Source organism: Pristis pectinata, chromosome 6, assembly GCF_009764475.1.
Source record: "Pristis pectinata isolate sPriPec2 chromosome 6, sPriPec2.1.pri, whole genome shotgun sequence".
NCBI lineage: Eukaryota > Metazoa > Chordata > Chondrichthyes > Rhinopristiformes > Pristidae > Pristis > Pristis pectinata.
Window position 1 is genome coordinate 76,104,339 of NC_067410.1, and position 1,009,370 is coordinate 77,113,708.

The 1,009,370-nt window shown below is 39.8% G+C and overlaps 4 protein-coding genes and 1 long non-coding RNA gene across 13 annotated transcripts; 4 read left to right on the top strand and 1 right to left on the bottom strand.

Annotated features, from left to right (window-relative positions):
• Window positions 1–14,503: 14,503 nt before the first annotated feature.
• On the top strand, window positions 14,504–49,939 carry mfsd1 (major facilitator superfamily domain containing 1). 2 transcript variants are annotated; one of them, XM_052017192.1, is made up of 17 exons: window positions 14,535–14,773; window positions 16,753–16,805; window positions 18,787–18,899; window positions 19,030–19,072; window positions 19,853–19,920; window positions 23,318–23,426; window positions 24,886–24,988; window positions 26,560–26,658; window positions 27,588–27,699; window positions 30,301–30,357; window positions 31,667–31,823; window positions 32,948–33,045; window positions 37,639–37,751; window positions 39,116–39,163; window positions 39,262–39,322; window positions 48,850–48,961; window positions 49,367–49,939. In XM_052017192.1, exons 1-17 carry the CDS (start codon window positions 14,557–14,559, stop codon window positions 49,424–49,426), a joined length of 1,623 nt encoding a protein of 540 aa, XP_051873152.1. In that variant the 5' UTR covers window positions 14,535–14,556; the 3' UTR covers window positions 49,427–49,939. The 2 variants fall into 2 exon arrangements, with proteins under 2 accessions (XP_051873153.1, XP_051873152.1); XM_052017193.1 differs by lacking the exons at window positions 48,850–48,961; window positions 49,367–49,939 and adding an exon at window positions 47,515–48,530 and having other exon boundaries at window positions 14,504–14,773.
• A 232,387-nt stretch (window positions 49,940–282,326) lies between these two features.
• Window positions 282,327–777,553, top strand: schip1 (schwannomin interacting protein 1). 5 transcript variants are annotated; one of them, XM_052018692.1, is made up of 10 exons: window positions 282,327–282,385; window positions 283,389–283,472; window positions 287,600–287,750; window positions 638,318–638,881; window positions 717,010–717,128; window positions 733,818–733,935; window positions 739,099–739,296; window positions 743,636–743,759; window positions 769,951–770,044; window positions 776,885–777,553. In XM_052018692.1, exons 3-10 carry the CDS (start codon window positions 287,658–287,660, stop codon window positions 776,934–776,936), a joined length of 1,362 nt encoding a protein of 453 aa, XP_051874652.1. In that variant the 5' UTR covers window positions 282,327–282,385; window positions 283,389–283,472; window positions 287,600–287,657; the 3' UTR covers window positions 776,937–777,553. The 5 variants fall into 5 exon arrangements, with proteins under 5 accessions (XP_051874652.1, XP_051874653.1, XP_051874656.1 ...); XM_052018693.1 differs by lacking the exons at window positions 282,327–282,385; window positions 283,389–283,472; window positions 287,600–287,750 and adding an exon at window positions 632,768–633,628; XM_052018696.1 differs by lacking the exons at window positions 282,327–282,385; window positions 283,389–283,472; window positions 287,600–287,750 and adding an exon at window positions 632,768–633,080.
• A 50,214-nt stretch (window positions 777,554–827,767) lies between these two features.
• On the top strand, window positions 827,768–833,518 carry il12a (interleukin 12a). 2 transcript variants are annotated; one of them, XM_052018698.1, is made up of 6 exons: window positions 827,768–828,017; window positions 828,195–828,361; window positions 828,643–828,744; window positions 828,847–828,903; window positions 828,995–829,099; window positions 833,136–833,518. In XM_052018698.1, exons 1-6 carry the CDS (start codon window positions 827,993–827,995, stop codon window positions 833,319–833,321), a joined length of 642 nt encoding a protein of 213 aa, XP_051874658.1. In that variant the 5' UTR covers window positions 827,768–827,992; the 3' UTR covers window positions 833,322–833,518. The 2 variants fall into 2 exon arrangements, with proteins under 2 accessions (XP_051874658.1, XP_051874659.1); XM_052018699.1 differs by having other exon boundaries at window positions 828,195–828,340.
• A 23,193-nt stretch (window positions 833,519–856,711) lies between these two features.
• si:dkeyp-97b10.3 (uncharacterized) lies at window positions 856,712–928,921 on the bottom strand. Of its 3 annotated transcripts, none has more exons than XM_052018335.1 (18): window positions 928,814–928,921; window positions 904,624–904,655; window positions 902,529–902,564; window positions 900,187–900,231; window positions 899,588–899,614; window positions 897,277–897,318; window positions 881,076–881,138; window positions 880,348–880,392; window positions 878,489–878,532; window positions 878,291–878,343; window positions 877,975–878,192; window positions 877,373–877,473; window positions 876,907–877,041; window positions 870,353–870,491; window positions 869,450–869,503; window positions 864,103–864,180; window positions 861,952–862,233; window positions 856,712–857,357 (listed from the first exon to the last, which is right to left on the bottom strand). In XM_052018335.1, exons 1-18 carry the CDS (start codon window positions 928,849–928,851, stop codon window positions 857,299–857,301), a joined length of 1,491 nt encoding a protein of 496 aa, XP_051874295.1. In that variant the 5' UTR covers window positions 928,852–928,921; the 3' UTR covers window positions 856,712–857,298. The 3 variants fall into 3 exon arrangements, with proteins under 3 accessions (XP_051874295.1, XP_051874294.1, XP_051874293.1); XM_052018334.1 differs by having other exon boundaries at window positions 861,952–862,230; window positions 877,220–877,473; XM_052018333.1 differs by having other exon boundaries at window positions 877,220–877,473.
• A 62,205-nt stretch (window positions 928,922–991,126) lies between these two features.
• Window positions 991,127–994,835, top strand: LOC127571825 (uncharacterized). Its single transcript, XR_007956519.1, has 3 exons — window positions 991,127–991,245; window positions 993,395–993,501; window positions 994,720–994,835. It is a non-coding gene; the product is annotated as an uncharacterized LOC127571825 (long non-coding RNA).
• The last annotated feature ends 14,535 nt before the right edge of the window (window positions 994,836–1,009,370 follow it).

Consider the following 1,009,370-nt stretch of genomic DNA (forward strand, 5'->3'; position numbering starts at 1 on the left):
TTAAATTTCAGATCTAAGGCCCTTCATCACTGGTTTATATTGTGATGTATTGTAGCGGCAAGCCACACACCACGAAATGAAGACACAGAGTCGCTGGTTTTGAAATCGAAGGTCGAATACAGACCTGGGGCGCAGTGCGCCTTTAATAGCTGAAACTTCCCGCACTACAGTTCCCGCGCTGATGTCACGCGCGGGTCACCTGACCTTACCGCGCACGGGCTTTCCCAGCCCATCGCTGGGGTAGAAGGAGGGCCCCGCGCCATCTTGGATTGGGGCCTCCGACAATGTCGCAATATCGGGAGCCGCTTCGATGCCGGTGCAGTGAGTCGCTACATAACTCTTTCACCCCCCCCCCGGAACCGGCAATACCGTTGTGAAAACCAGAATTAAATAAACTGTGACTTGGGTGGCCTGCCCCTGCGCCGCACTCGGTGTACCACCATGGGTTGCTTCGAGTCTAAATGAGCCGGCTTCAGCCGGTCAACCGTAAACACCTTCCTGCGCCCCCCAATGTCCAGCACGAACGTAGATCCATTGTTCCTGATGACCCAGAATGGCCCTTCGTACAGCTGTTGCAGCGGTGATCGGTGCGCGCCCCTCCTGATGAAGACAAACTTACAGTCCTGGAGGGAAGTTGGCATACGGGTTGGGACCTGTCCGTGCCGCGAGGTGGGAATCGGGGCCAGGCTTCCAAGCCGGTCGAGCGTCACGGCAGGTCTGTCCTCTGGCCCCCGAGGGGCTGGTAGGAACTCGCCCGGGACGACTAAGGGCGTTCCGTAGACCATCTCCGCGGACGAGGCATGCAGGTCCTCTTTTGGTGCAGTGCGTATGCCCAGCAGGACCCAGGGGAGTTTGTCTACCCGGTTGGGCCCCTTAAGGCGGGCCATGAGTGCCGACTTCAGGTGGCGATGGAACCTCTCCACCAGCCCATTGGATTGCGGGTGATAGGCGGTGGTGAGGTGAATCTGGGAACCCCACAAGTCGGCGACGGCAGGCCGGAGGTGAATTGAGCTACCCTGTCTGAAGTGATATGTGCCGGGACGCCGAAACGGGCCACCCAAGTTGATAAAAGGGCCTATGCGCAGGACTGGGCAGAGGTATCTGCGAGGGGAGTGGCTTCAGGCCAGCGGGTAAAATGGTTGACAATCGTGAGGAGGTACCGCGCTCCTCGGGAGACTGAGACGGGGCCGACCAGGTCGAACCTCCAGCGGGTAGGCTGAAAATCCTGCAAGGGGGGCCTTGACATGCTGCTGTACTTTCGAGGTCTGGCAGTGAGTGCAGGACCGGGCTCGGAAACCTGTTTATGCAGGCCATGCCAGACAAACTTGTCTGACACCATCCGGACAGTAGTCCGGATGGATGGGTGTGCAAGGCCGTGGATGGCGTCAAACACCCGTCTGCACCAGGCAGCTGGGACGATGGGGCGGGGTCTACCTGTGGAGATATCGCAGAGCAGGGTGCGCTCATCGGGGCCTACCAGAAGGTCTTGCAGTCGCAGGCCCGAGACTGCGGTGCGGTAGCTGGGCATCTCCATGTCCATTCGCTGTGCCTCCACTAAGGCGCCAAAATCCACCCCCTGGGATAAAACTTGGATGGTGGGCCGTGACAGTGCATCCGCGACCACGTTCTCTTTCCCCGACAGATGGCGGACGTCAGTGGTGAACTCCGAGATGTACGACAAGTGCCGCCATTGCCGCGCTGACCAGGGATCTGAGACCTTGTTGAAGGCAAAGGTCAACGGCTTGTGGTCGGTGAAAGCTGTAAACGGCCTGCCCTCCAAGAAGTAACGTAAGTGTCTGATGGCCAGGTACAACCCCAACAGCTCGCGGTCGAAGGTGCTATATTTGAGCTCTGGTGGTCGAAGGTGCCTGCTGAACAACGCCAGCGGTTGCCAACGCCCTTCGATAAGTTGTTCCAGCACGCCTCCAACTGCAGTGCTGGAGGCGTCGACCGTGAGGGCAGTTGGGACGTCCGTGCGCAGATGCACCAACATGACCGCGTCCGCCAAGGCCTGCTTGGTTTCGACGAACGTGGTGTGAGCCTCTTCCGACCAGACGATGTCCTTGCTTCCGCCCGACAGGAGAGCAAACAATGGGTGCGTGCTGCGGATGGTATGAACCGGTGATAAAAGTTTACCGTACCGAGGAATTCCTGCAGGCCCTTGATGGAGGTGGGTCTGGCGAAATGGTGGATGGCGTTGACCTTCGCAGGCAGGGGCGTGGCGCCGTGCTTGTCGATCCAGTGACCGAGGAAATTGATTGTCTCCAGCCCGAACTGGCATTTGGCTGGGTTGACGGTCAGGCCGAAATCCCTCAGGTGAGAAAAGAGTTGGCGGAGGTGCATGAAATGTTCCTGGCAGCTGTTGCTGGCAATCAAGATGTCATCGAGGTATATGAAGGCGAAGTCAAGGTCGCGCCCAACCGTATTCATGAGTCGTTGGAAGGACTGAGCAGCGTTCTTGAGACCACAGGGTATCCAGACGAATTCAAAGAGGCCGAAAGGTGTGATCAGCGCCGTCTTCGGAATGTCGTCTGGATGCACCGGGATCTGGTGATACCCGCGGACGAGGTCGACCTTCGATAAAATGGACTGCCCATGTAGGTTGGCAGCAAAGTCCTAAATGTGCGGCATGGGGTACCGGTCCAGGGTAGTAATGTCATTGAGGCGTCGGTATTCGCCACAGGGCTGCCAGCCTTGGGGACCATGTGGCGGAGAAGCCCATGGGCTGTCCGACCTGCGGATGATCCCCAGCTCCTCCATTTTTTTGAATTCCTCCTTCGCGAGGCAGAGCTCGTCTAGGGGTAGCCGCCAGGCGCGGGCGTGGAGGGGAGGGCCCTGGGTGGGGATGTGGTGCTGGACGCCGTGCTTGGGCAAGGTGGTGGAGAACTGGGGCATTAGTACGGACGGGAACTCTGCCAGCACCCTGGCAAACTCGTTGGTCGACGTGGTGATGGAGTCGAGGTGTGGGGCCGGCAGCTTGGCCTCACCCAATGAGAATGTTTGGAAGGTCCTGGCGTGTACAAACGCTTACCCCGCAGGTCAACCAGCAGACTGTTGGCACAAAGGAAATCTGCCCCAAGGAGTGGTTGCGCGACAGCAGCCAGGATGAACCTCCAAGTAAAGTTGCAGGTGCCGAACTGGAGGTGTACCAACCGGGTGCCAAAGGTCCGAATGGCGCTGCCGTTGGCGGCTCTGAGGGCGGGTCCTGGTGTGCAGTTGCGAGTCTCGCAGCCGTTGGGAGGCATGACGCTGACTTCAGCTCCGGTGTCCACTAGGAACCGACGTCCGGAACGCCTGTCCCACACATGCAAGAGGCTATCCGGGTGGCCAGCCACCGTAGCCATCGGCGGTGGCTGGCTCTGGCGTTTCCCGGAAACCTGCATGGTGGCCGGCTTGCTGGGCCGCTGGGTACGTGGCGTGGCAACGCGCTCGACGGACGCCCCGCTCTCCTTTTTCGCCTGACAAAGGACATCCGCCCGGGTGGCCACCTTCCGGGGTTCGCTGAAATCGGTATCCGCCAGGAGCAGGTGGATGTCATTGGGTAACCGCTCCAGGAAGATCTGCTCAAACAGCAGGCAGGGTTTATGCCCGTCTGCCAGGGCCAACGTCTCATTCATGAGCGCAGAGGGGGGTCTGTCGCCCAACCCATCATGGTGGAGTAGGCGGGAGGCTCGTTCACATCGGGAAAGGCCGAAAGTCTCAAGAAGGAGGGTCTTGAACTTATCGTACTTCTCCTCCTCTGGGGGCGCCTGGATGGAATCCTCGACCTGGGCGGCGGTGTCTTGGTCGAGGGCACCCGCCACATAATAGTACTTGGTGTCGTTCCTGGTGATCTGGCGGATCTGGAACTGGGCCTCGGCCTGGTCGAACCAGATACGGGGCCAGAGGGTCCAGAAGGTGGGCAGTTGAAGGGCTACTGCCTGTACCTCTGGCTGTGCAGACATCGTGGGTCCAAAACTGTTTGGGCCCGTCGAGGTCACCAATGTAGCAGCTAGCCACACACCACGAAATGAAGACAAAGAGTCGCTGGTTTTGAAATCGAAGGTTGAATGCAGACCCGGGGCGCGGTGTGCCTTTAATAACTGAAACTTCCCGCGCTACAGTTCCCGCGCTGATGTCACGCGCGGGTCACCTGAGCTTCCCGTGCGCGGGCTTTCCCAGCCCAACGCTGGGGAAGAAGAAGGGCCCCGCGCCATCTTGGATCGGGGCCTCCGACGACGTCGCAATGTCGGGAGCCGGTTCGATGCCAGTGCGGTGAGTCGCTACAATATATCCTTTAATAGAATTGGTTTCTTTTACTTCATATTTACACATTAAAAATCATTGTGTCTGATAGTTTAGAAATCGTATCAGGTGTTTTAGTGTTTCCATTCCATAGTGTTTATTTTCTAAAAGTGTATATATTGATATTGTGAACACTTCCTTATCTGTGATGGTTAGAATGTTTTTTTCTTCCTATAGATAAAGCTGAAGGACCAGATGAAGTAAGCAATCATTGTGCAGCTTTACATATCTGCCTTGGATGTTGGGCTGGAGCTGTTTCAGTTGAGATGCTGAAAGTGCATTGCTATTTCTGAGCTTTGAACCAAGAAATCAATCTATCTGTAGTCTGTTCCAAGTGATGGATGTAAAACAAGTTCTATGGCTGAGAACAGAACAGAAGGAAAGTACTGTCTACTTTGCAAGTTGTACAGTTTTTTTTAGAAACTGGGACTAAAATGCTTTTGCATGTGGGGTCTGATTCCTTCACGTTTAATTGCCGGAAATTTTTAAAGGTTTTCAAAGTTTTTCTTTTGTCGTTTGTTTATTTCTCTCCCCTCTATTTGCTCTCTAAATCAAATTTGACAATGATCCTGGCATCTCCTGTTTCAGAATCTGTTCATTAACAATTATGCAATCTGATAAAGCAGATGCATTGTTACATTTGATTACAAGGTGCCAAAATCCCCCGTGGATGTCACCACCCTGTCTTGGGTCTCTAATTTGCATTAAGTTTCAACAAAATTCCATAGAAAATCTAGGCAAGTGTAATGACTGTCTATTAATTTGCTGTTGAGAGGAAAATCCAGTCTTGTATGCTTTAGGAGAGAAGGGTTTTAATTAGTTGGATACATAAATAAAAATCACAACTAACCTGCATCTATTATGTTCCTACAACAATCTGTTTAAATTGGCTAGATCAGCATGAGAGTTCAAGAACCTCAATCATAAGGATGTCAGTTCTTTCAATTTCATATTCTCGGACATTGCCAGCATACAGGATTTACAGTTTCTTCAATAATCCATATAATCTTGGGAACTCTACCATGTTCACAGCTGTGTGCAACACGACTCTGCTTACAGATTAGCCAGCTACCTGAGAAGGTCTCGTCCTGATGATCCAGATGCTCATCTGTCAACAAAATATCCACTCCAGTACTGCAAGGCAGAGATCTTCTGGTATGTGGAATCTTCTGGTACACATCACCACCAAGCAAGTTCCTTCTCACTGATTTCAGTCCGCCCACCTAACTTCAACAATCTATGACATTAATGGGCCTTGCTGGATTGATTTTCGTTGGAACTAGGTCAGTGCCCTTTCAGCATCTATCACTGGGGTTTTCACAGTGAACAGATTGTAGCAATGACAGAATACAAAAACTGTTGGTCTACTTTCAGTGTCAGGTGACAAGTATTTCACATGACCACTGAGGATACTATTAAGTAACTTGGCTATTATGCACATGCTAATTAAAAATGGATTGTTATGTGTGTCTTCCAGTTGAATAGATGAGAATTGTATGGTGAATGTTTTATTTAGAGGTGATAATTCCAACCACAGGAAATAAGATACCTGTTCCAGTGCATTCTCAGTTCTTGACTCACTTCTAAGATTATCCAAATCGTTTTTTGATTGGGATCTTTATAAATCCATGGGTAACTATTCTGAAATCTTCAAACCTGTGATCTAAAATATTTTATTGTGAAGGCACAGAATTGGAAACATTAACTGTGCCATGCCAGTATTAAACTGCAAGCTTTATAGAACAGGCTGTTTTAGTTTGGAATATTTAAATTGGTGTTATTTTCATGACATATGTCAGAGATAATAAACCTGATTCAGATTCATTCCCAAGGTGAGCATGAAGTCATAGAACAGGTGACTACCTTCATTTTATCTCTATGCAATTTAGATGAGTGTTTTAATGTTTAATCTCAATATTTTTAGATAATCTGGTGATGTCAGCAGAATATAGCAAAATGAGTAGTGGAGTGTATTTTCCAGAAGACAAAATGATAGGCCACTCTAGTTGTTAAGTGCCCTGCTTGTAGGTTTCTACTGCCACTTTTTGAATTGAAACAATGTCAAGTTCTTTGTACATTATACAGCATTGTTCAAATTGGCAGTAGTTGAGGAAATGCCAGTGCAGATCTAGTGTGGCAGCAGTGAGTAGGATGTCACAGAATCATGCTTCTAAGTCATTTCTAAATAACTTCTAGGATCCAAGAGAGATATCAGAATATAAAGAATAATACAATTATAGAGTAATATTGCTGGCCACGGAAGATCATAGTCATTCTATCAATGATAGCATTCCTCAAAGAATGCAGTCCCACTAACCATTCCATCCTCTCCATCCTTTATGGTCAGGAAGTTGAGAAAGAAGCATTTTAGAGCAGCATGGATCAAAACATACCGACTATTGTGTAGAAATGGAATTTTATGAGAATAAGCATTAAGGTAACACCAGAAAGAAATGGCCTGATAAATGAAAGAAAGGAAAACACCTGTCTTACATGAACTAATTAAGGCCGTACAAATCACTATAATAATAGATGCTATTAATGAAAGAATGCTGGTACAAGTTAGTTAAACTTCTAGTCTTTAGAGGTTCCTATACTTTCAGGAGAACAGGCAACAAGAACAAGGAATTCACTTCAAAGAAACATCATAACAACAGAAAATGCTGAAAACAACCTAAAATGTTAATTCTGTTTCTCTTTCCGCTGATGCTGCTTGACTTACTGAGTGCAGCATTTTCTTTTTTCAGATTTCTAGCATCCCTAGTGTTTGAATTTTCTAAGAAATGTGTTAGTTGGCCTAATTATTACTGTTCATGCTCCACACATTTTGCCAGCTCGTAACCTACTTTAACTAAAACTTTTATCATGTGGGCTTGTAGTTTTTCCATCATGTATTTACTTTTTTTGGTTTCAGTGATTTTTGCCACATGCTCTGGACTTTTGCCTTGTAAATGGTGGAAAGTCCTTGGGGTGTTAGGAGGTGAGTTGCTTGCTGCAGGATGTCCAGTCTCTGAACTGCTCTTCTGGCCGTGGTATTTATGTGGTTAGTCCAGCTAAGTTCCTGGTCAATAGAAACAGGATGTTGATGGCGGAGAATTCAGTGATGGTAATAGCATCGACTGTCATGGGTAGGTGGTTAGACTCTTTCTTGTTGGGGGTGGTCATGGTTTGGAACTTCAGTTGTGTAAATGTTACCAGCCACATATCAACCTGTGCCTGAATGTTGCCTCAGTCTTGCTGAATAGAGGAATAGGCTTCTTAGTTGCTGAGGAGTTGCAAAAGGAACTGAACATTATACAATCATCAGCAAACACCCCCAATATTGACCGTTAGAAGGAAGGTCTCAGATGAAGCAGCTTAAGATGGTTGGTTCTAGGACACAAGGTGACATCCTGGGGCTGAAATGGTGGACCTCTGACAACCAAAACCATCATCCTTTGTGTGAGGTATGACTTCAGTTGTTTTCCCTCCTGATGCCCACTTATTTAATTTTTGCCACGTATGGATACCACACTTTGTCAAATGCTACCTTGATATCACTCTTGCTTCGTCTCTGGAATTCTGCTCTTTGGTCTATGATTGAACGAAGGTTTTGATGAGATCTGAAGCCAAGTGACACTGGCAAAACCCAAACTGTGCATTTGTGAGTAGGTTATTGTTGAGTAATTGGTACTTGATAGCATTGTCAATGTCAGCTTCCATTGCTTTACTGATTGTTTGAGAGTAGACTGATTAGGTGGTAATTATTTGGATTGGACATCCTGCTTTTTGTGAATGGGACATGGCTGAGCAATCTTCCCCACAGTTGGGCTGATGCCAGTGTTGTGACTGTACTGGGACAGCTGTGCAAGAGGTGTAGCTGGTTCTGGAGAATAGGTCTTCAGTATTTTAGCTGGGTTATTGCCTGGTTCCATAGCCTTTGCTGTATCCAGTATTCATTTCTTGCTATCACACGAAGACAATTCAATTGTCTGGGGAAAATATGATGCTGTGCATGTCAGAAAGAAACTGAGATTGATCAATCATTTCTCATATCTGACTAAATATGGTTGTGAATGCTTCAGTCTTTTCTTCAGCGCTCAAATGCTGGGTCCTGCCATTACTGGGGATGGTGATGTTCTTGGAGCCTTCTCCTCTTATTAGCTATTTAATTTAACACCACCATTCACAACTAGATGTGGTGGGATCCTGAGTTCTGTCATGGGAAGAGATTATTATACAGACAGAGGAAAGGATTCAAGGAAATGCTCAAAATCTGCTTGAAAGAATGCAATGTCCTGACTCTTGGGCATCCTGCTAAGGATTGCTCAAAGTGGAAAAGGAGCATTTGGGTCGCTATGGAGAATCTTGAGCCCCTGCACCTAGAACATGCACACAAGTCCTACCTAAGAATAGGAAGAATGGACCACGTCACCAACAACTCTCCCACCTGCACCATCTGCGTCACAACTGTGTCAGTGTTGTTTGACTAGTCTAACACAACTCTCCCAAGTTTGACCCTGTTCTCAATTTGACCAGGCACACATGGTGGCAAATTTTTTGAGTAAAATCACTCAAAGTAGGGCCATTTCTAGAAATATAAACCTCACACATGTAGACAGACTTGCATTTATATTGCACCTGTCATTCAAAGTACATTAAAGCCACATAAATAACTGAAGAATAGTTAATTGTTCTACAAAGTGCAAAAACTTGCATTCAAAAAACCCAAGCAAAATGCCTTGTGCTAATAACCAGACTTTGATTAAGGAAAAAAAAGTTAGTGTTAGTATATATCTCTGAAAAGTAGGACTTTAAGAGAGATAGATCTCTTAAGATATCTTTGTTAGTCACATGTACATTGAAACACACAAATGCATCTTTTGCGTAGAGTGTTCTGGGGGCAGCCCGCAAGTGTCGCCAAGCTTCCGGCGCCAACGTAGCATTCGACAACTTCCTAACCGATACGTCTTTGGATTGTGGGAGGAAACCGGAGCACCTGGAGAAAACCCACGCAGTCATGGGGACTTCCAGTTATACCTCATTCTCAATACTGCATCAATGCATTTACCTGGACTTCTTTGTTCAAGTTGCTGGGATAGTCTCGAGCCACAACCTCTTGACTCAGATGGAGAGTGCTATCTACTATCCAAAGAAATATATTCAAAATGTGTTGATGAAAGGCATTTAACTTGTAAGAAAAAATGTATATGCAAACTCAACAAAATATTTTATTTTTAAATAATTGACTGGTACAGCAAACACTCAAAACTTATTATGTTTTTCACCCAAAAAGATTTTGTTCAAGGACAAAGTGATGGTATTTTTCTTAAGTGTCAATTATGTTATATACTGGAATAAGTTGTACAGCCAAATTTATGATCTGTAAATTGCACAAAGAGAATATTTCATAGGAGAATTATCATTTCATCTTTTAGACATTTCAACACTGATTTTCATGAAGGTTACTGACTAATGTTATTTTGAGGAACCTTTCATTTTTGGATATCCACTTCATTTTAATGCAAGATATCATCAAAGTGGTGTTTCTCAACCTAATGTAAGAAGTTGGGATGGTTAATTTCAGTTATGTGGTGTAATTTCATTTTGTGCCATCAGGACGCTCCATTTTAGATTTCATTGCAGTATTTTTTTGAAGCTTGGAAGGCAAAATTTTTTGGCTGTTCTCTATAACCCTTGACTCCACTACTGACAAAAAACAACTGTCTTGGTCTTTAATAATTCAGTCTCCACAGCTGGTAGAAGATTCCAAAGAATTAAGAAATAGTTTCTCACTGCTGTCTTAAGTGGGTGACACTTTATTTTTAAAAATCCTCTAACTTAATAAAAACTGGAAATACTTAACAGGTCAGGCAGCATCTGTGGAAAGAGAAACAGAATGCTCGAAGACCTTGGTCAGAATTGGGGAGAAGAGAAACCAAATTAGTTTTAAGTTGCAGAGAAATTGGGGGGAATATGGATGGGAATAAGGAGAATATCTCCGATAGGGTGAGGCAAGGGTTACCATCAGCATGAATTATTGAGAACATTTAGTCAATTGGTTAATGGGGGGCAGTTAGAGACAGAGAAAATGAACAAAAGCTATGAAATGATGACATTTAGAGAGTGAGAATACAAATAATGGAACATAAAAGACGTGAAATGTAAGACATGCCCAGCAGGTCAGGCTGTGTTAATGGAGAGAGGGAAAAACTGTCATCAGGAATGTGTATTTGGGGCAACAATCAGATCAGCCTTGGCATTATTGAATGGCAGTGCAGACTTGAAAGAGACAAGTTCTCTTGCTCCTAATTTATATATATATATATATTGTTTTCAGAATATTCCACTGAATATTCTATTGGATTTTCTTAAGGATAGAAGTCATGCTGCCAGGAATATAGTTTTACCAGAATCTTGGGAACTTTGGCAGATTATAACAAGTACGTCCAGATCAGATATCTTTATTAGTCACATGTACATCAAAACACACAGTGAAATGCATCTTTTGCGTAGAGTGTTCTGGAGCAGCCCGCAAGTGTCGCCACACTTCCGGCACCAACATAGCATGCCCACAACTTCCTCATCCGTATGTCTTTGGAATGTGGGAGGAAACTGGAGCACCCGGAGGAAACCCACACAGACACGGGGAGAACGTACAAACTCCTTGCAGACAGCGGCCAGAGTTGAACCTGGGTCACTGGCGCTATAATAGCATTATGCTAACTGCTACACTACCGTGCCTGCCCCACTCACTTTGCAGCCATTTCCCTTCAGTCTGAATGATGCATGTAATTAGGCCCAGAGGACTTTATCAGCTTTTATGATCATACTGTTATACAGCACAGAAACAAGCCCTTCAGCCCACTGAATCCATACTAACCACTGACCATCAACCATACATTTACACTAATTCTGCATTAATCCTAGTTTTATTTGGTCCTATTGAACATTTGGGACCTTTCCTCTGGTTGGCTGGAGCCAACAATACAGGAAAGAAAATGTTTGCTATTTCTGACCACTGTGGTGACTACTCTTTCCAGAGTGCTTATATTGTTATGTTTGAATTTGTCAGGACTGGAGTGACCGTGTATTTCACAAACTTATTCTGCAACACCTTTTTATTTTCTTTCAATAATCCTAAAAAGTTTGGGAAAATTGTTCCTAATGTAGAGGGTCACATGAACCAAACATAAATTTTCATCCTGAACCTGCAATGAACCTGTCTACATCAATGGTGCTGAGGTCGAGAGGGTTCAGAGCTTCAAGTTCCTGGGAGTGAACATCACCAACAGCCTGTCCTGGTCAAATCACGTAGATGTCACAGCCAAGAAAGCTCACCAGCGCCTCTACTTCCTCAGGAGGCTAAATAAATTTGGTTTGTCCCCTTTGACTCTCACCAACTTTTACCGATGCACCATAGAAAGCATCCTATCTGGATGTATCATGGCTTGGTACAGCAACTGCTCTGTCCAGGACTGCAAGAAACTGCAGAGAGTTGTGGACACAGCCCAGTGCATCACAGACACCAGCTTCCCCTCCTTGGACTCTGTCTTTACCTCTTGTCTTGGTGAAGCAGCCAGCTTCAAAGACCCCACCCACCTGGGACATTCTCTCTTCTCTCCTCTTCCATTGGTAGAAGATACAGGTGCCTGAGGGCACGTACCACCAGACTTAAGGACAGTTTCTACCCCACTGTGATAAGACTATTGAACAGTTCCTTTATACAATGAGATGGACTCTGACCTCACGATCTACCTTATTGTGACCTTGCACCTTATTGCACTGCACTTTCTCTGTAGCTGTGACACTTTGTACTGTTATTGTTTTTCCCTGTACTACATCAATGCACTTTGTACTAACTCAATGTAACTGCACTGTGTAATGAATTGACCTGTATGATTGGTTTGTAAGACAAGCTTTTCACTGTACCTCGGTACAAGTGACAATAATAAACCAATACCAATACCAATGTCTCTTTGAAGTATTCTGTTGCTTTCTATCTGATGAACTTCCAAGAGAAAAATGATTTGGATGTTTGAAGCTTTTCACATGCAATGAATGATTGGGAGTTCAACAGAGCACATAATCACTATAGCCTTATTCAGGTGTTTGTTTAAGTGTTATTTTAATTCTTGCTCCAAGCACGACATAAACATGGGTTGCTTCACTGATTCAATCATAGGGATGACTGTCTCTGTCACAAACTTAAGTTTTACTTCAGAACCAATTTAGCAATTTAGATTGAGGGATTTTGCTCAGAGGCTGTGTTACCTTGCAGAAATTTTATGAATAATTTCCAGTATTCAACCAAATAGTTTTAAAAAGAGAGGTGGGGTCATTTTGGGTACTAAATTTATTTCCTGGCAGATTGCAGAGTAGGCTTACTTGAAGTCCCATACGTGTTTGAAAAATATGGAACTTTAGATAATAAAATCCATAACCTCAACTGAAGCTGAGTTAAGATCAGGCTTTATAACTCTTAAGATTGATAAGAATCCCATAAATATATTCCCCTAAAATCAGGGTTAACATATTTCATTAGAATCAATGCACAAACAAATTTTCTGAGAAGCCATTACACTATATACAGTTGAAATGAAACCAGAATAAACATCACAGGATTATTTCTTCTCTATGGACTCAGTGAATCTTAATGACACATCTTCCTACCTGTGAGCTAGGAACGGGAGCAGATAAGTATAACAGAAGTCAGAAAATGCCAGAAATACTCAGCAAATCAAGTAGCAGACGTAGAGAGAATAAAAAAATCTATGTCTTTTTATCAGAATTGGAAAAAGTTAGAATTCAAACATGTTTTAAGTTGGAAAGGAAAGGGCTCAGGGGAATGATGGACAGAATAAATGGAATATCTGTTATCAGTTGGAGACAGAGATAAAATAATGCAAGTATGATGGCTGAGAGAGGCAAGTGAGGGTTGTTAATAACAACTGATGCATCTGGAGGAGATGTAAATGGAAGCAGATGCATGAAGACGAAGGAGAGGAGAAAATGCTGGAACTGTGGGATACAAAACACATCAGATGCTGGACATCTGAAATAGAAAAAAACAGAATGTTGGAAACAATCAGCAGGTGAGGCAACAACTGGAGAGAGAAAAACATGATGTTACAGTTTGATACCCTTTCATCAAAACAGAAGATGATGTTTCTTCATCTATTGTTGGGCTTTATTAGAATAGTATGAGAGGCCAAAGTGCAAGAATTAAAGCAACGGGCAATTGCACCTCAAGACCATTCCTGAGCACTGAATAGAAACATTCTGCAATGTAATCACCATTCTGGGTCAAGACCCTGCATTCAAAATGTTGACAATCTCTCTGCCTTCACAGATGCTGCTCGAATGGCTGAGTTCCTCCAGCAGTTTGTTTCTTGATACAGATTCCAGTATCCGCAGTCGCTTTAGTCATGGTTCTTATCTGGTTTCTCAATGTAGTGGAGACCACATTGTGAGCATCCACTGTAGCACATTAAATTGGCGGAGATACAAGTCAATTGCGGCTTCACCTGGAGGGAGAGTTTGGGTCTCTGGACATTGGAGAGTGGTAACATGGTAGGTGTTGCACCTCCTGTGGTTGCAAGGGAAGGTGCAGCGAGTTGTTGGTGAAGATGGAAGTTAACCAGACTCGTGGAGGGTACAGTGTGTTGAGAATTTAAGTGTGGCAGATTTCCTTCCGTAAACTACATGGTTTTTGCAAAATGGCATATCAAAATCTGAAAAACATTATTATTTGTTTATGATGTTTTAAATATGTGAATGAAGAGACATTTTCCTTCAAGTGGAACTGTCAAAACCTTAAAAAGGGACTTAAGAACAGCTTCTTTCCCACTGCTTATCATACTTCTGAACCAATCTTTCACATCCCCTTCTTGGTGGTGCCGCCCCGTTCTGAAACTCCTAATTCTACCTCCTTCGGTTATTGCCATTTTAGTTTTTTTCTTATTGCACTACCTCAGATTGCACGTCTTCGTACCTTCCTGCTGTTTTGCACTCCTTGTGTTTATTGTTGTACTTCTTACCACCATGTCTACTGTTTACTCTGTGAGCAAGGAATTTCACTGCACCCTGGTGCGTATAACAATAAGCTAATCTGAATAAGGAAGAATAGGGGAACATTAATATGATCAGTCAGGGTAAAAAATGCGACAGTTTGAACCCCAATGTGAGGATAATGGTGATGAAGAGCTAATTTAAAGCCACACCTCTGCATGCTGCCCCCGCCCTAGTCCCGGAAGTTGCTGACCGGTTTCCAGGAAGTGTGACCTGGATCACATGAGCGGCGCCGGGCCGAGCGGGGTTGGAGGGGACGCGATGGCCGGAGAGGAGGAGGAGGGGAAGCCTCTGCTGGGCGGCCAGGACGGCGATCGAGACCGGCGCTCGTCTGATAGGCCGGTCTCAGGCTGCGGCCGGGTCGCCTCGGCCATGTGCGACCCCCGGCGATGGCCGCACCGGTTCGTGGTGCTCATCCTTATGTGTTTCCTGGGCTTCGGTAAGTTTTCGGTCAACTGGCCTGTGGATCCTGCGCCGCTGCCCCGCCCCGCCCCGGGGCGCTCCCCACTCCCCACTCCCCCGCCTCACCCCCACACCCCCTCCTTACCCCCCCAACACCCCCTCCTCCTCCTACCCTCCCACCTCCCCCCCTCCCCCCCTCCCCCCACCCCACCCCCTCCTTCCCTCCCCTCCCCCCCACCCCACCCCCTCCTTCTCTCCCCCCCCCCCCCCCCCTCCTTCCCTCCCCCCACCCCACCCCCTCCTTCCCTCCCCCCACCCCACCCCCTCCTTCCCTCCCCCCACCCCACCCCCTCCTTCCCTCCCCGGGTCATCCCGGGGACCCTTCCCTCTCTGGGCCGGCCCACGGGGCGAAATATACAGAGGGATTTCTGCCGAGACGGGGCCTGCTGGCGTTTCAGTTTTGCTCCCTCACCTTTTGTCATGTTTCATATGTTTTTTGGTGCTGAAGATGTCTAACCTAACTAACTTGTGAATGCTTCGGATGTTCATAATATTAGCGGTGCCTTTTACCGCTAGTGTGGGGCTGTTGATAATGGACAACACTTTCTGCTGAAGTTGATAGGTTGCGCAACTCTTGTGGTACGCGAGTGCAACTGTTGTGTACGGGAGCACTCAATTTACTTCGGTGAAAAATGAATTGCCTTCCAAGATGCTGTTTTTTTTTATTATTTTATTCCGCAGAAGTGACAATTACAACAACTTTCTTTTTTTCTCAAATTTCGTATAGATATGGCAGGCCACTTGGTCCATCAATTCTATTCCAGCTCTCAGAACGATCCTATTCCCTCATTTATTTCCCTGAAATTTCTTCTCTTGCACATACCCAAGATTCTCCAACCAACCATCTGTCTGCACAAGGCAATTTGCAGTAGCCAATTAACCTACTAACCAGCCAAGGGGCAGAAAACTAAAGCATGGGGTGGGGGGAACCCAGGCAGTCAAAGGGAGAACATGCAAACTCCACACAGACAGCATTAGAGGTCAGAATTGAACCAGGGTCACTGGAGAAGTGAGACAATACATTACTCTGTCCATGTGGTTCAGTGAATCTGGGGAGAAACCCAGGTGGTCACAGGAAGAACTCGGAAACTCCACACAGATGGCATTGAAGGTCAGGATTGAACTTGGGTTTTTGGAGCAGTGAGACAACTGCATTGCCAGCAGTGCACTATGCCATTTGTATTGTGCTGTAAGAAGCCCACTTTTGAATTCATGTGTGGTGCTCTCTGTTATCCAGAGTATGTTTGTAATTTGCACTGTTATTTAACCAGCAGTGAGGATAGACTGAATTGGACTTTCAGAATTGAAATGTACAGGAATGTGCTGGGAAGAAAAAAAAGGTGCCAAGTGCAAAACTCAGTCCTTCAGCAATAATAGCAGCGTGGACTGTCCAATGCATGTGGAAACCAAACTATCCTAATTGACTTTCAGTTGTCTGAAGAAGTACAAATTGACACACATTTTTGTAGTGCTGAGTTATCATTTACGAATATAAGGAATCCAATGCAGCTTTACTGCTGGTTATGAATGTATTAAGGATGCAGTATCCCTACAGCAGGTGATGGGGCATTGCAGAATTATAAATCCAGCATTGCTGTTTTGTCGCTGATGTCAACATGTTGCTGTACAAAATACTGAAGGTTGGCATCAATGTGTAACTGAAAGTACAGGCAATCTGCTCCTAGGCCGTTTTTAGAGATGAGAGAATTATACAGAATCATATTTATTATCACTGACTTGGATGATGTGAAATTTGTTGTTTTGCAGCAGCAGTACAGTGTGGTGACATAAAATTACTATAAAATACAAAAATAAATAGTGCAACAAAAAAAAAAGGAAAAACAAGGTAGTGTGCATGGACTGTTCAGAAATCTGGCGGAGGGGAAGAGGTTTTGGTCTTCAGGCTCCTGTACCTGTACTTCAGCCTCTTGCATATATTTTTTTTCTCTTTTACAGGTAGTTATTTCTGTTATGATAACCCAGCTGCTCTGCAAATCCAAGTTATGAACGTAAGTGTCGAAAAGCTGAATCATTAATATTGAAGCATTCGAAATGTATTGGAGTTTGCTTGTTTCAGACAATATTGTATGATTCGTATAGTACCTGTACTTTGAATTTTGTGAAACTTTGGTGTATTGAATACTTAAGGTGTTCTGCTGACATCTTACAATTGTGTTAACTTTAATTGTGGACCATGTGTGTGGTTGGAGCTGGGTTCTGGAACACCTAGGGACAGGGATATGGTTACATTTGCAGCAAGCTGAAACCTTGTCATATCTGTGGAGGGTTTGTGTACTCCGTCATTGCAGCCTTAGTACCCCCATCCCGTGCAAATGACAAGGATTAGTGTAAATGAAACAGCTCAGCACATCTTCTCAAAATGGAGAAGTGGTTGCAGAGCCTGTATTCAGCACTGGGGAAGTGCATGTTCTCTAGCAAGTGTCTGCATGAAATGTGACCATTGGAACAAGTGAAATAGAAGTGGGCCATTCATGTTCTAGTGCCTGCTGTGCTGTTCAGTAAGATTTTGGCTGATCTCTTATTTTGGTGCTGCTCTCCTACGCTAATTTTATATCTCTTGATTTTGTTGAAAGCTAAATATTGATCTTCACAGTCCTCGGGTAGAGAGAGAACTGGGGGAATTTGGGGCAATTTTGCAACTGCTTGTAGGTTGTAAAATTGCCCCAAATATTTTTGCCAGTTGAATTATTCATCTTTGTGAGCTTTCAGTAATTTTGTTTGCAGCCTTTCAGAAGGTTCTATACCTTAAACTTGAAGTCAAGGATATTAATAATCTGCTTTTAAAATTTTAATTTCATTTCCAGTTTGCCAGGGAACAGATTACTATTCAAAACCACAATTAGTAAATTGTCCTATATTTTGTCCAAATGTAGTTCTAAATGCCCTCCATAGTTGAGCCCTCCTCTGCCTCTAAAATTCAGTCCATTTATGTGGGTGGGGATGTATTTCTGGGCACTTTGTCATTTTCAGTTATTTAGCTTGTGAAATAGATAACTTTAACATGTTTATTTTTGTGATCAATATTTTTTCAACTGAACTAACATAATATTCCAAAAGGTCAAATAATATTTTTAATGCTGCTGGTTTATTTTCTTTTTATTTCATTATGTGGTTGACTATGAAACCATATTCCTGTAGTTAATTTAACAGATTTAACATAAGTATTATTTGTATTTAAAGGTTTGTGTAAATTTTCAAATGTGTATTTCTGTGGTTAAAATCACTTAGCTGTTGACTACTGAATTGACATGAAATGTAGTGCGGACTTTGAAATGGATGTCACAATCATTATATTTAAAAAAAACTCAATTTGCAGTTAAAACATGGTTTAGGATTATTTGGAACAAAACTGAACTACAGATGAATGGTGATTAAAATTAATTTTATATAACTTTTCTCAAACTCTCAAGGTCTTATTTAGTACCTTATTGGATTGTCATTACATTTAATGTTTAACTTAAATTATTTAGTCATTTGTATTGTAATTTGAACCACTTAAAAAATTGGAATTTATCGCATAATTTGAATTAAGTATTGACTGTAAGAAAACCTATGCTCTTAAATTTTCTTTCAGAATTACAAATCCTTAATACTTTAGTGTGAGGCATGATTTCATTTATGTCCTCTAGCTCACTGATATAAATCAGCATGATCGTTGCAAAAACACAACAGAAAATGGTTTAAGCATTCAGCAGAACAGGCTGCATGAGTGGAGATGTGACTATTAACTTGGCTTTGAGTCAATGACCTATAAATTTTCCCCAATCTTTTGCGTTTTTACTGTTTTTAGTTCTGATTCCCACCATTTGGAATGTTTCATTTAATATGATTTTAAGTAATTGTGCATTATATTACTTACTTCAATGATATCTCAGTATAATAATGCTATGTACTTGTGTAATATTTCAGAATCCTTGACAGGATTTGAAAATCCAACATTGTATCAAAAAACTTGTTTTTATTTTTCAGGATATGCAAGTTAATACTGTTACATTCATGCAGCTATATGCCTGGTATTCTTGGCCCAATGTTATCCTTTGCTTTCTTGGAGGATTTTTACTGGACAGAGTATTTGGAATGCGGTAAGAGCATAAACGAGCAAAGTTTGTTTTTTTTTCCTTGTAAATTAAGATTGATATTTGTAGTTAAAAATAGGTGAAATGATATGATCTGAAAGCTACAAATGTGAATTGTGCAAAACTTTTCTTGCAGTTTGGGAACAATAATCTTCAGTTTATTCGTCTGTGTTGGGCAAGTGAGTAGAAATACTATTTTTATCCGACTTTGTTCTTGTATAAACTCTTTTGTAGAACTGTATCAGCTCTTTTGATGATTCTTGAGTGTGTACTGCCTACCTCAGATTTTCATTACATGATTCTATTTGAGAGTTTATGTGGATTGCAACCTATCCACAAGAATGTAGTGTATGCTGTTTTAAAAAAAAAGGCAATTGACTCTTCGAGCCCAATCGGCCACTTAATAAATTGTGGCTGAATCCCTATTGCCTAAGACACCATTTTCCAGTATCTTTCCTTACCCCTTGACACCCCTGAGTTTAAATTTCTATCAATCTCCAGTTTAGTTTATTGTCATGTACATCAGGGTGCGATGAAATTCCTTGTTCATATGAAGCTCTCAGAGTTAACAGTATGCATGGTAATAATAAATACAACAACGAGAGCAGAACAGCAGAATGGTGCAAAGATTGTAGTCCAATCTGAAGTAGTGCAAAAAGAATACTAATGTGACAATGGTGGAATAACCGAGAGAGCTAAAGTTAAAAGTACGAGAATGTGGCAGCACTGCCGGGACAGTGGTGTGAAAGAGATATCTGATGGCAGTGGGGAAGAAGCTTTTCTTGTCAGGACAACTGGGCTTTCAAACTCCTGTATCTTTTCCCAGAAGGAAGCGGAGAGAAAAGGGAATGGCCAGGGTGGCGGGCATCCTTGATGATACTGTTATCCTTCTTGAGGCATCACACTGTTTCATACTTCGACACATCAATGAAAAGAAACATCAATTTGTTTTTTTTTAGGTCATTGTTGCAGTTGGAGCTCTGGTGAATGCCTTTTGGCTCATGGAACTTGGAAGATTTGTGTTCGGGTGAGTTGATGTTTTTTTCACCAATCGTGCTGGTCAATAATATAAACTCCAAAGTTCTTTGGTCATTGTAGTTAAGGCAACCATTTTTCCATTTATATTTTCTTAATGTTATCATTGATCCATTTATCCAGATATATCAAATGCTTAACATTAAGATAACATTGATCAGAACATCTACAGGGGTGATGGTGGAAGCAAATATGATAATGGTGGTTGAGGCTTTTAGATAGACACATGAATATGCAGGGAATGGGGGAGTTATGGATCATGTGCAGACAGAGATTTAGTTTAATTTGGCATCGTGTTCAGCACTGATGTTGTGGGCTGAAGGGCCTGTTCCTGAGCTGTACTGTGTTCCGTGTACACTTGTAAAACATACTAAGGGATCTAAAAGTAATGAAAAGACATTATTGTCTCTTTTCTTAAATGTATAGATTATTAACTTAAAAGTCCTCAGTCTTTGACAGAAGTGTGTGGAGTCAAATCCAGAATTGGTGCACAGGTTATTATTAGGAATCTAAGAAATAGTAGGTCACATTATTTGAGTACTTGCAGCATTTTCTGTTGTTTCACTTTTCCAGCATCTGTTTGTGCTTTTCAAATAATAGTTTATACTATTAGTTTCTGTAAGTATAAACAAAATCTCTGCCGTCTTCATTGGTATCTTCAAAAAATGAACACTGCTGAATGGAGATTGACGAGGCTTTCTTTTTGTAGGTTGAAGATCCGAGTAGCTCCATTATTTTAAAATAAAAAAGACAATTAAAACTTCCATTTGTGCAGAACATTTACCACAAGCAAATATCCCAAGATATTTTAAGGGTCATCATTAGATAAATCTAACATACAACTAAATTGGGATTAGGGCAAAGGGTCTCAAAAGAGGGGAGAGGCAGAGAGGATTGTTTAATTCTTCAACTGAGACCTCCAAGGATAAAAACCCATGGACCCAAGATGAGGTTCTGACTTATTTGTGCCATCCCTGAGACAATGTTTCCATCTCTAATATTACTTATCTCCAACCCTGCCAAAGGTATGCTGTTACCTAATTCACTTGTCTTTGCTTTCCCGAAACTTTAATACTTCAACAACCCTAGCTGTATTCATTTTCCACTCTACATGGACTCATGATCATCCAAAGCTTTGTTACTTGAATCCTTACTTGCATCAACTCCTGTTCAACCATCATGCTTGTGCTTGCTGAGCTGCATTGATTCTTGATTGAGGTTTACATTGAGTTTAAAATTTTCATTTTTGTTTTCAGATCCTTCCATGACCTTGCTCCTTCAACTAACACCTTCCTCCTCGCTCCACATGAATGCCTCCAAATACCTGTAATCACCTCCTCTCCTCCTTTACCTGATCTGTAATACGGTTGATCCAAAATGGAGGGCTGCAGCTTTGGTTGTCATGCCCCAAATCCTGGAATTCCATCTCTAAACCTTTTGACTTCCTACCTCTCCTTATCCTTTAAGGTATTTATGTGCAGCAATCTACCTGACTTAGCTTTTTGTCATCTGCTGTAGTAACACTGTCAAATTTTGTTTGTTTATATCCACGTGAAGTGCCTTGGGATGTTTCATTCCATTAAAGCCTCCACATAAACATGTTATTTTGCACTCAGCTGGACAGAAGATTTCAACCTGCCTTTGATTTTCCATGCCTTAACCTTGAACCCATACCTTTCTCTGGTTTATTTCAAAGACTATTTGCTAGACTTCTGCACTATTATCTCAGTGACATGAATTCAAATCCCAGTTCAGCAGCTGAAAAATTTAGTCTGGAATAAATAACTGTCTCATTAATAGTAATCATGAAAATAGTGGAATGTCCTGAAACATCTGATTCACTAATGTCCTTCAGAGAAGGAAATCTGCTGTCTCCACCCAGTCTGGCATAGATGTAGCTCTCGCCCCTCAAATGTGGCTGACTCTTAACTACCTCCTTGGTTCATGGGCAAATAGGGATGCACAGTAAATCTTGGCATTGCCCACAGTGTTTGCACCCTGTGAATTAGTGAATAAAAAAAATTCTTATGTCTTCTGAGTTTAATTCATTGATTATATTTGCCTATTCTCTCACCTAAACTGCCAACCACCCGCTGTCGTGCTGACTGATACTGGAACAGGGTCTCACTGCTTGGTCTCTAACAAATCTGCTTTTGTATTCCATTCTTGGCCACACTCCTTGCAAATAAAACCCACAATTCCATTTATTTCCCTTTCATTCTTAAATATGCTGCTGCTCCCCACATTTGTATCTTTGTTTCCACAACTCATATTTGAACTTTCCAGATAGCAGCAATGTTGTAAGTGATTTCTTGTGTGACTGTGAGCATAGTGCACTATTCTTTCTCAACCTTACACCACCAGTTTATGGATATGATTGACCATCATCTCCAGCTTCATTGCCTTTCCTACGTTGTCCAGCCAAATGGGACTGATCTTGTCTGATTTTAAGATATTGAGGGAATCCCAGGTTATGGAGAAACAGGAAACTGTCACTGAAGTTGAAGATCAGCCACAATTTTCATCAATGGTTCATCAGGCTCAAAGGGCCACAGGGCTTATTTCTGCTTCATGTGTTTTTAATGTTCTCTTGCTAATCAAGAATAGTTTGCAAATCTTTTGGAATGGTTTTAATTTCTGCTGTTGCTGAATTACTTGAAATCATACTATCCCTAATCCTAAAATCTATCCTTTGTTATATCCTTTTTTTTACATCTACCTTTGGCAATTACATCCCAAGACTGATGCTGTACATGTGCTAATAATAACATCTTGGCTTCCCCACCGAAATTTCTTTCTCTTTCTCATTGTCTTTCTGTTGCCAGCTTGCTTAATCAGTAAGTAGTCCTGAATAGCTGTATTTTTTTCCCCCCAATTACGCAGAGAAGACCCAAAACTCCTTTCCCTTGTTTCTAACTTGACCCTTTGTTTTCTATTACTGTCATGAGCTGAGCCAGACAATTTCCATCTCAGCTTGCATATGACTGCACAAAGCTTTAAATCTGATATCATCTTTACAGAATCAATGCACTTGCACATTTCTGTATTTGGAGGTAAATGGTTTATATAAGTTGCTTTACTGTCGTGCTTTATTTGTCTTTTATTGTGTATTTTTATCTTGATTCTATAATGCCAAGACTCCCTTAAAGTCTCAACGTGGATTGATCTAATTTTTTAGAACAGGTCTCTCCTGGGCTTGCAACACAGTTTTTAATGATGGTATTCTATGACTTTTCTGATTTTTTTTTTCACTACTTCCATTATGATGTGGTTTTTACAAATGGCCTTTACCAACATGTCATGAGTATCCATTTTGCCTTTTTGAAGCTGACATTAGTTATGAGTAAAAAGGCAGTGCAACTTAATCACATTTCCTTTTCCTTCAACAGGATTGGTGGGGAGTCACTGGCAGTTGCGCAAAATACATATGCTGTCAGCTGGTTTAAAGGCAAAGAACTAAACCTTGTGTTTGGGTTACAACTGAGCATGGCTCGACTGGTATGATAGCACATTTTAGATCCTGAGATATAAAACAAAAATTGTAAAGATAGGATTTGCTTCATTAAGATATCTGGAAATACACATTTTAATACACATCTGCAATGATGAAGACCAGTAGAGCTAATCATAAATATAATTTTGTGCTGGGCTTCAATAATCTATTGATCTGTTTGTTTGCACAGATGAAGTGCTAATGAGCATGTGACAGTGAAACAATCTAACATTGTTGAGGTGGCAGATGTAATGAGCAAGAGTGAACTGGACTGGGGAAGGAAAGAAATTTTGAACTGTTTTGTTTTTAATAAGATTGCTTTTCTTTTTGTGTACATGCTACTTGCAGTAAATTAGTTTCATTCTATTAGTTGGAATCCTGTTGCCTCTGTACTGTAAAGTTATCTTGGGAGCACAGTGAAGGTATGTTCCTGTGATTCCCAAAAGGCATGTGTTCACACCTTCAGAACCCCATCTAATCAGTCCTTTCAAATTGTTCACCTCCACTTCTGTTTGGTAATTCTTTCTATTATCATTTGCTGCTCAGCTAAGAACTAATTTGAACAAGATACGACCAGATATTTAGATTCTTTTTAATTTGCAATAATTTTTCATTCTGTTTAGTTCTTCCATTAGATGCTTCGTTCAAAGGTCCTAAAACCCCAGTGATTCTTTCTTAATTTCATAATTAACATGCTTTAACTGGATAGCTCATGTTTTCTGAACTACTTTCAGTACTTAGAATATGTGCATAATACTGACCAGGTACGGCTACATAGCTTGTAATGTGATCTGGCCAAGTAGATTAGACATGACTTCTCAGTTGGTTAGGTTGTGTAATTGGCATGAATTTATTTTGTTGATTGCATTTGTTATGCACGCTGATCATCAAATTAATGCAGGCTTCTTCATCTTTTCAGTTTGCTTATTTGTTATTTGTGTTCTGTTCATGAAGGAAATATTTTCATTTTACCTTAATGCAATATTTAGTATTTTGCATTTGTCTGCATTAAATATCATCTTTTGTTTTCCCTTCACAAATAGTTCCTGCAGTTTCTGAGCTCCCTCTTCTGATTCTACTGCTCATAATTAGGTACAGTTTTACAAATTGAAAGATGCATATCATCAGAACACTATTTTTCAATTTCATTCTCTAGGGAATGGAAAATGCAAAGAGCCAGTTTGAACTCTATTTGGATGTCTGAAAACGGTGTCTGAAAATTAACTTATACAAGTGCAGCTTTGAAGCATTACCACCTCCTCGACATTGCATAGCAGTTTTCAAACTCCTTTTTCATAGAAAAGAAAGTGTAGCAAATTGATAAATATTTGTTGCTTTATTTGAAATTAAATTTTTGAGAATAGATTTTATTGAAACTCTTCACTTTGAGAAATATAAACTTATTTACATCATCAACATTTTTCATTGGATCAAGACCATAAAGCTTTATCTTTTCTTTTGCAGGGCAGTACTGTGAACATGAACATTATGGGATGGGTCTATTCCAGAGTCACAGAGATGGTAGGCTCTGTGGGCTACAGGACTCTTGGTATAAGTCTCATGATAGGTGTGTACCTCGTTTTCACTTCATGCTTTCACTGAGCAATGTCCCTGACCGGAATGCCAGTCACCATAATTAATATATCTTTGTTATTTTTCATGTATTTCTATTTTCTTGCAATTCAGGTTTGAGAAGTTCAACATTCTCTAATGTGTTTCCAACGTTGATTAACTGGCACAAGAGTGAAAGCATTACTTGCATGAGGGCCAGTCATGGTTCATTTAATAAGTCTGGCAGTAGTGTTTTAGAAGCAGGATAGCTTCTAGTTTTTTTTTGGTTTAGAATTTAACCTCACACCTTGTTGTATTTTTGGTCTAGTTAGCTAATACAATTCCCTTCAGAATGTCTGAGTTGAGGTGGTGGGCAAGAGAAATATGAAGACAAAATACTGCAGAAAATGATGAATATTTTCAAAAGGTCAGGAAAGAAATGGTAATTTTTTTTATATAGGTTACTGCCCTTTCATGAACAATCAATTCTAATAAAAAGTTATTGAGATGAAACTTTGACACACTGCAGATTTTTCTCAAAAAAAAAACCCATGGGAGTTCCAACTACTCTTTATGACCCATTGTAAGAAAAGCCGAGGTGATACTGCTGTAAGATTAATTCAACAGAAATGTCTGATGAAAGGAGATTTGCTAACAAAGTTGGTGGCTGTTTTGTATTTTTTGTTCAACAGAATACCTTCAACTAATTCATTAGGTGAATCTTTGACTTTGTGTTAGTAGATGATTACAATGGCTATAAAAGCTTTCAGTTGGTATTGTTTACGTAACCTTTATAAGAATAAGAAGAGAGAAAAGTGCTTTGACAAGCATTTTTTTTACATTTGCAATCATATGGCAGTGTTAAAATCTCTAGAAAAATTGATACTTGGTATTTACGTATGTTAGCCGTGAGCATAAACAAAAATGTTGTTTCACTTAATCATGTTCACTGGACCATAAGTAAAATTGATTTGATATTTATAAGTAATCTTTGGTTTGCTGTTGTAAGAAATTGTTTCTCTACAATAATCTTAACAGATCAGAAAGATATAGAAAGGATGAATTTACTTAGCTCATTAGCAGGCTTGGATTTTGAGAAGTTTTATATACAATTATTTAATTTGAAATATAGCATTACTGTATTGTACAAACTACTTGTCAGCAACCTATTGATATTCTCTGCTCAGTGGAAAAAAAATGATTTGAAGTTCCACTCAGTTTCTGGGGGGACCATCAAGATGCATACTGGAGTGATGTATAATTAGAAGTGTTGAGCTTCAAATAGATGAGCTGATTATTTATTTGCCTATTGTGGCAATTCATGTGAACATTAAATATTCTTCGGCATTATTTGAAAAAGAATACTCTCCCAGACCAGTATTTTCCCCTCATTTTGGGAAAAGTCCGAGCCATTTTGTGCAAAGTAAAGTTTGATTTTGTTTTAAATGAGAGGAATGACCAATTAATCTCCATTTGATTGTGGAATGAATTTCTTGGACATGTTAATTTCTTGAATTCTTCAGTTTGTATATTTGGAATCTTCTCTATTGAATAATTTGAGCATGGTTTGACTTTCCATTTGTACAGCTGCCTCGACGTGCATATTCTCCTTGTTGTGTGCATTCATTATTGGTTACTTAGACAGAAGAGCTAAGAGGATTTTAAACAAAGATCAAGGGAAAACAGGTGAGATCAAGATGTTTATTGTACCAGCTGTTTTGACAGAAGTAACTGAAGTTGAACACTTTAAAATTTCAACTTGGAAAGCCATAATGGAATGAAATATGATCTAATTTGTGTATTTTGCAACTATCACTTGTAGTCCAGTTTCTTTTCTTCATTCATATAACAACCTTTTCTTTCAGTAGGTTGGCTGATTAAAGATGGCATTTTTTTTTCAAATTTGTAAGGCAAGGGAGGTTGGAGGTTGAAGGTTGCACCAACTTTAAAACAGCTGCCAGAACTGTTACTGTACGGCAGTTTCAACTTTGTGCCTTGTATACTTTGTAATCGCTTGCCCAAAAGCTTAAGTATAAAATTTGAGTGGAAAACATGTTGGCAGGCACTTTCTCTTCACTCAGCAAAGTTTGGGCTACCATCCACGGCCACCAGAGTTTGATGAAGGGGGTGAAACATTAAAATTGTACATCAGGTTTCTGGTACTTGTATTGCCTTGCTTGAATGTGAGCAAAACAAAGTGATTGGTCTGCATGATTCACAGGCATTCTGCTCTTTTTAATGATTTTCGTTTTGTAGATTGTGAATGTTCTATTCGTTGACATTTTTTTGGAACTTTTTAGTTAACATTTAAAATTGTGACCTTGCAAATGACAACTGCTTTGTCTTTAGAGACATGAAATTGCTTTTCTTAACTGATGTTTTTTTTTAAACTTTGACCATCTCAGTTCCCACAGTGGCAAGTTAGAGTAGAAATATACAAGAATAGTTGTTACTGGGTTAAGAGACAATAGTACCAAATAAAAGGTTGGGTGACAAACTAAGTTGTGAAAAATTGGCATTTTGATATCCAATCTGCAATCCGGAAAATTGTTAATCTGTTAAAACCAACTGACGCGCTAAATGCTTGACAATTTTTTTTCCTCTGATCTTTCTAGGTGAAGTTGTTAAGCTGACGGATGTAAAAGATTTTCCATTAACCCTCTGGCTGATATTCGTCATCTGTGTATGTTATTATGTGGCTGTATTTCCATTTATTGGACTTGGAAAGTGAGTGTATTTACTGTGTTCATTGCTTAATATCAAATGCTGGTTTGTTTAATTTTAGGGACTTTGTAGCAATTGATAAATTTGGTGTTAATTTTATGTTGGGTGGGCATTGGGTAAGTAGGATTTGGTACTTAATGTGTTTGTGATGTAGCCATGTTAAGTCTTGAGCTTAGTCTGAGAGCAGGAACTTGAAAGATTATCATTTTGAGATAAATTACAATATCTTGGGTGTGGGCATTAATGGAATACACTTACACAATTTTTGAAATAATGGAGGAAGAGGTCCAAAAGAAAGAGAAATTCAATGATTAAAGATAGTAACTTAGCATGGACCCTTGGTAGTTGTAAATGTTTTTCCAGATATAATCTTTCAAATTTCATGGGAGTATTATAGCCCAAGGAAAGGGAAATTACTGGATAAAAGAATGCCAATCTTGGGATGATGCGAACTGATCATTGACAAAACAGTGGGTGGCTCATGTATGCAATAAAAACTAGTTATCTGGTAAGTTAGACAGCAGCAGGAAAGTTCTTGGATCATTATGATTACAAAGGTCAGAGGAGAACTCTATTTCAATCTCAAAAAGGAAATCATGAGACAAGGTGTTACTTGACTGAAAAGGAAAAAAGATAATTTAATAAGCCGTGCTTTGCTGGAGAAGGACACCTCATGCTGTGCAAAGTTTGATTATTTTCTGCATTATTCAGCTTAAAGGGTTTCTTGCATTTGACATTCTTGAATTACAAAAATGAGTGGGGTGAATTAGCCAAATGAGCTATGGAAAGAGATCATCACCAGAAATAAATTACTTTCAAATTTATTGGTGCTTAATTAAAATGGCAGTCATGTTTTACAAGAAATGAAATCAATGAAGTTGCTTGCAGTTGAAAGAGGAAGGTTGGCCAGAATAAGCAGGAAATGAAATGCAGTAGGAAATGTTCTTAAAGGGTCATTCACGGCAACTCACAGTAAACTACATTGTAACTACTTTGCTGATGTACTTGCTGAAGGCATTTTGCTGGAATCTGTGCGAATGAGTACAGTTATAACAAGCTACTTTTTAGGAAAATGGTCCAAACTGAGATCATAGAGTATATAGTACGGAAACAGGCCACTCAACTTGTCCATGCCAAACAAGGTGTCTGTCCAAGCTAGTCCTGTCTGCCTGCATTTAGCTGCTATCCCTCTAACCCTTTTCTGACCATGTACCTGTCTAAATGTACATTAAGCATTGTAATTGTGTCCACCTCTACAGCTTCCTCTGGAAGCCTGTTCCATATACCCACCACCTTCTGAGTGACCTGTCCTTCAAGTCTATGTCCTCTAGTTTTAGACTCCCCTTCCCTGGAAAAAAGGACTGTGATCATCCACCTTATCTATCCCCCCCCCCAACTTCTATAAAGTCACCCCCTCAGCCTCCTACACTCCAGGGAGATCTTGAAATGGTATGGTGATGATGTGTTACCAAAGACTTTTGAATATTTCAAAAAGAGAAAGGTTACCCAGTTTAACATAGCTAACTATTCCAACTTTCACAGCTGGTTCTTGTTTATGTCGATCATAATCATAATTCCTTGCATGTGGTGGAAGGACCAAAATAAAATAGTTTATCACTGCAATACTTCAAGCCTGAGTTAAATGATTTTCTTGTGTTTTTTTTTGCTCTAGTCATTGTTGCCTTCAAGTTAACTAGTGATTTAGAGGCGTGAAGTGTCAATATGGGATTATATAATCCCAAACTATATTTCTGAAAGTGGAGAAAAATTAGGATTTATCTGCTTAGAGATTCCTCTGTTCAGAGAGGGAACAACATCAAATGAAAAAGAATGCACAATGAGATCACATGTAGCTTCTTTGTGGAGTGAAGTGATACAAATAAAAAGTAACTTGTATTGTCTCGCATGGTAGTGTAGTGGTCAGTGTAACCCTATTACAGTGCTAGCGACCCAGGTTCAATTCTGTCCGCTGTCTGTAAGGAGTTTGTACGTTCTGGATGGGTTTCCTCTGTGTGCTCCGGTTTCCTCCGACATTCCAAAGATGTACGGGTTAGGAAGTTGTGGGCATGTTTTGTTGGCGCCAGAAGCGTGGCGACACTTGTGGGATGCCCCCAGAACATTCGCAAAAAAAGATGTATTTCACTGTGTTTCGATGTACATATGACTAATAAAGATATTTTAAAATCTTGAAATATCTTAACTGACTTGACGATGGCTGTTTCATGCTGAAGACAACATTTCATTGAATATAGGAACATTGTCATTGTTGTATGCTTTGATTTTATTTCAATATTGTTTGACCATTTGACGACTCTTTAATTGGTACATTATTAGCTGTAGGAAATTGTATAGATATATATATTTACTGTTTAGTGTTCATTCTGACAAAACTATCTGACAAATTTTAAACACAATTTCCTTAAATTTAGATTATTTGCTTTTGTCAACAATGTTTAGATTTTTAACTGCTGTGCCTTCCATCATACCACAATTAAGGGAAAAAAGGCACTTATGAAAGTATCTATTTGAATTTAAATAATGTCCAACCATTATACATGTTTATTTCCATGAAAATGTGTATGATTAATTTTTTTTAATTTGTAGAGTGTTCTTCATTGAAAAATTCAACTTTTCTCTGAATGAAGCCAGCTTAATCAACAGGTACTTAAGTTATGATCAGTTGTGGGTTTCATTGGTTTGCTTGTCAAGAAGATAGGCTGTTGGGCTGAACAATAAAGCACTAGTGTGAAAATTTACTGTATTTGTTTACATCATTTGAATTTAATACCTTTTAAATGTTCTGAATTTAATATTTTTCGATTGAATGAAATTGTATACTTCAGCAATTTGTGAGTTCCTCTGTACTTTAACCATTTTATTTTACAATAGTATTAGATAAATTCTTTTGAATAATTTGAGCCATTTGTTACTGCATTCTAATCAACTGTAATAGCATGCTGGTAAATTGCACCTTGATTTATTGAGCCACTATACCCTGCTGGGGCACGGTGGTGGAATACAAATTCTTAGAGCAATAATTTCAGAAACATTAAGCTATTTTCTACTGCATCCATTTTGGTTAACAGAATGGGTAGGTAAAATAGCTAAAAAGATATGTGGGATACTGCATTTATCAGTTGAGACACACAATGTAGACAGGTTGGTTATAATGGAACTGAATAAAACACTAGGCTGCCACTAGTACAATGTGGAATGCTAGAAGAGGAAGGATGTGATAATACTAGAGACGGTGCAGTGGAGACACAAGTAAGTTGTCAGGACTGGAGAATTTAAGTTACGAGGAGAGTTTAGCTGAGGTGGGATTCCTACCTTTTGCATGGTGGGGAGATTTAATTGAGATGTGCTTAAACTGAGAAAGCTAGACAATGAACAGGAAGGACCTATTTCTTATAGGAAAGAGATCAGTAATTTGAGTGAGTTGGCAATGGGGTTATGGACAGTTGAAAACAAAATTGAAAAAAAACTGAAATGTCGTGGGAGTCTGTAACTGCCTAAATGTGCTGAGGGCAGAAATCTACACATTCAAAAAGTACTGGATATACTATGACCTACCATACTGAATTTCAGGAGCTGGAAAGAGGGATTAACCCAGATATGTCTCTTTTTATCTGGTATGGATAGGGTGGACCAAATGGCTTCTTTACTTGCTGTAAAGGTGGCCTGATTTTATGATATTAATGAAAGTGGGAGGTGACTATATGTGTCCTCGTATTCTGCAGATGATATTTTGAATTTGATCACTGCTATCAAATTCAATTTTAAATTATTCACTTTTGAAATTTTGAAAACTTATTTTTTCAGCTTAAAGATATAATGGTATCTGTTAGTTTGAACTTCTGTTTTACAGATTCCTCTATGCTCATTTTTGTGTTCGTAAAGAGCAATAATTGTGAGAAAGTTTGAACACTAATATTCTTTTCAACATTCATCTCGTGGTTTTCTTTTCTAGTATTGTATACATCATATCTGCTCCAGCTTCGCCTATTCTGGGGATAGTGGTGGATAAAGTAGGAAAGAATATATTTTGGGTGATGTCTGCTGTTCTCATGACACTGGCTGCACATATGATGTTAGCATTCACCTTCTGGAACCCTTGGATTGCCATGGTAATAACATTTTCAATTAAATACTTTAAGGAAACTCATGCACTGTCCCTTAGATTTTTCATTCTGTGTGGCTAAAAGTAACAAGTTAATCCCATTCATTTTGTAACCTGAGTGAATGTCTTAAGCTAATCTTTAACTGTGTTTAAAGAAAGTTCTGTCCAGCAAGTGTAATGGTAAAACCTAATCATGTATTTGGATACAAATCCTCCATAACAAACATTTAACTTCATTCTTAGTGTCACCTTAAGACTACAAGTAGTGTGGACTTGTAATGCAAACTTTCCATAATAGTTATTTCTTTTTGAGGGTCAGGTCTGAAGTCATCTGTAAAAAGAAGTAGAATGGACATAAAGACATAGTTCCTGTGTCCATAAATCTGCTCTGGATGAGCTGTGTGTTACTATTAAGTGTTAAGAGGCTTGAGAAAGTACTGGCTACTGCTAACCATAGACCTGAACAAATATTCGAGGGATGTTAGTTTGTATCCCACCATGCCAGCTATGGAATTTCAATGGTTTTTTTAAATAGAAATTTAAACAAAAGGTCTTTGAAATAAATTGGTTCATTCATATACTTCAGAGAAAGAAATTTGCTGTACTTGGCTGGTCTGGTCTACATGTGACTCCAGATCTGTAATAGTGCAGTTGACTCTTAATTCATTTCTAAAATGATCCAACAGTTATATCATCTCCACTGTGTTAGAATAGAAAACTGATGAAACCAGGCATAGCATCTGGCATTGATTTAGGCAGCAAATTTGGACATTTGCTCAAGCTGATTTCAAACAAAACTCTGGAGTTCATAGGGAATAAGTAATTGCATCAGTTTGTATTACAATTTAATTTCCAAAGATGTACTCATTAAATTTTGTATTTAACATTGTATCAAATGTTTTATGGGACTTGGCCCTGTTTCTGCCCATCCACCACAATCCTCAGGGTGGTAGATTTGTAGACAACACGTTGGTTGATCTGTAACTCGGCTACCATCTCATTGTGTCAAAAATATTTTTGACATGTCTCTCATGTTAACAATTTGGCTTTTTATTCATTTTGAGGCCAAATTTTGTTTTGAAATTCTATATTCAAGTACAGATTTTAAAAAAAAAACATTTTTAATTTCAGTGTCTGCTGGGTGCATCATATTCTTTGCTTGCCTGTGCATTGTGGCCAATGGTGGCCTTTGTTGTTCCTGAATACCAACTGGGAACAGCTTATGGCTTGTAAGTAGTAATACTTCAAAATTAGTTCAATATGGCTACAGATATTAAAGTAAGGTATTATTGATGGAAGAAAAGTACTTAAATATTTGTAAAACCTATTTAGAAAATGCGGTTTTCTAGATACTAAGGACATTAAGGAAGAAAAGAGATGGGGTCCTGTGAAGGGAATTTGGGGAATTGTGTTGTAAGTTGAAAAGCAGGACATCTTGGGTCATAATAACATGATTATTCCGAGTGCCACATGCTTGCGAGTATTTAAAAAAAAAATAGGAAGATAGAACAGGTGAACGTGTGGCTGAACTGGTTCAGGAGGAGGGCTTCAGATGTTTGATTCATTGGGATCTGTAGGGTTGACCTGTACAAGAAAGATGGGTTGCATCAGAACTAGAAGGGGACCAATATCCTTGCAGGGAGTGTTTAAACCAGTGAGGTAGGGTCTGGGACCCAGAATGGCAGTGCAGCAAATGGGGAGGCTGATTCATATGTATAGATAATTGGAGACACGAGATTCTGCAGATGCTGGAATCTGGAGCAACACACAAAATGCTGGAGGGACTCAGCAGGTCAGGCAGCGTCTCTGGAGGGAAATAAACAGTAGATGTTTCAGGTCGAGACCCTTCATCAGGACTGGGAAGTAAGAGGGCAGAAGCCAGAATAAGGTCAGGGGAGGGGAAGGTAGGTGGGTAGGGGAGGGGGTATGAAAGAGAGTGATGTAAGAAGCTGAGAGGTGATAGAAGAGGCAAAGGGCTGAAGAGGAAATCCGGTAGGTCAGGACAGTAGACAATGGAATAAAGGGAAGGAGGTGGGGACAGATGGGCAGATCATGAGGTTGGGGGAGGGGAAAGAGAAGGGATGAGGAGGCCACAGGAATGAGGAAAACAGGGAAGGGGTTACCAGAAGTTGGAGAAATCGATGTTGAGGCCGTCAGGTTGGAGACTACCAAGGCGGAAAATGAGGTGTTGCTCCTCTAATCTGCATCTGGCCTCAACGTGGCAGTAGAGGAGGCTGTGGATTGACATGTCAGTATGAGGGTGGGATGTGGAATTGAAGTGGGTGGCCACTGGGAGATCCTGGCTTTTGTGGCGGACGGAGTGAAGGTGCTCAACAAAGCAGTCGGCCAATCTGCGTCGGGTCTCACTGTTGTACAGGAGGCGGCACCGAGGGTGTCACTTATTGCATCCCCCCTCCCCCACCCACCCACCTTCCCCCTCTCATCTGGACTTGCCTATCACCTGCCAGCTTGTGCTCCTCCCCTCCCCTGACCTCCTTATTCTGGCTTCTGCCCTCTTCCTTTCCAGTCCTGATGAAGGATCTTGACCCGCAACGTTGACAGTTTATTACCCTCCATGGATGTTGCCTGACCTGAGTTCCTGCAGCATTTTGTGTGTGTTGTACAGATAATTGCCTCAGTTTCTATTCCGATTTAAAGAAGAATGGGCAAGTGCAGGGGAAGAGTAGGTAGAGACAGGAAGGGAAGCATGAAAGGGCTGGTAGGTTTAACTGCACTTAATTTAACTCAAGCAGTCTCACAGGTAAGATGAACAAACTGAGATCGTGGATCAGTGCGTGGTATTTTGATATTATTGGGGAGAGGAGGGCTGGATGAGCAGCTCATTGTTCTGGGGTTTCGAAGTTTAAGGCATGACTGGTGTGTAAAAGAGGAAGGGGTGTTGCACTGCTGATCTGGGCAAGTATTACTATAGCACACAAGAAGGATATCCTGAAGGCATCAGCCAATGAGGCTACATGGGTAGAATTTAGGAATAAGAAAGGAGCAGTCACTTTGGGGTTATTATTATCGGTCTCCCAATAGCAGGAATTAGAAGTGCAGATATTTAGGTAGATAGCAGATGGGTATAAAAGCAAAAGGGTTGTAGTAGTAGAGGATTTTAACTTTCCCAATATTTGACAGGTATGTCCTTGGCTGGGGAGCAATTCATAAAATGTATTTGAAGGTTTTCTGAAGCAATATGTATAGTTGACATAGAACAGTACAGAAGAGGAACAAGCCCCTCAGCCCACCATGTCTGTGCTGACCATGATGCCAAATTGGGGCGTCATGGTAGCGTAGCGGTTAGTGCGACGCTATTACAGCGCCAGCGATTGGGGTTCGATTCCCGTCGCTGTCTGTAAAGAGTTTGTACGTTCTCCCGTGTCTGCGTGAGTTTCTGCTGGGTGCTCCAGTTTCCTCCCTCATTCTAAAGATGTATGGGTAGGTTAATTTGGGGTTTAAAGTGGGCGGCGCGGACTCTTTGGGCCAGAAGGGCCTGTTACCACGCTATAAATAAAATTTTTAAAAAACCAAAACCTATCCACTACTAAGGAGTCTAGAGTCCTCCCAGGAATGAGGACAAGCAAGTGCTAGAAGTGACCATGGAAGAACCCTTTGGGAATAGTGACTGTAATTCAGCAGGCTTTAAGGCAGCATGAAAAAGTAAAGTTTGTCCTTCAGTTGAGAGAAGACAGATTTTGATAATGTAAGATGGGACCTGGGAGAGCTTGATTGGAAGCAGCTGCTGCTGCGGGAGGAGGGAGAACTACATCTGATAAGTAGGTGGTGTTTAAAAGCAAGATAGTGAGGGATCAGAGTCAGCATGTCCCTGTAGGGGTAAGAAGCAAAGATGGTAAGTTTAGGGAACCATGGTTGATGAAGTGTATTAAAGGTTTGATCAGGGATAAGAAGGAAGTGTATGTCAGGTACAGGAAGGAAGTTTATATCGAACAAGTCACTTTCAGTTATAGGGGGTAAAGGAGAAAACCCAAAGAAATCAGGAGGACAAAAAGGGGCCATGAATTGACCTTGGAAAGTAGGATTAAGAAGAATCTTAAAACCTTTCATAAGTATATTAGAAGCAAGAGGATAGCTAATGAAGGAATAGATCCCCTGAGGGACCAGAGGAGTAATCTCTTTATGCAGATGGGTATGAGCGAAATCCTAAATGAATACTTTTCACAGCTCTTTGCCAGGGAGAAGGATTTGGAGGCTGGAGAGTTAAGGGACCATATCCGTATCAGGAAGGAGGAAGTACTAGAAATATTGGAGCATATTAGTGTTGATAGGTCCCATCAGACTGTGGATTTATCCCAGGATGCTAAGGGAAGAGATTACTGAGACTCTGATGGAAAGGCAGGGACTGATTAGGATGAGTCACAGTTCTGTGCAGGGGAGATCGTGTCTCGCAAATCTGACTGAGTTTTTTTTTGAGGAAATACCCCGAAAAAATTGATGAAGACAGTGTGGTAGACATAGTTTACATGGAATTTAGTAAGGCTTTTGACAAGGTCCTGCATGGTAGATTGGTCCAGAAGATTAAGGCACAGGGGATCCGAGGTCTTTTGGCAAACTGGAACCAAAATTGGCTTGGTGATAGGCAGAGGGTACTGGTGGATGGGTGTTTTTCTGACTGTAAATCTGTAACAATTAGTGTACCATAGGGATTGGTGCTGGGACCTTTGTTTGTAATATATGTGAATGATTTGGATGGGGATGTAAGTAGTATGATTTATAAGTTTGCAGACAACTCAAATTGGTGGAGTCGTAGATAGCGAAGGAAGTTGTCTAAGGATACAGCAGGATGTAGATCAACTGGAAAGTTGGGCAGAGTGGTGATGGATGGCAGTTATTCCAGGCAAATGTGAGGTAATGGGCATTTAAATTCTGGTAGGACATGTAGAGTAAATAAAGGGAACCTTAGAAGCGTTGATGTCCAGAGAGACCTTGAGGAGCAAGCCCATAGCTTCCTGAAACTGGCGACAAGGGTGGATATGGTAGTGAGAAAAGGCATTTGGTATGCTTGCCTTCAAATGTTGAGGCAGTGAGCATAAGAATTGGGATGTCATGTTGCTGTTGTACAAAAATGTTGGTTAGAGGGCACCTAAGAGTATTGTGTGCAGTTCTGGTTGCCACACAACAGGCAAGATTTGACAGCAATAGAGTGCAGAAGAGATTGACCAGAATGTTGACTAGAATGGAGAGCTGTCATTGTTAGGAGAGATTGAATAGGCTGGGTTTATTCTCACTGGAACGCAGGAGACTGATGTTTATAAAGTTATGAGGGGCATCGATAGGATGGATAGTCGGTCTTTCTCCCAGAACTGTGGGGTCAAAAACAAGACGGCACAGGTTTAATGTGGGAAGGGAGAAATTTAAAGTAGATTTGAGGGACAAGTTTTTCTGTACATCGGGTGGTAAACATTTGGAATGAGTTGTCAGAGGAGATCATGGAGGCAGAGACAATGGCAATCTTTGGACAGATATTTGGATAGGAATGGTATAGAGGGACACAGGCCTAATATGGGAAAATGGGACGAGCATGGATGGGTATCATGATCGGCTGGATGAGTTGGGCTGTTTCTGTGCTGTACTATGATTCCATGAAATTGTATTCTGTGATTGTTTCAGTTTTGGGAAGATCTTCATTTTTTACTTTTTTTTTCTGAAACACTCATCTTGCATGTTTCCTGTTGAGGAATCATCAGCTTTATTTTTTTCAGAAATTTTGTTTTTCAGCAATTCAATAAGCCTAGTTTTGTGCGGACACTTATACTGATTGTGGTTTTGTTTATCATAAATATGTGAATCTGCTATTTCAGCATGCAGTCCATACAGAATCTGGGTCTTGCGGTGATTGCAATCATTGCGGGTTCTATATTGGATTCAAAAGGTTACCTGCTTCTTGAAGTATTTTTTTGTGCTTGTCTCTGTGGTAAGTATTGTACATTCTGTACTCGTCTCATTTCTTAGTCTATTAGTTGTTTTGCTAAGTGAATGATACCTGGATTTTTGCATGGGACAATACAGTAAACTTTCAATTATTGATAACTTGGTGCCACACTGATCCTGAAAATCAGGAAGCTACTACACAGAGCACAGCACTTTTTGAAAGAGTGGTTTAAAATATGGCAATGGAAGAATGTGAAATTGGGGCCTCAACTGATCTGTTGAAGAGCATCTTAATTTCACTATTTGCAAATAATGCCTTGGATATATAAAAAAAACATGCTTTTGTTTGTTTCTACTTCAATATTAGAAAAATAACTTGACATTCTTGATGTTGAGGCATTACTGTGTGTTTCATTTGTCCCTTTGGTTGGGGGGTTGTTGGGAAACCAGCAACTTTCTCACCTGTTTACTCTGGTTGGTAAATTGTGGTGAGTTTAATTGCAATATAACAATGAAAAATGTATTTTATGGCCAAGAATTTAAGATTTGTTTTCCTCAATTGCTTGCCATTTTCCTTTGCGAGTCTGGAATAATTCCTTCCTCAGAAAGTGTCAATCTGGTGTGTTTTTTTTAATAGTCTAGTATGTCCTCTCAGAATTATATTGGAGACTTCCGACTTACACATATTGGCCTTCATTTCTCTTATAGCCAGGAGGGCTGTATTGCTTTAATGGAAGGAAACTATTCCTCCCACTCCTGCTCAATGGTTACGGGGATGTCATGTCATATCTAAATTTAGAGAAGATCCGTTGCTCTATTTCTGGATCTATTCTGGACTTTCAAATATTATGGGGACCTCTTTTGAACTACTTTCAAAACCACTGATTTGGTGCTTAATGTACAGATATTGGCCAATACTACTATGTCTTTAGGATGCTACTAAACAGCCTTGGTTTGGTAGTGGGGTTAGATTTTTTTATATAATAAAATTATTCCAACTTATATCAATTGATATCTTTTTTGTTTATCAATATGAAGCATTGTGATTTCTAGTGTGATTCATTACAATCCATTTTGTAACATTTTCTTTTTTTTCCTTTGTTTTATGCATTTTGTACTACTTATTTGAAATTAATAAAAATATTGAAAAGGAGAAAATTATAGTCCTTAACCTACATTCAAAATTTATAGTTGCATTTTAGTTTTACAATTCGTGCTTCTACCAAGACCTGAAATAAAAATTCTAAAGACTTATGATTGTTCATTTTGCACTAGAAGTTTGACAGTTTATAAGCCTAATTTTTTTTAACTAAATTAGGTTGTAGTTTGTTCATTTTAATTTGTTTTAGTTCATTGTGTTGTATTTATCAAAGTCTGACTGCATTGTCTTGTTTTTTTATCTTCCAGTGGCACTTATAGCTGTTGTTCTGCTGTATTTTGTGGATTTATTGTCAGGTGCGACTTCCAATTAAAGTTTCTTATGCCTTGTGTTTTTGCTCATTCCAAAGAGTCTCAAAAATGTTCATAACAATTTTTGTTTTGAACCTGTTTAGAAGGTGACCTGAATGTGACTGCATGGAAACGTTCAAAACTCCAAGCTGTTGCTGCAGCAGAGTAAGTACTATTGGGTCAGGAGATGATATGAGTTGAAACGTCCATATGTTTAAGACAGAGGGCAAGAGTAAGATCAAATTAACTTGGGTAACTTCAGTGTGAAGATCATTTCCTAAGTAAAAGCATTCTTTAATTGTTCTGAGAGTGCAGCTGCAGACTTGTTATCAGATCAAACATGTAGATACCTGAATTCTGTGAACAAATCTTTATTTCTGTTAAGGGTGGAGGATAGAAAGATCACATAGTGAAATTGTATGAGTGTTTTAATAACACAACTGCCCTTGCAGTTTCCTCTTTTTTTTGGAGAATGGGATTCAAAATACAATTTAGAAACCAAACTTGTTTAGTAATGTTACATTATTTTTGTTTTGGCCATTCTCTAGGGCTGGGAACTAAAAGCTTATCTTCATTAATTAATATTCTTCAAATTAGTCCTCCCCCAAAGATCTACCTTTTAAATTCTTAGCCATTTGTGTAAGCTGTAAATGGACAGACAATGTTGATCTCATTTTAAAACCTCCCAGAATGAGCATTTGTAGCTACATAAGCTTTTCAGATAGCTGAATATAAGGAAAAAACTGAGCATTCTTCCTAAAACAAATCTCAGTTGTTAGCCAAATATAACTATCACCTATTTGAAAGTTCATTTATGACTTGAGAAGTACATGAGATTGGATGAATTGGGTATAGCATGGAATTATCATTTAACAAGTTAGATTGAAAGCAAGCAAATATATGGATGAAAGGTACTTGCATTGGACAGCCAGCAACTTAACTGTGTTATGCTGAATTGCTCATGAAGGATATGGCTTTCAGATTGGCCTTGGGGCAGGTGGTGAAAGATAAAAAATAAAGGAAAAACCAACTCTTGAATCTAATCCAACCTAAAAACCTAATTAGCCTTTCACAAATGCATATATAGACAACAGTTTTGGAATAAGTGGACAACTGTTGTAAAAATGAAGCCCGTCTTCAATAAAGATGCTTAATGTGTTACATTGCACAAATGTTGTGTTAAGTAGGACAAATCTCGAACGGATCTTACAGCTTGAAACTGGGCATCCTGGAGGTGTTGTGAGCCTTCAGTGGCAGCAGAATTGTATCTGCAGTCTGTAATGCTATGGCCTGGCATTTTCTCTCTGCAATACCTTCAAGCAGGTTCATCAACCATGGTCCATTAAGAAATGTAGAAAAATATAACAGGAACAAAAGCATGTGCAACAAAAATGAATCTGTAGCATGTGGCTGCATGCAGGTGTAACCAGCATGCTGTTAGACAACTGATCCTGGAACAAATAAATAATTTCAAAACTCTAGTCCTGCCATTTGTGACATTGTTGATGCTAGCTAACGTGAAGAGAGGCAGGCAGTAGCAGTTTCATGAACAGATGTCACAAAAAAAAGTTGAGAAACCTTTGTAACTGTCCTTGGCCAGAATTGCTCTGTGGATGATCCACCTCAATGTGGTCCTGAAGATCACACTATTACAGAAGCCAGTCTTCAGCCAATTCAGCTAATTTGCTGTTAAGAAATGGCTATGTACCTAAAATATAACTCGGGCAATAGGCCTAAACAGTATATTGGCCATGTATAGAGTATTCATGCTCTAAAACAACACTTGATTCTACTCTATCTGTTCCAGAATACACTGTACAAAATAGAAAATTACCTAAAAATGTCCACAAAAAGCACAAAAATGCAATCTGGTCAATTACTGAGCCAACTGCTTACTCTCACCAATACGATGGAATATTTACTGAAGGTGAATCATGCGGTCTGTAATTACCAATAACATATTCGTATGGTTTCTTATGGGTCCACTGGGTTCCTGACCTTATTTTTACCTTGATTCAAACAGAAACTAAGGGCTGCATTCCAGGAGTAAATTGAGAGCAACTGCTATTGACAGTGAGGCAGTAATTGTCAATTTGTGCCATCAAGCTGCTCCATTAACATTAAAATCACAGGGAATTGGGGAAATGCTTTGTGGACTGGAGTCATACTTAGCATGTAGAAAAGGAATTGGTTGTTGGATGGTATTGCGGGAGTTCATAGAGAAATATCCTAGCTTCACATAATTACAACTAGTACATCAATAATACTCTCTCTCTAAGGCACAAATAGGGTGTTCATTGAGTTCTCAGCATTCATCTCCATCCATAACTCGAAGTGTCTGTCCACATGCAGCAGGACCTGGGCAACATTTAAGCTACAAAAGTAAACTACTGAATATAATGGGAATTTGTAAAGGAAAACCAGGAAATGCTTGGCAGGCCATGCAACATTTGTGAAAAGAAATAGAATGTTTGCAGTCTTTGACTTTGCATCAGAACCTTTTGATCTTTTATTCTAATGTAATATCATTGAGCTGAACTGTTAACTCTTTTCCTATCGATGCCTGGTTTACAGAGCATTTCCTGTATCTTGTTTAATTTCATCATTAAAATCTTTGTCTTGCAATGGTCGAGAAAGTCCCGTTACTGTGATATTTTAGAATTTAAAAAAAAGATTCTTATAATGTACCACTGGTATAACCTTATCCCTCAACACAAGCAAAAGACATAGCAAGAGATATCTGAAAACATAAGAGGTAGCAATTACTACTTTATGCTCTGTTCCTTTGAAAAGTAATTGGTTACACCCCAATATTCTGAAAGTGGGTTATTGGTATTCCCTTTCATGAGATTCAATTATTTGATTGTTTTGGTTGCAGGGGGGAAATACTGAATCGTGCAAGTAACTAAATTGCTAGAAGCTTAGCAAGGTTAGCATTTTAAATCTTTAGACTGCCAGTTACTTGGCAAAGATGGGGCATCATTGCAAGCTGAGCTCCTCCATTTTTTGATGGAATGGTAGCATGTACATTGTGGGTTGATGTTAATAGTATACACTTTTGGTTTGTTAATGTTAGATAAATGTCATATAGTATCGGGAAATTTTAATATGTTTGAATATTTTTTCTATGAAGAATATTGTAGTTGGTCTAAACTGTTATGAAAGAAGATGTCACTGTTGCAACTTTGTATATTTTGGTTATTTTAATGACTTTCTTGATGGGATTCAGTCCAGTGTTACAATGTTAAATTCACTATGGAAGGAGCATTGAAAGAACTTGCAAAACATGGCATAATTGGAATAAAAAAAACTTATTAGAAATGTACCAAAATTGATTCCTGTTTAATCCCTAATCTTATTGCACATATCCTTAGGCTTGCTGCTTAATTTGGTTGCAGTGAAATGAATTTTGTCTATAATAATCCTCCAGGGTCTCTATTTTAGACCAAAATTCTTGTTACTTTAAGCAAAGTAAATGGTGGAACTTAATAGAGAATTTAAAATTTGCAAATTATATCATGTTTATTGTGAAACTAGTGTCACTTTGCTTGTTTTTGTTGGCTCTTTTTTGTGTAACTCCTGCCGTGCAAGCATCATTTTGTTTGAGCTTTTGGCATTTATTGTCTATTCTGTCTGAATTATCCAGGTCAAAAGATTAGCCAGCAGTGCATTAGGCTCATGGCATAAGTTGTGAATGGTATCCAATTTTGTCTGAATCCCCCAAGGGTACCCGGAATGGAATGAATCTCTGTTATTTGTGCCAATTTGGTTGAGGTATCAGAAACTTGGCTTCTAAACTGCTTCAACTGCTTTTTACATTTCCAATCTTTTGAATAGAAAGTCTTTCTTAACAATGATAATCTAAACTACCTTTAACAATCTTAAATGCTGTTAACATGTAGAAAAAGCAAGGTGATTTGTAATTGTGGAAACAAGACTGTTAGTTGTCCAAACAGCACCTTATATCCTCAATGCTGGGAAAAAAACAAATCAGTGAATTTGTATGCTGTGTCTGTGTTCATCAAGTGATAGCTTAAACTTGTCTGTAATTTTATATGTCTATCATAAAGGACATATTGCTATTGAACACAATATTGGGTACAACACATGATTGAGTTTCTCCTGAGGTTTTAAATTCCACTTCCTCTCGTAGTTTGATTGATGAAGTGCTGACAGGCAACCTGTTCCTGGCCTCCATCAATATATTGGTATTTATAAATAGTCTGAGGAGTATTTAAGAATGGCTGGATGGATTGTGTTCCAATTCTACTTGCTCACCATGGTGCTGTGGTAGAGAATGGTAGGTGAGTGGTGTTAAGACCTGCAGAGATGCATTCATTGTGTCTTTTTGTGCTTCCACTGTTGTCCCATTGTAAGATGAACTAGCACCAAGTTTAAACTGATGATATTCAACAAAGATATGGTTGAGATTTTTACTGTATATCAGGCATCTTGCAGATGACTTTGTCCTCTGTTTCTAATACAGTACTTAATACTTATTACGCAGGGCTACCCTTCCATCCTGTTTAGCATTTTCCCTAAGTTTGTTTTTGTTTCAATAACCTAATGCAGTGACTTTTTAGTATCATCTAATTTGAAGGGAATTGGAAAATAAATTGATAGATTAAAACCCTGAGTCTGAGATTGTTTTTGCCTTTAAATCTGAAGAAATTATGATTTTGATTGGCAAGCTGTCATTGAAGTTAACTTGCATTAGTGATGGCTTACAGTTGTACAAGGTGCTTTTTTAAATATTTAAATGTTTGATAAATTGTATTTGATTTTTTTTTAAAGTTCCCAGCTATTGTGTGATTAGTTGTTCAAATATTCTTGTAGTTGGTCATTGGTAAGACACTTCAGAATATGAATTTGTTGAAAATCTCATTCTCTATCGTTGGATTTACCTGTCCAAAAGGTTAAAGAAACCAAGTTGTAGAGTTGTATGTAAGAATGAGTTAATTAACATTTTGTAACTGCAGTCATCATGTGTGCAGTCATCTTTGAACTATAGGTGATTATACTCCGTGCATACAGGTTGTTACAAAATTATAAAATTTGATAAAATAGTTGTATTGCATTTTCAAATTTGATTACGTTTGCAACCCATTCTCTATCTTAGCAAATAGTTTAACTTGCAGGAACTACGCTTGTTCTTGCATTAAGTATCTTTGAGTATTTCTTGGTTTGCTCTGAGGCATTTTGATACAGAATCAGATCCTTTGTTCCCGATCCTGGAATGCTTGCTCTTAACAGGTTATTTTTGAGTGTCAGTTTTTTTTAAGGATTTAAAATAGTAGATACCTATTAGAGCTATATATAAAAAAAGATTGGAGATATGATGTGGGAATTCTTTTGAACAGGCAGTCACTAAGTAGAGAATCCAATTATCTTTTGTTAATTTCATATATTTTATGTATAGAAAAATTGCCCGTTTATCTTTAAAGGTATGAATGTTGGCCAAGCATTGGACAGTTACAGTTCTTTGAATTCTTTGTTTTATTTTATTTGATATCGAGCTTTAGGAGTATTTGGGAAATTTAATAGCAGTTGTTTTCTGCTAGTTTGGTTAGGGTCCAGAATAACTGGACAAAATAAGGCCATTGTTCTGATTCTCTTGGTTTTCAGTTGCTAGTTTGTTTTTTATTCATTCAAGGGATGTGGGCTTCACAGGCTGAGCCAACATTTAATTGTCTGTCTCTGGTTGCCCTTGAAAGGGTGGTGAAGCATTGCCTTCTTGAACCACTGCAGTCATTGATGTTTGGGTTAGGGAGGGAGTTCCAGGATTTTGATCCAGTGACAATGAGGGAATGGTGATATATTTCCAAGTCAGGATGGTGTGTGGCTTGGAGGTCAGCTTCCAGGTGGAGGTGTTCCCATGCTTTTGCTGCCTTTGTCCTTCTAGCTGGAAGAGGTCAAGGGTTTGGAAGATGCTGTCTAAGGAGTCTTGGTAAGTTGCTGCATTGCACCCTGTAGTTAGTGCAAACTGCTGCTACTGTGTGGCGGTGTGAGTGAATGGTTGTGGATGTGGTGCCTATCAAGCGGATTGCTATGTTCTATATGTTGTTGAGCTTCTTGAGTGTTGTTGGAGCTGCACTCGTCCAGGCAAGTGGACAGTATTCCATCACGTTCCTGACTTGAGCCTTGTAGTTGGTGGACAGGCTTTGGGGAGTTAGGAGGTGAATTGTTTGCTGCAGGATTCCTCACCTCTGACCTGCTATTGGAGTCAAATTGTGTTAATCCAGTTCAATTTAAACTCGCAAATTTCTGTTTTAATTTTGAAGGGGAAAAGAGAGGGATCAGCAGAACTCTGAGATGCAGCTGGAGTGCAGAAGAGCTTTTGTTGGACTCTGTGACTGAGTTGTTTGGCACAATTACAATTGTAGTATTTGAAAATAATGTTGCTCTTGGTATCCTCAAAAGGGAAGGACTAATGGGGATGCACCTGTGTTCTTATGGTGTTGGTACAGATAATCTTAAAAGCAGCACAGGATTCTGAAATTTTGTCTGACTGGAAAGGGGGAGAGCAGAAACTTGCCTTCAAAAGTCATTGAGTACAAATTATTGGGAAGCTAGGATAAACAGTTATCTGTAAGCTCTTTCATTGATCCGTAAACTTCAAGGATCTTAAATTCTCTTATACATGCTTTGGCTGATGATCAGGTTATACTTGATGAGTATGTATACCTTTTATAAATAAAAATAAGCAGCTTCCAGCATTTGAGTGAGTTCATAGATATGAGTTGTTTGCCTTTGTTGAAACTTGGAAATATCTAGTTAGAATGTTGTTTTTACTAAATCATGGAGGGCCTGCAGGACCAGGCAGTGGAAAAAATATAAAGTAAACAGTACCCTGCTGGAATAGAATAAGTAATCGGAAAAATAAAACTATGCATGTAAAACACTTTATTCTGGAGCCAGTTTAACATCCATAACTTTTATTAGCTTTTTGTTGTCTAATAATAATTTTTTGAGTTACCATTAAGTGCACCATACAATAAATAGCTGGAAGTGACATTTGGTATAATGGACTTTTCAGTCAAGTTTTAGAGATGGGAAACTTGATACATCTTTTAAGGCTTTGGGAAAATAGTTTCAAATGATCTGATTCACAATTTATGAAGTAACTATAGATATTGTAGAGCTTAATTTATCACAAATCTTGTGCTCTGATTGTTGGGGACAAAAATGTGTGCTTAAAGATTACCATATAGTTTTTGCTTGCGTTCAACATTGCTGTGCCAATACCAATGTTGAGTTTTATTTCTTTTCTAATCAAAGTGAAATGTTACTATTAATGGTTTCGTGCTTCTGTTTATTGGTGGCAGTCTTTTGTGGTGGTGGTTTTGATGCAGTAAAGGATTCCTCTCTGCTGTTCTAACCTGTGGCCTTCAAGAAATATTGGGCAGAGATTCTTTTCTGACAGTTATATGGCCTTCAAGAAATATTGGGCAGAGATTCTTTTCTGACAGTTCTCTAATATATTTAGCCAGTTGTTGGGTTTAAAAATAAAAATAAAAATTTCATTTCAAGTCTCCAACTTTATCAATTTTAGGGGTGATTAATAAATTTGGCACTGAATTGAACACTTAGTAGAAATCTTTTATTATCTTGTCGTGAACATTAAGTACTTACATTCTATTTGAGAACACCATAGAGATAAAAATGGCAGCTAGGTTGTTGACTTTTGGTCTTGTATCATCTTTAACATCCTCACCCCCTACTACTGTTTTTGGACTTGAAACACTTCTGGTGCTAAAACCATTACGAAAATTTTTTTTCCCCAGTTGTTTTGTTCTGTTTTTTCTAAAATATTCAGTTATACTTTTCTTCCAAATCCTGCTAATCGTATCAGTGAAAAGCCAGTGTTATGTCAGGCTTTATTGTCCAGAGCCAGTTTTTAAATTCTGTACAATTATTTTATTTTGCCATAGTTACAAACTATGATAATTACTTCTGTAATTTGTGAACCTCTTTGAACCTGAACAACTTCTTGCACTCTTTCACTTTCACCAAAATAAATGTTCTTGAATAATTGCTTTATACCCAGTCAGAATCACTGTGCATGCATGACTCTTAAAATTGGTATGCAGTGTCATATTCAAAGTTTTCAGCTTTTTTGTTGTTGCTTTTGCCTTTGGACATGTGCAGTTGAACTTTAAGGTTACTTGGATTACGGGGCCTGCATTTTAAGAATTATATTGTTTGGCAAAGTTGAAGCAGTGATTAGGCACAGTAACTTCTAATAAAGAACAGCAGTGTTTGTTTAACTGGAATGGAAACCCATGAGTGGTCATGTTAGTGTTCATAATTTCATGTAGCTGATTCATAATAGTAACTTTCACCACAATTTCTTACAGATGAGAATTAGGACTAGCAGCCCTCGGCCAGAAGTACACAACCTTTCTTCATCAAAACATCAACATGAAGAATATATTTTAATACACTTTACAGAGTTTGGAGGGGGGGGGGTTGTGGGAAGAAAGCACTTAGATTAATTGAAGATTGTTATGTTGCCATTGATTGTAACACCAAAAACTGAGTGGCAAAATTTTGTAATTCTACTTTAGGAGACTGTCAAATGTTTTAAATACATTTACTTATATTTAAATATAATGAGTTAATGCCTGTCTGGAATTTTTTAACAATTTGTAAAATGGTGCATCTGGAGCAATCCTGTGATCCCTGGTTCCGTTATTTACATTTGAGTTGGTATTCCTTGAATGGGTAAGTTCTTTTGTTCTTGTAACCTCTTGCATAACAGGCTTAAGAAAATAATGATGAAAGCTTTGTCATACAGGCAGCAATGCCAAGCTGAAAAATAATTCTTTGCTGCTTAAAAAAAGTTGCTAAAATTAGGTACATCTTGTCAAAACAAATTAACCTTGCCAGTGAAGTAATTCAAATGGGTGTTTGGTTGTTGCATTAAAAGTCACTTCATGTGCACAGTGGTATTTTTGTATTTGACTTCTGTATAATCACTTGACTAATGTAAGACTGCTGGCCAGCTCTGTATTTATCACTTGATTGCAAGTTAGCTTCCATTTGATTGGAGGCAAGTTGAACTGACTTTTTATTTTCTTTGAAGAATCTATTGCATTTCAGTGATTGTTTTTCATTCTAATTGAACTAAATATTGAATTTGAACTGTTTAAGAAGATCACCTGTATTAAGTACTCCATGTAATGGTTTTGTATGTTAAACTGAACCAACAGTTTGCTAACGAATGGAAATGTTTTATTTAAAATTTTCTTTGGTTAACAGAAATACATACTGATTGATTTTTTTTTGTTTGCAATGTGTTTATGCTTGATGCAGGAGTCTCCAAGCTTTTGTTTTCAGAGTTGCAGCGATGAATAAAGTTTTAGTCCATGTTCTCATTGCCCTGTATGAACAGATCTTGGAATTATCCATCAGTAAAGTAAGAACATCCGAAGCACTTTTCAATCATCGTTTATCAGACTTAGAAGACACATGAATAAAGAATATTGGCAATTAGGCTGGAGTTATCTGGACTTTGGGAGACACCTGTGATTTTAGGGGTATGGGTTGGAACTCCAACTTGGTGTTTGATTACCATATCTCAAAAGATAAAACTCATGCTCTCAACAGTGATCTTAGTGGTTAGCTATGTTTTTTTTGGTTCAAAGCTTGACATATGAATGACTAAAATGTATATTTTATTTGTCTTGCAGGGCTGCAAAAGAGGACCGTATTCGTCAACAACAAATTGAAGACTTGGCCAAAATCCAGCCAATGAATGCATTTGCAGTAAGGAACCGATACCTCTCTAGACTCGGTGCACAAGTAAGGAAATGATTTGATATAAAATGGACTGGAAAAAAATTAGGTCCACTTGAAAATATCATTAATCTTGCATGCAACAAATCTAAAGTGGCACAGAAATAAAAAAATAAGTGGCAAAATGCTCCAAGCATTTTGTGATGATTTTACCTAAGAATGAATTGATTCTCGTGAACAAGATTTCATTGTTTGGAATTTGCATTCTGCTCAATACTGTTGCCCAAGGATTTAATTATTTGAGCACCCGTCAAATCATAATTTGCTGAGTATTATTTTACATGGTGCCATTAACAATATTCCTGCTTTAAGAGCAATGTATTTCTCTAGTTTTATCCTATCCATTATGCAGTGAATCATGTTACTTGCAAAATGAGGTTGAATCTTCCCACCTGTTTTGATTTCTTTCAGTTACCAGAACATTACACTGTCCATGGATCAGCACTGGCATATAGGAGTATATTAAAATAATCTGAAGAATTACATTGGGAGAACATCACTAACTTTTAATTTTCCACAACTGGAGCTATGAAAATAAACTGACGGAAGACTGTTACAATACTTTTCTAATGGAAGATTTACAGATGAACTATTACAGAGGCATTTTTGCACATAGTGTTTTCCACTTGGAAAAGGATGAGATTTTCAATATATCTATCGTGATAAATATTTAATTTGTATAATAACCATTACTTGGTACAAGGTACCTGAGAAGTTCAGAAATCTGAATAATCAAGAAAAATCTCAGCTTCAACAAGCTTGAAGCTCTTCGGTTTTGGATAATTTAGATGTCCACAGATTTTATCTTTGTAATTTAGACCGTAACCACTATTGAAGCTGCAGTTAAGCAATGAACAACTTTTTGAGTAGGGAAACAAATTATGTTCTGTCTTCAGGCATGTTTCATCAACATGCCCATGAATTGCACACATTGTTAATGATCATTTTGTATTGATTAAAGTTTTTTTTAAAGTCCCTTGGGCATTGCTACTTTATTGCTGGAGAATACAGTTAACTGTAATTGAGTTTAACAATGCACTTTAGATTAAATAAATCTCCCAAGTGTAGAGAAGAGAACATGGCAGTATTGGCAATGTGTGCATGAAAACTTGTAAATGAATGATTCCATTTTGAGGGGATGGAGGATACATAACTGAGGAATTCTAGACATAATGAGCTGGATCATGCTATGGCCATTTGTGTTACACATTGATGGCGTTTTCCAGACTTCCTCAGCTGCTGAAGATCTGATACAGGTGCTGTTGCATTCTCTAACTTAGTGAGCCAGATGCACACTGCATCTAAAATTTCTGTTGTATGGCAGGCATACCTAATACATTCAGCATGTCCTCCTCAATTTGAATGGGGTTTCTGCTTGTTTTTTTCTTTCTTTTTTATTTAATTGAGTATCTATTCTAAATTAATAGTTTCATGTTTCATAAGTTAATTTCTATTTCTAATTTTTCATCAACTTCAACTATTTTAATATGTCTGTCACAAACCAGCAACAAAAGAAACACACTGAGCATGATTCAGTGTTAAAAACTATTTTATTAATTACTACTTATGATAATACGTAAAATAAAAGTAAAAATGTTAGTATGTTAGAATTCAAAAATGTTAAACCTCGAACGTTAACCCCAAAACTAAACTCGTCGTGTGTGTGTGTGACAAAGTCCAAAACTCCCAGTTCCGGAATGGTTCTTAAAGTTCAGTTCCGCAAGCCATAAGGTGAAACGTGAGCAAGGGCTTCTTCAACAACCACCGTTGTCTGAAGATAAGATGTAGACGTAGAGAAACATAGAGAGAGTACATACGAAATCCAAATGTTCCACAATGGAACCCAAACGACACTCCAGTGTTTACTCGGTAGTGACTTCCTCACCCCGAAAAGCATCCGAACCGTGGTCGTCCACACACAAATACCTGTTTCCTTCTACAGGTCAGCAACAAAGTGAACTCCACCGGATTACTTCCAACTTCCATACATGGATTTCAGTGGCAAACACAGTTATTGTTTCTCATCCATCGATAGAGAAAACAAGCAGGCTGGTGTCTCTCTCCCTTCTCTCTCTCTCTCCTCCTTCTTCTAACCTCTTCAACAACGTCATTACGTCCTTTATCTTCTATTGACGTAAGCATGCCCCACACACATACACACACTCTATCTTAAAGGGACTTTCACTGAGTCCGTAACATGTCTCTGATTATCAGAGTTTTTGGCAGCATGGAATGTTGAAGGTTATTGAGGCACAATCCTGGAGTTTGTAGAGGCAATTTGTTTAAAAAAATTAAAATCTGGAAATATCAGTAGATGTTGCCTTGAAGATTTGGATTATTACAAAGCACTCAGCTGTTTCATTAATGTTCCTTAAGGAAGGAAGCTAGTCTTTGCTGGTTGTGATTTTAATTTTACTATTGTACAAACATGATTGAATCAAGTTGCCTTCAACGATATGTCAAGAAGGCAGTCCACTGCCATCTTTGAGAAATGTGGTTATAGATATCTTCCAAACATCATAGATTCTGGAATTGTTTTTGTGAATTGGAAGTTAACAAATGTGACTCCTCTCTCCCTCTTACTGACCATTAGCATAACGTCAGTGGTAGGGGTAATGCTGGAATCTATAATAAAGGGTATTACATAATATGGGTAGCATTGTGGCTTAGCATTAATGCTGCTGCAGCAGAGCTCCAGTGACCCAAGTTCTTCCCACCCTGTGGGTTTCTTTTTTGTGTCCAGTTTCCTTTTGCATCCCAAAGATGTGTTAGGTCAACTGGCTTCTTACAGAGGTGAATGGAAGGAGAATCAGGAGGGAGAAAAAGTGAACTAGGGGAATCGGACTGGTGGGAATGCTTTGAGAACCAGCATAGATTTGATGAGCCAAATAGCTTTCTGTGTGGTAAGGAATTGAGAATGTATGAGAATACCATGAAAAGAATAATTGTGGAGTCAGCAAGGATTTATAGAAGGAAAATCACATTTGACTGATTGATGACACAGTTAGTGAAATAGGTAAGGGGGAACTAGTGGAAGTGTGTATTTGGATTTTTGGAACACTTTCAATAAGATTTGTGCACGTGGAACTGCAGGTTTTATACTGACATGGATTGAGATCCTCCTCGGGTTGGCACGCTGTGACTACTGCAGAGATCTGTATTTGGTACCCAGCCTTTAACAATCTACATAACCATTTACCTGAGGAGACTAAATTTCATATTAACAAGTTGGCTAACAGTACTAAACTGGACAGGATAGTAAGTACAGAGGCCTCAGAGGGTTATAGATAAGCTGAGTGAGTAGACAAGAAGATGGAATGTAATCTGGCAGAATGCAAGGTTGTCCACAGAACAGGAAAACAAAATATTTTAAATAGTTATAATTTGGATCGTGTGGTCCTAGATTTGTTTGTACACAGGCACTGAGGACCAACATGAGGTGCAGCGATGTATTAGGTAGGCAAATGGTCTGCTTGTCTTTTAATATGAGAGGATTTGAACACAAGAGTAAGAAAGTCTTGCTGCAGTTGTATAGGCCTTTGGTGACAATATGCCTAGAGTATTGTGTGTGGTTTGGACTCCTTACCTAAGAAAGAATGTATGTTCCATGGAGGGACTGCAGTATAGATTTACTGGGCTGGTTCTAGAGATGGTGAGTTTGCCTTTTGAGAGATTGACCAGACTGGGACTGTATTCTCTAGAGTTTAGACTAATTAGAGGGGTTCTCATTAAAGCTTACAAAATTGTGAAAGAACTGTATAGGCTGGATGCAGGGGGGAAGTTTTTTGGAATTCAGGAGCAGAGAGGCACAATTTCTGAAAGAGGGGTCGGCTGTTTAGGATTGTAGAGGGCAGTGAACCTTTTGAATTCTCTGTCCCAGAGACCTGGGGCCTGTCATTGAGTTGATTCAAGATAGAACCACAGACTTATGGGAATTGAGAGAGAGGAATTATGATGGAACATGGAGCTGAGGTAAAAGATTAGTCATGATCTTGATAAATGATGGAGCTGGCTCAAAGGCCAGATGGCTTACTCTTATTTCTTGTATTCTTGATTGTTAAACTGAGGTCCCTGGGCAAATGGACACATATTGTTAATTGAATATGATCAGGGGGAAGCATTATCCCTGGTCTCCTGGACAGTACTTGTCAACAACCATGACGTTAAAAAAAACGATGTCTATTTGATCGTTGACTTGGTGGTGTTTCGATTGTTACATAACAACATACAAAACAATGACACTGTAATGGTACTTTGCATTCATCTCTTCGTGATTTCCTGAATGGGGTGTAAGAATGCCTATGTAAATTCTTGACAGTACTTTCCATGACATGAAGCTATTCTAAATACTTTGGTCAGATGCTGTTTATGATTTTCACTGAACTCTTACAGTATCAAATTTACATTAAAAGTCAAGTTGCAAACGTGTTTCTAATCCTACTCGAGTTGTCATGGAGGATGAAGGAAGTTTCTGAGTTCCTATTTGGAACACAAATCTTATGTGATGTGAATGTGGTTATGAAGTTATTAAGAAGTAATTATTTATTTCTCATCGCGCGTCATCCTCAGGTGAAGGGAAAACTGACGCAATATACTGAAAGGATGTCAGATACTTCTCTAGCCTTGCCTTCCCCAGGCCGATCCGATGGGGCAATCCTTCGCGAGTCCCGCGCAAAACTCGGGGCCACGTGCGCTTAATTTGCAGCTGGCCCTAACTGCTGCTGATTGCGGTGCCCAACTCTCCATCAAATCAGCGCACAGCACTGAAATGCCCAACCATTAACATTTCAGTTGCTGCGGCAAAGCGCAGAGCTCGTGTCCAGGTGGAAATCTCAACCTGCTGACCCTTGTAACTACTCCACCTGTATTATCATTGCTGAAAAGATGACCTATAATTTATTTTGGGATGCAGTGAACAAAGGGTCTGCTTCGAATCAGCATTGGGTTTATCCTTCAATTGGACATTGATTGTCCCAAAGTCCCTCATCTCTAATGACTAAATGCACGTGGCCCCGAGATTTGCGCGGGCTTCACGTTGACGGTTCTAGGTGCTGCGATTCCAGCATTTGCAGTCTCTTGCGTCTACATTGACTTCTGAACGTTGGGCAGGCCGAGACCAGACTGAGGAGCCCCGGGATAGGGTCGCAGACGATTCCGTGTGAAGCAAACTGTCGAACAAAGGGAGGACGGTCCTGCGGACCCCGTCAGCCTAAAGGAAGAGGTAACGTGTGCGGGTGTTGTGAAAGGCGCCCAAGAAATTAAACCCCCGGTAGACAGCAAGGCATCAGGATGGAGCTCACAATGTCACCCATTAGAGGGTTCGAGGGCTATGTCCAAGTGTAGTCAGTGTCTTTAAAATAGCAGTAACACAGGCTTATTAACAACTGTGAAGAGCTGTCCTGTCACTGTCAGCATCACCCCAACAGGAGCGCATGTTTTCTAGGTTGACTCTGTCCACACCAAGGAGTTGCCCAAGACCCTTTGTTGCACCTACTGGTAGGTGGGCTACACTCTTGCTCTTCTATGTTTCTATAAGATCCCCTCTCATTCTTCTGAATTCCAGTGAGTAAAGTCCAAGGTGATTCAATCTCTCCTCATAGGCCAACCCCCTCATCCCCAGATTCAACCCGGTGAACATCCTCTGCATTACCTCCAAAGCCAATACACCTTTTCTCAGACAGGGAGACCAGAACTGCCAGAAACAGTAAGAAACACTATCCCTCCTGCAGTGTGTTGCTGACTCCAGAATTGCCCTGAAATTTCCAGAAATTGAAGGTGAATCTCTTGGATATTGCTGAAAACTTGGGGGGTGGTGGAGACAGGAAAAAAAACAAGGGGTCATTTTATAAACCTTTTCAAGTTCTTTTATCATGTTACTGCATTCATTATAAAACCAAGTCTGAAGACAGGAAAAGACGTTTCCAGTAATGCAACCGATCAATGGTGACTTTTCACAGTCGGCTGTTGAAAATATCTTGGTCAGAATTGATTGAATTTTAATCTTTCTGGTGATCTGATAATCTGAACCATTTTGACTTGGAAAACTTATGGCTCTCTCTTTGTTGCTGGGGCAAAAACCTGGATCTCCTGTAGGGCTTTGCCACCTTTGTCTGAATCTGCTAATATTTAATTTTTTAAAAAATCAAATTCATTTCGGGAAATCATGCTCCTAATTAACACACTCTAACATTTTCAGAAGCTTTCAAAATCTGAATGGAGGAGTAATTCAATGACTTTTGTTTAAAAGATCTGTTCAAGTAGATGTCTCAGTGGAGTTTTTTTTTTGAGGATATAATGAGTGCAGTGGATAGAGGGGAACAGGTGGATGTTGTATACTTGAATTTCCAGAAGGTATTCGATAAGGTGGCACATAAAAGATTATCCATAAGTCAAGGCTGCATGGAGTTGGGGGTAATGTGTTAGCATGGATAGAGGATTGGGATAAATGGGTGTTTCTCTGGTTGGCAATCAGTGGTGAGTGGAGTGCTGCAGGGGTCAGTGCTGTGCCTGCAACTGTTCACAATGTATATTAAAGATTTGGAAGAGGGGATCAAGTGCAGCGTATCTACATTTGCTGATGACACTAAATTGAGTGGGAAAGCAAATTGCGGAGTCTGCAGAGAGATATGGATAGGTTAAGTGAGTGGGCAAGGGTCTGGCAGATGGAATACAACATTGGTAAATGTGAGGTCATTCACTTCGGAAGGAAAAATAGAAGACCAGATTATTATTTAAATGGTGAAAGATTGCAGCATGCTGTTGTGCAGAGGGACTTGGTAGTGCTTGTGCATGAATCACAAAAGGTTGGTTTGCAGGTGCAACAGGTTATCAAGAAGCCAAATGGAATGTTGGCCTTCATTGCGGGAGGGATTGAATTTAAGAGCAGGGAGAATATGCTGCAATTGTACAGGGTACTGGTGAGGCCACACCTGGAGTACTGCATGCAGTTCTGGTCTCCTTACCTGAGAAAAGGTGTATTGGCTTTGGAGGTGATGCAGAGGAGGTTCACTGGGTTGATTCTGGGGATGAGGGGGTTGGCCTATGAGGAGAGATTAAGTCACCTAGGACTTTACTCACTGGAATTCAGAAGAATGAGAGGGGATCTTATAGAAACACACAAAATTATGAAAGGTATAGATCAGATGGAGGTAGGAAGGTTGTTTCCACTGGTAGGTGAGACTAGAGCTAGGGGACATAGCCTCAAGATTTGAACAGAGATGAGGGGAAACTCCTTTTCCCAGAGAGTAGTGAATCTGTGGAATTCTCTACATTGGGAGGCTACCTCATTAACTATATTTAAGACACAGGCAGATAGATTTTTGCATAGTAGGAGAATTAAGGGTTATGGGGAAAAGGCAGGTTGGTGGAGCAGAGTCCATGGCCAAATCAGCCATGATCTTAATGAATTGTGGAGCAGGCCTGACGGACCAGTTGGCCTACACCTGCTCCTATTTCTTATGTTCTTACGACCTGCTTCACCAAAAGCAGATGTTTTACTAAATGCAATTGGTTCCAGACATTAATGTGAGAGTATCTATCAGCTCATCTCTTCAACCTATGGTATCCAGTTTAGTGCTGCTAAGTTGTGCACAAACCACAAGACCTTTGTACAAAAGGTGTTTGTTTCTCAAATTGAAATAACACTGGAAACATTTGGCTGCGTAAGCACTTGTGGAAGTAGAAACACAGTTCATGTTTTGGCTCAATGACTTTTCATTGGATGAAAGCCCCGACGATAAGTCATTAACCTAAACTTTCTCTTGCCACAGATGCTACCTGGCCTGCTGAGTATTTCCCAACCCCTGCTGAGTTCATCAATTTCATCAACTTTACCTCCAACTTCCACCTGGCCCTCCGATTCACTTGGTCCATCTCCGACACATCTCTTCCCTTTCTGGATCTCTCTGTCTCAATCTCCGGAGACAGATTAACTACAGACATCTTCTACAAGCCCATTGACTCCCACAGTTACCTTGACCACCTCTTCCACCCTGTCGCTTGTGAAGATGCCACCCCCTTCTCCCAGTTCCTCTGCCTGCGCCGCATCTGTTTCCATGATGGGTCTTTCCATTCTAGGACATCAGATGTCCTCCTTTTTCAGTAACTGGGTTTTCCCTTTCATCACCATCAATGCTGCCCTTACCTGTATCTCCTCCCCACACGTCTGCCTTCAGTCCCCACCCCCCCCACCGATATAACAGGGATAGGGTTCCCCTTGTCCTCATGAGCCTCCACCCCATGAGCCTCCATATCCAACACATCATTCTCTGCAACTTCTGCCACCTCCAACAGGATCCTACCACCAGGCACATCTTCCCCTCACCCCCTCTGACTGCTCTCTCCACAACTCCCTCATCCACTTGTCCCTCCCCACTGATCACCCCACCTGGCACTTATGCCTGCAACCGCACCGTGCTGCACCTGTCCCTACACTTCCTCCCTCGCTATCATTCAGGATCCCAGACAATCCTTCCAGGTGAGGCAGTGCTTCACCTGTGAGTCTGAGGGTGTCATTTATTGCATCCTGTGCTCCCAGTACGGCCTCCTCTACATCGGTGAGACCTGACGCAGATTTGGTGACTGCTTTGTCGAGCACCTTCGCTCCGTCTGCCGCAACAGCCAGGACCTCCCGGTGGCCACCCACTTCAATTCCACATCCCACTCCCATACTGACATGTCTATCCATGGCCTCCTCTACCGCCACGTTGAGGCCAGACGCAGGTTGGAGGAACAACACCTCATATTCTACCTTGGTAGTCTCCAGCCTGATAGCCTCAACATCCATTTCTCCAACTCCCAGCAGCCCCACCCCTTCTTTACCTCCCACTGTATTGTCTTCCCTTATTCCTGTGGCTCCCCTCCGCCACCTTGATGACCTCCTCCCCTCTTTACGCCCCCCCCCCCCCATCCTTTATTCCATGGCTCACTGCCGGATTCCTCCTCCTCCAGCTCTACCCTGTAAACTGCGGCTTTAAGAGCACGCGTCATGGGGAAGATTACGAATTTCATTTGTGCAGCTCACGGTATATATTGTTTATATTCTAAAGGTTTGTGCTCGACGTGGAGTTAAAAGCTTATTTGGTTAAGATAATTTATCCAGCACAGTGTAACTGTTCGTTTGATCAGATAAACAATATAGTAAGGAGAGCGATAATCAGTTGATGAGAGAAGATAAGGATAGTGGGCATTACCTCGTGATAGGTGAGCGAATAACGCAGAATACTTGAGACCCACTACTCTTTTAAAGCCTTTTTTTTTTGCGGATTTTTAGTTCCCTCGTTCATCACTTCAATTTTTCGTTGTTGAAATGGCTTAATCAGATTTTGGGCAGCATGATAACTGCTTGTACGGTTGTTAGAGAACTTGCGGTGAAATCAGGGTGCAATATGTTGCTGATTTGCCATCTAGTGGTCATTTCTATACATTGTTCCGTGCAATTGATAGTCTGTTATTTGTATATTAAATTACAGGATGGGAAGGAGTTCATTTTCACATTTTATACCAATGTCCTTGCATTATAGATTCCATCATCCGCGGTCTCTTATCTCCTCCTTGCATTGTTTTGACAGCACACGATCACTGAATTTCTACATGTAATGGTGCGAATTGCATATATTTTCAGTGGGTTGTCTTTGAGAAAACAAGGAGACCTGACTATATTTCCGTGGAGATAATATAGTAATTATCACGAGCGATGAAGATTCACTTAATTTTTTTTTATATCAGTGGTGAAGAGACGGTATTTACCGTAGACAAGAAGAAACCAGATCGTTAAGATGAAATGAGCCTCGTGGTATAACTTTCCTTCGGTTTCCGCCAGGAGCCGTGTTCCGAGGATCTGGCCACATAATACAGGATGGAGCAGCCCTTCATGTAGAAAAATTCTGACAGACAGTAAACAATACTAATTTGTTAAAACTTTTAAAACATTTTAGAGAAATTGAAATATGTGACATCTTCAGGAATTTTTGAAGTTTATTTTTTTAAAAGTCCCATGGAAATCAGAAATAATTCTGAGAATTAAACTGCATTCATGGAAGTATTTTTTGAGGGCAGAGATGCAGTCTAGTAATATTAATGGATTAGTAAACTATTTAAAATCAGTTATACATCAGGCAACAAAGTGTAATGTTTTCAGCAGATTTTACACTGAAGTTAGTACTTTGAGCTTCATGCCAAATTAGGGATTGTACACAGATTGGATTGGTAAAACTGAGGTCAGTAGGAATCAAATGGGGAAAGGCTCTTGGCTGGAGCCAGACTTCGTGGAAAGGTATGATTGTATCGGGATATTACTTCTAAAGTCCCACAGGACAATGTTCTGAGCCCAGTCATCTTCTGATTATTTTTTAGATTAATGCATGACTTTCATCATAAGTGAAGATTCCTGTTGATGATGGCACAGTATTTAGTTCCATTTGTAATTCTAATAATGGCAATAAGAAATGTACAACATGCTGATAAGGGGAAAGTAAATTTGCTCCTCAAAATTATCAGCCAATCACAATCTCCAACCAGAGATGGAGTCTATTCACCGAACTTTGTTCAAAAATTTTACCAAATCCTGATCCTTCAGTATGAACATCCTGAAGGTCACCTATAATCGGGAACTTAATTAGACCAGCGACATAAATAAAGTAGCTGAAAGACCCGATAGAGGCCAGCTACTGTACTGTGTGACTCGCCTCTTGATTTCTGAAGGCCTTTCTGCCATCTACAAGGCACACGTTATGAGCACGATGGAATAATCTCCACTTGTCTGGTCCAGAAATATTTAAGAAGCTCATAACCCTCCAGAACAAAACAGCTTATCTGATTAGCAACCATTTCTGTACCTCAAGCTAGTACACAATGGCTGGAGTATGACCATCTATGAAATAAACTTGTCAGTTGGCTTCGGCAGCTTTGGCATCTTCTAAACTTGCAACATTTCCTGTGTAGAGAGACGACAGCAGCAGGTGCAAAGCACTGCCACCACCTTAGTCATCCAAACCACAGAAAATCCTGATCTGGAGATACATTGATGCAACATAAATGTCAATTATTACTATTGTCACGAACCAGCAACAAAAGAAACACACTGAGCATGATTCAGTGTTAAAAACTATTTTATTAATCACTACTTATGATAATACATAAAATAAAAGTAAAAATGTTAGTATGTTAGAATTCAAAAATGTTAAACCTTGAACGTTAACCCCAAAACTAAACTCTTCGTGTGTGTGTGTGTGTGTGACAAAGTCCCAAACTCCAAGTCCAGGAATGGTTCTTAAAGTTCAGTTCTGCAAGCCATAAGGTGAAACATGAGCAAGGGCTTCTTCAACAGCCACCGTTGTCTGAAGATAAGACGTAGACGTAGAGAAACAGAGAGAGAGTAAATACGAAATCCAAATGTTCCACGATGGAACCCCAGCGACACTTCAGTGTTTACTCGGTAGTGACTTCCTCACCCCGAAAAGCATCTGAATCGTGGTCGTCCACGCAAATACCTGTTTCCTTCTACAGGTCAGCAATAAAGTGAACTCCACCGGATTACTTCCAACTTCCATACATGGATTTCAGTGGCAGACGCAGTTATAGTTTTTCATCCATCGATAGAGAAAACTGGCAGTCTTCTCTTGCTCTCTCGCTCTCTCTCAACTTCTTCAACAACGTCATTACGTCCTTTATCTTCTATTGACGTAAGCACGCCCCACACACACACTATCTATCTTAAAGGGACTTTCACTGAGTCCGTAACACTATATAAGTAAATATTACTCTGTTATTAGCTCTGCTCCTAATGTTATTGTTACAACTTTATCTTTTATATCTCCTTTAGTGCCAGTAAAATCTAATGTTGTTGTTGATATTGGTGCCAAGTGTTGGCTTCCTGTATTTAAACAAAATGTCCTTGTTATTTTAACACAGTGATGCCAGGAGGACCTTCACCATAGAGCCATACAGCATGGAATCGAGCCCTTCCGCCCAACTTTTCCATGCTGACCAAGTTGCCTACCTGAGCTAGTCCCATTGGCCTGCATTTGACTCATGTCCCTCCAAATCTGTCCTATCCATGTACCTGTCCAAATACTTTTTACATGTTGTAATTGTAACCACCTCTACTTCTTCCTCTGGCAGCTCATTATATCCACCATCCTGTCTGGGTGGGGTGGGGGGAGAATTGACCCTCAGCTGCCCTCTAAATCTTTTCCCTATCACCTTAAACCTATGCCCCCTGGCATTAGAGTCCCCTACACTAGGGAAAAGACTGTGAACATTCACCTTGTCTATGCCCCTCATGATTTAATATGCTTCAGTAAGGTCACTCTTCAGCCTTCTTTGCTCTGGGGGAAAAGGCTTTGGGTTCCAAAAGCTTTGGTGCCTTTGCCAAAGGCATAGCTTTCTGTTTTTTGGCATAACTGCCTCCTATTAGCACGTTGATGCTGGGCATTTTTTTTTATTATTATAATCGCTTTTAAGATCTGAGAGTTGCTGGCAAGGTTGGCATTTACTGTCCCTCCCTTATTGTCTGAGAATATGGTGGTGAAGTTATTCCCACAATGCTATTGGGCAAGAAATTACAGGATTTGGACCTGGCAATGATGAAGGCTGTTGATAAATTTTTAAGTCAGAGTGGTACACAATTTGGAGGGAACCTGCAAGTGGTGTGTTCCCATGTTGCCGTGTCCTTGGTAGTAGAGTTTGTGAGGTGTTTTTGGAGTAGCCTGATTTTGTAGATAGTACACTCTGCAGCTACTTTACTCCCATACTTGTTCCCTTGATGGTAAAGCAGGTACACTTTGATTTTAAAAAGTAAGAACCATGCCATTTTATTGTACCGGAATGAGTTTTTATTAAATTTAAAATTTAAAAAAAAATTATTTACAGCGTGGTAACAGGCCCTTCCAGCCCAACGAGTCCACGTTGCCCATTTTAAACCCAAATTAACCTACCCGTACATCCTTGCAATGTGGGAGGAAACCAGAGCACCCGGAGGAAACCCACGCAGACATGGGAGAACGTACAAACTCCTTACAGACAGTGACGGGAATCGAACCCCGATCACTGGCGCTGTAATAACGTCGCGCTGACTGCTACATTGAGCAAGGGGTTAATGGTCCTGAGTTATCTTTGCCAAACAAATATGATTTTAGAACATGGATATAAGAAGATATCCAGACAAAAAACAATGTGATTTTTAAGGACCATCTTGAAAGAAAGTAAGTAGAGAAATTATCAGGGAAGGAATTCCAGAGGTCGGTGCATGAAAATTGGGAGCATGTGAGGCCATAATTGGAAGAACTCTGAGATTTTGGAAGGATGGATGTACAAATTGCAGATAAAGAGCAGTAAGATCATAGAGGGATTTGGATACAGGGCTGAGCCTTTTAAAATTGAGATGTAAATGGTGAGATGATTTGGGAAATGAACCTTGGGTGTAAGTTAGAAAGAATGCATGTAGTGGAGTTTTAGATGAGCTAAAGGTGGAAGATGGAAGCACCATTGAGAAGCATGGAATAGTTCAAAAATATAGATAATAAATACATAACTGAGGATTTCAGTTGCAGATGAGCTGAGGCAGGGATGGCAAGGAATGGTACAATCTTTACTGCTCCCCGATAGAAGTATTGTTCACTTTGTCCATTTTTATCACATCAGATGTTGGACAATAAATTCTCCTTGTTATGTTCAGCCTTCTTTCTTAAGATTTCTCTAGGGGCCATGTTTCTGCTCCATGCAGAAGTCCCAGAAGCACGTCTCTGCAGACAAGCATACAAAAAATTACTTGAATATAGTATTTCTGTTGGTTTACTTTGAATTTGCCTTCATTCAGGTGCAATCTATCTTCTCAGGTTCTCCTGTTCTGAGCAAGGTCAAGTAGTTTGCCATTATCTAAGTTATCTGGTTTCTTTTCGAGTCCAAGAACCAGCAATTATGTCCACTTTCAATCTTTATTTCAATGGAAATAATGCTGAGTTTCTGAACTGTTTTTCATAATCCTCCCCCTTGAGTTTTTTTACTCATTTGCAATAAGAATATGTGATTCATCTTCATTTGGAGCAGCAGCACCACCTGAGGATCAACCAGCATAAAGTTCTTCAGAAAAAAATCAGTTTTGTGAAAGGAATATGTCATTATCCTAAAATGGAAGGGACAGAATGCATCACAGTTTTGTCAAGCAATAATTTCATATCCTCAAGCTATGGTTTAACTATGTGGTGATGCAGCAACATCTCTGTATTAATTACCTGGAAGGGAGCTTTGACTACTTTGTGCTGGGAAATTAGCTCTATATTTCTAATACACAGGACTGAATTACAGCACCACAGGCTGGCTGTTGGTTAATGTCTCACTTCAATCTGCACTCTGGGGTTTGTTAATTTGCTCTCTGGAGAGCTATATCTTGCTCGGATTGCAAAACCAGGAGCATAGACCAATGATGGATGCTGATTGCTCGATTAAATGACCTAAGTCTGAGCTGTCAACAATATAAATCACATGAGCAGTAAGTTCACTTTCCAACATAAAGAATGTGTTAAAAGTGCCGATGTCTGCCAGTTGTCTGCATATATTTACAGTATTTATGGACTTTGCATCCTTGCAAAAATGAGATCATTGCCATGTTTTGCTGCTGGTTTGTTAGCCATGCATGAAATTAATTATTTTATAATTCTAACAATTTTTGTTTACACTTATATTCAATTGTTCTCAATTCTTCATTGAAAGCCTAATTTGTTCTTGGAAAGCGCACTTTTTATTTGATCTCGCAGGAAAATGCTATGAGGATATTGAAATAGTATTGCATCTTTGAGAGTGCCAATATTCATTTGTTCCCAATAAATACAAATATATTTTGCTCAAAGATGTCATGTACACATCCAACTACATTGTTTAAGTCTTATCAAATTTCTTGTCGGTCTGGTGATCCAACAACCCAGCTGCAGTTATTTGAATCATTTAAAAGTATGATCATAAAATTTGTAAATCTCATTTAAAGTTTCTGGTTAGAAGTGTTGCTATTAATGGTGCCATCAGAACTTTGACTCATGTTCTCATAAGCAGAAAATTGGAAGTGAATGTAAAATTCTAAAGACCTGAAGAGGAAATTACACATAGAAGCTGGTTAACAATACCTCAAGTTCCCCTTGTCCCCAAGCAGCAATATTGAAGCTACAGAATCAGCACTGAGATACGAGACTGTGGTTGACTTGTTCCTTCAGGATGATCAAATTTTCAATAGTAGCTAATGGTTGAAAGATGATTCTTTCTGATAAGGTTACAAAATCAGAATACAATAGTGTGACAGGCACAGACTATTTCATAAATAATTTGTGAGTTTGCAGCAGAATTTAGAGATCCTTCAAATTATTGTATGTTGTTTTGTGTTGTAATATAGTTGTATTATCCCTAAATAAACCTATATGGAAGTGGGTGGGTGTAATTTAGCAAAGATCAATGTGCTTTACATACCTGGCATATTTTCTTTTCATTATAGTTTTTCTTTATCAAAATATTAGCAGAAGATTTCAAATCTTTCTGCAGAGTAAATTTAAAATAATTGACATTCTAACAAGAGGTACATCCGTTAAAGCAATAGACTATCGTGTGATAAGAAGCATCCAATTTAAAAAGAGATCACTGAGATAAATGATGCCTCTTTTGAGAACAGGGCACCATACCCTGACATAGGATGCTGATGCAGCTTAGTCAGGATTAGTAGTGGATAGGTTGCTGGATTTAGTGAACGTGGTTATTTCGTTTCATTGCACATCTTTCAAGCAGTTGACGAAAATAGTGCAGTGTTATATTGGATTCGGAAGGAGCCGTGTGTGGCTTTTATTCCTGATTCCATTTGCAATTATCAGTAATTAAGGGTCATAAATAAATCAAAAGAGAAAGCATTTTTATTCTCTTGAGAGAAATGCTTTTGTATTTCCTTGATGCCTGATAATTGAGACTTTGTGTGCAATTTATCTCAGTCTGGGGATATGATGAATGTTTTGAACAATATCAGCATTGGCAATATTTTTCACAGAATATAATATACTGATTTATATGTGTTATAATTATTTACATGAATTATTTAAATACTTCATTCACTTGCAGAATTTGGGTTTTGCTGGCAAGGCCAGCAATTATAATCCATCTCTTAAAAATCCTTCAGAAGGTGGAGAACTGCTGCTTTTAATTGCTACAATCCATATTGTGAAAGCACTGCTATTGTGCTGTTTGGAAGGGAGTTCCAATATTCGGACCCAACAACAATGAACAGTGATGCCTTTTCAAACTCAGGATAGTGTGTGACTTGTAGATGGAGATAATTCCATGTGCCTACTCAGATTAGTCTTCTATAGAATCGTGGGTTTGTCCAGAGAAGGTAGTAAGACTTCCCAAATGTATTTGCATGAATTTAAATTTAATTGTTTTTGGAGGGCATATTAAACATTATAAATGTGGATGCAACATTAACAAAAGATTACTTGGGGAGGGAGAGGTCCATGTATCTACTTTCACCCTGCTCCTCTGTATGCCCCTGAGATTCAGTTCAGTCTTCTTGAAGATCATTATTGCCTGGTACATTGTGTGGCTTCCCAGCTCATTCCTGAATGTCTGTCCACTTCTTGTTTCATTCAGTAATTGGCTACTTCACTGTCTGAGGAGACACAAATGAAATTTGTTACTGCACAACAATTATTGAACTTTGTCATCTCTGCAGGGTAGATCTTTGATGAAGCAGCTAAATTTGTTTTGGTCTAGGACACTACCTTGTGGTATCCTGGAAATGAGATGATTAACATCTTTTTAAAAAAAAATCACAACTGGCTGGGTTTCCTACATGGAGTGGTTTCTCCTGTTAACACCGCAATGCATTTCCACCATCTACAAGCACAAGCCAGGTTTTTGACCGAATACACAATAAGGAAGCTCAACAGGTTTTGGGATAAAATGGCCTGCTTGATTGGCATCCATCCATCCTAAATAATCATTTCCTCAACGTGCACTGTGGCTGCAGTGTGCATTGCAGTTACTCTTCCAGGCTTCTCTAACTTCTTCCTGACATGGAAATGTATCATTGTTTCTTCATCGTCTCTGGGTCTAAATCCTGAAACTCCCTACCCGATAGCACTGTGAAAGTATCTTTACCAGAAGGGCTCCCACAGTTCAAAAAGGCTGCTCACCACTCCCTTCTCAAGGGCAACCAGGGATAGGTAATACAGTGGCACTGACCATATTTTGAAAAATGATTGCAAAAGAAATTGGTCAGATGTTGAATAGTTACTTTTGTCTTGCCTCTGGAATTGAGCTCTTTTGTTTACATGTTTAGACAGAGACCATAAAGTCATCTGGGGGAATGCAACTTAAACATCAGTGTGCTGGTTATTGGTCAAAAAAGTGTTGCTTAATGACATTTATTGCAACCAGCTGAACTTTATTCATTTAAAACAATGTAATGATTTAAACAATGATGAAGATAACTGATTCCACAATTGAACACTGTTAGTGACATAATCCAGGTAGACACAGTGGTGAAGAAGGTGTCTGGTGTGCTTGTCTTCAGTCAGGGCATCCAGTACAGAAGTTGGGACATTCATGTCACAACTATACAAGTCACTGGTGAGACCACAGTTTGAGTATTGCGTTCAGATCTAATCACCTATCTTGAAGAAGTATGTCATTAAGCTGGAAAGGGGTGTAGAGAAGATTCACGTGGATCTTGGAGGGTTCGAGTTGTAAGGAGAGATTGGATAGACGGGGACTATTTTTCCATTGGTTGAGGGGCGACCTTACAGAGCTGAGGTGTGTAGATAAAGTGAACAATCACAATCTTTTCCCCAGAATGGGGGAGTCTAAAGCTAGAGGCCATAGATTTAAGGTGAGAGGGGAAAAGATTTAAAAGGGACCCTGGGGGCAACTTTTTCACACAGATGGTGGTTTGTATATTGAATAAGCTGCCAGAGGAAGTTGTACAGGTGGGAACAATCACAAAGTTTAAAAGACATTTGAACAGGTACATGGCTTTAAAAAAAAGTCTAGCGGGATATGGGCCAAATGCAGGCAAATGGAACTTGCTCATGCAGACATCTTGGTCAGCATGGATGAGTTGGGCCAAAGAGCCTGATTCCATGTTGTGTTACTCTGACAATCCATCAACCATCTTGATTGAATGTAGACTGATGTGATGGTAAATGGGCCATTGGATTTGTCCAGTTATTAAAGGATGAGACACAGCTGGGCAATTTTAAACTCTGATATCTAAACAACAATGTGGAAGTGGTACTGGAATAGCTTGGTTAAAAATGTGGCTCAATCTGAAGCATATGTCTTCATAGAGTACCACAGCACAGAAATAGGTCCTTCAGCCCATCCAGTCCATTCTGACCTTATCTTCTGTCTAGTCCCATCTACCTGCACCCAGACCATATCCCTCCAAACCCCTCCCATCCATGCACCTATCCAAGCCTCTCTTAAATATTACAACTAAACCTGCATCTACCACTTCTGCTGGCAGCTTGTTCCACACTTGCACCACCCTCTGAGCGAAGAAGATCCCCCTCAGATTCCCCTTGTATATTTCACCTTTCACCCTAAACCTATGTCCTCCAGTTCTAGTCTCACCCAACCTTAGGGGAAAAAGCCTGTATGCATTCATCCTATCTATACCCCTCATAATTTTGTATACTTCTGTAAGATCTTCCCTCATTCTCCTGCACTCCAGGGAATAAATCCTAACCTATTCAACCTTTCCCTATAACTCGGGTTCTCAAGTCCCAGCAACGTCCTTATAAACTTTGTCTGCACTCTTTCAAGCTTATTGATATCTCTCCTGTAGGTAGGTAACCAGAACCACGCACGATACTCCAAATTCAGCCTCGCCAATATCATACGACTTCAACATAATATCCCAACTCTTGTACTCAATGCCCTGATTTATGAAGGCCAAAGTGCCAAAAGGTCTCTTTATGATCCTATCTATCTATGATGCCACTTTCAAGGAACTATGGATCTGTATTCCCAACTGATCGACTGAATCATTAATGGTAGCCAGGGCTCTCAGCTGTTTTCTGAATTCACAAGCACTGAACTGAATTTGCTGGAGAATGGCTTCTGTAATAGTGGGAGAGAAGACTGTGTAATTTCCAAGAGAGAGTTTTGTGCTAACTTCTAACTTTATATTTCAAGTGTTATGAGCCAGTTTAATTACTAAGTTCTTTGTGCCAGTTGCTGAAGCCCTCAAAATCCTCCCCAATGGAAGTTGCTAGTTATTGGTAGCATTGCTACACTCATTTTACTATTATAAAGTGAGACTAGAACTTAAATATTTCTGGTAAATCCTGCCCTCTGATTTGGAGATTATAATATAATTTTGTGTTGCTTGAAAGCAATTTTGCTTTGCTGATTGAGCAAAGGCTAGGGTGGTAAGGTCTCAGTTGTAAATTTTTTCAGATTAAGGAAGTAGGGTTTGCAAATATAGTATATGATTTAACAGTTGTAACTAAATCCTATATTTCATTTTATTATATGGATGTGAATATTGCTGAATTAAAATGCATGTTACTTGCTCTTTGTTTATAACTAGTGGTAAGCCCTGCAATGTTAGATTTCTTAGTTGATAAGATCACACGGCAAATTTAGTGGAATGATTTGTTATTTACGTGCTTTGAAGTGAGCTATTTGGCTTGTGACTTCTTTAAAGTGGCAGAAAACCCACAAAGAAACCATTTATTCCGATTTTCCTTGTATAGAAACAGCAGCGTTAAACAACAATGAGCTCCAAAGAGGTCAATGACAAAACCTGCAATTAAATGTCATTCTAATATTGCACTTTAGTATATAGCTGTCCATCCTAATTTGCTTTGAAATGGATTTCCATTTACGATCCAAAGGCCCTGATTTTTGTGGTTGTGAGGAGCCAAATCTGTCAGCATTCAGCATTTATAAACACCAATCTGACACCAACTTCTGGAGTATGTAGCATGTGGTTAAACACAAATCTAGAGTTTTTTGCGCATGATTTGTTCTTCCTTTGTGCGCAGATTTGCAGTTTTCTCCAGCATACTCTTAGAAATCAGTGATCTGATGTGAGCTGAAGGTACAGTATTTATAACATTTTCTGGCTGAAAAATTCTGAAATTGTTGCAACCTGTTTCATGAGTTGTGTAAATTGTGAATTGTAAACGAAGCTGTAAGATTAACATCTCTCTCCTCTCAAAATCCTCATTTTACATATGTGCATTATTATTTCATATTTCAAAATTCAATTGAATAGATTTTTATGATATTTCTCTTTGAAATTTCATTTGCCTAACATAATGGAATTTTATGTGCCAAACTGGATCTTGACCTTTTTGTTTCCAAAAAAAGATTTTGGTCTTACCTTCTGTCATTTGCTGCACATGACAAATAATCAATTGATTGCTCAACTTGCTTGATGAAACCACTGTATATTGCTGGCTGCCAGTGATGCCCTGGAACTAATGGTTGATTGTAATTGATGTCAGGGAATGAGATCTATTACTCAGTGATTGCTTAGTCTTTTGTGAACAATGTTCTTTGAGGTCACTGGTGAGCTATGTCACTCGAGCTGCTTATTTCGCCTGTACTTCAACTGCACTTAATTCATTTTGCACTGACATGCCAGGTAAAATGTACATTTTATGTCAATACTTAAGCAGACACCACAGTGAAACTGTGGAAAATAGCTGAGTTTTTCACAAGTACTGTGGTGTGGACCCAAAACAAATCGGGAAAGTGTTTGGTTTTGTAATAAGTATTTGACTTTAACCAGTTTAGTTAATTCGTGTTATACAAAATGAATAATTGTCAGGAAGTAGAAACTGTACAGATAGCTACAGGATTCTAACTATTGTCCCATGAGAGCACATGTGTGCTTTTCCCCTCATGGGATTTAATAGATCTGGAGTGTTGGAATGTTTTGCCTCATTTTGACTTGGAAATGGGATAGTCAAGAAATTCTGAGGAATAACTGACGCAATCACTCCAATAGGAAGGAAACAAAGCAAGATGGCTGTTGTTAGAAGTTAGTTATCTCAACCTCAGAAGATCTCTGTAGGAGAAGCTTGGGGCAATGGCGTAGGCCTAATCATCTTCATCTGCTTCATCGATGACCTACCTTCCATCATATAATGATAGAAATTATGTAACATCCACACTGAACCTGAGAATCCATGGCCCATGACCATTCCTCCTCCAATTTGAGCATTTGAATCATTGGAAGTGCCAGAAAGCCTGGTGTAAACAGTGGAAGGGAGTGTATCAGCTTCCAAGTACCCACCTGCCCTTCCAGTCAAAGACTTCCTGCCCAACATTGGCCTCGTCAGCCTTCTCTGAGCCCACAAAAACTGAAGTGGAATGAATAATTCCTGATCCTGAGGACTGCCTAAGAATATGAAGGTAATAAATGGCTAAATCTTGTAAAACCTGTATCAATAACATGTGTTGTCATGCTTGCAAACATCACAGAATAACCAGAATGCTGCTGCCTTTTGAAGAAATATTATAGATCATTAGGTCTGAGTAAGTGATCAGATAATTGAACAATTAATTCATTGGAATCCTCCCTTTACTCACAATTAGCACAGTCCATTAGTAACAAGCAAGAACTTGTAAAAAGGATGTTAGTGAAATTTACTGCAGCAAAATAAAAATTCCATTCTTTTAATGTGCAGTGGATGAGAAAATGCAGCAAAAAAATCTGAATACAGAGCAAACAATTACTATTAACTAAATATCTGCAGTTGTCCTGTCAAACATTTGTCTGAATTTTTCTTTCATTATTCTTGTAAGATTTTTTCCATTGTTTTACACTTTGGTTGCAATATTTTTCCAGAGTAGGTAAGTATCAACAAGTTTTATGCATATATTACTTTCTCAGCTAATCTCCTTTCTTTGTTTTTAAAGTTGTGACAATCTTGAGGAAATTGCCAAGTTTGCATATGATGTAAACCTGTTTAGTACTTGAAAAATGTCTTCTCAAGTCATTCCTCCTACTTCCACTGACCCATCTGGCGTTCTTAGCCTGGAATAATACTAGAATTAATTTATAGTTAATTAGATAGCTTCTGTGTTCCAGCAGCACATACTTGGCTATGTATCAATATTATGTTGTTAAATCACATAGTCAAATCACCATGGAAAATTGAGTTTAACTTGAACTCAACAGGTACAATATTGTATTTAATATTTATTGGAATAAATTCTGATGCTACATTATATTTTAAAAACACTTTGACTTAATGGAGACAAGATGTAGTCAATGCTGTGGAATGCTCCTCTTGTAGATGTGTGGAGTCAGGGAACCTCATTCTCTTTGATGACCATGTCTATGGGAAGTGAACCCAGGTGCAGCTCCTGACAGACCAGGTCAAGGAATTGGAGGTGCAGTTGGATGTACTCAGGATCATCCCAGTTTTAATGAGGTGATCCTACCTAAAGTGCAGGCTACAGATAGATGGGTGGACTATCAGGAGAAGTAAGTGGAATAGGCAGACAGTGCAGGGTTCCCCTGTGGCCATTCCCCTCACTAACAGGGATACCCCTTTGAACTATTGAATACTGTTGAGGGATGATCTTTCAGAGGCCAGCGGCAGTAGCTGGGTCGGAGACAACCATGCCTGGCTCTGAGGCAAAGAAGGGAAGGGTAATGTCACAATGTCATGGGCCCAATGGCCTGTCCATTGGTGTATTGTTCTATGTTCCATGCTCAAGCCAGATCTTGGCCCAGAATAACATTGCCAGCTTCTTGCTTCTCCCTCGTAAAATAGCTATGATCTGAATGGTTCTTAAATACATTGCCTCTGATTTTTCATTAGGCCTTTATATAATATAAAGGCTATGATATAAACTTGTTTTCCATCTGACCAAAGAAGTGTCTTGAAGAGGACGTTATTTCCTAATGGATTTCCATTCAATCTATATAGCAATAGGTACCATAATTTGATTTGCCTTCTTTCACTGCTTAAGTTTTATCTTGTTTTCAACTGATCTTACAGTTTGGAAGAAAAGAATAACAAACTCTTTATAACATCCATTGGACTTGCTATCGGCCAGAATTTCAACTGGACCAGCCACAGAAACGTTGTGGTTGTGAGAGCAAGTCAGAGGATAGGTTATTATCAACTGCTGGCACGTGCAAACCTTTTCACCATTTACAAGGCACATCAGGAGTGTGAGGTAGTAATCTCCACTTGCCTGGATGAGTGCAGATCAAAACCATCCAGAACAAAGTAGGCTGCTTTGCCCTGCATCCACTATCCTAAACATTTATATTCCCCATCCCCTCCCCCACCCCCACCCCCACCAGCACAATTTGGCTGCAGTGTGTATCATTTATAAAATGCACTATAATTACTTCTCATGGTTACTCTAATAGCATTTCCCAAACCCACAACTTCAGACAAGGACTGCATATGCTTGGGAACATCACCAACATATTTCCTTTCAGCTGCACACACCATCCTGTCTTGGAATGTATTGCCATTCTGTTATTATTACTGGATCTAAATCCTGGAACTATGCCTCAATAGCATATGTGGAAGTATCTTCACCAGAAGAGTGCACCAGTTCAAGGAAGGTGGCCCGTAGGCAATTATGGATAACTAATAAACTCTGGTATTGCCAGTTTTGCCCAGATCTTGAATACATTAAATTTAGAACATTCTGCATATGAAATGTTCAAATCTGCCCTTGAAGTGATGCAATTTACTTGGTAATTAAAATAGTTCAGTGTATTTGACCTCCCTTTTCAATGTATCTTTGTTGTGTACACCATCCTTCAATTGTTAGGAAAGATGTTTTGCTTCTAGCATTTTCATCAGCTCTCTTGGCAACAGGTGCATTGGGACAATTTGTTTGAGTTAAGCTTGCTCCCTTTCTCCTGGTTCTGTAACCATGCAATAACTGTTTCACTTCTGTTTGATGCCTTCAGTGATTCAATTTAAGGAACTTTTCTTGTGCGTGAGGTGGATTGTAATCCTTGAGTACAGTGCCTTGGGGAACATGAGTGCAGCCAGGATCTATGCTGCACTGCCAACTCCTAGTAAAAAGCACCCTTTAAGTTCCTGGCACATAAGTGGTGGAACAAATAGCCTCCCAGTGTGCTGTAAATCTCAGTGATTATACCTGGTCCATGCAGAGTAAATATTAAGAAATTTTCACACAGCTCCCATTTCAAGATATTGGTACTTGCTGCTTGTGAGATGAGCTCTCTGAGAGAGTGGAATAAATCACAAAATGCTTTCCTGAACACGGATTAATAAATATTGCTCTCTTTTCAATGTGGACATGAGAACTTGAATCATGATTGGGTATACATGATGGTGTGAATAGAGTGTTGGTCTATGTTGATAATTACTAGCTTGAAAATAGAAATGCTGCTGCTTCCAGTGGTGAAATTAATATGGGGCTATTCTTCCAGACATTCGATGAGAGGAGCTGTTGAATGGAAAAGGGGAGGCTTGGAAAGTTTTCTGTGATTTTCAGTGGATTTTTTTGGTTTTGTCCATTTTTTTAAAAACTTGCATACCTAAATTATACTGTTTCCAAATGTGTGTAAGTGCCTAATGGATTAAGATTATAATTGCTTTGCTTTCTATCATATTGAAAGAGCTTACCTGCTCAAACATTTAAAAAAATTAATGTGATTATTCATGTTTGAAACCTCCCTCTTTTTCTTGCCCCCAAATGTGCCGTTTAAATTAATTTTTTTAATTTTAAAATTTTATTTACAGCGTGGTAACACAATATGCAGATTAGTTGAATTATCTTATCAAACATGTTCTTACTGGGAGCCATTGGTTCTGCTTCTCAGCATGAGAATTAGAATAATGCATTGCCATGAATTTTAATATCCTCCTTCAGTCAGAAAAATTTTTTTTCTCCTGAGTTATAAGCAGTAAGGAAGGCAAATCAGATCTGGCATCTATTGCTATAAAGATTGAGTGGAGATCCATTAGTCAACAGAAGACATTCTTTTGTCACAGATGGAATAAAAGTTTACAACTGTAATCATTACATTATACAAATTGAATCAAAGTTGGAGGCAATGAAGTAAAGTGTAATCCAGATCAAAGCTACTTTACGATGAGAGGTGAGGATCCAGACTATGTTTCTTCTGGGTAGGGCCTGGACTAGGGAAGACGTTTTTCAAGTACAGGGGCTACCTGAGTTGTGGATGACCCAATTTATGAAAATCTGATTTATGCAAATTCTCCCATTTTAAAGCATTTTTCAAGCTGTAATAATTTTAAAAAATTCTGTGGTCTTTTGGTGGCGCTGTATGGAGTAAGTTGTATCTTGGTTTTGCGTCCACTTACCTTTTAACTCCTTATGCACCACCTTTACTAAGACTTTATAATACTTTTACAAGATTGATTTTGACTTCTAAGTGTCAGAATGAATACCACAGCTAAGGCTGGAGCTGATAGCCAGGGTAATGGAGACCCTTAACTCACTTTGGAAGCTATCTCTAAACTGGATAAAAAGCTTGACCAGAGATTTGCACTTTGGAAACGCCTGTTAAAGGATATGGAAGACAGGCAGACCACACTTATACAGGAGAGTGTTAAAAAAACAGCGATTAATTGCTGAACTGGATCAAGCTGGCAAAGAGAGAGATCGCAGCTGGATTTGCTGGAAAAGATTTTATGGTGACCAAACAAAGACTGGAACAGCTACGAGAGAGGATTATTGATTTAGAAAGCCGCAGTCAGAGGAATAATGTGAGAATTATCAGTCTCTCTGAGAATGCTGAATCCGGTAATCCCATTGAATTTTTTTTAAACTTTTGAAGGATGTGTTTGGCCCTGAAGTTTTTTCTACAAGCCTTATACTTGATCGTGCCCACGAGCGTTAAGACCAAAACCTCCAGCAGAGCAAAAACCATGGCCAGTAATATTGAGATTTCATTATGTCAGTACAAAAAGCATTTGATTAGAATTGTTCATCATCAAGGAAATGATTCAATATAAAGAATGGAAGTTTTGTCTGGTTGAAGATTACACCCCAGAATTTGAGAGGCTGCTTTACAAACTGATTATGTCATGGCTTTATCAAGAGAATTACCAACCTACATTATTGTTTCCAGCCCATCTGAGAATTTCACTTCCCAACAAATCACGCCGGTACTTTAATTCCATTAAAGAAGCCGAAGATTTCCTTCAAGGTTAACTTTTTGTCTCCAGATGGTCAAGAAATGTGCTTTTCTTTGACTTTATCTTTGACTTTTGGTCTACTAAGCAATGGTTAACTTACAGGTTTAAACGCTTTTTATGCCCGGAGATATTTTCCCCTGCCCTAAATTGATTGTGCTTGGTTCTGGAACATGGAGACTTAACATGTTTTAAGTTAATTTTTTTTCTCTCTATTATTTTACTTTAACATTTTTAATGTTCTGTTTTGGGTAATAATTAAGAATTTAACTGAGTGACTGCCTTTTTCTCTTTGGAATTAAAGTAAGACTATTTTTTGCAAGTCTGTTTACAATTGAAAAATTGTTTTGGCTAATTTTTTTTAGTCTTTGGATGGTGTCTTGCATTCTTTTAAATTTGGAGATGTGCCACCAAAAGGTTGGGGTTAAACAATAGTGGGTAGCATTCTGGCTGTCTCTTGGCCAGTTTTCGGGCTTTGCTGGGTGGGGGGTGGGGCTGTTTTTAGGTTAGTTGTTTTTTTCCTTCTGGACTGAAACTACAAATATGTCTGAACTGTCGTCATATCCAGCTCCTCTTTGAACTTTTTTTTCCTCTTCCTGTTAATGAATCTCCTTAGCAACAAGGTTAACCCTTTACATACCATATGTTTTAGTCTATTAAAATGGATAACATGATTAAGTTTGTTACCTGGAATACAAACGGCTTGAATAATCCAATTAAGCGTAAGAAGATCTTTAAAGTTTTTCATAGACTGAATGCTCAGATTATTCTTGTGCGGGAGACTCGTATCAGGAAAGAGGATAATCAACACTTTTTTAGATTTTGGAGAGTTCAACAGTTTCATTCTAACTCACAAGCAAAGGTGAAAGGAGTCTCTATTTTTATAGACTCCTCATTTCATTTGTTCATCATGAGACATTTCAGACCCCGAATGGTAGATTTTTAATAATTACTGGCTTACTTCATAACAAAAAAGTTTTTATGGTTAATGTTTACGCACCTAATGTGGATCATCATGAGTTTTTTAAACATTTATTTGCATCTTTTCCGAATTTAAACAAATATATGTTGATTATGGGTGGAGATTTTAATTGTTGTCTAAACCCTTTGATAGATAGATCTGTGTCGAACCTTGCACTTCCGAACAAATCTGTTTTTATCAACTCCTTTTTAGTTAATTCCGGAATTTTAGAAGTTTGGAGATTTCTACACCCAAATGATAAATGTGAGAAAAGAATGAAAACTCTTTATCATAATTACTCTAGGATTGATTACTTTTCTCTTGACGCACGATAGTTTCACTTGTTACTGACTGTAAGTACGATGCAATTGCCCATTTCCGATCATGTGCCATTGAAATTATCAATTAAATTAGTGGACGTACCCTCTGGTGCTGGACAGCGGTGACTCAATCCTTCTTTATTAAAAGATTTAGACTTTGTCCATTTTATTAAAGAACCGATTTCCTCTTTCTTCTCAACTAATTTTACTGAAGAAATATCCAGTGGGATATTATGTGATAGCTATAAAGCTTATATACGCTGTCAAATTACTTCATACTCTGCTGGACTGAAATAATGAATTACGTATATTGGCTGATAAGATTAAAGAAATCAATTAAAAATACTCTGATGCTCCTAGTTGGAGCTCTATAAAATGAGAATAGAGCTTCAATTACAACACAGTTTATTATTAACATCTACATTTGAAATCAATTACTCAAAACCAAAAGTCAGTTTTATATACATGGTGATAAATCTAGTAAATTGTTGGCCAACCAAACTGAAAGCTGTTTCAACTAAATGTCAGATAATTAAAATTCATAAACGAGATGGTAACTACACGGTAGACCATGATCAAATTAACAAATCTTTTCAAGAATTTTATACTTCTTTATATCAATCAGAATCTCCTGAGGATTTGACATTAATGCATGAATTTTTAAGGAATTTGAAGACTCCAAAATTATCACTTAATGAACATTTATTATTAGATGCACCCATTTCGGAGGAAGAAATAAAGAAAGTAATTTCTTCAATGAATTCGCCTAAAACACCCGGTCCTAATGGGTATACAGTTGAATTCTTGAAATCCTTTTCTGACCTTGGTTGGTTAAAATTTTTAAAGACGACCTATCAGTGGGTAAATTAGCATAATCTTTTTTATGAAGCAACTATTTCTTTAATTCTTAAAAAGGATAAAGATCCCACTGAATGTGCATCTTATAGACCTATTTCTTTATTGAATGTGGATTCTAATATTGTTTCCAAAATATTGGCTTCTCGACTGGAAAAGGTACTTCCACAAATTATTTCTGAGGACCAGACAGGATTCATTAAGAATTGTTATTTGCATTTTAACATTAGGAGTTTAATGAATATTATATATACCCCTTCATCTATAGTTCCAGAATGTGTTATTTCGTTAGATGCCGAGAAGGTATTTGATAGTTGAATGGGAATATTTATTTAACACGCTTGAGAGATTTAATTTTAGTTCAAATTTCATATCCGCGATCAGATTGATTTACCACACACCTATGGCTTCAATACTTACTAATAATCAGAGATTCCCCTTGTTCAGGCTTTTTCGAGGCACTAGACAAGGTTGCCCTCTGAGTCCTTCATTATTATTTAATATTGCTTTGGAACCTTTGGCAATTGCCATTCGGGATTCTTCTAACATATTTGGTAGGACTCATAAGATATCTCTCTATGCAGATGACCTGTTACTTTATATCTCTAACCCGGAGAAATCTATCCCTGTAGTGTTATCACTACTTGCTCAGTTAGTGTTTTCTCTGGTTATAGATTAAATCTTAATAAGAGTAAACTTTTCCCATTAAACATGCAAGTCCCAATTTTATAGGCAATTACCATTTAGATTAGTGACTGATTATTTTTCATACCTGGGTGTTAAAATTACCAAGAAACACAAGGACTTATTTAAAGTGAACTTTTTACCTTTACTTATGTTAAACAATTATTTACTAAATGGTCCCCATTCTCTTTATCATTGATTGGCCGAATTAATGCAGTTAAGGTAATATTTTACCAAAATTTTTGTATCTATTTCAGGTGGTCCCAACTTTTATTTCGAAATCCTTTTTCGACACTATTGATTCCAAAATTCTTTCATATATATGGCAGAATAAAAACCCAAGGTTAAGTAAGAAATATTTACAAATGTCACGAACCAGCAACAAAAGAAACACACTGAGCATGATTTAGTGTTAAAAACTATTTTATTAATCACTACTTATGATAATACGTAAAATAAAAGTAAAAATGTTATTATGTTAGAATTCAAGAATGTTAAACCTCGAACGTTAACCCCAAAACTAAACTCTTCGTGTGTGTGTGTGTGACAAAGTCCAAAACTCCCAGTTCCTGAATGGTTCTTAAAGTTCAGTTCCGCAAGTCATAAGGTGAAACATGAGCAAGGGCTTCTTCAACAACCACCGTTGTCTGAAGATAAGATGTAGATGTAGAAAAACATAGAGAGAGTACATACGAAATCCAAATGTTCCACGATGGGACCCAAACGACACTTCAGTGTTTACTCGGTAGTGACTTCCTCACCCCGAAAAGCATCCGAACCGTGGTCGTCCACATACAAATACCTGTTTCCTTCTACAGGTCAGCAACAAAGTGAACTCCACTGGATTACTTCCAACTTCCATACATGGGTTTCAGTGGCAAACACAGTTATTGTTCTCATCCATCGATAGAGAAAACAAGCAGGCTGGTGTCTCTCTCCCTTCTCTCTCTCTCTCTCTTTCTTCTTCTTCAACAACGTCATTACGTCCTTTATCTTCTATTGACGTAAGCACGCCCCACACACACATACACACACACTCTCTATCTTAAAGGGACTTTCACTGAGTCCGTAACACAAAGATTAAAAAAGGATGGTAGTATGGCTTTGCCTAATTTTAGATTTTACTATTGGGCAATTAATCTTAGATACTTAATTTTCTGAGCACAAGGTTTAGATGCAACTCATTGTCCCTGTTGGGTATACCTTGAGTGTGAATCAGTGCAAGGATTTTCATTAGTTTCTATTTTAGGAGCTTCATTCCCTTTTGCACTTACCAAATTGAGTAAACAAGTGACTAATCCAATAGTTAAACATACAATACGGATATGGTTTCAATTTCGTAAATTTTTTGGATTGAATAAATTTAATTTATCAAGTCCTATTCAATCTAATTTTTTCTTTCAACCATCTAGAATTGACTCAGCCTTTTCCTTATGGAGAATGAAGGGTATAACATGTTTTCGAGATTTATTCATTGATAACTTTTTTTAATCTTTTGAACAGTTGTCTAATAAAAACAATCTGCCTAGATCACATTTTTTCGATATTTACAGATTAGAAATTTTTAAAAAGTTACTTTACCTTCTTTTCCGACACCATATAAAATTGAAATTACGGAAAAAATTTTAGGTTTTAATCCATATCAGAAGGGCTTAATAGCAATAACTTATGATCGGATTATGGAAATATGTTCAGAGGAACTTGATAAAATTAAGAATGAATGGGAAAGAGAACTCCAGATACTTTTACCTACAGAGACATGGAAGAAAATTCTTCAATTAGTTAATACATCTTCTATGTGTGCTGGACACTCTTTGATACAGTTTAAGGTGGTTCACTGGACCCAACTGTCCAAGGACAAGTTAGCCCGTTTTTATCATCATATAAATCCTACACGTGACAGATGTAATTTGAAGGTGGCTTCCCTGACACACATGTTTTGGTCTTGTTTTGGAAAGATTTTTAACATTATTTTATCTGTATTGAATATTAATTTACAACCTCATCCTATTACTGCAATTTTTGGGTTACCAATGATGGAATCTCACCATTTATCTGCTTCTGCTTGTCGTATGATTGCCTTTGTCACATTAATGGCCAAGCGATCCATTTTGTTCAAATGGAAGGATCCAATACCTCCCACTTTTCAGCGGTTTTCTCAAACTATAGCATGTTTAAACTTAGAAAAAATTAGGAGTGGTACTGTTGATCCTTCGCTTAAATTTGAGGAAGTTTGGAGTCCATTTATTCAATATTCCCATATGATATAAGCTGACCTTTTTCAGATCCCTTTCAATAACCCTTGAATGCAGAGGAGCAGAGTTGACGACATAGTAATTTTTTTTTCTTTTTAATTGAAGAAATATTGGTCTAGTTTTGTTTTGAAGTCTCTGGTTTTTTTTGGTTTATTATCAATTTTTTTTGATTTGGGGGTTCTTTCATATAATTAAATTTCATTTTTCAATCTTTCCTTTTGTATTTGTTCACTTAATAAGAGAACGGGGGGGTCTAGATTACTTTTTTTTAACTCCTTGTGATTATATATATAAACTGTTATGATTGTTATCCTGATCTCTTTGCTCCATATGTATAATTACTAATGTCATATTATTTTGTATTAATTTGAAAATTAATAAAAAGATTGAAAAAGAAAGGGGGGAAAATTCTGTGGTACTAATTAATGACTGGAAATGGTACACACAGGGTAGTGTTAGGGTGATTCTTTCAATGAAATGAAAGAATTATAACAAGTGTATGTAGGGATAGAAAACAGACATTTCTGGCTTGGTGAGAAATCAGCTTGTGGATAGTTATCGTGAACTGAACCCTTATGTAACCCAGGGACTGCCTGTATTGAAAAGGCATGTATCAATCGTTAAAGTGAAACCTGCCAACATTAAAGTTGTCCTAACCTTGAGAGAAGCTGAGATAAGGCAATATGCCATGTTGATACTTTGGGCAAAAAATTGCAATCAAGTTGTAAAGACAGTGGAGACAAATGTAGAGGAATAATGTAAGGAAGATTTGGATAAATGGTTGATTGAACAACCTTAGATTTTGTTTTAGGAATGGTTTGATTTTTATTTGTTGTAATTTCTGCCTATGGTTACCTGCTGCACATTGATGGGAAGTATGGATCTTTTAATTTTGCTGCAATAAATTTCACTAACTGCCTTTTTATGGGTTCTTGCTTTGTGACTTGTGGGTTGTGTTAATTGTCTGGAAGATGGAGGATTCCAATGAATTAATTATCCAATTATCTGACCATTTATACCACAAACCTAATGTTCTGTAAGGTAATGATATTTTGTTCAAAGCAGCAGTATTCTGGTTAATTCTGTGACATTTGCAGGTCTGAAAGCCCTTGTTATTGGTGCAAGCGTTGAACAATTTAGACATTTATCACCATCACTTTATTTCTAAGCAGTCTCTCGCGGTGGAGGATGACTTGATCGGTTCTAGTTTAGTGGGCTCTGATAAGGCCAGTGTATGACCTGCAAAATCACCTGCCCCTCTCACTTCCCCCAAGGTAATGCAAGAGATCCTTGATGGGACGGAGGTGGGGGTGGGGGGAGAGGTTTGGAAGGTGGAATTCTCCTTTTTATTCTGTGTGCTCCTGGCCATGCTGAATTTGACTGGTCATAGGCCGTGGATTTTCAGATCTTGGTAGGGTTATTGCACTAGTGGATGTATTGAGAGATTCTGAGAATGATTTCCCCTTTCCAGGCATGGACCACATCATTTTTAGCAATGAGCATCACCATTTTTGATCTTATGGAAGGAAGGTCTGTAATGAAAGAACTGATGATGGTTGAGCATGGGCCACTGCCCTGAGTAACTCCTGCTGCGGTAACCTGGAGCTGTGATGATTGGCCACAATTATAACCATCTTTTGTGTGAGATATTATATCGGTCATTGGAATATTTTCCCTTTGCCCATTGACTTCAGCTTTACTTGGACTCCCGGATGCTACATTCAGTGAAATGCAGCCTTGAAGTCAAGGACAGTCACTCTCAGCTCATCTGTGGAATAAAGCTCTTTAATATTTGTTTGGACCAAGGCTACTATGAGTTTGGGAACCAAGTTGTCTTGCTGTAACCCAAATGGGGCCCTGGTGAGCAGATTATTGGTGACACTTCTCTTGCCACCTTCATTCACTTTTATAATTAAAAGTAACTGGACAGTAGTTAGCCAGATTCTTAAGTTCAAATTGTGCAAAACACGCTGACTTTCTGAATCTATTACATCCTGCACAAGTGGAAATGGATGCATGTATTTCAATGGGACAATTGTGATAATCCTGTGGCTATTTATATAGTGTATACTTCCTGACGATAGCTCATCTTGAAAACTATAAACTACCTAAGCTGGTTAAAGTTGCAGACATTACAAAACTGAACATTTACCCAAGTTGGTTTTGGGTCCACGTTATGTCACGTGAAGACTCGCACACTTCCAGTGAGCTTCACTATGGTGTCTGCTTAGGCTTTGACATAGAATGTACATTTTGCCTGGAGTGTCAGTGCAAAATGAATTCTTAAGTGTAGTTAAAGTGCAGATGTAAAGTGACTCAGTTTGCTGATAACCTTGAACTACACACAAAGACTAAGCAATCTTTATGTCAAGAAATGGGAAATCCATTACATTGTTTGCTCTCAATCATCAACTGCAGAGCATCACTGGCATCTAGAAATATCCAGTGATTTCATCAAGTATTCTGGGAAGCCAATTAAATTGGACATCTGTCATACACGATAACCAAAGATGGAAGAAAGGTATAAATCAGTAGCCTTTTTTAATTGAGCACAAAATCAAGATTGTAACATACACAATTGTTTCTCTATGATATTTCAATTAACCAGTCATTTTGTGGTTATAAATTCCACTGAATTTTGGAATATTTACTTGATGACAATCCATGTATGTAAAATCAGGGCTTTTTGGAGTCAACGAGAATGTCAACTTGTAATTAGAGCTCAGTTTGCAATTGATAATTTGGACAACTCATAAAGTATTGCAACATTTTCAGAGATTTTTCAGACAGAATATCTTGTAAATACATTTCGGTTTAGATTACTGATATGTTGGAGAAGATTGGAAATCTGTGCAACAAAGAAGGAGGAATCATGGGCAGAAAACTCCAGATTTGTGCTTAACCACACACTGCATACTCCAGAAGTTCTGTCAGATTTGTGGTATAACGATGCCGAATGCTGACAGATTTGGCTCCTCACAGCCACAAAATTAATGGCCTTTTGGATCTTAAATGGGAATCCATTACTTGGCAAATTAGGATGGACAGCTATGTACTAGAATGCAATATTAGAGTGACATTTTAGTGCAGCTTATGTCATTTGATCTCTTCAGAGCTGATTGTTTAATGTTGCTGTTACTGTACAGGAAAAGTAGAATCCATTGGAATAAATGGTTTCATTGCAGTTTATCCTCCACTTCAAAGAAGTTGTAAACAGAATGGTTGACTTCAAAGCATAGAAATAATAGAAAGTCATTCCAGTAAATTTCTTGTGTGCATTTAGGATACAGATCTTATTAAGTTATAAATATAAATTTGCAGTATAAATTAATTGGTGAACATTACTATCGTAATTTACATTTGTGGCGACTCACCGTCAAGTCGGGCGAACTGGCTCGGCAGTCGGGTCGCGCGGCGTCGGAGCGACGAGGCCCAAGATGGCGGCGGGCCTCGTCTTTCCGAGCGACGGGGAGAACCCGCGCGCGGGAAAGTCCTGATGACGTAGGACTTGCGTCATTGCCGGTTTTTTTGGGCGGGAGTTTTTCTCCCTTAAAGGGCCCGCGCAAGGCGGGAAAATAAACCAGTTCTGTTTGGCAATCCTCCGAGTAGAGTCTTGTTTTATTCCGCGGTAGCAACCGCTACATTGGTGACCCCGACGGTCCAAACGGCTTTGGACCCGCGAAATGGACGACAGCGCAGCAGCCAACGCAGTGGCCCTCAAGCTGCCCACCTTTTGGACACTTCAGCCCAGCGTCTGGTTTGACCAGGCCGAAGCGCAATTCCACCTTTGGCAGATCACCTTCGACTCCACGAAGTACTACCATGTGGTTAGCTCTCTGGACCAGGAGACAGCCGCCCAGGTTGGAGACTTCATCCAGTCGCCTCCGGAGGAAGATAAGTACCCGGCTTTCAAAGACCTTTTGATCCGGACCTTCGGCCTCTCCCGTCGTGAGCGCGCCGCCCGCCTGCTTCATCTGGATGGCCTGGGGGACAGATCCCCATCCACCCTAATGAATGAGATGCTGGCATTGGCCGAGGGACAAGCCATGCCTGATGTTCGAACAGGCCTTCCTCGAACAGCTCCCCGATGACATCCACTTGTTGTTAGCTGACACCGACTTCAGCAACCCCCGTGAGGTGGCCGCCCGGGCAGATGTCCTGTGGAGGGCCAAGCGCGAGAGCGGTTCGTCCGTCAGTCAAATCACCAGGCCGCGAGCCCAATGCCCGCCTCGCCCGGCCCCAGGAACGCAGACGACGACACGGGTGACCGGCTGTGCTTCTACCATCAGAGGTGGGGTGCGGAGGCCCGTCGATGCCGCCCACCCTGCAAGTTTCAGGGAAACGCCAGGGCCAGCCGCCGCTGATGGTTACGGCGGCTGGCCGCCGACAGAGCCTCCTCTTCGTTCAGGACAAGAAATCTGGACGGCGTTTCCTCATTGATACTGGAGCGGAGCTCAGTATTTTGCCCCCGACAGGCCGCGACACTCGTGCCAGGCCACCAGGTCCTCTACTCAATGCCGCCAACGGTACAACGATACGGTCTTTCGGCACCCGTACGCTTCAATTACACTTTGGCGGCAGCCGTTTTACCTGGACCTTTACCCTTGCCACCGTCGCCCGACCACTCCTAGGAGCCGATTTCCTTCGGGCCCACAACCTGTTAGTCGACCTGCGAAGGAAGCGGTTAGTTCACTCTAGCACTCTCCGGACCTATCCCCTGGGAAAATCAGCTCACCAGCCCCGCGCCTGGACTCCATTTCCCTTTCTGGCGATGATTTCGCCAAGTTCCTAGCCGAATTCCCATCGATCTTGGCACCTTCGTTTACAAATTCTAGGCCCACACTGGGGTACAACACCACATCATTACCACAGGGCCACCCCTTCATGCCCGAGCACGACGATTACCTCCAGACAAGCTCCGCCTGGCAAAGGAAGAGTTCTGTCACATGGAGGAGCTGGGGATTGTTCGCAGGTCAGACAGCCCCTGGGCCTCCCCCCTGCACATGGTCCCCAAAGCCACCGGAGGGTGGAGGCCCTGCGGCGACTACCGCAGGCTGAATGATGCCACCACCCGGACCGCTATCCCATCCCTCACATCCAGGACTTGGCAGCGAACTTACACGGGGCCCGCATCTTTTCCAAAGTGGACCTCGTTAGGGGATACCACCAAATCCCGGTCCATCCGGATGACGTCCCCAAAACTGCGATTATCACCCCATTCGGCCTGTTCGAATTCCTTTGGATGCCGTTCGGCCTTAAGAACGCCGCGCAGACCTTCCAGCGGCTGATGGACACGGTAGGCCGAGACCTGGACTTGGTGTTCATTTACTTGGACGATGTACTGATCACCAGCCGTAACCGCCAGGAACACCTTTCCCACCTCCGCCAGCTGTATTCCCGCCTCCGCGATTTCGGCCTCACGATTAACCCGTCCAAGTGCCAATTCGGACTTGACTCTATCGATTTCCTCGGCCACAAAATCACCAGCGACGGGGCAACACCCTACCCGCCAAGGTGGACGCTATCTGCCATTTTGCCCGCCCCGACACAGTCAAAGGCCTACAGGAATTCCTTGGGATGGTCAACTTTTACCATCGTTTCATCCCTGCAGCAGCCCGTATCATGCACCCTCTGTTCTCGCTGCTGGCTGGTAAGGGCAAGGACATCACCTGGACTGACGAGGCTGCGGCTGCTTTCGTTAAGGCCAAAGACGCCCTGGCAGACGCCACGATGCTGGTACACCCAGGACTGACGTCCCGACTGCCCTCACGGTAGACGCGTCCAACACCGCGGTGGGTGGGGTACTGGAACAGCTACTCAAAGGCCGCTGGCAACCCTTGGCATTTTTCAGCAAACACTTAGACCGCCCGAACTGAAGTACAGCGCTTTTGATCGGGAACTTCTAGCGCTGTATCTGGCGGTCCGGCATTTCCGATACTTTCTAGAAGGCAGGCCTTTCACCGATCATAAGCCTCTGTCCTTTGCCTTCTCCAAAGTCTCTGATCCCTGGTCAGCTCGTCAGCAGAGACATTTATCCTACATTTCTGAGTTCACAACTGACATCCAACATGTCTCCGGAAAGGATAATGTCGTTGCTGATGCACTTTCCAGACCAACCATCCACAACCTATCCTTGGGTGTCGACTACACGGCCCTGGCTGACGCACAGCAAGCCGACGACGAACTGCCCAGCTACAGAACTGCAGTCTCGGGTCTGCAGCTCCGAGATTTCTTGGTTGGTCCTGGTCAGCGGACCCAACTTTGCGACGTTGCGACTGGTCAGCCCCGCCCTATAGTCCCTGCAGCCTGGCGGAGACGCGTTTTTGACTCGGTACATGGGTTGGCGCACCCGTCCATCAGATCTACTGTCCGACTGGTCGCCAGCAAGTTTGTCTGGCATGGCCTGCGCAAATCAGTGAGTGGGCCAGGACTTGTCCGCACTGCCAGACGTCACAAATCCAGCGACACACCAAGGTCCCACCACAGCAGTTTGAGCCTACCCGTAGGAGGTTCGACCACATACACGTCGACCTCGTGGGCCCTCTGCCGGTTTCAAGAGGAGCCCGGTCCCCTTACCATTGTGGACCGGTTCACGAGGTGGCCTGAGGCAACCCCCCTGACTGACATCACAACTGATTCCTGCGCCCGAGCGCTGCTCACAACTTGGGTCTCACGTTTTGGCGTTCCGGCCCACATCACTTCAGACAGAGGCACCCAATTCACTTCCAGTCTCTGGGCTGCATTAGCGAACCTGCTGGGACGCAGCTGCACACCACCACGGCCTACCATCCTCAATCAAATGGGTTGGTGGAACGTTTTCACCGCCATCTGAAATCGGCCTTGATGGCCCGCCTGAAGGGTCCTAACTGGTTGACGAGCTGCCCCCCCCCCCCCCCCCCCCCCCCCCCCCCCCCCCCCCCCCCCAACCACTGCCTTGGTCCTGCTCGGCATACGCACTGCCCCAAAGAAGACCTCCGCACTTCGTCAGCTGAGCTTGTATACGGGGCGCCACTAGTTGTCCCTGGGGATTTCATACCTGCCCTTCGGGACCAAGGGGAACAACCCCCAGCAGTCCTACAAAGACTGCGCGAGAAGCTCGGCGCCTTGGCCCCGATTCCCACCTCATGGCACGGTCAAGCCCCATCCTGCCAGCCCAAGGAACTACGGGACTGTAAGTTTGTTTTCGTTCGCAGGGGCACACCTCGGGCGCCATTGCAATGACCATATGAGGGACCGTTCCGAGTCATACAGAATAACAGATCCACTTTTATTTTGGACATTGGAGGCAGGGAACAGGTTTTCACGGCGGACCGCCTCAAACCGGCCCATTTGGATCTGCAACAGCCTGTGGAGGTTGCCACGCCGCGACGCAGAGGCCGCCCCCCTAAGCGGCAGCTGGCACAGCCCACGGACCTTGGGGACTGTCTTGCCGGTTCTGGGGGGGGGGGTTGTGTGGCGACTCACCGTCTAGTCGGGCGAACCGGCTCGGCAGTCGGGTCGCGCGGCGTTGGAGCGACGAGTCCCAAGATGGCGGCGGGCCTCGTCTTTCCGAGCGACGGGGTGAACCTGCGCGCGGGAAAGTCCTGATGACGTAGGACTTACGTCATTGCCGGTTTTTTTGGGCGGGAGTTTTTCTCCCTTAAAGGGCCCGCGCAAGGCGGGAAAATAAACCAGTTCTGTTTGGCAATCCTCCGAGTAGAGTCTTGTTTTATTCCGCGGTAGCAACCGCTACACATTAACTATTCAGTCTCTGGAATGAAAAATATAACTTCTGGATTTGCAGATAAGTTAGGGGGAGGTTGAGTTTTGCAATTGCCTGTACTGAAGAGTTCTACAAACAATTACAGGAGGACATTAATTTGATATACTTGCAGAATGGGTAAATAATTTGCTCATGAATTTTAAAATTTGATGTGCATGAAGTAGTACATTTTAGAAGAAAGAGCGGAGAAGTTGCATTACTTTGAAGGTGTAGGATTTGGTGGCGTAGTGAACAATGGGATCTCGGAGTACAAATATCGTAGTCACTAAAGGTTGCGCCACAGATCAGCAAGGCCATAAGAAAAAACAAAGTAAGCACTGGGGTTAATTTCTCGTGGTACAAAATTTGAAAAGAGTGGAAATTCTGCTAAACTTGTAACAAATATTTGTTAGATCATACTTTCAGTACTGCATGTAGTTTTGGTCACTATATTACAGAAAGGATAGAAGGTATTGCAGAGGGGCAGAGAAATAACACCAAAAATGCCAAGGGTCTGGATATCAGGAAAGGATGAAGGGACTGGACCTCTTTGGTTTAAAATGCTTTGTTTTGATCGAGTGGACATGGAAAGAATGTGGGAAAACAGCACAACTCGTGACTATCATTATAAGATTATCAATAAATGGCAGCATAGTAGAGCAGCTCGTGAGCTGCTGCCTCACAGCTCCAGCGACCTGGGTTCAATCCTGACTTAGGTTTATGTTTGTGTGGAGTTTGTGTTTACTCTCTGTCTACATAGATTTATCCTAAGTGCTCCAGTTTTGCTGAACATCCTAATTATGTGCGGGTTGGTAGATTAATTGGTCACTGTAAATTGCCCCTAGTTTGTAGGTGAATGGTAGAATCTGGGAAGAATTGATGAGAAAATGGAAAAAATAAAATAAGATTAGTGTAGATGGGTGCTTGATGGTTAGCACTGATTTGGTGGGCCAGTGAGCCTGATTCCATGCTGTACGATTCTGATTCTGTGAATCTAAATCCACAAGGAAATTCAGAAGAAACTTTTTTACCCAACTTTACAAAAAAAAAGTGGTGAGAATGCTGGCTTGCAACCAATGGGAATTGCTGAAATGCGTATGGCAGATAGATTTTAAGATGAGGCCAGACAAGCATATGAGGTTGCAGGAAATGGGGGGAGGGGGTTATTTTGATCACATTGATGTAGATGAACAAGGCTGGGAGGAGGCTTGAGAGGAGGAAAAAGGCTAGAATGACTGGTTGGACTGAAAGGCCTGTTTCTGTATCATATCTTATGTAATGCTTTGCCTCTGGGAGTACAAACTCATCTCTCTAGGCCTGTTCTTACAAACTGCTTTTTGCTAAACGCAAGTTTTAGTAATGATTTACTCTATTAATTTCCAAAGTAAGGAAATAATTCTGTTGCTCATGGTTAATGTAGGACATACGAAGAATTGTGCAAAAATATTAAGTATTTTACTCATCAGTGATAGAAATTTCATGAACTTTAATTTAGAAACAGAAAATTTGAAGTGCTCAAAATTAATCAGTGTCTAAAAGGGAAAAGATTAGTTTGTCTAGTATAATCCCTCATCGGAACACAATTGTAAGATTTTGCTCTAATGATGTTAATTTATTCTTCCTGAAGATACTTGCCCAAAGAAAATACAAACTTGATATTTCAACATGGCATCAAAGGATTTTAAACTACTTGAGGTCTGTGGCAGAATTTAGTGAGATAGTAAATCAGTTTTAGCACAAAAATTTTAATTACTTGCCTTTAGAATTTCTGAAAATGTGTTAAAAATGTCTTTTCAGAACCACTTGTTTTCTCAGTGGACTGACTCATGTTCACTGTTTTCTTTCCATTTTATGGCTTAATCTAAGCTGGATTGCTTTGACAGATGTAAAATGAGAGTTGTAAACTGGGACTGAGAAGTTGAACGTGATAGGTGACAGATGACTTTTATGAAAAAAGCCATGTTGAGAGCTGTCCATCCAGTTCCAAAATAAAACAGCATTTTGCAAATTCATTCACCATGAAGACTGCCGAAGTTCAAGAAGGTAACTGGCCATGACCATCATGAAGTCAACTAACTGAAGGCAATAAATAGTGGTCTGATGCCATTCTTCACAATCCAGTGAATGATTTTGTTGAAGGATATTGCTGCTTCACAGAAAATAAAACTGCAGATGCTGGAATCTGAAATAAAAAAACAAAGTGCTTGAACTCAACCAGTTGAACAGCATCTGTGGAAAGAGGTACCAGTTGATCCTTTGGGTGAAGGGTCTTCAGATCTGGGAGAAGAGTGGAGGGTTTACATTTTTCAAAACAGCTGGGGGAAGGAGTGAAATGTAGGACTATATTGAGATTGATTAAGACAGGTCAAGTGATAAGGAGCATGAGCACTGACTATCAGCGAGGCATCTTAAAGAAACTAGTTGAGAAAAGGATGTAAGCATGATAATGGGAAATGCTGAGAGACCATTTTATCTGAGGTTGAAAAATTAAAAGATCATTCTTGAACATTGCAGAGTGCCTGAAAGGCAGATGAGATGTTTTTCCTCCAGCTTATGTTGGACTTCTCTAAAGCAGTGGAGGAGGCTGCAGACAGGTTAGAATAGGAGTGGCATTGACAATTAAAGTGGCATGCAATAGGAAGCTCAGGATTGCTCATGAGGGCTGAGTGCAGGTGCTCTGCAAAGTGATCACTCACTCAATTGGTTTCTCAAATTGAGGAGGTCACATTATCAACATCATATGCTGTAGATTAGATCGGAAGAAGTGTAAATGAATTGCTGCTTCAATTGGAATGGTTGTTTGGGCCCCTAAATAGTGGGAAGGGAAGAGGTGAGGGGACAGGTGTTTTATATCTGGTTGCATAGGAGGGTGCTGTGGTACAGGGAGTGGTGGGTGGGGACAGAAGAGTGGACTTGGGGCTCAGACAGTGGTCTCTGAAATGCAGAAAGGGAAGGAGAGTGGGAGGTGTGATTAGTGGTGAGATCAAGTTGGAGCGGGTTGCAGTTGCACAGGATAATATGGTGAATGCAAAGGCTGTTGGGGTGGAAGGTGAGTACCAGGGGAGCTCTATTTTTGTTCCATCTTGGGGAAAGAGGAGGTGAGAGCAGATGTGCAGAAAATAGAGTATGTAGTTGACAGATTCATCCAGATATGGCAGAGGGGAAGACACAATTCAGGAAGGAGAAGGACATTTGGGAGGCACCAGAGTGAAAGGTCTCATCATTGGAACAAATGTGATGGAGCAAAGAAACTGGGAAGAAGAAATGGCATCCTTACTGGGGGTAGGATGAGTGGATGTAGTAGTTGCTGTGGTAGTCTGTGGGGTTGTAAGAGATGTTGGTGGCTAATTCATCTCCTGAGATGAAGACTGATCCAGAAAGGGATGAATCAGGGATGGACCATGATATGGCATGCATCCACGCAATATCTGAATTGGGGAGGATTATTGCTAGCATTTGGTATTTCAATTCTTGCACTATGTTAAAATTCATAGTTTCATCAACTGGCACTTCTAACACCATGTCTCAGTAACTTCCTTATTCACTTTCAGTAACTTCCTTATTCACTCTTTAAGACACTGGGAACAGTTGGTAATATCAAGTATAATCAAAGATACTGTATTCAGGAAAAATTTAGAGAACCTCTGGACAGATTTACTGTTGCTTCCTTTCAAACCAGCCATATGTTCAAATCTTGCATTCCTAAATATGATTGCAACATCAGCCTGCAGGTTCAATCCTTGATTCAATCCTACATGATTCAATCCTTAAAGCCAGTGTTAAAGGAAGGATTATTGTCCACAGACTGACCTTGCATATGGTTCCTCATCCAGTCACCTCAGGATTTGTTCTTATTGTACAGTAAATTTGGTATTAGAGTAAAAGTAGATGAAGTTGTTTCAGTTGATCATGAATGATCTAGTTAGGCAATTAGTTGATTCCAAACCCTCATTCGGTGCTGTATGTGTTAATTGAGATCTATTGCTTCCATGATCAGCATAATTCTTAATGCCACAGTAAAATTTAGCATTACTAATATGCTACTCTTTGTATCACTTCAGTAAAATACCTCCAGACAAAAGATCCAAGTTCGTGAATTTGGATGAAATGAAGTGACAGACAAGAGAATTGACTTCCTCTATTGCTTTACATTGCAGCAGGGGTGGTTGTCATAAGCTCATTTTATTCTATATTGAAAACGCTCTCGTGAACAGTTTTACTGAGTTTTAGGAAATCATCTTGGGATCGGTCCGAATTTCAAAGAAAGTAATGTCTCCTGAGGCTACCTTTTATAGTACTCCAAAATCACTATCAAATTTTGAAATGTGCATTATATCATAGAGAATAATAGAAAGGATAAATGAAACACTGTTATATTCCTGAAGGATTCCTGTTCATGTCAAATTCCTTTCGTTTGCCATCTATGAAAGCAGATTCACTAGACTTTCTTTCTATTCAAGATTCTGAGTATTTGCATCTCGATTTGAATTAATTTTAACATAGAGCTTGAGTTCATTGTGTCAGAAAAAGAATTCTGCTTTTAGTGCAAAGTGGATGAAATTGTATAATAGTGCTTTATCTGTCTGTTGAATTGCTTATTCTCCAAAAACCTTGAGGTAGTTCTGATTGGAATTCTGCATGTAAATTTTTGATTCGCTCTTTTCATTTGGTTGGGGTTGGGGGGGGAGGGAAGGAGGGGAGTGGAGTTGTGCTCTCCCTGCCTGCTTATCCACTCTTTGCATTCTCTGCTGTCATAAATTCGTGCTATACTCAGCATTCTGAAAGACTTGATGAGATGGATTGCTCCAGTGATGAGATGCCACTGTCTTTATTTTGCTTGTACATTGCAGCAGTATTTTTTTGGGATGTATCCATTCAGTGCAATTCAATTTTTTTTTGAGAGGAAAATGTGATCCTTATGGGAAAAGCTTCACTAGGATGATATCACTATTAATGTATCACATGCTATAGCATGTGTTTAGAATTGGATTTTCTTTCATTTTAAAGAAAAATCTCAAAGCATTCTGCTTGATTTTTTTACCCTTAAAACACCTCGGTGGTAATTTAATTTTGCTACAGATTCAACTTCCAATATATTAAATTTTTTATTAATCAGGAATTGGTATTTGAGCATTTACTTATTCTAATATAATGATAGGCATGATCACCTTAAATCATAGCTGGTTGTTTAGAAAAGGATGGATGGAATTGCAGATCAAATATATTACAGCTTTGTAAATTCTGTGAACTGATCCAACTGAGTGAAGATAGATAGTTTCCTTCAGGATAAAAATGGGACATCTTCCAGCCCAGTGCTTTGGGGTATTGATTCTTCTGGTGTGACAGAGCTGAAGGTAAGAGAGGAGGGGGATTTGCACTATTGATTAGGGAGAACATCATGGCAGTACCTAAGAAGATATCCTGGGGGAAATGAGGCTATATGGGTAGAACTTAAAAATAAGAAAGAGGTGATCACTTTGGGATTATACTATAGGTCCCCCAAAAATAGTAAGCAGAAATTAGAGGAACAAGTTTACAAGGAGATCACAGATAGGTGTAGGAATAATAGAGTTGTAAAAGTAGGTGACTTTTTTAATTTCTTAGTATTGATTGGGACTGCCTTAGTGCTAAGGAATTAGATGGGGCAGAGTTTATTAAGTGTGTCCAGGAAAGTTTTCTGAAGCAATATGTAGATATCCCAACTAGACAAGGGGCTACACTCCATCTCCTCTTAGGAAATGAGGCTGGGCAAATAGCTAAAGAGTCAGTAGAGGAGCACTTTGGGATCAGTGACCATAATTGTATTCATTTAAAGATCGTTCTGGAAAAAGATAGGACTGGTCAAAGTTGATTAGGAGAGCCTATTTGCAAGTAAGGGACGTCCAGTAAGTCAGAGGCTTTCAAGAGTGAGATAAGAGTAATTCAGGGCCAGCGTGTTTCGTTTAGAGTGATGGGCAAGGCTGGGAAGATTAAGGAACCTTAGTTGATGAGGGATGTTGAGGGTCTGGTCAGGAAAATGGAGGAGGCATATGCAGTTGGAATCAAGTGAGTCCCTTGATTATAAGGGATGTAGGAGACACAGGAAGGAAATTAGGGCAAAAAGGGCTATTAGAAGTCCCCTGGGAGATGAGATCAAGGAGAATCCTAAGCAATATTATATTAAGAGCAAAAGGGTAGCGAGGGAGAGAGTAGGTCCATTTAAGGATCAGTGTGATCTGTGTGTGGAATCACAGGAGATGGGCAACGCCTTAAATGAATGCTTTTCATATGTATTTATAATGGAGAAAGACATGGAAGCTTGTGAGTTTGGGAAAACAGTGATATCCTGGAGCATATCAACATGGAAAAGGTATTGGAGGTCTTGAAATGCATAAAGGTGAATATATCCCCAGGGCCTAGCCAGGTGTATCCCAGGATGTTATGGGAATCATGAGAGGAGATCAGCAGAGGTATTTCGTATCTTCATTAGCCACAGGTGAGGTACCAGAAGATTGGCAGATGGCTAATGGTATGCCTTATTTAAGAAGTGCAGCAGGGATAAGACAGGGAATCACAGACTGATGAGCCATGTGGGAAAGTTTATAGAAAGGATTTTGAGGGGCAGGATTTATTTGCATTTGGAAAGGCATGGACTGATTAGGGATAGTCAACATGGCTTTATGCGTGGGAGATCACGTCTCACAAATTTGACTGACCTTTTTGAAAAGGTGACCAAGAGATTGTTAAGGACAGGGCAGTAGGCATTGACTACATGGACTTCAAGGCATTTGACAAGGTCCTGCATGGTAGCGTGGTCTGGAATATTAGGACACATGGGACCCAGGGTGAGTTAACAAATTGGACATAAAGTTGGCTTGGTCATAGAACTCAAAGGGTGATAGTGGAGGGTGTTTTTCAGATTGGAGGCCTGTGACCAGTGGTGTGCTGCAGGGATCTGTGCTGGGTCTCCTGTTGTTTCTCTTAATGATTTGGATGAGAATGTAGGTGGCATGATTAGTCAGTTTGCAGATAACACCAAAATTGGTGGTGATGGACAGTAAAGAAAGTTATCTAAGGTTACAACAGGATTTAGATCAACTAGAAAAGTGGGCAAAGGAATGGCAGATGGAATTTAACTCTGACAGGTGTGAAGTGATGCAATTTGTGAAGTTAATCCAGAAGAAGACATACACAATGAATGGCAGGTCCTTGGGGTGTGTTGTTGAACAGAGAGTAGAATGCAAGTAGACGGTGGCGAGGAAGGCACTGAGTATAAGAGGTAGGACGTTACTTCTGTACAAAATGTTGGTTAGGCTGCATTGGGATTATTGCGTGTATTTCTGGTCACCACACTATAGGAAGGATGGGATTAAACTAGAGAGGGTATAGAAAAGATTCACGAAGATATTGCCTGGATTGGAGGGCTCAAGTCATCATAGGGCATTGGGTGGGCTAGGTCTGTTGTCCCTGGTGCGAAGGAGGCTGAGAGGGTGACATGACATAAGGTTATGAGGGGCATAAATGGGTAGATAGCCAGCTTCCATTTCCCATGGTAGGGATGTCTAAAACTGATGGTCAATGGTTTAACACGAGAGGGAGGATGTTTAAAGGAGATCTTCAGGAATGCTATTCTAATACACACTCCCTGCTTGCCATGCATAAAATGGGCCTGAAGTAGATGTTGAACACTTATAAATGTGCTTCTGAATGTTGCACTGTTTTGACGTTGAGGAAATCAATGGGATGATTTATCAAGTGGTCGTATCTCTAATCTCTGCAGTTTTGCTTCATCGTAATAAGACTGTTACTGTCTTATTCCTTCCTTAAAAACACTGATTAATTTTAAATATTTTAAGTAAGTCTCTTGACAAAAGCTTGGTTACAGGTACAATAGTGGTATTTAATCTTTTGCCATGGATATAAATTCTTTTGTTCTCATCTCCCTTCATTAATTGACTTTGATAGATTCTATTCATACACAACCATCCTTTAAAAGGATATGTTGTTCACTGTCTTTATGATTTTAGGTTATACCCTTACCTCAATCTCATACCCTTTGCAATCCTTATTATGAGGAACCCCTTCTTGACATTGATTTTTCTTGCTAAATACACCCCAACGAATTGGGATTACGAAACTTTCAGGAAATTGTTTCTAGCTACGGTCTGTGTCTGGAACTATTTAAGTAAAAAGAAAACAAACTTCAATGTTTAAACCATCTCCTAATGGTGCATGTGGAGAAGAATAGATTATTTTACACTCTGACAAAAATAATAAGTATCATTAGGCTATGTTTTCCAAATTAGATTTGCAGCTTTGATTAGACAAATTGTAGCTTTGAATCATAAAGATTCGTATAAAAAAGATCCTAATAATTCCAGAAGTATTAAGCTTCCCTTCACAATTAATAATAAAAGACAAAAACAAAAGAATTTATACCCAGTGCAAAAGATTAAGGAACAATGTATTTGTAACCAATATTTTGTCCAGGATCTAACCAAAAGTTTTTAAAATTCTTTATTTTTTAGGAACCACACACACACACACACACACACACACACACACACACACACACACACACACACACACACACACACACACACACACCTGTGTGTATATATACACACAGATATAGGAACACGTGTGTGTATGTGTGTTTGTATGTATATAATACAATATACACATGCTCTGTTTGATATTACATTTTCTGATGTAAAGAAATTTGCACATTTTTCTACTTATTTGACTCTGCTTCACACCAGTAGTCCAACAAATTCATAGTGATGATCAAAACAAATTGTTCACAGTGACTCAAAACTTATGGTGCAGTGTAATTGAAATGGTTTGTCATTTCCCCACCCTAAAGTAAACATTAGAATTAGTTTAGAAACTTGCAAAGACAAATGCCAATTATATTTTTTTTTGCATGAGCATCTATTATTGAAGAGCCCAAGACTTATTTTAATTCTCTTAACTATTGTGGTTGGTGATAACAATTCTCTTTAGTGGGGTTTCCTGTTGAAATCAGAATTTCTTAAATTTTGAGTTATTCAAAGCATTTTTCTCTGGTATAATTGTATGAAAAAGTATTGTAATAATGCTTTGAAATGCAGTTTTTGAGAGTGCAAATAAAGTGTGCTTTCTGAAGCATTGAGCATAAGCAGCAATTCCAGTAATATTGCGAAGTACAGTTGAAAATCTCATGAATTCAGGGAGGAGTAACGCATTTCAGTATAAATGAGAAATTTTCACAGATAAACTTTTCATTTCAGAAGAACGTTGCAGTTGACTTGACAATAGAAATGTTAATTGCTCAGATTATAAAATTACATGTCAAGCTCTTTTTCATTATCATAATGTTAAAAGTGATCCTGTGAGGTAGAGGAGCTTACCAACAAAACTAAGTATTTGTTCAGTAATGCATTACATCAATGTCAGCTGGCCTGAGAGGAAAATTAAACCATATTTAAACTTCCTTTTAATCAAGCTGCAAAATTGGTTATGCTCACTTGATAGGTTATTCTGAAATGTTGTCAAATGCAGGTTCTTATATTTACTCAGGTAGGTTTCCATGATTCTTGAACAATAAATTAAATTAGGCACTGATTAAAGAAAGTAGAATCAAATTGTGATGAAGCACTTGGTTTGTTATTTGTATCAGCAATTGGAAATGGTAAAAATACAAAGATGGTAGTTTGCTTCTTGTGCAATTGGTTCTCCTGTTCTTGACTATCCATTTTTTTTCTTCGATTCTTTCCACCTTTCCTGTTGTGGTGTTTAGCTGAATGCAGTGATCTATGTTTCAATCGTTCATGTAACTGCTGCTGGCTGAATCTTGTGTTACTGTTTTTGCAATCATGCCTGTTTTCCTTTCTGTTCATAAGCAGGCTTTGGTAGTGTTGTGCAGTAAAGGCTTTATCCATCTTGATGGGCTACACGACTATTGCCCTGGAAAAGCTGTTTGGCGTTGTTCTCACTTTTGATCGATTTTCATGGGACGCTGTTTAAAAAGTGTTTAAGACAGCAGCCAGGGAGCACTGCTTCACAAAATTGTGATTATGTTTGAGATATTGAATTAACAAGGCTTCCAAAGTCTTTAAACAAAACAAAACCACATTGATCAATTTATGAATTGTATTCCTTGCAAATAATTTTAATATATCTTGAATCTTCATTTATTGATCTGGTTTGTGAAGTTTGAATGCTTTGAAGGTTAGCTCCAGTAGTCATTTTTTGTATCACTTGATAGTTCATTGGTTGCATGTAATAAAATGTCACATTTTAATAGAATAAAATGAAATGCATCAGTATTTTTTTTAGTTTTAACAGAGGCCATTTTTGCCAGTTGATCTTATCTTTTTCATTTTACTGAATATGTTTGGATTTGACTAGTTTGCACATTTTGTTCTCTCCTTGGAAACATTGGAGTAGATCCAGGTTTTGGTTCCATTGGGTTAGGTTGTAAAAATAATCAACAGATGGCATGGATGACTTTTGTCCAAAATTTCTGGCTGGCAAATTGCACAACTCTTTAGAAATAATGTTTCAGGCAATCACATTTGTTTTGTGTAAAAGAAAAAGTATTGTGAGACAGAGCTTAATGTTTCCTATACCAAAAGGCAATTGAACATTAACAATACAAGATTATGAATTCCATTTATTTAGCCTTTGGCCTCAAGAGTTCTTTATTTCTTATCAGTTTTGAAATTAGCTCACAGTGTCCTTCCACTGACTCCCTTTTTTTCAACGTGCAAGAGGAGTCAGTAAAAGGGAATTTCCTCAGTTCTGTCCTGATGTAAATTTTACAGATATTCCTTTGATTAAAGGGGAAATGATGGGGGTGGGTGGGACATAATTGACCTGCACAAGGCATCACTTTTTCCCTTGATATCATCTACTGCATTCGGTGCTCCAAGTGTGACCTCCATTACATTGGTGAGACCAAACACAGACTAGGTGACCGTTTTGCAGAACACCTGTGCTCTGTCCGTAACCGCGACCTGCATCTTCCCGTTGCCAGTCACTTCAACTCCCCCTCCCACGCTGTCACTGATACGTTAGTCCTTGGCCTCCTCCACTGCCAGGAGAATTCCAAGTGCAAACTGGAGGAACAGCACCTCATTTTCCGTCCTAGAGCCTTGCAGCCTAATGGCATGAATATTGAGTTCTCCCACTTTAGGTAATCCCCACCCTCCTTCCCCACAACATCCCCCCCCCCCCCCACACACACACACACACACACCCCATGCTTTTTTTCTTCTTCCCTTTCCTAGCCTCTCTTTTTTCTCCCTCTCCTTACCTTTTGACCCGGTGGATCTGCTCTTCCCCTCCTCCCTCGCACCTGCCTATCACAATCCCTTATCTGCATCTGCCTATCCCCACCCTGCCTCCCCTCTTTGGTCCACCTATCACTGCTCTGCTTTTTCCTCCTATATATTGGGCTTCCCCTTTTCCTATCTTCAGTCCTGAAGAAGGGTACTGACCTGAAGCTTTGGCCACCTGCCTTTCTTCACGGATGCTGCCTGGCCTGCTGAGTTCCTCCAGCATCATAGTATTTTTCAACACTTTTTCAGATCCCTTAATTGTTTGTGGATATTCTCTAAGATAGTTTAGTGTTGCCATTCATTGGTGATCCAAACGAACTTGTATTTGTCCAACATGCATGTTTAATTGCTCTTTATTAGTCCCTGAGCTGTATTATAACTGCTGTAACAAGTTATCTTGGGAAATATAATTGCTGGCAGACCATCCCTGTCCAAAACTGAAGATTCACAGCATGTCCCTATATGTGAGTATTTATGACTGTCATTTTAGTTCCAAAATTATTATAGTAAGTAATCTACCTCTATAGTAGAGTTGAAATGCTGTTGACGTTTTCATTACATTTTCACTTGCCTGGCTCATCACGATCTGTCCAACTTCAGATAAACTCCATCATATAAGCTTGCCTTATCTGTTCTTTGCACATCATATGCACTTAGTCATTCTTTCATAGTGTGCTCTTGGTTTTGTTAATTTAGAGCATTAAAAGTTTTATATAAATGTGCACTTAACATTTAGCCTTGTACATGAATTGAAAGATTGGTTAATATTGTGTGGTACTTGCCATATACTATTGTTAGTTCAATTTGGAAATGATTCATGAAGTTATGCAGTGTAAGCATCTATTTGGTTGTGGTGTTTTACCTACTGATTAGAAAGGCAAAAGCAAAGAATCTAAAGAAGTGAAATCTGGCATTTTCTAGCACTTTACACTCCTGATTGGGCCGTGTTGAATTAAGTGATGTATTAAACTCAAAAGTTTGTTTTTTTGGATGATATTAACAGCATGTAAATGTGGCCCTATTGGGGAAAATAGCTGTTTGAGGCAATTAAATCTGTCTAAAATGAGATTTGGCCAAAGGAAACCAGGGTATTCAGAGGAGCATTTCAACTTCAACATTGATACCTGTCTTCTTGTTGCAGACTTTCAACATGAAGTGGAGACATTTCTTGAGGGAGCTGGCTTTCTGGCTGTAGTGGGCAACATGAAAGCAGGATATTCAGGTAATGTAAATGACATTCAGAAAAGATGCAAAGTATTTAATTCAAGAATGTGGACTCTAAGACCAATAAATTGTTATATGAAAAGAATAGAATTAAATATCAGCAAGATAACAGGATATGACAATTGGATCTGCAAGATAACTGGGTTCCCCAAGGTCGTGAAACAAATCAAATTTTTGCTGATACTTTTAGGTACTCAACCACATCAGGGGCAGCTATTCAAGTCAGAAGAAGTGACAGGGCATTGTTGGTATGAATATAGAAACAATAAATCATGTAGTACTAATGTAATAGAATTTTCCAAGAATAAAACTAGATGACTGAACAAGAATTAAGTTCATATAAATCAATTTGTTTTTATGATCAGCCTTGATCAAATTTCAAATCTGACAACTCATGAAAAGAAAGCAAATAAGCATTTGAAATTGATTAAGGAATAAGAAATGGAAATAAGTGAGTAAAGGTCTGGATGAAAACAGAATATGGATGAAATGCATAGATACATTTTGCTGATCTGGAAGCAAAATGGCCAGATTATGAGTGCAAAACCAATTGCCAATATTTAAATCACAATTAAGCAAATAAGTCATCTTTTTTTAATGTAGCTTGCTTGAAGCAACAATTATAAATATATTTTAAGGCTAATTAGCAGTCTAGTGGTATTAAGGAAAGTGTTTTGTTTTGAGAGAGCAAGTTTTGGTAAAGTCGCTGCCTAATTTGTGTAGAGGTCAGAGTGCAATTCTGTGGTTCATCATTTGTTCAGGTTTGCCACAGAAATTTGTGCTATTTGTGCATCAGTAACTCCAGTGGCCATGCTCAGTTCATATCTGATTAGGAGCTTCCATAATCTAGATAGAAGGTCATAACAAAGAGCTTTTATTGTCGGGTTGGAGGCTAAATGTTTCTTTCAGATGGTGGTTTGATTCTGTGTGAAACTCCAAACTACATCATTGTCATAGACTGGACATTTGTCTGCCAAGGTTTCTAGGGCATGAGCTGAAAGATGTAATCTCTCTGAATGCAGAGCCTGGTATTGCCATTCATGTGGATGACCTTGGGTTAAGGAATAATAGATGGATCTTATGACTAGTATAAATAAAAGGGAATATATGTTGGAATATGCAAAGGGTATTTTAAGTATAATTTGATTAGGGAAAGGCTTTAAATAATTACTGATATTTGGTGATAATATCTAGTCAGCGATGAAAAACATTCAGGAAAATTTCAAGGTACAATTAATACCTCAGGTTTGCGCATATCACAGAATAAATATGTTGATAGTTCTAAATTATTTTAGACTTTCAGGTGCTGTTCATGTGGGTCAAAGGTGAGGAGAGCTGTTTTGTACAAATTTTGGCACCTTCCTCAGGAATGACATTGTAAAGCTCCATGCTCTGAACTGAAGCCACTGGGGCGGATCGCCTTGGATCTGGCCTGCTGTTTGAACCTGCTGCTTGTAATGCCTGCTCATCTGTACCGACGTATTTTGGGTATGGAATGCTGACTGAGATTACCAATTGTATCTGAGAAGACACTACGTGAGCAATCCTTGGACATGGGATCACGATTGGTATTGGTTTATTATTGTCACTTGTACTGAGGTACAGTGGAAAAACTTGTCTTGCGTACAGATCGTACAGGTCAATTCATTACACAGTGCAGTTACATTGAGTTAGTACAGAGTGCATTAATGTAGTACAGAGTGCATTAATGTAGTACAGGTAAAAACAATAACAGTACAGAGTAAAGTGTCACAGCTACAGGGAAAGTGCAGTACAATAAGGTGCAAGGTCACAACAAGGTAGATCATGAGGTCATAGTCCATCTCATTGTATAAGAGAACCATTCAATAGTCTTATCACAGTGGGGTAGAAGCTGTCCTTAAGTCTGGTGGTACGTGCCCTCAGGCTCCTGTATCTTCTACCCGATGGAAGAGGAGAGAAGAGAGAATGTCCTGGGTGGGTGGGGTCTTTGATTATGCTGGCTGCTACACCAAGACAACGAGAGGTAAAGACAGAGTCCAAGGAGGGGAGGCTGGTGTCCGTGATGTGCTGGGCTGTGTCCACAACTCTCTGCAGTTTCTTGCGGTCCTGGGTAGAGCAGTTGCCGTACCAAGCCGTGATGCATCCAGATAGGATGCTTTCTGTGGTGCATCAGTAAAAGTTGGTGAGAGTCAAAGGGGACAAACCAAATTTCTTTAGCGTCCTGAAGAAGTAGAGGCACTGGTGAGCTTTCTTGGCCGTGGCATCTACGTGATTTGACCAGGACAGGCTGTTGGTGATGTTCACACCCAGGAACTTGAAGCTCTCAACCTCAGCTCCATTGATGTTGACAGGTGCATGTATACCACCGCCTTTCCTGAAGTCAATGACCAGCTCTTTTGTTGACGTTAAGGGGAAGGTTGTTGTTATGACACCATTCCACTAAGCTCTCTATCTCCTTCCTGTACTCCGACTCATCGCTTTAACATACCTAAGTTGTTTGATTAAAATATGAGATATCAGCAGAAAATTGAATAACCCTGATGTGCTTATTTCTATGTCAGCATGTGTCCTGGAGTGCATTCCCTGGATCAGTCAAGGGCTGAATGTACTCTCAATTGCAGTATGCATCAGTATTTTTTCCTTTGGTCATGATGATGTCATATGGTAGCCATAAAGCTTTATCCAACTGATTCTTGGAAGCATTTATAGGCCTCTTGTTTAATTAAATTTCTAGATTGAGACCTACTTTGATTTCACAATTAGCCTGAACTATAGCATTCCATTGTGGGATGACAGAGTATTGCTTGAGAGTTGTTATCTTTTTGTAATTATTAAACAATGGGATAGCATTTTAGTCAAAATGTAATTTTAATGATAATCACAAAGATATTAAGTTCATGTTTTCTTAATAGACACATCATTCTTTTGCCACTGATCCAGTAAATGTCTTTTCGAGTTTCTCATGCAAGGCAGCTTTCACTTATGGCCATGAATAGATATCGTCTAAGTCTTTCAATAGGCAATTGCCTTTATTTCTGGTTGTCAGTTAAAATTAAAAAGCCAGTTCTTGTAAATTGGATCAGTCATATTAATTCAAATTCATTCTTTTTTTACTGGATAAAGAAAAAGTTCCAGTTTTATACCTGTAGAATTTCATTCTGTGATTTCTATGTAAATTGTTTTTCAGAAAAAGTCCAACCACTAACTGAAATGGTTCTTTCTTTTCCTGCTTTTACCCCTCAACATAAACACTTCAACGTTTGTTTCAAACTACCAAATTGAAGAAGTGATACTTCAGTAGTATGAACCACTCTTCTACTTATCTATTGAGACACCAATATTACTTGAGTTATTTTAGTTCTATTCACTGTTGGGAACTTGCAAGAAACTGCTTTTAATTAAGAGGTGGAAACCATGCACATTGAGAGGGGTAAAAAAAAACAAACATGCTCAATGAGTAAGTTTATAAGTGAGCAATGAGACATGCCAAATTGAAATAAATGTTGTCCTCCTTCAATCTGCTTTGCTTTACGGACACCCTCTCTGTTGGCAATTTGCATGTATTTAATAGGGAATATTTGAAGAATTCTGTTATTAATCTCATTTTCTGTAAATTTCATTCATTGGGATTCAAGCAATGGCTTTATTCTTTTCCTCAGTCACTTACGTTTTCAATGTTTGTTGGCTACACTGGAGTAAATCTTGTTTTCATAACTTAGATTGGATATTTTATTACAATGGCTGAGCACAGCTCATTCATCGCATGCTAATCCAAAGGCATTCTGAAAAGCGTCTTCAGGATCAAGAAAATTCTTGATTATGCAACTCGTTAATGTCATGAGCACTATAGCTTCAGTCTTGTAACCTAACATTTCTTGAAACGAGGCTCTTCCAATAACCACGTAAAATACTTAAATGTTACTTTTGAAATGTTCAAGCAAAAATTGTCTTAACAAGCTAGTTTGGTTCATGGCAAAAGTGTCATTAGAAAATATTAAGTTTACTCAAATGGTAACAGCTGTTTGTGACAATATTCTGGCAGCTGTATTGAAGATTTGTTGAATTGAGCTTGCTCTTCACCTTGTGTTTCACTGTGTTTCGATGTACATATGACTAATAAAGATCTTATCTAGCAATTGCATTCCATCAAAGAGATATGAAAAAATGCCAGTCACATATACAAAGAAACAGGATTAATGTAACTTGGCCAATTTTTTATTAAATTATTAAATTGGCCCAGTCATCAATAAAGGAAGGGAAGGAATCATCAATAATGTCACCAAGTGACACCACTTATCAATAAGCCATTGAAAGATGCTGTTGGATCTTACTCCACATGTCTAATGAAGCTTGGAATCTCTTGATGAAAATTCACTTCCATGTGGGAGGTGTGAGATTGTCAATTTCAGTTCTGAGAAAGAACCGAGGATATTTCCTTAATGAGCTGCTACTTGGAACTGTTGGGGCAAAGAAGTAATATGCGTGTCCATGTATGATTACAAAAAGTAATCAAAAAGACTATTGGAATTTTGGCTTTTGTTTCAAAGCACAAAACTGAAGAAGTGATGCTTTAGTAGAAAGAACCAATTGTCAGCTTCCATCTGGAATCTTGAGAACTGAGCTTCAAGAAAGATATATTTTTAAAGTCATGGAATGTGGTGGTCACCTGCATTTTTTTGCCCATTCCCTGTTGCCCTTGAGAAAGCAGTGGCACCCACTTTCTTAAATCACTGGTGGTACATACATGCAGAGTAATATTGGGAAGTTTGAGGATTTTGATCCTGTGATAATGAAGGATCAGCATCTTATTTCTAAGTTAGAATGAAGTGTGCCTTGATGGGGAACTTAATGGTGTTGCCATGTACCTGCTGATTTGACATTCAAATGATTAGATGTCATAGATTTGGGATTGCTGCTGAAGAAGTCTTGGTGAGTTGCTGCAGCACATCTTGCAGACGAAGCACAATGCAGCCATTGTGTGTCAGTGGAGATTGTGAATGTTTAGACTGGTGGATCAGTCCCAGTCAAATGAGCTGCTTTGCCTGAGATGGTGTCTAGTACCCTGAATCTAATTGGAACTGGACTCGTCTAGGCAAATGAAGGATATTCCAATCAATGTGAAAATGAAAAGTCTTTCAGAAGTCAGGTGATAAGTGACTTGCCACAAAATACTGAGTTTCTGACTTTTTTTGGTCAGTGTGTATTTAACTGGTCCAGTTAATTTTTAAGGGGTAATGGTGACTTCTAGGGTATTGATAGTGGGGAAATTCAATTTTGGGAATGCTAAGAAAGTCATCATCAAATTTCAAGAGCTGGGCCTCTGTACCTCCCTCTACAACTGGGTACTCGACTTCCTCATCAGCAGACCTCAGTCAGTGAGGATTGTTAACAACATCTCCTTCTCACTGATCATCAACACAGGTGCACCTCAAGGCTGTGTGCTTAGTCCCCTGCTCTAGTCTCTATACACACATGACTGTGTGGCTAAGTACAGCTCCAATGCCATCTTCAAATTCGCCGATGACGCTACTGTTGTTGGATGAATCACAGGTGGCGATGAGTCAGTTTACCAGAGTGAGATAGGTCACCTGGTTGAGTGCTGCTGCTGCAACAACAACCTCTCGCTCAATGTCAGCAAAATGAAAGAGCTGATTGTTGACTTCAGGAAGTTGAAAGAGGGCAAACATGCACCAGTCTACTTTGAGGGATTGGCAGTGGAGAGAGTCAGCAGTTTTAAATTCCTGGATGTTAACATTGGATGACCTGTCCTGGGCCCAGCACATCAATGCAATCATAAGGAAAGTATGCCAGCATCTTTATTTTCTTAGGAGGTTAAGGAGGTTTGGCTTGTCACCAAACACTCTAACAAACTTTGACAGGCGTACTGCTGAAAGTATCCTGACTGTTTGCATCATGGTCTGGTATGGCAATTCAAATGCACAGGAATGTAAGAAGCTGCAGGGAGTAGTGGACTCTGCCCAATACATCAGGGGCACATCCCTCCCCACCATCAGTAGTATCTACAGGAGGCACTGCCTTAAGAAAGCAACATCCATCATCAAAGATCCCCACCATCCAGGCCACGCCATCTTTTCACAGCTACCATTGGGCAGGAGGTGCTGAAGCCTGAAGTCCCACATCACCAGGTTTCAAGAACAGCTACTCCCCTTCAACCATTTGGTTCTTGAACTAACTGGCATATCCCTAATCACCACCACAGTTTAGTAACACTATGACTGCTCTTATCACTTTGCACTAAAATGGACTTTTTTTTGTTCTAGTTGTTTTATTTTCTTGTAAAAAAAATGTGTATAATTCATGTTTTTCTTGTGACTGCTGCTTATATTATGCTACATGCCTGTAATGCTGCTGCAAGTAAGCTTTTCATTGCACCGGTGCATACATATGCATATAACAATAAACTCAACTTTGACTTTGAAAGGTGGATAGACTCTTCCTTACTGAAAGATGGTCTTTGTGTGATGCGAGTATTATTTGCCACATCAACCAAGTCTAATTGCTGACCAGGTCTTTTGCATGTGGGCTTATTCTTCATTGTCTGAAAAGTTACAAATGGAGCTTTACATGGTACACCAGCCTGCAAACATTCCACCTTTAACTTAATTTTGGGACAGAGGTCACTAATAAAATAGCTTAGGATGGTTGAGGCTAGGTCACTGTCCAGATGCAATCCTTCGCCATTGTTCAGTGTATGAAATATATATCAGCTGCAGCAACCACAATCATCTTTCTTTGTGATAGATACAAGTCTAAACAGAAGAGAGGTTGCCCCAGATTCCCATTCACTTCTGTTTTGCTGATGCTGTTTGGAACAAAGTATACTGGATAATCCTGAGTTTAATTGAGCAGGTTATTAGTGAGGTTAATTTGATTTACTATTGATGATACTCTTTTGTCTCTTTATTGACCCTTGAGTATCAACTAATAGACTGGTAACTGAATGGATGAGACTTGTCCCGCTTTTGTGGAGAGGAAATAGCTCAACAACTTTCTGCTCTGTCAGGTGGTAGTTGTGATCGAACATATTGATTGAAGACCTGGAGTCCTGGAGCATATCTTCAGCCTTAAAACTAGGCTGTTGTTGGGCCTCTAAATGCTGTTGGTTCCATAATTGAGCTGTATCCAGTGCACTCAGCCATTTGCCATTGATATGCAATGTGAATCAAATTGGCTGAAAACTAGCTTATGTGGTCATAGTGATGCATAGAGATTGAGATCGATCATCCAGGAAGCACTGTTGGCTGAAAATAGATGCCTTGTTTTATTGCATGCATGCTGAGCTCTGCCATCATTGAGGTTGGCAATGCTCATGGAGCCTCTGATTCATTAGTTTTATTATTGTTAACCATCTGTGATCATATGTGGAAGACTGCAGAGCTTTAATCTTCTGCCTTGGTTGTGGAACTGCTTAGGTCTTTTTATTGATTATTGCCTCTGCTATTCTGCATAAATGCAGGCCCATGTTACAGTTTTACTAGGTTGGCACTGTTTTCAAACTTGCCTGGTGCTTCTCCAAGCATTCTGTTCCATGCTCATTAAGAAGCCAGGCTTGATAGAAAATGGAAGAGTGAGGGAAATCTATAGTTACAAGGTTATGCATTATGGTGAAATACAATTTTGCAGTTTGCGTTCTGCAATATCTCACAGATGGCCAGCTTTTAACCTATTTGAATTGTTCTGATTCTATCCCATTTTGCATTGTGACACAAAACACAATGGAAAGTAAAACTTTGTGGTGTGATTCCTCCCAATGCACACCTTGATATATGTAGATCATCTGCTCTCTTTGTAGCCACAAGGTTCAATCTTATGACGGGTGTATTCTTGTCACATAATTGCCTGTAGCTACCCTCTGCTGCAAAGTTTATTGAAAATAAAACCAAGCTTCAAAACCCTTGGAAGTCAATTAAACTCACTAATTAGCTTTTAAAATATGAAATCAATCAGTATTTGGCTAAATAAATTGAATAGCTATAAAATCCTCTTCCTGGTTTCAAGACTATTACTTGTACAGCTATCTAATCCAATAACGCAACTAATTAGTTAATTCCCTGTAGTTTGTGGATAATCAGTTGGGGTTTCCAGAGACTTAAGTGAGGCCAGGAACACTGTTTCTCTTGGCCCTCAAATATTGGGTCAAGAGGGCAGTTTATTTTAGTGGATATACCTCTTGTGACTTTTACAGTTGGCTATTGGAGGTATAGCCAAGCTGCTCAGGAACATGTTGTAGAACCTAAGTAATACATCTGTTGAACTATTTACAAAATAACATGGAAATTTTATGCTAACCTGGAAAGATGCTTCATTAGGTTTCAATGGATGAATGCCACATTTTGTTTCATTCAGATATCTGCTTTCTGGTTGCGATTCATTTTCAGATTTTATTTCATAACTCAAAGATAATACCTCCCAAGATAGTCACTTAATGGAGTAAATATTTTCCAGTTAATGTATATCCTTTAACAGTTAAGTCTAAGGAATCAATCAGTGGAATTGGGTATGAGCTTCTATTCCTATGGGATCATAAGTAATGAAGACCGGTGCCCCAATGCAGGCTGAAGGAAAAAGATGTACCACAATGGACAAACTTGTGAAGTACTTGCAAAGAAGAGGTATTGCATCAAGTTAGTAAAGCAAAATCATTGCATTCAGTAGTTAGCTGTAGAAACTTGCTTTAAGGTATGAAAGTGCTGGAAATCTGAAATAAAAACACAATGTTGGAATTGGTTAGTAGGTCAGGCAATATCTACAGTGAGAGAAATAGTCAACATTTCCATTAAGCAAAGGTGCTTAGGCATTTGTTCAAGGCATCTGACTTTGCTTGGTCTGTTGATGACCCCGCAGGGGTCGGTGTTGGGACCACTCCTTTTTACCTTGTACATGAACGATTTGGATGATGGAATAAATGGTTTCGTGGCTAAGTTTGCGGATGACACCAAGATAGGGGGAGGAGTAGGGAGTATTGAAGAGGTAGGAAGGTTGCAGAGGGACCTAGACAGTTTAGGAGAATGGGCAAGGAAATGGCAGATGAGATTCAACGTAGGGAAATGTGCAGTTGTACACTTTGGAAGCAGAAATAAGCGGGCAGATTATTATCTAGGAGGAGAGAAAATCCAAAGCACGGAAGTACAAAGGGACTTGGGAGTACTCGTGCAGAATACCTTAAAGGTTAACCACCAGGTCGGATCGGTGGTAAAGAAAGCAAATGCTATGTTGGCATTCATTTCGAGAGGTATAGTGTATAAAAGTAATGAAGTGTTGATGAGGCTCTACGGGGCACTAGTGAGGCCTCATTTGGAATATTGTGCGCCGTTTTGGGCCCCACATCTTAGGAAGGACGTGTTGACGTTGGAGAGGGTTCAGAGGAGATTTACGAGGATGATTCCAGGAATGAAAGGGCTTACATATGAGGAGCGTTTGTCGGCTCTTGGACTGTACTCGCTGGAGTACAGAAGAATGAGAGGGGACCTCATAACGACATTTAAAATATTGATAGGAAAGGACAGAGTAGATGTGGCTAGGCTGTTTCCCTTGGTGGGTGAGTCCAGGACCAGAGGGCACAATCTTAGAATTAGAGGGTACAGTTTCAAAACAGAGATGAGGAAAAATTTCTTTAGCCAGAGGGTGGTGAATTTGTGGAACTCCTTGTCACGTACAGCAGTGGAAGCCAGATCAGTGGGGGCGTTCAAGGAGGAGATAGATAGATATCTAAATAGTCAGGATATCAAGGGATATGGGGATAAGACCGGTAATTGGGATTAGAATAGTTTTTTTTTTCTTCTCCCCCCCCATTCCCCATTTCTCATTTCTATTTCCCTTTCCTTGGAGCAGACTCGATGGGCCGAATGGCCTGCTTCTGCTCCCTTGTCTTGTGATCTTGTGAATCTGGAGACTCTCTTACCTTCTAAGGAGGTTCTCCTTTAAGTGACTTTCTTAGTGTTTGTTCCCCCACTTTTGATGCTTCCTCCCTCTCCCCAAAATGCTAGTGATTTCTCTGGGATCCTTCAATCCTTTCTTTGGCCAATTCTTGGTCTGCCAGACTCCAACTTCCTGTTTCCTCTTCAATTGATCTCTGCAAACAATAATCCCTCTCCAGCCTCCCAACTCTGGCCTGATCCCACCTACCCTTCACTTCTTTCCATCCCCCACCCTCCTGCTGTTTCATCTCTGTATTTCACTGAGCCTCTTTATCTCACCCTATCACCCAATGATTTGCAGTCCAGCTAATTTCCCCTACTAACACAGCAGTGGAGCAGGCAAAGGAAAGGGCTTTGTACACGGGTAGGGTGCAAGGCTATGTTATTTTGCTAAGTGAGTTCAGTGCCCAAAACTGGCATGCCATCCCCCTACACAGAGTTGCTGTGATGTATCTTTTTAGCTTGCTTCAAACTTTCACTGATAGATTAGGATACAAAATCTTTGGCTGAGCTGCAAACTATTCTCACAGGAGTTTTGAGGGCACATCACAACTTCTCTGGGAAGTTGTAACCCGGTTTTTTTTATCTGTTGGACAGTTGAAGGTATAATTGGTCTTTGCTTGTGTTTATTGATGATTTATAAGCTGAGGCAATAATGCATACACATCAGGTTTGAATGCCTGCAATATTACTACTTCATCAATACAGAGTGAGATGCAAAATTGATTTCTATGGTAACATCTGCAAATAGGATAGTGAGTTCCAGCTTTAACAAGGTTTTTTCGAACAATTAAACTACTTCATTAGAGCTTTTAATGTATTGTTTTTAAAGGATTAGCTAATGGTCTTGTGTGCCTGCTTTCACCGTAGCTCTTTTGCATAGAGTGCACCTTGCATGTGTGCCTCCCACAGTAACATACTACTTAGGACCTTGGAGTGCATTAGTTGACAAGCTGAACAGCTACTGCAGCTGGAAGCTCAGAAGGATTCTAACAATTGTAGAGCCTCTTTGACTGAGTTGATAGCATTCCATTCACAGATAACTGTGCAGGTGTGCATCCCAGGGAACAGCCCATAGAGCACAGAATTCCATGTTATGAATGAACCTAAACAGATACTGATACATCTCTCTCCACATCAAAGCAAAGGAGATTTCTATGGGGAATTGGATGATGGCCTCATTCTCACCAGAGCCTTAAGGGCAGGTTGTGGTGCTGAAGACTCCAACCCATTGAAAGCACCACACTCCACCATTCTGGCCACAATTAAGTAATTATTGCCTGAGTTTTGGCAATGCCACTTTTTGACAAATGGAACTGATACTCTGTTTAGGGAGTACACTAACTGGATCTCTTCCATCCTGTTCAGTCATGATTCTGATCATATTTCATGCCAATAGAACAAAATTTAAGTTCAGACCCTGGAGTGACAGGGGCTGTGATAGCACAAATAGAAGGTTGGTTAAGAGACAGGAAATAGATAGTAGGAGCCAAAAGTTGGTTTTTGGACTGGAGGCACAATTATAGTGGGATTCCATCAGGATTGGTATTGGGACTACTACTTTCCTCAACATATTTTAATGATTCAGACAACTGACAGTTGAACAACGGTTGGCCTCCAAAGAACAGAAGGCACAGCCCCATGAAGGGGGAGGGCACGGTATCCAGGTGTCCAATAGCATAATGGGCGTACAGGGCACAATTTCCAAAGCTGCCTGTCACAAAACTTCAAGGCATATTGAACTGTCAGGAGGGGAGTAAATAGACAAGGGAGGAATAGAAAGGCAGATAAAATGAACAGCTATGTAGCAACTGAACTTTAATGCTGAGTAGTGTGAAGGATTTAGTAGGAAGAACAAGAAAAGGCAATATAAACAAGAAGGGTCACTTCTGAAAGAGGTAAAAGGATAGAGGGATTTGGAGGTATTTGTGCATAGTTCTTTGAAACTGGCAGGCAGATCAAGAAAATGATGAAGAAAGAAGATGGCACCTTGAACTTCATAGAAGCATTGAATACGAGCAATAAGTTTTTGATCCTTCATGAAACATTGGTCTGACTACACCTGTAGTATGAAATGAAGACGCATGCTGAAAGAACTCAGTCAGTTGAGCCGTATCTGTGGAAAGGGAAACCAGTTAACATTTCAGATCAAAGGCCTTTTGTCAGGAGAACCTGGAATACTGTGTCCAGTTCTAGGCACAGCATTTTAGGAATGATGTAAAGACTTTGGATTGGATCCAGAGGAGATCAACAAAAGTTCCAGGACTTCAGTTATGTAGATAGACTGGAGATACTGGGATGATCCTCCTTGGAACAAAGGACAATACAAGTAGACTTGATAAAGATATCTAAAATCATGAATACAGACAGAGTAGATGGAGAGAAACTGTTCCAGTCGGAGAAGGGGTCAAGAAATAGGGATATGGAATGAACATGACTGTTTACATTTATGTCACATTTGTTTGACAATGAAAAATCCTGTCACACTGAGTAATTGGGATCTGAAGTGCAGTTCCATGGTTAGTCATGGAGGCAGATTCAACTGTGCTCAAAAGGAACTGGATCTATATCAGAAAGGAAGGAATTTGTGGGGCTGTGGGAATGAGAGAAGTGAGACTAGCTGGATTACTCTTGCATAAAACCCACGATGGACTTGATGAGCCCAATGGCCTCCTTGCGTCCTGCAACCATTCTGTTCTGTGTAGTCAACTGGGTTCCTCTTGAGGAATTTCTCCTGAGACCAGATGAGAAGCTGTGCTCCTGCTTGTAAGCAGTCTTCTCCTGGGGACAAGTAGAATGGCAGCATGCAGTAACACTTGGTGCTTGCATTACTGGAGTTTTTTCATACCTGGGGAGGCCACACAGAAAAGTGACCATTGGGAATGCTAAAATAAGACTAAGAAAATGTGTGTGTATGTATTTTGGGGGAGGGTGAAAATTGAGGGGTGGGCTTTTGGCAGGCAACAAAGATGACGGTTTGACTTTTTGTAGGTTGACTTTTGGCAGGCAATAATTTAGCTGAAGTTTGTTTATGCATCTTTTAATAATCCAGGGTCCCATATGTCATCTTCGAGTATGTTGCAAGGAAGCTGCATTAAATCTCTGTAAAGCACCAGATGGACTTCAGCTGGGATTCTGTGCATCATTCTGGGAGTATCCAAGTTTTAAAAAGTAAAGTAGTTCAACTAGAATGGCATCAGGGATTAGAGTCTACAGTCCTGCAAAAAGATGGCTAGAAGCAAGGTTATTCTCCCTAGAGCTGAGAAGATTTAAGAGCGCAAGAATCAAAAATGCTGGACGCATTCAGTTGAACAGTAACTTGGAGGAGAGAAATAAGAGTCTTGTCTCAGGTTGAGCCTTTATCACAAATGGAAAAATGTGAAAATAAGCATGTTTAAAATTGCAAAGGGGTGGAGAAAACAGGAAATGTCTGTAATGGAGTGCAGACCAACATTGTCAAGGTAACAATTACATTAAAAAAGATACAGCAGGATAGAGATCATTTGCAGATATGGGTGGAGAAATGGCAGATGGCGTTTAATCTGGCCAAGTGTGAGGTGTTGCCACTTTAGGAGATCAAATATAAAAGACAGTACATTGTTAATGGTAAGTCCCTTAACTTTGTTGATGTACAGAGGGATCTTGGGGTGCAAGTTCATAGCTCCCTGAGATTGGCTGGTAAAAAAGGCAAGCATGGGTATGCTTGCCTTTATTAATCGAGGCACTGAGTTCAAGAGTCAGGAAGTTATGTTGCAATTTTATAAAACTCTAGTTAGGCCACGTCTGGAGTATTCCATTCATTTCTGGTCACCCCATTATAGGAAGCATGCGGAGGCTTTTGGAGAGGGTGCAGAAGAGATTTACCAAGATGCTGCCTGGATTAGAGGGCATGTGCTATTGGAGAGGTTGGTCAAAGTTGGTTTGTTTTCTCTGGAGTGGCAAAGTTGGAGACCTGATAGGGGTTTATAGATTATGAGAGTCATAGACAGACAGCCAGTATCCTTTTCCCCAGGATTGAAATGTACCAGAGGGCATGCATTTAAGGTGAGAGGGTTAAGTTCAAAGGAGATGTGCGGGGCAAGTTTTTTTTACACAGTGGTAGGTGCCTGGAATGTGCTAGAGATAGTGATTAGGCAGGTGTGGGGGAGGAGGGGAGAGCAGGTCCACTGGGGGATGGGTCAAAGGTAAGGAGAGAGATAAAAGTTGGGTGGGGGGGGGGGGTGTTAGAAAAAAGCGCTAGGAAAGGAAGGAAAGAAGGGGCATGGTGGGGGTGGGGGATTACTTAAAGTGGGAGAATTCAATGTTCATTGTCGTTGGGCTGCCAGGTTCCAAAACGGAAATAAGATGCTTTCCTCCAGTTTGGTCTTGGAATTCTCCTGGCATTGGGGCAGTGGAAGAGGTCGAGGACTGATATATCTGTGACAGTGTGGGAGGGGGAGTTGAAGTGAACTAGCAACGGGGAGGTGGAGATCGCGGTGACAGGCCAGAGCGCAGGTGTTTTGAGAAATGGTCTCCGGTCTGCATTTGATGAATGTGCTGCCAGAATAGTCGTGGAAGCAAATATGATGGAGGTGTATAAAAGGCTCTTAGGCACATGAATGTGCAGGAAATGGAAGGATGAGGACATTGTGTAGGCAAGAAATGATTAGTTCAGTTAGGTATTTGATTACTAGTTTAATTAGCTTGGCACAACATTGTGGGTTCGACGGGCCTGCTCCTGTGCTGTACTGTTCTATGTTCTCTAAAATATGGCAGAGACAGAACAATTTTAAAAAAATTGAACAGAAAGGTACAGCTGCAGCTATGAGGAGTAGGAAAAAGAAAGTTTTAAATTCAATATTAAGTCCTGAGGACTGTAATGTTCCCAGACGGAAGATTTGGGAGGGAAGAAGGGAAAGGTTAGATTGTTGCATTTCCTGTGGTTGTTAGGGAAAGTGCCACGGGAAGGGGGCTGTGATACAAGTACTTGAGGAAAAGATTGTAGCAGGACTGAAAAAAGTGGGATTGATGGGATTTGATAGAGCCAGTGTGGGTATAATGAGCAAATGGTTTTCTTCTGTGCTGTATTTCATGATGCTTTTTTAAAATCCTGGTTGTGCCAAGATGCACCATGTACAGGCTGATTGCATCATAAATACAAAACATAATGCAGATAATGTATAACAGGTGCACCAACATGCTTAACTCCAAAACTACAAGCATCTGTGACTGATGCACATCACCAATGAATGCAGAATATTGCAGTTTGGCTGATGTTCCTAGGGTTTAATCTGTATGATTAACGGAGTTACAAATTAGAGAATATGCATTTCTTGGCATTGTGATTAAGGTCCATAAACAGCCACTTGTTAATGTATAGGTAGCTGTTCTGACATGTTTGGTTCTCATGCATTCTTTGTCCATTTCATCCAAAGTGAAAATGCGTTTGCCCTAGAATACAGATCAAATCTAATTGTTATTTTGCCATTCTTAATGGCAAAGGTGCTGTTGTTATTTTTGATTTTTGCAGACAAAAAATCCTATTATCTGGGGAAAAATGTTTATTGATTTGATTTAGTTTTCACCTAATGGTGTAGTGATTGAAATCAAGTATTTTTGAACACCAATAATGGGATAAAGGGTATCTTTTAGCTTTTCATAAACCTCCACACATAACTCACAATTAATCATTAATTGCATATACCTTTTTTTTTCCCACAATGTGTGTCATTGCTACTTCTGCCATTAGTATTTATGGATTATTTGGATGGATTTTAAAATATTTATTTGGCTGTTATGGAAAATATGTGAGTGCACAAACTAGTGGTAGTTTCAGTTTTCTATCACGTGTTCTGTGAGCATGTTCCCAGCAGGTAATGCCTTCTGATTGACAAAGTCCCAAATCCCTCCTTGTCACTTAATATTCCCCTATTAGTATTTAATTCAAATTTGGATGGACTCCTATAACTGCACCTAAGTGCACAACATTTGTTAGATAAATGCTTTCCTGCGAATGATACTTCTGACCTTTTGGTCATTGGAATGATAAATAAATATTTGGTAGACCAAGTGATGCAATTTATGCCAGAAGCTGTTTTTTGATTTGTTCCTCAATTGATTATCATTTAATGCAATATCCTTCCAGCATCAATTGCTGAAAGCAAGTGCCATCAAAGTCATTTCTCTTGCAGAGGAGAAATTGATTTCTTTGTTTGATTTAGCAATGAATCTCTGATGTCAGCTTCTTAGCACTGCCTTGTATTTCCAATTTCAGTTGTTTGTGTGTTACTGTGGAAAAACACAAGGGGTTCTGTGAATAACTTTTGTATTTTTTAACTGGATGTGTTTCATGTAGTTTCTTGCTGCATGTCAATATCTGTGATTCTTCATGTTACCCAAATAGCAAAACTTAAACAGCTGTATAAACAGATTCTTCAAATCAAATAATAACATATTTGGATGCAGGGTCTGCTGGCAAAGCAACATTTATTGCCTATCCTAATTGCCCTTGAGTAGGTGATAGTGGTGAGTTGCATTGAATTTGCTGCAGCCTGTCTGGTGAAGATACCCCTGCAGTACTGTGCATAAGTAGTTCCAGGGTTTGGATGCAGCAATGGACTAGTGATATTCTTCCAAGTCAGGGTGGTCTGTGACTTGGATGAGAATCTGCAATTGGTAGTTTTCCCATGGACTGCTGTGGGTATCCTCTTTGAGAGAGGTCAATTGGTTTGGAGTAACCTTGGTGAATAATAGCAATGAATTTTGAAGATAGCACTGTGCAAAGTCATTCTTGCTCAGGGAATCATTACTTGGATCACAAGATCACAAGACAAGGGAGCAGAAGCAGGCCATTAGGCCCATCGAGTCTGCTCCAAGGTAAGGGAAACAGAAATGAGAAATGGGTAATGGGGGAAGAAGAAGAAAAAAAACTATTCTAATCCCAATTACCGGCCTTATCCCCATATCCCTTGATATCCTGACTATTTAGATATCTATCTATCTCCTCCTTGAACGCCCCCACTGATCTGGCTTCCACTGCTGTACGTGGCAAGGAGTTCCACAAATTCACCACCCTCTGGCAAAAGAAATTTTTCCTCATCTCTGTTTTGAAACTGTACCCTCTAATTCTAAGATTGTGCCCTCTGGTCCTGGACTCACCCACCAAGGGAAACAGCCTAGCCACATTTACTCTGTTCTTTCCTATCAATATTTTAAATGTCGCTATGAGGTCCCCTCTCATTCTTCTGTACTCCAGCGAGTACAGTCCAAGAGCCGACAAACGCTCCTCTTCTGAAGCCCTTTCATTCTTGGAATCATCCTCGTAAATCTCCTCTGAACCCTCTCCAACGTCAACACATCCCTCCAAAGATGTGGGGCCCAAATCGGCGCACAATATTCCAAATGAGGCCTCACTAGTGCCCCGTAGAGCCTCATCAACACTTCCTTACTTTTATACACTATACCTCTCGAAATGAATGCCAACATAGCATTCGCTTTCTTTACCACCGATCCGACCTGGTGGTTAACCTTTAAGGTATCCTGCACGAGTACCCCCAAGTCCCTTTGTACTTCCGTGCTTTGGATTTTCTCTCCTCCTTGATAATAATCTGCCTGCTTATTTCTGCTTTCAAAGTGTACAACTGCACATTTCCCGACATTGAATCTCATCTGCCATTTCCTTGCCCATTCTACTAAACTGTCTAGTTCCCTCTGCAACCTTCCTATCTCTTCAATACTCCCTACTCCTCCACCTATCTTGGTGTCATCCGCAAATTTAGCCACGAAACCATTTATTCCATCATCGAAATCGTTAATTTAGCAAGGTAAAAAGGAGCGATCCCAACACCGACCCCTGCGGGCACACACTAGTAACCGGTAAACAACCAGAACGAGATCCTTTTATTTCCACTCTGCTTCCTGTCAACCAGCAATGCTCCACCCATTCTGTTATCCTACCCGTAATTCCATGACCTCTCATCTTATTAATCAGTCTCTTGTGAGGCACCTTATCAAAGGCCTTTTGAAAGTCTAAATACACAACATCTACAGCCTCTCCCTTATCCACCTTACCTGTGATTTCTTCGAAAAACTCCAATAGGTTGGTCAGGCAGGATCTTCCCTTCACAAAACCATGTTGGCTAGGACCTATCCTGCCCTGCGCCTCTAGGTATTCCGTAACCCCGTCTTTGAGGATAGATTCCAATAACTTTCCCACCACTGACGTCAGACTAATAGGTCTGTAATTTACTTTATGCTGCCTCCCACCTTTCTTATACAACGGAAACTACATTGCGACCCTCCAGTCCTCCGGAACCACGCCGGAATCTATCGATTTCTGGAAAATTATCACCAATGCCTCCGCTATCTCTAAGCCACCTCCTTCAGAACCCGGGGATGCACCTCATCCGGTCCGGGAGACTTATCAGTCTTCAGTCCATTTAGTTTTCCTAGCACCTTCTCCCTAGTAACCTTAACTGAACTCAATTCATTTTGTGAGACTCCTGACGAACCGGCACATTGCTGATGTCCTCCACGGTTGAAGACCGATGCAAAATATTCATTCAAGTCCTCTGCCATCTCTCTATCGTTCATTATAATGGCTCCCTGCACCGTTATCAATTGGTCCTATATCAAACCCGTGTCTCTCTTTTACACCTATGTATTTAAAAAAACTCTTAGTATCCTTTCGAATGTTATCGACCAACTTCCTTCATAATTCATCTTTTCTTTCCTAATGACCTTCTTAGTTTCTCTCTGCAGGTTTTTAAAAGCATCATTAGACCTGGTGCAAGATCTGAAAGCCCATTCTGGCCCTGCAGGTTGGGAGGCAAAAGGAAAGGCAGGTTATTGTTTTGGTAAAAATGCTTGCATGGCTTAAAGTTTTTATCCACATTTTTTTAAACTAGCATTATTTTGATATTAAATCACCATTGAACCCAATAGCGCAGCAGTAAATTACTGAAGAGAGCATCCAAATACAATACAACACCTCGTTACTGAGCTTTAACCCAGTGAAGACTGGTGTAGGAATAGGGACCACATCATCTGAATGGGGTTGTGGGTTCTATGGGGAAATAGCACATTTAAGCGTGTTACTTATATTACTTCATTTTATTTTAATGTTCTATTTACTGGTTAGTAATTATTTAAATGAATAGTTTTTGAATATCTCTGTAGGAGGCATTAAAAAGAACTAAAAATCCTCCAGTAAGCTGACAATGGCTAGAAGGGCATTTGTGGGTGGAGCAGCTGTCAGGAAATGATACCCGAGGTTAACTCTCTACTTATTCCTCCGCACAGGAGTCCTGACTGATATGAAGGGTCAGCTTATTTAGATCTCTGCAGTCAGGAAAAGTAAATGGGTCGGTGGGGACTGCGGGTGATGAGTTTGAATAGCAGGTTAGATGTATAGTATATATATATAATATATATACGTATATATCAATTATATATATATATATATATATATATATATATATATATATATATATATATGTAGAGAGAGAGAGAGAGAGATAAAAATCGAATGACAGAAGAAAATGCAGATGGGTGAATTAGTAAGTTTGCCGATGGCACAAAGATTGGTGGAGTTGTGGACAGCGAAGAATGTCATCAAAGGATACAGCAGGATATAGATCAGTTACAGATATGGATGGAGTTTAATCTGGCATTTTGGGAGGTCAAATGCAAGGTAAGAGTATATAGCAGGACCCTCAACAGCATTGATGTACAGAGGGATCTTGGGGTCAAAATCCATAGCTCCTGAAAGTGGCCATGCAAGTAGATAGGGTAGTAAAGAAGGTGTATGGCATGCTTGCCTTTGTTGGTCAGGGTATTAAGTGTAAGAGTCAGGAAGTCATGTTGCAGCTATATAAACTTTGGTTAGGCTGCACTTGTGCAATTCTGGTCGCCCCTTACAGGAAGGATGTGGAGCTTTACAAAACTCTAGTTAGGCCACACTTAGAATGCAGCTTTACAAAAACTCTAGTTAGCCACACTTAGAATACTGTGTTCAGTTCTGGTCGCCTCATTATAGGAAGGATGTGGAGGCGTTGGAGAGGGTGCAGAGGAGATTTACCAGGATGCTGCCTGGATTAGAGAGTATTGAATATGAGGAGAGGCTTAAGGTGCTAGGGCTTTATTCACTGGAAGGAGGAGGATGAGAGGAGACATGATAGAGGTATAATAAAATATTGAGAGGAATAGATAGAGTAGACAGTCAGCGCCTCCTTCCCAGGGCACCAATGCTCAAGACGAGAAGGCATGGCTTTAAGGTATGGGTGGGAGGTTCAGGGGAGATGTCAGGTGGAGGTTTTTCACCCAGAGAGTGGTTGGTGCATGGAATGCACTGCCTGGGGTGGTGGTGGAGGCAGATACATTGGACAGGTTCAAGAGCTTGTTGGATAGGCATATGGAGGGATGGGGGGATATGCGGAGGAAGGAGTTAGGTAGCGTGAGGGTGGTTTGATGGACGGCACAACGTGTGGGCCGAAGGGGCCTGTTTTGTGCTGTATGGTTCTATGGAGTCTTTGGAAAGGGTACAGGAGAGGTTTACCAGGATGCTGGATTAGAAGGTATGAGCTATCAGGTTGGACAAACTTGGGTTGTTTTCTCTGGAGTGTCAGAGGCTGAGGGGAGACCTGATAGGTTTATAAATTGAGAGGCATAGATAGGGTAGACAGTTAGAATCTTTTTTCCCAGAGTAGAAATGCCAAATACTAGAGGACATGCATTTAAGGTAGAGAGGGAAAGTTTAAAGGAGATAGGCAGGGCAAGTTCCTTTTACATGGAGTGGTGTCTGGAATGTGCTGCTGAGTGGTTGTGGCAGCAGAGTTGATAGGGGTGTTTAAGAGGCTTTTAGATAGGCACATGAATATGTAGGGAATGGAGGAATATAAATTTGTGTGCAGACAGAAAAGATTTAGTTTACTTTGTCATCCTGTTCTGCACAGGACATCATGGGCTGAAGGCGCAGTTCTCTATTGTACTGTTCCATGTTCAGTGGGCTGTTGAACCTCCAGCATTTGCAGCCTGTATGATGAAGGTGTAGTTTAATTCCAGAAACTGTTCAAGGACTGCTGTGGTGTTCAGTATACTGTACGTTGTTGTAAGCTTGGAGAGCAGTAATCACGTGATGCAATCCTTCAAAGGGTTAAGAGTCTGAAAGCAAAAATTGTTTGCACCCAGTATATGTATGCTGTAGGGGGAGCAGGGCTTTGGGACCTGGGCTCCTGTCAAGCAGTGTAGTGGCCTGAGGTTTCAACAGGATTTATGACTTTGAGTTAACTTTCCTTTATCTTCCATGCAGTATAAGATAAGATATCTTTATTAGTCACATGTACATCGAAATACACAGTGAAATGCATCGTTTTGCATAGTGTTCTGGGGGCAGCCTGCAAGTGTCACCACGCTTCCTGGTGCCAACATAGCATGCCCACAAACTTCCTAACCTGTACATCTTTGGAATGTGGGAGGAAACCGGAGCACCCGGATGAAACCCATGCAGACACGGGGAGAACGTGCAAAACTCCTTACAGAGAGTGGCCGGATTTGAACCTGGGTTCTGGCGCTGTAAAGTGTTACGCTAACCACTACACTATCATGCCTGCTCTAACACTACTGTGCCTGTCAACATTGTGATTATCAACATTATACAACTTGGGGTCCTCTAAGATGAGCGATATGTGGGACTTGCAAATTCCCCTACTATTTTTGTTTGCAACTGGCTGATAATTGAATTAACACTTGTCGTTCAGGAGTCAAGCTATGGTAACATAGTGGTTAGCATAATGCTTTACAGCTCCAGCGACCCGGGTTCAAATACGGCACTGTCTGTAAGGAGTTTGAAAGTTCTCCCCGTGTCTGTGTGGGTTTCCTCCAGGTGCTCCGGTTTTCTCCCACATTCCAAAAGATGTACAGGGTTAGGAAGTTGTGGGCATGCTATGTTGGCACCGGAAGCATGGCGGACACTTGCAGGCTGCCCCCCAAATCACTATGCAGAAAGATGTATTTCACTGTGTGTTTTGATATACATGTGACTAATAAAGAAATCTTGTCTTAAATAGGTATTTAATCAATTACAAAAAGACCAAAATGGCTTTTAGTAAAGATTGAGAGTTTACAGGAATCTTGATGTAACACTGGGCACTATGATATCCTTAACTTTCTCTCTTGCCCTCCATGCTGTGAGCTAAGCCATGCTTATTAGTGATGATGGATCAATCTGCCATGACTTCAGGTGACTAATGATGTCACCCTTTCCCAACTGCAGCCTCTGTCTCATAATCCACTTGCTGATTTCCTTTGTTGAATGACCAGGTCACACTTCGTTGTCCACAACTGTCCTTGTGGCTGAGAGATCTTTGTTTGAAGGTAAAATCCTGCTTGCCAATAACAGCTGAAAATGCAGCTTCCACTTTGGATCTCACATTAAATTGTCATGCTGTCCCATCCTCTTCAGTTGAAAAACAGAACTTAGATCTATCCTATCTTGTATGGTATTTGTGTCAACTATGTTATACAATTTTATTACATTACAAAGTTGCAAAATTTTGAATTGCATTCCTGGTGTTCAAATATTATTTCAATAATTACAGTAGGATTACAGTTGCAATAGAGTTTCACTTCAATGCAATTACATATTCACAAATTTACATTTTTAAGTGGGAAAATACAAATTTCAAAACTTCCCCAGATAGTTTTCCTGCTGTTGAAACCAGCTATCTGCATATTGACTTGAAATGCCATGTGTACACAAGGAAGTCATTCAGACATGCGATGGAGTTTCCTATTGTAACCTCTGGTTGCATAGCTGAAGTACTCTTATGGTTTTTAATTCAACAACTTCTGATCTGTAACATTTCCGATAGCACCAGGTGCAGTATTTGAATATATGATCCATTGTGAATTTTAGTGACTTATGGAAGGAAAAAAGCTATAGGATCAGAGAAGAAGGACATGGTTAAACATGAGTAAGCTTATGTTTTCCTCTGGTCTTATTCATAGCTTATACATGTACAGAGCTGTTGTTCTTGCATGGTATGCTGGATGATTTCTAGATATGTGGCCCATAAACTCTAAGCTATTGTAGATCTATCCAGCTCCACAGATGTAGGTACGGTTACTTACTCTTCATGATTGAACTTAGAACTTCATCTCAAACTTTTCTGGAATTCATCTATTTTTGCAAAATATGATTGACCATTTGGACTACCTGATTTGAGTGAATCAGAAAATTGATTTCACTTTTTCCAGCTAGTGAGAAATAACACTTAAACAGTTAGTTAGACACTTGTCCAATAAAGTGAGATAAATGTAAACACGGTGAGATGAGAGCTGAAATTCCCAGGAGTCTCATTTGGTTTCATTGTTCAACTGTGGCCTATCGCATTGGAGAAACAACTGAAAAGCTGGATGTGCTGTTTGTCTTTTTTTTGGGATTCCACGTCTGCCAGCTGGAGATCCCACAAAATGACTGTAAACCGTACAGAAATTCACCTCCCATTTTTTCTCTGAAGTTAAACTCTTTTGGAGTAAAGTAGCAGCTTCTGGTTTTAAATAATTAATTAGTTTTACCAATATGATTGCAGTAACTTCTTAGGCCAACATACATGCTTTTTTTTTGAGAGCTGAATATTTATCATCCAGCCTTGCTCAAGCGCAATATTTTACCTTGCCCTGCATAATGCAGTAATGTTGAGAGTAGTTCTTCAAAGCTCACTGGGAGAGGACATTTCCTCCAATCAATAACTGATTTGCAGTGACTGTTTAGTCTATTCAGCAGCTTCTAGATTCAATTAATTTTCATATGAGCATTTGTAAAGGTCCTTGAATTAATAAACAGTTCGATAGTTCTTATACACATACGTACAATCTGTACAATGATATTTTTCTCTGGATTTTACTGCAGTTGTCATTGATTTCAAACTGAACAAACTTCTACATTTCTGATCAAAGACAACAACTGGAAAGGAATTTTTTTCTGCTTTATAGGAACATTGTAAAAACACATGTACTTGGATTTTGTGCATGGGATTAATTGCTATGTCATGCCCAATTGGCTTCCCACTGTTTAGATCTGGTAATTGAGCATAGCATTAAAATCACTGGGGCTGGAGGGGTAGTAACATTTGGCTAGAATATAGCTCTCTGAAGATTTTGGCCTAGCCAATCCTTATCTTTAAAATCCAGTTGCAGGGACTATAAGCAGAACTCTTCTACCTCCGCCACCCATCCAACCCATTAAAAGAGGTTGCTGGAATGGGCCCGCGAAGGATATGAGTCTGGCCTGGCCTCTACTTAAAATCTCCTGCTTTTGCAACCTTGAATGAATAGAACTCCTATGAACATTAAAACAAAGTACTGTGAATGGTGGAATTCTGAACTCAAACACAAAATGCTGGAAGTACTTAATGGGTCAGGGGACATCCACAGAGAGAGAAAAACCGACTTAACATTTAAGAATGATGACTTCTCATCAGAATGAATTCTGGCCTCTCGACCATCTCTAATTTTAATCACTTCATCTGTGGCACCACATAAGCTCTGAAATTCTCTCCTTAGACCATTTCTGCCTCTCTATTTCTCCATCCTTTTCCTCCTTAAATTTCCCCCCTCTTTGACCAAGGTTTTGATCCCAGTCCTGTGAAGACCCTTCTGTTAGCTTCATTTGAAGATAGGATGTAAATGCTATTTGTTATTGTAGTTGCCTCTGTTTTTGCCATCAGCTTTTGGGTGTCAGATTTATTTTAACGACTTTTGTTGGCTTTTGTTTCAGCTTGCCTCTACTTTAATTTGCAGTCAAAATTTGAAAAGTATTGAAATTAAAACATAAATACTAAATTAAAATTGTTGATGAGTATTTAGTTAGGATGAATTCTAATATGAATCTTTATCCTCATTTAATGGTGTAAGTGCTCAGATCTTGTGTTAATACAAGTTCAGTTGTTCAAATGTGTAGCTTTTTGCCGTGATGTGTTTAATATTAATGAGCATTTATATCATCTTTTGTTTTGCCTTGTAGTATTCAAAGAATGTGGTGCACCCTGCTACATAACATACACGCTCTGCAGATTAATTACAGACCAAGACAACTGGTTTCATCCATCTTCATTTGGCAAACATCAAACCCCCACAGGCATCAATCAACAATTTGTCTTCTGAAAGTATTTTTCTTTTTCATTGGTACTGAACATAATTAAATGTGTCGATACAGTGATAGCTTACCAACCAAATCAGACTGCAATTTAATTATCTTGCTATTAGAGACACAACTTGACTTCATTGCCACCATTGAGAAGATGCCAATAAAATTTGTGCTGTAGCCAGTGCTCTTGATAGTGCAGTGGCTAATTAATGATTTTTTGATGGGCCATTGATAACACTCACGATTTGTACAGTACTGGAGCATCAGAAACAAATATTTAGACTTGTTTAGACTTGACTTGTTTAGTCCTCAGTGTGACAATCCCATATCTGTGTGTAATCTCATTCGTATGTGATAATGGAGACTCTTGATGAGAAAGATTTTTCTAAAAATCCAGTAAATATGACTGTTCACCCACAACTTTCATTATAGTTTAATTCTGAAGTGAATAGATCAATCTGTTTACAAGTTCTGTATCATATTTGTTTAGGTTTGGACATTTTCAGTTTGTTAGCCACATGATTATGGGTTGATATTTGTGAGTTATTAGTCCATTACTATGCTAAGTTTCAAAACTAATAATTAAATATTGAACTTAGCCTCTTAAAGAGCATCTGTGGGGGCAAAAAAGTGGTTGATGTTTTGCATTGAGACCCTGCATCAGGAGCTGATTGGGGGTGGGGGGGCGGATCTCAACCAGAAACCTTAACCGTCCTTTGCTTTCACAAATGCTGCTTGACCTGCTGAGTTTTTCCAACAGTTTTTTTTACTGCAGATTCCAGTATTTGCAGTCTCTAGTTGCCGGTTAAATATTTGATTTTAATTGAACTAACATTAGTTGCAAAGTTTCCACCATCAGTGATGTTGATCTGCACTCCCATGCTTTGAAGTGCCTCTGACAATTGTAATGTGTTTTTTATAGTCACATGCTAAATATTCTACATAGAATTTTAAATGATTTATCAGAACAAAATTCCATTTTGTGTGTGCACAATTAAATCTTGTATGACATTTCTCAGAGAAATATCTGGTGACTGTTATTGAAATACTGTTGTTACTAATCTGAAATCATTTGGGCATATGTGCAATATGTATATGGAAAAATCCCCTGAATATTGCAAGTTGGTGAAAATGATCATGTGTTAGAATTCTGAATGTATGAATCGTTCACCCTGCATTCATAGAAGCAAGTATTTTTTGGACAATTTCTATATGTGCTTTGTTGGCATATTGATATTTCTCTTGTATCATAACTCCATGTAATTTTGTATCATAATGGCTGCCATTCTGAAATATCTATTTTGAAATAATGTCTAGTATTAAACCTTATGATTGTGTTATTTTTAAAGGCTTCTAGCAGAAATGATAACTTTTTGATTAGTTTTATTTTCAAATATGAAATGATAATACATTTCAGATTTTAAAAAAATTGTTCGTGCATTGTCTGGATCGAATTGTGTGAGATTTCAGTAACGATGAGTCGTACTTTGTGAAAAATATTACTTTCGATAGTTTTTATTCGTAGGCAATATTGAAATTGGACCAGAAATGAGAAGAGATATATAGATGATTTCGAGAGTAAATATGAGCATGGTCAATTTCTCATCGAGACTTTGCTGGTAAACGGAAGGATTCTATCCACACTGGCACATGAAGAATTTCCAAACTACTTGAACATACTGGGTACCTTATCAATTAAGATGTTCCACCACTGGGCTCTTTTTGGGATCCAGCAGTGCAGCTCAATCTTGCATTCCTCAGCATTTATACTGGGGGAATCAGTTCCCATCTCTCTGATATTGCACCAAATAGTAAAGCTGCAGTGAAAGAAAGCTGAGGAAGTTGCAGTACAATTTTCATTTTGTTTAATACTTATGAAAGGGTTTTGCATTATTTTGTTTTGGCGGAGTTGGGAATGGTCTTTGTCAGCAGCCAAGTTTTCAGTGGCATTTCAGGGATCTTTGCTCTTTGAAATTCTGCTCCTGCATGGGATGGTTCAGACTAGCAAAATAGACTCTCTGCATCCAGAACAACTGGGTTTGGGTAAAGGGTGATGGAGAGTGATGGTGGACAGGTGTCATGTGCCTGCAAGAGCTGGCCCATCACTTTTACTCCTCATATCTGGACTTGCTGGCAAACATGCTAATCCAGAGTTTTGCACTGTCCTCTTCAAAATAGCTGCCACTGCCGCTCCCCAGCTATAATCCCACTCATGCAGTTATCTTTGGAGAATTGTAAAAGATGAGCAGTCAAGTTATTTCTTTGTGAAGCTGTTTCTGTGATGTGAATGTGATTCCTGTAATGGAATGCTAATACCATGCATGAGGTGTTCAAAAATCTGCATTGCCTTGTTGGCTTGTCTTTGTATGATGCCAATCTATTCCTCCAGCATGCTGACAACTCCAACCTCCAAAATAATTTCAAGTATAAGCTCTGATGTTTGTGCTTAAAAAAATTAAAGCAGCTATCACTGTTCCTAGAATTTGCAGCAATGATGTAATACCTTGCCATTGTGGTAAAGTTTGCATGTTTTTAGGCTGCATTTCACCAGAGAACAAGGTAGTATATTGTTCTCAAAGCTATTTAACCAAAAAAGACCCAATGGTAGTGGAAGTTTTATGTTTAAGTATCACTTGTGATGTGTCCCTGTGGAGGGGACGAAGGGAGAAATTCATCCTCAGTTGTATGCATTAAATGTGCCACTTAGTCATGTACCTTAATTGAATTATGGTACCTAAATTTGATTTCCATTGAAATTGGTGAAACCAAATTGCAGATATGGAGTTGAGAAGCATGCGTACTACATTACAGATTTTGTGCTTGCGATAAATAATGAATTTCTCTTTGCTTACTTTAAATATATAAAATGTTGCTGAAATATTTTAAAACAAACTATATTTTATCAACACAAGTTGGCAATTTTTAATGTGTGCTAACCAGCTTAGCTTTCCCTCCTATTCACTTTGAGGACAAGTTCAGAAGTACGGTAAAGGAAAGCTACAGCCTATAACTGAGTGATATGTTTGTCAAAATATTCATAGGAGTTAATACAAAATAATAGTATCAATAAACAATGGTTGGTATTTTCTACATCTAGGCAAGAGGGGTTATGTAGTTATCTATGATCTGTTACTTAGGAAGACATTTTCAGTGTATTAAAAAGAAATTAATTTCATGCTATATTTGTGGCTGTAAGGCATGTCCTTGTTTATCTTAAGCCTGGTGTAATTGAATTTGGTATTATACTGGGAAATTAATAATTCATGTAAAGCTTGACTGGTTAGTAATTTTTGTTTGGTTTCTTGATAGGTTTTTTAACTATGTTACAGTTATGAAGTACTTAATTCTCCCTTCCAATAAGTAATGTTCCCTGGCCAATAGTAATAAAAAACTGCTGACATAAATTGCAAAACCAACAGTGACATTCGTGACGGACTTACTGAAGGACTGAAATTTGCTTGCTTTGGTCATCTATTACTGACATTTTTGCTGGCATTTGGTTGATTGCAGATTTTGCTGATCAATAAAGGCCTTGAACATAGTTCAGTTTTGTATTAACTCCCCAAACAAAGAGTGAGTATGGCAGGCCAATAAATCCACAGAGTGAGAATGGGAAAGTGCAACCACCTTCCCTTTGCCTTTCCTCGGCACCAACAAGATGCAGTGTGGAATCCACAACTGTTCGAGCATGAAACCAGAAATGTACGAGACCAAATGTTTTTTTTAATGGGCAGAAGTGAACTACAAACTGAAGATTCCAGAAAATCTGATGGCTGGATGTGGAGAAAAATTATAGGATTATTTGAACGTGAGCAAGTCAAATGATTTCAAGGTTAGAAAAGCTGGTGGATTCCCTAACGCACATTCATATATCCTCACAGAATTGTTTAGTGTTTTCTAAGTCTTGGTATTCAAAAGAGAGAACGTAACTTTTATTTGCAATTTAAATGAGAGAATAGTAGGCCTGGAGAAAACCTCATAGAGACACCTATTTGGAATGCCACAGTTGTGGGATATGATTAGCTACACTACCTAGAAGGATAACAAGGCTTTGGTCATCCACAGACAGTAAGCTGAGTCTGGAAATAGAAGATCAAATGTATCCACTCCATTATTGGTCAAAAGGGCTATAAATAAAAAATGGAGTCAAGTTCACAGATTCTAGCCTCACACTGGAGAAACAGGCATGAAGGGCAATGCAGCTCAGGGTTAGCATTATATCGTGGTAACCCTATGATGCATGCTGTCTTTTAATATGGCTCCCTGCTGGAGGGACAAAATCATTTGAATTCATCTTAAAATGTCAGTTTCAATTTGGTGCATTCCTGATGTAGATCCAGAGTAATAGGAAGGAACAACTCTTCTGGGAGAGGGTGTACAAGTCAGTACTTCATTTCGACTGAGAAAACCAGCAGTGCAAATGAAAAAGTAAGAAAAATATGGAATCAAGACAGAACAGAAATAGAACAGGTGAAGGTGCAAGCAGGGGGCAAAAGGAAAATGTGTGTTCCTTTTGGACATAATTGTTTAGCTTTAAAATAATAATGTAATAATCTTCCTCATCTGGCAATAACAATTAAAACAGCAGACTGTGATAGATAATATTTGAACAGGTCAGAGGCAAATTGTGGTGCACTTGCCAGCCTTGTTGTAATTTGTAGGATAATTAACTTCAAATAGCAACTTAATTTCTTTGACACCGGTGCATGGATCACACAACATGAGCAGCAAAGTGTGTTAAAATATTGACAATTATAATTTAATAATAATTGAGTTCAAATCTGGCCACTGTCTGTAAGGAGTTTGTACGTTCTCCCCGTGTCTGTGTGGGTTTCCTCCGGGTGCTCCTCAGGTTAGGAAGTTATAACATAACATATATTATAAGTTATTATATATATTATATTATATATATATTATATATTATAATATATATTATATATTATAAGTTATAGCATGCTATGTTGGCGCCGGAAGCGTGGTGACACTTGTGGGCTGCCCCCAGAAGTACTACACAAAAGATGTATTTCACTGTGTGTTTCGATGTACATGTGACTAATAAAGATCTTATCTTAACATTTGGATAAGAATTGGGAGCCAGTCAGTCCTCCAAAAAAATAAGTGCCAATAAGTAACTTACAAGTTGAAATGTGAATTTGTACCTCGGGGGTATTTGTGCTCGAGATACCGAGTGGCATAGTGTCACGACAATAATCTTTCCCTCAATGTCAGCAAAACAAAAAAGCTGGTCATTGACTTCAGGAAGCCGGGTGGTGCACTGTGATGGTGTCTGGGAAGTAAGTGTCTAACAGAACCATAAGAAGTTGTGAAATGGAAGCAGGAGTAAGCCATTTGTTCCCTTGTGCCTGCACTGCCATTCAATGAGATCATGACTGATCTTTTCGATTAGATCACATCTCTTTCTTCTAAACTTGAAAGGATAAACTCCAGCTTGTATCTCCACATAGCACAACACCTCTTTTGTTTGATAAAGTGCTACAAAAGAAGTTATTAAAAGTTCTGAACACAAAATTCACTGGTTCTCCTTGTCTATTTTGCAAATTACAAGCTTAGTAAATTCTTAACAAATTTACCAAACACTATCTCCCTTTTCAAAATCCACATTAACTCTGCCTAATCCTATTTTTTTTCTATGTGCCCTGCTTCCACTTCCTTAATAATAGCATTTTCTCTACTGTTGATGTCAGGCTAACTGAACCAAAGTTTCTGTTTTCTTTCTCTAGTTTCTTAATGTTGCAATATACTTGCTGTCTTTCAATCTATGGTAACTGTTCTAGAATCTATGGAATTTTGGAAGATTACAGCTCGTTTGACTACCATTACCATAGCCACCTTTCAAAAGCATTGGGATGCAAGTGATCGAGTCCTGGAGAAGTTAACAGCTTTCAGTCCCAATACATCTAAACTAGTGCTAATTTCTTATTCACTCTAGACCTGTTTTTTTGCTTTCTCTGGAGATTTTCTGTGTCTTCCCTGAAAACACACACAATGTTTGCTTCTCTGCCATTTCATTATTCCCCAATACAATTTCTCCTATCTCAATCAAAAGGGATCTACATTAATAGTTGCTATTTTTCGCTATTTACAAAGCTAATGGTGCATCTATTTTTGTCTTTCGTATGATATGATCTTTAATTTGGCCACAGCTGAACTGTTTTTTCTGTTGTACCTTTGTGTCTTAAACAGTATATATTTATTAGTAACTGTGTGTTAATTCCTTAAATTTCAGCTATTGCTTGTTCACTGTCACACCTTTCAATATAATTTCTCAATTTACTTTTGCCAACTCACACTTCACCACCTTATGCCTTGTTTGGATTTAGGGCCCTGGTTTCAGATTGAAAGTGATTTAGTTTAATCTTCATATAAAATTTCCTCAGATGAGCATGCTTCCTTAAAGGTCCCTTATCAACAAGATGATTATTAATTAACCCCTTGTAGCGACCCGTTGTTTGCTCTCCTGTCGGGTAGAAGCAAGAACATTGTTTGGTCGGAAGAGGCCTCACACCGCGTTCGTCAAAACCAAGCAGGCCCTTGGCGGACGCGGTCATGTTGGTGCATCCTCGCACGGGCATCCCGACTGCCCTCATGGTCGACGCCTCCAAGCACAGCGGTCGGAGGCGTGCTAGAACAGCTTATCGAAGGGCGTTGGCAACCGCTGGCATTCTTCAGCAGGCACCTCCGACCACCAGAGCTCAAAATATAGTGCCTTCGACCGCGAGCTGTTGGCATTGTACCTGGCCATCAGACACTTACGTTACTTCTTGGAGGGCAGGCCGTTTACAGCTTTCACCGACCACAAGCCGTTGACCTTTGCCTTCAACAAGGTCTCAGATCCCTGGTCAGCGCGGCAACGGCGGCACTTGTCGTACATCTCGGAGTTCACCACTGACGTCCGCCATCTGTCGGGGAAAGAGAACGTGGTCGCGGATGCACTGTCACGGCCCACCATCCAAGTTTTATCCCAGGGGGTGGATTTTGGCACCTTAGCGGAGGCACAGCGAATGGACATGGAGATGCCCAGCTACCGCACCGCAGTCTCGGGCCTGCGACTGCAAGACCTTCTGGTAGGCCCCGGTGAGCACACCCTGCTCTGCGACATCTCCACAGGTAGACCCCGCCCCATCGTCCCAGCTGCCTGGCGCAGACGGGTGTTTGACGCCATCCATGGCCTTCCACACCCATCCATCCGGACTACTGTCTGGATGGTGTCAGTCAAGTTCATCTGGCATGGCCTGTGTAAACAGGTTTCCGAATGGGCCTGGTCCTGCACTCTCTGCCAGACCTCGAAAGTACAGCAGCACGTCAAGGCCCCCTTGCAGGATTTTCAGCCTACCTGCCGGAGGTTCGACCATATCCATGTCCACCTGGTCGGCCCCCTCCCAGTCTCCTGAGGAGCATGGTACCTCCTCACGATTGTCGACCGTTTTACCCGCTGGCCTGAAGCCATTCCCCTCGCAGATACCTCTGCCCAGTCCTGCACACGGGCCCTTTTGTCAACCTAGGTGGCCCGTTTCGGTGTCCCAGCACATATCACTTCCGACGGGAGCTCAATTCACCTCCGGCCTGTGGTCTGCCGTCGCCGACTTGTGGGGTTCCCGGATCCATCTCACCACCGCCTATCACCTGCAATCCAATGGGCTGGTGGAGATGTTCCATCGCTACCTGAAGTCGGCACTCATGGCCTGCCTTAAGGGGCCCAATTGGGTAGACGAACTCCCCTGGGTCCTGTTGGGGATACGCACTGCGCCAAAAGAGGACCTGCATGCCTCGTCCGCGGAGATGGTCTACGGAACGCCCTTAGTCATCCTGGGCGAGTTCCTACCAGCCCCTCGGGGGGCCAGAGGAAGGACTTACCACGGCGCTCGACCGGCTGCGCGAGTGGCTTGGAAGCCTGGCCCCGATTCCCACCTCGCGGCACGGACAGGTCCTGGCCCATATGCAGACTTCCCTCCAAGACTGTAAGTTTGTCTTCGTCAGGAGGGGCGTGCACCGATCACCGCTGCAACGGCCATACGAAGGGCCGTTCCGGGTCGTCGGGAACAGTGGATCTACGTTCATGCTGGACACTGGGGGGCATGAGGAGGTGTTTACGGTTGACCGGCTGAAGCCGGCTCATTTAGACTTGGACCAACCCACGGTGGTACAGCGAGTGCGGCGCAGGGGCAGGCCACCCAAGTCATAGTTTATTTAATTCTGGTTTTCGCGACGGTATTGCCGGTTCTGTGGGGTGGGGGGGGGGGGGGGGGGGTTATGTAGCAACTCACTGCACCGGCATCGAACCGGCTCCCGACATCGCGACGTCGTCGGAGGCCCCGATCCAAGATGGCACGGGGCCCTCCCTCTTCCCCAGTGTTGGGCTGGGAAAGCCCGCGCGTGGGAAGGTCAGGTGACCCGCGTGGGAACTGCTCGGCTATTAAAGGCGCACCACGCCCCGGTCGGCATTCGACCTTCGATTTCGAAACCAGCGACTCTGTCTTCATTTGGTAGTGTGTAGGTAGCCGCTACACCCTTTGCACCAGACTTAAAATTGCCTGCTCCATCATTGGTTCCTCAATGTACTGCTCTTTAAAACCACCCTGCACATATTCTATGAATTCGTCCTCCACACTATGACTGCTACTATGAATGCAAATTTGAAGTCCTTCATGATTATAGTGTTACCTTTGTTACATGCAGCTAATTTATATTATGCCATTACCACTACTTTTTGGGGCTAGTAGACAGCTCCCACCAATGTGTTTTGCCCTTTGCTATTTATTGATTCCATCTAGACAGATCTTCTGAACAATGATTGTTTCCCTATATTGCCTTTGTCCCGTCCATTAATGTGGAAGCTACCTCTCTTCCTTTTCCAATTTGCACCTCTTCTAAAAAAAAATTAGGATTCCTGGAATTTTTAATTCCCAACTTGGTTATTTTGCAACTGCATCTTTGTAATTTCTGTGGGATCATACCTATTAATTCATTACTCATCAATTAATCCTATTTGTTATGGATAATGTGTGCATTCAGATAAAGAGCCATCAAATTTGTCTTTATTATTTTCCTCTGCTGTGACTCTAATATGAGGCATACTATTAGGTTTGTTTTCAGGTATTTATTCAGCTCCCCTTTGAATCTGCCTCCATTATTACCCCTGGCAGTGCATTCCGGACCCTAAACCACTTGATGCATTAAAACAAAATCTCAAGTTTCTTTTGGTTCTTTTGCAACTGGTCTTTGTTCCATGCCCTCTAGTTCTTGACTCTTCTTTCAAAGGGAATCATTTCTCTATCCACCTTGTCTACACCTTTCATGATTTTAAATACCTATTACAGATCCCCTTGCAAGTGCCCCTGTTCCAAGGACAATTCCAGTCTCTCCACATAACTAAAGTCCCTTGTCCCCACAGTCATTTTAGTAAGTGTCTTTTGTTCACTCTGTAGAAGGTATGACAATCCAAAATGTGGTGGTCAGAACTATAAACAATAATCTAGTTGTGGCCATTCTAGTGTGTTATGGAAGGTTCATCATGACTTTCTTGTACTCTCTGTCTCTATTTATAAAGCTCAAGATACCATGTGCTTTATTAAACCTCCTTTGTAATCTACCCTGCCATTTTCAATGAACTATGCACAAACATTCCCAAATCTTTCTATTCTTGCATCCCTTTTAGAATTTTGTACCCCTGTTTATATTGTCTCTTATTCTTCCTACCAAAATGTAATGCTTCATATTTCTCAGTCTGTTAAGAAAACTTTCACCGCTGCTTCCTTTCTTAGCCAACTTTCTATTCATGCAGCTTTTGCTGTATGGCCTGATCTTGATGGCAATATTATCGAGAATTTTCGAGAAGTTTTTTGAAGTCCATATATGTCACATCAATTACATCTCTCTCATCAACCCCCTCTATTACTTCATCAAAATTACAAAAAGTCATGAGGGGTGGTAGCAGCTGAAACAGCATGGTGCGAAAACAGTGGAATTGTAGTGGAGATAAAGTAGCTATGAACTACTTAGCTGCAGCTGTATTCAGTGGGCTGTCCCATCTGGTAGTCTCTAGATTCTTTAGGGAACCTTGAGATCCTACTGTCTATTGAAGTAATTTAGGGTAACAGCTTGATGGGATGTAACCCATGGATGCTTTAACAAGTTGGTTTAGAAGAAGTCCAACTGTGGAACCATCCGATATTATTTTTACTTTTGGAATGCAGCCTAGCCTTCCATCTATACCAAGCCTCTTGTCAGGAGCAACAATAGGGCATTCTACTTGCTGCCCATTTCTTTCATTCCCTGGGGTTAAAATCTACCCCATGAAATCAATTTAACAAATAAGAAGGACAAGTATGGACTTGATAAATGTATCTGGCCTCAGCAACTGCTTTCAGTGCACCTGCTGTATTTATTCTGCTTCAAGTGCTTAAATGGGCTAAGACCTGAACCTGACTGAAAATTGTAAAAAGCTGACAAATCCAAACATGTTACCTCTGCTCTTCAACCGGAGGTACACAGAAGTAGTTTCCCCATGTACCCATAAATGAAAATTATGAATGGTTCTGCAGCAATTTAAGGATGAATGTGTTTTTCTCATGTTTAGTAGAGTGCTTTATCACAGCATTGAAAATGAAAGCATCAGGCTGCAGGGCACCTCATCGCCTCTCTTTGATAAAAGGGCTATTTGACAGCAATGGCAGAGTGCAACACTCTGAGCCTGGTGATGGCTAAATTTCTAGCAAGCGTTCCTGCACTAATGAGCTCCCTAGAGATAAAGGTTTCTTTTTATTCTGGATGTAAGCAAGAACAGAGAGAATAGACTCTGTTTATTTTCCTCAAAATGATAGATGATTGGGGTGGAAGGTTTAGATTCTTCAAATAAAATTATCATCAACCTTTAAATTTTAATACACTGCTGATTGGATTAAATTTTCTGCAGGACTGTGTCATCTTTGTTTAAACTTGTGTAAAGGGCAGTTAGACAAGTGATCTGGAATGACAATTGCAAACTATATATTTTGAAAATAAGCTTGCAAATTTTATTCTGAGAATGTGTATACAGTAATGCTTTTGTGCTGAATTTTTGATTGGAACAGCATTGAATTGGGTTTGCCTCCTTGAATTTGACAGAACGTGAATTTTCACAGTTGATTTGTTTCTGAATACAGAAAAATTAGTTTATGGTGTAATATGGATTATAATGAAGAGAAAAGGACTTTACCCAGCACAAATTCTATTGCTTTTGGTGTATTGCCAAGCTCTCTGAAGGTAGAGGGAAACAGATTAACAGAAGATTTTAATGTGCTATCTGATGGGAATTAAGTAGAATTGGAGGGAAAGGTAAAATGGCGAGCTTTTCCAATGGCAAGTGGTATAGGCTTCCATTTAAGTTGAGTGGATACCTCATTGATTTATGCTATTCTGGGTTTAAATAATGTACCAATGACAAATTGAGTGGCCTATTGGATGAACAGTTGCAATGAAATTTGATGGACGTCTGTAGAGTCCCAGAAGTCAGATTTCAAAAATACCTTTTCTGTCTGGGAGAGAGAAGAATAAGAGTGCTCCTGTGGGTAACACCTTGAAAGTTTGGACCTCTGCTACCTGGAAGGAAGGAAGGAGAAGAGTCTGTTATCTGTCTAGTTAGCTGGTTAAAGTCGGTTTTAACTGGCTAGATAACTGATTTACTGAGGTGACACAGTTAAAGGGAAAGTTCTTTATGCATGTGAGGAAACTTATCACATTCTACAATGCAACCTGTGGAAGAGTTTTGAGTGGGCAGTTGGGCAATTATATTAATGAAGCCTGGCCATTTTAGAAAAAAGGGCTGGTGTACCATACTTGTATGTCCTGCTGGTCTAATCCTCTCACCACATTGTTCAAATTAATTCCCACTGTCCTCTGCCAGGCTATGAGTGCTTTTCTGATTTAGTTGAAGATTTTTTCAGCACACTCCAGTCTAGAACGTTGTCTGATATCCCAGGAATTTCTAAAGCTCAGCACATGTCTGCTCTACAGGTCCTATACACCTTTTCAGACAATTCATGCCATCCCAGTTCTTGTACTTCTGTCTGGTGCAGCAAAATTCATTGGGAATAATCCAAAGATTGCTCTCATTAACCCAGGATTTAACTCAATTCCTTTGCAGAATCTGAAATTTTCTCATTCTAATTAAAAACCATGCACCATTCCTCTCTCTCAATGGAATTCTTATAATTAATTCCTATCTGCTACAGCTACAATTTCTTCCTCAATCATCAATATCAAAACCATTTATCCAAATATGGATCTAATTTACCTTTTGGGGATTAGGATCTTGTTTTGTGCAAACTAACTGTCATATTTATCTGCAGAGTAATATTGGTTGGATTCAGAAGTAACTGAATATGACATTCTTGTCTCTTTGCAAGGGCACAACATGTCATGTATGACTGTAAGGCCTTTTCTATCATATAAATTTGAACGCAAACTATAATTGCTTGTTTAGTCTCTTTTATAATCTCCCAATTTTGAACATAGCAGGATTTTTGAAGGTATCGTGCATGTCAAAGATTTGAACCTTAAATTTTATCTCAAATATTGAGAAACCCTCTTAACCATTGCAATCTTCAATTTTTGTTTGGGATTCTCTGGTCATTCACTTGCTAGACAGTTGAGTCCAATGTTTGTTATTTTTCTAAAAATGTAACTTTCAACCCTGCTTTTGCGTGACTAAGTTCTTTTACTCTGTGGAACTATTTGCAGACTGAGAAATGTGTTCTCAAATACCACGTGCTTCTTGCCATTGCTTCCACTACAAATTTAGTATGTCCTTCTGTAAGCTGTAAGAGGACCAAAATCTCACTTCAGTCTTGTTAAGTTAATGATGATTGAGCATGAATTGAAGATTAATTTTATCAACAAGTTAACAAACACATTAAATTATTAGATATATTGATTCCCTACTATCGGCTTATCACCCATATACAGCCAAAAGTATTTAGCCTCTCTTGTTTCCAAAACAGACCTCAGGACTTCTGGAATGCAGCAGATATTTTGAGATAATCTATCTTATTTCCAGAATTCCTTATGGAATTTTAAACGGATGTAATTTCAGAAAATAAAAGCTATCTTATTTGATACAGAAAAAATAAACAGTGCCTGTTCTTCAAACATTGGGTAGTTGCATTAATATTTTTATACTTGAATTCAACTCAACAAGCCCTTTTGGGAGCTAACTTCAGAATTCAGCATAATTGTAGAGCAACAGCTCATAGGCAATTAGCACATCAAAACATGTAATAATTTATGACAGTCTCCAACTCATCACATTGACTTGCTTACAGATTGGATTGAAGTTCCATAGAATGTGAATCATAACTGTGGAACTGGTTTGCTTCATTGGTTCTTTGTAAACATTTTACACCTGAAAGAAAATGTTCATAATTTGCAAGTTTGCCAGGATTGTTAATACTCTAGGGGATTAATTCTCATTTCTTTGGTAATTACAGATACCAAATTTACTGCTCAAAATTTTACTGCATTGCAATTCTCCAATAAAATCTGTTCATTAGAAAATATAATTAAATTTTCAGAAGGAAATTACATTTCTGGTGTTGGGAATGGTAACAATATGTGTGGGGTGGGAACCTTTAGAAATTACATTTTTACTGGGTTGAACTGCATATTGATCCAGTTAGTTGTAAGAACCATTATTCCTATCTTCTTGAACACTGATCATCTTTACAGGGATCTAAGGTGAAAAGCTGCTACCAATAACCTGGGACACCACTAAGGTTTGAAATGAAACAAGGAAATAAATCAAGACATTGTAATTCCTACCTTGTGTTTTACAAGTCAGTTGCTATGGAGAGAGACAATAAAATTAAATATACCTGGACAGCTGCCGCAGATCCCAAAATGTCCCTATCATAGTAATGTTTACGTTAACATTGAGAAATCCAAAATTCACAAAAGAAAGAAAAACTTGCATCTGTATGTCATCTATCTGATCCCTCTCACATTGTTTCAAAATATTGTGCTTAAGTATAGTCATTGTTGCAGTGGAGGAAATGGGTAGCCAATATGTGCATAGAAAGATTCTATAAACAACAAAAAAGTAATAGCCAGATTATCAGTTTTGATTATGTTGATTAATGGTTACATAATGGCCAGGACAACAGAGGATAACTTCTGCTGATCTTCAGTAGTGCTATGGGATCTTTTGTATCCACCCAAGAAAAATGATGAGTCCTTAATGTCTTATCCAAAAGTTGACACCTCTAACTGCAGCAAACCCGTGATACCGAGCTGGAATTCAGCCTCCATTACTGCTGCCTGGTATCGGACTTCAAACTGTAACATTGTGACTGTGAGGCAAGAGAGTAACTTACTGTGCTACAGCAAATACTTTAATACTTTGGTAATTGAATAGGTGACAGAGATTAAAAAAACACACTTGAAGTTGATCTTTGTGGGGACCTTGGTGCAGGGTAAATGGTGAACATCATTGCATCACCACAACCACAGATTATATAATGCATTGAACACTACTGGTGAGGAGGTGTAGGATTAATAAACTAGAACTGTATTGATATCTTAAAACGGATGAGAATTATGGCTGCTTGAAATACTGATTTAAAAAGTGTCCTTCAGGCCAGAACAGCCACACCACTGCTTTCCTGGGCTGGGTGCTGTGTGGTAATTGCTGTGTCTGGAACTTAATTGGATTCCCATTATGCTTGACTATGGAGATGATGGTCAATCTTAACAGGAAATGGGAAGGCTGTCTCAAACAATGAAGGTGATACCTGCCTTTGTCTCACCCGATTGCAAAATGATTAGCTGAACCTGTGGTGTGAGGCTGCTCTTTGTCCATCTGCAGTAGCCCTTTGTCCGCTTCCTGCTCAACCAAGAACTCCGGCACCTGACTCATTAAAGTATGCGTGACAATACCTGTATAAATCTCTGTCTACCCCTTTGTACTGGGAGAACTCGGGAGCGACTCCTAGTGAGTGCTGAAGAGAATTCTCCTAGTGGTGCACTGCTAATAAAGGTATTTGTTCGAATCGACCTCGTGGCACTGTGTTATTTACAGCGGACGGATAGGGAAATTGATTTCAGGACGACACTGGCCTTGGAGAAACTTTTCACCATTCATGTGTCATCTTTCCAATTAGAACCATAGAACATTACAGCATAGAAAACTGGCCATTCGGCCCTTCTAGTCTGTGCCGAAACTTTATTCCGCCAGTCCCATTGACCTGCACCCAGTCCATAACCCTCCAGATCTCTCCTATCCATGTAACTGTAACTGGATCCTTGACCTTCTAACAAACTGTAACTGGATCCTTGACTTTCTAACAAACAGACTGCAATCAGTGAGGAGAGGCAGCAATACCTCCGGCACTATTATTCTCAACACTGGTGCTCCACAAGGCTGCGTCCTCAGCCCTCTACTCTGCTCCCTGTACACTTGTGACTGTGTAGCCAGATTCTGCTCTAACTCCATCTACAAGTTTGCAGATGATACCACCGTTGTAGGCCGTATCTCAAACAGCGATGAGTTGGAGTAAAGGAAGGAGATAGAGAGCTTAGTGGAATGGTATCATGACAACAACCTTTCCCTCAAAGTCAACAAAACAAAAGAGCTGGTCATTGACTTCAGGAAAGGGAGTGGTGTACATGCACCTGTCTACATCAATGGTGCTGAGGTCGAGAGCTTCAAGTTCCTGGGAGTGAACATCACCAACAGCCTGTACTGGTCAAATCACGTAGATGCCACGGCCAAGAAAGCTTACCAGTGCCTCTACTTCCTTAGGAGGCTAAAGAAATTTGGTTTGTCCCCTTTGACTCTCACCAACTTTTACCGATGCAGCATAGAAAGCATCCTATCTGGATGTATCATGGCTTGGTACAGCAACTGCTCTGCTCAGGACCGCAAGAAGCTGCAGAGAGTTGTGGACACAGCCCAGCGCATCACGGGCACCAGCCTCCCCTCCTTGGACTCTGTCTTTACCTCTCGTTGTCTTGGTGAAGCAGCCAGCATAATCAAAGACCCCACCCACCTGGGACATTTTCTCTTCTCTCCTCTTCCATCAGGTGGAAGATACAGGAGCCTGAGGGCACGTACCACCAGACTTAAGGACAGCTTCTACCCCACTGTGATAAGACTATTGAATGGTTCTCTTATACAATGAGATGGACTATGACCTCATGATCTACCTTGTTGTGATCTTACACCTTATTGTACTGCACTTTCTCTGTAGCTGTGACATTTTACTCTGTACTGTTACTGTTTTTACCTGTACTACATCAATGCACTTTGTACTAACTCAGTGTAACTGCACTGTGTAATGAATTGACCTGTATGATCAGTTTGTAAGACAAGCTTTTCACTGTACCTCAGTACAAGTGATAATAATAAACCAATGCCAATTTATTCTTAAAACGTAAGGGTGAGCCCGCATTTATCACGTCAGATGGCAGCTCGTTCCGCACTCCTACCACTCTCTGAGTGAAGAAGTTCTCCCGAAACCTTTCCCCTTTCACCCTAAAGCCATGTCCTCTCGTACTTATCTCTCCTAATCTAAGTGGAAAGAGCCTACTCGCATTTACTCTGTCTATACCTCTCAATTTTTTAAACCTATATCAAACCTCCTACTCTCCAAGGAATAAAGTCCTAACCTGTTCAATCTTTCCCTGTAACTCAACTCCTGAAGACCCGGCAACATTCTAGTAAATCTTCTCTGTACTCTTCCGATCTTACTGATATCCTTCCTATAGTTAGGTGACCAGAACTGCACAAAATACTCCAAATTTGGCCTCACCAATGTCTTATACAACCTCACCGTAACATCCCAACTCCTATACTTAATACTATGATTTATGAATGCCAGGATGCCAAAAGCCTTCTTTACAACCCTGTCTACCTGTGATGCCACTTTCAGGGAATTATGTATCTGAACTCCCAGATCCCTTTGTTCCTCCGCACTCCTCAGTGCCCTACCATTTACTGTGTATGTCCTACCTTGATTTGTCCTTCCAAAATGCAACACCTCACACTTGTCTGCATTAAATTCCATCTGCCATTTTCTGGCCCATTTTTCCAGTTGGTCCAGATCTCTCTGCAAGCTTTGAAAGCCTTCCTCGCTGTCCACAACACCTCCAATCTTAGTGTCATTAGCAAACTTGCTGATCCAATTTACCACATTATCATCGAGATCATTGATATAGACAACAAACAACAATGGTCCCAGCACAGATCCCTGAGGCACACCACTAGTCACAGGCCTCCAGTCTGAGAAACAGTTAGCCACTACCACTCTCTGTCTCCTCCCACACAGCCAATTTCAAATCCAGTTTACAATCTTTCTATGATACCTAGTGTCTGAACCTTCTGAACTAACCTCCCATGTGGGACCTTGTCAAAGGCCTTACTAAAGTCCATGTAGACAACATCCACAGCCTTTCCTTCATCTATTATCTTGGTAACCTCCTCGAAAAACTCTACAAGATTCGTTAAACATGATCTACCACACTCAAAGCGATGCTGACTATCCTTATCAGCCCTTGGCTGTCTGAGTACTTGTATATCTGATCTCTCAGAACACCTTCCAGTAATTTACCTACTACAGATATCAGGCTCACTGGCCTGTAATTACCTGGTTTACTTTTAGAGCCTTTTTTAAACAATGGAACCACATGAGCTACCCTCCAGTCCTCCAGCACTGCACCCGTGGTTAAGGACATTTTAAATATATCTGCCAGGGCCCCTGCAATTTCTACACTAGTCTCTCTCAAGGTCCAAGGAAATATCATGTCAGGCCCGGGGGATTTATCTATCTTTATTCACTATAAGGCAGCAAGCACCTCCTCCTCTTTAATCTCTATATGTTCTATGACACTACTGTTTGTTTGCCTTCCTTCCATATACACTATGCCAGTTTCCTGAGTAAATACTGATGCAAAAAAACTGTTTAAGATCTCCCCCATCTCCTGAGGCTCCATACATAGACAACCACTCTGATCTTCTAGGGGACCAATTTTGTCCCTTACTATCCTCCCTCTCTTAACATACTTGTAGAAACCCTTTGGGTTTACCTTCACATTATCTGCCAAAGCAACCTCGTGTCTTCTTTTTGCCTTCCTGATTTCCTTCTTTAGTATTTTCTTACATTTTCTATACTCTTCAAGTACCTCATTTGTTCCTAGTTGCCTATACCTGCTATACACCTGTCTCTTTTTCTTAACTGGATCGCCAATATCTCCTGAAAACCAAGGTTCCCTATGCTTGTTAAAAAGAGGAGGCTCTTGCCGCAAAATCTGGTGATCTTTGTGGTTAAAGCCTGTCTTTTCCAACATCAATTTGGAGTCATTTCAAAGGTCATCTTTGGCATTTAGCAGCTATGTCATCACTTTGGGTCAGCAAACAAGTACATTGAAGAATTTTCCTTGACTCTTTAGAAGAAGGTAAGTTGCACTGTTTTTAATTAGAGGCATTGAATTCATACAAAGATAGGAAAATAACATTTTGCAAAATGGAAGCTGAAATGCTAAAAATTAACAATAAATGTAATTTTGTAATCCCTTACACTTGGAAACCTTCATGAAAAAATACCATATTGCTAAAATTAATTTGTTAGGAACATTTGTTATGCTAAAGACTAATTGGGGCTCAGTAACTATCTTGTATAACAAAGCTTCAGGTTTCAGGATTTTTTAGTATAACTAGTTCTCAAAAGATTTATTTCACACTGGTTTAAATTCTTTAATTATAATGGCAAAGACTATGAAATGTATAGCCTGTGGAGTGTAGCTTAATCATCTACAGTGAATTAGGGATTTCCTTTTTAAGGTATGGATGCACAGAAATCATGGTTAGCATTGTCATAATGCGATGACTGATTAGAAAATGTGGCTCAATGGACTTCAGTGGAACCAATGTTTTTTAAAAAAAAGACAATGTCCTGCAATATTTTGTATTTAGTGCTACCATCGAAGGACCAATTTCTTTCACTGGGATGGTAAAGTTCTGATTTATCACATGGAAATAATGTCCATGAACGTTGGCATTATTCCATTTGCAACTTGAATTTTTAACAAGTTTGGAATTGAAGAAATAAAATGGTCCATTTCTCATTATAGGTACTAATAATTTTTGATGATGGGCCTAACTCTCAATATATAACATTTGGACAAACCATAACCAAACACAGCATAAAAAATGGTTTATCTGTTTTTCACAACTCTAGCAGTTTTAATTGTAATGTTAATTTAACTTGTGTTGATTTAGACTCTTGTGCCTGATTTCTAGTGGTCCAGTATTGGAATTCAGAAACAAGTGCTTTGAATTATCAGAGACTACGATATTTTCTAAATGTGTTTACTGACATTTAGAACTGGAATAAAGGTATGACTGTGATGTTTAATTTTTGACTGAGTGAACTTTACTCTGCTAATCAAAATGCCAGCTGACTTGAACATGTGCTTAATCTAGCGCTATCCTTTGTGCCATTTTATAACTCAATCAAATATCTTGATTACTTTTGGTGTAGTGACAAGAGTAATTTAGCAAGGTATCAGAAGTTGTGGACTCAAGGCCCATTCCTTTAAATTATTATTACACCAGAAAGATATCACAAATGAATCCTGTGTATAGAACAGTGAATGTGGACTTGATTTAAACAACAGTTGCATTGATGGGCCACCATTTTACATACATAGTAAAAAATTCCTCAAGCAATTATCATATTGGAGGACATTGAATCAGGCCTATAATTTTCCTACCTCAATCATTCTTGTACAGCTCTAATTTATAGTAGTAAGAATATAATATGTATTCAGTGGCAGGCACTTGTAAATGTTAAAGAGGAGAACAACATTGAAAATATAAGAAGTTCAGTGATGGGATCTTCTCTGTTAGAGATCGTATGATTTTTACACAGAACTGTGATGGACCTTGGATACTGCTGGAGTGCTTATAGGTTCTATTTAAAGTAACTGTTGCAGGGCATAGAAACTTTGAAAAAGAGTGTCTACATATAGTGTTTACATCATTAATATAGAGCTATGATGACATCACTATGTCTACTAAACTCGTCACCTATTTACACAGTTAATACAAATGCACGAGAACTGAATTTAATGTTGTCTATGATGAGCCTAAGGGTACGTTAATATTATAGAATAAATGTTACTTCTGCTTCACATTCCTGAATTTGCGCAGTAGAAATTGGAGTTGGTGCCTGACCTGACATCACTGCAATTGAAGCACAATTCCCTCCATCGGGATATTTCATCCGTATGAATGTAACTGCAGTGTCAACACAGAGCCAAGGCTCAGTCTGCTCCCAGAACAAAGTTAGACCACTTCATCCAGATAGTCCAATGTCAATTTTCTCAACTATTGAGTATTGTTTTTAACTGGACTGTACAAAACAGTATTGCTTCACAACAACACTGTGGTCTGGCAGCTCTGCCATTTCTTTTCCTTCCCTTTGGGCCAAACTTCCACCATTTCAACTTGTAATTCCAACTATTCTTTAATCTTTCTGAATATTGTATATATTTAAAGCCAATCAAGCTGCCTGTGACAGAGGTAAATTTCCAAAGGCCATCGGGGTATATTGGGGTCATGAAGAATAGCCAGGAAATGGTGGGGATGGGGGAAGGTAGAAACTTGGGCTTGATTGGCACTTATAGCTTACTCTGTTTTGCAGAAGGACCATTGAATGGAGGCTCAGTAAAATGGATCTTTTGGATTCCAGAGCAAGTCAATGCAGCTATGGGATTAGCAATCGGGCAGAGTGTGGGTGATGGTTTGGATCAAATATGACCCAGCCCAACTGCTTTACTCTCGTGGGACATTGGTTTCCCGATTTACTTCTGGTACCGTTATTATATTTCTGCAGTGAAGATGGATTCAAAATATTGCGTATCAGCTCAGCTATTTCCTATAATAATTTGTCATGTCTCTGCTTCTAAAGAACCTCTGTTAACTTTCCTCCCTTCATTTCTCATCCTCGTTTATCATCCCATCACAGCAAAGCGATTCATTTATTATTACTGCCAAGAAAAGTACTGTCAGTGTTATCTCATATGGCAAATTCAAATGTCTGGCTCTCCCAGTCCTCAAACTGACAACTCTCTGGTTTGGAAATACACACTTCATCGTTTGTGTTACTGGACAAGCAAGAGGACAAAACAATGCTTTGGATTGAGTTCTCAGTTGATTGCTTCCAATCTACTGCAAGCAAAGAAAGGAAGTCAACAGCAGCAGATTTAAGTTGATTGGTTATATTTTCTGCTCATCTCAAGTAGCTGGGCATAATATTCAGAGTGATGTTGTTTTGGCTCTGCTACAACATAGTGCTTAACAGTATTCCTTCTCTTGTCTTGCAGGACAGGTTTTTTGTGAAGCTGCTGATGTTTTACCAATAATTATGCAGGCCCTTGAAATAAATGTGAAAATAAGTACCTCTTCAGAATGTGGTAGTAAAGGCATAAATAGATGGTTAATGCATCTTCAGTGACAGCCAAGTTGCTATTTGTACACTTATAGCATATTTAATTTATGTAGTGAGATTAACGAATGGAGAATAGGAGCAGTTTTAATTTCTTACTGAATTCATACAGTACAAGAATGGATTTGTAATTGGCATTTAATTATGCAACCTCTCTCTGAGGGGTCCATTACAGAGTATGGACAAGGGCCACGTGGGTGCAATCTCTTTTTTGAAGGTTATGGTTAAGGTATATTGTCAAGGCAATTATGGAGGCAATCAATATCGTTAATCCATTCATTCCACACCTGGCCCGTGAGCACTTAATATTGTAACCCCATACAGAGCAGAAAATTTATACTGCGTTTTCAATGTAGCAGGGTGTAATTCTCATTGTGTGATGAGTTAGGTTATAATGACCTGGCAAGATGTAATTGCAACATCAGACAGTTTGTTGTAAAAAAAACACAGTGGACAATGCTGAAAATGATAATAAGGAAATTATTTTAACAACTTTAGATTTTTCTCATTCATTTTTATACTTTGGAGTTTTAAGCTGATTTATCTGGCTCCTTAATAAAATTTGACTATCCCAGGTCTCAGAACAGTCTGCCTGCCTGCACGAGTTGAAATGAATGAAATCATTTTTCTTTCCTCCAGCTCAAAATTTTAAATTCCTAGAAATTGATAGGTTTATGGTAGAATTTTACTATCTGATGCTGGATTTTGATGTGATGTTGGAGAAACTGACATCCAGCTACATTCAGAATGAATGGTTTAGATGATACTGGTTAAGGCTTTAGACCAGCAGAAGTCCTGTGAAATGTTTGGTTCCACAGATGGGCCAAAGGTCTTGTGAAATACTTAGCCCCAAGGATTGGTTTTATCCTGATTACTGTGTCTCTAACTGGCAGTCTGCAGTGTTGAAACAAGTGCAATACTGCAGCAGCAAAGTTGTGTAGAAATAGTTGATTATGGAAAGAAGCATCACTAATGCAATTAAATAAGGATGGTCCCAAAATGCCAAAGCTTTAGCAGAGCTTATGTATCGGTCTATAAGCTGGAGGAACTGGGGAATCAGAATTCTCAGGCAAGTGTGAATATGTCAGTTTAAAGCATCACCTTTCAGCCCCAAGTTCCATTGAAAGTTTGGGAGGGTGTAAGATGCATCTGAATGAGCTTAAACAAGTGTTAGTTGTTAAACATTGGTAATGTTCATTTTAACCATTTCTATATCAGGATGTGATAATTTCACTTGTATTACTGTTAAATTATTATTGAAAACTTAGAAGTGAATTACTATAGACTGTTTGATAGTGGGTCACTACTTTAGGATAGCTTTAAGTGGATATAGAAGTGCTTTTTATTTTGAAAAGCCCTCCCTCCATTCTGATTTATTTGTAGAAGAACAGCAGGCAACCATAGAAATGAGACTCATTAAGCAGCTCCAGAAGAGATCTAGACCTTTCTGAAGGCACCGACCCTCAGGGCATACGGTTTGAGATTATTTCTTATTAAATCTGTGGACCTGTGTGTCAGGAGCTTTCTGTGATTTGTAGAGCATGAGCCAAAATTCTCACCCTTGCTTCAGAATACTCTGCATTGTAGAAGAAAACCCTGTCTGATTATTATGAATGGTATTAGAATTGTCCATGTACACTGCCATACATTTTCAAAGGAATCTTGGGTAGTTCCCTGTGTTTCTGATATTTTACCTCTTTAGTAAATTAATCGCTTGACCCATATTATCAACATCCAACTGCTTCTTCGGCCCAAAGTGCAATCTTTCCTCAGCCTCCACTCAAATGCACCATGTGTAGCTTCATATTATTAATACCAATTTGTCTTCCAGCCTTCTTGGCTCAAGTTAAGTTAATTTGAGATGATGAGTACAAATAAAAAACTCATGATGGACTGGGCCAACTTTTATCTGCAGTGTCAGGTATTAAAGGTCTCCTGCTCCCCCATTCTGTGTCATTGTTATTGTTTTGCTTTGCATAGAAATGAACTTTGTGTAATATTACTAATTTTCCTTACCATCTGATTTGTTTGTCTTGTTAGGATCCTGTAAGGATCTCAGAGAATGAACCTCCAAAAAAAGAATCATACCTTGCAGTTGACCATTAATATTTCATTCACACTGATTACCTTTCCACATTCCTGGTTCTGACAGTTGTTTAAGTGAATCACAGATCATCCCCAGGCTTGAATGCCTGACTTGTGTGCAGCCCATCCATACAAATGAGCGTTTGGGAGACCGCCAGTATGGATTTGCTGATTGCTGCGGAGCTGCAGGTGTCTTCTACCTTGTGGGAACTCGGTTCACAGCTACATTTCCGACTTGCAAGCTGTTTGGGTTACGAACTGTTTACAGGAATGGAACCCTTTCATAAGATGAGGAGACCTGTACTAGGATTTACCCCTCCTGAAATCAGTTTTGGCTGCTATGTTCACTTTTTCTCTTCATATGAAAGAAATGTTAGTTATTATCAATCAGAGACTGTTCACTGTGACAACTATCTGAGAGTTTTCATCAATTCTCTGTGGAATTCCTACAGAAATGGCAAGATTTCAAGCATGAATCTATTACAAAATGCTGCAGCTCATTTAATTCAAGCTGCAATGCAAGGATATCCCTACAGTAATTTAGTACACCTTCAGATTTATCAATGTACTTTTTAAGTTGAACAGAAGACTATGGAGGATTAATTAGATTGCAGCTGAAAACAGGAATGGAGATTGCAGGGTACAATTAATCCACTCCCACTTTGGTGTAGGCAGTACACTAACATTGTGCTGTTTGCTCATAGGCATGATTATAGTGTGCAGTCAGCATTATTTAGACTCTTATGTACAGTTGTGCCTCAATAGGGGACCCCAATTTTGAGGGTGATCAGTACCAGCAAAAGCACATTTGCACTTTTTGAAGGCAGTTCACACGTCTTGGGAACTGGTGGGATTGAGTTGTGAACAGGACGAGTACAGTAAGGCCTGACACAGGAAAAGGAAAGTGAAGGCTTCATGCTTTTCCATTGTTATGCTGAAGACTAATTGGTAGAGATGGAAAGGGCAGATGTTCCCTGACCCTGAGTGGCTCAGTCATACTCCACAAATGCAATGGGATGAGATGACTGCAAGAACTTAAATTACCTCATGTGGTCAAGATCATAAAATTTATCCATGTGGAATTTTGTGAGCAAGGAAATTTGTTAAGGTAGGGAAAGAGATGTTGCTTGTTTTTTTTTAAAAACAGGATTAAGTTAAAAAGAAAATAATTATTTAACCACTTAAATTATTAAAATAGACCAGTGTTAAAGACTGATGAAAGAAAACTGTTGGATTTTTATTAATGTTCCAGAAGAGGCAAGGCAGGGATTCTCAGTCTGATGGAAAGACATGCTATGTGATAATGCCAGGATACTTCTCATGTCCTGGATAACCACATGGGTAAGAAGTGTCATCAATTGGCAGAGTTAAAGATCTGGATTTTGGATCTTGAGCAGCATCTAGCATCATTGCAGACTATGTGAGGATGAATTTAATGTGAATATCACTTTAATCTTTGAGCTCCCTGAAATCTGCCTGCAGGACCTGATCCTTCATTCTTCCTGGTCTTTGCTCTGTAGCCATTCCGTAATGTGCTTGACCCTGTCTCTGAGAGGCAACAGATTATTCTGGAGTCATGTTTGTGACAGTAGAAATTAAAATTTGTACTCTGTTCACCCCCACCCCGTTCACCCCCACCCCATCCACCCCCACCAAGCTATTGAATGCCCAATCACTGTGACTTTCCTGACTTTATTATCCCATGGTGCAATGAAGTTGACTGGCTGTGATTCCCTTGAGGAGCTATTGCCTTCTCGTGGGAAGGCCATGGGACCCAAGGAAAATGGCAAGTTGGATTAAAAATTGGCTAAATGGCAGAAAATGTGTATTGGTTGACAGGAAGTTTAGTAACTGGAAAGCTGGGTGCTGTAGGGCTCCACAGCAATGACTTGGACTTAAATGTAGGTAGCACAATTAAGAAGGTTGATAATGCCAAAATTGTCTGTGTGATTAATTATGAGGAAGATGGTTCCAGGCCACAAGAAGAAATCACTGGATTAGGTAGTAGAAAATAAAATTGAAGATAATGTGAGGTTATGCATTTGGAGATGGCAAATGAGGCAAGGAAAATCGTGATATATGGTGGGATACTCAGGTGACTGGTGAAAGAGGGAGACCTTGGAGTGCATGTTCACCATCCCCCAAGGTAGCAAGACAGAAAACATATGGGATACTTTCTATTTCTGGCCCGGGCACAGAAAGTTAAAGCAGCAAGATTGAAACAGAATTATACAAAACATTAGTTGAATCACTGTGTACAGTGCTGGTCACCACATTGCAGGAAGGAAGTGATAACATGTCTAATACTAGAGGGCATGCATTTAATGTGAGAGGGGAAAAGTTCAAATGAGATGTGTGGGACAAGTTTTTTTTGTACACGGAGTGGTGGATGTCTGGGATGCGCTGTCAGGAGTGGTGATGGTGGTAGATATGATGGAAATGTTTAAGAGGCTCTTAGGCAAATGAAGGGATATGGATAACCTGTGCTGGTATTGTTTTCTCTTTGAGACCTAGGGAAAATGTAGTTGAGTTGCATAAAATTTATGAGAGGCTTAGAAAGTATAAACAGACCTTGCTTCCTTCTCTAGAGGTCATAGATTTAAGTTAATTGTTGGAAAGATTAGAAGATAGTTGAGAAAAAAATTGCTTCATTGATTGGAACTTGTTGTCTGAAAGGGTAATGGTGACAGAGACTTTCACCACATTTGGAAAAAGTATCTGATTGAGAATCTGAAGAGCCATAACCCGCAGGGCTATGGACCACGAAGGAGGAAGTCGGATTTATCTGGTCCATATTTTGTCCACTATGGGCATGATGGATCAAATATCTGCCTTTTGGGCCATAAATGTCTTTGAGTCTGTGATATTTCACCAACTGCACCAATCTCAGCACCTAATCAATGTCCCAACTCCCATCATTTACTTCCAGTAATCTAATCAATTAGAGCTTGTAATTAAGTGTTCTGCTCAACATACACTTATCAATCCTCCAAGCCTCACTCCTACATCTCACGATTTTCATGCATTGTCAGTTTTTCAACCACGATAGCCACATCATCTTACACATTGTGAAATGCCCACTCACATACTTCCCCCTCTCTTGCAGGTAAAGATGGTTCATAATTAGTGGCAGCACCAGCTAATGGTTGGGGAATGGGCACCTCTGCACCACCTCCCCTTTTCAGGAATGGATTTAGCATGGAACACAGAACAGTACAGCACAGGAACAAGCCTGCTGAATTAATCTAAATCTTTTCTGCCTGATCAATATCCCTCCATTTCCTGTATATTCATGTGTCTGTCCAACAGCTTCTTAAATGACACCATGATATCTGTTTGCATCACTATCCCTGGCAGTCCATTCCAGGCATTTACTGCTCTCTGTGTGATAAAAAAACAACTTGGCCACACATCTCCTTTAAACTCCACCCCCCCCCCCCGCCACCCACCTTAAATGCATGTCCTCCAGTACTTGACCCTTCTACCCTGGAGGAAAAAAATTCTGACTTATCTATGCCTCTCATAATTTTATAAACTTGTATCAGGATTCTGTCCACAATTGTGACTGAAGCTTTTACCACTGCTAGGTTGAAACCTTTGAAGATGATGGAATGGCCATCCCTAATACCCCTCCTCATCACAGCCACTTCTTTCTATTACAATTTTTTATTTGCAGGCTGCAGGTGGTGTAGGCAGGTGCCTCTTACTTTTACTCCCCAGCCCCCATCCCACCACCCCTAACACCTCACCATTACATTATACTACTGAGTTTCCCACTTAACCAAGAATTGTGGCCTAGCTTGGCAGTGGTAGAAGACAGTGAAGGTGAAGATGTTGTGTAGAGTGGTGCAGCCACCAAGGCGTTCTACATGTATGTGAAGAATAGAAGGATGACTAGAGTGAGGATGGGACCAATCAGGGATAAAAGAGGAAACACATGCCTGGAGTTGGAAGAGGTAGGGGAGGTCCTTAATGAATACTTTGCTTCGGTACTCACCAGTGAGAGAGACCTTGACGTTTGTGAGGATGAAATTCAACAGGCTGATCTGCTAGAGCATGTCGACATGAAGAAAGAGGATGTGCTGGAACTTCTGAAAAACATTAGGATAGATAAGTCACCAGGGCCAGACAGGATACATAAAAGGTTATTACGGGAAGTGAGGGAAGAGATTGCTGCACCTTTGGTGATGATCTTTGCATCCTCACTGGCCACAGGAGTAGTGCCAGATATTTGGAGGGTGGCAAATGTTGTTGCTTTGTTCAAGAAAGGGAGGAGGGATAACCCTGGGAATTACAGACCATTGAGTCTTACTTCAGTGATGGGCAAATTACTAGAGAAGATTCTTAGACAGGATTTATGAGCATTTGGAGAAGCATAGGTTGATTAGGGACAGTCAGCATGTCTTTGTGAGGGGAGGGTCATGCCTCATGAGCCTGATTGAATTCTTTGAGGATGTGACAAAGCACATTGATGAAGGTTGAGCAGTGGATGTGGTGTACATGAATTTTAGTAAGGAGTTTGATAAAGTTCCTCATGGAAGGCTCATTCAGAAAGTCAGGAGGCATGGGATCCAGGGAGACCTGGCTGTGTGGATTCAGAATTGGCTCACCCACAGAAGACAAGGTGGTTGTAGATGGAGAGTACTCTACCTGGAGGTCGGTGACCAGTGGTGTTCCACAGGGACCCCTTATCTTTGTGATTTTTATAAATGACTTGGATGAGGATGTGGAAGGGTAGGTTCGTAGATTTGCAGGTGACACAAAGATTGGTGGTGTTGTGGATAGTATGGAAGGTTGCTGTAGGTTACAATAGGACATTGATAGGATGCAGAGCTGGGCTGAGAAGTGGCAGATGGGAGTTCAACCTGGAAAAAGGTCAAGTGAAGCTCTTTGGAAGATTGAATTTGAAGGCAGAATACAAGGTTAATGGCAGGACTCTTAGCAGTGTGGAGGAACAGAGGGATCTTGGGGTCCACATCCATAGATCCCTCAAGGTTTCTGCGCAGGTTGATAGGATTGTTAAGAAGGTGTATGGTGTGTTGGCCTTCATTAGTCATGGTAGTGAGTTCAAGAGCCGCAAGGTAATGTTGCAGCTCTATAGAACTCTGGTTAGACCACACTTGGAGTATTGTGTTTAGTTCTGGTTGCCTCATTATAGGAAAGATGTGGAAGCTTTTGAGAGGGTACAGAGGAAATTTACCAGGATGCTGCCTGGATTGGAGAGCATGTCTTATCAGGATAGGTTGAGTGAGCTAGGGCTATTCGTTTTGGAGCAAAGGAGGATAAGAGGTGACTTGGTAGAGGTGTATAAGATGATAAGAGGCATAGATCGAGTGGACAGTCAGAGACTTTTTCCTAGGGCAAAAATGGTTAACATGAGGGGGCATAATTTTAAAGTGATTGGGGGGGGTGATGTCAGAGGCAAGTTTTTTTACACAGAGTATGGTGGGTGCATGGAACGCACTGCTGGCAGTGGTGGAGGCAGATACATCAGGGGCATTTAAGAGACTCTTAGATAGGCACATGAATGATAGAAAAGTGGAGGGTTATGTGGGAGGGAAGGGTTCGATAGATCTTAGAGTGGGATAAAATGTCAGCACAACATCATGGGCCATAGGTCCTGTACTGTGCTGTATTGTTCTATGTTCTGAATGCCTGAGTCCTGTGCTGTAACCTTCTGTGTGATGGCCTGATTTTTACTGTAGGCATGATCAGTGCACCAGAGTCAGCAGCCAAGTGGTCACAAGAAAGCCCATAATCAAATGCTCACTCTTTCATTCCTCAGAGAGACTCGAGTATTAATGGCAGCATGAAAACACATCACTGATGCCTGGTTACTGAGCAAAGAATCGGCATGATTAAATCTGTGGTCATATACCAGCTAGACATTGTGAATGCAGACCCTTCTGGTTCAAGTTCATCTAAGTTTATATGTTATGCCCTCAAGGTATAGTCAAAGGCTCCCAGCATGAATTAGAAATGTCCATAGTCCTGGAAAATCCATGCACTCCCTCTGTCTGATGTTCTCTTGTAAAGAAGAATAAAATGCTTTCACTTCTCTTGGAAGGATAGCATTAGTAATCTCCCTAATGCAGCAGTAGATGGCAAATTGGGTTATGTTACTGATATCAGCCCTAAGCTAGTGGCAGCTCATTACACAGAAGCTTGGAGTTGCCATGATCTTCACAGCCAACGACAAAATGGTCCTCATACAGTTCTGTCATTGCACATCCAGCGACAACACCTGGCATCTTCCTGTGGATATCTCGTGCTTTGTTCCTTTTTTGAATTTCAACAGGTCTTCCTGGAAAATCATTACAGCCTCCTGCTGAGTAACACCTCCTCATATCTTTGTTCTCCTCTTCCCTTTTTGCACTCAGAAAGGAATGGCTACTAAACCAGCCATGTCTATGAGCAACTTTGCATTACAGAAGTCAACAAAAACTCTTGGAGCTCTTGCAACACCATTTTTATGGACTTTACAAACACACATTCTGCAAGCAATGAGCATGGCTTGACCGACACTCCATTGTTGCCAATCAGCAATTCATTTGCATGAAAATAATGATCCCTTTGTTCACTGTGGCCATGTTAAATCTTTGCTTCATGTTGATTGACATTACAATCTGCCTGGTACTTGTACATGAAAGCGATTCGTGCATTTGCAGTCTTAATTGTGGGCAGTATGCCTTGCGTTTAAAAATGTACGTGGCAATTGCATATTAAAATGGACACAAATTGGTACCCAAGGCTTCTGAACATCTGGTATTATGCAGCTAAATTGTGCATCCATCACTTTGCATGTGGGGTCATTAAATCCAGACTTGTATCAGGGAAACATGAAAGTCAAAGTTGAGTTTATTGTCATATGCACAAGTACATATATGCACTGGTGCAATGCTACTTGCAGCAGTGTTACAGGCACATAACAAAATATAAGCAGCATTCACAAGAAAAACATAAATTATACACAATTCTTACAAGAAAAAAAACACAATTAGAACAAAAAAAAGTCCATTTTATTGCAAAGTAATCAGAGTGGTCATGGTGTTGCAAAATTGTCGTAGTGATTCGGATTTTGTCAGTTGGTTCAAGAACCAAAGTTTTGAAGGGAAGAAACTGTTTTGGACCTGGTGTTGTGGGACTTCAGGTTTCTGTATCTCCTGCCTGATGGTAGCTGTGAAAAGATGGCATAGCCCGGATGGTGGGGATCTTTGATGGATGTTGCCTTCTTGAGGCAGTGCAGTTTTCTGACATCTGGCAGTTATGCAGTTTCCTCTCAATACACTTGCTGCTTCCTTATTCTTATTGGTACATCTGTTGCCATCCATTGCTATTATTCCATCTCCTTCCATGATTAAATTGGAACACACTCCAAGAAAATTGCTGTGTGTTCCTGCTGGAGTCTTATCTTCACATATGACAGATGGTTCTGCTGAAAGGTCTTCAACCTGACTCGTTAACTCAGGTTTACTCTCCATGGAGGCTGCTAGATTATTTCCAGCACTTTCTGTTTTTATCCCTGATCCTTACCGTCTAGCTGTAAATGGTAATCTGTTGGCTTGGATGTATATTACTATTATTGTATTAGAATGACGGAATGCATTATTGGAGAGGGCTAGGACACAAGATATTCAAGAATGTGCAGCCTTGGAGTCTTCTCAGGATTGCTATCAATACTGTCACATTTTAAAAGTAAATAAAGATAAATTTCTTCATTTCTTATTTTGTTTTTATCTAATATGTTATCTTGTATATTAGATTTAAAATATTCAAATTTTAGATAGATTTTATTTTGTTTAAAGTTCATGAATCTTTTCCTTGCTGATTTTAATGAGTTGAATCCTGGTCAGCAGCATTTAATAGAGTCACTGACTGATTTAATCAAACTCCAAAGACACATTTTAGCCTAGTTAATATCATGGTTATACCTGTAGCTGTCAATGGATTGGCCTGATCAAAAATTTACAGTTTCTATTTTTTTAGGTTAGTGTAAGTTCCAAAAACAGGACAATAAAACATTTACCTTGAAACATTTTATTGCATTAGTGGAACTCGAGTTAGGAAAGTAAAATCTAAACAATACTCTGAGGCTGTATTTGGATCTTAAAGATTTTGTAACAGTTTTTTGCCCATAGACTACAGTTTTTTTCCTTAAATTTGTGTCTCTTGGCAACTCTTCTTTGTTTTTAATGAAAACAGCAAAGTCTGCTGACAGTGCACACAGAGTGTGCAGTGTCAGATTTGAATATTCAAATCCTGGCAGTCTCACTTGATACACAGAAGGCATTTTACATAATTGAGTGGATCTATTTCTTTATATACAGCCTCAAGCACTTTTGGATTGAAATCACAATTTGGAAAATGGATAAGATATTTTCTGATCTGTTGTGTAATCTCTACTTTCGAGCTCTTTCATTGCAGTTGGCAAGTAGGGTCGCACTCTTCAACTTCCAATTGACCCTTTAGCTGAAATAATTATTCAAACAAGTCATAGGTGTACAACTGGGAGGTGGGCAGCACAAGATCAGCTCATATGCCCAAGATGATTTAAGCTCATCCAAAAACACCCTAACACTATGGAGATGATTAATGTATTTGGCAGCATTTCTTGCACTGCACTGGGACATGTCAGAGACGGTGCCCTTGACTGCTTTTTCTTCCCCTTCACTTCTCAGGATTTTAACAAGCTCTCCGCATTAAATGGACCCCTTGGGGGTTTAGTATTTTGGCATTTAAATTGCAATCAAATTGAGTTTCTACTCAAATTTAAGAGGGCATTATGGCAAGAGCTGGAGATTTAAGCAGCACTGCATTTATCTTTTAATGGGTAGAGCATCAATATAGATGAATGTGCTCCACTTCATAAATTACCCACTTGTTATGTTCCTGATAAAATCAAAGTTATGTATTCAAAGTATGAAATTGCCAAATTTAAAAAATGTCCAAGAACAGGTGCAAAATCCAACATTTGAAATAAATCATTGTAACCAAATATTATTAATTGAAGGAAGATGTTTGTTAGGCCTCAACCTCGCATTTTTTTTTATCAGCACTTCAGGAGATATAATGGGCCAGATGTTGCTCGCTCTTGCTGACAATTCCGGCTGGAAACACCTACATTTAGCCACTTAAGCAGCGGTAAATCCTGGATTTCTGCACGTGGACTATCAAACATGGAAGTCTAGGCCATACTGAGAGATTTGGAATGTTGTCACTGTCCATCATAAGTGCTGTTAAGTAAAATTCCAAGTTTTGGGTGAGATGCAGAAAATGGGGAAATGTTACATTGGTTATGGAGGCAGATTCAATGTGTTTCCACATTGATAAATATCTGAAAGGAAGGATTTTGCTGTAATATAGGGAGAGCAGTGGATTGAGAATAGATTGATTGTTCTTTTTAGGAACTATTATGGATTTGACAGATCGAAAGGCCTTTTCCATGCTGTAAATCATTCAGAGCCTTATGTAAGTTGGTGTTCTCACAATAATTAGTAGCACCCTTCTGTGTCAGCCCAGTTTTATTTCTACAATGGTTGCAGCTGTTCCTGTCAGAGAGAAGAAAATTCCAATTGCTTAAATTCCTATGAGGTACAACAAAGGGAATTTAACCAAAATTCTGGAACCATTGTCACAAGAAAGTTACCTGAACCAGGGCCCTCGCAGACAGCAACTTTACTGAGTGAGACAACACCTCCTTTGGTCAACAACCCTTCAGCTTCCTGTTATCCAGGGAGAGACGCATAGAAGTAAGAGTTTAGGAGCCAAGTTAATCTGAATGTTATGGCATAACAGATATATCAGACCAGTTCATGGATCTTATATGATAGTTCACAATGGTCAAACTGCCTGTTGTTCTGCTGAACTCATTACATAGCTTCTCTTCCGTCTCAGAATGTTGCAATGGAGTCATTGTCTATAACTATAGGCCACCTCCAAAAGCAGTAGACAATGATAAACCACAGCTTTTAGTTGCCAGGAGTGATATGGTGGATTGTCAGGTAATTTAAAAGATTTGAATAGCATCATGGGTCACTGGCATACAGTATGAGGACATATCACAACATGCGAACTGGATATGTACAGAGATGCCTTTTGTAAGCATAGGCCAAAGATTCTCCCTGTTCTCTGCAATTCTGTAAAACTCATCACCTTATATTTAATTGTGAAGCAATTACGGAAGTCTTATTGCAGGTTTTACTTAAAAATGGCAACATTTATGAAAGGCAATATTTGACATACCAAACCAATTGTAATTTCATTCAGAACAATAAAAAATATACATATTGGATGGAATACAATTCCAATTAACGAAACAGCAGAAAAGCCAAACAGCTTCTCTGCATAATTTAAAAAAAAATGACAGACATCAGAAACATACAGGATCATAACTTTGCCTTGGAGTTAAACTTTATGGAAGCTGAATATAAAGGGAATCAGCTGCTAATGGTTGGGGTCTTTGTATTCAGCTTCGCTGGGTCTATCATCTATACTTGCTTATGAATTTTATTTTGGATACCTGTATAAAAATACTTAATTTTTTTTTGCATTCCATATCATGAGTATTAATCAGCCACTCCATTGAACATCAATAAAGCAAAATATACGGTTATTGCCTAACATTTTCTACAGGACTCTGAATTACTGCTGTACCGTGTTCATGATGTAAACCGACAGCAATTACTTAATAGCTATTCGTATCTATAAAAGAATAGACTATTTACAGGTCTTTGCTGCTCTATTATAGCAGTACACTTCTCAAAGAATTTTCCATCTTATCTAGCATCTCTTCATATTTAATCCCTGCAGCGTCCATTCCAGTCACATAGACAGATGGGGCAATGTAGAAGGAAGTCCTTGCAGGCTCATTAGAAAGGCAGCTAATACAGCTTTAGTATGATTTAGTAATCTGGTTCTTGTTTGCCTTAGCAAAAAGGGAGTGAAATGTAATTGAAGTGTAAAACAAATCCTGCTGCAGTGAAATTGTAGCAAATGTATTGAAGGAAATTAAAACACATGTTATTAATATTTAAACTAAATTAACTTTCTGAAGAGAAGTAAATAGTTTGGGCTTGATTATTTTCAAAATGAAATAAGCTTCCATTGTTCTGAAAGCCATAAAAAACAAAATATACCCTACTTGTTTATGATCAGCCTTCAAAAGTTAATTTTAAGAGTTTTAAACAGAAGCATCAATACATTAATCTAAAGAACAGCCTATCTTTGTAAAATATTTCTTTAGGTTGCACTGAAAATATTTTCTGCTAAGTACGGCCATGCATCCAACTCAACAATAAAATTTCAATGAAGATTGAGCTAATTCAACAAAATACTTCATGCATATAGGTTTTAGAGATCAGTTGAAGAAAGAAGCTGAAATATATTAAGGGGAATCCTGTTTTATGCACTTAAAATATTAAGATGATTGCAGGTTACATTGAGTAATACATGCTTTGTGATAATTTCATATTGCAGATGTTTTCAGTCTTAAGTTGAGAAATAAGCTAAATGAGAGTAAAAAGTGCTTCTCATAAACTTATTTATTCATAACCATTTAACACTTTTATTCAAGAATATTTTAGTTTATTTCTGTTTTGCCTTCGCATTTTCCTTTTCAAATTGTAGCATTTGCTCATTAACAAATTGACATCAGTGCAGACATTTAGATGAATAAAAAATTACCTGTGAATAAATTATCCTTTCCATACAATATTAAAATGATTATTTTATCAACATTACCTGGATATTTGATCATTAGTATTCCTAGTTGCAATATTTTAACATGCAATACGAGTTTTTATGACTTCTTTGTTCTTTGAGTCATTTATGCAATGACATTTTCAAAGCAAGAGCAGGCAGAATTTTTGTTTTATCTCTGTGGTTTGTTAGAAGCAGTGAATATCAAAGCAAATGTGTCAGGAATCAAGCTGTCAAGATGATGAGTGAAAATAGATTGAATAGTCAGGGAATATCCAAAAATTGTTCTCTGGGGGAAAAGTAAAACAAACATTTTCCCAAGACTCTTATAAAACAAGACAAATTACAATAACATTTTTATATGTGCCGGAGCATGTTTACCTTTCCAGCAGATCTGGTTTGTTTAGAATATAAATTATAGAACTGAGTGATATTCAATATCCCAGCCATCAAATTGTTTATAGCAATATTTTGCACTTGCTTTACATGATCATCCAAATTGTATGTAAAATAAGGCATTACCAGCCTTTGCAGTCAAAAATATAAATACTCAGCTTTGTTTGGGAATATGAAGAAAATTAGTTGGAAGGTGCTATGTTGAGAAATGGCTGAAAAATGCTTAAAACAAATTTGAGCTGTGGGTGTGGGGTTAGAGTTGGGGTTGCATTGGGTTTTTTGATTATTGTCCACCTCTCTTCCTCTTCCTCTTTTGCTTCTCCCTTTCAATGTCTTGGGTTTTTGAAAACATTGGAAATGTGTATAGAGCAATGTCAGGGAAGGCTAATTGGCTCATAATCTACACATGAATTTAGATCCTCAAATCTGAGAATAGATTATTGCATTGAAGACATTGATGAAATGTCAGGAAAAAAATGTAAGGGTAGAGACTTAAGTGAAAGATATGGGATTATGATTGGAGTTGCAGAGAGAGATGGTCACTTGAACAAGAGTGGAGACGAGGTGAAGGAAAATGAACCTTTGTTCATTAACTTAAGCAAAGAACTATATTTCAGTCAAATTTCTTGGAAATTAGCGGAAAAAATGATAGACTAACCAAACATAGCCTCAGTATTTTACAGCCAGCTAAGTCATTTTGAAGTCTTGCTGTAATGAAGGAAATACACAGCAAGCACCCACAACAGCACTGTGCTAATAACCAGATAATCTGTTTTTTGTTCTTGGTTGAGGGATAAGTATTTGCCAGTGATCATCCCTTGCTCTTCCTTGAAAAAGTGCCAGGGATCATTTATGTTCACTGAGAAAGCAGATGGAGTTTCAGTTTAACATCTCATTCATCAGTTTCAGCCTAGCTTTCTGTGCTCAATTCTCTGCAGTGTGACTTCAACCTGAAACCTTTGTCTCGGAAATGAATGCTTTCAACTGAGCCATGACCTACATTTAATAAAGTAGCAGAATAAATAATGATGGGATGAATGGCGCTAGCTCATAGACAATGGTTCAGAGGGAAGGGTTGTTCATGCCTCAAAGTGCTGGACTTCCACATTCGACTATGCGTATATGGCAGTCTGACGTGCTGCAGGTCAGACGCTGGTTCACTTGACTGTTCTCTCTGCTCCTGGACTTGACAGTCCAGCAGCAGAGCAGCAACTTCCTGAAGAAAGTCCCTGGATTTACTTCACATCCTCAGCTTTCTGCCAAGCAGAAATGAAGTAGGATTGACAGTCCCCATTTATTTATATCCTTGAAAGTCCCCTGTACTTCCCAGTAATAGGGATAATCAGGGTGCAAAGCAATGTTGCAACCTGAAAGGTCGTGGAAATTGGGGCAAAGGGTGGGTGCAGTAGGAAATTATCATTTTTCTGATGTTTTATTGCAATTTAGTAAACATTTTTTTAAAAGCACTGACTTATTTCAATTAATTTTTAATGATTACCTGAAAATAATGAACTCAAAATTAAGTCTTGAGGATTGTAACATGGAGCAGACTCGATGGGCCAAATGGCCTACTTCTGCTCCTTTGTCTTGTGTGATCTTGTGAAGTCAGAAGATGAGCATCAGAAAACTGCTCCAATGACATTCCTAAAATGTGCTCAATTTTCACAAATGTTAATACAAGTTGAATTTTTATTTTCTATATTCAACAAATAGAAAAATATAGTGGTTTGGCATTACTTATGAAGATGTCTGTGATGGGGTGGAGACACACATGGTGGTGATGCCAGTTGAGAGAGGGTGGTGAAGGCCTGTTTATTGTATTTAATCCATCTGGAGGAGATGCAAGTCTGAGATGAATATAACCAGAGGAAAAAGAAAGAAAACCAATGCTGGAACCTTGACACCACAGGTGCTGGATGTCTGAAATTAAACAATGGTGGGAATCATCTGCAGTTAGACCAGTTCTGATTATAATCTAGAGTTCAGTGAGTAAAAATAAAAAAAACTGCAGATACTGTCCTGAAGTGTTCTTGGATACCTTCTTCCAGTTTCTGGTTTTAACTGGCTTATCTTTCCCATGGGCATACAATTGCTGTACAAATCTAACCCGCACAACGATAGTCTGAGGGTCCTCTGCTTTTTTTTCCTGAACTGAGACCCAACCGGTTGCCCTTCACCAACCTGCTCATTCACCCGGCTGAGCTCATTCTCACATTGAACAACAACTCCTTCAACTCCACTCTTTTCTTCTGGATCAAAGATATGGCTAAGAGAGTTTGCACTGGCCCAAACTAAGCCTGTCTTTTTGAGATTTGTAGAACAGCCTTTGTTTCAGTTCTACTTGCAATCCCTTTCTCAACTCTTTTTCAAGGACATTGATGACTGTATTGGTGCTGTTTCCCTCACTCATTCAGAGCATGAAAAAGTCATTTTTTTTGCCAGCCATTTTCACTCTGTTCCATCTTCATGTGTTCCATCTCTGATCTCTATGTCTCCATCTTGGAGATGGGTTAACAACAAAGCCCATGGACTGCCATAGCTATTATCACCATACTTCCTCCCACCCTGCCTTCTGTAAGTGCTCCATTCCATTCTCTCCAGTTCCTTTGTCTCCCTTGTATCTGCTCTGATAATGAGACTTTCCACATGGGTGCCTCAGATGTCTTCCTTAATCATGGCTTCCCCTCTATCATGGTTGACTGTGTCCTTGACCTCAACTCATCCATTTCTCCCTCCTCTGCTCTCATACAGACATGCAAAGAAGGGTCGTGGTGGAGAAGGATTGGTTGGGTCTCTGTTCAAAAGAGAATGTTCAATGTTGTCCAACATAAGCTCAGCTCACTTCTGATTTGATATGTGACAGCTTTCGAGATTTGATTTTGAATTCATTATTTTCGGATAACCAGCCTCTCCAGTCTGTAGCAGAACTGGCTTGTTCTGATGAAAAGTGAAAAACTTGTGGTGTTAACCCTTTCCACAGATGCTGTCTGACCTGTTGAGTTTTTCCAGCATTCTGTTGTTTTTCAGATTTCCAGCTTCTGCAGTGTACATCTCATGGTTTCAGAATTGTCGTTTTTTGTTCTCATTCCTCTTTTCATTAATTTCCTTCCATTTGCATCTTCTCCAGAAATCAGCTGTGATTAACAAGCCTTCATCAACCTCACTCAGCTGGCAACACCATCACTTGTATTGCTGAGTCTCTCATGGTCACCACCCTGTCACAGACATTCCATCTGTTCTCTCTACGCCTCTGGCTTCTGGATTGATGATCTTTGCTGCAGGGCTGCTATTGATTCTATGTATGCATATTATTGTTAACATAACAAAACAAGTATTGTTTGTGTGGTTACAGGAATTCTATTTTCTAAACTGTTTAGCTTACAGTATTTACTTTAAAGGCAAAGTGACTTAAAACTTTTATTAAGAAGGCTGGTTCTCACAATTTATTTCAGTGTCAGGCAAAAAAAACCATTAGATTATCTTTCAATTGTTCAGAAGGGGTCTTCAATTAAAGAGCAACTTGAGCAAACTCATGGATGACCAAAGTGTTTCACAGCCAATGTGGCAGATTTGAATTGCAGGTTCTGTTCTAAAGTAGGAAAAGAGGCAACTGATGTTTGCAATGGGAGATCCCACAGAAATGGGAAACTGGCCAGAAAATGTCTTTAAATTAATGTTGATTAAGGGGCAATAATGATAATTCTGTTTCTCTTCAAGATAGTGCCATGGATTTTTTTTGTGTGACCTGAGAGAGCAAATGGGTTTAACATCCAGGTATAAAAATGTGTGGCATTAGAAGTGCACTGAGGGGTTGTTGTGCTCAAGCCCAAGCACGTTGCCCACTTTTATTCACTCATGATGGTACAGGCAAAGGAAAATGAGGTGAGATCTAGGATGGGTCTTAGCGGGGGGGAGGGTTAAGGTGAGAAGAGAGTTGGAATTTGGGGACCTGGTTGTGATTGGAGGGTAGTTGTCAGGAGCCTGAGGTTGTGGATTTGGTTGGAAGGGATGTTTGCCACATATCAGGGCCTTTGGGAGGCAGGGGTGGAGGTGATCTGAGATTAGGACCAGAAGTCATGGGCTGCAGGTCAGTATGGTGGTAGAAGCCACAATCAGGTAAAAAATAAAATGAAAGGCAACTTGTGTGGATGGGGTTTCCAGTCCTGGGCTGCAACTTGCTCAAGGGCGCCACCTTTAAATAGCAAAATTTCAGAGGGAGCAGGACTATGAAAGCATGATTATTCCAGGAATGACCAATGATGGGTGCTTCTTTGAACAATGTGACCTAATTTCCAAATGCTTTTAAGGAGTGCTGCAATGCGTGAATGACTGACATGAAATGGTACCATTGTTAGAAATGATGACCGGAAGTGAGTGGTTGAATCTGCTAGTTTGGTGTGATTTGACCTGAAAAAGGTTGCGGTAATGTTCCACTGTGAAATGCTCTGTTTCATATCTGTATAGTGCAGAAAGAGACAGAGCTACTGGCTGAATTTCTCTGTCCCAATATCAAACATTGCATCACTTCCCTCAGTATTGCTTTGGAGTGTCAACCTAAATTCTTGGTCTCATATTTATGGAGTGGTTTTAATCAAATGTATCCATTTAGATTAAAATCACGAAGACCATGTTCATGGTTTGCTTTTTAAAAATTGTGTATTTATAAGGAATGTCAATGTAATTAGCGAATAGGAGACAAGTTCTCGCATGTTTTCCTGGAATGTTGAGCACCAGAAGTGAGCCATTATTACTATTCTATTCATAATATATTGTCCGTTCTAATTTAAGATTTAACACCGATTTTAGCTTTCAAATGGATACAAGATAAATTTGACTAAGTGTCAAAAATAAGACATAAACAAAGGGGCCACATTTTTACGATTGTATTCTCAAAAGTCTCCAAAACTTAACATATGGTGTTCAGCACAATAGAAAGCCTTAATCCCCTCCTAAGATTCAATGTTACCTTTTGGCCACTTCATATCCAAATGGCTGGAATTTGGATTTACAGGATAGATCTGAAATCACTCTAAGAGAGAGTGGAGATCGCCACGGAAACACAGCGATAACAAAGTGCACGAATACATCAGGAAGACAGCCCTGTGCGCACTTTTGAATGTTTAAACTATGATGGATGCAATGCGCACGTTTCTGTGCAGTTGTTGAAGCGTGACCAAACGCCTGCGCTAATCCAACCTTCCCTCCCAGTTCACCTCCCAAATTGCAATGAGTTCATTGGTGTGTTTGGCTAGCCCTCCTGCTGCCTGTGGGGTGGGTGCTTTCGCTTTGACGGTGTCGCTCAGATGCTCACGGTGTGCATAACACCCGAGCTTCCCACTCCAAGACTGTGCACTGCGCACCAGAGGTTGGAGAGCCGACCCTGACACAAGACTTCAGCCTTCAGTTTCATTGCCTGGGAAACGCCAAGATGCGTCTGGTAATTGATTTTATTTTCCTCCTATCACCTTCTGTTTATCCCTGTATCTTTTTTGTTCTGTTCTAGGTGTTTTGCAGGTGCATTTGAATTCAGGGTTCTGTAGCACTGTAGCTGCTCGCTGGTTTAACTGGAGTGGAGCCGCTCTCACGTGCAGCCTCCCCGGGCAGACCAACCCCGTGCGCCCGGGCGGCGGCTGCTCTGCACTGTGTGTTGGAGATTTCCCGCATGCAAGCTGAGTTTTCCCTTGTTCCCGTCCCTTCCTCAGCTGCATTCGGTGGAACAGCACGCCTTTCCCTGGCTTCATGTTCCAGGGTGAATTTGAATGCTTATTACTGATTCTTAAGTTTTATGTCAGCTTTGTATATATAATTGTAATAAATATTACACCGGATTCATCGTGCCTTAAATCTAAATGGATGCAGATATTCCCCACTCTGCGTGTCCCAGGGAAATGAATATGTTTGTTTGGGGTTAACATTTTCAGAGTGAATGCAGTTAATATTTCATTAGTCTGTTTCATGGTTTTGCTTCATTTCGTGAATTTAAAAATAAACCTATCTGTTTAAATGGCAGCTGGCAATTGGAATTACTGATTACTTCCATCCGCAATCGTTAGTTGTAGGTTTCTCCTCAGTAACTATGTCAAAGTTAAACTTCAGATAGCTTGGTAGACGTGGTTTGATAGAATTGGTTTGTTTTGTCATTCGCTGAATCACTTTGCTCTTTTTGTTCATTCTGTAATAGGGATCTTGAAAAATCCTCTCAAATTGAGTTTCCATTTTCTTGATGTGGAAAACTCTTTCCTCCTCAGGATATCCTCCACCTACCCAAAGTCTGGACGGTTTTAAAATAGGACAAAGCTCTTGCTTTGTGAATGTAATGATGTTTGGCCAACTGTCAGTACTAGTTAGTAGCTCATTTGACGTTCAGCCAGGAGCAACCTGTCCGTCAGAGAATTCACTATTTGTTAGTGATCATCAGTGTCCTGCCTGCTTTTGGATTGCTTTGCATGCCTCTTAGATTAGTGTTTACCACAAACTGGGTCTATTTGATGGTATGTCGTCTTCACCCTCGAAGAGAACCTAACTGCTGCCTAACAACTCAATGGTATGAACATTGAATTTTCCAGATTCAGGTAATCCTTACCTCCTGATCTTTCCAATCCACTTCTGGTCCTCGCATTTTTGTTCCCTTTCCCATACTACCCTCCAGCTCCCCATCACCCACCTCCCCCTTGTGGTTTCTTCCATCTGCCCTTCACCTTTCTCTTTACGGTTCCCATTATCACCTTCCTTACTTTTTCTATCTTCCCTCTGCACTCTGTCTTGATACAGAGTCTTGACCTGAAACATTGACAATTCCTCTGCCCCCACAGATGCTGCTTGATGTGCTGAGTTCCTGCAACTTTTTTTTTGCTCCATATTCCAGCATCTACAGTGTCTTGTGTCTCTATTGTTGCCTTCCACTGCCCAAGCAGAATACTATTAGTCATAGCTCATAACCACTGGGAGTTTGGGTATGAGCTCGTTTGGAAACTGCTACTTAAAACTCATTGATTTGTAAGATGAGCAGAACAATTAGCTGTAAAACCTGAGAGTATTGCTCCAATATCCTGACTTAGAGAGTAGACAGATCTAGTTTATGCACAGTTGCTTGATACTCTAACTCAAATCCAACAAATATCAAATCACAGCTGGGCAGCTTTGAGTTCCACTTCATTTCCAGGCATTTCGTCCCTGGAGTTTGCCCTATTCTGTGTTTTGGTAAGCTATGGAATGGACAACTGGTATCTTGCAAATTGCTGACTGCTGCTTAGTTATACCCTGAGGCCCATTGTGCTCCAGGGTATTCACTTGCAATGCAAGCTCACCCTCATTTTCCCTTTGTCACAAATCCTCACCATTATTTGGTTCAGAATAGCATGCACAATCCTAAAACAAATGGCCGTACACATCTTGGTTTTCTGAACCATGAAACTTAATTGCATGTCATATGAGACAGTCTCAGCCTTGGGTCATCACTGTTACTCAGAAAGATCCATAAGAATGCAGATCTTTTGCATCTTCTCAGTATGACTCTGAAGGACTGCACCCAGATGGAAATAGGTAGCCTTCAGAACTCACTGGTATCAACAAATGGGACTGATATTTATTATCTTGTTAATTTATCCAAAGCTGTTGTGCTGAAGTTACAGGTTCACATTTTTGTTCCTTTTTGTGCATATGTCAACTATTTCCTTCCTTGGTCCACCAACAAAATGAAATCTGTAATAATAACCATATACGATAAGATATCTTTATTATTCATGTGTACATCAAAACACACAGTGAAATGCATCTTTTTTGCATTATAGTTTGGTAAAGCCTTGACTGTTATGGACAGAGTGATGTCGGGAGTGGAAATATTAGGTTGGATCATTTTTGAGGACTGAATATGGCATTAATTTAAGTCAGCTTTATGGTACGTTGGCTGTATCTTATTTGAATATGTTTGAGCAGCCCCAAATCTCTTCTGGTTAGGTTAAGGTACAAGCAAACTCCATAATTTAGCCCAAATCAACAATGACACCTGTGCCCTTAGTATTTAAAAGTTCTGAGACTAGGCTTACGCCTAGTGTGACGTAAGCAAAGGTTATAAATCCAAGAAAAAGCAGCAATCTATCAATGGCACTTCCAGCTATATCAATTCTATGGAGTTGATGGTGGTCGAGTAGTGATCCATTGTTTCTTCAGGCTGGCAGATGGTGCAATAGTAGACAATTTATCAAGAAGGCCGTGAACATCATCTGACTACAGCCACTTGATTTCACTGGCTCTTTTAAAAAAAAATTCTCGGGTGGGTATATTTGCCAGTTGATGGTGATGGTTCCAAAAAAATAACTGGAGCCTCAAATGTCAGAAATGGATTAACTTGACCATTGCAACATAACTGAATGTGATTAAGGATTTTTCTTTAAAAATCCAGTGTTGTGGCAGGATAAGGAATTTGGAGTACCCATGGCAAGTTATATATGCTCGTCTTAAATTGCATAAAGGCATATTATTCAGTAAATATTCTTGAATCTGAATCAAGAAGTAATGGCATAGAACAATTGGGGTAATGCAATGTTTTATCTGGATGTGAATTCTTAGATTGGTAGGATACCTGTAGGAGAAATCTCATGCAGAAACAATTATTTCAATTACAAATTATCTTCTGATGTAACTTAGTGTATCTGAGCAGAACCTGAGTTTATATAAAATTCACAAAATTCTATGGACACTGGATATCTGAAAATGGCAGAAAATGCTATAAGTACTGAGCAAGTTGCTCAATATCTGGTGAAAGAAATAGTGATCTCCTTATGTTTATTACAACTTTGAACACTGAAAAGACACCATGTAACAAAATAGTTTGGGCTCTTGATTTCTGGTTGTTGCCAATTTGGTAGCAAACTTCTGAGTGACACAACTGAGCAAATAATGAACTGTAATAATAATTAGCTGTAAGAAGGCAGAATATCCACAGCTTCATTTTCCGTTCATACTAAATGTGTCCAATAAGTTATGGAATTTAGTCTATTGCAGTTTAGACCCTTAATTTACTGTACTTGATTTGCCATATGTCAGTCCTCTATCTTAATATTTCCCTTTTTGGATAATATTATTGTCTTTTATTCAAAGACCACTCAAATTAAATTTTTCCTTTCTGCTTTATTGCAACTTTTGAAATTCACCTCTGCCCAAGATGTTGATTACATAGTTTGTTATTCATTGTCTTTGTATCCCATTATAAAAATATATGCTTAAAATGCACTCTAATTCAGCTCACTTCTTGCATTATGAAGATGTCTTCGGGTTTTTGTTCTGGTTGGGTGAAAATCTTAAATGGCCTGTGATAGTTTACAATGTTCCTTTACGAGAGCAAGGCAGAATTCAAGGCAAAAATAGTGGGGAAAATAACTGTATCTGAATAAAAGGTGATATCATTCATCACAGTATCAGCAGGCTGTGCTACCATTCCCTGAAAGTGTCTGGTTCTATTTCTAACATTTCACATTTGATCATCATTTTATTTTGTAGATTATCTTCACAGCATTATTAACTGGAAAAGTCAAAAATGTCAAATTTGTAATCAAATTATATCTGATTCTCAAATTGCTTAAATGTATTTTTTCCAAATTAGCATCCTATAAACATACAGTAAAGCACTTAACTGCAATTATTAGGCTATAATTGCTAAGCACTTGTGTGCTGAATGTTACTTTATTAGTACTAAATATTTTATTAATCACCTTATTTACTCTACCTTTTATTGATCCAACTTCATTTTCTCAGATTTATGTAGGATCTTGCCAGAAAGAGCAGGAGCATATCCAATGTACGGCATGTAGTAACTTAATAGTGTTCAATCTACACTTGTGTGGTTAGAGGAAGAACCAGTGGGGCAGACGTGAACCAGGAGTTGAAATGGTCTGTATACATGAGCCTGATATCATTTTCATTTAAATTTGATTTTGGAGCACCCACGCAAAGTAGATAACAAAGGTCTTGAGGAGAAGAGTAAACAGCAATGCACTATTTGCACAATTATTTTAATTTGGAGCAGGCACAAATTTGCACATATCAATCAACTGATAAATGGCTGGAGACCAAACACTGTAGGAAATAACAACTGAATGAATATTTTGACTAAGTCTTATATGTTAATATGAGAGAAACTGCAAACAAGATGTCTTTTTAACATTGATCAATGATTGTATTTTAAAGTTGTTATCCTTGATAGATAAATCTTAATAATGGTACTGGTAGGTGCATATTCTACACTGAAGCAGGGGGAATAGATTAGATGGTAATTCCCTTTTAACATAAGGACAAGATGTGATAATGGAGAATTGCATGCACTTTCAGGAGACCACATGTAAATTGCAGCAAGGATTTGGATTACTGGTAAGCATTCTCAAATATGTGAGCTGCAAGAGATCTTAAGTGACCAGGAATGGCATTTTGATGGCTTAATTTAATGCTAACATATTCTTGAGTTAATGTTAAATTATTTTTAATTAAGTCTGACCTGCTCGATATGTTCCGATAGTTAGATGTCCAAGTACTTCAAGATCATTTCACGTTTTGGTATGATATAGCCGCATTATGAGCAAGTTAGTTTAAATTTGTCCTTCTGCTTTGCATGTGAAATCTCAGTATTCATCCAAGTTTTTGAATTGATGTTTCTAAATCTTAGTTCACTGCACACACTTTGAAGCTAATCAATGTATATGTATTAAATGGGTGAAGCAAGTATTAGTTTACTGGTCTTGTTCTTTTCTCACCAAGCCACCTGCAAATTGTTGACAAGAAGGTGGGTGCCTGACTTGGCTTTAGACCTTCACCCAGTGCCACTCTGTGTTAGCCATAAAGAGATTCTTTAATGACTTTCCGTTAATTAGCATTGAACAATTGCACCTCCAAGATGATTTTCCTAAAATCCCAAGAGAACAACTTTATGGTATTTTGGAACACATGAGTGAAATGGCAAAGAATGTGTAGCTTGTGGAATTGATTCTTTCTAGATAAAAGAATGGTATACAGCAGCAATACACACAAATTGCTGGAGGAACTCAGCAGGTCAGGCAGCATCTATGGAGGGAAATAAACAGTCGACATTTCGGGTTGAGACCCTTCATCAGGACTGGAAAGGAAGAGGGCAGAAGCCAGAATAAAAAATTTGTGTGGGGAGGGAGAGGAGCACAAGCTGACAGGTGATATGTGAGTCCAGGTGAGAGGCTGAAGGTAGGTGGGTAGGGGAGGGGGGAATGAAAGGGAATCATTTGAGAAACTAAGAGGTGATAGTTGGAAGAGGCAAAGGCCGAGAGAAAAGGGAATCTGATAGGAGAGGAAAGTAGACCATGGAATAAAGGGGAGGTGGGGAACCAGAGGGGGCTGATGAGCAGGTCGTGAAGGTGGGGAAGGGGAAAGAGAAGGGGTGAGGGGGCCACAGGAATGAAGGAAAATGGAGGTTGGGGGAGTAACAGAAGGGAGGGGTTACCAGAAGTTAGAGAAATTTTGGTGCCATCAGGTTGGAGACCATCAAGGTACAAAATATGGTGTTGCTCCTCCAATCTGTGTCTGGCCTCAACGTGGCAATGGAGGAAGCCGTAGATAGACATGTCAGCATGGGAAATGGAATTGAAGTGGCTGGCCACCTGGAGATCCTGGTTGTTGCAGTGGATGGAGAGAAGGTGCTCGAAGAAGTGGTCACCCAGTCTGCATCAGGTGTTACCAATGTAGGGAACGCTGCACTGGGAGCATTGGATGCAATAAATGACACCCTCAGATTCACAGGTGAAGCACTGTCTCACCTGGAAGAACTGTCTGGGGCCCTGAATGGTGGTGAGGGAGGTGATTTAGGGGCAGGTGTTAAACTTTGCACAGTTGCAGGGATAAGTACCAGCAGGGTGATCAGTGGGGAGGGACGAGTGGTCAAGGGAGTTGCGGAGTAAGTGATTCCTGCAGAAAGTAGGGGGGATGTTGCTAGAATGATGTGTTGGATGTAGCAGCTTATGGGGTGGTAGGTGAGGACGAGTAAGTGATTCCTGCAGAAAGTAGGGGGGATGTTGCTAGAATGATGTGTTGGATGTAGCAGCTTATGGGGTGGTAGGTGAGGACGGGGAACCCTGTCCCTGGTTTGTTGGGTGGGGAGGGCGGTAGATGGGGTTGAGGGCAGGTGTACAGGAAGTGGAGGAGATGCAGGTGAGGGCTGCATTGATGATGGTGGAAGGGAAACTCCATTTACTGAAAAAAAGAGATGTCCTGGAATGTAAAGCCTCATCATGAGAACAGATGCAGCGGAGGCAGAGGAACTGGGAGAAGGGAATGGCATCCTTGCAATGGATAGGGTGGGAAGAGGTGCAGTCAAAGTAACTGGGAGTTATTGGGTTTGTCAAAGATGTCGGTAGATAATCTGTCTCCAAAGATAGAGACAGAAAGATCAAGAAAGGGGAGAGAGGTGGTGGACCAAGTAAATTGGAGAGTAGGATGGAACTTGGAGGCAAAATTGAGCTCAGCATGGGTGCAGGAAGCAGCACCAATGCAGACCTCAATGTAGCGGAGAAAGAGTTGGGGAGCGTTATCACCCCTTTTCTTTCCCCTCCCCCACCCTCGGCCTGCTCATCTCCTTCCCTCTGGTTCCCCATCTTCTTCCCTTTATTCCATGGCCTACTTTGCTCTCCTGTCGGATTCCTCCTTCTCTAGCCCTTTGCCTCTTCCACCTATTAGTTTCTCACATTATTGCCTTTCATCGCCCCTTCTCCCTCTCAGATAAGATATCTTTATTAGTCACATGTACATCGAAACACACAGTGAAATGCATCTTTTGCGTAGAGTGTTCTGGGGGCAGCCTGCAAGTGTCGCCACACTTCCGGCGCCAACTGCTAATTAATCCTGCTGTTTTATTCAAAAACTTCCCACGTGGCACTTTTCTGCCCTGTTTGGTTAATAATAGAACATAGAATATTACAGCGCAGTATAGGCCCTTCAGCCCACGATTTTGTGCCGACCTTGTGGCATACCCACAACTTCCTAACCTGTACATCTTTGGAATGTGGGAGGAAACCGGAGCACCTGGACGAAACCCACGCAGACACAGGGAGAACATACAAACTCCTTACAGACAGCAGCAGGAATTGAACCCGGGTCTGGATTCGCCTATCACCTGCCAACTTGTGCTCCTCCCCTTCCCCCCATCTTTTTATTCTGGCTTCTGCCTTCTTCCTTTACAGTCGTGATGAAGGGTCTCGACTGAAACATTAACAGTTTATTTCCCTCCATAGATGCTGCCTGACCTGCCGAGTTCCTCCAGTATTTTGTATGTATTGCTCCAGATTCCAGCATCTGCAGAATCTTTTGTCTCTGCTCTACCATGGGTTTATATCCCAATGGTAAGATTTCAAGGGAAGTTCTGCAGGGTTTCAACTCAATCCACACAATAGATTGTTTGAGCTGAATATTATAGATGTTTTCTGCAGTGGGATTTGATGAATGCTTTAGTGAGGTGAGGCCATCTGCAAACAAACAAGATTAATTTGGTTTGATTGTGTAATTTCTGGCAAACAGAATAATGTTCAAAAAGAATTTCGAGGAACTTCATGTTGCTCTGTAAAATAGAAAATGATAGTGGGTATCATGTTATTTTTCTACATGGCTAAACTCTCTAAACTGATTGTGGCTTGCTGAGTGAAGGAGAAGATTTCCACCAACAATGTCCACGTACCACATTAGAATTTGAGCTAGATTGGAAGCCAAAGAATTGATTGCTGAATTTCCCTCAGTTCTCTTACACCAGGTATTGCTCTGCTAACTACTAATTAAGCCTGCTGTTTTATTCAAAAACTTCCCATGTGGCACTTTTCTGCCCTGTTTGTTTAATCATAGAACATTACAGCACAGTATAGGCCCTTCAGCCCACGATTTTGTGCTGACCTTTTAACCTGCTCTAAGATCTATCTAACCCTTCCCTCCCACATACCTGTCCATTTTTCTATCATCCATGTACCTCTCTAAGAATCTCTTAAATGTCCCAATGTATCTGTCTCTGCCAGCACCTCTAGCAGCGCGTTCCATGCACCCACCACTCTGTGTAAAAAGACTTACTTCTGATCTCTTCCCCCCCCCACCCCCCCAATACCTTACTCCAACTTAAAATTATGCCCACTTATCTTAGTCATTTCCGTCCTGGGAAGAAGTCTCTGGCTGTCAACTCGATCTATGCCTCTTATCATCTTGCACACCTCTATCAGGTCACCCCTCATCCTCCTTTGCTCCAAAGAGAAAAGCCCTCTGTGGTCTTGATCATAGAGAGTTGTACAGCATAGAAACATGCCCTTCAGTCCATCAAGTCCTTGCTGACTATCAAGCTCCCAAGCGCACAGTCCTATTTTGCCCTACCCTATTTTGTTCCCACATTTTCATTAACTCTTCCTCTCTCACACATCCCCAAACCCCAAGGTTCTACAACTTGCCTACACACAAAGGGCAATTTACAGTGGCCAATGAACTTAGCAGCTCTTTCTGAAGAGAAGCCATTCTAACACAAGATCTGATTTACCTTCTGTAATGAGATGATGTCCATGATGGTCTTCAATTGTGTGGCGTACAAAGAATATTCTCCAATGTACTTCTGGATCTAATTAATACTACCAAACTGGGTATGTTCTGTGTGTTTAATCTCCTCTGTGCTAAGTTTATTGTTATAATATCTAATAATAAATTAAACTGAAAGCCTCTGGCAAATCAAATTCAGAATTGTGACACCAAAGTAAAGGGTGGGAAGTTCAAGGAAGATATCAGAGGAAGGGTTTTTACCCAGAGAGTGGTTCGGGCATGGAATGCACTGCCTGGGGCGGTGGTGGAGGCAGGTACGTTGGTCAAATTCAAGAGATTACTAGATAGGCATATGGAGGAATTTAAAATAGAGGGATATGCGGGAGGAAAGGGTTAGATTGTCTTAGGCGAGGTTTAAAGGTCGGCACAACATTGTGGGCTGAAGGGCCTGTATTGTGCTGTACTGTTCTATGTTCTATATAACATATTGAAAATGTGAAAATGCTGTCTGTTGCATAGACTAACAGTGAACAGATTTGTTAAAAGTTCCGCATTACAGTTATGAGATAGTGATACATTATATCCAATTGCAGGTGTTTTTGCTTGAAATCGATTATCCCCTGTAAGGCGTGACTTAAAAACCTTGGAGAATTTTCATCAAAGGAAGTCTCTGGGTAATTTTGATTAGGTTTAGATAAATTTTGGACACGTGCAACAGGCGATTTTAAAAAAGTCCGATCCAGTACCATGGTTTGCCCCTTTGATAGGGTGCTAATAATACTTCAATAAATATTACAGTCACATGACTATTTAGGGCTAATGAACTGCAGAATTAAGCATAACATCATCAATGGCAAAAAGCCTTCACCTCTCGTGTGAGGTACACAAGAGCTTGGTAAAACTCATTTGAAGATGAAACATTATTATGCATTTGGAGGGCCTGAACGGTAATGTTCAGTTTTCCTTTCCCATATTGCATCTTTGTTCTCAAAAGTGGTGCTTTGGGGATTTTTCAGCAGCTGTTTATTAGCATTTATTTTACTGCTTCCTTGCTGTATTGGCATTTTGGGGGATAAAGGAAATTGACAATGTCTGAAAGCTGCACCACATCTGAAATGTTTGTGGATTCCCCACAAAACTCTGCTACTAATATTGAACATGTAGGTATCCCCCTGGATGTGTTGTGGTACTTGTAAATTCTGAAGGGAGAGAAGGATGAAAGGAAGCATTTGCCTTTATGTATACATTTTCAGAGATCACATACTTGCTTTCATGCCATTTTCCATTTTAAAGGGCAAATGAAACCTGTTTGCAAAGACTCTGAATCCCTTAAGGCATTTTTCACATTTTGCCTTCTTTTGGGAACCTGGAGGAGTAGATGAAGAATAAACTTTAAAATGCTAGCAAAAGGCACCCTTTGAAATTTGGCTTTACCTTGCAAATATCTGTAGTATGCTATGCTGCAGGGCTACACAAACCATGTTGGCTTCTAGGGCCATGATTTTTTCAGGAGAGGAGAAGAGAAAAAGAAAAATTGAAAAGCATGTTAAGTAAAACATTTGTTAGCATTTTGATTCTGAATCTGAAAATTTATTTTTTTTCGTGTGATTAGAAGAATGACCAACTCTTTATGACAGGGAGACACAAGAGACTGCAGATGTTGGAAATCTGGAGCAACACACAAAATGCTGGAGGAACTCTGGGTCAGGCAGCACCTATGGAGGGAAATGGATAGTTGACGTTTCGGGTCGAGACCCTTCATCGGGACTAGAAAGAAAAATTCCCCCCCCCCCTCACCTGCCTATCATCACCTCTCACTCGGATCCATCTATCACCCATCAGTTCTTTCTCCACCCCTTCCCACCCCCCCCCCCCCCAACCTTTTTATACTGGCTTAAACTTCTTTGAAACTTTATTTATGCAGCATGGTAACAGGCCCTTCTGGTCCAATGAGCCTGCACAGCCCAATTACATCCGTGTTTACCCACTAACCTGTACGTCTTTGAAATGTGGGAGGAAACCGGAGCACCCAGAGGAAATCCACGCAGTCATGGGGAGAACGTACAAACTCTTTACAGGCAGTGGCGGGAATTGAACCCTGATCGATTGCACTGTAATAGTGTTATGCTAACTGCTATGCTAGTACCTCCCCTCTTTCCAGTCCTGATGAAGAGCCTCAACCCAAAACATCAACTGTCCATTTCCCTCCACAGATGCTGTCTGACCTGCTGAGTTCCTCCAGCATTTTGTGTGTTGCTCTTTATTACAGGGATGTAGTGTGACATAAATGAATATGTGGAGTATGCTGTCAGTCATTGCTGGTAGCTTGCTCAAATGACTTATCCAAATGTTGCACCCCTTGCTAAATTTTCTCTCCTTAACTCAAATAATTTAGCAGAGAAGTCTGTAATGGGAATCTTATTTGATATCTTTCATTCATGCCTTCAAAGTCTCGAGAATTAGCCAGGAGTGCACTGGACTAGTTAGACTCTCTCTGTAATTTTGATATCATTCAAAATCTCTGTGATCGCAGCCTTTAAGGTATCTGGGCTGCTATTGATTTTGGACTTGAGATTGTATCTGAATTTAATTGCACTCACCGTAGCAGCCAGGCCTTCAGCTACCAAGGTTGTGGGCTCTGGCATTCTCTTCCTTAACCACTCTAACAGTTTACCTTTCTTTCCATCTTTTAAGATGCTCTTTCTATGAGAAACTTTGACTGAACTTTTGAGTAATTAGCCCTAACATGTAGATTAGCATCAATTTTCATCTGATTCTTCTCTTGAGATTTCCCCTGGGATATTTCACTGCATTTTCTGCAAACTGAAGTTATTATTCTTGTTATGTAAATCAAGACACATGGGATTATTTTCTGGGCCACTGGATTAGTTCTAATTTAAAAGCCATAGAATCACATGTGAATAATCTCCCACATTGTCATAGTACTACTTGCATCTTAAAAGAGTGGTTTTTCTTGTGTTGAAATTTAAGTAAACTTTCAGAAATATGCCACAGCTGGTGCAACTTCCACCTGATACACATGCTCTGCGAGATCTCTTGCCAGACTTATTTCAGACCTTGTTTTAAGAGAATGTCTATTTATTTTGCAAGGATATCCAGCAAGGATCATCAGCGTTATTTACAATGGACTTTTTCACCTAATACCTTCAGATTATTTTGTTTTCCTTGTAGATATTAATAGGAGAGCTACACTATATGAATGGCATAACAGGTTGGCCCTCCCAAAAAGATTCTGTCTTTTCAGAGACTATCTGAGTAATGTGTTCCACTGTGCCATGGTTTAGCAATCATATACCCTAAATGGAAATATATTGGCAGCATTCTGCTTGCTAGGCTGAAGCTGTCATGAGGTTTTTGCCCTAAAAAAAATAACACTGAAGCCACAGAAAACACAATTGGAAATATTTCTGTGTCATTGTAGGTAAAAGAAAAAGTCTTGAGTGTCAAGATCTGCAGAACCAATTTCCGAACAAAAGGTCTTGTGGCATCAGGTTTTTCTACATTTAACAATTTCACACTTGTGTTTAAGGACATATTTTTGGACTCTCATCTGTGTGCACACACTTTGAAAGCTAACTGCAGGTCTTGAATAATATATGATCAAATTGATTAAGCCATAGTGGGGAGTACCACAAACTGGTTTGTAAAAATTTTAATCACCTTAGCATTTGACTCTGGTGTATTGACTGATTTATATGTAAAGGCTGTTTAGAAAATTATTTGGGGAGTATTAATGGATTTTATTTGTTTCTACTTGGGTAGAGATGAAACGGTAGAAAAATAAAAGCAATTGCTTTTTTTGTTAATTTGAAAAGGCAGCTTTGTTATTCTTTTCTCCCTCGCATCTCTAGCCCAGGGGACCTCCTGACAGCATTGCTTGTATTGGTTGAAGGAAGCAGATGCATTGATGTTGCGAGAGGCCAATATACAAATGTACATTATGGACATACAGATTAGGAACAGGAGTCGGCCACTCAGCCCCTTGAAAATTATTGAAAAATTCTGCTTCTACCAACCTTTGAGGAAGAGCATTCCAAAGACTAATATTTTACAGAGAAAAAAAATCCTCTCATCTGTCTTTAGTGAGGATCTCTTATTCTTAAACAATATTCTCTAGTTCAGTGTGGAAAGGAAACATCCTTTCCACACTGAACCTATCAAGACTATTGAAGATCTATCCACTGAACCTAACAAGACTATTCAAACCTAGTCTGTCTAGTCTTTCCTCACAATGAAACCACCATCCCTCTCCATTCTTGTTGAGTAACCTTTGAACTGTTTCCAATGTATTTGCATCCTTAAGTAAGGAGGCCAATATTATACATAGTACTTTCGATATTGTCTCACTAATGCCCTGTATAACTGAAGCATAACATCTCTACTTTTACATTCAATTCCCCTGGCAATAAACAATAACATCGTGTTTGCTTAAATAATTATTTGCTCTGTGTGTATATTAGCCTTTTGAATCTTTCACAAGCATACTAAGATCCCTCTGCATCTTGGAGCGCAGCACTCTCTGATCATTTCAATAGTGTGATTTTTATTTTTTCTGCCAAAATGTTATGTCCTATTCATAACCTACTTTCTTACCTATCTTTGTATCATCACCAAATTTTCAACCATTTCCATATAATTTATATACATGCTTAAAATGTTGAAGTTCCAGCACCAATTCTTTGCTAACCAGAAAAAGACCCTTTTATACCTACTGTCTGTTTCCTGTTAGCCAGAGATGATTGTCTATCCATTGCAATATGTTGCTTCTTGCACTGAGAGTTTTTATTTAATGCAATAACCTTTACTGAGGCACCTTATCCAATGCCTATGGCAATCCAAGTAAAGTTCATCCAACAGATCCCCTTTATCCATAGCATGTGTTACTTCAAAAAAAAGTTTAGAATAAATTGGTCAAATGTAATTTTCCATCCACAAATTTGTATTGACTTCAATTTTAAATGGGAAAATTGAGATTCCATTGCAAACCAACAAAGGAAGCGTGATACAAGTGAGACATCTCTATTATCTAGACAGCTATACAAGGATAAAAGTGAGTGTGAGGTATGAACCAATGATCTGTTCAAAGTGGAATATTTGACATCAGAATGAGGGGAAGTGGGAGTGGATGGATATTGCAGGTGATAGGAATAATGGGGGAGGATGGAGGAGGTGCAGAGTTCCTTGGGTGACAGGAAAAAGCTGTGAGGGCAGCTGGACACATTTACCCTAAAATCCCTGTCAGAAAATGTAAGCTGCGGGTGATGTTGGTACCTCCTCCAGCCGTCATCCATTCAAAAGAAATGAGAAAAAATGTGGAAGAGGCAGAGTATGGCAGTCTGAATAGAACTGCGACCTTCAGCTATGTTTAGTATAATAAGAGGAGCACTTGTGCACACAAAAATAATGAGATATTTTAATCTCATCGTGTCACATATCTTTATATTTCATATTTCAAAATAAGTATACACACACAAAGAGAAGGTGGACTTAGCTATTTCAAAGTTTGTAGAAGAGTGCTCAGCAACAGAAATATTTTTACATGATCTGAAGATTTCAATTTGTCCTGAGAGTATTTAGTTTTAAATTAACCTCAGAATGTTACCATAATTGGATTGCTTGTTACGACAAGGGGCATGCTAGATTGCATACAGCTATAAAGTAATAAGTAACAAAGCATGATGGTGGCTAGGATACTTTCAAAATAATTCAAAACAATTTTCTTGATATCTTTTAAACCTTTGTTTTAGTCTTTTGCTGTTTTTTTTTCACCTTCAGTTTCCTGTTGATGTTGCCCACAATGAGCATTTTTTAAATGAACAAACCATCTGAGAGTGAGGTATATATTATATAGAGGACATAATATTACTGGCATGCTAAATGGAAAGATTTTGATTTGTATAAATAAATAAGTCTGTGCTACAAGCTTTTGTATTCACTTCTATCTGAAAATTGTTTGAGCCACTTTTAATTCATTGTGGTTTATTCAAATCATTTGAAAGTGATCAGTAAGAAGTTTGAATTGCAGTATTTCACAAGTTTCTGTTCAAAATTTTGCAACCTCATTGATTTTTAACATTATGAAATTAAATGTTTGTACTGCAAAATTTTTAATCATGTAATTCAGAGAATTTCAGGAAATAAGTGGAGATTGTTGTTGGAATAAGTGTTGTAATTTTTTAAAATGATTTTTGAAGTAAACCCACATTTTTAAATGAAATAGTTTGTACAATCAATTATTTGGAGTCAGATAACTATCAGTTGTGGGGCTGTAGAATAACAAAGGTTCTGGTGCAGTAAATAATTAATTGTAGAATGCAAGCAGTTTTGTAAATTGGAGCAACACACACAAAATGCTGGAGGAAATCAGTGGGTCAGGCAGCATCTATGGAGAGAAATGAACAGTTGATGTTTCAGGCCGAGACCCTTCATCAGGACCTAAAGGGTCTCGGCCCGAAAAGTCAACTGTTCATTTCCCTCCTTAGATTTTGTACATTCTATTATGTTTCTGTAGATATTTATATCCCTATCTGTGAACATGTTCTTCAATTACACTTGTACAGTTCTGAAGTTGTGGTATGTTTCATTGAGTTTTCACGTGCATAAGAATGAAGATTGTCAAGGCTGGAATGGATTGTGCCTTTTTGGTGCGCTGAGATGTAAAGCAAGTGTGGGTTTAGTAATAGACTTGAGCATGACTGTTTCTTGTGAGGATGTTTCGGTTTTTGAATTTGAAGAAGCTCTTATCTGAGGCAGAGTTGGGAGTGGATTCCCTTGATGTGGACAAGATGCTAGTTGAAGATGGAAAGGTGTTTCTTTACGCACAAGCTACTTAGTGTTTATCAGATTCTTAGCACAGTATCGTCTCGGTCTCTTGCTGTGTAACCTTAAGAGCTAGTTTTTGAGGTTGACTAATAATGGAATATTTTAATGGAGGATGGGACATTTAGTAACACCATCAAGGTTTGTTGCCTGGAACTTGAGCAGCGTCAGTAGGGCAATATATATATGGCAGTCAATGAGCTCTTCTGCAGTTGTTTGCTGGGCACTGAGGTTGTGTTATTTTTGCCATCTGGAGTCAAGCAGCTTGTTTCATTGCTTCATCTGTGCCTCATTATAGGATTCCTCCACTTTGTATAATTGTATCCTTGACTTTTGTGAAGACAATTTGACTGACAGTTATGTTTACAGTGAGGTAGAAGATTTGCTGTTTCATGATGTGAATGCCATGTCATGTACAATGCAAGGGCATATTTACTTGATACACTTTTCTGACCAAGTATTTGGAGAGGAATGTTTGTTGTTAACAAGAGCAGTTTCCATGTATGAGGAAAAAAATTCTTGCATGTTTGTATGTTGGGGTGGTAGGGGGTAAATGAATGATTTACAATTTCATCTACCCACTTGCCAAGAACTGGGTGAAAGCACAGTTAAAATCATGAAAATTGATTTTGTTTTTATCCCTCTTGGGAGTCCTACAGCCATCATTTTTCAGTCACAGTACTGAACAACGGAAGCACACCAAATTTCTCATCTCTGACTTACTCATTTAGCCATAGGTCTGCTACTTACTAGGTGTCCCATTTCTCTTTGTCACTGTGGTCCTCTACAGGGATGTTCTCAGCAAACATTCCTGGCCAAAGTTTAAAAAAAAGGATCTCCCAGCAAGGGCAACAGGTGTGGCTGTTTTTGGAAACACCTAAAATGAGGAAAATAACTTTCTGTCCTAAACATTTTAACAATACCTGGGAAAATTTTGTGAACACATCTTTTGATATAAAGCACACATACCAAAATAATAATTTTGTGGTGATATATCATTAATTTATGCTTGCTTTCAACTTCATTACAGGAAGATATCCCTAGTTTTAGTGCAACAGAATTATTTAATAATGCAAAAGGTTGGCAAATTCATATGAATTGATAAGATGTGTTTCACTGTAATGTTCACCATAATCCCGTTTTCCCTTACTTGTGGAAATAGAGAAGTGAAGATTAAACAAAGTTCATTGTAACTTGAGTAAAGAAGATATTTCCTTCGGTATGGAATTCTTAATGCATTATACTGCAATTTCCCACATTAAGCAATTTCTTGAAGGAGAAGGGAAAACGAGGTTTGTAATTTCTTTTCAAAATATATTTGCCATACTATAAATTGAACAAAGTATTTTCTACTTGTTCACCTTCTAAAGAATGCTTAGCCTGCACTATGGGGATCGACATTACAGCTATCCCTTTACTGCTGTGACTATTGTTACCTTCTTTCAATATGTCTATATTCAGCGAATGCCAAAATCTCCATCCTCTATGAATCTGGCTTCTTGTGCTTCACCTTCCTTTGGACTCCCCTTTGACAGCTGAACCTTCAGCCATCTACATTTGCTTGTTTTTGAAATTTCTTCCTAAATCTCTTTCCATCCCATTTTTCTATTTGAAAATCTCCTTGAAGCTCATCTCCTAAAAAAGCAAGTGGGTCACAGTCAGGAGGGGGAAGGGGAAGAGTCAGGTACTAGTGAGTACCCCTGTGGCTGTACCCCTTGACAATAAGTAGTCCTGCTTGAGTACTGTTTGGGGAGACAGCCTACCTGGGGGAAGCAAAGGTGGCAGTGTCTCTGGCACAGAGTCCGGCCCTGTGGCTCAGAAGGGTAGGGAAGGAAAGAGGAGGGCACTAGTGATAGGGGACTCTATAGTTAGGTGGGCAGACAGGCAATTCTGTGGACGCAGGAAAGAAACTCGGATGCCAGGGTCTGGGATGTTTCAGATCACATCCAAGATATTCTGCAGAGTGAGGGAGAACAGCCAGAGGTCGTGGTACATATTGGTATCAACGATATAGGTAGGAAAAGAGATGAGGTCCTGAAAAAAGACTATAGGGAGTTAGGAAGGAAGTTGAGAAGCAGGACCTTAAAGGTAGTAATTTCAGGATTACTGCCTGTGCCACATGACAGTGAGTATAGGAATAGAATGAGGTGGATGTTAAATGCATGGCTGAGGGATTGGAGTAAGGGGCAGGGATTTAGATTTCTGGATTATTGGGGCCTCTTTTGGGGCAGGTATGACCTGTACAAAGAGGATGGGTTGCACTCGAATCCCAAGGGGACCAATATCCTGGCGGGGAGGTTTGCTAAGGCTACTGGAGGGAGTTTAAACTAGAATTGTTGGGGGGTGGGATCCGAACGGGAGAAACTGGGGAAGAGGTGTTTGGCTCTCAAATAGAGAAAGCTAGTAGTAGGTACGATAGGCAGGTGATAGAGAAGGGACGTGCTCAGACTGGCTTGAGATGTGTCTATTTTAACGCAAGGAGTATTGTGAACAAGGCGGACGAGCTTAGAGCTTGGATCAATACTTGGAGCTACGATGTGGTGGCCATTACAGAGACTTGGATGGCTCAGGGACAGGAATGGTTACTTCAAGTGCCGGGTTTGAGATGTTTTAGAAAGGACAGGGAGGGAGGCAAAAGAGGTGGGGGAGTGGCACTGTTGATCAGAGATAGTGTCACGGCTGCAGAAAAGGTGGACGTCATGGAGGGACTGTCTACGGAATTTCTTTGGGTGGAGGTTAGGAACAGGAAGGGGTCAATAACTTTACTGGGTGTTTATTATAGGCCGCCCAATAGTAACAGGGATATCGAGGAGCAGATAGGGAAACAGATCCTAGAAAGGTGTGACAATAACAGAGTTGTTGTGATGGGAGATTTTAATTTCCCAGACATCGATTGGCATCTCCATACAGTGAGGGGTTTAGATGGGATGGAGTTCGTTAAGTGTGTTCAGGAAGGATTCTTGATACAATATGTAGATAAGCCTACAAGAAGGGAGGCTGTGCTTGATTTGGTATTGGGAAATGAACCTGGTCAGGTGTCAGATCTCTCAGTAGGAGAGCATTTTGGAGACAGAATTATGATCACTATCTCCTTTACAATAGCATTGGAGAGAGATAAGAACAGACAGACTAGAAAGGTGTTTACTTGGAGTAAAGGGAATTATGAGGCTCTCAGGCAGGAAATTGGAAGTTTAAATTGGGAACAGATGTTCTCAGGGAAAATTCGGAAGAAATGTGGCAAATAATCAGGGGATGTTTGTGTGCAATTCTGCATGGGCATGTTCCAATGAGACGAGAGTTACGAGAGGATACAGGAACCGTGGTGTACAAAGGCTATAATAAATCTAGTCAAAAGGAAAAGAAAAGCTTACGAAAGGTACAGAGAGCTAGGTAATGTTAGAGATCTGGAAGAGTACAAGGCTAACAGGAAAGAGCTTGAGAAGGAGATGAGGAGAGCCAGAAGGGGGAGTGAGAAGGCCTTGGCAGGCAGGATTAAGGAAAACCCCAAGGCATTCTACAAGTACGTGAAGAGCAAGAGGATAAGATGCGAAAGAATAGGGCCCATCAAGTGCAGCAGTGGGCAAGTGTGTATGGATCTGGAAGAAATAGTGGAAGTACTTAATGAATACTTTACATCAGTATTCACTACGGAAAAAGATCTGGGTGATTGTAGTGAGGACTTGCAGCAGGCTGAGAAGCTTGAGCATGTAGATATTAGGAAAAAGGGGGTGCTGAAACTTTTGGAAAGCATCAAGTTGGATAGGTCACTGGGACTGGATGAGATGTACCCCAGGCTGCTGTGGGAGGCGAGGGAGGAGATTGCGGAGCCTCTGACGATGATCTTTGTATCATCGATGGAGACGGGAGAGGTTCCAGAAGATTGGAGGATTGCGGATGTTGCTTCCTTATTCAAGAAAGAGAGTAGAGATAGCTCAGGAAATTATAGACCAGTGAGTCTTACCTCAGTGGTTGGTAAGCTGATGGCGAAGATCCTGAGAGGCAGGATTTATGAACATTTGGAGAGGTATAATATGATTAGGAACAGTCATCATGGCTTTGTCAAGGGCAGGTCCTGCCTTATGAGCCTGATTGAATTTTTTGAGGATGTGACTAAACACATCGATGAAAGGAGAGCAGTAGATGTAGTGTATATGGATTTCAGCAAGGCATTTGATAAGGTACCACATGCAAGGCTTATTGAGAAAGTAAGGAGGCATGGGATCCAAGGGGGACATTGCAATGTGGATCCAGAACTGGCTGGCCCACAGAAGGCAAAGAGTGGTTGTTGAAGGGTCGTATTCTGCGTGGAGGTTGGTGACCAGTGGTGTACCTCAGGGATCTGTTCTGGGACCCTTATACTCTTTGTGATTTTTATAAACGACCTGGATGAGGAAGTGGAGGGATGGGTTAGTAAGTTTGCATGACACAAAGGTTGGAGGTGTTGTGGAGCGTATAGAGGGCTGTTAGAGGTTACAGAGGGACATAGATAGGATGCAAAGTTAGGCTGAGAAGAGGCAGATGCAGTTCAACCCAGATAAGTGTGAAGTGGTTCATTTTGGTAGGTCAAATATGATGGCAGGATATGGTATTAATGGTAGGACTCTTGGCAGTGTGGAGGATCAGAGGGATCTTGGTGTCCAAGTCCATAGGACACTCAAAGCAGCTGCGCAGGTTGACTCTGTGGTTAAGAAGGCATATGGTGTATTGTCCTTCATCAATCGTAGAATTGAATTTAGGTGCCGAGAGATATTGTTGCAGCGATGTAGGACCCTGGTCAGACCCCACTTGGAGTACTGTGCTCAGTTCTGGTCACCTCACTACAGGAAGGATGTGGAAGCCATAGAAAGGGTGCAGAGGAGATTTATAAGGATGCTGCCTGGAATGCGGAGCATGCCTAATGAAACCAGGTTGAGGGAACACGGCCTTTTCTCCTTGGAGTGACGGAGGATGAAGGGGGACCTGATAAAGATATATAAGATGATAAGAGGCATTGATCAGGTAGATATCAGAGGCTTTTCCCCAGGGCTGAAATGGTGGCCACAAGAGGACATAGGTTTAAGGTGTAGGGAGAAGTCAGGGGTAAGTTTTTTACTCAGAGTGGTGAGTGCGTGGAATGGGCTGCCGGCAGCAGTGGTGGAAGCGGATACTATAGGGTCTTTTAAGAGACTTTTGGATAGGTACATGGAGCTTAGAAAAATAGAGGGCTATGGGTAAGCCTAGTAATTTCTAAGGTAGGGACATGTTTGGCACAGCTTTGTGGGCCAAAAGGCCTGAATTGTGCTGTAGGTTTTCTGTGTTTCTATGTTTCTAAAAGCATTTCATCATGCATCCCAACTCTGTTTTTGCAGTTTGGTGTTTTTGCCATATCATGATATTCTGTTGAATGGAAATCACTGTTCAAATGCAGCTGATGGTTGTATCCAGGTTTGGATTACTGACCTGTAAGAATAAAAGCTGTCTTGGGACTTCTTCATCTCTTCTTGCGCTCTCTGCGAGTAAAATGTGCTTGGGCATGAAGGACATTATTACATCCTGATTTGTCTAAAATCAGGACTTGTTCACATTAATAATCTCCATTTTTATTTTTTTCAAAGTGCATCATTATAATGATGGAGAAGGTGATTTATCTAAAACTAAAACTGGAATTTGATTTGAAATAACTTTGACAAAAATTCATATGACATCTCAGCCTGAAACATTTATGCCATTGGACATGATTGCATCAGTGCTTACCAAACTGTTAAATTTTATAGACAGCGAACCATAAACATTCTTAAATGATCTCTATTGTACATGACTGTCAACAATCTATTTCCTGTGCATTTTTGCACTTTGTGCACACTACTGACATATTCCCTTTCTTTCAGATTAAACCAATGAAACTTTAAATTAAATTTATTTGAGTTATAATGACCTTCAGTTGCATCTATTCAGGCCAACGTTTTGATGTATCTGTTGCACCCTTGAAAGCAATTTAATTGTAATTATTCAGCACATATGATGATGTGTTGTAATAGTCTGCCATGGTATCAATAAGAAACTTGCCATAAGCCAGAGAAATATAAAATGAATATATGTAATTGGACTACAATTATCTATTTTGCATAATAGTCCCTTGTACTATTCAAAAATGGGAGACCTGTCCTGTGCATTATTTTTGATTTAGCAATCTGCAGTTAGCCTGTTAACACTACATTTTTATCTTGAGAATAGAAATTTCATGCTTATTAACTGTATTACATGAGTCGTTAAACCCTCTCTGCTCTCTCAGGTGGATATAAATGATCTCATTGCTCTATTTTGAAGGGGAGGGGAGGTAGTTCTCCCCTGTAAAGTGTTGTGGGACATTCTTTGAAAGCCTTATGCTAATGGATTCTTTTTCCTTTTGAACCATAAACATCAGGTGTACATACAGATAACTCTAATATCATTGCAGTCCTATGCCTGAAGAAAAGTTTCTATTGTATTTTCAACTGTTAGAACTGCTTGTCATAGCAAAAGCCTGCCAAAGGCTAACCTAACTGCACAGATCATTTTTCACTATATGGATTTCAGTCGGATATTAATTTCAGACTATGTAGGGCCAGAAGGACAGTGCATTGTCACTTTGGCAAGATTTGGCCACAGTGTAATTTTTTTCTCCTGAATTGACCTGTGATTTTCTCAGATTGCTGCGTAGATACTACTACGAGATAGAGAACCGTTGCAACTTGGCAGCCTCAAGTTAGAATTGTTTGTGACAATTTGGATGTATCCACACATCTGAAAATTTATAGATCTGTCTTTAATCTCATCCATTTTACAAAAATGGTTCCAGTAATTTGCCTTTGGTTGTAGATTAAGCTTAGGCAGGCTAATTATACATTGTTGGGGTGGGGAAATAAAATCTCAAAGCAAAAAGGCACAGTGTGGAAAGAGCTCCTCAGTAATCTGTGTAATTAATCATACATTCATTTTAAAAGAACACAGTATGATTTCGCTGACTATAAAGCATGGCAGTCTTTCTCCAGATTTCCTCCTTCCTAATTAATTTCCTTCACTATTTCCTCGGATGGCCTCTGCCAATGCAGCATAAAGAAGTGACCCAGTTAGATTAGTTTCACCACCTTGTGTTATTAATTTAACAAAAATTTATAGTATAATGCAATTTTGTCTTTCAATATTAAAGTAACTGGGGGAAATCACCTTCCAGATAATGAGCAGAAGTGAGTGCCAATGTGATTATGTCATTCCACCCTGTTAGTTGTTCTAGTGTGATCTGACGATAAATGTGGATTCCATACACGTAAACAGTGGCATCTTTTCCTGTGTTGCAGTATCCTTGCTATTATTTGCATGTTGCTTGCACCTTGATCGGGGAACTGTAACTGCAGTAATTTTTTCTTATAAAAGGGAAATAAACTTTATATGAACTGTATTTATAAATGAAAGATGAGCTTACAGCTCAAAATAAAATTTTTTGTTTGTTCACAAGATGTGGATGTTACTGGTAAAACTGACATTTATTGTCCTCCTTTAATTGCTGCTGCTGCACTTGAGTCATTCACATTGGCGGAGCAACAAGCTATCTGCTGGAGTAAGACAGGTGGGTAAGGTGGGAACTCTTGGTAAGCAGGTGGGAATTCAACTACAATTCAGGATGAGGAACCAAAAGTAAAGGAGTAAAGAACCATAATTTTTTTCAGTTACCACCTCCTGAATATATCATCACTCTGAATCTCAATTCTCTAAACTGCCAAAGAATTGTGGCTATTTTGTGTGCCCTTTATAAAAGGTACCTTGCTTGCTTAGGGACACTGGCAGTACCTTTTAAACCCATGATCTTGAACACCATGAAGAACAAAGGCAGCAAGCAATGTGAATGCCACAACTTTCACATTCTTCTTTGACTTTCATACCACTGTCTGGGGTAACATGTCACTGTTACTCTGTCAGTCAATGTGAATTTTGGAACTCCCTACCTGATAACACTGCAGCCTTGTTGCCAATGCTCATATCCTTGTAAATGAATTTTAAAGGAATAAATTGGTAGACCAAGAATGCTTCTAGAAGTACTGTTGGGACAGATACTTGGGGAATGGGTGGAAAGCTCACCTGCCAGTTCCTCCTTTTGGGCTTTGGTGCAGATGTGAATTGAAGTAGAAAATCTGGTGGGTCATGGTCTGATGAAAATTCCTGACCTTCCTTGTTGGATCCATCCAAGACTTCTCCACTTTAGGGTTTTTATATCAACTAAAAAGCATAAATTGCTGAAACATTTGAAGCTTTGTTTTGTGCAAATGCAATTCTATTAAAATTATTTTGACTGGGAAGATAAGGAGATGGCAAAATTAACTATGCAATTAAAAGTAGCTGTTATCTTTGTTCCAGGCACAGCAATTTTGACTTTTTAAATGACTTTCTTGGAAATCTACACTTTGTACCCATTTGTGCTCTTGCCAATTGCAAAATGCAATTTATTTTGAAGTAGTGTGATAATATAGCTTGTGGAATTCTCCGTATTCAGTTGAGAAAATATGTCAGTCAGATCATAATTGTCAGTTAGAGAAAGTATGCAAGAGGATTGTTCATGTGTTTCAGAGATAATGGGAGAGGATTATTTGTGTCTGTATAGCAGATAATGCCAATGGACTGTGATGTAAGTAAATTTGTGCAAGCAGATTGCAGGATTCTTCATATGGAATGCTTGTGAGCGAGTGAGAATGCAAGTGCATTGTGATCATGTAAGAAAGTTTATAAAAGGATTAAAAGTGTGTGAGAGAGTCTGCAGGAGATGCAGTGAGCATATGCGAAAGTATGCAAGAACATTGGCTAGAATTTGCCATAGAAATGATTAAATGAAGGAGCTATCTTGAAGGTCAGTGAGTACTGAGTACTGTTGCCTTGCCACTGAATGAAAAATTGTGTGCAAATGTGTGTGCAGGGGTGCATGGCCAATTTGTAATAACTTGTGAATCACTGGATCTTATTTTCCATTAATATGTTAAGCTTCCTTATACTGCCCCATTAGTAATTTTTGTGTCTATGGACAGATTTAATCTAAAGAAAAATGGTTAATATTTTGGCAGGCCTCTTCTTGGCAGATAACATTTCTGAATGATTTCCCACCCTTTTGTCTGAACATGTTGCCCGTATTCTTCTGAGATAAGGTCAATCCTTGTTGAAGGATTTCTGGTGGAATTGTCATTTTATCCAGTTGCAGGTGGTAAAACAAATGAAAGGAAATGAGCTGCAAGAGGAAGTTAATTAAATTGTGAATAGTGAACTTGAATGAGAATGAAGTTGGAAGAAAGAAATTTAAATATGGACCTAGATAATGAAAAGAAATCAAGTCCATGATACTAAATCAAATAATACTGTATGTGTTTAGTTCCATTTCTTATTAATTTTTGCAATTATTTATTCCTAAAATTAAAACTAAATACGGACAGTTCCAAGATGAGTAGTGAATTCTGTGCAATTCTGCATGTACATTTTAATAGATCAACTTTGATGACATCACTTGCATGTATCATACAGTAATTAGAATATGAAATGCTATTTTCTGGAAAAATCTCTGTTATGGATGGTTTTAATTTGTATGTGATAGATAAGTGATTTAAGAATGGAGGTTTAAATTAATTTGGCTTAAGGGAGAAACTCAAAATATGCTTATTTTAGTAAGGTTATTAAATTTTGTCATGGTTGGAAGAGATCAGTTCCACAATATACGTTCATATGAAACAAGCCTTGCATCACTGTAAGAGAATTTGCTTGGTGATTACAATTTACATTGTCTTGTTCTTCAATTGAGCTTTTGAATCTACTCTATCCTTTTTTCACTTACGCATTTATTAGATTGCCATTCAACCCTTAAGTACAACTGCACACATTATCACTGTTTTATAAATTAACTCTTCAACTGTTTCTGGATAATTGGTGCTGTTCTCTTTTCAAAACTGGTAAGTCCTTCCTGTTCGCAACTCTCCACTGCATGCAAGATCAAATTTGACCGAGGTTGTACGTAACTGAAGTTTAAACATTCTCCCATTTAAATTCCAGCTTTCTTGAAACAAGGGCCAACACTAGCCTTTTTGATTACTCTTTGTACCTATGCACTCCTAGCTTTTAGTGATTAGTCTACCTGATCTCCCAAATCTCTCTGGTCCTCTGCAGTTGTTTCTCTTTCTCCACTATAACCGTTGTTCTCAAGCTATGAGGCAGAAAATAATCCATGCTTTGTGCTTCTGTAATGATTACTATGATATTTTTAAAAAGGTTTTAAATGTGAAGTCTAGCCTGACATAATACATATTTCTCAAAGTGATTGGTGCTCTTTAATTATGCATGCACTTCTCTGATTAGACTTTAAAAACGTCTAACCAGGCATATTATTTTATCACTTTCATGCTCTGCACCAAGTTTTAACATAGATCAAAGAACAGTACAGCACAACATGGGCCCTTCAGCTCATGATGTTGTGCTGGCCTATATAAACCTACTCCATGATCAATCTAATTCTTCCCTCCTACACAGCTCATAACCTTCCATTCTTCTTGCATCCATGTGCCTATCTACAAGTCTCTTAAACTTCTTGATTGTATCAGCCTCTACCACCACTCCTGGCAGTGTGTTCCAGGCACCCACCACTCTGTGTAAAACAAAAAACCTATAAACCTATCTCTGACATCTCCCCTAAACTTTCCTCCTCTCACCTTAAACTGATGTCCTGTGGTATTGGCCATTGCTGCCCTGGGGAAAAGGTGCTGGCTGTCCACTCTATCTATGCCCCTCATAATCTTACACACCTCTATCAAGTCACCTCTTATCCTTCAAAGAGAAAAGCCCTAGCTCTCTCAACCTTTCCTCAAGTTTTTCCAAATCCATCTTAGCAATGGTCAGAGAAAGACATTACACAGAAAAAATGTTCTAGGCTGTGCTTCCTTCAGATCTACTACCTTTTTGCAACTCTGTCAAATTAATCATTACAGAAAATTCTGCCCTATTACTACTTTGTTACAAGTTATTGACTACTTGTCATTCTGCAGGACAGAATTATTTTGTTGAGGAAAATTTGGAATTGATCTTTGCAATATACACTGTTCTCCTTAAAGAACAGAAAAGAAAAGTTGTAAATTGAGGCACAAAAAGCAAACTGCTGGTGGAACTCAGTGGGTCAGGCAGCATCTGTGGAGGCAAAGGGGTGGTTAACGTTTTTGCTTCAGATTAGCACATCTGCAGGCTCTTGTGTCTCCATAAATTGAGGTATGTAGGTTTTAGGATCGAGGACTTCAGAAAGCCTACCAATTAAAGTGATATGTTTGCAGAACACATTATATACAGTGGATTTACAGGAGCAACAATTGCCACATAGGTTTTTGGAAATTTGTATCTTGTGCTTAGAGACTTTTTTTCTTACAGAAAAATGAATCGATTCATGGTGTAGTTTACAGAGCTATACCAAATAAGCTAATCGTAAGGTCAGATTTTTTGTTGCAAAATGTTATCCTAGTGCAAAAACTCATTCATTAATGTCGTTAAAGGCCATACAGACTCATGAAAGACTGAGTATATTTCAACCACTAAATTCCGTTGCTCAAATTTTTTTAGTCAGTTGTCTTGAACTTTGAGTACTTTCTATAATAATTTGAAAACTTTCTTTTCCTAAAAAAAATTAATAATACCAAAATAAGATGATATTGGCTATTAATTTTTCTTTTACTCTCCTCCCAGAAAGTCTGGATGACCCACTTAGGTATCTCTCAAATGGGAAGATTAAAATATCCTCAATTTTCTGGCCCTTCATTTCCACATTGTTATTTTGACCTTACTTGGGTAGCCATGTGAAGCCCATTGATGCCTCTTTCAGATTAAACAGGCCAAGTTTTTCTTTACCAACCTAATTTTGTGATGATTATTCTAATATTCATTCACAGGATGTAGGCACCACTGGGATGGCTATTATTTAATGCCCATTCCTAATTACCTGCTGAATGGTTTGCTAGGCTCCTTGTTGGGGACAGTTAAAAATCAACTCCATTGGGTCTCAAGTCATCTAAAGGCTGATCTGACTAAGAGCTACAGATTTCACTCCCTGATGGACATTAGTGAAACAAATAAGTTTTTATGACATTACTGTGGTTTCATCGTCACTCTTACTGATAACATCTTTTTATTCCAAATTTGTTGAATTTTGGTCTGAGAAGTTAAAGTAACTATGAATTGAGAGCCAGTAAGGGATATTTTACCTTGGAGATCTCAAGTGCTTTGTGAAGTAGCCTTGGAGGACTGGGTTGATGTTATGTTTCCACCAGTTCATACAGAAACTTCAGCTTTTAAAGCCAGTATATGATGTACCTCCAGTCCAATTTACAAAAGGACACTTTTTACCTCAATGGAATGACCTCCTCACTCTTCTCATTAGATAATAAACTGCTTCAGACTGGCAGGGTAACAGCATATTTGAGTCTCTTGCCTGCTTCAGACATGTTTCTAATCTATCTGCAGTATCTGGGAGTTAATATCTGAATTTGCAGGAAATGTCCAGGTCTAAGAGGATAACTAAACTGCTTTTGAATTGTATACTGCTCTGGTTTTTTCCCCTCCAGAGTCAAAATTGGTGCATTGATTTCTAAAAAGACAGGAAAATATCTAAACCATGTTCAGATGTGCATCTCCAAGTGAGAAGCTTTGATGCGTAAACTATATCTTCTACCACCAATCTGTGAATTACCATGTGCATCATATTCTCATCTCCACTGCAAAAGTCCCACAAGCCTTTGCATTAGTATAGCATAAAACTATCTGTTTACCATGCATGCTTGCATGCTTTATTTCTCTCGGGAAGCAGATGAGCATTTACATTGGGTTCATGCCATATTTGGAGGAAGGCTTTGTATATTTACAGAAATGGTACTCTTGCATTGTTATTTCTCTGATATGTCACTGAACAATCTCAAACAGCTAGTTTGGGCCCAAGAGACCTCAACCATTAGCTTAGTGATCTCTAAGTATGGAATGCTGCAATACTTACCTCCTTTGGTAACAAACAGAAAATCCTGAAAACAGCAGTCTTTTGCATAATTTTGTAAGCAAATTCCATATGGACAAGCAGCAAACTCTTGAGTTCAATGGTCATCCAATCTGAGTTGCAGCCAACCCATTTGAATCTAATTTGAATAAGAGCATGAGTCATTGAATTGAACAACACAGAAACAGGCCCTTTGGCCCATTGCATCAATGTCAACCATCAAGGCTAGGTAATAGTATTACAACAGTGCCATAGCTCGAACAGTTTTTTTTAATTTTCACATGATTTTAGAGCTCTTTTAATAACAGTATAATAAATGTAGTATCAATTTATGAACTTATTTTCACCTTTATTAATGCACAGGTGGCCATAAATATCATACAGTACACTTGGACAAGCACAGCTGAGGAAGGAATTAGAAAGGATAGCTCTTGCAAATTTCGAGTAATGTATTTCTGGAGATTATTTCTTCAATCTGCTGCTTCAGACTGCCACTCTATTTCAGGCTGTGTCAGTTTAGAGAGGTTTAGATACACTTTTGAATTTCATGCTGGGAGACAGTTGACCAAATTTGACCCAGCAAATCTTGTTGCTGTTTCTGGAAGTGAAGTACCAAATTTGCATTCTCTGTCAGACTAAATGGAATGGAAATGTTACCCAGTTCGGTGTGTGTCGGGCATCTTTCCAAAAACTGGATATTAATTTGCTATGACAGGGCTGTGGTGACTATTATTGCTGTTTATTTGAAATATAATCGTACTGACTGTCTGGAAAGAATGTTCTGATCTTTATAATAATTACCCCATTTTTTTCTATAACATCGTCAATAGTTCAACATTAAAAAAATTGTTGGCAATGTTGTGCTGGTTATGACATGGGAATCACTTGGATAAAATTGATCATATGAAATACAAAAGTAATTCAGACATTTAATTTCAGAAATTTCATGCCACTTAAAATCTTTACTGACATTGTCTGACACATCTAAGTCATGCAGGTTAATCAGCTGTTAGGAATTTAGTGAATGAAGGGCGGTGCATTCCTTGTAGGACATACAAGGATGCCCACAACACCTTGCAAAACAAGGGTCCATGTGGGATAGAGGTCCATTGGGTGCTAGTGGGTCATGATTGAGTAACTGTATCAATGCTGGTTAACAATTAAAAAGTGGGGGAGTTAATTTCTAGAACTGAAAAGTGGAGAAGTTGGGTTGAATTGTGTGAAATGATGGCCAACAGTTTTGAAGGGAACCACAAGCTTTCAAATATTTGCACTTGACAAAGTTTTGAATTTCTGCTGTTGCATGTTCAAGCTTGGCACTCTGAGACTTTGGTAGATCAGATGCAGACATATAGAACTAAGCTCTGTTGCTGGATTTGCCATAGAATCCAGTGATGGTGCAGTGCCTTCCTGAAGTAAGGGCTGAGAACCACTTCACATCTGGCCCTCTGCTTTCTGCTCTGGAGAGCCGGCATAGGAATGACACCCAATTCATTTGAATGGTATTGATGACCCTGTGGAAAACCCTACAAGGAATGCACCGCCTTTAATTCATTGAAATCCGAACAACTGATTAACCTGTGTGACTGAGATGTGTCAGGTAGTGTCGGTAAAGATTTTAAGTGGCATGAAGTTTCTGAAATTAAATGTTTGATTTACTTTTCCTTTCTTTACATAATAGTTTTAATTCTTTTTTGATGCTTTATTGTGGTTTTATTTAAATATATTTTAATCTTTTTTTAACAAAATGTTAGAACTACTTGATTTTTTTTTAATGTCTCCATCAGATTGTGGCTCATCCAAGGTGACTAAAAGCGTTCGGTGTTCACATCCAATTTGGCTTGTTCCTGTGAACAAAACTGCTTCCCACTAGAACACCAGCAAAGGAATGTGTAGAATCCTATGATGTAAAATTAGCCAACATACTTATGTTTATCTTCCACATAAACCTCCTCCTATGTTATCTTGTATGACCCTAACAAGCAACATAGTCTTTTTCGTTCCTCCTTATGCATTTGTTCAGTTTACTCTAAGTATAGTTTTGCTATTTGCAGAGGGGTGCTGAGCCTCATAGTGTGTTCTGAGGTTTATCTGTTACTTGAGGTCCACTTCCCCTCATCAAACATCTATCAGTAAGGGTAAGGGGAGGATGTTCATCTCATTCAGCACCCCTCATCCAGAAAGAACAGGTAAGGACAGGCAGGGACTGTCAGCAGTGAGTCTGGGCAGCAGGATGGCTTGAAGATGTGGTCTGTTGTGTTAAACTTATTTTTAACTTTGGTTAGACCACAATTTGAGGATTGCACACAGTTCTGGTGTCCATATTACTTGCAGACTATAAAGATATTGGGAAAAGTGCATGGGGGATTTATCAGGGTGACAGGAGAATCAAACTGGTATGTTTGATGGGAAAGGGGGAAAAGACTGACAAGTCTCTCAGTGGAAAAGAGAAGGCTGGTGATTTGACAGAAATTTTCAAGAGCATGGAAATGTTCGACACAGAAATAAAAACTGAAAACCTTGCTGTATTCATCAGATCAATGGCATCTGTGGAGGGAGAAACTGAGTTTTATTCAATCAAGGGATGTGGGCTTTGCAGGCTGAGACAGCATTTAATTGCTCATCCTTTACTGCCCTTGAGAAGGTGGTGGTGAGCTTCCTTCTTGAACAGCTGCAGTCCTTGAGGTGTGGGTATATCCAGAATGCTGTTAGGGTGGGAGTTCCAGGATTTTGACCCAGTGACGCTGAAGGAACAGTGAAGTCAGGATGGTGTGTGGCTTGGAGAGCAATTTCTAGGTGACAGTGTTGCTGTGTTCTTGCTGCCCATGTCCTTCTAGCTGGTAGAGGTCATATGTTTGGACCTGAGTGTTGGTGAGTTGCTGCAGTGCATCGGTGGTGGATGGGGTGCCTATCAAGTGGAGTGCTATCTCCTGTCTGGTGCTGGGCTGCTTGAGTGTTGTTGAAACTGCACATCCTCTGAACTGCTCTTGTAGCCACATTGTATATTTGCCTACTCCATTTCAGTTTCTGGTCAATGGTAACCCTCATATTGACAGTGGGGGATTCAGTGATGGGAATGCCACTGAATATCAGGGGGCGATAGCTGGATTTTCTCCTGTAGAATATTGTCATAGCCTGGCACTTGTGTGGCATGACTGTTACTAACTACCTATTAGCCCTGGCCTGGGTGTTGTCCAGGTCTTGCTGTGTTTGGATGTGGACTGCTTCATTATCTGAGGAGTCATGAATGGTGCTGAACAATGTGCAATCATCAGCGAACATCACTACTTCTGACCTTAAGATTGAAAGAAGGTCAACAATGAAACAGCTGAAGATGGGTCCAAGAACTTTCATCAGATGTAACTTTAAGACCAGAGATGTAGGGGCACTAGATTTTTAGATGATTACTAACAGAATCAAAGATGAATTTCAGAAAATTATCCTTGCACAGAGCTCGTCTTTACACAAATGGGACAGTGGAGGTAAATACTAAAATGTATCTGGGAGTAATCTAGTCATTAGGTGAATCTAAGAAGTTCATTAGGGAGAAAGGAAAAGACTCTGCTGCTCATACACTTATTACAGTATCTCCTCTCCCGATGCAATCTTTTTCTTCAACACTAACAGCTCTGGTGACTGTTGGCACTGCAGGGACTAGTGCTGGTGTCATTGGTTTTCATTGTAATGTTAAAGATTTGTGTTAATTGTAGAACACTTGACCTTGTTTCTGGAGTGGAGGAGACATTGGTGGAATAGCATTTCATGAGCGCTATAGATCGGTTTCACTCCCAGGATAAGGTTTTTGGAGGTGAAAAGGAAGATAGAAAAAGTTGTTGGGACAGTATTGTGGGCTGGCTTGATACAGACCTTCATCAAGATTGTCTCAATTGTGGACCCATTGGTTAGATCACAGCTTTCATTTGATCATGAAGCAAATTTAAAATAGATACTAATTTCTGTTGGCAGACAAATTTAAGTAGGATGCTCCACAGTCCCTTTAATGGAGTCAAAGGTTTGAGAGAGGGCAAAAAAGCCCATGTATAGTGGTTGGTACTGCTCCCTACATTTATGTCAGTGATAATAAACCTGATTCTGATTCATGCCTACTGTGTCTCCAGATGGGCTGAATCCACACTGAGATTCAGGGGGAAGCTTTTCAGCCACTGGGAGGACACAGGTGATGACTTGCCCAATGGTAGAGAGCAGGCAGTGCTTCCTCCGGTTACCACAATCAGATTTGTCTCCCATCTGAGTTTCGCTGGAATGTCCTCCCCAATCTTTGTCAGGCTGCAGTCTGCAGACAATGCTTATGATTGCTCATGTTTGGAGTTCAAAGCTACTATCTGCTCATTTGCTGAAACACACGAGAGGATGGGCCGTATACTCAACATCCACCAGACATGGGTTCTCTATCAGCCTGCCTCTGCTGAGTTACGCTGTCCTCTGGCAGAAAAGGTCAATGACAGTGGATAACATGGACTACTTCCCAAATCTGAGGGGCTACCTGTCAGTGAAGGTAGACACCAATGATGAGATTCACCATTGTCTTCAATACACCAGCACCTCCTTTGACTGTCTGAAGAAAAGGGTGTTTGAAGGTCAAGATCTCAGACCTGCCAGAAAGACCATGGATTACTGAACAGTTAGTGATCCCTGTCCTCCTTACAGACACGTTCTACTAATAACTGACACCTCAAAGCATTGGAGAAATGCCAGCAATGCTTATTCCACATCTTGCAAATTCACTGGCAGGAAGAGCACACCAATATCAGTATCATTTCCCGGACCAATATCCGAGGCACTGAGGCTCTAATTACACTCAGTTGGCTCAGACAAGCAAGTCATGATGTTTACATGCTTAATGCTAGACTCCTGAAACAGACATGCTATTCCAAATGCTATCACAGGAAGATATTACCAGGTGGACAGAAGAAAAGATTCAAGGATGTTCTCAAAGCCCCCTTGAGAAAAACAACATCCACATTGATTCTTGGTATTCAGCACTAATAAGCTTTTGATTTTCCACTTTCTGGGAATCCCTGCCCCCTTACTGCACAGAATGAAGAGGGAGCATTTGGATGGCATCAAGAATCTTGAGGCCATGCATTGGGAGCACATTGAATCCTAATATAAATGGCAGAAGAAATGCACCACTTCACAAACTATCTTCCCATCAATTCCATCAAGCCATGGTAGAGTCTGTGGGCTCCATATTGGCCTCGTCAGTCACATCAGAAGTCGTGGAACTGGAATGGAAGTAAGTCATCCTCAATCCCAAGGAATTGCATAAGAAGTTGTTGCTTATGCTCTCTCTCAAAGAAGCTACATTAACGGCTGGAGTGGTAGATAGAAAATGTTTCTGATTCACTGTGCCTGCTCCTCTGAAAGTTGTTAAAGTATGATGTTACTCATTGTGGAAATTTAATCCTACATTAATGTTATGTATTATTAGTAGTGGTTGATGCTAAATCCTGGGTTCTTAAATTTTTTTTTCTGTTTGCAATGGTTGTAAATGAAAATATTGATTTCATTTCACAAGTAGAAATCATAGTTGGCCTGCCACATTTTTATTAATGGTTTGAGGTAATCACTTCAACCCTGGCAGGAATTGCTGGAAATCTTGGGTCAGGCAACATCTGTAAAGAGAGAAGCAGGTAACATTTTGGGCTGATGACCTTTCAGATTTCTAGCATCTAAGCTATTTTGATTCTGACAATTGAACATTTCATTTGATTTATGATTAATGCATATGCTTGTGGATTTTTGCATGAAGGAATTTGTAAAAGGTGGAGCTGAAGGTGACAATGAGAATTTACAAAATATCAGTCAAGTAATACAAATTAGCATACTTTCTCAGGAGTAGAATATAATTAAAACAGGAAATTGCTGAGAGTGGAAAAAATAACTTGAGCATCTCAAGTAAACCTTCATGATGAATTTTGCATTCCTCCTTTTAAGTCCAATGGGCATGAGTATATTATTTTAATGGGAAATGTTTCAGAAATTGCTTATCAACCTGTTAAATTCCTGACAAATTCTAATTGTTTTTTTTTGATAAGTTGCCAGGTAAAACAATTATGTTGTGAATGGACTAGAATGTTTATGGGCAATAATGAAGACAGAGGTAAAACATTACTCAAAGAATAGCTCTAGGCTGTATATTTATAAATGAACTATGTAGTCTCACACCACTGCAGTTCAATGTTTGTTGTAATGTTGGATGAGGTGGATGTTCATGTGCAGAGCACATGCAATAGCTTTGTATCTCTCTACCACTCTCTATTCTGCAGCCCCAACCTTCTCATTCCTTCCTCTTTACTTTACTGCCCCCTCCTTTCCCCTATTCATTTTTATACTTTAACTTCTTTATCTCACTCTATTAATGCCATCTTATCACCAGTCTTTTAAAACGTTTAAACATTTCTCTTTTTTTTCAAGGTATCACTGATCCACAAATTATTTGTAAACATTAGCCTTTCCAGTCAGCTGTAAACCATAATCATTAGCTCCTTTTCTCATCTGGACCTGAAATAGACCAAAAATATAATTGATAATGGCCAGATTATTTTTTGATCTGATTGTTTAGTGTAATTTGGGCTTTGAGCCTCTGAGTTATCACCAGCAATGTAGACATGTACAGCTGGTAGAAAAGTGGTTATGTTAGTGGACTAACAATCTAGAGATCTGGAATGTTGTCTTCAAATCCAACCATAGTTTCGTTTAAATTCTCCAGTTACTAAATTAGTTTTATCATTGATGCCCATATCTTGTGAATGAATAATGTCTACTTTGTGCTACCTTTGTTGATAGTTTATTGTGTTGAGGGGGTACTGCACTGCCAGAGGTATTGCCGATCTGATGAGCTATTATCTTGTCAACCCTTGTGTGTGAATGCTTGGTATTATTCAAAGAAGAGCAGAATTATTTCTTCCTGGTCAACTGCCAGCATTTACCCCTCCATTAATTATCTGCCCAGTGGGATCTTCCTATGTACAAATTGGCTTCCATGTTATCAACATACAACAATGGCAGCAGTTCAAAACCAGAATATCAGCTGTAAAACTGTTGGGACGCCATTCACAACATTTATAGAAAACACTATTTTCCAATGGTCCTCTTTGTTGATCTGCTCAATGGAAATTAAAGTCATGGTAAACAAAAAAGTTTAAGTATTTGTAATCAGCATTTATTGATATTCTGGATGAGATTGTTTAGTTTTACTTCCAAAAGATTTCTTCTTTCCTATATGTGAAAATAAGATTTCCAGTGACAAGAGACAATTGTAAGAACAAAATGACCCTGTGGCACTAAAATGGCAAAATCAATTGTGTTAAATTGGATGGCATAACAAATATTTTACACAGAACAGAATAGACATCAACACCACATATCACATTTTTGTGGCCATTACTAGAACTGTGAATTAGATTTCATCTCAAGCAAAAGAATCCCAGACACAGCACGTTGTCACGAGTTGGAGTTGAAGTTTGAATAAAACATTTATTGTGGATAAAGATAAGTGAAGATATGTCAGATAAATGGTTGTTATTTCTTTGTTTGTTTTTTGAGTGCCACAAAATAAACTATTTATAAATAAAACTTCTTTATCACAGGATTTGTCATTTGTTAGAAATAACTATTGTATCTCAAAGATAAATAAACCATTTGTTGAAGGAAGAAATGTATCATCAGGGATGAAGAATTATGGAGGTATTGTCAGTGCACTGGTCCTTCAATACACTTTGATTTGTGCAGTATTTGTGTAAAGGTCATTTATCATCATTCCTGATTGTTTGACAGGTGCCTTCTATGCTCCTGTTCTAAGGATCAAATAAACAGTGCATTTCCTATTAAAGGTCCAACAAAAGGTCACCTTCAAATTGTTCACATTCAAAGTCAAATTGAAGACTGCTTAGGATGAAGCATCATAATGAAAACCTTGCTGAATATCAGATGAGTTGCAGAGTCGGCAAAATCTCTGACATAGTTAGCAATGCTTTCATGTTGCTGGCCCCTTGTCATTGTTGATGGCTCACAGGTTGTTGATGTGCATCCAATTACTGGATGTTGCATAGTTTTAGCCTGAAAGTGTAAATATTCAGATAATTCAAATGTGCCGCAATGGCATGACACTGGAAAGGGTTCTTGGTAGTGATTGTGGAGCAAATCTTTGGCAACCACGCAGGTGAGCTGAAATTAAAGCAAAGGTCAGAATATACATAACTGGTAAAATTCATGTCTCCTCTTCTGAATTGAAAATGGATATCAATATTTACTATCATAGTTTTGTATTTGGTGAATAGAAAATTTGGCACAGAAAGGAAATCATCCCATGACATATACTCCAAGAGAAGAAAAATCCCAGCAATTATTAAAAATTGATTTCCCTAAGTAGGAATTGGGGTACTGATTTAAGGAAAGGTGATGTACAAAGGGATGTAAAGGGGAGTTCTGCATTGATGGCTTTCTGAAATACTGCTTAATTTTTTTTAGTATTGTACTGAAGAAGGGTCTTCAACTTGAATTGTTAACTGTATCTCTTTCTACAGGTGCTGCCTGACATTCTGAATTTTTTCTGAATTTTCTGTTTTTTTTATTTCAGATCTCTAGCATCTGTAGTTTTTCATTTCTTGATATGTTCAATGTTCTCAAATTATTTTTGGAGGTGGAAGCGTTGGAGGAAACAATTTGGAGGGTGGGGGAGGGACATGGGGTACAGGAGGTGAAGGTGGGTAATGAGGCTTCCAGTAATACTGATGTGAGTGCTAAGTTTTGGGGCATGCCCACTCATTGATTAGCAGCTGACTCTGCACCACTGACAATATATTTCATTAAGACCTTGACATCCATCCTAAAATCTAGACCTTTAATCTAGCAGTGCACTTTGCAGGCTATGCAGATATTTAATTGGGGAAGGGCAAATTATGAGGCTATAAGACTAGAACTTGCGAGTGTAAATTGGGATGACATTTTTGGAGGGAAATGTACTATGGCAATGTGGTCATTGTTCAGGGATCTCTTGCAGGGTGTTAGGGATAAATTTGTCCTGGTGAGGCAGAGAAAGAATTGCAGGGTGAAGGAACCATGGGTGACGAGAGGTGGAACAACTAGTTAGGAGGAAGAAGGCAGCATACATAAAGTGTAGGCAGCAAGGATCATATAGGGCTCATGAGGAATATAGGGTAAAAAGGAAGGAACTTAAGGGGCTGAGCAGAGCGAGAAGGGGACATGAAAAGGCCTTGGTGAGTAGGGTTAAGGAAAATCCCAAGGCACTTTTCACTTATGTGAAGAGCAGAAGGGTGACGAGAGTAAAGGTAGGACCGATTAGAGACAAAGGTGGGAAGATGTGCCTGGAAGCTGTGGAAGTGTTGAGGTTCTCAATGAATACTTCTCTTCAGTATTCACCAAGGAGAGGGACCTTGATGATGATGGCGCTGAGGACAGTGCTGGTAAGGTTAATGTTCTAGAGCATGTTGATATCAAGAGAGATGATGTGTTGGAGCTGCTAGAAAATATTAGCATAGATAAGTGCCCGGGGCCTGACAGAATATTCCTCAGGCTGCTCCGCGAAGCAAGGGAGGAGATTGCTGAACCATTGGTTAGGATCTTTGAGTCCTCGTTGTCCACAGGAATGGTACTGCAGGATTGGAGGATGGCAAATGTTGTCCCCTTATTCAAAAAAGGTAGTAGGGATAGTCCAGGGAATTACAGACCAGTGAGCCTTACGTCTGTGGTGGGCAAGCTGTTGGAAAGGATTCTTAGAGATAGGATCTATGGGCATTTAGAGAATCATGGTCTAATCAGGGACAGCCAGCATGGTTTTGTGAAGGGCAGATCATGTCTCACAAGCCTGATAGGGTTCTTTGAGGAGGTGAAAAGGAAGATTGATGAGGGTGGTGCAGTAGATGTGGTCTACATGGATTTTAGTAAGGCATTTGACAAGGTTTCACATGGTAGGCTTCTTCAGAAGGTCAGAGGGCATGGGATCCAGGGAAGCTTGGCCATGTGGATTCGGAGTTGGCTTGCCTGTAGAAAGCAGAGGGTTGTGGTGGAGGAAGTGCATTCAGATTGGAGGGCTGTGACTAGCAGTGTCCCACAAGGATTGGTTTGTGATTTTTATTAATAACTTGGATGAGGGGGTAGAAGGGTGGGTTGGCAAGTTTTGCAGATGACACAAAGGTTGGTGCTGTTGTGGATAGTGTAGAGGATTGTCGAAGATTGCAGAGGGACATTGATAGGATGCAGAGCTGGGCTGAGAAGTGGCAGATGGAGTTCAATCCGGAGAAGTGTGAGGTGGTACACTTTGGAAAGACAAACTCCAAGGCAGAGTACAAGGTTAATGGCAGGATTCTGGGTAGTGTGGAGGAGCAGAGGGATCTGGGGGTTCATATCCACAGATCACTGAAAGTTGCCTCACAGGTGGATAGGGTAGTTAAGAAAGCTTATGGGATGTTAGCTTTCATAAGTCGTGGGATCGAGTTTAAGAGCTGCAAGGTAATGATGCAGCTCTACAAAACTCTGGTTAGAACACACTTGGAATACTGTGTCCAGTTTTGGTCGCCTCATTATAGGAAGGATGTGCAAGTGTTGGAAAGGGTGCAGAGATTTACTAGGATGCTGCCTGGTTTAGAGACTATGCATTATGAGGAGAGACTAAGGGAGCTAGGGCTTTACTCTTTGGAGAGAAGGAGGTTGAGAGGAGACATGATTGAGGTGTACAAAATATTAAGAGGAATAGAGTAGACAGCCAGCGCCTCTTTCCCAGGGCTCCAATGCTGCATACAAGAGGGCATGGCTTTAAAGCAATGGGTGGGAAGTTCAAGGGAGATATCCAAGGAAGGTTTTTCACCCAGACAGTGGTTGGGGCATGGAATGCGCTGCCTGGGGTGGTGGTGGAGGCAGGTACATTGGTCAAATTCAAGAGATTGCTAGATAAACATATGGAGGAATTTAAAATCAAGGGATATATGGGAGGAAGGGGTTAGATAGTCTTAGGTGAGGTTTAAAGGTCGGCACATTGTGGGTTGAAGGGCCTGTATTGTGCTGTACTGTTCTATGACTCATCCTGCTTTTCCTTTACCTGCAAATTTAACAACAAATTAAGATCTGAAGGCAATGGGCTGAAGCAAAATCACTGTTTCTTAACAGCAATCCATTTTGCTAACTTTAGCTAATGTCAAGATCTTTTCACCATTGAAATTTGCCAAGGACTGATGCATTGAAGGTGGTTCTGCTTTGCCTTCCATGAAATGCAAAAGCCCATCCTTCTTCAAATATTCCCTTCTGCGACAAGAGCCCAGTTTTATATCCCTTTCTCCTACAAACTAATAAAAAAGGCAACAAATTTTGGGGGCAAAAGATACAAAAGAATGTTGGTCAACAGTACTTCCTTTGTGTGTGTGTCTGTGTGTGTGTGAGAGAGACCATGTGTCACAGCACAGTGATGATGCACATATTCAATCTTCGGCACTGGCATTGTTGTTTGTCAAGCTTCATAAGGGCTGTGACAGAAGTACTGTAGAGTAAATGCTAAAACATGAATTTCCCGTGTTCAGAAAGCAGATTGCTGGAACCTGAGCTTGTAGCGATAGGTTGCTACGATACAGTTGTAGGTCAATATTGTAAATTATTCAAAGTCTGAGCAGACTCACCACAGCAATCTTTATACATCTGTCAAATTCATTCTGTTCTTTCTCTCACTTGGGAGATAATATTATCTATTAATAACCCCAACTCATGCTAATCTCATGTTTTTCTTGTCTGTAGAGTGCATTTGTGATCCCCACCCTTCTTGCTAATAAAACATGTGTTAGGACCTCCAAAATAGGGTCACAAAGTTGTACCATTGTCTTTGGAAATCATAAACAATTTTAGTGTCAGTGCACTGGGATCATAGTATTATTCATTTAAAGTACCAGGCAATCAGATTGATGGCAGATTGCTGAGATATACTGGTGCTTCATCAATGTCCATCTGTAATGGATTAACATTGATGTGAAAACAATATTATAAATACCATCAACATGTCAGTTAAGTGGAAATTATTTATTTTGCTCTGCAATAAGTGTCTCTGGGTATCGAAGAGATGTACAGATCTTGTAAAGGTTTGGAATATGTGGAGAGCAATGACAGTGAGACTGATATTTCTAGGCTATTAGTATGATGAAAAGAAAGACATGAAAATGTTGCACTAGAAATTGCAATAGTTACCTTAATGCCTTTTAAAGGGTCACCCTAACACTTTCTGAAAATTGCATAAAGAGCAAGAACATCCATTGCATGAGTCACAGAAGATCATCAGGTTTCATGATGTAATGTTGCAATAAAACTGATGTTTCAGTGCAACATTCCATATTGATGAACTGCAAGTTCTTGGAGCTGTTGGTATGGAGCACAGCAGATGTAATCTTTGCTCTTAAGGGGACAGATTACAATGCAACACTCTTTCTGCTACTTTGGAGGGTTGCTATTGAATGAATGGATGCTGTAGTAATGAGAATGGAGCAGGTATGTGCTCCCGGGGACTCAGAGGGACTTGCATAAGTTGATGAAGAACAGTGCGACAGGAGGCATATTCTTTGTGGAAGAGAGCTTCAAAGACCATTCGGATCTGTAGCAAGAGGTTGCAGAGGAGGTCTCTGTAAGGACATGATTACGGTTCATTATTGCCTGCATCTTTGGGAAGGTGACAATGCAGACAAATAACTGTGTCCATTTTGCCTGCTCCTGTGGACTGATGGAAAAATAGATATTCACCTTCTGTCTCACTGTTATAAGACCAGTGAATGGTCCCCTGGTATGATAAAATGGACTCTTGAACTCACAATCTACCTCGTTATGGCCTTGTGCCTTTTTGTCTGCCTACACTGTGCTTTCTCTATAACATTATATTCTGCATTCTGTAGCACTTTATTCTGCATTCTGTTATTGTTTTCCCTTATACTACCTCAATGCACTGTTGTAATGAAATGATGTGTATGGATGTCATGCAAAACAAAGTTTTTCACTGTACCTTGGTACATGTGACAATAATAAACCAATTTAAATTTACCAATTGATTGTCTGTCTTTGAGCATTGTACAGAGTATGGGTGATCTGCCTCAAGCATCAAACTGTGAGATATGGCAGAGATCCTTAGCCTGGAATAAATCTGAGGTTAGGAAGCTGTGAATGATCTACACCTGCATGGATAAATTGATAGAACAGTCCATGCATACACGTGGTTGAGTTTGCAGATCTTAGTGAAGACAAAGAATTCAGTTTCAGTTTTGGCTATTTAACACAAGGCCTTCAGAAAACCACACTTGGAGGATTATTTACATTTTTAATCTCCTCAGTCAAAGTTTATACTTGTAGGGAGTGCAGGAACTGTGCTAGAACTCTCACTATCAGAAGCAAGAAAATTAGCAGCAACTAGTAGAGAATCAAAACAAAAAATGCTGGGGATCTTGGGCCAGGCAGCAAATGAAGGAGAAAGAAACAATTTAATATTTCAGGTGTTTGACCCTTCCTCAACAAAGCATCCGTTTTGATGTAGGATCATGGCCTGAAATGTTCACTTTATTTCTCTCACTGCAGATCCTGCCTGACCTGCTGTGTATCCCCAGAACTTTGTTTTAATTTCAGATTTCTTGCAGGTTTCAAGTATCCTGCAATTTTTTGCTTTTCAACCATGGAATCAAAGACTTGTCACAGCACAGGAGGAGGCAGGTAAGCCAACTGAGTCTGTCTGTCCATCTGCTTTGCTGTTTTCTCCCATGGATTGTAATTCACCCTCTTCTGTATCATCTCCCTTGTCTGGAGAGTGTGCACCTTTGTGCTTGGCAGCAAAATAGAAGTGCTACTCTCTGTAAGGTGTAGGCTTGCACAGGAACATTTGGACATAACAGAAATCAGTTTCTCTATTCTTAAGAAGAACATTATTATATGTGTCGATATGATAATATGTCAGTACCCTTGGCTAAATGATCTATACTAATGTTTGTGAAGCTTCATATAATGCAGAATGGTTCAGTTCAGGGCTTAAGATGCAGAAAGAATTAATAATTACCTGATTTGTATAATCTTGAAGGTATGTCTACTTTCCTGGATGTTTTTACTCAATAAATATTCCTGGTATTTGATTTCCACAGCTTGCAAATGCATAATGCACATCAACATAATTATATCTTAAATGTAATATAAAGCACCTTTATATTAATATTGAATATGCAGCCAAAGCTAAACAATGGAAGATAAATTGGGTTTCCCTAAGTGCTTATTTACTTTATCATCATACAAAATACATTTTGACCAGCTTATTAATGCTTATGGTGCCAAATAACTTACCTTCATCCCATCAGTTCCAGTACATTGCTGCACTCTGCTCCTCCTACACACTTACAGTGCTCTATGGAATGGAAAAAAAAACACATGATCTGCATTAATTTACATTTGACCACTTGACATTTTGAAGTACTGCAGATTCCATAACATTTTGGAATGAGCAGCCGTGTAAAGTGAAGGGATACACTAGTTATTTTCAGTTATCTCTTGGGACGTGACCAGCCACTACTCTGGTTCTTCATGCATGAATTATATGTCCACAGTAATTGCTCATCCTGCTGATGTACTGCTCAGTCAGTATAAATGGGGAGTGTAAATTGACTGTATGTCACCTGCCAGGTGCCCTGTCTTCTTCCCCAATATATTTGACCTTCTTCTGGCAATAAGGTCTGAAGCAGTGTCTTGAAAGTGTAGCTTCATCGATTTTTGTCCTGTTTCTATGGTTACTCTCTACAGAGAGAAGCTTTGGGATGAAACAAAAAGACAAATCCATTTAAGTTGTGTATGTACTGCAGGTATCAAATAATTAATTCTCTTTATTTTTGTTTCTAAGGTGTTTATTACAACTGAACAATTTTACTGATTTTTTTTTTACTTTCTTCCCTGCCCCACCCAAATTATTGTTAAAATGGTGCCCAACTAAGACCAGGTCAGATTAATTATTTAGTAATATATTTTCGTCCGTGTAACAGAAAATGACATAATACTTAAGTTGGGTTATCAGTAGTGAAAAATTAATTAGTCTCATCCATAATGTTAATCACAATAGAATACAGAGTTCATTTTAAAATCAGATAAGGGAGTTATTAATGTGTGGAAAATCTTTTTACTATTCTGAGTAAAGCATGTGGCATAATAATGGGTGCATCTAGAAAGAAAACCTGTGCTGTCAGAACATCTTTTAGCCTTCTAAAGCTAGTACTGCAGCTATACAATATGACAGTAGTGTGCAGTGGAGAGAAGGAAATGGAACAATTCTGCAAATGTGTGAAGCTCAGCAATTGCTAAATTTCTCTCTGGTGGTGTATGAACGTGCATTAAGAATTTATAAAGCACCTTGGCAACACAACCTATTAAGATGTTGTCATACTTTATTGTTTACCTTGGCAACTACGCAAAGGCAAACAGAAATTTTCTTCTTGGCTTCCAAGGTCTGGATGCTCTCTGGGCCATGCATTGATAAACTCTGTCACTGCTATTCATGGTTCTATGACTACACATTATTCAAAGAGAATATATCTCCTGCGAGTGGATTCACCTTCCTCCTGGGATGTTCAGTGGTAGAATTTTCAGATTCTACAGAGACTGTGGCACTGGATCATATTTACAGTGCCATTCTTGATCACATGTACAGTGCTATTCTGTCCCACCTATTTATAGGTTGAATCTGAAGTACAACTTTAAGGGTTCTTAGCAGTTGTGACCAGATGTGTTCTGCCTGCTCCCCCCCAATGACCTTCTGCTTTTTCATATTTAGGTATGGTTAATTTCTACACCATGCTGGCCTTCAATGGGTATATGATTGAGATCAAACTAATTAATAACTTAATAAAAGCTGGAAAAATGAGTCCAGTATCTGTTATTTGATTACTTTTGCTTTAAAATAAAGTTCTTTTTATATTTTCAAGATGTGTTTACAAAGTATGACATGTGGAATAAGATGGAATCTCTCATGATCAGCTTGCACTCAGATGCCCAATTTTCTGCTCTATCAAGCTTCTATTTGTACTTTCTTTTCGCAAGAGGTTTGTCTTGTAAATTTTAATGGATCAGATATAGAGGATACAAATGTTTTGATTTTCCTCTGAAGTGTCAAGGAGCTTGACTGTAATGGTTGATGATCAGTTAACATACTTGGGGCTTTGGGTACTTTTAAATTGCTGAAACCAGTAATATTAGCAAATAGATTATGTCTGATTTTTTTTATTAATTACATATTCTATTCAAAAGTATAATATTTTATTGCATTCGACAAGAGCAATATATGACGAATAAAGTTTTTGCTGCGACTTCAAGCATGGTAATGACTCCACAAATCCCTGCTGATCAGGAGAACGTTTGTAGATTAAACATTATTTTTCATCAATTTCTTTCCTGTCAATTCTCTGACTCCCAATACTTGCATTTAATCATACTAATGCTCATTTCTTTTGGGCTGTAGATATATATATTTCAATAAAATCAAATGTACATGAATGTAAATCTAACAAGTCAATGTTTTCAATATCACTGGCAAGATCATTTCATGCTAGCACATTGGCAAGGTTTTGACCCATTAAGTGCAAATTAATTTAAACATATCTATATCATAATGCATTTTTATAGAAACCTTCTTAACATTGGGAAAATCCAAACACTTAGCAGCCAATGTTGTACTTCTAACCTATAGTCATGATTGTGATGTAAGAAATGCTGCAGTCAATTTGCACTCGGCAAGCTGCTGACTGTAATGTGATTATGATAATTTTTGTTTTAGTGACATTGATTGGCAGTTAATTAGGTCATACAACAGGAGTTATTCCCCTTCTCCTGTAAATAGTACAGAGCGATACAACAATTTTTCTCATCTAAAAGATATTAATGGCAATGCACACTTTGAGTGTAAATTGAGATTATCCATTCCAGTTGAAGAAGTGAAGCTTGAACCCAAAGCCTAACTTGGAAGCCAGAGTGCTACTAGTAAGCCACTGCTCACATATGGAATACGATTTGGAGGTTAAAACTAACTTTATCACTAGTTAGCATAGATTTCATGTGAAATCCACCTGTACCAGGATATCATACTTTGAGACTCTCTGCCTTTTTTTTTCAAATAGATCCAAGGCATGAGTTTATTTCAAAATGCATTTTGAGCAGAAGCTTGCTGAACAGGAGCAATCTTATTAGACAGCCTCCTGCTTGTCAGGGAATCCATAAACAGGCAAGTCACTGAAATATTATGTGGTTGTTGGATTTCATTTTAATTTCAAGTGTCCAAATAATGACTTAATCATGAGCTTTGATAGGTTATTGAGACATCTAGTACCTGGGCACTGACAGATTTCTTTGATATCTGCAAATATTTAAAGCATGTTTTTTTTAATGAACCAACACAGGCATCCAGAGTCTGAGACAATTCACAGCAACCTGCAAGTGCAGAACAAACAGCCTTCTCTTAATCAAGAAAGGTAAGTATATTAAGCAGAAATATTACCAAAGTGGAATAGTGGATGCACGATCTTAAATGTTGTAATAGTACACAATAGAAGTTAAACTAATATCAAGTGAACTTCTGTGAACAGCGCTAACTGGACATGAGTTTTTTGGTTTCTGTTCCTTAAAACTATTCAAAGTATGAATACTTTGAGAAACTAGGTTTGACCCTGTATGGGGGTATAGTTCAACATTTAGATCATGGCTTCTTTCAATAGATCATAGAGTCATGTCCCCTAATACCATGGGAACACTGTTCCATCTTGCCACTAGCCAGTTACGCACACCACTTTGTAGGTGTCTCACATATGCCCTCCCTTTAGGCTCCATCAGGCATGGTCATCTCCCTCGGGGAGCTGGAATGGGTTTGGTGCAGGTGGTAGCACTGTAAGGGAAGTGGCTGGTTGTGAGGCAAGAACAAGAGATACATGGTCTGTATGGGTAGCTCTTACTATAAGCCAGTGTGTTAAACTATAATCTCATCAATACAGTGCTACATAAAATCTTAATGCAATTAAAATGAAATCAAACAAGCACTTCAAATAGATAACTTCATTTAGGCAATTATTCCCAGACCTGAAGAACATTAAATTAAATGTAGCTGTCAGACTCCAGGTTACTTACAGTCTAGAGGGGTACTGATTGTGGCTTTAGCGATCAGAGCACAGCAGAATGCTAGGTATTTGGATGATGCAGATATGGTGTAAATGGTTCTCTTATGAGGTGATATAAACAGTACTTCTACTTCTCATGGTAGAATAATTGAGAACTGTGGGTTTTTTTTAAATTAAAGCTTCTAATTGTTTTTGTTTACTCAGATTTTTAAATATATATTCCTGTTGAGGAATTAATAACCATTTAGGGCAGAAAGAATATCATCCATTTAGCATAGATGCACTTGCCTATTCTTTCTGTAGTGGAACACAGGGAAGCATTTTTTTTATGATCTGACAACATGACTGGTAGGAAAAGCCAGAAGTACTAAAAGTTGTGTTCCCATGATGTAACTCAGCATGCTGGGAAATAGTTCAGCTGACAGCCTATTCTGGAGAAACAGGAGCTTCATGCTATCTGTCTAGCCTGGGTTTCTTGCACCCCCAGTTTTAACGTTTGCGTGTTATTAGCTCACTGAAGCATCTTTACCACAGTTATATTGTTTAAAAATCCTATAATTTTTCAGTATATCAAAATTTCAATTTCTGTAGTTTCCTTGTAAGTCAACCTATTTGTCCCTATATCATGTTCATAAATCTCTTCTGCACCCTGACTTTGACCTTCCAAAGGGAGAAGTCCCTTAATTGGACATAATATTCCAATTGCAGCTGAAGAAATGATTTGTATAGATCTATTATGAATCTCTGCTTTTGTTCTCTTCGGCCCTATTTGCAAACTCATTTGGTTCGTTTTATAGCTTTACCACTTTGTAATCTCACTTTCATTTTCTTTCTCTGCTTGAAGAACAAAATCATTTTTTGCAGTCGATTCAAGTAATAAAATCACTCATCCATGGAACTGTGCCAGTAAATATCTCCAGTACCCTCTTCAAAGCCTTTGTTCCCCAGCTAGGGCTGAATGTGTTTTAAAATAAAAGCAGAGAAGTCTAGAAACACATGATAGTAAAGCAGCAGCTGTGGTGAGAGAAATAGAGTTAAGGTTTCTAGTCAGTGTGCTTTCATCTTACTCTCTACTTTTGTTTCAAACCTTTCAGATTGTTGGCATGCATAGTTTTTCACTTTTAAATATGGATCTATTGCTTATTGGTTTTGCATTGCTTCGTGGATTTTGCCCTTCTATTCATTTCTTTGTAAAATGCAGGATCCCATCTACCTTACTGTTAATCACACCTGCATCCTTGGAAATATTTATGCATCCCTAATTGTCTCTGATCTTGCATGACTTTTAAAATTACACTATTTAGTTTGTAACAGGAAATGCTGGAAGTACTCATTTTTTGTTTTATTTTCACCATTTAGTTTGTGATGTCTCTTCTCACACTTTCTATCAGGATCTATCACTGGACACTTGTATTTGATTTGAAATTCATTTACCATTATGCCTATACATGCTACCCACCTGCATTTTGATGGTTGAAGTCTACTTGGTGTTTGCTGTGCTTTGAAGTCTCATGTTATCTTCTCTGTATCCTCATGTTCAATTCACTAATATATATCTAAAATAGTACGCAGTGGCCCAAGTACTCAACTGGTGGATCACGTTTTTGGTTCCCTGTGCATGGGATACTGGAGTCGCTGACAAGACCAGCACTTACCATCCGTCTGTAATTATCCTTGAACAGAGGAGGCTGTTGAGGTTGAGACATTTGAAAATTGTTCAAATAGACTAATTTAAACATTTCTTGTTCTAATTATTTTAACATCTTTGAGATCACAAGAAATTAATTAAAAGCATTAAAGTCAGTAAACCACTTGCAAGTACTTCCCTTATTACTCAGAATTGTGCTGCTTGTGTCAGCTATCCTGAATGTAAAGCTTGAAGGACTGAATATGAAGTGCAGCCAATCCTCTGCTCAGTACGTCTATGCTCAGTTTCTGGGCTCTGTGCTCAACCAACAGTGGAGTGGGAGGTCAGATGTGCCACCTTCTGACTACCAACTCATCTTTGGCTCTGTGTTTCAATGAACAAGTGCAGAAGTCAGAGGGAGATGAGCTGAAGAACAAGGTGCAGATGATTGGTGTTTTTCTTCAGAAGCATGAGTACACTCTGGGTTGTAATGTGACACTTCATTAGATGCCTCTTGAACATCCATGTACACAACATCAAATGCAATGTCATCATTTACCCTCTCTATTCCATCATTAATGGACACAATGAAATTAGTCAGACATGTTTTCCCTTACAGGTACATGCTGGTCAATATTATTCATCAATATTTATCTAAGTAACTTGTAATTTTCCTCCAGATGGTTGTTTCTAAAAGGTCTTCCATCACTAGAGTTAAATTGGGTGGTCTCTAGTTGAGAGGTTTAGCCATATTTCCTTTTTCAAAAAGGGCATAACATTAGCAGTCTTTTGGGACCACTTCTGTATTTGAGGATTGGAAGATGGTAATCGGTATCTCCTGCCATTTCTAACGATCATCAACCTGATATGCATCCCATGTAGATTAGGCAACTTGTGCACTTCAAATTCTGTCAGCCTTCTCGTATTTTCTTTATCACCTTTTGCCTTATCCATCATCCCAGCAGCATCATTTTCCTAAAACAAAATGAATGTTTTAACCAAATCTTTCCCTTTGCTAAATGCAAAGTGCTCATCTCAGCTATGCCTTCTGCCTCCACCAAATGACCACAATTTTTAACTAACAAACTAACTATTTCTCTGATAGCTCTTTTACTGTTAATGTACTTATAAAAGACCTTGGGATTTCCCCTTTTTGTTAGCCACCAATCTATTGTCATACTGTGTCTCATCTTTTTTTTAGTCTATATGTTTTATCTTTAGACCAATTTTCCTTTGAACATTTAAGGTTAGATTTTAGGTCATTTGCCCAGCCCCCATTATTGTTCATCCTACCATCCATCTCCTTTCTCATCCTGAGATAGATAGCTTATACCACTGAGCCACTTGTGGAAATGTGTCGAGATTATACCAGAGCCATCTTCTCTTTAAAAGTTACCTTTTGCTTTGTTTTATTTCTGCCACATTAGCTGATGTTTAGCAACTCACTTGGGAAATTAGTTCCCCAAAAGTATCAAGGAATTCGGTCAGGCAACAATCTTTTACAAATGAATCCAAGTAGATTCGTACTTGGTTATTATCCTGCTGGTAATCCTTATGGTTAATCTAGATTCCATTATTTTAACTGGTATTGATGTAAAAGTAAAAGATCTTAAGTTACTGATTTTAAAATGACACATGAACAAAGGAACCCATTGTGTCACTGGCAGTTTTTCTTGGAGATATTCAATTTATCAGTTTTCAACCATATCCCTTTAAATATATTCTCTTATTATTTGCCCAATTCTATTTTTCATGTTTTTAAAAAATTTTTTTCCATTATCTTGGTGATCTCTCCACTCCCACTACAATGATTTCTTAAATTTAAGAAAAAAACAGTACTGTCCTTCAGCTGTATCAATGTATTAATCTCCGTTTAATGTTATGGTATCTAAATTTTACTAACAAGTCTAATGCATGGCAATCATACTTTATTGGTCTAATTTATTATAATATGCCAGTCATGTTACAAATTATTATCTCTAAAAGTTTTCCCATCTGAGGTTTGTCTGACTATACTGTAATTGCTGGGTTTATCATTCTCCCAACTTTTAAAGTGTTGCAACATTTGCGATCCTTGACTCATCTGGATGATTATAGAAGGCTATGAAGAGAAATTCTGTGATTTTCAATTTCACTTCCCTCTGTAACCGAAGATGCATCCCATCATGACTGGTGACCTATCAATACTCCTGACTGGCAGCATCCTCTCTCCCAAGGAAGTCACATGCTTAGTTCTTTTCATTTGCCAGTCACGCCCTCTGCTTCCACATGAAGGTCTTTGTACTTAATTACCAGTCTTTAACTATTTATGTTTATAAAATGCCCTTTCTTTTCCTTTCATGTTCATTCCTAATCTAATCTTTGCTCTTGTTAGTCCCCCTGTTACATCTGTGTTGAACTTCCTTAGTTCTCTTCTTTTTATTATAGACCTTATAGCCCTTTATTTGAAATTGGTATAATTTAAGTTTGTTTCCAAATGCAGGAAATCTGAAATGAAAGAAAATGCTGGAAATACTCAATAGGTCAGGCAGTATCTATTCGGAGAGAAATCGTAGAAATGTACAGCACAGAAACGGGCCCTTATGGCTCAGTTTGTCCAGGCTGACTGTGATGCCTATCTATGCTAATCCCATTAGCCCACATTAGGACTGTATCCCTCTACTTTTTTTCCCTATGCAATTACTTGTTCAAATGCCTTTTAAATGTTGTTGTAATTGTTTCTGCCTCCTTTACTTCCTCCAGCAGCTTGTTCCAGATATTCACCACCCTCTGTGTGGAAAACATTTCCTCTTAGATTTTTAAATTTCTCTCTTCTCACCCTTAAACCTATGTCCTCTAGTTTTAGACTCCAATACTCTGAGGAAAAAAGACATAGACTATCTTATCCTATCTATGTCCTTCACAATTTTATAAACGTGTATAAAGTCATCGCTCAGTCTCCCCATATTACGGGGTTGGCCATGTGGGGCCAAGATAATAATTTCATAATATATTTTTCACCCAAAGAGTAGCGACTCTTTGGAATTCTTTCCTCAAGAAGGCTTTAGAGACAGGCTGATAGATTTTTAGGTAGTAAGGTTAATACAGGAAAATGGCACTGAGGTTAAAGATTAGCCATAATTTTATTGAATAACTGTGCAGAGCTGAGTGTACGGCACTAGCTGCTTTCAGTTGTGCTTTTGTGTTTTCCCTTTCACAGCCCTCCCTTTTGTTATTTCCTCCCCTCCCTTTTGTTATTTCCTCCCCTCCCCTTGCCTCTTAAAACATATTTTATCTTTAACCTTTTTGAATTTTCATGAAAAATCTTGGCTTTAACACGTTAAATGTTATTCTTTCCAAAGGCACTGCTGATGTACTGTTTCCAGTATTTTCTATTTTCTAATTCAAGAGAGCATTCTTTTGTTCTTTGACTTCCTTGAGATGACTATCAGTATCCCTCAAGTCTCATTCCTTGTCTTTTGCTAACACCAGATGTTATATGTGGCTCATTAATGGAGATTGTTTGTCTTGATGGCTGAGACTTTCATCTGATTGATGTTGAAAATTTACCTCCATTCTGTTTCTTCCTGAAGCCTGCCACTCGGCTTCATTAACATTTTGAATATTAAATGTAACACTCAAAGTGCATTAACAGATTTTATGTTTGTTCAGCTAATTGTTATAAGTGGTCAACATAATCTATGAAGCAGCTTGACCCTTCTGAAGAAATCCATAAGCTTGTTTTTTTAAAAATACTCAATTTAAAATTTCCTTCTTGCTAAATATGGTATTGTATTGCTAATATTCCTGTGTAACATGACTAGAAACTAGATTAAAGCTGTTATGTGAACTGATTAACATGTTTTCCCTGGGTATAAAGCAATTTTGTAATTTAATTAAGTGAACCTTGCATTATATTACTTGTATTAATTTTAAAATTTAATGACATGAAATAAAATCTTTTTGCACTGGGGTGAGTTTATTATTGCAATATAAGGCTCAAATTAAAACCAACCCAATGGTACAGACTACTGCTTGCTAGATTCTGATAGCGTTAGTTCATGCCTCAGTGATGTAGATTTATCATTTACCAGTTTCACATCCACAGGATCTTAGCAATATGAAAAATTCTCTTGAAATTTTCAAGAAGCAAGAATCACAAGGTTCCTTGACATAAACATTATTCAAGATATTATCTAACCTAAAAGGAACAATCTGCAGCACTATCTGTGTTTGGATAGGACAGCGTTTCTTCTTCAATTAAACATTCTGAATATATTGTTTGGTTTTACCCCCAAAAAATAAATCCTCCTTTCAAGCCTTGAACTAATGCTGGCAGAATCCAGGAAAGAGGAATTTATTTTTTCAAGGTTGTAGCTCAACAGATGCAAAGTGTACTGTTGCCTCATGAACACGTTAGACAAATGGACTAATAGTATCATACCCTGTTTGAAATACATACAGTAACTAGTTTGTTGGGATATAGTGGGACCTTTTCCTTGCTGTGATTGCATGCATCAAGAATTCTGCATAACTGATGAATAGTTTTGAACTACAAAACCAATCAAGTATATCCAAGAGATGTACTGCACAGTTACAACTCGACCAAATCTGCTAATGTTGGTTATTTTCTTTGACAAAAATTACATTTTCAAGGAATGCCAGATAGAAATTTAATAGATTTTAGTTGTCATAATGGCCTTGAATGAAAGAGCAAAGTGAGGGAAAATTGGGTAATGGATAAAAGGGCTGCAACTTCAGACATTTTTCTCTTCACTGATCTTGACTGACCTGCTCAGTATTTCTGGTGTTTTTATTTCAAGTTTTTAACATCTACAGAATTTTGATTGTGAGTTAAATGTATCAAAATGTTTAAGCAACAGAAGTAATTAAAAATACCAATAATGAATGAATATCCTTTTAGATATAGGTTGTAATAATAAATTGCAGGACTATTTCAAAGTGATATTGATTTCCAAGTGATTCTTGACAAATTATTAGCCCTGCTTTTATGCAGCTGATTTTTAAGAATATTTTCCACCATTAGGGAATATCCAATATGAATTTTTGCACAAACATGTGGAATTCATGTCCCATATTTTCTCATAAGACATGTAAATTAATAATGAGCAAGTCATTTTTAAAGTGTATTTTAATTATGTAGTATGAGTGTCGTCTTCTATTTATAATTCACATTCATTCTTCTTTGTGACTCTTTGTAGATTAAACTACCTGGGGGGGGGGGGGGGGGGGGGAGACTGCAGGTCTTTTGTCAGAATTACCCTCACAATTTAATAAAGCGAATTGAAATAATTTTCCTTGGCCATCTCTGAATTATTAAATTGGTCAGTTAAGAACACTTGTACAAGTTGAATGGGAAATGTCCCCCTCACTGTCCCCTGGGTCATTCTGTTTGCATTCTGACTTCTTAGAAGTATATCTACTCAAGGTCACTGCCCACAACCAAAAGAGTCTATTAGGCATGCATTAAATATTAAGTAATATATGCTGCTTTGGATGTGCACTTTTAAGCTTATCGAAACGGAGGAAGAATATTAAATGCCAGAAGACATCAATTTTAAAAAAAAGCTAACAAAATAATTTGACTATGTAAACTATAAAAATCAGCATTTAGTTTGGAAACGAAGAATACATAAAGCTAATTTTTTTGTGTGTCCAAGTTTATAAACAAGACATTGTAATAACTATTTATTGAGTGAAAAACTAAGATCTTTTGTTGCATGCAGCTTTTAATATATTTTTGCTCAAATTAACATAGGAGGCAATTGAATAAGGACAATTGTTGTAATATGAACAGAATTGGATTCTTCCATCTGAGCTTGAGCAGAATCATCTGTTTACAGATGTATTACACATGCACTAAGTTTTCTGAATCCAAGGTACTGCAGGACATCTAGAAACTGCTTGAATCAGTGACAGGATGAGGTGCTTGATTGGGAATGGGAAGCTCCATATGAGATTCCAAGTGAGTACAGCACTATCTGCAGCAAGAGACACAAATGAAATAACACCAAACTTTTACTTCATCTGAAAATATCTGTGCTTGCTTAACAAAGTTACTACTCTAAAGAACCATTCATCTGCTGGTTGCTGACTCTGGTTCCGAAACACCATGACACCTTCCTTTCTCTACTTCATCATCCCTTCCCTGCTCCATCATTTCCACTATATTCTGGGGTCATCATTTCAAGTAATGCTAAAGTGCAAATCCCAGATTCCAACCTTACTAATTAGTACTGGGCACATGGGGATATTGACTTGGGGACAGGCCTTTTTTGCTCAGTTCTTGGTATGTACCAAACCTGGACTGGACTCATTATTGTTGTAAAGTGTTTTCAAACGTAATAATGCTTTCACCCTGACTTTTCTATTTCTTCATGAATTGCAACTTCATTGTATTTTATAACAAGAATAGAAAAGGTAGGAAACATTGGTGAGGTCAGGCAACATCTATGGAAGGAGAAACAATTAAAATTTGATGAAGTTCCTTCACCAGAACTGGGAATGTGAGAAAACAAGTTGCAGATCGGATGGGGAGGGATGGATGGGACAAGGGGTGAGGCAAGGGTTGCCCAAGTGACTCCAATATTTGAGTCATCTTATTAATAATCTATTAATGAGACCAGTTGGAGAAAGAGAAAATGAATAATGGGATACATTAAAGTTGTGAAATGTAGTGAAGAACTTCTTTGGAACCTGAAGCCAAAAGAGAATGTATGTAATGCCAATACCTCAGGCAGTATCTGTGGAGAGCGAGAAAAAATTCGTATTACAGATGGAAAACTTAGCAGGTAGCAGGCGTGGCCTGTTTTGCTGTATGAGAAGGCAAATGCTTAATTAGTATCTTAAATTGTATTCAAGAAAATAGTTGTGAATTATCTTATTTGAATCACTGCAGCTTGTAGATAGTTTTATTCTGATTGTACTTGTGCATATCAAAGTGAGCCACAGTCCCAAAAACATGGTTGACATAATACTCAAGACGGGCACTGTCACATAACTTGAGAGTCTAGCAATAATTAATGATGAGTTCTGAAATAGCAAAAACACTACTTTGAGCTATCACTTCCAGACAGAAACCACTTACGTGATAGCTTAAGTTTCATTTGTTATCCTCTCTGATATGCACCTTGTTTGATGAGAAGAAATTGGTGTGCAGCGGTTTTAACGTGCATTTGCATGTAATTCGCATTACAGAATCCTCCAGTTTTCTGAGAAAGACATTGAAGAAGATTGGAAGCTATTCCATTGCAGCATGGATTGGAAGGAAATATTAGCATGTATTTTTCTGCCACAATTCACATGATATTTGTGAAAATACAACTGTGTGAATATTAAAGTTATCACAAGGCTTAAATTGTGTAATCAGATTACATGCAAATGTATTGAATTCAGACTTGATAAAGGTGTAGGAAAGACCACCGAGTCTTGGGAGTAAAGGGGATAAGTCTTGAAGAACTAAAAGAGAAACTTATACTCAGGGGAGTTAAGCAAAACACCATTCAAGTGCATATATAAAAGTAAATCATTTAGCTAAGACTGAGTTCAAGTAATCAAGCAGATAGTGGAAAGAACTTATTTTCAGAAATCAAATTATTAAAATGTCTTATTGTACTTTTATGCATGTTGGTACAATAATTTTGAATCTTGAGATCAAGACACACATGGCATATCATCAATTAGGAATCTGCTTTGCAAACTAAGACTGAAGGAATTTGGGACATGTGCCCGTATGCTGCACTTAACAGGTGCAGTGACCATATGAGAAGAGTTGCAAGTAATTATGAGGAAGTTAAATGTCTGGAAATCATTTAGTTCCAGATTTTTATAATACAATGATCTACAATTCTCTGTGCTGAATCGTAGGTGCTGTGTGTTTGACACATCAGTACCACCTTCAGATTGATAGGGAATGATAGTCAATTTTAGTCTCCTCACCAAGTATGCATACAATGATGTGCATTTGATTTTTTGATCAGGGATGTTAATTGCCACTGAAACAGAACAATATATCCTGTACTTACTATAGAAGAAGCATTTGGCTCTGAAGGTTGAAGTATGTTTGAATAAAAATATCTATATCAACATATTAAAGAAAAATGTCTTAGTAAAAGCAGAGCAGTTAAACAATGGTGGACTGATTTCCAAGTGTTTGTGTTTGATATAGATAAATTAGGAGCTAGTACTGAATTTTAGTGCTTCACTTAAAGAAGGCCATTTTTGATTCATTTTAATGAACATTTTTAAGATTTTTATTTTACAAGATCTTACAAGAAGTCATATTTAATTCTTCCCACTTCCACCTCCTTTTGCCCCTTTATTCTTTTCCTGACCACTTTTTCTTGGCAGGTGGTTTACTTAAATGCTGTTAGTGAGGGACATCTTACAGTTCTAATGAATGGTTCTTCACCTGAAACATTAACTCTGCTTCTCTCCCAACAGAAGCTGCCTGACTTCATTTGTATTTTTAGCATTTGAAGTTAAATGTGAATAATATTTGAACCCTTACCCTGTAATTATTGTGCCAGCTTTGGTTTTGGAGTCACATTTTAGTTCTCTGGAACTATTTAGAAGTTGCATTGTGCACTGCACATGTGAATTATTTTCCAATGGTCACATTGTACCCAGAAATGCTTTGAATTTTATTTTCTCTGTGTACTATTTTAGTACAGCAGATGCATTGATGTTAAAGTACAATATAAGCTCCTTTTAATAATAGCTGAAAACTAGGCATTTAAAGCAGATGCCCTAGCCAGCACATTTAAAATAGTATGAAAGAAAATGAAATTTCTTGAGTGTTCTCATAATGTGGTGAATGAAAATTTTAGAATGCAATCCACATTTTGTGAATCTCTCTGGCTATTGTGGGTTAGAAATGGTGTTCTAATTCTAATTAAATGGTTTTCTAATTCCATTACCAGAAAAGACAGGAAGAGATGTGCATTTGTATAGTCTCTCAAACAGATATAGTCTCTCCAAAGCATTTTATAGTCAATGAAGTACCTTGTGGCGTAGCCTGTGTAGTAATTTGCACACAGCGAGTTTCCATCAGTAATGTGACGATGGCCATCTAATACAAAGTAGTAATGTTGGATTAAGAATAAATATTGGCCAGTACAGGAATAACTCCCCCAGTTTTTGACATAATGTTGTGAGATTTTTTATAACTACCAATAACTACTACAGACAATGTTGCTGATACTCTGCGCTGCACCAGAGTTATTTTGTTTTTGCTCATAAATGTCTTGAGTGGAATTTGTAATTACCTGACCCAGAGGTGCAAGTGAGCCGAGCTGATACCTGATATAGAAGATAACCACCGTAACTGTGGTGGAGGTGAAGATAAAACATTATGTCATCCTTTGAAGCATGCTCCCTGTTGAGTGGTATTCAATGCTGAAAGTGAAGGTTAACATCTTGTCAGTTTTAAGCTTTTATTCACAAAATTATTCATAAAATATTTTTTAACAAGAATAGGATCAGTTCTGAAATAGATCAGGAAATCCTTTTATTGCTGATATGATGACAAACTATTGGCTGCTTGGGGACTGCTCATTTTCTCCTGAGCCAATGTGTTTCCCAGGGCCAACCAAACTATCCAACTTTAAGTGGGCGATGGGACTATTAGCGTCACAAATGAAATGCACTGTCAGTTTCCCTCCTCAGATGTTGCTTGACCAGTTGAGTTTCTCTAGCATCTCATTTGTTGCTCCAGATTCCAGCATCTGTAGTCTCTTGTAAATTGCCTAACTGAGGGACACTCTTGTGTTTGCTGCAGTTTACAGCAGCTGGCAAGAGCATTAATACATGGATAATAAAAGCAGAAAATTGCTGGAAACACTGCATGTCAGACAGAGAGGGAAACAAAGTTATCATTTCAGGTTGAGGATCTTTCCTCAGAACTGATGCTTAGGTTTCATTTGTCATTTTCTCATGTTTGCTGCTCATCAGAGAAAAACATCAATTCAAAAACTGGACTTTGGGAAAAGCTGGATTTTGGGAAATAGTGTTCCTAAGGGAACACTTTCAATGAAATGTGACGTTACAGATGTTGCTAATGTAGCACTTGTACACAGGTATTGAAGATGATTACAATGGTGGAAAGGTAAGTGAGAACTGTGCTGTTTTAAACCAGAGAGTGGGCAACTTAAAATTGAATCATTGACCTAACTGCCAGGAACTCGCCTTTTTTCCAATTTGAGTCTGCAGAAGGACATAGATCCTACTAAAGCAGCCATGAAGCTCATGAATTTAAGAACTGGGGTCTAATTACAACAGTAGGAGCTAATTGACATTTTAGCCAGGGCCTTGGTAAGGACATGAAGTTACATAGAACAGCACAGCACAGAACAGGCCCTTCGGCCCACACTGTTGTGATGACATAGCTAGTCCCTCCTACCTACAGAATGCCCATATTCCTCTATTTTCCTCTCATTCATGTGCCCATCCAAGCCCCTCTTAAAAGCTCCCAATGAATTTGCTGAAACTTCCCTGCCAATTTGAAGTAAGTTAGCAGAAAGATATCAGGTCAATAGGGTTATGAAAACCCTCCTATCCCTGAGTCTGCTCCTGGATCAGTTTTGGCTGGATGTAAATGAGTGATTTAGGGGAAGTGAAACTGCCGTTGCTGGCAGCTAGTCCGTTCCGTCCAGAATCTGCTCACAGTGGAAGAGTGATATTTAAATTGTTTTTGTGCTGCACTGATTGGTGGTGTATTAGCTGTCTCCCCATTAGGAAAACTGCCCATGGATTTTAACCTGGACTGAAATTGCTTAAAATGATCCTCGTCTTCATATGGAATAGGTTAAAAGTAATTGTTAATCCGATGGTAATGGAGAGAATAGAAGAGCGGTGTAATGATCAGTTGTGTGAACTTGCTCAATAATGTTTTGTTGTTTGCTTAAGAACAACCTTGTTCCAGTTATATAAAAGACATTTTAAGAAGTCTTATGTCTAATGTGCACCTGTCACATATCAGCACAGGCATTGCACTTCATTAGTGTTTTGAAATGTGATGATTGTAAACTTGAAAAAAGGGAAGAAACCATTTCATGTTGGTTTTGCTGATTTTGATATCCTTGCTTTGCTCCATGCAAGCAGTTGGGATTTGCCCGCAGCTGCTGCTCTTCGTAAACTTTCTTCAGCAATTAGCCTCTGATTAACCTTGGGACTTGTCTATTTACATTATTTTCCCACAGGTTATATGTGAGCAGTGAACTTAAGGGGCCAAGATTACTTACTTCATTTTAGCTGCTAAAAACAATAAGAGATCAGTAATCATAAAGTATTAGGTTGAATTCCAGTGAATGTCAATTGTGGCCAGAGCTGATGTGTTGCATTTGACAGTTTCTTCATTCATTCATGGAATATGGCAGGGTGGGCTTGGCTAGTATATGTCGTTTCTTTTTCCAAATTGCCTCTGAATCGAAAGACTTCTCAGCCTGTTTAAAAAGTCTGTTAAGAATCAATCACATTATAGTGACTCTAGTTTCACATGTTGGCCAGACCAAGTAAGACTGACAGATTGTCTTGCCAGAAGGATATTAGTGAAACAGCTAGGTTTTTACAACAATCCGGTCATTTTTTAATCATCAATATTAGTTCCAACTTTATGTTCCAGATTATTTTAATTAACTGAATGTAAATTCCTTGGCTTCCATAATGGGATTTGAGCTCTACCTTGGATGCTTAGTCCTGGCCTTTGAATATTAGCACAGTAATTTTAACCACTGTATTACCTTACCTTCATTTGAAACTGTTTCTATTTTCTTATTGAGCTGTATGAAGTAAAACATTGAAATTTTGAAGTATGTACATTATTAGTAGTTTTCTATCTGTTACCACCCCCCCCCCCCCTTATTTCTCCACAATTTTAGTGTCTCCATGTTTTTGTTGCTTGCTTTGTTGTCATCTTCCTGCATAGCAACAACAATATTCTCCAAATGTACTCCAGTAAGTGAGTGAGAAATTGGGAAACAATTTATCAGGGTATTAAATAAAATCCACTTCATGGACAAACCTATATATTTTCCTGGAATTCCAAAATTGGTTAAAAATCTGTGGTTTCAAAGCTGCAGTCATCCAGGATTTTGTAAAGGTTGATGTTTGTGTTTTCCCAAAATGCAGCAAAACTAATTTTTATATGGTATCTATGGGAAACAACAGCAAGGTGGATTAGAATTGATCTGAGCTACATGATACCAGAGAGATTAGATAGTTAGGCATTCACTTAGAATTTCTGTTTAAACCTGTTTTGCAGTCCACACTGTATCTGGGATAAAATGTGAATCGTTGCAGTAAAATGTCATGATCTTGGACACAAACATCATTTGTTCCTGAATCTAAATCATTGCTCTCTAATGGATAGTAAAATCACTTCATAATTCAATTTAGCAAGATACTTAATGAGAAGCAATGGTTTACTGCACCATGTACAGTATATGGACTACATGTGGTGGATCATTTTCAGAAGGTTATTTCTGTGCTTTTAATCATGTAATGCATGCATATTAAGTACCAGCAGGCTCTAAATTGGACATTCTCATATGAACAGTTTCCATTAGTTAAAATTACTTATTAAGACCAAATGTGCCTATTAAAGTTGAATCAGGAAGTCTGGCGGGACCTGAGATAAACACTTGAAAAATTATATTTCATGGTGTAGAAAAAGAATAATATTGTGTTCGAGTAAATGACTTGGATTTTGACAGCACGCACATTATTTTCTATGATTCAATTAAAAGAATGAATATTTTTCTTCATCATCAATATTCTGGGTGTCATCAACTAGACCAGTCACACAAATAGCAAGGCTACAAGAGTGGGTCAGAAGCTGACTATCTTGTCACTTCCTTCCCCACCTCCATCTCCGCCCCCCCCCCCCAAAAAAAAAACAAGGCCATGAATTGTGAAGAAATGCTCTGTTTCCCCAGATTAGAGCAGATCCGGCTTGGTACCATCCACGACAAAGCAGTCTGCATGATTGAACCTCATAAAGCACCCTAAGCTTTCACTACCCACTCTGCTAGTGCACAGTGGTTGCAGTGTGTACTGTCTACTTGCCCATGCTCATCTGATAACTCCCGCAATCCCACTGTCTCTACCGCCAAGAAGGCAAGCAGTAAGTGTATGTGACTACCATAACTTGCAACTTCCCCTCCAAATCGTAAGGCATCCTGACTTTGAAATCTATTTCTGGTCCTTTGCCACTGTGTCTAAATCCTGGAACTCGCTGTTTAACAGCAATGGAGGAGTACTTTCACCAGAAGAACTGCAGTGATTCAAAGTAATGGCTCACTGCCATCATCTTGAGGGCAATTAGGATTGAGAAATATGTGCTGACCTTGCAGTGATGCCTATATCCTAAAAATGAATGTAACGTGGAAGTATTTTCAGTTAATGGATTGTGCATATCCTGTATATACTTGTCAATGAATGTCTAGAGCAGTGAGCAAAATTCAAAACATTGCAAGCTTGTTAATAGAATGCAAACTATCTCTTCAATCAGCACAGGAAGTAATTGCAAACCTGCAAATTTTTTTTAAAAACTGAGCTTGTCCATAAAGAATATCATTTGGGATGAAAAAATTGAGGTCTTTGAAAGCTCTAACTTTTCAGAATCCTTCACAACATTGCAAACTGCAACCACTGGCATATTTCTGCTTATGACAGCAGCAATAGGAACTTGTGCTTTAAGTGCAGAAGCACTTCAGAGTAATTCATCCATGAATGGGAGGAGAGTGAGGAGTGAAGAATGATTGTGTGCTCTAATGAGCATTATTAGTGATTTGGGTCAATGTATCTCTGGCTCAGTGGTTAGGAAGGAAGCTACATTGAAGAAATTCATGCAGCCATGCTGATACTGTGTTGAGTGATTATGACTTTAAAACAAAAATTGAGAAAAGAATGGAAAGCTATAGATGAGATATTTGGTTGCCAAAAGGAAATTGGAAGCTGGAAGCAATCGAGTTCAACAGAGATATCTGGGATCTGAATGTTGTTAGCAAGACCAGCATTTATTCCCCATTGCTAATTGCTCTTGGGAAAGTGGAGGTGAGCCATCTTGAATCACTGCAGCTCTTCTGATGTAGGTACTCCCAGAATTCTTTTGCACAGGGAATTCCTGGATTTAGACCCAATGACAGTGGAAGACCAGCCATATCTTCCTAAATCAGAATGGTGTTAATGGAATGTGGGAGTGTTGGGGGGGGGGGGGGGGTGGAACCTGCAGTGGGGCTTATTCCCATAAGCTTGCAACCCTCGTTGCCCTTGGTGGTAGAGGTCTCAGATAGTCAAGTCACGTTGGAGTGGCCCAGGTGAGTAAATTTGTAGATGGCACAGATTGCAGCCACTGTGTGATAGTAGTGAGTGGATAAATGTTTAGGTTAGTGAATGGTCAAGTGAGCTGTTTTGTCCTGGATAGTGTGAAGCTGTTTGAGAATTATTGGAGCAACACTTATCCAGGCAAGTGATGAGTATTCTGTAATGCTCTTGACTTTTGCCTGTAGATAGAGGAAAGATTTTAAGGAGTCAACATTTGAGTAACTCACTACAAGATAACTAACCTCAGACCTGCACTGCAGCCATAGTATTTATGTAGCTGGTTCTGCTGGGTTTCTGCATTCAGCATTTCCAGTACTGAACTCCAGGATGTTGTTGGTGGGGAAGCATTGAATGTCACAGATATGTGGTTAGCCTATGTCACTTGTTGGAGATGGTCGTTGCTGCTACTCCTGTGGCATAACTTACCTGTCACTTAGCAGCCTATGGTTCAATGGCATCTGGGTTTTGCTGCATGCAGGCGTGAGCTTCTGTTTTGCCTGAGGGCTTGCACATGGAATTGAACGTTGTGTAATCACCTGACCTGAAGGTGGAAGCAAGTGAGAATGCTAAGGCCAGAGTGCTCCTTGAGGAACAGGGCAATAGAACTGTTCCAAAGGAAAGGCAGCAATTGATAATTCTAAATTTTGAACGCTTGTATTATAAACCAGAGATCAATACTTGGTAGCCTGTTTGCCTTCTGCCCTTCCATTGTTGAAGGGAGTAAATTCCAGATATTAAGACTCAGTAGACAGTGTATTTGAGATTAATGATGTAGGTATCCAGATTGGAAATGGTTGTTAGTGAATATGTATAATCAGTAGCCTTTAGTTACGCCAGACGAGATCCACATTCTCCAACTGCTGCAGCTCATAGAAAATGTTTCATGCTGTTTATTTGTTCTAGACTTTATCTTAATCATGTTGGGCATTGAGTTCATGTCCAGGTCTAGAAAGGTTTGTGACCTCTGCAGTCAGAGATGGAGCTTTCGCAGATATTCAGTTTCTTCTGAGAGACCTACTATGCAGACAGGCTGCTTTTTCACTTTTCACATTAGAATTTGTTAATTTGCATTGGAGAATTTTAATGAAGAATCAACTTGCCAAGATCAACTTGCAAGATCTGTCTTGGCCCTAAACTGTGCTTGCGTTAAAATTCATTTTTTTTCAGTAATTGCAACCGATTTCAGATAAATATCTGGTCAAAGCCATGAGCTCATATACACTGAGACACTGCACTTACACTTTGAATGTACAGAACTCCCTAACTCACTTAACTCTTAATATTCTTTCTAAAAAAAAAATCCATGAAGTAACATAAAACTATATTCATATAGTTAACATAAAGCTTTACTCAGAACCACTCTGTGGGCAAATTTTACCTGCTTCATATAAGTCAGTACCAAAAACTAATGCGTTTTCATGTAAACTGATTATTAAATGAAGTCTGATGGTTTTATTCCAATCAAAATGGTGACTGAATGATTAAATGTTCAGTCTGCTCATGATTTTCAAACCAGTTATTTTGAAGCTTGACAGAATTTCTAACTCTCAGCAAATCAGTTGCCCATTTGTCAAAGTTCAATTAATTCTTTAAAGGAGAGATTTCAGTTTAATCAATTGAGATCTAAAATTAATTGTGCTGATGCAAGGTAATGCCAGGGCCTTTAGGACAGTGACTGAACTACTGATTATCAGGTTTTTAACAAGGACTAGGGATAAGATTTATACCCAATAAAAAATGAATTTGCAGATTAGGTTTGTAACATAAACAAATCAGAGTTTTATATGAAATAGGCTATGACAGTTAGAATGAAATGTACAAAATGGTAGTTTAAGTTGGAAAAAGTGCACTCTATAAATTGGATTTCTGAAATAAAAGGCTGGAAATATTGGAATTGATAAATAAAGGTGAAATATACATCAAACTAGTCAGCAGTGAAAAGAGAAGAAGAAAGAAAAAAAGAATTTCCCTGTTTTTTTGAAATGAATAAGATGTGCATTAGTGAAGAAGCTAATAATTGGTTTAAATGAAATTTCTGAGTGTTACGTGAACTAAGTAGATTGACATCTTCAGATTATGGACAGGTGAATTTGACGGCAACGTAATTCATTGCTGAAATAGTACAACAGGATTTTGAGCTTCAAGAATTTAAACTACCTTGTTTCTTGAATAAATTTCCAAATAATGAGCTGTAATGGTGTTAAGGGATTTGCTGAATTTCAAAATGAATTGGAAAAATGTTTGAAGCAACTGCATTACATGAAAATGGTGATCATTTCTGGTGGCATCCATTGTTGAAGGAGTATGAATTATTCCTGAAGTGTTGGGGTCAAATTTGATATTAGAATAACATAAAGAAAAACCTGCTCCCAATTATTTATTCAGAAACTGCACAGCAGCTTCAGGCAAAGTGCAAGTATGTGGTTAAACATGATTATCCAAAAATTGCTAATCAAGTTGTACCATTTCATAGTTTCCTGAAAACTGCATCTCTTTGTTTGCCTGGTCATTGAATGATATGAAGTTGCTCTATTTCTTTGATGAGCGTAGACTAAACTTGTCACAGAAATTTATTTTGCTCATTTTAAATGGCTATTTTATTGCATGTGTTGGCTGCCAATGAAATTCTGAAAATTAACTATGAGATGTGAAATATCATTCCATTGGGTTTGAATCGAGGATTTTTTAAAAAAGATATGTTTTGTTGTCTTTTTTGATTTCCCTTTTTTTTCTTAATTCAGTTTACTCTATATTTCTCATTGTGTTCATTTAGAACTTGCAGAAATTTGTATAGTTGTGCATGTCATTGAATTAAGTAATACATTTCTTTCTAGCAGAGTACCCATTCAGTAGCAAAAAACCACCAATACCAATCAGGTGGAGTTGTCTTTGTTTTCCATGTATAAAACAAAGTGAACTCTCGAATTGCTCAATAGATGTATGCACTATCCAATGTGTACCTGCACCTATTTGACCTGAATCTGACCTTTTGACTCCATTTCCTCTCCATAAGCAAGAAAACCATTTTCACTCATGCAATATCACTCACCTTTTATCCTGCCTCAGCCCATGACCCATGGTTTTGTTATCACCAGACGTGATTGTTGATTGGTGAGTATAGGGAATGAGCTGCCAGAGGAAGTGGTTGAGGCTGGTACAATAGTATCATTTAAGAAGCACTTGGGGGGTTTAGAAGGGTGGGGCTTAGAAGGATATGGGCCAAACGCAGTAATTTGGGACTAGCTGGGTTGGCACCATGGTCAGCATGGACTTGTTGGGCTGAAGGGCCTGTATCCATGCTGTATTGCTCTATGACTGCTTTAGTGTCCTCCTGAGCAGCTTTCTTTCTTCTACCCTCTGTTACCCTTATCCATTCCCATTTCCTTTTTACTCTGTGCTTGTTGACCTGCATTGACTCCCAGTCTACCACTGACTTTATTTTAATATATATTTTTTATTCAATTCTTCTTATGGCCTTGGCCTTCTCTCTTTCTGTAACATCTGAGTTTATTACATAATGAGAACTCATTGTCCAACTATGTCTTTGCTTCTATTGCCACCCACTCCTTCCCCAACCACCCACAGGTGGCCATACCTTCAATCATCTGAAGCTCTAGAATTCTCTTTGAAAAGTTTTCCTCTGTTCTTTAAATGCTGCAGAAAATCTAACACCTAGTAAATGTTTTTTGGCATCTTTGTATGAACATTGTCAGCCAGACCTTCCACCATTTGGGCTTTAACCTTCTGAAATTTCCTCCCAAAATCTCTCAACACCACCTTTCCTCAACCCTACCTCTTTGGACAAGCACTTGATTACCTCTTCTGATATGGTTTATTTTGGTCAGATAACTATTTCTGACTGATTACATTTATATATTGTGCCTTAGAGCATTGTATGTGGTACATTCATATAAATTCTTTAATCTTCAACTCAGATAGGAATTAGGGTAAAATTTGGCTCACCAGCTTGGAGCAAGGGAGAAGAAAGTGGTTGCATGGCCCCACTCACTGTTTGGTGATCTTTGCTGGTGATTAAGGGATCAAGCTTGGTTCTGTGTCATTGTTTCCAAAAGTCAGTGCCTTCAGAAAAGGATTTGCACGGAAGGATGGAGGATAAAATTGCAATGACAAACATCTGGTGTATTTTAATGGAAGTTAACATTTTAATGTGGTTTAAAAAGAAATACCCATGTTGATTTTTACCATGGAGTATGTGTGCAGTTCGAGATATTCTTCCCTTTAATCAGATAATTTGAGCTGTGCTCACAAATATTTGCACACCAGTTTAGTGAAGCAAAGTGACAGTCAGTCAGATTTTTCTGCACCATCCACATGATAAATGGTTTCATTTGCAGTAAATAGACAAGAAACTTAAATTACAACATTAAAAAGCTGAGGTGGCTTCTTGTAAGGATGGTACTCTTGCTTGCAAATCAAAAGGGATCAACTTGCAAAATTATTGATCAATAAGCGCAGCATTTCCTGCTCTCCAATCTTTCATTTAGGCTGTAGTGAATGAACAACGTACTAAACTATAACATGTACTATATATTCAATTGACGGTAGTGTTTTTTAAAAAAAGTGTAATGCCATGTATGAAATAAGTCATCAGGTTTGGTATATTTGCATAAAGATTTTACAATATTCCTGTTGTGGTAGAAAATTATTAGATTGTTTCCCTTGATGTGTTTTAAAAAGATATAATTTTCAACTGAGAATTGAGAAATTTCAATCAGACAATTTACAGCAGCTCAGCAGAACTTTTTGTAGAAAGAGCAGAAGGTAAATAGAATGCATAGAGTTTTAGTTTATATTGTTTTTTCAAGATGTATTTGGTATGATACTATAGGAGTAGTTGTAAAGTTATACAGGACAGAAATGGGCCCTTCAGCTCACTATGTCTGTGCCAACCTTTTTGTCCATCGGTACTAAGCCCATTTGCCCTGCATTAGGTCCATATCCTTTATTGCCTTACCTACTTAAGTCCCTGTCTAAATGTCTCTTAAACATAGAAATTGTATTGGACTCTGCCATTACCTCTGGCAGCAAGTTCCAGATATCAACAACTCTCTGTGTGAGAAAGAAAACTTATTCCCTTAAATCCACATTCAAAATCTTTTCTCTCACCTTAAACCTATGTGGTCTTGCTTTTGATACCCTGACCATGGCAAAAGATTCTGACTTTCAATCCTATCTATGCCTCTTAAAGTCTCTACACCTCTCTTCGGTCACAACTTGATTCTCCTTGCTCCAGTGAAACCAAAAACCAGCCTATCCAATCTGTCCCCATAACTAAAGTCCTCCAATCCAGTCAATATCCTGGTGAATCATCTCTCTCCAGCGTAGTCATATCTTTCCTATAGTCTGATGACCAGAACTGCACAAAATACTCCAAGTGCAGCCTAACCAGTATTTGGTAAAGGTGCAATGTAACATCCCAACTCTTTTATTCTATGCCTGAACCAATGAAGGCAAGCATGCCATATGCCACCTTCAACACCTTATCTGCCTGTGTCCTCACTTTCAGGGATCTATGGACTTTGACCCCTTGGTCTCTCTGTTCAGCCATATTCCTAGCACCCTACCACTTACTGTAAATGTTCTACCCCCTTTGACTTCCCAAAATGCATAAACTCACACTTGTCAGGATTAAATTCCATCTGCATGACTCCAGCCAACCTTCCAACTGATCTATATCCCACTGTAGCCTGAGACAACCTTCCTCGTTCTCCACACCACCAATTATCATGTCATCTTTCTAATCATATCTCCTACATTCACATCCAAGTTGTTTATATAAATCAGAAACAGCAAAGGTCCCAGCACTCATCCCTGTGGTATACCACTAGACACAGGCTTCCAGCCAGTAAAATAGCCCTCCACCACTACCCTCTGCCTTTTAGCACCAAGCCAATTTTGAATCCACTTAGCCAGTTCACCTTGGAACCCATGTGCCTCAACCTTCTAGACCAGCCTACCATGTGGGACTTTGTCGAATGCCTAATTAAAGTCCCTATGGGTAATGTCTACTACCCTGCCTTCATCAGTCTTCTTAATTATCTCCTCAAGAAACTCAAACAAATTAGTGAGGCAACATTTTGCTCGCACAAAGCCATGCTGACTATCCCCGATCTGCCCCTGCCTTTTCAAATGTACATAAATCCTTTCCTTTAGGCTTTTCTCTAATAGTTTCCCTGTCACTGATGTAAGGCTCACTGGCCTGCTGTTACCTTGCTTATCCCTTTTTTTCCTCCTTAAGTATACTAACTTGTGGCTAACAAAGATGTGAAAGGTAATGGCATATGGGATTGAGAATCTGTATTAGCAAGGATAGAAATGGAGACCAAAAATGAGGGATGTAGGTAAGCATCTGAGGTTGAGAATGGGAGAACATAGGAGCACAGTGTGATCATGCTCCCCTTTCATCTTATTGCCCAATCCCTCACCTATACCATTGTTACCAGGGTTTGGTTGGTGGTGGTCAGATGGTGGTGTGGCAGGGGAAGGAAGATGCCCACAGTGAGAAAGTATCCCATGTTGAGGTAGATTCATTTGCATGACAGAAAGGATGAAGAGTTACAGTTTCGAAGAAAACAGTGAGAAGCTCAAATATTTTTCATGAAAATTGAGAGTGTTTAGCTTTATAGTCTTCTAATTTATAACTGTTTATACTAAATTAAATATGCTGAGAGATGAAAAATCATGCATTGTTTTCAGCATTATACAATGGAAAATTTATTTTTACTTTTTCCACCAAAAGTGCAATTACAATCATTTCCAAGCCATTTCACATCACTCAGAAATTTGTGTGGGAACTGTTGGGTGTGATTCAACCTTGTGCCACTCATGCATTTTCTGTATCAGGTGCACGGGATGGCATCATGCACCGTGTCAGGCTCTTATGAAAAATTGCAGGAAAACTTGAACCATATTGTCCTGCTAGTAGTGTTGATGTGCATTCTCAGGACACTGGTTTTCCAACAGTGGCAGACTTGGATATCTGCCAGCCAAGTGAGTTACTTACCATTATGTCTCTCCCAACCACACTGTATTGACCCTCCCCTTCATTACAGCTCAGACTCAAGCCTGTGCTCCCAATCTGCCATCAAACCTTGATCTCTGCCCCCTTCCCAACCATCACCAAATCCTGATCTCCCACTAGCACCATACAAGTTATTGGTCCACTATCTATTTTAAATTTTCCCTGTTTCTCCCATCACCACTTGGTGCTAGGTGGCACAGAGGCACAGCTGCTAGAGCATTGCCTCACAGCTGTAGCAACCCAGGTTTGATCCTGACTTCTAGTGCTGTCGGTGTGGTGTTTGCTTGTTCTCCCTGTGACAACATGGGTTTCCCCTGGTTATGGGAGCTCCAGTTTTCTCTCGCATTCCGCTCCTCCCAAAAACAACACGTGGGTTGGTTGGTTGACTGCCCACTGTGGATTGCCCCTTGTGTCTAAGTGAGTGGTGGAATTGAGTGTGGGGGGTGGGTGTTGATGGGAATGTGGGGGTGGGGGGGTCAGGGTGGGATTAGTGTAAAAATGGGTGCTTGATGGTTAGTTTGGACTCATGGGACTGAAGGGCCTGTTTCTTTATGGTATGACTCCATGACCACCCAACCAATATGCTTACCATTCAGTCCTGATGACTTTCTACCTCCCAGTCTCCTGATTTACAGTGGAGAAATTGATGACTAAAATGGCCTATTGAGCACACACGTTAGCATGAAGTGAGGCTTTGAAGCATCATTGTTTTTATTGGTAAGTGAGAAAATAAAAGGGCGAGTAAAAATTTTAAACTGCAAAAAGATTAGAAATGTGATTAGATAGAATAAAAAAAAACTTCCTGTCAACACAGAGAAAATGTGGAATTTTCCACTGCAAGTCATTGCCACACACAGTCAATAAATAATAGTACCAGGCATTTCTGTGAAAGAATATTAATGTTTACTGTGTGATAGATATTTTATATAGGAGGTGAAAAACATTAACGTGGCTTGATATTCAGTTCATGCTGCTTCTGTGCCAGGACATTCTGTGATGTTATGATAGGATTATACCACTAATTGTAAATTTAAAGATCTTTGTGCAAATATTTTAAATCATTTGAAGCACAGCTGATATAGTGAGTAGATTTTCAATCTGGCTGCCAGGAAATGAAATTTGATAAACTGACAGTCAATTCACAATGCCAAGATTTGTACCCACACAACAACTGGTCAACTTGCTCCAGGAGTCCACGGGATAAAAGAGTACACTGAATGCTTGGAATCTGTAGAACCAATCAACAAATAGCCTTTCAAGTGTGATCTTCACTTACATCCTTGCTATGTAAACTTGAAATTATTCATTGATCCGTTCTCTTGCTTGAAGTAATATTTTTCTAGTTGTTGCTAAATAAAGAGTATTTCTACATTGAACTTAACTGACTTAAAGTTCAATTCATAGTTGCAATTTGAATTTTTTTTCAAAACTTTTCCTGATCAAATGGGTAGATCTACTATTTTTCTGGATGTATACTCTTGCATTCTCTATTAGAGCTTTTGAAGGTTGCTCCTCAGAATATGCACGTAGAATAATCAGGATCTGTAGATCACATCATTGGATATTTTCAACAAAAATGTATAATCTCGTGCTGTTTTCATCAAGGCACACTGTTCATAAATGCAAAGCACATTCCAGTCCTTTAACCGAAGCATAATAATCTAAAGTGTGATTAAAAGATGCTTGTTCAAGGACCTTAATCACAGCAAACAAAATCAGAGTTTGTCTTCCATGCAAAATCAAAAAGTGCCAACACTGCAGACTGGGGAGATGCTGATCAGTTATCGGCTGCAGGCCTGATTCTTTCACTAAAATACCAACTGAAACATTTTCTGTATCACTCTCGATGAACAGGAAAATGTTTGTGGATTCTTCTATAAGCCAAGGAGCTTTATTTAAAATCTTTATGAATTTCTGATGAATTCTGAGATGCACCTGATTATGAGATCTTTCTGTTACTGATTTTGCTTTATTGCAAGCCAATTCTATCCTTGGACTCATTGCTTCCATTTTTTTTTGTCTTTGGCAGTCACCTTTCAGTCAAAAAAAATTGACAGGGAAGAGCATGGAGAACACAAAATCAAATGGAGATAGATAGAGGCTGGCATGAACAAGGATCCTGTATCATCATTCATGTCAGGATGTTGTAGATTCAGATATCCTGCAGGTACTGGCAAGTTCTGTGAATCTACGATATCACTCTAACACGCCTTCAAGATGAGATAAAAGCTTAGTTATGTCACTTTATTTTTATCTTATCTGGTGTAGTGAAAATTTTGAAGATTATTTCAGGTGCTTCATTTAATATGGTAGTCCAAGTGGCAGTCCTGGATTGATAAAATCATTTTTCATATCATTGTCCAGTCACGTTGCAAAAGTCTAGTACGATGAATTGATGCTGTCAGAACCTGCTTTAATTTGGGGAAAAAAAACACACACACACTTTATATCCCTGTAGCTTTCAATGTTTTAGGAGAGGAAAAAAAGACTGGCTGGTTGCAAGAAATGGGTGACAAAGTTCAATTTATTTGAAATCTTATTATCCAAAACAGTATAATACTTAATGTTTGAAAATGGCAGTTGGGAAAATTTCTGCTGCTGTGTCAGCATTGTGGCATGGTGCAATTAATGCGCATCTGATTGTCTGTTCCTCCCAGCTAGCCAGTGTCCTGCAAGAGGCAGGTACATTTATGGAGATATATGTGACATCATTTCTGACAAATTGTCACGTATATTACTGTTTTTGTCTATAATCATGATATTCATGACCAAAGTATTAATTCAAAGAGAAATTTTGGGTAAACTGGACACATCTTGTTTGAGCTCTTTTTGTCTTGTGTACTCTGCAGGGTTAAAACTTTATTTATAGCTGCGGTGGGGTAGTGTGTCTGAGAAACCCATGATTAATTGTGACTAGCATTAAGTGAGAAATGGTTGACTTGACCCAGACTGGTTGCACTAAAAATCTTGGTAGTTGTGACAATGCTGCTACTGATGCTGTTGTAATTATTCAGGGCAAGTGTGTTGGTTCAAAGCAATAAGATCTGTCTAACTGCAGAAAGCAAGGACACATAGCTTCTGTGCACAAATAGAAAGAGTATGAATCCAAAGCTAAAGTAGCGATAGGCAGTGTCCAACAGAAGCGTAATAACTACAAGCGGTCCCCGGGTTACTACCGCCTGACTTACGGACACTTGTACTTACAAGCAATATTCTTAAATTCAGAAGGCTGAAATGCGTACATATGTTCATTCCTACAAACAGCAGAACAAGTTTCCTCTCTCTCTAATTTCAGCAATTTTTCTTTCTCCAAATTTATGTGCTTTTGATGCCATTAATTACAACACTGGAGGTATGGTTGCCATTTCGAGTGATTTTATGTATTTTCTGATTGATGGACAAAATAAACTGATGAATGTCTATAAAAATGGAACCCACTCGTAACCTGAGGACAGCCTGTATAGTTTAAAAAAAACATGGGAGTTTATGCATCATTTAAGCAGTTGTGCAATGTGGGGAGCAAATGTTAAAATATCATATGGCACCAGAGACAAAGATGATTGAAAATTCATGATTACTGACCAAGACATTGATATAAATATTGTCACAGCCACTGACTGTTCCATCATGCAAAATGTCTTGTGTAATTAGAAGTAGTAAGATGCTGTTAGGAAGAAGCACATTAAAATTGAAAACATTAGAACAAATGGAATGTGTAGTCCTCCTTAATGGTTAAGGCTATCCATTATAATAACTAGTTATGTGAATGGACCAAGCTTGCAATAGAATGATTGGCTGAAGGTGTTGAGAATGGATTGGACAAATACATATAGGTTAAATATATTACAGCCATGTTTAAAGAAGCTTCTGGAACAACCTGGATATGTTTAGGATTTGTACATAGATATTAAAATGCACCAAGATCACGTGTGCAATAATCTAAATACCAGCCCCATTTATTTGTAAATATGGATTGCTAATTTACAAATACATGTTAAGTGAAGGGACTCATTCATTGCAGATGCTATGAATTATACCAACCAAGGTTGCATGAAATGAGGACACTGTGTAGTGATACCAATGGAATTGTGAAACAAAAGTGTGTAAGAAGTCCATGCAGAATACTTGGGTGTAGTGAATATGAAGGCAATAGCAAGTGGATTTATCTAATGGAACATCCTCCCTAACAGAATTTTGTACATACCCAGACCTCAAGGACAGTAGTGGTTCAATAAGGCATCTCAACACCATCTTTTCAAGGGCAACTAGGGATGAGCAATTAAATGCTGGCTCAGCCTGCGAAGCCCACATTGCTTGAATGAATATATATTTCAAAAAAATGTTCTGAGAGCTCAGTTAAAAGAACAGCTTCAGAATTGGATCAATGTGAGATATTGGTGAAAGTGTTACAGAGTGATTGGTGGAGGGGTGATACCTGTCCTGGTGGTAACAAAGCCAGATGTGACTGTTTTTCCTCTGTATTTCAACTGGACCCATAATAGAGTGACTGATAACAAACAATACTTGCTACCTTCTTCTTAAGATTGGCATACAGAATTGGCAGGGGCTAAAGTCATTACTTGGTTCGACCTATCTCGTGCCAATGCCCATCTCAATGTAGATGTAGAAAGCCAACATTAATTGATGATTAGCAACCACTAGCAGTTGCATAGACATATCAAGTTACTGTGCAGGGTAATGTCGCCACCAAAAATATTCTCGGTGACTATTGATAAGTTGCTGCAGGAGATACAACATTGTTTATGCAATTAGGATGATGTTCTAATTTCACCCTTCACACAGAAGGAACACCACTGCATACTTGAATTGTTTGGAATGCTTCATCAACATAACTGCAAGCTTACAAAAAACACACATACCATTGAACAGAGAAAATGATTTATTTGGGTCTGCAATTAGATGAAAATGGGCTGCAGCCAGTTAAAGAGGAGACTGAGGCCATTGTTACAGCTAGAAAATGTAGAAGTGTTACTGAATTCTGGTCATTTTTAGATTTTGTCCAACATTCTGCAAGATTTATCTTGCCATATGACATTATTGACTGCTTTTCAACAATTAAAGGAGATTAACCATGGCGGTGAGGAAAAGGTCATCAAAAGATGAAAGATCTGCAAAAAAAAAGCCTTAGCAGTGAGTCGTATTTAGTGCATTACAACACAGACTTTTTGCTAAAACTTGCTTGCAATACTACAGCCCCAGCTACAAAGTTGTAAACGATGTGGGACAATGCCCATGAGAAGCCTACTCCTCAATGTGCATGCCAACCAGAGCTGGTAAGAAACTACAAACAGAAAAGAGTTGATAATTATATTTGGGGATGAAAGGTTTCACCGATTATTGCTAGGAAGACCATTCACACTAGTATCTGGCCACAAACCTTTACTGGTTATTCTGAGGTCAACTCCTTTATTCCCATAATGCTGGCTTCAAAGAAGGAGGAGGGCCAATGAGTACAGGACATCCAAACCAAATGTCATGGCTGATGCTTTGTGGAGATTACCTTATGAATGAGCCACAACAAGCCGTAAACAAAACTTATATGATTTGGGTAATGAAGATATCAAATTAGTTCATTTTAGATGCTATGAATTAAACACCAACCAAAGTATTGAATAAATGAATGCTTGGGTATAGGGAAAGCAATGGGTAGTGGATTTATCTAATGGTCTACCACAGATAGAGAAGTCCAAGACAGTAGAAGCACAATGCTGGATGTCAGGATTGTAGAACACGTTCACCTAGAACACTACTCCAAGTGTAGAAGTGGCCTCGTGGAGCACTCTATCAGCCCCTTAGAAATTATGAAGAAGGTGTGGAGAAATGTAATATTTCTCAACAAAAATTGAAAGTGGTTAGGTGGAAAACAGGTGGGTCATGCACCACCACAGAATGCATACAGAGGAATTGAGATCTACCTTTGCCATGTGCCATCTTCAGGAGGAAGCAACAGCAGACAATAATCCACAGTTCATATTGTTCCCATTTGAACATTGCACGAATAGCAATGGAATAAAATATTGTTTCACTTCTCCTTTCCACCCAGTTTTATGGGGGAAGTTGGAGGGCCAGTTCACATAGCAAACAAGGTATTGAGAAACAGATCTTGGCCAGTTGATCAACCATTGGCATGAAGCTTCAACTTGTAGCATTTCTTCCAGCATCTGCAACAATATCATGTTAGACTCCTGTGAAAATGCTCATGCACAGAAGACTTGCAATGTGGTTGAGTCTTGTTTTGCCTAATCTGGAGGAAAAGGAGGAAGGTAGTGTAAACACAAGCTGTAAGGAGAGGAGGTTCAGATTGAAAGACAGTTTGTGCTTTTACAACCCAAAAACTTGTATTGTAAATGAGATGTGGAGGAAGTAGTGAAAGTAAATGATTTTGAAGCCAGATGTGGATAATATTCCAACAGGATGGTGAATCTGCAAGTTCAACATAAATGTTATTGCTACTACTGCAAAGATCACAATTGTGAAAACCTGATTTGGTTTAACTTGTACACGTTAAATTAGTTTATTTTTTAAGAAGAGGGAGGTCGTGTAGTATATGTAAATATGATGCCTTTTATCATGAATTGTATTATGGTGCATCACTGGGCAATCAATAAGATCTTTTAATAGATACACCTTGTTTGACTTTCTCATGTCTTGTGTGTATTAATCATATTCTGAACTTCATTGGAGATTAAGAACACATGGAGAACACTTGCCTTCTATGTGGAAAAATTGAAACACAAATTAGGAAAGAGAAACCCTGGAGAAATGTCACTCCAATGCTTGAAATAACTGTTTGAAGACCCAAGGATGCCCCCTGCACCCTTAAGCTACCCGCCTCCCTTTCCATCCTAAACACTCCAAGAACTTTTTGCAGAAGAATTGCTGGACCATTTAGTTTTGCACTGACTGATGCAAACAATTCATTTTTAGACAGGAATGGGCTTGCTGACAGATCATGGAACCAATTCAATTTCTACAAGTGCTGATCAGCTTGCTTATTTGACTGGAATTGCCAAAAGACCTCTGGCTTCATGTAATGAATATGTCTTGGTGGATATGTTATACTACAGACAAAAAAGGATTGCTCAGTGACAAACAAAAAGTGAATAAGAAGAAACAATTGAGTTTCAAAGTGAAAGATACCTTTTTACCCTGTTTTTTAATCATTTGAACCTTAATTGTAGCTGCCAATTTTACTGTGTTTATGCATTTTTTTCCTCTGAATTATATGCATACTTCATTGATATCAGTTTTAACAATGTAATTAGCAGATATTGTGCTTGACCCAATGGACTGATGCTGCGGCTGTCTTAGATTGGTAGACCTTGAAAGAAAAACCTTTAAATCTATGGCAGTGCAGGAAACTGTTCAAAGGAAATTATTTAGTTTACTGTATTTTGGGTTTAATTTCATTTGTATATGTAGGTTATCATAAACCATTTGGGGGAAAAATGACTTACCTGTTCATGAGTTTTATTAATTTTGTATCATGAACATTTCATCCTGTTTCGGTGGTGTTCAAAAGAAATTAGGCTGAGAATTATGCTCTGCATGTAAACATTGGAGAATCAATCATATTTGTTAGGATACAGTGGAAGTTGTAATGACTGAAAGCAGACTATGGTATTATACACAAAAAAATTGTTGTACTAAGTGGTATTGGTGTTGGTTTATTATTGTCACTTGTACCAAGGTACAGTGAAAAGCTTGTCTTGCATACCAATCGTATAGATCAATTCATTACACAGTGCAGTTACATTGAGTTAGTACAGAGTACATTGAGGTAGTATGCGTAAAAACAATAACAGTACAGAGTAAAGTGCCACAGCTACAGAGGAAGTGCAGTGCAGGTAGACAATAAGGTTCAAGGTCACAACAAAGTAGATTGTGAGGTCAAGAGTCCATCTCATCGTATAAGGGAACCGTTCACTTGTCTTATCACAGTGGGATGGAAGCTGTCCTTGAGCCTGGTGGTATGTGCCCTCAGGCTCCTGTATCTTCTGCCTGATGGGAGGGGAGAGGAGAGGAGAATGACCTGGGTGGGTGGGGTCTTTGATTATTCTGGCTGCTTCACAAAGGCAACGAGAGGTAAAGACCATGGAGGGGAGGCTGGTTTCCGTGACATGCTGGGCTGTGTCCACAACTATCTGCAGTTTCTTGCGGTCCTGGGCAGAGCAGTTGCCATACCAAGCTGTGATGCATCCAGATAGGATGCTTTCTACGGTGCATCGATAAAAGTTGGTGAGTATCAAAGGGGACATACCAAATTTCTTTAGCCTGCTGAGGAAGTAGAGGCACTGGTGAGCTTTCTTGGCTGTGGTGTCTACGTGATTTGACCAGGACAGGCTATTGGTGATGTTCACTTCTAGGAACTTGAAGCTCTCAACCCTCTTGACCTAAGCACCGTTGATATAGACAGGTGCATGTACACCACCCCCTTTCCTGAAGTCAATGACCAGCTCTTTTGTTTTGTTGACATTGAGGGAAAGGTTGCTGTCATAACACCATATCACGAAGCTCTCTATCTCCTTCCTGTACTCTGACTCATCGCTATTTGAGATATGGCCTACTACGGTGGTATCATCTGCAAACTTGTCGATGGAGTATATAGGGTGTAGAGTAGAGGGCTGAGGACACAGCCTTGTGGGGCACCAGTGTTGAGAAATAATAGTGCTGGAGGTATTGCTGCCTATCCTCATTGATTGCGATCAGTTGGTCAGAAGGTTAAGGATCCAGTTAGGGAGGTGTTGACTCCCAGTTCTCGTAGTTTGGTGACGAGTTTGCTTGGAATTATAGTATTGAAGGCGGAACTGTAGTCAATAATAGTGTAACGTAGGTGTCTTTATTGTCCAGATGCTCCAGAGCTGAGTGTAAGTCCAGGGAGATGGCGTCCGCTGTAGACCTGTTTCGGCGATGGGCAAATTGCAGTGGGTCAAGATTGTCTGGGAGGCTGGAGTTGATGCGTGCCATGACCAGACTCACGAAGAACTTCAGGTTTGTAGATGTCAGAGCCACTGGTCGGTAGTCATTAAGGCATGTTACCTTTGCTTCGGTACCGAGATGATAGTGGTCTTCTCAAAACAGGTGGGAACCTGAGACTGAAGCAGGGGGAGGTTAAATATGTCTGCAAGTACTCTCGCCAGCTGAGCACTCGGCCAGGGACACTATCTGGGCCAGGTGCTTTCCTCGTGTTTGCTCTCCGGAAGACTGATCTTGCATCCTCGACGGTGACCAAGGGTTCAGTTGCATTAGAGGCTATCAGTGCTGGATGCTAATTTAAATGTCTGAATTATAAATAGTGCAGCAATTTGATATACCACTGTCTCAGAAATAGGAGACCTTGAATTTACTCCAGTGTTTCCCACCTGCAATATTTCTGATCGTAGGGTATCTAAAATGACTACTTGAGTGAGGATAATGTGTTTTCTTTCACAAGGTGGACAAATAGCCCAACTGCAAATATCTGTGAGGTGTTTCGATATTAATGACAGAAGAGTGGAAAACATGGAGTCATATCAGAAAAACAATCTTTCTTGAAGTAGGAAGGTCAGTAGCAAGCACATCTGTGATTAATGGAGGCTGCATTGGTGACCTTGATGAGTGATACAGTGGTCTAGTTTCCTTAAAAGATTAACCCAAGTTTAAACTAGGTATGTAGTCATGTTTCTTCTCCAATGTGAATGAAATTAGCCAACAAGTTTATTTGAAGGCCAACTTCATACTGCAGTGGAGATGTCTGGAAAGTTTTGCTTCCCTTCTCGAAGTTGAGTGCTCAGTGTATATCTATATTAGCTATGCCATACACTTTGGGTATATGTTTATATCCATTCAAAGCTGGTGAAAATACAGGTTAAGCTTCTCAAGGGAGATAGAGTATTTTAATGAGCTTAGAGGGATTTTGTTGGGGATTACAGTGAATTGACATAAGCCAATGAGGAAAGGGATAGATCTTGAAAATGTGGCTAAGTCACTTTACACAAATTGGTGCTCATGTTTTGAGGAAATTCCTGACATAAAGATTAAATAGAAGTATTCTTCAGCTGAAAGAAGCAAATTCATCTATATTATTGAAGTAACAGATGGAAATGTATTCCTCCTATACACTTTTTCTTCCCTTCCAAACATATTTATTCCAAACTTGCAAGATGTACAACCAGTTTTCTTTGTAATCTGTGCTCTTGCTTTGTCGGTCTTTGGTTTGCGATTGCACAATTTATAACTCTGTCAAAAAATTAGTTGCCAGTGAATTCCAGCAATTTATTACCTGTTGAGCTCCAATAACACTTGAAGCACAACACCATTCAAGACTTGATTCACTATCCCATCCATCACCTAGCTTCACTGGTGCACCGTGACTGTGTCATCCACAAAATGCACAGCAGTTACTGGTCTAGACTATTTTGACAGCATCTCCAAACCACATAAGCAAGGGAGGAAGGGATATGGGTACACCGTCTCCAAGTTGAACACTACTGATTGAGAAATGTATATCTCATTGTTGTTGGGTCTCAGCCTGGAACTCCATACTTCAAGTTCATGTTTGGTGTCATTGGCATGTATACCGAGGGTATAAATGCTCTGAAAATTTGCTTTTTGCAGCAGCACAGTACATTACAAACCTGACTATCATAAATTACATAAACTTAAATTAACAAAAATTATACATAACTTACGCAACAAAAAAATAGATATAACGACATTAGTGCAAATTGAGGGAAATATAGTCTGAGGCAGAATTAGGGTTTTTCAGGTGGGTTCAAGAACCTGATGGCAATGGGGAAGAAGCTGCTGTTGAACTTTTGAGGTGTGGGTCTTCAGGCTCCTGTACCTCCTGCCTGATGGTAGCAATGAGAAGAGGGCATGACCCGGATGGTGGGGGTCCTTAATACCTCATGGCATTGTGGTGACAGCTTCAGCAGAAGTGACTGAAAGAATATAGTTCACCATCAACTTATTGAGGGCAAATTTTACATTATTTTACTCCCTTCAAGACAAATAGTTTTCTGATTTACTGCAATAACACAAAATAACATGAATGATGGAAATAAAATCAATTGATTTCTGCTTTTTTTAAGTCAAAATTCACCTCTCCCTGCAGGTATTGCATTGTGCAAGTCAAAAGGCTGGCATGATGTTCCTAAATAATCACATGTCGGATAATTGGAGACTCTTCTGATTTTAATCATGATTGGTTTAGTCATTCTTCAATTAAATGTATGATTTGTCATCAAACTAAATAGGTATGATCCTAAAGGTGATTTTAATTTAAACTTATTGAGTATCCTAAAAATCTAGTTAGATTGATGATTTACGATTAAAATATGTTAGTTATTTACTTGTTTTTTTTATTAAGTTGATTTGTGTAAATGAATCTACCCATTAAAATGGTGTCAGGGTTTTCGGGTTGAGTCTTAACCGAACAGTTACATTAAATTTGAGTGAGATCAGGGTATGGTAACACTCAGTAATAAGGACTAATGTCATAAATCAGCTTGAGAGTTTATAATACAGTTGGTATCTATTTGAACTTCATTCCTTTTGAATTCCGCATCCAGCTGCAAGTAGATTCCAGGCTTTTACTTCAATTTTAGTTATCAGACTATTTAAATTATGACAAAGGGTCTCATCTAGATTCTTAGGCAGAGTTGTTGGCTCCTTTTCCAAACCCCTCATTGGCCTTAATCAGGAACCATCAATAGTTTTTGAGAATAGATACTGCTTTAGTCACAATCTTGTAAAATATACCTGAAGAACAAAACAAAAGCCCAGAGGCAGTGGATGAGGAACTCTTGCTCATCACACATATCAACTGGCTAAGTGCACAATTAGTGGATATTCCAGCATCAGCTTCCTCAATAAAGCCAGTTCCAGGAGTCAGGACCTTGCACGGTGAGACAGCCTGGTTGAGCCTGGCAACAAAATGCTGTAAAAAGCATCAACAGCCAGTTAAACAATATCTCCAAAACTGAAAAAAAATATTTCAGAAACATGAAAAACGTTCATGAAATTTTAAAGTAAATCACTTCAAATACTAACAAACATCTAAATAAACTAAATGAGTTAAAAATGATCATTTCTGTGAAACCTGTCTTTCTCTCTTGCCTCTCCATTGAAATGAATGGAATTGCCAGGTCTTCACTAGTGGAGGATTAGCAGGCAGAACTCCAGTGTAAGTCCTGGGGAATTGTTGAAAGTTAGAGCTCCACCACGAGGGTTCCAGTCTCACTGACATGCAGGAAAACACCAACAATTCCATGCAGAACTGCTGATGTTTCTCAAGTAAATATGGGCCAACGAGTGTAGAGGCATATCTGTGTTCCAGATGTGTAATTACTTATGTGATGAGATGCTCACATGTTTGGAAACAAAATTGCATTAATTTTGGAATAGGTGCTATTTGTAAATTTTGATTAAATCATTAATTTTTGATATCTTGCTAAATTTGAGCAATTGTTACCTTGAGGTAATAGCTTGAGTTTCATTTGCAGAAGGTTAAAATGGATTTAAATCTCTTACTATACATCTTGCAGTGCAATTGAAATATGTGTGCTTAGAAAAGGAAGTAAACAAGCAAATTTTGAAGAGCTAATTTATTAACCTATTTACAACCTGGGATCTCTTTTCCAAAATTAACTTTGAATATTGAATGAGTATATTGATTTTGAATTCCTGCAGGAGATAAACCCTGCATAATGTGACAGGGAGCCAAGGTTTATTACAGTTAATTTGTATGGGTTATCTTTCTTTCATCAGTCTAATTTACAGTATTTTAACTTATTTCACTTGTGTATTGCATCCTGAAGTTAGGCATCAAATATAAACTGCTGATAAAGTACTTTGATTTGATTAAGCACTAGTCACTCTGCCACCTGGTGTTTAAGTACTTGGGTTGAACATTCAGTTCCATATGATTGCACAAGTTCACAACTAAATCTGTGCATTTGTTTAATGCATTAAATTAGTTTAGTACTTTGGAGAATAAATCAATGAAATATGAGAAGTTTTGCATTCAGTGATTCTTAACCTTGATGGCATGATACTTTGTCAAGCTCTGTCAGTGTAATAACATAGTTAGGGACAGTAACACATGTTCAGACAGAGCAAAATATATTACTATGAAGTTATGTTTCATGTAGTTCCCTCTCATTGGTATGTGAGAGTCAACTGTCCTACTTTGGAGCAATTCATGCTTGGATAAGTGCTATAAAGGCACTGGTGAGAAAAGAAGGAATTGACATGCCCATTTTCCCCTGTTCCAGCTTCTCTGGGCTGAAAATTGAATTGAAATTGATGGTAGTGGTGATTAGAATACATCAGTCTCACTGGAAGAGATTGCATGAAGATGAACAAATTCTGGGATATGCATCTTGTTGACTTATTCTTCTTTGACATTAGACATTCAAAATTAATAGGGTTGATTTTTTTTTGTTGGAGGTGTAATTGGGAAGATGTATATCTGAAATTGCATTCACCGGCATCCATTTTTTTAATGTCACTTTACACCTACATTTTCTGCCAGTGTCTTTAGCATTCACTGGATGTAAAAGTCAGTGTGAAGAAGCAGAGATCAGTGCAAATAATGGGTGAACATAAGGAAGTTATACTAGATGAACCTTCTGATGATAAAACGGATCCATCTAGCCATCATTCATACAAACTGGATAGATGTTGCAGATGGGCATTTGAGTTTTTAATAAGTCTTACTTCATAAAACTGTTTTCAAAGAAGCATAAAGATTCTCAGATCTGAGTGACAATAAACAGAACCACTATACATATACATATTAAACAGATACATATTAAATGAGACAATGGTCCTAAAATTCTGGGAGTGATTTTCTATCTGTTTTGAACCTGTATAATTACAGAAAATATGAATATATGAACAATAATAGGTAGGTAAAGCTCCACTAGGTCATTTGAACCTGTTCCATATGGCCATCATAATGTATCACTATGTGCATTGTTCTACTTACTCTCTCGTCAGCCATGTCACCTTCAGAATTTGAATCCACATATCTGTGTAAGATTCAGGCTTTGGTTTCCAACAAATTTTGTTGAGTCAAAAATAAGTCAACAATGCTGTGGTAAAATCCCATTGGGCAAGTGGTTACAGTACAAGAATTATGACAGCTCACGTACATATTACCATTGTAGCATTTGCCATAAAGCCAATCAGTCACTGGAGCACTTTGGTCTTCTTCAATGATTATGTGTGGATGGTTCAAACTACTTTGTTCCCCCTCCCACCCTGGATATCTCTTAAGACTTTGTCATTATTAATTATATCGATCCTTGCATAAGGAGACCATTGGACCCCTTGTGGCTGTTCCTCCATTCGTGACTGAACTTCTAGTTCAACACCACTTAAGTGCACTTACCTCATATTCCTTTTTCCCTTGGGGTCTAAAAATCTAACAAAGCTAACTAGCTAGGGTGGGCTTACAATTCTACTGCAACACTTACATTCACTCTGTGCTTATTCTTCAGATAAGTGGTTATTGAAAATGGTCAGATACCTGTATGTGTGTTTTGTGAAGGTTGTCAGGATGCTGTCCACTTCAAATGATCTGCAGTGGTGCACAGTGCAAGTTTGGATAATTTGAATAAAAATTATTCAGCAGATTTTGTGCCCAACAAGTAACACATGCTGCCAATGCAGGTGCAGGCATTCACGGTGAATTTAACACCTGTTTCTGAGAGACTTAAATGGGACCTGGCTGATCAGGTCTGAGGTTGTTAAATCTGGTGTTTGGAACCATATTCAGGTAAATCTGCTTTAAGTTTAGTATTAGCTGCCTGTTCTAAGTTTCTCTCACTACCACCACTGCTGGATACTGACAACCTGATGTTGACCTCAATTCCCCAAGGAGTTAAACCCCACAACCTGCAGCATGGCTCCTCTTCCAACTCCTTCCCCAATGCCCTGACCTGATTCTAAATCCCTATTTACACCCCAACTGCATCAGCCTCCACAACCACCAAAGTGTGCAGGGTCTGTTCTATTGTGCATGCATCTTGTGCAGTACAATTTTGCAATGCAGTTCCCATACAAAAAACCTGTTAATATCTCTGCACTGTTGAGTGTGTGTGTCATTCCCAGTGCAGAATTATTTCTGAACTGGTGTACTTGACATGAAATGACCCACATGAGAGGGCTTTATCCTGCAAAGATATTACAACTCTATTTTCACTTTCCAGGTGTTGAAAATGACTAGCCATGTTCTGAGTTCAGCAGAAGCAAGCAGGCTAAGGGAATTTATAGCTCTCCCAGAATCAAAATTATATGCTTAAGTGTTTTGATGAAATATTTTAATTAACATTATTCATCAATGTTGAAAGAAACAGAGATAACTTGGTCAAAATAACATCAATCCATTTCCTACACCTGTATGCAGAATCATAATAATGTGCCCAGGTGTGCTCAGGCCTAGGAATCAATGTAGGTGTTAGTGACCAAGGAAATTCAGGTGTCGTTTAAGTAGAGGTGGTATATGTATGCACCCCAATTCCTTTGGACTTCCAGTCAGGTATTTGCTTTAAGCCCAATCCCCAAATACACAGGATTTTCTACTGCAGCCTACATTATACTTGAGATAGAGAGGTAGTAAAGAATTTAATTATATCTATGAATGATGTATTTGTTAATGCTCAGCCTGCTTGAAAAGCTGTATTTTTCAATAACTCATTAACAGACACCAATCAAATGTGGTAGACTATAATTTTGCCCTGTTGGAAGATGAAAAATAATTTTATTAGCTCAGTGGCCTTTCTGTTTGCTCCCAGTGTAATCGCTGTGTTAATGTATAAAGTCATTTGCTGATGGCACCATTGTATTAATGGTTTATTGACTCCTGCAGTGATCTGAGAGTGTAGCTCTCCTGCTGCACTTAAATCACTGTGTATTAAACCTTAATGTGCAATGTCAAGTCAAGGCTATAACCTAATAGTATATCCAACAACATAAAATACAGTAAATAGGTGTCTGGAATGCTAAACCAGGGGTGCATGATTTCAAATTCTTACATGAGTATTCCAGTCTTAAATATATCACATCTTTTCATTACATTTGCAGGACTATGTTACTGAATATCCAACCCTGATTTGTTTTTTTAATGAAGCATTTTATGTATTTATTTTATGGAAAATGAAACATGCCACCATGTAAAAAAATATTAATGATGTCTTCTACAAATGACTAAACTGAAGAAAGCATTGACCTTGCGATTTAAGTGAGTATGCTTGGAACGTTAATTTCCCCATGCTGCTTTAAGAGCAGCTGTGCACAGATGGACCATGCAAACAATGTTGCAGTTGTTGCAGCTTTATTTTGAACTCTCTTTTTGAGTGCTGCTTTCTGCTGGAAGCACGTGATTGATGAATTTAACCCACATTTTAAACAAATCTAAATGAAGCTAAGAGAATTGGGATTTTACATCTGAAGGCTGATGATATCTAAATATAGCACAATAAAATGGATGTTAATTGTCTTTTTATTCCACTATATTTAAATTCCTCTCCTCACTCAGAAGTGATGGCACCATCTGTTAGATAGTTAAGATTTAACTGCTCACTCATTGGCACCTGATTAGAGAATGACATTTGGAAGTTCTGTTACAGATGTTTAGGAGGAGAATTTTTGTTATTAAGTACACTACAAGAAAGGGATTTTGTCTTTCTCTGATGCATAAGATTTTGTATGCCTGTTTTTCATATTCAGTAGTCCTCAAAAGCACTTCCCAAACTTGAGTCCTTGGTGATGTCATCAATCTTCCCTCATTATCACAGTCCCATGCTTTGCTGCCTTATATGTTCCCCTCCCAATTATAAAGTGGTCTGAATAATCTACTTAAAATTGTGAGGCATAGAAAAATCTAACAAAATTACAAAACATCTTCCTTCGTATAGTAAAATAGCAAAATGTCTCATGTTCAAACTACAGCTTTAAGTGTGTGTTGTTTGTTTTGTGATGATAGGTCATCAAACTGAAATATGAACTTTGATTTTTTTTTTCTCTCCAGAGATCCAGCCTAATCTACTTGGTGTTTCCAGCATTTTCTGCTTTTATTTTAGCTTTTGGGCAACTATAGTATTTTGAATCTCTCGTGGGTGAGATGGAACAATTATCTAGCTTTCATTCCATCCCATGCATGCACTGCCACAGATATAACTCACCTGCTCATTAATATGATCACAAGATCCAGGCCGTGAAACTACACCATTAACCTCATGAGCACCACAGCAGGAAGGCCCAAATGGTAGTGGCTCACACAAGCTGAAGCCACTTAAAGCCACACTGCTCTTATTAAGGAACTGTCAGTTGGAGGCTCAGGAACTTGAGGGAGTGTATGTAGCACAGACAACTAGGGCAAATGTGACAGGGGAGTGAGTAGACTCCATGCATTGGAGTAGACACCAATGCAGTGCTGCATTGGTGGAAGGAAGAGGTGTAGAGAAAGAGAGATGCAATGAATTTAAGGGAATACATTTGTCTGAAGGCTCATCGGGCACATGAAATGAAATTGGCTGGAGGAGAGAATTTGGGAAATGAATGCCTAGAGCCAGCGACTGGAATACAATGGCATGTATGTTGTAGTGACTCCAAGTACATTGCCAAGATCAGTGAAAATATTTTATTACACCAATTTTGCCACCTGCCTCCTGCACAACTCAATGCACCAACCTTTTAGTCCTCATATTAACAATCAATCAAGACTTGCACATTATGTTCAAGTGCACCTCCCCCTGCCCCCCCCCCCCGCCCCCACACACACACAGCACTGGTGAAGCACTCACATTTCACAGTTTGTATGCTTTCCCAGCAACTGAACCATGACAACAAAATCACCTAATGCATTGTTTGATGCTCACTAATGGGAAAAGAGGCTGTAATGGCTCAGGCAGGAGCAGGCACACCTTCATCATAATCTCTCCTTCCCTCCTCCCTCCTCCCTCTCTACCCCAGGAATGAGACATTGCTGTTTATAACTGGAGGCAAGGAACTGAGGCTATCGTTAATGGTGGGGGTCAAACCACTTAAGATAGTTTGCTCAAACTGAATGCTCTTTCTCATATTCTACTTCCTCTTGGCTCCGCAGTCTCTTATGATTTACATGTTACTGGTAGTGTAACAATGCAGATCCAGATCTCCCTGGTCCGCTTGCTGCAAATCTGTCTTTCTCTTTTCAGATAGTCCTGAAATGTAGGCTTGTCACATAATAGTGCATGAATCAGAAAAGAATAAAGTGAAGACATACCCATTTCATCTCAAACTTGCTTCCATCAGCTCTGATACTGACTTCCCTTGCATATTGTAGAGACTATCTCAGTAGAGTATTCTACCCATGAGAGTCACTGGTATGAGTGGATAAAAGATCTGCAGGTGCACACATCTAGGAAGGCGAGTTCACTTGTGAATTATATGGAACAAACTTTGCATGAGGGTCTTGGTGAAGTCACCTGTAAAAGAAGGCCAATGCCATGCATAATGAAATGGTGGTATCTTGTCAGACCTGCCAGAAAGCCTGTGTGCAATACCAGCAACTATGGAGCTGTCCAGAACCAACCTTGTACAGGAATTCATATGGAGTTAATGTGATCCTTTCTGGCACAGAAACAATTGACAGCTCCGACAGCATACCGACAATGACACAACATCAAATGATGGATGTCTTGGGCAGGAGGCACTCTGTGTTGCAGTGGAAGGTCATCTCTGCCTTCAGAGGTTGATTGCAGTGTGCAGAACTCTGTCCTCCTCCTGAAAAAAGAGAGAAAAATTTGCAATTATACATCATCTTTCATGCCTCTAAGGATAGCCATACACCTTTACTGCCAATAAAGTTCTTTGGGTGTATGGTAATCATTGTAATTGCGGGAACTTTTGCAAACAAAAGCTGCCAGTAATAGCAATGTGAAATTACCAGATAATTTGTAGTAAAGCAATACATCATGAAAAGGTATGAAATTATTGAAAGCAACTGACTAATAGGTCATTTATTCCAGGTATTGTTTAAAAAAGAAACATCCCTTTATGAAATGTTGCTTGAATAAAAAATGTGGGATCAGGTGACAATTCTCTTTTTAAATTCTAATCTAATAACTGTATTTTTTATGATAACTATATGATAAAACTAGAAATATAGGCCACAAATAGGTGGTGGAAACAAAGGTAAATCAGGTCAGAGTTCAGAAGTTATTAAGGCCAAATTTAATGGTTCTACATTTAAATGAACGCTGTATCCATAACAAGGTGGATGAATCAATGGCACAAGTAGTTGTAAATGTATAATCTTGTTGAAATTACAGAATGTGGCTTCAGGGTGACCATTGCCAAGAACTAAATATTCCAATGTATTCAATACTGAGGAAGGACAAACAAGAAGGAAAAGGAGGTGGGGTAATACTGCTAATAAGGGATGTAATTAGGCACAGTAATTAGTATTTTAGTTCAGATCATGGTGTAAAATTGGAATCAGCTTTGGTGTAGCTCAGAAGAGGCATGGTGCAGAAGACATTGCCGGGAGTTGTTTACTGTTCTCATTAGGAAAATCAAAGAGTTATACAGCACAGAAACAGACTTTTTGGCTCACCATGTGCATGCTGACCATAATCCCATTTAATAGCCCTTGATCTGTAGTCCACTATGCTTTGGTGATTCAAGTACTTGACTCTGCCTCCACCACTTTCTCGGGCAGTACATTTCAGATTGCAACCATCCTCTGGGTGAAAATATTCTTCCTGAAAATGCCTGTAGAGGGATTCCAAGGTAGTTTCTCAGAATGGAGACTGGTGACTAGAGGTGTGCCACAAGGGTCGGTGTTGGGGCCCTTGTTATTCGTTATTTATATAAATGATTTGGATGCAAATGCACAAGGCTTGATCAGTAAGTTTGCACATGACACAAAATTAGGAAGTGTTGTTGATATGAATAAGGTTATTGTAGATTACAGGGGGATCTTGATCATTTAGGGAAGTGGGCCGAGGACTGGCAAATGGATTTCAATACAGATAAGTGTGAGGTGATGCATTTTGGAAAGTCAGACCAGTGTAGGACTTGTACTATGAATGGTAGGGCACTAATTAGTGTAATGGAACAGAAGGACCTAGGAATACAGGTGCATAGTTCTTTGAAAGCAGCGTCACAGCTAGACAGGATGGTGAAAAAAGGCATTTAGCATCCTGTCCTTCATCAGTCAGGGCATTGAGTATAGGAGCTGGGACATTATGTTGCAGTTGTATAAGTCGTTGGTGAGGCCGCACTTGGATTACTGTGTACAGTTTTGGTCACCCTTTTATAAAAAAAAAAGACATGGTTAAACTGGAAAGAGTGCAGAAAAGATTTATGAGGATGTTGCCAGGACTAAAGGGCCTGAGTTATAGGGAGAGGTTGACCATGCTAAGTCTTTATTCCTTGGAACATAGGAGAATGAGGGGCAACCTTATAGAAATGTTTAAAATTACGAGAGGCATAAATAAGGTGGATGGTAAGAGTCTTTTCCCCAGGGTAGGGGAGTCCAAAATAAGGAGTATAGGTTTAGGGTGAGAGGGGAGGTATTTAAAAAGGACCTGAGGAGTAACTTTTTCATACAGAGGGTGGTGAGTATATGGAATGAGCTGCCAGAGGAAACGTTTGAGACAGGTGAATAGTATCATTTAAGAAGCACTTGGATAGGTACGTGCAGGTGCAGGGCTTAGAGGGAAGTGGGTCGAACACAGGAACTTGGGACTAGCTGGATGGGCACCTGATCGGCATGGCCTCAATGGGCCAAAGGGCCTGCATCCATGCTGTATTGCTCTTATGACTCTAAAGCTTTTATTCTTCACCTTCAGTCCAAGTTGTTAATGTATATAAACGGTAAGGGTCCAAGCACTGATTCCTGTGGTACACCGCTGGTCACTGGCTTCCAATCACAAAAGCAATGCTCCACTTTCACCCTCTGTCTCCCTTTCCCAAGCAAATTTTATAACCAATTTGCAAACTTGCCTTGGATCCCATGGGCTCTAATCATTTTGACCAGCTTTCAATGTGGAACCTTGTCAAATGCCTTTTCAAAGTTCAGGTAAACCACATTAACTGCATTGCCTTCATCAATATATTTCGTTACCTACTCAAAAAAAAACTCAATTAAATTAGTTAGACAGAATCTTCCACCAACAAATCCATGGTTAGAGAGGATTAAAAATCTATGTCAGGGCCCCAGCAACCACCTCCCTTACCTCCAATAGTAACCTGGAATACATCTCATCAGACCCTGGGGATTTTTATTCCCATCTTTTCCCATTAAGACATCTTGTACCCCCTTTTTAATCTTAATGTACTCTGGAATTGTGCCATCCCAAATGGAATCTCCAGTATCTTTCTCCTTAATGAATATAGATGAAAAGTATTCATTTAACACTTCACTCATGTTCTCAGGTTCCATGCACAAATTGCCCTTTGGCCTTAATGGTGCCCGCTCTTTCCCTTGCTACCCCTTGTCTTAATATACTGATGAAATTTCCTTGGAATTTTCCTTTAAGATTTTTTCTGCCAGTGAAATGGCCCCTCTCTGCCCTCCTAATTTGTTTTAGGATTTCCTAATCTTAATTCCATGATTAATTTGAAATTTACTGAGTTATGGTCCCCAATCTCAAAGTGCTCGCCCACTTAATCCACTTGCCTGGCCTTGTTCCCTTGGATAAGGTCTAGCACTGCTCCATCCCCAGTCGGACTATCTCCATACTGGGACTCAAAGCTCTACTGGATGCTCTTTAAAAATTCCACCTTGTCTAATCCTTTCATACTAAGCTGATTCCAGTTAGCAGTGGGGAAGTTGAAATCACCTACTTCTGTAACTCTCTGCATCTATATATCTGCTTTATCTCTCACTGACTATTGGAAGGCCTGTAGTATAATCCCAACAAAGTGCTTGTTCATTTTTTATTTTTATTTAATGCTGGGATAAGTAGAAATTTCTTCACTCAGAGTGAATCTTTGGAATTCTCTGTCTGCAGAGCTACAGAGGCTCAGTCATTTATTGCATCCAAATCGGAGATCTGAGAATTTTTGGATTTTAAAGGAGTGACTGGATATCAGAATCAGGTTTATTATTACTAACGTTTGTTATGAAATTTGTTTTGTGGCAGCAGTACAGTTCAAGACAAAGACAAAAAATTACTAAGTTACAAAAATAAATAAATAGTGCAAAAGAGGTAGTGTTCATGGACTGTTCAGAAATCTGAAGGCGGAGGGGAAGAAGCTGTTCCTGAAACGTTGTGTGTGGATCTTCAGGCTCCTGTACCTCTTCCCCAAAGGCAGTAACGTGAAGAGGGCATGTCCCGGGTGGTGAGGTTCCTTAATGATGGATGCCACCTTCTTGAGGCACCATCTCTTGAAGATGTCCTTGATGGCAGGGAGGGTTGTGCCCGTGATAGAGCTGGCTGAGTCTACAACCCTCTTTCGATCCTGTACATTGGAGCCTCCATACCAGGGGGTGATGCAACCAGTCAGAATGCTCTCCACTGTACATCTGTAGAAATTTGCAAGAGTCTTTGGTGACGTACCAAATCTCTTCAAACTCCTTATGAAGTAGAGCCGCTGGCGTGCCTTCTTCATGATTGCATCAGTGTGTTGGGCCCAGGATAGATCCTCTGAGATGTTGATGCTAAGGAACTTGAAGCTGCTCACCCTTTCCACTAGTGACCCCTCAATGAAGACTGGTGTGTATTTTCCCGACTTCCTCTTCCTGAAGTCCACGATCAACTCTTTGGTCTTACTGATGTTGAGTGTGATGTTGTTGCAACACCACTCAACCAGTCGATCTATCTCACTCCTGTACACTGCCTCATCGCCATCTGAGATTCTGCCAACAACAGTGGTGTCATCGGCGAATTTAGAGATGGCATTTGAGCTGTGCAGAGCCACACAGTCATGAGTCTAGAGGGGGTAGAACAGTGGCCTAAACACGCATCCTTGAGGTGCGCCTGTGTTGATTGTCAGCGAGGAGGAGATGTTACTACTGATCCGCACTGACTGTGATCTCCCGATAAGTTGAGGATCCAGTTGCAGAGGGAGGTACAGAGGCCCAAGTTTTTAAGCTTGTTGATAATACTGAGGGGATAGTGCAGAAGTAGAAGATCTGCTATGATCTTGTTGAATGGCAAACAGGCTTGAAATGCTAAATGGCTGTATCCTGCTCTTATTTGTTAAATTATTTATTTGCCAATAGAACAGGCATGTTAAGGGTTTGTTGCCTGATGTAAAAGCCAGGGCGTCTCACTGTATGTCTTAATTTTTCTTTTTGCATGCTAGTGCACAGAATTGGGTCCAGAATGATATTCTAATCCATAGCAAAAATTGATGTTACCATAAAGGGAGTTTTATTACTACAGCTGAGTGTAAACTATACAGAGACATATCTTTAAGTGCAGTCATGCAACTTAATGAAATCTGGGTCTGTTTATAAATGTGTGGATGAGGTAGTGGGAAACTAGTAATAGATTTTCACATGAAAGAAAGCAATAAAGAAGGAAATGATAGCAGAGGTGGAGATTCAAGTTTAGGATGTCCCTGTGGATTAGCATTCAGATTACGCCAGAGGATGCAATACACTACATTCTTTTGCATGTTGATGACCTTGGTGCAGAAATGGATGAATTAAGAGAAGCACTTGATTCAATTAGTCTAAATCCATAAATGTGGTGAGTTTTGTGATGTACAGAATTTTGTTTTTTTTTCATAATTACAGTACAGGACATTTTTTGCTTTTCTTTAAACTGTATGTTCACTTTTGAGGCCAGCTATGTCTAATTGAGCTGTCCTAGATAATGCAGGCTTGTTCTCAATTTGGATAAATTGGATCCAATACAGAACACAATTTTGTGAAAGTAACCAGGAAATTTGAGACACATTTTGGATTTCTTAACTAAAATTGATTACTTTTTCTTAGCTAGCATGGTATCAAAGCTGGAGCATATTTAATACCATGCTGCAAGTAGCTACTGGCATTGTAACCTTACTCTGGACCTAAAATGGCAATTATAATGGAACCATTCTGAGTAACATAATCCCTTTACCTTAAGGAAATCCATTTCTGCGTTATAGTAGTGTTCTATCGTACTGTGTTTGATGGTACATGTACAAGGAAATTGAGCCGCCAATTTCTGTCAATGTCTGACTTTGATTTTGATTGATTCCCCCATGTATTAACATTTAATCACACACAAAGCAAGTGTTGAATAACAGCAGTATTTAATTATGCAAATCTAACCTACCTTTATTTGCAGCAATCAGTTTGTAAGTGCATATGGTTTACTGGATTACCAATTGTTATACAAGCAGTTACAATGTTGCCATTACTCTCAATGATGTTGAGCCATTTTTGTCTGCCACATAGTGGTAGGTGGCAAAATTACGGAATTAACTTCTTTGTGCAGTAATGTATTTACTTCGTTTCTCTGTGATTGCTTGTTTGCTTTTACGTTTATTATCATCCCAACCTCAGAAATACATGATTACATTTTTCAGTTTTAGTTCCAACCTCCTGAGTCCATGCTCCATACGTTTTTCTTTGCTTTTCTGTATGGGTCTCTCTTTGCTGTAACTTTACAGGGAACTATAAATTAAGTTTTTTTCCACTTGCCAGATTGTTTCCAATATTTTATTTATTACCTTGGGTCTAACTCTGTCACAGAAACTTTCTGAGGACAATGATGAGTTTTTCTTTGTGTACGTAGCTGAGGATGTACCCAGCATTGGAAAAAGCTTGAATGAATTTTTTTTTCATCCATTGTAACTTCGGGAAATTGTAATATAGGGTTTGAAATTGCTTTTGAGAGGCAGAGGGGAAAAGACGATGACGAGCTTGAGGAAAAATTGAGCCTGATTTGGGAATCTCACATCACTTCATGTTTGTGGCATCTCAAACTTGACCATTTCAAATTTTGGCTATTTTGAAAACCATAGGCAAATAGAGCAATAGTTCATAAAAGAAAATCCAAAATACAGGGCAAATAGAAGCAAACACTATTTCAATTTTCTGTCTGATGTTTATTCTGCACCTACCTCAACATCCCTATTTTCATATTGACTTGATTTGTCTTTAATATTTTCTTTTAAGTGGCAGGAATCAGTACCATGTGTAGCATTTTCCTGATATATCTGCTGGTGAATATAGGTTTTAAAATGGTTGCATAGGTCACAAGAGTGAAGTAAAATAGTTGGCATGTTGCCTTCCAATTCTAAGGCTATTTAACAGCCAGTTTGTTGATTGTTGCTTTTTGTACAAGCCTGAGCCCTATCTTCAGTGAAGTAGAATTCCTGCTGGGATTTCAAAGAATATTTTTGTGGATGATGAGTATTTACTTCATTAAAAGGCTTCATGTTGCAAATCTGATCTTATCATTCATGTAATAGTTTTGTACTTTTTCCTCACAGTTGGTGGGCTCTCAATTTTGACAAATGAGCAGAATATTTATGGATTTTAATTAGCGATTTATTCATAAAAGGAGACAGATTCAATACACAATTGTACCTAACATCTTCACTTGATTTCCCTGCATATTTTCTCCAGACAGCACAGCCAGGAAGGTGAGCTGTTTCATTTTATGTGTTGTTTTGTTCTTCTCTTCTGTAATCTTGCTCACATAACCCACAATTTAATGCAAAAGAATGGTAAGGAACCCTTCAGTTTGTCACCTGACTGGTCATCCTTCAAATATGAAATTGAATAGGAGGTCTGTTGAATTTCAGGTAGCATCATAGGTGAAGCAGTTCAGCCAACATCTGAAAGTGTACACTTTAGGTATTCCCTAAATGTTGAGCAAGTGTGGAAGCCATATTTGTTCCTTGCTTCCATCACTAAGGAAGTTGAGCAGAATTGTACTCACCCTGTTATCGATATTAATGCTCTGAGGAGTGAAGCTGCAGTAGTGAACAGCCTGAGTACCAAGTGAGATGCAATAGAGAGTTTAATGCATTTTTCACTCTCAAACTATTTTCTAATTTTCACATGGGGGTCCATTAAATCTGTTATCATTGTCCAGTTTGGACAGTAATGGTGATTACAAATTTCACTGTTACCATTTGAATCATTAGTACAAAAAAGATTCATATAATGCCTTTCATGACCTCAAGACTACCAGAAATACTTAACAGCCATTCAATACTTTTGAAGTGTAGGCAGTATTGTAATGCAGGAAACATTACAACCAATGTGATCATGACCAAATAATCTGTGAGTTTGCTTGAAGGATAAAAATTGGTGCAGACACTGGGTAAGCTCCACTGATCTCAGGGTCTTCCATCAGGCACTCTGGCCTTCTGAGTTCTCACTTACCTTCAAGCTTTAAATAAATCCCATTTTATTCTCCCCCACATTCCTATCAACTCTTGCCAGATTCTATCACCTTCCTACATACATGTTAGGAACAATTTATAGCAGCTAAGTTATTTACTACTTTGTGTTGTGGAAGTAAACCAAAGCACCTGAAGGAAACCCAGGTGTTCACAGAGAGAATGTGCAAATTTCACATACTTGTCATCCAAGGTCAGGATTGAACCCAGGTCCCTGAAGAGGTTAAGCAGCAGCTCTACAAGTTGTGCTACTATGCTGCTTCATGACGTTAAGAGACAGTAATGTTTCTCAGTGGAAAAATATCCTTTTGTTATTGCCTAATGTCCACAATCTGCTACCAATCATATTTTAAAACATGCTGAAATATTTTTACTTTGTATATGGTAGAACTATACAAATCAATAAATTTTCTATTTGTCTGAAACTTGTAGGATTGCACATTAAAATTGATTACTTCTAACAGGCACAGCTTTTCCTAACAAAGGAATGATTCAAAATAGAAAAGTGCTAATAATTTAACATTTAGTGAATTTGTGTTTTTATATTTTTTAAAACTTATGTAAAACAAGAGGAAGCAGTACTCTGAATAATAGGGCATAATGTGATGTGAATGAAGTCATTTTTGTTCAGTACATATGGATAATCTTACCTTGGGGAAATAAAAGTGAATTAGTTGAAATCTATAGCACATATAGACATACAGAGATTTTTTTTCTCAAAGGAAAATAACCTTGTATTAAAAGATATGTATATTTCTCACTGAAGTACTTGTACTTTATTCCCAGTACATTGAAAGAAAATTATTTATCACTGGTTTACTTTGATTTTTTTTCATCTTTACACTCAGTAAAAGGTTTGTCAATTTACTTTTAACATCTTCAATTTTCTGCCATTATCTTTCAACAATGCTTCCTCAGAGAGAAATTACAATCTAGGGCATTTACAAGGTAATGTGTTTTGACATTACTACTATCACATGAGGTAAATTGATCCTTTTCCCTTAGTTTGCTTGCAACCACACAGTGAATTGTTTGGGGTAGTATGGACATGATGTAGATGGGAATATAGTCTCATACATGCCAGTATATGAAGTAGAGAGAGAAACTTTTCTCTTGCTCAGAGAAAAATCGATAACTGCCTTCATTACTAATAATAGACATTCCTAGAAGGAGAGAGCTAAATAATGGTTTGGACAAATCCAAAGAATAATAGAGAAAGTTAAAGGAAATGGAAGCTTGTGAAGCAAAGCTTCTCATCTGAGGAATTATGAAGAGTAAAACTTTGAATTTTACATCCATTAACAGACAAGCAAATCTTCATGTAATAGAATCTGGAAATATTCAGCAGGTTAGGCTGCATCTGTGGAGTCAAGAAAAGGTTATTATATTTCAAATTGGCCACATCTCATCAGAAGTGGAAGAAATTGGAAATGTAACAGCTGTTGAGGGTTTATGTAGGATATGGGGGTTTATAGATAGGGTGATGTTTGGGGGGATTATAAGAGAAATATCATGATGGTGCAGAAGAAAGAGTGCTTTGACAATAAAAAGAGTATTTGTGCATAATGAACAGGGATGGAAATAGGATATTTAAAGAAACAATGTGTCTAAGAGAGCTTAAAATGGAAGCAGCAGATCCATTAATAGCACTGTTTGTTTAAAATATTGGGAGCGATGATGTATGTTGAAATTCACCTAAAGGTTAAAAATGTTGTTAAAGGAAGGGTGCTGTTTCATTGGAGGGCAAAGATAGAAAAGCCATGATGGGAAGGGAAATTAAAACAGCAAGAGACCAGAAGTTCAAATTCATTCATGCTCATGGACTAAAGGACTTTGCAGTAAAGTAATCACTCATCCATGTTTCATCTGTCTGGTGTAGAGCAGCAAATAAAGTAAAATAATTTATTCCAGTGTCTTCCTGTTTCACTTGGAAAGTATGTTTGGGGCAGTGAACCATGGGAAAGTGCAGTTGTTGCATCTGAATGGGAAGATACTACAGGAAGAGAAGTGAGTGGCAATAGCTCTGAGTTCTGTTACTGACCTGAAATGTTGACCTTTTTCTTTCCACAGATGCTGCTTGACTGGCTGAGTTCTTCCAGCATTTCTGTTTTGGTTTCAGATTCCAGCATCTGCAGCTTTATTTGTTTTCCAAGGCATTGTTAGTTCAGTAGTCCAGAAACACAGTTGATATCATGAAAGTTTCACTTTCTCAGTTGATTCATTTAAAGTGGACTTCCTACAACAAAAACTGCAGGTTGTTCATTAAGTTCTGCTTAGCTGGAGGTCTTTACTGCTTATCCCAATTTGAGACCAACTGTTCATTTGATCAGTTTTCTGTAAAACTGATGTTTAATCTGTCTGTTGCAAAATATGATTTGTCCTCCACAAAATAAATTTTGGCAGTGGCATACAGGAGTTGGTTTGTGATCTCTCAAGGTTTTAGTCCAATGTCACAAAATGGCCGTGGAAATAAGCAGCACAATTTATTGCCAGCAATCTGTTTTCAGAATGTATAATGCTGAAATAACAATTTCTGGCCCATTTACTGGTTAACGTACACTATTTCCTAATAATGTCAATGTTTCAAGTTGAGTAATTGAATTGCTTGCAAAAATTTACTTCAGAACTGTTACCATATTCCTCCTCATCTCCCAGCCTGAGAGTGCCATAAATTCTCGGTACACAGCAACTTAAAGCCACAATGTAAATCAGCTGACAGTAAACATGTTTTGAAAGAGCCAGACAATAATGATTGATCATCAGTTGAAAATGTGACAGGGAGATAAACTTCTCCTGGGTAAGTAATACAGTTCCTTTTGGAAAAGAATGTGGGGGTATGTTTTTCAGTGTAAATGGGCAGTACCTGGATAAAAATAACCGACTAAGCACAACCAAATGCCCAGATCCTATGTGATGAGAAATATTTTTGAGCTGGCTTGATTTAGGCAAGATCATTCCTGCAGGAAACAGGTGGGGTGGCTTGTGCATCTGTACAAATTAAATCTTAGGGCATGAAGATAATTTTTCCCATTGACAATGATTCTTAAAACCATACACGATCAAATATTACTTCAAGGCCCATATAATTTGCAATAAAGAACTAAGCAATGTTGACAAGATATGTGAAGAAATGTATAAAAAGGTGTCTTATGAGGTGACTGACAGTAATAATTCCAGACACCAACAATTGCAGAAGACACTGAGTCAGAGACTTGGAGGAGAATTCGCCACATTGAACCCCAGCCAAATTCATCTAGAGTGGGTAATATCTAAATACAAGCAGTGGGTTTGGAAGTTGTGAAATTAAATAGTTAATGAGTTTTGTTTGAAACTATGTAGTAAACTTGGAGTTGTCTAAATGAGAAGTATAGTTGTTAAGCAAAGTCATTGCCTAATGTGTTTTATCGTGTGCTGTATTTAATTGGCAACAAGGTCCTGAAAAAACAGTGAATCATCGTAAAATGCAAGAAAAATTGCAGCTGATGGAAATCTGAAAGACAAACAGAAAATGCTGGAAATGCTCAGCAGGTCAGGCAGCTTCATTAGGGAGAAAAACATGGTAAATGTTTCAGTTTGGTGACCTTCTTTTGAAACTGAAATGCACCAGTCTTCTTCACATCACCTTGAATGAGCTCCCTGCTGACTTGGAATTAATCTTCAAGAGGAACAGAAAACAAGTCTATCTTTGTCACCTCCATTCCAGAACAAAGAACACCCAACCCCGGTTTCTGATCTACGATACGCAGATGATATGTGCTCTGAGACTGACCTTGAAGTAATCACTGATTCTTCTATGGACGATATCTAAATATCTTGAAGACAAAGGTCCTCTACAACCATGCCCCCACCCTGTGACACTGCCACCCAACAATCAGGATCCAGTCAAGACACTGGAAAAACTTTGTTCATTTTCCTTAGCTTCAGGAGCCATTTCTCAGCGAGGGAAGACATCAACAGTGAAATTCCCCACTACCTCAAGCAGGCTTGCACAGTCAACTGAGGAAAATTGTGTTCAAAGACCAAGTGCTTAAAACTGACAGTAAGCTCCCAGTCTCCTGAGAAGCAGTGACCACATCGCTTCTGCATGTTTTAGTGGCGTGTGCATGATAGAGTAGACAGTTCTAAGTACAGGAAAAGTACCACTGACCCACACAATTCTCTTGATCCATTGGCAAGATAAGTGAACCACTGTCACTGTCCTATCCAGGCTAAAACCCCAAACAAAGGGGCCCAATTGGTGGCTGAGTTTTGCCACAGCCAGAGATTTCTTGAAGGACAGAGAAACCACATGAAAGACATTTCATAGACCCGTTGAATATAACGTCTTGTGAGAGCCCCCGGCTCTGATTACTGAAAATGGAGAAGGAACTGTGGGAAGGCACCGAGCATCACAAGTTACTTTGATGGGAGCATTCAGAATACAAGTATAAAAGGCAAAAGGATGGAGGAACATGTCAGACGATCCACCAATCGGTCCCATCAAACACTACTTGCCCTATATGTGGCAGATTCTGTGATTCTTCCAAAGGAGTGCAAGCAAGTCCTCCATGACACCAAGGAATCACCTGAGAGATCAGGAATTTGTTCCTCCAAATAACACAAAATGTCCCAAGGGAAACACAACATTCAAAACTGGGTTCCAAAGCAGATGATTGTTTTGGGAGGCGTATCTGTGAATATCAAATCAGCTCCAAAATGTTGCCCAATATATGTGCACGTATTTATGGGATATGATTCACTGGAAGCCAAATGAGAAAGGGATTTGATATTTGTGCAGCCAATATATGAGGAGGCAGGTTGTGATATCACGTGGTTAGAATGCTGACACTCCCAGCCGTTTCAGAACGCAATGCTCCAGCTGCTGTTCTTTCTTCATTAGACTCACCAAAACATGGTAGGCAAGACACCCAAACAGCACTGCGTAATGGGATTTATTTGTCAGCTGTCTCGTGTAGGCTGCTCTGTTGAAATCCTCACCTGAGTCCCCTGCAGCAGAAGCCACCTGCAAGCTCCCCTGCCTTTTCCCTCCTTCCTACCATGGATGCAGCCATGAGTACCCTGTGACTCCCAAGGTACAAATCCCATCTCTCAGCTATCCTCCAAAATATGTGCCTTACCAGTAACAGCTCGTGACTGTTTGTAGATAGTAGACTGAAGATATTTCTTTTCATTATTGTTTCTCCACTGCCAGGGCTGCTTGTAGTCTTGGATCTCTGAAAAGAAAAAAAGCATAATAGCAGGGAGGCAATGAGGGAAGATGGTGAAATTAAGAAGGACAGAGAAACCACATGAAAGGCATTTCATAGACCTGTTGAATATAACATCTTGTAAGACTTGTGAGAGCCCCCGGCCCTGATCACCAAAAGTGGAGAAGGAACTGTGGGAAGGCACTGAGCATCACAAGTTACTTTGATGGGAGCATCCAGAAGCTAAGTATAAAAGGCAAAAGGCAAAATCTTAATTATAGCATTTACATCTTCTATATCAGTAGAGTTAGGGATATGGACAAAGGGACAAGGCTGTGTCCTCAGCCCCCGACTCTACTCCCGCTATATTCATGACTGTGTGGCCAGACTCTGCTCTAGCTCCATCTACAAGTTTGCAGATGACACCACTGTAGTGAGCCATATCTCAAATAACAATGAGTCAGAGTACAGGAAGGAGATGAAGAGCCTAGTAACATGGTGTTATGACAACAACCTTTCCTTCAATGTCAGCAAAACAAATGAGCTGGTCATTGACTTCAGGAAGGGAGACTGTGCACATGCTCTTGTCTACATCAATGGTGCTGAGGTCAAGAGAGCTGAGAGCTTCAAGTTCCTAGGAGTGAACATCACCAATGGCCTGTCCTGGTCTAACCATGTAGATGCCATGGCTAAGAAAGCTCACCAGTGCCTCTACTTCCTCAGGAGACTAAAGAAATTTGGCATGTACCTATCGACCCTTATCAAATTTTATCAATTTTTATCAATGCACCATAGAAAACATCCAATCTGGATGCATCATGGCTTGGTGTGGCAATTTCTCTGCCCGTGACCTTAAGAAACTGCAGAGAATTGTAGACACAGCTCAGCACATCATGGAAACCAGCCTCCCCTCAATGGACTCTACCGAGGCAGTGAGAAATATAGACAAAGCAGCCAACCTAATTAAAGACCCCACCCACCCGGGATATTTTCTCTTCTCCCCTCTCCCATTGGGCAGAAGATACAAAGGCCTGAAAGCACATATCACCAGGCTCAAGGACAGCTTCTATCCTGTTGTTATAAGACTATTGAATGGTTCCCTAGTACAATAAGATGGACTCTTGACCTCACAATCTATCTCATTATGTCCTTGCACTTTATTGGCTACCTGCACTGTACTTACTCTGTAGCTGTTACACTTTATTCTGCATTCTGTTATTGTTTTACCTTGTACTACCTCAATGCTGTGTGTAATGAATTGATCTGTATGAACGGTATACAAGACAAGTTTCTCACTCTACATTGGTACATGTGACAATAATAAACCAATTCCAGTAGGGATTGGTTAAGAGTATAACAGAGAGGGAAGTATGACAGTAAGCATTGTACAATGTGTGGCGTTGACGTGCCTGACATCGATGAGTCGTTGGTCGTGACTGGATATAGTGACATTTGGGTGTTAACTTTGGAGGGTAAGGTGAACTTGTTGCAATTCCTGATTGATGAGGATTGTAGGTGAATTGTGGGGCTCTGAAAGGTGAGACATGATGGCAAGATGAATTTTATTTGCACATCCACATACTCCAGGCTTGTCTCTGGACATTGACCACTATGACCACCAGGTTCTGTTGCTTTCTGAGTACTTTTCTGGAGGCTCTTCTGGCCCCTTGCAGATGGGTTACATCTTTGCACCTTTGCCACGAAGGCTGTCAGTGTATGCTGGAAAATCTTGAAGCTCATTTGCTCCTATGTTGTGCCACTCATTGATATCTCCCAACAGGATGAGTTTGTGAAATATTGGCCAGCACCAACTGTAGACAGGGTGCATCTCACCTTTATAATGTACAGGCTAGCTTTGTGTGGTGCTTACCATTCAAGGTATTAATCCCTTAGTAAGATACAAAGCAATTGAACTCTGCGGTTAGCGTTGGCTTTATGCTGCAATCACATAAATTAGTAGGAACACAACATCATGATGCTTCCATCAGAAGCAATGGGCATGCATTAATCCCATTTTATGATCTTCATGTCTATTTTTGGGGAGGGGGGGGGGCTATCAAATGTGGCTGACACAAAGGCACAATACACAAGTCTTCTGTGCTATTCCCGGGGGAGAATTAGATCATTTCCTCAGACATTCTCCTTGTTCAGTATGGGTGTTTTTTCATTTGTAGCTCCTGCCATTCGTGACAGTCCTGCAAGAACTGTTCAGTGATGCAGTTAATCTTAGTTTAAACATGCTCAGGCTGCAAACAGGCCTCTCCCAGATAAAGTGTGAAAAAAATAAGAATGATTAGACTAAGTGAGTAGTGAATAAAACTGGCTGCGTGTTGAGTATTTGACCTCATCAAAATTCATTGAATGTGTTGTGGCCTCACAATGCACATCCCCTCATTTTATTGTACATGAAAAGATAAACTTTTGTCTCAACCCACCACTGTAGAAACTGTGGCACTGCGTGAGGACATAGAGACATAATCTAGTGCTTGGAATGAGTGTTGATCCTCAATGGGGGAAAATAAGACAAATATATTGTCTTTCACTGGTGCATTCAAATGTTTGGTTCTTAAGAGAAATGGAATGTGATCTGTGGCTTTGGCAGTGTTGGGAATATTTCTTTTAAGCCTTTACAATTTCAGACTCTTGTAGCAGCAGTTTCCTCAGCTGAATTTAATGTATTTCTGCAGTTGGCATGATTGAATGCACAAGACAATTGAAGCATTATATTTCTTTCAAATTTTGTTTAGTTTTAATTGCAACAGTATATCTGATTATTTAAAAGAAAATTGCACAAAATGATTGTAATCTAAATGGATTGGTACCAGTTTCAATTTAGCAAATGTCACTGTGGTTTAATTTTTGGAGTGATGTTAGATTTTTCTCTGCTTACCCGAGCTACGTTCACACTAAGTGATGAAAAGGAAGATTAAAAGATTTTTTATAGCCCTTTATGAAATCTCTCAAAACCATTATGTACTTTGCAGTATAGATTGCTGCTTGGTCAGCATGCTGAGGTCCTCCCTACACTTCCAAATAAAAACAGCAGATAGGGAATGATTCAGAGCACCTCAACCAACAATTATGCACTCTCTCAGTATTGTATTGGAGCTCCAAGTTAAATGATGTACTCAAGTTGTGGTTGAGATTTGCAGCTTGAGTCAAAGAAAACTTGTCTGGTTACGTGTTAGGAATGTTGCTTTGAGTGATAATACTGTTAACATCCTTGAAGTGGTATTCATATTCCAGTCAACATTTAAAGGCCAGAAAAGAAATGACAGTGGGTGGAAAAAATAATTGTAATCCAAGAGGAAGCAAAAGCGAATTTGAAACAAAACAAGGTGAGGTTGGAAATGCAGAACATAGCTGTCTATACCTCCGGAATTAATCGCAAGTTAATTATTTTTTGTGAAATTGAAGGAGACCATTTGGCCCATTGAGTCTATACTGGCTCTCAGAGCAATCCCAATCCTAATCCCCTACTAATTTCCCTGCTCTCTCACATGCCCATTTAACTGCCTGATTCTCCCACACATCACAAAGTAAGAGCAATTTACAGTGGCCAATAGTCCACCAATCAGCATATTTTGTAAAGTAGGAGGAATACTGAACACCTGGGGAAGTCTCACGTGGTGAAGGGAGAACATGAAAACTCCACACAGACAAGACCACAGATCCAGGTTGCTGGAGCTGTGAGACTGAGCTACACCTCCTGCCATGCCACTGTGCTGTCCATTATTGTTTTAGTCTACAACCTCTCATTAGAAGAGAATTGGTGTGAACAGAAAGGTTCATTTTTACCATACAGGTAAAAGCAGCTAGTGTGTGCTTTAAGCATTGCCAGTCTGCCCACAGGCCCCAAACTAGTTTATTTTGATTTTATTTGTCCCCCCCTCCCCTCTAGAGTTATTCAATGAAAGGAGAACAGATTTATTATAACTATGACTCAAACAGATTGATCTTTAGAACTGCTGGCTAACTGCAATGCATGTGTCAACATGTTCCTGATGCCTACACTTATGGCTTGTATAGTACCAAGCTGGAGGTTGGATGCTGGGGAAAGATGACAGCTCAGAAAATGACATCTTCCCCATGCCTACCTACATAAACAATGAGATGACAGTTGATTTATTGCAGTCTGTGCAGGAATTTGTTGGTAAATGACAAAAAAAAAACAATATCTTATGCTATATTGGAATACCTTCATTGAAGGTTGGAGAGATTACAGATCCTTGCTTGAGCAGCTGACATTTGATACCCATGCCTTTTATTCTACCCCTCTGTGCTATGGGCTGGACCCTGCATATACCCATGACTGTTTAAGGGGGAGGTGATCCAATGAATCACAACATCTGGAAATTGTCTTCCCCAATGACTGCAGTATCTTTATTGCTGAGAGGTGATAGTCTTGATGTAAAACCCTGTTTGCCATAAGCAATTGTAATTGCAGTTTTTCCTTTAATCTGGGTTTTGCGCACCTGGTTTAAGGATTCAGACTTAAATAGAACCATAGAACAATACAGCAGAATACAGGCTCTTTGGCCCACCATGTTGTGCCGCCCTTCAAACCACACCTAAGACTATCTAACCCCTTCCTCCCACATATCCCTCTATCTTAAATTTCTCTATATGCTTATCTAACAACCTCTTGAACTTGACCAATGTATCAGCCTCCACCACCACCCCAGGCAGTGCATTCCATGCACCAACCACTCTCTAGGTGAAAAACTTCCCTCTGACATCTCCCTTGAACTTCCCACCCATTACCTTAAAGCCATGTCCTCTTGTTTTGAGCATTGGTGCCCTAGGAAAGAGGCGCTGGCTGTCCACTCTATCTATTCCTCTTAATATCTTGTATACCTCTATCATGTCTCCCCTCATCATCCTCCTTTCCAATGAGTAAAGCCCTAGCTCCTTTAGTCTCTCCTCATAATCCATACTCTCTAATCCAGGCAGCATCCTGGTAAATCTCCTCTGCACCCTTTCCAACGCCTCCATATCCTTCCTATAATGAGGCGACCAGAACTGGACACAGTACTCAAGTGTGGCCTAACCAGAGTTTTGTAAAGCTGCATCATTACTTTGCGGCTCTTAAACTCGATCCCACGACTTATGAAAGCTAACATCCCATAAGCTTTCTTAACTACCTATCTACCTGTGAGGTGACTTTCAGTGATCTGTGGATATGAACCCCCAGATCCCTCTGCTCCTCCACACTACCCAGAATCCTGTCATTTGCCTTGTACTCTGCCTTGGAGTTTGTCCTTCCAAGGTGTACCACCTCGCACTTCTCCGGATTGAACTCCATCTGCCACTTGTCAGCCCAGCTCTGCATCCTATCAATATCCCTCTGTAAGCTTTGACAGCCCTCCACACTATCCACAACACCACTGATCTTTGTGTCACCTGCAAACTTGCTAACCTACCCTTTCACCCCCTCATCTAAGTCATTAATAAATATCTTGAAAAGTAGAGGTCCCAGAACTGATCCCTGTGGGACACCACTAGTCACAGCCCTCCAATCCGAATGCACTCCCTCCACCACAACCCTCTGCTTTCTACAGGCAAGCCAATTCTGAATCCACACTGCCAAGCCTCCCTGGATCCCTTGGCTTCTGACCTTCTGAAGAAGCCTACCATGCGGAACCTTATCAAACGCCTTACTAAAATCCACGTAGACCACATCCACTGCACTACCCTCATCAATCTCCCTGGTCACCTCCTCAAAGAACCCTATCAGGCTTGTGAGGCAAGATTTTCCCTTCACAAAGCCACACTGGCTGTCCCTAATCAGTCCATGATTCTCTAAATGCTCATAGATCCTATCTCTTAGAATCCTTTCCAACAGCTTACCCACCACAGACATAAGGCTCACTGGTCTGTAATTCCCTGGACTATCCCTACTACCTTTTTTGAATAAGGGGACAACATTCGCCACCCTCCAATCCTCTGGTACCATTCCCGTGGACAACGAGGACTCAAAGATCCTAACCAACGGTTCAGCAATCTCCTCCCTCACCTCGTGGAGCAGCCTGGGGAATATTCCGTCAGGCCCCGGGGACTTATCTGTCCTAATATTTTCTAACAGCTGCAACACATCATCTCTCTTGATATCTACATACTCTAGAACATTACCCTTACCAACACTGTCCTCAGCATCGTCAAGACTCCTCTCCTTGGTGAATACTGAAGAGAAGTATTCATTGAGAACCTCACCCAGTTCCACAGCTTCCAGGCACAGCTTCCCACCTTTGTCTTTAATTGGACCCACCTTTACTCTAGCCATCCTTCTGCTCTTCACGTACGAGTAAAAAGCCTTGGGATTCTCCTTAACCCTACTTGCCAAAGCCTTTTCATGTCCTCTTCTCACTCTCCTCAACCCCTTCTTAAGTTCCCTCCTTGCTACTCCATATTCCTCACGAGCCCTGTCTGATCCTTGCTGCTTACGCCTTATATATGCTGCCTTCTTCTTCCTAACTAGTTGTTCCACCTCTCGTCACCCGTGGTTCCTTCACCCTGCCATTCGTTCTCTGACTCACCGGGACAAATTTATCCCTAACATCCTGCAAAAGTTCCCTGAACATCGACCACATCTCTATAGTACATTTCCCTTCAAAAATGTCATCCCAATTTACACTCCCAAGTTCTTGCCATATAGCCTCATAATTCACCTTTCCCCAATTAAATATCTTCCCGTCCTCTTTGCTCCTGTCCCTGTCCATGACAAATCTAAAGGTTATGGAGCAATGGTCACTGTCCCCCAAATGCTCACTCACCGATAGATCTGTCACCTGTCCCGGTTCATTACCTAAAACTAGATCTAATATGGTATTCCCTCTAGTTGGCCTGTCAACATACTGTGTCAGGAATCCATCCTGGACATACTTAACAAACTCCACCCCGTCTAAACCTTTGGCACTAAGTAGGTGCCAATCAATATTTGGAAAGTTGAATTCTCCCATTATAATAACCCTGTTATTTTCGCATCTTTCCAAAAACTGCCTCCCAATCTGCTCCTCAGTATCCCTACTGCTACCAGGGGGCCTATAGAATACTCCCAGGAGGGTAACTGTTCCTTTCTTGTTCATAATTTCCCCCCATATTGAATCTAGAGAGGAACCTTCTACATTATCTACCCTTTCTGCAAATTTAACAGTGTCCCCGACCAGCATCTCCACCGCTCCTCCTCTTCTCCCCCCCCCCCCATCCCTTTTAAAACACTGGAAACCAGGAATATTCAATATCCATTCCTGCCCTGATGTCAGCCATGTCTCTGTAATAGCCACAATATCGTAGTTCCATGTACTTATCCAAGCTCTCAGTTCATCTCCCTTATTCCTGATGCTTCTTGCATTTAAGTAAATGCACTTTAGCCCATTCACCTTACTACTTTTATACCTGTACTCTGCTTCTCCTTCCTCAAATCCTCTCTACCTGTCAGATCTGACTTTTCCCCATCCCCTTCTTCCTCTGACCTACTCCTCTGGTTCCCTTCCCCCTTGCAATCTAGTTTAAACCCTCCTGAACCACCCTAGCAAACCTGGCTGCAAGGATGTTGGCCCCCCTCAGGTTCGGGTGTAACCCGTCCTCTCTGTACAGGTCCCACCTTCCCCAGAAGAGATTCCAAAGATCCAAAAATTGAAAACCCTCCCTCCTGCACCAACTTCTCAGCCACACATTTATTTGCCATCTCCTCCTATTCCTACCTTCACTATCGCGTCGCACCGGCAGCAATCCTGAGATTGCTACCCTTGAGGTCTTGTTCTTCAGCGTTCTGCCTAGCTCGCTAAATTCACTTTTCAGGACCTCAACCCTCTTCCTACCTACGTTGTTGGTACAAACATGAACCACGACTTCTGGCTGTTCTCCCTCCTGCTCTAGAATCCTCTGGATCCGATCAGTGACATCCCGGACCCTGGCACCTGGGAGGCAACATACCATCGGGGATTCATTCTCACTGCCACAGAAACTCCTATCTGTTTCCCTGACTATCGAGTCCCCTATCACTAACTGCCTTCCTCTTCTCCTCCCTTCCCTTCTGAGCAGCAGGACCGGTCCCAGTGCCATAGACCTGGCTACTGCTGCTAGTCCCCGGCAGGTCATCTCCCTCAACAGCTTCCAAAGTGGAAAACCTGTTATTGAGGAGAACAGCCTCTGGGGTCCTCTGCCCTATCTGCCTGTTCATTTTCTTTTTCCTTTTCCCTCCCCTGACAGTCACCCTTCTATCTACTTCCTGGACTCCAGAAGTACCTGCTCTAAGGGGGGTAACTGTCTCCTGGTGTACAGTATCTACATAACTCTCCCCCTCCCTGATGCTGCGCAGTGTTTGAAGCTGCAACTCCAGCTCATCAATTCTGAGCCGAAGTTCCTCCAGCCTCAAGCACTTACTACAGCTGTGGCCATCATGGACCACAGCAAGGTCCACGAGCTCCCACATCAAGCAGCTGCAGCACACCACCATGTCCTCCATCTGAACTAATTCTTATTTTTCCCCCTAGTTTTTCCTACTTAAAAATTTATAAATAGATAACAAGTAAAACCTTACCTTTACCTACTTACCAGCTACTCACCCGCCTTGCCCCTTCACGCCGAAGCCCCTTGAGCCAAAGCCCAACCACTCTGCTCCCTCTCACTCAGCTGCCTGCTGGATATGGCAGTTTGCTTTTTAAACTGCCGGCGCCTTACCTGCTGACGTCACGCGCCTGCGCAGTCCAGCCCCCACTATTCCCGATTAAAACTTACATAACAACTTATAAAAAAGAACCTTATAAAACTAATAATAAAAACTCTATTAAAAAAAAAGAAAAACTTATCTGTTCAGAAGTCCCGACGTCTGCCGAAGCAAAACCCACGAAACCTCCAAAGTTTTTTAAAATTTTTTTTTCACCTCTTTTATTTCCTCCTCTTTCTGGTATCTATGCCAGTTGTTTGATACAAGTTATATTACAAAGTCATAATTCTGAATTAGTCTTCAGGTGGTCAAACACTGTTTTGTTACTTATAGAATCATAGAGTTATACAGCACAGAAACAGATCCTTTGGCCCAACTTATCCATGCCGACCAAGTTGTCTAATTGAGCATGTCCCATTTCCTAGTGTTTGGCCCATATCCCTCTCAATCTTTTCTATGAACCTGCCTCTGCCACTTCCTCTGGCAATTCATTCCATGTACTCAATATCTTCTATGTGAAAAAGGTGTCCATCACGTCCCATCTTTTCCCTCTTATCCTGAACCTGTGTCTAGAGTTCAAGATCTCCTTTAGACTCCTCTACCTAGGAAAAAGACTGTGATCATTCACCTTACTTCATGATTTTATAAACCTCTAGAAGGTCACCACTCAACCTCCCACGCTCCAGTGAAAAATAGTCCCAGCCTATCTATTCTCTTCATATTCCTCAAGCCCTCCAGTCCCAGTAAGATCCTTGTTAATCTTTTCTGCATCCTTTCCAGCTTACTGACATCCTTCCTGTACACAGGTAACCAGAACTACACACAGTAATCTAAGTTGGTCTCACTAATGTCTTGTACAGCTGTAACATGATGTCCCAACACTTATACTCAGTGTCCTGACTGATGAAGGCAAGCGTGCCAAGTGCCTTCTTCACCACTCTGTCTAACTTGACTCCACTTTCAGGAAAGCATACTCCAGATCCCTCTATTCTACAACACTTTCCAGGGCCCTATCATTGACTGTGCAAGTCTTCCGCTGGTTTAATTTACCAAATTGCAACACCTCTTACTTGTCTGAGTTAAATTCCATTTGCCATTCTTTGGTCCACATCCTGAGTTGGTCTAGATCCCCTTGTAAACTTAGATAACCCTCTTCTCTGTCAATTTTGGTGTCCTTTCCAAACTTACTTAGCATATTAACAGCTAATATAGAGGACAAACAACAGTGGACCCAGCACCAATCCCTGTGGCACACCAGTCTGGAAAAACACCCCTCCACTATCCCTCTCTGCCTCCAACCAGTAAGGTTACATTTCACTTGAAAGGTTTGCAGTGGGAAAGCAATGGAATCAGGCACTAACAATAGGGTTACGTGATCAGGGAACATAAAAACCTAAAAAAATTCCCAGCACATCTTCTCTGTTCAAATTATGCTAATTGCAGATTGACATTTAATGTCTAATGTAAACAAAATCTTTCATGCACATAAACTCAGTAGAGCAGGTTTTTTTTGTATAACTAAAATGTTCTTTCTGAAGTATTCTTAACTGAATCAATAATCTATGCCTGTGAGCATTTTGAAAGGTTCTCGGACACAACACCAGTCATTGGAGCCTTAGTTGTAGGACAGTATTGTGAATATCACAGTATACGATAGTCAAAAACTGCAGGGGATCTGAGAAGACAAGACATGATTAAACCAGAAAATCTCTCTCTCTTTCTCTCGCGCTCTCTTTCTTTCTCTCGTGCTCTCCCTCTTTATTTTTTCTTGCACTCTTTTTATTTCTCTTGCACTCACTCCTATTCTCCCTCCCATATTCACTCTCATTTTCTTGTGCTCTCTCTTGTGCTTGGTCTCTTCCCATCCCCTCTAATCTTGTACATCCATAAAGCCTTGGATCTCTTGGGGAATGCTGAAATACTTTTTGTCAATTTCTGGAATTGTGATGCACAAACTGCCTCCATTAATTGAAGATCTGTTGGCTACTCTTCCCGTAGATATTGCAGTACAGTGGTACAGCTAGCAGAGCTGCTCGCTCACAGCTCCAGTGATCCAGGTTCCATTCAGTCCTATGGTGCTGTCTGTGTGCACTTTACAGAAACTCCCTGTGACCTCATGGGTTTGTCCAGATGCTCTAGTTTCATGCCATGTCCCAAAGACATGCAAGTTTGTAGATTGATTTGGCTGCTTTAAATTGCCCCTAGAGTGTAGGTTAGTGATCGAATCTGATGGAAATGTCATAAGGAAATATAATTTGTTATAATGGCATGGTACTCAGCTGCAGGACTGAAAGCACTTGACATCTATCCCATTAACTCCACAGGCGTCATGATTGACAAGTACAGGTTATTTCTTATTTTAATTTTGCTTGCTCTGAAATACCTAAAGATTATTTTAAATAGCTTGTTTTATTTCTTATTATTTTTAACAACTTTTTTTGTTTAGTTGTTGAAATATCTGTGATCAACAGGCATTTATGAACAATTCAAAGACCTTTGGCAGCTGTGAGCTTTTAAAAAGCCATCAGGCTGTCTAGGCTGGGGCTTCAGGATCCACTGTCCAAGCCTGATGGCTGCTTGTGGCCTTCACTGCTTCATGACTGAGTTGTGGCAGGCAGGCCTTTGGTACAATAATATGCGCAAACCCACAAAAATTAAGTGCTACAGTGGGACTGGCACAGATGTGAACATGATCGTGGCTGTCATATTTCTTTTAAAAAAATGTCTTCAAAGACTGAAAATTTTTAAATTATATAGGCAATAATAAAGGACCCGGCAATTTGGAGTGTGTATGACTACATATTGCTGAGATTAATGAAACTATTATATCAAGGTGTGGATTTCTGCATCACTTCAGATTTCAGCATTGTAAACCAAAGTAACTAAACATATATTTCATCCAATACTAGTTTAATTTCCTTGATTTATAGTTTTATTCTTGTGGTTTATTTGTTTCTAAAAGGTCTAAACAGTTTGCAACTACTCTAGCTCTCAGGATTGTCATTTACAAAATTTGTTTTCTTTTTTTCCTCATGAATTAAGTCTGGTGTCAGGAAATCTAAAATAATTTGTCTGAGCAAAATGTACTGCAATAATGAATTTGGAAACAAGCAGCTAAAAATTCATTACTCAGAAGAGGAACTAGTATAGATTTTCTGCTCTGTAAGTTATGTGGAAGTCCATAAAACTTAAACACCTACATTATATGGAAGGAGGACAAGTGAAGCTTTCTGAAATCCTTTTCAGATGCATCTGTCTTATTTAAAGAACTGAGAAGAACTAATGCTTTTATGCAGCTCAAACAGTACCTTAATAAATTTGGACTGTGATTTTAGATATCAACAGACTCTATGCCACCAGCTGAACTACACTTCGTGATTCCTAAAAAGCTGATATAATTCATGAAATGGAACATATTCAGCTGAATACTACTGACCAGGGCCTAGAATTGTGGCTGACCATTTCCCCTCGCCTGTATGCAACTGATCCAGATGTGAAGAGCTAAGCTGCCTGGTCTGAAGTGACCCAGAAGTCAGCAACGTTGCACAGCTAGCAGAAGAGGGACTCCAGTGATGTCCTCAAGTCCCAAACCAAAAATACTTCCAAAAAGCTCAGCCCAAAGACTTGACCTCTGAAAGAGATGAAATCATAGAATCATACAGAATGGAAACAGGTCTTTTCAGCCCACCTTGTCCATGTCAACCATAATGCCTAGTTGCACTAATCCTATTTGCCTACATTAGGCTGGTATCCTTCCATGCCCTTCATATCTAAGTACCTATTTAAATGCCTTTGAAGTGTTGTAATTCTATCTGCCACTACCATTTCCTCTGGCAGCTCATTCCAAATAACCAGCACCCCCTGTGTGGAAAAATTTGTGGCTCTTTGTGTCTCAAGAGGTAATGTTCACAGTGTTCCCTTTCCACTTACCAGGACCCTAGTCCCTGTGCTCGCTTTCTGCTCACCACAGCTACGGTTCCCATGACTTCTTTCTGCTCACCTGGGCCCCAGTTCCAGCACTCCCATACCACTCGCCAGGGCCCAGTTCCCATGCTTCCTTTTAACTTACCTGGTTTCTTGGAAAATTTATTGCTATGTTGTGTAATATCCAAAAATGTGAATTAAAAGAATGTTGAGGTATCAATGGAAATAACAGTTTGGAATATTTTTAATCCAGCACCACCTAAGTCCACGCATGCCGGATAATTGGTTTTACTGTACCACCTCCAAAAATGCATCACCTAATGATTATTTGCATGGAATAGTTTCTGCAGTGTGTCTGGCTAATTCATCAGTTGACACACTCCTGAAGTTTGTTGCTGTCTTGCTCACCATTTACCATATTGTCAAATACTGCATAAGTACCAAACTTGAAAATTGTACCCCCCAATTCCCACTTCTGAGTCTTTTGTAGATATCAAGAGTCACAATGATCTGAATACCAATGTGAAGCTCTTGACATGCAGACACATTGTTTCTTGGAGTTTCTGTATGACACAGGATGTGTAAGCAATGGGGCCCAGCTAAACTGATATGAATCAGACTCATCAGACATGTCAGAACCAGTAAAACTGTGGTGGAAACGAGTCACCTTGGACCCTTAGAGACCACCAATGAAGATTAGAAATCCACAGAAGAAGTAGAAAATGCTGAAATACATCATGAATTGTTCAGCTTTATTGTGGTTTCCCCAGAATGTCAATTGTCTTTTTATTTTCTATATTGTATGATTTTAGCATTATTCAATATTTCCTTGCTGTGAAAATTCTTAAGTATTGAATGATTTTAAATATGCTCAACATAATATTTGAATTTGCTCAGTCTGTGACGACTCATGGAGAAAGATTTTTACATTTTGCCTCAGATGGAAAATGCTGTGGGGAAAGTGGTGTCAACCAGTGTTGTTAATGTCCAGCTTGCCATTCAGCTGCCAGTCCACTGACAGGCTGAGCTGTCAGCCTGCTTATATAAGCTGGTAATTGGCTTTTAGCATTGCTGGCTTGCCACAGAACATCTGTCGATGTTAGTGATAATTTCAGACAGGCTGGCAAAGTTACAATTGTAATTTTGCCATAATTATTCATGTGAGGTTTGCGCATATGAAATGGTGTCAAAATTATGTTTAGGTCTTTGGGGAAAATGCACAAAACTCATCCATGTGGAATTCTCAGCTGCTGCTAAATCTGTCTTTCAGGATAGTTGGACCAAATTTAGCACCACAGAGACTGGCACAATTCAAAACTGCTTCTATGTCTGTGATAAAAAGGGCTAATAGCACCTGCCCCACAGATTGTATTGGCATAGCTGGGAAACGTGTTGTCCATCCAATTTGTCAATTGATCAGCAATGTATTATAAAGATCATAGAAAATGGGAGGGGCAGGTGGAATTAGAATTTGCTCCCTGATACCAGCTAAAATGGTATTTAGCTCCATGTTGATGTTTGTTTTTTGTTTCAAATCTCAGGAGGAATTGAACAGACTGGAGAATACTCTGGATCAAGTGCATGATGCAAAATATGTTGTTCAGAAGTAAGTATGTTAGTCTCTGAAGCTATCGCTAATTGGTATGAAACTTAAGCAAAACATGAAGAAAATGTTTATTGAAAATCCATTAAAATTGCTGAGGAAAGGATGCCTGGCAAGTCCAACCCTCAGTTGAGAATAAGTGCAGTTGGTTTGGTGATAGGACGGTACAACTGAGGGGAAAAACCAGACATGCAGAGAGAAAGGTGAAAGATTGCAATGTAATGATAAAAAAAATTGAAAGTACAGTGATTTTAATCAGAATGAGGCTGATAAGATTCATTATGGGTTTATAGGATGAGAAGCTAGTACTGAAAATTGTAGGTGTTGTTTAATTTTATGAAGTGTGGGATATTATTGCCAGTTGTGTTGGAAACCAAAACCTCCAATGGTAGTGCAGTTTATTTGACAAGTGTACCTTTGGGTCATGTTTAATATTGTTTGTCCGTAGGATAGGTCTGTTTCCAGTTAGCCTCTGTGCAGAGGGACTAGGAGATATATTAGACTGGAATTGTTTGGGGAAGGAGTGCATCAACTGACCAGCAACTGTCCACTGACACTTGACTCATGCAGGTATTGGGGCTTTTTCAATACCAATAACTTCCTTTGGTTGAAGGCTGTGATCCAGTGGTTAGACGATGGGGGGCAGCACATTAAAGCTCATGCAAACGTACATTATGTATCCATGATAATTGGAACCTTGGTATTCCAACTCCATGAAAACAGTGCCAACAAGTCCATTAACTTTTGCTTGGAGGTACTTGGGTTGAATACCAGGTAAGAGCATTATTGCGGTGAGCAGTGGTGCATCTCGTGATCCAAGTTACTTCAGCCACTTGAACATGACCAGGTGGACAAAGTTCCAGAATGCTCACAGCCATGGGTTCATACTACAGTACAATTCAGCACTTTGAGAAGAATTGAAAAGATCACAAAATCTGTATTGTACCATTAAGTGTAAATAATTTATGGTTTCAGTGTTGGAAATAAGTATATAACTTTTCTTTAGCAGCCATCAACTTCCAATTGACTTTGGGAATAAGATTGAAAAATGTCATATCAACAGAGGGGTTCCAGAATCAAAAGCAAAAATGTAAGTAATAAGTGAAAATAATTAGTTATATTTGTTTCAGTGTTGCTTAGAACATTAGTAATTTTAGTCAATCTAAGTTTAAACAGAACAAAAAAAAATTCTTCACTTGCATATTACTATCGAACCGAACTGCTGCATATGAGCATTTACATCTCTGTGGGTGCCAAAAGTGAATTGACTCAATTTCCAAAAGTATACTTATATTAGATAAGAATATACAAATATTTCTCGTGACTGTCTCTTTTCTGCAGCATGGATACCACGTTTATGCACAGCTTATTCAAACAAAAGCCGTTAAAAATCAGGCCCAGCTGAACTATTGTGTTCTAAATCTGAGAGCTTTCATAGAAAATTAATTAAGTAAATCAACCTTTGAAAAATTTCCCATTGAAAGGTTGTTCATTTGTCTATAATAATAAACTATAATTTGGAATGAAGCAAGAAAAATAATGAGAAATTGTACAAGCAAATGTTCTTATGCAAAATATTTTCTGACCTCTGATCAAGAAATTTCATTCTTGTCCCTGCCAAGTGTTACCCACAGAACCTTTGTGGTTAATTCTATCAGCCTTGCTTGCATCTTCTCTCTCAAACTTTCATCCTCCAGTCCTGGATCTCTGCACACTTTTGCTCTCCTTTTATCTCCCCAGTGAAGAATATTTAAGATAATTCTGTCCAATTTGTTGTACGTGTGCCTTTTAAGAAGAACTGCACAAACTGTTAGAACCAGACATTTGTTTTTTAATCAGCTGGCTTGAAGTGGTGTCAGTCTGGCTAGTGGTGGTTAAGAGATAGCCTTTAAACATTATGGGATTTTTAACTTGTGGAGTTTTGATGTGTTATTAATCTGTATAAATCAAATCTTAAAAAATAAATAATATCAACACAACTGTGTCAGTTGAAAATGTCAAATGGAATAATCCTATTTGTGGAAAGGGCATGTTTACAAAAACTTCTACAGTCTGTAACTTGTGGCATTTCGTATTGATGAGCTCATTTTTAAAATAAAAATCTGGAGATATTTTTCTTTTTTTCATGGGATGTGGACATTGCAGGCAATGCCTACACATTTATTGTCCATCCCTGAACTAAGGATGCAGTTATGAGTCAATCACAGTGGGAGGTCTGCAGTCACATATAGACCAGTGCAGGTAAGAACAGCAGATTTAGTTTAATTCCCTCAAGGACATGACTGAACCAAATGGTTTTCTGCAACAAAAGCAGAAAATGAGGAAAGCACTCAGCAGGTCAAGCAGTATCCATGGTGAAAAAAGCTAAATGAACATTTCAGGTCAAGGGCCCTTGATCAGAGCTGGAAAAGTGAGTTTATAAAAGATGCACGAGCATTTCAAGTTGCAAGGAAGCGGTGAGTGGGGAGAACTGAGGGAATACATAGAATAGGATGCAGACCAAATTTTTGAGGTATTGATTATTTTAAAAAGTGGCAGATAGATACAGAGAAACAAACTGAAACAAAGGCTTTTGTCACAATCTGGTAGTTTCATAGTTACTGGTACTGAAAGTAGCTTTTTCCCCCTAAATTTTAGTTTACATTCCAATTTGCTATGGTAGCATTCAAACTTATTTTTCTGGATCAATGGGCAGACCTCTGGTTGCTAGTCCTGTAACTTAAAAACTAAGTTATCAGAAGTATCATACATGAACATGTGAATATGAGAAATAGCAGCATAAGTAGACATTTAGTGTCTTATGTGCTGACAGATAGAAATTGATATTATTTTCCCTTAACACATCCTCTGTGAGCTCCTATTGATGTAAGCTATTCCTGTTATTATATTTCATAATCTGTTTTAATGATCAAAGAACTAGAAGTAGGAGACCTTTTGCCCTCATGTGCCTCCTCGGCCGTTACTTCACCTGAGCTTACCTGATTTTGTTTAGGGTTAGCGTAGTTCCTTATCAATTCAGAATATGAATTTAGATTCATTGAGTTGCACAGTACGGAAACAGGCCCTTCAGCCCAACTTGCCCATGCTGACCAAATTGTCTACCTGAGCTAGTTCCATTTCCCTGTTTGGCCCATATCCCTCTTAACCTTTCCTATCCACATACCTGGCTAAATGTGTTTTCAATGTTGTAATTTTACTCGCCTCTACCACTTGCTCTGGCAACCTGTTCCGTATACCACCATACCCTGTGTGAAAAGGTTGCCCTTCAGATCCCTTTTAAATCTGTCCCCTCTCACCTTAAACCTTTGCCCTCCAGTTTTAGACTCCCCTACCCTTAGATAAAGACTGTGATCATTCACCTTATCTATACCCCTCATGATTTTATAAATCTCTGGAAGGTAACCCCTCAGCCTCCTGCACTCAGGAAAAGTAGTCCCAGTCTATCCAATCTCTCCTTATAGCTCAAGCCCTCCAGTCCCAGTAACGTCCTTGTTAATCTTTTTTGCACCCTTTCCAGTTTAATGAAACCAATGCATTTTGCACATTGGAAGAGATTAAATACAGAACAAAACTGCATGAAGTAGGATTACTGAAACATGTTGTAATGAGACTCATTTAATGTCTAAACCTAAGTGACTTTGAGAAAGTCCCAGTGAGCTCTCACCTTGAACTGTTGCAATACTTATGTTGAAACTACTCCTTCATTTCTGCTAGACAGTGTTCCAGGGTTTTGACTCAGTAACCATAAAAGAATTTCAATGTGTTTCCAAAACTGTACTGATGAGTGACTTGGAAGGGAATTTGGAGGTGAGAGCTATTGTTCATGCCTTCTGCTCTTGTCCTTCTGGGTATTCATCATTGCAAGTTTGGGAGATACTTTGAGAGAGGCCTAGGCAAACTGATACATTGCTTTTTGTGCATCGTGTACAACATAGCCTCTTTGGGCATTGTATTTATGTGATTGAACCAGCTAAGTTTCCTGTCAGTGGTCCAAAGTGGAAATTTGCTGATGATAATATCCACCATTGAATATCAAGAAGCAGAGTCTTTTTCTGTGCATATGGTTATTGCCTGGCACTTGTGGATGCTTTAGGCCAATTATTAGCCCATGCCTGAAAGTTGTTTCAGTTTTGTTGCATCTAGGCACAGACTGCTTCATTTTCTGAGTAGTTACCAGTGACGTCTGTTATGTTTGTTCTTCGTCAAGAGACAAACTTCGCGTGGGTTTAACATCTGAACATTTTTATTAACCAACACCAGGCTGGCTTGCTTTCCCTCTCTTTTTACAGCCACTTCCTGTTCCCCCATGTGACCTCTTGCATTGCCTACTGGGAACTGTAGTTCTTTATTATAACTACATAATAACACAATACTGAAAACTGGTTTTGAATATCAAGGAATATCACCACTTATAATGAAGGGAAGGTCTTGACTGAACATTGGAAAATGCTTTGAGGATCTCCTGTGGCAGTAGCCTATCCCAATTTAATTGAATAATGTCTTTTGAAGTACTCATCAAGCACTGTAATTGACATTGCATCTCCATAGCTTTTAGCCATTCCTGGTTTCACTCATCCCACCTCTGTTTGCTACATTTATCACAAAGATCTCAGGACTGGAATTTCTCCAAAACTCCATATTCGTGGAACAACACACACAAAAGAATATATATTTTTAAATCACAATAAATATTTCCCTTGTCATTGTAAGAGCAGGCAGATGTGTTTGGACCCAATCATTGGTTTAAGCCTTTAGCGCAATTGTGATATAATATTTAGTTTAGTCATATTATTAAAGGTTTCACATTGGTGTTCATTATGGATCAACACAAAATAGAGTTATCAATTTTCCTAAACTTGTTTGAACAATTGTCATGATTTCATAATGGATCTAAATCACAGATTTAAATGGGGGATGATTATGCAGAAATGTTTATGACTCAGTATATTGAACGCGTCCAAGCGGGTTTATTGTGCTGTGATTGGTTTTGCTTTTGATGTGGATCTAAAGGGAAATGATGCTTTGTTGTAATTTGTGCAGGGATTTGCATGGATTGTCCCCTCGTACTTTGGGTCATGTTAAGTCTCCTCAGTCCTTTATGACCTTCCTGAAATGCTGTCCCATTGGCCAAGCATCTGTATGTTCCTCCTAATCTCTTAGATTCAAATTGAATACAGTTCCACTGATGAAATTCACACTTTTATTTCAAAAATTCAGCATTCAGCGAGCATGGCGTGAGTACTTGCAGCGACAAGAGCCTCTCCGGCATAGCTGTATGGAGAAACGGAGCCCATCACCACCTTCTCTCTCCTCGGGGAAGATGAGCACTTCCATCAGCATGAACACTCTTTCTGATGGCAGCACTCCTGTGAGTAGTGTCCCTTTTCTTTGTTTTATTCTGCCACCTGCTGGATTGCATTGGCAAATGGCTAAGAGCAAAAAAAATGAACAGCATTATTTGCAGGTTATTGCACTAATCACCTTTTTTTTAACCTGGCCAGCTCTTTTTTTAGACTAGCTTGATTTATTCTTTTCTGTGTGGCTGAAGTTCATGCTGTTTGCTGCTTTAGCATCTGTAGGATGCAAGCTGCTTGGAAATGAAAGTTTGTAATTAATTAAAATGATCAGTGTCTCTTCAGTTTGATATTGAAAATGCCAATGAATCATTTATACAGCCAAGATCATTCATTATCATAGGAATCTGCTGGACATTATAAAGTAGAATATGTTGAAATTACCTTCAAAGAAGAATTGAACTATATCTTACTGTGAGCAATGTGATTAAACTGGTACAAAATATGATTAGAGGTTATTATTACTGATTTGCAGAAATTAAAAAGAATACTATTCTAAAGATTTCTAATTATATCTAGACAATTAAAACTTGCTACTTAGATATGAAAATGGTTGTGAATCAGCTGTTATTGAAACACTTTTTTCCCTTTGGTCTTTTCTGATCAAAATCAACTAATGTGGATAAAAATGAATCTGGTGGGATGAAGTAAGTGGAAACAGAAAAATACTTTTTAATGCTATTGGCACTATGGAGTGAGCCAAACGTAAAATTTAAACAATATTAAGAAATTAGTCAACAGAGCAGAAATAGATTGTGAAGTTAGAATCACCGATTATTAATTAAATGTGAAACCTTTCAACAAATGTTACTCCAGCATTTGGGTGTAAAATGAAATGATGATATGTTTGAGGCCATTGATGCATAAAAAGCACATCATTTCATGTCTGCCATATTGTGGCATTGGTAGACAGAGTGGCATTAGAAACAAAACTGTGAAGTGCCTAGTTTTCAAAGCTTATGCCAGTAAGCTCAGGGATAAGAAGTGAATCACAAGGACAGACATTCTTTGCCATGAAGATACCTGAAGTGCACCTACCTGGATAGTGGTCACTAGATGAAAGGTTACCTATTTGGTCTCTGACATATAAAGAAAAGTAGAGACCTGATAGCCGATTATAGACTCCATCAGTGAAATAGAATTCCCCCGAGTGATCAAGATTCAGTGAAATCACCACCCCAAAATTTAACCCCACCAATGGACCAAGATTCTGTGGGCAATAGTGAGAATTCTCATCTTACCGCTGATGGAGATTTGACACCTCCATCCCCTAGCACATGTATGCACACACTTATACTTGCAATTTTCTTCCACTCGGATCTGTGCAGGTAAATTTCTGGGTCAGCAATAAGTTGCAAATTCTCACTGCTATCCACGGAATCTTGATGCATTGTGTCTCTTGGCTGACTCTGGGACAGCAGGGACATCTAATGTCCTCAGATTACTGCACTTGGGACCAGAACAGGAATATCTATGCATGCAAGAAAATTTTATGGCGAGAACAAGGGAGCAGCCAGTTGCCTATACAAGTTTGGGAATTTTGGCATCCCTTCTCCCTATGCTGAGACACTGGGGGAACCATGATCAGTGAAGCAAGCAGCCTGAATCTTATCCAGTTCAAATGGTCAGTCTGCTCTTGAAGTCAAAGCATGTTCTGACAGCTCACCCAGGTTTGAGGAGGCCTAAAGCTAATTTTTAGGTTTGTCCTTGCTCTTGTTCTGCTGGTGCATCAAGGCCACATCTATTTTGTCTCTGAAACCAGGTGCTGACAATCATATGAAATGCTGTGCTGTATAAATAAAGGCATAGAGTTCAGGAGCAAAGAAATCATGACGAACCTTAGTAAGGCACAGATTTGGCCACAACGGAGGACTGTGTCCAAATCTGGATGTTGCATTTTAGGAACAATGAGAGGTTGAATGGGAGGGATTTACTAAAATAATTTCAGGAACAAGGGACTTTAATGATGTGGATACACTGGAGATTCAGTTGCTGACACAATTTAAATAACTGCTTATTACGTTACAGTTAGTTCGAAAATGATGCTTTCATTTGCATTTTAACTACAGTTTGACTTGGCTCTAACTTCTGTGGAAACAACAATTTAATAAAAAAAATCAAGAAATAAAATTACCTGCTTTACAGGCTTTGTTTTCTGCAGATCATTGATGAAATATTCCTGAGGTGCTGGGTGATATTCTCAATCCAGTTTTGATTGGCAGTCAACAAAAGGAGAAGTACTGCCTTCTATTGGTCTTTAATTAGCGAGGCCACTGAGGCCAAAAGACAGTTATAACAGGAGATGAATGAAGAGTAACAGTGGTACAGCAGGTATAGATGCTCTTCTATGGTTGGAGCTTAAGAATGTTAGAGCAGGGCAGGGAGAGCTTGTACAAGTTGGGGTCCGAAAACTGCTGTTCTTTATACTTCAGCTGTAACTCTGGTCTTCTCAGCAGCTGATTATTGTGCTCCAATCTGTTTCAAGTCATCACATAAACTCTGATACACGGCTGCACTCAGTAATAAGAATTGTCCCTGGAACTTAATCCTATTTCAGCAGTTACTAGTCAAGATTCTCTAGATTCAAGATTTACTTTATTGTCATTCCTCTGAGTATTTACATACACAAAAAAAACGAAATACTGTTTCTCACCAGCTCATATCAGTGCAACAAAAAGAACAGTGATAAATATCTAAAATAGTCTATAAAAACATCTCTAAAACAAAACTAAAAGCATATCAACACCACATGTTCATATCTGTTAAAGTGCGTTTATGTATTAATAAGTGCTTATTCAGTTCGAGATGAAGTTCGACGTATCAGGTAACTAATTATCAAACTGTTTCTGTATTGATGTGAGTATGTACGTGTGTGTGGAGGGAGAGCTTGTCGGTAGAAGTGGAAGGGGACACAGTCCATTTATGATCCTGACTGCTTGTGGGAAAAAGCTGTTCAGCATCGTACTAGAACATTGCTCCTCCTTCCATCAGGAGGGTTACAGCAAAATATGGATAAGCAACTCATATAAACAATGACTGGGACCTTCCCATTCACCGAGATCTTCAAGGCATTCCAACCCAACATGTGATCTCCCAAAATCCTTTTTGGACATGAACCCACTCCTATTCCGCAACACTACAGAATTTTGGCAGAAGATTTTGGCAGAAAACACATCCACAAACAAACATCTTGTATCTGACCCAACAGGTCAACTGGGCTCTCATCCACCTCAGAGCGCAAGGACATCCCTGAACAGCATAAGGACTGGACGTGGCCAAGGTGGCCATGCAGTGCCCTAGTGGCACCTTTAAACTTCAGGTGGCTGCATCTGTGGAAACCCTGATTAAACCAAAGGCATATAATAACATCCTGCCTCTGATGCATCTTTGAGAGCGATACCTTGGAGTTGCTTTACTCTCTGGCAGGGGACTTGGAAATTAAAACTGAGGCAATTTCTGTTCCTAAAATTCTGCAAAAGATGATGGGAGAGATTTGCCATGCATTTTGCAGAGCTATACCCAAGAGCATTCAATATTAAACTCTGAGGGAGTGTGTGAAGCATATGGTAGAAGCACATATGTGGGAAAGTTTGGACAAGCAAATGAGAGAGAAGGATATGATGGATTTAGGTAAGGCAAAAAGAGTTGTGTGGAGCATAAATGCTGGCACAGGCAGATAGGGCTGAATGGTTAGTTTTCTGTCATCCTGTGATTGACTGATTGCTTAGAAAAGGAATGAGTTGCATCCCGAATAATAATGACACCACTTTGAACCTTGCAATGAATTGAACATAAGAACACCTACCCAAAAAGGATTTGTTTATGTAATTTTTTGGTTTATCTAAGTGCCAGAATACAACTTTACTGGATCATTTCAAATTTGTATTTGATGTAAGATCTAAGATGATTGTTTCCTTTGACACAATTGTAGTTTTTTTTAAATTGCTAGCAATCAGCTGAATCTGTTTTTGTAGGGGAGTGATAGTAGTATTCACATTTAAATTTAGTCTCAAAGGCATCGAGTAAAAACATCTTCTCAGCAATAAAACTAAATGTCTGTCTTCTACCTACAGATTTTATATTAGTTCTTCAGTTGTAAATAGTTTCAGTTTTTTAAACAACAATCTCCATGTTTTTAATTATCATTTAAAGAGCTACTGAGCAGTAAAGTTCTTGTCTTGTATTTTGGGAATTAAAAGCATACACAAAATACTTTCCCTAAAATAAGTAGCTTGCCCTGAGGTGGGATAATCCATTACTGGGCAGAAAAATTGGGAAGAGAACCTTTATGTTTCTTTATGATTGTGCAACAACTCAAAGTTTAGTCAGACCATTATAATTACCCAAATCTCTAGGTCTATGTTTCTCTATTTTGATGAAGAATGGGAACAAATATGAATGGGTGGAGGTTGGGGATGTGGAGGAACGGTAGTAGAATCTTTTATAAGTAAGCTGGCATTTCTTATAGTGCACGTCTCATCTGTAATTAGAGAAAACTGATTTACCTTCAGTTACTGCTGTAACTGAAATCCTCTGAGTACATTAAGTAGGTATTCACACTGACTTTTTAACTTGCATTATTGCCTGGAGGGAAACATAGCTCTGTGTGAATGTCTAATGGGAGGTGGAGGAGACCTGGGAGTGCAGTATTCGATTTATCTTGTCAATGAACAGGCAATGATTCACAGTAACAGGTGTGGCACCACAGAAGTGTTCATTTTCATTCCATATGCCATATAAACATAAACAGATTAAAAGGTGACTTGCTTTTGTGGATCATCATGCAAGACCTAAATATAAATGGATCATCATGCAAGACCTAATAATAAATGGCACCCTGACTGCCAATCCTTGTCTTCAATCACAGGTGGGCAACCAGCAGGAGTTGCTAGGCTGCATGCATTGGCAGCCATACTTATGTGTATGCCAAATAATCCATGTCAAGCAGAAAACTGAGCACATTTATGGCTCGGCCAATGTAATTCCTTCATGTTTTAAGTGATAGGATAAAGCTCATTTCATTGCTCTCCTAACTTCCAAATACCTCTTGTGCTCTGTATTTTTCACAAAATATATTAATTCCCTACATTTGATTCTCCTTTTTGCATTCTTTGGAGCACGTCTAAACAGTATTAATTATGCATTCATAACATTTATTGTCTAGTGGCATTCCATAACAGAGATAATCTGACACCAACCTGATTATACTTCTCTGCCAAATATGAATGACATTGCAAAGGAAACTCTCTACTTATAGTAATTTGATTTTTCTGAGACTATAACTTACAATGTAATGTAAGTAACAAACATTGGAACCTCTTGTGTGTGAATTTCTGCAGATATTTTTAGGGTAGTTTTGAAAGGCTGGTTGTAAATTAGTCTTCAGGTACTATTAACAAATTCATTGAGCCATTTCAATTCATTTACAATGAAACCTTTTATGAAATGAAGAACAAATTTCCCATTTTATTTCACATCTCTTCAGAACCATTTCTGGTAACCATAGTTAGTTAAGATATTTGTGTTTTACTGCCTTTCTGAATCAGTTGCTCATTTTTGAGTACAGAGGCAATCTGAGAAGGAATGGAAAGAAAGAAAAACTGACTTGGGTTTATTAGAACTTCAAGCCATACCAAGATGCTTTTCAGCCAATGAAATACCTTTTGAAGTGCATCACTGAAGTGCAGCAAAGATGGCAAAAAATTTGCGCACGGCAAATTCTCACAAACAGCAGAGTGGTAATGACATGGCAATGAGCTTCCGCAATATTGATCCAGGGATAAATATTGGGCAAGACTAAATAAAGAAGCTCCTTAATAAAAGAGGGCATAGCAACAGAGTGTGCAGTTCAGCTACAATTGATTTCCATGCTGACTATTTCAGGAAGTATCTTGACCATGGCTGGTGTTGTGCTGCAAATTTGTTCTGATGGATTACTGCCTAATTCCAAGGCTATGTGCAAGAAATATTTTGTATATTGCATGACAATGTTGAGAAGCTAGAATATTGTGCATTGTTTTGCCTGTTTTTTTACACAGCAATCTAGGGAAAAGTTAATTTGCAGTGCAGGGTTTTCTGCTTGTTGAAGCAGAGCACATGAACAAAGCAGAGAGCATACTGATTGGGATTAATCCATTTGACTTATTGTTTGTTGCTTCCTGTTCAGTTTTGGCTAGCTGGCAGGGAGCTAGCTCAATAGGGGATTTGTGTGCAATCTGGTTTGCAGGTCAAGTTTCAATGACTGTGTTCACTAAAATGTACGTGGGTATAAATGAGGGCATACATAGAAAGCTTTTAAAATGGATTTAAAATGTTTGCCAATTTTAGCCGGGATTGTTGGAAGAGTGCATTGGGGGGGGGGGGGGGGGGCGCGAATGAATTGAAACCCAATCTGAAGGCATAGCACGGAATCTGAGTGTGACAGAAGTACGGTGATTGAACTCTCAGTACATTTTTGGTAAAATGCATTTAGTGGGTGTGTGAAGGGGCATCTTACATAGCACTTAAGAATTCTCTCCACAGAAGACAGCAGTATGTATAATGGGGAGTGAGTGTCAACCAATTTAGTAGGGGGATTGTCACATGCAGTCCAAGGAGCAGATACAAAATATGGCATTTTGTAAGCAACCTAGCAAACTAAGTTTGCAGAACAGTACCTCACAACAATGGTGACGTGGAGCCAACAGTTGACAGACTTACTGTCTTGCATTTGCCACTAACTGAAGCCAAGATTTCTTGTGTGTCAGAATGTAGCATACACAAATTTCTGAGTGCATTTGAAATTTTTGCCTTTCATACAAGTTCCAAGGATCTTGAGTTGTTATCTTGAGAAACGCATGGTGATTAGCCACTGATTTCACCATAATTGGCTTTTCAGTTGCATGGGCACTGCTTCTCTTTCAGCTATCAGTATGTGTATACAACAATGAATGGCACTTCAAGGATATGATCTAGATCTGGAGAAAAGCTTCCCTAATGAAGAATAGTTTGACAAAGGCTGCTTCTCTAATGTGCTCAAGTAGCTTTTGGTAGAGGCTATAGACCCAGATATTTGCAACCTTAAATAAAGGGGGACTTCCTCCTGATTATTCCTCTTTACCTTCTCATCCACAAACACCTGTTAAACTTTAGTATATTTTAATTAGCTTTAAACTTGTGAAATGTTTTACTGTGAAATTAGTCAGAAAAGAAACACATAATATTATTACACAAAAAATTGAAATACATTAAAGTAAATTATTTACTAAACAATTCTGAGTCATTGGAAGTCAACATTAAGGCAGAACCTTTGTGAGCCAGAGAAGATTCAGTTGTAACCAGTTAGGTATGTAAAACACTTGAGAATCAAAAGAACTGCAACCCTTGGGCCATATTAATGACTTGAGTCAAGTTTTAACCCAGCCCCTACCTTTTGATACCAAATGTTGTGTGTGTAATCTAGCTTTCACTTGGGTCAAGTCACTCATAGCTTTTGTTTGCTGACTTATGTTGGCTCTCAGTTCAGCAACAGTTGGGATTTAAAATTCAAGTCTTTGCTATCAAATACCTTATTCAACACATCAACTAACATAAATACCGGACTTACGATACAGTCTAGTTCTTAAAGGTATCGTCAACATATTTGCCCAATAGCAAGGAAAAAATGAGGTGAAAGCCAGGAGTGATGAAAGGGCAAAGTGGAGTGATGTGATCATGGGCCAGGAAAACATATTGACATCTGCCCAAATTTTCACTTTTCTACTTGACCATGCACTCCCTTTGTTGCTATCATTTGTATTTACTTTCTTTCTCCCTTCAACCATCTGGCCATCACATTTAAATAGAAATTGACTCCAGTAGTGAGATAAGGTCAAATCAGGCAATTCTGTGATCCACAGTTACGTGTGTATCCCCAAATTACATTGCACATATTCAAGAATAGCTCCCAAATGCAAGTGAAATTTGTATATTACAGAAATGTTGCTAAAAGTGGATACACAATAAAGGGAATTTTTGGTGGTGATTGGATCATTGGTGATTTTGGCTGTAAAATTTAATATTTTGAGATTTGTGCAGTCTCGAAAAAATGGCGTTATATGTTGGTAGATGCATCTGTCTGATTAACCATATTCACTGCATGAAGCTTTTCCTGATGGTTTGATACCTTTTGTTCCCTAACCAACTGGTTATTGCATGTATTTTAGTGCTGGAATTCTTGGAGCCATTTATGTCTGCTCAGCTGTATATTCCTTGGCTTGTAATACTAAAATTAACACTGCAGATGGCAGTCTTGCTTCTTTTGATGCTGAGTTGCATGGTACAGAGCTAATTTGTTGTTGGATTTTTATTGCCTATCCTGGTGTTTACCATCATACAGCATGTGCAATCAATGACAGGATTTTTCATTTTTTTCCCACAGGTTCATACCAGTCCTACCCTCTTGTGTTTATTTCCAAAGAAGATTTACAGGAAATGCTTATCTTCATATAATAGATAATGCTTATCTTCATTCATATAATAGTTTTAGGATTAAAAAAAACCTTGTCATTTCATCATTCTATAATTAGCATGTTAAAGACAAAATCTCAGATCTAAAAGTACAGTACAGCAGATGCTGGAGATCTGAAATAAAAACTGAAAATGCTGAAAATATTCAGTGGGTCAGATGCCATCGGTGGAGAGAGAAATAGAGTTAATGATTTGGGTAAATGACCTTTCATCAGAACTGGTGAAAGTTCTGATGAAAGATCAGTGGTATAAAAAGTTACCTCTGTTTTCCTAACCTGCTTGAATGTTTGCAGCATTTTTTGTCTTGTGTTATGTCGTAAACAGAGCCAAGTGGATCTGCTGGTCAAAGAAGTCATAGTGAAGTCATAGCCCATTTGCATGCAGCTAAGAGTGATGGTGAATGGTTGGGCAACAAATAATGAAGAGATGGCTCGGTAAGCATTTCCATGCATAGACTATCTCAGAATCTTGCACGCAGGTAAGGGAAATGGTTGAACTATTTTGGAGGCTTTTCAGTTATCCCTTCCCACAGTATGAAATTTAATCCAGATGAGTCTGAGGTAGTGCACTTTGGGAAATCAATTTTTTTGGGGATATATAGAGTAACTGGCAAGAACCTTAGGAGTTGTAGATAGACAGAGCTTGGGGTGCAAGTCCATAGCTCTCTGTAGTGGTGTCACAGGTGGATAGGGAAGTGAAAAAGGCATTTGGTATGTTTGTCTTCATAGGCCAAAGCATTGTGTAAGAGTTGGGATGTCACATTGCAGCTGACAACACTTGGCAAATTGTGTACAGTTCTGGTTGCCACACTAGATGAAGGCATCGCAGTTGGCATGGATGAGGTGGGCTAATAGGATCCACTGCTGTGCTGTACGATTCTGATTTTATGATACTATCAGTGTCTAACAAAGCATTTCGTATCTCTGAGCATAGCAGAGATCAATGGCCAAGCAAATATTTTGATCCTTGCAAACACTGCAGCTAAGGTGTTGGAGATAGCTGTCATGGTATCCAAAAGGGCTTGCCTTCAAGGGCCATTCAGTGATATTTACACCTGTTGAACATGCTGGAAAACTTCACAGGCAGAGTCGGGCAGTACCTATGGAGAGAGAGCGAGATGGTCAACATTACACATTGATGACCTTTTCGCTCAGCAATTTGCTCTGTTCCGATGCTGCTCTACCTGCTGTGTATTTCCTGCATTTTCTTTTTTATGTAAATTTCCTGAATCCGAAGAACTTTGCTTTTGTTTTAGATCCATCATGGCCGAGTGTTTTCCTATCGGCATATTCCCGCTTTTGTGCAAAAGGAGTACTCCTGCAAACTCTCCAATAATCTGGCCACTTGACACTCAGTTCAGGCTTTTCTAGATTCTGCCCATTATTATGATGTCTAAGCATAGCACAAGGGTTACATTTCAGGCTGAGGTAAAGAAATGGCATTGACATTAAGGCATCATTTGATAAAGTGTGACACATAACACCACCAACAAAACTGAGGTCAATAGGAAATCACTTTGGCCATATTCATGGTGAAGGTCATTGGTGGCCAATTACTGTTAGTACAGGACATGACTGCAAGAGTCTTTCAAGAATCTTTAAATGAATATTCTCATATTTCTTAATCTGTGCCCTTCAGGTTTGAGTTATGTGTGGGATTATTCACATTGTGTTTCCATCCTATATCAGCTATTTGCATCATCTCTCCTTAAAATGAACCAGCGCACACAACCATTTACAGCATGACCTGGTTAGCAAGCATTCAGGCTCTGGTTTGCACAGGGCAGGTAGCAATTGCACTACATGACTGTCAACACTAACCATCAAAAGGATAGTTCCCACTTATCTCACCTCATCTTTAACTGCACTACATTAGTGGGTCCCAAACTGTTAACAATATTGAGGCCTTCATTGAGCACAACCTTTGGAGCAATGTGATTACAGAGCAAGGTGAAGCGTGGGTCCTGTGAGATGAGTGGCTCGTCCTTTGAATCATCAAAGCCACCCAACCATATAGAAGGCTCAAATTAATATGTGATTGAATACTGACCAGAATGTGTAGCTGTCTCAACATCTTATAATTGAAACCCCATCCCAGTAGATGAACGCTTGGCTTAATCAATACTCAGCCACTGGCTTTAGTAGCACCCCTGCCACCACTGACATACTGTGGCTGCAGTATTTGCCCTAATTTGCACAACGTCAGTTTAGCACGCTTACATGAAATGCATCTCCCAGCCTTGCAACCTATATTGCAATGAGAAGAACACGATCAACTTCCTTCACCTCCAAGCTGCACACCATACAGGCTTGGACTGATCCATCATCAAGTGAGTCAAACCCCTGTAATTCCTGACCTAACAACAACATGGGATCATGATTGTAGTCATCCAAGGAGAAGGCCCCACAGACAGAAATTGAGCTGGTAGTAATATAGGTAGATAAACGTGACTTGACAAGAAACAGCTGTGGAGAAAAAAAATATATTGATCAAGTCTACTGCTTTGTTATTCTACCTTGTGATCCAATTCAGTTGGCAATTAGAATCTGAACAAAGAAATACTCCCCAACAACCTCCTTAAAGTTGTCATTCACAATCTTGAGCCTATATTTTATTTCTTGTGTTCTGATATATCTGAGTTATTGTCTTGTTTTGAAGAATTTTTATATTTCTGTAAAGTCACATCTCAGGTTGATCTCGAAGAATGAAATGCTGAAGCTTGTCATGTTATTGTATTTATTACTTCCTCTTGACATAAGATGTCATTGGGTTTCTTGCATGTCTTAAGGAAAACTCTTTTATGTTGTGCCAACAAGAAATTTAGGCAGCAGTTTGAATCCCTTCTAATAATGCACTATACAGCTAAGGCAATCTTTGGATTCACTTTGGTAGTTTTTTAGGCCAGCATTTGTTGTACATCCTGACCTGACCTTGAGAAGGTGGTGGTGAGCTGCTGCCTTTAATCCAGAGTTATGTCTGCTTCATTTCATGCCATCTCCCCATTTCAATGTGTGCAATGAGGGAAATAACACTGTATGGGTCACTTTCAATACCCCACTTTGTAGGTTCTATTGCATCCATGGAGTACACTTGTCTCCAAATTTTAGTTCTGAGGTATGAACCTGATTTTTTTTTGAGGTTGAACTTCACTTGCTTCCAATTAGTGCAAGTGCAATCACTGTCAAATGTCTTTTGTAAGGTTTTGGGTGAGCCTGTGAGAGTGAAACATATTCTGGACTGCAACCAAAATGGGTAGCAGTGCATCAGCAGCTTGTTTAAAACTCCATCTGATTCTTTCCACCACCAAATCCCCCCCCCCCCCTCACAATTCACCCAAAGTAAAGTACATTCCTGTTTGTATGCCAGACTTCAAATGTATTTGCCAGTATTAAGATTGGATTACAGCCTGTTTTAAATTCAGTGGGAATAGGAAAGGTAACAGCTCAGATGGTCTGAATGTGGTGGATTTACTTTCCTTTTCTCAGCTCACCTTCCAGCTCAACATGTTGCAGACCAGTTGAAATTCGTGAATGTTTTTATAGCACAGAAGTAGACAAAGTAGTCAATATTATTATTAGATGATGTAGCAATTTCATTCAATGGCTGGCTGTACAGAACAGTATCCATTTCCTTTTAAGATGATTTGGTCTCCGCAAACATAATATTCAAATCAGTGCAAGCAGAGTGAAATATCTTAACTTGAGTTAACTGGCAGGCTGGTCTAAAAAATCTCATTATGAATATTCCATTTTCATTTTAATGCAAATTTGTCTATAAGCTAACATTGAGTTGATTACTTTGCTAGAGATAGCATTACTTGTAATGCATGCCAGTGCATACTGTGGTTTACTGGCATTCTAATATTCTTGTTATATTTAATCTAGTGGTGCAAATAAGGCACTTTGAATAAATCCTGCCAATTTGCATTGCACAGAGCAGGGTGCTGTGGATTCAAACATACATGTCTGCTTCAGACATCACTTGTAAGTTCATGGTGGTAGCTTTATCCTTTGAGGAAAGCTTCAAGCTGTTACATTTAAATGATAACCTGCTGACCAGTGTACCCTCTACCAAACTGGCAGCAGGGGTATAGGCTCCCCTTGTGTTGATAATGTGATAATTCAGCACACATTGGATTGTATGGCATTTTGCCTGCTTCAGTTATTAGGCTGAACCTTGCTGGTAAATGCTGGCAGTTCTGTGACGAATATGCCAACAAGTTAGGGACACTGGCATGCAGACACCCAAATGTACAAGTCCAGAAGATGTCATGGGTTTAAGCCAGTGAATCTGTCAGTATGCTCTGCAGCTGGACTTTGCCTGGAGGTTGCTGGTAGAGAACCAAATTGCCAAATTTGGTGGAATTTGATCATGAATCTTGTGCTGGTTTTAGGGTTGGTGTGGGATCTGCAAGCCCTTTCATTTCGATGTAGACTTTACAGCTACAAGGAAGAATGGTGAGTGTAGCATCAGATACAATTTTTAAAATATTTGTGTTGCAGTAATGTTTTTTTAGCAAGTTCTTTTTTAAAACTTAATTTTTACATTATTTCATTGTTTTCATTTTTTGTGGATGTTGTTGGTGAGCACAGGCAACTGGCCCTGCTCAGCAAAATTCCAGGTTTCGATGTTATTCTAATACTTCCTCACGCATTGGGTGAATCATAGTGCAGGTGAAATGGATGAAATCAATTACTAGCTACACAGCATCTCTGGAACATTTTAAACCAGGGTAGATTTGTTCAGAAATTAATACTTATGCAAAGAATGCTGGAAAATCTATCCTCAGAATTAAAGCAATGCACTTAGTGCACTGAATATTTAAATACAATTTACATTTCCTGAAAAGTAATTAGTTTAATGTTCTTTAGAGAAATTGTACACTTAAACTGGTTTAAGTAATTAATTGCTTTTTGAATTTAGCCAATTTAAAATAAATATGTTAATTACTAATTTACCTGTTCATCAAGCAATTTTATTAACTTGAACTGAAAGTTAGCTCAGGGATATGAAGCTGCTTAACTATTTCTCAAACATTTCTGTGAAGAACTTTCTTCAAAGTTCCCTCAGTCCAAGAATTTAATTTTAACCCTGGAGTATGATTTAGCGCAGAGGAGAAACAAATACATTTGTAACAGTTAGTACAGAGAACAAGTAACTATCTAGTGAACCTCTTATCTATCCAAATGGTAGCTTGTTTAGGAAATGGGAGGTGGGAGTTTGGAGGTTGACAAGTGGAATTCACCATTCAGTCGTAGCTGATTTATTTTTCCCTCTCAACCCCATTCTCCTGCCTTCTCCCCATAAACTTTGACACCCTTACTAACCAAGAACCTATCAACCTCCGCTTTAAATATACATACTGACTTGGCCTCCACACTGGTCTGTGGCAATGAATTCCACAGATTCACCACCCTCCGGCTAAAGAAATTCTTCCTCATCTCACTTCTATAGAGTCATCCTTCTAATTCTGAGGCTGTGCCGTTTGGTCCCAGACTCTCCCACTGCTGGAAACATCCTCTCCACGTCCACTCTATCCAGGCCTTTCAATATTTAGTAGGTTTTCAATGAGATCCTCCCTTATCCTTCTAAACTCCAGTGAGTACAGGCCAAGAGCCATCAAACGCTCCTCATACATTAACCCTTTCATCCTCAGGATCATTCTCGTAAACCTCCCCTGGACCCTCTCCAATGCCAGCACATCCTTCCTTGGATATGGGGCCCCTAAAACTGCTCACAATACTCCAAATGTGGTCTGACCAATGCCTTATAAAGCCTCAGCATTACATCCTTGCTCTTATATTCTAGTCCCCTCAAAATGAATGCTAACATTGCATTTGCCTTCCTTACTCCCAAATCAACCTGCAAGTTAACCTTTAGGGAAGCCTGCACCAGGACTCCCAAGTCCCTTTGCACTAATGATTTCTGAATTTGCTCCCGTTTAGAAAATAGTCTACACCTTTATTCCTTCTACCAAATTGCATGACCATACACTTCCCTACGCTGTATTCCATCTGCCACTTCTTTGCCCATTCTCCTAACCTGTCCAAGCTCTTCTGCAGACTCCCTGCTTCCTCAACACTACCTGTCCCTCCACCTACCTATGTATCATCTGCAAACGTAGCCACAAAGCCATCAATTCCGTCATCCAGATCATTAACATATAACGTGAAAAGTAGTGGACCCAACACCAATAGTCACTGGCAGCCAACCAGAAAAGGCCCCCTTTATTCCCACTCTTTGCCTTCTGCCAGTCAGCCAATCTTCTATCCATGCTAGTATTTTTCCTTTAATACCATGGGCACTTATCTTGTTTAGCAGCCTCATGTGTGGCACCTTGTCAAAGGCCTTCTAAAAATCCACGTAAACAACATCCACTAACTCGTCTATCCTGCCTGTTACTTCCTCAAAGAATTCCGACAGATTTATTAGGCAAGATCTCCTCTTGAGGAAACTATGCTGACTTCTGCCTATTTTATCATGTGCTTCCAAATACCCCAAAACCTCATCCTTACGACAGAAGCCAACCTTGTTGAACGTTGCAATGGCAATAGCCTGGTTGACCTTGGGAATTTACAGTTCACAAACCAGATGGGGATAGACTAGGATGGGTGGAGTGTGCATGATTACAGTTTGTCTGTTTCTGCTGGTGTTGACTTACAGCCAAACATAATATTTAAATACTTCATTATATCAGACACAGAAGGAACTGCAAGAGTGGGATTTTTTAATATACAGAATACCTCTTGCATGTGCAAAAATTTCCTGGGAGTAGCTATTATTTTCTCAGTACATCTCAGTACATGGTTGTGTGTGCTTCACTGCTGTACTGCTGTATAAAATTAAATGAGCATATTATGGTCTTTCACTGATACCTTTGCATCACTTTGTCACATTTAATCATCTCCAGTGTGAGTTATTCCATAGCAAGGAATGAAAATAGTCCTGGAAGTGATTGTGTTTGGTTGTGGTGAACTCTGATCTTTAACGACAAATTTACAGGAAAATTGAGGGACCAAAGCAAAATTCCATTGTGATATTCTCTTATGCATTTGGGACTGCTTTTACATCAGTCTTACTGAAGCATTTGATGAACTTGTCTCCTCCAACCCCCACCTTGATGAAGTTACACTGAAAATAAATTGAGGAGTTTAGTCATAATTGCTCAAGCACAACAAGTATTTGATATTTAAATTATAGAATATTTAAAATATAAATGGTTGTTTTGTGATCACCAATTTGTTTCCAATGCAACCAAACTACAAAAGAAAAGTTGATTTGATGATATTATTGACAGAGATTAACAAACTGCTCCACCCCCTCCAGAAATAGTGTTATTTTATCCCATGTACCAATAACACAAGACGCTTCTGTAACTATACCACTGAACAAATAAAGTATTAGGAAATTATGGAGTAGCATGAGTTGTAGAGACATACAATGTAGCCCAAATGGTCCATGCCAACCAAGATTGCCATCTAATCTAGTCCCACTTTCCCATGTTTGGCCCATATCCCTCTTAACCTTTCCTGTCCATGTTCCCAAGGCATTCTACAAGTATGTGAAGAGCAAGAGGATAAGATGCGAAAGAGTAGGGCCTATCAAGTGCAGCAGTGGGAAAGTGTGTATGGATCCGGAAGAAATAGCGGAGGTACTTAATGAATACTTTACGTCAGTATTCACTACGGAAGAAGATCTGGGTAATTGTAGTGGGGACTTGCAGCGGGCTGAAAAGCTTGAGCATGTAGATATTAGGAAAGAGGAGGTACTGAAACTTTTGGAAAGCATCAAATTGGATAAGTCGCTGGGACCGGATGAGATGTACCCCAGGCTGCTGTGGGAGGCGAAGGAAGAGATTGCGGAGCCCCTGAAGATGATCTTTGCATCGTCGATGGAGACGGGAGAGGTTCTGGAAGATTGGAGGGTTGCAGATGTTGTTCCTTCATTCAAGAAAAGGAGTAGGGATAGCCCAGGGAATTATAGACCGGTGAGTCTTACCTAGTGGTTGGTAAGCTAATGGAGAAGATCCTGAGAGGCAGGATTTATGAACATTTGGAGAGGTATAATATGATTAGGAATAAGTCAGCATGGCTTTGTCAAGGGCAGGTTCTGCCTTACGAGCCTGATTGAATTTTTTGAGGATGTGACTAAACACATCGATGAAGGGAGAGCAGTAGATGTAGTGTATATGGATGTGAGCAAGGCGTTTGATAAGGTACCACATGCAAAGCTTATTGAGAAAGTAAGGAGGCATGGGATCCAAGGGGACATTGCAGTGTGGATCGAGAACTGGCTGGCCCACAGAAGGCAAAGAGTGGTTGTTGAAGGGTCGTATTCTGCGTGGAGGTCGGTGACCGGTGGTGTACCTCAGGGATCTGTACTGGGACCCTTGCTCTTTGTGATTTTTATAAATGACCTGGATGAGGAAGTGGAGGGGTGGGTACATAAGTTTGCGGATGACACAAAGGTTGGGGGTGTTGTGGATAGTTTGGAGGGCTGTCAGAGGTTACAAAGGGACATAGATAGGATGCAAAGTTGGGCTGAGAAGTGGCAGATAGAGTTCAACCCAGGTAAGTGTGAAGTGGTTCATTTTGGTAGGTCAAATAAGATGGCAGAATATAGTCTTAATGGTAGGACTCTTGGCAGTGTGGAGGATCAGCGGGATCTTGGGGTCCAAGTCCATAGGACGCTCATAGCAGCTGCGCAGGTTGACTCTGTGGTTAAGAAGGCATATGGTGTATTGTCCTTCATCAATCGGGGAATTGAATTTAGGAGCCAAGAGGTATTGTTGCAGCGATGTAGGACCCTGGTCAGACCCCACTTGGAGTACTGTGCTCAGTTCTGGTCACCTCACTACAGGAAGGATGTGGAAGCCATAGAAAGGGCGCAAAGGAGATTTACAAGGATGCTGCCTGGAATGCGGAGCATGCCTTATGAAAGCAGGTTGAGGGAACTCAGCCTTTTCTCCTTGGAGTGAAGGAGGATGAAGGGGGACCTGATAGAGGTGTATAAGATGATGAGAGGTATTGATCGGGTAAGTAGTCAGAGGCTTTTCCCCAGGGCTGAAATGGTGGCCACAAGAGGACATAGGTCTAAGGTGCTGGGGAGTAGGTATAGAGTAGGTGTCAGGGGTAAGTTTTTTACTCAGAGTGTGGTGAGTGCGTGGAATGTGCTGCCGGCAACAGTGGTGGAGGCGGATACGATAGGGTCTTTTAAGAGATTGTTGGATAGGTACATGAAGCTGAGAAAAATAGAGGGCTAAGGGTAAGCCTAGTAATTTCTAGGGTAGGGACATGTTTGGCACAGCCTTGTGGGCTGAAGGGCCTGAATTGTGCTGTAGTTTTTCTATGTTTATGTCTACCTGTCCAAGTGGCTTTTAAATATTGTTAATGTATCTGCCTCAACCACTTCTTCTGGCAGCTACTTCCAATATATTGACCACCCTCTGGGTGGAAAAAGTTGCCCCTCAGGTTCCAGTTAAATCTCTCCACTCTCACCTTAAACCTATGCTCTCTAGCTCTTTATTCCCCAACCCTCAGAAAAAGACTGTGCACATTGACCTGATCTATGCCCCTCATGATTTTATACATCTCCATGAAGTTACCCCTCATCCTCCTACGCTCCAATGAAAAAAGTCCCAACTTGCTCAACCTCTCACCATAACTCAGTCCCTTGAGTCCTGGCAACATCCTCATAAATCTCTTCCGTACTCTTTCCAGCTTAATGGCATCTTTCCTATATCAGGGTGACTGAACACAATATTCCAAATGCGGCCCGAGCAACATCTTGTACGACTGCAACATTAACATCCCAACTTCTATATTCAATCCCCTGACTAGTGAAGGCCAGCAAGCCAGAAGCCGCTTTCACCGCCCTGTCTACCTATGATGTCACTTTCAGGACCATGTCCTTGTACTTCTAGGTCCCTCTGTTCGACAAAGTGGCGGCTCAAATTATTGACGTCATAATTTCCTGGATGTTTGGACCATAAATCAGCATTACAGCTATAGCCATTTCCGTGATGCAAAACCCAGGAAATTCAGGTTCAATGAAGCTGATATTCCTATCTTGTTTTGTTACTTCAAAGCCAAATGACTGTATCCCTGTTATAATAATAATGGAGACATAATTATATTAATTTAAATGTTGATGCATATTACAATCAGAAAACAATACGATTGTTAATGCTTAAAATATTAGCCAGCTTCTAAATGTTAATAGGCTTTTTGTTAATAATATTTGTATTGTGAGTAACGCTATATATGTAAGATAACAACTTGATATGATTAAGATAAGTGGATTCTTTTATGCAGCTGTGGAATCAGAATTACATGATTTATCAAAATAATTTTACAGTACTGTTTCAGGGACTTGTTGCTGTAATTAGTTGAAGCAATTTACAGTGTTGTTGTATTCTGCCTGCTGTGCTCTGCTCTGTATCTTGCTATTGCTTGAAGTCGTTTCAAAAATCAAGTTGGGTGTTAAACAGTAGCCTGGCCTACCACTCAGTTCATGCTGAGGAAAATAGACAGCACAAATTAACCTTGGAGTCTCTCCAGTAATTAAAAAAGAAAACTTAAACTCTTGAAAAGATCATCTGGAAATAATCAACTAAATTGAAAGGATGTCTCTTCAGATAATTTTTTTAACAGAGGTACAATGTAGCAATATTGAACATTTCATCCATGTGAACAAAATCAGTATTGAATACACTTTGGACATAAGTTGGAAAATTACATGCAAATCAATCCAATTAAGATGGTCAAAAGTAACCTTGTGGAAAAGATTCTTGGCTTCTAACTAGGCCTGGACATTTATAGCATTTGTTGCTGGCTGTTGGGTTGTAATGAACTACCTAGAATTTTTTTAAAAAAACAGTTTTATACTTATTCTGGTTCTATTTGCCGTGCTTGGATTATGAAATGCATATTCATTTGTGGGTGAGAGAGTGGACGTGAGTAGGAAAAGAGGTGAAAAGGACATATAAAACCAGTAATTGGAGCTCATGGAGTCATTGGGGAAATAACGACTGACTTGGCTTTAGCCAAGAATATTACATATTAAAAATAGATTGACATGTATGATTAGCAATTTATTCAGCAACATAGCCAAAGTGCCATGATTTGGTTTGTTTAGAACTCGACTTCCCTGGGGGTGGTGTGACATTAGGATATGAGTAAAGTGGCAGCAGGATCATTGTGGGGAATTTTGGATAATTAAGAAATAGTTATGAATTTACATGAAAATGTCAGTCTACAATTCAGAACCAGTGACAGCAGCCAGAATAATTGTCACTGCAGTTGGTTGGTAACCTAACAGTCATTAATCCTTGTCCCTCTGTTGCACTTTTTCATCACTCTGAAGGTGCCCAGTAAATGAACACTTCCTAAGAATGTTTCTCCTGGAGTCCTTGTTCTCTCCATTTTAATCATGCAGTTTTTAGTGCAACGTGATTTCTTTATTGCAGACCCAGTTGCATTGTTTGATCTTCCGGTATATCATGACATTTGTATTGGTGGCAAAATTGATGGGGGAGGTTGTGATCAACAGTTATTGTGGAGTATTTATGCAGCAATAACCTACTGATACCCAGTTTGGGTTTGCCAGGACCTTATCAGAATCAGATTTATTATCACTGACTTGTATGACATTAAATTTGTTGTTTTGTGACAGCAGTATACTATAAAGACACAAAATTACTCTAAATTACAAAAATAAATAAGTAGCGCAAAAATAAGGAATGACAGGAAGAGGACATGTCCTCGATTGTGAGGGCCCTTAGTGATGGATGCCGCCTTCTTGAGGCACCTTTTGCTCCATACCTTATCACAACCTTGTTCTAAATATAGACCAAAATGCTGAATTCCACAGGTGAGGTCAGAAGTGATGCTCTTGACTATAAGGCAGCATTTCATTGACTGTGACATCATGGGGCCCTGGTAAATGGAAGTTGGTGAGCATCAAAGGGATATCACTCCAGTGGTTGGAGTCATACCTTGCACAAAGGGAGATGGTTTAGTTGTCAGAGTACAATCCCAGCCCAAGGATACAGCTGGAGGTGTTCCTTAGGGCATTGTCCTAGCTTCACCATCTTCAGCTGCTTCATCAATAATCTTCTGTTAGAAGGAGAGCAGGGGGGATGTTCACTGATGACTGTACAATGTTGAATTCCAATTGCAGCAGCCTATGCTTGTGTAAAGCAAGATTGAGACAATATTCAAGTGCCAAGTAAAATTTTATACTAAAGAAGTACTCGGCATTGTCCATTTCCAATAAGAGAGAGTCTGTCCATTTACCCTTGATATTCAATAGCATTAACATCACCAAGTCTCCCATGAGTAATATCCTGTGCAACACTAAAGACCAGAAACTCAACTGGGCCACCCACATAAATGCCATGACCTCAGGAGCAGATCAGAGGCTGGATATTCTGCAATAAGAGATTGATCACTTCACAGCCTTTCTATGACCCACAAGGCACAAGTCAGAAACATGATGCAACAGTCTTCTGGATGCCTGCATTGCTAACAACTCTTGAGAAGCTGAACCATTCAGGACAAAGAAACCTGCACGATTGGCATTTCATCAAACACCTCAAACGTTCATTCCATCCACCACCAGTGTACATTGGATGCAGTATGTACCATCGACAGAGGTCACTGCAGGCTACTCTGACGGAACTTCCAAAACCCACAGCCTCTTTCACCAAATAGGACCTGGACAAGAGGTGCACAGAATATCACGTGCAGATACATCTCTAATTTGGGCACAATCTTGAATTGAAAATATATTGCTGGTCCTTCTTTAAGTCTAAATGCTGGATATACCTCCCCCACTTTGGGAGTACTTTCACCTGAAGAATTGAAGAAACTTGCCATCACCACCTTAAGGGCACTTAAGTGATGGCAGCAGCACACAGATCCCAAAAGTGTGGAAAAGTGTATCAAATTTGAAACTGCCTTTTCAGATTTTACCTGGCTGAAATTTGGAATAGTTTCTTGATGGAGCAGTGTTGGTGCACATTTATTAAGATGCTCCACATGATTTACCATTGCATTATTGCCAAGTGAATATTACAGATTTTGCAGAAGTAGGAAGTTTAGCATCAGTAATGGAACTTGTTAGAGATACTAGTCATTAAGCATGAGTGCTGCTTAACCTACAGTTAGATTGTAACGTGCTCTATGAACCTTGTAAACTTTAAAAAAAAACTGGAGTTCAGTTGCTCCAATATGAATTTTTCCAGTCATTTGAAATCTCACTGGCAAAACATTAATATTCTGGATGATTTTTTTTCTGCAATGTTTTTAATTTAATAACATTTCCTAAAGTGCTCAATTGGTACTGATTTAGTTTTGGTTTATGAATGGGCAGTCTGACAATTAATATACCATAATAATTTTCAATCAGCATTTAACTGATCAGAAGGATGGGCAGAGATCTGTTCCACTTGAGTTTTATTTGACTATCTTGATCAGATAGATTTGGATAGAATTTCCCAATTATTACATCCAAAGTACATTAAGTGTTGATTTTCTTTTTATGGATTGTTGTTCAGTTATATCTTTGTAAATAAATTTCATCCAAAGCAAAATTTTTCAAATTTAATCTATGGTTTCTGGGTGATCTGTTGAAGGTTTCTCTCCTTCTGAAGAATGTTGCTTAGTCTATTTTTCTCAGCATGAGCAGGGTGGTAGGTCAGACCTACTGCTCAACACCCAACTTGATTTGGAACAGACTTCAAGCCCTACAACCTAAGAGATTTAGGAAAAGGTGCAAAGGAAAGGGAGGGCAATGGTAATGACAGGAGCCTAATTGAATTAATTACATTAGGTTCTTGTATCTTTGGGGTCCTGCTGCAATTTTCACCTTGAAATTCAACATTGAACTCCTACACCAATGGTATCAATAACATTTTATATATGAGAGACAAATGTAGAGAGGTTTTGTGATGTTCAGTGAATCACTTCTCCATACTGATCCTTCCCTGACAATGCCTTTGAGCTCCATACAACCGTACATTTTAAATACAACAGTACAGTAAATCTCATCTTACATACTAAGTGTGTTCAATTATATATTGGCATTTTTCTGGAGTTATGTGCATCAGTGCTGCTTCATTGTTTTCTGCCCCAGTAGGCCAATGTAAAACTACCATTGTTCCATGCAAGGGAGCACTCCCGTGTTTCTTTTGTAGGAAGCCAATATTTTATCATGACATCTTTACATTATGTCTTTGAAAATATACTTCCATTTACATTGTAAAAATACAGTTGTATCCAGAATTACTTTGATTTGGCATTTGTAGTCTCAGTGAAATTAAATCAGAGGGTAGAGTATTTAATCAAACTCAGAAATCCCCTATCTAAATTGCAGCACAATGTTGCTGGAGTCTTCTGAAAGTTGGTCAGTGCTGCTTTTAGAAAGTATATTTTCATTCAGAATGAAGAATGCATGTGTACACTTTGTGAACTCATTGTTCAGTTATAACACAGATTGTTATATATAGGGCAATGGTGTCATTAGTGAAGGTACAAGTACACCATGAAAAAAATTCCTTGAAGTGGCTTAGATAGTCAGTAATTGTCCCAGTTTATTGGTTTAGTTCATGAGATCTTGAATGCTCTGCTGTAGAATGAGTAGTCTTGGTGTTACTAATTGTCCTTGCTGTGACTAGTTGGAGAGGCCCCTTGATTGGTTTGGGAACATAGCAATATCATCAAATGTAGTAGTCACCATCCACCCCCCAACCCATTATTCCACATCTTTTCAATCTAGCTCTTGGTCCCTCATTCTGGCACTAAATAAGCAACACACCATATGGCTCTTGATTCTGCCGACGAAAAGGTGCAACTTATTCTTCTAATGATTGAAGATTCTTTCCTCATGCCTTCTCTTACTCTAAGGGGCCTGGGTCCATATTCTGGTCATCTATCCAATCCTCTTCATCTTTATTTTAACAAGCATCAATTTCCTGTCTCTCTCATGTTCACTCCATTCTGTAAACTATTGTTGACACCAACCCAGTTCAGATTCTGTACCTCTGTGAGATCTGGAGCAATTTTTCCAGATACTTCTCTGCTTGCCCTATGTATTAGAATCTTTTCATTTTATGTTTCCATTTAGTGACGTATTCACTTTCTAGAGTCTTTCCCTCTTGGAGATGCACATCATGTATGGCCATAACTTAATCTATAATATTCAGTTTAGTTTTGAGTCCATATACAAAAGAAAGTCAAATTAAACACTTAGATTTGCAATTAGACTTAAAACATGAAAATATTAGAATATGTGAAATCGGAATGGGAATGTTCCTCAGACCTGGTCTGCCATTCAGTGATGTTCGTCTAACATTTGGTGTCAACTCTATTTTCCTGCCCAATCCCTTTAACCCCTAATTCTTCAAGGCGCTAAAAATTTTTGCAGCAAGTCCTTCAGAATCTTGCAAGTTTCAGTAAATTACCTCCAAAGAGTATAGATCCATTCTGCTCAATCTTTCCCTTTATGCAACCATCTCATTTAAGGAATCAATCTAATGAACCTTGGCTGTAGCAGGAATATCATTTCTTAAATTGGGACCAAAACTTTTTGCAGTACCCAAGGAGAGGTCTCATCAAAGCTTTTTACAGTTGTCATGAGTTTCTTACTCTTGTACTCCACTCCTCTTTGCAATTAAGGCAAACACTATTTTTGTCTTTCTAATTATTTTCTGCACCTGTACTTTATCTTTGAGGTTTTTCTACAAGGACTGACAGATCTCTCCATGCACAAACATTCAATAATCTTGTGCTATTTAAATAATAATTTGCTTTTCTTGTCTTTCTATCAAACTGAGTAACCTCCCAATTGTCCTCATTGTACTCCATATCTGCCAGTGTTTTTGTCCTTTGATCAATCTACATATGTTCCTCTGTCCTCCACACAAATTATTTTAACAGCTATCTTGGATCACCAGCAAATTTGACACCTTACACTCAATTTCTTTATTTAAGCCATAGGGCCTGATCTTATGTGATTATAACCACCATCTGTCAGGAGGGGATATTGTTAGTGTTGGGTTCTCCCCTTGCATGGGCCGTACAGCTCCCAATGACTCAAGGTCCAATTCTGCCCTGGTCCCGTGAGAGAAGGGCTCATACATGGAACCAAGCCTTTGGATGAGGTATCCTGAGGCCCTGTCACAGCAATATCCTGACAACATTTGAGAGGTGATGAGAAATATTAACATGAACTGTCAACCACCACAGCTCCAACACTGATCCCTAAACCTTTTTGAGTCTAGTCTTGGTCCTCCGTCTGTTGCACAATTCTTCAGTTTCCACTGTCCTTATGCATTATGTCGTCAGTCGAGGGCCTCCCCTGTCGGGAGGGGATGTCATCAGTCGAGGGCCTTACCTCTTGGGTGGGGTGGGGAGGGACGTTTCCAATGCAGGGGGTTGAACACTAGGGACAGCCCAGGGCAATTTGGTCCATTATTTTAATTGTGTACAGAGAATAAATGTTTTTTTATTCATAAATTTACAGTTAAGTAAAGAACTTGCTAATTCAGAAATAATGCATTACAAATGCATAAGGTGTAGTGATTTTATTAGAAGTAACTAATTGGGCAAAAGAGCTCATCTCCAATATTTCATTAAAAAGAAATTTCACTGTATATGTAAATGATGAAAATTGAAATTGATGTAAAAGGAAAATTAATTTTTTGCTTTAATTTACTGAAATTAAGCTCTTTGTCAAAACAGCCCTCCAATAAAAAGCATAGATTTTATTATTTCCTGCAAGCTTTAGAGTCAACTCCAAATGAATATTTATTCACTCTATAAAAATGCTTGTTCTCAACTCAAAAAACAGCTTTCGCAGACAGAATATGAGCTTGTGTATAAAATACCTTGGAAGCTCATGTGCCCTGGATAATTATTAACTCCATTTATCATCAGTATCTATATTGGAAACTGCATCTGGGAACCACTCCAACTATAACACAAATAACACTCAGCAGACCACATATTTCAGGCTTTAAACTATGAATCAGATTAATTGAGATTTTTTTTTCTGGCCTGAAATGAACAAATTTAACAGATTTCACTGCATCTGCAGACTGGGTTTTGACCCAATATCTCAATGTTCCCAATCAGGGGAATTGTAAATGCAAATCTGTAAAACAAAGAAATGTATTTAAGCTAACAACAAGGAAGAGATGTAGAGAATGACACTCTGAAATATTTTAGGTAAAGAAAAAACTGTGGCCTACAAACTGGATTTTTTGGTGCTACAGGTTTCAATTTGTATGGAAATCTCATTTGATTTTTGAAGTTACAATATTATGGCATGCCTCAATCATTTATTGAATTGGATAGGATCCCTCCATCCATGTGCTCCAAGTATGCAGAACAGGCACTAATAATCCTGTTCCTGTGCAATACTGATTTGAAGTGTCCACTGCCAAAATGAACTGTGTATGTGCATCCAGTTCATCACGTGACCCACACACAGGAAGTCAGGTCTCAGTCTGCAGGAAGAACTCTCCAACTTCATTATTAATAAAATACAGTCTTTTTGACTTTTAATGTAATTTGTCTGCTGCCTCCATATTATCCTGGCAAGATCCAATAAACCATATTAACATGATGATAACAGTTCTGAAGGCAGAACTCTCCAATGAGGAAGGCCACAATTGAGGAATACGATGTAGAGAATACAACCATTCCATTGCTTGTAACAGAGCTGGACCAAAGTCATATGATGTGTTGAAGCATTAAATCAAAACTGTGTTTAATATCATATGTACATGTAAGCACAGGTGCAATGAAAAACTTATTTGCAGCGGCATCAAAGGCACATAACATCAGATACACAACATTCACAAGAAAAGCATAAATTATACACAGCGTTTACAGGAAAGAATACAATTAGAACAAAGAGAAACAGAGTCCGTTGTAGTGCAAAGTGGTCATAATATTTCTCTACTGGGGTAGTGATTAGGGTTGTGCAGGTTGGTTCAGTAAACTGAGTGATTGAAGGGAAGTAGCTGTTCTTGAACTTGGTGGTGTGGGACTTCAGGCTTCTGTACCTCCTGTGTGGTGGTAGCTGCAAGAAGATGGCAAGACCTGGATGGTGGGGATCTTTGATGATGGATGTTGCCTTCTTAAGGCAGTGCTTCGTGTAGACACTTTCAGTGGTGAGGAGAGATGTGCCCATGATGTATTGGGCTGAGTCCACAACACACTGCAGCTTCTTATGGTCCTGTGCATTGGAATTACCATACCAGACCATGATGCAACCAGTCAGGATACTTTCATCAGGACACCTTGTTGAAGTTTGTTAGATTTTTTGGTGACATGCCAAACCTCCTTAACTTTCTAAGAAAGTAAAGATGCTGGCATGCCTTCCTTATGATTGCATCCATGTGCTGGGCTCAGGTCATCCAATATGTTAACACCCAGGAATTTAAAGCTGCTGAAACTCTCCACCGCCAGTCCAACAATGTAAACTGGTGTATGTTCATCCTCCTTCCCCTTCCCGAAGTCAAACATCAGTTCTTTAGTTTTACTGACGTTGTGCGAGAGGTTGTTGTTGCGGCACCACTCAACCAGGTGTTCTATCTCACTCCTGTAAGCTGGCTCATCACCAACTGTGCTTTGTCCAACAACGGTGGTGCCATCAGAAAATTTTTAAATGGCATTGCAGCTGTGCTTAACCATGCAGTTATGTGTATAGGAAGTAGAGAAGGGGGGGGGGGGGGGGCTAAGCTTGAGGTGCACCTGTATTGATAGTCAGCGAAGAGGAGATATTATTACCAATTGTCATTGATTTGATAGTCAACGAGGAGATGTTATTACCAATTGTCATTGTCATTGATTTGCAACTCTCCAGTTGCAGAGGGAGCTTCAGTGGCCCAGGTCTTGAAGTTTTATGATAAATTAACCTTTATATAATTTATTTTTTAAAATGTCACAACATCAAAGTATGATAATAAAAGTTAACAAGTGCAAATTCTTGAGAGAAAAATGCAAAAAAACAAATAAAATAGCTAAATTGTTGTAAAAGCAATGGTGAGAAATAAATCAGAGCATTAGAAATCCATCGGATTTTGAAAGATGTCAATGGCACCAGAAATTGCAGAACTTGAAATAAAAATAAAAGCCTTAAACTTCTCAATCCCTAAAAATCTCTGTCAGGGAACCACTTTTCTCTTGCACTGATAACAAATCCATAAAACACTGTTTGAAAAAAATTGAATTGCAACTTGATTATGGGCTTAAGGAGGTGATATTTATTCACCTTTTATTTCTAGGCAGTCCCCAGGGATCCATTGTTTGTCAGTTCAAAACTGATTGTCACATCAAGCATGGCTACTTTCTCATCCCTTTGAAAAATAATGTTGGACATCCACAGTTTACCATCATTATCTCTAATTCTCAGTTCCTTGAGCACAGTGCATCCATATAACATTATCTTATCACATAGAAGATCAACAATATGACTTTGTCATTTAATCCTTGCATTCTTGACAGAAATACAATTTCTTGAGGTGTGATTAACAGCTTCAATGGCAAAATGACACCACCTACAAGTTTTAAATATACTGGTCCACCATATAGATGCATTATAATTTGTGGGATATGTGCTGGTCTTCAACAACAAATTATTAATAAAACTAGATTTTCCAGTAGGTTTACTTAAATCAACCCAATCATTAGCATGTTATCATTGTTAACATGTTTATTAAACATACCCTGATAGGAGACTATAGAACAAACATCAAACTCTTTCTCTCTCCAGACACTATAATCATTACCAATTGAATCTTTATTTCCACTCAACTCAAAATTCCTGCATAATTTGGATTTCATGAAATGACTAAAAATGTGCTAGTTTATATTTTTTGCTAAAATATCCTTCATTGTAAAATTACAGATGTTATGAATCCAGTACATTCATCTGTCATCATTTACTGTAGCAATCACATGAGAATATAAGAAATAGGAGCAGGAGTAGGCCATCCAGCCCTTCGAGCCTGCTCCACCATTCATCAAGATTGTGGCTCATCTTCAACTTCAGCACCATCTTTTCAGCACTATTCCCATATCCCTTAATGCCCTGACATCTCTCAGTCTCTATTTTGAACAAAAATAACTACCTAGCCTCCATGACCTTCTGGGATAGAGAAATCCAAGGGTTCACCTCCCTCTGAGTGAAGAACTTTTTCCTCATATCAGTCCTAAAGTTGCCATTCCATATGCTCAAACTGTGCCCCTCTGCCCTAGATTCCTCTGTCATATAATATGTTTGCTTACAATACTTGCATTAACTTTTAATTCCCAGATGTTTCATCAGGGAGTTTGAGAGGTTATTACAAAGAGCCCACTGCCTTGTGTCCAGAGATGGCCCTAAACAATGGCTATTACTCATAGAGTCATTGTGGCCAAACTGCAGTGTCCCTCGCCATGTAATCCTGCATCTTGGAATGAGCCAGTCTGCAACACTCATTTGTGAACAACTCCTTCCACTGGAAGATCATCAGGCAGACCAAAGTGCATCTTTGACTGAGTTGATGAACTTCCAGCAACAGTTAATGATTGTCCCATTACACGGTAGTGTAGTGGTTAGTGTAACGCTTTACAGCACAGCAACCCGGGTTCAATTCCGGCCACTGTCTGTAAGGAGTTGGTATGTTCTCTCCGTGTCTGCGTGGGTTTCCTCTGGATGCTCTGGCTTCCTCCCACATTCCAAAGACGTACGGGTTAGGAAGTTGTGAGCACGCTATGTTGGCGCCGGAAGCATGGTGACACTTGTGGGCTGCCCCCAGAGCACTCTACGCAAAAGATGCATTTCACTGTGTGTTTGGATGTACTTGTGACTAATAAAGATATCTTATCATTACATATCGCTGGCTACAGCCCATAGAGCATGATCTTCCAGCAACATTTAATGATTTTCTCATTATTTGTCCCAAGCTACAACCTTTAGAGCACAGAGTCCTGTGCTAAGCTATTCCATCGGATGAACCTTAACAAAGACCATTGGATCTCTTTCCAGACCTCCGTGTCATATGCACACTTCAGGAGGGGACGGATGATTGTTACATCCCTACCACAGCTGTCTTCAGGCCAGCATGCAGTGGGGTTGATTCTGGCCGGGCATGAAGGACCTAATAGCATTCCTTTCTCACGACCAGCCAAGCAAGTTCTGGTACCTGTCTTCCCCCTTTTCTCTGGAGATTTGTACATTGGAGCTCTGTGGACTTGATCCGTTTTGCATCTCTAGGTGAAATGAAGGATGGTTTGCGTGACTGTTGTAACTCACAAGCAAGCTATGGGCTACGTCTAGACCATGTACAGTAACACAGTGAGCACCAAGTACTTGATGAACAGCATTTTTCCTATAACTGTGCAGGAGTGCCACTCTCACATTCCCTGTTTCTGTTTCACCTCAGCTATCTGCTCCACCCAGTACTTAGTGCATGGCTTTGCTGAACAAATTTCCAGCACCTTCAGGTACTCGGTTCTGACAGCAAAAGTAACAAAGAGTTAAATGGAACAGTTGCAAAAGAACATGGCCTTGCCTGATTCACAAGATGGGTACCAGTAAATTCAAAGGATGTCAGATCCTCATCTGACTTGCCCAGACCACCATGATTACCAGCATTTTGAACATTGTACAAAGTCTTCCAAATTGAAGAGTCTACCTATTATCTGAGATTTGTTTGTTTCAGTAGGCAATTTGTGATTAATCTTCACATTAATACTCGTACACTCCTTGTATTTAGCTTCTAATTCCAACAACAAACTAATTTAATATATCCATCCTACTGCCCTTCATTACCAGATCTCTTAACACTACAAACTGCAGGCTGGTTATGCCATTTATGCCTCCCTAGTCCAAAAGGTATCAAAATTTCTGCAACAAATGTAACAGACAAGACACTCCAAACTATTCAGTTCACAACCATGACATTTCTTAGAAACTAAATTGAAATAAATCTACACTGTTTCTGTTCATTGTCAACTCCAAAAATGGCATGCAACAGAATGACATTTGCTGGCTTTACGACACTACTTACAATGAAATTTTGGGCATCTGAACTGTGCTTTGCCATAGAGGGAGTACATTGTATTCACCCAATTGATATCACGAATGTCAGGTTTGCCGTGTGAGGAGCGTTTGAGATTCTGGTAGCAATTCCCTAACTTTGGTTTGGAGGCTCTTTCACCGTTAATTAAGATAAAGTCATCTTCATATGTTTGCCTTGCAGAGGAGACAACTACCTTAGCTAATGCCAATGCATTTTTTTTGTTGCAGGTCCTGTTGAAATACTAGTGGGGATATTATTTTTCCACTGTAAAAGCCATCTAGATTTGAAGGCTCCACATGGGAGACCCCTCAGCATAATCTTTACTAAGGTGTGCATCATGATGATGCAGCAGTTAGTACTGCTGCCTCACAGCTCCAAGTATCTATAGTCAGCCCTGTCCTTGGGTGACTTCTGTGTGGAGTTTGCTTATTCTCATGTAGATTTCCAGTAGTTGCTCCAGTTTCCTCCCCAATCCCAAAGATGATGGGCATGTGTGATGTGAGAGAATAAGTTATGGAGTTACAGGAAAAATAAGGAAGGGGGAATGGAACTGATAGCATTACTCGTTTGAGAGCTTGCATGAACCCACTGGACTGAATAGCCTCCATGTGTTGAGATAAATAATTGCTTCACTTGCCATCGCACTTTTGTGACCCAGTAACTTCTATTAAATCCTCTTAGCCAGCAAAGCCCAGTGGCAATCAAGTGAAAGTGGGACTGCACAACTGCAAAGTCTATAATCCATAAATGTAGATTTTTACTGGATGAAATTAGAAGAGAGTTTAGTGTGATCTGAGGGACTGACCAATGGAGCTGCAGGTATTGCTGTGATTTTTGCTGAAGCAAAAATTGTATTTCCCATATTTCACACAGAAGATAGTATTTATTAATGTCCTTGTTGGGACATATCAGCATTTTTGTTATATTGGCCCTAAGCCTGCTAGACATCAAAAGCATTTGGATGCTCTCTCCTAAAAATAACTGATGAAAGCAAAAGTCCATCTGCAGCTCTTGCTTTGGGAGTGTTCTTCCTGATCCAAATCCTTTGTTTTAAGTAGCTTGGCAAAAACACCTGGCATTGCAAGATCTCTAGTAAATAGTAAATTATGGTTGTTATTATGAAACAAATACTCCTTGTGCGTGGATGACACTCCCTGATATTTTGATGCAATTAATAGGAAATTTGAGGAAAATGAGTTAATGCTTGCAGTAAAATAAAACAGTAATATATTCCAGATGCATAAAGCTTTCATAAATAATATTGTCAAGAGTAACTTTTAGGCTTATAACTTTGAAGAGAATCGATGAGAAATTTTCCTCAACTTGTGATTGTGATTAAGTTACTGGAGACTGGAAGCTGATAGATGCAAAAGGTCTCTATTCATCACGACAAGCAGGCATTCTCTACTCTCAGTGGAATCCCCCGAACTCAAAATATATCAAGTATTTATAATCTAAAGAACAAAGATAACAGCAGGTGATTCAATACAACTTCAACAGCTACAATGACATTGTTGACTTCAATATCTTGTGTCTGACAAATGGCTCCATTGAATTACATATTTATAATGGGAGCACACTGTGTCTGACAAGACACCTCTGAATGTTCAAACACCTTTGCTTCTAAAAGCTTTTGAGGACAGAGAACTCGGGCACCCAAAGTGTTGTGAGGGCTGACTCTTTGGGTATACAAATATCTAAATTATTGATGGACAAAGCAAATATTGCCTTTGACCAGGTTTGATGTGCTGAGTAACAAATAAGTCTGGACTGGAAGCTTCCTTGATCTCAGTTACAATGATACAAAGTAACTTAACTGAAGATGTCTGACATCTGGTTTGATGTAGGCCAACTAACGTACCACATTGTCTTTCATTTGGCTGATGCATACAAGAATGTCTCATGGTTGTGTCTGTTTACAGCTGGTCTCATGCTGTGGGCGAGTAAACTGTGCTCTGTCAGTAGCTCTGTAGACAGTACCGTTTGTTTACATGGCTGACCGTTTAATTTTGAAACTGATTACTGCTTGCAGTCCACATTTGAACAGGTTTTTTTTAAAGACTAGTTCTTATTTGTATTAATATGTGAAATATTCCTGAAAGATGTCCTGTCTATAACAATTCCAAACACACTGATAGCCTTATAAGAAGAAAAAGAACCTGTAACCTTTGTACAATACTAAAACAATAATATCTGAAATAAAAAAAATTATTAAAATGTATTATGTTATTTGTTATATATTATAAAGCCAGTCCATGTGCTAGTAAACCTCATTTTTACGATGATCCAGTGAAAAAATGTTTTTATTTTCCTCTTAAATTCTTGTTACTCCAATTTTTCCCATCAACATTGAACAGATAGATCATGTTGGACCACCAATAGAAAATATCTGGGATTTGCAATTCCTGGGGTCCTAATCCATTGGTGTAAATTCAACAGAACATAATTACCATCTGCCTAAATAGATGGCTGCAGAGAATCCATCCAAAGCTTATGTAATAGAGCAGTCCTGAGCCTCTGAAAAATGAAGAAAAATAAAAGTTCTTAGCTGCCAGTATCTTAACTCAGATAAGATTGGGACCCCCAGAGACCTCAAGTACAACTTGTACTGGGTCCCTGCAGGTGAAACTTTTATTGAGATCTTTATGATATAAGGATCTGCAATCCTGGGACAGCTCAGGAACTTTCTTCAGGTTTGGCATTATTGTACAATGGCAAGATGAAAACTAAACCAATGGAAAATAACTGCGCTGTCAATTCAGGCAGAAATAGATTACAGTTTGCTTTTGTATATTTTACATCTGGGCCCTGACAAGAATTTGGGACACAGAAGTTTAATGCTGACTAGAGAACAGAATGAGAACTAGCCTATCAGTATGAATCTTCATAAATGCCTTCCGTTTCAGCCCTGTGGCATGATATGTTAGTCACTTTTAATCCTGGTGCTTTTAATACATTTATCTGTAGAAACAATGTTGGCTCGAGTCCTTATCCTTGCAATCCCTGTGGCAACAGAAACCTTACATGAACCCATAGATCTAATCGAGGTCCAGACCTCCTGCCACTGCTATACTGCAAGCAGTAACCAGGCAATGGATCCCAAGGCCCTGCTCCTGGACTCCACTGATGGCCTTCAGACAGCTTGTGCTGACAGATGCCTTTTCAGCTGTTCCTGATAATAAGAGGACCTTGTCAGTGGTTTTCTTCCAAACCGTTGGCAAACAGTTTGTACATTCAGCTCAACACTGTTGGAGGATGTTATCAGAAAACAAACCATAGTGATGATAGCTATATTCCTAAAGAACTAACGGAACTGGACTTTGAAATAATTCCAAAGTGATGAAATATGATATTCAGCTTTTAAATATTTTAAACTCTATTGTCCCTTGACAATCTGGTAATAACTTATTAGAAGAAATATCAGCCTCTTCTCAAGACTGGAATCTCTGGAATTGTGTACCTCAGAGTTATGGAGGCTAGGTCTTTGGGGATGGTGTTTTTGAAATGTTACCATTTCTCTTAGCAAAATTTGCATCAAAATATTCTTCAGGATATTTTATCATTCATATTCATCATCCTGGATACCATTAAAATAAATATATTTCCCATTTTATGGAAGTTCATAAAATTAATGCATAGTGCAGAGTATATATTTTAGAAAGTTATCATAATTTTCATTTAATAAATATTTATAAATGTATTGAAACCTGTAAGTGAATTTCACATTGAGAATTGCAGATTCTCTTCTCCTTACATGGCTAAGTACATCCATGGACATAAATACTTGCATTCAGGTGGCAGTCTTCATGCATGAGCCCAGACAATTTGAAAAGGCTATAATCAATGAGTGTGTATAGCCTTTTCAAATTGGTTTCAATTCTCTTTCATTAAATGTGGTCCATTTCCAGAGTAGATAGTACTTGACAGTTACTACAAAGACAGGTCGACTTGTTTATTATTATCATGGAAGCAAACCAGCTTTGCTCTGATACTGGTATCAGAAGTCCGAGACTGCTATTCTGACCATTTTTTAAAAAATCATTTGAAGACCATTTATGAAATAGAAAAAAAGTATTCACCATACAAGTGTTCTATATTGTAAAATGTTAAAAGGGAACATGGATTATTATATGCATATATGAATACAGAATTTGTCCTACATCTCTGTTTGTTAGTACAACCATTTCAGGATCATGGTGTTTGACAGTCTTTTACAGAAACACAGGAAATTAAAAAAAAGCTAAAGAAAATTAGTTTAGTGTATTCAATTTAAGAGTAAATGGAAAATGACAGAAAACAGTCTAACAATGATGCAGAAAAGCAGCACATTGAAAATAAGTATTGAAATATAAAGAAATAGGCACAACTGTAGCTATTAGATTTGCACATTGGAATCAACCAAATGGATTGTAGAAAGCTGACCCAAGTGTTTTTTTTCCCTTGATATATGAATGTAAATACGACATTTAGAAAGGTCATTTAACTACTTGAGTTGAAAATGAAACAATAAATGAATTTCAGGAGAGAGAGAGATATCTATATACAGCAAAGTTTAGTTACAAATTTACCGTAGTACCTGAACATTTAGTCCTTGTAAACAAGAACATGAACCAAACAACGTTCTGTTACTGCTTTCTGATCTTGTTTCATTGAACAAATTGAAATGGAATGAAAACAAAATTGCTGTGATACCAGGAGTTTGTGGAGATTGAAAAAAAAACCTTTCACTAACTTCATCCATGTAGTCCACTATTTGGTAAATGTGTTTCATAAATGCTTCCTTGGATTGCCAGTCTTGTCTGCAGTCAGTGTAAGTGAAATTCATTGAAGAGCCTTTCTACTTAAAAGGAACTGAAAACTGAAAGAAAAGAGAATTTGATGTATATTTACTTTGTAAGATAAAGGCATAAGATTTCAGTGCATGAGTGCATGCCGATTTGGCTTTGTCTCCAAACAATATTGAGAGATTTGTTTTAAGGATCATAATTTAAGCATAGAAATTGACTTTATTCATCATCATCCAAAAGTGTGAGAAATTGATGAGCTCAAATCTTAGAAATTACACAATTTTCAATTACAAAGATCAGGGATGAAAGCAAATAAATACTATCAGGTTCAGGGAGACAAAAAAACTAAAAGGGCAACAAGATAAAAACTTTAAGGGATGAATCCTGGAATTGGAATAATAATAGCCAACAAATCACTGGAATTGTTGGTTGTATAGATTGGAGGAAAACCAAGAAAGGGAAGGTAAACTAAGGCATTGACATACAACTTCAGATGGCAATGCAACCAATTGAAAAAAATTGTTAGATAACTTTACAATCAAAAAGAAGGATCATGTAAGGAATGGTGTCTTTCACAATGGTTCAGCTCCACTGGTCACAATCAGAAGTGGACCAAATGAAAAAAAATTTGCATTGTTATAGCATCTTTCACAGCTTCAAGTGAATGACAGCTTTTGAAGTATTTTTGATGTATTCTGCCTAATATATTAACTTATAAATACCAGCCCATTGCTGTGTACGTGGTACACTTGCTTCTAAGTCAAATGATTCTTGGTTCAAGTCTTGACTGGCATTCCAAGGTTTTGTTGTCAGAGGATAGTGCTGGGTTAAACTAACGTCAACTTAACGTGTTCAGGTGGGTAAAAAAAAAATCCACTGCAAAATTTTGACAAAGAGCAATAAAGTTTTTCCTGATATCTTGTGTCTCAATCAGCTTCATTAAAACAGATCATATGATCGATATCACATTACCTCTTGTGGGAGATACCTATGTGCAAATTGGTTGTCATATTAACTGCATTACAGCAGTGAGTACATTTAAAAGTTTTAAAATTGCTTAATTGGCTGCAAAGCAATTGAGAACATTCTGAGATCATAAAGGTGCTGTGTAAATGCTGCTTTTTATGCAACATGCTGCGATCATTATGGAGAAACATTTTTTGCACACTGTTTAATAATTTTTATGTTGCACTTGAATTCTCTCCTTTTTACCAAAGGTGATTTGAAAAATGCTCACTGACACAACAACTTGGATATCTGGTTTTATTGGAAAAGAAATAGCCAGGGCCAAAGGTTTGTGGGAAACTGGTTTCGTCAGTTTAACCAGTTCAGTTCTGATTTCTCTTGAGGTATAGATTTCTGTCACATTAGGTTGCTACAGATTTCTGAAGATTCCCATTCAAGAAAAGAGCGTTTGTCTACCTTTCCTTGACATTCAAAAGCAATACTGTTGCTGATACGTCCATGAGCAAAGTCTTGTGAATTGCCATTGACCTGTACTTTAAATGAAAAGATCATATAAATATTGTGCCACCAAGCACAAGTCAAGTAAGACATGTTCACCCCTTGACTCCTTAAATTCTTTTCACCAACCACAGGGTGCAGGATAGGACTATGATGGAATGCCCTCTACATTTCTGAGTGAATGTAGCTTCAAGATAACTTGACAAGCTCAGAACCATCCAGGATAAGACAATCCACTTGATTGGATCCTACCCTAAACATCTGCTTCCTCCCCCAGTGGTGCACCATGGCTGAAGTATGTACTGTCAACAAAATGTACTGCAAGTCTCCGAGGCTTCTTTGACAACACCACTCAAATCACTTAAAGGACAAGGGTAGAAGAGACCAAGGAGCATCACCTATTGCAGAGTTCCCTCTAAGTTGCTGCCTATTCTGAACTGAGAACATCTCACCAATTGTCATTGCTGGGTCCAAGTATTGGAACTCCCTCCCTCAACAAAAATGTGGGAGTTCCTTCACTAAATTAACTGCAGCAGTTCAGGATGATTCATTACCATTTTTTTCATTTTAGGATGGAAAATAATCGCTGAATTTGGCAATGTTACCCACATCCTGTTAATAACAAAAATACACAAAGCTGGTGATGATCCATTGACCCACAGCAACATAGCATAGAAAAACATGTTCCTTCTAGCTTTGAGAATTATATCTTTTGAAACCACGGGTGGATTTTTATGTCACCTTACTGCCTCCCAAATTTTACGTCTACCCTCATTTCTGCGTCCATGTGTGGCAATGATAGTTATTGCAAGGAGATGGTTACTGCAACATTGGAGCTATTAGTCGTCTGGTGAATTGATGTATATTATGTCTGATAATTTTTGGGGGGATGCATGATTGTTTCAGATAAGTTATATCTTTATAGGTTTTCAGCCATCCCAAGTTGATTAGCTTTTACTCATATTTTGTGCATTATAACTGAATTGATGACTCTGCAATCCCAATGAGGAAGAATGCTTGCAAAGAGTACATCCTAGTAATTGAGGGCACGCAATCTATTATTTTTCCATCGTTTTAATTTAATGATTGAGATTGACTGGCTGCAAAAGGACTATTTTCTATGAAGTGCTTCCTGCATACTCTAAAATCACAGTATTTGGATATTCATTCCTAATGTGGAATACATTATGCTCTGTTTGGTACTTAAGTATTTTTATTTTTGTGATTATTTCAGAATTTTATTGTTTTTCTCAGGAGAAGCTGCTGTAGCATAGGATGAGGTCATTTGGAAAAGCTTTGTGTTGTTCTGGTGCAGTAGAGAGAGACTAGTGTGAAGTGTTGATGTCAGTGCCAGTGAGCAAAAAAACTCCTTTGATATGGGTGCATAGCAGAGGTGGCCCTAATGGACCACTGTGGATTCTGATCAGAGCAGCACTCTGTTGAAATTCTAATCTTGAGATTTGAACACAGATGTATCATTGGTTTACAGTTAATCTTTGCGTCAAACTAAACCTATAATACATCCTCACAGGAGGAATTCCTGGGAACCACTGGAACCTTTTCTCCCCAAAGCAAGAAACACTGTCCATGATAAGCCCTTCCCTTGATGAACAATAAGCACCATCCATACCTGCCCTTTATTTTTGAACTACAATGCTGGCAATCCTACACCGATTACATTTCCTGCCTAATTTCATGTCCCATTGCTGGATGTAAATATCATCTGAGTTGTAGAACCTGAATGTGCTGCTGGGTTAAAATAAACCTGTGAAGAATCAGACATTTATTTACAGAAAGTTTCTATTATTGTATTCTGTTCAAATGCAGCAACCAGAAGAAGTCAAGCAGGAAATTCAGATATTAATTTGGGGCTGACTGGGGTAGGGCTGGCAGGAAATAAAATGCCTGTTTATCTTGTGTATAATGCACATTACTCAGGAGCAAAGCTAGCCTTGTGTTGATGCTGCTTGTGAATGTGGAAGGAAGGCTGCATTTATTTAGAAATAAGCAAGATAAGCAATAGATGGCACTATTTACACTGCTGTCCATCCTTAGAAGCCAATAAAATGAGCTGCATAGAATTCATAGCATGTTGCTGAACAAATACAGCAAAAGTAATGTTTGACAACTAAATGTAGGCTTGAATGATTCAGTTGCAAGTTATGATTCTGTATAAATGATTTTACCACTTGTCTGTGAAGAATTTATTCAAGATTTTGTTGGAAAATTTCATGCAATGATGTTGTGTACTATGTGTCAGTTTGCTCTTTTGACACTTTTTTAATCATTCTATCAAATGTCTTGAAGAAATAACCAACAGCTGGTAAATTTGGAGTATTTATTTAATAATTTACGTTGCTCTCTTTGTCCCTTAGCATCAATCATAGTATCAGTTTTCTTCTGATCAGCAGACAAGACAGAAATCTTTCTACACAGTTTCATACCAGCGTTCATAGTAAAATCTTCAGCATAATATGAGCACCATGTTAATTGAGTCTCATTGATTTGTTGTCTTCCCACATCCCTTTTATCTTCCTAATTATGTTTTAACTTCAGAATTAGAGGAGTTGGTGGAGGCAAGAACAGTAACAACATTTAAGAGATGTCTGGACAGGTACTTGAATGAGCAAGACAGATATGGAATTAATGCAGGCAAGTGAGATTAGTATGGATAGGCATGATGTTTTGCATAGACGTGCTGTACAACTCTGTGACTGTGGGAATTCACCCCATTCTTATTTGCTCCAGCTATTTACAACTAACCTGAATAGATCCATCACTCACTCATTAGCAGTTAATTAAAGACTTACCTTTGTTAGTCTTTCAGATAATCCTCTTAACTCTTTTATTTGGTTTACTTCACATTTTGATAGAATGGGAATTATATTTGTGAGCCTATTAACTATTTTCTGCATCAGTAGCTGCTCCCTTGGTTATAAAGGAACATAAATGGCTGATGCACACAATTCAGTTTGGCAGAAGACTAGTCACAGACCCACTGATAATTGCAAGGCCAGTATCAGTGAACAAATGTTCACCTTTACTTGTACATTGCTAAACCTGTGGAATCTGCACATCGTTGGGCTCATGTTCAGGGGAAGGATTGACAAAGATTCCAGAAGTTGGTGTGGAGTTTCATTTTGCTGGACTTGTTTCTTGAAATCCTTGTTTCCTGGACCACCTTTGAACAGGGATATCTGCCATTTCTCTACTGTCAGCTCTATCCCTCTCCTCTACCACCTGTCATAAAATTTGGATAATCTGGCACTCTTGGGACTTCGTGGTGCCAGACTGGCAGATTTTCTTGAGAATTGGGTATCGCTCCTATTAACACCCAAAGACTCTTTTACATCCTACACAGTAGTATATTACATTTTACAACAAACCAGATGAGTTTGAAGGAAGTATACAAGCACGCTAGACCCTGGTTCCAACTGCAAATGTATTCACGTTCCAGACCCTTGCTGCAGCCACACTCTGGATGCTCAGCTCTAGCCACACACTCTGCTCGCACTCTGGACTCCCAGCTCACGTTCCCGTTTAACAAGTGAGCCTGATTCCAGGTTATCAGCATTTCTGAATAATTGAATGCTGGATTATGAGTTTAACTGTATATCCGGTCTGCAGGTTGGTAATGCATCTAAGAATGTTGATGGACTATCCTGGGGATCTCAACAAATGCATAGCCAACAAGGCCAGCAACGTTGTGGGGAGGGGGGCACTGAATCTTAATTGAGGGTTTAAATACCATTAATATACTTCAGCAAACTTGACCAGCAATTAGACGCAGTTTTAGTCTCATTTACTTGTTGTCGCTCTTGGTGTGACAGGGTCTAATTAAATGGGTGTCCAGTTTTCATTTCACAGGCATTATTCAAATAATACTAACGGGAAGATCTGAGGTAGCGACATGGGGAAGCCAAACTACAAGCAGGCATTTTGTACAGTGACAAAACCATGTTGCCAGAATTTCTTATTTGCAACCAATATTGGTGTACACTGCATTTCTCAAGAACAATAACTTGCATTTCTCAAGAACAATAACTTGCATTTATACAACACCTTAAACAGTGAGACACTTCAAAGGAGCATCACTAAACCAAATTTTTTATTTGAGAATACACAGAGCAAAATAATAGAGCAAAAGTTGAATCAAAAAGGTAGGTTTGATTAGTATCAGAAAGGATGAATTAGAATCAGAACCAGATTTATTATCACTGACATATGAAGTGAATTTGTGGCAGCAACACAGTGAAAAGACGTAATATATAAATTACAAAAATAAATAAATAGTGCAAAAAATAGGAATAATGAGGTAGTGTTCATGAGTTCATGGACTGTTCAGAAATCTGATGGTAGAGGGGAAGAAGCTGTTCCTGGAGAGAATTCGGGAGGTCATTCCATAATTAGGAATCTCGGCATCTGTGAGCTCAGTCACTAATAGTAACATGATGAGGATCAGGGAGGCCCAGGAGGCCAGACTCAAGTGCACAAATCTCAAGGTTTTATGGCTGATTCCAGAGAAAGGAAGAGACAAGGTCAAGGAGGGAGCCCTGGACCTGAGCCAGTGCAGCCAGTATTGGTGTACGAATTGGACGAGTTAGGGTACAGAGAGCAGCGCTTTAGATAATCTCAAGTTTATAGAGAATGCAAATTGAAATGCAGAAACCATTGCATTTCTGAAACTTGTTTAAGAAAATGCATAGAGAAGTCAGCACCTGCAGAAAATAATATAATTTAATAAACTGGGTTTCACTCATCACAGTATAGCCAAAATCTCTCAGCTATCAGTTAAGTTTCACAAAATAAAATTTTCTAACTCTTTTAATCCATGCCTGACTTGAATCTAATACAGCACTAATTCCTGTTACTACTTAGCATGGTTGTAAAAACTGTTTGTTTCTAGGTGTCTCCAATTTAAGACTATTCCACTAGATTTAATTTTCTGAAAGTATCCTGATATAAATGTTAGTTGCTGAATAGTCATTGAGTTATACAGCACAGAAACAGGCCATTCGGCCCAACTGGTCCAGGCTGACCAAGTTGTCAATCTGACTTAGATCAAGTTGCCTGTGTTTAGCATGTACTGTATCTCTCTAAACCTTTTCAATCCATGTACTGATTTAAATGTCTTTTAAATGTTGTAATTGTACCCTTTTCCACACCTTCCTCTGGCAGCTTACTCCATATACCCACCCGCCTCTGTGTAGAAAAAGCTGCCCTTGAGATCTCTTTTAAATCTTTCCCCTCTCACCTTAAACCTATGCCCTCTCTGGGAAAGCCACAGTGACTACTCACCTTATCCATGTCCTTCATGATTTTATATACCTCTCAGCATCCTACTCTTCAGGGAAAAAAGTCCCAGCCTATCCAGCCTCTCTTTGTATCCACCCTCCACTCCTGGTAACATCTTTGTGATTCATTTCTGCACCCTTTCCACCTTAATGACATCCGTCATCAAGCTGGGTGACAAGAACTGCACACAATAGTGTGGTCTTGCCAATGATCTGTACAGCTATAACATGGCATCCCAACTCCTCTTCTCAATGCTCTGACCGATGAAGGCATGTGTGCTAAATGCCTTCTTCACCACCCTGTCTATCTGTGTTGCCACTTACAATGAACTGTGTACCTGTACCCCTGGGTCTCCTTGTTCTAGACCACTCTTCAGGGCCCTATTATTTACTGTGCAAGTCCTGCACTCATTTAACTTGCCAAAGTGCAACACCTCACATATTCCATCTGCTATTCTTTGGCCCACTTCCCCAGTTCACCTAGATCTCATTGTAATCTTAGGTAACCTTCTTCACTGTCCATTATATGACCAATTTTGGTGTTATCTGCAAACTCATTAACCATGCCAACTACATTCTCATCCAAATTGTTAATATAGATGACAAACAGCAGTGGACCCAGCACCGATCCCAGCAGGGTGCCATGGGCTTCTAGTCTGAAAAACAACCCTCCACTACCACCCTCTGACTCCTTCCATCAAGCCAGTTTTGTATCCACTTTACTAACTTGCCTTGTATCCCATGTGATCTAATCTTCTGGACTAGCCTACATGCGGGACTTTGTCAAAGACCTTGCTGAAGTCCATGTTCCGGGACTAGATAGATTCCATCATAAACAATGCCATGCATGATATGTGGCTGAACAATATTTATTTTATTTAACTATCTGTGCACACACAAGATTGCTAAACAGAGACATAGCAGAATGAATAACACATAGTCTGAAGGTTATTGATTTACAAAGAATAAAATCTGATGTGCGCAAAATATCCTAGAGTATAAACTTGAAATAAGCAGAGATGCCTGCATTTATCTGCATGATGTCTCAATGTCCCGTGGTTTTGTAAGCCTGCTGGAGAGATAAGTCTGTGAAGGTTGTCAGATGCCTGCATTCAGCAGTATGAATTCAAAACACACTGAATCTGACAAGGTTTTGCGATCTTGTCAAATATTTGTTTGTACACTGACCCTGGAGTATGAAGCAGTTAATCTTTACAAAAATGATCATTCTCTTTTGGTCTACCTCTTATAACAAACCTGTTGGAAGATGCCATTTAGACTAGATTAAAAATTCATTAGTTTAGCATTAGAGGAAGCCCTTGGTATCACTTGAGCAACCCAGATTTATAGTCAGGGTTTGTGTTCCATCTCTCTTGATCTATGGGTACTAGTTTCTTTGAAAAAAAAATAAGGGAAATTTTTGATCAAGAATATAAGCCTTCAAAACCATTACTGCAGCTTTTGTTTCAAATCCTGGTTTCTTGTATTAACATGATATTTTGGAGCCTCGTGGAATATTGCTGTATGACTGGTAACGGCATTTCTACTGTCTTTCTCCGAACATGAAACCTTTTATAATCATGCTTACACTTCAACAGAGCGGTGCTATTGCTCTGATTGCTATGGCTCCTTAAACTATAATGCAGACCTAGTGGATGGAAGAGAAATATATGCAGTGTTTTTAAACTGCAGTCATATTTTGAGTGGAAAGCTTCATTCAGCACCATGGATAGCTCAGGACAGCAGAGTACTGTGTGGGGGAATACCTGCGAAAAGCATTCAGACACAGTAAGTTTTGATGAGTGACTCTTTGTTAATGTGTTGCTAAATAGTGTGCAGGTAGCTTATAATCTATTATTGACAAATGCTCTATGAGGTATGTTTGGTTTTGTCTGCAAACCCCATTTTTCATACTAATAATATAATTAGAGGATCCAACAGTTCTCTCTGAATCTATCTGATGGACAAATAGAAAGCATATGTCACTATCACTTATATGTATAGTCTTATGGTTCTCATCTTGTACCAGGAGACTGTTATTTTCATTAATAAACTGTTTATATTTCATTGTAAAGAAACAACTGAATGCCATGTTCTTAGCAAATTCCATATAAAAAGTGTCAAATTTTGAATCATGGGGCATTGTCACATGTCACAATTTGAAACTATCTTATATTAGCAAAAATTCATTACATTTGCTTTCATTTTATTTAATCATTACATAAAGATTATTAAAAGTACTATGATTGTTACATTAAAAAAATCCAGAAACAGCTTATTAATGGGGATCTCTTTTACTGTTAATTTACGTTGCTGATTTTACTGGAAAATGTTGATTGGAAGGATCAACTGGAATTGGTATAAATTGGTGCTTGATGGTTGGCATAGACTTGGTGGGCTAAAAAGCTCGTTTCCATGCTGTATGATGCTTTAACTGAGCCATTCTTTTAATAATGGAACCAGTGGACCAGTATTTAAATATTTGAAGAACAAGTGGGAATGAGGATATCATGGACAGTTTGCTTCCAGTTGGATTTGGAGTAGGCATTCTCTAGCTCACTGCCTGGTGTTTTTAACTGCTTAGTAGAGTTCAAACAAGTGTTTCTGGAAAATCTAAGCTTTGTACAGAATAAATCTGATTTTAATCTTGTATTCAGCTCTGCAGTTGAGAATAACATGAAATTAACATTAAGTATTGAAGTTAATCAATTCAGATGAATGGAAATTCATTTAATGACCCTTGCTAAAAGCACTGCATCTGCAGTATTTTAGATTGGGTACCCAAAGCCTTCTGGTATTCTAATATATTTTATTACAGCTCTGGTGCTAACAGTTAACTCTGTATTAGTTGTGTATTTGCACTATACCCCAAATGACTGGCTTACTCTTGACATGATTTGATGGGGAAAAACCTTTGTTTGTAAAACTTCATCATTCTGGGCTCTGCACTGCACCAATTTTGCTAAGATTTATTCTTTTTCAATTACAAAGTGAACTGATGAGTTAGTCTTAAATTCTGATAATTGTGGCAACATTTCCAACATTACGACTTGGCATGGATTTTGTAGTCAATGGTGAAGGATTAGATCCCACTGTTTATCATGCTGACACTGCCCACTAGCATTTGGCAAGCTTCTGAGTGGCACCATGGTGTTTAGAGATAATTTACAGTGCAGCACCCTCACCAGGGGATTTGTGATGTCTATAAGCAGGGGTACTTCAATCAATCAAATTAAAGAATCCCTGTTGAAACATACAGAATCTAAAGCAAGAAGTATATAATTTAGATCTAATTCGATGCAAAATAATGCAGAATTGAAGATCAGATTAAGAGAGTGTAAAAGAAAATGGGCAGAAAAATAAAGAATATAATTATTAAAAAAGGGCAACACTAATTATTTTTTGACGGAATGAGATTCCACCTTAAGAAAATTATATTTTCAAAGTCAGTGAAGTTGATACAAAGCAATTATCACTTACCATGTCGCTAAAAATACACATACTCCTTATGGTGCCAGGAATATTTTTCTTCCAAGTTTAGTGGGTAACTAATAGGTTAGTATTGCACCTTCACATCTTTACATTGATTTCAGTGTTAGTCCATTGAAGAGGACTGTTAAGGCCTGGGATATCTCTGATAGGAATTCTTAGATTTCTGCATTTAACCACAGATAAGCTTGTTGTTTAATGTACTCAGTAATATCAGTGAACACTTGCTGCCTTTTCATTATTCTGAATGCAGATTTTCTTCCAAGGTGTTTTTTTTAAATTTCTGATCCAACATTGGAACCTTGCTGCTCCAGAGTATCTTGGGGTAGTGTTGGGAGGGTTTGCAGATAAGTTTCTTTATCTTTTAATTTTTTTTTGCAAGGCATATTCCAAGTACTTTACAAAGAAGCATGTAGCTTGAACTCATACAATTTATTTGGAGGAAGTAAGAGTGTTGTTGTTCATGTCGAGAAACCATTTAAGCCAAGTAAAAGAGTAGTATTGAGGAGGATTAGTTGGGCTTCCATTCAAGGAAGAAACAAAGGGCTCTCAGACTGTCCTGGTATGGGATAGTAGTTAAAGGGGGTTATGGTGAAAATGAACCAATTCGAACCTGGAAACTCAAAATGGCAGGGTGTCAGAAGTCACGAATGAAAGTGGGAAGAGGCTGGATAAGGGGGGAAGAATAAAATCAAGGTAGGAAAATATGAATCCTGTGGGAAATGAAGGCTGAACTCATGGGTCTACCAGGACAGTCCTGCTCAGAATTCAAGACTCTTAACTCATCAGTTCACTTTGTAATTGAAAAAGAACAAATTTTATTCAGATTGCTGCAGTGCCAAATTCTGTAGGGAGGAGGGAAAAAGCAGCCTATGTGCTGTTAAGAAACTCTAAGGTTGGGGATTCCGAAGGAATTGCTATTTGTAACTGTTTGAAATACTCTAATCTAATGCTTGGGAGTGGAATCAAGATATGAGAAGGTGTCAGAGAACTGGCATTCAGTCTCTGTGAAATAAAGGAGATATTGCCCAACACCACACTTTTCAGCAGACAATGAAGTGGTTAGTCCATCGTGAGCAGGGTCCTTCATGAGCCAAGTTCTTGTTATCAGAAAGGGGTAAATGAGGGTGAGGAAGGAGAGTGGAAAAATTGAGATAGCCAATTTCGGCAGTGGTTTGTGATGAATAGACCTATAGGATGGTCTATGTGGATCAGGAATTCCTTAAATAAAATATTTTCCAAAATATTGGCCTTTAGACTGGAAAAGGTTCTCCCACAAATTATCTCTGAAGACCAGACAGGATTTATTCAGAATCGTTATTTACATTTTAATATCAGGAAATTAATGAATATTATATATAGTCCTTCATCCCAAATTCCAGAATGTGTTGTTTCACTAGATGCTGAAAAGGCATTTGACAGAGTCGAATGGGAATATCTATTCACTACACTTCAAAAATTTAATTTCAGCCCTAAATTTATATCTGCGATTAAGATGATTTATTATACACCTATGGCTTCAATACTTACTAATAATCAAAGATCTCCTTTGTTTAGGCTTTTTCGAGGTACTAGACAAGGTTGCCCGTTAAGCCCTTTATTATTTGATATTGCTTTTGAACCCTTTGCTATTGCACTTCGGGACTCTTCAAATGTATGTGGCATTACTCGCAGACAGATGATTCATAAGATATCTCTCTACGCCGATGACCTGTTACTTTATATTTCTAATCCGGATCAATCTATCCCCGCAGTACTATCACTACTAGATCAGTTTAGTGTTTTTTCTGGCTCTAGATTAAATCTTAATAAGAGTGAACTTTTTCCATTGAATATGCAAACCTCAATTTATAGCCAATTACCTTTTAGATTGGTAACTGACTATTTTATGTATTTAGGTGTTAAAATTACCAAGAAACATAAGGACTTATTTAAAGCTAATCTATTGCCTTTAATTGACCATGTTAAACAATTATTTACTAAGTGGTCTCCACTGTCTTTACCATTGGTAGGCTGAATTAATGCGATTAAGATTAATATTTTACCAAAATTTTTATATTTATTTCAAGCGATTCCAATTTTTGTCCCGAAATCTTTTTTTGACACAATTGATTCTAAAATTCGTTCATATATTTGGCAGAATAGAAACCCAAGGTTAAGTAAGAAATATTTACAAAAATTAAAAAAGGATGGTGGTTTGGCCTTGCCTAACTTTAGATTATACTATTGGGCAATTAATATTAGGTATTTAATTTTTTGGATACAAGATTCTGATGTAATTCAATGCCCCAAATTGGTATGCCTTGAGCAACAATCAGTTCCTGAGTTTTCATTAGTTTCTAATTCAGGTGCTTCTCTCCCTTTTGCACTTACCAAGTTAAGTAAACATACGACTAACCCAATTGTTAAACATACAATATGAATATGGTTTCAATTTCGTAAATTTTTTGGATTGAATAAATTTAATTTGTCAAGTCCCATTCAATCTAATTTTTTCTTCCATCCATCTGGAGCTGACTCAGCTTTTTCCATATGGAAAAGGAAGGGAATAGTACGTTTTCGGGATCTATTTAGTGATAACTGTTTTTCATCTTTTGAACAATTGTCTAATAAATATAATTTGCCTAGATCACACTTCTTTCGATATTTGCAGATTAGAAATTTTTTAAAAACTACTATACCCTCTTTTCTGACACCTTACAAAATTGAAACTACAGAAAAAAATTTAGGTCTTAATCCTTATCAGGAGGGCTTGATAGCGATAATTTATGATTTAATTATGAAAATACATCTAGAATCATTGGACAAAATTAAGAATGAATGGGAAAGTGAACTCCAGACATCTTTACCTATAGAGACTTGGAAGAAAATTCTTCATTTAGTCAATACATCTTCAATGTGTGCCAGACACTCGTTGATACAGTTTAAGGTAGTCCACAGGACCCATATGTCCAAAGATAAGTTAGCTCATTTCTATAACCATATAAATCCTATATGTGATAGATGTGAATCAAATGTGGCTTCTTTGACACATATGTTTTGGCCCTGTCCTCTTCTGGAAAAATATTGGAAAAACATTTTTAACATTATTTCAAATGTATTGAAGATTGATTTACAACCTCACCCTATCACTGCAATTTTTGGATTACCAAGGATAGAGTCTGGCCATTTATTTCCTTCCGCTAACCGTATGATTGCTTTTGTTACATTAATGGCCAAACAATCCATTTTGCTTAAATGGAAGGATCCAATACCCCCTACTACTTTTCAATGGTTTTCTCAAACCATTTTTTTTTGTTTAGTTTATATTGTTTATAATTTTTTTTATTGATTTGGGTTTTTTTTAAATTTATATAATAAATCTTTTCCTTTCTTTTATATTCATTTACTAAGAGATCGTTGGATCTACAGATTTTTTTATATTTTATTGTTCTTTATGATTATATATGCTATGATTGTTATCCTGATCTCTTTGTATTACATGTATAAATATTGATGCTATATATCAATCTGTATTAATTTGAAAACTAATAAAAAGATTGAAAAAGAAAGGAATTCCTTAAATAAAATAAAGGGTCTACTGTTTGGGGTGAAGTGTCTTGACCAAAGAAATTGGCATAAAGACAAAGGCACTGGAAGAATGGCTGATCATATTGTGACTGATGAGTCCTTTTTGGGATTCACAGACTCTGCCATGCATGGTGTTTGACAATGTAAGTGGGTATGTTATTCGGATGTTGTTTGCTCCTCCTACTGTTTGTGCATGAACTCTGTGGTGCTCCTGTTGGAGACACCCAAAATACTCTTTGTCTTCCCATATGCTTCCCAGATTGCCAATTACAGTGGCTTTGAGCCAGGATTCCCATGGGCTGGTGAGGATTTTGCCTTTTTCAAGCAGTCTTGAAGGACATTCATGAAGTGTTTCTTTCCTCTCCTGGGAATCTGTTGCTTTGAAGAAGCTAGGAGTAGAGTACTTGTTATGGGAGCCTGATCTCTGGCATACAGATATTAGGAGAGGTAGGACAAGCATTTTGTAAAGTCTCCAAGATGAAAACATAGTCACTAAGTTTTTGTAGCTTAATAGTATAAACTTGCTTAATTGTACCAAATGAACCCAAAACATTGTAGTTAGTTTATTTGACAAAGCACTATGTAATCAGTTCAGACTTAAACTATGCTTACTGGACTGACTGCTGAGTTGATTGGAGCATTGTTATGTAATGAATACAAGTTGTTTGAGAATAGTTTGGGGATTTGACATTAAACCCCCAATAAAATCGAGAACTTACTTTAATAACTGACACCTCCAGATTATGAATGTATTTTCTAATACCACTTTACCCTATGTGTTAATGATTATGATATATAATTTATGGAAATTTTCATTCACTTCTGAGAGGATTTTATTGTAAATCCATAATTAATACTGAGTGGTACAGTGAAAAAGCCATTAGCCCATCACCTCTAGAACATGGGTTCAAATCCCGAATCATGTTAATAAATCAGTTATATCCTCTGCTGTTTTGGATTTTTGTATGGGTTGTGTCCGGGCAAGGTCACCTCAGTTTCTTTGGAGGTGAAAAATGTCCAATTGAATCAAGATTAGAAAACTCATTCTCAGATACCACGGATTAACAGATGAAAGCAACTGAATATTTCACTGCAGCACAGTATCCTCAGAGCTTTCTAGTGGGTGTAGAGGATGTTTTATTGTGTGCCTATCTATTTGATATCTGACTTGAATTGCTTAATAATACTAACATTGTTCATAACATTTATCGCAATTGTTTGCACGTTTTTTAATCCACTGTAAAGTCAGTTGAAGTGAGGTTGATTTGGAGCATAAGCATCATTATGAACTAGTTTGTCCAAATGCTTTTTTTCTGTATTCCACCTACTAAGTGATTCGCACAACTAGACAAAGTAACTTTACATATTGTAAGGTAGACTTGACTCTATTGACATTAATCCTCTGACCAAATCTGCAAAATTGAAAGACTTTTGAAATACCAAGTAGGGTTGTGAATGATGACTCTCCTTCCAAGTTCTGATGAAGGGTCTTCGACCTGAAATGTTAATTCTATTTCACTCTCCACAGATGCTGCCTGACCATCTGTTTAAGTGAATCTGTGGCATATTAACATAATAAAAAGAAACAAAAAATATCTCAGAAATGTTCTATTCTTGCATATTAATTTTAGATTTGAGGCTAGTTCCCTGGTCGTACTTATTGGACTAAATGCATAAACTTTAACAGAAATTGAAAGGAAATGGGATGCATTTTAGATTTGAAAATATAGATTTATAACAATATGATTAGGTGATATCCATTTAAATAGAATGGGTAATGTACTACAGTCATCAATTGAGTGAAATAAACATGCAATGATAGAGACCAAGAGCATATTCACTGACATTAGTTGGTTTGTTTCCGTTTCTTGCACCAGCTTATAGTGTCACATGATAGTCTAGCATTAACACTTGCAAATGGGACAGGGAATTACTCATTCAGTCATTTTGAGTATCATAAAAACAAATACCATCCTCTGTAAAATCTCATTTTGTGTGGGCATGTAGTACAGGCTTTGAAACTTAGTCAGCAATGTTAAAGCAGAGGCAAATCACCAAGCTCTCTATGAAATGTAATAATTCATTGGCATTGTTTAAGTCTTGGAGCTTGAGATTTGTAATTATTTGATGAATCATTTGCCATTTAAGAAGCTACCTTCTTAACTCTATTCTTTTTTGTAAATTTACAATTTAATTATGTAACTTAATGATGTATTTGCAGACTTCATATTGTCCCCTGCTTAAAGATATTACCAGGGTCCCCTGCTTAAAGATATTACCAGGGACTTGATGGTATGCAATTAAGGATTAAGTTGTGAACCTATTTTAAATATGCTTAGAATATCAAGGCTAAACAGTGAATACGTAATTTCTTTTTCAACTCTGTCAGACTATGAAATATGCTGCAAGGTTAGTTTGTAGTACTGAGGTGAGATGAAGTGAAAAAGAGAGGCTAATAATCCTATGTTTGTGGAGGCATTGAATAAGAAACCAAGAAATCTGATGGGGAAGCTTAACATATTAATCAAAGAAGTCTGGTTAGTAGTGGGAGGTTTTCTTTCCATCTGATGAGTCTCTAAACAGCTATGGAGGAAATCAGAACACAAAGGATGAGAAAAGGAGAAGCCTGAAACCAATGTGTTTTGAAAAAGTTGATTATTGTTTTACTGTCTAAATTTGGCATTAGTCTGCAAATTTTGAACATTGGGGTGAGAAGTCGTTAGCACTAATGTGGTTGCCAGTTGAAGTATCAGTAAGAAGATTTGCCTTCAGCAAGCAATAGAAAAGGTGGGGGATCTGCATACGAAGTGAAGAGAAATGAGCAATATTGTGAAGTAAAGTTTTGGTTAGATGTCATGCTACGGACTAGAAAGGACTTCTGAATAAATACAAGCTTCAACATGGTGATACTGATGCAAATAGAAAATTCTGCCTATAAGTCTAATGAACACTGTTTACTTGAACTAAAGTAAATGAAGTATTCAAACCAATTTACACATCTCTGTCAGATCACATGTGCTACAGTTTAATTATCAGAATCTGTCTTTGCAGTGAAACTTATTGGCATTTGTAGTTGCTGCTTAATATTTACGCAAGCATCCATTCTTACCTCAGTACTAATTGTACTTAAATTGTGAGTGCTTTATTTTACAGATAATAGAAGTTAATAATAATATTATAATATTAAAAATAATTATAAATCTTATTAATAATTTTTTAACTCATTGTGATAGGAAATTTAGTTGCACTATTTAGATGTTGGATGAAATTATACTTTTGCAGTAGGGAACTTGCAGTTCTTTTCATGTGCTCCAATGTTCTCTTCCATTGTCCAAATCAATATACCTAAACCATTGAGAGAAACACATACTTTTGGAGTGGTCCTGCACCACCTGACCACACATTTAAACAGGTTTTAAAATCTTACTCTTGTTTCTGATCCTCAACTTCCAATAATGGTTTTAAAAGTCATCCACCAGACTGGTGTAGGAGTAATAAAAACAGTGTTAGACTTTATACAGCACATCCTCTGACTGATTTTGTTTTTGCCCAGTGTGTCAAAATGGACATGTAGCTGAACCAAGGTCCCTCATAGCTGTTTATATTAGGGCAGAACAACTTTCAGCTGGAGGCCATGCTTTCAACATGTGTCAGGTCCTGGTCCTATTCTTGTAAATAAGCCACTGAAAATATACTTTCACAGAAAGGTGCCACAGTCACAAGGCTATTAGCTCTATTTGTTTTCCGGGGAAAACAAATTCTGGAACATGAGGTTTCCTGTTTGTGAATAATGTAATGATGGGCATCATGCTGTAAAATATGGTATTGTACTTATTCTGGAATGATTGACGGGCAATTTGTTTTTAAGTGTAACTCTTTTAGTTGCCTGCTTTGTTTCAAAATGTAAGTGTGCTTCAATGTAAACAGCTGCTGGTTGGGTGGACAGGAGAAAGGCGCAAGACAAGACAACATTGTGCGCCTCAGATCTTGAGTTTGTAAAACTGATAGTGTGGCCACAAAGAGGACAAATAGAAATTGCCTGTGATTGCTATGATTTTAAAAGGGTACACATCAGATGGGAATATTAATAGCAAAAAAATTGGAATAAAAAGCAGAAAACACTGGAAGTACTCAGGAGATCAGGCAGCGTGTGTGGAGAGAGAAAAACAGGTTGATGAACTTCCATCAGGATTGGTTTTCTGAAATTGTGGAATTGTTAAGTCCTGAAACCTGTAATGTGCCTAGTTAGAAGTTAAAATGATATTCCTTGAGTTTGCATTGTGCTTTGTTGGGACCATGTAAAATGCCAATGACTGAGAAATCAGAGTAGAACTGGATGGAGAACAAAAGTGACAGGCAACCAAAAGCTCGGGGTCCCCTTGCGAACTCAACGAAGGTATTTTGCGGAGCAATCACCTAACCTGCTTTTGATTACACCCATGAACAGGAGGCCATGTCATGATATTCAAATGCAGTATACTAAAATGGAAGAGATGCATGTGAATCACTGCTTTACCTGGAAGGAGTGTTTGGGTCCCTAGATGGTGGGAAGGGAAGGGGTAAAAAGGAGGTGTCACATCTCCCATGTTTGTATGGAAAGGTGCTATGAGGAGCAATGGGCATTGGTGGGGGTAAAAAAGAGAACCAAGGAGTCATGGAAGGAATGGTTCCTTATGAATGCTGGGGGGGGAGGGGGAAGGGAAGATGTGGCTTGTAGTGGCATCCCATTGAACATGGCTGAAGTTATGGAGGATGATCCATTGAATGTGGAAGGAAATAAGTTGAGGAAATAAGTGAAGTTGCAGGAATCCACATTGTGCAATGTGAGAAGGAGTTTAGCAAGGTGAAAGAGGTGTTGATGGAGCGATGGCTGGTTGGGCCTCTGCTCTGAGAGGCAAAGGTCAGTTTGCCAAATTATAGCCAGCATCGTTCCTGTCAGCAAGTTTGATGACAAATTTGGAGTTGGTCTCCAGTAGGAAGAGTGCTGCAAATTCGGAGGAGGCAGATTAAAGTAAGACCAATGGAAAAATTGAGCTGGTCGATGTTACATCAGCGATTTCTGATGATTGGACCTAGAAAGGGTAAGAAGCCAGAAAGATGATCCAGGTGGATTGGGAATTCTGAAGATTCCATCATCTCGATGAAGATTTTCTGGCCAAAGAAATGGGCATGGAGGAAGAAGAGCTTAATATCACATCGGTCTCAGAATTGATTCAAATGGGAACATACTGGGATGAAGTCAAGGCTGATTGTTTGGGATTAGGGAAAAGGTAGTGAAACTGTGGCAAGGCATAAGATTCAGGTCAGAAGAAAGAGAATGGAACAAGACTGTTGAAATTCAAGAGCTGTTGAAGTTTACAATCCTTGAAAAGATGTGAAGAAGGATGAAGTGGAACTGCAGACCAGGAAAGCATTAAAATCAAGTGAATTGGTACTGTTGGAGAAAGCTCAAGAACTTGCATGTTCTACTGCCTGACATTAAGCATCAATCTTGGGATCTGATTTTTTTTAAAAAGTGATTCAAGAAAAGCTAAATATCTTGAATGTTTAAAAAAATCTATTTCAGGCATTGGTGGAAGCTAATGGAAATGTTGGGCTGATAAATGCAGATATGAGATTGGCAGTCGTGCTTAGGTTTCAAACTCGCCAATTGGAAGTTAAATTTCTGAGCAAACTTATTGGCCCTATGTACCTTAGTCCTTTCAAGTGTTAATTAGATGGAGCATCAGGTGATGCAAACCCACCTGCATTTCCATTTTTACTCTGAAAGCAAGCTGACTTAGTAATGTGAAGATAATGAGGTATAATGTCCCATTATGAAGACTACCAGAAACCCAGAGTCTTACCTAAGGGTTGCTGAGACTCAGTGTTTCTGGTCTTTGTCCTTTTTTCATTTGTTTTGTGTTAGGAAATAAGTGCTGCTGAGACTTGAAGGAGAATAAAAATAGCTACTAACGATCCAAATCCAGGTTTTTCGAATGGGAAAACTCATACCGTGTAAGCACAGAATGTGTACATTTTCAACTGAGTGCAGAGGTCAGAATTTGACAAAGTGTTTGAATTGAGAGAAAGAGGTGTTGCATTGGCACTTTAAAAAAAAGCAGAATCGCTTTAATAAGAAGCAGTGGTCACAGCATTCCAAATCAAGAGTTTAAAATACAGGAGGAAAAAGTATCAAAATGTGCTATCACAGGAAGATGGGAAGGTAATTGGCTAGATAGTACTGTAGTTGTTTTCCTCTGTCTGAAGAGGGTTTGCTCTAAGTTACTGTAGAACATAAAACATAGAACAGTTCAACACAGGACAGGCCCTTCAGCCCATGATGTTCTGCCAAACTAATTAAACCGATGACTCCTAATTAATCTCATCCCTCTTCCCCGCACATTGACCATATCCTCCCTTCTCTGTTGATTTATGTGCTTATCTAAGAGTCTCTTAAATGCTCCTATGCTATCTGCCTCAAACCATCGAGAGCAAAAGTGAACCTTAAAATCAGATTTATTAACTAGACTGAATTATCATTAAAAATATAAATAGCTGATTGAAAATTTAATTAGTAATTAAATATATCAAATTATAACAGACATGGTAGGATAAGTGATGCATCTGCAGCACATGGAAGCTGGTGGAGTGAATGTAGCTCCAGGAACTTCAGTTCAGAGATGAAATGAAGAGTGAGCTTTGAGCATTGCAATGTTTCATGGAGGCAGTAAGTTACCTGACACCCCCAAAGGCAGTAGCACCCCATAGGTTAAATACCGTAAATCTGGGTAGCAGCTAGGGACAGTAAGGAGTGGCTATAAATGAGGAGGTAAGATGATCAAGAAGATGGCATCAGAGGAACTTCAGCCCTTATCGGTACAATGGGTACAAGGCTCTTGCAGACTGTGTGGATGAAATCAGAGACTGCAAGTGGAGCAAATTGACTGCAGCACTATGGTACAGGAGCTGTGGAGCAACTCACTACCATACTGATCTCCTCCTTTATTAACAGAAATTAAAAGTAAGGAAATGGTAGGTTTTGAACAAGTGTTTTTTTTTATCTGTCTTCACAGTAGAAGACACTAAAGGCATCTCAATAATAGTGTGAAATGAGGGGGCAAAAAGGGAGTGAGAAGCATAACCCAATCATTGTCACTAGAAAAAAAACTAGGCCATATGTCTTCTGGATCAGACAGCGTACGCCCTTTGATCTGAAAAGAAATAGCTGCAGAGATGGCAGATGTGTTTGTTATGATCTTCCAAAATTCCTTGGGTTCTGGAAAAGTCTTAGTGGAATGCAAAAGCACAAATATAACCCCTTCCCCCTATTCATGGAAGGAGAGAGACAAGAAGCTGGACACTATGGATCAATTCCGTTAACATCTGTCTTTGGGTTAATGCTAGAATCCATTATCAAAAAAAAATTGTAGGAGGATACTTAGCAAATAGTAATGCAATCAAACAGAGAAAACTGTTTTATGAAAGTGAAATTGTATTTGACAAATGTGTTTGACAAATGTATAAGACTTTTTTGGGATGTATCAAGCAGGGTTGAAAAGGGGAATATGTAGCCTGTATGAAGCCAGGTACTACAATCTAATGGATGTATAGCACTCAGAAATAGAAATATAAAATTATGGCTACTTTGGGAGAAAAAATATTTAATGGTTGAGTGACCTTCACTGCCTTGAATCAAGCAATACCTGAATGATAATCCTAACATCTGGGGAGTTGAGAGATGGGGTGAAATCACAAAACCAGGATTTCATTTCTTATTCTTTTTAGGACTTAAATTTAAGGAAACCGAAAGACCCCTTGTGGTTGAGTTTTTTTCTTTGAATCTCAGCTAATCACCTCTCTTTTTGTAAACTGGTGATGTGCACCTAAAGAGAAACCTTCTCTTCCCTGCAAAACTGCAGTACTTTATTCCAAAATCTGACGTGAAATCAATTGAGATGAATATTGGAGAGGGTGTGTGATAGACAGTTGATCTAAAATTGTCTATTTAATGAAAATCATCCCTATTTCTAATGATGCCAATGTGTTTAATGTTATTTGTTAACCCTGTTTTTTTGTGTGTGTGTTTGTGTGTGATTATATTTTTATGATGCACCATCTGCTTGTTAAAATGATGGATGTCAGTACTGTGAAATCAATCTCCTGAGTTTTGCACCTCATGTCAGCATAAAATACTCCTGGGTCGTCTATTGTACAAATTAAGTGCACGGTAATGTTTCCTGCACATGACACCACCAATGCACATAAAATTCTGTCACCTTCTACCACCTTTTTAAAGAAACAGTTGAATACAGTTTTTTGCAGCTGAAGCTAATTGACCATTCTCAGACTGCTGACATAATTGACTGTTAGGATTGGAGACCCAGTTGTTTGCTCATTATATCCTAATTTACCATCAGAAATTGATGTAAATTTGCTCATTACTTGGACACAGAGAGGTGGATTTTAGCACCCAACACTGGTTAGGTTTGGGGACAGGTCAGAGGTTAAAGTTTAAAAAAAACTCGCCCTCCTCATTTCTGGATTTAATGGAGATGCAACACAGTGCAGGCAATCGTCCCCTCCCAGGAAACAGGCTGTGACTTAAATATTTTGAAGATGCTGGCAACCTTGGTTGGTTTCCTAAGCCTTGCAAAATTGGCAACCAGGGAATGGTGAGAACTGCTTTGGGAAGCCTCTGCAAGCAACTCTTATAGACTAGCTTCCAAAGTTCACTCCACTCATTCCCAATGGCCATCATAATTGGGCACTAACCCATATGCGACCGATCTACTCTGGGATCTGCCCCCCTATTCCTCTTCTAACCAGATCAGGGGTCCTTCTTTAAAATTGCTATAGTAATTTCTGTGCACCTCAGTGTGTTGACTGCATCACTATAGTCAACCTAGCAGGCCAAAAAACTAAAACCAAACTCCATAATTGAGAATTTCTTTTCAATTGCAGAAAATGTACTGTACTGGTACCATTAGCTTTCCTTTGGAGACTCTTTGTATTCGAGAGCTTATTCTCCTTAATGTACCCTTTGAAATCAATGGTCACTGCAATATTTCCTATCATTATTCTTTGCTGTAATAGCACAGTATGGACATAGAATTAGTGTAAGATCAGAAAGCATAATATTTACAAAAAATATTGTAAGTGCAAGTGACAAAGTGCACTTCTGAGAATAACTCATTCCCAAGAACCCTATGACCTTCTTAAAGTGCTTTAGGGCTAAAGGGACCCTGTATTTGTCAGGAATGAATTAATTGATGTTTATACAATACAGGATCCCCTCCTAGCCACTCAACATTTTAGGATTTCAATTGCTTCGTTTTAAGTCTCTAGATAGCGTAGGGATAGTAATTCATTTTTTTTTATATTCTCAGTTTAAAAGAAAATCAGTGGAAATCAATTGCCCAATTGAACACCAGACTCCTGCAAACAGTTGTAATTAGCAGTGAGGGTTCAAAGATCCTGGATTAAGAACTATTAAATGTGTCCACACCATCAAACTTACTTCAGAAATGAATGGCATTAAATAATTGAGTCCATTTATTACTGGTCTTTAAATCCTCAGGAATCAGAAATCAATGATCATTACCTTCAATATCATTAATAATGTTGCAACAAATCCAGCATTGGCTAGGCACGAAAGCAGAAAAAGCAAACATGGGTAGTGTGTGTTATACTAAAGGCCTCCCAATGGTCAAGAGAAATTAGAACAGATATATTGGCAGATTACAGAAGGGTGCAAAAACAATAGGGTTGTGGTGGTGGGAATTTTAACCTTCCCACTATTGACTGGGATTTCCTGAGTGCAAGGGGCTCAGGTAGGGTGGAATTCATAAAATGCATCCAAGAGGGGTTTTTGAAGTAGTATGCGGAGAGACCTGCTAGGAAGGGGCTGACCTTGACCTTGGGGAATGAGGGTGGGCAAGTGATAGAAATGTTGATGGAGGAACCCCTTGGGGACAATGACAGTAGTTTGGTACACTTCAAGTCTTGGAAAAACATAAGGTTGGTCCTCAGGATAGGGCCCTAAACTAGGGAAAGCTATGTTTCAATAGTGTAAGGCAGGACCTGGCGGAAGTAGATTGAGAGCAGCTGCTGGAGAGGAAAACAACATCTGATTAGTGGGAGGCATTTAAAAGCGAGCTAGTAAGCGTTCAAAGTCGGCATGTTGCTGTATGGGTAAGAAACAAAGATGGTAAGTTTTGGGGAACTTTGGTGAATAAGGGATATTGAAGGTTTGATTAGGTAAAAGAAGGAAGCCTATGTCAGATATAAGAAATGAGGATTGAGCAAATCTAACCAATATTTTGTATAGCTACAACATGATGTTTATAGCGAATATGGAAGAGAACCTAAGAAAAAATTTAGGAGGGCAGAAAGGGGCCATGAAATTACCTTGGCAAGTAAAACCTTTTATAAGTATATATAAGAAGCAAGAGGGTAGCTAAGGAAAGAGTAGGTCCCCTCAAGGACCAAAGGAGTAATCTATCTGTGGAGCCAGGGGATATGAGTGAAGTACAAAAAGAATACTTCTCATCGGTATTCACCAGGGAGAAGGATGTAGAGGCTTGAGAGTTAAGGGAGGGATGCACTGATACTCTGGAGCATATTTGTGTCAGGAAAGAGGAACTGTTAGAAATATTGGTGCACATTGGGATGGATAAATCCCCAGGGCTTGATGGGATATATCCCAGGATGCTAAAGGAAGCAAGGGAGAGGATTGCTGGGGCTCTCTCAGAGATTTTTACAACTTTGTTAGCCGTGGAGGTACAAGAAGACTGGAGGATATTTAATGTTGCCCACTTGTTCAAAATGGGCAGTACGGATAAGCCTGGAAACTACAGACCGGTGAGCCTCACACCAGTGGTAGGGAAGTTGTTGGAGAAGAGTCTGAGGGATATGATTTATGTTCACTTGATAGGCAAGGACTCTTTAGGAGGAGTTAGCATGGTTTTGTGCAGGGGAGATTGTGTCTCACAAACCTAATTGAGTTTTTTGAGGAGATAACGAAGAAAATTGATAAAGGCAGAATGGTAGGCATGGTTTATGTGGACTTCAGTAAGGCTTTTGACAAGGTCCCACATGGTAGGCTGATCCAGAAGGTTAAGGAACAAGGGATCTGAGGTGTGTTGGCAAACTGGATATAAAATTGGCTAGATAGGCGGCAAAAGGTTGTGGTAGATGGGTGTTTTGCTGACTGGAAGTCTGTAGCAAGTGATGTGCCTCGATATTTGGTGCTGGGACCTTTTTTTTGTAAGATCTTTAAATGACTTGAATGAAAATTTAGGTAGCCTGATAGATAAGTTTGCAGATGATATGAAAATTGGTGGAGTTGTAGATCAGCTGGAAAGTTGGGCGGAATGGTGGCAGTTGGAATTTAATCCAGACTAGTGTGACCAAATGTGCTTTGGGAAGTCAAATTATTATTGGTTGGGATAGGAGGAGCACGGTGTACAGAGAGACCTTGGGGTGCAAGTCCACAGCTCCCTGAAAACGGTGACACAGGTGGATAGGGCAGTGAAAAAGGCATTTGATATGCTTACCTTCATAGGCTGAGACATTGAGTACAGGAGCTGGGAATTCATGTCGCAGCTGTACAACATTGGTTAGTCTGTGCTTGGAGTATTGTGTACAGAAGATGTGGTAGCGAAGAAGAGAGTGCAGTAGAGATTCACCAGGATGTTGCCTGGAGTGGAGGGCTGTTTTAAGTAGAGCATGGATAGACTGGGTTGATTCTCACTGGAATATGAGGCCAAGCAGTAACCTTGTTGAGATTTATAAAATTAAGAGGGGCATAGGGAGGATGGATAGATAATCAGTCTTTTTCCAAGGGCAGGGGAGTCTTGAACTAGAGGGCACAAGTTTGATGTGAGAGTGGAGAAATTTAAAGGAGATCTGAGGGGTACGTTTTTCATACAGGATGGTGGTTAATCTGCAATGAGCTGCCAAAGGAGGTGGTGGAGCCAGATACAATTACAGCATTTAAAAGGTACTTGGATAGGAAAGGCAAATGGGATTAATGTAGATAGGGATCACAGTTAGCATGGGCAAGGTGGGCTGAAAGAGCCTGTTTCTGTGTGCTGAATGATTCTACGATGTTTTAATAGAATCCTGTTTCCTGTAAAGTATTTGGTTTATTTGCTGTCGTGTACAACTTGCATTTGCATTGTATGTTTGCTTAATGAACTTCAAATCTGAGAGAATGGGCTGAGCAAGTAGTGGATGGATTAGAAATAATAAAAACAAGATCAGCCGAAGAACTGGTTTTGAGTCTTGCATAATGCAGAAGGGACATAGAAGATGATAGAAGAAACTTCCAAGAGTTGGGATCATATTGTCTAAACCAAGATGGTTGCTGCACTGAAAGATGAATTTTTAGAATTCTGACAATGCTGTTCAGTTGTAAATATAAATAAAACCCAACCAGCACATTGCTGTCAATCATTGTGTTTAAAACATTCAGTAGGCCTGTGAAATGCTACATAAGAAAATATGTCTCCGTTTTTCGTTTGTAGTGCAGTTTGCTGATTCCAATTGACTAAAGCAGTCCGTAATTCAATCTTCACATTGTTTCCCAAATTCATCTAAACATGACATGTCAGAAGAATCAAGTAATGAATTCCCAACATGAAGAGCTGTGAATTAAGAGCTGGTAGGCATGGTTCATAGGCGAGATGGTGTGATGCAAGAGATTGGAGGAATTCATAAACAAGGACAAGGATTTTAAGAATGAAGAATTGGGAAATATAAATAAGGTTCTTGTTGCATTGAGAAGTACACAAGTTTATTGATGTAAAATGGAAATAAGGTAAGAGGGCATAATACTTCAGGGAATACAATCAGGTCTGGAAATAAGATAAGAGGGCATAATACTTCAGGGAATACAATCAGGTCAGTTTGTCAAAAAGAACCAAAATATTATGTAAATATATAAACAGTTTAGATTAATTGGTTCTGCTGTTTGTTTGAAACAGTGAGGCCAGTTTTAATCCATTGGGCAAAATGCAGATAAGTGGGTTGTTTAAAATAAGGTCCTTACTATTCTGAGAAAAGGTCATCAACCTGAAATGTTAACTCAATTTCTGTCTCCACCAATGCTGCCTGACTTGTGAATATATCCAGCAGTTTTTTGTTTCAGAGTTTAAGTATTTGCAATGTCTTATTTTTGCTTTTATGTTCTTGCTGGAATTATGACCCTCTAACTTAAACATCCAAGACTGTGCAGTCAAATGAGTAGAATGCCTGAAAGGTTTGTGAATTTATGCAAATCATCTTTTGTCTACAAAGAAAGATAAAGCCTCCCTTGCCCCAATTTTTCAGAGAGAAGAGGGAAGAACAGGAGGCTCCCTCTTTCCCTGTAGGACTTGGAGATGGTCCTGTTCCCTTGCCCCTGCATCATTTAATCTTTCTTGAGGGCTGTTTGTTCTTCCATACAGCCACAAAATTGTTTCAGCCAGATGGCAGACATCAACAGTTTTCCATTTCAGACCCTGGTTTAAATAACCTGTTTGGACTCTGGTTGGAATACATTCATGAGAAATATAAGATTCTGAGGGAGCTTCAGAGAGTAGACATTTTAAAGATGTTTTACCTAGTGGGAGAATCTAGAACTAGCAAGCAGAATTTCATCATAATTTCTTCTTCAAGAGGAATGTAAGTCATTGGAATTCTATACCCCACAAACTTAGTCAACAATATTCAAGGCTGAGGTTTTTGGAAGATGGGGAAATAAGCAATTAGTTTTAAAAAAAGATGCTAATGACATACATAAAATTTAATTAACTAAAACCAGGTTAGGTATGGGCAGCAGTGTAAGTGATGTTTGCAAACGCAGCTCCTGGGCAACTGCATAGTTATAGAGCAATACAACATGGATACAGGCCCTTCAGCCCAACAAGTCCATGCCAACCACATTGCCCATCCAGCTAGTCCCAATTTCCTGTGTCTGGCCCATATCCCTCTAAGCTCTGCCCCTCCATGTACCTATCCAAGTGCTTCTGAAATGATACTATTGTACCTGCCTCAACCACTTCCTCTGGCAGCTCATTCCATATACTCACCACCCTCTGCGTGAAAAACTTGCCTTCAGATCCCCGCTAAATCTTTTCCCTCTCACCCTGAACCTATGCCCCCTAGTTTTGGACTCCACTACCCTGGGGAAAAGAACTTTTACCATCCACCTTATCTATGCCCTTCATGATTTTAAACATTTCTGTAAGGTCACCCCTCATTCTAAATTCCAAGGAATAAAAACCTAGCTTGGCCAACTTCTCCCTATAACTCAGGTCCTCTAGTCCTGGCAACATGCTCATTAATCTTTCCTGCGCTCTTTCCATTTTAACCACGTCTTTTCTATAACAGGGTGGCCAAAACTATACACAGTACTCCAGTGTAGCCTCACCACAACTTGTACAACATAATGTCTCAACTCCTATACTCAGTGCCCTGACTGATGAAGGCCAGTGTGCTAAATGCCCTTTTCACTATCCTGTCTACCTGTGATGCTGCTTTCAATGAACTATGCACTTATGCTCCCAGGTCCCTCTGTTCCGTTACACTCCCTAGTGCCCTACCATTCATAGTATAAGTCCTACACTGGTTTGACTTTCCAAAATGCATCACCTCACACATCTATATTGAAATCCATTTGCCAGTCCTTGGCCCACTTCCCTAACTGATCAAGATCCCCCTTTAATCTACAGTAACCTTCTTCACAATCAACAACACCTCCTAATTTCGTGTTATCTACAAGTTTACTGATTGAGCCTTGTGCATTCGCATCCAAGTCATTTAAAAAAAAATAATGAATAACAAAGGTCCCAACACCAACCCCTGTGGCACACCTCTAGTCACCAGCCTCCATTCCGAGAAATGACCTTCAACCACCAGCCTCTGCTTCCTACCTCCGAGCCAATTTTGAATCCACCTAACTAGCTTTCCCTGGATTCCATGGGACCTAACCTTCCAGACCAGCCTACCATGTGGGACCTTGTCGAATGCCTTACTGAAGTCCAAATAGGCAACATCCGCTGCCCTACCCTCATCTACCTTTTTGGTTAACTCTTCAAAAGAAAACTCTAAAAGGTTTGCAAGCATGACTTTCCATGCACAAAGCATGCTGACTCCTCCTAATCAGTATCTGTCGATCCAAATACGGGTAGGTCCTGTCCCTCAGACTTCTCTCCACTAACTTCCCCACTACTGATGTCAGGCTGACCGGCCTGTAGTTCCCTAGCTTGTCCTTGCTTCTTTAACAATGGAACAGCATTAAGAGTCATCTCAGAGTTCTCAAGATGGAGTTTGAAATATAGCTGTTACCAGGTTGATTTAATGGTGTAATATTTCAGTCATAGTTCAAACAATTCTTGAATTGTTGATCAGTGCTCCTGCTTTGCTTGACATGTATGGCATAAAAGATCAGCATGAACTTGTTTCATATACATTAAAGCTATTTCTTGGCTGATGCAGCAACTTTTGCTGAAAATCCCAGACCGCAAGGAAATGGATTATCTTCTCCAACTGCCTCTTTTCATTTCTTCCTATGGAAGGATTTCCCTTTTTCCAGCAGTAAATTAAGAATGCAATTTTCTGAACTACCTCTCCAATTTAACATTTTTTCATGCCATTTCAGCTTCAGGGAGTTGTTGATGCCATTGTTAATTAATAGGTGCAATTACCTTATTCTTTAAATATAGTTTTCTTCCAACACCTTGTTCTGACTGCTTCAGGTATTTCTGACTATCCTTGGTAATATTTGGTCATTGGTTTTATACTTTTTTTCTGTGGAGTTATTCCATCTGCTGTAATCCATAAAAGCTGAGAACTAGCCTGATGCTGCAAATATTTTATACTCTTAAAGCATTGAATTAGCAATAGTCAAATGATTTTAAGATAGCTTTGAATGAGTGTTGTTATTTATCTTTCTATATGAATGAGAACACTGCTGAATGCAGGTTATTTCACTGGGTGGAAATGCAATTGTGCCGTAAACAAACCAGAGAGATTTTGGATACTTCCCAGCAAGTCCCACTAATCTGTTGGACCACATTTTGCTCTTTTTAATAAAATAATCCAAAGGATTTGAGTATATTCATCACCAAAATTTATTTCTATTGGCACTGCTCACAAGCGATGGGTCTTCATTGGTTTGACTTGCTGTTACTGGTATTGTAATTGAAGGGAAAATGAAGGTCCTCGATGACCAGACTAATTACTGATGAGAGTAACATTGGTGAAAGATGAATAGAGACAGCAGGCAGTGTGTGCAGCTCAGACCCTGTGACAGCAAATCAAAGGGTCACACCAGTGGAGAGGAATATTGTAATTGTATATTGCACCTGACATTTACAACTGTACGTAACGATGTTTGCAACAAAAAAAAATCCACATGTTAGGGAAGTCACTATTGATGTATGAGTTAGCTAATTCATTACATTTTTTAGATGAACTGTCTACATATATCAAGTAAATTCATGAAAAATGAAGCATCAGGGCACATTATTAAGTTACTCATTTAATAAATGTAATTTCTGTCAGTATATCTTGTACAACAAGGGAGTTACTTCCCCTGAAAGACCTATTAAATAACTTGCTTGGTCTAGTCAATTATTCAAAGTTGTTTAAAAATTATATCTTTGTTTCTGTTAGGCTTAGATGCCAGGTTCGGTGTGTTTATTTCAAATTGACAATGATTTCAAACTTTCCCTCAGAGTTTTAATAGCAGACTGAGCCAATGATAAAGCATTGACTTGAAAGTTGTTTTACTCTGTGATTTCACGCAATTCTTTGCTGCACTTCCCTGAGAATAGTATAGAGTTAGGTATTAGCATGAATTTGGTTTGTGCTCTACTGATTTCTTGGTATGATCTGGTACTTTCTTATCTGCCTTTGAAAAAATTCCTTAATCAGAATCAGGTCTATCGCCACTGACGTATGTCATCAAATCTGTTGTTTTGCGGTACCAGTACAGTGCAAGACATAAAGACATAAAAATCACTGTAGTTATAAAATAACTAAATAGTGCAAAGAGGAATAAACGAGGTAGTGTTCATGGACCGTTCAGAAATCTGATGGCGGAGGGGAAGAAGCTGTTCCTGAAATGTTGAGTGTGGGTCTTCAGGCTCCTGTACCACCTCCCCGATGGTAGTAATATGAAGAGGGCATGTCCCAGGTGGTGAGGGTCCTTATTGATGGATGCCGCCTTCTTGAGGCACCGCCTCTTGAAGATGTCCTTGATGGCGGGGAGGGTTGGAGCTGACTGAGTCCACAACCCTCTGCAGCCTCTTTCAATCCTGCACATTGGAACCTCCATATCAGGCAGTGATGCAACCAATCAGAATGCTCTCCACTGTACAACTGTAGAAATTTGTAAATTGCTCTCAAAGCATTTATTATTAATATAGTTCTTTGAATATTGCGAGTTCTTAAATAATTTGGTGGTTAGAATTCCCATTAGATCTGAAACATTCTTCCCCCCACCCCCCACCCCCATCAACATCCGTTCCCCAGCTTGTAGGCTATATAATTCTGAACTCTTAGTCTCACATTTTTGTTTCTCATGCAAGCATTCTTGTGTCACATTCTTCATAATAACACATTAGGACCCATAGCTCACCTGACCTGCCCTGAATCTTCTAAGCATATGCTCAAAAGTAAAGTTATGCAGCCACCAGGGAAGCATCAACAGTAAAATCAAATGGAATGCTTTTTGTCATAACCACCAACTGTGACACTGTCCTTTACAATTCCATCTTTTGATCCAACCAGCAGCTCATCATTGATTTTAAAGTATTTGATGCTTTACGAATGAAAATCAAACAATTATTAAAACATAAATTCTACAATAAATTGTTATTGTGTTGCAATTTGTATTGCTCTCTTCCAGGTATCCTTAGGATGAATTTTCAGTCCAAAGCATTTCGCCTGAAGACTTTACTCTCAGCCTCATCCCATGACATGCAAAGAACTAAAAACACAGAGCACCATTCTATTTCATGTCTCTTGCCCAAACTCTAGCAGTAATTTTCTCACATCCCTTGCCATTCCAAGACAATTCTGCCATTATATGCTCTCCACATACTGGCAATTCCCCACCAAACAATGTTTTGGAGACACAAAGACAGCTGCTGCTGGAATCTGGAGCAAAATAAACTACTGGAAGAACCCAGCCAGTCAAGCAGCATCTGTGGAGGCAAAGGAATGGTTGTTGTTTGGGTCAAGATCCTGCATAAAACTATATTTTTCTGCTCCAGTTCTATGCATGGATTAAGTGACTTTCAAAAACTAAAAAACAAATGCGGCATAAAACCCTGACATAAGAACAGCAAAATACCAGAGATATCAGCAGGTCAGGTAGCATAGTGGAGAGAGAAACAAAGTTAACATTTCAGATTCTCTCTCCACAGATGTTACCCGACTTGATGGATACTCCCAGTATTTTATGTTTCACATTTCCAGTGTCAATTTTTTTTCCCTCTTTAAATCAGCATAAATCCATGATGTGGCAACAGATCCACATTTAGTGGTGAATAGTCAGACAGTCGTCATTCAGCTGCTCTGACTGACAAAGTCTTTGGGTCCGAAAATCAAACACAGAGTGTGTTGCTTGTGGTAGGGGAATGACACAAGATCCACTGGGTCCTAGAGACCACTTTGTCGATGTCAAAGATTTCAGAGTGAGCTGGTAAGAAACATTCAGTGACAGAGGAGAGGGCATTTTTCCTTACCTTTTCTGCTGCTTTCCTTTGGATGCAGACTGTTTTCATGACCTATGGCATAAGTCATAGCCTCCCAGAATCCAACTATTTTGGACTGTTCATCTTGAATTAAGGGTAAAGTCTGAACAGGTGGAGGATATAATGCTCCTTCAGCTTTTTCTCCTTCTCTTCTTCCCTTCTCCTTCCTTTCTTTCTTCTTTCAGCATGGATGAATTGCTTCTATTCTAGTTTTGTGGTTTCTAAGGTGACTGACAGGCCCAATGCGGCAACCTCTCACTCTTCTGCACATGGAGTAAGTGATGCCAGATGTAGGCTTTAGATAAATAGTTTGTGAAGTGGTGTGCTCTTTCTGCCATTTACATAGAGTGTCTGTGTACTCTCATTGTATGGAGTCAACAATCTTAATATCACCCTGAATGCTAATGCTTCATTTTGAACAGTCATGTACGAGGGATTCTCAGGAGTCTATGGAGATGTTGAACCTTTCAAGAGGCTTTGAGCACATTATTGATCTTTTCCTCTATTAGCCTGGTAACCTCTTCCCATGACAGAGCTTGGAATTGAGCATGTCTTGGAATCTTGTGTCAGACGTGCCATTGTTGTGGCCTGTTCATTGTAAGCTATTGGAGTGTAACTATAGGCTCAATGCTGGCTATGTCAGCCTGGGATAGGAATTGGAATTGGTTTATTGTTGTCACTTGTACCAAGGTACAGTGAAAAACTTGTCTTGCATACCATTCCAGATCAATTCATTACAGTGCATTGAGGTAGTACACGGTAAAAACAATACAGAATGGCAGAGTAAGTGTCACAGCTACAGAGAATGTGCAGTGCAGGTAGACAATAAGGTGCAAGGTCATAATGAGGTATATTGTGAGGACTAGAGTCCATCTCATCAGACGAGGAAACCGTTCAATCGTCTTATAACAGAGAGGATAGTGATGTTGGTTTGCTTATCCTTCCAGTGAATTTAAAGTGTTTTGCAGAAGCAACATTGGTGGTAACTTTCCAGTGTCTTGACTATCCAGTTCTTGTCTTCTCCCCACATCCCTTGATTTTTTTTTTCAGGCATAAGGACTATGTCTAACTCCTCCTTGAAGATATTTAAAGCTTTGGCTTCAACTGCCTTCTGTTGGAGATTTCCATAGGTTCACCACTTTTTTTCCTCTGATCAGTCCTAAATAGCTTGCCCAGTAACCAGGCTGTAATCCCTGGTTCTGGACTTTCCCACCATTGGAAACATCTTTCTTGTATCTAGTGTGTCCCATCCGGTCAGATTTTTATTAATTTCAATGAGGTCTTCCTCATTCTTCTAACCCATAGCACTGAACCTGTGATACCCTGTGAATAGCTAGGGTCTAAGCACTGAACCCTGCAGTACTCTGTTAATTGCTGGGGTACAAACACTGAACCCTATGGTATTCTGTGGCCTTCCTGACAAAGCTTTACAGCCTATGAAACAATTAGTTGACATCTTTAAGATACAGCCTTGATCTAAATAGAGTCATAGAGTAATACAGCATGGATACAGACCCTTCGGCCCAATGAGTCCATGCTGACTATGGTTCCCTCCAAGCTAGTCCAATTTCTGCGTTCAGCCCATTTCCCTACTAGTCCTGCCCCTCCATGTACCTTGTGCAGGTATTTGCTGCAACATTGAGGGGTTCAGGTATTCTCATCTTACCTTCAGTATGAAGAACTCCTTTACATCTTAGAGCAGGGAAATGCTAACAGCGCAACAGCAGACAAAATGGTTTGAATGCTAGGAGTGGAAAGGTAAAGGTAAGGGAAAAAAATCTGGCCTCCATTCAAAAACAAACTAAATAAAAAGTTTAAAAAAAAGCAGTGTCAAAACAGAGAAGGGGGTGATCAGTGGGAATACTTGGCAAGAGATCCGGCTACACTGCTTTGATTGTCATCAACTGGTGTGCTCTATCAGGTTTAACCCTTGCTCCTCACTGGCATAGTGATGCATTTACACCAGCAGCATAGAACATGAAAACTCAAGGGCACCACAAGTGCATTTCCAGTTGTCTTCAATAATGGGCCTTTTAGCACAAAGTAGCCCATGCTTCAGACACCTCAGTGCATACCCATAAGAAAACACTGGGCAAGTGGAAGTCCAAAACACTAATCCAGGTTACCAATTCCGAACCCAGCTCTGTGGGTCCAGAGCATGAGAGTGAAATTTTAGCTCCCTATTTGCAATCCATGCCAAACTTAGTGAAGTATTTGAGAGTAATTCATGTTTTATGTTCTTTAAAAAAAATTACACATGTAATTTTTGAACTTTGCCAGAACAATGACAATTTTACAGAGGTATTTACAAAAAGACTTCAAAGAGCAACTTAAGGAATTCATATTTTGACAAAAGGCAGGGGTTAGATTTATTTTAATATTTATTGATGAATGGAAGAAGTTGGAGGAACTGGATAGAACTTGTATACAAGCACCCACTTTCCAGGTGTAGCTTGTTGCAAGCTTTTTGTTTCTCCTGAAATTTCATTGACTTCTGCTTTCTTTGTCAATTTGGCGTCTCAAAGCCACTGTGCCTGATTCCCAATTTTTTAATTATTTCTTTGTGTCATTTAATCATTTCTTGATTATTTCTTACATAGCTTCACACATTTTCCAACAGCTCTGCTGCTCAGTGTTTCTTGATTTCAACACATATGAGGTTTGGTTAAAGGTTCTAACCAATGGCATTACTGATGTGCAGTTCTGAGTGAAGATACTGAACTGACTTCAGCTGTGGATATTGAATGTGTTCACTGAGCAGAATAGTTTCACTGAGCAGAAAAGCCAAGACAATTGTTGAAAGAGCTGTCAGATGGAATTTCCTGTGCTTACAGGCTAAATGTTGTGAGCTGATGAGTAAAATGAATCATAGTTACATTTAACTTCTCAAGACAATGGAGTGTCTTTCAGCATTGAAATTGGAAGTAATTACTTCTTCACTAAAGACCTTTCAGTATTGAGAGTCAGGATAGACATTTAATTTACTGCAGTTTTTGTTTTTAATTTATTCATTTACAAGAGATGGACATCACTGCCCATGCTGGCACTTAATTGAACCTAAAGTAAGACTCCTCAGTTACGCTTAGGCAAGTTACTGATGGCAAGTTCCTAAAAGAAATAAGTGAAGAATATGTGTTTTAATATAATCCAGTAGTTTAATGGTTAACATTACTAACTGTTATTACTTTTGCATTGAGCTTTCCTTTAATTCAAGAAGAGACAAGCTTTTTTTGTACATTCCAATTTTATTTAATTATTTGAATTTAAATTACCCAAGTGGGATTTGAACTTTTTCTCTAGATAATAGCCCAGATCTCAGATTAATGACTGCTTTTCTGCTATCTTTATCATTATTCCACTGTACCCTTGTCAAACCTTGGTTAGATCACACTTAGAATACTGTGAACAGTTCTGGTCAGCCACCATTTTATATAAATGATATAGAGACATTTGAGAGGGTGCAGCGATTTACAAGGATGATACCAGAAATGGAAAGGTGTACTTGTCAGCTAAGGATGAATAGACTTGGTTGCTTTCTCAGATAAAGAGATGTTGAAAAATATGAAGGGCTTTGATAGAATGGATACTGAGTGAATGTTCCCATGTGGGAAACAACATAACTGTTATCATTAAAAGATAGTCGCCAAGAATTTAGTAGGGAATTCATCAGAAGCTTATGTACTAAAAGAGTGGTGAGAATGTGAAACTTATTACCACGGAAAGCTGAAGGCTGTGTGATGGGAGACTGGACAAGTATTGGAGTGATAAAGGAATAAAGGCTTGCGTTAATAGATTTAGATGAGGAAAGACAGGAGGCCTGATGTGGTTGGGCTGAATGGCCACTTCCTATACCAGGCAGTTGGTGTAACCCGATGGATGTGGCATGACTGGCTGTTTCAGAAATTGATTTCACTGAGATTGAAAATTGGGAAATATGGGAAGTTGAAAATTTCCCCTGTAAAGGTCAGATGTTCTTTTGAAATATGTCCTAAATAAAACATTAGTTGCATTAACAATAATTGTAGCTAATGGTAAAGGAGAAATATTGTTCTTAATGTGACACCACAGATGCCCTTCAGAGAGCAACTCCATTGCATTTACTAGTATTGCAATTGATAAATTACATTCCTTAAGAACAGAAATCTATGTTTTAATGCTGATCTGTGGAGCAGAATGGAAAGTGAATAGAACATACTTGTACTATCAGTTCCCACATAGTGTGTCAACGAAACTTTATATACAGTAGGTCTGCTCACCAGATTTGGATTTCTGGTTAAATTATAATGCATGGTCCATTAAAAGTGAAATTAAAAAAAACAAAATTTGGAGGGAAGACTGTTCCTTAAATCTGCTGTCATGTCCTGCAGACGAGCTCACACTTTTGCCACTTTGTGAAGTGTAATAGAGTCATAGAATCATGGAGTCATACAGCATGGAAACAGGCCATTCGGTGCATACATCCACACTGACCAGTGGGAACCTATCTGTATTAATCCTATCTTCCAGCACTTGGCCTGTAGCCTTCTATGGCTATGCGATTCAAGTGCTCATCTGGATTCTTCTTAACTGCTATCAGCATCTCAGATTCCAATGCTCTCTCAGGCATTGCATTCCAGGTACTCACTATTCTCATGGTGAAAGGAGTTCCCTCAGATCCCCTCTGAATCTCTTACCCCTTACCTTAAATCTATGTCCTCTGGTTTTATTCTCCTCTGACAAGAGGAAACATTTCTTACAGTCTACCCTATCTGTCCCCTCAACTTTGTGTACCTCAATCATGTCCCATAGAATCATACCACATGAAAACAGACTATTCATTCTGACTCATGCACACTGACCAGTGGGCATCCTTGCAAATTAACTTCATCTCCCAGCACTTGGTCCATAGCCTTCTATGCTGAGGCAATTCATGTTCTCATCTACACACTTCTTAAATTCTGTCAACAACCCAGCTTCAACCACTCTCTCAGGCAATAATTACTACTCTTTGGGTGAAGAAGGTCCCCCTCATATCCCATTTAGATCTCTTCCCCCTTACCTGAAATCTATGTCCTCTAGCTTTATTTACCCCTGATATGAAGAAAAGTGTCCTGCAGTTTACCCAATCTATGCCCCTCATAATTTGATATAGCTCTTCTTCTGCTCCTGTGAAATCAGACCTAGCCTCTCCAGTCTCTCCTCATAACTAAAACGCTCCCATCCAATCAACATCCTAGTGAATCTTCTCTGCACTCTCTCTAGCACTATCATATCCTTCCTCTACCTTGTTGATCAGAATTGCATGCAGTACTCCTGTTGAGGTCTGACCAGTGTTTTATAAAATTGGAGCAAAAACCTCCATGTCCTCATATTCAGTGCCCGAACTAGTGAAAGCCAGCATACCATTTGCCGCCTTTACCATGTTATCTGTCTATGCTGCCACCTTCAAGATCTTTGGACTTGCACATCAAGATCCCTTTGTTCCTCAATACTCCCTAGAATCTTGTCATTCATGATGTGTGTCCTAGCCTCATTAATACTCCCAAAATGCATCACCTCACATTTATCAGGTTTAAAACTCCATCTGCCATTTCTCAACCCACTTCACCAACACATCAATATTACCCTGTAGCCTAAGGCAACCCTCCAAACTGTCAACATCTCTGCCAATCTTATTGTCATTTGTGAACTTACTGATCATGCCACTATTTCCAAACCTAAAACATTCATGTATTATAAACAGCAAGAGTCCCAGAACCAATCCATGTAGAACACCACTAGTCACAGGTATCCAATTACAGAAACAACCCTCTACCATCACTCTCTGTCTGCTATTGCCAAGTCAATTTTGTATCCAATATGCCAACTTGCCTTGGATCCCATAATCCCTAACCCTTTGGACCAGTTTCTCATGTGGCACTTGTCAAAGGCCTTACTGAAGTCCATGTAAACTATAGCCACTACACTGCCCTCATCAAGACACTTTGTTACCTTTTGGGAACTGAGATCATGGAACTATTTTCATTATAAACAATATAGTCTCTCAGTACAGTACAATGCAGTCTCTCAGTAATAAATTAACAATAAAAGTTCAGTAGCATGCACAATTCAGAATTATGCATACATATACAAATATACATTGTCTGCTTTTTACAGTGGGAGATTGTGGAAACCCTGTGGAAATTCTACTTCCGCGTATTCTTCGGGGCAATAAGATTGAACTTCCTTTCTATATTTTGTGTAATTCTGTTGTGAAGTCAGGGCAAACATCTTTTTTGTTGCAGGAAGATTGGACAGAAGCCATCTATCAGCTTATTATAGTAGCTTAAGTCCTTGAATTGTCTTGTGCAATAGGTCTGTGGAGAAATTTATGAATGAGATTGGACTGCCTTCATTTCTCTTTTCATCATGACCCTTGTCTGCCACTTCTTGCTCCTCAAGTAGCCTGTTTCTACTCAAACTGTGAATGAATTTCTCCTGCAAGTAGATTGACAAAACAAAGAAAAGACTAACAGTTGAGGTGCATTTGCAAAGTAGCATGAATAGAGTATCAGCCTGTTAAAATGAAGGAAAGACACTTAGCTATGTCCATGCAAGTTATTCCTGTTAGGGAGATAAGTGGACTGTTTTCTCAGGATTACAGATTTGAGACCCTATTAACCACAGCATATTGTAACTTTGCTGGACCACTCATCACTGCTAGTCATGAGAAATAAAAGTAATTTGCTTGGACCAGTAGTTCCCAAATTTTTTTATTACCGATGACCATTTCAGAGATATTTGTGCAGGTTTGAGAAACAAAAAGGTCATTTCTGCAACTTTAATGAACAGATATTTTGTTGAAAATTATTTCTGTCCCTTTGAAGAATAACTTGTCCTTGGTCTTTTACTCATTCTGTGAATTTTCTTATTTTGATAGAGTTTATGTCACAACAAAAATCTTTGCAAATTTGTCAATCAAAATCAATTTGATTTAATCTGATTGTTTAATTTGCCCATTGAGTATTGATGCTCATCTTCAACTGCTGAATCCTATTTTGTAACAAAAATGTTCCATCTTCTCTATTTCCGATTTGGTCAGAACAGCCTGTGTGACTTGATTTAGCTTTCTGAACTGCTGTAACCATTTTTCTTTCAATAAATGTTTCTAGACACTGATATCTTGATAGGCTCCTCTCTTTGACTAAGTTAATAAAAATGGACTTCACAATTGAGGTTTATTTCCTGTTCATGAGGAGTCCCTTATAATCAGCAATTGACGTGTCAAGTTGTGTACAGTTCCACTGGCATATTATTCTTTTTCAAATTTTACGGTTGATTTGACAATTATGTATTTATCCGACTCTGTGTTAGCATCTCACTGCAGATGATCCATTTCTGGCCTGTTAAGAACAAAATTACTTTTGAATTTTGTCCAAAATACATTTTGATATTTGTCTGTAATACATTTGGAAGCAAGTTAGGTTGTTACTAGTTGAATGAAATTCCTTATCCATGACAAACTGAGCCACTCAAGTGAAGAATAACCAAAGTGGCCTGTTTATTTTGCTCTTAATTACTGTAAGTATCATAGACAGAAGATAAAGGATGGCATACTAAAAACATTTGTCATAACCTTCCAAAATAGAAAGACTGGGGTGAAAAAAGCAGTAATGTGAAAGGACATTTGTATTTTATATGAAGAAGGCATAGAACAGGAAGAAAACAGTACAGTTATATTTCTTATACAAGGATACATTTCTGAGGAAAATAACATCAGTCATTTTTATTATCTTCTGACACACATTACACTACCATCTGGTGCACGCACAATGAGGAAGATTAGAATTTAGACAAGAGAGTAAATCTACTTGATAAGTTAACAGTTTAAAAGTGTTTAGGTAAGGAGTTGGAAATGTTATAGATCATTGTTGTTGTGTCTTTACGTATTTCTAAAGTCACTATTGCATCCACAGCACAGAATTTGACATCAGGTTTGCATGAACACAGTCTCTGGTATTGGTGCAACTGGGATGGGTGATAGCATATATTAACTAATGGAAAGTGCCATCAAGCTAACAAGATGTGACCTAGAAAAGGACATCTGATTACTTCACTAAGAGGTGTAAAGCATGAATATGAGTTTTAAAGGGAGAGGAGAAGCATAGGAATTCACAGACCTTGAGGCATATCACTGTGGGAGACCATGAAATAGTGGGGTGGAGCAATAGGCCTAAAAAAAAATGTTGGACCAAGGAAAAATGCCTAACAAGATGAATGCTTGTTGTAGAACAAAGGATTATTGTAAGTAGTTCTGACGAATTCACTGACAACTTGGTTTGTTGATATATTTTTTAAAAAGTTAAATGCGGTAATTTAAGTGTTTAAACTCAGAAGGTAGTTTGCCTCCCAGGTGCCAGGGTCTGGGATGTTTCAGATCGCGTCCAAGATATCCTGAAGGGGAGGGAGAACAGCCAGAGGTCATGGTACATATTGGTACTAACGACATAGGTAGGGAAAGGAATGAGGTCCTGAAAAAAGACTATGGAGAATTAGGAAGGAAGTTGAGAAGCAGGGACCTCAAAGGTAGTAATTTCCAGATTACTGCCTGTGCTAAGTGACAGTGGGTATAGGAACAGAATGAGGAGGAGGTTAAATGCATGGCTGAGGGATTGGAGTAAGGAGCAGGGATTCAGATTTCTGGATCATTGGGGCCTCTTTTGGGGCAGGTATGACCTGTTCAAAGAGGACAGGTTGCTCTTGAATCCCACGAGGACCAATATCCTGGCGGGGTGGTTTGCTAAGGCTACTGGGGAGAGTTTAAACTAGAATTGTTTTGGGGTGGGATCCGAACTGGAGAGACTGGGGAAGAGGTGTTTGGTTCTCAAATAGAGAAAGCTAGTAGTAGTACGATAGGCAGGTGATAGAGAAGGGACGTGCTCAGACCTGTTTGAGATGTGTCTATTTTAAACGCAAGGAGTATTGGTGAACAAGGCGGATGAGCTTAGAGCTTGGATCAATACTTGGAGCTATGATGTGGTGGCCATTACAGAGACTTGGATGGCTCAGGGACTGGAATGGTTACTTCAAGCGCTGGGTTTTAGATGTTTCAGAAAGGACAGGCAAAAGAGGTGGGGGAGTGGCACTGTTGATCAGAGATAGTGTCACGGCTGCGGAAAAGGTGGACGTCATGGAGGGACTGTCTTACAGAGTCTCTGTGGGTGGAGGTTAGGAACAGGAAGGGGTCAATAACTTTACTGGGTGTTTTTATAGGCCGCCCAATAGTAACAGGGATATTGAAGAGCAGATAGGGAAGCGGATCCTAGAAAGGTGTGACAATAACAGAATTGTTGTGATGGGGGATTTTAATTTCCCAAACATCAATTGGCATCTCCAGACAGTGAGGGGTTTAGATGGGGTGGAGTTTGTTAAGTGTGTTTAGGAAGGGATTCTTGACACAATATGTAGATAGGCCTACAAGAGGCAGGTCTGTGCTTGATTTAGTACTGGGAAATGAACCTGGTCAGGTGTCAGATCTCTCAGTGGGTGAACATTTGGTGATAGTGATCACAATTCTATCTCCTTTACGTTAGCACTGGAAAGAAGTAGGGAACAGACAGCCTAGAAAGGCGTTTACTTGGAGTAAAGGGAGTTATGAGGCTCTCAGGCAGGAAATTGGAAGATTAAATTGGGAACCAGATGTTCTCAGGGAAAAGTACGGAAGAAATGTGGCAAATGTTCAGGGGATATTTGTGTCGAGTTCTGCATAGGCATGTTCCAGTGAGACAGGGGGAGTCATGAGAGGATACAGGAACTGTGGTGTACAAGCGGCTATAATAAATCTCGTCAAAAGGAAAAGAAAAGCTTTCAAAAGGTTCAGAGAGCTAGGTAATGTTAGAGATCTGGAAGAGTATAAGGCTAATAGGAAGGAGCTTGAGAAGGAGATTAGGAGAGCCAGAAGGGGGCATGAGAAGGCCTTGGTGGCAGGATTAAGGAAGACCCCAAGGCATTCCACAAGTATGTGAAGAGCAAGAGGATAAGATGCAAAAGAATGGGGCCTATCAAGTGCAGCAGTGGGAAGTGTGTATGGATCTGGAAGAGAAAAGCGGAGGTACTTAATGAATACTTTACATCAGTATTCACTACGGAAAAAAGAGCTGGGGGATTGTAGTGGGGACTTGCAGTGGGCTGAAAAGCTTGAGCATGTAGATATTAGGAAAAAGGGGGTGCTGAACCTTTGGAAAGCATTAAGTTGGATAAGTGCCGGGATCCGGATGAGATGTACCCCAGGCTGCTGTGGGAGGCGAGGGAATAGATTGCGGAGCCTCTGATGATGATCTTTGCATCGTTGATGGTGACAGGAGAGTTCCGGAAGATTGGAGGGTTGCGGATGTTGTTCCCTTATTCGAGGAAAAGGGAGTAGGGATAGCCCAGGGAATTATACACCAGTGAGTCTTACCTCAGTGGTTGGTAAGCTAATGGAGAAGATCCTGAGGAGGCAGGATTTATGACATTTGGAGAGGTATAATATGATTAGGAATAGTCAGCATGGCTTTGTCAAGGGCAGGTCCTGCCTTATGAGCCTGATTGAACTTTTTGAGGATGTGACTAAACACATCGATGAAGGGAGAGTAGTAGATGTAGTGTATATGGGTTTCAGCAAGGCATTTGATAAGGTACCCCATGCAAGGCTTATTGAGAAAGTAAGGAGGCATGGGATCCAAGGGGACATTGCAGTGTGGATCGAGAACTGGCTGGCCCACAGAAGGCAAAGAGTGGTTGTTGAAGGGCCGTATTCTGCGTGGAGGTCAGTGGACTAGTGGTGTACCTCATGGATCTGTACTGGGACCCTTGCTCTTTGTGATTTTTATAAACAACCTGGATGAGGAAGTGGAGGGGGTGAGTTAGTAAGTTGTGGATGACACAAAGGTTGGGGGTGTTGTGGATACTTTGGAGGGCTGTCAGAGGTTACAGAGGGACATAGATAGGATGCAGAGTTGGGCTGAGAAGTGGCGGATGCAGTTCAACCCAGATAAGTGTGAAGTGGTTCATTTTGGTAGGTCAAATATGATGGTAGGATATGGTATTAATGGTAGGACTCTTGGCAGTGTGAAGGATCAGAGGGATCTGGGGTCCGAGTCCATAGGACGCTCAAAGCGGCTGCCGCAGGTTGACTCTGTGGTTAAGAAGACATACGGTGTATTGTCCTTCATCAATCATAGAATTGAATTTAGGTGCCGAGAGATATTGTGCAGCTCTGTAGGACCCTGGTCAGACTCCACTTGGAGTACTGTGTTCAGTTCTGGTCACATCACTACAGGAAGATGTGGAAGCTATAGAAAGGGTGCAGAGGAGATTTATAAGGATGCTGCCTGGAATGCGGAGCATGCCTTATGAAAGCAGGTTGAGGGAACTCAGCCTTTTCTCCTTGGAGTGAAGGAGGATGAGGGGGGACCTGATAGAGGTATATAAGATGATGAGAGGTATTGATCAGGTAGATAGTCAGAGGCTTTTCCCCAGGGCTGAAATGGTGGCCATCAAGAGGACATAGGTTTAAGGTGCTGGGGAGTAGGTATAGAGGAGATGTCAGGGGTAAGTTTTTTACTCAGAGAGTGGTGAGTGCGTGGAATGTGCTGCCGGCAACAGTGGTGGAGGTGGATACGATACGGTCTTTCAAGAGACTGTTGGATAGGTACATGGAGCTGAGGAGAATAGAGGGCTATGGGTAAGCCTAGTAATTTCTAAGGTAGGGACATGTTTGGCACAGCTTTGTGCGCTGAAGGGCCTGAATTGTGCTGTAGTTTTTCTATGTTCTATGTCAGGTCCTTCAAGGAACTGGTCCACTAAATGAACCATGGAATTTAATGGGTGAGTGAAACGTTTGCATGACTGTGTGTAGCAAAAGTCAGGTGAAATGATTGGTCAGTACATGATAAAGAAATTAAAAATAGATTTGTTCCATGTAATGAATTACTTAGATTTAAACACTTTTTTCAGTTACTTATCCAGAATTATAGTCCTTAACTTGCAAAATGTTATGGCTTGCTTTGGAGTTTAGAATGTCGGTTGATAACTATGGATCAAATGACAGTAGGTGGGATGGATCAGTTAAGTGTTTGGGGTTTAGATGCGAAGGAAAAGGTTAATCAAAGCTTTGGGTCTCTGTCACTCAAGCACCAAAGCTTCATTTGGAACCTGATTGACTTTCCATTTTATATCTGCTGACGTTATAGCAGCATTTTTAATAGTACTTGAAAATATTTATGTAGACATAGCATTGTCCACTTTGTTCTTCTTGCTTCAAAATTTGGGATTCAGTTTTCAGCTTGCCCACCCATTTTTTTTAAAGATTAATATATCTTGCCTCCTAAAAATGTTTATTTTGTTATTATGCCACAAGACCATGAATGCTACCATAAAGCCAAATTTAATTGCCCATTCCTAATTACTTTTATGTTGGGATTGCAAGCTATATTCTTGAATTGCTTCAGCCCTTCTAGTGAATATACTTCTATAGTGCAGTTGGATAGAGAGGATAAGGAAGATTTAGATCCAGTATGATGGTACACCCTACCATAGAAGGTAGTGAGGCCAAAGCATTAATATATTCAAGGGACGATGATAAATTCCCAAATTAGAATACTCTTCTGACCATTTAGTCTTTACCAGTTAGTGGATTTTTTTCATTACTTAATCTTCCCAAAACCCATCTCCTTATGTTTACTGCTATAAAATTTCAACTGAGATCTACTGGCCTGATTAATCTCAGTTCTTCCCTGAATATTTGGATTATATAGTCCCTGGAATCTTTTCACAATTAACCATATCCCTTATTTTCTGGTGAGCTACAATTTTTTGATTGTTCACCAATTTCCTTTCTATCTTTCACAATCCCTTTACTCAAAGACCTCTGTGTCGAGTTTGTATGCTGGCCGTATTCGTACTTTAAAGTGTGCCATTAAATTGTTGAAATCATTTGAAAATGCAGCATGAGCTGAAACAGATCTTGGGGTCATTAATGTGTCTGCTCTGACAGGTTAATTTTGTGATGCTGTTACCTTGGGTTGATGGTTAGGGCCTTACGACCAGTCAGTTTATTGTGATTGCATTTTCAAATGTCCTGGTAAAAAAGATAAATTACAATTGCAGTAAATATCTGGAAATACTTAGGATGCAGATTTAAATGACTAACATAGTGATAAACAATTGAAATGTCAGGGCTTTAGCAGCAATTCTAGATCAATGAGTGAAAAGTATGAAGGTGTGAAGCTGAGGAAGCTAGCCAGGATGGAGATCTTCAGTCAGAACGAAATGGATTGAATTATGAGACATTGTAATTTCTTTGCTTGAGTGAAGTTGTCTGGCAAATGAGTTACAAAATATGAGACGTTATGTTTAAAGCTCCAAACCAGAAATTTCATTGGAATGCAACTTCATCATCACTAATGCCCCCTCATCCATATAAAGAATTGCCTACAAATTAGACCCATTTCTGCCTTTTGGTGCACAAATTATGCATGAGTGCCATATTATTCATGTTATAACATGACAGCAACTATTTCCTGTAGAAATCCCAACCGTCAGAAAATTGGACTAGCTACTCTGGGTGCTATTCCCATTAGCACCATTGACATTTTTCTGGCATCATTGGCAAAAACTGATGCGATCAATGTGCCTAGTACAGGTGACCCCCACATTACAGTGGGGGGAGGGGGTGGTGGTGGTGGCATTTTCTAGAAAATGGTCCATTTCATGATTTTCTGTAACACAAAACTGTGTCATTTGTGCATGCATTTAGAAAAGCAACTTGAAAAGAAGTAAATTTTGTGTTTATTATGTATATGTTTTCACATAAATTCCATAAATGCAAATTTATTCCAAATCTCAATTTGTTGAGTAGTCATTTGTGAATTATGGAAGGATGAATTTCTGTTTCCCAAATGACCATAATGTGGGCATCACCTGCACTCATTTTGCATGTGTGACACAACAGTGTGCAACCTACTACCTTTGTTTAAACTTCTAATTAATCAAGGAGCAATCCCCACAGCAAGTCAGGCAGGAAATGTGAATTAAAGATCCCCACATGGAAATTGATGTGTTGCTGTTTGCATACACCTACCTGGATATTTAATGCAGTGCATATTTTACCTCTCATTTCTGGGTCCCTCAGTACTTAGTGCCATGATACACAACAAAGATATATACGTCAGTCACTGCAGAATAATGGTGCTTCACAGTGGTTAGGGATCATCTGTGGCACAGGGCTCAGCATGTTCCCCCTTCCCTGTGTTTTACCTCATCCCTATGGCAAGCTTTTCTACAGTTGCTATGGCTGCCATGGTCCTTCAGTCTCTTGACCACCTACTCCTGCCTCCTTGTGGAAATGACAAGGCAGCAAGGTCCCATTTTAATGCAGCAATCAGCAAGAAACCATCCTACAGGTTTCCTTAAAGGTACAGTTTCATAACTTTGCAGTTTTTATGAGAGGGAGTATCCCTCAGTTGAACTTTGGTGCTAAAGTCAATACCCACTTTGTGCACAAAATTAGAGCTGGCTCCACTTGCTTGGCAGTTGTGCAGTGTTTACCCATGTCTGGAGCTAGAATTATAAAATGAAGGATGAGTTTATAAAAGTATTCATCAAATGAAGAGCCTGTTGTTCTACAAGCTGCCATAGATTTGCAGCTGCTTAAGCAGCCATGGAATGATGGATTAAGTGAGACAGAAGGATGGGTATGGGTAGGAGTTCTATAAATGTCAGACTTCAAGTAATACAGCACCGAAATAGACTCTGGCCCACCATGCCCATGCTGACCATCAAGTGGTCTATCTATATAATCCCATCTATCAACACTTGGTCATAGAGTCATACAGTACAGAAATGGGCACTTCAGCCCATCGCGTCCATGATGACTGTTCTGCCCATCTACACTAATCCTGTTTGCCCACATTAGGTGCATGTCCTTCTATTCTTTGCTTATTTAAGTGCTGTCTAAATTCCTCTTAAATGTAGTTATCGTACCTGACTTTACCATTTCCTCTGGCACTGAGTACCAGATATCAGCCACTCTGTATATAAAATAAAACTTCATATCCACTTTAAAAACTCCCTCTCACCTTAAACCTGTGTCCCCTTGTTTTTGGTACCCCTACCTTGGAAAAAAGATTCTATTATCTATGCCTCTTATAATTTTATTTACTTCTATTTGGTCATCCTCAGTGCCCTTTGCTCCAGGTAAAATAAACCCAGCCCATCCAATCTCTCCCCATGACAGAAGTCCTCCAATCCAGGCAACATATTGGTGAATCTCTTCTGCACTGTCTGGAACTGAACCACGTCCTTTCTGTAGTGTGGTGAACAGAACTGCTGAACAATACTGTAAGTGCGGTCTAACCAATATTTTATAAAGTTGCGATATAACATCCTAACATTTGTATTCTGTGCCCCAACCTATGAAAGCAAACATGCCATATGTCTTCTTCACCATCCTTATCAACCTGTGATGCCACTTTTGCAGAACGATGACTAAACACTAAGGTCTATCTGCTCATCAACATGCCTTTGTGCCCTCCCATTTACTGTACATGTCCTACCCCTATTTGAGTTCCTTAGCTCTACACTTTTGTACCTTGGTGATTCAAGTAATCAACCAGATATTTTTTAAATGTTCTGAGACTACCTGCCTCCACACTTCCCAGGCAGTGTGGTCCCAAATTGCAGCCACCCTCTGGATGAAAAAAATGCATACTGATTTGGTAAAAATCAGACTTTTGGTGCAGAAGGACCCTCGTTCAGTGTGTCCCACAGAAAATTGGAGCTTCAAAAATGTAATCTTATCATACTAGACAAAATCAATTTGCCAGCTGCCTCACCCAAAATACACAACACTATGCAAGTGCTACAGACAGAATGTTATCTGGTCTGATGTCCTTTGTGATATCCAATGCTGTCAGACTTTTTTTGATATCACTGGAGTGAATTGGCTGAAGACTGGCTTCTGTGATCTCAGGTGAAAGCCAAGATAGATTACCATTCAAGCATTTCTGCCTGAATAAGGCTGCAAAGACTTTAGCTTTATCGTTAGCACTCACATTCTGAGCTCCACTGCCAATGAGGATGGGGACATTTTTGTCGCTGACTCCTCTTATTAACTTTTTAATTGTTAAATGTTATTCACAACTGGGTGTGGCTATGGCCACGCTCAATGGGAGCATCTGGGTGTTTCTGTGCAACCCGATATCCTTGATTTGCTGGGCAATGGAGAGGGAAAGATGGGGGGTGGTAATGATAAGATTGATCTTCTAAGAGTCAACATGAACTCTGTGGACTGAGTGGTCTCTTTCTGTGGAGTTATGGTTAATGTGGAGCATGAACACCAGCACCGACCAATTGGGTCTAGCAGCTTATTTCAGTGTTATAAACTCAGCATAATCCAATGAATTAGAATGCTGTTTAAGATTCAAAAGATTGCACTTTAATATGGTTCACAATCTGTTTCAGTCTGGGACAAACAAGAAATGAACGGACAAGACAGCGATTATGATTCATATTTTTAGGTCAAGTATGTAATCTACTTAATGACTGAAAAAAGTGCAATCAAATCTGTGATTAAATGAATAGAGATCAAGAGATAGTGGCATAAGGGGAACTATATTTTATTTTTCCATAGACAATAGTAACAATTGTAAGTCATTCCACCGCAGAATTGAGAATTTTCTATTAGATTTTTGTATATTTGAACATTCATTAAAATTAATGAAAAATGGTATGTGCTGCAGCAAAAGCAGCTGGTAACTATTATATTTATAACATATTGTAATGATTGTGGCAATTATGCACTCATTGCAAATGCACGATTCATTGCTAAAATATTAGACGAGTTCATAGGGACCTGTGTTGTCATTTTAACTGAAGTGTAAAAGTCCCTCCTTTTGAGTGCTGTCAAGCTGTTAAAAGGGAGTTCTTGCTATAGTATAGTGAATGTAAAAGTGTTTTTATTTTGTAATAATATATGCCAATTTCACTGCTTGATTTACAAGAAATTGCATGGAGCAAAAGAGAACTATCTGGGTGACAGTAGAGCAGCTTTCATTGTTCATGCAAGTACTATCCTATATTTTAACTCCTTGTTGTATAGGTAGGTTTGGAAAGTCTTTGGAAGGTCAAATGCAGGAAGCTGATAACATCAAACTGACAGAAAATTCTTGTTCAAATGCTATGAAATCTTCGGATTGTTATCTGCAAGTTATATTTTCAATCATAAATATAGAAGAATTATCTTGGAATTATATCTCAAGATTTATTTCTAAATGCAGTTGGAAGAAACAGAATAATTGGAGATATTGAAAGATTTAGACATGTGGATTTAACTCTTATTTATATGTATTATTAAGAACAGAAGAAATAAGAATAGACTGTGCAGCTCCTTAAGCCCGCTCAGCCATTCAGCATGACCTTGGCTGATTGCTGACCCCAAATCCACTTTCCTGCTCTTTCCCATATCCTTGGATTCCTTTGAATCCAGCATTGAACATATTCACAATCCATTGCATTCTAGTGTATAGAATTTTAAAGATGACTCCCTTAATGATTAAATTTCTCCTCATTTCAGTCCTAAATGGCAGATACCTTAAGCAACGCACAATATGTTGGAGAACAGGGGGGAAATGCACAATGTGTTGGGCCAAGATCCTTCCTCAGGAAAGAAAGAGGGAAGATAGCAGTATTAAAGGGTGGGGGGAGGAGGTGGAGCGAGAGCTGGTGGGTGATAGGTGGATCCAGGTGAGAGGGGGGAAGATAGGCAGGTGGGGGAGGGGGAGAGTGGGAATGTTGTAAGAAACTGGGAGGTGATAGGTGGTAGTGACAAAGGGTCAAAGAAGATGGAATCTGATAGGAGAGGACAGTGGACCACGGAATAAAGGAGAGGAGGAGAGGAGGGAGGAATGTGTAGGTGATGGGCAGATCAGAGAGCAGGTGAGGTGAAAGAGAAGGAGTATAGGGGCTTCCACTGACATCTTCTACAAACCCACTGACTCCCACAGTTACCTCAACCACTCCTCTTCTCACCCTGTCACTTGCAAGGATGCTATTCCCTTCTCTTAGTTCCTCCACCTCTGCTGCATTTGTTCTAACGATGAGACTTTTCATTCTAGGACATACGAGATGTCCTCCTTTTTTCAGAAATGGGGTTTCCCCTCCACTGCTATCGATGAAGCTCTCACCCACAACTCTTCTATTTCCTGCACGTCTGCCTTCACCCCATCCCCCCCAAGAAATAATAGGGATAGAGTTCCCCTTGTCCTCACCTACCACGAGCCTTCACATCCAACATATCATTCTCTGCAACTTCCACCATCTCCAACGCGATCCCACCACCAGGCACATCTTCCCCTTCCCTCCCCTTTCCTCTTTCTGCAGGGACCCCTCTCTCTGTGACTTCTTTGTCTGCTCGTCTCTCCCCACTGAACCCGCTCCAAGCACTTATCCCTGCAACTGCAACCAAGTGTTACACCTGCCCTACACCTCCTCCCTCACTACCATTCGGGCCCTAAATAGTCCTTCCAGATGAGGCAGTCCTTCAGTTGTGAATCCATCAGTGTCATTTATTGCATCCAATGCTCCCAGTGTGGCCTCTTGTACATCAGTGAGACCCAACACAGATTGAGGGATTGCTTTGTTGAGCACCTTCGCTCTGTCCATTGAAACAGCCAGGATCTCCCGGTGGCCAGCCATTTTAATTCCACTTCCCATTCCCACACCGACATGTATGTCCATGGTCTCCCCTACTGCCAAGTTGAGGCCAGACACAAATAAGAGGAACAGCACTTCATATTCTGCCTTGGTAGTCTCCAACTTGATGGCATGAATGTCAATTTCTCTAACTTATGGTAACCAATGCCCTCTGTCCCCCCCCCCCCTTTGTTTTCCCTTATCCCACTGGCCCCTATACTCATTCTGATTCCCCTCCTCTCTATTCTGTGGTCCACTGTCCTGTCCAATCAGATTCCATCTTCTTCAGCCCTTTGTCAGTTCCATCTATCACCTCCCAGCTTCTTGCATCATTTCCACTCCCCCTCCTCCATCCCCCACTTGCCTATCTTCCCCCACCTGTCTATCTTCCCCCTCTCACCTGGATCCACCAATCACCCACTAGCTCTCGCTCCACTCCCCAACCCTTTTATACCTGCTTCTCCCTACTTTCTTTCCAGTCCTGAGGAAGAGTCTCAGCCCAAAATGTCGACTGCCCATTTCCCTCCTTAGGTGCTGTCTGACCCACTGAGTTCCTCCAGAATTTTGTCTGTTGTTGCAGATTTCTAGCATCTGCAGTCTCTTTTGTGTCTCCATGGCTAATTCCTTATTCTACTATGTCCACAAATCCAGACAGTCCAGCTGGCCACAACAGGCTTTCAGATCTCTTCTGTGAAGGATGCTCAAATCACTGTGAAGGATGCTCAAATCACTCTGAAGACCAACATTTGCTCAATTTTTGGCTGGGACCAGTGCCCCGGCATAAAGCTTAAAACTAAAAAGTAGGGGTGAAGTTGAAGTGTTTTGATGAGGGAAAGTTATACATTTAAAGAGAAAAATCAAGCTACAGAGCAACGTACTGATTTGGGCAATGCTGATGTGCCCAGTAGCCATAGAGTTAATAGTAATAGTGCAGGACTAAATAGGGCAAATCATGGAAAAATGACTGAAGCTGGAATTATAGACATATAACCTGAATGCAAGAAGTTTTTATTTATTTAATATTTTTAATCTGATAAATTAATCAGTTGACCTAGTTTTAAGTGATTTAATCATTAAATATCTTTTCCCAGTTCTTTAAGTGCAACTCTTTACATGCAGAGCAAAACACAGAAATCTCATTCACTAATAATCTACTACTTTCCAGTTACTTAGCTTTTTGCAGTCTCAGGGCAGTCTTCCCAACTTAATATCCTGCCTCCCTCCGAATATTGAATGAATCTGCTCTTGCACCACTTCTCACTTTCCTGACTATTTCCTAGCTACTTTCTCTGCACACTCTTTCTCTCAACTCCATCACTGTCCCTTAATTTGTCCCTCGCTCCCCAAACTTCTGCCCCTACCAACCCTCCCCCCCCCCCCCCCCCCCCCCCCCCCCCCACCTTCCTCAGCTTCCAACCCTTGCTGTCTCCTGGCTCCCCAACCCTTGGCTTCCTTCGGCTCCTCCCTCTCCCCTTGCCCACTTTTGGACCTTCCCTGTCCCTTCACCTTGCTCCCCTTTATATTGCTTCTTTTTCAGCTATGTCATGACTTTTTCTCCATCTGTGTCTATGTGTGTCTCTCTCTGTCAGTCTCTAAACATCTTTCTTTGATCTTTTGTGTCTCCCACTGTGTAGTAAATAGAGATTTTTCAGGCCTTTGGTCAAACATATAGTAGAAGAAATTTAAAACAGAAATACAAAGTGTTGAAAATTATAATGGATTTTGATTCAATGGAAGGGTAATAACCATAGTGCGCAGACATAAGGTAATTGGTAAAAGAACCAGTGAGTTGTAGAGAATTTGTTTTACAGAATTACTTGTTCTGATCTGGAATCAACTTTTTAAAAAAATGTTAGATAGGTACTTGAAGTGAAAACATTGAAAAGTTCTGACAATAGGGCAAAAAGATAGGACTACTTTTATCACTCTTTCAAAGAGCTAATGTAGGATAATAGGCTGAATGGTTTCCTTCTGTGCTTTAATATTCTATAATTTCATGAATAAAATGCTTGTCTGGCAACTAGATGATTTGTTATCTTGTGTTCAAAGCTTTCGAGCTCACCATTGTCAAAAAATCACTTGATTTTCATTAATCAGATCCACATTCTATTGTTGGACTTTCAAAGGGGGTAATAACTGGCAAAGCCATTTCTCCCTATGGCAAAAACATTTAATGTAAGCTAATGTTGAGTGGTTCATTTCTCAGAGGTGATTAATCTACAGCTGATGGAGAAGTAGGGAGAAATGAGCAGCATTTGGAGAAGAAAGTAGGAAAGCATCAAAGGATACCCATTACGGAAAATCAGTACTCTTCTACCTGGGTCACCTAAGTACACTGGGTGTGTGAAAACTGGCAGAGTCAGAGCTCAAATATTTCCAGTAACTGAACCAATTTCCCCCTATCTTAAGTAATTGAGGACAGTCAGGAGGGTCACTTTACATCTGTAACTCCAAAACAGCCTATAATTCCACATGATCCATACCTGATCAACCAGTGCAGACCCAGAGAACTTCCTCTGTGAATCGTGAAAAACTGAGCATATTCCTTCCCTTATGAGGAAAGCTATAATTTGCATGTGTTTCTGATGCTTGAGTTATGGGGAATTCATTTTGAAAAAAATAAATTGTGTGGCTTCTTTCCAAGAATTATTCAGCTGCTCTTTTAATAATTCTGCACTCATATCATTCTTGAATTTCTCCCAAGTGATTTCTTGCAGTTGATCATTTAGATCAGGGCTGACAATTTCCAGGCTATACAATGGGAAGGACTAATGATTTCACCTCCATTCCCCATAACCACCCCTCCCTTTTATCAGTATTATATCAGACAACTGACCACTGTGCACTTTCTTCAGCCCATCCCCACAACTCCCCACTCCTAGCACCGACACGTGTCAAACTAATTTATATAAATTACTTTGGTATATGCACAGCCGAATGGAGTCAGAACTGTCTAGATTGGCTATAACACACATTTTTGTTTCTTCGATTCGATGTTGTTATAGTGGGTATAAAGCCTATATTATTTTTAATCTTAATTTCTGAATATCTAGATTCTCTTGCACACTGACAAGTTGGTATGTACATCTCATGATTAAAGAAGAATTCTGCCTTTCAGTGACAAAATAATTAACTTTATGCTCTCACCTTCATTTTAGGCTTCCCGTTAATTATTTCACAAGAACCAGCAATAACACGCAAGTGTTTGACTTATTTATTTCACAAGAATCCCAAATAATCACACTGTTATCCGTGCCAATTGTATGACCATGGTGAGGGCTCTTGTGAAGGTTGAGCTGCTTGGTGGTGCAGGCGCCTGCTGAGCCCTATCCACAAGGACTCTCCCTGAGTTCCATTGCCAGCTTATACTGGGGCAGTTCATCTGAAGGGTGGCAATAAGGCTGCTACCAAGAACAGGTATCTTGCTCTTGTGTCAACAGTTGTTGCTGGACATGAGTGCCTGTGGAAAAAATATGATGAGACCAAGCAAAAGTTCATAATGATTCCCTTGATCTCTCATCAGGAAATAATTCTCGTTTCATAGCCCACATTTATCACTGCCCCTGATGACAGGTTAATTTAATCAAATCAGACAATAGATCTCTGACACAGAGGAATCTCCAACCCAAACACCAGAGATTCATTGAGAAATGTGAAAATCAATGTTTACTTGTGCTACTAAAGTGGTAAGTCATGTAATATTTTTATTTTAGATGTGCACTTCAAACTCAAGAAAAATTGAATCCTCTTTGATACATTGTGCCAAGAGCTTGGCTTCAATCATGACAGTCACTTTCGAAGGCAAGAATAAGACTGATGTAAAATTCTTAGTTAAGAACAACCCATATCCAGAAAACATAAAAAGAAAGTAGTTCCTTTGAACTTAAATGTAGGCCTATTATTGTAGAATCACAGTCCTTTTCTTAAGCATTCTCCATCTGAAAATCATTTTTCTCCCCCTAGGTAGAATACGGTTGCAATCATTTATGGGTCAAATTGAATCATTTCTGAAATTTAACTGGGCACTTCTGCTGAAGTCTCACCCCTGTCCATCAGACCTAAATTCTGTGTGAGATGTGCAACAGGTGACCTTTTTCCCCAATGAGAAAAGAAAATGCTGGAAATTCTCAGCATGTCAGACAGCATCCGTGGAGAGGGAAAAACACACTTAATTTTTCTTTCTCTCCACAATTGGTGTGCTGAATATTTCAAGCATTTCCTGTCTTTATTTCAGATTTCCAGCTCTTGATGGCATCTATTCTATTTCCCATACCTCTGTTCTAATTCCCTCTTCTCCTGGAGAGAGAAAAGGATGTTCTCCTAGGTCTCAGTTTCTGTACTTTTTCTTTAATTTTTGACAATATTCTGCACACACTGTGGGGAAAATTAGTGAACAAGCAAGTTTTTAGTAATGTTTTTCCAACCTGGAAACCATTGCAGTTGTCCTATTACTTCCTACTCAGGTACCACCATTCCAGCCACCCCCACTGTAGTCCCAATCCACCAAATCCTCTCAATTAGTCCAGGGTATTTTGAGTACATCATAATTTACAATAATGCCATATAAATATATCTTTTCCATAGCTCAACAATTTCTCGCTAATGTGGTCCTTTGCCTTTGTGAGAATCAGAGTCTCCTTTCACATGTAATTTGCAGTTTGGCCAGTTGACCAAAAACATATCATGACCACACAACCTGATACTCCCATCCTGCATAAACTTTAATTAAAAAGATCTGGTTTTCACAGGAATATTCAAAGCAACTTTGAAATAAGCATCAATACCCTCAAATTTGGGACTAAACTGCAGATGCTAGAAGTGTCAATGGAGATGCAAAAGAGATTGCAGATGCTGGAAATCCTTTTTATACTGGTTATCTCCGCTTTTTCTTTCCAGTCCTGATGAGAGGTCTCGACCCGAAAGATCGACTGTCCATTTCCCTCTGTAATGCTGCCTGACCTGCTGAGTTCCTCCAGCATTTTGTATGTTGCTCTAGAAGTTTCAATCCCAGTTCAATCATTGTGGTCACTTGCTCACAATTCTTGTGTAGCTTTGCAGTTGGAGTATTGATTCATATTTGTACAACATGACATTGGGATTCCTCCCAACAAGTAAGATTTATAATAACGAGATTAATAGTAAAATTTAATTAATGGAACCTAAGCTCCTAAAATAAAACATCCAATCACATCTGAATGGTCACTAAGTTATATTGCGTCCAACATTGTTGACAAGGAGGAAATTTTGGTAGCTACTATGAGTCTTAGCTGTGTCTTTTTCACAAGGATGATGTAAATTAGAAACATATTTTGAAAAGCCACTGGGACAAAAAGTTTCATAACATCTATCCTCATGGAATTTTGCAGAAACTGGGGAATATCTGTATGTGAATGCACGTTTCTTCCTAATGGCAAGCCTTCACATGGTAATGGCATGCAATAAATTGATATATTTTTGTATTTCCCATTGGTATTCATTGGTATATTATTCTGGAGGAAGTTTTTAAAATGTTTGTGTGCTGCAGGACCAAGTGCACTACTGAAGCCCATGTTAACCAGAAATAACAATGAATATGTCACATTTAGCTCTCTGTAGGATTAGATTTAAATGAACAATTTGGCAATCTCATTTTCGTATATAGTACAGACAGCAATAACTTCAACAGATCTAAGTAGTGAAAAATGAAGGGTGTTAACAATGAGTTATTTCTGAAGGAATGACAACTTCTGTTGTCCCTGTGGAAAGGCTGCGTTTGTGAAATATTTTGTGCAAGTACGTGTTTCATGCAAGAACTGTATTGCTTGGTGGGCCTCCTAAATTTTACATTATTCAGTTGTTCTAATTTTGTATGCTGCTATTACATTGTTATGCTATGCAGATCTAATGAATAAATGTGATAAATGGTGAAATGCCACTGTGCTCTTTGCATTACCACTACTTAGCAGTGCACAACAAGCAATATAACTTAGATCCATTGTAAATAAAATTGTGTGATATCCAGATTTGAGAAAGAGAAATTCTTGACTGTACTCTTAAAAAATTCACATCCACATTAAGGTTTTCATAATTTTTGACTGTAAATTTAATGGAGCTTTATTGGAAATCCAATAGTGGAGTGTCTGTTCAGCTGCTACTTTTGGTTTCCAATGAACCTCTGTTGAGAATACATTTGGAAAATGTACAAGGTATGTTAAATTGTGAAGCCTTAAGGAGTATCAAATTGGAGTAATGACCCCTAACATTGTTTTCCTCACTCACTTCATACACCTAGACCCGTGAGAAGACATATATTGAAACCTGAATCATTAAAGAATCAATTCTCATCCTGCAATATGTATTTTACACTTTTTAGAGTCACGGATCATACATCATGGAAACAGGGCCTTTGGCCCACTGTCTGCGCCATTTACCAAGCACCCCCCTATGCTAATCCCATTTTATTCTTCCCCATAGTCGTATCAACTCTCCCCAGAGTCTACTACTGACCAATTCACAGTGGCCAATTAACCTGCTTACTTGTACATTTTTGGGATGTGGGAAGAAACTAGAGCACACAGTGGAAACCCATTGAAAAGTGTGCAAACTCCATGTAGACATCACTGGAGGTCAGGATTGAACCCAATTTTCTGGAGCTGTGAGGCAGCAGATCTGCTAGCTGTGCCACTGTACTGCCTCCTTGTCAAGAACCTTGAAGCAATGAAGATTTCTTATCCGGCATGCTCATGAGGAAGTTCAATGCCAGTTTTCCACCTTGACGGGAATTCATACTTCATCACTGGATGACAACTGATTTGTTAACTTTTTGTTATATTCATTCAAGGTTTGCAGGCTGAGCCAGCAGTTAATTGCCCATCCCTAGTTGCCTTTGATAACTACTGCAGTCCCACAGTGCTGTTCATGTAGCTTTGAGGTGCACCTGTGTTGATGGTCAGTGAGGAGGAAATGTTACCGATCACTACTGATTGGTGAGGAAGTTGAGTAAGTATCCAGTTGCAAAGAGAGGTACAGATGCCCAGGTCTTGGAGCTTGGTGATAAGTTTGGAGGTCTATGCAGTAAATAAAGAAGATAAAGTTAGAGGTCTTCACTCCACTTGGCTTCTTTTACACATTAATAGATTAATGCATCTGCGCATTAATAAGTAGAGTTATCCTATGAAATATAATCATATGCATTTAGAAATGTAGCAAGATTTTTGCTGTATAATATTATGAAACAAGCAAAGAAATTGAAATTCAATATTCTGTGGATCTTCTCTTCACCTGTATATCTCTCTGGAAAGACTTCATTCTCAAATATAGTGATGACTCATTGATGTGCATTTGCCATGGTGCCGGGTTGTATTTTTTCTTTGGCAATTCTCTTGTTGTTGTTAAACCTAGTATCAGTCCAGTTTCTTAAGATGCTGTTGTGTCCAACCATGGACACCCTTTTCTCATCATCCTGTATTTCGTAGTGGTAGATATCTATAGCTGGATATTATCCAGCTTTTGCTGCATTTGGTTATGGACTGCTTTATTATCTGAGGAGTCGTGAATGGTGCTGAATATAGTGCAATCATATGTGAACATCCCTACTTCTGACCTTATTGATTGAAGGAAGGTCAAGAAGGTTAAGAAACTGGACTAATATGGTAGATAAAGGACATTAGCAAACTTGAAGCCTTTTGTATTAAAGGGACAATGACAGTGGAAGCATACATTTGCTTGTGACAGGAAGCAAAAAAGAGCAGTGAACACTTGATTCAAAGGTGGGAATGAAGTATGCCATTTATCTTCCAGGGTCAATATTTTGAGCACTTTTTTTTTGATGTATACTAACGGATCAAGGCAATGTGCTTTCAAAGTCTGGAGCTTATGAAGTCACAGACCTTGAAAATGTAGTAAGTACAAAGTAGGATGGTAGCAAATTACAGAAAGATGTATACTGGTAAAACAGGCAGGTGAAATTTAATGAGAAAAGTGAAGTATTCCAATTTGGAAAGAGAGTGAATCTAAATTGACGCTACAAATGACGGTTACATGTTTTTTTTAAAAAAGATCATCTTCTACATAGGGCAAGTTCTTAATGCTGCCAAGAAAATATGCTGGAATTTTAGCTTTATAAATGGGCATAGAGTACAAACTAAAGTAAACCTTTATAAATCACTGCAACACACAAAACACTGGATTCCAGCATCTGCAGTTCCTTGTGTTTCCTTTATAAATCACTGGTTAGACCTCAGCGAGATTATTGTGTGTAATTCTGGGCATCTCACTTAAGAAAGGATGTCAGAGCCTCAAAGTGTGAAGTGAAAATTTATTGCAAGGATAATTAAATTCCATTATGTTGAGAGATTAAAGAAAGTTGATTGACCTCCAGGGAGAAAAGGTGAAGGGAAGATTTCATGGAAGTTTTCAAAATTATTGGAGGCTTTCCTAGAATGGATGAGAACTGTTTCCAAGAGGTCTGAACAATGATAAAGGACACCAGAAGAAAGGTAGAAGAGTTATTTTGTTCAGTGAATCATAATCTGGAATGTGTTGGCTGTAGTGGAAGTGAATTGAAGAGCTTCAAACAGGAGGTGGATGTATATTTATGAAGGAAAAATTTGCATGTAAGGGCATGAATTTTGATAGCTGTTTCAAAGAACACAGATGCAATACCTCAAATGACCATCTCCTGAGCTGCATCTTTCACTATTTATATGATTTCATTCGGTGTTGGGAGACAAAATAACTTGTGTCTATTTTTCCACCATCTATTTATATTTGGAATAAGAACTGTCAGTTCTAAGGCTGCAGGTTAGGGAAAACAATCCACTTCATGTTCTGATTGTACATGTGAATTGAGTGCTTGTGGAGTCCAAAACTGAAATACTAAATTACTCGTTCAATTAGAGAAAGTGATTGTTGAGATGGGAAGAGGAGACATATATGTAAATACAAGGATTAATTTGATGTAATAATTGAATTTGTTTATCTGCTGTATATCCAATAGTAGGCATAATCGATAAGGAGTTTGGGGCTCCAACAGTGGAAATAATATATGCCAATGATGCATCAGTATGCAATTAACTTCTTCACACAATTAATTACTCTAATACACTTAAGTAATGTGAACAGGTAATAACCTGCACCTTGGGGATTTAAATTAAAAACTCATTACTATTCAGAAATAGGTTAGAGCTGCTTTATGATAAGCTGAAGAATGTGTTTGATTTGCGGTGCAATATTTGAAAAATAAATAGCTTATCAGTTGGGTTTGAAATTAAGCAAATCTTGTTCATATAGATAGTGGGGGCAAAACAAAAGTATTCAATACATTGATGCAAGGTAGTACTAAGGATATCTTTTATGCATTTTAATCAAGTTTAATTTTTAGCAGGGCAAAGTTAACTGTGAAGTTGAAAGCAACTCTTTTGCAAGATAGATAAATGTGTTAATAATTACATTGCATAATGTTGAATTATTTTATTCACATTTAAGTTCTATTGCAAATAAGTATAATGAATTATGTATGGTCCTTGACTAAGTTACTTGAAGTATGTAGATTTTGTTACAATCTTGAATGCCATCTCAGCAGGCTAAGATAATTGGAGCAAGCCCCTAAATGTACATAGTACTTAATGTATATTTTTAAAAAATGAAATGTTCTCAATATGTAAGGTTAGCATTGATAATGGAAACTTGTAGACAATCTTCAGGATGTTTACCTCAGAATTAAAACTCATGATTAATTGTGCTACTTATGGCACTGCTACCAAATTGATTTGGGTACTTTGGTTTGGGGTCAACTTGCATCTTCGAGTACTGTTTAAATGCCAGACTGGTGATGCCTTAACTGTGCAGTATATGATCTTAAATGCATCAGTGGGGCTTCTAGATTGTGCAATATCCGGAGACAGTCATATTCAAGTAGGAGGCTCTTGATCAGGTTTAAATGTAATATGCCTAGCACAAATGCCAAGCACAAAAAAGAAATTTGGAAACCCTGTATATTGTTATACATTCCCCCAGTCCAAAGGATGAAATAACTTCTGTTAGTCTGAATAGTGCTTACTGTTCTTAAGATTTCAGGTCATGCATGGTAATTTTTTTTATCTGCTTCTCAGTAAAGAATAAGAAATTTCATTGAAAAATATAAAGTATTTTTATCTGCCATTTATGACCTTGATGTTCAGAAGTTTATTTGAAATATTTGAAACAATAGTTATATAAGCTCTTGTCTGGAAATAGTTTGAAGTATTCATCCATAGTGTACGCTCCTTTATTCAAAGAGGTTGATGTTTTTGTTTGGGGTTTGGATTAAAGCCTCCTCTTTGGATACGTCAGTAATTTCGAATATAACTCATGATTTAAGAGGTGCAGATCAGTAAACTATCTTTTCCTGTCCTTTCTAAGCCATTATCAAGGCATTGATATTCTCTTAAAGTTCTGTGGGGAAACAATTATCAGTGATAAATGTTGTCTTGTTGCTGTTACACTTATTACTGTACTTAATAAAATGACCTTGTCGGACAATAGACCCAGACAAAATAAGATTAACTATTTTGAATCTTTGTAGCTGTATGAAGATTTTTTTGCAGGAACTTTATGTTACTATTCATTTGTCTATTTGTTGTTCTTTCTCCATAATATCCAACACAATGTTCTCCTTGGTTGCTGAGTGCATATGAATGCCGCTAAGAGAACAGGCAAGAGTCTTGCTTGCAGGTTTTAAATCGGTCTAATCTAAAATCTGCAGGAATGCATTTAGAAATGACCTGGTGATAATTCTTTGCCTACAACCACTGGCTGTCCAACAATAGATTGAAGAGAAAGAAAAGAGTAGGTCATCGCACATGCAGTTTACCATATTACATTAAGATCATATATTGCTTATCATGGAAATTAGAATAATAATTGACATTGAAAGAGACCACTTGGCCTTGATGTCTGAGCCAGTAAAAAGAGTCTTGTAACCCTTACCGCACAAGGGTTATAACCCGCAGATCATGGTTGTTCAAGTAATGGTGATGGTTTTTCCTCCACCTCCCTTTTCAGGCAGTGAGTTCAAGACCCCTACCACTCTCTGCTCTATTCATCTAAAGAATTACTTTCCATCTGTGCTCCTGATAATTGACCAATCAGCTAAGAGAAATTGGTTCTTCCTTTTTAACTGGACCCATAATAACTTTATATGAAATCTCACTACAACCTCCTCTGTTCCAAAGAAAACAATCATAGCTTACCCAACCTCTCCTCGTAGTCCTAATGTTCCAGTCTTGACATCATCTTTATATCTCCTCTGTACCTTCTGAAGCACAATCTCATCTTTCCTGTAATGTGGTGATTAAAATTGTGCACTGCGCTCAAGATGTGGCCTTTCAAGCATTGCATACGATTCTAGCATAACCTGTATGCTTTTATATTCCATACTTCAACTACTTTATGCAATCCATCCCATGCTGTTTCAGCCACCCTATGCTGCTACCAATCAGGATTTTTGGAGAACATTTAAGATCCTTCTGTTCTCCAAAAACACGTCACTATCTTGCCATGTATTGTATGCTCCTTGCTTTCTTGCATTTCCCCATATATCTTACCTCGCACTTCTCTGGATTAAATTCTGTTTCTCAATTTTATGCCCAACTGACCAGACCCTCTATAACGTCCTGTAGGAACTCATCCCATTTTCTAGCTGTTGTTGGCACAAATGTGAACCATGACCTCTGGCTGTTCACCATCCTCCAGAATATTCTGCTCAGTCATATTCTTGAACCTGTCACCAGGGAGATGATGTAACATCCAAAAGTCGAGTCTGCTGTCACAGAATCACTTGTTTGCTCCCCTAACTAGATTCTTAGATGCTATTGTTCCTCCCTGTATGTCTGAGTCAACTCAAGATGCTATGGTGGTATTGGTATTGGTTTATTATTGTCACTTGTACCGAGGTACAGTGAAAAGCTTGCCTTACAAACCGATCGTACAGGTCAATTCATTACACAGTGCAGTTACATTGAGTTAGTACAGAGTGCATTGAAGTAGTACAGGTAAAAAAACAATAACAGTACAGAGTAAAGTGTCACAGCTACAGAGAAAGTGCAATGCAATAAGGTGCAAGGTCACAACAAGATAGATTGTGAGGTCATAGTCCATCTCATTGTATAAGGGAACCATTCAATAGTCTTATCACAGTGGGGTAGAAGCTGTCCTTAAGTCTGGTGGTACGTGCCCTCAGGGTCCTGTATCTTCTACCTGATGGAAGAGGAGAGAAGAGAGAATGTCCCGGGTGGGTGGGGTCTTTGATTATGCTGGCTGCTACACCAAGACAGTGAGAGGTAAAGACAGAGTCCAAGGAGGGGAGGCTGGTGTCCATGATGCGCTGGGCTGTGTCCACAATTCCCTGCAGCTTCTTGCGGTCCTGGGCGGAGCAGTTGCCATACCAAGCCATGATACATCCAGATCGGATGCTTTCTATGGTGCATTGGTAAAAGTTGGTGAGAGTCAAAGGGGACAAACCAAATTTCTTTAGCCTCCTGAGGAAGTAGAGGCACTGGTGAGCTGGTGTTGGCTTCAATTGCGCTCTGGCTAGAAATTAGTTTTTGAAAAGTTTTACAACTAACTCCAAACTTTTTTTTTCATTTTGTTATACTGAAACACAAGTGGCAGGCCTTAAATCAGTTACAGGTTTTGATATTTAGAATGTTTTATTTAGGCTGTACATAGTGCTGGTGATCTCCTAAGCATCTTGTGTCCATATTTGAAGAAAGAAAATGTGGAACAAGTCTCCTATAAAATAAGGTCCTAATGGTGGTTGTCAGAGCAAAGGTACTTTTGTGATTTCGCATTTGGTGATGAATATTTTATCAGGGGTTGCTTGAATGGGGGTGTTGCATCTTCTGTGCACAGCAAATAGCCATGGCGTTTAGCTCAAAACAGCTTGGATATTAACAAATATATAGTCTTTTTTTATTCTTTGTGGAATATGTTCACAAACCACCTCTGTCACATGAACAGTTTGTTTTAAGTAAAGTGTGGAATTTCAACAACATAGCCCTGATTTTAACCACCCATGGCCACTAAGTAGAGTGTAAATTCCACAGGATGAAAGGAGGAGGTGCAGCCTCTCACTGTTCCTTTCCCTAGTTCAGTTTACACTTTCTGCTCCTGCACTGTTCCCTCTGCAATTTCTCGAAGATCCAAATGACGTGCTGCCATTCATTGATGTTATCATGTTAAATTCCACACATATTCTGATGACATCCATCTCCATTTTGCGCTCATATCTCAGCATTATCTGTGATTTATCACACTGCTTGTCCAGCATATAGAACTAGATGAGCAGAAATTTCCTGTGATTGAATATTGGGAAAAGCAAAAAAAAGTGTTTTTGTTTTCCATTACAAATTCTATTCCAGAGCTACCAACTCTATCCTTCTTCCTGGCATCTGACTTCAGAGGCTGAAGCAGGCGATTCATAACACTGGTGTCATATTTTGACTTTGAATCAGCTTCCAGTCATATATCCAGCCTGTCAATAAAATCACCTTTTTCATCTGTATGATGTTGGCCCTCTCAATCCTTGCTTCAGCTCATTTGCTGCTCAACCTCACCACAGTGCATTTTTACCTAGATTCAAATGAATATTCCAATGCTCTCCTGGAGATATAAAAACTCCCGTCCTTAATAATCGTGAATTCAGCCTAAACTCTCCTCTCTGCATCTCATCTTGTGCCACCTCATTGCCCCATCACTTTCTGCTCATTGGCCTACCCTGGCTCCCAGTCTGGCAACATTACAGATTTAAAATCATCAAACATTTTTTTAATTCCTTCATGGCCTCAATCACTTCTCATTGTCATCTTCTTCAGTGATATCACCATTTAATTTTGTCACCTTTTGCACAATTTTAATTTCTCCATTATTGGTCACCTCAGTCTATCTCCCTGTAATTCAGTTCTGTCCTTGTCGTCTGCTGTAAAACACTGCTTCACTCAGATTTTTGGCCACTTTCCCAATATTTCCATGACCTTCACATTTTTTTTTGGTAACAATCCTGTGAAGCACCTTGGGATGACTTTTTACATTAAGGTTTACTAAATAACTTGTCATAATCAGGGCTCACTGATCAGTACATAATACATTGGAACTTTAACTCTAAATTTTCTGATCATTTTCATTGTTATATCTCATCTACTAGAAGTTATAAGCCATTCAAAAAAATAAATCAGAATATTCATTGACATTACAGGAGAACTCTATGTTACCTGGAAAATTTAAAGGGAAGAAGTTCTCTGGACTTTTGCTGCAGAACTGTTGGTCTGGCAGCAAGTTAACTGCTGATGTTTTTATTGATAAAGTAAGCAAATAGTAGAAATAATTGTTAAATTAGAACCATTAAGTTGAAATCAGTGAAATAACAGCATTGACAGATTGCCAAATTTGCTTAAAACACAATATTCTGATTTTCACGGTAGAACTAATGTACCAAAACATGTTTACCATTGCAAAGCATAATTTTAATTCAGAAGAAATATTTTTTCTTCATATCCATATTTACTATGTGAGGATGTTTAATAAATTGTCCTCTACAATATAACTTAACTGATATATACATTAGGACATAATATTGTCGTGTTGGTTAAGAACGAGACAGAGATATAAGGGAACACAACCACATTTTTCCTGATGGCAAGTTGAGTACTTCTAAGGTGTATGATTTTGCTGATATGATCTGACGTGCTGGGCTGAAGAATTCCATAGCAATTATACAAAATGTATTTGTGGAGTAGAAAATACACAGAAATATGGGACATTTGAGACACATTACCGACAGAAACAGAGATGGAGTTGAAATGGCATACTGGGGCTTTTATGCATAATTGAGAAGAAAGTAGGAAATGAGGCTTTTGTTTTCACAGTTTGAATAATTAAAAAAAAACAGGCATTTTATATGTGGAAGTAAATGCTTTCAGCAGATGTTTTCTAGCAAATCATATAAATTAGTTATTGTTTTACAAAAGCTGAGTCCACTTTTTCTTTAAGTTATTTTTCTATCCATCTAACCTCTGGAATGCTAAAACCTTTATTATCTTTCTGGAAAGTCATACTGATGGAGGTTTTCTTTCAGAAAAAGTATATTCTAACAATTCTTATAACACAATTTTTATGGCAGGCACTTTTCTCCAGATGCCTGGAAGGATCATATTATTGAGCACTCAAGCGCACTGACTGTGTTGTAATGTTTTTTAAAGTATTTTCTACATTGGTTAGCATCACAATTTTTTCCCAGTCAATCACACATACTTCCCATTCATTGTTTGCTGTATTTAATTCTGATTCTCATTGGTGATGCATTTCTGTTTCTGTTCTGTTGATTTTTGGTTAAATTTCTGCTATTGTATTTATTTACTCTCTTATCCTTTCCCTAACCTTCCTGCCTGTCTGTCTGTGGTCGAATTCTTTTTAATCCGAGTCACAATTGGCCCAGACAATGACCTACAAGCAGCAGGTTCATTGTTACTAATCCATCATGTTTGCGAGGTATATGTAAGTGAATTTGAAAGCCAATGAAAATGATCTTTAAGCAAAATTCAGCCTCTGTTTTTTTTTCCTTGACACATCCCATATGACATTGCAATCCTCAGGGCGTTGGGAGCTTTTCTAGACTGAGTTGAATCCTAATCAGAACAGTTAGTTTACTAAGGAACACTCATGGGAAAAAATTTTTTTTCTAGTCAACTGAGGAATCTGTGTATGTTTTGGAAAAAGATTGTTCCTGTCCACAAGACAGATATATCTCATCTCTGGTGTGCTTCGGCAGATGGTGACACCACAGAATTTTTTCCTTAGTGACATTAAGCTAAAAGGCCAGAAGAGAAAGAGCAGACACAGCTTTCATCCATTAACAAAAACAGCCGGATCTATTTCCCTCATTGAACCAATCATCTACACTCAAGTGGAAGTCTTAGTGAAGAGGCATGCTGGAGCCAACAAATAATTCCAGGGTCAACAATAGCAGCTAAGGAAGAATCTGAGGATGCCAATAAACCTGCTGAAATCTTGATTGTCAGAGCTGGTGACAGCTTGCCACTGGCAACATCTCATCTCCAACACAACACATTACATGCTAATATTTGGGAATTACATGCAATTGAAACCAATAGTGGTTAAGGAATCTCCCAGAATGCTGGCCCCACTAATGAATGACTACATATTTAGTACACATCGACACAGCCTTGGGGCCATTTCCTGCATGCACTTGGTGGAAGAATTTTATAGTTGACAGCTCTGTTTGAACATCCCTTAACTAGGTGTGATTGGGAAATATACTGAAGTGCGGGGGTAGCTCCTTATACTCAGTCACAGAGTATGGAAACTATGTCTGTGCCTTTGGCCCACTGAATTCATGCCAACCAGTAAGTACCTATCTATACTAATAGCATTGATCAGCAATCAGCCGGTCATCTTCTGTGGCATGATGTATCAAGTGCTCATCTAATTACTTCAATGTCTTAAAAGTTCCTGGGCACAAGATTTAGATGTAATTCAATGTCCCAAATGGGTATACCTTGAGTATGAATCAGTGCAAGGATTTTCATTAGTTTCTATTTTAGGAGCGTCACTCCCTTTTGCACTTACTAAATTGAGTAAACATATGACTAACCCAATAGTTAAACATACAATACGAATATGGTTTCAATTCCATAAATTATTTGGATTGAATAAATTTAACTTATCAAGCCCCATTCAATCTAATTTTTTCTTTCAACCATCCAGAATCGATTTAGCTTTTTCTTTATGGAAAATGAAGGGAATTTCCGTGATTTATTCATTGATAACTGTTTTTTATCTTTTGAACAGTTGTCTAATAAATACAATTTGCCTAGATCACACTTTTTTCGATACTTACAGATTAGAAACTTTTTAAAAGTTACTATGCCTTCTTTTCTGACTCCATATAAAATTGAAATTACGGAAAAAATTTTAGGCTTTAATCCCTATCAGAAGGGCTTGATAGCAATAATTTATGATCTAATTATGAAAATACGTCCAGAGACACTTGATAAAATTAAGAATGAATGGGAAAGAGAACTCCAGATACTTTTACCCACAGAGACATGGAAGAAAATTCTTCAATTAGTTAATACATCTTCAATGCGTCCCTGACACACTTTGATACAATTTAAGGTGGTTCACAGGACCCATATGTTGAACGACAAGTTAGCCCATTTTTATCACCATATAAATCCTATATGTGATAGATGTAATTCGGAGGTGGCTTCCCTGACACATATATTTTGGTCCTGTCCTCTTTTGGAAAAATATTGGAAAGAGATTTTTAACATTATTTCAACTGTATTAAATATTGATTTACAACCTCACCCAATCACTGTAATTTTTGGGCTACCAGTGATGGAATCTGACCACTTACCTGCTGCTGCTTGTCGTATGATTGCCTTTGTTACATTAATGGCCAAGCGATCCATTTTGTTTAAATGGATGGATCCAATACCTCCCACTACTTTTCAATGGTTTTCTCAAACTATATCATGTTTAAACTTAGAAAAAATTAGGAGTGGCACTGTGGATTCTTCGCTTAAATTTGAGGAAGTTTGGAGTCCATTCATTCAATATTTTCATAAGATATAGATCCCTTTTCAATAATCTTTGAACTTAGAGGAGCGGAGTTGATGACATAATAATGCTCATTGTTCATCGAGAAATATCAGTCCAGTTTTTTTTTTCTTTTGAAATTTTTTTTTTAGTTTGTTTCGTTTTATTACTTATAATATTTTTTTCGATTTGGTTTTTTTAATATAATAAATCTTTTTCTTTCTCTTTTTGATTTTTTTTGTAATATATTCGTTTACCAAGAAACCGTGGGGCCTAGAATATATTTTTTATTCTTTATGACTATATATGTCATGATTGTCCTCCCGATCTCTTTGTATTACATGTATAATTACCGATGTTATATGTATTAATCTGTATTAATTTGAAAATTAATAAAAAGATTGAAAAAGAAAGAGTTCCTGCCTCCTCTACCTTCTCAGGCAGCATGTTCCAGATTTCAACCACTCTCTGGGTGAAAATATTCTTCCTTAAATCTGCTCTATATCTCCTCCCCTTAACCTTAAACCTATGCCCTCTGATTATACACACCTCTGCTATGGGGAAAAGCTTCTCACTATCTACCCTGTCTATGCTCTTAATAATTTTGTATCCCATTAAATTCCCCATTCATTCTATTGAGCCTTTCCTCACAGTTGAAATCCTCCATCCCAAACTGCATCCTGGTGATTCTGCTCTGCACCATTTCCAGTGCAATCACATCCTTGCTATATTGTGGCAACTAGTACTTCAACAGTGGCATGTTGAATGTTTTATATAGTTGCACCATAACCTCCTTGCTCTTGTATTCTGTGCCCTGGCTAATGAAGGCAAGTATCCCATATGCTGCCTAAACCACCTTATTTATTTTTGCTGTTCACTTTGCGAAGGTCCTTCTCTTCTTTGGTACTTCCATTCATTGTGAATATCCTAGACTTATTAGTCCTCCTACAATGCATCACTTCACATTTTTCAGTATTAAATTCCATCTACCATTTCTCTGTTCATCTCACAAATGATCAATACCATTCTGTAGCAGGCTCCTTGTGTTAGAATAATCCAGACATGCATTTCTCCCATGTGCCTTGTCAAGTCTATGTATGCTTTGCCAATATTTGTCTGTTCCTCGCTCCCTATTCTGCTGCTTCTCTGTGTCCCAAATTCATTTAAACTGTCCTCAAAAGCATGAACAAACACCCCCTAAAAGTATGCAGGAGCTGTTCCAGTTCAGGAGCAGTTCAGCTTGTACTGGTCTCACCTTTCTCAGAAATGGTCCCTGTGATCCAGAAATCAAAAGCCCTCCCTGCTGCACTATCTATTCAGCCCTACATTCGTGTAACCCAAACTCCCATTCCTATACTCACTAGCATGTGGGTCCGGATGTAATCCAGAGTTTACAACCTCAGAGGTCCATTTTTTTAATCTGCTTCTTAGCTTCCTAAATTCAAGTTGCTGACCCTCATCCCTCAGTTTACCAATGTCATTCATATTGATATGAGCCATAATCTTTGACTGTATACCCTCCTTCTCTAAAATGGCCTGCAAATGCATTAAATCAACTTTTTGCACCTTACTATTGCTACCTGAATTTTTTATGGCCCAAATGGAGAAATGTGAGGTGTGAGCGCTCATAATTGCTTAAGAAATTAGGAAAACGATTGCTTCAATTTCGCCACTTCCCTTTGTTTCCTTGTGGATGATTTTAGTTGTCTAGCATTCCCAGTTGTGAAGAACTATCACTTGCAAGTGGTGGTATTCACCTTTGAAGTGATCCAGGTTCTGTTACTATTTTTATTCAGAAAATGAGCTTTGGCTTAAGGTTGGTGAATATTTTTTAATTGAATGTTTTTCTTATTCATTTGACAGTATTCTTGATACTTAACTCAAAACAGAGTGCAAGCCCAATGATTAAAGATTGAGAAAGATTCCCAATAAAATACTTCAATAAATATGTGATCATCCAATCATTGATAATGGTATTTTAAATAGATGACTTTCCTTCTAGCTTAGAGCCTCCTTTTTCTGATCTGTGTTGACTGTGTGGCAGCTGAAGAATGGATGTGATGTATTGCCAGATGGCTGTCTGTGCAGCTGAATAAATCTCCCAAAGGCCCTTGTGGGCCCTTTATAATCAATCTGACTGCTTCCTCACCAGCTACAAGTTCCATGCTTCCTGCAGAACTGATGTCTTCTCAATGAAATTTTTAGTTGAATGCTTTAAAAAATGCTTTTAGATGCTTTACCCTAGATGTTCACATCTGTACATTTGCAAGAAAAGAAAGCTGATCAGCAGAAAAAGCCAAAAAAATTCATACTTACCTCTAAATATGTTCTGGACTTGGTCTTTACAACATTGTGAGCGATCTATTACGTTGTCAGAGGTGCAACCTTCAGCCGTGATCCCTGCCCTCCTTTATGCTTCTGAGGCACAGACTACCTATAGCACTGGAGAAGTACTAATAATGCTATCTTTTCAAAATCCTCCAAATCCACAGGATAAGTAAATCAGAATCAATGTCATCATCTTCTCCTAGATCAACATCTGAGGCTCCAGTTACACTCAGCTGGTTTGGCCACATTATTTGCTTGCCAGACAACAGACTCCTGGAAAAAAGCAATCTTGTCTGACTTTGTGACAAGAGGATACCAAGAGGATGGAGGAATTGCTTCAATGATTTTACTCATTCGTCCTTTGAAAAAGTTTAACCTCCTGATTGACTTGTGGGAATCCTTGGCGCATGTTCAATCAAGATGGAGAAGGAGTACTCATGATGGTACTGAGAACTTCAAATCTTCGGGAGCAAAATGGAAGTCCAGTGAAGTTGGCAGAAGGTAAGCACCAACTGTTGGTCCACAAAAATGAAAGAACTACAGATGCTGAATATCTGAAATAAAAACAGAAAATGCTAGAAAAATTCAGCAGACAAGGCAGCATCTACGGAAAGAGAAATATTTACATTTAAGGTCCCAGGATCATTGATAAGAACTAGTTTCCAGAATTCTCTGTTTTTACCTCCTAGTTCACAAGTGGCATGACAATTACAAGTAATTAATAAATCTCAATCTCCATTTTTAGTTAAATGTATGTAATTGATTAGATAGAAGATATTTCTGGATGACTTAATCTTAAAACAAGTTGAATCTCTCATCCTGTTTCACCCCTCTCTTTAATCATCTGGCTTATTTGAATGGCTCTATTTTGACTGGATAAGTTACTCCTTTCAGCTTTATCATAGACCCTTTTAACAGATACAAACTTGTTTTTGATAAATGTAGCATTTCCAATTGCAGCAATGTCCACAGTCTCTTTGATTTGGAAGACATTAGTTTGGACTGCTGCATCAGTATTCCCCAGGGCTATCTTTTTCCTTTGCTGTGATATGGTATTTATATTGCAAGTTTCTTAATCTTTCAGGATAACATAATCCACCTTATTCTGTTGTCTGTCAGTATCTGTTGCTCTTTATTGCTCTATTTCTGCTATTTCATATGGCAGCCCTGGGCACATGGCTCACTCTACCAGGAAGGGTATTTGCATTTTATTTACGTTCTCCTTTTGTTATTTTACATAGATTTCCTGGGGTGTGTGTTTGAAGTGGCAGTGGGGGAGGATATCACAACTTTACGCTTTAACAAACTTGACAGGAACATAAGAATGAGAAGTTCAAAACAGGATTGTGAACCATTGGCATTCATTTTTATTGGGAACATCAAATAATCTGTTGTTGTTGAATATATTTTATATTCCACATTATGAGTGTGTCTGTTCATCAGTGAATGTAATTTTTGGTTCAGGAGCTATCGGAGCTTAATAAATAGTAACAAATTAGAGTGTAAGTGTTACCAAGATTGGCTTTTGAAAGATTGAGGATTTTACATGGAAGTTAGCTCCAAAAGAGATAAAGAATTCAATGTTTCTGAGGAAATAATGCCAAAGGTTTTTATTTTGCTTTTTCCTTATCTTTCTGAAACATTACCAGGTTTGCATGGCAGAGGATTGTTTCTGATTGGCATCTCATTTCTTTTGCTCTTACGTTTTTCCTGTCCAGTAAAACTATTATATCCTGTCCATGGAGTGGAAATATTGTTTTCTGCTTCCAGCAAAGAGTCACATTTTCTCTTGGTGCCACAGAAATAATTGCTTTGGCTACCTTACAATAAATCATGGCTAAATATCTGCAGACTGCAGGCCAGGATGTACATGTGAACCCAGAAGATTTCATCATTTCTAAAAAGTCAAAAATTGGTGAAGCAGTAAGACAAATCATTTATGTAAAATTTTACTTGTCTAATGTTTGCTGTTTATATCAAATTTCTAGCAATGTTTCATCCTTTATATTTTTCTTTTGGAATTGCAGCTAGTTTTCAGAAATTGGAAAGAGTTACGAGAAAGAACAAAGCCATGAATTGTGCAATGGATTAGACCTTTGATGAATCTCAGTTTTAAGGGTTAATGAGTAGAGAGGGCAAAGCTTTAACTTAAAAAGAAATGAGAGAGAAGGATCTGAAGCATGGTGACCAGGCAAGTTGTCTGTTGTGGCTCGGTAGTAGCTCTGAATCATGATGTCGTAGGTTCAATCCACATGTTGGGCTTTTTTTTGGATAATATGTTAAATCCTGATCCTATCCTGAAGAAGGTGAGGCAGAGTGGAGATGCAGGGTGGTTCAGCAGGAATTACGGCTGGTCTCCTAGCCAGTATTTACCTCTTAATAAGCACCTAAAATTGCTTGATTATCCAGTCATTGTTTTATCGTTGTTTGTTGGAACTTGCACGAATTGCCCACTGTGATGTCTGTAACACAACAATATTATGGCAGCTTTAAAGCCCCTGAGGCACCTCTGCAGGTTTTGAAAGGAGCTACATAAGTATATGTTTTATCTCTACCCTTGTATTTAAGAAAGATTTCAAAACTGGAGCCCATGTATAAGAGGAGATTGGCTACCAAATAGCTAACTTTATCCTGACTAGTTATGAGAAATGGGACCAATATTCTAGTTTACAAATAACAAATATTATGGAACCATTGGCAGGGGGAAAGACATTTGTCATGAAAGAAACTGAGTACCTTCAAGGTAGTCACAGATGCTGTGCAAGCTCAAAATACAGTTGCTGTACTTTTTCTATTTCCTAAAAATGATTGCCAAATCTGATGTGATTAATGTCATAAAATCATGTTTTCAATTAAAAAATAAAAAGGGAGTACAAAGAACTCAATTTTAATGCAGCCAGCGTAATTTCCCTTACATCTGTCAGCTCTGGTTAAAAGCAGCTTCGTGGATCAGCAATATTCTCAAGGCATTATTGCAAATGATTATTGTTGTGAAGGAGTGTAAATGAGACATATTTGTGAGCTTCTGCCTGATTGATGAAGATGCTAATACAAATTACAGCTAATCTTGCTCACCAAATTGGAAATGTGTGAACAGTTAGCAGCAACAAGTACAATGGTCAGGATATATAAAAAAGAACAAATGTTAAACCCCTTGAAAAGGCAAGGGTGTTCTTTCAGATAAAATGCAGGGATTTGTAGTTTTTTTTTGATTGTGTAATTACATCATTTAATTACTTCTGTGTTCAGAATCTAATGGCAATACTAATACTGTACAGAATGTCTCCTGCAAAATTTGAAATTGCAGATTAACCACCTTAGACCATCATAGAATTACATTGCACATATCCAACATGTTCATTAACAACTTGCTCTTTAAGATGCATTAGTGAATAAGTTATGTATTTAATGGTTTGTGATATCATATTGTCCGATAATTAGATGTAATGTTGTAGTACTTTATTGACTACGTAATTTGGCAATGATTGTCAGTAACATTAGTGAGTCAGCACTGAAATCTTTGGTATGGTGTTGCTGCTTGACTATTTAAAGAGATGATAATCCATTTATAAAATTATATGTCAATATTGTCAACAAATACTGCCGATATCTAGGTTGTTAAAATTAAACCAGTGGTCTTTGTGATGCTGAAATGGTGTAACATATGTAGTTCTCTGTGTATGCCATTTTCTACACCAAGTTCATACATTAACTGATGCATGTAATCATAAATGAACTGTGATTAAAATAGTTGTGGATAGATGAAACTGAATTAGAGCGCTCTTTGGACTTTGACTGGTGCATCTCCACTGTATAATATCATATTGCATTACTATATTTCCTTTGATGTTTCATTCCTTCAGAATGATTCCAGATAAAATCACTGTCAATTTTCTCATTCAATTAATCTGGTCAAAAGTTAGTTGGGTTAAGTAGAGTTTGACAGCATTTTATGCAGCATTGTGAGTTGGAATAATGTGCAATCTTTGCTACATGAATGCATTTATTGCAGATGATTATCTCTGCTAGGTGCTGTTTCACTTTCTTATATCTAAGAAGGAGCAAAAATCAATGTATTGACTTTAAGAATTCATTAAAATTGGCACTGTTAACCAAAAGGGCTCAATTTGAGTAGTAATTTTCTGTAATAACTTCACGTGTGAAGAAGGTTCAAGCCATGTACCAGAAGCAGTAGTGAAAATTTATAAATAATTGGCTGGAAACATCTGACCCACTGACTGCCAACAATCACCTTTTCAGGTTGAAAGGTGGCCAGACTGATGCACCAAGCTGGTGACAATCTGACTACCTGCTCACTGCAAACAAAGATTCCCACTGAGAGCAAGGAAATTTCTGCATTGCTTAGCAGATTAAAAAAAATCAACAGTATTAATTTAAAGGGGTTGTAATTGTCAATGCTACACTTAATGCATGTAAGGCCAGAAATTAATTGACAATAATACAAGAATGACGTATCTATCTGCTTTTTTTTAACAAAAGTGTACATTATTTTTAAATAAATAAATTGCCTCCAGTAAATAGCATGCAAAAATCATACATTGATGCTAAACATTCATCGGCTGATATTCCTGGGAGTTCATAAGTTATTTAATCTGTAGCAAAAAAATTAGCTGCTGGAGGAACTCAGTGTGTCAGGCAGTATCTGTGGCAAGAAATAGACAGTCGACAATTCAGGTCAAGACCCTTCACCTGGATTTAAGGAGTAGAGAGTACATCGTCCAGCTGAAGGATCTTGACCTGAACGTCTACTGTCCATTTCCCTTCACAGATGCTGGCTGACATCTTGAGTTCCTCCAGCGGTTCATACTTAGCTTCAGGTTCCAGCATTTGCAGTCTCTGGTGTCTCCCTTTATTTAATCTGTGAATGGTCCTTGTAATTCCTTGAATTGAAAAAAATTTCCCAAATCTTTGTTTGGAACTGAGGCTAATTTGTTCCCTTCTGGAAAGAGAGAGAGGGAGCAGAATAAAATAAAACTTGCATTGATATAGCACCCTTCACAACCTCAGTAGATTGCAAGGGACTTTACATCTGGTAAAGTACTTCAGAAGTCACTGCTATGATGAGTTTAGTAAGAAGTTAGGAATTACAAATAGGAATCAGACCTTGTTTCTGATCTCCACTTGATGAAATTGGAGGACATTCCTATATAATTAGATCAAGTGAATTCATGTGCCGAGACTTGCCTATGAGAGTAAGAATTCAGTTTTTGGGAGGGTATCAATGGTGTCATTAATGCAGGAGAAGCCTGGTTGCTTGATCTCCCCATGTGATGGTGAGATCATGGGATTTGTGAGAGGGAGAGTCTTGCAGTTTAGCAGGATTGCAGAGGTTTCTCCAAGTCGTGGGCATTATGGCCAGTTCAGGTACTCCTTGATTTATGAACGTGCAACTGACAAATTTTTGCAGAAGTGCCATTGAGTCTTTAGGGTACATCTCTTTTACAAACTTACTTTCACTCTATGGAGCAGCACACTGTTAGGTGCAGGAAGTTGAAATCCAAGAGCCATTAACAATAACTGGGCACCAACCTCCAATGTGTTTCTTTTGCACATTATCAATATGATTCCATTTTTTGCTTCTGGTAATAAACAGCTGAAAGCTTTGACTCTGGTTGTTTGCACTCCTTAACTTTGGAGAGATTTCCTGGTGATATATAAGGGGGCAAGGAAGTGGACAGAGTTTGCACTGAGATTAGAGGCTTTCAAGATATCTAAACTGGCATGATGTGTGGTTTCCCACCAAAATGCAATAAAAGACTAGCACTGCTGCCTGCTAGCTCCAGGGACTTGGGTTTTATCTAGACCTTAAGTGCTGTTCTGTGCTATTTTCATATTCTCCTTGTGATTGTGTGGTTTTCCCCTGGATGTTCCAGTTTGTTCCCACATCTCAGGTAGGTACTACTAGGTTAAGTGGTTGCTGTTCATTGCTCATTACTGTCGGTGAGTGAAAAGAGAATCAAAGTGGAGTTGATGGTCATGTGAGAGGGAAAAAGTTGCAGGGCCACAAGGAAATAAGGAGGGAGAAATGGGATTGCTATGTTGGGAGGCAGTATATCCTTGTGTTCTGTGTGTCGTCCTTCTGTGTCACGATACATAAGTAAGTATTCTCCTCAATCTGGTGCATTGCACTACCATCTGGTTGATTCTTAATTCAATCAGTTCAGGGACCTCCTAAGAGGGGACAATAAATGCTGGTTTCAGCAGTGACATTGACATCCTGCAAATATAAACTTAGAGAAGATGTGGGAACCTACAAATAGAGGTCTTAAAAATGATAGTTACGAGAAAATCTAGTGGAAAGTTCAAGAACACTTCTTTACCCTGGGTTTGTCAAGAATATAGGAAATGAGGTATTGGAAAGGACTAGCATGTGTGAAATTAGGGAACCTAGATGAGAGACAAAAGAATAAAAAAGATTTGATGGGATTAGATAAAGAGAAGTGGAAGGACATTCACATCGAACATAAATCCTGTTTGTAGTCAGTCAGAACAAATAAAAACATTGGAAAAAGCAGCAGGAGCAGGCCATTCTGTCTTCTGAGCATACTTCACCATTTAATACAATCATGACTGATCTTGCATCTCAAAACCATATTCCTGCTCTTTCCTCACGCCCGTTCATGTCTCTTGCATCTAGGAATTTATTTATCTCCACCTTGAAATATTCACAGATGAGCTTCCCTGGCCATCTGTAGTAGCAGGTTTGTCACCTTCTGAGCAACAAAATTGCTTCTTGTCTCACTCTTAAATGTCTTGCCCTATAACCTGAGAGTGTTACCCCATCATGCTATTGGAAGCATCTTTCCTGCATACAGTATATTTATCCATGTCAGTTTTGTAATTTTCAATTAGGTTCCCTCACTTTCTTTAGAACTCCAGTAAAAACAAACTTGGTTATCCTAATCTCTCTGGCATCCCAGAACTCAGTCTGATGAAAATTTGATCTACTTCCTTTGTGGCAAGTGTATATAGTGGCATGCAAAAGTTTGGGCACCCCTGGTCAAAATTTCTGTTACTGTGAATAGCTAAGCGAGTAAAAGATGACCTGATTTCCAAAAGGCATGAAGTTAAAGATGACACATTTCTTTCATATTTTGAGCAAGATTACTTTTTTATTTCCATCTTTTACAGTTTCAAAATAACAAAAAAGGAAAAGGGCTCGAAGCAAAAGTTTGGGCATCCTGCATGGTCAGTACTTAGTAACACCCCCTTTGGCAAGTATCACAGCTTGTAAATGCTTTCTGTAGCCAGCTAAGAGTCTTTCAATTCTTGTTTGGGGGATTTTCACCCATTCTTCCTTGCAAAAGGCTTCTAGTTCTGTGAGATTCTTCGGCCGCCTTGCATGCACGGCACCTTTGAGGTCTATCCACAGATTTTCTATGTTGTTTAGGTCGGGACTGTGAGGGCCATGGCAAAACCTTCAACATGTGCCTCTTGAGGTAGTCCATTGTGGATTTTGAGGTGTGTTTAGGATCATTATCCTGTTGTAGAAGCAATCCTCTTTTCATCTTCAGCTTTTTTACGAACGGTGTGATGTTTGCTTCCAGAATTTGCTGGTATTTAATTGAATTCATTCTTCCCTCTACCAGTGAAATGTTCCCCATGCCACTGGCTGTAACAGAAGCCCAAAGTATGGTCGATCCACCCCTGTGCTTAACAGTTGGAGAGGTGTTCTTTTCATGAAATTCTGCACCCTTTTTTCTCCAAACATACCTTTGCTCATTGCGGCCAACAAGTCCTATTTTAACTTCATCAGTCCACAGGACTTGTTTCCAAAATGCATCAGGCTTATTTAGATTTTCCTTTGCAAACTTCTGTTGCTGAATTTTGTGGTGAGGATGCAGGAAAGGTTTTCTTCTGGTGATTCTTCCAGGAAGGTCATATTTGTGCAGATGTTGCTGCACAGTAGAACAGTGCACCACCACTCCAGAGTCTCCTAAATCTTCCTGAAGGTCTTTTGCAGTCAAACAGGGGTTTTGATTTGCCTTTCTAGCAATCCTATGAGCAGTTCTCTCAAAGTTTTCTTGGTCTTCGAGACCTTAACTTGACCTCCACCGTTCCTGTTAACTGCCATTTCTTAATTACATTACGAACTGAGGAAATGGCTATCTGAAAACACTTTGCTATCTTCTTATTGCCTCCTCCTGCTTTGTGGGCATCATTTATTTTAATTTTCAGAGTGCTAGGCAGCTGCTTAGAGGAGTCTGTGGCTGCTGATTGTTTCAACAAGGTTTGAGGAGTCCGGGTATTTATAAAGCTTTGAAATTTGCATCACCTGGCCTTTCCTAACGATGACTGTGAACAAGCCATAGCTCTAACAAGCTAATGAAGGTCTGAGACCTTGGTAAAAATTATCTGGGAGCTCAAATCTCTTGGGGTGCCCAAACTTTTGCATGGTGCTCCTTTCCTTTTTTCACTCTAAAATTGTACAAAACAAAAATAATACACTAATCTTGCTTAAAATGTTGAAAAGAATGTTTCATCTTTAACTTTGTGAGTTTTGGAGATCAGTTCATCTTCTTCTCACTTAACTATTCACAGTATCAGAAATTTTGACCAGAGGTGCCCAAACTTTTGCATGCCACTGTATATTTTTTAAGTAAAGAGGCCAAAACTACACACAATACTCACGGTTCACACTTACCAAGGCATTGCATAATTGTAACAAGACGTTATTGGTCCTGCATGTTAAAGTTCTATTGCATTGAAGATAAATGTGCCTTTGTCTTCTTAATTAGTTTCTGCAACTGTGTGTTTGCTTTTAGTTTGATGTACAGGAACACCCAAGTCTATTTGTAAGTCAACATATCCCAATCTAACACCATTTAAATAACATGCTAGCTTTCTGTTACTCCCACCAAAGTGGATAGTTCCACAGTCATCCACATTATACTATACCTGCCATGTTTTGCCCCAAAATATTGGCAAATTTTTAATTTGGCTTTCTCATCCACATCATTATTACATATTGTGAACGATTGAGGTTCAAACACTGGTTCCTGTGGTATCTCACTAGTTACCACCTGCCAGCCAAAAGGGATCCATTTATTCCTACTTTGCTTTCTGTTTAACAAACAATTTTCAATCCCTGCCAATACACTACCCCTAATATCATGCACTTTAATTTTGCACACTAGCCTTTCATGTGGGATTTTAACAAAGGCTTTCTTGAAATCCAATTTACACCATATCCACTGGTTTATCCTTATCTATTCCAATAGTTATATCCTCAAACAAAATTCCAGTAGGTTTGTCAAACGTTATTTTCCTTTGAGAAATTCATATTGACTTTGTTTAATCCTGTTGATACTTTCCAAGTATCCTTTGGAACAGCCACTGGCATTTTCCCCACCACTGATGTTAGGCTAAATAGTCTGTTCTTTCCTCGTTACCTTCTCTCTCCTTGTAGAATAGACATCTTAAAAGATAAATTGTTGTTGGAGATTCTATTGTTAGATGACCAGATGTGATTTCAGGATGATATGTTGCATCCTTGGTACCTGGCTTATGGATATCACTAAGCAGGTACAGACCATTCTATAGGAGAGAGTGAACAGTCAGTGGTCTTAATCTACGTCACTATGAACAACGTCGGTGGAAAAAGGGATGAGGTTCTGCAAGCAGATTTTAATGCGTTAGAAAAATAATCAAGAAGATAGGATAGTGCAGATAAATGTGCCGCTAGAAAGAGGACACATGTAAGAGGTCTTGAAGTTTCTGAAGCATTGGAACCATTGCTGGGGAAAGCGAGACCTGTAAAGGCCAGGCCATTTGGATCTCAGTAGAGACAGGGCCAACATGTTCACAGGAATACTTGATCTCATTGTTAGAGTTGCACTAGTCTGACAGGATGAGGGAAGTTGTACAAAGTTTCAGAAAGGGGAAAAGCAGAATTGGAAATGGAAGAAAGAAAACTGAGGGATTTTGAAAGACAGAGGAAATAAAGGTTATAAAATTGATTTTTAAGCAAAGAAAATACAAACAAAAATCCATATACTAGAAATCTTCAGATCAAAGTGCTGGAGATACTCAGCAGATCAGGCAGCAATTGCAGCGAGAGAAATAGTAAAAGGAATTTAAAAAAAACGCAGATGCTGGAAATCTGGCAAGAAAAGTAGAATTAATGTTTCAGATTAATGACCTTTTCTCAGACAGAAAAGGAGTTGGTCTGTGATTTATGATGTGTGCCTAAATGCAAAGAGTATAGTGAATAAGGCAGATGACTTGAGGGCACTGATAGAAACATGAAGAATGATATTGTAGCAATTATGGAAATGTGGCTTAAAGAGAGGCCTGATTGGAAGCTTAATGTACCTGGTTGCAGGGGTTTTACGTGAGATAAAGAGGAGGGATATAAAAGGAAGGGTGTCTGGCAAATATTGGCAAAAATGATCACAGTTGTGGGCAGATGCAAATTAGACAACATGGGTGGAACTAAAGAACAAGGAAGGCGTAGTCACAGTGACGTTTGTGTACTATGGACTCCCAACTAATTACTGAGATACAGTCAGTGAAATTAAAAGGGAAATTAGGATACTAAAGAGAGAGTATGAAAAAATCTTGGTACAATGAATTCTTGAGAAGGTACCAAGGAGGATTGATGAGGGCTGTACAGTCAGCAAAACTCCACATGGCAGGCTTGTCAAAAAAATAAAAGCAGATATGATCCAAAAACTTGAGTAATAAGTTGGATCCAACATAGACTCATTGCAAGAAACAAAGTGTAATGGTTGACTGGTGTTAATTTTAAATAGAAACCTATTTCCAGTTGTGTTCCACAAGGCTCAGCACTGATCCCATTCCTTTTGTAATATATATGGATTTATATTTAAATGCAGGGAGCATTTGCTTCAAAAATTGGCCAAGTGGTTAATCGTGAGGAGGAAAGCTTTCAACTGCAGGAAGATGTAGAAGGCCTGGTCAGTTGGGCAGAAAAATGGTAAATGGAATTTAATTCAGCAAATATGATGTAATGCATTTGGGGAGGTGCAACAAGGCAAAGGAATACAAAATAAATGGCGGGACAGCGAGTGGTGTGGAGGAACAGAGGGACCTTGAAGGACAGGCAAAATCTATGAAGGGAACTAAATAGTCAACGTTTCAGGTTGAGACTCTTCATCAGGACTGGAAAGAAAGAGGGCAGAAGCCAGAATAAGAAGGTGGGCAGAGGGGGAGGTGCACAAGCTGGCAGGTGATAGGTGAGTCCAAGTGAGAGGGGGAAGGTAGGGGAGGGGAGAATGAAGAGGAGTGATGTAAGAAGCTTAGAGGTGACAGGTGGAAGAGACAAAAGGGCGAGAGAAGAAGGAACCCGATAGTAGAGGATAGTAGACCATGGAATAAAGGGAAGGAGGTGGGGAACCAGACGGAAGTGATGGGCAGGTCATAAGGGTAGGGGAGGGGAAAGAGAGGGGTGAGGAGGCCACAGGAATGAGGGAAAACAAAATGGAGGGGAAGGGTTACCAGAAGTTAGAGAAATTGATGTTGATGCCGTCAGGTTGGAGACTACCAAGGCGGAAAATGAGGTGTTGCTCCTCCAACCTGCATCTGGCCTCAAAGTGGTAGTAAAGGAGGCCGTGGATAGACATGTCAGTATGGAAATGGGAAGTGGAATTGAAGTGGCTGGCCACTGAGAGATCCTGGCTGTTGCACCGGACAGAGCGAAGGCACTTGACGAAGTGGTTACCCAATCTGCATCGGGTCTCACCGATGTAGAGGATGCTGCACTGGATGCAATAAATGGCACCCTCAGGTTCACAGGTGAAGCGCTGCCTCACCTGGAAGGACTGTCTGGGGCCCTGAATGGTGGTGAGGGAGGAGGTGTCAGGGCAGGTGTAACACTTCGCATGGTTGCAGGGCTAAGTGCCAGGAGGGTGATCTGTAGGGAGGGACGAGTGGACAAGGGAGTCATGGAGAGAGTGATCCCTGCGGAAAGTGGAGAAGGGGGTGAGGGGAAGATGTGCCTGGTGGTGGGATCCCATTTGAGATGGTGGAAGTTGAGGACAATGATGTGTTGGACCTTGAAGTGTGTGTTCTCAAATCCTTAAAGGTTACAGGAGGTCAAGAAGATTTCTTAGTTGAGGCAAAGGATATGAGAGCAGAGGGATTATGCTGGAACTGTATTCAATGCAAGTTAGACCACTGCTTGAGTTCTACATGTGGTTCTGATCACCTTGCAAGTAGAAAGATGTGTTTCCACTGGAGAGGATGCAGCGAAGCCTTATGCAGATATTGCTGAGACTGAAACATTGTAGCTAAGAGGAAAGATTGGATGCTAGGGTTGTTCAAGAAGCTCAGTTGAGACTGAATTGAGGTGAAAGTGCTTTTGAGGGTCTTTGGTGCTTCCTACTTACTGCATCTACTTCCATTAGCAGAGGAGTCAAAAACCAAAAAGCAGAGATGGGTAAAAAGATTTGAGGGGAAATTTTTTTCATCCGAATCGTGATGGGATGTTGAACTCATCGTATGAAGGATGGTTAAAGCAAGAAATTTTAAGAAGGACTTGGCTGCAGACTTGAAGAGTTGTAACCTGTTGAGTTTGTACTGGATGGTAGGAATATCCTGTTTAGTTCAATTTCAACTGGCACAGACACAATGGGAAGAATGGTCTCGTGTGTTGTTTAAAAAAAAATTCAATGATTCTAGATGGTAAGCAGGAGAAGGTTTCCTTGCTCACATTTATCTGGATGCTCTTAAATTTCAAGGGGTCTGGAGTTATTGTTGAGGATTCTCCAGACACTTCATTCAAATGTTTTTATCACCTGGCCAGAAATAACTGCATTACACCCTGGAAACCATTCCAAGTATAAATCAAAGGTAAAAGGAAACACAGTTTTTATTGTGGTTGGTCCTTGCCCCCATTGTGCTCTCGGTACACATCCAAGATTTTCCCAATATCAGAAAATAGTGAAGTGCGTCCAAAGAAGAATTAGCACCAGCACACAATGCTTCTTCATTTTCTATGAGGGGGGTGGTGGGTCTTCTTGGCAAAGGCCAGATAGTAGAAGATTTTCTAAAACTGGACCTTTAGAGCCAGCTACTAACCTGTACCTCCAACCTATTGAATGTTTATTCTTTCAAGTTGAGCTGGAGGGTCAATGTGGTTGGAGTCTTTCCAACTGCTCGGTATGTACAACAGTCAAAAGGCATGAATTGGCTATTACCACAATTGAAACCATTTCAAGCTTGCAGCAGAGACTGGTGTTCTTCCTATTTTCTTCCGGGAGAATATTCTCATACTGGGAGGATAATGGGCCAGGATAATGACTCCATTCCACACTTAGATAGATTCAGGCATTTTTAAGTAGAGTGCACATAAGATGTAATTTGCTCATTCTCTGTTCAAGCAATTACCAGATGAATATTATTCCTTTTTTCTTAAATGAAAGGTGTTGACCCTCGAGATATTATTTGGGTAAATAAGCTGTTTACCCTTGGCACAACAATTATGGAGACAGATCATATTGAGCTTGCCAAAAGAACCTATTTTGTCTCGCTCCTCCGGACATGAGCGGGACTTGGCTTCCTTCCTGCTGCAGTGTGCCAGATCACTATTTGAACACATCTCTGCAAGTTATTTCTCACACTTATTAGGAATTAGGAAGGAAATATTTCTTGTGTCACTCAGTCTGAGTGGCATTTTTCTTGCTTCTTAACCCTGGAGTATCAAAGCACCTTATTTTTTTAAGGTATATGGTGATCAATTAAACTATTCCTGGCAAGATTGCTGTGATAGTAAATAAACAAGTAATATCACTACACAACTGGTGAAAAGAATTCTTTTTAACCAAATGTTTGGTGAAAGACTGAGTTGCATCTTTTTTATTTTGTATCAGGAGCAATAGAAAAAAATCTTACCTCACTGTGGAGGAAAAAATATATACCGTTTATGACAACGCTGATGCTAATTTGCCCTGTTCATCTATAGAAATGCCTGGGTCCTTACAGAAGCTATTGCATGTCTGACACTTGCTTGCATGTCATTTACATTGAGGTGTGGTCAGGTTCATCCCCTGACAGGAAATTCAGTTGCAGTACTAGTCAAGTGAGAATGAGGAAAGGATTTGTGTTTAATTTTCCTTAACGCAGTGTCTTTTGGATGCAATTTGGGTATTGAATATCACTTCAATGATATATTGCTAATTTAAAGGTAATAACTAGTCTAAAACACTTTTGATGACACCAAGGAGAGATATAAAATCAGAGAATGCAATTTCTTACTCGTTTTCCCTCAAGTAATGGTTTTAATAAATCCAAAACTCTTTTAGTTTATGACATTTAATATAGTAACGTTGCCATGCTGTGAGTGAACTCTACTCATGAGCTGGCACATTTCCATTGCTGATTTAAGGCATTGATTAAATAGTCACTGGATATGCACTGCATGTGTCCTGTCTCTATTATGCTTAGAATGAGGAAGTTTGGCTTTAGGGATCTCTAAAGGACTCACTTGTTTGCATTCAAAGGTTTGTGTTCTCCTTGCCAGTAAATTGGAATTGGTTTATGGAATTGGAATTGGTTTATTATTGTCATATCTACCAATGTACAGTGAAAAACTTGTCTTGCATACCGTTCATACAGATCAATTCATTACACAGTGCATTTGAGTTAGTACAAGGTAAAACAATAACAGAATGCAGAATGAACTGTAACAACTACAGAGAAAATGCAGTGCAGGTAGGCAATAAGGTGCAAGGTCATAACAAGGTAGATTGTGAGGTCAACAGTCCATCTTATCATACTAGAGAACCATTCAATAGTCTTAGAACAGTGGGATAGAAGCTGTCCTTGAACCTGGTGGTATGTACTTTCAGGCTTTTGTATCTTCTGCCCGATGGGTGGGGTCTGTGATTATGCTGACTGTTTTACCAAGGCAACGAGAAGTATTGACAGAATCCATGGAGGGGAGGCTGGTTTCTGTGATGTGCTGAGCTCTGTCTGCAGTTTCTTGCGGTCATGGGCAGGGCAGTTGCCATACCAAGACGTGATGCATCCAGGTAGGATGCTTTCTATGGTGCATTGATAAAAAAGGGGACATGCCAAATTTCTTTAGCTTCATGAAGCAATAGAGGCACTGGTGAGTTTTCTTGGCCTTGGCATCTACATAGTTGGACAGGCTATTGGTGATGTTTACTGCTAGGAACTTGAAGCTCTTAACCTCTTGATGTAGACAGGAGCATGTGCACCGCCCCCTTCCTGAAGTCATTGACCGGCTCTTTTGTTCTGCTGAGATTGAGGGAAAGGTTGTTGTCATGACACCATGTTACTAAGCTCTTTATCTCCTTCCTGTACTCCGACTCATCATTATTTGAGATACGGCCTACTATGGTGGTATCTTCTGCAAACTTGTAGATGTAGTTAGAGCAGAATCCGACCATACAGTCATGAGTGTATAGGGAGTAGAGTCATAGATTGCCAGTACAGCATGGTACCACCAAAGCTCTCTCTTCAAAATCCTACGTATCCACTGGCTTGATAATGGAACCAACATCAGCATCCTCTCCCAGGCCAGTATCGCCAGTATGAGTGCTCAGCCTGCTCCTGTGGGGGGTGGGGATCATAAGGGGGGGTGGAGAAAGTGTGTATCATTTGCCTGCCTGACATCAGTTCATGAATGGGTTCTGCCCTTCCCTTAGCCGCACCCCAAGCACCTCCTGTCCAACTTGTGGCAGCATCTGCAAATCGCACAATGGTCTCATCAGTCACCTTAAGACCCCCAGAACTGGAACAGAACCAAGTCATCCTCATACCAGAGGGTCTTCCCAAGAAAATGAGGTATCTCTATTCAAAAAGCGAAGAACTGCAGATTCTGGAAACTTGAAATAAATTCAGAAAATGCTGGAAATATTCAGCAGGTCAGACAGCATCTGTGGAGAGAGAAATAATTACCTTCATGGGTTCATGATCTTACATTAGATCTGACCACTTCTGACTCAAACCTGAGAAGCTGGTTATCTGAAATTGCTGACTAATATGGCATCCCAAGTGCTGCAGTGTGCCTAGATATAAGACGAGATGCTGTTACTTGCGCTTATGTTGGGCTTTGTTGGAACAGTGTTGGAGGCTAAAATCAGGAGGTCAGAGTGGGAGTGGAATGAAGAAGTAAGGTGACAGGGATTTGTGGATTTTGCAAAAGGCAGGGGTTAAAGGGCAGGTATTTTATCTGCAGTGCTTGCAAAGGAAGATGCTGTGAGAATGTGTGTGGTTATTGGTGGAGAGGGAAGAATGAACCAGAAAATTGTGGGGGAAATGGTCATTGTGGAATGCAGAAAAGGTGTTAGTGGGTATGCAGTAGATGTGTGCCTGGTAGTAGCATTTCTTTGAAGGTAGAGGAAATTAAGGGGATAATCCATTGAATCTGGTGTCCCATGGTGTAGAAGATGAGGACAGGGGAAACTCTATCCTTGTTCTGATGGGAAAAGAGGGGGTGAGAGCAGAAAAGTGGGAAATGGAATTGATGTGGTTTATAGCCCTATGAATTAAGATTGAGCAGAAGCCATGGTTAAGGCAGGAGGAAGACACCTCAGAAGCACTGGTGTGGGAAGTGTTATCATCAGAACAGGTACAATAGAGCCAGAGAAAGTGTGACAATGGGTTAGAGTTCTTACAGCAAGTAGTGTGGGAGGAAACGTAGTCAAGATAACTGTGTGGGTTTGTGGGCTTGTAATGGATATTGGTTGCTAAGCTATTGCCTGAGATGGAGAAGTCATTAAAGGCAAGGGAAGAGCTAGAGATGGACCACATGAAAGTGAGAGCAGGATGGAAATTGACAACAAAGATCATGAAATGTACAAATTCTGTATGAAAGCAGGAAGCAATATCAATTTAGTTGTCAATGTATTAGGATAAAAGAGGTGAGGGAGGGGGCCTAAGTAGGAGTGAAAAACGGATTCTGCCATTTATCACACAAAGAGACAGGCACCGCTTAGTGGATTCTCAAAGTTACATTGTGAGAATTAATTCAGCTGGCCAACAGAGTGGTAGTCGTGAATGGGAGAACTGTTTGGGCACCTGTTCAAGGAAGAACTGAAGGGCGCTCGGACTGTCTTGGTGTGGGATAGAGGATTAGAAAAGTTGAACGTGCATGGTGAAAATTATCTCATTGGGATGAGGAAACTGGAACCTGTCAAAGTGGTGGAGGTCATTAGGGGTATTAGAGATGTAAGTAAGAAGGGATTGGACAAGGGAAAAAAGAGTAGAGTCAATGTTGGGAAAAATATGATTTATAGGGCAACAGTAGGCTAAAACAAATGGATCTACCAGGTTGCTCCCAGTTGTGCAATTTGTGGGAGAGAGAGAAGCAGGCTCTTCTGGGTTGGAGGGCAATGAGTCTGAAGGCCATGGAGGAAAGATCTCCTGAGGAGACGAGATCAGGGACTGTCCAGGAGAAAATGTTCAGTGGTGGGGTCATAGTCCAGAGGGAGGTATGAGGTGATGAGAACTGGTGTTCAGTCTCTGTGAGGTAAAGGCCAGTTTAACAAACTGTAATAGCACTGCCCTTGCCAGAAGGTTTAATAAAAATATTGGGATTGGACCTTAGTGAGCAGGGTGCTGCAAGTTCAGAGCGAGTTATGTTAATGTGAGGAAGGGCAGTGGAAAAATTGAGACAACATATGTTATGTTGGCAATTTGTAATGGATAGAGAGAAAGAAGCCAGAGGGAAGAGTCCCAGGTGGATCAGGAATTCTGAAGATGGGAGAAAGGGTCCATTGTCTCGATGAAGACTTCAAGCCCACAAAATGGGCAACAGGCAAAGGTGATGGAAGGAGAGCTTAACGTAATGTCAGACTCAGAATTTATTGAGATGGGATGAAGCTGAGGCTACAGCTAAGATTGGGATCAGAAGGGAAAGTGAAAACACGGCAAGTGGTGAGACCGGGAGAAAAGTATTAGAACTTGAGAGCTGTCGGAATTCACAATTTTTAATTCCTGTAACGTAGGAAAAATGTCTTTTGCTGAAGTACCAGATGTGGTGAAGGATGAAAGTGGAACTGCAGACCCAGGCAGTTTTCCTATAAAATGCATTGGTCTTGTTGCAAAGAGAGCCTTTGTGGATTTTTATGCAGTAGCTTTTCTGGAAGTAGTGCTGTATTGGTGCAGAGAGGACAAAATCAGATTCACCTCTATTGTCCAGTGACAAATTGTTAATCATCACATAACATCTAGGCTCATACAAGTGACTAAGGTGCATGTAGGGCTGCCAGTGTCTGTATGAATCTCCACCATCACGAGAAAAGAAAGAGAATTAGAAATTACATTTTGTTAATAATTTGTGATATTTTTAAAGAAATGCAATGATGGTTCTGAAAAAATTAATATCACAGGACACAAGATTGTTTCAGATGTATAGGCTATGAGACTGGAAAAATAGCAATTGATTAGGAGCATGTGATAAATGGTCAAGGATTTTGTGTTGTCTTGTCATCTTATATAAACCATTGATTGAACATCCATTAGTTGGTGAAATAAGACTGGACAGTATAAGTACAAAATGCCATATCACTGAGAGATCAAGAATGACCTATCTGCCTTTATAGCCCATATGTCTTGGTTTGGGATCCAATCATTTAAAAAAAATGAAAGAGCATGCTGTCCACTTAACATTTATCACAACTATGAAGTCTGGTAAATTGTCAAAAGGTTCCTTGGGAATAGTTCCATTGAGATGCTAAAATTAGGTTTCTTTGATACCTCCTTTCATAAGTGTTAGTTATGAAGATTCTGAATTTTATTGCAACACCTTGTAAAAATCATTCTAAGAAAAAGATCTGCTTGGAATTAATTAAACTTTGAGAAAGATTTTGGCTTTTACGACTTATATTTGATAATTTAATTTGGAAAATGATTTTGTCTTGGCATGTGAGAATAGAAGTACAATGGACCGTGTAGTGTGAGCCATTGGACTGAGTTAGCAGAGCCCATCTCACTGGAGGGAACAGGGATTCTGCCTCTCCAATCCTACACCAGCCAGACATGGCATTGGGTTCTTGGCCTGATTCACTTGAATGGGAATTTGCAACCTGGAGAATAGAAGGAAAAAGTAGTTTCTTAATTTTAACATTTAACTTTTCTTTAAAAAATTTAATGTTGATTAATTCCATTCACTTATTATTTTCTAAATATTTACTTAATTATTTCCTCCAATTCTTTAAATCTTTCTGCGTTTTAGAGATATTTCAGCACTTTTTATTATAAACGTCTCCCAGCTCTGACAGAAAGGAAAGCTCCAGTGCTAGTATTTTGACTTGGAGTGGACCTATTTGTTGAGCTTTTGGGATAAAGATGAGTTTGATATTAAAGTGGACAGCTACTTCAGAGAGTGTGATGATGCTATGTTTGTTCTGTGTTTTTTGTGCTGAGAACTGAAGAATGCTAATCCCTTGAATAAACTAATATATGTTATTACATTCTCTGTTTAAACCTGAGTAATGAAGTGTTACCATAGATTTTGTGATCAGCAACAAAACCCTACACTCACTGATTTCCATTTGAAATTATTGCATTAACATCTCACAGTGGGAACTTGCTGGAAGATATCTGCCTGATTATTAGCAGCAATGGTGGTTGGGCCTTCTGTGTGTAAATCCCATCAAGTAATTGGGAGTCAAATAAGTGCGAACCATAAATCTGCTGCAGAAAACATTGACAGTGAATCAGCCACGTCCCTTGGTTTACTCAGGTATCAACAGAAATAAACTTTGAATATTTCTGATATTTAGAAACTTTTTTTTGGCCATTTCCCCACATAATTTGTGCCTGATATTTTTATCAGCTTCAAGAAATGGAGAAAGAAACAGCTTCAGAAGATCTGACTGTATTTTAGTAAGTATCAAGATGAGGATCTATGAATCTGCTTTCATCCCACTGTTGCCCTTGGGGCAAGATTTCCAATATTTGGTTCTTTTTTTTAAACTTGTAGTAAACCTGTTTTGCATCTTGCACTGCTGGATGATCAGGGACCTAATTGACCCCACCAATTTTATGAGATACATCTTTATTCCTTGCTACACCACAAAGGAAAGGAGGTGATGTCAATGTTAATGCAGTGCCTGAGGTTTGATGGACCATACACAATAAATAATAATTGCAGCACTACGAGGACTTGAGCAATGAAGTAATCACAGCATGATCTGAAATAACTTATTTGTTCATTTAATCCCTAGCTCACCAATACTTGATTAGAAAAGAGCCTACTGTTTTAATGTATATTCCTGCTACGTGAGGCAATTTCATATCAACAACTATTGAAAATCCAACAGTAGAAACAGTTTCAAATGGCTCATTAACATTTATTTGCCATGCAACAGCTCCACATGCTGAATTGCAAAATGGACAAATCAATGCTTCAAGACATTGCAAGATGAAGCGAATTGGTTAAGAAATTATTTAATAAATTTCAAACATATATTCTTTTAGATGTTGCATCCATAGCACCAAAATCTAATGTATGCTTCACGACATCAAATATAAAATGGCTAAAAATTATTACTGCCTTCAAAGAGCTTTTGCTTTCTCTTTACTTTCTAAAGACTGTATAAAAATTTGATTTTGCAGTACATATTTTCAAAGAACACACAAATCTTGTTCTGACTCGGCTAATGCATGTTATTAAGAATGCAGTCCATGTAAGCATGAAGAGAGGCTAGACATGAAATGAACTGGAAATCAATGGAATTAAAGCTCGTAACACCATATACAGTAAGTTTTATAAAGTAAGGTTAAGCATAAAGTTTGCCCAGTGTTGTCAATTTCCATATATATAATTCCATTTTTGACTCCATTTCTCAGAAAGAACATTTTAAATGCAAACATTTATAGCCTTAGGTCAGAATTTTTCTCCTATTGACTGGGGAAAAATGCAATCCATGAGCACCTACTTACATTTCAGCTGTTTCACTATATTTTGCATTTCTGTGATTGTAGCGCCAGCTATGAATTTATGTGGCTTATAAGTTCCTCCCATAATGGAGTAAAACTCATATTTGGCCGTGGAGTTGTGTTGATCTATCTTCTCTTTCAGTTCTTGTGCAGTCTATTGCTGCTGACTCTAACTAATTAACATTAAGTATCTTTTAGTGCTGGGACAAGGTCTATTTGCATCGCTGTGTACTTGATTATTACTCTTATTTGTCTTTATTCCTGTTTTTTTAATTCATAACCATGATCTAACATCAGCATTCAATATTTTACAGGCAGATGGAAAAGACATGAATCACAAATCATTTCTGCAAAATAACAGTTTGTCTGCATTGAAAAATGCATGAATGCCTATTTTAGCCACTTGCGCATGCTGACACTTATGACTTAATAAAATTTGTAATAATACAACCTAGAATCTTGTGCAGTGGAGGAGTTTAGCTCACTTGGCTATGCTCCTCTATTTACTATAGGAGGTCTGCAGAACATAACTAAAAATTCCACTAAGGATTTCATTTTAACCATGTTGTTTTGACTACAGATTCATGTGCTACATGAAAAATATTGCATGATTTGGGCTCTCCCAATGGTTTACCTGGTAAACTTCCTGCTCTTTGCAGAAATGAGTTATGACTTAGTGCATTGTTTGAAGCTGTGCAGTTCATCTGTGCCCAGGAAAGATTGGGAAAATAATCAAACAAAACTGCTCCTTTTCCATGGAACTATTGGAAAACAGATGTGTGAATTTCAAATTAGAGCATTGGTAGGCCTGGTTGTGATGCAATCCACAGTTGAATGTTCACAAATATTCAATGTTCAAGCTCGTTGTGAATCATTCATTACTCAGAATGCAGAGGTGTGGATACAGCAAGCTGACTTGATCAATGTGAGCAGGTGGAGGGAGAACCTCTGATGAGGGTCTCTCAGATCGTCAGAGTTCACTGATTTTTTTATGCATATTCGAGATAAAGGCAACAATTGATAGTAAATAAATAATGATGGATCATAAATGAATATTGCCAGTGGACGGGTGATGACTTTAGCCCATCCATGTTGTTCTCAATACCCTGCACATGGACCAGGTTAGGATGTCTTTGTTCTTTCAATCAGACCCCGCCCTAGAAATATCTGTGACTTGTGGTTCCCATCTATCTAACTTCTCAACCTCATCTTCCAATTCTCTTAGTAACAAAGTAACTAGCATTCTTGTGTCCAATGTTCTTGCTCAGATATCTTTGGACTGTCTGGTATGACTTGAACAGGAACACCGAGCTAATGACTCCCCTGTTCCTGGCCTTCTGAAACTACTAGTTGGGTCAAGTATCCCAACAGGCTTTGCGAAGTTAGTTCACAGTATTTTAACAGTGTAGAGTTTGGTTCACGTAACTGCAACTCATACAATTAGTGATTCTACATACGTAGGACATCCTACACAAACATGATTAATAAGAGTATCAGAGGTTGGTGCTTATGCTTAGTATGTTTCGAAAACCTCCCTCCACTTTAACCTAACCCGAAGAGCTACACTAACAAGGCTCATAAATAAAGGCCATTGAATAATGCACAAACAATATATATGATTATCCCAGCATAAGTCAGTGTATAATAAGAGGACGAAATGAATTTTTTTCTTGGCTGTCTGACTAATTATGAAACCCAGTCAAATGTTGATGTGCAAACTACTAAATCTGTATTTTTTTCTAGTTCTTATGGAAAGTTAAAGTGTAATGGTCGAAATTTTAACTCTGTCTCTTTTACTCTTCAAGCCACCTTTTCCTCTGAGTACTTTTGATGTTCTGTTTTTATTTTAGATTTTCAACCATTGCATCCATGTTTAATTCATAAAATTGGCAAGTTAATTAATTGAATTGCCAATTCTCATCCAGAAATCTTCACCTTGAACAAACTCCGATTTATATCTGTTAAGATTTCCATTTGTCTCTTTTACTTTGTTCATCTTAACTGCTAGTATGGAGCTGAAACATCAGGCTGAATGATACCCATCCATAAAGGTTTACCCTAATCACCCAACCCCAAGCTTGTCCCACACCTCCACTAAGTTGTGACTGCCAACAGCATCTTAGCCTCCATTCCCTAACCATCCTGTAAGCAGACCACTCATCAATGATTACCAAGCCCTGGCCCCAGCAGCATCCCGACAATTTTCAAAAGCTCATGTTATCAAACGTGTTCTGATCTCTGGTTATGAATTCCCTCTTGCTTTTCATTCTTATTCTTCGAAATCCAAAATGTGGATTTGAATGCATGCAATTGCAGGTTCTTCCATTTTGGACCAAAAAGGTTAGATCCAAATAATTTTTAAATGATGAAAAAGTAGGGACAGTAACAGTTAAAGAGATTTTAAGGGCTTGGGCACAGATTTATGGTTTACAGAAAAAGAGCTTAAATATGTCAAAGGAATATCAGTTTTTGTATGTAGAGGGTTAGCGTATAAAAGAAAGTAAGTCTGTGTTTGTTGCTTGACAAGTCTTGGTTTGACCTCATTTGGATCATTTCTGGGCTTTGCACATGAGAATGATATGTTGAACTTGGAAAGATTGCAGTATTGTAGTGAGCTCCTAGGATTAAATTACAAAGAGGTTATTTAAACTAGTTCTCGAAATATAGAACATAGAATATAGGGTGAGTTGAATGAAGTTATTTGGAAACTTGAAAGAAATTGATGGAATAGATGGAGAGATGTTTCACTGGTGGGGAAATCTAAGCCAAGGAGATATAACCTTAAAATCAATAGAGAAATTAAGGAAATCTTCACACAAAGTATCATAAAATTTGGATCTCCATTCCAAAAATCTGGTGGCTAGCTCAAGTAATCATTTTAAATCTGTGGTTGGTAGTGTTTTGCTTGCCAGGTTAAGGGATATGTATCCAAAGTGAATAGAAGGATTTAAATACAAATCACCCATCATTTCACTGGTTGACAGACCAGCTCTAGGGGCTGAATAACCTCCTGTTACTTTGGGTAGATAAAAGACTGCAGATGCTGGAATCTAGAGCAAAAAAACAATCTGCTGGAGGAACTTAGTGAGTTGAGCAACATCTGTGGGGGAACAGCAAATGTTCATGTTTCGGCTCAAGACCCTGCATCAGTCCTGATGCCCACAGATGTGCTTGACCCGCTGAGTTCCTCCAGCACATTGTTTTTTGCTGCTGTTAGTTTAGTCCAGTTCTGACCTTTCTTTTAAAGATTTTTCTATTTTGTTTACTTTTTCACCCCACCTAAAGTCTTGATGCATTTTTCTAATTTTAACTGTGCATGATTCCTTATTTAATCCCTAAAAATAGTCTTCAATACATTCAATTTTAGACTGTGGCTTCCCAATTATATTTACTTAATGTTTTTGCAAAACTCGAAAACTTGATTTTCTAAAGTTTGGCAAAATTATATCCTGCTTTTTTATTTCTGCAAATTTTGCACTGATAAATCCTGCCTTATTCTTTTGAAAATGATAAATTTAACTATGGAATAATCAGAAGTGTCCTTCAATGTCCAGTTTGTTAAATAACACAGGTTGATTGCTGTTACTAAATCCAATTTAACTTCTATTCTAGCATCCTATTTCACCTTCTGTGTGATGAAGTAATCCCTAAATATCTCAATGAATTTTTCTGTATTTTTTTAGCAATTTGAATAATAACATAATCTTTAGCATTTTATTGCTGAATGTTGATATCTTGAAAAATATTTAAGCCTAGGACAATCCAGAAACAAGGAATGAACCACTCCCAATTCAGGTAATTAGCTGATATTGATCACGTGGCATTAACACATCAACCATAACTGATCCATTATACCTGCTAATCAATAATGTAAATATGGATCCATTCAGATTTCTTCCCAAGTCAGTTTTACGTTGGATCTGTCTCAGTCAAATGAACTAACTTCACATTTGTTCAAATAGCAAAAGTACAACTTAGAGTACACAAATTTGTCAAATATAGAAACAGGAAAGGAACAGGACAATTAAAAAGGGTGAAAACAAAGTTTAAAAAAATACATATTAATTTTTAGAATTTCCATCAACAATTAAAACCTGATGGTCTGAGCCTACAAATTCATAGCAGTTTGTACTCATTACCAGAAAAGTTGACCTGCAGTGCAATTGACATGTGTCACCTCGATGAGGTTGAATTTCCTCTTAAGCCTTTTCAGAGTGATTAAAGTAAAACCCTAATAATCTGCTATCTGATTACTTGGAAATCCTGATGACTTGGCGTTCCCTTGAACACGATAGAGCTCTGGTTCCCACACACCATTGAATGTGCCAGGGCCCTAGTTCCTGTACTCGCTTTAAATTTACAGAGTTTGCTGAAAAATTATGCCATCTAAAAACAAGTATTAATTGGAATATTGGTATTGGTTTATTATTGTCACTTGTACCGAGGTACAGTGAAAAACTTGTCTTGCATACCATTCATGCAGATCAATTCATTACACTGTGCATTGAGGTAGTACAGCGTAAAAACAATAACAGAATACAAAGTAAAGTGTCACGGCTAAGGGAAGTGCATTGCAGTAGACAATAAGGTGCAAGGTTATAACAAGGTAGATTGTGAGGTCAAGAGTCCATCTTATCATACTAGGGAACTGTTTGATAGTCTTATCACAGTGGGATAGAAGCTGTCTTTGAGCCTGGTGGTATGTGCCCTCAGCCTCCTGTATCTTCTGCCTGATGGGAGAGGAGAGAGAATAGAATGACCCAGGTGAGTAGGGTCTTTTATTATGCTGACTGCTTTACCAACGCAGCAAAAGGTACAAAGAGAGTCCATGGAAGGGAGGCTGGTCATCTATGTGGGAGCCAAAAGAGATGGGGGAGATTTTAAATGGATTTTTTGCACTTGTGTTTACTTGGGAGACAGACACAGAGTCTTTAGAACTGAGGAAAAAGTGCAGTGAGGTCATGGACTGTATCCGGATTACGGAAGAGGAGGTGCTTGTTGTCTTGAGGCGAATTAGGGTGGATAAATCCCCAGGGTCTGATGAGGTGTCCCCTTGGGCCTTGTGGGAGGCTAATGCAGAAATTGCAGGGGCCCTGGCAGAGATATTTAAAATGTCCTTAGTCACGCGTGAGATGCCAGAGGACTGGAGGATAGCTAATGCTGTTCCTTTGTTTAAGAAAGGCTCAAAGAAAAAGCCTGGAAGTTATAGGCCAGTGAGCCTGACAGTGTGCCGCAGGAATTGGTGCTGGGCCTGTTGTTGTTTATCATCTATATTAATGATTTAGATGATAATGTGGTAAACTGGATCAGCAAATTTGTGGATGACACCAAGATTAGCGGCGTAGTGAACAGCGAGGAAGGCTATCAAAGTTTGCAAAGTGACCTGGACCAGCTGGGAAAATGGGCTGAAAAGTGGCAGATGGAATTTAATGCAGACAAATGTGAGGTGATGCACTTTGGGAGGACAAACCAAGGTAAGACTTGCACAATGAATGGTAGGGCACTGAGGTATGCTGTAGAACAGAGGAACCGGGGAATACAGATCCATAATTCCTTCAAAGTGGCATCGCAGGTAGATAGGGTCGTAAAGAGAGCTTTTGGCACATTGGCCTTCATAAATCAGGGCACTTTGAGTACAGGAGCTGGGATGTTATGTTGAAGTTATATAAGATGTTGGTGAGGCCAAACTTGAGTATTGTGTGCAGTTCTGGTCACCTACCTACAGGAAAGATATCAATAAGCTTGAAAGAGTGCAGAGAAAATTTACACAGATGTTGCTGGAACTTGACTACCCAAGTTACAGGGATAGGTTGGATAGGTTATGACTTTATTTCCTGGAGCGCAGGAGAATGAGGGGAGATCTTATAGAAGTATACAGCATTATGAGGGGTATAGATAGGATGAATGCATGCAGGCTTTTTCCTCTCTGGTTGGGTGAGACTCGAACTAGAGGTCATAGGTTTAGGGTGAAAGGTGAAATATTTAAGGGGAATCTGAGGGGGATCTACTTCACTCAAAGGGTGGTGCGAGTGTAGAATGAGCTGCCAGCGGAAGTGGTGGATGCAGGTTCAATTGTAACATTTAAGGGAAGTTTGGATAGGTACATGAATGAGAGAGGTATGGAGGGCTATGGTCTGGGTGTAGGTAGACGGGACTAGGCAGAAAACCAGAGTGGCATGGACTAGATGGGCCAAAGGGCCTGTTTCTGTGCTGTAGTGCTCCATGACTCGCTGACTCTGCATGGCACAATTAAATTCCAGAAATATGGCATCTACCAAATTCATGGCAGTAGACTTGCAATATGACAGCCGGTGGACAGTTTAGTTTGGTAGTGCTGATATTGTTTCAGCATGGGTTATGTAATTCCATTAAAATGGCAAAATTCCTTGTGTTAACAAGGAAACTTAATTTATTAAGCATCAAGTCTCTTCCATTTATTTCCATGAAGAACACAACCCACCCCCATACTTCTTTCCCAGTGTGAGTGACTCAGAGTTGCCTCTGTTCTGAGTTAATCAGTGGGATAGAAATTCTTAATGATTAATTATATTTGGATTGCTACCATTTTTACAGTTGGATGCTGGTCTGCTGATATCATGATTTTTTTTGCTTTAATCACAGATAAATAAATGAAATCATTTCAGTTGTCTGAATCATCAAACAAAGCCTCTCTTTATATCCACATTGGTTCTTGCTTTATTTCCATAATCATATTCTGTTAACATGAACTACCAATTGACAAGTGATTTCATATATGGCCACTTTGCTTACATTTTAAAATAATTTCCCCATATTTTTGGAATTGTTATTTTTATTAAAACAGTCACTATGAAAATTAATTTTGAGTTTAGCCACTTTGAAAGTAACAACTTAAAAAGTATGCTTTCAGATGCATTGTTATTGAGCTGAATCATGCCGACTGACAATCAGTGGTTCCCAAGAGAATTGTTGGATGTTAGTTGCTTGCATCTCAGCTCACATCCGACTTCTATGCATTCTCAGTGAAATGCAGAGGCCTGCATCAAGCTGGTAGTCAGATGCCAGCACAACAAATCTTCAGCTTGGCCGCCATTTTCATCATTAAGTCCAGCAGTGAAGCAGTGATGTGAAGAAGTGAGGGACTGAGATGCACTTCACATCTGACTCTTCATTGATATGCCTGGACTGTCAGGTGTACTCCAGTGAATTTATCGTACTTTTAACAAAGATTTTGAAAAGTAAAACAGTATTTCAAGTGTTTTAATTGTTTGTTTTTCTTTAAAATTATTTTTTTAAAAACTAATTTCCACCGCTCTGAATAGTTTTGAATTGTCTCTGACAGCACGTTTTCTGAGGCCTACTCAGAACCCACTCTGTTTCAGTTCCTCCATTCTCTGCGCCTAGAAAAGGAAAGTCTGGGCAAGTGGGCACCATGGGCATTGTGTCAGGCAGCACAATCCAGGCCATTAATTCACAACAAAACTTTCTATTGTGCATCACAGTAACCAGGAAATGCTGGTGAATGGTTCTGTGCAGTTTTGTGATGTCATTTAAAATTGAGTTACTATTGGTGATGGTCTGCACATTTTTATTATTTTGGTTTAAACCTATTTTCAGCTGAATTAACACACTGCATCAAATTATCCCTCTTCAAATTTTCAATAATTATTCTTAAAAGAACATTTAAAAACAAATGACATTCTAAAACTGTGTACAAAATGCAAACAGATCAAGTAGAAACTTGGAAAAAAAAATCCCCAAAACTAGCCTGCTCTGTGCCCTGATCTCTGATAACGTGAAGGGGAAACCCTAGGCTTGTAATTCATCAACACCTGCAGAGATGCATTAATCAGTGTGCCACAGGCCATTTTGGTTGATGGCCGGCTGCTTGCAAAGTCATTAGGACCTGAGGCCCAAGGTTTGGATTGTTACTAAATGGACCTTGCAAAAGGGTAAAGTTTTCCCTTAATCTGTTATGGCAGCTACAGGGAAGTGCATTGCAGGTAGACAATAAGGTGAAAGGTCATAACAAGGTAGATTGTGAGGTCAAGAGTCCATCTCATTGTAAAAGGGAACAGTTCAATAGTCTTATCACAGTGGGATAGAAGCTGCCCTTGAGCCTGGTGATATGTGCCCTCAGGCTCCTGTATCTTCTGCCTGATGGGAGAGGGGAGAAGAGAGAATGACCCGGGTGGGTGGGGTCTTTGATTATGCTGGCTGCTTCACCAAGGCAGCGAGAGGTATAGACAGAGACCATGGAGGGGAGCCTGGTTTGCGTGATGTGTTGGGCTGTGTCCACAACTCTCTGCAGCTTCTTGCGGTCCCAGGCAGAGCATTTGCCATACCAAGCCATGATGCATCCAGATAAGTTGCTTTCTATGGTGCATCTATAAAAGTTGGTGAGTGTCAAAGGGGACATGCCAAATTTCTTTAGCCTCCTGAGGAACTAGAGGCACTGGTGAGCTTTCTTGGCCATGGCGTCTACGTGGTTGGACCAGGACAGGCTATTGGTGATTTTCACTCCAAGGAACTTGAAGCTCTCAACCCTCTCAACCTCAGCACCATTGATTTAGACAGGTGCATGTACACCGCCCCCTTTCCTGAAGTCAATGACCAGCCCTTTTCTTTTGCTGACACTGAGGGAAAGTTTGTTGTCATGACAGCATGTCAGTAAGCTCTCTATCTCCTTCCTGTACTCCAGCTCATCATTATTTGAGATATGGCTTACTACGGTGGTATCATCTGCAAACTTGTAGATAGAGTTAGAGCAGAATCTGGCCATGCAGTCATGAGTATATAGGGAGTAGAGTAGAAGGCTGAGGACACAGCCTTGTGGGGCACCAGTGTTGAGAATAATCGTGCTGGAGCTGTTGCTGCCTGTCCTCACTGATTGTGGTCTGTTGGTCAGAAAGTCAAGGATCCTGTTGCAGAGGGAGTTGTTGAGTCCCAGGTCTCGGCGTTTGGTGATGAGTTTGCTCATACTATCCATGTACTATATTGGAATACTATCCATGCTATATTGGAATACTATCCAATAATCTAAGAAATCTGTCAGTCCTGCACCATGCTGGATTAATGGAGTTTTACTGTATCATGCAAGATAGTAGCTTCACAATGAAGGGTCCTTGACCTGAAACATTAACTGTTTCTCTCTCTACAGATGCTGACTGACCTGCTGAGTGCTTCCAGCATTTTCTGTTTTCAGCTTGGCTCACACTGTTGAGGCTTTTCAATGGTTGTACCGGCAGCTACCTCGGGAACAATGTTTTAATTCCTCATTAATCACAGATCCCTTTCTGAAATTGTGCATAAATGTAACTATCCTTTAAGTCTCATTATTATTTGTGGCCTTAAATTGTATTGATTTCTTTAAGAGTTTGAAATATCTGCAAACATCTAGAGGTTTTGGCAGTAAATTTATCGTGACACTTAACTACACAATAACAGAGATTGAGACAACGGGTTACAAGATGAGGTGGTATGTATTTACATTTTGTCTTCTCTTCTCCTGAACAGATTATGTCATAGGATTAGGTTTGCAGAGATCTTTCATGTATGGTCAAACACCACTTGGCTAAGTTTAAATTGCACCCACATCTATTTTATACATTAATCATTTTTCATGTCAAAGTGAAGAACAAAATGACGAGTTGCCATTATAGCAAAGTGTTTTTTTATATAACAAGATATGTTATATAAAACAGATTTGCAAACATGAACTTTAATGTGTTAATACTAAACCTTGTACATACAGGGATTAAAGTTAACCTGATTGGAACAAAGCCCTTCTTGAGTCTTTGGGCAGCACTGTGGCACTAATAGAGCTGCTGCCTCACAGCTCCAGTGACCCAGGTTCAATCCTAACCTCTGGTGTTTTCTGTTGAGTTTGCACTTTCTCCCTGTGACTGTGTGTACTTCTACTGGGTGCTCTGGTTTCCTCCCATATTCCAAAGATGTGCAGATTTGTAGGTTAATTAGTAGTGTGTAGGTGAGTGGTAGAATCCGGGGGGGAGTTTTAAAGAGAATGTGGAAAGAATAAAATGAGAATATTGTAGTTAGTACAAAGGGTGCTTGACAATTGGCATGTAGGTTGGTATCTGTTTCTGTGTTGTATGACTATGATTACATGTGAATCACTTTTTGAAGAAGCAAACACTTCCTTAGTCTATGTATTCTTCCACCACATCCAGGTCTGCACTTTTCTTGTGACATTCCATATTTTTTGCATCTGTCTCTGCTGCATTGTATTGTGGCTTTCATTTTGTCCTAGATGTTGGTATTTTTCTGTCTTCCTTTCCTTAACCCTTAAAGTGCACTCTTCCTCTTCTTTCTCTTTTTTGGGTTATAGCTATGGTTTTCACTTTAGCTAGGATATCTTGTAGGCTGGCATGTTTAGCCTTAGCCATGCTGTACTTTGCAGGTACCATCAATGTTGTGACTCCTTCAATATTCCCAAAGGGATCTGATTTTGTTGAGGGATTTCAAAGTTGTCAAAGTTGAGTTATATGCACAAGTACATGTATGCACAGGTGCAATGAAAAACTTGCAGCAACATCACATGCACATAGCATAATTTAAGCAACATTCACAAGAATAAGATATCTTTATTAGTCACATGTACATCAAAACACACAGTGAAATGCATCTTTTGCGTAGATTGTTCTGAGGGCAGCCCACAAGTGTCGCCATGCTTCCGGTGCCAACATAGCATGCCCACAACTTCCTAACCTGTATATCTTTGGAACGTGGGAGGAAACCCACACAGTCACGGGGAGAACATACAAACTCCTTACAGACAGCAGCTGGAGTTGAACCCGGGTCGCTGGTGCTGTAATAGCGTTATGAGCCCAGGAAACATGAATTAAACATAAATTATACAAAAGTTTTACAAGAAAAACACAATTAGAACAAAAAAACCAATATCTATTTTAGTGCAAAGTGATCAGAGTGATCATAGTGTTGTTAAACTATAGTGGTGATTAGGGATTTGCTGGTTGGCTTCAAGAACTGAATGATTGAAGAAAAGTAGCTGTTCTTGAGCCAGGTGGTGCGGAACTTCAGGCTTCTGTACTTCCCGCCTGATGGTAGCTGCGAAAAGATGGCTGGATAATACCATGGATTATTCCTGTATTTCATTGCATTCCAACTATGTTTGGTTCACTTCACTTCGTAAGCATGAGAAGTATTGGAAACAATAGGCACTTCTTTAAAGTGTGTGCAGGTTTGAGTCATGTACATTATTTGTACTGTCATCATTACCTTGACTGAAGTTTATGCTCACTGTTTGACTCCTTTCTACAAGGCTGGGTTTCTTTTGTCTCATCACAGTAAGTATGCCACAGGATTGCTTTGAGGATCAGCCCTCAACAGATACTGGCGATTGATCCCACGCCTTGGATATTTCTAGATCAATGTTGAGCTTTTGCTTCTAGGATGGGCTTGTATTTCTGGGCTCTATTTTACAACATCAAACCATGTAACAGACTTTTTTAGTGAAACAACAACCTCGTCAGCTTTAAAGTAACAACTGCGCTCAACGCTGAAATACATATACTGCACATGGTTGGGAGTTGGGCAACAAAGTTTTGCAAGGTCTCGGCAGTGAGAAGGCTTCTGGGAATTCTAACATTTCTTATGATTCAATAATACTGTTCCATAGACTAAATGGTATGGCATTTAAATAATGGTAAACAAGTGATAACTTATGGCAGAGTACTTTAATTTGAGGTGGTACATGGTACCTCCATTGCTCAGTATTAATGATCACAAAATATCTGAAAATATCGTGTCACATCAATTTTATTGACAACATCGTAGCCCCGTTTTCTGTTTGTTTTCATGCTAAAGCACTGTAAACTTCTGCAATGCTGTCTAATTTGTCAAAGTTCACTTCTGTAAAAAAGAAATTAATACTCTTAAAAAAAATGTTTCTAAAGATTTCTTTCTGCTTTCCCTTTGAAGATTTGATGGGTATATTCCTCTGAGTAGAAATGGAGCAACAAAAGTTATTGCAAGTATAAAACAAGGTTTCCTGTTTGGCGAACAATGCTGCTGTGTTTCTATGGCAATCCTTCGTCATTTTTACATTTCGAGTCAAAAAGCACTGCCTGTTTTTATTTCCAGTGAAAATGGCCTTGTCAATCAGCAAAGCAGCAGTGATACATTTAGCATTTCCATTACCAAAATGTGAAGGTTTATTTTCTTTGTACAGGGTGGGTCTCAACATAGTGCAAGAGTGTAAAATGGTAGACTGCAACTCGGCAGACCATTCTACCACTTTGTAGATTTTGTTGGACTGGATCATGCTGATCCCTACTGCTGCCCACAGTCCATACCTGTCTATAATCAGCTGAGCCAGATTCATAGGGCCAATCTCCTGACCCCCCATAATCCAGGAATTGGGCAATAAAGTGCAGCAAGGTCTCAGCGACAAGAAGACTTTAGGCACATGCTTCTGCACCCTCAATCCCAGAGCACCCTAATGGCCTTTGGCAAATGGAAAGCCGGAAGTTGAGCTTTAACTTGTAGCCTGTGAAGCTACTTTACAGTTTCTAAATGTCTCTGATATTGAGAAATCAAAAAAAAAAGTTAGATTGTGTAACTTGCGTGGAAACTGCTGAACACCAGTGGTTCTGCAGCCACAGCCAGCATGACACAACTAATTAACTTCAGGCATCTGTTTAAGTATTGCAAATGCCTTTCAAGACTCAGATGTCCTGATTGGAATACAATAAGCTAACAATATTTGTTAAAAATTTTTATAAGCTGACGAAGGCTTCTGCTGCCATTGTCCCAGTAAATTGAAACATAATAAAATTATGTATCATAGTGTCCATCCTTTGTAGTTTTAGCTCATTGAAATGTGAAATTAGAAATTATTCAAAATAATTTCAACTTGTTCAACAAGAATGAAGAGATTTACAAAGAATCACAATTCTTGGTGGTGGAGCAAGATAAGTAGACTTAAAACTGAGAAGTTCAATTTCCACATTACTTTTGGGAGACAATGGTTATGTTAAACCCAACAAGATGGAAAGTTCCAAGATTCCTGACAATGAGAAAAAGTAAGAATAATCCAAACATGTTAATTGCTGCCTCATCAATCTCTTCACAATTATCAACAAAGTGATGGCAGAAGCATTGGCAGTGCTACCAAGCAGCAATTACTCACAATCAAACTATACAGTGATGGTCTGTGTGGAGCAAAGTACAGCTCCACACTCACTTCAACCTGGATCTCATCATGGACAAAAGAACTGAATTACAGAGAGCTGATAGGAGTGACTACCCTTGATATGAAGGCAGCATTTGATGGTGTAGCATCAAGGAGCTCTAGTGACCAGGGTTCAATCATGACCTCTGGTGCTATCTGCATGGAGTTTATATGTTCTCTCTGTGGGTATCCCTCTGGTTTTCTTTCACAGGATATGCTATTTGGTAGGTTAATTACTGCTCATATAGGTGGGTGTTGGAAAATTGGGCATGCAACTGAGAATAGGTAATAGGAAAATAAGTAGGGGAATGGCATTCATGGAATTACTGTGTTAGTCAGCATAAACTCAATGAACCTCCTCTGTGTCACAAGGAAAAATAAGATGAGTAAAATTGAAGTTGATAAGAAATCATTGACTCTCCAAAGCTCTCCATTGACTCTTGTCAAACTGAGCACAAAGTTATGGTTTGTCATACAGAGCTCATACTGATATTTCAGACACCCTATTGACAATTGGTTAGAAGCATACAGGCAGACCCCAGGTTACATAAGGGTTCCGTTCCTGAGAAATGTTGATAAGCCAATTTCTCCATAAGTCGGAAACATCAGTTTTCTATACCAATGCATATCCTATCGCTCTACACACAGTATACTTGCTATAATTCATCTATTTCATTGAATAATCACCCTAACACTGTCCATAATTAAACTAATGGAATATATACTATATCCAGTCATGAATGAATATTATGAAACATTTTATTATTATAATTACTGGCTTGAAAAATGCTTTAAAAATGTATGGGAGAATTTGAGTAAAGTCAGACTTCCGTAAGTCATGTCATGCCCCTGTATTTAGCTTTATCCAAACTTTTTATTGAAAGGAGGAGTACAAACATTCATAACTCACATAGTGTACTACCCATCAAGATGTGAGGTGATCAGTCACAATTCGGCATGTGGTTTCCCTTTGTTTTCTAAATTCCAGACCCACGGTTCCTCCTTTCTGAGTGTTAGTCCCAGGTTCTCACTGTGATCCCAGATTCTTGCATCATTCTGGCATTCATTGAGGAATTAAATTCTGTTTCCAGGACCCATCTCCCTCCTGTTCCTTCTGCTTTTTTCCCCTCCAATGAGATAGCACAACATTGATATTCCAGTACAGGTCTATTCCATTCATCTTTGTTTCATTGCAGCTGGACTATTGGTTGTTACACTACTACCTCCATTTTCCACTTCTCTAATTATGTAATATCCTGGTATTGGTATGGAGCCAATCAGCTACAGGGGAGCATAGAATTTATTGCTCCTGTTTTCCCACATGGATTTCAATAAATCTCACCACACAGGAACTTCACTGTCTTAACCTAGACCTCTAGTTATCCCTTATTACCACAGTAACAACCAACTCTTCTTCTGCCTGCTCTTGAAGCCTTGGATATCATGGGAGATGTTTCAGACCAAACCATTGTTTTTTATCTCACTACAAGCAGATGGCTGCTATTTTGATGTTTTACATTTATTACGCATCTGAGATCTTGAATCCCAGCAAACCCCCATGAGAATAGTGAGAGTGAGAGAATGTTACTGCACAGCATCGCTCATTTATCTCATGAAGGTCCAGTTTCAGTCTATGGAAATATCTATTTCACAGTTTAATTGCCACTGATGGCTTCTTAAAACAGTTCCTGATTCAGGAGATTTACTCTTTCTATTAAGTTGTTATCAATTTCCTTTTATTTTCTTAGCATTCTCAGAGAACTTTGTGGACCATTAATCATCTTTGTATGTGGCAACCTCCAAATGATTGTTCAAACTGAAAACATTGTCCTTCCTTTTGTTCTGGGATGGTGGTTTTTCACCCTCTGGTTAGTACCAGAACATTGCTGTAGGAGACTTTCAAAGGCCAGGCTCCAACAGCCATCAGGTGATGTTTGCAGGCAATTGTTGTGTTCAATATAATCATGTTTTCTCAAAAATGAGTCAATTTTTGCCCACATCTATAGGTCCTGCACAGCATTGATGCTTGAGCTGATTAGTGAATGACATTTTTCAAAGCCACATGATGTTGCAACATAAGGATTGGTAATTATAGAGATTAACAGATTTAAATCATATTTTTTGTTGTTGACTCATTTGAACCCTGTGCATTTCTTGTCTAAAGGAGTTACCGCTGCAGTCCATTTTACAATACTATTTCACATCCATTGGAACATTGCTGTGTGAGGAACTCATTTTTCTTCTCCCCAAAGCCTTTCTGTGATCTACAAGTTAAAACTCAGGAGTGCAGTAGAGTTCTCTCATTGCTTGGATGAGTACAAGTCGAACCACATTCAAGCAGCTCAATATCCAAAACAAAGCAACCCATTTATTCTCACCACTCTGCTGCTATGAGCTTTCACTCTATTCATCTCTGGTGCATCAAAGTGACAGTGTGTATTATCTACAAAATGGATTGCAGCAACTTGCGTTTACTAAACTCTTGACTTTTACTGTCTGGAAGGACAAGGACAGCCCATGCAAGGGAATACAGTTACCTGCAAGCTCTTTTCTAAAATGCACACCATCCTGACTGAAAATATATTTCATCCCAGGGATGAAATCTCAAAACCCAATCAAATAATACTGCAGGAAAACACCATTATAAGTCCTCCAGTGATTCAAGAAAATGGCTATTGCCAGCTTTCCCCAGGGCAATTAGAGATGAGCAGTAAATGCTGGTCTTGCCAGGCAGTGCTTACATATGTTCTGGGAATAATATAAAACACTTCAATTGACCATTGCTTCAGGGCTGAAAAAGGGTTAAATCTGCCATTATGTCTACTGAGGCTCTGTATACTCTGCCTTCTGCTAGAAAGCACACATGGGCAGCAATAACCCCATGGTCAATAGGCTATCAACACTCACTGACTGGTTTACATTTGGACAAAAATCACTTTGTCAATGCAGTGAAGCTCTGCCAACATTGATGCATTTGTATCGCAACAGGGAGTCACTGCCTTCAGCTGAAGAAGGAATGGATTGTTAAAATGATTGGATTATCAAGGTAAATTAGTGCAGAGTTCAGTGATTTTCATAAGCTTATTATTCTTCAACTACTAACAACCACGACAAGGTCATGATGCTCCTGTCAGCCTGATTTATCTAGAAAGGAATTTCGTGCTCAGGCATCACAGATGGCGTAATCTGATTGGCTACCAGTGGTCTACTTCACACCAGTGATTGATCACTTCAGTGCTTCAAATCAAATTGTTCACTTGGAAATGTTCTGCTCAATTAGGAAATACGGACTTCAGATGGAAATAAAAGCTTGACATCCCCTGTAGACAGTAAATATTGGGGCTCAGAATTTCTCTTCTAACAAAAGATGGATAAAATTCACCTTTCTCTGTAATTAACAACCTGTAATTTAAATTGCAGTGTCAGTTGTTTTTGAAATACATTTTGAGAAATGATTTTAAGTATTTTAATAATGGAACAATAAATAACTTTCTTTTTTTCATTTTTCAAATAAGGAAAAAATGTAAATTGGTTTCACATTAACTTAAAGTTCTTTGTATTATAGATTGCATTACAGACTGTTCCTTTTTAATTACAGCTGTGAAAGAGATTTATGCCACTAATTGAATCTTGCTGCAGTATTCATTTCTCAGTGTTTTGCAACATATTGCTCCTTTTTCAATTTCAAAAACTGCAGGAAGCAAAACTATCTAAAGTAATGCAGGGCCTACCAAAACCAGTTTTGATTGTGAAAAATGATGTTCATAAAAAGAGATTAAATGCAAGAAATGGAACAGAGATGGCATCTTATTAAGTAAGGTCAATTGCTTTGAGAAACATTCTGAGTGGACTCACTGGAAACAACGTAGCAGTAATTTTACTGACAGCTAAAATAATGTTCCAAGCAATCCCACACATTTTCAATTTGATTCAGTGCTTTAACAAGATTAGAGTCACACTTATGCTCAGTGCTGGTCTAATGGATTAGCACAACACTATTTTCCTCTGAAGCAGCTTTTCTATTTAATGTGTTTTATGTGGTAATTTAGTCCTTTTCCCATCAATCTCAACATGTATTTACCACGTGGGATGCAAATTTTTCTGATATTTTTGTGATATTTTAATGATCATTGTTGGAGGAAGAGTGGGCAGGGTGCCCAATTTAAAATGGTCATCCTTTCTCTGCCAAATATGAACAAATATTCAATAAACATTTGGTGCTATTTTCTACCGATCAGAATTCAGTTACATCTATGTGAATGGAAATGTTGCTTTTTAGTTTCAGCAGCTGTTTGGTTTGTAAACCAAGGCTTCTTTAAATTTTACTACATAATTCCAGTCTTTTATGTAAATACATGAGAAGAATTTAGTGCACCAGGATGCAACTCACCTAAACTGATCACTCAAATTAGGCTGCAGAATAGCTAAAATCCTGGCCCTTTGTCTCAGGCATCCTCACCTGAGATTCCAAACTTCAAGATCAACTGAGATCAGCCTACATACAAGTTTTAAGTTTTTGGTTTTTTTCTTGTACTCATTCACAACCTTTAGGGCTACTTATATAATTCCCCAGTCACTAGAACAGGCATGCTGGACTTCAGCTAGTGCAGCTGTTTATCTGATGAAAGAATTTGCATAATAACAGCCCAAGATGACTTTCTGTCCTACTTTACAATCATTTCCTCTAGGATAAAGAAAGACTACTTTGCCCACAGCTCCACACTGATGTTACTATTGAGATTGTGAAAACTCAACTTGCTTTATGCAAGTTCATACCTAACCAACTATCATATAATATCTAAATTTAACAGTCTTAGTGATTGGTTTCTGTATTTGTATGCTAGTACACCAGTACGATACAGTTTATGACTATAATTCTACATGAGCTGAATTTTCAATCTGGTCTGCTCCATAGGAGGAGATGTAAAATGGATGACAGATGCTTCCCCACAGGAAAGAAACTATTGGCGTTAAGTTTATCTTCGGCCACTTGTTTTCATTAGAGAAATGAACACTGGAAGATCCAGTATTAGATCAGCTTTACAGAAATGAATAATAATTACTTTAATTTCAATACTGAGCACAGAATTGAAGTTATTGAATTAAAGCTTAAAATATCTTGAGCACAATGGATTAGAACATTTCTTCCGCCAAACAGTATGAATATGTGGAAAAGACGCTCATCTTTCATGGCTAATGCTGTATCACATCTGAACGTAAATGTACAATGCATGCAGACTTAGAAAATTGTAGTTAGATGTTTTAATACCTCTCAGTTTCTCTGTCTCTGTCGCATCTGTCCTTGAGATGAGGCCTTCCGTTCCATGGCATGTGAGATGTCCTTTTTTCAGAAAATGGGGCTTCCCCTCCACTGTGGTTGATGGAGCCCTCAACCACATCTCCTCTATTTTCCACTCTTCTGCACTTACGCTACCTCACCCCAAACAGAACAGGGATAGACTTCCTTTCGTCCCACCAGCCTATGCATCCAACACATCATTTTTTGACGTTTCTACCAGCTACAATGTGATGCCCTCCACCAGCCACATCTTCCTCTCCCCACCGCTTTCTATTTCTGCAGGGATCACCCTCTCTGTGACTCTCTGGTTTGCTCATTTCTCCCCACCCAACCCTCCCACTCTCCAGGTACTTTCCCCTGCAACTGTAGGAAGTGCAACACCTGTCCCTGCACACTACCCCACCCCCCACCACCACCGCCACCATCCAAGGCCCTAAACAACCCTTCCAGGTGAGGCAGATGATTCATATGCACCTCTTCAAACCTTGTTTATTGTATTCAGTGTTCTTGATTTGTCCTCTCCCTTGGTGAGACCAAGTGCAGACAAGGTGATCACTTTGCTGAGCACCTGCCATGGCCATCTGGAGCACCTGTGTGGTAGCCATTTTAATTCCCCTACCCATTCCTATGTTGACATCTCTGTCCTTGGCCTCCTTCACTGCCATGGCGAGGTTAAACGCAAACGAGAGGAACAGGACCTTGTATTCCGCCTGGGTTGTCTACAACCCGATGGCATGAACCTGCTCCTCATTTGTCCATTTTTTCCCTCTCCTCCTGATCTTCCCAGCTCCTTCTCCACTTAGACCCCATCACCATCACTCTATTTCTTTTCCCTCCACACACTCCATCTGCCCATCACCCACACACTCTTCCCTCTCCCCACTGTTCTCATCTGCCCACCCCACCTCCTTTATTTGGTTCCATGCTTCACCTTCCTTTCATATGCGATTCCATCATCTGCAGCCCTTTATTGCCTCCACCTATCACCTCCCAGCCTCTATTGCTATTTCCACTCTTCCCTCCTCCATCTGCTTGTCACTCCTCACTTAGATCCACACATCACTTGCCAGCTCTTACTCTGCCGGTTCCCCTCGCCTCTCTATACCGGTCATCTCCTCTCTATCTTCAAGTCAAGATGAAGGCTCTCAACCTGAAATGTCAACTGTCCATCCCTCTCCACAGATGCTGCATGACTAACTGAGTTCCTCCAGCAGTTTGCTTTTTGTTCTAATAGTTCCCTGTGTCTCTTTGTGTTTCTCAATATTCCCTGCATCACCCACAGTGAAAAATGACATGCACATAAAACCACATATGCTTGGGATAAGATCATGCTCTTTAAGAATAAACAAAGAGGTCTGGAGACAAGTATAGTAAATAAGGATCTCCATGACCAGTGGAAATGTACTACCAAAAAAGGGTGAGCTATATCCTTTTACTCATCACATCAGACCAAGATTTTCAAGCATAGTGAGACTGCAGCATGATTCACTGCTTTATTTTTATTTCTTAACCCACAGTTTTTGCCCACCTGTAGCTATCCTGAGAAGGTGTTATTGAGGCTTCTCTATGTTCGAGGCATTTAAACATACATTTAAATGGGCAATGCTTTGAAGGATATGGTCCTAATGTGGGCAAATGAGATTAGATGAACAAAACAACTGTATGGACATGGTGGGCTGAAGGGCCCCTTTTTGTGCTGTACGATTCTATAACTGCAGCTTTTGATAGTAACACTGAAAGCATCCTTGGATATTCTCAGAATACTGTTTCTTTTGGTTAGGTTAAAGGTCACAGCAAAAGAATATGCTATTGAAGTAGCCTTCATGAATTACCCAAAAACAAACTGCAGTCATGGTGTAAAGATGAATATTACATCCAAGAGACTGTGGCATCAGTTATGAGAATTGTTCACTTCGAGGTGGTGTCAAGCCTTATCAATGATCTTTAACCATCTTTGAAAGTGACAAGTATTCCATCATATATCAAGCTTCTGGTCAACCAGGTCTAATGGGATAGTCGTGTTTATTTAATCAATAAGGAGCTTTTTATCGGGTCATAGAGTTTAAGGTGCAGAAACAGGCTCTTTGGCCCAACTCGTCCATGCCAACCAAGGTGCTTTCCTGAGCTTGTCCCCTTTGATAGGAGACTGAGTGGTGGTGGAGCCAGTGCAATGGCTGAGCTTTCTCTCGTTCAAGATAATCTTTGCTTGGTACTGAGGTTACAAGTTGCTGCTTTCTGGAGAGGAGAAATAAGGAACACATGGGATATTGTAATACACTTTACAGCTAATGAAATACAACTAAAGAAACTCACCAGGCCTTGCATTGTGGATAAGATGCATGATTTTGACCCCTTGATAAAAGATGAATCAGGCAGAATTTTCATTTTCAGAGTTTAGGCAATAAACTGGCAGAGTGAATTGTCTGTGAATTATGGATTAGATTTTCCTTTCCGTGGAAATTACTAGAACAAAATTCTGCTGGATTATACATCACTACTACTATCCTTCTGTATCTGCATCCCCCACCATATATCTCTAATCTCTTCTTCCTCCTTTGTATTAATGTTGCATATCTAAAGGAATGAAGGAGTGATTATTTAGACTATGGTAATCTTTCTATGCCTCATATTACCAATTTCTTCTGATTTTAATTCCTGTCCTTTGCCATTAAATCATTTTAAAACTTTATTTATACAGCACGATAACAGGCCCTTCTGGCCCAATGAGCCTGTGCTGCCCAATTACGCCCATGTTAACCTACTAACCTGTAGGTCTTTGGAATGTGGGAGGAAACCGGAGCACCCGGAGGAAACCCATGCAGTTACGGGGAGAATGTACAAACTCCTTACAGGCAGCAGTGGGAATTGAACCCCAGCTGCTGGCACTTTAATAGTGTTACGCCAGCCGCTGCACTACCATGCTGCCCATTGTATAGGTTCTGACTTTATGAACTGTGTGATAGTTAGATTTGAGGAAGACTGAGAGAGAAACATAATAAATAGATCAAGAAAAATATAGGTCCCCTGTTATTTGGCATTTATATTAACGATTTGGATGAGAACGTAGGTACTGTGGTTAATATAAGTTTGCGGATGCAACCAAAATTGGTGGTACCCATGTGATTTCATCTTCCAGACCAGTCTACTACAAACAATCTTGTCAAAGGTCTTGCTAAAGACCACATTGTCAACATCTACCCCCCTGTCTTTGTCAATCCAAAAAACCTCTTCAAAAAACTTAATCAAATTTGTGAGACATGATCTCCCGTGGACAAAGGCATTCATTCTGACTATCCCAAATCAATCCTTGCCTTTCCAAATGTCTCACAGAAGCTCCTCCAGTAACCTTTCCACCACTGATGTTAAGCTCACCACCCTGTACTTCCCTGGCTTCTCCTTGCAGCTTTTCTAAAATAAAAGCACAACATTAGCCACCCTTCAGTCTTCCAGTACCTCACCCGTGGCTAAGGAAGATACAATGATCTCTGCCAGGGCCCCAGCAATTTCTTCCCTTGCTTCCCACTATGTCCTAGAATACGCTTGGTCAGGCATTGGGAATTTATCCACCTCAAGACTGCGAATACCTCCTCTTTTGTAACATTGATATGTTTCAGGACATCACATTTCTCTTCCCTGAATTCCCTAGATTCCATCAGTAAATAGGATGTGTTATAGATTATAATGATAGGATGTTTTTCAATCCTTAAGTTAACTGTCCCATAAACTTCTAATATGTAAGATGAAAACTTTGCAAGTTCTTGAAGAGTAAATTATTTGATCTTTGACAGCCTTTTAGCATGAGTTTGTTTTTGAATTCACTTTGCACTCATCAAACAATGGTTGTGCTGGGACATCCAGTATCAGCATCTCACACATTCAAATCAAAATTAATATGGCAAGGTACAGGGTAAAATGCAGTTCTGTGCTTGAGTTCCAACATTATCAGAGCATCCCCTACTGAACCTCTGTGAATGTTTAATTTTCCACATGAGCCATTCTGTGGATTTTGAGTGAGATTGGCCTCAGCAGCAACATGAGTTGAAGGATTTCCATACTTCAGTAACCACCTGCATGAAAACAATTCTTTTTCACCTCTCCCTGTTCTTCTTCTGATAATGCTAGGTCTGTGATTCCTTGTAATAACTCATTTTCTTTTTGAATCTGACAACAGGGCTTGGTTGCTATTTCAGAATCCCATTAATTACTACCTTCTTTGTCAGCTTCAATGTGTAGTCAGTGCAAGCCTAAAATGATGGCTATCACTTTTGGTGTCTTTGTCTCTCTTCTTCTTAATTTTCACTTTCATTATCACCATTCATAATACTTGTGTTTAATTTCAACAGCGACTAACGTAAAATAGCTCTGACACTGTCAAGATTATCAGTAATTTACACTGTCTGGTGCTGGGAATTTTTAAGGATTTTGAATCAATAGTGCAAGCGATATCTTGGGCTGATGACATCTGAGATTATTTGAGAGTTCCTGGCTTTGATGGAGTTATTAGCATAAAATCTATCATTGTTCAGGGAGCATCTTAACAGTTGTGTCAATTAGGTGTTCAATCAAATTAAGTGTACCATGACTTTCTATACCAAAGCTGGAAATGTTCCATTGTATTTTAAAGCTGTAGTTTGTTTTGTTTTGCTTTTGTTTCTCATCTGTAATACCGTGCAAGTTTCACATCAAGCTCAGTATTTAGTATCCATCATATTTAGTTTATTCTTGAAAAATATTCAGTCTGCAAACGTATTAAATAACTGTGTTTGTGTTTCCTCACTACAATTGTTCTTAGATGTTAGGATTGCTTTGCTGTGTATCGGTCATCCAAGCAGCATCACCAGTTATTATGCAGCAGGCCTGTTAATGTTAAACTGCCAGAAAGTAAAGATGATTCTGCATTACTTGACCAATAATTGGAATTGTCTCCTCTCCTTTCTGAAAATAATAGCTCATGTTTCAATTTAAATTGCAGACCCAACAATCTGGTAGTTACAGGAGATTCATATGCTTTGATATGTGCTGTAGACAGCTGTCTGCAGTGAAGCATTGAATGTGTTGTTTGAAGATGCATTCAATGAGACTTCAATTATAATGTTATTGGGCGAATCACAGTTCGAAGGCAATCAAAGAGATTAATCTTCTGAATCATAAAATTGAATATAATTGTGTTTATACAGCAACCAACTATTAGGTTCAGAAATGTGATTTTTGTTCTGAAACCTGCCTTTGGAAATCTAGACAGCTTGATCTTGGGGAACAATGAAAATTTTTTTAAGAATATAAGAGATAGAAGAAATCTGCTTTACCATTCAGTAAGATTCATAGCTGAACCTCTAACCAGTACCCATTTCCCTTGATTGCATTAATGCCTTCAAAGACTGAACATCCACAGCCATCTGGGATAGAAAATTCCAAAGATTTATATTCCTCTGAATAAACACATTGCTCTCAGTCTCACTCCTGAATCTCTTTCACTGAGATTGGACACCAAGATTTGTGCTTTCTAGCCTGAGGAAGCAGCCAACAGCACCAATCCTACCAACCCCTCTTAAAATGTTATGTATTTCAATGTAATCTTCTATTATTCTTAAAAATTCGAGCGAATACAGGCTTTTCTTATTTAACTCAGCTCATTGAATAAATCTAATCCCAGGAATATGTCACATTTCCTGTTGTAACTATCCTAAGGTACATCAGGTGCAGTTTGTTGACAGCAACGGCAGTACACCACAGATTTAATAAAGTAAAATGTCCAAGTTGATTCAAAGGAGAAAAATCAAGTAAGGTCTCTCACCAATGACATACTAAGGCAGATGATATTCCAGGTCAAAAGATGAAAGAGGGGTAGAGACCAGGAAAGGTTTAAAGAGGGTATTCCAGAGCTAAAGGCTTTGATGGATTGACTGTCAGTGATGGGGTTATTCAAATCAGAATTCTCATTAGGGTGTTGCTGGAGGAGCTACAATACCTCAGATGGTTGTAGGAAATTTTTGAAGTTGAGGTATTGCTTAATTGGGAGCTCATGTGGGTCAATGAACATAGTGGTAATAGGTAAATGGGACAGTGCATTAGGACACAGACAACACTGATTTGAATGACCTCAAACCTATTGAGTATAGAGCTCAAGAGGTGATAAATTTTGGAAATGATAAATCTAAATGTAATACTACAAGAGTGCTTAACTGGCAGATGAGTACTGGCAGATGGCGGCACGGTAGAGTAATGGTTAGCATAACGCTATTGCAGCGTTAGCGACCCGGGTTCAATTCCTGCTGCTGTCTGTAAGGAGTTCGTATGTTCTCCCTGTATCTGCATGGGTTTCCTCTAGATACTTTGCTTTCCTCCTGCGTTTCAAAGACGTACAAATTAGCTGTTGTGGGCATGCTGTGTTGGTGCTGGAAGAGTGACGGCACTTGCGGGCTGCCCCAGCACATTCTTAGTAACTCGAAAAGATGCATTTCGACGTACATGTGGCTAATAAATAAATAAATATCTTAATCTTATCTGATGTAGAATAGTGATTGCAATGACATGGATATGTAGTTGAAAGCTCATCTCCGTCAAATGTATTGGTATTGATATTGGTTTATTATTGTCACTTGTACTGAGGTACAGTGAAAAACTAGTCTTGCATACCATTCATACAGATCAATTCATTACACAGTGCATTGAGGTAGTACAGGGTAAAAACAACAATGGAATACAGAATAAAATGTCACAGCTACACGGAAGTGCATGCACGTAGACAATAAGGTGCAAGGTATCATTATTTATTATTTATTAGTCACTTGTACATCCAAATACACAGTGAAATGTGTCTTTTTGCGTTACTGAGAATGTGCTGGGAGCAGCTCGCAAGTGTCGTCACTCTTCCGGCACCAACATAGTGTGCCCACAACTCCTAACCTGTACATCTTTGGAATGTGGGTGGAAACCAGAGCACCTAGAGGAAACCCATGCAGACATGGGGAGAACATACAAACTCCTTACTGACAGCGACGGAAATTGAAACTGGGTCGCTCGTGCTGTAATAGTGTTACAGTAACTGCTACGCTACCATGCCACCCCATAACCAAGGTCAACCAAGGTAGATTGTGAGGTCAAGAGTTCATCACGTTGTATAAGGGAACCGTTCAATAGTCTTATCACAGTGGGATAGAAGCTGTCCTTGAGCCTGGTGATATGTGCCCTCAGGCTCCTGTAACTTCTGCCTGATGGGAGAGGAGAGAAGAGAGAATGACCCAGGTTGGTGGGGTCTTTGATTATGCTAGCTGCTTCACCAAGGCACGAGAGGTATAGACAAGAGTCCATGGAGGGGAGGCTGGTTTCCATGATGTGGTGGGCTGTGTCCACGATTCTCTGCAGTTTCTTGCGATCCTGGGTAGAGCAGTTGCCATACCAAGCCATGATGCATCCAGATAGGATGCTTTCCATGGTGCATCAATAAAAATTGTTGAATGTCAAAGGGGACATGCCAAATTTCTTTAGCCTCCTGAGGAAGTAGAGGCACTGGTGAGCTTTCTTGTCCATGGCGTCTACGTGGTTGGACCAGGACAGGCTATTGGTGATGTTCACTCCCAGGAACTTGAAGCTCTCAACCCTCTCGACCTCAGCATCATTGATGTAGACAGGTGCATGTACAATGCCCCCTTTTCTGAAGTCAGTGACCAGCTCTTTTGTTTTGCTGACATTGAGCAAAGGTTGTTGTCATGACACCATTTCACTAAGCTCCCTATCTCCTTCCTGTACTCCAACTCATCATTATTTGAGATACAGCCTACTATGGTGGTATCATCTGCAAATTTGTAGACAAAGTTAGAGCAGAATCTGGCCACACAGTCATGAGTGTATAGGAAGTAGAGTAAGGGGCTGAGGATGCAGCCTTCTGGGGCACCAGTGTTGAGAATAATTGTACTGGAGGTGTTGCTGCCTGTCCTCACTGATTGTGGTCTATTGGTCAGAGTGTTAAGGATCCAGTTGCAGAGGGAGGTGTTGAGTCCCAGGTCTCAGAGTATGGTGATGAGTGTGCTTGGGATTATAGTATTGAAGGTGGAGTTGTAGTCAATAGACGATAGTTTAACGTAGGTGTCTTTACTGTCCAGATGCTCCAGAGATGAGAATAGGGCCAGGGAGACGGTGTTCACTGTCGACCTATTTCAGCGGTAGGCGAATTGCAATGGGTCGAGGTTGTCTGGGAGGCTGGAGTTAATACGTGCCATGACCAGCCTCTTGAAGCACTTCATGATAGTGGATGTCAGAGCCACTGGTCGGTAGTCATTAAAGCATGTTACCATGTTTTTCTTAGGTACCGGGATGATAGTGGTCTTCTTAAAACAGGTGGAAACCTCAGAATGAAGCAGGGAGAGGTTAAATGTGTCTGCAAATACCCCTGGCAGCTGATCAGCGCAACATCTGAGCACATAAGGGACACAATCCGGGCCAGATGCTTTCCTCGTGTTCACTCTCTGGAAGACTGATCTTATGTCCTTGACGGTGACTATGGATTCAGTTGCATTGGAGGCTGTCAGGGTGGGTGGTGACAATCCACTCCCCTTTTGTTCAAAATGTGCATCAAATGTGTTAAGCTCATCAGGAAGGGATGCGCTGTTGTTAACTATGCTGCCCAACTGCATTTTGTAGCCCGTTATATCATGTAAGCCCTGCCACAACTGATGGCTGGTCTGGGATTCTATTTTCAACCTGTACTGTCTCTTGGCATTCCTGATAGTTTTCTGGAGGTCGTATCTTGATTTCTTGAAAAGGCCAGGGTCACCTGATTTGAATGCAGCAGCCCTCGACTTCAGTAGGGAGTGGATCTCCCGGTTCCTCCATAGTTTCTGGTTTGGGAACACCTGTATTGTCCTCTTTGGTACACAGTCCTCAACACACTCGCTGATAAAGTCCGTGATGGTGGTGACATACTCATCAAGGCTGGCAGCTGAGTCTGAACATGGGCCAGTCCACTGACTCAAAGCAGTCGCATAGAAGCTCATCTATTTCCTCAGACCAGCACTGCACGACTCTCTGTACTGGATCCTCCTGTTTCAGTTTCTGTTTGTATGAAGGGAGGAGGAGCACAACTTGGTGGTCATATTTACCAAGGTGAGAGCAAGGGGTGGCTGTAAACAATCTGGTTCAGCCCTAGACAGTTACTAGGGTGAGGGACAGAATTGGTGGCTAGGCAACAGATTTTGCAGTGGAGATCAAACACATTGGCTTCAGGCTACATATCGCTGAGTTAGAAGAGAGTTTGCTCATTCAGGGCAATGCATTTGATGACAATCCAAAGATGGCCACAAGTTCATATGAGGTGATGATTTGTTAGAGCTGGATGTTGTTAGCCAGTAAACTGATACCTGTTTGTGGATGATGGTGTAAGGGGCATCATGTATCTGAGAAAAGGAGCAAGTCAAGACTAAATCCTTGAGGACCACAGAGTTAACAGTAAAAGGGAAACCATTGCAGAAGATTGCATGGTTACAACTGCATCAATAAGAATTGAATCATATGAGCATCGTTCTGCCAATCACCTTTATACTGAATGACTTACATTGCCATTTGAAATCACAAAGCCATCTTGTATTGTCATTTTTAATATCTTTTGGTTTTCCAGAGATTGTCATAAAAACTGCTATCTTATTTGCAGGTCAGTATGAGTATGGCCAGCTGGCCATACTCATGCTGACCTGCAAATAAGATAGCAGTGTGCCAGTTCTTCAGCAAGAAGTTGCCCTCATCCTCCAGCGGAGAGGTCCTGCACATTGATAGTGCCAGCTATGAAGTTTATATACGAGCAGGTGGCCTGGACAGACAGACCTGCCCACAAAACTGCTGAAAAACTGACACTGACCAAGCAATACCCCTTGGCTTAGTGTGTTGTCAAAAGCTTTGAGTGTTTCTGACATCCAGAAGTATTCAAAAGCATTTCAAAACCATGACTTAAGGACATTCTGAGCCCTTCACTCCAGATGAAAACATTGTCCACTTGAATGGATAGACAGAGCCACACCTCAGCATTTCATCCAAATATGCTGATGAAACAAGACCCCTTCAGTGCTGCGTTGCAGTATCTTGACTTTATGCTCAAATCTCTGGAAGCAATTGATCTGAAATCTCTGGAATCAATTAGCTTTGATTGGGTTTAATCTCATGATCATTTAACTTTGAGGCAAATTTGCTTCTACTGAGTCGAGGCCAACACGAATGTGGTCAGCCCTATAGACATTGCTTCTTGTGTCAGTGGTCCAACCTTGTTTAAGAGCCCTGGGTTTTGTGGTCCAGATTGTTTAATTAGATCATGCTTGACCTGGTCCCCCAATCCACCTCTGCAACTGAACTAACCATCTACAGCCCATTGTGCAATCCGTGCTTCAATCTGTGGCTGTTCCTTGAAGGGAAATGGTCTACAAATGACAGTTGGACTTTGGCCAGTGGATTTTGAGGCCCTGTCTCATCAGCCCTTTCCATCTTTTAACAGCACATGCAGTCAAAGGTTTTTCAACTGTTTCTAAATGCCTCTGCCAGAGACACTTGAAAACAGTTGAAATAAATAAGTATTGAAAAAAAACGAAGAAAAAAGAGTATGTTTATTTAGAAACACATCAATTGATTAAAAACATTTAGTATTCATTTGAATAAAGAGGAAAAATGTCAATCAATTATCTTCACTTTTTCCATTCAGGTCATTGGCTCTGTTCAGATGAGTGATGTAGTTGTAAAGCTAAGGGTTCAGAAACAAAATGTATCTGCCCCCCAGTTCAGTCCATTTATGCCTTGCCCCTGAATTTCCAAAGTGTTCCTGTCTTGAACAGTGTGGTTAGTTGCTGGTTTCCTACAGAACTGTCTGCTGAAGAGGAGCTATTGTTGGATATATTCATGTTTTCGGGCATGGAATGAATAGTTAAGTGCCATTAAGCACATGAGCAGGAAGTATCCCATGTTGCTGCAACTTGTCTTTGTCCTTCTGTTATAATTATAATTCTCAGGGCAGATTGATTATACTGATTAGCATATTCAGAACATTTCTGCAGCAATTGTGAACAGAAATTTCTTGAATGTGATATAATGTGCAAGTGGCAAAAATGAAACAAATGCAAATGGGCGTATTCGATAAATAATGCGGTACTTCCTCATGGATGCAAGTGTTCATAATGACCGTGAATATAAATTGAGGTAAACAGGCAATCAAAATTGAGAAATGTGAAATATTTATGAAGCTCAAGATGAAAGTCAGGTGAATCCAAGTGATGCCATACGTATTGACATCAGGTATAGCTTTCTGGAGCACAGTGGCAGTCATGCAAGCCTTTATAAATTGGCTGATTTCAGCCTCCTGTCTTTAGCACCTGAATTGGTGGTACAAGCAGTTAATGGGCTGTTGTTTTTTGCGTGATTCCTGATACACATGGTTTGATGAAGGTGACACTTTCAGATTAAAAGTTTAGTACCTGCTGGGATACCAGAATAAGTATAGATTTAGTCCTAGGAAAATCATTCATCTGAACAGTGCAGTTGCATTCTGTGACATTTGCTGTAAGATTCATTATTTAAAGTGCTTCAAGATGATCTTGCCTGCAAGGCATTTCAGAATGTACAAGTTAGGTGTGCAGCAATGAAAGATTTTTTAAGAGGTGAAATGAGGAATGAACTACTCCTTGTCTTCAAATACCACTGCAACAATTTCAGAGTTGGCAATTCATTGTGGAATTTCAAATCTGACTAATATGTTGCAAAATCGAGAGTAAAATTAATATTGCATTATTTTCATTTGCCTATATGTTATTCACATAGTTTGAAGAAGCTTTGAATAAAGTAAAACTTGCATTTTTGAAAGACCTTTTATGACCTCAGAATGTGCCAAACCACGTCAGGACATTGAATTACTGCAATCCTCTTAGGCAGTCCCTTGGGGTCAAGAATGACATGTGCATACTCCAATTCTGTTAGTTGTGAAGTGGCTAACCAGGCCAATCTGAGCAGGAGATGCTTGATGAGGCAGGCAGGTGAGTAAGTTATGAGGTGGAGCAGCCTTTCCAGTGTTCTGTGTTTAGACTGGACGTCTGTTTGCTCTCCACAAATGGACAAGGTTCTCAATGCCATCCCAAATAATCCCACATTTTGAGCTGTCCTAGGCCAGGGATTCACACAAGTCAATGGGGATGTTACATCTTCTAAAGGAGGTTTTGAGAGCATTCTTGAATCTTTTCCTCTGTTCACCTGGTAACTTCTTGCCTTCACCAAACTTGGAATTGAGTGTCTGCTTTAGTTGTCTGGAAATGGGCAATGTGAACAATGTCAAGTGCTCATCAGACGTAGGTTCTTTTAGTAGATTTGGATTTTGAGGAGTCAGCATTATGATATCTCTTCAGAACTGGAGGTATCCGTGTCTCAAAAGCATAGACAAAGGCAGGAATCACTGCTGCCCAGTAAGTATTATAATATATTATGTTATTTTAATATTGAAAATATGCCATCCTATTTTGCTTGCCCAGTACACTCCCACAAATAGCAAAGAGATAATTCTTTGTTTTAATGATATTGGTAAACGTTAGCAAAGACACTGGGGAAATGTCCCTAACTTTTTCTCAAGACTGTGTCATGGAATCTTTCATTTCCACTAAAGAGGCTTGATTTTAACATCCTATTTGAATGATGGCATCTCCGTAACATTCTCACAGCCTTTCACTTGCAGGTTAGCAAAGATCATGTGCTCCTACCATGAGCTGTGTTATAGACCAGCCGTTATAAAGTGATAAGTAACATGACTGTTGACTGCTGAGCTTGTTGTTTGCTTATCTGTTTTTTTATTATTGTGAAGTCACAAATATGTCAGGGGGGAGGGAATGGTACATTGAAAATGTTTGATATCATTAAGTGAGCTTGTGTCATTTTGGATTTCTGTATCATCAGAGGATATTCTATAAACAGCAGAACATAGCAGATAATTCTATTTTGAGTGACATCAAACAGGGATAGGCAATAGGAAGCAGTGGAAGTATGATTCACTGAGTTTTGCAACTTGCAAGGATGAAGATATGAGTGTCTGAACCAAACAAAAACTAAAGCATTGTTCCTGACAGTAATACTGGTTTATGTGTTCTTGAATTTTAGAGTAGATGGCTAGAATATCCATGCTTAACTTCCAGCAGAAATGTCTCAGAAATACTTATAGGCCATGTGAAACTAATAAAATGATAACTGATTCAATCCTTCACATCTGCCAAATCAGTGATATGCCAAAAACTGACTAGACCTAACAAAAATAAATCTGGGCTCTTGAGTCCTCCTTGGAAAACAGGGGTGAATGAGTAAACTTTCCCCTTCTCTGCACCTGGGAAGCAGTATGGCAAAGACCACTGTTGGATCTCCATGCCTGCGCTTTATTCAAGGAATTCTTGGAGTATTCCAGCAATGCATTACTTGGTCTAAGACTGATATAATTACATGATTAGTATTTTATTGAGATGCTGATCTCAGTAAACTGTTTGCAAACTCAAAATACTGAATATATAAATAAATTGCAACACTAGATTAGGTTTACGTTGCACCTTTTAAATTAGTAAAATAATCTGCGACAGATAAGGAGTGATTGGAACTGGTCACCAAAAAAAATATGGTCAAAGAGGTTGCATGTGAGGAGTATTTTACCTCACTCCAGAGTGAGGTAAAAGTGACTGCAATTGACATTAAATAAGCATCTGACCAAATCTGGCAGCGAGGATTCTCAATAAAATTGAAGTCAGTAGATCAAGGAGAAAACTCTCCACTGGCTGGAGTTATTTCTAGCACAGGGATAGATTACAGTCCCAGACCCTCTAATCAGTTCTCTAGTTCTTCAGGGCAGTGTTGTCATCATGAGGATGTTTGTAAATGATTTGTATAATATTAAGTTTTATTTGTAACTTCTCCATTAATGAAGCTGCCCATGCCTGTAGATAGAGAAAATCTAGATGACATACAAGCTTGGGCTGATGAAGTCAGAGTCATACAGCATGGAAACAGACCTTTTAGACTGTCAAGTCTGCAGTGACCTACACTAATCCTATTTTGTTAGAGTCATAGAGCACTACAGCACAGAAACAGACCCTTTGGCCCATCTAGTCCATGCTGACCTGATCTTCTGCCTTGTCTCATCTACCTGCACCTGGACCATATACCTCCAAACCCCTCCCATCCATGTACCTATCCAAACTTCTCTTAGATGTTACAGTTGAACACGCATCTACCACTTCCGCTGGCAGCTCGTTCCACACCCGCACCACCCTCTGAGTGAAGAAGATTCCCCTTATACATTTCACCTTTCACTCTAAACCTATGTCCTCTAATTCTAGTCTCATCCAGTTAAAGGGATGAAGTTGAAGTTAAAGGGATCCAGTTAAAAAGCCTGCATGCATTCTCTCCACCTATCCATCAACTGTCCCCAGATTCTAACACTCACATACCCACTGGGGGCAATTTACAGTGGCCAGTGAACTTAACAGCCCACGTGTCTTTGGAATTAACCCAGGTCTCTGGAACCGTGAGGCAGCAGCTCTGCTTGCTGAATATGCCACTTTCGCATTCCTGTGCAAGGTAACATTGGAAAAGAACACTTGCATCAAGAGTTTAACCATATCCTCTTGTTAAATGCTCTTCATCTTCAGTATCCTTCACTATATTAAGCAGAAGTGTACCTGAGCCAACCAAATAAATATTGTAGCTTCAAGAACAGATCAGTACTTGGATATACTTTAGTGAGTGATATACCTCCTGAGCAATCCCCCCCCCAGCCCCCATCCCCCAAAGCACCATACTGCAGCTCCCTAACCAACAGCATTTTTGCCGATATCCGTGCAGGTAGAGGTTGTGGATGTGGGATGTAATGTTAGAAATACATCAAAAATACTGCAACTCCTGAACCAACAGCAATGTGGGAGTATGTACTTCGCATGGACTGCAGCTGTTCAAGAAGAAACATTACCGCAACAAACTACATTGCTGGCTTCTTAGGGATGAATAGGAAGGAGAGTTAAGTGTGGAGAATTAAGTGTAGAGAATAATTTTATCGGAGAGCTAAATATTCAGTGCTAAAGTGCACCATATACAAAACACGAGTCAGGAGCAGAATGATATAGCTTACTTGAGTGAGAATAGCTGCAGCAACACCAAAGAACATCAACACCAACCAGGACGAAATAGCCTACTTAATTGGCACTTCATCCTCCAGATAAACATCAACTCCCTCCACCACTGACTGTAATGTTTTCCATCTACAAACTTGCTAAAAATTCTTCTGACATTACATCCCACATCCACAACCTCTACCTGTAAGGATATGGGCAACAGACACATGGGAGCACTGCTGTCTGAAAGATTGCCTTAGAGATAACTCTATCCTAACCTGGAAATGTATACATCTTCTTTCACTGTCAACATTTCAAAATACTGCAACTCCCTAACCAACAGCAATGTGGGAGTATGTACTTCACATGGACTGCAGCTGTTCAAGAAGAAACATTACCACAACAAAATACATTGCTGGCTTCTTAAGGATAAATAGGAAGAAGAACTAACTGTAGAGAATAATTTTATCGGAGAGCTACATAATCAGTGCTAAAGTGAGAGTGAAATGAAGTCTGTCTCCCTTGTCCAACCAACTGAACTAAAAAGAATCGCAACCCTATATCATCATGTGCCTAAGTACTGGTAGCCTTTGTGTTCCTGTTTATCACCCTCCTAGCTGTGTCCACCCTCATCCTCCCCTTCCCCACTTGGCTTCATCTGCCTTTTTTTTCCTTTGTCTGCTTCCACCTATTTCTGTTGCCCTTCTCCACCCTTCCCCAACCTGGCTCCATCTGCCCATCATCCTTCCCTCCTCGGTTCACCAGTCATCTACTGGTTCTTGTCTCACCCCTTCCCCTCTATTGGCTAAATTCCCTCTCCATTCTCATCCCTGATGCAGGGTCTTGACCAGAAATGTCGACAATGCCTTTCCCTCCACAGATGTGGCTCAACCTGTTGAGTTCCTCCAGCAGATTGTTTTTGCTCCAGATTCCAGCATCTGTGGTCTCTTTTGTCTCTGAAGTAAGTACAGATATTGCCAAAGGCACCCACATCCTGAAAATGATTAACTTATAAAAAGTAGAGGGTGAGAATTCCAAAGTTCTGGCCTTTACCAGCTGAAGGCACAGACACCAATGATAGTGCAATGAAAATTCAGGATGCGCAAGAGATGATAATGGAATGTGTAGTTGCCATGTTAAATACTCTTAGGCTGATCTATTTCAATGGCTGATTTCTGCTTGCTTCAAACTGTTTTCCTAATTTAAGCATAGCATGAATAAAATAGATCATTATGTATAGCTACATGGAGATGCTTACAGAAGTAGTATGGTGTTATTTTTCCATTGTGGTAATGTTTCTTTAGTCCTTTGGCAATATCGTTATAGCAAATCTGGTATTATTTGTAGTAGGTAACCTTTGTTAATGAAAGGAATTGTTTATGAGACACCAGTACACACAATATGGCCATAAATTGTGTTAAAGAGAGCAATAATGTCAACTCCTGAATAGATTGCAGTCCCTGGGAAGGATTATATCAATGAACTGCAGATTCAGTGCTAAAGTGAGAGTGAAACAAAGTCTGTTTGCCAGCCACAGCAGTATTGGTGTCCTTGTCTAACCAACTGAACCGTAAAGAATCACAACTAAGTATCATCACATGCCTAAATGTGAGCATTAAAGTGGTGCTTGGCAAGGAATCATAAGGAACCATGCCAGTTTTGTATGATGCCTCTAGCCCGCAAAATCTAGTGCATACAGGACCCGAGGCATCACGTGGTAGAAAAGCCTTGCACATCTGTGATCTCCTGAAAATTACAGGTTTGGGGAGATTAAAGGAAGCCCAGAATGTGGGGATATTCAGAGCTAAAGGAGACTGGGAGAGAGAGGAGAGGATCCATTTGTGGATACAATTGACAAGGAGCAGTTGGGGAGTCACAGAATGGAGACTGCAGTGGAGTAGTTTGGGAGATAGTAAGGGAGAATCAGCCAGGTGGACAGTTGATAAGGGGGAGGATGGGCTCCCAGCTTTAGGACATGAGTCAGTGACAGGGATAGCTGGGTGGAACTGATCATTAACAATAAAAATTTAAAGATTACCTGGAATAAGATGGATGCTTTAGATTCCGTGGGTAGCATATCAGGTGGTGTTAGGCAATTGGATTGCTTCTGAAACAGACCTCAGCCCTGTGGTTAAGACCTTCAGTGCTCAAGGTCCTTGCTGTTTGCAGGCATTATTTGCAATGCAGATGAAATTTAAAAAAAAGACTGGAGATGCTGGAAGTCTGAATCAAAAACAGCAACAAACAATCTGCCGGAGGAACTTAGTGGGTTGAGCAGTATCTGTAGAGGGAAAGGAATTTTTGACATTTTGGGTCAAGACCTTGTATCAGAACTGAACATGCTGGAAAGACTCAACAAGTGAGGCAGCAGCTGTGGAAAGAGAAACAGTCAATGTTTTGGGTCTATGCCCCTTTGTCAGAGTTGGGAACAAAAGAGATGTCAGTAGGTTTTCAGTAGGAGGGAAGGTGGGGGGAGGGATGTGCAGAACAAGGGGAGTGTCTGCGATAGATTTGCAGTGTAGAATTTTGTCCTCATGGACATTGCTCAACGTCACTGCTCATGCTCTGCTACCTCCCTGCCTTTGGGGATCATTTACATGGGGTACTTGGATCAAAAATCAGAAAGTGTCCCCGCACTGCAAAAGGTTCCTGATCATGGCAGAATTTCTGGGCCCAAGAATTTTCCATAATGCCTTCATTTTGTCTCAGAACATTCACATCAATCCCATTCCCCAACTTTTTCCCTGTAACGTGTTCTCTGCCATTTGTCCATCAGATCCCAGACTTCCTGCCACCTACCCACACTATTCGCAGTAGCCAATTAACCTACCAGCACACCTTTGGAATGTGGGAGGAAACCCAAGCACATAGGCGAGGCCCATGCATTTCCAGCAAGGACATGCAAACTTCACACAGAAGTAGCCGAGGTCAGGATCAATCCAGGCTCACTGGAGCTGTGTGGTAGCAGCAGTAGCTGGTGCCTGCTGTGCCAACCCTTAAGATATGCCTTCTGAAAAGTGTTACAGATATACTTCTCCTTGCTTCTTCTGTTTGGAGGACAGAGAAAGGTTTGAATTTCTGCCCAACCAGCTTTTCAGACAAAATCTGTTAAATCTCTTTGTCTCTAGAATTGAGCTTGGTAAAGTTATTGCTTCAGAATTTTACCCTTTTAAATTCCACCAAGCTAAACACACAAATTTTGGAGGGAGCTGGGTGGGCGGGGGTTCGAATACTGTTCCCACCAACCCCTACCCCCCCCCCCCCCCCACCCCGACTCAGAATGTCTTCAGAATGGGCAACAATCCCATCTGAAATTCCAATCTAATGTGTTTTTTCTTCTGTAATGTATTGGAGCCTTTTTATCTTATTTATTTAAATAACTTCTTCCTTTTTTTTAACCACTAGATTTAAGATCTGAGTCTGTATTATGGTCACAAACTAGAAAAGCATCTCTCACTTTCCTCCTGATTTATTTCTCTCTAATATGAAGGATGGATATTGTTGGCAGGTCTGCAAAATGTCACTTAAGTGTGTCTCAGTATCTCTCTCTGAAAAGTTTAGTGTCAGGACATTCTTTCTATGGTTTTCTCCACAAAAGTGGTCAGAGTCTAAAATGTTGCACACTTGGAACAGTTGATCACATGATACAACCCTTCACGAGCTACCAACCAAGATTATGTGTGCTACACATGTTATGTAAAAAAAAAATTAATCACTCCTATCCAAATAGATAATTCAATGAATTCCCCAATGAATTCTCACGGGAAAGAATGGCCCAGATCGCTGAACTGTACCTCTGGAAGGTGGCTAAAAAGGTGTATTCTGGGTGCAGTGAAAACACACCACCAACCTTCTGACTGTCAAATTGAATTGCTCACCATGCCGCTGGGAGCTTGATCTCCCAGCGTGTGTGTTAGGAGCCTCCCCTGTCAGAATCAAGGCTGGACTGAGATTTTGTGGTGACCTTGGTCACTGAGTGTCGATGGGCCTTGTGTGTCTTGACAGTGATTTTTTTTTTCCTGGCTGGGGTGTCCAGAATGAGAAGTCACAATTTCAAAACAAGAGATCACCCAGAGGGTAATGAATCTTTGGAATTTTCTACCTTTGAGGACTGTGGTGGCTCAGTGGCTAAGTGTATTTCCAGACAGAGATCAATAGATTTTAAGATATTAAGGGAATTAAGGTTAGTGCTGGAATGTGGCACTGAGTTAAAGGATCAGGCCTGATATTGAATTAGCAGGCCAAATGGCCTTATTCCTGCTTCTTTTTCTTCTGTAGTCTGAGTGAGATCCTGGGAAGAATGGGATCTCTACCCTCCCTTTAACTTCTTCCCTATTTTGTACTCCCCGCCATCCTTCCTCAAGCATGTTGCTACTTCTGAATAACCACAATGCTGTCTCCTCACCAATCCTGATGCCATTAGATCATGATTCCCTATCTTCCTCCCTCACAATGTTATTGGCAGTCTCCTTGACAATCCCTCAGCCACCCACTAATAAAGGCCACATGTCCCTCCACCGATGCTGTTGGCCAGCCTCTGACCCATGATCTGCATGACTAGCCTGATGACAACACACCTACCCAGAGGTTGTGCTTTGGCCCACCCGCATTCTGTGCCCTGATCACAGACCCAGCTGAGTCTTTGGCCAACCTTCTGAGCCTGACCTAATGAGAAGAGCACCAGGTTATGCATTTCTGTGTCCAGGAATGGGCAGTGCCTGGTAACTTGTGACGAAGGCCAGTGAATTTTGATGTGGTGGGGCAGTAATTGAAATGATCCATTAGTGCTATTTCAGTGCACCCTTCAAGGCAGATGCTTGGAAGGAACAGGTGACTTTAAACCTTTGGTTCCCAAGGTCTAATTATCTTTGTGTCATGGGAATGGGACTGTCTGAAATGTTCTAAAAAGAACTGGCACAGAGTCTTTGAACCAAATGGCCTGCTGGGCTGTAATGATCACATGATCACAAGACAAGGGAGCAGAAGCAGGCCATTCGGCCCATTGAGTCTGCTCCAAGGAAAAGGGAAAAAGAAATGGGGTGGGAAAAAAAAACTATTCTAATCCCATTTTCCAGCCTTATCCCCATATCCCTTGATACCCTGACTATTTAGATATCTGTCTATCTCCTCCTTGAACACCCCCACTGATCTGGCCTCCACTGCTGTACGTGGCAAGGAGTTCCACAATTTCACCACACTCTGGGTAAAGAAATTTCTCCTCATCTCTGTCTTGAAACTGTACCCTCTAATTCTAAGATTGTGCCCTCTTGTCCTGGACTCGCCCACCAAGGGAAACAACCTAGCCACATCTACTCTATCCTTTCCTGTCAACATTTTAAATGTCGCTACGAGGTCCCCTCTCATCCTTCTGTACTCCAGTGAGTACAGTCCAAGAGCCGAAAAACGCTCATCATACGTAAGCCCTTTCATTCCCGGAATCATTCTCGTAAATCTCCTCTGAACCCTCTCCAACGTCAGCACATCCTTCCTAAGATGTGGGGCCCAAAACTGCGCACGGTATTCCAAATGAGGCCTCACTAGTGCCCCGTAGAGCCTCATCAACACTTCCTTACTTTTATACACTATACCTCTCGAGATGAATGCCAACATAGCATTCGCTTTCTTAACCACCGATCCAACCTGGTGGTTAACTTTTAAGGTATCTTGTACGAGTACCCCCAAGTCCCTTTGTACTGCCGTACTTTCAATCTTCTCTCCTCCTAGATAATAATCTACCCGCTTATTTCTGCTTCCAAAGTGTACAACTGCACATTTCTCAACATTGAATCTCATCTGCCATTTCCTTGCCCATTCTCCTAAACTGTCTAGGTCCCTCTGCATCCTTTCTATTTCCTCTATGCTCCCTACTCCTCCACTTATCTTGGTGTCATCCGCAAACTTAGCCACACAACCATTTATTCCATCATCCAAATCATTGATGTACAAGGTAAAAAGGAGCGGCCCCAACACCAACCCCTGCGGCACACCACTAGTAACCGGTAACCAACCAGAACGAGATCCTTTTATTTCCACCCTTTGCTTCCTGCCAACCAGCCAATGCTCCACCCATTCTGTTATCCAACCAATCATTCCATGACCTCTCATCTTATTAATCAGTCTCTTGTGAGGCACCTTATCGAAGGCCTTTTGAAAGTCTAAATACACAACGTCTACCGCCTCTCCCTTATCCACCCTACCTGTGATTTCTTCAAAAAACTCCAATAGGTTGGTCAGACAGGACCTCCCCTTCACAAAACCATGTTGACTAGGTCCAATCTTGCCTTGCGCCTCTAGGTATTCGGTAACCTCCTCCTTGAGGATAGATTCCAATAATTTTCCCACCACTGACGTCAGACTAATAGGTCTGTAATTTCCTTTGTGCTGCCTCCCACCTTTCTTATACAACGGAACTACATTCGCTACCCTCCAGTCCTCCGGAACCATGCCAGAATCTATCGATTCCTGGAAAATAATCGCCAATGCCTCCGCTATCTCTACAGCCACCTCCTTCAGAACCCGGGGATGCACCTCATCCGGTCCGGGAGACTTATCAGTCTTAAGCCCCTTTAGTTTTCCTAGCACCTTCTCCCTAGTAATCTCAACTGAACTCAGTTCCAATTCGTGAGACTCCTGACTAACCGGCACATTGCTTATGTCCTCCACGGTGAAGACCGATGCAAAATATTCATTCAATTCCCTTGCCATCTCACTATCGTCCATTATAATACCTCCTGCACCGTTATCAATTGGTCCTATGTCAACCCGTGTCTCTCTTTTATTCCATATGTATTTAAAAAAGCTCTTAGAATCCTTCCGAATGTTGTCCGCCAGCTTCCTTTCATAACTCATCTTTGCTTTCCTAATGACCTTCTTAGTTTCTCTCTGCAGATTTTTAAAAACTTTCCAATCTTCTGTTTTCCCACTAATTTTTGCTACTTTGTACGCCGCCCCTTTTGCTTTTATTTTATCCTTCACCTCCCTCGTTATCCACATATGTGCCTTTTTTCCATTCAAAACCTTTTTTCTTGGAATATATCTATCCTGCATTTTCCTTATTTCCTGTAGAAATTTCTTCCATTTCTCCTCCGCCGTCCCTCCAGCTAACTTACTCCTCCAATCAATTTGGGCCAACTCTTCTCTCATACCTTTGTAATTTCCCTTATTCCACTGAAATATCGATACACCAGTTATCAGCTTCTCCTTCTCAAACTTGAAACTAAACTCAATCATATTGTGATCACTTGTTCCCAGTGGTTCCTTTACCTTTCGTTCCCTAATCACCTCGGGTTCACTACACAGCACCCAATCCAAAACAGCCGATCCCCTGGTGGGCTCCTCAATAAGATGCTCCAGAATAACATCCCTTAGACATTCCACAAACTCACTCTCCTGAGTTCTACCACCTTGCTGGATTTCTCAGTCCACCTTCATGTTAAAATCCCCCATAATTATCTTCACATTGTCACTCTGGCATGCTTTTTGTATGTCTGGATTGTATGTCTGGGTTGGTTGTAAACTATTAATAGAGATTATTTGCAAAGGTTAGTCAGTAACTTCATTATTTTGTACCTATGAGGCAGGTAGTTGAACTGGATGGTTCTTTGTTTTGCTATTTTAAAAAGTGCATTTGGGGGCATTCAAAATATTGCCCTTGCCAGCAACACCTATGTGCTGTAAATGATTTTTTAAAAATTCTGTGTTGAAGCAAGGCAAAAAAAAATTTGGTGTCATTAGTCCTCAGACAAAAACAATTTTAAGGGTCAGCTTGATACTTTATAATTTATTTTGAAATTCATTTTATAACCAGTCAGATTGCAGAAGCCATGCTTTTGAAGAACAATGCAGAATATCAGGTTGATTCTGAAAATCACAGATGAGTGATATCCTTTTTCACAGATCCTTTTTCTGATGAGCAAAAGTTTTTACTTTTTCTTGCACTGGTTAATTTGTTCATGTAAATTTCTTATGTTACTTTAACCCAATTATAAACTAACACAACAAACTTTAAGCAAGTACATTAACTGAAAGAAATGAAATCCACAAATGTCCAGCTGGGAAATAAATGAAAACCTACATGTTACTCTTATGGACTTTCAAAAATAAAAACAAAGCAGATATTGCAAAGAAAATTCTTTTTTGCACTGTAGCACCAGTTAATGAAGGTTAGGGAAAAATATTGAATTATACTTAGTAGATTCCTCAAGGAGCAATCTGTTGGTGAACACTGTCAATTGGGGAAAAAGTAATTAAAATTATAACCTGGTGCCAGCTGTTTATGAGCAAGATCTGAATTGCTTTCACCTCACACACGATATGAGCATAGTGGGCATCCATGCAGAAAATAATTAAAATTAACTAACAGGAGAAATTTTATTAATAAAGATAGAACCATGAGGTCCTTCCAAATGAAAGTTGCAATTATGGTATAAGCCAGTGATCCTTGCAGACCTGATTTGTCTAAAGTGTCTGTTATCTTTTATAGCCAGACATATTTTGTCAGACATGGGTAGAAATGAGCATTGCAATATTACCTTGGAGTTGAAGGGTGTGAGAGGACAAAAGATTGGGGACAATGTGAGAGGAAGCATGAAAAAGAAACTTTAGGTAGAAATGGTTGAGAATAATTGTGGAGTTAAAAGATGGGGTAAATGGAAGGATGAAAGATAAATGGCTTCAGTTCTAAGAGAATGTTTGTGAATGTTATTTATAGAGATTTCCAGAAGATATTTGATAATACAACTGTTAATTGAAAGTTGAATCTCATGGAATCAAATGTAATTTATTGACCCGGCTGGATCTGAAGAGTAGAGATAACCTAGGGCTACTCAAGTAGGCAATTTGTGATCAGGGGATCACACACTGGGGGCCATAACCATTCGCTATGTTGAGTAAGCAGTGTTTCAAAGAGAAATACATTTGATTGAGAGAGTGACAAATCCATTTTGCACATAAAAGGGTTGAACCAAGTACTTTGTAAATATTGGAAGTGGGGCTTCATCTACAGCTTGGGGCCTCATAAAAAAAATAATAAGAAAGTCTATGGAATGCTTGAGGGCAAAATTACACGCAATAGAAGTTATTCTACAGCTATACAAAGCCCTGGTTTAACCAGACCTGGTGTACAAAGCCCTGGTTTAATCATACTAGGAGTGCTGTGAGTGCCACCCCTTAGAAAGGAAATAATGTCTGTGGAGGGAATGCAATTTAGATTCACCAAAAATAAATGTGGAATCTGAGAATTAAATTACCGGAGAAAGTGCAGATACTAGAGTTGGATTCTTTTGAATTTAAAAGATTAAAGGCTGATTGAAGTTTTCAATATTCAGAATGGAACCGATGGAAATTATTTCTGCTGGTTGGAGAATCTAGGACTAGGAGGCATAATCTAAAAATTAATGACAGCCATTGGGGAATTAAGCTCCTACAATCAGACAGAAATAACAATTTGCATAACTCTTCTGTGAGTGGCAATGGTGTTAGGTCAACTGCAAATTAGATTTTTACTATCCAAAATTATTAAAGGTTATGGGGAAAAGGAGGGACAGATCAACAATGATCTCATTGAATGATGAGTCAAGATTAATGACTTAATTGGACTTCTGTTGATCTGATGTTAAGATGAATATTAAAATGTATCCAATATGTACAAGATCAGATTTGGCTGGATAAGCAAAACAGGCTGTCTAAAAATACTGAGAAAAAATACTTTGCTGACAATGCATTGTTTCAGGAGACATGGCATTCCCAATTGACTTAAAGCTAACCTGCTAAACTGGAATACTGTAGTGTGGATCTCAGTTTCAAGATACCGACCAATGCTATGCAAAGCTGAAGTATGTGCTGGCAAACTGGCAGGCATGGATTGAGGTAGGTTGTTTCCTGGCAAAGAGATGCTTCAAAAGTGAAATATTGAGAGTACAGAATCTGTATGTTCCTGTCAGGATAAAAGGCAAGGCTAACAGGTTTAGGGAACTTTGGTAGTTGAGGGATATTGAGGCCCTGATTTAAAAAAAGGGGCTGCATAGCAGGTACAGGCAGATAGGATCATATCAGGCACTTGAGGAGTATAAGAAATGCAAGAGAACACCTCAGAGAGAAATCAGGAAGGCTAAAAGAGAACATGAGGTTGCTCTGGCAGACAAGGTGAAAAAGAATCCAATGGGTTTCTATAGCTTTTTTAAGAGCATAAGGATAGCAAGGGACAAAATTTGTCCTCTTGAAGATCAGTGTGGTTTATTGGTATTGGTTTATTGTCACTTGTACAGTGAAAAACTTATCTAGCATACTGGTCGTACAGATCAATTCATTGCACAGTGCATTGAGGTAGTACAGGGTAAAAACAGTAACAGAATACAGAGTAAAGTGTCACAGCTAAGAGAAGTGCATTGCAGGTAGACAATAAGGTGCAAGGTTATAACAAGGTAGATTGTGAGGTCAAGAGTCCATCTCATTGTATAAGGGAACAGTTCAATTGTCTTATCACAGTGGGATATAGGCTGTCCTTGAGCCTGGTGGTATGTGCCCTCAGGCTCCTGTATCTTCTGCCTGATGGGAGAAGAGAGAGAATAGAATGACCCGGGTGGGTGGGGCCTTTGATTATGCTGACTGCTTTACCATGGCAGCGAGAAGTATAGAGAGAGTCCATGGAAGGGAGGCTGGTCATCTATGTGGGAGCCAAAAGAGATGGGGGAGATTTTAAATGGATTTTTTGCATCTGTGTTTACTTGGGAGACAGACACAGAGTCTATAGAACTGAGTAAAAAGAGTAGTGAGGTCATGAACTGTATCCGGATTACGGAAGAGGAGGTGCTTGTTGTCTTGAGGCGAATTAGAGCGGATAAATCCCCAGGGCCTGATGAGGTGTCCCCTTGGGCCTTGTGGGAGGCTAGTGCAGAAATTGCAGGAGCCCTGGCAGAGATATTTAAAATGTCCTTAGTCATGGCTGAGGTGCCAGAGGACTGGAGGATAGCTAATGTTGTTCCATTGTTTGAGAAAGGCTCAAAGAATAAGCCTGGAAATTATTGGCCGGTGAGCCTGACGTCAGTTGTGGGTAAGTTATTGGAAGGTATTCTGAGGGACAGGATATATAAGTATTTGGATAGATGGCCTGATTAGGAATAGTCAACATAGCTTTGTGCATGGCAGGTCACATCTAACCAATCTAATAGAGTTTTTCAAGGAGGTTACCAGGAAGTTTGATGGAAAGAAGGTGGTGGACATAGTCTGCATGGACTTTAGCAAGGCCTTTGATAAAGTCCCACATGGGAGGCTGCTCCAGGAGGTTAAGTTGTTTGGCATTCAGGATGAAGGAATCAATTGGATTCAACGTTTGCTTAGCGGGAGAAGCCAGAGAGTGGTAGTAGATGGTTGTCTCTCTGATTGGAGGCCTGTGACTGATGGTGTGCCACAAGGATTGGTGCTGGGTCCGTGGTTGTTTATCATCTATATTAATGATTTAGATGATAATGTGGTAAACTGGATCAGCAAATTTGTGGATGACACCAAGATTGGGGGTGTAGTGAACAGTAAGGAAGGCGAGCAAAGCTTGCAAAGTGATTTGGACCAGCTGGGAAAATGGGCTGAAAAATGGCAGATGGAATATAGTGTAGATAAGTGTGAAGTGATGCACTTTGGGAGGACAAACCAAGGTAAGGCTTGCACAATGAATGGTAGGGCACTGAGGTATGCTGTAGAACAAAGGAACCGGGGAATACAGATCCATAATTCCTTCAAAGTGGCATCGCAGGTAGATAGGGTCATAAAGAGAGCTTTTGGCACATTGGCCTTCATAAATCAGGGCACTGAGTATAGGAGTTGGGATGTTATGTTGAAGTTATATAAGATGTTGGTGAGGCCAAACTTGAGTATTGTGTGCAGTTCTGGTCACCTACCTACAGGAAAGATATCAATAAGCTTGAAAGAGTGCAGAGAAAATTTACACAGATGTTGCTGGGACTTGAGAACCCAAGTTACAGGGATAGGTTGAATAGGTTATGACTTTATTCCCTGGAGCGCAGGAGAACGAGGGGAGATCTTATAGAAGTATACAACATTATGAGGGGTATAGATAGGGTGAATGCATGCAGGCTTTTTCCTCTCAGGTTGGGTGAGACTCGAATAGAGGTCATAGGTTTAGGGTGAAAGGTGAAATATTTAAGGGGAATCTGAGGAGGATCTACTTCACTCAAAGGGTGGTGCGAGTGTGGAATGAGCTGCCAGCGGAAGTGGTGGATGCAGGTTCAATTGTAACATTTAAGGGAAGTTTGGATAGGTACATGAATGAGAGAGGTATGAAGGGCTATGGTCCGGGTGGAGGTAGATGGGACTAGGCAGAAAACCAGTGGCATGGACTAGATGGGCCAAAGGGCCTGTTTCTGTGCTGTAGTGCTCCATGACTCGCTGACTCTGCATGGCACAATTAAATTCCAGGAATATGGCATCTACCAAATTCATGGCAGTAGACTTGCAATATGACAGCCGGTGGACAGCTTAGTTTGGTAGTGCTGATATTGTTTCAGCATGGGTTATGTAATTCCATTAAAATGGCAAAATTCCTTGTGTTAACAAGGAAACTTAATTTATTAAGCATCAAGTCTCTTCCATTTATTTCCATGAAGAACACAACCCACCCCCATACTTCTTTCCCAGTGTGAGTGACTCAGAGTTGCCTCTGTTCTGAGTTAATCAGTGGGATAGAAATTCTGAAGGATTGATTATATTTGGATTGCTACCATTTTTACAGTTGAATGCTGGTCTGCTGATATCATGATTTTTTTTATTTACAGCATGGTAACAGGCCCTTCCGGCCCAACGAGTCTGCGCCGCCCACTTTAAACCCAAATTAACCTACCCGTATGTCTTTGCAATGTGGGAGGAAACCGGAGCACCCGGAGGAAACCCACGCAGACACGGGAGAACATACAAACTCCTTACAATTTTTTTTTTGCTTTAATCACAGATAAATAAAAGAAATCATTTCAGTTGTCTGAATCATCAAACAAAGCCTCTGTTTATATGCACATTGGTTCTTGCTTTATTTCCAGAATCATATTCTGTTAATATGAACTATCAATTGACAAGTGATTTCATATATGGCCACTTTGCTTACATTTTAAAAGGATTTCCCCATATTTTTGGAATTGTTATTTTTATTAAAATGGTCACTGTGAAAATTAATTTTGAGCTTAACCACTTTGAAAGTAACAACTTAAAAAGTATGCTTTTATCCCCAATGGGAAATGGGCATAGACTGTTAGCTGAACCAACTAGTGTTGGTGGACTGGAGTTTGCATTTTATGGCAATGATCTTGGCCATAAATTGGTCAAATCAATGTAAATGATTGGCAGAATTTAAGTGCATGTTTCATTTAGTGCAAATCAAGATTTGCATTCAATGCATTATAAATTGACACCACCTAAAAAAAACATCCAGATCAAACCATTTATCAGTCTGAGTGTGGACTATGCAGTACTTGAAAGTAGACTTGTTTGGGACAGAATAAAAAGGCAGGTTTTTAAACTTTTCAGATGCATTGTTATTGAGCTGAATCATGCTGACTGACAATCAGTGGTTCCCAAGAGAATTGTTCGATGTTAGCTGCTTGCATCCCAGCTCACATCCAATTTCTATGCATTCTTAGTGAAATGCAGAGGTCTGCATCAAGCTGGTAGTCAGATGCCAGTGCAACAAATCTTCAACTTGGCCGCCATTTTCATCATTAAGTCCAGCAGTGAAGCAGTGATGTGAAGAAGTGAGGGACTGAGATGCACTTCACATCTGACTCTTCATTGATATGCCTGGACTGTCAGGTGTACTCCAGTGAATTTATCGTACTTTTAACAAAGATTTTGAAAAGTAAAACAGTATTTCAAGTGTTTTAATTGTTTGTTTTTCTTTAAAATTATTTTTTTAAAAACTAATTTCCACCGCTCTGAATAGTTTTGAATTGTCTCTGACAGCACGTTTTCTGAGGCCTACTCAGAACCCACTCTGTTTCAGTTCCTCCATTCTCTGCACCTAGAAAAGGAAAGTCTGGGCAAGTGGGCACCATGGGCACTGTGTCAGGCAGCACAATCCAGGCCATTAATTCACAACAAAACTTTCTATTGTGCATCACAGTAACCAGGAAATGCTGGTGAATGGTTCTGTACAGTTTTGTGATGTCATTTAAAATTGAGTTACTATTGGTGATGGTCTGCACATTTTCATTATTTTGGTTTAAACCTATTTTCAGCTGAATTAACACACTGCATCAAATTATCCCTCTTCAAATTTTCAATAATTATTCTTAAAAGAACATTTAAAAACAAATCTAATTCTAAAATTGTGTACAATAATGCTGGATTTGCTTTCAGCAAAATGCAAAATAGATCAAGTAGAAACTTGGAAAAAAAATCCCCAAAACTAGCCTGTTCTGTGCCCTGATCTCTGATCACATGTGAAGGGGAAACCCTAGGCTCGTAATTCATCAACACCTGCAGAGATGCATTAATCAGTGGCTGCATGGTGTGTCACTGGCCATTTTGGTTGATGACCTGCTGCTTGCAAAGTCATTAGGACCTGAGGCCCAAGGTGTGGATTGAACTAAATGGACTTTGCAAAAGGGTAAAGTCTTCCCTTAATCTGGTATAGCAGTCTCATTTGCTGGTGCTAAATTGAACAGAGCCAGTGCCAAGTCTCTGGGATTGTTGGGGAGAAAGACCAAAGTAAGGGGAGGAGTATTCTGAAGGCTGAGCTGAAGGTCAGATGGCAGCGAAGGATGGGTATAGACCCTGTGATAATTGTCAGAAGGCAAGTGGTGAGTCAAATACTGGCAAAGAGAGAGACAGAGTGAAGGACAATTGTAGGGGTGACTGGTAAGTCAATTGCTTGGGTTTGAACGGCCAGAGGTGAGTCGAGAGCCTGGAGTTGAAAGGGTGATTGGTCACTCAGGAGCCTGGGGTTGTAGGCACCATTGGTGATTCAGTAGCCTGTAGTTGGGGGTGTTTGCTGACTTGGGAGCCCGGATTTCTCGGGTTGATTGGTGAGTTGAAAGCCTGAGGTTAGCAACTTAGGGCCTTGGGGAATTATTTTGGTGGGTGGTGATTCTAGGTCCTGCAATCAAGGTGGGAGTCCAAGGATTGCAGGAAACTAAACAAACTGAAGGGGACCTGTCTGAGTTGCTTCGCAAGTGTCAAGCTGGAACCTGTTCACGTTGGCTCCCTATGAATAGGGCTCATGCAGAACAAGTAGTGCTACCTAACCCAAGTAGACTGAAAATGCCAATGATATGTGGGTTTGGAGCCACTCATTTCTCTCGGCAGCACTCAATCTGAGCATTGCATGAAGAAGGGCATAATTTCAAGCTTGTCCAGTGCAAAAAACACAGCTGCACAAGTGCAATTTGCTTTAGTAAATTTGCCATTGAATTGCCTGAGTGTCTTAAAACAATCTTGGGACGATCGTGCTGGCATTCCACTCTAGATGCATTGATCTTCACTGCATAATGTTGAAAGAAACACACTGGGTGATCGAGATCCTGGGCCCATTTATTCCCCTATCTTTGGAGGTAACAGCATGCTTGGTAATGTTTATCAATCACTGGTTTATTTCCATTCTCTGTCTTTTAGCTAAAGGGAGGAGAAATGGCAAATTGGTGAGTTTGTGTTGTGCTTTATTAAATGTGTGTTTTAAATTATCTGCAAATAGTTCTACAATTTTGGCAGCTTGCCAAGGGCAAGTTAATATGAAACAAGCAAGCACATAGTTGCTGGTTTTGCAGCAAAATGAGTAAAAACTAGTTTGTTACCCAATTAATTTTGGCCTTTAATGGAAAAGGAGGGAGTGAGGATTCAGTGCCGTCAAGGTGATAACAAGTTCAGAATTGCTTTGGATTTCAATTTTAAATGTAGTTTAGCATTAAGGTTAACTTTAAGCTGGCTGCCTGTAAGCAAGAACCTTCACCACAGTTACTCATTTGAATGATTTATCTACAAGTTCTTTAATGAATGAAAAATCCAGAAGAGCATAATCAGTATCAGAGTCATTGTTTTCCATTTACAATTTTGTCCATTGACTGATGGTAACTGTATTCACTTATGGTAACTATCCGCCAAAATTAATTTTTATTCAATAACATGCAGGGACCTGGTTAAGCTTTTGACAGTGTGTTTTTGAGTTGTCTTCTTTGATTCTGATTAATTTTCTTTCTAAAACTTACGTCAGCACTTATGTTTTTTTTTCATATCTGGGATGTGGACATTGCAGAAAAGCTCAGCATTTATTAACTAAAGAAGGTAGAAGTGAGGTTCCTTCTTGAACTATTATAATCCCAATTGCTCCCCCAATTTGCTGTTGGTTGGGGAGTTCTAGCATTTCCATAAATGATGGCGAAGGGATGCTGGTGTACTCCAAGTCAGGAAGATTTGTGACTTTCATGTGAAGTTATCAGTGATGGAGTTTTCATGCTCCTGCCATTCTTGTTCCTCTTGGCGTTTGAAAGGTGGTCCTGAAGCAGCTTCGATGATGTGCAACAAGCACCCACAAATTGTAGACCTTGCCTTCTGCAGCCAACATTGATCATTGGGGATTTGGCTGCTACAGCTAGTAGATGCCATTCTGCACTTCAACATGGTGTGGGACTTTTGGAGCATTGGTGCAGCTGCGCCCATTCAGGCAAGTGGAGAGTATTCTGACACACTCTTGACTTGTGCATAGCTTGCTGCACTGGCCAGCAGGAAGTCCTGTAGGAGAGCAGGGCATTGTAAATTTGATGGAAATGGGGAGCTGTCATATTTGCTTAAGAAGAGTGGTACAGAACAGTTTTGGGTTTGATACGACTCTGTAATTCTCTGTCTCTGATGTATAGAATATAGATTCTTGGGATTGCTTATGGCCGTTATGGGACTTCTGAAATTTTTTGACTCAGCACCATTATTAGAAGTATATTATATGCTGTTCAATTCTGCAATAGTTCCAGCACCAATTGTGTATATAATAAATTTGTATGTTTATGTATATAGTTACAACATAAAATACAGATGAGGAAAACATCTGTTCTGTAAAGAAAAAACAGATTATTTTAGTTTGCACAGAAGTAACTATCTCTGAAAATGTAAAGCTTTTGCTTCCATTAACTTAGCCAGTGTGTCAACATAAAAAAAATTAAAAACATAAATTCTTTGATCACTTCTATGTTAAGATTAAGATTTCTTTACTAGTCACATGTACATCGAAACACTCAGTGAAATGCATCTTTTTGAGTAGTGTTCTGAGGGCAGCCTGCAAGTGTCGCCACGCTTCCAGCACCAACATAGCATGCCCACAACTTCCTAACCTGTGCGTCTTTGGAATGTGGGAGGAAACCGGAGCACCCGGAGGAAACCCACGCAGACACAGGGAGAACGTACAAACTCCTTACAGACTGTGGCCGCATTTGAACCCGGTTTGCTGGTGCTGTAATAGCGTTACGCTAACCGCTACACTACCGTGAAACAATAAATATTGGGGTAGGAATTCTTTGGCTGCTTGTTTTAAACACAATGCAATGACTGCACACTTCAATCCACTTTTGGAATTCAATCCCATTGACCTCGGTAGAAATGAATTTTCGAGTGGAATGCATTGCATGGTGGTGATGGAATTCCTTTGCTCCTACTTTCTTTGTTGATTAAGGTAGTAGCAATTGTGCATTTGCAATTGTTGAAGAAGAAGCCTTGGTAAGATGTGCAATAAATCCTTGTAGATTGGAGCCTCAACATTTTGACATTGCAGGGTTTGCCATTCAGCACAGGTGACAGGGCAAAGTATTCGGTTTTACAATAGGCACATCTTTATCAGCACCAGAGTAGGTGGGAATTATAAAAGTGATAGGAAGTCTGAAATTCATTTTACTTGATAAAAGGGTCTGAAAGATTTTCTGCTTGTGTTGGTAGTTGTATGTATTGTGCAATTTAAACTATTGTGCAAACTAAAATAATGAAAAGGCGCTGTCTGAAAGAATATAAAATTATTAAGTTTGTTTTTAAGATTTTGAAAATGTCCCTGACTTCAATGGATATTGTCAAATCTGCATGTCCTCTCCAGAATTAATATTCAGGACATGTTTCAGTCTTCCTTAATGAAAAACAACAGTTTTCAAGTATCACTTGCCCTGCAGGGTATGCTGGTAACGTTTTTTGAAAAATTGAATTTTATATCAAAAGAAGTAAAAAAAAACCTCTGGATCTTATAGTCAATCCTCAGGTCAAACAAGACAGGGGAAATGTTTTCCTCTTGCCTTAGGATTCCAGGAGCCACCATAATTACAAAGCAATTCAAAATTGAACACATTTCTGGTGTTGTTTAGGTTTGGACCTGAAAAATAATTATCAGAATTACAAACATTTTGACTTAGTTACTCAGGGAACAACTTTATTTTAAAAGGTTGATAGAAAGGTTTCAGTGATTGAAAATTAGGTTTCCAAGCAGCAGAGCAACATTTCCAGATCCTTTGCCTGTCACCTGAACTTCCCAGCTGCTGCTAATTTCTTTCCCCTCGGTTAACGGCAGAACATTTGTGTTTTGTCTGTGCAGCTGGGTGAGATTGTTGCATTCTGCCCATAGTTTACAAAGTGTAAACAGCACCAGTGTTGAGAAATATCATAATGGCACTCTTTCCTTCCACTTTTGCAGGGTTTGCCAACCCCTTTTTGCTCTGGTTCTTTTTCGGTCTGATTGTCCTTGGGGCCTGGCTGTCCTGTGAGGCAGAACAGTTAAGAGGCCTCAGGAGGCAGATCCTGAGGTCCCATCCCAGACTGCCCTGGTGGCTTTCTGCTGTCAAAGTTGCTTAACTACTTTCAAATATCTCTGCTAATCGGAGGCATTTCAAACTGATTCATAAGGATTTAAATTACAAGAAAAAATTATTTATAAAGATAATAAATTTGCTTCAGAGAATTCTTATCTGCTAGAAATTAATTTAAAGCATAAAAATTAATTAAAATACAGAAAAAAGAAAACAAACCACATATTTGAACTTGCATTTCAATTTAACCGAGCAATCTTGTTCAGATGTAGAAGGTCATACCGCATATGCACTGGTTGTGAAGTGCATCTGGCTACTCTGCTCAGGATATTTGTGCTATGCACCCAGCCCCAGTGCCAAGTCCAGTGGTGCAGCAGGAGATCAAATGCATGGGCCTTGGGGTGAACTAACCACCCCCAACTTCAGTTTACCAGCAGTTCTCTACATAAATGCTAGCTGAAAATCAGCAAGATCCAGCCCAATGTATGTCTAAATAAGTTTCCTAAAACAAACTTGTAGCAAACAGGCCTTCAGTACTCAGAAGGGGACTTCATACTGAATGGTCAAGGAATGGGATGTATTTCAAATCAGTTATTTAGATGGACAATTTTAATCTTTCCAAGCTGTCAAGAAACCAATGAAATCAGATAGAGGGCTGGTTTACACTAGCTGATTTTACTCAACATTAACTTCTGTAAGGGTACATTAAAGTTACTTTGTTTGTCCACATCCCCACAGGAAACACCGGACAATCTTTATATTTTGTGGTAGATTATCTAAGATGAGCTTCTTGGTAATTACCAGTTACTGATAATGCGGTGATGATCAAGCTGAAGGTGTTGAGGAAGCCATGGACCAAGATCCAAACAGCACATTCACAGTGCAAATTGAACTTGATTGAGGAGATTAATTGAGGATAGGAGAAGTGAAAGCATAATGCCAATCTCAATTCTGGGTTGGACCTACACTTGCAGTTGATGGCTTTCTCTGACATAACTATGTCAAAGTTCAGGACTTCTGAGCTGTCATTGGCAGTCAAGGTGATTCTGTGGCTAGATCCAGTACAACGGTAATGCAGTGGGAGATGGCTTCTTTGTGGAAGCCTACATCCGGGGAACTGATCAGTTACGAAAGAGATTTGAGGGTAGGTGACTAAAGAGGTGGTAAGTGGAAAATCTCTGCATTTTTATCCAGTTAGCTGTTTTCTATTGTCTTCAAGTACAATTGCCATTTCCAAGGATTCTTTATTGATACCACCAAGAAAATTTACTGGTCTTCTCTGAACCATTTGGATTTCCTTAGCTCTTCTCCAGTTGATGCTTGACAAATTACTTGAAACTTTTTGAAGGGATAGATGAAATGGAGTTTATTCACTTTAATTTCAGCAAAGCTTTTGATACAGTACCCCATTGCAGATTGGTCCACTGATTTGGAAGGTTTCTGAAGTAATGGAAAGTTGTTTGGAGCAAGGCAAGAAATGGTTGGTTGGTTGAAGATCTGGACCCACCTGGTTTTGGTTCACTTGTGGCAGCTGGAAATTGATGTGGCCATATGCCAAGTTTGGGAGAGGATGGTTAATGTGTGGAATGAACTTTCAAGGGAGCTAATGGGGTCAACGCAGGTCAAAGTCCCTGAGTAAAAATACAAAAGAAAGATAAAAGAACATCAAACGTGATATTTGCCAAATGCTGGCAGATTACAGTAGTCTTTCCTGCTCTTCCAATGACTCTATTTTTTGCATTTGGTTTTTTGGCCCTGGGTATTATCAATCCTGCTGTTTACCAAGAAAGTCCATGAGTCACTTGCAGTGGTGAGCCTTCCAATTTTCATTCCTTTCCCTTGGTATCATAGTGGGAATCTAAGCTTCTGGTTTGGAGGTGATTCTGTGGATCAGTGCATTGGAGATTTAAAAAATGATAGTATTCCACCATTTAGCCAAGAAAAGTATTTAAAATTTGTTATTCATATTCTAATTTACATGGGTTTCTCTTCCAATATAATTGACATAACAAATTAGCACAATTGATGGATTTTTTGTCCCATTATGAAAAAATGTCAGTGAGACATTGCTATTATTTAATTTCTATTTCTGCATCATACGATATTTGAATTTCTTTGCTTCCTACTAACAAACAAAGATCTAATGCTTTAAGTCTGTTCTTTTTGATTTAGGTTAATTTGTATTTCCATTTCAGCCATCGAGATATCAGCCTGCTTTTAAATATCACAAGAATATTGCTCTTTTCCACTGCTTTATGATGGAATAACTTGTTTGATATGTGCATCATTTATAAGGACCCCTGCAAATCAAAGTTTACTGCCAACTTAAATGACCATAGGAGCCTATTTCTTTCAAACAAAGATTCGGAATTCAGATAGAAAGTGTTTGAAAAATTAATTATTCTAGTACTTTTGCAGTAAAAAGCTTGACCCATTTTTGTCTGTTATAATTTCATCTCTGGAATTTGAGTAGAGAATAGCCTTCACATATACTAAATTAATAAGGGCTGAAAAGGCCTTTTGGCTGTGATACAGTTCACAGATCTGCATTGCATGGTTTGCAAAATGAAAATTGCTTTTCAGTGGTTGTAATTCAAGTTTAAGCCATGGGTATGAAAATCTTTTCAAGCTGTTCATATTTTCCATATCACATTGATTTTAAAAGCCTTTGTTTTAAACTTCTGAGAAGGTGAGGATATTTTCTGTTCAGCTTTCTGGCTTAGGACCCTCAGTCTTTCACTCAACTTTGCAAATGGTAAGCAAATCATTCCTTTTCTAAAACTTTGTATCGAGGAATAGAAAATAATGGACTGAATGAAGTACCATGAGGGGGCACAAGCAGAAAGCTAGGACCATATCATAAAATGGATAGTTCTTGATAATGTTTGCTAATGCCCTTGTCAAGACTTGCCTGAGTGTGGTCATGGTGGATGTAAGGTTGCCAGCACTTCCCAAATTGTCTCACAAAGTGAAGGATGAGCTGCTGCTGGCCGAGAGGAAGAAAACTACTTTTAACTGGTAGTAACCTTTGTGTACCTTAATAATCCAGAGCTATACTCAGCCTTGACATTGGTTGAAAATTGTTAAGATCCAAGCCTAATTCAAGCTTGTGGACTATGAATTAGTACAATTACAGTTTGTGTAATTTGTGTACAATTACAATTACAGGTCTCTGTCACAGCTCAGTTTATGAATGTCCAATTCACAAATTTTCATGATAATGCAATTGGTTTTTTGGGGTATGTGTCTTTGATTTACAGAACTATTTCTTGCAATAACGCATATCACACCACTCTACCCACAAAGGAATATGCTGCAGCAAAATTCTCATAATGCATTTTGCCTAGCCTTTTTGATTTACAAATTTTGCTTAATGAACATTTTTCTGGAAATGAGTCCCTTTTGTAAATCTAGGAATGGCTGTGGACAGCTGGTATTGTGGGGTAGTGCCTTGTAATAGCATGCAGTTACAGCCACACTTCTTCATTCCTCATTCTCCATAGCCTGAATCTGTCACAGAGAGGCACTGATTTCATTTAACTGAGAAGCAATATGAAGCAAGAGTCTCTTGGCTTGCTCTGTTGTGCAGTGCTGTCAGCTTGGATTGGTGGTTAATGGCTCTTCTGCAGGAGAGAACAAATGCGTTCATGCCTGCGAGGCATCAAGTTCTTGTTCAGCTTGTAGGTAACTTTACCTGCGATCAGTTGTGACAGTTAACACAGTGCTGCCTCTTTACAAAATACCTTTCCAGCATTTTCTGTTTAATTTAAGATTTCCTGCATTTCTGATATTTTGCTTCAGGCCAATAAAGTGCTTTTCCTTCCATGAGATTCAATATCAGCTGTTTGTTATGAAGGACTATATCAAATGCTTACCAGAAGTCTATATAAACAATATCCATAGACATTCTCCTTTCAACTACCTTAATAACCTCTTCCAGAAAATCAATCAGGTTCATCACAAGGAAATAGGAGCATGTATAGGCCTCTAGGTCCCTCAAGCCTGCCCAACCATTCAATATAATATCTGTGAGAAGAAATTCTTATACACCTCAATTTTAAATGGCTGTCCCCCTATCTTGTAACTATATTGCCTCATTTGAGACTCTCCCACCAGTTGAAATATCTCAGCATCTACCTTGTCACCCCCCTTAGGATCATATGTTTCAGTAAGACCACCCTCAATCTTCTAAACTTGAAAGAATACAGGTTTAACTTTATTTAGCAGTTTATGATTGGATAACCTTCTCATCCTAGGGACTGGCCTAATGAATCACTTCTGGACTATCTCCAGCACTAATATTTCCTTTCTTTAATCAGTATTTACTCCAGGTGTGGCCTTGCCAACACCCTGTACAACTTAACAAAACTTCATCATTTTAAACTCTAATGCTATAAAAATAAAGGCCAATATGCCATTTGTCTTCTTAATTAGGTACTGCACCTGCATGCTAAATTTTTTGTTCCATGTGGAAGAGAAACCAGATCCTTCTGGACTCACTTATTTGCAGTCTCTTTCCATTTAGATAATGGTCTGCCTTTTGATTCCTCCAGCCAAAATTCAGGAACTCACACATTCTGCACTAAACTCAATTTGCCAAGTTTTTGCCCCCTCACTCAACCAATCTGTTGCAGAGTCCAAACATCTATGTTGCAGCACGCCTGCCCACCTATTTTTGTCATTAATAAATGGGGAAACTCATTAATATAGATAGATGGGGAAATTGATTAATATGGATAGTCAAACATTGAAAGTCCAGGACTAATCCTTGGGGCATTGCACTCCGGAAAACGGCCCATTTATTTCTGACTCTCTGTCTTCTATGTGATAACCAACCTTCAATCCATGTTAACACACTTCTCCTAATACCATGTGATTTATCTTGTGTATCAGCCTTTTATGTGGCTGCCTTCTGAAAATCCAAGCACATTACATCTACAGGTTCACTTCTATCAATTCTGCTTGTTAAGTCCTTGAAAAACTTTACCAGGTTTCTCAAATATGTTTTCCCCGTCATAGGACCATTGGTTTGATTGCATTAAGGTTTTCTAACTGATGAGCTATTTCCTCCTTCATTAGCTCTTCCCAACAACAGATCTTAAGTCAACTGACCTATTGTGTCCTGTCTTTTGTCTCGCCCTTTTCACATTTGAGGTTTTCAAATTGCTGGTACCCTCCTGGAACTCTGAGTTTTGAAAATCTTCGATCAATGATTTCCTTAACTCTGCAGCCACTTCCTTTAAAACCTTCATTGGAGACCATCAGGTCCTGTGACTTGTCGGTCTGTAATCACGTTAGTTTTTCCAATACTTCATTTCTCATGATAGGGATTGTTACAAGTTCTTCCCTCCTGTTAAAACATGCCCATGTTATTCTTGGGATATATTTAGCATCCTCCACTGTAAAGACTCAAGTAAAGTACTGATATGAATTATCTCTTCTTTCATTGTTATCTGTTTATTCGCCTTTCACACTCTGCAGGGGTCCCACACTTACTTTGCTGCCACTTTTCCTTTTTATATATCCATAAAAATTCTTGCTGTTCTTCTGCTGATATTACTTGTCAGTTACTCTCACAATCAATTTTCTTACTCAATTACATTTTAATTCACTGCTACTGGTTCCTGAAGCATTCCCTGTCCTATAGTCTACCATTAGCTTTTGCCACTTCGTATGCTCTAGTTTTTGATTTAATATTTTCTATGACCTCCTTTATTAACCACAGATGGTTCATCTCTCTCAATATGTCCCTCTTTCTGATTGAGACAAACTTCTGCTGAGCAGCAAGAAATAGCTGCTAAAATATATGCCATTGCTCTTCTACTGACCTTTCCTTTAGCCTCTTTTCCTCATTCTCGACAACTCTTCCTTCGTGCCTTTGTAATTGCCCTCATTTAAGTTGAGGACACTAGTTTTGGACTCCAGGTGTTCACACTCATACTGTATCTACAATGACCATTTGTTTTAACCACTGCTAGGTTTCATAACATCTTGCTTTAAGAAACAGTCCCTGATCCACAAATTAATCTTCCAAGATCCTTGCCAGTTTGATTTGTCCAATTAATATATAGATGAAAATCACCCATTATAATTACAGTTCCCTTCTGACACATTCTCACTGTTTTCCCGTTTTTGCTTCATCCGGTCGAGAAACAACATTTGGGGATTACATCCACCCATGTCTTCTTTTCCTTGCTGTTCCTTTTTTCCATTCAAGCTGATTCTGCTTCAGAATCCACTGCATCTATAATTGCTATTCACCAGCACACTGATACCTTATGTGATTAACAGCACTATCACACCTCCCTTTCCTTCTCGTGTAATCTTCTGGAATGTTAAATAACTGGGAATATTGAGTTCCCTGGTCACTCTGCAACCGTGTTTCGAGAATGGCTTTTAAATCATGCTCAAATATATTTCTGTTTTGTGCCATCAACTCATCTATCTTGTTATAAATGCTGTGTTCATTCAGATATAAAGCCTTAAACTTTGACTTTTTACAATTTTTACTTCTGTTCCAATCATTAAGTCCAACCATTTAGAAATCCCCTCTCCCTCTCCCTACACATACTGTAACAGTGTTGTAGTAGCAATGTGAAACGCTTGCTGACCAATGTCACTTCTCTCTTTCCAGTGGACTTTGCATTGTATACACAGTGCTGTGATATAATTTACTACTTTGCACTATACACACATAGATTGTTCTTAATGATCAATTTTCCTTCCATAAACTATCATGCATCATGGAAAAAACAAGTGACAGAATTTCTTGCCCACTGCAGATTCTCATTATCTATCTTGTTAGGGCTCTTTTTGCTCTCTGCACCATTAATATTGCTAACCCCATTTGATCCTGAATATCTTCATGAGCTATGACATTGACCTGGGGCAAATTATATGGATACTCCTCCCCCTCCTTTACATTTTGGATTATTTCCAAATTGCACTCTACCTCGATGAGTGAGCCCAGGGATTCAGTATGGAAACATCTACTGCAGATGTGTTCAACTGAGACAGTATGCAGTTTAAGCATATTATCTTCTCTGCAGTAACTTAAATTAAATCATTATTGTTTTACTTTTGTGTCCTTTAAAATTAAAACCACTAACTTGCACTAAACATTAAAACATGGAACAAAAGGTTAAATGTTTCAGCAAATTTATGTCAACCAAGTAACAATGTGTCCTCTGCTCCTCTCCAGCAAATTTTTACTCTGAACAAAATTCTCAACTTCACATTTTATTTAAGAAGCATCATGTTTGTTGGTATTGGTTTATTACTGTTGCTTGTACTGAGGTACAGTGAAAAACTTGTCTTGCATACCGTTTGTACAGATCAATTCATTACACAGTGCATTGAGGTAGTACAGGGTAAAAACTATAACAATACAGAGTAAGGTGTCACAGCTACAGGAAAGTGCATTGTAGGTAGGCAATAAGGTGCAAGGTCAAACAAGGTAGATTGTGAGGTCAAGGTCCATCTCATCCTATAAGGGAACCATTCAATAGTCTTATCACCGTGGGATAGAAGCTGTTCATTCTGTTAAGAATGTTAATTTCTCCTTTACTGCTATGGTTTGATCCTTTGCAAAAAATTAATTCTTTGAAATACAGATTTACATACTTGTGCAAGAACCTTTTGGGGAAACCACACTGAACTCCAAAGAAATTCATATAAAAAAGTCTTAATTGGATTTGTGAAAACTTCCTTCTGTCATACGCTAAATGGAAGTGAACAGGGTTTTTCTTGCTTATATGGTAATTTTTTTCAACAGTCCTTTGTCAATTATATTTTTAACCTTAGTAGGCAGATATTTTTCAATTATTTTCCTGAGCATCATACATGAATGTTGTAGTGATTCTCAGCATTATAAGCACCATCTCACTGTATGATCTGGCAATGAGCACACGGCAGGTTAAAATATCTAATTAAAGATTAAAAGCCATCATATTATCAGCTCCCAATGAGTTACAAGTATGTAGAACAGACTTCTATCAGCAGTACTGAATGGTGTTTAGGTGGGTGGATTGAAAGTGATCAGGTTAACATATCATGTACACAGCATATTAATTTCTCTATTGTAGAAACATTGTAGTATCATCAATGGAAATGAACTAGTTAGGGTTAAATAATGTAATGTATAATATTAGCAATATTTCCCTCCAGAACTTAAAAGAGGTACTTACATTAATTCGAAATAGTTGAAATGGTAATTTTATTTAGTTAAGTTTCTGAATTTGAATTACTGAATAGTTTGAATTTTTGTGCAAAAAAGTTATTTAAGTTACTGAAAGTAGGATGCTGGAAGGAACTGTCTTCATTGCCATTTTCCTTGCAATATTTCATTTGTTAGAATAGTCACAACCAAATGTCCTACTGTGTTATGAATTTATCATTCACAGGACAAGTGGTCTCAAAATGAGTAGCAAGTCTATATGGCTGAAGTGTTGTGCCAGTGGTCTCCAGAGGTTTAGTAAAGGGTCATTGTATGGTTGGAGTAATGAAAGTTTTACTCTGCACTTAATTCATGTTATCATTGCTATAGAAGAGCTTGGTACTGACATTGGGATTACCAGTGAGGGAATGGTTGATTCTTTGGCAGGATATTATTTTCATGTGATAACTCCAGAATACGATCCTATATCAACCAAGTATATCTACACACTGCATTATGGTATAACTGAAATGTAATTTCCACAAGCTTGGCATACACATAGAATATGACTACTCAGTCTGCTCATACTGCACTGTCCACACAAAATGTACATACGTTACACAGAATACATAACACAGAAATAATCCATTCAGTTTAATTAGTTCAGGTCAGGTACTTATGCTCCGTGCAATCGTGTTCTGCTCCTCTTCAATGATCCTATCATTTTAGCCTCTCTTTTCTCCTCCCTCATGAATCTTGCTTCCCCTTAATTTATTGTCACATTTGCCTTTGCTGCAACATAAACGTGCTTACACATGTACTGTATATAAACAACTCAGCATAAAAAGAGAATGCTGTCTTGCACTGGAGATTAATTAGTCTATATAATGGAAAGAGTAACCATTGCCAAGTTACCCAAAACTAAGATTCACCAGAGAACAGCGAAGAATGTTTTTCTTCACCTGCCTTATGAAATCTCTTTAATTAAATTGATTTTGCCCATTTATGAAAATGTACTCTTGTTACCACAACAGTAATAATGTATATTTATATACCGCCCTTGGCATTGTATAAAATTCTAAGATGTTTCCATCAGTGTTATCAGACAAAGTTTGATACTGAATCACCTGAGGAGATGTTAAGATAGATGACCAGAGCTTGGTCAAAGAGGTAGGTTTTAAGGTGTGACTTAAAGGAGAAAAGGGAGATGAATTGTATGTGCATGAAACTGTTCCCTTCAGACTGGTGAGGAGTGTCTGACAAGATAATCCCCAAATGCTGACAGTGCTGTACAAATAATGAAAATCCATATCCTTCACAGCAAAGCAGTTATAACATTTGACCTGGAAGCCATTACTATGTTACGGCAAAGGGATTATGGAGCTTAACAATTGGTCCTCACTGCCTCATTTCCAAACTGTAGAGTATTTCATGTTTTATCAATAAATAAAACCTGAATTATACAAGCTGCAGACTAGTGATGTCTTTGTAATACATTGCTTATAAAGTTCTTGCTTATACATTTGACTATGAATATAGTATTAGCATTAGCAAATATCTATTTTAGTAATGATTACAGCCCACTTCAGTTCTAATTATATAGACTTTAATTAGCTTAAGATTCAAGGTCAAGTTAATATTTTCAGTAAGTTGACATTCTTGATACTTCATCCACATCAACGTGATATTAGCTTCAACAAAATATGTACCTTGACTGAAAATAAGCAACCCCAAACAACTAGCTTTGTCACATAAAGAAAAAGTGTTTAACATTGTGAATTGCAACCAAGTATCAAAAAGGGCGTGAATTCTAATCACATTGGCATATCTCTGATTTGATGTTTTTTGTCTGGTCAGCATTTTCCTCATCTTTAAAAACTCGATATATTCAAATTATTTCTACAAACACAGATGGCATGTAATCAAAATTCTGTGCAGTTACCGTTAGAAGATTAAACATCTTGCAAAAATCAAAGCTGAAGGTCATCTAAGTGGATGTCCAGAAGCTGGATGTGCAGCTGTGTGGAGACTGTACTGTTAAAATCATCATGCATATATCAATTAACCTTAAATATAGATTGAAGTGATTAAGTTGATTTCAAAATTTTAGACAAAGAAATTCCATTTTATGAGTGATATACGAAAGAAGTATTGTCAATGCCATAAAATTTCTAAAACATTATAAGTTAAAGCAAGGAATCGCATTTTGTCAGAGGAGTCTTTCTTCGACTAAAGTCTGTAACTTCACTAAACTAGATCCACTTCACAATGCAATCCTGTATAACACTGTATTGTTTTCTGCCTTTGAACAAATGGGAGGAAGGCTTGTGGTAAATAAATGCAATGGTCCATTCTTTGTGGTAACAACAAGCTATCAGGGCTCATAATTATTTACCTGTAAATCAGACAGCAACTAAAAGTTTCCGTCAATACAGAATTAAATGAAGAAGTTAAGATGGTGGTGTCTGAATTGACCTTTTGCCCCTAAGGTTTTGCTGGAACAGTATTTTGTTGGAGGACTCTGCTTTGAAACTCATTAGAAGTTGCTCTGCTTATGTTCTTGATACCCACTGAACTCAATAGGTAAAATTGCAGTTTGTTCATTCTAATGCAAGGACATTTTTAACAGCATAGTTTTAATTACTGGCAAATAACCATCCTGGGACAGAAATTTAACTTTATATGTGTAGATTCTTGGGACCTCAGATGGCTGATAATTTTGGTGAATAAAAATTATTTTATTTTCTTTAACTTTATCTCCTCCTCTTAATCCCATCTTTCTTTTTATTTAATTTTTGATTTTTTTTTGCATGTGATGCTGACATTGAATGAAATGTTCCAACCGACCCTTCCTGGTTCAGACTCTGAAATACTCATTAAAAAAAAATCTGATTGGAAAAACACCATTGCTTCGTCACACAGGTTGCAGATCCATAGAAGAAGGCATTAAAATGAAATGGCTCCTTAACCAGAGCACATCCATGTATAAATGGCCATATTCGTTCCCTGGAGACCACAAATTACAGGCTATATCTGATATGATTGCTTGCTTTTTAATTTATTTTCCAGAATTTGGGCATTGCTGGCAAAGGTGGTATTTATTGCCTATCCCGAATTCATCTCATTCCCTGGTTCTTTACGTTAGTCTACTTTTTTCCATCGCTCTTTATCTGCCTCCCATGTATCTTTGTTATCTCAATTTCTTCTCTATTTTCTCATTTTCTACCTTCTCTCTTCACATTACTTCAGTGTCCATGCCTGTCACTCTTTCTGCCTGCCTCACACACACTTTCTGACCTTTTTACTTTGAGCATCTGTCTTTTTGTGCATATCCTACTCAGTATGCTGCTCACACATTCCATTTGCGTGCGCATGCGTCTGTCCATTTATTTATCTTTTCCCTCTTCTCCCATGGAGACCAGGCACCAGATTTGAGCATCCAATCTTTTGAAAACCGTGGAATTGATCTCACTTCCCCCAGCAACAAAGCCATTGTAATCTTCTGTGCTAGCAGTCAAATTTTCATTCTCCTTTTGAAGAATGCACAATTTCAGAAGTAGCTGTAAGCTGGGAAGGAGTGGCCATAAAAATCAAGAGAACAAAAAAGTTTGTAGCTCAAGCGGAGAATGGAGTATTTTTGTCTTAGAGCCAAGCATGTATTCCAGTGGTGACAATATAACAAAGTCACAGGATTTATGTATATGCTCTTCATTCACAGCAGAAGTCTGAATGATTGCACAAATACAGAATTTCTTAATTGTATAACAGCCATTTTTAACTAACTTTATTTATAGTTGTCCTCTTTTCACTTCACAGTGGTAGGCTTTATACAGGAAAAAACTATTTTCTGCCTTTCAAGCTTCCTGCTAGTTTCCTCAATGATAGCCCAGCAACTTGTTTCTCTGTGAATTCTTTCAATTTCTTTTTTTTTAAGTTTCTTCCTATTCAAGAGTCATTACTAAAAAGGCACCCACTTTTCCCATGTTCTTTTGCTGTCCATAATTTTGCACTGTTCCCATGGCATTGAATGCTATACCTGACTGTAAAAGCTTCCCTGAATCACATCTATCCTCAGCTGAGTTCACTTCCACCATGCCTATCACTGGAGTAATACCCAAAGCCTATGTGAGGCAGTGGTTGAACTATGTTGCTTCCATTGGGCAAGCTCCTTTGGAGACCAGACTCATACAGTTGGTTCACTGCAATTATTTATCTGAAGACTGTGGAACAATTTCTGCCACTGTTTTTAACTGACAGCTGAAAGTTGACTTAATTGAATTTCCAGGACAAGATTTTTCACAGAACCTTTCCCAATAATAGATTGTTCTGAGTTTGTGCTTGTAAATAGATCTATGCCTTCACGAACTAAATACTGTTGCAGTGGTCAGTGAAGTCATATGAGTGGATTTGTTTATTTCCATTATTCTGGGTTCCAGGGTGTGCCTCTGCGAAAGCAGCAAACAAAACAAAATGATAGTCTTCCTGAGTTTGATGCAGTTACTTTTCCACTTTAAATAAACTTCTCTTTGTAACAAACCTTGGTATACTTATTATTTAAGAGGAATCAATACTGGTGGCAGCAGTGATGGACGTGATAGTTTAGAGCAACTCTCGCTTTGTTTCATTGAGTACCTTTGTGCTGGTTGTGTCTGAAAGTTACTGAGAAATTAGTTGTGTGCATGATGGCCTTGGGATAAGCTCTCGAAGTAATGATGTAAATGTAGAATAGTGAAGGATATCTGAGTTAATTTGACCAAAAGATGCTGGTGCAAGAGATGTGCGTCCAGATTGCCACACTTGTTACCGTGCTGGAGTAAAAATGTGTCAAAGGTATTCCACTTAATCAGACTGGGCTAAAGAGGGGGATAGATATGAGATGGTACTGGTGTGGTGGAATTATTTTCACTGGAGCCAACTACAAGTAACCATCCCTTTCAAGAGGGATAAGCATAACAGGAGAACAAAACATAAAAGTGAAACATGTGACCAACGCAAAACAGCACTGCAAAAATTAGCTGAAGGTTGTCAGTTGCATGCAGTTACACTGGAATAAATACTCAGAGACAGATGTGTGTTTGAAATTGCATACTAGGGGATGAGAGAAAGAGTAGTTTGAGAAACTAGTGTGATGTTAGAGAATACAGATTTGTTCTGCAGCAGAGAGTTGAGTTTCAGCTAAAGTAATTAGTGAGCCAACAGGACATGATATGTGTGGTACATAAACTTAATGAAATCTCTTGGGGTGAACAGAAAAAAATTCAAACTAAAGTTAAAGGAGCCCCAAGGATACAAGAATGTTGGAACTGTGGGAGGAAATGAGGATTATTTTCTGCTTTTGTAAAACCTGTAACAAGCGTAGAAAGAGCAATCATTTTCCAAAGAAATGCCAGGGAAAATAAGTATCTGTATATAAAATAAAACACTAAATTAATTGAAGATGAGCCAGGAACAACAGTTTTGTTGTCAACAAGGTCAATATCTTTGGTTCAGATGATAAGGAGTCTGTTACACTTAAGTTAGAATTGAACAACTAACTGAGATCTCAGATAGATACAAGAGACCAATGAAATGTAATTCTGCTGTACTTATACAAGAGAGAACCAAGGATTTTAAACTTGTAAGAGTGGGATTACTTAAATCTGCAATTGTAACTCATGGTGGAGTCCGTTCCTGTTAGAGTGCAGGTGCAGTTGTTGGTACAGTGTGGGCAATTTAAGATGTAAGTTAGACTGTAAGCTTGTGAATAACCCGACTGTATGATTGTGAATAGCTCCGACTGTATGATTGTGAATAGCATGACTCTGCTGGCAAAAAAACAAGTTCAAGTTTGGACACTTTCAAGTACAATGATAATGATGCAATTTATAAAACACTGTCCAGTGGATTGATGTGTTAAATGGTTTTAAGTCAATATCACAGATTGTTCACTTCAGAAATATCCTCTGGTGCTTAGTAATGGATTTGGACAACTTCGAGTACCAAATCAGGTTTGATGAAATAGCAGATCAGATAAAATATACAACTTGTCAAGAAAAAAAGCTGAAAGGAATGTGAGATGTGTAGTCTGGCAAAATACTGCTTGGATTGGTTCAGTGGTAGCAATATCAATGGACTTCTGGGTTTTTTTGGCTGCATAAGAAATGAATAAAACTACCCACTGTTAATGGTAGAAGATGGAAGTACATGGTGTTAAAATTTTTATTATTCAGAATAGTTCTGGCAGATGAGTTTAGATGAAGGGTGTCATATTTTATTACTTTCCATACATTGTTTGAGAGGTATCATTGGAAGGATTTATCATTTGGGATCAACTGAGAAGTTTTCCAAAAGTAAAAATGTGATTTGGTGGAAGGACTATGGGGAAATAAAGTTATTGCTGATGATTTGGTGACTGGAGGTTTTGAAGAAAAGCTGGAAGTAGCACTTCAACATTGAGATGTATTTCTTCAAAGATGCAATGAGTGTGGAGAAACGCAAAATTCTGAGGCAAGAAATCGCCCTTTTTGGACATGTTGCTAAGAGCTGTGGACTTTAAGTAGATCCATTCAAAGTTGAAGCAGTTTTGAAGATGCCAACAGATGTGGCAGGGAAACACAAGAGACTGCACATACTGGAATCTGGAACAACAAACAATCTGCTGGAAGAACTCAGTGGGTCGAGCAGTATGTGTGTGGGGAAAGGAATTGTCGATGTTTCAGGTCAAAGCCCTGCATCAGGACCGAGAGTGGAGAGGGGAACTAGCCAGTATAAGAAGGAGAGGGGGACTGGTGAGATAGTTAGGGTGGTTAGGGGAGGGGGTGGGATGGAATGGGGAGACATGACGGACAGAGGTAGACAAAAAAAAAGGAGGAAGATGGAGCCAGGAGGAGGGTGGGGAGAATGAAAGTGATGCAGCTGCTGGAGGGTGATAAGCAGGAACACAAAGGCTACCAGTACTGGAAACTGATAAGTAAGGAAGGTGATAATTGGAACCGTTAGGGGAGAGGTGAACCAGATGTGGCAGGGATTCAATGTTTGCTGAGTTGTGCTCAGTATCTGTGCAAAATTTTCCTTTATCCATCAGAAATAGTGAAGCTGCTCAGGGATTTAATGAAGATGTAGTGTGGTTCTGCAGAGAATCCCAATAAATGGCACTAGACTTGGAGCAACAGATGCATTGAGCAGAGCATCACTGGCAACAGAATCAGAATCACTATTTTTTATGTCTTTGCACTGTACTGCTGCCGCAGAACAATAAATTTCACATCATATATGTCAGTGATAATAAACCTGATTCTGATTCAACATTTAGCACTTGTGATTTTATGAGCAAGAATAAATTGATTATCATGAAACATTTCCAATTGAAGATGCACGTTGGGAACAGCTTAATCACACGGCTGCAGATGATCCAAGTTTATAAATGATTGTAGGCTTGCATTCAGCAAGTGTGGCTTAGAGTTCAGTGGTGTTTGAATATCTCTGTCCTTTGATTTTGGAGATGAATTAACCAGGAAATCTCATGTTCAACGGACAAGAACTTGTGCTACCAACTGTTTTGCATAAAGAGCTGATGTCAGCTGCACATTCAACACATCTTGGTATTGAAGGTGTCCAAGATTTTCTCTGTTGGGCTAAAATAACATCCGAGTTTAAACAAAACATTTCAGAATACGTTGAGGACAGGCACAGGTTGGAGGAACAACACCTCATATTCCGCCTTGGGAGTCTCCAACCTGATGGCCTTAACATCGATTTCTCTAACTTCTGGTAACTCCACCCCTTCTTTTTCTCCCCCCCCCCCCCCCACTCCTTTGTCTTCCCTTATTCCTATGGTGCCCTTCCCCCACTTTGAAGACCTGCCCATCTCCTCTCCTCCCCTCTCCCATCCTTTATTCCATGGTCCACTGCCCTTTCCTACCAGATTCCTTCTTCAGCCCTTGGCCTCTTCTACCTATCACCTCTCAGCTTATTACATCTTCTCCCCCTCCCCCACCCACTACCCTCCCCCCTCACCTGGACTCACCTATTCCATGCCTGTGTGTACTCTTTCCCCCCCCCCTCACCTTCTTATTCTGGCTTCTGCCCTCTTCCTTTCCAGTCCTGATGAAGGGTCTCGGCCCAAAACGTTGACTATTCATTTCCCTCAATGGATGCTGCCTGACCTGCTGAGTTCCTCCAGCACTTTTTGTGTATTGTTCCAGATTCCAGCATCTTCAGAATTTCTTGCGTCTACATTTCAGAGTGTGAAGTTTCTTTGGCATATTGAAGTTCATGAAGTAAGAAACATTCAGTATGACATTGTGACTGTGCCGTAGGCAAACGTTTATGCTGAGCTTTGTGAATTGCATGGCTGTTGTTGTGTGTGATTATTACAGTCACTTTATTGAAGTAGCTGGATTGAGTTTTACTACTACTGGTAATATTTTGAAACAACAACAAATAATGCTTTCCAGACATGGAATGCCAGATATCTAGTTACAGATTCTTGACAACAACTAAGTTGGTAGAATTTTCAATGCAAGGAGTCTGGTAAATCTGATTTTTTTAGCTTTGTTATCTTGCTGTAGTACCCCAAGTGAAGGAATAGACATAAGTCCATTACAGAGACTAATGAGTGGTACGTGCAAATCACTACAACGTACCACAAATTTGGAAGAGGCTTGCACACTGATCAAAATGAAAGAAATGCCTGAGGTTGAGGAATGATCCTAAATACTATTCTCCAGTGGTTCTCTGAATTGTCTGTAACCTCCAAAACAGGATACAATTACTGAAACAATCATTGCAGATCCCATGAGTCAAATGACAGTCATTGATTGCAGATCGGAAGGAAGTATTAGCTGCTAATGTGATTGAGAGACTCAGTACTTTAATTATGCCTGTTGTGAGTCTGAGTTTATTTTGATTAAAGAGTGAAATTTTATTTTTGGATGGGAAAGATGTAAAGAGATCGATGGCTTCACTAACTAAATACAGTTGCAATGTTCAATGATGTCACATTAGTAAGTTTGTTTATTTACATGTTCTGAAACAAACTAAGCAACCTGTAAACAATTTGCTTTCTTGAGAATGTAGTTACTTTATTTCATTTTAAAGTTTATTTTTCTTTGTAACAAATCTCAATTACACATAATTAAAGAGGAATCCGTTCAGTGTTCACAATGCAAACCTAACAACAGCTCCAAGAATTTTAACAACTCTTCAATGAGGAAGCTATAATGCAGCCTCCACCCTGAATTGGAGTAAACTGAAACATGACTCCCTGCAGTCTCCTCTTGCACTGAACTCAGGTCCATTTCCCATTTAACCAAGCTAATTGTTCATGAGAGTGTGAAACTCCTTCAGACAAATAATAAACCTGCAGCATAAATGCACATTTGTTATTAATTTGCAATAAATTCTGCAAAATATTATGTTCCACAATTTATCTGTTATTTATAAAATAGCAACTACCCTCTTAGCTGTTGCAAATATTGTTCTGATTACATAATTAAATATGTTTATTATTTATTACACCCCTATATGGTTATTAAAGGTAAATATGTTTCATTATTTTTGCAGTATTCCTGCTTTGTTAAGAAGTGTTAATTCATTGTTGACCTTCAAATCATCTCAGGTAACAACTCCTCTCAACTTATTTTATCAAAGAAAGTTTTTTCCATGTATGCATTAGACCTCACTGAATCGCCTTCCTAATGTCTGGATCAATATTGTCTACTCACTAATTTCAATATTCATTCAAATTAGATGTCACATGGTAGTAGTTCACATGATCTTTTACCTTGGTCTGAGATAATTATTTCCATTTTTAAACTGAAAGTCCTTAGTCAACAATGTTCAAACATTCCATATAAAAGTATGATCACCAGAACATAACAATCTGACTTGACCCTTCATGCTAACATGTCAATTTCTTGTTTCAGTTGATGTCCTTAAGGCAATGTTACTATCTGAATCAGATACCTATCCTGGTAACAGTTGCCACTTCATTTTAGATCTATTCCCCTCTTAAATGACATTTCTTCTGTAGTCTTTCTTTAATGGCTGCAGTGACATGTTAACTTTTCTAAATAGTTACAATAACTTAATTAATGGACAAACGGCATTACTGAAACTTCATATCTAACAATAAAATTTCAGCTCGGAAAATCAAACGAATCACCTGACCTGGTCCAGCGACTTCTCTGTTATTTTTTATTTGTTTGATGTCTAATTGTGTTTCTTAATTGGTGTAAATGGGAGGTTGATGGCCAGCACAGACTCGGTAGGCCAAAGGGCCTGTTTCTGTGCTGCATGACTCTAATGCACTCACAAAGTACCCTGCAATATTTTACCATGTTAATAAATGCAAGTAATGAAAATGCACATAATTGTTATTTGGCATTGATCATGATTTCATCTTCACAGACTCATTTAATCAACACCACTTTATAGCTTTATTTATTGTTGACTGTATTAAGTTATTTGATTTTCACAATGACTTAGACAAACTAAAAACGCCAAATCTGTATGGAGAACTATTGTAATCCTATTTCCTATCTGTCATGTCAGTAAGTGTGTCATTTTGATTCATATTAATGATTGAAAGTTTTGAAGTTATAGAGCTTTCTTCTGAAAATACAATATTAAAATCCATTTGCATTTAATTGATAAGATCACTGGAGAGTAATACAAACAAATGAAAGTAATTTGAAAAGGCATTCTCTGTTTTGGAATTAATGTGTAGCTAAAGATTTTGTAAATTAACTCAAATTGTTATCTTTCACATTTTTTAGATTTTAAGAGGCGGACTGATGTTTCTCCATTCCCTTCCTTATCCTCAACACATTGGGCCAGGTTGAGCCTGAACTCACCCACTGCCCAGACTGACAAGTTGTAGTCCCTGCCTGACACACTTGCTTGAACTGGTTGAGAAGGCCAATGCCGAGTCCCTTGGCAATAGGATCTCAGGCAACAAGTCCCCAACCCACCCCCACTCACCCAGAAATGCTCTGGCAGATGACAAATGAATGGAAGGAACTTTGCCAGTGATGAAATCTAAATGTCATTTTTATAAATTTAATTTTTCTGACATTCGTGTTTAAAAGATTTTTTAAATTGATGAAAAGAATTGAAAAAGACACTACCACTTTACTTTTTCAAAGTTATTTAAAGTACAGAACATGGTAGTGTAGCGGTTAGTGTAACGCTATTACAGCGCCAGCAACCTGAGTTCAATTCCGGCCGCTGTCTATAAGGAGTTTGCATGTTCTCCCCGTGTCTGTGTGGGTTTCCTGCGGGTGCTCCAGTTTCCTTCCACATTCCAAAGACATACAGGTTAGGAATTGGGGGCATGCTATGTTGGCGCCGGAAATGTGGCGACACTTGCGGGCTGCCCCCAGAACACTCGACACAAAAAGATGCATTTCAATGTGTGTTTCGATGTTCAATGTACAATAGAGATATCTTATCTACTTTGAACTAAAGTAAAATACTTATTTGAAAAGAAAATCTCCTTTGCTGCTTAAACTGCAAGCACAGAATATTCATTGAAAAAAGTTAGGGCTTCAGGTCCAGGATCCAGGTTGAGGTTCTGCAGTAAGTGTAAGCACTCTTGCTGGGACTCCATGGAGCAATCTTCCACATGCCCCTATTTGAACACATTTCCATGCACAGCCCATGTGTTTTCATCGAGAAACTCATATTAAATGCATTAAAAAATCAATGAGGGAGATAAACAGAAAGAAAGAAAGTTCTGATGAAACATTAACTGATTCTCTTCCACAGACACCATCTGACCTGCTGAGTTTTTCCAGCATTCTCTGTTTCTATTTCAGGAAGCAAGTTACTTGCTGCTGAAACACTCAGCAACACAGTCAGGGTCTACACTGTCAATGGATAAATTACATTCCCAGTGTAGAATCTTCTTCAAAACTGGCTGAGGAAAACAGTGACAATTTAAGTTTGTCGGATCTCAGAATGTTAGCAACTTCAAATTCGAACCTTGAAGATCAAATTAAACATGTTATCACAGTGATTGGTTCATGATATGATGGTGGTTGGTCCTGCCTGAGCAACATTTCCATCTATTGTTTGATATTTACAGGAATTTAGCCAATTATATATCTTGCTGTACCTTTACTCCATACTAACTTTCTATATTTAGTGCGAGAATATCTTAAATTTGTGTAGCATTTCAAGCTGCTTCTCAGATCCATAAGGCAAAAGATCCAGACCTGAGGAAAGTGAGATAGTGAAAGGAGTAGGGAGGTGCCTAAAAAATTCATTGTCCCTCAGTAGCAAGCTACATTGTAGAGTGAAATGTGATTTCACGACCTCCAAAATTCATTCCATTGAAGTTAATGAAAAGAATTTTGGAAGCAAAGTATGAAATATTGATACTATATTATATACTGCATTTCGTTCTATTGACAGTGAATTAATTTTTGGACAAGTAAGTTTAAAGATAGAATTGTGAGGTTTGGGATCGTGCCAGCTTAAAGCCTAACAACCATTGTTGAAATGTGATGAGATGAGATGCATGAAAGGATGAGGCTAGATGAATGGGATATTCGAGGAGGACCTTGCAGGAATGGAGAATATTTATGGAGATAGGTGACAACAGGACCATGGAAGAGTATAAATACAGAAATAAAAATATAAATTTAGGGCGTAGAGGACCATGGGCCAAAGTAAATGAGCAAGTATGGAAATAAACAAAGAATGAATGAATTTCTGGTATTTGGCTAAAGTCGATTACAGCCCAGCAAGATTTAATGGTTAAATATGTAGTTTGATTACATGGAGTCCACAAAATTAGAGAGGAGGTGAAGGCAAGGAGGAACTGTGGAATTCAGAGGCATCAGTGGATAGTTAGTTTTCTCTTGCACCTTCCCTCTGAGTTTGGTCTGAAACTGTCAAAGCTTTCAAAGCAGCACAACTTAGAATTCCTTTAAAAATGTTTAAAGACTGAGCAAACACTAAAATGATGTAAGTCTAAACTCTACAAATAACGTAGCAAAAAAATGTGCATGAAATTACAGAAAATGATGTAAAAAAATACCAAACTGGTGTATGCTGGTATGGCCTCTTTACTGTGCATCTTGCACAGCTTCCAACCTTAACTGTAACTTTTGACATTTATTCATACACTTCTCTCTGACTCAGTAGAGATGATCTACCAGGTGGGCAATTCCTTTGCAAGCTATTCTTCAACTTTAGCTATGACTCATTTTTTGACTCTTTACTATAAAGTTTGTCCAGTGTTCTTTTACAAATTGCTCAAGTTTGTCCTGAATCCTCCTCACTTGATAATCCAATAATCATACCTATGACAGTTTGTACAATCCAAAGGGAAATTTGTGTCAATCATCATCCTGTTTATTTGCAACAAGAATTTTTTCAATGCCCACTCATTAGCACAGCATAGATATTTTGATGAGAATAGGTTTGAACGTAGCAGCATTCTGAAAGATGGTGAATGGGTTTACTCTAGTGATGCCCACGACATTCCGTGCTTTATCTCTCCATGACTCTATACTTTCAAAACCTACAGGGGACAGGAACAGACACACTGGAGCCATCTTATTATTTAACAATGACTTGTGGTTACATTGCCACATAGTGGGAATTCAATAAAAAAAAGTTTATTGTTCCATAAATACATCAGGATTTCCTTTCAGCTTGCAGCCTGTTTGAGAAGCTCAGTACTGACACTGGATTCCACACAGCATCTTGGGATGAATTTTCATTCAGTTTTTGCACAGTTTTGGTTCATGAATTGCTGAAAATATTTGACTGCAAGTGTGCATTTGGAAGCTGACTTCAAAGGGATAGCACTGAAATAAGAAGAGGCCAAAGCTGATTTCTAGTGCAGCTCCCCCTGCAGTTGTTTTGTGCATATATGGAAAGAGAAAATTGGTTGGGTGGCCATGTCTGTGATAGGAAGTTAAGAAATAGACCAAAATGGTTTGACCTGTTGTGTTGGAGGAGGATGATGTGGCCTATTTTATCCAAAATTGTACAGAGGATAAGGAGCTACCCCATAGTTGCAGGGAATGTTAATTGTGACTTGGGTTAGTATTTTGCTGCTGTGGGAGGAGCAGAACTCTGATTGAAAAAGAATTACAAGGGAGAATTGCAGAGATGTGTGTACATGCTGCTGTAAGAAAGTATTTATGGTAAAATAGTATATTGCACAGTGAAATGCAACCCCAAGCTTTATTTTTGAAATGAGTATATTGTAGTGGCCCGTACACATGGGACTTGAACCGCCATTGGCGGCCGCGCGTTATGAGCAAACCGCGGGGTGGGCCTTCCGGCGGGGACCTTATGTCAGGTCCGCCCAACGTGGGCCCGGAGAGGCTCTCGGGTACTTTTGGGCGCACGCGCTTTGTCTGTGCTGTAAAGTGTGCTTTCGAACTCAACCCCCTCGTCTCTGAGTTTTTCTTCGGAAACGCGCTGCGACCGGCTACATTTGGTGACCCCGACGCTTCCAGATGGCATCTGGAACCCGCGACATGCATTCCAACGACTCGCACAACGCAGTCTCGCTCAGGCTCCCGACTTTATGGACCGCTCAACCCCACGTTTGGTTCGAGCAGGCTGAGACCCAGTTCACCATCAGAGGCATTACAGCTGACGCCACATGGTACTACTACGTGGTCAGCGCACTCGACCAGGACACGGCAGGCTGGGTTATCGACTTCCTGAACCAGCCACCAATGGAGGACAGGTACGCTAAGATCAAGGCACTCCTACTCCATACTTTTGGACTCTCCCACTGCGAGCGAGCTGCATGGCTCCTGCACATGGACAGCCTGGGCGACTACAAGCCATCCGAGCTGATGAACGATATGCTGGTGCTCATGGACGGCCATAAGCCGTGCCTTCTATTCGAACAGTTGTTCCTCGAGCAACTGCCAGAGGACGTTCGCCTCCTCCTCGCGGCAGAAGATTTCAGCGACCCCACACGGGCTCGCGGCCCGGGTGGACATTCTGTGGCAGAGTAAACAGCGGGGAGCGGCCTCCATCTGCCTAACCACGACCGCGCAGCCCAAGGCCAAGACCCCACAACCGAGGCCGCTGAGACCCACGGGGGACAAGGACAAGGGTTCGGACCATTGGTGTTTTTATCACCAGAGATGGGGTTCGAATGCGTGCCGCTGCCGCCCACCATGTGCCTTTCCGGGAAATGCCGGGGCCGGCCGTCACTCGTGGCTTCGACAGCTGGCCATCGCGACAGCCTCCTATTCCTCTGGGACCAACACTCCAGGCAATGTTTCCTGGTAGACACCAGGGCCGAAATCAGCGTTCTTCCCCCCTCCAACATGGACAACCATAATGCCGCTCCAGGTCCCGATCTCACCGCTGCAAATGGCACCACTATCCGAACGTACGGTTTGCGAACCATCCCGCTGCGTTTCAGGCCCAGCCGTTTCACTTGGACCTTCACGGTGGCAGCGGTATCACAGCCGTTACTGGGGGCGGATTTCCTATGGGCCAACCGTCTTCTGGTTGACCTGAAGGGCCGGTGTTTGGTCCACGCCGAGATGTTCCAGACCTTCCAGCTCGGGGAAGCCCATTTACCGGCCCTCCACCTGGACTCCGTCACACTCTCAGGCGACGAGTTCACTAGGGTGCTGGCAGATTTCCCCTCCATCATCACCCCGCAGTTCTCCACAACCGATCCCAAGCACGGCCTGCAGCACCACATTCCCACACAAGGACCACCGCTGCACGCCCGAGCCCGTAGGCTCCCACCCGACAAGCTCCACCTCGCCAAGGAGGAGTTACGGAAGATGAAGGAGATGGGGATTATCCGTCGCTCAGACAGCCCGTGGGCATCCCCGCTGCACATGGTGCCCAAGTCCGCAGGAGGTTGGAGGCCCTGCGGGGACTACAGAAGGCTCACTGATGCCACGACCGCCGACTGATACCCGGTGCCTCACATCCAGGATTTCACGGCAAACCTGCACAGGCCGACCATCTTTTCAAAAATCAATCTGGTCTGGGGGTACCATCAGATCCCCGTGCACCCCGATGATGTGCCCAAGACAGCCCTCACCACCCCCTTTGGGTTGTTCGAATTCCTGCGAATGCCTTTCGGCCTCAAGAATGCCGCCCAGACTTTCCAGAGGGTCGTGGACTCGGTGGGGCAAGGCCTAGATTTCGTTTTCATCTACTTAGACAATATCCTGGTGGCCAGCAAGTCACCCCAAGAGCACATGGCACATTTGCGTCAACTCTGCCAATGCCTGAGCGACCACGGACTGGCAATCAACCCGGCGAAGTGCCAGTTCAGGCGGACGGAGATCGACTTCTTGGGCCACAGAGTCAATTGGCATGGAGCCGCCCCTCTGCCGGACAAGGTGCAGGCCATCCGCCAGTTTCCCAAACCCAGCATGGTCAAGGGCCTGCAGGAATTTGTGGGGATGGTAAACTTCTACCATCGTTTTGCGCCGGTGGCAGCACGCATCATGAGGCCCTTGTTCGGTCTAATGGCCGGCAAGGCCAAAGAGGTGGCATGGGACGTGGAGTCCACGGAGGCTTTCAAGCAGGCCAAAGAGGCATTGGCGAAGGCATTGGTACACCCGAGAGTCAATGTACCCACGGCGCTCACAGTCGACGCTTCCAACACGGCGGTCGGCGGAGTCCTGGAGCAGCTCGTCAAGGGCCAGTGGCGACCGCTCGCCTTTTTCAGCCGACACCTGCGACCACTGGATATTAAGTACAGCGTTTTCGATAGGGAGTTGTTAGCGCTCTGCCTGGCTATCCGGCATTTCCGGTATTTCCTCAAAGGAAGGGATTTCACCGTGTATACAGACCACAAACCCCGGACCTCCGTCCTTGCAAAGGTATTGGACCCATGGTCGGCTCGGCAGCAGAGGCACCTCTCCTTTATTTCGGAGTTCACCACAGACGTCCGCCGCATCGCAGGGAAGAACAATGTGGTCGCCGACACGCTGTCCCGCCCCCACATTCACTCAGCAACCATTTCGTCCCCAGGGATCGACTACACAGCGCTGGCGGAGGCGCAACAGGCGGACACCGAGATCCCGACTTACCGCACTGCCGTTTTGGGACTCCAGTTGGAGGACGTCCCTGTCGGCCCAACAGTGGCTCGGCTCCTGTGCGACACGTCTACTGGCAAACCCCGGCCCATGGTACCAGCAGCATGGAGGCGCCGGGTGTTCGACACGCTACATGGCCTGGCCCACCCGTCCATCCGGGCGTCCATCAAGTTGGTAGCGGACAAGTTCGTCTGGCACGGTTTGCACAAGCAGGTTGGGCACTGGGCCAGGACCTGCGTACACTGCCAGACTGCCAAAGTCCAGCGGCATGTGAAGGCCCCCCCTCCAGCAGTTCCAGCCGACGCTCGGGAGGTTTCGGCACATCCACGTGGACATCGTCGGCCCCCTGCCTGTCTCCCGGGGTGCCAGGTATATCTTTACCACTGTCGGCAGGTTCACCAAATGGCCAGAGGCTGTGCCGCTAGCAGACACATCCACCGAATCCTGCGCCAGGACGCCCATCGCAAACTGGATCGCCAGGTTCGGACTCCCAGCGGACATCACCTCTGACGGAGGAGCACAGTTCACATCAGGTTTGTGGACAGCACTGGCACAGCTCCTGGGCACCCAGCTACATCATACCACAGCCTACCATCCCCAGTCCAACAGTTTGGTCGAGTGGTTCCATAGGCACCTCAAGTCGGCCCTGATGGTGCACCTCAGGGGCCCCAACTGGACAGATGAGCTCCCCTGGGTCTTACTGGGCATCCTCATGGCCCCCAAGGAGGACCTGGGCACCTCGGCGGAGTTGGTCTACGGCACCCCCCCTGACGGTCCCGGGCGAGTTCATGCCAGAGGCCAGAGGTCCAGCAGGGATGCCGGCAGAGGTGCTGACAAGGCTGCTGGACAAGGTAGGGACCCTGGCACCAGTTCCGACCTCCAGGCATGGCACTACACCATCCTTTATCCCTAAGGACCTCCGGGATTGCGAGCATGTTTTCGTTCGCAGGGGCATGCACAAGTCACCCCTACAGCGGCCGTACGAAGGACCCTTCAAGGTGATCCACGTATGTCGTGGAGGTGGGTGGCCGTGAGGAGACTTTTACAGTGGACCGCCTCAAACCGGCGCATTTGGACATTGAGCAACCGGTGAGGGTACCTGCACCATGCCAGCGAGGCAGGCCACCCAAGCGGGACACACAGACTGGGGGCCCCACGCCCCCGATGGACGTTTCTGGGGTGGGGGGGTGGTGGGTGGTGAAGCGGCCCATACACACGGGACTTGAACCGCCATCGGCAGCCACGGGCGGATGCGCGGGAGCGCATCGTGAGTGAACCGCGGACAGGCCTTCCAGCGGGGACCTTACGTCAGGTCCGCCCAATGTGGGCCCGGAGAGGCTCTCGGGTACTTTTGGGTGCACGCGTTTTGTCTATGCAGTAAAGTGTGCTTTCGAACTCAACCTCCTCGTCTCCGAGTTTTTCTTCGGAACCACGCTGCAACCGGCTACAATATTCAATTCTGCCCTTAGAATTTACTGGAGTCAAATTTGTCATTTAATTATATCTTTTTTTTCCAAAAGCAGTTTTGGAGATGTTTCCTGTGACCTATTCTCCTCACAGTCCAATGAGGGAGAAAGATAGGGAAATTAAAGCCATAGTTTGAACGACCTGAAAGATAAAGCAGAGGGAATGTACATATGACAGATGTCAGGTTGTTAACTCAAGTGAGAGCCCTGCTGATTATAGAAAGTTTAGAAGGAATGTTAAAAAAGGAAATAGGAGTGGGCACAAGAAAAGACACAGTCCAAAAATATTCACAGTAGGTGTGTGAAAAGGAAAAGAGTTGTAAGAGGAGAGGTGGAGCCGATCAGAGGCTAGAAAGGAAATCTACTTATGAAGGCAGTGGGCATAGCTAAGTTACCAAACAAGTACTTTACATTAGTCTTTACCAAGAAAGAAGATACTTCCAGAATCTTAACAAGGGACAATGTAGTAGTGATTTGGGATGAAATAAAGGTTGATAAAGAGGAAGTTCTAGAAAGGCAAGCTGCACAAAGTAGGTAAACCACATGGTACAGATGGGATGTGTCCTAAATTGTGGAGGAAGATAACACAGAAAATTGCTGAGGCATGGAACACAATCTTCCAAACATCTATAGCTTCTGGGTTGGTAACTAAGGACTGAAAAATTGCTGGATTACTCAAAGCAAATTGAATGAGTTGATAATTTAAATGAATTCATTATTTTAGTTTTATTTTGTAGCTTTTTTATATTTGTCACTTGTCTAACTTGAAAATGAGCAAATCCAGAAGTGCACACCAAAACCTATTTTTCTAGGAAATTAAAGGCTTAGAGTATAAAGGTTTATCTCTTTGTAAGGATACACGCAATCATTTTCTGACATAGTTGATGGCTGCTAATATTAATTGCAGTGGGTCTTTGGGTTATCCCTTGAAAATTAATCAGTAAGTGCCTCAAAAAGGAAAAGTATTCAACAAGATTTCTGTTGCAATCAAAGAATAAATAGAATAATATGCACAGAATTTGATTACAATTTTGAGTGTGTTGGTAATTATCTAATTTAGTGCATAAATCACCAAATAATCTGAAACTAGGAATCATGATGAGGGATTTTTTTGCGTATTCTAAAACTGAATTATGATTTTTGTGTTGCAGTGTCAGTGTGAGTCATGTCAGCTTTATTAAACAGGTGAATTTGAATTCCCTTGTTGAAGAGGCGAAAATGTTGTTTGTTCCCAAATGACCTCCAGCTGCAGAGTTAGCATTTACACAGTTTGGCATTCTTCAAACTAAAATTTGCAACTGAAATGTAAGCAAGAGCATAGTGAGGCACTAAACAATCTACTGGAGGAACATCTCCATAGTGAGTGCCCTCTAAGGTAAACCTGCTAATCTTTGTGTGTCAGTATTTCTTAATTTTATGTATTAGTCATATTGCAGAAGATATGTACACTGAAATAAGCTTTGATTTCATTATTAGTGTCAATTACTGATATCCTACATAAAGGTGCAACATCCGTTACAAAAATTCAGGTATGTTATACCACAGAAATATCATAGCCCTTAGAAATATTTTTTTGTTCAGGTTACAACAACATAATTCCTCTCTGACTAAGTAACCTGTTGTAAATATTACTGATTGGGAATTCATGATGGATGAGAGCAGGTAGAATTTCCAATATGTGCTAAATATAATTATGAATAAACTCTCAAAATATTAGCTTTAAATGAGGGGTGAATGTACAGTTGTGTCAATTTCTGACTCATATGATCATATCACAAACATAATTCTGGCCACTCTTATCAATACGTTGTACTGGCTTGTACAGTTTTATTATATTCAGCTCTGGCTGAAGGACATTGAGGTAAATTGGTTTATTATTGTCACATGTACTGAGGTACAATGAAAAACTTGTCTTGCATACTGTCCATACAGATCATTTCATTACAACAGTGCATTAAGGAAGTACAAGGTAAAACAAAAACAGAATACAGTGTTACAGTTAGAACAGAACATTACAACACAGTACAGGTGCTTTGGCCCACGATGTTGTGCCAACATTTTATCCTGCTCTAAGATCTACCTAACCCTTCCCTCCCACATAGCTTTCCATTTTTCTATCATTCATGTGGCTATCTAAGAGTCTCTTAAATGTCCCTAATGTATCTGCCCCCACAACCTCTGCCAACAGTGCATTCCACACACCCACCACTCTCTGTGTAAATAAACTTATCTCTGACATCCCCCCCCCAATACCTTCCTCCAGTCACCTTAAAATTATGCCCACTTGTGTTAGCCACTTTCGCCCTGGGAAAAAGTCTCTGACTGCTCGATTTATGCCTCTTATCAGAGAAACTGCAGTGCAGGTCAACAATAAGGTACAAAGAGGTAGATTGTGAGGTCAAAAGACCACCTTATTGTGTTAGGGAACCGTTCAATAGTCTTATAACAGCGGGATAGAAGCTGACCTTGAGCCTGATGGTACACATGTTCAGGCTTTTGTATCTTTTACTGTGATGAAGTACTTTGAGAGATTGGTCATGGCTAGAATTAACTCCTGCCTGAGCAAGGACCTGGACCCGCTGCAATTTGCCTACCACCACAACAGGTCTGCAGTGGATGCGATCTCACTGGCTCTCCAGTTGGCTTTGGAGCACCTAGACAACAGCAAAACATATGTCAGGCTGCTGTTTATCGATTACAGCTCAGCATTCAACACTATCATCCCCTCAGTACTAATCAACAAGCTTCAAAACCTGGGCCTCTGTACCTCCCTCTGCAACTGGATCCTCAACTTCCTTATTGGGAGATCACAGTCAATGCGGACCGACAGTAACATCTCCTTGCTGACAAATCAACACAGGCGCACCTCAAGGATGTGTGCTTAGCCCACTGCTCTACTCTCTCTACACTTATGACTTTGTGGCTAGGCACAGCTCAAATGCCATCCATAAATTCACCAATGACACCACTGTTGTTCACAGAATCTCAGATGGCGATGAGGAGGCGTACAGGAGTGAGATAGATCAGCTGGTTGAGTGGTGTCGCAACAACAACCTCGCACTCAACATCAGCAAGACCAAGGAATTGATTGTGGACTTCAGGAAGGGGAATTCAGGAGAACACGCACCAGTCTTAATTGAGGGGTAAGCAGTGGAAATGATGAGCAGCTTCAAGTTCCTTGACGTCAACATCTTAGAGGATCTATCTTGGGCCCAACACATTGATGCAATCATGAAGAAGGCACGCCAGCAGCTCTACTTCATTAGGAGTTTGAGGAGATTTGGTATGTCACCAAAGACTCTTGCAAGTTTCTACAGAAGTACAGTGCAGAGCATTCTGACTGGTTGCATCACCGGCTGGTATGGAGGCTCCAATGCACAGGATCGAAAGAGGCTGCAGAGGGTTGTAGACTCAGCCAGCTCCACCACAGGCACAACCCTCTCTGCCATCAAGGACATTTTCAAGAGGCAGCGCCTCAAGAAGGTGGCAGCCATCATTAAAGACCCTCACCACTCGGGACATGTACTCTTCACGTTACCACCATCGGGGAGGAGGTACAGGAGCCTGAAGACCCACACTCAACATTTCAGGAACAGCCTCTTCCCCTCCGCCATCAGATTTCCGAACAGTCCATGAACCCATGAACACTACCTCGTTATTCCTCTTTTGCACTATTTATTTATATTTGTAACTTATAGTAATTTTTATGTCTTTATATCTTGCACTGTACTGCTCCGCAAAACAACAAATTTCACGACATATGTCAGTGATAATAAACCTGATTCTAATTCCAATGATTCTAATGTCTGGGGTGGGTGGGGTCTTTGATTATGTTGGCTGCTTTACCAAAGCAGTGTGAAGTGCAGAAGAGGCTAGTTTCCATGATATGCTGAGCTGTGTCCACAACTCTCTGCAACTTCGTGCAGTCCCAGGCTGAGCAGTTGCCATACCAAGCTGTGATCCATCCAGATAGGATGCTTTCTATGGTGCATCGATAAAAACTGGTGAGTGTCAAAGGGGAAATGCCAAATTTCTTTAGCCTCCTGAGGAAGTAGAGGAGCTGGTGAGCTTTCTTGGCTGTGGTGTCTACGTGATTAGACTAGGACAGGCTATTGGTGATGTTCAGTACCTGGAACTTGAAGCTCTTAACCCGAGTAGTTACATTTGTTCAATAGACATTATCTATTCCTCACTTTTAAATCACAGCACTATTTATTTTCCCCATATGAGTACGATACTCCAGGAATGTAAGGTGTGTGCACATGCATGAAAATATGTATACATGTATTTGTTTCAGAAAAGTAAATTTCAAAAATACATGAATTACATTCATGGTGGAGATGTGGCTAATATGTGCCTCATTTTGAAGATAGACTGGTTATTATTTTGAAGAGGACTTTGGAATGATTCCATGATTAAACTGGACACTAAGTATTTGAAATTACAATATGTAATAATAGTAATGTACATGAAAATTCTCATAGGGCATGCATTTATCTACTCTATTAACCTGTCTTCATATTTCTGTGCTGTTTTGCATGGCTGAAAAAGATAACTCTCTCATTACCTTGGGATCTCTCCACAGTATTCAACCTGATGTATTTCTGGGCAGACTAACATTTTCAAATACTTTTTAACATTATAAAGGGGATAATAAATCATAGATTTAACACGTGACAGTAGACTTGAATGACTATTTCTAACTTGTGGAAAATGGATTACCAACATTATAGGGTCAGTTTGTGGTTTATAATTTGGAAGGTCAAGACTAAATTCAGGAAGTTATTTTCCATCAAGTGGATAACAGAAATAATAGTTTAGTTACCTCTGAAAGGTGATTGACCTGATTGCTCAAAAAAAATGTGAAATCTGATTTTAGTTAATGTCGAAGATGGAAGATAATAGTAGGACTTAATAGTAGGATTTATCAGATGTGGAAATTTTTTGGCAGTTTTAAGCACTGGCCAGCATGAGCAATGACAGAAGATCAAAATCAATGCATAGCTCAAAAATAAAATATCACATTGTTTTAAAAAAAAAGTAGGAGTTTTAAATAAAAATCGTCTTCAAAGCTATGCCATCTCAGTAATATTCACTGTCAAAATGAAATTGTAAATTAGATCAGTGTACTCAAACTGGGCCAATTAAAGGAGCTGACTGTGACTTTTATTGGTGTTTCTGTCTATGCATTGAAAAATATGTTGTATAATGAGCTCAGAAGCTTCCAAAATAGACAAGAATGAAATGTCACACACTAATGAGTATGGTCTTTTTGTTTTTAACTAATCTACTTATAGTTGACCATTAAAGTAAAACTTCTATAACCTGATATTTGACAATTTAGAATTCCCAGTGGTTTGGCATCTGGCTTAGCAGGTGACATTTGCCTTGCACCCTTCCTGCTCAGCAGTGCCCCGGTTCTCATGCTCCCTTCCAACTTCTTGGGGTGCCAGTTCCCTCTCTCTCTGTCTTCCCATTCATTAGCACCCCAGTTCCCACACTCCCTTCCCATTCAGTGGGGCCTCTGTCTGCATGCTCCCTTCTCACTCACTGTCCCCGTGCTCCCTTTAGCTGGTTAACTGGAAAATGTTCATTATAATACTGTTTTACATCTTTTTAAAAAATGATTTAAAAGTGTGTTGGGATATTAATAGAAGTAGTTTCCAATCATCCAGAAAATCTGCTGGTCCAGCAGCACCCAAGTCCGAGCACAGCGGATTATTGGAGTTTCAATTTTGCATTATAAGTATTGAAAAATATTAGCTCAGATATCACTTGGTTTTGCTGGCAGCTGCAGGTAGAACCAGTTGCATTTCTCATCGTAAGTGCTGAGAAGTTTTATGACTGCAGAAGTCACAAAGTCAATCTCCACTGGTAATTTCCTGCCTGCACTTCACGGCTAGATTCTTGACTCCAGTGGCAACATAGAAGTACTGAAGGTCTATCCTTAAGCAATCACTTATCATGTGTCTCCACTCCAGGATCGATGAGTTGCAGCCGCTCACCTCAGAAGCACGGCAAGATGGCTGGGCTGCAGGTGGGGCTGAAACAGCGTGGATACATGACCCCACTCCCCAGCATACTCCTAGCTAATGTCCAGGCCATTGAGAACAAAGTTGATGAACTAAGGGGAAGACTGACCTACCAAAGAGAACTGAAGCATTGCTGTGTGCTATGTCTCACTGAAATGTGGTTCACACCTGTTTCACCTGACTGTGCCATAAACTTGAGGGCTTCTCAATCCATCGAATGGACCGTACAGCATCCTCAGGCAAAGTTAGAGGTGGGTGTGTCTGCTTCTTAATCAATTTACTCATGGTGCTCAGACTTGACGGTCCTGGTGAGCTCCTGCTCACCCAGCCTGGAATATCTAATGGTGAAGTGTCGACCATACTACCTGCCATGGGAGTTCATTTCAGCTATCCTGATGGCAGTCTACATCCCACCCCAGACGGACATGAAGCCTGCACTCAATGAACTATACTTTGTGATCAACAACCTTGAGACAGGATACCCTGAGGCCCTTTTCATTATTGCAGGTGACTTCAACCAGGCCAACCTCAAGAGTGTGTTACCAAAGTACTACCAGCACATCTTCTGTCCCACTAGGGGCCCTAACACACTTGACCATTGCTATACAACCATCAAAGATGCCTTCCAAGCCACCCCTCGCCCTCACTTTGGTAAATCAGACCACCTGGCTGTGCTCCTCCTCCCTGCAGACAAACAGAAACTGAAACAGGAGGATCCAGTACAGAGAATCATGCAGTGCTGGTCTGAGGAAATAGATGAGCTTCCACACAACTGCTTTGAGTCAGTGGACTAGTCCATGTTCAAAGATTCAGCTGCCAGCCTTGATGAGTATGTCACCACCATCATGGACTTTATCAGCAAGTGTGTTGAGGACTGTGTACCAAATAGGATAATTCAGGTGTTCCCAAACCAGAAACCATGGATAAACCGGGAGATCCACTCTTAATGAAGTCGAGGACTGCTGCATTCCAATCAGTTGACCCTGACCTTTACAAGAAATCGAGATATGACCTCTGGAAAACTATCAGGAATGCCAAGAGACAATACCGGTTCAAAATAGAGTCCCAGACCAGCCGTCAGTTGTGGCAGGGCTTACATGCTACAACAGGCTACAAAATGAAAGTCAGGCAGCACAGTCAACAACAGCACATCCCTTCTTGATAAGCTTAACGCAGTCTATGCATGTTTTGAACAGAAGGTAGTGGTTTGTCACCACCCACCCTGATAGCCTCCAATGCAACTGAACCCATGGTCACTGTTGAGGATGTAAGATCAGTCTTCCGGAGAGTGAACCCAAGGAAAGCATCTGGCCCGGATGGCGTCCCTGGCTGTGTGCTCAGATCTTGTGCTGATCAGCTGGTGGGGGTATTTGCAGACATATTTAACCTTTCCCTGCTTCAATCTGAGGTTCCCACCTGTTTTAAGAAGAACACTATCATCCCGGTACCTAAGAAAAACAAGGTAACATGTCTTAATTACTACCGCCCAGAGGCTCTGACATCCACCATCATGAAGTGCTTCAAGAGGCTTGCCATGGTACGCATTAACTCAAGCCTCCCAGAAAACCTTGACCCACTATAATTCGCCTACTGCCAAAACAGGTCTACAGTGGACACCATCCCCCTGGCCCTACACTCATCTCTGGATCATCTGGACAGTAAAGACACCTACGTTAGACTATTGTTTATTGACTAAAGCTCCACCTTCAATGCTAGAATTTGAAGCAAACTCATCACCAGACTCCGAGACCTAGGACTCAACACCTCCCTCTGCAACTGGATCCTTGACCTTCTGACCAACAGACCGCAACCAGTGAGCATAGACAGCAACACCTCCAGCACGATTATTCTCAACACTGGTGCCCCACAAGACTGTGTCCTCAGCCCTCTACTCTACTCCCTATATACTCATGACTGCGTGGCCAGATTCTGCTCTAATGCCATCTACAAGTTTGCAGATGATAACACCGTTGTAGGCCATATCTCAAATAATGATGAGTTGGAGTACAGAAAGGAGATAGGGAGCTTAGTGAAATGGTGTCATGACAACAACCTTTCCCTCAATGTCAGCAAAAGAAAAGAGTTGGTCATTGACTTCAGGAAAAGAGGCGGTGTACATGCACTTGTCTACATCAATGGTGCTGATGTCGAGAGGGTTGAGAGCTTCAAGTTCCTTGGAGTGAACATCACCAATAGTCTGTCCTGGTCCAACCACGTAAATGCCACGGACAAGAAAGCTCACCAATGCCTCTACTTCCTCAAGAGGGCTAAAGGAATTTGACATGCCCTGTTTGACACTCACCAACTTTTATTGATGCACCTTAGAAAGCATCCTATCTGCATGCATCATGGCTTGCTATGGCAAGTGCTCTGCCCAGGACTGCAAGAAACTGCAGAGAGTTGCGGACACAGCCCAGCACATCACAGAAACCAGTCTCCCCTCCAAGGACTCTCTCTATACCTCTTGCTGCCTTAGTGAAGCAGCCAGCATAATGAAAGACCCCACCCACCCAGGTTATTCTCTCTCCTCCCCTCTCCCATCAGGCAGAAGATACAGGAGCCTGAGGCCACATACCACCAGGCTCAAGGGCAGCTTCTATCCCACTGTGATAAGACTATCGAACGGTTCCCTTGTACAATGAGATGGACTCTTGACCTCACAATTGACCTTGTTATGACCTTGTACCTTATTGTCTACCTGCAATGCACTTCTCTGTAGCTGTGACTCCTTACTCTGTATTCTGTTATTGTTTTTACCCTGTACTACCTCAATGCACTGTGTAATGAATTGATCTGTACAAACGATATGCAAGACAAGATTTTCACAAGTGACAATAATAAACCAATACCAATACCAAATTCCCAGAATTTACACTTGTAATCTGCTGTCAGATCCTGTGATAGACCAAGTATGACATCCACAACTGATGACATGTACAGGGCTGTGGGGAAGAATGGGAAAAACTGGCCACCAAGTTGTCATTATTTGTGCTTTTAAATTTTTATTCTGAAGAATCTCTTGTTTATTTTCTTTTATTTTTCTGAGATTGTTAACTCATTTTAAAATATTCTATTTCATTAGTTACATTTAGAAGTGCTGAGAAACTTCTATACTTTTGAGAGATGGCAAAGGCTTACAGAGGAATTTCATGGACAAGACTTGTTCTGGGTGACCCACTACACTTTTGAGACCCTACCACAAACCACGGCTTCCTCACTTGGATTTGGAACTGTCTAGACCACCAAAACTAAGCTTCCTGATCAAGAGAACATTTTGGGGGATGGGAACTGCACGTGGTGAACCTCACTCAGAAAAATCTGGACCTTGAAATGTTGCTGTGCAGCACCCTTAATCTTCATTTTAATTCATTTTATTGAACATAGGCATTACGAAGCAACTAGTTATATTGCTCAATTTGCAGAATAAAAAAGTATGAAATTTGGACAAACAGAATTTTGGAGAAATTCAATTAGAATTACACCTACGTGCATTGTTGCTGTTTGTTGCTTAAAAGCTAGTGAACAAAAATTAGTCTTATCTTTATTTGGCATTTTATCAAAATAATTAACACCTCATGTTTTGTCCAAGGTTTTCATCACTGTTGTCTAGACCCAGGTCATATTCTGCTCAGCAATTTGTTTTATTGTGCATAATAATATATATTTATGCTTGTGTCAACTAATCACTTGGGATGTTATCAAAAGCAGTTGTTTGGATCAAGAAGTTAATTGTTTCTGGAAAATAATAAGTTTGCATTACATATTTTGACCCCACAATGTCCAAGATCATTGATGACTATGTTAATACCAAAATTATAACATGTATAAAGAAATAATACATGCCAATGACAAGAAGTCATGCTCAAGTCGCTTTGGGTAAACCAGTAAGAGTATTTGAGGACAGTGGAAAAGTAAATTACAGTCCTTGGAACTCAAGGCTATGTATTAGCTCTGTTAAACAGGGAATTATGTATTTGCAAACCAAATAAATTACACATGGACTGTTTTCAGATGAATATAAGGAATTAAGAAATGGCAAACTTGTTAAATTAATTTGTAATATTAATTTCTATGGTTCAGATACTATCAAGCTACAACACTAACAGTAGTCACTGAAGTTGCACTGTGAAGAAATTCAAAAAAAAGTTTGAATATTTACCAACATCTATTCACAGAATCACAAAATGGTTACTGCATGGACATTGCCATTCAGCCCATCAGGTCCATACTGACTCTATGCAAGAGCAATCCTGCTATTCCTACTTTCTGTCTTCACCCCATAACCCTGCAAATTCTTTCCTTTGAGATTGTTACCCAGCTCCATTTTGAATGCTGCAATTGAATCTGCTTCCACCATTGGATCATAACCACTCGCTGTGTAAAATATTTTGCCTCAAGTCACTTTGGTTCTTTTGCCAGTCACCTTCGTTCTTTGTCCTCTAATTCCCGACCACTCTGCCAGTGGAAAAAGTTTTTCTCCATCTGCACCCTTTATCACTTCAAGTATTTCTACCGTATCACCTCAACCTCCTCTATTCCGAAAACACAAAATAGGAGAACAAGTTGGCCATCAGGCCCCTCAAGCCTGTCCGGCCATTTAATGTGGTCATATCTGATCTGCCCCTGACTTCAATTCCTTTTCTGTACCAGTCTCTCATAGCCCTCAATTCCCCAATTTCTCAAAAATTTACCTGCTCTCTTTAAGTACCTGAAATGATCTAGACACAACAACCCTCTGGGGTTGAAACTCCCGAGTTCATCACTGTCTGTGAGAAGAAATTCCAGCACATCTCAGTTTTAAATGATTACCCTCTTATCTTGTAACCATGTCCATTTGTTTGAGATTTTTCCACTAGTGGGAATATGACAACCCTGTCTTTCTTCCGTACAATTTCATAGGTTTCAGTAAGATCATTTTTCCAAACTACAAGGAATAGGGATCCAGCTTCTTCAGCTGTTAATGAAAGGTCAACCCTCTCATCCCAGAAGCTAGCCTGGTGAATCTCTTATGGTCTGCCTCCAAAGCCCGCATTACCTTTCTTATAAAAAGCTGGATCAACACTGTACACCGTACTGCAGACTTGTTATATTCTCAAAAAATCTCTCATTAGACTAGGCAAGCACAATTTCTTCTTGATCAAAAATATTGACTTTGCCTGATTATAATATGATTTTTCTAAATGCACTGTTACCACATCCTTATTAATAGATTCTACTATTGATGTCCAACTAACTGATCTGTAGTTCCCTACTTTCACATCTGCCATCTGCCAATCGAGCACATCTATTCAGAATGTAGGGAAATTTGGAACATTACCAGCAATGCATCAACTGACTCAGGAACCACCTGTTTTAGAACCTTAGGCCATTTAATTCAAAGGATTTTTCTCCAGAAAATTAATTACATAAATTCCTCATTCCTTTAGCCCATTGGTTTCTCAAACTCTTGCTATATTTTTTATCTGTTACTGGGAAGATAGATGCTAAATATTTGTGTGACGTTAGCTATTTTTACCCACCTAGAAATTCTTAAACCTTTTAATGTCTATTTGCTGGAGTCCTCTTTATTCTTTTTCTTTGTCTTCAGCAATATTTTTTGGTTATCCTTTCCTGGTTTGTAAAACTGTCCCAATTGTCAGGCTTATTTCTGTCCTTGATAATACCATAAACCTCTTTTAAAGTAATAGTATTCTTAAGCTGCAAATGAAACATTGTTTCCATGGAATTTTTGTTCAGTTTTGAGAACTGCAGAATATGTCTTTACATGTTTGCCATTGCTTATCTGCTGCAAACCTATTAATCTACTTCTGTGACCTACATTAGCCAAATCCCTTCTAATAGCAATGGCTTTCTTTAAGTACAAGACTCTAGTTTCTGACTTAAGTGTGTCATGCCCAAGCTCATTCTGCTATGATTATTTGTAGAATTGGGTATACTGCTAGCCAAAGATGATCTGGTGGACATATTTACTTGTATTTTAAGAGGGCAATCAGAGTTATGCATGTGAAGCCATTATTTGAACAAGGTGCTACTTTTTTTAAAAAATCATAAATAACCACTGCTTTAAAGAAAAGCATCGTCTCTGAAGAGATGGCAACTCAAAATTGGGCATAATGAATGAGCATAATTACTGCTGTTGCATTGGCCCTGAAAATGCCTTGGCTGCATTTTTATTCATTTGCAGGATGTGGGCATCACTTGGAAGGCCAGCATTTATTATCCATTCCCAATCATCCTTGAGGAGATGGTGGTTAGTTACCTTCCTGAACGATTCTCGTTCATCTGGTGAAAGTACTCCCATGGTGTTTTGTAATACGGAGTCCAGAGATGTGTCCTTTGGTGATTAGTACATTAGAATTAATGGCTCTTTTCAGGAGGGCATTTAATTTATGTGCTCTCAGTGATTACCTGCTCACCCAGGTACATGTTGTTATAGACTAGGTTACTATTGGTGAATGTCCCTTTAAGATAGAGCACAGTGGTGTGTGCGTGTGTGCATGTGTGTGTGGCGTGCTTACGTCAACAGAAGGTAAAGGACGTAATTATGTTTTTGAAGCAGTCAGTTGGAGTCAGTCAGAGAAGAGAGAGAAGAAGAGAGAGACAGCAGCCTGCTTGTCTCTATCAATGGATGAAAAACAGTAACTGTGTCTGTCACTACAATCCACGTATGGATTTTTGGAGTAATGTGGTGGAGTCCACTTTGTCGTTAACCTGTAGAGGAAAACAGGTATTTGTGTGGACAGCCACGTCTCGGATGCTTTTCGGGGTGGCAGATACTTCAGAACAAAGCAGTGGAGTTCACTTTGTTGTTGACCTGTAGAAGGAAACAGGTATTTGTGTGGACGGCCACAATTTGAGTAGACACAGAGGTGTTGTGTGGGTTCCAAAGTGGAACATTTGGATTTCGTAATTACTCTCTATTTTATCTCTACGTTTACATTTTGTCTTCAGTCAACAGTGGTTGTTGAAGAAGCCTTTGATCACGTTTCACCTTACGGCTTGCTGAACTGAACTTTAAGAACCATTCCTGGACATGGAGTTTGGGAATTTGCCACACACACACTACAAGTTTAGTTTTTGGGGTTAATGTTTAAGATTTAACATTTTTACTTCTAACATTTTTATTTTTATTTTTCTTATTATCGTAAGTAGTTATTAATAAAGTAGTTTTAAACACTTATACATGATGCTGAGTGTTTCATTTTCGCTGGCTTCTGAGCAATCAGGCCAGCCATCATCATTGCGAGAGGTCCCGGGTTCAAATCCCGGACGAGCCCCCAATTTTGTTACGAACCAGCAACAAAAGAAACACTCCGTGTCCATCTCCAAAGTGTGCCAGCTCATCAGCTGAAAAGAGTCATCCATGATCTAATTGTGCCCATCCTTCAACCTGCACTAAAGATTTCCTTTCGCAACATGTCTGATCCAAATTTTAAAAGCTTCCCTTTCCTCATCGAAGCGCCCTTAATGAAGCTAATTTATGCCCATATTTAAGCAAATGCACCTCATTTCAAACAGACTTGTGCTCTCCAGTAATATGGTGGACTCTGACTGGCTGAGAGATCCTGGAATTCTCTGCACAGTCATCTTTCTGGCATTCTCCATCAAGCTTCAAAGACATCCCCCAGAAACATAACAGGAGACCTATGGAGCCCCAGGGGCTATGGGATTTTGTAGTAGAATCTGGGCATTGACAGAATTTGATGGGTGGTGAATGAAAAAGTATGAAAGTAAATACAAATGTTGAAACAATAAAATGGGCAATTCTTTTGCAAGGAGTTTAATCAGAAAAAAAATCTTAGGAAGGGTTCATTTTTAGTATTTATTTACATAATTAAAATAATTTAAATTGAAGTAAATGGAAGAGTGAATGAATGATTAGATATATAGCAGACATTTCTGTTTCTTGTGTTGTTATCAAAAAAAAATATTCCTTTGCTGTCAGCAAACTCCTTGGGAGCTTTAGATCAGCCAGTACAATGCTGTAGTTTCTATTAAACTGAATTGAGCACTCTGGACCCCCAACAGACTTATGACTGGTAGTGATGTCAAAGAAGGGGAATATAAAATGATACACCTCCATGCTGCAGAAGCTTAAATGTTTTAAACATTAAGGAATATTTGCGTAAATATACCTGATATAAAGAGATGTTAGGGACTAGCTGTAAGCAAAAATGTTTCTCCAAGAATTCCCCCTCCATTTAATTTTCTACAGTTATGCATATTGTTTTTTAAACTGCAGCTGAAGTGCGTCACAAACTAACAGCAATGATCAGAAGAAAGAAAATGCAATTGCATATCACATTATCAAGTTCTAAAGAGACCCAAAATGCTTCCCATGCAATTAAGTATTCTGGAAGTATCCTTGCAGCTGTTGTGTAGGCAAATAAGACAGCCTCTTTTGTACAAAGCAGGGTTCCACAAATAGACTATAAGGCAAATGAACAATTAATCTCTTTGATGTTGCTTTTTTAGGGTCAATGATGATGTAATAAAGAGGCTATACAGACAAATACTTTGCATAATCTTTCTGTGGTGTTTAGAAAAAAAGCAATATTACATAACTTATTTTTGAAAAATAACACACTTGACATATGCAGAACGCAGTACCCAATGGCAGGCTTTTTCACATCCTTGGAGGCTGTGCAGTTCCTCTGGCTTTCTGACCTTTTGATTTTCTTTCTTTGGAGGCCTTCTTAGGCAGCAATGCATTTCTATACTTTTAAATTCCCTTTTCAAGCTATCATTGACTCCACAGATATTTCTTGACCTTCACAATCACACAACATGGTATGGAGGGATTTCCTCTGAAGTTATTCATCACCAATGACAGAAACACATCTGCAGATGAAGGAGTATGAAGAAAATGAAGAAAGCACCGTAGCACATTTTTCCCCAAAATAAAAACATTCATTGTGACATTTTTAGCTCATTGAAAAAATACTGTTGTCTCTCAAGTTCCATGTATTTTTCCTTTCTCTTCATTTATTATGACAGTAAAAGGGAATATTGACAGTAAAGGGAAAGCTCTGGAGGATAATGATTTACATATCATAATTTCTTTGGAATTTTTGTCTTTTGCATTGATCTTTTTTTGACATCACTGTCTTTCATGTAAGTATGATACAGTACTGAGCAATGGAAACAGCTCTCTCTGTGTCCTCGCATTCTTTTCAGGATTTAAGGCTTGATCTTAAAGCCATTCCCCCTTGCTGAAAATCAGTGGTAAATCCAATTAATTTCTTTGGAGTTGGAATAATAGATAATAAGCATTCGTATTCAATTTCTAATTCCATGCTGGTTGCATTCTACCCTGTCTGCTTTGGCATTGGTTGTATGTCAGTTAATCAGAGCCATTATCCAGTATGCAATGCAAGTTTAAACTTTGCAATTCCAAATTATGATTTTATTGGACATTGAAATCTTCATTTCTGGAGATAATGTGTTCAAGGAATGAATTGAAACTCAGTTCAAGTATTTCTTGGAATATTTAAATGTTAGTTTTGGTTATTGACATTCTCTTTAATTTAACCAGAGATAGAAAACAATAGGGATGAAAAAGGATTGATTAGCTTACACAGTATGACTGAAAGCACATTGTTTAAAATGTAAGTATGCGCTCCACCTTCTGGATTTTAACCATAATTTCACTATGAGAGATATATTCTGTGTAGGCCACAAACATCCATGCACTGAGCTGTACTGGATTTGCAACAATAATTTGCAATGAATACGTGGCTTGACAGGAGAGATAGGGAATGGATGTTTCCCGTGGTTGGGTTGTCACAGTCTCAAAATAAGGGGTCAGCCGTTCAGAATGGGATGAGAAGAAATTTCTTCACCCAAGATGACTGTGTATGCACAGTCCCTGAGTATATTCAAGACAGAATAATAGAATTTTAGATATTAAGGGGATTAAATGATGTGGGGTTGGTGCAGGAAAGTGAGTCATAGAGTTGTACAGCACAGAAGCAGGCCCTTGGCCTAACTTGTCCATGCTGACCAATATGTCTATCCAAGCTGGTCCCATTTGCCTGTGTTTGACCCACATCCCTCTAAACCTTTTCTATTCATGTAACCGTCCAAATGTCTTTTAAACATTTTAATTGTACCTGCCTTTATAGCTTCCTCTGGTAGCTCGTTCCCTGTACCCACCACCCTCTGTGTGAAAAAGTTTTGCCTCAGGTCCCTTTTAAATATCTCTGCTCTCACCTTAAATCTATGTCCTCTTGTTTTAGACTCCCCTACCCTGGGAAAAAGACTGTGACCATCCACCTTATCTACACCCCTCGTGGTTTTATATACCTTTATAAGAACCATAGAACCATACACCACAAAACAGGCCCTTCGGCCCACCGTGTCGTGCCGTCCATCAGACCACCCTCACACTACCTAACCCCTTCCTCCCGCATATCCCTCTATCTCACGTTCCTCCATATGCCTATCCAACAAGCTCTTGAACCTGTTCAATGTATCTGCCTCCACCACCACCCCAGGCAGTGCATTCCATGCACCAACCACTCTTTGGGTGAAAAACCTCCCTCTGACATCTCCCCTGAACCTCCCACCCATAACCTTAAAGCCATGACCTCTCGTCTTGAGCATTGGTGCCCTGGGAAGGAGGCGCTGACTGTCTACTCTATCTATTCCTCTCAATATTTTATATACCTCTATCATGTCTCCTCTCATCCTCCTCCTTTCCAGTGAATAAAGCCCTAGCACCTTAAGCCTCTCCTCATATTCAATACCCTCCAATCCAGGCAGTATCCTGGTAAATCTCCTCTGCACCCTCTCCAATGCCTCCACATCCTTCCTATAATGAGGCGACCAGAACTGAACACAGTACTCTAAATGTGGCCTAACTAGAGTTTTGTAAAGCTGCATCATAACCTCGCGGCTCTTAAACTCGATCCCACGACTTATGAAAGCCAACATCCCATTGGCCTTCTTAACTGCTCTTTCCACCTGTGAGGCAACTTTCAACGAACTGTGAATATGAACCCCCAGATCCCTCTGCTCCTTCACACTGCCAAGTACCTTGCCGTTTACCCTGTACTCTGCCCTGGAGTTTGTCCTTCCAAAGTGTACCACCTCACATTTCTCCGGATTGAACTCCATCTGCCACTTGTCAGCCCAGCTTTGCATCCTATCAATATCCCTCTGTAAGCTCCGACAGCCCTCCACACTATCCACAACACCACCTATCTTAGTGTCGTCCGCAAACTTACTAACCCAGCCCTCCACCCCCTCATCTAAGTCATCTATAAATATCACAAAAAGTAGAGGTCCCAGAACCGATCCCTGCGGGACACCACTAGTCACTGCCTTCCTATCCGAGGGCACTCCTTCCACCACAACCCTCTGCTTTCTACATGCAAGCCAATTCCTAATCCACACAGCCAAGCTTCCTTGGATCCCTCGGCCTCTGACCTTCTGAAGAAGCCTACCATGAGGAACCTTATCAAATGCCTTACTAAAATCCATGTAAACCACATCCACCACACTGCCCTCATCAATCTTCCTGGTCACCTCCTCAAAGAACTCTATCAGGCTTGTGAGGCAAGATCTTCCCTTCACAAAGCCATGCTGGCTGTCCCTAATCAGTCCATGATTCTCTAGGTGTTCATAAATCCTATCCCTTAGAATCCTTTCCAACAGCTTACCCACCACAGACGTGAGACTCACCGGTCTATAATTCCCTGGCCTATCCCTATTACCTTTTTTGAACAAGGGGACCACATTCGCAATCCTCCAATCCTCCGGCACCACCCCCGTAGACAACGAGGACTCAAAGATCCTTACCAGCGGTTCAGCAATCTCCTCCCTTGCCTCTCGAAGCAGCCTGGGGAAAATCCCGTCAGGCCCCGGAGATTTATCTGTCTTAATATCATTTAACAACTTCAACACATCCTCTCTCTTGATATCAACAACCTCAAGAACATTACCCCTACCAGCACTCCCTTCCGCATCATCAAGACCCCTCTCCCTGGTGAATACCGAAGAGAAGTACTCATTGAGAACTTCTCCCACTTCCGCTGCCTCCAGGCAAATTCTCCCACCTTTGTCCTTAATCGGACCTACCTTCACCCTAGCCATCCTCCTACCCTTCATGTACTAGAAAAAGGCCTTGGGATTTTCCTTAACCCTACTAGCCAAAGCCTTTTCATGTCCCCTTCTAGCTCTCCTCAGCCCTTTCTTAAGTTCCTTCCTCGCTACCCTATATTCCTCACGGGCCCTGTCTGAACCTTGCTGCTTATACCTCACGTATGTTACCTTCTTCTCCCTAACAAGTCGTTCCACCTTTCTCGTCACCCACGGTTCCTTCACCCTGCCATTCCTTCTCTGCCTCACCGGGACATATTTAGGTCACTCCTCATCCTCCTACACTCCAGGGAAAAGAGTCAAAGCCTATCCAGCTTCTCCTTATAACTCAAGCCCTCCAGTCCCAGCAACAGTCTTGTGAATCTTTTCTGTACCCTTTCCAGCTTAATGAGATTCTTCCTACAGCTGGGGTACCAGAACTGCACACAATACTCCAAGTGAGGTCTCACAACAATTTGTACAGTTGTACCATGATGTTCCAGCTCCTGTACTCAAAGCCCTGACCGATGAAGGCAAGCACGCCAAACACTTTCTTCATCAACCTGTCTGCCAGTGTTGATGCTTTCAGGGTATTATGTATCTGTACCCCAGTCCCTCTGTTGTACAATACTCTTCAGCACTACAACCTTATACTGGGTAAGTCCGGCCCTAGTTAACCTTACCAAAGTGCACCACCTCACACTTGTCTGAGTTAAATTCCATTTGCCATTCCTTGCCACACTTCCCCAGTTCATCTAGATCCTGTTGTAACCATAGAGAACCTTCTTCACTTTCCACTACACCACTAATTTTGGTGTTATCCACAAACTTACTAACCATGTTGATAACATTGTCATCCAAATCATTCATTATATATGACAACAATGGACCCAACACCAATCCCTGTGGCACCCCACCAATCACAGGCCTCTAATCTGAATAACAACTTGCCACTACCATTCGCTGCCTCCTTCTACCAAGCCAATTTTGTATCCAATTGGCTCATTCACTCTGGACTCCATATGAGCTAACCTTGCGGGACCTTGTCAAAAGTCTTTCAAAAGTCCATCTAGACAACATCTACCGCCCTGCCCTCGTCAGTCTTCTTTATCTTTTCAAAGAACTCACGCACATTTGTGAAGCATGCTTTCCCATGCACAAAACCAGGCTATCTCCAATCAGTCCTTGCCTTTCCAAATATTGGTGGATCCTGTACCTCAGAATCCCCTCCAGTAACTTTCCCACCACTGATGTTAGACTCACCACCCTGTAATTCCCTGGCTTGTCCTTGAAGTCCTTTTTAAATAAAGGCACAACATTAGCCATCCTCTAGTCTTCCAGTACCTCACCTGCAACTAAAGATGATGCAAATATCTCTGCCAGATCCCCAGCAATTGCTTCCCACGATGTCCGAGGATATGCTTGTTCAGGCCCTGGGAATTTATCCCCCTTAATATGCCTTAAGACTACCAGCACCTCCTCCGTTGTAATATGGATATGTTCTAATACATCACTATTCATTTCACTAAATTCCTTAGCTTCCATAACATCTCCACTGTAAGTAGAGGCGAGAAATATTCATTTAACACCTCGCCCATCTCCTATAGCTCCACACATAGATGACCATGTTGATCCTTAAGGCGACCTATTCTTTCGCTGATTAGCCTTTTACTCTTAATATATTTTTACAATCTCTTATGGTTCTCTTTTATCTTATCTGTCAAAGTTATCTTGTGTCCTCTTTTTGCCCTCCTGATTTCTCCCGTGTACTCCTACATCTCTTGTGTACAAGGGATATGCTTGATCCCAACTGCCTTTTCCTGACATACACCTTTTTCCAGACCAGTGCCTTAATACCCCTCATCAACCAGGGTTCCCTAATTCTTCCAGCCTCGGCCTTTACTCGAACAGTAAAGGGCGAGGCTGGAAGAATTAGGGAACCCTGGTCTACTCCTTGGAGCAGACTCGATGGGCCGAATGACCTAATTCTGCTCCCTTGTCTTGTGAACAGGAATATGCTGTCCCTGAACTTTCCCTATCTCTCTTTTAAAAGCCTCCCACTTGCCAGACATCCCTTTACTTGCAAAGAGCCTCTCTGAATCAACCTTGGCAAGTTCCTGTCTAATGCCTTCAAAATTTGCCTTGCTGCAAGTTAGGATTTGAATTTGTGGACTAGCCCTGCCTTTTTCCATATCTATTCCAAAACTAATAGAATTATGGTCACTTGTCCCAAAGTGCTCCCCCACTGACATTTCTGTCACTCGCCCAGTCTCATTTCCCAATTGGAGGTCGAGTGTTGCCCCTTCTCTAGTAGGGCCATCTACATACTGTTTGAGAGGTAAAAGATCACCCATGATCCTTCTGAGCTGTGAGGTAACACGTGAGGTCAATTGACCTCCACCTGCTTCTAATGTTTGAATGCATTGGATGATTCGTTGGTATAAGCAATAAGCTCCTTCTTTAAAAATAAAAACATGCTGTTTTTCAGGATAATGTTTGGCACATTTTCTGTTGAAATTGGGGTGTTATTGCAGTTGACATGGCATTCCCTTTCTATTCGATGTATATGAATGTTGTTAGGTTTAGGACAGAATGCTTTACGGAGGATCCAACCATGCTGAATTTGGCTAAGCTGTAGTTAATATTGAAATCCATGCTTGTTGTGATAAATTAATCCACTCTCTAGCATTTATATCCCTTGCCTTGAAAAAACAAAAATAAATGGAAAGTATAAGGTTATAAGAGTCTGAAATGCCAGTTTACATCTGAATAATCATGTGTTTTGATGTTATATTCTTTGAAGATTTCATCAGCTGTTATTTTGGTCATTCTATTTATTGGCATGGGTTTTTAATTCCTTTATGCCTGATAACATCGTACAACTGAGGTGCAGATGCTTCATGTGGATCTGGAAATGTACTGGAAACATTGGGTTAGATTGACCAACTTTTAATAAAATTGCACATTGACTAGAAAAGGAATAGCAACTACAGATGTTTTCTGCTCTGAAACTGAGGGATTATGTAGTGAAATGTACCTTTGAAATATTATACAAAAGTTTTAGAGAATATAATAAAAAGCCATTCATAAATACATCAGCAGGTATTGGACAGTCACCGTGAAAATTAAGATAAAACAACAATAACATATCAAATCAGTTTACAATATTTACAACTCAAGCATTGAAAGTTATCTGCTCAACACACAAAGGAATACAGACGTAAGAGATCTGAAATTGCATGACCTACAAATACTATGTAAAGAAAGAAACCCTGAGGAGTTCATTTCTATTGCCATGATGTTACTTAAATTCTAATCAGGCCCAGCCTTTTGGGTGGCATTATTGGCCATGTGATATCACTGCTCACAATGTAGCCTCTGAACTGTGTTTATTAAAGTCTGTTGAAAATCACTTTCATTATAAGGAGCAAACAAGAGCCAATAATCACCACTGACTCATTTACTACAACATAAGTTGGGTCATTTTCTTAAGCATTTACCCCACAATTATTTTACCAAACAACCGCCCCAGTAGATATGTTGAAGTAAAACTACTGTCTCGTTGCTGGAAATGTTGGTCATGGAAAGGACAATGACATCAACATATCTAAGTGATGTTAAGTATTGGGTTAATTGGTAAGGAAATTGAGGGTAATGGGGAGAATGAAAGAAAGGTGGAGCAGGCACGAGAAACTAATCTACTCATGTTCCTGTTTCTTATGTTCCTACTTCTTATGGTCTTATGGATGTTGGTTTGCTTATCCTTCCAATGAAATTGGAGGGTTTTGCAGGAATAGCATTGGTGGTATCTTTCAAGCATCTTGAGGTGCCTGCTGTAGGTAGTCAGGGTCGTAAAGGCATCCAGAGGGACAGGGATCACTGCTGCCCAGAAGAACATGAGTATTGTGCCAGATCTGAGATTACTCAAACAGACTCCCAAAGCAATTCTCTGTTCTGAGCTCTGTCAAGGAAAGATAGAGTGGACAGAGGAAAAGATTCAAGGATGTGCTGAAAAGCCAAAACATTAAGTTGTAATGGAGAAGAAACATTTGTGACTTCAAGTCAATGTATCAGGAGTACACATAAGCCTTGTATGACAAGCAGAAGGAATGCGCCATCTCACTAACTAAAACCCGCCCACTGAGTAAGCACTTCCTGTCCCACCTGTGGAAGAGTTTGCAGTTCCCACATTGTCCTCATCAGTCACCTTGGAACTCATAAAACCAGAGTGAAAGCAAGTCATCCTCAATACCAAAGACTGCCTCAGAAGAAGATATATGTTAGAAACAATATTCTGTTATTGAATCATCTGTTTACTTATCATCATCTTATATATGTAATGGGTTCACGTTAGAAATTTTTATAGCCATTAGTATTGCTGCTGCCAAGAACTTTAACAGAATTAGCTGAGCACTGTACAAAGCAATAGGAACAAAACATGTTGCTGGAATAGCTTATACACTCTGTTAAGGAATGAGCAAAATGGTAATTTTTAATGATCACTATCTGTGGAGAAGACTTCAAGACAGCTTTTGTTTGGTATTGCCTTTGATGAACAAGAGGATCCAAAAGAATCAGAGTAGTAATGCAGTTTACATCAATGTACAAAAGCAAAATACTACATTTTGATCTGAAAATATGGAAAACATTTAGCAGCTCAAGTAATATTTGTGGAAAAAAGATCAGACTTAACCTTTCAGGTCAGTGACATTTCATCACAACTTCATTGCATCAATGCACAATTTGTTACAAATGGGGAAAAAAGTCTTTGTCATGATATGTGCTTTTAATGATCGGCATATGAGGTGATGGAATAGCAGCATTATCTCTTGCAATTACATTACCCTCTGAAGGTAGGAGAATGTCTCAAAGAACTTCTAGAAGACATTTGGGATGAATAGTTGGTGATGAGAGAATCAAGAGAGCTGCTTGAAGCTTAGTTCATAAAAACAGGTTCAGAGAAGGGTTTTGATAGCAGAAGAAGTGTAGAAGAGAAAGGATAGAGGAGGGACTTCCAAAAAGTGGGGAAAGACAGCTAAAGACTTGGTTACTGCTGATGAGATATAAAGGAGGGAAAATATATTGAGGGCCAGGGTTAGAGAATCAAAGGAATGGGAAGGTCATAAAATGAAGATAGCTAGGATAAAGAGAAACAAAACCTCTGTGATATGAAAATGGAAAGCTTGTTCTAAGTGACTTGGGGACAGAAAAATATGGATCAGTGGGAACTGTGGTAATAGTAGCATTTTAATGTGATATCAAATGGGATAGAATAGTACTGATATAAGTTCAAAAAGATATCACTACCCCATGAAACTGTCCTTGAAAGGAAAATTATTTAATTTAAGTTTAATTTTGTGAATTGCTTGATGTTATTTCCATTGAACTACCTTCGACATGATGTCTGTGGTTTATATTCCATAGCAGAGCAATTGTTATTGAAAATGCAGATAAATATTTTTGCATAATTATTAAAACAAAACTAATTTACTTTCAACCTAAAGCACATATGATCAACATATATAATGACCACACTTTAAAAGTGCTTCATTAACTCTAAAGCTTTTTGACAGATTCTTAGATCATGAAAAGCACTGTTTGAAGTCTCTTCTGTATTTTTAACCATAGAATTAACCATAGAACCATACAGCACTAAACAGGCCCTTCGGCCCACCATGTTGTGGCGTCCATCAAACCACCCTCACATTATCTAACCCTTTCCTCCCGCATATCCCTCTATCTCACATTCCCCCATATGCCTATCCAACAAACTCTTGAATCTGTCCAATGTATCTGCCTCCACTACCACCCCAGGCAGTGCCATTTCTTTCACATTTTCTCCTATTTCTTTCCAACATAAAATGAGGCTATTCGGCCCATTGAATCTGTGCCAGCTCAGAATAATCCAATCAATCTCACTCCCCCACTTATTTCTCTACCACCTGTTCTCTTATACATATCCATTAACACGTACCTTCCCTGATTCTCCTACCATCCAGCAACTTTAGGGGCAATTTACAGTGGCTGATTAGCCTAACAACCAGCATGTCTTTGGGACATGAGGAAAAAAACTGGAGTACCTGAGGGAACACATGTGGTGACAGGAGGAACATGCAAACTCCACACTGACAACACTGGAGGTCAGGTTCGAACCCTGGTAGCTGGAGCTGTGAGACAGCTGTACTATTGCAGAGCCACTATAAAAAGCTCTGACAATGGCAAAAAACGCAATAACTCCACATATAACTGAAGTTATGCAGGAGGGGATTAAGGTGGGTAATAAATGGTCCAGACCCCAGTAATGTCAAACTCCCAACAGAATCTGTTGGGAGTTGCCATCTGGGAACCTGAAGGGACAGTTTTCAGGTAAGTCACTGGGAATAAGTTCAGGAGGGCCTCACAGTCAGGGGAGTGGGCAGGGAAGTCCAGGGCTCAGTCTGCATATTTGAATTAAGACACCACTGACTTCTGGGAGCTGCCTTTTTTATCTGCTCAAAGACAAATTAATGCTGGAACCTGCAAGAAAAGAGTGGTTATTTTGATGGTTTACACTGAATGGGCAGGGTTAAAATCCCTGTGTCATATTTCAGAATGTAGACAGAGAATTAAAACACATCTTTCAGAGGTCAGTATAAATGTGCTGACAATATCATGAAAGAGTCAGAAATATAAATTAGAAATACATAATGACTTTGAAAAAAGTATCTGATGAAATCCAAGCATTGCACTGTAGCTTAACAATTCAATGCAACATAATAAGAGAATGCAAGTCTACAATATTGTTTCTCAAGTCAATCTACCACTATCCTTAAAGTGCCTTTGAGAAGAAGTGATGCACTCAAGCCAGCTGCAAAAGTACAGAAGATAATGGAAAAGCATTGACTGTTCTCTGTGAAGAATTTTCTAATATGGACATACTATACTCTTCTTGGACATGGGAATCGTATGATGTGCCTACTTTGCAGCAGTAACAGGAATAGTCAGTCTTAAATAAGTATATGTAGGAGTGTTATGTACATTGTTCACATGTTAAACTTTCAGCTTTGTAAATGAGTCATTATTTACATTTGCTCTATTATGTCTACTTGTATGTCTCAGGGCTGTATTTAGAAGACTTTGTAATTTTGCTTTTGTGCACAGAGTTTTTTCTGCATTGGAAGACTCCGATTTTCATTGGGCTAATTTCTAAGTATGGAGTTGGTAGGTATGTTATGCTGCTCAAGAAACAGAAGTTCATGTTAGGAGCTTGCAGATTGCCTAGTAGTAGAGGGAGTTTGGCTGATGGCCTTGATATAATGGGGAAGTAGGGAGTAGGGGGGCTCTCATTTGTGGGATCTCTGACCCTGAAATGACCATGAGTATCGGATTCTGGAGTGGGGAAGGCAGAGATTTTGAAGGATGAGGGAAGCAGGTTTGCTATTTAGGTCACTGATGGAGAGGGGCTCCTTGCCCATCAGCAATGCTGAAAAGGCACTGGCTTCCACACAGCAGCAGTCATCTTCCTTCAGCTCAGACATGAAGCTTTGTAAGTCGGGTAAAAAAAAGTCATGCAACCTCATTACACAATTTAAATGGGCAGTCTGTCTCCTGGAGAACTGTTGGCTGCCTATTCCCTCTTCTGCTTCTGTGAAGACTGGACTTGGGCAGTTTGGAGCCAGGTTGGATTTGGATCTTGAAATTTTCGCAGTGGACTTAAAGCCCCAGATCGACTTTTTTTGGGGCCTAAAATTCACCTCAGTAGCCAACAAGTACATATTGTGAAGTCACTCTTTTGAGGTAGCAGTAGTGAAAAAGAAGAGATAAAGTCATACGGCACATAAACAGACCCTTCAGTCCACCTGACCTTTTTGCCCACCTACACTCATATCATTTGTCCACATTAGGTCCGAATCCTTCTATGACTTGCCTATTTAAATACCTGTCTAAATGTCTCTTAAGCACGGTGATTATATCTGATTCCACCATCTCCTCTGGCAACAAATTACAGATATCAAACACTTCCTCTGTGGAAAAAAAACTTCCCACAAAGCCCTTATAAACCTCCTTCCTCTCACCTTAAACCTAAACCTCTTGTTTTTTGATCCCTTATCACGGGAAAAGGACTCTGACTATCTACCCTATTTATGCCTCTTATAATTTTACATACCTCAGTCTCCTTAGCTTGAATGAAAACAAACCCAGTCTATGCAATCTCTCCCCATAACTAAAGTCCTCCAATCAAGGCAACATTTTGATGAACCTCTTCTGCACTCTCTCCAGTGCAACCATATCCTTCCCACAATGCGGCAACCAGAACTGCACACAATACTGAAGGGTAATCTAACCAGTGTTTTGTAAAGTTGCAAAATAGTGTCCCAAGTTTCACATTCAATGCCCTGACATGTGAAGGTAAGCATGCAAGAAGCCTTCTTCACCACCCTATACACCTGCGTTGTCACTTTCAGGGAACTATGGACTTGTACTCCAAAGTCCCTCTGTTCATCAATTTTCCTTGGAGCCCTTCCATTACCATACACATCCTACCCCTATTTGACTTCCCAAAATGGAACTCCTCACACCTGCCGCGATTAAATTCCATTTGCCAATACTCTGTCGGAATTTCAATCTGATCTATATCCTGCTGTCGTCTAAGACTACCTCCCTCCTTATCCACAGCACCACCAATTTTCATGCCATCTGCAAACTTACTAATCATACCTCCTGCATTCACATACAGATCATTAATGTACATCACAAACAACAATTGTCTCAGCACCAATCCCTGCAGTACACCACTGGTCACAGACTTCCAATAAGAAAAACATCCTTCCATTACTATCCTTTGCTTCCTATCAATGAGGCAATTTTGGATCAGTTAGCCAGCTCACCTGGATCCCATGTGCCTTAACTTTCTGGACCAGCCTATCATGCAGGACATTGTTAAGTGCCTTACTAAAGTCCATATAGATAGCATATCCCTCCCTGCCTTCATGAATCTCCTTGATTACCTCCTCAAAAAAACTCAGTCAAATTTTTCCTCTGCACAATCCCTTATCGATCCCTGCCTTTCCAAATGTACATAAATCCTGTCCCTTTGGATTTTCTCCAATAATTTCCCTGCCACTGACATAAGGCTCTCCAGCTAGTATCTGGCTTAATCTTGCTGCCCATCTTAAATCGAGGAATACATTAGCTATCCTCCAGTCTTCTGAAACCTCACCTGTATCTAACAAAGATGCAAAAATCTATGTCCACTACCTTCTATGTCCTTCTCCTTGGTGAACACAGATGAGAAATATTCATTTAGGCCCTAGCCTACATCCGCTGGCTCCACGCATAGATTACCCCTTTGGTCCCCTCCCTGGCTACACTCTTGCTCCTGATATAGAATATATTGGGATTCTCCTTAATCTTACTTGCCAAGGATATTTCTTGGCCCCTTTTTGTCCCTCTAATTTCTTTCTTAAATTCTCTCCTACATACTCTATGTTCCTCAAGAGACTACCTCGATCCCATTTGCCGTTCCCTACCATATGTTTCCTTTCCTGATCAAAGCTTCAATATCCTTTGTCAACAAGGCTCCCTAATCTTGTCACCTTTGACCTTTGCATTTACCAGAACATGTTGGCACTCAATTCTTACTAACTCTCTTTTAAAGGACTCCCACTGGCCATTTGCCTTTTTATCCACAAGCATCTGTTCGCAATTTACTTTTGCCAGGTCGTCTCTTACACTATTGAAATCAGCCTTCCCCCATTCAAGAACTTAAATCAAGAACCAACCTTACTGCTTTGGACTTGAAACTTACAGAATTATGGTCACTTTTCCCAAAGTGTTCCACCCACCTGTCCAGTTTCATTTCCTGATATAAGGTCAAGTACAGCCCTCTCTCAATTAGGACTCTCCACAAATTGTCTCAAAAAACTTTCTTGGATGCATTTAATAAATTCCACCACACCTTAGCCCCTAGCACTACGACGATCCCAGCAAATACTGGGAAAGTTAAAGTTAAAATCCCCATGACTATAAGATCCAGTGAAGCAACTAACACGCCTAAAAGGTTGGATTAACTAGTAGGGCGAGAAGAGTATCAGAACATATAAGGTGCAATGGTGTTCCTTAAATAAAGGATGACTTCAATTTTTCATCCATTTAGCATTTGCTGAACAATGTTGCACTATATTTTGTTTGAACTAATGTAATTATACTGTCAAAAACAACCATACTTCAATTATGTTAAATATCAGCCTTTTTGTACCTCTAATCATATCCCTGTGGTAGATAAGAAGGTTATTCCAGCCTCAATGACATTCATAGTTTCTTGAGATAAAAGCCTTTTTGTGATGTGCTGAATCATGTCAGCATTGAAATTGGGAGCTTCATAGGCTGCAATTGTTTCATCCTAACTGGAGAAAAGGATACATCAATGAAAGGATGTTTATTCTTAAACTGAAATGAAAGAGGTGTGACATGTGGACTGGGTTCAAATGTTTGGAATTTTCTTGACACCCATGCATTACAAAATAAATGAAGATTACTATTTTCAGCGATGGAAATGGGACATTGCTGTGGCAGCACATTGATGTTTACACAAAAACATGTTTATTGACTTGGCGTTGATATAAAGGGTACTTCAACTGCATACTGAAGATTTTTCATATGAATTCTGGTATGCAAGCTGCCATGGATTAACCTTTTAAAAAGTGCATAACTGTTTTATCCTGCTTAGCTGCTGAATGTTGTGGTTAAATGAGCAAGTGATTTACCAGGAAAGAATGGGCTTTATTGTGAAGGTGATGATTTTATGATTTTCCTATCCAAAAGCACTTGTAATTATTGATAAATATCCCAATGTAAGTTGTAACTCATTACAATACCAACAAAAATAACTTGCATTTATATAGCACTGTGGTTGTAGAAAAATGTCCCAAGGTACTTTACAGAAGTGGAATCAGACAAAAATTAACACTTTAAAAAACAAGATTTTCAGATAGGTGACATAAATCTTGGTTGAAGTTAAATTTCAAGGATGGTTTTGAAGAAGAGTACATGAAAAAATTTACTAAAGGAATTCTAGAACTTAAGGCCTAAAGAACTGAAGGCAACAGAGCAAATGAAAAGAGGGATACACCAGAACCAAGAGACGATCAAACTAACAGACCAGGAAGTTCTTTCATGTTGAGAATTAAGCAACAGTGCACTTATTTTTCATGAATTAGCAAGGGACAGAAAGAGTGTGTGGGAGTCATCTCCAAATCAAGGTAACATTGTGCATTGACGTTGAATCTTCTCTGCTCAATCTCCTTTGCTCCTTGAAGAACAACCGTAACTTCTCCAACCTAACTTTGTATCTGAAATCCTTCATTCTTGGAACATCGAGATAAATCTTTAGACCCTCTGAGGGACTATCACATCTTTCTTAAAGTGTGTTGACCATAACAGGACATGGTACTGTAGTTCCTCTGCAGCTTGGCTGCTCAGTCTCCCTGTCTTTAGAAAACCCTTAGAGATTGGACCCTTCTTAGTTCTTACTTGTAACGAAATGGATTCTGTCCTTGCCTCATCATCGACATCTCTTTCCAACACCACAATGTCTTCCAAATCAGTACTGCTATCCTACCTCCCTTTTTTCTATACTTATTTTCTCTGAACAATTTGTATCAGTGAACATTAAATGTCTAGCCCTTATCATTCTTAACCCATGTTTGAGTTATTGTCAGCACATTGAATTCTGATAACTGTGCTCATATCCCACCACACACATGCCTTTACAAATATGAATTCTAGGCCAGTTTTTTTATGGTCTTCATAGTCCTTCCTTGTCTTCTTCCATCAATTCTGGTACTTCTTCCTTCTCCAGCACTATTCAATGATTAACTATTTTATGTTATTCCTCTTTCCTTCTTCTTTGTGCTGATGCCTATCCCCTTGCAATTTTGTTCAAATCCTCAACCACATTAGTGAACTTCTGTGCAAGGATATGAGAGCCAGTGGGATTGAGGTGCAACCATAATTGGTCCTAATGTCTCAAGGAGTTGAAGCCCACCTCTCTTTGATGTGCCTCAAACCACAGATTATCTTCTTATTTCCACAATTGCTGACATGTAGCATGGAATTTATGCAGAGAATTCTCCCTTTTGAGATCATACTGTCTAATTTACTCCATAATTCCTAAATATCTGATTGTAGGACCTCAGTTCTTGACTTCTCTGTGTCATTGGTAACATAGTGTACCACATGTTCTAACAATCTGCATGATGTCCTGTACCCTGGGAGCCTAAATTCATGAAGAATTCACAGTGATGGCTGCAGAAATTCAGGTTTGTTCCCCTAACAATGGAATCCCCAATAACTATGGCACTTCTATGTTTTAATGTTTCTCCCAATCCTTGTACAGTCCCTTGTCATGGCCTTTACTGCATTTCTTTAAGATTTCATCACTCCCACCAGTTTCCAGTGCCGAGTCCCTGGTTGTGAGTGGCACACACCCAACAGATTCCTCTGTTTAGTGCCACTTCTTATTCTTCCAGTTTACTCTCCTGAACACACGCTCTCTCTGTCTCTCTTTTATTTACTCTCTCTCTTTTGCTCTCTCTCGCTCTTTCTCTTGTTTGACTGCCTCATGCTAACATATAAACCAGAAAACCCTCAGCCTTCCTGACCATCTACAATGACTTCAGCTGCATCTCGGGCTTGATAACCCTGATCTCAAGCTCCAGCATCTGCAGATACTTTGAGTGTTCACAGTCAGGAGTGTCCTTGGAACTGGACTCTTGAGCTACATATTCAGTTAGTTAGCAAAAGCTTCCTGTATTTATAGCGGTAAAAATTCCAAAGACCAAGTCACTGACAGTAATCATTTGGTAACCACATCTAGCAAATCACCTAATTTACTGTGCATAAAAATAAAAAAATGCAGATGTTGAAAATCTAAAACACAAATAGAATATGCTGGAAGAACTGACTATTTAACTGTTTACCAGCAACCAACAAGATGAAAGAAATTATATGTTAAGGTAACAGTTAAATGCTAAAAGTAAAAATTAACTTAATTTTATGGAGAGATTAACCCTTAAAGTTTTCCCACTTTAGTGCTCTGTCGAAGCTATAGTCCATAGAACTAGATGCCTTTGCTACTTGCATTATTGACTTTCTGATGAAATCCTGTCACAGAGCCCACACAAACATTGTGCTATGTGAAAATATTTCTAGGCAAGAGTTCTTAAAGGACTATAGGGTTGAAGTTGATGATGGTTGCAAGGAGCAAAGCTATGGAGAGATTTAACACAATCTTGAGAATTTTAAATGTGGAATATTAGGGGTTGAAACCAATGTAACACGGCAAGCATATGGATGATGTCAATTTGGTGCAGGTTAGGACATGGGCATGAAAGATTTGGTTGGTTTGAAATTTAGGATGCTGCCCAGCAAGGCAGTTGAGTAGATGCATCTGTCTTTCAAGAACAAGCAGATTGGCAAAAGGATGTTATAGAGCTAAATGTTGAAGGTTATTGTGATGTTGAGGATAGTGGGTTGGAAAGTCAAAGTTGATTCAATAGGCATGGTAAAGTAATAAAACCTTCATCTTCAACCTGAGACAGTAGCCGAGAATGATGGGATTGGTTTGTTTTGGGAACTGAAAATGAGGAGGAAATTGTGATTAATCCAACACTGGGTGATGTACAAGCAGGTAGATGATACTGACCAGTGAGAATGGAGAGGAGGTTAAGGATGAGGAGAACCTGATCCAAGGTCTTTCCTTGATATTGGTAAAGGCAGAACAAAGATGAGGAATTGAAAAGGGCCAAAGATAGCTTCTTTTATATTTTGCAATCACCTATGAAGAAAGCAACTGGAACTTGCAATCACTTGCCATGAAAATGAGTTGCATAGCTCTTTTACATATGGGTATATCAAGATATTTTCCCAGGGTGAAAGGATGGTTGTATAGGTCTAAGGCTGAACTTTGCCAAAAGGCTGCACATCCTAAGGTTACAGAATGCATTTGGTAACTGAGCTTTAGCATTCAAACATTTTTTGGTAAGTTATTTTCATAAAGCATATTTTCAAAGGATGTTCTTTTTACTTAGGAACATTCTTTGCAGCTTGGAACTTAGCAGCTTTACTTAGGAACATCCTTGCAACCACTGCAGCTCACCTTATTTTGTCTTTCAGACAAGTTGAACAAAAATGTTAATATTAAGCTATTTCCAGCTGGGTCCCCTTTTTGTTCCACTGCGATCCATTTGTTAGATACATTTCTCTCACAGGGTCTGAGAAATTTATTTAATAATTGACCACATTCCAATTGTATGGGAACAATTTCTCTGTGTTCTGTGTGATTATTGTCTCTGCCCGTTATCTGATATCCTCCCGATAGCAAAAAAAAACTAAGTTTGCAAATAACTATAAAATAATATGGAGTTGGTTCTTCAGAAATACACTCGCTTACCATGTAGGATGTGTTCCTGGAACAAGAATGCTAATTAAATCAGGGCTAAAAGGGGTCATTATAGCATCATATACAAGGGGATGCATGGTGCCAGGAACTTGGCATGAACCTCTGATTTCCCTGCTGTACCAGGAAGCTTGCATGAATCCAGCAATGAATCGCTCAATGACTTGGTGGAGAGGCTGCCTGTGAGGACTTGTGCGTGCCAGGATAAGAGTTGCAGCCATTCAGTGCTGAGATGTGGGTCAGTGTGTGTGGGTCATGGCTGGGGATTGGCAGCACCTGCTCCGTGTATTGACAGACCACCCAGATCCTAGAGTTTCTCTCACATCACCACTTGAATGTGATGGAAGCTGCTGTCTACCCTTCTTGTTTGTATGTACAGCTCTCCCCAGCCCAGAGATACCTCCAAGTTAGTAAGATCTATGGCTGGTGGAGAGCAAGGATTGGTGCCAGGTTTCCGGTGTAGCAGCAGGAAGTGTAGAAGTTTGCACTACATTCCCGGCATGGCAACGTGCAACCTAAGTGGATGCCTGGATGCCTTTTTCAAAGTATAGAGGGGTATGTATCCCTGAGTGTTTGACCAGAGGACCAAGAGTACTAGACAAATTAGCACGCTGCGAAGCAGTGCTCAGTTGGGTAGCAATGTACCTAAGGCAATAAAAATGCAGATAGCAGGTAGAAGAAAAGTCCAAGGAATTACAGTAATAAATTACTTGATGAAGTTACTGTGGATTTGATTATGGTATTTCAGCTTCTGTGAAGAATTACAAAGTAAGTATCAATGATTTAAGCTTTATAAGGCTACCATCCAAGAATTTTTAAAGAGAGTTCAAAGCAGCTTTTGAATTTAGAGAATGAATTTAGTTTCATGCATCATTTTATCTTATTTCAATATAGAGTTTAAAGTGTTAATTTAATGATTATCAGGTGTGAGTAGGAAAATGCAACAGCAAGTGAACATTAATTACTGATTGGAGCTAAGTAACTCCCAGTGACAGGGCCTGTCTCCAGTGAAGCAGTTAATATGTATGGTCTTGCTCAGATCAATTTGTGGGGCATGCATAGATGGTAATTTATTTTGTAATTTTATAGTATTACCTACCACATGGTCATACTGGAGTTTCCATGATTGAAGATAACAGTGGTCAGTTCACAGTTTAAAAAGTCATTTTTCACAATCAAACCTTCAGTGGAATATTAGTTGACTGAGTCATTACTAATTTGTTCAGTTGTTCATCTGCTTATTATTTTTTTCTATTGTTGCTAGGGTCACATTGTTACATGAATTACAGGAAAATGAATCACAGTTTACTCAAACATGAACCACAAGATCAAAAACAAACTTGAGTAAGCAATGACTGAATGGCAGAAAACTGCGGATTTGGATTCTTAAGTAAAAACAGAAAATGCTGGAAATACTCATCAGAATCACATAGTATATATGGATAAACACATGACCTGAAATGTTAACTCTCTTTCTCTCACCACAGGTGCTGCCTGATGTGCTGAATATTTCCAGCATTCTTTGTCAACGAACTATAGCAAGTGTATTGTTACTTTAAAATGCTTGACTGCCTTTTGATTGAAGGAGAAATTCCTCCTTTTAATGTTTCACATTTATTCATCCTCTTTCTGAGATTAAGCAGATCAGACTAACTGAACTTTGACCTAACTGAACTTTACCTCACTCTGTTGTCTTCTATTTGTGACTCTGTGAAGACTGGTCTCCACTGGCATTATAGTGTTGCCAATTCTGCAACTTTGAAATAATTTTTCCAGTTCTCCCCGTGGCAGAAAGTCCCGTAAACAATTGATTCAGGAAGTGCTTAAATTCTAGGCACACTATTCACTTTTTCATAGTTGTTCCTGGTTTGTTTCTGGCTGGGCTGCACCCTATTCAGCTCATATATGTGGGTACGAGCCAAGGATAGGTCTGAGAGCATATTGAATGGACAGGAGAGCATCAGAAGGCTATGTACAGCAACTATTTTGCTCACATTATGTTGAATTGAACTGTGCCTCGCACTAGGGCACAGTGCCAAAGAATATGCCTGATGCTCCTTAGCTGGTTTGAAACTCAGAAAAGCAGACCCAACCAGATGACAAAAAGAGTAGATATAGAAAATGTCAGATTTAATTCTGATGCTGAGTCTTTCAGGGCTGTAGGCAGTAGATATTTAAAGCTTTTTTCAGCCCTGTATCAAAAGAAAATAAATATTAGCTCACAAATTGATATGGTTCTGGAAATCTTAAGGTAGCTGTTTTAAGTATGAAATCTGAATTGCTTTATTTTATTTACTTTAGATTTGGTTTAATTCCATAATAATCCCAAACGGTAATTTCATCAAGTGTTCAAAACTAAAGAACAGGTATTTTCATAATTGGAGACTATAATCTGACCTTGCATCAGTATAATTAAATAGGGCTGTACTCAATCAATATAGCTATATACCTTTCAGGTGTTTCAACACACCATTTGCACTGTTCATCTCAGGGCTGAAAATATTGAACATTTGGGAAACGGCTTAGCATAGTTTTGTTTTGGATGAGTTTTGTGCTGCTACAAAAGCTTCAGACCTTTCAGCTATCATGCAAATAGTGATTAGAAACTTAGACATCCATTCCTGAAGTGTATGGTTGGCAATGATGCACTTTAAATCATAATTCAACTGTGACTTGGTGGCTATTAAGCATTTTGTTAATTGCTATAAATGTGGTTGAACTGGTTTGAGGATAAAAGCATCCAGTTCCCTGCTGCAATTGTGTTAACTGATTTTTGGGTTGATTTCAATTTACAATGGACAAAGCCTTGCATAGAAACAGATGTCTTATTGACGTTTTCAAATTAGACTTAACAGTCATTAATCATTATTTTCATTTTCACTTGCACTGCCAATTTCTTAATTTACCTATAAGTCATGGGCAGTAGGAGGACATTTCGAGTTATGTTTAAACGGATTTTCATTTGCACCTACCTGTAACAGTTTCTATCTGAACTGTAGCAGTATTTCCTCAAAGCTCCTCTTCAAGATATAAGATACTTGGACAGGTACATGAATAGGAAAGGTTTAGAGGGATATGGGCCAAACGTGGGCAAATGGGACTAAGTTAGATGGGAATCTTGGTGGGCATGGACCAGTTGGGCCAAAGGACCTGTTTCTGTGCTGTATGACTCTATATGTGTCTGTTAACTTCAGTAAAAACTGAGATAAAGGTGAGGCTTATTATTTCTATCATTTCTTTGACATTGCTTGTGCCTATGCTTACTCTTCCATTCTAGGCTGTATCCTAGCTTTAATTACTATTTGTGTATCTATAGAATACTTTGGCTATGTTTGGACAATTAGTGCTTTTCTTCTGTTCTGTGTATGAATATTAATTTAATATGGAATGCAATTACAATGCCTTCTGAGCATCTGTAGCATTTCTGTTTTTATTTCAGATTTCCAGCATTCACAATTTTCAATAGATATAATAAAACTGTTTTTAATTGAAATATGCCTTAATTTATTGCTTACTCTATAATTCATTAAGTAGGACATTTTAAAGCACAAAAATGCAGATTAGTGTTACTTTAATGTGTCAGTGTGATAAGACAACCATTGACTTTAAGAGCTGGTTTTTGGTTCAGCACCTCAGGGAGTGGACAGTGCTAAAATTAGAGATAGCAAAATGAATACATTTACAACACATCAAAAGTGTATCTAAGAAGTTTGGGCAACAACACATTTGATCATGCAGCATAAAATCATGTGAGCCAGTCACTCTTAAATGCTTGCACCATCACAAAAGGGAAAGATGCTTTTGTTCAAAAGGGGACAAATTGCTTACAATTGTTGGGCAGATTTGATGCTAGAAGTTGCTGATCCTGATGCATGAGCAAAACCAGGTTATGCTAATTAAGTTGCACGTGTTTGTTGCTTAAGCAAGAGAAAAATCTGCAATTATCAACATAACAAAGTGTCCTCTGCATTTTTGACAATGATGGATAAAGGGCAGCAAACAAACGCTCATGACGTTGAAGCACTCTTTGGCTTTCTTAGGTGTTTGAAAGAAGTCATTAATTATAAGATTGGTTGTGGCCTCCTAAGAACTATTCCCATAGTGTTTTATTTTTCTCCTAAAATTACAGACATGTTGGTCTATTTTTTGAGATTTTGGCTGAATCTTGGCTAGTGACTATTGGAATAATATTTTCATACCAACTGAAATGAATTAAGTGCAAACTCTTGCTATCCATGTAGCTGCTAGAGATGATGAAAACAGCCCAAATGCAATTTGAATGAAAAAACAACAAGATGCTGCAGGAACTTAGTAGCATCTATGGAGAAAAGCAGATGGTCAATGTTTCAGATCAAGACCTTTCTTCAGAAGTGAAGATAGGAAAAGGGGAAGCCCAATAGGTAGGGGGGCGAAACAGAGCAATGAAAGGTGGACAAAAGAAGGGAGGCGGGGTGGGTGCAAGGTGGTGATAGGTAGATGCAGGTAAGAGATGGTGATAGGAAGATGCAGGGCAGAAGGGGAGAGCAGATCCACTGGGGGATGGGTCAAAGTTATGGAGGGAAGGGAGTAGAGGATAAGGGGAGAGAGAGAAAAAAATGACGAGGAGAAAAAAGAGAGAGAGAGGCTGGGAAAGGGAAGAAAAGAAGAGGCAAGATTGGGTTGGTTTACTTAAAGTGGGAGAACTCAACGATTATCTCATTAGGCTGTAAGGTCCCAAGACGGAAAATGAGCTGTTGTTCCTCCAGTTTGTGTATGGACTTCTCCCAGCAGTGGAGGAAGCCGAGGACTGATGTATCAGTGATAGAGTGGGAGGGGGAGTTGAAGTGACTGGCAAAGGGGAGATGCAGATCGCAGTTACGGACGGAGTGTAGGTGTTCTATGAAATGGTCACCTAGTCTGTGTTTTGCCTTGCCAATGTAGAGGAGGCCACAGATGGAGCACCGAATGCAGTAGATGATATTAGGGGAGGTGCAGGTAAATCTCTGCCTTACCTGAAAGGACTATTTGGGTCCCTAGGTGAAGGTGATAGAGGTGGTGTTAGGGGCATGCGTTACATCTATGGTGGGCCAGTGGAACGTCCCTGGGGTGGGAGCAGGATGGGTGGGGAGGGAGGAGTGAACTCAGGAGTTGTGGAGAGAGCGGTCCCTATGAAAGGCTGAAAGGGGTGCGGAGAGGCCAATATGCTTGGTGGTGGGGTCCTGTTGGAGATGACGGAAGTGGCGGAGAAAGATGTGTTGGGTACGTAGCCTGCTGGGATGAAATGTGAGGACAAGGGGGACCCTGTCCCTGTTGGGTCTGGGAGGGGTGGGGAATGACAGCAAAGGTGTGGGAAATGGCAGAGATGCAGGTGCGAGCTCTCTCAACCACAGCAGGAGGGAAGCCGTGGTTAGTAGAGAAGTTGGATATCTCTGATGTCCTGGAGTGGAAAGCCTCATTGTGGGGCCAGAGGTGGAGAAATGGAGAGAAAGGGATAGCATCCTTGCAAGAGACAGGGTGAGAGGAGCTGTAATCAAGGTAGCTGTGGGCATCAGTGGGTTTGTAGAAGATGTCGGTGGATAATGAATCTCCTGAGATGGAGATGGAGAGATCAAGAAAGGAGAGAGAGGTATCAGAGATAGTCCGTGAATTGGAGAGCTGGGTGAAAATTAATGGCAAAATTTATGAAACTGTCAAGTTCTGCACAAGTGCAAGAGGTGGCACTAATGCAGTCGTTGATATAGTGAAAGAGTTGAGGGGTGGGGCCAGAGTAGGCTTGGAACAGAGGCTGTTCAACGTAGCCAATGAAAAGACAGGCATAGCTGGGGCCCATGCAACTGCCCATGGCTGTACCCTTGGTCTGTAGAAAATGAGAGGAATCAAAAGAAAAGTTGTTTAGGACAAGTTCAGTCAGGCAGAGGAGAGTGTTAGTGGAAGGGGACTGGTTCTGTCTCTGGTCAAGAAAGAAGCAGAGGGTGGTGAGACCGTCGTGATGAGGAATGGAGGTATATAGGGACTGGACATCCATGGTGAAGATGAGGTTGTGTATGCCAGAGAACTTAAAGTTATGGAAGAGTTGGAGGTGTGTGAAGTGTCACGGATGTAGGAGGGAAGGGATTGGACCAGGGGGATAGAATAGTGTCCAGGTATGAGGATACAAGCTCAGTGAAGCAAGAGCACGCGGAGACAATAGGTCTGCCCGGACAGTCCTTCTTGTGGATTTTGGGGTGAAGATAGAAGCGGGCAGTCCAAGGTTGTGGGACTATCATGTTGGTAGCTGTGGGAGAGAAAGTGACTAGGTGACCGTTTCATAGAACACTTACACTCTGTCCATAACCGCAATCTGCATCTCCCCGTTGCCAGTCTCTCCAACTCCCCTCTCCCACTCCATCACTGATAGGTCAGTCCTCGGCCTCCCCCACTGCTGGGAGAAGTCCAAACACAAATTGAAGGAACAACAGCTCATTTTCCGTCTTGGGACCTTACAGCCTAACAGGATGAACATCAAATTCTCCCACTTGAAGTAAACCAACCCCCCCCCCCCCCCCAACCTTGCATCTTTTCTTCCCTTTCCCAGCCTATCTCTCTTTTTTTCTTCTCACCAGTTTTTTCTCTCTCCTTTTCTGCCTGCCTCCATACTTTTAACCCATCCCCCGGTGGATCTGCTCTCCCCTTCTCCCCCCGCATCTGCCTATCACTATCTCTTACCTACATCTACCTATCACCACCTTTTGCCCACCCCACCTCCCCTCTTTTGTCCACCTTTCATTGCTCTGTTTTTCCCTCCTATATATTGGGCTTTCCCTTTTTCTATCTTCAGCCCTGAAGAAAGGTCCTGACCCAAAATATTGACCTTCTGCTTTTCTCCACAGATGCTGCCTGGCCTGCTGAGTTCCTCCAGCATCTTGTTTTTTTTCAACCAGATTCCAGCATCTGCAGTCCTTTGTTTCTCTAGTATTATTTCACCAAATGCAATTTGGTCGCCCCTCATGAAATCTTGGCAGCTTTTGAAATCTGTAAGCCCAATAAGGATAATCGAGCAAAATTGGCATCCTCTCAGGCCTAACATCGAGCCTTAATTATATGGCCTCCATTGGATGCTCCATTGGGTAGGCCATGTCACTTGTGTCGTATCAAACTCCTGAAACAGACACTCTGTTCTGAAGAAGTTAACAGGTAGATAGAGGAAAGCATTCATCCTTGCTCAAAGCTTCCTTGAAGGATAAAGCAACATCCTCAGTGATTTCTGGGAATCCCTGGCCCATGGCCACTCAAAGTGGTAAAGGTACATTTTGGGATGGCTTTGAGACTCTCAAATCAATGTAATTGGCGAATGCAGAAACCCAGCGTAAATGGAGACAACCTCCCAAAATACGCATGCACCATTCCCATCTTTATCAGAGACTACAGGTCCTTCATGAGCTTCATCGGTCACTTCAGAATACACAGAACTGGAGTGGTTGCAAGTCATCTTCAATCCTGAGGAATTCCCTAAGATGAAGAAAAGAAAGATGAGATATTAAGAAAATCAAGAGATATGGGGTTAGTGAAGAAAAGTGGCACTGTGGTTAAAAAAAACCTTATTGAATGGTAAAGCAGGTGAGAGAGGCCAAATGGACTAATCCTGCTCCTATTTCTTATGTTTTCATTATGGTAAAATGAAAGGAGCATTACCATGGTATACTGTTGAGACTGATATAATTAATCACCCTCCATGGATATTTGAACTGTTGAAATGCACCAAGCCATGTAGAAACGTAAAGTGGCATTCGCAATAGTTTCTGTTTGATGTCAGAGAATCTGTCATTTCACAGATCTGAAGTTTTCTAGCTGAATATCATCCATTAAAATTATGAGTGGTCTTGGAGTTGTGCATCTTCCAGTGATAGGTTCACACTTTCCACGTATCTCTTTTTCTTTTTGGCTTTCTTTTTGAACTTGTTTCTTTCACTTGTTCCCCATTGCTCTCAGTTTCATTCTTCTTAATACGAACTGATTGTTGTTGATGCCAGACTGGACATCTGGTTCGAGGATGAGCATTGATACCCAGTTAAGCAATGTGCAGTTTATTCAAAAAAAAACAGCAGGTCTGCAAAGGAACAGATGATGTGCTGAGTACACAGTGAAAAATATTTACTTGATTAAATAGACTTATATAAACATACACTAAAGTGGGGAGGGATGTGACAGCACCGACAATGCTCAATATTAGGACCATGTGAAGCATTGTATTTCAGGCATGGTTAGAAGTATAGCCACTGCCAGTTCTATAAACATATACAGATTCTGTGGTTAAGGCCGATATTTTCTTCATTGACGCTCTTAAGTACTTTGACATCATGAGCCAGCTGATATTCTTAATGAAATAAATATAAAGTAGATTGTATGTGGTTATGTTTGAAAACACAAAAAATAATTAACCCAATATTTTCTTTGAAGATGACGCTAAATAATGTGCCTCTGCATAGAAAGGCCATTATTGACAAATAGAAGTCCTCACTAATATGAAATCAGTATTTGTGCAATGCACTTGTGCACAAATCTTCCACTCTTGGCAGGCAGCCTTGATGCCTTTGGAGGATACTTCAGCAAGTTGTGTGGAGTAATGTAGTCTCCAAATTACACTGACAGGAAAAATATGACTTTACAAGTATTCAAATCTCTTTTATTGGCAAATAAAAAACTGAGAATATACACCATAAATTTTAATGTTATTTTTTCCTAGAATTGTTGTTTATATTTGATAGTTATATACATGTTATTGCGCTTTTATTTATCGTGCATGCAAGAAGGTGAGTATTTTTATAACAAAAGAATGGATGATAAACGGAGTTAGAAAATAGGTTGACAAACTTGACCTGGAGTCCTCCTACTCACTGGCTGTGGCAACCATTGAATACAGTCAGACCTGGACATCTACATGTGCACTGTCAAGTATGATTGAAAATGTACTTACCACATAATATCAACTATTTTTAATTCATGTTTGGATCAAGCCATCTTTGGCAATGTCAACATTTATTGCCCTTGAACTGAGTGGCATGCTTGGCCATTTCAGAGGGCATTTAAGAGTAAACCACATAAGGTGAGACTCAAGTCACATTTAGGCAAAACTGATTAATAATAGCAAATTACCTCCCCTTGAAGGACATTAGCGAACTATACAGATTTCTACAAGTAGCATAATGGGGTCATCATTGCAAAGATTAGTTGTTTCCAAATTCCAGATTATTTGAATTTAACTTCCACAAATGCCATGGTAGGATTTGAACTCTGTTTTCTGGATCATTTGTCCAGGTCTCTGGAATATTGGTCATATAACCTCTGCACCATAATAGTACCATTTCTGATTTGCCTCCTGTCATACTGGCTAGCACCAAATGTCAATTACAATTTCTGCGTTTAATGTGCAAGATGTTGCATCATTCCCTTTGCACTGTGGGAGAGTTAGACCTTGTTCTCCTGGTACTGATCATTGTTGGAAAACAATGTATTTATTGAGCATGGGCCAGACTAGAACTCCACAAAGCTAAGTGTCACACTGTACATGTGCTGTCAAAGATGGAAACACAAAATCCATCAGTCAATCTGCCACTGGACATTTGTGTTGATGAGTGCTGAGCTTACTCTCCTCTGGATGCTATAGAATGGATGTTACACATTTTCATGAGCGAAAATGTGCCATCCAATATTGAGGACTGTGGAGGGAGAGTCGGATGGTAGGGAAGACCATTGGTTGTAGGGCCCAGTGTTTGATCAGTCAGTGAGTGATTAAGAAGTGGATGGAGAGATCAGTTTTCAGAGAAGGGAAGTAAAGACTGGGACCTCCCTCACAAGGCTGAGGGGAGTAATTGGTGACTGGGGTCACACTGGAGAATGGTGGAGGGATCTGATGGTGCCATGGAGGAATCCAATGTAAAAGGTAAGTATGATCTAACTGAGCTGGTATCCCAATCTGGTTCTGTTCTACAAAGATCTTGTTTTCCCAAAATAACGCTTCAATTAGATACTCCCAGGATAGCTTGGTCTAGTATCTCCACAGTGCATGGGTTTATACATACTTTACAAGCACCTAAAGCTGGAATCAGTGAACCAGAAGGACCCATTAAAATTTCTACAGTGAAGTGCAACAAGCTAATAGTTGCTACCTTGTTTCACTCCCTGGTAAGTGCACAGCTGAAATAAATCACACTCATGATCTAATTCTGAACTTGAGTTCTCTGAACAGAACATCTAAATCTTACTACAGAAGAATATTAATCTTCAGGGAGTGTTGACCAATAATTCAGATACTTCTACTGGCACTGCATCCTGTTTCAAGAGGATTATAGGCCGTCCCTTATCATTATTCCCATTGAACAGAATTTAGAATTCTCCGACCTCTAATATTTTACTTTCTGTGCCGATGTGAATCAATAAATGTGACTACAAGAGAATAAACTCACTGAATATTAAGATCACTAATTGCTTGGGTGGCTCACAATGTGTTATTAACATTTTAAATTGGAATAATTTTATAGGCCTTAGTCATTCAATGCAAAGTAGAAAGCTTCATTTTAAAATTGAAAATATGAATTATTAATTGAGCTTAATTAAAGGATTCTTTAGCTAATTGTAGCATTCTCATTTCCAGCTCAATACATTAAAGGAGTTATCCATCAAAGCAATGGAAGAGATAAAATGATTTTCACATTTCCATCCTTCCTTTTTATCCACTAGGTCCCCATAGTTTTCTTTTAATAGGGCTGAATGAATTCAAGTAGCAGAATGTGGACTACTTGGTTGTAAAGTTCTAATTGCCCTATGTTCCAAATAGTGAACTAGTTTCAATCATTTTTGTAACCACGTACCATAAATGAAATTAGACCTGACAGGATTTTTCATCCTCTTGATTATAAGGTACTGACACTGAGAGAATTCACTATCTTTCATTCAAAATTTAACATTTCAATTAATTAACTTAAATCAGTAAAGTAATTATTTTATTTATGAAGTACTATTTATCACATAGAACCAGTTTCATATTTATTTATAGCATCCACTTTAATTCATTTGCATGGTACAATTTTGTTTTTCAGTAATGGATTTACCTTTTTGCATTTTTAATGCAGTTAATGTACAGAGTGAACTCTTTAATGCAATTGATATTCATCATATGACAAGGAGAGATTTTCCTTGAAAATAATCAGTAAAAAAGAAAGGAAAGAATGTGTACAGGTATATTTTCTGTGTGGTTATGTATTTCTGTCGTGTAAAAAGAAGCACAAAGAAAAGATGCACAGGACCAAAAAAAGAATTTATTTTCTGGATGAGATGTAATTTTAAAGCTAACTATTGTTGGGTTGACTAATCATTTAAATGTGTAATTTTTGCTTATTTAGTAATCACATTTCTTAAAGTTATTTTCAATGCTTCTGTCTTGAGATAGCAGTGAAAATATTTTCCGTGAATATAACATCAGCAGTTTTTTGAGACTACCTTCTCAATGCCAGTCAAAATTCCTTCAGAAGCAGCTGATTGGTGTACACATCCACAATATTCCAGCCCCAAAAGAACACTCATCATTTTGCATAAATTATCACGTAGCATGCTCTTAAAGTGAGAGAAGTCACTGCACAAGTCCAATTCATTTACACTTAAGCACAATCACAACCCCTTTGTTACAAAATCTACCATCACTTTGTCAGCTCCTTTAGAGATTGGTGCCTTTCAATGAAACAATTTACAAGGATTATTATGTTAGCATGTAGTATCAAGCATCTAGCAATGAGAATAATGGTATCATTTTAGTTGCAGTATGAAACCAGAGCTTCCAAAAGACAATACAAACATATGTTTTGCTAAGATTAATAATTGAATTCCACTTTCTTGGTAATAAAAGTGAGGATGATGTGAGTCATGTCATTACAAGTCATTTCAGCCCACGTAAACAATTGAAGTATACTTAATGTATCCCATGAAAAGAAGCTTGCAAGGGATATAAAAATACAAAACAAAACACTTGGGAGTTGTATTAGGAAAATGGGTGTCAAAAAGGGGAACATAAGCTCCTTAAAAAACTGATAACAGTAATATTGTAAAGGAAAATATAGAAGTTGCAAACATGTTAAATAATTACTTCACATTATTATTAATAGAAGAAAATTTCCCAAGGAAAGTGATATTGAATCAGGGAAAGGAATGCACCAGAATTAATGTAAGCAACATTATATCAGTGAAGAAAATAATGGCGCAAACAAGTGACAATCCCAGGACTGAATGTTTACATCCAAACTCTTAAATCATGCAGATAAGAATCTTGCAGATGCTGTATAAGCAAATTTCTTGTGATTTTAAACCAGATTTTTAACCTCCTTTAAGTCAGCTATTACTATAATCTATAATTACAGACAAAGTGACTGAATGCCTTGAAAATTTAAACTGATCAGAGAGAGCCAACATGGATTAGTAAAGGGCTGACAAACCTGATTTGAATTTTTGGAACAATGGTCAGGGGAATATAAATGAATGTCAGTTATCATAAGACATTTGATAAAGTCTCTCATAAGAGACCATTGGCTAAGTTGAAGTATAAGAAGTCAAGGGAAAACGTTTAATCTTGTTATGAAATCTGCAAAAGAGAGAAAGTAGGAATAATAGGCAGTCAATCTAATAGGCAGGATATTGGCATCCTGTGTTGGGACCTTAATTATTCAATGTATTTATTGCCGATGTTCGAAAGGAAAGTAAGCTCTATCTAAATTTTCTCAGTTAAAGGCACCACACCTTGAGAAGGTTATATTGGCCTTGGAGAAAATGTAGCATTGATTTGGTATTGGTTTACTATTGTCACTTGTACCGAGGTAAAATGAAAAACTTGCCTTGCATACAGATCATACAGGTCAATTTATTAGAATAAAACCTAGATTTCTGAGGTTAAGTTATAAATAATGGTTGTGTTCTCTGCACTTTAAGAATACAATGTGATTTGATTTTTTTTCAAGATATTAAGGTGAACCAAAGTAGATAAAAATATTAACACTCTTTGGGACATCTAAGACAATGAAATCAGAGAAAGGTCATTCAGGACTAAAGTTAGGAAGCACTTCTACATGCAGAGGGTAGTAAAGATTGGGAAATCTCTTCTACAAATACAATGCAATACATTTCTAGGCTTATCTCATATTGTACTGTATGTAAACAATTGCTCCTTCACAATGTCGGGACTCTGTTCCTGCACTCTAACATAGTACCAATAATTTTATTTTGCCTCTCGTCATTTATCCTGCCAAAATGAAACATTTTAATGTGGACAGTATTATATTTATATATGCTGTATAGTTAAACTTTTCACCAATTTATGTCCTCCTGAAGTCTGTATCCATGCTCCTCACTAGTTATTATGTTTGAATCTTGTGTCATCTGCAGATGTTGAAATTGTGGTCTGTGCATATAATAGCAGTTTCTTCATATATGTCAAAAAGTGCAGCAATCACAGCACCAACTCCTGGAAGACACTACTGCACATGTTCTGTCAGTCTGGAGAAAAAAGAGCTATTAGGTGTTTTTCATACTTCATCAAATACCTTTTGAATGTCATTGCAGATGTAAATCAATTTCTTATTGGAGCCCTCATGCTCTGGTGGATGGTTGGAAGTTAGTCTTTTGATAGGTGGTGTTCAGAGACTCCCAAGATGTATTGTAGGATGAATGACCAATTATCTGTTGATGTTCATGAAGGATCATAATCATCAATTAAAAAGCAACTATTGTATTCTCAATGTTTTTAGTAGTCAAGGGATGGGGAAAGTGAATTGATGAAATCTAACAAGGATGCCCAACCCAATGAAAGAAGGCAAAGGAGTTGGACTGCCTGATTTTCCTTTACGCTGATGTATTCCCTCTACTGTGAGCAGGAGAGATTTACATGATATTATTTCATATCAGTAATATCTACAGCAGTTCTCTTGATCTCATGGCGTAGCCTCATCCACAGATTGGCAGAAACTCCATTTATGTCATTTAATCAGGTGTCTGTTGATTATCTATTGAGTTATGACTGGAAAGATTATGCTCTGCTGAAATTCTAATACAATATTAACACAGCAGTCTTTTCCCCCATTTATTCTTGTTAATGATTGACAGGGGTTAAATCAAGCAATTAATAATGCTTTACTTTATTTCTAGTAATTAAACACAGATATAATGTCAAAAGATAAAGATATGTTTGCATACAGGTCTTGTAATTTTCTGCAATTACCAAAAATAAATTAAGAAAAAAATTAGTGACATCCTCTTTAATCTCATTCCTTCACATTTAGCAAAAAAACTTATTAAATGCAAAGCCCACTTGAATTTCATTTAATTCCACCTACCATATCAAGCAGAATATAAATTCCTTTTCTTAATCTTGTTCTTCTAAATTCTGTAACTTGCACTTCAACAAAATCTTGTAGTAACTCTGAAGTGAAACTTAGTAAACACTCTTCCTGATTTTACAGCACACAGATATAGCTAATGACATCTTCACCTGAGTACACTTAATAACATTGGTTTTGCATTTAATTTAACCCTGTAAGAATTTTGATTGGAATGCTATACTAAATATCAAAATGTCATTGCACAATTTATGCACATGATATTTTTCTGCATAAAGAAATCAACTTCTGTGGAAATTGTGGTGAAACCTATCCAGAAGCAAATGCTGTTACTTGCTATCTAATGAGTTTTGAAAAGGACGGTCTCAAGAAAACATATAAAAAGCCATTTATAAAATGACAATAAAGGCTACTTGACTGTGAAGTATTAAATTTTAACAGGGAAAGGACTTTGATATTAGGTACTATGGATAATACCATGCTAACCTATTATGGTTGAACAGCTGTAACATTTCAACAGATGCACAATTACATAGCTGAAATTACCTGTACTGACGAGACCTATGGGCATAAAGTCTGCTGGCAATCAGCTGAGTGATCAAAGATGGTTGCATCTCCTGTCAACACAGTAGATAAAACAAGGATTTATTGTATAATTTCTTTTCTCAATAACAATGTAGATTTTCACGCTTTCTTTGAGGTAATGAGCTTTCAGAAATTCTATTGTAGTGAGAGGTATTGTGGGAACAGTATTTTTTGTGTTATCTTGCCAGCTCTGTTATATAGTTTATCTGAGAAAATCCCAAGTAACAGTTGGCACATTTTATGAGATGATGGTAAACAGCCCACAAAGCTAATATCTTTGCAACTTGTTAAAATCAGATGTACACTTGTGAAACATGCAAAGGACATTGTGGGACTGCCAAGTTTTGTGATGTAATAAAATACTTCCTTTAAGTGTCAGTTATTTGTTCATCATATTTCTGATGTTGCACAGGAGATAGTGACTCTTTTAGTAGCAGAATATAAACAAAATGTGCTCAAAAGATGAATGATATCTTTCTGCTATTTCAGATATTTCTGCAAAATTAGGCAAGATATGAAAAATACAAAGATAATAACATCCTTGACATGAGCCATTCTGGGTCTTTCTTACCAGAATGCACAAAATTATTTTTGATGCTTTTATAATCACAATAGTGCAAATTAAAAACAGGTATTTAAGGGGGAGGAGGGGCAGGAGAAAAATCAAGTCTGAAAACAATATGCATAATGTGCTGAGTTTCAAAACATGATGTACTTAATTTTTGTCAAGCCAGTAGGACAAAGTAAATGACCAGAATTTATGGCAACTATTGGATTTTAACAGGCTTTTTTTGTGTTTGATGAACAATTTTCCAAGAGCAAACAAAATTCTGAGACAAATCGCATTCTGAATTGAAACTAAGCCCTATTTATCCCCCAGTCAATATAATGAAGCATATCATTATTACATTGTTCTTTGTGGGAGCTCACTGTGGACAAGTTGATTGCCTTTTTCCTGGATGAATAAATTTCTAAAGTACTTCATTGGCTGTGAACTGCTTTGCAGGGTGCTGTGATTGTGAAAGTTGCTATATAAATGCAAGTTTTGCTTTCTTTCAAAGGTATGTTTGCTTCCACATTAGAAACACAGTAGAAGTGGTTCCCTGAATAGGTATCAGATTAAAAAAGTGGCTTTGTTGATTTTTTTATATTTTACATACATCTTAGTTATGAACTGTGAAGATGTGCTACACTATATGCTTAAAAATGAATGCCATCCATATTAGGTAGGAGAAAATCCTGTTGGAAATGTGCTACATGTGCTTGCTTTATTAAATTTCAAAACTCTATTAATTCATTCACAAATATAAAAGGGCTTCAAAATGTTGTGACAATATCTGGCTGCAACCCAGTTTGTTTAAAAGTCATCAACCAATGAGTCATGATCATTGGCATAAGCTGTCTCCAGCCAACAGTATCATTCCCAAGAAACTAATTTTTTTATAATTCAGTGTCAAAGCTGCAAATCACATTCTGATTATACCCTGCAGAATATCACACAATACCAGTATTCTGCAGGGGTCATGTCAAAACCCCATTTCAGACTGACCCACCATAATAGTGCATTACTCATTTTTTAAGCAACCAAGTTTGATACGTACTTTTAAAATTCATGAGAATGGTAATTTAGTAGTGACCCCAAAGTGACAGAAGACTGAAAATTAATAGAAACGTTATGCTGTTTGTTTGTTCGATGTGAGATGTTTCCCGAGCACATTTGCTACCTGATTTTATTGTAAGTTAAGACGATGCCTTGGTTTGAATAATGTCTTAGCGACAATTCTGTCCATTTATTTTGTTAAGCTACTTGGTGTTCATACAATTGTTACTTAAATCTAACCCAATAGTTCTGCAACCTTAGCACTCCATACATTTGGCGCATACAGAATGCAGCTTTGGTTTGTTTTGATTTGGTCACGTCAGAGATACAATATAGCAATAACTTTGATAGTGCAGTAGACCACGTGAATTGGAGTCAGTGTGCTATTTGCATAGTTCCTTCTCAGGGAAGGATAAGAAAGAATACCAGAATGTAATATATGAGCTAAGCTGGAACATCAGCGGCAGATGATCAGAGATGTATCATCAGGTGTATTGTGTATTCAGAGTTACCCAGTAGCAGTTTAAGATTATAGGGGCCCCAGGTAAACAGAAAATTGGAGATCCCCTGCACCCATTGTGAGATGAACATGATGTGGGTGGTGTCAGTGGGCTTGTTGTGGGCACCGGCTGTGACTGTGGGCATTATGTAGATATTTCTTAAATGAAAGTGGAAAATGAAAATAAGATCTGCTATTTCCTTGGAATCTGGCCTTCTTGTTTGAAAGCATCTTCAAAGTATGTGCTATGGCATTCAGAGGTAAACTCTAAAGGCAATACCCCAGGCCATTCAGGAAAAGAAATATAAAGACTAAGAATTTTTTCAAAGTTACCTGTTCACATGTTGCTCCTTTGTCTTAAAGGTCAGGCAATTCCTACTCCTCTACATCAGGAAGCTCGGCATATCTTTTCCCTGTCCACCCAAAATAAAATCTGTACTTCCTTTCTTCATCTGGGAATTCGTCAGTTTACATACACATGTCTTTATCCAGCAAGAGTAAATTCTGGAAGGGAGCCAGGCCAGGGATGGTAATTCAAGGAATCTTACAGTTCATCATACCTCTTCCCATTTATCTCACTGATACAGTTCGCTCTCTCACTCTCCCTCTCTCTCTCTCTCTCTCTACAAAGCATGGTATTTCTATGCACATGTGGAAACCATTTTGTAGATGTCCAATTGTCCCTCCTTGACCAACACAGGCTGAGTAGGTGCATGAGCTTCCCATGCCTTATCATATGTCTGACAGACACCTGCCTCTAGTCAGGGTTTGGTTGTCTTGTGCCTTATTCACCATGGTGATGGCACGTGAAGCAGGTTTGTTATCTCCCATTACCACATTCTTCCATTGAACCATTCCTAAACTCATCCCATTGAACCACTCATGAGCATAAGAAATGCATAGGCTGCACATACAGCACTGTAAATAATCATAATTAGGATTCTAAAGATGCAAGTCAGATGCCTTGATCAATTAGAAAACTCCACAGTATTGTATCCTCAAAGTCATGCGAAGGATTGCCATTTTCTTGCATATGCATGACTTTATTCTGCAAATGAGCTCACTGCAAGTAAAGAACAATCTGAGCTCAAGCACAAAGCTGAAAGTGACAATGTAGAATCAGATATGGAACCACTAGAATAATAAGAAAGATGCAACAAGGAATAGAATACATTTCCATTAAATATGTACAACAAATGGCCCCTTTAAAAAAATCCTTCATTCTGGGTACTTTAATGCCATTTCTATGTCATGCGTTAGTCTGCTTTCCATTAGCACTGAAACATAAATACTCTTGCATAAATTATAATTGAAGTGTTTTTTCTGAGTACTGTGTCAGTGAATATTGTCAGTGTGATTTGCCATAGGGCTTTCCCTTGAGCCTGCTGTACTAATGTGGTATCTGTCCTATATAACAATGATTCCCCAGTGGAAGATATAGACATGCTGGCTGACTGCATGATTTCACTTTTAACTTAAGACCACCATTTGTAATAAACCCAGAGGGCTGTGCATCAGAGTCAGCTACATCCACACTGTTCTGGCTCCCTGGACCAGCATGCTTTCTCCTTCCTGCTTTATTCTCTGTCATTTGTTCAGGGCTGCTTGACAGCCCCATGTGGAGCTGTCAAGATAGCCAAATATCCAATCTTTGATTACTACATGCCTTCCCTACTACTGGGAGCTTTCTCAACATGTCCATTGATTTTTGTTTTGAAAGCAATAGTATGAGAACTATAAATATTTGGCTTTAGGTTGACTTTATCCATCCTCCAGGGCAATGAAACCAATGAAGAATGCATGCTAAAGTTCAGTTTTCAGACAGATATAATTCAGCAAGAAGAGTGAGTTCCTTTCACATGCGCTAATGGCTACTGAGTGTCATCTGCATAAATTTTCTTAGCACTTCAGTGTTTTTCGTGAGGCGTGCTATTGTGGAATCACTTCAAGCCTGTCAGATTTGCAAGAAATCATAGACCTGTTTGGTGATTCTTTCCATGTCTGCTAATTCAAGCATAATTAACTAGAAATATCGGAGGTGGTATATCTCCATTCCCTCTTGCCCAATATTAGAGGCTTAAGTGCATAATAATCAAACAGGGCTTCCTGCCTGCTCTGTTGCATACTTGTTGCGATATTACAAAACTTAAGTATGTTAATACTTTAAGCAGTTGACAAATTTTATTATAACAGCTGGCTCTCATTGACTGGTCCTTTAACTAAACTAAAAGAATATAAAAGTGAACTCCTGTGCATTCATTGTAAAGGTATCATTCAACTTATGGTTATCACAAGGAAAGTATCTCTATATTTTAGTAATTAATTCACAGCCACGTGTTCTCCTCATGCCATTCCAGATTCCAGCATTCAAACTTTTAATTGATGGGTTCTTTATCGCAATGATTTTCACAGATCAGTCAGTCGTCATGGAGTTGAGGACTGGATAAGGAGAGTGGTTTCACTGTTTATGCCTCATCTCCAGGATTTCCACTGATTTTCTGTCAAATTTATAGTGCAAGATTGGTAGAAGTCTGCAGTATTTCTTATCAATTTTGTCCTCTTACCCTTATTAGTTTTACCACTCTTATCAGTTTTTTGTTCTTTTGGGCAAAGTAAGCACAATATAGTCTGTAAACTTGAATATCAGTGAAAATATCAAGGATGCTCTTATATTAAAGACATTATATCTGAAAGCCTAGTAATTTGTGCCAGAAAGATGAGTATGAAAGCTGCAAAATCCTTGTTTTCAAAATAAGTATATTATAAATTTCATCAAATTCCTTCAGTAAAAGAAGATTTCTATTACAGCCACTTTGGTCCACATGTGCCTGTGGTACCCACAGTATTGGCTAAGTCTTAGTGCCTCTTGAGGTGGCCTGGCAAGTTATTCCCTGGCAAAGAATTGCTACAAAGGACGAGAATAGGGGGAAAAAATCAGATAGATCTAACTTCAGGTTGCAACATAGGTAATCTCAGCCCAGTCATCCCTGCCATGTCCTCCCAACATCTGGAATCAATTCCCAGTTAGGAAGTGGCTGCTGCACTTTGACAAAGTCATGCCCCCAGGAATAGAGAGCCTAGTGATATGGTGTTGTGACAACAACCTTTCCCTCAGCGTCAGCAAAATAAAAGAGCTGGTCATTGACTTCATGCATATACACCTGTCTATTATCAACAGTGCTGAGGTCGAAAGGGTTGAGAGCTTCAAGTTCCTAGAAGTGAACATCACTAGCAACCTGTCCTGGTCCAACCACGTAGACACAATGGCCAAGAAAGCTCACCAGTGCCTCTACTTCCTCAGGAGGCTAAAGAAATTTGGCATGTCTCCCTTGACACTCACCAACTTTTATCGACGCACCACAGAAAGTATCCTATCTGGATGCATCACGACTTGGTGTGGCAACTGTTCTGCCCGGGACCACAAGACACAGCAGAGAGTTGTGGACACAGCTCAGCACATCATGGAAACCAACCTCCCCTCCATGGACTCTGTCTGTACTTCTCGCTCCCTCGATAAAGCAGCCAGCATAATCAAAGACCCCAGCCACCCAGGATATTCTCTCTTCTCCCCCCTCCCATCAGGCAGAAGATACATAAGCCTGAAATCACATACCACCAGGCTCAAGGACAGCTTCTATTCCGCTGTTATAAGACTATTGAATGGTTCCCTAGTACAATAAGATGGACCCTTGACCTCGGAATCTACCATATTATGAACTTGCACCTTATTGTCTACCTGCACTGCACTTTCTCTGTAGCTGTGACACTTTATTCTACATTCTGTATTGTTTTACCTTGTAGTACCTCAATGCATTGTGGGCAGGCATGGTAATGTAGCAGTTAGCGTAACGCTATTACAGCGCCAACAACCCAGGTTCAATTCCCGCCACCATCTGTAAAGAGTTTGTATGTTCTCCCCATGACTGCGTGGGTTTCCTCCGAGTGCTCCAGTTTCCTCCCACATTCCAAAGACGTATGGGGGCATGCTATGTTGGTGCCAGAAGCATGGCGACACTTGCGAGCTTCCCCCAGAACACTCTACGCAAAAGGTGCATTTCACTGTGTGTTTCGATGTACATGTGACTAATAAAGATCTCTTAATAACATCTTATCTTAATGAATTGATCAGTATGAACGGTATGTAAGACAAGTTTTTCACTGTACCTCGGTACAAGTGACAATATAAACCAATTCCAATTCCACCACTCAATTCAGGTAACATCCCAGAAACAGATGTAAATTGGGAGTTGGAAACAAGGGAGTCTTTAAGGAAATTACACTCACTGGGGAAGTGAAAGTGCAGATTGCTGGAGCTGTAGGTTGATGTGTCTCCAGTCCTGATGGACTTAAAGCTGGGGTCTTAAAAGAAGTGCCAAGTCAGATATTTGATATGTTGATTTTAATTTCCAAAATTCCCTAGATTTTTGGAAAGTTCCATTAGATTGGAAAATAGAAAATGTGATTCACTGAGGGAACAACTACAGGCCAGTTAGCTTAGCATCTGTCACAGGAAAAATTTTAGAATGTATTAATAAAGTTGTTATTAGCAGGGCACTGAGAAAAATTCATGGCAATCAGGCAAAATAAACATAGTTTTGTGGAAGGAACATCATGTTTGCCCATTTTGGGTCATTTGAAAAAGTAAGCATGATATGGATATAAGGGAACTGGTGGATGTACTGTTTTTAGATTTCCAGAAGGCGTTTAATAAGGTGCTAAATCAAAGGTTATTGAAAAAAAATTAAAGCTCAGGGTGTACAAGATAATGTATTGCCATGGATGGAAAATTGACTGGCTAACAGGGAACAAAGAGCAGGCGTAAATGGGTCTTTTTCTGGTTGGCAAGATGTAATAAGTGGTGTGCCACAAGTATCAATGCTGTGGCTTCAACTTCTCGCAATTTATAGAAATGACTGAAGAAATGACTGAAGAAATGGTTGCCAAATTTGCCGATGACACAGAGAGAGGAAGGAAGGTAGATTGTAAAGAGGACTTAATAATGCTATGAAGGGATATAGATAGCTTCAGTGAGTCAGCAAAGATCTGGCAAATGGGATCTAATGTGGGAAAATGGGAAATTGTGCATTTTGGCAGAAAAAATTTCAGAATAACAGCATATTATCTAAAAAATGAGAGAATTTAGATCTCTGAGATGCAAAGGGATCGAGTATGCGATTCACAAAAGGCTAGTCTGAATGAAGGTACAGCAAATAATTTGGAAATATACCAGAATGTTATCATTTATTGCTAGGGGAATTGAATACAAAAGTAGGGAGGATATGCTTCAATCTATAGAGCATTAGAGGGAACACAGCCAGAATCTTCTGTTGATCTCTTTAAACAAGAGAGGATGTAAATGTGTTAGAAGCTGTTCAGAGAAGGTGTCCTAGACTGAAGCCTGGAATATGTATGTTGCCTTATAAAGAAAGGTTGAACAGGCTAGGCTCATTCTTCTCAACTCCAATGGGTATGAGAGTCAATTTGAATGAAGCGTATAATATCTTGAGATATCTTAATGGCAAATATGGAGAGGTTATTTCCTCTGATGGGAGATTGTAAAACTAGTGTCACTGTTTAATGAAAAGGGATTATTTGAAGAAGAACATTTTTGAAATTTTTTTTAAGACAGGAGATACATTCTTGATAAGCTAGGGAGTGAAAGATACAGTGGGTAAAGTGAAGTTGCAGCCAGGATGGGGGTCAAGTGGCTGACTTCTACTAATTCCTGTGTTTGAATTTTCATAAGACAGGTTTTGTACTGTGTGCTTATCCCGCAGAGAGGGAGAGACTAATTGAAGATTCTCTGTTAAACATTGTTGGAATATACAGTTAGTCACATAGTATAATCCTTTAAGTGGGACACAAACAATTATACATTACATACATTACTGCAAGTTCTGGTTGAGCTTTTTAGTTATTTTTCTTCATACAGTTACCTGACTGATTGAAATTAGTTTATGGTAATTTATTTTGGACTAAATTTTGTTATCTTTATATTTCAATCATTTCTGTTTTTAATTATTTAAACACATTTAAATTATTTCTATATGTCTCTTGACAGAAATATTTAAAACAGTATAAGGAGCCTTTGACAGTAGTGAGTTATCAAAGGGCGATATATCAGTTCTGGGGGACAAGATCTCTGTTTTACCTCCCTGAGACCTGGTTGCTGCTCGCAGCATACTCCACCACAGAAGTGGTGTGGATAGGATGCCTCAAGCATGCCCCATCACACGGGTACTGACACAGCTGAGCATACTTCTGGGCTTTTGGTGCAGAGATTGAGTGGGGGTGACATGTTGGATCAAGCATGATCTGACCTATTATTATCTTTGGGTTTTAAACCTACATATTGGCAGAGACTGAAGACTGTAGTACCAATGGTGAGGACTGCGAAGGTATGGTCAAGGGAGGTGGAGGAGTGTTTACAGGACAGCTTTGAATCAGTGGACTGGACCATATTCAGGGATTCATCTTCAGATCTGAATGAGTGTACCACGGCCATCTCTGATTTCATCAAAACCTGCATGAATGAGTGTGTGCCATCAAGAACATACCGAGTTTTCCCAAACCAGAAGCCCTGGGTGAACCAGGAGATTTGCAGTCAGCTGAGGGTTAGATCTGTGGTGTTCTAGACTGGTGAACCAGAACCCTACAAGAAGTCCAGGTACAACCTATGGAAGGCCATCGTGACACTGAAAAGGCAATTCTGGGTGAAGTTAGAGACATAATCGGATGCACGATAGCTGTGGCGGGGTTTGCATGCTATTACTTCCTATAAGGTGAAACCTAACAGCACAAGTGGCAGTGATGCTTCACTCCCTGATGAGCTCAACACCTTATATGCATGATTTGAAAGGGAGAATAACCCTACACCTGTACAAATCCCCACAGCATCTGATGACCCATGTTCTCTGTCTCGGAGGCCAACATCAGAACATCCTTCAAGAGGGTGAACCCTCACAAGGCATCAGGCCCTGACAGTGTACCTGACAGGGTACTGAAAATCTGTGCCGATCAACTGGCTGGAATGTTTGAGGACATCTTCAACCTCTCATAGCTGTAGTCGGAGGTTCCCACCTGCTTCAAAAGCGCATTAATCATGCCTGTGCCCAAGAAGAGCAGAGTGAGCTGCCTCAATGACCATTGCCCAGTAGCACTCACATCTACTGTGATGAAGTGCTTTGAGAGGTTGGTCATGGCTAGAATTAACTCCTGACCGAGCAAGGACCTGGACCCGCTGCAATTTGCCTACCATCACAACAGGTCTACAGGGGATGCAATCTCACAGGCTCTCCACTTGGCTTTGGAGCACCTAGACAACAGCAAAACATATGTCAGGCTGCTGTTTATTGATTACAGCTTGGCGTTCAACACCATCATCCCCTCAGTACTAATTAACAAGCTTCAAAACCTGGGCCTCTGTACCTCCCTCTGCAACTGGATCCTCGACTGACAATCAACACAGGTGCACCTTAAAGATGCGTGCTTAGCCCACTGCTCTACTCTCTCTACACTCATGACTGTGTAACTAGGCACAGCTCAAATGCCATCTATAAATTTGGCGATGACACCACTGTTGTTGGCGGAATCTCAGATGGTGACAAGGAGGCATACAGGAGTGAAATAGATCGGCTGATTGAGTGGTTTTCACAACAACAACCTCACACTCAACGTCAGCAAGACCAAGGAATTGATTGTGGACTTCCGGAAGGGAAGTCAAGAGAACACATACCAGTCACGATTGAGGGGTCAGCAGTGGAAAGGGTGAGCAGCTTCAAGTTCCTGGGCGTCAACATCTCAGAGGATCTATCTTGGGCCCAATACATTGATGCAATCATGAAGAAGGCATGCCAGTGGCTCTACTTCATTAGGAGTTTGAGGAGATTTGGTATGTCACCAAAGACTCTTGCAAATTTCTACAGAAGTACATTCTGACTGGTTGCATCACTGCCTGGTATGGAGGCTTCAATGTGCAGGATCTAAAGAGGCTGCAGAGGGTTATAGACTCAGCCAGCTCCATCACAAGCACAACCCTCCCCGCCATCGAGGACATCTTCAAGAGGCAGTGCCTCAAGAAGGTAGCATCCATCATTAAGGACCCTCACTATCTGGGACATGCCCTCTTCTCATTACTACCATTGGGGAGGAGGTACAGGAGCCTGAGGATCCAAACTCAATGTTTCAGGAAAAGCTTCTTCCCCCTCCGCCATTAGATTTCTGAACGGTCCATGACCCCATGAACACTACCTCGTTTTTCCTCTTTTGCACTATTTATTTATTTTTGTAACATTGTAATTTTTATGTCTTTATATCTTGCACTGTACTGCTGCTGCAAAACAACAAATTTCACGACATATGTCAGTGATTATAAACCTGATTCTGATTCTGTACCAATGCATCATTGTCCAGTAAGATCCCATACGATCATGAGTCTCTTCCTGAGACTGATCAGAAGCAATGCAATTGTAACTTCAGATAGATGTTATAGTAACTTGTTCAATAATATTGGAAGAACTTGATTTAACAAAGACAACACATGGACTTAAGTTGCTGTCATTTGGTTGCAACCATCTTGGGTGTCGCTAGTCTCAATTAATGATATTCAAATACAGTACAAGTCACAGACAGGGCACTGATAAAATGGAACCATTCACAGAGACGCTCAGGAAATCTCCTGATATCACATATGCCCAGACTTCCCCTTCTGTCAATAATGCAAATAAAACCAAACCAGTTGGCACTTCCTGAGAATTTGTGCAAGAGTTCGTTCTTTCTGCCTGTTCTGAGCATGGAAGAAATGCGGCATTTTTGACAATGAGTGGCGATTGATTCTCATATGATATTTCAATCATATATTTCCTTGCAAATTTTTAAAGTGCCACTTAAAATTTGCTTCAAAATGAGCAAAGAATTAAAATTATTTGAGTTTTCAGCAGGCTTCAGATAAAGTTCTACATACAAGTTTATTGTTCAATATTAAAGCAAATGGGATTGCAGATGATGTATTAGTTTGTTTTGAAAATTGGCTGACAGATAGAAAACAGAGAATGTGGATAAATAGGTCTTTCTGGGGTAGAAGTGGAGTACCAGAGGGATCAGAGCTAGGGCCCCAGCTATTTACAATGTATGTTAGTGATTTGGATGATGGAATTGAATGTAAATTTCTAAATTTGCCAACGAAACAAAACTGGGTAGGATTGTGAGTTGCAAGGAGAATTTAAGAAATCTTCAAGAAGAATTGAATAAGTTCACCCAGTGAACAAATGCATGGCAGATGCAATATAACATGGATAAATGTGAGGTTATCCACTTCAGCAGGATAAAAGCACAGTATTATTTAAATGGAGAAATTCATTTATGTTAATGTACAATGGAATCTAAGGAAAACCAACCTGCACACGGTATTCCAGGTGCAGTCTCACTAACACACAAGAAGTGCTGGAGGAACTCAGCAGGTCAGGCAGTATCCATGGAGGGAAATAAACAGTCAACATTTCGGGCCAAGACCCTTCATCAGGACTGGAAAGGAAGAGGGCAGAAGCCAGAATAAGAAGGTCGGGGGAGGGGGAGGAGCACAGGCTGGCAGGTGATAGGTGAATTCAAGTGATAGGCGAGTCCAGATGCAAGAGGGAAGATAGGTGGGTGGGGGAGGGGGAGAAGGCATAATAAGCTGAGAGGTGATAGGTAAAAGAGGCAAAGAGCCGAAGAAGAAGGAATCCGATAGGAGAGGGCAGTAGACCATGGAATAAAGATTGGGGGAGGGGAGGGGAGGGGAGGAGAGGAGATGGGCAGGTCATCAAGGTGGGGGAATGGAGCTATAGGGATAAAGGAAGACAAAGGGAGAGTGAGGGTGAAGAAAAAGGGGTGGGGTTACAGAAGTTAGAGAAATCAATGTTGAGGCCATCAGGTTGGAGACTCCCAAGGTGGAATATGAGGTGTTGTTCCTCCAGTCTGCGTCTGGCCTCAACGTGGCAGTAGAAGAGGCCATGGATAGACGTGTTAGTATGGGAGTGGGATGTGGAATTGAAGTGGGTGGCCACCGGGAGGTCCTGGCCGTTGCGGCAGATGGAGCAAAGGTGCTCGACGAAGCGGTCAGCCAACCTCATATTCTGCCTTGGGAGTCTCCAACCTGATGGCCTCAACATCAATCTTTCTAACTTTGGGTAACTACACCCCCCCCCCACTCCTTTGTCTTCCCTTATTCCTATGGCTTCCTTCACCCACCTTGATGACCTGTCCATCTCCTCAACTCCCCTCCCCCACCCTTTATTCCATGGTCCACTGCCCTCTCCTACCAGATTCCTCCTTCTTCAGCTCTTTGCCTCTTCTACCTATCACCTCTGAGCTTATTACATCTTCTCCCCCACCTACCTACCTTCCCCCCCTCACCTGGACTCATCTAGCACCTGAACTTGCCTATCCCCTGCCTGTGTGTGCTCCTCCCCTTCCTCCCACCTTCTTATTCTGGCTTCTGCCCTCTTCCTTTCCAGTCCTGATGAAGGGTCTCGGCCCAAAACGTCGACTGTTTATTTCCCTCCATGGATGCTGCCTGACCTGCTGAATTCCTCCAGCACGTTTGTGTGTTGCTCTAGATTCCAGCATCTGCAGAATTTTTTGCATCGCAGTCTCACTAAGTTTCCAATTCTGCAGTTCACAAAGTAACTCTTCCCCCCAAATCTTAGCATGAACATTAGTGATTGCTGCTTTTGGAGTGGGTGATGCATGGGTCCATGGAATACTTACCTGGAGTTATATGTGCTCTGTATTGTTTGGAATCATGCAGAGCAGCTGGAACTGCGATGAGTTGCTCTTCAGAAGCCAATTAGATAGCTAGGCGTGACAATGAGTTAATTACAGTGCTACAGAGATGCCTGTGGGATGAACTGATTGAATGAAAAGAATTAAAGGTGATACACGGGACTAGACGTTAGCGTCAGCAAGCCACCAATCTCCCCATCTTCTGCTTCTATGTTGTCCCCATGTGCAAATTTTCTGTGGCTGGATCTCCCACAGCCCACCTCATTACATGCAGATTGTATTGCTATTATCTGCAACTTTTTGCCACCAACAGATGAAAAAAGGGGGTATGTAGGGATCTCCAGTCCACAGATGTGCCCACCTGTCAGTTGAAGTGGAGAGGAGAGGCCCAAATAGGTTGTAACAGTCACTAAGCCTCTCTCTGCACTCTCCTATTGCTCATGCTCGGCCTCAGCAGCCACTGCCTGAGTGGCGCCAACCATGAGAGTGATGAGCAGCATGAAGAATAGGGAGGGTGAGACACCCAGGAGGAAGCATGGAAGCGTTGTTATTTTTTTGTATGGCCAGTTTTTGGGATGTAGGGGGTTAATTTCAGGAGGGGGAGGGCAGGTGGAGTGCCCACCACATTTTTCCCTGCCAACGACAAATTGTACATCATAATATTGAAATAAAAATGTTGATATATAAAGAGGTTAGGTTTGTAACATGGGATCTGAAGGAGGTGAGTGTTACCAGTTGTCAGACATTAACTAATGAGTTTGTGAATGTGCAGCATTCATGTCTGGCATATTCTTCATTCTGCCATTCCTGTTAACCCTGGTGCAATGAGGAGTGCAGAAGGGCATGCTGGGAGCAACACCTGGCATACTTAAAAATGCCAGCCTTGTGAAACTGCAGCACAGGATTACATCTGTGCTAAACAACAAAAACAGCTTGCTACAGACAGAGCTGAACTGTCTCACAATCAACAGATCAAATAGAAGTTCTGCAGTCTTAGCTCAACAAGTTGTGAATGATGGTGGACAATTAAACATCTAACAGGAGTAAGGCTCCAAGAATATCCTAATTCTCAACAAAGGTGGAGCCCAGCACGTGAGTGTCGAAGATCAAGCTGAAGCATACATGACCATGTTTGCTCAGAAGTGTTGGATAGATGATCCCTCTTGGGCTTCATCCTGAGGTCCCTGCCAACAAAAGCCAATCTTCATTCAATTCAGTTCACTCCATATGGCATCAAGAAGCAGCTGAGAGCACTGGATACAGCAAAAGCTATAGGACCTTACACTGTCCCAGCTGACCTGTGATCCAAAATTAGCCAAGTTGTTCCAGTACACTTACAACATTGACGTCCACCCAGCGATGTGCCAACTGCCGGGTGTGTCCTGTTCACAAAGAGCACAATCAGTCTACTCTCAGTCATCAACAAAATGATGGAAAGTGTCATTGATAGTACTGTCAAATGGTACTTACTCACCAATAACCAACTCACTCGTGCCCATTTAGGTTATCGTAAGGACCATAAGACTACAAACCTCATCACAGAGCTGAATTCTGGAGGTGAGGCGAGAGTTACTGCCCTTCATCTCAAGGCAGCATTTGACTATATGTGACATAAAGGCATCCTGGTAAAATTGTAGTCAATGAGCATCAAGGTGAAACACTGCAATATTTGTAGTGATATGATGCACAGAAGAAGTTTTTATCATTGGAGATCAATTATCCCAGCCCCAGCAACATACAAATTGCTGGAGGAACTCAGCAGATCAGGCAGCATCTATGGAGGGAATGGTCAGTGGACATTTCAGGGCAAGACCCTTTATCAGGAATGAAAAGAAAGAGGGGAGATAGCCAGTATAAAAAGTGGTGGGGGGGTGGGGGGGAGGTGGAGCAATAGGTGGATCCAGGTGAGAGCGGGATGATAGGCAGGTGGGGGAGGGAGAGAGTGGGAATGATGTAAGAAGCTGGGAGGTGATAAGTGGAAGTGCCAAATGGTTGAAGAAGATGGACTCAGATAGGAGAGAACAGTAGAGCACAGAATAAAGGGAAAGAGGTGGGGCGGGGAACCAACGGAGGAATGTGTGGGTGATGGACAGATCAAGAGGGCAGGGGAGGGAAAGAGAAGGGGTGATAGGGCTAATGAGATAATGGAAAACAAAAGGGGGACAGAGGGGAGTCGTTACCAGAAGTTGGAGAAATCTATGTTCATGTCATCAGGTTGGAGACTACCAAGGCGGAATATGAGGTGCTGTTCCTCTAATCTGCGTCTAGCCTCAACTTGGCAGTGGAGGAGGCCATGGACAGACATATTGGTGTTGGAATGGGAAGTGGAATTAAAATGTCTGGCCACCGGGAGATCCTGGCTGTTACAGTGGATGGAGCTCGACGAAGCAATTCCCGCAAGCTAGTCGGGTCTCCCTGATGTAGAGGAGGCTGCAACGGGAGCATCAGATGCAATATAGGACACCAATGGATTCGCATGTGAAAGACTGCCTCACCTGGAAGGACTGTTTAGGGCCCTGAATGGTGGTGGTGGACAGGGTGGGGGGGGGGGGTGGTGGTGGGGGTGTAGGGGCTGGTGTAACACTTAGTGCAGTTGCAGGGATAAGAGGGGTATCAGTAAGGAGAGTCACACAGACAAGGGAGTCACGGAGAGAGCAGGGAGGGAAGGGGAAGATGTACCTGGTAGTGGGATCCCATTGGAGATGGCGGAAGTTGCAGATAATGATAAGTTGGATGCTTAGGCTTGTGGAGTGTTGGGTGAGGACAAGGGGAACTTGCTTGCAAGTGACAGGGTAGGAAGAGGTATAGTCAAGGTAACTGTGGGAGTCGGTGGTTTTGTAGAAGATGTCAGTGGATAATCTCTTTCCCAAGATGGAGACAGAGAGATCAAGAAAGGGGAGAGAGGGGTCGGAGATGGATCAAGTGAATTTGAGGGCAGGTTGGAAGTTGATGGCGAAGTTGATGAAACTGACGAACTCCACACACGTGTAGGAAGCAGCACCAATGCAGTGGTCAGTGCAGCAGAGAAAGATTTGGCGAGCACTGCTGATGTAGGTTTGGAACATCGGTTACTCCACATAGCCAGCGAAAAGGCAGGCATAGCTGGGGCCCATGTGAGTGCCCATGACTACACCATTGGTCTGGAGAAAGTTAGAGGAGCCGAAAGAGAAGTTGTTGAGGCTGAGCACCAGTTCTGCCAGACGGTGGAGGTGGTGGTGGAGGGGAACTGGCTGGGTCTGTTATCCAGAAAGAAGCGGAGAGCCTTGAGGCCTTCCTGATTGGGGATAGAAGTGTTTGGGAACTGGAATGTTGTTGAAGCGGAGAGCATGCCAAGTGTTACAGATACAAGTGGGATGGGACTGAACCAAGGGGCACAAGATGGAGTCAAGATAAGAGTTCAGTAGGGCAAGAGCAGACTGAAACAATGGGCCTACCCTGGTAGTTTGATTTGTGAATCTTGGGTAGGGGATAGAAACGGGCAGTGTGGGGTTGGGGAGCAATGAGGTTGGAGGCTGAAGAGGGGAGATCTCCAAAAAGTGATGAGGTTGGTGATGGTGTGGGAGACAGTGGCCTGATGCTTCTCAGTGAGGTCCTGGTTCAGGGGTAGGTCAGAGGAGGTGTCCAAGAGCTGCCGGTCTAACCTCTGCAAGGTAAAGGTCAGTCTGCCAGACTACAACAGCACCGCCCTTGACTGCGGGTTTGATGGTGGGATTGGTGTGGAGAGAGTGGAAGGCAGTGCGTTCAGAGAGGGTGAGGTTGGAGTAGGTGAGGGAAGTGGTGAAGTCAAGATGGTTAATGTCCCATCAGCAGTTAAGAGATGAAAAGAGGAGGATGAAGGCTCGAGTTGGGAAAAGGGGTGGGTAATCCTTGCCGAAGAAGTAGGCGTGATGCCTTAGTCTTTCCAGGTGAGGCAGTCCTTCACATGTGAATCCATCAGTGGCATTTATTGCATCCAGTGCTCCTGGTGCAGAATCCTCTACATCGGGGAGACCCAATGCAGATTGGGGGATCGTTTTGTTGAGGACCTTCACACTGTCCGCCGTAACAGCCAGGATCTCCCAGTGGCCCAGACATTTTAATTCCACTTCCCATTCCTATACCGACATGTCTGTCCCCGGCCTCCTCTACTGCCAAGTTGAGACTAGACGCAGATTAGAGGAACAGCACCTCATATTCCGCCTTGGTAGTCTCCAACCTAACGGCATGAACATCGATTTCTCTAACCTCCAGTAACCACTCCTCTCTGTCCCTCCTTTGTTTTCCCTTTTCCCACTGGTCCCCTTACCCCTTCTTTTTCCCCTCCCCAGCCCTCTCGATCTGCCCATCACCCACACATTCCATCCTCCTGTTCCCCTCCCCAACTCTCTCCCTTTATTCTATGCTCCACCATCCTTTCCGATTAGGTTCCACCTTCTTCAGTCTTTTATCACCTATCTCCTCCCAGCTTCTTACATCATTCCCACTCTCCCCCTCCCCCACCTGCCTATCATCCACCTCTCGTCTGGATTCACCTATCACCTGCCAGCTCTGGCTCCACCCTTTCCTCTCACCTTTTTATATTGGCTATCTCCCTTCTTTCTTTCCAGTCCTGCTGAATGGTCTCGACCTGAAACTTTGACTGTCCATTTCCCTCCAAACTGGAGCTGCAGCTGGATGACCTTCAGCTCCTACGGCAGAACGAGGAGTTCATAGATAAGAGCTACAGGGAGGCAGTCACTCCTAAGCTGCAGGAGGCAGGTTGCTGGGTGACTGTCAGGAGAAGGAAGGAGAATAGGCAGGTAGTGCAGAGTGCCCCTGTGGCCATTCCCCTGAAAAATAGGTATATCGCTTTGGATACTGTTGGGGGGGAATGACCTTCCAGGGGAAAGCCACAGTGACCAGGTCTCTGGCACTGAGGCTGGCTGTGTGGTGCAGAAGGGAAGGGGGGAGAAGAGCAGAGCGGTGGTGATTGAGGATTCGATAGTAAGGAGGGCAGACGGGAGATTCTGTGGACGTGAAAGAGACTCCCAAATGGTATTTTTCTTCCCGGGTGCCAGGGTCAGGGACGTCTCGGATCAGGCCTACAGTATTCTGAAGGGAGAGGGTGAACAGCCAGAGGTCGTGGTACACATTGGTACCAATGATATACAGTAGGTAGGAAAAGAGATGAGGTCCTGAAGAGGAATTATAGGGAGCTAGGTAGGAAGCTGAAAAGCAGGACCTCAAGGGTAGTAATCTCTGGATTGCTGCCTGTGCCACACACCAGTGAGGGTAAGAACAGCTTAATCTGGCAGATGAATGCATGGCTGAGGATTTGATGCAGGGGGCAGAGTTTCAGATTTGTGGATCATTGGGATCTCTTCTGGGGAAGATACGACCTGTACAAAAGGGATGGGTTACACCTGAACTGTTGGGGGACCAATATTCTTGTGGGCAGGTTTGCTAGAGCTGTTGGGGAGGGTTTAAACTAGTTTGGCACAGGGATGGGAACCCGAGTGATAGGTCAGAGGTTGGTACATTTAGTGTACAAGTAGATCCAGAGTGTAGAAAGGCTGTGAGGAAGCATAGGCAGTTAAAAGGGCAAAATGACAGTCAGTTGGATGGGCTGAAATGTGTCTACTTTAATGCAAGAAGTATCAGGAACAAGGGTGGTGAATTCAGAGTATGGGTAAGCACATGGAACTACGACGTTGTGGCCATTACAGAGACTTGGCTGTCACAAGGGCAGGAATGGCTGCTGGATATTCCAGGGTTTAGATGTTTCAAAAGGGACAGAGGATAAAAGAGGAAACGTGTGCTTGGAGTCAGAAGAGGCAGGGAAGGTCCTTAATGAATACTTCGCTTCAGTATTCAGCAATGAGGGATACCTTGACATTTGTGAGAATGATTTACAACAGGCTGATATGCTAGGGAATGTCAATGTGAGGAAAGAGGATATGTTGGAACTTTTGAAAAACATTAGGATAGAAAAGTCTCAGGGGCCAGACGGGATATATCCAAGGTTATTACAGGAAGCGAGGGAAGAGATTGCTGTGCCTTTGGCGATGATCTCTGTGTCCTCACTGGCCACAGGAGTAGTGCCAGATGATTGGAGGGTGGCAATTGTTGTTCCTTTGTTCAAGAAAGGGAGTAGGGATAACCCTGGGAATTACAAGCCAGTGAGTCTTACTTCAGTGGTGGGCAAGTTACTGGAGAACATACTTAGAGACAGATTTATGGGCATTTGGAGAAGCATAGGCTGATTAGGGACAGTCAGCATGGCTTTGTAAGGGGCAGGTCATGCCTCATAAGCCTGATTGAATTCTTTGAGGATGTGACAAAGCACATTGATGAAGGTCGAGCAGTGGATGTGGTGTAAATGGATTTTAGTAAGGTGTTTGATAAGGTTCCTCATGAAAGGCTCATTCAGAAAGTCAGGAGGCATGGGATCCAGGGAAACTTGGCTGTGTGGATTCAGAATTGGCTCGCCCATAGAAGGTGGTTGTAGATGGAGTGTATTGTTCCTGGAGGTCAGTGACCAGTGGTGTTCTGCAGGGATCTGTTCTGGGACCCCAGCTCTTTGTGATTTTTATAAATAACTTGGATGAAGATGTGGACATGAATGTTGGTAGTGTTGTGGATAGTGTAGAAGGTTGTTGTAGGTTACAACAGGACATTGATAGGATACAAAGCTGGGCTGAGAAGTGGCAGATGGAGTTCAACCCGGTAAAGTGTGAACTAAGACACTTTGGAAGATTGAACTTGAAGGCAGAATACAAGGTTAAGGGCAGGACTCTTAGCAGTGGAGGAACAGAGGGATCTTGGGGTCCATACCTATAGATCTCTCAAGGTTGCTGCACAGGTTGATAGGGTTGTTAAGAAGGCGTATGGTGTGTTGGCCTTCATTAGTCGGGGTATTGAGTTCAAGAGCCATGAGCTAATGTTGCAGCTCTATAGAACTCTGGTTAGACCACACTTGGAGTATTGTGTTCAGTTCTGGTCGCCTCATTATAGGAGGGATGTGGAAGCTTTAGAGAGGATGCAGAGGAGATTTTCCAGGATGCTGCCTGGATTAGAGAGCATGTCTTATGAGGATAGGTTGAGTGAGCTAAGGCTTTTCTCTTTGGAGCGAAGGAGGATGAGAGGTGACTTGATAGAGGTGTACAAGATGATAAGAGGCATAGATCGAGCGGACAGTCAGAGACTTTTTCCCAGGGTGAAAATGGCTAATACGAGGGGACATAATTTTAAGGTGATTGGAGGAAGATATAAGGGGGATGTCAGAGGTAAGTTTTTTACACAGAGAGTGGTGGGTGCGTGGAACGCACTGCCAGCAGAGGTGGTGGAGGCAGATACATTAGGGACATTTAAGAGACTCTTAGATAGCCACATGAATGATAGAAAAATGGAGGGCTATGTGGGAGGAAATGGTTAGATAGATCTTCGAGCAGGATAAAATGTCGGCACAGCATTGTGGGCCAAAGGGCCTGTACTGTTCTATAATGTTCTATGTTCTATGATGCTGCCTGACCTGCTGAGTTCCTCCAGCATCTTGTGCATCACTCCAGATTTTCAGCATCTGCTGTCTTTCTTGTGTGATCCCACTCCCAGGGCATAACCTGGAGTCAGCCATTTTCAGTTGCTTCATTGGCATATTTCAGAAGCTGGGATGTTCGCTGATGCTTGTGCAATACTCAGTTGCAATCACAGCTCCTCAGAAAATGAAACAATTCATGCTTGTATACAAGAAGACCTGGACAGCATGCAGGTGTGGGTTGGTAAATAGCAAATATCATTCACACCACAAAAGTGCCCGGTTATGATCATCTCCAGCAAGAGACATCCTAGCCAATTATTCTTGGCCTTCAAAGGCATTAGCATCACTGACTCACCTGCCACCAAGCTTGTGGGTCACCGTTGACCTGAAACTGAACAGGACCAACTACAGCATACTGTGATTTCTAGATCAGGTCAGAGACTGGGAATCCTGTAGCGAGTGATTCACATCCTGATGCCTCAAAGTCTTGCCAGTATCTCCAAAGCACAGGGGTTTGATGGAATACTCCTGACTTTAACTATTCTTTGGAAGCTTGGCATCATCCAGGATAAAGTTACCCTTGAGCTGCACCATAAACCTCACGTCCTCCATAATCGATGCACACTGGCTGCAGTGTGCACCATCTGCAAAATGTACTGCAATTACTTTCCAAGGTTACTCCTCCAGCACCTCCCAAACCTGTGACTCCTGTTACCAAGAAGACAAGGTTCATGACAACACCACCACCCTGTAAATTCTGCTCCAAGTTGCCTAACATCCTGATTTGGAAAAGTATTACCAGTGTTTCATCATTGCTCAGTTTGAATCATGAAACCCTTTACCCGATAACACCTAAGGAGTATTTTCACCAGGAGGAACGCTGCAGTTCAAGAAGGAGCTCATTACTGGCTTCTCAAGGGCAATTAGAAGTAAACTGGAAATAAATACTAACCTTACCAGCAATACCCTGATCTTGAAAAATGAATAAATGAAAAAATAAAATAAATTCCAGAATCTCGTGCTGGCAATGTGCCTTGTGCTGCTTTCCGGTGTCTTTGTATAGTGGCCTTCATTTGACATGTACATGAGAGATTTTGCAAGATGCTGCAGATTTTCCTTCTGTGATCCCATACCAAGTATGCAGTGAAGTGATTTTTGGATGCAGTGAAGGCAAATTGTGTAAAATGCAAACAGTACTTCGCTGTACAATCTGTTTAAGACCTACAATCTTTTTAAGACCTACAAATTTGTCCTTGCCTCAGATTCAGTGCTTTGACAGGCTATGCATCATTGAATTTTTCTGCTAACTTCATTTATGTTGTTCTGAAGCAGCCAGTTGGCCAGAGCTCCAAAAAGAACAAATTGTCTTACAAGGGGTCTTAAAGCAACACCATTCAATGGTGCCCATCTGCCATTGATTTATTTTGACTTTGAAGGCCATGTGGCCTTATCCTCTGCTCCATCAAATCTGTGATTCTAGACGAGGTGTGTCAAGGTAAAACTGAAAGTTGCAATCACTTGCGTCATTGGATGTCTTCTGCCCCTGGAAGCAGTCTCAATATAATTTACATGGTAGGGAATGTGTTGTTGCTCACCTGTTTAGGCCTCAAGCATAATCTGGAATTGGCTGCTGATAAAGTTTTCAGGGCACAATCTTCAAAGCTAAAGCAGGACCCTACTGCCTTCTGGAGAGTGGCCTATGTGTCCACTGAAAAAAGGTTAAATCCAATCCTGGATTTAACAATCCAATGCAAGGGATGACAGCATTATTTTAGCAAACTACCAAATGTGGAAAATAAAGCCTTTATAGCTAGTTAGGCAGCATCATTTATAATCTGGAATAAGTGGTTCATCATTCAAGAAATGCTGCAAAATAACTTGGTCAGCATGTTCTTTATGATGCCTTTTCATGGTAAATGGACTCTCTCACCTGTTCTCTCTTTGGAATAAGACTTCTGGCATCTACCAGTTTGGTGTATATGACTAAGATGAGGTGTTGTGAGTGCTCCTTTCTCATGAGGGGAACTAAAGCAGTTTAGAAATGATGCACAATTCAGAAGTAATAAGTTGTTTAAATATAATTTTAAGGTCTGATTTATTTTTCCTGATTATGGTACATGATGCAGATATGCAGATACTTGTGAGTACATTATCCTGTATTGTTTTAAATACCTTATAATTACAATAGAAGGAAGTTAGGGAAGGTTTATGGAGTTCCAAAGTTTAATATCTTAGGAATGGATAGATTGCAGTATATTAAGAGAATTGAAACTAAACACAGCTACTTCGGTTTTGCATTGTGCAGTTGCATTCAGGATCCGCAAAATATAGGGCCAGAGTACTGATTATCTGACCTACGCCTACTTGAAGTTAAAGCTCCTGTTGGAATTACAGGGGTGCTATATCTATCCTTTCATTTTGATAATGTTGCTGTCAGAAAGCGAAAGAGAGTCCATTGTATGACATAGATGCCACAATAAGAAAAAGCTTTGTGCACAATTGACCATTTTCTGGTATTCTGCATATATAGCAAAGTGTATAAGAGCTTGCATTGAATTATATATCTGATATTTAAGCATTTTTATGGTGTAAATCAGATTTTTGCCTCAGCTGGTAATATGCAACAACAACACTGACTCTGGAAAAAAATAATGACACTATGTATGGTTATGGGTAATAATTAAATACATTTCTTTCTTCTGATCGAGCACAGTGGTGATGTTATCATACACTTCAACAAATATGCTATTTTGCTTATTACCAAGAAGATAAGTGGCTCTTGGAGCTAATGACACCTAAATAATTTGAGACAGTTTTTTTGAAGCTGTGAAATGCAATTTAGTAAACAAAACTTCTGTGATGCATTTTGTAGTCCATTAGAAAGTTAACATTCGACCTGCAGCTTTTATTTGTATCATTGTTTTGTATTTATTATTGTAAAGCAAGCACACACATCATGGGATTAGTGGAGAATGCTACATTTTTACATGCACAATCAGTTAAAAACAACCTCAGCACTCTTGGGTCAATAGCAGTGAACATCAGTTGCAGCCCAAGTGTTAATGTACATTCATCTGCCTTACCTATTTGACATGTTCAGTATGAACATCTTCAAAGTGATATGTTCAGAGGTAGTCTCATGAATTACAAAACTAATTGTTTATTTGTGATGTTTTTGTTTCACTGCAAAGTTGATATTGGTGGATGACAAGTCTACCGTCTCAGTTAACACAGCTCAATGCTCTTCATTGTAATGGAAAAATATGAATGCATAGAAAAAAGATTTGAGGGGTGACCAAATATAAAAGTTTAAAATGTTGATTTAATAAGCATTAACATAAAGAAAATGTTTGCATATTTGGAGGAATGCCAAACTGAGCCATAACTTTTAAGGTAGTGATGAGGGAGCTGGCGAGGGATGACTTTATCAGGAGAAAGATGAGGATGTGAAACTCACTGTCACATAGAGTAATTGAGTCAAATAGAATGGATGTTTTTAAAGAGAAAATAGGTAAGCACAGAAAGCATGCTGGTTCCAGAGTATGGACTTTGCTGAGTCAGGGACTTTGGTGAGGCAAGGAGAATGATGCAGCCTTTTATTGAAACACATAAATTGTTCTGGTTTCGGCTTATTGTGCTAAATTTGCAGAAAGAGATTGGCTAGTGCGGGTTTGTTTCTCTTCGAGCAGAGGAGGCTGAAGGAGGGATCCTAATAAGACGTATACAAAATTCATGATGACTAATTATTAGCACAACAAAAGTTGTTTACCTGGAATAAACCTTTGGTTGTCAGTGATTTGAAAAGATGAATTGGGTTTTACTTCAGTTGTAGATCTAATGTTTACCACTTCCAAAGACTATTGGGGACAGAACCAGGCACAGCAGTATCAACCTTTTGCTTAAATGTTGACTAATATATCTCATTGAGAGCCACACCAAAGGAGGCTCTCAACATGTATTCCTTCCAGTGGGTGTTGTGTGCATGTTTGTCTCTGAGTTCTCCCCGTTCTTGGCTCTGGATGAGATGGGTCCTTGGGTATTTGGGCCATAAGTGAGCTGAAGAGCATTGAGGAACCCACACATCATGGCTGTTAACAAGTTGCTGAGTCTTTTGCACTCTCTTCATCCAGCACCTCTTACCACCTCTCAGAGAAGGCAGACATCAGTGATGAAGTTCACCATCATTATCAAATCATGGATATGAAGAAAACAGTATTTGAAATCAATACCTCAGACCTGCAAAAGTCATGGTCTACTGGGGAGCAGACATCCCTGTACTTTGGTGCACTTCTGAGACCTGGACTACCTATACCCAGCATCATAAAAGGCACTGGAAACACCATCAATGCCATCTTTGCAAAATCCTCCAAGTTTATTGGAAGGGTAAGTGAATAAAGGTAAGCACCTATTGCCAGGCCAACATCCCCAGCATGGAGTCCTTAATTACTCAGTCGTTTAGGTTAGGCAGACCGTGCCATTCATATACCTGACACCAGACCCCCACAACAGGCATTCTCTTCCAAGTTCTGTCACAGCTTGAGATTACCAGGCAGATAGTGGGGGAAAAGAAATCCAAGGAGCTGTTGAAAAGATACAACAGACACACTGACCCCTGGAAATCTCTGTCCCATAATTGTTCCAAATGGAGGAGAGCATTTGATAAAGTCTTGAGAACATGCTTTGGGAGCACACAGAAACCCTGTGTAAACACTGGAAGGAGCACACCAGCTTGCAAGTTAATCACTTTCCTTCCCCACCAGGTACCTCCTGCCCCATCTGTGGAATAGTCTATAGTTCTCACATTAAGATAAGATAAGACATCTTTATCAGTTACATGTACATCGAAACGCACAGTGAAATGCATCTTTTTGTGTAGAGTGTTCTGGGGGCAGCCCGCAAGTGTCACCATGCTTCTGGCGCCAACATAGCATGCCCACAACTTCCTAACCTGTACATCTTTGGGAAGTGGGAGGAAATTGAAGCACCCAGAGGAAACCCACGCAGACACGGGGAGAACGTACAGACTCCTTACAGACAGTGGCCGGATTTGAACACGGGTCGCTGGCGCTGTAAAGCGTTATGCTAACCGCTACACTATTGTGCCTGCCTCATTAACCTCATCAATTACCTCAGAATCTACAAAACGGGAGTGGAAGGAAATCATCCTTGGTCATGAGGGACTCCCGACAAAGACACCACAGGGATTTAGAAAAGAACTTAGATTGTGTAATTCCAACTGCATCCTGTTTATCTTTACTTAAACTGTGTCTTCAGCATTTCCTTTCAGCTTGCAGCCTGTTAGGCAAGTGCATCACAGAGCCCCTTGCTTCCTCACTGTGTTTGGATTATAATTTTGGTCACTTTTTAATCCTTGCTGGTTTACCTTGAGTAAAGTGCGAATGCTAAAGTTTGACTACTGCATGGAGGTTATACTATAATTGGATACAACATTAGTTAGACCACACCTTGAGTGCTGCATACATATTCACCATAATACAGGAAAGGTATGATTACACTGGAGAAGTAGCAGAGGAGATTTATGAGACTGTTACCAGGACTGCAAAAATTGTAGCTATGAAGAAATATTGGATAAGGCAGAACGGGTTTTTTTGGAACAGAGGAAACTGAGAGGAGATTTAATTAAGGTGTATAAAATAGGAAGAATCTGTTTCCCTTAGCAGTGGGGTCAAAACCAGGGATATATTTAAAATGATCCATCGGGGATTAGAGGAAAGATGAGGGAACATTGTTTTTTCATCCAAAACGAATTGGTAACTTGGTTTATTATTATCACAAGTACTGAGGTACAGTGGAAAACTTGTCTTGCATACTGTTCATACAACTCAATTCTTTGCAACAGTGCATTGAGGTAGTACAAGGTAAAACAATAACAGACTGCAGAATAAAGTGCTACAATTGCAGAGAAAGGACAGTGCAGATAGGCAATAATGTGTGAGGTCAAGAGTCCATCTTATCATATGAGGGAACTATTCAATAGTCTTATAACAGTAGGATAGAAACTGTCCTTGAGCCTAACGGTACGTGTTTTCAGGTTTTTGTATCATCTGCCTAATGGGAAAGGGGAGAAAAGAGAATGTCCTGTGTGGGTGAGGTCTTTGATTATGCTGGCTACTTTATCGATGCAGTGAAAAGTGCAGACAGAATCCATGGAGGGAAGGCTAGTTTCCGTGATTTGCTGAGCTGTGTCCACAGCTCTCTGCAGTTTCTGCTGTCACTGGCAGAGCAATTGCCCTACTAAACCATGATGCATCTGGATAGGATGCTTTCTGTGGTGCATAAATAAAAATTGGTGAGGGTCAAAGGGGAACATAACAAATTTCTTTAGTGTCCTGAGGAAGTAGAGGCACTGGTGAGCTTTCTTGTCCGTGGCGTCCATGTGGTTGGACCAGGACACCCTATTGGTGATGTTCACTCCTAGGAACTTGAAGCTCTCAACCCTCTTGACCTCAGCACCATTGATGTAAACAGGAGCATGTGCACCACCCCCCCCTCCTGAAGTCAATGACCAGCTCTTTTGTTTTGCATTCATTGAGGGAAAGGTTGTTGTCACAACACCATATCACTAGGCTCTCTATCTCCTTCCTGTACTACGACTCATTGTTATTTGAGATACGGACCACTGCGATGGTGTCATCTGCAAACTTGTAGATGGAGTTAGAGCAGAATCTGGCCACACAATTTTGAGTGTATTGGGAATAGAGTAGGGGGCTGAGGACACAGACTTGTGAGGCACCAGTGTTGAGGATAATCGTGGCAGAGGTGTTGCTGCCTATCCTCACTGATTGTGGTCTGTTGGTCAGAAAGTCAAGGATCCAGTTACAAAGGGAGGTCTTGAGTCCCAGGTCTAGGAGTTTGAAGATGACTTTGCTTGGAATTATAGTATTGAAAGCGGAGCTATAGTCAATAAACAACAGTCTAATGTAGGTGTCTTTACTGCCCAGGTGCTCTAAAGATGAGTGTCCAGCCAGGGAGATGGCATCTGCAGTAGACCTGTTTCAGCGGTAGGAAAATTGCAGTAGATCAAGGTTGTCTGGGAGGCTGGAGTTAATGCATGCCATGACCAGCCTCTCGAAGGAATTCATGATGGGTGACAGAGCCACTGGGCAGTAGTCATTAAGGCTCGTTACCTTGTTTTTCCTAGGTACCGGGATGATAGTGGTCTTCTTAAAGTAGGTGGGAACATCAGATTGAAGCAGGGTGGGAAAGGTCTGAAACTCACAGCCTGAAATATCATAGAGGCAGAAACCTGAGTCACATTTAAACTGTTGATGGATGTGTGCTTGAAGATCTGTAAGCTGCTGAGCTATGGAACTGGTGCTGGAAGGTGTCATTCGGTTGGACAGTTTTTTTTGACTGGCACTTGCGTGATGGGCTGAATGACTTCTTTGGATATTGTAATTTTTTTTGGTTCTATGATTGGAAGAGAAAGCGATTTGAGGATGTGTTGAAAAGGTGAGTCGAATTAGCAATGGCAGAAGGCTTGTGTAAAGTATAAAATTCTTTGGCAGATGGCCTACTTCTCTGCCCTCCTTGCTCTATAATTCAGCAATATATTGGATCTCATTGAATCTCATTGGGGATCTCATTGAAACCTACTGAATGTTGAAAGGCCTGGAGAGAGTGGATGTGGAGAGGATGTTTCCAGTAGTGGGAGAGTCTAGGACCAGAGGGCACAGCCTCAGAATAGAAGGACATCCCTTCCAGAAGGGTGGTGAATCTGTGGAGGCCAAGTAATAGGGTATTTTTAAAGTGGAGATTGATAGGTTCTTGATTAGTCAGGGCATCAAAGGTTACGGGGAGAAGGCAGGAGAATGAGGTTGAGGGGGAAAAATAAATCAGCCATGATTGAATGGCAAAGCAGACTCAATGGGCCAAATGGCCTAACTGCTCCTGTGTCTTATTTATTGAAAAAGCTACTTAGCCATCAAATATTTAATTCAGCAACTACATAAAAGAGAATAAAGTGGAAGAAAGGCAGACTTGCTGCTTTATAGATATAACAATCCAGAATGAAAAGGAAGCATTTCAGCTTTACTTGTATCTGATCTCACAATTTGTTTGTCAATAGAAATAAGTAGCGAAAGGAGCAAGATAAAGTTTCAAGTGCTTACTTTATGGAATGCATTGTGTGCAGAATGAAAAAATAACAATCCTCTGTTTTCAACAGTAATTATCACTGGAATGAGTGACTCAGAGTTTTATAATAAAATGAGATGGAATCAGTACCTTCATTATCAGCTGATGCAAAAATAAGTATAAACATCAGTTTGAACTAAGTAAAACTCAATAATTAAACAAGGATCCTGGATAAAGTTAGGAACTTCCTTCAATTTTTCTGTTCAGGCTCATTCCACCAATTCCTGTATTGTTTTCCATTGTGATGGAATGTCACTTGAGCATTTCCTGTGGCTTGCAATTCATTAAAGCTCAGACTAGAAATTCTGCTGGATCTCAGACACAATGTAAATTCCCCCTGCAGAACCACAACGAAGAAAGCAATGATTCAGTCTCGGTTCACATTGTGCAGTGTAACTCACACCCCAAGACACCAAAATCGAAGGAAAAATAAACAAGGAAATGGGTTTTTGAATTCAAGTTGCCAAGGAAGAGACTTGTACACCATGCACAAATATCAGAATTCATGAGCAGAAGTCAGCATGACCAATCAAATTATCTGTCCACATAGAAATTTCCCTGTGTATATGCCTGACTATCTTAATACAAGTAGCTGGGTATTTACATTAATGTTACAAATATGAGGGTAGAAAGGTGTTGAACTGAGGAAGCTGATTGCATGACAGAAAGTTTAGAGAAGGATAAGAATTTAACATCAGGCAACATGGAGACAAATTTAAGAGGGATGGTGAATGCAGGACTGAAGGTGTTATACTTGAATGCACGCAGCATACAAAACAAGGTAGGTGAGCTTGTCGCACAGTTAGAAATTGGCAGCTATGATCTTGTGGGCATCACAGAGTCGCGGTGAAAGAAGATCACAGCTGGGAGTTGAACATCCAAGGATACACATCCTATTGAAAAGACAGGCAGGTGGGCAGAGGGGGTGGGGTGGCTCTGTTGGTAAAAAAAAATCAAATCCTCAGCAAGAAGTGACGTAGGATCAGAAGATGTAGAATCCTTGTGAGTAGAGTTAAGGAACTGCAAGAGTAAAAAGACACTGATGGGAGTTAATACAGGCCTCCAAATGGTAACCAAGATGTGGGGTACAAATTACAACAGGACATAGGAAAGGCATGTAAGAGGAGCAATGTTACAGTGGTCATGGGGGACTTCAATATGCAGATAGACTGGGAAAATCAGGTTGGCACTGGATCCCAAGAGAAGGAATCTGTAGAATGCCACGAGATGGCTTTTTAGAGCAGCTTATGGTCGAACCCACTAGGGAAAAGGTCATTCTAGATTTGGTGTTGTGCAATGAACCAGATTTGATTTGAAGGCTTAAGGTAAAGGAACCCTGAGGAGGCAATAATCATACTATGATAGAATTCACCTTGCAGTTTGAAAGGAAGAAGCTAAAATTGGATGCATCGATATTGCAGTTGAGTAAATGTTAACTACAGAGGCATGAGAGGGGAGCTGGCCAAAGTTGATTGGAAAGGGACCCTAGCTGGATGACAGTCAACCAGCAATGACAGGGGTTTCTGGGAATAATTCAGAAGATGCAGGGTCAGTTCATCCCAAAGAAGAAGAAGCAGCATTTTAAAGGGAGGATGAGGCAACCGTGGCTGACAGGGGAAGTCAAAGACAGCATAAAAGCAAAAGAGAGGGTATACAATATCACAAAAACTAGCAGGAAGCTAGAGGATTGGGAAATTTTTTTAAACCAACCAGGCAACTAAAAAAGCAATAAGGAGAGAAAAGATGAAATACGAAGGTAAGCTAGCCAATAATATAAAAGAGGATACCAAAAGTTTTTTCAGATATATGAAGAGAGGGAAGAGTGGACATTGAACCACTGGAAAATGATGCCTGATAAGTAGCAAAGGGGAACAAAGAAATGGCAAACAAACTGAATAAGTATTTTGCGTTAGTCTTCACTGTGGAAGACACCAGCAACATGCCAGAAATTCGAGAGAGCCGGAGTGCAGAAGTGAGTGTAGTCACTATTACTAAGGAGAAGGTGCTTGGGAAGCTGAAAGGTCTGAAGTTGGATAAATCAGCTGGACTGGATGGACTACATCCCAGCGTTCTGAAAGAGGTAGCTGAAGAGATTGTGGAGGCATTGGTAGTGATCTTTCAAGATTTACTGGAGTCAGGAATGGTTCCTGAGGACTGGAAAATCGCAAATGTCACTCCACTCTTTAAGAAGGGAGGGAGGCAAAAGACAGGAAATTATAGGCCAGTTAGCCTGACTTCAATCGTTGGTAAGATTTTAAGAGTCCATTATTAAGGCTGAGGTTTCGTGGTACTTAGGGGATTTCATTGAAACCTACCCAATATTGAAAGGCCTGGATAGAGTGGATGTGGAGAGGATGTTTCCAGTAGTGGGAGAGTCTTTAACTAGAGGCCACAGCCTCAGAATAGAAGGACATCAGAACAGAGATGAGGAGAAATTTCTTTAGCCAGAGGGTGGTGAATCTGTGGAATTCATTGCCACAGATGGCTGTGGAGGCCAAGTCAGTGGGTACATTTAAAGTGGAGGTTGACAGGTTCTTGATTAGTAAGCGTGTCAAAGGTTACAGGGAGAAGGCAGGAGAATGGGGTTAAGAGGAAAAAAATCAATCAGCCACAATCGAATGGTGGAACAGACTCAATGGGCCGAATGGCCTAATTCTGCTCCTGTGTTTTCTGGTCTTATCCATTTTAGTCATTATCATGCCTAATCCCAATTCTGTTGTAGTTTCATGGGCCTTACACGAGAGGAATTATTTCTGGAAGTAACAGCAATAATTGGATTGTTGCATTGTGTTGTTTTCTGTCTTTTGACAAAATAGAAAACACTTACCATTGAAAAGGAAATTGCTTCATTCAAGATAACTGTTATAACAATGCAATTAAAATACTAGCCAGTAAATGTGCTAGTTTAGTCAAAGAAATAACTAGATAGCATGTGTATTGTAAGTAGCCTCAAACTTGTGGTACTTTAATATTTCTCTATACTCCCACCCAATCAATGATCTTTCCAGACTCTCAACTTGATATATGAAAAATATTCAAGAGAGGTCCTGCCACTGCTTACAAGTTAGATTTTGAACCGGGGAAATCGAGATTTATGGGGAACAGGTAAAGAAATAGAGTTGAGGTCAAGGTGAGATCAGATGGATGAGCAGGTTGAGGGAATATAGGGGCTTTTCCTGTTCCTTTTCCTTTTGTACAAAACTTTCTGCCCAATATTTGATCAATCATTTAACAACTCCATAAATATGAATTCTTAAGATATATCTTTACATTTTCTAAAAATCTACTTTCTCTCCTCATGGAGCCCATGATTTATTTTCTGTTAAATGGATAAAAAAAATGCAAACCAATACCTGCACAGCAATCGAATGGAATTTAGGATGGGTAATAGGCAGTGGGATGGAAAGAGCAATTGTCTAGATGGGATCTTAAATAGTGTGGTTAGCAAGTAAGAGAGTGGAATTTTACCAGCAGGTTCAAGTGGAGAAGATTTGAGATATCTTTATTAGTCACATGTACATCAAAACACACAGTGAAATACATCTTTTGCATGGAGTGTTCTGGGGGCAGCCCGCAAGTGTCACCACACTTACGGCACCAACATAGCACGCCGCAACTTCCTAACTTGTACGTCTTTGGAATGTGGGAGGAAGCCGGAGCACCCAGAGGAAACCCACGCAGACACAGGGAGAATGTACAAACTCCTTACTGGCAGCGACCAGAATTGAACCCAGGTCTCTGGCACTGTAATAGCATTACGCTAACCACTATACCACCATGCCTACTCGGACAGATACATCCCTATGGCTAGTTCCCACAGTGTAACATTGTGATTCTATTTACAGACATTTGGAGTGGTAATACCCTCCACTTGGATTAATCACTTGTTTAAATTGTTTGAAAATCTGGGTATACTTAATGCCTGTAAAACAAATCAGACTTGACCAATGTTAACACTAAATTTACATCAGGCTGCAGTCTTTTCTGTTTTCTTTCCAATGTGACATCTTGACAAAGGTGTACAAGTGTTCAAAGAAAAATAATTTACATTATGTTGACTCCAGAAACGCCTCTAGGCTATGTGATGATTTAATTTGCACAAGTTAGTTTGAATTCAATCAGTTGAGAAGCACTTCATTTAAATTTGGAAATATCAATTACCTTTTAAAACTGCATTTCATTACAGCTATATATGACATGTTAATCTTACATTCATGTTACACTAATTTTAGTTTAACATTCTGATAATAAAAGGACAAACACTAGTTAATGATCCCCTGGCATTAATTCTACACATTCATTCCACACACTGACAACAAATATCTGTCAGTGTTCATTGTGCTCACTCTTCCAGAAATGAGAGGATAAAGCTGAGGTTCCCTGAAACACAACTGTGGTTACTCCAGTAATCACATAAATAAAATGTACAACACAAAGTAGACTACTTTGAAGCATATCACAATAAAGAAAAAGTATTCACTTATGAAACAAAAACTTATAAATCTTTTTAAACATTTAGTGTGAACTGATGGATATTTGTTCGTCTCTTTTAGATTGCAGGTCATTTGATTAGTATGTGATGCTATGTCATAAATAAGTTCTGCCATCCTTTGCAAGTGAGATCGCTATGTGATTACCAATCTATTCTATGACTTGACATGCAAATTTAAACCTTAATGTTGCATATGGAATAAATGTAAATTTATTTTGTGTCCTTTAAATTGTATGTAAATCTAATATATTGCTAGTAGTTTCATTGAAACAAAAAACAGAAAATACAGAAATACTCAGCAGGTCAGGCAACTGTGAAGAGGAAGACAGAGTCAGCAGTTTTTTGTTTAAATCGGGTTTCATTGTTGTAAAACTTGCATGGAATATTGGTGCAACAAGTTCATAGCAATATAATACTATTTCTTAGTCATACATTTCTCTTAACTAAATAGGAGTGTGCTCCTAGTTTATCTGATGTTCTTGGACTATGAAATAATGACAATAATTATCTAGATAAAGTAATTCTTCAAATATGCATGTGTAATATCTGTGTATATGAGATTAATTGGTTTTATTGAATTTTGATATTCATTAAGATGTTGAGTACCACCTAAAGAAAGAGTGCATATGTCGCTAATTATTGCATGCATTTTTATATTTTAATCTTGTGAAATTGCAAGTCTGTTTAAAATTTAATGTCACATTAAAGTTTCTGAATTCACTTGAAGACTTTGTCAAGCAATATATATCAGTTTGGAAGTCTGGAAAGATCATCGATTGGGTGGGACTGTACAGGAATATCAAAGCATTCTGACAAGGCTGTACAACTTAAAGACAACATGTATTACATTTTATATTTCTATCTCTTTGGTTAAAGTGGCACTATTGCAGAGTTGCACTTTACTTGCATCTTAACAACATATTTTCTTCAATGCAGCTGTTTTCCTCTTCCATAGCAGTACTTTCTTGATTCTTGCAAGATGAAGACAAAATTCAACAAATGTGAATATCAACTGATCTTCTCAGTTTCAGAAATAATTCCACTCATTTAACAGAGCTTCTGTTCTATCAGATCCGTGGAACTGTAACAGGTTTCATATTTTTCTTGTATATGTTAATTAAGATTTTCTCAAATGCTGCTTGACTTGAACCATGAAGTTTCTGTTTAGTTCCATTTAATCATTTATGTTGCCACATTTTGTGCATATTTAACATCAGAACCCAGAGATGGGCACTCTACTCCAAACTTCGTCACAGGAGGAGAATTATCAGCAAGGTAGGGAAACTTAAAGGATGTCCTTGATGTTTCTTTGTAAGGATGTGAAATCCTAACCAATTCATGGGAATTCTTGTCTTGTGACTGTTGAACTTGGAGATGGAGAAACTGAGCAGACCTCATGTTGAAGGCTTATTGAAAATGCTAGCAGGAACCTCCCAAAACAACCCACCCACCTCTCTCATGAAGCACTTCCTTCTCCATCTGTGGTAGAGTCTGCAGATCCCTCATTGGCCTGAACAACCATCTCAGAACTAATTAAACTAGAATCAAAAAGAAATTATCCTTGACTCTGAGGGTTTACCTAAGAGAGGGGAATTGAAGGAAAGTGGCATGAACAGGTGACGTAAGCATGAAGTGTCAAAATGCAAAGTGCATCATTCATTACATTTTTTTTGTTCTATCATTTATGTGTGCTTCTTCTCTCTAACGTCACTGGTTAAACTTTCACTGAATAGTTCATATTCGATAGTTATTGGTATTGGTTTATTATTGTCACTTGTACTGAGATACAGTGAAAAATTTGTCTTGCATACCATTCATACAGATCAATTCATTACAGAGTGAATTAAGGTAGTTACAATGTAGCGGTTAGCGTAACACTATTACAGCACTAGCGACCCGGGTTAAATTCTGGCCGCTGTTTGTAAGGAGTTTGTACGTTCTCCCCATGTGTCTACGTGAGTTTCCTCCAGGTGCTCTGGTTTCCTCCGGGTGCTCCGGTTTCCTCCCACATTCCAAAGATGTACGGGTTAGGAAGTTGTGGGCATGCTATGTTGGCACCGGAAGCGTGGCTACACTTGCAGGCTGCCCCCAGAACACTCTATGCAAAAAGATGCATTTCACTATGTGTTTCGATATACATAATAAAGATATCTTATCTCAGTTTCTTTCTTCATGTCCTCAAGAAATGGGTTTAAATGGCTTGGTTTTCCAGCCGTTGAATATGGAATAGTTATATAGATGTTAGCAGTCTTTCAGTGTCTTTGTCAAGTGTCTGTTGTTCCTTTGTGTATCTGGAGACTGTCAGCAGCAACCAATGGTGTTATTCAACATCAAAGATGCTTTATAAATGAAAATTGTTGTTGCATATCACAAATAAACCCACTCTGATCTCACTTGACTGTTTATAAAAGCATTTTACAGTGGGAAAGCAAGAGTTTGAGCATAGACTGCTGTTTTCCCTTGATTCAATAGCCTCAAGATAAATGGTAACAACCACAAAGATCAACTGAAATCAGCCAACTCTGTATAGATTGGGAATTAAATGTATTTCTGCTCTGGACAATGCACTTACTAATAAGAAAGTTTGTATCTTCGGATTATTTTGTTCTCTCATGAAGTCTGTGTTAGTATTGATGGATGATCTCCATACATACATCAAACTAAAAGGCCATGGGTGTTAGATGTTAGATATGATAACAATAGCAAATTTTACTATTTTAACACCAATTATGAAAACAAACCAAAATCAACTAATTTAAGTTACTGATCATTCCTGCCTTTGTTTTGTAAAGCAGATTTTTGAATGAGGCATTGAATTCAAATTAGAATTTGTCAGAATTGCAGCACAAAAAGATATCAATTCTTATCACAATCAAATACAGAAATGCATTCTAAAGATTGCTTTCTGTACCTTATTAACAGTCACTGTCCTTGTAAGTGAGATTACACATCATACCAGATGGAAAAGGTTTAAGGAACCATTAGGTTGCGCTGCACAGTTCGAGGTGTTATCCATCAGATGAAAAATCTGCTATTCTGTCCTGCTATTCGATCCCTCTATTTTAGGTGTTAAAGGTTCTATGGTAATATTTCAAAAACAACAGGGAGCTCTCCTGGTGTCCTGGGATAAACTTATTCCTCAAAGGAAGATGTCAGTAATTTGGTCATTTAATTCATTGCTGTTTATGGGGCCTTTATGTGTTACTACAGTTGCTTACATAGGAACAATGATTAAACTTTAACGATAATTAATTGGTTCAATGACATGCTACATAAATGCAAGCTCCTCCTTGTAGTTAAACTTGCTTCAGGTTTTTAACCATCTTTTGAGTATTCTTGTATAATTTTTGGCTTTGTTTTCCTTTGTTTTAATTCAAGGTATTACCTGCTTGCAGAACCTGTTGACATAAGTACGATTCAGCATTTATGGGTAATTGCCATGTCAATCGCGTGCTTCTGGTCAACTGATCTTTTGTCTTTATGATCTTAGGAAGGGAAGTGCAACGTGAGGAAAATGTTCAAATAAGTGAATGTGGTGGATGCCATTAGTTTTAGGATCAGATCCAAATAAGTGAAAATGAATTACTGAGATTTTAACACTGGAAGAGTGTCTGCACTGAAGCTTTTAGCCAGGCTAGATAATGACCATGCAGAAAGAAATGTTCTCATCAAGCAAGTTCCATTTTAACAGTATGTGGCAGGTGTCCAAATGGCCAATTTGCTTATTGCAGCAGTTTATTTGAATATTTAAATTGAGAGTAGTAGTTTCATCTTCAGAGATTTACTCTGTGATTTCAGATAGTTCTTGTATTAATGTGAAATAGTTGTTTAGAAATTATAATAACCCTGAAACTACATGTTAAAGTGTTGCTCTGAGAATAGGGCATATTTAGCTCCGTCTTCAGAGATTTACTGTGTAGGTTTTGACAAATCGTGTGTTTATCCATTATTGTGGCCTCAAAATTTTAAGTGGTCTGAAAGTGTTGAAGTGATGCTATCCAGGGGACCAAAACAGTTTTGTCAGCACCTTTCAGGCATTGATAGTCCATTGGACATGAGATTCAAAGCACTGTGTGCAATAATATAATCTTATAATGAAATTTACAGAAATACCTTCCATCTCTTCTTCACCGGACTTTGCACATTATGAAGGTTGCAGAGGAAGTGACAAACTGTGGGTTGGGTGGGTGAGATGATCAAAGAGATCCAGGAGTTGTTTGGGGGAAAATCACAGTGGGGGCCAGATAGAAAGACATTCAGGTTTAGGTTGAAAGGGTCAGGCAAACAAAAGGATCACAGCATGCAGTTTAGGCATACAGAATCTTTGGGTATATTTAAAGCTGAGATGTATAGATTTCTAATCCATAAGGGAATCAGTGGTTATGAGTAGGCAGGAAAGTGGATTTAAGGAATGTACGATCAGCAATAATCTGATTGAATGGTAGAGCAGACTCAAGAGGCTGAATGGCCCAGTTCAGTTCCTACTACTTGTGGTCTAACACTGTACTGATTCAGCTGCCACCCACCTTCCGTAGGAATAATTAACGGTGGCCAGTTAACCTATCAACCAGCATTTCTTTAGGATGTGGGGGAAACCAGAATAGCCAACGTGCATCTTTTCCATCAGATTTCTAGCAAATTAATTTATAGCATGGGTAATGAATGACACATTGATGTCGCTGATCATATGAATGCAGTTTTTCTCATGAACTGAAATATCTCACAAGAGACTATACTGACAGTATCATGGCACTGTTATTTTTAATGAAAGAAAACTCAATGTATCAGGGTTTACAAGATGCAGATAAGCAAAAAACAACTTCTAAACCAGCACAAAAGCCTCTGCAATGCTGAGTGCAAGGTAACAGTTTGAAATTGGCTAGCATGGGTTCATTGGCACCCCACATCTGTTCTTGAGACATCCAGCCAACTTCGCTCGTCAAAGTGTTCCAGACTCCACAACGTTGCCTGAATGGCAGGAGGGCTTCCAATTGTGTACTGAAGAAGCCCACCTCCAGAGGGTCCTTGAAAGCTTTGATAGTTGGCAGTGCCCTTAACCCAGTGTTACTGAATATCAAAACTGTAAGATCTTTAAATGGGCCTGAACATCAGAAGCATTTGAAACCTAGGTCTCTATCATTAACTTGTGTATATCCTACCCTCCCAAAATGCATCACCTTGCATTTGCCATTGCTTCACCTAACTTTCTAACGTGATCTATATCATGCTGTAGCCTTGGACAATCTTCCTTGCTACTTACAATACCACCAATTTTTGTATCATCTGTAAACTTACTTATTATACCTCCTACATTCACATCCAACTCATTAATGTATGTGAAAGTTTCCTTAAATTTTTAAAAATAAAATGTTTAAAAACTCTTAAAAATGCTTGGGAAAAAAATAAATACAATTATAGAAAACTAAACAATTTCCCTTTTGCTTTCCTCTCTGCAGCTCTGCAGATATTAAACTGGCATAGATCCATGAGAGTACTTCCTCAGTGATTTTGCAGAGGAATCTCAGTAAAACTGAGTTTCACTGCTGGTCACCATGAGGACTACACATGTGTGGAAGTCCTGGATTTACTTCCATTTAAACAGATAAATGCCAATGACTTTGCTAGGGACCACTGGCATTTACAGCAAAAGCAAAATCCTAGTCAACAAATTGAATTTCTGTACTAATACTGCATCATAAATGAACTGAAGGGTAACAGAATTAATTTGTTTATGAGATACTAAAATGTTTCTCTTTTGGGTGCTGTATGAAAATCTAGGTATACACAAGGGCATATTTTTATATGTATGCACCAGACAATAACATATTTGCATCTTGGGATTAGATGGATATCTAAAACACAATTTGTATAAAATTGCATTTGTGCTCTTAAAATTTATATGAGAAATGGATTGTTTCTTGTGTTCCTTTATAAACATGTTCTGTGAATAAGATAACTTCTTTTACTTTAAAATTTGGCTCAAAAATTCCTGGAGCAACATTCCAGTGTTACTGCCAGGATGTACCAATCAGGATTCTGCATCTCTCACCTGGGTGGGGAAGGGGATGTGCGAGAGTTGAGCCATCAGAAGTGGTATTGGTATTGGTATTGGTTTATTATTGTCACTTGTACCGAGGTACAGTGAGAAACTTGTCTTGCATACTGTTCGTACAGATCAATTCTTTACATAGTGCGCATACATTGAGTCAGTACAGAGTGCATTGAGGTAGTACAGGTAAAAACAATAACGGAGTACAGAGTAAAGTGCCACAGCTACAGGGAAGTGCATTGCAGGTAGACAATAAGGTGCAAGGTCACAACAAGGTTGATTGTGAGGACAAGAGTCCATCTCATCATATAAGGGAACCGTTCAATAATCTTATCACAGTGGGATAGAAGCTGTCCTTGAGCCTGGCGGTACGTGCCCTCAGGCTTCTGTACCTTCTGCCTGAGAGGAGAGGAGAGAAAAGAGAATGACGCGGGTGGGTGGGATCTTTTATTATGCTGGCTGTTTCACCAAGGCAGCGAGAGGTATAGACAAGAGTCCATGGAGGGGATGCTGGTTCCATGACGCGCTGGGTTGTGTCCACAACTCTCTGCAGTTTCTTGCGGTCCTGGGCAGAGCAGTTGCCATACCAAGCCCTGATGCATCCAGATAGAATGCTTTCTATGGCACATCTATAAAAGTTGGTGAGTGTCAAAGAGGACATGCCAAATTTCTTTAGCCTCCTGAGGAAGTAGAGGTGCTGGTGAGCTTTCTTGGCTGTGGCATCTACGTGGTTGGATCAGGACAGGCTATTGGTGATGTTCACTCCAAGGAACTTGAAGTTCTCAACCCTCTCAACCTCAGCACCGTTAACGTAGACAGGTGCATGTACACCGCCCCCTTTCCGGAAGTCAATAACCAGCTCTTTTGTTTTGCTGACATTGAGGGAAAGGTTGTTGTCATGACACCATGTCACTAAGCTCTCTATCCCTTCCTGTACTCCAACTCATCGTTATTTGAGATACGGACCACTGCGATGGTGTCATCTGCAAACTTGTAGGTGGAGTTAGAGTAGAATCTGGCCACGCAGTCATGAGTATATAGGGAGTAGAGTAGAAGGCTGAGGACGCAGCCTTGTGGGGCACCAGTGTTGAGAATAATCATGCTGGAGGTATTGTTGCCTATCCTCACTGATTGCAGTCTGTTGGTCAGAAAGTCAAAGATCCAGTCACAGAGGGAGGTGTTGAGTCCCAGGTCTCAGAGTTTGGTGATAAATTTGCTTGGAATTATAGTATTGAAGGCGGAGCTGTAGTCAATAGTAGTCTAACATAGATGTCTTTACTGTCCTGATGCTCCAGAGCTGAGTGTGGGGCCAGGGAGATGGTGTCCACTGTAGATCTGTTGCTTTAAAATGTTGTGGGATCCACATAGGCTCAGGCCACAAACCCAGCTTGGACCCTCCAGCATGATGCACAGTTGTCAATCTGTAAGCTTGAGCGCTTATTTTCATTGGGAATAATGGTTGCCAGAAGCTTCTTATATGAAGGAAGGCTAATACCCCTGGATATCCCAACTCCCTTCCCCTCCCAAACTCCAACATGCTCCTAAACAAGGTGCATGCAAAATTTCCACTTCTGTCAGAGGACTTTCCATTTCTGTTCTGTGTCCAGTTTTTCAAACCACCAAGTGAACATTTGCAGGTGGAACATCCCAGACTCCAGTTCTAGACTTGTTCCTGCCCAGCCTCCACCCCACACTGCTTTAGAAGGTATATCTGGTGCTGTGCATAGTATGTCCACTTTAGAAACTGCCACCACTTCACTGAATGTGCTTCAAGAAGATGCCCTTGCTTTAGTTATCTTGGTATATCGGTTCCATTATATTTGTTAAAAGCATGGTTCTGTGAAGGAGCCACTAACACAGAAATATTTAAACAACAGCTTATTAAAATAACAAAATGCACTTCAGGTCCCCTTGAATTCAGATTCTTTTACTGAGTCAATCCAGGGCCCATTATATGTTGGTTTCTAATTACACACTGTTCAGAGCCATTGTCTCATTTTTCAGTGCTCCTTTACTCATTACAGCAACAAAAGCTTATTTCTTTTCCTCAGATTCGCACATCTGTTCACCTGCTGTGTAAAGCACCAAATCACTTGGAGAGGCGTCTCCTCCTCACACATTTTCAGCTAATCAACATCAAACCATCTTTTCAATTATTCTTGTTAGCTCTCAGCCAACATGGAGAGATTATATTGCAGCATCGCCTGATAGACATGCTCCATTCTCATCCCCTGGTTTTGCAGTAGCACTTCAATTATTGCTAAGGAAAAAGTAGCAGCTTTTCACGAGGGGTCAAAATAATAACAATGAGAGGAATCTTACAGGACATTTTCAAATGTCAAGAGTATTTTATGTTAGTTCTTCAAAGTTCTCAGTTTATGTGTTGGCATGTAATGTAAAAATAAGTAAGAAATCGCCAAAATCTATTTTTATGATAACCTGGAACAGCAAAAGAAAGCAAGAGGTTGAGATAAGGAGAAAAGGCTTTACATAAAAAGGGCAAGAGAGAATTGCTTAGGAACATTTTTAAATTTATTTTCAGAATCTGAGTGTCACTGGTGAGGCAAGCATTTATTGCCCATCCTTAATTGCTCTTGAGGAGGTGATGGTGAGCCATCTTCTTGAGCTGCTGTGATCCTTCTGGTGAAACCATGGTGCTGTTGGTTAGGAAATTCCAGAATTTAGACCCAGTAACGATGAAGGGCAAGTGATAAATTTCCAAGTCAGGATAGTATGCGACTTGGAGAGGATCCTACAGGTGGAGCAAATTTATATTACCTGTTTTATATTATCTAATTTTTTGTCCTTTATGTAACTGACCATTTTAGTGACGTTTAATCAGTAATTTTACAAACTTTATAGATATTTATGTGCATCCAAATATGGATATATGTAAAAATACAGACTGTAGTCATACCTAGCTCAGTGAAGGGCATCAGAGTTATTTGAAGGCAATATTCCATTGAAGGCCATGTTGCTTATCTTCAGCTTTTTTTCAAGGTTATTCCTCCTTTTGAAAGGACAGAAGTGAGCATGTGCTGATGTTTTCATATGTTCAGTTCTTTTCATTATTCCTCAGGTAAGGAAATTGTCCATATTCATAAAGACCCAGATTGAACACCATCCAGGATTTCTCTGATAATTAGTGAACAACATTCATGTCATTTGTGCCAACGAATAATTTTCTCCAACAATAACAAACACTTCCCTTTGACACTCAATGGCATGGTCATTTTCAAATTGCTTAACACCAACCTCCTTTGGGTTGAGCAGAAACTTAATTGGACCAGTGACAAAAGTAGTGTGGCTGCAACAGCAGGCAGAGGTACGTAACTAATCTCTCAACTTTATAATACCATTTCACCACCCCGTGAGCCACAAATCAAGAGTTACATGGAATATTCTTCACTTGCCTGGAGGAGTGCAGTTCAACAACACAAAGATTGTTCACGTCAACAACAAAGAGAATCTTCCATCAGTGGCATAATTAGCCTGTAGTGTATACCCATCTATAAATGCAGCACAAGCATCAGCAAATTGTCTTCAATGCCATCTCCCAGACCTGTAATGTCTATCACCTTGATCGCTATTGACTTCAGTTTTACGTGAACTCCTTGATTCAGATTCACTGCAAATCCAGATGTAGCCATAAACTGCTTTGATGCTGAGGATAGTCATTCTTATCTTTCCTCTGGAATTCAGTTATTATTGACTTCTTACTACTTTAGATTAAGACAAATTTCAAAGAATTAACTTTTTGACACCTCCCAGCCCTTTGTTGATGGAAAAAAAAGTTGCTTGCTCAGAAACTGATCCAATTACACTTAAACTACATTTTGAAGACTGGACATAGCAGGGCAATTGGTCAGTTTTGTAGTTGCTCTGGAACAGCCTGGCCAGAGTCCTGACAAGTTCTGAAGCACAGGGCTGAGCATTGCAACTAGTTTATTGTTGTTGCTGATGAACCTTGCTGTACCAAGAGAGCCCAACTATTTCTTGATATCATCTGATGTGAGTTCAGTCAGCTGAAGACTGACATCTGTGATGAAAGAGACCTCAAAGAAAGACGAAGATGAATCATCCATTTGGCATTTGAAATGTTTCAGTATTTTCTTTTATACTTACATGCTGGACTTCACCATCATGAAGGACAGAGATGACCATGGAGCTTTGATCTAATCCATTAGCAGTGATATCATTTAGCTCTGTATATAACATGCCACTTAGCATGCATAATACAACTGACTCATTAATAGATATACCTGGTGCTGCTTCTGATATGCTTTTTTAAAATTCCTTATTGAACCAGGATCGCTCAACTGGCTTGATAATAATTGTAAAGTGAGCAATATCCCAGGTCACGAAGTCTGCATAAGATGTTTAGGCCTTTTGGATGCCCAATTCCATTCTCCGACATCTGTTTGAATCAATTCTCTTTAGCACTTTAGCACTGTGAAACAACATGAGGATCCTCAGAATGAAGAGGAAATTTGTTTTCAAAGGGAACCACCTGTGGAGGAAAAGGGATGGTCAATGTTTTGGGTCGAGGCCCATCATTAGTCCTGATGCAGGGTCTCAACCCAAACATCGATTATCCTTTGACCTACACAGGTGCTGCTTGACCACTGACTTCCTCCAGCAGTTTGTTTTTTAACTCCAGATTCAAGTATCTGCATCTCTTTTGTCATGGTCATTCCTGCCAATCCTGCCCTGGAGAAATGCAATCAGTGAACAGATAGATTGTTGACAATGAGGTCAGGTGAATTTTTCCCTTGGGTTTGTTCTCTTGTCATGTTCTAAAGGCCCAGTCTAGCAGATGTGCTCTTCAAGTCCCGGCTACCTCTGTTGGTAGTAATGCTAATGAGGATAATGCTCTGTAGATGGTGATGTTAAAGGGAGAACCCTCTGTCGATAGTGATGCTCTTTCGATAGTGATGCTCTTTTGATAGTGATGTTAATGGCATAATCCTCTGTCAACACTGATGTTAAAGAGATAATTTTCTGTTGGTAGTGATGTTAATGGCATAATCCTTTGTCTGTAGCATGCTAATGCAATAATCCTCACTCTAAACTTTGAAGGTCCCCCAACACACCATGTTTTGTGCATGCCAAGGCAATTAGAGACCAAAATAAGTGAGAAATCTACTTGGCCTCATCCTCTTCAATGTACTTGTCTGTGACACCATTCTTTCAAGTCACATTCTACATGTCTGAGCACTGATTCATCAGCTACAGGACTGCAGAAGGTGGTAATCAGTCAGATGTTTCTTTGTCAAAAAATTTCATCAAACTGAGGTTCAACATTGAAGCCATATACAGGTCCTCCCCAGATTATGACAGGATCTCATTCCTGGGAACTGTTTGTAACTGTTCATAGGCCAGAAATATAGCCACTTGGCAATATAGTTAATTAAAAGCATAGGCTAACCAAGGGCAGTGTATAGTGAAACCAGGGCACTTAACCATTCAAATATTGCTGCAAACCAAGCTCCCATGTGGCAGTAGATGGCTACAGCCCCACTCATTCAGATGAGTGGGCTGTACATAAATTGGGCATTCATAACCTGGGGAGACCTTGTAACACTTTGTCATTCGCCTGGTAGATCTTCGCCATCTCATGGGCAGGGCGCATGCTAGGATAGTGAGGGGTGAATCTTGGACATTGTCTGATTATTATGCTAGAAAAATGGTACCAAGTCAGGTTGCTGTTTGCTTAATCTGGGGGCCAGTTTTATCAATCGCCAGACATCATTGAGGCAGACTTTGCAGGGATGACTGGACTGGGAGTGATTGTTGCAAAGAATCTTGTTCCTAAGTTGAAGCCACCCATTTTATTTATTTTGAACATTTAAATTGTTCCCTGTCTCAGTGATACAAATTAATTAACAATTATTATGTCATTAAGAAAGTACTTACATTCTTAATTACCATTAGCCAATTATTGTGCAGTTCCAGCAAGTTCTTAAAATAATGGGAGACTGAGTTGACTTTTGAATGACCGCCGGGAATTGACCTGCAAGTTTTCCTTTTAGTAAGTGGATTGCTAGTCCATTGCTCTGGGTCCTGGCTTCACATAGAGATCAAAATGAGTAAGGATAATGTTTCCTTCCCTAAGTGCATCAGTGAACCAATTCTATAGTTATGGGAGTCCAACATACTCAAGACAATTTTGCATTGACCACAAAGGCAAACTCATTTTGGGAGGGTAAAGCCACATGATCTATGATCGATCTAAAGTGGCTCACCATTTGCACAAGACCTGTGCCCAAACCAACCTAACTCTTCAAAGTGTTCTTTCCATTCTTGACAACTGCAAGTTTACAAGAACTTTAATGTCACTGACTGTGGAGAAATGCAGGTAGGACTGGATCTTTGAAAATCAATTGTGTTTCAGTAGTTATTCTGTTATTTTAAACATTGTCCCTCTTTCCATTTGATGGGATGCAGCAAAGATATGGAAAAGCAACTCCTATAAACTGCAACATCAATCTTCCCATTCACAGGAACCTTCAAATACATCAAGTCAATATGTGGTTTCTCAAAATCCCTTTAGGAAACAAACCCAGAACCACCTACTCCACGATTGCCGTAGATTTCCAGGCTTACAGCTCAGGGCAAAAAACAGCATTATATACAAACACCTTATAATTCAACAAGTGGGCTCCCACCTGCCTTAGAGAAAATGGACAGCACTGAACAGGATAAGGAATGTGTTGGCAGGACCACCTGATAGACCAGTGGCACCTTGAAACTTCAGCTGTTTGCAACTGTGGAAATACTGATCAAACCACAGGGCATGTAATAATAACCTGTCCCCAGCACATGCTTCAAGGCATTGGGACTGGTTAGGGGACTTGGAAGCTAAAACTGTGATGACAGTTTCTGAACCTGAACCTGCACCTGAATTCATACAAAAGAAGAACACATTCACAATACTTGGTTGGTACCAAGTTTTATACCTGATTTTTTTTTTAAATAGCTGTATTCAAATTTACACACTGTTACTGTGGGGTCTGAGTTCCAGTGTCCAGATTATTAAACTTCTAGATTTACAAACTGCTGCAATTTGCTATGTGGGGAAGAGAAATATGGTCCATAATAATCCCTCTAAATATGAAACCTTAATTAAATCCAAATGCTGAGAATAGAGCAAGTGATTGTGCCCATAATCTGAACTGATTATAGTAATGAGTTGATCCAAGACAGTATATTTAGAAACATGCAAAATACTAATATGTGATGACAAATATCAATCACAAAAGTTATGATGATTAAAGTGCCCTGAAGTCATTCTGGGCTGGAGGAGAGCAGAATATCCACTCAATAGGTCAGATCTTTGGAAGAATAATGTTGAGTTACAAACATGCTGTTATTCATGTATAAATTGTCTAGCAAATTCAAGGGATTAAGAAGTATAGCATGAAATGGGAATCTACGAAATATGTTGGTCAATTTAATTCACTTATCATTTGCCTTACTCAAAAGGCAATTAAATCTCTGCATTATTTTTAAGAACTTATTTGAATTGGGCATTAATTGTCCAATAAATTTGCCTGCAGATAATTAAAATTGTAACAAGACAATTGTTAGTCATTTGTCTCATCCAGAAAGAAAACAAACTTAGACTGTTGAGACCCATTGGAAATTTTAAAGAAATTAATTGAATTTATTTCGAATTTTCCTTTGTGCCTTTTTTTTCTCTCTCAATCCAATCTACCTTTCCCTTTATTTCTCCTGTTATATTTGAATTGACTCTCCACTCACTTAAATCCCTTCTCACTTATTTCCATGTTTCTTTCTCAGTTCTCGGTTAAGGATTGTCCTACCCCCCCCCACCCCCTCACCCTGCCTCCTATTCACTGAAATCTCTGCATCATTGCCACACAAGTTACCAGCTTGCACTTCCAGTAAGTTACACACAAGAATCATTTGTTCTCTCGGAACCACAAGGAGCTTTATTTCAGCTGAATTTGGCCCCAGTTCATTCCTTCTGGGGTACATGGCCATCTCCATTCGTTTTAAAGTGAGCTGTTATGTATTGCAGTTGTACTAAAATACATACTGAATCTACCATAGCAAACAGTCAGATGTGGAAGTACTCACTTAAGAGTGTTGGCACCAGAACTCCTATTGTGTTGACACATTTAAGTATGTTGCAGTCAATAGTAACAGTGGTTAAAAGGAAAATGAAAAAAGTGTCTTCAAGACAGATACCCTTCTATCATTCCTTGCAATGGGAGGGTGCAGCTCTTGTTCACTTATTACATACAGAGTTGGCCATGACCCCAGTGACAACAACCAAATAGAAACCTAATACTTTCTCACTTGTTAGGGATGGAGTTCAGGCAAATCAATGACTAATTCAAGAACAAAATAATGGACCTTGGCCCGATCTCTTGACTGAGTTGATTTTTTAAAAATGATCTTTATTTTGTTTAACATGTTTAACTAATTTTATTTTAAATACCCTTAATTGAATTTTAAATTTTTAAAAAATATTTAAGTGTTTTTTAAAAATTCTTGATTTTCAAGTTGTTTTTAACTGGTTCTATATTGTCAGTTGCACTCAAACGTTTAAAAGCTCCAATAGCTTTGACTGATGGCAAAGCTGGGAATGGTGTTTTGCCAGCTGCTAAAGCTGTCAGAAGAGTATCAGGTGCAGGACCTGTCAGAAGAGTATCAGGTGCAGGACCTGTGCTTTACATTGGTTGAGGCCCAGGCAGCAGTCAGGGCCTTGTTGTGGGACTCTACAATACTTTGAGCCAGCAAGGTAAACCACACTAATCCAAATGCAGACATTGATTACAGCTAGTGGAACTACGCCAGCAAAATGCAGGCTTTTGTGGTTTATTCTTAGTTGGCCAATGAACAATAATGATCAAAACAAGCATTTCACAGCGAATAGGATTTGGATGAAGTTTACGCTGAAGCTAATGCATTCACCTCTAACATTAATGTTTAATGCTGACTAGTATTTAAACATTTTTAAATGGATTGTTATTTTAGGTGGTATGTATTGTAAAATGAAATAGAGCTTGGATTTTCTAACAATGGTTAAGTGTTTGAGAGAGTCTATTGTTCTTGCCAAGGTTTCCCAGGTGAGCTCATTAGCTTAGTTTCAAGAGAAGATAGATGGGTTTTGGGAGTAGACTGTGATGAAAGCAGAAAAAAGTGTGAAACTTGAATCCCAATTCAAAAGCAGACAGAAATTCTGAAAGGCTTTGTCTTCTTGAAATACACTTGAATACATGGAAAGACTGAAGGGACAGAGCATGACAAAATCTGAAGGTAAGTAACAAAGCAGTTGGCATCTAATTCTTGTTTCAGCAGTAGTTTCGGTGGTAGTGTATGAATCAAGAACCCTGAAAGCCATTCCCTCAGGATAGCATTTCAACGACCATTACTCAGATCAAACTTGCAAGCCAACCATGACTGTCTCTGCATGTGTCAGCCCTAAGCCAATTAATAGTGTTAAGTGCCTTTCTAGCAGATAGCTGTGTGCAGCTGCCTTTTCTTGTTCACTAAGAAGGATTAACTGGTTTCCTCTCCCTTCATTAACATTTTTTCTCTCTCTTTTCCACTGCCTTTCATTTTAACCCCACATCCTTTAGTTGCTAGGTCCTTATGCCATTCTATTACCATCAATTTCCCTTATCTCCATTTACCTGCTATCACATTCTGACCTGAAGATGAACTGCTCTTGTATTGTACTTGGTCCCTATCACTTCTCTGAATTAAAGGACAGGTAATACAGTCACTTGAAACCATAGAATGATGCAGTAGCGCCAGCAGCAACACAAATCAGGAATTGTAACCTTGTTGCTACATTAGCTAAGGGACTTATGTGACACAAGAGGAGAGTCTGCATGAATAAGCAGCAAAAATTGGTATATTAACTGGACCCTCAGAAAGCAGACTATCAATAATAAACTGATAAATATTTCACATATATTTTCATGACACATCCCGCAAGTTTATCTGTCATAACCTTGCTAAAAAGAATCTAGCTGTGTCAAGCTAGTTATTGCCCTTAATTTACACATTGTTTATGTGAAATATAATTCTGCTGCTGAAACAATAGCCCAGACACATACAGGAATAGTAACACCTAAGTTATCCTGAGATCTTAATTGCTCTCATTAATGCGCCTTCCTCTCCACAAAGAATTGCAAAAGCATTTCTATAATGCCTGGCTGTTGCTGTTCAAAATAAAGCAGCAAGATGTCGATGTCTATTAAGGTGCATAGTCAGCCAGTCCGAGCATTCCCTTTAAAGAACTGTTTCCAATCCACTTTTGCCTCCAAGGACAGTTAACAAAAAACTTAATACGTATCTTCTTGGTTGCTGTGATGTAATCATTCCTTAAGACTGTTTTCTCAAGATTCTATGGAACTCAAGACTATCCCCCAGGACATTCTCACCTAGAGTTTAGCCTTGTCAGCTGCATGTTATTTCCTGCTTTTACTGTCCACACCCCATTTGCTTCCTGTCCAACTCAATCTCCATCATTTCCGATGCATGTGGGCATGCGTGTCTTAATGCATTCTTAGTATATTTCACCTTTGGTGTTTTATCTATGTTAGTGGATTTTCTTTCCAGTAGATGCTCATATGTTTCATTTCCACAACTAGTTGTGATGTTTTCTGTTGATCCACTGAAATCAACTAAAAATTTCTGCATTAATTATATCAACTTTTCATAACAGAGTTAATCAGAAAAATGATTTGTAATCTGGTCCTGTAATTGATACCTTTATAGGTCTTTCTCTATTGCTGTAAGAGCTGCTTGGTCATATCTGATTGGTTATCTGAGTGCCAGAAAATGAAGGAAAGCGTGGAGAAATTTGATGGGCAGCTTTGTACACTGCAACAAAATGATTTGAATGGAATCTAGTTTACTAGAATAAGTGAAAGGAATTTGCTTTTGATAGATGAAGCAGGGAATCACTGGAAGGTTTTAAGAAGATCAGCAAAAATAAAGTATTCAGAAAATCTAATGATCCAAAGTACTTCTCTCAGGTAAAGAAACTGGAGAGAATAATCCAATTGGAGTTACAGACAAACTATTTTGTGCAAATAATAAGCATGACAGAATCAAAAGCTAATACCTGATGCTTAACAAATCATAAAAAACTCTTAATACATTGATTTATAAATAGCAATGATTAATTAAAAATAATTGAATTCCTGATTCTAAAAAGCAATGTTTTAAATTAAGATTGATGACAATTTGGATGGAAGCTGAAAGTAGTTTTATGCTGCACCCAAATATGAATCCAAGCATTTGGCAAGGAATGCTTTACCTCTGCAAAATCTACAGTCTTCTAAACAAAAATAAAAATTTTCATGTTTTTTTCACCACAAAGAACATGTTATTTTACAAATATTGCCAATCTGCCAGAGATCTGTGGAAGGCCTGTAAGTTATATATTAAAAGGGCAAGCTTGTCCAAGGATACACACAATCATAAAACTAAATTCCTTTACCTAGTCTGGCAAATCTAATGTAGACCCTGGTAGATTTATGCTACTAATAGTTGGGTCAGTCAGTAAATCAACCAAGGGCAATGTAATAAAAGGGGCTAATGTAATGCAAAATGATTGCAAAGTACTGACTGTTTGACAGATCAATGATAACTTCATCATTCAACAGTGGTTGCATTTCCCTTTCCAAGTATAAGCTTTGCAGGTGCCTTTATTCAAACCTACATGCTTATGTTAAATTGTTTTAACTCTTGAAACAATACGAATGACAATCCTTAGCACATTGTCTTCGTATAAATGCACTCAATTTGATTCAGTCTTTAACTATCCTGTTTATTTATAGATCGATCCAAATGGATGATTTTCCCCAACTTTTTCCCAAAAGCTTCAATGAAATTCCTCCTAACATTTCAGTCTATTTTGTTTCAGACAATAATCCATTATTGAGTTCCCTGCCAACTCCATCTAATGACTGATTCAGATTCCTAATTAGGAATCAGGTGCGCAAGGCATTCATACAAGTCTATCCAAATATTCCAGTCCCAAATAACTTCATGACCAACAGATTTCCTGGTTATTCCATTGACAAGAGAAAAAAAAATCATCTTCTTCACAATGTTTCTCACTTAAATTTCTCCCTACCTTGCACTATTCATGTTTAACTTAATTTCGTCATGTTCATCCAAAGTGTTGGGGACTATTCATAATGTCCTATCTATTACTAACAAGTCTCTTAGTCCTAATGAGGTTGTAATGCTCCAGATGTTGAGTAGCAGAATTTTTTAATCATCATTACCAGAAAATATTATTATTTTCTTTTACATTCAAAGAAAAATAATCCGGTTCAAGAGATTTAAAATGAATCAAAGGGCAGTAATAATGAATGAGATTTCGCAATTGTTCGATCTAATCATATCACAGGACTTCCATTTGCACTCCAGATGGTACTATTATTATAAAATATCAATGGATCTTGAAAAACCACTCAAAAATTCAATAATAAGTCTTAACATCAAGAGAAAAGCAAATTGGAGATTTTGCAGATTAATCTTCCAATCATGTTTTTAAGTGTGAGGTTCGCAGGTCAGCTTGTCACTCTGCCATGAGGGCCATAATCAGCTTAGGACAATACAAATGACAACCTGTGTATGCTTCACCCATAATTACCGCACAGTAATGTTCTTTAATGTATTGTCATTGCCATAATTGGTCTGAGCAACGCATATTTAAGATCTTCTCTGTCATGCCGATTATCTGATTATATAATGGTATAATCCATAGTGAGTAATAGGACTCTTTGTGATCTGAATCAGATATTGGCCAGAATTCTTCTGCACTGACAACTGTGAGGATATCAGCACTCACCATTATAATGAGATACATTGGACAGCAACTAGGGGCATCTACATATGTTTAGTTTAACATAGGAAACTTAACGATTCTGTCAGTGGCATGCTGCTCCTCCACAAAATGTGTTGTTTCAGTACTCACTTCTAAGCTTAGTACTGAAACGAATGCTATGGTGTGAAGTTGCTGTACTTACTAACTAGTTCTGTATGAAAGATAGCTGAAAAAGTTAGAGTTAGTGCATTTTAGATTAAATGATTTTTTGGTACTGCTGAATTATCTTTTTAATGCTGAATAAATAATTTTACAAACATGTATCTCATTTCCTCAGAGAAGATGAATGAATCAGGTTTATTATCACTGACATATGTCGTGAATTTTGTTGTTTTGTGGCAGTAGTACAGTGCAAGACATAAAGACATAAAAATTACTATAAGTTACAAAAATAAATAAATAGTGCTAAAAAGGAATAATGAGGTAGTGTTCATGGGTTCATGGACCATTCAGAAATATGATGGCGGAGGGGAAGAAGCTGTTCCTGAAATGATGAGTGTGGATCTTCAAACTCCTGTATCTTCTCCCTGATGGTAGTAACGTGAAGACGGCATATCCCAGGTGGTGAGGGTCCTTAGTGATGGATGCTGCCTTCTTGAGGCACCACCTCCTGAAGATGTCCTCAATGGCAGGGAGGGTTGTGTCCATGATGGAGCTGGCTGAGTCCTCAGTCCTCTGCAGCCTCTTTCAATCATGCACATTGAAGGCACACCAGGCAGTGATGCAACGAGTCAGAAAGCTCTCCATCATACATCTGTAGAAATTTGCAAGACTCTTTGGTGACATACCAAATCTCCTCAAACTCCTAACAAAGTAGAGCTGCTGGTGTGCCTTCTTCATGATTGCATCTATGTATTGGGCCCAGGATAGATCCTCTGAGATGTTGACTCTCAGGAACTTGAAGCTGCTGACCCTTTCCACTGCTGACCCCTCAATGAAGATTGGTGTGTGTTCTCCTGACTTCTCCTTCCTGAAGTCCACAATCAATTCCTTGCTGTTATTGACAGTGAGTGCGAGGTTGTTTTTGTGACACCACTCAACCAGCCAATCTATCTCACTCATGCATGCCTCTTCATCACCATCTGAGATTCTGCCAACAACAGTAGTGTCATCGGCAAATTTATAAATGGCATTTGAGCTGTGCCTAGCCACTCAGTCATGAGTACAGTGGGCTAAGCATGCATCACTGAGGTGCGCCTGTGTTGATGGTCAGTGAGGAGGAGATGTTACTACTGATTTGCATTGACTGTGGTCTCCTGATAAGGAAGTTAAGGATCCAGTTGCAGAGGGAGGTACAGAGGTCCAGGTTTTGAAGCTTGTTGAATGTGGATATTTCTTCTAAAAATAATTTATAAAAGCAGGTATAATTACAAGATTTAAAAGACATTTGAATAGGTACTTAGAGAGGAAAGCCATTATGGGATACAGGCCCAACGCAAGCAAAAGGGATTAACATAGCTAAGCATCACTTACACTGCAGACATGCTTCTGTGCTGTATGATTCTAAGCTCTTTTTATTGCTGGACTTTTTTGGGTTTTTTTTGCTTAATATTAAATCTTTATTTTGTTCCTGTACGTCATTCAAGTCTAACTTATTCCGGGCTTCCTGATTTGAACTTGGCAAAACTTGGTGAGAATTTTTCAGTCGGCTTGTTTGATGGTCTTTGCAATGTCTTCACCTGTAGAGGGCAGTACACAGAAGCCGATGCCCAATAATAGGAAGTCCCCACTTAAAACCCCTTTCAATCCATTTTGGATGGCAATGGACATTTGTCAGTGAAGTGACCAGCAATCCGTATTCTTCACCAGAGTCTGGATAACCTGGGTCACTGATTCTATTACACCTGCTGTTGTGTTTTTTGATGGTGGCCCTTCTAAATGTTGATAAATAGATGTGAATTGCTAAGCTGCCTTATTTCCAAGATGCCACATGAACGCACAGAATAAGAAGCAAAGCAAATTGCATTTATTTCATTCACTTTCCCTTCAAACTTTGGGAGAAAGGAATAAACCAGACATCTTCCCCCTCTCATGATTGACTTTTTTTTTTTTTTTTGGTGTCAGCATTATTTCTAAAATAATAAGTTTAGAAATTATTCCAACTCTTGGCATCATGCTTGCATTTCAAGTTCATGCATTTAAAATCTGGCTGCTTATTTACTGTTTGTCCATTGTCTGTCCTCATTCGTGAAGAAGATTCATTTCTTTCCTTGTAGTGATTTTTCCAGCAGGTTTATTATTAAAGTTGGTAACTTTTTCTCTCCATCTGCCATTTGGTTCAAAGAAAAGTTCCTGATATTCTCGAAATGAATGGGGTCCATCCCCTTCAGCGTTCCAAAGGAAGTGTTCCATCTTTGACTTCCTGGTTCACTCTTCCATCTCCACCAACTCACTCCCTTTCTCAGGGCACCTTCCCGTACAACCTGCAAAACATCTTTTATTTCAAGTTTCTACGTATGTTATGATGCATTAAAAGTAATGCTTTCACATGGTAAAGAATATACCTTGAAGCTTGAAACAGAAGCTTCTTTTAGGCATGTCAATTAGTTCAACAAACTGTTATTTGGTGGTTTAGACCTTTGGGCTGTCTAGGATATGATAAGATTGTTTCCTAAGTTTCACTGTAGACTTAGAATTCCAGTAATGTTCATAGTCACCAGATTGAAAGTATGAATTGAACTAATTATTTTGAATAGATCCGACTCATTGAAGTTGTGCTGAATTGTATTACTTGTAATCGTAGAATCATGGAAACAGACCCCTCAGCCCATTGAGTCCGCACCAATCATCAATCACCCATTTTCACAAATTCGGTTTTATTTTCCATATATTTATATAAACTACTCCCAGATTCTACCACTCACATATATACTAGGGATAATTTACAGCGGCCAATTAACCTCCAACCCACACATTTTTGGGATGGAGCACCCAGGACAAACCTATGAGGTTACAGAGAGAACATGCAAAATCCACACCAATGGCACTGGAGATTAGCACTGAACGTGGGTTACTGAACTGTGAGGCAGCAGCTCTTTGAGCTTGCCACTGTGTTGCTCTGTAATGTTTTGTACTTCAGCACCAAAAACGACATTTTGCTTCATCTTAGTTACAAGCAACAGGCTCAGGTTTGCCTAGTTCAGTGTGGTGAACTTCTTCTTTGAATTATTTTGCAAAGGTGTAATTTAGCAGTGTAACCTTGTACGATACAACCAACTAAAACAGTTTAATATCTGTAAATCTCCTGATAGTCGTTAGTAGCATTTAATAATGTAATTGTTGTTAAAAACAAAATCTGCTGAATATTTATTGATGCTATTTATATGTTTTACATAATTAAAGGTTTAAGCAAAAGTACAGGTAATGGCAACTGTCAGTACTATCCATCTGTCCTTGCAATTAAACCAGATGAATTCCAGCAGGCGTAGTCCTGGAAATAGTGCTTGTTTATGATACAGTGGCTGTATGCATCAATTAAGTCATTTCATGGAAGCATTTTGAAAGGATTTCAGTTTTACTCCAAGATCTCTATACCACAGGCATGTTCTTCCACAACTGAAATTTTCTATACCAAAGGAAGACTGTCAACAAAAAATAATTGATTGAATAATTTGCATAAACTCACTTGTTATTAAATATATGTCTGTGAGATGTGGGCATAGCTGGAAGGCCACCATTTTTTGTCCATTCTTAATTTGCTTTTGGATGCTGCTGTTGGCTGCCTTCTTATAATTCTATAACATGTGCCGTGAAGATAATCCTGTCAAAATTTTTAGAGAGGGCGACCGAAGATTTTCACCCAGCAACAATTCCAAGTCGGGATGGGAGGGGAATTTAGCAGCAGTCCATGTCCATTTACCTGCTTTTTTTTTGTCTTTCTGTGTGCTATAGGTCTCAGGTTTGGTAGATGCTGTCCCAAATCCTTAACACACTGCAGCATATAGATTCCCATTTCAATGATAATGTTTCAGAGGTGGAGGAAATGAATATTTAAGGTGGGAAATAGGGAGCCTTGGATGTTGTTCACACAACATTCATCTGGAGAAATTGAATATTTCATCATTTTTATGAAGTAACCTTGTAAATGATGGATAATCTTCTGGCTTCAGGAGGTGAGCCAGTTACTGCAGGAAGCATAGCTTCGGACATGCTCTTTTAGCCACATGTCACTGGTTTAGTTATGTTTTTGGACATTTGAGATTCGCAATGGTGAGGATTCAAAAATAATATTGCTGCCAGGGCCCATAGACATTGTTTGTTTTCTGTGTGTGTCCAGCAATTTCTTAATAACATGAAGCAAAACAAATTGGCTCAAGTCTGGCTTCTGTGGGAGTGGGGACCTAAGGAGGAGGTTAAGATTGATATTTTTTAACTTGTCTTTTGCATACACATAGTGGTCTCCACCATGAATAAAAATGGGGATATTCCTGAAACCTTACCCCCTCAATTGATTGTTTAATTACCTTCTATCATTCTTGACTGGATGTGAAGAGATTGCAGACTTCAATCTGACCTTGTGGTTGTACATTCACTTCACTCTCGCTATAGCACATTTCTTCTACTGTTTGCCTTGCATTTAGTCCTCTGTTGTGGAATTACCAAGTTGATACCATATTTTTCAATTGACCTGCTGCTGCTCATCACATAATTTTCTACATGTCTCATTGACTCTGTAGGAAGCATTTATTGGTCGATCTTACCATATTCCAAGGACAGAAGTATCTGTGGCAAGTAGATTGGTAAGGACAAGACTACATGGATTTTTCCTACATGTGGGTTATCTTAACACTAAATGCAATCTGGCAACTGTTCCTGTTGGATCTGGTCCAACTTAGTTCATAGTTGTGGACACAGAAGAGACTGTAGATGCTGGAATCTGGAGCAAACAAACTAACTGCTGGAGGATTTAAGTGGGTCAAGCAGCATCTGTGGAGGCAAAGAGGTGGTCAACATTTTGGGCTGATGCAGGGTCTCGATCTAAGACACTGACCATGAAGTACATTCTCATGCCATACTATCTTTGTTTTTCACATTGATACAAGAGTTAAGGAAGGGCAGAAAGTATTAATTGTGATTATCATCTTGCCCAAGCGTGATCTAATGCCATAAAACCTCGTGGATCCAGAGTTAATATGTGAGGAGCTTAAGAGTATGGCACTGTGTTATCAGCACTGGTGGCTCTTTTCAGCCATTCTGAGAGAATAAATGCAGGAATGGTTGTGGAGAAGTCTGAGATGTTAATGTATGATGCTGTATAACTTTGTTAGGTTTTTACTTGTCCAGCAGGTGAGTTGGTTCTTCCAGTTGTGGCACAAATCTCTAGGTGTTTGTCAGGAACACTTTGCAGAGTAACTGGAAAGTATCCCTCAACTGCATATAAATCTAGTTTCTAAGGTCAATACAATACCAGTTCTATTCTTATTACATTTTGTCATGGTGCCTTGATACAAATAAGTGGCTTACTCATCTTTTTTTGAAAGACACTTAAGAATCAACTATATTATTGTGAATATGGTGTCACATATAGACCGGAATCAGATTGATATATCCAAAAGATTGACACAGATTGTGAATAACTGGGGCCCTAACTGTGATTGATGTGGCACCTTTCTCTCTAATGCTTCTGATAAACTGATGACATCCTTGCTTTCCTGTTGGAAGACTTAGTGCTGCAACAGTTATTGTATTTCTTGCTTATATTTTCTTCCACTGGAGTAAATTTATTTCATTTTATGTAGCCATGTGGAAAAGAATCTGTAAGTATTTCTAGAAAGGATATGAATTAAGTAACCTAACTTTTCCGGAACTTTTGGGTTTCAGTTTAGTTGTTACCCTCAACCCTAAAAAAGATAAAATTTTAAAACAGAAACTACAGAAATGATCATGAGAATAAGAAATCCATTTAGTTTAATTTTCTCCTTTCTCCAATAGCAGACAAAGATTGTAAAGTACAGCTTTTATTTGCCATTTGTGCTTTGTCCCATATAGTACTATAACAGTGACTAATTTCTAAACCTATGTTATTGTAGATAATATTCAGTCTGACTTAAGGCCTTATTCGCATGGAAATATAACTTGTCAAATGATAAGTGGGACTCAGGATTTAAAAAAAATTAATCTCAGATAAATCACCTCAGAGGTAATACAACAAATGTGGATTTTAAGTACTTATCCAAGAAATGAAGATCTTAATCAAAGGAAAGGTTTTAGTCATCCTGCTATTGAGCCATTGTTCAACACTGGCACAATCATTCTGGCAAAAAAAAAGCCTCAAATGTTGGAAGGAAAATGCTATCTTGCAGATTATAAATTCCACCTGAAAATGTGTACCAGTTCAACCATGACTAAGCTTTTTCAAATGGAATGAAAGTGCATATTAGAATCATAGAATGTTACACACAGAAATAGGCTATTAATTCCATCGTCCTCACTGGCGATTTTTCTTTAGAAGAGCCATCTAATCTCACCTCAGTCGTCTGCATGTTCTCCATTCCTTCAATATTCCTTTTTTTTCTTGCAATTTCATTCATTTTAAGTACAATTATGGAGTCCATTTCAGCAATGGATGGATAGTTCCAAATATCTTCATATAAAATCAACCAAAAGAACATGCAGGCAGTTTTGATTATGAATGGACAATCCACAATACTAGTTTTTCTCATGGGTGGCCAGTTGTAAACCTGTCCCTGGATGCTTCAATATTCCTCCACTACAGTGTTTAAGAGCTCTTTATTCAACCCTGGAACTTCATATATTTACCTAAATATCAACCAGATAAAGACTCAATCTAGTTCACGTGAAATAAAAAGTCCCCTTGCAGGAATGGTCTTTGAATGTCTAACCCTAGAAAAGTATCCTTTCTATTAAAACTAAAATATAACAGTCATCAAAGAGCCAGAACAGCACTTAATTTGGAAATGGTGAATTACGTTAAGTTAAAGGCATCATGAGCATTCCAGGCAGCTTGATATGTATGCCTCAGATGCTGTGCAGGTGTTCACTAATAGGTTAGTAACTCTTGTGATTCCTTGATGCATCACTGCAGTTCAGTTATCAGATTAGGTGATATGCATTTGAATTACTCGAGCAAGGGCCTGACATTGTGTTACCAATGGGTCCAGAGAACCCTTAGTCAGCAAGTTTGGCCTTGCGGGTTCAAGCCATTATTGTTGGACAATAGGATATCTGAGCAGCAGGTAAAGGCAGTGGAACACACTCAACTAAACCCACCCTTTAGTAGCATCTTATACTGTATAATGTAAAGGCATAATAAAATGAAATTGCAATGATGACTTCTGTCACAAGGTTTACTGCAGTAAAGGCATGGAGCGGAAAATTACGCTTAAGAAGTTAGGTTCTGGCATTTGATTCATTAATTTTATATTTGCCTGATTCACCAACGGATGCTTTTTAGAACTAACCTTCACAACTGGAGTCTGATATTGCAGATTGTACCCATTATTCACTATTACTTCTACTTCCTTCTAGGAGCTGCTTTATGTTAACTTGTGTACCTTCTCTTGCCATATTTTTTGGGTGTCTCCAAGATTATTCTAACATGCACCATGATGTTATTGATGCCAGGAGAGCAGTTCAGCATTGTCATTTCAGTTCTCTCTCTAGCTCCTTACTCAGCTGCTCGTGAAGCTGAAAATGGAGGTTTCAGATTCTTTGCAAACCTCTTCCTCTCAATAAGGAAGTCCCCTGCTGCCACTGAGCCCTTCCCTTTCGGGATGAAATCAAGATTACCTGCTTGTCTTTTGGGGGCAAACTGATGGAACCTAGTGCTGACTTGGTGAAAAGTGGTGATGGCTAGGCATTAGTTAGTAACACAACAAATTCTTTCTGGAAGCTAACTATCCTGTGACCAATTGTCCTACAATTTATGCAGTGTGTTCATCAAGCCTCTTTTCAATGCTCTTGGGGAAAAAAATCAATTGTGATGTCTAAACTTTTCTTCTCCCTATGCTCTGATGTTCACTAGCCATGTATGCTACTATTGAATTTTGTAGTAAACCCGCTTGCAAGCAGTGTGGTCAGCATCTAGATCAGCAGTTACCGTGGTTTGAAGAGCGATCCTGATACTAAGCTGAAAACCTGATATTTCATTTCCAGAAAAGACTGTTCCGAATTTAACCATTCACAAAACCAGAAATGAAAGAGACTTCTGTTTTGTCTTCCACAATTAATGCATATTTAAACTTATGTAAGTGCTCAGGTTCCAAAATGGAAAAGCGCATTTGTAGAATTCACTTGAACAAAAATATGTGTCTATGACAAAACCAGTGCAGCTGAGCAGCTCCCAAGCTATGTTGTTACCAGACCCATGTTCTACACAGCATTGTTTAGAGATGTTCAGGGTCTATGTTGCCTTGATTCTCCTCTTTATGGCTTGAACCACTGGGACACTTGGCTCTGTCATTTGTTATTTATAACAGGGAGCTTGTGTAATAATTGTCCCTTTGTTCTGCTTGTCCTTGCTGATTTCATGTTTTTTTAATAAATCAACTTTGCAAATTTAGTTATTACGGTTTGTACATTCTCTTCTCACGTGGTCATAACTTAAAACTGCTTCTTCGACAAAAGTAGTGAACTTACTCAAAAATGGTGATTTCTGTCAAGGAAAGTTCTTACAGCAAGTTTGAGTTTTTATGAAGGAATTCCTTTGTGCTACAAACAGATCTAATCATATATCGGTTGGCAAATTGTTCTCAATCGCAAAGCACAAAAAAATTGCAGATGCTGGAAATCTGAATAAAAACAAAATGCAGGTGATCCAAAAGAACTCTGAAATAAAAACAGAAAATGTTGGGGATACGCAGCAGGTTAGGCAGCATCTATGGAGAGAGAAACAGAGTTAATGTTTCAAATCAGTGACCTTACAAGTGAACCTTTCAGTTTTGTTGGAGGTTGATTGTCTTTAAATGTTAGTTCTGTTTCTTTCTGCACAGAATAGTTCTCAGTGCCCTACCATGAAAATGTCTTGATAAAGGAGAGGAGAAAATTAGATTCCACCCACTAGTTTCTCCTCTTCTTCATCAAAGTGTTTTCACAATTCCACAGATACTATTTGCTCTCAAGGACTACATCAAAATCACTTCCTCACTCAATGTCATCCCATTTGACCTTGTGGTAATGCAGATGGACAAAAACCATGAAAGGGAACTCCAGCCCATTCGTTCTTCCTCTACCTGGTGAAGCAGAAGCAATTTATAGGACACCTACACTCCTTAGATCAGGAATAAAATTTGTATGGTACAGCAAATCAGACATTCTATTAAATGGGGATTTGAGTGGCTGAATAATAAATTTCAATTACAACTTTCAGATGGTTGTTTCAAGGTTATTCATCGAGGTAGCAACCTAAACTGAGTCTAACATTATGGTATAAAATTCTTCTGCTGGGTTGTTTACAGACATGCTGCAGTAATGTACATAAGATGGGCAAGGAAGGTATTTTGAAAGTTAATATAAAAGGAAAGTATTCGTTCTTTTAGATACTCCATGTTAGTAATTACTCTAAATGCCTTGTTTGAGCTGATGACTGTTTATTGATCTCTTTGAACACTCAGTAAAATTGTCTTGCGGTTTATAGCCTGCACTGCAGTTCAATAGTATGTATTCTTTTCTCGCCAAAAATGAGGAAAGAGAAATGTTGAAATTTGTGATTTCTGTTTGACCCTGCATCAGAACTACCTAGATATTGAAGTTAAAGGCACAAATTAGATCTAGAAGTGCAAGATCCATGTCTGGAGGGTGCAACAGAGGGAACTCAAGAAATGTTACAGCAAAACTTCAAGTTAGAAAAGACCTACTTTTTCCAGTGTTTGTAATTAGCCCAACCTTGTGTAGTTCTGTCGCACTATGAGAAGAAAAAAAATCTCCAGAACAAAAACTTAATTGTAATTTACATTTCTGTAGGAATCTTCTCCTCTTGCTTGATTTCGTCTTTTTCATGGTGAAATAATGGTACCTAAACAACATAGAAATCCATAGAGTAGTAATCTACATTCACATCTCCTAGGATTTCACAGTCTGTGATACTGAAGGTCTAAGTTAATTCCAGTTTTGGTATCATCATCTGTCTTTTTTTATTTAACCTATCCTCTCAGTGATTGGTAAAAGGTGTGAGGGTATATCCTTCCCTCCCCTCTATAACCATAATCTGACTTTCACCTTAGGAGAGACAAGAGCTAGCAAAACCAGTGTCTCATTCTCGTTTATCAATAGTACTGCAAAAGAGTTTGTTGGAGTTGTGTGATTCTATTTTTAAACAGGAAATATAACTGTGAAGACAATATGTTAACTGCTTTGCCAAATTTTATAGTCCAATCCAAGTAGGAGCTAACCTTACCTTGTTAGAATATAAATCCTGGATCTTCTGGCTTGACTTTGGAAGCCCTGAATTGGAGTCATAGAGTCTTACAGCATGGAAACGGGCCCTTCAACCCAACTCATCCATGTCGACTGTGTTGCAGTTGATCAATTTGATTCTCTAATAAAACTGTAGGACTATCTCAAATTATCTTCTAATGTAATGCACTTTTATTTTTTGAACATACACTTTCAAAAATCATTTCTCCATTGCAGTCAATGATATATTCAGAGGGAAATTTTGTATCTGAACAACATAAAAGAGTTTAATCACATGTGATGAACTTTGTTGGCTTTTTTTTAACATTTTAAGTTCCATCTGACTCTTAAAAGTTTGTGTTATTTTTCTTAATATAAATTTCAATCAGATCTTTGAAAAATTTCTCTATTGTTGTTTCTGATACTTCATTATTCTGCCTTCATAGTTTCTTAACCTTTTTTTTCATTTTAGGATTCACATTTGTCTGTTGCACACTGGACAATATTTTAACCCAGTTCCTCCAAATGGGTGACCAGTTCAATGAGCTCAGGTTAATTAGATGTGCTGGAGTTTGATGACATGAGCTGATAATTGCTGGTTTTAACCCACTGAGCAGGCAGCGGGAATACCTGACCAGATCCAGCAGATTCTTAATAGATGTATTCCCTTTCTGAATGATATCATCAGAACCTGACTGTATTTTAAATATATTACTTTCCTTACGAACCCAAAGAAACAGATGCTGTATATATTTCTCCAGGCCCACCAAGGGAAATTAAAGTCTCCCCTGCTGCAGGCACTTCACAGCCCTGCTGCCTGTCTTTTGTCGGTGGGTAGATTTAAAGTTATACAGTTTTATATCACTTCACACCAATAATGTGTGATAAGTTATCCTAGAGGTGCTATTTAAGGTCTGGTTGTAAAAATGCCCATACTTCATTTTTGATTGTCTGGGTGAGATCTACTGTCTCCTCATTTCAAATCCATCTCTGAGTCTTTTGTGAGTCCTTTGCTTTGTATTTTGCCAGCTAAATTTCCACCTCTCATCTCCTCTTGTTTCTCCTTTCCTCTTCTTTGACTGTCTCTTCTTTCTCCCAAACTTCACTTATTCTAATTTACAGTCTTTAATAATCTTGAACTTGTATTCTGAGTACAGTGTTCACAGATCAAACTAAGTAACCTATTATATTTATAGCTTCTGCAAGTCTTAACCTTTAGGGCTTGAAGGATCTAGGTATTAAATTAACCTTCAGTGCTGGGGAGTCCATTACTTTTAAATTCAGCCTCAGCACAAAATATAATTTAAGCACTTGGAAATCAAATAGGGCTCAATTGCTCAAAATCTAGCATGTAAATAATGCACTCCAAAATGTGTGACATCCATATCATGATAAAAGTGGAAAACCTTGTTCTCATCAAACAAAACTCCTGGTTTGACTGGCTTGCTTGTGAGTACTCAGGACAACTTGACCAAAGCTTTATATGCTCTTAACAGCTGTTGGATTTGTAAGGCCTACATTCTTTTGCTATTCCTTCCAGCTATCCAAAAGAATTGCACGGGTTCAAAACTTATCTTCTCTCTCTTCCACAGTTCAGTTACTTTATTCAATGAGGAAGTGATTGATAGAGGATATGGGATGAGTTTCAGTCTACAGCCTATGGTGAATTAACTGAGCAATTAAGTCTGTATGGCTTCAGAATGCTTAGGTAAAAAGGGCATATATTTTGTGTTTCCAATTTTAACTGCATTTCACTGATTCCCCAGAAAGTATGTATGGTGCACAGTTGGTAGTGCAAGAAAGAGCAGTGTTTAATGGTAGCCTATTGAAATATTTTGAGGATGGGCATGTTGATATAGAATGCAATGAACCCAATGTTAGAAGTGGTGCAAATGATGTAATACATAGCGATAGATATACATCACATGAAATGTATAGTTAATAGCACAAGGGAGTAAAATGTTGTTGATTGATTATAGGAAAGTGAAAGGCAGTGAGAGAGAGGGCATGGGAATTGTGAGCATGAAGCATGGAGCTAAAGGGAGAGGAATACAAGATCAAATTAGGAGTCTTATCTTAGCGATGCTAGTGATATCACTGAGCCCATGGTAGTCTATCCTGGGTACGATGCTCCTGGCTTCCATCTCTTGCCTGGGAATTGTTCTCTCCCCAGCTTCCCAGTGGGAACAGCATTTAATTCATCTATCAGAATCCCAATGCAGCATCTAAGAATCTTGTAGCGATCTTTTTGGTTATCACTGAAGTGTTCACAACAAATTTCAGTGTTCAAAAGCCACTGTCCTCCTCTTGAAGAGAAGCAGACAGTTTTTAAAATGTATCATAGATGTATCATCATTCACCAACTCAGTGAGCAACCAATCAATACCAAACAATTTCTATTCTTCCCAATGCTCTCATGTTTAAATATGCATGTGTACACCTGAAAGTAGACATGGACCAATTTTGATCTTGCAATGTTATTTTCAAGTGATAATAGAGTCAGGAGTTACGCTCTTGGTTTTACTATTACACAATTTGATATTGAACAGCAATGGCACACTTTTCAGTGTAAGATAATCAGACCAATTAATGAAGTGACCAGCATTGTTGACTGAAGAGAATATTACTGTCCATACATGGGTATATTTGATCAGATAAAATTACAACTACTTTGTGGAAGTGACTTAATGGGATGATACCAGGATGTAATTTTGGTTATGTGGAGAGACTAAAGAAGCTGTGCTTGTTCTACTCAGAGCTGAGAAGATTAAACTATTTTAATGGAGGTGTTCAAAATTATAAATGGTACTGATAGACTAAATATAGACAAAGTGTTTTCACTGGCAAGAAAGTTCATAACTAGACTACTGACAAGACTAGATGGGCAGTGAAAAGAATTATTTTTATGCCACAGGCTGGTACAGCCTAGAAGGCATTTCATGATAGGGTGTTGGAAACTGATTCAGTAGCAACTTACAAAATCAGATTATATGTGCATTTGTATAAAAAAAACTGAGGTAAAAGGGAGGATGTGTAACTACATTTCTTTAAAAGATTTGGCTGAGGTACAATGGGCTCAATGGCTAAAAGGTTGCCCATGGTGCTATAAGACTGTAAAATACAGTAAGTAACTACCTATAATTTAATTAACTTGTAATTTGGCATATGTGTACTGAGGCTGCAAACATTCACACAATTTCATGCTTCTAACATTTGTGTGTAACCTTTATTCACTTCGTATGTAAGGTCAGATTGTACTTAATTACCATGCTCATCCGTCTCCATCTTTTAAATAATAAGCAAAAGTAGATGTGTGGATTGATTAATTTACAGAACCATAATGTTCATTGTACATTTTACTTCTGCAATAGAATGTTAATAAAACTACAGTGAGTGAATTGCATATTTATTTCATTTTTTATAACAGTTGAGGAGAACCCCATTTACAACAAGTCTTTTTATCTTTCATTATGAATAACTTTGCAGGATAGTTCTATATTTCCATTATGAAATACCTTTTTGGTGTTTCTATTAAGTCATGTTGCCGTGACATCACACCAAGATCTGAAGTATCAGATTTTTTAGATTTTTCTCATTACAGGAGTAAGAAAAGATATGGATTGAAGCCAGGAAAATGGAGTTGAGGTAGACATCAACCATCATCTGATATAAAAGTTGAACATGTTTAAGAATCTGAGTGGCATCTTCCTGATTCTACAATCCTATTGTACTTATTTTATTAGCAATGCTTCTATAATATCCATTTGTTGTTGTTATTCGGATGTTTCATCTGTTGTCATTAATTGTTTTGAAAGGCATCCACTAAAAAGCAGAGTGTAGGAGTCATACTGAAAATGATAGTAACAGAAAATGCATGAAACATGTGCAGAGGGAATTAGATATGTATAGAAAGTGTTCAAGGTAAATTACTTCTGCTTTTAGACTGCCAATCAAACACTTAGTTTTGGGTGGCAATCTGCTTCCTTCTATTGTAAGCAATGGCAAGACCAAAGTCATCACCTTCAACTACTGCATTGACTCTGGCAGAAGCATTTCATTTTCAAACTCTGTGTTCTATATGATCCTGAGCTGAGCTTCCAATTCCACATTGTCTCTGACCAAACACATTTATTTCTACCTGGACAACAAGACCTCCTCAATCCATCTGCTGTTAAGTTGTTTTCTGTGGCATTGTCATATTCAGTTTCAATGTTTTCATTGCTGTTCATAAGCTCTCCCCTTTCAAGTACTCTGTTCCTCTGCTGCTGGATGCTTGGGCATCACCCACTTGACTGTCGCTTAATGGTTATGCTTGCACCATCTCTGGAATCCTCTACCCAATTCCTTGCACCTCTCCACTTATTTTTTGTTGAGGAACTCCTTAAAACCCACCACATTCTCCAGGTTTTCAGTCACTCCCAGTATTTCCTTCTATGGATTGCCTTCATTTCTCTGGTGTGCTTTGGGATGTTAAAGATGCTGTGTGAGTGGAAAGTATTTTAAAGCAATCATCACAAGTAATCTCTATGAAAGCCACATTGGATCAAAGCATGAACTGAGCAGGTTGTAAGGCTGGATATACCAAAAGACATCGTGAAAGACATTTAAAGGAAGGAAAATTGAGATGGTAATTGAGATGGCAGTCTTTCCAAACTCATTATCTGATACTCCACTGCAATCAAGCAATCGAAGGTACAAGGTGTAGGTTCAAGGTTTCTGCAGTAAAGTATGACATAATGAAATGCAAGAGAGACAATTATGAGAAGAGAGATAAATTATGTATTTATTTTTTGGCTGTACCATAAGGGATTCTCATAGTTACATGTCAATTCCTTAAAACTGTTTTGATTCAATTATTATTTTACAGTTGCAAATAGGGTTGCTAGCATGAGGACTAGAAATGATTCATTGCTCTAGGCAAGAATATCATCCTAAATTTGGAGTTGAAGCATTTGTTCTGAGGGAAAATGATGCCATTGAAGATTTATCTTGGTTTAATTTGTGTTCCACCCAACCTAAGGGTATGTTTCATTGAGTAAAACATCAAAAATGACCATTAAAGTCCTTTATTTGATGGGCAGAATTATTCTAACTCCCAACCTGGAAAATGTTTGTCTCAAACAAAATATGACTTATAATTGAATTCACTGATGTCATCTAACCTAACACAAAACTGTACAATCTTAGATAATATATTAAAAATGAGAATGTTGTTAATTACTTATAATATTTATAGCTGTAGCTACAACAGAAAATTACTTTAGTCTTGAAAATAATTTGGCACAAATTCTGTGCAGTGGTATTAAAATCAGGCTCATTTTAGGGCCACATAAACTTGTCAAGGTTAAGAAAGAAGCAGTACTGGAGCTACTAAAAAGCATTTGGATAGATAAGTCCCTGGAGTCAGATAGGATAATACTCCAGGTTACTATGGGAAGCGAAGGAAGAGATTGCTGGAGCGTTAACTATGATCTTTGTGTCCTCCCTGGCCGCAAGAGCGGTACCGGAGGATTGGAGGATGTCAAATGTTCCATTATTCAAGAAAGGTAAAAGGGATAATCCTGGGAATCATAGACCTGTGAGTCTTATGTTGGTAGTGGGCAAACTACTAGAGAGGATTCTTAGGGACAGGATTTATGAGCTTTTGGAGAAGCATAATCTTATTAGGGATAGTCAACATGGCTTTGCGAAGGCCAGGTCGTGCCTCATGAGCCTAACAGAGTTTTTCAAGGAAGTGACAAGACAAATTGATGAAAGTAGTGCGATGGATGTGGTATATATGGATTTTATATTGTGTTTGACAAGGGTCCCAATGGTAGGCTCATCTAGAAAGTCATGAGGTATGGGATCCATGGAAAATTGTCTCTGTGGATTTGGAATTGGCTTGCCCATAGAAGGCAGAGGGTGGTTATAGAAGTGGAGTATTTGACTAGTGTGTTCCACAGGGATCTGTTCTGGGACCCCTGCTCTTTGTGATTTTTATAAATGACTGGGATGAAGAAGTGGAAGGATGGGTTGGTAAGTTTGCCGATGACACCAAGATTGGTGGAGTAGTAAGTGCAGAAGGTTGTCGTAGGTTGCAGTGGGACATAGACAGGATGCAGAGCTGGGCGGAGTAGTGGTAGTTGGAGTTCAATCCGGAGAAGTGTGAGGTTGATACTTTGGAGAATCGAACTTGAATACATGGTTAATGGCAGGATTCTTAGCAGTGTGGAGGAACAGAGAGATCTTGGGGTCCAAGTACATAGATCCCTCAAAGTTGTTGTGCAAGTTGATAGGATGATTAAGAAGGTGTGTGATGTGCTGGCCTTCATTAGCCAGTTCAAGAACCGAAAGGTAATGTTGCAGCTCTATAAGACTTTGGTTAGACCACACTTGGAATATTGTGTTCAGTTCTGGTCGTCACATTATAGGAAGGATGTGGAAGCTTTGAAGATGGTGCAGAGGAGATTTACAAGGATGCTGCCTGAATTGGAGAACATGTCTTATGAGGAGAGGTTGAGCGAGTTAGGGCTTTTCTCTTTAGAGCGATGGAGGATGAGAGGCAACTTGATAGAGATATGTAAGATTATGAGAGGCATAGACAGAGTGGACAGCCAGCACTTCCCCAGGCTGGTAATGACCAATACTAGAGGTCACCCATTGAAGGTGCATGGAGAAAAGTTTAGGGGAGATGACAGAGGTAGGTTTTTTTACACAGAGAGTGATGGATGCCTGGAATGCACTGCCGGGGTGGTGGTAGGGGCTGATACAATGAGGTCATTTAAGAGACTCATGGATGAAAGAAAAATAGAGGGTTATGGGAGGTGAAGTAGAGAGGGGGATAGATTGAATGTGGATAATATTTGTACAGTATAGGTTGGCACAGCATTGTGGGTCCAAGGGCCCATACTGTGCTGTGCTGTTCTACGTGTTAAGTCCGTGCAGCAGAGCCTTCATCTTGGACCAAGACATATGCTGTAACAAGACCACATAGTACACATGTGCAGTGGCTATCTCACATTAAATGAAATTGCACACAGCATCTTTCACTCCTTAGAAATAGAGTGGAAGCAAATCATGCTATGTTAAAAAGAGCATAGACCATAAATCCCTCAAACTTGTTCTGGCATTCAAGAAGATCATGGCCATTACTCTACTGTGACATCATATTCTTGCCCTATTGCCATAAGCCTTGATTCCTCTAATATCCAAAAAAATATTGATCTCTCTTTCAAATACAATTAATGACTAAGCCTCCACAATTCTTGGGGCTTGAGATTTCCATAGGCTCACCAGGTGTGATCTCACTGTCACCCTATATAATTGTAGTAAGACTTCTTTTCTCTTGCACTCAAATCTTCTTGCAGTAAAAGCCGAAATGCTACTTGTCCACCTCTCCCCCATTGACTAATGTACAAAGACACCCAAGTTCTTTAAGCGTGAACATTTCTCAGAATTTTGCCATTTAAAAAATAGTCAGCATTTCTGTTTTAATTCTACCAAATGTGGATAACCTCACATTTATCCAGATCGTACACCATCTTCCATGTTGTCATCCCTTTATTTAGCTTGTTTGTTTAACTCTGAAGACCCTTTGCATCCTCATTGCTAATCATGTTCCCATTGAGTACTGTGTTATCAGCAAACTTGCACTTGATCCCTTCAACCAAACTGTTAATATAGATTACAAATAATTGGGGCTTGACCGATCCCTGGGGTGCCCCACTAGATGCAGCCCATCAACCTGAGAATGATATTTTTTTTTCTTTCTGTTCACCAATTCTCAGTCCACGCTAAGGTATCGTCTTCAATTCCATGCACTCAAAACTTGTTCACCAGTTCTCTACGTGGGACCTTATTAAGTATTCTGTGAAACCAAATACACCATAGCCACTGGTTCCTCCTCATCCACTCTAGTAGATTCACCCTTACAAAACTCCAGTAGATTAATCAAAAATGATTTCCTTTTATAAATCTATATTGACTCTGTTCAATCATATTGTTATTTTCTAACTGTCTTGATAGGACATCTTTTATTAGAGATTCAGCCTTTTCCCAGTTTTTGATGTCAGGCTAAAAGGTCATTTCTCCATTTTCTCTCTCCCCCACCCCTCTTCTTAGATAGTGGGATTGCATTTGTACTCAATTACATATAAGTAAGTTGCAATAAGGAATGCTTAAATCGTTCTTGAAATATGTTTCCTAGTTTGCATGTTTTCATTGTAAGCTGGAAATAACATGAATAGTAAAAGGAATTAGAGCTTCCTCTGCATCATCTATGGTACAAGTAAACAAACTCTGCAGATTCTGTCAGTGTACAACTCTGGAGTCCTTTCTGCACAGTGATTCCACAGAGCAGATGTATTGATATTGGTTTATTATTGTTACTTGTACCGAGCTACAGTGAAAAGCTTGTCTTACAAACTGATTGTACGTCAATTCATTACACAGTGCAGTTACATTGAGTTAGTACAAAGTGCATTAATGCAATACAGGTAAAAAGAGTAACAGTACAAAGTAAAGTGTCACAACTACAGAGAAAGTGCAGTGCAATAAGGTGCAAGGTCACAATAAGGTAGATCGTGAGGTCAGAGTCCATCTCATTGTATAAGGGAACCATTCAATATTCTTATCACAGTGGGGTAGAAGCTGTCCTTAAGTCTGGTGGTACGTGCCCTCAGGCTCCTGTATCTTCTACCCGATGGAAGAGGAGAGAACAGAGAATGTCCCTGGTGGGTGGGGTCTTTGATTATGCTGGCTGCTACACCAAAACAATGAGAGGTAAAGACAGAGTCCTTGGAGACTGGTGTCTGTGATGCACTGGACTGTGTCCACAACTCTCTGCAGCTTCTTGCAGTCCTGGGCAGAGCAGTTACCATACCAAGCCATGATACATCCAGATAGAATGCTTTCTATGGTGGATTGGTAAAAGTTAGTGAGAGTCAAAGGGGACAAACCAAATTTCTTTAGCCTCCTGAGGAAGTAGAGGCACTGGTGAGCTTTCTTGGCCGTGACATCTACATGATTTGACCAGGACAGGCTGTTGGTGATGTTCAGACCCAGGAACTTGAAGCTCTCACCCTCTCAACCCACCCCCCCCCCCCCCCCCCCCCCCCCCCCCCCCCCCCCCCCCCCCCCCCCCCCCCCCACACCCCCCCCCCATTGATGTAGACAGGTGCATGTACACCACCCCCTTTCCTGAAGTCAATGACTAGCTCTTTTGTTTTGTTGACATTGAGGGAAAGGTTGTTGTCATGACACCATTCCACTAGCTCTCTATCTCCTTCCTGTACTCCGACTCATCGCTGTTTGAGATACGGCCTACAACGGTGGTATCATCTGCAAACTTGTAGATGGAGTTAGAGCAGAATCTGGCCACACAGTCATGAGTGTATAGGGAGTAGAGTAGAGGGCTGACGACACAGCCTTGTGGGGCACTGGTGTTGAGAATAATCGTGCCGGAGGTATTGCTGCCTATCCTCACTGATTGCGGTCTGTTTGTTAGAAAGTCAAGGATCCAGTTACAGAGGGAGGTGTTGAGTCCTAGGTCTCAGAGTTTGGTGACAAGCTTGCTTGGAATTATTGTATTGAAGGCAGAGCTGTAGTCAATAACCAATAGTCTAATGTAGGTGTCTTTACTGTCCAGATGCTCCAGAGCTGAGTGTAGGGCCAGGGAGATGGCATCCGCTGTAGACCTGTTTCGCCGATAGGCGAATTGCAATGGGTCCAGGTTGTCTGGTAGGCTGGAATTGATGCGTGCCATGACCAACCTCTCAAAGAACTTCACGATGATGGATGTCAGAGCCACTGGTCGGTAGCCATTGAGGCATGTTACCTTGCTTTTCTTTGGTACCGGGATGATAGTTGTCTTCTTAAAACAGGAGGGAGCCGTACATAACCCTGTGGCTTATGGATCAACTTTGAAAATATTTCTCCAAAGCTGAAGAAACAACTTAAAGAAAAAAAAACAAACTACTGGAGGAACTCAGCAGGACAGGTAGCATCTGCAGAGGCAAAGGATGGTTCACATTTTGGGTCAAGATCCCCAGGACTGGACAGAGGAAAGATATCCCTTGCACACAATAAATTGTATTGTGCTGGCTCCAGCCTGTAGCCAACTCACCACCCCCGATACCTGACCATCCACACTAACCTGTTTCAGAAGAGGAAGGGGAAGTGAGCTAACCATCCGTATCTTAGAGTTGTTCTATGAGGCACAGGAAGGCTGGTGGAAGCACAGTTGTTCACAGCTGACTGCTGTCAAAGACCTTTGAACTATTTTTAAGTATCTTAGTTAAAGATATTTAGTGCAGATAGGCTTAAAGAATTATCAGAATGAATTTAAAAGATTTTGAAAAATAAATTTAATTAAATACAAAAAATATAAACACCTTAAATACAAAAGTATCTCAAAACGTTAAGATAAGTGGGTGTCTGAAGGCAGGCATGAACATAGTAGGCCAAGGGGCCTGTTTCTGTGCTGTGTGATTCTAGGAAATAAATAAACTTCTCTCCTGAACTTGCCTTTCACTCAGGGTCAGTTACCCCATTCACCTGAATGGGGTCGCATATCTTAAACCAGCCACCTCAACTGAGGAACCAGCTGGAAGCCCTTTGCAATTGCCCCCTCCCCTCGGCATCATTATATTCTGCCACTGGACTAGGTGGTGTTTCCAAAAACAAATTTGGTGGGCATCAGGGAGTTGTGGACACAGCCCAGCATATCACGGAAACCAGCCTCCCCTCCACGGACTGTGTCTATACCTCTTGCTGCCTTGGCGAAGCAGCCAGCAATAATCAAAGACCCCACCCACCCGTGTCATTCTCTCTTTTCACCTCTCTCTTCAGGCAGAAGATACAGGAGCCTGAGGGCACATACCACCAGGTTCAAGGACAGCTTCTATCCCACTGTGATAAGACTATTGAATGGTTCCTTTATACACCGTGATGAACTCTTGACCTCACAATCTACCTTGTTCTGACGCTGTATCTTATTGGCTACCTGCAATGCACTTCCCTGTGGCTGTGACACTTTACTCTGTATTCTGTTATTGTTTTTACCCTGTACTATCTCAATTGACTGTGTAGTGAATTGATCTGTACGAATGGTATGCAACACAAGTTTTTCACTGTACCTCGGTAGAAGTGACAACAATATACCAATAAATTTGATGTCCAATTCCTTTCCAGTGCGGGCATGGAAGGTGGAGGAGAGCTCAGTAACATCGGATAACTGGTGCTTCTACACAGAACTGCTTGCCAAAATTCTCTGTTTCACAATAAAGGGTCAGAGAAGAGGCAATTTCTTTTCTCACAGAGGATCATGAGTCGATGCAACTCTCTTCCTCAAAGGGCAGTAAAGGCAATCTTTGAATATTTTTAAAGTAGAGGCAGATGGATTCTTGATAAGCAAGGTGGTGAAAGGTTACAGGAGGCTGGAGGGAGTGGGATGTTGAAGTTACTGTCATACCAGACATGATCTTATTAAATGGGGGAGGGGGCAGGCTTGAGGGGCTGAGTGGCCAACTCCTGCTCTAAATTAATGTTTCTTTGTAAAAATAAATATGACCTGGTCCTGTGCACATAGTAAACAAACTGAAAGAATGAAAAGAATTCTGTGAACCCATTCTCTTAGAAGTAAATTAGCAATATCATTGGAAATAGCAGGCTTACTCTCACCTTGCACTGCATTCAAATTATCTCATAGTAACCAGAGGAAGTCTTCTCCCAGTTTATTTGGCAATGAAGTTCTGAAAATAGGGTATCTGAGGTCACTGACATGAACCTGTTTATAAACTGTGAAAACTGGTAGTGTGAACCAGTGCAGCCTTGAATGTACCCATTGTTTGGTCACACCTTGTAATTCCCCCCATCCTAGATTGCCAGTCTTTGGCCAATTGGATTCACAGCATGTGACATTAAGAAGCTTCTGAGAACAATGCACACGAATTAGTATCCTAGTTTAAGTGCTGAAAACCCTTTCCCTGGTTGAGTGTTTCCAGTCCAGCTACAGCAATGGAATCTGCCCAATACTACAGATCAGATGTGCACTGAAATGTTCTATCCTCATTTTTGATATGGACTGCTCTATTTGAACTTTGGTGTCAGATTGACTCAAGAATACAGTCTGGTTGAGTTGGCTGCAGTTATATTACATGTTGATTGTGGCTTGATGGTTTTGTTTCCTTCCCCTGTGCCAGAAAGTTCCGAGTTCAAATCCCACTATTGAGCACAAACTCAGTCTTTGATGCTATTCTGATGCAGGGTCACAAACCCAAAACGTTAAACATCCCTTTGCCTCCATGGATGCTGCTCGATTTGCTGAGTTCTTCCAACAGTTTCATTTTGTTTTGATCCAGATTCCAGCATCTGGAGTCTTTTGCATTTTTCAATCCTATGTTTTACTGAATACCGAGGTTGGATGCAATGACACAGGTTCCATTTTTTAAATGAGGCCTGAAGGAAATGTCCCATCAATCCTCTCAGTTGGATGTAACACATCACATGGGGGCTACTTGAGGCAATTCCCACTGTGTCTGCTCATTGTTTATTTCTCAACCAATGTCATTAAGATGGATATCAGGTCATTATCACATTGTTAATTGTGAAACCTGGCTGAATGCAAATTAGCTGCCATATTTCTGACATTACAATCACCACAATGCAGCAGTACTTAATTGGCTGTTGAAGCCACCAAAGGTGTTTAAGAACTATTCTACACTAAAATCAGTGCAAAGTAAAGTTTTAAAACTCAACCTTACGTTAGCAGAGAGCAATTGATGTTAATGAAGTGTGCTATACGAAGCTGTGGAAAAGGGTCGTTGAAGACCAAGACCTCAGACTGACCATGTACATCATGATGTAGCCGGTAGCAGTGATCTCTGCCCTCCTCCCCCCACCCCCGTATACTTATGAGTCATTGACTATCTATGCAGGCACCTCAAAACACCAGAAAGATACTGCCAATGCTGTCTCCACTAAGTTATCTACAGGATAAGCTAATCAACATCACCATCCTTTCCCAGACCAATTTCTCCAGCATGGAGGCCATAATTATGGTTGATCCACTCCACTGGATATGCCAGATCTTTTCCATCGTCTACACCAGTCGTCAGCTACCACCCCACGAGCCTCCACATCCAACACATCATTCTTTGCAGCTTCAGCCACCTTCAATGGGATCCCACCACCAGGTACACCTTCCCCTCCCCACCCACCACCCCCCCTCCCTGGCTTTCCACAGGGATCACTCTCTCCATGACACCCTTGTCCATTTGTCCCTCCCCACCAATGACCCTCCCAGCACTTATCCCTACAACCATACAAAGTGTTACACCTGTCCCTACACCTCCTCCTTCACCACCATTCAGGGCCCTAGACAGTCCTTCCAGGTGAGGCACCACTTCACCTGTGAATCCCAGGGTGTCATTTATTGTATCGGGTGCTCCTGGTACGGCCTCCTCTACATCGGTGAGACCCGATGTAGATTGGGTGACTGCTTCGTCGAACACCTTCACTCCATCCACCGCAACAGCCAGGATCTCCCAGTGGCCAGCCACTTCAATTCCACTTCCCATTCCCATACTGACATGTCTATCCAAGGCCTCCTCTACTGCCATGTTGAAGCCAGATGCAGGTTGGAGGAGCAACACCTCATATTCTGCCTTGGTGGTCTCCAACCTCATGGCATCAGCATCGATTTGTCTAACTTGCAGTAACCCCACCCCTCTGTTCTCCCCCTCCCCTTTTGCCCCTTTTGTTTTCCCTTTATTCCATGGTCTACTGTCCACTCCTACCAGATTACTCCTTCTTCAGCCCTTTGCATCTTCCATCTGTCACCTCTCAGCTTCTTGCATCATTCCCTTTCATTCCCCTCCCCTACCCATCTGCCTTCTCCTCTCACCTGGACTACCTATCACCTGGCAGCCTGTGCTCCTCTCCCTCCCCCTACCTTTTTATTCTGGCTTCTGCCCTTTTCCTTTCCAGTCCTGATGAAGAGTATCGACTCAAAGCATCAACTGTTTATTTCCCTCCAGTGATGCTGCCTGTCCTGCTGAGTTCCTCCAGCATTTTGTGTGTATTACTCCAGATTTCCAGCATCTGCAGAATCTCTTGTGTCTGCTGAAACAGACACACCATTCTAAGCTCTGTCACAACAAGATGTCTTCAGCTGGACAGAAAACGTGATTCAAGGATGTTCTCAAAGCCTCCTTGAAAAAGTACAGTATTCCCAATGGCTGGTGGGAACCCCTGGTCCATGGCTGCTCAAAATGGGCAAGGAGCATTCAGGATGACAGTGACAACGTTGAGTTCATTCATCAGTAGCACAAAGAAGCCCAGTGAAAACTGCTAAAGGAGCACACTATCTCCCAAGTTCACCACCTTAAATATACCCAATGGTCTGGCCTCCACCAGCCTGTGAGGCAGAGAGTTCCTGATATTCACTGACCTCTGAGAGAAGAAATTTCTGCACAGCTCAGTTTTAAATGACAGGATTAGGAAGCACCAAAATGGGAAGAAAATTATGTGAATGGTTTGGTTGGTAGAACCATAGAACACTACAGCACAGAAAACAGGCTATTCGGCCCCTTCTAGTCTGTGCCAAAACTTTATTCTGCTAGTCCCATTGACCTGCACCCAGTCCATAACCTTCCAGACCCCTCCCGTCCATGTATCTATCCAATTTATTCTTAAAACTTAAGAATCCCACATTTACCACATTAGATGGCAGCCCGTTCCACACTCCCACCACTCTCTGAGTGAAGAAGTTCCCCCTAATGTTCCCCCTAAACCTTTCCCCTTTCACCCTAAAGCCATGTCCTCTCATAATCTCTCCTAATCTAGGTGGAAAGAGCCTACTCACATTTACTCTGTCTATACCCCTCATAATTCTGTAAACCTCTATCAAATCTCCCCTCATTCTTCTACGCTCCAAGGAATAAAGTCCTAACCTGTTCAATCTTTCCCTGTAACTCAACTCCTGAAGACCTGGCAACATGCTAGTAAATCTTCTCTGCACTCTTTCAATCTTACTGATATCCTTCCCATAGTTAGGTGACCAGAACTGCACACAGTTGACCAGAACTGCACACAATCAGTTGCACAGTATCAGAATGCCTCGACAAGACACCTGTGACAGAGCCATATTGACCTCATCATCCACCTCAGAACTCACAGAATTGCAGGTCAACATTGACCCTGATGGACAGCCTAAGAAGAAGATGATGATGTGCAGAATTCTGCCTTTGTCCCCAGAGGCAGCATTCTTTCTTTTGAATGAGGATGATGTGGAACTGACATTGTAACCTGGGTCAGCAGGCTCTAGCTTGAAGGGATATACACCCATGCCTCTTAAATACTATTATATAAGATAAGGTCATCTGATTTCACATTTTAGTGCATTGGCTTACACAGCATAATAATTTCTGAAAGTGGAGTTACCCATTGAAGACATACATTCTTAACCAGGCACGGTAGTGTAGCGGTTAGTGTAATGCTATTACAGCACCAGCGACCTGGGTTCAATTCCGGCCGCTGTCTGTAAGGAGTTTGTATTTTCTCCACGTGTTTGCGTGGGTTTCCTCCGGATGCTCCAGTTTTCTCCCACATTCCAAAGACATACGGTTTAGGAAGTTGTGGGCATGCTACGTTGGCACCGGAAGTGTGGCGACACTTGCAGGCTGCCCCCAGAACACTCTACCCAAAAGATGCATTTCACTGTGTGTTTCGATGTACATGTGATTATTAAAGATATCTTATCTAGAGTTTCCATGTTTACACAAATGTGGTTCTCGGCATTCCCCTTAAATGGTTTATGCTCCAATATAACCATCAGCAACTGCATTTGGCTCTTAATTGCTCTTTAGAGTCATAGAGAGACAGCACGGATACAGGCCTTTCAGCCCACCAAGTCTGTGTCAACCATTGACCACCCACTTAGACTAATTGTGCATTAATCCCCTGAGTCATTCTCCACACATTCTCATCAATTCCCCAGATTCTGCCACTCACCTTCTTTCTAATATTATATCTTTTTATTTTTAAGGTTTCTGACAGATAAAATAACTGCATTTATTATGGCCCACTGTTGACTTTCAAACTTCTTCATACAGATTGACTCATCAGTATTGATCTTAAGAATTATATATTTGCAGTGCTGATGTAATACTTCCTGCTGTTGATGGAAAATTTCAAAATTCTCACATTGGAGCTGAAATATTGCAAGTTTTCTCTCCTTCAATACAAATTTTTGTGCTTATTTATAATTATTTTCTGTTGATGAATTTTCTTTTGAGTCACTATACTGATGAAAACCTTTCTTCTGACTGAAATAGACTGATGAAGCAAATGTTTTCTTTCAATTGCACTAACATCTCCTACTGGGTAAATCAGATTTCAAGTTGATTTGCTGAAGTTATATTCTTTGATGTTACAGTTATCAATAATGTTGCATGTATGTACAGGCGTGTAGGGAATCTGATCAATGGTCTCACAAAGCTGCCAGTAACCCCAAATAAAGTTCATCTTCCCTCCTTTCATATTCAGATCAATATTGGATTTTTTCCCACAGTTACGTTGCCCCGGATGTGGTCTCATAGATTCTAATTGTTGATTTTATGAAGGAGTAGCTGTACCCATATATAAAAACAATGTCCTGGCTTAATCAGGGAAACATTGGATCTAATGTGCCAGTTCTATTTTTTGCATTTCTATAACTCCCATGTGTTTTACCCCTATCATTTTTCCCAAAAGGGGGGAAAATATGGCAGGGGATAGGATCCAGAGCATCAGGTCAGAAAGTGGAGGGATTGAGAGGAAGGTAGATTCATAACCAGTAAATCTGTAAGGAAGAACAGACAGGAGCAAGGTAACAGACATGATGGGACAGACAGGTTGATTATTTTAATACTAGGAGTATTTACCAAGTATTTACCATCAGTATTTACCAAGGAGAAGGACTTGGAGAATAGGGAGATCAGTGTGGAGTGTACTAATATGCTAGGGCATTTTGACGTAAAGAAGGAGATTGTGTTGGGTCTCTTAAAGAACATTAAGGTGGATAAGTCCCCAGGGCTGGATGGGATATACCCCAGCTTATTGAGAGAGGCAAGAGAAGAGATTTCTGGGGCCTTGACCAAGATCTTTGTGTCCTCTCTAGTCTCAGGTGAAGTCCTGGCGAGTAGCTAATGTTCAAGAAGGAAAATGGGGATAATCCTGGAAACTATAGACCAGTGAGTCTCACATCAGTGGTAGAGAAGCTACTGGAGAGGATTGTTAGTCATAGGATTTATGAGCATTTGGAAAACCATGGCCTAATTAGGGACAGTCGGCATGGCTTTGTGTGGGGCAAGTCGTGTCTTACTAACTTGCTTGAGTTTTTCAAGAAGGTGATGAAGATGATTGATGAAGGTAAAGCTCTGGATGTTGTCTACATGGATTTTAATAAGGTGTTTGACAAGGTCCCTCATGAGAGGCTCACCTACAAGATTAAGATGCATGGGATTCACGGTGAATTGGCCGTTTGGACTCAAAATTGGCTTGCTCATAGAAGACAGAGAGTAGTGGTCGATGGTTCTTATTCTGGCTGGAGGTCTGTGACGAGTGGTGCTCCTTAGGGATCCATACTGGGACTTCTGCTGTTTGTGATATATATTAAAACACCTGGATAAAAATGTGGATGGGTAGGTTAGTAACTTCGCAGACGATACAAAGATTGATAGTGTTGTGGATAGTGTTGAAGGTTGCCTAAGGATATAGCAGGATATCAATCAGTTGCAGATATGGGAAGAGAAATGGCAGATAAAGTTTAATCTGGCCAAATAAGGTGTTGCACTTTGGGAGATCAAATGTAAAGGGACAGTACACTGTTAATGGCAAGACTCTTAACACTGTTGATGACAAAGGGTTCTTGGGGTCCAAGTCCATAGCTCCCTAAAAGTGGCTGCACAGGTTGATAGGCTGATAAAGAAGGCAAAAGGCATGCTTGCCTTTATTAGTCAAGGCACTGAGTTCAAGAGTCAGGAAGTTATGCTGCAGCTTTATAAAGCTCTGATTATGCCTCATCAGGATTATTGATTATTGCATTCAATTCTGGTCGCCCCATTATAGGAAGGATGTGTGGGCTTTGGAGAAGGTGCAGAAGAGGTTTACCAGGATGCTGCCTGGATTAGAGGGCATGTGCTATAAGAAGAGGCTGGACAAACTTGGTTTCTTTTCTCCAGCGGAGACTGAGGGGTTATGAGGGATAGAGGTTATGAGATTATAAGATTATGAGAGGCGTAGAGAGAATAGACAGCTGGTATCTTTTTCCAGGGTCAAATGTCTAATACTAGAGGGCATGCATTTAAGATGAGAGGGGATAAGTTCAAAGGAGATGTGTGGGGCAAGTTTTTTGCACAGAGAGTGGTGGGTGCCTGGAATGTGCTGCCTGGGGTGGTGGTGGAAGCAGATACAATAGCGGCGTTCAAGGGGCTCTTGGATAGGCCCATGAATGTGCAGAGAATGGAGAAATATGGACATTGTGTTGGCAGAAGGGAATAGTTTAGTTTGGCATTTAATACCTAGTTTAATTAATTTGGCACAACATTGAGGGCCGAAGGCATGTTCTTGATCTGTACTGTTCTATGTTCTCTAAAAGTTTTTTGATAAAGTTTTTTTTCAAAAAAAGGCTTTTCAATCCTTTCATTTTCTTCAATTCTTCCCATGTTATTTCATTGGAAAGTCCATTTTTGTCAGTTCCTTAGCGCTCTTACCTGTTGCTTAAGTGGCTCCCTAGAACCATAGAACCATACAGCACAAAACAGGCCCTTCGGCCCACCATGTTGTGCCGTCCATCAAACCACCCTCACACTACCTAACCCCTTCCTCCCGCATATCCCCCCATCCCACACTCCTCCATATGCCTATCCAACAAGCTCTTGAACCTGTCCAATGTATCTGCCTCCACCACCACCCCAGGCAGTGCATTCCATGCACCAACCACTCTCTGGGTGAAAAACCTCCCCCTGACATCTCCCCTGAACCTCCCACCCATAACCTTCAAGCCATGACCTCTCATCTTGAGCATTGGTGCCCTGGGAAGGAGGCGCTGACTGTCTACTCTATCTATTCCTCTCAGTATTTTATATACCTCTATCATGTCTCCTCTCATCCTCCTCCTTTCCAGTGAATAAAGCCCTAGCACCTTAAGCCTCTCCTCATATTCAATACTCTCCATCCAGGCAGCATCCTGGTAAATCTCCTCTGCACCCTCTCCAATGCCTCCACATCCTTCCTATAATGAGGCGACCAGAACTGAACACAGTACTCTAAGTGTGGCCTAACTAGAGTTTTGTAAAGCTGCATCATCACTTTGCGGCTCTTAAACTCAATCCCGCGACTTATGAAAGCCAACATCCCATTGGCTTTCTTAACTGCTCTTTCCACCTGTGAGGCAACTTTCAATGAACTGTGAATATGAACCCCCAGATCCCTCTGCTCCTCCACACTGCCAAGTACCTTGCCATTCACCCAGTACTCTGCCCTGGAGTTTGTCCTTCCAAAGTGTACCACCTCACACTTCTCCGGATTGAACTCCATCTGCCACTTGTCAGCCCAGCTCTGCATCCTATCAATATCCCTCTTTAAGCTCCGACAGCCCTCCACACTATCCACAACACCGCCTATCTTAGTGTCGTCTGCAAACTTACTAACCCAGCCCTCCACCCCCTCATCTAAGTCATCTATAAATATCACAAAAAGTAGAGGTCCCAGAACCGATCCCTGTGGGACACCACTAGTCACTGCCTTCCAATCCGAGGGCACTCCTTCCACCACAACCCTCTGCTTTCTACATGCAAGCCAATTCCTAATCCACACAGCCAAGCTTCCTTGGATCCCTTGGCCTCTGACCTTCTGAAGAAGCCTACCATGAGGAACCTTATCAAATGCCTTACTAAAATCCATGTAAACCACATCCACTGCACTGCCCTCATCAATCTTCCTGGTCACCTCCTCAAAGAACTCTATCAGGCTTGTGAGGCAAGATCTTCCCTTCATAAAGCCATGCTGGCTGTCCCTAATCAGTCCATGATTCTCTAGGTGTTCATAAATCCTATCCCTTAGAATCCTTTCTAACAGCTTACCCACCACAGACGTGAGACTCACCAGTCTATAATTCCCTGGCCTATCCCTATTACCTTTTTTGAACAAGGGGACAACATTCACAACCCTCCAATCCTCTGGCACCATCCCCGTGGACAACGAGGACTCAAAGATCCTTACCAACGGTTCAACAATCTCCTCCCTAGCCTCTTGAAGCAGCCTGGGGAAAATCCCGTCAGGCCCCGGAGATTTATCTGTCTTAATATTATTTAACAACTTCAACACATCCTCTCTCTTGATATCTACAACCTCGAGAACATTACCCCTACCAGCACTCCCTTCTGCGTCATCAAGACCCCTCTCCCTGGTGAATACCAAAGAGAAGTACTCATCAAGAACTTCTCCCACTTCCGCCGCCTCCAGGCAAATTCTCCCACCTTTGTCCTTAATCAGACCTACCTTTACCCTAGACATCCTCCTACCCTTCACGTACTTGAAAAAGGCCTTGGGATTTTCCTTAACCCTACTAGCCAAAGCCTTTTCATGACTGCACATTCTTGATGTGCAGATCTCATATAGTTGACACAACCCCAGTCTGCAGAAATGCCATTTCTGTTTGAGTCCTTCTCTGCAGAACCTTAGCAGATCTCGCAGGTTTGTTTTAGGATTTGCTAGTAGCTTTGTGAGACTTGTGCTACTTTGAGAGCTGGTATCCTTGCAACTTTCAAACCACAGTATAAAAGCAGGGTTTTTTTTTCCTTTCTCAGTTTTGATATTCAATTTCAAAATCCTAATCAAGCTGTTTGTTATTTTGTTCATTCTACATCCAAGTTCTTAAGTCCTTCAATGCTCATCATGTATTCTTGGAGGCAATTAACATCTTCAGGATGCAGCTCTGCAGCCTGACCATCATTCTTTGTATTTGCAAAGATTTCACAAACAGAATAATTCGGGACTATGGTGTGTTTCAAAACTCATGGTATTGTGGTACAAATAAAGCAATCAAAAGTAGCAGCTTCTCAATCTGCATGTCTCTGCATCAGTTGACAAATCCAATGTAAAACTAACCTGGTTGCCAATGTTCATTGCACTTTTGCAGCTGTACATCCTAATCCTACCACTGCTTCATCATCTGCAATGTTGATTGATATTTAAGGCTTATAAAAGTTTGGACTGTTACATTGAAAAACGATATGGCCATGAGAGGCGACAGTATATTCGTGAAAATAGGTACTGTTCTCTGCAGCTCTGACATGAGTTCTGAAGGTTATGCTAACTGTCTAGTGCCAGGGTACCTCTGCCTTATGGCTGGAGTGGAAAGGAGTATCAAGTTATCATGATTCATGTAGGAACCAATGATATTGGTAGGACTAGAAATGAGGGCCTGTCAAGGAAATTTGAGGTCATCATCCAAATTGAAATGCATGGATAATAATCAGACATGTTACTTGAGCTACAAGTTAGTTAACACAGGACAAACAGAATAGAAAGTTTGATTGTGGCTGAAAGTGTGGTAAGGGAAGCAGGAATTTCAATTCATGCACCCATTCTGTGGAAAGTGAGAGCTGTTGCATTGGGAGTAACTCCATTTAAAGCTGGCTGGAACCCATAACTTGGCGATTCAAACAAATAGGGTTGCAGAACTTTAAACTAATGAAGAAAGAGTGCAAAGATTTCAGAAAGGGTAAATTTAAAAGCAGGCTGAAGAGTGATTTGGGTAAACATAAGCTAGGTGGGTCAAAAGGAGAGTTTAACAAAGGCTAAGGCAGAAATGCCCAAACCACGGCTAGCAACAACTTTTGGATAGTTCATCACAAGAGCCTCTGATTTTTCTACCACAGAATCGGCCAATATCATGGCGGAAATGGGAGTGGACAGGGATTGGTTGGCAGAATGGGGAGGTGTTTGGGCAGTGAAGTGATGAGGATGGTCAGATCGATGATGGGGGGTGGTGTTAGAGTGGAACTGAAGGTCAAAGGAGTCTTGTGCAGATAATGGAAGTTAATGATGTCAGATAGCTGTGTGAATGGAAGGATGGGGAGGTGGGCAGATGATTTTTGGGTTGACAATGAGGAGGTTTGGGTAGGAGTCAAGTGGATGATGGAGATGTGTGGGTCTCAAGCAGATGATGGGGTTTGGCTGGGGATGTGCAATGGAGCGGTCAGTAATGATGGAAATTTTAAAAAAGACACCTACCTGAAAGAAGAGAAATATATGGCAGTGGCCCAGGTGGGATGAGACCATTACCCAACACCAAACCAGCCCTCAACCCTCCTGGAGACCTGCTTCAATGTTTAAAGCCTGAGTCATGCATATGTCATTCATGCACGTTAAATATTTATACAAATTGCATCAATTGTGTCTGAAACATGGGAGTGCTGGCAGTAATTTAAGTTCACATCTGAAAATAGCCCTCAAGGCCCAAATGATTGGGCATCCTTTGACTAACAGGGGAGCAGGCTAAAACAGGATAAATTTAAACTAAATTAAATATGCAAAGCATTTACAACCAATTGGATGAATTCATGGCACAGACGGAAATAAATAAGTTTGATCGAACAGCCACAACAGGGATAGGATTGGAAACTAAGTATTGCAGGACAGTTGACCTTTAAATGACATTTGCAAAATGGAAGAAAGAGGGGTATGGGGTTTATCCTTAAAAGTAAAAGACAGGGTAAAGACAGTGGAGCCAATGGATTTTAGCTCAGAAAGTCATTGAATTAGTTTAGGCAGAGCTGCACAATAACTAGGAGCAGCAAACACAGTAGGATTAGTTTATATGCCCCCTGTAGCTGTTGTGCTAGTTGGCAGAGCACATGTTAAGAAATTTTGGATACACTACAACAGGGGGACATGTTGTGATCGTGGGAATTTTGTCTTTGTGTGCACTGGACACACAAATTTGTGAAGCTGTGATCATAAAAGAGCTTCCAAACACTTTTCCAAATAAATATGTCAAGGAACTATTTTGGATAATAGGCTATTTTACATCTAGTTTTATGCAATGGGTGGCTAATTAATAATCTTGTAGTAAGGAATCCTCTGGGAAAGAAAGCCTCTGGAATGACATCAAGTCATCCTCAAACTTGAGGGACTGTCTAAGAAGAAACAGGATAAATGGTATTGGGCTTCTGGAATTCTCTTGCTTCTAATCCAATGGATCCTTGTGAAATCTAGGAAAGATAAACATGCTCCTCAAGAAAAGAGAGAGGAAATAGGGAACTGTGGACTAGTAAGCCTGAAATTAGTAATGAGGAAAATGCTATAAATCTGTATCAAAACTGGAGGCGGAGCATTTAGAAAATCATAATATTGTTGTACAGAATCAACACAGAGAACTTGTCTTGGTAAATCTCTTAAGAGTTTATTTAATTTATTTTTGAGATGTGGACTGACGTCAATTGCCCATCATGAGCAGGTGCTAGCAAGCCTCTTTGAATCATTGCAGCCCTTCTGGTTTAGACCCAATAACAATGAAGAAATAGTGAGATATTATAAGACAAGATGGTGCCCATCTTGAAGGGGCACTTTCAGGTGTGGTGTTTCCATGCATTTGCCACCCTCACCTTCCTTGCTCATTGTGAGTTTGGGGGATTATGTTGAAGTTGCTGTGGTGAGTAACTGCAGTATGAGTTTGTGCAAAGAGAGTAGATAAGGGTAAGCAATGAACATAATGTATTTAGATTTTAAAATGGATAAGACAAGAGGATATTGTACAAAATTAGTGCTAAAACTTTATACATTCAATTTAACATGTGTTCAGTAGCTAATATAAATCAGCTCAGTGACTCAAATAAATGATTTTGTTTTAAATTTAACTAAACTTTTCTAGCAAGTTCAATTTCCTTCCAATATCTAGCCTTGTTTTTTACCTGTGGATAACCCTGAAGTGTTCTGTCATTAGTCATTATGTCAATATTCAATGTTCATATTATGTTCAGAAACAAATCTGATGACTTTTTTGATGCACTTCTAAACAGATGTAGTAAGAATCTCTTTCTTCCATAAGGAACATTTAATATAAATCATAAAACTTGTTTATTCAGCTTCATTTGCTTGAAACCTCAAGGCATCTTTAACCTGCTGAAATATTTTGCAGTGCTAAAGTTTGCCATAGTTAATTAGAAAATTGATTTTTTTTTCCTTTTAAGATCCAAGCAAACATACAATATGTTGTTTCATTTGTCAATGTTCATTAATTAGCTGAATCATGCTCAGTCAGACTCAATGACTATGTTCATACTGCTCTTCCGCATCTCTCCATTGACCTCTCCATGCTTTTCCTGTGCCCACACTCATGGCTCTCATGTAGCAATTAACCCCAATGCCTGGCAATGGGTCATGAGGCCTAGGCACCCAATCATCCCCAGACTGCCTTGATGGTCTTAAAATAGGTTGCTATTGTTAACTGTTTTCAAATTCAGATATTTAAAAACAGTTCAAATATATTTCAATAGTTAAGTTAATTTATATTTAAAGAAATAATAAATTTACTTAAAATACCTTACTACTTGAAAATAATCTTAAAAAAACAAAATACAAAAGTACTCTCTTGCAATTAATTTTTTAATTGAATTCAGTGAGTTTAGATGAATAAGGGGTGACCTTTTTGAAATGTATAAGATCCTAAGGGGGCAATGATAGGGTAGAAGTCAAGATATTTCCTCCAGTGGGAGAATCCCAAAGGAGGGACAGTTTCAAGATAAAGGGTCTGTCATTTAACCCAGAGATAGGTAGACATTTCTTCTTGCAGAGAGCTGGGGAGGCTAGCTCATTAGAAGTATTCAAAGTGGAGGTAGATAACTTTTGTAAAGAACAGTAGATGAGGGCTGTGGGGATCTGACACAGGAAAAAGTTGTAATGGAAAATGAGCGGTTTTTGTGGATTTGGATCAATGAGGGAGAAAGAACACTTCAAGGGTGCAACATGGGATTTTATTAAAGTGTAATAAGTGATATGAAAGATTAAAAAAACAATGTCTAAGATACAGTATAAAAATCTTAGAACATGGAACATAGAACAGTACAGCAAAGGACAGGCCCTTTGGCCCACAATGTTGTACCAACATAGCTATTCCCTCCTGCCTACAGAATGCCCATATCTCTCTATTTTCCTCTCATTCAGGTGCCCATCCAAGCCCTTCTTGAAAGCCCCCAATGAGTTTGCCTCCACCACCCTATCAGGCAACGCATTCCAGGCATCACCACTCTCCTAGTCAGTTATAACTCTACTTCTTTCCTAATCCGTTATAACCCTAAAACTAGATAACTTTCTTAATGATAGGCAAGTCTTTACATTGTCAACCAAACCAATCTCGCTTGTCTCCAAAAAACAAGTTTTTCATATCATGTTCCTTTATGTCTTACATCTGCAGGTTTCAAGGCCTCATGGATGCCATGAATCAAGACCTTATGTTTTACTTATGTTCCCAACATGCCTGTTCATTAGGAGGACTGTGAGCAAACAACTCTATTTTAAGTGAAAAGATCTGTTTTTAACCTTCACATTACAAAAGTGAGGCCTGGGGTCGATCAACCATAATCATTATTGAATGGCAGGACAGATTTGAGAGGTCTTCTAGACTTCTACTTTTGCTCCTATTTTCTTGTGTTTTGGTTTGGTCCTGTACAAATGACATAGCTGGTGTTAAGCTGGTTAATGCTTCTGGTTCCTCACCTGAATAAATTTGCATTTCATCGCTGGACCCAGTGATGAATCCAGCACCAGAGTGGAGGTTCAGATGCATCATTATCTGACCTACACATCACCTCTGATGAGCAGACACTGAAGTCAGAGATGAGTTGAGCCATGAGGGAGATATCACTAGTTCTTGTCCACAGAACTGCCCCGCATTACTGAATATCCATTGCCTTTTGATCCAAAGGGTTCACCCATTTCAATGCTTTATAATTTTTTTCTTAATGATTTTCAAGTCATCCATTCTAACAAGCTAATACTTTTAATTTTCCAACAAAGCGAACAGTACTTTTTGCTTTGGGTGGTTACTGTTTATCACTGTTTCAGTATCTGTACAATTCATTTCATGGTTGTTTAGTCTGGGTCCTGTACTGGCATCTTGAAATTTAGGCCAATTCCATACTTTTATACAATCTTTCTGGGACGTGGCATTCATTTGTGCCATTTTGTGACTATTCAGTGCAATTCATAGTCTTCTTGTGAGTTTGAATTTACGTACGGGAGTGAGATAGATTGCTGGTTGAGTGGTGTCACAATAACAACCTCGCACTCAAGATTAGCAAGGCCAAGGAATTGATTGTGGACTTCCGGGAGAGGAAGTCGGGAGAACACACACCAGTCCTCATAGAGGGGTCAGCAGTGGAAAGGGTGAGCAGCTTCAAGTTCCTGGGTGTCAACGTTTCAGAGGATATATCTTGGGCCCAAGACATTGATGCAATCACTAAGAAGGCAAGCCAGTGGCTCTACTTCATAAGGAGCTGAGGAGATTTGGTATGTCTCCAAGGACCCTTGCAAATTTCTCCAGCTGTATGGTGGAGAAAATTTTGACTGGTTGCATATCCACCTAGTGTGGAGGCTACAATGGATCGAAAGAGGCTGCAGAGTATTGTAGACTCAGTCAGTTCCATCATGGGCACAACCCTCCCCACCATCAAGGACATCTTCAAGAGGTGGTGTCTCAAGAAGGTGGCATCCATCATTAAGGACCCTCACCATCCTTGACATGCCCTCTTTGCATTACTGCCATCAGGGAGGAGGTACAGCAGCTTGAAGACCCACACCCAACATTTTAGGAACAGCTTCTTCCCCTCTGCCATCAGATTTCTGGACAGTCCATGAACCCATGAGCACAACCTTGTTATTCCTCTTTTGCACTATTTATTTATTTTTGTAACATTGTAATTTTTATGTCTTGCACTGTACTGCTGCCACAAAACAACAAATTTCACAACATATATCAGCGATAATAAACCTGATTCTGATTCAGAACCCATTATATCGGCATAAAATTCCTAAAGGAACTATTCTTCCATAACATGCACATGATTTACTTCATTCAGTGATTTCAATAATGGTTTCAAAGCATTTCATAATCACAACTTATACCACATGCTGGAAAATGTTGGGCCTAAATTGTACTTCAGATCATCAACATTATTTTTTCTATTTCCTTTAGGTTTGATGGACGACATTTCAGATCTTTCATTCGAATTGTTTCCTCTCCATTGCCTGAATGGTTTGCATGCCATTACTTCACAATTCATTTGCCTGTCCCTGCATTGTCTTTGATGCTTTTCTCTCCTGTATTGCATTTTGTTGAGTTGCATCTTGCTCACAAAACAGCCTTTCTTCAGTAGTCATTGGCTAAACCACCACATATTATTCTATCCTTCATAATTGTTTATCCAGTTCACTAAATTAGCAGGTTTTACACGAGTCCTTAAAATGTTGCAAAATTGTCAATAATTCCTCGTTTTTTTTCCGCAAGTCATACAACTGTCTTTTATTGATCATATTTCATGTAGGATTGTACTATCTCAAAACCTTGTCTGTTCTGTAGCAAATTCTCTATTTTCTCAAAGTTGTTTTATAATTAGTGAGAAAGATGGATGCCTGGATGCCAAGTGCTACTTCAATAATTTGTATTAAAATTAGCATTTTGAATTTTTTTGCAAGTTTACATTAACTGCATTAGTCACTGAAATGTTTAACCATTCTCATACCTTTTTCCAGAAGGATTTCCCATCAATGCAGGCCAAATAAAAACGGTAGCTTCAAGCATCTGCTTTCTTTTGAGGATCTTTGCTGCTTATTAAGTGTTTGCTTCTTCCCTTTTTTTCAGTAACTGTGTGGGGCTGTATGTAGGACTGTGTGCTGTGCAATGAGTTTTTTTTTGCTGGCTGTGGATGTCAGGAAATGATGGTGGGTTGCTAACTGATCAAAGCAGCCTATGGATAAGCCCATCTCCACACCGCACCCACCACCCCTCGTCGGAAGCACATATCTGTGAGATCAACCCCAGGTATTATGTTCATGTTTTCTCCCCAGATTTCCTGCAATTTAACATTGGTTTTTTTATTAGTATTCATTCTTTCGTTTTCAAACATCTTCACGTACTCTTCCAAATAGACTAATACCTCCACTGGGAATGGGGCAAGTTACTTAATGTCAACAGTGAAACAGATCAATAGTTCTAAATTCTCACACTCAAACTGTGATAAGGTTGTATCCATGAAAGTTATAATTGTATCCATGTTTGATACTCTGTGAAAAGTAACTCGTTCGAAAGATACTTTTAAAATAAAACAATCCTCTCTCGTCGCTGTTTCAGTTCCTGAAATGTCTGCTGTGATATTTTCAGTGCAGACGGGATCAGAGTAAACGGTATGAATCAAGGAGGCGGGGGATTAAATTGTGACCGTAAATGAGACGTGAAAATTAGAGCAGAGATTAACTAGCATGATCCAGGGGCGTTATCACTGACCGAATTTCACCGGGCTAATAGAAAAATATTTCAGAGTTTTAACAGTTTTGTATTACATCTATTCATAAGCATACAGTTGGATTTTAAGGTACATTAGCCTCCCGTTGACATGCTACTTTTCATCTGATTTTGAATTAATACGTGTCGCCTTTCTAAAAGAATAAACTATAAGGACCCGAGGGGACGACAGAAAATGAAGCTGATGGAAAACGGAGTTGCAGTCTTGGGATTCAGTTGTCATGGAAACTATTTAATTCTTCCTGACGGGGCGGGGCTGGCTGAGACTATGACGCTGCCTCCACCAGAGCCCCACCAGAGGCTGTACTGCTCGTCGCTCCACGCCTCTGACATTACAGCAGTAGGACAGCGGATTCCGGGCTTGCAATGCAGCAAACCCGAGGTTTATTTCACAAACATGCGGGGCTGCAACTCAAAAGATCTGAAATAAAATCAGAAAATCTTCCATTCTCTTCTCCTCACATTCTCGGACTTGGAATGCGCCTGGATGAAATTGCACTTTTAAACTGGCACTAGAATCAAAACGCAATATCTGACAGATACGCAATGCTGGCAAGCAATTGCGGATCAGCGAGCTTTTAAAAGCTTCTTCAAATGTGATCGTTTTCCATCCAACTTAAACTCGTAAATCCAGGTGTGCACGGGCGGTAGGTGTTTCGTTGGTTTTACACCGTCTGCTCCAATGTAAATATGGAGGTTTACTCGCATGACGGGTAATACTCTTTTAAAAAAATAAGTAAAAGACTAACATGAACATGTAATGAATGATTTAAAACGCGCGCGGAAACGAGAAGCACTCAAAACAACTTTCATGAATTATTCAGATAAGACAGGCGTTTTCATACAAGGTCGATGCTTAAAAAAAAACTGGGCGACGAGAGAGAGGGGGGAAGCTCCTTGGTTCAGTTTGGGAGGATACGACCGATACTGCACCATCACAGCGCGCAGACTATTCAGCGGAGGTCTCAGTGACATTCATCACTGGAAGTGTATTCGCTGCTCTTACTTCGCCGCTGCCACAAGACTTGAGCTGGCCGTTTCGTGCTAAGTGAATTAAGTCTATTTTTGAACTCAGTTTCTGGAGGGGCGGCTTGTGCCCGACCGGGAAGGAATATTTGTATGGACAACCGCCTAAGAAAATTGTGACCGCTGCTGGACAATGACTTGATGGGAAATTTTGGTCCAAAAAATGACTGTAAGTACTGTAGGTTAGGAGGAGGCAGCTGCGATTGTGGGGATACTTTCTGTTTTGCACCGTTAATTGTGTTTGCATTAAGATTATAGTGAAGGGAATCTCCGCAAGTTCTGTTCTATTTCCATCCAATGCTCGATTTCAAATTGTAGGAAGAGATTAACACGTCCGGCCAGTACCTTATCAATGTCTACACATCCATTGCGCAGTAATGTACCGGCAAAGGCTTTGAATTGGGAGCAAATTGCATTGAGATGGGATGGTGTACGTTTACAGTTGCATCCTGTAGTTAATATCCAGGATAAAATAACACGTAAAATGGCGATAACTTTAGTGAAAATATCCTATTGTATTTAACTATTGCAGTAGCGATCTGAAGCACCTCTGCACCCTGAGCAGTTTTGCGCTACACTTGCCCTCTGCCGCCGGCTACCTACCGCCCGGTCAAAGTCTGCCACTGTCTCATCATCGGCTCTGGGCAGGGCTGGACAGCGGGCTGTGAGTCAGCGCCAGGCAATGAACCCGGCCACAGCCCGGCCCCACCTGCCACAACTCATTTGAAAACCCACATATTTGTCGGCTGACGTCAAAATATTGCGTTAAAAGGGAAACAGTGAATTTACTTAAAAAAAACTCCTGTCATCCTTGTTCATGTCTGATTCTGGTAAAGTGTCGTTCATATTTTCAGGTAGGCTTCGGTTATTTTGAGCTTTATTGCGGTATGATCAGCCGGAGGAAGGTCTCTCTATCTCTCTCACTCACTCACTCACACACACACCATTGGCGACACAGTGCATTTCAATAGGAATAAATTTGCCCTATAATTTATACATGCAAGTTTTCAGTAAAAGCTATCAACATCTATAGATGTTTATTTCGGGGAAAAATGCGCGACTCTGTTCAGCGAGGAGAACCGGGGTCATTTCCCTTTTAAGAGGATGGTGGCACTGAGATTAAAGCAGTTCCGCTCCGCTTTCTTCTTAATCCCCGGCCGCTTGCTGCTAACACGAGGAATGGGTTGATTCCTGCAGTCAATGGCTCAGTGAAGTTTCCTTTTTGTTGAGAGTTTCGGGAGGTGAGATGGGTTTTCTTGCCGCCGTGTTGCTGGAGCCGGAGCGGCCGCCACTCGGCGGGCTTCTGTGGAGCGGAGGAGCTGGTTCAGGGCCACCGCAGCGGCTCGTTCCCCGGGGTTAGATGCTGGAACTCTCCCTCCTCGTCCTTTTGTACAAAATAAAGCTGTTGAGTTAACAGTTTAAAACAGCCAGGAAGATAAATAATCGAGAACACCAACTTCCTGGAGTTTATGTGTGTCGGGGGCTGTGTTTTTCCTTTGGCAGTTCTGGCTCTATGCCGCCGATGCGCATTCTGTCAGGAAAGCCCGAGATTATAAACCCAGGGGCAGGGGCCCCCAACCGTACCTCGAACTATTTTGTTAGTTGCGGACTTCGGCAGTTCAGAACAAATAGTATGCTTCACACATTGTGATTTGGGTCCAGAAAGCGCAAAATATGTTGGTTTGTTCAGAGAAATAAATTGTACCTGCTTTTGTAAAAATCTTTAAATAGTGTCTATTGTCACTGTTGTAAAAGGGTTTACCAGCGTGGGCAAATGCTTTGTTTCGCATTTCTCTGGCATAGGCTGTGAAGGCTGTTTGCACTTCTCCTCATCAAAAAGATGGTTTAATTCTTGTTAACAGATTTTTTAATTTGTGAATCTATTATGAAATGTGTCTGGCAATGAAAATTAAATTATTGTCTGCTTAACTGGAATTTGCAAAATGTGATATGCAATTATTGTTCACTAAACAATTAAGCAAAATGTGCAGTGCTTTATTTCAACATTGTACATTACATTCATCTGTGTGAATGTGCAGGGAACAATGCAGTAACATACGAGGAAAAGCATATTGTTTAGCAACAGCAATTTATATAAAAGAACAAAAATAAGCAATGATCTATTGGGTTTCTTGTATATTTTGTGTTTTATTCCAATAATTCATGTGCTTTGATGCAGTCAGGCAGAAATAAAATATACAACCACTTATGATACAAGTATATGTTGCTACCAGTGGGAGAGTCCAACAAATTATTTCTCTGTCAATGTTTGACACCATGGTGTTCTGATTGGCTGAACACTACAGTTTTAGTCTCAACAGGGAACTGTTTGGCCCAATTAAAGATCCATCATAAGATGTGCAAACATACTGAGTGAATCTCCCATTATTTCCTGGTTGTATTTGTGACGTATGAAATCTATCCCTGTTCAAATCTAGAAAAAGTCAGAAGTGCAGATAGGTCAATCAGCTTCATTACATTTTAATGGCTATTACATATTCTGGGCAGTTCTCCAGCAATAAATTTCAAGTCTCTAAGTTCCACATGTGCTGTTTTGTGTAGTAGTTTATAACACATTTGTGAAGCATTAACCACAGCAATTGCTGTGGCACATTGATCTTTATAATCATAGAGTTTGTGGCTGAAATTCATTTGAAATAGGGGCGGACAAAATGTTTTGATGGTGTTCTTTATTTGTGTTTTTATTTACTCAAGACTGCCTAACTTTGCAGGGCATATAGCAAATTAATTTCATTCTAAAAAATTTTAGCAAGTAGAAATGGTGTTGGTAGCAGACAGCTGAATGTAAAAATTTCCAAAAAAGGCTTTCAATCGTTTTTGGCGAATTAGTTATGCACTTCCTTCAGGCTGCATTTATACTGCAGTCTTCAATCCTGGGGAGGAGAGGAGAGGGGAGGGGGGAGTAACTAAAGAAGAGGAGGAATCCATTCTTGCATTGATGACTGCCATTCAACTAGTTTATCATACTGGACTGTAATTCAAATTTTCTTCACACATTTAAGTGGTTTGATAGTGTGGCTGGGGATGTCTAGACTGAAATATTTAACTGAACTCCCATGAACTCAAGGGGTCCACTGGACACATTTAAATAGGTTTGATTCTGCATTGAAATTATTCTCCAAGAGTGGGCTCAGGCTTTGACTAATGAATGAAATGGGATCCTTAAGTTGAATATTGTTATGTTATGACCTCTGAGTAGGATTGCCACCAAAGTGAAATTACTGCCAAAGTCAAATTACAGCCAAAGCTGAATAAAAATTAAATTGAGAATAGACACATTTATTTTTACATTGAGTATTTCCAGCCAGTAGGGGAAAAAAGAGACTTCCATCTCAGCAGACTGGTCTGGATTTTAATTGAAGTTGCAATGATCACAGCCCATTGTCTAATTTGGTGCATCACCCAGTAATCATTGATAATTCTGGTTTAGCATGTATTATGATGAACCAGTTGGAGAGAGTTTATTGAAATTTTAAAAATGAAATAATATTCAAGAGATTTGTGTGTCTATCAAGTTCAGCATTTATAGCTCACCCTGAGTGGGCCTTTGCAATGAAGATACTGAACTGTCAATTTAAACATTTAAAATGGGTTGAGGATAGAATGCAATAGGGAATTCCAGGTCTTTGCCTCAGTGGCCAGGTGAGCAAGGTGACACATGTCCAAATTCATAAGGCTTGTCACTTGGAGGAGAACTTGGGGGGGTGGGGGGGGGGGTGAAATTAGTTTCCTCATACAGATGCTACCATTGCCCTACATAGAGGTCATTGGATTGGTAATTCTTAATTGATCTAGATGGTATAGAATGAATTTACTACTGTTTCTTAGATTTTTTTAAATCAATGTAGTACTTAATTCATTATTGGGTTTGCAAATACTTTTATCAAAAGAGTCATCTGGAGCTTTTTCCATGTTGTAAACTGAACATTGTGATAATTGGGTTTCCTTCCCAAAAACAAATATACTTCTGGATTAATTCAGTGTGGAAAGATCCTCCAATGAAGGTCCCTTTTTGGGGCTAAAGACAAATCTGTTGTTCAGCATTGGTTTCTTGGAAGCAATACAGCCTCTGAGTGCAAGTGAATGATGATGTTGAACAGGAATGATTGGGACAAACCAAAAGATTGTTTTCCTTTTTGGCACATCATTGCTGCTGAGGTTTCATTAGTAAAACAAACACATTAGCAAACAAAGTTGCAAATGTCCCATCCAAACAAATAAAGTACCTCAATATGTAACAAGGGGTCTTTGAATGATACTTGCAAAATAAATGCATGTTACTTGTTTAAAACTTGAGACTGTTTAAGGTTATATCATTTGCAGAGATGTAATGAGATTAAGCAAAGATCTGGATAAAACATACTGTTCACAAAATTCTATGTTTTTTTTCATAAAGCAGTGACATAAATATCAACGGAGCTGATGTGAATGAAAAATGTTGAAGTAATAGTGAACTGTTCAAAATAAACTCTCTGTATTCTGCTTTGAAATATAAGCATGATATTTTACATCCAAAAGCTTTTGATACTGGTGTTTACAGTATCTGTAATTTATTACATTTAGGGGTGACATTTGTACAGGAGATCTGCAATTTGCTGCAACAGTGATTTGGGGATGGGCAACAACATAGAAACCCCAGTAAACCGTTACAAAATGTTTCAGTTTGAGGAAATTCACTTCCTTCACGTTGACTCAGAAATGTCTGCTCTGGAATGGGGAAGCAAAGCTGTTCTGCCATCCATCCCAAAGTGTTTTCCAGTCCAAGTGAACAATTTAACATTATGGAAAGCTAATCAAAAATAATGTTCCATTGAATTGTTATGTATTTTTTCCTCAGGATTACAGGGAAGATGGTATGGATTTGGGAAGTGACTCATGTAGTCGAACAAGTTCCGAATCAAGTTCCAACAAAGTGACACCATGTTCTGAGTGCAAATCCTCACCCAGCCTGGATCTTGCCACTTTGGGGGACTATGAAGCAGATGAGGATTATCAAGAATACAAAAAGAAGGTGATAGAAGAGTGGGAAAATGAGTATGGTGACTACTCAGAGAACAATGGCTTTGTTAAAACTGCCAGCAGGAGTTTAGCAGAGGAGCTTCAAGATGTAAAAGTCATCCCTCCAGTTCCTTCTGATGTTACTCCAGGTGAAATTAAGCAAAATGGCAATGTAGCACCAACTAAAGTACGTGGCAAAGGAAATAAGACTCTTCCAAAGCTGCAAAAGGCATTGCGAATAACAAGTGGTGTTGTGGCCACTTCAGGGACTTTTGTAACAGAAGAACCTCAGCTCCCAACCATGGACTGGGAGGCCCTTGAGAAACACCTTGCAGGTTTACAGTTCCAAGAGCAAGAAGCACAGAATCAAAACCAGACCCAGACAAAAGCAAACTTCACATCCGTAAGTAGTTTCCAAAATAATTTATTTGTATTTTTGAACACTGAGCATTGCTGGTGGTGAAGCAGATCACCATCTAACTTTCATTAGCTGGGGATCAGAAGTACATAAATGCAATGTCCACCAGCAATTTCATTAGAAAATCCAGTGAGTTCTGTTTGCCTGAAATGAAGTGTACTCTTTCTCACCATATCATGTGCAAACTTCCCCAAGTTCAAAGAATTGAGATATAGACTGGCAAAGGATGTGGTATAAAGACTCTCAGATATCACTGCATTAACTAACTAAAACAATGCAGCTTTCCAAAATAGAATATCGATAATACCTATTGATAGACCTATCTCTGTGCTATAAATAACATGTTATGCTGCTTGCCCTGCTGGAACCATCTTCAGTATTAGGGTTTGCAAAATAATGGATTTAGAAAGAATTTCATAATTCTTCCTCCAGCTATCTTTGAGCCAGGAAAGGTAACCAATCATCAGAAGGGTAGTCCAGATCAGGTTCTCAATTACTTGTCCTATTTACTATCATTTACTCAGAATATCTATTTCTAAGTAATAATAATTCTGGTCTTTCATTGTTGAACGTGTTGCCTTGGAAACCACTAAACTTCAAAGACTCCAATTATCTTTCTTGATCTGCTCCTTCCTTTGATGAAGTCGGTCAGTCGTAAGTAATAGTGCTGAGGTGATTAGAATCATTACTGACAGATGTCAGGAGAGGCATGATGAGCTGTAGAGTTTACTTGGGAAATCCCATCATGTTGGGCCACCTCAGATCCACTCTTTGGATGCATGGAACTTCAGCAGCAACAGGTTGTTTCTCTTCTCTCATTGTAAGTGTTTAATGCTGGCCAATTGAGAATATGTTCATCTGTAGAAAATGATATCCAGTTGATGATGTGCTAACCTTAAAGTACAACCTGGAGCTATTACATAACATGAAAATACCAAAGGAGGATAAATTCCAAGGTATCTGCCACATTGGCTTACATGATATTTAATGTCATGTAAAGAACTGTTTTGCTACCAGTTAGTTTACCTATATTCTTGTTGGGTTTTGGTGAATAGATGGTCTTCTTTGGCAGTTGGCAACAGTGATGTCAGTGTGTTGTGATCTGCTTCCAAAATGCATTCAAAGACAGAGCACAATATGCAGACACTGCTACATAGCACATTTGCAACTAGGAATTAATTTTTAGGTAGTGCTATCCTGGAGCTTACTGAGTAATGGCAATGTAGGTAGGAACTGTGGTATTTGTGACAAATTGCAATAAGGTACTCAGAGTGATTTATTTTAATTTGTAATTCAAGATGTTCAATTCCAAGGCTCTGTTGAGTTAGAAAATGTTTTTTGTTAAATTCAAGAATTACTGTAATACAGATTTTGCTTCATTCACAAGGTGGATCCTGTCTTCCTGGTTGGGGCAGAAATGTTGCTCTTACCAAACCTTATTGTCAGAGCAAAAGCTGTTTTAATGAATTCATAGGAATAAGATCCATATTTTATGTTTTTTTTAAAAAAACACCTCTTTGGATTTGATTATCAGATTTATCAGATGTGTGTGGTTTTTATTGCATATTTTAAATAGTAGGAGTTGGTTAAGTTGATTATACTAAGATTTACTTGACATTGTTTAATTAGATTAATTTAACAATATATTTTGAGATGTTTCATATATGCATAACATAAGTGAAAATAGTTTTTGCACTGACAGGAAATGAAAATTTTGAAATGCATTCCCATTCAAAAGATCATTTCCCAATGATTGGTTTAACAACTGAAGTGTTACTGATCCAGATAAATCAATCGTACAATGCTCAGTTCAGGCTTTATAGAATTTTTTTTTACATGAACTGTGGTGTTTTCATTTGTAAAATATGCACAATTTGTGAGATGTTCACCATCTTAGACTATAAGTTCTATTTTGTTCACTTTCCATTTTGTCAGGAAATGTGCCACAGGTACACAAATGTACCTTCGGTGTAAATTAGTGCAGACTGAGGCAGCAGCTTGAACAAGTTTTATGCTCCTGATGTGGGGCTTTAAAAAGATCTCCCTCATTTTTAAGGCCTTTAGTGAAGTAACATAGTTTGCCAGTGAAAGCTGTCCCAAAGTTACAGCAACCCCATTGGTGTGGATTTATGCCTTCCTTATGTCAGTTTCTCTTGGGCATAGTCTCTAGAGGAATCTTTGGTATTCAAAAATAGGAATGACATCAGATTGGCTGAACCATCAATCACACTGAAAATTCCCACAGGTAAAATTTTTAATTAAATTTTTGAACAATTTACAATGGCCAAAAAAAGTACTTAAATTAAGATGGAAGCAAAAATATAAAGCTTTGAAAATAAAATATTAAAAGTAGATTTTATAAGAAATATAATTTTGAAATAATGATGAATTGACAATCCACATGTTTAATATTAGATTTGCTTTGGATCTGGAGTTACATTTAGGTTAGACTGAATAATGCAGGTAGGTTTGATGACCAGATGAGTTTTTATGACAATCCATCTAGTAGTTCTTGTCACCAATACTGAGACTCACTTTTTATTCTAGAATTATTCAATTGAATTTAAACTCCCTGTTGGTACAGTGAAATTTCAGTTTGTTTGTCTATAAATACACATTGCAGATGTTGCTGATAATTTCATGATGTGATAGAAGTGAATTATGACTTTTTTAACATAGCATATTTTGTATATTGATTCATTTAGTTTTTCATTAAAGAGCAACTGTATTTCATCATACCTGATGATAATGCCTGTTCCTTGTTTTGCATGTAATTTGATTGGCACGATGGCCTTTTAAAGGAGACCCCTGACTGTGGCCTTGGAAAATTTAAAGGGTTAATTTAAATTCACTGGAGGGATTGGATTAAGTTTGTTTTTCATGGAAATTAAAAGCTGTTGTCTCCAAATGTCAGGTTAAAATTATTCTTGTGTCTTTAGCTAGATGTTGTGATTTTTGGATTGGAATATTGACCTATCTTGAATTTGGCAACATGACAATATTTGCCCAGCTTCTTGTCATGACTTTCCTCCCTTAAAAATTATCAGAGTGATTTTCTGCCAGCCTGTCTTTTTTTTACAAGAACTGTGACTGTTCTTCCAATAGTCAAAGCAGAAGATCAGGAAAACTGGAAATTTCTGTTTTTCACCTTCCTGAGAATGCCACACTGAATATAGAATTATTAAAGATCCGAGTGAGTAGAGGACACTTCAGGCTTGTGGCAGCAGTTTTCAGTTAAACAATTAGTGAAGACCCTTGTTTTGCTGAGTGGTTTGGTGAGGGATTCTGGGCATGTCATTGTTCAGGGACTACGGATGGAGCCAGCTTGCCACCAGACAATGACAGGATTTCCATCAGCGCCAGAGGGTGAAGAGGAAATCTGCAGAACTGCAGTGGGGAAATAAGGGATTCCGGGAGCTCTCTCATGCTGAGTATGCCTAGATTCTGAATAAATGAACATGTTTATTTATGAGTTGAAAATGTTTTCCTTTGTAGGTTTCATAACCATTCAATATTTGCTATCTGGGCATAGAGTGATAACTTGGTTCTCTTTAACTGTAGCTAATCCTATCCACCTGAGGCAGATGCACTTTTGGCTATGTTGTAGCACTTAGCATAAAACGGAAGACTGAAATCACTCAAACTGTAGCAGGTTAATCGTGTGCAGACCGTTAATTGTGAAGCAGAAGTTTGAGTAACTAAATACTATAGTATAATAAACCTTAAATCATAAAATAATATGATCAAAGTGATAAATGATCACTGCCCATATATTCAGAAGGTCAATATTCAATGTGTTATTTTATTAGGTGACTAGCACAAATAAGATGATTATTTTAATTGTAACTCTCTGAAATGAGCTTCATTCAAGTGATTGTGAATAAAAGCTTATCTCTCTTGGTCTAGTGAATATTGTTTGTATTTAGTTGGGAGGAAAGTGGAAGGCAGAGTTTCTCTGGAGACAGAGTGAAGATGGAAAATTTCAGTGAATAATCATAATCGGTGTCCTAAGAGCTTAATTTGCAGAAGGCTGAAATGGATTCCCCATCTGCTGACTTGGTGTCTTGTGAGAACAATGAGTTGTCTAAATGCTGCCATGCTTTCAAGTTATTGGTTGCCATTACAGATATAAACCTTCAATAATTTTTCTAATTTTAATCAGAGTATATTGTAAAACATACCAACTATGTAACATTTAATATTCTCCATTGCAGCTTTTAAAGTTTCTGCTGAAATTAAACTAGGTATATTTTGGAAATTGCATAACCCAATGTTGAAAGGGTTAAAAAATGTATTGTAGTTAAAAATTAATCTAGCGGTGACTTGGTATATTTAGCTGCAGAGGGCACTGTTAACACTTTCTGTTGTATTGCATACTATTTTCTGGGTGTAATGAATCTCAATGCAAAATTCAAGTTCGTAAACACGATCCACCTCAGCGTATCTCTAAAATGATGAGATAACCTGCCTAATCCTAATCCAATTAGCCATACCTCAGAAACAGCGTAATGGTTATTAGCAGTTGGAAATAAAACAAACTATTTATGTTCGGATGTATACTAGTAAACGTGGACTACTTTCTGGTCAGAAACAGCAAGGACTGCTGAGAAAATGGAACAATGGATGAACTTGTTAAACTGTCATGTTATCTACGTGGATTTATCGAACATCTTTGGTGAAAGTGTGTGAGATGAAAAAGTATGACACAAACCCAAGGCAATTGTATTCTTGTTAGATTTGTTAAATTCAAGTGATTTACAACAAGTAAGAAATATCATGGAGTATCCCAGTTACTGGTATTGGGACTAAGTTAATCCAAATCCAAACCTGTTATGTGAATCAGGACTGCAAATAAGTTTATTGATATCAGAAATCAGATTTATTGATAGTCCTAAACTTTGGGTAGAGTGGTCAGTAAAGACTGAAAAAGCAACTTAAGAATTGTGGGACCCAGTCAATACATGCAATTAAGGCCCATCTTTTTGGAATGATTTTCTGTGGGGACTCTTGTGATCACTCATTGCAATTTTGATAGAAATGCCACAGAAAGTTAAGTTCTCATTTGCACTTTACTGTTTTTGTTGAACCTTTCAGATGGATTTTTGAAAAATTATATTCATTTTTCAAATGTACTTAATGAATAGACTAACAATGTGGATATTTTAAATAAAATATTTAATAATATTGTGAGCAGGATTAATATATGGCAGGCATCATTGACAATAAATATTTATTGTATGTTCATACAAATTTTTTTGGAATTTGGCATTCCTAAAACAACTCATGCCGGAGTCTACCCTTTTAATACTTAGATTTAGTCTTAATTCAATGCTCAAAGATATTTGCCTGCTTTTTTTGAGTGACAGAATTAAATGAAAGCATTATTAATGACAAATACAGTCTTTGGATCCTTATCTTGTTAGGGCCCTAGCAACTACATTTGCTTTAGCAATTAATTTTTAGTCATTTGGACATTAATAGAAATATGGAAAAATTACCACCCACAAGTAATTTTCCCACAAGTATCTGCCTTTTTTAACAAAACACTCGGAAGTGATTTTAATAATAATCTGCTGTGGGTGACATAATTTTTGGAATGAGTTGACAGCTGTTAATCCAGCAGTGTGATCATGTCGTGATACGTTAATTTCAAAATTTGCATTTGACACATGACTTGAAAATGTAATAAACAGTGAAGAGAATACAGAAATGGTGGTGGAATGGGTAGATTCATGGCAAATAAAATTTAACACAGGGAAGTGCTAAGTGATACAGTTTTGTGGGAAGACCAAGCAAAGGCAATACAATATGAAGAATATAATTTTAAAGGTGTTGAGAGAACAGAGATGGCTGGGAGTATATGTACACCACTCTATGAAGTGGCAGGTCAATTGAGAAACCTTTTTCAAAAAAAAGTGAACATCAAAAAAAACTGCGGATGCTATTTCCTGCATTTTCTGTTTCTATCTTCAATTTAAAAATATGAAGTAGTCATTGGGCTTAATAGAGGCATTGAATTCAAAACTAATCCCACTTATTTAGCTACAACTAGCATGTTGTGTCCTGTTGTGGTTGCTACAGTATAGGAAGGATATGAGAGGTGATCAAACAATAGAAAGGATGTGAGAGCTCACTGCACTATTGGAAGGATATTAAAGTCCCAGAGAGGGTACAGTAAAATGTTCCTGGGATAAGTGACTTTTGTTCCGTGGGTGGATTGAAGTTAATGGGATTGTTTTGTTTTCCAAACATGGAAGGTGAACAGTGATATTATTAAAATGTTCAAATCATCGAAGATTTAGACAAAGAAAATAAGGAGAAACTGTTTCCTTTGACTTGGGCTGAAATCCAGAGAACATGTTCACAATGATTGGCAAGAGAGCCAGGGTAATGTGGAAAATCTCTTTGATTTGAGTGATAAAATGTGAATTTTCCTGCCTGAACGGATAATGGAAGCAGATTCAGTTGTTGCTGTAAGAAGGAATCAGATTAACTGGATTGATTTAGCAGAGTTAGTGTAGATTGATGGGCTGAATAGGTTTCTACCAGTCTTATGAAACTAGCATTGCTTGGACTCTGTTGTGTTCCTTTTACTGTAGTGGAGGTTGCTGAATGTGTAGTCAGTGCAGTAGCATTAGAGAGGAAAACGGACAATGCTGGAATTTTGATTTTCCCCTTTTATGCTGCTATATGCAGAATGCTAATGTGGGAGTCATGAGCACAGGCATTTAATTGAACAAAAATTATTTGCATGCATGCAATGATGTTGAACTGCATAGTCAAAAGATTACTGTTTCCTTTTGGACAACATGTCATTGTAGATTCGTTATATGGTTTTGTGCTACAAGGTTCCATGGAAAACCACGTGACTAGTTGCTCATCAAGTCCTAGCATTCCAGTTCCATTGGCCATATTTCCATGCTGTATACAGTAGAGTGGAAAATGATTTTGTGTTCAATTAGTCTTAGCTTCAGATAAGACTGTTGCTGCCTAATGAACCATTATTTGATTAAGAGGATTCTGTTCCAGCTAGATTAAGTTTATAATTGGCCCGAATTATCTCCTTGCATTATGAATGAGGGAAAATTTCACTCATTACTTTTCCCTCACTGTGAAATACACTGTGAACTTAATTGTCAAACTATAGCAGTGATGGTGACTATAAAGCCTGTTGTTACTCACCCATTCAAACTTAATTTAAAATAGTGTACTTAATCATCATTGTAGTTCTGGTCAGGGCTGCCACTTAAGTCTACCTTTAGAAGTTTGCTTAACCTTGCAGTAGGATATCATGAGTTCAGAACAAGCATCTGTGTTTCCCTGGGGATGCCCTTCACTTATTGGATTTTAAATCCAATGTGTATTCAAGAGTAGGACACATAGAATCCTTAGGAGTCCGTAAGCTGGCAGGGATAAAGCTTGTGCAAATATCCCACAATTTTTGTTTTACGTTTTATCCCCCTAAGTAAAACAAAAATTGTGGGATATTTGCACAAGCTTACTGACTCCTAGGAAAGTAGAATAGGTGGGAGATCATGGAGACTAACCTGAAGGTCGATAATGTCAGTGGAATGGTGCAGGTCAATCAGATAGCAGGGACGTGTCTCAGCTAACTCAAATTGGTGAAGCAAAATTAGAAAAATGATCAAAACCCTTGAAAAATCAAATCAATCAAAATCATTACACCAATGTTACTCACACAGCAGTTACACGACTAATAAGGCTTGATGTAGGGAATCAATTGTTCTATTTTTATTGCTCACATTAAAATTGTGACACTGAAAGCTGATAAAGGAATTACATGATATAAATTCAAGATTTTTAATATATTTTGGTGGACTTATCACAAAAGACCTTCTGAATTAAGGGCAAATTTCTCCAAGTCCTGAAGTTTGACTGTTTTATGTTTTTTGCTCTCTTATGGGATGTAAACATCACTGGGAAGACTAGTACTGAATGTGCGTACCAGAATGGCCAGCCCCTAACCTTGTAGCCAGGTTATCCATGTGGTTGGTCCAGTTATGTTTCCAGTCGCTGATGTTGATGATGGGATATATTTTTCTAAATTTATTTACTTAGGATGTGGGCATCACAAATCATCATCACTAATAATAGTAATGACATTGAGTTCCAAATGCTGGTCATTAGATTCTTACTTTGAGTGGTTGTTAATTAGCATTTGATTACTGTGAATATTCCTTGCCACTATTCAGTCCATGCTTGAATGTTGTTGAGATGTTGCTGAATGCGGGCATAGACTGCTTCATTAACAAACTGTTCCAAGTGGAATTGAACTCTATGCAGTTACCATTAAATGTCTGCAATTCTGACCTTCTGATAGGAAACCCACGCAGACACAGGGAGAACGTACAAACTCCTTACAGACAGTAGCCGGAATAGAACCCGGGTTGCTGGCGCTGTAATAGCATTACGTTGTAAGAGAAATCACTTTATCTCACCTCTGGCACTGAGCTATTTTGTTTGTTTTTAACTAAGGTTGCAATGTGGTCTGGAATTGAATAATCCTGGTAAAATGGTGAGAGATAGAAAAGTGTTGCTGTTCAGAAGGTCCAGGGTATCCTTGCACACATTGCTAAAAGTTAACATGCATGCAAGCAATAAAATAGTGTGTTGCCTCTAATTCAGGATTCCTTTAAAGGAATAAAGACATTTTATTGAAATTATTGTGGTCCTGATGAAACTGCACTGAAAACATTATGAACAGATCTGGTCACCCTATTTAAAAAGGGGCATGGTAATATTTGAGGGAGTGCAACATGGGTTCACAGATTGATTTCTGCTTTGGTTTATCTCATGAGGAGGGATTGGGCAGACTGGGCCTACCGTCTCTTGAGTTCAGGGAGAGTAGGCCCAGTGAGTGGCCTCATTGAATTGTACAGAATTTTTACAGGGTACAAGATAGATGCAGGGACAATGTGACCTCTGGCTGTGGTGTCTAGAACCAGGATCCAGAGCCTCACAATAAGGGGTTTGTTTCATTAAAAAACTGAGATGAGATTCCTTTACCCAGAGGTTGGTGAGTTTCTAAACTCTCGCTACAAGTATATTTGGATTCTTAGTTGCTTGGTCTATCCAAGACGGATTGATAGATTTTTGGATATTAAAGGAATCAAGGGTGTTGGGCTGGTGCAGAAAAGTAGTGCTGAGGTAAAAGATCAGTCATGATCTTTATGAGCAATGGAGCGAGCAATGGAGCAAGCATGAGGGCCAAACAGCCTACTCTTGCTTCTATTTCTTAAGTTTTTAAATCCAAATTTAACATTGGTAAGTGCTTCTGGCACTTAAGGTTTTATTGTAAAACAAAAGAAATCAACATCAGTTACAATGCTTTGCATGTAACATTTGATTGTTGATCCACTGATGTTAACAGAGTTTTGGGAAATACTCAGATCTGTAAGTGAGCGGCCTTGATCATAAGTATTTTATTTATTGATATAACTTGTATAATTTCTATTCCTTGAATTTTCATTTTAAAATTGTTAATTTTATTTATGAGACCAATCAGCAAGATGGTAAGCAAATAGCACCAACTGAATTGGTTTTAGTGTTTTTAGAAGTATTGGCTGTGGAACTGGAGTTCACCTGCAGTTGGGCCCTTGGCTTCTGACAACTCTGGGATGAGTGCTTGAAGTTTACTGGTGCAGGTGAGGCAACTGGGGATTTGACAGAACAATGGAGAATGATTTTGGAGTTTGACAGCATTCGCTTGTCAATTGAACCACAGGGGGAAGGGGATGTGAAATGTCTGGCAGCGCTGATTTGTGACTTTCTAAAAGATCTCTAAGAGTCTTAGATTTCCTGTTTGTGATTAGAGCACAAGATAAATCTCCCTGTTGTCAGTAATTAAAATGTGTATTTCTAACAATAAAACACAGATGACATTGGCTTTTTACCTGCTTTCAACATTCAGTTCATTTCCAAGAATTTAAATTGGAATAAAATCCCTTTTCCTTTACACCTTTTTGTCTCTCTTGCTGCTCTTTTCCTCGCTTTCATTTTTCCTGCTCTCTTTAGCATTTTCAGGTTAACACAATTTCAGATGCCAACTAAAGCTACAACAACATTTTCATTAAGTAGTTTTCATTCCCTCCTTTTCAGGCGTCCAATCCACATTACCATTTTTATACCCAGACATCAGGCTGAAAATATACCTTTACAGTAACTGAATCTTTAATGTAGTTTAATAGATTACCAACATTACTAATTTATGCTACTGTCAAAAAATGTGGATAAAATCCTCATGACAATCTATTTTTGGTGATTTAATTCATCAAAAATAAGAGACAACAGATTACAGAGGGAAATTATATAGTAAGTGCTAAATCTGTACACAGACATTTGACAGGCAATCATAGCAATGAAGTTTGTGGATCAAAATTATGTGTACAAACAACACTGACAATACATATATCTCTTGAGACCTGGATTGGAAATAGCAAATGGTGTAAGGTATTGGAAACATGCCACCAATGCTGTCTGTGCAAAATTCTCCAAATTCATTGGAAAGATAAACAGACAAATATCAACGTCCTCTCCCAGATCAACATCCTCAGTATTGAGGCACTAATTAAGTTCAGTCATCCCCACTGGGCAGGGCATGTTATTCACATGCTGGACTCTAGCTCCCGAAGCTGACATCTGACTCTGTCATGGGAAATGATTAACATGCAGACAGAGGAAAAGATTCAAGGGAGTGCTCAAAGAAAGAAATGCAGCATTCCCCAGTGACCTCTGGAAATCTCTGGCCCCTGTCCACTCAAATTGGAGAAGTAGCTTTCGGGTATTGGTAACCTCAAATCTATGGTTCAAAGCAGCTTTACACAAACAGCAGAAGGAACACAGCACTTGCCCATCCGACAAGCACCTCCTACCCCATCTATGGAAGAGTCTACACTTCCCATGTTGGCTTTATGAGTCACCTCAGAATCCTCAAAACTGGAGTGGCAGCAAATCATCCTTGATCCTGAGGGACCACCTACGAAGAAGAGTGTATTAAGTAGTCAAGGCATAGTCTGACATTGTGATCGACTCCCTATTTTGAAGATGTAAATTGTATCCTTATTTAATACTTTGTTATTACAATTAAATGGCAAAAAAATACTACATTTTGAGAAACAGGAAAAGAAATGGTTAGTGTTTATGAGTGCAGACTAAGGAGCTTGGAGATGCAAAGTGAAGGTACAACAGCACCATGTCTAGTGGGAAGTGATGATTAGATCACTTTCATAGGCAGTGTTCATTTATAAATCACACAAGCACACACACAGGCAAGATCTTTGTAATTTTAATATTTTATGATAAGTAGTATTGGGAACATGGTTGATCTGCTTTAGCTCTAACCTGATATGTCTCCTCAAGATTATTTGAGCAATGATATTGGAAAGTTGCATAAATAAGTTTTGAGGTTTGGTGTAGCTTGGATTTCAGAGTGAAAATTTATTGGTTCCATGTCAGTTTAATTTCTCTTATGAATTCTTTCCTGCTGGGGCCACCTTTTATTGCTGTAGTTCACAACCTTGGTATGTTAAATCGTAATTGATCAATGTACTTTGGCTTTTGAGTTGTAGTGTGCTATTTATGTGATACTTTGCTCTGGGTGGCTGTTTCAAAGTTTAATGTTATGGTGAAACAGTGAAGTTATCAAAGTACAATTTGCTGTGCTTTGTAATGTTTACAGTCATATTGATATGTTCCCCATGGTGCAGGGTGGATGTTTTTTTTGATCATTTTGTAAAACACCTAGATACTGGGTGTTTAACTTTTAACCTCCAAACTCAGAGAATTATTTTCCCAGTCATGTGGAATGAGACAAAGGGGGATTTGTTGTTATGATTCTTGATAACAAGGATTGTAATGATAAAGCTGTGTCAATTCTTCAAAATACTTAAGCATAAGTTGAAGTGTAATATGATACTTACAGGGACCTACTGGATAAGGAACATTGGAATCAATGTCCTGACAAGTAAAGGTCTGTTTTAATGTCTGAAAATCTTCAAAGTGCAATAGTCCTTCAAAGCGTGAAATATTAAACAATGAATTTTCTCGGACAGACAGCTACATCTAGGCTACTGGTGAGTTATAATTACATTCGTTTATTTTCTGGAAACATGTTGGATTATTGTGTAAGATGAGCCCATATCATTGCCTGGATGTTATTTGTAGGTGTTTCAGTTTGAGTGAAATACCAACAAGATCTGTCTGTACTTGCAGTAATTGTAACTCAGTAAGTTCAGCTGTCCTACATGAAACATAGACTATTCTTTTAAATGTGTGATATCATTATGCTGTAATGGACTCTTGGAGCTTCTTTTTTGAGCAATAACAGAATTGATTCTAAATGTCAATTCTTGCAGATGTTCATTGCTTGAGAATGATTCACATCACCCGCCTCCATATTTTGCTGTAGTAAGTTTAAGTAATTAAGAGTTGTTTTAAGTTGCAAGGCAACAAATCTGTTCTTAAAAAAAATACTTTACAAAGACAGCTAAGAGACAAGGATCATGAGTGGAGAAGAAGTTTCTCTTTGTTATTTATGACAATTAAGAACATTGTCTTTGTGTGCTTAAAGCAAAAGCCTGGTAAACAATCAGAATTAAGGAATCAACAAGGACATTAATTTACATTTTGCCACATTCTCTTGAAATAACTATTATCCATTGTAACATCTAAAAATAATACTTTGTGATTCTCTGGAGACACTTTTTCATCCAAGCCCCTCTGCATTAGCCAGGATGGGTCAGCACAGGGTTAATGGAGTTATAACAGATTGAGCAATAGTGGACTAATGAGTTACTTTGTATGTTTAGAATTGTGTCGATTTGTGAGAGGCTTCCAAAAGGTTGATCACGTATTGATCCTAGGTTGCCCAGTGAGTGATTTGATCCTTGTGTATGTCTCTGCTGAGATCCCAGTTGAATTAATGGCTGTGTCTAACCCCTGTAAGCCGGGTCAGGTTCATTTCCTGCTCAGTGCTAACTAAGCTGATCGCAGATGGATAATAATGGAGTGGTTCTGCGCCCCTAGCTAAGGGAAATGGGGGGAAAAAAGAGGAATTCCCATTCCTCTCATACATCCCCCACACCATCCTTGCCAGTCAAAGCAGATGTTTCAATATTGAATGTTAGGTTTGGACTTCAAGAAAAGAAAGGAAGAAGTGGTTGATTTTAGCTTTGGGAAGCTGTTCTCTGCTTCTAAATCTGTTATGCAGATCACCATTTTAATTTATCCCCTCTTCCACTACCAGCATTCCCTTTTCTCCCAACTGGGATCTCATTGGATCCCTGGCATCCTCCTCCTCCTACTTCTCCATCCCATCGGAAGCATTGCTGTTGGCTTTAGCCTAGTGCACCATTTAAATGAGGAGTGAGAATTAAAATTACTTGGACCCAGTAAGCAGTACTTAAATTTGGGATTATAACACTTAAATTTTGGCTATGTTGTTGTTGCATAATGTTCCCAGATCAGTTGCTGTTCTGTGTTTGACCACTATTCAACAGAGCACCAATGTAGTAAAGTCTTATTTTCCTCACCACTAAACTTATTATAAATTTCATTGTTTTTTATTATAAATAAGTATAATTTACAAATTATAGGTGATTCTACCTATTACCTCCCAGATTCTGACATTATTCCCACTCTCCTCCCTCCCTCATCTGCCTATCACCCCCCCCCCCAATCACCTGGATCCAAGTATCATCTGCCAGCTCTAGCTCCACCCCTACACTCTACCTTTTATACCAGCTATCTCCCCACTTTCTGTCTAGTCCAGATGAGGGGTCTCAAACCAAAACATCGACTGTCCCACTGAGTTCCTCCAACACCTTTGTGTGTTGCTTATTATAAATTTCCCTTTAGTTGGGTACCTTGGGAATTAGATGGAGATTGGTCAAATTCACTTCACAAAGAACCTATTTTATCCCATCATCCTGGACTAGATTTGAACCAGGTCCAAGAGAGGGTAAGCTAATGTTTACCAAATAGCAACTACCAGCTGTGTGCCATGCAGTAATAACTTTCTAAGAATTTAAAAGCATCCTACACTGGTTGTCTTAATCCAAAACTATTTTGAATCTTGGATAAAGGAGCAGTTAACCTGTTTTTGCTGAGATTGATTGTGGGAATAAACATCCTCCAAAATGGAGGAATCTGAAATAAAAGCGAAATACTGGAAACATTTAACAGAAAAGGAAGCAGTTAAAATTAATGTTTCAGGTTGAAGACCCTTTGTGAGAACCTATTCTGTTCAAATGGTGCAATACGACCATTTATGTTCCCTTGAGCAGTCAAATATTGAATTTACATCCTATCTGCATAGATTTGTTGCACAATGACAATGGGAATTGGCTGAAAAATTATTGGTAGATGTGCAAATATAAATACTCCAGCTTATGGAGTGGTTCAGTTAAATAAACCTTTTAAGTATTGGGTGAATTGTGGAAGAAATCAAAGAAGCTGTAATATATATATGTACAGATATTTCCAAGTCAGTTTTATTTCTTTCCTAGCTGCTGTTGATATGTTCTCATGTTGTGGAATTTGCAAGTTTCAACATTCAATAGCATATTTTTTCCAAGTCTCTGCCTGCCGTAAAATACCTTGGCCACAAACAGCATGTATTCAAAATCATAGTCAACATTCCTATGGAGTTTTTCTTACTGCTGATGGCAAAGTTAAGTAATCATAGATGCAGATCACTGAAATTAAGATGATTTGGGATGATGAGAGGTTTCTTTTGGGTGGATTGAGAATTTCCCTCCTGCCTCCAACTGAAATTGACTTGGTTTTGTGTATAAACTGTCATGCTATATAAAGCACATTTGCTGTTATCAAGAATCCTTTTGAGAAAAATATTGTCTTAAAATGGCAAGTAAATAATCTGTATTGGATTGAATGCTAATAAATTCACAAGTATCTGGCACCAAAACTTGATTTTTTTTAAAAGCCTAACTCAATTTTTTTTTCACATTTTCTGTTGCAATGCTTTGAAGGCTTTCCCTAACTTTAATGAAATAGTGGTCCATTCTTATAAAATTTCAGAGTAATAGAGTTATACAGCACAGAAACAGGCCCTTCAGCCCAGCTTGCCCATGCGGACCAAGGTGAATTGGTCCCACTTGCTTGCATTGGGTCCATGTCTCTCTCAACTATTCCTATCCTTCCCGGTGTGTGGACAGGCCGACTAGAAGCGAGGCCATACTGGACCTGGTACTAGGCAATGAGCCTGATCAGGTTTCAGATCTCTTGGTGGGAGAGCATTTTGGAGATGGTGACCATAACTCCTTGACCTTTACCATAGCCTTGGAGCGGGATAGGAGCAGATGATATGGGAAAGTATTTAACTGGGGGAGGGGGAATTATGATGCTATTAGACAGGAACTTGGGAGCGTAAATTGGGAACAGATGTTCTTGGGGAAGTGCACAGCAGAAATGTGGAGGTTGTTTAAGGAATACTTGCATGGGGCTCTGGATAGGTTTGTCCAACTGAGGCAGGGTAAGGATGGTAGAATGAAGGGACCGTGGTTGACATGAGATGTAGAATATCTTGTCAAGAGGAAGAAAGAAGCTTACCTAAGGTTTAGGAAGCATGGATCAGACAGGGCTCTGGAGAGTTACAAGGTAGCCAGGAGGGAGCTTAAGAATGGACTTGGGAGAGCTAGAAGGGGGTATGAGAGGTCCTTGGCGAGTAGTATCTAGGAAAACCCCAAGGCGTTTTACATGTATGTGAAGAATAAGAGGATGACTAGAGTGAGGGTAGGACCGATCAGGGATAAAAGAGGAAATATATGCCTGGAGTCGGAAGAGGTAGGGGAGGTCCTTAACGAATACTTTGCTTCAGTATTCACCAGAGAGAAAGATCTTGACGTTTGTGAGGATGGCATATGACAGACTGATGTGCTGGGACATGTCAACATGAAGAAAGAGGATGTGCTGGAACTATTGAAAAATATTAAGATAGATAAGTCACTGGGGTCAGACAGGATATATCCAAGGTTATTACGAGAAGCGAGGGAAGAGATTGCTGGGCCTTTGGCAACGATCTTTGCATCCTCACTGGCCACAGGAGTAGTGCCAGATGATTGGAGGGTGGCAAATGTTGTTCCTTTGTATAAGAAAGGGAGTAGGGATAACCCTGGGAATTACAGACCAGTGAGTCTTATTTCAGTGGTGGGCAAATTACTGGAGAACATTCTTAGAGACAGGATTTGTGGCATTTAGAGAAGCATAGGCTGATTCGGGACAATCATCGTGGCTTTGTGAGGGGCAGGTCGTGCTCACAAGCCTGATTGAATTATTTAAGTATGTGACAAAGCACATTGGTGAAGCTAGAGCAGTGGATGTTGTGTACATGGATTTTAATAAGGTGTTTGATAAGGTTCCTCATGGAAGGCTCATTCAGAAAGTCAGGAGGCATGGGATCCAGGGAAACTTGGCTGTGTGGATTCAGAATTGGCTCGCCCATAGAAGACAGAGGGCGGTGGTAGATGGAGCATATTCTGCCTGTAGGTCGGTGACCAGTGGTGTTCTGCAGGGATCTGTTCTGGGACCCCAGCTCTTTATGATTTTTATAAATGACTTGGATGTGGATGGGTGGGTTAGTAAGTTTGCTGATGATACAAAGGTTGGTGGTGTTGTGGATAGTGTAGAAGGTTGCTGTAGATTACAACAGGATATTGATAGTATGCAGAGCTAGGCTGAGAAGTGGCAGATAGAGTTCAACCCGGATAAGTGTGAAGTGATACACTTCGGGAGATCGAATTTGAAGGCAGAATACAAGGTTAATGGCAGGATTCTTAGCAGTGTGGAGGAACAGAGGGATCCTGGGGTCCATGTCCATAGATCCCTCAAGATCATCACGCAGATCAATAGGGTTGTTAAGAAGGCATGTGGAGTGTTGGCCTTCATTAGTCGAGGTTTTGAGTTCAAGAGCAGCGAGGTTGAAGCTCTATAGAACTCTGGTCAGACCACACTTAGAGTATTGTGTTCAGTTCTGGTCGCCTCATTATAGGAAGGATGTGGAAGCTTTAGAGAGGGTGCAGAGGAGGTTTATCAGGATGTTGCTTGGATTGGAGGCCATGTCTTATGAGGATAGGTTGAGCGAGCTAGGGCTTTTCTCTTTGGAGAGAAGGAGGATGAGAGGTGACTTAGTAGAGGTGTACAAGATGATAAGAGGCTTAGATGGAGTGGACAGTCAGAGCTTTTTCCCAGTGCGATAATGGCTAACATGAGGGGACATAATTTTAAGGTGATTGGAGGAAGGTATAAGGGGGATGTCAGGGGTAAGTTTTTTTACACAGAAAGTGGTTGGTGTGTGGAATGCACTGCCAGCAGAGGTTGTGGGGGCAGATACATTATGGACATATAAGACACTCTTAGATAGCCCCCTATTTTTCTATCATTCGTGTGTCTATGTGGGAGGGAAGCATTAGATCCTAGAGCAGGACAAAATGTCGGCACAACATTGTGGGCTGAAGGGCCTGTACTGTGTTGTAGTGTTCTAGGTTCTATTCATATATCTGTCCAAATGTCTTTTACCTGCTTCTACCACATCCTCTGGCAACTTGTTCCATATATCCACAACCCTCTGTGTGGAAAAACTTGCTTCTCATGTCCCCTTTAAACCCCCCCCTCCCCCAACTTTAAACCTATGCCCCCTAGTTTTAGAGTCCCCAACCCCTGGGGAAAAATACTGTGACAATCCATCTTATTTATGCCCCTCAGGATTTTATAAACCTCTATAATGTCACCCCTTTGCTCCAGGGAAATCAGTCCCAGCCTATCCAATCTCTCTTCATAACTTAAGCCCTCCAGTCGTGGCAAATTCCTTGTGAATCATTTCTGCACCCTCTCTAGCTTAATCACATCCTTTCAATAATATGGCAACCAGAACTTTCATGTGGGGTCTCGCCAACAACTTATACGGCTGTAACGTGAAGTCTCAGTGCTCCATCTGATGAAATCAAATGTGCTAAGTCCCTTCTTCACCACCTTGTCTACCTGTGTCACCACTTTCAGGGAACGATGTGCTTGTATCCCTGGGTCTCTCTGTTCTCTAACACTCCTCAGGGCCCTTGCATTTACTGTGCAAGTCCTGCCCTGGTTTAACTTCCCAAAACGCATCACTTCATACTTTTCCAAGTTAAATTCCTTCTGCCATTCTTTGACCCACTTTCCCAGTTGATATAGATCGCATTGTAACTGTAGACAACTTTCTTCACTGTCCACCACCCCACCAATTTTGGTGACATCCACAAACTTAGTAACTATGCCACCTATGTTCATATCCAACTCATTAATATAGGTGACAAACAACAAAGGACCCAGCACCAATCCCTGTGGCACACCACTAGTCATAGGCCTCCAATCTGAAAAACAGCTCACCACTGTCGCCTTCTATTTCCTTCCAGCAAGCCAATCTTTGTATATAATTGGCTTGCTCACCCTGGATCCCATTTTAAAGAAGTAATTTCAGTAAGAAATGGGTATGTAGAACTGACACTCAACAAAAGCAATTTCTTACTGCTTTCTAGGTGTGTTGGAGAAACATATTGTTAAAATGGAATTCATGATAATTATAGTAAATGAAATACTGCTGAAACAGAATTGTTTTGAGTTGCTGGGGTCATGGAAACACAAGAAAACAAGCCATGCAAAAAAAATCATAGAACCTTTCTCACTGGACATTGACTAAAGTGAGAGTCAATTAATGTCTAATGAAGGGTCTCTGACATGAAATGCTGTCTCTGTTTCAGTTCTCACAGATGCAGCCTGATCTGCTGAATGTTTCTAGCATTTTCTGTTTTTGTTTTAGATTTCCAGTATCTGTAGTTTTGTTTTGATTTTCTATCAGTGTCATGTTCTTTCTCATCCTGAATGATTAGTCTTGACACTAATCTCACAAGAGCACTGCTACCACCACCGGTATGAACATTTTATTTTAGATAACTAGGCTCCGTCCTTCCCTGCCTTGTCCACTCTTGCCTCCAGCAGCAAGCATGAGTAATTCTTGAGTAACCCTTCCCAGTCTAATCTGTCATCACCTTCAGCAGGGATGTTATGTAGTGTCAGATGTGACAACCTTTCTTACCCTCACTTCATTACTGCACATCTACTTGTTTTCCCAAAAAGGGAGCCCAAAGCCACTTGCTCATAGAGGCATCAATGTACATATGCTTTAGTGTACAACCTGATTTTAATTCCTTAATGAAAATTAGAGATATTAATATCGGTTATTAATTTCCCCTTTCAGTTTATTGACTTCATCATGTTAACTAAAAGGAGTGGAAATCTTGTACCTAACTTTTCACATCACTGGGATGTCCTGTTGTACTCCTGTTTGACGTTTAGCCACTGTTCTTGCATAGATAAATGCAGCAAAACAACATTATGCATGATTCTGAGAGTAGGAAATTAGGTTGAAAGGTAGGATACACTGACAAAACTGCTCTCTTTTAATGGTCCAATAATGCAGTTTTAAATTCAAAATTCATTCGTAAAACTAATCGATTGAAATTCTCGGTTATACCACAATTGTCCCATTGTAAAATGGATTCAGTTTTGCATGGACAGAAATTATCCTGTGATTCAAATATAAAATTACTTAAACTAATGCAATTGTATGAGACCTGTAGTTGGAGTATAGGTGGAACTAGAACAAAACAATGTTTAAAATGATTGCTCTTTTAAAATAAAAGGATTACTTTTTTTTAAAAAGAGACATATTTGCAGGGCTGCCAGCTGTTTGTTGATTTAATATACCTGCCTGTTAGAGTGAATGGAACTCTGCGGGAATGCCAGTGAGATTAAGAAAAACTTTGGAAGTTATGGCAAATTGCATTCAAATAGGAGACTAGATTCTTCATGTGGGAGTATGAGAATTAATAATGCAAGGGAGCATGGAATCATCTTTCCCTTGACATCCGCATTTGCATGACCCTGAATGTTTTGTAAAATTACATTTTAACTGGTATTTGAAATTATCACATTTCTGTAATGTTCACTTTCTTGCTAGGTTCAAGTGATACATCAAATGCATTGGTAACCGTATCTGAAAATGCCTTTAAGGAAAAAGCAAGCAGTATCAGGGGTGGAGAAGTCTCCACGTGTTGAATTCAAATAGCACTTTAATGTTCTTTTTTGGTCATCATCCTTTGCCTATTCTCTAGAATAAAAGATGTAGCATAATTGATGGAGCAAATAGATAGAGAATTTTATCACTATCAGAGGAAAGTTTTAGAAATTCATTAAAAATTTAGTGTTTCTTCTTTCAGACTGTCAAAGAATACTGAGCAGATTAAATGTTCTTATCCAGTTTAGTGTTTAACATAAGCCTTCATACTCAGCTTGTCTAAAAGTGCTCAAATTTTGTGTTTCCTTAGAGTTGGAAACAGAAACATAAAGAGTACCCCTTTATATGTCAGCACAAGATTATAAAAAAAGGAAAAGCGCAAAATTTATAAACAGAGAAAGTAGAAGAAAAACGTTGACTCTTCACTTCCACTTTGTATTCTGCCCTCTTTACTTCAGATTGTTCATTCCAAGACTGGTTCCGTTCATTAACACGATCATTTTAATGAATCTATTCATTTGTCATCAACAATTATTTCCATTTATATATGGCCAACCAGCCAGGAAAACATTCTTGGGTGCTTCATACAAATACTGAATCAAGGGAAGAGATAGTTGGACTGATGTCTTGAGGACTGGTCAGGGGCAAGGTTTAATGTGGGCTTCAAGAAAGGTGTCTGAGTTGGAGAGATTTTGGTGGGAGTTGAGAATGGTGGGATTCCCAATGTTAAGGACCCAGATTGATGATAGGATAGTTAGCAAAAGTCAGTTGAAGGGAGTAAAGAATGCATAGAATCTGGGGTTGGAGGAATGAGGAATTTGTGATGCGTTACTGAATTTAAGGAGGAAACTGAAATGGGGGCAAGGATGAGGGCATGGAGATATTCAAATCTTGGTGCATCGGGGAACCAACAGTGTTTGTGAGTAATGGAGCAGAGAGGTGATGGATGAATAAGATTTGATAAATATTAAATTAAGACTTGCAGGCATTGGGGTGAGTTTATTTATAAAGTTTATTTATGAGATTGTCCAGGAGGATATTAGAATACACTTTGGAGGTGGTAAAATATGGATGAAAGTTGTAGCAGCAGATGAATTGGAGACATTACAGATGTGGGATTGAATGTTATTTGTAACAGTAAATGGGTTGGAAGCTTAGCACTGAGTTAGATAAGATCAGAAATTTGTGAGGTACTTGCCAGTGGGTCAGATGGGAACAGAATTTGTCATGGAGACTGAAAACAATTAGGTTGGTCTTTGCAAGGTTTGATTGAAAGGTTTGATTGCAAGTAACTGTGGGTCATCCAGAACTGGATTTTTGACTAACAGCCAGACCACATTGTGAAAATGGAGGGTTCATGAAATTTGTTGAAGATAAGGTGAACCAATAATCTCAAGCTTTTTTTTAAAAAAATATTTAAATATATTTCAGGAAACAAGTGGTGTTGGACCATTGATTCAGTGACATGGGTTCAAATCCTCCTTGGCATCAGGGGAATTTAGTCTCATTTGATTCAATAAATCAGTAATTTGAATAAAAAAAGGTGGACTCAGTATTGTAAAACATGAAACTACTGGATGGTTATAAAACTCATCTGATTCACCAGTGTTCTTCAGGACAGGAAATCAGTCATCCTGGTCTGGCCTCTGTGATTCAAGACTTATCAATGTGATTGAGCAATAACCTCCACTTTGGTTTAGGGACAGACAATAAATGCTGTCATTATTAGAAACATTCATGTCCCATGATCAGATAAATTAAAATTTGTAGTTAGAGCTTATCTGCTATTTCGGTTGTCTGTAATTTATAGTTGTTTCTTTTCTTTAGATGTAGCCTTATGAACCATACTTTAGTAGGTTTACACAGAAATAAATACTTCTGATTCTGAAGTTGCTAAACTAAAAACTAACTGATCAGATTATTTCCATTTCATACTATAACATCTACAGGGTATCATAAATAGTGTTTACATGGTATCTCCAGGATTTCTGTCGATTGTTCAGTGAAGTTATGACAGTAGTTTCCCAAGGAAATTTATTTATAGACATGCGTAATGTTGTCCACTACTCCCGAATCGTGAACTGTAGGTGTATTTAATATCTCCCAGTTTCTTGAATCAAGTTCTAATTTAATGATGAATTAACATCACTGCTTGATTACTGTTGCTGAGATATTATAAATACATTAAACTGTTTATTTTCCTGATGTCTCATTTTCAGGGAACAGTAATATCCAGAGAATTTTGGGGTCAGGACATTTATATCGATTCAAAACACTAAATTAAATAAAATCTATTCTTGGCTTAAGGTTGTTCATTCTGTGGCCAACTTTTTGATCACATCAACTAGTGATGGATTCTCATTTGTGTGAGTGAGTGTGCTGTACTCCTTTGTAATATATTTTTAAAATGATTTTTATGAACAGTGTGCCCAGTAAAGTGAACCTAGCAATATTTTAGCAAACTTTCACAGCTTGAGTAGTGCGTGGCAATCTATGACTGTTCACATTTGAGCTTAGGTTATAGTTATGTTATAATTCTGAGCAATACATAAATGATGCAACGATTGAGTATGTTTTTTTTCAGTTTGCTGATGATGAATCATTGTGCTACAAATGTAATTGAAATTCTGTAACTTTTTACAAGGAAAGAATGTTTGTTTACAACTTGAACATTTGTCGATTAAATGTGGTCAGTCTTTGATGTGACTTCTTCTATCAGCTAGGTGAAGAACTAAAATTCCAAATGACAAAATTTAAGCTTAGATAACTTACAGCAATGAGTTTGGAATTTGTGGGGCATTTTTGTTTACTAGTTGTGAACCACTGGTTGTAGAGCTTTCAAGTGGTTGAGAAGATACTCAGTTTTGAGTAAACATTTTGGCAAAGTAATAGGATACGGAGAGTAGTAGTGAAAGGTCATTTTTTTGGATTGGAGAGAGGTATGCAATGGAGTTCCTTGCACTGGGACTGTTGCTTTTTCTAGTATATGGATGATTTGGACATCTCCATACAAGGCACATCTTCCAGGTTTACAAATGACACAAAACTTGGACTTATAGGAATTATGAGAATGATTGCAATCAACTTGAAGGAGGATGGTAGGATGGGGAAAAGGTGACAGATGAAATTTTTAAAGCTCAGAAATATAATGAAATATTGGTAGGAATAATGAGGAGGATCAATATAAACTGGATTGCACATTCTAAAAGGGATGCAAGCAAAGAGAGGTTTGTGGAAATCTGTGCATAGCTCATTGAGAGAGGCAGGGTGGGATGAGAAAGTAGTTTAAAAAAAAATTATCCAGGGCTTTATTTATAAAGGCATGGAGGATGGGGAAGGAAGTCATTACAGCTTTACAACTGTTTTGCTGAATTCTGTGATCATATGAAAGATGTAGTCTTTTGAGAGGATGCAGAAGATGAAGGGAGACATGAGACTGCAGATGGTGGAATCTGGAACAAAAATTAAGCTGCTGGAGGAACACAGTGGATCAGGCAGTATCTGTGGAGGGAAATAGACTGTTGACTTTTTGGGTCAAGATGCCTCTGCTGGACTGAGAGTAGAGGGGAGATGGCTCGTATAGAGAGGGGAGGGGTGGGGCAAGAGCTGGCAAGTGATACGTGGATCTAAGTGAGGAGGAGTTGATTGGCAGATGAAGTCAGGTGGGGAAGGCAAGGGTGGAACTAGCGACAGAGGTTTGGAGGTGATAGGTGGAGGCAACAAAGGGTTGCAGATGATGGAATCTGATAGGAAAGGAAGATGGAGCATGGAACCAAATGAGGAGGGGAGGGTGAGCAGATGGGAACTGTGGGGGGAGTTGATCCAATGGGCGGAGTGTATGGCTGATGGGCAGATAGAGTAGTGGGGGATGAGAAAGAAACTGGGTGATAGGAGGCTTTTGGAGTGGGGTTTGGCAAGAAGACTGTTTGTGAGAGGACCTGGGTAGATTAGAGGAGAGAAGAAGGGGCGGAGAGGGAGAAGGTTCCTGAAACTAGAGAGTTCGATGTTCATGCCATTGGATTGTAGACTACTCAGATGGAATATGAGGTGTTGTTCCTCCAGTTTGCATTTGGCCTCAGCCTGGCAGTGGAGGAGACTGAGAAGAGACCTGTCAGTGTGAGAATGGGGAGGGGAATTAAAATGCCTGGCAACCAGGAGCTCTAGATGGCCATGAGGTTGCTTTCCTTGGAACAGAGGATGTTGCAAGTAGATCTGATGAGGGGATCTGATAATTATATTTGAAATCTTGCTTGATGTGGATAGATAGGAGAACTGATCCCCTACTGAGGATTCAAGGACTAAGAAACATAGAATGAAGGTGGTTGGAAAGATGAAAAAACTAACATTCGGAACAACGCTTTTACTCAACACAAGCATGGTCAGGAAGCTCCATCAAAAACAGTACTATAGGCAGGTTGTCACTTTTAAAAGGGAGCTGGAAACGAAATAATTTACAGGGGCATGGGGAGAGCACTTGGCCATGGGATTAGCTAGATTGCTCTTAAATAGAACCAGAGCAGACTCAACAATTTAAATTATCTCCTTCCATGCTGTAACTTGTGTGATTCTGTGATCAAACAAACAGATAAATCTACATTTCAAAATAATGGTCCAAGGTGAAGTATACTGTTTTTAAAATGTGGTATATTCTGTTGAGCCCTCAGAGGGTAACATCTGAAGCAAAACAAACTTGTGGAAATAAACCTAAAATATATATGGTTTGATTATTTAAGTTGAATAGCAGAAGTCACATAGAAGACTTACCCTCTGATTCTCTGAAGGCAGTGGAATACCAACCTGCTCTGGACTGCAATCATCCAGTAACATTGTATGAGGTATGCAAATGACTGAGTTCAAACTGTATATTGATTGCAATGTGCCAACTTGCATGTATTGCTCCAAACATTCATCCAGGGAAGTAAGTGGTTGTTTGATTTGATTGTTTTAAATATTGAAGTATACTTCCATTGTCAATTAAGAATCATGATAGTATTGGGACATAATTACAGAAGGCCTCCAAAATCTTTTGTCATAGAGCTACTTAAATTGAATCAGAAATTACAGTACAGAAGAAAGTTATTCAATCCATCAAATTGCTATTGCCTAAAACAGAAATACCCAGCTCAATCCTGCTTTCCAGCTCTTGGTCTGTACTCTTGTGGGATGCTTGTGTCTTGTAATGTATGGTTTAACAGGCTTTTTTTAAAAAGAAACTCTAATCATAGTATTCAAAAAAACCTGAATAAATGGGGAGGTTATTACCTGTAAGTAGTTATTTTGTTTATTGTTCTTACAAAATCAACAAAGTAATAATTGATAGAACTCCAAAAACAGTGAGGGAATCTCTCCTGCTTTGAGGTGATTTTGATCTGGAGATATTTGACTCATTTGACCTCTGAAATTAGTGAGAAGACCATCTCTAGCCATTAGGTAAGGTGTGAAGTTGCAAGATGAAAAACACTATGATGCTGGAGGAACTCAGCAGGCCAGGCAGCATCCGTGGAGAAAAGCAGGTGGTCAACATTTCAGGTCAGGACCCTTCTTCAGGACGGAAGATAGGAAAAGGGGTAGCCCAATATATAGGAGGGAAAAGCAGAGCAGTGATAACTGGACAAAAGAGGGGAGGCAGGGGGTGGGAACAAGATGGTGATAGGTAGATGCAGGTAAGAGATAGTGATAGGCAGGTGCGGAGGAGGAGGGGAGAGAGGATCCACTGGGGGATGGGTCAAAGGTAAGGAGAGAAAGGAAAAAAGGGAAGGACTGCCTGCTTTTCTCCACGGATGCTGCCTGGCCTGCTGAGTTCCTCCAGCATCATAGTGTTTTTCATCTAGATTTCAGTATCTGCAGTCCTTTATTTCTCTATGAAGTTGCAAGCTTCATCCCAGGATGGTGCCCATCTCACCATGCTCCCCCCACCCTCCCCAATCTCCCTCTACATGGCCTGCTCCCCCACCCACACCAACAAAGGCACGAGCAAGTCTCTAATGCTGAGAGATTTATTGTTGCATTCAAATGGTGCATTTATGCTGCAACAGAAATACCAGGACCACTGGTGTTTGCTAAGAAATGCTCTGTCTTCTGGTAGTGAAGATGCTAGTGCCAAATATAGTACTTGCTTTATTCCGTGGCACTTTATCACATCTTTCACACAACCCACAGTATTTCTTTTCTGTGGAATATCTGAAAAAAATCAGTGACTGCAATACTGACAATTTCAGTGACTGTTATAGAGAAAAATTGACCAATTAATCTACCGCTAATGCTTTCAGTTTACAGATGAATATTGGTTAAGACACCAGAATTCATCTGTGTGTTGGTCTTTAATAGTCATTTGAAGCAGCAGATTAAGCTTTGGTTTAAAATTGTGTCCAAATGACATGTCTTTTAACAATTGCAGAACTCCCTCAGGATTCAATTCTAAGTTATCCACTCACATCCTGGACCATAATTTTAAGGTAACTTGCACAGTGGGAAAAGTAATGCAATCATGTCTCTCTATTTCATATCCTGCCTTCCTCGAGTTCCCGTTAAATATATAATACATTCCAAGGTGCAAAATAGAGATGTCAAAATGTTACAACATGCTTCAAAAATTCTTGGAATAAACTTTCTACATAAATTTCCAGAGAGATGTAATTTTACTTTGATCTTGAGATGCTTTTATTGCTGGTTAAATATGCTGTTGATTAGTTTGAATTGGATGCTGTTTGCTGGAATGGAGATATACTAAATAGTTTGTTTCATTTGGCTGCATTTATGAACAAGCAGTAAATGCCTTTTGATTGAGTCCTCTTTTTTTTAAACATGTCAGAGAGATCCCAGAGCTTACGCACACCTGGTTCTTTTATCTCTAGGTTTCAAATTTATCAGGAACCTTATCTTGTAAAGCTGTGACTTAAATGGGTTGGGAGGTTTAATTTCTCCTCATCCAATCTTTTCACAAACATGGGTGTGTAAAAGCTCTAGACCATTCTGTCCCTATTTCTAGTTCAACCTTGTTGATAGAAGTAGTCATATCATGGATAGAATAAACAGTAGAATTCTGGAAAGAATAAAAGATCCATAAAAGTTATTTTTTAAAAACATAAGATGCATAAAAAGAGGCTAAGGACTTGAAAGCTATCTAATGTCTCGCTATTACCCAATTCATAAACAATACTTTTTTGCGACTCATCATTAGACTTGTATGAAGAGTTATAGAAGATAAAAAAAATAGACTAAGAGTCTGGCAAAGTGGGGACTCATGCCTTGCAAAATGTTGATGATGGCATATAACTCTCAAAGTTGGAGCTGCTGTGTTTACTGACCTGGCAAATATTCCTGTTGGATCTGGCCCAACATAGTTCATAGTTGTGGACACAGAAAAGATCGTAGATGCTGGGATCTGGAGCAAAAACCAAACTGCTGGAGGAACTCAGCAGGTCAAGCAGAATCCATGGGGGAAAGGAATTGTTGACATTTTGGGTGGAGATACAAGATCTCGACCCAAAACAATGACAATTCCTCCCCCACCCAGAGATGATGGTCAACCCGCTGAGTTCCTCCAGCAGTTTGTTTTTTTCTTGACATCATTTTATTGCAGGAAGCACATGCATCATGTCTGTGACTTTACATGCATCATGTGTATCAAGGGTATGAATGCCATGTGTGCACATCTTCACATCTGGATTTTGGAAGAAAACATTAAAAATGTGGGTGTTTTATTTAAAATTCGGGAGAAAGCAATTTGCACATGTGTAGCATCTTTGTACGTAAAAAAGAAATCCAGTTAACTTGAAAATATTTAAAATAAATATCACCGTTCCTGACATTTAATAGAATATTGGGCTCCAAATCCAAACGTGGTTCAAAAAAACTGTGAGACAAGAGCTTGAGCTTTACCTTACTGTTACTCTGTTTCTCACCTGACCTTTCTGAAGATTTACTTGTGACTCAGGAATGCATTGCCTGGGGGTGCAGATTTTAAAGAATGCAGCCACAAGGTAAGATTAGTCATTCTGATTTATATCTCCATACTTATCATATTGGACAAAGAGACCGTAGACTTGGGTCATGTTGAGTCATTGCACTTAAAGGATAAATCAGTCCAACTTGCCAATATAAACCAAACATAGTATCATCACTTGCATTCTTGTGCATGCTGCAGACTGCAGCTAAGCAGTGCAGGAGGCTGTTTTCAGGTCTCTGATTATGGACTGAAGATCTTTGGTAGTTTAAACAAATATTTTGATTGGAGTAACTGCCACATTCCAGACCCTGAAACTGAATGCTGAAACATCCTGGTGCTGATCCTTTAGTCTATCTCCAGGGGAGAAGTGACAGAGAACCTTTTTGAGTTCCTAAACCCAGCTTCCTCTGCTTTTCTGATAATGTTTTGGTGACTAAAATGGTACCAGTGAGCAAATTTCATGCTTGGGCACTTCCATCAGATTCTCACACTGCTTTGCTGATGATAAATGACAATGACTATCTGGCCTCTACACTCTGTCCTGTTGCAGGGTCTCAACCCAAAATATCGACCATCCCTTTTGCTTCCACAGATGTTGCTTGACCCGCTGAGTTCCTTCAGCAGTTTTGCTCCTTGCTCCAGTTCTGCAGTCTCTTGTATCTCCATTAGAACAGATTTGGCTAGTTTCAGAAACCAGATGAAACTAACAATTGTATGCTGAGAATTAATCAATCTGAAAACATGCGGCCCTTTATAAGTGGGTGGTCTACTCATTTGCAAGAACATTTGATTTAATTTCCTTGCAAAATAATTCATCAAATACTTAACTTATCTCAGCTATTCAAAGTATCCAAATCACTATGATTGTTTGAGAAGTACTCGGTCATGTTCTGGTCAGACTCATTGGAACTCAGTGTTCTTGATCTGACCTGCAACCTGTACTCAGCCTCTGTGCTACTTCCGTGGTGACGTTTACCTGCTGAAGCACTGCAGGAAACTGGAGGCTTCGGTTCAGTGGCCCTTCAATGAGGCAGAGTGCGCCTCACTGAAGGGCCACTGAACCTGAAGCCCCATTCTGAGCACCACCCTGGCATCATTTGACGGTTTCTTCCAGTCGAAGGCTTCTTTCATTGTTTTAAATGTCTCTTATATTAAGGTACATTTAAAACAGTTGAAATGTATTAAAATGAAACAATTTATTTATTTTTTAAGTAAGATCTTTAATTAGTTGAAAGCACACTATTAATTAATTAAATTCATAAATGGAAGAAAATAGAAATCTTAACTAATCTTACCTTTTAGTGAAGTGGGGTGATCTCATTCAAAAGAATGACATTGCTGCTTGTTGCTGGCTATTTGTTTTACCCATTCTCTGGCATTTTGTACATGCTCACAACAAATTGTTAAACATAGAACATAGAACAGTGCAGCACAGAACAGGCCCTTCAGCCCACAATGTTGTGCTGACATAACTAATCCCTCCTACTAGAGAATGCCCATATCCCTCCATTGTCCTCTCATTCATGTGCCCATCCAAGCCCCTATTAAAAGCCCCCAATGAATTTGCCTCCACTGCCCTATCAGGCAACGCATTCCAGACATCCATCACTCTCTGAGTAAAAAAAACTTACCCCTCACGTCTCTTCTGAACCTACCCCTTCTAACCTTAAATGCATGCCCTCTGGTGTTGGATAGCTCAATAATGGGGAAAAAGATATTGCTTGTCCACCCTATCTATGCCCCTCATAATTTCATACAATTCCAACAGATCACCCCCTACCCTCTGCCGCTCCAGAGAAAAGAGCCCAAGTTTGTCCAAATTCTCCTGATAGCACATGCCCTCTAATCAAGGCAGCATCCTAGTAAACCTCCTCTGCACCCTTTCTAAAGTCTCAACATCCGTCCCATAGTGAGGTGACCAGAACTGCATGCAATACTCTAAATGCGGCCTAAACAGAATTCTATAGAGATGCATCATAATTTCTTGACTACTATACTCAATACCTCAATTAATGAAAGCCAGCATTCCATAAGCCTTCTTAACCACCCTATCTACCTGTGTAGCCACTTTCAATGAGACATGGGCTTGCACCCGAAGGTCTCTCTGCTCTTCAACACTGTTAAGGGTCTTGCCCTTTAGAGTGTACTGCCTCTTGACATTAGTCCTACCAAGTTGCAACACCTCACATTTATCCGGGTTAAACTCCATCTGCCATTTCTCTGCCCACATCTGAAACTGATCTATATCACGCTGTATCCGTCGCCAGTCTTGTACACGATTCACAACTCCACCAATCGTCGTATCGTCTGCAAAATTACTAACCCACCCATCAACATAGTCATCCAGGATATTTATATATATCACAAACAGCAGAGGTCTCAGTACAGATCCCTGCGGAACACCACTACTCACAGGCCTCCAGCCTGAATAAGTCCCTTCAACCACCACCTTCTGTCTTCTGTGGGCAAACCTCCCACTTTCATACTGCAACTTCTGAGTCTAAAGTCTGCAGCAATAATTAATATATTACCAATGTTCTATCTTCCTGTTCCTTTAAGATTCTTGAATATCTTCCCATGCTTTTTCTTTACTATTCTTTCATTCCTCACTTTTTTTCTGTTTTTTTGTCTTGTTCCTTCCACACACTCACTCTTCCTCTGCAAGCATGTGTAACACACACACAGACACGCACACACACACACGCATACACATACTAACCTTACTTTTGTTATTGGCTATTTTATAACCTGCAAGGTCTCTTTCTAATTCGAATAGATTGAGCTGAGTTATGCTCTGCAGTATTGTGATCTGAGGTGCCCACAGTATGCTAGGTTTGGCTGCACCAATGAATTGTGTAGACTCGTCTGAGAAGGTCTTTTCCTTGGCTGGTGTGCAATACCTTGTGAACCACTGTGTCTGAAGCTCAGTTCCCTTGACTCTTCCTCCTCATACTGTTTGTATAGATCTCGGTATAAAACGTGCTGCTAGGTTCATGGGCTACTGTAAATTCTCCCTTGGTGCAGGTAACTGGTAAAGGATCCAAAGGGAAGTTGATGGGAAAGGGTAAGAGGACTTGTGGGATGACTGTGCTGGGATCCAACATGGGTCTGATGAGCTGAATAAGCTCATTCTATGTACTGTAATAAGAAAGGAATCAGAGAGAGGAAATCTTTGTATTGCCACTATATGTAGTGAATCCTCTTCCCTTTTGCAGCTGAAGCCACAGCTGTCAACATTCCTAAGCTCTGGAATTCCCTCCCTAAACTCCTCCACTTTAAAACTCTCCTTTAAACCTTCCTCTTTCCCAAAGACAGCTGCCTTAAATTTTATTTGATAACACTCCCATGTGGTATTTAGATGTGTGTGCTATATTCATGTTTATTAAATAAAAGAGTTGTTGTTGCTAATGTGACATGAATTAGATTGTTGCAGTATGAAACTGTGGATCAGAATAAGTTGCAGACTTACAGTAAAGTAGTCCATGAGTCTTGCCCAGAGACATCTGTAAGAATTTTCATAACACTTATTGTAAAATTATAATGTTGATGTCATGTTAAATTTGGAAACCATGAGGGCAATGAAAACATATATTTTGAGAAACCCAATAAAATAAACACCATCATTACTTGTCCTATATATAGGACTGGACTGCTTAGGGAAGGCAATGCTACCAGCACTCTGAATTCTTAAAGTGAATTCCAGTGTAGAATCAAAGCAGGAGGCAGCAAAACACTGCTTCACAGGATTTGGTGTATGCTGAAACAGTTGCAATGCAGTGTCTGATACTAATGGATGATACAATGGTAAAGGCATGCAGTGTTCACAACCAATGTTTGCTGGTAGGCCAAATCATGAGGTCACATGCTGACTTGATGCCAGCCTGCCATTTTGCAGCTTGATAATACAGCTAATGTCCATTAGTCAACCTTGCACATGTTCAGTAGCAGGATAAAATACATCTTTTCCCCAACTCACTTTCAACCATTAACACCATGTTAATCTCTCCAATATCTTGTTTATTTCAAAAATGTTGTAAATGTTTTTAAATGTGTTTAACATTTTCAAACAACTTTTAGAAGTATCTGAGGACATCAAGCTGATTACATCTCTATGTAGTTCAGACTGGGACACTTCTGTCAGCCATTTGAAGTAACAATGCAGTTGGGAACACTGGGGAAAGATTTTGCAATGTTTTGGTCAGGTTCTCACAAAGAGGATAACTAAAGGAAAGTGTGCAGTCTTTCATTTGAGTGCAAAATGTGAGTCTTCTATCACTGCCATATGATAAGCTTCAAATTCTCTATAAAGCCCTCTTGATTAGTGTTGGACTCCCAATGTTCCTTGACGTTGCAGTCAGTCTTTGTGGCAGACCTGGCAGTGCATTTAGTGTGCTTATTTATCAATTTATGTTATTTCTGTAAACTGTCCCATCTGCAGCAGATCTCAACCTCTGGCCATCTGCCTTGATGCAGGATGCTTGGTGTCCCAACACAAGTGTAACCCCTGAAGTGCACAAAGCGTAAGTTTCTGAATTGATTAACTGATGGATAGTTTTATCTCTCTGAATTTTTGTTCTTTCATCTCTGCCTGGAAGGGTTGCATTTCTTGGCCATCTGAAAAGCGTATAGCACAATATCTGGATAGGGGGAGGGTGGATAGTAAGAAATGCACACTTACCCCACCTGAAGCTTATAACTCAGAAAAATGTAGGTTAAGAGGAAAGTGGGATGTGGAAAAAAGAGTTGCATGCAATAGGGGTGGAGTGGAGGGGTGGGGGGCATACAGCTTTCTTTGGACTGCATCATCTGACAGAACCAATCATGGTTCTTATCCATTGTAGTTGGGTGATCCAGCCACGTTACCCCAGCTAACTAACTGCTGTTGACTGCATTTTTGCAGCATTCTGTACTGCAATTGAGAGAGAGACAAGTATTTGTGGATATTATCCAGTGTTTGGGTGTTGCGGAGGTCATGGTTGGAACAACCAGTGTACAGTATATGTAAGATAGGGGTCATGATTGACAAACTGTTGCTGGGTTAGTGAGTGGGCTGTGGTGTGGTCAGCGGTGTTTGGATTTTGTGGTACATTTGGTTGGAGATGACAATGGACCACTGACCTTGGCCACTTGCAAGGCAGTCAAATTCTTTGCAGCATGGCATTGAGATCCACTGAGGTTGAAGCCTTGCATTCACCAGGACAGCAGTTTCTACACACTGCTTCATTGTCGGTGTGCCACCTCCAAATAGAGCACGTCATTCCTATTTTCTGCTCCCCAACCAAGACCTTTAATGCAATGTGCAAACATTTTGGAACCAGGTTTCCCTTTTGTGCTGCTATTCTTCAGTGTTTCCCAGGTCTGACTGAGTTGTACCTGTACCAGCCACAATGCACTTCAGATTGGCTTTAATTTATGCCAGCTAGCTTCAATTAGCACTTGTCACTCACGATATTTGGCCCCTTTCTGAGGCATGTAACCAATGTACAGTGAATTTAGCGCTTTGCAATGATCCTGCAATAGGCAAGTAACATGAAGCTGGTGAGCAGCCAGCATTGCAATCAATAGGTGAAGGTTAATTGGACACTCCTATCTCATCACCCTGTTTCAGAAGCTACTCAATTTAGCCTCCAGAAAACCTAGGAAGCAATGAAGAAAACTAATGGGATCAAAACTGCTCCATTTTATATATCTTTTATGGAATCACTGGCATAAACAATTATTGCCAGTTGCAAAGGGAAGGAACATCTCAGTCATGTATGAGTATTATTAGTGCTAGGGGTAGTAGAAATGGAAGGAAGATTGTCCAAAGAATAACAGCTGTGAGTTCTTTTAATCTTGAATGTGAAGTAATAGCAAGTGGATTAATTCAGGCTTATCATGTAATATTTAGATTTTGGACAAATTGAGATCATTGGGATATGTTTAACCCTTTACAATTTGTGATTTGTATTTGTCATTTACAAATGTCACAATAACAAAATTTACTGCCCGCAGTTTGGTGAGTCAAGCAAGAGGTTTGCTGTTCAGAACATAAGACAGTACACCACAGGAACAGGCCCTTTGGTCCACAATGTTGTACCGAATAGTTTGAATGTCATGTGCTTGTTTCTTTAATAGTCTAATGAAACATGGCAAAATTCCTCATTGTTTACAAATTTGTCAGGGCATAATGAAATTAGTAAGTTGAAAATGAATGCAAATACTTACCATTGATAAAATGGTGTAACATGACTTTAGTCTGGAATCAGAAAAATGCACGTTTATGTTGTACGCATAATTATAATGAATAAGTGCGGACTCAGTGAGCTGAAGGGCCTATTTCTGTGCTGTATCGCTCTCTGATTATATGAATCTATGATTTGATTAAATATTGAACTCATAATACTTTGAAATTTTGTTATGGATGATCACACCTATAATATTTCTAAACCAAGTCATCTTTTTAACCAAATCTATCTTCTTAACTGGTCATGGTTCTTCCAATCTATCTCTTGCCTGTCATTAGAAAAGCAAGCTATTTTGCCCTCTGAATTTTTTTCTTTCTATTATAGCTCAGTGCTGAACAAGTACTTAAGGCTTCAGTGAAGAAAGGACCAGCTACATCTTGGCAGTTGTGTCATTTCTTATGGTTAGGGAGTACACAACATAATCCTGGCAACTAGTAGTTCATGAAAATAGAGCATTTTCTCTGCAAGTTTTATTTTATTTATTAATGGCCATTTAATTTATTCCTCCCCAAAATTTCTGGTCCTAGAGAGATAACGATATTACTGTAGGATGGAGTTGTACTGAAGGAATTTACTGAACAATAACCAGGTACAGTGATAAGAGCTGTCATGATGTACTGAGTATAATATTTTAATTTGTAACATGTCACAGAGATATGAATTTAGAACAAGTTAGATAATGTTTCTGCTATATAAATAACATCATTCAAAGCAATTATTATGAATGATGAAAATGATGCAAAGTTTAGCAAGTTAAATCTTACATGATACAGCTGTAGTCAGTTACCAGGATAGGATTAGACAATGATTGCTTCAGATTGTGTCAAATGCTCTCAGCTATGGAGATCAATTGCTGTTTGTTTCCTTAAATTTGAAGTTAATTTGATCTCCTTAAAATGACTGATGATCAGATACATGAGTTGTGTTGTATAATATTGGCTTGGCAAGGTGGGATCAAGCCAGCATGTATTTAAATTGGATTAGTGCTTGATGGGGTAAAATTTAATTTGGTGATAATTTCACCAAAATGACCAACAATAAAACTTCTTTTGGTTTTTCTTTGTGGTATAAACTATTGCCGTAAGTAATTTGTCATATTGCAATTTCTTGAATGCAGTGGTATTGTCAGAAATATCTAAATTTTAAAATATGTTACTTATGTGCGAAGGCTTACTGTCTGGGAGACACAGGACCACAGATGCTGGAACCTGGAGCAAAAACCAAACTGCTGTAGGAACTCAGCTAGTCAAGCAGCATCTGTCGGGTGGGTGGGGCGGGGTAGAAGGAATTGTTGATGTTTTGAGTCAAGACTCAGCATCAGGAATGAGAGTGGAGAAGGAAGATAACTGTTTTAAAGAGGAAAGGGGAGGGATGAGACAGGGGCTAGTAGGTGATAGGTGGACCGAGGAGAGGTGAGGGATGATGGGCTGAAGGAGCCAGCTGGGGAGGGGTGGAGCTGGGAGACAGACAGGTAGGTGATAGGTAGAACATAGAACAGTGCAGCACAGGAATGGGACCTTTGGCCCACCATGTCTATGCTGACCATGATGCCAAATTAAACTAATCCCATCTGCCTGCAAATGGTCCGTATCCCTCCATTTCCTGCCTGTCCATGTGTCTGTTTTACTGTTTCTTAAACATTGCTATCATACCTGCTTCCACCACCTTCCCAGCAGTGTATTCCAGGTACCTACCACTCTCTGTGCATAAAACAAAAAAAACTGCCTCTCACATCTCTTTTCAACTCTTCCTCCTCTAATCTTAAATCTATGCCATCTAGTATTTGACATTTCATATACCATAGAACATAAAGTAGTACAGCACAGGAACAGGCCCTTTGTCAACTATAGAAGCGGACAAGGCAAAAGAAAAGGGGCAGATGAAGCCAGGTGAATGGAGGGGAGGGTGAAGGTGCAGACAGGCTGGAGGGTGATCAGCAGGGACCTAAAATGTCGACAGTTCCTTTCCCCCACTGCTGCTGGACCCACTAAGTTCTTCCAGCAGTTTGTTTCTTATTTTCCTTGGTTTACATGCACATAACAAGTACATTCTGAAACTAATATAGTTAGTGAATGGGAGGAAAAGCCTATCCTCATTTCAGTTCCTGTCAGAATTCCTGTCAATACATTTTGTGACCTCTGCTCTTTCTGTAAACCTTGCTATCTTGCTCCATTTCATTGTGTCATATGCATCAAGTGCTGAATCTATTTTTGATCACTTGAAGCACAAGGGTAATATTCAGAGCCAGGAGAAGGAGGAGAATAGACCAATTAGACTGATTCCCTCAACACATCAGAACATTAATTTATTGGGAAAGACTTCAGAAGCTAGGACTCCGTAAGGTTAGACATATTTCAATTGAGGAAATGAGAACAGAAAATGGTGGAAATATTCAATAGAAAAGAAAAACCTTTGAGACATACAAAATTATACAAAGTCTGTAAAATATATATCAGGAACACTGCTTAAAAGTTAATCCTTGACTGGAAATGAAAACTTGATTTCAACCAAGTGAAAAGCAAATTAAGGCACGAATGAGAAAACTTTTTGTACCACTGGTGACGAACATTAAAAATGGACATCCAGGTAGGGCTTTGGAGGCAATTAATAAGTGTTTCTGAAATGCTACAATGAACACCTGTGTGAATCACAAGTTTGTTCTTTTTCCTGTTATTTGCAATTAATTGTAAGCAAATCATTATTGTGGGTTTGGGATTTCTCTGAACTTTTGACAGCGCAGTATTAAGGCTATGAAATGTGGCTATTGAGCCAATGATGCCGGGAATTTTATTTTTCATGAAAAATCCTCCAAATATTCCACAGTTACTTGTTTTCCCTTTTTTATAAACAAAATATAAATGTTGCAGGAAAGCTTTAATGCATGGATAGAAGAATTTTGTGAATTCAGCAAATGCTCAAGGTCATTACAGAAGGATACAACTTTCTGGAGAAATGAATCTGGTCAGAAAAAACAGATCAGTGCAGGAAACTCTCCTTCCCCTGTTTTAAGATATGGAAACAGGAGATTAAGAGGTTAACCTCTTCACCTGGATCAAAATCTGACTTCAAATTTAGAAAACGAGTTAGGCTTGAGGGAAAGTGGTGATTATTCTTGGATTATTTGGATGAATGCACACTGAACAAATGGCTTATCATCAGCTGAACTGAGACAGCAGTGTAAATAAGCTTGGGGCAAGGGAAGCGGGGTCTTGTGAGTCCAAATTCTGTGTCTCATTCATATTTATTTCCTCCCTACTCTGAAGATAGTAGAATGTACACAGACAATAGAAAGTTATGCTGTTAACTGAGAATCTGCAGTATTTTGCTTGGTTTTATCACGTTGTTATACCTTCCTTTAATGAACACTGTGCTGAAAGCTTTTTAAAACTGTAGACAAAATCCACACAAAATTAAAAACTGGAAAATATTTAAGCCTTCTCCCACCTTCCATTCTCTTTTAATGTACCCGGTGATGGAGGACAAGCTTCTGCAGACAGAGGAGATGTAAGTTTTGACTTTTGCTTTGGGTTATGTTGACTGGTAACAGGAGGGCGCTGCAGGGACCTCAGTGACCCCAAGTTAAGGAGGCAGGAGTTGGAATCAGTTGGACTGATAGCTACTGGAAAATATGTGCATGAAGGACAAGGATTTGCTTGCCCTTGACTCAAACAATGTGGCTTGAACTGCAATCTGACTGGGGTTGTGCAATGTGACAAAGTATGTATCACCCATCTTCATGGGTTTACTTAAATCGAACCACTTCTTACAAAATATATAAGTTTGATGGAAGAAGTTCTTTCTGACCTGCATTCTTCAGGGAGAAAATAGCATGAATTCGTTACTGTAACCATACTTTTTCCACCGTGTTTCCAGTAATGTTGCATGTGTTCTTGTATGTTTTCAGTGCTGCAGCAATGATGATAATATCGGGATTGAATGAGGTACTCTGTGTCAATCTTGCCTTCTCTATTTCTGTGCTTGGTAGTCTGAGGCAGGGATTATTGATTTAAAATTATTTCCAGTAGAGCAGGAAGAAATCTCTTTCTGCAGAGTTTTGTTGGTGCATGGAATGCTTTACCATAGGAGTTGACAAAGACACAGAATGCTGGATCTATTAATGAAAATTGGATAAATATTTGAAGTAGGGAAAGCTATGGGGATCATAAGGCAATGCGATTAGCTTTATATTGCTTTAGCAAGGAGCCAGATATGATTGATCAATTGGTCAAACTGCTGTTTTGTGGATCCTTAGGGTTATAGCAACTCTTATCAACTTGAAGCTGAAAGTAAGACTGAAACTAAATTTGTTTTCATCTGTCCTAAATTAGAATTGGTTTCTGCAGTTAATCACAGAAGTTTAATGTACAATAAGAGGCCATTCAGCCCATCATGCTCAGGTTTTGGTATTAACACCTGTAGTTTCTCTGCTTGATATGCAAGACCATAAGAAATGGGAGCAAGAATAGTCCATTCAGCCCTTCAAGCAGCTCTGCTTTTCACTAAGGTCATGACTGATTTGACCTTTCTCAAGACCACTTTCCCACCCTATCCCCATAATCCTTAACAGTATCATTTTACTGAGTGAAAATCTATTTAACTCAGCTTTGAATATATTCATGTATTCAGCCTCCATGGCTCTTTGGGACAAGGAATTTCAAAGAACATTTAAGAGAAGAATTTTTTCCTCCTCTCGGGTTTAAATAGGTGACGTCTTATTCTGAGACTATGAGGAGAAGCAACCCACCAGCATTTACCCTGTCCAGCCTCCTGAGAATCACTAAGTTCATGTCTCATTCTTCTAAATTCCAATGAGAACAGACACAACCTGTTTAACTGATCCTCATAAGACAATCTTCCAAAGCCAGGATTACCCCAGTGAACTTCTCTGAACCATTTCCACTGATACTCTGTCTTTCCTTAAATATGGTGACCAAAATTGTCCATAGTACTCCTACATGAGGCCTCACTAGTGCTTTGTCCATACTTTTATACTCCAACCCCCTTGAAATAAAGCCAGCATTCCATTGTCCTTCCTGATTACCTGCTGCACCTGTATGCTAATTTCTTGTATGAGGACCCTCAAATCCCTCTGTGCTGCAGTCTTTCTGCATTTTAAATAATCTGTTTTATTATTTTCTTCAAAAAGTAAACAACTTTGCATTTTCTCCTATTATAATCCATTTGCCCACTCACTTAACCTATCAATATTTTTTGTGTAAACTGTTTGTATCTTCCTCACAGCTCCGTTCCCTCCCCACTCCCTTCCCTCCCTGCTCCCTCTGACTTCTGTATTATTTGCAAAGTACATTTGCTTCCTTCCTCTAAGCCATTTGTGTGTATTGTTAATTGGTGATCCCTGTTCCACCCACTGATTACAACGGGATGTCAACCTCAAAATGACCCCTTTATCCCTACTCACTGCTTCCTACCAGGTAGCCAATGCTATATCCATGCTAAAAGTTACCTCAACTCTGAGTTCTTCTGCAGGGATGTAACCTTTCGTGTGGCAACTTGTTGAATGCCATTTAAAACTATAAATATATTACACCTACTTGTTCCCCACTTCACTCTGGCTGATACCTTCTAAATTCTAATAAATTTGTCAGTATTGGCTTTCACTTTGTGAAGCCATATTGACTGCTTAATCAGATTATGATTTTCCAAATTTTTTACTATTACCTCCATAATAATTATTTCTGACATATTTCCAAGAATTGACATTAGCCTAACCAGCTTTTTGTTATCCACCTTTTGCCTCTCATCCTTTTTAATTGAGGATATCGCGTTGGCACTTTCCCAATCCTTTGGTAGCTCTTCAGAACCTAAAGATCTTTGGAAGATTATAATCACTGTATTTATTTTCACTGAAGCTGTTTATTTTGCAATACAGACTATCAACACCGTGGGACTTATCAGCCTTTAGCTCCATACTAATTCTCTAGTGATGGTAATGGTATTGAATCCCTCCCGTGTTATTTTTAGCTATAAAGGGATACTATAGTATCTGCTTCCATAAAGACTGATACAAAATATCTGCTTAACTCATCTACCTTATCTTTATTCCCCATAACTATTTCCTCAGCCTCATTCTCTATGTTCACTTTAAACCTTCTCTTCCTTTTTTGTGTGCTTGTTGTCAATAATCTCTTATTGTCAGTTTTAATATATCTTGTTAGTTTACCTTCACAGTTTATTTGCCCCTTCTTGGTCTTTTTTTTCTTCATTCCTGGATTCTGAATTTATCCAAATCATCAGGCCTACCACTAACTTTTGCTGTCTTGTGTTTCTGTGTATCTGTTTTTAAAGTAATCCTCTTTTCAAATGATTGTTTTTTTTTCTCAGTGTTATTTTACAAAAGTGTCATCTCACAGCTCAATTGGTGAAACTTTGCCTCAATCAGATGATTGCAAATTCACACTTCAAAAGTACCTCATTGTTTTTTTAGAGCACCTTGGGATACCCTGAGGTCACCACACATAAATAAATTCTTTCCTCTTCATTACTTGATACCTTAAGTACATTGGCAAATATAGTTAGATCTATAGTGACCAATTGAATTTATACGCCAATTTGTATAACATTGACTGTCAAATACCATTGCTGCTTAGGGCATCCTCCCAGTATTGTTGAGTAAATGAGATGAACTTCTTTTTGGTTTGGGATAGACAACAAAGCTTCATACTGAATGATATAGCCACCGGAATGTCATTGAACAATAGCCTATTTGCAGGAGGGAAATCAGATGGATTCTCTGGAGCTATTTTTACACACCACTCAAAAGTTGATTCTAAGGGAATGTATATGAAAATAATGAGCTAATATTTCAGTATTGTAAATAGAGACAATTATATACCAAGTTTTAAAAACAGAGAATGTTAGGCAGCATCTGTAGAAAGAGAAATAGACCTGAAATATGAATTCCGATTCTCCTTCTGCAGTTGCCACCTGACCTGCTGAATATTTCCAAAAATTTCCATTTCTATTTCAGATTTCCAGCATCCAGTTTTTTTTATTTTCAAAAGTTAGATTTTTTTTATGACATGAAAATATTTTAAAATTCAGGTACATTTAGATTTACAGTTCATTTAAAACTATTTTGATTTTCTGTCACATCTGTATTTTGGCTTGCACAGAAGCTCCTTAGCTTCACTGTGTTTTCTTGTTGATGCCCTAATGTGTACAATTGCTTGCATATTTGCTGCCTTCCACTATACAACACAATGAGGACACAAATATGTTGTGCTGTATTCTTTTCTTCTAACAAATAACTGTTTAGTGCTTTATTTGAGATCAGTTGTGGGAAGAGTGAAATAACATTATAATGGACCAAATTGTGCTCCTGCTGGCTAGCTGTAGTGTGTGTGTCTGTGCATTCTGTATATGTATCTGTGCACTACAGTGTGGAAATATGGAATGTGTTGGTAGTCGGATAACAACACATTTTGCCTCCTGGCTCTTCGGCAATGAGTCCAGCAATGGTCCTGTGCTAGGGGGCCAGATATATTTTATACATGGCCCCTTTACACCAACCCACAGCCGGCACATCTACTGTGGCCCCATTTATTACATGAGGTTGACAGGCTTCATTAGTAAGGTAAGTGAAGCTAAGTGATAGGAATTTTTCAAATATTCATATGTATTCCAATTGTTTCCAAATGTCTCTGAACATTTGAGGTGTTTAGAAACAATGGGAAAGGTCTTTTGAAAGTACAAGGTGTGAGAAATCATCAGGATTGTCTGAGTGCCTGGCCTTAGGATTTGCTGCCTGAGGCCTAGTTGCCGGTTTGTGGATCATTCTGGTTCGTGGCATGAAAGTGACAGGCCCAAATGGAGTAAGTATCCTCAGATCCTGTGTGGGTCAACTGGCAAGAGTATTTTCAGACTATTTAACCTCTCCCTACTCCAACTTGAGGTTCCATCTGTTTCAAGAAGAGCACAATCATCTCGGTGCCAAAGAAAATAAGGTAATGTGCCTTAATGGTTATCGCCCAGTGACTCTGACTTCCACCATCATGAAGTGCTTGGAGAGGCTGGTCATGGCACATATCAACTCCAGCCTCCCAGACAACCTTGGCCCACTGCAATTCACCTACTGCTGAAACAGGTCCATGGCAAATGCCATCTCCCTGGCCCTGCACTCATTTCTGGAACATCTGGATAACAAAGACACTGATGTCAGACTTCTAAAGCTCTGCCTTCAATACCATAATTCCAAACAAACTCACCTCCAAGACCTAGACCAAACTCCTAGACCTAGGAATTGGCAAACCTCCAACACCTCCCGCACCCCTCCCCCCCCCGCAACTGGGCCCTTTGACTTCCTGAACAACAAACTGCAATCAGTTAGGACAGGCAACATCTCTGCCACGATTATCCTCAACACTGGTGCCCCACAAGGCTGCATCCTCAGTCGGTTAGTTTACTCCCCATGCACTTGTGATTGCATGGCCAGGTTCTGCACTAACTCCATTTACAAGTTTGCGGATGACACCACTGTAGCGGGCCAGATCTCAAATAACAACAAGGGGGCATAAAGGAAGGAGATAGAGAGCCTAGTAGCATGGTGTCAAGACAACAACTTTTCCCTCAACGTCAGCAAAACAAAAGAGCTCCTGTCTGTATCAGTGGTGCTGAGGTGGAGATGGTTGTGAGCTTCAAGTTCCCAGGTGTAAGTGTCACCAACAACTTGTCCTGGTCCAGCCACATAGATGTTGTGACCATGAAAGCACACAAGTGCCTCTACTTTCATAGAAGGCTAACAAAGTTTGGCATGTCCCCAATGGTCCTCACCAATTTTTACAGATACACAATAGAAAGCATCCTATCCAGATACATCACAGCTTGGTATGGCAACTGTTCTGCCCAAGACTACAAGAAATTGTAGACAGTTGTAAACGCATCCCAGTCTGTCATGCAAACCAGCCTCCCCTCCATTGACTCTATCAACACTTCCCGCTGCCTCGGGAAAGCAGCTAACATAATCAAGCACCTCTCCCACTGTGTCATTCTCTCTTCTCCTCTTTCCTCGGGCAGGAGATACAAAAGTTTGAGAACATGTACCACCAGGCTTGTACAAGTTTTTTTTTATCATATCTCAGTACATGTTACAAATAGAAACCAATACCAATTACACTGGAACACACAAAAGGTTAGCACCGTGAAGGGGGTGGGGGGCTTAGAAGCCAAATCAAGGATATGGGCTGGGTCAAGCGTGATCTATCTTGATATCTTCTTGAACATCATTCTGACTTGCTGCATAGAAGTTTTGAAATTTATTTCTCAAACAATGTAAAATTATAATTTCAACACATGCTTGTTTGGAGTTAGTGAGTATACCAGCTCTATAATTAATCTTATGTATTTAAGATTGAGATGACTAAAAAGTGATTGCATATTTGCAGTTGGAAGAGTATTCACATTTTGGCAAGTTGCATTTTGAAAATTTGTGCTTTGAGGAGTTAATAATATAATATATCCCACTCAAATAAAAATTTTAATTAAAGGATATTGCTTAAGGGAACTTGGATGGCACGGTGGGTTAGCATATTATCATTTCATCTTGGGTTTTGGGACTTTGGTTTATAATTTCAGTCTTAAGTGTTAGTGCATAATTTGACAATGAATTAGAAATTTCATTCAAAATGATGGTTCTGAAAGCAACTTGCATTTAAATAGCACTTTTAATTAAAAAAAATGACCCAAGGCACTTCACAAACAGATGCAAAGAGAAAGACAGCTAGCCAGGAAAGAGGAGATTAGGAGGATTCACTGAAAGCATTGCCAAAGAAGTAAGTTATGAGAAGATATTTAATTGTAAATATGTTTAAGATGATTAACGTTTGACTCACTAGAGATGACCCAGAGTAAAGGGGTGAATGCATATTAAGTCTGAGTCAGAAGAATGGAACATTTAAGGACAGAGAAGGCTGGAGGAAATTTCAGACACAGTTTGGAACAAGGTCCAGGATAGGTTTGTATACCAGGATGAACATTTGCATTTTTGTTGAGAGCTAGTGCAGATCAATCATAAGGATGAGTGTGGGATAGCTTACAGAATAATAGAATGGTTGTTGTTTATCATGGCTGGAGAACTAGTGTCTGTTAGGGCTGTGAAGGACTGGGTCAAGTCAAAGGCATGGAAAAGAGTTTGTGTGGGTGGGTGCTGAGGTTGGACAGTCATTGGAAATGTTGCACAGATGGAAAGGCTATTGGACTCAAAACTCAGCACATAGTTTAAAATAAGCATATAAGACAGAAGAGCAGGATTAGGCCATTCAGCCCTTCGAGTCTGCTTGGCCATTCGATCATGGCTGATTTATTTTTCCCTCTCAACCCCATTCTCCTGCCTTCTCCTCGTAACCTTTGAGGCGCTTACTAATCAAGAAACTCCACTTTAAATATACCCAATAACTTGGCCTCCACAGCCCTCTGTGGCAATGAATTCCACAGATTCACCACCCCCGGCTAAAGAAATTCCTCCTCATCTCTGTTCTAAAAGGACATCCTTCTATTCTGAGGCTGTGCCCTCTGATCCTAGACTCTCCAACTACTGGAAACATCCTCTCCACATCCACTCTATCCAGGCCGTTCAATATTCGGTAGGTTTCAATGAGATCCCCCCTCATCCTTCTAAACTCCAGTGAGTACAGGCCCAGAGCCATCAAACACTCCTCATATGTTACCCCTTTCATTCCTAGGATCATTCTCTAAAAAAAATTCCTCTGGACCCTCTACAATGCCAGCACCTCCTTCCTTAGATATGGGGCCCAAAACTGCTCGCAATACTCCAAGTGTGGTTTGACCAACACCTTATAAAGCCTCAGCATTACATCCTTGCTTTTATATTCTAGTCCTCTTAAAATGAATGCTAACATTGCATTTGTCTTCCTTACTACTGACTTAACTGTCAGGGAATCCTGCACTAGGACTCCCAAGTCCCCTTGCATCTCCAATTTCTGAATTCGCTCCCCACGTAGAAAATAGTCTGCTCCTTTATTCCTTCTTCCAAAGTGCATGACCATACACCTCCCTACACTGTATTCCATCTGCCACTTCTCTGCCCATTCTCCCAACCTGTCCAAGTCCTTCTGCAGACTCCCTGCTTCCTCAACACTACCTGCCACTCTACCTATCTTTGTCTCATCCGCAAACTTGCCGATAAAGCCATCAATTCCAACATCCAGATCACTGATATGTAAAAAGTAGCGGACCCAACACCAACCCCTGAGGAACACCACTAGTCATCGGCAGCAAACCTGAAAAGGCCCCCTTTATTCCCACTCTTTGCGTTCTGCCAGTCAGCCAATCTTCTATCCATGCTAGTACCTTTCCTGTAATACCATAGGCTCCTATCTTGTTTAGCAGCATCATGTGTGGCACCTTGTGAAAGGCCTTCTGAAAATCCATGTAAACATCATCCACTGACTCTCCTTTGTCTATCCTGCCTGTTACTTCCTCAAAGAATTCCAATAGGTTTGTCAGACAAGATTTCCCTTTAAGAATACTATGCTGACTTAGCCCTATTTTGTCATGAGCTTCCAAGTACCCTGAAACCTCATCCTTAACATCTTACCAACCACTGAAGTCAGGCTAACTGGCCTATAATTTCCTGTCTTTTGCCTCCCTCCCTTCTTAAAGGGTGGAGTGACATTGCGATTTTCCAGTCCTCCAGAACCACTCCTGACTCCGGTGATTCTTGAAAGATCACTACCAATGCCTCCACAATCTCTTCAGTTAACTCTTTCAGAACCCTGGGGTGTAGTCCATCCCGTCCAGGTGACTTATCTGTCTTCGGCCCTTTCAGCTTCCCAAGCACCTTCTCCTTAGAACGAGTGACTACACTCACTCTGCCCCCTGACTCTCTCAAATTTCGGGCATGTTGCTGGTGTCTTCCACAGTGAAGAGTGACACAAAATACTTATTCAGTTTGTCCACCATTTCTCTGTCCCCCAATACTATCTCTCCAGCATCATTTTCCTGCAGTCCGATGTCCACTCTTGCCTCTCTTTTACTCTTTTTATATATCTAATAAAAATTTTTGGTATCCTCTTTTATATTATTGGCTAGCTTACTTTCATATTTCATCTCTTCTCCCCTTATTGCTTTTTTTAGTTGCCTTCTGTTGGTTTTTAAAAGCTTCCCAATCCTCTAGCTTCCCACTAATTTTTGCAATATTGTATGCCCTCTCTTTTGCTCTTATGCTGTCTTGTCAGCCACAGTTGCCTCATCTTCCCTTTAGAATGCTGCTGCTTCTTTGGGATGAACTGAAACTGCATCTTCCGAATTACTCCCAGATACTCCTGCCATTGCTGCTGTACCGTCATCCCAGCTAGGGTCCCCTTCCAATCAACTTTGGCCAGCTCCTCTCTCATGCCTCTGTAGTTATCTTTACTCAACTGTAATACCGATTAAACCCTCTCAAACTGCATGGTGAATTCTATCAGATTATGATCACTGCCTCCTAAGGGTTCCTTTACTTTAAGCTCCCTAATCAAATCTAGTTCATTGCACAGCACCAAATCTAGAATTGCCTTCTCCCTAGTGGGCTCAACCATAGTCTGCTCTAAAAAGCCATCTTGTAGGCATTCTACAAATTTCTTCTCTGGAATCCAGTACCAACTTGATTTTCCCAATCTACCTGCATATTGAAATCCTCCATGACTACTGTAACATTGCCTCTCTTACATGCCTTTTCTATCTCCTGTTGTAATTTGTACCTTACATCCTGGCTACTGTTCGGAGGCCTGTATATAATTCCCATCAGGGTCTTTTTACCCTTGCAGTTTCTTGACTCTACCCACAAGGATTCTACATCTTCTGATCCAGTGTCACTTATTGCAAAGGATTTGATTTCACTTTTTACCAACAGAGCCACCCCACCCACTCTGCCCACCTGCCTGTCTTTTCGATAGGATGTGTATCCTTAGATGTTTAGCTCCCATCTGTGATCTTCTTTCAACCATGACTCTGTGATGCCCACGTCATAGCTGCCAATTTCTAACTGCACTATGAGCTCAACTACCTTGTTTCATATACTGCATGCATTCAGATATAACACATTCAATGTTGTATTCACCACCCTTCTTCTCAAAGTTGTCTTCATGTTGCCTGAAGTTAAATTCTTATCCCTTTCTAAACTTTCTGGCTTATTCTTTATTCTGGAGACTTCAGTAACCTCTCCTGCACTCTCCTTCCCTTTTACTTTATCCATACTTTTCCAATCTGTTGAAAGCCCCCCCCCCCCCCCCCCAACTATTGGTGCCAAGGGTTTGAATGGTTTGGATTCATATCAAAAGAGCAGAGTCTGTGGTGAGAACAGAAGGCAGATCAAGCTGAAGATCTTGCTTGGAAGTGTTGCATGGTCAATTAACCCATCCAAAAGCCTCTAAAACAGTAAGAAGGCAAGATGTGGTCAAGTATAAAGCTTTAGGCTATTTTTGATATGATAGTTCAGTGAAGTGACAAGAAGCCATTTGTTGAGGTACTGTGACTAGCTGGCTCTGTTTAAAAGATAATTTGGAACCTGGTCAGTGGAGTAAGGGCATCATGATGAAACAGATCAACTGTTGTGGCGAAGTCAAGGAGGACAGAGGGGTCCTCTGTCTAAAGAAAGATTTGTTGTTATATAGGTCCTTCCTTAAGATGTCCCAATGAAGTATTGGTACTGGTTTGTTATTGTCACTTGTACCGAGGTACAGTGAAAAACATGTCTTCAATACTGATCGTACAGGTCAATTCATTACACAGTGCAGTTACATTGAATTAGTACAGAGTGCATTGAGGTAGTATAGGTAAAAACAATAACAGTACAGAGTAAAGTGTCACAGCTACAGAGAAAGTGCAGTGCAATAAGGTGCAAGGTCACAATAAGGTAGATTGTGAGGTCAGAGTCCATCTCATTGTATAAGGGAACTGCTCAATAGTCTTATCACAGTGGGGTAGAAGCTGTCCTTAAGCCTGGTGGTACTTGCTCTCAGGCTCCTGTATCTTCTACCCGATGGAAGAGGAGAGAAGAGAGAATGACCCAGGTGGGTGGGGTCTTTGATTAAGTACTTTAGAAATATAGTTTCTGTTGAAGTGTCAGAGACATGGCAACTGATACACACACATCAAACTCCCCAAATGACTCTGATAATGACAAAACAACCTGCTCCAATGTTGATTGAGGGGTAAGTACTGGGCAGGTCATATTCCATATCATCACAATTTATACTATGTGTTGTTGGTGGAGCTTTGGCTCTGTGAGAAGAATGGAATACCACTGAAAGAATTCATTTGGAATACCAGGTGACTTGGAAGATGAATCATACGGTATTTAAGAAATGGATGTTGGATATCAGATGTTATTTATTTTATGGGGAAGTAGGGAAATTCACACTGATGTATAAGGATATTTTATCTAGAACTGGGACAGAAGGAAGGTTGTTACCCGACTGTGCTTCTGCTGATGGTGATATGGGCAAACTGGAAAGTGGTTGTTGCTCAGCTTTGATACTTTTCATCCAAGTAAAAGTAAAGTTTGTATTAAAATTAAAATAAGTTTGTTGTAGATTGCCAAACAGCCATATTGGATTATTTCTTTCTCGTGATAAGTTGGCTTATAACTTGCAGAAGTCCACAATATATCTGTGTTCTATAATATTTCTTTTTAATTGGTTGGGGGGGGGAACATACACAAGATGAGGAGGATTCTTCACCATAGTGATTTATTATTATCTGGAATGTGAATCCTGAAGGACTAGTGGAAACAGATTGAAAGAGGAACTTTCAGGAGAAAACTATATAAATACAGAAAGAAATTTGAGGGCTATGGGGAAGGGGCAGGGACGTAGGTTTTATTAGTTGGCTCTTTCAAAAAGTAGGCACGGGAAAGGTGATCCTTGAGGCATAATGTGGTAGAAAACCTCTTGTGATATATCATTCTATAATTGATGCAGAAGTTTCTTTCTTTCCAGTTAATTAAAATATAGTTGTGTTGCCTATGAAAATTGTACAAGTCCAAGCACTTGTATTACAGTTATCTGTAATTTAAAGTTGAGATGTGAAAACATCTCTCAACATAATTATTTGAAATAATTCCATAACCATAAAAAAACCTAAATTGTACAGTGCTGCAGTCAATGCTCTCAGAAGCAAGAATTGTTCCATCATTTCTATGGGATAAATATTGTAAATGGACATGTGCTTGTGTCAGTATGAAGGAGTTAAATATGAATGCTAGCTTTTGATAGTTTATAGTTACATTTGTATGTGCAGGATTCGTGCCTGAGGTCTAAATTCACTCAATTATACCATTGATTTGCCTTTTGTCTTCTTCTATTTGATGGACACTAGAATTTTTCCACATCAGCGAGCTCCTTTCACAACCCACCAAAAGGTCACGCCCGCCTCAAAACAGCTCTGTTTCCCTGTGTGACTACAGTATAATTGGCTGATTGTGTTCGTGGTGGTTGACTCACCCCTCCCCCATTGCCGTCCCAGATAGATGCTGGCTCCCTGAGGAGAATTGTTGCGATCCACTCTGCTCCTCACAGACGAAAGCAGAGCCATTACGCAGGTTGCAGCTGCAGCAGAAGCATCCATTTTTGTCTGATACCAGCTTCGTGCCTTGCAGGGATTGGCATTTATCCTCCCAGATGCTTTAAATCTGAATTGTGTACGACAGCTCTTAATTCTTTTAGTCAGTCGTGGCAGCTTTTCATATCATGCGCTGAGATGGTACACCAGGAGAACTGTGCTTATCAGGTAAAGATGTCGTGATGCATGGAGAGGTGCACTTGAAGGCTGCCTAGCTTGCTTTTTGCCCAGCAGCAGGTTGCTGGATTGTGTTTTCTGCTTATTCTTCATTATTTTGTGTCATGGGGGGGGAGAAAACAGTAGTTGAATGTTTTTGAAATTAATCTTTTGAAATAGACCTTAATGGCAGCATGTAAAGCTTACACCACTGTGCAGTTCACTGCAGAATTTATTGTGCGTGCATGTAGGAGGGGAGGGGAAAGAAGGAAGAATCAATTACAGAGCCAGAGGGAAGTTAAATCCATCAGATTAAGTCATTGTTCCAGATCAATATATGCAGTATCACAAAACATTAATTGATATTTTAGTTATATAATTACAAAAATGCATTTGGGACAGTAGGCAAATTGCCCAGTATCAATTAAAGTTTTATCCTGGTATGCTATTCCTGTAACTAATGAGTTCATGTCCTTAGTGAATTCAGACTAGGGCAGAGCTTGTATAGCAACATTTCCTTGCAATTTGAAAGTTGTTATCTCTTGTTAAATGTATATAAGGTCTGGGAATATTTATATAATTGGGGATCATCCTATTTAAAAACATGTGCATTCCTAATAATTCCTAAATTAAGTTTTGATAGAAACAGATTTGGATTACTTTGATTGATGCAATGACAATTCTAATAGCAATTTCAATCTATCAGTAACCAAACATTTTCAAAGGTAAATCAAAGCTAACTGGATATGCAGAAGTAAGTGCCCTAAAAGGACATGGTTTGTTCAGTAGCTGGAATTCACGGGAGGCCAGTGTTTGGGCAGTAGCAGATATTTTTATAAGATAAGATAAGATTTCTTTATTAGTCACATGTACATCGAAACACACAGTGAAATACATCTTTTGTGTAGAGTGTTCTGGGGGCAGCCCGCAAGTGTCGCCACGCTTCTGGCGCCAACATCGCACAGTAAGTCGGGGCCATCATCAATGATCAATTTCAAAAGCACAATGTGATGCTTCAAATTTGTATCTGACCAGGAAAAAAATGAATAAACATTCATTTTCCTCAAGGGTAGTCAGAATATTTTTAGTATAATAATTTCACCTTCCTCTCTGAATGCATTTAATCTATTGTAACAAATGTTCAAATGGTTTTCAAGAAAATAGATGGCAAGGCATATAATATTTAAAGCAGTAGGATACTGAATACCTACCATGCTTTGACAATCATGTCCAGATTTGATTACAGAGCTTGAAGGGGAATATTCAATTCTCCTTGGCTTTGTAGGAAAAGAGCTACTAGGATGATTGCAGGAGTAATGAGGAAGCATTGAGGCAACATGAGCTTACCTGACATCCAAGAAGAAATCAATATCAATAAAGTTTTGCATACAGTTGATGGCATAAACATAATGGCCTAGAAATTCAGTTGTATAGAGCCTGTTCTTCAAGTGCTAAATGTCTTCCTGAGTCTTTGACATGCTGGACAGAAAATGTATGCCCTTTTGCATATCAGGGTGTGCTGTCTGTCAAAAGATGTCAGAAGGTTATGTCCACATCTGAAGTGGGCATTAGGACCAGAACATAAGCAGGTGGTTTCTCCTGTTATTTTGTACATTTTTGGAGCTCCCACTTGCAATCAATTTGCCCTGAAACAAGAATTTATGATTTTACTCAGAATTTATTGCTCAACTTAATCATTAATTACTTTTGCCTGCAAATTGACTGCCATGATTCCTACATTACAAGTCTGGCTATACTTCAGAAGCACTTCATTAGTTGTAAAGTACTTTGAGATATTCTGAATTTGTGAGCGGCACTGTATAAGTGCACATTCTTTGTAATAATTTCTCATAGTTTTGGCCCAAGATAAAGGATGTCCAATTGCAGCCACTGAGCACATTCTGTAATAAAAGATATCTCCTCCACAGCCCCAAGCCTCTGCACTTTCATGTGCCATTAATTTTTACAATCTGCATTTGCATTTGAAATAACCAGACATCTTTAGGATGCAAATTTATTTTATTGCAGTTCTGATTATGCTTCAGAGACAGATTGGAGTGTACTTTTATATATTTCACATAGGATCTTGTACGACATATTGAAACAGCCAGCATTTTAGCTGAAGGTGAGCCTTGTCTGAGAGCTGCACAGCACATCCTCATTCTTGGTTATTTGAGATTTGGTGATTTGAACTCTTGTTCCTCAGTTGTATTCTGCCAGTCAATGGCCCAGTCAGAATTGTGGGGAAGTGGCTGTGGGTTGATATGTGGTGAACTTCAGGGTAACAAGAAGCTGCTAGATGGCACCAAATGCATGCTTATCAGTACCAAGAAAGTTTTGGGAACCTTTTCCAGAAGGAATAGATGGGGGATCTAACCATAGCTTATGATGCTCAGATGAGTACAGAACTTCCTGATCCTACAACAAGTAAAGAAGTAAAAGCAGCTCATATCTCCACCCACTAAAATCCCTCTACTGTGCTATGTGGCGAGATCAAATTCATTGCTTAGGTTGTAGGCACTTATTGCTGGACAAGCATGTTTAAAGAAATAGTCCATTAATGTCATCATTTGGACATCCTGACCAATTGCTGAACCTTTATAGTGCAGAATCATGCAAGATGTCAGCAGATAAGGTACCCAGTCCAATTTTAACAGATGTGCTGGTGGGCATTATTACAGATGTGACAAATGAATCAGAGTTTCATTGTACTAATGACTTTGTAACTCAGTTGTCATGTACTACAATAAAGAATATATCTTTAAAAACTATATACTTTTCAGACTTTAAGTGTAATGCTGGATGAAGTAGCTCTTTGTTGTATGGGTCTGTAATTCTGCAGAATGAAGTCCTTAACTCTACAACTATAGGCAGAGCTAACTAATCATGTAACCAGCTGAGCAGATCTGATTATATTCAGTCTTGGATGGTGGTGACCAATTTAAAAAAGATAACTGAAGAAGGATACCTCAAAAATATCCTGATCTGCAAAAATGGCAAAGCCCAGCATATGGTAGCTGAGAAAAGGCTTTAGTGACAGGTGCAAAGGGAAGATCTATTTCTGTCTCCTATGAGACAGATCTAATTAATCTGCAGCAAATTCATTCACACCATTTATTACCATGAAATGAATAAGCACACCAAAATACATCACAAGCAAAGGGTACAAACAACACCCTGATAACAGGCAGGATAGATGAAGGAGAGTCAGTGGATGTTGTTTACATGGATTTTCAGAAGGCCTTTCACAAGGTGCCACACATGAGGCTGCTAAACAAGATAGGAGCCTATGGTATTACAGGAAAGGTACTAGCATGGATAGAAGATTGGCTGACTGGCAGAACGCAAAGAGTGGGAATAAAGGGGGCCTTTTCAGGTTTGCTGCCGATGACTAGTGGTGTTCCTCAGGGGTTGGTGTTGGGTCCGCTTCTTTTTACATATCAGTGATCTGGATGTTGGAATTAATGGCTTTATGGGCAAGTTTGCGGATGAGACAAAGATAGGTAGAGTGGCAGGTAGTGTTGAGGAAGCAGGGAGTCTACAGAAGGACTTGGACAGGTTGGGAGAATGGGCAGAGAAGTGGCAGATGGAATACAGTGTAGGAAGGTGTATGGTCATGCACTTTGGAAGAAGGAATAAAGGCACAGACTATTTTCTAAACGGGGAGTGAATTCAGAAATTGGAGATGCAAAGGGACTTATGGAATCCTGTACTAGGACTCCCAAAGGTTAATTTGCAGGTTGAGTCAGTAGTAAGGAAGGCAAATGTAATGTTTGCATTCATTTCGAGAGGATTAGAATATAAAAGCAAGCATGTAATGCTGAGGCTTTATGAGATGTTGGTCAGACCACATTTGCAATATTGTGAGCAGTTTTGGGCCTTGTATCTAAAGAAGGATGTGCTGGCATTGGAGAGGGTCCAGAGGAGGTTTACAAGAGTGATCCTGTGACTGAAGGAAAGGGTTAACGTATGAGGAACGTTTGATGGATCTGGGCCTGTACTCGCTGGAGTTCAGAAGGATGAGGGGGAATCTCATTGAAACCTATTGAATATTGAAAGGCCTGGATAGAGTGGATGTGGAGAGGATGTTTCCAGTAGTGAGAGAGTCTAGGACCAGAGGGCACAGCCTCAGAATAGAAGGACGTCTTTTTAGACAGAGATGAGGAGGAATTTCTTTAGCCAGAGGGTGTTGAATCTGTGGAATTCATTGCCACAGAGATCTGTGGAGGCCAAGTTATTCGGTATATTTAAAGCAGAGGTTGATAGGTTCTTGATTAGTAAGGGCGTCAAAGGTTACGGGAGAAGGCAAGAGAATGGGGTTGAGAGAGGAAAATAAATCAGCCATGATCGAATGACAGAGCAGACTCAAAGGGCCGAATGGCCTAATTCTGCTCGTCTGTCTTATGGTCTTATTATAATGCTCTAGATCAAACTGTACCCCACTCAAACTTGTTTCAGTTCAGCTTCAGTGCTGGACAGATTGAAAATTTGCAGTTATATCCTGTTCACAAAAAAGCATGTCAAATCCAATCCTGCCAATTACTACTTGCAAGAATCAGAATTCAGTCATTAGCAAAGTGATGGAAGATGTTGTGGACAATGCTATTGAGCAGCATTTCCTCATTATTACTCTGCTTTGGATCTTCAGGTTCTCATAAGGACCTCTCAATTCCAGATCTCATTGCCACCTTGGTCCAAATTTGGACAAAAGGACTGAATTCCAGAAGTAAGGTGAAAAAGACCACCTTTGATTTTAGGACAGCGTTTGATAGAGTATGGCATTGAAGAACCTGGGTAAAATGATAACCTGAATGAGAAATACCTGACTCAAGGAAAGACTACTGTAGTTGTTGGGGGCCGATCACCCCTGTCCCTGACCATGCTGGAGAAGTCCTTCAGGGCAATCCCCTGAACTCAACCAACTTCACCTTTTTATCTAAGAGCATGCTTTCATTATTTTTCATAGTGGGGAGCCGGGAGGTATTGTTGCAGCTATATAGGACCCTGGTCAGACCCCACTTGGAGTACTGTGTTCAGTTCTGGTCACCTCACTACAGGAAGGATGTGGAAGCCATAGAAAGGGTGCAGAGGAGATTTACAAGGATGCTGCCTGGAATGCAGAGCATGCCTTATGAAAGCAGGTTGTGGGAACTCGGCCTTTTCTTCTTGGAGTGACGGAGGATGAGGGGGGACCTGATAGAGGTATATAAGATGATGAGAGGAATTGATTGGGTAGATAGTCAGAGGCTTTTCCCCAGGGCTGAAATGGTGGCCACAAGAGGACATAGGTTTAAGGTGCTGGGGAGTAGGTATAGAGGAGATGTCAGGGGTAAGTTTTTTACTCAGAGTGGTGAGTGCGTGGAATGTGCTGCCGGCAACGGTGGTGGAAGCGGATGCTATAGGGTCTTTTAAGAGACTGTTGGATAGGTACATGAAGCTGAGAAAAATAGAGGGTTATGGGTAAGCCTAGTAATTTCTAGGGTAGGGACATGTTCGGCACAGCTTTGTGGGCCGAAAGGCCTGAATTGTGCTGTAGGTTTTCTATGTTTCTATGAAAGGACAATATTCAATCACATTTGTGACTCTTTGGAAAATCATTCATAGCTTTTTGCAGCAAGACCTGGTTGATATTCAGATTAACCTGAAAAGTAGCAACATTTGCACTACCCAATTATTGGGTCATTATCACCTCCCCTTGGCATTTACTGGAATTACCATCATTGAATTCTCCACCACCAATATCCTGATGAGTAGTGGGTCACTGAGAAGAAGGGGTGGTGGGGTCACCTTTGAAGAGATATCTAATTGGACTGACGTAAATGTCAAAAGGGGAAATGAGAAGATGAATATTGTGCTGTGAGTGACAAATTTCATATTCCACCAAGACAATTCCATCATTCCAAAGGCATATCAGGAGTGTGACAGAATGTTTGCCAGTTACCTGGGTGAGTCAAGCTCCAACAATACTCAAACATTTCCACATCATCCACCTTTAATCTTCACTCCCTCTGTTGCTGCATATACACCATACGCACGATACACTGTAGCAACTTTCAAAAGCAGCTTTCACTTTTATCTCTAAGCCACCACCTCAGGCCACACACATGAGAAGACCACCTCATTTAGGTTTCTGTTCAAGTCGCACAGCTTCTTGATCTGGAAATATATTGCTGTTATTCTATTATTGTGGGGGGAAAAAATAATCACACAATTCCGTACTCAACAGGATCTTTGCCACAATTGGTGCAGTGGTTCAAAAAACAGCACAATGCCATCTTATGGGTAATAAATGCCAGTGGTGCCTATGTCATGTGTATGAATAAAAAATCTGAATCTTAAGGGATGAGCATTTTTCTTCATTTAATATGCTAAAGCCATGGGTTCTATTACTGGACAACAGCAGCATTTTAACTAACTGTACCAACTGAAGGTGACGAATGCAAGTGCACTTGAAGGCTGGGAAATTTTTTTGCTTTGCCAAATTAATGGAGGATTCTATGACGTGAGTAACAAAGACTATTCACTTGACACATAAAGCAGGCATTGTTTGTAAGAAGAGCTGAATGTTGATGTGTTGGAACTCAGGCACTTTTTCTCTGAATTGTTTAATTGTGTTGTTGGTCATAAGAGCATTTTTATGCACGCCAGGGCTGTGTATGGAATGTAACAAAGGGCACAGCAACGATCAGATTTGTATTAACACAAGATTTACTTTATTGTATATAATTTTTATTTCATGATATACTAGTTGCTGTATCTCCAAAGTGGGGGAAAAAAATGAATATTCTCAAAAAAGTGAAACAGTAAGATGGAAAAAAAACATACATTGCTGATGTATGTTCTTTAGGATTCATTAAACAGCATTTACAGCAGGGTACATTGACAGCATGATTGCTCACATTGTATATTTTTTTATTACTTCAAGGTTTGGTGAGAAGATTAACCCAAATCAGACATTGAGTACATCAATAGCTAACCTTGGGTTTTTGAGGGAATGCTGGATAGAGTTTTGATTCTTGTATATCAGGAAGAGCTTTCATTTGAGTTTGATATTTGTCTTTTGTGAGTTATGTGACCGGTGAGGTGAACTGGGCCTTGGCTCTGAAAGGGGATACTTTTCTGTTCGAAGTAGAAGCTACATCAAATACTTGGATTGGAATCTGACTCGTAGCTGCATTTCTTGTGGGGGCATATTTCCATTTTTGTTCAAATCTGCCTGGGATAGCACATGTAGATTCCCAGTGACTCACTGACGAACATTTTTTTCACTTTCCCTGCTCAAATAAATGGAAGTAGAACTTTAAGACAAAAGAGTACTTGGGTCAGGGTGGGGTGGTGGTGGGGAATTACTTCACTATTTATAAATGGCTATGGTAATCCCCACTCAAGTTCCCTGCAGTGGCAAGGAATATTTTAACTGGGCTGTAGTTAGTTTTATCTTAATAGAGAACAACTATTCTGGCATAAAATCCAAATTTTGTCTTGATCTTACACCAAATAGAATTTCCTCCACATAATGGCTGCTCTGAACAGTTTAAATAACATTTCAGAGAAAAATGCTGCTCAGTAAAGCTGACTCCAATCACAGGTATATTTGTAATAAATGAGATCTACCAAAAGTGCTTAATTATTGACAAATTATTTAAAAGATACATTATGTAAGGGGTGGCTTTTGTTATCACTTTTTTCTGATTTAATAGCTGCAAACTCTGACGGTGGCATCATTAATCCTCAGTTGGGTGGTGACGACAATGAATAGTAGTGATTTGAATACCCTGCAAAGGATTGTTTTTGGTGATATTACTCACGTAAGCGGCAGATGCACTCATGAGCTTTACCAATAATGACATTTTGCCATCCTGAATTTATAAATATAAAGGATTGACTTAAAGCTCTTCTAAGCTTTTATTTTAAACAATAACAGAACCTTTTCATTCGGCTTGTTAAAAAAAAGGTGAAGTTGTTTGCTCAGCTACAAACCAACCACTAGTTTCAGTAATTGATAAATGGTGTGGACAAGTGAACATAACAAGAATTTAGACAAACAAAAGCTTTGAAGATTAGATCTTGCTTGGATATTTTTAAAGCCAAATTCGAGTGAAGATAAAACAGTGCAGTGTGCCTAGATATACTGGCCTATTTAATACATATGCCAAGAGAGCTAGACGATGCAGCAAAGGATGGCAGTTCATTTAAGCTCTCTCTACTGGTCTGGCACAATGATACATTGAACAATTCAAAGATTTGTGAAGTTCTGTATCTTTGTTCAATTAATTTATTTGGTGATGGGTGCTAGCAATATCTCTCCATAGTATGTTGCAAAGTAATCTTTTGGACAGAAGACTTCTTTGGGCCATGACATTCTAATGATGATCTTAATCATCTCCATTGGGATCCATTTTGGTCACGTGCCAATTTTATGAAATATGGTGCACGTTATTCCTTGAATAGAATTTGTCACTATTTACTTTCTTTGAGTGCCACTTTTCCCTCTGAGATACTCCAATGATGTGTCTTTTTAGTACACAAGGAAAGCATTTGAGATCCCTGCTGCCTTTTTGCTAGAGCAATCCAAAATTAATCTTAATGACCTGATCTCTCCACTTGTTTCTCTTTCAATTCAAATCTTTATGCAGTTTAATCATGAAAGATGTAATGATCTCTGTGTCAACTGCTTAAGCATTCCATACACCAACAGCTCTATGCAAAAATATTTCCAGCGTCATCTTGTCACTAATTTAGTAATGGTTTAAATTGAGACCCTTTGTTGTTGACTCAAAAACCATACCTGAAAAAAAACCTTTTTCACACTTCCAAGATTCTCCGTAATTATAAAACCCTCATTAAGTATTCTAAAAGCCTTTTATTTCCTAGGAAATAACTGTCAATGGGGTTTCCTGTTTCTGACATTTTTTTAAATTGGTGCTCAGTGTGTTCAATTTGTTGTAGCTACATTGCAGAAGAGATATTAAGACCAATGTGAATAAATGTACCATTACATATTTAGCTCCTGGATTTTGTTTACTTAAAACAATAGTCTACCAATATTTTATTGTTTTTTTTTGGATTGCTGTAGTCCTTTTTGTTTGGTAATTATGTATTGAAATTTCTGTTCACCCACTTCCTTAAACACAGGATTGCCCAGTTTGTCCATCAGAGTGACTGAAGATTTTTACCCCCATTACTGCATTACAACCCCACTTTCATTGGTACTAATCCCAGCCTTCCCAATTTTACTCTGCTGCATGCTGTCTGCTGGGTTATACATCCTACAATTTTTGAAAAGGTAAATTAAATAAAAAAAGTGCTGTTAAAGGCGTATAAAACAAAACCCTGTAAACACATGTGGTTTTCAAGAAGAAATGGATGGAGTTATAGAAATTGATTTCAAAAACAATTGTCAGAATCCCATGATTTTATGTCAGTTATTATATCATATCAAAACATTTGTTAGTTACATGGTTATAATTGTCTCCAGCTCCCCAGATTCAATGCCACAAGTAGTCTTGTATGAGACAAGTTGCCCATTGCTGCTCTTCACAGACATTTCCTTTTTCTTTAATTGGTAAGGTTTTATGATATTAACATTTAAGATCCCCAAATATTGGAGCTTCTTATTCTCCTTCAGATGTTCATCAATAATCCATTGCAGATGACACTTGATCTGTGATATAAACCCAGATCCATTTTATGTTATTAACTGCAGATAAATTAGCCCAAACATGCAGTGAAAAAGTTACAGGAATGAATCCTTCAGAGTGGTGCTATTATAGGTCAACAAGAGAGGGTGTTTTGGCTCCAATTAAATGCATTGGCACATTCAGCTTTGTAGTATTGGAGTATATATGTACCTTCTAAAAATGTGTGTTCCATCTGGTAGGACTTTTGATACATTGTATTAGCCACTGCTGTTGTCTCCATCATTAAAGGATATTTTGTTAATAGGTCCATCCCTGCTACAAAATGAATAGTAGAACAAAAAAAAACAACATTGGTGATGAGCTTGGGATGCTGGCTGTAAGAAGTAGCTGGGAAATAATTAAGTGCGAGGTGACAGAGAACAGGGCTCTTCAGTTAAAACCATGATGATGACGGGCAGTTATTTGGATATATCGCCGAGGTCAAAAAAAATACAGGAAGTCCAGTACATGGAACAAGTGGAAATGTTACTGAGAGCAAATGATGTGGTTGAGGTTCTGGGTGAGGGGACCAGGCAGAGCAGAATAATGAAAGGTGGTAATACACAACACACTATTGATGTTGGTGCAAGGGTCTGAGGCAAATGAGACATGGCTGAGTTTGTTGGGACCATGAGCTACAGATGAGGCCCCTTAGAACAACATTGTAACCAAGCATTTTCAGAGGTTTTTGAAAGCTACAAGTTTGGCACATGCAGTCAAGAGCTAAGCAAAGTTATTATTGTCCAGCTTTAATCACAATGTATGAAATAACCTTAAGTATGTATTCAGTATGAAGTCTGGCATACTGTTCTCAAAGGTGAAATATGAATTCATTGTTTATTAATACTCATTGAGCCAGGCTCCGTATGGTGGAACATTTTAACAAAGTAAGCATTCTGGTAAACAAGACAGCATCAGAAAAATGCTGTGGTAGAATAGTGTGTGTAGTTTTCAGAATACTCTAGACTGGAATATATTTGCTGGCTCAATGAAGCACACTGTTCAAAAAGCATTTGTTAAATAAAGTTCTATTTATTAAGAATGGTTGTATGCGAAATAGTCCTGAAGTTTGCTCATGTTCCCCTAATTCAACACAGCTCATTAGAAGCGATTTCACCTTTGGTTGAAGTCAGGTTTCATTACATGGAGCCAATCCTGTGCTCCTCTGGGAGAAGGGGACCTGTCTTCAACCAGTCTTCTTAAAATGGCTTCTGACAGAATGGTGACTCATTAGCCATGATTTCATTAGGTGACACCATTCTCTTTGCTGTGCCTTGGAGTCTCTGTGATGTAAATTCTGACACGTAAAAGTCTATGATAACTGACTGATAAAGATATGTTTGATTAAAGACTAATGGCAACCGAGTACCATACATCAGACAGGAATGTTGATGCAGCTCCTTCGATTTCTGCTAAACCTTTATAATTATAATTTTCTTTTTAACAAGCGCATTCCATCAAAACAACTGAGTTTTGAGCTCTTGAATTTTTAAATTGGATGACCTATATAGAAGTATTGCTATGGTCAAAATCTCCCATGTGATACTATTTTTCAATTTGTATCCATCTCATGATTGTGTAAGTACATGCTGTGATGCATTTTTATACAATGATTTGACTGTTAGACCATGTTTAGTTAGTAGCATGTTAACCTGAGTCAAAAGGTTTGAACTCAAGTACAGTTCAGAGGCATGAGCACAAAAATCTAGATGCACATTTCAATGCTGTACTGAGGGACTGCAGTACCATCTGAGCTGTGGCTCATTAAATGATGTTTGAATTTAGTGGATGTAGAAGCTTCTATGGCTCTGTTTTGACAAAAGAGTAGGGGAGATATTCCTGTTGTGACCAATATTTGGAAATTAACTTTTCCAAAGCAGTTGATCTGGTCATTGCTGCATTGTTAGTTGTGGGAGTCATTCTCAAGTCTAGTCATTAGTGCAATTTGTACACAGTGTGTACAATTGGTACACAGCCTTGCGAATAACTTCATTTGGAGCAATTATATTAAATCAAATTTTGATAATGAACATAAATAACAGGGAAGCTTTTTTGTAACCTCAAAATATCTCAAGCAGCAAATTTCCTTGGCTGGTATTTGGTTTAAAACTTTCTTTAACCAAATCATACATTATATTTTACTTGGAATGTAAACACCAGATATTTTCTTGATTTAGAATAAGCTTAAGTAACCATTCATTTAGGTAGATCTTATATTCCTTATGATCCAGAGCAATTGTTATTTTAATATATTAAGGTAATAATATTTAAGGTAATGTTTTAATATAAAGTAATATGTTATATTTTAAAGTAAACTAAAGGAGTTTCATGGGATTGTAATGGTAAATCCTTAACTTGGTAAACCAGCCATTGCAATGACACATTATTCTAGAGGCAGACTAAATATCTTCTCTATCAGGTTGATGCTCAGTACCAAACAAGCAGATGCCATTCAGATAAAACAACTAAGCAAGTAGTTACTCTTGAATATTATAGAAAATTGGATCAGGTGCAAGATCACTCAGCCCTTCTGGTCTATCTGTCATTTAATAAGCCTGATCATTCACTTTGGTGCACTGTTACTGTCTTCTCCCCGTATCACTTGATCCTACAAATATTAAGAAACTTTTGCTGGATCAAGTATTTTGAGGATAGGACAAAAACGTGTTTGCTATTTATGTTAATTAAGAAGTTTTGATTTAATATAATTATCCCTAACTACTTTACTGCTAATAAAACATTTTTTCAAGTACAGACACAGGCGTTATTTGTGCACAGTAAGCTTGCACAAACAATAATATGGTAATGTCCAGGTCAAATGCTATGGAAAATGGGAATGGCCAGGATACCAGGAATATCTCCCCTGTTCATCTGTCAAAACAGGACTATGGCAGCTTCTACAATCAACTCGGAGCTCAGACCTCAGTTTAGCAAGTTTTTCTATCTCCTGTCTTCATTATTTTTGATGACTTAACTTCCACTGCCTTCTATGATAGAGAATGCCACAGATTCGCTGCCCTCTGAAATCTCCAGATTTTATTTCTGAGTGATGTACCTCATATTCTGTGGTCCCAGTTCTGGACCAGAGATAGAGAACATCTTCCCTGTATCCAGTCTGCCTAATCCTGTTAGACTTTTGTTTCTATGAGACTCCCTTTTATTTTGTCTTGAGATAATAAAGATGCCACTGACTTACTGTTCTTTAATTTCACCAAGTTTGCATCAACAAAGTCCAGCAAAATTCTCCACTAACTAGACAGATAGCATGAAAGAAGATGATTGTGGTTATTGGGAGTCAATCATTTTGCCCCAAGGACATCCCTGCAGGACTTCTTCAGGCAGTGTCATCAGCCCAAACATCTTCAGCTATTTCATTAATGACCTTTCTTCTATCATTAAGCAAGGAGCGGGAGTGTAAGCTGATGAGTACATGCTGTTCAATTCTATTCACAACTCCTTAGAAAGTGAGGTAGTCCATGCCTGAATGCAGGAAGATCCAGGCCACATTTGGGCTTGGACTAATAATGACAAATAACATTTGTGCCACACAAGTTCCAGGCATGGTGCCTGATCCGATGAGTGTTCCCAGAATTTTCTGAATTTATTTCAGATTTCTAGCATCTGCAGTTTTTTTTTATCATTTTGAATTTGGTTTCTGAACAGATGATTTTTCATTTTAAGAAATGCATATTGTGCCCAAGGGTCATTGACCACCATCCCTTCTATATCAGACCACCATAGCCTTGTTACTTCCGGGTTATGTTCAGTTGGATGACCCATATCTGTAATACAAAGTACATGGCTCAAGTTTGCTCAGTTCAATTTTTAACTTGTGGGAAGTGGCAATGACCAGTCCTCCTCTTATAATATATCTAGGTATTCAGTAGAATTCCTGATGAATGAATATCCCCTAATGTCATGCACAAGTATTAGGAAGAGCTTGTTTAATATTCTGTCTAGTACTTTTCCTTCCCCTGATACCCAATTTTTCAAATGGCTGGGATCAGTGCAATCAGCTAATTCATCTCCTCCCATGACCTCCCATTCCATGATTCTGTGGTATCATCTGCCTTGCAGACAGCTTTGATATAGCATCTTACATTTTATTGGAAAGGATATTCATGAAGCCATTACTCCTAAGTCTATTTAGATCATAGTGTGCACTTTAATAAAATTGTAGTGATGCTTGTTTTAAACAGATGGCTCTTGGGGTTCTACGATGCATATACTGGTGATTGTTTTGCCTTATTTGGTCTAATAGTCTTAAATAACTTTCTTCTACGGAAACCATTTAATGTATTTTTTTTATTGATTCTTTAAGTGTTTATGAACATTCTTCATCTATGACTGATATGGACTGGTGGCAATAGATAAGCTGTTGCAAAAATGCTTTCTTTGTAAATGTGTGTGTCTATCTTGTGCTGAACTGCGTGCAGGGATGTGATTCACTTGCCAGCTGAAACTAATTGATTCTAAATGGATCTGAGGATGAAATCTGTATGTGTTAATACATAAATTTACTCCAAACTTATCTCAACATAACATTAAATTGATTTAATGAAATATTAAATACTCTTTTGTATTTATAAACATTCCCATAAAATGTAACTGTTAAACAAAAAACATTCTTAAGTTTCAGATTGGATTTTTAGTTTCTGAATTGTTTCAAGATTTGCAATATATCAGACATCTGTCACATATGAATGCAAAAATTGCACAATTTTACTTGGTGAGATTTACTTAGGAAATATTAATATTTCATACATTAAAAATAATACTTAAGGTATAATACTTGTTTTAAAAAGTTCCATTTTTCAAAGCATTTTTCAGATAGGCCTGACTAAAATTTTCAGCTGCAGTAAAAAAACTAGTACGAATGAAAAGAGCTAGATACAGTAAATAGTACCCTTGCCCATTCTTATTGTGTGAAAACATTTCAATTAATTCAATTGAAAAGTTCCAGTAGGTAAACTCCAAATCTGGTTTTAGTTTGGTGGCAGATATAGATCTTATATGATTTGACCATAGTTAGACAACTATATTTTATAATCATCTGTGCTTCAATAACAGGAAAATACTTAAAGAAATTCAGATCTGCTTTCCTTAATTGTACAATTACTGCACCCTTCAAGTAACTGTTGTTATTTTATACCTTTTAAAGTAGTTGGCATTTTCTGTGTAATGGCCGTTTGAATAAGACCCTGGTGTGCTGTCTGGTAAATACCTTAGCTTCAGATGATACAGAGATGTTGTGATCTTAGATAAGATTGACATACAGCAGTTATGTTTATAATCCATCAAGTAGACTCCCCATAAGCCTGAAGATTTTGGCTGATTTAACTGTTAGTTTCCATTGGCTATCCAAGGCAAGTCTGCATAGCCCTGCTGATTACTGGACTGTGCTCAGTCTATTTTTATCCCTTACTAAATGTGACAGGGTGAAAAAGGACTGCCTTTCTCTTTTAGCAGCAACGCATTCTACTAGCAATGAATTCTGGGTGCAATCAACTGGCTGCAGCTCGATGGGAAGCCTTTTCCTTTATTAGGTAAAAGCCATACACCGTTGAGTTTTCCTTGAAGCAGATTCTGACAGGATTTATCGCAAGGAAGATGTTGGTCGACAGCAGGGAGGCCTAGGATCCAGCAGGCCCGATTACTGCAGTATTTCTGTTGAATTGTTTTTGCAGCATGGTGCAAGGAAAATGTGAACAAGCGCACGAGTTTGTCTTGTTGGAACATTAACCAAGAATCCCAGAAGATTATTGTTAGTTACATTCTGAAAAGCAGAAGAAGATTATTTTTATTAGGAGAACAATAAACAGAGAAATAACCAAAAGATGGAGCGACAATTTGAATAGCTTTTAGTTATGGATAAATTGAAATAATTCTACTAACACATGTAAACTCAAGCCCTCATGAGAACTCTGTGGAATTTGAACTGCTGCAGCATGTCTGTGAACAGTGATGGGATAAATACGATCTTCAGGAATGTGACAGCTGTAGATCTGGTGGCCAATTATAAAAAGGTAAATCTAAAGTAATATGATGTTAGCATTTGGCTCTTGTGACAATTGAGTCAAGTTGTGGAACTTTAATTTGTGGGAATTGCTATATACTGACTCTAAATTTTTCACTTAATTGACGATTAAATGGGCACAACTGTAATTCTTTAAAATTTTCAATTGATTAACTTAAAATTATTTTCATAACTTTTACAATGGTTTTACCACAATTTTTAGGCAGCAAGCTTTGTGTTTTTCCAATTAACTAATAAAACCAATTGTTCATTATAGAACCAGTTAGAAATCTCCATAAAAATACATGAAATGTGACTTTTTGACTCTTTTCACCATTTCGTTACCCCCACTCCACCTTTCCATGACTGATCTACTTCTCTGATACAATAAGGTTTCATAAGCTGTGATGTTTGGAAAACCAGTGAGGGGATGCATTCATATGATCTGGTGAAAGTGGTAGTGTTAAAATCATTACCATTGATTTAATTTTCTTGTGATAATAGAGACAAGCACTTCACTGTGCAAGAAGTATAAATGTGCATTCTGCAACAGACAGAAGTTAATATATTTTCACCTCCAGATTTTAAGTATTAAAATGTGACTGTATTCATAAGAAAGCCTCTTGAAAGGCAAATTAAGTTGTTGAGGGTATAAGCAAAAGTCATATCCTTTCTGTTTATTCTGGGAATGTGGGCCACACTGTATGTATTGCTAATGGCTAGTTGCCCTGTGGGCAAGAGGATTTATTTATGTTATATATGAATGAATTTGCATGTGGATACAGTCATCGTGGAGTTACAGTCCGTTGCCTTATGAACACCAGTGCATAGCTGGATTTTACAGCGGACTGGCAGGTTCCATCAGAATCCAGAAATTGCCAAATATATTGAATTCAATTTCATAATTTCCAGTAGTAGTAATCAGTAGATATTAGCAGCAGGATGGAAGTGGTTACACTGCTATGAATGGTAGATATCTGTTTGTAATCTTAAGAAATTGCAAATCAATTTCCTGTGCAGAATATGATAAATAAAAGATAAATTTAGCATTTCATTTTAGATAAGGGAGGGGAATACAAATTGAAAAACAAAAGCTGCAGATGGTGGAAATCTGAAATAAAAATATGCTGGAAATCCTCAGCAGGTAAGGCAGCATTCGTAGAGAGGTAATGTTTCAGGTCAATGACCTTTTCAACAGATACTCAAAGCAAAGTTTAACATAGTATGCTGAATAGTTGATAAAATTAAGTGAAAGTACAAAGCATGTTGTTATAAAACGGCACAACGTGGTGGGCCGAAGGGCCTGTTTTGTGCTGTATGGTATGGTTCTATGGTAAAACATTGACAGGACAATCGCGATTTCATCAGGCCTAGAGAACAGCTGGGAAAGTTTGCCAGCAACAGCAATCTTTCTGTTGACACTCTATCATATAACCTTTAATTGGATTCTCAATTCTGCCAGGTAATCATTTATTCCACTTTTTCGAAGTGAGGATTGTATTCTGAAAATAAGAGCCAATTCAAACATGTACAGGGTTGGAATAATTGTGCCGGCTTACTCCTTTGCTGTTTCTAGCAAATTATGATGAAAATGAACTGTTTAAAATCTTTGTCACACTGTTGTTGATCTTTCATTCCTGCATATACCTTACTGGGGACAGCATTATGTCAGCACATCAAACAATTTTTGCAATTTGTTTCCAGCTGAAATCATCGCAGAGGAGAAGTTGATTTCTGACCAAAGCTGGAAGATTTATGAGCAATGCATTTGGAAATTTTTAATGTGCAACTGAGGAGGAGCATGGAGTCAAGAATGACTTGCACCAAATCTTACCCATTTCCATTCTATTTCTTGATCATGCCTGCCCTTTTTTTTTGTTGAAGACATTTGTTGGGAATTTTTATCATGTTCCTCCTGCACCAGCATTGATTTTGGGGCTGACGCTAATTCCATTACATTACAGCTGCAAATCAAGAGAATCCCAAAGAAGTTTTTAGGAGCTGACTTTTGCCAGCAGCATTTTCTGGTGGGCTTGCGTAACTGAGCCTAGATATTGATTCCAATTGGAATATACTCTATAACAAAAGCATCTACCCTTAAATGCTGTCTAGATGTACACCTTTTCCAGCATGTCTTGATACTAGTAGGAAGAATGCTTCATGATGTTTAGCAACTAAAATAGAAAACAAATCTTCAGATATTCAGAATTTGATTGAGTTTTTGAAGAAGTAACCAAGAAGGTCGATAAGGGCAGAGTAGTGGATGTAGTCTATATGGACTTCAGTAAGGCCTTTGATGAGGTTTCGAATGGTAGGCTGCTTATGGAAAGTTAGGTCGTGTGGGATCTAGGGAGAGCTAGCTAATTGGATACACAATTGGCTTGATGGCAGGAAGCAATGGGTGATAGTGGAAGGATGTTTTTTCCGACTGAAGGCCCGTGACTAGTGGTGTTCCACAAGGGTCGTTGCTAGGCCCATTGCTAATTGTCATCTCTATCAATGATTTGGAAGAGAATGTACAAGGTACAGTTGGTAAGTTTGCAGTCAGTGAAGATGATTATCAGGAATTACAGAGGGATCTTGATCAGCTGGTAAGTGGGCCAAGGAAATGGTATTTATTTCAAATGAGTGCAAGGTGTTGCATCTTGAGAAGACAAATCAGGGTAGGACTTTCCCAGTAAATTGTAGGGCCCTGGGGAACAGAGGGACCTATGAGTACAAGTACATGGTTCCCTGAAAGGAGCGTCGCAGGTAAACAGGGTAGTGAAGAAAGCTGTTGCCAATCTGACCTTCATTAGTAAAGGTATTGAATATAGAAATTGGGATATTGTGTTGCAGTTGTATTAGATGTTAGTGAGGCCACATTTGGAATATTGTGTTCAGTTTTGGTCACCCTGCTATGGGAACAATGCCATGAAGCTGGAAAGAGTACAGGGAAGATTTACGAGGATATTGCTGGGTCTCAAGTGACTAAGTTATGGAGAAAGATTGAGCAGGCTTTATTCATTGGAGCAGAGGACAATGAGGGGTGATATTATAGAGACATATAAAATCATGAGGGGCATAGGTAGGGTGAATGTGCACAATCTTTTTTCCCAGGGTTGGGGTATCAAGAACTAGAGGACTAGGGTGAGAAGGGAGAGATTTAATATGAACCCAAGGGGTTCACTCAGAGGGTGGTCCATATATAGCAATGAGCTGCCAGATGAAGTGGTTGTTGCAGGTACATTAACAACATTTAAAAGGCACTTGGAAGGTACATGGATAGGAAAGATTCAGAGGGATATGGCCCAAATGTGGGCAAATGGGACTAGCTTAGATGGGAATCTTGTTTGGCATGGACCAGTTGGGCTGAAGGGCCTGTTTCCGCATTGTATGATTCTATGACTCTACACCCACATAGAATGTCAATAGATTATGAGGAAAAGCTGAAAAACTTCTGGGTTTAGGATCCTTCTAGATTGTAGTGTAAGACATTTTTCACCATAAACATGGGCAGTAATAGTATTTAAATTGGTAAATTGATCTATTATTGTCACATGTACCGATGTACACTGAAAAACTTGTCTTGCATACAGTCCCTACAGATCAATTCATTACAACAGTACAACACTGAGGTAGTGCAAGGTAAAACAATAACAATGCAGAATAATGTGTTACAGAGAAAGTGCAGTGCAGGCAGACAATAAGGTGCAAGGCCATAACAAGGTAGATTGTGAGGTCAAAAATTGATCTTATTGTACTATGGGACCATTCAATAGTCTTATAACAGTGGGACAGACATTTACCGCAAATTAACATGTACTTTTGAAAAATAATGAGAATTTGTGCATGAAGAATGATTATAAAATTCTAGAATTTTTTTTTGTTGAATGTATGTAAGAATTGAACTCATGGTAGGAATGCCAGGATACCTTAATATCAAAATTACTGGGCCATTAATCATGCTGCACATAAGGATCTTTCTGTCACGTTTATATGCATTACAGCAGTGACTGCATTTCAAAAGTAATTTTCCATTAGTTTAAAAGCCGCTGCTATCTTTTCCTTTCATCTTTGCCCCCCCTCTGTTGGCACTGTTGTCTCCAAGACAGAAGGCAAGGATTGAAAACCTACTCTGGAGACTTGAGCACATAATCCAGGATGACACTTCTCTGTCATATTAAGAAAGTTCCTGAATACTTAGGTCCAGAACAATTTGATTTTAAAGACAATTATGGAAATGCAGCAGTTAAATTGTTATGTAGCAAGGTCCTGCATGTGGTTGCAAAATTGGTCCAGGTAATCTGTTTGGGATGACGCTGGTTGAAGGATAAACGTTGGTCAGAGTTCTCTGGTCCTCCTCTAAAATATCGCCATAGGACATTTTTGTCCACCTGAGGGAGCAGACAGATTCCCAGTTTAACAACTCAGCTGGCACATCTAGCAGTACTGCATTCAAGTGTCAGATTAGCTTTTGTGCTCAAGTCTCTTGGGTGGAACCTGAACAGAGAGTGCTACCACTAAGCCACAGGTGACACAAGAAAATTGGTAAACAATTTTATTTTTACCTTTTATCTATCGAGGGACTATATTACTTACTCCAAGAGCAGACACATTGGTGCCATTAATCTCTGAATGCACAGGTTATATTCTAGATTTTGAGGTCAAAACTTGAATGCACAAATTAGCCTTGGCTAGGATCTCCTCAAACCAGGTTGTCTTTTGTATGTGATATTTCTGTATATGTAGCAAAAAATGTAGAACCTAATGTATCTTGTAACTCGCTATTCTGAGTTCAGCCTGAACTTGTCCAGGTGGTGAAAACCTGTTAAGGCAAACTGAGCAGCAAAACTCAAAACCTGACCAAATGCCGCACTACAATAAAAATAAATACACACCTGAGTCATCTTTATGTTTATGTGATCACTTGTTCCGTTGGTGACATTGTTGCAAAGCAGGGTTCCAGGAAAAAAGCTTCATTTGCAAAAACAGTAACTTAAGGATTTCCTTTCTAGCTAAATCTGTTTGAACACTTCAGCACTGACACAGAATTCTTCACAATATCATGGGAAGAGTATTACAGTGAAATGTCCTTCCTGATGCGTGAGGGGCAATTAAAAAAAAGCCTGTTCACATGCTGCCAATGTCTAAGCACAAATGAGTTGATGGCAACAGATAATGTGAAGCCAGTTCATCTGTGTAATTTTCTAGTATTCGAGGTGCATTGCTACTGAAGTTCTGGAAGTGCCAGGACTGAATGCCTTGCCACCAGCAATTGAATAAGGTGGTTTCTGTACAATGCTGCATCCATTTCATCAACTGATTGAAATGGCATTATAGCGATAGCAAAGCTCAGGCACACTCTGACTGCATTGTGCAGCAGCTGTTTAATTTAAATGGAAGTTAAGTGCCTAATCAGTCTACTGCACAACCTGTGTGTGGGCTTCCAGCAGCCTTGAACTCACCATTGGAGCATGCAGCATGATTCTGTGACATTATAGCTGCTGAGCATTCACTTCTGATGACATTAGGAAACAGGTGTCCTCAAAGTGAGAGGTATTAAAATGCACTACAAATATAAACTGCAGCCATTATTTAAAAAAGTATATTCAGCAATGGAAAATATCCTAAGTTATTTCATAAGAGTGTATCTGAGAAAAATTCACATTGAGTAAAAAGTCAGAGGTGATAAGATGGGTGAGTGAAGCTTGTTTTGAGACCCTCAGAAGAAAAGATGGAGATGTGAAGGTGCAGAGTTTACAGAGGAAATTCTGGAGCTAACCTGAAAGTGTAGTGAGGTGAAGAAAGGCAGCGGCTGGAAGAGTGTAGAGTGCTTAATGTTTTGGACCTAAGAAGCCTATGGAGGAGGTGGTCCACAAAGGGATTTGAACACATTAGCATTTTAAAAATGAGATGGATGTAGACTAGGAGCAGACAGTGTGAGTCACTAGACACATTTGATGGCTGTGCAAGATTTGATGCGGCTTGGGATGTGGGCAGCAGTGTACTGAATTTAAACCATTGAAATTTTCAAAAATAACCTTGTATAAAATCTCAGCTAGGTTTAGGCATCTCTTCAGTAATCTAGGAATACAATCCCCAATTTTAGGTGAGATACATCAGGTTCTATCTTTTTGTTGTGCTGATTGCATTTCAAAATTTCAAATTTATTATCACATCAGTAATAATCTATTCATGGATGTAACTCTGGCTTAATTATTTATGATGCACTTATTTGTGCACTGCCCTTGCCATGACATCAGCTGCACTTTGCAGTCAAGAACAGTTAGGTTGACATTTCTATCTTCTCCTTGATCCCTGGGCTATTGCTGCACTTTCCAATAGTATATCTGACATTTAAAATGTAGATGAACTGGATTTTCCACTAGCTTAATCTAGGCAAATTTGTTCTTTTCATCTCCCGCCAATGACTGTGCTTCAGCCTTGTTTTAATCAACATCCCTGGCTGAACCCTCTTGCTAGCATTGGGAGTGCTGAGACTTGGCAAACTGATCCCAGGCTAAATTTTTTGTTGTTAGTGAAACCATTGACTTCCACCTCTAATGTTAGCTGCAGCAACTGTATTCTTCTATCACTGTCAGCATAATCCTAATCCATGCCTTTTGAAGAGCTTTTAATTTGATTACATCAGTGGGAGGTTTAGAGAACCTGGGAACTGCTTATGATCAAGGGGATCTTATTTCTTGTTGACACAGGAGGAGGCCAATTGGCCCATCTTAACATGCCAGCCCCCAGGGAACAATCCCCATTCTGCCTCGTTTCCCTGTACTTCCACTACTTTTCCTCCTTTGTTTATGCCCATTAACCCCTCTTTGATTCATTTTCCCATTAACCATGCTAAGGGATAATATACAGGAGCAAATTAACTAACTGCATATCTTTAGAATGTGGAAGGAAATAAGAGCACCTGGAGGAAGCTCTCACTCTCGTAGAGAGAACGTGCAAACTCTGCACAGACAGCACCCAGGATAAGGTTCCTGGAGCTGTGAGACAGCAGCATGATCACCCTTATCTTTGGCAGAGATTTATGGAATTGAGGTTTTGGGTCTCAATCTATTTTAGTTGATTACTGGTAAGCATTACGTAAACTGATAAGTAAAAGGTCAAAAAGAGAGGTTTCAGCATCTTTTTAGGTAGAGGACATTTTGGATGTTGGATGATCCAGGACAACAGTGGGATCAGAACCAATAACTGAATGGGCTGAAGGGCCTGTGTTGTGCTGTATTGTTCTAAATATTTGGGAATAGAAGAGTAGTATGGGGAAATAATAGTGAAATTGACGTAAATGGATCCTTCTTTCCAAGATCTGAGAAGAGTGCAGAGGGAACAAATGGTTTCCCTTTTTTAAAATTGATTTGTTTGCATTAAGGCCAACGTTTATTGTCCAATCCAAATCGGCCCCATAAGCGGAGAGATTCATTGGGATATTTAAGAGCAATAAAGAGTAAACCACATTGATGGACCTGGATTCACACTTAGGGCAGAAAGGATGAGGAGAGCAGATTTCTTTCCTTGAAGGTCATTAGTGAAACAGGTGCGTTTTTATGACAATCCAGAAAGATTGGACTGAATTAAAAATTATACACAAAAGCTTTAAATGAGGAGAAGCTATTTATCGCTCATTCTCAGTGGTAGCTCCACAATTCTTGGTGAATTTCTAATTGTATTCTCGAATTCCAAAGAGGCGAAGTAAACAAAATTCGACAATATTCAACTTCGCATCTCCTCTTGAACTTGTACAGGGTCTTTCAGGAACCCTTCCTCTCACACCACCAGCAGCACAGGAATAGTTGTGTTCTTTGGAGTGTGTAATCTTTTCATTTACTGCAGCTGTCAATATGCATGGTAGCCTGATGTTTTATGCAATTCTATTTTGAAAGAAGAAATTGTGTGGGCTTAAATTCTTCTGCTGGAAATCTGCTTTGAACACTTGCTAGTATTGTTGTTGGTGGGGGGGGGGGTGGGGGGAAGTGCTTCTAAATTGTTTTAAGTTTGTTAATTGCAGTGGAGTTCTGAACATTTTTATTTAATTAATTATGATGGTATTTATCTGGTGAATTCCTGAGGATTAAGACTTTGTCCTCGAACATGTTTGGGGCTCTCTGGAACACGTTTTGAGGTCTTGATCTTCAGCATAAACACATGGTCTTTAAAACTGCTGTTCTTATATCATTCTTAATTTTGTTTTCATTTGAAGAAACAACATTTACTTCTGATGCAAAAGCTAATTTCAAAGTCGAATTAATTTGGTTGATTTTTATGTTGAAGGGTAGGATTCACTGATGTTTCTGAAAATGTGCTCTCCCTACTAAAATGTTATTACATTATAAATTAATATTGAATATTTCAATATAGATTTGACATTTCCAAGCAGGAATAACAGTCTGGTCACATTGCAAATGCCAAGGTGGAAGTCTTTCTCAATTTGGTCTCTTCCAAGCTATTTTCCAATGTGCACCATCATGGAGTATTAAGCTGTGATTTTGTTGAGGCAGTGGGCTCTGCTACTGGTAACCACAATTAATGCTGATTTATAGTGAAAGAACAGTCACATGATTCAGATTGTGTTCAATGCTTCTCAATCCTCAATAGAATACTTTACCTTGATATCCTGCACAACAGTCTGGCTGTGAACTGAGAAAGTTCTGCGATTTAGGCAGATGACTTTACAATGATTGATGTGTCCATGGTTTTAAATGTTCTTGCTGAAACTGGAGTATTCAATCATTGACTTTTTTTCTTTTTAACGTTCAAGCTATGAGAGTTTGTAGTTTGGAGCCTATCTATCTGAGATTCCTTTGCACCTCATTAACAAACCTATATTTTTATTATTTGCTTCAACACTCCTAGATCTGGGTAGATTTCACTGCTATCCCTACCTGTTATAATTGAAATTGTAGTATCTATTGAAATTCTAGCTGCTGAAAATACTTATTAGCATAGTTAATGAAGCATTATTGGTTTGAAAAATGCTGTGGAATATTTTCTGAATGTTATGTTGCACTTCATGGCAACTTTAATTAAGATTCACTCCCAGCTGTATGGAATTTCCAAGTTAAAGGATGTGGAATGATTGCCATTTATGGACTGGCAGCCAATTGCTCAGCTGTAGTTCCTGATTAAATCATAGATCATTAATTTAGATGCACATTGACATTTGCAAATATAGTAATTAAAATGTGATAGATCTGTCACTGGCACACTTCTCGTATGTTTAAGGTGCTGGCATTTGATTAAAATAATATGATGGTATATTGGGGTAGCAATCAGTCAGACAAAGATGGCATGTTGGATAGAGAATCATGTTACTGGATTCTCACCCATTTTGTGGCCCTGCCAGTATTCTGCAGCGATAAAATTGGAATAATATGCGACATCACCACCGATTCATTTCAAAGCCCCCAGTGTGAGCTTTCTTCTGTGAACTGTCTTCTTCCTTCTTTGTAAGCGGTTCCTCATGATCGAGAATGACTTGCTTTCACTTGGTCCTGTGAGCTCTGAGATGGCTGATGAGGCTTTTGTGGGACCTGCAGACTCTACAACAGATGGGGCAGGAGGGGATTGATGGGGGAGAAGTTTTGAGGGTGGTGCTTTCCTTTCACCAGTTATGCTGGGCTTCTGTGTGCTTCCAACATGTGGACATAAGGCTTCTGATTCCATTGCAAATACCCACTTGCTGTTTTTAGCAGCCATGTCCCAGAAATTCCCACGTCGGTGGCTAATTTACACTTTTTCAGGGAGCCTTTGAGAACATCCATGCATCTCTTTTGCTTTTCACTTAGTAATGCCATGCCATGAGATAACTCGTAATGGAGTGTCTGTTTTGGAACACTTGTGTCAGGCATGCAAAGGCTTGGCCTACCACTGGAGTCAACGACATGTAATTAGGGTCTCAATGCTGGGGAAGTTGGCTGCCAGGGTGAGGTCACTAAGTTTATTCTGCCGGTAGATTTTGGAGACATTTTACAGGGACAGTGTTGCTGCTATCTGACCAGTGCTATCTGACCAGTGCTATCTGACCAGTGCAGGGATCATTGCTGCCCATTGGAGCAAAAGCATTTTGCAAGTTTTGAGGTCTTGATCTTCAACCCTCAGATGACCAAATGGCACACTGGAGTCATGTTGAATTTTATCTCTGATGTCTGCCTTTGCTGAGAGCTAGTTCCCAAGGCATTGAATGAAGTTTACATTTTCCAGAAGCTTTTATTGTTAAAGGGTAGTGTTGTGGAATGGGGGCACAATAGGAGAGAACCTTTTGTTTTGCAGACATTAAGGGTAAGGCCCATTTTGTCTTATGCTTCAGTGAACAAGTTGACAAACACTTGTTCAACCTCTGTATACTTTCACAAGTTCTGCCTGCATGCTGCAGCTCAATGATCGAATCAGTGATACTTTTCTGTCATTGCTATTATATTTATATTCAATAGTAATTGAGTCATACAGTGGGCAAGAAAACTTGCCAATTTGATGGATTTATTTGGAGGCAAAATTAAAGAAGACCATTGTAGAATCTTTGGGGTAATTTTATAACCCTTTCGGCAAGAGGGACCAAATTGGAGCAATATCAGCAAAATGTACAGTGCCAGTTTTTATCAGTGGGTTGGGGGAGTCATTGCTCTGCCCATCGAAGATAGGCTCATCATTGAGGCCATGTGCCTCAAACTTTTAGGGCCGTTCAAAATTTAAAGCCATTGAGCCAGGTTTCCACCAAGACATCCAGCAGCTGAAAGGAAGTAAGAGTCATTATCAAGCCAATCACAGGTGTGATTTTCTCTACAGCTTGCTATTCCATGAGCTTTTTTGTGATGTAGACCTGATAGAAAAGTAGTGTTACTGAGTAGTATGATTCCCTGAGGATCATGGTATCAAGGACATCAATGATCAAATGCACAATGAAGGAAGTTTAACATTGTCCCAGACAGCTCATTTGTAAGCAGCATCAGCCCATTATCACAAGTAAGTGCTTACTTCCCTAGAATCTGCTGCAATGTCTCCATTAAAACGCATTCCACACAACTACCACTGCTTTTAATCAGAAAGCTAGATCTCTAGGTGGCTTCTTGTAGTTAATAACCATCTTCAACAGCTTTGGTAGTGCTGTACTTTGCCAAGGTTTCAATGAAACAGTGCTCTAACAAGGGGGCATTTACCCACCAGTGTCATCATTACAAGGGAAGAGACATTTTGAAGGTATGATGCAGGTATCTGAATTAAACTGGGAATTCCTGTCGTACTTTTCAGTGTGATCTCATAGACTGTAATGGATGCTGCAATCTACATAACTTTATTTTATAAAGGGTCATCCTCATGGCAACCTCAAAAGCCCATACCACAAATAAGGATTTCTAATGCTAGATAAATGGCTAAAAGATTTGATGTCCTCTAGACTACAGGAAAAAGCCACCATCTTTGCTCTATTGACTTCTTGGATGCTATTTTGCAAAACTGATAGGCACCTTCCTGTTTGGTCCCAGTTTGAAATTCCCTGGAGGATTCGATCCCACACAGATTCAATTCAGTATTGATAGGAGAACAACTAAGCATCTTTGCAAAATTCTCCCTGACATTCTTCCACCAGACCACTATAAGGGTTTCCTTGTAATTGCCTAATCCAGAAAGAACAGATATAGAGTAATGTAGTTACAGCTAATGTGCAAAGAAATCCTGTTACAGATTCAGATATTGGGATTTGATACTTTGTATTTTTTGCTTGTAGTTCTTTGGTGTTGCACTATTACTGCACAGTAGATTGCAGCATGGCAATTGTATGTGCCTTTTGACAACATTGGTTAAAGTAAATATTACAGCTTAGTTTAAGTAAGGTAAGTATGTGAGGAGTTTAACCGATTTGTGAACCAAAATTGGCACCATTACAATAACATTTTCCAAGAATTAATCAAATTACTGAAACCAATCCACAATTTGGCTATAGACATGGGGACAAGAGGGGGAGGTTATCCACTTTATGGATACTGTTGGTGAAGTGCCTAGACAAGAGATACAAACAATGGAAAAGAATTAGGAAAAGACAGGGGTGCCACAAATATTGTAGTCAATGGATAATGGACAATAATTCCATCTGATTTACTTAATGAAGTTTTCTGTCATGATCATTACCCTAAAATCCTGATGCTGGTAGCTACAAAGGCAATTGGCCGCTGTCTGGAAGGAGTTTGTAAGTTCTCCCCGTGTGTCTGTGTGGGTTTCCTCCGGGTGCTCCGGTTTCCTCCCACATTCCAAAGACGTACGGGTTAGGAAGTTGTGGGCATGCTATGTTGGCGCTGGAAGCGTGGCAACACTTGCAGGCTGCCCCCAGAACACACTATGCAAAAAATGTATTTCACTGTGTGTTTCGATGTACATGTGACTAATGAAGATACCTTAATCTTAATCTTGAAATTCTTTTCTGTTTAATTTACAGGCCCAAAAAAATGAGAGGGAATCAATCCGACAGAAGTTGGCACTTGGGAGTTTCTTTGATGATGGCCCAGGAATTTACACCAGCTGTAGCAAGAGTGGTAAACCCAGCTTGTCTTCACGGTGAGTATTGGAAACAAAGGTTTACGTCTGTAAAGTCCTTGGATATTGCTTTTTAATCATCCATACCCCATTTCAAGTTAATGATGACATTTTTGGAGAGCATTTAATCAATATTTCTCTTACCAACAGAGAACTGCAATGATGTCGAGTAAAGTACTTTGTAACCCAGTAAAACTACAATAATCCTCCATCATATTGTTCAGAAATCCCAATGTTTAGCAACTGGCTCACCCAGTTCTGTTTAAACTCACTCGTGCACATTCCCACTCTCCTTTTACTCAACATGGTCCCGTTTTCTTTAAACTCCCCGGTTTTTGATTCCCATGCTCCCTTTTAAACTCAACAAGTTTTGTTTCCTACATTCCCTTTAAGCACCGCTATTTCACTGGAAAATTTATTATACTACAGTGCAATTGATTTTCAACCACTGTTCAAAAGTTGTTGACAGTTGAAAATGTTAAAGCAAAAGATCACCTTTTGGCGATTCAAAGCCAAGATGTTGCATATGTTGGACATCTGAAAAACAGGAAATTCTAAAAATATTCTGCAGGTCAGACAGCACCTATGGCCAGAGAGAAAGATATTGTATTTCCGGTCAAATCACTTTCCAATGAAAATCTGCATCCAGAGTTACATGATTAAGGATTCTGGTCTTGTCCTGGTGAGAGGCTTAAACCCGCAACCTGCTAATTCACAAGAAAAGGTGCTATCATTGTAGCAGAACAACAATTGAAAGGTTGTAAGAGTTTATAGGATGAGGTAAATCAGGAAATGGTAAATGCATGACTTCAAGTATGGGTTTTCAGAAATCTCAATACTAGAGAGAGAACAGATTAAGAGAAGAAGCACATTGCACAATAGACTAGCAGTAGGCTATAGTAGAAGGTTGTGCAGTGGAGTTTGATTACAATACTGATGAAGCCATTGAGAGGATAATTTACTAGTGATATAATTGTATCTTCTAGAAATGAGATTCTTGACACATTGTGGGGATACCAAAATGAAGAGTCAAGATAGAGGAGACTTGGTTTTAGTATTAAGTCACCTCTAATGTATTCCATAATGGAAAACAAGATAAGATTTCTTCTACAGAATTGGGAATAGTATGTCATTAGCAGCTTGTTTTTCTTTGAAGATAAAGTAATTCTTGTAATCCAACAACCCAGACAGAAAATAAATTATCTAGTTCCTGTAAATTGCAAATGAACTAAAATTAGGATGTATCTAGAATGTTAGCGCCATTTGTTGAATTTATTAATGTGTTATGGTGTTAAAACAATAATATTAAGAAAATTATCCCTTTCAAAGCAAATCATTAAGTGCCACTGAGAAATTATAAGCTTTAATAAATGTCGATTTTCCTGTGATCATCTGATATGTCTGGTTCACCAAACTTAGAATGTAATCAGTTAAATCGGTGCCTGTACATTGATGCAATACTGACCTTGCTTTTCAAAGTCCTTAAAATACAGTTAATAAGCCCACCCCAAAAGGGTCTATTGAGTGAAAACAGTGTCCAGTTGATAATATTATACAGACCAGATTATCTTCAATTTGATTATTAATTACACTTGACTTGCACCACCAGCTAATAGGGACACCAAGGTTGTGGATGGAAAGCACATTTGATTCTAATGGTTCAGGGTGTGTGAATGTGGATTTTAGGTATCCACTCTTTTGGTCTCTGACACGCCTTTACCATTGCCCCCCGCCACCCACATTCCTTAGGATAATGGAACATGTAGACATTGGGAGAATGATATCTGATGAGAAGGAATGGGTTATTTGGACAAAATGCACAAAGTGTGGTGGTATCTTTGGAATATTGCCACAATTGCTATTGGCATTTTGAAGTCCAGGGGTGGGTGGGGGGGGGGGGAGGTTGCGGGACGGTAAGATGTGGAATTGTGAAGGGGTATTGTTGAGGTGGGGACTGAATGCAAGAGTTTGGATTGTGGTTATTTTCAGTTACGTAAAACTGGTCAAGACTGTCATGTTTTCCATAATGGGCGGTGGAGATAGGTACCCTCACAACACTTAAGTATCTAGACAATCTAATGTGTTGAAGGCATGGACCAACTGCTGGTCAATGGGATTAGTATAAATAGGTACTTGATGCTTACATGGACAAGGTGGACTGAAGGTCCCATTCCTGTGCTGTAGGACTCTGATGATGTATTAAGACTCATCTTCTGAAAATAGTTGCCTGATCCAACAGAGCAGATGGCAAGGGCCAATGGTTTAGCCTTCCTATCGTTCAGCTGAAAGAAATTATGATTCATTCGAAAGCAGTCTGACAGCAGGAATGCTGTAGAGGGATGAGTGTCATCAGCGTAAATGTGGAAATCAGTCCAATGTCTTTGGATGATACTAGCAAGCAGTACTGTGTAAATGAAAGAGTGAAGGACTCTTGAGATACAGCATTGGGAAAAGAAGTCATTGTGATGATTGCACAACCATATATGTGGTGGATGGAACCTTTTTTTATAGCTTGATAATAGATAATAATACAACTAACTGCAAGGAATGTGACCTTAATTTTACTAGATGTTGCTTATCTAATTTATTATACTGGAGTCTAATTGTTTAAGAATGGTGAAAGTATATTGTGTTCAAAATTCCTGTCCCAATTTCATAAATCAAGTTCCAGTAACAATAATGTTAGAGGTTATTGGAGTATCAATTATGCTACCCTGCACATCAGAAAATGATTGGGTATCTGTGCATTAACACCCCTTGTCTCTGAAAAGGAAAACCACAGGAAGTGCACATCTCCCTCACATAGCAGAAAGTCTTTGCTCCTGTTCAGCCTTTCTATAATTCTTAAATTTGCATGAAACTGTGGATCGTATTTGTATTCCGTCACCACGTAGCCAATTCGGTCAATCGTACCTATTTGAATCCTCTTTCAATGGCGAAGTAGTCATCAATGTGTAATGCATAAAATGACAGCTTGTTGTGTGGTGAATCATAAACTTGAAGATCTTTGGATGAAAGCACCACCACTTCACACTTAATGGCACTTCTGTTATCCGGTAAATATCATAGAATTTATTTTTAGCGTTCAGTGTGCTCCAAATGACGTATCTGCAATATTCCTGGAGCGTTAGACAAAAATTTAATCACTTTATTGCCATAGGGATTAAAGATTTTTAAATGGAACCAATAAATATTAAAACCTTTGCTATTCTTTCCCTTCCTTTGTGTGACATCAACAAACTCACAGCAGACCCACACTATTAAAGGCTGAGAGGTTTTAAAAAAATTAGCAGCAGCCTGCAATCTGTAGTTCAAGTTGGTGCCTTGCATTATTTTCTTTCTAACACTCCAGTATCAACAGCTGGTTGTTGGGTCTGATGGATAAAAATGTATAGTGCAGTGTCCATTTATATTTTTTAGTTTCTAGGGCCAACCTTTTAAAAAAAATTATAACCATTTTACAGCAAGCATTTTACAGTAAGCATTTTTCTTAAGATTGTACTCTGCTCCAGTGGAGTTTGAAAATGGCAACTACAAATAAAAGGCAATGATGAGGCAAGTCATTTATGGAGATTTTAATGTGACTGAGAAGTTAGTTGCAGCTGGATGATTTTTGAGATTTAACAGAAAAATGTAGGAGTGTTTGAAAACCAAGTTGATGACTTGACCAAGTTCAAGTTCGCTGTCATGGGCATACATACCCAGGGTATAAGTGCCATGAAAATTAGCTTTTTGCAGCAGCAGCACAGTACATTAAAAACATGACAAACATAAATTACATAAACTATCCATAACCTACACGACAAAATAAACAAAAACATGACATTAGTGCAAGTCAAGGGAAATGCAATCCAAGGTGGAACCTGACGTGTGCAATCATAAACATTGGAACACTCACTGAATGTACTGAGGCAAAATAGTCTTGATTCAGAACTTCACCAATATAAACTAATGAAATTCTTGGAAATTGCATCTTTAGGTGAATGCAGCATAAAATAATGTGGAATTCTTTGTTTAAAAAGGTGATAGCTGTAGCCTATACCCTCACATCTTTACTTCATATTGTGCCTTGCCTGCAGATCAAATATACCCCCTTGGCGAGTAACTTTATGAGGAGCACCAGGCATTTTGCTTTGTATGTCTTTATTAGTGGTGTTGGTAGGGGTCTGGGTGTAGTGTTGATTTAAGGCTGAGATTTATCCTTAAAGTGCTAGGTTATCATAAATGTACCTTCTGAATTACTGGGCTCATAATCATAAACCAATTATAAATGTACCTTCTTCCATTGCCATTGTTATAGGGAGGAACAGTAAAGACACATTAAGTCTACTGATTTTTAAAAAGGCATTTGAGAAAGAGCTTTGTGATGTATGTAACAAAGCCTATGTTGCAACCTTGGTTTTGACATACTGGATCACTGTGGAACTGAACAATAACACATTTTTCAGCAATGCTGGGTGTGTGGAGTGATTCAAATTAAGACCTTTTTGTTTAAGTATAAATGACCTGGATGAGTACAAGAAGCATAGTTTTGAAGCATGTGGAGGTTACAAACTTGGCAATGGTAGGAAATGGAAACAAACATTTGGAGGAAATGGAAGGAGATAGTTGTAATTGCAATTTATTGTGCATTACTAAAATTGCAGAGAAAAATACGTGGTGGAGAGAAAGTGTAATCTGACTCAAGAGAAAAGTATAAGAGCAAAGGGTTTGCTGTTACACAACAAAAAAATATTGAAGGTGGCAAGGCAAATTGATAATGGCAGCATGGAAGCTGTTGAGATTATTTAGCTTTGTAAGTAGAAGCATTGAACGTAAAAAGGAGAAAATCATGCTAAAATGTTAACCACTGGTTAGGTCTCAGCTAGATCACTGTGTAAAATTCTTGGCACCATATTTATCTATAGTTGTCAAAGCTTTGGAGAAGGTGCAGAGGATTACCAGAATGACACCAGAGACAAGGGACTTGGATTACAAGGAGAGAAAATTGTTCCTCTTGGTGCAGAGAAGGATGAACTGAATCAAATAGAAGCTATTATCAATCACTTCCCGGAGGAAGTAAGAGATAAAATAATTGGCAAAAACACTTGATGTGAAACAAGACTTTCTTCAGCAGTTTAAGATCTGGAATGCACATTGATAGGAGGTGATTGAATCAAATTCCACAAGAACTCATAAAAGGCACTTTGGTGCACACATGAAGTGTTGATTTTCAGGGTTAAATTGGAAAAGCTGGGTTTTGTGATTAAACTGGATAACTCTTTCAGGACTTGCTGAATTGTTGCTTTCCATGGTATGAGGAATCTTTCTCTTGTGTAATGTGCAAGGATTCCAGTATGTTGTTCTACAGTGCCTCTGTTAGTATTTATTTTCATAGTTTTGCTGAATGTCAAAAAACTGAAATCTTCTGCAGTTTAGTATCCATAAATTCCACTAAGTTATTTGTTGTCCAGGTCATCTCCAGACTGCTCCTACTTTATTAATGAAGGTCATTGACCATCTTTGAGCAGAAGTGTAGAATCATTGTAATGCTAAATACTATTTAAATGTATAAAAACAAATTTGAAACAAATTTATTAGCACATGTATTGTTCAATTTAAAGGAGAACATATTACTTTAAATTGATGAATGAATCGGTACCATTGGGCAAGAAAAAGTATAGGATAAGTGTAGACTTGATGGGCTGAAGGCCTCTTTTGGTCGTCCTGTTCTACACTTCAGTTGGAGGTTACCTCATGTTCTCTCAGAGTAAAGAAGTCATTAAAGTTGACTTCATCATGATAGCTGTGTGTAGTAAAACTCTTAATCCAAAATGCTCAGTATTTTGGTGATGCGGATTTTCCACACTATCGGATGCTATTCTTATTAATATTCCAACACACTTAATTCTTTTTTTTGGCGATGTTACGCATTTTCCAGTGAGTCCAGTAACTTTAAAGGTAACACAGGTAACAAATCACCAGTAAGTTTCAAGGGAGCACAGGAAACAGAACCAGGAGAGTCTCAAGGGAGCACAGGAACTGTGGAGCCGGTTTGTTAGAGGGAAGGTGTGAAACCAGCGCCCTGGTATGCCAGAGGGAGCCAGTAATTCAGACACCAGTGTGTCAAAGGCAGCGTGGAAACTGGGGCCCTGATGTATCAAAGGGAGTGCGGGAATCAGCGTCTGTTGAGCCAGATGCTGAACCATCAGGATGTTTGAATAGTTGTGTAGCAAAATATCAGAGTGTCACCATAATCCTTTGAAACCTATCTCTATGTACTTGTGGGGTAGGATTGCCACTTGAGTGAATGCAATTTGGTGAAATATTGAATGTCACCCTTTCTTGATGGGCTTAAAAGCAATCAACACCCTTATTCCCATTCTTCTGCCCACCCACATCTGCCACCACCCCCCCCCCCACCCCCCCCCCCCCCCCCCCCCCCCCCCAAATAGTTGTACTAGTAGAATATATCATCTGTTTTGAAACGATCCAGGTATCTGCAGATATTTATTGCAGCACTTGTACATGAAGGTTACTCAACATGCTGCAGTTTATCTGTCTTTAGAGAATCATCCTGTGCAACATAATTCTTAATATTTCTATGTTTCCCTATAGTGGATACACACACATTAGTATTTAGATCTATTAAGCATCTGCTACTTAATTAATAACATCTCAGCCATCAATTCTTATTTGACATTTTATGTCATGATATCTGGTAGGAATACTAGGATCCAATTTAATACTGAATTTGCTCATGTAATGATAAGGTTGTAAATCAAAACTGGAGATGATTGACACAATAGCAACTTCATTTATGCATTAAATGTATGAATATTCTTGCTGAACTTTTATGTGTAGGTTGGACATTTGTGTAAATCTTACTAAAATTCTGACAGCTTTCGGTATCTGCATTTTGTGAGTAACAATAATAATGAAAACATTAACTCTTGTGAATATTCAGGGAAATGGCAAACCATGGCTGTTTATCATGTGACCTTTTCATTGTTCCAGCCAAGCATGTTTGCTTTGTGAATGATGGATGATGCAGTGAATTTTGTGGAATCACAATGAGATTGTCACTGCTCGTTTACAATAACTGTAGCAAAAAGCTATATTGTGAGGACAAAACTGATGTCATTAGCCAATATTCTTAATTTCTAACTTGGCGAATTCATACATGATGATAGTATTCTGTATTCCTTAGTATTTTGCTATGAACTTTAACATTTTGAACTGTGGAATTGAATTATTAAAAGAATTTCAGTCAGACCCCCCTTCAAATATGAGTATAATGCACGGTGACTCTTTGGTGCAGTATTGCTATCAGTGATGGCACCCTGGAAATGAAACGGTAAACTAGGGTCTCATCTGCCTCATTAAGAGTATAATTAAACTAAAAAATTCCCCTGCCTCTTCAGTCAACAGTATGGAGTCACCTGCTATTACTGGACAACACCACTGATCCCGCAGTCCAGCAACCAAAATAGATTATCTAGTAATTTATTTGGTTACTGACTGCTATATTTGCCTAGATGGCAATACTTAGAAAGTAATTCATTGTTCGTGAAGCATTTTAGAGCATAATGGAAATAATGTTTCTTTTGTTATTTTGTTTTTTCTCTCCTTGCTTTCGCCTTTTCTTGCAATTTTGTCTTGCAAATTAGGCTTAAATTTGCATACTATGTCAGCTATCATGTCAATTTTGCTTTTAAGGCTAAGACTATTTTCTCCTGAACCATGCTGATGTATTCAGCAAATGAAAGAATTTTTTCAGTGTGGCTTGGGTTTCTGGATTTGCCAACTTTCAGGATTAAAATGATCTCATTACAATTAGCTTTTGCAGGATTGGGAAGCATTGGCAACAAACAGCTTCCTCAAGCATTTAAGAGATGTCTGAGAAACACAGACCTTAGTTTCTAGAATTGTTAGTTAAAATACACAAGAACATATTTTTATACAGCATAAAAACTTAAATATCAGTGCACAAGACAGTTTTTTTCAAAATGGAGAGAAAACAAAACCACGTTATAACTGTTGAGTTGTGTGGGCAGTTTTTAAAAAATAAAGTGAAAAATATTCAAAAAATTCATTAAAACTGTAATTGGAAATTTACAAATAAAAATAGATCTTGGAAGGTTACTTTGAGTGATACCTTGAAATATGTAAGCAAATACAGTTGCAGTGTTGGTTTAAGAATCTCATTTGATTGATATCTTTAGCAATGAAAATGTAGCATTACATTGGGGTAGTGTAAGATCGTGGCAGGCCAGTTATGTATGGAGACCTGTGGTATCAAAATTCTATCATGCAGAAGACCCAAAGTTTTGTCTGCAGCAGCAAGGCCTTCCACAAAGCTGCCAGCAGAGAGAAACAGGTCATAGACCATTGGGGTGGAGAGCGTTGTTGTAAGCAGGGAAACAGATAGGAGGTTCTGTGGCAGTGAGCATGAATCCCGGATGGTATGTTGCCTCCCAGGTGCCAGGGTCCGGGATGTCACTGATCGGGTCCACAGGATTCTTGAGCGGGAGGGAGAGCAGCCAGAAGTTGTGGTCCATGTTGGCACCAACGACATAGGTAGGAAGGGGGATGAGGTCCTGAAGAGCGAGTTCAGGGAGCTAGGCAGAAGACTGAGGAACAGGACCTCAAGGGTAGCAATCTCGGGATTGCTGCCGGTGCCACGCGATAGTGAAGGCAGGAACAGGAGGAGGTGGCAGATAAATGCATGGCTGATAAGTTGGTGCAGGAGGGAGGGTTTTAGATTCCTGGATCATTGGGATCTCTTCTCGGGAAGGTGGGACCTATACAGAGAGGACAGGTTACACCCGAACCAGAAGGGGGCCAATATCCTTGCGGTTAGGTTTGCTAGGGTGGTTCGGGAGGGTTTAAACTAGTTTGTGAAGGGGAAGGGAACCGGAGGAGTAGGTCAGAGGAAGAAGGGGATGGGGAAAAGTTAGATCAAACAGGTAGAGAGGCTTTGGGGAAGGAGAAGCAGAATACAGGCTATAAAAGTGGTAAGGTAGATGGACTGAAGTGTGTTTACTTAAATGCAAGAAGTGTCAGGAATAAGGGAGATGAACTGAGGGCTTGGATAAGTATGGGGGACTATGATATTGTGGCTATTACTGAGACGTGGCTGACGTCAAGGCAGGAGTGGATATTGAATATTCCTGGTTTTCGATGTTTTAGGAGGGATAGGGAAGGGGGGAGAAGAGGAGGAGGGGTAGTGATACTGGTCAGGAACACTGTTACGGCTGTGGAAAGGATGGATGTTGTAGAAGGATCATCCCTAGAGTCCATATGGGTGGAAGTAAGGAACAAGGAAGAAGCAGTTACTCTACTAGGAGTATTCTATAGGCCCCCTGGTAGCAGTAGAGATATAGAGGAGCAGATTGGCAGGCAGTATTTGGAGAGAAGCAAAAGTAACAGGGTTGTTATAATGGGAGACTTCAACTTCCCAAATATAGACTGGAACCTGCTTAGTGCCAAAGGTTTAGATGGGACAGAATTTGTTAAATGTGTCCAGGAGGGATTCCTGACGCAGTATGTCGACAGGCCGACTAGAAGGAATGCCATGCTAGATCTAGTTTTAGGAAATGAACCGGGACAGGTGAAAGATCTATTGGTGGGAGATTTGGGGACAGTGACCATTGCTCCATAACCTTTAGAATTGTCATGGACAGGGACAGGTGCAGAGAGGACAAGAAGATATTTAATTGGGGAAGGGCGAACTATGAGGCTATAAGGAGAGAACTTGGGAGTGTAAATTGGGATGTCCTTTTTGAAGGGAAATGTACCATGGAGATGTGGTCAATGTTCAGGGAACTTATGCAGGATGTTAGGGATAAATATGTCCTGGTGAGGCAGAGAAGGAATGGCAGGGTGAAGGAACCGTGGGTGACGAGAGAGGTGGAATGACTAGTTAGGGAGAAGAAGGTAGCACACATATATAAGCAGCAAGGTTCAGACAGGGCCCGTGAGGAATATAGAGTAGCGAGGAAGGAACTTAAGAAAGGGCTGAGGAGAGCTAGAAGGGGACATGAAAAGGTGTTGGCTTGTAGGGTTAAGGAAAATCCCAAGGCCTTTTTCACGTACATGAAGGGTAGGAGGATGGCTAGGGTAAAGGTAGGTCTGATTAAAGACAAAGGTGGGAGAATGTGCCTGGAGGCGGCGGAAGTGGGAAAAGTTCTCAATGAATACTTCTCGTTGGTGTTCACCAAGGAGAGGGGTCTTGATGACGCGGAAGGGAGTGCTGGTAAGGGTAATGTTCTCGAGGTTGTAGATATCAAGAGAGAGGATGTGTTGAAGTTGTTAAATAATATCAGATGGATAAATCTCCGGGGCCTGACAGGATTTTCCCCAGGCTGCTTCGGGAGGCAAGGGAGGAGATTGTTGAACCGCTGGTAAGGATCTTTGAGTCCTCGTTGTCCACGGGGATGGTGCCGGAGGATTGGAGGGTTGCAAATGTTGTCCCCTTGTTCAAAAAAGGTAGTAGGGATAGTCCAGGGAATTAAAGACCAGTGAGCCTTACGTCTGTGGTGGGTAAGCTGTTAGAAAGGATTCTAAGGGATAGGATCTATGAACACCTGGAGAATCATGGACTGATTAGGGACAGCCAGCATGGCTTTGTGAAGGGAAGATCTTGCCTCACAAGCCTGATAGAGTTCTTTGAGGAGGTGACGAGGAAGATTGATGAGGGTAGTGCGGTGCATGTGGTCTATATGGATTTTAGTAAGGTGTTTGATAAAGTTCCTCATGGTAGGCTTCTTCAGAAGGTCAGAAGCCAAGGGATCCAGGGAAGCTTGGCTGTGTGGATTAGGAATTGGCTTGTCTGTAGAAAGCAGAGGGTTGTGGTGGAAGGAGTGCCCTCGGATTGGAGGGCAGTGACTAGTGGTGTCCCGCAGGGATCGGTTCTGGGACCTCTACTTTTTGTAATATTTATAGATGACTTAGATGAGGGAGTGGAAGGCTGGGTTAGTAAGTTTGCAGACGACACTAAGATAGGCGGTGTTGTGGATAGTGTGGAGGGCTGTCGGAACTTACAGAAGGATATTGATAGGATGCAGAGCTGGGCTGACAAGTGGCAAATGGAGTTCAATCCGGAGAAGTGTGAGGTGGTACACATTGGAAGGACAAACTCCAGGGCAGAGTACAAGGTAAATGGCAAGGTACTTGGCAGTGTAGAGGAGCAGAGGGATCTGGGGGTTCATATTCACAGTTCACTGGAAGTTGCCTCACAGGTGGATAGAGCAGTTAAGAAGGCCTATGGGATGTTAGCTTTCATAAGTCGTGGGATTGAGTTTAAGAGCTGCGAAGTGATGATGTAGCTTTACAAAACTCTAGTTAGACCACACTTAGAGTACTGTGTTCAGTTCTGGTCGCCTCATTATAGGAAGGATGTGGAGGCGTTGGAGAGGGTGCAGAGGAGATTTACCAGGATGCTGCCTGGATTAGAGCGTATGGAATATGAGCACAGGCTTGAGGTGCTAGGGCTTTATTCACTGGAAAGGAGGAGGATGAGAGGAGACATGATAGAGGTATATAAAATATTGAGAGGAATAGATAGAGTAGACAGCCAGCGCCTCCTTCCCAGGGCACCAATGCTCAGGACGAGAGGGCATGGCCTTAAGGTTATGGGTGGGAGGTTCAGGGGAGATGTCAGGGGAAGGTTTTTCACCCAGAGAGTGGTTGGTGCATGGAATGCACTGCCTGGGGTGGTGGTGGAGGCAGATACATTGGACAGGTTCAAGAGTTTGTTGGATAGGCACATGGAGGAATGTGAGATAGAGGGATATGTGGGAGGAAAGGGTTAGATAGTGTGAGGGTGGTTTGATGGACGGCACAACATGGTGGGCCGAAGGGCCTGTTTTGTGCTGTATGGTTCTATGGTAAGTAGAGTTGGACAATGAATGAGGGGAACCTATTGAGATTTTGAGGGTCTGAGAATTGTGGAGGGATGCTTTCAGAATTCCAAAAGGTATCAACTGCAATATGTTGTGGGTGGCAAACTTATTTTTTATATACATCTATGGTGCATAAAGCTGATTTGTTGTACCTACAGATAGGTCTTTCTATAACTCCATCATCAAGCGTGTCAGGCTTACCTGAAAACAGTTAACCCTAACCCTATCCTGAACTGGTTAAGTTGAAAATGTGCATTTTTGTCACTAATGTTCATACATAGCACAATTCTTAAAAAGTGAAAAATGTAAAAAAAAATACACTAAATTGTGCTTGGAAACTTATAAATGAAACTAGATCATGGCAGGCTACTTAGAGTGTTTGATATATTAGTACTTGTAATATGTAAGCAAATGCAGTCATAATGTTGGCTTAAGTATCTCATTTGGTTGCTATCCAATTGATATCCTTCAAATTTAATAATGAACTGTGCCACTGATTACTCTTTTTAATGGAATTTTGCCACAAAATTATTCTAAACTGGAGTAATGGCCACTAGTTGTGTCTTTCTAATTAACCTTAAGTGCTAAATATATTAACGGTGTGATTTTTTTTTTACCAAGAGACCTGTGGTTTGTTGCTATTATATATGTGGGTACAATCAAAATGTTTAAAGGGCATTTGGACAGGTATATGGATAGGAAAGGTTTCGAGGGATCTGGATCTAATGCGGGCAAATGGGAATGGCTCAAGTAGGCATCTTGGTTGGCATGGATGAGTTGAGCCGAAGGGCCTGTTTCCTGTTTCCATGCAATATAACTCTCTGACTCGATATAAAGATATTATTTAATTTCTTCAAAACTTCAACAGTTGCAGCAGTAATTTAGTTTATGCAAGTTAGCCTTCTGTGTTGTTTATAGACAAAAATGAAAAGGAGTCACACTTTCTCACGTCTTTGTGATTGCATTCTTTTTATTTTTATTTTCCACTTCATATACATGTTGTCATGAAATCACAAAGAAAGTGGCTCTGATTGCTCAAAGATTGCTCAAATTAGAGGTAGCAGTTTTCAGCTCAAAGCTGAAGAAATAATATTCATAGATAACAATTAGATTCCTACATTCCCTTGGTTCTTGAAATACTTAAAAATAAAACTGTTTTTAAAATAAGATTAATGTTCAAAAAATAATATCTGGCAGTGGAAGCAAATTGCCACCTGAAATTCTTTAATGGTGTTGAATATTTACAATAATAAGACTTACTTCAGAGTAAGTTAAAATTAAGCCAAAAATGTTTTAATACACTGCCAAAAGAAATTCAGAATGGAGGCTCTGCATAAGAAGATAACAATTAAAAATATCTTAAATAAATAACCACAATATTCCCCTGTGTCTACAATTTCTCTCTGTTGAGTAGCAGTTATCTTGTTGATAAAAACCAATCAACATGTTTGTATTCAATGGCAACTGATCTGTTGGTAGATTTTTGAACTCGAGTATGCTAAAAAGCCATGATAACTGTTAGGAAATTGGTTAAAAGTAACAAAATAAAGAATATCCTGCAATGGTATTGCTTGAAGAGGACACCAACCTAATGTTTATAATAATTAACTTGTTTACTCCATATTACTTCCCAAAGATCTAACATTAATCAGTGATCAACTGTTAGCAGATCAAAGCAAACCTGCCATTTTGTTAGTCAAGCATTTGCATTTCCTTCTATATAATTTCTTTTTTAAATGCAAGTTAAATCCAAAGAAATAATTATACGAAATTCAACTTTGTTAAGGGCATAGAACTATTTTTCACAATCAGATAAGGGATGTAACAGGGACCTGACCCACTACTGTTTGTTTTGCACTCCTGTTGAAGTTGAATTTCATCTCCCTGTGCCTCAAAATTATTCTGTACAAATTGAAAAGGAGACTTCAGATTGAAGTATCCTAAAGTAGTGGGAAGAATATTTCCAAATACTGTTGCTATTGACGTTGTAATTCTCTTGATAAACTCTTCATTGTTCAATAGAAGGTATTGAATATTGAATAGCAAATGTATTCAAAAAGGGAGATAGAAAGTAGGAAACTACAGACCAGATAGCTTAGCATCTATCAAAAGAAAAATGTTAGAAGCTATTATCCAACCTATTGGAGTTTTTTGAGGAAATCTCAGGTAGGGTGGATAAGGGAGAGGCTGTGGATGTTGTGTATTCAGACTTTCAAAAGGCCTTCGACAAGGTACCGCACAAGAGGCTGATTAATAAGATGAGAGCTCATGGAATTGCAGGTAGGATATTAGAATGGGTGGAGCATTGGCTGGTAGGCAGAAAGCAAAGGGTGGGAATAAAGGGATCCTGTTCTGGTTGGCTACTGGTTAGTAGTGGTGTTCCGCAGGGGTCGGTGATGGGGCTGCTTCTTTTTACTTTGTACATTAATGATTTCGATGATGGAGTAAATGGTTTTGTGGCTGTTTGCAGATGACACCAAGATAGGTGGAGGAGTAGGGAGTATTGAGGAAACAGGAAGGTTGTAGAGAGACTTAGATAGTTTAGGAGAATGGGCAAAGAAATGACCGATGAGATTCAATGTTGAGAAATGTGCCGTTGTACACTTTGGAAGAAGAAATAAACAGGCAGATTATTATCTAGATGGGGAGAAAATTCAAAGTACAGAAGTACAAAGGGGCTTGGGGGTACTCATGCAGGATACCCTAAAGGTCAACCACCAGGTCGGATCGGCAGTAGAGAAAGCGAATGCTATGTTGGCATTCATTTCGAGAGGTACAGTGTATAAAGGTAGGGAAGTGTTGATGAGGCTCTATGGAGCACTGGTGAGACCTCATTTGGAATACTGTGCCCAGTTTTGGGCCCCATATCTTAGGAAGGATGTACTGATGTTGGAGACAGTTCAGAAGAGATTTACGAGGATGATTCCCGGAATGAAAGGGCTTACTTATGATGAGCGTTTGTCAGCTCTTGGACTGTACTCACTGGAGTACAGAAGAATGAGAGGGGACCTCATAGAAACATTTAGAATGTTGAAAGGACTGGACAGAGTAGATGAGGTTAAGCTGTTTCCCTTGGTGGGTGAGACCAGGACTAGAGGGCATGATCTTAGAATTAGAGGGTACCGGTTTAAAACAGAAATGAGAAATTTCTTTAGCCAGGGGGTAGTGAAATTATGGAATTCTTTTGCCACGTACAGCTGTGGAGGCCCAATCATTGGGGGTGTTTAAGGAGGAGATAGATAGGTATCTAATTAGTCATGGTATCAAGGGATATGGGGATAAGGCCGGAATTCAGGGCTAGATAGGAATAGTTTTTAGTTTAGCTCATGGAGCAGACTCAATGGGCCGAATGGCCTACTTCTGCTCCTTTGTCTTGTGATCTTGTGATTATTGAAGATATTATTAGCAGGGCACTGAGAGAAAAATAAAAGTAATTGAACAAAGCCAATGTGATTTTGTGGAAGGGAAATCGTGCTTGATCAATTTATTAGAGTTCTTTGAAGTACCATGTGCTGTTGATAAAGGGAAAGCAATAGATGTATTATACATCTATTTCCAGAAGGCATCTGAAGAGGTGCCACATCAATGGCAGAAAAAAAAGCTCATATAGGAGGTAACATATTGGCGTGGATAGAAGATTAGCTGGCTAACAGGAAAGAGAGAGCGGGCATAAAGGATCCTTTTGATTACTAAGAGGTAATGAGTGGTGTGCTACAGAGATTGGCATTGAGTCTCAGCTTTGTGCAATGTATATAAATTACTTAAAGGCACCAAAGGTACAGTATGGCTGCTAAATTTGCTGGTGGTACAAAGATAAATAGGAAGGGAACTTGTGAAGAGGAATTCAAACTAATATGAGTAGGTAAAATGAGTGGAAAATATCTGGCAAATGAAGTATAATGAGGGAAAATGTGAAATTTTCTTTGTTGGCAGGAAACAATGGGGGTGCAAAGCATATTATCTGATTGAGGAGCTCTGACATAAAGAGGGATCTGGGTTCACTTGTGCAAATTTTCCAAAAGGCTTGTTTGTGAGTACAACAGATCATTAGGAAAGCTAACATTTATTGCAGGGAGAATTGAATACAAAATTATAGGACGTTGGTGAGGCCAGAGCCGGTGTACTCTGTATAGGATAGGATATTAATATGCTTTGGAAGCAGTTAAGAGAAAGCCTACTAGACTAACATCTTGAATGGGCAGGTAATCCAATGAGGATATGTTGGACAGGCTAGGCTTGTACCCGTTGAAGTTTAGATGAGTGAGAGTGAACTTGATAAAGGCATGCATGATCCTGAAGAGTCTTGAGAAAGTGGATGTGGACGAGATGTTTCTTCCTGGGAAAACCAGGGATCACTATTTAAAAATGAGGTGTTGACCATTTATGAGGGAGAAGTTTTTTGTTCCCACTGGGTCGAGTCTTTGAATATTTTTAAGGCAGAAGTAGATAGATTTATGATCTGTAAGGGGGTGGAAGGTTACTGGGGTTGAGGAGTATGCCATGGTTACATTAAATGACAGAGCAGGTTTGAGGAACCAAGTGGTTACTCCTCCCACTGCGTATGCTCCCACATGGAACCAAACATTGGAAATTGTGAAGTAAAATATTGCAGAAGCTAAAATCTGAAATAAAATTCTATAAATATTCAACAATTTATCAACTTCAACTATTAACTCTGTCTCTCTCTTCGTAAATGTTGCTTAACCAGTTGAGTATTTACAGCATTTTCTGTTATTGCATTGTGATTCCAGGTAGAATCTTGTTGCTTGCTTGTTGCCTACTTGTATTCATTTTCCTAAATTGCATAAAACTCTTTGTGTTGCAGTCTTCAGAGTGGCATGAATCTGCAGATCTGTTTTGTTAATGACAATGGAAGTGACAAGGACAGTGATGCAGATGACAGCAAGACAGAAACTAGCCTGGACACCCCTTTGTCTCCAATGGTAAGTATTACCAGACGTTGTACTCCTACTGTTGTAATCCCAATGTTCCTGCTTCATAATTATCAAAAATGTTTTTGTGACTTCCTGTCCTGGATGGTTACTGATCATTTGAAGGGCTTCTGTGGTTCTGGGTCCTACCATTCTTATTCAACGCCACCCCTAAAAGCCTATTCTTGACTATCCAACTACCTACTGCTCCATTTATTTTTATTCCTTTATAAGGTCATTGAGTTTTGACATCTCTTTTCTAAGCTAGCCTATCACAGCTCCTAATTTTCAGCTTCTTCAATATGCCTTCTACCTTTCACTATGGACTGACTGTGCCCTTGGCAAAATCTATGTTCAATAAGATGGTAAACTACATAATCCTGTCTTTTTTTCCTTCAACCTTGCCTGTTTATCACACACTTAAACACATCATTATCCCTCTGTAGTTTCTCCTCCAGAGTTCAGCTCCATAGGCTGGATTCTGTCGGCATGCACACAAAACTCTCCTCATTCACACATAGACTCCATTCCTCCAATTGAACATGAAAGCATTATTGACACAAGGGAGACTGCAGATTCTGGAAATCTGGAACAACCCACACAAAATGCTGGAGGAAATCCAGTCCTGATGAAGGGTCTCGACCCGAAATGTTGACTGTTCATTTCCCTCCATAGATGCTGCCTGACCTGCTGAGTTCCCCCAGCATTTTGTGTGTGTTGCTTGATGAAAGCATTGTTTTGGGCGCCACAGTAAATTAGTCCTCCATTTTCAGTCACACCCCATCCAACCACCCTCTCCCCCAAGTTCAGCCTTAAAATGTTGTTTGACCCAGAGCAAAGCTTTACATTTCACACCCTATTAATGATCAAACTGTCATATTTCCAATAACATAAAAATAAAATACTGCAGATGCTAGAAATCTGAAGCACAAACAGAGAATGCTGGATATCCTCTGATAGGATGCAGGGCTGAGCTGAGAAGTGGCAGATGGAGTTCAATCTGGAGAAGTGTGAGGTGGTACACTTTGGAAGGACAAACTCCAAGGTGGACTACAAAGTTAATGGCAGGATTCTGGGTAGTGTGGAGGAGCAGAGGGATCTGGGGGTCCATATCCACAGATCCCTGAAAGTTGCCTCACAGGTGGATAGGGTAGTTAAGAAACTTATGGGGTGTTAGCTTTCATAAGTCGAGGGATCGAGTTTAAGAGCCGCGAGGTAATGATACAGCTCTATAAAACTCTAGTTAGACCACACTTAGAGTATTGTGTCCAGTTCTGGTTGCCTCATTATAGGAAGGATGTGGAAGCATTGGAAAAGGTGCAGAGGAAATTTACCAGGATGCTGCCTAGTTTAGAGTATGCATTATGAGGAGAGACTAAGGAAGCTAGGGCTTTACTCTTTGGAGAGAAGGAGGATGAGCGGAGACATGATAGAGGTGTACAAAATATTTAGAGGAATAGATAGAGTAGACATCCAGTGCCTCTTTCCCAGGGCACCAGTGCTCAATACAAGAGGGCATGGCTTTAAAGTAATGGGTGGGAAGTTCAAGGGAGATATCAGAGGGAGGTTTTTTACCCAGAGAGTGGTTGGGGCATGGAATGCGCTGCCTGGGGTGGTGGTGGAGGCAGGTACGTTGGTCAAATTCAAGAGATTACTAGATAAGCATATGGAGGAATTTAAAGTCAAGGGATATGTGGGAGGAAGGGGTTAGATAGTCTTAGGCGAGGTTTAAAGGTTGGCACAACATTGTGGGCCAAAGGGCCTGTATTGTGCTGTACTGTTCTATGTTCTATGAAATATTCAGCAAGTCAGTTAGTATCTGTAACAAAAGAAAAGTTAACATTTCAGGACTGTGATCTTTAATCAGAACTGGAAAAGGGTTAGATAGATTATAGTAAGTTTTAATTGAAGTGGTGAGGGACAGGGAGGAAAGAAAGTGGGAGCTCTGTAATAGAATTGATAGAGCAGTGGCTATCAGAAAGTAGAGATAAATGACTCATTTTTAGGTTGAAAAACTCTTAATTGATCCACTATTTCAAAGGGGCTGGAGTATATAAGTAGGAAATAGGTGTTGATGAGATTTCATCTGGGGTATTACACCTGAAAAGGAGGGAGCTCACTAAATTGATTCTTGGGATGATGGAGTTGTCCTGTGGGGATAGATGGAGCAGTTTGGGCCTCTGCTCTTTGGAGTTAAGGAAAATAAGTGATGAGACATTAAAGATTCTACGGGGGCTTGACAAGATAGATGGTGAGAAGATATTTCCCCTCATGGGGAAATCTGGAACTAAGGGCATTGTTTCAGAATTGGGGCTCATCCATTTAACACAGGGTTGAAGAGTAATTTCTTCCTAGGTTTGCAAATCTTTGGTATTTTCTAACATAACATGAAAATAGATAATGCTGGAAACACTCAGCATGTCAGGGGGAAATACCAGAATCATCATCTGAAATTGTTGAATGTAGTGATGGATCTGGAAGGCTCGAATATGTACCTAGTTGAAAAAGCTATAATTGACCTTTGTTGGAACAGTGTACAAAAATGAAGTTGGAGAGATCAGAATGTTGGTGAAACGGAGAATTAAAATGACAGGTCACTGGAAGCTCAGGGTCATGCTTTCTGCCTTCATGGAGACATTCTACAAAAGGACACCCAAGCAGCATTTGTCTGCTTTACTGTAAAGAGAGCACATCATGAGCACTGAATATTATACATCAGTTGAAAGTAAATCAAAGTGTAAAAATATCAATGCACCACTTGGAAGAAATGGTTTAGTCCCTGCCTGGTGGGAAGGGTAGATGTTGCTTGCTTAAGTATGTGCTCTGGAAAGGGGATGTTTGAGGAGTGATCCAGTGTGCTAAAAGGAACTGGTCCCTTCAGAATGATGTGGTGAAGCCGGTAAAACGTGTTTGGTGATTATGTTGCAAGTACGAAAAATGGCGGAGGATGATTTGTTCTCTGGAAAAGGGTGGGATGGCAAGGGACGAAGGTGAAGTGATGAAAGTAGGCATGTAGGGAATGGAAGGAACCCTATCAAGGGCCTCATCAAGCTGTGTGTGGGAATCCTATGAAGGACAAGGAAAGTTAATCAAAGGAATGGCATGCAAAGTGGTATCATCAGCCTACCCCAATGACCCATCTCCTATCCTTCCCTCTTTCATCACCCATTCTCATGGACAACGGAAATAAACTCTGCCCAGTTATTCTTATCAATGACTTCCTAACCTCTATTCTTGACCTAACTCACCTAAAAAAAATTATTCCATTTCCTGCCCTTAAAAGCCTTCTTATTCTCACCTTTTATCTAATAGTGTTTTAGTTAACTCTGAGTTTACACTGTTTCCCTCCAAGGGTGTAACACCATTTCCATTTCCACATTAAATCTTTCAGGGAAAATTGAACTATTTTTATTACGTTGTCTGATTTTTCTTTGTATTTGGATTTTGAATTCGTAACTAATTGTAAATCCCGGATTCACGTAGAAATAACTTGCTTGTAAAGGTCAAGAACAAATTACCCATTGGGTATTAATAATTGACTCAGTTCTTATGTAATTGCATCAAACTGTGCTCGGATTGGCCTTGAAGAAGTTCATATAATAACTCTCAACGAATGCAACAGAAGCTGCAGTGTCTGAGGAGAAATAATAGCAAGGCCCATTATGTGGTAGTTTCAAGCAAAAATAAATTTAACTTGTGCAAAATTACAAAAAACCTGGAAGCAAAGAACCATGACAGACTTCAAGGGGATACAGATACACAGGTGGAATGGGAAACGTGAAATTTAATCCAGAAAAATCCAAAGTGGCAGAAGAACAGGGAGAGGCAATATAAATAATATGGCATAATTCTAAAAGGGTACTGAAACAGAGGTTTGGGAGTACATTACATGTGGCAAAGCAAAATAAAACATAAAGATTCCTTAGAGAGGGTCCAGGAGAAATTTATAAGAATACAGGGATGAGGTATTTTGTTAAGTGGATAGAGGAGAGGCTGTGCTTGTTCTTCTTTGAACAAAGAAGATTGAGAAGGGATCTGATGGAGGTCCCCATAATTCCTTAGTGTTTCTCCACAGTGTGGTGATTTGATGCAGAGGTCTTGGTCCTGGAGTTGGAACATGCACAGGTATATAATCCCCAGTACTTCAAAAAAAAGACATCCCCTCAGGCAACATACTTCTGTGACAGGAACCTGGCTCTGCAAGCTCAGCGGAGGTCACTGGCATTAGAGCTTGTTTACCACAGAGAGATTTCTGGGCTGGGAACAGCTAACAAAGGGAGGGGGGAGATAGCAGCATCCATCACATCCAACAAGAGAAGATGTGGGAGTCTGTAGGACCAGTGTCAACTGGCAACATCTGGAGCTGGTACTGCCAGTCCCCAGCAATGGCCCACACTCACATGTTGGCCGAGCTGCAGCCCAGGTCCCTGCATCTCAGTGCTGTGCAGTGGTACCACTCACCCCAACCCACCTAACACCAGCCCTCATGAGGCAGCCATTGCACATTGTCTTGTTGGCTCACACTCCACCAAAACCATGTGGCATTGGGGTCACTTTAATCATTTCATTGCAGTGGGAGGGCCAGCAAAGGACTGAACCCTCAACTGGATTCCCAGCAGAATAGCAGGGAGGAGGGCAGGGTTTGTACAACACAGCTGTCAGTAATGTGTCTCTGCATATGAAATCACTTATTCTCATTGCCAGGAACACATCCTGAGATCTAAGTGAGATACCAATGCATTTAAAATTATGAATTGTGTAGACCAAGTAGATAGAAATAACCATTCCATCAACGGGAACTATTCAAGGTCAAGAGGTATATGGAATGAGGGTGCTTGGCAAAAATGCCCAAAAATGATATGAGAAAAAGACTTTTTATGCAAAAAGCAGTTAGGATCAAGAGAGCAGTACCAGAGATAGTAGTGAAGATAATTTTAATTCTGCCATTCAAAAGGGAGCTGGATAAGCACTGAAGAAAACAATTCAAACAACATTTGAATTGAACAACAATTCAAACAGCATATGCTCAGTGACAAAATGGGCCTTTTCTGAGAAAGGAAAGATGGATTAAACTACCATAATAGTCTTGAATGATTACAGAACCTATGTTTTATGGCAGCGTCTGTTCTATATTCCATTTAGAAAAACATTACAAAATATGATCTCTTTCCCCAGAGCAAGCAAAGCTCTTCGTACTCGGACAGAGACACAACTGAGGAAGAATCTGAGTCGCTTGACGATATGGATTTTCTTACAAGGCAGAAAAAGTTGCAAGCTGAAGCTAAAATGGCTCTTGCTATGGCAAAACCAATGGCGAAGATGCAAGTTGAAGTAGAAAAGCAGAACAGGAAGAAATCTCCAGTGGCTGATCTGGTAAGTTTTTCTCAATGTGCGGTACAAATGCAAAAGTTTTGGTCTTAATGGTAACTCATCTTAGTTTTATATATATATAGACAAAAGCCACTTTCAACACAGAATCTCCTCCACTGCAATTTTATCAGTTACTTTATTACTTTAAAGTTTTTCTCTCTACTGACCTAACTATACATATTCTGACAGTGTTTGGAGTAAGTGTCTGAATGGTTCTTTTCTCTCTGCCATCTCAATACAATTATGTAATATAAGAATTTATGGTTGTACACTTCCTGTCAATCACAGTAACATGTTTTGACATAATTTAGTTGCACAATGATGCAGGAAAGTTGCAGAAATTAAATAATGTCTGGTGTCATGAGGAATGGTTTTTAATTTCCACATCCCTTAGAGAATGTATTAAAGCTTTATTCAGTTAATTCTGAGATTGCCCCTCAAAGTCAAGAGCACTAAGCAAGTTAAATTTGATGCTGAATGCATATCTAATATATGGTTGTCATTTTTTAAAAATTAATAAAGGAAGCTTCCCAGGCACTGCTCTTGGTACTTGGACAAAACATCTTATGGTGACTGCAGTTTTGGGTCCTTCCCCTGTTTATACCCTTTTGCTTTTGCCTTTTAAATCTTGGATCATTTTTGTAGTTGTACAAAAGAAGTACAGGAAATGGAGGAGATGCATTTGGGAGTCTTGTCATTTATGTAGATGGGAAGCTATGGCTAAAGATAAAGTAAGATATCTTAAAGGCACCATTGTAGAAGATATCATTGTTAGTTTCATAGTAGATGGATTCCTATGATGAGAATTGCCATTGACTTACAAATTTCAAAATGTTCCTTAATTAAAGGTTAAATTCTGGTTGTAGATCAGTTGACTTTAAAAGCCTTTGGGGCAGTGATTGAAGTAACTCTTTAAAGTGCTAAAATGGGACATCTTTATCACAGCACCAAGTGCAGACTTTTCTTCGTAAAGCAGCACTCTTTTTCCTTTAGGACTATGAACTCAAATTGATTCCAACGAATTGGAGGTTATGTTACATGGAAACCTAAAAATTAGGAGCAGGCATGGAGATGAGGGCCTGCTCCACCATTCACCACAATCATGGCTGATCATTCACTTCTATCCCATGTTTCTGCCTGTTCCTCTACAGTCTGGGAATGAAAGTTAAAACCTGTCATTTGTATTGAACAATTCTTTCCCTCAAAATATTATTTTTGGGCTCTCTTTCATTATGTTCTTGATATTCATTTATTATAATTGTTCTTGTTTTGCGTGTTCCAGCTTATATTGCTTGACTTCATTTGTGAAACACATGAACTTGACTAAACTTAAAATTTTCATATGTTGAACTTTAAACTTTCTCAGAAGAACATAAGAAACTGAAGCAGGAGTAGGTGACACAGGCCCTTTATATGCTCCAAAGATTGTGGGTGATCTGAACTTTAGCCTTAAATGCACTTTCCTGCTTTATCCCATAATTCCTTGATTTTCCCCTCTCATCCTGGTGACTGAACCTCCACAACTCTTGTGGAGCAGAAAATTCCAAAGACTCTCAACCATCACAGAGACACGTTCTGCCACATCCCTCTCTTGTGTAATTGATACCTCATCCTGCAATCAAGCCCCCTTCTTCTCGAGGTGTACAGGATAGAAACAGGCCCTTCAGCCCACCAAGTCAAGCACCCACTAATGCTTGCTTAATCCCTCTTTTTTTTAATCAGCTCCATGTTCACATAAACTCTTCTTCCCCCCCCCCCCCCCCCCCCTCCAAACCCCAGATTCTACCACTCATCTACACATGAGGAGCAGTTTACAGTGGCAAATTAATCTACCAGCCCACACATCTCTGGGAGGAAAACCACTTGGTCACAAGAAGAACAGGCAAACTCCAAGCAGACAGCACCCAAGGTCCGGACTGAACCTGGGTTGTTGGAACTGTGTGGCAGCAGATCTACTAGCTTGTGACTGTGCCGATTCATAATTTTACACCAGCCGAAACATTCCTACATCATCATTCATCATGCAAAACCCCCCTTGGAACCTTATTTCTATGATGTATATGAGTGATGACCACCTTTTTTCCTTAAAAGGTTCCACTCAAACTAAAAATGTGAAAAGTATTCTTACCTGCAGTTGGGTGCCCAGTTTTCCCTCCATAATATTCACCTTGTTACTGAATAACCTCACCAACAACTTTGGCAAATTATGTTTTAAAGGATAAGTTACAGAATGTTAATTTTTGACAGTAACATGTTAGACACAAATTATAAAATGCTGTTTTAACAACCATCCAACTTTACACTTTCATTGTATGTTATCTTCTGATCTAGTTATAATCCAGCATGTCCAAAGTCGCATAACAGCATTTAATTTGCCTGAAATACTGCCGTTCCTATGTCATACTGGTGTATGAGCTGAATGTCCAAATACAACTTCAGGCTCTTTCTCTTTTCCTTGATATGACCTAAACTGCTGTGTTATCAACTGAAAATGCTTCTGCTAAATTAACCATGATAACAAAATGCTGATGCTGGCCCTTTAGTTTATCTGAATGGTCATTGAAGCAGGCAGACACGACTCTTCATTGAATCATCTTATTCAGATTATTCAACATTAAAGGAACTGTGAAGCTCAAAATTTGAAAAGATATTAAAAAATCCTGACTCAGGTATTGAATAAATAAGCAGTATTTCCTCTGTCTATCTCACTATTTGAGAACAAACATCCATATATATTTTCCTTGAAAATTACCCCGAGACATAAATGTGATTATGTGGGAGGTTCACAGTCCAATTATAGAAGCTCAATTGTGCTTAAAACAGTCATTAGCTCAGCTCTAAACATGTTTTGGTTTAAATAACATTGCATGTTACAACAGAATGAAACATTTTGGGGTGGGGTCCTGGATTTTCCACTTGATTTCTGCCAGTTCCTCAGCAGGCTGAGGTAGGAAATGCAATATGAGCCAATGCTCCCAACAGTACTGGGAGGTTTGCCCAAATTAGGCAGATGAGTTATAATAATATGCAAATGACAGAAATGTATTGCCAACATTTGTGTAGTAGCAGTGAGCAGCACAAAGGATGCCAGTTTTACTTTGATGGCCAACACTGCTTCAGGTCTGGCACAGCGACTACTTCAAAGCTCAGAAGCTTTTGCACCCAGTTAAGATTTTTGCCACATTTGAAAAATCCAGAGAAATGTGGAAAATATTTAACATTTATACCTGCAGCATAGGGTTCCTCCCCAACACATACTCACCTCAAAGACTGGAGACTGAAGAATTGTGTCCAATTCTTATTCTGCAGCACACTGTCCATTGGAATGCTTCACTGGGGAGACAACCTAATCTACGTAAATGGCTAAGGCAGGAATATTTGAATGGGTTCAGTTCAAAATTTTATAGCAAGTAGAAGTTGTACCAATAAGGAAATTGTACTGTACGTTTGCCAATTTATGGTTTTTTTGTAATGTTTTAATAGCCCATTTTATTACTCTTACTGTCAATTTTTTTTTCAAATCTTTATCAAACGGATGCCAATGCAGACCCAGATTCCGTGGATCTTTGTAATTTGCCAAAGGGTGAATTGTTTCCCCTTTTGATCCAATGAACACATCAGGCTCTTCAATGCTGGCATTAAAATGCAAAATATGAAAATGCTACAAACCAACTAATGCAGTGAAGCAACTTAGTGTTAATTAGCTGGCCTGATGCAGTCACTTATTTCACTGGTGCACTCTAAAAGCAATGTTTATTTATAATGTTTAATGGAGGTAATTTTGGAGATGATTTTCCTAGACCTGATACTAACATGGGGATGCAAGATTTGTCTGCTAACTTTTAATCCATAATGACTCAAAAAAAATTAAAAGAACAGGTTTAGTGACATCCTTAATGGGAAAAAAACCATCCTTAATGGACTCTAGCTCACACCAGTGTCATTGACTATAAACTCCCTCTGAAGTTGTCTACTGTTTGGAAGAATTACAAAAATATAACTGGATGGACCCCCCAGTTTTGAAAGCAAATGCACACAGCCCATATAACCCTGTAAAATTTTCTTCAGTGATATCTGGGAACTAGTTCCAAAGCTGGAAGCCCTGTCTCACACCCTGGGCATCAAGAAATGGTCAAGTCTACTGGACACAGCAAAAAATTAAGGTCCCCAACAAACTCCTAAGTTCTTTTTCATAAACATCTACATACAAATATATGATCTCATATGGTCTCTGACCTAATATTCCTTTGACATTATAAGAATGTCTCCAGTAGAATTGTAACTTACTTCATTGATTGCATTTTGGAGGTCTTGTTGCTAAGTAAATTATGTTTTTTTTCAGTTGCCTCATATGCCCCATATTAGTGAAAGTTTGATGAAGCGGAGTCTCAAACCCACAGACTTGCGCGACATGACTCTTGGCCAGCTGCAGGTTATAGTCAATGACTTACACTCCCAGATTGAAAGTAAGTATTTCATTTTCTACATCTGGTTTCTATTGCAGAATGTACATATGCTGTACAAATGCTAGGACACTGTACTGGTTGCAGTTGAAGAACATGTCTGGAAGTGGCAGTAGAAGCATTATCAAATTAAATGCCATTGTGAAGTATATAAGAAAATATAAGGACAGATGATAAAAAGCCTGATCAAAGAGAATGGATTTAATGGATTTCTTAAAGGAACAAGAGAGGAACAAGGAACAACAACCTGCTTTGGAATTAGAGGAAGCTGACAGTCCAGCATTGGTCACAACAAAGATTCCAATGTCACAGTGCAGTCAGGAAATCACCAGTGAGCATTTCTCAGGAGTTTGGACTCCTGCATTTGATCATAGGTACATGGGACTTCTGAGCTTCTTCACGGTTCCTTGTGGAACTGCTGCATTTCTCAAGTAAATCTGGGCTTCCCCCTCTCCCCCAAATCTAGGACATATTAGTTCCTTTACCAGCAGATCAGCTGAACACACACACATTAGATCAAACGTCAGGTCTTTCTGATCTAGTCCAGATGGTTAATTGTTGAACTTGCTGAAACATGAAAGGAAGCTTTCAGTTTCCATTTTATATGTTTGTTCACGCCTAGGATGTGGTATGTCTCATAATTTTTATGAGATCTGATTCCACTGCCCGCTTGTCCCCCCCCCCCCACCCCCCACTTCCCCAATTTGAACATCAGGAACTATAAATAGGAAAGAATGCAGGATTAATTGGAATCCACGTGGCACTTACCAGTAAATACGGCAGACTGTGTTGGCAGATCTGAAGTGAGCTTTTCCAGATTTCATTGCAGCACTCTATTCAAGCTAATATTAAGTGCAATAATCTTAAAAATGAAATTGAGAATGAGAAACCATTTAACAAAAGTTAATTTTTAACTTTAATGCCACTTCGAAGAGATTTTCTATGTTTCAGTATCATGGATATATGGTGCTTTCACTCTATTTTACATCTTATTGTAATACATTGTTTCAACACTTTCAACATGGGGCATTGTGATAATTATCTATTTTGTTTTAACACATTTAAAAAATTGCAGATGCTAGTAATATGAACTAGAAAATGCTGGAAATGCTCAGCAGATCAGGGATGAGAAGTAGTTAACGTTTCAGGTCCTCCTTCTGTAGATGCTACCTGACTTGTTGAGTTTCTGTTATTTTATAATTTTATTTTAAACTATCTAAAGAATGCCCAAATTTATATTCAGCTCATTTCCTGAAGAGTTTGTGACTTTCATTCATTTTTAGTGCCAATCTTTATTCTGTGTGGGTGTCTTTTTAAATGTAATATATATTAATGGATTTCATCTCTGTCATAGAGAACAGTAGCAGTGCAGAGAAGCAAACCATGCAGTTGTACTTTGATTAAAATATAGTATAATTTTATTTGGGCTATTAAAGCAAACAAAAGACAACTCATATTACATGTAAGGCAGTGGAGTGCGTATGCAGATTAACAGGTTAAACTGAAACATTGGAAAATGTAGCATAATAGGGAATTTAATTTGTAACAGCTGCAGGCCAGGTCTCTTCAGTGTGCACATGATATTAGCACATCTTCAGAGAGCCAGGAACACCAGTACTCCTTTTTTTTCTACTGCTATATGGCTTCACAAATGAATGCGAGATGTTTCAGTACTGGAGTACTACACTGAGATGAATGCATTTTCTTTGATGCAAACACCCAGCAAAAGGGCTAGATACTTTTGTTTAAGTTTCTGTTATGGAAAATACTTGTCTATTACTTTATAGGCTATCCTTTTCATCTGTGTCAGGTAATACATCATCCCATTTATAGTGAGGAATCTTCATAGCACCCTCACCTTAGTCATGCCTCATGAATAATTCACAGTTGTACATGGACTTGCATAAGATTTGACTGTTTGGTTTGTGGTTAATGTCATCCTTGAGCAAGAATTCATCTCCCAAACCATTCACTATCAGTGTGAAGGATATGTTTGGATGGATATTGCTGTGATATCTCAGTTTGATTATTTTGCTATATAAGAGACAATTTAAGAGTGCAGCATTTTGATTGAAGAGCAAATTTTATTCGGGGTGTGTTTGACCATCATCCAAGGCCTATTAAGCAAGCTGTTGTAACAAATTTAATTTATTCTTGACGCAGTGCTCTGTCTATTTCTGCTAATTTTAAAATGAATCTGCATAAGTGATCTGGTATGTGTCCATAAGACAGTACATGCTCAACATGTGAAACCTCCAATAGGAACTACTTAAAATTCTTGGAACAATGTGGAAGGGATCATTATTTTTGAAGCTGATTTGTAGTGTGTGTGAAGCTGATTGCAATGTGTGTGGTTTCGCACTCTACATTCAGCTTTGAGGGACACTATTTCTTAATGCAATATGGACTGTTGATCCTTTAGAATATGTGAGCCCAGAAATTAAAAATATCAAACTTAACAACTGTTCCTCATAAAAATATTTCAGTGGAAAGAATATATTTACCTTAAATTAAGATTTCAAATAGCTTTGCTAATTTATTTTTGACAACTGGACTGCAATTAATCTGGGAAGTTCTCAAGTGTCTAGTTAATACACTACCTTTTGTCTCCCAATTGAACTTGGCTTTCGTCAACAGATTGAACTTTCAGATGCTGCAGATAATTTTAAAAATCTAATTAGTCTTCAGAGATAATATAAGAGGGGACTAAGTAGTTTCATGTTGAGAGAAACAATGGTGCAGACTTGAAATTGCACTTTTATAGCTTAATGCACATTAGTGGTGAATTGTGTTTTCTTGAGTTCCATTTCAGTTTGGGTTCATTTTTTCATCAAAGCAAGTCACTATTTAATCAGTAACATTAAATCGTGTTTCTGCAACATGTCTATGCAACAAAAGCCATACAAAGATGACGGAAAACTTAAGTCGGTTTTCTTAATCAGCTACTAACCAAGGAGGCAGAGGCGTGACCTTACATTCTCAGAGGAGACTGCCGAAAATGAAAAGTGCGCAGATTTTTAAAACTATTAATTAAGAGGACATTTCAGACAACCTATACTGCTATTAGATTTAAAAACAAAATCAAAGAGTCACCAGTTATCCAAACAAGAGCAATCAATAAAATCTTTTCAACTTTTTTTGCTTCATACCTCTGAAACACATGAAATTAATTTTGGCATATTTGTTTCCTTCAGGATTTACCACTATCTCTCAGAAGTCTGGTTTCTATACAGCTTCCCAACACCCTTCCCTAACTTAGTAAACGCCATAGTGTTTCTGACTAACATCTGATCTTAAGGAGGCTATATTCAATGCCTTCAAGTTCTGAGGGGTCAGAGTGGAGTATTAACAAATATTTGTTGCTTTTCATGTATTCAGTGCACCAATTTTATGTTGTCTACTCATATGCATGATTGTTGTGTGTTAACCATGCTATTTGTTGTTTGTGCAACATGCGCAATAAAACTTAAAGCTTGTCTGCACCATCTGGTAGAACAGTGACAATGTAAGTTGAGCTGCAGGTGGGCTGACCTGGGAGATATTGAAGAGATGACTTCTAGGTTTTTTGACACTACAGTTTAAACTGATCCAAACCTTGGTGTAATTATAGTGTCCAAGCTAATGGATGAACCAGTTCATGGATGGACAAGGTTTTCATTCTTAAGGTCAGAATTTGTGACAAGCGAGTTACTGATGTAGTCTTTTAGGATGATGTGTGTGTAAAGGATAGAAAGGTTTGGTGATGAATTACCAGCCGTGTTTATGGCTTGCATCATGTATGGCTCAACACATAATAAATTCTAACAAAGGACTGAAATTGTAGAATAAAACAAGATTAAATTTCAGAAGTCCCCCGATTAATATGTGTTTTACTTTGGGGGGTGGGGGCAGAGGTGGAATTCATGCTTACCAAACCAAATAAGTGTATCAAAGAGATGGTCTGGAAAGCCTGGTGTCATATATATTGAAGGATGAAATATAGACCCCAATCATTATAGTAAATAGTCTTTTTATTCCTTTTAAGGCCATCAACATTTTTCAAGCAAGAGAATTTGAGCTATGGTTGATTAAATCGCAGTAGGATGCTCTAGTTGAGGTATCAGAAGTTTGGAATGCCTTCTCTGATAAAGTTCTCCCTCATAAAAAGGGTATTAAAAATATCGATTAGGGGTGAAGGGAAGTGTGGGGAGTTGTCTAGTCTTGTAACAAAGATGATTTTGAAATTCCAAACCAGTTGATTCAACTGCTCAGACGACATTGCTTTGAACCAATCTTCCACCAGTCTCAGAGAGAAAAAAAAATTCTTTTTCCAGCACAGAATCAGAATTGGAAAATGTTCTGCATGAAGACAAGTTTGAATGTCTGAATACTCTGTACAGCACCATGTAATTTTGTGGTTTTCTACTGATCAGTTTTCCACAGTTGAAGTATTTGATACTTCCAACAGAGCAAATGAATGGTGGGCTTGCAACCAAAGTTACTCAAGTAATTTCCTGCTGAAACAGCTTGGAATGGGTTAAGGGAATCTATTTTAATGGAAGTGCAGGAATGCAGCCATAAGCGCTTCCTAAAAATTAAGATGGTCTTTTTTCTGTTTTTCAAACTGTGATTCCAGGAGCATCATCTTCATTGGTAGAGATTGATGTAAAATATTCAATTAGTACCTCACCCCTACCCTCTGTCTCCTTGATAAACAGGATTTATTAGTAACACAGCTATGCTTAAAATCCCCTGGTCCAGATGTGATACATTCCAGTTGCTGAAGGAATTAAAAATAGTGAATGCAGAGGCTCTGACCATAATCTTCTGAAGAACTATAGATTCAGGGGTGTGACTTGAGGACTGGTAAATTGCAGCTGTTACACCCTTGGTTAAAAGTAAAGGGTGATGATAAACCACAGACCTGTCTGTGTAAACTTGCTGGCAGGGAAAGTTCTAGAACCAACAATCAGGGACAAAATTAGCAACCATTCAGCAAGTGTGGATTCATTAAACATTGACTGGTGAGGAAGATGTGTTTGATGTGTCCTTATCAAGAGATTTCCAAAGTATTTGATAAAGGTGCCACATGACAGGCATGATATCAAGATTGAACACTGTGAGATAAAAGGAGCTATAGCAGAATGGATAGAAAATTGGTGCAGTAGTTGGGAAGAGGATAGAAGTGAAAGGTGTTTTATTTTTGGACTGGAGAGAAGCATCCAGTGAAGGTACCAGGACCACTGCTTTTCTTAATGATTTGGACTTGAGTTTTGGAGATGACGCAAAACATGGAGGCATAGTGATCTATGAGGATAATAGTAACAGTTTTAAAGGAGATGTACAAGGCAGGTAATATGGGCAGAAAGGTGGCAAGTGATATGTGAAGTGTTACATTTTGATCGAAGTAATGAGGAGAGGCACTATAAACTAAGGGGCTACAAGAACCATCTGATTATGGGCATCATGCTTCAGGAAGGATGTGAAGAGGGTGCAGAAGAGATTATCAAAATGATTCCGGGCACAGGGGATTTTAGTTGTGAGATAGAAGCTGTTGTTATTCTCTGAGGTATGTAAAATAACTAAAAGTGTAGACAGTGGAGAAGAGAGACAATATTCCCATTGGGGAAGGGGTTGGGAACTTAGAATGAGCCTAAAGAGCAAAATAAACCACAAGAATCATGTGAAGTCTTTTTTTTCGTAGTGGAGGCAAATTCAGTTGTAGCATTCAAAAGGCATCTGAATAGATCTCTGAAAGGAAATAATAACACAGGCGACTCCCATGTTACGGCAGTTGACGTAACAGAGATTCACCCTTACAGAATTCACAAATCATAACCCAAAAGTTTGAGATACAGAATAAAGTTCACTCTCTCAGAATTTATGTGGGGGAGAAAAAGTATATCAATAAACACAAAACCTTCTTCCAACTCTCATTTCTTGACATGCGCAGATGATGCGGCTTTGCGATACAGACTGTTTTCTGGGAACGCAACACTTCCCTCAACCCAATAATGTGGGGTTTGCCTGTAAAGGGTTGTGCAGGGAGGACAAGGGAATGGGGCTAACTGGATTACTTTTCCATACTGTACTTGAGGGGGAAGTGGCCTCCTTCCATGCTTTAATCGTTCTATAAACGTTTATTGGTTGACAATAAAGTATCATGAATTTTTGACCACTAGGTGGCAACATGGGGACAGTTAAAGCAGAAAGAAATGACAGGATTCTTGTATTAAAATAATTCATTTTTTTAAAAAGGTGCCTCTCTTGCTGTTACATGAAAGCCATCTTATAAAATTATCTTTGCTGCTTCCATCACAGGAACTAAGTATGCACCCTGCACAGAATCTACTGCAAATGGGAAACTCGTGCAAACTGCTGGAAAATCTGCATTCCAGCCAGGTGTGAGTTTTCCGGAATCTTGGAACTCTGGAGCAGTTTCCTATTCAGTTTTGAGGAAACAGCACCAGTATTTACATTGAGCATACCTTACAGTTGATGGAATTGGAATGGTGCACACCAAGACCACGATCAAGCACCTCTGTGTGGTGATAAAACAACCATTTTTGAAGAGATTAACATTAACTTAGCAATTGGATTCTCTTGACACCTTATATACTACCTTGAAAAACTGTTAGAATCACTTCATCCTTTGATTCTAAAAGCATTTTCAGCCTAAATGTAAGGAGGCCTCTTGTCATGTCATTGCATTTGCCAAACGGCTTTGATAGGTGTGGTATGAGTAAAGGGCCAAAATTACTATTCGACAGTTTCCAGACATACTGTGTGTCATACTTGAGATGATTTAATCAAAAGGCTTGTCCCAAATCCTCTTGCATAAGAATTTCATTCTCTAAAATTAAAATGGAACAAAAAGGACTCAAACTGACCAGACTTCTATATTTCTTTAAGCAAGTTTTAAAATAAATTTTGTAGTCTGGGGACAAAATATATAAGGTAAGCTTGAAAATCAAGCAGATATAATAGATTAAATTCTAATTGTTGGCCATTCTATAACCCCTTTCAGCCACATCATTACTGAGAAAACAAAAAATGTTTAAATGGAGTTCATGTACATTTCCTCTTTCAACTTCAATTAATCAATGAAATCAGTTCTTCGCATGACCCATTTTTAACTATGCCTTTTATTCACATTGTAAGAAGCAAACAGCTAAAGAATTTGCAGTACAATTTAGTTCCTTATGGTGCATCTAGCAAAATTTTATCAATTATGAGCAGCATTTTGATTAAATTTTCTCAAGTATGACACACAGTAAGTCTAGAAATTACATAGTAGTAATTTTGGCCCTTGGACTCGTACCATACATATCAAAGTAGTTTGCTAAATGCATTGACATGACAAAAACCTCCTTACAATTAGGCTGAAAATGAATGCTTTTAGAACCAAATAATGAAATGATTCTGACAGTTACTTAAGGTAGTATACAAAGTGTCAAGAGAATCCAGTTGATTAACCTAATGTTATAGTCTCTTCAAAATTGTTGCTTTCAGTTAAGGCACAATGGTTTTTGCTATATCATCTACCCTATTTTGTAACAAGGAACATTCAGAAACAATTGCCACAGTGCAAACAAGCAGTAGACCGACCCTAAACATCATGAAATCACAGGTTTAATTCCTTGCCGAGTTCATAGACTTATATCTGCTACAATTGTCCTGCAATCCAGACTTCAGTGTCAAATAGCTCTACACTCAACCTCCTCCTCAATCTTTGCATTCTACATAAAAGCATATGAAATGGGACCAGGAGTCAGCTATTTGACCCTTCAAGCTTGTTCTGCGTTCATCAAGATCATGGCTGATTTTCTGCCTGAGCACAATTTTCCTGCAGTATCCCCATTCACCTTGATTCCTTTAGTTTCCAGAAATCTATTGATCTTGGTTTTGAATGAACTCAGTGACTGAAACTCCACTGCCCTCTGAGGTAGAGAATTCCAGATATTCACTACCCTCTACGAGAAGCTTCCTCTTGTATCAAGCTTAAATGGCCAACGCCTCAGCCTGGAGGAACATCCTCTTGCATCCAGCCTGTCAAGTTTCAAAGACATCTCCATTCACCCTACTCAATACAGGCCCAGTCTACTCATTTCCTCCTCGTGTGGCAAATCTCTGATCCCAGCATCCCAGGTCTGGTGAAATCTTTTCTGCACTCCCTCTATGATAGATAATATCCTGTTTCAGGTGAGGAAGCCAAAATTATGCATAATACTGCAGGCTCAGTCTCACAAAATCACTATATATTTGTAGTAAGACATCTTTACGCCTACATTCAAATTTTCTCATAATAAAAGCTAAAATAAAATTTGCCTTCCTAATTGCTTGCTGTACCTGCATGTCGGCTTTCAATGACTATTGTACAAGAACTCCAGGTCTCTTTACACAACACCATTATCCAGTTCCTTACCATTTAAAAAAATAATTTGATGCACAAAACAGAACAACAAAATGGATAATTTCAAAATTTTTATAATTATATTGAGTCTGCCATGTTCATTCCCACTCAGCTTCTCTGTATCCTCCTCTATACTCACAATCCCATCTTGTTTTGTATCATCAGCAAACTTAGAAATATAGCATTTGGTTCCCTCAACCAAATCATTGATTTTGATCATGAATAGTCATAGCACCAACCTCTGCAGCACCCCACTAATCACAGTCTGACGACCTGAGAGACATTTGTTTATTCACGCTCTACTTTCTGTCTGACAACCAATTCTCAATCCATGCCAGTATATTATCCCAACTCCATGAGCTCTAACCCTCTTGACCAACCCCTGTGTGGGATCAAAAACCTTATTAAAATCTAAATATGCCTCATTCACTGATTACCCCTCATATGTTCTACTAGTCACATCCTCAAAGAACCATTAGATAAATCAAAATGATTTCCTTTCACAATTCCATGCTGACTCTGCAAAATCCCTTTATTCTTTACAAGGCATTCAATTATTACATCCTTTATTATAGGCTTCAGCATGTTCCTTATATTTAGACTACCAGAGTGACAGTTCTGTTCGCTAAAATCATGATGCTAGCTTTTTGCAGAACATAATCATTGCATGAGGCCTTGTTGAAAGAAGGAAGTAAGGAAATCTGGTGTAAAAATTGAACAATATTATCTAGTAACAAGCTCCCTTCACACGAAGACTTAATCTTTTTTCCTTTGCATCCCATTACATTGCCCTGTTAACATTCGTTTAGATCTATAATCACAAGCATGATAGATTTCTGTCTATGGAGTAAGAAGTCAGGGATCTGTATTTCCTTTCTCTAGTATACTTAGTTCATTTTGATCATCCTTCAGGAAGTGTATGAATGTGGTCTATGTAATGCTCCTGCATTGTGGTATGACCATCTCCCATTTGTAAAAAAGGGCTTTTTTAGTTTCCAAACCAGTCACCTTCTGGTGTGGAATTGGCACTTTCAGTGTGGCACTGTAGGAGGACTGCAAAAGGGCAACTTTATCCCATGGCTGGTACCACAAGTTGTTCAAATGAGAAGTGCAAAACTCATTTTATTTATGACTCTTATAATTGGAGCGGAAAAAAGACCCATTGTTTTAACCCAGTTCCCAACTATGACATCATGGACAATGAGTAATGCTTCCTTCCTGGTCTCCATAAATTCAGCAAATAATTTAGAAATTTGAAATTAAGGTTCCACGTATCCAGTATTATGGGGGAAAAAAACCAAACTGCTAGAGGAACTCAGTGGGTTGGCAGCATCTGTAGGGGAAGGAATTGTTGCGTTTCGGGTTGAGACTCTGTTGCAGGGTGTCAACCCAAAATGTCAAAATTCCTTTTTCCCCCAACAGATGCTCAACCGAGTTCCTCCAGCAGTTTGTTCTTTTCACCCAGATTCCTGCATCTGCTGTCTCTTGCATCTCCAGTGGTATTATTTCCTCCTAGTTACAAGATAATGACATTAATTTCCTTTCCATAAGATGAGCATATAACCTCAAGCACTTTATTTCAAAACTGAGGGAATGTCATAAGTCAAGTGAGACTCTAGGCATAGGTTCAAATGTATATAAGGTATATCCTGAGGCTGGTTTTCAGAGAAGAGCAGGGAGTGTTCCTTATATCCTGGTCAAAAGACACTGATTAGATGTTAGTACTATCAAGGTAGTATTTCTTTTTTTAAAAAATGTATTTTAGAACCCTTCAGTTTAATTATCACCATTTCCCCTACATTGTTTTGAGGTTATATCCTGGTCAAAAGACACTGATTACATGCTAGTACTATCAAGGTAGTATTTCTTTAAAAAAAATGTATTTTAGAACCCTTCAGTTTAATTATCGCCATTTCCCCTACATTGTTTTGGGACAGTTGCACTTGGGATAGTTCTATAGAACTGGGAAGTATTACATCCTGGTTTACAAAAGTTGTAAAGGATTATCTCAGAAATTAGAGGCTTATTAGTGTGAAGAAATAATAGTGTGTAATGGGAAGGTAATAGATGAACATAGATCTATTCCAATTTTCGAAGGGCATTTGATTTGGTGCCAAGAAAGAATTACCCAAATGGTAGGGTTGGAGAGACATGCTACTGCTGTGTCCCTGTTATCTACATGAGTATCAATTCCATTTAAATGGTTTTGGCACCAGTAAAAGAGGAATGATATTTAAGTTTGCCAATTCAAAAACTGAATGAGTCCTTAAGCAGAATAGTGTTGTGGAACTACATATACAGCCTTATGCAGGAAATATGTAGATTTTGAGGAATATATAATCCCACATTATTTTAAAACCATTATTTTAGTCTCTTCAGTGGAAGTAGTATATACAGCTTTATGCAGAAAATATGTAGATTGTGAGGAATATTCAATCCTATGTGTCAAGATTCTTAAAAATGGAAGAACAGGGGATTCTACAGTTCAGATCATTAAAGTAAGAGATCCAACAAAAACAAACATAATAAAAAATATGGAATTACTTGTTTCTTATTCAAGAATATAAAAGGAAGCAGGGATTGTGGATGTACCCCAAGGTCCTTCTGTTCATCAACACACCCTAGGGCCCTACATGTTACTGTGTTTGGCCACTTACTTACCCTCTCAAAGTGCATCACGTCACACTCATCAGGATTAAATTCCTTTTGCCCCATTCACCCAACTTCCCTGCTGATCTACATCATGCCTTAGCCTTAGACAACCTTATTTACCATCTGCGGCACTGCTGATTTTCATATCATCTGCGACACTGCTGATTTTCATATCATCTGCAGACTTACTGATCATGCTTCCTAACTATATAATTGAGATTCTCAAAATAACAGCAGGTTAAGCAAGTTTTGAAAACAGTTAGCAATAGGTAAAAGGCTCAGGATTAGAAAAATGAAGAAGGAATTCTTAATTTCTTCCCTCATGCACATTTATTACAATGCATTCTGCAGCTCAGGAAAAAGTGCCCCCTACTGGCATTCAATTCCCAATCTTTCTTGCGTGAGGCAAAAATCCATCATCATATTCCATTGAATCACTTGTTGTATATTGATTCTTGTACTCTGACTGTAGTATGGATATTTGTAAATTTTCTTAAATTTTACAATCGGAATAGGGAAGTTAAGATTTGACAGGGTTTCATCATGTTTTCCTGACATGGTCCAGCCCCACCATCAAAGCAATAAATCTGATTGTTGGTCTGGATTTATGTTGCATTTCAGTAAATTATCAGGGAGGGCTCACTACTGTGTTGCCATTTGTACTTGTTGAATTTGTTTCATTTTAAAAAGGCTTGTTGAATGTGCTGCTGATTTAGCACTGAAAACTAAATTTTAGTCTCTTCAATGGAAGTTAGTTTCTTTCTCTACTGAGCAAGAAAATGATCATGAACATAATTGAAGGCCTACTGCAATGAATTGCAGTCAAGTGAAGTTCGAAGTGAGGGGGGTGTTTTATCAGAAGTAATGGAGTTTAAAATGGGAGTTATAGCAAGAGCCTTACTGGAATGGTTCCAACTTAATCCAATATACCTACAATTATCATTGCAGTAGTCAAACTTGTCAAAGGCATTTTGTGAACCTTCACGGGCACATTATATTTATTTTTAAAACGAGTAATTGATTAATGACCATCATCTTTCAGGCAACATAAAATTAAATTAAATGTAGCCCAAAGGTTCAGCACTCAGTGGTACATGCTTCAATGCAATGAAGACTAGTTAATGACAGAACTATTGGTCAGGCAGGATGAATCATTTCATGAATGGGCTTGGTCTTGACACTTCTATTTGCTAGAAGATGGAAGGTATACCAAGTGGAAATGCAAAATAAGTCAAGCTCTATTTATTTATGCTCTGCTTTTACTAATGCTTGTCAATTTGATGAAGAGGTGACCCACAGAACCATGGTTTAGTTGACAGAATGTCACAAGGCATACAGCACACGCTGTAGGACAATTACACTGGACAAGGGAAGATCTTTTATTTATAGAATCATAAAAAAAAATTTTACTTAAGAGGCAGCTATTCAGCCTCTTTGTCTACACTGGTTGAAAAAGAGCTTCCCAGTCTAAACCCACCTTCGGCCTTGCAGATCATGGCTCTTCTGCTGTACATCCTCATACTTTTAAATGCGGTGAGGGTTTTCTGCCTCCATTATCTTTTCACACGGTGAATTCTAGACCCCCATCACCCATTGGATGAGCTTTTTCTACCATATCTTCCCTCTAATCCTTCTACCAATTACTTTAATTGCATGTTCTTTGTTTGTTGATCCATCTGTTAAAGAAACAGATCCTTCCTATTTACTTTGAATTGGCCCCTTATAATATTATATATAACAGCTAAGTCTCTCCTCAACTGCCTCAGTTCTAAAGGAAACAACCCCAGCCTATTCAATCTTCCCTTATACCTACAATGTTCTCATAAATATCTGCATTCTCTCCATTGCAATCACTTTTGTTGCAGTGATTAGAGCTGTATGCTGTAGTCACACTGTGGGTTTAACTAGCATAAACTTCCTGCTCTCATATCCTATACTTCAGTTAATAAGATTCAGCATCCAGTATGGCTTTTACCCACCGTATGAACCTGTCCTACTATATCTAAGGATCTGTGGACATAAATGCTCTGGCCTTGTTTCCCTTCACACCTCTTGGTATCCTCCCATTTATTGTGCATCTCTGTGTTTTCCTGAACTTGCCCAAATGCATTACTTTTATGGATTGAATTTCATTTGCTGTTTTTCTGCTCAACTGACCAGACCATCTACATGAGAAGGACAGAACTCTCAACTCAGTATCCCGAGGTATAGAATTTTCAAGTGAGACTTGTAAAAGAGAAGGTGGCATTGCATTTTAGTCAAGGAATGCATTATTTCAGTATTGAGCGAGGATATCCTAGAATGCTCCCTAAATGAGCCTTATGGGTAGAGATTAAGAACAAAAAGGGTGTTGTCACTTTCCTGGGGGTGTATTCCAAAGCACCTAACAGCAGGAGGTAAAGGAACAAATACAACAAAAGAACTGTAGGCAACTAACAGAGATGCGATTAAAAATAGGGTTATAGTAACAGGGGATTTTGATTTCCTAAATTTTAACTGGGATTTCCTTAGCATAAAAGGCTTGGGGGGAGGGGGGATGTTTGAGGTGTATCCAGAGTAGCTTTTTGACACAGTATGTAGATAGACCAATGAAGGAATGAGCATTACTGGACCTTGTCTTGGAGAATATAGCCGGTCAACTGGAGGGAGTGTCGGTCAGGGAGTATTTTGGAGATAGTGACCATAACTCCATATATTTCAAAATGGTTATGGAAAGAGAAAGGGACAGTCCAAGAATAAGGGAGTTAAACTTGGGTGGGGGGGGGCGGTGGAGGAGAAGAAGGCCAATTTCATTAAAATAAGACAGAATCTGGCAAAAGTAGACTGGAAGCATTGACTTGCATGTAATTAACTCTGCACAGTGGGAAGTATTTAAAGGGGAGGCATCGAGAGTTCAGGACCTGTGAGAGTGAAAGCCAAGGACAACAAGTGTAAGGAACCCTGGATATTGAGGGATAACGAGGGTTGGATAAAGAGTAAAAAGAAAGCATATAGCTGGTATAGAGATCTAAGTCAGGAAGCCCTTCAAGAGTATAAAAAGTCTAGGGTGACGCTGAAAAAGAAAATTAGGAAGGCAAAGAAGGGTCATGAAATATCACTGGCAGACAGGATTAAGGTAAATCCAAAGGTGTTTTATAAGAACGTTAAGGACAAAAGAATGACCAGGGAAAGAACAGGATCCATTAGGGACAACGAGGGCAATCTGGTAGAACCAGAAGGTATAGGCGAGATCTTTTCATCAGTATTCACAAGGGAATTGGACTTCATAGTTGGAGAACTCAGTGAAGGGGAAGATGAAATTCTAGTGCAAGTCACCGTAAATGAAGAAGAGGTATTCGATGCCTTAGTGGGCTTAAAAACGGATAATCCCCAGGACTGGATAAGATTTATCCCAGGCTACTATGGGAAGCAGGAGAAGAGATTGCAGTGGCTCTGGCTGAGATTTTTAAAGTGAGGTACTGGATGACTGGGGCATGGCAAATGTGGTCCTCATTTTCAAGAAGGGCAGCAGGGTAAAACTTGGCAATTATAGACTTGTGAGTCTAACATTAGTAGTAGGGAAATTATTGGAAATAATTCTGAGGGATAAGATTAATGATCTCCTGGAAAGTCAGGGACTCATCAGAGATGGCCAGCATGGTTTTGTCAAGTGCAGATTTTGTCTGACCAACCTGATTGAAATTTTTTGGAAAATAACTTAGTGTATCGATGAGGACAGTGTAGTAGATATAGTTTACAGTGAGGCCTTTGACAAGGCCCCACAAGGAAGACTTGCCTTGGTCCACGGCAAATTAAATCCAAAATTCGCTTGTTCCACCAGGGTTGGTGTTGGGATCCTTGCTGTTTGAAATATATGTGAATGACTTGGATGTAAATGTAGGAAGCATGATCAGTAAGTTTGTAGATGACAGAAAGATTGGTGGAGTTGTTGACAGTGTTGGAGAGTAGACTTGGGCTACAGGATGATGTCAATGTGTTGGTGAAATGGGCTGAGAAATGGCTGATGGTGTTTAATCCTGATAAACATGAGGTGATGCATTTTTGGAGTATGAGGTTAGCATGAATGGTGGGGTCCGAGGGAGTATCAAAACACAAAGCGACCATGGTGTGTAAGTCCAAACATCCTTGAAGGTAGCAGCACAGATAGACAACATGGTTAAGAAGGCATGTGGGTTACCAGCCTTCATTAGTTGGGGCATTGAATACAAGAAGAGCGAGTTTATGCTCCGACTTTATAAAACATCAGTCAGCCCTCAGCTGGGAGTACTGTGTTCAGTTCTGGTCACCACATGCAAGTGCAAGATGTGATAGTGCTGGAGAGAGTGCAGAGCAGTTTCACCAGGATATTGCATGAGATGGAGCATTTCAGTTATGAAGAGAGCGTGGAGAGCCTAGGTCTACATTCCCAGGACAGGAGGAGGTTAAGAGAGGACATGATTGAGGTATATAAAATTATGAGGGTAGAGGACTGTTTTTGTGATTGGATGCTTGTGACTGGTGATGTCCCACCAGGGTTGGTGCTGGGATCCTTGATGTTTGTAAGGAAGAATAGACTGCAAGAAATGTTTCCCTTTATCAGAGACGAATAAACCTAGAGGACACAGATTTAGGGTAAGGGGTTAGAGATTTAGAGGGGATCTGAGGGGCACCTATTTCATCCAGAACATGGTGAGTACCTTGAATGCACTGCCTGAGAGAGCAGTGGAAGGACAGTCACTAAAAGAATTTAATAAATGTCTGGATGACCACTTAAATCACCTAGGCATAGAAGACTACAGAACAAGTTCTGGAAGATGGGATTAATACAGATGAGTGCCCACTGGTCAGTGTGAATGTGGTGAACCGAATGGACTGTTTCCATGTTATATAACTCTATGATTCTACGTACTTATAGTCTAAGGCCAAGTGGTCAATTTTTGTCATCTACTATCTTTTGTCACGTTTTCTACCTACAAGTCTAAATCAATAACAAAAATTAGGAAAAGGGAAGTAGTACTGAACCCTGTTTAACTCCACTGATGATATCCTTCTAGCTACAGAAACCCTCTTTAATGATTACCCTTTGCTACTAGTCACTGACCAGTTTTGGATCCAATTTGTTACCCTCCCATGGATCCCTTGGGCTTTCATTTTTTTGTTGACCAACTTGCAATGTGGAACTTTGCCAATGTTCTGCTAATAATCCATGAAGACAACATCATGTGCACGGATCTTACTTGATACCTCTTCAAAAGAAAAACAACCAAATTAGGCAGGCAGGGCCTTCCCTCAACAAATAAAATCAAAAAAATACTGCAGGTGCTGGAAATGTGAAATAAAAACAAAATGCTAGAAAAACTCAGCAGGTCAGGCAGCATCTGTGGAAAAAGAAACAGAATTAATGTTTCAGGATGAAGACCCTTCAGAACTGAGAAAGAGAGAAAGCAAGTAAGTTAATCTAGGTGGCAGGAAAGGTGGAGAAGGGCAATGGGTGGGACATAGGGAAAGTCTGTAACACGGTGAAATGATGTAGCCATTGAACGGACAGTTAAACTCCTTTGGCTGTGTAATGTGTTGCTAACACTTCCCTTAACAAATCCTTGCCGACCACCTGAATAACCTGCTTTCTAAATGAAGATATGTACTCTCCCTCAGAGTTGATTCCAGTAATTAATCCACAGTGAAAGTTAAGCTGATTGGTTTATGATTACTCTGCTTGTCCCTCTCCTTCTTGCCTTCTACCCCTACTAAAACAATGGTACAACATCAGAATCCTTCAATCCTTCACTACCTCTTCTGTAGCTAGGGAGCATCAGAGCCTCTGCAATTTCCTCCCTCCTTTGAATAGCCGGAGATGAATTTCATCCAGGTCTGTTGATTTATCCACTTTCAAAGATATTAAACTTCTTGATATGTTCTCTTTGACTATTTTATACCATCCAATATTTTATACTACTTAACTACAACATCATCCCCTCTTCAGTAAAGGCAGCTGTGAAGTATTCATTAAGAACCTTACCCACATTCTCTGCCTCCACATAAAAGTATCCCTTTTTGCTGCCTTGCCCTGCAAGGACCTCAGCATCTGAAGACTCAAGATTTAGCAGCCCCACCTTTTGTTCTTACAGAAAGATGTTTATCCTTAAACCCTTGAATCTCCTTCTAGCTGTTTCCATCCCACTTCTGCTAAATCACATCTCAGCCTAGTAAGCTTGGTCATCTCCCGATTTAGAATCTTTGCTCCCATTTTCTCTTTGTCCCTTTCCTCCTCTTAGGCAGCTTATCAGGATTGAGGATGACTTCCACTCCCAATTTTGAGGGTTCCAAGACGGCTGATGTGGGAGTCATAGAATCTCCCACTGAAGGGCCAATGGTGAGGTGATGCTCTACTTCTGCCCGTAATGCAGAGCCTCATCGTGCTCCTGATACATGATGTTTAGGCTCTCAATGCTATACCAAGTGCTTCTTCACCATAATGATAAGATATCTTTATTAGTCAGATGTACATTGAAACACAAAGTGAAATGCATCTTTTTGCATAGAGTGTTCTCTAGGGGCAGCCCGCAAGTGTCACCACGATTCCAGCGCCAACATAGCATAGCCGCAACTTCCTAACCCGTACGTCTTTGGAACGTGGGAGGAAACCAGGGCACCTGGAGGAAACCCACGTGAGACAGAGATTCACAGGAGTCAATGGAGATGTTTGTATTAAAACAGGACTTGGGTTCTTTTGGGTTCCTTTCGAACAACAGAATCAATTATGAAAGACACCACAATTCCACAAAAAGTTTGAGTAACTTTATTTAACACAACTAAAAACAATTAAAATACAAAGGAAACTACAGCTCTAACCACAAATCTAATCTAAACCAAATTAAAAGAAACAAGACCAAAAACCCAAACTCTCTCACTTAACACTTCCCTGGTAAAATCGAGTTCACGTTTGCAAGCAGTTCTCAGTGACACTCATCAGCATCCAGTATTTAGCAACGCTGTGCTCTCTGCCAGGAGCCCCGGGGTACTTCAACAAGACACATGAAGGGTCTTAACAATCGCCAGGCATTGGCTGCGAACCAACCCATAGAGAAGCTCTGAAGGACTCTCTTGTGGGGCGCATCTTTATAGTCAAGGAGGGCATTGTGCCCTGTTTGGTCCTAGCACACCAAAGGATTCCACACCTTTGCTAAACCTTCCCGTTGTTTTCGAGAGTCTCATCATCATTAGTGCAGAAAAATTCCACTGTTAATGAACAGATAAAAATTCCGATCTGCTAGAGGGCGGGTGACTCCATGAGTGTGTTGCCGAGAAAGGTTTGTGACAAACTCAAACAAAGCCCTGGGATCTTATCTGATGGGGCAAATTAACACTCCCCATTGTCTCGCTTGGCTGAAACAGACCCTGATTTTTTTTTATTCCAGAATAAATTTTATTCATACTAAAAGACAAACTATATACAATAATAAAACAGTGCAAGCCTTTACATTCTTGTACAGATCAATCATTAGTGTTACCTTTTTACCCTGATTGTTTTGCAAAGCTGCCCGTTTAACTGCACCCGATTAATGCTTGTGGCTACCTTCCACATTTATGTCTTGCTGTTTCACACAGTTTCAGTAATTCCTGGGAAAATCAAATAGTCCTAGCAGAGAAAGATGCTTCTTTTAACCCTTTAGTTACATCTAGCCATCGGTAGCTGTTTTTCATCTTACCGCAATGTTACATTTCTTCTAGGAGGCTTTGAGCACATCCTTGAGTCTTTTCCTCTTCCCATGACAGAGCTCTCAGTCTCTCCCTTTTCATAACTATTGTAAAACCAACCACATTATGATTGCTACTACAAAAGTACACCCTTGGTAGCATAGCGGTTGGTGTTAAGCTATTACAGTGCCAGCAACCCGGGTTCAATTCCAGCTGCTGTCTGTAAGGAGTTTGTACGTTCTCCCGTGACTGCATGGGTTTCCTCCGGGTGCTCTGATTTCCTCCCACATTCCAAAGACGTATGGGTTAGGAAGTTGTGGGCATGCTATGTTGGTGCTGGAAGCGTGGCAACACTTGCGGGCTGCCCCCAGAACATTCTACGCAAAGATGCATTTCACTGTGTGTTTCAATGTACATGTGACTAATAAATATATCTTATATCTTACTGATATTCCTTTACCCTGCTCGTTCCCTAAAATTAAATTACACTTGCTCTGCCCTTTTTTTGGGCTTGCTAAACACTAACCAAAAAAAAGGTCTCCTGAATCCAATTTAGAAATCCTGTGTCCTCAATACCATTCACACTATTTCTCAGTTAATATTAGGGCGATTGAAGTCCCACACTGTTACTGTCCTCGAATTTTTGCACATGTCAGAAAGCCAACAACATATTTGCTCTTCTATTTCCCTTGGAATATCTGTCGTATGCTCCCTATGTGTTTGCCTTTATCTTTGTCCTTTAGCCTTCTTTCACAGTCCTACAAACACATTACCCCTTTTTACAGTTGTGCTTGTTTCTTTACCCAATATTGCCCAATACCTCTCTTTTTATCTCCTTATCTTGTATGAAAACTGTGTAACCAGAAAGGTTAAGATGTCAATCCTGCCCTCTTTAACCCCATGCTTTAGTAATACCTACAATTTATTTCCACATGTCCATGTGGGCCATATCTGCCTTATTTACCAAATTCCTTGTTTTAGGTACATAGCATTAAATACAGCCAGACTCCTTAATTATCTCATTAATTTTTCACTATTTCTGTCTTCCATTTCCAGCTCGGTATTCCTCACTTTTCAAACTTTGCTCAGCTTCCCATCTCGCTGCTAAATTAATTTAAACCCTCCCTGATAGCACTGCCAAAACTATCCAGCCCTGTGATGTGGAACCCATCTGGCCTATACAATTTTCCCCTTCCCCAGAACTAGTCCCAATTCTCCAGGAACCCTGCCCCTGCAGAATATTCAGCAGCTGCTCAGTAATATTCTCAATCCTGGAGCTAGTGAGGTAATGTACCAACCTAGAATCATACCTGTCACCAGAAACACTTCTCTGCTCATTGGCTATAGGATCCTCTACTACTATCGCTTGCAATCTTTCTCCTCCCACCCTATCCAGCTATAACAACCACAGTGCTGTGGTCTTGACATTGGCTGCACTCTGCAGAGGAAACAATTCCCCCCCCCCACCCCCACACACACTCAGAACCAAATAATGGTTGAAACATCCAGCCTCGCTTCTCCTGCACAGCACCACGAGGTACCTCCAGACTTGGCACAACACCCTCTGTGACCTACAGAGTGAAGCAACCCCTACACTGTCTTGTCAGTTATCGCTAGACCAAGTCCAAAACCTGTTCTCAATATAGTGAAGTTACTGCTGCACTGTATCATCAGACACCTCCAGACCAGGCTCAAAACGTGCAGATTGAAGCTTATCTTGAACACAGTGAAATCATCATCTATGACTCAGGCTCCAAAATTGACACAGGGTATGTATTCCATGGGTCTGATGCCTGTCATACTTCTAATTATTAGATTAACTTGCACAATAAAAATAAATGGGATTTAAAAGCAACCCAACCTTCAGCTTTTTTCCTTGTACTGACCACAGTAAGCCAATCACAGGTTTGCCTTTCTGTGATATCACATTTCATTTGTTTTCATTTCTCATTCTCTGCTTCTCTTTTTTATCTCGCTCATTTACTCCAGCTTTCTCCTGTCATTGTTTCCTGCTTTCTCTCCCAAGCACTCCTTGTTCCAGAACAGCATCTCTTCCAAATGCACCAAAATACTAAATTTAATACAGTACTCTATAAAACTGGACTTTGGGCTACTTTCATAATCACATAGACCAGAACACTTCTCATGGCTGCAGTGTGAGCTAACAACGTCAAAGTCAAATTCAATCTGCAAAGAGCAAGACCTTAAAAATGGCAATAAAATAAATCACCAAGTAACTGCTAGTTGATGGATAAATGTTGACCAGGTTTGAGACATTCTTGAGCTGTTTTTCAGGTAGTAGCTGTTGGTACTCAGGAAAAAATCCTTAAGATTAAAATCCCTGAAAATGGAAGGAGAATACAAGGTCAAATGGGGAAAAATGGAAGATCTATTTCTGATCTGACCTCTTATTGAATGGTGGAGCAGTTGAGTGGCCTACTCCTGCTCTTATTTCATGTTAATTGTTATGTTGTTCGTATGCACCTTGGGAGATTCCATCAGCCCTGATTTATGATACAAAACGTCAACCACCAACCATGAGGTCATCTCTGCCCTAGACAAGATTAGATCCCAAACCTATCCAGTTGAAATAATTGGTCTAAAGCTCACAGAGAAATACCAATTATATATTTTGTTAAAGACTTTGTTATGGCATTGTCTACCTCTTCTTGAACAGGTATAATGAAGATGCCTTCAGATTGCTGTTAGGTATGGTGTTCCAGTAAAATAGTGCAATTTGCTCCATCAACCAACATCGACTGTATCCGCAAGTAGAATAGGATATCTGTGCCAAAAAATCAAATAGATTGAGCTTGCAATTCCCGGCTAATTTTGCTGATTGTTATCTCTCTATATATTCATATTCAGTCTTCATTCACATTTTTCTACTCTTGGATCTGAGTAGATCCAATAACTCCTTTTTTGAAAGCTCTGTTGATATTTGGAGCATTGAACAGCTAAAGCAATCTGTAAGTTTAATTTTCAGTATTTTTCAAAAGTAAATGATTGATTATTCTTGATAAAAGCATATGTCAATTTCCCAATAGATTAGGTACTGGTTAGAGTCAGAGTTATACAGCATGGAAACAGGCACTTCGGCCCAACTGGTCCATGCCAACCAAGATGCTCATCTAAGCTAGTCCCATTTGCCAGCATTTGGCCCAAATCCCTCTAAACCTTTCCAATCCTGTCTTTTAAAAGTTGTTATTATACCTGCTTCAACCACTTCCTCTGGCAGCTGATTCCACATAGATACCACCCTTTGTGTAACAAAAAAGAGTTGCCCCTCAAGTTCCTACCAAATCTTGCCCCTCTCACCTTAAACCTATGTCCTCTAGTTCTTGATTCCCCAACTCTGGGGGGAAAAAAGACTGAGTGCATTCACGCTATCTATGGTTTTTCACCTTCCTGACTCAGTCTCAATTCAGTTATGGAATGAAAGAATCTCTCTGCTAGATGTAAGGGTTTAGGCAGCCAGAATCAAATTCATAATGAGCATAAAAATCTAGCCCAAGAAACAATCAAGCAGGCTTGAGTTTGGTTTTCTATTAACAACAACAAAACAACTGTCAACTGGGAAATATTCTTTGAGAGGTTGAAGTGTCGTTGAGATATGTTAATGGACAGTGTAGAAAAAGTATCGTAGGGCTATAACTGCAGCAGAACTTGGGACCTTGACAGCTGAGAGCACAGTCTCCAAAGTGGAATGATTAAATCAAGAAGCCACCTATTTTGGAGAGTTGAAACAGGACACAAACTTAGATTTTTTTTTCCCATAAACATACAGACTTTCATTAGGTTTAAGAACTGCATAGTAAAAAGAATACAAGTTTGCCATATTATCATTCTTTCTAGTTTAAAAGAAATAACATATCAAAAAATGGAAACTACACTGAACAGTCGTTATATATACACAAAACAACTATCTTTGCCTTATCTCGTGGCAGTATCCCATAGAGATCAGTGTTGAGAAATCTGTTATTTACTGTTTTCATTGATGATCTGCATGTTGATATTAGGAGAATAATCCACAATATTGCAGTTGATACCAAGGTATAAGCAAGAGTTCGGATAGTAGCAGATGCTTGATCACTGCAAGCACAGCAGGATATGCTGGGAGTCTGAGAAATTGTTTGGTCAATGCTTTGTAACTTAAGAAAGTGTAGTTTATGCATAGAAACCAAACCTGCATTTACCTTTGAGCGAAAATAATTAAACTTGGTGACAAATGAAGATATCTAGATGTTTAAGAGCATTTCTAAAATCCATAACAAAGGCCACGGTTTTGGAGTGCAGTCACAGGGAAATTGCTTGAAACAAAATATTATTTGATCATGGCTAAGCCTCAGTTAAAGCACAGTTGCCTCATTTTGTTGCCCTCTACTCATGGGCTAAATTGAGGCACTGGAGATGGAGTCGACGAAAGCCACAAGATTCATTCCCAGTTTTGTTCTCGGATAGATTCAATGAGCTAGATATCTATGCTGTCAGAAGCATGAAGATGGGATTTTTGACTGAATGTTTTGAATCAATTATTGTATATGTAGACTAATTATTTCAACTGAATAGATTAGGCCTCTGAACTTAACTGGCATAGATTTTATCTCATTGCAGATACAGGTAGTTTTGCTTTCTCACATGTTATCATGCATGAATGGGAAAGGTTTACAAGGTTATGGCCCAAATGTTAGCAAATGGGACTAGCCTGGATGGGCATCTTGGTGAGCATGGACCAATTGGGCCGAAGGGTCTGTTACCACGCTGTATGACTCTATGGCTCTATAACACGCATTTCCATAACGGGAATTGCTTATAATTCAGTTGATGGATTAGGGAACACTATTTGCATTATGCGGGCCGCGTTGCTTATTGTGCGACTGAAATTGGGGAAAACCTGTTTATATCGGTGCTTTTAAGGAACTACAGCCTATTCTGCTATAACAGAGCTTTCTATAATGCAAGGTTTCTTAGGAATGTAACTACCGCATTATAGCAGAACTATATGTAATGTGATTTACCTCCATCAGCCTTCAATGGTGGGATCAGAAAGAGTTTTTCTGGCTTTCCCACAATTGTACTTTTTGTTTATTCACCACCCCCTCCCCCTCTCTGTCTCTCTCTCTCTCTCTCTCTCTCTCTCTCAAGATTACATGGCTCCAGCTGGGCAGAAAATGAAAATGCATTTGGCATCAGACAGATCTTTAAATCTAATGCAATTATTTTACCTTTACTCTACAGATAGAATTACAATTAATTGAAGTTTTAAACTTGTGTCAACTATTTTATAGAATCCACTAGAATACAGATTCTAATGCAAACATTATACTACAGTACTACATGATTGAAATATTGAAAATATGTCAAATGTCATTAGGCTGATGACTCATCACAATCCAGTTATAAATAAGTAGTCTCTAACACCAGGTTGCAAAATGAATACTTTAAGAAATTTGCTTCTTTATGAAATGTTCAAATATGAATGAAAGCTAGTCAGATTTTGTAATCAGTTGGTCAGATTGGGAGCTGGTGGAGAGCTTTAAGTGATAGTGTCTGCCTTGGTTTGTTAAAAGCATGGAAATCTCCCGTCAACTGATCAAAGGATGAAATGGAACACAGAAGAGTACAGCACAGGAACAGGCCCTTTGGCTCACGATATTGTGCCAAACTAATTAAGCCAATGACACCTAATTAAACTAATCACTTCTGCCTGCACGGGGTCCATATCCCTTCATTCTCTGCATATTGATGTGCCTATCTAAGAGACTCTTCGTATCTGCCTCCACCACCAGCCCTGGTAGCACATTCCAGGCACCCACCACTCTCTGTGGTTAAAAGTATGCCACGTACCTTCTTTACAACCCTGTCAACTTGTGCGGCCACTTGCAGAGAGCTATGGACTTAGGCCTCAAGATCCCTTTGTTAGGGATCCTGCCATTAACTGTGCACCCTCCCTTTACATTTGATTTCCCAAAGTGCAACACCTCACACTTGCCCAGATTAAACTCCATCTGCCATTTCTCCACCCATATCTGCAACTGATCTTTTTCCCGCTGTATCCTTTGGCAATCTTCTACACTAGCCACAATACCACCAGTCTTTGTATCATCTACAAAGTTACTAACCCACACATCCACTTTTTCATCCAAGTCATTTAGATATATCACAAACAGCAGAATTCCCAGTATGGATCCCTGCAGAACACCACTAGTCATGGACCTTAAGCTAGTTTGAGACCCATTGAACACTACCCTTTGTTTTCACTGGGCAAGCCAATTCTGAATCCAAATGGCCAAGTCACCATGGATCCCGTGCATCTTAATGTTCTGATGAGCCTACCATGAGGGACCTTGTCGAATGCCTACTGAAATCCACGTGGACAATGTCCACTGCTCTACCTTCATTGATGACCTTCATCACCTCCTTGAAAAACTCAATCAAGTTAGTAAGACATTACCTGCCCCACACAAAACCATGTTGATTGTGCCTAATTAAGCCATGCTTTTCCAAATGTTCATAAATCCCATCCCTAAGAATCCTCTCCAATAGCTTCCCTGCCACTGACGTGAGACTCGCTGGTCTATAATTTCCAGGATTATCTCTATTTCCCTTCTTAAACAAAGGGACATTAGCTACTCGCCTGTCCTCCAAGACCTTGCCTGTGGCTGGAGAGAACACAGAGATCTTGGTCAAGCCTCCAGCAATTTCATGTCTTGCCTCTCTCAATAACCTGGGGTTTATTCCATCAGGCCCTGGGGACTTGAACATCTTAATGTTCCTCAAGAGACCCAACATCACCTCTTCTATCTCAAAATGCCCGAACATATTAGTATGCCTCAGTACAAGTGTCAATAATAAACTAATACTAATACCAATACCAATTCAGTACATTTACTCATTGAGCCCTCATAGTTCCCCATTTTCTTACTGCGTTAAGGGGCATTTTATTCTCTGAAAATAATTTAAATTTTATTTTAAAAATGCTATGACAGAATCATAATCCCAATTCATTATTTCTATCATGTGGAAAATAAGAACATTAATGTAAAAAGAAAGTAGTTACCCTGCTTGGAATTTTTTATGTATAAATTTCTTTATAATTTGTTGAACTTCTAGTATTACAATGAATTAATTCTGCCGACAAAAATACCAGTAAAAGAATTAGGGTTTCTTTAAGATGGATTTATACATAATTTGGAAGGCAGTTGTAACATAATCAGAAGCACTATTTTGTATGTTTAAATATGTGACTTGTAGAATTTAAATTTTTTTGTAGTGTGCTTGTCATTAAATTTCACTAGAATAAATGGTTGCGTTACCAAAAACTTTGCAAATGCATTTTGTCAATTTGACAAAGAAATACAAGGCAATTGGTATTAACATTTTATTTTCAGTTCTATTGACATGGAAGAGCAGTTTTGGGGGAAAAAATTGTGGCACTGGTGTTATAAATTGACTCTTCCATTTATTCATCAGGTTTAAATGAAGAGTTGGTCCAGCTTCTACTCATTAGGGATGAGCTACACATGGAACAGGATGCTATGCTGGTGGATATAGAAGACCTTACCAGGTTAGTACTAGGTCTGAAGATGAATGAATGACTGGCTTCCTTTTTCTTGCAACAGTTTCAACTGGACAGCTGTGTACTTCCCCAGTGGACCATATAGCGTTTTTTGACAATTTTTCTCACTGGATTCATATGTATTTTCCCTGAAACAATTTCATCCTTTTTTTAAAAAAAAAGCTAACCATACTTAGCTAACCATCATTGTTAGAAATCTGTCATGCAAAGAAGTCCCCTGCTGAACATTCAAGGCTAGCTTGTTTATACTGAAACAAAAACAAAAACTGTGGTGGGTTTAGATATACAAGTGTTCTTTCTGTGAAATGGAATGCTTTTAAAACTTGCCGATGGATTTCTGAAAAATGTAAAACCTGTGCAACAAATTCGATAGAGCTGTTGATTTTCCCTGAGCCCAGGAGATGTGTAGGAATGTGCCTCAGCTCTCTACTGGACAACATTGATTTCAGGTATTATGAGGCAACAAAAGCATGCATGCATGTTATTTTGGAACCCCAATTGCCTGCAGCCAAACCAGTATCTGATTCCAGGGTTGTCCCCCAACCATACGTCCTTGTTAGAGTCAGACTGGTGAACTGCCAGTTTTCTCTCTGCACTCAGGTGTATCTATCTAATTTAACTACATCCACTCCATTGTTTATACTACCTCAGCTTCCATTGACTTATTAAGATAATTTGATCCGCAACATCTTACACTCTATATAACTTGACTGTTCTCAGATCCAATCTGTCAGGCTTTTCCTGAGAGAGAACCTCCATGCCACATGCCACTCAGTCATTCATTTTAGCAGCTGACTTTACTGTGCTGACAGGGCCAACACTTCACATCAAATCTTCTCTCTTCTTCCCTACCTATGTATAAGCTCTCTTCATATCTATATGGCTTTCTATCCAAACTTCAAATAGTATGAATGGAAAGACAAACACACCTCAAAGGCTGAAGTATTCCAACCAATGGTGAATGCCTGTGGTCAATTACAATTTCCAAGTGTGGACTACCTTGTCCTGTTGTAAAGGAAGAATCAGTATTCTATTCACTTTGCACATTTAACCTAAGAAGTCAACATATGGTCACAATCTGACCAGCCAAATTACACCATGCACAGTCTGCCAGTTTGGATTTGCAGAACTTTAAAATACTTAATACAGTAAAACTCCATTAATTCTCTATCTGATTATTTCAGAAAACACAATGGTTCATTATCTGGCTCACTGGAGCCAGATGCTCCTCAAAACTTCATTGGTTCACTGGAAAAATTATTATACTACTATGTAAAATATATTTAAAAAATCATTAATTGGAAGTGTGTTGGAGGATTAATTGGAATAGCATCTAACTGATCAAGTAGCAAAACTATTAAATCACTTGGAAATATTTTCTTAAATCTATCCTTCGACAACACATACGACGTGTTCCTGTCCAGGCCCATAGCTTCCATCTTGAGCAATCTTTCTCTGTATAAGCACTAGATTAAGATATTATGTGCTCAGCACCAAGAGTTTATCAGTGTAAGAACATAAGAAATAGGAGCAGGAGGAGGCCATCTGGCCCATTGAGCCTGCTCTGCCATTCAATAAGATCATGGCTGATCTGGCTGTGGACTCCTCCACCTACCTGCCTTTTCCTCATAACCCTTAATTCCCCTACAATGCAAAAATCTATCTAACTGTATCTTAAATATATTTAATGAGGTAGCTTCTACTGCTTCCCTGGGCAGAGAATTCCACAGATTCACTACTCTCTGGGAAAAGCAGTTTCTCCTCCTCTCCATTCTAAATCTACTCTCCCGTATCTTGAGGTTATGTCCCCTAGTTCTAGTTTCACCTACCAGTGGAAACGACTTTCTTATCTATCCCTTTCATAATTTTTCCATAAGATCCCCTCTCATTCTTCTGAATTCCAGTGAGTATAGTCCCAGGCGACTCAATCTCTCCTCATAGACTAACCCCCTCATCTCCGGAATCAACCCGGTGAACCTCCTCTGCACTGCCTCCAAAACTAGTATATGGTTTCTCAAGTAAAGAAGACCAGAACTGCACGCAGGACTCCAGGTGTGGCCTCACCAATACCCTTTACAGTTGCAGCATAACCTCCCTGCTCTTAAATTCAATCCCTCTAGCAATGAAGGCCAACATTCCATTTGCCTTCTTGATAACCTGTTGCACCTGCAAACCAATCTTTTCCAATTCATGCGTGAGCACTCCTATGTCCCTCTGTACAACAGCATGCTGCAGTCTTTCACCATTTAAATAATAATCTGATCATCTATTTTTCCTTCCAAAGTGGATGACCTTGCATTTACCAACGTTATACTCCATCTGCCAGACCCTTGCACATTCACTTAGCCTATCTACATCTCTCTGCAGCCTCTCCACATCCTTTGCGCAATTTGCTCTCCCAAATCATTAATGTATTTCATGAACAGTTGCGGGCCCGGCACCGACCCCTGCGGCACTCTGCTCACCACTGATTGTCAACCAGAGAAACACCCATTTATCCCAACTCTCTGCCTTCTATTGGTTAACCAGTCCACTATCCATGCTAATACATTATCCCTAACTCCATCCATCTTTAGTTTATGGATGTCTTTTATGTGGCACCTTATCGAACACCTTCTGGAAATCCAAGTGGACAACATCCACCTGTTCCCCTCTATCCACTGCGCTCATTATATCCTCAAAGAACTCCAGTAAGTTTGTTAAACAGGACCTGCCCTTCCTGAATCCATGCTGCTTCTGCCTGATGAAACCACTTCTAGCCAGATGTCTCGCTTTTTCTTCCTTAGTGATAGCTTCAAACATTTTCCAGACGACAGACTTTAAGCTAACTGACCTGCCTTTTGCGTACATCCTTTTTTAAACCATGGCATGACATTCACTGTCTTCCAATCTGCTGGAAGCTGCCCAGAGTCCAGAGAATTTTGGTAAATTATCACAAACACCTCTACTATAACTTCTGCCATTTTTTTCAGTACCCTGGATACATTTCATCAGGACCAGTGGAATTGTCTACCTTTAGGCCCTCTAGATTGCTCATCACTACCTCTTTAGTGATAGTGATTGTATTGAGGTCCTCACCTCCCATCGCATCCATAACATCTCTCTTTGGCATGTTAGACTTACCCTCCACTGTGAAGGCCGACACAAAATAGTCATTCAAAGCCTCGGCCATTTCCTCATTACCTAATATTAATTCCCCATTCTCATCTTCCAAGGGGCCTGTGTTCACTTTAGCCAGCCTTTACCGCTTTATATAAACACTTTTGCTATCTGTTTTTACATCTTGTGCTAGTTTACTTTCGTAATCTATCTTCCCTTTCCTTATTGCTTGCTGAGTGGTTCTTTGTTACTTTTTAAAGTTTTCCCAATCTTCCAGTTTCCCACTACTCTTAATGACTTTGTATGCATGAGCTTTTAATTTGATGCCGCCTTTTATTTCCTTAGTATCCAAGGCTGGCTCTCACCGCCCTTACTGTCCTTGCTTTTAATTGGAATAGATTTTTGTTGAGCACTGTGGAAAACCTCTTTGAAAGTCTTCCAGTGTTCCTTAACTGTCCCACCATATAGCCTGAGTTCTCATTCTACGCAAGCCAACTCTTCCCCCATCTCATTGTAGTCTCCATTGTTTAGGCATAATACACTGTTTTTAGATCGAACTATTGCACCCTCCATTTATGAGAAATTCAATCATACTTGATCACTCTTTCCAAGAGGATTCCTAACTACAAGATCATTAATCTTACCTGTCTCATTGCACAGGACCAGATCTAAGATAGCATTTTCCCTTGTAGGTTCACTAACATGCTGTTCACAGATGCATTCTATGAAGTGCTCCTCAAGACTGCCTTGACCAACTTGATTTGCCCAATCTATGTGCAAGTTAAAGTCCCCCATGACAACTGTCATTCCATTCTTACATGCATCAGATATTTCTTGGTTTACTGCCTGTGCCACTGTAATGTTATTATTTGGTGGCCTACAGACAACTGCCACCAGTGATTTTTTTCCCTTTGCTGTTCCTAATCTCTACCCAGATGGACTCAACATTCTGCTCCTTAGATCTTGTATCATCACTCACTATCGCCCTGATCTCATCCTTTTAATTAAGAATGAGATCAGGGCGCTACCCCACCTCCCTTACCTTCCTGCCTATCCTTCTGTTTTACTTGATACCCTTAGATATTTAATTCCTAATCATCTCCACCCTGCGACCACGTTTCTATAATGGCCACGAAATCATACCTCTTTGTACTGATATGTGCCACAAGTTCACTAACCTTGTTTCAAATACTACAGGCATTCAGATAAAGTGCCCTTACACTCATTGTCCTTTAGAATCTAGTAACCTAGTGAGAAATTGCAAGTAGCTTCTTTGTGCTAAGTGGCTAGCCTTTCAGCTTTGCTGTCATTGCTAATGACTCATCAGCTCCAATCAGCTGGACACTACAAAATGAAATAATATTAGGATAATATCTTTGAATGGTCCAAAGAAAAATGCTTTGACTTTGTAACATCAAATGAGATTACTTAAAATTTGCATAATGTTCTAATCCTACTGTGGTGGTCTCCCTCCCTCCTTCCCCTCCCTCTTGTACATCCATGAATTCTTTTGCACAACTCTTGCTAACTGACCATCTGAACCATTAGCAATAATGCAAATGGAGAGCCCAACGGTCAGGTTCAGGTCCCAATTATGTCAGCAGTCACTGGGTGAATTGCTGACATTTCCCCCAAAATCCAGGCCACTAACTCAGCTCTGCTCTGGTTATTCCCTTAGATGTAGTTTGTCTTTACTGTCCGATATTGACATGTTATGATACAACTAGATAAAACTTCTATATCAAGTGAATTGGCCTGATGTGCTGTTATTTATGTATAAATGATAGAGAAACTTTATGCAAGGTGCAATGTGGTCAAATGCCACTTTTCAGAAGGTCCTATCTGACATGCTGCCACACCTGTGGCTTTGTGAAAATGCCTTTATTCTATCCCAGGCTACTATGGGAGGCAAGGGAGGGGATTGCTGACAGAAATTTCTGCTGGTCACAGGTGAAGTGCCAGATGACTAGAGGTCACCAAATGTGGTCCCTTTATTCAGGAGGGCTGTGAATTTAATGTAAATAGTAGTGGACTTATTAGGATACATTCTAAACTTGGTAAGTTAGGAAATTGATGGTCAACATGTTTTTGTTAGGGCGAGATCTTCTCTGACCAATGTAATTGATTTTTTGTTTGAAGTAATAACAAGTATATTAATGAGAGCAGTGCATTTAATGTAGTCTACATGGACTTGCACAAAGTCTTGGACAAGATCCCATGTGGAAGACTAGTACAAAAGGGATCCAGGGAAAGTCGACAAATTGGAACCCTATGAGCAGTGTTGTAGCATAGGGATTACTGCTGAGACCCCTACTCTATTATATGCAATAACAATTTGGATGTGAATGTAATCACAGATGACATGAAAATTGGTGTTGTTGATAGGAAAGGAGGGTAGTCTTAGGCTACAGAACGATACTTGACAAGTTGAGATGATTCATTTTGGGAGAACTAATAAGTCTAGGACATTCACAGTGACTGGTAGTGCCCTGAAGGTTGGAGCATAGGTGATTAAGGAGATATGCAGAATACTTGCTTTCATTAGCTAGGGCATAAATGTATCATAACAGGGAGGTTATGATACAACTTTATGAAGCTTGTTTAAGTACTTCTAGAATATCACATGCAGTTGTGGTTGCCACACTTTAGGAAGGATGTGATTGCACTGAAGGAGATATTGCTTGGGATAGAGCATTTTAAGTTATGAGGATAGACTGGAGCGGAGGAGGCTGATGCAGTACCTGACTGAGGTACACAAAATATGAGGGGTATAAATAGGTTTGACAGTAATAAACTTTTCTCCATAAAACCAGAATGCAATGGTTTAAGGTAAGGAATATGATGTTTAGAGGCGATCTGAGTAAGAATTTTTTTCACACATAGAATGGTTGGAATCTGGAACTAACTGCCTGAAGGGGTGGTGGAGGCAGACACTCCCTTATCTTTTAAAAAAATATCTAAATGAGCACTTGAATCAAAAAGGCAGAAAAGGTTATGGGCCAAGTGCTGGAAAATGGGATGAGTTATCGATGGGTACTTGATGGTTGGCATGAACATAAAACAGTACAGCACAGGAACGGGCCTATGAAGTTGTGCAGAATTAATTAAGCCAATGACACCTAATTAAACTAATCCCTTTTACCTGCACATGGTCCATATCCCTCCATTCTCTGCATATTCATGTGCCTAAGAGCCTCTTAAACACCTCTATCATATCTGCTGGTGGGCTGAAGGGCCTCTTTCTGTGCTTTATGGCTCTGTTGATCTGTAATGAATAGCAGTTTCACTGACTTGGTCCAAGGCTTACTCAGATCTCAAAGGCCATTCTGGCCCATTTCTAAGCAGCCTCGGTGTCCCAACTGTGCCCTTCCATTTTATTTTATCCTGCAAGTAGGTAAGGAGTTGGTAATTTAACTGCTGATCTTCATCATGTCCAAGGATCGGCAAAGAGAACAGTTAATTAAGCCAAGTTTGGGACCTCATAAAACTAACTTCCTTTTTTGAATTGAGTACAGTGAGCCTGAAAGTTTTTTGTCACTGACCTGAAGACTCACCACCTGCAACAGACTGCTAATCTCCTTTGGCATCCATCACTCAAGCCCTAGCTACAAATTTTGATCTTCTTAATTCTTTTAAAGACCTTTCATAAAAACATTTCAAAGTGTATAATATTCCCAAAACGTGACATTACATTGGTGAAACCTTTGACTTCTCTTTTCCATTCTACAGACATGCTGAAAGTCAGCAAAAGCACATGGCAGAGAAAACAACAACCAAGTGAAACTGAGAAACCTCCTACAAGCAATGAGACTGGAGGAAAAAAAGCTAGATTTTACTTTGCTTCTGTGGTTGTAAAATGCTGACGCTCAAGATGGTGCACTTCAAGAAAATCAGTGTTAGTCATTGGTACTGTTTGAAGCTTTATGTCCAGTGATTGGCCTATGCTTCCTGTATAATTTATTTTAATATGATTACATTTGTCACTGAGTTGTATCAGGCATTTCAGTAAAATGTTGGTAACTGATATGCAAAACTAGTAAAACAGCAGGATTGGAAGATATATAAAGTAGTTAAGAGCAGCTAACTTCTGACTCCTTGGATTTTAGTTAAACAGTATTTTACCATGGGCCTCTTTTTATTCTTCACAGATGGTAGTTTTAAACAAATGAACTTTATTTAAAGGTGCTATTAAAGTCAAAGAATACATGCCTGCCTTGTAGTGAAGTTGTAGCTATTGGTGATTAGATCACAAACAGGTTTTCAACATTTTGTAAATGTTGATTAACTGATAACCATTTTAAAGTGTGTTAATATAATTTTAGTCAACTGGATTCAGAAATGTTATCTGGAAATGTTATGTACAAATATGTAAAATAAAAAAATAAAATTTGTTTCCTATGATATACTTATATTAATCTTGCTCCATATTCTATTGAAGTTTAATACTAATTGTTAAAATGGGGTGAAAGAATATTAAGGCATACCTCAAGCAATTTTGATCTGTAACAGTCAACTATGATTGGCTTACTGAAAATAGACTACAGGTCCTCTCTAGGTCAGGAACACCCAAATTATGTACAGCCCATACATACAAGCAAGCATTTGGGAGACTAGCAGTATGGATACGCTGGCTGCTTCGGAGCTGCAGGCATCTTCTGCCGCCTGGGAACTCAGTTTGCAGCCATATTTCCAACTTGCAAACTGTTGGGGTTACAAACAGTTTACAGGAATGAAATCTTACCGTAACCTGGGGAGGATCTGTGTATTTATCCTTTTAGAAACAGCACATGATCTGTCCATCAGCAAAGTATTACATTGAAGAATTCTTAATAGCTGCTTTCTGAAGAATAGAATACACAATTACAATTCTGATGTTCTATCCTAATGCTTTCTGAACAATTTTTCAGCCCATCAATCCCATTCCCCTGCTTTCACTATAGGCCAGCATTTTCCCTCAAAAGTCTGTGGGATTCTCTTTCAAAAGCCCCGATTGGCTATTTCCATCACTCTTACAGACACTGAGTTCTAGCTCATGAACATATTCTGCATTAGAAAGGTGTAGTTTTTGCCTCTTGCTTTAAATCTGTGTCCCCTGGCCTACTAATGAGAACGGCTTCCCTCTACTTACCCTCTGAACCGGTTGTGGCCTTGTACACCATTTCCAAATTTCATCTCAACCTCCAGTTTGAACTCATTTCTTTCCCAAATACCTCCAGACAATGGGACTCTTTACTCTTAACCTTTCCTCTTTCAGTCTTCAATGTTTTTATAATAAAAAGGTCCTGCTCAACTGGAATGAATGAATAACAAAAAGAAAGGGACAATTTTACTCTGTTATCCAGGAAATTGACTGCTCTCAGATTCCAATTAAATGTGTTTTACAGAGATACTGGTTGAAATGTCAAAGTTTGGGATGCACACAGAATGGAATCAATAATTTTGTGCCACCAAAGAGCCAAGTTGAATGTCAAACCATTAGTATTCCAGTGGTGGCTTCTGAAAAGTTGTAATGTAGGGGAAATTGTAGATTAGTCACCTTTAGGTCAATATTAAATACACTGAGCGAACTTGATGACTCAGCAGAAATATGCTACATGGATAGTGACTCTATCCTAGTTACCTGTTACCAGGTCCAGAAGTCAGTTCTACATACACAATCTTAAACGGTGACTATCAGTGAACTATTCAATTTTGAGTACATCACATTAAGAGTAAACCAAGTTCTGTGTAGACAGGCACCCTTTATAACTGTAGGGAGCAGGAACACAAGTTATTTTCCTTTATCCTAAACCAATAGTACAAGATGTAATGGTAACATTTTGCATAGGCAGCCTTTGCATCAGTTGTAAAGAAGAAACATCATTGGTCTGAAATGTTAGCTGTTTTCCACTCTGCATGTTGTTGCCTGACATGCTGAGAATCTTTATATTTCCAGTATCTGTAGCTGCTTTTTTTCTGAGGACTTTCCTTAACCTGATCTTCCATCCCACCAACCTTAACAGATATATCTTCCTCTGCAATTTCCAACATGTCAAATAGGATGCCACCACTGGACTTTCCATCCCTCACAGAGCCATGAAGAGATACAGTATGGAAACGGGCCCTTCAGCCCACCAAATCTGTGCCAGCCATCAAGCCAACATTAATCCTACCCTAACTTATTTTACCTTCATCAATTGCCCCCAGGCTCTACCACTCATCTATACACTAAGGGCAATTTACAGTGGCCAACTATCCTACCACCCTGCATGTTTTTGGGATGTGGAAGAGGAAACTGGAGTATGTGCAGACTCCACACAGATTGTATCAGAGGTCAGGAATAAACCTCTGGAGCTGCAAGGTAGCAGCTGTGCCACTGTGCTGCCCCTCACAGCATTCCCATGATATTCCACTTCCGTCTTCCATCGCCACTGATATCTACTCCCCCTCCCATAGCATCTTTCCATGCAACTGCAACATCTGCCATTTTACCTCTTCTCCGCTTCCCAGGGCCCTGAATGCCCCATGTGAAATTGTCATTCATCTGCACTTCCTTATATTCACTACTCACAAGTAATTTACATTGGAAAAAAAAATCACTACCAGATTGGAGATGTTCTATACAGCAGGCAACCGTCCAGTCTGCAAGACTTAGTTGCAGGCAGGTTGATAGGTATGCTCATCAAGTGCACTTTTGTGTTTTTGAAATGTACATGGATGATTGATTGAATCACATCCTTAATATTTATTAAAATGATGGAAGTTAATAATTCCATCTTAAATTGTGTGGATTTATCAACCCTGGATCAAAGGACTAACTCCCCTCAATTTTGTCTTGTTTTACTAAATATGTACAGTCAGTAAATGTATTAACTCCGAGAAATTGAATTATATTGACAGAGAATTTGTTCAAACATGAACATGCATCAAATATGTAAGCTCACTTATCAAATGTTCGATAAAACCCATGTGACTTTGAGGAATAGTGTCTTGAATTTTGACTCGCTTTATAGCTATCTAACTTAATGCAAAAAAAAACAACTGGAAAGAGGAGATAATTATGATTCTTACTAGTTATAAATGATAAATTAAGGGAATGAAATGGTTGCACCACTAAACCAACGAACAAAGCTATGCTAGGAGGGCTTGTGGCTAAACATTACCATGTGAAACTGCCTGACTTCATCTGTAGACATCTAGATGAGTTTAACATTCAATTTTGCCTTTATAAGTCAAAGGGGAAATATAAGAAATTAGCTATAACTCTTATACCACTTAAATGATAATTTACTGGAAATAATGTGAAGTTTGGCCACTACACCACCTTTGGGTGCTAATAGCTACGTTGCAGTTAAAGGAAACCCTACAGAACTCTTTGCAATGACCAAGATTACTTCGGCGCTTTATCATGTGCTAATAATCAAATCTTACAGTTACGCCATTTGTTGATTCTGTCAAAACACAACAGGGGCTTATGCAGGAACAACAGTTTATGGCAAGGCCCTTTAAAACACACACACACACACACACACGAACATACATACATATATATATATCACATGCTTTTATTATTAGGGTGCCTGAACTCCTGTTTACTTCCCATCATGCCCATTCTCCTACCTCTGCATGCCCTGATTTTCAGCCAGATTATTTGCTACAGAATTATTTGCAGAAACATATCATACGGATGAAAAACTCAAGATCTTGGGTGTAATGGCCGCAAATATTCTGCAAAAAATTGAACATTCTGCTTGCAGTTATAGTTATCAGCCACAAAATCATGGATCTGAAACAGGAAGATAAACTATCTAATGCAGAAGGATAGGACTGGATTATTACCACACATACATAGAGGCTCAGCCAAGTATTTCTATAGTGAAATGTTTCTAAAACCAGTTAAAACACATTCAGCCAATCTTTTATTAAAACATTTTCAGGAGCTCCAGAAATATTTTATTTTGCTGAATTTAGCATGCAGAAAATGCATGGTAAATTATTAATGAAACTTGGTGTAAAAGATTTTCTTTAAACATAACATTATCTGATTTCCCTAGGACTACATATGGAGTTCTCGTGAATCCATTTCTTTCGCTTCCTGTTCACAAGCGTCACTTCCATTTGGACTGTCACGGTGAATCTGACAACAAATTCTAATAAGATTTTTTTAAACTTTAAGGTTGATTTTAGTTCACCTCAGGAGACAGATTTTGTATGCTTTTATTCTTGCCTTGTGAATGCAGGCAATGTGACAATCCCAAATATATAACAACATGGGTGAGGGATGTTTCAATCCTCAAAATGACTAGTTTGGGTCAGTGAAAATCTGTAAAAAGCCCACCTCCAGTTTTAACAGAACTAGAACCAAGTGATAACAGGCACCCAACATACTACTGGAAGTGGGTTTCCTACTTAAATATTGCCACTGATGTTTTGAAGTGGTCAGGAAACCCAGCAGCGATGTGAAAGCAGGAACTGCTACCTAGAACAGTTAAATATTTTTCCAGCATTAACTGTGGCCAGGAGGAACTTACAATGCTTCAACCCACCCCAGCCCCCACATACTTGTTAACCTTGCCAACAATTGGACTGAATATCGTCACATTCCTGACAAATCTAAATTTCTCCTGCTGCCTTTAATCTCTTCCCTGCTACCCCACATACAAACAAATGAATTAGAAGCAGGAGTGCACTACCCCACCCATTCAACCAAGCTTGCTCTGCCATTAAACAAAATCATGGCTGATCTTACCTTAACCTCAACTCTACAATCCCATCTACTTGCAGTAGCCTTTTTGTACCTAATAAATAACCAATGACCACTTCTCTTTGACAAACAGAGTTCCAAAGATCACAACTCTCCCAAGAGAAAAAAAACCTGATCTCTATCTCAAATAGGTGAACCTTTATTTTTAAACAATGATCCCTTGCTCTGCGTTTTCTTTCAAGAGGAACCATCCTCTCCACATCCACCCTGTCAAGGTTATCACTCACTTTTCTAAACTCAAGCCCATCCCATCCTATCTTTCCTCATAAGACAACCCACCCATTCAAATATTAGCCCCTAAAACCTTCCTAGAATGGCTTCCAACGCTACATTTTTCCTTAAATAACAGATCAATACTATGCATAATACTCTAACTTGGTCTCACCAATGCTTTATATAACTGATGCATAACCTCCCTACTTTTAGAACATAGATCAGTACAGCACAGTACGGGCCCTTCAGCCCACGATGTTGTGCTGACCCAATATAAACTTTATCCCCATTCAATCTATCCTCCTCTCTACTTCACCTCCCATAACCCTCTATTTTTCTTTTATCCATGTGGCTATCTAATAGTCTCTTAAAAGACTACCACCACTCCTGGCAGTGCATTCCAGGCACCTACGACTCTGTGTAAAAAACCTATCTCTGACACCTCCCCTGAACTTTCCTCCATGCACCTTAAATGGGTGACCTCTAGTATTGGCCATTACTGGCCTGGGGGAAAGGTGCTTGCTGTCCACTCTTTCTATGCCTCTCATAATCTTATATACTTCTATCAAGTTGCCTCTCATCCTCCATTGCTCCAAAGAGAAAAGCCCTAACTCACTCAGCCTCTCCTCATAAGACATGTTCTTCAACCCAGGCAGCATCCTTGTAAATCTCCTCTGCACCCTCTCCAAAGCTTCCACATCCTCCCTATAATGTAGTGACCAGAAATGAACATAATATTCCAAGTGTGGTCTAACCAGAGTCTTGTAGACCTGCAACATTACCTCTAGGCTCTTGAACTTAATCCCCTGGCTAATGAAGGCCAGCACACCACACACCTTCTTCACCACCCTATCTACTTGTACGTCAACTTTGAGGGATCTATATACCTGGACCCCGATATCTCTCTGTTCCTCCACACTGCTAAGAATCCTGCCATTAACCATGTACTCTGCCTTCAAGTTCGTTCTTCCGAAGTGCCTCACTTCACACTTCTCCGGATTGAACTCCATCTGCCACTTCACCCAGCTCTGCATCCTGCCTAAATCCCATTGCAATCTACGACAACTTTCTTCACTATCTACTACACCACCAACCTTCGTGTCATCTGCAAACTTACGAACCCATCCTTCCACTTCCTCATCCAAGTAACTCATAAAAATCACAAAAAGCAGGGGTCCCAGAATAGATCCCTGCAGATCACCACCAGTCATCGACCTCCAGGTTGAATACTCCACTTCTACAACAACCCTCTTCCTTCATTAGGCAAGCCAATTTCGAATCCAGCCAGCCAATTTTCAATGGATCCCATACCTCATGACTTTCTGAATGAGCCTACCATGGGGCACCTTGTCAAATGCCTTGCTAAAATCCATATATACCACATCCACCACTCTACCTTCATCAATTTGTCTTGTCACTTCCTCAAAAAACTCTATTAGGCTTGTGAAGCACAACCTGGCCTTCACAAAGCCATGATGATTATCCCTAATAAGACTATTCTTCTCCAAATGCTCATAAATCCTGTCCCTAAGAATCCCTTCCAATAGTTTGCCCACCACTGATGTAATTCCTGGGATTATCCCTTTTACCTTTCTTGAACAATGGAACAACATTTGCCATCCTCCAATCTTCCAGTACCATTCCTGTGGCCAGGGAGGACTCAAAGATCATTGATAACACTCCAGCAATCTCTTGCCAAGGCCTTTACATGTCCCCTTCTAACTCTCCTAAGTCCCTTCTTGAGTTCCTTCCTGGCTACCCTATAACTCTTAAGAGCCCTGTTTGATTTTTGCTTCCTAAGCCTTAAATAAGCTTCCTTCTTCCTCTTGACTAAACCTTCCACTTCTCTTGTTAAACATGGCTCCTTCACCCTCCCATTCTTTCCTTGTCCTAGCAGGACAAACCTATTAGAACCCCATGTAAGTGGTCCCTAAACAACCTCCACATTTCTGCCATGCATTTACCAGAGAACATTTGTTCCCAGTTTACGCTCCCAAGTTCTTGCCCAATACCATTGTTTTTGCCCTTCCCCAATTAAATATATAATGTCTGCTCCTATCTTTGTCCGTGGCTATGCTAAAGGTCAGGGAGTAGTGGTCACCATCCCTGAAATGCTCATCCACCAAGAGGTCTTTCACCTGACCAGCTCATTGCCTAATACCAGATCCAGCATGGCCTCTCCTCTGGTCAGCCTGTCTAAATGCTGTGTCAGGAATCCATCCTGGACACACCTAAAAAATTCTGCCCCATCTAAACCTTTTGCACTAAGGAGATGCCAATCAATATTAGGGAAGCTGAAGCCATGACAACAACCCTGCTATTTTTGCACCTTTCCAAAATTTGCCTACTTATCTGCTCCTATTTGGGGGCCTATAGAATACTCCCAATAGAGTGATCGCTCCCTTCCTGTTTCTGACTTCCACACACACTGACTCAATAGACGATCCTTCTATGATGTCCTCCCTTCCTACAGCTGTGATACTATCCCTGATTAGCAATGGCAACACCCCCCCCACCCCTTCTACCCCCTTCTCCATCCCTTTTGAAACATGTAAACCCCAGAACATCAAGCAGACACTCCTGCCCTCGTGAAGCCAAGTCTCTGTAATGGCCACAACACCGTAATTCCATGTACTGATCCATGCTCTAAGTTCATCACCCTTATTCTTAACACTTCTCACTTTAAGGTAAACACATTTCAACCCATCTAACTGATTGCATTTATGCCCCATCCCCTGCTTATCCTTCCTCACCTTTTCTGTACACATCGCATCTACTTCTACACCAAATGATCCATCTTCTAATCTAACATTCTGGTTCCTGTCCCTCTGCCAACCTGGTTTAAACCTTCCCCAAAAGCTCCAGAAAATCTGCCCGCAAGGATATTGGTCCCTCTCCAGTTCAGGTCTAACCCGTCCCTTTTGTTCACATCATACCTATCCCAGAAAAGATCCCAGTGATCCACAAATCTAAACCCTGCCCCCTGCACAAACTCTTCAGCCACTCATTAGTCTGCTATTCTTTCCTTCCCTGGTGCGTGGCACAGGCAGCAGTCCAGAGATTACTACCCTTGAGGTCCTACATTTTAGCTTCCTTCCTAACTCCCAATACTTGCTCTTCAGGACCTCATCCCTCATCTTCCCTATGTCATTGGTGCCAATGTGTACTATGGCTTCTGGCTCCTCCCCTTCCCTCTTAAGAATGCTGTGTATTTGATCTGAGACGTCCCTGACCCTGACACCTGGGAGGCCACGTACCACCAGGGAGTCTCATCTTGTCCATAGAATCTCCTGTCTGTTCCCCTAACCAATGAACCCCCTATCACTATCGCACTCTTCTTCCCCTCATTTCCTCTCTGAGCCACAGAGCTGGACTCCATGCAAGAGACCCAGCTGCTAAGACTCTCCACCAGTGACTCATCCCCGCCAACAGCATCCAAAATGATATACTTGTTATCAAGGGAAACGGTTACCAGGGTACTGACTGCCTATTCCTTTTCCCTCCCCTAACGGTCACCCAACTACCTACATCCCGCACCTTAGATATAACTGCCTCCTGGTAAATCTTATCTGTCATCTCCTCAGTTTCCCAAATAATCTAGCGCTCATCCAGCTGCAGCTCCAGCTCCCTAACGCGGTCTGTAAGGAGCTGCAGCTGGATGCACTTCCTGCAGGTGTAATCATCAGGGACACTGGAGTTCTCCCTGACTTCCCACATCCTACAGGAGGAGCAGACTTCTGTCCTGACTGCCATTCCCACTGTTCTATACAAAGAAAATTACAAATAACAATGAAAGAAAGAGAACCTACGGAAAGCCTCCGCTCACCTACTCCACCTTGTCATGCTTTTTGTATTCTATTCCCCTCAGAATAAACAGTGACATTGTTATCTTTGCTAATATGTATCTGCATATTAGCCTTGTACTGTGTTCAGTACACGTGTCAGCACAGAAGAATGGAATGCTGGGGGTCATTTGTAGACACATCAGAAATCCTAGTACACCCTGGACTCACTATTAAGTCAAAGAGCATTCCATAACTCACTGAGCTAAGAAGCCGGATATGCTTCATACCTGAGATACAAGAGACTGCAGATGCTGGAATTTGGAGCAATAAACAATCTGCTAAATGTTCAACCCAAAATATCGACAATTCCTTCCCTCCCACAGATGCTCCTCGATCCACTGAGTTCTGCCAGCAGATTGTTTTATACTTCATATCTGTCTCCCTAGCTTTACACCAGCCATATAGAGCAGCCCATTCATTTGAAGAGGATCACCGACTTTCATTTAAAATGTAAGTTCAGCTAAATTTCACTGTGGTTTTAATGAATTAAAAGTTTAATGTTTTGTTCTTTATTTTTTAAGTTTTACTGTTTTTATTTCACTATATATTCATGTTTATAACAAATGTCCCTAGTTATCAGTACCACCTAAATATAGTGAAATTGGCCTTTGACAGAACGAGCCACTCACAGCTTGCTCCACTCACTTTGGAACTGAGGCCTTGAGGTCATGGGAATCATGTGGCCACAAAAGGTTGGTGCTGATGCAGGGCTTGTGTAGGGCCTCTGGTGTCAATCAAGTATGATAAGGCCCAATGTATCTATTATAAATCTTGAACATGTAAGTCTATCTCTGTTAGGAAGCTTTCTACTAATACACCATATCCTGGGAAGAATCTTAAATAAGGGAATGGAAAAATGGAAAAACGTAAGAAGTAAATATATTTAATGCAGATTAAAAGGTTCAGTCAATTAATTATATCATAGCAAACACTCCATGTGAAAATACAAGCATGTATGTAGTTATCAGCAAGGTTTGCAAGATGATCTGAAAGGGCCATTTCTGAATCATACTGTTGCATAACTGGATTTGCATTCTACTATTGCTAAATGGGCTGATTCAGAACGGATCTGGCAGCTCAAAACTAAGTATCCGTAAGGTGCTGTGGACCATTAGCAGCAGCAGTAGCAGAAATGTACATCCCTCAGAATCTGTAGATTTCATGGCTCAGCATATTCATTATGATAAATCCAGAGATTAACCCTGTTCAATGAGGAGTGCTGAAGGGCATGCCAGGAACAGCACCAAATATGGCTAAAACTGGTGCCATCCTGGTGAATCTGCAACACAGGACTACATGTGTCCAAAATACCAAAAACAACATGTAACATTTTGACACAAGAGACTGCAGATGCTGGAAAATGCAGGTCCACCCACTGAGTTTCTCTGAAATTGATGCAACATATAGAGCTAAGCGATCTCACAATCAACCAAACAGATCAGAGCTCCATTATCCTGCCACATCTTGTCATGACTGGTTGTGCACAATTAGGCAGAAAAAATGAGGAGGTTCCAAAAGCATCTTCATCCTCCATGATGGATGTCTAGTCTATGAGTGCTCCCTGAGATCTGCACCATCCCAAACCCAGTTTTCCACCAATTCAATTAACTCTATGTCATTATCAAGAAATGGCTGAGTTCAGAGGATATAGCAAGGGTTATGGGACCACACAACATCTCAGCTGTAGGACTGAAGGGCTGCAATCCAGATCCAACTGTCAAAGTTCACCCACGCTCTGTAATGAATCCTGCCGTCTATGCCAATGTCAAAGTTCACCCGCGCTCTGTAATGAATGAGACAACAGCAGAACCAAAGAACTTACGATAAATGCTTTATTAGTTTTCACTAGCGGGAGTGGGGGGATACAGAGAAAGAGTAAACAGTGTAACCCTAGCTCTGTACTGATCCTCACTCAAAGAAGACTCGGTTACAGCGTATCTTTATACCCATTTTCATGGGAAAGCTAGGTGGGAAGTTACACTTGCACAGGCAATTGTTTACCTAAAGTTTTTAGCATAACAAGATATGTCTAAAAAAACTACTTCTTTCCCACTTACACCTGGCATTAAAACTAGACAAAACTAATATCACACCATGCCTGAGATCATTCTTTACTCTGGGAACCCACTGACAATAAGAAGCATACCATTAGCCCTTACATTGCCAGTCGTTAGCCCTTGCATTCCCAGCAATCTTTCACACAACTATACCTCTAGCTAAGCTGTTCCAGTACAAGTACAACACTGGCATCTAGCTTGCAATGTGGAAAATTGCCTAAGTTTGTCCTATTCACAATCCAATTTGTTTTGTGTGAGGTGTGAATCAAATAATTGGAGTGCTTTCTCTTTGATGCTCATTGACTTCCAGCTAATTACCACCCAATCAGTCTAGCGTCAATCAACAAAGTGATGGAAGGTGGCATTGATCATGCTTTCAAGTGGCACTTACTCACCCAATTCACCCAATGCCTGTTGGGTGAAATCTATTCACCCAACGCCACTTGGCTTCAGACCTCATCACAGCCTTGGTCCAAGTAGCTGAATTCCAGTGATGAGGTGAGAGTGACATCAGGGAGTCCTGATAAAACTGAAGGCAATGGGCATCAAAGGGAAATCAATGATTGCTGGAGGACAATTATCCCTACCTCAGGACATCAGTGCATGAGTTCCTCAGGGCAGTGTCCTAGTTTCAGCTGCTTTTCCAGAGGCATTCAGTCTTATCATAAGGTTAGAAATAGGGATGTACACTGATAGTTGCGTAAAGCTCAAGTCATTTTTAAGTCCTCAGCAACTGAAACAGCCAATGGTAGCATACAGTCAGACTTAGACAAAATTCAGGTATGAGATAAAGTGCCAGGCAATGCCCACAAGGGAACTGAGGCCTTGAGACTAGATTTCCACCTACACCCTTGGTTATTTCTAATTAATGCTAAGTTGCCCACCATCAACATCCTGGCGGTCATCATTCATTAGAGATTCAACTGGACTAGCCATGAGAATATTATGGCAACAAAAGCAGGATAGACGCTGGGTATTCTGCAGGGAGTGACTCACTTCCTGAAACACCAAGGCTTTTCAGTATCTGGAACACACACCTCAGAAGCCCGATGGGATATTCTCCACATGCCTGGGTGACTGCAGCTCCAATGAACTCAAGAAGCTCAACACCTTCCAGAAAGCAGCAGCCTCATTGATTGTCATACCAACCAACACGCGAAACATCAACGGCCTCCACTACAAATGTCCGGTGACTGCAGCATGCATTATCTACAGATGTAATGCAGTTACTCAGCCAGGCCACTCCAATAGCATGTCCTAAATGCTTACACCAAGGACAAGGGCTTCAGGCACATGGAAACACAACCAGTTGCAGGTCACCAAAAGTACTATATGGGTTATTGAAGTGGCTCACCATACAGTCTCTTGGGCCTGCTCCACTATTCAGTAAGATCATGACATCTGATCATGACCTAAGCCCCACCTTTCTTCCTGTTCCTCATAGATCTTTCAACGTCGCAAGTCCAAAAACTGTCTAAATCAGCCTTCGGTATTTTCAATAATTCAGCATCCGTAACTCTCTGGGTGGAGCAATAATAAAGACTCATAACAAACTGAGAGAAGAAATTCTTCCCAACCACCATCTGAAATGGGCAACCTCTTATTCTGAAACTGTTCCCCTAGTTCTAGATTCTCCCACATGCCCACTCAGACTTTTAAATGTTTCAATATCAGATTGTTTATTCTTCTGAATTCCAGTAAGTAAAAGTTCTGTTTGCTCAATCTTTCCCCTTAAGCAACAGCTTCATCTCAGGATCAAAAGTGAACCCTCTCTGAACATCCTCCAAAGCAAATATATTCTACCACAAACAGGGCTGGTCTCCCCAATGCTCTGTACAGGAATTCCCTAATTTTATACTCCATCCCCTTTGCAATAAAGGCCAACATTCCATTTGCCTTCCTAATTATTTGCTGTACCTGTGTGCTAGCCTGCTGCATTTCCAAGTACAAAGGCACCCGGAGATTTTTTTAATTTGTTAATTGTTCATTATTTGGGCATCACTTGCATGGCCAGAATTTATTGACCAGTACTCTTGCTAAAGTGGTAGGGAGTTACCTTTTTAAAATTACTGCAGTCTCGCTGGTACTCCACAATGTCGTAGGACAGGGAGGTCTAGGATTTAGAACCAGTGATGATGAACTCGTCAGGATGGTGTCAAACTTGGTGGGAAATCTTCAGATGGCGATAGTCCCATGCACATGCTGCCCTAGGACTTCTTGGTGGAAAGGATCATGGGTTTGGGAGGTGCTGTCATAGTAGTCCATGTAACTACAGTGTACTTTGTAGATGGTATGCACTGCAGCCACAATTTGCTGATAATGGAGGGAATAAATCTTTAGGGTGGGGATTGAAGGGCTATCATTCAAGTCGGCAGCTTTGTCCTGAACACTGCTAAGCTTCTTGAATGTTGTTGATGCTGTGCTCATCCAGGCAAGTGGAGAGTTTTCATCATACTCCTGACTCATGCCTTGTAGATGTCAGAAGGTCTTTGTAGTGTCAGGAGATGATTCATTTATCACAAGATACCCTTCCTCTGACCTGACAGTGTTTACATAGCTACTCCAGTTGAGTTTCAGGTCAATAGGAACACCAGGATATTGATGTTGAAGATTGCTGTGATGGCTTTGCCATTGAATATTAAGACTAGATGGTTAGACTCCATCTAATTGGAGATGGTCCCTGGTTAACACTTCTGTGATGCGTATGTTGTTGCATTAGCTGCGAATATTGTTGAGATCTTGCTGGCTGCGTTCAAGAACAACTCAGTAGTAAATGGAACTGAACAGCAGCTTTCTGTAATCTCTCCATTTAAAATATATTCTGCTTTTTCATTCTTCTAACAATGTAGATAACTTCATGTTTCCTATATTATACTTCATCAGAAATATTTTTGTCTTCTGAATCAATCTATTTCTCTTTGCAGACTCGGTGTCATTCTTTAGAACTTGCTGTCACAGCTACCTTTACAACAAATTTAGTTATAATTTCTTGGTCCCTTCATCTGAGTGATCAATATTTAATGTAAATAAGTTGAGGCCCAACACTATTCCCTATAACACCCCACTAGTTACAGCTTGTCAAACTGAAAATTATCCCACTTATCCATGCTCTTCATTTTCTGTTAGTGAGCAAATCCTCTATCCATGCTAATGGATTAACCCCAATGTCTCAGGACTTAACATTCAATTCAATAATTTCAGATAATCAGCCTTTCCAGTTTGTGTCAGAACTGACCCTGTTTTTCTCTCCACAGATGTCACCTGACCTGATGAGTATTTCCAGCATTCTCTATGTATATATTGGATTTCCAGGATCTGCAGTGTTTTCCTTCTTTGGTATGTCTCTTACAGTTCCAGCAATTATTTTATTTTTCCTCTTTCTTTCTTACTCCCTTCCTATTTTCATTCATCTCCTTCTATTCAGATCTCCTCCAGGCAAATCATCTGTGATTAATAAGCCTTCACTACATCCTTTCAGCCAGCACCAGCACTACTTGTGTCATTCAACCTTTCTTGGTCTCCAGTGACATTCACATTGTTCTCTCTACCTCTCCCCCTTTGCTGCAACTTAAAACATGATTGGTTTCTAAGCTTTCTCTATTCTGAAGGTCACCAACCTGAAACACTGGCTCCATTTCTCTTTCCACCAATGCAGCCACACCTGCTGAATAGTTCCAGTATTTCCTTTTTTTTATTTCAAAGTTCTAGCGTCTGGAGTTTATTTGCTTTTCACTTTGTGCAGTAACCTTATGTGGCACATTAACTTCCTGGAAATCCATATACACTACATCTACTGCTTCCCCTTTGTCCACTATGCTTGCTTTCATCCTCGAGAAATGCTAATAAATTTGTCAAATAGCAAAGACTTCCCTTTCTTAAATCACCAGCTTAATTGTATTATGGTTTTCTGAATGTTCTGCTGCTCTTTAATTAATACTGATTTCTAGCATTTTCTCAGCAATAGATATTAGGCTAATAATCCTATATTTTCCTGCTTTCCGTCTCCCTTCTTTCATGAATAGGGCTGAAAGATTTATGGTTTTCCAATCTGCTGGGACCTTTCCAGTACTGTGGGAATTTTGGAAAGTTACAACCAATGTAAACACTATCTCTGCAGCCTCTTAAGACCCTAGGATACAATTCATCAGGTCCAGTGGAATTGCCACCCTTGTCTCCATTAGCTTGCTAAGTACTTCTTATATTATGATAATGACTGTTTAAAATACCTCTCTTTTACCCCTGGAACTTCTGCTAATATTGTGACGCTTTTGTCTTGAAATCAGATGCAAAAAGTTTGTTCAATCTTTGCCATTTCCTATAATTAATTTCCAAGTCTCAGTCTCTAACGGATCAATGATTGCTTTAGCCACACTCTTCTTTTGTATGTGCTCGTAGAAGATCTTATTGTCTGTTTTTATCTTTTTTGCCAGTTTGCTTTCATAATCCATGCTATTCCTCTATTATTTTTTTGAACATCCTTTGCTGGTCTCTAAAATATTTCCAGTCTTTCATTCTAGCAATTACCTTCACAACATTGTATGCCTTGCCTTTCAATTTGATACCATCCTTAACTTCCTTTGTTAGACACAGATGGATCATCCTTCTTTTAGTCTTCATCTATTTCTCAATGGAATATACCTTTATTGAGAATTATTAATTATTTCTAGAAAAGTTTGCCACTGTTTATTTTCTGTCTTATCCTAAAATCTACTTTTGTAGTCCACTTTAGCCAACTCTACCTTCATACCTTTATAATTGACTTTTTAAAATTTTAAGACATTAACTTCAGATCTAAATTCAAGGCAGCTGGTATGTGGTTTCTGTTGGTGAAGTGGATGGGTCCTAAAAACATTGGTAATAAAAGCTTGAAAATCCTTTTAATCCTTCTTCATAAAAATGGAATTTGAGTTACACAATCACAACAAACCATGTCCTAAATATACAAAAATAATCACTAGCAGAATCCAGTTCTCAAAACACCGATAAAAATGTGCATACTGTGCTATGAAAGTTTAAATTTGATTTATGCTGTCATAAATCAGACCCCTATTTCTAATTTGCATCTGCAGCTCACCACAGTTTTGAAGCTTATTAGTTACATTCACATTTTCTCATTGCACAATTTCAGCCCTCTATCTTGAACACAAAATCAGGCTATTTGATTGTCTTTGGAAATATTTACCTCACATGCGAGCAAATAATTCTAATCACATTTTCCAAATTAATCTTGAATGTTGACATAGTTTTTGCCTCAACTGCTCAACCTGCAAGTGAGTTCTGCAGCCTCACAATCTTATATATTAAGAATGTTTCGCATTTTCAGTTCTAAATTTCTTATGCATTGAAGTAACCATAATTAATGGAACAAGTGTGTTTCCATCCATCAAGGCCCATTTCTCTTAATTTTAAGCATATGATGTTGATCAATAACCTGTGCTGTTCAGATGAGTCATGAAATCTTGGAACTTAGGAAGTCATTTTGGCCATTATGCTTGTGTGGGTGTTTTGAAGGAGTGAACCAATTGCCCCCAGAGCCATTCTCACCAAAGTTTTGCAATTTTTCTGTTATGCATACTTATCCAATTCAATTTAGGAAGTTACAACTGAACCTGCTTCTCCCAGATTTTAAAATCATGCAGCCTAGAAACTCCAGTGCACCCATCTGGGCGGCCTAACCCTATGACTCTTTGTCCTTTCACCATTTAGTTTATATTGCCTCTTCTTATTCTTATTTCAAAAGTGCATCACTTCGTAATTTGCTCTGCATTTCATCTGCCATGTGTTTACCACTTTCATGGGCCCATGTATGTGTGATATCTTCTATCCACCTCCTAGCTTATAATATGAAAAAGCCCCAACTTTCACATTAAAGTCCATTTTTATATTTGTATTGTCTCAAACTGGTCTGCTTCCAAGTGAATGAATGCTATATTAATTCCAGAGCTTTAACGTCCTACTGGTGCCGTGGAGACCAATATTGCACACAATACTCAAACTCATTCTCATTATCATAGAATTATAAAGCATAAAAATAAGCCCCTCAGCCTACCATGTCAATGACGAGCATCAAGCACCTATCTAGACTAATCCCACTCAACAGCATTTCTTTCTAGATGTCAGTGCCTTGGCTCATCTAGATATTTCTTAAGTGTTGTGAAAATCTCTGCCTCCACCTTTTCATGAGGCCGTGCATTCCAGATTTCATTCACCATCTTGGTGAAAACATTCTTCCACAGATCCCCTCCAAAATGTCTGTCCCTTTCCTTAAACCTATGCTCTCTAGTTTTAGATATTGCTGTCATGGAGAAAGGTTTGTTATTATCTATCCTATCTGTGCTGTCATAATTTTGTATGCTTCATTCAACCCCTCTCCCCATCCTCTTCCACCCCAAGGAAAACAAACCAGCCCATTCAATCTCTCCTCCCACGCAATATCCTTGTGAACCTTCTCTGCACCCTCTCCAGTGCAATAACATGCAACCAGAACAGCATACAGTACTCCAGTTGTTGGTCTAACTAGTGTTTTATAAAATTGTACCATAAGCTACCTTCTCTTATTCTATGACCCAGATAATGAAGGCAAGTATCCTGTTTGCCTTTTTCACCACCTTTTCTATCTGTGCTGCCATTTTTAGAGATCCTGGATGAGGTTTTTCTGTTCCTCGGTACTCACTAGGCCTTACCATTCATTACGTATGTTCCAACTTTATCAGTTTTCCCAGAATGAATCACACCACACTTACCAGGATTAAATTCCATCTGCCATTGCTCTGTCCATTTTAGAAATAGAGTCAGAGAGCGATACTGCACAGAAACAGGACCTTCGGCCCAACTGCTCCATGCTGACCAAGCTGCCCCATCCAAGCTAGTCCAATTTGCCAGTGTTTGGCCCATAACCTTCTAAACCTTTCCAATCCATGTACCTGTCCAACTGCCTTTTAAACATTGTTATTGTGTCTGCCGCAACAACCAATGAATTTTACCAATGAATAACATCTTGTAGCCTGTAACTGCCCTCCTCACTATCAATCATACCAGCAGGATGTTCAGTGCAGATGAATTGTGCTCCCTGCAGGGCTAACAACTGTGAAATACAAAATCTAAATTTATCAAATGATTATCTACCATTAATTACCAAAAGAGTCTCTAATAAAAGGAGGAATATTCCTGCTCTGCACTGCCAACAGAGACTTAACATGCATGCCTGCACATCATTTTCTGACCAAGTAGTTATAGATTTTTTTCATATTGAATCATATCAAATTCATTCATGATAATTATTGTCATGGCATCTGGAATATGTCTTGGTGCTTCTAGATCTTTTAAAGCTGATCTGGTTTCATGAAGTTCATTCTCCTGAAAGATGACTTCTCCTGTCAGTCACCTTCCTATTGTTTGGAGCAATTCGTTTATCATATGGTCTACTCTTTCTCCCAGTTCTCTGGTTTCTGATCTTAACAACATAAATAGCTGGTTTGAATCCTGTAAAGGGAATTCCATTTTTTTGGTGTTTTTTTTCCTCTATTTCCCATGGTTACATTTAAAAGCTTTCATGACAAGTGAGCCATCTGCTGTTTCTATATTTGGGTTGGGTTTCTTTTGATTTCTCCTATTTAAAGAAGTAGTAATGATTCCAGTAAAGTCTGGTTCCTCTGCTGGAAGTACATCACATTTTCTGTTTTACAATGATGCAATAATCCACTAAGCCTGTGCTGTATCAGCTGACCAAAATGAACCAACAGGCCTACAGTCACTGGTAAATTACTATTACTTGTAAATTATGCCCTTCTGAAATACTATTCTTTTTTATTGCAGAGAATATGAGATGGAAGTAAGAAAGATTTGCATTTATGTAGATTCTTGTATGACACCCCAAAGCACCAATTAAGCAATGGTGAAATGTAGCCACAATGTAGGGAACACGAGAGCAAATTTCCACAAAGGAAGATGCAACAAGCAGCAATATGAATGACCAGGTAATCTGATTTTAGGTGTTTACCAGGGGTAAATATTGGCCTGGATATTAGGGATAATTTTTTTACTGTGGGATCATTTTTAAAGAGCTTAAACCCTCATCTGAAAGATGTCATTACTGACAGTGCAGCACTCACTTAATACTGCACTGGAATATCTAGCCCATGCCTAGGTTTCTTACAGTTTTACACAGTCTTTTGACAGAGTAGAGTGTGGATCATTAGAGCCATAGCTGATACTGCAATAAAAAATTCATTTCCAGCCATTTTCCACAAGATCAACCACTCAGGCTCCATTAAATACCAAGGTGCCTTTAGGTTCTTCGCATAACAGATTCATCATGTTCAAAATGAGCTCAGTTGTTCATATATTGTAATACATACATTTATATACCCAGATGCTGCAGCACCCAAGTTTTCTATTTTTGCCTCTGGATAAATTAAAGTGAGAATTATGTGGCATAATTACTGCAGAAATCAACTGCTGGTAGCAAAGTAAGGAGTTGGAGGGCTGAAATAGAGCGGAACATTTCATTAATAATATCTGTAAGTGGGAGTGATATTTTGCAGCATTTAGGGTTTTTTAGTCATTCTCATCTACATACCTGGATTTGCTTCAGGGGTTCCAACATGGAATGAGGGTGCTTCTCATATGGCATTCCAGTGGAGAAACTGTGGAGAGAGAGAAGGACCAGGTAAAGGGAGGAGATCTAGATAGCAATTAAGGAGAACAGAACCCCAGAGATATTAACCACTCTCTGCTCAAAGCCTCCTAGAAGAATGTACAGGCAACACTGTTCAAATCTTACTGTGATTTACACAAAAAAAATGTTTCATTTCTGAGGGAATAAGGCATCTTTGCCACAAGTGCCTGAGGACATGCAGCTATGTTTATCTGCATTCACAGCTCTCTTTCTAGCTATGGAGGTGCTAACACATTCAGCTTTTATCATACAGGATCATTTCAGGTGCACATTTGTAAAGTCTGGGATGGAACTCACAGGAGGTTTCAGGAATGAGCTAGGAACTTATCTCTCTTGGCATTGTATCACTTAAAAGACAATAAGATGGGGCTCTCTAATTTCCAGAGATTGCTGGCTTCCTGGGAAGTACAGCTGGAGCCCAAGCATGTACTGCTGACCTGAAAAATAACAGTAATATGTATCTGTGGTAACTAGGTACCTTGTTTAACCAGGCTGTATCCCATTGTATCCTCCTTCCAGCTTACTTTCTCACACCGCTTTATATTATTTGGGAATATTACACCTGATCTCCCCATCCAAGTCATCGATGTAAATTGTAATTACTGTGGCTCAAACACTGATCCTTGCATTTAGTCTAACTCTCTGTTTCTATCCTTTGAACAATCCGCAGTAGGTAACAGTTAGACCACCCTGTCCCCAGGGTAAATGCAACCTACCCTGGTTGGGTACCTCAAATGAGTCCTAACTTTGTGCAGAGTTCTTTTGAACTTTGAGTTTGAATTTGACCATGATATCACTGGCCGATTTGGTTTGGTTTCTGTGAGCAAGGAAATGGCTGATCAGGCCAAAGATACTGCTTTACTGGTTGCATTAACAGCAGCTGTTGTGAGATTTACTCTCCTTGTGCTTCTGCTCTGCCTCAGCGGCTGTCCGCTGCTCACAGACTGCAGCTCCAATATGGATGAGGCCTTGCCAACCGAACTGATCACAATCCTCCCAAGACTCAATGCTGTAAAGCTTCAAGGATCACATGACAGAGGAGTTGAAACTGTCTTCTGGTCTCCCCACAGAGTTTTCCCTCATTTAGGTTGCAGCAGCAGATCTTCTCTAACAGTTGTTTCCCCGACATATTGGAGACATGCCCTGTTCATCTCATCAGTCAATGGCTGGAATGTCTGCCTTTGTAGAAACCTCAAGGGTCTAAGAGCTCAACTTGCCATTTTAGTTTCCTCAGGCAGCCTGTGTGAAAGTATTGTGTGGTGTTTGTTTGCCATCCAGTCCTGCATGCGCAGGAGGCTTGACATCAGCATGGCTCTGTAGATTTTCAATTTTTTGTTCATTGACAGCTCTGTGCTCCTATATATTTGCACACAATCTGCTGACTGCCACACTTGCTTTAGCAATTTTGCTTTCACTTTCATCATTGACGTTAGCTGCGCACAACAAATACTACTAACAAACATCAGCTTGTGCACTGTTTTGATGGTAAGCACTACACAGGCTTTCCTACTGCAGAGTGATTCATTACATCTGCCACCTGGATGTTGCCTGTGCAACCAAAAGTGCCAAGCAGAAGTTCACGAAGAGATGCTTCCTAAAACATGTCACCCCATACTGAAGACTTTTACACTGGCCCAGTATCTGATGTCAATCCCAGCGTGGTAATCATGAAAGATGTCCATCAGCATGGCAAAGAACATCATGCTGAAGAGGATTGGGGCCAACACACAGTCCTTCTTGACTGGTGACTTGGAGTCACTACTATTCAAGAACATCAGCAAGAGTGCCATCATGGAATTGTAAAACATTTGGATGTATTTCTCTAGGTATCCAGATTTCAAAATATTCTTCCAAAGACAACTTGGTTGACCCCATCAAATGCTTTTGTCAGACCAGTAAAAGTTCTGTGAGATTTGGAGTTTCGTTCCTGACATTTCTCTTGAAGTGTACATGTTGCAAACATAAAATCTATGGCCCCATGTTGATTTAGAACAGAAGCATTTGTACAATGTATTACACAGGGCAATTCATCTAAATTTTGGTAATGATGTTATTAAAATATTCTGTCCATCTTTGCAATAACTTTTATTTGTGACTGGGCATTATTGTGCAAGTAGGACTAATTATTGGAAATGATCCTGGTGACTGTAATCCATATCCGAGCATTATCCTGATCCACATGGAATTGAATCGCATCTGCCTTATTGCTCAACCAAAGGTTTTGCATCTCTCTGAGATTAGATTAGACAATTCTCTTGAAATTATTTTAAATTGCCTTTAGATTTTGGAATGCTGCCTTGTGAACAGGCCTTATAAAGCTAATGTTTCTCTGTCAGTAGGCTCCATATGTCACTATTGTTTTCAATAAACCTACCTTGATGCTTACAGGCTCTTTCAGAATAACACAAATTGAGGCACCGTTTCACAGCTAGTAGAGCTACTCCCTCACAGCTCCAACGACATGGGTTTAATCGGACTTCCAGTGCTGTCTGTGTGGAGTTTGCATGTTTTCCCAGTGACCATGTAAGTTTCCTCTGCAAGCTGCAGTTCCTCCCACATCCCAAAAAATATGTGGGTTAGTCAGTTAATTTGCTATTACAAAATTGCCCTTAGTGTGTATGTGAGAAATAGAATCTGAGGAGGAGTTCATGGGAAATAGGTGAGGTATCTTCGCATTGGTATTCACCAAGGAAAAGAAAGTGGAAGATAGTGAGATCAGGGAGGGTTCTTCTGATATTATGAGATGTTGATATTGAAGAAGGTGGTGGTGTTGGGTCTCTAGAAGAGCATTCAGATAGATAAGACCCCAGGGTTTGATGGGATCCATCCCAGGTTATTACAAGAGGCAAGAAAGAAGTTTGCTGGGTTTAGACAGAGATTTTTATTTTCTCTTTAGCCACAGGTCAGGCCCAGAGAATTGAAGAATAGCCAATGTTGTTCCTTTGTTTAAGAAGGACAGTAGAGACAAACCTGGAAATTGTGGGCCAGTGAGCCTTACATGAGTGGTAGGGAAATTAATGAAAACGATTCTTAGGGATAGGATCTACTCACATCTGGAAAAGCAGATCCTCTTAATATCCAAAAATATATCAGTTTCTGTTTGGAATTTACTCAGTGACTGAGCCTTCAGAACCATGTTTTGAAGAGAATTCCAAAGATTGACTATCTTCTGACAGTCTAAACTTTAATTCTGAAACTGTTACCTCACATCTAGATTGCCAGCCAGGAGAAATAACATCATGAATTTACACCATCACTGCATAAGAATTTTGCATGTTAGACCCAGAATGCTTAATCCCTCCTCAAGGAAACAAATAGCCTTTTCCAGGAATCAATCTGCAGAAGCTACATTGTACTTCCTCCATTGCAAGAATATTCTTTCTTTAGGTAGGGAGAGCAAACTTCCACAGAATATTTCAGGTGCAGTCTCACCAGAGCCCTATATAATTGGAGTAAGACATCTTTATTCCTCCAACACTCATTTCCTCCTTACATACAGATTAGAGGCAGGAGTAGGCCACTCAGCCTTCCAGCCCACTCTGCTGTTCAATAAAATCATAGCTGATCTGATTGCAATCTCAACTCCACATTCCCACCAGCCCCCACCCCCACCCCTTAAACTTTCAGCCCCATGCTTATCTACCTCTGCCTTAAAATTATTCAAAGACTCTGTTTCCATGATCCTTTGAGAAAGACTGTTCAAAGATTGAGAGAGAAAGATCGCCTCATCTCAAATCTTAATTAGATGATCCCTTAGTTTTAAACAGTGAGCCCTAATTCTGGGTTCTCCCACAGAAGGAAACATCCTCTCCACGTACAGCCACGTTAAGACCCCTCAGGATCCAACATTTTCAATCAAGTCGCCTCTCACACTTCTGAAAGTTCAGCTCATCCAGCCTTTCCTCATAAGACAACCTGCCTATTCCAGGTCCCAGTCCCAATTCAGCTATTGACTCCTTGGAACTGGATATCAAGAGCTCAGCAGGGTTTGGAAAATTTATTGACTCCCAACACACCTTCTGATGTGGGAAGAAAGTTCTCAGTTTTCGTTCTTAGAACACTGCCATCTGTACTGAGGCAGGAAGGACATGCAACACTGGAAATGGATCCACCTGAACCAGAATGAGACCGGTGTCCTAGCAGGACAAACAAGGTATGTAAAGAACTTAAAATAAGAGAAGGTATCGTTCTTTTTCTAGTGAAAATTATGCAGGGCTGAACCTAAGAGAGAGTAACGGTCAGATAAAAGGTGATGAAAAAGGATAATAAACGAACAAGAACAGATATAATCATTGATTGCAAGTGTATTATGTCTGTTATAAATAAATTGCCTGGAACAATTAATAAAAGCAAGCTCTCTATACAACAACATGCAGAACATATGAAATAAAATGGAGAATTTAGAGGACTTTCTTTTACAAGGATCCAGATGCAGAAAACAATCACTGAAACATGACCACATAATGAACAAGATTGGCAGTAATAAATTATCTGATAAGGATGCATTTGCTGTGGATCTGTGAGCAAATGGAAACAGATAAAGGGAATAAAAAAGTGAAGATAAGAATGGAATTCATTTAGAGACTGAGAGAAACTTTAACAAGAATAATCATGAGAAATTTCAACCCAACTGGCAATAGGGAAAAAGGAATGGCGATTTTATGGTCAACAACCTGAAATGTTAACACTCTCTCTTCACAGCTGCTGCCTGACATGCTGAATATCTCCTACATTTTCTGTTTCTATTATGGAGTTTTTAATAAAGTATTCAGGGTTCCTTTCTTACTCAGCCTGCAATATTTCCAGCAAAACTGGCCTTAGCAATGGGCTCTGAAGTCAAGTAGACAGAGTGGAACATACACAATTACAACTTTTAAAATCATTTGGACAGATACTTGGATAGGAAAGGGCAGGCATGGTAGTTTAGCGGTTAGTATAATGCTATTACAGTGCCAGCGACCCGGGTTCAAATCCAGCTGCTGTCTGTAAGGAGTTTGTACGTTCTCCCCTTGTCTGCATGGGTTTCCTCTGGGTGCTCCGGTTTCCTCCCACATTCCAAAGACACATGGGTTAGGAAGTTGTGGGCATGCTATGTTGGCGCCGGAAGCGTGGCGACACTTGTGGGCTGCCCCCCAGAACACTCGACACAAAAGATGCATTTCACTGTGTGTTTCGATGTACATGTGATTAATAAAAGATATCTTATAGAGGGATACAGGCCTAATGCAGACAAATGACATAGATAGGCATCACGGTTGGCATGGACAAGATGAGCCAAAAGGACCTGTTTCTATGCTTTATTTTTCTATGCTTCTGTGTAGGCAATGGCAATTATAACATAACAGCATTTAAAATAATATTTTTTTAAAGTTAGACAAATGCATAAGTATTAGGTATAAAAAAATGCTACTTTTGATGAAATGAGAATGGAACCAGGGTAAGTTAAAGCAGAGAAGACAATTAACAGAATTAAGAGATGGACATATATGGGAAATATTTAAAATTCTGAAGAAAGATGAAAATTCATTAAAAAAGCAAGAACAAACTATGCATAATTAAACATCATGAGTAAAGATAATATTGTTAAAATAGAAACTAAAGAATTTGTCATACACATAAATAGAAACTATAAATATTAAAAAGGGAATATGAAGGCAAGATTTTTTAAAAATCTATTCAGAAAAAAAACTATGAAACTAATTTATCAAGAAATATAGATTAAAAAATCTACCGACTCAAGAATAACTGAAAGAAATTCAGTATGGATCCAGTAAGAAATGTGCAAGATAAACTCACACTTAACAGTGATGAAATGGCAGTAATACTGGTTATCCTGTCTTAGTATCTACATTGGAGACTAGCAAGGTGGGCATGATTTTAGAAATCAAAAAAGGTAAAATGGAGGAAGTACATGATATCTCATCAAACTTTGAGAGAATAGAATCCCTGCTAGGTTAAGTCCATGCATATTAAAAAAAAACTAAATTCCTTTTAACCAAGGCAGGATTTAACATATTTAAAAATTGAATAGAATAGGTAATAGTTCCAAAGGACTGACAAAGAGCTAATGAAGTTCTACGTCTTTTTTTTAGGTATAGGAATAATCTGAGGAAACATAACCCAGTCAGATTATGTGTTGGTTGGGAATATAATGGAATCTTTACTCAAATGATGCAATCCAAAAGTGTAACAAAGATTAGTCAGCTTGGATTTTAAAATGGTATAGGTATGGTAATTTTGGATTTTCAAGGGGCCTTTGGTGAAGCGGCACATGTAAATCTTATGGCTGGGGTCGGAAGATGCAGAATGAGGGGCAGATAGCAGAATGCACAGAAAACTGGCTAGTAAACATGTAAATGAAGTTAACAGTAGCCACTCAAACTGGCAAGAGATGGGAAGTTTTGTTCCTTAGGGAATCGTCCAGGGATGACTGTTATTCATAATTTAGATTAACAATTTGAACTCAAGATTCATAATTTCAAAACTTACACTGCCAAATGGAAGTACAATTAATAAAGGAAAAATAATTAATGTGATCATTGTAAGCAGCCAGCACTAACCACATAGTTGAGTAGCCATGTGCCTCAGCAGGGAGCCCTAATATTGACGGCCAATACTAGACAAAGCTAGCCTGCATTTCATAAAGGTGGCTGTATTAGGCCATAGGTGCATCACACACAATTCTTTGATGGGGTTTCGGTAAAGGAATTGCTTTCTGAACACCTTAATTACAAATGGCCTCGAGCTAAAAGCTTTTCTCCTCTCGTCCTCTAACTGACTGCCTAGCCTATTTTGTGCCACCTCATGTCTTGTTCATAAGTTAAATCAATTTTTTTACCTATGTGCACTACCCTAATCTTTGAAAGGGAGCAGCCAGTAAGAAATATCTCACAATTCTCTAACCTATTTACAGCACAAATGAGCACATAGAACATAGAACATTACAGCACAGTACAGGCCCTTCGGCCCACAATGTTGTGCCGACATTTTATCCTGCTCTAAGATCTAACACTTCCCTCCCACATAGCCCTCCATTTCTCTTTCATCCATGTGTCTATCTAAGAGTCTCTTAAATGTCCCTAATGTATCTGCCCCCACAACCTCTGCCGGCAGTGCATTTCACACACCCACCACTCTCTGTGTAAAAAATTACCCCTAACATCCCCCTTATATCTTTCTGCTAACAAAACTAGTAGTGATACAGAACAAGTATTGCAAAATAATGGTTCTTGGAACGTCCTTAGTGATATTATGTAAGCAAAAAAAGTACAAATATCAGCCCAATGTCAAAAATAAAAGTTACAAGAAAAAGACCCATGATTTTTAATGCAAAGGTAAACAAATTGCAGGAATATGGTTTTTAAGAATCATATGATGACTATTTAACTTATTTATTGTGACAAGCAACCAGGGTTCAATTCCAGCCACTGTCTGTAAGGAGTTTGTATGCTCTCCCTGTGTCTGCATGGGTTTCCTCCGGGTGTTCCGGTTTCCTCCCACATTCCAAAGACTACGGGTTAGGAAGTTGTGGGCATGCTATGTTGGTGCCAGAAGCGTGGCAACACTTGTGGGCTGCCCCCAGAACACCCTACACAAAAGATGTATTTCACCGTGTGTTTCGATGTACATGTGACTAATAAAGATATCTTATCTTCCACCAATAATAAACCATACTGAAAAATATGGCCTACATCTAACAACTAGCAATATTCTGTTTTAATCTTATACAAGGTGTGTTTCCTTTCCTATTATTCTGTACTGTATTATTTATTGTTTGCAACATCAGGTAGTTAAATAAGTTATTCCCTTCAATAAATTGAATAAAGAAGGCACTTCAAATCCCAACTTTTTATCAGTCAGTCCCTGATGCAAATCTGTGCTTCAAAGTCAAAAATCAGCCATTTCCAGTTAAGAAAAATTAGCCCCAATTAAATGTCTTAATTACCATAGCATGATATTATTGTATCAAATACAGCTAATGTCATGCTCATTTCAATGTGGCCTTACTGCATAACGTAACTATTTTCATCTACAAAAATGAGGATATCCAACACTGTCCAACTTCCATTTATTTACCAGTTTTAATGTTACGAAACATTACAAGGAACAATAGCAAACAAAATGTCACATTGGAAGATAATGGTCAGAATCAAGTTGGATTCACAAGAAAATAAAAGAAGCAATCGGCCACCAGGCCCTTCAAACTTGCCCCGCCATTCAATATATTTATGGCTGATCTATGCTGGCCTCAACTCCTGTGCCACTTCCCCATAGTCCTCAATACCCTGATTTTACCTCCTCCTTACATACATCCAATTACCCAGCTGCCACAAACTTCTGGGGTAGAGAATTCCAGAGATTCACCATCCTTTGCAAAAATAAATTACTACGCACCTCTGTTTTACATGATTAATCCCTTATTTTGTAGTTATGCCCCATTGTTCAAGACTGTCCACTAATGAAAACATCTCAACATCTACTCTGTTATGCCCTTCAAGATCTTATATGTCTCAATAACGTCACCTTTCATTCTCCTGAACGCCAAAGAATACTGACTCAAATTGTGTATTTTCTTTTCATAGGACAACCGTCTCATCCCAGGAATTACCCCAGTGGATCTCCTTCGGACTGCCTCCAATGTTAATGTATCCTCTTTTAAGTAAAAGGAGAAAACTGTGTGCAGTACTCTGGGTGAGGCCTCACCAAAACCCTGTACAATTGTAAAACCTCCCTATTTTGAAACTTCAAACCCTATGCAATAAAGTCCAAAATGACATTTACTTTCTTAACTACTTGTTGGACCTGCCTTTTAATTTTTGTGATTCACGCACTAGATCACTGAAATCCCTCAGTACTTCACTTATTTGCAGTCTCTCTCCTTTTACATAATAATCCACCCGTTTATTTTTCCTACTGAAGTGCATGACCTCACACTTTACCACATACATTCCATTTGCTAAGTTTTTGCCTAGTCGCTCTACTTCTCTAAATCGCACAGTCACAATATCTTCAACATGACATGCCCTTCCACTTCATTTTGTGTCATTGGCAAACTTGGAAATCATATGAGATATAAGATACCCCCTCCTCCAGGTCATTGATATAAAATAGTAAACAACTGAAGGCTAAAAACAGGTCCCTGGAGTAATCCATGAGCTACACCAATTTGTCAATTGGGTTTTAAATCACAGTCCCTGCCAGCCTGGCCTCAAGTAACCTGAATGCAGAGGGCCAATAGACTTAACCTTCCCCACTCCAGAAACAAGGCAGAGCGAGGCCTTAGCAGCATACAGCATCAAGCAGTGTAAAACTGAGGCCTTCCCTCTGGAACACCTTGACAGCCTTTTGCAGGCTATCATCCAAGCCACAGTTGAACCCCAGAAGGCATGGACAAGAATTCTTTTAGCAGATGAATTGAGGTGGGGCAAAGGAAATGTTTTCAGCTGGGAATAGACAATCTTGGTGATGGACTAGACATTGGGCCACAAGCGTTGTCAGGGCAAGGTTGTGAATGAATCAGGCAGTGCCAGGGAGAGTTGATAGGCTCAATAGCTACAAATCAGACTGAATAACATGGCTTCAGTTTTCTCAGTATTAATCCCTATAAAATTTTACCTTGTGTACTAGATGTCGATAAGTGAAAGATACTGGGAGAATCAAGAGAAATGGTGAGGGAAAACGGGATGTCATTCAGTTGGATGTCAATGGAGAGGAAAAGGAGAATGATAGTGTAGTCTGCTGTGTCAAAGACAGCTTGAAAAGAAATGGTGAGAATGGAGTGGAGTGGAAGCCTACCACGATAGCTGTTGTATGCAATGTAACTTTTGAACTTGATAAGAGTTATTTCTGTATGTGGCAGCTTTGGAAACTTGATTTTAGGGATTCAAACATGGTGTATTAGGAAAGAGCACAAATTTTGGACATTTTCCATATATTTTAAGGACGGAAAGTAAGATTAGCTTGGTGATGAGGTAGCTTGCAAGGATAGAAAGGTCAGGGTGGGTTTGTAGGAGGGGACAATAATGTCAGATTTGAAGAGGAAACGTGAGATGCGACAAAAAAAATGACAAACTATCATGGATGGGATTCCTGGGTGGAGAGTGGGGAAGGACCGCAGGCAGGAAAATTTAATGATCAGTGGTTTGCTGGGACTAGGCTGGAGCAAGCAGGAGGTGGGTCTCACTGGCAAGACCATCTAGGAGAAATGTGATAGGAGATGGGAGAGAAACCAGAGGAAGATATGGGTTGCAGGCTAGGGCAGGGGAAGCCTTAGTGAGGGTTTGTGCTGGTAGGGTAGGGGAGGGAGAGGAACCAACAGGAATATCTGAACACATGGTCTTGTGGCAAAATCTCCATAATGATTTGCCTTTGTCACCATCACAGTTACATCAAAGAGAGAAGTGTGAAATGGAAAAGCAAATTAAAAAAAGGAAGTAGTCACTATATTTACATGGTGCACAAAACAACAGATTGCAGATGAAGTTTCCATTCAGTAACATTGCTCAGGGTGAAAAGGCCATCAACAAGCTATTTTAACAATTTGACAATCTAGTATTAACCCTGGAGGATTGAAACACATTAATATGTTTTACTTCTTGCATAAAATATACAAGAACACTCTTAAGTAAAGTTGGTCTTGGTTTGAAGTGTAGGTTGGATGACAACCACAGCACTGACTAAAGCGTATCATATGACTATATACATATTTACTTTGATAATTGAAATGATAGCTTTGTAGAATTGATTTGTTCTTAATACATGCATCAATGACACTGTCTTAATTCTTTATTAATAGACAGTTCAGTATTTATGCAAGAAATTTTGTTTTGCTCTCCAAGCAGTCTGGTACAATAATGTTTCTGAAATGTAAAATACAGCTCAGTAATCATGTGCTGTACTGATCATAGCCAAAAACCCCCAACACTTTTTTATTCATTTTCTGGGATTTGGGTGTTGCTGGCAAGCCCAACCTTTTATTGCCCAACCCCAAGTACCTCGGAAATGTGTTGGTGAGCTTCCTTCTTGAAACACTCCTTTTCCTCTAGTGTTGGTACTTGTTCAGTGCTGTTATGTAGGATGTTGGATTTAGACCTAGTGACGATGATGGCATGGGGATACATTTCCAGTACATGATGGTGTGTGACTTGGAAGGGAACCTGCAGGTGGTTGTGTTCTGATGTGCCTGAAGCCTTTTTCTTTTTTGGTAAAAGAGGTCATGGGGTTGGAAGATGCTGTTGGAATAACCAAGATAAATAATTGCAATGCATTTTGTACATGTTACACATTGCAGCCACTGTTCTCCAGTGGGAATGAATGTTTAGAGTGGTGGATGGGGTGTCAACCAAGTGGGTTATTTTGTCTTGGACCTTCGAGCTTCTTAGAGCTGTTAGAGCTGCACTGATCCAAGAAAAATGGTCAATATTCCATCATGGTCCTAACTTGTGCCTTATAGATGGTAAAAAGATGAGTCACTTGCTACTAGGATCCCCAGCCTCTGACCTCTCAGTACTTATGTAGCTCATTCAGTTCAGTTTCTCTGGACTCCATGATGGTAATGCAATTCAATGCCAATGGTAGGTAAGATCAGATATCTTTATTAGTCACATGTACATCGAAACACACAGTGAAATGCAACCTTTTGTATCGAGTGTTCTGGGGGCAGCCTGCAAGTGTCGCCACACTTCCGGTGCCAACATAGCATGCCCACAACTTCCTAACCTGTATGTCTTTGGAATGTGGGAGGAAACCAGTGCACCCGGAGGAAACCCATGCAGACACACAGGGAGAATGTACAAACTCCTTACAGACAGCGGCAGGAATTGAACCCGGGTCGCTGGCACTGTAATAGCATTACGCTAACCACTACACTACCGTGGTTGGGATGGTCATTTCTTATTACTTTTGTGGCAAAAATGTCACGTCATTTATCAGCCCATGCCTGCCTGAATGTTCTCTGGGTCTTGCTGCATGAAGGCAGAGTCTGCTTCATTTGCTGAGGAGTTTGGAGTTGAACACTGTGCACTCATCAGTGGAGATCTCCACTTTAAACCTTCTGACAGAAGGAGCATCATGGATAAAACAGCTGAACATGGTTGAGTCTAGGACACTGCATTATGTCTCAATTCTGAAACAGTTAGTAATCACTGAGCAGTTTAAAAAAGAACCAGAATCAATTTATTACTCTACAGTGCCTTGAAATTATTAATCACTTTTCAAGATGAATGCCAAATTTGATGATACAATCACATGCATGTTCAATTGAGTTTTGTAATGTCTTTGATAACAATGAACTTGCAATGAACTTTGCTGAAATCAAGTTGTGAATTTCCAGATGATGTGTTCATGCTTTTTATAACTTTTTGCTATGAAGGAAGAGATCATCTCTTGTTAAACCTACTCTTCACCTTGTGATCCACAAGTATTTTAACCTTCACTTGTTCAAATTTTCACTGGCAAATTCTGGTCCAATCTACCTACTTTGTTTTCATAACAATTGCTGATATCTCAACAACTTGAACACAGATTGATGGAGAGAAGATGTCTGAAAACTCATCATAGTCTTAGTTTTATGTACAGAGTAACTTCATTTTGGGGTTGTATATGTTGGGAGTTATGAGTGTGCTTCTGACATAAGGAAGAACTCTTTCCTCCCGCTGCCATTTTGTCTTAGTTTGTGTTATCATTACCCAGATTAAGGTTGTGGGATTCAGTTGCACTTTGAAAGCAACTGAGGGAAGGATCTAGAAAGGCACAACAGTGCAATACAAAAGGAAAATTCTATTGTTGGGGTTCCCAGTTGTCAGGCAGGCTGATAAACTATGGCAAATGGCTGTTAAAAATAGTCCTTTGCTCGATGCAACAAAAGACAACTTTATGGGATAATTGTTAGTTTCTAATTCATGAGACTCTGTTTTGGCAAACAGACGGCTATACCTATCTACATAAAGTATTGACAGGACATGTTGATGATGTCATATGGAGCTTTAACTTAGCTGGTCCTTTCTTCATGTAGCTTTCATCAGATTCTAGTTTCAGCCTTGAAAGTTGAACATACACTATGGAAAGAAAGTAATTGCGATTGTTTCACGTTTGGCACCATGGAAGACAGAAGCAGGTGAGAAACAGAACAACCCAATGCTTTTATGCAGGGACTTTGTTTCAATCATCAGTATAACTGAGGATAAGCAGAACTGCGATTAGACGTTTTGAGAAATGCTTACTCTGGAACAAATGTATCCTATCTTCAGTAATAAAATCTGACCTTACCCATTACTATATTTTGACCATTTCCATATTGTCAATTACACATTGATTATTGAGCTTCAGTGTAATTTTGGTTTCTTTGTCTATCACTAAGTGCCTGGGTTACAAGTCCCTCTGGGGCCAATTTGATTGCATGACTGCTCGTGTAAAGGAATTCATGCCTGCTCTTTGGTATAGGACCTCATACATTGGCATGTAATCAAGGTACCAACTAACAGGAAGAAATCCTGAGATTACAGTTTCTTAAATGATGTAAACATCAGACACTGATTTTATCTGCCAGTGCTGACAAGTAGGCAGAAGCCCAGCAAAAACAAGGGTAAATTCAACATCAACAAGAGTGCATAGAGCTGCAGGGTGACCAAGAATTGGTATTTTATATTTAGGAAGGACAGGAGAAAAGGAAAAGGAGATGCAATGCTATTAAGAAAGGGGGAAATCAAAGCAATGGTGAGGATGGACCTTGGGAAAAGTACAATGTTGAAACTGTATGAGTAGAGCTAAGAAGTACAGGAGGGCAGAAAATGTTGCTGGAGTTATCTTTTGGCCCCCAGACAGAAATGGTGACATGGAGGATGGAATTAAAAAGGAAATAGAGATAGTTGCAATATGAGTATAAAGGTAATTATAAGTGACTTTAATCTATTTATTCAAAGAATAAATAGATCAAACCAAAGTAGCAATAACACTGAGGAGGAACTCCAGAGTTTGTACTTGATTTTTCTTAAATCAATACATTAAGGTATTAGTCAATATATTGAGAAATTAGAGAGCAGGCTAACTTAGACCGAGAATTGTGCGGTGAGAAAGGAATAATTAACAACCTTGTTATGTGTGGTCCTTTTGGGAAGAACAACAATAACATGATAGAATTCTTCATTAATTTGGAGAGTAAAGTACAGGAAAACTCCAGTAATTCAGTATCTGATTGTTTAGAAATCCTGACAGTATACCAATGAGTGGACCACATGCAGAACTAAGTCCTCGTTATCCATGGACTTACTATCTACAGGTATGTATATTCACAAGGTCAGTAGCACTGGGAGTGTGGACCAGTGCTAGAGTCAGGAACACGGGTAGATCTGAAGCTGGAGGTGGGCCTGGAGGATGAGGTGGGGTCCAAAGGGCTTGATTGTTTCAGCTTGTTTTGACAATTTACAAGCTGAAATGCATTCTGTTTCTTGCACTCACTGAGACTCACTTTCCCATTCCCTTTAACCTCACTGGATGAGATAATTTATTATACTACTGTGTAACATGTAAAGAAAAGTGAAATAAAATTATGTTGGGGCAATAGGAGCAACATCCAATAATCCAGAAAGTTTGCTGGTCCAGCATCACCAAAATCCTGAATGTGTCAGATTACCAGAGTTTTATTAATGTTAGAATCAAAAACTAGGACCTTGAACCTAAACAAGGGAAGCTACAAAGGTGTAAGGTGAGATGTTGACAATGATAGATTGGAGAACTTTACTGAAAAGTCTAACAGAGGATAGGCAACAGATAATCTGTAAAGTATGTATGTATACATGAATTACAACAATTAATTATTCCTATTTAGTGCAAAAATAAGTCAGGAAAGAGAGTTGAGCTGTGGTTTACCAAGGAAATTCGGGATTGCATTAGATTGCAGTGTATAAAATTGCCAAAAAACACAGCAGGCCTGAGGATTGGGAGCAGTTTAAAGTTCAGCAAAGGAGAAAAAAAGATTGATTAAAAGGAGAAGATGGAATACAAGTAAGCTGGAAGTGAACTGAAAACAGACTATAAAATCTTCTATAAAAATGTCAAAAGAAAAAGATTAGTAAATGCAAATGTAGGTCCCCTAAGTCAGAAACAGGAAAAGTTATAATTGGAAACAAGGAAAAAGCAGAAGAAATAAACATGCACTTTGGTTCTTTCTTCACAGAGGAGCATTACAAATAACCCACCAGATCTACTGAGGAACCAAGGGGTCTAGACTGAGGGCGGAATCGGAGGAAATCAGTATCAGTAAAGGAATAGTACTGGGGAAATTGATAGGGCTAAAGGGTGACAAATCCCCAGGGCCTGATGATCCACATCCCGGAGTACTAAAGGAAATGGCCTTGGGGATCATCTTCCAAATTCTTCAGACTCTGCAACACTTCATTACAGACTGGAAAGTCTTAGATATATTTAAAACAGGAAGTGACCAGTAAGCCTACAATCAATAATGGGGAAAATGCTAGAATATATTATAAAAGATGTTAAAACAGAACACTTGGAAAGCATTAACAGAACTGCATAAAGTCAGCACAGGTTTATAAAAAGGGAATCATGTTTAATAAATCTTACATTTTATTGAGGATGTAACCAGTAAAATAGATGAGGAGAACCAGTGGATATGATGTATTTGGACTTTCAGAAGGCTCCTGACAGGGTCCCATATAAGAAGTTAGCGTACAATACTAAAGCAAATACAATTGAGGGTCATATATTGACCTTGACTGCAAACTGCTTGACAGACAGGAAAGAGAAAGTAGAAATAAACAAGTCATTTTTCCAGGTGGCAGGGAATGACCAGTAGGGTGCAACATGGCTTAGTTTGGGCCCTAGCTAGTCACAATATATATCAATGACTTAGATGAGAGAAGTAAATGTAATACCTCCAAACTTGCAGACAACACAAAACTCAGGGGGACAAATCCGAGCTCTGAGGAGGATGCAAAGAGGCTCCAATGTAATTTGGATAAGTTAGGAGAATGGGCAAATGCATGGCAAATCCAGTTAAACGTGGATAAATGTGAAGTTATCCACTCTGGTTCCAAAAACAGCAAGATATTATTAACAGAATGTTGAAAGCAGTTAAGATGGCAAATAGTATGTTGGCCTTCTTTGCAAGAGGATTTGAGCAGGAGCAAGAGTGTCTTGTTGCCTCTCCAGTCTGGGTGAAACCCCATCTGGAGTTTTGTTTTACAGTTTTGCTCCTCTTATTCGAGTGCAGATGTCCTTGTCATGGATGGAGTGCAGCAAAGATCTTCTGGACCGATTCCTGGAATGGTAGGACTCATGCATGAGGAAAGCTAGGGTTGATTAGGCCAATATTCACTGGAGTTTAGAATGAGAGGGGATCTCATCAAAGCATATAAATTTCTGACAAGACTGATCAGACTACATACAGGAAGGATGCTCCCAATGGCCAGAGTCCAAAACCAGGGGTCACAGCCTCAGGACAATCATTTTGAACCAAAATAGGAGAAGTTGCTTTACCCAAATGATAGTGAACCATTGGAATTCTCTACTACAGAGACCTGTGGAGGCCATGTCATTAAATATACTCAAGGAGGTTGCAGATACATATTTTTTAATGTTAACGGGATCATGGGGAGAAAGTAGGGACAGGATACTAAAGTGAATGATCAGCCGTGATCGTGTTGAATGGTGGAGCAAGCCCAAAGGGTTGAATAGCTCACCCTTGCTCACTCCTGTGTTTCTAAAGGCAACAAGTAGTAGTGGAATGAACATGTCACACATCCACCTAATTTCCAATCAGGCAAGACATATAATAATGCAGTCAGCTATCAGATGCTGACCTTGCTCTTCCCAGTATTTAGTTGAGGGAGATTTCTACTCACAATCTGTAGAGGTTATTAGGAATGTGGTAGTGAGATCATGTTAGAAGTCACCAGAGTAAATGTGGTTTAACTATATAAAAAAATTTGAAATATTGATAGTTTCTCTTCTTACTTTCTTTCACAGAATCTAAGCATAACTGGAATGTCCTGGGTTTATCGCAACACTAACAATTTCCATTTATTTAGTATTTTCAATGGGGTAAAGAAATTAGAAGGTATATCACAGAAGCATTGTTAAACCAAAAATTGCTACTGAGCCACAAAAAGAGATATGAAGGCAGGTAACAAAAGGATTGTTCAAGGACGTGGGTTTTATTGGGCGCCTTTGGTGGGATGAGGTTGTCAAGACAAAATGTGTACATAAGAAGTAGGAAGCTGACCAAGGTTGAATCCTTAGGAAAAACCTGAGGTCACAGTGCAGTGAACAGGAAGAAAATCTATGACTGGGGTTTCTCTGGCTACATCCAGATAGGTAAAAATGGAATCGAGCAAGTGCAGTTCTATTCATTTCATCAGTTGGTGGAGAGTTGTTAGAGGAGGTTGGTGAGATGGACAAAGAGAGCTAGATTATCCGAGTCACAGTCACATAGGATGTCAGTAGTAACTTTGATCAGAATTGTGCCCTAGCTGAAATCTGATCAGAGAGATTCAAACAAGCAGCTCCATAAGTGACCTTGACCAACAGCTGCCCTGAAGGAGGCTTGTCATTTTCTTGAATTGCTGCAGTCCTTGTGGCAGAGATATTCCTGCTGTACTGTTAAGAAAAGATTTCCAGGATATTGATGTCGAAGAAGTGGTAATTTCTTTTTAAATCAGTGCAAGAGTGTGCAACTTGGAGTTGAACTTTTGACATGTTGATGTTCCCATGCATCTGAGGATCTTTCCCCTCTGGTTTGAAATGTGGTTTCAAATAAGCTGTAGAAAGTTGCAGAAGGCCCTCCCATTGATATATTAGATATTTAGATACTTACTTATTAGTCACATGTACATCAAAACACACAGTGAAATACATCTTTTGCGTTACTGAGAATGTACTGGGGGTAGCCCGCAAGTGTCGCCACTCTTCCAGTGCCAATGTAGCATGCCCACAGCTCCTAACCTGTACGTCTTTGGAATATGGGAGGAAACCGGAGCACCCGGAGGAAACCCATGCAGACACGGGGAGAACGTACAAACTCCTTACAGACAGCGGCCGGAATTAAACCCGGGTTGCTGGTGCTGTAATAGCGTTACACTAATCGCTGCACTACCGTGCCACCACGGTAGTGATCGTACATGCTGCAGGCTTTGTGCAATGAAAATGGAAAGTGTGTCTGCTTCATGGTGATAGATGTATACCAATTAAGGGGCTGCTTTGCCCAGAATGGCTTTAAGACTTTGAATGTCATTGGAGTTACCCACTCACTCAAATAAGTGGAAATTATTCCATTGCAAAGCTGACATCTCATGTAGATAGAGTCATAGAGTAATGCAGCATGGAAACAGGCTCTTCGGCCCAATTTGTCCACGCCAACCAAGATGCCCATCTAAGCTAGTCCCAGTTTCTCACCTTTGGCCCATATCTCTCTAAACCTTTCCTATCCATGTACCTATTCAGATGTCTTTTAAATATCCAAAGATGTCTACCTGTTTCTGAGGGGAATGGCCACAGGGGAACCCTGCACTGTCAGCTACTACCTTTACCTTTCCTGGTGGTCACCCAACTACCTGCAGCATGCATTTTAGGTGTGACCACCTCACTAAAACTCCTATCTATGATGCTTTCAGCATCCCAGATGATCCTGAGCACATCCAACTGCAGCTCCAGTTCCTTGATGTGGTCAGTCAGGAGCTAGAGCTGGGCCCACTTCCCACAGGTTTAGTCAACAGGGACACTGAAGAATTTCCTGATGTTCCACATTCTGCAGGAGGAGCATTTGGGAAAGCTTTGGGAAGTTAGGTGATAAGTAGCTTCCAATCTACTTTTGTAATATCAGTTTTTCTGTACCTGATCCAGTAAAGTTTTGGTTCAATGTAACAGGCAATTTGGTGAAGAGGTGATTAGAAGAGGTGCTCGTGTTGGTTGTCTCTCAATCTGCCGCAGGCTGAGTCTGGTGCTTACATTTTTCAGGACTCACCAGTAGTAGTGCTTAGCCACACTAGGTAATGGACAAGGAAGATTCCCACTCAGGCTACAGTCTGTCCCTTTGCTGCTTTCAATGCTTGAAGTTAGGTTCAACAGAAAGGAGTGCTGATTCATCATTTATAATCATAGAGTCAAACAGCACGGAAACAGGCCCCTCGGCCTAACTGGTCCATGGCAACCAAGATGCCCATCTAAGCTGGTCCCATTTGCCCACGTTTGGCCCATATCCCTCTAAACCTTTCCTATCCATATACCTTCCCAAGTGTCTTTTAAATGTTGTTAATGTGCTATTTCCTTTGGCAGCTCATTCCAAATATGGACCACTCTCTCGGTGAAAAAGTTGCCTCTCAGGTTCATATTAAATGTCCCTTCTCACCTTAAACCTCTGCCCTCTAGTTCTTGATTCCCTAACCCTGGGAAAAAAGACTGCATGAATTCACCCCATCTATGCCCTTCATGACTTTATGCACCTCTATAAGATCAACCCTCATTCTCCTACGTGCCAATGAATAAAGTCCTAGCCTGCTCAATCTCTCTCTATACCTCAATCCCTTGAATCCTGACAACATCCTCATAAATCTTTTCTGCATTCTTTCCAGCTTAATGGTATCTTTCCTATAGCAGGGTGACCAAAGCAGAACACAATATTCCAAATACAGCCTTACAAACATCATATACAACTCCAAAATAACATCCCAACATCTATACTCCATGCCCTAGGGTGAGGGCTTTGGTGGGTGTCTACATTTGCCTTATGCCATGAGACCACTCCTGATTTGGTACACTAGTACACTGACATGCCCTACCAGTGGCATAGACCATTTCCACAGAAGATGATGGATGAGACCAAGATGTTAACCAATTCAGTGAATATCTGAAGTTTCTGCTTAATGTATTTGTAGGACAGCCCTCCCGATCTTGGCCCATCCCAGGATATTCGTGAAGTTTGACTTGACTGGACAACCCATTGTCAGATTTTTTTTTTCTTAGCCATACAATTGCTTACTTGCTCAGGCACTTGTTTGGTCAATTAATAATCAACCACACTGCTGTGGCTTTGGAGTCATTTATAGACTAGACCGGGTAAAGATGGGAGATTTCCTTCCCCAAATGTCAGAAATGGGTTTTTACAACTATCTGGTACTTCATAGTCACCACTACTGATATTAGCTTTTAAATTTTACTGAACTTTGCTGAGTAGGGATGAGTCAGCAAACAGGAGCAAGATAGGACACCTGGTCGAATGATGCCACAACAACCACCTCTGGTTGAATGTCAGTAAAACTACAGACCTGATTGTTGACTTCAAGAAGGGGAAGGAGGGTGAACATGCATCAGTCTACATTGGTGGATCGGCGGTGCAGAGGGTCAGCAGCTTTAAATTCCTATGCATTAATAAATCAGATGACCTGTCCTGGGTCCAGCATATAGATGCAATCACAAGGAAGGTGCATCTTTACTTCCTCAGAAGTCTCTTCTGGGGAAGGTACGACCTGTACAAAAGGGATGGGTTACACCTGAACTGGAGGGGGACCAATAATCTTGCGGGCAGGTTTGCTACAACTGTGGGGGAGGGTTTAAATTAGTTTGGCAGGGGGATGGGAACCAGAGTGACAGGTCAGAGGTTGGTACGTTTAGTGTACAAGTAGATGCAGTGTATAGAAAGACTGTGAGGAAGGATAGGCGGTTGAAAGGGCAAAATTGCAGTCAGTGGATGGGCTGAAGTGTGTCTACTTTACTTCGAGAAGTATCAGGAACAAGAGTGATGAACTTAGAGCGTGGAATATGGAATGTGGCCATTACAGAGACTTGGCTATCATGAGGGCAGGAATGGCTGCTGGATATTCCGGGGTTCAAATGTTTCAAAAGGGACAGGGCGGAAGTAAAAGAGGTGGGGGAGTGGCTTTGCTGATCAGGGACAGTGTCACCGCTGTATAAAGGGAGGATGTCCTGGAGCAATCATCATCTGAGTCAGTGTGGGTGGAAGTCAGAAACAGGAAGGGAGTGATCACTCTGTTGTGAGTATTCTACAGACCCCCCCCCCCCCCCCAATAGCAGCAGAAACACTGAGGAGCATATCGGGTGACAGATTTTGGAGAAGTGCAAAAATAACAGGGTTGTTGTCATGGGTGATTTCAACTTCCCTAATATTGATTGGCACCTCCTTAGTGTATAGATGGGGCAGAGCTTGTCTGGTGTGTCCAGGAAGGATTCCTGACACAGCATGTGAGCAGGCCGACTAGAGGAGAGGCCATACTGGACCTGGTACTAGGCAATGAGCCTGATCAGGTTTCAGATCTCTCAGTGGGAGAGCATTTTGGGGAGAGTGACCCTAACTCCTTGACCTTTACCATAGCCTTGGAGAAGAATATAAGCAGATGATTTGGGAAAGTATTTAACTGGGGGAGGGAGAATTATGATGCTATTAGGCAGGAGCTTGGGAGTGTAAATTGGGAACAGATGTTTTTGTGGAAGTGCACAACGGAAATGTGGAGGTTGTTTGGGGAGTACTTTCAGGGGGTTCTGGATAGGTTTGTCCCATTGAGGCAGGGTAAGGATGGTAGAGTGAAAGAACCATGGTTGACAAGAGACATAGAATATCTTGTCAAGTGGAAGAAAGAAGCTTACCTAAGGTTTAGAAGGCAAGGATTAGACAGGGCCCTGGAGAGTTACAAGGTAGCCAGGAGGGAGCTTAAGAATGGACTTAGGAGAGCTAGAAGGGGGCATGAGAAGGTCTTGGCTAGTAGGATTAAGGAAAACCCCAAGGCATTCTACACGTATATGAAGAATAGGAGGATGACTAGAGTGAGGATGGGACCAATCAGGGATAAAAGAGGAAACACATGCCTGGAGTTGGAAGAGGTAGGGGAGGTCCTTAATGAATACTTTGCTTCAGTATTCACCAGTGAGAGAGACCTTGACGCTTGTGAGGGTGGCGTACAACAGGCTGATATGCTAGGGCATGTCGACATGAGGAAAGAGGATGTGCTGGAACTTTTGAAAAACATTAGGATAGAAAAGTCACCGGGGCCGCATGGGATATATCCAAGGTTATTTCAGGAAGTGAAGGAAGAGATTGCTGCTCCTTTGGCAATGATCTTTGTGTTCTCACTGAGCACAGGAGTAGTGTCAGATGATTGAAGGGTGGTAAATGTCGTTCCTTTGATTAAGAAAGGGAGTAGGGACAACCCTGGGAATTGCAGACCAGTGAGTCTTACTTCAGTGGTGGGCAAATTACTGGAGGAGATCCTTAGAGACAGGATTTATGGGCATTTGGAGAAACATAGGCTGATTAGGGACAGTCAGCATGGCTTTGTTAGGGGCAGGTTATGCCTCACGAGCCTGATTGAATTCTTTGAAGATGTGACAAAGCACATTGATGAAGGTCAAGCAGTGGATGTGGTGTTCATGGATTTCAGTAAGACATTTGATAAGGTTCCTCACGGAAGGCTCATTCAGAAAGTCAGGAGGCATGGGATCCAGGGAAACTTGGCTGTGTGCGGATTCTGAATTGGCTCGCCCATAGAAGACAGAGGGTGGTTGTAGATGGAGCGTATTCTGACTGGAGGTCGATGACCAGTGGTGTTCCGCAGGGATCTGTTCTGGGACCCCTGCTCTTTGTGATTTTTATAAATGACTTGGATTAGTAACCTATCTATTAGTTAGGTAGATTACTAATACTAACCCTTCCACATTAGTATTAGTTTGCAGATGACACGAAGGTTGGTGGTGTTGTGGATAGTGTAGAAGGTTGCTGTAGGTTACAGCAGGACATTGATAGGATGCAGAGCTGGGCTGAGAAGTGGCAGATGGAGTTCAACCCAGAAAAGTGTGAAGTGATACACTTTGTAAGATCGAATTTGAAGGCAGAATACAAGGTTAATGGCCGGACTCTTGGCAGTGTGGAGGAACAGAGGGATCTTCAGGTCCACGTCCATAGATCCCTCAAGGTTGCCATGCAGATTGATAGGGTTGTTAAGAAGGTGTATGGTGTGTTGGCCTTCATTAGTCGGGTCATTGAGTTCAAGAGCTGCCAGGTAATGTTGCAGCTGTATAGAACTCTGGTTAGACCACACTTGGAGTATTGTGTTCAGTTCTGGTTGCCTCATTATAGGAAGGATGTGGAAGCTTTAGAGATGGTGCAGAGGAGATTTACCAGGATGCTGCCTGAATTGGAGAACATGTCTTAGGAGGATAGGTTGAGTGAGCTAGGGCTTTTCCCTTTTGAGCGAAGGACGATGACAGGTCACTTGATGGAGGTGTACAAGATGGTAAGAGGCATAGATTGAGTGGACAGTCAGAGACTTTTTCTCAGGGGGATAATGGCTCACACAAGGGGGCACAATTTTAAGGTGATTGGAGGAAGGTATAGGGGAGACGTCGGGGCAAGTTTTGTTTTTTTTTACACAGAGAGTGGTGGGTGCGTGGAACGCACTGCTGGCAGAGGTGGTGGAGGCAGTTACATTGGGGACATTTAAGATACTCTTAGATAGCTACATGAATGATAGAAAAATGGAGGGCTATGTGGGAGGGAAGGGTTAGATATATCTTAGAGCAGGATAAAACATCGGCACAACATCATGGGCCAAAGGGCTTGTACTGTGCTGTAATGTTCTATGTTAAGGAGGTTTGGCATGTCACCGAACACTCTAACAAACTTCTACAGATGTATTGTTGAAAGTATCCTGACTGGTTGCATCATGGTCTGATACGGCAATTCAAATGCACAGGAAAATAAGAAGCTGCAGAGAGAAGTGGACTCAGCCCAAAACATCACAGGCACATCCCTCCCCACCACTGAAAGTATCTACAAGAGGCACTGTTTCAATAAGGCAACATCTGTCATCAAAGATCCCCACCATCCAGGCCATGCCATCTTCTCACAGCTACCATTGAGCAGCAGGTACAGAAGCCTGAAGTCCCACACCACCAGGTTCTAGAACAGCTACTTCCCTTCAGCCATTCAGTTCTTGAACCAACCTACACAAGCCTAATCACTATCTCAGTATAGCAACAGTGACCACTTTGACTACTTTTCACTACAGTGGACTTCGTCTTTTTTTGTTCTAATTGTGTTCTCTCTCATATAATTTTGTATTAATTATGTTTATGTCTTTTGTGAATGTTGTGTCTCTAATGCTATGTGCCTATAGTGCTGCTGCAAGTAAGTTTTTATTACACCTGTGCATACATGTATTTGTGCATATGACAATAAATTGGACTTTTGACTCTTATTTCTGGATTGTTAGTGCCAACCACTGATTACCAGTCCACTGACAAAATCACTATGCTCTGTACCATGTGAGCTATTTTGAAAAGTTATTTTGTTTCCTCTGAATTGTTAAGTGCATTTTATTTCATTAACTGCTATCAATATTGACATCAGTTGTGCTACCCAGATTTTGATACTCAGACTCCTAATGCAATGATATGGATTATGGCGACAGCCTGCATGTAGCCAGATATCCTCAAGTAATTTCCTTCTCTGCATGTGAGCATTTTGAAAACATTGGCAAAAAGGATGTACATGAAGAAAACAATCATTTGTGACCGTATATATTGGTATATTGAAAAATAGCTAATAGGCTCAGTTCCACAAGTAAATACTGTATTTGCTGTCCACATTGCAGGGGATACTTCTGGAAAATTTTGTTCTCCTTAAGATTATGTATTACAAGGTTTGTTTGAAATGGAAAGCTACAGATAAAATCGCCCAAAACTTTGATCAAAATCAAACCAGCTGTCAAAATTAGCTATCGGAATCAGGTTAATTATCACTGACATATGCTGTGCAATTTGTTGTTTTGCGGCAGCAGTATAGTGCAAGGATGGATAGATAGATGGATAGATAGATGTAAAAGAAGAATAAACAAGGTAGTGTCCATGGACCATTCAGAAATTTGATGGCGGAGGGCAAGAAGCTGTTCCTATAACATTGAGTGTGGATCTTCAGGCTCCTGTCCCTCCTCCCTCATGGTAGTAGTGAGAAGAGGGCACGTCCTGGATGGTGAGGGTCCTAAATGATGGATGCCACCTTCTTGAGGTACCACCTCTTGAAGATGTTCTCAACGCTGAGGAGGGTTGTGCCCGTGATGGAGCTGGCTTAGTCTACAACCCTCTGCAGCCTCTTTCGATCTTGCACATTGGAGCCTCCATACTAGGTGGTGATGCAACCTGTCAGAATACTCTCCACCATACAGCTGGAGAAACTTGCAAGAGTCTTTGGTGACATACCAAATCTCCTCAAATTCCTCATGAAGTAGAGCTGCTGGCGTGCCTTTTTCATGATTGCATCAATGTGTTGGGCCTAGGATAGATCCTCTGAGATGTTGACGCCCAGGAACTGAAAGCTGCTCACCCTTTCCACTGCTGACCCCTCAATGAGGACTGGTTTGTGTTCTCCCAGTTTCCCCTTCCTGAAGTCCACCATCAGTTCCTTGGTCTTGCTGACACTGAGAGCGGGGTTGTTTTTGTGACACCATTCAACCAGCCGATCTATTCCACTCTATTTTTATTTTTGAACATCATTGTTTATAGTCATGTAACAGTTCAAAAATAAAAATAGATCAGGTACTTTAGATGCACAATCAAATACATGATGAACCTTTGGGTTTATACTGAATAAAAGCACCCCTAATTCAATCTTAAAAAATAATTTGTTTTACTCTGTAGATTCCCTCTGTGCACACATAGAGTCAAGTCAGCAGCCTTTGCCAATATTAATCCTAAGAAGTGTAATAGAGTGGCAAGAGGTGACTTAGTTGACAATCTATCCCTCTATCATGTGGACTCGCAACTAGTTTCTGTTCAGCAACATCCAAGAAGACTGGAGAAAGACAAAACTGACTTGTTAAGAAACCATTGCTGTTGAGTGCTGACACCTTGGGATCAAACTGCTTCAGTGCAAACTCATTTGCCTGACTATGACGCCATCTCTTTTCATTGTTTCAGCATTTTTGAAGAAATTACTATTTGGACAGAGGAACTGTAGTGGGTGCAGTGCATGTGACTGTCCAGAATATGTCCAGCAGGCTGTTTCATAGGAGACTTATTGAAAAAAATCAAATAATTGGTACAAGGCCAAATATTGCAGCAAGGATAGAAAAAGCGCGGTAGGCAAGCAACCAAGTATTAGGTCTAACTGGCAGCTGTACACATTGAAGGAGGACTGGAAATGATGTACTCCAGGGTTCAGCACCAGAACTTTTTGTGCACTATGTATAAAATGTCATTTTATGCATGAAGGCCATACACAACTTTGAACTCTTTTCTACAATATGAGATAGAATAAGAATCGGGTTTATTATCACTGACAAATGTCATGAAATTAGTTGTTTTATGGCAGCAATACAGTGCAAGACAAAGACATAAAAATTACTATAAGTTACAAAAATAAATCAATAGTGCAAAAGAGGAATAATGGGGTAGTGTTCATGGGTTCACGGACCGTTCAGAAACTTGATGGTCGAGGGGAAGAAGCTGTTTCTGAAATGTTGAGTGTGAGTCTCAGTGTTGAAGAGGGCATGTCCCGGATGGTGAGGGTCCTTAACAATGGATGCTGCCTTCTTGAGGCACCGCTCTTGAAGATGTCCTCAATGGCGGGGACGGTTCTGCCTGTGATGGAGCTGGCTGAGTCTACAACCCTCTGCAGCCTCTTTCGATCCTGCACATTGGAGCCTCCATACCAGGCAGTGATGCAACCTGTCAGAATGCTCTCCACCGTATATCTGTAGAAATTTGCAAGAGTCTTTGGTGACATACCAAGTCTCCTTAAACTCCGAACAAAGTAGAGCTGTTGGCGTGCCTCCTTTGTGTTTGCATCAATGTGTTGGGCCCAGGATAGAAACTCTGAGATGTTAATGCCAAAGAACTAGAAGCTGCTCACCCTTTCCACCACTGACCCTTTAATGAGGACTGGTGTGTGTTCTCCTGACTTACCCTTCCTGAAGTCCACAATCAATTCCTCGTTTTAGCTGACATTGGGGGAGGTTGTTTTTGTGACACCACTCAACCAGCTGATCTATCTCACTCCTGTATGCCTCTTCATCGCCATCTGAGATTCTGCCAACAACAGTGGCGTCATTGGCGAATTTATAGATGGAATTTGAACTGTGCTTAGCCACACAGTCATGAGTTTAGAGAGAGTAGAGCAGTGGACTAAGCAGGCATCCTTGAGGTGCATCTGTGTTGATTGTCAGCGAGGAGGAGATGTTACTACAAATCCGCACTGACTGTGGTCTCCTGATAACTAAGTTGAGGATCCAGTTGCAGGGGAAGGTACAGAAGCCCAGGTTTTGAAGCTTGTTGATTAATACTGTGGGGATGATAGTGTTGAACACCGAGCTGTAATCGATAAACAGCAGCCTGACGTATGTTTTGCTGTTGTCTCAGTGCTCCAAAGCCGAGTGGAGAGCCAGTGAGATCGCATCCGCTGTAGACCTGTTGTGGTGGTAGGGAAATTGCAACAGGTCCAGGTCCTTGCTTAGGCAGGAGTTGATTCTAGCCATGACTAACTTCTCAAAGCACTTCATCACAGTAGATAGTCATTGAGGCAGCTCACCCTGCTCTTCTTGGACACCGGCATGATTGATGCCCTTTTGAAGCAGGTGGGTAACTCCAACTGCAGTAGTGAGTAGTTGAAGATGTCCTTGAACACTCCAACCAGTATTTTGTCACATGGAGAAAAAACTATTGCACACAATAATGGACTAATAGAAATTTGAGGGAAACTTCTTAAAGGTGTTTTGGAAGAGAAAGACAGGCAAAAAATAAAGACAACTCCCCAAAACTGCAAATTTGGGAAAGCAGAATGACAAAAAGGTCAACAGCATTAGATGTTTTAAATCAGGGCATAGACTGAAATAAACAGAAGGGTATGACACAGTTTATATATTACACTGCTTTAGAAAATTATACAAAGTATAAGATCATGATATTGTAGAAATGGCCACAAAATGGCAGCCATGATTGCTAATTATCCCATCATTCCTCAGGCATGGACTAGCAGGAAATCAAAGACTATACTGGAATATTATTTTCGGACAAACAAGTATGAGCTTTTGAAACATCCAGAGATAGTGTAACACGCTCAGTATGCCCTACAAGAACCAAATAAATTACAGATGAATTGTACAGGATGATTGTCACCACGTTCACCATCCTAAATGTTCATTTTTGTCATACCCAGCCCACAACGGCTGCAGTGTATCCCAACTACAAAATGCACTGCAGTTGTCAATCTAGGCCATGCCAATAGCACATCCCAGACATGTGACTACTACCACCAAGAAGTGTAAATGGAAGATTAAAATGGAAGTGTAAAATGGAACATCTCCACTAGCAACTGCCCCTCACATTCTAGCCTGAGTTAGAAATATCATCATTCCTTCATCGTCTCTGGAGTAGATCCTGGAAATCTCTACTAATTAATATTGCGGGACACGTTCATGAAGGCAGCTCACCACCACCTTTTCAATGGCATTTAGGGATGAGCAATAAATGCCGGCTTTGCTTGTGGTGCCCACATGCCAAAAATGATTTTAAAAGATGCCCTAGAGGCAGTGGTGTGAACCACTACAGTTCACATTCTGCTTTAACATTGAGAGATTGATACAACTGAATGGTCAGGCCATTTCAGTGGGCAATTAAGAGTCAAGTTAAGGATCTGGGGTCACATCTGGGCCAGACCAGGTAAGGGCAAGAGATTTCCTTCCTGATGTTTATTTACAACAGTCTGGTAGTTGTGTCGTCACCATTACTGAGACTAGCAGTTTTTTCTTTAAAATCGAGATTATTTAATTCATTAACTTCACCTTCCACAGATGCCAAGTGGGATTTGAACTCGTGTCTCTCCATTGTTAGATCATTAAATTAATCATTCTGCTTTCATTCCATGTTGAGGATGAACATATAAAAACAAAAGGGGATTTAAAAAATGTTTCAGGCAGGGGACAACTCATGCAGTATCGGATTAGCTACCTGTTAAATTCAATGCCTGATATTTCATTCTCTTGTCTATGATGGAATTAAATATCAGGCACTGCATATAACAGACTGTTGATCAGATGCTGCCTATTTGCACTACCTGTTATGATGAATTTTTGTGCTAGATCTTTTCCATCAATCACACTTAACCCGTAAATAAAATTGGACGCAGATCCATGACTTTTCTCTCTATAAACAATCTTACCATATATAATGAGACATACTTTATCTGGTATTTTCACCTTATCATGTTTAATCCTTTCACGAACGATACACAAGAGTGGACAGAGCAAGTTAACTGAAGTCTCCATAATTACCAATGATTCTTTTCTCCCATAAGTAGAATAATACTGTATTTATGGATACAATGTTTAACCATTGCAATGCATCAGAAGTAAGATTAATCAGAGAATAAAAACAGGGTGGATTGGCTATTGATGGATGTGTAACAGAGATACCAAGGATAAAATAACAATCAAGATTTATCAATGACCAGTTTGCACCTCAATTTTTGATGTCTGCATCATGAGATTTCTCTGATCATACTACACTACTATTGCATTATATTTACCTGGACAATATTGGTTCCTTTCTGCTCCAGTATAAAAGTTTAGTTTATCTAAAAGTTCACATTGAGTAATATTAATTAAGAAACCAAGTTTCATCTCTTGAAATAATTTTGCATCCATCTTGAAATATTTTGCAACCATCTGAACAGACTTCAGCTTAATATTTCTTCAGGTATTTCCAACAATGTACCAACAACTTTTCTTCATTTAGAGGTAAAAATGCAACCAACTGAGGCCTTAAGGAGATATAAGATGAAAATAAATAATTTTAGAGAAAGAGATTTAATTACTGACAATTTAAAAGGTATCAAAAGTGGTATAAGTTGATAAAAGGCATGTGAAAATGCAATGCTAATTTCCAATAGCCATCCTATTAAAATGATTGGGTAGAAAATACTGAAACAACACAAAATCAATACTGAGCAAAGCAGGCACCAGCTGTCAAATGGACACACATTGACTTTCTTAGTGCTTAATTTTTCCTCTCAGAAATACTCCCATCCCTGAAATGCCAACCTATGTTCTCTTCATTGATGTTACTTGTTAAACAAATTAGTTTAGCCTTTGCTTCAGACTTTCAGCATCTGCAGAAAAATATTTTACTTTTTTGTTTAGAGTAGAAATGACTGTTGCCAAAATTGCCGGACCAATACAATTATTCGCCCAGTAATAATTGAGTGACAATGACTGTTCCTATTTTGTACCATTTCTTCCTAACAAAATGTATTCTATATTCTATGACTAAGAAAGGGCGACTTGCTGTGAATAGAACATAAATGAATTTGGTATCCATTAAGATAACAGGCCACTTGTTAAGGAATGTAAAGTGTTAGGCCTAAGGAATGTAAATGTTCACATCATTAAGAAAAAAAATCAAATTTATTCACAGGTAATTTTAGGAATGAACAATATCACATTTATTAGAATGTGAAAGTGTTTAGAATGGGCATTTTTTAAAAAATTGGAAACACGTTCTTGTAAAGATACTAGTTTTTTTGACAGTCGGGTTGGTTTGGGGAATCTATTTTCTGCTGCATTTTTCTTTGAAAATCATCAAAAGGAAACTCAAACATTTAATGAAGGACCATTTCCCCATTGGTGAGCGGTTGTAACTTTACCACGAAACCTGCTTTGGGAAGATTCATTTGTGATATCAATGAAACTTGACGCTCATTTAAAAGGAAACTTAGAATCAGACAGCTGTGAACTTTTTCTAAGAAAGTGTGGTAGATTCTCCTGCGTAATATTCAATTTAGTGTGGCTTGGAAAACTCCGACCCAGTTGGCATATTAGACACAGCCTCCATCTGAACCCCTGCCGCCTCCACGCCGAAACTCCGCGGAGTTTTCCTGTGTTTCCCTGAAATGGGATGAGGAAAATGGAACGAAATTAAGCCGTCACAAAACCGTTACGATAACAAAGAGACACCAGCATAAATAACAGTTAAGATTGAAGGGAAACTAAAGGTCGGTAGAGACAAAACAAAGGAAGATAAAGTGAAAGCGAAAAGTAATGAAAGGTAGAAGTAAACGTCGCGGAACACAACAGAACTATATGGAAGCGCCTTCAAGGAATTTTTGCCGGCTTAACGTTCCACGATCTATCCACAAATCCATGTTGAAAATGACGGGAATGAGTGGGAGGGGGAAAATCCCCTCCCTGCCTATAAAGTGTGTCGACCACGCTGTGCATATAGCAGGATCTGTGAACGCAAGCAGAGTTCGGTTGAGCTTTAACACAACCTTTTGTTGGTGTGCCGGACACAATGATGATCCTACGAGAAGCCACCGGTTAGTTTGAACATGTTGCGAATAATGAAAATATGTTTTATATCATTGGAAATGTTGTATCTAGCATTACAAAACTCGATAGCATCCTATTATATGTTGAAGGAAAGGTGTGAGAGGACTAATTTAAACAGATCCAGCAATTACCACGACAAATCTTTGAATTCTTTTTAATTTCAGGTTTAGCTCCCAGACTATGGAAAGTTGCGATCCTGATAACGATCTACATTCAACTCTTCTGTTTCTCTGTTGGGAGTCCGATTGAAAAACATCATAAAATAGACGTTGGAAAATGCCTGAATATTTCAAGAGAGCTGCTTAAAGAGGTGAAAGAGAGTCTAATGCATGTGAGTACTACATAATTCATTCCACGGTGCGCGGTTCAAACTGGGAATCCGGGGAAATGCAGAGAATCGATATTGTTTTATAAATCTCTACGGAGAAACGCTGGCAGGGCTGGGTCACTGATTCATCTTTTATCAGTGTCCTGAATTCCCACACTTGTGCGCTAATCATCTTCTGTTTTATTTGTGAACTCATTAACTTCCGTCAAGGAAAAAAAGCAACATTTTCTACTCAGTGGCGTTTGGTGCACTTTTGGAAATGTTATCCTGCTGTTCTTTACTAGCCCGACGTGACTGAAGGATTTAACTGTAGCGACACTGAGATTGTACTGGAAGACATCACAGCGAATCAGACCAGCACTGTCTGGGCTTGTACTCCGGAGCAGGTGAGAGAGGAAACACACATTCTTGCCTTATTCTCCCACGAGAACATTTTTTTCCCTTGGTCAAAGCATCCCAGGCTTATGTTGTTCTCTGTAAATCTGCAGGAGGCCACTAGATGCAAGGAACGTGGAAAGCGACAGAATTGCCTCCGATCCAGCCAGGTATATGAATGCAAATACTTCATGTAACTTTCGGCTCAGTCGCTGAATTAAATTGCGCCTAACATCATACTGTGCACTTTTCTATTCACAGTGCTACCAAAATATCACCGCGGACCTGCAGATCTACCAGGCTAAACTACAGAACTTCACCCATGTCACCAATAACGTGTGCAAGAACATAGCCGACCTCTTGAAGGTAAACTTATAGTTCCACAAAACTGGTTTGTTTCTTTACAAGAAATGTATGAACTCTGAAACTCCGAAAAAAGAAAATCCCTGCAAATATAGGGAAGTCAACAACATGCCAAAAAAATCCTGCCTTTCGTTTAGTAGATTCCTTAAAGTACAGAGGGGTTCCATTTTCGAATGAAGCAAAAATGAAAGTGTGTATTAGGAGGCATGATTCAAGGCGCAACCCGTACACGTGAGTCCTGCCCAACCTGCACCGCCACCCGAGTTTCAATCTAGCAAGACGTTGTAAATGATTCCCTTGTTTTCAGTCAGTTTGTCTTTCCAGCCGTACCAAAGAAAACAAATCCTCAGCCTCCGAACCCCCCTAATGACCACCGCTTCTCCAGCTTCACTCTCCAAGACTACTGAAAGCATCGCTGTCTCCAAAGTCTGTGCCCGCCATTCCCACCTCCCCATGTGGAATCTGGTTCCCGCCTCTGCCTCAATAACCGAGTGTTCTGACTCTGATTTGTATTATCTCTTGTACTAGAATCCTCCAACACACTGTTATTCTACTCTTGTTTCTGCTTTGGCTCATTTAACTATTGTTGGCATATCTCCAGCAAAGGCTTCCCCGTCCATCCCAAACAGTCCTGTGCAGAATTGCTTAAGGAATTGCCGTTGTCCACGTTTTCTCGTTTTCTTTGGCATCACATTCAACGGAATGGCTTCCATATATATAATCTTGACACCAGCTCCATCTAGGCATCACATCTCTTAACAACAACCTATTCTACCCTCACTCCCACCAACCACTGCTTGGAGTTTAGTCTTGGAATAGCTGTAATGTCTTCCACCTAAGTTAAGACCAACACAATCGTTATTATCCATCTCAATGTCCGTAACGTCACTGAAATATTGGATGAGATAATAATAGCATGTGAAAACACTGGATGGGATAAACGTGATAAGACTGGAAGCAGTAGGTTTAGCATCTCTGAAAATCACCAGGCCCATTTGACTTTTATCCCAGGCTGATAGTAGAAGCATGAGAAACTATTGCTGAGATTCTGGCACCAAATTTTCCAACCCCCTCTAGCTGCAGGAGAGGTTCTAAATGATTGGAAAACTGCTAACATTGTACTGTGGTTTAAACAAAGGGATGAATATGCCAATTAGTTTAACTTTAATGGTGAGCAAATTGTTAGAATCCATCATAAGAAATAGTATAAAACTTAATTTACAATGGATGCATTTACTACCATGATTTTAAGAAAGATATCATCTGATTAACATGATCGATTCTTTTTTTTGAGGTAACCCTGGAGGTCAAAGGGGTCATGCATTCAGTGTAATCTACATGGAGTTTAGCAGAGGTTTTAATAAGGTCCCACGTGGCTGACTAGTTCAAAAAGTTAAAATAGAGTGGTAAACTGAAAAATAAAACTGATCATTGGTAGAAAGCCAAGGGTAACGGCTGAAGGGCATTTCTGTGACTGGAAATCTGTTACCAGTTGGATTCAATAGGGCTTAGTCCTCAGTATTCTGTTACATATACTAATGATTAAGCTCTAAAGGTAGGAGGCAGGATTAAGAAGTTTGCTGATTATACAAAATTGGTTGACATTGAGGAGGAAAGCTTTTGACTGCAGGGAGACTTTCACGGTCTGGTCAATTGGGCAGAACAACGAGAAAGGGAATTTAATCCAGAGAAGTATGAGGTAATGGGAAGGTACAATAGGGAAAGGGAATATACAATAAATGTAAGGATATTTAATACTGAAAACAAAGAAACCTTGGAGTGTACATACATCAAATCATTAAAGATAATACAACTTGTCATTAAAGTGGTTAAAAAGGCACATGGTCCACTTTCAGTCAAGGCATTGAATACAACACCAGAATACAAGAACCATAGCCACAATTTAAGTACTATATATAGTTCTGGTGACAATATTGCAGGAAAAAAATTGATTACGCTATTGAGGTACAGAGTTGGTTTATGGAAACAATGCCAAATCTGGAAAATGTTGGCTATAAGAAAAAATTACATAATGCAGGCTTGTTTTCATTGGAAAAGTGGAGGCCGAGGGGATTTGATTAAGGTGTATAAAGTTATGAGGGGCCTGGGAAGAGTAAATAGAAACACTCAAAATAATCAAATCAGGGGGCATAGATTTAAAATAATTGGTTGAATGATTAGAGGAGAGATGAGAAAACTTTGTTTTAATCTGTTGCTGGTGGGTGTTTGGAACACACTGCCTGAAAAATTGTACTGGGATGAGTACTTGAAGAATTGGGGCTTGATGGGCTTCAAAGTACTGGAAGGTGGATTAGGCTGTGTAGCACTTTTTCCAATTGGCACTGACAATGGGCTGAATGGCCTACTTCTGCATCATAAATTTATGATATTTGCTACCTTTCAGTTCACGGTCAGTCTGACCAGATGGTTTGCAAACCTTGTGTTCTGTTTAATTCTGATATAAGCTTCCAATCTCTCCAGTGCACAGGCCACCTGGTTTTGTTCCTAAAAACATGAGCCGTCTCAGCTCTCCCTCTGCTGCATGCCTCATTTATGCCTTCCTCACATTTTTATCAAAATACTTCAATCATATATTGGGCAGATTTCTATTCTCCATTTCCCTTAAACATCAAATCAGGCAGTATCCTGCAGTTCACATCATGTTCTGAACCTAGTTTAGTTCACCCATTTTTATCGAGCTACATTATTTATTTTGCCAATTTCTTAAATGTAAACCTTCAGTTAGTTTAAACCCCTCATTCCCTTCACCCCTTGCAACATCTAACCTTTGCCAGCTCTGCAACTTCTTCCACCCCCATCTACCATTCCTTTCAGTTCAATTAAAATTGTTGGCCTTTCCTTCGGCCATCTAGGTTCCACATTCGGGAATCATTTCAGTCATCACTCTATAAGTAATTTCACATCCCTTGCGTTGCTCTGAACTTAAGCACAGGATATTACAGTACTGAATAATATAAAGACTCAAACTGCACTAGCTGGCACCTCACAGGAATTTATTTTCCTACAAAGTTCAATACCTACGAATTGTTACTGTGATTAACTTCTCTTTATTTCATATATGGAAATGTTGTCAGTACATTTGCTGATGTCATCATCTGCCCTGGGAGGCAGCAAGAGCTTCCAAAGAGTAATAAATTAACCCAAGCAGATGAATGGTATGGTTCCAGAGTGCATGCAAGGACACACCAAATGTAGGTTTCAAAAAGGATGATGATAATTTGGATGTAAGTGTTTGGCAGGATTCAGGAAAGATTATAAAAGTTTTTTTAAAAAACTGCAGATACTGGAAATCTGAAACAATTAGAAAATGTTGGAAACGTCAAGTAGGTCAAGCAGCATCTGTGGAAAGAGCAACAGTTAACATTTCAGGCCAAATACCTTCTGTCAGAACTGGAAAAGACAGAAAATGTGTTTCTCATTTCTGATAAAGGGTCTTTTACTTGATACACCAACTCTGTTTCTCGTTCCACAGATGCTGTCTAATCTAGGTATTTCTAGAATTTTTTGTATTTGGGAAGTTTTATTTTTCATATGCTGATCAACTTCTAGAATATTGTTTGTTATATTCCTTTGTTCCATTACAGTTCATGTCTTTTCAGACAACCTTCCAATCTCACTTTATTGTTTAACCCCGTGTCTGTTTTTTTTCTATAGTTACTACTTCAACTACATATGTTTATTTTTTATTTCCTATTACACTTTTCAGTTGCAGTTTTACTTTCCCTAAATGTGCTTCTTTTAACAATCATCCTTTGTTTTAGCATCTCTGGGACATGCTTATATCCACTGGGTTCTGGCAAGTTCTGTTTAATTGAAGATATAAATATTAATTCCTTGTTATGTATAACCTGAATTTTGTTGCCTTCTGCCTATTTGAATTGCTAAAAGCAAAACCTTCTCAGCTAATTTTCCTTTCAGATTTAATTTCAGTTTACATAAATATGCTAATCTACTCTTAAGCAATTAACTATTTATGACACAAAATCAGTTTCTTAATTATAGTAATTTTTTTTCATAGGCTCTTAATTCTGATTCCACCTATGAAGATGTTTATCTTGAAGGTGGCTCAACAACAGATGAAGAGGAGAAAGCTGCCATTAACTTTCCCCAGAGGATGGCTTTATGCAAAATCCTACAGGCCTTCAAACTGCGTACTATCACAATCAACAGAGTGATGAATTATATGAGTGAAGCTGAAGAGTAGCTGTGAAAAATGTATACGTTCTCCACACAGTGGAACCATTGTGTTTCCTTAACTTTTCTTTTGCACTATTTATACCAAATATTTACTGTAACGTTCCTCTTGGAACAATTTATTTATTTAACTATTTATTTATTATTTATCTTTTTGTGGGATAGTTGTTATAATATATTAGCAACCACTAGGTCTGCTAACACAGAAAGGAGATTCAAACTTTAAAAATGTTTTTCTGAGAATATGTAACTATCAAATAAATTGATATCCTTGGATTATTTTACATGTTGTGATAGTCACTCTGATCTCTGGTTGCCTTTTAAAAGAAACATAGAAAAAACCTACAGCACAATTCAGGCCCTTCGGCCCACAAAGCTGTGCCGAACATGTCCCTACCCTAAGAATTACTAGGCTTACCCATAGCCCTCTATTTTTCTCATCTCCAAAAGTCTCTTAAAAGACCATATCGTATCCACCTCCACCACCGTTGCCAGCAGCACATTCCACACACTCACCACTCTGAGTAAAAAAACTTACCCCTGACATCTCCTCTATACCTACTCCCCAGCACCTTAAACCTATGTCCTCTTGTGGCCACCATTTCAGTCCTGGGGAAAAGCCTCTGACTATCCACCCGATCAATGCCTCTCATCATCTTATATACCTCTATCAGGTCCCCCCTCATCCTCCTTCGCCCCAAGGAGAAAAGGCTCAACCTGCTTTCATAAGGCATGCTCCGCAGTCCAGGCAGCATCCTTGCAAATCTCCTCTGCACCCTTTCTATGGCTTCCACATCCTTCCTGTAGTGAGGCAACCAGAACTGAGCACAGTACTCCAAGTGGGGTCTGACCAGGGTCCTATAAAGCTTCAACAATACCTCTCGGCTCCTAAATTCTATTCCACGACTGATGAAGGACAATACACCATATGCCTTCTTAACCACAGAGTCAACCTGCGCAGCTGCTTTGAGCATCCTATGGGCTCGGACCCCAAGATCCCTACCATTAATACTATATTCTGCCTTCATAGTTGACCTACCAAGATGAACCACTTCACACTTATCTGGGTTGAACTGCATCTACCACTTCTCAGCCCAACTTTGCATCCTCTCTATGTCCCACTTTAACCTCTGACAGCTCTCTATACTACCCACAACACATCCAACCTTTGTGTCATCCGCAAATTTACTAATCCATCCCTCCACTTCCTCATCCAGGTCATTTATAAAAATCACAAAGAGTAAGGGTCCCAGAACAGATCCCTGAGGTACACCACTGGTCACCGACCTCCACGCAGAATACGACCCTTCAACAACCACTCTTTGCCTTCTGTGGGTCAGCCAGTTCTGGATCCACATTGCAATGTCCCCTTGGATCCCATGCCTCCTTACTTTCTCAATAAGCCTTGCGTGGGAAGAAATGCATAACTTTTACATGTAAGTAAATTGCCTGCAATGTTGTGCTTGGCAAATTACTGAATGTGTTTTACGTACAAGATATGAACATTTCATAAATTCACTCTTTTGGAGCTAAGCAATGGTTGGTCTGTACAATGACACTGTGACAGGCAGCAGCAAAGTTGAATGGGAAATATTCATGCAACATATTACAATGGTAAATGCTAACAACAAAATATGATCAAAAATCTGTCTATAAGTAGGGAGGCTGATGTATGGGAAGAATTATAGAAAATTCACAATACTGAAGGAGGCTACTTAGGCGATTGTGTCAGTGTTAATTAAAAAAAAGGGCTACCCAAATTAATCCCACCTTCCAGCCCTAGTTCCATAGCCCTGCAAATCCTAGCTCTTCAAGTACACATCCAAGTATTGTTTAAATGTGATGAAGGTTTTCTGTCTTGAGCACAATTTTAGGCAGTGAGTTCCAAATCCCAAACAGCCTCTCTGCTAATCCTTCTAACAATAACTTTATATTATTATTATGTCAAACTTAAATCAATTGGTAGAAGTACTGCTGCTGCATGTTGGTTTTCAATTAGTGTTACAACTAACACTATTCCAATCACAGGTAGTCTGAAACAATTTCCTCCATGTAATATATGATAATTTTGAGATGTGAAATTAAGCTATGAATTTAATAATGTATACCATTACAACTGGAAGCCTCATTGATGACTAATGACAGTGTCAAGTAGAATAGTGACAATGCTTTTGATAAGATGCAGTATTCAAAGGAAAACGTGTGAGAGATTATAAAATCACAGAAAAATACCATATTTTAAATTGTTAAAAAAATGATTTTAGCAACATTTAGCACAATTTTGTGCTCAATGCATGTTAGAGCAGGAGTGGAACATATGTTACCATCTTGATCACTGAGCATCATTAGAAATGATTGAGTCCTACAGCACAGAAGCAGGCCTTCTGGTTGACCAAGTCCATGCTGACCATCAAGTACCCTTATACTAATCGCACTTACTAGAATTTGGTCCATGGCCTTCTATGCTTTGGTGATTAAAGTACACGCCCAGATACTTAAATGCTGAGAGTATCTGCCTCCACCACCCATTCAGGCAGTGCATTCCAGACTCCAACCACTCTCTGGGTGAAAAGATTATTACTCTAAACCCCTTCTAAACCTCTTACCCCCTTACCTTAAACCATTGCCCTTTAGTTTTAGCCACCGCTAAGGGGAAAAATTTCCTACTCTTTATCTTGTCTATGCCCCTCATAATTTTGCATTACTGTCAGGTCCCCCTCAGCCTTCTCCGCTCCAAGGGAAGCAAACCCAGACGATCCAGTTTCCCTCATAACTGAACACACTGCCAATCAACATCCTTGCGAATATCCTTTCAATCCATTGCAGTGCAATTAGATCTTTCCTATCAGTGTGGCAGCTAGAACTGCACACAGTACTCCAGCTGTGGCCTAACTAATATTTTATAAAGTTGTACCAGAACCTCCATGCTCTTATATTCTACAGTCTAGCTAATGAAAGCAAATATCTGGTATGCTCTCTTCACCACCTTATCTACCTGCGCTGCTACCTTCAGTAATTCTTGGACTTGTACATCAAGGTTTCTCTGTTCCTCAATATTCCTTAGGGCCCTACCATTCATTGTATATGTCTTACCCTTAATTAGGTCCTTTAAAATGTGTCAGGTCACACTTTTTTGAGTCATCTGCAAATTTATGCCCTATATTCAGACCCAGATTGTTATGAAATAACAAAATAAGAGTCCCAGCGCCAATCCCTGAGATACTCCACTGGTCACAAGCTTCAACTCACATAAACAACTCTCCACCATCACCCTCTGCCTGCTATTCCCAAGCCACTTTCGGATCCAATTTGCCAACTTGCCTACAGTTCTAACCTAAACAATGTGCTCAATACCAAGTTGAAAAGTCAACCAACTACAGACATTGGAAATCCCAAAATAAAAACATAAAATGTTGGAAACATTCAGCAGAAAAGTCAGCACGTGTAGAAAGAGACCCTTCATTCCACAAATGCTGCCTGACCTGCTTAATGCTTCCAACATTTTCTGTTTTTATTTTGCATCCTACCTAATTTTGAAGTACTTATACCACTATGTTGGTATGTAGTTTTTGTAAAGGCATTACTTACTGAAGAGAAACATTGCAGGTAGCAATGTAAAGAGGCATCTGTCCTAATAATCTGGGTCCTTTTAAGTTCAGGGAAAAGAAACTGCATCAGAAACCATTGGAGGTATTTTCCCTCTCAATATTCACATTGCTTTGACTAGTTAAAAGTTATCCATCACTTTATTTTAGTCCTTATGGAAAATTGTCAGTTAAAATAAATTGCTGAAGGAACTCAGCAGAACAGGCAGCATCAGTGGAGGCAAACGGATACTCCCTGATGCAGAGTCTTGAGTCAAAACATCGGCCATCCCTTTCTCTCCACGGATGCTGCTTGACCCACTAAGTTCCTCCAGTAGTTTTTTTTTGCTCCAGATCTCAGCAGTCTCATGTGTCTGGAAAATTATTATGCTCAGTTTTAAATAACATCCTGGAGTTTGTGAGCACTCAGTACCAACCTTGATTAAAACTACACATCTATTTTTAAACAAACCTTCCAGTGAAAACTTGGACAAAATGCCAAGAGAATTTTTTTTTCTGGAAGCATGCTCTTTGATGTTAATGTGTCATGCAGGTGCAGAAGTGGGGCTGTCAACTAACTCCACCCACAATTAAAAAATCCATTAAGACAATGGGGAAACATTACTTGTGCCCCTGGAGACCTGGTCCAAAATGTCAGATCTAGGAGTACCAAACTACTTGTGCAACATCTCTCTTTCGTCATTTCAACATCTGAATGCAGTCTGCAATCATGACAAATTGCTGGAAATAACTTCAGGAATTCTATATTTGAACACGCCTGCCTGGAAATATTGTTTTCACTGTCAAGAGCAGCACTTATAGCCTATCCCTGCCTACATTTGTGTTGGTAGTGGTAAGCTGCCTTTGAGAATCGCCATAATACTTCTGATATCCCAAGATTGCTATTAGGTTCACAGAGAAATTATGGCAAATACCATTAGTTTCACTGTCATTTCTTTTTCAAAATTCAGACCAACATAATAGTTCCATTTACATAGCATATTGTCAGCTCAAATTACATCACATTTGAGTAAGTTCACAGCAATAAACCTACAGAATTGTATGATTATGGAATGATGCAGCACAGAAAGGGGATTCTACCCATCATCTTTGCCAAATTCTGGATCTTTGAAAGAGCCACTCAATTATTCCACTGCCTGACTCTATCATCATAGACTTGTAAAAACAATCCTTCAAACATTTATCCAACTCCTTTTTGAAAGTTACTACAGAATCTTCTTCTATCACCCTTTCAAGCAGAGCTTTCCAGATCAGCACAACTCACTGCATTAAAAGAAATCATGTTCCCTCTCATTCTTTTGCAATCAACTTTTTAATTGTTTTCTCTTTACCAATACATTTGCCACCCAGAACAGTTTCTCTTTACTTAGTCCTTTAAAGACATTCAAGATGCTCTTTAGAAATGTAATTATACCTGACAACCTAAGCAGATTGTTTCATTTCAATTGAACGAAAGAACAGTTTTAGGTCACAGTAAAAAAAAGTGTCACCTTGAATATTAGTTCCACTGTGTCTACATACCATTAGAAGAATAAAGGCACATCATTCCCATTTGATTGATTGAGATACTCTGGAATTAAATTAAGCTTCATGGTACATAGATACTTCAGTGTGGATCTCAGTACAGAGGAGAGACTGATTATAAGGTGGTCACAGTCAATATACATTGCAAAGAAATTAAAATTTAAGATATTGCTGAAATGTTTTTTTCTTAAAATGTAACACAGGAAAGGAAGCAGCTTCAACAGCTGCAATGATATTGTCAAATTTGTATATATAGTACATATATATGTGCTAATTTTTCTTTGCATATGAAATAACAATAACTAATAATACAGCCACTTATAGTTTGTACTAAATTACTAACTTTCATGTTTATATTATCAGAATTATCTGGTGTTCCAGTAACAGCTTGCTGAGAAACTCCCCAGTCCACATCAGTACTTCCATAATATTTAGAAACCAACTGAAGACTAGAAATGCACAAAAGTGAAAAACATGCATAAATTCCTTTGTAAGTTGTAATACATGAATTTTGATATAGTGGATGCAGTGGAAGCTTGATATAGTTTAGTTGAGTTACTTGACAGTTCTCAAATGCCAAAACCAAGATGAGAAAACAGCATCATAGATCCAATCTAAATATTCAGTTTAGAGCTATTTCAATAAGATTGAAGGTTGTCATAATCCAGATCAATTCCTGGCATTTGCATCGTCGATAATTGCAAGTAAAAAGTTGAAATATGACAAAATAATGTATTGATAGTTGCATGAAAAACAAAAATTGTAGCATCAACATATAAATTATAACAATGAAGAGAAAAGCAGGATTTACTTACTTTGTTGTTAAATCTAGAAAGGCTAGTGCTTGTATGATGTTCAGTAAAACACAGAATCCTCTTTGATTTACTCTGGTATCTATGAAGTAGAAATAAACTTTATTACAGATTTACTTTTACAGCAAAAAGCCTGCGGGCTGGCTTACTGAAAGAGCTGTCCTTTTTCATATATAAAATATACAATCTACTTCCCTACTTCATTAAAGATTTCTTTAAGATGGTTCTATTCCCACATCTACCATTCTATCTACAGTCTTTCAAACCCTTGCATTTTATGATTACCCTTCACTTGCCAAAATTCAGATTCTTAACCAAATCTCAATATTCTTCAAAAATAAACCACTGAGAGTGATGAAAATTTGAAATAAAAACAGAGAACACTGGAAATACTCAGCAAGTCAGGCAGCATCTGTTGACCAAAAAAAAACAGAATTAACATTTCAGGGCTCTGACTTCTTGTTAGAATTCGGTATCATTAGAGAATTTGTTTTTAAATTGGAAAGAAAGGTGGAGGGGAGAGAACAAAAAGGGAACAAAAACTGATCAAGCAGAAGGCAGAAGAGCAGGATTTGAAGGGGGAGGGTGGCCATATTGGCATTGAAATGACCGAAGCCTAAGTAAAATAGGGAAAGTCAAAATAGATAAGGAAGATATCGACCAAAGTTCAGAACTGAAGGTGAAAGACAAATTGCATATTATACAAAGTTTTTGATTTGCATAATTTTAATATGATTATTTAACTTTGGATGCCTGAACCAATGAAAAATAGTTTAAGAGAAATAAAACGCAAAAGATACAAGGCAGGCATGCAGTGCAACAACTGTGCAAAAACTATACTGGGTTTTCTATAAGGCCAGGATCATTGTGACATCTAATAGCAGCTTTCATAATGTTAGAGCACAGTTGGAAGGGTGATTACTATTTAGCTGTGGGTATATCTGATTCCTATATATGTCAGGTCAAAAAGGCACCTAGGCCTGATTTATCCCTACTTGAGAGCAGAATTACACAGGGAATGGGGGAAAAAAGAACATAGGGCCATGAGCAACTACCTTCCCCTCTCCCCAACCTTAAATAATAAATAAAAACTAAACACAGTTTGCAGTGAATGTGGATAACGTGTACCCACATAAAATATCTCTCCAAAACCAATCAAATTTAAATTCCTGTGTATGCACTGCTTTGGAAAGAAGTCCTTTGCTTAGATAACTAAATTTAGAAATGGAGAAAAATATTACCCAAAATGCCATCTTTCTCCCTTGCAAAGCTAGCAATTAGATCATCAGTATGGATCAGATGGGAATTTTAGGAGATAGCTAAGAGAAAGAAACAGAAGTTAAAGTTTCTTTCAATGAAGATATGTTTAGAAATATATCTACAATTTTACAAGCATTACCATAATTAACTTAAAAAGCTTTAGACTGAACAAGCTGTCAAAAACTTTACCAAGTGATAGTAGAACGACAAGCACGACTGAATGCGGTTTCAGATTTCACAAATGGGCAAAATTTAGGTCAAATGATTTCAGCCATTCCGTGGGCATGAGGTATAGGAATAGCATAAAAGTCTTGAAAGTCCTTCATGTTTGCTCATTTCTAATTTAACATACAGAATGCATTTCTCTGCAAGGTATTTTAGAGAAGTACAATATAACAGTTTTAAAAGCTTCTTGTTTACTTAAGCCCTTTCATTCTAAACACTAAACAGCTGATCAGAGAATTCCTTTCAAAAATAACCTATTACAAATGTGATAAATATATAATTGCAAAATTAAGGGAAATCCCACAGAAAGTTAACTAGGCTGCATAATTTTTAAGCACAATTTTCTAAAAATTCCAGGGAGTGTACTTATCCCTCAATCACTGATTTTGTGCTGGCTTCCATTGTAGATAATGTATCTGCTTAGTCAGCATTTCATGCATACATATTAGAATAAAAAGTGAAGATGCTGCAAACACTCAGTAGGTCAGACAGCATCTGTGGAAAGGGAAACAAAGTTAATGTTTCAATATAAAAACCCTTTATCAACTGTTGCTCTTTCCACAAATTCTGCCTGACCTGCTGAGTGTTTCCAGCATTTTCTGTTTTTTTTATTTCAGAATTTCTAACATCTGCAATTGAGAATATTTGGTTAATCTTTTACTGGTTCTGGCGTCTGATCCTAATTATAACCTGAAAGTATTAGGATGCCAGACACTAAGGATCTGAGTTTTAGTTGTTCACCAGTTACCAATTCAATATACCACTGGCAATGTAAAATAAAAACTCTAGCCAAAAGCAGATTTCATATTAATGACCTAGACTTGGGGGCACAAGCCACAATTCCTAAATCTACAGAGACACAAAATTTGACAAAAATTTCAACTGTGAGGAGGATGGTGATAGGTTCCAGCAGTGTGTGTGTATATATATATATAATAAAAGAGAGAGAGAGAGAGAGAGAGAGAGAGAGAGAGAGACAGGAGAGACAGACAGATGGAATGGGCAAATGCATGGAAGTTTAATGCAGAGAAATGCATGATGATGCACTTTGGTAGTATAAATGAGAGACAATGTAGAATTAAGTATGCTGTGTTAAAAGGAGTGCAGAAACATAGAGACCCTGGAGTATGTGTGCACAAGTCATTGAAGGTGGCAGGGCAGCTTGAGATAAGGCATACAAATTTTGGTCTTTATCAGTAGAGGAATAGTGTATAAAAGCAGGATGTTATCAATTACTCATCTTGTCTCAACTGGAGTATTGTTTTCAATTCTGATCACTGCATTATAGTAAGAAAGTGAGGGTGTTAAGGTCCAGGAAAGATTGATGAGGATAGTTCCTGAGTTTATGAGAATAGTTGCACTTACAAGGAAAGATTTGAGAGGCTGTAGCTGTTTTCTTTAGATGGGAAGACTGGGGGGAAATTTGATTGAAGTCTGTAAAGTAACAAGGGGTCTGAACTGAGTGAGTAGTAGGAGGCCGTTTCCTTTGGTGGGGCGGGGATCAAGAATTAGCAGTCAGGTATTAAGAGGATGAGGATTAAGAATGATACGTGGCAAAAGCTCTTTTGATGCAGCGTCTGGAATGCACTATCCATTGTGGCCTTCAAGAAGGAATTTGATAAATATATGAAGAAAAATTTACAAGACTATGGAGGAAGGGCCAGGCCAGCATGTTGCTCTGGTCGAGAGCAGATGCAGACATGATAGGCCAAATGGTCTCCTGTGCTGTAACCATTCTGTGAATGTAATATTTCTGGTGTAAAGATGTTCAGATTACCACAAGAGAACATCACAAACAAGGACCTGGAAACTGATCACAGCCATGCCAGGTTAGCAATTTTTGATTGGGTCCACTCAGGTGGACAGATGTTCTGGGTCAATTACCATGAGCAAAAGAAGCTTCCCTCAGACCATTTGTGGCAGGGGTACTTTTTCAAATCTGAGTTAGTGAGCACCCAAAGTTTGAGCACAGTCATGGATCTATACTGAAGAGTAGGATTGCTATCTCTTCAGGAGTGTGTTCAAATTAATTGCCTGAACACTCCTGCAAGCAGCCAGGAGAAAAATCAGAGGGCTAATAAAAATAAAACATACAAGGATTCTCTTAAATACATGTTTTTTTAAAATCATAAAAACATGATATGGGAATTGCTGCTTGACAGTGTAGAATCATCCATTTGTGTGTTGAAGGGTCTAGGAAAAAAATTGCATTTATATTCCACCCCCCCCTTCCTTTTTTCAGGAACATCTTAAAATGCATTGCAGCCATTGAAGTAGTTAGTGTCTGTTGTGACATGGGAAGCAAAGCAGCCATCTCCCACAAAGAATTCCAGGAAGTTATTTTGTATAGTGTAAGTGTGGATCTAGTTTATATATTGGCAAGGACATCAAGGATAATTCCTCCAATCTTTGGGAAAAAATTAGCAGCTTTCAGCACCACCCAAGAGAGCAGATGAAGCTTCAATCTGTAACTCATCCAAAAGCTGGGATATTCAGAGCAGTGTTTCCTTAGTATTGTACAAGAGGATTGGCTTAGATTTTCTGCTCAAGTTGCTGGAGTGAGGTTTGAACCTAAACCTTGTGACTTAAAGGGCAACACTGGTACTATTCATTTTCTGAATGGCGATGGAAAGCTGTATAACACGAGGACCTAACAGCCTTATGGTGGTGATGGGGTGGGATAGGAGGTCAGGGGTTGAAACCTCCAGGAATATATTCATTTCAGGGTGAGCTGACTCTGCCATAAGCCTTTCTATTCCCGAAGGATGAATGGAGATCTTACCAGCAACGTTGGGAAAGAGCAGGGCCAAGACATTTTGGGGGAGTGTTGTTCATTTCTATTTAGTCAACTAGGAATCCCGTTGTTTCATCTAGCAGCGACTTCATGATCTATGAATTGAAATGTATGTTTAAGGTATACATTGACCTTAAAGACCCTTCATTGTAAATGGTTTCGTAAAATATATGGCAACCCACATTTACGTTCATGGAACTTCTTGAGTTTCCCCGAACCACCAATAAATCGAGAGAAATCTACATACTAAAGTTGCTCTCGGAGACAGTTACACTGTCGGTTTCGCCCTGTCGTCTGATTTTGACTCGTGCAGTTATTCCCAAATGCAGACTCGAAACAGACTTTACATTTGAAAACTCGAGCAACTTCAGAGGGGGGGAATTCCCTGGGCACTACTTGTAACTAAATGATCAAAACGGGTTTACAGAGTTTAGTGCACAGAGAGAATCTTTCGCCATAGGGGCGAGAAATGTCACAAAGGCGTCGTGGAAAGGGAGGAGGAATTTGAATCAAGTGATCCGATATCCCGTGCTGGTGAAGTTCAGTTTCTGTGCCCGTAAACAATCCTCGCCGGGAAACGGGGGATTCGCAACTCAGTAAAACCCAAAGGGTGAAAACTACCATCTCTAAATTCGCAAAGGCACTTTCAGTCTGAGCTGATGGAAAATTACAAGGTGACCTGGCACTGCGCGGACACAGGTTCTATTCATAAAAAGCAGAAAGTCGGTGACCCGTGGTTCCGCTCTCCAACCCGACACGAGCGTCTGCGGGAGAGGAGATGGGCGGATAAGTCGACATTTAATTAGAGCATCCCGCAGTTTTTCACTGCATCTCGGTACAGTGACAATAATAAACCAATACCAAACCTCAGCGCCAGTGCCGCCAGGAAACCCTCGAAAACCCAGTGCAACAAGAGGAGTCACCTGCTCTCATCTCACTTCACACTGGCTGCTCTTGTGCTAGAGTTATTGAACCTTCGCCACTGCGAGGGAGGATGGTTTAAGACGTTAATTGCAAAGGCCCTGTTAAGTTAAAATCCATCATCCTCACTCAAAGGCCCTGTTAAGTTAAAATCCATCATCCTATCATTCACATCCACGGGTCACGTTTAAACGTGCGCTGGTTCCCAAGCATACATGGCTGCTGGGGGTGGGTTGCACAAGGATGCACGTAAACCTCCTCATCCTCTCTCATTCCCTCAGAAACCTTAAAATCCAGGACCTTAAAACCGGAAGCAACTCCAAGTCGAGTTTGTCATGTGCACAAGTACCTGTATGCACAAGTGCAGTGAAAAACTTACTTGCAGTAGCATCACGGGCACATAGCATCATATAAGCAGCATTCACAAGAAAAAATACATAAATTAAACAATTTTTACAAGAAAACACAATTAGAACAAAAAAAAGTCCATTTTAGCACAAAGTGGTCAAATTGGTCACAGTGTGCTAAACTGTAGTGATTAGGGTTTTGCCCTTTGGTTCAAGGGAAGGGAAGTAGCTGTTCTTAAACCTGGTGGTGTGGGACTTCAGGCTTCCCTACCTTCTGCCCAGTGGTAGCTGTGAGAATATGGCACGGCCTGGACAGTGGGGATCTTTGATGATAGATGTTCTCTTCTTGAGGCAGCGCCTCCTATAGATATCACTGATGGTGGGGAGGGATGCGCCTGTGATGTATTGGGCAGAGTCCACTACTTTCTGCAGCTTCTTACATTCCTGCACATTCGAATTGCTGTACTAGACCATTATGCAGTCAGGATACTTTCAACATTACATCTTTAGAAGTTTGTTAGAGTGTTCAGTGACAAGCTGAACCCCTTTAATCTCATAAGAAAGTAAAGATGCTGGCATGCTTTCCTGATGATTGCATCTGTGTGCTGAGTCCAGGACATGTCATCTGATATGTTAACACCCAGGAATTTAAAGCTGCTGACTCTCTCCACTGCCGATTCCCCCAATGTAGACTGGTGCATGTTCACCCTCCTTCCTCTTCCTGAAGTCAACAATCAGCTCTTCAGCTTTGCTGACGTTGAGTGAGAGGTCATTGTTGCAGTATCACTCAACCAGGTGTCCTATCTTGCTCCAGTAAGTTGACTCATCACCACCTGTGATTCATCCAACAACAGTAGTGTCATCAGCAAATTTGAAGATAGCATTGGTGCTGTTCTTAGCCACACCATCATGTGTGTATGGATAGTAGAGCAGGGGGCTAAGCATGCAACTTTGAGATGCACCTGTGTTGATGATCAACAAGGAGATGTTGTTACCAATCCTCACTGATTGAGGTCTGCCAATGAGTAAGTCAAGTATCCAGTTGCAGGAGGTACAAAGGCCCAGGTCTTGAAGCTTGATGATGAGTTTGGATAGGATGATTGTTTTGAATGCCGAGGTGTAATCGATAAACAGCAGCCTGACTTTTGAGTTGTCCAGATGGTCCAGAGCAGAGTAAAGAGCCAGAGAAATTGCATCTGCTGTTGACCTGTTGTGGTGGTTGACAAGTTGGAACAGATCCAGGTCATCTCTGAGGCAGGAGTTGATTCGCACCATAATCAACCTCTCGAAGCACTTCATTACAGTTGATATTAGTGCCACTGTACAACAGTCATTGAGGCAGGTCACCACACTCTTCTTGGGCATGGTACAATAAATGTCTTTTTGAAGCAGGTTGGAACCTCAGACTGCAGAAGCTAGAGGTTGAATATATCAGTAAATACTCCAGCCAGTTGGTCCACACAGATCATTATTACATAGAATATGTCTCTGCCGATATTGTGACGCTGTAAATGTTTCCTGCTTTATTCCATATAAGTTGGTCTGGGTTATTAAACAAATGCAAAAAGCAAATCATGTTTTCAAACACCGGCTGTCACAGTGAACTTTACAATAATGTGAAAGAGGTTACCTCATCAGAACTAAACAGTGTAAGAGTGGGCCACCTGTTCCCACTAACTGCTCATTCCTAAGAAGTAATTAATACAAAGGTGCATGTGTCAAACCATACTCGCCCTCCTCAAAATCAGCTTAATTTAAAATTCAGATATAGCTAAACAAAGAATGGTAGTGTTTGTGATTGGGACAGCCAATACACAAATGTGTCCCAATACAGTTGTAGCTTCAATGAGAAGTAACCAGCAACATCAGTAATCAGAAAATAATCAGGTCAAAGCAGCTAATTAAGCTGATTGTTGTCAGATGTTTGTTCCTGGCAGTGTGTTGTTCATCAGGAACCTGCACTGGAAAAATCAGGAAATCTCCTCAGTATCCACATGTGCATTTTTTTGATTTGTACTCCTAGGATTTGATGCTTCTCACCAGGTGTCCTGCTTTTAGAAAATTTAACAGTTCAGTATGCTTGAGTAGAGCAAATTAGTTGCCAATGTTCTAATCACTGGCAGTTGGTAGTGAAATTGCCTTTAATAAAAATATAGAAAATAGGAGCAGTAGGCCATTTGATCCTGTGACCCTGCCCCGCCATTCAATGGAGTCATAGTTTGATCCTCAAACTCAATACATATTCCAATTCTCTCCCAACAGCTGTTGATATCTTATGTGCTTAAAAATCTATTTCTTTCCAAAATATATTGTGAGTGGGCCTCCACCTTCTGTAGTAGAGCCCCACAAATTCATCGCAACCCTAAATTTCTCACTCCATAGCCTGAGACAGACTCCTTGTTCTAGACTCTCCCTGAAGCGAGGGGAAATTTCCGTTCCATATCTAGTCTGTCCAGCCCTGTTGGAATTTTGTACAATTCCCCACTCATTCTTATGAACTCCAATCTCTTCTCATACCTCTGTCCTGCCATCCCAGGAATCAGTCTGGTGAAACATTATAGTACTCACTCTGTGGCAAGTATGCCCTTTCTTTTGTAAGACCATAACAGCACACAAAACTTCTGATGCAGTCTCACCAAGGCCCTGTGTAATTATAGCAAGACAGCTTCAGGTACTCAAAACCACTTGTAATGGCCTACATACTTGCATGCTCGTTTCAGTGAACATCAACACTTTCTAATATATCACTATGTAAATATTAATCTGTCTTCCTGTTTTCCTGCCACAGTGGTTAACTTCTCATTTATCCACATTATACTGCATCTGCCATGCATTTGCCCACTAACTCAATGTTTTAAATTGCCTTGAAGTCTCTCTGCATCCTCAAAACTCAACCATACCTAGTCTGGTGCTGTGGGCAAACTCAGAAATAATACATTTGGTTGTCATCCAAATCATCAATGAATATTGTCAATAGCTGGGACTCAAGTACTGATCCCTGTAGTACCACAGCAGTTACTGCCTCTCACCCTGAGAAAGTCCAGTTTATTCATAATCTCTGTTTCTGCCTGTCAACCAGTTTTCCATCCATGCCCACATGCTTTAATTTTGAACACTAGCGCTCAATGTGGGGCTTTTTCCAAAGAACTTCTGAAAATCCAAATACATCACATCTATTCTCACTTATCTATTCTTGTAGTTCCATTCTCAAAAAAAACTCCAGTAGGTTTGTCAAATCTGTTTCATAAATCCATACTGTCGTTATTCATCGATAAACTTAAGATTTGCAAACCAAGAAATAGATGGAGCAGAGGTGAAATATTTCCTGGCACATTATAAACTTGAGATGAATGCCAAACAGAATGGATACACAGAACAAAGATGTCTGCAATTTAGCACTCTCTGCCTAACAAACTTAAGGGGACAAAACAATGGACAGTATGAAATAAAAGAGATTACACAAATGCAATAGTGTATTCAAGGCATGTTACTGCAGCAGAGAAGGTATGTAGCACGATTGAGGTGAAAATATTTCACTCTTAATCACCAACTTGCTTCAATGCCCAATATTATCTGAAATATTTAAAGTTACTACAGAGCATGCCACCTCATTAACAACGATGATTGATGAATGCCAGCAAAATTTCCCGCTTTAGTTTATGTGTGAAACATTACATCAAAAAATGACATTTTATAAGTCAGCACGTCAGTAAACTTCAAACTTGCTTCAATGCCCAAAAAAATCTTTATTATCAAAAAACATGGCAACAAGAAGGAATTTGTGATAAACACCCAGCGTGGGTTTGTGGGGGGAAGTACAAGAAGAGATCTACCAGAGAAAGAACATGCTAAAATAGTTCCATGAAACAGTTCCAGAAAAACATTCCAGAAGAGACAAACTTGGTGCATTATAACATCAAAGATAGAAGTGGAAAATACAAATTTATCATGAAATTTCTTATAGACTTGATTCTTTGCTCAAGCAATTTTTTAAAAAGTAAAACAATAATTGTAAATGGATAACATAATTTGTATCACAGTTAGGTTTCTATATATAACTATCTTCACTGTCCTGGTACCCTGAATGATAACATAAAAAACAGGAGCAGGAGTAGGCTGTCTGCCCTATGAACCTGCTCCACTGCTCAGCAAGATCATGACTGATTTTCTTCCTTTGAGCCATTTTCAAACACTATCACCATTGATTCATTTAATATCAAGAAATCTATCGATCTCTATATTGGAAGAACACAATGACTGTGCCTACACAGCCTTTGCGGGAAAGAATTCTAAAGTTTCATCATTCCCTGGGTAAAGAAATTTTTCCTCATCTCAGTCCTAAGCAGCGTAATTTTTATTCTTGCCCTAAACTCCTCAGGGGAAATATCCTACCTGCATCTAGCCTTTCAAGCCTTTTAACATTGTTGTAGGTTTCAATAAGATCTCCTCATATTCTTCTACATCTACCCAATCCCTCCTCATACAACAAAGCCACTTTCCCTAGAACCAGTCTACTGAATCTTTGCTGCATTCCATCGCGGGCAAGTACACCCTTTCTTAGTTAAGGAGAACAAACTGTAACAATATTCCAGGTGCGGTTCCACCAAGGCCCCACACAATTGCAGTAAGACTTTTTTTCTCCTGTAATCAAACCCTCTTATTATGAAGGTTAGCATATCATTTGTGGTCCTAATCGTTTGCTGCACCTGCAAGTTGCCCTTCGGTGACTTGTGAACAAGCATACCAAGATCTCGTTGAACTTCAACACCACCCAATTTCTCACCATTTAACAAATACTCTGCTTTTGTTATGTCCACCATAATGGAACACCTCGTTAATATTCCATCAGCTATGTTCTCACCTGCTCACTCAGCTTGCATCTATTCCACTGAAGCCTCTTTACACCCTCTACTATACTAACAACCCTGCCCAGTTTAGTATCAGCAGCAAACTTAGAAATACAGCATTTGGTCCCCTCAGTCAAAATATTAATGTAGCTTGTGAATAGCTGGGTTGCAATCAACAATGGTGTAATCCATGACATGAAAACAATCTCACCACCATCCAAAATGCCGGCCTTTAATACCACACCCCCTTTGTCCTGGCCACAGTACTGGCCCAATTGGTCTTGTGGCCATCAAATGTCAGTCCCAAACTTCTGACACCACACCCACATACCATGATTTGGAAAGTATTACCAGATGGCATGTTTTTTCCTATGACCATGGAAATTTTCCATGGAATCCAATAACTGAGACCACCAGTTGTGGCTTTTGAACATTGTTTTATTATGCATTGGAATTTCTTCTTATTGTAGTTGTCTTATTGTTCTACAATTCATATAGAAGACCATCAACAGCCCTCTGAATACCAAAATATTTTTCAGACTGTCGCCTAAGAATTTAACTTTGCTGATTTTTCCCCCACTTACTACAGAAACTTATACAATGTTTCCCCTCCTACTACATTATTCTCATTGTCTTTTCTCCCTCTTCAACAATATTTTTAAAATCAGATTTGATGAATTCTAACTTTTCAGCAATATAATTATTTTAACTTAATACCATCATTAATTTTTCACGATTCGTAAAAGCTAGATAATATTCCTGTTTTTTTTATCCTTGGAGTAATGCTACAAAAATATTTTTGAAATGTAAAATTCTCATCAGCTGTGCATCACCAATGCAAATTTAGGCAAATTAATAAAATTAAATATCTTTGGATGCACCAGAGCTCAAAATCTGTAACTGCAGCAGTGCACAGAATGAAGGAAGACATACATCTCATCTAACTATCTAGCATGTTGCCATACTGATTATTTATTATGCAATCATACACTCCACTGTGACTCGTGGTATCAGTCATTCACTTATCCTTTTTTTGGTAATTATTTTCTGTCAGCAATTTCAGAGATTTTCCATGTTGAAGTACATATAAATTCTGGATGTGGTGAAGTAAACTTTGAGGCCAGGTTACAACATTTACATGTATCAGGTGTGCATTACTTGTTTTTGTTATGAGGGGTAACACTGTGGCATTTGTCTATATTTGCCAGAGATTTCATCTGAAGCACAGCATTGATGCATACCTTCTAAAAGAGTTATTTTAAATTGACCTCCCTGTCTTCAAAACATAGTGATTTGGTGCAGTTTTTGTTTACATACATTATTTTGTTCGCTGATGTTCCACAGTCACTGCTGTATTCACAAGTATTCAGGAGTCTTTTATGCAATCTTCAAGAGTGGCGCAGCAAGTCATTCTACTTTTTGGTGTTTGGGCTAAGAAAGTGTGTTTACGAGGACTCATCATTATGGTAAATCAGGTATTCAAGAATGGGAGGCACTGGATGGACATTTCTATGGGAGTCCTTCTTCACAGGAACCTTGAGGATAAGGATCAGTTCCACAGACATGAACAGAAGGACATTTTCCTGAGACTGCCTCTTGCTCTTGGCAATCCCTCAGCATCTCCTGAAATTTATTGGTGACAAACCTCAGAGCTGCAATGAAATCACTGAGAATTTTCCCCTGTGGTAAATGCAGATGGAACAGATTCAAAGGCAATGCAGCCCAAGAAACCAGTTAAGGCATCTGTGCAGAGGAAATCTTACCTCCAGATTAGACATGCACTGCAGCATGAACCACAATTCCGTGAAGAATGGCCCAGATTTGAAGTGGGTCAGCTTTGAGTTGGGAAGGATTGACCTCAGGAGATTTGGGGTTCAATCCCCATTCTTGAGAAGTGAGCATATTATCTATGCTGATGCTTCAGTGCAGGACTAAGAGGGTGCCACACTGTTGGAGGTGTTGCCATTCATTTGTCTCCAACAACTGAGTCTTCATCTGCCCTATCAGATGAAATTAAAATTTCCCATTGTGCTAATAAAAGGGACACACATGATGTTCTGCATTATAAGATCACCAATTGGTTTGGCCATTCATCTCATTTGTGGGTCCATGCTGTGGGCAAATTTACTAGTAGGTGATGTGTATTATCTCTGTGATGCCTGCAATATAACATGCAATTACACATCCAGGCCCATCACAGTCAAAGAATGATCCATTGGATTCTAACTTAGGTCATCTTCACTGCTTTAAGTAGCTCTACTTTTCAATGTCAGGAGTAAAAAAGTGTGTTTATGAGGATTCATCATTATGGTAAATTAGGTCAAACTGTGCTGTTTGGGCAGCAACAGAATGGCAGAAATCCCAGAGACACGATTTACTGTTTATCTCAAGATAACTCTTGGAAACATTGATTCCATCTGCACCTGGGGTCATCTGAAAATTTCTCCCTTCTTAGAATTTGGAATTGTACTCCTGATAGCAGCACTGACTGCAGCATATTTCATTTAGCCAACCTACTGAGGGAAAGTCTTTATTATCTTATAAATTCAGCAGCATCAGAACAATTAACCTGGCTGATAGGGAACATATAGGTAAGCAGAAGTGTATTTTCTACAAGAGTATTTTGAAAGAGATCCTTAAAGCACATCATACACATCAATGTCAGCAAAACAAAGGAGCTGGTCACTGACTTCAGGAAAGGGGGTGGTGTACACCCACCTGTCTACATCAATGGTGCTGAGGTCGAGAGGGTTGAAGAGCTTCAAATTCCTAGGAGTGAACATCACCAATAGCCTGCCCTGGTCCAACCACGTAGATGCCATGACCAAGAAACCTCACCAGCACCTCTACTTCCTCAGGAAGCTAAAGAAATTTGGCATGTCCTCTTTGACACTCACCAATTTTTATCAATGCACCATAGAAAGCATCCTATCTGGATGCATCACAGCTTGGTATGGCAACTGCTCCGCCCAAGACTGCAAGAAACTGCAGAGAGTTGTGGACACAGCCCAGCACATAACGGAAACCAGCCTCCCCTCCAGGGATTCTGTCTATACCACTTGCTGCCTTGGGGAAGCAGGCAGCATATTCAAAGACCCCACTCACCCGGGTCATTTCCTCTTCTCTCCTCTCCCATCAGGCAGAAGATATAGGAGCCTGAGAGCACACACCACCAGGCTCAAGGACAGCTTCTATCCCATGGTAATAAGATCATTGAATGGTTCCCTTATACGATGAGATGGACTCTGAACCTCACAATCTACCTTGTTTTACCTTGCACAATATTGTCTACCTGCAATGCAATTCTCTGTAGCTGTGACACTTTACTCTGTATTTTGTTAGTGTTTTTACCCTGTACTACCTCAATGCATTGTGTAATGAATTGATCTGTATGATCGGTATACAAGACAAGTTTTTCACTGTACCTCGGTACAAGTGACAATAATAAACCAATACCAAGGGCATAAAAAAAAAGTCAATTTTGTGGAACAACTTGTTACAAAAAACTGCAGATGCTGGAAATCTGAAATCCAGTTTCTCTACCTCTGTTGTATCTGCTCTGATGACAGAAGTTTGCATGCAGCACTGTTAAGACATCTCCCTTTTTCCTTTCCTGAGGCTACTTTTCGCCATAATTGATAGAGCTCTCAAGTGTGCCTCCTCTATTCCCCACATTTATGCCCTCACTTCTCTCCAGTCAGAATAAAGAGATAGAGTTCCCGTTATCAGTACCTTGTACCCCGCATACAACAGATCAGTCTAAGTAATTTCTGCCCAAAATAAAATGTCAGTGACTATCTGGGAGATAATAGCCTGATTTTCAATGGTGTGGTCACAGTTTCTAAAGTAATTAACACGTTAACAAATTTGGTCTCTACCCTATCAAAGACATTCACTCTCCACACCTCCCCTTACTGCAATTTAAAATATGTTTGTTTTCTCACATTTTCAGTTCTGACGAAGGGTCCGTGACTTGAAATGTTGTCACTCTTTCCACAAGGATTCTGCCTGACCTGCTGTCCTTCCAGCATTTTCTGTTTGAGAAACAACTTCTTGTTTAACCAAGTTAAAGTAAGACATTTGTTTTATTTTAGTATTTATCTAACTCTTCCTTAAGCACTATCAGTCACCCCTATTTGATCTATTGCTATCATTATCTACAAAGAATCTCTCAATTTCCTTAATGCCAATTGTATTTTTCATACCCAGTTTTCTTCATTCTTTTTTTTATGTGATAACTTGCATTATCCAATACTTACTACTTGGAAAAAATATTCTTCAGTACTTCATAGAGGCATATTAAGAACAAAATAACTGTAGTGTCAAAGAAAATATTTGAAAGAATGATCTAAGGCTTAGATAAAGAGATAGATTTTAAGAAAATTATGAACTGCCGGAGGATCTCAGTGGGTCGAGCAGCATCTGTGGAGTTATAGGGATGGTTGACGTTTTGGGTCGAGACCATGCACCAGGCCTTTGCCTCCACTAATGCTGTTCAACCCCACTGATCTCTTACACTAGTTTGTTTTTTGTTCCAGACTACAGCATCTGCAGCTTCTCATGTCGTTAGGTTTTAAGAAATGTTGTTTACACTGTTTTGAACATTATGTTAAAATAGTTATATAGCACTTACTAAAAAGTCAAAACAAAATAGATGCTGCAAGTCACTGTAAGGATCCAACTCTATTATGTAATTATTGTATCCACTTTCTGATTTCTTAATGCTTTGTCTCTTGTAGTTATTTACCTTTGGTTATATTTGTGCATAATTTAACTCTCACGATGCCAATGACTCAAATGCACCTGTTTAGGTGAGAAATCATTTTAATCTGATTAGAAGAAAATGTCTGACTCTTATAAAACTGCTTTTAATTCTTCCAAAATAAATTCATGACTTCAATTAAAATATGATAACCATTACAAATTTTCCGGCCAATCACACCAGATCCCTCTGTACATTTCCTACCCATTTCCTTCATAATTTACATAATTACAAAAATCTATATACATTTATGTACAAATGAAGTATGTTTTTAAGAAGAGAAAAAAGCATGGACATTATTAAAGAGTATTTTCACACCATATTTTTTGTAACCAGCTTTACAATTTTAAGATCTACAAAAACAATTTCTCTTTTGAATTTTCTGCTTTTTTACAAAATAAACTTTTTGGAAAATGTAGCTCACAAATGTTCACTAATATTCTGATCAGGAAGAGAATATGTTGCCAGTTGGGCCTAAATGCGACTCCAAGCCACGAGCAGTGTGCTTGACTCCTAACTTCCCTTTGAAATTACTTTGCAACCATTTGGTTGTATTGAAACTGCAACAAAATATTCATAATGATAAAAACCAGATGGATCACTGGAGGTTGCCATTGTAAACACAGTGGCAGGCAGTGAGAGAACCAAAATGAGGAGCAAATCCAATTGACCTCATCCTCAAATTTGGCTACATGGCAGTATTGGAAGGAGCCATCGTTACCAATATCTTTAAAGAGCAAAATCCTGTCTTCATAAACTCCAGTGTGTCATGAGATACTGTCCCTCCCTAATGGGATAAATTTCTAAAGATCTAGCAGAACAAAACAGGTCTTCCATTAGGTGCTGTAGGTCCTCAACATCAATAGAATTGAGCTCCACCACAATCTGTAACTTCATAACCCTGCAGATCCTTCAAGCCCAGGGACCAATCCTGATTCAATGAGGAGTGTTGAAGAATGTGCCAGAAGCAGCACCAGATGCACCTAAAATTAGATATTTAGTGAAGCTGCAATCCAAGACTAAATATATTTTGAACAGAAAAAGCAGCATGCTGTTGAAGAACTAAGCTGACTCATATCCAAAGGATAAGCTAAGCAGTTCTATCACCTCAATCCATGAATAGTGATGGCAAATAAAACAACAGACATAATCATCCTAAATGATGGGGTGCCCAATTGTGCATGCAAAAGACAAGGTGAAACATCTGGGGAGTGCATGATCTATCTTGGTCTCTTTTTGAAGTCCTCTCCCTCACTGAAGGTAGCCTTCAGTCATTGCAAGAGAAATGAACACACTTCTATTCCACAAACTGTGGCCCTGACAACATTGCTTTTGTAGTGCTGAAGACCAAGCTTTATATCTCACCACACCCCAAGTTAAGCTGCTCTGGCATCTCCATCTATAAAAGGAGAGACAATCCAGAGTAGTCCTACACAGTGATTTGCAAGATAACAGAAACTGTCATTAAGAGTGCAATCATCTACCTCCCCTTGACATTCAATGGAATTACCATTGTCAGATCTATCATCATCAACATCATTAAGGGATAATATTGACTGGAATTTAATTGAATCAGCTGCAAGAGCAGATCTGAGACAATATTTTCTGCAGTGATTAACTTGCTTCCTCACTCGTATCAAAAAATCCCAAGTGTGATGGGATGAAAAACACAATGATGCTGGAAGAACACAGCAGGCCAGGCAGCATCCGTGGAGAAAAGCAGGCAGTCAACGTTTTGGGTCAGGACCATTCTTCAGGATTGAAGTTAGGAAAAGGGGAAGCCCAATATATAGGAGGAAAAAGCAGAGCAATGATAGGTGGACAAAAGAGGGGAGGTGGGATGGGCACAGGCGGTGATAGGTAGATACAGATAAGAGATAGTGATAGGCAGATGCGGGGGAGGAGGGGAGAGCAGATCCACTGGGGGATGGGTCAAAGACAAGAAGAGGTAACTATCACAGATACGTCAGTCCTCAGCCTCCTCCACTGCCAGGAAAATTCAAAATGCAAACTGGAGGAACAGCACCTCACTTTCCGTCTTGCAACCTTGCAGTCTAACGGCATGAACATTCAATTCTCCCACTTTAAGTAATCCCCACACCCACCCCCAATCATGCCTCTTCTTTTCTACCCTTTCCTAGCCTCTCTTTCTTCTACCCCCCTTTTTTCCTCCTTACCTTTGACCCATCCCCCAGTGAATCTGCTCTCCCCTCCTCCCCCGCACCTGTGCTTATCATGATCTCTTACCTGCATCTACCTATCACCACCTTGTGCCCACCCCACCTCATTGACTGCCTGCTTTTCTCCACGGATGCTGCCTGGCCTGCTGAGTTCCTCCAGCATCACAGTATTTTTCATCTAGATTCCAGCACCTGCAGTCCTTTGCTTCTTAGTGTGATCGGATGATCTCCACTTGCCTGATGAGTGCAACTACAACAACATTCAAGAATTTCATCGCCTTTCAAGCCAAAGTAATCCACTTGATGTTAAATCCACCATCTTAAATATTCAATCCTGCTAACACTGGTCCACTATAACTGGATTTGTACCATCCAATACTCTAAAGCAACTATTCCACAGGGCTTCCCAAAATCTGATTTCTACCAACAAGACAGAGAACGTACTAGGATATTGGGACCAGTACCATTTTACATTCTTCTCCAGGTCAATCACTAAGGTAACTTGGAAACATTTGCTGCTTCATCATTGCTGGGTCAACTTCCTGGTACTCCAATCAACAGGGACTACACATGGACTGTAGTGGTTCAAGAAGTCAATTCACATCAACTTTGGGCAATTAGGGATGGGCAGGGGTTTTGAGCAAAATCTACATCCCATATGTGTATTTAAAAATCTGTGAACAGTTGTGTTAGAGATTATATAATGGACCCTAAAGGATTTGCCTCTTCTCATTGGGTCCTTCATAATTCTCTCCTTGATTACAAAAACCTGTTGAAAGACAGAAAAACTTAATCAAAATGTAGGTAATTGCAAGTAATAAGCTTATGACAAAGGACCTGGGCAAACAGATCAATAAGAAGCAGTGCACCCAATTTAAATTCAACCACTAGCTTAAACTGTTTTGTGGGGCTTTCAATTAATTCAAACAGAATGGCACTCAAAATTATAGTCATTTCCAGCCAGGCAATGTTTTCAAAAAATAATTAGAGAAATTTTAGATTGCCAGCATCAATGGGAGCAAAATTATTGACCGCCCTCTCCTGATATTTAGTTCCCATAAAGTCAATAAAAATCAGTGTGCAAAGTACAACCCAGGGCCTGATATACTTGCGTGTTTCTAGTGCTAGTAACCAAAAGGTTAAGTTCTCCAATGGCTGTGGATTTCTGTCAAGGTTTACCCTGCCACCAACTGTAATTTTGGCAGGAGATAAATGAACTGGTGAAATGTCATCAATGTTTGAAAGCAAATATTAATTGGGTTTTACTAGTTTCTTGTTGAAGTTATTTCGGGAAATTGGGATAATCCCCATGGAAATGCTCTGGTTCAAGAATTATTCAATGTACCATGGAAAATTGCAGTGTACTGCAAAATCTTTTGTTAATTTGAATGTAATAAAGTCAGTAAACATGAAATTAGCATACTAATTTTTTGTTTAGGTAGTTTTACATTTGAATTAGATTATTTCATTATTTGAGTGTAAAAACATTATCATTTAACTCAAATATCAAAGTTATAAAATGATGCAAGTTTATCAGTGGACAGAGTTTTTACTTTGGGCACATTGATGATCCAGGTGTAACACTCACTGCCATTTTCCTTAATTCTCAACTCAAATCTATAGCAAAGCACTAAACATAAAGTCTTCCATGAACCAATTCAAACAGGCAATGTTTTGGAATTTAAAAAAAAATTTGCAAGAAATATTCCTCAATATAGTTAAGTGTGATAACTTAGTGCCATTTCATTAATACACTAATGGCACTTTGTTCATCATAAAAATAAGCATTTTTATCAGCTGTACACAGTATGATTTCAACTAACTGGAAGTGCTGTTTAAAAACTAAACAGAACAATTCCTCATTTAGTTTATTGGCTATTAAGAAACAATAGTTAGTTAGAATAAAAAAAAGTACACAAAAAAGTTTTCAAAAACATGCCTATTCGTGTTCATACACCTAAGAGTTTGAGGTTAATTTTCAGAGCCTCTTTAAAAAAAATTCACAAATGAGTGTAATTAACATTGTGATTAAACTGAATTGTCAGCAGGATCGTTGTGTGAGTAGAGGCAGCTTACAACACTATATATTTTAAGTTAGCACAAACCGTCACCTAAACCCGAGTTGCCCTCATTGTAATATGTGCTTAAAATTTGGTGATATTTCAAGCTGGTTTCAAAATTGTTCATCAAAATTAATGCAAGCAAGCAGAAACTCCTGGCACTCCAATATTGCCCATTACTGTCAGTTCATATTCTATTCTTTTGAACACAATTTTATTGACTTCAGTCACCATTTCAGATTATCATACAAAACCATTATAAACAGGCTGCTGGAGAAATACAGTCTAAGCAAGTTGTTCTTCTGGATTTGTATGTGGTGTGTATAATAAAGCAAACTGCTGCATAAGTCATTAGTCACTTTCCTACACATTATCATCCTGTTTTCCTCCAATCAACCCCCAATATAAATTATCAATACTTGTTGCCTTTTCTGGAGATGTTTTCCATTTTTTGTAAATGAAGCATTTTAATTTCTCCATTTATTCCTTATTTAAAAATCTAACTTCTTCTTTCCACTGCTGAGCTTTTTCTAAAGGAGTTTGTTAATCTTACCTGCTGAATGTTGCTTAATTAAGACCTGCCTACAATAATGCTAATTTCATGTCACATCTACTAGTCAAATAGTGATCAAAGGTCAGTAATGGAGCTCTGTACAATGGGGAATTAGAAAATTAAACAATGTTATATAGCTTGATTAATTGCATTAACCATTCCTGGATTTTGAAAGAATGATTTAAAGAGCCATCAAATCAGAAGTGAAGTACTTGCTTTTATATAATCAACTCCTGAGTTTTAACATTTTAAATTTTCCTTGAAGGACAGCGAATTATAGAAATAATCAGTGCATAGAGCAATTTATCCTCATTTCCCTATGTGATTCAGATGATTGAAGTGACTTGGAGCACACTACTTTAGGACCATGATCATTGGTAGCCTAGAATAGAACCCTCTCTGCAGACAGTCATCTCCCAAAAATTGCAAGGCTGAATCATTTGATGTAACAACTGCAGTGATATTGGTTTGAACCTTGCTGGCTCTAGCCAAAAGGAACTACAAATAAAATCAACAAAATACAAAGATATTGTGTAAGTGTATAATACAATATTATATACTTATCCAATAGGGGAAATGGAGAAAGAAGGGGCTTTTCTGTGACAGAGAAAGTGACCCTATCTGTGGAGATAGTGAATGTATGTACAGTTCTTAATGAATAGTTTGAAGCAGTCTTCACAGAATGGGATGATGTCAGTATTGTAGTTAAGAAGGACAAGTGTAAAATATTGGATGGGACTAACATAATAAATGAGGAAGTGTTGAGAGTTTTAGCATCTCTGAGAGTGGAAACATTGCCAGACCTGGATGAAACATACTCCAGACTTTTAAAAGAAAAAAGCGACGAAATTACAGAAGCTCTGACCATATTTTTCAGTCCACTAGCAACAGGAGAGGAGCCAAAGGATTGGAAGAATGCCAGTATTATACCATAATTAAAAAAGAGAGGAAAAAGCATAAACTGAGTAATTAGAGGCAAATTTTTAGAATTCAATTCTAAGGAATAGTCTAACCTTCATTTAAAAAGCCTAATCAGGAATAGACAGCATGAATTTGTTAAGGAAAGTTAATGTCTGACTTACTTGATTGTTGGCACTGTGATGCAGTAGTTAATGCTGCTGCCACACAGTTCAAGGGACACGAGTTCAATCCTGATCTCAGGTATGGTTTCGATGGAATTTGCACATTCACTTCATTACTGTGTGGGTTTCCTCTGGGTGCTCAGGTTTCCCCTCACATACCAAAGGCAATGATGGTAAGTGGGTGCGACATGATGGCTGAATGGTCTCTCTTTTTTAAAATGATCTGTGCAGAAAATGAGTCTTTACCCCTAAGACTGCCAGTAATCAGCTGCTCCAACAGAGATCGGTTCCGCAAACTATGAGTCTGCAACTTACTAAATGACAGGTGGAGCTGCATTTGTCACTAGATTCCATCAATGCAGGTCATATGAAGCCCAAAGGCAGAGTTCACTCCTGCTGGGATTCCCTAGCACTTTGGTAGGGAATCTCCTCTATGTCTGTCAGATCTTTAAATTGTAAATTGGTTTATTATTGTCACATGTACCAAGGTACAGTGAAAAAACTTTTGTTCTTGTATGCCATCCACACAGATCATTTCCTCACATCAGTGCATTGAGGTAGTACAAGGGAAAAAACAATAACAGAATGCAGAATAAAGTGTTACAGTTACAGAGAAAGTGCAGTGCAGGCAGATAATAAGGTGAAAGGCCAAATGAAATAGATTGAGAGGTCAAGAGTCCATCTTATTGTACTAGGGGATTGTTCAATAGTCTTATAACAGTGGGATCTGAAATGTGAAAGATTTCAGTAGTGTTTTTATGCCTATGGATCAAGAGGCAAAAGGAGTAGGTAAGTTTTTAAAAATTTATTTTACTTTAGATTCATTTTTTTTACTTATTTTGAAATTTGAAAAAATTGTAATTATTTTTAATACTTTTAATTAATTAATAAATTTTCATGGTCTTTAAATGTTTCTGAAGATCCCTATTCAATGATGACTCAAGAGTACAGAGGGCCAAAGAGATTGGATTTTCTCATCTGGCCCAAGAAAGTGAGTAAGTCCAAAACAGAAGGGGCTGCCTAGTGGTGTAGCTAGTAGAGCTGCTGCCTCACAGATCCAGTGACCTAGTTCAATCCTGACCTCTGGTGTTGTCTGTTTGGAGTTTGCATGTTCTCCTGTTACCGTGTGGTTTCTACTGGGTGCTTCAGTTTCCTTCCACATCCCAAAGATGTGCAGTAAGTTAACTGGCCACTGTAAATTGCCCCTGGTGTGTAGATGAGAATTGATAGGAAAGTGGGGATAATAAACTGGGATTAGTGCAGTTATTAGTGTAAAGCGTTGTTTAACAGTCAGCACGGACTTGGTGGGTTGAAATGGTGTATGACTCTTCGATTTGGCCCTCTACACTGAAACCTTCCCAGTGGGTTTAACTATTCCATTGCTGAATCAATTCCAATTAAAGAGAGATAACACCAATGTGAATTTGCAAATTCATGACTAAGGAAATTACATATTAAAACACCATTTTTATGATCCTTAATGTACTACTTTTGTGTTGAAAAATAAGAGGAATTAAAAAGAAAAGAAAAATCTCCCAGATTTTCAACCAATTCTATTGTCCCTTACTGTCATTTCTTAACATTACTAATTGACAGAAGTATTCCTCTAATACAATATTTTTATTGGAATACTTTAATGAATTCACAAAAATACACATTCATACATACCTTCCAGAACATTCCGGGCATCACATGTAATATCAGCATCTAAGAGCTTATTATAGAGATTGGATGGAGTTGCGTTGTTCAGTGCTTTATTCTTCCACATTTGCAACATGCTAAATATCTGCATTGTAAGCAATTCATTTTCATTTTTAATTTTCACAGTATCCTGGTGTTGTAGATCGAGATACCTTATGGCAATAACTTCCCAGTTAATCCCCAGTTTTTCTGCCAACTGCATTAACTGCTTATCAGTCATATTATTTCTATTGCATGTTAGTCCATCTGCTACAAAAAAAGGTAGATAGAAATGAATTAGCAATTAGCAAGTAGTGTGTAAAGCTTTAACAAATAGAAAAATATCTTCATAATCCCACAGCATATAATTGTAGGTATTATTGTTGGTATTTCACTTCAAGATTAATGCAGTTTTGATTTTCGTTCGAGGCCATACTATGGAGAAATTAACAAGTGTGTTATCTCACTAGGCCACAGTGTTTGAGTACTGCACAATGTGCTAAGGAATAGTTTTACACACTGATAATATGCACAGGGGTAATATACTGTCATGAATTGAGAAATGGTTATTGGATAGAAAGCAAACCTTGGGGAAAAAAGGGATCTTTCTCAGTCTGACAGGCTGTGACAATTGGGTACTGCACGGATTGTTGCTTGGGCCCCAGCTATTCAGTCAATACAAATGATATGGCCAAGGGAACCAAATGTCATATTCCCAAATTTGCTGATGATACAAATGAGATATGATTGTGTATAGGGAGGAGGATGTAATGAGGCTTCATGGGGATAATGACAAGTTGAGTAAGTGGGCAAGAATATGGCATTTGACTTATAATGTGGAAAAATGTGAAGTTATCCATATTCGGGCACAGAAGTGGAGAGGGAGTTTTTTTTAAATGAGAGTATGGGCAATGTTGATGTTCAAAGGGTGTCCTTGTACATAGGTCACTGAAAGTGAACATGGAGATACAGCAAGTGATTAGGAAGGTATGTTGGCCTTTATTATGAGGGGATTTTCAGGAGTGAAGACACCTTACTGTAATAAAATATAGTGTTGATTAGACTGCACCTAGAGTACTATATACAATTTTGGGCACCTTACTTAAAAATGGATACACTTGTCATAGAGAAAGTGCAGTGAAGACTCATTAGGTTAGTTCTTGGGATGGTGGATTTGCCATATGAGGAGAGATTAAGTAGACTAGGCCTGTACTCTCAACAGTTTAGGAGAATGAGAGGCAAGCTCTTTGAAACTAACAAAATTCTTGTGGGACTCAAAAGCTGGATGCAGGGGGATGTCTCCCCTGGCTGGTGAGTTTAGAAACAGGGATCACAAACTCGGAATAAAGAACAGGCCAGTTGGGACTAAACTGACAATGAATGTCTTCATGTGGAGCATGATGAATCGCTGGGATTCTACCACTGGAGAACTGTGGAACTCAAGTCACTGAATTCATTCAAAGCAGAGATCAATACACTTCTGGGTACTAAGCAATCAAGGGATGTGGGTACAGTCCAGTCAGGGGCATGTCCGATCTCAGTTCCCAGCCTCAGGAATTCCACTCCACAGCTGCTGATCTCTGCCACATCTCACAGTTTGATGCTCTCTGCTTAAATAGGGAGGTCATACAAGCTCCATTGTCAGCCCACAGAAGCATGCAGATGGGCACAGGGATTGATTTATCTAATGTATCCCTGCATTGATACATTAGATAAAAATGTTGCACTGAGCAATAGAGGTTTTGTTCCAGTAAATCTCAGCTATATAGTATGTTTTGAAATTTCTTTCTATCTTTCAAGGGTATGAAATTGAAGACAAACAGTTGTATTCAACTTCATTGTACAGGCAAATAGAGGCCAAAAGATGTGCAATATCAATCTCATCAGTCTATCAACTCATACAAAGCATAGCCAAGTCATTGAAAGTGTCTGTAAAACATGCACAAAAGTACAGTCTGGGTTTATCATGATCTGAGGAGCATTGATGATTTGAGAAACCAAATTCTTGTCATTTAGAACCTCATCTCAATAACTCAATATCAAGAGTAATTTTTATCACCCTTCAGTTTGCTGTTACAGCACATATAGTGTTTACATTCTGATCATTATTTAATTCCACTGAATTACAAAGTACAATACCAGTATCATCCCATCGCGGTTTTTTGACATAGGTATCTTCCACAAAGATTTCAGTGCTTGATTTTCTTCTCCTGTTTTCTGAAGGACAAAAAATAATATTTAGTGAAAGCTTAATTAGCAATTTAGTTTCAGAAGAACACAGAAAAGAACTTAAAATTCTACAGCATCTTCAACATAGTCCCAAGGTGGTTCACTGGATCATTATCAAATAAAATTAATATTAACCCCAGGTTATTCATCTCACAGGAACCCATAGTTTGCTTTCAAAGCATCTTCTTTTTAAATAATTCCAAGCTATTTGTGTCCACTTCATTACCCAGAAGTCCATTCTCTGCATTAGTTGCAATATGGGCACCCTTCTGTACTATGCACCTGCATGTCCATTATTCTGCTGAAATACCTTAATTTAAATCCATGTTCCTTCTCTACCATGGACCACTGTGCAGATCTTTGCAAAATCTGCCCCTGCATGTTGAGTGACCACACTTTGAACATGACAGCCTCTGGCAGCACTCAACTGATCTGACTTTAAGCTTCTTTGCATTCTGCTTATGGAGTCATTTCTACTTCAGTAATGAGTTCAGTTGTCTATTTTCAACTTCGCCTGTAATAATTTCAATTCTGTTTAAAGAATGCCTAAATCAGTCATTCTCCTCTGTTAGTGACCCTTTACAATATTATTTGCAGTTGTTCTACCTGTTTATACATTTTGTCCAACTCATTCTCTAATTCCACCTCTTTATTATAATTTCCTTTGGTGTTGCTGAAAGTACTAGACAGGGATAACAACAGAATATTCAAGATTTAAATGGAACACCCTTCATAATTTACACCAGCTCCAACAAGGTTTGCATTATGGCCAAGTGAACTCTCTATTGGTGGGAACAGAGGAAAAAGTCAGCTTAGTAAATGAGGGATTAGGGCTGTAACTGCTAGAATTGCATGGATGAATTCTTAGGACGGTTTGGGCCATATGGCACTGTCTTGATTGCCTCCTTTCTACCTTCTCCTCTTCCTCCTCCAGTCTTGCAGATTCTTCCGACACAGCTGGCAGCCAGAATTGAGTATTCACAATGGAAATAAACAGAAGACAACTAGTCTCAGGCTGAGGCTCATTGGAGGAGCCTCAGCCCTTGAGCTTGTCCAACAGGTCTGAGATTCTTGCTCCCTGTGCGGATGAGAGTGGAGGCTGTAGGAAGGATGAGCAACCGAACCGTGGCACAGTGGTTCAGGGAGCCGTTCAAGAAGGAGCAGAGAAGAGAAATGTAGTTGTAATTGCGGATAGTGTAGCCAGGGGAATAGACACAATTCTCTGTCAAAAGGATCGAGAGTCCCGAAGGCTGTGCTGCCTGACTGGTGCCCATGTTCGGGACATTTCATCTGACCTGCAGAGGAATTTGGAATGGGAGGGGAACATCAGGTTGTCATGGTCCATGTGGGTACTAACAACATAGGTAGAACAAGGTAAGAGGTTCTGCTGAGGGAATTTGAACAGTTAGGGGCTAAATTAAAAGGCAGAACCAAAAAGGTAATAATCTCTGGCAAATTGGCACAGAGTCAATAAGATCAGAGAGTTAGATACATGGTTCAAAGATTGGTGTGGGTGAAGTGGGTTTGCATTCGTGGGATATTGACACCAGTATTGGGGAAGGAGGGAGCTGTTCCAATGGGACAGGCTCCACCTGAACCATGCTGGGACCAGGGTCTTGGCGAATCACACAACTAGGGCTATGGATAGGGCTCCAGCAGGAGGGTGGGTTGAACAGATTGGAAATGTATGGATAAAGTAAAAGGGAAGTAGAGTGCAGGAGAGGTTACTGAAGTCTCCAGAATAAAGAATAAGACAGAAAGTTTAGAAAAGGATAAGAATTTAACTTCAGGCAACATGAAGACAAATTTGAGAAGAAGGGTGGTGAACACAGGATTGAAGGTGTTATATTTGAAGGTACACAGTATACGAAACGAGGTAGATGAGCTTATGGAGCAGTTAGAAATTGGCAGGTATGGTGCTGTAGGCATCACAAAGTCGTGGTTGAAAGAAGATCACAGCTGGGAGCTAAACATCCAAGGATACACATCCTATTGAAAAGACAGGCAGGTGGGCAGAGTGGGTGGGGGCTCTGTTGGTAAAAAAATGAAATCAAATCCTTTGCAAGAAGTGTCATAGGATCAGAAGTTGTAGAATTCTTGTGGGTAGAGGGTAGAAACTGCAAGGGTAAAATGACCCCGATAGGAGTTGTATACAGGCCTCCAAATAGTAGCCAGGATGTGGGGTACAAATTACAACTGGACATAGAAAAGGCATGTAAGAGAGACAATGTTACAGTGGTCATGGGGGATTTCAATATGCAGGTAGATTGGGAAATTCAGGTTAGTACTGGATCCCAAGAGAAGAAATTTGGAGAATGCCTATGAGATGGCTTTTTAGAGCAGCTGGCGATTGAGCCCACTTGGGAAAAGGCAATTCTGGACTGGGTGTTGTGCAATGAACAAGATTTGATTAGGGAGTTTAAGGTAAAGGAACCCTTTGGAGGCAGTGATCATAATATGATAGAATTCACCCTGTAGTTTGAGAGAGAGAATCTAAAATCAGATGTATTGGTATTACAGTTGAGTAAAGGTAACTGCAGAGGCATGAGAGAGGAGCTGGCCAAAGTTGATTGGAAGGGGACCCCAGCAGGGATGATGGTAGAGCAGCAATGGCAGGAGTTTTTGGGAATAATTTGGAAGATGCAGGATCAGTTCATCCCAAAGAAGAAGTCTTCTAAAGGGAGGATGAGACGACCATGGCTGACAAGGGAAGTCAAAGACAGTGTAAAAGCAGAGGGCAGACAATATTGCAAAAATTAGTGGGAAGCTAGAGGATTGGGAAGCTTTTAAAAAAACAACAGAAGGCAACTAGAAAAGCAATAAGAGGAGAAAAAATGAAATATGAAGGTAAACTAGCCAATAATATGAAAGAGGACACCAAAAGTTTTTTTTTAGATACATAAAGAGTAAAGGAGAGGCAAGAGTGATCATCGGACTGCTGGAAAACGATGCTGGTGAGGTAGTAATGGGGAGCAAAGAAATGGTGGACAAACTGAATAAGTATTTTGCGTCAGTCTTCACTGTGGAATACACCAGCAACATTCCAGAAATTTGAGAGAGTCAGGGCACAGAAGCGAGTGTCGTTGCTATTACTAAGGAGAAGGGGCTTGGGAAGCTGAAAGTAGTTAAGGAGTTGGAAAGTCTGAAAGTAGTTAGAAAGCCTGAAGGTAGTTAAGTCACCTGGACTGGATGGACTACACCCAAGGGTTCTGAAAGAGGTAGCTGAAGAGATTGTGGAGGCATTAGTAGTGATCTTTCAAGAATCACTAGATTCAGTCTGGAGGACTGGAAAATCGCAAATGTCACTCCACCCTTTAAGAAGGGAGGGAGGCAAAAGACAGGAAATTATAGGCCAGTTAGGCTGACTTCAGTGGTCGGTATGACGTTAGAGTCCATTATTAAGGATGAGGTTTCAGGGTACTTGGAAGCACATGATAAAATAGGCCAAAGTCAGCATGGTTTCCTTAAGGGGAAATCTTGCCTGACAAATCTGTTGGAATTTGAGGAAGTAACAAGCAGGATAGACAAAGAAGAGTCAGTGAATGTTGTTTACTTGGATTTTCAGAAGGCCTTCGACAAGGTGCCACACATGAGGCTGCTAAACAAGATAGGAGCCCATGGTATTACAGGAAAGGTATAGCATGGATAGAAGATTGGCTGACTGGCAGAAGGCAAAGAGTGGGAATAAAGGGGGCCTTTTCTGGTTGGCTGCCAGTGACTAGTGATGCTCCACAGGGGTTGGTGTTAGGTCTACTACTTTTCACATTATATGTTAATGATCTGGATGATTGGAATTGATGGCTTTGTGGCCAAGTTTGCGGATGATACAAAGATAGGTGGAGGGTCAGGTAGTGTTGAGGAAGCAGGCAGTCTGCAGAAGGACTTGGACAGGTTGGGAGAACGGGCAAAGAAGAAGTGGCAGGTGAAATACAGCTTAGGGAAGTGTACGGTCATGCACTTTGGTAGAAGGAATAAAGGCATAGACTATTTTCTAAACAGGGAGCGTGTTCAGAAATCAGAGTTGCAAAGGGACTTCGGAGTCCTAGTGCAAGATTCCCTAAAGGTTAACTTGCAGGTTGAGTCGGTAGTAAGGAAGGCAAATACAATGTCAGCATTCATTTCAAGAGGACTAGAATATAAAAGCAAGGATGTAATGCTGAGGCTTTATAAGGCTTTGGTCAGACCACATTTGGAGTATTGTGAGCAGTTTTGGGCCCCATATCTAAGGAAGGATGTGCTGGCATTGGAGAGGGTCCAGAAGAGGTTTACAAGAATGATCCCGGGAATGAAAGGGTTAACATATGATGAACGGTTGATGGCTCTGGGCTTCTACTTGCTGGAGTTTAGGAGGGGGGATCTCATTGAAACCTATTGAATATAGAGTGGGCGTGAAGAGGATGTTTCTGGTAGTGGGAGAGTCCAGGCCCAGAGGGCACAGCCTTAGAATAAAAGGACGTCCCTTTAGAACAGAGATGAGAAGGAATTTCTTTAGGCAGAGGGTGGTGAACCTGTGGAATTCATTGCTACGGATGGCTGTGAAAGCCAAGTTATTGGATATATTTAATACAGAGGTTGATAGGTTCTTGATTAGTAAGGGCATCAAAGGTTACGAGAGAAGGCAGAAGAATGGGGTTGAGAGGGAAAAATAAATCAGCCATGATTAAATGGCGGAGCAGACCTGATGGGCCAAATGGTCTAATTCTGCTTATATGTCTTATGGTCTTGCCACAAGTCTTGCTGGCTACTCTGTTGAATATACCAGTGGAATCATTTTCTCATGCACTGATATACTATCACATTTCCTGTCACCACCTCTTATTCATTGTGTGCTTGAGTGTGGAAGTGATGGCATTATGTCCAAACCAAGGTCTAACCTGCTCTTGCTTAAGGTATGCACACATGTATTTCCCAGCAGAGTGTGATCACAATGGGGAAGAAGTTAGCCTAGAGTGCATGCAGCACCATAGTTACAGGATTAATTTAAGGCAAAAGCTTCATTTTAAGAATTCTTCCCTCTAAATCATTTGGAGGCTTCTATTAGAATTGTGTCTTGTCAATACACTGATACCTATACAATAATCCATTTTCAGCCTTTTTTTTTGGAGTTGAGCATCTTTTTCTGTAGCAAAACCAAAGAACTCCATTGTACTTACAATTATGTTTCTTAAAAATGACAAAAAAATTGTACCAAATGGTCTTATGTTAGATTAAGCCTTCTTTATATCTTGGTTAAGTAACTGTCATAGCAAAAACATACTGTTAATGTCTCTTTGTTTTCCTTGTTCATTCTGCTTATGGTTTGCCCAATCACCTGAAATACACAAAGATTTTCATCAGACTAAACTGGAATGGTTCTACTTGTGCAAACTGAATGAATTAGCAAATTTAATAAAGCCCCAAAATCAATGTCAAATATAATGCAAATGCACAATATATAATATTATAACTTAATTCAATATAATCCTTCTATAAAAGAACTCAAAGAAAATGGATCTAGATTGAGGTGCAGAACATCAATGTTGAAAAGAGTAAAAGAAATTAGATAAATCAAATAACTCTGATTTAGTACTGTAACAGATTGGGCTGAGATAAAAACAAGATGATGAAAATTGAATGACATAAGAATGAGATGGATTGGGAGAGAAAGCAATGAGATGAACTGGTTTGAGTACAACAAATTGAAATTGGAAATAATGGAACATATTGGAGTGGAAAGAGTACAATGAGTATTGATTTCAGCTGTGAAGATGCAAAGATGAAGAAGGATGTTCAGGAGGATTACAGAAAAAAATTGAGAAAGGAATAACTACAGTAGTACTGATAAAATAAAGTCAAAGAAGATTGCTAAGTGTCATATGCTAGAAAATAGAAGAGACGTGCATGTTATGGTAATAACAATCAAGATATCGAAGTTTCAGGTTCAGGGACTGTTTGGTGAATTTCTTATTCAGGCAAGTTGTGTGAAGTTCTCTGGAGAATTTGCATGTAAAACACACACTTGCTTGTCAGCAATCAACTTCAGTGAAAGGGAAAACAAGTAGCACCTATCATTGAATTTAATCAGCTCATAAAATAGATGCAAGGTAAATATTTGTCACAAACAAGCTTGGTTCACAATTAAAATTCTCTAACAGTTTGTTCGCATGTGGTAGATACTTACACTCCCTCAGTTTCGAGGTCCATATTACTTCATCTGACTCTTTGTCCATTAATTTCAGCTGAAAATCTTCTCGTTGTTCTAAATATACTTCAAAGTAACTTTTACATTTAAAAGATGTCATATCCATGAATTCAATCTCCTAATGAAACAAAACATACTCTAATATTCTGTTGAATTGAAAAAAAATTGCAACATCTAATGGTCAAGGAGCACATGCACTCGTAAAAGAACACAAATTTTCCATGGCACAATGACCACTTTAGCTACAGAGGATGACCGATATTTTCCCACAGAAGTGTAAACATATTCTGAATAAAGACATTATTTTATTGCAAAGAACACAATAGAAATCTTAAGAGTGCTTGGGACTTGGATGAAATTCCTATATCTTGAATGCTAAAGCTAAATGGGAAGAAAATTCATTCTTCATCTCTCCCTTAAGACAAACCTTAATAGAACCACGCTGCATGAAACAGAGTTTTGTTTTGCCTTAAATACGGGAAAACAAATTCTATTTCTTCTGAACTTGTAAGCCTCTTCTTTTAGTTTGTATAATCAACAAATAAAATATTTCATGCAAGTTTCAGGCAAGTTCCAGACATGAGAATGCCTCTAATTGGAAGATTGAAGGTGAGAAATGGTACATCACTGCAAGATTTAAAAGCCAGTTTAAAGGTCTGAGCAATATCAAATTGTTCTTGCTACAACTAAACAAGTTATTTTAGAGAAATGTCTTTGTGATCAGCTGCAGGGTGAAGAACAGTTGTATCTTTCCTGTGACAGGGTAAGTGCTGCAGAAGGTGGTCAGTCAGATGTCCAAAAGGTTGCAGGCCCACAAGAATAGCTGCTCTATAAGAGTAACCAGGGCTGGCAAGGTCAAAGTAGCAGCAGGAATAACTCACAAATGGAAACTGTCCAAATCCCAGGCCACTGGCAGAATAGAAATCAGGAGCACATGCAGCTTCGATCCATTTTCATTAATGTTGTGTTTGGATAATGAACCCTCTTGTCGTAACTGGACTTGTGCCTTGAGATTATTTTGCATCAGTTTTGAATCAATAAAAATGGTGCTTATGTATTTTTAAAGTGAATTAAACAGTGGTTTCTCTTTTTTTATTCTTTATTTTTTTCCCTCAAGTTTCTCAGTCAATTTCCAATTAAAAGGCATTGGGCAGAACCAAGTGGATTGACAGCCGGTGTGCCTGCAGGGAGTTTCTGACTACCAGCCGCACATGACTCAGTCCTTCTTCAGTTTCTGGTCATGTTCCACCAAAGGTGGAGTTCCAAGAGCTAGAGGTCAGGTGTTGGAGAATCTGACCTTCTGCTCCCACTGCTAAACTCATTATTAAGTCCAGCACCAAGGCACTGATATGGAGAGAGGATCTGGGCACACTTCATATCTGGCTCTTCAGCTTTACACTGAGTTAGCTGGTGTATCAATGGTGAATCCTTTCAATTGAATGGGATTACCAAGCCTAAGGCTAAAGGCAAGTGCAGGAAAGTTTTTGAATTATTTTATCTTAGAGCATTTATTTTAAAATGTATTTTTAAATATCTAAATCTACTTGAATAGCTTTTAGATGTCTCTTTAGCTACAAACATTCCAAACACCTCAACAACAGTGAGCATTTCAGAGTGGGGTCTCTGTGGTATACTTCTAGCCTCTTGGAGTCCACTCTGCCATACAAGAAGATTCTTGAATGTTGGGGGCTCAGGGGTGGGGTGCAGGTGGTGTTTGAGTGGTGGGTTATCCTGTGCATTCCTCCACATCCAAAAAAGGCAAGTCTGGGTAGGCAGGCATCAAGGCTGGCGAATCCAGGTAGCGGGTCAAGTGATTTCTGATTCAGTGTTTCACTACATGATACAGTTACATAGGAAGGTGGCTATCTTGACAAAAAAGACAATTCAATGATCCTAAATTGCTGTTACTCTTTGTTAATGAAAGTTGGCTTATTGCTGATTTGCAGTTACTCTAAGAAGGCGTTAGTGGGGTGGTGTTTGCTATAATAATTCAATAGCTTGTTAGGACATTTCACGAGAATTAAGAGTGAACCATGTAGTTAAGTAGTGTCAAGGAGAGATTGCATTGAGTAGTCTAAATTTGTTGCATTCATTCGACGGCTTTAAATGACAATTATTATTCTGGTGCCAACCAACAGATTGCCAGATTTATAGAATCCTTTAAGATAATGTTGATTCATTCAACCTGACACCATTATGGTGAAGAACATAATGTTCTTCATTATGTGGTGGAGGCAGGTACACTGATCAAGTTCAAGAGATTGTTAGATAAGCATATGGAGGAAGTTAAAATAGGGGGACATGTGGGAGGAAGGGGTTAGATAGTCTTAAGCGAGGTTTAAAGGTCGGCACAACATGGTGGGCCGAAGGGCCTGTATCGTGCTGTACTGTTCTATGGTTCTAACAGTTTGTCTTATTTGTCTGCAAAATGTTAATATACAACTGTATTATTCATTGCTTAGGCCACAGCTGGAGTACAGTGTGCAGATCACCACTCTATAGGAAGGATATGATTGTACTGGAAAGATTGCAGAGGAGATTCAACAGGATGTTGCTTGGAATGGAGTGTTTTGGATAAGAGGAGAGACTAGATAGGAAGGGTTTGTTTTCCTTGGAGTAGGGGAGGTGGAGAAGATCCTGATTAAGGTATACAAATTACGAGCGTCATAGAAAGGGCAAATAATAAGAAATTTTCCACAAAGAACCTGAGGGCAAACATTTAGGGTAAAGGGTTAGGGCATTTGGAGGGGATCTGAGGAAGAATTTTTTTTCACCCAGATAATTATTGATATCTGGAGAACACTGCCTGAGGGAATAGAGGGGGCAGAGACTCCCACAACCTTTAAGTATCATCCAGACAAACACCTGAATTGCCAAGCCTACAGACCAAGTGCAGGAAAATTGGATTGATGCAGCTGGATACTCAATGGTCAGAAGGTGGATTGAAGGGCCATTTCCTGTGCTGTTTGACTCTATGACTTTAAACAATTAAAATCACTAGAAGGAATCCAGAGATTACCTACAGTACCTCAGCCACTATATTCCCAAGAACGATTAGTAATAAATGCTGTTAAATTAACCAAAAGAAATTGTTCCAAGCAGAGAGGTCCAAAGGTTAAAAAATTGGTTCCACATCTCCTCTCCAAACCGTCTACCATTATATTAAATCTGCACCATTTGGTTTAAGACTTGTCTTTTAAGGGAGCAAGTTCTGCCTATTTCTGCAATCTAGACATGTCGTAATTTTTGTATACTTCAACTGTGGCCCCTCAGCTGTACCAGAGGAAACAAACCTGGTTCATCCAACCGTTCCTTACTGCTAAAATAAGCAGTCTTGCTGTAAATCTTTTCTGCATCCCCTACAGAAGAGATACGATTAAATCGAATGTGGTGACCAGAACTGCACGCAGTGCTCAAGCTGTGAACTTGCTAGCACTGAACACAATACTTGCACAACATCTCTGCTCTTGTATTCTACACTTCAACTGATAAAGGAAAACATCTCATATGTGGTTTCTAACCACCCACATACACTTCAGCATCACTCAGTATCCTCACATATCCTTATCTGCTGTAACTCACCAGATGCATTACCTCACATTTCTCTGGATTAAATATCATTTGCCATTTTCTACCTAAATGACCAGAACATTTACATTTTCCTATAGTATAATTAGTTCCTCTTGCCTGTCAAACACAGCCAATTTTACTATCATCTGCAAACTTCTTTATCATGAATCCTACATTTAACTCTGAATCAAGAGTATAAATTTGAAAAGGCAAAAGGGTCAAATACTGGATGCTCTTCCAGTCGCAAAAATGCCCATCAACCATTGGTCTTAGCTTACTACCACGAAGGTGATTTTGGATTCAATTTACTACCCTCCTTTGGATGCTTTTACCTTTTGGGACCTTGTCCAGAGCCTTGCCAAAGTTCACTCAAACAATATCAAATGCATTGTCCTCATTGACTGTCCTCATCATTTCCTCAAAGAAAAAAATATGGTCATGGTAGTCAAACACAATCTTCCCATAACAAATCCATGCTGACCGTCCCTGGTTAATCTATGCCTTGCCAAATGAAGGTCTATATTTCCCTTTTGAAAGGATTCCAATAATTTGCACAGCAGGCAAGTTGAATTAATGGTTCTGTTATTCCCCTTATAAACAACGGTCCAACATCAGCAGTCCTCCAGTCATCTGACAACACTCCTGTAGCCAAGGAGGATTGAAGAATTATAATCAGAGTCTTTACAATTTCCTCCCTCACTTCTTTTGACAATCTGGGATATACTTCATGAAGATCTAATGACTTTTCCTTTTTTTTTAAAAGATGCTACTATCCTTAGTAGTCCCATTTTGCTGTTTATCCAACCAAGATTTCATACTCTTAACTACATCATGAAGCTGTGATGAAAACTGCAAAGTAATCATTAAGAATCTTTCCCACATTCTTTGCCTCCACATATTGGTTGTCTTGCTGTCCCTAATGGGACCTACCCTTTTTTTAGTTATCATTTTGCTCTTGATTTCACTGTGTTACATTGCATTGAAATTGACATCAATTTCAGCTCTGTGTTCCCTGTTGATGCAAGGCAAGCTCTTACAGTTGTGACAATGCAACTAAGCATGGTACATCTTTGCAAGCAGTTCTCAAAGGAACATATTACTATATAAACACTCTTTCAGTTACAGGGAGAATTGCTACTGAATGGAAGGACACTGCAATGATGTGGTGAGGGGCAACCTGGGAGTATTCCCAGGAGGTCAGGACTTGGTCAGGCTAATGAAGCAAGTGTTTGGAAGAGATGTCTTCTTCATGCAGGGGTGCCAAGGAGACCCTCCAGATATTCTGCCAGGCACTCATGGTAGGAAGTTGGTAAGAATGTTTCTGTAATGACAAGAGTGTAGTGTCTGAATGCTTGCACCATGGGAATGTAGGCGGAAAAATCTGATTAAGTCTTCTCTTTTTGAGTATGGTGTTTGTAGGTCCTCCTGAATACAGCAGTGAGCAGCAAACTGTAAGATGCAGTAGAAATCAGCAGCAGCAGTCTGAGGCTAAAACACCGAGGGTGGCATGAGTTGGGTTTCAATGGTCTTTTGCCACCTGTTATAGAACATGCTTGGAATTCACTTGTATTGAAGGCAATGGGTGACCACTCTGCTCATGTCTAAATTTCATCATCCAATATTTTGGTTAACACGGCAAAAAGTATGTCAAACAAACATACTTTGTTCTCCCATATCAGCAGTTATAATTCTAGCCTTTAGTGGCTTTTAACTAATTTATTACAAACACAAAGCACATTCAGAGTTTGCCTACATTAAAGAGATAATTACAGCTCACAAGTTGGCAGCAATGGTGAGGGGGAGTTTGGATCCAAAAGGGAGATTATTTTTGTTCTGCATATAACAGGCCTTGGAAAATTTATGCCTTCACTCAAAGGCCAAGAGAAAATGTGGAATTTTAAACGTGTAAACACTACATAATGGAAGGTTGGAATAGAATAAGTAAGCTATCTAAATCAATATGTGAACAATCTGACTGAAAAGAATATACACAAAGGACTTTTAATACAAGATCTGAACAAAAATACTCAAGTATATGCTTTCAGAAACCCTTTTTTTTAAAAATGTAAACTTAGTTATGAATAGCACATTACATCCAATTGCAGGGAAGAGTGAATATACATTTTACAACCAAAACAAATGCAATTGATCTTTGCTTGTACAGTCCCAAATTATAAAACACCTGGCATACAGAATGCTGGTAAATTATCCCAAATTAGTCATAGTTCAGGTGCAACAGACTCCTCTGCATCAATAGTTGATGCTCCACCACCTGAGCAAATAATCCAAGCTGACACTTCAATTCAATAGTGAGGGAGTATTCTCAGGTCCTTTCTACATTTTCATTTGGACATTAAAAATTGTATGGCACCATTCAAAGAATGGACCTTATTTCCTGGTGTCCTGGCCAATATTATTACTTAATCAACTGCTCCGTAATAACTTAAATGGACAGTTATCTCACTGCTGTTTGAGCTACCTTGTTTATTTACTTACAATTAGTTGTTGCCTTTTTCTTATGTTACAACAGTGACCACACTTGAAATTTTACATGAAGAACGTTGGTCATGGAGGCATCATATTAATGCAAATTCCTTCTTTCTTCTAAATTATTCTTTCCCTCTAAGATAGCACATTTCTAAGGCTGCAGCAACAGCAATTAACAAAATAGTATACTTACAACCACAGAAAATACTTAATTGCAGCCTTAATTTAGAATATTTCTATTCCCATTTTCCAGCATCAGTATTTTTGCTTGTTAGCTTCAATAAGATTTTTTTTGACATGGTTTCAGTATAATATTTTAGATCATAATTCTGGAAAACAGAACCATGCTGAAACTGTGTGCGAGTTTGTTGGTATAATGTATATAAATATATACATATACTATATACAGCATATCTCAGGAAGCCTTGCATGCAAATCATTTGAAAGAAAGTCTATAATCATTAGCTATAATGTACCTCAGGAATTATTTCAGCAGACGGTTCACTCAAGAGTCGATATGTTTTGCCATTGGTCAGCTTTTTACAGCAAGCTGTGGGTTTATCAATTTTTACAGATTTTTGTTTTGTGTGTTTCTCTGCCTTTATGATGTCCTGAAAATGAACAAGAAGTCATATGAATGTTCTTTAAATTATTTTACATATTCATCAATGATTAACTAATTGGTTCATTCATTCATGAAATATTATTGCAACTTAACACAAGGTACATTTATCAAAAAACAGAAATAGTAAAGAAGATCTTAGTGAACGTGGTTAGAATTGTTCATACCTTAATTACAGAATCATTGTTTGCTGCCATATACACATGAAACAATAAGGATTGATGGTCGTTAATGACTTTGTAAATCAGCACAACACCGTGATGTTGAACATCTTGGGAAGTGGTCTGAAATATTGGCCCAACAGGTGAAAAAGAACTCACATTCCACCGAACATGTGTTGTTGAATGATCAGTAATAGGCTCTATTTCAGCTTTCTTGTCTTTTACGTGTAAAATTCTAAATTGTAAATCAGGTGAGTGATCTGTTAAAAAAAAATTGTAGAAGGTAAAACATTTTAGAAATTAATCTGTGAGTACAGTATCAAGAATAGTCCTAATAAAGCAGCATGATGCCAATTCCTGGTGTTAACAGGGCCATTTAGGAGAATCATACTTCACAGAAAATAAAGGAATGAAAATTGGAGGAGGTTGTCAAGCTGTGCTAATGTATCAGTAGCTTTAGAGCTTATACGGCTTCTACAAACAGGTCATTTGATTGTAATACAGGAACCATAAAAGGGTAATCTTGTTTTCAAATTCTAAAACTCAGACATACGATTTAAAATCCTTGCAATTCTAACAAGGACACCAGTAAAAACTATGATCAAGTTCATAGATGTATGATTGCTGTTGTCTGCATTGGAAAATACTGACAAACCAAACTAAGTTTATTGTGCCACCTAGTGGAGTACAATGCAAGGTTCAGCAGCAAAGATTGCAAGTGGCAAGATTAAGAAAATGACACAATTATGAAATGCCCTTACTTGCTAAGCAGAGGGAATGAGGAAAGTAAATGCTTTTTAGTACGGTTGGATCACTCTTCACATCAAACAGTGGGCCACAAAGCTTCCAGTTGTCTTGCAGAAATGTGTCATATTTATACCAGGACAGAATTGAGTAAACAATATCAACTTTTTCTGTCACTTCAAATACCAGGCCAGTAGCAACACATTGATAGCTTCCTTCATGATCCAACTTCAAACTGTATTTATAAAAAATATCAAGAAATATTAATTAAAATTGGCTTGTGGCAAACACTCTGCACTATTTATATATACAAGGTTTGAGAAATATACTTACCAGAAACGCTCCTCTGAGATCTGCCTCGGTGTTACTTGTTTGAAGTCTTGATTCTGTATTTTTTAAAAAAAAATCATGCCTTAATGAAATTAGTTTCAACACTTCAAAGAAGCACCTGTCCATATTACAATTTTCTTTTTGTGTTATTGAGAAAGATATTTGTGTAATACAAGTTATTTAAAAAATAAAGTTTCTCACCGTTTGACTGTCACAACTTGGACATGATGGCTTGATGTACAAGCCTATGGGAAAAAGATTTAATTTTTCTTTTAAAAAAGGATTGTTTCTAAACATTTGACAATAAGAATATATAATAGTAGCAAATTAAATTTAGGATTAACTATTACTTCACATATGTTACCATGGTAATGTCTCAGGCAGAAATGCATTGATCCATCTAATTTCCCCTTCCAAACCTATTCTCTTCCCTTTGATAGACCTAATTTTAATCTCTGTGTACCTAGCGTATTAAAATCCTACAACCAACAGAAAGATGTTCATAAATCAAAATTCTTTTACCAAGAATGCCTTCATTTATGAATGGATCAGTATGGTGCAGCCCCCAGATGCACATAAATGGGCTAGCCTTGTCAAACGAGTGTGGCCTGGCACCCTTGAGATAATTCTCATGAGATGCCACAAGCATTACAATCTTGTGGACAGGAAACAGCAGGCACTGAAGGCAGCCGAGCAGAGAGTACCTTCCTTGCTAGGGGATAGGAGCATGGTGGAGAAGCTACAGGGACATGGTCCATATGGTAAGGGTGTATAATATTTAATACTGTTGATAACGGTCTTGTCTTTAACACCTTCTGAATGGGTGGTGTACAACTTGACCACTAATTACACACCCTTTCCTGAATGTTGCATTATTCTAATGCATCTTTTTTCCCCCTTGAGTATTCTATAATAGCAGAACATTTTTTTTAAAAAAGCTATTTTTGAACCAGAGGTACCTGGAGAGCCAGTTTGGGAAGGAAGTAGAACAGAAAGTAGAGATCCTGCAAAATACCACATCCATCGGGGATTGCAGGACAAGCTTTTCAGGGAATACCTTCAACTGGAAGGTTGTACCACTCAAGGATGCTATTCATTTATCCTTCTGCTGCATGTCAGACATGGCAACACTTCTGTGGCTGTGCTCAGAAGATTACTGCTTCTTCAATTAAATTAGTATTAGATTATTGTCTTATTTGGAAAGCACACAGCCACCTGCAAGCTGGTAGAAGTCATTATCAAACTCCACAAAGCTCCCACTCAGATTCAAACTCTTTGTGCATTTTTATTAAGTTTGCAATTGTGGTTTTGGATTAAGATCTGGAGTTGGAGTTGAGCTCCATGATACAAGGTGCACATGACAAAACCATATACACTTAATGAAAGGGAAAACTAGGTTTTAATCACCTTTACAGGTTGTTTTCCCCTATTGATGTCAATACATAACGGAAGCTGTCTAAGCTATTTCCTCTGAGGGCAATTAATAGCCAATAAAATCGAAAAGGCTTGATGTCAATCATATCCAATCATTGTGAAAGCAGGTATTTTATTTTAATCAATGTTTAAATTGTCCCTGTGGTGGAACTGACTGCCAAAGCTCATTCTCCAAGCTCCCCCATGAAAAATGAACATTTAGGATAAGGGACGAGAAAATCTGTGGAAATGCACCTAATCATTCTCAAGAAGAAATAAAATAACTGTCACCATCCAGAGATAAGGGGAAAGACTGGATGGAAAGTAACTTAATCTGACAACTCCACTTGAGAATTCTTTGATTAGAACAGCACTCTAATTCGTGGCATTGACATGTCTTTCACTTGCTGACTATTATGAAGAGTTGGAGAAACGGCTGTGATAGCTTAACCATTATTCTCAACCCAAAAGCTGCATTCTCTCTTTTAGTGGAATAAATCATGAGTTTTAAAAATGAAACATAAAATAGATCTGCCTGCAATATGACATTCCTGGCATTAATAATTGGCAGTAATAGTTTTCTAAAGAGAATTTTTTGAATATTCAAACTAATATTATTTGTAAATTAATCATTAAGATAAATTGACCTGGCTCTGGATTTATGGTTGTTGTATCTTCAGTGCTACAGTCTCCTGTAAAATAAGATATCTTTATTAGCCACATGTACATTGAAACACACAGTGAAATGCATCTTTTTGTGTAGTGTTCTGGGGGCAGCCCGCAAGTGTCGCCACGCTTCCAGTGCCAACATAGCATGCCACAACTTCCTAACCCGTATGTCTTTGGAATGTGGGAGGAAACCGGAGCACCCGGAGGAAACAATTAATATGCCTGTGTGCCCATAAAAGAAATAAGATCAAAGCTTTGAACAATTCAAGTTCCTACTATCCAGCTCTTAAAGGCAACAATGAATCCAGTGTCTGGAACTTGCAAAGCTCAATTCTCTCCATTCTTTTCTAATTTGATCTCGTAAGTCATAGTAGAGGGCATTCCTGGACATTGTTGAATTATTACATCACGGAAGGAAGCCAATTAACCCGATGAATCTATGGGAACACCTAGTGGAACAAAACTGTCAATGCCCATTTCCTTATTCTTTCCTCTTATCACTCAAAATTATTTTCCCTCAAATACCTGTCCAATTTCTTCTCAAAAACAGTGGTTAACTGCTTTCCTCTCCCCCCACCATCCCTTAAATTCTAGAATATAATTACTTTGAGTAATTGAGATTTTCCTTACATCCCTGTGTACATTTGTCCAAAATTTTAAACCTGTGACCCCAGTCTTTGAATGGCAACATTTGCCTTCTGTTTACCTTGTTTTAACCAGTCACAATCTTGTACACCTTCATCAAAGTTCCTCTCAACCTTCTTCACTCCTAGGAGAACAAACCAGATGGCACAATGATTAAAGCTTCTCCCTCACTGCTCCAGAAGTTCAGGTTCAATACTGACCCTAAGTGCTCTCTGTGTGGACTCTGACCCTTCTCCCTACGAACACATTGGGAACTCTGGTTTCCTGCCACGTGCCAAAGATGTGCTGGCCGATGGGTTAATTGGCTGCTATAAATTGCCCCTGGACAGGTAGCAGGGAATTGTTTGGGGGGTGGGGGAGGTGGGTGGTATTGGAGTTGATGGGGATGCAAGAGGAAAAATAAGATTGATCTAGATTTGGTGTTTGATGGTCACACATGGAGGCTGAAGTGCTTTGTGTCCATGTTGTACAACTCTATGAACCCTAGCTTCTCTAGACTAATCATTGGAAATCCATCATCACTGGGACTACTTAATCTTTCCTGCACCCTCTTTGGGACCTTTGACATCCTTCCTAGAATTACATAACCAGAACTGGATGCAACACTCCTGTTGTGGCCTCATCAATGACTTGTACAGTTTCAATGCAACTACGTTACATTTGTACATTATTGCTCAAAGAAGGGATATTCAATTAAGCCCCTGTTGGTCCTTTAACAGAACCCCTTTCATGATGTGACTGTGACAAAGCTGGCCTAAGCTCTTTCTGCAGCAAAGCCATTAACAGTCCAAGTGACATCTGTGTTTATTATTGCTGTGACATTTCATTCTATGCAATCAGAAAGAAATACAAATCTGTTCAAGTACAGTACAATCATCTATTCTGTTCTTTGTGTGAGTGGCATGCTTTTTTCACTGTTCCCTTCCCAAGCACTGATATTTTGTGTGTAACTTCTAAACCCTAACTTGATCCTTCTGGGGAAGGAATCAGTATACTGGCTGTGTTTCAGTGGGAATCTTATGTTTGAGGTTATCCAGTGTGTTCATAAAATACTTTTGGACTCTTTTTATAACAACCAACCTATCCTCAATAACTTTGCCTTTCCTATTCTTCACACCTGCTCTATATTATCTGTAATCTGTTGTTTCCTTATTAAACTATTAATGTTATAGTTTCTGTTAGTCTACATCTTCTGTCACATTTTAAACTCTATGGGCTAGAAATTCTTTTGCACAATGGAAACAAAAACAACACTGCATGGTTTAAAAATAGCATTAGTGCAGAGTGAATTAGAAATGTGCACATTTCTCTGTGTGAGTTCAAGTCTCTAAAGTCATGTCCTCATTTTTGGGCAAGAATTTTGTCTTCCAGTAGTACACTTTCTCCAGTCCCCAACTTGCCCAAATTAGGTCAACAGCAGTCCTGTGCCCTAACCTCAGCACAGGCAAAATTTTCCACCACATTGGTTTGAAAAGTGGTCACTTTGCACCAAAGAACTAGATTTTACAAACATTGCTTGCTCAAAAACCCCTCAGTTGTAACTATTATGCTACACAACACACTGTACACTCATGGCTCAATCTACACACTACTCACACTGAACCTAACTGACATTTTCAAACACTTTGCTGCATTCTCGACTGACCTACATTGGCCATTCATTTGTCTAGGCATAATATCCATCTTAATAGATGACACGGGCTTTTAACAGATGCCTGCAGGTACTGGCACAGGGGAGGCAAACAAGGTTTCAGCACCCAACACCTTATTCACCCTGGCCTTTTTGGGAGTCATGCTTCTAAGTACACCAAGTGGAAGTGCAATGTCTATGCAGGCTACACTTTCACAAGGTATTCGCCACTGATGTTAATAATGAAACCTCAAATATAAGATGATGCACATGCCTGGACTGCTCTCCCAGAGAACGTCAACCTTCTAGTTTTGGGGTCATTCCAGCCCATAGTCGTTGATTAACACCACATATAAGTTTGCTGATTACCACTGTTTTAGGGTAGTCATTGCCTTCTCTAATCCACTAGACCACACTTCGTCTCCTTCCCCATCAACCCAGAGGAGCTGACTGACCAGGCATGGGCATCTACTGCCATTGCAGGTGTCCTAAAATCTAGGCACTCATACACTGCACTCATATTGCAGCAGCCAGAGCGGCAGAGGGGAGGAGCCAGCAACTTCGAAGAAATTCTTTCTGATTGGCCGAGTTGCCACACACTTTTGGCAATAAAAAGGTAGGGTCAAAAAGAGCAGCCATTTTGGAGTGGCCATTGTGACAGTGAGCCAGTGTAGGAGTGGGGAGCTGAGGCTTTGGCTAGAGAGGCTTCAGTGAGGAGGCACAGGTGAGGAGCAGATAAGAATCAGGTAAGGCTTTTATTTTCCTATTAATCCACAACCTTTGACAGTGTAGACAAAATGGCAGTCAGGGTAGTGGAATGCTCCTCCTGCAAGATGCGGGAAGTCAGGGAACCTCAGTCTCTCTGATGACTACATCTGTGGGAAGTGCGCCCAGCTACAGCTCCTGACAGACCGGGTCAAGGAAGTGGAGGCAGAGAATCATCCGGGAAGCTGAGAACATCATAAATGAGAGTCTTAGTGAGGTGGTCACACCTCAGGTGCAGGCTACAGATAGATGGGTGACCACCAGGAGAAGTAAGGGAAGTAGGCAGACAGAGCAGGTTTTCCTTGTGGTCGTTCCCCTCACTAACAGATATACATCCCCCATGGATACTTTTTTGGTGGGGGGGGGCGGGGGTGAAGAGGATGTCCTTTCAGAGGCCAGCACCAGTAGCTGGGTCAATGGCACCGTGCCCGGTTCTGAGGCAAAGAAGGGAAGGAAGGGTGAAGTCAGGCAGAGTGATAGTGATAGATAACTCGATAGTAAAGGGGCACAAAGGGGCATTTCTGTGGCTGCAATCGAGACTCCAGCATGGTGTGTGACCTCGCTGGTGCCAGGGTCAAGGATGTCACGCAGCAGGCACAGAACATTCTGAGAGGGGAAGGTGAGCAGCCAGAGGTCATGGGTACATGTGACATAGGCAGGAGTCGGGATGAGGTTAGGGATGATTTTAGGGAGCGAGGTAGAAAGTATAAAAGCAGGACTTCCAGCATTGTAATCTCAGGATTACTACCCATGCCATGTGCTAGTGAGAGGTGATAGATATATAGTGCAGTTCAATACATGGCCAAAGAGCTGGTTTCAGATTTATGGATCATTGGGGTCTCTTCCAGGGCAGGCGGGGACCTGTACAAACAAGACGACTTGCACCTGAACTGGAGGGGAACCAATATCCTCGCTGGGATTACTCAGCAAGTGCTAGTGCTACTCGGGAGGGTTTAAACTAGAGTGGCAGGAGCATGGGAACCACAGCAGGGCAACAGGTGGTAGGGTTGAGGGCAAGAAAGATGGTGTGACAAGTAAGGTTGAAAGGAAGGACAGCAAGGGACAGGCTAATAAACATGGTGGGTCTGATGGGCTAAAATGTGTTTATTTTACCACTAGGAGTATTATGGGTAAGGAGGATGAACATAGACCCTGGATCAGTACATGGAATTACGATATTGCTGCCATCACATAGACCTGGGTGCGTGAGGGACAAGACTGGCTGCTCAACATTCCTGGGTTTTGTTGTTTTAAACGTGATCGAGAAAGGGGCAAAAGAGGTGGAGGGATTGCACTACTGGTAAGGGAGAATGTCACAGCTGTACTCAGAGAGGACATACTGGAGGGCTCATCCACAGAAGCAGCTTGGGTGGAGCTCAGAAAGAGGACAGGTCCAAATATGCTGATGGGAATTATACTATGGGCCTCCCAATAGCCACCGAGAGGTGGAGGAACAGATATGTAGATAGATTATGGAAAGGTGCAGAAACAACAGGGTTGTCATAATGTGGGACTTTAACTTACCCTGTATTTATTGGAACTTCCTTAACACAAAAAGCTTAGATAGGGCAGGATTTCTTCAGTGCATCCAAGAGGGGTTCTTGAGACAGTATGTGGAGTGAACGTACTAGAGCTAGTTTTGGGAAACACAGGTCAGGTGACAGACCTGATAGTGGGCAAACATTTTGGGAATAGTGACATTTTGAGAATAGTATGTTTTAAGATAGTAATGAGCAAGAATAAAATTGGATCTTCCCAGAAGGTACTAAATTGGGGGAGGGTAAATTATGGCAGGATAAAACAGGAGCTAAGGGGAGAAACAAGGGACTGCAGATGGTGGAATCTAGATGAAAAACACGATGATGCTGGAGGAACTCAGCAGGCCAGGCAGCATCCATGAAGAAAAGCAGGTGGTCAACGAGCTAAGGGGCATTGATTGGGAGCAGCTGCTGTTAGACAAATCTACATCTCACATGTGGGAGTTGTTTAAAGACCAGCTGATCAGAGTCCAGGATCAGCATGTCCCAGTAAGGAGCAAGGACAAGGATGGTAAGGTAGGGGAACCTTGGATGACCCAAGAGGTCCTAAACTTCTTCAGGAAGAAAAAGGAAGCATACATAAGGTTTAGGAAGCTAAAAATCAGACCGGGCCCTTGTGGAATATAAAGATAGCAGGAAAGTGCTCAAGCAGGCGATTAGAAAGGCCAAAAGAGGCCATGAAATGTCCTTAGCAAGCAGGGTCAAAGATAATCCCAAGGTACTTTATCCTTGAGTGGACCTACCCTCAGTTATCCTTTATAAACTGAGGGTAGGTCCACTCAAGGATAAAGGAGGGAATTTGTGCTTGGAGTCAGAGCAAGTGGCTGAGGTACTAAATGAGTACCTTGCATCGATATATTTATTGAGATAAAATTGGAGGATACTAAAAACAGAGTGGGGCATGCTAATGTGCTGGGACATCTTGAGATTAACGAGGAGGTAGCGCTAGGTCTTCTGAAAAGCATTAAGGTGGATAAGTCCCCAGGGCCTGATGGCATATATCCCAGAATATTGAAAGAAGCAAGGAACAAGATTGCTGAGACTTTAATAGGATCTTTGTGTCCTCACTAGCAACAGGCGACATCCCAGAGGACTGGAGAGTAGCAAATGTTGTGCCTTTGTTCAAGGGAAATAGGGATAATCTAGGAAATTATAGGCCAGTGAGCCTCACATCAGTGATAGGGAAGATACTGGAGAGGATACTGAGGGATAGGATTTACGTGCAATTGGAAAGGCATAGGCTACCTAGGGACAGTCATCATGGATTTGTGCAGGGCAGGTCATGCCTTACAAACCTGATTTGAGTTTTTTTGAGGAGATGACAAAGGTGCTTCATGAGGATAAGGCAGTGACATTATCTACATGGACTTTAGTAAGGCATTTAACAAAGTCCCTCATGGTAGGTTGATTCAGAAGATGGGATCCGGGGTGAATTGAAAGTTTGGATTCTGAACTGCCAGAGTAGGGGTGGAAGGCTGTTATTCTGGCAGGAGGGCTGTGGCCAGTGGTGTTCCGCAAGGATCAGTGCTGGGACCTCTGTTGTTTGTGATATATATCAATGATTTGGAAGAAAATGTAGATGGGTGGATTAGCAAGTTGCAGATGGCATCAAGATTGGTGGAGTTGTGGACAGTGTAAAGGACTATCAAAGAATAGAGTAGGATATATATCAGTTCCAGATATTGGCAGAGAAGTGGCAGATGGAGTTTAATCCAGGCAAATGTGAGGTGTTGCACTTTGGGAAGTCAAATAAAAGGAGAAAGTACACAGTTAATGATAGGCCCCTTAATAGCATTGAGATACAGAGGGACCTTGGGGTCCAGGTCCACAGTTCACTGAAAGCAGCTATGCAGATGGATAAGGTGGTAAAGAAAGTATATGGAATGCGTGTCTTTGTTGGTAGGGGTGTTGAGTCTAAGAGTAAGGAAATCATGCTGCAGCTATCTAAAACTTTAGTCAGACCACACTTGGAGTATTGTGTGCAGTTCTGGTTTCCCAATTATAGGAAGGATGTGGAAAAGGTGCAGCAGAGGTTTAACCAGGATGCTGCCTGGATTAGAGGGTATGAGCTATAAGGACAGGTTGGATAAACTTGGGTTGTTCTCCTTAGAGTGTCGGAAGGTGAGGGGAGACCTGATAAAATTATGAGAGGCATAGGTCAGGTAGACAGTCAGAATCTGTTCCCCAGGGTAGAAATGTCAAACACCAGAGGACGTGCTTTTAAGGTTAGAGGGGTGAAGTTTAAAGGTGACATGAGATGCAAGTTGTTGTTGTTTTTACACAGAGTGGTAGATGCCTGGAATGGGTTACCAGGGGTAGTAGTGGAATCAAGCAGTTTGGTGGAGTTTAAGAGGCTTTTAGATAGACACATGAATATGAAGGGAATGGAGGGATGTGGTTGATAAACAGGAGGAGGACATTTAATATAAATTGGCATCAAGATCGGCACAACATTGTGGGCCAAATGGCCTGTCTAGTGTTGTACTTTTCTATGTGGTCATTACAGCTCCCATTCTCAAGACATTTATGAATAAGGAGTACTTTCTCTCAACATGGATTTGATGATGGACCACTGGAGGACTATTCTAGTGGTCAATTCTTAGCCAGTTACAACTGCCTTTCACCTTTTGCCCCAAAGTATGCATGTTGGCAGATATGGACCATCCCTCATTCAAGTGCCTGATCACTCCACTCACAGCTACAACCGCACCAGATCAGCACTGCTGCAGTCACAATGATGCCACAACAAGGAGCTTAGTGAAGACCACAACTCAGCTGCTCAAAATGAGTTATCACTGTCCAGACCACTCGGGTGGCATTCTGCAGTATTCAGCAGCCAGACTGTCAGTCTTTGTACTGCCCTCCTATGCACAGCAGAATTTGGCCAGCAGCCCTTGCCTGCCAAGACTGAGCGAAGGGAGGACCAATGGGTAAGACAACAGGATGGAGACACACTTCAAGAGCAGGAGGAAGATGATAGTGAGGACCCTCAGCCTTGGCAACAGGGGCCCATGCTAAGCTTTACGAAAGACAAAACTTTTCTGGCTGTGCTGCAAGGCAGTTTTTGATCCTGCAAAATTTCCCAAATGTCTCAACATCCAGCCTTTCCTGCACATTCTTAAAACACTCACTCATTTGCAGGGTCATTTAAGCCACTACACATCTTAAGAATAGACTTCAGTCAATGTGATACAACCAATGATTGGACCCTAACTACAATTAATAATGATTTCCAGAAGCTACAAATTCAGTCCTTTGTCTCAAACATTGCAACAAGAGCTTTTCCAGAACCAAAGACCTAATTAATCAAGTCCATTTGTCATCACTGTCCAGCCTTGCTCAATCCTCATTGCACACACTGCCTTCACATTATAAGCCTAACACTTGCTGCATCTTAAATCAGTCTCAGAGGCTGAATACCTTCATGGCAAGCAGCTCTTCCCATTTACAAACCTTACAAATGGCCCACTTAAGAACACTTGTGGTCAAGTGCAGTAATGGATACTTGGATCAAAACAACACAAAGTACCAGGGCTCAATGAGGTCAGAGGAGTACTTAATAATCTCTTGATCGAATGGAATAGTTAGACAGCAGCCACATGCAGTGTTCATTTCACTTGATCAAGACATACACTCAGTAGCCTCATAGTCTCATTTTAAATTACAGCTGCACCTTAACAATGCAGTCCATTTGGAATATCGATCCATTCAGTTACAAATCTAACTTATTGGTTTGACAGCCAAATCATGATCTTAGTGCTCCTGTGAAGGAAACAAAGGCATCTCAACTCAAAGGCTATTAGCTCTGCCAATGGGATTAAACTCATCAAAGTGTAACTCTGTATGACTATAATTTATGAGGAAACCCCACCTTCATAAAAGGTCACTGTTATAAGCCCTTGATGTATCTGTGTGAGTGCATTATTATTGCAAACCTAGAAGCATCATGCTGCAAGGAAACTTGACATCTGCTGACTGTTGCTGGCAGCATTGACTGATCCCTGATGACTGATTGGATAATCTCATTTGGCCTCATGACATGACCACCTACAGTGCCCTCACATGGCCAGGCTCACTGTCTTCTCCTCCGAATGATCATATCAAAACTTATCCAAAGGAACAGAGAAGAACCTCACAAGTCTTTGTGCTCTTGCACATAGGTGCAAGGTGCATCTAATTATATCAGCATTCATCTTGCACTTTGTAGTGAGTGATGCACAAACATGCTACTGCAGTCAGCTGGCTTCCTTTGGTTGAGTAAGGGTAAGGAACTGAGGGATGAAATGTGTGAGCAGAATCTGCAATCAGTTAACTTAATGGCTTCACCTATCATGAGCAGCACAAAAAGATCAACAACTTTACTGAAGTAAAATATAATTACAAATACTTAGCTAAATGTCTTAGCTAGTGCAAACAATGGTCCCAGCACACATCATCTCCAAGGTGCACTTGGACAAGTGGACATCCCAACAGAGTGAATCAAAATCTACTCACTACTGGGGCTCTTAGCTTTCATGCTTTTCGAAGTAGTTTGGAAGCCCAACCACCATGCTGTGGTGCTGCTGCCTGACTATAGGAAAACCAGCTCAGTTCATAGCTCATTCAGGGCTCTTCATGCCTATGATGAGCTTGTGTCTTTGATGGGCTGGCTCCAGACTGCAAGGGACCAACTGCCTGAGAGCAGAGGCCATGGGAGAGATCCCAGCCCTCAGAGAGGTCAGAGATCTAAGTTCCCGCAGTGCCATGTACACGATACCCGGAAGACAACAGTGCGCACATCTAGACTTACCCAGATTCCACAAGTGTTATCACGCCCTCCAGAACCCTGCTAAGACTGGGTTACTGGAGCTCTGGAGGACAGGGACTGGGCTTCAATAGAGGGACGCACTTTCTCCCTCAGTCACTATGTTTTGTCAGCATTACCACAGCCTAACACAGAAGACCAAATCAATCTGAAACTGAAAGAAAGAGAGGTTCTCTACCAGCTCCTGAGGGAACATGGAGACAGTTTCCCCCATGCTTCTGGTCATCACATGGAGCCACTCTGACAGGCCAGGCACTCTCCAAGCATTTTAAGAGTTCCTGAAAACCAAAAATAACCTATGCTGTACCCTTTGAGTTCTGATGAAGGGTCTTTGAGCTGAAACATTAACATTGTTTCTCAGACCCGACCTGCTGAGTATTTCCAGCACTTTCTATTTTTATTTTAGGGTGCCCACCCAGGGGCCTTCTCCTAAATGCCCTCTGTCCTGGGGCAATCTGACCCCTCCATATGAGCTCTATTATCTGGATTCAACCTCTGTGGAGCTGAGACTGTGGTTTCCCTTCTCCTCCTGCCCAACTACAGTCTACTAATGCCAGCTGTTTCCACTCATGAAATATGCCTCTCATAACTGCCAGGAGAATGCTTGCAGGGTACTGAAGCTGCTTCTTTCCATAAATATTGACATCTGGACTTGTTTGAAACCATTTGTTAATTGTATCTGTGATGAGCTCCTGCTGAAGCTAATGACCTGGGAGCAGCCAACATTCTCACATCTGTAAGAATCAAGAGTTTTTACATGAAAGCTGAAAGCACCCACGACCATCTAAGATTATGAGCATGCACCCAATTGCAAATTTTGACTGCATGTCTGTGACACAGGAGGGTTAAGAGTTCACACAGTGTGGAAGCCAGATGCTCTAAGAATCTTGCATGGTGTGATTCAATCATCATTAGCTATTCCTCCTTTATGATCTTTATACGTTAATGACTTCTGAGTGCATGCCATGGTGGTGTCTGTATTAAACATGTTTATCTTGGATTGTTTACATACAGAGATAAGCATTGATGCAAAACCCAGGCATGTGGTACAGTCGCCTTGTCATAGTCTGCTGACTTGTGAAAGAACTTGCAGCACTGCATAAACCCTTGATACTGTTGGGGTGTCTGTTTGCCACGTACACCGAACAGCTGTGCTACAGATCATTCTTTGCATTCAACTAATGTATTGATTTAATATCTTACTGATGTCTAATGGCTCCATTAATTGAGAGTGCTTGGAAATGAGCTCTCATGTGGAAGTAAGAGCGGAGTAGAGCAGGGTAGAAATTGGTACTAGAAGCATGAAATTTCTGAATACTGTAGGAATGCAAGAAGCAGCACTAATGCGGTCGTCGATGCACCAGAGTTGAGGGAGTGGGCCCAAACAAAACAAAGATTGTTCCATGTATTCGACAAAAAGACAAGCATTGCATGCCCATGGCTATACCATTAATCTGAAGGAAGTGAGTGGAGTGGAAGTTATTCAATGTGAGATCAAGTTTAGCTGGGTGAATGAATGCTTTGGTGGAGGGGAACAGGTAGGGCCTCTGTTCAAGAAAGAAGTAGACGGGCCTCAGACCTTCAAGGTGTAGGATAGAGGTGTAGTCTGCTCTTTCATCCCCATTAGCCACTTGACAGATGGTCTGCTTGTGGATCCTGAGTAGGAGGCAGAGGCAGGCTGTGTGGGACTGAGGCACTACAAGCCTGGAAGCTGTGCAGGAAATTGGATTTGTGACTGTGTGGGAGATAAGGGCCTACTTAATAGTGGCATCTTGGTCCAGAGAGAGGTGCATGTCTGACTGATGATATCAGCTTTGGTTCTTCGTAACAGGGGTATTCCCTGTGGGTTAAGGTATCTGTCCAAATGAATGAGGTGATGTTCGGTGCAGTAAAATCGTACCTGGTGGGTCATAGTGTGCTCGGCTTTACCTGTGCCATGCTGGGTCCCTTCAGGTTTAGAACACTAGGTGTCTACTCCTTATCTATAACGGACAGCAAGTGAAAAAAGACATTGAGTGGACATGACAATGTACTTTGACTGTGTTGAATACTCATGGGACTAAGTATGAGAGTGTGAAGGTAAAGGAATTAATGAAATATTAATCGAGTGAGAGACAGGGTCCACTATTGAGTCTGTGTGGGAGTTAGTAAGTTAGCTGGTCTGGTGATAGTTATAACTAATGTGTGTGTTTGAGAAAAACTGTGCTTGGGACAAGGGTGTGGAGCAAAAGTAATGTTTGTGAATGTATTTGTGAAGGAGGGAGACAGAGGAAGAGACAGAGGGGAGCAGGTGGACAGTGAGATAGTGTGTTAGTGATAGTTTGAGAAGCGAGACAACATTTGAGAAGTGAGACAACTAATCCAGGATGCTGCCTGGATTAGAGAGAGTGTGCTGTAAGAAGTTGGACAAACGAGGGTTTTCTCTGGAGCAATGGAGTCTAAGGGGAGAACTGATAGAAGTTTATATGATTACGAGAGGCATGGATAGAGTAGACAGCCAGTATCTTTCTCCCAGGGTCAAAATGTATAGTACTAGAGGACATGTATTTAAAGTGAGACAGGGTAAATTCAAAGGAGATGTGCAGGGCAAGTTTTTTTGTTTAAAAAGAGTGGTGCGTGCCTGGAATGCACTGCTAGGTGTTGGAGGCAAATGGCACAAGACAAATATGATAGGGGCATTTAAAAGGCTCTTAGACAGGCACATGAATGTACAGGGAATGGAAGGATATGGACATTGTGTAGGCAGAAGGGAGTAGTTTAGTTAGGCATTAGTTACTGGTTTAATTAGTTCAACACAACATCATGGGCTGAAGAGCCTGTTCCTGTGCTGTACGGTTCTATGTTCTATACATCATTGTAGAATCAATGATGAGTCTTAAACAGCACTGTAGATATTTTTAAAAGAGTTTCTTAAAACAGCAGCCTTGCTACACAACTGCACAGATAAAGATAGGGGCTCCAACATACTCATTGCAACACAAGGGTAATTAATCAGATTCAAATGAGTCTCGTAAGTGATGACAAGCAAGAAACAGCTTCCTTTCATATAAATGGTTCAAATTGTTGGACACCACAACTAACAAGGAAAGAATTGTCATCAGATGCGGCAAGACTAAAGAGCATGTTCGGGAAGTGCAAGAGAAGCCCTGTAAACAATCCACAAAACTCTCAACAGCCTAGCAATAAAAAAGTTTAACATAACTATAAACGTTCTGCTTCTGACATGCAAGAACACATCATGCCTATTTAAAGTAAATTCATAGTGCTGAAGCCAAGAAAATCAAAAGGTTTCAACATCAATCATTATGTAGACTGATTTTATGCAATCAAAAATACCATGTGGAAAAAAAAAGTCAAGAGTTTAAACTACAAAACAAGTAGGGAGTAGCCCTGTGATTTTTCACCCTTCACATGTACATTTCTCTGCAGCAATTCTAACTTTACCTTCCATAAATTCAAAAAAAAAGTTAAAATTGCATAAGCATATTTAGCTGATAAATCTTTACCATCAGCCAAAGTACTTGGCTGTCAAATAAATGAAAATCAAAAACTGCAGATGCTGTAAATCTAGATCAATAACAGAAAATGCTGGAAATACTCTGCAGGTCAGGCCATCTCCGAGGGAAGAAAAATACAGTCAATGTTTCAGGTTGGAGCCGCTTCATCAGAACTGAAAAGGAGAAAAAAGAAGCTTGTAAAGCTGCAGGAAAGGTGGGGGTTGTTGTCTCTGGTGGTGACTGAAACCAGGGTGAAATGGGAATAAGCTACAAACAAGGTAATCTGGCCATTGAATGAACAGGAGCAATTTAAGAGTGAAAACATAGACAAAAGAACATGGACGAGAGTTGCAAAAATGCAGAGCAGGAAATGCCCAGCAGGTCAGGTTAGCCATGTCCTCCACTCCGAGAAAGAAAAAGCAGAACCAAAAATCACAGATGAATGACAGACACAGTCCTAAAAATCAAGTTACCTAAAGCTGTAGAATTCAATATCGAGTCCAGAAGGCTGCAATGTGCCCAGACAGAAATGAGGTGCTATTCCTCAAGCTTGCACTGGGCCTTGCTGTGACATTTCAGGAAGCCACAGACAAATAGGTCAGAGTGAGAGTGGGACGGGGAATTATAGAGGCAGACCAGGAAGTTCATGGTCGCTCCTGTGGATCAAACACAGGTGCTCCACAAAGTGATGACCCAGTCTGCATTTGGTTTCTCCAATGTAAAGGAGACCATATTGAGAACACCAAATGCAGGACACAAGATTGGAAGAATTGCAAATGAATCACTGCTTCACCCGGATAGACTGTTTAGATCCCTGGGTGGTGGGAAGCGAAGAGGTGAAAGGACAAGTGTTACAACACCTGTGGGTGCAAGGGAAAGTGCTGTTATAAGGGGGGTGGTTGGTGGGAACAGAAGAGCGGACTAGGGTGTCACAAAGGGAACAGACCCTGCAAAATGCTGAAAGGGGAGGAGAGGGGAAGATGTGCCTGGTGGTGGAATCTCATTAAAAGGTGGTGGAAATTGCAGAGAATGATCTGTTGAATGTAGAGGGCTGGCGGGATGGAAAGTAGAAATTTCAGTGGCACCTTTCAGAAAATCTCATCATTGGAGCAAATGCCTTCTTTCTTAATAAACTGCAGCTTCCTTTCTATTATTATTAACAAAGCTGTGGACCACATATCATCTATTTGCCGAGTCTATGCTCTCACTCCATTTCTTCCAGAACAGAACGAGGATAGAGTTCCTCTGGTCCTCATCTTCCACCCCATCAGCCTTTGCATTCAACAAATCATTCTCTGCAATTTCCATGAACTTCAAAGAGAACTTGTTCCTTCTTCCTCTTTGAGCATTTCACAGGGACCATTCCCTTCCTAACTCCCTGGTCAACTCTTCCATTTCCACCAATCACCCCCCTTCTTACAGCACTTTGCCAAGCAAAAGGACATGGAACAGTACAGCACAGGAACAGGCCCTTAGGCCCACCATGTCTGTGTCAATCATGATGCCAATCTAACTAATCCCATCTGCCTGCATATGGACTGTATCCCTATATTTCCTACCTCTTCATGTGTCTGTCTAAATGCTTCTTAAACTTTGCTATCATATCTGCTGCTACCATCACCCCTGTAACAGACTCCTACCAGTCTGTGTAAAAAAATCTGTCTCACACATCTCCTTTAAACTTTCCCCTTCTCACCTTAAAGCTATATCCTCTAGTATTTGACATTTCCACCTTAATCATCTACCCTATCTGTAAGCCTCATAATTTCACATACTTTTATTAGTTTGCCCCTCAGCCTCTGACGCTCCAGAGAAAAAAAATCCAGATTCGTCCAATCTCCCCTTATAGCTAATACACTTCAATCCAGGCAATATCCCAGTGAACCTCTTCTGCATCCTCTCCAAAGCCTCCACATCTTTTCTATAGTACAGTGAGTAAAACTGCACACAATACTCCAAAAGTGGGCTAACCAAAGTTTTATATTCAATGCCCCAGCTGATGAAAGCAAGCATGCAACACGACTTCTTTATTACCCTATCCACTAGCGTTGCCACTTACAGGGAGCTATGGACTTGCACCCCAAGATCCCTCTGTACATTAATGCTCATGAGGGTCTGTATACTTTCCTCATGCACTTTACCTCCCAAAATGCATCATCTCACACTTGGCTGGATTAAATTCCATCTACCATTTCTCCACCCAAATTTCCAACTGATCTATATCCTGACATATCCTTTGACAACCTTCCTCACCATCCACAACTCCACCAATTTTCACGTCATCTGCAAACTTACTAATCAGACCATCTACATGTTCATCCAAGTCATGTACAGATATTCCAAACAACAGAGGCACAAACACTGAACTTTTTGAAACACCACTGGTCACAGACTCTAATCAGAAAAACATCTGTCTATTACTACCCTCCATCTTCTATGACCAAGCCAATTTTGTATCCAACTTACCAACTCACCATGCATCCCATCTGATTTAATTTTCTAGATCAGCCTACCATGAGGGACTTCATCAAATGCTTTACTAAAGTCGGCATAACATCTACTGCCCTACCCTCATTAATCATCTTTATCACCTCCTCAAAAAACTCAATCAAATTTGTGATACAGAACCTCCTCCACACAGCCGTGCTGACATTCCCTAATAAGTCCACATTTTTCCAAATGAGAGTACATCCTGTCCCTACGAATCTTCTCCAGTAATTTTCCTATTACTGATGTAAGGCTCACCAGCCTATAATTTCCTGGATTATCCGTGTTGCCTTTCTTAAACAAAGGAATAACATCGGCTATTCTTCAGTTTTCTGGGATCTCATCTGTGGTTAAAGAGGATACAAAGATCTCCCTCAAGCCCCAGCAATCTCCTCCTTTGCCTCCCTCAGTATCCTGGAATATATTCCATCTGGCCCTGGGAACTTATCCACCTTAAGTTGCTTCAAGACACCCTGTGCCTCCTCCTTCTTAATGTTGACATGATCTAGAATATCAACAAACCTCTCCCTGATCTCACCATCATCAGTGTCCTTTCACTTCTTCCCTCCCCACCATCTAGGGACCCAAACAGTCTTTCCATGTGAAGCCACAATTCACTTGCACTTCTTCCAATCTTGTGTCCTGCATTTTGTGTTCACAATATCATCTCCCCTACATTGGAGAAGCCAAACACAGACTGGGTCGTCACTTTGCAGAACACCTGTGCAAGTCCAAAGGGGTGACCCCAAACTTCCTGTTGCCTGTCATTTTAATTCCCCACCCCACTCTCACTCTGACCCCTATGGCCCCCGATTGTCACAGTAAGGCCCAATGCAAACTTGAGGAACCAGCACCTCATTTCTGTCAGGGCACATTGCAGCCTTCGAGACTCAATATTGAATTTTGCAACTTTAGGTAACTTGATCTCGCTTCTGTATCAGTCATCTATCTGTTATACAGGGTTCAGCCTTTTTTTCCCCCCCCCACCCTATTTTTTTTCTTTTATCTCTCTGTGGGAGTGGAGGACATGCCCAGCCTGACCTGCCAGGCATGTCCTCCTGCTCTGCATTTCACAACTGCCACATTCTTTTGTCTATGCTCTTACTCTCAAACTGCTCCTATTCGCTCATTGAGCAGATAACCTTGTTTACAGCTTATCCCCATGTCACCCTGGTTTCAGCCACCACCAGAGACAACAACTCCCACCTTTCCCGCAGCTTTACAAACTTTTGCCTCCTTTTCAGTTCTGATAAAGGATCTCTGACCTGAAACTCTGTCCACCACCACCCCCCCCCTCCCCCCCCCCCCCCCCCCCCCCCCCACTGCAGATGCAGCCTGTCCTGCATTTTGTGTTTTTATTTTGGCTGCCAAATGCTTGTGTTTTAAAATTTTAAAAATGCAGGTAAATGGAAAAGTATCTTTAAATCCCACAAATATTTAATAAAACCTAGAATGTTGTGGTTTAAGACAGTGGGTGTTTACAGATAAATTTATTTCTCATAAACTACCAGTAAATTTCAGTAAGTGAAACATATAATTACCTGGTTCTGGATTTAACAAGCAAGGGCCTTCTGTGCCTTGATCTGTTGGAAACATTATTAGAAAGGCTAATTTTAGTAACACATTCATTAAATCTGATGGCAAGTAACGCCAGTGAATATTTTTTTCCTGGCATTCAGTTTCTAACAGGTTTATTTAATGCAAAATTGTTTAATGAGAGCCATAGTTGATTCTATCTTCTATATGCTTATTTTCCTTAGGCCAATTCTTCTGTTTGTATGCTTCTTTGTATATTTTTCTGTTTTTCAAACAGCAGCAGTCATGGAAGAGTAGCTAGTTATTTAAGAAAGTGATTACGATGTCAATATTAATATGGAGGTTGAATTGTTATTTAAGAAAGTGATTACGATGTCAATATTAATATGGAGGTTGAATTTTGTGGGAGTTCTCTGTTTGCTGTTATAATTCATTGGAAGATCAGCAGACACCTCAGGGAATCAACATTCACAGAGCTTACACCAGTTCTCCAGAGTTTCTGTGGAGGATCCAACAAATCTACAGCCAAGCAACACCTATTTATTTTGCCTTTTTGTGTAAAACTGGCACACAATAGTTAAAACTGGCACATAATAGTTACTGAAAGATACTTAAATGCTTACAAAAGATATCTAAAAACTCAGCTAACATCTTCTCAAACATTAAAAAAAAATGAAAAATATGCATTTGTACAACATTGAGTCACAGCTGAAGATGCCTTGTGTAGAAAGCACAACTTTCACAGGCTAATGCTGTAGCTGCCAGATAGTTGCTGCACAACAAAAAAAGAGTGACAAAGATCCAGAGGTTAACCCAGACTTGAAAGTGTGGGTTGCATTCCTCAAGTCCACTTTCCCCATAATCTTTGATTCCCCTACTGATATAAATCTCTCTCTCTGGGCCTTAAATATACTAAGGACTCTGTCTCCACAGTCCTCTGTAGCCAGGAGCTAACAACCCACTGAGAGAAGAGATTCTTCCTCATTTCAGTTCTAAATAGGTTCTCCCTTATTCTGAGACTATGCCCTCTTATTCTGGACTCTCCCATCAGAGGAAACAACCTCTCAGCATTTCCTCCATCGAAGAGTCTTACATGCTTCAATCTGATCACCTCTCAATCTTCTAAACTCTAACAAGTAGAGCCTCAACCTGTTTAACCTCTTCTTGCAGAACAACCTCTCCACATTAGGGATTATCCTAGTGAACTCTGACCTTTCTCCAATGAAATAATACCTTTCCTTAAAAAGGGGTATTAAAACTATCCACTGTACTCTAAATGGAGGTCAGTCAAGTGCCTTATAAAGTTGTAGTAAGAATTCTTTACTTTGCTACTCCATGATCATCTGAATCAACAAAAAAAGGTAGATGACGTCAACTGATAGATGGGCTCTTTATACATTGTGGGTAAATGTTTGGTTCTAATCTCATTTCACTATGGTCAGTTGTCCCTCAGCACTAACACCTCTGTACCTGAAGGTTGTGGATTCAAGTCCTACCCCAAAGACCTGACTATGAAAATCTCAACTGAGGAGTGAAGCACTCTAAGACATGTTTTCCTAGAAATTTACCTTCATTGTTGTAAGACTGTTGTTAAGAACCACCAAGGAGGGATGAACATCTGGGAAGGTACATCTTGGATGAGATGTTAAATTGCTCTCTCAAGTAAACATGAAAGATCCCATAGCAGCATTTTGAGTAAGAGCAGGTTGTTAACCGCAGGGGTTCAACTAGTATTTACCCACAACCAACGCTGTCAATAGATTGTCAATATGGATCATGGAACCATACTGCACAGAAACAGGCCCTTCAGCCCACCATGTATATGCCGACCATCTGTACAAATCCCATTTCCAAAGGGTTTGGTCTGTAGCATTTTATGCCATGGCATTTCAATTGCTAATCCAATTATTCTTATTGAATTATTTTTCCATGCAGTTAGTCATGGAGCTGTTTGGAGGAGCTTGCTGTGTGCAAATTGCCTTCTATGATTCCTCTGTTTCAATGGTGACTACATTTCAAAAGGAATCAGTAATTTTGAAGCATGCTGATGTCATGTACGGTGCCATAAGAATGTAAATCATCCCGTTTTTAAGCAGTTCATAATTATGTACATATTTTAAATAATCATTAATTAGACACTCCATGATAATGCTAAAATTGAAAGATCAATATACATAAGCAGAATGTTCAGTAAATCAAAGAAAGATGGATTAGAATAAAGAGTAATACATTCAGGCATAATTAAATAGTAGCAGTTTTTTATTTTTATCCATAAAAGTAATACATCAAATTATTGAACAATGCAAAAAAAGTTACCTGAATCTGCCTCAGATGTGTCTGAATCTTCACATTTTTGTTCAATATCATTGAGATTTTAGGTGAAAATGAAAAAAAACTATTAAGAAACACAATAATATTAAACTCAAAACTGCCTTCAAATTGAAAACTGGCATTATTTTAATAATTACTTAAATCTTTTGTTGCATGGATAAAGCTAACTCAATTAAGAAATTCCAGTTGTACTTAGAAACAGATGGCTGCTATGCTGAAATCCATTAAAGTTTTATTTTAGTATCATAAGATAATGTTAAAAGCTAATCTATTTTAACATTATCTGATCTGACTTTATACCGATATAAATGCATCCTGTTTTACATATGGACTATCAATGCTCAATAATCTGAATGTTGATAACTATAACTACTGCATGAAACAAAGGAAACATTTCAACTACAATATGCACTTCTATCTGATTCCAGCATCATGAAACAAATATTAATAACTAATCTATCTAAATAACAGCTGATCATTTTTTATATATTACCATAAAGATACCCTTTTATTTTGAGTACCACTTTGTTCAATAGCTTAAATGTTGATAACTATGTGAAACAATGGAAAGTGTTTCAACTTACCAGACTCTGTCTTTTCAGATACTGTAGAGCTATCATCATCAGAACCTTTGAATAGAAAAGAGAAATCATAAAATATCCATTAAACTTCTTTTCTGGTCAAGGGCACAAAATGCTGAATTAATTGCTCTGCTGAATAAATACACTAGGGTGTGCCTATGTTAACAAATATACATGGCCTATTGTTGGGAGGAATTAATTACATAGTTTAATTACATAGGTACAGAAGGAGATCTCTTTTTATAGAGACCAGGAAATCCAATAAAGCCATGCTGTTGTTACAGTAGGAAAGTTCTTTGGGAACAGCCAAAAATAGGAAGATTAAATTAATAAATTACTTAGTGGGAGCTTTACTTCTCTACACATGCTTGCCCACCACTAACATGACACCTTAATGTTCGGACCTGGTCATGACTGACTTTCTTGCCCACATCCTCAGATTTTGTTATATTGCTGGTCTTGGTTACTCAGCTGGAAGCTAGTCAGGTAATCATCCTTGTCCACCCAGGGCACAAGTTAAACTTAGGCCTGAGGTATAGAAGCTGTTAAAGAAAAAGTGGAAGTCCTGAGAAAGTGTGCATTTTTACAGTTTTATAAAGTACTCTGATAAAGGGTATTTAAAAATACTGTCTGTAGGCATTACTGTTCAGAAATTTGATTACATGCTTTTTTTTACTCAAATTGAAATGCAATTGAATTCTGTTCCGAGTCTATTTGCATCACTCCAGCAATGTAACTGTGCATTTCCCAGATCAACTTATACTTGCACTTCAAACATAATAGCTGCATCAGTCGTGCATTGAATAATGCGGATATCATGGCACAATGGTGCAGCAGTAAGAACTGTTCCTTCACAGCTCCGGTGACCCAGATTTGTCCCTCACCACCCACTGTCAGTTTGGAGTTTGCACATTCTCCCTGTGATTACATGGGTTTTGCCATAAGGGTGCTCCACTTTCCTCCCAAATCCCAAGGACATCTGGTAGGTTAATTAACTATTGTAAATTACCTGCAGTGAAGGTGGATGGCAGGAGAATCAGGGAGAAGTTGATGGGTTTGCAAGGGAGAATAGATTATGGGAAAATAAGAGGGGGAATGACATTCCTCTGCTGGAAGCTGGCAAAATCCCATTGGGCTGAATGGACTCCCATTGCGTTATAATAATAACCCTAACCCATTGTATTTTAATAAGTATGTGAATCCCTCTGGAAAGTGGGATGATGTCATTTTCTGTGCAAAGTTTCTTCTACTGTTCACCAGGAAAATTAGTGAAAGATGCCCTGGGAGCAACCATCACTGTGGACTCCCAGGACAACTAAATTTTAATATAGCAGTGGTTTGGGACCTCTGGATCCTTTGGATCCCACACTCAACACAATCTTCTAACCTTGACCATTCCCCCTACCCCAATGGCCCCAAATCACCCAAAACCTAGAACCCCTAACTGAACTTCCAAGGCTCCAACCTACTTCCACTAAATTAAACTCCCCTCTAAACCAATTTGCCCAGGCACCTGATCCAGCAATTCCAACCACCACCAACGCCCCGCCACCCCAGTACTAATCCCTGGAGATCCTGACTCCCAGCATCAAGTCTTCTCCCCACCATCCAATCATCTTAAACCTCCTCATCTGCTCTCACTCAAATTCCAGCAGCCTGAACTGCCACTCATTTAATTGACGGCTCTGACCCAGGCCCCAAAGCTCTCACGGACCCTCTTTCCACACATCCTCCTGGGCCACTTACCATGCCCACTGACCTGATCTCCAGCCCCAATTAGCCTACACCTACCAGTCCCCTCCCTCCCCAACCCACGTCCCATCATTTAAAAGGTATGAGGGGCATAGATAGAGTGAATAGTAGGCAAGCTTACCCTGTAACAGAGACATCTAAAGCCAGAGGGCATGGGTTGAGGGTTAGGGGTAAGAAGTTTATAGGGGACCTGTTGAAGAATGTTTTTTTCCATCCAGAAGGTGGTTGGACTTTGGAATGTACTCCCTGAGAGAGTGGTGGAGGCAGGTATTCTCACAACATTTAAGTATCTAGAGGAGCACATGAATAGTTAAGCACAGAAGGACATGGTCGAAGTGATGGTGTGGGTTTAAATTAGATGGCTACTTTATGACCAGCATGGACATGGTGGGCCATATGACTCCAAGATCTCAGGTGCTGCTGAAACTCACAGCAAGGCCCATGTCCTTATCAACTCACTGTGATGACCACCTCACAAATCCTGTTGGGTGCACTGGAATTTTCAGGCACGCGTTTACTTCTATGTTGAATGAGTAGGAAGTGACGGTATTTATCTGAAGGCAGAAAGTGTGCGAGAAATGAACACCACTGACCTGGCTCCGAGTTTTCAACAGCATCTGGATTTTCTTCTGTGTAATGAACAGAAAACAACAGTGGTGAATGATAAAGAGATTGTACAGCAAAAGCAATTTGTAGAATATACAATGACAGGCTATGTATGGTCCCCTGAGACATAAAAGAGACTATGAACCATTGGAAGTAAATTGCATGTTCTCCCTGCTAGCCAAAACAAAAATCACAGTTTGTAAAGTTATGCTGATTGCTCTGTGCAGTTGTTTTTGAAATATTACCCAATGTAACCCTACCTCCTGCAAGCATCAACCCAAATGATTCCATATTTCTTCTGATCTTCTTGCTCATTGTGTCCTATGTCAATTATGTCACTAATCTTTGCCGCTCCTAGTCTCATCACCCACCTCCGTCACCTTGCAATATGCCAGTAGACCTTTCAAAATGTTTGTTCACTCTCAAACAAGGCCATTGTTAACCATGACCTTACAATAATGATCGATTATGAATGGCCCCAACTCCGATCAAAACCTACAGATGGGTGGTAACATCTTGCTCCTTCTTGAAGTCTTCCACTGGATAAACCAAAGTTAGTAGTAGCTGATCCATTCAATCATTTGAGAGAGCAGAACACACCTTGATCTCTCCCCTCTGTCCTCTGCTATTGCTCTTCTAGCCATCTCTCCTTACTTCAGCCCTTTCACTTCTCTTAATATTCTCTTCAATGACCACCTCACTTGGATCACACCTCCTGTCTTCCCTGTCTCCAGAATCTGTAACTGCCATTTGTTCAGCCAATCCCTTACATTTGCAATTGCTTCCTTACCATCGGTAAAAGCATTACACTCTTCCATCCCGATCGGAAGTGGCTCCCATCTTCTTCATTATCAAGCATCACTTTAAACCCCTATGCTAAGTATTCTCCACTGCCACAAGCAACATAGAAGCTTGGAGCTTGTGGGCTTCTTTTTAAATAAGCTTCAATTCTTCAATGTATGCACAACTGTTTGTACTGCACTCCCTTTCCCCTGACTCTCTAAGCCAAACAACTTTGCAAGCTCTAACCCTCAGCTTACACTTTTCTTACTGCTCACCATGCACTCTCCAAACTCCTATTGTCCACTGTCTCCACTTCTTTTTCCTTTAATGCCTTTCTCAATTCCATCCCTCTTTAACCTCTCCTTCCTTTCCAAAGCACTGGAATTATCGTAACCAAAGTTTCTGCAGCTGTTGTGCAATACTCCTCTCATTTCCTTTGATCTCTCTGCAGCCTTTGACACAGTTGACTCACTTGCTGCCATGACTTTCCTACATTGTCCAGCTCCTTGAAATGGGACGTGCTTAGTTCTATTCTTGTATATTTGACCATTGCCAGATTTTACCAAGTCCTTGCAGAAACTCCGAGGATTTACTTTTGGTCCTCATATACATGCTGCCTTTTGGCAACAAAATCCACAGACATGGAGTTATCATCCAACTGTGTACCAGTGATGCACAGCTCTACCTCTCCACATCTGTGACCATTCCACAAGCACAGTGCTTTCAAATTACTTATTTAACATCCAGTCTTGAATTAGCCTCAATTTCCTTCAGTTAAATGCTGGGATCACTGAAACCATCTTCGTGGGACTACCTGAACCACCTTCCCCCAGAAAATACTCCAACACTTGTAAGTAAAGCAACAAACCAAATTAACCATAGCTTCATCTTCATTGCTAAACATTAAGTGAGAGTAAAACATGAAACAAGGTCCAATTTTACATAGACCCATAGATTGGCCCAAGGTGCCAACTCTCACAAATTTCAACAGTATCAAAATGATATTTCTTCACACGTTACCACGGAAGCTTAGCAAAAAAACCACAAAAATGATGGATTCCATGTATTCAAAAATGAACTGTCTGCAAGATAAGGATTCATCCCAATGAGGAGATTGGAGTGATCTCCTTTCAAGAGGGTGACAGAAGAATAGTTTGCATGGCAAGTACTGCCTCTGGTTTGTACATTGACATACTTTGCAAGGCCTCAACCAATTGCAGCCTTACCAGGCCACATGAAACAGAGTACATACTAGTGCACATAAAAAGCTAGAAATATTAGTAATATAATGAAAATTACCTTTTACGTCCCTTAGTGGAGCTCTCTCTTCACTGAAAGAAAATTAAAGAACAGTTATAGATCAGTTATGGCCTTTGTGGCTATAGCTTGGATTTAGCATTTGATAAACATCTATAGTCTTTAACAAACAGTGAAATTGTTTCGGCTTAGCTTCCAAAACTGAAGTAATACCAAAAAGAAACTAAGGCAACAGCAAATAGCAATTAATGTTGGAAACACTCAACAGAGAAGAGAAACAGACTTAACATTTCAGGTCAAAGACCCTTCCTTAGAAATGGAAAAATGTACCAATGTTAGTGCATTGTATTCTCAAAGAACACAAGTATGCAAACTTTTCAATCTTCCAGCAGCACAAAAGTCAATGTGAAAATTCAAAGTGATTCTATAGCCCCAATTTTAACTTCCCTCTATGTTCCTGGCTCTTCCCCCTAACCACCCCAACCTTCCAACTAAAACCTGTGATACTAACATCAGTAACCAATGTAGATATTTAATATGCAGTATCTATTCAGCAAATTGTTGCTGCATGGGTTAGCTTTCTAAAGAATTAGCATATGTAACTACAAATATGACTGAATATGTGATTCTGGTTAGCTAACAGCCAAAGTAAAGAGCAACAAATTAGTGTCATTTACAACAACAATAATAGAAATTGGCACAAAAGAAAATAATAGTTTAGTCTTGAGGAAACACTGGCGTCTGAAAACAGGCAGCTATTCAAAATTGAGGTAAAGACAAAATAAAGCAAGTAGGCAATAATTACACTGCATCAAGCAATGTAATGACACATGGAATTTACATGCATTTCACTGTGTGTCTCAACAAAAACTGCAAACCATGATCCTCCCTCGATAACATGCAAAAGGCAATTGTGATTTTGTGCACCTTAGTAAAATGAAACGTAAGCCGTAGATGCTATGCTCCAAATTGATACCAATAATTTGAAGACACAAGAAAGACTGCAGATGCTGGAAATCTGAAGCAACATTTGGCATTAGCGCAAAGGCCATGACTGCTTTGCTAATCAGATCCTAGAAATTTGACAGTGTAGCTCTAATGTACGGGATTTGAACCAGTCTAGTGATCTCCCAATGTAACAAACAATGCTGGAGGAACTCAGTGGGTCGAGCATGATCTGTGCGAGGAAATGAATTGTCGATGTTTCAGGTTGAAACCCTGCATCAGAACTGAGAGTGGAGAAGTGAGATGGCCAGTTTAAAGGAGAAGGGGAGTGGTGAGAAAGGAATTGGGGTACTGAGGAGGGGTGTAAAATGACAGGCAGGTTGTGCCAGGTAGAGGAGGGGAGCAGGGGTGGAGTTGGGAGACAGTGGGAAGTGAATGATAGATGAGGCAAACAAAGAGAGGAAAAAGAAATAAAAAAAACAGATGGAGCAAGGATTGGAGACCATAGCTGGAGGGGGATAACCAGGAATAACAGAGCTTTACTCATCAGAATCCAGCACTGTAGGAGGTGAAAATGGGAACCATTAGGGCAGTGGCACTGCAGGTGAACTGAAGAGAGCGAAAGAGCATGTGCGTGTATATCAAGTTATACTTTATTGTCATTCACCCATATGCTATAAAAACACATGGAGGAACAAAATGTCGTTTCCACCAGACTCACACAACAGAGGACAGAATAAACGCAGACAAAAAAAATTGTGCAAGTACAAATAGTGCAAAAAACGGTATATACAGAATACAAAATTAGTGCAGGGTTAGTGCAAAACAGAGTTGGACGAAGAAAATACAGAACTCAGTGTGTTGCACTAAATGTATAAACATGTCCAGCAGGAGCCAAAGTTCTTATACGCCGTTGTGCAAACCAGGGCTTTTGACGCGGCATTTGTCTGAAACTGCCTCCAGGGTATTCAGGAGCCTGACAGCCTGGGGGAGAAAGCTGTTATACAGTCTAATAGTTCTGGCCTGGAAGCTCCGGTACCGCTTGCCAGACAGCAGTGGGACAAATAGGTCGTGGGAGGGATGAGGAGAGTCATCTATGATTCTGCAGACCTTGCATGCACATCGTGTGTTGTACATATCCAGGATGGAGGGAAGAGGTACTCCAATGATCTTTCCAGCTGTACTCGCAATTCTCTGCAAAAGTCTTACGGTCAGAGATGTTACAGTTACCGTACCAGGCAGAGATGCAGCTATATAGGTAGCCCATTCTCCAGTCACCCACATGCCAATGGACAGCATTTCCTCCCCCCTCCTGCCAGTCCTTCTTTCCTCTGTGCCCTCACACCAATAAGCCACTCCCTCCTTCACAGCCACCATTCCCTCCAGCCAATTGCCCACCCTACATCATCTACCTTGACATCAGGAGCTAAATCTTCAATTAGAGATCAACAGGTATTTTGCCAGCTCCAAGGAGGGAGGCACAAGGCCCAATACTAGAAGAGGCTCAGCCCTCAGCCTTTAAGAAAGGCTTGGTCCTAGAAGTTCCTGCACAACCACAAATTTTTAGGCTGAGATTTGTAAAGTACATTACAACTTGGGTGTGTAGGATATGTAATTATATGACATACATGTATGATGCTTACATATGAAGACATTGTATTATGGAGTTAAATGAACCAGTTGTACCTTTCCCTGTGTCTTTGTCTTTCTTCAAATTTCCTGCAAGAACCACTGTCACAATAAAGGATGGATGCATATGCTCACACTTTACAAACCGGCACAGGATATAAAGAATGGACCTCATGGGAAGCATATAAACACAAACTTCACGTCAAGCAAGAAGACTTTTGACAATGCTGATGACCAAGCAGCATCTTGAAGCATCATTGGTCATTGGTGTGAGTGCAGGCAAGCATGGGCAGAGTAAGGAATACCAGTCAAACCTATGATTAACCAACACCAATCAAGGGGGGGGGGGGGGAACAGTGCAGCTTCAGAGACAGTGAGGCAGATATTATGGTGGAGTGCCTCAAGTGATGAGCAGAGAAGTTAACGCTAGCATAATGTCCCACACTTATTCCCGTGTTATCATCACAAAAGAGACTATTTCATCTGATATAAAAAGAATTGTGTAGGAAGCTGATCGGGGGTACTGTGTACAGTTGTTGGCATTGCATAATAAGAAGGAAAATAAATAAACAAATATTTCACTGCAGATACACTAGAATATATTCAAGATTCCAAGGATTAAATTGTAAAGAGAGACTAAAGTAAGCCTGCATCCCCTGGTAAATAAAAGGCTAAGGTTTACCTGAGCATTTTAAATCTTGTAAAATATTGATAAGAATAGAAAAAGAGAAACATTTTCAGCTGGTAGGTCCACAAGAAAAACTGCAGATGCTGGAAATATGGAGCAACACACAAACTGCTGGAGGAACTCAGCGAGTCAGGCAGCTTTTTTATGGAGGGAAACGGGCAGTCAACGTTTCGGGCCAAGACCCTTCATCAGGACTGGAAAGAGGGGAGAAGCCAGTAGAAAAGGGTGGGGAGAAGAGGGGAGGGGGAGCAAGAGCTGGTGGGTGATAGGTAAATCCAGGTGAGGGGGGAAAGTGGGAATGATGTAAGAAGCTGGGAGGTGACAGGTGGAAGTGACAAAGGGCTGAAGAAGATGGAATCTGATAGAAGAGGACAGTGGACTATGGAAAAAAGGGAAGGAGGTGATGAGGGGAACTGGAGGGAGGAAGTTGTGGGTGATGGGCAAATCAGGAGGGCAGGGGAGGGGAAGAGAAGGGGTGATGGGGTCAGTGGGATAAGGGACAAAGGGGAATCAGAGGGGAGTGGTTACTGGAAGTTAGAAAAATCGATGTTCATGCCATCAGGTTGGAGACTACCAAGGTGGAATACAAGGTGCTATTCCTCTAATCTGCGTCTAGCCTCAACTTGGTAACGGACAAGGCTGTGGACATGCATGTCAGTGTGGGAATGGGAAGTGGAATTAAAATGTCTGGCGACCGGTAGATCCTGGCCGTTACAGTCGATGGAGCGAAGGTGCTTGATGAAGTGATCCCCCAATCTGTGTTGGGTCTCACCGATGTAGAGAAGGCGCTACACATAACAGGGATAGAGTTCCCCTTGTCCTCACCTACCACCTCACGGGCCTCCACATCCAACATATCATTCTCTGCAACTTCCAACAGCTCCAATAGGATCCCACCACCAGGCACATCTTCCCCTCCCCATGGGGATTGCTCTCTCCATGACTCGCTTGTCCATTTGTCCCTCCCCACCGATCCCCCTCCAGGCACTTATCCCTACAACTGCGCTAAGTGTTACACCTACCCCTACACATCCTCCCTTGCCACCATTCAGGACCCTAAACAGTCCTTCCAGGTGAGGCAATCCTTCACATGCAAATCCATCAGTGTCATTTATTGCATCTGGTGCTCCCTCCTCTATATCGGCGAGACCCGATGCAAATTGGGCGGGGGGAGAAAGAAGAGAGAGAGAGAGAGAGCGAGAGCGAGAGCGAGAGCGAGAGAGAGAGAGAGAGAGAGAGAGAGAGAGAGAGAGAGAGAAAAAAAAAATCGCTTCATCGAGCACCTTCGCTCCGTCCACTGCAACAGTCAGGATCTCCCAGTGACCAGACATTTTAATTCCACTTCCCATTCCCACATAAAAGCATGTCTGTCCAGGGCCTCCTCTACTGCCAAGTTGAGGCTACACGCAGGTTAGAGGAACAGCACCTCATATTCCACCTTGGTAGTCTCCAACCGGATGGCATGAACATTGATTTCTCTAACCTCCAGTAACCACTCCCCTCTGATCCCCCTTTGTTTTCCCTTATCCCACAGGCCCCATCACCCCATCTCTTTCCCCTCCCCTGCCCTCTCGATCTGCCATCACCCACACGTTCATCCCTCCCGTTCCCCTGCTTCCCTTTATTCCATGGTCCACTGTCCTCTATCAGATACCATCTTCTGTCATTTGTCACTTCTGCCTATCACCTCCCAGCTGTTTACAACATTCCCTCTCTCCCCCTCCCCCACCTGCCTATCACCCCCCTCACCTAGATCCACCTATCACCCACCAACTCTCGCTCCACCCCCTCCCCCCCACCCATTTATACTAGCCCTGCCCACTTTCTTTCCAGTCTGATGAAGGGTCTTAGCCCAAAACATTGACTGTCCATTTCCTTCCATTGATGTTGCCTGACCCGTTGAGTTCCTCCAGCCTTTTGTATGTTGCTTCAGCTGGTGGGTCTTGGACAAAGAGTTGTCACCTTCAGAAAGGATATCACATAGTAGGACTACAGAACACACCCATAAAAAGCTGGAAAGTAATATTTATTATCAGTGATCAAGTTTTTTTTGCTATCCAATGTTTATGAATGACAGGGAACATGGAGTTAAGACATGTGATCTCAATGAACCAACGGAACACTCAAGGGCCAAAATGGCCTATTTCTGATCTATGTTTTCAAATGGAAACATTAAATAAGAAACCAGATATTTGAATAAAAACAAAGTCAGTCAGCATGATGTTAAAAATATTTCCCCAGAGCCATTTATTTTTAAAAACAGGATGTTTCCCGCGCATATCATAATACTTTTTTAAAAATCTGACAAGGTTGATAATGCATTATCTTTGAAAGACCATTCAGCTGGTTCTGCATTGCTTACAGTTCCACTGGGACATGATGATTTAAAAATACTTCACAACAGAAAACCAGGCCTGAAAGCCCATCCTGTTTGTTAAACAAGTATTACTGGGGTGAATATTCTTTCCTCTTTAGCTGACCTGGAATTACATGGTTGGAAAAATATTAAAATGTTGAATCAGAGCCAGAATTTAAAACAATGCAAATGTCACACAACTGACACAAAAACAGCAAATGTTCAAAATGCTCAGTAGATCTGTTAACATCAGTAAAGAGAAGCAGTTTAATCCTGCAGCAATAACCTTTTGTCAAAGTTGAGAGGAAACATTTTAGTGGGATGCAGAGAAAAAGGGGGGGAAAGAAAGAGCAGATAGTTGAACCACAGAGAAAGTTAATAGTTTGAAAGACTGGAAAATTGCTGAATGTAAAAGCTGGTAAAGCGTGGATATACAATGACATCTCAGTGGGTAATGTAAAGACATTAAAGAATAAAAACCCTGCAAAAACAACTAACACAATGGAAAAACAGGAAAGGCCTATATACAGAGAGATATGAGAAATTGAAAACAGAAAGAAAAAAAATACATGCACCGGAGTCCAAAACCAATGGCCAGAAATGGTTTAAATGACAAAAAAGAAAATGTACATTCCCTCCTTTATAATTAAAAAAAAGTGTTTGGCAAGTGGACTCCAGCTCACAGAAGAAACAAAGCCCAAGAATGAGGGAAGAAATGAAAGAGCAATGAGGATAGGATTCCTTCTGGTTCATTTTTAATGGTCTTGCTGCTTTCGTCCTGTTTATTCCTCATTTGCATACTACTGTCATGGATGCTGAAGGTGGGAGTGGCTGAGCGGTAGTTGGGGCAGGGTGGTGTTGGTAAATTTGAGATAGGACAGATATATTTAAATGTAATGTATTTCCATGATAATTGCATAACTAATTTTCCTCTCTGTATAGAGGACGTTTGCTGCTGTAACGATCAGTGGGTATATTTAGGTCGCACTGATTGTGGCAATGAAGAAGTGCTGACTACAGGGGTTTTTCTACTGTCTTGGTTAGGTTATAGGACTAGTAACCAGAGCTCTAGACCACTGATCCCGAGATGTGTTTTAATCTCAGCACAGTAGCTGGGGAATTTAAATTCATGTAATTAAATAAATTAGGAATTTAATTTTTAATTACATCTCATTTTAGTAGCAGCAAACATGAAATTATTAAACTGATTATTACAAATAACATCTAGTTCACTAATGTGCAACAGGAAAGGGAATCTGCCATCTTTATCTGGTCTGGTCTATATTAACTACAGACCCACCATTGTGGTTGACACTTAACTGGCTCCAGTTCAGAGGTAAAATGGATGGACAATAAATACCAACAATGACAGCAACACCCAGATCCCTTGAGTGATTTTAAAAATGGCAGAACTCATGGGCTTAGCTGGAACAGAATTTTCTTCCAATATTAACACTAATTGTTAGTCACACTTGAGATAAATGTAGAACATTGGCAGCAAGACAAAGCAGGAGGGACGATAGTTCTCCTTTATGTCTTTTAACAGAGGGAGACCATTCCTCCCATTAGCTCTATGCCAGCACTCAAGAGGAGCAATCCCATTAATCATAAAATACAGGAGTATTGGGGGGGGGGGGGTGTGGAAAGAATATCAAATAAAACTACAGAGAAGAACTAACATGATGCATTTTCCATGATCCCATCCATCAAAAAGTAGAAATATTATAGCAAACACCTCACAATGTTGCATTTTTTTTGTGGAATGGCCTCCAACAACCTAGGGTGAATAACAGTGAAACGGAGCTCTGCAGAGCCCATTTCGAGTGCCAATAGGCCCTTAAATACCAAACTTTGCATCCAGTCACCACCTTCCTAAAAGTGCACAGCCCCTGATCAGCAGCAGCACCCAGAGCAGGTAGATCATGATGCAAATTAGTGTGTAGCTCTACATTAAGGACTTCAGAGATTCTGTATCTGCAGAGTCCAGCATACACTCTCTCTAAATCTTGCATGGTTTACTGCCAGGACTTCAAGTTTTTATTCCTGGTGTTAAACCATGCAAGATTTAGAGAGGGTGTATGCTGGACTCTGCAGATACAGAATCTCTATATATTAGCAATATCTAAAGAGACCACACATTGCTCACAGTTTAGAAACAGATTTATTTTTTTCTGCTTGTTGCATTTTGGATATTCTCTATAGCTGGTTAAGATTTTATTGGTGTACAAGGAGTAGTGTAGCAGGGGTTGATGTCGATTTTGCTAACTTAAAGCCTTCTGCAAATACCAGACCCTTCTCAATGTGGGTCGACTTCTGACTTCCCTCATGACATTGAACATAACTGGGGGGGGGGGGGGGGGGGAAAATCGGTAGAGATCACACAGAAGAGAACAAGTTGCTACATGAGAGAGGGCAAAGGGAGTAAGGTTCTCAGAAGATCACCATATGCAGTGAAAGAGCTTATGAAGAAATGACCATCCCTAGGTCTTCAGCACTGACCAATGCTTCAAACAACTGCTCTTCACAAAAGCCATTGCCATTTAAATCCACCACTGTGGCACAACCACAAATTCAACCCGAGAGCAGTACAACCTTAAAAGTACAGTTGCCTGCCTCGTGGGAGCTCTCAAAGCACCAGGTTCCAACCAATCTAATGCTTCGCACAGCGGTTTGCACTCAAATGATGACCACGCAATGAAACTTGGTACCGCATGTCTGACTGCCAATGAGACATTGGAGATTGCTCCCTGGGAAAATCATCACTGTGGTCCGCTCCCCCCATCCACCTGCTCCACTTCCCACTGAAAGGACTAACCTGTCAGCTTGGCGATTTCAGGTCTGTTCCAGCAATTGCTTCACTGTCACTGTTGATCTGCCTCAGGCCCCCATGTGTAAATGCATCATGTACTCAGAGGACTGCAACATACTTCATTGTTATGAAGCTGCCAATCACTTGCAGCAATAGACTTTCAACTCATAAAGAGCACATGAAAATATCCTGCTGCTGGCTCTTCTTTGATGTTACATTGCAATTTTAATCTTAATTTCCCAAAGCAGTCCAATCCCCTGCTAGGGAGCCATTATAACTGCAAGGTATTGCGTGAAACATGAGTCAGGGACAACATGTTATTATGCACCCCAAGATCAGGATTTCCACAGAAGCAGCCAGCTGAGGTGCCACTAGCGCATCATGTGGCTGCATCCGTCCTGACCAGTGCTTGGACTTTTCAGTGTCGCCTACAAGCTCTGTGGCGGGCTGAAGCCCAGATATTGAGTTGTTGGGTCAGATTCAAGGTGTTTGGTTGTAGGGGTATTTTCTGCCTGAGCTTTCTGCCAGGATTCCGTGGTGTTGTGGAATAGAAAGTGCTAAAAATGTTTTGCAACATAACTAAACTTCTATACGTCTGTTTGCTCCACTTCTAAGTAAAGATTTTAAATACTGTTACATTTGAAGTACATGTAAAATACTTTACTTTTGTAGATAGTTATATATGAGGTTACAATTCAATTGCTTCAAATAGTCCTCTAAATTGAAACAATCAGCCATTCTCAGCAACACAAAAGGAAATCCTAATGCCAGCCAAAGAGCAAATGATACTGTATTGTACAAATGATATGCAAGTTGTGTAACAAGCTAGTCTTATGTAGAGTGACAAGGTTAACTCTTTTAAATAAACTGCGTATGTCCTTGTGCGCATTGGCACAGATAAAGGGTCACATTAGGTAGGCCAGGATACCCAATGATGCAGCATGAAGTGCTTCTGGAAATGTTAAAGAGTATGTAGAACAGGGCAGGTAAGAGCTGGGGAAGGGAGCCGCTATGGAATTAACTGAAAAATCGGTGGCATCAATTGCATGGATGTCTTCAATCACCCTGCATTATTGAGTAGTAGTCTAGATCAGCAAAACTTTATTTACTCTAATTTCTTTCCAGGATAGCAAATGGCTCACAGATCAACTAATTTACAGCCTATGGAGGGGACTGAGGCAAGGCCCTAATCATAGGCGCTTTTAATTCCTTTCCTACTTAACGTCAGTCATTGTTATATAACCTACCAAGATGAAAGAATATCATCCCAATGTGACATACAGAAACGCAAGGGACATTGGCATGATAGATGGCTGTGCCTTCAGCTACCAAGGTTCCAAACTCCACATTTCCAACTTCCTGTCTTTTAGATGCACCTTAACACCTATTGCCATGGCCAAGTTTCTACTTAGCCATTCTAAATCTCTTCCTTTGACCCCATGTTAATTTTTGGCTGAGACACTTCTGTGTAGCATTTCGGTGTGTTTCCTAGTATTGACCCTCCTGTTTTGGCTTTGATGAGTGTGAGACTTGGTGTTGTTTAGAAATGAGGAGCAGAATTTTGGATGACCTCAAGTTTATGAAGGGCTGAAGAGTTAGATAAACATGTTAGTAGGCAGAATAATGACAGACTACTGCACTATACACAGTTGGAAAAAAAATAATCAACATATGTCCTTCATCAACGATCCTGAAAATGTTAAAAATTACATTTTAAAAAATTCAAAAGGGATGATTTTGCAAGTGCAAATAGACCCAAAATTATCAGCAGTGTGTTCACATTCCCTGATGAGCACAGTGACAGATGAGGCTCCCCACTGAGTGTGCATTTGTAAAATCAGCCCTCTGGTGCTTTGATACAGTCAGCACTTAACATGTCAAACAGCTGGCAACTAAACAAAATAAAAGCCTATCATATATACAGCCAAAAAGTAAAGCCAAATCAGATTAAACTATGTTTCAACTGTGCAACGTTCCATCACAATCCTCTTTAACCTTTGCCAATAACTAGACGGGCTTTGAGGGGTCAAGACTGAGCCACACCTTGCAGATTATCAGGCCTCTGCACTACATTTGCTACTATGTTGCTGATGTGGTGATCCAGTTCAACATCTGGTCATTAATTACCCTGGGACATCATCAGGGACTAAACAGAGCTGCTACCATTCAAGGTTGAGAGGGGATAGCAGGGCTTATTCTCAATCAGGATGGTCATTAGCTGACATTTATGACATTAAAATTAACTACCATCTGCCAGTCCAAGCCCGGATGTCATTCAGATATTGCTACAGCTGGCACAAACTGCTTCTGTATCTGTAGAATTGTGAATGTTGAAAAATATAGAACAGTGAGCAAATAAGACCATAAGACATAGGAGCAAAATTAGGCTATTTGCCCCATCAAGTCTGCTCCGCCATTCGATCACGGACGATTTATTTTTCACTCTCAACCCGATTCTCCTGCTTTCTCCCCGTAACCTTTGATACCCTTACTACTGAAGAACCTATCAACCTTTGCTTTAAATATACCCAATGACTTGGCCTCCACACCCCTCTGTGGCAATGAATTCCACAGATACATCACCCTCCGGCTGAAGAAATTCCTCCTCATCTTTGTTCTAAGATAAGATTTCTTTACTAGTCACATGTACATCGAAACGCACAGTGAAATACATCTTTTTGCGTAGTGATTTGGGGGGCAGCCTGCAAGTGTCGCCACGCTTCCGGCACCAACATAGCATGCCCACAACTTCCTAACCTGTACATCTTTTTGGAATGTGGGAGGAAACCGGAGCGCCTGGAGGAAACCCACACAGACACGGGGAGAACGTACAAACTCCTTACAGACAGTGGCCGGATTTGAACCCGGGTTGATGGCGCTGTAAAGCATTATGCTAACCACTATGCTACCATGCCTGCCTTCTATGCTACCGTGCCTGCCTAAAGGGACATCCTTCTATTCTGAGGCCGTGCCCTCTGGTGCTAGACTCTCCCAATACTGGAAACATCCTCTCCACGTCTACTCTATTCGGGCCTTTCAATACTTGGTAGGTTTCAATGAGACCTCCCCTCATCCTTCTAAACTCCAGCGAGTACAGACCAGAGCCATCAAATGCTCCTCATACATTAATTCTTTCATTCCTGGGATCATTGTTGTGAACTCCTCTGGACGATCTCCAATGCCAGCACATCCTTCCTTAGTTATAGGGCCCAAAACTGCTTACAATACTCCAAATGTGGTCTGACCAATGCCTCATAAAGCTTCAGCATTACATCCTTGCTTTTATATTCTACTCCTCTCCAAATGAATGCTAACATTGCATTTGCCTTCCTTATCACCGACTTAACCTGCAAGTTAACCTTTAGGGAATCTTGCACTTGGACTCCCAAGTCCCTTTCCACTTCCGATTTCTGACTTCGCTCCCAGTTTAGAAAATAGTCTACACCTTTATTCCTTCTACCAAAGTGCATGACCATATACTTCCCTATGCTGTACTCCATCTGCCACTTCTTTTACCCATTCTCCCAACCTGTCCAAGTCCTTCTGCAGACTCCCTGCTTCCTCACCACTACCTGCCCCTCCATCTATCTTTACATCATCCGCAAACTTGGCCACAAAGCCATCAACTCCATCCAGATCAGAAACATACAACGTGAAGAGTAGCAGACCCAACACCGACCCCCACAAACACCACTAGTCACAGGCAGCCAACCAGAAAAGGCCCCCTTTGTTCCCACTCTTTGCCTCCTGCCAGTCAGCCAATCTTCTATCCATGCTATACCTTTCCTATAGTACCATAGGCTCCTATGCTGTTTAGCAGCCTCATGTGCAGCACCTTGTCAAAGGCCTTCTGAAAATCCAAGTAAGCAACATCCACTGGCTCTCCTTTGCCTATTCTGTCTGTTACTTCCTCAAAGAATTCCAACAGATTTGTCAGGTAAGATTTCCCCTTAAGGAAATGCATGCTGACTTCGGCCTATTATATCATGTGCTTCCTAGTACACCAAAATCTCATCCTTCATAATGGACTCTAACCACTGAAGTCAGGCTAACTGACCTATAATTTCCTATCTTTTGCCTCCCTCCCTTCTTAAAGAATGGAGTGACATTTGCAAATTTCCAGTCCTCCAGAACCGTTCCTGAATCTAGTGATTCACGAAAGATCACTACTAATGCCACTACAATCTCTTTAGCTACCTCTTTCAGATGGTACATGTGACTTATCCACCTTCAGACCTTTCAGCTTCCCAAGTTCCTTCTCCTTAGTAATAGTGTCTACATTCACTTCTGCCCCCTCTCGAATTTCTGGCATGTTGCCGGTGTCTTGCACAGTGCAGACAGTGCAAAATACTTATTCAGTTTGTCTGCCATTTCTTGTTCCCCATTACTACCTCTGCAGCATCATTTTCCAGCAGTCCAATGTCCACTCTTGCCTCTCTTTCACTCTTTATATATCTGAAAAAACTTCTGGTATCCTCTTTTATATTATTGGCTAGCTTGTCTTCATTTTTCATTTTTTCTCCCCTTATTGCTTTTTTAGTTGCCTTCTGTTGGTTTTTAAAAGCTTCCCACTAATTTTTACAATATTGTATGCCCTCTCTTTTACTTTTATGCTGTCATTGACTTCCCTTGTCAGCCACGGTTGCCTTATCCTCCCTCTAGAACATTTCTTCTTTGGGATGAACTGATCCCGTGTCTTCTGAATTACTCCCAGAAACTCCTGCCATTGCTACTCTACCGTCATCCCTGCTGGGGTCCCCTTCCAATCAACTTTGGCCAGCTCCTCTCTCATGCCTCTGTAGTTACCTTTACTCAACTGTAATACCGATACATCTGATTTTAACTTCTCCCTCTCAAACTACAGGGTGAATTCTATCATATTATGATCGCTGCCTTCGAAGGGTTCCTTTACCTTAAGCTCCCTAACCAAATCTGGTTCACTGCACAACACCCAATCCAGAATTGCCTTTTCCCAAGTGGGCTCAACCACCAGCTGCTCTAAAAAGCCATCTCATAGGCATTCTACAAATTCCTTCTCTTGGGATCCAGTACCAACCTGATTTTCCCAGTCTATCTGCATGACCACCATAACATTACCTCTCTTACATGCCTTTTCTATCTCCTGTTGTAATTTGTATCCCACATCCTGGCTACTATTTGGAGGCCTGTATATAACTCCCATCAGTGTCTTTTTACCTTTGTAGTTTCTTAACTCTACCCACAAGGATTCTACATCTTCTGATCCTATGTCGCTTCTTGCTAAGGATTTGATTTCATTTCTTTTAAACCAACAGAGCCACGCCACTCTCTCTGCCCACCTTTCGATAGGATGTGTATCCTTGGATGTTTAGCTCCCAGCTGTGAACTTCTTTCAACTACGACTCTGTGATGCCCACAAAGTCATATCTGCCAGTTTCATACTGTGCCATAAGCTCATCTACCTTGTTTCGTATACTGTGTGCATTCAAATATAACACCTTCAATCCTGTATTCACCACCCTTCTTCTCAAATTTGTCTCCATGTTGCCTGAAGTTAAATTCTTATTGCTTTCTAAACTTTCTCTCTTATTCTTTATTCTGGAGACTTCAGTAACCTCTCCTGCACTCTCCTTCCCTTTTACTTTATCCATACTTTTTCAATCTGTTGAACCCACCCCCCTACTATTTAGTTTAAAGCCCATCCACAACCCTAGATGTGTGATTCACCAAGACTCTTGTCCCAGCGTGGTTCAGGTGGAGCCCATCCCATTGGAACATCTCCCTCTTTCCCCAATATTGATGCCATTGTCCCACAAATTCAAACCCACTTCTCCCACACCAACCTTTGAGCCATGCATTTAACTCTCTGATCTTATTGACCCTGTGCCAATTTGCACGTGACTCAGGTAGCAATCCAGAGATTATTACCTTTTTGGTTCTGCTTGTTAATTTAGTCCCTAACTGCTCAAATTCCCTCAGCAGAACCTCTTCCCTTGTTCTACCTATGTCGTTGGTACCCTCATGGACCACGACAACTGGCTCTTTCTCCTCCCATTCCAAATTCTTCGGCAGGTCAGATGAGATATCCCGAACTCAGGCACCAGGCAGGCAACACAGCCTTCCGACTCTTGTTCCTTGCACCAGAGAATTGTGTCCATTCCCCTGACTATACTATCCCCAATTACAACTGCATTTCTCTTCTCTCTCCCCTCTTGAATGGCTCCCTGAACCACAATGCCACGGTTCAGTTGCTCATCCTTCCTATAGACCCCCACTCTCATCCACACAGGGAGCAAGCATCTCAGACCTGTTGTACAAGCTTAAGGTCTGATGCTCCTCCAGCACTGTCTCTTGGATCCTCCTACCTTCCTCACTTGCAGTTACACCCTCTTGTCTCTGACCACAGAGTGAATTTGAAGCAGGTATTCTAAAGGGTGTGACTGCCTCCTGAAACACAGCATCCAGGTCACTCTCTTCCTCCCTGATGTGTCGCAGTGTTTGAAGCTCAGATTCCAGGTCATCAACTTTGAGCCTGAGTTCCTTGAGCAACCAACACTTGCTGCAGATGTGGTCACCAGGAACCTCAATGGGGTCCACCAGCTCCAACATCATGAGCTACAACATATACCTGATCCTGCATCCTTACTTTATCTAATTCGATGCAATTTGCTTTCTTTTTGTTTAACTACCACATAAAAAAACTGCTACTCACCTGTGCCTCCTCGCCGAAGCATCTTGAGCCAAAGCCTCAGATTCCCACTCCTACACTGGTCCACTCTCCAAATGGCCACTCTGGTTTAGCCTACCTTACTTTTATTGGCTGAGTTGCCAGACACTTAGTCAATCACATAAATTTATTAAAAAAAATGCTGCTCATTCCTCCCTTATGCTGCTCTGGCTACTGCAACTGGAGAAAAACAGGCCCTCATGTATGGCCTTAAATTGAAGGGAAGCTCAATGAGTAGCACCTGAAACAGCTAGGTGATGAAAGGTTCCCGGAGGAACTCCTGCAGCAATATCCTGGGGTTGTGGTAACTGACCTCTTAGAGCCACAACATTAGGTAAGGCTCCAGCCACTAGAGGGATGCCCGTTGACTTCAATTCTTCTAGTACCCCTTGATACTATACTGTGTAATACTACCTTACTGGAAGAACACATGTTATCTGCAATAACATCTATTCTCAACTTTGGTGCATAGGAGATTGCCAATTAGAGCCAATCATTTTTCACTGAAGTATTTGCAAACATTTCAGCCTGCCGTGATTGAAGGGAAGGGAATGTTTGTGGAGCCTCCACTTCCTGTAGTTACTTGGCTCTCCACCACTACTCTTGACTCAATGGGATACAGAAACAGAACTTTGCTTTGATCCATTGAACATGTAAGTTAACAGAGAAAGCTGTGCTTCCGGTAATTACTGGTTACCTCTTGTTCCTTTTCCCTTCCAGACTAAATAAAAAATTCTCATCATCCACAGCAGTTGGTAGCTCATGGTTACCACTGAAGCAGCAAACAGTGCAGTTATCAGAATAATACATGGTTGTAGTAGTTACATTATCAGTGCATAAGTAAAGCTCAGTAACAGTTTTACAATAATAATTATTACACTTTACATGCCTATTTATTTTTTTTATTTCTGTACTTGTGTTAAAATGCTTATTGTGATTTTCAAGACCATAGTCATACCTTGAACACGTCTCCAATGAAAGTTAAGGGTTTATTGTATTTAATGTGTAGCCTAGGGCAACCACTTTGTTGGGTAATTCCTCACTTTAAGACATGCCTGTAGTAAATCAGGATTGGTCACCTGGCTTAATGATGATTAAAAACTGAGGCATGACTAAGCCGTAGGTTTGCAGATAGTGGTTGCTTGCAGTTCTGCTTTACAGAGGGATGCCTACTTTGGGCAGCTAGATTTGTTCTTCGTCTGTATAAACTCAGCACAGTGGTAGACTTTTTTTAAATTTATTCATCAATGGGATGTAGACATCACTCGCAATGCTGGTTCTTATTGTAGTAGAATCACAGAATAGTTACAGCACAGAAGGAAGCAACCCAGCCAGGTGACTCAACACAGATTCTTTGCAAAAGCCACCCAGCTAACTCCATTCTGCTGCTTTCTCCACTGTTCTGCAAATTTTTCCCCTTTCAGGTATTTATCCAGATCCCTTTCAAATACTACAATTAAGTCTGTCCATTCCTAATCGTCCTTGAGCTGACAAGACAGTTAAGAGTCAGACCCTTCTTCAATTTTGCGTGCTCATGATGTGGTCTCCTCTACAGTGTAGATTGGGTGACCACTTTGCAAAACACCTCCCTTCAATCTGCAAAGGCACCTCTGAGCAACCAGTTGCCTGTCACTTTAATTCTAAGTCCCACTCCCCTATCCTACTCTGACCTGTCTGGCCACATTATTCCACTGAAGCCCAACATAAGGAACAGCACTTAATCTTCCATCGCAAATTGCCATCCTTACTGGATTCAACAATTTCAGATAACCAATAGGCCAGTTCTGATGCAAGGTTATCCACCTGAAAATTAACTTTTTTCTCTCCTGAGTATTTCCAGTATTCTCTTTTATTTCAGATTATTTTCTCTCTCTCTCTGTCCTCATTCATTTCCCTCCAGTCACACCTGTTCAAGGCAGATCCACTATGATTAACAAGCCTTCCCCACCCTCTCTTAGGTAGCAATATCAGCCTTTGTCTGGATTCTCTTGCTATCTATCCTCTCACAGGGATTCCCTTTGCTCTCCACCCCTCGCCCTGTCTGCAACATAAACACCTCTCATTTCCTCACTTTTTCCAGTTCTGATGAAAAATCATCAACCTCAAACTTTAACTTCCTCTCCACAGATGCTGCCTGACCTGCTGAGAATCTCCAGCATTTTCTGGGTTTTTTTATGCCAGGTTTCCTTCCCTGAAGAACACGAGTGAACTAGGTGGGTTTTTAATGACAATCCAGTAGGTATTATCACTAAGTAGGTCTTTCATAAACTTACATATTTGCATCATTTCTTGATTTTATGTTCCTGATGAGCCAAGGTGGGATACAAAAATCTCCTTGGATCAGTGGTCTAGACCTCCAGTTACCAGTCCAGTAACTTAACCACTATGCCTCCATACTCCTCCCATATTACGCAAAATGCCACACATGGAGAGAAGACTTTGACTTCCAAAACCAACTACATGCCGTCCCAGGTAACGAATGGGTTCTGTTTTTACAGATAGCCATAAGTCGATTTTGTCCACAAGTCGGAAAATACACCGAAATCATTCGATATGGTAAACTTACTTCCACAGTCTTGTAATTAATGGCATCCAAAGCACTATCAAGATCGATAAGAATGAACAATTACTAAAAGTGGAGGGGGAGAGGAAACTAGTTCTACCATTCGTAGGAACTAACGTATATACGTATGTTGGACTTTTGAATTTAATATAATAGGACCTCGTTCATAGCCCATTCATAGCTCGTTCATAGTCAGACATTCATAGCCCAGGGATGGCCTGTACATGTATCCATAGTATCTTGAAGAAGCCAGTCTGAAGCAGGTAATTGGTGATAAAAAGGTTAAATCAGTTAATTCCCCATTTTAGTTCATCTGTGACAATGATAGTCTTATTCTTGTTGGTCTGTCTTATACATCATGAACAGCTCAATGACTGGTTGAAGTTCAAAGCTAGTGTGGGCATTGTTTAAATGCAATGGACTTAATTCTTCCATGAAAGCTTCTCTTATCTAGCCAATGAGAGATAGAGAGATTTGTTCTATGATTTGCAAATCATAGTTTATGTCATGATGTGTAAAATGATAGCATGCATAATACTGACCTGTTATTTACTGCAATTTTTTTCAGCAGATAATTAATCCTTCATTGTTTGAGCAGCTAAAAGCAGAAGCCATTGCCAATTTAGTTTGGCACTGTAAATTCTTCTCACCAGCAGAGGAAGCAACTTGATCTGATACAGCTAAGAATCCACACAGGGACAAACAGCCCACTCAAAAGCAGTGAGCTGCTTTCAACAAATGTGTTCTCTACTGTGTAAATTGTTTTATTATTGTCGCATGTACTGAGGTACAGTGAAAAACTTAGTCATAGAGCAATACAGCACAAATACAGGCCCTTTGCTAATCCCAATTTCCTGAATTCAGCCCTTATCCCTCTAAGCCCCGCCCCTCCATGTGCCTATTCAAGTGCTTCTTAAATGATACTATTGTACCTGCCTCAGCCACTTCCTTTAGCAGCTTGTTTCATGTGGAAAAAGTTGGCCCTCAGATCCCTTTTAAATCTTTTCCCTCTCACCCTGAACCTATGCCCCCTGGTCTTGGACTCCCCTATCCTGGGGAAAAGACTTTTACCATCCACGTTATCAATGCCTCTCATAATTTTAAACGTTTCTATAAGGTCACCCCTCATTCTCCTACTTTCCAAGGAATAAAGACCTAGTCTGGCGAACCTCTCCCTATAACTCAGGCCCTCTAGTCCTGGCAACACTCTCGTAAATCTTTCCTGCACTCTTTCCAGTTTAACCACGTCCTTCCTATAACAGGGTGGCCAAAACTGTACACAGTACTCCACATGCAGCCTCACAAATGACTTATACAACTGCAATATAATGTCCCAAATCCTATACTCAATGCCCTGACTAATGAAGGCCAGTGTGCTAAATGCCTTTTTCACCACCCTGTCTACCTGTGATGCCACTTTCAGTGAACTATCCACTTGTACTCCCAGGTCCCTCTGTTCCATTACACTCCCTAATCCCTTGCCATTCATAGTGCAAGTCCTACACTGATCTGACTTTCCAAAATGCATTACCTCACACTTACCTGTATTGAAATTCATTTGCCACTCCTCAGCCCACTTCCCTAACTGATCAAGATCCCCCTGTAATCTACAATGACCTCCTTCACTATCAACACCACCTCCTAATTTTGTGTCATCTGCAAACTTACTGATCAAGCCTTGGACATTCACATCCAAATCATTTATACAAATAACAAGGGTCCCAACACCAACCCCTGTGGGACACCTCTAGTCACTAGCCTTCATTCCAAGAAACAACCTTCAACCATCACCCTCTGCTTCCTACCTCTGAACCCATTTTGAATCTACCCAACTAGCTCTCCCTGGATTCCATGCAACCTAACCTTCCACACCAGCCTACCATGCGGGACCTTATCGAAGGCCTTGCTAAAGTCCAAACAGACAACATCCACTGCCCTACCCTCATCTACCTTTTTGATTACCTCTTCAAAAAAAACTCTAAAAAGGTTCATCAAGCACAACTTTCCATGCACAAATCCATGCTGACTCCTCCTGATCAGGCTGTCTATATTTTTTTTAAAGATATCTTTATTAGTCACATGTATATCGAAACACACAGTGAAATGCACCCTTTTGTGTAGAGTGTTCTGGGGGCAGCCCACAAGTGTCGGCACGCTTCCGGCGCCAACATAGCATACCCACAACTTCCTAACCTGTACATCTTTGGAATGTGGGAGGAAACTGGAGCACCTGGAGGAAACCCGCTCAGTCATGGTGAGAACGTACAAACTCCTTACAGACAGCAGCCAGAATTGAACCTGGGTCGCTGGCACTGTAAAGCATTACGCTAACCACTACACTACCGTGCCTGCGTCCAACTTGTCATAAAGGCCCTTTGGCCCAACTGGCCCATGCCGACCAAGATGCCTCATCCTAGCTGGCCCAATTGCCAGACTTTGGCCCATAACCTTCTAAGTCTTTCCAATCCATGTACCTGTCCAACTGTCTTTTTAAGGTTGTTTTGTACCTGCCTCAACCCCTTCCTCTGGCAGCTATGCCACATAGATACCACCCTTCATGTAAAAAAAACTTACCCCTCAACTTGCTCCTCTTTCCCCTCTCACCGTCCATATAGATCAATTCAATTACATTAGTGCATTGAGGTAGTACAAGGTAAAACAGTACGAGAATGCAGAGTGAAGAGTTACAGTTAGAGAGAAAATGTAGTGCCGGTAGACAATAAGGTGCAAGGCCATAATGAGGTAGATCATGAGGTCAGTGGTACCAGGGACCATTCAATAGTCTTATAACAGCGGGACAGAAGCTGTCCTTGAACCTGGTATTGAGTTTGAATCCCTTGTTATCAACAATTTGCACAGAAAAACACCTTTAACATGGCTAAAAACCCTAAGGTCTTTCATCAGAATAAAGTAGACAGAAATTGTGACCAGTTCTGCGGAAGTACTGAATACATGACTGAACAATAGGTTAAGGAGCTAAATTAAAATGAGCATTTTAAAGGAGGTGACATTGAGATGTGGAATTCCAGGACTTAGGGGCCTGGACAACTGAAGACACGGCAATTAATGGAAGGGCAAAAAAGTAAAAGATTCGCAAGAGGCCATATTGGAAAGAAGCAAAGGACTGCAGATGCTGGAATCCAGATGAAAAACACTGTGATGCTGGAGGAACTCAGCAGGCCAGGCAGCATCCGTGGAGAAAAGCAGGCGGTCAATGTTTTGGGTCAGGACCCTTCTTCAGGACTGAAAAGGGGAAGCCCAATATATAGGAGGGAAAAGCAGAGCAGTGATAGGTGGACAAAAGAGGGGAGGTGGGGTGGATACAAGGTGGTGATAGGTAGATGCAGGTAAGAGATAGTGATAAGCAGGTGTGGGGGAGGAGGGGAGAGCAGATCCACCAGAGTATGGGTCTAAGGTAAGGAGGAAAAAAGGGAGGTAGAAAAGAGAGATAGTCCCCTCCCACACTATCATAGATATGTCAGTCCTCAGCCTCCTCCACTGCCATGAGAATTCCAAGCGCAAACTGGAGGAACAGCACCTCATTTTCCGTCTTGGAACTCTGTAGCCTAACGGCATGAACACTGAATTCTCCACACCCCCACCATGCCTCTTCTTTTCTCTTTCCTAGCATCTCTCTCTTTCTTCTACCCACCTTACCTCTGACCCATCCCCTAGCGGATCTGCTCTCCCCTCCTCTTCTGCACCTGCCTATCACTATCTCTTACCTGCATCTACCTATCACAACCTTGTGCCCACCCCACCTCCCCTCTTTTGTCCACCTATCACTGCTCTGAATTTTCCCTCCTATATATTGGGCTTCCCCTTTTCCTATCTTCAGTCCTGAAGAAGGCTCCTGACCTGAAACGTTGACTGCCTGCTTTTCTCCACAGATGCTGTCTGGCCTGCCGAGTTCCTCCAGCAACACAGTGTTTTTCATATTGGAAAGAATGCAGGCTTCTCAGGAGGATCTCAGTTGCTGGCATCTAGACTGCAATCGAAGCAAGTTATTGCCATTGCAACAGAAGGTGCTAATGGGAATGAGAATGAGAAAGACTCTCAAGTAAACAAATGGAGGTAGAGGAACCAGACACCAACTGGCCTCTAATTCTGGTTAATTGCTGATACATTAGATGACAACTAAGACAAATGCCAGGCTGAATTTTTCTCTGCACTAAAAAGAATGAGCAATTTTATCAAAAAGTATGCTGTAAACAAGAAACAACCCTCAATGAAGTATTTATTGCAATACTGACCTACATGCCTGCAGTTTCCATGTCTTGATATTTGTTAGTGTCTTATATTAAGAACATATGACAGTGACGACAGAAAAAGATCATCTGGTACGTAGAGCCAATCCCATACATTCATTGTGCCATCCACCCCCACATCCACATTCTTCAGCCAAGAAACACAATCTCATGGGTGATGCAAAAAGGCAACCAGAAAGGAACTTGAACATTTTCCCCTGATCCCCAAAGGCAATCAAGCAATTTCTAAAAAAAAACACATGTGTGGTAAATACTTCCATCAATTTGTCACTCACCTTTAATACAGGTAACTTTGACCAAAATTAGGAAGGCATCCCCTTCTGATATTCAATGCATTTTGAGTTGGCAATTCTGCAAGAAGTACATTACTTTCTGATGTCTATTCCATGTCTTTGTTGATACAATTTACAGCCATATTCTCTGGATTTCTCTAAACTATATCAATGAATTTATTTATGCTAATCCCTTCCACTGTTTGAAAGGCCTCAATCAAATCTTCTCCACGTCAACTTTTCTGCTCAGGAGCTCCACCTAAACTCATATGTGAGTTTAAATGAGGACCTTAACACCAGGTGTCAATTAATGACCCTCCTCTGAACCCCTTCCAGTTGTAAGGGGGTGGAATAGGATCAGAGTATCTTCAAGGAGGCCCATAGTATTGTTCTGGCAATATGGTAGTTGTTGTCTCTAATTGGATTTCAAGGCAATACGTTCAAACAATACACCCCAACATGCATCTTCTTCCCTGCCAGACTGATTTCAGCAGCCAACCCACAAAATCGAGTGGAAGTCAGCCTAAACCAAGTGATTGCCTAAGAAGGCAGCAACATCCCTGTGTTTGATCCATTTTCCTAATGTTTTGCTAATCTTTACTGCTGCCTGTTTAGTGATGCTGGACAAAAGCAACGCACCTCGGTATTTCCGTCATGAGCTCGATTGACCGATTAAATGGAAGATTTGTTCATTAATAGCTCATCTTTTCCCAGAAGGTAGTATTTGATTTTTATTACTGTAACATGCGAAATCGTTTCTTACAATTTCAGAAACTGAAATGCAGAATCAATCAAATCAAACAATGGTCAACTGGAAAACTCAATACTCTGAGGAGCTCTTGCACAGAAAATCCAAAACACCGGGTGCTGAACACCGCAGCTCCTCGGGTTATTTACTTTCCAATTTGCGCAGTGATCTTCAGTGAATAGAACTGAGCTCGCCGGAATTCAGTTTACTTGCAAATTGAGATTTGCCTTTTGTTCTTCAGACTGTGAGAATGGGAAGGAGCAATTCTGCAACCTGCATGATTCCCATGCAAAAAAACACCTGGTAGTTAATTTACAGGTACTGACTGCTTCCTTCTACAATTACAAGTACGCCACTGGCCAGGTTTAAACCTGTCTATATGTATTTGATAATTTCTATGGTAATCTATTGGCACATGTCCATCGGTATGGTAGAATATCATTCCCTATGATCAAATTTCGCAGCCCCTCAACTGACAAGTACATGCTGAGGATATTGATAAGAGTATTGAACAATCCCGAACAGGAACTTGTGCCAGAAACACTTGCTTTCCATTAGAATTTCGCAAATACTAAGAGTTTCTACATCTGTTAAAGCATAGCTATCTGTTGTCTACATCGAACCCAGGAACGGCGGTCGTATCTTCCCCCCAGAATTTGATGCAAACACGAGTCCGCCGTTCGTGCACAGGTGAGGCGCCTCGGCATTGCCCACCTGGTCCCTCGATCCCTGATCTCCAATGTTGGCTGCAACTAGAAGCATATCGCCCGTTCCTCAGGAGAGCTTCCAGCAATCGGCACAACAAATGTTTCGTAGGCAATCGGCCGGACATGTTTGCTTACAAGTTAGTGTGTTAAACCTACATGTAAGACGTTTTAGAGTTGTTTTAAATGGAGAGATAACTAATTGCTGTGGCTGATAGTGCAGCTTCAATAACAACTCTTTGTTCTCCAAACATGGCGCCAAGGATAGTGCAATAAAGCACATCATTCGTTTAATCTCCAAAACAATAACAGATGTCAGCTCTCGCGGCTCCAGGAAGTTACCCAAACAAAAATAAAAACAGAGCACTACAGTGCTCTAAAATATCCACATTACTTTCTATTCTTTTTGAAAATGTTACTGCAATCAATCGAGCTGCAGTAACTGGAAGCACAATTATACTGGACGCCTTTATAAGATACGCGCTCACAAACACATGCACAATCACCATGTGTATTTTAGACATAAAGCTAATTTTTCACTGACCTGGCTTGCATTTCTTCAACTGAGAAGTTTGCAACCATTTCTATCCATTGAATGCGTTAGACAGTACTCCGTATTTAGAATTTTAAAAGTCGATGGCGGGAATGAAACGGAACTCCCCCCGCCCCCCGCGGTTGGGGGTGTGGACAATGTGATAAAGCCAGCGAGGACCGTTCATGAATGAACAGGAAGCAACAAAAATGAAAGGAGAGCTGTCGAGTTTTTTTTCCCCCTACTCCTGAGCCGCGAGGAGAAGGTGGCCCGTGCTTCAGGGATAGAGTGTACAGCATGTTCTCTGTCGGGAGTTACCAAAGGCCGGTGAAGAGATATAAACACTCTCAGAGTAAAATGCCGCTTTGCTTTTCTTCAAAGAGGTGCCAGTTTTTATTTTCACCACAAGTGCAAAATATCCGAGTGTTTCAACATCACGTACTAACTGAAATCGGAAGAATTAGTTTCGCAGATTTTTTTTTCATGAAGATGGTCTCTCTATCTCTCTCTGCAATGGACAACTTTGAGAACACTAATTATTTTACTAATGTGCCTGTGAGCTCCCGCCTTTTAATAATTTGAATTCAAGTTCCAACAGGAGATGATGACCTCCACCATCTTCTTGGCCTCAGTAATTACCTGTTCAAAGGTAAAGCAACTGGATGGTATTCTTGTAGGAGCAGTGAAAAGAGCTTGGACCCAGGTACCAAGATAATATAGGGTGCAGCATTCACATCAAGAAATGCATCAAATTGAAGTCTGATCTGATAAGAGGTGGGATCCTCGGATTCCTTAAGTAACATACTTTGGTTGCTCCCTTTTCCATTTTTGATGAAGAGCCAGCGATCTGAAACGTTAACTCCTTTTCTCTATCCACAAATGCTGCCTGACCTGTTAAGTACTTACAACATCTTATGCTTTTGTTTTGGTTGTTCCACAATGGGATCTTGGTTAGATGAATTACATGCAATATGCTATCTCATTGCTTCAGATTCTTAAATCTAAAAATATTAACAGAAGATATTAAATTGGAGAGGAACAATGACTGATCCTCAGAAACCTAGATAAAACTCAAAGTAATACATATAAGATTCCTGTATTGACATTTTGTAGTTTCAGTTACAAATTATGGCAGAGAAGGGGAACAGCAAAAGTCAATTTTGCTGTCTCCTTCATGTTTCACACTGAAGAAAGTCATCATTGATGAAGCTCATCCGGATACAATGCTTCCTTTATATTTTGTGTGGAACACTGGCCTTTATTTCAATATTCTGCAAGCCTTTTACATAGAATTTATGAAACAGCTGTCCAACTCAAATGTCTCTGCCAATTTTTTCATGTTTTCTTAAGACATAGGAGAAGGCTAACTGGCCTATCAAATGTATGCTGGTTCTCAGAGTTATTCCATCAATCCCGTTCTCTCACTTGTTTTCCTGTAAGAAAAACATGATGATGCTGGAGGAACTCAGCAGGTCAGGCAGCATTCATGGCAAAAAGCAGGCGGTCAATGTTTCGGGTCAGAACCCTTCTTCAGGACTGACTCCTTCAGAACTTCCCTCCTATATATTGGGCTTCCCCTTTTCCTAAATTCAGTCCTGAAGGGTCCTGACCCGAAACGATGACTGCCTGTTTTTCTCCACGGATGCTGCCTGACCTGCTGAGTTCCTTCAGCATCATCTTTTTTTTCATATAGATTCCACCATCTGCAGTCCTTTGTTTCTCTTATTTTCCTGTATTCTGTTCTCTCTCTTGTGCCCATCAACTCCACTCTGATTCTCCTGTCACTCACCTGCACAAGGCATAATTTACAGAGGCCAGTTAACTGACCAAATGGCACGTGTATGGGATGTGAGAGGAAGCCAGACCACCAAGGGGAAACCCACACAGTCACAGGGAGAAATGTGCAAACTCCACATGGACAGCAGAAGAAATCAGGATTGAACCTCACGCACTGGAGCTTTGAGGCAGCAACACTACCTGCTGCACCACCATGCCACCCTATGTCCACACAAAGCATACTATTCATCAAAAACAATCCCTGTGGTAGTGCACTCCATCGTGATTCTAACTACACACCAGGTGAAGACTGAAAACAAAAATGGCAGAAATACTCAACAGGTCAGAGAGCATTTATGGAGAGGGACCCCAAAAGAAGTGTAAAAGTTAAAGAAAAGGACATTCCATGTGGTAACATATAGGAGTACAATTTACCAATTTACAAAGGAACAATTAAAGTTACAACATAGAAGCGGCAGCATGGTAGTGTAGTGGTTAGCGTAATACTATTCCAGCGACCTGGGTTCAATTCCCGCCGTTGTCTGTGAGGAGTTTGTACGTTCTCCCCATGTCTGTGTGGGTTTCCTCTGAGTGCTCCAGTTTCCTCCCCCATTCCAAAGACGTACGGGTTAGGAAGTTGTGGGCATGCTATGTTGGTGCCGGAAGACTGGCGACACTTGTGGGCTGCACCCAGCATATTCTCAGTAACGCAAAAAGACATATTTCACTGTGTGTTTTGATGTATATGTGACTAATAAATAAATATCATAGAGACAATTTGGCTGCCAGCCCACACCCTTACCTCCCTTTCAGATAAATTATGTAAACTTTATTTACATGCCGCCTTTCCTATATTGTTCCTTCACTCACCAATACAGTCTAATCTTGAATCATAGACTCACGGAATCACACAGGACAGAAATGGCTTCGCCCTACCACGGCCATGATGACCTTTTTGCCCATTTACACTAAATGTTGAATTAGATTCTGCATCAGGTCTCCCTCTGGAAACGAATTTCACATCCATATAACTTTCTGTACAAAATTGTTTCTCCAGATCTCCACTCACTTACAAATCTCTACTCATGCCCCTTGGTACTAGATTCCTTACCTATTTGAAATGGCCTGCGCTACCTACCTGATCAGATCAGATTAGTTCATTATCACATATACTAGCATACAATGAAACTCATATGAAGCTCAGAGTGTAAACAGTATACTTTGTAATAACAAGTACAACCTGTGCCATCCTATCATGTAATCTTGCAAAAGAAAATAACTATTTCTCAAGTACTTCCTCAGCAGTAAGCAGAATCTAAGTGATTTTTTTGTACTCCCCTGTAAACTCAATGTTGTTCCTATAGAGTAGGAAAATACAAAAGTCTTTTGGGCACAAGTGACCTGCCACAAGTAGCAGTGACCAGATAACCAGCTTTATGATGATACTGGCTATGCATACATTGACTGATTACCTGCACTATTCCTTTAATGAAAGCATGGGATCATTAACACTCAGTTCAACTTTTATCTGAGGAAAGGTCCTTCCAACAATGCTTTACAGGTCCTTAATTGTACCATTCGCTAATAGAGTTGATTATCAGATCAAACCCATGGCTTGTAAAACTAAGAGGAGATTGGTTTCAAATGAATCAAGCTGACATGATTAAAATGAAATTATTGCATTTCCAAGAGATAAATCTTTTACATTCTCATTTGTCCATTTTAAACCCATTTCATTTTCTTTATGGATTTTTAAAACCAGAAACTACAGATAGCATCAAAACCACACCATAATCATTTTATTTCACAAGCCTAAAAACTACTGCAGTTTTCGATTTTTAAAACTAGGAGATTTTAAGTTAATAGTAAGTTGAAGAGATTTGTGTTTTAAAATCAAAATTATAGATCAAGTGGAAACCATTTGAATTTGTTGAAAATCAATTTGATGAGGAAAGTGAGGAAGACATACAAGTCATTAATAGGAGAGGTAGAGATGAATAAAAAGCAAGTAAAGCACCCTCGTTCATTTCTAAAATGACAGGAATGAAAAATGGAGAATTTATATTAAATTTGAGTAGGACCTTCATTAAGTCTGCAGGACTGTGAACACTTCCAATTACAATATTATATAAACAACATTTACCAGAATGACGACACTTGCTGGCTGCCCCCAAAACACTCTACACAAAAGGTGCATTTCACTGTGTATTTTGATGTACATGTGACTAATAAAGAAATCTTATCTTAATTTAACTGGTGAGTTCCAGGAAGACTGGGAAATCAATGAAACCAAGTTTCAAACACAAGATCCATGCTAATACCATTGTAGTGAACCAAATGACATTACCAAATTCAAGACTTACCTCTCCCAAGGTTGGTTGCTTGTACACAGCCTTCATGCTGCAAATAAATAAAGACAGGAGCCAGCCTCCTGACCATTCTCAATTTCCTCCCCCACACTATCTCTTACCTGCATCTACCTATCACCTCCCCTCTTTTGTGCACCTATCACTGCTCTTCTTTTCCCTCCTATATATTGGACTTTCCCTTTTCCTATCTTCAGTCCTGAAGAAGGGTCCTGACCCAAAATGTTGACCGTCTGCTTTTCACCATGGATGCTGCCCAGCCTGCTGAGTTCCTCCAGCATCATCATGTTTTTCATCTAGATTCCAGCATCTGCAGTCCTTTGTTTCTCTGTGTTCTTTTCTGTGTTGTCAGGGTTAGGGTTAGGGTACATGTGTGACAGATGTTGAGCTCTGGCTATAGTCTAAGCACAGTATTATCAGCTGAATGAGAGCACTACCTCCCAAACTACCTACCCTCCTGCACCATCAAGAACCTTCTGCCCCACCTCTCATAAAGTGTGTGGTTCCCAAATTGGCCTCATCAGCCATCTCAGACGCCACAGAACTTGCATGAAAACAGGCTATCCGCAATCCTGATGGAATGCCTAAACAGGAGGGAGATGGTAAGTCCTTGCAGATGGTACAAGTTGCTGATAACGGGTTGTCCTGTGCTATCTCTTTCTTAACTCAGTGAGATGATTGATGGCCTGCAACACCCTCCTGTTGACCTTCTCCAGAGGAAGGGTTGTTGGAAATTAGTGCCTAGCATTAACAAAAGCAAACATATAATGCTAATATTTTGATTAAAATAATATCAACCTGAGGGTATGGGCCCATATGCAAAACCTTAAAACTGAATATAACACTAAGATAAAGCAGAAGTAATAGTTAATGCTTTCCCATAAGGAAGCTTAAAGCAACCTTTATATGAAGATGTACTCCTATAGCCACTCTATTGCCACAATCAATTGAAGGGAAGTAAATTAGCTGACATGTCTCAATCTGAAGCTATGCAAGCCTATTATAGAAACTTGACATGGAAGTGCTCACCCCAAAACCAATGTAATGTTATTATGTGGATTACACAATATTTACAGCAAAGTGCAGAAATCTGGTTAAAAGTCAGCAAATTGTGTGCTGATTCTTATGACTCCTAAATAAATAATGAGTGAGGTAAATGCTTACTTGACTATCAGACTTAAAACTGATGATTGATTTGCCCCTATGAAACAGAGAGGGGGCATTGAACAGGCAATTACATTTTGGCTAGATGCCAGCTGAATCTTGTTTGCAGAAACATTAACCCAGTATTTCCATATATTTGGCACACGTTACGTTTCTTTATGTAATCTAAAGAATGACAAAAAGATTTGCATTTCAGGTACAATGTTTCAAACTTATGGGTGTGCCAATGTGCCTTATGGTTAATCAAGTACATCTGAAGTGCAGTTACTATTGCAATGGCGGTGGATCGCCACCTGATTATTTATTTTGACAGCTGCATAACTCCTGAGTTACATCTACCAAACCTAGTTCGTCAAAATCATTGTATCCCAAGTTGACAGACCAAAAAATGCCAGTTTCCTGAATTTTTGCCTCTTCTGAAATAAGATAAGTTTACACCTCAAAAATTTAAGTGCAACAAAACACATATCAGTTTAACAGAAACCTCTTGTTTGATAGTTATTTTCTCCTCTGTGTTCTGTGGCCAAGCAGTTCCCCATAACAGGGAGATGGGAAACATGGGAAGGTTGGCCAAGCTGATGTTAGACCAGTGGAAGATCAAAATCCACAAGGCTAGCTAAGCCAGACATTCAGTCTGAGCTCACAGGTTAGTGATAATATGTCAAGAAGAGGTGCTACTAACCACATGCTGACCCACCCATCAGCTCATTGAACATTCAACATAAGTATTGGTCCAGGGAAAGGGAAACAATAATTTTTGTTGCACTGCACTTTCTCTGTAGCTGTGACACTTTACTCTGTACTGTTATTGTTTTTACCTGTACTACTTCAATGGACTCTGTACTAACTCAATGTAACTGCACTGTGTGATGAATTGACCTGTACGATTGGTTTGTAAGACAAGCTTTTCGCTGTACCTCGGTACAAGTGACAATAATAAACCAATACCAATACCAATACCAAGAGAAATGGATGGAATGAAGCCTTGGTTTCCTGCCCCTACCCTATTTGGAGGGTTGCATTCAAAGCTTCCCCCAAACTCATTATCCTTTGAAGTGACTAACAGTGGCCCTCCCACATTGCCATCCAATTGGTCAAGCCAAGAAAAGTTTCTGGAAGGCCACATCAGGGGTATAACTAACCCCAACAGCAAACCAGGCCAGCGATAACTCCGCCTGGTGTTCAACAGTGAAGAACCTTGACAGCAGCCAGGAAAGCCAAAGAGGACACAGTCAGTGAGGACCAACTCTGAGGGCTCTGACCAAGGGCACGAAGAAGGCACTGACACCACCTGAGGCAGGAGACCAACCTTTGTGAAGGGCAGAGAAGCCTGGACTCCAGGATGGGACACCTGGTTGAGTGGTGCCATAACAACAACCTCTTGCTCAACATCATTAAAACTAAAGAGCTGATTGTTGACTTCAAGAAGTCGAAGAAGGGTGAACATGCACCTGTTTACATTGGGGGATCAGTGGTGGAGAGAGTCAGCAGCTTTAAATTCCTGGGCATTAACATATCAGAAGACCTGTCCCAGGCGCATAAGGAAGGCGCACCAGCGACTTTGCTTTATTAGGAGGTTAATGATATTCAGCCTGTCACTGAACACGCTAACAAACTTCTACTGATGTACTGTTGAAAGTATCCTAACTGGTTGCATCATGGTCTGGTACAGTCACTTGAATGTGCAGGAACGTAAGAAACTGCAGAGAGTAGTGGACTCAGCCCAATACATCACAGGCACATCCCTCCCCACCATCAGTAGTATCTACAGGAAGTACTGTCTCAACAAGGCTACACCCATCATCAAAGATTCCCACCATCTGGGCCATGCCATCTTCTTAGAGCTACCATCAGACAGGAGGTACAGAAGCCTGAGGTCCCTTACCACCAGGTTCAAGAACATCTACTTCCCTTCAACCATTTGGTTCTTGAACCAATCGGCACAACCCTAGTCACTACAGTTTAGCAACACCATGACCACTTTGATTACTTTGCACTAAGATGGTCTTTGTTTTTTTTTGTCCTAATTGTGTTCTTGTAAAAACTGTGCATCATTAATGTTTTTCTGGTGAATGCTGCTTATATGATGCTATGTGACTGTAATGCTGCTTGCAAGTAAGTTTTTTATTGCATCTGTGCATAGATGTATTTGTGCATATAAACTCAACTTTGACTTTGACATTCAATAAAGTTGCATTTGCACCAGGATCAAACTTGTGTCCTTTTGTTTGTCTCAATAGTACAAAGCACCTGGTAAAATACACTTAAAGGGATACTGGTCAAAGTGCTCAAAAAGCGTAGGAGCAACAGCTCTAACTATATGGTATTTAACTGCCTCTAATTTATCTATATCATCTTGGAGTGAAATGGTCTCCTTTGCTTGTTATAATAATTTTCATTCTATTTAATTGATCAAATGAATATCTAAGAACACTGGGGATAATGGCAAAATGTGTTAAAATTTAAGCTATTTCATAAAAATTTAAATGGATTTAATGAACTATTTGTCATATCAAGCAATATCATATTATGATATGAATATTCTTGTCAGTGCCCAAAATGTTTTTCATTTAATAACTGAAAGTTGTTAACTTCCACATCAAATATAATCCTTTGGGATTTATTTTTCAGCTTTGCCTGATTGAATTCACAGCCAATATAATTTCAAATATAAGGTATAATTAAATAATATTTGCAAAATAATAACTGAAATGCATAATTCAAATAACCTTTTCCACCATTTTGAATAATCTTTTCATTTGTATGTATTGATTTTTCAGATGAAAGCATTCAGTATTTATATAGGAATGCATTCATTTCCCCATGGAAGGTGAAACACCAGGACTCTTGTGGAAAGCAAGTACAGCAACAGACCTGAATATCACTCTGCTACCACTACCCAGGGACTCAGGCAGCTTAACAATGACCTTGTTGGAAATAGTAAGCTCAAATATCAAGGTGAAAATCAAAAACTGTGAATAGAGAAGATATGAAATGTAAACAGGAAATGCGGGAAACACTCAGTAGGTCAGGCAGCATCTGTGCAATGAGAAATCGAATTGATGTTTCAGGTTGAGGACTCTACATTAGAACTGGGACAGAGAAGAAATAAGTTAGTTTTAAGTTGCAGGGAGGGTGGGAGGAGGGCAGGATGGGACAAGGGGAATATGTCTGACAAGGGTGAGGCCAGGGAATGACCTGGGGATAAATTTTAGAGGTCACTGGTTGGTGGGTTAATGGGGCAGTTAGGGAGAGAGACAATGAACAAAAGCTATTAAATGAGGGCAGTTAGAGAGTGAGAAAACAAACAGGAATTTAAAAGTTGCAAAATGCAGAGTTGTAGGACATGCCCAGCAGGTCAGGCTATGCTGATAGAGAGAGGGAAAGACTGAGCCAATATCACAGATGGACAACTTAGAGCAGAAATAGTGGTTCTGATACAGACAGAAAAAGTGAGTTACCTGAAGTTGTAGAATTCAGCATAGAATCTAGAAATTGCAAAATGCCCAGACAGAAGATGAGCTGTCCTCTTGAAAACAACACTTGGAGCACAATCTTATTGTAACCAGCACACCAGAGAAACAAGCACAAGACCTCTTGGCAACACTCCCAATCCAGGCAGTGACACCCCTTACAGTATATTTGGCCTACATGTGACTCCATGCCCATCAATTTGGTTTTGATTCTTAAAATGTTCTCTTAAAGGCCCAGCAAACCACTGAATTCAAGGGCAATTAGGAATATGCAATAATGCCAGGGATGTCCAGATCCTGAAAAATTATGGAATGAAGAGTCACAGAGAATGCCTGACTCCATCTTTCTACCCAACATACAAAATTAAATTTTATCCATTTTACTGTTCACAAATATCTTGACTTCTGAGTTTTTTTTTTCAATTTCACAGAATTGCTTTATAGCCGTGTTGTGTTGTGAAAGGGTTAATCTGAATTTCTCAAGCTCTTGAGATAACTTTTTCATTCAGTAGCATAAGCTATAGGGAAAAAAAACACAGCCAGCAGCACACTGCAACTGCCTTCCTTACTCCTGCAAAGTGCAAATCTCATATTGGCTGCTTTCACTCTTGGTTTCAATGCAGTCACCTTTTACAGAAACTTCATATGCTCCAGAAAATGACATTGTTGCTGTGGTCAACAAGCTTATATTTCAGTTGCTTAAGTTCTACATCCTGTACTTGTATTTACCAACTTATTTTTTCCCTTATCTCATTCACAAAACAGTGCTTTGTCCATAGTGAACTTTTCAGTTCTCTTTGCTTCAGTCTAGGATGCACCTTTTAATAGCTTTATACCAGGAAGAATTAGTGTAGGAAAGGCAATTCCATTCACCAAATCTTGTGGGGGAAGAAAAGTAATTACAATTAGGTGCTTCATTTCTCTTACTTGTTAGTGTTTTAATCTGCATTTATATTTAAATTTTTTAAGTTCTTTTTATTCTTTTAATTATTTGAATATATTTAAATACTTTTACCACCGAGGTAGGCCGTATCTCAAATAATGATGAGTCGGGGTACAGGAAGGAGATAGAGAGCTTAGTGACATGGTGTCATGACAACAACCTCAATGTCAGTAAAACAAAGCAGCTGGTCATTGACTTTAGGAAAGGAGGCAGTGTATATGCACCTGTTGACATCAACAGCGCTAAGGTCAAGAGGGTTGAGAGCTTCACGTTCCTAGGAGTGAACGTCACCAACAGCCTGTCCTGGTCAAATCACGTAGACGCCACAGCCAAGAAAGCTCACCAGCGCCTCTACTTCCTCAGGAGGCTAAAGAAATTTGGCATGTCCCCTTTGACACTCACCGACTTTTATCGATGCACCATAGAAAGCATCCTATCTGGATGCATCAGGGCTTGGTATGGCAACTGCTCTGCTTGTGACCACAAGAAACTGCAGAGAGTTGTGGACACAGCCCAGCGCATCACGGACACCAGCCTCACCTCCATGGACTCTTGTCTATACCTCTCGCTGCCTTGGTGAAGCAGCCAGCATAATCAAAGACCCCACCCACCCGGGTCATTCTCTCTTCTCTCCTCTCCCATCAGGCAGAAGATACAGAAGCCTGAGGGCACGTACCACCAGACTTAAGGACAGCTTCTATCCCACTGTTGTTATGGACTCAGTGAAAGTCCCTTTAAGATAGAGAGTGTGTGTGTATGTGTGTGTGGGGCGTGCTTACGTCAATAGAAGATAAAGGACGTAATGACGTTGTTGAAGAGGTCAGAAGAAGAAGAAGAGAGAGAGAGAAGGGAGAGAGACACCAGCCTGCTTGTTTTTCTCTATCGATGGATGAGAAACAATAACTGTGTTTACCACTGAAATCCATTGTCACAAACCAGCAACAAAAGAAACACACTGAGCATGATTCAGTGTTAAAAACTATTTTATTAATCACTACTTATAATAATACGTAAAATAAAAGTAAAAATGTTAGTATGTTAGAATTCAAGAATGTTAAACCTCGAACGTTAACCCCAAAACTAAACTCTTCGTGTGTGTGTGTGACAAAGTCCAAAACTCCCAGTTCCAGAATGGTTCTTAAAGTTCAGTTCCGCAAGCCATAAGGTGAAACATGAGCAAGGGCTTCTTCAACAACCACCGTTGTCTGAAGATAAGATGTAGATGTAGAAAAACATAGAGAGAGTACATACAAAATCCAAATGTTCCACGATGGAACCCAAACGACACTTCAGTGTTTACTCGGTAGTGACTTCCTCACCCCGAAAAGCATCCGAACCGTGGTCGTCCACATACAAATACCTGTTTCCTTCTACAGGTCAGCAACAAAGTGAACTCCACCGGATTACTTCCAACTTCCATACATGGATTTCAGTGGCAAACACAGTTATTGTTTCTCATCCATCGATAGAGAAAACAAGCAGGCTGGTGTCTCTCTCCCTTCTCTCTCTCTCTTCTTCTTCTTCTTCTTACTTCTTCAACAACATCATTACGTCCTTTATCTTCTATTGACGTAAGCACGCCCCACACACACATACACACACACTCTCTATCTTAAAGGGACTTTCACTGAGTCCGTAACACCTCCCACCTAAAAAAAAAATTTTCCCAAGAAAATTTTAACCGCGCATAGAGTTAGTAATTTTAATAATTATCATGCTACACAACTACAGACTATCAGATTAGTACAGATACATGTTTCCCATTTAACATCGAGAAAGACAATCAGCAATCACATTATCTTTGCCTTTAATGTGAGTTATCATGAGATCAAACTCTTGCAAAATTAAACTCCAGTTTAACAGCCTTCTGTTCTTGTTTTTGACTCGGCTCAGAAACACCAATGGGTTATGATCTGTATACACAGTCAATGGTTTCTGAGCGGTGCAAACATATACACTGAAATGTTGCAAGGCTAAAACAAGCGACAGTAATTCTTTCTCTATGGTGGAATAATTCTTTTGATGCTCATTAAATTTCTTTGAAAAGTAAGCTACAGGATGGTCAATATCATCATGGTCACCCTTCTGCAACAACACAGCTCCTGCAGTTTCATCACTGGCATCTACTGCTAATGAAAATGGCTTTTCAAAGTCAGGTGTTCTGAGCACAGGATGGTAGCATAAAATGGCTTTCAGCTTCTCAAATGCTTCTTGACAAGAATCTGTCCAAACAAACTTTACTCCCTTCTTCTGAAGATTAGTTAGGGGAAGAGCAATATCAGCAAAATTTTTACAAAATTTTCGATAATATCCAACCATTCCCAAAAATCTTCTAACAGTCCTCGTACCTGTGGGAATAGGGAACTCAGATATTGCTTGAACTTTTGCCTGAACAGGAGCTTGCTTGCCTTGACCTACAACATAACCAAGATACGTCACAGTGACATGGCCAAATTCACTTTTAGCCAAGTTAACTGTAAGGTTAGCCTTGGAAAGTCTTTCAAACAACCTTTCTAACGCAGAGATGTGATCCTCCCAAGTATCATTCCCAGTCACTAAGTCGTCAATGTAGGCATCTGTATGTTTTAACCCATGAATCACTGAATTAATCATTCTTTGAAATGTTGCCGGAGCATTTTTCATTCCAAATGGCAAAACATTGTATTCATACAATCCAGAAGGGGTTACAAAGGCTGAAATCTCCCTTCCTCTATCTGTTAATGGAACACACCAGTACCCTTTTAATAGGTCAATCTTTGTAAGAAATTTTGCCTTTCCCACTCTGTCTATGCAATCATCCACCCTAGGAATAGGGTAAGCATCTGATTTTGTTACAGCATTCACTTTCCTGTAATCTGTGCAAAATCTAACAGTTCCATCAGGTTTAGGTACAATAACACAGGGCGAACTCCAATTTGAAGTAGAATGTCTAATAATATCATTTTCCAACATGTATTTTATTTCCTGATCAACAAGTTTACTTTTTTCCACATTCATTCGATATGGGTGTTGTTTGATTGGTTTTGCATCCCCAACATCAACATCATGAGTAATTATCGATGTTCTGTTTGGAACATCTGGGAACAGATTTTTAAATTTTAAAATTAATTCTCTCATCTGTTGTTTTTGTGAAACTTGTAAATGGTCCAACTTCGTTTCAAGGTTCTCCATGATATTTTGGTTTTTCAGTTTCGATGGAACAATATTTGGTCTAAATTGGCCTTCCTCAACATCAACATCAGGCATTCTAGAAACAACCTTTACACCATCCACCAAGGCCACAACTGAATCCCTCTCATAATAAGGTTTTAGCATGTTTACATGACAGAGTTGTGTTTTCTTGCGTCTATCTGGTGTTTTGATTATATATGTTAGATCAGTCACTCGAGATTCAATAACATAGGGTCCAGAAAAACGAGCTTGCAAGGGATTATTTTGGCTAGGGAAAAATACCAACACCTTTTGCTCCACTGCGAATGTCCTAGGCCGAGCACGTCTATCAAAATATGTCTTCATTCTTATCTGGCTTGTTTTCAGATTCTCTCTCGCTAGCTGGCAGACTCTCTCCAACCGAGTTTTAAATTTTTGGACATAGTCCAACAGACTCAAGTGAACTTCCTCATTAACCCATTGCTCTCTTAACAACTCCAAAGGTCCTCTCACCCGATGTCCAAACACAAGCTCAAACGGACTAAATCCTATTGACTCCTGGATCGATTCTCTAACGGCAAACAAAAGTAAATGGATACCTTCGTCCCAATCCTTTGTGTTTTCAAAGCAATAAGTCTTCAGCATATTTTTGAGAGTAGAATGAAATCTCTCCAGAGCTCCTTGAGATTCTGGGTGATATGCAGATGATACAATCTGCTTTGCTCCCAGCTCATAGACTATTTGTTGAAAAATTTTTGACATAAAATTACTACCTTGATCAGATTGGATTTCTTTTGGCAAACCAAACAAGGTAAAAAATTTTACAAGAGCCTTTGACACCGTCTTGGCCTTAATATTTCTAAGGGGTATTGCCTCTGGAAATCTAGAAGTGGCACACATGATGGTTAACAAATACTGATTTCCAGTCTTAGACTTTGGTAAGGGGCCAACACAGTCCACAATCACCTTCGAAAAGGGCTCATCAAAAGCAGGAATTGGTTTCAAAGGAGCCACAGGGGGTTTTTGATTTGGTTTACCTACCATCTGACATGTGTGGCAGGTTCGACAAAACATCACCACATCTTTTCTCAAACCAGGCCAATAGAATTGTTTCAAGATCTTCCCTACAGTTTTATTCACACCAAAATGACCACCCAAAGGCATACTATGGGCCAGGTTTAAAATCTCATCCCTATAAACTTTTGGAACAACAACCTGATGAATAACTTCCCATTCCTCATTAACAGGAACATGAGGAGGTCTCCATTTTTGACATAGTATCCAGTTGGCACTTTTTCAATCTCCTCACATGAGAGTGCTTTTTCTTTCAATTCTGTCAACTCAGGGTCCTTTGTCTGTTCCACCATAAAATCCTTCCTCGACAAAGACAAATCTTTAAATTCAGGCTCACTGTAAGGATGTTGATCCTCCAGTGAAGACAGAAAAGTCTCAGATAAGGCATCAAAATTTTCTTCCTGTTTAGGACTGTCACAAGGAACTACATCAGACTGCACCGGACTGTCTGTCTTGGCTAATTCTCTAGCTCTAGCTCGAGTCACCGCACATGATGGGTAAACATCTGGATCATTCTCAGACTCATCAATCCTTGGTTTGGTCGTTAACCGTACCACAGGAACAATTTCTCCATCTGCAAGGTCATTTCCCAATAACAAAGAAACTCCTTCCACTGGCAAACTAGGTCTTATCCCTATCTCGACTGGTCCTTCTACGAACTTTGACTTTAAAATCACCCTGTGAAAAGGGACAGACATGGTCTCACCTGTAACACCTCGTACTAGATTTACTTCACCAGTGTCACTTTCTTCACCAAAATTTAAAACACTGTCCAGCAAGAGAGATTGACTAGCCCCAGTATCTCTAAGAATTTTCACTGGCACCTGGGGTGACTCATCATTCAGTGAAACAAAACCCTCTGATACATACGAACGGAATTCCTTTCTCACCTCCTCCAACTTTTCCGCTTTTCCCTCTTGCAAGGACTGGTCTTTAACAGCATCTCCTAAACCTTTTTGATTTTTAATTGCCTGAAAGCAAGCATTGGGCCCAGCTTCCTTCTTTTTCTTCAAAAGGGCACAATTAGATATCACATGGCCAGGTTTCCTACAGTAATAACAAGTACGCTCAACAGGTTTCTCCAGCCCTGGCTTCTTTTCATCTTTTCCTTTTTGATTACCTCCCAATTTAATCTCCGGTTTACCTGGATTGTCTTTGTAACTCTTTTGAAAGGTTTTAGGTTGTCCCCATTTGGATTTATGGGTTAAAGCATAATCATCTGCCAACCTAGCAGTTTCTTGTAAAGTTTCCACTGCCTTTTCATTTAAATATGTTGTTAATTCAGCTGGAACACATCTTTTAAAGTCTTCCACCAGTATCAATTCTGTCAATTTATCGTAATCCCCATCTACATTTTTAGCCAGGCACCATCGTTCAAAACATATTCTCTTTCCATTGGCAAATTCCATATAAGTCTGATCTGCAGATTTCCTCAAGTCTCTGAATTTTTGTCTATAAGCCTCAGGGACCAATTCATAGGCCTTCAAAATAGCTTCTCTATCTTAAAGGGACTTTCACTGAGTCCGTAACACCATGTATGGAAGTTGGAAGTAATCCGGTGGAGTTCACTTTGTTGCTGACCTGTAGAAGGAAACAGGTATTTGTGTGTGGACGACCACGGTTCGGATGCTTTTCGGGGTGAGGAAGTCACTACCGAGTAAACACTGAAGTGTCGTTTGGGTTCCATCGTGGAACATTTGGATTTCGTATGTACTCTCTCTATGTTTTTCTACATCTACATCTTATCTTCAGACAACGGTGGTTGTTGAAGAAGCCCTTGCTCATATTTCACCTTATGGCTTGCGGAACTGAACTTTAAGAACCATTCAGGAACTGGGAGTTTTGGACTTTGTCACACACACACACGAAGAGTTTAGTTTTGGGGTTAACGTTCGAGGTTTAACATTCTTGAATTCTAACATACTAACATTTTTTTTTACTTTTATTTTACGTATTATCATAAGTAGTGATTAATAAAATAGTTTTTAACACTGAATCATGCTCAGTGTGTTTCTTTTGTTGCTGGTTTGTGACACTGTGATGACTATTGAACAGTTCCCTTACAGGATGAGATGGACTCTGACCTCACAGTCTACCTTGTTGTGACCTTGCACCTTATTGTCTACCTGCACTGCACTTCCTTTTGTGGCTGTGACACTTTACTCTGTATTCTGTTATTTTTTTTTACCTATATTACCTCAATGCATTCTGTACTAACTCAATGTAACTGTACTGTGTAATGAATTGACCTGTACGATAGGTTTGCAAGACAGGTTTTTCACTGTACCTCGGTACAAGTGACAATAATAAACCAATACCAAAATGCTTTTGACTATCACAGACATGCAAATATATCAAAAAGATTTTGATAGCTGGTGAACACATATTTAACAACTATCATTTCAAATAATTTATCAGACAGAATTGATAAATATGAGGCCTCATAACCTTTGATCATACTATTACTTGCTATATTCCCTCCGTTAAGCCATTGCCCTTTCATAAAATGATGCTTTAATAGAAACAGAAAGCATAGAAATACTCAACTGTTCAGATAGCATCTTTGGAAAGGTTAACATTTCAGTTAATGAATACTCATCAGAACCAGAAAACATGATCATAAAATGAGTTTTAGTTGCAGAAGAGCAGGGAGAGCAGGAAGAATAAAAGAAAGATCTGAGATATTGTGAACACAATGTCATGTCATGCTTGACACTCGCTGAGATGGGAAATGAAGATATATTAAGACCAGACTCTCTTAGTCTGATACCATGTAAAACAATACAGCCTTTGCTGTGGTCAGTTTATCAGAAACTAAAAAAATCCCCAAATACACCAGCCTGGATGAGAAGGGTGTGTGCAGTGGGAATGCAATAATAATGATTTGCACTATCCTGGAAATTTAATCAAGAACATGACTATTGATTCTGGGTAGTGTGGAGGAGCAGAGGGATCTGGGGGTTCATATCCACAGATCACTGAAAGTTGTCTCACAGATGGATAGGGTAGTTAAGAAAGCTTATGGGATGTTAGCTTTCATAAGTCGTGGGATCAAGTTTAAGAGCCTCCAGGCAATGATGCTGCTCTACAAAACTCTGGTTAGACTACACTTGGAGTACTGTGTCCAGTTCTGGTTGCCTCATTATAGGAAGGATGTGGAAGCGTTGGAAAGGGTGCAGAGGAGATTTACCAGGATGCTGCCTGGTTTGGGGGGTATGGATTATGAGGAGAGACTAAGGGAGCTGGGGCTTTACTCTTTGGAGAGAAGGAGGATGAGAGGAGACATGATAGAGGTATACAAAATATTAAGGGGAATAGATAGAGTGGACAGCCAGCACCTCTTTTCCAGGGCACCAATGCTCAATACAAGAGGGCATGGCTTTAAAATAATGGATGGGAAGTTCAAGGGAGATATCAGAGGGAGGTTTTTTACCCAGAGAGTGGTTGGGGCATGGAATGCACTGCCTGGGGCAGTGGTGGAGGCAGGTACATTGGTCAAATTCAAGAGATTGTTAGATAAGCATATGGAGGAATTTAAAATAGAGGGATATGTGGGAGGAAGGAGTTAGATAGTCTTAGGCGAGGTTTAAAGGTCAGCACAACATGGTGGGCCGAAGGGCCTGTATTGTGCTGTACTGTTCTATGGTTTTATGTAGGTGTCTGACTTGTGTAGTAAATTAAACAAATACAGAAATTATCTCCTTTGCTAAGGTTGTATATTTCCTTTAGAAGTTTACAGTTCTATCAGAAATACACAACCTTAGCAAAGTTTACAGTTCAAGGTTTCACTATTGTTTTGGCTGACACTGGGTTTCCTGTCAAGTAGCAGAAAGAGATTAATTGAACCCTTGTTCAGTTAACTTTGCAGACAAAGCTTCTGATACCATTTGAAAAGAGGCATTATTCCATTACCTTATGAAACCAGATACAAATTCAGCTTTGAGTTCTGGCTGCAATTTCAGGAAATATAATTACTCCATAATTCAGTAACTTCAAAGGGAAACTGCACTTACTGGGAACACCGATCAAAGTCACGCCGCCCAGATTTTTCAAGACTCATATTATTTAGCACAACTTCTACAAACTGTGATTAAAAGATCTAAGTTTGATCTATTGAATCTTCCAATAGTTTGTGTTCATAAGTAAAGCAATGTAGTCATTTGCTAATTGTTGCAGCAATCTTTCAGAGTAGAGAGCTTTTAAGAAAGGACAGTTTAGTAGACCAAAAATGTGATATATTGCAATTTTTGTCCCCAGTCATTGCATATAATTGCATACAATGAACTTACATAAGGCCAGGGAGGTTGGGAGCAGCAGTGATCGGTAGGGGTGGATAGCTTAGAATCCTTTCCACCTTTAAATAGATACTGCAAGTGGTAAGTCCGTATCAAGTCAGGTCAGTCCTGAAGCTGCCTAGGGGGTTTTAAATATTGCAATAACCTTTCTCCACTAGCACAGTTAACCCAGCCCTCTGGTCTGAAGCTTTGTGCCAAAGGTGTTTCTTCAGGATGAGACACCTCACCTAACGCTTGATTGATTTTGTTTGTAGTCCTGGAACAACACATAAAAAGCTAGAGGAATTCAGCGGGTCGGGCAGCATCTATAGAGGGAAATGGACAGGTTGATGTTTTGGGTCGGGACCCTTCATCTGGCCTTTTTGTGTTTTGCTCTAGATCCCAGCATCTGCCATTTCTTGTGTCTCCTTGTTTGCAGTCCTATTGGATTTCAACTCATCCAGACTAGTTGGGACCAGTTTAATGGTGGGGAACATAACCACGGAACAGACAGCACTAACTCATGTGGTACCAGAAATGTGACTTATAGAGGCTTGGCCTGAGAACTTCCAAATAACACCAAGGAAAAATTACACCAAACTATTTATGAAACCTCAGTTGGAAGGAGTGATCTGATGGAATATGCATTACAGGCCTAAATGAAAGGCCTTCCCTAATAGGGGAAGAATTTTCTCTCAATCCACCATTACAAAACCTTTCAAAATCCTTAAAACCCAAAGCAAATCACCCAGAGCTCTCCCTTCCCACCTGTTTAGGTTGTTGAGTTGCTTCCTGCACTGGATTCAAAAATGAAGCTCAGTGCTTGTGCTGCTAACCTCATCGGTGAACTTTAGCCAAAACAGATGACAAAGCAGGTTTCTTTCCAATGCCAGGAAAGCTTACATCCTTCTGGTTCCATACTGTCCTATATTACGCCCATGGGTATATCATACCCTCTAAAACAAAGCACAACCTTTGAATGCACCTAATTCTTATTGTGACATCCAAGTCCTCTGGATTACATATTTGAATAGGCCCACTAAATAGTTAACTCCAAATCATATAATGGGGAGCTACGTCTCATCTGCTGAAGCTCATTGTAAGCATTTTGTGCAGAAGTGAACTGCTTCTCTATATTAAAACAGGACATTCCAGTGTGCTTAATTTTCAGTTTTGGCACTGTTTCTTTCTCTCTCTCTCTCTCTCCTGTCTTCATTCATCTTGGCCAGTTCTTTCAACCAATAGCTTCAATTAACAAGCCTTCACCACCCTTTCTCAGTTGGCACCATCATCACCTTTTATATCATTGAGTTCACCCTATCACAGACATTCTTTTTGTCCTCTCCACTCCTCCTGCTTCTTCATTATTTAAAACCTAGTTCTGATGAAAGGTTAATGATCTGATACATTAACTTTGTTTGTCTCTGCACAGATGCTGCCTGGCCTGTGAGTATTTGCAACGTTTTGTGTTTTTAATTGCTGAAATTTCTTCCAACTTTTATTCTGGTTTTGCTCCTCAGCTAGGTCAGAAAATGCATCAGTGCATCATTACACCACTTGGGCACAAGCACAGCCTCAAATTTAAGTGGTGGCAGTGATTTACTCTGCATCAGAGCTGAGGAAAGTATACAATATTGGAGAGTTTAGAGGAGCAAAACTGGGATATAAATTTAAATGGTGAAAAACTAGAAAAAAATGGAAGCCCACAAAAATCAAGGGATCCATGTACACTGATCACTGATCAATTAAATTGTCTCGTATAAAAAGTTCATCAGTGGAATGAAAACCTTTATAACTGGAGTAATATGATATGAAAGGGAGGATGTTTTCTCTATGGTTGTAAAATGCTACAGCACAACTGGATTACTGTGTACAGTTCTGCACACTATACCACAGAAAGGATGTATTGGACCTTAGAAAGTGTATACCACGCATTCACTAGAATGCTATTAAGCCTCCAAAGGTTCCACAAAGAGGAAAAATTAAATAAACTAGGCTTCTATCACAAAGAATATAGAACACCAAGATTTTTAGAATTTTGCTTATTAAGACAGGTTGAGAAATAATTTCTTATGGTGAAACAGTCCACAACAATGGTTTATAACATTAAAATCAAAGCCACTCCAGAGCAGTCAGAAAACATTTCTTAATGCAAAAGGTGGCAGAAATGTGGAACACTCCCCTGCAACAAAAGCAGTCAATGCTAGCTCTATTAAAACTCGAGAATGATTTCTTTTGGCTAAGTAAACTTTGCAAGGAACCTCAGAATCAGGGTGGGTAACTGGAAGTAGGTCACCCAAAATCCTGACGGATGATGCAATAGGTTTGAGAGGCTGAATATTATAGTTTTTATGTTCCTAATAAAGCTTCTAAAAAGCTAGATAGTGTGAGGGTGATAATGCTCTACTTTCTACAGCCATTTACATTAGAAAAGACCAATTTTACATTAGAAACTGAACACAAGCCTATGCAAGCAACATTAATGCCAAAGTGGTGGTGCCTTAAAATTTACTGGATGGCATAGCTTCTGGGAAGAAGCCAAGATGTATGCCCTTACAATCATCTAATTCATTATTTACGGTATAGAGCAATAAAGAGAATAACTACACCATTGTTGTTGCTGGCTTCCATTCATCAGCTGGTGATGGTGGGCACGCTACTGTTCGACTGACTAATGGCACATTTCTCTTGTGGTTGTGGATGCAGCAAATATTAGACTTTCAGGTCCTTCCACAATGAATACAGTGTTAGACTTGCAGGTGCTTCCACAATGGATACAGTTATTCGCAGTTTTAGGGTCTATGTGTTGAAAGTCTGTTTCCTTCAGTCATGTTTTTGATGTATACTGAGTAACCATTTCTTGTCATGATGCCAGACTGTTAATGAGAAGAGGCCATCTCCTGCTAAAGTTATCCAAGGAGTTGGGTCCATTCTAAAAGTCAGCATTTCCTGATTGAAGTGTCTTTTAAGTGTATTTTTGGGCACAATTCTTTTTTCTCCCCTGCTGCACTTCGCTCAGACAAATTGTCCTTTGCAAAGTGCTTACTTTCCATCCTGCAGTGATGGCCTTGGTAATCCACTGAAGTTGCCAGGTTGTCTCTGATGTTGCCCTCCACTTTAGTAATTCTGTCTTATCACCTGAGGTCAAAGGTATGCCATCAGAAGCACAGGTGGAAGCCGTCAGAGTTTCTTCTCACGATATTGTACGTCTCACTGCAACATGCAGGGACACTGAGAACAAAGACTTTCATTGCTGTGAGCTCTGCTTTGTTGCAGACTCAATCATTATGGGCTGGGTTCCAGGGTAGGTATACAGTGACACTAGATCTGGTGGTACATATAGAGTAAAAGGCAAAAATTTACATTATGTTGTCCAAGATGACTTGCTCCTTCAAAACTTCTCAAAAGCAAAATTTTGCTGTCTGACTCTCCATTCAAATGCAGCTGAGAGTGACAGCACTCAACCAATTGCATTGTTACCTATCCAGTCAAAGCCAGGATATAACACACAACAGCTTCTCTTCCCCCTGCTGCACTGTTCTTTTATATCTGGTGTCCCACCAGGATCTGCCTTTGATTCCCCCCTCTCTATTTTTCATCTTCATGCAACCTCAGCAGAATCAGATTCTATTTAAAGAGGTACAGCTCTACCTCACAACCATCCTTCTCAATCCCTCTACGATATCTAATTTGTCACTCTGTTTGTCCGACCCCTGGTACCAACCGAGTGGAAATTTTCTCCAACTAAATCCGGGAAAGATTGAAATCATGGTCTTTGGTCCCTGCCACAAGCTCCCATTCTTCAGCCGCTGGTTCCTTCTTTCTTCCTGGCAATTAGCTGAGGTTGAGTCAGAGGTTTCAGAACCTTGGAGATACTTGATCCTAAAATGAGTTTAGACTGTATGTTCACCTATTTCCACTCCCTAACATTGTCAAGCTCCACCTCACTTCAGCACATCATCCTTGCTAATATTACTTCTTCATCTAATCATACCAGCATACTTTGCCAGCCTAACTCATGATATATTCCATTTACTTGCCATACCTTTCTTACATTGGCTCTTGGTTAATTAACTCCTCAATTTTAAAAGATTATTTGTATTCAAATACCTCTTTGTCTTTGACCTTCTCTACCTCTGTAATTTCTTCCTGAACTGAAATTGAAACTCTTCTTCCAATTCTGGCTTCTTGTGTATTTCTATAGGCAGTTGTGCTTTCACCTATTATTGTTCTAAGCTCTGGAATTCCCTCCCTAAAGCTCTCCACTTCCTTGCCTCCTTTCCTCCTTTAAGCCACTTCTTTAAAGAAGCTTTCAATCATCTACCTTTGGTGTCAATCGTGTTTGAGAATACTCTTGTGAAGTGCCATGGGATGTAGAATTACATTAAGATTTCTTATAAGTTACTGTGGTTGTTATTCTTTGCTATTAAATGGAGAGTACTTATAATTTTTGTCTCTTAATGTTTGTCACTGTTTCTCACATTTTCCCCTACCTTTCTTGGACTGGCGAAAAGACATAAAGGCTCAGATTTTGCTGGTAAATATTGGCGATTTCAAATGTGGAAACATAAAATCAAACATAGACGTCCTATACTTACCTGGTAGTACTGGGCACTGTACCTGTCAAGATGCTCCACCTCTGAACTCCACATGGACTTCACTGGCTGAGCTCGACCTTGCTTGAGGATTTGTCAGCAGCTACACTAGGGAATTGGCTCTTGGATCCAGTGCCAGGTTAGACACAATAAAGGCTCCAACACCCCATTAATTTCCATAGGGATTATAGGACCGCAAAGACAAAAGCAAGGACTAGGTAAGTCTTTTTAAAAAAAGTACTCTGATTTAGAGTTAAAGAGTCATACAGCATGGAAACAGGCCTTTCAGTCCAATAGGTCTATGCCGACCATGATAACCATCCAAGCTAGTCCCATTTGCCATATTTGGCCCATATCCTTTAAAAGCTTTCCTATCCATGTACCTGCCCAGCTATGTTTTAAAAGTTGATATTGTACTTGCCTCAACCACTTCCTCTGGCAGCTCATTCCATATACGTACCACCCTCTTTGTAAAAAGAGTTTCTCCTCAAGTTCCTATTAAATATTTTCCCTCTCACCTTAAACCTATGCCCGCTGGTGCTTGATTCCCTTACCCTGGGGGAGAAAAAGTTTAATTCTTTCAATTATTTATGTTCAATAAGTGTATTGGCCAATTTTCTTTCTTTTAAATATAAGGGATATTTTAATCACTTGCTTATTTTAATAGATTTTAAACAATTCTGAATATTAGAGACATTCAGAGACATTTAATATGTCAAATCTTTGACAATTGACAAAGATGCAATCAAGACTTTGGTGGCCGTCAAAGCATTCATGGGGCTTTTAACAGGTAGGGCTTCTTCAGGTTCGAAGTTCTGCTATCCCTCAGGCCACTTTGAGGTAGTACTTTGTACTTTGACCCTGTGAGACAGGCCCTCCTCAGTAGGACCAGTTCAATGCAGGCATCAAGCTTGCAGCTGGCTATTGTGAACAATGATCCCAAGGCAGCAAGATTTGGCTGTAGCTTTCATTGTGATTTCGTACTGCGATGTATTATATTTTTTATTAAGAACTTCTTATTCTTCTGTCTCTTCTTGGACTTATTCCATCCAGCCAAGAGAAGTAAGATGATGGAGACACAAGAGATTGCAGATGCTGAAATTTGGAGCAACAATCAATTTGCTGGAGGAACTCAGTGGGTCGAGCAGCATCTGTGGGGGGAAAGGAATTTTCAATGACTTGGGTCGAAACCCCACATCAGGACAGATGATGGTACAGTCCTAGTACTATTTTATAGAATCATCCTCAAAACATAACAAAATCATCAAGGTGTTAGTGGCTATTGGCAAACATGATCATTTGTTTTGAAATCTATTTTTTTAAGTTTTTAGGGAGTATGATTAGAATAACTTTGCCAATAACTGCAGACAAAAAGATTGTTCCATTGGAAAATACTAAGTGAAATGTTTTGGAACAGGTTCAATTCCTGGTGGGTTTGGGCCTATATCTCTTTGGTGTGTGGATGGGACACAGAGTCTGGAAACATCTACAAGTGAGACCAGACTTTCTTTTCTGATTTTTTCAGAATTTGCAATATTTTGGGAGAATTTTAAAAGATAAATCTGCCCCTAATATAGCACCAATTAGTGACTCATTGAAAAAGTGAACAAATAGGCACATATGGGAAATTGCAAAATGTCAGAGAGCAGTGATAAAGTTGTAGCTGAGATACGATGTTGGGGGAGAGTGCAGAGATCTTCACTGTGCAATTTGCCATTCTATTTTTGAACTGGGAGTATTTGATGATGGCATTGGGAGCCTTTGATGGAAAGAGTTCACTTCTAATACTAAAATGTTCTTCACCTTCAAAAGATCAAATAAGAATTTGAAATCCACATTGTATCAAAGCTGGAGTTTCCTTTGAAGCACCTGTTGTTGTCTTTTGCTGTGTTGATTTTAATGGATTACATTCAGTAGCTAGTTATGGAAAACAATTATCCTATGAATAAGGAAGATTGTGTAGGTAACAATTTCTTACTCTTACATCTTACTTGAAAGAAAAAAATTGTCTTTAAAAATGCTTTATAAATATTGACGTTGGTCTAATTCCTCTCATTTGCTTATTTTTCCAGAAACACACCTTTAATCACTATTAATACCAAAACTTGAATGATATTTTAAGATATTAAAATTACCATGATATATCCGAGTTTAACTTTTACCCTGATTTTTCATGAACCACACAACCAAATTTGAATACAATTCATTGCATGTTTCCAATGCAAAAAACTTAAGTTATATCCTCCCCTCTCTTCCCCACACACTGACCTGACACACACCTAAGCATTGAGGGATATATAGTCAACTGTGGATGTCTCAGGCTCACTAATAAGTTTGGAATGACCTCACTTATAACTGTAAGGTATGGAGTTGGCAGTAGAGGGCATGATTAACTCCTTTTGTTTTCCAATTATTGCTACTTAGTTTAGATTTTGATTATTTATAAGTCTTTGTAGGTGAATATATAATCATTTTAGTTGTTTTTTATTATTTAGTTCAATTTTTAAAGTTTTCAAATATCTTTGAATTTTAGAGACACGTACAATTGTTACAAATTTCCAATAAAAACAAAGTGCTGGGAATACTCAGCAGGCCAGGCAACATCTGTGGGGAAAAAAACATAATTAACATTTCAGGTTAATAATGCTTCATGGTAGCACTGGAAAAGTGAGAAAACATATGTGATTTAAGTGCAGAGAGGGGAGGGGTGGAGATAACAAAAGGAATTTCTATGATAGTGTGGAGACACGATTGCCCAGGTGTCAAAATGCTTTCAGAGCCACCTAGTTCATAGATGAATGAAGGTAGTTAAAGAGAGAGAATGAAAGAACATACTGGAGTTCTGAGATAGAAAACAAAACAATTGCTGGAAATCTGAAACAAAAGAAGTACTGGAAATATCCAGAATATCAGGCAGCATCTGTGGAGAGAGAGAAAAGCTGAGTTAATGTTACACGAGAACCAGTTCTGATAGAAACATGCAAGGCTGGTTCTCTGAAATGACTGAATCCCAAGTGCTGCAGCATACCTAGATGGAAGGTGAGGTGGTACTACTTCACGTTCCATTGGGCACCATTGAAAAATGCAGGAGGCCAAAGGCAGAAAGATCAGAGTGGGATTAGGATGGAGAATTAAAGCAACAAAAAATTCCCTCACACAATGTCAACGTGTCAATATTTTTAGGGGTGTTTCATGGGCAGGGCTCCCTCTCTGAACTGCTGAAGGCTATTGCTGCTCCATCCACACTGGAGGCTGGGATGTTTTGGGTCTGTGAGATTGGTCCTGCCTATCCAGAATAGATAAGTACAAGTGTGGTCAGACCACAGGCAGCAATCCTAGGCAGAGGACCAGCACAGCATAATGCAGCTCAACATACTTCCAAGTTAGGGTAGTGTGCATATTGGAGTAGAACTTACTGCTGATCTGATGCATTTACTGCCCTTAATGGTAGAAGTTGCAGTTTGGGAGGTGTTGTTGCAGTCATAATGTGCCAACGTTAGTGGGTATGAAAGCTTATTTTATGGTTGCCAGCCATGGGGATTCTTATGCCTGGAAGGATCTGAGTGTCCCAAATGTTGCTCAGTCCAAAGATCCAGGAAACTATAACATATTCGATCACATTCTTTCCCAGATGGTGGAAAATCCAGGAGAATCCTGAGGTGGGTCAGCAGCACTCACTGCAGAAAACCCAGCCTTTGACCTGTTCAGTAGTACTGTTAAGTTTCTGATCAATGCTGACCCTCAGGGATAGTGGAGGTGCTGGTGGTGGGGTGGCAGGGGAGGTAGTTATTGGCAGTGGTCATGCAGTTAATGTGAAGTGGAAGTGGTTAGACATTCTCATTTGGGAATGCAGTTGATGGTGTCATACTTGTGACATGACATTACTTCCCATTTTTCCATCCTTATTTGAATATTGTTGACATTTGCTGCACACAGATATGGACTACTTCATTATGTTAGGAGTTGCAAATGGGACTTAACACTGCAATCAACTGCAAACATACCCAATTCTGATTTTATGATGGAGGGAAGGACATAGATAACACAGCTGATGATGGTTGGGCCTGCAAAATTCCTGTAGTGATATCCAGGGTCTGAGGTAATTGGCTTCCAACAGTTATAACCATCTGTAATTCACCTACCGCCGAAACAGATCTACAGCGGATGCCATCTCCCTGCCCCTACATTCATCTCTGGAGCATCTGGACAGTAAAGACATCTACGTTAGACTATTGTTTATTGATTACAGCTTTGCCTTCAATACAATAATCCCAAGCAAACTCATCACCAAACTACGAGACCTGGGACTCAACACCTCCATCTGCAACTGGATCCTTGACTTTCTGACCAACAGACTGCAATCAGTGAGGATAGACAGCATTACTTCCAGCATAATTATTCTCAACACTGGTGCCCCACAAGGCTGCGTCCTCAGCCCTCTACTCCCTATATATTCATGACTGTGTGGCCAGATTCTGCTCTAACTCCATCTACAAGTTTGCAGATGATAACACCGTAGTAGGCCGTATCTCAAATAACAATGAGTCAGAGTACAGGAAGGAGATAGGGAGCTTAGTGACATGGTGTCATGACATCAACCTTTCCCTCAATGTCAACAAAACAAAAGAGCTGGTCATTGACTTCAGGAAAGGGGGTGGTGTACATGCACCTGTCTACATCAATGGTGCTGAGGTCAAGAGGGTTGAGAGCTTCAAGCTCCTTGGAGTGAACATCATCAATAGCCTGTCCTGGTCCAGCCACGTAGATGCCATGGCCAAGAAAGCTCACCAGCACCTCTACACCCTCAGGAGGCTAAAGAAATTTGGCCTGTCCTCTTTGACACTCACCAACTTTTATCGATGCACCATAGAAAGCATCCTATCTGGATGCATCACAGCTTGGCAGGGCAACTGCTCTGCCCGTGACCGCAAGAAACTGCAGAGAGTTGTGGACACAGCCCAGCACATCATGGAAACCAGCCTCCTCTCCATGGACTCTGTCTATACCTCTCGCTGCCTTAGTGAAGCAGCCAGCATAATCAAAGACCCCACCCACCCGGGTCATTCACTCTTCTCTCCTCTCCCATCAGGCAGAAGATACAGGAGTCTGAGGGCACATACCACCAGGCTCAAGGACAGCTTCTATCCCACTGTGATAAGACTATTGAACAGTTCCCTCATACAATGAGATGGATTCTTGACCTCACAATCTACCTTGTTATGACCTTGCACCTTACTGTCTACCTACAATGCACTACCCTGTAGCTGTGACACTTTACTCTGTATTTTGTTATTGTTTTTACCCTGTACTACCTCAATGCACTGTGTAATGAATTGATCTGTATGAACAGCATGCAACACAAGTTTTTCACTGTACCTCGGTACAAGTGACAATAATAAACCAATACCAATATGACTCAAGCCAGTGGAGATTCCCCCGATTGCCAGTGACTTTAATTTTACCAAAGCTCCTTGATACTATACTTGGTCAAATACAGCCTCGCTGCCTAAGACAATCACTTTCACCCTCCTCTGGACCTCAACGCTTTTGGCCATGTTTGGTTCAAGGCCATAATGAAGTCTGGAGCCATGATGAATAATAAAACCAAAGGTACAGTCAGACAGCTGATTACGAGACATTTTGGAGTATGGTTGATTCATTATAATCTGAGTAGGTCCTGTCTTAATTATGTTTTGTGATAGCAACTTGGCCTTTGGCAAGAACAGTTAGAGTGAAAAACAATTAAGTAAAAATGCTGTTGATCTGAGGTCACATATAGGACAGTCCAGGTAAGGACAGTAGATTTCTTCGTAACAATCCAGTAGTTTTGTGAAAGTTAGCTTTTTTATTCCAATTTATTTATCTCTCCAGATTATTAATTAAGGCTAATGACTTGATTTTAGACTATCATTCCAATTTCCATCAATCACATTTAGATAACGCTATGAAAATATGATGGCAAAAGCATGATCAGCATTTCCTCTTCATTATGGATTCTGCAGTTCATATATTCTGATCACAAACCTATCTCTGTGCAGCTACTTTGGGACGATCTAGCTGTTTATTCTTGAGAAACATTATGGCAAACATTTAAGCACTTTGCTTCCTTTCATATCTCAAATGTAGATTTTTTAAATGGACTACTAGATAAAAACTATAACTGGTAAGTGCTTCCAAGATATCACTATACTGCTGCATTTTAAACAGTAACCTCTAGGGGGTAGCAGCATTTCATTCTTTCAAACATTTTCACCCTCGATTTGACATCAATGATATCTGAGAGAATAAAGGATGAATTTTGATTCTATCTATCCAAGGCTCTCACAAACGTAAAGCACACAGCATGTAACAACTATTATGTGTACAAAATCTAAAATATTTTATATTGGGAGAAAGCTGTAATCGCAGTTACTCATTACTTTGTGATGGCTGGCCTTTTTTTTTGCAGCTATTTATATAAAATCAGAATCCAGTTGATATAATGTCTAACCTCTAAACTTTGTAAAATTATATGTCAGCATTATATATTTTCTTCATTAACCTAGATGTAAAAACAAATATTTTTTTGAGTTGTTTTTGTTTTAAAATGTTAAGTTTAGATAATAGCAACAAACTCTCCAATCACTCGTACTGATATAATAAACGCCAGCTTTTTGACTAACATGGTATTTTAAAAATCTTTGTATCACACATTTCAAGTGAATCAACTCTAAACAATCTGAAATGTTAATACTGAAAGTGATGAATTACATCACTTGACAGAAGAGAACTTGGCAAACCCACATATTTTTTGGTGTAATTCAAAACAACTATACACAGGTGACAATAATTGAAATAATTTTAATGTCATGCATTTTAACTAAGATCCTTAGTTATTCTGATTGACAAAGTTTGATTAGTTCATTTTCAGCACTGGATTCATATCCTTAAACTGAATGGTACTTCACTGTACAAATATATAAACTCCTTCCATTATTTGTGTTTAGTTTAAAATTGGTTAATTTGTGCATTTTAATTTAACTGATTCTTAGCTAAGACTAATATTTCATATGTTGCATCTTTGCAAACACCAGTGTTTATTTTTAGTTTGGTTAGTGCAGCTGGAGTTTAGGTGAGTTAAGTGACTTGAGAAGGACAACACAGACCATTTAAATTTTAGCAAAAACCACACTAATAAAACTTCATATATAAATTCTCTTCCAAACTGCAGCTATTTGAAGCAAGTAACTCTACAGTACATGAGTATTAGGAATACCATCTTGGAAAGTTATCCTATCTGACACTATACACATAATCTTACTCAAAGAAACTGCACTTCAACACCCAAATAGTGTAAGGAAGTTCCAAAATGACCTGCTTTCACAATCAATATGGTGAATCAAAATTGAGAATTAAAATAAAACTCAGAGTTGCACAATCAACAATAATTTTAATCTCAAATTAGGACTGAATATCTTTCCCTTTTCTATTTTAGAAAACATTAATCACTTTGTATTTGAAAGCAAAGCTTCTTGAAAACCAGATCATCCGAATACCTCATGACATTTCTGCAAAAATGGCCCCACTTAAAATATAAGAATAATTTCCATAAATTACTTTTCAAAGCTTACACAGTAACTTTGGCAACAATTGGGACGATGTATTAATTATCCCACCAGCTGCATTTCCTGATAACATCATACTGGAAAACTTCCCCGAATGTTATATGATTTGGGAGGGAAAAAGTTCAGTACCATTTCCTTGGTGGTGGGGGGGGGGGGGGGGGGGGGAGGCAGTGGGGGGAGGTGAACTAGAATGATTTCCTTATATGACAAAAGAGTTCCTTTTTAGTTCAATCTTTAAGATTTTTTTTTGTTTTGCCTATTGCCAAAATGCAGGTGTCACTGTGTGCATTTGCTCCATGGGGGGACTTTGGAACTTTCACATCACCACTCCCAAGGGAGCAACAATAGTAGGAGCACAGCAGCAGGAATTCAGGTCTGACCTAAACTCCTGATATGTTTACATAGTGGGTCAGAGAGAAGCAACATGCAGTAAAGCAGGAAGACTCAAATAATCCAGCACGCATGGGTACTTGAGTGTTAACGGACTGGCAAATTTTCTGAACTATTGGATGTGTTCATATGAATAGAGTCAGAGATTAGGGAAACAGACCATTCAGCCCATCACTTACACATTGACCAGTGGGCAAGCATCTGTATTAATCACATCTTTAGTCCTTGGTCTGTAGCTTTCTATGCCAAGGGATTTCAAGTGCTCTTCTAGATACATTTTAAATGCCGTCAGCAACTCTGCTTCCACAACTCCTTCAGGCAATGTATTCAAGGTACTCACCACTCTCCGGGTGAAAAAGGTCTCCCTCAGATCCCCTCAAAATCTCTTACCCCTTACCCTAAATCTATGTCCTTAGTTTTCTCTATCTCTGATATGGGGAAAAATTTCCTGCATCCTACCCCATCTAAACCCCTCATAATTTTATATACCTCACTCATGTCCCCTCTTAGCCTCCTCTGCTCCAGGGAAGCAGACCTAGCCTCTCTAGTCTCTCCTCATAACTAAAACACTCCACTCCAGGCAGCATCCTGGTGAATGTCCTCTGCACCCTCTTCAGTGCTATCACAAGCTTCCTATTGTGTGATGGTCAGAACTGCACACAGTGCTCCAGCTGAGGTCTGACCAATGTTTTATAAAGTTGGAGCATATCCTCCCTGCTCTTGTATTTAACACCCTCACCTGCTCTTGTATTTAATTAGTCAAGGTATCAAGGGATATGGGGATAAGGCCAGAAATTGGGGCTAGAAAGGAATAGTGTATTCTTTCCTTTAGCTCGTGGAGCAGACTTTTCCCCCCATTTCTCATCTCTCATTTCTTTTCTCGTTTTCCCTTTCTTTTCTTTGGAGCAGACTCGATGGTCCGAATGGCCTACTTCTGCTCCCTTGTCTTGTGCTCTTGTGCTTAATACCCTCACTAATGAAGACCAGTAACCCATATGCCTTCGTAATCTCGTTATCTATCTGTGCTGCCACCTTCAAGGATCTTTGGACTTGCATGCCAAGGTTCCTCTGTTCCTTAGTAATCCCAAGGACCCAGGCATTCATGATGTATGCCCTGGCCTCATTAGTACTCACAAAAGGCAACACCTCATATTTATCTAGATTAAACTCCATCTGCCATTTCTCAGTCCTGTTCACCAACACATCAATGTCAACCTGTAGCCTAAGACTACCCTTCACACTATTGACTCCATCAATCTTTGTGCCATCTGCAAACTTATAGATCATGTCTCCAACATCCACATTCAATATACCAATACAGTGTAAACTCACTTTTTTTTATACGTTATGCATTTTTATATAAAATTTTCCAGTAAACCCAGTAAATTTAAAGGTCATGTAGTAATGTGGGAACTGGGGCCCCAGTGAGTTTCAGAGGAGTGTGGGAAACATAACTTGTGAGTGAGGTGCCAAACCATCAGGATTTCCAAACAGTCAGATAGCAGATGAGCAGAATTTTACTGTATTGATGGAAGCAGAGGAAGGGAAATCACCAAGAAGCAGCCTTAGGGCTCAGTGTCCATTTTTTCCTGCAATTCCTTGGATAATGAAGAAAAGTCTAATCCAGTGACACTTGCTGGGATATCAGTTTACCAGCAGCAGTTATCCTCCAGGATTTCACTCAGGTGACAATCACTGTGATCTGACAGAACTTTTTTTATTCAAGATAAGGATCTCAGTGGTTACTATATGATGTTGGGAATCATTTTCATTCGTTCAAACAGATCCAAGGCTCTTCCTCTTATTCCTCAAGACAATGTAAGATTTCCTCTAGTTCTTTAAGATACAGTAACATCCAAAGTATATTAGTATGATTTTCACTAGCCACTATGTCTAGAAGGATCAGTAATGTATGTAGAATAAATAAGTTTGTGGTCTTACTTGAAATGGTTATCACAGGAAGTAAACCATGATGTTAACAATGTCATCAGCACACAGAGAACACATTCTTCTGTGTGATGGTTAAAAATTCATTCAAATTGTTCCAATTTATTGCCTCAATTACTTAAGATATTAGATCAAACTGGTGAATTATTAAGTGCAAAAACAGATGTTCTTTTCCCCATTTAAAAAAAGGGTTCTGTTTCCCATCTTAAAAGAGTCTACTTGACTTCCAAAACTTATGCTTAGCTTTTAGACTTCATTTTGCCTGTCAGAGCCAGATCCTCAGCAGGGCCCATCAGAAAACTTCCTTCTTGGAATATGATTCATTCATTTGCCGTGGGTGGTACTTGAAAGATTTATGAGGAACACAGTGGGACACTAATAGTTTCCATAAATAATTGGCAACAAACAGAAAAGAAGTTGAACTTTGGTTCAATGGAAGTTGCATTATATCATGCCTGCATTTTATGAAAATTATCCATAATTACTGTCTGCTGTGAATCTTTGACCGACACAAATGTTACATTTAATTCTTTTTTGGAGTATGAAGCTTTTTTTCATACTTATTCTCCTACCTTCCTAGGTCTCTGCGGATACTACACCAAGATTCCATTCAAAGATGACCAAAGACGCAATTTGCTCCAAGATCTCCAACAATGCCCCTTTGAGCTTGCATTAAAATAAATGTGTTGTAACACTTCTAATGCATTTTCTTACCTTTCCTTTACTCTTCTCAATCCCACATGACTTGGCCAAAATTGAAGTCTAAATGCCTATGAAGACTGTAGACATTAACTCACACTACAACATTCTGCAATGCAATGATCACTGCCAACCTGAATTGCTAATAACCAGCAGCTCTTAAAATTTAAAGGACTGAAGTCTCCTCTAAGCACAAAATTGAGAAATTGTCCAAAATACAGACTGCAATTATTTTCCCTAAAATTAATCTCAGACACATGGGAGGCAAGACCTCACTGTCCAACTTTTCCTGCTATTCCATTTGATAGAATTGGCTAATGTTGAAAAGTTCAGCCCAGTGATTTGTTTGCAACACATCACGCTCCAGCTGCTCCCTTTAACAACTCATCTTTAAAGTAATCCAGGCCTCACCCTTCTCCAGATATGCCCTTTGTCTTCTCCATCTCTCAACCCATCTTCTTTGCAACTGAAAACTATGTTCTTTCTTTCCCAATTCTGACAAAGGGTCTTCAATCTGAAATGTTAACTCTGACACTGCCCGACCTGCTAGTGCTTCCAGCATTTTCTGTTTTTGTTTCAGGTTTCCAGCATCTGTAGATTTTTTGATTGTCGGTTTTGGGGTGATCAACTCTGTCATCCTGAGAGTGGAGCCACTGTCACTCATTAGAGTGGCACTGCAACACTTCAAGTAATCTGTTGAAGAACAGATTGCTAAATGTGATATATTCAAAACCTCTCTATACTCTGATAGCATTAATGCTACTGTGTGGAGTGCAAAGGTCAAAAGTCTTCAATGACCAGCAAAATCAGTATGTTTCTTTATTCTTCTTTTCATTAATAAATGTTCCTTTGTATATCTACGAATGGTAATTGCACTATTTAATACATTTGAAATTATCACCAAACAATTTTTTTTGAAATGGGTGCCCAATCGTCCACATATGGGTAGCTTAATTTCAACTCACAGAACATGACTTAAAATATACCATACTCAACTGTCATTGCTGTTCACGTCAATAAATTAAATACATTTTGGCATTCGAAACTTTTAGAATCAGCATTATTTAAAAATGTAGCACTATTGGAGCACTTTCCTACACCACAATCAACAAAATCTCACAATTTAGAACAAGTGGCATGGCCATTTAGTGGGTGGCTCTGTATCCAGGTAGATTGAACTTTGTGCCTGTATAAATCATGGAAAACATGAATGTGAGCGGTTCTGAGCCATTTACTTTGAAATCTCTACAATATTTTTACACTGGTTCAGTGGATGCTGCCCAGATCTCACAGATATAACTGGCAAGTCACCTTTAATAATTATAAAACTGTTTTGTTAAGATGACCATACATCTCCTGTTTCATAGAACCTGCATTTTCATCCTTGTAGGTGTAAGGTTAAAAAAATAATCTGATATTGGTATTGGTTTATTATTGTCACTGGTACCGAGGTACAGTGAAAAGCTTGTCTTACAAACCGATCGTACAGGTCAATTCATTACACAGTGCAGTTACATTGAGTTAGTACAGAGTGCATTGAAGTAGTACAGGTAAAAACAATAACAGTACAGAGTAAAGTGTCACAGCTACAGAGAAAGTACAGTGCAATAAGGTGCAAGGTCACAACAAGATAGATCGTGAGGTCCTAGTCCATCTCATTGTGTAAGGGAACCGTTCAATAGTCTTATCACAGTGGGGTAGAAGCTGTCCTTAAGTCTGGTGGTACGTGCCCTCAGGCTCCTGTATCTTCTACCCGATGGAAGAGGAGAGAAGAGGGAATGTCCTGGGTGGGTGGGGTCTTTGATTATGCTGGCTGCTACACCAAGACAACGAGAGGTAAAGACAGAGTCCAAGGAGGGGAGGCTGGTGTCCGTGATGCACTGGGCTGTGTCCACAACTCTCTGCAGCTTCTTGCAGTCCTGGGCAGAGCAGTTGCTGTACCAAGCCATGATACATCCAGGTAGGATGCTTTCTATGGTGCATCGGTAAAAGTTGGTGAGAGTCAAAGGGGACAAACCAAATTTCTTTAGCCTCCTGAGGAAGTAGAGGCGCTGGTGAGCTTTCTTGGCCGTGGCATCTACGTGATTTGACCAGGACAGGCTGTTGGTGATGTTCGCTCCCAGGAACTTGAAGCTCTCAACCCTCTCGACCTTAGCACCATTTATGTAGACAGGTGCATGTACACCGCCCCCCTTCCTGAAGTCAATGACCAGCTCTTTTGTTTTGTTGACATTGAGGGAAAAGTTGTTGTCATGACACCATTCCACTAAGCTCTCTATCTCCTTCCTGTACTCTGACTCATCGCTGTTTGAGATACGGCCTACAACGGTGGTATCATCTGTAAACTTGTAGATGGAGTTAGAGCAGAATCTGGCCACACAGTCATGAGTATATAGGGAGTAGAGTAGAGGGCTGAGGACACAGCCTTGTGGGGCACCAGTGTTGAGAATAATCATGCCGGAGGTATTGCTACCTATCCTTACTGATTGCGGTCTATTTGTTAGAAAGTCAAGGATCCAGTTACAGAGGGAGGTGTTGAGTCCTAGGTCTCGGAGTTTGGTGGCAAGCTTGCTTGGAATTATTGTATTGAAGGCAGAGCTGTAGTCAATAACCAATAGTCTAATGTAGGTGTCTTTACTGTCCAGATGCTCCAGAGCTGAGTGTAGGGCCAAGGAGATGGCATCCGCTGTAGACCTGTTTCGCCGATAGGTGAATTGCAATGGGCAGGTTGTCTGGTAGGCTGGAGTTGATGCATGCCATGACCAACCTCTCAAAGCACTTCATGATGGTGGATGTCAAAGCCACTGGTCGGTAGCCATTAAGGCATGTTACCTTGCTTTTCTTTGGTACCGGGATGATAGTGGTCTTCTTAAAACAGGAGGGAACCTGAGATTGAAGCAAGGAGAGGTTGAATATGTCCGCAAATACTTCTGCCAGCTAATCAGCACAAGATCTGAGCACGCAGCCTGGGACACCATCTGGGTCAGGTGCTGTCCTGATCTTACGTCCTCCACTGTGATCACAGGTTCAGCTGCGTTGGTGGCTGTCAGGGTGGATGGTGACAATCCACTTCCCTTTCATTCAAAACGCGCATAGAATGCATTAAGTTCATCAGGAAGGGATGCGCTGTTGTTAGCTATGCAGCCCGACTTCATCTGGTAGCATGTAAGACCTGCCATAACTGGCGGCTGGTCAGGGACTCTATTTTGAATTGGTATTGCCTCTTGGCAACCCTGATAGCTTTCCGAAGGTCATACCTCGATTTCTTGTACAGATCAGGATCACCAGATTTGTGTGCAGCCGTCCTCACCTTCAGTAGGGAGTGGATCTCCCGGTTCATCCATGGCTTCCTGTTTGGGAACACCCATGTTGTCTTCTTTGGTACACATCCTCCACACACTTGCTGATAAGTGTACGTCTTGTACGTCTTACCTCATTTATATTTAATTATTTTCATTTGAAGACTAATGCTAATTTAAAGTCATATTTAATTATAAGTTTTGGGCTACGTAGTCTGCTTTGCTATGGATACTAAGGCTTTACTCCACCATACTTGTCATTGCTAGATGGCAGCAAACAACTGGAAAGTGGACAATGATACCATATCAGCAATAGTTTGATATGTGCTCTTGTCTAGCAAGCCTCTCGCCATCTGAATGTTTATATATTATTGTTTGATGGACTGTAACATTGTCACTGAATGTAAGAAGAATTTATATATAACTATTTTTAAACCATAAGTATTCTTTAGAAAGCTGCCAATACACTGCAATCTACTCATGGACTATAAAGAGTAAATAACAGGTAGGTGTTTCAGGCTGGAAATTGGAAGATAAGCAAACCCATTTAAAGGATGGGAGAATGGAGAGTAAGAACAGTGGGCTAAGGTAATTAGGAGACCTGATTTCTGTCACGGGGAAGACATTAATGGATTTTATATCAACAAGCAGGTCTTCCTGAAGATCTGGGAAGAACTGGAAACAAAGATGTCTCAATAAGACAAAATGACATCAAAGGAATGAAAGATTTTAAAAACAGATACGCAGGAGGTAGCGAAAAGGGATGGGAAAGAGGGATACAAAAAGCACTCCAATGTAACTCAGAGACTGGTAGACAGAACATATGGACAAGAAAAATTGGGAACTGGTCATGTCAAATCAATGCTGAAACCTGAAGGCTGGAGAATAAAATTGCACTTACTGGATTTATCTCTCTCTATTCCTTGCAATCGGCTTTGCACAGATGTAACATAAAAATCTAAAATCTTCCATAAACATCTGAAATATAAATCTATCCAGTGTTTCTTACAAAGAATTCTTTCGACTTACTCTTCTCTACTAAATGGTGATTCCATCTTTGGCACACAAACTTCTGAGATGTCTTTTTTTCTCAGTCGAAATGTTCCTTTGTCAACAGAGCTTTTGACTCTGTGCTCTCAATGAAAATTTAGTACACCTTCCCGCCTCTGTTTCCCTCAGACACATTAGCTGCAAGATAATTTTGTTTACTCTTGTGCCATCCCAACCTACTGACACGAGTAAAAGGTGCAATTCCTATTCATTCACCTCCTGCCTTATGAATGTACAGGGCCAAAAGGCATGTGCTTCCCTCTGTCTCATAAACTGTATTCAAAGTTTACTGTTGTCTTCCCTTCAGTGGGAAGACCAAATCCAGTTTGGATTACTGCTCGACTGGATTAGACTAACCTGTCAGTAAACAAGCCTGCAGTTTCCCCTGGCTCACAGCTTGAGATTCCTCAGCCATTCTTGTTCTGCCCTTTCCTCTTTAGATGCTTAAACAACTATAAATAACTAAAACAATTCAAGCACAAAAAACCTGTCTATTTTGTCTTCCTAGTCAGAGAATCCCATGAATTGTGAACATGTTTCCTTGTGATTAACCACTGCACATGACTGGAAAGCTTACTTAGATCTATATTTAATCAAGACTTACACAATTTTAAATATGTTAACCCTATCTCCTCTCAGTTTTGTTTTCCAAGAGGAAAAATTCCCAGGGTGGTCAGTATTTCCTCATTTCTTAAAGCTCTGGATTAGCCCTGCAACCATTCTTGGGATCTCCTCCAGTAGCTGAATATCCTTTTAAAACGGGGAGGCAGCATGCAGTACTCCAGATATGGCCTCATTGGGACCACGTTACCCCTTTGAAATTATGTGTTTATACACCTCACTGTTCTTCCAATATTTAGTTTTCTCTGTTCGCAGGTGGGGAATATTTTGCTGATGGTTTTAATCATCTGTGCACTAAAGGCCAAGATCTCTTCTGATCTGATACCTCAGTATATTTCAATTTAGTACATAATTTGCATCAACCTTTCCTCTGACAAATCTCCTAGCCTTACACTTTCATGGATTAAACTGTATCTGCAATTTCTCCATTTAATGAAGAAACCTGTTGCAATCCTCTTAAATTCGTGTGCTTTGAAATTGTCCACAAGTTTGGCACAATTCTTTCCTCTAAATAATTTATAATAATTACAAACAATAATGCACCTAATACTGAATCTTCTGGTGCTCTGCCAGTAACCAGTTGCCAATCAGATAACAGTATGACTCATTTTTATCTATCAAGTTACCAGTTGCTAGTTTATTTAACACACTCACATTCTTCACTTTGAAGTTAGATTCTATATGGTTGCTACTATATGGGACAGTGTTGAATTCTTCCTAAAATTCAAATAGATACCTGCAACATTTATATAGTTCCACTAACACAGTAAAAAATTGCCAGGGCACTTCACAGGTGTTTCAACAAAATTTAATTCTGAAGTTGCATGAAATATTTGGGTAAGTGATCAAAAACCTTGTCAAGGAGGTAGATCTCAAGGAGAGTCTTAACAGGACAAAAGAGAAAGACAGAAGCAAAGAAATTTGGAGAAGGAATTTCATAGCTCATGACTTAGGCACCAGAAGGCCGCCAATGGTGCACTGAAGAAAACTGAGTATTTGTACCAGGCCAGAATCAGAGGAGCATGGAGATCTCTGACCTTTTAGAACAAAAGGGAAGATAGGGAAGGCTTGTCCATCCCCTACCCATTTGGTCTGCCATCTCCTCATAATAACCCAATATGGTACTGAAGGAAAACTTTGTCCACTTAAAATACATTGATTTTGGACTAGTTTATGCCCATTAAGATCAATATGAAACATCATAATCACTACCTCTTTATGTTATACTTGGTAATATTTCAAAATACTTTCACAACAGTGGAATTAAAGCTTACAGATCTATAATTTGATCATTCATACCACACTGTCATTTATTTGAAGGACAGAAGTATTCCAAATACTTGCAAGAGCACTCACAGTCACTTGAGTTTTAAACTGATTGAACTCTAGGAAAGCATTATGCACTTATGTGAGAAAGAGTTAAGCTGCAGATAAAGCCCTTTTTTTTAGTTGAACACTCTGATGTTATAGTGTTACCACATCTTTTCTGCTGACGGTAAGTGAATACATAAGTGAAGACTGGAAGCATACGTACTCATCACTAGTGACAAGAAAAAGGCTAAAACTATACAGCATTCCCAAGAACTTAAAGTATTTTCTTGATGATCATTCATTTTAAGAATTTCTTTCCTGCAATAAATGTAGCAATATTTAATTATTTTATAATTATAATTTAATATTTAATTATATTTAGTAATTGGTTAAGCATATGCAGCAGCCAAAATTAACAATCTCATCCATAATCATCAGCATGCCATCAATCTTCACCATTTGTAGTGATCCAATTTTTAGAGGATTCACCAACAAGTATTCCCCACAGCATCATCCAAAAGGATCAATGAGCATTCTAATCAAGACAAAAGCTAGGAGAAACAAATCTTATTCACAGGTCCAAGTCAGTTCCAAATTAATAAAAGAAAACAATCAAAAATGTCAAATGTTAATAGCATTAATTCTCTTGGGTATGTTGATCTGTCTCTGCACAGCAGTGGTTCTGGTGACCACAAATGGTAGGAAACTATAATGGTGTAAAAGCTAAAAATAAAGAAACAAGGCTAATTAAACAACACAAAAGAGAACAAAAATTCATCACATGCTTCGAAAACTTCAAAAGGCTACCACTAGCAGGCTTCACCAAGACTAAAGAGACTGAAGATCACAGGTACAGGAAGAAGGGTAGAAAATGCTGAGGACGCCCTGCACACAATGCATTGTGCACATGATATCTGCAAAGAAGGTTGTTGTTCCACAGAAGCACGCCAGCATTGTAGCCTGCCTACGAGGTGGTGCAGCCCAACTTCAGGCCACAGCTGAAGTGAGCCAGCCCTTGTCCCTGCATGGGCCAGTCCTTTCCCGCATTGAAACTGCATGTACATAGAACACAGAACAGTACAGCACAGGGACAGGCCCTTCATCCCATGATGTCTGTGCAGAAAATGATGTCAAATTAAACTAAATCTCTTCTGCCTGCACATGATCCATATCCCTCCATTCCCTGATTATTCATCTGTCCAAAAGCCTCTTGAACACCACTATCATATCTGCTTCCACCATTACCCCTGGCAATCTGTTCCAAGCACCTACTATTCTCTGTGTAAAAAACTTGCCCCACACATCTCCCTTAAACTTTGCTCCTCTCTCCTTAAATGCATGTCCTCTAGTATTTGATATTTCTACCCTGAGAAAAAGATTCTGACTGCCTCCCCCATCAATGCCTCTCAGAATTTTATGAACTTCTATCAGGTCTCCCTTCAGCCTCTGACACATCTGTGCCAAATATTGCATCAGCATCTCTGCTGGCCCAGCCATGGGGAGACAGCTCGTTATGACCCAGAGCATGGGTCATAGCTACAGATGCTATTGTAGCAATACTACAAAATAATTTACAGGACGTAGGTTTGTCCTCGTGTTCAACTCATTGTCCTAGTGGAAAACTGTGTGAGGGATCTCCATGCCACATGTGAGTGGATATAATATATTCATGAACATTTCAATAGCACTGAAAAGCACTTCTACCACATACCGCAAACCAAAAGAGAAACTAGAATGGAAGGTAAGTAATGTTCTCCCCACTTTAGATCTGAAAGGTTGGGAGTACAGCTGACCTCTGCGCTGTGCTTCACTGGCACTCTACCAGACTATGCTTTACTGGATCTTCACCAAATTGTGGATTGCTGTTTCTACATTAAACTTTGCTTTGCTGGTTCTGTATCATATTCTGCAATGCTGTTAATCAGTTGTGCATAACCACAGTGATACCATGGACTAGGCACACATAGAAAATGCTGACAGGCAATGATGCAATATATTTTGACTGAACTAAGCAATAATTGATGATTTCTACACTTGAGCTAAGCTTGTATGTTTGAATTTGTTTTTACTCTTTGCACTAAATACATTTAAAAAAAGTAATAGAAAAAGTTCACAATGCAATTCAGCAAGAGACTACTAGAATGATTTTCTTGATAGCGCAGTACAGAGAGGAATGTGGATCAGGGCTTTTACAAATTTTCAAGCACATTTATAACTTGTTAGTTGCAGAATATTGTACTTTTTTAAAATTTGATTTTAAATATATTGTGGATTTGTTTTGGAGATCATTAAAATTACATCAAGAATTGTGGAATGGTTACATTGTAATCTTTGTAAATATAGTGGAATCCTGTCACACACAAACAGCTGAGCAGACAGAAAAAAATTTAGCTTAAGTTAACATCTTTTGTAGTGGCAGGCTTAGAAATTTATAGCATAACATTATGGATCTTGTGAACAATTGGGTACATAGCATCACAGAATTGTTGTGGTAAATAAAGCAAGAGGCCATTCAGTCCATTGGCATGCCAACCATCAGCAATCCCATCAGTTCCATTCCCGTGTTCTTTACACATAGCTTTGAAAATTATTCTCTCTCTCTCTCCCAAGTGCTAATCCAAAATTTGAATCCTCCATACCAGGGATCAAATTCAAGTCATCTGGTCCTAACTGCTGAATGATATGTGTACAATTCTGGATTTTTAGTCCAAGTCTTTCATGTGCATGACATGCATGAATGTAGAGCTGCATGGCATGCATAATCACATTAAACAGTGCACAATACTACTTTGATGTAATTTACATTAAATTCTTCTGAACTTACTGGGCATGCAAGTGGATAAGGCCTTGAACAGTAAAGATAAATGTTAACACTTTTGTGATGCTTTGTACCCAATTGTTCATAATTTCCATGGTGTTATGCTATAAATTTCTAAGCCTGCAACTGCACAGAATACCATATATTATGCCTTCCATGGCCTCAACTCTCTAAATCAGTGGGAGATTGTGAAGGGAATGCTTTTGTGCATGTAAACTGTGTTCTACTATGTCTGCTAGAGAATATCGCAACCCAGAGTCTTTAACCAAAACTAGAAATTTGCTAAATGATCACATTCAAAGGCAAACGAACAAACATACAAGTTAGGAGCAGAAGCAGCTCAATGTTCCACGATTCCGATGTTTTAGACATGATAGAGAGGCAGGTATTATAGGAGGAGGGGTGGCATTACTCATCAGGGAAAATATCACGGCAGTGCTCAGAGAGGACATAGTGGAGGCCTCATCTACTGAGGCAATATGGGAGGAACTGAGGAATAAGAAAGGGATGACCACGCTAATGGGACTATATTATAGACCTTCCAATAGTCAGCGGGATTTAGAGGAACAAATTTGCAGAGAGATAGCAGACAGTTGCAAGAAAAATAAGGTTGTGATAGCTGTTGATTTTAACTTTCCACATATTGACTGGGACTCCCATATTGTAAAGGGATTGGATGGGATAGAGTTTGTCAAATGTGTTCAGAAAAAGTTTCCTTAATCAATCCGTAGAGGTCCTAACTAGAGAGAGTGCAATACTGGATCTCCTCTTAGGGAACGAGACAGAGATGGTGACAGAAGTATGTGTAGAGGAACACTTTGGATCTAGTGATTATAATTCCAGTAGTTTCAAGATAATTATGGAGAAGGATAGGACTGGTCCTCAGGTTGAGATTCTAAATTGGAGCAAGGCCAATTTTGATGGCATCAGAAGGGATCTGGCAGGCGTGGATTGGGATAGGCTGTTTTCCAGCAAAGAGATGCTTGGAAGTGGGAGGCTTTCAAAATTGAAATATTGAGAGTACAGAATCTGTATGTTCCTGTTAGAATAAAAGGCAAGGCTAGCAGGTTTGGGGAACCTTGGTTATCGAGGGATATTGAGGGCCTGGTAAAGAAAAAGGAGGTGGTGCATATCAGGTATAGGTAGTTAGGATCAAATGAGGTGCTTGAGGAGCATCTGTGCTCTTCATTGTTGAGCAGTACATACGCATGCCCTGAATTGCTTGTGGCTGTGGTCTGAATTTGTCTGTGGTTTCATACTGGATATTTGTTTTAAGATTAACATTTGAAAAATTAATTAACCTCTTAAAAAATGCAAGAACAGTAGTGTAGTACTCCTGTTTTTAAATTTTATTTCAAAGTGGTTCCACAAAGCACACTGCAGCTATGGCTTTCATCTGTCTGTGACCTGACCCTGCCTTCTTAACTGCGCATAGATCACTGCATCTCCTGAGCTCATGCCTCCAGCCAATCAGTTACCTCACTACAATTAGGATTACAACAACATTGAAATGAATATTAATGACTATTATTTCTTGATTTTACTATTTGATAAAGTATCATTTTTACTATATTCTTTTTTATCTCTGCCTTCTAGTCTGATTTGCAGTGCAATACTATAATCAGAATTTAATCCAATTCATATATTTCCACTAATGTTAACTAAGCATTATCAATGAATCTCTATTTTACTGTGACACTGTGTAAGGTATAGTTCTTCATTATGTAAACCATGGGATACAGGAAGCTATAATTTACTGAACATAATAAATGTGTGATATTAGTAAATCTGTCCCAGATTGTTTTGTCCTTAGGCTAAGTCCTTTCGTTCGTTATAAATGTACTGTTTCACCTAAATCAATAAATGCTACTTTAATCTTCCTAATAGTAGAATTAACTATTAGAAATTAACACACCAAGAAAATTCTCAGCTCTTTGGGACTATGTCAAGAGACTCACTCACACATTATAAAATTGTTCGTTGTTCTTAGTCTGTAACGGAGTTGAACGATTACCTTCTGGTTGAACTACTCGTAACCTTTTCATCAACTCTAGAATGATTACATAGAATTGCACAGGACATAAAGCATAGCAACATGCCATTGGGCTCAAATGCTCTATTGCTGGTGTTTCTCCTCTGCACAAACTTACTCCCACACAACTTCAAAATACTGCAGCAGGATATCCTCCTATTCTTTCTCCCTCATATCTAACTTTCCCACATTTGCTATTAACCTGAACTACTCCACACAACAGAAACTTTCATATTCTAGCTGCTCTGTGGTTAAAGACATTTCCCCTGAATGCCTCAGTGGATTTATTAGTGACTGGCTTATTTGTATGCCCAATGAAGAATTGGCTTAGCAAAGCACTTCAGCTGCCTAGAAATGAAATGAATTTATTTTTTCTTTGTCACTTCTATCCTTTTGGTACAATTCTTAACTTAAAACTAATTTTACAAAAAAAAATCCCCAATTTGTGATGCTAAATTAAACTTAATTTCAATACAGTCTCAACTATATAACTACATAAATTACAAAGATTCTCAATAGAATGTCAAGTATTGGCTGCATTTGTAGTGTGATGTGTGCAATACTCTAGAAATGACAATAAAATCTGTGTCACTAGCTCCGGTATAATAAGTGGCTTATAGTCCTGCGGTTAAAGAAAAATCAGCAGATTACTGTCAAGAACTAAATCATCTATGTTTGAATATGAGCTGACATCTTAGATCAAAATGCAATTTTTGCCTTGCAAGTACTTTAAAAACATTCAAGATTAAAACATGTTGTAATTATTCTCGACTGTTCTGTTCAAACCAACACCACTCCAGCATTTAGCAGACAGCTAGGCCAACCCTCTCAAGAACTTGATGTCGTTTTTGAAGGAATCAAAGGCTCAAAAAACTAAATTTTGTTAAAACTGGCAAAACTACAAAGAGTTTGTCATTTATTAATGCAACATTCTAAAATTCCATCCCACAGATCCCTGACATAAGAACATTGTTAATCTGTGGTGCATTGTGAAATGCATATTGCCCATTAAAAAGGTCACAAAACAGTTTACTACAAATTAAGGTAAAACAAAAATTTCTTGCACAAGATTTCACTTTTTGGGATCCTTGGTGATGTGAGTATGCTCCTGAATGTAATCCCAACCCCATCTTGAATATGTGTGTTCGAAGCAAGCTTGCTGAACGTAAATCTCAAATTCCCCATGAGATCATGTCTGTCGATATTGCTTTGCTTGGTTTCCTGAATTGTGAAGCCCGTTTCCGTCACTCTGCTCTTGATTAATAATCAACATAGGTGAAGGCCACTTCCGCATTTGGGAATTGCAGTGAAACTACCTGTAGTTAGATCTGCTGTATTTCCTTGCTTCACAAGACTCTGAAAGCCACCATCTTTAATAAAGTTTGTTCCATATATAATTGCCGTTTCTAAACATTAGCAGGTTGTTGTCGAAAATTCCTGATGCTACACATGCCAGTAAAGAAGTCCTGAAGGTGTTTACACAACATTGGTTCATTCAATTAAAACAACATAACATAGAACATAAGATAACAGGGGCAGGAGTGGGCCACTTGGCCCTTCCAGCCCACCCCACCGTTCAATATGATCATGGTTGATCTGCCCTGGGTCTCAACACAGAATTCTAAAAAAACTGATCGTGTTTTGGAAATGACAAATCTACTTAATCAAAGATGTAACCTTTTGTCAGAGGGTTGAAATCAGCCATTACAGTTCATAGCATGACCCATCTAACCCTGGGAGACCTTGACTTCAGTTCCATTAAAGTTATTTTTAACAAAGCTTTTCAACAATTTCCAGTCCAGTAATTCCTTCCTGATTATATCCACTAGAATGAACTTTAACAAAGATTGATAGTCTGAGTACCTCATCAATGTTTCACCAGGGAGATGAATAGATTTGGTTCTGAGAACTAATGTAATTAGAACATCTGATTCATCTTATCCCAACCTGAAAGAAGAAACAAAAAATCCAAAAGACAGAACTTAAATCAATGGATTGAATTTTGCTGGATCCAGCCTGCTGCCCAAACTCACCAGCAACGTACCTACAAAGCCTTTCCTAATCTAGTACAGGTAGGTGGGTGGAATCTCTCTGGGCCTCCTGATCCTGAAGGCATTCAGGGAGACAATATGCGAGTTGGGTATCCCTGCTGCCTCACACTGGAAACTCCCTGACAGAAAGCAGAACTATGTGTGGAGCTTTGCCTTGCATCAAATCTATCAGATGATTTTAAGTCGCTTCAACATTAAAAGCTATTTCAAAAAAGTGTTAAAAACTGATATATCTTTAATTACTTATTTTTAAATAAAAAACAAAGTTAATTAAAAATAGAATCATAGAAACATACAGCACCTTCAACCCACTTTATCCATGCCAACCATGCCTAACTACGCTAATCCCATTTTCCTGCATTGGGCCTCTTATCTCTCAACTTCTTTCTTATCCAAGATAAAAACAGGTACAAGCCATTAAAAATTTTTAAATCACCCTCTGCATTTTTGAGACTGAGAATTAACATTCAAATTAACAGGGTCTACCAACAAGACAAAGCTCCGCTGCTGGATCCCACGTGGAGTTCAACAGGGGAGCATCATTCAATAATTCCCGGACTCACAGCATGTGTAAGACAGCCTTATTTGGTCCAACAGCTCAGAAATTCTGAAATAAAAATGGAAAATGCTGAAAACATTCAGCAGGTCAGGCAGCATCTGTGAACATAGATAACATTTTGGGTCACAGACGTTTCGTCAGAACTAGGGAAAAGAAAAAACAAGTTTTCTCCACAGTTCTGATGAAAGGTCTCCAGATCGAAACATTAACTCTGTTTCTCCTTCCACAGTTGCTGCCAGACAAGCTGGGTGTTTCTAGCATTTTGTGTCTTCATACCAGATTTCTAGCATCTGCAGTTTTATGATTTTCGACTTAGGAATTCTGTTGCAGTGCACAACAAAATTCAGTGAGGAAACAGCTTATTTTGCATATCTTGGAGTCTGTGATTCTATGTCTGATGTTGAACTGACGGAGGGCCAGACTTGCACAATGGAGTCCACTATTGCACGAGTGCATGATTCACTCACAGGTGTGGCCAGCAATGCTTATTCTGGTGCACACAGTGCCTTGGGCCTTGGCTGCAATCAGGTTTTGCAACTGGACACAGCATGTTTAACATAGAATTCCAAAAAACCTACACATACCATTCGTAAGACTGCAAGCACCTTCCAGCATTGCAACCTCTGCCCTATGCTTCCTCCATCACCCACAGCCTCTTCCCTGCGCTTCTTACAGCACCCACAGCTTGTGGTACCCACAGTCTCTGCCCCGTGCTTCCTACAGCACCCACAGCTTGTGGTACCCACAGTCTCTGCCCCGTGCTTCCTACAGCACCGACAGCCTGTAGTACCCAGTCTCTGCCTTGTGCTTCCTACAGCACCCACAGCCTGTAGTACCCAGTCTCTGCCTTGTGCTTCCTACAGCACCCACAGCCTGTAGTACCCACAGAATCCGCCCTGTGCTTCCTACAACACTCAGAGTCTGCAGCACCCACTGTTTCAATCCTGTGCTTCCTGCAGCACTCACAGACTCTGCCCTGTGCTTCCTATAACACCCACAGTCTACAGAGTCATCAGCCTCTGGTACCCATTGCCTCCAGAATCCTACCGAGCCCACTTACAATTCTATTTGCCTCAAATGGAAAATATCATCAGTCAAAAAATCTAGAAACTAACTAGCAGCAACAAATCTTTATTAACTGAGCAAGATAGACTGCCTATCATAAAAGTCAAGAAGCAGAAAGATTAGCAATAACCAACCAAAAAGCATCAAAAAGCTGTTAGTTCTGCAACAAATCCAAAGATTCAAGTCCTGAAAATATGTTCTAACTTCTCTATAGCCTTATTGGTTTTTGAGCCATTGATGATTTATCCCATTTTTTAAAATCAAACAAATATAATCTTTGCCTACATAGTTTTGTTCATTTCTGCAAAAAAAAACAATTTTTAAACAGGCTTGACTTTGCTCAGGGAGCCTCAACATGAATTTGTTTCCATTTTCAGAAGTGTTTACCAGGATTTTCACACAGATTATTCCTAACCTTTGGGCATTAGTAATTTTAATGTACAAACCTTGTTTGCAGCCTTAGACTTTGAGAAAACTGCCATTTTTATGTCTGTCTAAATCTTACAGGATTTGCGTGTACTTTTACTGAGAAAAATAAAGAAACAAAACTAGGCAGCAGAGACTACCAACTTATTTATTATTAAATTTCCAGATTAGCTCACACAGGCCAGAATGGAAGTTGAATACTGTTTCATCACCGTATTCATATTCTTCCACCTACCTCAGTGCTGCCAGACCCCAGGACATATTCCGGTTTATCAATACCAAAAGATCTATTAGTGCAAATAAGAAGTGGATAAAATCTTCTCTCCTTTTATATGGTTGATTTGGAGCAGCAATTTTAAATTCAGTTTAACATTAGTTCATCAACTTAATGTTTCTGGGGAAAGAGAACGTACCACTGTAATTTGACTGTTAAATTTGTAGAGAGCAGGATTTTGTGGCCCCTAGTATGATAAGGGTCGCCAGAGTTGCATTCTGCAGGACTCCAAAACATCCTTTGTACATCAAGTGACCACAGGGGCCATGATCTCTTCAGAACTGATTTATGAAGGTTCTTGAAGGGAAGTCAAAACTGGGTTGGAAATTAGTTGTTTATTCTGGATCCTTTCCTCCATGCACATGTCCATGAAGGTTTCCAGGAGACAAAGCTATGAGCTGAAAAATCTCTGCGTATTGGGAGATCTGGGTTGGGATCATTCATATAAATTACGCCTCAGTATGATGAAAGGGGTCATTTACATAAGACTGGACAAGAACACTTTCCTGCATAAGGCTATTATCTAGTGTATTTGGTCTGTCTACTTTATCTTGGAGGTTGATACACATCCATCCATTGCCCAGAAATGACCACAAAGGCGAAGCAGCCTAGCATTCAATAAAAGCAGAATAGTCTTAGCAATAAACTCTGCTTCCAAGTAGTATTGTAGGCTGCAGAAAAGTCAATGAATGAAGCACTGATCTTAAGGTTGTGCAGGAGCCCTTAAGACCAGCCCTAACCTTGAATACTTGGTCCTTACAGCTTCGGTATGGCACAAAACTGGCATAAGTTGACTATCTCATATGGGTATTGAAGCAGAGAAGCCAAGAAAATCCTTCGTTGGACTCTCCTGTCCTTATTTGGCAGCATTTTAAGCAGTAATGAGGGCACTGCAATTCACATCTGTCCTCTCACACTAAATGAGGAAATAGTAAAAATAAACACCCAAGGTTCCTACTTGGGTCTGCAAGCCTCTTGTTACACAGAGCACAATTATTTACATTTAATGGAACTGGGTTAAGCTTAACCTCAATGAAAAGTCTGGTACGATGAATTGTTCTGACTCTTCTGTTAAGAAATACCAATTCAGTGTGGTGGGCTACTAGCATCTTTAGGACCACTGTCCAGCATATGGTAGTATCTCAAGTAGCAAGTTTAAGAAAAAGTGGATGGGGTAAAGAACAGAAAACCTGGGACAGGTCAGGGTAACAGATATGTTTCTCATTACTTATTTATAGTTTAAAATTATTATAATGTTTTGCTTCTTAGCATTCGTTCTTACTTTATATCATATTCTGTTGAACCTCTACTAGAATATCGTATTCCATCTTGAATATAATTGAGACCAGACTTCTTGTGCTGAAGTAACTCCAAATAGGGAACTTAACCTATTATTCAATAAATACTTCTAATATTTCATGTCTGGCTTTCAATTTTAAATGGCAGCCTAATGTTTCTTGGTACAAGATTAACATGTCTCACATTACTCAAATACTAATTGCACATCAGATATAAGTCCCTTTTTTTTCAGGAAGTCTACCTTCCATCATTTCAGTTCATTCATTTCAATGTTTTCTTCCTTGTTTTTGTTTGCATCAGCAATGTGTCAACATCTTCTGAAAAGGAGGGGGACTAGCACTGAAAGAAATTAAGAACTTACATTTACACAGAAAGAATTGTATATAGCACCTTTAACAGTAGCCTGCTGTTTGGCATGGCTTTCATGGTCCGCCAATGTCTTGTGTCTGTAGGAAGGGGAGAATGTAAGAATGGGTGCACATCATTCCCCTGGTTTAAAGGTGACAGAAAGGAAGTGAAGGTTGTAACTGTATACCACAGTGAAAAAGTATAGTAATGGTGAGATTGGAGTTGTCACTCCTTTGTCCTGCCTCTGACAGGCATTCTCAATAAGAGAAGAGGAAATGCAGAAGGCTTTAAGTTAAGGAATGTGTGCCAAGTGGGAAAGATAAGTTAAGAGATATGGAATAAATGAGAGCTTTTGACAAGTTGTGAAGGAAGAATAGCCATGGTGCAGTACATTGAGTTGAAGTAAACAATAACCTGAGGGTCTGATGAAAGGCTTATTGTGGATGTGCCTACTCAAGAGGGTAAAGAGTGTGCTAGTCCCTTGGATAGACAATGCTAAAAAGGGAGAGTTATAGGCTATATTACCTCACTATCCTGCTGAGGATCTGGAACTGTTTTTCAGTCCTGGAGATGAGGAAGTTTTAGTCCACTGCCATTTCTACTATATACCTGGGAGTGTCATTAAGTGTCACTCACAACCCAGGAATCTATTTCTCCCATTATGAATTAGGGCTTGAAGGTCCACATGACAAAGGCGGCAGCTATTCAGACTACTGTGTCCATGCCAGTTCTAGAAAACCTATCCAACCTAATCCCACCTCCACCACTAGGTCCACAGCCTGCAGATTACAGCTCTTCAATACATATCCACATACTGCTTAAATGCGATGAGTGTTTTCTAAGGTGATGATCAGAACTATAGGGAGAACTCAAGACGTGCCTACAAGCATTTTTACAATTTCTTGCAAAACTTTCCTGCTTCTATATTCTGTGTCTTGGCTGATAAAGGAAAAGGATGCTATATACGGTTTTAACCACCTTCTCCACCAGCCTCAGTACCTTGAAGGAACCATGGGTGATACATTCCAGGTTCCTTTGGTCCCCATACAATTTCTTTCCATTTATTGTACATCCCTGTGCCTTTCTTTCTGTCTCCTCAAAATGCATTCTTTTTCCTTCGTCACTGACCTAGTTTCATGCTTTTTTGCCAATTTCTGGTGGCAGATCATGTTTGATTCTGTAAAAATATATGGATTGCTGAGCTACAGTGAATTTATTAGAGAGATGAGTGAAAGAGCAAACCCAATTGCTCTCTCACCGTATTGCCTCTAGTCTGCTGCAAATAAGTGAAGATTGTTTGAATTGATTTTTTCTAAAAATGTGGCAATACCTATCAGCTAATACAGCTGCCTACATTGAACATCAACACCTAAGCCAAAAAGTTTTATAATAAACAGATCCAGGACCATACTGTCTCCTGTTAGAGTTTTAAAATGCAACAGATGCATTGTCATTCTAGGTCTCATGGACCTAAAGGTCTATTCTATATAAGAAAGGTCATTCCATTCATCTTGTTGAGGCTTTGGGAAGAGTGATACTTCCTAATGACTACATTTGTCAACTCAGTGCCAGGCCATCAACTAACTGTACTATCCAACAACAGTAGCAGGAATGAGGTCTTCTATCCCTCTATCAGCAATAGAATTTACAAGTAATTAAGCATATAATGGAGTACGTTTCTGCAAGTTTGGTATTGAAAGCAACTGAAGAATTAATCTATAATCACAGTGATAAAATGGAGGACTGTAATAAAGCATAAAAACTGGGCAGTCATTGTTTTTTTTCCTATTGTCATAGAAGCAAGTACCAAGTACACTCCGAGAAGTTTACATTAATAGAACAAATGAAGGTTATTCTAGTCCATGGTCTACCATCCTATCCTATCAGATTCCATTTTGTTCAGCCCTTTGCCTCTTCCACCTATCACCTCCCAGCTTCTCACATTATTTCCACTCCCCCCTCACCTGGATTCACCTATTGCTCACCAGCTTGTGCTCCTCACCCTCCCCCCACCCTTTTATTGTGGCTTCTGCCCTCTTTCTTTCCAGTCCTGATGAAGAGTCGCAGGCCTGAGACTCGACTGTTCATTTCCTTCCATAGATGTTGCCTGACCTGCTGAGTTCCTCCAGCATTTTGTATGTGTTGCTCAAGTCCACTCCTAGTGTTTGTATTTAACTGAATATTCTATCAGAACTTCTTCAGGCCTGGGATGGAAGTTATGGTACTTTCCTTTTCATGTTTTTCTTCCCACTTCTAGTCATTCCTGAGTTGTCAGCATTAGACAATTCCTGTGTTGAAAGCGAATTTCTAGACCACAGCTAGTTTTATTCTTCACTATCAGTCAAACCATTTCCTGCAGCTTATCTCTCACTCCTTCCCCTTCTTTCCAGAACTATGAAAGGGTCATGTTTGTCCTTACCTTTCATCCCATCAAACTAGACAATCACGATCATCCTCAAACTCCAGCATGATGTTATCTCAAACACACATTCCCTTTCACTTCAGTATTACAAAGGAGCATTTCCCTTCTTGACACCCTGGGTCTTTTCTCAATCACTCTTGTCACTTCTTTCCCTTGCCATGGCACTTACCATTACAACTGCAGAAATGATGATTTTTTCCTTTCTCTCTTCCAAAGCTTAGGATCCACACATTCTTTCAAATGAATCACAACATAAACAAGAAAAAAGCACCATAACAACAGCCTTCAGGACTCAACATAGTCCAATGATTTCCAGTGGTGCCTCTGCAATTCTATTTAACTTCCAATACTCCGATCACCTGTTTCCTAACTTGTCATATTTCACTCTCTTTTGCCTTGAACCATCATTCCTTTTGACATTTGAACTCTCTGCATTCTACCCTATCACTGAGCTTTCCCCTTGCTTTTTACCTCCCTTCCTTCCTACCTCTACATCCTTTAACTTTTTTACCTCTAATGATCAGTTCAGTTCTGTGGAAATTTCATTGACATAAGTCGTTAACTCCTCTGTTTATCTCTCCACATATGTTGCCTAACCAGCAGAGTATTTCCATCATGTCCTGGTGTTGCTCCTGACTAGCCTCCTGGATGTGGATAAGGACAACTGAATGAACGCTCATCAACTGGCCTTCATTGCCTTAAGTGGGAAAATGTCCTGTAAGTGTCAAACACAAATTTGGATGGTACAGTGGCACAGACAGTAGAACCACTGCTTCATAGTGTCAGAAACCCAGGTTCAATGCTGACCTCTTGTGCTGTGTGGAGTTTGCACATTCTCCCTGTGACCACATGGGTTTCCTCTGGGTGCTCCAGTTTCCAGCCACATCCCAAAGACACAGGGAATGGTAGGTTAATTGGCCACTGTAAATTGTCCCAAGTGTGTAGGTGAATGGTAGAATCTGCAGGGAGTTGATGAGAATGTGGGGAGAATAAAATGGAATTCATATACGGTTGGTATAAATAGGTGGTTGATGGTCAGCACGGACTCAGTGAGCTGAATGGCCTCTTTCTGTTCTCTTTCACTCTCTCTGTGCAAACCTATAGTGCATCGAAACTAGGGCACCTGTAAGTGGGATGACAACATGCTTTTCACTTCCTTTAGAATAGGCCCACTCTGACTTTTTTTTAAAGCAGATTGATTATTGACAACACTGCATCAGACAGAGTTGGGGGTGGGAATGGAGTAAGTTGACTATGTTTGCTCTGTAATAGCAAACTGTCTATTACAGAGCAAACAAATTCAACTTAGAAAACAAATGTTTGCTTACATAGCAGAGCAAACAGAAACTACTGTAGTTTCTCCCAACCTCCCCCCACCATCAAAGGCAATTTCTCAAAAAGACTGCAGTAAGTTTGAGGATAGTTACATATAATTATGTGTATAAAATCATTTAGTCACTTACAGTGGTGTGGTCAACAAAGTTGGATTGATAGGGGGAATTACACAAACATCACCTCGGTGGCTGACTATGGAACTGTCAGTACTTGACGATGTTAAAAAAGTGAATGGATTGATTCAATCCTGAACAACTATGACATTGATCAACAATGTTTGATTGTTTTCTTTGAAACAGAGGAAGCTGAGGGAAGACTTAATTGAGTTGTATAAAATTATGAGAAGCTTAGACAAAGTAAATAGGAAGGATATATTTTCCTTAGCAGAGGGTATAAATATCAGGAGGCATACATTTAAAATAACTGATAAAAGGATTAGAGGGGAAGTGAGGAAATAATGTCCCCTCTGAGGCTGGTAGGGGTCTTGAATTTTATGCCTGAAAAGGCTTGGTTGTGCACTTGATGCACGACCTGCAGAGCTACAAACCATGTATTGGAAGGTGGGGTGAAGCTGGTTGGCTTTTTTTTCAACTGACATAGCCACACTAGGCCAAACGACCTGCTTCCGTGTCATGAATTTTCCATGATTCTATGATTAAGTTACTCTGGCTGATGGTGTGGAGTCAAATCAAGAAATATTTACTGATAAAATAAATTCAGTATCTTTCCATAAATTGCCATCTCCACTCTTCATTTTGCCTACTTTATATGTTCATTATGGTTCAGCAATCAATTGCTGATGATTTGTCTGCAATAGATTGTCACCAAAATAGTCTTTTAAACCTGCACAATGAATGCAAGACATCTTTTGGATATTGTGATTCAAATACATTGTTAAAGCAGTAGAGCAGAAGGCCTACCCTTATGTTAATCTATACTATTGCTGAAAAAAGAATAATTAATGCTGGGAGGCAAATAATCCCAATATTGGCAAGCTTCATTTTATTTTTTTTTAATTAACTGGATGTCTTAACTTTATTTGTTTTTGAGATGAGCACAAGGTGATGGGCTTTATATTTTGTTCCTTGTTGTGTCACGGAACAGAAAGCAAGCCTAACTTCCCAATGCAGAACGATCTTGTTCACCCTTTAATGCTTTAAAAGTCATGACCATGCAATTCTTGTTAAACAAGAGCAAAAACAACATTAAATGTTTGATATCCACTTTATGCAAACAGATGAACAAATGTTAATATCAATAGGCAGTCAGATTAATGGATATAAATGTAAACTTCAACAAGTAACAATGTTCAGGTCCAGTCTCATAAGGAGAATTCTGTCTTACTCTTAATGATGATACAAGAAAATATTACTCAATCAATTATCGAAAAACAAAGCTACAAAAAAAATCGAAAGAAATATAGACTCTGCAAACAACATCAAAGTATTAACAGAGTCTCGTGTATACTGGACAGAGTTCAAATTTGCTAGTGAATTATTAATTTAATTTTATTAGTTTTTCAGGATGCAGGCATCGCTGGCAAGGCCAACATTTATTGCTCATCCCTAACTGCCCTTGAGAAGGTGGTGATCAGACACCTCTTGAACCACTGCAGTCCTATTGGTGAAGATCCTCCCACAATGATTTGGATAGGGGACTCCAGAATTAAAATCCAGGGACAATGAAGGAATGTAATATATTTCCAGGTTAGAATGGTTGCAACTTGGAATGGAACCTGCAATTGCTGCCCTTGTCCTTCTTATTGGTAGAAGTCACAAGTTTGGGAAGTGCTGTTCGAAGATTCCAAGCAAGTAACTCCAGTAGCTGATGATGATGGTAAAGTAATTGAATGCTTAGGGTTGCAAAGAGGGTGCCAAACAAGTGGGCTGTTTTGTCCTGGATAGTATCAAGCTTCTCCAATATTGCTGGAACTGCATTCATCTGGTGGAGAGTATTCCATCACATTTCTGACTTTGCCTTTTAAGTAGCGGAGAAGCTTTGGTGGTCCAGGAGGTAAGTCAATGTAGGATACTAACTTCTGATTTGCTCTTGTAGCCACTTATCTTTATGTGGCTAATCCAGCTGAGTTTCTGATTAATGGTGAACCCCAGTTCTAGATAGTGGAGAACTCAATGAATATCATAGATTCCCTCAGTTTGGAGATGGTCACTGCCTGGCATTCTTGTCACTTGGCACTCAATTGCCCATGCATGCAGATATGGACTGCTTCACTTGCGGACAAGCTGCAAATGGAATTAAACATTGTGCAACCATCAGTAAACATCCCTACTGATCTTATGATGGAAGGAAGGTCATTGATGAAACGGCTAAAGATAGTTGGGCATAGGACACATTGCCTTGAGGAGTTCCTGCAGTGATGTGCTAGAGCTGGGATAACTGATCTCCAACAATCACATCCATTATCCTTTTTGTGAGAAATGACTCCAGCCTTTTGAGTATTCTCCCCTTGCTGCTCTTTAGTCAGTTTCACCAGGGCTCCTTGAAGTCACATTCAGACAAATACTGCTTTGATCTGAAATGCAGTCACTTTTACCAGATCTTTGGAGTTCTGCCCTTTGGTCCATATTTGGATAAGTGTCTGGAGCCAAACAGTGTGCCAAAACACAGAATGGCCACTTCTGAGCAGGCTATTGAGAAGTAAGTGCCATTTGACAGCACTGTCAGCCACATCTTACATCCATCTGCTGATGATTGAGAGTAAACTGATTGGGTGGTAGTTTGCCTAAACACAAATGCCAACTACTTAATTTTGGAAGTGAATATATTTGATTTAAAACAGAAACTTTCTATGTCCAATTGTACTTCAATATTCCTGTAAAGACCAATCCTATCTGAGAATCAGTACTTATTAACATTTAACAGTTGTTCTCTCCAGGAAGTTGTTCTTGGTAGTATTAATTTTAAAGCCGATAAGGGAATAACCTACATTACAAAGAGGACCATGTGAAGGTTGTTCCCTCTCTATACCCAATACATGATCTTTTGTTCCTTGAATATCATTTAGTGAAGTAATAAATTCAAGCATTCCACACAAAGATGATTAAATTATACTGCCATCTGAGCAAATTATTTGCTAAGTGTAAACTGATGTTTGTTTCTGTGGACACGCCTTGTAACACATTCTGATGTTAAAATATTTAGAAGTCATCGAAGGTTGCTTACCTCCAAACAGCACCTCCAGAAAACCAGAGTCAAGATCACGTCAGTGTGAGGATGGAGCAGAAACTATTTGGCACTACATGGGGTAGCTAAGTAGGCACTTTACAAAACTTTTAACTTTAGGCAATTCAGCACCAATGTTTTGCTCTTTGGTGTAGGCAAATAGCTGCCACAGGGATCTCATGCACTTAAGATCAGCAGAAGCACTAAAATTTATAGCAGAATTAGTGCACATTAACCAGCCATCAGGTTGTCGTGAGCAGAGCAACATCAAAGACTGATTCCATGTCTAAACCTCAACAGAGGTCCCAGAATTTGACTGGCAGCTTGAATAACCCTGAATTGTATCTGTTCTGTGCAAGCAAGATGCAGCTAGCTAATGGACAAATGGCAGAATAAATACACTCTCAGCTGTGAATGAAAACATGCAAATCATTTTAAATTCATACCCTTAATGTTGCCTTATGGAAGCTGTCATTCACATTCATGCAGCAACATCCAACATGTTCAAATGGATGTTGAATCTCAATCTACAACTCTAAAAGATATACATATCCAGAAAAGATTGAATCCATACTTCCAATGAACTGAACAAGGGCAGTGTGAGGAAGGTGACCAAGTTTTTAACTTTGTATCACTAATGGTGTCATGTCATGGAGCCTCAGGGACCACATACATATTCTAAATCCACCTTCATATTGTTATTTGCATTAAAATCAAGTCACTGATCCCAACAGACTCTGATGTGCTGAGTTAAGGTTTATCTCTTAATGAAACAAAAGCACAGAAACCCCTTTCCATTGAAGTTCACCAAACCCATGCAAGACAAATTGGAAAAGAAAAAATAAGCATATTTGCACTGAATGACTGGCCTATCTTCGAAGAACTCAAGGGTAGCAGGAAGCCACAAAGTATAAACCTGTCCTTTTTGAACATTCGTTCTTGGACAATGGATGCAAGGCCAACATTTATTCCCTATCAAGTTGTGCCTTCTTGAACCACAGCAGTCCATGGGGTGAGGATGCTCTCACAATGCTGTTAACAAGGGAGCTCAGGATTTTGACAAAGGTTAATGTGGTATTTCAACAAGTAAGTAATTCTTGCTCATTTTTTGACAAAAGATATTTATCCAAAAGGTTCATATATACAAATTTATAATATACACACTTATTACTTGCATATATGCTAGAACAGGCCTTCCCTGGGTTATGAACTCCTGAATTATAGACAACCTTTACATATGAACAATAATTTATGATACTTTAGATTTGGAATACTAATGCAGCCACCCAATTAATTCACAATAGTCACTCAGCTACAAGCTGATGCCATAACTCTGCCATTTTTCAATGCAAGTTCTATCAAACTAACTTTTTCTCCTGTAAAAAATTGGTAATAGAAATACAAACTAAATGTTTTCAAAGAGAAAAAGGTCCACAATTCAGTGTCTTTTTAAACACATAACTGCAACAAAAGCTAATTTGTGTCTGATGTTGTATATTGATAAAATGCACATAAATAATTCTAGATTCTGAATTAAACAACTGAGACCAATTAAGTCCTATCCTGTTAATGCCCTTATAACACAGCACTTATATTTTAAACACATTAACCTAATTAGCCAAAGTAACAACAAAATTATTCATAACAGAGTGAAAATCTAATCAATAAAGAAAATTTTTGTTGAAAGTTGTGTGAATGTGACATTCCACTTATAAAAAGTCTTTAAGAATCCTTCAAAATTCTACATTTGTAAATAAGAACTATCATTTGTAATTCAAGAGTATGATAAATTATCATGAAATAGATAATAAAGAAAGCATCTTCACATCTTTCCTGCAGTTTGATGACCAGAATTAGATGGGATACTCTTGTCGCAACCAAACTGATGTTTATAGAGACTCAACATAACCTCTTTGCTTTTGTACTCTGTTGGTTAAAATTGAATTACTACCCTTTAATGATTTTAAATCAGTCACTCTAAAGGTGCTTGCAAAAATCACATAAGAATTGAGTAATTGCGAGGTTCACAGAACAAAGTTGTCGAATTTCATTCTGAAGCTGACATTGCCAACATAGTATTCCCTATTGATATGTTGCAAGTTTCTGCAGCTGTCAGCATTTCGCTCAACGGGCACGTTCTCTGAAAACAACTTTTAAAGGGACATACAACAATGCAAGCAACACTCCTTTACTTACTGGAGAGTGTTGCTACTGAACGATTGTAAACTGCAATGGACTAGAATGTGAGAATAATCTGTCGGTTGGGAGGGAGTGTGGTGAGAGGATCTTGGAAAGGCTGGTGATGAACTATATCTTTTATGCAAAAGGACCTCAAAGACCCTGTTGGACTTTAGCCAGATGCTCCTGGCAGGAGATAGGTGGTGAAATTTCTAATAATGAGGGCAGTCTCTAAATGCTTCACTTTGTGGAGTCCTGCAGTTCGGTGGAGCTATAGTGATCTCTCTAATTCAGAACTTTGCACAAAACTGTGAAATCAAAGATCAACAGCACCAGCCTGGATTGATCTTGAGGATAGGGAGCTGGGAGTGACTGTAACCTTGATTTCCACAGACAAAACAGGCAAGTTTTGAAGTCATAGATTTCATTGCAAAGAATGCAATTTGAGTGTGGCTCCTTAAATAGCATGTTTTCGGGGAAATGGGATCATTAAAACCTGGTTGTCTGTGACTAAATAAAAACTGTTGTTTTTCAGACCAGTGAAGTTGAACATCTCATTACAGACAAATTTCACCTGTTGCACTATTGTTGATGTCACTTTGCAGGCGTTTCAGGCAGGGAAAATGAAGATTCTGGGACAAACAAAAATCACACTACAAAATCAGGAATAGATTTTCCCTAGTTACCCTGGGTTAAGCCAATTTTCAACTGTGCATTCTGTTCTGGAGTTGTCCTAACGAATTTCTGGGCCAATTTTTCTTAAGACTTGATCCAGAAGGATCTCTGGCAGTTGTTCAGTTGCTCTACATATGCATAATCTTGAGGTTTTTTTTATTATTAAAGCCAATAGTGGCCCAGGCTGAGGATGTAATTGAATGAAAAAGTAGCAAAGTGTGGGCCAGAACTTCAGATTGTTTGAAAGTTGGATAAACTTAATGTCCAAAAACATCTTCTGCATCTGGAAAGGATTGTTAAACTAGCAATACACAAAAGACTAATGGGTGTCTGTACATGACTCCCATTGCAAAATTCTACTGCACATGTGGTCCAAAGTAACATGGGCAATGCACCTGGCCTTAAAAAGTTTGTGCACAAAGGACCTTCCTGTACTCATTCCACAATGACAGGGGAAGAATCTTACAGCAATGATCTACAGCAACTCTGTGGCTTCATAAGTGTGTGCTAAGGTTGTCTGCTCTTGCAATGCCTTTTCAACCTCTTCCTTGAGCAAACTATATCAGACTCCTTAAAGATTGTCACAGGATCTGACAAAGGGCAGAAGACCAACAGCCTTCACTTTGGCAATGACTAAATTAATAACAAAGACACCTGAAGAGCTTCAAGAACTTACAGAATAGTAAACAGTTGGAGAATAGAAATAAATGTTGAGGAAAGCAGTGATGACAACCTCCAATATAACTAACAGCAATCTAGATGTGACCATCCCAAGTCTGAACTAACTAAGAGTCTCCAATAACATCTGAAAATGAAGTCAAGTCCAGAATAGCCATTACCACGAGCCAACTAACATGTGTTAATGATAATCTGGACCAACAGTAGTATTTCACAAAAAGTAAATTTACATCTGATACATTTTCTGGCCACCTCAATTATGCTTTATGGCATAATTGCACATTTAGCAATTATGCCACAAATAAATAACATTAAGGCAAGTGAAATGTGTTGCTTTAATAGACAGTTGCATGTGTCAAACATTCAAGAAAATGGAGACCATGAACTATATTTAAAATTTGTGCAATGAAAGAACCAGTAGTAGTTTAAACTCATCACTCTTGCCACCATCACCATGCAAGGCACTGTGAAGGGATAAAGCAGACAGACCCAAAAAGATCCGGGAATTAAATCCAAGGATTGGAAAAGGCATCAGCAGAATGCACAAAGCCAACTAAGCACAGAACAGAATGAGGTCCCACGATGATCCAACCAATCTGGAGAATACTGCAGTCCCACACTTCCACGCCTCTCATAAAACAAGTTCACATCTGTGGCGAAGCTGGGCTGCTAAGGACAGCTTTATTGTGCGTTAAGTGGACATTCAAAATTTCACACAGCACTCTGTGGCCTAACCACGGTCATATTCAAATCGATTGTTATTACCCGATCGATAGTGTACTCTGTCTGCAGTAAATCAAACTTTTTACAGTTGGACAAATTCATACCACTTTGGTTCGTGGACACCGTATTCCAAAATAGTAGAAGCTCGCTGGGTGAAAATTAACATCTGACTTTGGCAAATTTGACTTTGGCCAGTCTTAGCTGGTGTTGCTTTCCACACTCAACAGTTAAATGTGAGCGTGACACTCATTTTAAGATGTATCTTATTTGACCGGGCAATATCTTCGAGAATGCAGATTAAAATGTGCCAATAACTAGACACAATATTGATCTGGGGCCGCAATGCTCCGTGTCAGTGTAGTCCTACCGTAGCACGGCGCTCCTTAGAGAGAGCACGGTCCACGTTGAGCGCTCGAACCGTGTTAACCGAGACTGGTTTTGGTCAACTTCACGTGTCCCATGAACGGCGAATCACGTAAACTCGGCGCTGCCACGCCCTCACGTTTGATTTCACTGTTGTATGCAGAAATCCTCAAAAGGCGGCAGAGAAAGAGAGGAGGAATTTGTGGATTACTCTACCGTTCATCTTTGTTTAAGGAAACTAAATTGGGGTAATATTATGCCAGTCTACCTGCCGTATGTGTAAGATCGTGTTTCATATTTCATTCAGTTCAAATATGTTTAACATTCGTAATCGATTTCTATAGGTCAAAAATTTATACGTATCAGTGTTGTCTTAGAAATGCATTTCAGATGTTAAAGATACGCGTAAATGTTACAGGTTTATTATACTTTATCAAAATCATGATGATGTATTTGTATATTACAGTGCATACTGTGCGAAAGCAAATGCTTTAAGTATCCGTGAAATCATGATTACATTGGCGATACACATGAATTTGGAAAGGATTGCCATATTCTACTCTTTGATTTATTATTTGCTTTTAACCATGCACTGGCATATTTCAGCACCTACAGGTTCTCAGTGAGTTCGTGACCCCGTTCTATATTATCATGGGCACAAGATAAAGACTTCAACATATTGTCTGTGGGAGTTTTGAGGCCAGTTCGGAATTGGTAATCAGGTCTGTCCTTTAGCTTCACCTTGTACCCTGGCAGTTTGTGTTTAATGTAAGAAATAACCGTTCGCTTTGTACTGCCGGCCAGCTAAATATCTTAATCAACAGGAAATATGGTTCCCTACTTATAGATTTGGAATCTAATTTTTGTTTCTCCAAAAATCTCCGGATATTTTATGTGTATGGGTGTGCTTGTACGTGTGTACTACCGTTTAAGTTTGAATTATTAACGCTGGAAGGGGTGTATTGCGTAGAAATAGTGTGACACCATCGGCTGAACACGTTTCTGAAGTGACAGTTCTATCGCTTCTGACTGTTTACCAATAAAGCAAAATAATTAATTTCCGTGATAGAGTTTAGGAATCCTCTCTACCTGCATGTATCACCAATGTAATTATGATCTGGCTGTGGGGTCAAATCACACTCTCGAATGTATAATCTGGTGACTATTGTGGTACCAACGCAGTGCTATATTGATGGAGAAAATCTAAAAACTGCAGATGCTGGGATTCTGAAATTAAAAAATAGAAAATGTTGGAAAGCTCAGCAAGTCAGACAGCATCTGTGGAAAATGAAACAGTTAACGTTTCAGGTCGAAGACGCTTTATTAGAAGGGTTTACGTTGTTTGAGTTCTGATGAAAGGTCTTCGACTTAAAACGTTAGTTGTATCTCTTTCCACAGATTCTGCCTGACTTGCTGAGTTTTTTTTCAGCATTTTTTTTCTGCATTGTTGGAGGTGCCGCTCTTTGGAGGCTCTGAGGCCCATTTCAAAAGTTCAGTCGTGTCTTAGAAGTGGAGCAGGCGGTTCGCTCACCTTTGGATCACCATTCTTCTCTCAGACAATATCAAACACCTAGAGCTCACTGCATTTCTGTCTGTGGGATCTCGGTCTTTGTCCACGCAACAGCAATCAATGTAATCTGAAAACAAATGGCTTTGTATCTACCAATATAAAATGCTGGAGGAACTCAGCAGGTCAGGCAGCATCTATGGAGGGAAATGAACAGTCCACGTTTCCGGCCGAGACCCTTCATCAGGACTGAAAAGGAAGAGGGGAGAAGCCAGAATGAAAGGGGAGGGGGAGAGCACGAGCTGGCAGGTGATAGGTGAGTCCTGGTGAGAGGGGGAAGGAAGGTAGGTAGGTAGGTAGGTAGGTGGGTGGGTGGGGGCTGAAAGGGAATGATGTGAGAAGCTGGGAGGTGACAGGTGGAATATGCAAAGGGCTGAAAAAGGAATCTGATAGAGGACAGTAGACCATGCCTCCCCCTCGCTCACGACCTACCCACCTCCTTCCCTTTATTCCATGGTCTATTGTCCTCTCCTATTTCAGGTTCCTTTTTCTCTAGCCCCTTTGCCTTTTCCACCATACACCTCCCAGCTTTTCACATCACTCCCTTCCACCACCTCTCACATGGACTCACCTATCACCTGCCAGCTTGTGCCCTTCCCTCTACCTGTTTATTCTGGCTTTTGCCTCCTTCCCTTTCAGTCCTGATGAAGGGTCTCGATTGTTCATTCCCCTCCATAGATGCTGTCTGACCTGAGTTCCTCCAGATTTCCAGCATCTGCAGTCTCCCTTTTGTGTATCTGGCTTTGTATCCTAAGTGTTTTGTGCCATTTCTCAGAATTGTGTAAATACACATCTTAACGGCACTCGCAATGTGGTGCTCCTCCTTCTAACAACATCTACCTGTTACCTCCAATTGCAAAGCTGGTCAGCAGGAGGAGAAAGGCGCCGACATCCCACCGCAGCAACAGGGTGAAGTGTGAAGGAAGGCGTGGGGACGGAGGGAATCCTGGGTCAGCCGATGGACACACGTGAGTAATGAGGCTGCAAGTGGTCTGTGGGTCACGTGAGCAGTAATGATACTGTAAAAGATACGAGTTAAATTGACAAATTCGTTTCACAATAACTTTCTCACATTTACCGTTGTAATCAGATTCCACATTGCTTTATATCTCACGTTCATTTCCCATTTCACGGTCTGACATCCTGGGCTGTTTTAACCTTCAGTCGTTGTAGTTTTCAGTGTAAATCATGGCAGCCGATTTTCCCGGGCTAGGAGGCGGGCAGCGCACACTGAGGCGGACCCGGCCCGCCGTTCGGGCTCGCCGCTCGCACCTCCCTCCGGATGCCCAGGGGCCGAACGGCTGGACACCGCCAGGTGGAGTTGACTCCGAGAGGTGGCGGAAGCTCCGGCGGTGCACCGCAGAGATCCCGGCCCGGGTCACCCTGACCGACCATGTTAACTCGCACGCCAAGCTCTTTCAAATATTAGTTAAAAACATGCGGTTCAATTGAAAAATTCCAGAACGAAACATTATACAAAACTGAAGTTAAATCCAAGTAAGACTACTTCTTGGACGAATTCATTTGTGCCAGTGCTGACCTATACTATTAGGTCTGAACTGCTCTTTTGGGACTGGCACACTTTCAATGGCCACAGGAACAATCCAAAGGCAGCATTAGTGTTAATCTCCCACTGTTTAACATATAAAAAGCGATCAAAAGCACTTCATCGATCAATAGATAAAGTGTACCTTCGGCTATAAACCACTTATTTTCTGTATGGATGCCTATTGACTCTCCCTTAATTACACTTTCAAAACTGCGTGTTCAAATTCAATGCAAACCATGGACAGTTTGTAGTAAGATCTGCAGCCTGAAGATGCCGATGATTGAGAGCCATCTTTGGAGTAAAGTTGACTTTCAGAATTGTTGAGAGTAGAGCAACTTCAAATTGTGCTAATGGTCTGACATGCTGCTTTCGGCATAGTCTGACGAAGGGTCTCCGACCTGAAACTTCTACTCTGTTTTTAATCCCACAGATGCGGCCTGACCGACTGAGTATTTACAACATAGTCTGTATTTGTTTTAGGGATGGTCAGTTTGTAATAACTTATTGATTGGGTTTACATATGGTGTGAAAATCATTTTGATGAACATAACTAAAATAATTCCACTATTCCCGTTAAATGCGTGTACACATAAAATAGACAAATAATTTTCTAATGAAACTAACTTTTTTTTTATAGAGGACAGCCGAATGAGGAAGCAGACTTCAAACTTTATGGACTCACAAAATGTTTCAGACTTTATAAATTTGCTGGTGAAAATTGTGTACTAGAGAATGAGATCTAGAGAGATTCCATGCATGCATCCTGCTACAGCAGCAACATTTAATAAGTGGCTTGTAGAATGGTTCAATACAATTTTTCTTTTTAGTAGTTTCAACAGTATCCAAAGTCACCTTGTCATTATGAAGAATATCAAAGGGAACTGTAGCTCTTCAGTGCATTTGTTCGAGATAGGTAATGCACCCAGCCGATAAATGAGCTTTGATATATTTTTCAAAACTGAACCAAGTAGCACATGGCCAAAACAACACCTTCAAAATGCTTAGTTTGCAGCTCGTGGTTTCAATTTATTGGGTCAGACTTTCAATGAATACCTCCTAATATTATTTATGTGTTTTTGGAAGCAATGGTTAATTATGCTGGAAAAAAAACAATGAAGCAAATGCCAGCAACGAGATTGTGGAAAAGTGCATTAACCCAAAAGGACAGAAGAATGACATGGGAAAAGAACTGGACAGATGTAAAAGGAGAGCCAGGATATTTTATAGCATAATGGTGTGAAAGGAAGAGAAACAAAGTAAACAATAGAGAACTGATTAGGAGAACTATCATAAAAACAGAAAATGGTCTAAACACACAACAGGTCAGGTAGCAGCTGTGGAAAGAGTGACTAAGTTAATGCTTCAGGTTGTAGACCCTTCATAAGAACTGGGAAGAAGAAATAGAAAAGGTGGTTTTAAATTGTTGAGAAAGTGGCTGAAGGGATGGATGAGACAAAGGGAACATCCGTGTTAGTGTGAGAACAGGTTAAATTGATTAATGGGGGCAGTTAAAGGGCTATTTGTCTGAATTACATGTTGCTAATAGCAGGGCTGTAGGATATGTTGTTACTCATGGAGAGAGAAAAACTGAGGCAATATCACAGATGGAGGACCAGTTTTGATACAGACAGAGAAAGCAAGTTACTAGGAGCTGCGGAATTCAATGTTTAGTCTAGAAGGCTGCAACTTGTCCAGGTGGAAGATGTGGTGCTGTTCCCCAAGCTTACATTGGGCCTTATTGTAACAATGCAGGAGGCCACAGACTGGTCAGAGTGGGATGGAGAATTAAAGTGGCAGGCTTTGGGAAGCACAAGGTCACCCCTGCAGACTGAGTGCAGATGCTCTACAAATTAATCACATAATCTACATTTTGACATTCCAGTGTGGAGAAGACCACATTGTGAAAACTGAATGCAGTACATTAAATTGGAAGAAATGCAAGTAAATCGCTACTTCACCTGGAAAGACTGTTTGCAACACCTGTCCTTTCAGTTCTTCACTTCTCAGCATCCAGGGAAACAAGCAATCTTTCCAGCTGATTCATAATGTGTTCTCCTCTATATCAAGGATACCAAAGGCAGATTGGGTGATTGCTTTGTGACACACCTGTGTTCAGTCTATAACAGCAACCCTGAGCATTCAGTTGCCTGTCACTTTAATTCACCATCCCACACCCACTCTGTTGTAACCACTTTATGATTGTATCGTAACATTTTAATACTGTTATGACAAGACCCAATGCAACACTCTGTCTTTTCGTCTGCATCAATGCAGACTCATTGAGTTCTGCAACTTCTGGTAACTCACTTTCCCTGTCTGTATCAAAGCTGACCATTTCTGCTGTAAGTCATGTATCTGTAATATTGGCTCAGTTTTGCACTCTCAATTTGCACAACCTGACCTGTTGGGAATGTCCCACAGCCCTGCTGGTAGCAATATGTAACCCGGACGAGGACATGTAATAACCCTTTAACTCCCTATTAATTTATTTGACCCATCACAGATATTCATTTTGTCCTATCTATCTTTTCTGCAACCTCCTCTGCAATATAGAATTGCCTTTTTAAAATTTTTCCTTCCCAATTCTTATGAAGGGTTTCTGATCTGGAACATTAACTCTGTTCCTCTTTCCACAAATGCTGCCTGACCTACTGAGTATTTCTAGCATTTCCTGTTTTTATTTCAGATTTCCAGCATCTGCAGTTTTTGTTTGATTTTCATTGGCAGTGTTGTGTTTGGAAGGTGTTATGGAAGTGAAAACTGCAAGATCAAGAGAGTGAGAGTAATGCACATCATAATGTTAAGGGGTGAATGTATGCATTCGCATATCTCTGGTCTCGTATCATACTTTAGTGTGACTGATGAGGCAGGAAGGGGCTTCCCCTGCCTGACACTATCCCTTGCTATTATGCTCCATATTCCCACCATCCCCAGCACTTCATGTATATCCTGTTGAAAATGAGCCACGAGCCTCCAAAAATATACTTCCTAATGGTATTTGATGTTTCCAATGGAAAATGGGGAAAAAGGAAAACACTTCTGTGGTTGGAGTCGTACCTCGCCAAAGAGTTGGACATGGCGTCGGACCAGGGGTCCCAGAACATGAAGCGTGATAAAGCTACACACCCAGCTTTTCCTTTTGACTGTACCAGCCAAACACTCAACTCTCAATCATCAGTACAGTGACGGAAAGTGATTGACAGTGCTATGAGGCACCATTTACTCACCATTAAATTGCTCACCCATGCCCAGTTTGGATTTTGCCAGGTCTATTCAGCTCCAGAGCTCATCATGGCCTTAGTCCAAACAATAATGGAAGAGTTGAGTTCCAGAGGTGAGCTGAAGTGATTTCCCTACTAATCAAGTTGAACCAGTGTGGCTTCAGGGAACCCTGACAAAACCGAAGGCAATGGCCAACAAGAGGAAAGGAATCTAATGGTTGAACTCACACCCTGCACAACGGAAGATGATGAGGTCAATCATCCCATCCCAGGATACTGCTTTGTGAGGACCTCAGGGCAGTGTCCTGGGCCCAACCATCTTCAGTTGCTTCATCATGGACCTTCCTTTCATTTTAAAGTCAGAAGTGGAGATGTTTGCTGATGTTTCATTTGCAACTCCTCAGCAAATGAAGCAGGCCATGCCTGGTTCAGCAAGACCTGGAAAACGTGGGCTAATAAGTGGCAAGTAACACTCGCATCACAGAAGTGTCAGACCATGACCATCTCCAACAAGAGAGAATCTAACCACCTGCTTTGACACTCAATGATATTTGCATGATCCACAAGGCACAAGTCAGGATTGTGATGGAATACTCTCCCATTGCCTGGTTAAGTGCAATGCCAACAACTCTCAAGAAACTCACTACCATCCAGGACAAAGCAGACCATTCATTCCCCAAACATTCATTCCTTCCATCTCTGGTGTACAGTCTCTGAAATGTGTACCATTTATACAATATACAGCAGTTACTCACCCAGGCTACTCTAACAGCATTCCCCAGACCCACAACCTCTACCACCAAGAAGGTTAAGGGAATGAGAACACCACTACTAACAAGCTTCCCTCCGAGTTACACAAATACTTGATTTAAATACATATTTTGTCCTTCATTGTAAACGGGTCTAAATCTAGGAACTCCCTCCCCAACAGCAGTGTTGGAGCTACCTTCACCAGCTGTTCACTCCCCTTCTCAAGGACATTTAGGGAAGGGCAATAAATGTTGGTTTTGCCAGTGATGTCCAGATCATAAAAATGAATTTAAAAAAAAACTCTGTAGGTCATTTCACTGTGCTCATACAATATGGAAACGAGCAATAAAATAGAGACAGAAGAGACTGGAGATACTGTGATCTTGACCAAAAAAACCAAACTGCTGGAGGAACTCAGCGGGCCAGGCAGCACTTGTGGTGGCAAAGTGATAGTTAATGTTTCAAGTGGAAATCCTGCATCAGGACTGAGGGTGTAAAGGGGAGGCAGCCAGTATAAAGTGGTGAGGCAGGAAGCAATGCATGGAAACACTATAGATCTGGACCATAATAGTTACCGTTTCTTCTCAATAGCTGGGGAAGGTTTTGTCAGTTCAGGAAGTGAATTAATTTCACTGGGCTAAATAGTGCTGAATCCGGCTTACTGTCTACACTCTCACCATACCTGTAACAATTTAGTATGGATGTCTAAGAGGAACATCACCAGACCCCTGGATTCAGGAGACATCCATGTGAGGATGGAGAGACCTCAGTGACAATTCAGTCTCAGGCAGTGGCCTGCTAACCCTAATCCTAATCCAGAATTCCCCAGAGACACAAGAAATTCTACAGATGTAAAACTGGGGGTGGAGCTTTACTTTGCCCCTTATTCTATCAGTCATGAATTTTCACTCAAATAAGCAGGGTCTCTGCACCTGCACCATTCCTGACCTTGTCTAATAAACCAAATAAAACATGACACTTCTATATAAAAATGATATAACAAGGGACCAAGAAAACATAATCAGGCCCTGCAGCAACATGCCTCAGTTTGCACAATACAGCTGAATTAGGGCAGTTATGGAGGCTCCTGACTTGAGGAAAGACAAATTTCTCTCCTTTTCAGGCAGCAGGTAGATGGGTGGACTTGCCTGGTGGAACAAGCTGCCACAGATATCACTCTGAGGGTTCCACATTGTAAATCCAGAGACCCATCACAAAGTGTTGCACTTTCTCAATGTTCAAATGTTCAGCAGCCACAATGAGACATTGGATCTCTTACAGTGCTTTCATGTTTCGCCATTTCATTGTCCCCTCTACCTTTTGGCAAGCACTCTTGACCCATGAGTGACTGCCTGAGGGTAAGGGCATTTATTCACATTGTCAGTGCACAAGAGGAGGAGCATGGTGCTACCTGCAGTGTAATATGTGGGTCATTGGTGCTCTCAAAATGACTTGCAGTACAGTCCAGAGCAGTTATTCCAATTCATTTTTGCTTGTGGCAGTTACAGTATGTGTGTACAGCCATCTCCAGCAGTCGAGGAACAGGAGATAGAAGCAGCAAAGGAGGAGGAAGGAAAGAGACAAATTTTCCTGGTTGGGCAGTCAGCAAGTGACTAATATCATGTTGCTTTCAATTAAAAGAAACCTGAAATGAATCACCATTCCTCAGATAACATAGCAGCCTGTGCCTGCAAACAGCAAAATGTAGGCAACATTCAGGAAAGGATTGTTGAACAACTATTAACATATGGGCTGTACAAGTGTAAACCTATGATCACTTCCCCTAAGCATTTAACAGCATTATCTTTGATGAATCCACCCATCGTGAACATGAAGTCATCATTCACTAGAATTCTAACTGGATTAATTAATAATTAATAACATAATTAATACGATTACAAAAGCTAGTCAGAAACTGGGTATTCTGCAGCAAGTGTGTACCTACAAAAATGCACTGTTGCAGATTGCCAAGGGTCCTTCCACATCATCTACCACACCAGCAATTTCTATCACCTAGAGGACATGGGCAGAAAGTGCATGGGATCATCACCACTGCAAATTTCCCCGATAGTCACACACCCATTGTGACTTTGAAATATATCACCATTACACACTTATTTTTTCTGTTATACCCATTGGTGGAGGTAAATACAGTGAACTTAACCATTACAATGTATATTATAAAATTAAAATACTGCAAATGTTGGAAATCTTGAATCAAGATACAGAAAATGCTGTGAATACTCGGCAGATCAGGCTGCATTTGTGAAGGTAGAAACCAGTTTTCAGGTCAATGATGAAAGGTCATTAACTTGAAATATTAACTCTGTTTCTTTCTCAGCAGATCCACAGGCACTATCTAATAGTGCTTAGTTGCTGCAACCAAACACTGCTGGTATTAAACTTTTAGTAACCAAATATACATTGCCAATAGAGGGCAATTTAGAGTCTGATTAGTAAGCTAACTGTTATAAAGCTTCTTGAGACTTGCACGGTTTACATTATTGTTGCAGATTAATGGATCTTCCTCACTATTATGGTATGATTGCTATTTCATAACCTTTAATTGAATTTCTTTTATAAATGAACACATGTAGCCTAGAGTGTGTGACATTTGATTGATTAGATCATGTGTTTAAATGTAGTTATGCACATACTTCAAATGATTCAGTACTTTCTGTCCATGTTGATGATTGTAATTGCAGACAGGCTTGATATTTATCCATCTATCGTTTGCTTTATTTATCAGTTATTTGCATGATTTTTTTGATAAAATCATATAAAGTTAAGAACTCATTATTTCGGTTAAACAGTTGAGGATATTCTTATCCACTTTATTGTATTTTTTGATAATTCATATAATTTAAAATTTCCACAGGATTTATCATACTCAAACATTTTTTCAAATTTCCTAACTTGGGAAATCCATGGAGGTCCTTGTCTAAAAAATATATATATTTAGTTACAATTTTGCATAATACATGACTTGCTCAGTTGTACATTTGGCAAAAAGCCATTTCCAATATTTTTAGAGACTGATTTCTTGGACAGTTTACAAAGGCTGTAATCCAGTTTCTGTTTACTAAGACTCAAAATTTAAAAAAATAACAGTTAAGGCTGTTAGAGCTAAACTTTCCTCTTCTACATTTAAGATTGATATTTGTCAAAAATAAATAATCTGAATCAATGTAATGTAAATATTGGAGAAATGGAAGTACAGCACAAATTCTACTGAAATGGAAATTAGCCAAAATTGTGGCTTGAAATGCTATGTCAAACCCTAAACTGATCCAAGGTCCTAATGGAAGATAAGTTGCATTAAGACTGCCATTAAATTCAGTTCATGAAATTTTAATGAGAAATGCGAACTACTGCAGACTTCTTGGTAAACTGAACATTTAAGGGTTGTCAAGGTGACCTAGGAACTTCCATTATCAGTGGTGTAAAATAGATAAAGGCGTAGAACATAGCTGCTGAGATTCTTAGGCCAGTAAAAGCAAGAACTGTGATCGTGGAAATGATGGGAACATCAGGGATTTGTAGATAATGCTCAAGGACAGAACATTGAGTGAGAGAGGGAAGTGGATCCAGGAATAAGAGGTACATAAATTAGCACAAGGCTTGGATTTCAGAAGTGCATGGAATTATCATATTCTTAACATCATGTGCAGTGTTTTTTCCTACCAAATATATATTTTAATCACAGTGTTGACATTCATTTTCTTTTTTGTTTTTACAGCAAAATAGACAGGAGTCTGATGCTAAGAATTCAGATCCTCTATGCTTGCCGAGAGAATAACTGTTAGCTGTTTGATACCTGAATCAAGAAATTAAAAGGCTGGATAATGTTTTTTCAGTCTTACATACAAAATCTATTGTTACTATTAATTGTTGTATGTCTTGGTCAAGTAAGTGGGAAATGTGGGGATTTATTATGTGGACTACATGAAGGATGTTGCCTCTTTGGAAATGGTACGAATCAGTATATTCGCTGCTGCAAGCTACCCATTCACTCTTTCCTGGACAGCATTAGCTGGATCTTGAGAAAACTTTCGGGAATTTTTATATTATGCGTACTCTTTGTCATTGGATATTTCCTACAACGTATAATCTGTCCACAACCTCGACGCTACCAAACAGACACAAATTCCTCTCTATTCAGCGAAAACCTGAATTATACCTCGGATAACTCCTTGCTTGACCGATTCACAGATCAGGAACTGCATGTGATTACTCCACACACCTGCACAACCCCCCGATCACTGCCATCATATGAAGAAGTAAAAGATTTGCCAAGTTATGAAGAGTTCATGCACAGCAGAGACAGTATAGAAAGCACGGGTGCACAAGTTTCAACAGACTCCCGGTTGCCAGTCGCAGAAACAGAAGGAAGGTTAACCCACGAAGTTGACCCACGATGTCAATTCCAACCTTGATGATTACTCCCCTATTTTCCCGTCACACCCACAGATAAGCTTTCAAACTATTAAAATCTCTGGAATATTATTCCTGGTCATTTATTGTAGACATATTAGTTATCAAAAAGATGTCATTTGTGCTTTTTCCATTTATTGGTGACAGGGCAAGTCCATGCAATGGAAAACAAGGAGCAACAGCTGCAATCAATCCTTTGACAGCAGAAGGTACTTTCAGATTGTGTGTAAAATTCCACAGGTGCCATGTTGGACTATCGGGACCCTCTATGATTCAATGTTAAATAAGACTAGAAAAGTTGTATTCAACATAGGCTTTACACAGGATTTAATGTTATACATAGTACTTATTTGGCTTGATATATTTTTGGATTAATATCCCATTGGGACTAGAATTAATACCTTTCATGTAAGTCTAGTAAATCAGACTATCAAAAAACGATTCCAGTTAATACAGTGGAATATGGTTACCTGTGGAAATGTACTTCTGCAATGATAATACATTCAGCAAACAAAGCTCCACTGGAGCAAAGATTTAGAGAGTCTGGACCTGGTGCAGTATTAAAAATTTTCTGAAAGAAAGCCATATTCATTGCACAGAGCAACTCTTCTTATGTCTCTTAGGCAGTCTCTCAGGAGTAAGGTAGACCTGCTTCCACTCCAGTTTTGTGGGTTCTGAGGGGACTGATGAGACCAATGTGGCAATGACAGACTCTTCTGCAGATGAGGCAAGAGGTGCCCAAGGAGGCAGGTGTGTGGTCACTTCATGCTGTGTGCACTCCTCTGGCTTGCCCCTCCAAAAGGAGGTTTCAGCTCCTGCATTGTTCTATTAATTGGCCACCTTCAGTGCTTGAAGTGTGAGTTCCTAAGCTAACATAGTGCCCTGACTTTCCAGGTCTCAAACTTCATGCTGTGAAGTGAAGGTTTCCTGTATATGGTTTCTTTTAACATGGGTAGCCATTGCACATTAGCTACCATAGAATAAGGTCTTGATCCAATGGCAAAAGGGATCAAGGCAACTAGACACCAACCTCTGTTGCATGGATATTAACACTCACAATTAACAGGAAGATATAAGGCAAACCAGAAAGATGTCATTGGCTTTTCTTGTCAAACAGTTCCTTTGTATTATTTTTGCTTACTGCAGGTACTCAACAATTACACATTTTTTCCAAGATACTCTGTCTGCTCAGTAAGGAACAATATAAATGCAGTACCTATGGTTGTTCTACAATATTGTTAACAGACCCAGGATCTTAATGCATCTCCAACTTGTCCAGCCTTTGGGGAATATATAACAAGATTGACTTGCTTTAAGTAGTGGTGTGACTGATGTCTAATTTGACTGTATGAGATTGTTTTACCTAAGTAATAATTCCTCATGTTGGTTGAATTCACACTTGTTAACATTTCAAAAGAAAATCAAATATACTAATACAATAAGACTGGACAACGATACTTATCACTCCAGCATGTTAATGTCACTATTTAAGCACTCTCACAGGTGGATTGGACTACCCAGTAATAGCTCCACTGACAAATGTAAAACCATCACAGCAGTAGATATTTTGTCTGAAAATCTTGGAAACCAATTGTAAAGAGACAAATGGAAAGCTAACATATTTCAAAATCAAAAATTGATGACCTATTAATATTGGATATGTGTTTTTAATTAACAATTTTTAACTGTATTTACAATTGGTCCCTATTGAAGATATATTCATAAATAATAGAAAATTAAATTCAGCCACCAAAGTTTCATTTTAATCTAACCTATGGTTAAAACATTAAGAACTAAAGGTTGCTTACATACTGAGGCAAGTTCATTTTTATAAGAATATTTGTACAATGTTCTCATGGAAAGTATCTAGTTTTGCCTCAGCCTAAAGCAGAGACAGGTCAAGAAATATAAACCACATTCAAGTAATAAAAAACAAATTTCTCTCCATTAAAAACATTAATATTATTTCATTTCTAGTTCAGTAGCAAATCAGATTTCTTAAAATATGTCAAGGTGAATTATAGAATAATATGTCTTGCAGCAAAACCAGAAAATGCTGGTAACACTCAGAACAGGCAGCGTTCATGGAAAGAGTGTTAATGTTTCAGTCTGTTTATCTTTCCACAGATGCTGCACGACATGCTGAGTGTTTCCAGCATTTTCTGTTTGTGTTTCAGATTTCTAGTATCAATGGTTTTCATGTATTATGTTTTTAGAAATTTAAAGAACTTTAAACTTTCACAGCTCCCCAGAGCACCTCACAGCCAATGAACTAAATCTGAAGTATAGTTATTGTCATAATATAGGGAAACACAGTTCCTTATCTCTTCTAAGTAAAGTCTCGTGAGCAGTAGTATGTTAAAGACTAGATTAAAATCAGTTTGGTTGTATGGTTTGGGAACAAATAGCTGCCAGATCACCTAGGAAAGCTCCCTGTTCTTCTTTAAATAGTGCGTTGGTCTGTTTAAAGTCTTTCCAAGCAGATAGACAGGGCCATAGTTTAGTTTATTATCTCCTGTAAAAGATGCTATCTTAGACCATAAGACCATAAAATATAGGAGCAAAATGAAGCCATTCAGCCCTTTGAGTCTACTCTGCCAATCAATCATGGCTGATTTTTATTTCGCAATTCCATTCTCCCCGTAACCCTTAACCCCCTTACCAATCAAAAACCTATCAGCCTCTGCCTTAAATACACACAATGACTTGGCCTCCACAGTCCTCCGTGGCAATGAAGTCCACAGATTCACTACCCTCTGGCTGAAGAAATTCCTCTTCATCTCAGTTCTAAAGGGACGTCCCTTTTTTCTGAGGCTGTGCCCTTGGATCCTAGACTCTCCTACTTATGGAAGCATCCTCTCCACATCCACCCTTTCCAGGCCTTTCAGTATGCGGTAGGTTTCAATGAGATCTTCCCTCATCTTGCCACATACTTGTAGCCCATTCAAAGGCATTTTCATTGGCTGTAGTCTCCCCCAGTATAGAAAAAATAAATCCTTCCCATATTGTAACACATCATACAAAAGCTGATTTGACTTAGAAGATTTGACTCAGAATGGCCCATTGTAAATATACATACTGTATATTCTGTGATTGAAAGATCTGCTTCCAGGGTAAAACACCAGAGAGAATGTAATCTAAACCCACACACACCCAGATCAAAATATGTTCCACCTCTGCCTTCTGAGTACTTGGAGGAGCAGTGAGTGGAGGGCAGGTTATAATAGTTTCACAAATCCAGAGCCCCCAAAGGCCCTATGTGAATAGTAATCGACCTTTTCATTAGCAACATCTCAAATATTAAAGTTCACTAGCAAAATGCATTTCACCAACTGACTGATTTTATCATATCACTTCGGAAGTGGATGATAATAACTAGGAAAACCTCAAACTAAAAAGACGACTGGTGAGGATTTCTGCTAGCATCTTTTCAGGCTGATGATAAATATCAGATTCAGAGAGTCAAAACCTACTAAACACAAGATTAAATACTGTTAATAAACATGACACCAAATACACATTTAAATTGAATTAGATGTTTTGCTCGTATTTTAATTTAAGAAACTGCTCAAAAACAGATAAAAACTTGACAAAGTTTTCTTGTAAGCCATTGAGGCTCAACAAAGTACACCTGATAATGGAAGTTTAAAATTAAATAAGGAAATGCTAGGGATATTCAGCACAGTGAACGTGGTATCTGTGCAGAGAAACCACTTTAATGTTTCATCAGAACTGGAAAAGTGGGAACACAAGCATGTTTCAAGTTGCTGGGGAGGTGGGTAGGGAAATGATGGAGAGAAAAAGGTGAATGTCTGTTATAGGATGGAGACCAAGGGTGTCCAGATGACACAATTGCTTTTGGTGCCATCCAAGAGAGGTGAATGAATGTGAGTTAATCATGGCTGATCTGTCCAAATGAGTGTAATAGAGAATGAATGAGGGCAGTTAGAGAGGGAAGAAATAAACCCTCGATCTGTAAAATGCAGAACAGTTAAGAACCAGCCAGTTCTGACACAAACAGGAAAGGCTGGTTATCTGAATTCATTAGAGCCTCGAGGACTGCAACATACCTAGAGGGAAAATGAGGTGCTGTTTCTTAAATTAATATTGGACTTCATTGGAACAGTGTAGGAGACCAAAGACAGACAGGTCTGAGTGGGAATGAAATGGAGACAACTGGAAATTTGAAACTGAAAACTGGAAAAGCTATGGAGAGGGGGAGGGATGGAGAGAACAAAAGGAATACACCTCTCCACACCCTGCTTCTTGTATTGGTATATTGGTATTGGTATTGGTTTATTATTGTCACTTGTACCGAGGTACAGTGAAAAACTTGTCTTGCATACCAATCATACAGATCAATTCATTACACAGTGCAGTTACATTGAGTTAGTACAGAGTGCATTGATGTAGTACAGGTAAAAACAATAACAGTACAGAGTAAAGTGTCACAGCTACAGAGAAAGTGCAGTGCAATGAGGTGCAAGGTCACAACAAGTTAGACCGTGAGGTCAGAGTCCATCTCATTGTATAAGGGAACCGTTCAATACTCTTATCACAGTGGGGTAGAAGCTGTCCTTAAGTCTGGTGGTATGTGCCCTCAGGCTCCTGTCTCTTATACCCGATGGAAGAGGAGAGAATGTCCTGGGTGGGTGGGGACTTTGATTATGCTGGCTGCTTCACCAAGACAACGAGAGGTAAAGACCAAGGAGGGGAGGCTGGTGTCCATGATGCGCTGGGCTGTGTCCACAACTCTCTGCAGTTTTCTTGCGGTCCTGGGCAGAGCAGTGCCATACCAAGCCGTGATACATCTAGATAGGATGCTTTCTATGGTGCATCGGTAAAAGTTGGTGAGTGTCAAAGGGGACAAACCAAACTTCTTTAGCCTCCTGAGGAAGTAGAGGTGCTGGTGAGCTTTCTTGGCCATGGCATCTACGTGATTTGACCGGGACAGGCAGTTGGTGATGTTCACTCCAAGGAACTTGAAGCTCTCAACCCTCTCGACCTCAGCACCATTGATGTAGACAGGTGCATGTACACTGCCCTCTTTCCTGAAGTCAATGACCAGCTCTTTTGTTGACATTGGAAAGGTTGTTGTCATGACACCATGTCACTAAGCTCTTAAGATCTCCATTCCATTTTCTCAGTTACTCCATCATCTCAGCAGCTGTTCTGATGATGACCTTTCCACAGCAGCAGTTTTGAGATGTCTTCCTTAACTTTGAACTCTACCAGAGTTGAGAGGGCTCTCAATCTCCTTTATCCGACACTTTGGCTCACACTTCCTGTCACCATAGCCAAAGCAAGAATAGAGTTCCCCTAATCTTCACCTTCTACCCTACTATCTTCCACATTTAACAAATCATCCTCCATAATTTCTGCCAACTTCAACATTCCATCACCACATATATCTCCATTTTCAGCATTCCAAAGGGACTTTACCCCCCATGACTCCCTGTTCCATCAACACCAAACAGTCCCCTTCTCATGGCAATGGCATGGCAGTGACCACAGGAAATGCAAGACCTGCCTTTTTTATCTCATCCCTTCTCATCATCCAAGGAATTAGTAATTCACTTGCATTTCTTCCAAATTGATGCAATGCATTTGGTGCTCACAATGTGATCTCCTCTGCAGTGGCAAAACAGAATTGCAGGTTGGGTGATCACTTTCCATTCACTGGGGTGACCATGAGCTTCCAGTCGCCAGTCACTTCAATACTCCATCCCACTTCTACTCTAATCTATGTTTTTTGGCTTCTACAGTGTTTCAATGAAATCCAATGCAGGCCTGAGGTACCACACCTCATCTTCTGTCTAAGCCTGCAGCAGCCCTTTGGACTCCACACTGAATTCAACAATTTCAGGTAACTATCCTTTCCCATTCATTGTCAGAATTGGCCACTTCCGCTGTGAGGTCATTCAGGTGTAGTATTACAGCTGAATGACCTCACAGCTGTGTCTCTTTCCCTCTCCACATATGCTACTCGATCTGCTGAATATTACCAGATTGTTTTATTTCAGATCTTCAGTAGTGCTGTATTTTGCAACTCACATTTCCATCACTTTTTTTTTCACTCCATTTGCCCTCATTCATTCCCTATTTACTCTCCTCCTGACAGATCAGCTATGATTAACTGGTGTTCATTCCCCTTGCCTAGCGGGCACCAAAAGCAATTGTGTCATCTGGTTAATTGAGTCCGCCCCTCCCCTCTCTTCAACTTAAAAACTGTTGGTTTTCTCACTTTTCCAGTTCTGAATAAAGTCATCAACCCAAAACATTAACTCCTGTTTCTTTCACCATGGACGCTGCCCGATCTGCTGAGTGAACTCAGCATTTTCCATTTTTACTTCATAACATATTTGTACCACATGAGTTCTTTCCTGCTTTTTAAAATTGGGTCATAATTTGGTGCTCAATTATTGTAGCCCAACAGTGAAAAATACAGCTAGTCATAGAGACTTACAGCATGGAAAACGATCCTTCAACCCACTGTGTCCACGCCGACCATCATCCATCCATTTACATTAAACCCTTTTTTTTAATTCTCCCCTCATTCTTATCAACTCCCCCCAGATTCAACCACTCACCTACAAATACTAGGGGCAACTACAGTGGCCTATTAACCTACCAAAGGCATGTCTTTGGGATGTGTGAGAAAGCAAAAGCACCCAGAGTAAATCCATAATTTCACAGGGAGAACGTGCAAACTCTATACAGATAGCATCCGAGGTCAGGATTGAACCTGGGTCTCTGGCATTCTAAGGCAGTGGCTATACTAGCTGTGCCACTGTGCTGTTCCAAATTTTGATTGAAGAGATGCATCATTTTTTGAGTAGTCACTTACATTGCAATTCTTTACACATTGTGTAGATATAAAAGA

Coding starts and splice junctions, on each gene's coding strand:
- mfsd1 (XM_052017192.1), top strand. CDS start 14,557: ATGAGCGGCGCCGGGCCGAGCGGGGTTGGAGGGGACGCGATGGCCGGA. Junction 16,806..18,786: donor TGCAAATCCAAGTTATGAAC/GTAAGTGTCGAA, acceptor TTTATTTTTCAG/GATATGCAAGTTAATACTGT. Junction 26,659..27,587: donor CAAAGATCAAGGGAAAACAG/GTGAGATCAAGA, acceptor TGATCTTTCTAG/GTGAAGTTGTTAAGCTGACG.
- schip1 (XM_052018692.1), top strand. CDS start 287,658: ATGGAGAAACGGAGCCCATCACCACCTTCTCTCTCCTCGGGGAAGATG. Junction 717,129..733,817: donor AAACCCAGCTTGTCTTCACG/GTGAGTATTGGA, acceptor TTTGTGTTGCAG/TCTTCAGAGTGGCATGAATC. Junction 739,297..743,635: donor AATCTCCAGTGGCTGATCTG/GTAAGTTTTTCT, acceptor GTTTTTTTTCAG/TTGCCTCATATGCCCCATAT.
- il12a (XM_052018698.1), top strand. CDS start 827,993: ATGATGATCCTACGAGAAGCCACCG. Junction 828,745..828,846: donor GGGCTTGTACTCCGGAGCAG/GTGAGAGAGGAA, acceptor GTAAATCTGCAG/GAGGCCACTAGATGCAAGGA. Junction 828,904..828,994: donor ATTGCCTCCGATCCAGCCAG/GTATATGAATGC, acceptor TTCTATTCACAG/TGCTACCAAAATATCACCGC.
- si:dkeyp-97b10.3 (XM_052018333.1), bottom strand. CDS start 928,851: ATGGTTGCAAACTTCTCAGTTGAAGAAATGCAAGCCAG. Junction 900,232..902,528: donor TGTTGAAAACTCGGAGCCAG/GTCAGTGGTGTT, acceptor TTCTATTCAAAG/GTTCTGATGATGATAGCTCT. Junction 862,234..864,102: donor ACCGCGATGGGATGATACTG/GTATTGTACTTT, acceptor CTTTTTTTGTAG/CAGATGGACTAACATGCAAT.